The sequence below is a fragment of the Schistocerca nitens genome, chromosome 10 (assembly GCF_023898315.1).
Source record: "Schistocerca nitens isolate TAMUIC-IGC-003100 chromosome 10, iqSchNite1.1, whole genome shotgun sequence".
In the NCBI taxonomy this organism is placed as follows: domain Eukaryota; kingdom Metazoa; phylum Arthropoda; class Insecta; order Orthoptera; family Acrididae; genus Schistocerca; species Schistocerca nitens.
Window position 1 is genome coordinate 37,470,450 of NC_064623.1, and position 1,153,433 is coordinate 38,623,882.

The 1,153,433-nt window shown below is 43.8% G+C and overlaps 4 protein-coding genes, 1 long non-coding RNA gene and 3 pseudogenes across 7 annotated transcripts; 5 read left to right on the forward strand and 3 right to left on the reverse strand.

The window, feature by feature from the left end:
* Nucleotides 1–6,491: 6,491 nt before the first annotated feature.
* Nucleotides 6,492–52,403, reverse strand: LOC126210061 (uncharacterized protein C19orf47 homolog). Of its 2 annotated transcripts, none has more exons than XM_049939182.1 (10): nt 52,213–52,403; nt 51,647–51,843; nt 51,462–51,567; nt 41,545–41,657; nt 39,638–39,806; nt 36,692–36,846; nt 31,765–31,951; nt 23,758–23,913; nt 16,790–16,884; nt 6,492–8,393 (listed from the first exon to the last, which is right to left on the reverse strand). In XM_049939182.1, exons 1-10 carry the CDS (start codon nt 52,229–52,231, stop codon nt 8,232–8,234), a joined length of 1,359 nt encoding a protein of 452 aa, XP_049795139.1. In that variant the 5' UTR covers nt 52,232–52,403; the 3' UTR covers nt 6,492–8,231. The 2 variants fall into 2 exon arrangements, with proteins under 2 accessions (XP_049795139.1, XP_049795138.1); XM_049939181.1 differs by having other exon boundaries at nt 6,494–8,393; nt 36,692–36,852; nt 52,213–52,399.
* Nucleotides 52,404–52,466: 63 nt separating this feature from the next.
* LOC126210060 (alpha-actinin, sarcomeric) lies at nt 52,467–540,578 on the forward strand. Of its 2 annotated transcripts, none has more exons than XM_049939180.1 (17): nt 52,467–52,694; nt 473,215–473,449; nt 483,705–483,879; nt 490,823–490,983; nt 495,764–495,849; nt 497,653–497,745; nt 501,221–501,451; nt 503,060–503,136; nt 505,927–506,148; nt 506,421–506,592; nt 511,169–511,405; nt 516,882–516,966; nt 525,088–525,191; nt 526,978–527,229; nt 532,008–532,133; nt 536,130–536,288; nt 538,058–540,578. In XM_049939180.1, exons 1-17 carry the CDS (start codon nt 52,578–52,580, stop codon nt 538,214–538,216), a joined length of 2,691 nt encoding a protein of 896 aa, XP_049795137.1. In that variant the 5' UTR covers nt 52,467–52,577; the 3' UTR covers nt 538,217–540,578. The 2 variants fall into 2 exon arrangements, with proteins under 2 accessions (XP_049795137.1, XP_049795136.1); XM_049939179.1 differs by lacking the exon at nt 495,764–495,849 and adding an exon at nt 492,714–492,799 and having other exon boundaries at nt 52,468–52,694.
* On the forward strand, nt 222,807–416,534 carry LOC126210063 (uncharacterized). The gene is made up of 4 exons (XR_007540602.1): nt 222,807–222,854; nt 285,000–285,048; nt 359,037–359,120; nt 416,488–416,534. It is a non-coding gene; the product is annotated as an uncharacterized LOC126210063 (long non-coding RNA).
* Nucleotides 377,536–377,653, forward strand: LOC126211023 (5S ribosomal RNA; annotated as a pseudogene).
* A 369,673-nt stretch (nt 540,579–910,251) lies between the features above and the next one.
* Nucleotides 910,252–910,369, reverse strand: LOC126210953 (5S ribosomal RNA; annotated as a pseudogene).
* A 19,160-nt stretch (nt 910,370–929,529) lies between these two features.
* On the forward strand, nt 929,530–953,414 carry LOC126210174 (cuticle protein 65-like). The gene is made up of 3 exons (XM_049939331.1): nt 929,530–929,644; nt 950,026–950,202; nt 952,744–953,414. The coding sequence occupies exons 1-3, from the start codon at nt 929,633–929,635 to the stop codon at nt 953,230–953,232; spliced, it is 678 nt and encodes a 225-aa protein (XP_049795288.1). The 5' UTR covers nt 929,530–929,632; the 3' UTR covers nt 953,233–953,414.
* On the reverse strand, nt 939,908–940,025 carry LOC126211027 (5S ribosomal RNA; annotated as a pseudogene).
* A 163,981-nt stretch (nt 953,415–1,117,395) lies between the features above and the next one.
* On the forward strand, nt 1,117,396–1,135,459 carry LOC126210147 (cuticle protein 64-like). The gene is made up of 3 exons (XM_049939297.1): nt 1,117,396–1,117,567; nt 1,130,967–1,131,224; nt 1,135,038–1,135,459. Exons 1-3 carry the CDS (start codon nt 1,117,556–1,117,558, stop codon nt 1,135,296–1,135,298), a joined length of 531 nt encoding a protein of 176 aa, XP_049795254.1. The 5' UTR covers nt 1,117,396–1,117,555; the 3' UTR covers nt 1,135,299–1,135,459.
* The last annotated feature ends 17,974 nt before the right edge of the window (nt 1,135,460–1,153,433 follow it).

The following is a 1,153,433-nucleotide window of genomic DNA, read 5'->3' on the forward strand; positions in this document are numbered from 1 at the left end:
TAGAGTGTGACAGTCTTTTTGTTGTGCCCCTTTTCATAATATTGTTAAATAATATATGACATACAAATCTTATCATGTATGTGAAAATGTTTTTATTGTTTCATTCACAATGCAGTGTAATGACAAAAATCCTCAATGTGTCTCATCAATATTGTGGTTGGCCGATCTCTGTATAATGTATGATGTGAAACACTTGGTTCTCTTAGAAAAGGCTATATTCTCAACGACTTTTTGAACTTCACTGTATTAGTGAATATACTCATTTACACAATCCTCACTGTGTTTCATCAATACTGGATAAGCATTACGTTACACAGACATATTTAACTGTGGGTAACACCATGGGGTCAATATTGTAGTTTAACAATAATGTCTTTAGATAACAGTGTTTAAATGAAGCTGGACAGGAATGGAAGTTACTTTATTTCATTAGGCATTATCGAAGGGGTTGACAAAATTGCACTAAATTATGAAAAGGACTATATTCATGAAGAATAAGCAAAATGTTTATCCAAAATCACTGTACTGCACCATTTGATTATTCATTTGTTAGTTATGAGTATTTCTATCTTTTGTGTCTTATCTGGGTGTTTTTCTTTGTATCTCTTTTGCTTGTTGGTAAATTGTGATTGGTGAAGATGTGCTGAGAGATTAAAAACTTATCTATTTGACATTACATGTTGTTATTAAAGTCAGAAAGATGAAACTGTGAATCATATTATGTCACACGAATGAAACAATAAATGCATTTTCACATGTGTGGTGAAGTTTGTAAATCACAGAGCATATAGCTTTTCATAAGGCTATTTATTGCTCAATAGTTCGCTGCAGTGGGTGGTCATTGAGAAAAGTCTGTCAGTACGTACACACACAAACTGATGAAGTCAAGATATTGCTTGCTAGGCAGCAAAATAGCATATTATGGATGGAGCAAGGAGAACCTAAAAACCAGACTAGCACTGGCAAAAAGGGCATTCTTGAGCAAGAGAAGCCTATTAGTATCAAATATAGGCCTTAATTTCTGAGAACATATGTTTTGAGCACAGCATTGTATGGTAATGAAAATGGACTGTGTGAAAACTGGAACAGAAGAGAATCGAAGCTTTTGAGATGAGGTGCTACAGAAGAATGTTGAAAATTAAGTGGACTGATAAGGCAAGGAAGGAGGTTCCCTGCAGAATCGGCAAAGAAAGGAATATATAGAAAATGCTGACACGAAGAAGGGACAGGATGATAGGACATGTATTAAGACATCAGAGAATAACTTGCATGGAACTAGAGGGAGCTGTACAGGGTAAAAACTGTACAGCAAGACAGAGATTGGAATACATCCAGCAAATAATTGAGGACATAGGTTGAAATTGCTACTCTGAGATGAAAATGTTGGCCCAGGAAAGAAATTCATGGCAGGCCCCATCAAACCATTCAGGAGACTGTTGATTCAAGCTAAGTGAACCCCTTATACAGCTTGAGCAAAGCCAGACATGCTCCACATAAGGAAATGCTTTTGTAAAATCAAAGAAGATACCTACTGTCCTCAGATTATCATTTAGCTCCATAAGTGCCTCACATACACACAACAATTAATTGCATTTTCTATTCATGCTCCTTTTTTGAAGCCAAACTGCAAGTTAAGGTAAAAATTTTTGGAACAAAATTGGACACCCGTTTTAGAATGACCGTTCAATTGGATAATGTGCTGAAAATCAACAGGAAATCAATGTGTCAAACCAGTGAGGGATTAAAAAATTTCAGTGGCACAAATGTGTAATTCTGTGAAGAACTGAAACTTCGTACTTGTGTACCATAAGTCAGTGGATGAAACACTACCAAATTTAAAAAGATTCTTATGGAACCACTGTGTATTTAACTCAAAGTAATATGTACTACAGAAAAGTGTGGCATGATTTCATTTACTAATTCAATGGTGAGGAATATGTGGTTTGTGAATTGTGCAGACACTTCGTGACATTCTAGGTGGAGGAAGGAGGTTCCAAGTTGCTTAACAGAATATTAAAAAAAAGGATTGAAAAGAATATGGAGGCTCTCTTTGACGACAATTAGTTTGCTTCTAGGTAAGGGAAAGGTATTAGATAACCTGAGATGAAAAAAAGTCATGGGATACCCCCTAATATCGTGTCTGAACTGACGCTGGCACAGTGCAGAAACCCAATGTGGCATAGATTCAACAAGTTACTGGAAGCCATTGCAGATATACTGAGTCCATGCTGCCTCCATGGCTGTCTATAATTGTGAAAGCATTGCTGGTGCAGGAGTTTGTGCATGAACTGACCTCTTGATTACGTCCCATAAATGAATGATTGTATTAATGTCACGTGACCTGGGTGGCCAAATCATTCATTCAAATTGTCCAGAATGTTCTTTAAACCGATTATGAAGAACGGCGGCCCAATGACAAGGCACATTGTCATCCATAAAAATCCATCACTGAATGGCTGCAATGGTCTCCAAGTAGCCAAACAAAACCATTTCAATTCAATGCTCAATAAAGTTGGACCAGAGCACAGTCCATTCTGTAACCATAGCCCATACGATTATAGAGTCACAACCAGCTTGCGCAGTGCCATTTTGACAAGGTAGGGCTGTGGGGTCTGCGCCACACTCGAACCCTACCATCAGCTCTTACCAACTGAAATTGGGACTCAACTGACCAGGCCACTGTCTTCCAGTCGTCTAAGGTCCAACCAGTATGGTCACGGGACCAAGAGAGACGCTGCATGCGATGTTAGCAAAGGCACTAGCTTCGGCAGTCTGCTGCCATAGCACATTAACACCACATTTAGCCGCACTGTCATATGTCCCACAATGATTTCTGTGTTATTTCATGCAGTGCCACTTGTCTGTTTGAATTGAGAACTCTACACAATCACTGCTGCTCTCAGTTGTTAGGTAAAGACTGTTGACCATCATGTTCTCCACAGTAAGAGATACTGCCTGAAATTTGGTATTCTCGGTACATTCTTGACACTGTGGGTCTCGGAATATTGAATTCCCTAACAATTTCGGAAACAGTGTGTCCCGTGCATCTAGCTTCAATTACCATCCTGTGTTCAAAGTCTGTTTATTCCAGTTGTGCTGCCATAATCACATTGGAAACCTTTTCACACGACATAACCTGAGTAGTAATGACACCGCCGACGCACTGCCCTTTTATACCGTGTGTATGCGATACTACCATCATCTGAAAAGGTGCATATCGCTATCCCATGACTTTGTCACCTCAGTGTAACTGATGTTACTCTTGATCATGGAAGCAAGATTTTTTTTAAAAACGTTCAAAGGCACATTCGTAGAATAACTACACCAAAAAAGTATTTGACAATGTAAGACAGTGTTAGATGTTGCAAATTGTTAGAAGAAATAGGTATATACCATAGGGAAACACAGGCAATGTACGGCCACACACACACACACACACACACACACACACACACACACACAAAAAAAAACAGGTTACCAGAAAATTTGAAGTTGATGAAAAAAATTCGACAAATTCATTTGTTGAACTGGAACAAGAGGGAAAAAGTAGAAGAAGAAGGAATGAAGTATTGCATTTCAGAGATGTTCAAGGGGAATCCAGAGTTGAGTAATTAGCGACTATTGCGATTACTCTCCTAATACTGCCTCATTCCGATGCCGATGTCGGGAGACTATTTAGCAGTACGAATGGTATAAAAAACAAGCAGAGGAATAGAATGAAGTTAAATCTTTTAACTGCTATATTAAGAATACACTGTGGTTTGAGGTTGGAAGGAAAATGCTGCAACGAATATGAAATTCCAGTAAACGTTGTACAACAAATTGGTACCAAACAATTGTATCAACCTAAAACCGACGATGATGAAACAGATGATATTCATTTAAATAATTAGCTGCTGTTATAGAACTTTTTGTATGTTCCTGACTTTGTCTTGCTGATTTATTTATTGTATGTTCATTTAATGATTGTGAATATTTTATTACTTAATAATACAGGAAACTAATTATTAATATACTTATTGTTTTCTTTCATAATAATTTAAAACATTTTATTGGAAATCTTAGGGATTGTGAGAGTAGGGGCATTTTTGTTGGTGGCTTTCTGGTAGGTTTTGCACTTGAAACTGATGGGGAGCTCACTTTAACTGTTGGCAACACTGCTTCTGGGTGCTTCGCTTTCTTTGTCAGGCAGTACATTTGATATTTACAAGAACCATGAGGGGAACAAAATCTATGAAAAACCTTGAGAGAAGTGTTTGGATTATGAAAGATATAGGACAGGTGTGCTGTCTTTCTCCTCTGTTCCAACTGAGGGAAATAAAGATTCAGAATAGGAAGAAGTGAGGAAAGTTTACAGGGTCTGCTGTATGGAATCAACAGTCTACTGAGCAAAGAATATGGACTAACAGGAAACCAACAAAAGGTTAAAGTAATGAAAAACACAGAAATGAAATAAGTGACAAACATTAAAAATTCAGGACCACGTGGTAAGTGAAGGGAAGGAATTATGCTACGAAGAAAAATAATGCTTGGCAGATGAACCAAGGAGAACACAACAACGCACATTGGAATACACAAGGAGAGCACTCATCACCACAAGAAATCTACTAGTATCAAACTTAGGCCCCAAAATGAAGAAGAAACTTCAGAGAATGTATGCCTGGCAGTTAGCACTGTATGACAAGTAAATCATGGATTGTGGGAAAACTGGAAAAGAAGGGAATCAAAATATTTGAGAAGTGGTGTTACAAAAAGATGCTGAAAATTAAATGACTAATAAAAAAAATTAGATTTTCCACAGAATTGGCAAGAAAGGAGAACGTGGAGACATGTAACTAGAAGGGACCACCAGAGGCCACAGAGGGGAAGAGAAAAACTGTATGGTAAGACAAAGATTGGATACACAAGGTGTCCCAGAACTGCTGTGACAAACTTCGAGGGGTTGTAGAGGGTGTCTCGAGGAAAAAATCGAGGAGGAACCGACGTTTGGAAATGTCGTCCAATAACACTGCACAACATCTAAGCTGTAGGTGCTGGTACTTGCCACTAGGCCATCCCTTCAGCAGGAAAAGTGACTTTATAAGCTGACGGACCACAGGCGGAATGTCTCGCAATGTTGTTTGTTATTCAGTGATCACAACGGATTGTCATGATCACCAGTGAAGGTGATGGAGTTAGCTGTTGTGAAGAAAGGTCTCATTTCCCATGAATGTGGTGCTCTGCTCCTGGAACCCTATAAAATCCCAATTTTTTGGGTATACAGGAGAGAGATTAAACTGCAAATGGAAATCTATGTCCAAAACCGCCATCCACTGAGGCAACAGAGCGTCACATTCACAGGAGACAAGGCCTGTCTACACAGAAATTAGCATGAAAAACTTTCATAGCACTACAGGAGGCCATAGAGACCAGAGAGGATAAGAGTCCCTTCTCTAGCAGCAACCATGGCAATAAGCCACGATCACTGAAAAAACAACATTGCAAGATGTTCCATCAGTGCACCAAGTCATGTTTCCTGCCGAAGAGGTGCCCTAGTTGCAGGTGGCGGCACTTACAACTTCGATGCTCTGCAGCGCCTTTTAATACCAGCAGTTTATACACAGAAAAAGCACAAAACAACAATGAGGGATGCTCATTTTTTTCTTATACGGTAATTTGATTTTGGAGCACCTCTGTTCGCAAACTCCCCGGCAGCAATATTTACACCCCCAGGTGGATCAAGCTTTTCTTTTCTCTGGGGTGGAATAATGTGGTAATTGTTGTGTTGGCAATGTACACACTTCCATGGACATACTGGAGCTCTGCTTATTTTTGTACAACACGACATACCACCCAGTGTTGTACGAGTCATAGAACTGCCAGCAGATCTACAGCCAACTATCAGCACCCCCTAATGCAAAAAACAATATAATCACAATCCATTTACCTCATTTTGATAACATTGTCCCAAGAATTAGTTCATGCACTTTGCTCATGAGTTCTCATAATCCCAGCCTTCTCCATCTTGTGGAATTTGATACCACATAGATTCCGTCTTTTTCAAAATCATGTTTATCTGTACTTACTAAACAGTGGTTTATTGGCCACAAATCATGCCAGCGTTACACTATATTTCTGCAAAAGAAACACTCATAACTGTAATAATATATTAGTTTGTAAATAAAGTAGTCCAGGTGGAACAGGGGAAGTAAAACCAATCATTTATCCCAAGAGAAAGAAAACATCCGAAACATTTTCCTAGTGTGGCAGGCACCTTAGATGTACCACCTTCTCAGAGCTTGGAAAGCACACTGAACACCTGTAAGAATGACCAGGAAGCAACCCCACACTGTTTTTACGATTATGTTTTCTTAATAATGTTCACCTTGGAAATATAATAATTTTTCTACACTTTTAATGAAACCAAACAAGAATTTCTTTTGTAAGGTCAGCATAGAAGCTTTAATCCAGCATATTCTGACCTAAAAAGCATACAATTTTGTGCATAGTATCAAGTTGCATACCATTTTCTGCATGATTTGTGATACTTTGTGTTATTAGATTGTTACACTTTTACCAATTAAATATTGGCACTGCACTGAAGTATAAAGATATTTAATAGTATACTGAATAACAATGCAAGAAAAACTGTTTGATGCACTCCCGATACACAACATCTCAAGTCCATTTATGCAATTTTTATAAAAATTAAATTTGTAAGCAAATACTTTTAACTCAGTCCATCATACAAGAGCACATATGACATTTGGAACAAAAACATTGAGAATAAAAGAAAACTGTAATTCAAGGACTAAATTATTATTATTAACAATTCCAATGAAATTCTCACCCACTTCAAATAAAAATTACAAACATCTGAAACAGTTTACAAATCTGTATAACATAATTACCTTTGTGAAAAACAAGCAGATGCTCTGGTTCTGAGAAAACACATAATAAATACAAAAAAAGGTAGCAGGTAAACACTAAAAAGATGGAACAATGAACATAATAAGTAACTGAAATCATTATAAATAAAAACAGAAATATGATACGTATATATAATAGCTGACAAATTACATACACATTTTAATTCCTTTACATTCAAGGAAAGAAAACTAAGATGTACTTGTGAAATTATGACAAAGCCTTTACCTGCAATAAACCACCCCCTAAGTTACCAAAAATTTGTAAGCAATTTCAGTATACTACGAATGAATAGCATTATATAAGACAGACATTTTACTTGTGAAACAAGGTATAATAGTTTCTGGAGTATCATCACTGACTACAAATCAGATCTAATTTCACATCATTAGGCAAAAAAATTTTCAGGATTCTATTTTCAATTGTGTCCCAGAAAACTAGGACAGACTGTAAATGACAAAGACAATATTCTGCACACAAGCAATTCAGACTAAAGTATACACAAATGAAACACAAATGGCAATATTCTGCACACAAGCAATTCAGACTAAAGTATATACAAATACATGATTAGGATTTGCTAATGAAACATACAATTCAAATTATGTTACAGATATTGTAGCATGTTAGTTTGGTAAGTAGAGCAGTTTAGAGCTATCCTTAACATGGTTTGAAATACAACAAGAGACTTTCAGATGCTTTAGGGGATTAATTTTCTTAACTTAGACTGCTTTAATTTTCTGAAGGAAAAGGAGAAGCAAACCATATTAAACATGTCTCATTTTTTCTACTTATGAGTAGATGATGCCACACAATCTTAAATTCAATACATACATTTGTCAAACTGTTATGCACTTAAAAGCAGCAAAGAAGAAGAAGTAGAATAAAAATTAAACAGCAGATGGTGGTCCACAAAAATTTCAACTGCACATCTTACCACATAAAAGTAAATTTTGTTGGCATTCTTTTTGATTTCCTGTTAACATGCCATTATATTTGCAAAAGGGTACTGAAATGAATAGGACATTGTATCCTTTATCAATAATCATGCATACATTAACAGATCTTTAGAAAAATAGTTACTGTAATAATAGTAATACAGAGCTTAACAAGTATACTTTTATCTGACAGAGTGGGCTGTATCTCCAATTTTTCACTCCACACATCCTGGAATCAGCCTGTTATTGTTCACTTCCATAAAATGCCCCACACTCCATGTGACAAGAGCCTTCATTCTTTTGAATTATACAACATTACAATCATTCTATTATTATCGACAGATTCATTTGCATACAAGGAATATTACAGTCTCGATACGAGAGGAACTAGCGCCTAAAACTGGGCCTCCCTGCCAGTCTTGATGAAAATCTGCCGCCCCTCCACTGGCTGCCACCTCGAGAGACAAAACTCCTGCCAAAAGAATTTCTTATTCCAGGTACAATCTTCATGACTGGTGTCCCACTTTCACTACTTGGGCCAGTAATACGCTGCAAAATAAAAAGTTCGAATTCATTTGCTGTTTGACTATGGTGATGATGATGACGACGACGATTACTACTACTACTAGCACCACCACCACCACCACCACCACCACCACCACCACCACCGCCAACAACAACAACTGACAGATTGAACAACATGTTGTACTAAAAGGAACAAAACTGGCAAATGTAAACATAATGTAGGGAGTACCCCAAGAGCGTGCTGCAAGGTTGCTATTACAGTAGAACATCGCTTTTACGTTCCCAGAATTAATGCTTTCCCACTGTTTTCAATATTTTGTTATCGTTAGTGTTGAATTTCTTATGTTCGCAATATCAATTTGTAAGAACTCTGCGTTAACATATGAATAAATTTTACTGTAATTTACATTTTAGGGAACACTGTTGGTGAGAAAAAACTGATGTAAATTGACATAAAATTATGCTGGGGGGTGTTGGCCTTTAAGTAATGTTTACAAACATTACAAGTTTTTGATGTCAGGGCACTCAACTCCGCAGATCTGAACTGGTAAAAGTTGGAACGATTCGTGCTTTGTCTCCAGCCACTGCAAAACTTCACTACTTCAGTCCACTGAAGAATCTGGTTACACCAATCAACCACCAAGGTGGGAGTAACCAGATTCGTTCGAATAAAGATATCACGACCAATCACAGCGGTTTCCAAACTGTCTCTACTGTGCATGTGCAGATTCATGATCATTGAGATCGCCGTGTCATGTTTGTATTACTCGAATGCATATTTCATGTTTCATTGTTTGGCCACTTGCTGCTCTAGTTGTAATCTTTGCATTGCTAATATGATTCTGGTTTAAATATTGAAACACTGCACAGGTTATGCATTTTCCCATGTTAAGCATGATGTGTTTCAAGAATACAATCTGACCGTCAAATACAAATATTTTATGCGAGTGATACTTTTCCGCATGTTTGGCTTTTTGCTAGAGGAAGCACAGTACCTTGTAAGCTCAAAAAGACAACTGCAGCAAAGTGAATAAGAGGCAGATTGACACACACACACACACACACACACACACACACACACACACACCGCAGAAAATACTTACGTAAATATTTATGCCTGACAATAATGATAATAAAGTCTCAAAATGTGTCGTGCTAAGCATGAAAAAATATGTAACGGTGGAATATTTCATTATTTAAACAAAAAATGGCACAGCTACAGGCCTGCCAAAAACTTTGACTACGATAAATGAATGAAATCAAACGTTTCTACTTCCGAGATAGTTACCAGTTTCAGTTACGTCAACAGCTAAACACAGTACAAGATTCAGATAACCTTTTGTGTGTATTATGTACAAACACTGTGGTGACGAAAGTCAGAGGAATCCCCCTAATACCGTGTTGGACCTCCTTTTGCCCGGTGTAGTGCAGCAACTCAACTTGGTATGGACTCAAAAACTCACTGGAAGTCCCCTGCAGAAATACTGAGCCACACTGCAGAAATACTGAGCCACGCTGCATCTACAGCTGTCCACAACTCCAAGTTGCCAGAGCAGGATTTTATACATGAACTGACCACTTGATTATGCCCCATAAACGTTCGATGGGAATCACGTCAGGTAATCTGGGTGGCAAAACCATTCATTCAAACTGTCCAGATGTTCTCCAAACCAATCATGTGGCCCGGTAACATGGCACATTCTTCTTTGGGAATATGAAGTCCATGAATAGCTGAATATGGTCTCGAGGCAGCTAAACATAACCATTTCCAACAATTGGTTCAGCTGGACCAGAGGACCCGGTCCATTCCACGAAAATACAGCCCACACCATTACAGAATGACCACTAACATGCACAGTATCTTGTCCTGTTGACAACTTGGGTCCGTGGCTTTGTGGGGTCTGCACCACACTCAAACCATACCATCATCTCTTACCAACTGAAATTGGGACTCATCTGACCAGGCCATGGTTTCCCAGTGTTCTAGGGTCCAACCAATATGGTCAAGAGCCCAGGAGACGCACAAAAGGTGATGTCGTGCTGTTAGCAAAGGCGTTCGTGTCAGTCATTTGCTGCCATAACCTGTTAATGCCAAATTTTGACGCAATGTCCCAAAGGGTGTTGCTTGTTTGTTAGCACTGACAACTCTACACAAAAGCCACTGCTCTAGGTCATTAAGTGAAGGCCGTCAGCCACCGCGTTGTGGTGAGAGCTAACGCCTGAAATTTATTATTCTCAGCACACTTTTGACACTGGTTTTGAGAATACTGAATTCTCTAATGATTTTCGAAATGGACTGTTCCATACGTCTAAATCCAACTATCATTACACATTCAAAGTCTTAATTCCCATTCTGCAGTCATAATCATGTCGGAAACCTTTTCACATAAATCCCCTGAGTACAAATGACAGCTCTGCCAATGCACTACCCTTTTATACATTGTGTATGCAATACAACCACCATCTGTATATCTGCATTGTGCTCCCCCATGGATTTTGGCAACTCAGTATGTGTCTTGTATAAATTATGAAAATGCAAGGGGGTGGGGCAATCCTACACTTAACTTTTACTGTTTAAAAAGTCAATTCCCACATTTCAAAATTTCCTGCTTTTTACACCACTTTTTAAAGTGCCTTGAAAAGTGTAAAAGTAGGGTTTCACTGTATTTAAAGTTTATATTAATGACCCAGTGGCTAACACTGAAGGCTGTGCAAGGCTATTCCCAAACAATGTTGTTGTCTACAGGAAGGTTGGAAAATGAACAGACTGCAGCAAAATGCAGGAAAACGTACAGGGGATTGACAAATGGGGCAGGGGTGGTCACCGACACTGAACATAAGGAAATTTAACATATTGCACAGAAATAGGGGACAATGTCCACTACTGTTAAACTGCACTATTGGCAACAGATCACTGCAAACAGTAACCACAGTAAAATACCTAGGAGTAACCATCAGGAAAGACCTTAAGCAGAATGAGCAGATGCCAGATTGAGATTCACTGGGAGAATCTTAGGAAAATGTAATTCATCCACCAAAGAAGTGGCTTACAAGACAGTCGTTTGATTGATTACTAAATACCATTCATCACTGAGAGTTCAAAATGTGTGTGTGTGTGTGTGTGTGTGTGTGTGTGTGTGTGTGTGTGTGTGTGTGTGTGATATAATTACAAAATTAACAATTTTTAGATTTTTTCCCTTTACTGGTACTGTGACACCTTGCTTATTGCTAAATTTCATGACTATGTCAACGGGAAGTACCCAAGAGGTTTTGATGAATGAGTTTGCAAGTATCAAAATATGTGACATAAACGGCCGACACACACACACACACACACACACACACACACACCGGGGTGTCTTGACATAGTATCTTTACCTCAGTCTGAGAGCATAACATAGACGATCAATGTACTCCAGTGCCAGATGTTAAAGAGAGGCATTGTGCATCACAGAGGGGGAAAGAATGGGACATCAAATTACTTCCTGCCACATATGTCTCGTGAAATTTATTGTGACAAGAAAATGAAAGTAATAAAAGGTCATACAGAGTTTTATCCACAATCATTCTTCCCAGATATCGGTAGTTAATAGAACACGGAAGGGGGAAACAGATAACAGTGCCAGAAGTACTCTCTGCCACACATCTTAAGGTGGCTTGCGGAGTATATATGTAATTGTACCAGTAGTACTAAAACACACATGTACCAATTACTTGGCAAAGCGAACTGAAGATCTGGCCAGAGTGAGAGACTGGCATGTTCAATGTCTGAAAGACGGGGAGGAGACATAATAACAGCCTATGTCCAGTTCTTAAAAGAGGGTCAGCGCCACATGCTATACACCCTGCCTCACACAGCACTTTTTACAACACTCCACGCAGACTATCACTGTGACATTTATTCATGGCATTGTGTGTGAGAAAGAATCACTGTCCAAATTAACCATGATGTTTTTACAAAAACCCAACATGAAACACCTTTTTTTAAAAAATTATATCATCTCCTTCATGTACAATTACTCATTTATGATGGCACTTTCTATTAGAAATTCCATAGACAGAACAATTTTCCTCGGAGTTCCTTTGTTAGCTACAGTGTCCAGATCTGTGCAATAAATGGCTGGTAGTTCTTTTTATGGTTGATAAAACTGCAGAAATTGCTGCCCAATATCACATCTATCCATATTGACAATGGGATATTTATTATGTGCACTGTTCTTCTTCTAAGCAGATACTTCTATCCCACTCACCTGAGCACCACATCCCATCTTCCATAATTTACACACCATTGGTTTACTCAAATTTTATACTAAGATGGTGTCTGTTCTTTCAGACATGTATAATGGGCGGGGGCACTACGAATGTAGTGCGGCAAAATACGTTAAGAATGTGGGTTCTGCGGGAGGCGTGCCAGAGATAAATCCCCGCAGTCGCACTATGCTCTGTGTCCTCGGTGGCTCAGATGGACAGAGCGTCTGCCACGTAAGCAGGAGATGTCCCGGTCGGGGCATACGTTTTCATCTGTCCCCGTTGATATATGTCAACGCCTGTAAGCAGCTAAGGGTTTTCATTTCACTGTAATTTTACTCAAATTTAATATTGTGCTTGCAAGTATCGCCACCTTCTTTGTCAGCCCTGTCGCTCCTTCTTCTCACAAATAAATTTAATTATCTTAATAGCAAGTTGTTGTAGCTACCAGTAGACTTTTACAAAATCACTTTTCTTGCTGGCACTGCAATGTAACAACACATACTATTTCGAACTGAGATGTGGGTGTAATGGTCACTTGACCAAGTTAGTTCCCCTGTGGCCAGCTTACAGTTCACTAGACTGAGTAATCCCTCATGGCTCGAACCTTAAGTTTCAGTTTGCTAGTACATTTTCCCTGCTATTTGAACTTCCATAGGAGTTATCAAGCAAATCATGTTAGAAATTATAAATGCAAACAGCTGTCTGATGATGAACCTGTCAGTTTGATATTCGTAGGAGGGGATTTTTTTTTAATATAATAAATGGCATTATTAAATCATTAACAATTATTATTTTTCTTTACTTACTGTTATTTAAGACTTAACCTGTATAGCACGCTCGCTTAGCCATGTGCATTAGCAGCCCACTTCTGGAATTCAGGGAGGCACACCGGACACGGGATCAAATCTGCCTGGCAGATTAACGGTGAGGACCAGTATGCCGGCCAGCCTGGATGTGGTTTTTGGATGGTTTCCCACATATAAGTGAATACCGAGCTGGTGCTCAGATACCACCTGACTTACACTATTCGCAAATAATTTATCTGAAATGTTCTCACAGTTTCACGCCGGATAATATTAGATGCAGACACATGTGGTTCACAAATTTCATCCAATGGAAGGGGGGGGGGGGGGCTCCAGGAAAGGGTAGTGACAGGAGGGGCATACAGCCACCCTCTATCACAAACATTTCCAAATCTATATTAATGTACCAATCCTGTGAAGATACAAGATAAAAAAAGTGGTACAAATTAACCTGCACAAAATCAATTACACTAATGCTATCACAAAGTTCACACACAGTTAGGGGACATTCTCTGAGCACACAGCTGTAGGAAAATGAACATGCACACACATTCACCTATGTGTAGTACTGTGCATAGCAAAGTCTAATTTGAAATACTTCAGCTACACTTAAAAACGAACAAAGGCAGAAAATAAGTTGACAACTGAATACCCAGTCCACAACCAATCATCAGATGTGGAGCAAATGCTCTGACTCTGGTAGTATGCGGAAGGAACCATTCCAGCACTTCCCTTAAAACGTTTTGGAAAATCTGGATAGCCAGATGGGAATCTGAACCGCTGTCCTCACAAACACAGGTCCAGTGCCTTACCACAGAGCCACCTCACTCACTCAGCTGCATTTAGGAACATTTTCTAATAAAACTTAGTCTTATATTTTTTTTTGTTTAAAGATTACAAAAAAGCATTGATACTTTTGCTGAATTCGGTATGTGCTCATAGCTTACAAAAGATGTTATAATAAATGGGGTAAAGAATGCCTCCTGACAACAGATCTGTCAGCAAAGTTACTATTTAACAGCATTTGACAATAATTTTAATGTGCACAACCACAATGTGCATTATGCATTATTCAGTAAAGTCTACATTTCTGCATGTTTGTTATGATGACACAGAAACAAAAAGAAACCACAATGTGCATTATGCATTATTCAGTGAAGTCTACATTTCTGCATGTTCATTACGATGGCACAGAAACAAAAAGTCTGTGAGTAATAAACTTCAAATTACTAGTTCTGTGAAGAATGGTGATACAAAAGCAAGTTTAGCACATGAATGCTGTGTGCTTAAAGGAATTACCAGGGGATGGATGAAAGAAGAGAATAATCTCAAACATTTTGTAAACACAATTGAAAGTGATGTGGGAACAAACAGAAAAAGGACAAAACTAGGAAAAGACAATATACTTGACAGTGATTTTTAATGAAGCCAAGTGAAGGTGTTCCCCTTCCAGGCCAATCATAAAAGATCAACCTGCAAAATTTCACTTTGATTTATATGGTGACAAAGACTTTACTGCTTCTGACAGAAGGGTTTCGAGGTGGAAACGTTACCACATAATTAGCTGAATGAGCACAGAAGTAGTAGTACTGTCTTTCATCGGTGATTCTGCTTCACAATTTCCTGGAATTCTGAACAATATAATCATAGATAAAAATTTAAACAATCATCAGGTGTACAATTTTAATGAAACAATATGTAGTACATACAGCATTGCATTATGTGCTGCTTCAAACTTTGCACGTGAAGTCTGTTATTCCACAGCTCACTCTTGAATCACTACAGTTATGGTATAATGAGTGGATAAAGCAAGTTCCCTGACAACGCTTCTACTGTGTAGGTGATATTTGACTAAACGTGGAAAACAGACAACAGAGGATATCTGTCTATGGTCTATGAATACTTGAAAACAAAGAGAACCTCGTATATGTGCATGATATAGTATTAAACTCACAAATTTGTTGAAAAACTGAATCTGATAACACATAATAGACGGCACAAGATCTATTACAAGAAGACAAGAGTACACTGAAAACAGACACAATAAAGAAAACCAAATGGAAGTGATAATTATAAAAATCAAGACTAGTCTGACATATCTTAGGAGACGGATAAATCAAACTGATTTAATAAAGATGCAAATAAAGGAAGATAGAACTTGTGAACCACTTGACACAGAATAGACACAATAAAATGGCAATATTTTACGAAGTAAAGTTGAAAGTACACTATAGGTAAGAGTCCTGGACTTTAAATAGGAAAGGAGAAATGGAGGAACTCTAGAAATAATACTATAGAAGGTTAGTGAACAGCAAAAAGGAAAACAACGGTCATGGAGGAAGAGTAAAAACACAATAAAATGGCAATATTTTACAAAGTAAAGTCGAAAGTACACTGTAGGTAAGAATGCTGGACTTTAAATAGGAAAGGAGAAAGGGAGGAACTCTAGAAATAATCCTATAGAAGGTTAGTGAACTGCAAAAAGGAAAACAATGGTCATGGAGGAAGAGTAAAACCTAAGGTCTATATCAGCTCAAAAAAGAATGAGTTAAGAGCAGATTAAAAAAGAAATTTTCAAATAACAAGAAATTTCCAACTATGATACGGAAAGCCATGGTGGAACGTAAATAATTTAAGAAATAAAGGTAACAACTCACCAAACAGTGGCACTGAGCAGATGAGCTACAAAGCTACGATTCTGGCACTGTGTTGCCGTACATGTTACAAATCAAACTAATGGAGAGAACTCCAAAGGATTCCACGAAAAACACAGTACAATGGCCAAGAATATCTAGTCAGGAAAAGGGGGAACAGCATCAGGGAAAGAATGAAGGGACTGTGGAAGGAGAAGGGACAAACAACCAAACCAAGAAAGAGAAAGGAAGATGCACGTCACATTATAGCTCCTGTTCCCTCGTGACGTGGAGAGCTGCAACTATTAAGAAAATCTATGTAGAAGTGCATCAGATATGAGCTGTACAGATGGCTGTGTATCACAGAGGTACACAATTTCTTGCTAACATCACTCGAAAATTGCAAAGATTGTTGTAGTTAATTGACTCTATGCTTTTCAAATGTATCATTTGGGTACTAGCCTTAAAGTAAATCATGAAAAACTTCCATAGGATGGTAAGATGGGAACTAGAACCCTGGTTCTGCTCACTGCAAGTCCAGCCTATTAATTATGGTGCTACCTCATTCACTCATGTGTACAGAATATTTCTTAAGACAAAATGGCACAGCAGCTAACCAGAGCAACATGCCACAACTTGCACAGTAGTGCAGCCCATAAAAATTAAACACAGACTCAAAAACTGTAAACAGAGTTGTAAGAAATAAAAACATGTTTTTGAAGTATGTTCTTACCGGTCTAAAGCCAGCCTGTTTTAATGGTTGTCTACTAGTTATCGTAACACCTAACCTCGTTTTCACGCTCCGAGTAGTAGCATTTTCTGGATTGCCTGAAACAGGAACATCAATACCAATATACATGTAAGACAACACTGTACACTGTTAAAACATTATCAGTAACAGTATTCTGCAAAATGCAAACAGCAGTCCTTACACAGAAAACAGACTAATTGAATTGTAAACTACCGATGAGTCCAACATGAAAAGTTGAAATCGCTAAACTGAACAAGGTTCCAGTCCCAATGGAATCCCTATCACGTTCCATACAGGATTTGCAATGGAGTTTTCATAATATACCATATACAACTCAAACAAAAATCTGTGCCCAGTAGTTGGAAGAAATCACAGGTCACACATACTTCCAAGGTAGGTAGCAGAAGCGATTCACAGACCATCGTCCAATATCACCGAGATCCATCTGTTGTAGACTCTTGAATATATTGTTATCTCATACACAATGCACTGTTTCGAATAAAACAACCTTCTTCGTGTCAACCATCATGAATTCGTGAAATATTGGTCACGGACAGGGATTGGAAAAATATGCATTTGTGGTAAGTCCAAATGTAGGTGCAATTCTGGCTCAAAATTGAAAAATGTGAAATTACCTAATAAAAGTTATTTTGATACAATTTGTATCCAGGTAAAACAAAGAAAAATCCAGTATGGAATAATGACAATACCATGAAAAGGATAGATTTCTACTCACCACATAGCGAGGATGTTGAGTTGCTGATAGACACAACAAAAGAATGTCAAACACATAAGCTTCTGGCCAAAAAAGGCCTTCATTGGAATTAGACAAAAACACACACAGTCTGAGGCTGCTGTGGTCGCGTGTGGGAGAGTTGCGTTTGTGTGAACGGGTGTGCGTATGTTGTCCAATTCCAATGAAGACCTTTTTGGTCGAAAACTTTTGTGTCTGACAGTCTTTTGTTGTGCCTATCTGCAACTCAACATCTCCACTATATGGTGATAAGCAATCTATCCTTTTCATAATATTGCATCCAGATGAACTATTTTATCAGCAACAGTTACAGATAACTTTATTTTCTGTGTATAAATATCTACAAAGTAATCCATTTTTGGGTATTGGTATTTTGGAATATCTTGCGATGCCACATTAAGAAAGAGAATGTGCATATCACGGTGTTTGCAAAGGTGTGTGCCCACATGTGCACAAAAGCTTCAGTGTGCCAAAAAGTTATGCTGTGGTGCCACGTCTATGAACAGACGGGAGAACTTATGGTCTCTACATATTATATAGGAAGTGTGGCAACACAGGACAACATGGAAGATACGGCATGTAGAACAAAGACATATGCGAACAAGACTGTCAACAAGGCAGCTGATGGGAATGACAGAATCAACAAAAATCAAAATACATTGACTGGTATTGCTGTCCAGTCACTATCAACATGAGCAAGCCGAAGATATAAAGTTTATTGTTTGTAACATGCCAACAAATGTTTCTAATGCCAACGAATAAGATGATTTCAATCTCAATTACACCAAAAATTTTGGCGACCATCAGTTTGTGGTGTTACTTCTGGTTTTTGTAGATATAGATGCCCTAAACACAATGCTGTCTGCTAACTAATGTTGGCGGTGACCAGGAAGCAATAAAAGTCAGTCAATGAATTTGATCATTAATTCAGATACTCTTACCAGCCACAATGCTGAAAGTCTTTCTCGAAAGCACGTAGTTCAGTTCAGTTTGGTTTTACTTAGTAAACTGATTGTTATCTTGTGTTGTGAAGTATGAGTTACACGACTGTGAGTGCACATGAAAATATACGAGTCAGGGCTTATATGCCACAAATTCAAAACCAATGCTCTCCAGATTTTGCAACTCTCGAATTGTGTGAGAAAAGTTAGAAAGGAAGGTAACATTGAGAAACATCTTAAATCAGAGACACACTGTTCACTAGCAAGACAAATGCTGCTGCTTCTCAAAAGAAACAATCATCAATTGTTGAAAGCTTAAATTAGTCCTAAAAAAAGATAACAATGTAAAGAAAAGTTGAGTAAAAAAACTGTTTAACTATTTTAACTTTAAATGCGAACATTTTTAGGTTAGGCTTTACCGTGACTGTTACTGACATTAAATGAAACAACAAGTTCACTGTTACCAGTCACCGTTTTATTTCTTTCCACGACGCGTTTCGAAGGTTTAAACCTCCATCATCAGGTGGATTTACATTAGTAAGTATTACATTTGTGTGTGTGTGTTGTGTTACGATTTTTGGAGGAACTTGTGGCACTGCCTAGTGGAGAAACGAGACGCTATTTCAGAATATGGTTTAGGATTACTTTTGACGAAAAATTAAACTGATATCTAATGGTAAACATTAAATAAGTAAACTACAGTACCTTCAGTGATCACAGGTTCCTTTTGCTGTCGTAACACATCACATGTATACTGCCATATTTGTAAACAAATATGGCGTCTGGAATCAGCTGGGTGCAAGGTTCGTATAGCAGAAGTGAAGACATAATCGCAAAGTGCAAAGAATATACATCATAACAATATTATTACAGAATAATTGCTTTAAGCATTTAGCGGTGTTTGTTTTGAGGTGTCAAATATATGTGTGTGTACTTCAGGTGGTATATAAATCCAATTCTGACAAGTTAAAACAGCAAACATTCGTACTCGTTTATACAACCAGGTGAAATGTTAAAATGGCTTAAACTTCATACTTATTGATAACAATTAGGTGAAATGTTACAGACTATAATTACAATTATCATATTGGCTACAACAGTGAAATCATACATACATTACACTCTTTGATTGGGGTTAATAAACAGATGTGAAGTGAGGGGCTGGAGGCAGAAGGAGAGGCAGAGAGAGAGAAAAAAAGTGTGTGTGTGTGTGTGTGTGTGTGTGTGTGTGTGTGTGTGAAAGGGAGAGAGAGAGAGAGAGAGAGAGAGGGAGGAAGAGAGAAAAGAGTGATTATATGAGAGGAAACATTTACATGGCAAGGAGTCTTAAGATTGCAATATATGCAACATGCAATCTTAAGACTCCTTGCCATGTAAATGTTTCCTCTCATATAATCACTCTTTTCTCTCTCTCTCTCTCTCTCCCTCTCCCTTTCACACACACACACACACACACACACACACACACACACACACACACTTTTTCTCTCTCTCTACCTCTCCTTCTGCCTCCAGCCCCTCACTTCACATCTGTTTATTAACCCCAATCAAAGAGTGTAATGTATGTATGATTTCACTGTTGTAGCCAATATGATCATTGTAATTATAGTCTGTAACATTTCACCTAATTGTTATCAATAAGTATGAAGTTTAAGCCATTTTAACATTTCACCTGATTGTATAAACGAGTACGAATGTTTGCTGTTTTAACTTGTCAGAATTGGATTTATATACCACCTGAAGTACACACACATATATTTGACACCTCAAAACAGACACCGCTAAATGCTTAAAGCAATTATTCTGTAATAATATTGTTATGATGTATATTCTTTGCACTTTGCGATTATGTCTTCACTTCTGCTATACGAACCTTGCACCCAGCTGATTCCAGACGCCATATTTGTTTACAAATATGGCAGTATACATGTGATGTGTTACGACAGCAAAAGGAACCTGTGATCACTGAAGGTACTGTAGTTTACTTATTTAATGTTTACCATTAGATATCAGTTTAATTTTTCGTCAAAAGTAATCCTAAACCATATTTTGCAATAGCGTCTCGTTTCTCCACTAGGCAGTGCCACAAGTTCCTCCAAAAATCGTAACACAACACACACACAAATGTAATACTTACTAATGTAAATCCACCCGATGATGGAGGTTTAAACCTTCGAAACGCGTCATGGAAATAAATAAAACGGTGACTGGTAACAGTGAACTTGTTGTTTCATTTAATGTTTAACTATTTGTAAAAGCAAATACTCCACTACAGAAGCTCAAAAATCATGCCTTACGGGCATGGACTGCTGGATTCTCAAATGGAAATCTACCGTGTGGGAAGACTGTGTAAGAAATGTTTGTCAAATAAGCAAGTTGTTTTTGTGACTTCAGATTGGGAGTATGATAGAAATAGATGAAAAAAGCAGTCCTTGGTTCTGATGCATTAACTCATAGGATAATATGTTAGTTTTGTGCGCAACAAGAACATCTCATTGGTTTCGGACCTTAAATAGTGAATTAAACTGCATACTCAAGTCTTCTCATTGCTGTACTCCGCAAGAGTAATGATCAAAGTGACAAGTATATGTCATGCACATCCTGTTCAAAAAAATAAATTTAAAATACTATGAGATGTAATATACCATTTTATACTGAATAAAAAAAAACTTGTAAAAACACAGACCTACTGGACCAACTTTGCTGCCCAAACTAACTTCTAGCTGAACTCACACTATTGCGTTTACTTTGTCACTTGTGTTTCAGGATGTTTTTTCTATTGTTTCTAGAAACTGCTTCTGACCATAAGAAGCTCACAAGTGAGTCTGTAGCTGGAACAAAAGTAAGTGTCCTGTGTGAAGAAACAGACAGAATGGGACCCTGTGTTTTTGTTGTTCTTCTTCAAGTGCCATATTTAGAATATTGCAAGTTATTCCCTGCTGCTGTAAAATTCCTTGAGTTGGCAAATGCAACAAACTGCTCTCAAATGACACTAGATAAACTAAATGATGCAGCACAGGTGTTTGTAACTGACAATGCGCCACACACTACAACAGGTTATGGAACTCTAAAAGGCCATTGTTGTGACCATCTAATCACGAGTATTGTTGGTTACACAAACTCAGTTTGGTTGGCAAAGGCTGGACAACAGCTATGTCTGATTTAAATGAATTTGCAACAATGATAAAGTATAAACATAAACACATTCAGTTTTTAAAATCAGAGTGGAAATTTAAAAGAAGATGAAATTTTTCTGATACTGTATTTAACCGAGTATAAGATGACCCTGAATGTAAGACAATATTTTTTTTTTTTAAGGCTCCTAGAGAAATACTTATTTTTAACATGTTCTGGCTAATCAAAATTACAAACTTTTATTGATGTAAGGTATCTGCCTAAAAAAGTTAACATTACATCTATTCTAAACTAATGCCATTTACTGACTGTCTACATTTTAGTAACACAAATGAGAAATAAAATAAACAAAAAGAAATTGTTTACATTAATTTTTATCTTCACTGCCTTTTTTGTTTACTTAGCGTGTCGTCTGTGGTATTATTATTTTTAATCATCATCGTTACCATCCTAACAGGGCAGCTGTGAACCTTGTATCTTCATTGTCACAAATACTTGGCTGTTTCTTCCGAATATGTTGTGATTTCTGAAGTTGTCATTGTAGTGGGACCTGAGAAAACAGCTGGTTTTTTTTTTTTTCCTTTTTCTTCTTCCCCCCCCCCCCCCCCCAAACACATAGTGGGCTTCACATATATACTGATGTGAAAATGTTACAATGCCTCTTGCTTCTAAACACATTGTCTGTGTGCTACTCTCTCATTGGCTGTGTAGAACCAGCAGCTAAGATACCCTCTATCATTCCCATCATATCTCACAGCAAGCATTGACAACATTGCTGCACAAAACACGGAATTACACTACAGGCCCAGTCTAGACTGTTGAGTATCTGTCCAGTTTCAAAGTCAGTTCAATACTGAATATGTATGGATGCAGGACAACTGCAGTTTAAAAATGGTAGATGTTCATAAAAAGAAGTATGCAGCACAAATTCTCACAGTCGCCTTCATGACTAAATTTGTTGCCTGCTCAGCGCTCCCCTCCAAGCACTTATCGTATTTCTCAGCCAAGCTGGTGTAACTGTTTCCCCTGCAACGTTGTGCAGTGCTGTGCTTAAGCAACAGTGAAAGATGGAAGGCAATTTCTTCTGGGGTGTAGGTCATGTGTAACAACAGCAACTGATACATAAATAACAGATCTCGATCATAATTAAGTCCAATTCTCAAACCTTTGCTTATCCCGCAATCTAGTCACATCTGTTGATACTATCTTCACAACGGGTCTTGCCACTGTAATTTATTTTTGTGATAACAATTCCAGTCAGTTTAATGTGATTATTTCATTTGTTAGACATTTAATTCTGGATTAATTTTCTTTCTTGTTTCATCTGAATTAAAAGCTGGTAACATTTTCCCCCAGTGTTCCAACACATGACCTACCCACTTAGTAATTCATTACAGTTTCTCATACACAAATAAAATATTGACTTTGATTCAGAATCAAGTAGTGGTTTTTGAAAGACAAGATATTCGCGTCTGAATGTTACCTTTACTTCAACATAAATGCATGTATATGGTGCCCATGCATGTTTCAGAACTTTTGATGCAAATCTGTTCAAATAGAATAAAAGTTTGTAAGCTGATAGAATTTAGTGTTATTTCTTCCTGTGTTTAACAAAATTGTCAATTTTTAAGCAGAGCATTAGACTGTTATACTGGCTAGTTCATAGTTTCTCACATATCCCTTGCACTAGTGCCGTGAGTCAAGTGTCACGCAACTGTTCGAGTGAGGTCGATACTGCGTCAAGCACTTCGGCATATCAGGAAATCTCTAGCCTATTTGAATGCAAGTATTGTTTACCAAGGCCTGCCCTTTGGGACTGTTCAAAATAAATTTGCACAAAACCACAATAGTCAAAGCTTCATCGGTAATTGTAAGATGACTCCTCTATTAATCTAAATGTAAATGTAAAAGCATTGATCTCACTAGAAATAGTTTAATTTGCAAATCAAGACAACCCATATTTTTAGAATGAATTTGAGAAAATACCTCATCTTATAATCAGGTAAATATGATAAATTGTATTTTGGGTATATCAGAAAAGTGAGATCCTCCTTTAATCCTCTGAAGTTCACGTTCTGTGACACACAATGTGAGAGTATCTGTCAAGGATGTGTACTTACTCAGTATTCCCGCAGACATCTTTCCTGTTGTTGAAAGAATCTTTCTGACCACTGCAGGTTCAATAGGTGTGCTCCCTTTTTGACCATCTTCCTTCAGTCCCAATCGTTCTTTTGCAGTTCCTGTTTCCTCATCTGCTCGCATGGTCCCAGTCTTTTCTGCAGAAAATGAAATGTGCGTTAAATTGTATTTAATGACAATAGAACAGCACACTGGGTATATTTATTTATTTATTGCAAGCATTGCAGTGTGTCTATAATAGGTCACACAATAACATAAGAAAAAGATAGAGTGCTACTTACCATAAAGATGATACGATAAGCTGCAGAGAGGCACAACTAAAAGACACTTACACATTAGCTTTCGGCCACAGCCTTCGTCAGAAAAATAAACACACACACATTCATTCCCACAAACGTGAAAAGCTAACGTGTAAGTGTCTTTTAGTTGTGCCTGTCTGCAGTTTAACATATCATCTTTACAGTAAGTAGCAATCTATCTTTTCCTTACATTGTTGACGTTCCGACCTGGAGTTTCCATTGTTTGACAGGTCAGACAACACATTCATTACACTGACAATTCTGTATGTAACGGTATACAATTTTTTCTTAACTTTAATAATGCAATATTAAGATAGAGCATGATCAATCCTTAACACAACTGCCTGGCGAGGATTTCTTTTCCCCACTGGCAGCCAGCAGGTGGTGGTGCTAGCAAGGAATATATTTCCCCTTGGCAAGGAGCATATTTCCCCTCTGCTGTGAGGCCTTTGTGTGTGTGGACATCTTGTGCAAGTATCACATGTTTGTTAGGCAACGCAACACAGTGTATTGAGTGAAAGTGTTTCAGGTAAAATGGGGAAATACAAGTACTCAATTTGCTAAAAAGTATTCATGTATTATTCATACATACATACATACATACAGAATCAATGCATGCAGTAAGGAGATTATTTCAAGAAGAATTTCTTGATGTTTACACTCCTAGTCAGAGTATGACTCATCGAATAGTAAATAAATTTTGTGAAAGAAGAAGTGTTCTTGATAGGAAACATAAACAACCACTTACAGTACTTACAGAAGAAACTCTGGATAACATTATATATGCTGTGGGAAGGTCTCCTTGAAACTCAATTCTATGTCGTTCTCAGTAAATGGGAATTTTGTCAGGCTCTGTTCAAACAGCTACAAAGTTACCAAAGCTACAACCCTATAAAATAACTGCAGTGCAAGAACTTAAACTGGGTGATCTTGCAAAAAGATTGCAGTTTTGTGAATGGATTTTGAATAGGGTGCACGACTGAGTAATTGACCATAAGCCAACTTTCTTTTCATACGAATCATGATCCCACATAAGTGGTTATGTTAATTCACAAAATAACTATTGTTGGGGTTCTGAAATGCCTAACGAGGAACTCCCTGAGTGATCAAACAATAAGAGTATGGTGCGCTATTAGTCGTGAGAGAATAATAGGCCCTGTTTCTTCCAGAAAAAAATTAACAGTGAGAAATGCGTGGGAAACATTTTGCAGCCTTTTTTTGGCCAATTAACTGAGAGAGAAAGTGCTTTCATGAACTTTCAGCAGGACTCTGCAGCAGCACATTCAATTAATTTCATTACAGGAAATCACTAACAACATATGACTCACTCTTTGCCCTGATTTAATACCACCTGCGGTTTTTATCTCTAAGGGGCGGGGGGATTAAAAGAGAAAGTTTACAAATCAAATCCACACACTTAGGTGAACTTAAAACAAAAATTCATCAAGAAGTTGCTTAAATTTCTCAGAGGGAACTGCAGAGTGTAATGAGCAATTTCCTAAGGTGTCAATAAATGCTTGAACAATGAAGGGGGCATAGTAAAACACAATTAAACATTTAACATTACATCAGAATTAATATCAGAAAAGGACACATATAGAATTATATAACAGAAGCCACATGGTTCCAGCAAACATGGGTTGCCAAATGAGTCATTTGGAAGATAACAGAGCGTGTGTGTGTGTGTGTGTGTGTGTGTGTGTGTGTGTGTGTGTGTGTGTGTGTGTGTGTGTGTGTTTACAAGATACCAGTGACTACAATAAGTAGCACTCTCCCAGTTAGTCCAAATGGACTTCAAATTTAAGCTTTTCAATTAAGTCTCTATTTAACTGGTATCAAATTTTCAAAATGTCTCATGGCTGGGGAATGCGGTTAGGCACGGACATACTAGGCCAACAAAGGCCAATGAATGACAACCAGCCGCTTTGTTGGCTGAGATTTGCTTAGTGTGTATGGGTGGCAAATTGGAGCCGACAAAGCAGTCAGCCTCAGCTGTCATTCGGACATCCAATGGTAACATCAAATCATTGGCGGTGGGCTGGCCTTGGGAACTTTTTGCTAGTGTGGAAGTCAGCTCGAATCTTTGACAGTTGAATAGCAATATGCTGTGCCTGTTGAATGGGTGTGTATCAATTGTCTAAAAATGCATTAAGCTGGCATATGAATCTTCGGTAGCTAAGTATTTCAGAGTGACCATAAATGTTTCTGCAGCAGGTGCAACTCTTCTAAAAGAGGTTTCATATTTGGAAATTTTTGGGGCCTACACAAGTCAGTAACATTTCAAAATCTATAGCTTCCATTCAGAAAGGATAATGAAATAGCCCATAATCCAATTAAGCTTTAAGGTCAGACATTAATTTTGTGCCACCTCGCTGCTCCATACTTTTTGAAAGACAGATCGTCCACCATCATAATTTCATCTTCTACCGGTCAGCCTCTCGCCCCAAGCCCTTCATTTGCCGAGGACGAGAGGCCAAATGCAAATGTGTTGGTGACCAACATTTGGCTAAATCCATTGGTTGTCATTTATTGGCCAAGTATGTATATGCCTGTAGATGTCTGACAGAGCACCAACATATTTTGCTGCTGTTGTGTAAGATGATATCTAAAGCAGTAAAGTGGTCCAAGATGGATAGGTTGAGTGGGCCTGTACTTTGGCCACTAAAATCACTCGACTTCAATCCTTTGGATTTTTTTGTCTGCGGTCATTTCAAAAGCAAAGTGTATAACACTCCCATTGATACAGTTGAAAAGCTGGAACAGCGAATTGCACAGTCTTCTTAGGATTTACACGATGAATCAGTGTGTTAAAGTCACTGTAGACACAAGTGTAACACTGCACTCAAGTGCGAGGACATGTGTAACGTTTCCTTTAACAGGTACAAATGTACTACAAATTTTAACATGTAACATGCTGAAATAGTATTACATTTCTTGTTAAGGTACACAATGGGTGAAATCTGTGTCAATTTGGTCAGGACTTAACTGAAATACTCGTGTTTGTACTAACTTGGACAATATTTCACACTGAAGTCAGTGGCAGCTCGTAACCGAACATGTAGAATTACCCTGCACATGGCTTGTTTGTTGACTCATGTTTCCTGTGTAAGTGTTTGATTCTATTATCATATACTTCCAACTGTGTCAGTTTTTGCTGTTAATTATGGTACTACACTCTGTATAAGACTACAATCAAATTCATCTACAAAACCTTCAAATTTTATCATAAATGACAACTGCCATTAGGCACATAATGTAAGGATATCGATATGAAAGATTTAAATGTCAGGATATCGATATGAAAGATTAACCAACACAAAATACCACTTCACTGATATCAGCTTTCAATTCAAACACACTTCACTTCATAAAATAAGTAAATAAAAATAAAACAAATGTTTCAAATCTCAAGTGAGGCAACCTTTGTAAGTGGAATAGGGTAAAACTTGATGTAATTTGGTACATATGAACTTTAGATAGCACAATTAGGCTCCATGGTGTAAGCAACATAGACAACTGTTATTATTATTATTATTATTCGTTACAGTCAACTTTGGACTACGCTAAGCATCAGTCATTTCTTGTGCTTTTTCTTGCGTTCTTCCCAGTACTTCTTCATTTTTTCTGAGTGGGCTTCTTTACGTTCTTGCGACCAGGTTGTTCCCGTCTTCTTTGATTGCGTTCGGTCTTTGAATCCCTGTATTTTGTTGATGGCATTCCTATATTCCATTCTGTTGTAAACTGTCTCTGATATAATGTTCATTTCTGCAATGTCTTCTTTTACTTCTTTCAGCCAGTTAATTTGTGTCTTTCTGCTTTCCATGTATTCCAGGATTTTCTTTGCCGTTCTTTCTGGTGCCATTCTTTTGCGGTAATAAAACCAGAAAGTTTGTATGCGATTGAATGCATCCCACTGAACAGAAAACGTCTGATGGAGAAATTGGAAATAAAAGAGAGAAAAATACTGAGAAAGATCTTAGGACCTAAAAAGGATGGACAAGATTATAAATTGCGATCCAATAAAGAGTTATACGAGAAAATTGAAAAACTGACAACATCCTTTAAAAAGAGAAGACTGAGTTTCTATGGGCATAGACAACTGTTTTTTAATAAAAAGTAAAAGACAGTCTTGATACCATACACAAATTATTTAAAAGTGGTGACTGGTTTCAATTTGTTTTAGATCATCATCAAACCATACTCCAAAGGTGGCAGGCAGAGACAGTGACATGGAGAGTGAATCCTATGTGCAAGACATGAATGTCAACATCCAAGCATCACACACTGGATTCCTGATCCAAATCACCATCTTCACCTGCAGCCTTTGGAATATGATCTGATCACGTCCTATAAAAGATTGAAACTGGTCATCATTTTAAAAAAAGTGTGTATATGCCTATTAAGACTGCCTCTTAATTTTTGTTAAATTCTGTCTGAAGAAACCTGATATTTCCAATTATGATTACAGAAACAAATTTTTTCTTTATACTTTTATCTGTTGCTTAGGAATAGAACATTAATAGAAATCTATGCAGAAAGTAACTGGGCCATACTAGTGAGAGAATCTCAAATGCCATAATAACATTCTGCAATTATTCCACTTCCATTTCAAAACTTCACGTTTTATCTGACTCTCCTTGCCTCTTGCATGTGTATTCCTAATCTTTAATTGCCTGAAGAAATTGATGTACTAGTGGTGTACATCAGTCTCTATTTGAGGAAATAATTCAAAAGCCAAGATCGCTTAAATACTGTTTACTGGATAACCGGTTTCAACACACTAAAGGTGCCATCATCTGATCTGAATGTAGATCACACCTTTAGTGTGTTAAAACCAGTTATCCAGTAAACAGTATTTAAGCAATCTTGGCTTTTGAATTATTTCTACAACAGAGTGATCACCCCACTATATACCACGTTTTCACTGCAAAAAGGCTATTTGGTATCACTTCAGTGGAGTTGCATATGGAAATGTATATGTAATGGAAGAACCAAAGAAGTAATGTTTGTTTGGTTGCAATTTTTTTTTTTGCATCCACCACTGTCTTGTCACTATCTTCAACTAGCACCTAGAATAACTGGTAGATAAAAAGCTACAGAACAATATAACTAGAAAGGAGCCATCAGGCTGTTTTTCAACACTGTGAGGAAAAGATAGACTGCAACTTACCATAAGTTGCAGACAGGCACAACTAAATGACATGTACACATTAACTTTTGGTCACAGCCTTCATCATAAAAGGAAACACACACACATCCATTCACACAAGTAAGCACACCTCATGCACTCGTGAACACCGTCTTCACAGTCTGGTCTTACCTGCTGGAGATGACAGTCGTGTTTGTGAAGTGTGCTTGCTTTTGTGAATGAACGTGTTAAGTGTCTTTCAGTTGCGTCTGTCAACAACTTTTTTTACAGTCATTTTCACAGTAAGAAGGAATCTACCTTTTCCTTGCATTGTTGTACAGAAAGTAGCTTTTTTTTAAAACGTTCACTTTTATTACAGTTACACAACATGCTTACTAAGAGACTTTTGAGGGTAAGGTCATGTAAATGTCCTTTATTGACATTCCAGATAAGAAAATACTTCTTGCCGCAGTTCCAAAATGCACGACAGTACATTTCCCCTGGAACCCTGATGAGTGCTGCTACAAAATAAGAGTTGCTTGTTCAGCTCCCTTTGTGACACATTTTTCTAGCTTTCCAAGTGCAACTTTTATTAAAATTCGCCTCATTTATGATAATTTGCACCACTTGATTCAGATCAACCACTCAAATGCTTCTTAACACACAATGTAATGGGTGCACAGATAATGTAATGAGTGCACATAAAACCAGGAGCTTTGCCGCCGGGACTGATGACCTCAGATGTTAAGTCCCATAGTGCTCAGAGCCATTTGAACCATTTGAGCTTTGCCATGGATAAGTACTTGTAGACCACTTTAAAGCCCTGACATAAACTGCACACCAACACAGTGAACCCAGTTAATTTGAATTTCTGTTATGAAGCTGTCCATTATTTCAAACAAATGCCTCTCATAAATGCATTTATTTCCTTACATAAAAAAGATATCATTTTGTTACATTTTTCATCAACAAATTGATCATAGAAAATTAAACAAGCATCTCTACTGCTGTCAATGCACTCATCAAGTTGCAAACCAAAATCCCTGTCTCTAATTTTTTCTATAATTTATTCAGGAAGATCCCTTCCTAAATCTTGTATTCAATGACTAATTGAGCCAACAAACGAAGGGGCAGAAGCTGTTTTGTTATGGACTTTCCAAGCATACTGGCCACCACGTTGATAGCACACAGTAGAAATGGCTCTTACACAATCCTATGGGCTTTGCTACGTTTTAATATTAGGTAAGCTACATTGTAGGACGTTAGAAATATTTTATTCGAGATTTTCACCTACTTAGAAAATTATGATTTTTGTTCTCTCATTTGACTCCATTTTCTAGAAAAGTATTCTCTTGGTCTGACCACATCATTCTTATGAACACTTTCTAAATGATGTTTTAATTTGCTAGCTAGCTTACATTCAACAGGAAGTACTTTCAAACACAAAAAACAGTGCAGATACTCTACATTGTTCACAAGAGTGCACGTGAAAGCAAAATGCAAGTTGCTATCGCAATACTTTCTAAACTCGCATTTCCTATTGTCATAAACACATTCCTTGTTGTCCTCAGAAACCATTCACTTTTCACATGCACTTGAAAAATTAAAAAGCTTTCCCATAGATTTTCCCCTTTATCAACTTTATAACAAAGTAACACAATAATAAATACTGGTTGCAAACACAACAGTCACTGTTTGTGCTATGTGTCACGCACGATTGTTCAGCTTCGGGGTTACTGACTGTTTACGCAGGCAGGTCTCAATCTAAAGTGGAGTTCCTGTGAAACCACACAGGTTGACACTAAAACTGAAATTTCCAACAACTGTCTTTTTTTGCCACTAACTACAAAACTCATTCATGGTGCCCCTGGTGGTCATTCATGGTGCATCAGCACACTGCGACACACAGGTTGACTACCACTGTCATAGACTATTGCTCATATAGTCAGTTGCCACAGGCCTATAGTCACTTGCAACTGCTGGCAACTTGTTAAATCGAGATTTACCATGATCTTTGTAAGTTTACTGATCTGTATTAATGCAAATGTGAAGTTTATAACACAAAATCCGATCACGATCAATGTGGGCAGTGCAAACAAACAAGTACAAAATGAATATCTATTTTGAAGGTGTTGTGTAAAAATATTGATAAATTACTTAAATTAGAGAGGAAAGATGCTACTCACAATATAGCGGAGAGGCTGAGTCATGATAGGCACAACAAAAAGGTTCACACAATTATAGCTTTCAGCCATTAAGGCCTTTGTCAGCAATAGACACACACACACACACACACACACACACACACACACACACACACACTCACGCAAATGCAACTTGCACACATGTCTGCAGTCTCAGACAACTGAAACAACACTGCCAAGATGATTTTTGTGGCACCACCCATCATGCAGGTCAGTCAACTTACAACAAGTAACAAACAGGAAAATTATATTGGAATAATACTTACATCAAACACTGTGGATACAATGTGAAAAATGATAAGCACAGAAAAATATAAAGGCAGCTGCTTATTTTCAAATACCACACCTAACACTTACTTTGTTTTATTACAATAGTGCCTTTCCTTGATGGCGAATTGGAATTCTTTTTAAGTATGCCTGCATACTGCAGCTGCCCCGACACTGGCCCACTCGACCTCATAGCACGCATGGGTGTTGCTGAATTTGCCACAGGTGATGCAGCTGCTTTCTTTCCTCCTAGACGGGAAAATACTGAATTTCCTACCTGGAAGCAAATTACAAATTTATGTCACAACAATGGCGTCCTATTATATATAAAAATGTTGTATGCGTTATAACTGAAACAAAATCAGGACAGAAAAAAAAATCACTATTCCTTCATGAACATGTGGAACAGAACTGAATGTAACACAATGGAGGAGGAGGAGATTAGTGTTTAACGTCCCGTCAACAACGAGGTCATTAGAGACGGAGCACAAGCTCGGGTGAGGGAAGGATGGGGAAGGAAATCGGCCGTGCCCTTTCAAAGGAACCATCCCGGCATTTGCCTGAAGCGATTTAGGGAAATCACGGAAAACCTAAATCAGGATGGCCGGAGACGGGATTGAACCGTCGTCCTCCCGAATGCGAGTCCAGTGTGCTAACCACTGCGCCACCTCGCTCGGTATGTAACACAATGGCAACTGTGTTGTGGTCTTCAGTCTGAAGACTGGTTTGCTGCAGCTTCCCATATTGTCTGTCCCTATGCTAGCCTCTTTGTCTCTACACAGCTACTGCAGTCTACATGCATGTGAACCTGGAAGCCTTAGTCTCCCTTTACAATTACCACCCCCATTCCCCTCCGTTACCAAACTGATGATTCCTGGATTCCTCACAATGTCATATTAACCAATCTCTTCTGTTACATCCTCTGGCACCCACCAGACAACAGTCCTTTGTGTGATGCTGTGTCAACCGTTGCATAATCAGCAGGCAAGGCTGACAGCAGCTGTCACCTCAGGAAGGTACTGTAGCCGCAGAATCTATATTGTCACACATTCCGTAGTTGCAAATCAACTTCCAGATGACATAATATTGTGCAGAAAGCCATTGAGCAAGCAGCCTGTCATCACAGCTGGAAGCACGTTTCTTGGTTAATAATAACAATAAAATAACACTACACAATGTCTTTATTTATTATAATGCGACAGTCTGTGGCAAAAGTAAACAGACGAGAACTCTGACAGCTGCAGGAAGAAGAGAAGTGTAGAGGAATGAGACTCTTGTTAGGCTGACACACTACACCTGCAATTCAACTTCTGCAAAAGTAGAACCGACATGCACTCTCTGTCCAAAAACTTCTGAAATTGATTTTATTCCAGGCACATAAGCAACATCACTGTAGTAACTACAATGCCAACTTAAATCAACAACTGGAAATGAGAGATACGCCTTCAATCAGTCAGTTGCGAGCAGGCTGTACAAAGTGATGGATGTGTGGCTGTAGTGTGTCAACATTGTTATGTCACAAATTTCAATAAAGAAATATCTACAAAACATTCTCCAGAATATTTTGAAGAGAGAAAAATGTGATCAAAGTTTGTCTTGCGCACCTTGACTCCCAAACAAAAACAATTGTGTGTGGACACCTGCCATGACTTGATTGAAATGCAAAGCGCAGACAATTCTTTCTAGGAAAAAAATTACCACGGATTGCAAGACTTGATGTTATTAATAAGCCTATGAACCCTGAGAGAGTCCACTTCTGGAAAACTCTTCTGATGCAGCAAAAGTTGATGAACTCCCAATGTATTCTCCTTAGTTAGTCATTACAGTAATTATTAGTAATCCTACTGAAGGAGTAACTCAACAACTTGTGGAGAAAACACTATTTAATCTACACTCTCTGTGCGATGATTCACTCTCACTGTTTTACAGACAAACTCTTAACATGAACAAACAAAGAAGCATTAATGCCACTGACATTCTTGTCCACTGGACGTCTGGGTAATGGGTACATCTGAGAGCAGCGTATGGCACAAATGTCTTTCTGCTGCACATGTGGGTGACATCAGGTGCAGTTCGACCAAACTCAGTGCAGCATGAAGCCCAAAAGGAATATCTCAGAGAAACAGAGCACCAGCACCAGCACCAGCACCAGCACCAGCACCAGCACCACCACCACCACCACCACCACCACCACCATCACAGCAACAACGATCAAAAGAAACTGTGATCCCACATAGGGATAACTTTAACTCTCCAGAAGACGATATTACCTATCTTCTCACTAGCACGAAATTTGCCGTGCTTGTTCATTTATATGCTACTACAATATGTCATTTTCCCACCAGTCCGCTACATCCATCAGAATCATTACTTATTACTTACAAAATCATGAAAAAGCTTGTAATTTCACAACCTACCACAAAACGATAAAGTGCAGAAAGTCACATAATGACAGTCAAGCCGATGCGATATGAAATGAAATGACTTGATCGTGTGGCACTGTTGGCCAGGAGGCCCCATCTGCGGAAGTTCAGCCACTAAGTGCAAGTCTTATTTCAGTCGACGCCACATTGGGTTACTTGCATGCTGGTGATGTGGATGAAATAATGACGAGGACAACACAACACCCAATCCAAGAGTGGAGAAAATCTCCAACCCAACCAGGAATCTAACCTGGGCGCTCTGCATGGGAGGCATGCATGTTCCCACTCAGCTAAGCGGGCGGACAATGTGATATGCGACTTGAACAACTTCTGACAGGGCTTTTCTGACAGTTCACATGGTTGTATGAACATCTGTTGGCTGTACTCAGGTGGGGAGATATCATGCAGAACATCTGAAGTATTAAAACCATCATCTTAACTGTGATTCTTCAGTTTCTCCCGGTGTATTTGTTGCTTGAACAGTCCATGGTTCATAGTGCTGACGAACTGAGCTCCTGAGGGCGGGCGGCCGATTTAAATACCCTCCCCACACGGGCCGCTCTCTTTGCCATCCGCGCCGGTGGTAATGAAGACGTGGGCGTCAGAAACTGTCGTAGCGTCGATGTGCTTGCTATGTCCGCCCTGGTTGCCAGTTCGTACTTCTTGCTGAGAGTCTTCTTAATTACATTCAATGCCAGATCCCAAGCCTTGCTGAGATTGTAGCCGCAATCTCGGTTGATAAGATCTTCCTTGGTGCGAATTTCGATAGCCTCCCTTATAACACTGTCCCAATATTTAGAGGTCTGAACCAGGATCTTGGTACGCTCATAATCCATCTCGTGTTTCTTGGACAAACAGTGCTCTGCTACCGCCGACTTATTTGGATATTTCAGTGGAGTGTTCCTTTGATGTTCTCGGCAACGATCTTCGATGGTGTGTACTGTTTCACCGATATAAGTCTTCCCACACTCACAGGGAATTTGGTATATGCTGGCCTTCCTCAAACCAAGGTCATCTTTCACACTTCCCAGTAATGCCCGTGTCTTATTGGGCGAGCAAAAGACTGTTTTAACTCAGCGTTTCTTTAATATACGGCCGATTTTCCCCGACAGTGCGCCACTGTACGGAATAAAAGCAGTGGCTACCTCTTCTACTGTGACTTCATCCATCTCCACAGGTTGTGCTGTGGTGGTGGGACGGAGAGCGCGTCTAATCTGCCATTCCGAGTACCCGTTTTTTCAAAACACAGTTTTCAGGTGTTTCAATTCCTGGGGCAGATTCTCTGCATCTGAGATGCTGCGTGCCCTGTGTGCTAGTGTTTTTAGTACTCCATTCCTCTGAGAAGGGTGGTGGCAGCTGTCTGCATGTAGGTACAGGTCAGTGTGCATTTTCTTCCTGTACACACCGTGGCTCAGGGTACCATCAGTTCTTCTCTTGACCATGACATCCAGGAATGGTAATCTTTTTTCAGCTCCGGTCTCCATAGTGAATTTGATGTTTGGTTGTATGGAGTTTAGGTGTGTAAGGAAATCCACGAGCTTGTCCCTACCATGGGGCCAGATGACGAACATGTCATCTACATAATGGAAGAAACAAGTAGGTTTCCAATTGGATGACACCAAGGCTTCCTCCTCAAAGTACTCCATATACAAATTCGCGACCACCGGCGAGAGTGGGCTGCCCATTGCGACTCCATCCGTTTGCTCATAGTATTCTCCATTAAACAGAAAATACGCTGATGTCAAGACATGCCTAAAGAGTTCGGTGGTCTTCTCGTCAAATTTCTGCCCAATAAGCTCAACTGACTCTCGTAGAGGCAGCCTGGTGAATAGTGAAACCACATCGAAGCTCACTAGGGTGTCAGTGTCTTTCAGTCTGAAGTTGTCGAGACATTTCACGAAATCCACGGAATTACGGATATGGTGAGGGCATTTACCTACATAGGGGCTAAGTAATTCAGCCAGATATTTTGCCAGCAAGTAAGTAGGTGCCCTAATGTTGCTGACAACTGACAATGGCGACATGTCTGATCGCCGAAATATTGTGCCCGTTGGACTCTAGGAACCGGCAGATTACCCATGGACTGTTCGAGCATCATCTTAACTGTTCTCTATTTTTTGTTAACTCAGTCTGAAACTTTTTGAGCTGACACGGTACAGTCAAAAATATTAATCCTAATCTCCTCACTCAAATCAAAATGAGGAAAGAAAACAAGAAGTACTGCAAAACATAACACAAAGCAGAGTACACTAGTTATTTGGTAAAGGCAACCACTTGCTGAGGTTGACAGTGCCACAAATGAGGTATACAGAGCCGACCTCTGCAGGTATTTTACACAGTCATAGCTCAAAACACTTACTACCAACCGCCACCTTAAAGTGTCTATGCTATATTGAAACCTTTCAAATCACCTCAGGCATGTGACGCCACAGTCCTGCAACCCTGGATGAAATGACCACATTAAGACAATATATCAACAGGAGTTGCTGATCTGAAAAAGTACTGAATGGAGGCTCCAATTACAGGTGTAAAACTAAACGTACATTGATAGGTAAGCAGGTATAAAATGCAATGTACATTTGCAAGTACTTCACCTTGTTCGGACTGGGAGTTACTCCTGTGACAGTAATGACTGTCGTTCCAGCACCGGCTGGTTCTTCCGGAGGAGTCCCTCCTCCTGTAGTGCTCGACACAACACATTCTCCCAGGCGGTCGAACACTGTTCCACGGTGCTTGTTTGATTGTCTCGCTGCAACTGAAAACATAGAGCTGTACGTTTTCACGCTAAAATATTTGTCCTCTCTGATAACGGCAGCTTACCTGTAACCTGGCACATTAGTTTCACAACTCATATCTGGAAAGGTAAACGAACTTTGGATAAATGCTTAAGCTGCTGCAAAATCTACCTGCTCTACTGTACAATGTGTTGTCTAAATCTCCTCAAACCAGTGTGCTTTTTTAGAGCCTCAGTGCAACAGACGCAATTTGTGTAGCCTGCCTGCCGACAGTGAAAACAAGCACTCTAAAACAGAAAAGCATAGACTGGCCGTCTTCTATTTTCTTCAGACATGCTAGATTTGAAGCTCAGTGCCCACTAGTTTCCTAAAGCAGTAAAACATACTTTTCAAAAACATTGGGGGAAAAAAAAAAATTGAAGGTTTCCTAATGCTGTTAGGTATCAAAAATTTACAGCCTTGGGTGGGTATTGTTCTAGTCTTGTAATCACAAGGTTGTCAATTCAGTTCTCAGCAGAGCTCCTGGAGAGAATACAGTAAGTGACTGCCACAGTCATGCTGAGACAGGTATGGCAAGAATTCGTTTACCGTTTAAGCATCTGCCAGGTCACTCATGGTTCGCATATTGAATGTTTGTAAAAAAACTTTCAGAGTTTCTCTTCAAAATGCAATATGTATGACATCTGTACAATGTTTAGTTCCTGTGCAATAAATAACTGAAAGTGTTTCTGGACATTATGTGCACCCTGTATAACATATTTTGCACACATGCATGCTCACGCTCACACTCTCTCTCTCTCTCTCTCTCTCTCTCTCTCACTCACACACACACACACACACACACACACACACACACACACACACACACACATATATATATATATATAAATATATAATACATTAAACATATTTCACACATATTTCATCCATTGTTTGTTCATCTGTGTGTCCCTACACTATTCATCCTATTACAATAACACTTTGATGAGCTATGATCATGCCCACAAAAAGTTTCCGTGAGGCCCTTGAATATTATCTGACCTCAATCATCTCATTTTTCTCTCCGAAGCCATCTTAAAAGTGAAGTGTAAATCACTTCTGCTGATATGGTTGAAGAACTGGAGTACTGGATTTTGCAATCTTTTCCAAATTTACAAGATGAACGTGAGAGTCATTGAAAGAATTAGTAACTCAGTGCATAGATGAGTGCATAATTGCACCCAAATGCGAGGATAAACACATGGAACATCACCTTAACAATTATGAATGGGACATGTTACATGCTAAAGAAATAGCACTTTTATTGTTAACGCAGGCTACAGGTGCAGTTTAAACCAAATTAGACCACATTTAATGGATTTTTATTCTATAATTGTGTACTTCCAACATGTAAGTTTTTGCTATTAATTATTATTCACCATTTATGGAGGGGCGTAATGCAAGATATTTTTTTCCACAGTCAATTTGAGTTGAAACAACGTTTAATTTGTTGTGTGACATCGTGGAATATTTCCACTTCAGCCCTTATAATTTCATAAAGTTCTGATACATGGTGGTGCAATACATAGAATTAAAAATGGTGTCTGTAACAGAGGTGCATTCCAAGCAGAGAGCTGTCATTGGGTTCCTTTCGGTGGAAAACCACAGCATCACAGATACTCATAGGCACTTGAAGAATGTCTGCGGAGACCTGGCAGTGAATGAAAGCACGATGAGTCGTTAGGCATGGCATCTGTCGTCATTGCAGAGAGTAGCGCAAACCTGTCCACACTCCTGCATGCCAGCCAGCTGCACACAGCAGTGATTCCTGATGTTGGAATGTATGGACACTCATCTGAGGTAAGCAAGAGATCACAATCAAACAACTGGCTGCTTGACTGGATGCCTCTTTTGGTAGTTTTATCATCCAGTTGGGGAATCCAAAGGTGTGTGCCCAAAGGGTTCTTTGCTGCCAAACAGGAGAGTGTAGAAAGCAATAAAGGTCCACCTGTGTGGAATTGATTGTGTATTACGAGGCTGACAGTGGCCATTTTTTGTCGATCATCATCACAGGTGATGACACAAGGGTTCATCACTTCGAATTGGAAATAAAAATGCAATCCCTGGAGCAGCCACACTCTCAACCGGTAACATCATGGCAACAGTCTTCATTTGATGTCTCCCTCATGGTGCAACAATCAACTCTGAAATGTATTATGCTACTGAACTGAAGAAACAACTTCTGTGTGTTTGTCGCCACAAAAATTCAAATGAACTTCTACTTCTCCACAACAATGCACGGCCTCATACAAGTCTGCACACCCAAGACGAGCCCACAAAACTTCACTGGACCAATGAAGCAAGTAGTCCACGGGAAGCAGTATGTGGATAATGGGGACATTACTGATGCAGCAAGACGTTGGCTCCGATGTTGACCAGTAGAGTGGTATCACGTGGGCATACCTCCCAGTAAGGTGGCGTAAGGTCGTCGCACTGAATGGAGATTACGTTGTAAAATACAGTTTTGTAGCCAAAAGAATGGAGAATCATATGGTGTATTGGAATTCGGAATAAAACCAACTTCCTATCATGAAAAGAAAGTGTTGTATTACTTATTGAACACTCATCATATCACATAATCCACTATTGACAATCTGTGCCAGAAAATAGAAATCAAATGAGGCAATGTGTGAGAAATAATTAAAAATAATGTACAGCAAATGACAATGGATAAATTGTGGTGAAACACGATTGTAAAATACAATTAAACATTATCTACATCGCAGCAAATCTAGAAACCCTTCAAAGAATGGATGGAAAACTCACCCATTGAAAGGATGGCACGACTTCGAGGTGTCGTGCCTGCAGGCATGGTGATGCGGTAACCACCTTCATGCTCTGGTAGAACCATGCGTGCCTTCTTTGTGGGTGGTTGAACCGGTGTGATGACTTTTATTTCATCGTCCACCTCCATGCTGGTATCCTCTTCTTCATTCTTAGCAAAGGAAAGAAAAACTTAATTACAACCTCGATTAACAGAAAGGATTATAGGCACATGAGATCTACAAAAAAAGCATCAATTAAATATCCAAGAAATACTTGTGTAAATTATTTCTTATTATACACTACCATACGAAAAATGAGGGAAAGGCAACCACTCATCTGCAGCAGACTGATGTGTGATATCATCACAAAACACAACACAACACAACACAACACAACACAACACAACACAACACACACACATATATATATATATATATATATATATATATATATATATATATATATATATATATATATAAAAGCGCTGGCAGGTCGATAGACACACAAACAAACACAAATATACACACAAAATTCAAGCTTTCGCAACAAACTGTTGCCTCATCAGGAAAGAGGGAAGGAGAGGGAAAGACGAAAGGATGTGGGTTTTAAGGGAGAGGGTAAGGAGTCATTCCAATCCCGGGAGCGGAAAGACTTACCTTTGGGGGAAAAAAGGACAGGTATACACTCGCACACACACACATATCCATCCACACATACAGACACAAGCAGACATATTTAAAGACATTGGTCTTTAAATATGTCTGCTTGTGTCTGTATGTGTGGATGGATATGTGTGTGTGTGCGAGTGTATACCTGTCCTTTTTTCCCCCAAAGGTAAGTCTTTCCGCTCCCGGGATTGGAATGACTCCTTACCCTCTCCCTTAAAACCCACATCCTTTCGTCTTTCCCTCTCCTTCCCTCTTTCCTGATGAGGCAACAGTTTGTTGCGAAAGCTTGAATTTTGTGTGTATATTTGTGTTTGTTTGTGTGTCTATCGACCTGCCAGCGCTTTTGTTTGGTAAGTCTCATCATCTTTCTTTTTAGATATATTTTTTCCACGTGGAATGTTTCCCTCTGTTATATATATATATATATATATATATATATATATATATATATATATCAAAATGCACATTACAGCAGCCATAGTGGGAGTTTTGATATCTGTGTGGTTGTGTGTGTGAATGTGTGCACTTTCTGCTCAAAGGGTAACACATTTAGCTGTTGTATTTAGTGAAAGCTTCTGTGAGGTAGCTGACACACAGTAGTACATACACAGTGAGGTTACATGCTTTGTAGCATTCCTACCATAATGGCGATGTCACATTAATCTTCTTCTTCTACTCATACCCTGCCTCAACCTTTCTTTAACAGCAGTTCAAAGCCTCTGTTTTCTTGGGTACAAGCATATAGCTTTAAAAATGTTATGAAATTTTTTAACAAATTTTGTTACAGGAACACACAACAAAAATACATAATGGCTAAAAACTGCCTGAATGCTACAAATACCAAGCTATTTTCTCACACTGAAACTTCAACTCAGCTAAAAAATCTGGTGAGACTCATTAACCCCTTACAACATCATACATAAATCAATAATTAATGACATAATTAACTATTACTATGCACAGTTTAACCAGTTGTTCCATGGCCAGTAATACATAATGATACACGCAACTACAGGAAATAGTTAACTCAATTTTTTTATTAAAAGAGTGAGTGTGAGAGAGAAAGCAGGTGATGTAGGGATATATGATTAATTTCTGTGTAAAATAAATCTGTTGTATCTTTAATCATTTTTGTTTTCCCTGCCTCGGAGAATAGGGAGCAAGTTATTCAATACTGCAATCTAAAAGTGAATTCACATAGTTCTTCACCTCTTGACAGATAATAGTATCACTTCTTACCTGCCTGACCGCAATTTCAGACTGAACAGGTGCAATACGTTTTTTGGGGGCCACAGTCACCACTTCATTTTGAGCAGCCAGTGAGAGAGGCTGTTTTCCTGATTCTTTTGATGCTGTGAGAAAAGAAGGGAAAAAAACAAAATTGAACTAAAATTCCATTGTTTACAATCAATCAGAAAGAAAGGAACTTCAATCTAAACCACAAATTACACATAAATTTTTCAAACAAAGTACAACATTACATTACCTATTTTGCCAACAAGATCAACTGTCTAACAGTTTTCTTTGTACACACACTATGTTTTTACAACACACAGGAAGACAGATAGATCAATCAGAACACACTACAAATGGTACACATGAAGTTATAATTTTAACTTCTGGAGGGAAGTAGTAGTAGTCTTTTTTAAGTACACATCTGCAGGCCTGATACACATTGGAATCCCCATGATACAGTACCATCATACTGTATAGAGTTGATTTCCTTGTTGGTCACTGAGGAAAACACATTCTAAGTGGCAGTCAATTCAACTCAATACTTGGTGTCAAGTTGACCACCATGTTAAAAGTACACATAAATGAAAATTTACACGAATTATGGTTGATATCGGCCTCCATACTGGGTTATTTTGGAGTTTATTTGTATGTATTTATTTACTTTTTTAAATTTTTTAAAAAGAATTTTAGGATCAGAAAATGTGGATTTTAGTACATTTTGTCAAGTGTGTACGTTATACAGTTTCACATTCATGAGTTTAATAGAAAATACTTAAATAAGTCCCTGGCATAAAATATTGTCAACATACACACACTGCCTTATCACAATCATTAATGAATTAATTAATATGATAATCCTGAAAATTATAGTAAATATTTTTTGCATCTCTGCAAGTTCCTAGTTAATGTCAAACCACTCAAAACTTAGAGCAAATTTTAAAATTCTCCTTTTCTCCACAGAAACAGGAGCCCCTAGTTTTCTTTCTATCTGATCGCAGTCAGTAAAACGCATGTCCTCTGTCTCAGGATATCTGAACTGGAGTCCACCAAAATTTCTAACAAAACGAACTTCAAATCCATCTCCATAAAGTATAGAAATCACAGCAAGATGATAACAGTTTTTGTGGCAGAATGAAATCACGCCATAGTTCTGTCTTGGCTTCTGTACTGGAACACTATTTCAACTTGTGACAAGTTTCAGTAACATGGAAAAAATACTGTTGTTGAAATATGCAGCTAAAAACCGTGATTAAAAAATATGATTATTTTGTATATCAGTACAGTTTAAAAGGGCTAAATTGATAAAAGTTAGACACACAATTTTTTTGCTATGTCTGCTGTTGGCAACAATTCCATGCCACCTTGGGGGTCAACGGGAGATCTTCAGTGAGCTGAAATCCAACAGTGGTGACTGGTAGCTAGTTGTTTTGGCATAAGCAAGCGAATGTAGAATGCATACACAATAGTCGAATCTAACCCAGGCTGTGGCTAAGCCAAGTCTCCGCAACATCCTTTCTCCCAGGAGTACTAGCTCTGCAAGTTTCACAGAAGAGCTTCCGTGAAGTTTGGAAGGTAGGAGACGAGGTACTGCCTGAATTGAGGCAGTGAGGATGGATCGTGAGTCCTGCTTGGGTAGCTCAGTTGGAAGACCACTTGCCCGCAAAAGGCGAAGGTCCCAAGTTCGAGTCTCCGGCACACAGTTTCAAAGTCAAGCAATTTTTTGTTTATTTGGAAGTAAATGCTGCAGACCTATTACACACTGAAATCCTATACCACAGTGTGTCACTAGAGGAGCCACCACAAAATAGTGTAGCCTCCCACTGGAGGAGCAAAAACTAAATGGTGTAGTGTAGCCTAACTCTGCTTTATGAACACTTTGAAGATCAGCCACTTAGAATAATGTTGGGCCTAGAAAACTGGCAATTTGTGCCACTATTTCAAGCGTTACTGGCACATATGTAGTTGGTGTGTGTTCAAGAGTAATTAAAGAAACAAGCTTCAAGGTGTAGTTTTTGTATTTACTTTAGTTCTTTGATAGCTTGCAAATTTTAAAATGATTATGACAAAGTATAATTAACCTTAAAAAGTGTGAGATGAGTTATTGAGCAATTTCTGCCTCTAGAGGATCCAAAATTTCTTGCTCACTCAACAAATGTGACATATTTGTAACAGATTTACAGCAGACTGTGAAACCTAAAAAGAACATGCACGAAATTATGTCAATGCAATCACATTGGCTCAGCCATTAGTGACAGCAGCTGTTACATTCTGTAACGTTTCTTTCAAAATCATTCTAGAAATTGACAACAGAAGGCAGCACCTATCAAGGTTGGGAGACATCCAAACATTATTCTCATAAGAAATGATCCAGTTTTCAAGTGATGGATGGCTTGGGCACTGAGAAAATCATGATTCGAAAATACTTGAACACAGTCTCTTGAACACTTTGCTGTGGGCAGAGCACAACACAGGCTGCAACACTGCATTTGGAGCACCACACCCAAGTATATCTTGGGCCATGTGGTCTCATGACACGCAAGCCATCAACCGTTCGAAAACTGGGCTGGTTTAGTATGAGAACACTGTATGGGCATCTTGCTACCTGTCCCTCAATTACTACCTGACCCTTGACAGGAACTGCCTTCTGTTGTCAGTTTACAGAATTACACTGTTAGAAGCAACAGCAAATGTAAGAGCTGCTGTTGTAACTCACTGAGCCATTGTGTGCTTGTTTTGTCGTATGATTTGTGTGTGTACTAGTTAGGTTTCCATGTTTTCTGTAATTCTGCTACAAATGTGTTGTGTCTGTTGAATGAGTAAGAAACTTTGGAAACTTTAGACAAACAACTGAATGATTCCTGAATTCAGGGAGAAACATCCAAGTGCGAACTGTCTGAAGAAATTGGTGAATGACCCTTCCAGCAAGGCACAACACTGGCTCAGTAAATTGTTCCTATTGCAACTATCAGCAACAGGCTTATAGGATGATCCTTTCATAGCAAAATTACTGCAACTGAGGTGCAGGAGCAGCTAACAAGGGTTTGCAAGATTTGTTCAAAGAAGATGAAACAATATACTGGCAAAGAAACCTGGAAAGAAATAAGCTGATATTGCCCTAATTACAAATACTGCCATTATGTTTCAGACTTTCCCACACAAAAGCCAATCTTATTTGCAATTGCTTGAGAACTCATCTCACTTTTTTTTTTTAAAGGACAGTTACACTTAATGTCTTCAACACACCTGCCAATCGTCAAAAACAAAAAAATCTGGAGATCCAGATTTAAAAATCAGGAGGTACAAATGACTGAAATCCGCAGCTCATTTTCAGTACGATCCTGAAACGGATGCGAATCTTTTCCTTTCGGCACCATAAAGCTATACGACGGCTATAAAAACACAACTGAAAAAAATTACAACTACTCAGAATGCTGTTTCCGTTCCCCTTATCTGCAGCGTAGCCAAGTCAATTAGTATAGGTTGGAATGTTTTTTAGTTAATCACACACTGAACATTTTCTTGGTGCTTTTTTTGTTTCCAAGTGTTGTGAAATTTTGCTTTCGCCACCACAATACACAAATGTCACATCGGCAAAAGAGTACAAAATGAAATACTCGACTTTTCCTACAATCAATAATGCATGGAAACTGTTCCAAACATTGCTTTAAGAAAACAGAGCTATATATATATATATATATATATATATATATATATATATATATATATATATATTGTCATAATAAAAAAAAGCACTGAATCAAAACACTACAAATATCACGAATAGCATACACATGAAATAACGGCTTACACAAAGATACAGCCTTTCAGGTTTCAGATAACAAAATAACACAAATAACCATTCATTTATACTAATTATAAAACAATGATTAATAAGCAACTTCACTTAAGCACAATGACAACAGACAAACACAAGGCCAAACAGAGCACAATACTCAGCAATATGAGTAGGCCTATACATTCTACAAAATGTGTCGGAGAGAGGAAAAATAACAATCTTTATACACATTACACACACCTTGCTGATTTCTATAAACTTCTACAGGTATATCGATTAACAATGACTATGATCAAAGGATTTCAGACCATTGGTTAGGGAAAAAAACTGACAACAATTAGCTAAAATCAGTAGAGATAGTCGAATAATCAGGAAAGTGGAAAATCAGGAGCTTCGCGCTTAAGTCTGGAGAACTGGAAGTTGTGCATCATGATTGTATAATTTGTAGTCTATCACTGAACCAAAATGAAGATAAAGATTGAACTGTGGCATACGAATTTCAATGTGTACCTAAAATGCAGACATGTACCTCTAAACACGCAAAAAATAATTAAATACCTAGATTTTCTCAAGCTGATAATTAAAACTTTATGACTACCGCTCATAGAAGTTTCATGGTAAGTGTGAAGTATTTTAGAAAACTAAAGAAAAGAAAACTATTTGAACATTATCTCCACATCAAGATCACTGGAGAGTGGTCAGCTGGAGTACAGGAGAAAAACAGAGCATCCATTTAGGAACCAATCCAGCATTCACATGAAGTTAGTTATGGAATCCATGGAAAAACTAAAGCAGGACGGTAGGATAACTCTTCCCAAACACACGTCTGTAGTATTATCAAATGAGTCTTTATCACTGAACATTCATCATTTAGATGCGAATAAACCAGACAGCAACACAGAAACAAAAGTAAACACCAAATGTCTGAAAACTGAAGTTTCCACAAAGCAACTGGTTCCATACAGCAATATTAAACATTACAATATCTGCGTACACAAAGGGAGAAGCCCTTTCTGAAATTCTTAAATGTGAGGATCTCCACAATGGAAAAGATATGAAGAAGAAACCATCAGAGTCCAGGCAACAGTTCAGCTGTAAGAAGGAAACTGTTGGAGCAACCATCCCAGCTCTCACACAGTTCGATGTATGCTAATCAAGGAATATCTAAATCTGAATGGCCACTGAGGGCCTCAGCTTCATGCCTGTTGGATTCAACTCCAATGTCAAACACCACACCACATCACTCAGTGGTAAAGATGGACAGAGTCCAAATTGAACAATGACAGGAAAAGAAGCATATGCAAAAACAATGTTAGAGATCAGCTGGACTGAAACACTAGAAATTTAGCAAAGAATATGAATCTGTGATGTACCCACTTTCATAAATTAATTTTTATATAGATTGCTTATTGCAGATGTCCATCAAGTTTTTCTGGAGACGACGAGTGATGTCTATCATCAACAGAAAAAACTCTTAAGCTTCTGCAGCCATTGTCAGTGACAGTAAAATCTGTGTGAGATGGCCACATCATTTCCCACACCTACAAACTCAATGTTTTAAGCCTTCTGCTAGGAGGTAGAGGACACAAAAACAGTGTCTGTTTTTGTATAAGCAGCAGGAAAGGGGGAAACGATGAAGTGTAATTGCGTACAAGATATTAATTTCAAAGTCTTGTCCATTTGTTGTACCATCAAGTAGATAACATACAAAGTTTCTGATAAGCAAATACTCTTGACAGTAATGTTATGGTTGGAACAAATGGAAACTGGATATGATATATTCCTCTAAAGGCAGCTTTTGTAACACTTCTCTATGTGAGTGATGGTCTGAGAGACAAACAACACTCAAGTCAGTGTCTACCAGCAGTTCATTCACTCAACCTCTAATTTCCCATGAAACAAGCTCACAGGGGCTTCTGATCTGCAATTCCCATTTACTGAAGTAATTGTCATTATTTAAAGAACCTCTCTTATAAAAGGATGTCTTCTAACTGACTTAATTCTAAAAAGAGAAGCAGCTCTCCTACAGTTACCCAGGAATTTGGGCATGAGTAAACTAAAATCTACGTAGAAAATTTACCACTTCAGCAACAATTATATCCTGACCTTACACTATCTTTAGCATAATGCAACCAAAGGAAGTCTCAACAGGTGCTATCACAGTGTGTTCAATTCATTGTCAGGAACCTCAACACCTTTTGGAGTTCCTTATTATCTTACTTTCCACAGCCTTCAGGATCTTGTTAATCTTAATAACCGAATAGCTGTCCAAACAAGCAACCACGTCAAGGGCTACCTCTTTCAGCCCACACAAAGAGTACTCCCATCCTTTTCCAAAACCCTCACACACCAGTAAGCCTTTTATTACCTGGTAGAGTCCTGAGTTTGGTATGAAAATGTTGGTGATGCTGTGCTCCCTGACTATGTACTTTTCAACTGAGAGCAAAACTCGTCCTGTAGTTCTAACTAACAGAATAATCTTCCTCTTATTAACTTTTCTACCATTTTTATGTTTACTAACAACAGTGAAGTCTGTCACACTGTTGCTACTTCTAAAATTACAGAAAGCTCTTTGAGAAATGATTGAACCTACTATTAACATTAAAAATAAAAACAGTAAATTTTTTTCTCTTTCAAATGGTCTTCCTGTCAACTGTCAGTTATCACAACACTTCTCAGTAAGAGAACATTCTTCTCCAACTTCATGTGTTTTTTCATATACAGTTTTACATGATGCCTACTTATGTGTGCATATTGTGGTCAGCTGTGTGTTATGATTACTTGTCACAGATACACAGTTGGTCCTACAGTCTACAAGCATTGCATGTGACAACTTGTCAACTGAAGTGACTTGTTTTTTAATGGCAGTGTGCAGATATTCTTTACATCACAGATAAGCTACATTAACACTGATATTACGCCCTATTCTCGTTTCCTCAGATCACTTGAACTTATTGCTAAGTAACTCGCAGTTTAGAATGGAGAGAAGCAACAGAGCAGAGTGTGTCGGACAGCTGCCACGGCACTGCTTTGCGTCCAGGTATAGTGGAGCCAGGGAGTGGTGTGGCAGCTGGCAGGTTCCTTTCACTTCAAGGACAGCAAATGTGCAAGCCAGCCAATCTTCAATATTTCTCAAACAATTTTAAAGAAACCAATATTTAAAATTATTTTTGCACATCTCATAGCATCATTCATCAGCTTCTTGATGCACAGCTTATTACTTCCGTAATCATCATAGTTATCGTGATAGTCCAAAATTGGTTAAACTACAGCAGGCAAGTCGAATAGTTGGCAATGAATAATAGAGGTCGTTACGAATTCACGTTTGGTGCACATTAGGTCATATGTTATTATGTACCAAATGTAATTAACACATTTTACTATCCTTTAAACTTGGGATGATATCTTTAACTCACTACATTCTGGAAAAAATGGATTATATATAGCACACTCCATTCCACTTATGAATCCAGATGATAAAACAAGAATGAAATATTTACAACTCTCTTGTATCTCAAACTGTTTGAGATATCAAAACAAAGTTTTTGCAAATGACAGCACACAAAGAAGAGAGTAGGTTGCCATATGGCTACTGTGTGTAACTTCCTTACCTAGTGTGATAAAATAACTAGAGATTTTTTTCAATGGGAAAATGTAATTTTTTAAGGATCACTGTCAGGTGGTGAAACGAAAATTGTTACAGGTTTCTAGGAACCAGAAGTAGTTGTCCAGATGTAGCTCTGACATTTACAATAGGACGCATAACCATAGTAAAAATTGTGGCGTCAAAGCCACACCATATGAGAGTGCCTTCAGAAGATGAGTTCGAAATACTGTAAATGATTTATGTAACACACAGAACTTTCCAAATGCAGTGAAAACACATTTGTCTAAAACGCCCAGAAATTTCTGATACAATGTTTTATAGTTATAAACATTTTCATTCAATTGTACAACAAGCAGATGCAAATCCTATCAGGAAATAGATTATAGTCAATGTTGGGGGATATGGGAAGGAAAGCGAAAGTGGTAGATTTCATTCTGCTAGTGCATTTTGCCTGATGCAAGAAGGGGAGCTTAATATACTGAAAGACTCTACTACCAAAGAGATCAGTTGTAAAGCCTCTTTTCACTGGAAATTAGGCACATCCAATGTTGAGTCATTTTATTAAATATTAAAATCAATGTAGTTTAGATCCAGAGAAAGAATACTTCAACAAACGTTTTTCGATACCATGCTGCTATCAAGGGTTCTGTTGATTCCACTTCCTCAACAGTAGAACAAAAAAAAAAAAAAAAAAAAAAAAAAAAAAAAAAAAAAAAACCACAAGCACCAGCAACAGCACTGACTATGCTACATGCAGCATTGTTGGCATTGTCTGAATGCAGCTGGATTCACTTGAATGTTCTTGTCGGCACTCTCAAAAACAAATAAGTCAGCTTCACTCAGTGCCACTCTGCTGGTATAATCATGTGCACTAAGCAGAAATGGTTTGTTTCGCCAGCAATGCTTTGCACACCTCACTGCTCTGGTTCCACCACGACGCTCCACTATTACCACAGCATAACACATTCAGTATTTTTTTTTTTCTTTCCAAGTTGAGAGTTTTCCCTTGTGCAGTATTAATATTTTCAACTGGGATTAGTAAACAATGTGATAACATGCTGACAGATCGGTGACATATAATGTTGGAGTTATGAGCATTAAGAAATGACTATTGTATACGAAAATTCTAGCAAAACAAAAGTTGCCAAAGTAACAGGACCTCGACCATGGAAAATTTACAATTAGCATGGTGTTATTAATGCCTCAAAGCCTATTAAAAACTTGAAAATATACTTTCACAGTGGAACACTACAGGTTTTCACAGGGATGTAGAGCTATGACATAAGAGGGGGGAAAAAAAAAAAAAAAAAGATGCATTCACACCCTTGGGCTGTGCAACAGATAAGTTGGTCACCACTGTCTTCATTTCTCTTTCCTTCTTTAATTGCTTCCTACTGGAAGACATTTGTGGGTTTTGGCAGCTTGTTACAAAACTATCAACTCAGGCTGCACAACAGATCTATCTGTGTCTGCAAAACCGCCATCAAAAAAATAATAATTTGCAAAGCAGAACAGCAGTATTGTGATCTTCAATACACCTGATATCAATACTATACTTACAAGCACCTAATAAGCAGCACACAATCGAAGCCACCACCCATATTAACTGAATGACCTACTGTTAAAAAACACTAATAACACTAAACCTGAAAACACACACGGCAAGACTGTAAGTAAATAATCATACTATGCAGCTTCAGTCAATATTATTACATCAAAAAGATGTTTCATCCAGCATATTCAAGCTGCTGAATATTAGTGTTTCAAAATTGTTTAATAAAGATCATGTTTATTACTAACTGCAGTTAGTTTCCATTATCTTACACTACGCCCAACACAATTTTCGATAAAAGATCCACAGTTTCGATATATGATCCACGGCTGACACAGTCAAGTTCTGAGACATATTTCTATACATAACCTTTATTTCATCATCATTTACAGTATTTAATGTGTCAGATGTGTTTTAATTTTTGTAACTATCATAATTACAGTAATATCTTCATCATGAGAAACGAAGGAGAATGACACTAAAGCCCATGAGCTTTGGGATGGATAACACTCCAACAATGTGCACAATGGTGATAAATGAAACTTGTTCGAAGTTGACAGCAGTGTGAAAGTTCACTATATGAGACTTGGCCAACACTGAGCAAATTTATGTGGTATTAAGCATATGATAGCAGGCATAGATAGCATATAACTGAGCCGGAATATTCCGACAGTACACTAATGGTTTAATGACAAACAGTGTCAACTTGTTTTTGCATATTCTAAAATTTGGAAGAAGTCTTGGCATCCTTTACAATGTATAGGTTCTCTCTTGGAATGAAAGTTAGCCTAAATGTTCACTGTACACACATAGTGAAACTAGACCATACTCTCTAATATGGATCAATGTCGTAAAATTCCGATTACGGTGCCGAAATTTATACACATAATAAATACACTTTATCACATACACTGATAGTACTCTGTGGAGAACCGTCATTATATGTGAATGATTTACGAACTCACCGTTGTGTTTCCTTGCCTTTACTGATGTCTCTGTTCCATCTTTTTGGCCACGGGATGCAGACTTTTGTGGTGATGATTGTGCAGCCAAAATTCTTTCACGTGCTCTCTATGAAGCAAACATACGTAGCATGTATACAAAATTACGCTGATTCATTTATAACAATTAATTTTGTTATTTACCTTACCTTGTCATGAACTGTTTTTGCATGTCTCAATATTGCAATGACATCTCCTATCAACGTAATGCCCATTTCCTTTAGTATTTCTCTGTTCAAATCCAACAGCATATTCCTCTGTATGCGATTATCATTGAACGTAATAGCATAATCTGCAGCTATTGCTGCAGGAATTCCTGCTTCCCGGAAGAACTTAACCCAACCTTCTATAGGAAGAAAACATTTCTCAGTTACAATTCACTAATTACAATCAATCAAAGACATTTAAAGTGGGAGTGGCACGAAAAAAATCGAAGGTTTGCTGGAATAAATGTTAGTTAATTTATAGTGAGAGCGTAGTTCCCATGAGTGATGTTAAAATTATACTTTTTAGTTCACAAGTAAGTATATGTCAAAATATATTGATGTTCACTGCAGAATTGTTTACTAAACAAACAACTACAGGAATCGTAAATCAAGGGTTAGGCCGTATAATACAGTCACGCTCTCATCAACTGCATTGAGCTAATAACGTCTTGAGAATTGAAAACACTGTTTTTCTTCGTGAATAAATATTTAATTTTCGTCGTACTCACCAGTACCCCTTTCAGCCATGTTGAAACTGAGATTACAATAGTCTGTGTTTTGTTTGTTGTCTACACAAGTCAATTCCGTTCAAAACAGTCATATAGTTCGCATATTAAGCTTTCTGTAGCCAAGCTTCTTCCGTTATGCATTTCTTAACATTCATGAGTAGGATCAAACATTTCACTTTTCAGGCACTGTATCTTCAACTGATGCTGTTGGTCATCGTTTCCGGTTCCCCCACTACTTATCCCCACTCACTCTCAACTCTAGCTGAGCGAGAGAAGAACTGCTAGGAGCCCTGTAGGAGGGTTTGAACGGTGACCGAGGACGCCCTGCCTCGATATTCTTGCCGTGGAAGGGACTTTCCGCAACGATGACCGAACACGCAGTGAATAATATAGACCAGTACGGGGATGGATACATGGAACAAGAAGAAGAATGGGAGCGAGAAGGACTTCTCGATCCAGCATGGGAAAAACAGCAGAAAAAGGTATGTAACTTCAGTCTATTTTTTTCCCAGAGACCGCGCCTTTCCCAGCCGATAACATGAAGCACGTAGTGCGCCAACGATATTCAAAAATTTGTTTGGTGGTCGTTCCGTAATGCAAAAATGATGTTAATATGTAAAGGTGATCGCATTCAGATAATCGGCGAGAAAGTAATTTTAAATCTGTGCGATGTATCTAGAGCGCATAGAAACAGCAGTAAATTGATTTCTGCCAAAATTACTGTCTCAACGATACAAACATAACCGGTAGGTTTTTGTTGATCAGTTTTCGCACAAGATCGGAACTTTGCCGATCGGCTATTCGATGATAGATTTCTTTGAAAGATTTTCCTGTGACAATATATATGTAAATTAATATCAGGTCTTCGAAGGAGGCCGGTTTTGAATTGTAACTAAAGTCACTTCTCAAATCATGTTAAAAGGTTACTAGCACAAAGTGTCCGAAATTTGTTTTTGCGTGTATGCAAGCACGAATAATTTAGTCTTGAAATTGTTCGTTACTGATAATTACTCGAACTGATGTCAGATTAAATCGGAGAGCACTGGTTAGTCAACTGTACTGACTCGCCTGTTGCTTAAAGTGTGTCCCTTTTTTTTCTTTTCATTTTCAACGGATAAATAAATCATATATGCATGTATGAATGTGGTGGTATTGCTCGTTGTTCGATTGCATAGTGTGTAAAAATTCAGAGCGGACTGCTCTGAATAAACAACGCGACATCACACAGTGAGAAGACAACACATCCAATACGAACCAAGGACTTTTTCATCACACACGCGTGTTTTCAACCGTACGATTCTGGCAAATAGTTATTAATTCGTTTCTGTTTCAAGACTCGTTGAATTAGCTTACTTCCTTGGAAATAATTACCGATCGTTGTCAATGTTTACAATCACCACTCCCACGCAATCGTGGTTGATCACCTATAAATCTCTACATTCTGATCCACATTTAACGTTCCTCAGAGTCTTTTTGGTATTTCAGATGGTGTGTATGTGTACATGCGTGAGAACTTCGCAACAAGTACTAGCCATATATTTTAATGCTGAATCGTGAAATTTGTATTTTGGGATGGAATTCGTGACAGGTTATCAATGTCTATATACCTCTAATCGAAAATTTAATTAATTGGTAATGATTTTTAAACCTGTTTCTACGCATTTTGTGCTGATATGTGATACATCAAAATATTATACACAGTGAACTACTTTATAAGTAAGTATTATTTCTGATTAAAAACATATGATTCAGTTGATAATCTTAAGAATACCCGTGTTTTGTGTAACGTTTAACACCCGAATTTGCGTAAAAGTACCATAAAAATTTAAATCTGCTCTGATGTGTCTTCAGGAAATTTGATAGGTTCTTTAAATACCAAGACAGCCTTCAGTTTATATTACTCCCAATTTCTATTACTCCCAAAAATTTTTTGTTACTGGGAGGTTATCAAAGTCTATCACAGATTCATAAGTGAAGGGATGAGCATCTTCGTTAATAAAGTTGGAAACCAAATTCGAAGTTATGTCGGGTGAGGCTTGCCAGTTCAGGAAGAGGGGGTGTATATGATTTTGAGGTTGATATGAATATCAGTTTTTGGACATCAGTTTACCCTTCATGGAACGATCTGGTTTGGTTGACACAAGCCCGTAATGCTGTTTGGCACGTTCAACAGAGATCACTTTTAGGTTCACGATACTTTGTAATATTATTGTAGTTAACAACTTTCCACTTGGGAGTCACGTTTTTTTTCTTCTCAGGTATGTCCTCTTCGTTGGTAGCTTTTTATTTATTTATTTAATTTTTTTTCCGCAGTATACCAACGATAGTGGAGTACATGTGCTAAACATTTATTATTCACATAATGTCATCAAATATTTTGAAGTTTAATCCCAGCGTCAATTGCATCACTGTGTCTTTATTTCTTTATTGTGGCAATTTTGTCATTGTTATTAAATTACAACATTATGCAAGTATTTAATTTTATTATTTCCGTCATGCTAACTAAATACCTTCTTGAAGCAAAGTACACTCAGTGTTCGTTCTGACGGGCACCAGCTATTCATATAGCGATATACGGAAGTTTGGGTTGTTTATTCTGCGTTCCTTTAAATCACTGCTTCATCTTTAATGTGTAGTACTTCAATTAATTTCATTGGGAATGTACTGAGGAACTAAAGCTACCATACTGCTGAAGGCAACGTCCTAGAGACAGATTCATTGTTTCCCCGATGAACAGTTTGCGTAATCTAATAGACGAAACACAGAGGTTTTAGGTCGTTTTACCGTTATGTAATGACGGATCATTGGATCTCACTTACTGTAAATTTTGAATGTATAGATTGCGTGGTATACTACAGAGTTTACGCCGAGCTGAAAAAAAAAAATTGTATGAAGATCATAGACCCGTCAATTTCGTTGCACGGCTATGATTGATGCTGTTCGAATGCGATGAAAGTAAATACCATTCGTTTGAATTTCTACATTTGAAAATTAAGCATTGCGCATGCAGTATAGCATTGACATCTTCGTTCGAGGTGACTGTAAATAACGAAGAAAATGTGCTTACATTTTGGAAGAAACTAGTCACCGGGTCAGCAGGCCAAACGCCGCTGTTCGTAAGTAGGCGTGTCCTTTCCTTCTGCCGTTATGAAGAATCGACCAGACCAACTGACGGTAGGGACAGCTGCAGTTTAACATGAGATCCGCACCACGAAAATCTCACATCACATAAATCTGATATCTGATCTACATCTGTGCGAAAATGATCTTTATGTATTCTGTAGTTAGAATTGAACGTAAAATAGCTCTTTGATCGTGCCTCTAACGGTAAATAGTGCGCCGAAAACCAAATTCAGCATTAAGTATATGAATATACGAGAGTCGGAACAGTAAGTTTATATGGTGTTGGTTTGTCTCCCTATACTCCCTCCTCCATCCCCTGATCCACTAATAACGATCTACTACTTGACTTCGCGTTGAATACAGGAAATTATCGTAACTGAGGATCGTCAGAAAATACAGGGTGATTCAGCAGTCCGTACCACTGTCGTTTTATGCAACCCAAAATGTTACAGGTGGCCCTCATAACCCACGTGCGGGATTTTCAGATTCTTGCGCTCGCTACGCGCAAACAATTACTTCTCTAGAAAAAAATGAATAGAACCTCTTCGTAGGAAATTTAATGTAGTTAAATTTGTGCAGGAATACGTTGTCACCAGAGATCGCAGGGCACCCTATTCTAAAACTGTACAAATATTCACAATTACATGAATTATTTCCCAGTTTTGATCTTTTTTTGTTGACATTGACTGACTTCATTACACCGCCAGATTAGCCGAGCACTTATAAATCATAAAATTGATGTTTGTGTGAATTTTAATAACTTAAAATAATTGCATCGTTGTATTCGTCAGGCCTTCTGATAACGAAACTATTGTGCTTGTAAGGGTTAAGTTTGGATCGAATTGTCGACGTAACTATTTTTGGCGTAAGGTTTACAAAATTCGTTTTTCGTTCATTAACCTCACGGATACGTTAAATTAATGATGTGAATGACGTACCCGACTATGCAGAGGGCTTAATTGCCCAATGAATAGACCAAAAACAATTTAAGGGAATAGTTCGTGCAGCTGGAAATTTTTGTACAGTGGTAGGAATTAGTGCCACAAACAATAATACCAGGCGCCACGAACAACATACCAGAAATCGTGACTGGTGGGCGATGAGTGTGGAGTGGAGCAGCGTTTGGAGGTCCATTTTGTATGTCTTTCTTGAATAACTCGAACGCAGTGGCCTCCAACAAAAACGTATTTCAGTAAAAAATCTGAAGATACAAAATTTCCCACAAAAAGGCCCTGCTCAGTTTTCCTGCAGGACCAACAGTTTGTGCACAGCGAGTGAAAGAATATGAACATCTTGCGCATGGTTTATGAAAGCCATGTCAATATTGCGGGTTGCGTAAAACGTCTGCGGTAGGGCAGCTGACTCATCCTATATACATCGCAAGGCACTGTACAAAGCGTGACGGAGGGTACAACGGTGCCAGAACAGTGATAGCTGAGTCTCTTATCGAATACAGATTCTCCAAATTTCCAAGAGCGTTCAGCGAGAATTGCGTCGCCTGTCTTATAAGGATTCCCAGTTTTAAGTTCTTCGAGCATTTTTATTACACTTTTGTACGGGCTATGCCTATCTGTTAGATCTTAGCAGCAATTATCTCAATTCTTTCTATGTCTGTTGCTTTGCTTACCTGATAAGGACTGGAACAGTATTCTAGAGGTGCTCCCACTAGCGTCTTCTACGCTCGCTCCTAGAATCCTTCTAACAAATCGAAGTCTTCCATTCTCCTCGTCTAAAACTGATTTTAAATATTTCCCCATTCCTGATCGCTTCGTAATATTAACCCTAAATAGACTTACTTAGGCCTGTACGATTCCACATGCTTAAGATGTCCACCACTAATCGTATAATGGGCTGCAATCAGGTTCCATCCCCTTTGTTATTAGTAGTAGCTTGAATATATCCATATTTTAAAAAAGCTGTCATTTAATACACCATTTGACAGTTTCGCACAACTCTTTCGTGTTCTGTTCTCAACAGTTTCGTCAGAGAAGTACCTTACTGCGATGCTGATCCTATGTGATAAGTCATTAACGAATATTGAGAACATTAGCGGTTCTGATACGCTACCTTGGGACGCACATATGGTTAGTATCGTTTCTGTATAACTTTTCGCCATCCATTATAGCGTACTGGGTTGTATTAGTCAAATATTCTTCGGACCGATCGCGTATTGGCGATGATAATCCGTACGATCGTGTTTAGCAGTTGGTTGCTTGTGGAAGGAGACCAGACAGCGTGGTCATCGGCCTCATCGGATTAGGGAAGGATGGGGAAGGAAGTCGGCCGTGCCCTTTCAGAGGAACCATCCCGGCATTTGCGTGGAGTGATTTAGGGAAATCACGGAAAACCTAAATCAGGATGGCCGGACGCGGGATCGAACCGTCGTTCTCCCGAATGCGAGTCCAGTGTCTAACCACTGCGCCACCTCGCTCGGTGTTTAGCAGTCCTCAACGTGGTACACCCTCTTGTACACCTGGCTCTTATTGTTTTGCAGGGTTTCGGGTATGGATAAAGGAAGCGATATTGCACACGAGCGGTTTTTCCTGAATCTTTGCTGATTGATTGAGAAAAAACAATCGCTACGTGCAAATAGTTACTCTTCTAGAAAAAATGAATAGAACCTCTTCGTAGGAAATTTAATGTAGTTAAAACTCACAGTTTTAATCTGCCAGGAAGTTTTATCAACGCACACCCCGCTGCAGAGTAAAAAATTCATTGTGGAACATCCTTCCAGGCTGTGGCTAAGCCAGGTCTCCGCAATATAATTTATTCCAGGAGTGCTAGTCCTGCAAGTTCCGTAGCAGAACTTACGTGGAGTTTGAAAAGTAAGAGATAAGGTACTGGCGGAAGTTAAGATGTGACGACAGTTCGGAGTCGTGCTTGGGTAGCGCAGTCAGTAGAGCAGATGTCCGCGAAAGGTGAAGGTCCCGAGTTCGAGTCTCTGTCCGGCACACAGTTTTAATCGGCCAGTAGGTTTCACATCGGCGCGCACCCCGCTGCGTAGTGAAAAATTAATTTTGGGAACGTCCAAATGGTAGAGCTTGCAATACGCTCGAGGATCCTGTAACACACGGACATGAGCGATATTGGTACGACGTTCTGTGCACCTGATATTTTATCCTACTTGTAAACAGGATAAACTGTGCTTTGTTATTCCAGTGACATGGAACAATACGCAGGACGACGTACAGTATTTTTTGTTGGTGTGGTACTGGAAAATATCTCTTGAGATGGATAAATTCAAGGTAACTGACTTAAAAAGGAATATAGGTAAACCTCTGGAGCAGTCACAGCGGATAATGTTACGGATGAACGGATAATGTTACGAACATAAATGTAATGCAGCGAACATGTAGAATCGGTGGTAGCGAAGGTGAACACGGGATTAAGATTTTTTCTGAAATAGAAGAAATAAATTAAAACGTCGTGCTTGATGCAGAAGTTTTACTGCACGAACAGCGAAAACGTAGTAGCCAATATACTTCAATAACTATATGAAATATTGGAAATAAAGTTTTTTGTCGTTAGATAGGAAACTTGAAAGTGAAATCGTGTCCCTGCATAGCCGCTTAATAATATAGATTCCGTTGAGATACGTATTTTAAAAAAAAAATGGCTCTGAGCACTATGGGACTGAATATCTGAGGTCATCAGTCCCCTAGAACTTAGAACTACTTACACCTGACTAACCTAAGGACATCACACACATCCATGCCCGAGGTAGGATTCGAACCTGTGACCGTAGCGGTCGCGCGGTTCCAGACTGAAGTGCCTAGAACCGCTCGGTCACACGAATTTTAAATTGTCTTTTATTTAGAGATACTAGTCGATTAGAGAGTTGGTTCAAAGCTCATATATCTTTGTTGCTATGTCAAATTCAGCTGTTACGGGAAAGGAACAATTGTTAGTAGAACACTTAACTCACCATTTCTCTGATCATCGCCACGGAACGTACTAGTCTTGCAATCGCTCCTGTTTTGTGATTGATTAATAAGAGGTGAGCTTTCGTTTATAATTACGTTGTTCATAGTTCGTCTTTAAGTAGTTTAGCATTTTAATTTATTAGTGTTGCAGTAGCCTTATTCGCATGTCGAAAATAGCGTACGTGATCGCAGCTACCTTATTCAAAATAAAAGGGTGTTTGTTAAATTTGTAGGGACAGGGGCATTTATTTGCGGGACGGAAAAATGTATTGCAGAATTCAAAGACGCGTCACTAGGGTAGTAAACGGTCGGCGTTATTCGAATGAAGTTGTTAATTGCACAGAGATTTTAAATGGCCATCTTTGTGGTAAGCAGGCCTACTGTTTCGTAAAATTTGAGAACCTTTATTACAGGCAGATGTGCAATGATCCAAGAGCATATTTTAGGTTGGAATATTTCTGAATGAAATAAAGCTTGCCTTTATTGCTTTTCACTATGTTTTGCATGTTGCCATTTTTCCTTTTTACTCTGATGTATGCTAAACTTTCTAGATCAGCCACTTCCTTCTAAAGCTTTTTTTTATAATTGCAGTGATTTTTATTCCCTAGATATCAGTTTCTACTATCATCGATTTGTATGCTTCAGTCAAACTGGCCAACATTTGTGTTCCAAGCCAGTCATCATTGATATCAAATTTAATATTTCTAAATTTACGAGCAATTGATTTGATTTTGTTCACATAATCCCTGACTCTTTCAAGCGACTTCAGTGTAGTGGTAATAATATCCGTCAATGGTGGCACTCGTTTAAGGGGAGGTTGACTATCTTTGGCCCGAAAAAAAGCATGTTCTTTGAGAATTTTTTTCTGTGTTATAGATATCAATATCAAATTTGGTCAAAATGTTTATTGATATTTCCTCTACAAACTGGAATTTTTTCGACCGGAAATGTCGAAGAGCAAAGGCGGAAGTGCCGTCGGAACGAAACAAAATTTCGATGTAGACCTCCACGTGCGGAATGTCACAGGTCAGCCAGCTCGTGTGAAATCAAAATTGAGTTGACGAAGTATATAAGATTCTTTAGGAGTTGTACCTCGCTTAAATTATTTGGACCATAGGAAACAAAATGGCGGCCATTTGAAAAAATAGGGTTTTTCATCGATTTTTCGACTTTGTCGGCCAAGTAAAAATATTTACAGTTGATGGAGCAGAATAAAAGTGGTACTACTCCTACACAATTTAGTTAGTTTCGTCGTAACCAAAGAATCATGCCAATCGGTTCAGTAGATTTGAAGTTACCATACCGCGCGATAAAAAGTCATTTATAGAAAAACGCGTTTGAAGTTTTGGCTACATATAAATGCAATATTATGCAACTTACGTTCAATCTGCTATTCCGGGTCCATGAACTAGTCCTTCCTCATAGAGGGCGTTCTGACCGATCTGGGCCATCCTGCGCTGCTCCAGAGCCGCTCGTACGGCCGGTGACAAGCGGTTTTCGGCCGCTTGTATCCGGTGGTCGTCTGAATGCTTGGCGAGCTGCGTCGAATAGAGTCCCTGAGTGACTTCCATCGTTGTCATGGTCTTCAGAGTTGCTGAATACCCTTCGTTGAAACTGATCTCTGCCAGGAAAGTCGCAATCTCCACGGTCTTCGCACCAGAGTGCAAATGCTTGGGGGCTAACTTCCAAACACACGCGTTCAAACTTTCATTTGAATTTTGTGTGTTTCCTCCCAAGCGCTGGTACAATAACTGGTCCTGCGAAAGAAAAAAATATTGGTCCGTGAAAGAGGCCGATTTCAGGCAGGTGCATTTTTTTGTTCAACCGCGAATAACAAACATTTCCGTTCCGTATTCGGATACACCGTTTCAGGGGTGGATTCTAAACACTTTTATGGATACAAAAATGCAATTTTAAAAAAATAGATTTTTTGAACCAAAAGATAGTAAACCTCCCCTTAACCACTGTCATAAAAGCTTGGTCTAGTTTTTACCAGACCTTGTTAGTTTTTGGTACATCTTGTATGTACATGTAATTGATTGGACGTAATAATAAAATTAGCTTCGATTTTGCCTTGACTACTTTGGATTAGTATTGATACCGCACATACAGTCCCAGAGTTTTTCGTGTTCTAAATAGACTTGTAATTAGACCTTCCAACTCGCATAGATATAATGTTCGGTGAGTTTCTCGATGTAGTCTTGAATTCTATTGTAACTTGACAATTTTTTTGTGTGAAATACGGGGAAAAATACGAAGTAACATCCCACGTACTCGGTAGCTGAAGCCACTTAGTTCGCGGCAGCTCAAAAGGACATGCCGGATCTTTGGGCTTTTCACTGAGTTTTAACCACTTTGTTAAATTGGTAACTTCAAAATGCTTCGTGAGCTCTCCTATCACGAAGAGAATTTTATGCGGTTATTTGTAATAAAGGAAAAGCGTTATTTAATTCTTAGACGCAAAGACAGAAAAATGTTATACATAACATACAATGTGAACTCGAAGTCAGTGAATATTTATATACGAATAGCCCGTAATCTTACGAGATGGCGATGGTATGTAGTAATATCTAAAACGAATTGCCTACTGACGATGCTGTTGTGAACGCTAAAGAATAGTCGTTGGGTGGTCGCAGGGACATTCAGAACTACTCGGAAAAATTTCCACTTGGAGTTATGAATGGTAGCTGTCTTTAAAAACGAGATAATGCCTGTAACGAAGAAAACACTATGTCAAGATAAATGGTGAACGTATTGCGCACGCCACGTTATTTAAGTCTTTAAAGCCATACTAAGAAGCTATATGAAATGGAACGATTACATGAAATCGGATTAGAGAATGTAAACGGAAGACTCGGATTTCTTTGAAGGATGCAGGAAAGATGCCCTATATCGGTCGGATAGTTCGAAGAATTCTCGAGAACTGTTCCAGCGTTAGAGTCCTTATCAGTTAGGCATGACGACGGAAATCGAAGTCGGAGATTTTTTTCCACGTGTCTGGGATGGAGAGCGTGAGGATGTTGCTGGCGCGATGTATCAGCTTTTCAGCCATAGAGGTTGGAATGTTTTTCTGTTTTGGCACAATTTATTTACTCATTCGGGTTCTCATATTCTTTTTGGGTTTCATTCAATTTCTAGTGGCATATATGACTTGGTTGAAGTTTCTATTATTTCTGTTTTCTTTTTGGTGGAAATAGTCGCCCTGGCATTTGCCTTACAGCTGCAGTAAAACCACCTGCGCTGCTACGATGCTAAAATGTCGGCATAGCGCGTAAGAAAATGTAATAGAGACGCTCGGCGACCTTTAATGGGAAACTGGAGGAAATGTAAAGCTGCGAGGCAAAGTTTGAGAACCTGTATTCTACGTACGCTTTGCAGCAGTTCTAAAGTATCGATCACGTTCGTGTGTTCGTGGGAATTAGATGAATGAAATTAGATCGCATATGAAGACATATACAGACTAATTTTTCCTAACTTCATACAAGAATGCATAGGGCAAGGAATCGCCAACTAAATAGTATGATGTACCCTTTTTATTGTATTGCCTTTCGGGGCCTGCCTATGTAGCCCTCTCATAACGGGATGTCAGTTATGACGATACGAAGGTAAGGACAACGCAACACCCAGTCCCCGAGCGGAGAAAATATTCGATCCGACTGGCAATCGAACCAGGACCTCTTCAGTTAGTAATTCGTCGCGCTAAACTCCCATCTACCGAGGCGTATCGTGAGGATATATCTTCCTAGGCATGTTGTGCGACATCTTTGAGGAGTATTTATGCAAATGCGGGAAAAGATTGAAATGGTTTTGGTAGGAGCGCAGCACTTGATATCTCGTACTCAGCGTCTTTCTGCGTGGAAGGTGCCCCTTCATGTACTGATGGATCCACATGGTTGTCCGGAGCATGAAAAATGTCGATACATCGATTTTGTAAATGCACTTATTTTGGTACAAAAGCAGCTTTCTTTTTTCGGGAATGGTGTGTCTCGCTCTAGGCGTAACGTTGCAAAGCGATATGATATGGAACCAGCACACAAGGTCGTTTCGGTTTATTGCGAGTATTTTAGAAACATGTAGCTTATCTATATAAAAAAGACTTATATCACACTTATGCGATCCTTTCGTGAGTACTGTTTGTGTTTTGAATCCACTGCAGATAGGGTTAAATGAAGACACCGAGGCAATTCAGAGGCGTGCCGCTAGATTTGTTACGGATAGGCTCGATCAACATGCGAGTATTACGGAGACACTGCGTGAACTCGTGTGGGAATCCCAGGAAGTAAGAAGACGTTCTTTTCGCGAAATTGTAGAGGACCGGCATTTGCGACTGACTTGCAGAACGATGCTACTGCCACCAACAGGAAGGTGAATAAGTAGCGGTGCTACAAGATATCCTCCGACATGCACGGTTAGGCAGTTTGGGTCGTATGTATGTAGAAGTTACTGCTTTTTGGCAACACACAAAGGGCTAATTGAACGGTGATCGCCATAGTGACGTGCATTCACAGAGAACTGGATAATGCAAGATCTTCAGAATTTCAAACCGGAGGATGGAACAAAAGTGGTATTGTTGAATACAGTCATCAAAGCTAAAACACTTGTGTTTGGGAATTTTTAGGCACGTTTCACCGTGTCGGAGATAACATCACATGCTTAACCAAAGAAACTGTGCTTCTAGAGAAACAAATATTGACGAGCTAGAAAGTATTTTTAATGTGCAAATGATTGTTTTAAAATTTCCGTTTGTAAAATTTTTCTCTTTTTAATACTTGAATTTGAAATTTGTAGAAAGAAAAGTAACTGGCTGTGTTCGGTTCGCTGTAACAAATGATTTTGTTTTGTTGTCGTATATTCCACAACCAGGTCTTGGACTATGAGATTAAAAAAAATTAATAGTAATCTGTGAGTGATCCAATTAAGCACGTACAAACTAAGGATTCCAGTACTGCTGTAAGAGATACAGTGTGATCCCCACCTTGCGCTGTTTATTGTCATTCGTTGGGTTCACCAATCACAACTAAAACTATCATTACGAACGTAAAACAGAGCTCAGGCTATGCTATAGGCACCAGAACCAAGATTTCGGTGAAGGGATACTGTACCACTCATAACCTAATACTGCTTTGTACCGTTAACAATAAACTATAATTCTTACAGTCGTGTAATTCTGCTGCTGTGATGCCTTGTTGGGTCATACGCTCCCTACTGCGGCATAATGGTGGTGCGCGTGGCTGCGTGAGAGAGAGAGTGAGAGAGAGATATGGTATAGCTGATAAGTCAATGACCCGGTCAGCTAATTGGTGCCAGGCGTCCTAGCCACTTTGCTCCAGCCTAAGAGGATACCGCGAAGATGATGGGACACCTGTTTCATCGAGAAATTTAAGGAATATGTGATCTCATGGCTTCCGAGACACAGTTCTATGCCCATTTTATACTACGGTTTCACTTAGCGCCCCCTATAAAATGCCAGATAATTGTTTTCACAAAAAGAGTTAGTTCGATCTATAGCATTGTGGCCAAATACCAAACAATTCGGCGTCATATCAAATACGGCAATCGACATTTTCAAAGATATCGCTCAGTATTTACGTACAAGAGGCTTTGCCTTCGGTAGCTCGTTACAAATTGCATTTCGGGTAAGGTCCATAAGCTCCACTAACTGCATTTGGTTTTGCTAGGCTTCTTACCCATATTTTTTATCCTCGTATCTATATTGGACACAATTCAGCTACAAAACTGTGCAAATCTCAGCGGTATGTGTTCTGTGTCTTGTTTAAAATAAACTATAAGGGGCAGTCAGACGAAGATCAGACAGATGGAAGAAAGGGAAGTAAAATATTATTTCAAAAGTAATCAGCATAGCTGTTGATGCATTTATCACCCTGTGAGACAAGACAGTTAGTGCCTTAATGGAAAAGTGTTCGTGGTTACCTACGGTGCCATGATTGTACCCAGGTGCGCATCTTCTCATCCGAAGCAAATCGATAGCCATGAATGTCTTTCTTTAAGGCTCCAAAAATATGGCAATCGCACGGGGAGAGATGGAAACTATATGGAGGATGTGTAACGGCTTCCCACCAAAACTTACGCAGTGAAATGAAATTAAATGATTGTATGGCATTGTTGGCCGGGAGGCCCCTTTCGGGGGATTACGGCCGCCGTATTGCAAGTCCTTTTTAGGTGACGCCGCATCGGCGACTTGCGAGTCAATGATGATAGACGCACAACACCCAGCCCCTGCCGGGAATCGAACCTGGGTCCCCTGCGTCGTATGCGGCAACGCTACCGCTACGCTACGGAGGCGGACAACTTATGCAGTGTACCCGAAAAAACCTTGGCCCGCCAACGTGTGTCTTTCAACTACTATCAGTTGGTAGTGTTAACTGATTTCTCGACAGAACAATACGTCATATCACAAAACGCATGTGAGTTTGGAACTGACAAAGGTACGCAGAACACGGTCGTAATGCTGGGAAACAGGTCTCATGGACGTACTGCAAACAGCGTTAAAGTGAAGTATATGCTGCGCCTGTTGTCATATTGAACTGTTTCCTGGACACAGTCGAAGCAGAACTTTGCCTGTACCACCTGTGCGCATGTTTGGGCAGTCAGCGATTGAGGTTACAGTCTTGTGATTGCAAACTGGACACCAGTGGACGGTTAACTGCCGAGTGGACATTGCGATTCGTATGTGGAGTAAATCAGTTGGCAAGTTTTCCAATGTGAGGTTTCAAATACGGAAGTCATAACCATCATGTGTGCTTTGTTGATGTTGCCATATACACGCTGTAGTAATCTATCCTCCACGTAGTTGAAGGCTCCACTGTTCCATCCAGCCTCCCATTTCCACAGTCAGGGTGTTGTTCCAGGGTCCTGTTATGGAGAGTGAGAGGGAGAGGAGTTCCATTGTTTCTTACTGGCTTCCCCAACTATCCCGTCCCCTCCCACCTTTGTGGGGTATGACTGACAACTAGCGTCTTTTGGACTGGCCTCGTGATCAGCCTCCTAGCAGAGGCCAGGGTTCCACTATTGTGAGTTTAGCACCAACAACAGTCGATCGCTTATGCATTATGCATCCACTGCTACACAGAGCACACGAACTAGTCTCCTCTTCCCACATACAAAGCTCCATCTCCTGCAACGATGGGCCAGATCTTGGGTTACGATTACCATCCACATCTGGCTCTTTTCTTTTAACTCCAGCTTTCTTCTCTACAACCTCGTCTGTGCGCCCGCTCACGTACACCTCCGTGGTTCATCCCCCGTCCACAGCTCTGTCTTGTTGTGTCACAAGGTTCAAAAGACTGTGGTCCACCTGAGGCCCTCCACTGCCAATTCTTCTCTATTCCCCGCACGTTTAGGAGTTCAGAAGTAGTCTATAGTGATTGCTCAATGGTTGCCAATCACGCTGACTTTGCTTACGTTCAAGTGGGATGTAATGAATTCCACTCGTTGCTGGATGGGTGCAGTGTTTTCACAGCAGAGTTGGTACTCATCTCTTGTGCACTGAGAATATCTTCGTCATTCCTTGGCCCTGATTATCCAGGATTCCCTTTTTGCTGTCAATGTGGCTGCTTGTTGGTCTTTGTCTGGACCCTGCGTCATGTTGCGTTCGTGGATAATAAACTCGCTGATAGGATGGCCAAATTGGCTACCGGCTAGCTACCTCTGAGATCGGTATTCTAACATCGTACCTTTGATCGGTATTATGCTGTCAAGTTCTAAGGATTTGGAATACAGGATGGCATACTCTGGCTTCACCGAACAAATTTTTGGCAATAAAGGAGACCATGAATTTGTGGAGGTCCTCAATGTCGACCTCTCATGAGGACACCCTTGTCCCTTGCCGGCTCGGCATCGACAATACTTGGATGACTTATTGTCATCTTCTCCATCGTTAGGATCAACCATACTGTCATCGTGGTGCCTGATTGACGGTGTTTCACATATTGCTGGACTGTCCTAACCTATCCGCTGTGCGGCATACTTTTATCTTCCTGACTCGCTACCCCTGGTATTAGCGGACGATGCCTCAGCAGCTAACCTAGTATTACGGTTTATTCATGAAGGGGTTTTCTATCACTCTGTCTAAAGGACGGCGTCTCAGCCTTGCAAGCCCATTGAGGGGTTGGTAGGATGCTCTGTTACCACCTCTGTGCCAACCAGGCAATGGCTGTCTGGACTTGGTGGTCTGCCCCAGCATTCGCCCTACCCGTTCCTTTGTTCTTCTTCCTTCTTCTCGCTTGTTCTATTTTACTTAGTGTTCTTCCTGTGCTTCACTCGCCCTGTCCATGCCGCTAGTGTTTCTGCATATTGTTGGGTGGGGTGCCTCTGGTAAATGGCCGGTGGTATGTCCACCCCCCCCTCGCACATACTGCCTTTGAGGGCCTCTGGTAGACCTTGGTGGCCTTCTCTTTCCTTGGGTTTCGCGCACTAAGCTCGTTGGTGTGCAGTTTGGTGACCTGCTGTACCGGGTAGGAGGGACCAATGACCTCATAGTCTGGTCCCTTTAATTATTAAACCAAACCTCTCCTCCCCTTCTTTCCACCATCTATCTCCCTTTGCACTCACTTTTAACATGCTACAGATGCGTATGATTTTAATGATAATGTTAAATATATAAAATATTTTAATAGAATATTTATTTATTTATTTGTAGCAGTGATTAACTTAACTCTGCCCGAACAGGCCATGAAGGCCCAACGTTATCAACCGGCGCCGTGTCATCCTTAGCCCACAGGCGTCACTGGATGCGGATACGGAGGGGCATGTGGTCAGCACACCGCTCTCCCGGCCGTTTTGTCAGTTTGCGAGACGGGAGCCGCTACTTCTCGATCAAGTAGCTTCTCAGTTTGCCTCACAAGGGCTGAGTGCACCCCGCTTGCCAACAGCGCTCGGCAGACAGGATGATCACCCATCCAAGTGCTAGCCCAACTTAGTGATCTGACGGGAACCGGTGTTTCCCCTGCGGCAAGGACGTTGGCCCATAGCAGTGATTAGTAAGTTGATTTAACATATGCTGCCCGATCAGAAGTATCTGTACCCGCCTGTGTAATGTGGAGTTGGCCGCTAGATGCCACGAGGAGGCGCGTTCCCAGCATTGAAGCAGTAAGAGCAGAACTGGTCAGCAGAGCTCATGGACTTCGAACGTGGACTAGTCGGTGAATGACGCCTGCGCAACCAGTCATCAGGAGCGTTTCACCCCTTCTATACAGCTGCCTAAGGCGGCTGTGGTGCTTGTGAAATGAAAATGCGAATCAACAAACACAGCCGAACCAAGACCATGCAGACCATGGTAATAACGGGCAGGGACCATCTTAACATTACGGAGGTTGGTTGTAAAAAATCGCATGAAATCTATGGAAGGAATCACTCCTGAGCTCCCAAGTGCTATCGGTAGTCCAGATACCACAGTGCCTGTGCATAGGGAGTTTAGAAGGACTTGGTAAAGTGGCCGAGCAACTCGTCATAAGCCACGCATTTCTGTATATAATGCTAAGCATCGCTTCAGTTGTCGTAAAGAGCTACTCCACTAGACAGCTGATAACTGGAAGAGAGTTATTTGGAGTGATGAATCACGCTATGTCCTGTGGGACTCCGATGGGCGGGTTTGGGTGGATGTGAACGTGTACGGCATAACAGTAGAGGCACATTTCGGAAACGGTGATGGTATCGGGATGAAAGTACGCCCTGTCAGAAAGCAATATCTGTGAGGCAATGGTTGGTGGACAAAAACATCCCCGAAATGGACTGGCTTGCCTCGAGTCTCCGAGCCCAACGGAACACCTTCGGCATTGAGTTAGAATGTAGACTTCGCTCCAGACTCTAACGTCCAAGATCATATCTTCTGTGGTTTTGGCTCTTGAAGAACAGGCTGGAATTCTTCCACAGACCTTCAGACACATTTAAAATGCCCTCAGCAGAAATCAAGCCGTCATAAAGTCGAAAATATTAATGTGAACTAATAAGTGTCTAGATACTTTCTATTAGATAGTGTACGTCCCCAAAAAATTGAAGTTTATTTTGGTTCGATAAGCACTCACCCGAAAAATTGTAATGTATATGTCGTTCAACTGATTGTAGGGGCTCAGAACTTCGACAGTGCGAACATTTACAAGATACGAATTTGAAGCTGTAATATGATCAGTGTGCCGGCCGGTGTGGCCAAGCGGTTCTAGGCGCTTCAGTCTGGAACCGCGCGATCGCTACGGTCGCAGGTTCGAATCCTGCCTCGGGCATGGATTTGTGTGGTGTCCTTACGTTAGTTAGGTTTACGTAGTTCGAAGTTCTAGAGAACTGATGACGTCAGATGTTAAGTCCCATGGTGCTCAGAGCCATTTGAACCATTTTTGATCAGTATTTCACTAACCGCTGCGGCTGTGAACATAGATGTGCAGACTATGACCAAGCTGGCGAGTAAATGTGAGAAATGCTGTTTTTTTCCCTGTCGTTTCCACTTATGTTCCCGAAGGTAAGCTTTTTTGTCATTTTCTTCGGTAGTGGGGGCTCTTTCCCTTTGTTTCGCCTCACTAGACTTCCTGAGGTTTGCCGGTTCTACTCGTGGACTCAGTGACGTGTCGGGTTTGTTATTGTGATCAGGTATAGTGAGCCTGTGGATGAGCATTTACCTGGCTGGAATATTACTAGCCAGGCCGCAAGGCGATCCACGTGAGGAGGCCCTCGGTCAGGCAACGGGGAGGTAGCTGGTAATTTCTTAGAATCCTTGCCATTTTCGAGACTGTTTTCATCGTACTTTGTTCCGCGTAAGTTGGCTGAAATATATAGAAACTGACACACGTTAGAATATAAACGCGTAGAGTAAAATTTTCCTCGGTGGCGAGACGTCATGGTCCTTACCCACACCCTTGGATCCGTGCCTGCAATCTGTCAACACTTAAATATTCTTGTTCCTGTTTCCACCCCCAGCCACTCATTTGCGAATCCAGCGAAAAATCCCCATCCGTACCCCTACCCATTCATCCTCCTTCCCATATCCATCCTGGGAGTGGTCCATCCATATCAGTCGAGATGGCGCAGTGGTTAGCACACTGCACTCGCATACGGAATGACAGTGGTTCAAATCCCCTGCTGGCCATCCACATTTAGGTTTTCCGTAACTACCTCAAATCGCTTGGGGCAAATGCCGGGATGGCCCCTTCTTCCACGTGACGTCGTTGTAGACGAGACGTTAAACTCCAATCCTCTCTTCTTCCTCTGGTCCATGTATATAACATCGTATTCCTCTGCTTCCCGTCTTACCAGCCACGTCTAGTTGTATTAGTGGGAAAAAAGAAACAGCAAACTAACTCCTCCCCCCCCCCCATTCTTTAAAGAATCGTGCGCAGCTCGTAGTCTAGTGGCTAGCGTTCCTGCCTCTGGATCAAGGCATCTCGGGTTCGATTCTCGGACGAGTCGGGGATTTTCTCCGCCCGGGGACTGGGTGTTTGTTATCATAATTTCGTCGTCATTCGCGAAGGAGCGAGACCGGACTGTGAAAAAGATGGGGAATTTGTATGGGCGCTGATAACAAGTGGTTGAATGCCCCACAAACCAAATATCATCTTCAAAGAATCGAGCTCTGTTTTAAGAAAAGCTAGTTTTTCACATATCTCAATGTTTGTGACGTATCTTATGAACTGTGTGGTACAGTGATATAATTGTGCAGGAATATTCACTGGTGTATCTGGATACTGTCCGTAAAATGCGTAGCGAATGGAGTTTGCAGTGAAGGAATAAACTAAAGCATGATGTCTGATGCTTAAGTTTTACTGCATGAATAGCGAAAATGTAGTGAGCTATAAACTTTCCTTTTATTATTTTATGGGAGTCGTCAGCAAGAAAAAGGTTCTAAGGGATTGGAAATTAGATTTAAATTTGGTTGGAAGTCGCCAATTATTTTTTTTTCCTCTCAATTAAAGGATAAATATAACGCGGATAATGTGCGCGCCCTGATTTACGCTGCTTGGAAACATACGCAGTTTCTAGCTGTAATACTTGTTCAGCAGCCAAGATAGCATAAAATATTTCTTTATGTAAGACAACCGGTTTCAACAGACTTTGCTGTTATCGTCAGGTCTTAAAGGTCTTTTTGTTGTTAAGTGTTCATTTTACACTGAACCTAACGCCAAGATGTCAAGTGGAGAAAAATCGGCACATTATAAAGCGATGACAAACCTTTATAATATGCCGATTTTTATCCATTGCACAAGTTTTTATAACAAAAAGATGTTTAAGACCTAAAGATGACAGCGAAGTTTGTTGAAACCGGTTGTCTTAAATGAAGAAATATTTTATGCTATCTTGACTGTTGAACGGTTTTTAGCAATTATAACAGATCGCCCTTCAGTACTCCGAGAATAAGTCATGTAATACTTGACATATTGTGTTAAGATTTTAACGTAAGATTACGTTGTTAGTGAATAGATTACGACATATTTTAAACACAGTCAATAATTATATGAAATAATGAAAATTAAGTTATTGTTGCATCTGTAAGTCGTCAGACTTTCGGCCTGCAACTGGCATTGCGCACAGTCTTAGCCGTTTAGTAACATAGGTATACTAGGCTGAAGAGTAGCAATGTGGTTGCTCCTAAATGATCACTGAAGAGGGGGGGGGGGGGGGAAGGAAATACCTTTGGTGAAATTGACTGGGAAATTCAAAATTCTGCAACCGCAATGGACTTTAACTCATATTTTGTGCAGACTAGTTGCTGTTAAGAGGTGGTGTTTACTTTGTAATTACCCGCATTCTCGTAATGCTTCTCTGGTCAGGTATCCCCCATACCTTCAGGTTCCCACTCTACAGGCTACTGATGTGGATGCTGTAGGCGAAGGAATACGGATTTAGTGCTGCACTCGTCACCAAGCGGCAGTAAAAGGTCACAGTAAATGAGCAACCTTGTTCATCAAATTTGCCGTTGTTTAGCCACGTATTTGTCAAACAAGCCCGTACACGTATCAACAAAGTCGCCGATTTGACATTACTTTTGAAGCAGGAGCTTTTCGTGTATTCTGTATTTTGGCACTAGTGGGAATTTCTACAAACGCATATAAGTCGTTTTTAACGTTAATCTGGCACTGTCTTCAAAGAAGTAGTATTACTAAACCAGACGACGGTTAGGGAATGATTTAAAATGGCGGGAAAATATGTACATGAATACCAGTTAAAGGACCTGTTACACTGAAAACCTTATGATTACATCATCTTTCTGCGAATGGACGGTGGATCTTTTAATAACTTGTTAAGAGTTACTTCGCTCTCACATTGAAAAAGAAGACAAAAGTATGCAAAAATTTATTCTCTTCCACTTCGTTTTCAAATGACAGTTCATTGAAAATACCATAACGTGGAAATATGAGCCACATCGTCCGCGGAAGAACCACAGAACTTATTTTCTCCTTTTTTTTTCGTTGCATTCCAGATTGTATGTTATGCGTAGAATACTGGTTTTCTTCTTCAATTCATCCTGCATAATATATGCCTGCCAAAAACGTGACGACGTGACAGTTTTACAATTTTGGTAGTTGTCAGTGCTATTTTGTGTTTATTCTTGATCATAATTTTCGTACTTGTGGAAACTCACCATACTGTGAGGTGAATTCCGCCCCTGGTAGCTGACTGGTCAGCGCGACAAATGTCAATCCTAAGGGCCCGGGCTCGATTCCCGGCTGGATCGGAGATTTTCTCCGCCCAAGGAGTGGGTGTTGTGTTGTCCTAATCATCATCATTTCATCCCCATCGACGTGCAAGTCGCCGAAGTGGCGTCAAATCGAAAGACTTGCACCCGGCGAACGGTCTACCCGACGGGAGGCCCTGGTCACACGACATTTATTTAGAGAGGTGAATTTTAATAAAACTATTTTTCACTAAACATATGCGGTGAAAAACCGACTCAGTCATACATTTTGTCAAACTTTCCGTCAGTCAAAATTTCAAACAGAATCTATGCTTGACAAACACGTAAAGTATCACCGTACATAATCAAATGTTTGGCAAACATAGTAATGTTTGACATTATTTGATCGTTTCGGGGGCCTGAAGTGTGGTGTGAGGTGTTCGAGAGTGCGCTTGTGGCGTAGAGCAAAACCCCTTGATTGTGGCTTTAGAGTTCGGGCTTCTGGCACTGTTGGTGCTCTCTGCGCGCCACTCGAAGAATAAGCTTCACACGATGCTGCCCCTGGACAGGTAACACGTGAGGACGCAGGATGCCGGTGACGTACCATTGTGCAGTCAGAGTTCCCTCTGTTGCTACCAACTATGACCTGAAGTCATTTCCGATGGATCCCCACATCATGAAGCCAGGAGTAACATCTCTACAAAACATTGGAAGAATGCTATATCTACACAGCTCGCCGCTATGCGCGTCAGTGGACATCGGGGTGGCGCAGAAACACAATTCAGCGCTATCACAATGAGACGGCATTTATAAGCTGTCCATGCTTATCGGTCACGGCATCACCCCAAACACAGGCGTGTACATGTGCGAGATGAGAGAAGATGATTGGGTTCTGCTTATGAAGACAGTGTGCAGGAGGTGGAGCGGTAAGGACTTTATGGCCATCCAGGGCTGCTGTTAAACGACAGAACAGAAAACTAAGTAAAATGAACAGGATATACACTAAAGCGCGAAAGAAACTGGTATAGGCATGCGTTTTCAAATACAGAGGTACGTAAACAGGCAGAATACGGCGCTGTGGTGGGGAACGCGTGTAAAAGACAAGTGTCTCACGCAGTTGTTAGACCGGTTACTGCTGCTACAATGGCAGGTTATCGAGATTAAAGTGAGTTTGAACGTGGTGGTACAGTCGGCACACGAACGATGGGACCAGCATCTCCGCGGTAGCTATGAAGTGGAGAATTTCTCGCACGACCATTTCACGAGTGGACCGTCAATACCAAGGCCCGCGTAAAACGTCACATCTCCGGCCGGGAAAAGATCCTGCAAGAACGGGACCAACGACTTCAATTTGACACAAGTGCAACCCTTCCGCATACTGCTGCAGATTTCAGTGCTGGGCCATCAACAAGTGCCAGCGTGCGAATCATTCAAGGAAGTATCATCGATATGGGCTTTCGGAGCCGAAGGCCCACTCGTGTACCCTTGATGACTGCACGACACAAAGCTTTACGCTTCATCTGCGCCCGTCAACACCGACATTGGACTGTTGATAACTGGGAACATGTTGCCTGGTCGGATGAGTCTCGTTTCAAATTGTCTCGAATCTATGGACGTGTACGGGCATGGAGACAACCTCATGAATCCATGGATCCTGCATGTCAGCAGGAGGCAGTTCAAGCTGGTGGAGGCTCAGTAATGGTGTGGGGCATGTGCAGTTGGAGTGATATGTGATTCCTGATATGTCTAGATACGCCTCTGACAGGCGACACGTACGTAAGCATCCTGTCCGGTCGCCTGCATCCATTCCTGGTTATTGTCGATTCCGACGGACTTGGGAAGTTCCAGCCGGACAGACGTCTAGAATTTCTCCAGACTGGCTCCAGGAGCAGTTTTCTGAGTTTAAACACTTCCTTTGCCCGCCAGATTCCCCAGACATGAGAATTATTGAGCATGTCTTGCAACATGCTGTTCAGAAGAGATCTCCACCCCGTCGTACTCTTACCGACTTATGTACCTTGCAGGATTCGTGGTGTCAATTCCCTCCAACACTATTTCAGACGTTAGTAGAGTCCATGCAACGTCGTGTTGCGGCATTTCTGCGTGCTCGCGGGGCCTCTACACGATATTAGGCAGGTATACCACTTTCTTTGGCTCTTCAGCGTATTTCAGTGTAAGATATACAAAGGGAACGCCTAGGGAGGAAGTTACCAGATTTAGGTCAGTCCATTGGGACGAACGACTAAATGTTGTTGTTGTTGTTGTTGTTGTTGTTGTTGTTGTGGTCTTCAGTCCTGAGACTGGTTTGATGCAGCTCTCCATGCTACTCTATCCTGTGCAAGCTGCTTCATCTCCCAGTACCTACTGCAACTTACATCCTTCTGAATCTGCTTAGTGTATTCATCTCTTGGTCTCCCTCTACGATTCTGCCCTCCAATGCTAAATTTGTGATCCCTTGATGTCTCAAAACATGTCCTACTAACCGATCCCTTCTTCTAGTCAAGTTGTGCCACAAACTTCTCTTCTCCCCAATCCTATTCAATACCTCCTCATTAGTTACGTGATCTACCCACCTTATCTTCAGCATTCTTCTGTAGCACCACATTTCGAAAGCTTCTATTCTCTTCTTGTCCACACTAGTTATCGTCCATGTTTCACTTCCATACATGGCTACACTCCATACAAATACTTTCAGAAACGACTCCCTGACACTTAAATCTATACTCGATCTTAACAAATTTCTCTTCTTCAGAAACGATTTCCTTGCCATTGCCAGTCTACATTTTATATCCTCTCTACTCCGACCATCATCAGTTATTTTGCTCCCCAAATAGCAAAAGTCCTTCACTACTTTAAGTGTCTCATTTCCTAATCTAATTCCCTCAGCATCACCCGATTTAATTTGACTACATTCCATTATCCTCGTTTTCCTTTTGTTGATGTTCATCTTATATCCTCCTTTCAAGACACTGTCCATTCCGTTCAACTGCTCTTCCAAATCCTTTGCTGTCTCTGACAGAATTACAATGTCATCGGCGAACCTCTAAGTTTTTACTTCTTCTCCATGAATTTTAATGCCTACTCCAAATTTTTCTTTTGTTTCCTTTACTGCTTGCTCTATGTACAGATTGAATAACATCGGGGAGAGGCTAGAACCCTGTCTCACTCCTTTCCCAACCACTGCTTCCCTTTCATGCCCCTCGACTCTTATAACTGCCATCTGGTTTCTGTGCAAATTGTAAATAGCCTTTCGCTCCCTGTATTTTACCCCTGCCACCTTCAGAATTTGAAAGAGAGCTTTCCAGTGAACATTGTCAAAGGCTTCTCTAAGTCTACAAATGCTAGAAACGTAGGTTTGCCTTTCCTTAATCTTTCTTCTAAGATAAGTCGTAGGGTCAGTAAAGCCTCACGTGTTCCAACATTTCTACGGAATCCAAACTGATCTTCCCCGAGGTCCGCTTCTACCTGTGTTTCCATTCGTCTGTAAAGAATTCGCGTTAGTATTTTGCAGCTGTGACTTATTAAACTGATAGTTAGGTAATTTTCACATCTGTCAACACCTGCTTTCTTTGGGATTGGAATTATTATATTCTTCTTGAAGTCTGTGGGTATTTCGCCTGTCTCATTCATCTTGCTCACCAGATGGTAGAGTTTTGTCATGACTGGCTCTCCCAAGGCCATCAGTAGTTCTAATGGAATGTTGTCTACTCCCGGGGCCTTGTTTCGACTCAGGTCTTTCAGTGCTCTGTCAAACTCTTCACGCAGTATCTTATCTCCCATTTCGTGTTCATCTACATCCTCTTCCATTTCCATAATACTGTCCTCAAGTACATCGCCCTTGTATAAACCCTCTATATAAGTAAATAAGTGGGTAACGGAACGGGAGTTCATGTTATGTGGGTGGCCGGCCATGGTGCGCAGAGCCAGACGTTTTGCCTCTACAGCAAGACCTCTGTTCTCGTCGAGGTCTGTATCACAAGAGAGAGAGGCAACTGCGTTCTGCACTGAGAACTCTTCCAGCGTCCACACGCGTTATCTGTATCCCACGCATGCCATTGGCTAAAAAAACCGATAGCGCGAGTTCGCTAGCAATTTCAGCAGAGGGCTCAAGGCGTCTCTTGTCAGCAGCTTTAACTGGACGGAACTGCCACTGTTCTGAAAGGCAGGAAACTTGTCATGTAGGCACAGCGAAGTTGCTCTGGGAGAAAACTTGTAAAGATTTGACTTGGGCGTCTGAAATAAAATTTTTTTAAACCAATCATCATCATTATCATTTTAGACTGATTATGCCTTTCAGGGTTCAGTCTGGAGCATAGTCCCCCTTATAAAATTCCTCCATGGTCCCCTATTCAGTGCTAACATTGGTGCCTCTTCTGATGTTAAGCCTATTACTTCAAAATCATTCTTAACCGAATCCATGTACCTTCTCCTTGGTCTACCCCGACTTCTCCTATCCTCTACTGCTGAACCCACGAGTCTCTCGGGTAATCTTGCTTCTCCCATGCGTGTAACATGACCCCACCATCAAAGCCTGTTCGCCCTGACTGCTACATCTATAGAGTTCATTCCGAGTTTTTCTTTGATTTCCTCATTGTGGACACCCTCCTGCCATTGTTGCCATCTACTAGTACCTGCAATCTGTCTTAAAATATTCCTTGACTGGCTGCCAACCTGCACAGGCGTTTGTGTCGCGGTGTTAACGGCAGCCTACACATGGGGTGGTAATTAGGTAGTTTAGGTGTGTGATGATACAATGTTGCAGTGAGCCCATTACCTTTTATCAAATGGCAGACGCGGATGTCAAGGGGATTACAGAATGCTATAGTACACAGTACACCTATCATCTGTTACGATGCTCAGCCGTGGTCGACCGGAACTTTGACGAAGGGTTGCCTGCCCTCACATTCTCGTGTAGTCCAACATTTTGGCACTGCTAGATCCGAATGCTGCACTACCAGGCCAGGTAACACCACTAAAAACAAACAGCACTAATGCATTCCATTCGCCGGTCTTTGTCACAGAAAATTTGAACTTCATGAATCATTTACATATCCGCCGATGGAGTGTTAGTGTACGAAGTTACGTCCTCATCCGACCATATCCTCTGCGTGCTACACTTCTCCACTGACACATTTCAGATCCATCAAAGTATTTTTCCTCTTTCTTTTGAATCGACATGATTCAATGCCTTGTAATAGTACGCTCCAGACAAGGCATTGACTAGTCGCTTTCCTTTTCGTATCTGAATTATTTTCGCTGTCTACTAACCTTTTAAATTTTAAATAGCTTTCTCACCCGTAGATATTCTGCTTGTTTCCTCGAAACTTTTCCATTTTCCGTCAGCAAACTTCCACAGCACGTAAAAGATTTTATTTGTTCTAAGGTCTTTCCAATCATAGTCATAGTATCGGTCCCTAGATTCAGTTTGAAACCTCTGTGCAGCGTCTCATGAAGTGAGGATATCTGACGCCGTTGGTGATATTCCCTTCGGATGAGGATGTTAAGTTCGGCGACCCCCATTAGTGCTGTTCGGAAAGAATAGGCCGTATGGCGGCAATGGGGTTCACCTTTTCTTCGTTCATCATCCTCCTCCTCCTATACAAAAATTACACTACTCCCTACACACGTTCCTTACACTTACCAACACTCCACAAACACACATCCGACATAACTCTGAACATATTCACAATGAAAGGGCCCAAATGTGCTCGGAAGAGTATAACTTCCCCAGCAGGCGGCAGAACTCACACCGTAGGATATCCCAGCCAACAATGCAATACGACGTATACGTTTTCTAATTTACTCCGTTGACAATATCAAGTTTTCCATGCAGCTGTACTATATCTTTATTTTGCTGTTCAGTTAACGTTAGATCGATTTTAAGACTAAATAGTCTCATCGCCAGATACGTATAGAAAACCTAGCTGACTTGTAATCACACTCAGTATACGCATAATTTAAAATTCAAATTATAGGGAACAAGGAAGAAAAGTACAGAGCAAAGCAAATAAGACGTACGTGTAGCATCAGCTTGTAACAGAGAATCCACCATTGTTAAATTCACCTTAGCTGGGAAGTAGGCTTACGTATTTACTCTTTGTTTGTCTTATACCACATAGCAAGTGCGCTTAAGAACTAATGACCATTATTGTTCTTAATGTCATCATGTAGTATCGTTATTCATAATAATATTTTGATTATCAAATACGCCGAGAGAAACTCAAGAATCACAATCTGTTCTTGTTTCAGGTGAGTGATGTCATTAACTACCACGTGTGTTATTGAAAGACACAGCGGTAAGTACAGAACAAAATTGCCTCTGTATTTCAGATCTTAAACCGATATGTATCATCACGTTAATTTCTCCATTAGGATAAATAAGCAGGTTACCTCATTCAGAAACGAACTCGAACAGTGAAGAATATTCCATCGTGTTCACTTGATCTTTAGGTTAGATGTTCATTGGCTGGTGCTGTGGGGGCTGTCTAGCTATCAGACGAGGGGGGGGGGGGTCGTTAGTACAGAAGTAGTAAGAACAGAATGGGTCTATCAACAGAGCTAATTGACTTCGAACGTGGACTAGCCGTTGCATATCACCTGAGTAACAAATCTGCCAGGAACATTTCAACAAATCTGAAGCTCCCCACGTCGACTGTTGATGTGATCGTCAAGTAGAACGCGAAGGAACATCCACCAGCTAAATAATTGAAAGTGTTCGATATTGCGGTGCTTGAGCTGGTAAGAATCACGATGCAATGTGCCTTCGGACATGCATGCATCTTATGGGAATTACATAATTGCGTACGAATACAGGTTGTCAGATAAGAACGACGACATGTCACGACCTTACATACTTGCACGGCTAGCCAAAGAGGTTGAGGCGACTGCTCGCATAAAGCGGGAAATAAAAGTCCTGATCCGGCACAAATTTTTACTGTCATCATTCTCTTATCAAGTTGATGGCTGTTTGTATTCGCAACTGCGAACACATTCAATGTACTACAGAATTTAATCTTTGATGTCGTGATACATATCGTACGATCCTGTCTCTTCTTCTTGTCATTGTTTTCCACATGCCGCTTTCTTCGCCAGTTATGCGGTGAAGCTTCTCATTTCTTAACGGTCCGTGTAATTTTCGACAATCTTTTATAGCACCACGTCTTAAACACGCCGATTCCAGTTTGCCTCAGTCCGTGATTCACTGCTACAGTCTTATGCTCCAAATATACGAGGGCAGTTCAATAAGTAATGCAACACAATTTTTTTCTCGGCCAGTTTTGGTTGAAAAAACCGGAAATTTCTTGTGGAATATTTTCAAACATTCCCGCTTCGTCTCGTATAGTTTCATTGACTTCCGACAGGTGGCAGCGCTGTACGGAGCTGTTAAAATGGCGTCTGTAACGGATGTGCGTTGCAAACAACGGGCAGTGATCGAGTTTCTTTTGGCGGAAAACCAGGGCATCTCAGATATTCATAGGTGCTTGCAGAATGTCTACGGTGGTCTGGCAGTGGACAAAAGCACGGTGAGTCGTTGGGCAAAGCGTGTCTCATCATCGCCGCAAGGTCAAGCAAGACTGATCTCCCGCGTGCGGGCCGGCCGTGCACAGCTGTGACTCCTGCAATGGCGGAGCGTGCGAACACACTCGTTCGAGATGATCGACGGATCACCATCAAACAACTCAGTGCTCAACTTGACATCTCTGTTGGTAGTGCTGTCACAATTGTTCACCAGTTGGGATATTCAAAGGTTTGCTCCCGCTGGGTCCCACGTTGTCTAACCGAACACCACAAAGAGCAAAGGAAAACCATCTGTGCGGAATTGCTTGCTCGTCATGTGGCTGAGGGTGACAATTTCTTGTCAAAGATTGTTACAGGCGATGAAACATGGGTTCATCACTTCGAACCTGAAACAAAACGGCAATCAATGGAGTGGCGCCACACCCACTCCCCTACCAAGAAAAAGTTTAAAGCCATACCCTCAGCCGGTAAAGTCACGGTTACAGTCTTCTGGGACGCTGAAGGGGTTATTCTGTTCGATGTCCTTCCCCCATGGTCAAACGATCAACTCTGAAGTGTATTGTGCTCCTCTTCAGAAATTGAAGAAACGACTTCAGCGTGTTCGTAGGCACAAAAATCTGAACGAACTTCTCCTTCTTCATGACAACGCAAGACCTCACACAAGTCTTCGCACCCGAGAGGAGCTCACAAAACTTCAGTGGACTGTTCTTCCTCATGCACCCTACAGCCCCGATCTCGCACCGTCGGATTTCCACATGTTTGGCCCAATGAAGGACGCAATCCGTGGGAGGCACTACGCGGATGATGAAGAAGTTATTGATGCAGTACGACGTTGGCTCCGACATCGACCAGTGGAATGGTACCGTGCAGGCATACAGGCCCTCATTTCAAGGTGGCGTAATGCCGTAGCATTGAATGGAGATTACGTTGAAAAATAGTGTTGTGTAGCTAAAAGATTGGGGAATAACCTGGTGTATTTCAATGCTGAATAAAACAACCCCTGTTTCAGAAAAAAAATGTGTTGCATTACTTATTGAACTGCCCTCGTACATTCTCAGAAGTTCTTCCTCCAATTAAGGCTAATGTTTGATATTAATTGATTTCTTTTTCCGAGAAATGTCCTCTTTGCCTATGCTACCCAGCATTTTATGTCGTTATTGCTTCTTTCGTCATGTGTTATTTTGCGTCCAAGCTAGTAGAATTCCTTAATTTCATCTACTACGTGGTCCCCACTTGCGATGGTAAATTCATTGCTAGTTTCGTTCTGTCACTTCTCATTACTTCTGTCTCTCAATCTATAGTGCATTGTTCATACCATTCAGTATGTCGTGCAATTATTTTCATTTTCGCAGAGGATAGTAATGTCATCAGCGAATCGTATCACTGATATCCTTTCACGCTGGATTTTAAAATTAAGTGGTGTAAGTTCACTGACCTCTTGTCGACCCCTGTTGACGAGTCTGGGTATTTTGACATTGGCCTCTCATTATATATATATATATATATATATATATATATATATATATATATATATATATATTCCTTACTGTTATTTCTTGTTAACAATATTAGCTTATTCCTAAGAATAAGCAGCTTTCACTCAGTTAATACTCGGCAGAAATCAAACCTGCATTTGGATCGGACGTAACTCTTGTGCAGAAAGGTGTGCGGTATACTGCTGCATCCATTTTCAATAAGCTACCACATGAATTCAAAAATCTTACCAATAATCCACGCGCTTTCAAATCGAAACTGAAGAGTTTCCTCATTGAGTCACCCCTATTCTGTGGAGGAGTTCCTTGAAAAATTAAGCTGATTCTTGTTGTATTGTTGATTCCGTTTAGTTAAGCTTATGGATTGACTTTTTTCGGTTTCATAAACATTTTATTTCTATCTGTTATATTGTAATTTCATGTACTGACACGTTCCATGACTTTGGAGATTTGCGCCTTAATTCGGTCCTACGGAACTTGACGTGTAAATAAATAAAATAAATAAATGCTTCTTTTATTTCTGTCACTGCCTTTTCGATGTTCTGATTTGAACAGTAGGGAAGAAAGACTGCATCTGTCTTTATACTGTTTCTGATCGGAGCACTTCATTCTTGGTTTTCCATTCTTATTCTTCCCTCTTGGCTCTTGTACATAATGTATATTATCCGTCTTTCACTATAGCTTACTCCTATTTTTCTCATAATTTCACCATTTTACAGCGTATAACTGTTTCGGTCGACAAATACTATCCTATATGTTGCTTCCATTATCAATCGCGGGTTTGATTCCCGGCAGGGTCAGGGATTTTCACCTACCTCGAGATGACTGGGTGTCTGTGTTGTCCTCATCATAATCATGAAAGTGGCGAGATTGGGATGACAAAGGTTCGGAATTTGTACGTGCGCTGATAACCGCGCAGTTGAGCGCCCCACAAACCAATCATCATCATTATCAATCGCGATTTTAGAATTGCTGTCTGGTATCTTTCCTAAACCCAAACTGATCGCCATGTAATTTTGTAGTGTACGGATGAGTAACAGGGGGCTCTACGAAAATCTGAGAAGAGTGAAAGTAAGCGTTTAAAATAAGATGTCTGCGAAAAACTATGTCGACAAGTCAAGTAAAAGTGAACAGACAGGCGATGAACGAAGTCTGTGGGGGAGCTCTTGTCAGAAGCAGGGGAGGCGTTAGTGGAACTGGGGTAGGGAGTCCGTGAATAGGAAACTTGGCATCTGAGGGAGCAGTGTAGGGGGAATTTGGAGGGGTAGAGGCAGCATGCATCTCTTGTTACCTCACGTCCATCTCCTGTCCCTCATTGCGTAAACTGAGCGGAGAAATCGGTAAACAGTCTGTCCCAAACTAAAATTACGCAGCACAGAAGTCTTGTTCTTTTTTTACTCTTGAATCTTCTCGCTTTACGTTTGTATGTTAATCTTTGGCCACTCACCCTGTTAATGTAATCATTCTATTTTGTTCAATATCATGTTCCCGTTTTCTTTTGTTTCCATTAATTTTATTTCCTAATTTATATCGTGATTAATTTTATCATTCTTAATTATAATTTATTGAACCTGAGAAATGTCATCCTGCGTCCTGAGCTTTACTGTCATGTTGTTTTATGTGACCCATTACTCACTTCCGTACTGTAAAGAGGGAACAGACATTGTAGCCTGCTTTTTGAGTGATTAGCTGTCGCTGGGGTTGCTGTCGTCTCTCGTCTTAAGACTGTGAATTCATACAGATTGTCAAAGGATGTAAGAAATGGCCTTCGAAGGTCTACCAACTGCCTTTGTTCCCTAGCAGATCTGATCTTCTGTCTCAGGCGTCGGATTTCATTTCTTACGGCAGGTGTTTCGTAGTCTGCTCAAGAATTTATTTACACAAAGGGTCTACAGGTCAACAGGGAAGCTACAGGCGAGTGAGAATCAGTGTAGTGTGGCAGTGCATATGTTTTGAAACTGACTCGTAAATGAGAGGTAGCCCCGTCAAAAATATCCTAAACGATCGCTTACAATAATTCAGCCTTTGGGCGAGCAATGGACTTGCCGTATGACGAGTTAAAAGAACAAAAGTTCACACAAACAATGCATTCACAATAAAGAACAATCCCTAGAGAGAGCGCAGAAATGAATTACCGTGAATCAGTGTAGACAGAAGGTAGCTATGGGCCACGAATAGTATCGCAGTAGAACTTACGACGCAACATGTCGATTTGCAGAGCCGATATCTCTCGGTGCAAATATGACAGCGCAGACGCAACTATCGTAGTTGCAGCGTGCTTCGTAATTCTAAACATCACGAGCAGCTCGCAGATGGCTGCTACCAAGGTAATGGCAAAGAACACTCGCCATAATATGGCGAAACTGTTGCACTATGATCCTCGCGATGTCGACACATTTAGAAACGGCAACTAAATGGGCTGGAGAGCTCTCTCCGAGCTATATACAGACTCTGTGGCTGAATTACAGTGTACTTCCGTGGTTTGCGAAAAGGTCCTTGTAGTTAACCTAACGGAAGTTGGAGATGTAACAGCTCTAGCGGACTGAAGCAGCCGAGTTCTTGCCTTCAAATTGGGTGGCCCGAACAGGTACGGATTCCCAGAACGCGGGAGAACTGAGTGTGTCTCCACCACCGCGAGGCTTCAACGATGATTCGAAATAACGCCCAGGAGACAAATCTAAATTTTGCCATCTTAGGCGTTTTCTATATTAAATAAACGAGGAATTTCAAAATTATCCTGCCCCTTCCAACCGATGATCTCCTACTTACAAGGAGACGGCACGACCGTGGGGTCGGGGATTTGTCCGCAATTTTGTGTGGTGAAAGAGGACCCCTAACACCTCACGTGGTTAAAATATTAGGACGCAATACTCGGAAAATCCAGAGAAAAATCGATCCAAAGTTTCTTAGGTGCCTTATGAGCATAAAATGCTAGTCCATTGTCGTGCCGCCGTCTGGCCTACATGGTTAGCGCTCGGACCCTTACGCCAGAGGTCTCGGGTTCGATTCCTCCTCCAGCACTTTTTTTTTCTTCTGTAGCTTGCAAAATTGCAGCGCATTGTTACAGGAAAACCGTGAAATTAATTCCCGGGAAGATGGTATAAAAATTCATTCTATAATTCACCATCAGTTATCGTCACCAATATTCCGCGACATGATTTAATATGCCTGGTTTGCCTCAAAATTGTCAGAATCTCGAAACATTTTCGTAAATGTTAATGGGCATGTTTATGTACAGATTTATTGCAAACACCCTGTGCTTGTAAAAAATCCGCTTTTATATGTTGTGCAAGATGTCGCAAAAATTATTGCTTTGTTTGTTTTTACGGTAATTACCGCTGCGGTTCTTGTTTGTAATTATTATATGTATAAAAATTGAATGTTTACCAATCGACTTTGTTATTCTGATTAAAAAGGCAATGTTTCTTCTCATTTACTTTACAATGAAAATTGGAAAACCCACCGCCATGAATTGTGTTGTTGGACAAAAATAAAATAATTTTTATTCAATAATGTAATTAATTTGTTAAAGATAATGTAGGTTTGGGAAATTTTCTGAATAATTGGTGGAACAACAAAAGAAAATGAAACAGGAGGAAAAAAAGTGTCAGAGGAGGAATCGAACACGAGACCTCTGGCGTAAGAATCCGAGCCCTTAACACCGAGGCCAGACGGCTGCTCGGCAGTATACTAACCTTTTATACTCATAAGGCACCTAAGAAACTTTGGATCGATTTTTCCCGGGATTTTCCGGGTGGTGCGTCCTAATATTTTAACCACGTGAGGCGTTAGAGGTCCTCTTTGACCACACAAAACTGCGGACAAATCCCCGACCCCACGGTCGTGCCGTCTCCTTGTTAGACAACACCTCGCTAGTATCTGCGGACCTGGGAAAATTAAGTAGTATTACATGAGTAATTAATTAAACGTCCTATCTGTATTTGGCATCAATTTACACGGAGTTATATTGGGCGTTCGATTCTTTTACCAGAATTGAAGAATTAACTTCATTACTGTATCTTCCTTTATGCGGGGATTGGTCCGGGTAGACGCTGTGGTTTCGCCACTTGGGTTGCGTACTCGTACTAGTGCTTACAAAATTTCAGTCGTGTCTCTTTCCGCATTTTGTTTTTCACACACACATTTATTGTTCCACATATATTTGGGAATTTAGCTAGTTTCTTCTCTGTATTTCTTCACATTCGTATGTAATGTCGCTTCTTAGGTAGTTAAAATATTTTTCTTCTTCTAACATCTCACTATCAACATCAAATTTTGGACTTCTGGGGTCTTCTGCTTTAAAACCAAAAAATTATTTTCCTCCTGGTATGTTTAGGCTACATTCTTCACACTTTGTAAATCCTCTTTTTTTCCACAAGAAGTGTACGATCGTCTGCATATGAGACAGGCTAAAACAGTGCCTCTGAATCCTGCACCAATCTGGGCTTCAGAGTCAAGTATTACATCGCCCGGATATCTGTTTAAAAGTGTGGGAGACATACGTCACCCTTGTCTGATCGCTGTATTTTTCAATACAGGCTGTGTTAATTTACCATTTAAATCTAGGATGATGGGGGGGGGGTCTCTTTGTACAGGCTCAGACCATCTGTTAAATGCGATGAATATTCCCTTTTTCTTTGATTATTCTCCGCAGATTTTTCTGTGTTAACATTTTCAACAGATTTTTATGAAGTCTATGAATACTAAGTGGGTTTTGATCTCTGTTATTCTCGGCCTGATTGCTTAATGCTTTGCTTCCGGCTGTTCTATTTTAAGCGCTGTATTTCGACGACTGACCTAGCTGTCTTCTTCAGGTGCCGCGCGTATTGCAGTATTGTACTCGCAGCCTGGACTCCAACCAGACTAACTAAAATGTTCCATGGCTTTCAGACTACCTCGGTCAGTATTTTCCTGGTAGTCGTTCGTCACCCATTGGCGGTAAATTACTAGGAATGGTAACCATAGTACATCATCTGGCAGTATCCATCCTAAAGAGAATGACCAGATAAAACAAATAGTAGAAAAAGCTGATGCGAGGCTGAGATTCATTGGCAGAATCTTAAGGAAATTTAATTCATTCGCGAAAGTAGTGGCTTGTTTTAACAATTCTTGGGTGTTGTCCACGCCTGGAACACTTACCACGTCGGAATAATACGAGGGCGTGCTGAAAAGTAGTGTGTCCGAACCTTTAATGCGACAGCGCTTAAAGATTTAGAAATAAAACAAACTTTGTTATTATTCTACATCTTTATTTCTCACGTGTACATACTTATTCTCAACATAGTCACTTGATATCTCCCAGCGAGAGACCAGTTTGTTGACACCGTCACTAAAACGTTTGATTTTGTTGACGGAGGCACCTCCTCACCTCCAGCTTGCACCCCTTTATTACTGTCAAAATGAAAACCTCGGAGGTGTTCTTTAAGTTTTGGAAACAAATGAAAATCGGATGGGGTTAACTCGGGACTGTGTGGAGGATGATAGCGGACAGTGAACCCAAGGCGGCGGGTTGTCGCAGATGCCGCAGCACTCGTGTGGTCTCGCATTGTCACGCTGAAGGAGTGTGTGCTCGATGTGCGATTACAATACACTGTTTCTCACGCACCGACGTAATTGCGTTACACACCGCCGTATTACAAGAATTCGGAGCCCTGTAGCGGCAGACGGTTGCAAATATGTAAGACATTAAGAATACAGATGTGGGATGTTAATAAAGTTTGTTTTATTTAAAAAGCTTTAAGAGTTTACACACAAAAGTATTAGTTTTCAGAACGCCATCTTAAAATAGATGGATCCAAATAAGAGCAGCACGTTTCGTCACAGGGTCGTTTAATCGGCGTTGGACTGTTACGGAGATTATCAACAAACCCCTGTGGCAGACGTTACAAGAGAACCGTTTTGCATGACGGAGAGGTTTCTTGTTGAAATTCCGAGAGTGTACTTTCCGGCAGTCTGGAAACAATTATTGCTCCCACGACCGTCTCGTGAAATGATCAGAACGACAAAATCAGATAAAATTACAGCTAATACGAAGGTTTACAAAAAGTCATTCTTCCCAAGCGCCATACCGAGCTAGGTGGCACAGTGGCTAGCACACTGGATTTGCACTCGGGATGACGACTGTTCAATACCGCGTCCGGCCATCATGATTCAGGTTTTCCGTGATTTCCCTAGATCGCTTCAGGCAAATGCCAGGATGGTTCCTTCGAAAGGGCACGGCCGACTTCTTTCCCCGTCCTTCCCTAATTCGATGAGACCGATGACCTCGCTGTCTGGTCTCCTCCCCCAAAACAAGCTCCCCCCCCCCCCTCAAGCGCCATTTGGAAATACGAACGCAGGAACAGGGAAGAAAGGATAGGGGTCTTGGGGAGTTTAGATGTATAGTGTGCGGGCATAATACACTGATGCGCCAATACATTATCACCACTGTCCACGGGTAGATTTGGTGACGGAATAAGATAAATACACTACGTGATCAAAAGTATGACACCTGGCTGAAAATGACTTAGAAGTTCGTGGCGCCCTACATCAGTAACGCTGCAGTTCAGTATGTTGGCCCACCCTTAGCCTTGATGGCGGGTTCCACTCTCGCAGGCACACGTTCCTGAGGTTTCTTGGGGAATGGCAGCCCATTCTTCAGAGTGCTGCGCTGAGGAGAGGTGTCAATGTTGGTCGGTGAGGCCTGGCACGAAGTCGGCGTTCCGAAACATAGCGAAGGTATTCTATAGGATTCAGGTCAGGACTCTGTGCAGGCCAGCCCATTACAGGGACGTTATTGTCGTGTAACCACTCCGCCACAGGCCGTGCATTATGAACAGGTGCTCGATCGTGTTGAAAGAGTCAATCGCCATCCTCGAATTGCTCTTCAACAGTGGGAAGCAAGAAGGTGCCTAAAACATCAATGTACGCCTGTGCTGTGATAGTGCCACGCAAAAGAACAACGGTTGCAAGCCCCCTCCATGTAAAACAGCACCACAGCATAACACTACCACCTCCGAATTTTACTGTTGGCAACACACACACTGGCAGAGACGTTCTTCGGGCATTCGTCATACCCACACCTTGCCATCGGATCGCCACCTTGTGTACCGTGATTCGTCACTCCACGCGACGTTTTTCCACTCTTCAAGCTACCAATGTTTACGCCCCTTACACCAAGTGAGGTGTCGTTTGGCATTTACCGGCGTGATGTGTGGCTTATGAGCAGCCGCTCGGCCATGAAATCAAAGTTTTCACACCTCCCACCTAAATGTCATAGCACGTTCAGTATATCCTGATGCTATTTGGAATTCCTGTGTGATGGTCTGGATAGATGTCAGCCTATTACACATTACGACCCTCTTCAACTGTCGGCCATCTTTTGTCAGTCAACAGACGACGTCGGACTGTACGCTTTTGTGCTGTACATATCCAAAAGTGGTTCAAATGGCTCTGAGTACTATGGCACTTAACATCTGAGGTCATCAGTCCCCTATACTTAGAACTACTTAAACCTAACTAACCTAAGGACAACACACACATCCATGCTTGAGGCGGGATTCGAAACAGCGACCGTAGCAGCGCGGTTCCAGACTGAAGAGCCTAGAACCGCTCGGTCACAGCGGCCGGCTGTACGTATCCCGTCACGTTTCCACTTCACTATCACATCGGAAACATTGGACCTAAGGATGTTTAGGAGTGTAGAAATCTCGCGTACAGACGTATGACACAAGTGACACCCAATCACCTGGCGACGTTCGAAGTCCGCGAGTTCCGCGGAGCGCCCCGTTCTGCTCTCTCACGATTTCTAATGATTACTGATATGGAGTACCTGGCAGTAGGTGGCAGCACAATGCACCGAATATGAAAAACGTATGTTTTTGGGAAGTGTCCGGATACTTTAGATCACATAGTGTATATAAGCGTCTCTGACAAAGGGTTTGGAAACGAGCATCTCGAAAACAGCGAAGCTGACTTCTGTGTGAGGGGCTAGGGAAAGTTGCTAAAGGACAGGCACTAATATGCGACAAGGTGTTGGATGTCCACGCCTCGTCATAGAACTTGGAGATCGGTGATTTTCCCTCTCAGTAAAGCAGAATAAGAGTGCGATCTAGACAGTGTCGGAAGTTCCATGCGGCTTTTCGCGGATGATGATGTAGTATAAAGGGAAGTTGAAGCATTCGAAAATTGTAGCGAAATGCAGGAAGATCTGCAGCGGATAGGCACTTGGTGCAGGGAGTGGCAACTGTCCCTTAACATAGACAAATGTAATGTATTGCGAATACATAGAATGAAGGATCCTTTATTGTATGATTATATGATAGCGGAACAAACACTGGTACCAGTTACTTCTGTAATATATTTGGGAGTATGCGTACGGAACGATTTGAAGTGGAATGATCATATAAAATTAATTGTTGGTAAGGCGGGTACCAGGTTAAGGTTCATTGGGAGAGTCCTTAGAAAATTTAGTCCATCAACAAAGGAGGTGGCTTACAAAACACTCGTCCGACCAATACTTGAGTATTGCTCGTCAGTGTGGGATCCGTACCAGGTCGGGTTGACAGAGGAGATAGAGAAGATCCAGAGAAGAGCGGCGCGTTTCGTCACAGGGTTATTTCGTAAGCGTGATAGCGTTACGGAGATGTTTAGCAGACTGAAGTGGCAGACTCTGCAAGAGAGGCGCTCTGCATCGCGATGTAGCTTGCTGTCCAGTTTTCGAAAGGGTACGTTTCTGGATGAGGTATCGAAAATATTGTTTCCCCCTACTTATACCTCCGGAGGAGATCACGAATGTAAAATTATAGAGAGATTCGAGCGCGCACGGAGGCTTTCCGGCAGTCGTTCTTCCCGCGAACCATACGCGACTGGAACGGGAAAGGGAAGTAATGACAGTGGCACGTAAAGTGCCCTCCACCACACACCGTTGGGTGGCTTGCGGAGTATAAATGTAGATGTAGATCTGTGCCAAATCTCTCTGCAGAGCACGGTGCAGGCACAAGTGTGTCAGAGAACGTCTTAAAATGCAGGTATTGAAAATCCAGCTTATTGGCAGACGTCATGTATGTGCCTCCCAAGATGACCCGACGATATTTTCATTTACGATTCTGGCGGGCGCGGGATCATCGAGAGTGGAGTGTTTACACTTGGAAATGTCGCACCTGGTCGGATGGATCAGGTTTCTTGTTACCTCAGGTTGATGGGAGGGTTTGAATACGTCGTCATCCAGGCGAATAGGATGGAAATGCGTACCTCGCCACGGACGTAGGCTGGTGTGACAGTACCGCGGTGTGGTGGACATCCACCTGGGCTTCAATGGGATCTGCGGTAGTGATCGAAGGCAGCTGTGGGCTATTTCAACATTATTGTGGACAATATAAAGGCTCCTTTGAAAAAAAAAATTAAATTTGTTTATTACTACTACTACTACTACTAGGCTAATTACTGTTTAGCTCTACAGGACCTTTATACTGAAATCTTTCCCACACCACCTTGTATTGTGTTTCTGTGTGTGTGTGTAACTGTATGTTCACTGTTGTGGGTAAATACATACAGCGTACACAGGGTGATGTGTGAAACTGATAGCGATTACACGCTTCCGCTGTTGTAGAGATCTGCTCCAGTGCTGCAGATACCGTGTTGACCTGAAAGTGGTAACCAAAGTACGGAGAAATATTCTTCGGGGCTCTGTTGCATAGCAACCAGATTGCTTTCAGTTCTGAGAAATGTCCAGGTACAATTGTGGATTTGAATGATCCATGAAGTGACTCGTTTTCCGAAGAAAGCATCGAACTATTTCACTAGAACTGAACGCTCCCGTGGGAACTGTTCTCAAGCTGGTATTTATTATTAAATCACAATAGGAGTATACGCTGGTTCTAGAATTACACGTACCTTCTTGAAATGAACAATATTTTATTGTTCTATTAACTGATTTCCTTCCATATACACAGATATTTTACAATGTGAATCAAAATCTCGTAATGGCGTCGATTTTTACATCACAAGAATGGCTCTCTTCTTGTAAAATTACTCTTAACAAGAGCAAAAGCTCTATATCCTAAGAATAATTATGTGAGCGCTGACCGCCACAGAGTAACAAACAATATCTCTCTCTCTCTCTCTCTCTCTCTCTCTCTCTCTCTCTCGCACTGTCACAGCAAGTTACGCTGCATGATACATCATAACAACCTGCATCCCTTCGTGCTTGATGTATTTGTCACCTGTGTTTTCATCTTCAGCAGTATAACTGCCTGGTTAACAAGGCCAGAACCGCATTACAGTTGTGCGAGAAACATGATAGAGAACTCACGTGGATGTCTTAGCCGCCAAAGATACATCATCTGAACCCGATGGGACATATCAGGGACAATGTCTGGCACCAGCTCTGGCCCACGAACCACCATCCCGGCTCTGAACTGTGTGACCCGTGCATGAATATCTGGTGTCGCATCTCTCCCGAATCCGTGCCACGCTGAACGGCTTGAGTGCTGAGTTCCAAAGGTGGGCCACCGTGCTGTTTAGCGGGAGGTTAAGATGTTTTGGCTCACGAGTGTATAACTGGTCACGTATCGGTTGCAGTACTAGACAAATGGGGTGCGTTCCGTGTAGTACGGCGGGGGCGTCGTTTGTGGGGCGTGGCCTGCCGCGGTCTAACGTTACTGGCGTCCCGGCCGCTCCGCCGCCGGGCTGAACTTATTTGCTGCTCTCGAATTGCCGGTCGCCTTAGTCACTGGCTATTCGCGGCGTTCTAAATCCGACGCTCCCTCCTCCCGAGCCAGCCTTCGGATGCTGTTACCTCACAACCAGCACGTCTCCCTACCCCACACCCCCGTCGCTACGCCAACGCTCCGGAATTCCGCGCGAGATTGAAAATAATCTCGTATCCTTGTACACTGCGCGTTCTGAAAGCGGGGAAAGCCACGTTGTTTGGCACGTTCGTTCGCTGGTTGCTGTGAAAGTTCTCGTATAACCTTAGCTACTTTTGTGTTAACAGTCATGGCTTCTTTCCTTTAGTGCCTTTTGCGTACTCTCGTCGTTAATTGTTGACGTCGTTACATTAAAAATAAATGTACATAGATTAGTTTTCACGTAAATAATTTGTAGCAATTATTAGGTCAGTTCAACTAATAGAATTAATCAGAATGATGCAAAATTATTACAAAATAGCTGAGAAGATTGGGTTATGTTAGAAAAACAGAATGACGAATGGAAAAACTGGTAGAAGCCGACCTCGGGGAAGATCAGTTTGCATTCCGTAGAAATGTTGGAATACGTGAGGCAATACTGACCTTACGACTTACCTCAGAAGAAAGATTAAGGAAAGGCAAACCTACGTTTCTAGCATTTGTAGACTTAGAGAAAGCTTTTGACAACGTTGACTCGAATACTCTCTTTCAAATTCTAAAGGCGGCAGGGGTAAAATCCAGGGAGCGAAAGGTTATTTACAATTTGTACAGAAACCAGATGGCAGTTACAAGAGTCGAGGGGTATGAAAGGGAAGCAGTGGTTGGGAAGGGAGTGAGACAGGGTTGTATCCTCTCGCCGATGCTATTCAGTCTGTATATTGAGCAAGCAGTAAAGGAAACAAAAGAAAAGTTCGGAGTAGGTATTAAAATCCATGGAGAAGAAATAAAAACTCTGAGGTTCGCCGATGACATTGTAATTCTGTCAGAGACAGCAAAGGACTTGGAAGAGCAGTTGAACGGAATGGACAGTGTCTTGAAAGGTGGGTATAAGATGAAAATCAGCAAAAGCAAAACGAGGATAATGGAATGTAGTCGAATTAAGTCGGGTGATGCTGAGGGAATTAGATTAGGAAATGAGACACTTAAAGTAGTAAAGGAGTTTTGCTATTTAGGGAGTAAAATAACTGATGATGGTCGAAGTAGGGAGAATATAAAATGTAGACTGGCAATGGCAAGGAAAGCGTTTCCGAAGAAGAGAAATTTGTTAACATCGAGTATAGATTTAAGCGCCAGGAAGTCGTTTCTGAAAGTATTTGTATGGAGTGTAGCCATGTATGGAAGTGAAACGTGGACGATAAATAGTTTGGACAAGAAGAGAATAAAAGCTTTCAAAATGTGGTGCTACAGAAGAATGCTGAAGATTAGATGGGTAGATCACATAACTAATGAGGAGGTATTGAATAGAATTGGGGAGAAGAGGAGCTTGTGGCACAACTTGATTAGAAGACGAGATCGGTTGGTAGGAGATGTTCTGAGGCATCAAGGGATCACCAATTTAGTACTGGAGGGCAGCGTGGAGGGTAAAAATCGTAGAGGGAGACCAAGAGATGAATACACTAAGCAGATTCAGAAGGATGTAGGTTGCAGTAGATACTGGGAGATGAAGAAGCTTGCACAGGATAGAGTAGCATGGAGAGCTGCATCAAACCTGTCTCAGGACTGAAGACCACAACAGCAACAACAACAACTAAAAGAAAGGAAATCCAAATTGATGCACCTGTGGCTGTAGATAGATTCAATTCCAAGACAGTTGACCATTTAAAGTACTTAGTGAATCTTAAAGTAACAACAATAGAATGGATATGGGAATAGATAACTGTCTAGCAGCAGCAGACAAAACACTTAAGTTTTATCGAAATCCGAGAGGAAAGATCAGTTGGTACTAACTTCAAAATCCGCTTGTATCAATCAAATATTGTAACGGTAACATTATACTGATGTGGAGGATTAATATTTAGACAGACGGATGAAGAACTGTTAATATACAACCAATGAGCGTATTCCTGGCATCCATTCAGCAAGATAGACCCCCTACTGTTGGAACGCTCATTGTAAGGTACAAGGCGTGGCAACGTGATCGTTCTTTCCTCGTGCCACACGCAATTGCAGTGGAAAAGATAATGGCTAGTTGTGTTTTTTATTGTACCCAAAAAAATGGTTCAAATGTCTCTGAGCACTATGCGACTTAACAGCTGAGGTCATCAGTCCCCTAGAACTTAGAACTACTTAAACCTGACTAACCTAAGGACATCACACACATCCATGCCCGAGGTAGGATTCGAACCGCGGTTCCAGACTGTAGCGCCTAGAACCGCACGGCCACCCCAGCCGGCTTGATTGTACCCTTTACCATGCGGTGTGCTCTGGCTATTGGAGTATTTATGTAGACGAAGTAGTGTGCGCTGATTTATATGCCGAGCGCGAAATCTTCAGCGATTGTTCGTGGTGAGGACTCGACGTCTTACTCAGTGATAGTACGCAATGATAGAATACACAGACACGTGTCGATGCAGCGACGTGAGCATAAACAATGACAATGTCAGCACACGTGCACTCGGAAGATACTGCATGCTTACTCAGTAGAGGCGTCACGGGAAAATTAAGCAACAACCTATAGAGGCTGTGACTGCGGAAGTCAGCCGATGCTGCCGATACCGCTTCTAGTTACACGTGGCATCTGAAACCTAGCAGCCGACTTTCTCTTCTACGGCTTCGAATTAATCCTGCTGCAGGAAGCACCTACGTATAGGGATGTGGTTTCCTGGGACACTGTGCTATTGTCATGGGCAATGGTGTTGTACACTTCAAAAAAATCCACTGACGGGACCACTTTTGCTCTCAACACGTGGAGTTAATGGTTAGTCACCCCAGCTTCTTTTATTATGGTGGCTTTGCTATAATTTTTATGGTGTCAGTCGAGCCTTACGTCGCATTTACCAAGCGTCCTATGAATCAAAATTATAATTTGCAAAATTTTAAATGGACACTAATTTTCATTAAGATTCTACAGATCAAAATAGAATTCGGGAACCCTCATGGTTAACCTATGATCGCGTGCAAACCATATTGATTAAACAGGGTTGACATGTGATGGGTCTAAATAAAAATTAAGCAGAACTAAATGATGTACTTCCGGGTATTCTGTCGAAGCATACCATTAATCAGTCACGCCGAGGAAACCTCAGAGACCACAGAGTCAAGTTGAGAGAGATACCAAAACATGGTGTTTAATTAATAGGCCGCTAATCTGTAGCCAGATTATGCCAAAGAAAATTACTTTGAAAGTTATCGATATTTAGATTAATATTTTAGATGAAACCAGCAACCTGTGGCTACGTATTCTGACCTCGTAAATAACTTCTTGTAATATTCGTGAAGAAAACCTAGTCGGAACTGAATTCATAAGAGCTCGTAGTCACATCGATATGTTGTATATTGAAGAGCGCTTATAACTTCAGTTCTGTCCAGTTTTTCGTCACGAAAATAACATTGTTTTTGCTTCTGTGTCTGAATTTTATGGAGATGTTGGCGTATGTAATGGTGATTTATGACAATTATGACTTGTATCACAACTGATTACGATGTAAAAGTACTCCACAAGATGGTTTGTAAACGACTGAAACTGGTTGTGTAACTTATTAATGGCATACAATTACGTGATATAGAAAAGAGCTGAAGGAAAATAGCCAGGAAAATTTGGAGACCAAAATATGACACTGGGAAATGGAAATTAACGAGTAATAAAGTAGTTCATTAAAGAACAGAATAGAATATTAGACTTAAAGAAGAAGAAAAGAGTTGTATTCTGTCGACACCAAGAAAAGTTGGACGAGAAAGTAGTAACAAAAAGAATGTTTAACCCTTTTGACGTAAACCCAAAAACATGAATGACGCAGATCAAAGAAGTTAAAACACACTTGGTCGAAATTAAAGTAATCGAGGAAGAACTAGAAAAGAGAGGAAAGTTCATTCCAAAACGGCATTGCATTCCAGAGCAGTAGTAGCACTTGGGTGGCCTGAGCGAGGCATGTCGTCGACGACAGTTCGTATCTCTCTATATCTCCTCCATGTCCTAACAATATCGCTTTGATTCGCTCAGAGACGCCTGGACACTTCCCTTGTTGAGAGCCCTTCCTGGCACAAAGTAACAACGCAGACGGACCGCGGTACTGGCCCTCTAGTCATGGTTGAACTATAGACAACACGAGCCGTGTACCTCCTTCCTGGTGAAATGACTGGAACTGATCGGCTGTCGGACCCCCCTCCGTCTGATAGGCGCTGCTCTTGCGTGGTTGTTTACGTCTTTGGGCTGGTTTAGTGACATCTCTGAACAGTCGAAGCGACTCTGCCTGTGATACAATCCACAGTCAACGTCTGTCTTCATGATTTCTGGGAAACGGGGTGTTGCAAAACTTTTTGTTGATGTGTGTAGTAGGCACATTACCCATCGTGCCACTAAGGCACGTCTTTGACCAGGGAAGGCAGGGTCACCCATCTGTGAGGCATAACTCAAGCATAAGATGCGGTCGCCAATAATCCCCGCCCACACATTGAGACTGAACCGGTGCGAGGGTCGCTGCCATCATACCATGGGGATTATCGGTAGCTCGCAGATTGGTGTTCCGAGCACTCACAATACCGCCCCTCGTAAAGAGGAACAGGATGGATGACGGAAAACCCAGCTCCGTGGGGACCTGTGCGACAAAACAGTCGAGGAGTTGTCAAAGTACGTATGTAATTAAGTCTGCACGCGTTGTAAATGGCAGGGTAGTGCCAGTTGTAAGAAATGTTTCTCGTGGTCGTCTGGTTTACCCCATGTTTGCTTGCGACCTGTCTGGCGCCGATACGGGGTCATATTCTACACTATTAAACATCTTTTACCTTCACTTCAAGTGCGTATACCTCACTTGGAACGCATTTCCGGCCATACAGTGAGGTGACGAAAGTTATAGGACAGCGTTATACTCATACACAGAAGGCGGTAATATCGCGTGCTCAAGGTATAAAAGGAAGCGCATTGCCGGGGGGGGGGGGGGGGCGGGCGGGGCGGGGGGCCTGTCACTTGTACGCAGGTGGTTTATGTGAAAAGGATTCCGGCGCGCTTACGGCCACACGACGGGAATAAAGACTTCGTATGCGGAATGGTAGCTCTAGCTAGTCGCATGGGACATTCCATTTCGGAAATCATTAGGGATTAAGGGGGGAAGGACTCAAACGGGCCGACCTGGAACAAGAGAGGCACCTCAGAACATTTTAATTTCCACTGTCTATACTTTTACAAATAAATTCATAAAACTTTAACAGCATGACCAGGAAGGATTCAGGATTCATACTCACAGCAGTGGAAGCTCAAAAACGTAACAAAACACATTTTTTTTTACATGTGAAATTTCATCTTTTCTTCACTTATTACTGGATGCGTTTGTTGCTATACTTACACTTTTCTTCCTAAGTAAGAGAGATTCTTCGATGACTTTTGCACAGCATACAAACCATAGTTACGGGTGTATGAAACTCTAAGTTATTTAATTTATGAAAAAATGAATGAACTGTTACAATTTAAACTTCATGTTTAGAAAAAATTCAAGTTTTATAGTTAATTATCTCAATTTTTTCCCTAGTTTTTTAATAGATTTGGAAAATTCTAGAGTTTCAAACACCTGTAACTACTGTTTGTATGCTATGAAAAATTCATCGAAGAATTTCTTACTTAGGAAGAAAGGTGTACCTATAGCAACAAATGCATCAAGTAACAAGTGAAAAAATGATGAAATTTCACATGTGAAAAAACGTATTTTGATACGTTTTTGAACTTCCACTACGATGAGTGTGTGTCCTCAATCCTTCCTGGTCATGCTGACAAAGTTTCATGAATTTATTTGTAAAAGTATAGACAGTAGAAATTAAAACGTCCTGTGGTGACTCTCCTGCTCCAAGTCGACCCGTTTGACGCCCTACCCCCCCCCCTCCCCTTAAATATTCCGAGATCCACAGTGTTTCGAGAATACCAAATTTCAAGCATTACGTCTCACCGCGGTCTATGCAGTGGCACACGGCGTGCACTTAACTACCAGAAGCAGCGCCGGCCGCTGTGGCCGAGCGGTTGTAGGCGCTTCACTCCGGAACCGCTCTGCTGCTACGGTCGCAGGGTCGAATCCTGCCACGGGCATGGATTTGTGTTATGTCCTTAGGTTAGTTAGGTTAAAGTAGTTCTAAGTCTAGGGGACTGATGACCTCACATGTTCAAGTCCCATAGTGCTTAGAGCCATTTGAACCATGTTTGAACCAGGATCAGCTGCGTTTGCTTAATGTTGTCAGTGCGAACAGACAAATAACACCGCGTGAAATAGTCACAGAAATCAATGTAGCACATACGACTAACGTACCCGTTAGGATAGAGCGGCGAAATTTGGCGTTGACGGGCGATGGCAGCAGACGACCGACGAGAGCGCTTTCGTTAGCAGTGCATTGCCTGCAGCGCCTCTCGTGGGCTCGTTGGATGCTTCACGTTAATTAAACCGTGACCTGCTCAGATGAGTCCAGATTTCAGTTGTTATAAAGCTAATGGTAGACCGAGCGAGGTGGCGCAGTGGTTAGACACTGGACTCGCATTCGGGACGACGACGGTTCAATCCCGCGTCCGGCCATCCTGATTTAGGTTTTCCGTAATTTCCCAAAATCACTCCAGGCAAATGCCGTGATGGTTCCTTTGAAAGGGCACGGCCGACTTCCTTCCCCTTCCTTGCCTAATGCGATGAGACCGATGACCTCGCTGTCTGGTCTCCTTCTCCAAACAACCCAACCCCAAAGCTAATGGTAGGGTGCGAGTGTGGCACATACCTCACGAAGCCGTGGATCCAAGTTGCCAACAAGGCTCCGTGCAAGCTGGTGTGGACTGTGCTTCCGTCCTCTAGTCCAACTGAACCGTTCATTGACTGTAAGCGGTTATGTTCGCCTGCTTGGAGACTATATGCAGCCATTCACGGACTTCGTTTCCAAACGACGGAAGTTTTATGGATGACAATGGCCATGTCACCGGGACAAAGCTGCTCGCGATTGGTTTGGAGAACATTCTGGACAATTCGAACGAATGATTCGGCCACCAAAATCGCCCGATCTAAATCCAGCGAACATTTATGGGACATAACCGAGAGGTCAGTTGTGGACAAAATCCTGTCCAACACTTCTGCAATTATGGACGGCTTCAGAGGCAGCATACCTGTGTATTTCTGCAGGGGGGCTACCAACGACTTGTTGAGCCCATGGTACGTAGAGTTTCTGCACTCTGCCGGGCAAAAGGAGTTCCGACACGATGTCAGGAGGTATCCCAAGACTTTTGTCTACTCATTGTATGCCAATATGACCGTTCTTGCTCCTAATCCTCTGAGGGATACAGTTTTGCAGTTCGTACCATTTAGCAAAATAACCAGTACAGAGAGCTACAGCGCGGAGCTAGGCAGGCGGTCGGCTAGAAACAAGCGGGACGTGACGCACGGGAAGGCAGGCGCGGCCATTAGCCGTCGCGTTATCGGTTGTCTGTGCCCCACATTCCTGCCTGCGAGACGTCTCCGACACACTTGACCGGAATGCGCCGGTGAGAGCAAGGGCCGTCGATACCCCGCAGCGGTCGCGCGGTGCTCGCCACTGCGCATGCGCGCGGCAACGTCTGTCTGGCGGCGCGGGTTCAATGGCAGGGGTCGACAACAGGGTTGCGACGAGGCAGCCGGCTTAAACGTACAAACCCTGTAGTTCGTTATACACGACTAGGGTGACCAGATGCAATTGTTTAAAAAGGAGGACAAACAGCTTCAAATAGGAGGGCAAAGGAAGAGAAAAGAGGACACATCAAACGGGTCAACTGCAGACGAGGATACGACCCGTCAGCTTTGGACAAGTCACGTGACTGCCGGGAATTACCGATAAAATTAGTAGTTAATTGTTACTGGTGGTCAGGTGGTGATTCCCAGAGCAATTTTTTTTTATTTTAAATTAAAAACATTGATTGTGGTGACAATGTGGCGTCAATTGTTTTGTTATGTCAACAACACGGAATTGTTTACAAAGCGAAAAACGTAAGACCATTTACCTCCCTTCATTCGTCGCACCGCTACCAACATCTACAATTCAAGCAGCAGCTGACGACATGTAAACTTCACTTTAACCTTCCGAATACAAATAAATTGAATGACTATGAAACAATGAAATAAAACCATGACAGGTAATCTGTCGAGTTATTTCTTACCTTTATTGGCCACTGAGACGTACGTTCCAGCTCCACATATCTTACATTCCGCTTCAAATTCATTTCTCCCTATCTTGAAAGCCGGATATTTGCAGCAAAGGACATCAGAAAATGTACACTTTCGCTTAGGCAAGCCAAATATTTTACGTAACTCAAACTCGGTTAAAAATTACACTCACAAATCACACGTGCGCTACAGGAAGCCAAGCAATTCAAAGTGAAGATACGTAACGAAAATTTTTAAATAATCGATATTTGCATATGCTTACAGGTCTATCAACGATAACATCGACGATCCTGGTGCCACCTACTAACACTTCGTACGTGTTTATCACGAAGGCTGTGCCAATAGTTAAAGATAGAAAAGAGCAATAGAACGGGACGAATTGTAAATTTAACTGTATTACGCTCAAATTTGCGAAAAAGCCGGACACTGTAAAAATCCGCCCGGACCCCGGACAAAGCGCTAAAAAGATGTCCGGATTAATCCGGACGTCTGGTCACCCTATACAGGACCGACTTTCCGGTCAAGCTCGAGCACTCGTGGTTTGGGCACGACACGTGTTTGCAAGGAAGTCACTAACCAGTCACGCAGACTGTTAACGAAGCCCCGAGCATACGGAAAAGCTTATCAGATAGGTGAGTGGTTCGAAGACAGTTACAGAACCCAGAACGGTGTCCTGGAAGGCGAGTGCTCAGCAGATAGAAATGTATCATCAGGAGTGCCACAGGGCTCAGATGGTTCAAATGGCTCCGAGCACTATGGGACTTAACATCTGAGGACATCAGTCCCCTAGAACATAGAACTACTTAAACCTAACTAACCTAAGGACATGACACACATCCATGTCCCAGGCAAGATTCGAACCTGCGACCGTAGCGGTCGCGCGGTTACAGACTGAACCGCCTAGAACCGCTCGGCCACACCGGCTGGCAGTGCCACAGGGAAGTGTGATAGGTTGATCTTGTTCTCACAAGCAAATAATGCCAATAAACATACTTTCCCTGATACGACGTATTAGAACTGACACCCGAACCTCCAGATATCAGACACTCAGATCGGTACCAAACGTATGTGTCGTTACAGTATCAATCAAAACACCGATTTAGTTCCTGCTGTGTGCTGTCGTCCTGTAGAACATGCGTAAATAGTAATTAAAAGTAATACCAGAACTACCGACTATAGGAAAAGTGTGTTATTGAGGAGTAATTCCGAAGATGTGTGGTAGGTAAGTTGGTAGAGGATCAGATAGTCGTACTAGAGATCCCGAGTTCGAAACGCAGTGACGGCTATTTCTTTTTAACAGTTTACATGTTAAATTATTATACGAGAGAACATTTAATCTGCTTTCACTTCGTTAGCTGAAAGTAGCAAATATATAGTGTACATTTGTATAGATAGGTGTGGTGTTATCTGTACGAGCGTACGCTATAGGTTTGCAATTTTCAGCTAACGAAGCGAAAGCAGACCGCCTTAAGAAAATTACTACAAACTTCGAAATGCCCTTTTACATGTCAGAAAAATGATCTCCCGTATAACAATTTCACGCGTAAACTGTTTAGAACAAATTGCAATCATTGGGTTTCGAAATCGGGACTTCCAGTACGACGGTCTGATGCTCTACCAACTCACATACTATTCATCTTCGCACTCACGCCTCACAGATAGGCTTTTCCTATAGTCCGTAGTTCCGGCGTTACTTTTGATTACCATTTACACGTGTTCTACTGGACGAAATAAATCGGTGTTTTGATTGATACTGCATCGACACAATACGTTTGGTACGGATCTGCGTGTCTGACATATGGAGGTTTGGGTGTGAGTACATGAACACGTTATAACAGAGTCCCCGAGAATCCGGACGGGAGATATGCACTTCAGGATGAACACATTCCAAGTGCTGTACATGGTCGCAATCCCAAGCGTGTTGCGAATGCTTTGACAACTATCCACACTGCGTTCTCGGAGTGAGACGCTGTCAGCAGGGCTGGAATACACCAACGCTTTTAAATATTCCAACACAAAGTCCAACGGGTTCAAGTCGGGGAAACTGGAAGAATATGATATTGGCGAATCAGCTGCTGTCGTAACGCTACTTACCAGTACTTAGGTATGCAGAATGATAATGAAATCAAAGGAGGGCAGTTTACCTCTGTGTGATTCATACCTCACGTGTAGGGTTTCGAAATAAACGCAGCGATATATATTAGCAATGTTGTAACATTGAGAACTGCGCTTGCGCTTACGTCATACCAGTGAACATAGGTTTCCGGGCATATATTAACTACGATTATTTGGTTGTTTCATTGCCCTCTGCTCGCTCTTTTCGTTTGTACCTAACTGTCAAACATCGTGTGTACAGAAACGATCTGATGGATAGGGTGAGCAATCTGACTGTTTCCTATTGAGACAGCAGTGTACGGGGAAAGCGTCGTCATTGAATGACAGGATAACTTGGACAAAATTTAAATGTAGTGTGATAAACGGCAACTTGCTCTAAATGTGGAAAAATGTGCGTTAATGGAGATGAATAGGAAAAACAGTCCTGTGATATTGCAGTACAGTGTTAGTTATGTACGTAACGTTGCAAAACGACGTGAAATGGAAAGAAGTCGTCAGGTCGGTTGTAGGGAAGGCGAATGGGCAATGTCGTTTTATTGGGAGCATAATAGGAAAGTGTAGCTCAACTGTAAAGAAGACCGCGTACAGAACACTTACGCGACCAATGCTTGAGTACTGTTACAATATTTGGGATCCGCAAGAGGTCAGATTGAATTAAGACATCGAACCAGTTCAGGGGTGTACTGTAAGATTTGTTACTGGAATGTTCTATCAACACGCTAGTGTTACTGTGATGCTTCGTGAAACTAAAATGAGAATATCTGAAGGGAAGGCGAGGTTTCTTTAGAGGATCATCCTTGAAAAAATTCAGAGAACCGGCTTTTGCAGCAGATTGCGGAACGATTCTACTGCCGCCAACGTACATTTCCCGTAAGGGTCACGAGGACAAGATAAGAGAAATACGAGCTCGTACTGAGGCGCATGGCGCATAGACAGGGGTTTTCTCTGGCTCCATTTGTGAATAGAATAGAATAGGAAAGGCAGTGGCTGACAGTGCTACAATGTACCGTCCGCCATGCACCATAGGGTGGCTTGTGGAAGATGTGCGGTGTGTGATCTAACAGTAACGGGCATTTTTGTTTCTCTTCAAGAATCTTTATTTATTTACTTTGTCCCCTTCAGAGTAATCTCCCTGAGGCATAATACAATTGCGCCAGCCCTTTTTTCCAGTCATGTAAGCACTTCTGGAACTCACTTTTCGTTACTGGGTTCGTTCAGCTGCTTCGGCGAATTTGTTTTTAGCTCATCAATGATGCCAGAACGACATCCCCTCGTGGTTCTCTTCATCCCCAGCAAAAGAAAGTAGTCATCGGCGACCATGTCCGGCGACTACGGTGGTTGAGGCAACAAAACAGTTTTGTTTTGTGCGAAAAATCAAGAACGAGCATTGAGGTGTGAGCGGCAGCATTATCGTGGTCCAGTTTTCACGAAGTGGTTTTATCTCACATGTGATCGAACTAGACGGATTTTGTTCAGTCTTGGGTCTTCAGATAGTATCCATTGGGACAACTGGGCCACGTCTTCGACCTCACACCCTTGTACCCATGTTTCGTCACCTGTTATAACTTCCTTAGAATGTCTGGACGGACTTCGCTCAGAAATTCCTGGGCGATGTCTAGGCGACGTAAGTTGTGGTCGAGATTCAACAATTTCGGAACAAACTTTGCTGCTAGACGTTTCATGCCAAAATCATCCGAAAAAATTGCTTGGTATGAGCCAGAATATATGCTGACATTATCAACGACTTCTCTGATAGTGATTGGCCGACTTTCCAAAACCATTTTATGTATTTGTTGCACGCTGTCGTCAGTGATTAATACGCTGGGGCGTCCAGCGCTGTCGTCGTCTTCAAAGTTTTCTCGACCCTCTTCGAAACATTTATACCACTCGTAAACTCATGTTGTACTCACGGTTGTTGTTGTTGTGGTCTTCAGTCGTGAGACTGGTTTGGTGCAGCTCTCCATGCTACCCTATCCTGTGCAAGCTTCTTCATCTCCCAGTACCTACTGCAGCCTACATCCTTCTGAATCTGCTTAGTGTATTCATCTCTTGGTCTCCCTCTACGATTTTTACCTTCCACACTGCCCTCCAATACTAAATTTCATGGTACATTCGCCAAAAGCCACAGTAAACATTTCTAAGGAGGTGTTGCACTTTATACCAGTTTTCAAGCAATTTTTTTCGCAGGCAGTCTTTCTCGCCAAGCTCTCGAAAACACGTATAACCTTTTCGATTGTCAACAATAAACAAAGTGTTGAAAACATCTGAAAATTCAAACATCTACAAGGAAGACGTGTACCAACAAGATAAAAAAAAGTTTTGAAAATTGGTTGTTAAAATACACTACTGGCCAATAAAATTGCTACACCACGAAGATGACGTGCTACAGACACGAAATTTAACCGACAGGAAGAAGATGCTGTGATGTGCAAATGAGCATTCACACAAGGTTGGCGCCGGAGGCGATACCTACAACTTGCTGACATAAAGAAAGTTTCCAACCGATTTCTCATACACAAACTGCAGTTGACCGGCGTTGCCTGGTGAAACGTTGTTGTGATGCCTCATGTAAGGAGGAGAAATGCGTACCATCACGTTTCCGACTTTGATAAAGGTCGGATTGTAGCCTATCGCGATTGCCGTTTATCGTATCGCGACATTGCTGCTGACGTTGGTCGAGATCCAATGACTGTCAGCAGAATATGGAATCGTTGGGTTCAGGAGGGTAACACGGAACGCCGTGCTGGATCCCAACGGCCTCGTATCACTAGCAGTCGAGATGACAGGCATCATATCCGCATGGCTGTAACGGATCGTGCAGCCATGTCTCGATTCCTAAGTCAACAGTTGGGGACGTTTTCAAGACAACCACCATCTGCAGCTGGACGACGTTTGCAACAGCAAGGACTATCAGCTCGGAGACCACGGCTGCGGTTACCCTTGACGCTGCATCACAGACAGGAGCGCCTGCGGTATGGTGTCTCACCGACGAACCTGGGCGCACGAATGGTAAAACGTCATTTTTTGGGATGAATCCAGATTCTGTTTACAGCACCATGATGGTCGCATCCGTGTTTGGCGACATCGCGGTGAACGCACGTTGGAAGCGTGTATTCGTCATCGGCATACTGGCGTATCACCCGGCGTGATGGTATGGGGTGCCATTGGTTACACATCTCGGTCACCTCTTGTTCGCACTGACGGCACTTCGAAGAGTGGACGTTACATTTCAGATGTGTTACGACCCGTGGCTCTACCCTTCATTCGATCCTTGCGAAACCCTACATTTCAGCAGGATAATGCACGACCGCGTGTTGCAGGTCCTGTACGGGCCTTTCTGGATACAGAAAATGTTCGACTGCTGCCCTGGCCAGCACATTCTCCACATCTCTCACCAATTGAAAACGTCTGGTCAATGGTGGGCGAGCATCTGGCTCGTCACAATACGCCAGTCACTACTCTTGATGAATTGTGGTATCGTGTTGAAGCTGCATGGGAAGCTGTACCTGTACACGCATTCGAAGCTCTGTTTCATTCAATGCCCAGGCGTATGAAGGCCGTTATTACGGCCAGAGGTGGTTGTTGTGCTTACTGATTTAGAATGATCTATGCACCCAAATTGCGTGAAAATGTAATCATATGTCAGTTCTAGTATAATATATTTGTCCAATCAATACCCGTTTATCATCTGCATTTCTTCTTGGTGTAGCAATTTTAATGGCCAGTAGTGTACTTGAGAAGATCATAGAAGAGAGACAGAACTATCATAGGACCACAGCTGGAGGAGGAACACTATGGCTTCAGAAGTAACTGATCAAAAATAGATCTAATTTTTAGCACCCGCATGTTGACGGAAAACAATTGGGAGAAAGGCAAGAACCTGGTTATTGTACTCCTGGATACAGAAAAAGCATATGATAGTTTTCGAAGAGATAAGATCTGGAAATGCCTGAGGAAAAAGAATGTGGCTGAAAGAGTAATGAGAAAAATTCAGATGTTGTACAAAGACTAGTACTAACTGTGTACAAATTGGAAAGGACGATCATCATGGTTTGAGACCAAGAGTGTTCAGGAAGTAAGTGCTCTGTTCCCACTACTATTAATCACTGTTATGGGTACTATAATGAAGAACGTCAAGGAGAAGTCAGGTGAACTGAATGCATTTGCCTTTGCTGATGATTTCATGATATGGGCTGAAACTGAAGAGGAAGTACAGATTCGACTCGATGAATGGAAATCTCAGTTCCAGAAATATAACCTCAACATCAGCAAGACCAAGACAGTGGTGATGGCAGTCAACAGAGATGGACAGCCAGCAAGAGTAAAACTAGGAGACCACCAGCTAGTGTGTGTGGACAGTTTCCTTACCTTGGAAGTGTAATCTCCAGTGATAATATGGTCAGAAATGAAATCACCAACAGAGTGCAAAAATGATCTGATTTCCACCACCAAGTAAGATCACTGTTATGGGATGCCGTGATTCCAAACCCGGCCAAACTGATGATGTTTAATAACTATTTCACACCAATATTGACCTATTGTACTGCAAGATGTACCATCACAAGAACAGAATCGTAAAGGTTGCAAACATCAGAGATGAAATTTCTTACAAGGGAACCTCCCCATCGCACCCCCCTCAGATTTAGTTGGCACAGTGGATAGGCCTTGAAAAACTGAACACAGATCAGTCGATAAAACAGGAAGAAGTTGTGTGGAACTATGAAAAAAATAAGCAAAATGTACAAACTGAGTAGTCCATGCGCAAGATAGGCAACATCAAGGATAATGTGAGCTCAGGAGCGCCGTGGTCCCGTGGTTAGCGTGAGCAGCTGCGGAACGAAAGGTCCTTGGTTCAAGTCTTCCCTCGAGTAAAAAGTTTAATTTTTTATTTTCAGACAATTATTATCTGTCCATCCGTCCGTCCGATGCGAGGTAACTGCGCCGTAGTATGGGGACGTTACACCTAAACGGAAAAATTTGAAAACTTTAAAAACATATGTTTTGACAGAGCACAGGGAAAACTGTGCGACTGTGAAACTGTTGCATTCATTTGTTGCAGTTTATGTGACAAACTCTTTTGTTTTCATCACTTTTTTGGGAGTGATTATCACATCCACAAGAAAACCTAAATCGTGTAAGGTAGAAGAATCTTTTTACCCATTCGCTAAATGTACAAGTTAGGTGGGTCGACAACATACTCCTGTCATGTGACGCACATGCCGTCACCAGTGTCGTATAGAATATATCAGACGTGTTTTCCTGTGGAGGAATCGGTTGACCTATGACCTTGCGATCAAATGTTTTCGGTTCCCATTGGAGAGGCACGTCCTTTCGTCTACTAATCGCACGGTTTTGCGGTGCGGTCGCAAAACACACACTAAACTTATCACAGGGAACAGAGACGTCAATGAACGAACGGAGAGATCATAACTTTGCGAAAATAAAAAAAAATTAAACTTTTAACTCGAGGGAAGACTTGAACCAAGGACCTCTGGTTTCGCAGCTGCTCACGCTTACCACGGTTCTCCTGAGCTCACATTATCCTTGATGTTGCCTGGCTTGCGCATGGACTACTCAGTTTGCATATTTTGCTTATTTTTTTTCATAGTTCCACACAACTTCTTCGTGTTTTCTCGATTGATCTGTGTTCAGTTCTGAAGGCCAATCCACTGTGCGAACTAAATCTGAGGGGGGTGCGATGGGGAGGTTCCCTTGTTAGATCCACCATCCAGAAGACCAAGATGGACAAGTTAAGGAATGAGGAGGTGAGGAAAGAGGGTGGAATAAATACATCCGAATTAGATCGAATTGGCGCATCTAGACTTCGATGGTACAGGCACGGCCGGCCGGAGTGGCCGAATGGTTCTAGACGCTATAGTGTGGAACCGCGCGACCGCTACGTCGCAGGTTCGAATCCTGCCTCGGGCATGGATGTGTGTGATGTCATTAGGTTAGTTATGTTTAAGTAGTTCTAAGTTCTAGGGGACTGATGACCTCAGATGTTAAGTCCCATAGTGCTCAGAGGCATTTGGTACAGACATGTGATGAGAATGGAGCCAACTAGAACAGCCAAAATAAATTTGGAAAGACAGGTGGATGGGAGAATACGTGAAGGAAGACGTCGAACCCGATGTATGGACTTGATTAAGGCTGATCCAATGACCAGAAGATGGGCAATGGATGTCTTCTCCGTGAACAGGTGTATTTGGACATGACGAAGTGGAAGAGGCTCATTACCGGTACTGTTAAATGACGACGACGTCGTCGTATAAAACCCGCCAAATTAAAAAATTCTCATTTTTTGAGCACACGTCGCGTGCAGTAGTAGTACAAAGCATTGATATACCGGTAGGAAAAAGGTATGGACTGAAGTGTCGAGATGAAAGTCTATACCAAGAAGTTTTTTCTGTGTCCTTGGCGACTCTGTACCTCAAACAACCGGCTAATCACTTCACGGGGTGTTGCTGCACGGGCAGGAATGACGGAGGATCGAGGATGAAGAAAGAAAAGAAGCGTTGCGGTCCGTTGAGACACGGCGTGATGGACGGCTACACTGACACGGAAGTCTCGGCCGCGGTTAATTGTGTAGACGCGGGCTGTGGTTGTTGCAATACGTCTGGCTCGCGGCCAACCTGGTGGGCCTGCGATCAACGGCAGGTCGGACGTCGACATAGCTGGCTGTGTCATGTATCTCGCCAGCCAGCGATGAATCAGCCGGACCATCACTTACAAGAGCGCCTTAAGCACTGGTAGCACTTTGGATTTACTTCCTACTTAACATGTTTTAAAGCTGGGTATCGGACGTAGGGCGTCCTTAAATTACAGGCTGACAGTTATTGAACTATATGAACAAAAAGTAAATTAGTTACGAACTACGGCGTGGACAGGCCTTTTCAACAGTTTTTCGGATTTAGGTTATGACATTTTCGATACGCCTGCCATCATTGGCGATAATGTGCACAGACGAATAGCGCAATTCTGCATGACCCGCTGAAGTGTCGGAACATCGATGACGTCCTGAATGGCTGTTTTCGGCTCAGCAACGACTTTCGGGTTATTGCTGTACGCATTGTCTTTAATATAGCCCTACAAAAAGGAGTCGCAAGTGTTCAGATCCGGAAAATATGGCGGCCGATCGAGGCCCATGTCAATAGCCTCCGGGTACCCCAGAGCCAGAATGACTGGATGTTGTGTCGTCTGCATCATCATTCATCCCCATTACGGTCGGGGGAAGGCAACGGCAAACCATCTCCATTAGGGCCTTGCCTAGTACGGCGGTGCGGATCTCCCGCATCATTCCCCTACGTCTGTCAAGAAGCATGAGACTTCATTTAATTTCCATTTCTAGTCAATTGAGAAGAAGAAGGGGTCGGTTGGTAGGACACGTTGCGAGGCATCAAAGAATCACCAATTTAGTACTGGAAGGCAACATGGAGAGTAAAAATCGTAGAGGGAGGCGAAGAGATAAACACACCAAGCGATTCAGAAGGATGTTGGTTGCAGTAGTTACTCGGAGATGGAGGCCTCCACAGGACAGAGTAGCATGGAGAGCTGCAGCAAATCAGTCTTTGGACTAAAGACCGCAAACACGTACATATACCGTTAAATGTATCTGCAAAATTGTATCACTGCCCGACACACTGTTCAGGAGATGTGACGAAACTGATGGCGCTGGATCGCATTGTTAGAACATGTTCGCTATCCTCTCGGATGGAATAAAACACTCTCAAGGACATCGGTAACTTGGCAGTGAAGCGAGGTCAGCGCGAGTGGGTTAGTTTCCGCCCGTTTTCACACTTTCTCTAGCAACGGCGCTTTGTCCGTCTGTTTTGTAGCTCCACGTGCAGCAGAATACGGCGACTTGTCCATCGGGGCATAAATCTGACGCATTCCCTTCCGCTGTCGTAACTGTCATGTGCCAGACTAGTAGCACCTGGTGACACGCGGTTCCCAAGTGTGTTGTTCGCTGAAGCACGACTCGTTCATTCACCATAAACCGCAGGATGTCATAAAGCGCTCTGTACGTTAGTGCTTCCTATGTCGAACCTAAACTTGTACCGAGGTGGGAGAGAGGATGAAACGCTGTGTGGATGCACGGACTGCTGCTGTTCAACACCACTGAGGGGACCGCCAAGCTTTAAATCCACGTGATTTTTTAATGTTAAAAAGAACTATTAACGTTTTCCTCAGGGTGACAGATTAGTTGCAACCTTTCAACCGTGTGATCGTGGCACCATCTTTGTCGGCGGCCATATTACCGAATAACCACTCTCTCAGAGCTGCGACATTTCATAGCGTGTAGTCGATCCCGAACGTGAGCATCAGGACAGCTGCTAGCAGTTTCGTAGTGTTTGCCACAGTTCAGCCAGCCATTTGCTCATAAATAGCTCAAAAATGTAATACATTTTTCTTCCAAGTTCCTACTTTTCCAGATAATCAATGAGGATTATCCCTTGCGAATCCTAAAAGACAGTCGCCACAACCTTTCCGGCCGAAGGAATGGTCTTCGCCTTTTTTGGTTCAGATTCTCCCATGGTAACCCATTGTTGAGATGGTTTGTTTGGTCTCAGGAGTATAGTAATGTGTCCATGTTCCATCCTCAGTGACGAAACGACGCTTAAAGTCCTGCGGATTCTTCCTGAACAGCTGCAAACCATCCTTGCAACACTTCACATGATTTCGTTTTTGGTCAAGCATGAGCAATCGTGGAACCCATCTTGCGGATAGCCTTCTCATATCCAAATGTTTATCCAAAATATTATGTACCCGTTCATTCGAGATGCCCACAGCACTAGCAATCTCACACATCTTTTCACTCTTCTGTCGTCCATCACCATATAATGGATTTTATCAATGATTTCTGGAGTCGTAACCTCCACAGGGCATCCAGAAAGTTCAGCATCACTCGTGCCCATATGGCCAATCCGAAAATTGTGAATAAACTGTTCTAACCGAAGTTGCAGAGTCACCGTAATGTTTATCAAGCTTCTCTTTAGTCTCCTGAGGCGTTTTGCCTTTCATAAAGTAATGTTTAATCACCACACGAAACTCTTTCGTCCATTTTTTGACAATCACTCGACTTGATTCACGCGAATGCCAAACACAAGGAAACAGACCAATATGTCTGCAACTTTGTGTGCGTTCTTTCCAAAGATGCTACTAACTAAACATGACCTCGATACGCGCCGGTGGTGCCATCTCTCGGACTTCGCACGGACTTTTCAAACGACCCTCGTAGCTCTTGATGAGTAAATTATGTGTGACTTTGCACACGTCAGTAAGAACATAGGCTACAAAGTTGTGCGGCAACTGTTGTCATAGGAAAGCTTGACAGTCACCAGAAATGATTAGCGAACAAGTTAACACAGCAAACGTAAAATTTACTTAACTTGTATTTCTCCAAGCATACAAAGACTCGTTACAAATAATGCAGCAAGGAATAGTGCCTAGCTGTCGATGTCAACAAGCAAGTGGCTCACTTTACCAACACCCAAACCTCCAGTTGTCAAACACTCAGATGGGTACCAGACGTTGTGTGTAGATAGAGTATAAACCAAAACACCGATTTAATTCGTGCTGATTGCTGTTGTGCAGTGCAAGATGAGTAAACGGTAATTAGACTACGTAGTGTAGGGGAACCGTATCTGTGAGCTGTGACGGGGGAGCTCTTTGGTAGGTGAGTTTGTAGAGCACAAACGGTGTCATAGCGAATAGGCTCCCATTGCGAGTCGGGCAGCGACATTAGACTGCGCTCGTGTTACAGAGCTGCCAGAACCGTGACTCAGCGTGCGTGCCACAATGGGTCCGCCAGACCCAGCCATCGACGTCGGTCAGAAACTTACCATTGCGTTGACAAATGTGATGCCCATGGGATGGTATCAATACATGAAGCTGTGCCCGCCGGTGTGGCCGAGCTGTTCTAGGTGCTTCAGTCTGGAACCGCGCGACCGATACGGTCGCAGGTTCGAATCCTGCCTCAGGCATGGATGTGTGTGTGATGTCTTAGGTTAAACTAGTTCTAAGTTCTAGGTGACTGATGACCTCAGATGTTAAGTCCCATAGTGCTCAGAGTCATTTGAACAATATTTTTTTTTTAATGGAAGCTGTGAGATTAGTTAATCTGAAAGTGGGACTGGGTAGCAGTTTCAGCCGTTTAGTAATATAACCTGTAGAATATACATCATCCCTTGCTTCGCTACTCAGTATCGAATAATTAACAACTTCTCTGCGATTTGATGCCAGTCAGGCAGATTTTTCCGGGACACGTGGCAGACACATTCAACTCTCACAGAAGGTCTCTGTCCTCTCACAGAGCTCGCAATGTTTACATCTTTATACCGTGCCACTGCAATGGTTTCTGGGTGACAGTAAATGTGACAAGCTGCACTACCACCTTCAGTAATCAGTCTGTTTATTGCCGTCGTTCTACCAAACAATGCGCAAAAGTACCACTATTAAAATGCCGTGCTGTATCCCATGGTGCGTTGGTTTATTGCAACATTCTGCGAAAGAATGCGCATTCTGCAGCAGCCATGCAAGGAAGGCTATTGCTGTACAAACAAGCGCTTTAGAACTAAATTTTTTATATCTAATATCTATCTCTCTCTCTCTCTCTCTCTCTCTCTCTCTCTCTCTCTCAGGCACACACACACTGCAGTCAAGTGCTCTTACAGGAAATCTACTATTGTAGGTGTAGGAGCAGTGGCATAGCATTAAAATTTTAATTTATTACCTGCTCCGTAAATTTACTAAGTACATATCAGAGTCCGACATTATCTTTATCTGCACGATTCCCATTTAACTTTAGTGAGCGTCTCTCTAGCAGTTTCGCACGGAGTAATCCGACCGGTTACGATACTAGATCCCCCCCCCCCTCGCGCACACACACACACGCACACACGCACACACACACGCACACACGCACACACACACGCACACACGCACACACGCACACACACACGCGCGCACACACACACGCGCGCGCACACACACACGCACACACACACACACACACACACACACACACACACACACACACACACACACACACACACACACACACACACACATATATATGCGCGCGCGCACACACACACACACACACACACACACACACACACACACACACACACACACACATATATGCGCGCGCGCACACACACACACACATTCGTACGTACGAAGGAATGCGTGTCCATTCAACACCACATCCAATACTCTGCGGATATCTGGAAGAAACGCTAGAGCTTTACTCAAAAATGTGTAGCTAAAAAATCTACTAACGTCCTTCACATTATTCTTTTTAGAACTATTTCATCATCTTTAGATTACGATGTCTAATTTATACACAGCCGCGCTCGATATTTGATGTTGATGATTTCGCTAGAAGACACGTGGTTTGTTACATTTAATAATGGGATATTAAGATCCTGAAATCGGTAACTTTTAGAATTTAAGAAAATAAGAAAATACTCAGTTGTTTGCGAAAAGATCGTTTATCATATTCCTACAATACATTGCTGTGCCTTTTACTCAATCATTGCATACGAACAGCATAGCACAAATACTCGTTCTCAACAAATCAGAATCTATACCACTGCATAACACAATCATCTTCTCTAAAGCTCTTTCTGTATCAGGAACCCTGCTTTGGAAAGATATTTCTCAAATTAAATTCCTTTGCGGCTTCCGAAGACAGCTAATGATCTATCCTCTGTCACAGTAGCCAACTCTTCCACACATTTATCTGCAGCTCTATCTAGCTACTCGCCACCTCTCCCGCCCCCCTTGTCTAAAGTGTTCGTAATCAAACAGTCCGCTCTTAACTACCCGTTACTGCTACACTTATTTCAGTTATATGCTCTATCATTACTCTTTTCTTCTGGTGATATTGAACACGGATTCAAAAGTGCTCAGCTGATTAATACGATTGTGGTTCTCAAACACGCCACTATTATTATTATTATTATTTGTATACACTTACACATGTTTGGTAGGCTGTTGCAGTGACTGTAAGTTTAAAATGTAAATCAAGAAACACAACGTAACCAGTCACTGAACTTGAAAGCTTTTTTTATTTACGACATGTTTCGGAGACTTTGCTCTTCCGTTCCGGTGTTTAACTCATTGTCAGATAGATTCACCCCGGGAAACCAGCAATGTCGAAATATCTAGAATGTTTCTATGACTTATTGTGAAATACTTTCGGATGGAATAGTAAGAAGTACTACTTTGGAAATGATGTGACAGGTTTGTCGAGGGCGTTGTAATTGTGTGACACGGCGATAAACTAGAGAAGTGGCTGAACGGAATTATAGTGTCTTGGAAAAAGAGCGTAAGATGAACGTCAGTAAAACATGGGTATTGTAGCATTGTGGAATTAAATAAAATGATGCAGGAGTCAGGCTAGGTAATGAGGTGATGAAAATACTTGAAGAGTTTTGCTACTTCAGTAGCAAAGTAGCTGACGACTGCAGAAATAAAGAGAATAAAAAATTCACTGTCAGTAGCAAGAAAAGCTTTACTGAAACAACGAATACATTGACATCGACATAACTGTAAGAATTAGGAAGTGTTTCTTGAATGTTGTTGTTCGGACTGTAACGTTATACAGAGTTTTGGGAATGAGATGCTGCAGAAGAATGCCGAAGATTAGACGGGTAGATTGGATGACCAGTGAAGGGGTACGATTGTAATTGGCGAGAACTTGACTAAAAGAAAGGTTAGGTTGCTTGATATGGCCTGAAACCCCCAGGATTTGTCAGTTGGGTTATAGATGTAAGCGTAGGGGGTTAAAAAAATGGAAAACAGATTAAAGTGTGTGGGTTGCAGCAGAGGCCAGCACCGGATAGAACAGCGTGAGGGGTTGCATCAAACACGTCCTGGGACTGAAGGTACAACAACAAATGCAGTTATTGCTCGTCCGTCATTTTCGTGAGTTCTGTTGCATTTAATCAACCTTAGCTAGTTAATAGTTTCATGTATTTCCTCTTCGTATATCTTAGAGTACCACGTAGAAATGCATTAATGAAATAAAGGCAATTGTTGTTAACGTCGCCATTAAACATAATTTCTCATAATAATCTATCCTTTTTTCAGGTGGGTGATCTCATTAAGTACTACACTTGGTACTGGAAGACGCAGCGGTAAGTACAGAACAGAATTGCCTTAAAATTTGGGCCTGAAACAGATCTGTATCATCACGTTAATTCGAAAACGGAACTCGATCAGAGAAGAATATTTCGTAATGTTCACTGCGTCTTTAGGTCAAATGCTCATTTTTGCTGTGGTAGGCTATCTATACCAAAACTGCAATATAATGAGCATGCCCAGACGGATGGAATGTGGAGATAGAAAGATACTTGAACGAGTTAGGTGGTGGTGGTGGTTAGTGTTTAACGTCCCGTCGACAACGAGGTCATTAGAGACGGAGCTCATGCTCGGGTTAGGGAAGGATTGGGAAGGAAATCGGCCGTGCCCTTTCAAAGGAACCATCCCGGCATTTGCCTGAAGCGATTTAGGGAAAGCACGGAAAACCTAAATCAGGATGGCTGGAGACGGGATTGAACCGTCGTCCTCCCGAATGCGAGTCCAGTGTGCTAACCACTGCGCCACCTCGCGAACGAGTTAGGCTAGTTAGGTGCTATGTCACGAACAAGTGTACGTTATAACAACAACTACACCAAGAACAACGTGTCGCTAAGTCAATGTCACCTGGTGTGGTAATCCATAAAGACGTACTTTGCTTACAAGGAGGCACGGGGAAGTGTAAGGATTTGCGAAAGTCGAAAAGTTGCGTTTATCTGTACTCGCTGTCGCAACTAGGCTAATACACAGCTCCAATTGACCACTAAAAGCGCGAACAGACAGATGATAACCTGGCATTCTGAACTCGTAAATATAAACATTGCTTCGTTGTGTATTGTATGCCGAGCAAATACAACTGTGCTAGAAAAGAGGCCATGTTTTATTATTATTACGCCTTCGCTGTTGAGTATACTGTGTAGCCATTAAGAATTACGCCATGTAGCTTTCAATAATAAAAACTTTTGAATAATTTTTAACACAGAAATAAACATGTTACTTGTAACAGTCCGCATCTCGTGGTCGTGCGGTAGCGTTCTCGCTTCCCACGCCCGGGTTCCCGGGTTCGATTCCCGGCGGGGTCAGGGATTTTCTCTGCCTCGTGATGACTGGGTGTTGTGTGCTGTCCTTAGGTTAGTTAGGTTTAAGTAGTTCTAAGTTCTAGGGGACTGATGACCATAGATGTTAAGTCCTATAGTGCTCAGAGCCATTTGAACCATTTGAACTTGTAACTAAACAATATTTCTTCACCCTTAGCAAAAAGGAAAAGATTAATTTCCGGACGCAGAAAGAATAACCAAATTTTTCTTGTCTTTTCAAAAATTGTGTACAACCAGGTTTGTAGACGCAGCTCTTGGAGTTCTGAACAATTCTATAATTAACCACAAAGTGAACTGCACGGACCAGTAATGCTTGTAGGAAAAATTTCTGACTAGATTTTTTTTTTTTCATTTATGTATTCAGCCATAGCCCATCTATCTAGATACAGTTGTGTGACATGAGAGAAGCTGCACAATTGTCAGACTTCACTACAAAATATAGAAGCACTGTATTACATAAAACCAAATCGTATTAAGATAAACGAACAATTGTCAGATAACATGTCTAAAATGTGCTTTAATCTGCCTGTACCATTACAATAAAAAATATAAATTTGTAATGTAAAGCCCTAAATAAGATAGTATTTGATAACGGACCTATTAACGGAACTAAGAGCTAATCAGTTATTTTTAAAACATCGTGTAGTGTAACTTATAACATAGTATTAATATATATGCATTGCCCTCTTCCATGAAGTGGAAATCATAATACTCATATGACGCTTTTAGCCCGCATCTCGTGGTCGTGCGGTAGCGTTCTCGCTTCCCACGCCCGGGTTCCCGGGTTCGATTCCCGGCGGGGTCAGGGATTTTCTCTGCCTCGTGATGGCTGGGTGTTGTGTGCTGTCCTTAGGTTAGTTAGGTTGAAGTAGTTCTAAGTTCTAGGGGACTGATGACCATAGATGTTAAGTCCCATAGTGCTCAGAGCCATTTTTTTTGACGTGCTTTTAGTCCGTTGATAGTAGCAATTTATTTTTTTCGTGAAGGTCAGAGTTGCCTTATCCTGTCATTGCTTCTGAGCACAATGATTGTTGCTTCTTAAGTACTGGCGCAGTACACTTGCTCGACAATAATCGTTTACGTGAAACAGTTGAGAATTTATTAGGGATGTCAAAGTTCGCACTGCATTCATATACTGGCGTGTCTCAAACTGGAGAGCACAGATTTTAATTCGTTTACATAACTGCGTATCCTTCTTCAATAAGATCGCCCTTTCTCGGATTATTAAGTCATTTCTGGCTGGGAAGTGAAAATAAAGGTTACCGTATGAGGCTTTGTAACAATAGTTTTCCCCGCGAAAAATTCGGCCTGGAACAGGAAAGGAGGAAACTTTCAGTGGTACGCGAAGTTCCCTCCTCCACACACCATGACGTAGCTTCCTCAGTGTTTAAAAAGGTGCATCAATATTGTGCCACAGAACATTTCTGCAACATCCGTAATTTATTAACTGTTTCGTCATTTAAGTGCGTACAATGTAATCCAGTCCAAAGAGTTGAGTTTCCTTTCTTTTATGAACTTCCTTAGGACCTGCTAAGTTTAGCAGTTTCTTGACAGCCTATTCATAGCCAAATTAATTCCTTGTAGAAGGAGCTATGAATTTTCTTGTTCAGTCTAGTGTGTAACCACAAACATGTATGTATACTATATTGTAAAATTAAAATAAGAAAACAAACAGTGCAAAGTTGTCGCCTGATATACATATTTGCTTATGGCAAACATTCAAACATTTATGAAGTAGTAACCTCATGAAAAGTTGGTCACAGTTTTACTAGTTTCATTAACACTACAAGTTCTGAAGAACTATGAGTAAATGGAAATGTGAAACACTATCTCGCATGCCTGAAGCGTGTAAGTAGCCTTCCTGAAATGAGTTGTTGATTTTCATAACATCATTCACCTGATAGCATCCTTAGGGAATCTAAGCAGTGATATTTACGAATTATATCTTTGCTGCTACAGTTGATAGCGACACAATAAGCTTCGAAATACGTCTTATATATATAATGTGCGTCCATACACACGGCAGGCGATAGTTATCAGTGTGTTTATACAGGCTAGCCGCGTGGTTCCCAATATTTGAGAGACCATTACCCTCGCCACCATCATCAGCATTGTCACCTAACTAAACAGTGGACTAAAAACTAATTTCTTTTGAACACATTTTATTTTTCAAATAACGAAAAATAAATCATATTTAACTTTTGTTTATAGTTTAATAAAAGACGGACCGCAGCACGTGGTCTCGCGGTAGCGTTCTGGCTTTCCGAGCACGGGGTCCCGGGTTCGATTCCCGGCGGGATCAGGGATTTTCACCTGCCGCGAGATGACTGGGTGTTGTTGTTGTCGTCTTCATCATCATCATTCATCCATCCCCATTACGGTCGGAGGGACCTTGCCTACTACGGCGGTGCGGGTCTCCCGCATCGTTCCCCGACGCTCTGTGAGGAAAGAAGGGACTTCATTTCCACTTTCCAATGAGTCAGTGAGACAATTGGTTGTGTTTATTTCTAACATTTTGTTCTAGAATGATGAAGAAATCTCATTGGAGTGCTGTCTACAACTCCTCCTGAGAAAAGAAAGCTATGTACCTCTACCGAGAGTAGGCACTAGGTACAGAACGTGCATCTCTGCACCATTCCTCTCCCTCACAACACTAACACCCCGTCTGAAGGAAACCATGTTAAAATGTGTACTTATGTTTATAAATCACTTGATTTCGGAGCACCGCTTTTGAGAAGTGGTAGACATTGGAAGACTTCAGGGTGTCAATGCTTTGTCTCTTACCACTGCCATTAATAAAAGTAGTAATAATAATAATAGAACAACACGCATCAATTAAACAATAAGAGGAAAACGAAATCTTAAGACAGCCACCAGAACAAGCACAAATAGAACACGAAGTGACACACATGTTAGATATAGAAGAAAAATTTCAGCTGACATATATAGAATACAAAGACACAAATACAGACATTAGACCATTCTTGCATAGACCGCCAAATAACCCACAAGTCGAAACAACAATAAAAACTATCAACACAATCATACACAACAAAATAAATGAAAACGCAACTATGGAAGAGTTACAACTACTGGTTTATATAGGAGCACTTACTACACTAAATATACACACTGGGCAGAGATCAGAACCAACCAACACACAGAAGAAACCCACAAAACCAGCATGGCAACACAGGCTACAGATCATAATAGAAAAACTGAGAAAAGACATCGGACAGCTAACACAATTTATAAGAAATGAAATGTCAGAAAAAAAAACGAAAAAGGTTAGGTAAAATCTTACAACAAGAAGCGATAGAGCAATTAGATGCAAAGAAGCAGAAATTACAAGCATTGGCCAAACGACTTAGAAGATACAAAAAAAGTGAAAATATAAGGAAACAAAACCAAACATTCAACACAAACCAAAAGAAATTTTACCAGACAACAGATAACACACACATTAAAATAGACAATCCACCAAACATAACCGACATGGAACACTTCTGGAGCAACATGTGGTCAAACCCGGTACAACATAACAGGCATGCACGGTGGATACAAGCAGAAACAGACACATACAAGATACCACAAATGCCTGAAGTGATAATGTTGCAACATGAAGTCACCCAAGCAATTAATTCTACTCACAATTGGAAAGCCCCTGGAAAAGATAAAATAGCAAATTTCTGGCTAAAGTAATTCACCTCAACACATTCACATCTAACTAAATTATTTAACAGTTACATTACAGACCCATACACATTCCCTGATACACTTACACATGGAATAATTTATCTGAAACCTAAAGATCAAGCAGACACACCAAACCCAGCTAAATATCGCCCCATAACATGCCTACCAACAATATACAAAATATTAACTTCAGTCATTACACAGAAATTAATGACACATACAACACAGAACAAAATTATAAATGAAGAACAAAAAGTCTGTTGCAAAGGAGCACGGGGATGTAAAGAGCAACTGATAATAGATGCAGAGGTGACATAGCAAGCTAAAACTAAACAAAGGTCGCTACACTACGCATACATTGATTACCAAACGCTTTTGATAGTGTACCCCACTCATGGTTACTACAAATATTGGAAATATACAAAGTAGATCCTAAATTGATACAGTTCCTAAACATAATAATGAAAAATTGGGAAACCACACTTAATATCCAAACAAATTCAAATAATATCACATCACAGCCAATACGGATTAAGCGTGAAATATACCAAGGAGACTCATTAATTCCTTTCTGGTTCTGCCTTGTGCTGAACCCACTATCCAACATGCTAAACAATACAAATTACGGATACAATATTACTGGAACATACCCACACAAAATCACACATTTGTTGTACATGGATGAGCTAAAACTACTGGCAGCAACAAATTGACAACTCAACCAATTACTAAAGATAACAGAAGTATTCAAAAATGATATAAATATGGCTTTTGGAACAGACAAATGTAAGAAAAATAGCATAGTCAAGGGAAAACACACTAAACAAGAAGATTACATATTGGATAACCACAGCGACTGCATAGAAGCGATGGAAAAAACAGATTCCTATAAATATCTAGGATATAGACAAAAAATAGGAATAGATAATACAAATATTAAAGAAGAACTAAAAGAAAATATAGACAAAGACTAACAAAAATACTGAAAACAGAATTGACAGCAAGAAACAAGACAAAAGCTATAAATACTTATGGTATACCAATATTGACCTACTCATTTGGAGTAGTGAAATGGAGTAACACAGACATAGAAGCACTCGATACATTTACACGATCACAATGCCACAAATATAGAATACATCACATACATTCAGCAACAGAAAGATTCACATTAAGCAGAAAGGAAGGAGGAAGGGGATTTATCGACATAAAAAACCTTCATTATGGACAGGTAGACAATTTAAGAAAATTCTTTATAGAACGAGCAGAAACTAGCAAAATACACAAAGCAATCACTCATATAAATACATCGACTACACCACTACAATTTCATAACCACCTCTACAACCCTTTAGATCACATAACATCAACAGATACAAAGAAAGTAAATTGGAAAAAGAAAACACTACATGGCAAGCACCCGTATCATCTAACACAGCCACACATCGATCAAGACGCATCCAACACATGGCTAAGAAAAGGCAATATATACAGTGAGACGGAAGGATTCATGATTGCAATACAGGATCAAACAATAAACACCAGATATTACAGCAAGCATATTATTAAAGATCCCAATACCACAATAGATAAATGCAGACTTTGCAAACAACAAATAGAAACAGTAGATCACATCACAAGCGGATGTAGAATACTAGCAAATACAGAATACCCCAGAAGACATGACAATGTAGCAAAAATAATACATCAACAGCTTGCCTTACAACATAAACTTATAAAACAACATGTTCCCACATACAAGTATGCACCACAAAATGTACTGGAGAATGATGACTACAAATTATACTGGAACAGAACCATTATAACAGATCAAACAACACCACATAACAAACCTGACATCATACTCACCAATAAAAAGAAGAAAAAAATTACACAACTAATCAAAATATCTATACCCAATACAACAAATATACAGACGAAAACAGGAGAAAAAATTGAAAAATACATCCAACTGGCTGAGGAAGTCAAGGACATGTGGCATCAGGATAAAGTTGACATTATACCAATCATACTATCAACTACAGGAGTCATACCACACAATATCCACCAGTACATCAATGCAATACTGCTACATTCAAACTTATATATACAGCTACAGAAATCCGTAATTATTGATACATGTTCAATTACCCGAAAGTTCCTAAATGCAATATAACATATACCGTACAGTTAAAAGGAAGTCACGCTTGATCAAGGTCAGCGTCACTTTCCATTTTTGACCAGACATAACGTCTGAGAAAAGAAAGAAATAATAATAATAATAATAATGATGGATTAGACATTCTTACCTATACCATATAATGTAGTGTAAGCCCTACTGCAGGGTATTAGCTATTACATAATTGAGAACAAAATTCAGATGACAGCTGCACAATTGGGGAACTTCCTTGCATAGTTACTGTTTTGTTGTTGTGCCAATTAGGCCAGTTATTGTTGCGAAGCGTATAATGAAATAAATTGGTGGTCTGTTGCAGGAACTACTTAAAATTCGCAGAAGACATTTTCATGAGATACTGAAGCATATGTGATACACATGTTTCAATTTTACTGTCATACATGCGTGGAAGAAACTACATTGTACGTGTGAAATGGATTACGGACTCTGAGGAAAACTTTCATACATAAGGTTCACATGCTATAACCTTCACAACATTGTGTGACATGCTAATGCTAGTATCCGTAGAAATTCGTAATTATTAGTAACTTGTGTAACTTACGAAGTAGCGATAATTGTAATAATCGTTCAAAAATAATTTTGTTTGGTGACCGAAACATAAATCAACCCTTTGCTGTTATCGTTCGTAAAGTTTCATGTCACTCCTCTGGCAGTAATTACCTCCCAGGTTGGAAACTACTGAGCTAGCCGCAAAGCAGTGCAGCTGTGGCCAAGTGGGAGAAATACTGTAAGTTGCTAGACTCACTTTCGTATACTCTGGTATAGCCACAAGGGAAAACTGAAAATACCCGGCGCTGGGCAGAGTTTCTCCTTCTCACAAGGGAAACTCCCCTTCGCACCCCTCCCCCCCCCCCCCCCCCCATGATTTAGTGGTAGGAGGGCTCAGTAGACAGCCCGTCAAAAACTGAACACAGATCAAGCATGAAAACAGGAAGAAGATGTACTGAACTGTGAAAAAAGAAGAAAAATAGAAACAGTGAACGGTCCAATACAAGAAGTGCTATGTAGAGCAGCGAGAAAGAGAAGTGGCTAAGTGATGACTGTATTAGACTGCCAAAGTGGGAGCCATGTTCAAACCTCCCTCGTCCTTTTTTTATTATTATTATTCAAATTTGCAATAGCGAGATGTAAGATAGGGACCCATGATGACAGTTAATTCTGCACAACTGCTCTATGAGCAATCGAAAGGAATGGCTTTAGATTGGGAACCGCAAACGTTTGATGACAAGGCGACAAGTCAACCGAAGCCTACACAGGAAAACATGTCTGGTGTGTCATACAAGGCATTAGAGAATGTTCGTGTGTCATATGATAGGAATCTCTTATCGACACACCCAATTTGCACGACTGCTAAGTGAGTGAGATATGCCTCCTTAGGCGATATCGGTGTTCATATGATCGTATGATCACTCCAAAGTAAATCATGAAAACATAATAGTTTGTCACATTGTTGTTGTTGTGGTCTTAAGTCCTGAGACTAGTTTGATGCAGCTCTCCATGCTACTCTATCCTGTGCAAGCTGCTTCATCTCCCAGTACCTACTGCAACATACATCCTTCTGAATCTACTTGGTGTACTCATCTCTAGGTCTCCCTCCACGCTGCCCTCCAATGCTAAATTGGTGATCCCTTGATGCCTCAGAACATGTCCTACCAATCGATCCCTTCTTCTAGTCAAGTTGTGCCACAAACTTCACTTCTCCCCAATCCTATTCAATACCTCCTCATTAGTTATGTGATCTACCCATCTAATCTTTAGCATTCTTCTGTAGCACCACATTTCGAAAGCTTCTATTCTCTTCTTGTCGAAACTATTTATCGTCCACGTTTCACTTTCCTACATGGCTACACTCCACATAAATACTTTCAGAAACGACTTCCTGACACTTAAACCTATAATCAATGTTAACAAATTTCTCTTCTTCAGAAACGCTTTCCTTGCCATTGCCAGTCTACATTTTATATCCTCTCTACTTGGACCATCATCAGTTACATAGCTCCCCAAATAGCAAAACTCATTTACTACTTTAAGCGTCTCATTTTCTAATGTAATTCCCGCAGCATCACCCGATTTAATTCGACTACATTCCATTATCCTCGTTTTGCTTTTGTTGATGTTCATCTTATACCCTCCTTTCAAGACACTATCCATTCCGTTCAACTGCTCTTCCAGGTCTTTTGCTGCCTCTCACAGAATTACAATGTCATCGGCGAACCTCAAAGTTTTTATTTCTTCTCCATGGATTTTGATACCTACTCCGAATTTTTCTTTTGTTTCCTTCACTGCTTGCTCAATATACAGATTGAATAACATCGGGGAGAGGCTACAACCCTGTCTCACTTCCTTCCCAACCACTGCTTCCCTTTCATGCCCCTCAACTCTTATAACTGCCATTTGGTTTCTGTACAAACTGTAAATAGCCTTTCGTTCCCTGTATTTTACCCCTGCCACCTTCAGAATCTGAAAGAGAGTATTCCAGTCAACATTGTCAAAAGCTTTCTCTAAGTGTACAAATGGAAGAAACGTAGGTTTGCCTTTCCTTAATCTAGCTTCTAAGATAAGTCGTAGGGTCAGTATTGCCTCACGTGTTCCAACATGTCTACGGAATCCAAACTGATCTTCCCCGAGGTCGGCTTCTACTAGTTTTTCCATTCGTCTGTAAAGAATTCGCATTAGTATTTTGCAGCCGTGACTTATTAAACTGATAGTTCGGTAATTTTCACATCTGTCAACACCTGCTTTCTTTGGGATTGGAATTATTATATTCTTCTTGAAGTCTTAGGGTATTTCGCCTGTCTCGTACATCTTGCTCACCAGATGGTAGGGTTTTGTCAGGACTGGCTCTCCCAAGGCTGTCAGTAGTTCTAATGGAATGTTATCTACTCCAGGGGCCTTGTTTCGACTCAGGTCTTTCACTGCTCTGTCAAACTCTTCACGCAGTATCATATCTCCCATTTCATCTTCATCTACATCCTCTTCCATTTCCATAATATTGTCCTCAAATACATCGCCCTTGTATAGACCCTCTATATACTCCGTCCGTTTGTCACATAAGCAGCAACAAATAAACGCAACAGTTTCTCTGTGCTCTTTCAAAACATATGTTTTTTACATTTTTGAAGCTGCGTTCCGTTTTGGAAGTCTTGATTCTTGAATTCCTTTTGTTGTAACTTACCTCACACCCGTTTATTTGTTGTTTTCATTTCTGTGAGACGTGTGTGTGGGGGGAGGGTGGTAGGGGGGGGGGGGAGGAGTGTGTAATCTCACCTGTTCTCACTATTCATCAGTTACTTGCGACGGTTACGTAGTCTTAGCACATGATTCATATCCTGAAACAGTGAATAGCATGACAACTGCCAGTACTACAGAAAGAGAATAAACATTTCAGTGACAGCACGGACAGTTCATAATTTTGTGGAAAATAATAAATGGCGAGAGAGAGTTTAGAACATCGCTCGCACGCTAGGCAGGCCAACACAATGACCATTTACCCACAACGCTGTTGCTGTTTCCAGGTGCTCTTTATTGCACTTTTTGTTCTTGGGCCATTGTGATGTACCCTTTGCATTTATTGCTTTTATGTTTTCGTTTTCCTCAAAAAATGGTTCAAGTGGCTCTAAGCACTATGGGACTTAAAATCTGAGGTCTTCAGTCCCCTAGAACTTAGAACTACTTAAACCTAACCAACCTAAGGACATCACACACATCCATGCCCGAGGCAGGATTCGAACCTGCGACCGTAGCAGCAGCGCGGTTGCGGCCTGAAGCGCCTAGAACCGCTCGTCCACAGCGGTAGTCCTGCGTAGAGCCTGCGCCTACCGTCATTTATTTTTGATTTTGAAGTGTTAAAAAACAGACGTTTTTCCTGTTCCCCGGTAAGAGGAAGAAATCGCTCGCTGTTAACGAACGAAGGTAGACGCACGTTATTTTAGTGTGAAATCGGCGGTAGCCATTTTGGTTGTGAGAATAAGTAAAAAGTCTGTATTTTTTATGTGTGTAGAAGAAAGGATATAGTGGTATTTCACTAGTGAAAAATTGTTATTATTCGTAGTAGTACTGTAATACATAAAAATCCAAGAAGCCCACCTGTGTGCTTTGGAGTTATTACGAAGATCCGATTATAAAAGGAATGATGGACACATCAAGATTTTGTAGATGGATACGCCGATCGGACGTAGTATTATTAATTGGTAAGCATAAATCTACAACAAGAGATAGACTATTTCGTTTATGTAGAACTAATATGAAAAGATTCTTTACCGATTTACAGCCAAAGCTCAGCGTATTGTGCTTGTTCGACAGGCCGAAAAATTCTCATTATTTCCATATATCTAATCATTTATTATATTATAAAGTGGCGACCGTGACAGGATTGTTTTTTTTTTTTTCCACAGTTCAGTTCACCTTATTCCTGTTTTCATGCTTGATCTGTGCTCAGATTTTGACGGGCTATCCACTGGTCGATCTTCCCACTCTATATGAGGGAGGTCAGCAGACAGTTGGGCCGTCGGACTAGGCGCGCTGTGAGACGCCGGAAGGGCACTCGGTTGTGCGCGTGTTGCTGCCTGGCAGCTAATTGTCCCCGCCGTGTCTCGGCCTTGGCAGCTATCAGCACGACGCATTATCTGTGCTAGCGTCGCAGCACGTCACGAAGACGATGCTGCAGCAGTCTCTTCCAGAGCTTCACTACAATGCGGCTTTAGCTTTAGCAGCAATCGACCAACTGCTGCATGACGGTCTCTCCACACACCGTTACGTTCCATTCAGATCTGTTCAATTAAGCTTGTAACGTTACATGACCGTGTTTCATCGCAAAGCTGTACTACCACTACGACTTAGAAGATACGTTGAAAAAGGCAAGGTGTTCACAACATAGGTAAATGTCGTTGGATGCAATACAAGATTTGAAATTTTAAAGGTAGCAGGGATGCAGTACAGGGTGCATGATTTACAACTTCTGCAGGAATCAGACAGCAGTATATAATCGAAGGGCATGAAAGGAAAGCAGTAGTTCAGAAGGGAGTAAGACAGATTTGTAGCTCCTCTCGACCAAATGGGTAAGTGCAATAGTTAGCTCTCTGGACTCGCATCCGGCCATCCGATTTAGGTTTTCCGTGATTTCGTAAATATGTCGTCGTCGTCGTCGTCGTCGTCGTCGTCGTCGTGAGTTTTGAGACTGGTTTGATGCAGCTCTCCATGCTACTCTATCCTGTGCAAGCTTCATCATCTCCCAGTACCTACTGCAACCCACATCCTTCTGAATCTGCTTACTGTATTCATCTCTTGGTCTCCCTCTACGATTTTTACCCTCCACGCTGCCCTCCAATGCTAAATTTTTAATCCCTTGATGCCTCAGAACATGTCCTACCAACCGATCCCTTCTGCTAGTCAAGTTGTGCCACAAACTCGTCTTCTCCCCGATTCTATTCGATACCTCCTCATTAGTTATGTGATCTACCCATCTAATCTTCAGCATTCTTCTGTTGCACCACATTTCGAAAGCTTCTATTCTCTTCTTGTCCAAACTAGTTATCGTCCACGTTTCACTTCCATACATGGCTACACTCCATACAAATACTTTCAGAAACGACTTCCTGATACTTAAATCTATACTCGATGTTAACAAATTTCTCTTCTTCAGAAACGATTTCCTTGCCAATGCCGGTCTACATTTTATATCCTCTCTACTCCGACCATCATCAGTTATTTTGCTCCCCAAATAGCAAAACTCCTTCACTACTTTAATTGTCTCATTTCCTAACCTAATTCCCTCAGCATCACCCAACTTAATTCAACTACATTCCATTATCCTTGTTTCGCTTTTGTTGATGTTCATCTTATACCCTCCTTTCATGACACTGTCCATTCCGTTCAACTGCTCTTCCAAGTCACCGAGGGAGGTGGCGCAGTGGTTAGCACACTGGACTCGCATTCGGGAGGACGACGGTTCAATCCCTTCTCCGGCCATACTGATTTAGGTTCTCCATGATTTCCCTAAATCGTTTCAGGCAAATGCCGGGATGGTTCCTTTGAAAGGGCACGGCCGATTTCCTTCCCAATCCTTCCCTAACCCGAGCTTGCGCTCCGTCTCTAATGACCTCGTTGTCGACGGGACGTTAAACACTAACAACCACCACCACCACCACAATCTTCGAAGTCCTTTGGTGTGTCTGACAGAAATACATGTCATCGGTGAACCTCAAAGTTTTTATTTCTTCTCCATGGATTTTAATATCTACTCCGAATTTTTGTTTCCTTCACTGCTTGCTCAATATACAGATTGAATAACATCGGGGATAGGCTACTACCCTGTCTCACTCCATTCCCAACCACTGCTTCCCTTTCATACCCCTCGACTCGTATGACTGCCATCTGCTTTGTGTACAAATTGTAAATAGCCTTTCGCTCCCTGTATTTTACCCCTGCCACCTTCAGAATTTGAAAGAGAGTATTCCAGTCAACATTGTCAAAAGCTTTCTCTAAGTGTACAAATGCTTGAAACGTAGGTTTGCCTTTCCTTAATCTAGCTTCTAAGATAAGTCGTAGGGTCAGTATTGCCTCACGTGTTCCAGTATTTCTACGGAATCCAAACCGATCTTCCCGAGGTCGACTTCTACCGGTTTTTCCATTCGTCTGTAAAGAATTCGCGTTAATAATAAACACTAAAATGCTTGAAAAACTTGATTTTGCTTAAAATGGAGAACAAATCTCCAGACTGTGTTCATCCTGTGTTTCATGAGAGCACTTAGCGCCTTCCAGCAAACCTAAAGCATTATTTCAATCCTCTTCCAAACTGTTACATGCTTAGTGTCTAATATTTAACAAATTAATTCATTTGTTAAGTAATCAGACATTTTATGGTATTTTTTACATGCTACTTCGATTCTTCGAAGAATTTGGGGAACACTGGTAAGATACTAGCGTGGAGAGCAGCATTCGCGGCTCTGGTAAACGTGGCTGCATCAAACCAGTCTTCAGATTGGAGACAACAACAACAACAACACCATATCCTTGAAGCTGCTCTCGCGCAGTGTCTGCACGTGATACTGGGCGGGGGTTGAGGGGGGGGGGGAGAAGGGGGAGGGGGTCATGACGCGTAGGAGCCGTGTGAGCCAGCCGGCGGCTCAGAGCGGTGCCAGCGATAAGCTGAGAGATAATAGCAGCTGCTGGCCGCTTTTTCCCACCACTGCTTCCTGGTGCGTCACGCGTTGTCAGCAAAGGCGGAACATAGAATGCGTTCTGCAAATATTTCTTGGAGCTACTGGCTTTCTTCTTGAAATAAATCCAGCCGACGCCATCTAGTGGGCGCGGTGGCGAGTTGCGTAACGCTCGTGCCACTCTGCCGGCTGCGACATACATCGGACTCTGAGAAGCGTTTGGCATTTTGACAGTAAACCCGAAACTTGACTAATCACCTCATTGTACAAGAAATTCGTCATCACCGAGAACCATTATGGTGGTTTAGCATTGATAATGGCCTCAGTTCAGCGAGGTAGTGTGTCCACAAGTTTATTCACGTATGCCATGTCCAGCTGATGACATTTATGATCAGATCCCGCATATCTATCACAAAAAGCGAAGATGCTGTTTGCTGTGTTTGATTGGCTGCTCCAAATACTCCCAGGCATCTGCTATGGGATTAAGATAGACGATCTTGCGAACCAATCAACGTGCGATATGATATGGTGCCTTGGTGTTGTCCTAATCAGGAACCTATGGCAAAGGCTGTCAACCTGGAAGGAGGGAGTGTCCACAGCTTACTCGTTCAACACAGTTCGGGGGTTAACCGCCTCATACGCACCTCCAAATACTGTCAAGTTTCTGTGTTTGGTCCGTTGAAGAAGTGCAGCTTTATGTGCTGCTGTGTGAAATTACTTTTTCTGAGGTACCTGAGTCCAAATTTCCTGCGTGTATAGTTCCCTTTGCAATGTTGAATCGGGAACAGTTTGTAATGGGCAGCAATTCTGTCGGGTTTGAAACTGATTTTCATTGATAAGGCGTGACATTCGTCTTCAGTCTGTGGTTAGATTATCTTTACCGCCACTTTTCTTACGCCGTATGACGTAGCAGCGAATGGTACACCATACGTTGTAGACACGTGGTGTAGGCCGTGTTGATACTGGCTATAAATTAACGGGACTGATTCTGTCACGGAGTAATTACGCATGCGCTAAAGATGAAAGACCTATTGGTGTGGAGCATGAAGCCATCTGTCGAATGTGGCATCTCTGATGTCTGTAGACAAATCAGTGCGTCCATGGCGGTAGTTTGTGCAGGAACTGTTAATTTTGTTTTGCTGTAAAGGTCGTAAGTGTAATAATAGAGCAACGAATTGTCGTGAAACTTGGAAAAACTGCTTCTGGAATCTATTTTTCACTGAATGATGTGTATGGCGAAGATTGACCCGTACGCGAGTTTTTGAGTGGTTGAAGCGTTTCCAAGATGACTCGCGCCCGGGACGCCTTTTAACATCAAAAACAGATGAAGATATCGGAAAAGTAGGTATACTGATTGGATCTGATAGTCGATTGAGTTTTCGATCGATTGCTAAATCTGTAGGAACTGACAAAGAAGTTTCATAAGCAGTTTAACACGAGAAACTGGTGCCGAAAATTCTCATGATCGAGCAAAATGTAGCGCGTGGAAACGTTTGCACTGACACTTGGAATGATAACGTGTAACGAATTTTGGTTTTTTACTTGTGAGAGCGAAAAAAAGCTCGAATGAACGAATCAAGATTCAGCGATGATGATTGCTTTTTCGATATTGATGGAATTCTGTATCTTCACTGGGTTCCTGAAGGAGGTCAAACTATTAATCAAGATTACGAGGTTGTTGCTAAACTCCTCGAGAAAATAAGAAAAAAAGACTGGAATTGTGTAAGATCAAGCCATGGGCTCTGCATCAAGATACCGCAAGGCCCACACAGCATTGTCTGTTAATAGGTTTATAGCGAAGTGTAGCAACCCAGTGCCACACTACCTACCATATCCGCTTGACCTAGCACAATTTTATTTTTATCTATTCACCAACGTCTAATTTGCATTAAAAGGAACAAGATTTCACTCCGTTGGAGCAGTGAAGGAAAAATCACCTACGAATGATTTCGTCGATATACGCTTTAACCTCCTTTCCCCCTGGAATCTAAGTTAGGTTGGAAGATAATTTGGTTGTCGGTTAGCGAAGCTAACGAATGTGAATGCCAAATAAAGACTGTAGTAAACGACTGGCCTGTAGTGCAGCCTTATATCAACGTTCGCGTCATATTTAAAAGCACTTCACTATATGTAACGCACTTTCCATTGTGAAAACTGAAACTGTATGGTAGATCCATAAAACATATGTTTGATAATGGACAAGTCTCCGCTAGCATTTTAATGTACGTTATGTACAAACATCATCCATAATCCACGAAAAATGCAGGGGGAGGGTGTGGGGGCGGCAACAGTGACCCCCAGATGGTTTACGTCAGTGATTTTCAAACTTTTCGGGTCCGCGGCTCCCTTGACCTCGACGTAAACTCTCGCGGCTCCTTTCGCACATGGCATCCAACTCGACGTGGGCTAATAAACTTAAGCTCCAAAAAAAAGAATAAGAGTAGTTATTTTTATTAGTTGGTGACACAACACATTTTAATCATATTATAATGGTATTACGTCTTATTCTTGCAACGAAATCAACGAGAAAGATGAGCTTTCTTCTTCTTCTTGCTGCTACGGTCGCAGGTTCGAATCCTGCCTCGGGCATGGATGTGTGTGATGTCCTTAGGTTAGTTAGGTTTAAGTAGTTCTTAGTTCTAGGGGACTGATGACGACAGATGTTAAGTCCCATAGTGCTCAGAGCCATTTTCTTCTTCTTTTTTATCATCATCATCAATTCTTCAAAATTCGGCTCAAGATTGGAAACTGCGTCTCGCACATGTTTTTCCACATTCACTCGCGATCTGTATTTGCTGTGGATTACAGGCAGTGCTGAAAAGCCTACTTAACAAAAGTAGGATGTTACAAAAGCTATCAAAACTCATTGAGCCATATTACCCTCTTGCAGATGCTAACCAACATTCAGGCTGATTGTTGCTGAATACGAGAGTGGTTTGACAAGTCTGGTAAAAAAAAAAAAAAGAAAAAAATGTTTGTTTGGAAACTACCTACCGTAGTTCTCGACGTAGTCTCCTTTGTGGGATGTACACTTGGTCCAGCGAACCTCCAGCTCTTTCGTCACATCGGAAAAAAATGGGTTCTGTCAAAAGTGCAAAATACTCGTTGATTGTAACTATAACTTCTTCATTTGATGAAAATTTGTTTCCAGCAAGCCAAAGTTCCAAATTGGGGAACAGAAAGAAGTAGCTTGGGGCTAAGTATGGCTAACAGAGTTGATGAGAAAGCAGTTCAAAACTCAATTCAAGCAAATCCGTCATTGTTATCCACGCTGTATGGGATGGTGTATTATCCTGGCGAAAGAGCACTTTTATGCGTGCGACCCATGGTCTTTTTTTAGGCAACCCAAGTTTCAAACGATGCAACAATGAAAAATAATGTCCAGTTATTGTTCTACGCTTTCCAAGAAATCTACCGTGATTATTCCTTAGGAATCTCAAAAAAAACTGTGGCCATCACCTTACCAGCTGACAAAATGGTCTTTGCGTTCTTTGGTGCCCTTTCACCAGCCTTTATCCATTATTTCTTTGCGTTCTTTGGTGCCCTTTCACCAGCCTTTATCCATTATTTTGACAGGACTGTAGTGATGGATCCAGGTACCATCAACTGTCACAAATCGCCACAAAATCCTTGATTAAACATCACCATACATTGTGTAGAAATGTGCCAGATATGCTTTTGGTTGACTGAGCGATTGCGGCACTCACCTCTCACACACTCCGCAGCTCGCATGGTCTAGTGGCTAGCGTTGCTGCCTCTTTATCACGGAGTCATGGGTTTGATTCCCAGCCGCGTTGGGAATTTTCTCCGCACGGGAACTGGGTGTTTGTGTTGCCCTCATCATTTCATCATCATTCGTGACAGCGGCTGAACTGGACTCTCTCTCTCTCTCTCTCTCTCTCTCTCTCTCTCTCTCTCTCCCTCCCTCTCTCTCTCTCTATATATATATATATATATATATATATATATATATATATATATAAACTGGACTCAGTTGCCCCGCAAATCAAACATAACCTCACACACAGCTTTTTCTAGTCTATTGTACATGCAGTATATTATGTACTCGCTCAGTTGAGATGCCTACAGTGTCAGCAATCTCACGAATTTTTATACGGCGATCTTCCATTACCATATCTATGATTTTGTCAATGGTTTCCTTTGTGGTGACCACAAATGAACACCCCAGAGCACACTCCATCTTCGGCGCATATCCTACCACGTTTAAATTCATTAATCCAGAAGTAAATGGTGCTGAGTCCGAGTGTACTTCATCCAATTCTGTTCTGTTTTGTGCGGCAGTCCAACCTAAACCTAATGAAGATGTTTATTCAGACGGCTGTCAACAATGAATTGTGCGCACTGCATTGTTGAAATTCTATATATGATGCTTGGAATAATCAAGCTTATCAACCATAAAGGCGCAGCAAAAATGTTCCATACTTACATCGAAATTTGCCAGATTTACCGACCCACTGTCGTGGAAAGAAATACTACGCAGTAAGATTAGACTACCACGTACAACATTGCTGCTTACTTCTCGGGTCGCTAGATATCGCTACTATCGCACATGTTGTTCTTTTTCTCAGAAAGTACACTACTGGCCATTATAATTGCTGCACAACGAAGATGACGTGCTACAGGCGCGAAATTTAACCGACAGGAAGAAGATGCTGTGAAATGCAAATGATTAGCTTTTCAGAGCATTCACACAAGGTTGGCGCCGTTGGCGACACCTACAACGTGCTGACATAAGAAAAGTTTTCAACCGATTTCTCATACACAAACAGCACTTGACCGGCGTTGCCTGGTGGAACGTTGTTGTGATGCCTCGTGTAAGGAGGAGAAATGCGTACCATCACGTTTCCGACTTTGATAAAGGTCGGATTGTAGCCTATCGCGATTGCGGTTTATCGTGTCGCGACAGTGCTGCTCGCGTTGGTCGAGATCCAATGACTGTTAGCAGAATATGGAATCGGTGGGTTCAGGAGGGTGATATGGAACGCCGTGCTGGATCCCAACGGCCTCGTATCACTAGCAGTCGAGATGACAGGCATCTTTTCCGCATGGCTATAACGGATCGTGCAGCCACGTCTCGATCCCTGACTCAACAGATGGGGACGTTTGCAAGACAACAACCATCTGCACGAACAGTTCGACGACGTTTGCAGCAGCATGGACTATCAGCTCGGAGACCATGGCTGCGGTTACTCTTGACGCTGCATCACAGATGGGAGCGCCTGCGATGGTGTACTCGACGACGAACCTGTGTGCACGAATGGCAAAACGTCATTTTTTCGGATGAATCCAGGTTCTGTTTACAGCATCACGATGGTCGCATCCGTGTTTGGCGACATCGCGGTGAACGCACATTGGAAGCGTGTATTCGTCATCGCTATACTGGCGTATCACCCGGCGTGATGTTATGGGGTGCCATTGGTTACACGTCTCGGTCACCTCTTGTTCGCATTGATGCCACTTTGAACAGTGGACTTCACATTTCAGATGTGTTACGACCCGTGGCTCTACCCTTCATTCGATCCCTGCGAAACCCTACATTTCAGCAGGATAATGCACGACCGCATGTTGCAGGTCCTGTACGGTCCTTTCTGGACGTTCGACTGCTGCCCTGGCCAGCACGTTCTTCAGATCTCTCACCAATTGAAAACGTTTGGTCAATGGTGGCCGAGCAACTGGCTCGTGACAATACGCCAGACACTACTCTTGAACTGTGGTATCGTGTTGAAGCTACATGGGCAGCTGTACCTGTACGCGCCATCCAAGCTTGACTCAATGCCCAGGTGTATCGAGGCCGTTATTACGGCCAGAGGTGGTTGTTCTGGATACTGGTTTCTCAGAATCTGTCGGCAGAAACAGATGTAGCAGGCTGTGGTATATCTTAGACCTGTAATGTAAGGTTGCAGACTTGGAGGGTGGGCACGGCCTCCGGGTGCCTATTAGGCGGGCGGTGTCGGCGTTACAGCGGGGGCGGCCGAGTCCCGAAATAGGCGCGCAGTGTCGTCAGCGCAGCTCTGGCCGCGGCTATTTTCCGTCCGTCCCCCAGCCAGGAAGCGCCGGCGCTTCGCGGCCGACTATTTGGAAAGCCGCCTGCCGGCTGCCAGTGCCAGGCTGGAGCAGGGCGACCGATACCGTTCTGCTCAATAGGCGAAACGTGTAAGCTAACGCGGCTTGTATTTCACCCGAGGACAGGCCACCAAGCGGCTGTTCAAATTGGTTTTGAAGAACCTATTGGTCGGGAGACATAACGGGTGGTTGTAATTAAAGTGCAGATTAGTTCTAATTTTGGCCACCAGGTGCAAATCTGGCGCTGTGAATGTAAGTAAGACGTACAGAAATAAGTTTCCTTTAATTTACGGCTATGGTCACATTTTGTGACCATTGACGTAAATTATAGGAAACTTATTACATACACGGGTCACCTTCGCGACAGTGTCGCAGCTTGTGACGTACAGATATGTTTTCGATAATGATGTAGCCTGGAGCAAAGAGTTAAAATTTGTACCAGTGCTAGGATTCAAACCTCTCTCTCTCTCTCTCTCTCTCTCTCTCTCTCTCTCTCTCTCTCTCTCTCTCTCTGCTTATTAGGTGCGTTAACTGTTGCGGCACACTGGCGCTACAGCTAAAGCAGCACGGAATACCATAGTGCGTCTCCCTCCGTGCTACAAATTCCAATCCAGGCTCAGTCCATTGTTGTTCCTCATCTAAACTCGCTTCAGTATTGCCGAGGCTCTCCAATATTATCAACGAGCGAAATGGGGTTAACACTGCCCGTACCTCAGGCGTAGGTGATATAATCATATACGGTTTCAAGGGGAGTAGCAAGGGGCTGGACCTGAATTTGTATCGGTGGGGAGACGTACTAGGGTATTTCGTGCAGCTGTGGCAGCAGCAGTGCTAGAGTGGTACAATTGTTAACGAGTCTGACTAGAAAGCAGGAGACCCCTGTTCCAACCCCGGCACTGGTACAAATTTTAATTTACTGCTTCAGCCTACATGATTATCACAGATATAGATGGGGCCCAGTATGTCTCAAGAACATCAGCAGAAATGTTCCATATGTAATGGAAGGGGACCTGGGCAGAAAATGTCAAACAATTGCGAAAGGCATGATAATGATTCTCTTTTTAACCACCGCTTACACAAGTTGTTTAATATCAGCACTGGAGACGTCGACGATATGGTGCATCAGTGAAGCGACGTGATCAAAACTTGGTCAAAGCAGTTCCCGTGGAATCTCAAGTGTGTTCCTGTGTATTGGCCTTCAGATCAGGTAGAGACCGAAAGTGGTGTTGTTGTACTTGTTGTTGTTGTCTTCAGTCCTGAGACTGGTTTGATGTAGCTCTCCATGCTACCGTATCCTGTGAAAGCTTCATCATCTCCCAGTAACTACTGCAACCTACATCCTTGTGAATCTGCTTAGTGTATTCATCTCTTGGTGTGCCTCTACGATTTTTACCCTCCACGCTGCCTTCCAATACTAAATTTATGATCCCTTGATGCCTCAGAACATGTCCTACCAACCGATCCCTTCTTCTAGTCAAGTTGTGCCACAAACTCCTCCACAATTCTATTCAATACCTCCTCATTAGTTATGTGATCTACCCATCTAAACTTCAGCATTCTTCTGTAGCACCAGATTTCGAAAGCTTCTATTCTCTTCTTGTCCAAACTATTCATCGTCCATGTTTCACTTCCGTACGTTGTTAGACTCCGTACAAATACTTTCAGAAACGTCTTCCTGACACTTCAATCTATACTCGATGTTAACAAATTTCTCTTCTTCAGAAACGCTTTCCTTTCCATCGGCAGTACATTTTATATCCTCTCTAGTTCGACCATCATCAGTTATTTTGCTCCCCAAATAGCAAAACTCTTTTACTACTTTGAGTGTCTCATTTCCTAATCTAATTCCCTCAGCATCACCCGACTTAATTCGACTACATTCCATTATCCTCGTTTTGCTTTTGTTGGTGTTCATCTTATATCCTCCTTTCAAGAGACTGTCCATTCCGTTCAACTGTTCTTCCAAGTCCTTTGCTGTCTCTGACAGAATTAAACCGAAAGTATCGGTGGTAAACGTTTTTAGGTATCCCCAGAGCCAAAAGTCACATGGATTTAGATTAGCTGACCTTTCAGGCCATGCCTGTTGAAAACCTTTGGAGTTAAAACGTTCGTGGTTGGCTTTATTAAGCAGATCTTTAGCTGGGCGAACGACTTGAGGTGATGCCCCATCTTGCATGAAAACTGTGGTTTCCACACAGTTGCACTATTCCAGAGTAGGGATCACATGCTGTACAAGGTGGTTTTGAGAACGTGCGGCCCCATGGGACATGTGACAGGCTCTCTAGGTGTATTCTCTGCCACTAAAAACGGACCGAGAATAAAGTTGTTAGTGCATCCACACCACACAGTCACATATGGCGAGTGCAGTGGTTCTTAGTGCACAACACGAGGTTTAACAGTGCCCCAATTCGGTAGTTCTATGTATTCACTGCACCATGTAGTGTAAAATGCACCTCGTCGCTCCGAAGAATATTGCCCCGCCTGATGTTAGCTTCGATCTGTGCTAGAAACTGAAGAGTCGATTCAGAACGCTGCGTATCATGTTGTTTCAGTTGCTGCACTGTCTGGATCTTGTACGGATACCAGTGTAGAATAGGCTGCAAAACTGCTGTTGACAAAAGGGTTGGTCAAATGGCTCAAATGGCTCTGAGTACTATGGGACTTAACATCTGAGGTCATAAGTCCCCTAGAACTTAGAGCTACTTAAACCTAACTAACCTAAGGACATCACAAACATCCATGCCCGAGGCAGGATTCGAACCTGCGACCGTAGCAGTCCCGCTGTTCCGAACTGAAGCGCCTAGAACCGAATAGGGCTGGTCAATTCACGTGACACTGCGTATGCACTAGCACCACCGAGGGCCCGTGCCGCGTGGTGAGTTACAGCAACAGAAACCTCCACTTGCATAGGGTGCCTTCCTTCTCCAGGTGTCACACCAAACTCACCCGTGTTTTCGACTTTCATTATCATCTTCTTTAAACCATTTAATGACATTCGGAGAGCTTCTGTATAGTTTGGAAGGAAGGAGACGAGGTACAGGCAGAATTGAAGCTGTAAGGGCGGGGCTGAGTCGTGCTTGGGTAGCTCAGTTGATAGAACACTTGCCCGCGAAAGCCAAAGGTCCCGAGTTCGAGTCTCGGTCCGGCACACAGTTTTAACCTGCCAGGAAGGTTCATATCAGCGCACACACCGCTGCAGAGTGAAAATCTCATTCTGGAATGGCTTTCTGTGTTTGGCCGTGACCTCGGGTATCTGTCTTAGACATTCAAGAAGGAAAGTAAATCAGAGTACCACAAATAACGTTTATAAATTACTTCGGTTCTGGCTCCAGATCGCTTGGACGCTTTTATTTTCGCAAACTTTTTGATGAGCAACTCTCTAGTCGCTTGAAGATCCATTTCCTTGTGCTTCTAAACTAAAACGACGTTTTTCTCGTCTCAGTTGCCAAAGGCAGGGAAAAATTTGGTACAGCTCTACGAACTCCGCGAAGAATTCGTGAGTCAGTTCCCACTTACTTTCGCCACTATACGTAGTAAAATAACAGTAGGAAGCTTTACCGTCGCCGAGAGTGGACTGGCAGCGGAGCCAAGTTGGCGGATATGACTGCCGTGCGTCTACATGCACAGACGTGTTGACACTCGTGTATTTACACAAAGTCTTTTGCAACTTCGACAGACTACAGTCAGTTCATGCGAAGCTGTCGAACTCCCATCCACACGTAACGTTTCATTTAAGAAATCTGGCATCAGCTAAATCTGCATGTAATACTCGGTAAATCAAGTAGCTGGCAGAATGTTCATCGGATCACCTTCACAATAACTCTGTTATTCCAATCTCGAACAGCGCACGGAAAAAGGAACAACCACACTCCTGGAAATGGAAAAAAGAACACATTGACACCGGTGTGTCAGACCCACCATACTTGCTCCGGACACTGCGAGAGGGCTGTACAAGCAATGATCACACGCACGGCACAGCGGACACACCAGGAACCGCGGTGTTGGCCGTCGAATGGCGCTAGCTGCGCAGCATTTGTGCACCGCCGCCGTCAGTGTCAGCCAGTTTGCCGTGGCATACGGAGCTCCATCGCAGTCTTTAACACTGGTAGCATGCCGCGACAGCGTGGACGTGAACCGTATGTGCAGTTGACGGACTTTGAGCGAGGGCGTATAGTGGGCATGCGGGAGGCCGGGTGGACGTACCGCCGAATTGCTCAACACGTGGGGCGTGAGGTCTCCACAGTACATCGATGTTGTCGCCAGTGGTCGGCAGAAGGTGCACGTGCCCGTCGACCTGGGACCGGACCGCAGCGACGCACGGGTGCACGCCAAGACCGTAGGATCCTACGCAGTGCCGTAGGGGACCGCACCGCCACTTCCCAGCAAATTAGGGACACTGTTGCTCCTGGGGTATCGGCGAGGACCATTCGCAACCGTCTCCATGAAGCTGGGCTACGGTCCCGCACACCGTTAGGCCGTCTTCCGCTCACGCCCCAACATCGTGCAGCCCGCCTCCAGTGGTGTCGCGACAGGCGTGAATGGATGGACGAATGGAGACGTGTCGTCTTCAGCGATGAGAGTCGCTTCTGCCTTGGTGCCAATGATGGTCGTATGCGTGTTTGGCGCCGTGCAGGTGAGCGCCACAATCAGGACTGCATACGACCGAGGCACACAGGGCCAACACCCGGCATCATGGTGTGGGGAGCGATCTCCTACACTGGCCGTACACCACTGGTGATCGTCGAGGGGACACTGAATAGTGCACGGTACATCCAAACCGTCATCGAACCCATCGTTCTACCATTCCTAGACCGGCAAGGGAACTTGCTGTTCCAACAGGACAATGCACGTCCGCATGTATCCCGTGCCACCCAACGTGCTCTAGAAGGTGTAAGTCAACTACCCTGGCCAGCAAGATCTCCGGATCTGTCCCCCATTGAGCATGTTTGGGACTGGATGAAGCGTCGTCTCACGCGGTCTGCACGTCCAGCACGAACGCTGGTCCAACTGAGGCGCCAGGTGGAAATGGCATGGCAAGCCGTTCCACAGGACTACATCCAGCATATCTACGATCGTCTCCATGGGAGAATAGCAGCCCGCATTGCTGCGAAAGGTGGATATACACTGTACTAGTGCCGACATTGTGCATGCTCTGTTGCCTGTGTCTATGTGCCTGTGGTTCTGTCAGTGTGATCATGTGATGTATCTGACCCCAGGAATGTGTCAATAAAGTTTCCCCTTCCTGGGACAATGAATTCACGGTGTTCTTATTTCAATTTCCAGGAGTGTATATCTTTCCGTTCGAGCTCTGATTTCTCTTATTTTATTATGACGATCGTTTCTCCCTGTGCAGATTGGCGTCGACAAAGTATTTTCGCATATGGAGGAGAAAGCTGGTGATTGAAATTTCATGAGAAGATTCCGCTGCAGCGAAAACGACTTTGTTTTTATGATGTCCACCCCAATTCCTGTATCATCTATAACATCCAGGATAGTGGGCGCTCAGGAGCGCCGTGGTCCTGTGAGCAGCTGCCGAACGAGAGGTCCTTGGTCCAAGTCTTCCCTCGAGTAGAAAGTTTACTATTTTATTTTCAGACAATTATTATCTGTCCGTCCGCCCGTTCGATGGATTTGACGGTCTACACGCGGAAAAATTGATCTGTGTTCAGGTTTTCAAGACCTATCCACTGTGCCAACTTACAACTAAATCTGAGGGGGGTGCGAAGGGGAGGTTCCTTTGTAAGTGTTCTGTCAATAAAACGCAGTCTATGGTTTGCCTTAAGACGGCTGCTCAGATTGTCTCCCAAGTCATTTATATAGAAAGCGGACAGCAGAGGACCTATAGCAATACCTTGGGGAATACCACTTCTATTTTACTCGATGACTTTCCGTCATTTTCTACGAACCGTGACCTCCCTGACAGAAAATCATGAATCCAGTCATATAAGTGAGACGATACTCTTATAAACACGCAGTTTCACTACAAGGCGCTTGCGTGGTACAGTGTCAAAAGCCTTCTGCAAATCTAGAAATACTGGTTCAGTTTGTAATCCCTTATCAATAGTACTCAACACTTGGTGTGAGTAAAGCGCGATTGACGAGAAAACGTTACGTATAGACCAGGCTAAGATTGTACACTATTGTCAGAGCTGCCACAGAGCGCCTCTTATGCTGCCTAACGAAGCCTAGAAGCCTCCGACCTCCATGTTCTGTGACGACGCCTGGCCGATCAACACCTTGTCGCCTACTCGAGGCTTCAGCGCACCTCAAGCCCTTTCCATATATCAGTCAATCAAAATGACAGTCACAATCGCGTTATTTATTTTGTCGCCATGCGGTTTCAACCCGCGATGGGGTCATTTTCAGGGCAATTTACACCATTTGGTCGCTCGCTGGAGTTGTCACCCTGCCTGTGCACGGTTGGCGTAATTACCAATTACCCCATCGCGGGTTGAAACCGGTTGGCGACAAAATAAATGACGCGATTGTGACTGTCATTTTGATTGATTGATTATAAGCAAACCAATCGCTGCTATCTCCACGCAACAATGTTGTCTACAAAATTTTCTTTCCATATATGCTTACCGCATTACCGAACTATCAGTTTAATAATGCGAATTCTTTACAGACGAATGGAAAAACTCGTAGGAGCCGACCTCGGGGAAGATCAGTTTGGATTCCGTAGAAATGTTGGAACACGTGAGGCAATACTGACCCTACGACTTGTCTTAGAAGAAAGATTAAGGAAAGGCAAACCTACGTTTCTAGCATTTGCAGACATAGAGAAAGCTTTTGACAATGTTGACTGGAATACTCTCTTTCAAATTCTGAAGGTGGCAGGGGTAAAATACAGGGAGCGAAAGGCTATTTACCATTTGTACAGAAACCAGATGGCGGTTATAAGAGTCGAGGGGCATGAAAGGGAAGCAGCGGTTGGGAAGGGATTGAGACAGCGTTGTAACCGCTCCCCGATGCTTTTCAGTCTGTATATTGAGCAAGCAGTAAAGGAAACAAAAGAAAAATTCGGAGTAGGTATTAAAATCCATGGAGAAGAAATAAAAACTTTGAGGTTCGCCGATGACATTGTAATTCTGTCAGAGACAGCAAAGGACTTGGAAGAGCAGTTGAGCGGAATGGACAGTGTCTTGAAAGGTGGGTATAAGATGAACATCAACAAAAGCAAAACGAGGATAATGGAATGTAGTCGAATTAAGTCGGGTGATGCTGAGGGAATTAGATTAGGAAATGAGACACTTAAAGTAGTAAAGAAGATTTGCTTTTTGGTGAGCAAAATAACTCATGATGGTCGAAGTAGAGAAGATATAAAATGTAGACTGGCAATGGCAAGGAAAGCGTTTCTGAAAAAGAGAAATTTGTTAACATCGAGTGTAGATTTAAGTGTCAGGAAGTCGTTTCTGAAAGTATTTGTATGGAGTGTAGCCATATATTGAAGTGAAACATGGACGATAAATAGATTAGACAAGAAGGCAATAGAAGCTTTCGAAATGTGGTGCTACAGAAGAATGCTGAAGATTAGATGGGTAGATGACATAACTAATGAGGTGGTATTGAATAGAATTGTGGAGAAGAGGAGCTTGTGACACAACTTGACTAGAAGAAGGGATCGGTTGGTAGGACATATTCTGAGGCATCAAGGGATCACCAATTTAGTACTGGAGGGCAGCGTGGAGGGTAAAAATCGTAGAGGGAGACCAAGAGATGAATACACTAAGCAGATTGAGAAGGATGTAGGCTGCAGTAGGGAGATGAAGAGGCTTGCACAGGATAGAGTAGCATGGAGAGCTGCATCAAACCAGTCACAGGACTGAAGACAACAACAACAACAACATCATATGCTTACCACAGTAGCACGCCAGCAGCCGACGCTTCGCAGAGGGGATTTGTTCTGATGTTTCTGCACGTCAGTGTGTATTGTATGAGAGCAGGTACAGAACGCTGTCTTCAGGTACTTTTTTTTCCTTCCTTCAAGAGATGTACTGGTCTCAAGTGAGGAATAGTGGCTGTTTCCGTAGAAGCATAGGGCTGGACAAGAGACATAGTCACGGCGAAATGTTACGCGGAAGTACCTGTTACATCGATGCGGTGGAAAAGATAAAAACTGTTGGTAAAGAGATCTGGCAAATGGTCCTGTGAGTCTGTTAAGCTCCAGAGTGTGCAAACCAAAGGCTTTTTACAAACAGTATGGAAGATGTGAGAAAGAACACGACACACAAATGAGAGAGAGGCAAACATAGTCATGCAGTCCTCATTCAAGTGTACTACGCAGTCATGATTTCAACCACACTAAACCCTAGGCCTTTACGTGCTGAAGAAATGCTCGTTTGATTAAAGTATTTTTATCTGTGAAGCAAGTTTTTTCACTTCTGGAACGACCTTTCTTTCCCGCCTCCCTGTGTGTGATGTTCAGGGTAGTGTGTGTGTGTGTGTGTGTGTGTGTGTGTGTGTGTGTGTGTGTGTGTGTGTGTGTGTAAAATAAAATCGTCAGGAAATCTGATACAGTTAAGATTCTCCCGCAGATCCTCACGCACCACCTCCTCCCCCCCCCCCCCCCCTGCCCAATCCACCCACCCACACCCACACGCATGTGTTTCGCGTTCTGAACGCGCTAGACGCCGCGCCAGTTGGCAGCTCTGCCAACGCAGTATAAACGTCGCTGTTATCTCCAGATATTTCTTTTGAGTGCGACAGTAGCGTCGCTTTTCCTCGTATACCGAAATGAGCGCGCTTAATAGTCTGTGTGCTGTCGGGTAAAACTTTGGGGAACCTATTAACGCTTCCACTTTAATGTGGCTGAGGAACCCTTTGAGATACCAAATAGTCCTACAGCTTCTCTGAGAACTACGCGTAAAGCGCACCTGTAAAGTGAGACAGACAGAGCCACACGTCTGTGTCTGTTTTCAGAAACTCCATCTACATACGCTGATACATATGTAATGATTAAGCTAATGAACGTAACAATATATTGTTGAAAAGTGCACGTAAGAGTCCCCAAATACAACTTTTTGACATCAATTTTTCTGGATGTTGTGTGAACTCCGTCAGCTGAGTGGTCAGCGTGTCTGATTGTCACGCAGCGTGCCCGGGTTCGATGCCCGGTTGGGTCGGAGATTTTCTCCGCTCAGGAACTGGGTGTTGTGTTTGTCCTCATAATCATTTCATCAACATCGACACGCAAGTCGCCCAAAGTGGGGTCAACTGAAAAGACTTGCAACTCGGCGGTCTAACTACTCCAGATGGGGACTACCAGCCACCAATGCCATACTATCATTTCCTTTCTGAATGTTGTAGTTGCAGTCTTCCGTGCGAAGTGTGGTTCGATGCAGCCCTACACCTTCTTTCAGCATCTCGATGGGTTAAACGAACCTGTGACCATTCGTGCCTTCCTTCTGAATATACGTTAAATATCGCCTACTAGACTTTGTTGATTTGGGTTCTACACATTTGAGCAGTATTGTAAGATTGATCGCGTGAGCGATTTGAAAGTAATGTCCTTTGTATATTGATTACGTTTCTATATTATTCTACTAATGAACTGCTTTACCTACAACTGAGAGTATTCAGTTGTTTCGTTTCGTATCACTACATAGTGATATATCCATGTACCTGTATTTATATGAAATGGCTAACTACAACTGTGACTAATTCATATTGTAGTTATAAGACATAACATTTTTTCGTTTTTGCGAAGTGAATAATTTTAAATTGCTGTACATCTACAGCAATCAAAAATCCTTGTACTACGTGGAAGTCTAATCAAAATCTGGCTCAATATTTGTGCAAGTTTCCTTACAGTTCTTCATAGTAGGTAGCTGTTTTATCTGCGAAAAGTTTGGAGTTACTATTAATGATGTCAGCTAGGTTGTTAATATACATGAACAACATGGGGCCCAACACACTTCCCTGGGACATACCTGAGGTTACGTATGCTTCTGTCGATGACTCTTAAACCAAGATAATATGCGTAGATTTGGTACCGAGTCCAATGCTTTTCAGAAATTGATGGATGTTGCACCTGCCGGACTGTTTTGATGTGTGGCTTTCAGGAAGTCAGATGAGAAAAGCTTGAGTCGGGTTTCATATGGTCGCTGGTTTCGGAAAGCATGCTTGTTGGCCTGAAGGAGGTCATTCTGTTAGAAACACCGGACTATATTTGAGCTTAGAATGTGTTCATCAAATAGCTGTCAAGGATATTGGGCGGTAGTTTTGTGGATCACTTCTGCTGGCTTTCACAGGTGAAAAATGCGCTTTCTTCCAACCACGGTTGTCCTTTTTTTCCCCAAGGAATCAGCGGTGTCTTATGGTTAAGAGGGGCTGCCTCAGCTGCGAATACGGAATAGAATGTGATGGGGAACCCACCGGGCCCTGGTGCTTTGTTCAGTTTTAACGATTTCATTTCTTTTTCTATTATTAAGACATTACCTCATTAAGGGCGTGTGCATATAACTCATTACAAAGTTTTTCATTTTTTGCTAAATCATATCTTGTGCAGCCCTTGACTCTCCCTAAGACAACATCCCTGATGTTGCATTTTTGTGTCACCTTTCTTTGTATGTAACCAAACTCTGTTTCCATTAGACACTAATGGGACCAACTGAAAAATCCTCTTATTAGAGCACGAAAAACGCGAATATACTCCTGTTTAAAAGACTCTGCCTCAAGCTACCTTTTCCAGCAGGTTTAAAAATTTGCCCAATAACTTTTTCATCCGAACATATTCGTGTTCTTTCCAACATGCAACTCAGGTCTCACGCCCACACGCTCCCCTGATAGTAAGTGGGTAGAACGAAAGTTGAAACCGGCATCCGGCCATTCTGATTTAGGTTTCCCGTGATTCCCCTAAATCCGTAAAGGCAAATATCCTGGAGTCGGGGGGGGGGGGGGGGGGGGTCGCTTCGAAAGGGCACGGCCGCTTTTCCTTCCCATCCTTCTCTAATTCGAGCTTGTGCTCCGTCTTTAATGACCTCGTTATTGACGGGGCGTTAAACCCAATCTCATAATCCTAACTTTAACTCGCTCACACCCACTACACCGCATTCATTCAGTCCAGTCCATTGCATTACCTCTTTGTGTGTCTCTCTGTGATTGTCTACTGTCCCACAGCCACTCACACACTTCCACTTTCTCCTTCTCTTAATTCCTCTCCCGCAGACACTGTCTCTTTAATTCTTTTCCTGGCACTGTTTTGCCACTGTTAACTATGTTCCATTGCCTCTGTGTCCCTCTATTTCTCTCACACTGGTATTGTCCCCTTCGCTCTTTCTATCTCACAGCCACTGTGACTACTATCTTCTAGTCTTTATTACTTACTCGACTCTTTCCCACTGTCAGTCTCCATCTCCCTCGGCATAAAAATGCGCGAATATGTTCGCATGCCAAAAATTTTTAAAAGATGCTAAGGAAGATAGAATGAGCTATCTGTACCCTATTTTTCAGTCAGGCTTTTAAGCTGGATCGTATTCGTTCGGAAAGGAGCATTTTCGCGCAGGTTCCATTTCCCTTCTTTTCCCTACCACAGCAGGGCACGTCAGTCTCACAAAAATAACTGTATGGGCCAGTAAAATTTTGATAGGTTACTTATATGAAACTGACATAACGCAGAACTAATTTAACAACTCATACCGGATTTTACGTGCACAAAAGTTTTACACGTGTTACAGTACTACAGCGTGAGATTCCCAGAATCGTTCTGATGATAACGGAGACACTTTATAGCGTATTCCTCGTACTAGGTCACTGTATAAACCACGTTTTCGCCTCCACCGGATTTTCCTTTTGAAGTAGGGTAACTTTGATCCTCTGTATCTCGGAAACGATAAAGGTATCACGAAAATTTTCGGTGTTGTTAGAGATCAGGATATTAGAAATATATCGTAAAAATTTCTGCCATTAGCCGTGCATAGACGTCTTGGAATCCGCGGCTCGGTTTTGGTACGGAAAAATTGTAAAAAAACTCTTCTCTTCGGGTTTTCTAAGGAACTGTCCATGCCTCCATAGGCCCCTTCAGGCTCACCGTAGACCACATCAAATGCAAAAAGGAAGAACCGATTTGCTTAAGTGGGAGAAAATGTGCAACATTCATCATTCGGCCCTGTGCTGTAGTATAGTGACACCAAGACGATCCTTCTGTTGTGTATACAAATAGGCCATCCAAAACACTCGATCCTACCCCTGTGAGACCAATAGAACGCAAGGCAAGACACTGGAAGAATCCAGTTTCTTTCGCGGCGTTTTAGCTGTCATCAAAGATTAATAAGATTTAATTTTTGTATCTCACAGAATCTATTATTCGAAGAAGACTATGCGAATATATCTCGCCTAGAGATAAGTACGTGAGACTCTTTACGGCGCGTGCGGAGTCCTATAGACAATTTTCCCGTCACTCCTTGCCCTCACAGAATAAGAAAGGGAATAAATAACATTGGTACGATGTGTACCGTCCGCGATGAAGTGCGCAGTGGCTTTGGGTATATATGTATCGTTGCCTATCCTGCAATTGAACTGCAGTCGTGCACCTGCCACGAAAGAGGACGCAAGTAGGTGTCTGCGGTCCTCCCCACGCGACGTTCCGCGCAACAGTTCCGCTTGGCAACTGCTTCCAGAACACCCACTGGCCCTCGTCTACTGGAAATAACCCGCCAGCTTCCAGAATTAAATGATACTCGTTACATCGACATAACCAGAAGATTCGGTGAGGCCAGGTCCTGCCTAGGTTACGGACTTCCTTTTCGTTCCATATTGACGGTACACTTAATAAGTGAAATGTCTGCGGACATTTGTAAATTGTTTTCAAGTGTGCATCGTATTTAGTGGTTCCTAAATACAGTAGAGCGTAGATTATGCGAACGTCGGTCAACCGAACGACGACCGCTTAACCGAACTGTGTACTCGCTCGCACCTGTTACTCTCCCACCCTACCGTCCATCATCCCCCTCACTCCCAAACCAAGTTTCCCACAGTAGTCGCCGCACTGGGCCACCGCCGGCGGAACATTGCTTCTAATGGGGACTTCACAAGGCTCCAGAAAGTGAAGATGAAAGTATACCAACAGCTTCTGAGGCGTTCACTTGTTTGGATACTGCCTTGCGATGGTTTGAAGCCCAAGATGAAAGTGACCAGTTTCAGATATCTGTAATGAAAAAAGTACGTGACTTAGCTGCTCGTAAGCGTGTAGGCTTGCTTAGACAGACCAAAATAAAGGATTTTTTAAACGTTAATTTTGTATACTGTGTGTATTGTTCGTGCAAAATGCGTATGTAATATCTATATATTTTTGTTTAATAAACTGTGCCACATACTATATATTCCTATTGAAGTTGCCTTTGTATGTTACTTTGTAATACTAAAAGATATGCCTGTTTTTATGAATAAATTTACTGTACAGTACTTCTTTTTAGCAAATAAACATGTACAGTTCGATTATCCGAACAAACCAGTTTTCCGAACACCCATGTCCCCCAATTACTTCGGATATCGACGCTCTACTGTATATGCCTTGCCTACTCCTCAGTAAGCCGCGAATGCTAAACGTAGTTAGGTTACGGCTGACGAGGAAGGTTACGACTTCAAGGAAACATCAGCAGCTTGGCCTCATAGAAGCCAAAGGAAAAAAGGAAGAGGCAACACGAAGCAATTAGCCGAATGGGCTAGAAATCGGTAGATGTGATGTACATGTACAGACAAACAGTTGATTATAATTTCAGCAAAATTTGATAGTTTGTTCAAGAGAAACAGCTTTCCAAATCGAACAAGTCAATAACGCGTTGGTACATCTCTGGCCCTTATACAAGCAGTTCGGCTTGGCTTTGATTGACAGACTTGTTGGATGCCCTCCTAAGGGATGTCGTGCCAAACAGGTTTTTATCAAATATGACGTGCTCCCACTATTATTTACTTATCTTTTTATATGGCATTTCGTGGGGAGCGAATATTTTTCACAATTTTTGGCCAATTTTGAGCTGACGTTCTGCAATATATGTTTATAACATAAACTCGATCACTTGAATATGGCATAAAAGGCCGAAACCTGGATCGTAATTAAATAAAAAACAATAAGTCAAATGGCGGTGTGTTCATTTAAAAATTATTGTATGGCTGTTTCTCAGCAACATCAAAATCATCTTCATTATCTGTTTCATATTCTTCATCCATATCACTATGCATTAAATGTTCTGGCGTTCTTCAGACTGATACAGAACTGGTAAGTCTGTCAGGCGAGGCAGTTTGTGAGGTCGCACTGCGAAGGTATCCTATATTTTTGGGAGGGAGGAAGGTGTCGGCAGTTGGATTCGCCTTTGAAACTAATATCGCTTCTGGAGGAATTTCGGAGGGATTCGTGTGGTATTGAGGTCAGTCGGAAGTGATGAAACGGAAGCAGCGGAAATCGAGCAAAGATATCACGCCTGCGGCTAAAGCGCCGCAGCGGTAACAGAAGATTCAGTCTTCATCTTTTGCCTTTTCGCATCTGTTTGCATTATGTTTGACTTAAAGAAAGTCTGTTAGAGATGTCTTGTGCGTATGTGAATTTCTGAATAGAGGCGACTTTATAATGTATATGGTTGACGAACAAAAATACCGTTCTATAACACTACCACCAAAGTTCACAAGATACCAAGTTTTCCGCTCTTCCCGATTGTGGTGAGGACAAAAAAGATGAGTGATGGGGAAGAGATGTAGGACAGCAGAGGAGCAGATATAATTTCCAAAAATGATAAACTCGCACAGTTCTTGTAACTGAGAATAAATTTTTGAATCATGTTTTGCTACGTATGAAAATATGTGACTGGCGCAGGAACTTTTATCATTAAAAGCATAATTCTTTCTCCCTGTTAGAAAATTTGTTTAGAACTCTAATCTCACTACGAAGCTACATCACGAAATCTGAAAAGTTTATTAAACGTGTAAAGGATGCATGAGCGTTCGCAAGGGAACGTGGGGTGCAGACTTTTGCTTCGTTACAGAATCCTCAGCCATTGCTGGAAATAATTGCCTGCCTTTCTACCCAAATACGGACGGCTCCGGCTACGTCTCTGTCGGCTACAACTGATTGACTTACCTGATTGTGACGTGCAAAAGGACATGGACCAAATGATTTTCAGCTGTCCACTGCGATAGCAAATAAGAACGAACTTACTGCAGTGCTTAGTGGATAACAGCTTCCCACGAGAATGAAGGCACTGCTCACAACGCATGATGTGTGACCATATTATTATAAAAAAAGCCCTTTGTAGCAGCTGAACGCTTTATAATTTAATTAATACGTGATCACCAAAGTAAATACAGTGTGTATAAAAAAACCTCATCCCATTTGGTGCGCCTATATTTCTGAAACTAATAAACATATACAATGAGTTTTGTTTTTTTGATGAACGAGAAACACAAAAATTTTTTCCATACCTTGTCATTGGTGCCCCCTTGAGATGCATAATATACACTCCTGGAAATTGAAATAAGAACACCGTGAATTCATTGTCCCAGGAAGGGGAAACTTTATTGACACATTCCTGGGGTCAGATACATCACATGATCACACTGACAGAACCACAGGCACATAGACACAGGCAACAGAGCATGCACAATGTCGGCACTAGTACAGTGTATATCCACCTTTCGCAGCAATGCAGGCTGCTATTCTCCCATGGAGACGATCGTAGAGATGCTGGATGTAGTCCTGTGGAACGGCTTGCCATGCCATTTCCACCTGGCGCCTCAGTTGGGCCAGCGTTCGTGCTGGACGTGCAGACCGCGTGAGACGACGCTTCATCCAGTCCCAAACATGCTCAATGGGGGACAGATCCGGAGATCTTGCTGGCCAGGGTAGTTGACTTACACCTTCTAGAGCACGTTGGGTGGCACGGGATACATGCGGACGTGCATTGTCCTGTTGGAACAGCAAGTTCCCTTGCCGGTCTAGGAATGGTAGAACGATGGGTTCGATGACGGTTTGGATGTACCGTGCACTATTCAGTGTCCCCTCGACGATCACCAGTGGTATACGGCCAGTGTAGGAGATCGCTCCCCACACCATGATACCGGGTGTTGGCCCTGTGTGCCTCGGTCGTATGCAGTCCTGATTGTGGCGCTCACCTGCACGGCGCCAAACACGCATACGACCATCATTGGCACCAAGGCAGAAGCGACTCTCATCGCTGAAGACGACACGTCTCCATTCGTCCCTCCATTCACGCCTGTCGCGACACCACTGGAGGCGGGCTGCACTATGTTGGGGCGTGAGCGGAAGACGGCCTAACGGTGTGCGGGACCGTAGCCCAGCTTCATGGAGACGGTTGCGAATGGTCCTCGCCGATACCCCAGGAGCAACAGTGTTCCTAATTTGCTGGGAAGTGGCGGTGCGGTCCCCTACGGCACTGCATAGGATCCTACGGTCTTGGCGTGCATCCGTGCGTCGCTGCGGTCCGGTCCCAGGTCGACGGGCACGTGCACCTTGCGCCGACCACTGGCGACAACATCGATGTACTGTGGAGACCTCACGCCCCACGTGTTGAGCAATTCGGCGGTACGTCCACCCGGCCTCCCGCATGCCCACTATACGCCCTCGCTCAAAGTCCGTCAACTGCACATACGGTTCACGTCCACGCTGTCGCGGCATGCTACCAGTGTTAAAGACTGCGATGGAGCTCCGTATGCCACGGCAAACTGGCTGACACTGACGGCGGCGGTGCACAAATGCTGCGCAGCTAGCGCCATTCGACGGCCAACACCGCGGTTCCTGGTGTGTCCGCTGTGCCGTGCGTGTGATCATTGCTTGTACAGCCCTCTCGCAGTGTCCGGAGCAAGTATGGTGGGTCTGACACACCGGTGTCAATGTGTTCTTTTTTCCATTTCCAGGAGTGTATGTCAATGCGGTATTCAAATTGTTCCCGCACTACTGCGAGCTTGTTTTGAGTTATGGCTTCCACAGCTGCTGTTGTGCGATGTCTCAGTTCAGTCATTGTTGTCGGTAACGGAAGCATAAACATAGTCTTAAAAAAAACCGCAAGAAATAATCACATACAATCAGCTGCGGCGACCTTGGAGGCCAGTAATGTAAGGCTGGATCATTCAGCCCAGTGCGACCGATCGGTAGTTCAGTAATCCTCTGATTTAAAAAGTCCCACGCTTCTAGATGCCAGTGTGGCGGTGTCCCATCCTGTTGGTAAATGAAGTCGTTAGAATCAGTCTCCAACTGCGGGAACAAAGTTCTCAAGCATATCGAGATACGTGCTTCCTGTAACAGTGTTCTCGGCAAAGAAATTTGGACCAACTCCTTTTTTTCGTGAAACTACGCAAAACACAGTAAATTTTGGAGAGTCCCTCTCATGTTGTCAAACTTCATATGTTTGTTCCGTACCCCATATTCTCACATTATGAGGGTTCACCTTCCAATTTAAATGGAAAGTTGGCTCGCCACTAAACGCTAAGCGTGAAAGAAAACTGTCATCCTCCACCTTGCCAAAAACGAAATTATTGAACTTGGTTCAAATGGCTCTGAGCACTATGGGACTTAACATCTGAGGTCATCATCCCCTAGAACTTAGAACTACTTAAACTTAACTAACCAAAGGACATGACACACATCCATGCCCGAGGCAGGATTCGAGCCTGAGGCGCCTAGAACCGCTCGGCCACACGGGCCGGCGAAATTCTTGAACTCCACACGTTGTTGGTCACCGTCACGAAGAGCTTGCAGTAGCTGAATGTCGTATGGCTTCATGTGTAAACGTGGACTCAACACACGCCAGACGGACATCGGGGCCATGTTGTGCTGTCGGGCTGCACGGCGAACGGATTTCTGCGAACTCCTTGTGAAACCGTGGCGGATGCGTTCGACGTCTACGTTAAGACACTCGGGGACGGCCTCTACACAAACGACCTGTTTCTCGGAATTGATCATGCCATCTTCTAATGCTGTATGCTGTAGGAGGATCCACACTATACTTGGTACGAAAGTCACGCTCTAAAGTTATTACTGACCCGCACCGCGCAAAAAGTAGATCACCAAAAGCTTTCCGTTATCCCTACACAATTTTCACTAGAACTGAAGTGGACGCACACTTGCTGCTACCTAGCGGGAATCATGTAAAACTCTGCCTGCTCTTTCCAACAGTATATTGTTCACGCACATGTCAGATAACATAATAGTTACGGTTTTCTTTAAATTGGAGGTTCTTTTTGATACACCTTGTATTCTATGAAGGTCTAAGGCGCATATACGAGATATCCCTCATAAGAATTGTCAGGTTCATTTTCTCTTATATTATGTCAGATAATTACAACTTCGTTTTTACAATGTGTAACTGGATTCAGCGCAAACAAATACTGCTTACCACGTCTTTCATGCAACGCTCAGTGCCAACGGAAAGTGTTAGTTTGTTTCCCGTTAGAAACAAAAAGCAGATTTTGACGTGCTCATTCGTCGGATAGGTCCTAAATTAGTCTAGTGCGATGTAATTTTTGTCGATTCGTATTAACAGAGACAGTAAAACACGAAGAATAACCAATACGCCAGTAGCGACTGCCCTGGCCTGTGCTGACTGCTACCACCATGCAACAGCGCTGCTCAGTAGCTGGTGGAGTACTGGTTATTCTTCGTGTTTTACTGTTCCTGTTAATACGTATTGACCAAAATAATGTCGCGATACATTAACCTGGACCACTCTATCTAATGGTCAAGTTAAATACCATTTTAAAACTAATTTTGTTTCTGCCGGGAAACATACCGACGCATTCCCTTGACGCTGAGTGTTGCATGAAAAAGGGGGTGGGGTGGGGGGAAGAGAGAGAGAGAGAGAGAGAGAGAGAGAGAGAGAGAGAGAGAGAGGGGGGGGGGCGCAACTTCAGCTTGCGTGTCCGTCAGGTTCTTCAGGGAAAATTGTGCCATTTCCTTGCTGCGACTGCAGTCTCGATACCATCTTGCCCTCAAGGCCGTTGCGAACCTTCAGAGCGCGCAAGCAGGACCTATTGGTGGCTTTGAGAGGCTACACTCAGTTTCACATGGCAGAGCTATTTTTTGGGGACCCTGAAGAACACCGCCATTTTACCCAGCATGTGTCCTTCAAGTGTGGACTCAGATGCAACGCTCTTAAAGAGAAAGTTCTGTTCCAGAGAAGGGAAGTGTGAAACTGGAAGCCGAAAAAGAACATCTCTCGGAGTTGGCCTGTTTTCTAATTTTATGGAGTGCGACAGAACGAAACATGCAGTCACACGGTTATTCGGCTTGGTCACACAAATGACGTCTCAGTATGGGCTCGAAGGCTGTCTTTGTTCAATCTCAGGCTATTATGTCAGTTCTGTGGACCAATTTGAGCGTGGTTCTGGAAGTATCTCTCATCCAGGTAATTGAATGCTGGCTCTAGAGTACACTTTACGCAGACAGTTCAAGAATGTAACTTTCATAATACGTTTTGTTGAGCTTCAATTATGCCACTGAACATTAGGAAATGGAAGGCACTAAAATTAATCCAATAAATCAGTTAAAATGGTCGGATTTAAATATTTTTGACCATTTGTATGCCATTGTTGGCCGCCCATTGTTGGCTGCTTAGTCGGAAACGATTTTCTTCAGATGCTGACGGCTTTCCTTGTGGAAATGTGACAGTTGTTGCTTAGAGTATTTGTTGTTGAGTGTAGGTGAGTTTAACGAATGCTTGTATAATGGTATATTATATTTGTGCTGGGTGATGAGGATGATGTTCGATCAAGATGATGGATGATTATCAGTATCGATTACGATGATAGACGATTATCGATGACTGGTCAGGATGATGGATGGTTGTCGATGTCTGATTTATGACGCCGGTGACGATCGTCGTGGATTGGTGGTGGTGTGGTCAATGATGTTTGATGATCAATTGCGAAGATCAGTGATGCTTGCGCTGGTCGGTGGTGATCGACGATGATGGTGATAATCGGCAGATCGACGATTAGGGTGAAGATAGATGGTGAAGATAGATGGTGAAGGATGATTAAGACAGCGGTGATGGAGATGGTGATTAGAAAAGAGGGTGTGTGAAACCCTGTGCCGCCACGTAACCTACCCATCTCTAATAGTACTGAAGGGCCACCGAGCTTAAAATCCCTATCCGACGGACGGATCACATCTATGGTGCCACATGAGTTCACTGCGGAGACGTTCGGAATTTAATGCAGGCCGTCGGTGCAGAAACAGGTGATCAGGAACTTTTCGTCACCGCCCCTCCATCCCATGCTGGTCAAATACTGGCAGTGGAAATTTCATCCACCACCGGGATTCGAACCGGCTTACCTCAGAGTCGAGCAACACCGCAGAGGCGTGTGTTAGCGACGTCGGCCACGGCTATTATTGTTATATAAATAGAACTGTGCTTTGATAACGTTTTCCAGATGTATTTCCTAATTCACGAGATTCATTTGTTTTTTTTCTTTTCCTTATGGATACATTTCCGCGCACGTCCATGAAACTACATCAAAGCTGGTGGGGAATACTCTTATGAATTGATACCATTGAATTCAGCTGAACGTCTTCGTGCGCGCAGTTGCGTTCTTAGAACTATGTTCCCTGTGTCATTGTGCTGTAACAGCTGTTGTGTGTGGTCCAACAATGTGTGCGTCACGTCAAGCAGAGACAATTGATTCCTGTAACTTAGCTGCTGTTTCACTGCGCGAAGAATGGCGCGTCGGCACGGGCCCCTTTCAGAAACGGGAACAATGGGACAAAGCCGACAAGGAGTCAGTGGGTCTACACACAACCTACGCTCACGAGCAGAGAACAGGCCTTTCGCCCGACTTACCGTGGGCGAGACATCCTAAGAGGTTGCCTTTACTTTCCCTAGTGAAGCTTCTCAGTTGTCACCCAATCATCGTTTTCATCTTTCTTCCCTATAGATTCTCGTGTTTATTTATTCGAATAAGCCTTCGTGTTTAATTTTCTCTGCTACCAGACTTCCTTAATCCGTTGAAGGTGTCGTTCATTTTTTCCCTGGGTCCACTTCCCTTCCTGAAATCCTGCCGTTTGTTTTGCTTCTCCAAAAAGTGTTATCAGTTGCGCTGAAGAGCCAAAGAAACTGGTACACCTGGCTAATATCGTGGCCGGCCGGAGTGGCCGTGCGGTTCTAGGCGCTACAGTCTGGAACCGAGCGATCGCTACGGTCGCAGGTCCGAATCCTGCCTCGGGCATGGATGTGTGTGATGTCCTTAGGTTAGTTAGGTTTAATTAGTTCTAAGTTCTAGGCGACTGATGACCTCAGCAGTTAAGTCGCATAGAGCCATTTGAACCTAATATCGTGTAGGTCCCTCGGGAGCACGCAGAAGTGCCGCAGCACGGCGTGCCAGGGACTCGACTAATGTCTGAAATAGTGTTGGAGGGAACGGACACCATGAATCCTGTAGTACTGTCCATAAATCCGTGAGAGTACGAGGGGATCGAGATCTCTTCTGAACAGCACGTTGCAAGGCATCCCAGATATGCTCAATAATGTACATGTCTGCGTGGAGTTCGGTGGCCAGCGGAAGTGTTTAAACTCAGAGGAATGTTCCTGGAGTTACTCTGTAGCAATTCTGGAAGTGTAGGATGTCGCATTGTCCTGCTGGAATTGCCTAAGCCCGTCGGAATGCACATGGATATGAATGGACGTAGGTGAACAGATAGGATCCTTACGTACGTGTCACCTTCAGATTCGTATCTGGACGCATCATGGGTCCCACGTCACTCCAACTGCACACGCCCTACATCATTACAGAGCCTCCACCAGATTGAACAGTCCCCTGCTGACACGCAGGGTCCATGGATTCATGGGGTTGTATTCATACCCGTACACCTCCATCCGGAAATACAATTTGAAACGAGACTCGTCCGACCAGGCAACACGTTCCCAGTCTTAAACAGCTCAATTTCGGTGTTGACGGGCCTAGGCGAGGCGTAAAGCTTTGTGTCGTGCAGTCATCAAGGGTAGACGAGTTGCCTTCGGCTCCGAAAGCCCATATCGATGATGTCTCGTTGAATGGTTCGCACACTGACACGCGTTGATGACTCAGCATCGAAGCCACAAGCAATTTGTAGACGGGTTGCACTTCTGCCACGGTTAACGATTCTCTTCAGTCGCCGTTGGCCCCGTTCATGCAGGGTCTTTTTCCGGCTGCAGCGGTGTCGGACATCTTACGTTTTACCGGATTCCTGATATTCACGGTACACTCGTAAAATGGTCTTATGGAAAAATCCCCACTCACTTGAATCTTTACTATCTGCCATTGTAGCAGCAGTAACCAATCTAACAACTGCGCCAAACGCTTATCTTATGTAGGCGTTGCCGATTGCAGCGCTATATTCTGCCTGTTCAGATATCTGTGTATTTGAACACGGATGGGTGTACCTGTTGTATGTACAGGATCACTAAAAAAAATGAGAACATTAATATTGAAAGGAGAGAAGTTTATAAATTTGAACATAAAAACTATGAAACATATTTATGATTATCGTATTGTTGGCGAGCTTCAAAAATTAGCAAGTATATGCAGCTTGTTACCTTGTTCCTAAAAAAATAATTACGGGAACAATATGTAATGCAATAATAAAACGCTTTAATACAGAAAGAGCTTGTAAATGATAACATGTGAATCATAGTGGATATACAAAATGTGGTATAGCGAAAGCAAACAAGTGCAGACATCATACCAGAACTGGAGATAATCGTCTAATAACATGCATATCTCGGAGTTTGCCCCAGTATGAGTATACAAGTGCGATAAAATACTTGGACAACTATGGTTGCCGTAAGGCGCAAACGAAAATGTAAGTGCGCATGACAAGTTTATTGACTCGTATGTAAATGATACATAGTGATAAAATAAGTTAATAAAATCGACATGTTGCGCTATGGATGAGAAGTTCAGGAACTAATCTCCAAGACAGATGTAGTGAACTCAGTAGCGTGCTAACAGGGAACCTTATCATTGGCATTTTATGTACTACCTCATATGCTGGTTATGCGCACTTAAATTTTCGTATGTTTATGGCAACTGCAGCTACGTAAATTTTTGTTTTGTTATTTTATCGTACTTCTACCCCTGCTCAGAGACAAAGCCAAGCATATGCACGTCATTAGCCGATTAGCTCCAGTTCCGGCTTCACGTCTGCATTTTTTGTTGTTTTCTTCTACCATATTGTGTACGTACAAAATGATCGACGTGTAAGCACGTAGTACATCGTATTGCATTAATGCACTTTGTTATTGCATTAAATACTGTTCTTGTATTTTGTTTTTGGACTACTGTGATACGCTACATACATCTGCTTATCTTTGACGCTCGCTAATAAAGCGATAATTCTAAGAATATTCCATCATTATTAAACTTTCCTCCCGTAAATTTTAATATTCTTATCTAGCCTGTGCTTATGTACCTGACAACAGTGAAGAAGTAAAGTTTTTGTGCGACTGGTTGCTGATTTTTTTCAACAAATTCTCCTAAAGTTGCTGAAGATGGGTTAAGTGTAAAGCAAGTCGTTTGTCTCGATGCTCAATAGTTACTGCAGCCAGACATGACAGCTGTGTATTCTAAATTTCGTGTCCCATATACCCGCAAATCGCTTAAAAACTTACTGTATTCTTCTTACTGTACTATATACGCAGATACATAAGTTCCGCAGTTTCTGTCTGCCCTGGCGTTGTATCTTTAATGGGCTGCAGTGTGTGTGTCACGTGCACTTCTAGTATTTTGTAACTTTTTATATGAAAACGAATGTAACATAACTGTCAAATATTTACTGTTATTGTTAAAGACAAGCACGGTGCTAGTTGTGTGTTGAAACACAGCCTGTTACCCATTTGTGGCCGCTGAAGGTTTGCCGAGAGGTCGGCAAATTAGTGGGGACTGGCGCTTATCTCATTCCCTCGCCGCTACGTTTCCGCTCCCCCTTGACACTTCACACCGCCCCAAAAATCCGAGAGGACCGGCCACTTAAATTAACGAGCTGTAATTAGGCCACAGAATTGAGAGGCCGCGTTAATTGCTCGGGCGCGATTTGTCTAAATTAGCGACTGTAGTGCTGTTCTTAGCTGTTAATTTCCTGCCTCAACTCCCCCAACATCCCCTCTTTGCCGTAGTATTGGTAAATGTACTCGCTTACCAGCCTCCAACTACTTTCTCCCCTCTGTTTACTAGTTCCTACATTTATTATTATTTTCCTGTTCACTGTCTTTCTATTTTTTTGTAACTACCACTTTTTTAATTCTGTACCCAGTACTTTTTTCGTTCTGTATGCATTACATTTTTCTTTTCGTACTCACAATAATTTCTTTCTTTCTATTGGCAGAAGTTTTATCCTATTACCACCACATCTTTAATCCCCCACCACTTCTGTATTCCCCCACCACTTCTGTATTCCCCCACCACTTCCTTATTCCCCCACCACCACTTCCTTATTCCCTCCCCCCGCCACTTCTCTATTCCCTCCCCCCGCCACTTCTCTATTCCTTCCCCCCCGCCAATTGATTATTCCCCCGCCGCCACTTCTCTATTCCCCCGCCGCCACTTCTCTATTCCCCCGCCGCCACTTCTCTATTCCCCCGCCGCCACTTCTCTATTCCCCCGCCGCCACTTCTCTATTCCCCCGCCGCCACTTCTCTATTCCCCCGCCGCCACTTCTCTATTCCCCCGCCGCCACTTCTCTATTCCCCCGCCGCCACTTCTCTATTCCCCCGCCGCCACTTCTCTATTCCCCCGCCGCCACTTCTCTATTCCCCCCCCGCCGCCACTTCTCTATTACCCTCCCCCGCCGCCACTTCTCTATTACCCTCCCCCGCCGCCACTTCTCTATTACCCTCCCCCGCCGCCACTTCTCTATTCCCCCCCCCCCGCCGCCACTTCTCTATTCCCCCCCCGCCACTTCTCTATTCCCCCCCCCGCCACTTCTCTATTCCCCCCCCCGCCACTTCTCTATTCCCCCCTCCCCGCCACTTCTCTATTCCCCCCCGCCGCCACTTCTCTATTCCCCCCCCGCCGCCACTTCTCTATTCCCCCCCCGCCGCCACTTCTCTATTCCCGCCCCCCCCGCCGCCACTTCTCTATTCCCGCCCCCCCCGCCGCCACTTCTCTATTCCCGCCCCCCCCGCCGCCACTTCTCTATTCCCGCCCCCCCCGCCGCCACTTCTCTATTCCCCCCCCCCCCGCCGCCACTTCTCTATTCCCCCCCCCCGCCGCCACTTCTCTATTCCCCCCCCCGCCGCCACTTCTCTATTCCCCCCCCCCCACCGCCACTTCTCTATTCCCCCCCCGCCACTTCTCTATTCCCCCCCCGCCACTTCTCTATTCCCCCCCACCACTTGTTTATACCCCTGCCGCCACTTCCTTATTCCCCCCCCCCGCCACTTCCTTATTCCCCCCCCCGCCACTTCTCTATTCCCCCCCGCCACTTCTCTATTCCCCCCGCCACTTCTCTATTCCCCCCGCCACTTCTCTATTCCCCCCCCGCCACTTCTCTATTCCCCCCCCGCCACTTCTCTATTCCCCCCGCCACTTCTCTATTCCCCCCGCCACTTCTCTATTCCCCCCCCGCCACTTCTCTATTCCCCCCCCTGCCACTTCTCTATTCCCCCCCCGCCGCCACTTCTCTATTCCCCCCCCGCCGCCACTTCTCTATTCCCCCCCGCCACTTCTCTATTCCCCCCCCGCCACTTCTCTATTCCCCCCCCCGCCACTTCTCTATTCCCCCCCCGCCACTTCTCTATTCCCCCCCCCGCCACTTCTCTATTCCCCCCGCCCGCCACTTCTCTATTCCCCCCCCGCCACTTCTCTATTCCCCCCCCGCCACTTCTCTATTCCCCCCCCCCGCCACTTCTCTATTCCCCCCCACCACTTGTTTATACCCCTGCCGCCACTTCCTTATTCCCCCCCCCCCGCCACTTCCTTATTCCCCCCCCCGCCACTTCTCTATTCCCCCCGCCCGCCACTTCTCTATTCCCCCCGCCACTTCTCTATTCCCCCCGCCACTTCTCTATTCCCCCCCGCCACTTCTCTATTCCCCCCGCCACTTCTCTATTCCCCCCCCGCCACTTCTCTATTCCCCCCCCCCGCCACTTCTCTATTCCCCCCCCGCCGCCACTTCTCTATTCCCCCCCCGCCGCCACTTCTCTATTCCCCCCCCGCCGCCACTTCTCTATTCCCCCCCCCCCCGCCACTTCTCTATTCCCCCCCCCCCCGCCACTTCTCTATTCCCCCCCGCCACTTCTCTATTCCCCCCCCGCCACTTCTCTATTCCCCCCCCGCCACTTCTCTATTCCCCCCCCCGCCACTTCTCTATTCCCCCCCACCACTTGTTTATACCCCTGCCGCCACTTCCTTATTCCCCCCCCCGCCACTTCCTTATCCCCCCTGCCACTTGTTTATATTCCCTCCCCCCACCACTTGTTTATATTCCCCCCCCCCGCCACTTGTTTATATTCACCCCCCCCCCCCCCGCCACTTGTTTATATTCCACCCCCCCCCCCGCCACTTGTTTATATTCCCCCCCAGCCACTTGTTTATATCCCCCCCCAGCCACTTGTTTATATCCCCCCCCCAGCCACTTGTTTATATCCCCCCCCCAGCCACTTGTTTATCCCTCCCCACCACTCATTTTTTGTTGTTTTCTTTCTATACTACTTTTCATTCTCTTCTCCATTTTCCCCCTTCTAGTCCCTTTTTTATCTTATATAGTTTTCTTTTTTTCTCCTTTTTTTCCCCCCTTTGGCTCTTTTCTGTATCCACATCTTCATGCATATTCTGCAAACCACTGTACGGTGTTGGGTAGAGTGCACCTGTACCATTACTGGCCATTTCGATTTCTGTTCCACTCGCAAATATAGAGTGAGGGAAACATGAGTGTCTAAAATCCTCTGTACAACCCCTAATTTCTCCCATCTTATATGAATGGGCCATAATGGGAAATGTACATTTTGCGGCAGTGGGAATTGGCCTGCAGTCAGCCTCAAATGCTGGATCTCTAAATTAGGGCAGTAGTTCCGTGCGGAAAGAGCATCATCTTCCCTCCAGGAATTCCCATTTGAGTTCAGCAAGCATTTCTGTAAATCTTGGGTGCTGATCGAACCTACCAGTAACAAATCTAGCAGCACGCCTCTGAATTGCTTAAACGTCTTCCTTTATTGATGAGTTACACTTTTCCAAAATTCTCCTATAAAACCAAGTCGAGCACTCACGTTCCTTACTAGTAACCTGACGTTCTTATTCCATTTTGTATCACTCTGCAACGTTATGCCCAGATATTTAATCAAATTGTCTGTGTCAAGCTGCAATCTACTAATGCTGTATTCACACTTGCAGGGCTATTTTCTGTACTCATTTGCGTTAACTTACATTTTTCAACAGTTAAAGGTAGCTGCCATTCTTCAAACCAAATAGGACTTTTGTGTAAATAATCTTGTATATTCCTACAGCCTCTCTACGACGACATCTTCCTATATACCATAACGTCATCAGCAAACAGCTGTAAATTGCTGCTCACCCTGCCTGTCAGGTCATTTATGTTTATTGAGAAAAAAAGAGGCCCTACACACTTCTCTGAGGAACTCCCGACCATTCAATTATGTCTGACGAATACTCGCTATTGAGGACCACATACTGGGTTTTATTACCGAAAAAGTCTTTGAGCCGCTCACATATTTGGGAACCTAAACTGTATGTTCGGATCTTGGCTACTTTCCCGAATTCTAGGAATTTGATATATGCCTGTCGCCCTCCACCCATTGTTCGTAGAATATTATATGAGGAATAGGCGAACTGAGTTTCGCACGAACGATGTTTTCTAAACAAACTAAAGCTATTATGTCTCAAGGAAATTTTCACTCTGCAGCGGAGTGTGCGCTGATATGAAACTTCGTGGCAGATTAAAACTGTGTGCCGGGCAGAGACTCGAAATCGGGACCTTTGCCTTTCGCGGGTAAATGCTTTACTAACTGAGCTACACAAGCACGACTCGGCCCGTCCTCACAGCCTTAGTTCCGCCAGTACCTCATCTCCTACCTTCCAGACTTCTTCACAGAAGCACTGGCGGAACTAAAGCTGCGAGGTAGAGTCCTAAGTCGTACTTGGGTTGTTTAAGTATTTTTTTTCTTTCTTCTCTCTCTCTCTCTTTATTTTTAATTTTTTTTCTCCTTTTTCTCTGAACTTCCTCTCATTTCTCATTTTTTTTCGTTCCTATGCACCCATTCTTTTTTCTACTCTCATCCTTTTTATTCTTATTCATACTCTGCTTTCTTCTTGTTGTATTCTCCTCCTCTCCCTTTGTCCAAGAGAATTGGTGTAACTCTGAAGTACTGGGTCGCTTCGCGCTCTAGCGCAATATGGAAACTTACGGGGCCCCTCTCACGTTTGATAATATTCTCAAACCATAAATATATACCCCTTCCGGGGGCACGTATTTACGTATTGCCATACTAGAAGTACTGACGAGCAGTATTTTTGGTCCTCAAAATATTGTCAATAAATATTGAACGTGTGAGTACTGACTGTTTGACAATATTCTCCATTTAGATGTTGGCAGAGCTTCATGAATCAGACGCACGGCGTTAGTGTGTACTATTTGTGTTTTAAATTCTCCTTTGTGCATTTAATACCTCAGATTGAATTTTTCAAGTAGACTTTTAACACATAATTATTTTAATAAACCTATGTGAGAATAATCATTGTATGGTCAACGAAAGATTCTCTATGATACTGATCACTTTATTAATTCCAAAATCGCTCACATAGACCGGTGAATTACTTTGGAAAACCGCTTCCACTTAGAAAAAATGTCAACTCCAATGACTACTAAGATGTCTTGGAAATGTATGTCAGTTTCTTTCACCAAGTTACGAGAAACATCAAAAAATGATTCACATTAATTGCCTAGCGACAAAGCATATATCACTCCCGGCAGATATAACGGCTTCACAGGGTTACATAGAATTTTACTAATTGTGTTTGCTGATATTACAGAATTAAACTCGGAGCGTTAGAATGAACTGTCTGTCGCCATAAGTATCAGAGTTACTCCGAATCTTTAGTCGAGTGCGACTGCCTCTCTCATTAAAGTATTTTGTGTCCCTCTGTTGGTCCGCAGCTCGTGGTCGTGCGGTAGCGTTCTCGCTTCCCACGCCCGGGGTCCCGGGTTCGATTCCTGGCGGGGTCAGGGATTTTCTCTGCCTCGTGATGACTGGGTGTTGTGTGATGTCCTTAGGTTAGTTAGGTTTAAGTAGTTCTAAGTTCTAGGGGACTGATGACCATCGATGTTAAGTCCCATAGTGCTCAGAGCCATTTGAACCATTTTTTGTCCCTCTGTTATCTCCTGTCGACATCAATAACTTGTGATACGATGCAGGAGTCGTTGGAAAAATGAATCATGAAATCTTTCGGGTCCTTGGGTCTGATTGTCAGTAAATTAAAGTCAGATCAGTCGCTCCTTTTTTTTCCACTATTCTCGGATGCATTTCCTGCTTTTAGTTGTTTTCTGTTACTTGCAAGTTGTAGCTAATACAGGGCTATTCAAAACGAAGAAACGGATTTCGAGTGTGTCAGGCGCAGGAGTGATAAAAACGCGGTCTTTTACGTAACCATACGGATGAAATTGACAAAGTGTGAGGTCTGGAGACCTGGAAGGCTACCGGCGATTTAGTCATCTTCTGCTCCTCGTCTTCCAATCCACCGTCCTGGAATTGTCATTCAGGTAACGTCGGACGTGCTTGGAGAAATGAGGTGAGGTACCATCTTGTATGAAAATGAAGTCATCTTCAAGTTGAGGAAATAACCAGTTTTGAAGCAGGTCTAGATTGGCCAGTCCTGTCAGTTTTCTCCATGAAGAAGGAAGCAGCAGTGTGTGGCCGTGATTCCCGAACTGTTCAAATTTCAAACTGTTGTCTGTCCAGCAACGTTCGAATTATTGTGTTAGCTTTTGTAATTTAGAATATATAAATATTTGTAATATGTTCCTTCTTTTTAAGTAGCCCTGTGTAATTGCAGCGCTTGCTTTGTTTGAGTGTTCGAAAACTTAACCCTGTAGAACCGGATTGGCAACTGACAATTTTTGTAAAAATTATTGACGTCGGAGGTCGCTTCTATGTACATGGTGTTCCATTTATCTGATGACTGCCTAAGCGCCGCAGAAGATGCCGGGCAGCGAGTGCTCCGTTGCCCGGCGATCGAACACATTGTGAATTGCGTGCAAAGAAACATTGGTCGTGTGAACCCTTGACTTATCTTGTTGGGAAAAAAAAATGCGGAGCTTCGTTCTCTTTCACTCAGTTCATTAAAAAAGGTCGCAAAATGTTTTGCAATTAAATTTCACATGTGGCTGTGTGATGAAGGATTGGGCCTATTATTCTGTCATCATTAATTACACACCACCTTCCTGTTTTCTGATCATGAAGGGGTTCCTCATGAAGCACATCGGGTCTATCTGCGCTCTAGTATCGACTGTCTTTGGAATTAACATACTCGTGTAGATGGAACCAAACCCAGTCTGAAAACAGAATGAGGTAAGGATCCATTTCACCATCATGCATTTGTTTTAAAATCTGTTCGCAAAACTTAACCCTATGCGCAGAAACACCAGGTCAAAGTTCTTGTACTACTGATACTTTATAGCGCCTTAGCCCAAGCAGCCTAGCACCTCTTTGTACAGGGGTGCACGATATTTGCGTTTCTTGCGAAAGACGTGCAAGAGACTTTTTAGGGGAATTTTCCAAGCGGTAGGCAGCGTCATCGAGACGAGCTTCTGTGAGCACTGTACGTCGTCCATCACGCTTCTTGTCTGGAACACTTCCCGTTTCAAGAAATTTGTTCACTAATTTGTGAACTGCATGGCCTCGGAACTCTTAACACCTGGATACTTGCGTTCAATCTATCTCCGAACAGTACGAGCGGACTCTGTACGCACATACAAATCGTAAGTAAACACTCGTTGTTGAATTGCCATTGCTGCGTTCGCAAATTTCACTGTTACACTCGTAATGCCTGTTTCACTGCTCGAATGACACCGGCCGACAAGGCGCTTCTGTATGTAAGGCTTTCAGCCACAAAAAGAAAGGGAGGGGGGGCATAGTGAGTTCCAGCTGAATCCATTCGACCGTCGGGCGCGGCGTTCGTGGCAGGCCTGCAATACCACGGGCAGGCGTGCATCAGATAAATGGAACACCCTGTATTTAAGGTTTGACAAACTAGTAGTTTCAATAAGTATTGAACGTGTGCAGGCCCTTTTAGTTTTAAAGGTGAAATTGCGGACCGGCCCCCCTTGGCTGTTGTGCCGCGGTTAAGGGCAGCCCGGCATGGGCGCATTGGAATGAAATGCAGACAGCTGGACAGGCTAGCGGCTGTGGCGGCAGCAGACTGGGGTTGTGGCAGGCCCATTGGTTCTGCTCCGGCGGCGCGTGCCCGCCATTGTGTGGCACGTAGCACGCTGCAGCTGGGCGGCGCGCCATTCTCCCCTCAGCTTGCGTGCCTTACTGTCCAGAGATCAAAGCTTTCCACCCCAAAACTGAGCTGCGTCGAATGCGTCCTTGCTTCTCTGGCATAATACGTCGAGAGCACAGTTCCAATGTGCATTTACCGGTGTAGTGACGACAGGCCACGAGCTCCAGAAAGAACTTTCACTCTGCATTGTAGTCTGCCATGATAAATAAAGCTGTGAGGACGTGTCGTGAGTCGCGCTTGGACAGTTAGGTCGGTAGAGCACTTCCCCGCGAAAGGCCAAAGGTCCCAGGTCCGAGGGCCGGTCCTGCACAGATTTCGTCTGTCGGAAGTTTCGGGTCAAGAGACGGCCCACGTCCTGATACCACAATTTCATCCGTCGTCATATTCATTTATAAGGCCCCATTTGCTACGCGTGTTCCGATGCGGTCCAAAATCTTCCATTCTATGTTCTCGCTGTTGAGCACAGGTTGTAGTGGAAAAAGTCGTTTCGATACTTTTTAAGTTCCTTGTTCAGTAATGTTTTGTAAATTACATCCTGATATGTGTTTATACAACTTGCTCCTAATACTTACTTCCTTGTCTGATATCTGTTTACATGCAGGAATGTCTTCTGATTGTACATTTATCAAGTCTTTGACGCCGGCCGGAGTGGCCGTGCGGTTCTAGGCGCTGCAGTCTGGAGCCGAGCGACCGCTACGTTGCAGGTCCGAATCCTGCCTCGGGCATGGATGTGTGTGATGTCCTTAGGTTAGTTCGGTTTATTTAGTTCAGTTCGGTTTATTTAGTTCTAAGTTCTAAGCGACTGATGACCTCAGAAGTTAAGTCGCATAGTGGTCAGAGCCATTTGAACCAAGTCTTTGACATTTTTGGGCTAAATTCACGTTGGTTCGCAACACGACACATTTCTCGACTTTGCTGCAGTCCAGTGTGGTCAGACACAACACTAACTGGAGAATATAAAAGGAAATGAAACTTCCAGCTGTAGTTGCAAATCATATAAAAATGCTCTAAATAAGAATCAATTCAGCGTATCTTGTGCAATGAACTGTTTCTGGATATGGGAAACATGCCAAAACTGTAAATAGGTTTCATTCCAGCCCACGGTTTGTGTCTTATATCGATGAAACTAAACACTTTCAGTAAACTAAATACACGTTTGTTAGAAGCTCTAATTACTTGATTTTAATTCTTTTCAGAACTGTAAAGCAACTACAGACGTTGTGTCCATACAAATGAATTTGATTGTTATAATATTGTTCGAAATGTGCAGAGTTGTGTGGAATTCGCACGCATGTTGACAGAGACAGGTAAGAAACAAGGAAAGCGAATCGATACTTCAGCGTGTATCGATTACTTCGCCGTCTATTTTTCTGGAGTGTATTCCCGCCGTACTCAGCACTCAAAAAATCATGCGATACCCCATCAATTTGTGTGTCGCTAGTTGTGTTAATTGAGAGGGGAGGTCGCTATTGGGGAGACAGTCCCCTACTGTGTGCTCTCCCCACTGACAGATGTGCAGTTAATATTCTCTCTGAACCCTGCCTCGGCCGCCCATTATTTCATCAGCCTGGTGAGGATGAGGGGGACGCTTGAGTGTAACGGGGGACACTCGAGAGCCTTCCTGACAAGAGCTTTCTGACGAGCGGACCTCTGTCACGAATTAAGTGAGGCGTCAGCACTCGGGGATCGCTAATTGGGAATAGGTGAAACAGAGACGTGCAAGGAAATAACAAGGAGTTTGCAGAGTGAATATTCACTCTGCAGCGGAGTGCGCGCTGATTTGAAACTTCCAGGCAGGTTAAAATATGTGCTGGACCGGACCTCGAACCGGAGACCATTGCCTTTGGTGGGCATTTGGTCTACCAACTGAGCTATCCGAGCATGACTCACGACACACTCTCACTGCTCTACTTCTCCCTCCTACGTTTTGGCTAAGCCATTTGTTTGCCGTACTCTTCCTGCCAGCGTTGCTAGTCCAGCTAGGTATGAAGGACAATTTGCGTAAAGTTAGAAAGGTAGGCGAAAGTTACTGGCGAAAGGAAACTCGGTGGATCGTGTCTGGATAGGGCGCGGAAGGCAGTGGTTCCTGGTTTGAGTCCTGGTCCGGCACACAGTTTTAATCTATCAGGAAGTTCCGACGACGACGATGACATAATTATGATGATGATGGCACAAATGAATTACAGAGATCGGCTGCAAGCGGACATTGATTGAAATCAGTGGAGAAAGTTGAAAATTTCTGCCGGACCGGGATTCGAACCCAGGTCTCCTGCTTATTAGGCAGCTGCTCTGACCACTAAGCCATCGGACGCAGTGGCCATTGCACAGACTACCCTAGCACGCCTCCAGTCACACTCAGATTCTCAACTCACACAGTACTAACGAAGTGCCCCTTGCGCATTATACTTACTACTCGAAGGATATCGCCGATTCCCGTAAGTGTTAGAACCTGGTTTGCATGTGCACTGAAGAGATCGCCTTATTACACACTGAAGCACCAGAGAAACTGGTACAGGTACGTGTATTCAAATACAGAGATATGTAAACAGGCATAATCAGGCGCTGCAGTCGACAACGGCTGTATAATACATGTGTCGCGCAGTTGTTAGGGTATTGCTGCTACAGTGGCAGGTTATCTAGATACAAGTGGGTTTGAACGTGGTGTTGTAATCGGCGCACGAACGATGGGACACAGCACCTCCAAGGTAGCGATGAAGTTGTGAAATGGTCGTACGGGAAAATGCCGAGTGTACCGTTAACATTAGAAATCCGGTAAAACCTCAAATCTCAGACATCGCCAGAAAAATATCCTGAAAGAACTGGACCAACGACGACTGAAGAGAATCGTTCAACGTGACAGAAGTGCAACCCTTCAGCAAATTGCTGCCGATTACAATGCTGGCGATCAACAAGCGTGGCGTGGATCCATTCAAGGAAGTATCATCGATACGGGCTTTCGCAGCCGAAAGCCAACTCATGTACTCTTGATGACTGCACGACACAAGGTTTTAAGCCTCACCTGGGCTCGTCAACATCGACATTGGACTGTCGATGACTGGAAACACACAGCCCGGTCGGCCCGCATCTCGTGGTCGTGCGGTAGCGTTCTCGCTTCCCACGCCCGGGTTCCCGGGTTCGATTCCCGGCGGGGTCAGGGATTTTCTCTGCCTCGTGATGGCTGGGTGTTGTGTGCTGTCCTTAGTTAGGTTTAAGTAGTTCTAAGTTCTAGGGGACTTACGACCACAGCAGTTGAGTCCCATAGTGCTCAGAGCCATTTTGAACACAGCCCGGTCGGACGAGTCTAGTTTCAAATTGTATCGAGCGGATGGACGTGTACGGGTATAGAGACAATCTCATGAATTCATGACCCTGCATGTCAGCAGGGGACTGTTCTAGCTGGTGGAGGCTCTGTAATGGTGTGGGTCATGTGCAGTTGGAGTGACATGGGACCCCAGGTAGGTCTATATACGACTCTTGACAGTTGACACGTACGTAAGCATTCTGTCTGATCACCTGCATCCATTTATGTTCATCATTGTGCATTCCGACGGACTTGGGCAGTTCCAGCAGGACAATGCGACACCACACACGTTCAGAATTGCTAGACTGGCTCCAGGAACACTCTTCTGAGTTTAAATACTTCCGCTGGCCACAAAACTCCCCAGACGTGAACATTTTTGAGCATATCCGGGATGCCTTGCAACGTGCTGTTCAGAAGAGATCTCCAGCCCCCTCGCACTCTTTAAGGATTTATGGACAGTCCTGCAGGATTAATGGTGCCAATTTCCTCCAGCACTACTTCAGACATTATTCGAGTCCATGCCACGTCGTATTGCGGCATTTCTGCCTACCTGCCTACACGAGATTAGGCAGATGTAACAGTTTTTTTGACCCGTAAAAACGGCCCATATTAATTCTGTTCGTACGTTTTTCTGAAGATTATTATTAGTTTTGCTCACTTCCTGATTGTTATGTGAAATGATAATATAAAAATTTTGCGGGCAGTTTATTTGATTAAAATTTTTAAAATTTACGTGGGTGTAAAAGTAATACTTCGCAGAAAGGGCATATATACAATGTACAGTAATTGTCGGATATGTCACGTGTCTGAGTAGTTACCCTTAAATATTATATAAAACGTGATTGCAAAGCTGCAGAAAAGTTTCATGTGCAAACACTGTTTCATACTATATATGAAAGTTTGTGTTTACTGGAAATTTTCACTTTGTTAGATGCGTCATTTCTCCGTCCTATGATGAAATGGGCGTTTTAGCATCATTGGCCGGGAGGCCCCTTGCGGGGCAGGTCCGGCTGCCTTGGCACAGGTCTTATTACATTCGACGCCACATTGGACGAACTGCGCGACGGATGGGTATGAAATGATGATGAAGACAGCACAACACCCAGTCCCTGAGCGGAGAAAATCCGCGACCCAGCCGGGCCCGTAGGATGGCAATCCGTCACGCTGACCACTCAGCTATCGGGGCGGACTCCCCATCCTATAATACACAGTAAGATATAAATAACAGAAATACTGACTTTCCGGAAAGTAGGTGTAAACGGGGTCTGGAACAGTATTCCCCCTATTTACCCTCTCGCATAGCCGTAGTTTGTTCACAATCGTATCTTTACGTGAAATAGTTAGTGGTGATGAGAGCGCACAAACATTTTTATATTGTGTAAATCACGAAGTTGTGGAAGTTGAGTGTGTGTTGCTATTCTACTTCGTAAATCAGCTGCATTACGCATGTACTTCTCAAATTTTCAAACGAATGCTTTTCGAATGCTTTAGGCTATATCCCTGACCTGCTATTTCCTGAAAGTTACTCATTTTACTGGAGCTATGTAAAAGCATCGAGGTAAACAAATAATAATAATAATAATAATAATAGGCAAAACCATTTGTTTTACTGTAAACAGTTGACTATTGTTCTATTAGAACTTTTTATATGTTTTAGTGTTATTATTAAAATCGTGGGAATCTCTGGCACCTTGAAAGTGTGGGTGACAGGAAGTAATAATTTTAGGAAGGGGGGGGGGGGGGGGTTGAAACTCTCTTCCCAAGAGCTTATACCTGGATCCGCGACTGCTGAAAAAGAAAGAAGTGTAGAAGTAGCCGTAGGATTGTAGACGTTGTGGTGGGACAAAGTGGACGCGCTGTATTGATCGCAGGTGTCTGAAGGCAGAACTGGAGCGCGTGACTTGCGCAGACACCTGTTGAGCTTTCGGAGCTTAAGGCACGGTGCTTCACTCAGACAACGTGAGTCCTCGAAACTCTACACCCTCTTGTACATGACCTTCTCGTCTCAATCGGCTACTTGTGGCAAGTGGGTCGACTGAAGCGCCATTGGTGCATTCTCTCTGCACCGTTTTTGTCTACACACCAGTTTCGAAATTGTCCGCAGCTCGTGGTCTTGCGGTAGCGTTCTCGCTTCCAGCGCACGGGGTCCCGGGTTCGATTCCCGGCGGGGTCAGGGATTTTCTCTGCCTCGAGAGGACTGGGTGTTGTGTGTCTTTCATCATCTGACTCGCAAGTCGCCAAAGTGGCGTCAGCTAAAAGGACTTGCAATACGGCGGCCGTACAACCACGCATGGGGTCTCCCGGCCAACATTGCCATACGATCATTTCATTTCAGTGCCGAAATTGCGAGTGGTTTTGTCCCCTGTGCAGTTTGGTAGTCGTATTTAGAGTGAAAGACGAGTCACGTCGGACGTGGAAGGAGTGGCAGAGACCATACCGTTATAAGGTGTTGTTGACGTTAAACGGAAAGTCAACGTGATGTCACCTAGACCAGTACTGATAAAGACGGTGAGGAGATTACTCCTTACGAAAAGTCGAGATGTAAGAACACAAGTTACTAATGGCCAAATCAATGTAGTAACTGTTCTTGACGAAGGTCTACATCTACATCCACATCCATACTCCGCAAGCCACCTGACGGTGTGTGACGGAGGGCACTTTGAGTACCTCTATCGGTTCTCCCTTCTATTCCAGTTTCGTATTGTTCGTGGAAAGAAAGATTGTCGGTATGCCTCTGTGTGGGCTCTAATCTCTTTGATTTTATCCTCATGGTTTCTTCGCGAGATATACATAGGAGGGAGCAATATACTGCTTGACTCCTCGGTATGATAAGTACTCCATACTGCTGAGAACTGGAAGAATAGGGAAAGTGGTCAGTACCGAATTTTCATCCAAGAGTGGAGTGTGCGCTGGAGTGAAACTTAATGGCAGATTAGTGCCGAGTGGCGGACAGGGACTCGAACCTGGGACCTTTGCCTTTCTCAGGCAAGTGCTGTGCCGAGTTGGGCTTGAGATCCACCTCCTAATGTGGACGCCAGGTCGAATGTTCGTTTCTTCAGTAGAAGTTTGGTGTGTGTGTGTGTGTGTGTGTGTGTGTGTGTGTGTGTGTGTGTGTGTGTGTGTGTGTGTGTGTGTGTATTTCTTGTGTCTAAAAATATTGAAGTATTGAGCAGAATGCGGAAACATCATTAAAGCCAATAGTTTTATTAAAACGGTGAAGTTTAAGGGAACCTACGAACTGCGATTGTAAAAACAAATTGAGAAGATTTGGCGCTTGGAGGGAAATAAGTGAGCTGTTGGAAAATAATTTCTAAGATTGTGAAAAAGAGATGTTATCTTTGGAAATTTTAGGGTTTTCAGAATTCAGTAGCAATTTGAAATACGTAACTCCCATCGGAAAAATTATAAAATGCCCACTTTCGAAATCAGGTCTTGTGTCAGACATTTCGTCCCGTCATACGAGTACTCTTCCCATTTTCTTAAGAGAAAGATCGTGCACCAGCATCGATTCTGCTATTTCTTTTTTAGCTCTAGCAGTAAAATGCAAGCTGCGCTTGTGACGACTGAATAATCCTCTTCGTCCCTCATAACATCGGTCAGTGAAAACTGTTATTAAAACTCTAATTTATAGCAATAACAAAATGCGAGTAACTTCGACAAGTTATCATAGTCAACTGCGACTGGTTGGACACAAGCCCTTGGTTTGGTGAGTATGACAGCTCGAACGCAAGTGCGTTGACGACCACCGTTCGGCCAAATCCATTGGCTGTCGTTCTACATCTACATCCGTACTCTTCCAAGCCATCGTACGGTGCGTGGCGGAGGGTGCCTTGTACCACAACTAGCCGTTTCCTTTCCTGTTCCACTCGCAGATAGAGCGAGGGAAAAACGACTGTCTATATGCCTCCTTGTGAGTCCTCATTTCTCGTATCTTATCTTCGTGGTCCCTCCGCGAAATGTGTCTTGGCGGCAGTTGGATCGTTCTGCAGTCAGCTTTAAATGCCGATTCTCTAAACTTTCTCTGTAGTGTTCTTCGAAATGAATGTCTTCTTCCCTCCAGGGATTCACACTTGATCTCCCGAAGCATATCCATAAGACTTGCATGCTGATCGAATGTACCGGTAACAAATCTAGCAGCACGTTCCCTGAATTGCTGCGATGTCTCTGTTCAATCCAACCTGCTGCAGATCCCAAACACTCGAGTAGTACCCAAGAACAGGTCGCACTAGGGTCCTATATGCGGTCTACTTTGTAGGTGAACCAAACTTTCCCAAAATTTTCTCAACAAACCAAAGTTGCCCATTCGCCTGACCTACCACAATCTTCGGATGCTCGTTCCATTTCCTATTGCTTCGTAACGATACGCCTAGATATTTAAACGACGTGACTGTTTCAAGCAGGACACTAATAATTCTGTATCGGAACATTACGGGTTTGTTTTTCCTACTCATCCGCATTAACTTACATTTTTCTACATTAAGAGCCAGTTGTCCTTCCTCACATCGACTATTGTATAGGTCGTCTCGTACAGTGAAGCGCCAAAGAAACTGCTGTAGGCATGCGCATTCAAATACAGATAGATGTAAACAGGCAGAATAGGGCGCTGCGGTCGGCAACGCCTATATAAGACAAGCGTCTGACGCAGCTGTTAAATCGTTTACTGCTGCTACAATGGCAGGTTTTCAAGATGTGAGTTTGAACGTGGCGGTACAGTCGGCGCAAGAGCGATGGGACACAGCATGTCCGAGGTAGCGATGAAGTGGGGATTTTCCCGTACGACCATTCCACGAGTATTCTGTAAATATCAGGAATTTGGTAAAACATCAAATCACCGACATCGCTGCAAGAACGAGACAAAAGGCGACTGAAGAGAATCATTCAGCGTGACAGAAGTGCAACCCTTCCGCAAATTGCTGCAGATTTCAATCCACGGCTATCAACAAGTGTCAGCGTGCGAACCATTCAACGAAACTCATCGATGTGAGCTTTCAAAGCTGAAGGACCACTCTTGTACCCTTGATGACTGCACGACACTAAGCTTTACGCCTTGACTGGGCCCGTCATCACCGATACTGGACTGTCGATGACTGGAAACATGTTGCCTGATAGGACGAGTCAGGTTTCAAATTGTATAGAGTGGATGGACGTGTACGGGTATGGAGACAACCTCATGAATCCATGGACCCTGCATCTCAGCAGGGGGATGTTCAAGCTCGTGGAGGCTGTGTAATGACGTGGGGTGTGTGCAATTGTAGTGACATGGGACCCCTGATACGTCTAGATACAACTCTTGACAGGTGACACGTACGTAAGCATCCTGTCTGATCCCCTGCATCCATTCATGTCAATTGTGGATTCCGACGGACTTTGGCAATTCCAGCAAGACAGTGCGACACCTCACACGTCCAGAGTTGCTACAGAGTGGCTCCAGGAACACTAAAAATGGTTCAAATGGCTCTGAGCACTATGGGACTTAACATCTGAGGTCATCAGTCCCCTAGACTTAGAATGACTTAAACCTAACTAACCTAAGGACATCACATACATCCATGCCCGAGGCAGGATTCGAACCTGCGACCGTAGCAGCAGCGCATTTCTGGACTGAAGCGCCTAGAACCGCTCGGTCACATGGTCCGGTTCCAGAAACACTCTTCAGAGTTTAAACACTTCCGCTGGCCACCAAACTCCCCAAACATGAACATTATTTAGCATATCTGGGATGCTCTGCAACGTTCTGTTCAGAAAAGATCTCCACCCCCTCGTACTCTTACGGATTTATGGATAGCCCTGCAGGATTCATGGCGTCAATTCCCCCCAGCACTACTTCAGACGTTAGTCGAGTCTATGCCACGTCGTGTTGCGGCACTTCTGCGTGCTCGCAGGGGTCCTATACGATATTAGAGAGGTGTACCAGTTTCTTTGGCTCTACATTGTATTAAGAGGGGTAGGACGTCAAACGGGCCAACTTGGAGCAGGAGAGGCATCACAGGACATTTTAATTTCCAGTGTCTGTACTTCTACAAATTCATGAAACTTTTTCAGCATCACCAGGAAGGATTCAGGATTCACACTCACTGCAGTGGAAGTTGGAAAAAATAAGAAAATATTTTTTTTTTACGTGTGAAATTATCATTTTTTTTTTCACTCACTAATGGCTGCATTTGTTGCTATAGGTACACCTTTCTCCATAAGTTAGAGAGATTCTCCGATCGCCGGCCGCGGTGGTCTCGCGGTTCTAGGCGTGCAGTCCGGAACCGTGCGACTGCTACGGTCGCAGGTTCGAATCCTGCCTCGCGCATGGATGTGTGTGATGTCCTTAGGTTAGTTAGGTTTAAGTAGTTCTAAGTTCTAGGGGACTAATGACCACAGCAGTTGAGTCCCATAGTGCTCAGAGCCATTTGAACCATTTTTTTTTTTTTTTATTCTCCGATGAATTTTGCACAACATACATATCTTACTTACAGGTGTATGAAACTCTAGAATTTATTTAATTTATGAAAAAACGAATGATGTGTTGAATGTTTAGAAAAAACACAAATTTTGTAGTTAATTACCTCCATTTGTACCACAGTTTTTAATAGATTTGGAAAATGCTAGAGTTTCATACACCTTTAAGTATGGTTTGTATGCTGTGCAAAATTCATCGAACCATCTCTCTTACTTATGAAGAAAAGTGTACCTATAGCAACAAATGCTGCCATTACTAAGTGAAAAAATAATGAAATTTCACATGTAAAAAAAAATTAATTCGTTATGTTTTCGAACTTCCACTGCTATGAGTGTGAATTCTGAATCCTTCCTAAAATGTCCTTTGGTGCCTCTCCTGCTCCAAGTCGGCCCGTTTGACGTCCTACCCCCCCCCCCCCCCTTAACCTACAGTCATTTATCTTCGACGCATTCCTGTACACCGTAGCATCATCAACGTTCATTGGCCTTTGTTGGGCTATTGTGTACGCTTCTCAACAGGAGTCAGCCCGGCGTATAACTACGATGTTTAGCTCCTCGCCCCCACTTTCCTGCGCATGCGCAATGTGCTGTATAGCCCGGATGTTAAAACTCAGAGCATGTAGCTGATCCTTGACGTCACTGACCGACCCCCGACTTGGTTGGCGGCTGATTTACACGCAGAAGCGTGACGCGCACCCACAACGAGTAGTCGATTTAGACCAGAAAGTCGCTCTCGTAGAACGGGCTTTTTTTCGTCGTGCAGTCGCCCGTGGCCGCTCAGACTCGAGCGGGCGAAAGTTGGCAGTGACCTTCATTTCGCTTCCAGAACGGCTGGCGTGGCCGGGACTGTGTCAGCGGCACTGGAGAGGAGAAATCGCGTTGTGAGCATGCCGGAATGCGGCAGCGGTAGCCTGGCGTGGAGTAGCGGAGAAAACTGACGTAGCGTCTCGTACGCGTGACTCACCAGCAGGTACACCACCACGCGCATTCCAGGCCCACGCCGTGCGGCCGTCTACGGCTGTGTTGTGAGCGCCTCTCATCCCTACAGCTGCGTCAGCACGCGCACCAGGCGCAGTTCAGATTGCTCCCAACCAACTGTCCGCAAGAGTCAAAATATGATTCGCCAAAGATTTAAAATTTCAACTCAGAGGAGAGGTTGAGTTGTTTCTAGATGAGAAAAAGAATGAAAGCCTTACTAGAGCAGTTTTCTGATGTATCTGGCTTATCTTGTGGATATTTTCATACACTTCAATAAGTTGAACTTAGAGTTGCAAGGTTCCGGAAACAGACATTTTCAAGGCGTACAAAGTATACTGGATGGTTATAATTAAACTTCCCCATTTAACAAGTCAGAGCACGGAAACTACTGTAAGAGGTGTCAAATTTGGTAGCATTAATGTCAAGGACATGGGGAAGAGAAGTAATGCAGAATCAGTTCGATTGAAACACTTTTAATGTGCCAACCGACGTGGCCGAGAGCTTTTAGGCGCTTCAGTCCGGAAACGCGCTGCTGCTACGATCTCAGGTTCAAATCCTGCCTCGGGTATGGATGTGTGTGGTGTCCTTAGGTCACCTAGTGTTTAAGTAGTTCTAAATTTAGGGGACTGATGACCTCAGATGTTAAGTCCCATAGTGCTCAGAGCCATTTGAATCATTAATGTGCTTCTATGGTACATCATACCATTACATACCGGTACCATTACTGCTAGAAAAGAGGCCCAATATGGCGCCCATAGTTGTCCAGAAGAGTCTTAAAGCGCAGGATTGCATTCTGGACAGCAGAACGAAGCATGTCCATAGGTATGCTGGCTACCTCTCTCGTTATGCTGCGCTTCAGACCAGTACATGTGTGCACATGTTACCCTGGTGAACCCTGTCCTTCGGATAGCACATGAAGTGAGATCAGGTGAATGTGTCGGCCAAGCACTTGGAGACGATCGACTGATAATTGGATCGTTTTCAAATATGTTTCGGAGAACCAGGTGAACTGCACGAGCTATTTGCGGTGGGGCACCATGTTGCATGAAAACTGTTGAGTTCAACGTGTCTCTTGCCCTGAGTATCAGCCTGTTCAAAAAAGAATAGGGCAATGATGAACGTAGCCGTGAAGCTACACCATACGGTGACACGTGATTGGAGGTGAAGATCTCCCCACACTCGACAATTCTGTGTGTTCCTAACCCGTCAGAGAAAAATGAGCTTCGTCTGTCCATCGGATGGCCCAGAGCCACCCTCGTCAGCTTCAGAGGGCGAAGTCAACACGTCGTTGTGCGTCCTGTGTTGCAAGCTGCTATACGATATGGATCTTGTGCGGATACCATTTGAGAATGGCTCGAAGCACCTTCCGTACTGTGGACCACGGGATTTCCAACTGTCGTGACACAGCACTCGCACTGCCTGACGATCGGGAATTGCGCGCAGCGTTGTCCGCATAGCAACAGCGATTTCATCAGCCGCATGTGGTGCAACCGGTCGTCGGCATCTTCCCGGAACGATGCCCTGTTCTCCAGTTGATTCGAACTACTTCATCGTGCTCCGCACAGGAGGTGGAGAAAGAGAACCCTTCCGTTGTCCTGTCAGGCGGAGTGCAGCTGCAGTATTACTGTTGTCATAATAGAGCATCACCAGTAATGGTTTGCTCCTTTTGTGTAAGCTCACGTTGACACGTCAACAAGTGTACTGCGTCTGGTCAGGTGTGTGATAGTATGAATCACGATGACTGATCACGGCACCTGGTGGCCATAGTTGCAGTCGATACTCTGGACATTAATGCTATCAAGTTTGGTATTCGTATGGTAATTAGTTTCCGTGTTATAACGTGTTAAATAGGGAAAGTTTAATTATAACTACCCGGTATTTATCTTTGAAGATAAACTTCGTGCCTTTATTAGCAGACTTCAGTTATGCATAGGTAAAACTGGGGAAAATAAGTGTTCTGCGTTCGCGACATTAAAAGCTCTCGATGGTAAAAAGTATGACACGATTAGGACGAATATACAGGGAAGCATCAAGAGTCGTAATGCTGGTTGATCAATTCTATCATCACTTCCAGGAATATAATAAAACAGAAGCTAAAGTTGACCAAAAACTGATTAGGAACCCTTCTAGCATCAATGCAGAGTAAGTTACGGAAAAATCCGGAAACAGCTCATTGAATTCCAGTACGATAAAAACTGAAAGAATGGATGCATTTGACTCTCGTTCTCTTGAGCAGTTTTGGTGTAGAAAAAGAATTTCATATTATAAAATTCGAGAAATGGCCTTGTACTGTCGTATGCTTCTCTCCAAAACTTATTTATGCGAACAAGAATGTTCTGTTTTGCTGGCAATTAAAACAAAAGTCCAGTACTCGATCGAATGTAAATCATGATTTGCGTGTACCTTTGAATAATAACATTAAACCCAGAATTACCAAACTTGTTCAGAAAATGCAGTCTCAAAAATCACATTGATGCAAACCAAATTTAATTTTCTACTAAAATGTTGTTTTTCTATTGTAATAGTACTGTTAATGCTTTTTACTGTTGAGTTAAACAAATATGTTTAAATTTTTGATAAGTTTATTTTTAGATTGACACAGTTTATTTTTCTCGAATCTTGTGATCCCTGCTATCAACAAAGAAATGGGCGGTCCCTGGTTAAAAAAAAGGTTAGAAATCACTGCTCAGTAACGTAGGTCTACGATGTTTCCAATTTGAGTCTTTCAGAGCAAGATACATCACAAGAGTTCTATATCAAATTGTTCGGCTAGACTTGAACTAAGTCTACGACGCTGTGATGCGCTGTAAATTTACCGTTCGCACCCTGAAGAGTCATATATTGACGAAACAGAATATAAAAAAAATTCAACAGAAATTGGGAAACTTGCATCTGTAGAGTGATTATGTAACCGAATGTGGAAAACCAAATTTTATATACCAACCTTAAAACAAAAAAAGCTGTGTATAATTGAGGACTTGGGTGATACAATAAAAAAGGAACATTGTTGGATGGGACACCTTGTGTCACAAGGTTTTACAGTAAACGCTTTTGCTGTGCTTCAAGAAACTGCAGTAAAACAGCGTGTGCCATACATCTCCTCCTTTTTTATGACAATCATAGAAAGAGTGATCATACTTGTTGCCTGTTCGTTGGATGTAGGAAGGAGTTTAACTACGACTGGTAGACATTCGTACCAATGCGGTTATCAGTTTCTTGCTCGCGTGAAACTTTCGAAACTAGGGAGAGCTTCTAATTACTGGTTTGATCAGAAAGTAATTGTTCTGCGTTCGCGACATTAAAACCACTCGATGATAAAAAGTATGATACGATTAGGACGGATATAGAAGGAAACATCAAGAGTCATAATGCTGGTTGTTGGTTGACCTTCATGGCAGACTGAAAAGCGCCATCCTCTATCCATTCTTTCTCGGCGATTTTCCGCATCCATAACTTGAAGTCGGAGGGTGTTCATCACACGTACAGAACTACTGGGCTCCTGTTAATTTTACTTCTGGTTTTCAATAGATTGAAATATATTTTTTTAGTCTGGCAGTATCAGCAGGGTCTGCACCGTCGCATGACGACCAAATCTGAGAGTCGCTTGAATCGCTATGGCTTCCGCGGTCAATATTGAACAATACGGGGCAGACGAAATTGCTTGGAATATTTCAGTCCGCCAACGAGAAATGCTCATGCTAATGTGGAGGTCTTTAGACATCGAAGGCCGTCAGTAATTGTGTGAACAAAGGGCGTCCAATAAAGATCAATGTAAGTACTGAAACCTGGGTTGATATTGCTGAAGCAAGTTTCCATACTGAATACTGAGATTTTCCAACTGACAGCGGAACTGAATTCCGAGTGGAAATATGTAGCTATCGGTTTGGATCTAACGGTCTATGGATGGCCGACCGTTGTGGCTGAGCGGTTCTAGGCGCTCATATCCGGAACTGTGCTGCGGCCACGGTCGCAGGTTCGAATCCTACCTCGGGCGTTGATGTGCGTGATGTCCTTAGGTTAGTTAGGTTTAAGTAGTTCTAAGTCTAGGAGACTATTGACCTCAGATGTTAAGTCCCATAGTGCTCAGAGCCATTTGAACCATCTAACGGTCGGTGGTACCCAATGACGCTCATAGAGGGCAGAGGTTTCCGTTGTAGCCCTTGTAACCGAAACATTACATCAGATGCCTCGTAGGGAGGTTATTAATCTGTTAGTGGGCTGCTAACTCTTTTGACAAATTTTCTCGCCAGGTACTGACTTTGAACATACGTTGTGTGTTCAGCAGCTTCTGTAAGAAGCAATCAAATGGAAACGAGACAGATGGAAAAAATGAAGTAAAGCGTTTATTATTTCAAGAGTAGTCACCATAACCGTTAATACATTCATCCCACTGAGACAAGACGGTCAGTAACTTCATGGAAAAAATATTTGCGGTTGCCTAAGCACCATGATTGTTCCCAGGTGTGCACCTGTTCATCCGAAGCAAATCGACGGCACGAATGTCTTCTTCACAGCGAAACTTCTGCAGCGTACTGAAATGAGCCTTAGCAACATGTGGTCGGCCACTGACAATGGAATAAATGTATGAACTGTTATGGCGGCCACTTTTGAAATAGTAAACAGACCTACTTCCTTTCTTTTTTTTTTTTTCTTCATCTGTCTCGTTTCCATATGGCTGCCTCTCAAAAGCAAGGCATTCGTCGCAATCGATCGCATAACTTTCTAAGACATATCCGCAGGCACGGACAACCCAAAACCATGGATGAGCCAAAGCACACGTTACTACCGTAAATTGCTACTGGTGACAATTATTGAACTATATGAAATCAGATCGTCATAGCTTCTGAACGGTTTGCGTTAGGGCTTTCAAAGTGCACAGTTGGCCGCGGGCCGTGATGAGAATTAGTATGCGCATGAATGGTTTGGTTTAGCGACGAAGCCCACTTTCATTTGGATGGGTTCGCCAATGAGCAAAACTGACTCATTTGTAGGATTGAGAATCCGCATTTCACGATCGAAGCCTCTTAACCCTCAACGGGTGACTGTGTGGTATGCAGTGTCCAGTCACGGAATAGTCGGTACGATATTCCGTGATGGCACGATGACTACCGAACGATGCATGAAGGTTTTGGAAGATTATTTCATCCCCATTATCCAAAGTGGCCCTGATTTCAACAAGATGTGGTTCATACAAGACGGAAATCGATCCCATCGAAGCAGGAGAGTGTTCGATTCATCGCCAGTGATGGTAGGCATATCGAAGAAAGCCACAACCTAAATGGTTCAAATGGCTCTGAGCACTATGGGACTTAACTTCTGAGGTCATCAGTCCCCTAGAACTTAGAACTACTTAAACCTAACTAACCTAAGGACATCGCACACATCCATGTCCGAGGCAGGATTCGAATCTGCGTCCGTAGCGTCGCGCGGTTCAAGACTAAAGCGCGGTTCAAGACTGTAGCGCCTAGAACCGCTCGGCAACGCAGGCCGGCTATAACCTAAATCCGAATATCTGTAGTTACTTTTACAAGTTGGATAAAGCGTGTGCAGGCTGCACTTTTTTAATGATTTGCGTTTTTTCATATAGCATATAGTTCAATAATTGTGACCCAGTGTATGCTCGTACAATATTTACTAAACATTTTAATAATGAAATAGCTAATTCTGGAATGGAAGGAACTGTGTTGGGGGGTAAACGTTTTAGAGTGAAAGTACAGTGAGCAGGCTCAAATGGTTGTAGGTTGTAGTAGTGAGGAAGACATGAATGAGGCATATATATATCTGGTGATCAAAAAGTCGGTATAAATTTGAAAACTTGATAAACCACAGAATAATGTAGGTAGAGAGGTAAAAATTGACACACACGCTTGGAATGACTTGGGGTTTTGTCAGAACCAAAAAAAGAAAGAAAAGAAAAAACAAAGTATTGCTAGACGCGTGAAAGATCCCTTGCGCGCGTCGTTTGGTGATGATCGTGTGCTCAGCCGCCACTTTTGTCATGCTTGGCCTCCCAGGTCCCCAGACCTCAGTCCGTGCGATAATTGGCTTTGGGGTTACCTGAAGTCGCAAGTGTATCGTGATCGACCGACATCTCCAGGGATGCTGAAAGACAACACCCGACGCCAATGCCTCACCATAACTCCGGACATGCTTTACAGTGCTGTTCACAACATTATTCCGCGACTACAGCCATTGTTGAGGAATGATGGTGGACATATTGAGCATTTCCTGTAAAGAACATCATGTTTGCTTTGTCTTACTTTGTTATGCTAATTATTGCTATTCTGATCAGATGAAGCGCCATCTGTCGGCCATTTTTTGAACTTTTGTATTTTTTTGGTTCTAATAAAACCCCATGTCATTCCAAGCATGTGTGTCAATTTGTACCTCTCTATCTACATTATTCCGTGATTTATTCAGTTTTCAAATTTATACTGACTTTTTGATCACCCGGTGTATATATATATATATATATATATATATATATATATATATATATATATATATATATATATATAATGTGTGTGTGTGTGTGTGTGTGTGTGTGTGTGTGTGTAGAGCTGAGAGCCGCATCAAACTAGTCTTCTGACAGAAGACAGCAACGTGGATGGATGGTTAATATTTTCACACTTCTTTACGATTAATTAAACGTAGCTAGTAAGTAATATTGTTTGGTTACTCTTCATATATATACTCTTATGAAATAAACGATAGAAATAATGGCGATGATGTTAACGTCATCATTTAACCTCCTTAACTACAGTAATCTGTCTCTGTTTCAGGTGGGTGATGGCCTTAATTATCACGCGTATTACTGAAAGACACACTGGTAAGTACCCTTCAGAACTGCATTAATGTTTCAGACTTAAACGGTTCTATGACATCAGAATATCTCCTCCAATAGAATACACTTGTAACTCTTTCTTCTCGCTTCCCGCGCTCGGGTTCCCGGGTTCGATTCCCGGCGGGGTCAGGGATTTTCTCTGTCTCGTGATGACTGGGTGTTGTGTGATGTCCTTGGGTTAGTTCGGTTTAATTAGTTCTAAGTTCTAGGGGACTGATGACCATAGCTGTTAAGTCCCATAGTACTCAGAGCCATTTGAACTCTCCGCCCCCCCCTCCCCTTCCCAGCCTCGAGTCTTTAAAGAATCAAACTTCCATATATAAAATGCCATATTTCCCGAACTGTGTGTCGTACGGTGATATGCACTTAGTCGCTGGAAGTGCTTTGTAGAAATATTGAGCCATGCTCGTTCTATAGCCGTCAATAATTGCGAAAGTGTTGTTGGTGAAGGATTTTGTGTTCGAACTGACCTCTCATTGTAAATTTGTGGTTACATTCAGCGGTGTATGTGTGTACTGTCTGCAGAGTTGGTTGTGAGTGGAAAATAATAGGGAACAAATAGTAAATTAAAACGACATGCCTGATCGTGCAGTTTTACTGTGTGAAAAGCGAAAATGTAGCAAACGATAAACTTTTTCTTTCATGACTTTGCGAGGGTTGTCACCGTCAAAACATTTCGTAAAGCTTTGAAATTATTTGTAAAGTTGGTTCGAAGTCGCGAAGTGATTTCAATCGGCAATGCACTATGAATACGGTTAGAGTATTTGCGCGTCGTTACTTACGCATCCTCAATACAAAGGCACAGTTTCCAACTGTAGTACTTACTATGCGAGACCTTAAGCGTAAATTTATAGATTTTAATGGAAATTTGTGATAAGTTCTATGGGACCAAACTGCTAAGGTCATCGGTCCATAGGCTTACACACTACTTAATCTAAACTAATTTACGCTAACGACAAAACACACACACACACACACACACACACACACACACACACACACACACCTATGCCCAAGAGAGGACTCAAACGTCCGACGGGGGGAGCCCCGCGATCCGTGCAAGGCGCCCAAGACCGCACGGCTACACCGTGCGGCTATAAATTTTAATGTGTGGATTATCACTGCATTTTAAATACGCGGACGAAAAAAATGTAGCAACACCAAGAAGTAGTTCTACGACGTAAACGAAAATCGGTAGGCTTGTTTCTACATCTGAAAGATGTCGATTCAAATTTGGCAATAGTCGCTGGAGAGAGCCGCTAATAGCACCACTACGAGGATGCAAATCAGGGTTGCCTTAAATACGCGCAGAAGCGATGGTGAGCGTTAGTTACGCTTAAGATTTGACGAGGTGGGTTCATGTTAGTAAAGAATGCCTTTAAAGCTACAAAGACATCATTACCAACACCTCACTGAGTTTGGACGAGGTCGTGTAATAGGACCACGAGAAGCTGGATGTGCCTTGTGCGATATTGCAGGAAGATTTGGCAGAAATGTAGCCACTGTATATGATTGCTGGTAGCGGTGGTCACTTGACTTCCGCAAGGCGTTCGATGCAGTTCCCCACAGTCGTTTAATGAACAAAGTAAGAGCATATGGACTATCAGACCAGTTGTGTGATTGGATTGAGGAGTTCCTAGATAACAGAACGCAACATGTCATTCTCAGTGGAGAGAAGTCTTCCGAAGTAAGAGTGATTTCAGGTGTGCCGCAGGGGAGTGTCGTACGACCGTTGCTATTCACAATATACATAAATGACCTGGTGGATGACATCGGAAGTTCACTGAAGCTTTTTGCGGATGATGCTGTGGTATATCGAGAGGTTGTAACATTGGAAAATTGTACTGAAATGCAGGAGGATCTGCAGCGAATTGACGCATGGTGCAGGGAATGGCAATTGAATCTCCGTGTAGACAAGTGTAATGTGCTGCGAATACGTAGAAAGAAAGATGCTTCACCAAATAGCTACAATATAGCAGGCCATCAACTGGAAGCACCCCCCTGCGGGTCCGGGGATTAGAATAGGCCCGAGGTATTCCTGCCTGTCGTAAGAGGCGACTAAAAGGAGTCCATCCCCCTCACGGGGGTAGTTAGCGCCTGCGTCCGGAGACGGACGGTTTCACGACCTATAATCGTGGTCTTTTTGGTTTTTCACTTCTCGTTTCTTCCTTCCTTTTGTTGGTTCCTTTCTTTGCTCTTCTCCACTTCACTGTATTCCTTACTCTTTCCCTTGACTCCTCCTTGCCTTCTCATTGCCTTTTTCTCCTTGCCTTCTCAATGCCTTCTTCTCCTTGCCTCCTTCTCCTTGCTTTCTCATTGCCTTCTCATTGCCTTCTTCTCCTTGCCTTCTCTGGTCTCCGCCTCGGCGTTTGAGACAGTCTGTCCTCTTTCTCCCTGTCTCTCCTTTTCCTCTTCTTCCTTCCTCCCTGTGCGTGTCTGAAGGCCGACCCACGCGTTCGCACGCGTAGCCGGTGACGGGGTAACGCGTAAGTCCCCGCCCTGGGTAGACATGTAAGGCACGCGCGTACCCCCTGGTAAAGGCCAGGCCCGGGGAGGGGTGATTGCCTGAGCTGATACCTTCTGACCATGCCGATTGGTCCCTCCGTCTGTTTCTCGGGAGGTGTGACCTGAGGTGTAAACATTCACCTAAGGCGGGAGTGCCCTCTGAGAGGGTCCCCACAAGGAAGGAGCGCGCCATCGGAGACGCTGGCAATCATGGGGGATTCCTCCGCAATGGATTCTACTCCATCGCTTTCGACTTCGACCCACAAACGGAAACGTGACCAGCCAACAGTGACAAAAATACTACCGCCTGCCCCACAGTTCCTCGTAGTTTCTCGATCTGAGGACGGAAAGGATTTTTCCTCTGTCAACCCTTTCGTTATCCAGAAGGGCGTAGATGCCATAGCCGGATCTGTCAAATCTTGTACCAGGTTGCGTAACGGTACCTTATTACTAGAAACTGAGAGTGCCTTTCAGGCACAAAAACTGCTTCGGGCCACACTCTTGTACACGTTCCCTGTCCGGGTGGAGGCCCACCGCACTTTGAATTCGTCTCGTGGTGTAGTCTATAGTAGCTCTCTCGACGGATTGACTGACGAGGAGCTTCAATCTTTCCTCGCTGAGCAGGGCGTGACGGCTGTCCATCGGGTCATGAAAAAGGTCAACAATGACCTTGTACCGACCCGGACACTTTTCTTAACCTTCGATAGTGTTCAGCTGCCATCGCGCATCAAGGCGGGCTACGAGGTTATTTCTGTTCGCCCCTATGTCCCGACACCTACGCGCTGCTACCAGTGTCAGCGTTTCAATCACACTCGACAGTCTTGTTCCAATGCGGCTAAATGTGTCACTTGTGGCAGGGATGCCCATGAGGGTGACTGTCCACCTCCGTCTCCTCGTTGTGTGAACTGTCAGGGTGACCATGCCGCATCCTCCCGCGACTGTCCTGTCTATAAGGAAGAACGCTGTATCCAGGAAATTCGAGTCAAAGAGAAAGTGTCCACCTCGGCTGCTCGCAAGCTATTGGCTAGTAGGAAGCCCACGCTGCTCCCAGCGGGGAAATACAGCACTGTCCTCGCCTCTCCTCGGACTACCCGGGAGGTAGCAACCCAGACATGCGATCTGACCTTCAGCACCACGGTCGTCCGTTCGGCCAGTGCTAAGATCGCGCGGTCGACGTCTCCTCTTCGTCCCATCACCCCACAGACACCAGCCCCTTCATCAGCTTCTGCTAAGACGAAGACCCAGAAGTCAGATGCACGGGCCTTCAAGAAGGAACCGTCCCGTGCAGACTTCCTACGTACCTCGACCTCCCAGCCTTCGTCCGGTACTTCCACCAAACGACCATCCAAGAAGGCTAATAGGAAGCACAGTTCTCCTTCTCCGCCACGGCGCATTTCTTCTCCTGCGCCACCCAGCGGTTGCCGCCCCAGGCCGTCATCCCTTTCGCCTGGCCGCACCGCTGGTAGCCGAACATCTGGCCGTTCACCGGCGGAGGAAGCTCCCCCTCCCGGCCATCTTCCCAAGATGGCCGATGAACCTATAGAACCAATGGACGATGACTGTCCGCCTACTGATAGCGGCGGCAGTGCTCGCTCGAAGCCAGGCCCTCAGCGGCCTTCGAGGTGACCCCTTCTCTCATCTTCCTTTTCTTCCGATGGCACTTATTAACTGGAATATTCGCAGCGTTCGCTCCAACCGAGAGGACTTGAAGTTGCTGCTCCGCTCGCATCGTCCGCTCGTCGTAGCCCTCCAGGAAACGAAGCTACGCCCATGCGATCAAATTGCCTTGGCACACTACACCTCTGTGCGTTTTGACCTACCCCCTGTGGTAGGTATCCCAGCTCATGGAGGGGTTATGTTGCTGGTCCGGGATGATATTTACTACGATCCCATCACGTTGCACACCGGCCTGCAGGCAGTTGCCATCCGCATTACTCTCCCCACTTTTACGTTTTCCTTTTGTACCGTTTACGCTCCATCGTCATCTGCCGTTACCAGGGCAGACATGACGCAACTTGTTGCTCAGCTACCTGCACCATTTTTGTTAACTGGAGACTTCAATGCCCACCATCCTCTTTGGGGCTCTCCAGCATCCTGCCCGAGGGGCTCCTTGTTAGCAGACCTTTTCAACCAGCTCAATCTTGTCTGCCTCAATACTGGCGCCCCTACTTTTCTTTCGGACACATCTCATACCTATTCCCATTTAGACCTCTCTATATGTACTCCCCAACTTGCACGCCGGTTTGAGTGGTATGCCCTTGCTGATACATATTCGAGCGACCACTTCCCGTGTATTATCCATCTCCTGCAGCATACTCCCTCTCCGTGCTCCTCTCGTTGGACCATCTCCAAGGCAGACTGGGGGCTCTTCTCTTCCAGGGCGACCTTTCAGGATCAAACCTTCACAAGCTGCGATCGTCAGGTCGCACACCTCACGGAAGTCATTCTCGCTGCTGCTGAATATTCCATCCCTCACCCTACCTCTTCTCCACGTCGCGTACCGGTCCCCTGGTGGACCGCAGCATGTAGGGACGCTATACGTGCTCGTCGACGTGCTTTACGCACCTTTCAACGCCACCCTACAGTGGCGAATTGTATTAATTATAAACGATTACGTGCTCAGTGTCGTCGTATTATTAAAGAAAGCAAGAAAGCCAGCTGGGCTGCTTTCACCAGCACCTTCAACAGTTCTACTCCTTCTTCTGTTGTCTGGGGTAGCCTGCGCCGGCTATCTGGCACTAAGGTCCACTCCCCAATTTCTGGCTTGAAGGTCGCGAATGAAGTCCTTGTGGCCCCTGAGGCTGTCTCCAATGCCTTCGGCCGCTTTTTCGCCGAGGTTTCGAGCTCCGCTCATTACCACCCTGCCTTCCTCCCCCGCAAACAGGCCGAGGAGGCTAGGCCACGTGACTTCCGCTCCTCGAATTGTGAAAGTTATAATGCCCCATTCACCATGCGGGAACTCGAAACCGCACTTGGCCGATCACGGTCCTCCGCTCCAGGGCCTGATTCTATTCATATTCAGATGCTGAAGAACCTTTCTCCTGCGGGTAAAGGTTTTCTTCTTCGTACATACAATCGCATCTGGATTGAGGGACATGTTCCCGCATGCTGGCGCGAGTATATTGTTGTCCCGATTCCTAAGCCGGGGAAGGACAAGCACTTGCCTTCCAGTTATCGACCTATCTCGCTTACCAGCTGTGTCTGTAAAGTGATGGAGCGAATGGTTAACTCTCGATTGGTTTGGCTGCTCGAGTCTCGACGCCTACTTACAAATGTACAATGTGGATTTCGAAGGCGCCGCTCTGCTGTCGACCATCTGGTTACCTTGTCGACCTTCATCATGAATAACTTCTTGCAGAAGCGCCCGACCGCGGCTGTGTTCTTTGATTTGGAGAAGGCTTACGACACCTGTTGGAGGGCGGGCATTCTCCGCACCATGCATACGTGGGGCTTTCGCGGTCGCCTCCCTCTTTTTATTCGTTCCTTTTTAATGGATCGACAGTTTCGGGTACGTGTGGGTTCTGTCCTGTCCGACACCTTTTGCCAGGAGAATGGGGTGCCACAGGGCTCAGTTTTGAGCGTCGCTCTCTTCGCCATCGCGATCAATCCAATAATGGATTGCCTCCCAGCTGATGTATCAGGCTCCCTTTTCGTGGACGATTTTACCATCTATTGCAGCGCGCAGTGTCCACGTGTCTTGGAGCGCTGTCTTCAGCGTTCTCTTGACCGTCTTTACTCCTGGAGTGTCGCCAATGGCTTCCGTTTTTCTGCCGAGAAGACGGTCTGTATTAACTTCTGGCGCTACAAAGAGTTTCTCCCACCGTCATTACGACTCGGTCCCGTTGCTCTCCCACTCGTGGAGACAATCAAATTTTTAGGCCTTACCTTTGACAGGAAACTTAGCTGGTCTCCACATGTGTCATATTTGGCCGCCCGTTGTACCCGTTCTTTAAATGTCCTCCGTGTTCTCAGTGGTATGTCGTGGGGAGCGGATCGAACCGTCCTACTTCGTCTATATCGGTCGATCGTCCGCTCCAAGCTGGATTATGGGAGCTTCGTATACTCCTCTGCACGGCCATCCATCTTACGCCGCCTCAACTCCATACAACATCGGGGTTTACGACTTGCGATCGGAGCATTTTATACCAGTCCCGTAGAGAGTCTTCATGCTGACGCTGGCGAATTGCCACTCACCTACCGGCGCGATATACTGCTTTGTCGGTATGCCTGTCGGCTCCTGTCAATGCCCGACCATCCTTCTTATCGTTCCTTTTTTGACGACTCTCTTGACCTTCAATACGGGTTGTATGTCTCTGCCCTGCTACCCCCTGGAGTTCGCTTTCGTCGCCTCCTTCAACACCTTCATTTTTCACTCCCTGCAACCTTTCGAGTGGGCGAGAGCCGCACGCCACCTTGGCTCCAGGCTCAGGTCCGCGTTCACCTCGACCTCAGCTCGCTCCCAAAAGAGGTCACCCCCGGTTCGGTCTACCACTCCCGTTTTTTGGAACTTCGTTCGAAGTTCAACAACATGACTTTCATTTATACAGATGGCTCTAAGACCAATGACGGGGTCGGGTGTTCCTTTATTGTCGGGGCACAAAGTTTCCAATACCGGCTCCATGGCCATTGTTCGGTCTTCACAGCTGAGCTCTTTGCCCTCTACCAGGCTGTTCTGTACATCTGCCGCCACCGACATTCTGCATATGTCATCTGCTCAGATTCCCTGAGCGCCATCCAGAGCCTCAGTGATCCGTACCCGGTTCACCCTTTCGTACACCGGATCCAACGCTCTCTTCAGCAGCTGGTGGACGTCGGTACGCCGGTTAGCTTTATGTGGGTTCCTGGCCATGTCGGTATCCCTGGGAACGAAGCTGCAGATGCCGCGGCCAAGGCTGCGGTCCTCCAGCCTCGGACAGCTTCTTGTTGTGTCCCTTCGTCCGATTTTAGCAGGGTCATTTGTCGGCGCGTTGTGTCGCTGTGGCATGCCGATTGGGCTGCACTTACCGACAACAAGCTTCGGGCCTTAAAACCTCTTCCCGTGGCTTGGACGTCCTCCTCACGCCCTTCTCGGCGGGAGGAGGTCGTTTTAGCAAGGTTAAGAATTGGACACTGCCGGTTCAGCCATCGCCATCTGCTGACGGCTGCGCCGGCGCCGTTCTGCCCATGTGGGCACTTGCTGACGGTTCGTCACATTTTAATGTCCTGTCCCGATCTTAAAACACTGCGCCTCGATCTTAACCTGCCTACTACTTTAGATGCCATTTTAGCGGATGACCCACGAGCAGCTGCTCGTGTTCTTTGTTTTATCAATTTGACAAACCTCGCTAAGGACATTTGATGATGTTTTTTAATCCTATGCCTGTCAGTCTGTCTTTTATTGTGTTTTCCCTTTTAGTTGTTGTTGTCAACTTGTGCCTCGCGGTGCATTCTTAGAGTAGTCAGGGCGCTAATGACCATTGAAGTTGTGCGCCCGAAAACCACAAAAAAAAAAAAAAAAAAAAAACTGGAAGCAGTTAATTCCATAAATTATCTGGGAGTACGCATTAGGAGTGGTTTAAAATGGAATGATCATATAAACTTGATCATCGGTAAAGCAGATGCCAGACTGAGATTCATTGCAAGAATCCTAAGGAAATGCAGTCAGAAAACAAAGGAAGTAGGTTACATTACGCTTGTTCGCCCACTGCTCGAATACTGCTGACGGGTGTGGGAAACGTACCAGATAGGGTTGATAGAAGAGATAGAGAAGATCCAACGGAGAGCGGCGCGCTTCGTTACAGGAAGGATCATTTAGTAATCGCGAAAGCGTTACGGAGATGATAGATAAACTTCAGTGGAAGACTCTGCAAGAGAGACGCTCAGTAGCTCGGTACGGGCTTTTGTTGAAGTTTCGAGAACGTACCTTCACCGAGGAGTCAAGCAGTATATTGCTCCCTCCTACGTATATCTCGCGAAGAGACCATGAGGATAAAATCAGAGAGATCAGAGCCCACACAGAGGCATACCGACAATCTTTCTTTCCACGAACGATACGAGACTGGAATAGAAGGGAGAACCGATAGAGGTACTCAAGGTACCCTCCGCCACACGCCGTGAGGTGTCTTGCGGAGTATGGGTGTAGATGTAGAATGTACGGTCGCAAGAAGACATGGCTCCGGACGGCCACGGGAACTACCGACAGGAAAGACCATCGCGTTCGGCGTATGGCTGTGGCTCAAATGGCTCTAAGCACTTTGGGACTTAACATCTGAGGTTATCAGTCCCCTAGACTTGAACTATTTAACCCTGACTAACCTAAGGACATCGCACACATCCATGCCCGAAGCAGGGTTCGAACCTGCGACCTTAGTAGCAGTGCAGTTCCGGACTGAATCTCCAAGAACCGCTCGACCACAGCGGCCGACATAGCTGTGGCGCATCGTGCTACGTCTGCAGCAGCAGTTGACACCACAGTAAGACAGCGAACTGTTACAGATCGGTTACTTCATAACACAACGAACTGTTACAAATCGTTTGCTTCAAGGACAGCTCTGAGGCTGTTGCCCTGTAGCGTGATTTCCACCGACCTCAAACTACCGCCATTTGCGACTATAGTGGTGTTAAGCAATAGTTCATTTGAGGGTGGGGTGGACGTCTGTTGTGTTTTCTGATGAAAACTGGTTCTGCTGCTGTGCCAGTTATGGCTTTGTGCTGGTTCGGAAGAGGCCAGTTCAGACCCGCATCCAACGTGTTAGCGTGCTAGACACACTGGACCTACACCTGGTAGTTACGGTTTTGGGTGCAATTTCGTATAACAGCATGAGCATTCTTGTAGTTGTCCCATGCACCCCGACTGCAATTTTGTACGTCAGTCTGGTGACTCGATCTGTTGTGCTGCCATTCATGAACAGCATTCCAGGGGGTGTTTTCCAACACGATAACGCTCGACCACATACTGCTGTTGTACCCCCAACGTGTTCAAGAGTGGCTGCATGTTGAGTACGTCTGCTCGACCACCAGGTATGTCTGCAGTCGAGCAGATATGGGACATCATCGGACAACTCGAGCGTCAGGCGTAACCTGTATTAACTGTCCCTGTATGGTTCAACCAAGTGTAATAGGGATGCTACTCCATCACACGAACTGATCATCCAGCACCTGTACCACACAAAGCATGCTTGTGTTCAACATTCTGGCCGTTACACCGGTTATTAACACTTTGCCGTCGGACGTCTCGTACAAATTTTTCCCTTGTCGCCGGCAGCGCTAATTCGGATTACTTGGCTTGACGCCGGCCGCTTGTCACCTTTCCGTTGGTGACAAGCTTCAAACACATTGACTTTTGCGTGCTTTAATTTTTAACAGAAATCCTCTATTTTGGTCGTTCCACAAACTCGAATTTTCTTTTCAAGTAACTTCTCTGCAAGTTCTATCCCGTTATAATAATTATCCATGTAGAGGTGATGCCCCTTTCCGTAAGAAGGTGTCAATAGTTCCATCACCGTTTTTGCTAAAGTCTGTCCAGCGCCGGAATATATCTTGAACGAGGAAATGTATCCCGTACTCGAATCACACAGCATCCGAATATGACATATTTCGTAATTTTCGATTGATTCTAAACTTCAAAATTTAAACTTCCACGTCACGGTATCTTTCCTTCATGAACTGAGATGTTTTGACTTGGATTAAACGTTTCTTTAAACTTTCGGAAAAATAAACAGTTACGAATTGGACTTTGAAAACCCGGTCGGCATTATCCGGTTTATTGTTGTCGTTGGAAAAATGGCTCTGAGCACTATGGGACTTGACATCTGAGGTAATCAGTCCCCAAGAACTTAGAACTACTTAAACCGAACTAACCTCAAGACATCACCCACATCCATATCCGAGGCAGGATTCGAACCTGCGACCGTAGCAATCGCGCGGTTCCAGACTGTAGCGCCTAGAACCGCTCGGCCACTCCGGCCGGCTGCGGGACATCGTTTTGCGAAATATCGGTGTGTCTGTCAACGGATTAGTTGACCAATAATCATCGATCCTTACTTTTTTTACAATTCCCATAAGGATAGCAAGCCCAAACCATTTCCTACGTTCGGGTCCCGTGACGCCAACATATTTGGCATTTTTTTTAAATCGAGTTTCCTTCTGTTGCAATTTTCAATGTAGTACTTTTTGGTTTCGTTGCTAATATATTCAAATAGATCGTTCCCAATATATAATTCTACGATATCCTCGACGCTCTGTGTATCTTAGGGAAATAAGTTTGGACCCTGACATGCTTCAAATTTATTATTGGCCCTCGGTAAATCAAAGTCTGACCATAGTGCACTGGCTTCTTCGTTCGATTCATCCGAATCAGTTGGCAACCGTAGCGTTCGTCGAATTCTTTTGGATGTATTTCAATATCTTTCGACGATTCTGCTTCACTTTCATTTTTTTTATACCGGCCAAGTCGTCTGGAACGTCAGACAAGACGTCCCGTGCATTCATCGTCTCTTTCGTCGGCCGTGATGAAAGGGCACAAGTACTTATAAAAACAAAAAACTTGTTGACGTGTGTAACTTATTGTTACCTAAACAAAACACCAACAGGATGTAAAAGATGCTAAACTGCTGTCGCCGGCCACTGCGCGATACCATGCTCACGACACTACTGTGGTGTCGCCGGACGGCAGTGTTAATGTATCACCATCTCACATTTGTGATGGCGTATCTCGCGCTTACATTAACTTGTGATCTTGCAATGTTAATTATTTAAGTTACCTCCACAAATATATTCCGGAAATTTCATTGCTCTGTGTTAATTATTTTTGGTGTTGCGATTACTTTTCCGTCGTTTATGTAAATTTGGTCAATAACTACATGAAATACTGAAAAAAAAATTTCATTGCTCCTAGAAGCCATTAGATAGGTAAACTACAATTGGGACTGGACTCATATTCGCCACTTAGTAATATAGATAGTATGTTACACGATTCAGTGAATTTGGTTCAAATGACTCTGAGCACTATGGGACTTAACTTCTGAGGTCATTAGTCGCCTAGAACTTAGAACTAATTAAACCTAACCAACCTAAGGACATCACACACATCCATGCCAGAGGCAGGATTCGAACCTGCGACCGTAGCAGTCGCGCGGCTCCGGACTGAAGCGCCTAGAACCGCTCGGCTACCGCGGCCGGCACGTGCTGCGTGCGCCAGTGTATATATTTACGAAAATTTGCCCATTTTTATTGAATGTGTATCCTGACTCGGTAATAGCTGTAAGTGTGGTACAACAGAATGTATAATCATAGTCGCGGTTGTTTGCTTAATGTATTTTTTTTTCACAAACTATGTGTATTTCAGACCATCTACAGGTTACAAAAATATCACCCCACTGTATACAGGGTGAAGGAAAAATTTGCGCACTCGGACTTCGCAGTGCGATTCCTCACAGACTAGCAATGCAAAAATGGCTGTCACAAAATTTTGTGCTGTGTGTATTTCGGGCAGTAAATGGACGTTATAAAGTTTCGCAATCTGGCAACACTGTAATCACATGTACGGTAACTACGACTGTCAGCAGGTTGATCAGAGCCTTCCAGTTGGTGTAGTGGATAGTAGTGGGTAGTGTTTTTGGGTTGGCATGCAGGAGGTCGAAGGTTCGATTCTGGGTCGAAGCATATTCGTTTTTAATTGCTGCAAGTAGTCTGCGAAGTCCGAGTGCGCGAATTTTTCTTCACCCTATATACAGGCTGTAAGAAAAAAGCTACCTTTACGAAATTTGGTATGCTTAGAGGAGATAAAAAAAATTTACGTAACAAAAATAGCAAATGTGCACAGTTTTCCCGCTAGGGGTCCACGAAGGTTTCGACACTTGTCATGTTCGGGCTGCCGATGATAAACGTTATTTTAGAGATGTTGCTGAAAATATCAGTCGAAAATATCAGTCGTTTGGATTAATGCACAGTTGCCATCTGCTTGCTAATGAAGGTTCAGTGAGACATGGATACACTCTCCAGAAGAACTGTTTACGTGTTCAGCTGCAGACATCGTTGGTGAAATATCTGGTTGTTTTGATCGTGTTAGACCATCATTAGCTCCCAGATTCCTATTGTGCATTAACCTTCCGGTGGGCGAGCCTGTGAAACTCGCACGAGCGGGCGCGTGCAGCACTGACTGCTTGTTGCCTTCAGAAAATCGGCTTTTCCGATCATGTAGCAGCCCTGTTTTCCATATAAGGTAGGTACAATCATTAGAAACAAATCGCGATATCGAACTGAATTATTTATTTGGTTCTTGAGCATGATTCAAAAACCTTCGCAACCACTTTTCGCGCACCCACAGGCGGGTTAAGGTAAATGCACGACATTTTCAGTAACATCTCCGAAATTAATCACATGGCAGTTCGAACACCATCTGTGCCAGCGGGAAACGGTGCACATGCGAAATTTTTGTCCGATTGAAAAAGCTTTTTTGTTTACTCTAAGTAATACGAAATTTTGTATACATAGTTTGTTTACACATTGCATGTTCTGATTGGTTTCCAAACGTGTTTTTCAAATAAGTCTGTGTCAAACAGTTGCATAATGTCACATTTGAACTAAAACATCACACTTGATATCTGTAGTGGGCCTCTGTAATTGCACCGACACAACATATTTCCGAACGGACACATTACCTGGCTCTTTGTTAAGGGCGAATTACCTTTGATCACCCCTCGTGAACATTCTACACAAAATGACATTATAAACACAAGTTTTATTCCCTGAGAAGATGGACTGAAAGACCGAAGCTACTGTAAAATAAAAGCATTTCTCCTGTCCTGTCTAAAAGTTTGTTTACAGTATTTCAGCTCTGGAACACCACTTAGCAAAAATATTAAGGAACTAGCCCTGTCAACTCGAGGGACATAATTGCAATCGCCTCCTACCCTTGGTGCTTTCCATACTCGGATCGGTTTTTCCTGTTCCCTCACCTCGCTCTACTTAATTGTGTGTGCACTGCGGCTCAAGGCCAGTCTGCCGCGCGCTCTCATAAATGCATTGCATTCTCTCCCTCCGCTGCCAACTGTGTCTAACTTTATATCCACCGCGACCATGCAGCCAACCCAAACGACTGTGTTCATTGTTCTCAAAATTGTCTCTGTGGATTTTGGCAATGTTTCTGCCAGTTCGTGGCCGGATGCCGTTCCTGACCTGACCACTTCCCCTCCTCTCCATACCCCCATCCATCCCCGGGACGGAATTTGTGAACCCCATCTATCTGCGTGAGTACGTTGTCTAAGTGTTTACGTAACTTGTAACATGTGCGGGAGATTGGTACTAGCCTGCTATTCACCTAGTCGGATGTGGGGGGGGGGGGGGGGGGGGGAACCACATAAAAACCACAACCGGGCTGGACGGCATATCGGCCCTTGTTCTTAATCGGCCGGGCGGTTTCGATGCGGGACCAGCTCGCCTTCCCGAGTCCAGGAAGCGGCTATCCGGGCGAGAATCGGTTTTCGTTATTAATTATGTTATTTCTGGAAAATAAATGATACGGCACGTATTTTCAACACTAAGTAAACTTCATGACTCTAAGAAAATAAAGTTAACTCAAAACAAGAAATCTTATCGCAAAGAGAGCAGATGGGTGAAAATTACAGTGAATGTAAAAATGTCCATCAGTATCGGGAATATGTATAAGCTTGAAATACAAATGTTCAGAAAGTGCCATAATTACGATGAAAGGCCGGCCAGTGTGGCCGAGCGGTTCTAGGCGCTTCAGTCTGGAACCGCGCGGCCGCTACGGTCGCAGGTTCGATTCCTGCTTCGGGCATGGATGTGTGTGATGTCCTTAGGTTAGGTTTAAGTGGTTCCAAGTTCTAGGGGATTGATGACCTCAGATGTTAAGTCCCATAGTGCTCAGAGCCATTTTGAACTTACGATGAAAGCACCTATATCCTGAACGCTTTCCCTTAAGGGCTGAACAAGTATACTAAGTGGAAACACTCCTACCCATAGAGTAAGTGAAAAAACATGCATGTACTTGATGTAATTGTAGAGACTTGTTTTATTCGGTTGTCTCTTTCGACTGAAAACACAGACTTAACGAAAAAACAATTGACTGCCCAGTTGGTTGTTCCACCACTAATTCGCTGCTTGTCTTAGCTGCAAATTCGATGAAACTTCCTGGCAGATTAAAACTGTGTGGCGGACCGAGACTCGAACTCGGGACCTTTGCCTTTCGCGGGCAAGTGCTCTTCCATCTGAGCTACCCAAGCACGACCCGTTTCAAATCGCAGAAGAGCTTCTGTGGAGTTTGGAAGGTAGGAGACGAGGTACTGGCAGAATTGAGGTTGTGAGTCGTGCTTGGGTAACTCAGATGGTAGAGCACTTGCCCGTGAAAGGCAAAGGTCCCGAGTTGGAGTCTCGGGCCGGCACACAGTTTTAATCTGACAGGAAGTTTCGTATCAGCGCACACTCCGCTGCAGAGTGAAAATCTCATTCTCCAAATTCGATGTTTTTTCCGGACACTTTCAATGGTATTGGAGTCCGTCATCCCTTTCATAATGCTCCCACAGCATAATTTATTAGAACAGGGACTCGTCATACGGTGTAGGCTCCCCAAATAACGGAACATGGTAAATAACAATATAAAACTGAAACATACTGCTGCCGTAGAAGTGTGTGGCGTGAGTAGACAGCCTGGGACAAGCGTTAACGAGTTGAGGTGATTCAGTGGGTCAGCTGGCACCTACCTTATCGCAACCATTCCGGAAACAACACACGGAAGGGTGCGAACTGGGGGTATACAGACACACCTGGGCGCGCCGAACCACGACTAACAGTCTGCCCTGTGTAAACTGTGGGCGGCATAGCGGCGATCTACAGCCTAGGCGCCCGCGCCCTCAAACCGTGCAGTTAGGTGGTTGGCGGACTTGGCTGCTAGTGTAACGCGCCGAGTAATTGTACACAGACTTCTGTCAAAAATATCACAAAGTTGTGTGGCTGAGTGTAAGCAAGAACACCTGAGCAAAAACTAGTTCCCCCGCCCCCCCCCCCCCCCCAATTCTTCACCACAGTGTCGTTGTGGTATTTATGTCCCATGTAGACTCACAGTTAATTAGACTTCATCATACGGTGTAGAATGGCTTAAGCCGTCGGCACACGGACCGTGCTGTCGAACGCCAACGTTGAGCGTGCTGAGTTCAACGTGCTGCTGAACGCTCAGTAACGATGCGACTTGTGCACACGGTACGTGGGCCCCAACGTGGTATACGCGATCACAACGCAGTCCAGCGGCAGGTGCGGGATGTTTGTTTTGTAAATCACACTGTTTACTAAACGGGCCCGCGTAAAATTACCACGTTAGCTCTAGCTCTATTAAAACGCACATTTCCTCCATTGCCCATATGCTAGTCACGTTGTTCTATACGTAATACACACAAATAAAAACTTCAGTATTCGTGTACATGTTTTAAGTAGAAAAGGAAAGTATCATGTCCAATCAGTAAGAACACAGGCTTATAACAGTTCCATTACAAACAGTGCAATACAAATTTGCAATAGTTCTCCACATAAGATAAACATTATTTCATCATTCCCACATTTTAGTAAAACCCGAAGGTCATTCTTACTTGATCACTGTTCCTACCCAGTAACAGAATCTTTGCAACACGTGAATTACAAACATATAAAGATATTTTGGTCCTTTTTCTTTTACTAGTAGCGCAAGCTGTCCTGTAAATTATGTCAATCGAACAAACTCACTCCTCAAAAAAAGGTGAACTTATATTTACATAACAAATATTATAGTACATACTTATATTAAACTAATAATAAAGCATCAGAACCTATTAAAAATGCGAATGTTAGGGGGGAAAAAATTGTTGACGTGGCGAGACGCGAACCACCGTCGTAACAGGCAGCCAGTTCAGAATCATTACCGCTACTCACTACGCTGCTTTTTTTTTCCGTTGCGGACGTCGCAAGACATCCTGTTCAAGTTCGGTGGTTGATCCTTCCACTCAGTTTTTGATTACAGAGGCCAACCGGCGCTCTGACCGAACACGCTGAGCTACCGTGCCGGCACGCTAAACAGACGACAATTATTTGATAGCCGATTCTAGCTTATTTCCACTTCCTAAAAGCCTTAACCGTAGCCGTGTTACTAATTGAAATTTAATTATAACAAATTGTACGAAGAACAATGAGTTTTTGGTGGATCCTTAGTGTGACTTTGCCTTCAAATGGCACACTCTCAAAACACGCCAAGTTACAATAATTCTTTTGCCACGAATATGATGATGTTTCTCATTATTTTATTGCAACGAATCACTCAGTTAACAGCGGGTTTTCGAGTGATCCTCAATTTGCTGGTGCTCAGAAACGGCACATATACGTATAAGGTTGAAATGAACGCCAATATGGCGCCTCACAACTTTGTGCTGAAGGAAGATGGCGTGCTTGTGACGTAGGTGGCGTTGTGCCATCTGATTGGTCAAAGCTCAGAATATTTGACGTGCTAGAATTTGCTCTGCACGTTCGGAAAGACTCCCGGACGTGCTGTTCCACGCTACGCCGTCAGAAACCCTGCACGCTCAACGTTCAGATGCGCGGTCCGTGTGCCGACGGCTTTGCGCTGTTAACGCGTCAGCAAACAGTTAGGATGGTGGGAGTCCACCATCTCATAATACAAGAGATTGTGATGGACCGCGAGAAAGTAGACGCGACCAGAAGCCTTGTCGTACTGGGGTGTGTAGAGTGTGCGGTGGATCACACTGCGAGTCTTGGTGACAAACATAGTTGTTCAGTAATACACTCTAAGACAAAGAAAGGCACATCACGAAGGAATTATCCGAATGGGAAGGATATCGGTAGATGTGATTTACATGTACAGACAAACAAATGATTACTATTTCAGAAAAATTGGATGGTTTATTCAAGAGGAAGTGCTTCACAACTTGAGCAATTCAGTAACGCGTTGGTCCACCTCTGCCCCTTACGCAAACTGTAATTGATTGACAGAGTTGTTGGGTGTCCTCCTGAGGGGCACCGTGCCAAATTGTGTCCGTTTGGCGCGTTAGATCGTCAACATTCTCCAAACGCGCCCAAGTAGGAAGAGAGCCGGCGACCGTGATGGCCAACATAGGGGTTTGGCAAGCACGAAGACAAGCTGTAGGAAAAAGTCTCGCCGTGTGCGGGCGGGAAGATTTTTTTTGTTTTGTTTTATATTCACATATTTTGTAAAATTTGTTAAAATTTTTATGCCTGTAAACGGCTGGAAATGATTTTTTAATGTGCTATTATTTTGGTGTCTTGTAGTACTAATGTTGTGGTTCACGTTTAATGATTTTTACGAACCGTCATGGGATACAGCTTTGTAATACGCGCCCTATGTGGCGCTGCTGTGTTTTACTTTCAAGTGATTTTAAATATTTGACTGTTTTTGGTAAAGATTTTAAAACTATTGTTATTGTGGACATGTATTGTTATTGTATTATTTGTGATGGCAGGAGAACATTGTAATAAATACAAAAGGTTTCCTATATCCTGATAGCCCCCCCCCCCCCTCCTTTCCAGACATTTCCACTTCATAATACGTACACATATTTGACATAGTTTTTGTATTTTCTATGAAACTTCCTGGCATATTAGAACAGTGTGCCGGACCGAGACTCTAACTCGGGACCTTTGCCATTCGCGGGCAAGTGCTGTACCATCTGAGCTACCGAAGCACGACTCACGCCCCATCCTCACAGCTTTACTTCTGCCAGTATCTCGTCTCCTACCTTCCAAACTTTACAGAAGCTCTCGTGCGAACCTTGCAGAACCAGCACTTCCGAAAGAAAGGATATAGCAGAGACATGGCTTTCAAGAATGAGATTCTCACTCTGCAGAGTTAATGTCTCGGTGGCTAAATTCGCCTATACAACCCATCTGGGTCGCTATCGCACGCTATCACCGTGTACGCAAATAAGCGGCGCATTATTAACGCGAATTAAATGACCTGTGCGTAGACATATAATGCCACATACCTCCACAAACCTACCGACGAATTGTCGGGTTCCTGATACGCACTATCAGTGGTGTATTTCATTCCGAAGACGGGACGAACAAGCTATTAAGGCCTAAGGCGCCTTGTCACGGTTCGCGCGGCTTCACCGTCGGAGGTTCGAGTCCTCTCTCTCTCTCTCTCTCTCTCTCTCTGTGTGTGTGTGTGTGTGTGTGTGTGTGTGTGTGTGTGTGTGTGTGTGTGTGTGTGTGTGTGTAGGTTAGGTTAGGTTAGGTTAGGTTAGGTTAGGTTGTGTGTGTGTGTGTGTGTGTGTGTGTGTGTGTGTGTGTGCGCGCGCGAGTGCGTGTGCGCGCTGGACCGATGACTTCAGCAGTAGTTTGGTTCCATAGGAACTTACCACAAATTTCAATTTCAAGCTATTAAACAGATCGTCAAAATGTTTTTGCTGCTGCTCAGCAACTGAATTTAAAAGAGCAAAAAGAAAGCCTGTTGCTGTGAGTTGAGGGCATGGCACAGCATGGAAGCGGACTGTGCGGACGAAATGTTAGACGTGAGTAAATTGATGTGTCTGACAGATGCATTTGCAGTAGAGTGGCAGTCCCGTGGGACTTGCTCCAAGGCATCCTGGACTAGTTAAACCGAAAATGTAGGAATGTATTGAAGGAATCAACGTAAATGTAGTCTGTAATGCAACTTAATACTCTGAAAGTAGCTTGAATAATAGAAAGAAAAAGTTATTTGCAACTTGTACTTAAACCAGTCGAAGGGCATGAAAGGAAAGCCGTAGTTGAAAAGTGAACGATATAGACACTTCTAGGCTGTCTGGAATGTTATTGACTCTGTACGTTGAGCAAGCAGTAAAGGAAACCAACGAGAAATTTCGAAAGGGCGTTAAAGTTCATAGTAAATTGAATGAAAAGCAGTTACAAGGAAAAATAAATGGATTGTAGTCTAATTCAATCAGGCGATCTCGAGTGGGAAACGAGACTTCAAAAGGTGAGTTTCGTTGTATTAGTAGGAACGTAAATAACTGTGGCCTAAGTGGAGAGTATATAAAAGGCAGGCTGACAGTAGCAAGAAGAGCACTTCTGAAAGAGAAATTTGTTAATATTGAATTTTAAGTGTTTGGAAGTATTTTATGAAAGTATTTGTCGGGAGTGTAGCCATGTACAGAAGCGACACATGTTCGATACACAGCACAAACAAAAATAGAATAGAAGCGTCTGAAACGTGGTATTACAGAAGAAAAATAGTTTATACCTTACTGCATTTTCACTGTTCATGCAGTAAAACTTAAGCATCAGACATGACGTTTTAATTTGTTACTTCTTTACTACCGACTGTATTCGCAACACACTTTCCAGACAGTATCGAAACACATCACTCAATACTTCTGGAAATGTGTATCATTGTACGGGAGTTCGGGGAGATACGTGTTATAAACGTGGAGATGCATGCAAAACTTGCTTTTACTTAAAATGGAGCGCTTATTATCCAGAGTACGTCCATTCTGTGGTTGGTATTGAGAGGACTTAGCAACTTCCAACAAAATTTAAGCATAATTTCAAACCTTTTCAAAACTTTTTTCTTTGATTTCATGATTAACGACAGATATTAAACACATTAACTCATGAGTAAAGTAATCAGAAGTCTGAAGATGTTTCATGCATGGGAGTTACATTGTTTAAGTAATCGGGGTTTACTGGTAGCATTTTAGTGCGTGGTGACCTGAGACTCATTCCCATTAGCTACATCCTCGTCGCCACATATAAGCTCGTAATAAAGCTTTTCATGTGCTGTCAAATGGAGAGAACGACGGAAAGCGCGTTGTACTGCTAGTCGAAACTTTCTCAGGACGTGTTTTTGATAACGGCGTCCCGCATGCGGTACACTGCACTAGACCGCTGTTAACACGCCCAGCAGTCCCACTGCGGAGGTAAATATTGGTCTTACCGTCCTTGCTACGCGTTTTTATCGCGGCCTTTTGTATACACAGCTACTTGTAAACTGGCGCGCTTCCCCCACAGGGATGCCAACCTCTGCTTCTTGGTACGTCTGCCTCTGCTATGTCCCATTTTCTCCTGCATTCCTTTCCGTTTGATAGACCCTCGCCGTGGTGAAACTACGAGGGTCACTCCAATAGAAATGCATTCTTTTTTTTTTTTAATCCATCTTTTATTCTACATGTTTGAAAGTTTTACAGTGTGTAGATACATTCTTTACGAACAATATTTTCAATTTCCATCCCTCTCAGCTGCCTTACGCCATCTTGGAACCAGAGCCTGTATACCCGCACGGTAAAATTCTGGACCAACCTGTTGGAGCCACTGTTTGGCAGCGTGCACAAGGGAGTCATCATCTTCAAACCTTCTTCCACGAAGAGAGTCTTTCAGTTTCCCAAAGAGATGAGAGTCACACGGAGCCAGGTCAGGACTAGGCTGGTGTTTCAGTGTTGTCCATCAGAGTTTTATGATCGCTTCCATGGTTTTTGACTGACATGTGGCCGTGCCTGCTTTTGCCGACACTTTCAGTATTCTGCAAACACTTCGTTCCCCTATCCCAATGTAGCGTGACAATTCGTTCACTGTGATGCGTCTGTCAGCAGTCACCAATTCGTTAACTCTCTGCACATTGTTTGGAGTGTGTGCAGTACGAGGCCTGCCGCTGCGAGGGCAATCCTCAATATTGCAGTGCCCGCTTTCATCACGTAACCTGCTTTCCCACCGACTAACTGTACTGCGATCGACAGCAGCATCTCCATACACCTTTTTCAACCTCTTGTGGATGTTTCCCACTGTCTCGTTTTCACAGAACGGGAATTCTATGAAAGCACGTTGCTTCTGACGAACGTCAATTGTAGCAGCCATCTTGAAGACATGCTGTGACGGCGCCACTCACGGTAACAGTTTGAACTAAGTTTGAAAACAAACTGGGAGGATGTATCTACACACTGAAAAACTTTCACACATGCAGAATTTAAACTGTATTTTTATAAAAATAGTGTGTTTTTCTTTTGGAGTGACCCTCGTATTATCTGGTTACCTTCGTAAGGTGGGTATTACATGAAAAGGATAACATGGAATCAAACTGCCATTTCTGTTCCCTCATTGACCCCATAAGTGGATATTTTTTAATGCGCTCTCCCCTGCCTCTGTGGGTAATTTCTCCTATTCTAGCTAGCGCAGTCGTTCCACGTGCCTTTCTCAAACGTTATAATATTTCTTTTTAGTTTATAGACCAAAACTACAAGATTCGGATCTGCCTGGCACTTAAGTGTGATTTATAGAATATCCATGTAGATGTAAAATGTATTAAAGGAGATATTCAAATTTTATTTCCTCATAATAAGTCGCTTTGATGATAATGGTTTGAAAGTTCCCATTCGGAACACTTTTACTCTCTTAAACTCAAATTTGCTTTGAAAAAGTATAATATTGTTTGGTATCTTCTGTTTCATTTTTGCTATCTCGAGTAAGTGGAAGACAGAGACCTCAAAATTTGGATAACAATACAACATTTTCTGACAAACCGTTTCTAGTGAAACCTTTGTTCTTCCCTCTCAAATTTAGTTACGTGTGAAATAGCTCCCTATGGTACTATGGCTCTAAGTGGCAAGGAAATGCTCCTCACGCATAATTTTTCCACAAAGACTGTAGGAAGTCGAGAATAGTGTAGCCATTATGTTCTGATCAGTCGTATGTGTGATACTAAACTTCCATGTTGCTTGTTTTAATCCCCGCCAGTGGCGTTACAGTTTGGTAAAAAAAGCCTCATAAATTGACTTCAGGTAACGTAGAAAGGCTATTACTCAATACAGGTTTCCTAAAAAGACATTATGGTCGCCTTTGATCGTAAGAAACTATTTATTCATAAAATACACAGTTACAGTCTGTCTCGCTTAACGTAGACGAATTTGTTTTCGTTATAGTCGTCCATCGGTGGCTTCGATAATGTATATATAGGTGAAGGACCTGACATTTGCTGAATCACTATGAAAGTAATGTGGTCATTTATTAGATAACAGCCATATTATGGCTTGCAATTTTGATTATATACATGGTGTTTTTTGATTTCGCGATTGATTAAGCAGACCAATCCTGGAACCACATTTTCTACAACAGTGTGAAATGTAACTCTAATGATTGGTACCAATTTGTGTAAAAGCTCTCGACACTAACTTATATGTGAATTAAGTGGTACATGTGATGAAATATAAATAATTGTTTCGTTCGGCATGTATTGTAGTTAATAAAATCATTTCTTTTTAGCTAATAGTCAAATACGACACGTATATTTAACACACAGTCTGTAAAATAAAGAAAATAATTAAAAACAAAACAAAAGTAGTGTTCTACGTAACACTTCTCATGTCTTTTATACTTTCTATTAAATAGTAATGTGTAATCAGTATGCCCAGAAATTGTCGAAAGTTTATTAAAAATGTTCCTCACTAAACTTCATTTTTGCAGTATTTAGTTATCAGTCTCGTAATTGTAATAACGTAGTTAGTGTCATTCAAAACATTTTATTTAAAGAAGCATGATGTAATTGCAATAACTATAAATGCGTATTATCTAAACAGCTGAAACTTATTTGTATTTGCTCTGACATGCCTGCATTGGAACCTCCTTTTCTCCATTTTTGGAAGAACAGCTTTTTCCAAAAAGATTTTGTTTCAAAAGTTACTCATTATGAATATTTACACATTCTTTTGTAAAATAGTGTTTCAATAACCTATTTTGTAATCCTAAATATAAGGTTTCTCAAATTGCAATATATACTTCTGTCAGAAGTATGTGTTAGTTACAGAATTATTGTAATTAAAAAATGTGTTTTGAGAAAATTCCCGCGGAAAATGAGAGATTATAAATGTGGGCGTTGCGCGTGAATTCTGGGTGTTTATATTAACTTTTGAGCTGTTAAAGATACTACACCGGTCAATTTGTTATTAACTTACTAGGTGAAAGATACCTTGTCACTCATCTGGAAATCTTTGTCTCAGTTGGATGTTGAAGTTGTGTGTGAACAACTTATCTTATGTTAATAAATGACGGAATAGGCGAAGAAATGTGTTTATCGTATAAGCCCAACATTAGACAATAAGCAGCAAGTAGGAGTGAAAGATCGCTAAAACAAATTTTGTTTCTAATTATTTGTTTACCATGAGAACAGAGTAGTGTAAGAATGGACATTACCAAATGTCTAACCCAGACAGCATTCTTCTGAAACACGGCTATCTCTCTATTGGCACGAAGTAATGAGTACTATCCACAGCGGATCTCAAATTGATTCCATTTCTCTAGCTTTCCTGAGGGCTTTGTGTTCCTCACAAGAGACTTCCAATCAAATTGTGTACTTATGGAGTACTCTCGGTTGGGCCGCGGGATTCTTGATTTCTCTTTAGAAAGGCCAGAGTACGTTGTACCTGACAGCAAGTCATAGAGTGCATCGAAAGTTACCTCTGCCGTTCCCCAACAGACGCTCTGTTGTTCCTAATTTATATAAACGAATTAGGAGACAGTGTTTGCAGCCATTTTAGAATGTTTGCTGATGATTTCGTTTACGGTGTAGTAAAGTCATCAGAGGACCAATACGAATTTAAAAAAAATGCTTAGACAAGAGAGCTGCACAGAGCGAAAAGTGACAATCGACCCTAAATAATAAAAAAAGTGAAATCATCCACATTAGTACTAAAAGGACTCGGTTAAATTTCGGTTAGACGGTAAATCACACATATCTAAAGGCTGTCAATTCAAAAAAATGGCTCTGAGCACTATGGGACTTAACTTCTGTGGTCATCAGTACCCTAGAACTTAGAACTACTTAAACCTAACTAACCTAAGGACATCACACACATCAATGCCCGAGGCAGGATTCGAACCTGCGACCGCAGCGGTCACGCGGTTCCAGACTGAAGCACCTAGAGCCGCACGGCCACACCGGCCGGCGCTGTCATTTCAAGTAAATATCTAAGACCTGCAATTACGAACAACCTAAATTTGAATGATCATACAGATACTGTTATGGGGAAGGCAAACCAAACACTACGTTTTGTGTGTAGAACACTTAGATGTTGGTCGGCCGGAGTGGCCGAGCGGTTCTAGGCGCTAGTCTGGAACCGCTCGACCGCTACGGTCGCAGGTTCGAATCCTGCCTCGAGCATGGATGTGTGTGATGTCGTTAGGCTAGTTAGGTTTAAGTAGATCTAAGTTCTAGGGGACTGGTGACCTCAGAAGTTGAGTCCCATAGTGCTCAGAGCCATTTGAACCATTTTGACCTTAGAAGATGCAACAGACCTACTATTGAGACTGTCTACTCTACGATATTGAATCCTGTGCTAGAAAACTTCTATGCTGTAGGAGACGCTTGCCAGATAGTATTGACGGAGGACATCGAAAAATTCGAATGAAGGGCAGCTCGTTTCGTTTTGCCGCGAAATAGGAAAGACTGTCACGAATATGAAAAGAGAGTTTGGGTGGTGATAATTAAAACAAAGGCGTTTTTCGTTGCGGCGAGATCTGTCCACGGAATTTCGAGAAATAGTTTGAAGGTGGTTAGATGAAGGCTGTGCCTGACACTTTGATGTGACAAAGAGAACTCTTGTAGATGTAGATGACCCAGAGCTCACACCCATGAGTGAGTGTTGGTGTAACGATTTTCTGACGGACAAAGAGCTTGATGAGAGTGCTGAGGTCATGGTTGTCGAAGACTCCGTCGCAAAAATGGCCAAAAGCTACACGAGATGTATGCGATACTAGATTGCGGGATCAGTCACGAATAACTAACGAAAGCAGGTGTTCCAGAGCGCGGAAGACCAGGTTTGAAAGATTGTGCTTTGAGTTTAATTTTACATGTTGCAAGTGTTTCATGCTGATCTTGAATAAGACGGGAGAGATTTCTGAAACGACAGCCGCAGCGACTAGCAGTTTAAAGGCCATACATACGCTGGTGAGGGCTTCCGGTCAGCCGCGACATCTGGAACGGAGGTCAAGTGAATCTTCTCGGCAGGCTCTTGCTGGCCCCACGTTGGATAGCGGGCAGCAGTCACCTTGGAAGCATTTGACGCGAACCTCTCTGACGTGTAGAAAGGGGACTGGAGTTAACCTCGCGGCTAAGGCGAGTTTGGCGGGACACTTCGCGTGCCGCACTTGCTGGAACAAGAAGAACCCAAAGAATGTCTAGCGTTCCTTGTAGTCTCGAAGGCGCCTACCTCCATCCTCCTAAAAGCTTATCATGGGAATGCGGAGCTCAAATTTGACCCCACTAATTCCAATTAACTATTTATTCTCTTTATTTTGAAATTAATTCCAGAGCTGCATTCCTGCGCCCATAGCGTCTTTAATGATCTGAGTCATCATCGTGACCACCTATAATTAGTCTGAAACGCGCTACAATAAAATTAAGCTGGCCCAAAACTACTACTATACGGAGGGAATGACACCATTTCCTTCTCACTCTCTAGTCGCGGATAGGTATAAAATCGGGAGGCAAGAGAGTTTTTATTTTAATTTGTAACTTAACTCCCTAACAAAATAATCTACCATCGCTCGAGGTCATAAGGAACGGAGCATTTAAAGGCACATTTGCATGCTGAGCTTTTATTAGCAGAAAACATAATTATAACTAATGAAATAAAAGAAATAATTTGAGCCAGCCGGAGTGGCCGAGGGGTTCTAGGTGCTACAGTCCGGAACTACGCGACCGCTACGGTCGCAGGTGCGAATCCTGCCTCGGGCATGGATGTGTGTGATGTCCTTAGGTTAGTTAGGTTCAAGTAGTTCTAAGTTCAAGGGGACTGTTGACCTCAGAAGTTAAGTCCCATAGTGCTCAGAGCCAAACAATTTGAGCCATAGATGTAGTCCACGGCTGTATAAATACGAGGTGTGGCTAGAAAAAAACCGGACTAGTACTGGTGAAACAATAAAACGAATGCAATAAGGCTGAAAGTCGCGTGGCCTGTCACGTGACTCTCGCTCCGCCTACTGCTCGAGTTTCATCTGCCTCCTGCACTCAGTCTGCCCGTGGCGTCTGTTTCAAGTAGTTGACGTTTTGTCTGTGCGTCGGAAAATGTTGAGTGTACAGAAAGAACAGCGTGTTAACATCAAATTTTGTTTCAAACTAGGAAAATCTGCAAGTGAAACGTTTGTAATGTTACAACAAGTGTACGGCGATGATTGTTTATCGCGAACACAAGTGTTTGAGTGGTTTAAACGATTTAAAGATGGCCGCGAAGACACCAGTGATGACACTCGCACTGGCAGACCATTGTCAGCAAAAACTGATGCAAACATTGAAAAAATCGGTAAACTTGTTAGACAAGATCGCCGTTTAACAATCAGAGCAGTGTCTGAGTTAACAGGAGTTGACAAGGAAAGTGTCTAACAAGTTTACCGATTTTTTCAATGTTTGCATCAGTTTTTGCTGACAATGGTCTGCCAGTGCGAGTGTCATCACTCGTGTCTTCGCGGCCATCTTTAAATCGTTTAAACCACTCAAACACTTGTGTTCGCGATAAACAATCATCGCCGTACACTTGTTGTAACATTACAAACGTTTCACTTGCAGATTTTCCTAGTTTGAAACAAAATTTGATGTTAACACGCTGTTCTTTCTGTACACTCAACATTTTCCGACGCACAGACAAAACTTCAACTACTTAAAACAGACGCCACGGGCAGACTGAGTGCAGGAGGCAGATGAAACTCGAGCAGTAGGCGGAGAGAGAGTCACGTGACAGGCCACGCGACTTTCAGCCTTATTGCATTCGTTTTATTGTTTCACCAGTACTAGTCCGGTTTTTTTCTAGCCACACCTCGTATTGTATGCAGCCGCTGTAAACATTTGAAGATTTTTGATCGTCAGATTATTGGCAGAAAAGAGGCACCTCTTGTTTTGTAGGTCCTGTCCAGGTCGGACGTATTTTGGCACACCACCATTAATACTACATAATTTTATTAATACATTCACGAGTTGCACCCAATCGGCACCCGTAATTGCATAATGCAAGTCTCAATGTAAGTGTTATAATTTGTGTTTATATTGTTATTACTAACCTATGTATGTTTTTTTGTGTCTTTAATCATTGTACGATTGTTGGGTGACGGCATGGCAAAAAAAGGTTCCGTACTACTAAGCAAAATGTTGTCGAGATCGATCCACCGCCGTCTTCGGGCGCTGTCTTATTGCGAAGTCCGAAAGAAAACACAGAGAGAAGAAACACGCTTTTAAATACATGAACGGACGTTTAACAGAAAAAGCCGTGCTCAGGCGCCCAGAGTTTGTATGAAACATATTTTACCAATACGTAAACTTAACTGATCTCTATTTAATATTCATTACTATAATTTAATGTATTTTCTCGATCCAGATAGGAACCAGTTAAGTTACAGCACAACCTCAATTTTGCGATTGAGTGTCTGTTTGCATTAAGTGCCCTCCAGAGTTTGTACTATATTTAACAGAAAGTTATGAACCTCTTCTTTCACCTCGTCGTCGGAGCTGAATCGCTCTCCGGCCAAATGTTCTTTTAACCTAGGGAACTGGGCGCCGAGTCAGGGCTATAGGGTGGGTGATTATGTTCCACTGAAACTGTTGCAGGACAGCAACGGTTTGCCGAGCGATGTGTGGGCGAGCGTTATCATGGACAGTGTGTACGCCCTTGGTCAACATTCCTCTTCTCCGGTTCTGAATTGCCCGTTTGAGTTTTTTCAGAATCTCACAGTACCTGTCAGCGTTAATTGTGGTCCCAGCGATTCAGCTCCGACGACGAAGTGAAAGAAGAGGTTCGTAACTTTCTGAACAGCTTGGCGGCGAGCTGGTATGACATGGGCATACAAAATACTGCCACAGCGTCTACAAAAATGCATCGACAGAAATGATGATTATGTCGAAAAATAGCTAAATGTTCAAGCTGTAAACTGATGTAAACCATTCTAGAAATAAACAACTCTATGTACTTATAAGAAATAGGAGACCTTACTTTTGGGATTACCCTCGTAGTGTAGGACCACCGCGATAGTTACAGTTTTTGATGGACATGTTCATTTAAAGGTGGAACAATGTACTGCAAGTGAACAACTTGTTAATCTGAGCATCAAGTGATGCTTTAACAATGAATAACAGTTGTAACTAATGAAGATTCGCTTTTTCGGAGATACTCGTGCGCAGGCTGCGGTCCATAACAACCTACCGTTATCCTAAGCCGATTATGTCAGCGGATTTCCTCATTTGCGACCCCTATCATCGTCAGAATAATTCCCCAATCGTCTCTCCTCAGCCTAAATAGGTACTCGATGGTTATAATTAAAGTTAAGCAACTTAGAGATTGTATGGGCTGTAATTGTTGCATGACGGCGAAACTTGGTAAATATTCTAATGAGCTGATGCGGAACCTATTTACGATGAAAAAAAAATAGTTCCAAATTTGGCCACTAGGTGCAAATCTGGCGCTGTGAATGAAAGAAAAGCGTATAGAAATGTTTCCATATTTAATGAATTACGAACGGGACGTGGCAGAAAAGGTAAAGCAAGTGGAAAGGCATGATGTTGTTTTTAGTATTAACTGCTGCTTATACAGTTGTTGAGTCGACCAGAAACGTCAACGAGAAGGTGTACAGCGCCAGTTGTGCACCTTGTGGCCAAAATCGGAACTATATATTTTTTTTTCTCTTGTGTTAATCAGTTCTGCATTAACGCATTAGCGTATGTGCCAAGTTTCGCTGCCATACGATAATTACAGCCCACACTGGACGTCTGTGAGTAGCGGCACTTTAAATTGTGTATAACCACCCGGTCGGTACTTTCCTCGCGTGACGCCCGCGTAGTGCCATCAATTTCGCGGCGGGCAGTAATCGTCGTGTTTGGGATGATCAGTGTATCACTTCAAAAATGAGTCGTCTGATGGTTACCACCATGACTTGGTTCCTCGCATCGCACATGCGCAAAGGGCAGTTTGCCCGTGTCCCTCGTGGTCTTAAAGGGACGTGTCGAGGTGTATTTACGCCACTGGTCGTAATAGGGTTAAGTAGGGCGCGTAGAAGGGGTATGTCCCTGAGCTCACGCGAAACAGGCAGTAAACGTAATGTGTCGAGTTAACACGGCGATCTGTCGGCCATCTCATTAAGGCCTGCAATTTCCTCCATCAGGCAGTTCCACCACTTCGCGTAATGAGCCACGCTTCTCTACTAAGCATACACGCTCTCACGACCCCCGGAAGAAATTATCCGTCCACTTTAGTGCCCGAAATGAGCACTGGCTAAACGGAGCGCTATAAGCCGTCGGGCAGCGCCTCCTTGATAGAGCCATTTCTGATATGCGCCAGATACCACCTCTTGATGGTCCCGACTCGTGCGTGATGCTTTCGTGGAACGCTGAACTACAAAGTCTTCGGATACGCTTGCGGTTTCCCACGTCCCGCTGAGAACAGAATCAGTTCATCCCAGTAAAACACAATTAAAATATTTTAGTGTAGAGAATTATTTATAAATACTGACGACAAAACATCGCGACACTGAAAAAAGTGGAGTAATGAAATTTCAGGTATACATTTGTCCAGGTAACAGATTTAAATGATTAACTTTCCAAGATCCCAGGTTAATGTGAGCGCGAGATAAGCCATTGAAAATGTGAAATGCTGGTACATTAATAACGGATGTAACCGTTCGGTGCCAACGGCCTTGTCGCAGTCGTAACGCAGGTTCCCGTCAGATAACCGAAGATAAGAGCTGACGGGCTGGGCTAGCACTGGAATGGGTGACCATCCGGTCTGCCGAGCGCTGTTGGCAAGCGGGGTGCACTCAGCCCTTGTGAGGCAAACTGAGGAGCTACTTGATTGAGAAGTAGCGGCTTCGGTCTCGGAAACTGACATACGGCCGGGAGAGCGGTGTGCTGGCCACATGACCGTCCATATCCGCATCCAGTGACGGCTGTGGGTTGAGGATGACACGGCGGCCAGTCGGTACCTTTGGGCCTTCATGGCCTGTGGGGGAGGTTTACAAATGTGCATGCTTGCGATGGGTAGGTGCTGGATGTCAGTTTGTGGGGCGGAGTTCATGCCTGTTGCTCTCGGTCGATCAGTAGAGGGACGGTTAACGCTGTTTGTGGATGACGCTGGAGTTGTCCGATGATGTCCCATATGTGCTCGATTGGAGACAGATCTGGTGATCGAGCAGGTCAAGGCAGCACGTCGATAGTGTGTAGAGCGTGTCTGGCTACAACAGCGGCATGAGGGCGAGCGGTATTCTGTTGGAAAACCCGCCCTCTAAAGCTGTTCATGAATGGCAGCGCAACAGGTTGAATCACCAGACTCAGGTACAGATTTGCAGCCAGTGTGCTTGGGATAACCACGAAACTGCTCCTGTTGCCATAAGAAATCGCACCGTACACCATATCCCCAAGTATAGGTCGACTGTGTCTATCATGCGGACAGGTTGGTTGCAGCAACTGCTGGCCTCCTAACCAACACAAAAGCACCATCGCCATCGATCAGCGACAACCAGCTTTCGTCAGAAAACACAACAGACATCCTTCTACCCTCCAATGAGCTCTCGCTTGACCCCACTGAAGTCGCAAAAATGGTGGTTTGAGATCAGTGGAATCCACGATACTGGGCCTCTGGCTCCGAACTGCCGTTGAAGTAATCAATTTGTAAAGGTTCGCTGTGTCACTGTGGTGCCAACTGGTGCCTAAATTGCTGCTGCAGACGCCAGAGCCGTACGCCGAACACGATGGTCCGCTACTATATAGCAATCGTGTACAGCTGCTACGACGCTGCGAAGTTTTTCTGCGGTATAACTGAAGGATCATCCAGCGTCGGCCGGAGTGGCCGAGCGGTTCTAGGCGCTACAGTCGGGAACCGCGAGACCGCTACGGTCGCAGGTTCGAATCCTGCGTCGGGCATGAATGTCCTTATGTTAGTTAGGTTTAAGTAGTTCTAGGTTCTAGGGGACTGATGACCTCAGAAGTTAAGTCCCAGAGCCATTTGAACGATTTGATTTGATCATCCAGGTACTCGTAGCCCTATTGCACGATCTCAGTCAAACTCATCGTAATTTAGGTTTTCCGTGGTTTTTCTAAATCGCTTCAGACAAATGCCGGGATGGGTCCTTTGAAAGGGTACGGCCGCGGGTACTTCAGTTTATAAGAATCGCTTTTTTTGTTTTGACCTGTAATATCCTCTATAATAATGAGACATCACTTAAAAAATAATAATCGTTTTAATAGCAAGGAAACAAGAGCTTAATTTGAATCCTCTGGCATCGGGGAGCCTAGTGGGTGGCGTGGAACTGCGCTTATAAATTGATGAAATCGTGTTCGCCGCTGTCGGTTGCATTGAGTTATACACTGAAGAGACCAAAGAAACTAGTGCACCTGCCTAATATCGCGTAGGGCCCCCGCGAGTACGCAGAAGTGCCACAACACGACGTGGCATGGACTCGACAAATGTCTGAAGTAGTGCTGGAGGGAATTAACACCATGAATCCTACAGGGCTGTTTTTAAATCCGTAAGAGTACAAGCGGTGGAGATCTCTTCTGAAAAGCATGTTGGAAGGCATCCCAGATATGCTCAACAATGTTCATGTCTGGGGAGTTTGGTGGCCAGCGGAATTGTTTAAACTCAGAGGAGTGTTGTTGGAACTACTCTGTAGCAGTTCTGGGCGTGTGGAGTGTCGCATTGTCCTGCTGGAATTGCCAAAGTCCGTCGGATTGCACAATAGACATAAATGGATGCAGGTGACCAGACAGCATGCTTATGTACGTGTCACCTGTCAGAGTCGTATCTAGACGTATGTTGTTGTTGTTGTTGTTGTTGTTGTTGTTGTTGTTGTGGTCTTCAGTCCTGAGACTGGTTTGATGCAGCTCTCCATGCTACTCTATCCTGTGCAAGCTGCTTCATCTCCCAGTACCTACTGCAACCTACATCATTCTAGACGTATAAGGGGTCCCATATCACTCCAGATGCGCGCACCTCACACCATTACAGAGCCTCCACCAGTTTGAATAGCCCTCTGCTGACTTGCAGGGTCCATGGATTCATGAGGTGGTTTCCATACCCGTACACGTCCATCCCCTCGTTACAATTTGGAATGAAACTCGTCTGATCAGTCACAGTTATCAACAATCAAATGTCGGTAGTTACGGGCCCAGGCTAGGAGTAAAGCTTTGTGTCGTGCAGTCGTCAAAGGTACACAAGTTGGCCTTCTGCTCCGAAAGCTCATATCGAAGATGGTTCGTTGACACTTGTTGATGGTCCACCGTTGACATCTGCAGCAGTTTTCGGAAGGACTGCACTTCTGTCGCGTTTAACGATTCTCTTCACTCGTCGTCGGTCCCGTTGTTACAGGATCTTTTTCCTGCCGCAGCGATGTCGGAGATTCGATGTTTTACCGGATTCCTGACATTCACGGTCTACTCGTGACACGGTCGCGCAAGAAAATTCCCACTCCATCGCTACCTCGGAGATGCTGTGTCCCATCGCTCGTGCGCCGACTATAACAACACGTTCAAACTCGCTTAAATATTTGATAACTTGCCATTGTAGTGGCAATAACCAATGTAACAACTGCCCCAGGAACTTGTCTTTGAATACGCATGCGTATGCCAGTTTCTTAGGCGCTTCAGTGTATTTGACTTGGGTTGACATTCGTACCCTAGCCGGCTCGCCAGTGAGGGGAATGTGACGTTGCCGAGCTGAGCTGACGAAAGGCCGCGCCCGTCGAGGGCACGGAAGACACTGGGAGTAGCCGTAATTTATACGTTTGGCCGTGGCCGCGAGTCGGGAGCGGCCGTGACCTCGAGCGAGGAAACTCGCCGGCACCGGGGTCGGGTACTGGAGCCGAGGAAAACTCGTCAGGCTACTGGAGCCGGAAGTTGGATCGAAGCGCCCCGGAGGCGGCGCGCGACATTTTGTTGCCTCCTGCGCCTGCAGCTGTGGGCGGTTCTTTCGTGTTTGCTGCTTACGATCTCTTGGGACATATCTGCTTTTGAGTCACTGCCAGCCTTTTGTGACTTGCGGCAACTGTCAGAGTTTTTACCTTGCTTTACACATACGCGAGGTTTACAGAAATTGAGTGTTTGATTGTGAAATTTTGAACATGGCAGGTGGGACAAACATAGACTGAAATCTCCTTGTAGGAAACAGCCAATCAGTCGCCTATTGGAAAGTTTATTAAGGTGGAACGACAGGGCAGTGGTCGAAAAAACTCGAATCTTTGTTCCTGAATTCTAATGTATACCGGGTGATCAAAAAGTCAGTATAAATTTGAAAACTTAATAAACCACGGAATAATGTAGATATAGAGGTAAAAATTGACACACATGCTTGGAATGACATGGGGTTTTATTAGAACAAAAAAACCACAAAAGTATTGCTAGACGCGTGAAATATCTCTTGCGCGCGTCGTTTGGTGATGATCGTGTGCTCAGCCGCCACCTTCGTCGTGCTTGGCCTCCTAGGTCCCCAGATCTCAGTCCGTGCGATTATTGGCTTTGGGGTTACCTGAAGTCTGTTGAGATGAAGCGCCATCTGTCGGACATTTTTAACTTTTGTATTTTTTTGGTTCTAATGAAACCCCATGTCATTCCAAGTATGTGAGTCAATTCGTACCTCTCTATCTACATTGTTCCGTGATTTATTCAGTTTTCAAATTTATAGTGACTTTTTGATCACCCGGTATACATTGAAAAATTAATCCCTAAAATATTATGCGCCGGTTAGATTCCCGGCCGGGTTGGAGATTTTCTCCGCTCGTGGGCTGGGTGTTGTTTTAGTGGTCGTCGTCATCGTCGTCGTCGTCGTCACCGGTACCCAAGTCGCCCAATGTGGCGTCGACCGAGGTAAGACTTGCAATTCTACGACCGAACTTGGCGGGATGGGGCCTCCCGGCCATCAATGCCACTCAGTCATTTCATTTCGTTCTTGCAAAAGTAACGATTCTGTGAGCGTTTGAAGCCGAGCGGCCGGCCGCGGTGGCCGAGCGGTTGTAGGCTCTTCAGTCCGGAACCGCGCGACTGCTACGGTCGCAGGTTCGAATCCTGCCTCGGGCATGGATATGTTGATGTCCTTAGGTTAGTTAGGTTTAAGTAGTTCTAAGTTATAGGCGACTGATGACCTCAGATTTTAAGTCCCATAGTGCTCGAAGCCTTTTGACCCATTCTTTTTTTTTTAAGCCGAGCGTACACAACACAAAGCGCCATTTCCACAAGTCGTTGTCGATGCCATCATCCTGTTCATACCGATTTGAGTAAACCTGATTTTCTGGAGCGTTGTTTGCGCCGTTTTATTCAAAATGTGGTCGAAAGTTTCAATAGTCTCATTTGGAGATAGGCTCCAAAAATAACATCCAGCCGAAGCGAAATTGTCAATATTGCTTTAAATTTGGCCGTATGTTTGTTGAGTGTAGGCCATACTGCATTAAACCACTTGGCAAGTACTCTTCAAATTAAAATGCGCAGATTCTGTGAGACGCCAGCGCCGATGTGCTCAGCTACGAAAAGGGCTTCTAGGACGAAAATCAGGGCTTGTAAGGTCTAAGTTGCAGAAAGCGGCAATCCACTAGCCGAGACAGGCATTAAAGATCGGGCATCGATGATATCCCATAAGTTTCAATCTTCGTCCCTTTTTTTATATGATAAATACTTGTCAAACTGTAAACAGTTTTTCTCAATAAAAAAAATTTTTTTTCGATATGGTTGTCGTCTCCCACGGTAAAATTTTCATCCGATTTTAAAGATTTATTGTCTTCCTCGAAGCAAATTGAATTCTCTTCAGTTCATCGTGGTCTATTTTTCATGTTGATATTTAATATTTTGTTGGCCATAAGAGAGGGGTCCAAAAATGGCCGTTTCTCAAATACCCAAAATTTCGTCAAAACATTTTTGCAAATCCTACGATGAGCTAAAATTACATACTTAAGGATAAGGATGATATGTTAATTTCATGCTTCAGATAACCACGGCCGGAGTTACAGCGAAAACAACTCCTTTCATAGCTGCCTCGGGAAAATCCCAGTCACACAGTGAAGATGTAATTGTCTTCAATAAAAATACCAATAACAACTTCGATGTTTGCTTCATTCATTGCATCAAACCTTATTTGTCTACTACATTTCAGTATGGAGAAAAAAAAAACGTGAATTTGAACAATATTTTCGTCCGTCACATGTCATTCCCCCTTAAAACCCCTTTACCGTGATTTCAACGTTTATAAAAATATTGTCTTCAGAAGAAAATATGACGAACCAAGGAAAGTTAACAGTGAAAACGTATATATATGTCATATGTCGTTACAAAAACAAAAACTTATTCAGGCTTATTGGATTGCATGTTGTGGCAGAGGTACGTTAAAGTAAAGCCGAAAGGCGCCAGTCATTTATAAAATTTCTTTAGCATTATAGAAAGCTTCTGGCAAGAGGGGTCGATAGTAGTACGCGCAAGGAGGGAGCGCGATAGTGACTGCAGCTTGGTCATACTAAACTCGGTTCAAAGGTTAAAGTGAAAATAATAACATTACAAACCAGATCATATTTAGCTCTTCACATATTTAAAATTAGTAAAATCGCACCAAATAATAAGTTACCATCTGCAGAAGTCATTGCGGGAAAAATAAATTACGTAAAATTGTAGATAGTGCAATTTTGCTGCCACCTTGTTCTTTTTTTGCACACACACACACACACACACACACACACTCACTCTCTCTCTCTCTCTCTCTCTCTCTCTCTCTCTCTCTCTCTGTGTGTGTGTGTGTGTGTGTGTGTGTGTGTGTGTGTGTGTGTGTGTGTGTACGCACTAATTCAAATAGAATATTCTATGGAATATGCCCAATTGTTGTTGGTTACAGAAATACAACTGGTTAGGGAGAAAAGTATTCATTTATGGTGTCCGTACTCCAGTTACTATGGACTTATCTATCAATTTTCATATTTTATTTATTTATTAATTTTTTTTAAGTTCAGGTTGTGAAATTGTGTTTGAGATTACGTAACTAAATTTTTCAATTGTGATGGTGGCTGCGGCCAATTATAACGTATCCTTTAAGCATGCTGCATGTATTTGCAGATGCTGAGTATATCGATCTGGCAGCTGTGTACGGGTAATGTCAGGGAGACGCAGTTGCTGCTTGTAGAGAATATGGTAGTCAATTTCCTAACCACAGAGTACCAGATTCCAAGAGTGTTTACTCACATTCTCACTAAAAATCGTGAGACTTGTGCAGTAACCAGCTGTCATATTTCCTCTATGTGAGATGAACAGTACGAATTAAGTAGAAGACATTAAATTCGGAGAATATGGTCCTTCAACAAACACATGCAGAATTTCTGCACGTATCGTTGTTCCAGAAACAAGAATACTGAATGGCGGAAATGACATATACAAGGCCTCCGTCCTTAATCATTTACAGTGGATTCAACGCCTTCTGGAAGGAGATGAAAGTAGATAACGGTAATTTTGCCAATCTCCGAGTGATCTCATTAATACTGCTTCTTGATGAAGCCACTTTCACTCATGACGGTATTAGAAACACTGGTAACTCAGTTTGATGGTCCGACGGCACACACACGCATTTGTGAAGGCAAAAGAATGCTTCTCTGAAAAACTGTGATGTGGTGTGATGGCCAGTCAGCCGATTAGCGCTGCTGTGTTATGGAGTTGTGTTATAGAGCCCCGTTAACTAGACTTGAACATTAGGAATTACTGGGAATAACAACAGAACCAATAAATGGTCCCGGGAACTGTAGGACTCCTTTATGACTAATGGTAATGGAATAGGTGGTGTGACGGGTCAGTAGCCAGGCAAATAGATGGAAGGTATAGTAAAGAGGTTCTTAGCTGTATTCCAATGGATAAGACCGAAACATCCAACTAATGGAAGTTAGACAAAAGTAAGTATAGACGGAGCGCCAACATGGATGCATCTAGTTACACCACTGTTTTTTTTAAAGCAGTGGAGGTGAAATGACTGACAGTTTCTTTGCATATACAATGACTGTTGTTGTTAACGTCACGATTAAATGTCTTTGCTAATAATAATCTCTCCTTGTTTCAGGTGGGTTATACCATTAATTGCCTCGCTTATTACTGAAAGACACATGGGTAAGTACAGAACGGAACTGCTTTAATGTTTCGCACTTTAAGGGATCTGTACACTCAGGTTATTTAGTATTCCAGGGAAGCGTGGAGGGTAAAAATCGCAGAGAGAGAGAGAGAGAGAGAGAGAGAGAGAGAGAGAGAGAGAGAGAAATCAGTAGTTATTCGGAGATGAACAGGCTTGCATAGGATAGAGTAGCATAGCATGGAGAGCTGCATCAAACCAGTTTCTGGACTGAAGGACAAGAACAATGACCACGACGACAATAATAATAATAATAATAATAATAAGACCGCCAAATAACCCACAAGTCGAAACAACAATAAAAACTATCAACACAATCATACACAACAAAACAAATGAAAACACAACTATGGAAGAGTTACAACTAGTGGTTTATATAGGAGCACTCACTACACTAAATATACACACTAGGCAGAGATCAGAACCAACCAACACACAGAAGAAACCCATAAAACCAGCATGGCAACACAGGCTACAGATCAGAATAGAAAAACTGAGAAAAGACATCGGACAAATGGTTCAAATGGCTCTGAGCACTATGGGAATCAACATCTTAGGTCATCAGTCCCCTAGAACTTAGAACTACTTAAACCTAACTAACCTAAGGACATCACACACATCCATGCCCGAAGCAGGATTCGAACCTACGACCGTAGCAGTCCCGCGGTTCCGAACTGAAGCGCCTAGAACCGCACGGCCACCGCGGCCGGCGACATCGGACAGCTAACACAATTTATAAGAAATGAAACGTCAGAAAAGAAAACGAAAAAGGTTAGGTAAAATCTCACAACAAGAAGCGATAGATGAAAAGAAGCAGAAATTACAAACATTGGCCAAACGACTTAGAAGATACAAAAAAAGTGGAAATAGAAGGAACAAAACCAAACATTCAACACAAACCAAAAGAAATTTTACCAGACAGTAGATAACACACACATTAAAATAGACAATCCACCAAACATAACCGACATGGAACACTTCTGGAGCAACATGTGGTCAAACCCGGTACAACATAACAGGCATGCACGGTGGATACAAGCAGAAACAGACACATACAAGATACCACAAATGCCTGAAGTGATAATTTTGCAACATGAAGTCACCCAAGCAATTAATTCTACTCACAATTGGAAAGCCCCTGGAAAAGATAAAATAGCAAATTTCTGGCTAAAGAAATTCACCTCAACACATTCACATCTAACTAAATTATTTAACAGTTACATTGCAGACCCATACACATTCCATGATACACTTACACATGGATTAATTTATCTGAAACCTAAAGATCAAGCACACACAGCAAACCCAGCTAAATATCGCCCCATAACATGCCTACCAACAATATACAAAATATTAACTTCAGTCATTACACAGAAATTATTGACACATACAACACAGAACAAAATTATAAATGAAGAACAAAAAGTCTGTTGCAAAGGAGCACGAGGATGTAAAGAGCAACTGATAATAGATGCAGAGGTGACATATCAAGCTAAAATTAAACAAAGGTCGCTACACTACGCATACATTGATTACCAAAAAGCTTTTGATAGTGTACCCCACTCACGGTTACTACAAATATTGAAAATATACAAAGTAGATCCTAAATTGATACAGTTCCTAAAACAAATTCAAATAATGTCACATCACAGCCAATACAGATTAAGCGTGGAATATACCAAGGAGACTCATTAAGTCCTTTCTGGTTCTGCCTTGCCCCACTATCCAACATGCTAAATAATACAAATTATGGATACAATATTACTGGAACATACCCACACAAAATCACACATTTGCTATACATGGATGATCTAAAACTACTGGCAGCAACAAATCAACAACTCAACCAATTACTAAAGATAACAGAAGTATTCAGCAATGAAATAAATGTGGCTTTTGGAACAGACAAATGTAAGAAAAATAGCATAGTCAAGGGAAAACACACTAAACAGGAAGATTACATATTGGATAACCACAGCGACTGCATAGAAGCGATGGAAAAAACAGATGCCTATAAACATCTAGGATATAGACAAAAAATAGGAATAGATAATATAAATATTAAAGAAGAACTAAAAGAAAAATATAGACAAAGACTAACAAAAATACTGAAAACAGAATTGACAGCAAGAAACAAGACAAAAGCTATAAATACTTATGGTATACCAATATTGACCTACTCATTTGGAGTAGTGAAATGGAGTAACACTGACATAGAAGCACTCAATACACTTACACGATCACAATGCCACAAATATAGAATACATCACATACATTCAGCAACAGAAAGATTCACATTAAGCAGAACGGAAGGAGGAAGGGGATTTATCGACATAAAAAACCTACATTATGGACAGGTAGACAATTTAAGAAAATTCTTTATAGAACGAGCAGAAACTAGCAAAATACACAAAGCAATCACTCGCATAAATACATCGGCTACACCACTGCAATTTCATAACCACCTCTATAACCCTTTAGATCACATAACATCAACAGATACGAAGAAAGTAAATTGGAAAAAGGAAATACTACATGGCAAGCACCCGTATCATCTAACACAGCCACACATCGATCAAGACGCATCCAACACATGGCTAAGAAAAGGCAATATATACAGTGAGACGGAAGGATTCATGATTGCAATACAGGATCAAACACTAAACACCAGATATTACAGCAAGCATATTATTAAAGATCCCAATACCACAACAGATAAATGCAGACTTTGCAAACTAATAAAACAACATTTTCCCACATACAAGTATGCACCACAAAATGTACTGGAGAATGATGACTACAAATTATACTGGAACAGAACCATTATAACAGATAAAACAACGCCACATAACAAACCTGACATCATACTCACCAATAAAAAGAAGAAAAAAATTACACAACTAATCAAAACATCTATACCCAATACAACAAATATACAGAAGAAAACAGGAGAAAAAATTGAAAAATACATCCAACTGGCTGAGGAAGTCAAGGACGTGTGGCATCAGGATAAAGTTGACATTATACCAATCATACTATCAACTACAGGAGTCATACCACACAATATCCACCAGTACATCAACGCAATACAGCTACATCCAAACATATATATACAACTACAGAAATCCGTAATTATTGATACATGTTCAATTACCCGAAAGTTCCTAAATGCAATATAACATATACCATACAGTTAAAAGGAAGTCACGCTTGATCAAGGTCCGCGTCACTTTCCATTTTTGACCAGACATAACGTCTGAGAAAAGAAAGAAAGAATAATAATAATAAATGTTACCTATATTAGTATGCCTGAGCAAGTTCCACGATTTTAAAACGTTACTTGAGAAGTGAAGAACATTTTATGATTTTTACATTGTCATGTCAACCTCGTGGCTACAGCTCTGTTCCGAAAAGCAGTTTTGTTTTCAAGGCTCTCGAGCAGGGCTGGTCAGCCTTTCTTACCTACCACCCACTTTCCTACATCTGTTAGCAGTAAAAATTTTCCAAGCACCCCACAGGTTCCACAAAATAACGTAGGGAACTAACTTTACTTCTTAATTTTTATATATCAGAGTTACAGCAAGTGAATACATATAATTACAACTGCATACCAAATACTTCGTCAAAAATTTTATGAAAGCCTAAAGAAAAGGTTTTGAAAACCCCACTGCCCATTATGAAAGGTAGAACGCCCACTGATGGGCGGTAGGTGCCAGGTTGACTAAAACCGCTCGAGAGTACCACGAAAAATTCGTTTTCGTCGATTACTCGCAACCGGGGGCACACAAGAGTGAATGTCTACATAGAACTCTAACCTACCATTCTATAGGTGGCTTCACAAAGTCGAGCACACCCCCCTGTGAGGGTATCTGCGTAATGTTATTGACCGGCGGCGTTTGGGTGGATTCCTGCGTGGTAAGAGACGTGGGCCGTCGAGTAATTCAGTGGTGACAGGTCGATGAGGTCACTGCACAGACATTTGCCGTCGATAAGATAAGGCGGCAGAAGTGCTCGCCCAGATCATGTCATCGAGACAGGCGCGTGCCTTGGCGCGCTCTGCAATCATAGCGGGGAGTTTCTCCCGCCTCTGTTTGTCGTTAAGAGTTACCAACGTACCGGGTCGCTACCAATTCCGCTAAGTTTCTTCAGAGGCTTTCTTATTTATTTATTGCTGTACATCTGACTCCCACTACCCTCCGATTCCAATGCGGGTTACTACATTTTATACGTTCTATATTTCTTTCTGTTGACGTTGAATAAATAAAATAGAACATCTACAGCGAAATTCTACAGCCTGTCAATAGAAAACTGTAAAAATGAATGCTATAGAAAGGAAGAGAAGTCTCCTCCAATAGAGGAGCAATTAAAATTGCTACAAGAAGAAGAAATGCAGATGATAAACGGGTATTCATTGGACAAATATATTATACTACAACTGACAGGTGATTACATTTTCACGCAATTTGGGTGCATAGGTCCTGAGAAATCAGTGCCCAGAACAACCACCTCTGGCCGTAATAACGGCCTTGATACGCCTGGGCATTGAGTCAAACAGAGCTTGGATGGCGTGTACAGGTACAGCTGCCCATACAGCTTCAACACGATACCACAGTTCATCAAGAGTAGTGACTGGCGTATTGTGACGAGCCAGTTGCTCGGCCACCACTGACCAGATGTTTCCAATTGGTGAGAGATCTGGAGAATGTGCTGGCCAGATACAGATTGGATAACATCGGGGATAGGCTACAACCCTGTCTCACTCCCTTCTCAACCACTGCTTCCCTTTCATGCCCCTTGACTCTTGTAACTGCCATCTGGTTTCTGTACAATTTGTAAATTGCCTTCCGCTATCTGTATTTTACCCCTGCTACCTTCAGAATTTGAAAGAGAGTATTCCAGTCAACATTGTCAAAAGCTTTCTCTAAGTCTACAAATGCTAGAAACGCAGATTTTCCTTTCCTTTATCTATTTTCTAAGATAAGTCGTAGGGTCAGTATTGCCTCACGTGTTCCAATATTTATACGGAATCCAAACTGATCTTCCCCGAGGTCGGCTTCTACCAGTTTTTCCATTCGTCTGTAAAGAATTCGCGTTAGTATTTCGCAGCTATGGGTTATTAAACTGATAGTTCGGTAATTTTCACATCTGTCAACACCTGCTTTCTTTGGGATTGGAATTACTATATTCTTCTTGAAGTATGAGGGTATTTAGCCTGTCTCATAAATCTTGCTCACCAGATGGTAGAGTTTTGTCAGGGCTGGCTCTCCCAAGCCTAGCAGTAGTTCTGTGGAATGTCTACTCCCGGGACCTTGTTTCGACTTAGGTCTTTCAGTGCTCTATCAAATTCTTCACGCAGTATCATATCTCCCATTTCATCTTCATCTACATCGTCTTCCATTTCCATAATATTGTCCTCAAGAACATCGCCTTTGTATAGACCCATTATATACTCCTTCCACGTTGGGCAGATAAATCATAAAGTCTCTGGCAGTTGACCCTTAACGTAAAAAAAGTATCATATTTGTCATACATAGGAAAAGAAATGATCTGGACAACTACACTATTGATGAGAAACTACTGGAAACAGAGCTACCGTTAAATATCTAAGAGTAACTCTCCAGGAATGACCAAACGCAACGAATAGTAGACTGAGAATCCGAGGAAGAATCTTACCACGTAAGAAGTGGCTTACAAGGCACTTGTTCGACCGATTCTTAAGTATTGTTCATCACTCTGGAATCATTGCCAGGAAGGAGTGATACAAGAGATGAGAAGCTGCAACGAAGAACCGCGCTTATCATTACGGAATCGTTGAGTTGGCGCGAGAGTGGTAACAGAGATGCTCAAAAAATGCCCGTGGCAGACGTTACAAGAGAGGCGTTATGCTTCACGGAGAGGTTTACTGTTGGAATTCTGAGAGAGAAATTTCCCATAATAATCGTACAGCATATTATTTCCTCCCACATACATCTCTCGAAGTGACCACGACGCGAAAGTTTGAGAAGTGAGAGCTAATACAGAGGCTTACTGACAATCATTGTTCCCACGCGCAGTTCGCTAGTGGAACAGGGAAGGAGGGACAAGTTAATGGTACCAGAAGTACTCTTCCTCACACACTGTTCGGTGGCATGTGAGGTATGATGATGTAGATAACTAGTTTTCTTCTGAAACCCCAGAGATATTTCTGATAACCTTTCATGTTCTGCTCCTCCCCGCATTGGAAAATGAAACGACAGGAAATACTTTTTCATGTTGTTGCTTACTACGACACTAATTAAAATAAAATTAATGTTAACTCCGATTAAACGCAATTGTAAAAAGCACCCAAAAGTCGTATGTGCACGCGTGTAGGAGATATACCCTTGTAAAATCGGATGCTTGTTAGAAAATGTAAGGTTTTTTGCCCCGTACATAAGTGACAATTTTCTATCATCATATATGTTGAAGACATGGTCTTGGAAGTTTCTGATTGAAACACCCTGCTGACGGTGGCAATACATCCGCTAGAATGAGAGTTTCACTCACCAGCGGAGTGTGCGCTGATATGAAACTTCCTGGGATATTACAACTGTGTGCCGGACGGAGACTCGAACTCAGGACCTTTGACTTTCGCAGGCAAGTGTTCTACCAACTGAGCTACCCAACCACGACTCACTACCCGTCCTAACAGTATTTTCGCAGTACCTCGTCTCCTACCTTCCAAAGGTCCCGAGTTTGAGTCTCAGTCCTGCACACAGTTTTAATCTGCCAGGAAGTTTCGTATCAGCGCACACTCCGCTGTACAGTGAAAATTTCATTCTGGACCCTGTTCCTTGTTTGATCTCACTTGGCGAGAGTGATGTGGAACACAGCTATATTGGCGTGACACGCCATTTAGCGGCCTTCTCCACAGTAAGATAAATCGTAGCGCGTGCGGTCTTCTTTTAGTGTCGACGGGAGGCACTACGGGGACGTTTAAGTAGATCAAGTGAAAGCTCCAATTAAAGGCACTCGCTCTTCGCTCGCGAAATCTCATCTTGGAGACGGGTAATTGTTTTGGCGTCGACTCAGCTGTATTCCCAATGAAACTAATTGGTTTCCGAAATCGACGCAGTGGTGAAAGTTTGCTCTTATTACGCCAGAAGCAGCAGTGGAACTGTTCCTCAAAGTGAATACTACATTACAACTGAAACCGCAGGATTTTGGTATCCTTCTGCGTGGAGCAAGAGGAGTGCCAGAGGAAATTAACACCTGAGTTTGAGTATGCCGTTAAACTAATCGCTCAACGAAGGAAAAGAGACTTCATCTGACGAGATACTTGTAACATTCTACGTGGGGGAGTTGGGAAATAAGTTTCCCCTGTCGACTGTGGTCAGAGTTGTGTGTGAAAGGAAAAAAAAGAGAACGAGACATTAAAGACAAGACATATCTTTATTTTTCTACATAATTTCCAAGTACATTGTGACATTTGTCGTACCGCTTTAGCAGCTTCAAAAAGCCTTCCAGGAAAAAATCAGGGCGTCGCACACGGAAGAAGCGTTCAACGGCTTGTTTGACGTCAGCATTGCTGCTAATGCACCTTCCCCCGAGAGTCTTCTTCAAAGCAGGAAACAGAGGGAAGTGACTTGGGGGCGAGATTCGGACTGTAAGGCGGGTGGATGTAGGCGCTCCCAACCAAGAGTTGCAATATGGTTTTGCGTTGCTGTCGTCGCGTGTGGTCTCACATTGTCATCCAACAGCAGAACGCCAGGCCGCTTTTTCCGAATCACCTCTTTAAATTTCGACAGAGTGGCACAGTACCGTGCAGCATTGATGGTTGCATCCTCCAGAAAGTCTAGCAGCAAAATTCCTTTGGCGTCCGAGAAAACGGTGAGTTACACTTTACCTGCAGACGGAGTACTTTTGAACTTCTTCCGGACAGGTGATGACGGATGTTTCCACTCCAAGGATGCGGTCTTCGTTTCGGGCGTGTAATGGTGGACCCACGTTTCACCCCCCGTCACAATCCGAAACAGAAGGTCATTGCCAGATTCATGGTAACGCACGAGCTGTTCCAGGCTGAACGCCATGCGTTGTTCCATGTGTGTCGGGATCAGTTGGCGGGGCACCCATCGTGCGGACGCCTTCCTGTATCGAAGAATGTCGTGGATAATCTTGTGAGCTCGCTCATGTCCGATTCCAGGTTCTGCCGCTACTCCGGTTCACTTAATCATGTCATCCACCTTCCTGACATGTTCATCTGTAGTGGCCGTGCTCGTCCGTCCAGGTCTCTGTATGTCCTGCACTTGCTGACGTCTTATCACTGAATTTCTGGCATCATCTCCCCACCATTTGCCTCGACATCACACCTCAGCAAGGCGGTCATGAATTTCTGTGCCTGATACTCCACGTGCCCATTCATAGCGGATGACAGCTCTCGCTTCCGCCTTTGACCACGACTCCAAAACTCACCTTCTCTCCATAGCTCCGGGAAAAGACTGAGCGGCTGGACTCCGCTTTGCGCAGCTACTGCGACAGCGCCGTCTGCTTGATCGCTGTCGACCTCTACCCAATGGTGTATCGGTGTCTTGCACGTGCGCGTTCACCAGCCGTGTCGTCTTTCGCCCATATCACACGACTCTGCCCACAGTCGACAGGGGAAACTTATTTTCCAACTCCCCTCTAAGATTAACATGGTGCCCCTGGAGGAATAGTAAATATACAGAGGGGTTCAAAAAAATGTGAAGTCCATAACTGGCAAACTTTGGTGAAAGTGTAGCTTAAAGTCCAACTTAAAGATATCACTGTAGGTTTTCGAAATGGTCACCATTAACATCCACACACAAACGATGCCGCCGAACTGCAGCACGAACTACTGACTGCAACGTGTTCAGCTGGATGCACGTGAATGTACGGTGGCTTCTCGAAGTTCATCCAATGTGCGTGGCTTTTGTCGATAAACGACGTCCTTTAATGTTCCCCACAGGTAAAAGTCCAGATGAGTTAGGTCTGGGGAACGTGGTGGATTCTGCACAGCACCTCTACGGCCTATCCATCTTCCTGATAGATTTTCGTCGAGATACGCCCTAACACGATTTTGGTAGTGGGCGGGGGCACCATCTTGTTCAAAGTAAACTCTTCCGCCTCCATACAAGTCTCGGACGGCAGGTAAAATGGATGTCTGAAGCTTCTGAAGGTACACCTCACCGGTAACTGTGCCGGTGGAAGATGGATAGGCTGTAGAGGTGCTGTGGAGTATCCACCACGTTCCCCAGACCTAACTCCTCTGGACTTTTACGCGTGGGGAACACTAAAGGACGTTGTTTATCCACAAAAGCCACGCACATTGGATGAACTTCGAGAAGCCAACGTACATTCACGTGCAAATATCCAGCTGAAGACGTTGCAGTCAGTAGTTCGTGCTGCATTTCGGCGGCATCGTTTGTGTGTGGATGTTAATGGTGACCATTTCGAAGAACTACAGCGATATGTTTAAGTGGGACTTTCAGCTACACTTTCACCAAAAATGAGACAACTCCGTCAATTAGTTTGCCAGTTACGGACTTTTAAACAGTGGCTACATTTTTTTGGACCTCTCTGTATAGTGGAAATGATAGGGACGAGCGTAAAAAAGGAGAAAAAGGCTAGTAAACATCAGTATAGGAAGTACTCTAACGCAGTGCTAGACACTGTTTAGTCGCTTTACTGTGAAAATTAGTCATAAGCCTGAATAACCACCTTTTGCAGCCCGGAACACTGCGAAACGTGCAGGGAGTCAGTGAGGTTCTGGAAGATACTTACAGGGGTGTGGAGCCATGCACACTCCAGTGCGGTGGCCAGCTTTGCTAGACTGAGGATCCATGGCGCGAACAGGCCGGTCGAAGTGGTCCCACGGATTTTCGATTGGGTTTCAATGCGAGAAGTTTGCCGGCCAGCGGAGTGCAGTAAACCCATCCTGGCGCTCATCGAACCACACACGTACATAGCGAGAGGTGTGAGACGTTGCACTTTTCTGCTGGTAGATGCCATCTTTTCGAGGACAAATAAATTCCTCTAATAGATGAGTACTTGCGATGATCCATTGAGCCGTTTAGAATGGCGAGACCACTTAGGGAATGCCACGAAAACACTCCCCAGACCATAACGCTACCTCCTACCGTCTGGACCCAACCGACAGTTGTTGCAAGGTATTTGCTTTCAGACGTTTCACGCCGAACGCGCCAACGGCCAACTGTCCGATGGAGCATAAAACGTGGTTCATCTGAAAAGGCCACCTGTCGCCACTCAGTGGACATCCAGTATTAGCTTTCAAATTCCAGCCTTCGCCGATGAACAGAAGTCAGCATAGATGCATGAACCACACGCGTCCTGTGGAGACCGATACGCAGCAGCGTTCGCTGAAAGGTCTCACTGTTGGGTTACCCCATGGTTCATCTGGGCGGTCACTTGCTGAACAGTTGCACGTCTGGTTAAAGCAGTTGAGATCGCAATAACATTTGTTTATTATGACCGGCTTCGGCTTACATTAAAGCCATCCTGAGGTATTTTGGGCCCCCTATTTCTGGTGCTGGCGAATTCTCAGTTTTTCACGTGATACCACGATCGTACACTGTCGTGGTATCACATGAATAATCAAGGCGCCGCCAGCACCAACCGTAGGGGGCCAAACATGTGAAGATCGCTGTAACATAAGCCGAAACAGGTCATAATAAACAAATGTTATTGCGATTTCGGCTGTTGGCTTATCCAAAGTTAGCACTAGTTCGCTGCGCTCCACGGACAATGTTACCTAAATTTGAGTTGCACGTCTATTCGCCCGAACGCATCTCTGTAACCATTATTCACTCCTGCATCTATGGCACTTGGTGCATCAAGTTACCTCGGTGCTGGTTTTGGATAGGTCCATTTTGCCATGGAAGGGGCCGGCCGCTGTGGCAGAGCGATTCTAGGCGCTTCAGTCCGGAATCGCGCTGCTGCTACGGTCGCATGTTCGAATCCTGCCTCGGGCATTGGTGTGTCTGTTGTCCTTATGTTAGTTAGGTTTGAGTAGTTCTTGGTCTGGGGGACTGATGACCTCAGATGTTAAGTCCCATAGTGCTTAGAGCCATTTGAACTATTTGAGCCATGCACGGGATACTTTACCCAGGGCGACACGCGAACAGTTCACAAACGTAGCTGTTTCAGAAATGCTTCCACCCTTGTCCCGAAAGCCAATGATCCTGCCTTTTTCACGTACAAATCTCTCCGTTTCCGCATTACGACGACTGCACTGGTTGCCGCTTCGTCCCGACACGCTTTATACACCCTCCACTGCTAGTGTTGCCACCTACCACTTGTGAGTGGTTTTACACGTTGACGTCGAAGATAGGGATGGGTCACATTGTGACTGCAACATGTAAGTAGTGGGTAACGTCGGAAACTCCATGAAGATGTAAGAAATGTAACAGCATTTACGGGGGTTGCCCGGAAGGTAATGCACTGCATCTTTTTTCTCAGCCGAAAAGAAAGCTACGAATGCGAAACGTTACGTATGAATTATTTGAAGTCACCTGAGTGAGCGCACCAAGTCTCCGTCACTTCCGACAGATAGCGTTGTTGCAGGACAGTTTCAAAATATCCTCTGTCGGTGATGTACGTTACAAGCATCAAGCCGTCATTGAATTTCTCGCTGCAGAGAAAGAAACTGTGGGGAATATTGACAAGCGCTTCTGCAAAGTCTATGGAGCATCTGCTGTAGACAGAAGTACAGTTAGTCGCTGGGCACGGTGGGTGAGGTCGTCAGAAGGCGGTTCGGCGGAGCTCTACGATTTGCAGCCGTCGACGGGACCATCCACGGCTGTCACATCTGACATGTTGCAGCGAGCTGATGTCATTCGCGAGGACAGACGCATTACGACTCGGCAGTTGTCGCTGCATCTGTCAATCAGCAAAGGAAGTTCACCCAGTGAAGTACCAGGACGATATTGGTACCGACAGGGCATACACGACCTTGTTTCGCGATGGAGGAAGCCCATAGAACGGGATGGAAATTAGGTGGAAAAATAGGGTGTGTAGGTAAAACACCATTCTTTCGTGTGTGAGAGTCTATGTTCAATAACGAATTGTCGAATAAGGTTTCTGGGCAACCCTCGTATACAAAGGGCACACCCGATGTTACTTGCACTTATGTGGAACATTCGCTGTCCAGTATAATTTACTGTGTTCCATTAATGAAATATCAGCCTCCCCTCCTTCCCTCACGCTGGGTACTGTATAGAATGGAACTTAGGTATAAAACAGCTTTACAAATGAATTAATGTGTTAATATTTGACGTTAAGCATGTAAAGCCTTAATTTTGGAAGACCTAAAACCTTACTTGTGTTGGCTTTACTGGTTTGGGATTATCTACTGAATGCGTGTAATCAGGGTAATTTGCGCTATGTTTTTTTTTTTTAAAGCTGGTTTTTTCACTCATCACAAACTTACGAAGTCTTATCCCCTACAGCGATAATTTTGCATGCACTTGCAGTATTATACAGAAATACTGTCTGCAAAATGTTTTGCGATTAGATGTAGGTATAAAGAAGAGATACATTGAAAAGACACAGATGATGCAGAAGTTTTACTACATGAACAGCATAAATGTACGGGGCGATAGACTTTTTTTCTTTCATTATTTCTGTGGCGGGGGGGGGGGGGGGGGGGGGGAGTCGTCAGCGAAAAGAAGCTTCCAAAAGGCCTGAAATTGTTGGAAAACGCTAAGTGCTGTGTTTCTCAAATACTGGGTGAATATTGTCGGGTAATATGTCTCCTCCTGAATTTCGATGCCTTAGGGCATTCAGTTTCTGTCTGTAATATTTGACTTAATGTGTTAAACATTCAGCGTGGTATTATAATTGTTAGTGAGTAGATTATTGCTAGAATTTTAAATTTTTAAATTTGGTCAATAATCTTGAATTCTTAGAGAGAAGCTTGCTTGCCCGTGGTCGTGATACAATGGGGAACGAACCACACATGACTATATGTCCGACCGAGCGAGGTGGCGCAGTGGTTAGACCCTGGACTCGCATTCGGGAGGACGACGGTTCCATCCCGCGTCCGGCCATCCTGATTTAGGTTTTCCGTGATTTCCCTAAATCGCTACAGGCAAATGCCGGGATGGTTCCATTGAAAGGTCACGGCTGACTTCCTTCCCCATCCTCCCCCAATCCGATGAGACCGATGACCTCGATGTCTGGTCTCCTTCCCCAAACAACCCAACCTATATGTCCGAGGTTACAGTTCTGTGCGATGGTCTGTCACCGTGGGCAGGTTAGTGAGATCTCACGCAGGATGCTGTAAGACTGTGTTCCTCATAATTTGGCCCGATGCCCCGAGACGGGTTTCGGGTTTCGTCGTGGTAGAGACGGGCGTCTAAACTACTGTCGCAGCAAATCAGTACAGTTCTTGCGTGTTTCGTTTCTATTTACGGAGCGACTCGTCCGCTGTCTTCCTGTGACACTCTGAGACGAGCCTTGCGTCACACGGAAAGCGCGGACCGCCGCCTGTGGAGATAAGAGCTCGCTGCGTCGCTGTCGTGTGTCCTTTTGCGGAGCAGTGCTGAAAAGTCGTGAGCTAACCGGACGAACCAACGTTTAAAAGAGCGCACTGGTCGCTTTTCGACTCTGTAAGTGGAGTACAGTTGCCACTACGTTGTACGAGGGCGTTCAGTAAGTGATGCAACACAATGTTGTTGTTTTTTTAAGCAGGTTGGGATGAGGGATTTTTTACATCCACTACTGACCATTAAAATTGCTGCACCAAGAATAAATGCAGAAGATAAACGGGTATTCATTGGACAAATATATTATACTAGAACTGACATGTGATTACATTTTCACGCAATTTGGGTGCATAGATCCTGAGAAATCAGTACCAAGAACAACCACCTCTGGCCGTAATAACGGCCTTGATACAGAGATTGGATGGCGTGTACGTGTACAGCTGCCCATGCAGCTTCAACACGATTCCATAGTTCAACAGTAGTGACTGGCGTATTGTGACGAGCCAGTTGCTCGGCCACCATTGACCAGACGTTTTCAGTTGGTGAGAGATCTGGAGAATGTGCTGGCCAGGGCAGCAGTCGAACATTTTCTGTATCCAGAAACGCCCGTACAGGACCTGCAACATGCGGTCGTGCATTATACTGCTGAAATGTAGGGTTTCGCAGGGATCGAATGAAGAGTAGAGGCACGGGTCGTAACACATCTGAAATGTAACATCCACTGTTCAAAGTGCCGTCAACGCGAATAAGAGGTGACCGAGACGTGTAACCAATGGCACCCCGTACCATCACGCCGGGTGATAACGCCAGTATGACGATGATGAATACACGCTTCCCATGTGCGTTCACCGCGATGTCGCTAAACACGGATGCGACCATCATGATGCTGTAAACAGAACCTGGATTTATCCGAAAAAATGACGTTTTGCCATTCGTGCACCCAGGTTCGTCGTTGAGTAGACCATATCACAGGCGCTCCTGTCTGTGATGCAGCGTCAAGGGTAACCGCAGCCACGGTCTCCGAGCTGATAGTCCTTGCTGCTGCAAACGTCTTAGAACTGTTCGTGCAGATGGTTGTTGTCTTGCAAACGTCCCCATCTGTTGACTCGGGGATCGAGACGTGGCTGCACGATCCGTTACAGCCATGCGGATGAGATGCGTCATTTCTACTGTTAGTGATAGGAGGCCGTTGGGATCCAACACGGCGCTCCGTATTACCCTCCCGAGCCCACCGATTCCATATTCTGCTAACAGTCATTGGATCTCGACCAATGCGAACAGCAATGTCGCGATACGATAAACCGCAATCGCGATAAGGTACAATCCGACCTTTATCAAAGTCGGAAACGTGATGGTACGCATTTCTCCTCCTTACACGAGGCATCACAACAACGTTTCACCAGGTATCGCAGGTCAACTGCTGTTTGTGTATGAGAAATCGGTTGGAAACTTTCCTCATGTGAGCACGTTGTAGGTGTCGCCACCGGCGCCAACCTTGTGTGAATGCTCTGAAAAGCTAATCATTTGCATATCACAGCATCTTCTTCCTGTCGGTTAAATTTCGCGTCTGTAGCACGTCATCTTCGTGGTGTAGCGATTTTAATGGCCAGCAGTGTAATTCTTCAAAGTCAAAGAGAAATATCAGAATGCCTTTGACATTTATCCGGACCCGACGAGCTTTTTTGGTCTTGTCAAACTTTCCTGGTCCATTGTCAAGATTGAACCTTACCGTAGACGCTCGTCTCATCACCATTTATGATTCTCTTAATGAACATTTCGTTCTTGTTTGCGTGATCCAAAAGCTCTTCACAGATTACGAGGCGAATGTCGTTCTGGTATTGACTCATGAACCGTGGGACGAACTTGGCGCTAAAGTGACCCTTCCAAGATGCTGTGTCAGGATTTCGTGATATGGTCCAGCTGAAATGTACAGTCTTCGGGTGAACGTCGAAGGGCGACCTGAGCTAGGGTCATCTTTATCTTCCGTCCGGCCAATTTTAAACCGTGTGAACAATTCGTAACACTAAGTACGGCTTAAGCACTCATCACCGTAGGCTTGATGCATCATTTGTGGCTCTCTGTAAAGGTTTTCTTGAGGTTCACGCAAAATTTAACTCAGACACGCATCTCGAGATTCGCAAACTGTGAGACAGAACGTTCTACTCAATACAGCACTGAACAATAACTAACAGACATACAACAATGAAACTTCCGGCGGTTACGCATTAAACACAGGTGTTTGCTGGGATGCCAACCGCATTTCGTTCCAATACACCATTGGCGCGAAATTATGAATGCTACGGAATTCTTTGAACAAAACTCGTTCTTCGCACATTGACCGTTGCGTGTGGCATATTGAACGCTTCCCAGTAGCAGACGAGAGCTGTGGGCTTTCGGTGATTTGTAAGAGCTTGGCTGGGGTGCTGCTGAGGACAAGTCACTCGTGTGGAATGTGACGCAGGCAACGTGGGCAGCCAGTTGCGAAGTCGCCCCGCAGACTGCGCGTCGTACGTTGGCAGCACTGCGACAGGTGGCCGTATTCATCGGAGAAGGCATTTCTGGCTGCCTCAACTTCTGCACGTCGCACGTCACACTGAACGCCTTCCGTCAGTTTTCTTCCTGTTTATCGCCAAGCGCAGCACGTTATTGAGAGTTACTGACAGATACTCGTGTAAGGAGTAACTTCTGGTGTGTCTCAGGGGACCGTTGCTGATCATATGACCTTGGAGGCAACGGTATTAGGTCGGCCGGCGTGGCCGAGCGGTTCTAGGCGTTTCAGTCCGGAAACGCGCGACCGCTACGGTCGCAGGTTCGAATCGTGCCTCGGGCCTGGACGTGTGTGATGTCCTTAGGTTAGATAGGTTTAAGTAGTTCTAAGTTCTAGGGGACTGATGACCTCAGCAGTTAAGTCCCATAGTGCTCACAGCCATTTTGAGCAACGATATTAGTAACGTCAGGCTTTTCGCAGACGATGCAGTTATTTATACTCAAATACTGCCAGAAAGAAGCGGCACAAATGTTATATCAAAGAGTGATAAGATTTCAGAGTGGTGCAAATATTGGCAACTCGCTTTTAATGTTCAAAAAGTAAAATTGTGCACTTAACAAAACGGAAGTAGTACAGTCCTATGACTACAATATCAACGAGTTACAGTTGGAACCTCTCTCGGGCATGGATGTGTGTGTTGTTCTTAATGTACGTATAAGTAGTGTGTAAGTCTAGGGACCGATGACCTCAGCAGTTTGGTCCCTTAGGAATTTACACACATTCGAACATTACACAGTTGGAATCTACATCTACTCGCAAGCCACCGTACGGTGCGTGGCGGAGGGTACCCTGTACCACTGCTTATCATTTCCTTTCCTGTTCCACTCGCAGATAGAGCGAGGGAAAAAACAGCTGTCTATATGCCTCCGTATAAGTCCTCATTTCTCTTATGTTATCTCCATGGTCTTTCCGCGCAATGCATGTTGGCAGCAGTGGAATCGCGTGGCAGTCGGCTTCAAATGCCGGTTCTCTTTAATTCCTCAATAGTGTTTCTCGAAAAGGGTTGCCTTCCCTCCAGGGATTTCCGAAGCATCTCCGTAACACTTTCGTGCTGTTTGAACCTACCGGTAACAAATCTAGCAGCCCGCCTCTAATTGCTTCGATGTCTTCCTCCAATCCGACTTGGAACGCATCCCAAACACTCGAGCAGTACTCAAGAATTGGTCGCACCAGCGTCCTATATGCCGTCTCCTTTGCAGTTGAACCACTCATTCCTAAAATTCTTCCAACAAACCGAAGGCGATCATTCGCTTTCCCTACCACAGTTCTCAGACGCTTGTTCCGTTTCATATCGCTTTGCAACGTTACGCCCAGATATTTAGACGACTTAACTGTGAAAAGCAGGACACTAGTAATACGGTATCCTAATATTACAGGTTCGGTATTCCTGCTCAACCGCTTTAGCTTACATTTTTCCACATCTAGAGCTTCCTGCCATTCAACACACCAATTTGAAATTTTGTCTGCGTCGTCTTGTATCTTCCTACAGTCACTTAACTTCGACATCATACCGTACACCACAGCATCATCAGCAATCAGCAAACAACCGCAAATTGCTACCCACCCTATCCACCAAATCATACATCAACCGTTCCAGTCATGCAGGTACCTGGGTTTAACAGTTTTTAAAGATATGAAATGGAATGATAGCAATCTCAGTTGTAGATAAAATAGGTGGCAGACTGCGGTTCGTGATAAGAGTACTAGGGAAATGGAAACATCTACAAAGGAGATAACGGACGAAGCAATACTGCGACTCGTCATAGAATATTGCTCAACCGTGTGGGACGCGTAACAAGTAGGCCTAAGAAGGGATATTGATCGGACACGAAGAAGGGCAGCATGAAAGGTCACAAGTTCGTTTGTCTCATGGGAGAGTGTTAAGCAGATGCTGAAAGAACTGAACTGGCAGACGGTCGAAGATAGACGCAAACTACCTCGTGAAAGCATACTTAGAAAATTCCTAGAACCAACAGAATGGGAATATACTACAGTCCCCTACGTGCCGCTCCCATAGGGATCGCAAAGGGAAGATTACATTGATTACAGTGCGTACAGAGACATTTAAAAAGGCATTCCCACGCTCTTCGCGTGACTGTACCGGGTGGTAATAACTAGTACAATGGGACGTACCCACTGTCGTGTTCTTCGTAGTGGTTTGCAGAATATAACAGAGAGAGAGAGAGAGAGAGAGAGAGAGAGAGAGAGACGAAACTGTTGCCATTGTACAATAAAACAGTTTATTGTGCAACAAGGGTAACAGACAGTAAATCTCAAGGTGAGTTTTCTTGGCAGCACAGACCTCATGTAATTGATGTAAATAAAGTTTCTGAAATCCTCTACTTTAAAGCCTTTGTTATCCTTCTCTGAGTATTTGTTCCTTGGAGCTTAGGGCTAAATTTGTGAATGTAGAAGTTCTCGGCGTAATCCACTGATGCTGTGTTGAGCCGGCCAGAGTGGCCGAGCGGTTCTAGGCGCTACAGTCTGGAACCGCACGACCGCTACGGTCGCAGGTTCGAATCCTGCCTTGGGCATGGATGTGTGTGATGTCCTTAGGTTAGATTTAAGTAGTTCTAAGTTCTAGGGGACTGATGACCTCAGAAGTTAAGTCCCATAGTGCTCAGAGCCATTTGAACCGTGCTGTGTTGTTGTTGTTGTAGCATAGATTGATGAGATTAGGAGACATCTAGAAACGTGCAGTACCTCATGTGCCATAAAAACTTCATAAAATTACTTCAATAAAAGTAATCTTGATCGCATGATATTTCATTTGGTGACAGGTTTCGATCTTTTATAGGATCATCGCCATACCATTTTACTCTGTGAAAACGAGCAATACACTTTCTTGGAGTTGAAAGGACTTGAATGCAATTTCATGATTTCGTCCTGTACTTGTCTAGGTAGTGGATTAAGAATTTTTTGGAACACTGTCCGTGGAGAAAACAGCAATCGAACATATTAAAGTCCTTTCACCTTTAAGAAAGTGTGTTACTCTTTTTCACAGAGTAAAATGTGATGATGATCCTATAAAGATCGAAATAAACAACTTACGTGCGATTAAGAGTGCTTTTATTGAAGTAATTTTATTGTAGTTTCATCGGTCGCTGTTTTGCCACGAAGAATGTGCCACAAAATTAACAAAGGACTTAGCTTAGGAGCAAAGTAGAAGATTTATGAAGTGAAGTGTTGAGACAGAGAGAGAATGGTCACAAGCCTAAGATCATGCAAGCATTTTATGTTGACAATACTTCCCGAATGATTTTCCTGACTTAAGCTGATACATCGTCATCAGCCATTTGCCGTCTACTCCTAAACGTAGTACTCCTTTACAGTTTTCCATACACACATTCTACTTCTATAGCATCGTGTATGTTTGCTGCCCACCTTCCATTAGTCCGCTCCAAAGATCTTGCCGTAACTCCAGCGTCTCTGGTTTGTATAGGAACAGAAGTAGCTTGCAGAACTGCGCATAGCGTTCGTAACGACCGACCTTCAAGAACTCGAGACCCCGCCCAGGCGCGGGTTGGAGTAAGCATAGCACAGGTAGCTGCTGGCCTACTTACTTCCTCTGCAGACTAGAGCGGGCGCAGAGCCAGGGGGATTACTCTCGCGGCGCTCCCACTTGGCACTCTGGAAATACGCAAAGCAGAAAGTAACGCAGATACAATGCAGCAGACTGGAACGACTGGTAGAAGCCGACCTATTGGAAGATAAATTCGAGTTCTGGAGAAATCGCGGAGCACACGTGGCAGAAGTGATCCGTATAGGCTGAAGAAAGGCAAACCCAGGTTTAAAACATTTGTAGATTTACGGACAGGGAGAGAATGGTCACAAACTTAATGCACATCAAAGAGCCCTAAACAAAAAATCTCAACTGATTCTATGACAAGCCTGTTAATTTGCACGTCCACAGCTCGTGGTCGTGCGGTAGCGTTCTCGCTTCCCACGCCCGGGTTCGATTCCCGGCGGGGTCAAGGATTTTCTCTGCCTCGTGATGACTGGGTGTTGTGTGATGTCCTTAGGTTAGGTTTACGTAGTTCTAAGTTCTAGGGGACTGATGACCATAGATGTTAAGTCCCATAGTGCTCAGAGCCATTGTTAATTTGCAGAATGTTCTTCTGGACTTGTACATTGTAGATTAATAGAGACCCGCTCCTGCCTTGCACGGGTAAATGTCTACGGTCGGACTACCTGGCCGGCGAAACGGTAATAAATTTCGTACAAGAACATTCCCCTTCCGTCTGTTAGTGAAAACAGTATCAAAAGCTCCGCAGTGTTCCTATGATTAGCCTTCACATTCAAGGTCGCCTGTATAGTAGCTTGTTTGGGAGGGGGTGGGGAGGAGGTGGGAGGGTTAGACCTGGGAGATTGGAGTTCTAATGTTTTGAAACACGAATGGCGACTTGTAAGTACCCTTAAAAAAAAATTTCCTCTCCCGACCCTGTTAAGATTCTGCACAATACCGACTTTTAAATCTTTTTCTTAAAAAAAAAACCTCCTGACGAAAATACTTTTATTTTTTAGTTAAAGTACGTTTGATTGCGACTTATTCCTTTGATCTCTGTCAAAGGAACTGCAATCTTCCCTTGGGATTAGGGATACTGATAATAGTTACGACGTTATTCCGCACCACACACATTGACTGCAAGAGGAAGGAAAACCGGAAATTCCTGTGCGTATTGCATCTCGAGTACTCCGAAAGATACCACATCTTTCCTAGCCGGCACTCGTCCCAGTCGAACTGCAACATAAATGTCGTTGACCCAGCACGGCAGCTTTGGCGTGAAATTTGTCAGTGGGGAGGGTGGTGTTGCATTTCGGCGGGAGCGTGAGTCGCTGTCGTAGTGTAAGCCCACGTAGCGTGGCGCGTGCTCGGTTTTTACTACGCGGCCGTTTCATGAATGCGGCGCGTGTAACGGACCGCGGCCGCCGAGCCCGCCCGAAGCCGTCCGACGCGGCACGAGCGCGCTTCTCGTGTTACGCGGGCCATACAAGGCGCGCATGCCGGCCCCCTCCTCGGCGGCCGGGTTATCTTGGCGGCTAGCGTGTATCTCTGGCCGCATTGTATAACACCTCTGGTGCCGCGTAATAGCGAAATCCTAGTGCGTCAACAACTCTTACTTTCGATACACACTACTTTCCGAACTTGGGGAATCTAGATACCAAAACAGCTAACGACACATCCACGTAAAATAGAGTGAATGTACAAGAGTTGGTGTCGTGGGGAGGGGAGGGGAGGGGGGGGGAAGGGAAGGGAAGGGAAGGGAAGGGAAGGGAAGGGAAGGGAAGGGAAGGGAAGGGGGACTGGGGCAAGGCGGGCACTTGGGCGCAGTGCCCCCTCCCCCCCACCCTGTATTCTGGAGAACAGTTTTTATTCGCACATTGAGTGGAGAACCATTAGTTCCCCGAAATATGTCTTGAATCACTACAAAATTAAGTTCTTATGGCATGCCATGTCTCTAAACTGACCAACTCATTTATAATAAAAACGGACAGTTTTAAAAGTGGGGCTCGATGTGACGACCACAGACGTCAACACAGGTACGGCACCTCCGTACCATATTCCGTTACACGCGATGACCAATCTCATCGCCCACCACCATCCGTCGCCGCCATAACCCATGCCGGTAGTTCTTCCTCGGATGCCATATGAGTCTCGTAAACCAAAGATTTTAGTTGACCCCGCAGGAGGTAGTTTAGAGAGATCAGCACGACCTCTCCACTGTTGGACAAATCGTTGGCCCAGGGAATCTCGGAATGCAAACGAAAAATTAGGTGACGCTCCATCGCGCTGAAACCACATCTTCTGACGCACATTGGCACTTCTTCCAGCAGTACGTAGCACTCGTGAGATGCGGTTGAAGATGGTGTGGCCCAGTGACACGACCGTCCAAATGGCCATGAACCCCTTCCCACACCTTCACTGGAGCATCCGTGAAAAGGATCCGCCGTGGGAAGACGGACTTGGCCACACAACGCTGCAAGAACCACCTGCAGAAGTAGGCTCGCGGCGCAAAATCGTGTGGCTGCATTGCCTTCTTGGGGTACATGTTGTAACGGTCCTACTATATACACCGTACATGCGTTTTTTTTTTATTTTCTCCTTTAAAATACTAACTCTACGTGGATGCTGTAAAGATTGCTGTATTATTAGGACTGCAAGTGGAGGAGAGAAAGGAGTCATTTTGTTAGTACAATTTTTTCAGAAATTTGTTTCATGCTAAGTAATGAGCCGTCACGCAATATTTCAACCCGCCAATGCATTATTCCTTGGACTGAGGAGGCGTGAGCGGTGACGCCAACACAGTAGACCAGTCAGCCAAGAATATACGGAAGCTGCTCTCGAGCTGCACAAATATTATCTAATAACTTATTGACGCTCGTCGTTGGATTGTGTTCGTTTCTGGCTGATGCAATATTTTTAGTTTCGGCAGGCCAGAATAATTGATGCTGAACGTTGTTGGCTTACATGGACGATACATCTACATCTATGTGATTACTCTGCTATTCACAGTTAAGTGCCTGGCAGAGGGTTCAATGAACCACCTGTCTCTACCGTTCCACTCTCGAACGGCGCGCCGGAAAACGAGCACTTAAATTTTTCTGTGCGAGCCCTGATTTCTCTTATTTTATCGTGCTGATCATTTCTCCGTATGTAGGTGGGTGCCAACAGAATGTTCTCGCAATCGGAGGAGAAAACTGGTGATTGAGATTTCATGTGAAGATCGCGTCGCAAACGAAAAAGTCTTTGTTTTATTGATTGCCATTCCAATTCACGTATCATATCTCTGGCACTATCTTCCCTATTTCGTGATAGTACAAAACGAGCTGCCGTTCTTTGTATTTTTCCGATGTCTTCCGTCAGTCCCATCTAATGCGGATCCCACACCGCACAGCAATACTCAGGAATAGGGCGGACAAGCGTGGTGTAAGCAGTCAATTTAGTAGACCTGTTGCACCTTCTAAGTGTTCTGCCAATGAATCGCAGTCTTTGGTTGGCTCTACCCACAACATTATCTATGTAATCGTTCCAATTTAGTGTATTTGTAATTGTAATCCCTAAGTATTTAGTTGAATTTACAGTCTTCACATTTGTGAGACTTATCGCGTAATCGAAATTTAGCATATTTCTTTTAGTACTCATATGAATAACTTCACACGTTCTTTATTCATGGTCAACTGCCACTTTTTGCAAACAATATAAGACGGATACTAAGATTGTCTAGGTCGTTGATCTAGATCAGGAACAACAGAGCGCCTATAACACGTCCTTGGGGAACGCCGGATATTGCTTCTGTTTTACTCGATGACTTTCCGTCTATTACTACGAACTGTGACCTTTCTGATAGGAAATCACGAATCCAGTCGCACAACTGAGGCGATATTCCATAGGCACGCAGTTTGGTTAGAAGACGCTTTTGAGGAACGGTGTCGAAAGGTTAGTTACATATCAAGAGACTGTATTTGTTGTTTCAGAATATAGGCAAGATCGTTTCTTAAGCAGTTCCCTGTTCTCTTAGGTGCTGATGGTATTTGAGTCACTGTTTACTGACGTATATTTACACTACCTGCGCTCCGCGAAGTTACTTAAGGGGCTCCGGAACGCCTTATACTTGCAATGTTAAAATAACGCTTATAAATTACATCTTTCCTCACAAAGTATTTGAGGTAGGAAGTTGAACTTTTTACAGATTATTTATTGGAATATGGGCTACAACTTAACACCGGGATTTTACAAAATTTTAGTTCAGTTATTAAAGATGATTTTTTTCAATTGTAATGAAAATTCACAACATTTTTTTGCAATTTTTTATTTGTATATTCGAAAATATACAGATTTTTGGAAAAAGGTTGTGTTAAATTATGCAGAAGGTACTGTGTAACATTTACTGAAAGTTTGAAACAAATATGTTTGGAAGATCCTTAGAAAACATGTAATTAGTATGAGAAAATAAAAGTTTTGGGAATCGAGCGACAAAGATTGGATTAACTTCTCAGTACATTCCAGGTCCATAGGATGGATTATCTTCATCCTCTGCAAACTCCTCCTCCAGCTTCCTCTTGTTCCTCCTCCTCCAGCTTCCTCTTGTTCCTCCTCCTCCAGCTTCCTCTTGTTCCTCCTCCTGTTTACTCTCGCTTGTATTTCTAGACTCTTAACAGCCCTGTCTGCAGCCCGAAGGCGTTCCTTGTCTAAAGCAAGCATCGCTCGTACCATGTTAGAACCTATCTTCATTCCCATATTTCTAAATACCTTGCACCTTACAATGTTGCCATCATTGAAAGTCGCAACAGCATCATACACACCAAAGTGAAGTGTTTCTATTCCAACAAATACAGTCTTGGGGATTCTCGACCATATAACACTATTTACACTTTCATTGGGGTTTTGAGTTTTTCCGTGAATACACTTTTTCAACAGTTCAAGTGCTGCTAAGTCTCTGAAAATAGGTTTTATCACCTCCATTATTGCATGAGGCAGACTATGATTATGAGTGTACACTTCACCAGTTAGCAATCCTTTGTTATATTTACACCAACTGTCTTCTTCTTTGGGACACAAGCTATGTTGGGGATTTTCATCGTCTTTATTGTTTACAGTAATAACACATACCTTTGGCTTTTCAAAATTTCTCCTTTTCTTAAAAGCCTTCAGAGGATTTCTAATAACTTTACTTTTACTCATTATTATACTTCAACAAAACAGAGACTCAAGAAACACAATTAATTACGAATATTTTCGAGATAACGACAGAGTAAATAAACATGAAACAATCGACAATCACACCAGCGATATATATTGAACCATCTCAGGTTAGCCACAACACATACTTTATCTCACATCACTAAAATGTACCTGATGAACACGGGCGTTAATAATAACACCATTTGACAGCAGTTTAACAGCGCCACAGTGGGTCACGCCCATGTAGAACACATTTCAAAAAAAATTTAAAAAAAGTTGTAGTCTTCGGAATTGAATAAATTATATATCTATTAAAAGGTAATAGTCTGCAGATTCAGAAAACGCAAAAAAGTAAAAATTGAACTTTTCATGATTTTGAGCCTTTCCGGAGCCCGTTAAGCTGTTATTTATTTTTAAAAAAATGCATTATCCACGCGTATGCGTCATCACATACATGTCGTAGGTATTCAGGCGCGAGACACTTTTGGCCCAGCAAACAGCACGACATAGAAGAAGACCAAAAAAAAAAAAAAAACATTTTGAGGCGATGGGAGAAGCTGAAAGAATACATGTCGCTCATAGCTGACTCGTTTACTTAAGGAAGTAATTTTTACGCTCCCGAGTAGCTAATTACAAAATGTACCAGAATTCCATGTATGTTTGCAACAAGCCAAGCACGCAGAAGATTGTAATTGTCTTTGTGTGTACGGAGAATCGGAAATCTATTATGATACGTCTCTGTAAACAACGTTCCGAGATTTATTGTTCTCTGGGGATATGTAGAGATTTCCGGCTCTCCATACACGCGAGCTGTCAACGTAGAAGTGTGCGTGCGAAAAACGTGGTGTGCCCATATGAATACCTACCACTTTTAACGTTTGTTCTTGACTCTTATTTATAGTGATCGAGAAGGCAACTTTCAAATAAAACACAAACGTTTGAACTGGAAAGGCAAGTTTGTTGGAATAATAATTTACTCTAATGGGCGCCTTTTTTGTAACGTTACCCATCCCACAGGAGCAGTATTTATTTATTTATTTATTTTTTATTTTTTCTTCCGGAATGAAAGTTAGCCTGCGTGTAAATTCACGGTATAAGTATCTTCGTCCCAAAGTGCTTCCAGATCCGAAATCCTCCAGCTGTTTCAGCGTGATGTGGTAACAAACATAGTAACTCGAAGAAAAAAGAAAATAAGTAATTTCTAATTTGGTGGAGCGCAAATTTACAATATTTGTACGCGTAACAAGGCAGTCTACTTTCACGTGTGTGCCTGTTACCGGCTCATTCGCTTACATATCTTAATCAGATTTACTCTCACTAGAAGCCTATCACGTTCTACATGTAAAGGCATGGTGACACTCTGAGGTACAGTGTTCAACTGGCGGCGTCACAGAAACTGTAAGATACGCCTGACGCTCAGCGACTAAAATGCAACGAACCTGTATGAAAGTATGGATTAAACGCTTTGACGATTATATAAACGTGATAATGAGGATTATGAAGCACAAACCAGTGATATAAAAATAACAGATGATCTGGAAGAAATAATTCCCAAATTGAAACAAATAGCTGAACAAGTTGCCCCTATAAATCCAAGGAAAAAACACCAGTGGTGGAACGATGAATGTGATGAAGCAGTGTTGGATCGACACCAAGCCTGGTTAAGGCATCAAAATGAAAAAACAGAAAAATCATATTTGGAACTCACAAAACAAAGGAAGACAACACAAAAAATAATAAGGAGAGTTAAACGTCAGTACCAAAAAGATATACTTCTAATGATAGAAACAAATAGTGAAAAAACAAACTCAAGAGACTATTACAAAATATTTGGCAGACAATTACAAAGATATGATCCTCCAACATTAATGTTAAAAGATAAAGATAATAACCTAGCCCATAGCAATAGTAAAAATACAGAAATTCTAGCAGAAACATTTAACAAGTTACTAAATTGTGAAGATCCCCCAGAACTACTTCAGATAAACACAGAAACCCCAATTAAAACACCAGCAGAAAATATAAATCCACCTACAATTAATGAGGTCTACAGAGCTTTGAAAGAACTCAAAAACTACAAAGCAAGTGGAGAAGATCAAACGTTTGCTGAACTTTGGAAATATGCAGCAGAACCAGTAAAGATAGCATTACACCAATGCATAGTAAAAATATGGAATGAAGAGAAATTACCAGAAAATTGGACTACTGCTATAATACATCCATTACATAAGAAAGGAGAAAAATCAAATCCAGACAACTATAGAGGAATTTCCCTTTTGGACTGCACGTATAAGATCATGTCAAGAATACTATACAACCGCTGTAAAGATCAACTAGAACTGGAACTGGGAGAATATCAAGGAGGATTTAGACCCTGGAGAAGCTGCCCAGAACAGATAATCACCTTGAAGTTAGTTATGGATGTCTACAAAAGAAGGCAAAAACAACTAGTCATAACCTTTGTAGATTTCAAAAAGGCGTATGATTGCATCCATAGATCTTCAATGATGAAAATATTAAGGAATTTTGGACTTCATCCTAAATTAATAAAAATGATACAGTTAACCTTAACAAACACCAAATCCAAAGTAAAATTTAGAGGAGAAATATCTGAACCATTTACGATTAAAACAGGGTTGAGACAGGGAGATTGTTTATCACCATTGCTATTCAATTGTGCTCTTGAATATGTAATGAGAGAATGGTACAAGGAAAATCCTATGACTATTAAAATTGGAACTAAGAAAGATAAAATAAACCTAAATTGCTTGGGATTTGCTGATGACCTAGCATTACTAGCTAATAATATTCAGGAAGCCACGAAACAAATAACAAGCTTACAAAATATAGCACAAAAATTAGGACTCCAGATATCATTTGAAAAGACTGAAATAATGGTAACGGATCCACTTGTAATAGATCACATCACAGTGAACAATAGGGAAATTAAAATAGTGAAACAATTTAAATACCTGGGTGAAATTATAACACATAAATTGGACGAGAAACCTGCATGGCGAGCAAGAACTAATAAAATGATAATAGCTCAAAAACTAACATGGTCTACGTACAATAAAAAATGTCTTACCAATTAAAACAAAATTAAAACATTACAAGACGGTGGTTCAACCAGAGGTTACATACGGAAGTGAAACTCTTTTTAAAGTCACCCAGAAAAACAGACTTGACAAAATTTTAAAAGTAGAAAGAAGAATTGCTAGAACATGCATAAATAAGAAATATCAAAAAGCTGGGCAATGGCGGATAGTTCCAAATGAAGTGGTATACAGAGAACTGGAGCCCATCACTGATACTATACGAAAGAAAAGGCTCTCTTTTTGTGGTCACATTCTGAGGACACCAGAAACCAGATTATCAAGGAAAATTATTGAGAAACTCTGGAATTTGAAACAACAAGGAGGATGGCTTAAGGAAATAAGAGAGGATATGGAAGAACTGGAAATAACTCTGGATGATTTGCAGAACAAAACGCCAAATTTAAAGAAGTTGAGGGACACAGAAATAAGATTTAAACCAAAAATTGACAAACGACATACAATGAAAAGGGTATTTACAGATAAGGAACGACGAAAAGCATCGGAACGAATGAAGAGATACTGGGCCACTCGGAAGGGGAAAATACCAAAGAAGAGGACCAGAAATGATTGACTGAAGTGGTCCAATGAGGCCGTAAAAGCAGAAGAAGAAGAAGAAAAAAACGTGATAATCATTACGTGGATCGTACGTATTATGTAGGACACATTAAACCATAAAAGCATTTTCACAAATACGATCCAGTTAAGTCAAAAGAGTAAATACTTTTTTATGAGTAATTATTGTTCCACATTTCGCGTTATATTCTTCAAATCAATAACTATCGTGTACTACACGGGTTTAAAAGTAGCCTGTGTGTAAATTCAGGGTGTAAGCTGATCCCATTCCAAATTAGTTCACCCGTTTCTGCGTGAAGGAGTATCACACGTATGGCTCTGAGCACTATGCGACTTAACTTCTAAGGTCATCAGTCGCCTAGAACTTAGAACTAATTAAACTTAAGTAACCTAAGGACATCACACACATCCATGCCCGAGGCAGGATTCGAACCTGCGACCGTAGCGGTCGCTCGGTTCCAGACTGCAGCGCCCAGAACCGCACGGCCACTCCGGCCGGCTAGTATCAAACGTACTCACACTCATACTATCACGTTTATGATATACAGGGTGGTCCATTGATTGAGACCGGGCCAAATATCTCACGAAATAAGCGTCAAACGAAAAAACTACGAACGAAACTTGTGTAGCTTGAAGGGGGAAACCACATGGTGCTATGGTTGACCCGCTAAATGGCGCTGCCATAGATCAAACGGATATCAGCTGCGTTTTTAAAAATAGGAACCCCCATTTTTTATTACATATTCGTGTAGTACGTAAAGAAATTCCTCTCAAAAGCGAGTAGTTCGCCTTCCGTAATGTTCGCACATGCATTGACAATGCACTAACGCATGTTATCAGGCGTTGTGGGTGGATCACGATAGCAAATATCCTTCAACTTTCCCCACAGAAAGAAATCCGGGGACGTCAGATCCGGTTGAACGTGCGGGCCATGGTACGTTGCTTCGACGACCAATCCACCTGTTATGAAATATGCTATTCAATACCGCTTCAATCGCAAGCGAGCTATGTGCCGGACATCCATCATATTGGAAGTACATCGCCATTCTGTCATGCAGTGAAACATCTTGTAGTAACATCGGAAGAACATTACGTAGGAAATCATCATTCATTGCACCATTTAGATTGCCATCGATAAAATGGGGGTCAGTTATCCTTACTCCCATAATGCCGCACCATACTTGTCGCAGCCATCGTGGATTTTCCGTTGCCCAATAGTGCATATTATGCAGGTTTACGTTACCACTGTTGGTGAATGACGCTTCGTCGCTAAATAGAACGCGTGCAAAAAATCTGCCATCGACCCGTAATTTCTGTTGTGCCCAGTGGCAGAACTGTACACGATGTTCAGAGTCATCGCCATGCAATTCCTGGTGCATAGAAATATGGTACGGGTGCAATCGATGTTGATATAGCATTCTGAACACCGACGTTTTTGAGATTCCCGATTCTCGCGCAATTTGAGTGCTACTGATGTGCGGATTAGCCGCGATAGCAGCTAAAACACCTACGATTCTCGCGCAATTTGAGTGCTACTGATGTGCGAATTAGCCGCGATAGCAGCTAAAACACCTACTTTGGCATCATCATTTGTTGCAGGTCGTGGTTGACGTTTCAAATGTGGCTGAACAGAACCGACGGAAGATTCTGTTAATATGACTTCCTGTTTCCTTAAATAGCGTAACTATACGGCGAACGGTCCGGACACTTGGATGATGTCGTCCAGGATACCGAGCAGCATACATAGCACACGCCCGTTGGGCATTTTGATCACAATAGCCATACATCAACACGATATCGACCTTTTCCGCAATTGGTAAATGGTCCATTTTGACACTGGTAATGTATCACGAAGCAAATACCGTCCGCACTGGCGGAATGTTACGTGATACCACGTACTTATACGTTTGTGACTATTACAACGCCATCTATCACAAAGCGAAAAAAGTGGTCCAACTAAAACATTTATATTTCTTAAGTACTACACGGATATGTAATAGAAATGGGGGTCCCTATTTTAAAAAAACGCAGTTGATATCTGACGTATGGCAGCGCCATCTAGCGGGCCAGTCATACCGCAATCTGGTTTCCCCCTTCATGCTAAACGAGTTTCGTTGTTTGTAGTTTTTTCGTTTGACGCTTATTTCGTGAGAGATTTGGCCCGGTCACTATCAATGCACCACCCTGTACATATGGGATTTATTGCAACGCAGTGTAATGTACTTTTCATTCAAAGCTTCATATGTGTAACAGCGAGAGCGGTTTATTACTTAGGACTGTTACTTGGCGAGTGGTGAAACGTTATTATGGGAAGTACGTGAGTGTGCAAATTTAAGAGTGCTACTACGACATTTGTTACTGGATCCGTTGCTTTAGTGGGCGATTTTAAAGTTGGCCTCCTATTTACGGACGATTCACCCGAGTCAGTCACCTTAATGCGACCACCTTTCAACAGCCTGTTCAGGCTGCCAGAGGTGTGGGAAGATCGTCACTGGGGTTCTGGAAGGGTACCGACAGCTGTATGGAGCCACGCCAAGTCTAGCGGCGCGTACAGCCCGATCGGCCGTGGTCCCTGGTTATCTATGGCCCGTGATTCACCACACATGCCTTGGCGCCGGTTTTGGGTAGCGCCGCTTTGCCATTCACGGTCTACTTTAACCGCGGCTGCACGTTAACGGTGTACAAACTTAGCCGTTTCGGAAATGTTTCCACCCTTGGCACTAAAGCCATTGATCATGCACTTTTGGACGTCAGATAAATCGCTCCGTCTTCGCATTGCGACAAAGACAGCACCGTTTTCCTTGTCTACCCGAGACGGTTTATGTACCCTCGACTGCTAGTAGCCGTCTGTGAATGGTTATTGAACGTTGACATCAAAGATAGGCGGTGGTCTGGACCGTGCAGTTAGGAAGTGGGGCCCGCCCCGGAACTGCTACAAACATTCAGACGATATTGAAACTCGTCCTATACTACTGCTATACGTCATCGTTGTTAACAAAAATTTGTTGGATGCTGAGAGACACAGAGGGAGACACTCACAGAACCCCCTCCCCTGCTCTACCCTAAAAAACAATTCTTCAAGAAATCAGGCGACCTTAGAGATCGGTGGTGCAATGCTTGTCCGCCAACTCGCCTGCATAAAACAGCTTCAAACATTTAATTACTTCACAGATGAGTTAATATGTTAAACTAGCTCTTCACGTATCTCTGTGTTCACATCTCCTGAACTGCGTGTCCTACAGTTGTATAAATGGATACCGGCTGCATATATTTTTGGTATAGATTAGATTTGGTAGTAAAGAAGTAACCTGATGCCCAGGTTTCACTGCATGAACAGCGAAAATATACCAAGCAATAAATTGTATCCCTTTCACTACTTCGTGTTTATGCGTGGTGGTGGTGGTGTTGGGGGGGGGGGGGGGGGGTGTCAGCGAGAGTGAGTTTCGAAAAGGTTAAAAATTATGTTTTAAAAAAAAGAAAGGCTCTGAGCACTATGGAACTTAACATCTGTGGTCATCAGTCGCCTAGAACTTAGAACTACTTGGACCTAACTTACCTAAGGACATCACACACATCCATGCCCGAGGCAGGATTCGAACCTGCGACCGTAGCGGTCGCGCGGTTCCAGACTGAAGCGCCTAGAACAGCTTGGCCACACAGGCCGGCTTTTATTTAGAAAACAAGTATTTCTATGCTTATTGCGGAGGATGGCCACGCAAACAAACTTGTTATCGTTTAAGTATTTTGCGCAGTGAGTGTTACTCTGTCTCAAGACACAAAGGCCTAACAGTACTTTGTCTATTAAAGCTTTAATGCAAGAGTATATATATCTTAATGAGGAGTTATGACAATATTTTAGTTGTATAACGAGAGACAATCTCGGTTGCAAAGTTATCTTTTATTAAAAATAACGCGTTTCGCCCGGTTAAAGCTTCCTCAGATTTACTGAAAGAAAAGGAAAAGCGAGGATGTAATTGCAGAAAGTTAAAAGTTAAGGGGCATGGATCGACGCTGCGCTAAACTTTGGAAAATCATTTTAAAAAATGTAAAAAACCAAATTAATCCTCACGAAAGGCTGTCAAAGCGCCCGCATCTCGTGGTCGTGCGGTAGCGTTCTTGCTTCCCACGCCCGGGTTCCCGGGTTCGATTCCCGGCGGGGTCAGGGATTTTCTCTGCCTCGTGATGGCTGGGTGTTGTGTGCTGTCCTTAGGTTAGTTAGGTTTAAGTAGTTCTAAGTTCTAGGGGACTTATGACCACAGCAGTTGAGTCCCATAGTGCTCAGAGCCATTTGAACCATTTTTGCTGTCAAAGCATTACATGTCGCCGACTGGTAACAAATTGTGTAAAGGAAGAACCGTCGAACAAGACACAATGGAACAAAACAAAGTGTACAAACTTATAAGGACAAAAGCCAGGGATGAACATGTGAAGGCAAACGTCATGGGGAGGAAGGGACACAGACAAATAAAGTAACGGAAAATACCTTAAAATATCGGATCCGGCAGGTGAAGCGCAGCATAGAGCCATACTATATGGAGTGACCTGGATATCAATGACTAGCCAGTGTAATAGACGGTCACATAGAAACTAGAGTGCAGAGGAAAACCATGTTCCACGCGCTAGTAGGGTGGTAAAGAAACAGAAGGCCATGACCTTTAACTTATTATTTTGTATTATTAAATCCTGTTTTGCCCTTCTCTTTTTGAAAATCTGAGGAAGCCTTAACCAGGCGAAAGGCGTTATTTGTAATAAAAATAACTTGACAACCGAGACAGTCTTCTTACATAATTATGGAAATGGTTGCTGCACTAATCAACCCATCATGAAATGGAATAAGCTTTATAATATTTGAATTTTTTTAAAATTCGGTCACTGATTGTATGAAAAACCGAAAATCAATCTTTGTTGGCTCTGGAAGCCGTTAGATAGGCAACCTGTAACTAGAAATGGGTTCCGGGAGAGCTGTTCAGCAATATAGATGCATATCTTAAAACTGCTCAAGTGATTCAGTTTTGATTGATCCTGAAAGTATAGTCACGTGAAATCAGATGAATTTGTTTGAAACACCCTGTGCGTGTGTACGAAATATCTGCGAACGTATGACACTGATTTGGTTTAGTAATAGACAATTCGGTATGTTGCTATAGTGGCTAGACGCCGTCAGAAGCGGAACTATCGTCCGGCACAGCTCAAGGACGTGCGATAGGACAGCTGCAGTTCACCAAGTATGACCTGGCAGATAACATTTGCATCGCTGCAGCTGCTGGCAGAATACGCAGTTGTGTATACGAACGTCGCGTCGTTAGAATAGTGCTGCCGAATACAGGAATGATGGACGATTGTCAACACACGAGGCATACACAGCAAGTGCCGTCACCCGATTTCCCAGGAACTCGTAGCTGTGGAAGAGGAAAATTGTTAAGGCTTTCGTGGCCATTTGTGACAAACTGCCTGTTGGCTTCTGTCTCGGGTTCTTCGGCCGACGTTCATCTAATGATTTTTCTGACGTTTCGCCAGCACGAGTGGCTGGCATTGTCAAAGCTTCACCCACCCAGTTCACCACCGGCAATGGAGGGTGAAGCTTTGACAATGCCAGCCACTCGTGCTGGCGAAACGTCAGAAAAAATCATTAGATGAACGTCGGCCGAAGAACCCGAGACAGAAGCCAATAGGCAGTTTGTGGAAGAGGAGTCAAAATAAGCGAACATGCGTCTCGGCTTATCCGTAGATACTCGACCATTCCTCAAAAAGCGGCGATCAAAGTTTTCGAGTTACTTATGTGCCTTTTACCGTGCGATAGCCTCATACGAAATGGTGGCACAGTGGTCAGCTTCGCGCTTGATTTTGCGCTCTGTCTTCTGAAGCCTATTATTGTTTTAATTGATTCTATTGTTTTTGTTTATCTACTCGTGTCCGTAGAGGTTCCTACACAAATGTTTATCAAATTTGTGGATACGAGGGCATTAGAGGATACACTACAGGAATTTCACCCAAAACAATTTCAAATAATATTTTCATTTTTTTTATTCATTCATCTCACAATTAGTAGACGAATAAGAACAACGTATGTCAATATACACAGGAAAACATTCGTGAAGTAATCTTCTACACACATGGGTGTATAAATCATTAACAAAATTAAAAGCAATAGTCGCGTTTCGAACACGGAAAGCAAAACTAATAAACCGCGACGATAACCACTATGCCACCATTTCATCTGAGGATATTGCGCGGTAAAAAGCCTGAGAAACACCTGGAAAATGGTACTTTTTTTGCTTAACCCACCCATGAAAGAGGGGGCTTACAATACGAACGTTCGACCAATTCTTGACTGCCAGTAAACCCCCCTCCCCCTACCCAACACGGATTCGTTGAAGAATCTAACTCCCGTATACAAGGTGCCTTCAAACGTATAATTGCCTTTACAAATGAGTTGTGTTAAATATTTGACGTCAAACATGTAAAACTTTTATAGTTCAAGATGCAAAATTCTAGTTATGTTACTTTTATTAGCTTCCGATTATTCGCCCATCTAAAAGGATTGTGTCTAAAGTTTGTTGGAAGTCGCTATATTCCCTCATTCTGAAACAGTGGATGAATATAGTGTGGGTAATTAGAGCGGCGTGATTTACGCTGCCTCAGGACACACAGACAGTTTCTAACTTGTATTCTTGTATTAAAACTTGATTGTACCTCTTAACGAGTAGATTACGACAACATTTTAATTTTTTAAATTCGCCCATTGTTTATATGCAAAACTGATAATCCAATTTTTGTCGCCTGTGGAAGCTGTCAGGTAGCCCGCAGCTGTGCGTGGCTGATAGTATGAAGCCATTTAGTAATGCAGATTATTTGATGCTCAGATGTCTTCACTAAGAACTTTTTGTATTTATAGTACTTGGCAGATATCTTACAGCTGTAAGTATTACTGCTTCTAAAAGCTTCACACAAGTGCGTTTTGTAGGTTATTTTGCTGTAAGTTTCTGTATTTGTTTACACATGTTACGCAGAATATACTCGCGAAACTCCTGTTAATAGAGAAAATGTGACTGGAGCGTATGTGACGCCTGTACGATTCTACCTGGGTTTTGCAAAGGTACTTGATCCTCTTCTGGCAGCAGTGCGACGAAGCGTACAGAGTGGTTGAAAAATGAGCAAGTGATTCCAGATTTCAAGATAAATAGAACCCAATCTATGAACCATAGGCCTATATCGCAGACTTCAGTCCGCTGTAGAATTTTGAAACACGTTATTTGCTCGTTTATTACGACAATTCTCAATTAAAATTTAGACCAAAAATGCAGATGACCAAACAGAAAACAAAACTCATTTTTATTTCTAGAGAGTTTACAGTGATACTCCATTTAACAATTAGGCATTTACAATGAAATGAATACCCCTAGCTGCATTCAGGCGTTGATATGTCAACAGGGACAGTTGAAAATATGTGCCCCGACCGCAAATCGAACCCGGGATCTCCTGCTTACATGGCAGACGCTCTGTCCATCTGACCCACCGAGGACACAGAGGATAGTGCGACTGCAGGGACTTACCTCTGGGACGCCTCCCGTGAGAACTACATTCGCAACTTATTGCCCCGCACTACATTCATAGTGCCCCTGCCCATTATACTCATTACTCGCGGCCTTACTGCCGATTTCCGTAAGAGTTCGGGCACTGTTTGTGGCTGGTGAGCCTTAACTATATGTATAAGAAGATGGTATCTGTTCTTTCGGACATGTCAGAACAGATACCATCTTCCAGAATGAGATTTTCACTCTGCAGCGGAGTGTGCACTGATATGAAACTTCCTGGCAGATTAAAACTGTGTGCCGGACCGAGACTCGAACTCGGGACCTTCGCCTTTCGCGGGCAAGTGCTCTACCATCTGAGCAACCCAAGCACGACTCACGCCCCTCCTCACAGCTTCTGTATAAATTTGAAAACTTAATAAACCACGGAATAATGTAGATAGAGAGGTAAAAATTGACACACATGCTTGGAATGACATGGGGTTTTATTAGAACAAAAAAAAACCATATTGCTAGACGCGTGAAAGATCTCTTGCGCGCGTCGTTTGGTGGTGATCGTGTGCTCAGCCCCCACTTTCGTCACGCTTGGCCTCCTAGGTCCCCAGATCTCAGTCCGTGCGATAGTTGGCTTTGGGGTTACCTGAAGTCGCAAGTGTATCGTGATCGACCGACATCTCTAGGGATGCTGAAGGACAACATCCGACGCCAATGCCTCACCATAACTCCGGACATGCTTAACAGCGCTGTTCACAACATTATCCCTCGACTACAGCTATTGTTGAGCAATTATGGTGGACATATTGAGCATTTCCTGTAAAGATCATCATCTTTGCTTTGTCTTACTTTGTTATGCTAATTTTTGCTATTCTGATGAGATGAAGCGCCATCTGTCGGACATTTTTTGAACGTTTGTATTATTTTGGTTCTAATAAAACCCCATGTCATTCCAAGCATGTGAGTAAATTTGTACCTCTCTGTCTACATTATTCCGCGATTTACTCAGTTTTCAAATTCATACTGGCTTTTTGATCACCTGGTAGGATACGAGGTACTGGCAGAAGTAGAGCTGTGAGAACGGGGCGTGAGTCGTGCTAAATAAATTCAAAATTTAAATAAACATAAAAAATAATTGCTTCGTAGAAAAATGGAAGCCTTAGCGATTATCAGACTCTGGCAGTTACATTTATAGTTTCGAAATGTTTTGTACTTAGCGCTCGAAAACCTTCTAACTTCGAAACCGATTTCTTTTTTTCAATTTTTATTGAGAGAGATGCGCCGTTAACGTTTCCTTTTGAGTTATGCGGGCGTGTGCACGGATAGGTGACTGATCGCGATAGTCAGGATATATCCAGGTGCGAGTCTCGGTGTGGTAGTAATATTCACTTGTCATCAGATACTCGAAATACTTCGACGTTTCAGCGAGATCATGTGACGCAGCGGCCCAAGACCTTCGGCAATGCGGATCGCACTGGGACAGCTCTCGGCTGCAGGCAGGGGCAGTGTGACAGTCGTGTGTGCGTCCACCGGCCCAGCCAAGGTCGCCGGGTGTAGAAGTGGGATCAACAACGCGGCATTCCAGCGCACCACGCCAGAACCAGCCAGCCGACGCTCCGTGCCCCGGATCTCTGTTGTACGGTGTGCACATCCGCAGTAGACGCAGGAAGCGTAATGTAGCAGAAAAGACAGTGGCAGAAGCCCACCTCGGATAAGATCACTTCGTGCTCCGGAGAAATGTACGACGTACCTCAGAAGACAAGTCAGAGAAAGGCGAGCCTACGTTTTTTTTCCATTCCAGTGGTCGATCATCGGATATTTCTGAATACAGGGCATTGATACCTGGTTTTGTGGTAGGGAAAAGTTTAACCCTGCATCGCGGCTCAAAGCGAGGCTAGTAATCTAAGTTAAGATTTTTTCACTTAATGTAAACTACTGACCATTAAAATTGCTACACCACGAAGATGTCGTGCTACAGACGCCAAAGTGAACCGACAGGAAGAAGATGCTGTGATATGCAAATGATTAGCTTTTCAGAGCATTCACACAAGCCTGGCGCCGGTGGCGACACCTACAACATGCTGAGATGAGGAAAGTTTCCAACCGATTTCTCACACACAAACAGCAGTTGACCGGCGTTGCCTGGTGAAACGTTGTTGTGATGCCTCGTGTAAGGAGGAGAAATGCGTACCGTCACGTTTCCGACTTTGATATAGGTCGGATTGTAGCCTGTCGCGATTGCGGTTTATCGTATCGCGACATCGCTGCTCGCGTTGGTCGAGAGCCAATGACTGTTAGCAGAATATGGAATCGGTGGGTTCAGGAGGGTTAATACGGAAGGCCGTGCTCCCAACGGCCTCGTATCACTAGCAGTCGAGATGACAGGCATCTTATCCGCATGCCTGTAACGGATCGTGCAGCCACGTCTCGATCCCTGAGTCAACAGATGGAGACATTTGCAAGACGACAACTATCTACACGAATAGTTCGACGACGTTTGCAGCAGCATGGACTATCATCTCGGAGACCGTGGCTGCGGTTACCCTTGACGCTGCATCACAGACAGGAGCGCCTGCGATGGTGTACTCAACGACGAACCTGGGTGCACGAATGGGAAAACTTCATTTTTTCGGATGAATCCAGGCTCTGTTTACAGCATCGTGATGGTCGCATCCGTGTTTGGCGACATCGCGGTGAACGCACATTGGAAGCGTGTATTCGTCATCGCCATACTGGCGTATCACCCGGCGTGATGGTATGGGGTGCCATTGGTTACACGTCTGTCACCTCTTGTTCACATTGACGGCACTTTGAACAGTGGACGTTACATTTCAGATGTGTTACGACCCGTGGCTCTACCCTTCATTTGATCCCTGCGAAACCCTACATTTCAACAGGATAATGTACGATCGCATGTTGCAGGTCCTGTACGGGCCTTTCTGGATACAGAAAATGTTCGACTGCTGCCCTGGCCAGCACATTCTCCAGATCTTTCACCAATTGAAGACGTCTGGTCAATGGTGGCTGAGCAACTGGCTCGCCACAATACGCCAGTCACTACTCTTGATGAACTGTGATATCGTGTTGAAGCTGCATGGGCAGCCGTACACGTACACGCCATCCAAGCTGTTTGACTCAATGCCCAGGCGTATCAAGGCCGTTATTATGGCCAGAGGTGGTTGTTCTGGGTACTGATTTCTCAGGATCTATGCACCCAAATTGCGTGAAAATATAATCACATGTCAGCTCTAGTATAATATATTTGTCCAATGAATACATGTTTATCATCTGGATATCTTCTTGGTATAGCAGTTTTAATGGCCAGTAGTGTATGAAGCAATATGTCTCCTAATACAAGGGGCTTAACGTAACACTTCTTTTTTCGGCCGAATTTGTAGCGAGACGTCTGGAATATTGCCACTTCACTCCCTGTAGCTTCATGAATTTCCGATCGGTGGCGGCGCTTTACGTAGCCTTCTTCAAGGCATCTGTTACGCAGATGCTTTCCGAGCAGAGAGCTGTAACTGGGTTTCTTTTGACGTAAAACCAGTGTCGGAGATATTCATAGGCGCTTGCAGAATGTCTACGGAGCCCTGGCAGTAAACAAAAGCACGGTGAGTCGTTAGGCGAGTCATGTGTCGTCGTGGCAACAAGGCGCTTGCAGAATGTATACGGAGCCCTGGCGGTAAACAAAAGCACGGTGAGTCATTGGACGAGGCATCTGTCATTATCGCAATAATGTCGCCCAAACCTGTCCGATCTGCAGCGTGCCGACCGGCCTTACACAGTTGACTCTGGGGTGCAGAAAGGTCTGTGGCCCCTAGGGTCTTCCTCATCTTCGCCACATCCCTGATGTCGCACCTACCAACTTCCACCTGTTTGGCCCAATGAAGGATGCACTCCGTGGGCAGCAGTACGCGGATAGTGCGGAGCGTATTGATGCAGCCAGACCTTCGCTCCGGCGGCAGTCAGTTGAGTGGTACCATGCAGGCATAAAGGCCTTCCCAGTAATATGGTGTAAGGCGGTCGCACTAAACGGAGCTTACATTGAAAAATAGAGTTTTGCAGCCGGAAGAATGGGGAATAATATGGTGTATTGGAATCCTGAATGAAACCGGCATTCTTTCAGGGAAAAAAAGCGTTGCGTTACTTGTTGAATGACCCTCGTATTTGTCTTACGCACCGCTTATCACTCAGCGTGTGAGATCCGAGTTTCACTTCGCGCGAAGCCACAGAAGCTCCGAAGCATGGTCGAAAGGAACATTACAACATGAGTTTTGGTTAGTACTTGGAAGCTGTGGGAACGAGAATACTCTAGATATTTATATTTAAAATACTGTTTCACTTACGGGGCAGTGCAGAGAGATGATTCCGGTTCGCCAAGTAGCAATTCCTTCGTGACAGTAGCGCGATGAAATTGCGAAACAGAATTGCTAGTGTTACCGAGATCTAGACTTTAAAGCATATGGGGATGACGCTTCGGTGTCGGTTTCCCGACTTCGCGTTCGTTCAAAATGCTTCAAATGGCTCTGAGCACTATGGGACTTAACATCTGAGGTCATCAGTCCCCTAGAACTTAGAACTACTAAACCCTAACTAACCTAAGGACATCACACACATCCATGCCCGAGGCAGAATTCGAACCTGCGACCGTAGCGATCGCGCGGTTCCGGACTGAAGCGCCTAGAACCGCTCGGCCACACCGGCCGGCTTCGCGTTGGTACACATCAGAACAACGGCTAGAATTAGCCAGATTGAAAACATGGCGGATAAAGGAGCGGCACAGAGATAAGTATGAGTAACTGTTCCAGTAACGGTATGATTCAAGCTGTTTGTGTCGAAGTTGTTATCAAAGCACGGAGACGTGTCAACACCCGTTATCTGCGTGTGTATCAACCACAGTACGCCAATGTGTTCCTAGCCAAGTACAGAAATCTGGGCCGGCACTTTGCCTTAACGCCACTTACTGTGACGAACCTCTGTAGCTACTCATTCGTGTAGAATGGATGCTTTTAGTGGAAGTAATGATGGTTACTCAGGACGCGAGGTCGAAGACACAGGAGTACGCAAACCGTTGCAACAGGCAACGAAAGATTGCGAGAAATAATCTCGGATAGCACACGGACCCAGCTGATGTCTGAAACAGTATCTTACATGAAGGTCTCCTAGACGAACGACGCGCAGATAAGAGAAAAGGAAGCCGAATAACGGTGTGTGGCCATGACCCTGTTGACGTTCCGTAGATGCTGAACTGATTTTGATACCACCTATGCCAATACTAAAATATCCCTTCTTTTAGTTACGTTGTGCCATAAATTTGATTTTTTCTCAAGTCGATTCGATACAACCTCATTAGTTAACCGACGAACCCGTCTAATTTTTAACATTTTTCAGTACCTCTAAATTTCAAAAGCTTCTATTCTCTTGTTGTGTGAACTGCTTATCGTCCTCGTTATATTTCCGGTTAAGGCTACACCCCACGCAAATACCTCCAGAAAAGACTCCCTGGCATCTAAACTCTTTATTAGATATTAAGAACTTCCCTATTATCAGACATGCTTTTCTTGTCGTAGCGAGTCTTCATTTAATATCCTCTCTGCTTCGGCCATCATCAGTTACTTTGCTTCCCAAATAGTTCCGAGGGAAGTGACCCAGTAGGTAGCATACTGGGAGGACGACGGTTCAAACCCGGGTCCGGCCATCCTGATTTAGGTTTTCCGCGATTTCCCTATATCGCTTCAGGTAAATGCCGGGATGTTCATGTGAAAGGGCACGCTCGACTTCCCCCCATATTCGTCCCTAATACGATGGGACCAATGACCTCGGCCGCGCTGTCTAGGGTGCCTTGTCTCTGTTTTCGCGGCTCCCCCACGTCGGAGGTTCGAGTCCTCCCTCGGGCATGAGTGTGTGTGTTGTCCTTGGCGTTAGTTAGTTTCAGTCAGGTTAAAAGCAGTATGTAAGCCCAGGGACCAATGAGCTCAGCAGTTTGGTCCCATAGGAACTTACCACAAATTTCCTACCAATGACCTCTCTGTTTGGTCCCCTCCCCAAATCAAACAGCCAACCAACCGCAAAGCAAAACTCCTGTGCTACTTTTAATGCTTAATTTTCTGATTTAATTCAAATGTTCAAATGTGTGTGAAATCTTATGGGACTTAACTGCTAAGCTCGTCAGTCCCTAAGCTTACACACTACTTAACCTAAATTATCCAAGAGGACAAACACATACACCCATGCTCGAGGGAGGACTCGAACCACCGCCGGGACCAGCCGCGCACAGTCCATGACTGCAGTGCCCTAGACCGCTCGGCTAATTCTGCCCAGCTGATTTAATTCCATCAGGATGAACTGATTTTATGCGACTACATTTTAACTGATTTACGTTCGTTGATGATAATCTTATCTCTTTTTCAAGACACTATCCATTACATTCAACTGATCTTCGAAGTCTTTTGCCGTCTTTGACAGATTTATGTCATCCGCTAACCTCAAAAATATTTTTTCCTTTTCTGAACTTGAAGTCTGTCTCCAAATTAGACTACGTGAAAGATAGCAAATAATCTTCTCTGATTTATTCAACAATAGAAAGTTTCTCAAGGCACAGCAAACGAAGAATTAATACTGGAAAGCTGAGGGAAAAGCCTGCTCTTCGCTTACCAACGGAACCCTGAAGAAGGAAACTGAAGGGCTAACTTTGGCTGCACAGGGACAAGCTGTCAAACTAACGCCATCAAAACCAGAATCGAGAGACCCAAATTGCAGACTCTGCAAAACTGACAAAACAGTGCATCATATCTTGAGCTCTGGTACAATAAAATTGCGTCTACTAATTGCAAGCCGAGGTAGTCAAGAAAGGTTTCTATGGCATCAAAATTTCCATTTACCGGTGGCGAACAACAGGTGGCTCCACAAGCAAAAAAAAAAAAGTTTCGAAAACGAACATGCAGAATTGCTATTCGATTTCAGCTTTCAAGAAACATGAATGGTGGGACACAATACACCAGAGATAATGATTGTGGCGGGATAGGGGGGAACTGTGGACTATCGAAATTGTTATTCCCGGTGATAGCGGAACCCATCATAAACAACTGGAAAAACTTGCCATATATGAGGACTTGAAATTCGAACTACAGCAACTCTTGTATAAATCAGTGAAAGTGGTCCTACTTATTCCTGACATCCTGGGAGGGAAGACAAAAGATCTTAGTGGCCACAGAAAACCATTGGTATTGATAAAACTAGAAAAAGCCACAGCACAACTTTTCGCCTCTTGAAAAGTTTTTCCCTGTTTAACAAGACAGACGACATACTCGCATGTAAAGGGGAATGGATGACGAAACGGCGTAAGTAAATAAATTCCTATTATTATTATTATTATTATCATCTTTACTTTCTCAGACGTTAAGTCTGGTGAGGAATGGAGCGACGCGGACCTTTATCAAGCATCACATCCTTTTTGCTGTACGGTATATCTTATATTGCATTTAGGAACTTTCGGGTAATTGAACATGTATCAATAATTACGGATTTCTGTAATTGTATATATATGTTTGGATGTAGCTGTATTGCATTGATGTATTGGTGGATATTGTGTGGTATGACTCCTGTAGTTGATAGTATAATTGGTATGATGTCAACTTTATCCTGATGCCACATGTCCTTGACTTCCTCTGCCAGTTGGATGTATTTTTCAATTTTTTCTCCTGTTTTCTTTTGTATATTTGTTGTATTGGGTATGGATATTTCGATTAGTTGTGTTAATTTCTTCTTTTTATTGGTGAGTATGATGTCAGGTTTGTTATGTGGCGTTGTTTTATCTGTTATAATGGTTCTGTTCCAGTATAATTTGTATTCATCATTCTCCAGTACATTTTGTGGTGCATACTTGTATGTAGGAACTTGTTGTTTTATAAGTTTATGTTGTAAGGCAAGCTGTTGATGTATTATTTTTGCGACATTGTCATGTCTTCTGGGGTATTCTGTATTTGCTAGTATTGTACATCCGCTTGTGATGTGATCTACTGTTTCTATTTGTTGTTTACAAAGTCTGCATTTATCTGTTGTGGTATTGGGATCTTTAATAATATGCTTGCTGAAATACCTGGTGTTTATTGTTTGATCCTGTATTGCAATCATGAATCCTTCTGTCTCACTGTATATATTGCCTTTTCTTAGCCATGTGTTGGATGCGTCTTGATCGATGTGTGGCTGTGTTAGATGATATGGGTGCTTGCCATGAAGTGTTTTCTTTTTCCAATTTGCTTTCTTCGTATCTGTTGATGTTATGTGATCTAAAGGGTTGTAGAAGTGGTTATGAAATTGCAGTGGTGTAGCCGATGTATTTATATGAGTGATTGCCTTGTGTATTTTGCTAGTTTCTGCTCGTTCTAGAAAGAATTTTCTTAAATTGTCTACCTGTCCATAATGTAGGTTTTTTATGTCGATAAATCCCCTTCCTCCTTCCTTTCTGCTTAATGTGAATCTTTCTGTTGCTGAATGTATGTGATGTATTCTATATTTGTGGCATTGTGATCGTGTAAGTGTATTGAGTGCTTCTAGGTCTGTGTTACTCCATTTCACTACTCCAAATGAGTAGGTCAATATTGGTATGGCATAAGTATTTATAGCTTTTGTCTTGTTTCTTGCTGTCAGTTCTGTTTTCAGTATTTTTGTTAGTCTTTGTCTATATTTTTCTGTTAGTTCTTCTTTAATATTTGTATTATCTATTCCTATTTTTTGCCTGTATCCTAGATATTTATAGGCATCCGTTTTTTCCATCGCTTCTATGCAGTCGCTGTTATTCAATATGTAATCTTCTTGTTTAGTGTGTTTTCCCTTGACTATGCTATTTTTCTTACATTTGTCTGTTCCAAAAGCCATACTTATATCATTGCTGAATACTTCTGTTATCTTTAGTAATTGGTTGAGTTGTTGATTGGTTGCTGCCAGTAGTTTTAGATCATCCATGTATAGCAAATGTGTGATTTTGTGTGGGTATGTTCCAGTAATATTGTATCCATAATTTGTATTATTTAGCATGTTGGATAGTGGGTTCAGAGCAAGGCAGAACCAGAAAGGACTTAATGAGTCTCCTTGGTATATTCCACGCTTAATCTGTATTGGCTGTGATGTGATATTATTAGAGTTTGTTTGGATATTAAGTGTGGTTTTCCAGTTTTTCATAACTATGTTTAGGAACTGTATCATTTTAGGATCTACTTTGTATATTTCCAATATCTGTAGTAACCATGAGTGGGGTACACTATCAAAAGCTTTTTGGTAATCAATGTATGCGTAGTGTAGTGACCTTTGTTTAGTTTTAGCTTGATATGTCACCTCTGCATCTATTATCAGTTGCTCTTTACATCCTCGTGCTCCTTTGCAACAGCCTTTTTGTTCTTCATTTATAATTTTGTTCTGTGTTGTATGTGTCATTAATTTCTGTGTAATGACTGAAGTTAATATTTTGTAGATTGTTGGTAGGCATGTTATGGGGCGATATTTAGCTGGGTTTGCTGTGTCTGCTTGATCTTTAGGTTTCAGATAGGTTATTCCATGTGTAAGTATATCAGGGAATGTGTATGGGTCTGCAATGTAACTGTTAAATAATTTAGTTAGATGTGAATGTGTTGAGGTGAACTTCTTTAGCCAGAAATTTGCTATTTTATCATTTCCAGGGGCTTTCCAATTGTGCGTAGAATTAATTGCTCGGGTGACTTCATGTTGCAAAATTATCACTTCAGGCATTTGTGGTATCATCTTGTATGAGTCTGTTTCTGCTTGTATCCACCGTGCATGCCTGTTATGTTGTACCGGGTTTGACCATATGTTGCTCCAGAAGTGTTCCATGTCTGTTATGTTTGGTGGATTGTCTATTTTAATGTGTGTGTTATCTATTGTCTGGTAAAATTTCTTTTGGTTTGTGTTGAATGTTTGGTTTTGTTTCCTTCTATTTTCACTTTTTTTGTATCTTCTGAGTCGTTTGGCTAATGCTTGTAATTTCTGCTTCTTTTCGTCTAATTGCTCTGTCGCTTCTTGTTGTGAGATTTTACCTAACCTTTTTCGTATTTTTTCCGAGATTTCATTTCTTATAAATTGTGTTAGCTGTCCGATGTCTTTTCTCAGTTTTTCTATTCTGATCTGTAGCCTGTGTTGCCATGCTGGTTTTGTGGGTTTCTTCTGTGTGTTGGTTGGTTCTGATCTCTGTCTAGTGTGTATATTTAGTGTAGTGAGTGCTCCTATATAAACCATTAGTTGTAACTCTTCCATAGTTGTGTTTTCATTTATTTTGTTGTGTATGATTGTGTTGATAGTTTTTATTGTTGTTTCGACTTGTGGGTTATTTGGTGGTCTATGCAAGAATGGTCTAATGTCTGTATTTGTGTCTTTGTATTCTATATATGTCAGCTGAAATTTTTCTTCTATATCTAACATGTGTGTCACTTCGTGTTCTATTTGTGCTTGTCCTGGTGGCTGTCTTAAGATGTCGTTTTCCTCTGATTGTTTAATTGATGTGTGTTGTTCTTTGTTTGTTTGCTCTGGGATGTTTGAGTCCATTACTGTATTTTCTTCTTCTTCTTCTGATTGCACATTATTTTGTTCTAGTATTTGTTGTACTTGTTGTTTGATGTTTTCTAATTCTGACTGGGGTATCCTGTTATTTTTGATTATTACACGGATCTGATCAGCTAGTCGTTGTTCTGTTAAAAATTTTAATTCTGGGTATCTGGTAATAAATGTTGTGTATACTTGTGATCTGTATCCAGTTGTATTGGTTCCTAGGTTTGTTGCTTGGTAATAACAGAACATGAGGTGTCGATTAACTTCATCTGACCATCTCATCCTCTGTCTTTGTTTTCCTTCTAGGGTGGTTGCAGGAAGCATATCCTGCAAAACACCTCTATTTGGATTTAAATCATTTTCCAGTTGGCTAGCAGTGTCGTTACCATTGTGGGCGGGCATAGGGTTCAAGCGTCGTCCCCGACCATGACGGCGCTTGTCCGAGGCTTCTTTAGTTCTGTCCTGAACCAAGTAATCACACTAAAAGGGGGGTTAGCCCTATTAGTGGTTTGTTCTTTTCGTCGCCTTTTACGACTGGCAGAACATACCGGAGGCCTATTCTTTTCCCGGGCCTCCACGGGGGTTATTATTATTATTATTATTATTATTATTATTATTATTATTATTTACTTTCTCAGACGTTAAGTCTGGTTAAAAATGGAAAGTGATGCGGACCTTGATCAGGCGTCACTTCCTTTTAACTGTATGGTATGTGTTATATTGCATTTAGGAACTTTCGGGTAATTGAACATGTATCAATAATTACTGATTTCTGTAGTTGTATATATACGTTTGGATGTAGCTGTATTGCTTTGATGTACTGGTAGATATTGTGTGGTATGACTCCTGTAGTTGATAGTATAATTGGTATAATGTCAACTTTATCCTGATGGCACATGTCCTTGACTTCCTCTGCCAGTTGGATGTATTTTTCAATTTTTTCTCCTGTTTTCTTTTGTATATTTGTAGTATTGGGTATGAATATTTCGATTCGTAGGTTAATTTCTTCTTTTTATTGGTGAGTATGATGTCAGGTTTGTTATGTGGCGTTGTTTTATCTGTTATAATGGTTCTGTTCCAGTATAATTTGTATTCATCATTCTCCAGTACATTTTGTGGTGCATACTTGTATGTAGGAACGTGTTGTTTTATAAGTTTATGTTGTAAGGCAAGCTGTTGATGTATTATTTTTGCGACATTGTCATGTCTTCTGGGGTATTCTGTATTTGCTAGTATTGTACATCCGCTTGTGATGTGATCTACTGTTTCTATTTGTTGTTTACAAAGTCTGCATTTATCTGTTGTGGTATTGGGATCTTTAATAATATGCTTGCTGTAATACCTGGTGTTTATTGTTTGATCCTGTATTGCAATCATGAATCCTTCTGTCTCACTGTATATATTGCCTTTTCTTAGCCATGTGTTGGATGCGTCTTGATCGATGTGTGGCTGTGTTAGATGATACGGGTGCTTGCCATGAAGTGTTTTCTTTTTCCAATTTACTTTCTTCGTATCTGTTGATGTTATGTGATCTAAAGGGTTGTAGAAGTGGCTATGAAATTGCAGTGGTGTAGCCGATGTATTTATATGAGTAATTGCTTTGTGTATTTTGCTAGTTTCTGCGCGTTCTAGAAAGAATTTTCTTAAATTGTCTACCTGTCCATAATGTAGGTTTTTTATGTCGATGAATCCCCTTCCTCCTTCCTTTCTGCTTAATGTGAATTTTTCTGTTGCTGAATGTATGTGATGTATTCTATATTTATGGCATTGTGAACGTGTAAGTGTATTTAGTGCTTCTAGGTCTGTGTTACTCCATTTCACTACTCCAAATGAGTAGGTCAATATTGGTATAGCATAAGTATTTATAGCTTTTGTCTTGTTTCTTGCTGTCAACACAGCCACACATCGATCAAGACGCATCCAACACATGGCTAAGAAAAGGCAATATATACAGTGAGACAGAAGGATTCATGATTGCAATACAGGATCAAACAATAAACACCAGGTATTACAGCAAGCATATTATTAAAGATCCCAATACCACAACAGATAAATGCAGACTTTGTAAACAACAAATAGAAACAGTAGATCACATCACAAGCGGATGTACAATACTAGCAAATACAGAATACCCCAGAAGACATGACAATGTCGCAAAAATAATACATCAACAGCTTGCCTTACAACATAAACTTTTAAAACAACAAGTTCCTACATACAAGTATGCACCACAAAATGTACTGGAGAATGATGAATACAAATTATACTGGAACAGAACCATTATAACAGATAAAACAACGCCACATAACAAACCTGACATCATACTCACCAATAAAAAGAAGAAATTAACACAACTAATCGAAATATCCATACCCAATACAACAAATATACAAAAGAAAACAGGAGAAAAAATTGAAAAATACATCCAACTGGCTGAGGAAGTCAAAGACATGTGGCATCAGGATAAAGTTGACATCATACCAATTATACTATCAACTACAGGAGTCATACCACACAATATCCACCAGTACATCAATGCAATACAGCTACATCCAAACATATATATACAACTACAGAAATCCGTAATTATTGATACATGTTCAATTACCCGAAAGTTCCTAAATGCAATATAACATGTACCGTACAGCAAAAAGGAAGTGACGCTTGATAAAGGTCCGCGTCACTCCATTCTTAACCAGACTTCTAAAAAGTCTGAGAAAGTAAAGAAATAATAATAATAATAATAATAATAATCCGTGGAGGCCCGGGAAAAGAATAGGCCTCCGGTATGTTCTGCCAGTCGTAAAAGGCGACGAAAAGAACAAACCACTAATAGGGCTACCCCCCCCCCCTTTAGTGTGATTAGTTGGTTCAGGACAGAACTAAAGAAGCCTCGGACAAGCGCCGTCATGGTCGGGGACGACGCTTGAACCCTATGCCCGCCCACAATGGTAACGACACTGCTAGCCAACTGGAAAATGATTTAAATCCAAATAGAGGTGTTTTGCAGGATATGCTTCCTGCAACCACCCTAGAAGGAAAACAAAGACAGAGGATGAGATGGTCAGATGAAGTTAATCGACACCTCATGTTCTGTTATTACCAAGCAACAAACCTAGGAACCAATACAACTGGATACAGATCACAAGTATACACAACATTTATTACCAGATACCCAGAATTAAAATTTTTAACAGAACAACGACTAGCTGATCAGATCCGTGTAATAATCAAAAATAACAGGATACCCCAGTCAGAATTAGAAAACATCAAACAACAAGTACAACAAATACTGGAACAAAATAATGTGCAATCAGAAGAAGAAGAAAATACAGTAATGGACTCAAACATCCCAGAGCAAACAAACAAAGAACAACACGCACCAGTTAAACAATCAGAGGAAAACGAAATCTTAAGACAGCCACCAGAACAAGCACAAATAGAACACGAAGTGACACACATGTTAGATATAGAAGAAAAATTTCAGCTGACATATATAGAATACAAAGACACAAATACAGACATTAGACCATTCTTGCATAGACCGCCAAATAACCCACAAGTCGAAACAACAATAAAAACTATCAACACAATCATACACAACAAAATAAATGAAAACACAACTATGGAAGAGTTACAACTAATGGTTTATATAGGAGCACTCACTACACTAAATATACACACTAGACAGAGATCAGAACCAACCAACACACAGAAGAAACCCACAAAACCAGCATGGCAACACAGGCTACAGATCAGAATAGAAAAACTGAGAAAAGACATCGGACAGCTAACACAATTTATAAGAAATGAAATCTCGGAAAAAATACGAAAAAGGTTAGGTAAAATCTCACAACAAGAAGCGACAGAGCAATTAGACGAAAAGAAGCAGAAATTACAAGCATTAGCCAAACGACTCAGAAGATACAAAAAAAGTGAAAATAGAAGGAAACAAAACCAAACATTCAACACAAACCAAAAGAAATTTTACCAGACAATAGATAACACACACATTAAAATAAACAATCCACCAAACATAACAGACATGGAACACTTCTGGAGCAACATATGGTCTAACCCGGTACAACATAACAGGCATGCACGGTGGATACAAGCAGAAACAGACACATACAAGATGATACCACAAATGCCTGAAGTGATAATTTTGCAACATGAAGTCACCCAAGCAATTAATTCTACTCACAATTGGAAAGCCGCTGGAAATGATAAAATAGCAAATTTCTGGTTAAAGAAGTTCACCTCAACACATTTACATCTAACTAAATTATTTAACAGTTACATTGCAGACCCATACACATTCCCTGATACACTCACACATGGAATAACTTATCTGAAACCTAAAGATCAAGCAGACACAGCGAACCCAGCTAAATATCGCCCCATAACATGCCTACCAACAATATACAAAATATTAACTTCAGTCATTACACAGAAATTAATGACACATACAACACAGAACAAAATTATAAATGAAGAACAAAAAGGCTGTTGCAAAGGAGCACGAGGATGTAAAGAGCAACTGATAATAGATGCAGAGGTGACATATCAAGCTAAAACTAAACAAAGGTCGCTACACTACGCATACATTGATTACCAAAAAGTGTACCCCACTCATGGTTACTACAAATATTGGAAATATACGAAGTAGATCCTAAATTGATACAGTTCCTAAACATACTAATGAAAAATTGGAAAACCACACTTAATATCCAAACAAATTCAAATAATATCACATCACAGCCAATACAGATTAAGCGTGGAATATACCAAGGAGATTCATTAAGTCCTTTCTGGTTCTGCCTTGCTCTGAACTCACTATCCAACATGCTAAATAATACAAATTATGGATACAATATCACTGGAACATACCCACACAAAATCACACATTTGCTATACATGGATGATCTAAAACTACTGGCAGCAACAAATCAACAACTCAACCAATTACTAAAGATAACAGAAGTATTCAGCAATGATATAAGTATGGCTTTTGGAACAGACAAATGTAAGAAAAATAGCATAGTCAAGGGAAAACACACTAAACAAGAAGATTACATATTGGATAACCACAGCGACTGCATAGAAGCGATGGAAAAAACGGATGCCTATAAATATCTAGGATACAGACAGAAAATAGGAATAGATAATACAAATATTAAAGAACTAAAAGAAAAATATAGACAAAGACTAACAAAAATACTGAAAACAGAATTGACAGCAAGAAACAAGACCAAAGCTATAAATACTTATGCCATACCAATATTGACCTACTCATTTGGAGTAGTGAAATGGAGTAACACAGACCTAGAAGCACTCAATACACTTACACGATCACAATGCCATAAATTTAGAATACATCACATACATTCAGCAACAGAAAGATTCACATTAAGCAGAAAGGAAGGAGGAAGGGGATTTATCGATATAAAAAACCTACATTATGGACAGGTAGACAATTTAAGAAAATTCTTTATAGAACGAGCAGAAACTAGCAAAATACACAAAGCAATCACTCATATAAATACATCGGCTACACCACTACAATTTCATAACCACCTCTACAACCCTTTAGACCACATAACATCAACAGATACGAAGAAAGTAAATTGGAAAAAGAAAACACTTCATGGCAAGCACCCGTATCATCTAACACAGCCACACATCGATCAAGACGCATCCAACACATGGCTAAGAAAAGGCAATATATACAGTGAGACAGAAGGATTTATGATTGCAATACAGGATCAAACAATAAACACCAGGTATTACAGCAAGCATATTATTAAAGATCCCAATACCACAACAGATAAATGCAGACTTTGTAAACAACAAATAGAAACAGTAGATCACATCACAAGCGGATGTACAATACTAGCAAATACAGAATACCCCAGAAGACATGACAATGTCGCAAAAATAATACATCAACAGCTTGCCTTACAACATAAACTTTTAAAACAACACGTTCCCACATAGAAGTATGCACCACAAGATGTACTGGAGAATGATGAATACAAATTATACTGGAACAACCATTATAACAGATAAAACAACACCATATAACAAACCTGACATCATACTCACCAATAAAAAGAAGAAATTAACACAACTAATCGAAATATCCATACCCAATACAACAAATATACAGAAGAAAAAAATTGAAAAATACATCCAACTGGCTGAGGAAGTCAAGGACGTGTGGCATCAGGATAAAGTTGACATTATACCAATCATACTATCAACTACAGGAGTCATACCACACAATATCCACCAGTACATCAATGCAATACAGCTACATCCAAACGTATATATACAACTACAGAAATCCGTAATTACTGATACGTGTTCAATAACCCGAAAGTTCCTAAATACAATGTAACATATACCATACAGTTAAAAGGAAGTCACGCTTGATCAAGGTCCGCGTCACTTTCTATTTTTAACCAGACCTAAGGTCTGAGAAAAATAGAAATAATAATAATAATAATAATAATAATAATAATAAATCTTACAATAACAGTATACACAACAGTATACACAACAAATGAGTTCACTTTTCAGGTTTTTGAATTTTATCACTAGTCGGACGCTTCTTAAACATGTAGAGCTGCGAGATGCTCGGCAGATAATGCGTACAGATCCAAGTAAGATCTATAATTATCCCCCGATACATCACTCAGCAGTAGACGTTTGGGAAGCGTCCTGCTAATTATAAAATACGAAATTCTTCATAGTGAAATCGTTTGCTTATGTAGTTTCCTCGTCCACTTATCTGTCTTGACAAGCAGAGTTGTGTAAAAACATACATACAGAGGAATTCTACTCCATTCGGATCAAATAGTTAAGACTGTTACAAAAGAGCAAAAAATAACGTGCGGTTAAGTAGTCACCTAACTCATCGTCAGTCCAATAAATTGGTCATTCCCTTGATTTAATCTAGCTAAAGCTGTAGATGTCGCTTAATAAATTGAGGTAAGCGAATTTAGTTGGTTGCCTTTCGAATACTGCGAGCACGATTGCTGTTACAACAGTCTAGTGAGTTTTCTGGAACTCAAAAGATTCCAAGCAAGTGATAACGTCTGCTAATTGATTCAACATAACTTATTGTAGAATAAACTGAACTTTTCAGACGTCAAATAAGTTGTCTAGTAATGCCACAGAACAAGAAACTTACGCTTCGACGAAAAAAAGTATTAAGAAAAACTAAAATGAGGAAACCCTGTTCCAGCTATAAGCAGAACAACTCTGAAATATGTCAAATTTATTGATGTTAATGGAAACTTCCTCGAACAGTTGCGGCATCTGATGAATGCAGAATGGCCTCCTTCAAAGAGATTCGGTAGCAGGCGTTAGTACTTTCGCTATTTTGTCAAATAACCCTTTTTTCCGATCAGTTGTGGTATGCAATAGAGAATATTGATTTGGAATTCAATAATGGCAACGGTGTCTCTCTTTTTTTAATAAAATGCTTTAAACGCAGACTGTAGCTCCTTGCTTTATCAGCATGGAATGTTTTTAATAAATACTTTTATCACAAAAAGTGCAAAAGTTGAGGACACTTGTGTGTTACTCAGAATGCACGTGTGGTGCCAGAAAGTGATTTGCAGGACCTTGAGTTGGTGCAACATTTGCCGGTTTTAACTGGGTCGCTCTCCTGGATAAGAGCCAAAACACGAGAAAACCTGCCCTCGGTGGAGCAGCAGTAGAGATAAGTTCGCTGCTGCTAGTCAACACGCAAGTTTGCTCTTCTGAGCAAGAGGGAACAGCTCTCCTGCAACATGGAGTAAGCACTGTTTCACTTAAAATAGAGCAGGACATTGGCCATTACTGAAGTACCCGTTTTATCTCCCGTAACACTCAGCGAAACGCCTTCTCGGATATCTGTTGTTTCAGTTTACCCGATAAGCTTTACAGGAAAAGGCAATATCCTCGCATTAAGAGCCCATTATAAATGACTTTCCCGCAGTAATTTTCCTTTAAATGTGACGTCTGCTTGCTCCAAAATGCGTCTGCTGTGGACGTCACGAATAAATGACCGATAAGTTTCAAGCTTTGTATCATTCCACGAGCAGGTGCGACATCATGTGCGTTCATTTCCACGAAGATAAAGTTCTCTTACTTGTGACGAGATAAGAATTCGTGACGATGCAATTAGTCGGTACATATTTCTTCTGGAATGACAGTTATTACGCGAAAAGTAATACTCCTTTGACAGAGAGTGTACAAACGCTTCGCGTATGGTCTCGTAACATTATGCCAGGTTACATCAGTAAAGAGTGAAATCCACTGAGTTTGAGTCTACTGAAAAATGAATATTACTGCTCGTAAAATGATTGTCGTCCAGAAAAAAATAAGTTTAGTGTGGTAGCACTTCTATACCCAGTCAACTATAAGGACAAACATTTTGTCAACGCGGAGGTAAGAGAATGACGGCTCGAAGCGTGTAGTGGAGTAATAAATTAAGGATAAGAGGATGTGCACATCTTCACTTACTTGGGAAAATGGTGGCTTTCAAAACTGCAAACCAGAGGGATGTCAAAAAGAATCATCCGATTTGGTACGTCTATATTTCTGAAACTAATAACCATATACAACGAGTTTTGTCATCATCATACGCAGGTGTATGTCAGTGCAGTATTCAAATTGTTCCCACACTGCAGCCATCATGTCTTGGGTTACAGCGTCAACAGCTGCTATTACGCCATGTCTCGGTTCATTTATTGTTGCTGAAATGGAGGGCCGGTCGGAGTGGCCGTGCGGTTCTAGGCGCTACAGTCTGGAGCCGAGCGACCGCTACGGTCGCAACTTCGAATCCTGCCTCGGGCATGGATGTGTGTGATGTCCTTAGGTTAGTTAGGTTTAGTTAGTTCTAAGTTCTAGGCGACTGATGACCTCAGAAGTTAAGTCGCATAGTGCTCAGAGCCATTTGAAATGGAGGCACATAAAGAGTCTTTTATAAACCCCAACAAGGAATAATCACGTACTGTACCGGCTTCAGATCAAGCGCCGGCTCGTCGACTTGAAACGTAACAGCAGGGAAGGCTGAGAGACGACGACAGCCAATCGAACGCTGATTAGGACACCACGAAGAGAATATAAGTGCCGCTCCAGGTAGCCTCGTCCACACTAGAAGAGCCATACTGGGAGACGAGCCGTCATCTTGGCTGTTTAGCTGAAAATTGTGATCTATATCAATTGCTTGCATGGAAATCGTATATATCGAAGGACATTGATTATTTGTATGTCGCCAATTGCTTGCGACACGATTTGAAAAAGGCAAAGTCAAGTATTGTCAATTCAATTACTCTAATAAACACCATTTATATGATTTGGTTGTATGTTGTCTAGCGATCCGAGAAGACAGCTTCCTAGGCAGCCTATATTAGGCGAGTGGGCAGGACCCTACGCGTACAGTCAGGTCCGGTGACCTAGGAGGCCAGTACTGTAAGATTGAATCTTTTGGTTCAATACGAGCGATCCTGCGTGCAGTAATCCTTTGATTTAAAAATTGCTGCACGTGGCGGTGCCCTATCCTGTTGGTAAATGAAGTTGTTCGAATCAGTCTCCAACTGTCGGAAAAGAAAGTTCTCAAACATATTGAGAGATGTGCTACCTCTAACAATGTTCTCGGCAAAGAAAAATGGACCATACACCTTTTCCCACGAAACTGCTCCAAACATATTAAATTTTGGAGAGACCCTCTTATGTTGTAAAACTTCATGTGGTTGTTACGTACCCCATATTCTCACATTATGACGGTTCAACTTTTCATTTAAATGTAATGTTGTCTCATCACTAAACAGTAAGCGTGGAAGAAAACTGTCATGCTTCATTTTACCGAGAACGAAATTATAGAACTCGACACGTTGTTGTTTGTCACCTTCACGAAGAGATTGCAGTAGCTGAATTTTGTATGGTTTCATGTTTAAACGTTGACGCAACACACGCCAGACGGACATCGGGGGCATGTTGAGCAGTCGAGCTGCACGGCGAACGGACTTCGGTGGACTCATTGTGAAACTATGACGGATGCGTTCGACGTGTGTGTCACACACTCGGGGACGGCCCGGCGATTTGCCTTTACACGAACAACCTGTTTCTAGGAATTGTTCATACCATTTTCTAATGCGCTGTGGATCCAAATCATACCTAGTACGAAAGCCACGCTGAACAGTTATTACCGACCCGCCCTGCGCAAAACGTAGAACACAAAACGCTTTCTGTTGTCCAGACACCATTTTTACTAGAACTGAAATGGGCCCACACTGTTACTACCTAGTGGGAACTATCGAGTTTTATATAGTTTGCTCTTACCAAAGGTACGTTGTTCACGCAAATATCTCAAATAAGTTAGTTATGACTTTTTAAAAGTCGGATGATTATTTGTGATACACCCTGTAAACTGGTTACAGTACAGAAACAGTTCGGAGTCGATGATTGTATCGGCCTGAAACCAATGGAACACCTTTTCTATGAGTTGGACCATCGACGTATCTCCAAACCCCACCGTCCAACAACCCTCTCTGGTTTCGGCTTTTGAGGGAGAATAATCTGTCATTCCTCCAGACCTTCAGGCACCTTATTAAAAGTGTCCATAGGAGAGTTCAAGCCGTTAGAATTACGAAGGGTGGACACATCCCATATTAGTAACCACTAATAGGCGTCCGGGTACCTTTGATCATATAATATATGCATTGTGTATGTGCGTGTGTGTGTGTGTGTGTGTGGGGGGGGGGGGTGGAGAGGGGCGGGGGGTCCAGGAGCCAAACTATTTGTCCAAAAGTCAGTGTTTGTTAATAGAAAATAGACAACAGTGAGATTCGCCTATAACTGGTGTTAAGTCAGTTAAAAGGTCGGAGGAAGGTAAAGACATACCAGTCTCTAGTAGGACAGCGATTAGTGACAGTGTGGCGGTCAAAGCAACCTCAGGATTAACGGTTATCATATTGTGCTTGTAGTAACAAGAACTATTAATTGTAGTTTTGTTACTTGGGGGACATGTAAATGAAGAGAATGTCATTAAAAACGAATAATATTTTGACATAGCACATGCAATTGAAGTAAATTTGGCCCAGCTTCGTAAAAAGCCATGTAGCTAAACTAAACGAATGAGTTTTGTATAAATCAAACACACTGAACCATGTTAAAAAAAATAACAATATAGTAACAACATAAAGTGTTTATATTGCGACGTATTACTTTTTCTAAAACATAAAAGTAGGTGTGTTCCTAGCTTAACGTTTATGCCTCGGGTGAGTCACCGCTATAAATGACCTAAAATAAAAGTCACCTGGTGGTATTAGTTTACTAGCACGTGATTGCTGTTTATAATGTTCTGCTGCTCCGGACGTCACTGCGACGCAAATAATATTAAATGATAAAACAGGGAATTAGCAACTATCTCAATTCCATGCAGCAGTCAATCAAAAACTGCGCACTGCTCTCAATTACTGGAAACAAAATTGGAATATTTTCAGTTCATTTCGGTTATTGAAGGAAACGGTGACTACAACAAATGATACGTTCTTTCATTAAAATAACAGCATAATAACTTCCTCACAGTCTTTAAATCAATGTTAGTAACAATAGCCTAGCGCAAATATAGACTCGTCAGTCTAGAATGACTGACTGTTACGTTCACAAAAAATTTTCTCATTTCGCCACGGCGACAGCGACTTTTAATTGAGTGCTGTTTGGTGGATTGTTTCGGACATGCTAAGTATGTGCATAAGTCTCCTGGATACTACGTACTGCATCCCCAAGAACTCAAAAATGGATGCCGGCTCTTAGTTGAGGATATGTAACAAATTTTTTCCAATAATCATTAATAGAAGCATTTTCTCCACTTGCTGCCCTTTTCGTATCACTCTGTGGCGGTTATTGTGCATCATCAACATGGGCAAATGCAATGAATGTGGATGATACGATACTGTATGGTATTCTGCGGTTTGAATTCATTCTGTTTTTTTTAGCAGTTGCATTGATTTGATTTTGTAAATGATACTGACAATATTATACACATGTATAATGCATTACTCATACTACAACTTCTCCCGGATAATTGTTTTGTTCAAACTGCACAAGAATTCCACCTGACGTAGTGTAATAATGTTGACTGTAAGTTGTGTTCATATCACTAAAATTATAGATCGTACATCAGAGCTTTTAGGGTTTTTGTCTTCGATGGATTTAATTATTCTTAGCAAATTGATCATGAAAAGGAACCACAGAATACCACCCGCACACAACACTAACGTATGCTACCAGAAATATTTTTCTCCGTGATTCGTGCGTAGTTTAATTTTGGCCTCGTACATCAGAAATGAAATCTTGTTCAACTATAAATACAATCAGCACTGTTCTTAGAAAATGCAGTCTGATTCGATTAATTTTTTTCTTTTATAGAGTTCAGTACCACCGGTGCACGTTTATTTTTTACACATCGGAATATTGTTTGCAGTTTCAAGTAATTTAAATTTGCCGCTGTGATAAAAGTTAAGATGGCGGCCAACAAAAGATAGATTTCTTTTTAATTAAGATTTCCTTTGCTCAATAAATAATTAATCATTTAAATTGATGCCACCAATAAAAATAATTATTAAATTGTTTTGCAAATTAGTTTAACACAAAACCATGCTATTTTCAACTAGAAGTACAGACGAAGTTGCTATATAATCGCAACTAACAATGGCCGCGCTTCTTGCAGCTATGATAAAACAATTAATACAAAATTATAATTAAAAGAGGAAGTGAATTTTCAATCATAAATAGTTTTAACGCATTTGGCTCTGTTTGTTTTTACCAGCAAATGAACATAAAAGTACAATAATTTTACAGTAAATGTTTTTCATTCAAGAGACCTCAAATCGATTCGCGTCTTGCGTCGGCGACGTACGTCAGAATAAGACGACAAAAGGGTACAAAACAAAAGAAAAGAATGACATAGATTAATAAAGAATGTGAAACAAATATTGTCTCTGTTTTCATAACTATCATCTTTTTTTTAAATAATTACATAATTGAATGAATATTATTGAGTTACGTAATTTTCCACACGTTCATATTCCACTCGTAATATATATATATATATATATATATAATCGTGGATGTTATAACTCGACAATAATCCAAATTGTTTGAAATTAATATTTTACCGAGAAACTAAATAAAAGTATGTAGCTGGGCCGTTACAATACGTAATTGAAGCATGGAACTGGTGATTCTGGTATGGGAGTACTGAAACACTTCTGGGCTAGGAAATCAATAATTAACTGATCCACATGACTTGTAGGAAGAAAGGTTAAAGAACTTTCTTCGTACTGGTAGTAATTCCCAATTGCTACTGTACGTTAAATGGAGGTTTGTGGAATGAAACTGAATTGACGGCAGGAATCGGCAGGCCCGTGGTAGATGTGCAGAGTTGCGTATCCAGATGTGCTGTAGCAGCCAGGTGTCGCTACCCCCCTCCCCTGGTGCGACATCTGCAGTTGGGATAGGCCAGGTCTGCACGCGCACAACGGCCGCATCTGTCCCTCTCTGCCAGATGAGCCCAGCAGCTGCTGGCAGGGATTCGACAGCCCAGATAACATCTCTTGTGTCTGTCTCGCCAATGCCTGGGTACTCGTTGCCATCACGCACTTTCTCCCCCGTAAACAATGGGAACTGCTTGTGGGATTGTGGGGCCTTCGGTGGTAATAAGGTAGCTGCTTCCCATTAGATAAAGCTTCAGTGTTTACTGTTCTGTTATCTGTATACTTTTTCTTGAATCCTCGGCTCCACATTCTGTATTTTATTTTCATCTCTGTAATCCTCGTGTACGAATCACATCGCAGGAGCCCAATTTATCGTCTAGTTGCAGCTCGTGGTCTAGTGGTTAACGCCGCTTCCTCTATATCACAGAGTCCCGGGTTCGATTCACTGTCTGTTCGGAGATTTTCTTCGCTGGGGGATTGGATGTTCGTGTTGTACTAATCATTTAATCTCATCTTTTCGACTTGCAAGTTACCGAAGTGGCGTCAAATTTAGACTTGCACCAGGGTATCGAAAAACCCCAGACGGATGGCTCCCGACCAATAAAACCATACGATCATTTGATTGCATGGTTGCTCTCTGCCCTCTCTATTAGCAAACATTCAAGAAAAACTGCAACAATAATCTGTAACTCGAACATACGTAGTGTTTCATAAACAGTTCAAGGCAGGTGTCATCAACGCGTAAAAATAGAATGTTTTGGTGTGGTGTTAATACATGCAACTTTCTTCATATCACAGACAAAGAACTGAGTCCTGTAATAGCTTTGCTTCTATATAATTATTTTGAAGAGTTGACGAATATGGAATGTCCTCGCTCGCTAATACAGTGGTACTGTGTTAAAATGACAGCGGTACATTTGTATACACCTACAAATGGTGACTGTGTGAATTTACCAATATAGGAGGAGAATACGGAATGTAATCGAATTAAATCAGGTGATGCTGAGGGAATTAGATAAGGAAATGAGACGCTTAAAGTAGTAAAGGAGTTTTGCTATTTGGGGAGCAAAATAACTGATGATGGTCGAAGTAGAGAGGATATAAAATATAGACTGGCAATGGCAAGGAAAGTGTTTCTGAAAAAGAGATTTAAGTGTCAGGAAGTCTTTTTTTCTTAAAGCATTTGTATGGAGTGTAGCCATGTATGGAAGTGAAACATGGACGATAAATAGTTTAGACAAGAAGAGAACAGAAGCTTTCGAAATGTGGTGCTGCAGAAGAATATTGCAGATTAGATGGGAAGATCACATAACTAATGAGGAGGTATTGAATAGAATTGGAGAGACGAGAAATTTGTGGCGCAACTTGAAGAAGGGATCGGTTGGTAGGACATATTCTAAAGCATGAAGGGATCACCAATTTAGTATTGGGGGGCAGTGTGGAGAATAAAAATCTTAGAGGGAGACCAAGAGATGAATACACTAAGCAGATTCAGAAGGATGTAGGCTGCAGTAGGTACTGGGAGATGATGACGTTTGCACAGGACAGAGTAGCATGGAGAGCTGCATCAAACCAGCATCTGGACGGAAAACCACAACAACAAACAGGTCTACACGCTTGAAAATGGCAAACGGCCGACTTCAGTTAATCGTGGCATACATGACAGAGGCTACAAACAGGGTGGAAAATGGGATTGTATTTCATTTAACATGTGGCTGTAGCACCGTGAATGAAAGACCTAATTTATAAGTTGTTAGTGCGAACAGGCTTTCGTTATTATGAGAGGGACGCTGATTATCGTGCCAACGGTGCAAGTAGCAAATAAAAACAATATTACTATCCTTAGTGCCTTACGTGCTGAAGGAAATAGTTTGCGCGCGGGTGTGTGTGTGTGTGTGTGTTTGTGTTTGTGTTTGTGTTTGTGTTTGTGTGTGTGTGTGTGTGAGAGAGAGAGAGAGAGAGAGAGAGAGAGAGAGAGAGAGAGAGAGAGAGAGAGGGGGGGGGGGTGAGATCGTTTTAATAAAGCGGAATATTTTACACGTTTGCAGGCTAATTGAATATTCATAACACCTTATCTTGAGAACGTTCACACATTTGTTCTGCCTTCCTGTAAGGTTCCTGCTTGTTGTGAAGATATATAACACGTCATTTGTTTGTATTGCAGGTGAGTGACCGCACGTCTGCTACTGAGGTGCTGTCACAGCGCGCAGTGTGTAAGTACCAGGGATTTTTTACGAGTATTTTTTGGTAAATGAGTCGTTTTAAGGGGTCAGGAAGCGTTGAAGTGGTCGCCCCCATCAACGTCTGGTCTGTCGGGACTGACGAAAGGCTCCGATGGCGAAGGAGACTGAACATACGCTGTCCACAGTACGGCGATAAAATCCTGTGTAGTAGAACGCTCGCAACTGACTGTGACAAGGGTGCTTTGCTCATTGCAGATGCTTTCCGGATTCCTCTCCTCTGTGTTGCCACAGCTTTCACGAAACTAGCCATTTGCACTGGAGTAGTTGTCACACCACAGCAGAACTCTGAAAATCTTAAACTGTCCGCGCAAATGACGTCTTCAAATGATTTTTTTGTCCCTGTTACGGCAAGAAAAAGGAATAAAAGTGAGATAGTGTTAATACTTTCATCCTTCGTTACCTCCTCTGCATTACTGCAGATGACGTGTCACTGAGCGCATTTGTACTGTGCATGCAGTACACGTGAGGTGCCTAGTTGTTTCCACTGCCCTGTGTGGAATACGTAAGTTCTTGTACACTTCACTAACCTGCTGTCTTCATTATGATGATGTCCCCTGTGCAGAAAACAGCACGCAGGTCGTGGATTCTTTTTCTTGAGGCTGAAATTAACTTCGCAAGGAACTGCTGCTACGAATAAACTATAACTCATTTGGGATGCCACTCGCGTTTTTATTGATATAGACACGAGAAACTATTCTTGATCACAACGTATTGAACAAATCTTTCCACAGTCATTATATCTGTCTAAAATAACATGAAATACATCCTGCCACAGACAACATGTCCGTCTACTGGAACCGTCAGAACTGGAGAATAAAATTACATGAATCAAATACTACTATTACAGACAACATGTCTGTACCTAGCGACGGTCGGAACTGTAGTAAATAAAATTGCATGAAACAAATACTGCTATAACAGACAACATGTCTATCCCCTGAGACACTTCGCGTGCCAAGCCAGCAAGGCGTGACCAGAACGCCACCGAAGTGCATCGGCAGTAATATCGTGAGTCTTTCGTTTTAGTAATATTTTGATGTTAATAATTTTGAAATGACTGATTGATAGCTGGCTGTTGAGAGATGTTTATTTTAAAAAATGAAGTAATTTGGATGACAGGTTTAATTAATAATAGCAACTAAAGTTTAACGTTTTGGCGCCCTACCGCCGAACACAGCAGCCAATCACAGAGCAGCAGCATCATGCAGGCGGTCTTTCTCATGGGAATGGTACCCAATCTAACATCTGTCACCGGTAACTCATCCCACATTGCGTCGTCTCTGTTGTGAATTGGCAGGAGCCAATTCACGGGGTTTGAAGGAAGCCGAAATGCACGCGTTTAAGCTCACGCAGGCTGGCGTGAGGTCTGGAACAGTTAAAGGAGTTGAGTCTACTAAATAAAGTACGGAGTTGCTTGAATACTTAACTTTAATCCATAATTGGAGAACATCGCTCTTGATGATACATTAATTACAATCTCAATATAAACTGGTAATGGCGCCTTGCTAGGTCGTAGCAAATGACGTAGCTGAAGGCTATGCTACCTATCGTCTCGGCAATTGAGAGCGTATTTGTCAGTATAGCATCGCTAGCAAAGTCTGCTGTAGAACTGGGGCGAGTGCTAGGCCGTCTCTCTCGACCTGCCGTGTGGCGGCGCTCGGTCTGCAATCACTGACAGTGGCGACACGCGGGTCCGACGTATACTACCGGACCGCGGCCGATTTAAAGGCTACCACCTAGCAAGTGTGGTGTCTGGCGGTGACACCACAGTCTCTATGCTTCTTGCATCTCCACTGCCCTGGGAATAGCTTCCTGGAGCCTAATATGATGGCTGAATAAGCCAGAAATATTACACTGTACAAGAGTAGCACTCGGGTGGGGAATCCGTTGTTCTTGAGGAGAGGCTAAAAGAAAGTTGCTAGTGAATTGACTAACGGTCATCTAGACTATTCAGTCCAAAACTTACTAGAATGCAAATGGTCCTAATTAATAACCCCGGCAGATAAAGCCATAAACTAATCACAAAAGTTACGACAAACGACGCCTTCAAAGTCACACGTAAAGTAGTTCAAATACTTACAGTGCTAATCCTGGAACATAATATATGCCGACCGATGAGACCGAGCGGTTCTAGGCACTCCAGTCAGGAACCGCGCTGCTGCTACGGTCGCAGGTTCGAATCCTGCCTCGGGCATGGACGTGTGTGATGTTCTTAGGTTAGTTAGGTTTAAGTAGTTCTAAGTCTAGGGGACTGATGACCTCAGATGTTAAGTCGCATAGTACTTAGAGCCATTTCAACCATTATATAATATATATATATATAATCTCCTGAACTCTGTCTCTCTCCGCATTATCCGTAGAGTTGCGTTTTCTTAAGATTATCGTGTGAAGCCCCTGACTTGGAACTAAAATGGGCAGCCTGAATCACGTCGCCGATCGCGCCTTTTGGTGGGTTGTCTGAGATACACGAACTGATTCTTTTGCATTACGTTATTATAATGTTCTTAAAAGTTTACTGTTGAAAGTATATATCTTATGATTATCAGCGAAATCTGAATTATGCCTTAACAAACTTTGGCACCGTGGTCCAATGGTAATCCCTCCATCTTCTGTCGTGGCAGCCAATCAAGTTATATGACTACCGAGTTAGTGCAGTTCCTCACGGGATTGGTAATCGTTTTAACATCTGTTGTCGGCTTTCTCACACCGCTTTCGTAAGTCATACATCAGCTAATGCATTCGCTCTCAATTACGAAATGGAGCTTGAAATTGAATAGTTTGGCTCCCAGAGTCTTAGTAGAGAAATTACTGAAGACCTAAATCAGGATAAGCGGGCAAGGATGTCTTCTAGATTAAATGCAAGACAATTAGTAGGCCTCTTGGGGCGTTCCGAAATGCTTATTTGACGGAAACCTTTGCTTTGTCTGCTGGGCTATTTGATACCCTGTTTGTCCATTTTCCGCTTTCCCTTTGGCTATGAAAATTGGGGGGAAAATCCATTGTGAAATTTACACTCTCTTGTTTTTTGCTCTGCTAAAGCATTTGACGAAAACCAATTTTACGTTGTTCGAATACGGTGTCAGTGGTGTGCTGACTGACAGTCACGTCAATCGCAAAGCGATATGGAATGGAACGAACGCACAAGGTGGGGTGGGAGGAAAGTGAATGGTCTACATCGGGTCATTGAGATAATTCTGGGAAAGTGTAGTTCATCTATAAAGGAGACACTTCTGCTACTGTGGTTTTTGGGATCCCTACCAGGTCGTGTTAAAGTAAGACATCGAAGTAACTCATGGGCGGGCTGCTAGATTTGTTACCGGTGGGTTGGATCAATAAGCGAGTATGACGGAGATGCTCCCTGATCTCAAATGGGAATATCAGGAACGAAGACGACGTTCCTTAAGCGGAAGTTCAGGGAAACGAAATTTGCGACAGACTGCAGAATGACACTTGTGCCACCATTATAGCATCTAGCGTAATGGAAAAAAATGGTTCAAATGGCTCTGAGCACTATGGGACTCAACTGCTGAGGTCATAAGTCCCCTAGAACTTAGAACTACTTAAACCTAACTAACCTAAGGACATCACACACATCCATGCCCGAGGCAGGATTCGAACCTGCGACCGTAGCAGTCGCGCGGCTCCGGACTGAGCGCCTAGAACCGCTAGACCACCGCGGCCGGCCTAGCGTAATGACCGTGAATACAAAATAAATCAGGGCTCTTACGGAGGTCTAGCTGTCGCTTCCTTTACGAGTGGAACGGAATGAATTCGTGCTACTGCTACTGCTAGTAGTAGTAGTAGTAGTAGTAGTAGTAGTAATTCATTCCGTTCCACTCGCAAAGTAGTACTAGTAGTAGTAACCTTATGCCATGCACCATATGGTGGCGTGAGGAAATGTATGTAGATGTCGTGAACTTGACGTAGACACATTCCCTTAAAGGTGCCTGAACACATTAGGCCAACGAAGTGCTTGGCGGCAATTCGGCCATGTGGAATCGTAGTTGGCTCTTGGTCAAACTTAATGTATACGTTAAGACTGAATTGTAATAAAGGCTATTTCATAATTTTTTTCCTAATGAAAGCTACAGATTTCGAATTATTGAATTGTGTAGGTCCTAAAAATTTGAAAGATGACACCTCTTTCAGGAGAGCTGCACCTGCAGCAGAAAGTTAAGTCATTCCCAGTTTTCTTTGCTTCTCTTAGTCGTCCAGGACGAAAAAATGTCGATAAAGACACCAATAGCTTTTTCACATCGTGCGTATCGCTTGATAACAGCCGAATTACTCCCGTCCAAGCGTCTAGTCTTTCCAGATTGTTTTTATAATGGCAGATCGTAGGGGCCGGCCGCTGTGGCCGAGCGGTTCGAGGTGCTTCATTCCGAAACCGCGCTGCTGCTACGGTCGCAGGTTCGAATCCTGCCTCGGGCATGGATGTATGTGATGTCCGTAGGTTAGTTAGGTTTAAGTAGTTCTAAGTCTAGGGGACTGATGACCTCAGGTGTTAAGTCCCATAGTGCTTAGAGCCAACCATTTGCAGTTCGTAGGGGCCCATAAACATTCCCATTCACGATAAAACTCTTGTCAGCTTCAAAGTTCTCTCTATATTTCATTCTATAGTACAGTATTTTTAAACTCAATGAATACACGCCCTTACCAAGAGCGGGCATTGCCGCAGGGGAAACAGCGACTGATGGAATTTAGTTTTTCAGGAGAACCACAAGTCGTACTCCGTAAGTCTTATTGGTTGGTTTCGCTCCTTAATGTAACAGCCAACTAATTTTCTTTGTAAATTCCACAGTTTCTGATGATGTCCTTCTTTAAATTAAAGAGCAAGACCGATCAATAAAACATACTAAGAGCGACTTGCGGCTGTCGTGAAAAACTTGCTATCACACCCATTCTAGAGACACAGCAATTCGCTACTGAACCAACGAATATTCGACCCCGGCGTCCACACTGGGAGAGGCGTTCCAATGCCGACAGTCAACGCTTTGATGTTACCGCCAACTGACAGAACCGCAACAAAGTCGAAAAGCGTCGTTGGCTCTTATTTGCCGCCCATATGTGCGAAGCTAATCTTGGCCAACGAAGCGGTTAGCTATCGTTCTTTGGCCTTCGTTGACCTGGTATGTACGCGCCGTCAGGGTGTGATAAACTTTCTTATTGTGCGTACGGGTGGACTCGTATTGCTGAATAGTGCCAGTGTTTAGGTTAATGAACAGGTCGCAGTGTGACATTGTGGGTTACCACCAGCAGGGCACAGTGGGCGCTACGGCTGCAGAATTAGGGTCGCTCTCTAAGTTCCCTTAATGGCCCGGGTGCACGCCGTGCCGGTGGCAGCGGAGAACAGGCACCCAGTGAGCCGGCTGTGTGGTGCATTCAGGAAGCGCTAGCGAAGCACCCGGTGCTCTGCGCCGTCTTCTGTTTGTGTTGCGCCTTCCCGTGATGTAACCCGAGCCGGCTGCACCGCTCCGTAATTACCGCTGTCCTGCGGGGCTGGTGGGGAGAGTAAGGCGCGCGAGGGGAGGGAGCCGCCGCGTCTCGTGTTCCCTCCGCAAATTAGCCGTGCCCCATACCACTGTCTGCTGGGGCACGCCTGCTTTCATTCATTCTTGAAATGCCCTCCTAAAGGCGGCGGATTATTTCATTGCTTCGCTCTTCTCTTACCCTTATAATAGTTTTCCGTTCTCTCAGGCGCGGGTAGAAGTGCAGCGCAGATGTTTTTTTTTCCGTATGGCATCAATGGTACGTTTTCTTTGTGCAATCTGTAACCCTTTGATACTAGTAGATTTATTTTCATCATGGCAGCGACAACAGCAACCGTTACAAAATTGTCTCGAATGAAAAACGGCCCACAGTTGCAGTAAAATGGTTCAAATTACTCTGAGCACTATGGGACGTAAGATCTCGGTCATCAGTCCCCTAGAACTTAGTTAGAACTACTTAAACCTAACTAACCTAAGGACAACACACACATCCTTGCCCGAAGCAGGATTCGAACCTGCGACCGTAGCGATCACGCGGTTCTTAACTGAAGGGCTTGGAACCGCACGGGCACAACGGCCGGCCAGTTGCAGTAAATTATGTTTATTTTAAACCATGGTCAAGGTTTAAAATAAACATAATTTACTGCAACTGTGGGCTGTTTTTCATTCGAGGCAATTAGTAGATTTATTTGCCTTTCTCGATGTTTGCTGAGGTGGTTGGCCCTGCTAGTCATTTGCAGGCAACCGTGTTGCAAGCTGTCTTCATCGGACTTCGTCTCTTCGTACCTGGATGGGCGCTGAAAAAGGCCGTTGGTTGTCTTCCAAGGTACTTGAATGACATAAACGACTAAACTAAGACTCCTATAACTTGTGATGAACTGTCCGCCATGTTTTCCCCAAAGTATAGGATTTCATACTTGTTTACGAACTAGTCACGATGCTATTGGAGATTTAAATATATTGAAGAATTCGTCATAAGTTTGGGTAGCTGTGAGCTGCAGTAACTATTGCAAAAATGCAAGAATGAGATTTTCACTCTGCAGCGGAGTGTGCGCTGATAAGAAACTTAATGGCAGATTAAATCTGTGTGCCGGACCGAGACTCGAACTAGAGACCTTTGCCTTTCGCAGGCAAGTGCTCTACCATCTGAGCTACCCAAGCACGACTCACGCCGCGTCCTCACAGCTTTACTTCTGCCAGTATCTCGTCTCCTACCTTCCAAACTTCATAGAAGTTCTCCTGCGGTAATGGATCAGTGTGACTTGAGCAGACGTGAAGTGCTTTAGTAGTGCAACGGGTGTGTGCAGAATGGTTCACAGAAGGCCGTACAACGCGATGAGATGGGTCAGGTCACACCACCCAGACCCCCCACCCCCAACGAAGGTCGACACCTCACCCGAATGGCATTTACGACAGATCTGCATCCTCCTCGACTCTGGCGCAACAGGGGAACAGTTTAACACCTCGTACTGCAGGAGAGGTTCTGTAAAATTTGGAAGGTAGGAGATGAGATACTGGTGGAAGTAAAGCTGTGAGGACGGGGCGTGAGCTGTGCTTGGGTGGCTCAGATGACGCCGCTCGGCGTGTTCGGTCAGAGGGCTAGCTGCCCTCTGTAATAAAAAAAAAAGTGAGTTAATGGATCAACAACGAACTCAAACGGGTGTCTTTCGACGTCCGCCCCGAGCAGATGCAACGAACGAAAACGAACAATATGAGTTTTTTTTTTTTTTAAAGTAGAGCACTTGCAAGCGAAATGCAAAGGTCCCGAGTTCGAGTCTCGGTCCGGCACACAGTTTGTTTGCCAGAAAGTTTTTATTGCAAAAATGGTTTTGCGTATTTATATTTCCTAGTGATCCTGAACGAAAAAATGCTCCATTCTGCATAAATGTTGGCCTGACTTTATTCTTAATTTCAATTTCGCGCTCCACATCTGAACATAACTTTGTATAATTCGATCACAAAACACTTTTTTCCTAATAATATAATTTTATTTTTCATATCGATCCATTTAGCAATATCGATCGTGAACCATTAAAACGTATTTTAAATGAGTAGAAAATCACTTTACAGTGAAACTAATATTAGCTTTGTAAACAAAATTTCTGTTCTCGTTTTTAACTTTTTATAACTTTTTATATTTTGTTATCGATAATTCAGTTAACAATTATACAAAAACATAGATCTGATAGTTCCTATATTGTCAAAATTTGTAACCTTCATTATTTATTATTAGGAGCATAAATCTTTATGTAAAAATTATTTCCGGAAAACACTATGTAAATTATACCTGAAAAGTAATTGCGATTAAGACAGTCAAAATAACATTCATTTTAACTACATGCAGATCTAGAAGAATCTGGAAGCTATGTACGCAACACTTACAGAAATTTTAGGCGCCAAATGCGGCATGAGTTGTCGAGATTTGTCAGTGTAACTATCAATTTCTGTGAATTGTGTTGAAATGTTGCACAATGCATTTACTTAAAAATGGTGTTGTAGGAAGTATGAAGACTTCATGAGTAAATTCTGATGCTGCCAAAATGCAACATTACAGCGACTTTTACTGATACAAAAACAACCTTGGATATATTAACTGGAAAGCATGAACAGGAACCTACACCCAAGACAACGAGACAGCCGTAGCTGTCGATAAGTCGTAGCAAGATAAGTAACATTTATCTATGCTAAAATAATGTTCCTGCCCTTATGAAATTATATAAACGTTTGACCACACTACAATAGTTAATTCAGCGTTGGATATTTACTTACTATATATCGACGAACATTTTGATAGTGAGGGATATGTAACGTTGTACCCTTAAGTTCAAGTTGTTGATATAGCCTAATAAAATGTAACATTCGCTTAGATTACCTCTTGTCACCTATTCTGTACCAAGCCCTAATAAAATGTACCTAAACAACCAAGGAAATGTAGCATTCAAAACACATTTCGCTCAACTTCTGTTAGGCCAGTCAATATAAAAATAGAAAGCACAAAAGTAACATTAAAGTCCATTAACGTGATAAGACGTGAAGTTTTGTAAGTAAACAGTGGTTCAAATGGCATCAAAGATGAATGAGCCACTTTTTTAAGTTTATTTTGTTTTTCTCCATTTCGAAGAGCAGTAATGTGTTTTTTTTCTTCTCATTTTTGCTGATTTACATTCGTTTCTCAATCGTTCTGACTTATTTTTCGTTCCGGATTTTTAATTTTCAGTTTCAACCTAAAATTATGAGTTGTGAAAACATGTTTTGTGAATATTTTATATCTTCATTACATTACTCGTTGAACACCTTGAATTTCATAATGTGAAGATCGTTGGATCAAAAAGCCCCCATTCATATCAGTAACATAAAAGGATGTACTTTGCGTATACTTTTGAGACGCGGTTACCGTTTAGGTATAAACGTAATCAATATTAAATTGGTAACTATCAGTCGTTCGAGGTACAGTACGTTTTGTGTACTTCAGTCCAATTTAGTTTGTGGGGAATAAAACGTTTACATGATTCATCGGATCAGTTACACCACAACTGGCAATTTTAGAATTTGCGCCTCACACACACACACCCCTCCCCCAATGGAAAATGTCAGCGGACAACCATTAAAATGACGATGACACTGCCATTAAGACACGCTAGTGACACGCAGCAAGCGGAACATTAGTTCCAAGAAACTTATTTTTATCTAGCTTCTGCTTCGTGGGGAAGCTCTACGTGACGGCGGCTATTGTTTCACTCAGCGAGCTCTGCGCGCAACGGTTGCCTTCACCGGACAGATTCGGCCCGTTCGCTGTCTTCGCATATCTCTCGTTTCCGTGAAGTGGGCTGTCGTTGCGTAGCCTATTTCTGGCGCGCTTACTCAGAAGCGCAGCGGCAAACTATCACGTCCTGACTCAGCACAGAGAGTGTGTCGCTCTCGTGTGTGTGTGTGTGTGTGTGTGTGTGTGTGTGTGTGTGTGTTGTGCGCAGCATGCATGGGCCACAAGAGCCGCCTGGACGACCTCGGCGACAATCGATAACGTTCTGCATCGACTGCACAGTGAAGGGCTATGAGGGGTGCCGTGGTCAGGGAAGGGGGCGCTCAGTGATGTCACCACAGCTGTGTGGTCGCGGGGCTTTGGGAACTTGGCTCGATATGGACGTCGCGACGATTGATTTTGAATCGGGACCCGTGAACGAGACCTGGAAGGCTAAGGAAAATTGATCGTTTTGCGGAAGGTGCAAAGCAGGGATTCAACTTACCAGCTCTGTTGTTCGACTTCGACGTCGAAGAAACAGGACGGAGGGAGGGGGTTATCCGAAATTTGCGTCACCTCGGAAAATTGACTTCTTTAGTCTTCTGGATTGCCGTGATACGTCGGCAAGTTTTTCGCAGCCGTCGAAAAAAATTTACCGCACGACAGATACTCCACTTATGTGTCGGCTGCGCCATTTTGTTTCGGGGCACCTAGCGACGTGCTACGGTTCTATGGCGTGCTGATCTCATTGTGTCCCAAGCTTGCAGACCTGCACCTACAAACAAACAAAAACAATAATAGAATGAGATTTTCACTCTGCAGCGGAGTGTACGCTGATAAACTTCCTGGTAGATTAAAACTGTGTGCCGGACCGAGACTCGAACTCGGGACCTTTGCCTTTCGCGGGCAAGTGCTCTACCAACTGAATTCCCCAAGCACGACTCACGACCCGTCCCCATAGCTTTACTTCCGCCAGTATCCCGTCTCCTACATTCCAATGTTCACAGAAGCTCTCTTGCAGTACGATGTGTTAAAGTGTTCCCCTGTTGCGCCAGAGCCGAGGAGGATGCAGATCTGTCGTACAATGCCATTCGGCTGAGGTGTCGAGCTTCGTGGGTGGTTTGACCTGACCCATCTCGTCGCGTTCTACGGCCTTCCGTGAACCATTCTGCACACATCCGTTGCACTACTGATGCACTTCGCCCCACATACGCAGCAATATCCCGGATGGTTGCATCACATTCTTTCATGCTTACAACGAGCTCTGTTTCAAAGTCACTAATTTGACGGTACGGTTCGCGCATACTCTCTCTGTGGCGTCCTGCACGTCTGTTCAAGTCGCACTGATCCATTACCTTCGGTTTGTAGCGACGAAGGGAGTCGCAGGCCCATTTTACCGTTAGGTGGTATTGCGCCACGATATCGATGTTGACCTTGAACCGACGGGCCGAAATGGTTCAAACGCTAATCATTTCTGCAGAACATACTAATGTACATGTCATGTGAATATGAACGTCCTATCTCTAGTCGTTCAAGATGTTATATTTCTGAACAAGTTTGTAACAGCGCATGAGAGAATAAAAATAACGTGAAGTGGTGAAAGATGTTTGAGTAAGAACAAAACTATAACAAGATGTCTTGCATAAGGCGAAATTTCTCTCCAGTTTTTTTCACCATGCACGGTAATTAAGAAAAGCCACAACTTCCGAGTGATTATTATTTACGTTAGTACTAAACTGCTACATAGAGGGTGACTTTCTTTCTTCTTACGTAAAACCATGGGAATTTACGGTGCACTAATGTGCCAGGAGGTGGGATAGTACACATTCTGCGGAGTGAGTTGAGTTGAATAGATTTCTCGACATACTCAAGCGGCGTTTTCCAAGAACGCGGCAAGTCCAAGGTCAGGAGGAACGGGTTCTACAAGCATACAGCTGCTCAAACAGGTGGATTTCCCCAAGTATCGCGCCACACACACACACACACACACACACACACACACTTCCTTGATATACAGGGTGACTCAATGATGATGGAACAAACTTCCGGGGATAATTGTGAAGTGTAAATTTATCAGTCTGAGGTAAGGGATCGTTGCACATAAACGACCTAGTCGAAAGTTAAAAGCGAAAATCGTTCTAATGTGTCTGCCATTCGGATACACGTACCGTGACTGTTCTTGCTACCATGGTAGCTTAGAGAGCTTTCAGAGGTGATAGTGTGAACCAAAAGGGGGGGGGGGGGATGTCCAGTAAACATGGACTGAAAATACGTACTTTAAGACGGTGAGCGCGTGTTCATCTTCGCCGCTGTAAAACACACCTGTTTACTGAACGAGTGGTCATAGCTCTTAAGCTATGTATTTTAGATCCAATATTTACTGGACATTTTCTTCTTGATTTGACCCATACTACGATCTCTGAAAGTTGCCTACCCTACAAGCTAAGCAACATCATCATACACTAAAGGCTACGCCTTGTCGGTTTAGCCACGTCCCTCTCTCCATTGCCATCAATTCTTCATACGATTTTATTCCCATATCTTCTTTGATGTTATTAAAATACGTTGCTCTTGCCCTGCCTCTTGGTTTTTTCCCTGAAACTTTTCCTTCAAATACAATCTTTAGGAACTGGTTACGTCTCATTATGTGCCCTATTATTTTTGATATTCTTCTTCCTATACAATTTAGCAGCGTACTGTTCTCATTCACTTCTCTTAAGACCTGTTCATTACTTTTTCTATCTCCCCAGCTTGTTTTCGTCATTAATCTCCATATCCACATTTCCATTGCTTCCAGTCTCTTTGTCTCTGCCTTTCCCAGAGTCCACGCTTCACATCCGAATGTTAAGACACTCCAGATAAAAGTTTTGGCAGACTTTTTCCTACTTTGTAGGCTTATATGATTGTCTGTCAGTAAATTCCTTTTATTTCGGAAAGCTTGCTTTGCTGAGGCTATTCTTCTTCGCCGTCAGTGATTGTGCTCCCCAAATAACAGAAGTTCTCAACATGCTCTAGATCATCTTCTAGTTTAATATTAACTTTACCATTTTCTTTCGTCTTCCCTACTACCATAGTTTTTGTTTTATTCTTATTTATTTTTAGATTAAATTCTCCTAGGATTTTGGCAAATTTTAGCAACATAAACTCCATTTCCTTTACTGAGTCAGTAAGTACTACTATATCATCTGCAAAATAGATACTGTGTATTCTTTGGGGAGAGCTAAAGCGTAGGATAAAACAAAACAGCGTCAAAAGCAAAGATGCTTTAGTGGTAGAGTGGATTAACTTTACACTTGCGTACACAAAAAACTGGAGAATCTATGCCTTGACGTTTGGAAGCTGTGATCGAAGCAGAAGAATTTTAAATTGGGCCTGAAAGTGAAGAACTTCACCGTGTATGTTTACTTTTGTACCTGACAGATGTTTCATTTGTATGCTCAAGATGTCAGTATATGGAATTATTATTAATTATGCAGTATATGTATGTTGTTTTTCAGTTCCTAACATGTCTGTTTATGTCACAGAAAGTGAATACATAATAGTTTCTTGATTGATTTAGACTTCAAGTGTTACTTTCAGGGTGAATGTAGACTTCAGTGTCCGACTGTGCAGTTCACGACACGAGGTTGTGGTTAGGTTAGGACAAGAGTTCAAATTCAGGGCTACAAGACTGGCCGTATGCTGCATTTCTGTCATTGGTCATTTCAAACCAGCCGCCGACCCAGCATATGCCATTTCTATCGTGCCTCGCGTCGGCGGCTTCCAACATTGTTCCGCGCTACTCATCCACAACGTTTGTGAAGTGATCCGCCGTTTTAGTGTGTCGCTTAAAACCGTGCGGTAGTCGTAGCCGATGTGGCAACACTCGCAGCGGCAAGCGACAGACGTCAATTATCAAGTAATTTTAAACGGACTATAGCTTGCTTCGATATTTCCTGCATTAGTCATTTGAAGGCAGTAGCAGCCTTACGCAGAAACTTTACAACATTCCTGCGGGTGTCGTTAATTTTTCTTAAGTATAGCATGTCGCACAATGAACCAAAAAAAAAAGTTCCGTTATCTGTATCCGTACAGTGCGAAACACGGTGAAGTGCATAGCAGAGTATACTTCTCCCGTACGCGGTGTAAACGACAACTGTTGGCTACGAACTAAAGTGGTGCAGAGTAAGTCGAGACGAAAAATTTGATATTGGAAGCTTGCGGTAACTAGAAAACAACCGCTAGCTGGCTTGCGGAAGCCACCTAAACTGTAGCGCACCGCGGGCTTTGAATATCCTCTCGTGTTCTTGTAACGCCAGCGGCCCAGCCATTTGAAACCCATTACTTTTTACCGCTACTGTCGTCCTTGAATATTGGACACATTTTCCTGCCATTTACAAATTGTAAAACTAATTGAGAGTATTTTTGTTTCCTCGTTAAAACTACAAGAAAATTTGTATTTTTCTCACCAGACGTGTTTAGCTTTATTGAAGTAAAGCATCATCAGTGGTCTGTAACTAAGAATACTGTGTTTACAGTTTGATTTGTGTTTAGATCGAAAAGCAGTTCGTTAACAAATTATTAGTTTTTACTTAGGATACTTTCTGCTTGGCTTTTGCTTACATCAGGAAATGCTCTTTGCTAGCACTTTCTTGGTTTCTTTCGTCGTTAGTCACTGACAAATTTGGTCTACGCTGCTTTGCAGAGCTATACATTTTTGTTTGTTTGTGTACTTCTAAGCAGGTATCTTGTTGTCAGCAGTTTTTCTTTGATCTATATTTCTTCTCTCTTTGTAGTTCATTTTATGTGTGTTACACTTAATTATGTTTGTGTGTATTTATATACTGTGTAAGGCAGATGGAGTGGTACGAAGTTAAAACTTTTTTGAAGCAGATGAGTGGACAGTAAGTGCATGATAGTGGGATTGCGAGTGAGTTTAAAAGAAAAAGGTAAGGATCAAGAAGTGAAATGAGCAAGAGCGCATTTTGTGATATAGCCGAAAAACTAGACAGAACGAACTGTTTTTCGATGTAGAAAACAAATCAGATTGTAAATATCTTTAATTGCAGACCACTGATGACGTTTTACTTCAATAAAGCAAAACGCGTCTGGTGATAAAAACACGCTTTTTTTTTCGGAAGTTGTACCGACGGAACAATAATAAACTTAGAAATTGTAAAGCAACTACGAACAGTATTGCCACACAAATGAATGTGAAATTGACGTTTGTGTATTACCTCTATATTGTGAATTTTAATTGCGTAAAATTAACAAATTGTTTTATTTCTGTGGCCCCGTAATATACTGTGCTTGTAAAAGTTACGTTTAGATCGAATTGTAAACACAATTAGCATTGGTTTTTTTATTACCCTCAAACGTAACTTTAAAGTACCAATGTTAACGAAATCAGAAACTCTAAAAACCTGACCAAGTCGTTGTCGTAAGAAGGCGAATATTGTAGCTTAGGTGGCGTTTGTAGGGCGGTTTGTTTCCTTACTTGATTGGCCCAAAGTGTCCCGTATCAACTTTGTCGTCTATACTTGCTCTGCACGACTGTTGTTCGTTGTATATATTTATAGTTTTCTCCCTGTGTACCACGTATTAGGTTTTCTTCGGTACCATTTGCGTATAGAGCGCAGGAGGAAAAGTGCTTAACTTAAATGGTTCTATGCGCGCAGTTATTAGCATAGTCTTGTCTTTGCGATCTCCATGCAGCTACTTGTATATTTCTAGATTCATCACGATTAACTCTGACTCTTGAAACTTTGTAAGTAGATTTTCTCTGGATAGTTGGCGTCTTTCTTCAAATGTTTGCCAGCTCAGGTATTAAACATTTCCGTGACATTTGACCGTCGGTGCTGCCCTTCTTTGTGTACGTGCAGTATCCCTTACTTGTCGCATTTGGAATTGATACTCCACACACAAGCACTTTTCTAAGATGAGACGCACGCAGTCTCTTTTGAAGACTGGTTGTTTTTTCCCCAATATCCTGCCAATGAACCTAATTTAGATTTCCAGTGTGAGTGCAGTATTTAGAGTCTTGTCATAAATGAGTCGTGACGAGATGGTGGTGTGGCGAGTGTACATAATAAGTTCCAGCTCTTCCGGCCACTGAATGACTTGCCGGAATGAGTGATTGAACTGAGGTACACGTCAGTAGCACTCCTCTGCCTCAATAGCAAGTTACTCCTCTGCCACAGTTTTCCGTCGGTTTTCAGGAGTGTGTGCCTCGCCACTGTGGCATTAAAAACAGATTACTGCTGGACTGTTTCGAAAATACGTGGAGATTTCCTTAGTCCTACGGAGGTACCGTTAGGTAACCTGAAAACTTCCGTCTTAGCTGTTACATGTTCAAAAATGTCACATATATTATTTACTAGTAAAATTTTGCTATAACTATAAGCAATTGGAATACACTGTCGGTTCGTGACTGGAAAAGGAAGGCGCCCGTTGTGTGTGTGTGTGTGTGTGTGTGTGTGTGTGTGTGTGTGTGTGTGTGCGCGCGCGCGCGTGCTTATGGGGGAAATGAGATATTTTATATATTAACAATAAATACGTTGTGCAGTAACTACCACCAGTTTCAATTTTGTTGGTGTTTGCTTCTTGTTCTCAAGGACAGCATAGACCCAACAGGACAATGATTTTACATATGTTTCGTATGATGCAACATATTTCGAGATGGAAAGTCTCTTCATCAGGCTATATAATGGCCGTAGGGAATCATATATTTAAGACACACATTTTTCTGTGCAGTCATTGTTTGGAGTTCGCGGACGAACGCTTGAATGCTTCCTCCTTCATTGAGTGTTTCACCAGTTACGGTGTTTCTTCAATTAGTTTGAGGGCTGTCGTATTTTCTTGTCATCATCCTTGATTTAGCCATTTACATCTCAGATATTTCCATGTCTTCCGTTCTTTCAGTATCTTAATTCGTCCTTTTTCCCATCACCTTCATTTTTACCCCTTCTTCAGTTATTTCACTGTTCATCCTTTCATTTCTTTTTTCTTTCCTTTTCTTTTTCCTATCCCCCTTCCTTTTTCCTATCCCCCTTCCTTTTTCCTATCCCCCTTCCTTTTTCCTATCCCCCTTCCTTTTTCCTATCCCCCTTCCTTTTTCCTATCCCCCTTCCTTTTTCCTATCCCCCTTCCTTTTTCCTATCCCCCTTCCTTTTTGTCCTATCCCCCTTCCTTTTTGTCCTATCCCCTTCATTTTTGTCCTCTCCCCCTTCCTTTTTTCCTATCCCCCTTCCTTTTTTCCTATCCCCCTTCCATTTTTCCTATCCCCCTTCCATTTTTCCTATCCCCCTTCCATTTTTCCTATCCCCCTTCCATTTTTCCTATCCCCCTTCCATTTTTCCTGTCCCCCCTTCCATTTTTCCTGTCCCCCCTTCCATTTTTCCTGTCCCCCCTTCCATTTTTCCTGTCCCCCCTTCCATTTTTCCTGTCCCCCCTTCCATTTTTCCTGTCCCCCCTTCCATTTTTCCTATCCACCTTCCATTTTTTCTATCCCCCTCCATTTTTTTCCCTATGCCCCCATCCTTTTTGTCCCTAAGCCCCCTGCTTTCTTTTTCTTTCCCCCCTGCTTTCTTTTTCTTTCCCCCCTGCTTTCTTTTTCTTTCCCCCCTGCTTTCTTTTTCTTTCCCCCCTGCTTTCTTTTTCTTTCCCCCCTGCTTTCTTTTTCTTTCCCCCCTGCTTTCTTTTTCTTTCCCCCCTGCTTTCTTTTTCTTTCCCCCCTGCTTTCTTTTTCTTTCCCCCCTGCTTTCTTTTTCTTTCCCCCCTGCTTTCTTTTTCTTTCCCCCCTGCTTTCTTTTTCTTTCCCCCCTGCTTTCTTTTTCTTTCCCCCCTGCTTTCTTTTTCTTTCCCCCCTGCTTTCTTTTTCTTTCCCCCCTGCTTTCTTTTTCTTTCCCCCCTGCTTTCTTTTTCTTTCCCCCCTGCTTTCTTTTTCTTTCCCCCCTTCTTTCTTTTTTCTTTCCCCCCTTCTTTCTTTTTTCTTTCCCCCCTTCTTTCTTTTTTGTTCCCCCCCTTCTTTCTTTTTTGCTCCCCCCTTCTTTCCTTTTTGTTCCCCCCTTCTTTCATTTTTAACTATGCTTCCCCCCTTTTTTCGTATGCTTTCCCCCCCTTTTTTTTACTATTCTTTCCCTGCTCTGGTCTATCGGGTGGATGAGCGTGCACTCACCTTAAAGTATCCCAACTGTTGGTCAAATGTGTCGTCACTACCAATTGGGGACGTCCAGTTGTGCGGCAAGGTGTTTGATGGTGATCTGTCAGTCACCTTGAATGAGAGCGTCCCACTGGTTCCATTATAGCAGTAGACGTAGAATTGTGCAGAGGTCTGCAGGTGGGAGATTGTACCAGTTTGCGCGTCCTCGTTATGATGATGACAGACGCCTCGTCCAATGACTCGCCTTGCTTTTGTGCACTGCCAGGTCTTCGTACACATTCTGCAAGCGCCTGTGAATAACTGCGGTGCTCTGATTTTCCGCCAGAAGAAATTCAATGACAGCTCAATGCTTGGAACGCACCTATTACAGACGCCATTTTGAAGGCTAAGTATAGCGACCTCACCCATCGGAACTTCATGAATCTACAGGGAATATTCCACGATGCCCCACACACAAATTCCGCTTTTTTTCAACTGAAATTGGACGAGAAAAAATGCGTTGTATTAGTTATTGAATGTCCCCCTCGAAGTAACATGTACACATCAGCATCTCTGGTAAGCAGTTCATCATTGGACCCTGAGGATTTGATGACCAATAAATACTTTAGGCTCCTCTTAATCTGAACTCTAGTAGTTGAACCTCTATGGCTACTGGTACAAACAATTATCACCTTCCTGCATCTTTATTTTTCCGCCTCCGTGTTACTGCTCGCTTGTCGGCCCAAGCTGACCTGATTCCAGCTGTGGCTTTGAGTGCAGTGTCTCGCAATTACCCCGCGGTTTGGGTACTCCGCGGGTCCGCGGTGTACCCGTGCGCGGCGGAAGTGTGCCACCGTCTGCCCACGGCCAGAAAGCTGCCCTGTCCTGTCTCTCTCCGCTCCACGCTCCACCGCTCTCAGGCGACAGCCGCGGCCACTGCGGGCCGCGAGAAAGCTGCACGCCTGATGCTCTTTCTCTGTCCGCTTTGAATGCCGTGGTTACCCGGTGACGTATAAAAATAGACAGCAGCTTGTTGTTGTTTTCAGTTCTACAACCTGCTTACTGTACTTAAGGCTCGGCCTCCCTTTACAGTTCTTACACTAAAAGTCCTCCCATTACCGAACTGACTAATCATGTCTCAAAATGTGCCCTATCTAACGACACTTTCTTGTAGTCAAGCTCAGTTCGACTCCGTACCTCCTCATTTGTTATTCCGTCTACCCATCAAACCTTCAACACTGTTCTTTAACATACATTTCCAGAGATTCTAGTCTCTTTTTTTCTGATGTGGTATCGTCCAGAGATCGCAGTGCCGCACCTAAGTCAGCAACGCTCTTTGGTACCAAAGACATTAGCGATGTCTCACGAGTGGGAGACTGAAGAAAACAAGCTCTCTCTTTCAGCATAGCAGTGCACTCACACGGAGGTCAATATAGGGCCGAGCATGGAAGCGCTCTGCCTCTTTCGTGGCCTAATCCAAATGACTGATCATCGAGTAGGACAAGTGTTGTTCAAGACTTACATGGACATTACTTTTGTAAATGTTGAACAGTCTACTCCAAGAGAAGAATCCGTTAATAAGGGCATAACAGCCAACAGTTGTAAATTGTCAAGCACTCCCTTTGCAAATGATCGCAGTTTTGTGACTGGATTCGTGATTTCCTATTAGAAAGGTCACAGTTCGTAGTAACTGACTGAAAGCCATGCTGTTAACCAGAACTAATATTTGTCTTTCCCCAAGGAAGTGTTAGAAGCCTTCTGGTGTTCCTGATCTACCTAATTGATTTGGGAGATATTCTGAGCAGCCCTCTTAAGTTGGTTAAGGATGATGCTGTTGCTTATTCTCTAATAAAGTCATCAGAAGTTGAAACCAAATTGCAAAACCAGTTGGAAACGTTATCTGTATGGTGCGAAAATTGGCAGTTGACTCTGATAGAAAGTGCGAGGTCTTCCCCATTAGTGCTAAAAGGAATCCGTTAAATTTCGATTATGCGATAAGTGAGTCAAATCTAAAGGCCGTAAATTCAACTAAATACTTAGTAATTACAATTGCGAACAATTAAAATTGGAAAGAACACAGAAAATCTTGTTGGGAAGGCGAAACAAAGACTACGATTTATTAACAGAATGCTTAGAAGATGAAACTGATTAACTAAAGAGACAGCTTACTCAACGCTTGTCCGTCCGTCCTCTGCTGGAATATTGCTGCGCGGCGTGGGATCCTTACCAGATAGGATTGACGGAGTACATCGAGAAAGTTCAAAAAAGAGCACTACGTTTTGTATTATCGAGAAATGGGGGGAGAGTGTCACGGACATGGCACGGAATTTGGGGTGGACATTATTAAAACAAAGCCATTTTTCGTTGTGGTGGAATCGTCTCACGAAATTTCTATCACCAACTTTCTCCTCCGAATGCGAAAATATTTTGTTGACTAGCTGAACTCAAACTGAACAGGCGATGAAGGCCCAACGATTCCGACCGGCCGCCGTGTCAACCTCAACCACAGGTGTCACTGGATGCGGATACGGAGGGGCATGTGGTCAGCACACTGCTCTCCCGACCGTATCTCAGTTTACGAGACCAGAGCCGCTACTTCTCAGTCAAGTAGCACCTCAGTTTGCCTCACAAGGGTTGAGTGCACCCTTCTTGCCAACAGCATTCGGCAGACCGGATGGTCACCCAACCAAGTGGTAGCCCAGCCCGGCAGCGCTTAACTTCGGTGATCTGACGGGAACCGGTGCTACCACTGCGGCAAGCCCGTTGGCCATATTTTGTTGACGCCGACATACTTTCGGAGAAACGCTCATCATAATAAAATAAGGAAAATCGGAGCTCGCACAGGAAGGTACAAGAGTTTTTTCCGCGCGCTATTTGAGATTGGGATAACAGAGAATTATTGTGAAGATGGTTCGATGAACCCTCTGCTAGGCACTTAAGTGTAATTTGTAGAGTATCCATGTGGATGCAGTTGTATCAAGTTAAGTAAATCGAACAAATATTTCGTATGCTGTAGTTCAAGCGAACCATCTCCAAGAGCAATCAAAGAACACAATGTTCTGGCGGGACGATTGTAGTTTCGTCTAGTCATACCATCTGAGCTGCTTATCGTTCACATTTAACGTCCATACAATGCTGCAGTCCAGACAAATACCTACAGTGAAAACTTGCTAACATTTAAATTTACATTAGATATTAACAAATTGCTCTTTTTCAGATTCCTCGGCCATCTTCAGTTGTTTTGCTGTCTAAGTAGCGAAACTATTCTACTAATTTTACTGTCTCATTTCTTAATGTAGTTCCCTCAGCATCGCGTGATTTGATCCGAGTACACTCCATTACCCTTCACTTACTTTTGTTGTTGTTGATCTTATTATCTATTTTCAGAAAACTGTTGTCGTTGTTTCGTCTTCAGTCCAGAGACTGGTTTGATACAGTTCTCCATGCCATTCTATTTCGTGTGAGTCTCTTAATCTCAGAATAATTACGGTAAGCTACGTCCATCTGAATCTGCTTACTGTATTCATCTCTTGTTCTCCGTCTGCGATTTTTACCACCCACGCTTCCCTCCAGTATTAAATTGATGATCCCTTGATGCCTCAGAATGTGATCTACCAATCCATCCCTTTTTCTACTCACGTCGTCCCACAAATTTCTCCCCAATTCTGTTCAGTACCACTTCATTTGTTACATGATCTATCCATATAATCTCCAGCATTCTTCTACAGCACATTTCAAAAGCCTCTACTCTCTTCTTATCTAAAGTATTCATCGTCCGTGGTCCACTTCCATACATTGCTACAATCAATACAAAAACTTTCAAAAAATATTTCCTAACACTTAAATCTATATTCGATGTTAACAAAATTCTCTTCTTCAAAAAAGCTTTTCTCGCCATTGACAGTGTTCATTTTATATGCTGTATATTTCGGTCATCATCAGTTATTTTGCTGCCCAAATAGCAAAACTCATCTACTAGTTCCAGTGTCTCGTTTCCTAATCAAATTCTGTCAGTACCATCTGATTTCATTCGACTACATTCAGATATCCTTTTTATATGTTCATCTTGTATACTCCTTTCAAGACTTTGTGCATGCCGTTCAAGTGCTCTTCCAAGTCCTTAGCTGTGTCTGACAGAATTGCAACGTCATCCCCAAACCTCAAAGATTTTATTTCGTCTCCCGGAACTTCACTTTCCAGATTTCTCCTTGGATTCCTCTACCGTTTGCTGAAGTACACGTTGAGTAAACCTTTCTCGTTCCCTTACCGACCACCGCTTCCCTTTCACATTCTTTGTCATTTAAAACTGCAGTCTTGTTCCTGTAAAAGTCGCAGAAAGCGTTTCGCTCCCCGTACTTTACTCCTCTTACTTCCAGAGGCTCAAAGAGAGTATTCCACCCAATACTGTCGAAAAGTTTCTTTAAATGTGCGAACGCTATAAACGGAGGTTTGCATTTTTGCTAGCTATCATCTAAAATCAGTCGTAGGGCCAGTATTGCTTCGCGTGTTCCTACTGTCCTCCGGAAACCAAACTCGCTGATACCAGAGATTTCGTGTTGAATTCGTCAGTGTTCTCGATAGGCGTGAAATCGCGCTCACACAAAAAAGAGTTAAATACATTTGGCGCAGTTTTTTTTTTTTTTTTTCCGCACAGCAGTTAACTGGAATGGGCTTCCAAGGAGAAGTAGGTGACGGCTGTAATCAATCCGAAGGTTAGTCTGAGTGTGTAAACAACTGGGAAGTTGCCGTGACAGCGGATTTAGTAAATCTTAGATGAGCCGTTTCGTGATTGCCGTAACGGTAGAGATAACGGGCTGTGGGCTCCCGTGCGCTATGACGCACGTTGGCAGGCCTGCGTGTTGTTTTGTCCTTGGAACAGGTCGGCCGGCGAGTGGCTTGTAAAGTTTGTTTACTTTGGAGCTAAGCGAGGCGCCTTTGGTGGCACCGCTCCGGGGATTGTCTCAGCCGGTACTGGCATCGCACGCAAAAGCTGTTGTCTGGCACCTAACCAAATATACCCGTGTTTGGATTCACCTTGTCATAGTAGATGGGTGGCTCATACGCTGTCCGGGATAGGGCTGTTAATAAAATAATAATATATCGACATTTTCACCAAAAATATCTGTATGTATCGATATTGAAATGGCAATACCGAATGCCCAAATTTTTTATATTTTTTTTCGCATATTTCGGTAAATAATTGAAGCTATTCTTTGGAAATTGTAGGAGTCGTACTACTTTTCGAGCTTTCGTCACGTCCGTTCTTTCTCTTTGGCTGTGTGAAGCAAATACAGGTGGCACAAAGGTAGTAGTCAGATTGCACTGGGGAGAGGCGATGTTAAAAATGGAATAACAAGATTTCCGTCGTGAAGAAATAGCACACCTTTTGCGTCAAAAACCAGTTTTAACGCATCTAGTTTCCTATTTCTTCACATTGGCATTCTTCAAAAACAGTTACTGAAAATGAAGAACACACTTTGTCTTTGCGGAGGTAGGAGACCTGTGAGGGGAAATTCTGACGTAATCGGCGCTCGGCGCTACCAACAGAAACTTCAACGTATAACTTTACCATGTAATTTTGATACTGAAAGTGCTACGTCGCTAGCGTTTGCAGAAATGGGAGGGGGAAAAAAAAAAACAGGGAAGTCGACATCAGATGAATCTGACAAATTTACAATATGCAGCCGATATTTTTATAGACCAGTACGTCGATAATTTTTGTGTCTGAATATCGATACGTTTTCGATATATCGAGGGTCTATTATGTCATTCCTTTAAATATCGATTTTTGGATTCTCGATACTTTTAAAAAATATCAACTGTTAATACATCGAAAAAATTTCAGAGAGTCTTCAGGGATAAAAAATGGTTCAAATGGCTCTGAGCACAATGGGACTTAACTTCTGAGCTCATCAGTCCCCTAGAATTTAGAACTACTTGAACCTAAATAACCTAAGAACATCACACACATCCATGTCCGAGGCAGGATTCGAACCTGCGGCCGTAGCGGTCACGCGGTTCCAGACTGTTGCTCCTTGAACCGCTCGGCCACTCCGGCCGGCTCTTTAGGAATATTCTCTGAGTATATTGATGTAAGGGACCCCTGGTTTTCGGTGACTTGTTACAGAATATTTACATACGATTTGATTTGTTACCAAAAGTTATGTCTGTACTGCACCGGAAATAACTGCACAACAGTGCAATGTGTACGTTGTGTGCAGATGTGTCTTCGTAGGGAACAGACGTGTTCTATTCATGAGCGGTAAATGCTGTTGACAACATGTATTCTGTGTATGTAAAGGTAATTGATCATTTCGGTTCACACAAATTGCTGCCAAATGTACTGTCTAGGTTTGCAGGTGGTTTCAAAACTAATTTTCATCATTGGTCTGTAGCATCACATCTCAAATGTTTCGATTCCCTTCTGTTCCGGTTTCCCCACAGCCCATGTTTCACTACCGTACTGTGCTCCAGACGTACATTCTCAGAAATGTCTTCCTCAAATTAAGGCCTATGGTCGTTGCTCACTTAGCATCGAAAAATCACTTGATCTCTCGGAACTGAAGAACTCTCCAGTCATTGGCGACCGCCACGGCAAATCACCTGCAACTGGTTGCAGACTGGTTACTCGCTGGCTTAGCGTCTGCATCTGCTGTATTTCATGGAATCACACTCCCAAGCGACCCTTTGTCAACTCGCGTCACACAGGAGTTCCTTTGTTAGTAGCTTCGTGTAGAGAGCCTGTATAGGGAGAGAGTGGCCAACCGGACGAAACGGCGGCCATTTTTCTGCCAAACTGCGGGCGGGACTCTTGAATGGCCAGTAGTGGAGTACACACTCCCCGAATCAAAAGCACAAGACAAGATGGCGAAATCATTCGTGAAATGCCTTTCTTTTCAGCTATAATATGCTCATAGTAGCCTACTACGTACAGCACAGGAAATTTTGATACAGTGGCTGTAAAAATTATTCGTTACTTGCATTTATCTCCTTCAAAGTTCGTTTACTAGACATATTTCAATGAAAGTAACGTCAATAAAAAAAGTGTACTGTATAGCATTTGTTTTGTATCGGAAGTGCATGACGCTAAAGATTTAACGTATCTGTATTACGTCAGATGAATGAAAATAGTGAGCAGTTGTTCACTTGTGACACGCAAAAAGTGTGAGACGTATTAGTACTTCTTGTCACGTCTTCAAACTTTTTGCATATCACAAGTAAACTACTGCTTAAGACTCTCTTCCTCTCGTAGATAACAAACGAAAAAGATAGCAAAAATCAGGTAATGTTAAATGTAGGCTACTGTAATAACGACCAAATATAACAAAAAACTACCGTATTCCTTCTACCCCACAGTAAGTAGGCCTATTAAAAGCTGTCTTCAAGAGTACCTACAATTATTTACTACGAATAATGTTTCAGCAATCACGAAAACTGCGGAAAACGTGCCGACAACTTGCCTCCGTCAACAGTCAGGCAATACTACTGAAACCAAAATAATGCCTAGTGTTCTAATTCGGAACGAAATAAGGTTTAACGCTATAAAGTCGAATCAGCATGACACAACAATTTCAGGAACTTTCCGTTTCCAGCAAGGACTGTCATATACTGGCTTCAGAAAAGCTTGTGCTGCTACCTGTATGCACGCAAACGCTAATTACGTACTAAAAACAACATACAACTAAATCGAACATGCATGCACAACGCGTAAGTCTCTCAATAATTCAAATACCTTTTAATCGTTTCCAAAAGTTCTCTGAACTCAAAAGCACGGCGAACATAGGAAGCGCGAGAGACGTTTGGCAGAAAAATGGCGCCAAAGCTAATCAACCAATCACGGGCAACTTCACCTATGGCCACTCTCTCCCTATACAGGCTCTCTAGCTTCGTGTGCTGGTAGCTTTAGACTCAAAAAGTGTTGCTAGTTGTGTTGCATGGTTGTGGGACCTGTGACCAGTGGAAAGATTTTGGGACAGACGTCACAGTGCCTGCGTGTGTGAAGCTGTGTGTTAACACGGTACCCTTCCTGATCCCGGGGCGGGCGTCGTCGAGTGCCGCCTGCCCGTTCTAAGGAAGGGAGAGCAATGAGGCGCCAAGCGGACCAGCCGCACTACGCGGATGGTCTTCAAGGAACGCCGCCACACTAACAGCCAGCCTACAGCCTGCTGTCCCCTTACCACCAGCAAAATCCGTGTTGCAGTTACAAACGTAGCTACGATAAAGTATTGTCAGACTTAAGTACACTACTGACCATTAAAATTGCTGCACCACGAAGCTGACGTGCTACAGACGCGAAATTTAACCGACAGGAAGAAGATGCTGTGATGTGCAAGTCATCAGCTTCTCAGAGCATTCACACAAGGTTGGCGCCGGTGGCGACACGTACAACGTGCTGACATGAGGAAAGTTTCCAACCTATTTCTCATACACAAACAGCAGTTGACCGGCGTTGCCTGGTGAAACGTTATTGTGATGCCTCGTGTAATGAGGAGAAATGCGTACCATCACGATTCCGACTTTGATAAAGGTCGGATTGTAGCCTATCGCGAGTGCGGTTTATCGTATCGCGACATTGCTGCTCGCGTTGGTCGATATCCAATGACTGTTAGCAGAATATGGAATCGGTGGGTTCAGGAGGGTAATACGGAACGCCGTGCTGGATCCCAACGGCCTCGTTTCACTAGCAATCGAGATGACAGGCATCTTATCCGCATGGCTGTAACGGATCGTGCAGCCACGTCTCGATCCCTGAGTCAACAGATGGGGACGTTTTCAAGACAACAACCATCTGCACGAACAGTTCGACGAAGTTTGCGGCAACATGGACTATCAGCTCGGAGATCATAGCTGCGGTTACCCTCGACGCTGCATCACAGACAGGAACGCCTGCGATGGTGTAAACGCGGAACCAGGGTGCACGAATGGCAAAACGTCATTTTTTCGGATGAATCCAGGTTCTGTTTACAGCATCATGATGGCCGCATCCGTGTTTGGCGACATCGCGGTGAACGCACATTGGAAGCGTGTATTCGTCATCACCATACTGCCGTATCACCCGGCGTTATGGTATGGAGTGCCATTTGTTACACGTCTCGGTCACCTCTTGTTGGCATTGACGGCACTTTGAACAGTGGATGTTACATTTCAGATGTGTTAAGACCCGTGGCTCTACCCTTCATTCGATCCCAGCGAAACCCTACATTTCAGCAGGATAATGCACGACCACATGTTGCAGGTCCTGTACGGGCCTTTCTGGATACAGAAAATGTTCGACTGCTGCCCTGGCTAGCACATTCTCCAGATCTCTCACCAATTGAAAACGTCTGGTCAATGGTGGCTGACCAACTGGCTCGCCACAATACGCCAGTCACTACTCTTGATGAACTGTGATATCGTGTTGAAGCTGCATTGGCAGCCGTACACGTACACGCCATCCAAGCTCTGTTTGACTCAATGCCCAGGCGTATCAAGGCCGTTATTATGGCCAGAGTTGGTTGTTCTGGGTACTGATTTCTCAGGATCTATGCACCCAAATAGCGTGAAAATGTAATCACATGTCAGTTCTAGTATATTATATTTGTCCAATGAATACCAGTTTATCATCTGCATTTCTTCTTGGTGTAGCAATTTTAATGCCCAGTAGTGTACATCAATCCAAAGATAGCTTTGGCTGCAGCTCTACTGTGCCACCTGCAAACCGCAAACCATGCATAACTTCAAAGGGTACCAGGAACGTTTTGTATTTAATTTTTTCGAAGTAATTTTTCCCACATTGAATGCACCACTCCATCCTCCGAAACCAATCCCTAAACCAGTTCTCCCAGGTTTCTGTATGGAGTAAGGCATACTCGTTGTCCCATGCCCTCAGGAGGTCCTCATCACTTGAAAACTGCACTCCTCTCAGCTCCGTTTTCACACACGGGGACAGTGCAAAATCACAAGGAGCGAGGTGTGGACTGTATGGAGGGTGCTCAAGAAGTTTTAGTCCTGTACCCCGTAAATATTCGGCGCCTGTTTTGGCGCGGTGAGCTAGAGCGTTCTCGTAGTGGAGGTTCCAGAAACATGGATACAGTAATATACTCCTGAGACCAAACAACAATCTAAACAATGGGTTACCAAGGGAGAATCTGCACAAAAAAAGGCGAAGACCATTTCTTCGGCCGGAAAGGTTATGGCGACTGTCTTTTGGGATTCGCAAGGGATAATCCTCATCGATTATCTGGATAAGGGTAAAACTATTACAGGTGCATATTATTAATCGTTATTGGACCGTTTGAAAACGGAGCTGCAAGAAAAACGCCGGCGATTGGACCGCAAAAAAGTCCTTTTCCATCACGATAATGCACCAGCACACACCTCAGCAGTTGTGGTTGCAAAATTAATGGAAATAGGATTCCAACTCGCTTCACATCCCCCCCCCCCCCCCCCTCCCTATTCTCCAGCCTTGGCTCCGTCGGACTACTATTTGTTCCCCAGTTTGAAGAAATGGCTGGCGGGACAAAGATTTTATTCAAATGAGGAGGTGATTAAAGCATTTAATAGCTATTTTGCAGACTTGGGCAATTGCTATTATTCGGAAGGGATCAACAAATTAGAATAGCGTTGGACGAAGTGTATAAGTGTAAAAGGATACTATGTCGAAAAATAAAAAAAAAGTTTACCCCAAACACGTAAGTAGTTTTTATTTTTGCACGGACTTTTCCAATGCCCTTCGTATAATAGGTAGTACTTTCGTTTGCCTTAACTAAGTAAATGATGATCCTGTTTACAAGGCGGCCAGGTGAAACACGTTTCCGCCGCAGTCGAATGCGGCAGTGTTGAGGCCAGAGCAGGAGCGGCCTAGTAGACCCCTCAGTGAGAGCTCTGTTCCGGGAACGCGTTGTTCCAGGTACCGGCGGCCTACTCGTCCGTCTGTTGCATCAGCGGGAAGACTGCGGCTTCCTACTTTTATGGCACTGCCGACACAGCTCGCATCTGCCGCAGCTACCGCTGGTGCTTTCGCGCTGCCGCCTCAGAGCGAGCGACTTTTTCGTATGAAGAGACTACTCGTTTCATATGCGCGTCACGTGCCTGCGTGTAAATCAGCCGCCAGGCATGTCGCGAGTGAGTCAGTGACGTCAATGATTAAGTGAGCGTAGAGGTCTGAAGTGCCGACTGTGGCGAAGACGGTGAATGCGCTGAAACATCGGAAGTTAACCAGTTCTTGCCGCGTTCATACAAGACACAGTAATAGATTTGGTGTCTCCTTAGTCTGTTCAGATGACTCTGACAAGGGAACCTCCCCAACACCCCGCCCCTAAGATTTGGTTATATGTTGGCACAGTGGATAGGCCTTGAAAAACTGAACACAGATAAATCGAGGAAACAGGAAGAAGTTCTGTGGAACTATGAAAAAAATAAGCAAAATATACAAACTGAATAGTCCATGCACAAGATAGGCGGCATCAAGCAATGTCTGATCTCAGGAGCGCCGTGGTCCCGCGGTTAGCGTGAGCAGCTGCAGAACGAGGGTTCCTTGGTTCAAGTCTTCCGTCGAGTGAAAACTTTACTTTATTTATTTTCGAAAAGTTATGATCTGTCCGTTCATTCATTGACGTCTCCGTTCACTGTATTGAGTTTAGTATCCGTGTTTTGCGATCGCACCGCAAAACCGTGCGATTAGTAGTCGAAAGGACGTGCCTCTCCATGGGAACCGAAAACATTTGATCGCAAGGTCATATGTCAACCAATTCCTCCACAGGAAAACACGTCTGATATATTCTATACGATACTGGTGACGGCATGTGGGTCACATGAAAGGAATAAGTTGTCCACCCACCTGTAAATTATAGATTGCAGCAATCAGTCGTCCTATATTAAATTTTATTGTGCAGATGAACTGTGGGTGAAGCCCGATCAACAGGGACTTAAACATACGTTGACCGAAAGTAATAGGGCATTGAGAATGGCTAGCTTATAGCCCAAATCTGGAGCTGCACAGTAAAATTTAAAATAAGGCAACTGATTGCTGCAATCTATAATTTACAAGTCAATATAAGTCGCTGACTGCAACAGCGCCAGCCGTTGTGGTCGAGCCGTTGTAGGCGCTTCAGTATGGAACCGCGCTGCTGCTGCGGTCGCAGATTCGAATCCTGCCTCGGGCATGGATGTGTGTGATGTCCGTAGTTCTAAGTCTAGGGGACTAGTCCCATAGTGCTTAGAGCCATTTGAAGTGCCTATCGATTGTATGATATGACTATTTACAATTTGTACAGAAACCAGATGGCAGTTATAAGAGTCGAGGGGCATGTAAGGGAAGCAGTGGTTGGGAAGGGAGTGAGACAAGGTTGTAGCCTCTCCCCGACGTTATTCAATCTGTATAGTGAGCAAGCAGTAAAGGAAACAAAAGAAAAATTCGGAGTAGGTATTAAAATCCATGGAGAAGAAATAAAAACTTTGAGGTTCGCCGATGACATTGTAATTCTGTCAGAGACACCAAAGGACTTGGAAGAGCAGCTGAACGGAATGGACAGTGTCTTGAAAGGATAGAAGATGAACATCAACAACAGCAAAACGAGGATAATGGAATGTATTCAGTTAACTCGGGTGATGCTGAGGGAATTAGATTAGGAAATGAGACGCTTAAAGTAGTAAATGAGTTTTGCTACTTGGGGAGCAAAATAACTGATGATGGTCGAAGTAGAGAGGATATAAAATGTAGACTGGCAATGGCAAGGAAAGCGTTTCTGAAGAAGAGAAATTTCTTAGCATCGAGTATAGATTTAAGTGTCAGGAAGTCGTTTCTGAAGGTATTTGTATGGAGTGTAGCCATGTATGGTCGTGAAACATGGACGATAAATAGTTTGGACAAGAAGAGAATAGAAGCTTTCGAAATGTGGTGCTACAGAAGAAAGCTGAAGATTAGATGGGTAGATCATATAACTAATGAGGAGGTACTGAATAGGATTGGGGAGAAGAGAAGTTTGTGGCACAACTTGACAAGAAGAAGAGACCGGTTGGTAGGACATGTTCTGAGGCATCAAGGGATCGCAAATTTAGTACTGGAGGGCTGCGTGGAGGGTAAAAACCGTAGAGGGAGACCAAGAGATGAATACACTAAGCAGATTCAGAAGGATGTAGGTTGCAGTAAGCACTGGGAGATGAAGCTTGCACAGGATAGAGTAGCATGGATAGCTGCATCAAACCAGTGTCAGGACTGAAGACCACAGCAACAACATTGATTTGTGTGCACTCGGTGGGGGACATTCCCGGAGAGCACGTAAGCGTCCAGGCAAACGAGGTAGGGTGAGACAGCAGAGCGTAGGCGGCGGTCTCGTCCCCCGTCCACAAACAGACCCGCCGACTGAGCCAGCTTCCGCCGGACAAACCTTTCACGTCTGTCTTCTCGCACTACGCCTCGACTTCCGCACTCTGCCCGCAGAGGTCCGTGCTTGCGCCCTGTGTCACAAAGTAACGCACGCAGTTCCAGTTACACTTTGCACTGAATATACCGCAGCATTAGCTCATTCCCTGGCAGCCAGTTCGGTGCACCTATCTGGAATTCCAACGCTCCTCTTCCAACCGGGAAATCGATCTTACGAATGCGTGTTCGGCATTATTGACCGGGAGTAGTTGTTATGGCGCCTGGTGCAATTGTTTGTCTGACGCCACTTGGGGAACTCGTACGTCAGTGAAGTTGAAATGAAATGGCACACAAACCCAGTTCCCGCGCAAAGATGATATCCGACCCGTTCGGGATTCGAAACCGGGCACCTGCCTTCTAGAGAAGTCAACTCCAGCCACTAGACCACGAGCTACGGCCTGAAACGGTGAAAAACTTCTGCATTTCCTAACATATCGACCTAAATAACAGCTATGCTGCAAAGCTCACCTATGCGCGCCGTATGATATGATATTTAAATTTGTTTATTGGTTCGTAAGTGTGTTTATTCCTGTTTGCATACGTTAATTTGTCGTAAAGTATTTCGGACGTGTGATACACTTTTCTACATCTACATCTACATGACTACTCTGCGATTCACATTTAAGTGCTTGGCAGAGGGTTCGTCGAACCACAAATCATACTATCTCTCTACCATTCCACTCCCGAACAGCGCGCGGGAAAAACGAACACCTAAACCTTTCTGTTCGAGCTCTGATTTCTCTTATTTTATTTTGATGATCATTCCTACCTATATGTAGGTTGGGCTCAACAAAATATTTTCGCATTCGGAAGAGACTTCCATCGCAACTCGCGTATCATATCTGCCACACTCTACGTGATAATACAAAACGAGCTGCCCTTTTTTTCACCCATTCGATGTCCTCCGTCAATCCCACCTGGTAAGGATCCCACACCGTGCCACAATATTCTAGCAGAGGACGAACGAGTGTAGTGTAAGCTGTCTCTTTAGTGGACTTGTTGCATCTTCTAAGTGTCCTGCCAATGAAACGCAACCTTTGGCTCGCCTTCCTCACAATATTATCTATGTGGTCTTTCCAACTGAAGTTGTTCGTAATTTTAACACCCAGGTACTTAATGGAATTGACAGCCTTGAGAATTGTACTATTTATCGAGTGATCGAATTCCAACGGATTTCTTTTGGAACTCACGTGGATCACCTCACACTTCTCGTTATTTAGCGTCAACTACCATCTGCCACACCATACAGCAATCTTCTCAGGGTAAAATTGTTTCTCTAGTTTGTTGAAGACAGCTGGATTTTGGGTCTCTACATCTAACTAGTGAACGTGGCATTGTGTCGAAATTGTTAAATATGTATGAGAATTGACTATACGCTCTAATCTCCTTCTCCCAACTATGTTTCCATCTCGTCCTCTTCCTTCTCTTTCTCCATATCTCCCCCCCCCCCTCCTGTCTCTCTCTCTCTCTCTCTCTCTCTCTCTCTCTCTCTCTCTCTCTCTCTCTCTCTCCTCCCCTCCCTTCCCTCCTCTTTTTCTTTCTCTGTCTATTTCCTCTCTGATTAGGACACAGGACTTGCATTTGGGACGACGACGGTTAAAACCCACGTCCGCCCATCCTGATTTAGGTTTTCCATGATTTTCTTAAATCGATCCAGGGAAATGCTGGGATGGTTCCTTTGGAAAGGCACGGCAGACTTCCTTCCCCTTTCTTCCCTAATCTGCTGGGACCGATGACCTCGCTGTTTGGCCCTCTCCTCCCAAATCAAAGAACCGACCATTTACTCGCCGTCACTCTCTGTCAGTCTCGTCTTCCACCCTATCTCTGATTTTGAGCCTTATTTATTATTATTACAAACGAAACCTTGATTGTGAGTTGCAGTCGCGTAAAATCAATAGGAAAATGGCTGCTATCGTTGGTATTTGGGAGAAACTTCTTTAGCCGCTGAATCTGTGAGCATAGCAACTTCAATGAGAGCATTTTACATAGTTTTAATGTGCCTACGGGTGGGATTACAACGGTTTGGACGATTCAGATTCTGTAGAAGTATTCTAATCATAAGCCAAAACAACTTTCCTATTTTGTATTAAAACCAACTGCAAGGGAAAAAACAGGACATTGTTGTTTATACAAATTTTGTTTAATATATAAGGAGACAGTGTATACTTGAGAGAAACCATTTGTCTAATGGTTTAAATAAGCTGTTATCGCAGTTAAAACCGAGTGTGAAAAAGTTGACGAAACCGCACATTTGCACAGCACAGTATGTATTTTAATAGAAAATCTGCAATTTGTTATTTAAAAAGATAAACAACCTTTGTCAGTATATAATTTTATTAGATGATCGTGTAAAAATTTTAAGTAAATTGGTCAAGAACTTTCTGAGACTTTTACTAACAACTTTTCCGTTTTATTTATATATCCTATGCCCGTCCGAGCATTTATAAGAGTATCCTCTAAAAATCCAGGGTGGCACAGGATAACGGGAATGTTTCAGATGAGTGGTGGCAGCCAAGGGCAGGTGGCAGCATTGTGGGCTCGTGACAGTTAGCGAGTACTCAGCCCACCATTTCAGTAATCATGGATCATTGGAACGGACAACAGCGTGCGTTAGCCGTAAAAATGTTTTATAAAAGCAGTGATAGTTCGGTAGCGGCGCAGAGGGAGTTTCGACGTTTTTATAATTTAGGACGTCATGATACCGTTCCATCGAAACACTTGATAAAATGTTGGATTAATATCTCGGAAGAGACTAAATCTGCCCTCAATAAGAAACCAACAGGACGACCAAAACGTATGCGTTCTCCAGCGAACATTGATGTACGGGAGTCTGTCTTACGGAGCCCAAGGCGTTCAATTCGTAAGCAAGCAGCAGTGGTTGGAATGTTTGGGGAAAGTTTTCTCAGAATTCTTCATCTTCATTTAAAATTTCATCCGTACAAACTGCAGATGGTGCAACAATTGAAGTGCAGCGATTACCGGTTACGATTAGGATTCGGTCAACAAATAACAAAAATAAACAATGACGATGAATTTGTAAACAAGTTGTGGATGTCGGATGAGGCACATTTTCATGTCATAGGTCATATGAATAAACAGAAGTACCGTTAATGGGCAAACAAATCCTATTCAGGTTCATGAGCGCCCTTTACACGCTAGTAAAGTGACAGTATGGTGTGGTGTTTCAGCACATGGGATTATCGGACCGTATTTTTTCGCAAATGAACCGGGAAACACACTAACTGTCAATGCCGTCGTTACGTGGAGATGTTACGAACATTTGTTACAACTGCATTGAACAACTTCCCAAACGTTCAAGAAGTCTGGTTTCAACAGGCGTAGCGACATCACACGCTGCACGGCAATCAATGGCATATGTGCGAGAATTGTTTGGCAACCGTGTGAGCTGACGATTTGGTAACATTCCCTGGCCCCCTAGATCGCCAGATTTATCCGTTTGTGATTTTTTTTTTTTTTTCTTGTGGGGCTACCTCAATAGCAAAGTCTGCACGACTCGACCAAGAACCCTGGATGAGTTAGAACAGAGAATTCGGGATGCAATTCACAGTATCCCAGCTGAGATATTGCAGTGAATGAGGAATCTTTACAGCAGATTTCACGAATGTATTCGTACAGTAGGACGTCATGTAAAGGACGTATTTTTTTTAAAAAATGATAAATTCCATCAGCGTTCGTAAATGGCAAAGTTGTAAGGTTTCAATTACTATGAATGCAATTTCTTTCCTTCAACACTTCTAGTTTTATTGGATTGTGGAAATGTTTCCGTTTTTCTGTGTCACCCTGTGTTTACCAAGTAGGCCAAGAACTCGATGTTGTTGGTAAAGTCCGCCTGCTTATCTGAGTGGTAACGTGCTTGCCTCCCATGCAATGGGCCCGGGTTCGATTCGCGGCCGGGTTGGAGATTTTCTCCGCTTGTGGATTGGGTGTCGTGTTTTCCTTATCATTTCATCCTCATCACCGGCACGCAAGTCGCCCAAAGTGGCGTCGACTAAAATAAGACTTGCACTCGGCTGCCGAACTTCCCCGGATGGGGCCTCACGGCCAACAATGCCATACGCTCATTTCATTTTGGTAGAAACATTAAACAACGACTGGTCTTTATATATTAGTATATAGTTTTCTGGGTAAAAGTGTATTTTGTGTTTCCCCGCCTTAAAAATGGTTTGAATAAAAAGAAAAATTTGGAAATTTTTGGTAAGGTCTAAAGGGACCAAACTGCTGAGGTCATCGGTCCCTAAACTTACACACTATTTAATCTACCTTAAACTAACTTACGCTAAGGACGACACACACCCAAGCCCGAGGGGAGACTCGAACGTCCGACGGGGGGAGTCGCGCGGGAATAAAAATAGTAGTAGTTCCTGCCGGGACAGTTTACTGCGTCGGACTTAGTAGTAACCGCCCATGTTTTTAGCGGAAGGTAGCGAAGTGGATAGCTACCTTGAATGTACCCCCAATGTAAAATCAAAATGATCTAGAGAGAATTTCTGTATTGTGCGAAAAGTGGCAATTAGCACCCAACAAAAAAAAGTGCGAGGTCACCCACATGGGTACTAAAAGAAATCCGATAGATTTTGGGTGTAGGCCTACGGCAAATCGCACAAATTTAAGGGCTGTCAATTCGACTAAATACCTAGGAATTACAATTACGAGCAACTTAAATTGGAAAGACCACATAGGTAATATTGTGGGAAAGGCGAAACAAAGACTGCGCTTTGTTGGCAGAACACTTAGAAGAAAGAGACCGCCTACATTACACTTGTCCGTCCTCTGCTGGAATATTGCTGCGCGGTATGGGATCCTTACCAGGTAGGATTGACGGAGGACGTCGAAAAAGTGCAAAGAAGGGCAGCTCGTTTCGTGTTACCGCGCAATAGGGGGTGAGAGAGTCACTGATATGATACGCGAGTTGGGGTGGCAGTCACTGAAACAAAGGCGGTTTTCTGTGCGGCGAGATTTATTTGCGAAATTTCGATCACCAACTTTCTCTTCCAAATGCGAAAAATATTTTGTTGACACCCACCTACGTAGGGAGAAATGATCATCATAATAAAATAAGAGAAATCAGAGATCGAACGGAAAGATTTAGGTGTTCCTTTTTCCCTCGCGCCATTCGAGAGTGGAATGGTAGAGAAGTAGTATGAAAACGTTTCGATGAACCCTCTGCCAGGTATTTAAGTGTGAATTGCAGAGTAACCATGTAGATGTAGATGAGCTCGAGAGGTCTTCTTTGTTGCATGGTCTTCCGAAAAAAATACTAAACTATGGCTAGCATCTAAGAACCGACATGGTTTACGTGACCGTCAGTCAAAGCAATTGTAGACTAAATAACCACCGTGGCGTATGTAACTATACAGGACTGAGTACTGTTATAGTAAAAAGGCTGTCGGCTTGGAGACGGGAAAATCCGCTCCGTGATGCACTGGGAGAAGTTTGCCTTGTATTTGCAGGTTCAGAAATGGCTCTGAGCACTATGGGACTTAACTTCTAAGGTCATCAGTCCCCTAGAACTTAGAACTACTTAAACCTAACTAACCTAAGGACATCACATACATCCATGCCCGAGGCAGGATTCGAACCTGCGACCGTAGCGGTCACGCGGTTCCAGACTGTAGCGCCTTTAACCGCTTGGCCGGCTGTATTTGCAGGGTCTGGCAGCTTACAGCCCAGCCGCACCAGAACAACAGGCTAGAGCAACAGGTGCTGCTGTTTGCGCTCCACTCCTACAAGCCCATACAGTGAGCATAGCGTACTGCGTATGCCGCCAGTATCACCTCGCTTTATTACTACTCTGTTCATTTACATTTTATACTACACTCACTTTTTCTATTTGTACGCATTTATTTATTAGTAACAGAAGTGATGAATAATTGTTGCTGCTACAGGGGGGGGGGGGGGGCGGCGGCGGCGGCGGCGGCGGCGGCATTGAAATAAATCAAACTAAGAAAAATCCGTTTCCATGGACTTATCGCAATGGTCTGCTTTATGTTGTTGCTGTTATTGCAATTAAAGCCGGCCGGAGTGGCCGTGCGGTTCTAGGCGCTATAGTCTGGAACCGCGTGACCGCTACGGTCACAGGTTCGAATCCTGCCTCGGGCATGGTTGTGTGTGATGTCCTTAGGTTAGTTAGGTTTAAGTAGTTCTAAGTTCTAGGGGACTGATGACCTCAGATGTTAAGTCCCATAGTGCTCAGAGCCATTTGAACCATTTTTGCAACTAAATAAAAATCTATTTGTTTTTTGCCACTTACTTACGAAGCATCCTGAGTGGCCTGTGACACCTTTCATGCATGATGTACACGGTGATTTCCTGATGGTGATACAAACTTTCATGGATGTTACAGAAGGGTAACTGCATCAATTCAAGGTAATTGACCCTGCAGTTTCTAGCGTTAAAAGGTTTTTTGATTTTCACATTTAACCAAATATAACATTGATGATGATAATTTACGGCAATGTTTGCCGACAAGATAAAGAATGCACCCTTTAACACTAGATTGCGTACTCACGGCAGTTCTCCTTGGCCGTTTTTTTTTGGTACGACTTGGAAAGAGTGAAAAATCAGGAGACGTACAGATTGACTGCGTGAAAATAGTTTCTCAAATGACCTCTTAACCCGGATAGCTTTCACGCAATCAGACTCTTCAATGAAATTACCTAAGGGACCTATTTGAATAATAAATAAAAAATTGGAAATGAATGCAAAACAGAGAAATTTTGTAAAAAAAAGTTGTCAGATCGTAAATTGAACACATTAATGGTCTCCCAAATACACTCCTGGAAATGGAAAAAAGAACACATTGACACCGGTGTGTCAGACCCACCATACTTGCTCCGGACACTGCGAGAGGGCTGTACAAGCAATGATCACACGCACTGCACAGCGGACACACCAGGAACCGCGGTGTTGGCCGTCGAATGGCGCTAGCTGCGCAGCATTTGTGCACCGCCGCCGTCAGTGTCAGCCAGTTTGCCGTGGCATACGGAGCTCCATCGCAGTCTTTAACACTGGTAGCATGCCGCGACAGCGTGGACGTGAACCGTATGTGCAGTTGACGGACTTTGAGCGAGGGCGTATAGTGGGCATGCGGGAGGCCGGGTGGACGTACCGCCGAATTGCTCAACACGTGGGGCGTGAGGTCTCCACAGTACATCGATGTTGTCGCCAGTGGTCGGCGGAAGGTGCACGTGCCCGTCGACCTGGGACCGGACCGCAGCGACGCACAGATGCACGCCAAGACCGTAGGATCCTACGCAGTGCCGTAGGGGACCGCACCGCCACTTCCCAGCAAATTAGGGACACTGTTGCTCCTGGGGTATCGGCGAGGACCATTCGCAACCGTCTCCATGAAGCTGGGCTATGGTCCCGCACACCGTTAGGCCGTCTTCCGCTCACGTCCCAACATCGTGCAGCCTGCCTCCAGTGGTGTCGCGACAGGCGTGAATGGAGGGACGAATGGAGACGTGTCGTCTTCAGCGATGAGAGTCGCTTCTGCCTTGGTGCCAATGATGGTCGTATGCGTGTTTGGCGCCGTGCAGGTGAGCGCCACAATCAGGACTGCATACGACCGAGGCACACAGGGCCAACACTCGGCATCATGGTGTGGGGAGCGATCTCCTACACTGGCCGTACACCACTGGTGATCGTCGAGGGGACACTGAATAGTGCACGGTACATCCAAACCGTCATCGAACCCATCGTTCTACCATTCCTAGACCGGCAAGGGAACTTGCTGTTCCAACAGGACAATGCACGTCCGCATGTATCCCGTGCCACCCAACGTGCTCTAGAAGGTGTAAGTCAACTACCCTGGCCAGCAAGATCTCCGGATCTGTCCCCCATTGAGCATGTTTGGGACTGGATGAAGCGTCGTCTCACGCGGTCTGCACGTCCAGCACGAACGCTGGTCCAACTGAGGCGCCAGGTGGAAATGGCATGGCAAGCCGTTCCACAGGACTACATCCAGCATCTCTACGATCGTCTCCATGGGAGAATAGAAGCCTGCATTGCTGCGAAAGGTGGATATACACTGTACTAGTGCCGACATTGTGCATGCTCTGTTGCCTGTGTCTATGTGCCTGTGGTTCTGTCAGTGTGATCATGTGATGTATCTGACCCCAGGAATGTGTCAATAAAGTTTCCCCTTCCTGGGACAATGAATTCACGGTGTTCTTATTTCAATTTCCAGGAGTGTACAATCGAGACACCGCGATAAAGAGCGAACCTGTAACAAAGTTCATTTAAACATAAACATTATTTGTGGTTAATTTAAAGAAAAGAATAAGCATAGATTTTCTGTACAGTGAAGCATCAATATAGTCTCAAAGAAGAAAGGCGTTAAACTATAAACATTAACAAATTTACAATGAATACAAAACTTACATTTTTATGTTTTTCTCCTACATGGAGCAGTCCAACAATCGCTGCTTTGATATTTTGTAAAAGTTAAATGTCCTGGCGTGTGCGTAAGTATTTTTATCGTCACAAGGTTTACAAAAGCGTTTCTTTTTCCTTGGTGATAACGTGGTTTTTCACACTAAATGTAATATAACTTGTAGCGGTGCTACACAACACGTCTTAACAAGTCGGCGACCAAACATCAAAGGTAATGAAGTACATGATAACATATCGGCGACCAGAAGTACAACTAACTATAAAGACTAGAATTTTCCTAACAAATGATAAATTGTTCTTTCTTCTGTTTCGCAGCTTCTTGCTATCAAGCGCTGCGGCAATGATTTTAAATATCTGCGCCCAGCGAGTCATAGTGTTTAAAAGTACCTTTTAAACGCTGGCCGCGCGTCTTGGTATAGGCGCACGTTATAAACAGATTTCATTTCTTTACTCTCGCGTTGTCATGGTTAGTATCATTACAAACTACAGCTCGACGGCTGTCCTTTTCTCATTTGCAAAATGTCTGAAATCCGATAATATCACAAGTTGAAACGACCTAATCGAAAGGTATAAGCCAATTCTTTCTGATATCTTTGACAGTATAATATATGTACCGGTACTGTTATTGCTAAGATTGTAGGGCAGGCAGCTGACAGAGGTGGTAGTATGGACCAAAATAAGAAATCTGGTAGATATGGGCTCCAAAACTGCATACGTTAGGAGCTATAAGCACTTGCTCACCGTCGCTAATTTGAAACACATCAATTCTACCGAACGAGGCCCCGTAGCTCCTAAGGTATTTCAGAGTCCTTATTTACTAGACATATTATATTTGTTTTGCTCCATACTACCACTTCACCTAGCCAGCACACTGAACTCACATTCGGGAGGACGACGCTTCAAACACGCGTCCGTCCATCCTGATGTGGATTTTTCGTGATTTCCTTAAATCGCTTCAGGCAAATGCTGGGATGGTTGCTTTGAAAGGGCACGGCCGATTTTCTTCCCTCATCCGATGGGAAACAACTACTTCTGAAAGTTGCCTACCCTACTATGTTAGCAACAGCAGTACAGGTACGTGATTGTATTCCAGTGTCAGAGATATCAGAACTATTTGCGCTCATAGCTTTCGACTTGATCGTTTCTGGACCAGGCTTCCTAACCTCAAATTGATACCTTTACCTTTCGCCATCATCCCTGAAAGTTTGTAACGTCGTCATGAAGTCACCGTGTATAAGGTTTCCAGATACATAGTTATTACTTAAATGGTAGATAAGAAAGTCTTGGAGAGCGTTTGATTTTACTTGTTGATTATGGTTATGTAACTAAGGAGCAGAAAACCTAAAGATGGTACGTTATTTGTAGAAAAAATATCGAAATAAAGTATAATGCGAGTAACGTACTTGTGAGCAAAATAAGAGGTAAAATCGGTAAATTACGTGACTGTCTTCTGTTAATCCGACCTGGTTGGGTTCCCAAACACTTAAGACGCTCGTACAACGTTGTCTACGCGCTCTCCTTTATAGATGAGCTACACGTACCTAGATTTTTCACAATAAACCGAAGTGAGACAATTGCCTTCCCTACAGTCGACCTTAAGAGCTCGTTCCATTTCGTATAGCTTTGCAACGTTACTCCTAGATATTTAATAGACTTGATTTTGTCAAGCAGCACAACACTAATACTGCACTCGAAAATTATTGAGTTCTTTGTCCCACCCACCTTTAATAAATGACGTTTTTCCAGCATTTAGAGTAAATTGTCATTCATCACACCCAACAGAAATTTAGTCAAGTCATTCTGTATGCCCTTCAGTCGATCTAAGACAATACTTCCTCGAACACTACAGCGTCTTTAGCAGACAGTCGCAGATTTCTGCTTGCCGTATTCGTCAGAAAATATGTGTACAGAGAAAACGTAAGATCTCTGGTTGACTCCTGACGATACCCCTTTTGTCTTATGAACATTCGCTGTCAACTTACTGGGTTGTATTACTTACAAGAAGAGGGGTCCCCAGCGGGGGACTCTACTTTTTGGAACCATTTGCACGGTGATGTCGATTAAGATCCCAGAACCCGCCAGGGTAGCCGAGCGCGCTAACGCGCTGCTTCCTGGACTCGGGTATGCGCGCCGGCCCCGGATCGAATCCGCTCTGCGGATTAACGACGTGGGCCGTTGTGCTGGCCAGCCTGGATGTGGTTTTTAGCCGGTTTTTCACATCCCGTTAGGTGAATACCGGGCTGGTCTCCACGTTCCGCCTCAGTTACACGACTCACAGACATTTGAAACACATTCACACTATTTCACGATTTACACTCGACGCAGACAGTTGGGGTACACTGATTCCGCCCTGGGGGGTACGGGGTGGCGGCAGGAAGGGCATCCGGCCATCCCTAACACTAACACTGCCAAATCCGTTGTAACCACGCCGACCCTCGCTGCAGGACTATGGCGTAAGCGAAAGAAGAAAGAAAAGAAGTTGGTTAAGATCCCATATGTCACACCCTGCAACCATTCACCCTGGTGGGCCGTCGTATGCGAGTAATAGAGAAAAAAATTTCTGAATTTTGCGCGACGCTCATTAGCTAAAAAAAGTACTGATTTATGGACTGGTTCTGTAGTGTTATGGACTCACGTGCACAATGTTGGGGCTTCGAATCTCGTTAGGTACTCAACATTTTCTTATTTTTAAATTTTTGTCGAAATGAATTTGATCATAATTTTTATCCAATTACGTGATATAAAAATATTTTTTATTTATATTCCTTTGTCGCATCATTTTAATCACAGTATAAACTTTGTTTTCGTTTTTTCTTGATATTTTTTCTGCGCGAAATTTTTGTGAACGTGAATTTAATTATATTTATTTATCTATTACAGTGTTTAAACATTTGAAAATGCCGATTTATCGCTTAAAAAGGAAAAGCTGAAATAATGTATTTGTATTGACTGTGCAGCGATGTCAAAAATGTATTTTTAGTTGTAAGATGTGCATTCTTATGGATGGTACTATTACACTACGCACAGCATAACGCAGATAAAGATTTAAACGAAAGAAGGAATAAGTAAAATGAAATTCTAGCAAAATGAGGAACAGAAATAATGAATGGAATAACATGGACGACAATATTGGATGATAAAACGAACGACATCAAAATTAATTAAAATCATATTAAGGAAGTTTCCGAGTGGAAGAAGAGTGATACAAAGAAAAAATAAGAGCAAAGAAAAAGTTGATAAGACAATTAAAATAAGAAAGTAATTTCGCTGAAGATTTAAAAATAAAAAAGTTGTAACAGATTCGAACTCGTGATCTTCTGTATGTGAGGCCCTTCCCCTATCCATTACGCTACACAAACAGTCCACACACCATTATTTTTTTAAAGCTAATGAGCTTCACAAGAAATTTAGAAACTGTATTTGTCGATTACATGCAAATCAGGGCCCACCAGGGTGAGTGACTGCAGGGTGTGAAACTAGGTATCTTAAACTACATCAGTGTACATATACGAGGGTCACTACAAAAGAAATGCACACATTATTTTGTAAAATCCATCTTTTATTCTACATGCTGGAAAGTTGCACAGTGTGTAGATGCATCCTTTAGGAACAATATTTTCAATTTCCATCCCTCTCAGCTGCCTTACGCCATCTTGGAACCAGAGCATGTATACCCGCACGGTAAAATTCTGGACCAACCTGTTGGAGCCACTGTTTGGCAGCGTGCACAAGGGAGTCATCATCTTTAAACCTTGTTCCACGAAGAGAGTCTTTCAGTTCCCCAAAGAGATGAGGCACATGGAGCCAGGTGAGGACTGTAAGGCGGGTGTTTCAGTGTTGTCCATCCGAGTTTTGTGGTCGCTTCCATGGTTTTTTAACTGACACGTAGCCGTGCATTGTCGTGCAACAGAAAACATCCTGCTTTTGCCGATGTGGTCGAATACGACTCAGTCGAGCTTAAGTTTCTTCATTGTCGTCACATATGCATCAGAATTTAAGGTGGTTCCACTTGGCATGATGTCCACAAGCAAGAGTCCTTCGGAATCGAAAAACACCGTAGCCATAACTTTTCTAGCAGAAGGTATGGTTTTGAATTTTTTTTCTTGGGTGAATTTTCATGATTCCTCTCCATTGATTGCCTCTTCGTCTCTGGTGAAAAATGATGGATCCATGTTTCATCACCTGTCACAATTGTTTCAAGAAATTAATCTCCACTATTCTCGTACTGTTCCGAAAGTTCGCTGCATACCGTTTTTCTTGTTTCTTTGTGAGCCACTGTTAACATCCTGGGAACCCACCTGACACTAAGCTTTTTTTAACGCCAACACTTTCAGTATTCTGCAAACACTTCCTTCCCCTATCCCAACGTAGAGTGACAATTCGTTCACTGTGATGCGTCTGTCAGCAGTCACCAGTTCGTTAACTCTCTGCACATTGTCTGGAGTGTGTGCAGTACGAGGCCTGCCACTGCGAGGACAATCCTCAATATTGCCGTGCCCGCTTTCATCACGTAACCTGCTTGACCACCGACTAACTGTACTGCGATCGACAGCAGCATCTCCATACACCTTTTTCAACCTCTTACTTATGTTTCCCACTGTCTCGTTTTTACAGCACAGGAATTGTATGAGAGCACGTTGCTTCTGACGAACGTCAAGTGTAGCAGCCATATTGAAGACATGCTGTAACGGCGCCGCTCACGGGAACAGGTTGAACTAAGTTTGAAAACAAGCGGGAAGGATGTATCTACACACTGTAAAATTGTCACACATGCAGAATGAAAACTGTATTTTTACCAAAATAGTGTGCATTTCGTTTGGAGTGACCCTCGTAGTTTCAAAAAGACGAGTGCACCTCTCCCTATTAGTCTTCGACCAACTCGGGGCTCTAAAAACCTATCCCACATTTTTGGCCTTCGTTAAGTATTCTGAGTGCCAGTGTGTAAAGTTTTCCCGTAAATGTGGTAATACACTCCTGGAAATTGAAATAAGAACACCGTGAATTCATTGTCCCAGGAAGGGGAAACTTTATTGACACATTCATGGGGTCAGATACATCACATGATCACACTGACAGAACCACAGGCACATAGACACAGGCAACAGAGCATGCACAATGTCGGCACTAGTACAGTGTATATCCACCTTTCGCAGCAATGCAGGCTGCTATTCTCCCATGGAGACGATCGTAGAGATGCTGGATGTAGTCCTGTGGAACGGCTTGCCATGCCATTTCCACCTGGCGCCTCAGTTGGACCAGCGTTCGTGCTGGACGTGCAGACCGCGTGAGACGACGCTTCATCCAGTCCCAAACATGCTCAATGGGGGACAGATCCGGAGATCTTGCTGGCCAGGGTAGTTGACTTACACCTTCTAGAGCACGTTGGGTGGCACGGGATACATGCGGACGTGCATTGTCCTGTTGGAACAGCAAGTTCCCTTGCCGGTCTAGGAATGGTAGAACGATGGGTTCGATGACGGTTTGGATGTACCGTGCACTATTCAGTGTCCCCTCGACGATCACCAGTGGTGTACGGCCAGTGTAGGAGATCGCTCCCCACACCATGATGCCGGGTGTTGGCCCTGTGTGCCTCGGTCGAATGCAGTCCTGATTGTGGCGCTCACCTGAACGGCGCCAAACACGCATACGACCATCATTGGCACCAAGGCAGAAGCGACTCTCATCGCTGAAGGCGACACGTCTCCATTCGTCCCTCCATTCACGCCTGTCGCGACACCACTGGAGGCGGGCTGCACGATGTTGGGGCGTGAGCGGAAGACGGCCTAACGGTGTGCGGGACCGTAGCCCAGCTTCATGGAGACGGTTGCGAATGGTCCTCGCCGATACCCCAGGAGCAACAGTGTCCCTAATTTGGTGGGAAGTGGCGGTGCGGTCCCCTACGGCACTGCGTACGATCCTACGGTCTTGGCGTGCATCCGTGCGTCGCTGCGGTCCGGTCCCAGGTCGACGGGCACGTGCACCTTCCGCCGACCACTGGCGACAACATCGATGTACCGTGGAGACCTCACGCCCCACGTGTTGAGCAATTCGGCGGTACGTCCACCCGGCCTCCCGCATGCCCACTATACGCCCTCGCTCAGAGTCCGTCAACTGCACATACGGTTCACGTCCACGCTGTCGCGGCATGCTACCAGTGTTAAAGACTGCGATGGAGCTCCGTATGCCACGGCAAACTGGCTGACACTGACGGTGGCGGTGCACAAATGCTGCGCAGCTAGCGCCATTCGACGGCCAACACCGCGGTTCCTGGTGTGTCCGCTGTGCCGTGCGTGTGATCATTGCTTGTACAGCCCTCTCGCAGTGTCCGGAGCAAGTATGGTGGGTCTGACACACCGGTGTCAATGTGATCTTTTTTCCATTTCCAGGAGTGTAGGTAGTGTGGTACGTAGACATTACGTCATTTGAAAGCATTCCTTCGCAGAAACGACCCCAGGGAGCTAAGAGTGCGGTGTAGAGCGACGTGTGAAGGTTTGCGTGCTGACAGGTGGCAGCGAGACGCGACGGAATTAGCGGGCAGAACTGTCAGAGCGCGTCGGCTAGATTTACGCCGGGGCTGCGTCGCCAGTCCTAAATTGGGCTCTTTAACGAACGCCCGCCGTAAATCTGCGTGTGGGTGCGTGCAGGCTGCGTGTCGGGCTGCCGGTTAGCCGCGCAACTTACGCATGCGCGTGGATGTTTTCCCGGGGGCCTGAAAATAGCGCGCCCTGCAGCGCTCCGGGGACGAAATTCAGACGATGACGACACGCCGCCTGTTTTCTGCGACGTCTGGTCGCTACCTCGCAGGGAAATCCGAGACTTAGCAGAGCTTACCGATAACACGATGATAAAAATGCGAGCTCACAGAGTATGTGAGTGGAGTGAGCACTTTCAAAGAATCTAAGAGATAGAAATCAATACGTTAGTCTTAAAGTTATGAAATAGAAATCGACAGATGTGGAGGTAATTTCCGGAGCACCCCAGTGGAGTGTTACAGTGCTAGTCTTGTTTAAGGGGGCGTTGTGAAAAATGTTGCTTCCGAGCTTTTTTGTGAAAACCCTTGATTTTAAAATAAAACAAACGTTACTGACATTCTGCATTCTTACCCCTCACAGGGTTTCCACATTCCCGTATTTCCGTGTTTTCACTTGTTTTGACCTTATTTCGGTCTCCCGTTTAACGTATTGAAGAACGTTTCTCCTGTATTTCACTGTAATATAACACTGTGTGGTTGAAGTCCAACATTTCTTTAGATTATTAACGATTCACCTTGGATTATCGAAATATTCTGACCGATTTATCGAACTGTATATGGACACCATAGCTTTCTTCTGAAGGAGTACAGAACCTACTATGCAGAGCATTAGCACCATAACATTGTTAGTTGTATACATCCAAATGCGCATGTATCTAAGTTTATGTTGGTAATAGGTTCTAGAACTGCGGCATAAGCCGGCCGTGGTGGCCGAGCGGTTCTAGGCGCTGCAGTCCGGAACCGCGCGAATGCTACGGTCGCAGGTTCGAATCCTGCCTCGGGCATGGATGTGTGTGATGTCCTTAGGTTAGTTAGGTTCAAGTAGTTCTAAGTTATAGGGGACTGATGACTTCAGATGTGAAGTCCCATAGTGCTCTGAGCCATTTGAACTGCGGCATAGAACAAAATTAACAAGTCGATTAAGCTAGAGACACGAAGTTGAAGATACGGAAATGGTACTGTTCCTCCGACATTGTTTTGCTTTTGTGTATCTGCGGCGGCTGGGTTGAAAGTGATAGCAAGTTTCTTTCTGTATGCAAATCAGACGGTAAATATTTGTAACCACGTTTGTGCATTCATATGTTTTATGTATTTTAAATGTTTGAAAATAAAAATTCCATTGAACTCATCAAAGCTAAAAATTGAAATATTATAGAAAACGTCTACAGTGTGTTACATCCCACGCCGTACAACGTGGTTGCAATTTTACAAACTCTCCATATTTTCAAGTAGAATAGGTGGCAACCCTGTTTTCATGTCTACATAAGAGTATTTACACTGAAGAGCCGAAGAAACTGGTACACCTGCCAAATACCGTGTAGGGAGCCTGCGAACATGTAGAAGTGCCGCAACAGGACGTAGCATGGACTCGACAGATGGCTGAAGTAGAGCCGGAGGAAACTGACGTCAGGAATCGTACAGGGCTGTCCATAAATCCGTAAGAGTGCGAGGGGTGGAAATCTCTTCTGAACAGCACGTTGCAAAGGCATCCCAGATATGCTCAGTAATGTTCATGTCTGGGGATTTTGGTGGCCAGCGGAAGTGTTTAAACTCAGAAGAGTGTACCTGGATCCACAGTGTAGCAACTCTAGACGTTAAGGGTGTCGCATAATCTTGCTGGAATTGTCCAACTCATTTGGAAGGCACAACGGACATGAATGGATGCAGGTGATCAGACAGGATGCTTACGTACGTGTCGCCTGTCAGAGTCGTATCTAAACGTATCAGGGGTCCCATATGACTCGAACTGCACACGCCCCACACCATTACAGAGCCTCCACCAGCTTGAACAATCGCCTGCTGACATACAGGGTCCGTCGAGTCATGAGGTTGTCTACATACGTCCGACCAGGCAACATGTTTAGAGTCATCAGCAGTCCAATGTCGGTGTTGACGGGCCCAGGTGAGGCGTAAAGCGTTGTGTCGTGCAGTCATCGAGGGTACACGAATGGGCCTTCGGGTCGGAAAGCCCATTCGATGATGTTCCGTTGAATTGTTCACACGCTGGCACTTGATAGCCCAGCACTGAAATCTGCAATAATTTCCGGAAAGGTTGCACTTCGGTCACGCTGAACGGTTCTCTTCAGTCGTTGTTGGTTCCGTTCTTGCAGGATCTTTTCCCGGTCGCAGCGATGTCGGACATTTGATGTTCTTCCGGATTCCTGATATTCACGGTACACTCGTGAAATGTTCGTACGGGAAAATACCCACCTCGGAGATGCTGTGACCCATCGCTGGTGCACCGACTAACACCACGTTCAAACTGCATTGTAGCAGCAGTAACCGATCTAACAAATGCGCCAGGCAGTTGTATAGGCGTTGCCGACCGCAGCGCCGTATTCTGCCTGTTTACGTATCTCTATATTCGAATACGCATGTCTATGGCAGTTTCTTTGGTGCTTCAGTGTATTGCTCAATAAACTCACCCTGACGACGAACAATTTTCGCATGACAAGAGACCAGTTTGTTGATGCTGTCACTGTAGAATGTTTGGCTTCGTTGAGTTAGGCACAATCTTACCTCTCCTTGCTTTGCTACATCGCTATCCAAGTGAAGTCCTGGAAGTTGTTCTTTAAGTTTTCGAAGCAGATGAAAGTAGGATGGGGCCAAGCCGGGACCACATGGAGGATGATCGATGACAGTGATCCGAAGGCGTCGGATTATTCCATACGTCGCAGTTCTCGCGCATGGTCTGGCTTTGTCACGCTGAAGGAAAGGGTGTAGAAATCTTAAGAATTCGAAACTGAATTCCAACACGCTGACCTCGCGCACCGAGTCAGACACACACCGTCACGTTATACGCTACACTTCGGAGGTCTCTAGTGACAGAGGGCTGCAAATATGTAGACACGAAAAATGATGTAGAATGATAACGATTCTTAAATCGAAAAACTTTTAAGAGTTTTCACTTAAAAATTGGGAGACATTACTTTCAGCCTGCCCTCGTACGTAAATGATGTACGACGGAATTTCCAAGAGGCTGTTCGCAGACGGTCATATTGCCTACTATAAGTATTGAGATTTCAGACCAACCATGCAAAGTAGATGGGATTAACGGCATCTTCGTTCTGTATATAGCAAGATTTTGCTACTGGTTTCTCAGTCAGTTTCAGTGTTTGTTACGAGATGAGGAATGTGTGGGGGCACGTGTGGGAATCGCCCGAGAGGACAACCGTATTTTCTCTCGGTTATGTATGGTGCTGTGACGTGACATAGCTAGTGATAGGAATTAAGCTTGTTTGCAGCAAAACAAGTATCTGCACGAAAAGTGCGACGACGTTTGGAGCACCACGGACGAGCATTGTTGCGGCTTCCGTTAGTGCGGCAGCAGCGAGAGCAGCAGGAGTGGCGTCATGTTGTACTTTCAGATGACTCAGTTCTGCGTACGCAACCACGATGAATGTGGATGCTCCGAGGTGAAACGTTCGCCATCTCCATCCGGAGCCAGAACCTGGTGTGATGATACGGGGTGCCATTGGATAGACAACACGATCGTCCCTGGTTCGCTTGGCCGATAAGTGCGACAGCCGTTGTTACATTTCTGACGTGTTAAGGGGGGTAGGACGTCAAACGGGTCGACTTGGAGCAGGAGAGGCACCACAGGACATTTTAATTTCCACCGTCTATACTTTTACAAATAAATTCATAAAAGTTTGTCAGCATGACCAGGAAGGATTCAGGATTCACACTCATAGCAGTGGAAGTTTAAAAACACAACAAATTTTTTTTTACACGTAAAATTTCATCACTTTTTCACTTACTATTGGCTGCATTTGTTGCTGTAGGTACACTATTCTTCATAAGTAAGAAATTCTTCAATGAATTTTGCACAGCATACAAACCATAGTTACAGGATTATGAAACTCTAATTTATTTAATTTATGAAAAAATGAATGAGCTGGTACATTAAGTATAAAATGTTACAAAAAAACTCAAATTTTATCGTTACTTATCTCAATTTTTACCACAGTTTTTAATAGATTTGGAAAATTCTGGAGTTTTGCGTTAAGGAGTTTGTGTTTAATAAGCATACCAAGTTTGAAAGTAATAGGATATTTATTTCGGCTGTTACATGTATGTAAGTACAGAAATTTGTGTTTTGCGGAAAATGGCAGTTGAAGTTTCTGCTTACACTTGGCATTCTTTTAGAACTGTCCAGCACCATAAGCAGGTTCCTTTCCGTTTTCGAAATCAGTTTTCTTCCTTTTCACATTCCTATGACGCACTCTCCTTGATTTTATCACCTCCAAAAATGATTTATCTCCTTTCACTACACGCTCGCTGTCTATCGCCTACAAAGCTTTGATGCAGTTCACTCTGGGCTTATTTCCCATTTTCCCTAAAATATATTTGCTGCGCTGCACACCATCATTAAAACATGAAACTGCATCATTAACACCAATAGCAAGTGCATTTCATCCCACAAAAATGGTTTCTGGCAATCTTTCCCATACACATTGGTTAAAACTTTCATTTGGGTTTTGGGCAGATTCCTGAAACTCTGTATGGGTTGAACCGCATTCGCAACGACAGAAGTCATGGATGAGTTTCCTTAAGACATAAAAGGAACTTAGAACCACTGCTGAAAGAGCTAGGTTAGAACTATGGAGGGCTACGACCTACCTTTTCCTGGTGGAAAAGAGTTGTTGAAGCTTTACCGCCGGCCACGATGGCCGAGCGGTTGTAGGCGCTTCAGTCCGGAACCGCGTGACTGCTACGGTCGCCGGTTCGAATCCTGCCTCGGGCATGGATGTGTGTGATGTCGTTCGGTTAGTTAGGTTTAAGTACTTCTAAGTTCTAGGGGACTGATGACCTCAGATGCTAAGTCCCATAGTGCTCAGAGCCATTTGAACCAATTTGAAGCTTTACCACCAGGCCATGACAGGGAATGGACAACTTGGAAGTCCCAGAATAGACTGAGATCCGGAGTTGGAAGATCAAGAGTTAACCTGGCGGAATGGGGATACACTGATCCAAATGATATTCGGTGTGACTGTGGAGAAGGGCAGACAGTCGGTCACATGCTTCGGTGTCGATTGTGACCAGTCTCGTGTACAGAACATGACCTTTAACAAGCAACAGAAAATGCACTGGAAGTGGCCAAGTTTTGGTCAAAAGTAATTTAATCATAACTGTGTAAAATGTATGTACATGTACCTGTATGTTTCTGACACGAGAATAATAATAAAAAACCGCCATGAAGACATTTCTTCAATAAGGTTTTATTTGCAAGGTCCCTGAATATAGGTCTGATGACTTCCATTACACACACACACACACACACACACACACACACACACACACACACACACATACATGCCCGAGGGAGGGCTCGAACTAGTCGGCCGGAGTGCCCGTGCGGTTCTAGGCGCTACAGTCTGGAGCCGAGCGACCGCTCCGGTCGCAGGTTCGAATCCTGCCTCGGGCATGGATGGTTGTGATGTCCTTAGGTTAGTTAGGTTTAATTAGTTCTAAGTTCTAGGCGACTGATGACGACAGAAGTTAAGTCGCATAGTGCTCAGAGCCATTTGAACCATTTTTGGCTCGAACTTCCGACGGGGGGAGCCGCGCCAACCGGGGAAAGGCGCCTCAGACCGCGCGGCTACCCCGAGCGGCGTCCGTACTCTATTTCGTGTCCTTTATACCCACAAATAAAATTTATTTTTACTTGCATGTCTGGATGAACATACATTGTTGACAATAGGCAGACATCAGAAATAACATCGAAATAAATTCGCTGAATGCGAATAACTTGGCTCCAGCTATGTTCGATATAGACGTTCTACCTACTGGTGACGTACGAAAATTTGTGCTGCACAGGGACACGAACCCCGATTTCCCTATTTTTCGCGAGTGGTCACCATAACCATTAGGCTGCACGGACAGTCTGATGGTTAAGGCACGTCCGCGACAAGTGGGAAATACAGGTTCGAGTTCCTGCACACGAATGTTCTTACGTCGCCAGTAGATAGTACATCTATACCTAATACAGCTGAAGCCAAGTTATTCGAATTCAGCGAATTTTTTTCGATGGAAAATTCATTTATTTATTGCCCTTCCTGATATTGCAATATCAACCGGCAGTGTGATCTGCCGGGGATAGTCTCACAGGTACACAGAAAGTAAAAATTCAACATGGTGAACTACTTTGTACGTTAAGGGAGTGCTGTAATTTGGGACGGTTTGTGATGTGTACGTACTGTAATGGAGACGATAAGAGTTGGAACGGTCGTGTTGCGTAGTGAAAGCTTCGCGCCGTGCGCTCTGGGACGAGGTTTATTGCGGGCGACGGAAGTGCCGGAGCACCGCTAATTGTGGCTGACTAGTGGCTAGTGCAACGGGACTTGGGCAACACTGCGCTCTTCCCAGTAACTAGTGCCAACTTGTGTGACTGCCTCTAAGCATCTAAGGAATTTCAGCTCCACAGGTATTTCGCATGTGCTGACGTTATGCTATCAGCCTTTTAAGTCTCTTCTACACCGCAGGGAATGGAGACGAATCCAGCAGTCGCAGACAATTTCTCCGGCAGCTACCATTCGTTTGTAACTGTGAGAACAAAGGACTAGAACACCTAAGAAAGTGCGTTGACAGCCAACCCAGCGACCTTGCGGTGTTTTTTTCCTAATAGTAACCGACACACACAGGTTTCACTGAATACAGCGCTGTTAAGAATGTGTGTGTGAAATCTTATGGGACTTAACTGCTAAGGTCATCAGTCCCTAAGCTTATACACTACTTAACCTAAATTATCCTAAGGACAAACACACACACCCATGCCCGAGGAGGACTCGGACCTCCGCCGGGTCCAGCCGCACAGTCCATGACTGCAGCGTCTTTGACCGCTCGGACATCGCTATTTACGGCCATTATGTGAAACTATTACATTTGGATAGAATTGTTTCGCATGACGAGTGCACCGTTTTAGGTGAAGCCAGTGTGAAACGCTTCGAGGTAGCGGACATATCATTGCATTGCAACTCCAGCCTTCCTCAGCATTATTTTAAAACTTTCAATGTATGTCGGTAGACGCTTTTCGCTGGCTTCTCGTTGCAGCTGCGGGATGAAATCAAAATGAGGACACAAATAGTAACCGACGAGCAGTATAACCCAAAGAAAGTCTGGCGTCTACAACCTGGTTCCCAGCAACTACAGACAATTAGCGTTTGTTCCACATTTCAATAGCAGATACGTCCTGACGTACCGAACGAGGTGGCGCAGTGGTTAGCACACTGGACTCCAATTCTGGAAGACGACGGTTCAATCCCACGTCCGGCCATCGTAATTTAGGTTTTCCGTGATTTCCCTAAATGGCTCCAGGTATATGCCGGGATGGTTCCTTTGAAAGGGCACGGCCGACTTCCTTCCCTAATCCGATGAGACCGATGACCTCGTTGTCTGGTCTCCTTCCCCAAACAACCCAACGTCCTGACGTCTTCACTGACAGTTCTACGGCACCCACGAATTTTATTACAGTACGTACAATAGGAGACTTATTTTTGGCAACGAAATGACTTAAAAATTGAGTACTGATAAGCGATTAATGCTGAAGAACTGGGTCACGGAACGAACTTGAGTAGAAGACCTAAGTACAATAATATGACGAAGGTTCGTATGATATACAGTGTAAACCCGAACACGACCGACAAAATTTGTGAGAACTTTCGTGGATATTTCCTGAGTCTTCCCTTGTTCGTCGCAGGATGATTGTATCCGTTTCATTTCTTACCGCCATTTTTCGTTCTATCTCTTTTGTGTTGAAAACACGTACACAACACTGCATTTGTAAAGGGAAACGCTGTGTTACTCTTGTTTGGAAACAAACGTGTTCGTTTCACTCACGTTACTTACTTATGGCAACAACAGTGGTTCTCCTTTGCTTTGTCGCCCTTAAACTTGCTTTCAGTACTGCTCAGTTCTACACCGTGTTAGTTTTATATGGCAGTGTTAGTTGTACAGTGCAGTACGGACAGGTCTACTGATAAAAAATCCTCCATGGATTCACTGAACGCAGTGGAAAAACGTCACGACGACGCTGTGTTGAATTCGATACGCTTGTGTTATTCAGAGTTACGATGTAATGATCCGTCGGACATACAGGGATCCAAGCGACTTTAAAGTAAAATGTCTCCACTGTACGGGATTATATATAATGGATGTAAGAGTACATGTTAGACTAAAGCGATTTACGGGAAACCATACAAAACCTAAATTTGGGTGGCCGAACGGGGATCTGAAGCGCAGTCCTCCAGAATAAGAAGCTCTTACCTTACTATAGCTGCATATGTAATGCAGTGTGTGTAATGTTATGTGAGCCTCACTGCCCTTTTCTTAACTAATTTGTGCCTAATTTTATTCTGAGAAGCTCAGTAACGTATGTAAATACCAAGTGAAGCGCAGCTGGACAGCAAGAAACTCTTTAGCGCGCAAATCCCGCAACTATAGTAGTTGTGAATCTTTGAGTATGGACTCCAAAAGACAATTGAATTATTAAAAAAAAGACTTACTCTGTATCTTGTGGAAAGAGGGCGTTTTCTTGGCCGTCGCTCAGAACGTATTGTTACATTTAATGAAAATTACTACTTTAGTGATAAAACCGATTAAAGTATGTGTAAGTGTTGCCAAACATTCATGTATACAAATTTTCTGGAAGTGAAGAATAGAAATATCATGTTTTTGGAAAGTGAGGTGAACTTCATTGTCGTCGCCGGCTATCAGTCGACAGAATTGTAAGTGTACGAAGGAAAGGAAATGCGTTCTCTAGTTTTCATTCAATACGTAACAACCTCTCATAATTTCTTAATTGCAGTAATTGGATTATGTTCTTGTATAATAGTATGGTGCTGAACTCCACTGACCAATTTTGATGTAGCAGGACGTGTAGTTTGAAGGAAGTTTGTGTGCCAAGCAATCTCCTTTCCTCACGAAAAGCATATTGATGTTTGATCTTATATACTTAAAACAGTGGTCCCTTAGGTATGAGAAGCTATGAAAACTTGGGCTCAAAGCTATCCGCAATACGGCCAAGTAACCAACAGAGTCGTACTTTAAATCTTACAGAACAATAACTTCCTCCAAATTAGCTGATCATTTTAGGAGGCAGCAACCAAAATTCAGGTACCAGTTAAGACTTAAAGTCTCATTCAAAAAGCAATCTCTCTATCTTCAAACACGTATATAAATATTCATATTATTAAGATAAGTCATTTTATAAATGGACAAAAGAAAAGTGGCCCGGAAGTAGTTCATGCTCATTAAGTAGCGTTTGAAGCCGAGCGTGGACGGTAAATTGGACAGTTATAAACACAAAACACCATTGCCGCGAGTCGTTATCGACGCCATCGCCCCTATTTATACTGATTTGAGCAAACGTGATTTCCGAGAGTGTTATTTGGACGGTTTTACACTCCTGAAAATGGAAAAAAGAACACACTGGTGTGTCAGACCCACCATACTTGCTCTGGACACTGCGAGAGGGCTGTACAAGCAATGATCACACGCACGGCACAGCGGACACACCAGGAACCGCGGTGTTGGCCGTCGAATGGCGCTAGCTGCGCAGCATTTGTGCACCGCCGCCGTCAGTGTCAGCCAGTTTGCCGTGGCATACGGAGCTCCATCGCAGTCTTTAACACTGGTAGCATGCCGCGACAGCGTGGACGTGAACCGTATGTGCAGTTGACGGACTTTGAGCGAGGGCGTATAGTGGGCATGCGGGAGGCCGGGTGGACGTACCGCCGAATTGCTCAACACGTGGGGCGTGAGGTCTCCACAGTACATCGATGTTGTCGCCAGTGGTCGGCGGAAGGTGCACGTGCCCGTCGACCTGGGACCGGACCGCAGCGACGCACGGATGCACGCCAAGACCGTAGGATCCTACGCAGTGCCGTAGGGGACCGCACCGCCACTTCCCAGCAAATTAGGGACACTGTTGCTCCTGGGGTATCGGCGAGGACCATTCGCAACCGTCTCCATGAAGCTGGGCTACGGTCCCGCACACCGTTAGGCCGTCTTCCGCTCACGCCCCAACATCGTGCAGCCCGCCTCCAGTGGTGTCGCGACAGGCGTGAATGGAGGGACGAATGGAGACGTGTCGTCTTCAGCGATGAGAGTCGCTTCTGCCTTGGTGCCAATGATGGTCGTATGCGTGTTTGGCGCTGTGCAGGTGAGCGCCACAATCAGGACTGCATACGACCGAGGCACACAGGGCCAACACCCGGCATCATGGTGTGGGGAGCGATCTCCTACACTGGCCGTACACCACTGGTGATCGTCGAGGGGACACTGAATAGTGCACGGTACATCCAAACCGTCATCGAACCCTTCGTTCTACCATTCCTAGACCGGCAAGGGAACTTGCTGTTCCAACAGGACAATGCACGTCCGCATGTATCCTGTGCCACCCAACGTGCTCTAGAAGGTGTAAGTCAACTACCCTGGCCAGCAAGATCTCCGGATCTGTCCCCCATTGAGCATGTTTGGGACTGGATGAAGCGTCGTCTCACGCGGTCTGCACGTCCAGCACGAACGCTGGTCCAACTGAGGCGCCAGGTGGAAATGGCATGGCAAGCCGTTCCACAGGACTACATCCAGCATCTCTACGATCGTCTCCATGGGAGAATAGCAGCCTGCATTGCTGCGAAAGGTGGATATACACTGTACTAGTGCCGACATTGTGCATGCTCTGTTGCCTGTGTCTATGTGCCTGTGGTTCTGTCAGTGTGATCATGTGATGTATCTGACCCCAGGAATGTGTCAATAAAGTTTCCCCTTCCTGGGACAATGAATTCACGGTGTTCGTATTTCAGTTTCCAGGAGTGTATTTATAATGTGAACGAACGTTTCAATAGTCTCATTTCTAGATACGCAACTGTCAACATTGCTTCAAATTTGCTGTAACTCTATTCAGTGTAGGCCATATTGCATTAATGCACATGGAAAATGCCCCTCAAATCAAAATCAACGACGAAATGCGCTGATTCTGTAAAGATAGAGAAGCCAGCGGCGATGCGCTCAGCGACGAAAAGGTCTTCGAGGACGAAAATGAGGGCCTGTCAGGCCAAAGTAGCAGAAAGCAGGCATCCACTAGCCGAGACGATAGTTATTAGGACCAGGCATCGATGATATCTCGTAAGTTTCAAGCTTTGTCCCCTTTTTTATGTTATAAATACTCGTCAAATTTTAAACCGCGTTTTTCTCAAAACCGTGTTTCTCAACATGGTTGTCGTCGCCCACGCTACAATTTTCATCCGATTGTAACGCTTTATGGTCTCCCTTGAAGCAAATCGAATTCTTTTCAACTCATCGTAATCGAAATTATTCTGTCGATATTTAGTATTTCTTTCGGCCAATTTTTTTCAAGTATCTATAATTTCGCTTTTTTTTAATCCCTACGATGTACTAAAATTACATATGTAAGGATCTGGGTGATCTGTTAATTTCATGTTTCATATAACCACAACCGGAGTTACAGCACCAACCTCGGTTTATTTTCATAGCCGCCTCGGGAAAATCCCAATTACACAATGAAGATATTAATATTTTTCGATACCAGTAATGGTGGCTGCAATGTATGCTTTATTCACTGCAGCAAACCCATTGCCTACTACTTCCCGTTACGGAGAAAAAAATCCTGAATTTGAGCGTTATTTTCGTCCGTCATCCTGTCGTTCTCCCTTAAAATGCATGAACTATTCCTGGCCAATTTTCTTGTTTTCCACACTGCATTAGCATAATTCACGACCCGTACTCACAGACTAACATGTCGCGGTTCGTCCCTGGATAGTGAGTCGCCAGAGGAATTGGCCACGGGAAGCAAAGGACACAGGTTAGAGTCCCGGCCCGGGGAACGGTTTTAATCTGCAAGGAAGTTTGAAAGCAGCGGGCACTCCGCTGAAGAGTGTAAATTCGATCTAGATGTACTCCCCTCTGTCCGAATGGATGGTAGCTAGAGCGAGGGAGCCAGTGCTCGGGTGGAAAGTGAAAACGAAACCGCCCACTGGGACGCGTGTAGCGCCAGAAGCTGCGGCCCTTGCCGTGGGTGGAGCCGCCTGACCCAGAAATAGAAGCATAAGGGAAGAGTAAAAAAGAGGCAGGAGAGAGCGCGGCTGATGAACCGGCCGCAGGCCGAAAATAGATTAGCGGGCAGGCCGAACGAACAGACGGCGGGCGTCTGGGAGCTCTGTCTCTCTCCCCCTCCCCCTCCCTCCCCCTGCACCCCCGCCCACAGTAGCAGGTATTTCAAATCGAGTTATTTATCAGTGCAAGTGATACGCAGTAAAGCTCGGCTGCTGACGTGAAATCCCGGATACGGGAAAGGCCCGGCATTATGTGTGCCGCGGAGCGATGTCCTGGAGACACACATCCGTGCGGCCCGGCCGTTCCGTCTCATTAGTTGCGGGCTGCAAACCGTGCTGAGTTCTGCGCCACTTCCGTACTTCGTCTCAGGCGCAAAGCTACCTGCTTCGTCTAGCACTGCCTTCTGCTGCAGTCAAGGCCCCCATAAACGCCCGGATTTGTTCTTCCTGGAGTCTGTAGTCCAACGCTTTCCACCCCAGTATACTCAATGCAAATCTCTTCGTCTCAGCGTAACTACTGCAATTTACATAAATTTCAAATTGCTTACTGTATTATAGCATTAATCTTCATGTACAAATTTCCCCCCCCCCCCCACACACACACATACGCGCGCACTTAATATCTCACGATGTGCACTGTCAACCAAACCCTTATTTTAGCCAGATTTTTCGCTCCGTACGCATATTCCTCGATATTCTATGGATGTGACTGCTACCAGTGATCGTTCTGCAGTCTTGTAAGTATACACTAATGGGTCTGCCTGCCTATTTATTCGCAACGCACCACGTTAAATTTCTTTATGGTTTGGGTGACTGCCAATCCCAGTTTTAAACGTCGATTCTCTGGATGTCGTCTTGCATTTCGCTACAATTTTCTACCGTTGTAACTCTGTACACAACAGTATCGTCCGCTAAAAGCTTCATGCGACTTCCTGAAGATATCCACTAGGCCATTTATACACTACTGGCCATTAAAATGGCTACACCTCGAAGATGACGTGCTACAGACGCGAAATTTAACCGACAGGAACAAGATGCTGTGATATGTAAGTCATCAGCTTTTCAGAGCATTCACACATGGTTGGCGCCGGTGGCGACACCTACAGCGTGCTGACATCAGGAGAGTTTCCAACCGATTTCTCATACACAAACAGCAGTTGACCGGCGTTGCCTGGTGAAACGTTGTTTGATGCCTCGTTTAAGGAGGAGAAATGCGTACCATCACGTTTCCAGCTTTGATAAAGGTCGGATTGTAGCACATCGCGATTACGGTTCGTCGTATCGCGACATTGCTGCTCACTTTGGTCGAGATCCAATGACTGTTGGTTGAATATGGAATCGGTGGGTTCAGGAGGGTAATACGGAACGCCGTGCTGGATCCCAACGGCATCGTATCACTAGCAGTCGAGATGACAGGCATCTTACCCGCATGGCTGTAACGGATCGTGCAGCCACGTCTCGATCCCTGAGTCAACAGATGGGGACGTTTGCAAGACAACAACCATCTGCTCGAACAGTTCTACGACTTTTGCAGCAGCATGGACTATCAGCTCGGAGACCATGGCTGCGGTTACCCTTGACGCTGCATCGCAGACAGCAGCGCCTGCGATGGTGTACTCAACGACGAACCTGGGTGCACGAATGGCAAAACGTCATTTTTTCGGATGAATCCTGGCTCTGTTTACAGCATCATGATGGTCGCATCCGTGTTTGGCGACATCGCGGTGAACGCACATTGGAAGCGTGTATTCGTCATCGCCATACTGGCGTATCACCCGGCGTGATGGTATGGGGTGCCATTGGTTAGACGTCTCGGTCACCTGTTGTTCGCATTGTCGGCACTTTGAACAGTGTACGTTACATTTCAGCTGTGTTACGACCCGTGGCTCTACCCTCCATTCGATCCCTGCGAAACCCTACTTTTCAGCAGGATAATACACGACCGCATGTTGCAGGTCCTGTACGGTCCTTTCTGGATACAGAAAATGTTCAGCTGCTGCCCTGGCCAGCACATTCTCCAGATCTCTCACCAATTGAAAACGTCTGGTCAATGGTGGCCGAGCAGCTGGCTCGTCACAATACGCCAGTCACTTCTCTTGATGAACTGTGGTATCGTGTTGAAGCTGCATGGGCAGCTGTACCTGTACAAGCCATCCAAGCTCTGTTTGACTCAATAGCCAGGCGTATCAAGGCCGTTATTACGGCGAGAGGTGGTTGTTCTGGATACTGAATTCTCAGGATCTATGCACCCAAATTGCGTGAAAATGTAATCACATATCAGTTGTAGTATAATATATTTGCCCAATGAAAACGCGTTTATCATCTGCATTTCTTCTTGGTGTAGCAATTTTAATGGCCAGTAGTGTAGAACTTAGGAGCCACCTCGATCGGGCTGTTCGCTTCATGGAGCTGCAACCGAGAAACTTAAGGCAGCTGGCTTCGGCGCTAGAGTCGGAATGGCTCTACATCCTTGTCGGTACCTACCATGTCTCGCAGCTAAAGGTCGTTATTCAGGTTTCTGATGGGTGGTCTCTTTAATGCGACTGGACAGTGTACTAATACTGGTTGTGCCTTTTCCTGAAAGGCTTTTGTCGCCAATACACAACATCGACTATTTTGTACTTTGTGCGGGGAGACTGTCGTTGTGCAGGAGCCGTGGGTTGCCTGTTGTCAGCGACCGTGGCATGTGGAGGCGGCTGCCACCCGCATTGTATGCATATCGCCAGCCGGCCCTCGTCATGAGGGCGGCGGTCTTTTCGCGTGCGGCAGTAGCGAACACTCCATATCCCTGCTGACCCTGGTATCGCAACTACACTGTGCACAGCATACTGACGTTTGCAAAAAATAGCTACAACTGTTAGGGAGGGCTCGAATCAGCCCAGTCTCTGTATGTCCATCTTTTCAGAGATGGTTGCATCCTGTTTGATACAGGATAGAAATTAAACACTTTCCAGCTGTCTTGTTTCCAAACTTATTTTATTTGGCTACCAGTTTCGCCAATTTACTACGCCATCTTCAGCTCACTGACCGACACAGGGGAAGATTCCAGCTCGGTTCTGGTCAAACCAGGGGCCAGCAATACTAGTATTAGTAGATTTCTGCTTGCTTTATCGATACCTTCAACCATCGTCTGCAGACTAGATTTCTGCTTGCTGTAGCCGACTGAGTCGGCAGATGATTGTTGAAGATATCGCTATTTACTAATACCAGTATTGCTAGCCCCTGTTTTGGTCACAACTGAGCTGGAATCTTTCTACAAGTGGTCAGGGGCCTTAAGAAAATGTTCAAATGGGTGTGAAATCTTATGGGACTTAACTGCTAAGGTCATCAGTCCCTAAGCTTACACATTACTTAACCTAAATTATCCTAAGGTCAAAGACACACACCCATGCTCGAGGGATGACTCGAACCTCCGCCGGGACAAGCCGCGCAGTCCATGACTGCAGCGCCCTAGACCGCTCGGCTTGACTTTTTCAATAGTATATCTTTTACATATATTCACGTAACTTCTTGGGCTAAGTTTTTACAGACACGTCATGATCAGAATTTTCATTTACCTTTCACAAATTTTCAATGTTCCATCCACCGGACGCACACTATTAAACAATTTGACGTGTTAGTCAAACATAGTATAATGTCGTGTTTGACACAAACTTTGGCAACCGATTTGACTAACAAGTTTGTCAACGCATGCCTTTGTCAAACATTAGCCAGTTGCTTGCCGAATTGTTACCATCGCTTTGAGATCAGACACCTGGAGATTGCACCTCGTACATTACACCTCGTATATTACCCACCAGTTGTCGTCCTGTATGCATCTCGCACTTCATCCACTACTGTCAAAGTATTTCCCGACACGATATGCGCAGCGGGACAGCTACTTCAAAAGTGAGGTTAAATTTGACAAACTGCGTACTTCCTTGACAAATATGCATATTGAAAACAGCGAATTTCACAAATAAGTTTAGTTCTTTATAGGGGCTTAATTCAAACGCTCTCTTCTGGAGTTACTGCTTTGTATTTCCGTTGCTATGCGGCGTCGCTAATCAAACATCGTCGTCTAAAGGGGAGACACGTAAAGGGTGGCCTTCACAACCCCCCCATCCCCCCCCACACACAAAGAATGTCACATGCCGATGGTGCAATGCGAGATCAGTACGCCTCTAGCGACTGATCCGTGGTTGAGGCAGCTCGCTTAAAAAAAATCTTGCATACAGTTCCTCCATGCAGTTGGTTGTTGATTAATTAAATCCCGGCATGTTATCGCAGTTGTGCGGAAAGCCGTTTCCAACGGTCGCACGAGCTAGCTAGTGACAAGGAGAACCTTAATCGAGAACTTTTCAGCTGACACTAAGGTGAACTTCTAGTTTATGTGATTAAGTTTAAATTCACCTTAAGTTTGTATCTTCAACCATGTTGACGGTACATTCTTGTGGAATGGGATGAATTTTTTCGAAACACCCTGTACAAATATGCGAAATGACTTATGATGAATGAAAATGACATTTCACATTTTCATTCGATTACGAACAACCATGCCGGAGGAACATGAGCAACTGAGCATTGCAGCAGAGATTGGAAATACCGGTTTAGTTGTAAGGTTTTTTAATTTTTCTATCTTAGACCACGACCGCTTTCAGGCTCTTACATGCCCATCGTCATGTGTGATTATTTTGTGCTGAGACCCCGAGAGCCGCAGTGGAGAGTATAGGACGCGGTGTACCACCAGTGAGCGCAGAGATGATGGACATGATGTGGTGTAAGCAGCGAAAAATTAAAACTTACAATTGAAGCGGTATTTTCAGTCTCTACTTCATTACATTAGCAAATGAAACTAAAATACTAATTTCATTAAAAATTATGTAGTGTCTCTTAATTATTACATCAGTTTGGTAATGGGGAAAAAAGTTGATTCTAACCAGAGTCGAACTAGAAACTTTTGAAGTAGCCGCCATGCAACTGTGTACGAAAGGTTTTGTTATGAACTTTGATTCATTATTATTCTCAACAGCGCCCACAGATTTTTCAAAGCATTTTTTTTTTTCCCGCATGTTTGGGAGAAGTGCAAGGTACTGCCATGGGAAATATATGTCCATGCACTGGCCTTGAAATCCTGTAAGTGTGAAGATAATGGAGGAGCAGCAGTCTGAAAGATCCCCTCGTAGGTCTGCTAACAATGTCAACTCGGCTTTTGCTGTATTGACGAGTATGCTATTACGAATAAGATGTGCTTCGCAGCCGTCTGCAGGGCGTGTAGAAGCCGACACCAGGGACCGGGGCCCAGCGCGGTGTAGGCGTGGTCCTTTGCCCCGGCGAGAGCCTATTTATACCGCAGCCAGCCCGGCAAGGTACTTTTTTTAAAGAAAACCGCTCCTAACGCGTGGCCGACCCATCTCTGGCGCCGACAGGGTGCCACACTTCTCATCTGCCAACATTTAATGTCTTTGTTTATAGAAATGTGCCAAGCTAGAAATTACTTATCTTGCGTTTATCGATCTTGGCGATCATGAACGGACCTCGCAATTTGCCGTAGTGTCTGCGCCCAAATGTGTGTGTGAATTCCGAAGGGACCGGACTGCTGAGGTCATCGGTCCCTAGACTTACACACTACTTAAACTTAACGTATGCAAAGAACATCGCACACACCCATGCCAGAGGGAGATTTCGAACCTCCGGCGGGAGGGGCTGCGCAATCCGTGACGTGGCGCCTCTAACCTCGCGGCCACTGTGCGTCCACGAGCTGTTTTTATGCAATTCGATTAAACTTCCATGTGTAATGAACACACCCCCATCTTTCACGTGTCTCTAATGCACGAACCTAATATCGTGTTAAACGTGTAAAGACTCCCGTAGGTGCTCAATTGGTCAAACTTAGTGTTTGTCAAATTATTTGGCAGTGTGCGGCTTTGTGTAACGTGTCTGTAAAAGAGGGACTGGCGTGTTACAGTCATTTTGACTGACGGGTGGTTTGAAAAACTAGTTCAACCGTTTACGCATACCTCTGTCAAACAATAGTCGGTTGCTTGCCGGATTATTATCTATAACTTAGAGATATCTGGCAGCTGGAGTAAGTAGCTTTCGAAAATTGTAAGTTTTTGTATCTTACATTGCATCCCCTAGTGTCAAAATCCACTCTAAGACATGAAATACGAAGAACTATGAAGAAATTACCCGAATGGGACGGAAATTGGTAGATGTGATGTGCATGTACAAACAAATGATTACAATTTCAGAAAAATTGGATGTCGTATTGAAAAGAAAGAGCTCCATAAATTGAGCAAATCATTAAAACGTTAGTCTACCTCTGCCCCTTATGCAAGCAGTTATTCGCCTTGGCTTCGATTTGCAGAATTGTTGGACGACTTCCTGAGGGATATTGTGCCACATTCTATCCAATTGTCATGTTAGACCGTCAAACTCCCGAGCAAGTTGCAAGGCCTGGCCATAATGTTCCACACATTCTTAAGTGGGGAGAGATCTGATGATCTTTGTTGCCAAGGTAGGGTTTGGCAAGCAGGAAGCCAAACGGTAGAAGCTCTCGCCGTGCGCGGACGAGCATTATCATGCTGAAATGTATGTCCAGGATGGCTTGCCACGAAGGGCAACAAAACAGGCCGTTCAACATCGTCGACGTAACATTACGCTATGAGGGTGTCGCGGACGACAACCAAAGGGGTCCCGCTATGAAATGAAATGACACCCCAGAGCATCACTCCTGATTGTTGGGTGACAGGCTGGTATCTCACTGCTGTCTGGAGTGTCCCCAGACACGTCTTTGCTGGTCATCGGAGCATGGAATCTGATTGACTGAAGTAGAAATGTCTTCAGTGATGAGTCCCGCTTCGAATTGAAGGGCCTTTAACACTGCCTGTAACCTTGATCACGACTTCCATTTGGCAAGGAAGAGTGTCCACACGTTTCTTCAGGGATTCCATATCCCTTAGAGCTATCAAATTGGGGTAATGTTGACTGCTGCGTCTCTCATGTTCTATGGGATTAAGAACGAGTTATTCAGTCGGCCATTCGAGGCTCGATACGGTATCTGAGTGTTTCTCAAACCAGGAGCGTATGCCTGAAGTCCTCTGGAAGTGGCTGTTGTTATCTTGTAAGACGGGAAAAACCACAGCATACACAAAAATGCAGAAGAAACGGCAAGACTGGATCACCGAGAATGCTGAAATAATCTGAATGAGTGGACGGAGTCATGGTACGAGAAATACCACCAAAACATCATAGACTGAACTAGTCCCTCCACAGACTGCTGGTTAAACGCCACCTTGCGCGTCTGTGCTATACGCCTCGTCAGTTAATGTCCAGTTGCTGTGTTTGCCCCCCTCTGAAGACGTGCAGCTTTACGTCCCATGTGCCACTATGGGCAATGACTTTTATCGAGGTGTTAGACGCCGAATGTCTTTACATGCAGTTTCCTTCAGAAATGGACCGAGAAACCGACTGTCATCGAAAAGACGTGACACTCGTATCCAGTTCTTGTCGATTATAACCTTTCAATGACCACAGATCTTCCGGCGTGTTAATTGCAGTAAGTGGTATACCATTTTGTGAAGATATGTTGGACAGTAGTCTTCGATTTAGCAGTTCGGACATCATCATTCATGGGGAGATTATGGGCACTTTCAAACATGATCTATCATTGGCATGTCTTCACGTCAACACGTGTAGCTGCGCTGATTCCATACAACCGACTGACACATACCACTTCATTGCCATGACCGTCTGGTTCCGGTTCTGCACCATATACAACACTCAAAAAGTGACCAGCGTGCTCCTTCAAGGAGTGTGACTGAAGTTATTTTCCTGCGAGCTTGCGTCCTTCATGACGTCGACCACCCATAGTTTTCTGGAACTTCCAAGTGGACGTGTTCCGTCGGGTCTTTACACCAGTCTTCAGGCATACGAGTTACATTTCCCGCTCACCGAAGTCTGCCCTTATTTTCTGGACAATGTTTAGATGCTGTTTTTTTGTCATCAGTCTATTGACCGGTTTTATGCGGCCCGCCACGTATTCCTTTCCTGTGCTAACCTCTTCATCTCAGAGTAGCACTTGCAACCTACGTCCTCTATTATTTGCTTGACGTATTCCAATCTGTGTCTTCCTCTACAGTTCTTGCCCTCTACAGCTCCCTCTAGTACCATGGAAGTCATTCCCTCATGTCTTAGCAGATGTCCTATCATCCTTTACCTTCTCCTTATCAGTGTTTTCCACATATTCCTTTCCTCTCCGATTCTGCGTAGAACCTCCTCATTCCTTACCTTATCAGTCCACCTAATTTTCAACATTCGTCTATAGCACCACATCTCAAATGCTTCGATTCTCTTCTGTTCCCGTTTTCCCACAGTCCATGTTTCACTACCATACAATGCTGTACTCCAGACGTACATCCTCAGAAATTTCTTCCTCAAATTAAGGCCGGTATTTGATATTAGTAGACTTCTCTTGGCCAGAAATGCCTTTTTTGCCATAGGGAGTCTGCTTTTGATGTCCTCCTTGCTCCGTCCGTCATTGGTTATTTTACTGCCTAGGTAGCAGAATTCCTTAACTTCATTGACTTCGTGACAATCAATCCTGATGTTAAGTTTCTCGCTGTTTTCATTTCTACTACTTCTCATTACCTTCGTCTTTCTCCGATTTACTCTCAAACCATACTGTGTACTCATTAGACTGTTCATTCCGTTCAGCAGATCATTTAATTCTTCTTCACTTTCACTCAGGATAGCAATGTCATCTGCGAATCGTATCATTGATATCCTTTCACCTTGTATTTTAATTCCACTCCTGAACCTTTCTTTTATTTCCATCATTGCTTCCTCGATGTACAGATTGCTTCCTCGATGTACAGATTGATTCCTCGATGTACAGATTGATTCCTCGATGTACAGATTGATTCCTCGATGTACAGATTGATTCCTCGATGTACAGATTGATTCCTCGATGTACAGATTGATTCCTCGATGTACAGATTGATTCCTCGATGTACAGATTGAAGAGTAGAGGCGAAAGGTTACAGCCTTGTTTTACACCCTTCTTAATACGAGCACTTCGTTCTTGATCGTCCACTCTTATTATTCCCTCTTCGTTGTTGTACATATTGTATATGACCCGTCTCTCCCTATAGCTTACCCCTACTTTTTTCAGAATCTCGAACAGCTTGCACCATTTTATATTGTCGAACGCTTTTTCCAGGTCGACAAATCCTACGAACGTGTCTTGATTTTTCTTTAGCCTTGCTTCCAGTATTAGCCGTAACGTCAGAATTGCCTCTCTCATCCCTTTACTTTTCCTAAAGCCAAACTGATCGTCACCTAGCCCATTCTCAATTTTCTTTTCCATTCTTCTGTATATTATTCTTGTAAGCAGCTTCGATGCGTGAGCTGCTAAGCTGATTGTGCGATAATTCTCGCACTTGTCAGCTCTTGCCGTCTTCGGAATTGTGTGGATGATGCTTTTCCGAAAGTCAGATGGTACATCGCCAGACTCATATATTCTACACACCAACGTGAATAGTCGTTTTATTGCCACTTCCCCCAATGATTTTAGAAATTCTGATGGAATGCTATCTATCCCTTCTGCTTTATTTGACCGTAAGTCCTCCAAAGCTCTTTCAAATTCCGATTCTAATATTGGATCCCCTATCTCTTCTAAATCGACTCCTGTTTCTTCTTCTATCACATTATACAAATCTTCACCCTCATAGAGGCTTTCAATGTATTCTTTCCACCTATCTGCTTCCTCTGCATTTAACAGTGGAATTCCCGTTGCACTCTTAATGTTACCACCGTTGCTTTTAAATGTCGCACTCAGCCAAAGACATTATCATGATGTTTTTGTTTAAACAGTAAAAGGTTTCCAATCATCTGCCTTTGTGGTACTGATCTAGAAGGCAAGACTACGCAGGTATGTTTTTCTTTTGTGTGTTTATGAACCCATTGTCAAAATGGTTCAAATGGCTCTGAGCACTATGGGACTTAACATCTATGGAGATCAGTCCCCTAGAATTTAGAACTACTTAAACCTAACTAACCTAAGGACATCACACAACACCCAGTCATCACGAGGCAGAGAAAATCCCTGACCCCGCCGGGAATCGAACCCGGGCTTGGGAAGCGAGAACGCTACCGCACGACCACGAGCTGCGGACGAACCCATTGTCCGAACTAAGAAGTTTATATTATCGCATGGTAGTTTTTTAATGTTATCCGGCTATGTATTACACTTCATGATGTGTTAATGGGGATACATGTGCAGTGGTGTAGTTTCTTGAAGGTAACTCAAAGATTTGAGAATGTATTTTTAATTTTTTTATGACACTTTGGTACATCAGCAGAGCTAGTTCAGACTTTTGCTACCTTCCAACAAATTGCTAGGTAGTTTACAACACAAATTTCAGTATCGATAACTTATATTAACTAGTGTGACAAAATGCCCACGATTCTCAGCTTAAGAAACTAGTTTCTAAATGAGCGAAATAATCACACAGATACTCCGAAACCTAAACTATTCGGTTATATTTTAATGCCAACTTGGAATAATAATTCTGCGAGCAGCTTACGAATTTTTATAGCCACTGTTCTAAAATGTATAAACTTAGTCTAGAGAACTTTTTGTTTCGTTTCAACAGTCTCTACAAGTAGCCATCCTGATTCCTTTCTGCGTCTAGGGCAGCCCAAATATCATTGGTTCGATGTTCCCACAGTCGTGATGTGCTGATGATATGACGTGAATTCTGTGGAGATGCTGTCGGTAGTAGCCATGGTTGAAATAAACAGTTCATTTGAGTAAATGCTATAACTGAATCATGGAGGGCGAGCTGACTACATTCTCCACCTCGAATAACGTTTGACTGGTGAAGATGATTATACACTTCATATGGAGGAACAGCTCAAAATGGTTAAAATGGCTCTGAGTACTATGGACTTCACATCTGAGGTCATCAGTCCCCTAGACTTAGAACTACTTAAACCTAACTAACCTAAGGACATCACACACATCCATGCCCGAGGCAGGAATCGAACCTGCGATCGTAGCAGCAGCGCGGTTCCGGACTGAAGCGCCTAGAACCGCTCGACCCCAACGGCCGGCTGGAGGAGTAGCGGCTAAGCTCTCATGAAACAAAGACCACTTAAATTTGCCCAAATCATTTGCTGCAAGTAGATATTCTATTTCCTCATTAAATAGCGCCCCCTTAGGAGAGTGAAATTATGCGTGTTGTAATATCATAAACCATTCCTTCATTCTCCTATTCGTTGTAGTCTCGTGTTTAATCTCAGTATGTTGATGTTTGTCTGTAGTCTTCTTGACTGCGACGCTAGTTTGTTTTGCCTGGATACCGTTTTGAATGTTTACTGACAGTTTCATCTCAACAGGCGTTAAACCGGTAATGTAATCGTTAGTTGTCAAGGCAGGCCCTGGATAACATTCATATTAGTAAACTTCTCCATTTGTGGTCGGCACAGCGTACAAAATTATCGCGCCGCCAAACTCATAAAAAAAGTAAAAAAAATGCGGAAGACACTCGTGCGGACTAAAACCGAGAATTGCTCCTCGTCTAACACGTGACTGGACCTGCCAGAGCGCTCAGGCAGCGTGTGTGGAAGCGCAACCGGCGAAGCCTGCGGCACCAGTGTCAGGCAGAGGAAGGGCGCTTCTGAGGTTTCCACCAGACAGCTAGCTGTTGTCGAGAATACGGTCATAGCTTTTACAAAAAGACTTAATTTCCGACACACCGCCTGCATTATGGTGCAACACAACAAATTTTCTCACGCGAATACAGCTAAGTTTATGTTTCTACTTACCTCCAATGTAAACATACAGACAGAATTGTTGACAAAGGAAACAAGCTAAACAGCAGTTAAAGCAACACCCTATTGGCGGAGTTATCTATACAAGCTGTTCATAGAAAGTCACACATTCCTGTAGGATGTAGTATTGGTGCAAACTAGAAGAAACTTTCTTCTACAGCCGGCCGTAGTGGACGAGCGGTTCTAGGCGCTTCAGTCCGGAACCGCGCGACTGCTACGGTCGCAGGTTCGAATCCTGCCTCGGGCATGGATGTGTGTGATGTCCTTAGGTTAGATAGGCTTAAGTAGTTCTAAGTTCTAGGCAATTGATGACCTCAGATGTTAAGTCCCATAGTGCTTAGAGCCATTTGAACCATTTTGGAACTTTCTTCTACACTGGCTTCCCCAAATTAAAGCAACAATAGGAATTTTTGCAAGGTTGCGTTTATTTTGCCACAAAACCGTGTAAACAGGTGATAGTAACGTAGAAACAATGAAAGAATACAGAACGTAAACAAGTTCAACATACATAACGATGGACAAAAATATTCTTCTTTTTTTCTTTTTTCCTTTTTCTTTTTTTTCCAACTTAAAGAATTTGCACAAGCATTCTAGCAACTGGTTAATGCGCTGAGTACGGGGTGTGACCACCTCTGGAATCTATACAGACTGACTACGACGGGGCATGCTGTGAATGATGTCATCAGTCTCATGTTGAGGCAATAACGCCCATTCTTCCTGCAGAGCTGCCCGCAAATCTTCGAGAGTGGTTGGTGAAGGCTGTCGTCATGCAGCCCGTCTCCCTAATGCGTCCCAGACATGCTCTATGGGACTTAGATCGCGAGATCGAGCAGACAACGTCATGCGTGCAATTTCTTCCATTTCCAAAAAAAAAAAAATAATAATAATAAGCCACCCCTCTCGTGCACTATGAGGTCAAGCATTGGCGTCCGAAGTCTGGGCCCACAGCACCACGCAACAACCCCGCGTGAGACAACAAGATCTCCTCACGGTACCCACTAGCAATTAAATCTTGCTGATTCTCCCGTAAAATTTCATGAAGAGGAGTTAGATAATCCCTGTCCACACCATTAGCGATCTCTTTCCACAATGTTTGGGTCCCGAAATCGTGCACTCCAGATGCGAATCCGTCGAGAATCACACTCCAGTTGCAATTGGCACTCATCTGTGAAAAGAACGTGGGCTCGCCGTTCGACCGCCCAGGTGACGTGTTGACGGGTCCACTCTAGACGTTCTCTTCTGTGAAGACACGCCAGAGGTAAACAAACAGGTCTCCAACAATAAAGGTAACTCTGTTGAAATCTTCTGTACACCGTCTGCCTCTGTACAACACGTCCAGGGGATGCTGCGAGCTCAGATGCCAGTTTCAGTGCCGTAGTAAGGCGGGACCGTCGTGCCCTTACAGCCAAATAACGGTCCACTGTTTCTGATGTCACACGTGTTCGGCTTTGTCCTGGTCTCTGGGATACGGTTCGGTTTCTATAAACTGGCACCTCATCCGAGAAACAAAATAACGATTGATGTTACGCCATCGGGCCACATCAGTTTCGGTCTCTCCTGCTTCCTTTCTTTCTATGTACCTTCACCGCAGAGAGTCTGGTAGGCATTTTCTGTGTCCATACTGTACCGTCTGTGACTGCGTACACGGCGATTGTGGATATGTGACTGCCCGGCAAACATAGGTGCCCTGAAGACGTTGCTGGCATTATTGTCCGTTGACCGGAATGCCATCTTCCGTGCAGAACACGACTTCTGTTGACAGTTTGTATTGTTATATCGTGAATTTGACACAGGCCGGTGAAATAGTAGTTCGTTGCTTTAATTTTGGACACCAGTGCCCTCTTGAAGTATGGGCTAATCTTCATTGTCATCTCTGTGTACGTAGGAGACATCGTCGGCAGCGCTGCATATTGTTACCACGTATCCCAACACATCCTCCAGTCCTCCTTCGCAGTGAATGACGCACTCTTTCAGTTACACCTTGTTCCATTCAGAGTGCGTCACATGCATTGGTGATACGTTCCTGTTACGTCTGCACAGTTTCGATAGCCTGGGCATATAGCGATGCCTTGAAGCGCCACCATAGCCAGGAATCCAATGGGTTCAGGTGTAGTGAATGGGAGGCCGTGCTGCCGACCTCCTCGACCAGTATGTCGCCCGTGAAATGTTGCGGTGACGTACAGTCGCACGATCTGAGCAAAAGCGGCCGGCGCCACATCATGCATGAACCACAGTCGTTGCTTTTGCGCAAGGGTAACGTTCTCTGTTGATTTGTTCCGTAAAGTTTATGGCCATATGAGTCTTTCACCGACAATTTCTGCCCACACAGTGATACTGAAGCGATCCTGATGGCTCACCTCCACGATTGCCCGATGATTTGCATCTGCCCACACACGCGTCTTGTGCTACTCGTAGTTTACTGTCTCTCTGTTGTGAATCCTGCCTCGTCTGTAAATAAAATGCAGGCCGTGAACTTCGCATCTTCAGCAACCTGTTTGGAAGGCTCAGCAACGTGTTTGGAAGGCATTTGCAGAACTATAATGGGACATGGTGGTATGCCGGCCTAGGAAATTGGACGCGTGTCATGTCCTGTAAATTACAACCATACGTGCGCAGTGAATTGCAGTAACAAGACTGCCTACTGTACCAAATACTACACATTACTAGTCAAAAATACGTGGGTTCGAACTTGTAATAGTGGCAACTATTTCTTTACAGCTCGTACAAAATAGGTACGTGTTTAAAAGTTTTACTGACCTTCACAGTAGTCACCAGCATAGTGTATAACCCGTTGCCAGCGATGTGGAAGTCATAGGATACTCCTAGCAGTGCCAGTTGCATTGACAGTTCGAGCGGCGCGTTCTGTTGCCCGACGAATTTGTAGCAGTTCTGAAGCGAATGCCGTGAAGTGTTTCCTTCAGTTCAGAAATCGAGTTGAAATCACGAGGGCTGAAGTCAGGGGAGTGCAGAAGTGGTACAGCACTTAGCAGCCTCATCAAATAAACAAATCTGTAACATCTTGCACTGTACGTGCTTGAGCATTGTTCTGCAAAATGACGGTCAGGTCCTGCGGAAAGTGTCATCACTTCTCTCTCTAAGCTGGTCGTAGGTTGTGTTCCAAAAATGAACAGCATAGAGGCAGAAGTGATGTCAATTTCTGCATGACCTGACCATCATTTTGCAGGACAATGCTCAAGCACGTACAGTGCAAGATGTTACAGATTTGTTTATTTGATGAGGCTGCTAAGTGCTGTACCACATTCTGCACTCCCCTGACTTGAGCCCTCGTGATTTCAACTCGATTTCTGAAGTGAAGGAAACACTTCGCGGCACTCGTTTCAGAACTGCTACAAATTCGAACTGTCAACAAAACTGGCACTGCAAAGAGTATCGTACGACTTCCACATAGTGGCAACGGGTTATACACAATGCTGGTGACTACTTTTAAGATCAGTAAAACTTTGAAACACATATATATTTTGTACGAGCTGTAAATAAATAATTGCCACTATTAAAGTTCCAACCCTCGTAAGACGTCCAGTATCTCAACAGGCATTGGTTTACAGTCACATAATTCTTTTCTACTTTTGACCAATACTACATCCTATAGGAATATCTGACACATCTTTCTTAAATACTTTGTATTCAAAACGCCTTATTGGTAGAAAATTTTAATCAGTTAGTATATAATGTTTGTTTGAAGATACGACGTTATCGCGACGAATACTGTGTGCAGACAGCCAACAGAGCACTCCGCTCTCCGGGGCTGTAGAAAATAAGTTTAAAGTCTGTATTTCCAAGAAAAGTCTATAAAATCTGAAATATACGTATGGGCTACATCTGTGTAGTTACTCCAAGCTTGTCTCTGGTGGGAGGATGGATAATGAGCTGCCAGGACTTCGTGGGAGCAGGTAGGGTTGAGGGGAGGGCGTGGGGGGGGGGGGAGAGGAGGGGTCGCTCCAGTTTCGATGCATGACCGTCCAGCAGTACCGTCCATTGACGCGTTATTGTGGCTCCGTAAACATGTCGGGAAGCTGGAGAATCCCGGATTTATTTTAATTTAGTATCGCAAAAGTGCGCCTAAATGACAGTATTCGGAGATATGCAGGCAGCACGTGTGACTGAATTAACGCCTTTTTTGTTCTGTTTCAGGTGAGTGGGTGCTGTTAGGAGGCAAAAATCATTTCTCACAGCGGACCACATCTCCACACCAGACAATGAGCGACTGGTAGCAAGGTAAGCATGTGTCAGGATGGAAGGGTCTAAGAGACATTTCCAAACGAGAAGCGAGTAAAACAGTTTAAATTTCATGACGCAGTTATTAATTACGTGTCGCATGTGTGATCAAAGAAGTGACACACTTGTGGTTAACCGGCGTTGTTGCCGGAACAATTGCGCCTGACATCAAAAAAGCTGAAACTCCACCTGAAAAATACATCTTTAATTGTGGATAGTTTGGAAGCGTTTTTCGGGATACTGGACAAGATCAATATATGTAATGTTCGCAAAAGGTCTCAGTTACTAACAAAGTGCGTTTTTTGGGACATTGACACCATTTAAAAAAATAAAATATATAGTTCTCATCCAGATTTAGGCTAGTAATAAGAATCTTTTGCAATGATAGACTTGATAACTGTACAGATATTCCACTACTGTACCGTTTCGTTCTTTGTTAGTGGCAATCAGATCACTATCTGACATGACGTTAAACGTAAACACTTGTGGCCGCATTCTGTCTGCATTCTAGTGCTTTGGTATGTCACCTTTCCCTCAAATAAGATGTAATTACTTTGTATATAATGTAGAAGGTTTTGTGAACAGGAAAAATCGCGATATTTGTGTTTTATTTTAGGCCAAAACGGTTAATTTTGTACTAAAAAAGTCCTTCCTGCCGATAAGCACAGGCCCGAATCTAGTACGGTGAAATAAATCGGTCATTCAAAAAGAGTGCTGGTTATAGTTTCCTCTTCAGTGGCATTTACTTCCATATTGTTTCAAAATAAGGAATAGTGGACTCGGTGTATTGCGTCGCAACTGCTTTCCGGCATTGCAATGTCTCCTTAGTTTTTGATAAGCTTCATCAAAGTCGGTGAATTCAGTGGCAGTGCATGGGCAATTCACTACTGACCTATCCTCGTGATCCGTTCTCGAGGTCTGTCCGTGACACCTGTCATGTCGAGATAGCAGTTTCCGCAATATGTGGACCTGGTCAGTACATTAGTCGATAATTGCTGTGGACGGAGAAATAAGTCATTCATTCAAAAAGAGTGGCTGGTTGCAGCTTCCCATGTTAATACTAAACGTCGCACGTTTCTCTACAGCATTGTGTAATGGACAGTAGCGGAAATGCTTAATGGATTGGCGTTGCTTCACTTAGATGCTGATTTATTACTCTGGGAGATAAGTGTTTACTTTTTAATGATTTCTGTTATCTTTGAGAAGAATCTGTGTCATATATACTCGAATTGCCTTTACAATCAGGAGGTATTGAATAGAATTGGGGAGAAGAGCAGTTTGTGGCACAACTTGACTAGAAGAAGGGATCAGTTGGTAGGACATGTTCTAAGGCATCAAGGGATCACCAATTTAATACTGGAGGGCAGCGTGGAGGGTAAAAATCGTAGAGGGAGACCAAGAGATGAATACACTATGCAGATTCAGGAGGATGTAGGCTGCAGTAGGTACTGGGAGATGAAGAGGCTTGCACAGGATAGAGTAGCATGGAGAGCTGAATCAAACCAGTCTGAGGACTGAAGACCACAACAACAACAACAACAACAACAACAGGGTTTTCTCCGATTATTTACAGAAAGTTTGCTGTGGTCCACAGACGTGCAAGTAATCCATTGCTTGGAGTCCCGCACTAAAAAGTCGTAGGTTGAAAGCCACGGAAAGAAACAGTTATTGCCTTTAAAAAACATGAAAAATAATGGTTGTTTTTGTAACATTATCTCACAAAATAAATAATGGAGCCGCGCATTGCGTTTCAATTTGTGAATTACCTTGCCTTTGCGTCGGGCCCCCTAGTTGGAAGAGGACTTTACTGACTCTCCGGAGCAAATCTATGGGGAAAAGTTGGAAAAAAAAGATCAGAGCCCAAAAGCCAATAAGGATCATATTAGCATTAAATTTACTTCATTTTGGAGTTAAATGACCCAGTCTCTCGCACGCACTGAAGCGAATTACAAAACGTACGTCAACTGAAGTTGTGTGTACCCATCTGCGTTAGTCGATGTCTCTGTCGTATATTTCATTAGTGGCACTCATTCTGGGACAGCTGGTTCGAATGCTGGTGGTGGAAGACATTTTCACCGCCAGTATTTGGCCGGCAAGGGGAAGAGAGGTCCCTTATTCGCAGACCTTACGCCAGTGTCGTGGATTACATTACAGACCCCGTCCGTAATATTTTATCGAATGAGGGCATGTGACCAGTGCGTCAGATCGGGACATAAAGCTTGGCGGCCCCTTTGGTCCTATGTGAGAGGAACAGGCTATGTGTCGGCACCAGTTGATACCCGTCATCATCATCATCATCATCATCATCATCATCATCATCATCATCATCATCATCATCATCCAACACGAACATGTCAGTACACCGTACACGCACTGGTGACAGCCGTGCTTACGATACGCGAAGGAACTTGCCCCCCCCCCCCCTTTCTTGCAGCGGTGTACCGTAGGACTCTAGAAGAGCGTAGCGTTCCAAAAGACTGGAAAAGGGCATAGGTCATCCCCGTTTTCAAGAAGGGACGTTCAACAGATGTGCAGAAATATATACCTATATCTCTAACGTCGATCAGTTGTAGAATTTTGGAACACGTAGTATGTTCGGGTATAATGACTTTTCTGGAGACTAGAAATCTACTCTGTAGGAATCAGTATGGGTTTCGAAAAAGACTATCGTGTCAAAACCTAGCTTGCGCTATTCGTCCACGAGACTCAGAGGGCCATAGACACGGGTTCCCAGGTAGATGCCGTGTTTCTTGACTTCCGCAAGGCGTTTGATACAGTACCCCACAGTCGTTTAATGAACAAAGTAAGAGCATATGGATTATCTGACCAATTGTGTGATTGGATTGAAGAGTTCCTAGATAACAGAACGCAGCATGTCATTCTCAATGGAGAGAAGTCTTCCGAAGTAAGAGTGATTTCAGGTGTGCCGCAGGGGGGTGTCGTAGGACCGTTGCAATTCACTATATATATATATATATATATATATATATATATATATATATATATATATATATATATATAATGGAAAATGGTACTGAAATGCAGGAGGATCTGCAACGAGTTGACACATGGTGCAGGGAATGCAATTGAATCTCAATGTAGACAAGTGTAATGTGCTGCGAATACATAGAAAGAAAGATCCTTCATCATTTAGCTATAGTATAGCAGGTCAGCAACTGGAAGCAGTTAATTCCATAAATTATCTGGGAGTAGGCATTAGGAATGATCTGAAATGGAATGACCGTATAAAATTAATCGTCGGTAAAGCAGATGCCAGACTGACATTCATTGGGGATCCGTACCAGATAGGGTTGATATAAGAGATAGAGAAGATCCAACGGAGAGCAGTGCGCTTCGTTACAGGATCATTTAATAATCGCGAAAGCGTTACGGAGATGATAGATAAACTCCAGTGGAAGACTCTGCAAGATAGACGCTCAGTAGCTCGGTACGGGCTTTTGTTGAAGTTTCGAGAACATACCTTCACCGAGGAGTCAAGCAGTATATTGCTTCCTCCTACGTATATCTCCCGAAGAGACCATGAGGATAAAATCGGAGAGATCAGAGCCCACACAGAGGAGGCATACCGACAATCTTTCTTTCCACGAACAATACGAGACTGGAATAGAAGGGAGAACCGATAGAGGTACTCAAGGTACCCTCCGCCACACACCGTCGGGTGGCTTGCGGAGTATCGATGTAGATGTAGATACAGGTCATACCGGACACTTTATAACAGGTGGGTGGAAGTCAACGGTAAACCACATTCACTAGAACCTTGCCTGGGACGGTTCTGTGTGATTCTCGCAGCTGCTCCCGATCGTCGTTTACTCAGTGTGGGACCAGCTTGAACTTTGGGGTAGTACCAGTAAGAAAAGTACATTTCTCATTAGTTTTGAATCTTGGATGGGAGGCTTGAAAAGAACGTGGAGTATGGCTGTGGCAAGCGGGAATTGTATTAGATTGTAGACTGGTGAGGACCAGCGTCAATATGGCGCGCTGGAGCTGGGACAGTGAACTGTCCGATTGTATCAGTGAGAGTCGCTCACGACGTGAAACTGGAGCGGCCGCGCTGGAAGAACGTGACGGCCGTCGGCTGTGTCCAGCGCCCGGCTGGAGCCTCCAGCGGGCCGCGGGAACCAGCCCTGGATGACCTCTGAACCCAACCCACTCTCTGATGACTGGCCTGGTTCGCCTCTCTCCGTGTTTCTTGCAGACGAGGTGGCTGGCACCGCGGCAGCGTAAACTAACGTGTGTGACAAAGTTATTGTCAGGTTCCGAGTAATACGTCAGCCACCGAATCTGAAAGTGTTTTCTTCGTCGGCGCACAATAGTCGTTGCCCCTGTGGCATAAGAGATTTGTGTATTGCAGTCAGTTCCACAGGAAAATGTTCGCCATCGCTTGTGTGAAATAAAAGACACTATTATAAATATATGTTTACATGAAGATACGTGTTTTTGCTAATTGCACAATTACCTAATAGTTAATCCAATCGCTGCCATTGTCGATTATAGTTTGGCACCTCCTTCGCATGCTTTCCACGAGATTTTCTGCATATTCTCTCCGTAGCGATCTCCATATAGTCCGGATTTTAAATGGCAGCTGCTTCAGAGTATATATTGGCTTTCATCTTAATATACGATCTAAGATTTGCGATCGGACTTGCATCCGGAGACATTGTAGGCCAGTCCATCGTGGTGACCGCATTGTCTTGTTTCCACGCCGTACAGCAACGGCTGCGATGTTTCGGATCATTATCCTCTCGAAGCGCTCAGCTTGCCTCGTTAGATCCAAACAGCTTCTTAGCGGATCTCAGAAGACATTTTTGGTAACTATTGCACAATTTTTCGGCGTTTAAATTGGCTGAAAATAAGTGCAAATAGCCAAAATCGCTTTTAGAGAAACATCCCCAAACATGCAGTGTTACCGGGTGTTTGACAGTCTGTTGAAGCAACCTTTCACGCTTTGTACTCCAGGCTTTTGTAAGAGGAGGCAGGCCCAAAAAGATGATTTACAAGGAACACTGCGACCCCACGCTTGTGATATTTTGCACTCATTTTAAAATGCAACCTACAAAACAAAACATTAAACTCTCACGCTGTTTATCTATACACTGCAAAAGCGCATTGATTGCAGTTTTCAAACAACTACTAGAGATGTCGCTGCGGATGTTACATTTAATTTTATGTAACTGACTACATAAATGAAGACGTAATGTTCCTGGGAACCGTGAACAGTTTAACTGTGATGAAAAAAGACATCGTCTGGGTCATTTTCGATGTTCTATTTGGATCACCGATTTAGACTCGTAATACAGATTTACAGCGATTCTCACTCTTAAAAATGAGAAATAGTTCCTGCCATGACGGATTTCAACCTTGTACGCATTTACCACGCAAGTTGTATGCGGAAGGTTGCGTTTGAAGGGCTACATCGTATGAAATTAAATTCTCGCCAATTGCTCTCAATTCTTCCGTAGGTAATTAGGTGGTGTCTTGCTTACCTCGTATCTTCTAAACCTGTCTCAATGTTCTCATTGGGATTCTTCTCCGTAGACGAAGAAGACAGTGAATTTTGGGATGGCATTCAGCGGTACTACTACAATGCTACTGTAAAGTCTGCAGACATGGGATGCCGCCTCATTTATTAATTCAAATCAAAATGAGGAAAATGCGTCTTCACAATCAGTCTGAACGCATTAATCGCAGTAATCATAGAGGAATCTCATTATAAGCCTTAGAGTACCATAAATTGACAAAACAGTGCACTGTATATGTTTGCATGTTTCTTCAGTTCAAATCATGGCATTATTCAAAATAAAACTTTTAAGTTACTTTCTTAAGTGAAATGTAGCACTCGTGTTCACAATCTGGATGCCAGTTCTAGATTGGGTACAAATGTTTCCCGAGACTGAGTGAAACTTTGTAACTCACGTTTAATTGCGCCGAAACAATCATTCGTTGTGGATACAGGGTGCCTGCGCGAAGGTTAGTCGTAGACTTCGTCCTGAGCTGCCCTAATTAATCCCCACCTGCCTGTGCAGGGCGCACTTCCGCGTGTGGTCGATGTCTGTACGACTTGGCAGCACCTTACCTAACCTCTCGCGAAACCTATCCATATCTCCGTCGTTGCGCTTCCTTCATCGACCCAATAACGTATCACTAAGCAGTCCTCCAAAAAAACCTATATTTCTGCCATTGTTCTTCACCAAAGACGGAAAAGAGAAGTATGGAACTATCAACGCACATACTTAATTCGCGTCCCAGAGCAATCGCGTGGTTGGTACGCGGCAATACGGCGCAGTTCATGCGTGCGACACTGTTGCCATATCAGTGATCAGGATTAGGAAGTTCAAGTTTTACCACCTTACACTGTTACATGCTTTTACTTCAGGCTTCCTAGCCATCCGTACACGAATTCGACCAAAATGGCACCTGTGCAAGAAAAAAATGTTTTGTAAATAGGACTAGGACAAGGAGCAGGCGGAGGCTGAGGAAAGGTTTTAGCGTCCCGTCGACATCGAGCTCATTAAGGACGGTGCACATCCTCAAATCGGCAGTGCTCTTTGAAAGGAACCATCCCAGCATTTGCGCAGGAGATTTGGGAAGAAACGGAAAGACTAAATCTGGATGGCCGGATGCGGATTTGAAACGATGTCCCCCCGAATGCGAGTGCAGTGCGCGTCCTTTTCCGCGCATCCTTGTCCGGGCTTGGTTTAAGTGGCTCAAATGGTTCTGAGCACTATGGGTCTTAACATCAGAGGTCATCAGTCCCGTAGAACTTAGAACTACTTAAACCTAACTAACCTAAGGACGTCACACACATCCATGCCCGAGGCAGGATTCGAACCTGCGACCGTAGCGATCGGGCGGTTCCAGACTGAAGCGCCTAGAACCGCACGGCCTCCCCGGCCGGCTCCGGGTTTGGGACTGTAGCGTGGTAAGCAGGTAACAGTGCTCGTTATTTGTTCTTCTCTGGCAGGTTGGTGCGGCAGGAAATTCTACCGTTGAAATCGTAATTTCATCTAGGAAAGGCATTGTGTTTGGCTGGCAGTAATTACGCGTGGGAGCAATGAGGACGGTCTACGTCACACGCAGAGTAACAGCTTGCAACCGGAGCCAGGCGAGCGAGCTCCGGATAAGGAACGCCACTGTTCCACTTGCCGGGCTCCACGATTTATGCCAACTTACTTGTAGTGGGACCCGAGCAATGTTAGCAGCTAGCAGCATAGCGCTGGGTCCTGTTACCCTTTACTCGTTTATGAATTACAGATTCGCTGAAGAACAAGCTAGCTTTCCTTCATTAGCGCCATCTATGGGATGATGACCACAGTCCCTGCTGATACGCGAGACCAAATCAATAAAGACAGCGCTGCTGTGAGGCGAAGAAACAGTGTTTCCTTAAAAAGAATATTTTCTGACTTTTACTAGCTATGCAGGAGTAGGGCACGGGCGTCCACGCAGTGCGGTGTCCCAGAAGTACGCTTTCAAGAACTCCTTTCTTTCATTCCATATCCAGACTTATGGTACTGAAGATAGCTTTTTTATCCTGTGCCACCGTACTTCCTACATTCTTTTTATTCCGACCATCCTATGTAGTCTTACTTCCTGGTCAGCAAGCACCTGATTTCCACTACTGCGTCGTTCCCAATTCGCATGTTAAATAAATGGTTATTCTCGATTTTATTACAAGGTGCCGAGGGGTGGGCACGACTTCTTGAAATAACGTATACGGTGTTGTAGACCTCCGGTATCCCAACCTGCAATAGTTCACACTGGTGGGTCCTCATTTGTGACTAATCGATAAAAATCAATTTTAGAATTCCTTGTAATACGCTAGAGCCGTGAATGTAGCAGTATTGTCAAAATAGCGCCGTAGCATAGAGTTTAATTTACATGCTGGTATCCTGAAGGTTGTGTGTTTGATTCCTGTCGGGAACCATTTTCTTTACATACGTATCGAAACAACTACAATTAAGATTTTTATTCAATTAATTAGTTCAAACGTAATTTCTTTTAATTTCTGATGCTTCGCCGCATCGTTATAATCTTCGGTTAACTATTTTTATTTGCTCTTTATTTTTCTTCTTTTCATTCTGTTTTTCGTTTGAAATGTTTGTCCCTGTAACTTTCAATTATTTTTTATGGTTTTCATACGATTTAATTTCCTCCTTTTCATTATTTTATATTTTCGCCCATGTTATAGCAACTGTTATTTCTGTTACTCATTTTGCTTCAATATTTTTAATTTACAAAACCTTCATTTGTTTAAATCTTCGCCTATGTTGTTTTGTTCATGGCGCCAAAAAATTCGTTTTGGATGTTTACACGACGATTACTGTCCAAAATAAATTTTGACATTATTGAGCAGCCAATAAATATTGTTTCGGCTTTTATCAACCAATACATCAGTATTTTTAAAAGTTTAAATATTACGATAAATAAAAATAATTAATAACATGGATAAGGATACCAAATGATAAAAGGAAAAAGAGCAAATAAAAAAGTTAATGTAATGATTAAAATAACGCGCCAAAGGATTTAGAAACAGAAAAATTGTATTTAAGCCAATGAATAGAGTAAAAATGATTGCTGTCGTTTCGTCATATATAATTAACCGCCAGGACTCGAAGCCTGAACCGTCAGCATCTCTCTCAAATAATTTAGCCACTTAGCTACACTGCCATTTTAAAAATAGGGCTATTTTCAATTACCTACTGGAGTATAAGAAAATCTGAAATTATTGTTTTTGCCATTTGCTCGCAAACAAGGGCCCACTAGGGTGAAATACTGCAGGATGTGATACCTGGGGCCCTAAATTTCAAAAATTGGGTCCCGTCCTTGGGGACCTCCCCTTTCTAGCTTAAAGATATGCAAAGAAAAGTGTGTTGTCCATTCATTTGAAGACGCCATCAATGTCTTCCTTACTTGATGATGGTATTTTGTGTAAATACTGCCCTCGCATAATTTTATGTAGTTTTCAGGGTACAGGAAGTTACATGGCTCCTTCTGACGAGCAACTGTGCGGTTTCGTAGAAGATAGGGTACAGCACGGAAGCAATCTTCAGGTGGAAGCAGAGTTTCGTTAGATGCTGTGTGCGGCTCCTGTAGACTTACTTAATTTATAATTACTAGAAATTTTTAACACGCCTGTAGAATGGAGCAGTTGCTTTGGACTTAGATTGATCAGAACATCTATATTATTTTTGTAATGTCCTGTCGTTAGAAAGTAGGAGTACAACTTTTGGTACGACATTTGAACCAGCCATACGGTAAGGTATGCCTGGTCATTAGGAGACGTTAATGGGAGGCAGAGGTAGAGAACAGTGAACCCTGCTGGCTGGGCGTCAGCGACCGCTCCTAGAGATTAGGCAGCCATCAGCGCTATCTCTGCGAGTGGCGCCGAGCCGGTCTGTCTCTTGTCAACACGACCTCTGCTCACCTTCCGGTCAGCACCACTGCTGGCTTCGTCGCGCTCACAATCAGAGATGGAAACGTGTTCTTAGTAATTGCTGACTGGGGCGGGATATAGTTTTTATTATTACTTCGCTGGGCCATCTAGGACCACGTTGAGCCCTGTTACATTTGGCAGTGAACTTTGTTTACCTCCATCCTTTGTGAGTGGGCTTGCTTTCGCTCCTCCATCCAGGGAATACCGCTTCTTCTTTTAAGTTGCTTGTCTCCGAGTAGCCTGTTCGTCACCTCCTTCTTGCGGAAGCGATCACTGTTACATGGGTCCTCGGGTTTGATTTGTAAGAGTTGGAGGTCGTCTTTTGTTTTTCTATACCAGACTATTGTAGCTCTGAGGTTTAAATAAAAAAAGGAAGATCTTGTTGGTCAACCTGTACCCGTACATTCATTTTTGTAGATTCAATCTGTAATTTTCTCTATTTTGTAGTAGACCTTCTTGTTCAATATCCTTTCGTCGAAGCCGGTTTTGTAATTGGATCCCATGAGTGTCCTAATGATTCTGCACTCTTTTACCCTGATTTTTCGAAGACGTTTTTATTTCAGTTTAAAGATAAGGTTTTGGCTGCGTACATAACTACTGGCTTCAGAACCGTTCCTTAGTGTTTTAAGGAACGCATTTTTAGATCGTGCTTGACGTTTGTAAGGCTTTTTAAAGTTCACGTAATCATTCCTTCAGCGCTTCCTTTCGTCAGATATCTGTAAACCTGTTTCTTCGGTGGTTTCCATTTTACTATTTTTTTTATTAGTTGAAGAGGTGGACGAAAGACAATGGCAACCCTCAATTTAATAGTGATTACACTGATCACTTTGTGTTGTGTTTTCGAATGTGCTAAATACTGATGTACAGTAGTTCATAATGTATCGCTACAAAGACCTCCGGTACTATTTCGTCTGATTGTATGTATAGTCTTGTCTTTGAATTTAACCGTATGCGCAGTGCTTTAAAATACGCAACAGTGGATTGACACTTCCTTCCGACGACCATTTCATTTTTAAAAGAGGACGGACAAGCGTAGTGTATGCAGTCCGCTTAGTAGGCCTGTTACATTTTCTAAGTGTCCTGCCAATAAAACGCAGTCCTTGGTTAGCCTTCCCCACAACATTTTCTGTGTGTTCCTTCCAATTTAAGTTGTTCGCAATTGTAATACCTAGGTACTGAGTTGAATTTACGGCTTTTAGATTAGACTGATTTATCGTGTAACCGAAGTTTGAGTGCTACTTTTAGCACTCATCTGGATGATCTCAATCTTGTTTCAGATATCTTTTCTAAATAGTTTTGCAGTTTATTTTGATCTTCTGATGTCTTTATTAGTTGATAAACGACAGCGTCATCTGCAAACAACCGTAGACGGCTGCTCAGATTGTCTCCAGAATCATTTATATAGATAAGGAACAGCAAAGGGCCTATAACACTACGTTGGGGAACGCCAGAAATCACTTCTGTTTTACTCGATGACTTTCCGTCAGTTACTGCGAACTGTGACCTCTCACAGGAAATCACAAATCCGGTCACATAACTGAGACGATATTCCATAAGCACGTAATTTCACTACAAGCCGCTTGTATGGTACAATGTCAAAAGCCTTCCGGAAATTCAGAAATACGGAATTGATCTGAAATCCCTTGTCAATAGTACTCAACACTTCATGTGAATAAAGAGATAGTTGTGTTTCACAGGAATGATGTTTTCTAAACCCATGTTGACTGTGTGTCAATAGACCGTTTTCTTCGAGGTAATTCATAATGTTCGAACACAATATATGTTCTAAAATCCTGCTGCATATTGACGATAATGATATGGGCCTGTAATTTAGTGGATTACTCCTACTACCTTTCTTGAATATTGGTGTGACCTATGCAACTTTCCAATCTTTGGGTACGTATCTTTCGTCGAGTGAACTATTGTACATGATAATTAAGTATGGAACTAATGCATCAGCATACTCCGAAAGGAACCTAATAGGTATACAGTCTGGACTAGAAGACTTGCTTTTATTAAGTGATTTAAGTTTTTTCACTACTCCGAGGATATTTACTTCTATTTCTTTCATTATATTGTGAGAGTTGTCAGTGAGAAAATGTTTCGAAATTGTTTGAAAGTATGTGAGAAGTTTTCTGTTGCCTCCTAGAAGCCGTTAGATAGACAACGTGCAATTAGCATGGGGTCTCCGTTTTAGCAATTTAGCAATATAGGTATACATCTGTAGGTGGCGTTGTTAAGTTCGTTGTGCGATTGACCTGACATCCTAATCATCTGCGTGTACAAGCAGCTACCATCTTTGTGGAGTTTCAAATTTAATGGCCACCAGCGTAGGTAGCCGTCATCCACTGCAGTAGTAGCCCTTTGGCGGCCTCAGCGAGGCGTGCCCTCGACAGTTTCTGAATCTCCTCCATGTCCGAACAACATCGCTTTGGTTGACTCCCAGACACCTGGAAACTTCCCTTATTGAGAGCCCTTAGTGGCACAAAGTAACAATGCGGACGCGATCGAACCGCGGTATTGACCGTGTAAAACTACGGACAACACGAGCCGTTTCAGGCCTGCCTTCGCTTGTTCCACTTGGGGGGCGTCTCTGTGGCGTTCCTCTGGATCCCAGGACACGTTGGTATCCGTGGAAACTGGGCGGCCGATATAGCGGCCAAGGCTGCAGTCTCTCTTCTTCAGCCTGCTGTTCGCATGGTTCCCTTCGCCGATCTACAGAGTGTTTTATGTCGTCGTGTTGCTCTTTTATGGCACACACATTGGTCTACACTTCCCAATAATAAACTGTGGGACGTGAAAGCTCTTCCCTGTGCTTGGACCTCTTCCTCGCGAACACGTCGTCGGGCGGAGGTAATTTTAACTAGACTCCGGAGAGGGCACTGTCTTTTTAGCCATTGACATATTTTAAGTGGCGATCCTCCACCGCTTGGTCCCCACTGCTGTCAACCGTGGACTGTGAGACACCTTTTACTTGAGTGCCCCTATTTTACTCCTTTACGCGCCCGTCTACAGCTGTCGTCTGATATCTTACATTTTAGCAGATGACGCGCACTCAGCCGATCGCGTCTTCGAGTTTATTGGTATCAGTGGCTGAAAATGGCTCTGAGCACTATGGGACTTAACATCTGAGGTCATCAGTCCCCTAGAACTTAGAACGACTTCAACCTAACCAACCTAAGGACATTACATCCATGCCCGAGGGAGGATTCGAACCTGCGACCGTAGCGGTCGCGTGGTTCCAGACTGAAGCGCCTAGAACTGCTCGACCACTCCGGCCGGCGGTGTCAATGAGATGACGTCGTTGATTTGAAGCTCTCTTTGTGGAAAACAACCCCCCCCTTCTCTAGTGGTTTTCTAAGCTTTCCTTCTGTTTTTTAGTTCCTCGAATTTTTGAGTTTCGCTCCCATTGCTCCTGATTTCCAATTTGTGTGTGTGTGTGTGTGTGTGTGTGTGTGTGTGTGTGTGTTTTATTTTTTTACTTTCCCTAAGCCACAGACCGGGCGCTAATGACCGTAGCAGTTTTGCGCCCTAAAACCACAAAAAAAAAAAACACGAGCCGTGTACCTCCTTCCTGGTGGAATGATTGGAACTGATCGGCTGTCGGACCCCTCTGTCTAACAGGCGCTGCTCATTCGTGGTTTTACATCTTTGGGTGGGTTTAATGACATCTCTGAACAGTCAAAGGGACTGTGTCAGTGATAAAACATCCACAATCAACGTCTATCTTCAGGAGTTCTGGTAACCAGGGTGATGCAAAACCTTTTTTGATGTGTGTAGTATGAGCAGCCTAGCCCCCATTGTTCTCACTTTTTACTTTTGACACGTTTCTCTCACGATATGGAGCGACTGATGACGATATTGTTGAGTCCCTTAAACACACAATCGGCAATTATCATAACCAACCTTCACATTACTTTCCTTGTAGCTCTTCTAATATACAAGTATCATGGCGATACCGAGCAATTCTGCCTGACACGCCTACTGATTGTTCACGTCTGTATCATTGCGCCACTGCAGTTCACTTAAGTGCCATCTTAACTGGAAAGACGACGTTTTGCTGGCAGCGGCGCCGTCCAGAGGCTGTGTGGGCGGTTCGAGAAGTGGTGTGCGTAGATGATGTCGCTGATGCGGTTAGCGCCTAATCGCCCATTTCCAGCGCCGGTTGTGGGCAGTGGTCGGCATCTTCTGGGCTGCGACAGCGCGTGCCATCTGCCGCAAACATCCTGCGTCCACGGTGTGGCGTGGACACTACTTTGTAATGCAAGAAGGGCCACCAGATAAACAGGGGTACGAGTTACTGGAAATACGAGGGGCGTTTGAAAAGTCCGTGCAAAGTCCGAGAGATGGCACCACCGGCGCCTATCGAGGTCACGTTTAGTTAGTAGCATCTTTGGAAAGGACGCACACCAAGTTTCAGCCATATTGGTCTATTTCTGTGTGTTTGGCATACGTGTGAATCAAGGAAGTCTAGTGATTGTCAAAAAATGGACGAAAAAAGAGTTTCGTGTGGTGATTAAACATTACTTTATGAAAGGTAAAACATCTCAGGAGACTAAAGAGAAGCTTGATAAACATCACGGTGACTCTGCACCTTCGATTAGAACCGTTTATAAGGGGTTTCAAAATTTTCGGAGTGGCCATATGTGCACAAGTGATGCTGAACGTTCTGGACGCCCTGTGGAGGTTACGACTCCAGAAATCATTGATAAAATCCATGATATATGGTGATGGATGACAGAAGAGTTAAGATGTGTGAGATTGCTAGTGCTGTGGGCATCTCGAATGAAGGAGTACATAATATTTTGCATAAACATTAGGACATGAGAAAGTTATCCGCAAGGTGGGTTCCGCGATTGCTCACGCTTGATCAAAAACGGAATCGCGTGAAGTGTTGCAAGGATGGTTTGCAGCTGTTTAGGAAGAATCTCCAGGACTTTAAGCGTCGTTTCGTCACTGTAAATGAAACATGGATACATTACTATACTCCTGAGACCAAACAACAATCTAGATAATGGGTTACAAAGGGAGAATCTGCACCAAAAATGGCGAAGACGATTCCTTAGGCCGAAAAGGTTATGACGACTGTCTTTTGGGATTCGCAAGGGATAATCCTCATCGATTATCTGGAAAAGGGTAAAACTATTACAGGTGCATATTATTCATCGTTATTGGACCGTTTGAAAACCGAGCTGCAACAAAAATGCCGGCGATTGGACCGCAAAAAGTCCTTTTCCATCACGACAAAGCACCAGCACACAACTCAGCAGTTGTGGTCGCAAAATTAATGGAAGTAGGATTCCAGCACGTTTCACATACCCCCCCCCCCCCCCCCCCCTATTCTCCAGACTTGGCTCCCTCGGACTACTATTTGTTCCCCAATTTGGAGAAATGGCTGGCGGGACAAAGATTTTATTCAAACTAGGAGGTGACTGCAGCAACTAAGAGCTATTTTGCAGACTTGGACAATTCCTATTATTCGGAAGGGATCAACAAATTAGAACAGTTTTGGATGAAGTCTAAAAGTAGACTATGTCGAAAAATAAAAAGTATTTACCCCAAACACGTAAGTAGTTTTTATTTTTGCACGGACTTTTCAAACGCCCCTCGTAATAGGGCGATACGTTCCTAAAAGTTTCACTTTGATATCCAGTGAGTTTCACAATTACTATTAAAGGATTCCAGGCGTAATGGGGAGGACTCAGTAGATAAATTTCTGTTAGGGAACCCACGTCCGGAAACGTAGCGTTCGGAAATATTGAGTTTGTGCGTAAGGTCGTCGCGCGTTTCCCTAAGTTTAATAAACACAAGATACACATAAGAGACTTCAGTCATCAGTAACATACTCTCCTCCACGATTTGCAACAGTCTGTCAACAATGGGGTAACTTTCCTCTTCCGCGACTACACAAATCACGTGGTTTTGGGGGCGAAGAACTCGTCGATCCGTTTTCGTGGCGCAGTTTCTTCTGGAAAGGAAGTTTTTTGAAGGTTTTTCGATGGAGAACGGGAATGGTGTAAATCTGAGGGCACAAGACAGGTGAATACTGGTAAGGTAGGTGCGGAATGACTTCCCAACCCAGCTCCTGTACCGTGTTGTTTGTCAGCCCTGCAGAATGCGGCCGGGGGTTATCGCAGAGTAGCACTTCACGCAGTCTTCCTGGTCGTTATTCTTGAACCGCTTCTGCAAGACGTCTTAGTTGTTGACAGTTTCATTAGTGATGGTTACTCCTCCGGGAAGCAATTCGTAGTATACGACACTGCCGCTGTTCCACCAGATGCGTAACATCATCTTCAGTTGAAGCGCACAGGTCTTTGTACGGGGAGGTACTGCTTTGTTTGGGCCTAACCATTCCGCCGACCGGAGTGGCCGTGCGGTTCTAGGCGCTACAGTCTGGAGCCGAGTTACCGCTACGGTCGCAGGTTCGAATCCTGCCTCGGGCATGGATGTGTGTGATGTCCTTAGGTTAGTTAGGTTTAAGTAGTTCTAAGTTCTAGGGGACTGATGACCACAGATGTTAAGTGCCATAGTGCTCAAAGCCATTTGAACCTAACCATTCCTTTCTTTTCCTTTTTTTAGCTAATGCTAATTTCTTATTACTAATAACGATACAGGATAGGAATGGTCGATGTTCATGAGCCAATTGATGACAAGCAAGCAGAGAGGCACATATGGTCACCCGCAGATTTTTGTGATTTTGGCTTAGAGCATGCGTTACTCGCACACCCGATTTTTGAACCTTCCGCATTTCATGTGAATGTCGCACGATGGCGGAATGATCACGGTACATGACATTTGGCAGATCTCGAGTACACTGACGTGGATAGTTATTGATTGATGCGCTGAAATGTTTTTCATTAAACCCCGAAGGACAGAATCCCAAATGTCAGAATGATTCTTCTTAAATCGAGAAAGCCATTTTGTTGCCGTGCTCTGTCCAATGGTATTATCCCCGGATACGGCGCAAATGTATCTGTCTGCCTCTGAAGCTGTCAGCCCTCTGTTGAATATGTCAAAAATGCTCTGATATTTCCATTCGGCAATCCGTTTTCTAGCGTCCACAGCTCCGTACATTATCTACAAATGACAAAATGTAAAGTCAAATGTCAACAGTGAACTACAAATAAAAAGCGTCAAACGATAAGAAACCCACAACAGCCGAAATACCAACATCCAAAACAAAAACTCGACGAACTAATGTACCAGCCTAATATAATTGACATCGAAGGGATAAAAACACAAATAATTTTACGTCATTATAATCGGAGCGATATGTTAAATACTCTTAAGACCGCTGTGTAACCTTTGATTCTCCTAATTTCTTTAGCAGTGAGAAACCGGTTGCACCACATAGGGCAGTTATCAGAAAGGAACTAAATTTAGTTGTCACGTTTTAAAAAATACATCAATCGTGGTAGCAGTAAAATGAGAGATGCGAAAAACAAGTTGCAGGTAAAGTGATTGCGCCATTCGATAAGATTGTAAAGTCATGACACCTAATCAGAGAACCTTTGACTTTGCCGCTGAGGTACGGTATTCCAGATAACTCCTAGCCGGGGCGAAGGTCTGATTAAACGGCTGTTGGGGTCACAGACAAGTAGCTTTAAACGCTCCTTGCATTTGTACCACTTTTTCATTTGAACGGACGGAAGAGTTGTTGATACAGTGCAAATTCGGGCTCTGAAGTCCTCCATAGGTAGCGATCGCTGTTGTGGCTCGTGCCCTACAATCGAGAAATATACTGGATCTAGGTTACCTTTGCAGGTTCAATAAAAAGAGCGACGTCAGTTGTGTTCTTGAAGAAATTCGCACACCTTAACACGTAATACAAAGGAAGAGTCAGTCGACGAAGAGAAGACGTACTCTTCTCGCAGAAAATATCGAATCGAAAATGGCATCGATCTGTCGAACGAAGGATGACAGTCCACACACACACTACGGTTACATGCGACAAAATTTTCCGAAAGACGAAAATCGAATTTCGGAAACAGTTCTTCGCTGTCGTGTTTACATGTTAAGGTCTGAAGCGGATTTGCTATTCCAGTTAAATATGGCTCCTTAAATAAGGCGCTTGGAAAACAGTTGATACAGTTGATGATTTAGTCAGCACAATTTCTCTTCAATTAGACGAGGTGTAAAAAACTTCAGTCTAATACGAGTATTTCTACTTATCCTTCACTGTACAAAAAGTCACTCCATCCATATTAGCCAAAAATTTTTAAAAACAGACGAAACATCACAGCCGAAGCACGTTTCAAAAACGGTTTCGCTTACAAGGAAGCGAAAATCGATCGCGAAATTGGAAAACCGGCAACCACGAGCGGATTTCCAGAGTTGATTTTGAAGTGTTTACGTGAATTCCTTGTAAACTGGGTGACAGACGACCTATCCGACTCCCATGGAAATATGTTAAAACAGGAAGCGCTATTGTGCAACATTTAGAGCTCAGCTCTTCAGAGGAATCTCATCACTCGTGCTATATGAACAGGGTTTTCCTCTGTAACCTGTGGATTTTTGGTAACCTACTACATGCACCTATGACGATTACTGTTTCGTTAACTTGAAAATGCCACATTCCGACCAAAGAATGAAATACTTGAAACCTTTATTTTCTTCCTACAATGTTGAGTATCCACGTGAGTCGCCTCTAGTAGTTAGGTTTATTTCTGCGCTGGGTTTCTTGTGTTGTTTTTTTATTGTTGCTGCCCTTTGCCCAAAAACTTGTTTCACGCTAGTCTGTCGCGTGCAAGACTCCATTTCTGCGTAACTACCGCAAGCCACATCCATTTGAACCTGCTTGCTGTATTCACACCTTGTTCTCCCTCTAGAATTTTCATCCTCCCTTAGACACTCAGACCGAGCGAAGTGCTGGAGTGGTTAGCTCACTGGACTCACATTCGGGAGGACGACGGTTCAAACCTGCGTCCGGCCATTCTGATTTAGGTTTTCCGTCATTTTCCTAAGGTCAACGGCCTTGCCGCAGTGGTAACACCGGTTCCCGCCAGATCGCCGAAGTTAAGCGCTGTCGGGCTTGGCTTGCACGTGGATGGGTGACCATCCGGTCTACCGAGCGCTGTTGGCAAGCGGGGTGCACTCAGCCCTTGTGAGGCAAACTGAGGAGCTACTTGATTGAGAAGTAGCGGCTCTGGTCTCGGAAACTGACACACGGCCGGAAGAACGGTGTGCTAACCACTTACCCCTCCATATCCGCATCCTGTGACGCCTATTAGTTGAGGATGACACGGCGGGCGGTCGGTGGCCGTTGGGCCTTCCTGGCCTTTCGGGAGTAGTGTAGTTTAGTTTAGTAATATTCCTAAATCGTTTCAGGCAAATACCGAGATAGTTCTTTTGTAAGGGCACTGCTGATTCCCTTTCCCATCATGCCCTAATCCGAGACTGTTCTCTCTCTAATGACCTCGTTGTCGATGGGACGTTAAACACTAATCTCCTCCTAATCTCTTCCCTACCCACTCAGTTCGTTTACGAGACTGACGACTCGTCGATGCTTCAGCATGTCCCCTATCATCTAATCTCTTCATTTAGTCAGGTAGTCCAATACGATTCAGTAGCTCTTAATTATCCGATCGACGCATTAATCTTCAGCATTCTTTTGTAGCACCGCATTTCAGAAGCTTCTGTTCTCTTCCTGTACGTACCATTTATCGTCCACATATCTCATCCATATAACGCTTCACTCTGAATCTATATTACTAAAACGCCGTCCCGGAACCCGGTATCAGTTGCAGCGTAAGACAACAAAAATTCAATTAAAAATATTTCGCGTAAATATTGGCCAAATTTAAAACGCTGTCATAATCTACTCATTAAGAGGTAGAATCTTATGTTAGAAGTTGATCACAGTAAGATAATACTTACAGTCAAAAACGGTTTTTGTCTGTCTTCAGAAAGTATAACTGACGGCGTGCAAATACACTGACCTCATTCATTCAGTATTTGAGAATGATAACAGTTAGCATCTTCCAACAAACTTTAAGCTTATTTCCAAATCCTTACGAAACTTTTACCCCCCCCCCAAAAAAAAAAAATGATGAAAGGAAAATGATATATATCTTACTACATTTTCACTGTTCATGCAGTCAGACTACAATATCAGTCACGACATTTTACTCTATTAATTTTTTACTACAACCTCTATTCGTAACACAGTTTGCAGATAGATCCATATATACCACTGAATGTGCCTGCAAAATTATACCATTGTACAACACATAGTTCAGGAAACATGACATCGTGAGTATTGAGATGCACGGAAAAACTTCTGCTTAAAATGTCGCGCAAACGACCCAGTTTATATTCATCCGTTGTTTCATAATGAGATCGCTTTGCGATCTTTCTTTCTTACTTGCTTAAAGGCATATATTTAACATATTAACGCTTTTGTAATCAGACGTATGAAACTGTTTCATATACGGGAGCTGGATTCTGTAAGGAATTGCAGGTTTACTGGTATTCTTCGGAAGAGACTTCCTAACACTTAATTTTGCGTAAGATGTAATTGTACTTGCTTTTTCAGATATTTTTCTCTTTTTACTGCAAGTATGTATTCTAGATCATCTTTACATTTGCCATCGTCAGCAATTTCAGCGCCCAAATGGCAAAAGTCCTTTACTACTTTCAGTGCCTGGTTTCCTAATCCAAGTCCCCAGTATTACATTAGACTACATTCCATTACCGCTGTAAAAATTGTATTCAATTTTTTTCCTTCAGTTACGGAAACTATTGCTACTCTCTCTCTCTCTCTCTCTCTCTCTCTCTCTCTCTCTCTCTCTCTCTCCCGCCCCCCCTCTCTCCCTCTACCGCCCCCCCACTCTCTCTCTCTCTCTCTCTCTCTCTCTCTCTCTCTCTCTGTGTGTGTGTGTGTGTGTGTGTGTGTGTGTGTGTGTGTGTGTGTTCTGAAGCAGAGCTAAGGCGCTTGCCGCTCGCTTATCGCAAAGACGGGATGCTGCTGTTTACGCACTTTCGGTGCCTTTAGCAGTGGCGTAAATTATCTGGGGAAGAAAAATAAGAGATAGCACTTTATCTGGCGGCCTTTAGCGGCTCCAGTTTAGCCTCGTCACCGTGGTCGGCAACTGCTCGTAGATAATCGGCAGGTCGACTGCACTGCTTTTCTTCCGCCCTGCGTGTAGCGCTTTCCCTTTAGTGACCAAACAGACCCCGCAGACTTTCGGCAGATTCATACCCTCGGTAGCGTGGCGCCTTGAAATGGATTGATGTTGGTGATGATGAATTGAGGACTCGCAACAGCTTGGTCATCAGCGTTCTTACTGAATGTTGTTGTTTGTTCTTCGCAATTACAATCTAAGAAGCTAAAATAGGCCATACAATTCACATGTGTGTGTTAATTATTTATTGCTGGTACTCAATAAAAATGCTAATACCACAACCATTTTCTACCACTACAAAACTACCATAAACTTGTCAGGCATAGATTGGGATAGCCATGCTATCAGAACTGGAGCAAGAGGCAAGGATTCGAGTGACATTATCCTGAATGTTTTGACCGAGACTTACTTCAATCAAACAGCGAACAAAGTCGAGAGGGTAACGTCTTAGACCCCCTAGCAAGGAACAAACCTAAACTTATTGAATCAGTTAATACATAAGTTGGCGTCAGTGATCATCAGGCTGTGATAGCAACTATGTGTATTGCGGGGAATGTTCAGAAAGGTAGGAAAATGTTTTTGCCCAGCAAGAGTGATACCACACAAACTGCAGAGTATCTGAGTAGTCAGTGATGAGGACGGAGATCTGGAACACAAATGGAAAAATTCAGATATGCCTTATTCAAGTATGTTCCGAGCAAAGTGTTAAGGAATGGTAAACACCCATTGTGGTCTGGTAGCCGTCGTAGAAAACAGCTACGTACATAGAAAGAGCATCACAGATTCAAGAGAAGTCAAAACCTACCTGACAACCAAAGGTGAAGGAAACGAAAATGAGCGTAAGGAGGAGAAGCGTTGAGTGCCTTTGAAAGTATGATTTTAGTCGATCGATCTGACTAAAAGCCGTGCACATGTCATTCCCGTTTCCAAGAAGGGCTGTAAGACTGACACATGTAATTATAGGCCTATGTCGTTGACCTCAATCTGTTACAGAATTACGGAACGTGTTGTATGCTCTAGAATTATGACGTTTTTGGGGAATAAAAGTCTCCTTTATACAAATCAGCGTGGATTTCGCAGACAGACATCTTTTGAAACTCAGCTCGCTCTGTTTCTCCAAGAGATCCATAGCGCTCTAGGCGACAGAGATCAGGTTGATACATTGTTTCTGGAATTCAGGAAGGACATACCGTCGCAGTATCAGTTTAAAGATGGCAGCCCCAATTGCGACTTGCACCAGGGAAGAACAGCGTTCTGTTATTCGGTTTTTGCGTGGTGAAAGTGTGAAACCTATTGAAATTCATCGACGAATGAAGGTTCAGCACGGTGATGCATGTTTGTCACAGCAGCAAATCTACGAATGGAGTAGGAAGTTCGCAAATGGTGTGACTTCAGTGGAAGATGCTCCTCGTCCAGGTCAGGCACGAGTTGTGACTCCACAGAACATTGCAGCAGTTGAAGCCATAGTGAAGGAAAACCGCCGAGTGACACTGTATGACATTGCAGCTTGTTTACAGATTAGACGTGGGTCAGCACACCACATTGTGCCTGATGTGCTCCAGTTTCACAAAGTGTCTGGAAGATGGGTGCCACGGCAGCTGACTCTTGAAATGTGAGAAAGACGGGTTGATGCTTGTTACGAACTTCTTCGGCTCTATGAACGAGAAGGTGATGGCTTACTTGCAAGAATCGTTACTGGGGACGAAACCTTGGTTCACTTCCACCAACCGCAAACGAAGAGAGCGAGCAAGGAATGGCGCCATTTCTCATCATCAAAACCAAAGAAGTTTCCAACAGAACCATCAGCAGGGAAGGTTATGCTGACTCTCTTTTTGGGACGAAAAAGGCGTCATTTTGGAGCATTACATGCCTAGAGGGACCACTGTCACCAGTGCGTCGTACACAATCTCCTAAAAAATCATCTGCGGCCTGCAATCAAATCAAAGCGACTTGGATTGCTGTCAGCAGGTGTCCTTTTGCAATATGACAATGTAAGGCCCCACACTGCCCGTACAACATTTGCAACAATGACAGACCTGCATTTTGAGTGTCTTCCTCTTCCACCATACTCACCAGACCTTGCCCCAAGTGATTTCCATATAGTTGGACCACTCAAAGATGCAATGGGAGGAAAGAAGTTCCGTTCTGATGAGGTATGCCATGCGGTGCATGAGTGGTTGCGCGGACTACCAGAAGAATTTTTTTTTTTTTTCTAAAGGAATTTATGCATTTTGTAAGCGCAGGACGACTTGCATTGAGCATGGGGGAGTGATATTGATGTTGAAAAGTGATACAGCTTTGTACCACTTCTGCACAGTAAATAATAATAATAAAAAAATTTAAGGTTTTCATTTGACTCACCCTCGTATCTAGGCATAAGTACCCAGAGTGACTTTAAGTGGAGTGACCACATAAAACAAATAGTAGGAAAGGCAGATGCTGGACTGAGATTCGTAGGAAGAGTCGTAAGGAAATGTCGCTCATCCACGGAAGAAGTCTCTTACAAGGCGCTTTTTCGACCACTTCTTGTGTATTGTTCATCATTCTGGGACACTTAACAGGTAGGACTGATAAGAGAGATAAAGAAGATCCGATGAAGAGCGGCGCGTTTCGTCACGGCATCGTTTAGTCGGCGCCAGAGCGTTAACAGAGTTACTCAAAGAAATTCCAGTGACAGACGCTACAGTTGTTCATCACGAAGAGGTTTACTATGACCACATCAGAAAATTGGATAATTTACAGCTAGTACAGAGGCTTACCGACAGTCAATTTTGCCACGCGCCATTGCCGTGTATTACACTACTGGCCATTAAAATTGCTACACCAAGAAGAAATTCAGATGATAAACCGGTATTCATTGGACAAATATATTATACTAGAACTGACATGTGATTACATTTTCACGCAATTTGGGTGCATAGATCCTGAGAAGTCTGTTTTGGTTGGCAGGAGAGCCAACACCGTGTTACTAGAAGCAGGCCGAAAGGCACACGTTTTAGCTCACGCAGGCTGGCGTGAGGTCTGGAACGGGACAAGGAAATTAGAATTTTGAAAAAAGGACGTAGCTGGTGGAATACTTAACTTTAATCCATTAATGGTGAACGTCGGTCTGGACGGTACATGATTCACAATATCAATAGTAACTGATAATGGCGCCTTGCTAGGTCGTAGCAAATGACGTAGCTGAAGGCTATGCTAAACTATCGTCTCCGCAAATGAGAGCGTATTTTGTCAGTGAACCATCGCTAGCAAAGTCGGTTGTACAACTGGGGCGAGTGCTAGGAAGTCTCTCTAGACCTGCCGTGTGGCGGCGCTCTGTCTGCAATCACTGATAGTGGCGACACGCGGGTCCGACGTATACTAACGGACCGCGGCCGATTTAAAGGCTACCACCTAGCAAGCGTGGTGTCTGGCGGTGACACCACAAAATCAGTACCCAGAACAACCACCTCTGGCCGTAATAACGGCCTTGACACGCCTGGGCATTGAGTCAAACAAAGCTTGGAAGGCGTGTACAGGTACAGATGTCCATGCAGCTTCAACACGATACCACAGTTCATCAAGAGTAGTGACTGACGTATTGTGACGAGCCAGTTGCTCTGCCACCATTGACCAGACGTTTACAATTGGTCAGAGATCTGGAGAATGTGCTGGCGGGGGCAGTAGTCGAACATTTTCTGTATCCAGAAAGGCCCGTGTAGGACCTGCAACACGCGGTCGTGCATTATCCTGCTGAAATGTAGGGTTTCGCAGGGATCGAATGAAGGGTAGAGGCACGGGTCGTAACACATCTGAAATGTAACATCCACTGTTCAAAGTGCCGCCAATGCGAACAAGAGGTGACCGAGACGTGTAACCAATGGCACCCCATACAATCACGCCGCGTGATACGCCAGTATGGCGATGACGAATACACGCTTCCATTGTGCGTTCACCGCAATGTCGACAAACACGAATGCGACCATCGTGATCCTGTAAACAGAACCTGGATTCATCCGAAAAAATGACGTTTTGCTATTCGTGCACACAGGTTCGTCGTAAAGTACACCATCGCAGGCGCTCCCGTCTGTGATGCAGCGTCAAGGGTAACCGCAGCCGTGGTCTCCGAGCTGATTGTGCATGCTGCTGCAAACGTCGTCGAACTGTTCGTGCAGATGATTGTTATCTTGCAAACGTCCCCATCTGTTGACTCGGGGATCGAGACGTGGCTGCACGATCCGTTACAGCCGTGCGGATAAGATGCCCGTCATCTCGACTGCTTGTGATACGAGGCCGTTGGGATCCAGCACGGCGTTCCTTATTACCCTCCTGAACCCACTGATTCCATATTCTGCTAACAGTCATTGGATCTCGACCAACGTGAGCAGCAATGTCGCGATACGATAAACCGCAATCGCGATAGCCTAGAATCCGACCTTTATCAAAGTCGGAAACGTGATGGTACGCATTTCTCCTCCTTATACGAGGCATCACAACAACGTTTCACCAGGCAATGCCGGTCAACTGCTGTTTGTGTATGAGAAATGGGTTGGAAATTTTCCTCATGTCAGCACGTTGTAGGGGTCGCCACCGGCGCCAACCTTATGTGAATGCTCTGAAAAGCTAATCATTTACATATCACAGCATCTTCTCCCTGTCGGTTAAATTTCGCGTCTGTAGCACATCATCTTCGTCGTGTAGCAGTTTTAATGGCCAGTAGTGTATTATGGATGTAGAAATCCTTGACCAATTACCCAACTACTACTGGGGTATCGTAACACACAAATTCGCATTTTATGGGATACTGTGGCGGGTTGACAGACACCGGCAACATGGACGTAACAGGCGTCCGCTGTTGGCACAGGTTTCCGCCTGGCGACAAACTGGACGTGCCGGAAGCCAGTGTTTACTATAAAACAAGGTGCTGGAAGTTTTCCAGGCTACGGATACGGTTAGCAGCGGTATCGGGCCTTCGTCTTAACTCCGAAGCCACCTCGTGGTTTGTGTGGGGGGGTACTTCTGGTAGCAATATCTTTCCTCACTTTCCCTGTTCCTCCGCGAGTGTGCGTGGGCGTAACGACTGACAATAAATCTCCGTATGTCTCTGATCTCTCGTCGTGGTCATTTTGCGACATGTAAGTGGGGGGAATATGTTGGCTCTCTCTCGCCGGAAAGTGTTCTCTCGGAACTCCAACAGTAAACCTTTCCGTAATGCACAACGCCTCTGTTCTAGCGTCTGCCACTTATATCATCTTTCTAAAGCTGTCGCGCTTGTTGAATAACCACGTGACAAAGCGCTCTTCATTGGATGTTCCCCGTCTCTCCTATTAATCCAATTCGGCAAGGATACCAGGGGGATGAGCGATAAAAAGGAATCTGCCGGCCGAGAGTTTGTAACCCACTTTTTTCTATTCTTAAGATTCTTCTAGTGAGTCTCAGCCTGGTATATACTTTTCGTGCCGGCCGAAGTGGCCGTGCGGTTAAAGGCGCTGCAGTCTGGAACCGCAAGACCGCTACGGTCGCAGGTTCGAATCCTGCATCGGGCATGGATGTTTGTGATGTCCTTAGGTTAGTTAGGTTTAACTAGTTCTAAGTGACTAATGACCTCAGCAGTTGAGTCCGATATTGCTCAGAGCCATTTGAACCATTTTTATACTTTTCGTAGAGTTCGTTTGATGTGGTCACTCCTGTTTGGGTCGCTCCAGTTGGTGGCAGTTTGGTATGTTACATCCGTTTCTCTTAGCAGTGGTTTACCGCCAGTAGCGTAATGAAACAGTAATGGTGTATCTTCGCGTGTTTACATTTATGTACGCACAGGTTCAACTGCCAATTCCTGCAGCTGTCGTCTATGCTCCATCCCGTCTCACAGCATTTCATTGCAACCTTAAAGCATGACTTCGCAGCTTATTCTATAGATAGGTTCCAAACGAAACTTGGAGCGGTTGGTCATTCGGTTTAGTGAAGAGGTTATTCCAGCGTTTATTTGTAATTCATTGTTTTACGAACACCGTTTTAAATCCTTTTTTGTGTACCCAAACATTGGTAATCCGGAACCCAGCACCCAGTTTTTTTCAATTGACATCCGCATAATCCTGTATGCATCACATCGGGTGAATGCAGTGTTTCTTGGAGTCTAAAAGGCATTTGACTTAGTAACGCACCAACCCATGTTAATGAAAATACGATCATGTGAAGTTTCAAACTAAATTTGTAACGGGATTGAAGACATCTTTGTAGGGAGGATGCAGCATGTTATCATCAGACATACCACAGAGATGTAATATGTGGCCCTTGTAAATTATCTGCCTGTGTTGTAAATTATTATGTGACAGCCAGTATTAAAAGTAACGTCTTTTTGCAAATGAAGTTGCCGTCCGTAATGAAGTGTTGCCTAAAGAAACCATCACAGGTATTATCAGAGCGTTACAAGATTTCAAACAGGTGCAAAGATTGGCTGCGTATGTTAAATATTCATAAATGTAGAAGTGTGGACCAAAAACTCAGAAAGGCAGTGTCCTATGACTACTGTATCAATGAGTCATAAGTGGAATCGATCAACTCGTACAAATACCTTGGTGTAACATTTTATAAGGATATGACATGGAAAGATCACATAGGCTCAGTGGTAGGTGACGCGGAAGGCAGATTGCGGTTCCTTGGCGGAATACTAGAGAAATGCAGACAATCTACGAAGGAGATTGCACTAAAAACACTCGTGCGACCTGTTGTTGTTGCTGTTGAGGTCTTCAGTCCTGAGACTGGTTTGATGCAGCTCTCCATGCTACTCTATCCTGTGCAAGCTTCTTCATCTCCCAGTACCTACTGCAGCCTACATCCTTCTGAATCTGCTTAGTGTATTCATATCTTGGTCTCCCTCTACAATTTTTACCCTCCAAGCCTCCCTTGATGCCTCAGAACATGTCCTACCAACCGATCCCTTCTTCTAGTCAAGTTATGTCACAAACTCCTCCCCAGTTTCATTCAACACCTTCTCATTAGTTCTGTGATCTACCCATCTAATCTTCAGTATTCTTCTATAGCACCTAATTTCGGTCTACATTTTATATCCTCCCTACTTCCACCATCATCAGTTATTTTGCTCACCAAAAAGCAAAACTTCTTTACCTTTTTTACTACTTTAAGTGTCTCATTTCCTAATCTAAATCCCTCAGCATCACCCGATTTAATTCGACTACATTCCATTATCCTCGTTTTGCTTTTGTTGATGTCCATCTTATATCCTCCTTTCAAGACACTGTCCATTCCGTTCACCTGCTCTTCCAAGTCCTTTGCTGTCTCTGACAGAATTACAATGTCATCGGTGAACCTCAAAGTTTTTATTTCTTCTCCGTGGATTTTAATACCTACTCCGAATTTTTCTTTTGTTTCCTTTACTATTTGCTCAGCATACAGATTGAATAACATCGGGCAGAGGCTACAACCCTGTTTCACTCCCTTCCCAATCACTGCTTCCCTTTCATGACCTTCGACTCTTATAAATGCCACTTGCGGGCTATCCTAAAGTAATGCCCAAGTATGTGGGACGCGTACCAGTTAGGAGTAACAGCGGATATTGAACGTTTAAGGAGGAGAACGCGAATGGTCACAGATTTCTTTCGACCTCTGGCAGAATGTCACAGGGATATTAAAGAAAATGGACTGGTAGATTCTAAAATATAGACGAAAACCATCCCGCGAAAGCCTGTTTACAAAGTTTCAAGAACCAGGTTTAAATGTTGATCCTAGATATAAAGGATGATTAAAAAAGAACGAACAGTTTTCAGTTGTTTATTACAGACAACCAATGAAAGACAGAAACACATTGCGCATGTCACTGGATAGAGGAAGATTCAAAGTTTTATGTTCGCACGGACACTATACAATGCACTCAACATGAACACCATGCATTGGTCGAGAAATATTTAAACGGTAGTCCATTTCATTCCACACAAGAGTCAGCAGTCGGCTGTTTCAACAATTAGATTTCTCAGTATTGGAAGAGTAGCTGTCATAGGTTGGGCAAAGACTGTCTTTTATGTACCTCCACAGGAAAAAAATCGGAAGATGTGATCTCTGGTAAGCTGTGAGGCCAAAAGCAATGAACAAGATCTTGTACCTGTTCCAATCCAACATTATGAGATGGCATTGTTAAGATAACGCCGCATCTCAAGGTGAAAATGAGGCAAGACGCTGTCATACATAAAAATATCATTGGAACCTTCGTGAAGTGGAGGAAACAACCATTTTCTCAGCATGTCCAGTTAAGACATTCTTGTCAAAGCTCCCTCCACAAAAAAGAAATATCCACAAACTCTGTGAGCAGAAACGGCACGATACACATTCAGCTCCGGTGAATCTCTTTCATGTTCGACGGCGATACTAGGATGTTTTGACACACAAATTGTTAAATTTGGCTGTTTACTTTACCCGATACATGATTCGTCCGAAAAGATCAATAGTTCGGAAAAAGTCTTCTGCCATATCCTGGTGACTTGATATGCAAACTTTTTACCTTCTGTTACGGTCGCCGGGGCTCAGTTGCTGCAGTAACTGCAGCTTGTAAGGCTTCATACGGAGGCCACAGCATTGTATGAGAAAGTTGGAGTTCATGGACTGCCCGTCGTGTGCACTTCCGAGGTCTCCGTGCGAATGCATCTCGGATACGCTCGACGTTTTCATCAGACGTGTGTGGCCGACCAGTGCTCCTACCTTTGAATATGCAACCAACTTACTAGAATTTTGTGTGCCAATTATAAATTTGTTTGTGCAGAGGCGGCTTCTTGCTGAATCGACGGCGGAATACGCATGCACCTGTACAGTGGCTTGACTCCGCACGAATTCCAACGCACAAAATGATTTCTTTTGTGGTGTAGTCGTTACGCTGATGGAAAGAGACAGCAACGCAGCTGTGTGAAAACTTTGAACCTTCCTGTTTCCAGTGACATGTTCAATGTATTACTGTCTTTTACAGTTTGTAGTAAACAATTAAAATCTGTTCGTTCTTTTTGAATCTCCCTACGCATGGCCCCGCAGTCCGTGTGCGAATGGAACAGAAAGAAACTGGAACATGTGTTACAATGGGAAACACCCTCATCATTTCTCAAATGTTCAAATGTGTGTGAATTCCTAAGGGACGATACTGCTAAGGTCATCGGTCCCTAGACTTTCACACTACTTAAACTAACTTATGCTACGAACAACACACACCCCCATGCCTGCGGGAGGACTCGAACCTCCGGCGGGAGGGGCCGCGCAATCCGTGACATAGCGCCTCAAACCGCGCGTTTCATCAATAATCTTCATCGTATTTGGTTATGGACTTACAATTGATGGGATCAAAGCTCAGTAGGAGGCTCCTCAGAATTGTTCTTTCCTTTCACCAGTTGCGACTGGAACAAGAAAGGAAGGGACAGTAGTACAAAGGATACTAGGAAGGTTTTGCAGTACAAGGAGTCGCAGGAGGTTGATTGTTGCTGTATTCTGGGAATGCTTCATACTTGCATTCTAGCCACTGTGCCAAGTGTGTGTGCGCAGTCGTTCACAAGCAGGGTTAGTTTGAAGTGCTTGCTATGGTATCGTGGTCAGGAAGTGAGATTCGGGCAGTTTTGCGGTACAACTTCGCACGTAGTTTAAACACAGACTAGTGCTTCGAAGAAATGACTCTTGCACTCGGTGATGTGTGACCACATCGCACAACTATATTTAGATGGTGCAGAGAATTCCAAAGAGGAAATTTCACTGTGGAGGGCGCTGAGAGGACGGGAAGCCCACGATCACCACTTACGGACGAAAACATCGATGCTGTGAGGAAAATGCTAGACGAAGACAGGCGAGTAACCTATATAAGCAGATAGAGGAAATATTAGGGCTAAATGCACCAGCAATTCGTTCGATTCTCCATGATCATCTGCAAGTAAAAAATCTTTGTCTCGGTGCCACATAGACTTGACGGAAGGGCAGATGACACGACGTGTGAATTGATGCCAGGAGATGTTAAAGTAGTTTTCTAAGGGACAGTCTCAGTATGTGAATAACATGGTGACAGGTGAGGAGACTTTGCTGTACTATTGTGACGTGCCGACTAAGACTTAAAACAAACCCGTAGCTGTCAAACAATCCCGATCAGTAAAGAAGAAAATGATGGCTTTTTTTAAATCGAGTGGAATTGTGGAGCGTGTTGTTTTGGACTCTCGGAAGGCTGTCACAGCTAAAGTGGTACACTGAGCAATGCCTGTCCAAAGTCATCCAATCTTTGGAGAACCTGCTGCCGAAGTCAAGAATGGACACTTGGTTCCTCCATCACACCACCACTCCAGCTCACCGCACCAAAGCATACACCAAATAATTGCGGGGTACAGGACTGAAACTTCTTTCCTGAGCGCTCTCCTTACCGTCGATATCTTGTTCCTGGTGACTTTTCACTGTTCCCGCATGTGAAAATGAAGCTCAAAGGAGTGTAGTTTTCAAGTGGTGAAAACCTCCTGAGGTCTTGGGACAACGAGTGTGCCTCACTCCGTACAGAAACTGGTTTAGGGATTGGTGTCGGAGGATGGAGAGGTGTATTCAGTGTGGCGGAACGTACTTCGAAAAAATTAAATAAAGATTTATTGAAAAGTTTTTCCTAGTATCCTTTGTAAGAATACGCTAAGCACCCACTTCCGCAAACTTAAGCTTGTTTGCAGAGTTTTCTAGTCTGTTGATACACAGCGCTGACCTGTAGGATATTCTTGTGCGGGACGTGAGGTAAGCTGGTAGCGCAGAGAACGTCAGCTGAGTGTGGTGACGCCGCGCGTGGTATGCGGGCAGATAAGGAGGCACGAACGCCACGCCGTATATGGTTGCGCTCCAGGCGAGGCTTACAGTGTTACGTCTTGCGCAGTAAACAAGCTCCCTCAAACCAAGAGGGCGGTTCAGTAAGGATCCGTGTCAGTTACGCAGTTGCCATTTTTTGTGACAAAGGCGGAAATCACCTCGGGGACACAGCAGCCGTTACGGATTTATTCGCTACAGGTAGCATATTAATCGCGTTATTAAAAGTTTCGCTCCGCGGATGAGAGCACCGCCAAGATGTTCGTTGTTCTGACGGCGACAAGGTAAAGATCCATAACTCCGCGCGGCACCATCGTCAACAGTGTTGTGACTTGAAAACCACTCCCCAAGTGTGGGATAGGCTCTTCGGAGCCATCGATACGGTGCTGCAGGTTAGGGTCTCAGGTATCACATCCTGCAGGCATTCATCATGGTATTCACTAGTTTGCGAGTAATCGAAGAAAATAATTTCAGAATTTCTTATGTTACACTAGAGCTGGCGTAGTCAACCAGTTTTACCAACCGCCCACTTTTAAAATTTTCTATCCGTTCACCGATTCCACAAGTATGGCGATTTATAAATGGGGAAAGTAACTTTACTTTATAAAATTTATAAATGAGAGTTATAGCAAGTTAAATTATGTAATAACAATTACTTATCAAGTATTTTAAGTCAACATTTTATAAAAACCTAATGAAAATTTTTTAAATCCTCCGCCGCTGGAACACTCACTAGTGGGTGATAGGGACCAAGTCGACTACTGCTGCCCTAGAGCCGTTAAAAGAAACCACTGATTTCAAAGCGGCGCCGTAAGATAATGTTGCGTTATTGACAAGTATGCTGAGGCTTGTTGGTTCGAATACCGTTGGCTGCATTTCGACTTTAATTTTTTGATTTAAATCTTTATCAGAACGACTGCGATCATTACCTTCATTCAGTTAATTGGCATTATATATATATATATATATATATATATATATATATATTAAAGAAGCACCCTGACCGAAAATGGACTTGGAGGAGCCCAAATTTCAGTGTCAGAAATGAGATAGACTTTATTCTGTCAAACATTCCGCAGATTGTAAAAGACGTATCAGTGCTAAATCAGTTCAACACTGGCAGTGATGACCGTCTTGTGAGAGCAAGGGTCGAACTCAATGTAAGAAATGAAAGGAATAAACTTATGAAAGGGAAGAGAAGGGTAATCAACATCAAAAACCTGGAAGAACATTCCTCGAAATTCCAAGAAGTCCTCCAAAGCAAGTTCCATGTAACTAAAGATGGTGATTTGGCGGAAATGATTGTTTCAAGTGCACAAGAAGTCGGTGGCCTGTGCCAAAAAAATAGACAACCAAAGAAATTCAGTGCCAAAACTGAAACCCTTTTACAACAGAGGAGAGAAATGAAAATCCAAACCGATCGTGACATGGTTGCGTATTCCGAACTATGTAAGGCAGTGCGAAGAGAAATGAAAACTGACATACAGAAATTCACTGAAGACACCTTACGAGCAAGCTTGGAGAACAAGACAAGTTTAAAGTCAGCCAAACGCAAACTCACAATCGGTAAAAAGCAGATTATCGCACTCGATGGAAATGACAGTCGAATCACTGAAAAGGAGGAGGTTTTGAAGTTCATCAGAGACTTTTATAGCAATTTGTATAGCAACTCAAGTGAAAATTTGAGTGTATCTAAATTAAATGATGTACCTAGTGTTCCAGATATACTCCCATCAGAAGTCAAGTGTGCCCTAGATACCATGAAGAAGGGAACAGTGCCGGGTGATGATGAGCTCAGCGTTGACATCCTCAAACTGGCAGGAGAGGTAGCAATAAATCACTTGGCAAAAGTATTTACTTCCTGCCTGCACTATGCTTCAATCCCACTATCGTGGAACAAGGCTAAGATTATTTTGATACACAAGAAAGGAAGTATTCACAATATTAAAAACTACCGTCCTATCAGCTTGCTCTCAATTTTGTACAAAATTTTCACAAAGATCTTGCTAAACCGAATTAGTTCCACCCTAGACTCAGCCCAACCTATAGAACAAGCAGGATTCCGAAGCAATTTTAGCACTATTGACCACATTCTGACAGTTAGTGAAGTGATAAGCAGAGCGAATGAATACCAACTGCCTCTCTGCATTGCCTTTGTTGACTTTGAAAAGGCATTTGACTCCGTTAGCCATGTAGCTGTCCTCCAAGCTTTGAGTGAGCAAGGAGTGGGAGCAGCATACATTGAAGTGCTCAGGAAAATCTACGAGAATTCTTCAGCTTATGTTAACATCGGCGAATCAACTCAAGAATTCCGCATCATGAAGGGTGTCAAGCAAGGCGATCCCATCTCCCCAAAACTGTTCTCTGCTGTATTGGAAATGGCTATGTCAAAGTTGAGGTGGGAAGGTAAGGGAATTAGAATTAATGGAAGAAGGCTTACCAACTTGAGATTTGCTGATGATATTGCCTTACTGGCCAAAGACTTCGCAGAGCTCCAAAACTTAGTTACAGATCTTGCATCGGAATGTCAGCTGGTTGGCTTGAGCATGAACCTTTCCAAAACAAAAGTAATGTCCAACAAATGGGTCCCAGCTGGAGATGTGAAGGTCAAGGACAGTCTGCTAGGAGAGGTCAGTGAATATGTCTACCTTGGCCAGATTATAAATATGAAGGGAGACATAAGGCCAGAAATCTATCGACGCATCAAGCTTGGCTGGCAAGCATTTGGGAAGAATTCAAAAGTGTTCAGATCAAAAATGCCAGTAAATTTGAAGAAAGCAGTATTTGATCAATGCATTCTTCCTGTGATGACGTATGTCTGCGAGACATGGACACTGAACTCATTCACAAAAGGGAAACTTAGGACAGCACAGAGAGCCATGGAGAGATCAGTGCTGGGCTATACAAGAAAGGACAGGAAAAGGGCAGATGACATCCGGTCTGTGACGAAGGTTAATGGCATCTTAGAGACAGTAGGTTCCTTGAAATGGCAGTGGGCTGGCCACGACGCAAGAAGAAAAGACAACAGATGGACGAAGCTAGTACTGGAGTGGAGTCTGAGGGAGCACCGGAGGCCTAGAGGAAGACCACCAGAATGATGGGACAAAGACATCAAGAAGATCGCTGGTAACACCTGGCAGAGAACTGCCCAAGACCGTCCCACTTGGAGAAGACTGCTGAAAGCCTACCTGAATCCACGACTCGAAGAGGCCACATAATGATTGAATTGGATGATGATGATGATGATGATGATGATGATATATTTCATTTCTAATCCTTTGTCGCCTCATTTAAATAATCATATTCTTATTTTCTCTCATTTCTCTTTATTTTTTTCATGTGGAACTATTGTTGATGTGATATTAAATATTTTTGTTCATGTATCGTAATACGTAAACATTAGGAAATAACCGATCTTTCGATTAAGAAAACAAAAGACTAAATGTTCTATTTATATTAGTAGCATACTTTTGTCAGAAATTTTTATTTCGTAATAAAATGCAGATTTTTGCGTGATAAACGTCATACAAATATTCAAAACCGAAAGTCTTCTCGCACAATGCACAAAATACTCAAATGCAGATTTCCAACATTTTAGCTCACCATGGCCACACTGGAAGAAGGGGAGTATTTTTGGGGTGCACGTAATAAAGTTAACACTGACAATAACCACTGAGGAAAAAAAAAAAAAAGGTATGGACCATTGCGAGAATGTCATCGTGTGGGATACTTACAAAAATTGAAAATATTCACTTTATCATAACTTCACATAACGGAATTTTACGATTTTTTTTTATTTTTTACCGATCATGTGATAGATGCTCACTTCTGTGCCGCATGCAGGGCGCGGATTGGACACATGTAATTTAAGCAAGAGAATGTTTTATAAATAAAACTAAATTTAACCAAAATGAGAGTAGTACTAGAGGCAACGATTCCTGTATCATGAACGAAAATGTAAATTGACGACAAGGAAGAAATAAAAGCGAAATAAATAAAAAATAATTACAATTACATGGACAAAATTGCAAATGAAATAAATAATTAAATAAAGGGAAGAAAGATGATGATGATGATGATGATGATGATGATGATGATGATGATGGACACCAATGGATTGGAAATGAAAAAAATATATTAAACTCAATTAATTATTTTTAGTAATAATATTTGTAGTCATTTCTATCAAGGTGTAAAAACAAAACAAAAACGGACAAAGATTGGAATGCAGCTGACAGGATTCGAACCTGTAACTTAACCACTAGCTTTCGGCTTCGATTTACAATTGGGGCTACGTTCAAGTATCGAGTTCATAATAAGAAATTCCTTTTGTTCTTTTTTTCTATTACTCGCTAGTGAAGTCCCACCAGGAATGATTGCATGGAGTAATACCTGGGACGCTAACCTAGGTATCGAGAACTCGATCCCATCATGGACTGGGAACCTCTCTTACGTAAGTGTTTTGCAAGCCACAACACTTTTTGTCGATGGTGATGCTGACGATGTTAAACTTGCTGTGAACTGAGACGTCTAGACCGTCTCGGTTGCCGCGTGGTCAGTGCGCCGTATTGCCAACCAAAGGCGCCCTGGTTCGATTCCTGACTGGGTAGGAGATTTTCTGTGCTCGGCGACTCTGTTTTGTTTTGTTCTTACATTCGTATCGTTAGAAGTGACGTTTTCTTGAGATGGCTGCATGGGCACGTCCCGAAAGCCAATTACAACAAAGAATTGGGACGTCTGGATAGCTAGTCAAGCGACGGAAGTGCCTGCTATGCCTGGCTCAACGATTCGTTTTGTCGAGTAGTACCAGTTCCAAGAAACGGAGTGTTGGGTAATAAATAATTTTGATCAGAGAAGTTCAACTTCCTCGTAATACAGAACTGCAAGTGAACGACGAATGTGGAGGCGCGACGTATCTGGCACGTGGACCGTTACATGGACGAGACACAGGGCAGGAACAATGGCGGTTGTTGTGGAGGCCGCGCACGTCGCCCTCCAGCTGTGCGTGTGTGCTCTCTGTTAATAGGCGCGACACGCGAGCTCACCGGCAAAACAGCCGGGTCAGGGGGCAACGGCCGCGCACCCATCTGCCGCAGATGTAAACAAAACGGCGGGCGTGCTCTGGAGACCGTTGTCTGCGTGGTGCTTCATCCGGACCCGAGTTCAGGTTCCAGGGCAGTATTCGTGTTCGCTAGTTTCCATAATTAAAAATAAGAAAAGTGCAATAGTTGCTAACTAGAATGGTAGGATGATGACATAGGGAACACACTACACGACTTAAATTAAGTATGAAGACATGTTACCAGACATACAAAACACAGATAATTTTTTTTTTCTGGTTCCGAAGTTGCTATGAAGTTTATGAATGACACTATGGTACCTGTAACTGCTAATTATTATTTTCTTTTCGTGCTATTGTACAATTTTCGCCTTGGTTCATATTCAAGAACACATGACGTGTGTGTTTCAGCTTTGGTAAAACGCCTTTCAGCCCCAGATATGAACAAATGTTCGTATCCCAGAAAATATCAATTTACGCGATATATTTTTCTTGCCCCGCATAATGCGCGCCACACCAGAAGACGGCGTGATTTTGATTCGACGTGCGCCCCTCCCCCCGCCCCCTCTACAGTACTCACCTGGCAGCCAGTGAGATCTAGTCTCTTTCGAAACGCCTTGCCGTGAACATAGGCATCATGAAGGCGAGTAGAAAATGTGAAGAAAATAACACAACAAACGAAGACATGGGAAGAACAGCATTACTTCAGGGGAGATGAGGCAACCCCTGATTATGATAACAAGAGGTGGGTGCCCATAATGCGCTCATCCAGACTGTGACGTGCACCCCCATCTCTCCCCCATCCCCCATCTCTCCCCCATCCCCCATCTCTCCCCCATCCCCCATCTCTCCCCCATCCCCCATCTCTCCCCCATCCCCCATCTCTACCCCATCCCCCCCCTCTACCCCATCCCCCCTCTCTACCCCATCCCCCCTCTCTACCCCATCCCCCCTCTCTACCCCATCCCCCCTCTCTACCCCATCCCCCCTCTCTACCCCATCCCCCCTCTCTCCCCCTCCCACGCTCTCCCCCTCCCCCTCTCCCCCCCCTCCCCCTCTCTCCCCCCTCTCCCCCCCTCCCCCCCTCCCCCTCTCTCCCCCCCTCCCCCCCCGACAGCTCTCCCCGACCCTCTCTTTTCTTTCATTGCTTGCCCCACCACAGATACACTCGGAATCGATCATTTACGTGCACACTATACTATCGTACGATTTAACACGTGCCAAAAGTCTGACAGCTTTTGCTTGTCACTAGGGCTACTCTACTCGTGTTACACATGCGCGGTGGACAGAGTGCTCTTAAAAAATGGTTCAAATGGCTCTGAGCACTATGGGACTTAACATCTATGGTCATCAGACCCCTAGAACTTAGAAGTACTTAAACCTAACTAACCTAAGGACATCACACAACACCCAGTCATCACGAGGCAGAGAAAATCCCTGACCCCGCCGAGAATCGAACCCGGGAACCCGGGCGTGGGAAGCGAGAACGCTACCGCACGACCACGAGCTGCGGACAGAGTGCACTTACCCTGACCAGTCTCTCTAACAGCGGACATCTCGTGGCACGACCATAGTAGCTGGCTTTTGACAATTCAGGTTTTACCATGACATTGTTACATCGCCGGGCGCTGTGGCCGAGCGGTTCTAGGCGTTCCAGTCCGGAGCGACGCGGCTGCTACGGGCGCAGGTTCGAATCCTGCATCGGGCATGGATGTGTTAACGTCCTTAGGTTAGTTACGTTTAAGTAGTTCTAAGTTAGGGGACTGATGACCTCAAATGTTAAGTCCCATAGTGCTCAGAGCCATTTGAACCATTCTGTGAACCATTGTTACATCGGGTAGTCTGCAGGCACCCTCCACAGCGCCCCTCCCTCCACGGCGATACAAAATCGCCCAAGTCTCTATCGCCTGAAAAACCACGTAAAAAAATCTTAAATTCGCATATGGCGTAGATCTGTATAACGTCCATAAGCAAGTCAAAAATCTGTTCTTAATTTTAATTGGGGCCGGAGTTACCCTTTTTTCTCGTTATTCGCCTGAATAACTCTCTCACCAACGGACCTTTCCAAGACGCGTATCGTGTTGTGTTTACTTATAGACGGTTGTCAGAAACAGTCAGAAAAGCTGCTAAGGGTGTTGCAGGGTAGGTTTTGCTGAGAAAAAAATTAGATACGTTGCGTTGTCTCAGAGATAATTATCATTATAGTTAGCCATTCAGACATTTGCGCGCGTAAATTCAAGCATCAGTTGTTCTCAGAGCGCAGACGACACCGCACGGAACTGCTTCAGCCTTTGTCTCGGTTTTGATGCTTACTGCCGTCCCATATTCAATTTTTGTATCGCTCTCTTATTTGGTTTTAGGAAACCAAATGAAAAACACATTTGGCGACACAGTCTCTGGTGGGCCTCTTGTATTTGCGCGCAACAGCTCGACCGCATAATTTAAATGTTAAACTCGGGAACGACGCAACGAACTGATCATTTTCCGTAACAGTTATTTCTCAGCAGAGCCTACTCGCAGCACCCTTTCAAGCTTTTCAGGGTTTCTGTACATCAGCTTTGTTGCAACTGAGTCAATACGTAACTCATACCAAGTACATCTACCAAAACCACGTAAAAGTTTTGTAGTTGACATATTACAATCTGCGTAGTGTGCCCAAGAATGTCAGATATGTGTTCTTAATTTTAATTGGGACCGGAATTATCTTTTTTCTTGAAGTATAAGAAATGTTAGCCCTGGGAAGGGTTTCCTACTTCAGAAGCGCCAAGCAAAATGCTGTACGCAGCGGCAGTGGCAAGATAATGGAAGCCGGCGGTACCAGGATCACACTCACTGTGTTTACATGGGGCTCTCAAAACCGGATTTCGCAAACCGCTTTGCCAGTGCCGCTTCTGGTTGGTCGCGTAAACACTCCGAAATCGATTCTGGAAATCCGGTTCTAGCCGCCTGTTTTCCACCTCCACAGTCGATTTTCGCTCTCCTGTAAACGGACGACCGTATTTGAAACGTGTTCGAGCTGTCAGGTTATGTCTTGTTTTTAAAAACTTTAGACTAATAAGGACGGTGTGACTTGTTGTACAGTGAAGGAGAAGTAGAAACATTAAACTGAACTTGAACCTGTTCAAATGTGTGTGAAATCTTATGGGACTTAAATGCTAAGGTCATCAGTCCCTAAGCTTACACACTACTTAACCTAAACTATCCTAAGGACAAACACACACACACCCATGCCCGAGGGAGGACTCGAACCTCCGCCGGGACCAGCCACCCAGTCCATGACTGCAGCGCCCCAGACCGCTCGGCTAATCCCGCGCGGCCTTGAACCTGTCTACACCTCTAGTTGAAGATAAATAGCGATTGTGCCGACTAAATCGAAATCGGGAGCAGCTGTTTGACTGGGCTAGCACATCCGTTCCACACATGTAAAAACTACAGCGAAAAACTATTTCCGAAATCCTGTTTCGCCTTCGGGAAACGCATGTAAACGTAGTCATTCGTGTAGTTCAACCCGCTAGCTGTCATGCGCCAAATATTTTAAATTGGACTGCAGATGTTGAATGCGCGCTTGACTAGTGGCGAAGCAGGTGCGCTAGTTCCAGGTTTCACAGTGGGCCTGCAGTGGATTTACGTCGGTACGTGCCGCCCGTCCGACTCCAGCGAAACGTGCGCTTACGGCTACTACGAAACCGAACAAAAAGTTGTGTGCGTAGTCGAGCACGTTGCCCGTGTCCGTTACACAATGTGGCTGAGTCACGCTTATGGCGGTTGGGAGTTCGCGCCAGACGAGAAGGCCAGGTGACCTTGCCCAAGAAGCCCATGATTCACGGCGCGTTTTGGCGCGAGCGAGCAGCGCAGTCTGCCGATTCACCACAACCGCTGCCAGTCAACTCCACGCCGCTAGAGATGGGCAAACTGAAACACGTAACTGTTTCGAAACAAATGAAACAGTACATTGTAATGTTTCGATACGCTGTTTCGAAACACTGAAACAGTTTGTTTTTTTGTGATCTAATAAAACTACACATTTTATCATCTTGAATGTCTACTGTATACGTATGTCCATACAAACATAAATGAGGTGTGAGAGCGCTAATCATATCGCAGGAAGTATGAAACTATCACTTAGGCGTCTTGGCAGTTTCGTATTACCTGAAGCAAATGCGCTGTTTTCGTGTCGTGGTGACTTTCATACTTTTCAATTGGCTGAGGACAGCCATAGCTGAAAACAGAAGAACCACCACGAACGGAACTGGAGGTGGGATCAAACTGCAGAAACAACTCATATGCTACTGGGATTCCCACGTTCCGTTAGTATGGGTAATATACCCATCTTGCTAATTTCCATGCACACAAAGGGAATCACTGTGGATAATAGGCACAGTGACTATAGACTCACAAATAACGCCACATAATTAGAATAAATAACAAAATATATCAGAAAAAATTTTGTCTTTCAAGGTGTTTCGAACCGTTACTATAAATTCACCATGCTTCCCAGCCCTTCCCGTTCACCATTACACTATCAGTGATATGTCAAACAGGTTGCTTGCAATTATACCTACATCAGATTTATGTATATGTCTAATAACTGTCACTCTACGCCTTTTTTTATTCAAAATGTTGTAGGCTTACTTGCGTTTCTTGATATGATTACTGTACATGACCAGAGAAACGTGTGTTATAAAAAAAGTGTAATTTAACTGAATGATTTTCACATATCTATTATTTTGAATGTGAATAGTATGCGTTGTTTTATTGTTTGGTTAGTGTTTATAAAGCAGATGTTACGCCATTTCGGAATAGGACAGTCAGATAGAAACGAAGCTTTATTTTCGGATATCTTAAGCTTCATGCTATTGCTTGTCAAAAAGATTTCGACACTCTTGAAAGTGTTTCACAAAGTGGTATGTTGTGTTTCAGTACCTGTGCCGAGCCCGAATCTCGTCCGACACAGAGCAGAATGAAACATCACTGTTTCGATACAATTAGTCCGTTCCAAGCACAGGTGGACTGAAACAGCCTTATTTTGAAACAACGATACAGTATCTGTGTCTGGCTCGAGATCGAATCTGTTCCGGTTATCAGAGACACGGGCGGAATGAAACACCACTGTTTCGAAACAGTGAGCCACAGCTGTTCCGAAACACTGAAACAGTTCCACGTATCGATACACTGTATCGAAACATAGAAACAGTGGCCAAGTCTACACGCCGCAGTCTTGATCCTGCAGTGTGCCAGTTAACAGCCCGCCATAGAGCTGCTCGTTGTTTTTGTGTCTGTGGCACCTCTGTGCATAGCCCAGAGCGTCAGAAGTTGCGAATAAGACTAAAAGAACACTGCTTGTTACATTCTACACCCCTATGTAATATTGAACTGACCATTAGATGCCACGATAGACGAATCCACCGCGCTAAGAGAATGCGAGGAGTATTGTATTCAGTGAAAGAAACAGTAATGACAGAATGGGCCGGTGAGGAGAACTCGCAGTATAATCCGTTCATCATAAGAATAAACCTGATGTAAACACACACAAACGCGGTGATTGGTCAGAAGCCGTAGCACACGTTCACTAGTGGTGTTACGCTCTCGGAAGTACGTCCTACGTATGTAGCTTATTACTAAGCTATTAAATGAAACTTTAAAATATTCAAATGTATTAACAGCCATCAACGTTTTTCTTAGACACGCTAGAGCTACGTACTTTTATTTCAAAAATCGTGCACAGTCACAGCCTCTGCAACCTGTGATCTGATTGTGCTGTTAATGGGCAGTATGAAGATATTCTGCTTTGAAGGTTGCCAAGCATTGTATATAGTGCAGTTGACAGGTAGACATTCCCCGAACGTGTGGCACAGTCGGTAGCGTAATGGAACGTAAAACAAATGCGGTTACTCGTGCGTTGATTCAAATCACCCCAGTATCATTGTTTTCTCGTTCAATTTGAAATACTACATCTCGTTATTATAAAACTCATCAACATTTATTATGAATACTGCACGACGTGTTTCTAATTACGTATAGGACGCGAAATTCCTGTTTCCACTTCAAATACAAATTCTTAATTATCGATGTTTTATGAAAGACGGTTCTTAAAAGTTGTTTGAATTAAGAAAACAATTTAATTTTTAAGGCAAAAAATGAAAAACTGAATCCTCTTTATTTGAACTATGCGCATCGTTTTATACCTCAGAGGTAGATGAGTATCGAAGGAAAATGAAAAAGGATCATTTTCAAGCATCGAGCACATCAGACAAATGCTGCATTTTTACATTTGCTACTGTACCGTAGCTTTTTCACACGTCACTGCCGAACGCCGGCTGGATATACAGTAGAGCGGCTCGTCATATAAGAAGAGAAAATGCTGCGCCTGGTTGGCTTCGTGCATTCTGTTGTTGGTAGGCTCGTTATCAGCGTAGCAGGTGACACTTCCAGAACTGAAATGTATTTCTCGGATTCGGATAAGGAAGGAGCTAAGAGATTACCGGACGACTGACTGTAATACCTTCAGTGACTTCAATATTTAACTATACGACGAAATCGTTCAGAACTATCCTAAGTTACATACAGCTTATGCAGAAAAATTACCCTGTGGATAAGTTGTGAATTTTCATTATTTTTGTTTTTAATTACAGTAGTACGTCAGATAAAAACGATGACGTGTTGTTTTCGTCTAGCCGTCTAAGGATCGTATTGTGGGAGACTTGCAGTGTATTATTTCATTCTGCTTAAAAATTAAATGAGATTCGAAGTTGTATTGCCCCCTCTGCTCGTCTCTCTTTACGTGTGAACTGCAGCTGGCCACGTCACTGCTGGCTAGCTGTACCAGCTGACCGGTCAGTGCTGTCCAAGTTAAATGCGCCGGTAAAGCTGTTGTCCCGTATTACCGCTAAGTCGATATGCGCGTAACGCGCAGCACAAAACGTACCCTTATTATGGTAGTTGACAGTATTCGAGACAGCTTGGCTGCAGTCCCCCGTGAAACCGAAATCCAATGAGGTTCCAGCAAAGGCGGAAGAATAGGTAGTGCAATGATTACATTAGGTTTATTCTTACGACGAACAAATTATAGTCAATGGATGCCACCTGCATAACAAATCCGCCACGTACATTTCAAACCTAAAACTGCCCAATTCGACTGTTGGTCAAGTGATTGTGAAGTGGGAACGCGAAAGAACCAGGCCGGCCTCGTGCTGCGTTGGACAGGGACAGTCGGAGCATTGCGGAGGTTGGTTGTAAAAAGTCGCATATATCAGCAGAAGATATCACTCGTGAGTTCCAAAGTGCTGCCAACAGTCAAGCTACCACAGTGGCTGTGCGTGTGGAGTTACAAAGAACAAGCTACAGTGGTCAAGAAGTTCCTCATAAGCTAGACATTTCTGTAATGAGAACTAGGCGACTCTTGAGATTATGTGAAGAGCGACGGCACTGGACAGTGGATGACTACAAACAGTGATTCGGAATGATGAACCACGCTACACTCGGTGGAATTCCTTGGAAGGGGTTTTGGGTTGGGCGAATGCGTGGAGGACGCTACCTGTCACGTATATTGCCAACAGTGAAGTACGGAGAAGGTGGTCTCACGGAATGGGGTGACGTACGTAGTTGGGACGTGGTCCCTTTATTGCGCAGTAGAAAATGCTAAACATGATAGGATATGAACACATTATACAGAATTGTTTTGTGCATACAGTAGAACAACAGTTCACAGGTGATAGTTGTCTGTTTCAGCATGAAAATTCGCCCTGTCACAAAGCAGCGTCTGCGAGGAAGTGGTTTGTGAACAATAATATTCCCGAAATCGATTGGCCTGCCCAAAGTCCAGACCTGAACCCAACGGAACATCTTTAGGATGAGTTAGAACTTTGACTTCGCTTAGATACGCATGTCGCACATCGGTGCCTTTCCTGATTTTGGTGCTAGAGGAAGAATCGGCTGCAATTCGTTGACATACATTCAGGCACCTCATTGAAAACGTTGCCAGCAAAGTTAGTCATCATAAAGGCGAAGGATGGACACACGCCATATATTGCCGGCCGCTGTGGACGAGCGGTTCCAGGCGTTTCAGTCTGGAACCGCCGACCGGTAGGGTCGCAGGTTCGAATCCTGCCTCGGGCATGGATGTGTGTGATGTCCTTAGGTTAGTTAGGTTTAAGTAGTTCTAAGTTCTAGGGGACTCATGACCTCAAGATGTTAAGTCCCATAGTGCTCAGAGCCATTTGAACCTCACGCCATATAAAAGTCCGGTAATAGGTGTTCCCGGACACTTTTCTTCATGTGTACATACACACTCCGCAAACCACCTTATGGTATGAAGCACAGGGTACTTTGTGCACTCATCAGGCTACCCGATCCTGATCCGCCGGAAGAATGACTGTTGGTAAGCCTCCAATATTATGCTCGAATCTGTCAAAATTTAGCTTAATCTGTCACTAGATACACTAAGTGATCAGAAGTATTCGCAAACCCCCAAAAACATAAGTTTTTCATATTAGGTACATTGTGCTACCAACTACTGCCAGGTACTCCATATCAGCGACATCAGTAGTCATTAGACATCGTGAGAGACTAGAATGAGGCGCTCCGAGGAACTTGCGGACTTCGAACGTGGTGATTGGGTGTCACATGTGTCATACGCCTGTACGCAGGCCGACCTCGTCTGTTGACTGACAGAGACCGCCGACAGTTGAAGAGGGTCGTAATGTGTAGTAGGCAAACATCTATCCAGACCATCACACAGGAACTCCAAACAGCACCACGATCCACTGCAAGTACTATGGCAGTTATGCGGGGGGTGAGAAAACTTCGATTTCATGGTCGAGCGGCTGCTGATAAGCCACACATCACGCCGGTAAATGAGAAACGACGCCTTGCTTGGTGTAAGGAGCGTAAAAATTGGACGATTGAACAGTCGGAAAACGTTGTGTCGACTGACGAGTCACGGTACACAATGTAGCGATCCGATGGCCAGCTGTGGGTACGGCGAATGCCCGGTGAACGTCATCTGCCAGCGTGTCTACTGCCGGAGGCGGTGGTGTTATGGTGTGGTCGTATTTTTCATGGAGGGGGCTTGCACTCCTTGCTTTGCGTGGCACTATCACAGCACAGGCCTACATTGATCTTTCAAGCACCTTCTTGCTTCCCACTGTTGAAGAGCAGTTCGGGGATGGAGATTGCATCTTTCAACACGATCGAGCACATGTTCACAATGCACGGCCTGTGGCGGAGTGGTTACACGACAATAACATCCCTGTAATGGAGTGGCCTGCACAAAGTCCTGACCTGAATCCTATAGAACGCCTTCGGGATGTTTTGGAACGCCGACTTCGTGCCAGGCCTCACCGACAGACATCGATACCTCTCCTCAGTGCAGCACTCCGTGAAGAATAGGCTGCCATTCCCCAAGACACCTTCCAACACCTGAATGAACGTATGCTTGCGAGAGTGAAAGCTGTCATCAAGGCTAAGGCTGGGCAAACACCATGTAGAATTCCAGCATTACCGATGGAGGGCGCCACGAACTTGTCATTTTCAGCCAGGTGTCAGGATACTTTTGATCACATAGTGTATACGCGGAGGAAGCAATAAGTTGGTTGTATCGCATAGGAACGGACGCTTGTGGAATTTAAACAACAAACCACACAACGCATATTTCACCCTATGCCACTGGAGTTGAAGGGTCATCTCCGTGACGCCTTCTGCTCTTGCTGAACGAACCGTAAAAAAAACGTAGTGCTCTCATTTGCATCATCTGTGTTTCTTTTATCAATTATGTTTGTGTTAAGTGTTCCAGACTGGCTAACAATGACGAATATCGGTCGCATACAGGTTTAGTAAGCTACGAGGGACATTTCAAAAGTACTGCACAGGTTAGTATTATGTGGATCGTTTGATGCAACAGCAATGAAAATTACGTCAGCTGTAGTTGCTGTGTACTCTAAAATAAAATTGGTGAGAGGAAAAAAGGGCCCTGCAGGGGTCTTGGTTACTGTGACTGTTCAGGACCAGAGGCCATACATGAAGATCAAAGCTTTACGCGGTAAAAAACCCGACAGAAATCCACAGTGCGTTAAGTGAAGTCTGTGGTGAGTTTACCGTGGACCGTAGAACAGTTTCACGTTGGAAGAGTTTTTTCGTGGTGGTCGTATGAGCACATACGATAATTTAAGATTTAGAAAGCCAGAAACGTCGGCAGATGTACGAAGTGTAAAACTTGCGGCAGTCTCTCGTGAAGATAGCAGTGCGACTTCTGAAGAACTCTCTGAAACTACGGAAATTCCCTCAACATCAGTATTCCGTAATCTGACAAATGATTTGAATGAAAGAGAAGTTTCTGCGAAAAGTGTCCCACACTGTTTGACTGCTGAAGAGAAGCAGAAACGACTGGTCATTGCAACCACGCTAACAAAACGATTCAACCATGGAAGCCAAGGATTCTTCTGTCGAATTGTCGCTGTTGATGAAATGTGTGTTAGAGACTTTGAACCGAAGTTGAAATCACATTCCAACGAATGGAGAGCTTCAGATTCTCCTCGTCCAAAAAAATTTCGACGCGCTTATTCAAAGCTCAAGCAAATGATAATCTTTGCTTATGACCACCAAGGAATCACGACACAGTCCCATGTGGAACAAATGTCACATCAGAGTATTATCGCAAATTCGTGCAAAACATGCGCAGAAAATTGCACCAAACCCGGCCTTAAGTTTCACGAGGCTGTGCCACTCATTCTCAATGACGCCGCTCGCGGGCGTATCGGTAATATTTTAGCCCAAAAACTGCGCGAATATGGAAGGGAAGTGTCACCACATCATCCCTACAGCCCCGACACGATTCCACGAGACTTCGACTTGTTCCCGAAGGTGAAAAACCTATGCGTGGACATCGTTATTTTCTCTGGACGAGCTTTCTGCCACTACCCTAACCATTCGACAGATGAACAGAAGTGGTGTCCTGGATGGAATAATAGAGATTCCGAGACCTAGGGATGCAAACAGAGAAGCAGGGAGACTATGTTGAAGGGCTGTAAAGATTTATCGAAAGAAACGTGTAATTAAAATAAATTTGTTTCCATTACTTACGAAATGTCCCTCGAATCTCCTTCCTGGGTACCCTGCACCCCCTAAGGATCCTTCCAATTGATTTCGGTCTTTGCTATTATCAGTTTCATGTTGTCGTTCCACTTTAAATTGGTCTGTAACCGTATTTCTTTACCCTAAAGTTTATCCAGTCTAGTAGGGGTCTGTTTATTCAGGATTTTGCAAGCATGGTCAAGGCGTCTTGTCACGGTTCCCGTGGCTTCCCCCGTCGGAGGTTAAAGTCCTCCCCGTGTGTGTGTGTGTTGTCCTTAGCGTAAGTTCGTTTAAGTTAGATTAAGTAGTGTGTAAACCTATCGACCTAGGACCTGAGCAGTTTGGTCCCATAGGAACTTACCACAAAAATTTAAGTTATTTTAACTTGTGACCGGATGCCCTTCCTGACGCCATAGTCGTCAACGCAGCCAAAGGGAGGGAAGTCATGTGCGCCGTCTGTGAATCGTGTAAATTTTGTTCTTTCCGCTATCGTATTTTAAACGTTTGTATATCGTATTCCTGAGGCAGAATTTGGAAATAAGCCCAGCATTTGCCCAAACGGCCGTGGGACACTGCCTAATAACCACACTCAGGGTTGCCCAGTGTACCATCACGAGGTCGTTAATCCCCAACGCGGATTCAATACAGGTCTGTCTCACTTCTGAGTTCCGCAAGCTAGCGGACGGCGCATTACATTATATGAGCAGAACAAATCTCCCAGTACGCATAGTGCGAGCTATTTAATGGAAGTGACGCTTTCCCGTTACAGTCGCCAGTCGCGTAATCAAACAATAACGGATCTTTCCGACAGTGAGTGCGCAATACGCTACTTTCGGTTAAGGGTCAAATGCTAATCCCTACGCCATGCATGGTTTCTGTGCAGACCCGTCCTGCGTTTCGCTGCAGTGTGTTTGCGGTAGAACTTCTTTGTATGTTTTCGACGTTATTCACTAGCTTTGTTTACATATATTAAGTAAAGTAATAAGTGCTACAAAATTCCCTTGATGTACTCCACGAGGTACATTTGTCTTTGAAGATACCTCTCCGTTATTCCGTTTTAGAAATCGTTGCAGTATATCCGTGTTACGGATACGTAATGTGATACGAGCGTTACTATTTGCGGTTTCTGCAGGGTTCGGCGTGGGGACTGCCTTAATTGGAACGCGCACCATACAGCGGCCGTTAGTCATTGTTATGCGGGGTCGGGGTTAAGCGCATTCGAAAGGGCGGGATCCACGTGGTTTTTCCTTCTTCTTCTTCTTCTTTTAGGTTGGTTTCGTAGCGATCATGAAGTGAACGAGAGACGAGCCCGCGTTCGACGTGGCGACTTACTTTTCCAATGGCCGTTCGGTCATCGCAACCCAGCATGCATTCAGGGAACAGTTTAATGTCGCGCCTGCAGGTAGTGTAGGCGTTTAATATGTGGGTGGATATGTTTTTGGGTACTGGTACTGGTACTGTACAGAAAAGGACATTCAGGAAACGTCAGGGCACCAGAAAATAAGGCTGGCGATTTTTAATTCTCCCCAATCTGTGTGCACACAAACATGCAGCTGCTCTTGCAGCTTCTGATCGTTCAGTGAGGCGAAATTTTCATGAAGAGTTGAAATTTCATCCGTACGAACTGACAGTGGTGCACACTTAATACACACGGTTTCGTTTCACGAAGAAATGCATCTGAAGTCTTGATCGCAAACCTGGCTCATGACTTCTTTGTGTTCTTCAGCGACGAGGCACATTTTCATTTGTCGGGATGCGATAGTGGAGTGGCAAAGATCCCGAGAACTTCATGAGCAGCCCCTGCATACAGAAACCTTGAATGTCTGGTGTGGGTTATCCAGAATTGGCGTTATTGACCCAAAGTTTTTCTATGGGAAGAATAGGGCAATTACGGTCACGTCTGAGCGTTATGCCCAGATGATTGAGCAGTTTTTTCCTTCCCGAATTTGCAGATTTCTGGTTCCAGCAAGACGGGGCCACAGCTCAAACGGCACGAACGTCGGTGATACTCTTCTGCGAACACTTCCCCGAGCGTCTGACCCCTTTGAGGGGAGATCTTCAGTGACTTGCACGCTCGTCAGATTTATCCCGTTTACAACTCTTTCTTACGGGGCTGTGTTAAATCCTTGGTGTATATAAAACGTCCAGACAGACACTGGGTGAGCTCTTAACAATATTCGTGCTGCTATTGCCAACATAGAGACATGCCGGCCAAAGTGGTCCTAAACTTCCGATTTCGACTCTCTAAACGCACTGAGTGGAACGAAGGCCACTAAACGTACCTCCGTGTCGAGGAAACAGTATGAAACTGGTATCTCTAATACGTCGTATCTTATGATTTCTAAAAATAAATAGTTCCTGCGCCGCGTCATGTATATAGATGACATGACGTTTAAATTCTGTACATCTGTGCTAGCAAGCAGTCTACAGTGGTTTGCAGAGTATGGATGTGGGTGTACTCTTCACACTTTTACCCTTTCGATCGACAGGAGTCCCATTATTGTGCGTAGATTTACTAATTGCGACGTAATTTTTGCATACATTTTTAATATACGCGTGTTAGGAGAACATATCGATGCTGTATATTTCAGTCCAACCGTCGAAGATATTTAGTAGATAACATTTCTTAAAGTGTGTGTGTGTATTATTATGTATGTTGGGAGATACCTGTGTTGAGATGTTCACAACTGATAAAGCTAGTAAATAGTAAGTCCACACTAGTTACGGCGGTCTTTTTTAACTGAGGTAAAATAGAAATTAACCTTCCTGCGCGGTTCCAATTAATGCTCCTCAATCGGTTACTGCCGTTTAAGGTTAGCGGTCTGCTACCCGTACGAGGCCGCTGCAGCAGCCCGTTGTAATTGCAACTAGTTGTCCTTGTTAACGAGTCCTCTCGCTAACGAACGATCATTAAATAATTACTTACGATTAGAGGTTTTGCCTACGCCTATTGTCAAATTTTCTTGTGCGTAACCCTCGCGATCGTGTAAGGTCGCATTACAGCACGTCTCGGTGTGATCTTTCGTTTTTCTACGGGCTTCTGCGTCTACATACGGGCTTCTGCGTCTACATCTGTACCTCTACTCCTCAAGTCACCTTAAGGCGGGTGGTAGGTGCCTTGTGCATAACTGTCACTCCGCCCCCCCCCCCCCCCCCTCCTTTAAATATTCCAGTCGCAAATGGTTCGCGGGAAGAAAGATTGGTGATAAGGCTCTGTGTAAATTCCAGTTTCACTAATTTTACCTAGGTGGTCAATCCGCGAGGTACAGATAGGGCGAAGCAATATATTCACTCTTCTATGAATGTACACTCGTATTCTTAAGGATAAGCCTAAAGCGTTCCAGGTTGAGCCGGCCAGTGTGGCCGAGCGGTTCTAGGCGCTTCAGTCTGGAACCGCGCGACCGCTACGGTCGCAGGTTCGAATCATGCCTTGGGCATGGATGTGTGTGATGTCCTTAGGTTAGTTAGGTTTAAGTAGTTCCAAGTTCTAGGGGACTGATGACCTTAGATGTTACGTCCAATAGTGCTCAGAGCCATGTGAGCCATTTTCGTTCCAGGTTGTCGTGGGGTACTTGGTGCCCTGTTATACTTCGCCTCTTGCACCAAACACCTAAATAAGTTGCCACCTGAACACTCATTTTATATACATTAAAGAGCGAAAGAAACCGTACAACTGCCTAATATCGTGTAGGGCCCCGCGAGCAAAAAAAAAAAAGTTCAAATGGTTCTGAGCACTATGGGACATAACGTCTGTGGTCATCAGTCCCCTAGAACTTAGAACTACTTAAACCTAACTAACCTAAGGACATCACACACATTCATGCCCGAGGCAGGATTCGAACTTGCGACCGTAGCAGTCGCGCGGTTCCGGACTGCGCGCCTAGAACCGCTAGACCACCGCGGCCGGCGCCCCGCGAGCACACAGAAGTCCCGCACACGATGTGGCATGGACTCGACTAATGTCTGCAGTAGTACTGGAGGGAATTGACACCATGAATCCTGCAGGGCTGTCCATAAATGCATGAGAGTACGAGGAGGTGGCGATCTCTTCTTCACAGCATCCCAGATATGCTCAATAATGTTCATCTCTGGGGAGTTTGGTGGCCAGCGGAAATTTTAAACTCGGAAGAGTGTTCCTGGAGCCACTCTGTAACAATTTTGAACGTGTGGGGTGTTGCATTGTCCTGCTGGAATTGCCCAAGTCCGTCGGAATGCACAGTGATGGACATGAATGGATGCAGGTGGTCGGACAGAATGCATACGGTACGTGTCACCTGTCATAGTCGTATCCAGACTTATCAGGGGTCCCATATCACTCAAACTGCACACACCTCACACCATTACAGAGCATCCACCAGTTTGAACAGTCCCCTGCTGACATGCAGGGTCCATGGATTTATGAAGTTGTCTGCACACTCTTACACGTCCATCTGCTCGATACAATTTGAATCGAGACTCGTCCGACCAGGCAACATGTTTCCAGTCATCAACAGTCCAATGTCGGTGTTGTCGTGCCCAGACGAGGCGTAAAGTCTTGGGTCGTGAGTCATCAATTCCGGCTCCGAAAGCCCATATCGATGATGTTTCATTGAATGGTTCTCACGCTGACACTTGTTGAAATGTGCAGCTATCAGCAGAAAGGTTGTACTTCTGTCACTACGAACGATTCTCTTCGGTCGTCATTGGTCCTGTTATTGCGGAATCTTTTTCCGGCCCTAGCGATGTCGGAGATTTGATGTTTTATCGGATTCCTGATATTCGTGGTACACTCGTGAAATGGTCGTGCGGGAAAATCCCCACTTCATCGCTCTCTCTGAGATGCTGTGTCCCATCGCTCGTGCGCCGACAATAACACCACGTTCAAACTCGCTTAAATTCTGATAACCTGCCATTGTAGCAGCAGTAACCGATCTAACTACTGCGCCAGAGACTTAATCTTACATAGGCATTGCCGACCGCATTGCCGTATTTTGCCTGTTTACATATCTCTTTAATTGAATACGCATGTCTGTCCCAGTTTCTTAGGCACTTCAGTGTATCGTGAAAGGTGTTTACTGAATATTCGGTCGCCGTTAAGTATTATTAATCAGGTCCAGCTAGTGTGTGCCCAAAGTCCGTGTGCCTTCTTCCTCCAACTTAGCTCAGACTTTGCCTCCTTACAGTCTGCAGATAAAGCTGCTGAAAATTAACTTCTCGTTCTCATTCACTCCACTACGTAATTAAGAAGTGAGATTCAATTCACCTTCTTATATTGTCTTCAAAATTAGTTAAAGACATGAAAATGAGGACAGCTACCAATTCCCTCTTTCTGCAACGGTCATAACAGATCTGATATTCAAGTTGATAATTAAGAATTACAATACATTCATTATCTTTGACATTTTGCGTTTTTAGATTTCATGAAGATCGTTCTTCCGCATCGCCCGCTGCATGGAACTCGTATCTCCCCATCAGCAGTTAAGGTCGTCCGCCTGCTAAGTTACTGGATCGTTAGCCCTGGTGTCAGCACCTACGGTTTAAAACACCTTCTAACAGTGGGGTGCTCGCCACTTATCGACTACGAACACATTTTCTCTGACATGTGTATTTAAGAACGTGATACATCTCATACAAAGAACGGGATTTATCACTAAAAAGCATACTGTGATTCTCAGTGTTTCTCTTGTATAGCAATGGAAGAGTACGATCAGTTAACATGAGCACATCTGGACATGTTACACTGCTGGCCACCGTAAATGCAACACCCTGAAGGAACCATCCGAATCAAGTGAAATTTACACCATGGGTTTGCAGCGATGACATATGCAACTGATTAGAATTTCAGCGCAGACGCACATCACGCGCGCCTGTGGCGCCACCTCATAGCGCCATTTAAGGCTTGGCGATTTCGACGAGTGTACGTTCGGCACGTGTGTTTACCTTGTGGTTGTTTCACAAGACGATCAGTTATGCCTCGTAGACAACAGCGAACATCGTTTGATCAAGTATCCGAGTTCGACAGAGGAAGGATAGTGGTTTACCGAGATTGTGGATTATACAGAGAAATCGCTAGTCGTGTTGGACGAAACCAAACAACTGTAATGCGGATATGTGACCGTTGGATGCAGGAGGGTACGACGGACCGACGTGGTCGATCGCATTCACCTCGGTGCACCACTGCACGTGCTGATAGGCAAATTGTGCGCATGGCAGTGTCGGATCGCTCAGTGACATCCCGAACCGTAGCACAGCACATTGCGTCTGTAACGCATCATCCAGTGTCTGCGCGTACCATTCCACGCCGTTTACAGCAGAGTGGTCTGTCCGCAAGACGTCCATTGCTTCGTCTACCATTGACGCAGAACCACAGACGTCTCCGTCGCCAATGGTGTGATGACAGACGGATGTGGACGGCAGAATGGAATGACGTTGTCTTTACTGACGAGGCACGCTTCTGTCTGCAGCACCACCGTGGAGAGAGGATGCTGGACAGCTGCATTATGCACCGCCACACTGGTCTTGCACCGGGTATTATGGTATGGGCCGGTATTGGATATTACTCTCGCACGCCTCTAGTACGCATTGCCGGTACTTGAAATAGCCGGCGCTACATATCCGAGGTGCTGGAGCCAGTTGTCCTTCCTTACCTTCAGGGCTCGGCCACAGCCATATTTCAACAGGATAATGCGCGACCACACGTGGCATGCATTGTCCAAAGGTTCTTCGTCAATAACCAGATTGAATTGCTTCCCTGGCCGGCTCGCTCTCCGGATCTTTCGCCGATAGAAAACATGTGGTCCATGGTTGCTCAACGAGTGACCCAGATTACATCCCCAGCTGCCACACCAGATGATCTTTGGCAACGTGTGGAAGCTGCTTGGGCTGCTGTACCCCAGGAACACATCCGACGTCTCTTTGACTCAATGCCGAGACGTGTGGCAGCGGTGATCTCCAACAATGGCGGCTACTCTGGCTACTGATTCTGGCAGGAACCGCATGTCACAGACGTCTGTAAACGTAATCATTTGATACTTGGTCAACATGTTATCTACAAAATAAATTTTGTTGTGCTACCTCTTGTCTTTCTTGGTGTTGCATTTACGGTGGCCAGCAGTGTACATAATTTTCGGTGTATACTTGTCGCTGTAGTCCAGTATCAAAAAACACAGTGAAAAGGTTATTTAAATCTTTTCCACGAGCTGTTCCATTCCACTCCGGTTTTAACCATTGCATTGAAACTCTACATGTGCCCTAGAGTGACAAATAAGGGAAGAACGTACATAACAGAAACTTCTATTTTGGAAAATGTGGCTATGTAATTACTTCAAATGTCAAAATACATGTTTCAAGCAAATGTTTAGCTTTTTGCCGAATAATAACCTCGTTTATTACTTTCAAATCTGCCGAACAAAATGGTCTGCTACAAGGTGTTGCTCCTGCGACTACTCGTGCTTCTGGCCGGCCGGTGTGGCCGAGCGGTTCTAGGGGCTTCAGTTTGGAACCGCGCGACCGCTACGGTCGCAGGTTCGAATCCTGCCTCGGGCATGGATGTGTGTGATGTAGGGGACTGATGACGTTAGATGTTAAGTCCCATAGTGCTCAGAGCCATTTGAACTACTGTATCTGTTGATTCGGTAACTTTTAGATATCGGATTGTACACAAATTTAGAGTTCTACAGGTGAGTGACAATGGCTGATAAAACGGACACATCTTTTTATTTGACAATATTTTAAATATACACTATCCGATCAAAAGTATCCGGGCACCTGCTAGCGGGATACTAATGTGGTTTGTGTCGCTTTCGTTTTCATGACAACGTGAATTATGCTGCAGACACATGCCGTGAGGTATGTCTCTGCAGGAGCGGCAGCACATTCTTTCCCGAGGGCTGAAACCATATAAGGTATTCACGTTGGTTGCTGGGAACTGGAGCGAAGTCGACGTTCTAACTCACCCCAAAGATGTTGCACTGGGTTCGGGTCGGGACCCTGGGCAGACCAGTCGATGTCCACTGATACTGATGTCCACAAACCATTGCATCTGACGTGCTGCTTTGTGACAGCGTGCATTATCATGTTGATACGGTCAGTCATCGTCTCAGAACTGTTCCTTTACCGTACGTAGAACACAATTGCTGAAACATGGGGATTACAGAAGTGCCCTATCCCACCCGTCTACTTTGACCCATGACGTTATCAGTATGGCGGAAATGACTATTCTAAGCGTCTCCAATATGGCGCCTATGACGTCACTACATACACACGGCAACAAACAAGAAAATACATATAAATAAGACAATATCATCTCCCTTCAAAAATGCAATCAAATTAACGGGAGAACGGCGGGAAAATGAGGGGGGGGGGGTTTAGGGCGAGGACAAGCTAAATATAATAGTAAAAAAACACGATCCCAAAACACAAAATGACGAATGAAAAGAAAAGAAAAGGAAAAAAAAGTTACAACATTCCGCAACACCAACAAAGTCTGCAGGAATAGGACACTTGTCTTGACCTATACCTACCAATATCTACATCTAAAACTAAAACTACGAAAATTGGAATCTGACATTTCCCTTGAACTATGTAGCCAACCACAGATGACGATATCAAAACACCAACATCTACAGCTACGAAAATGGGAATCGGTCATTTCCGGTGACCTATATAGGTCAACAACAACTTTTGATACCAAAAGACCAGCACCTACGACTACGAAAAATAAAACCAAAAACCCACAAGTCAAACATCCCTCATCAATTAAATCACTTTGAATACACCATAAATACACAAAACATCACAACTCGACAAGAATAGACAAAAAAGTTACTTACCACCAACAAATTCCGGCGCTGCCAACACCGTGCCGTAATGACGACACACATCACAACGGGTCAAAGCAGACGGGTGGAGTCGGACGCTTTGATCGACCCGAAACGTGAATTCGTATCCTTCCACATTTACCATATCCTTGAGCCCAATAAGGGGACTACACCATAACCATGGAAAACACCCCCATAACTGTGAGACCACCTCCTCCGTACTTCAGTCTTGGCATTACACATTGCGGCAGATAACGTTCTCTAGGCATTCGCAAACCCAAATCCTTCCATCGGATTGCCACAGGGCATGGGGTGAGTTATCACTCCACATCACACGTTTTCAGTCATTCAGCGTCCAGTTGCTCTGTACACCACGTCAGCGCTGCTTAACGCTGACCACACAAATGTGTCGCCTATAAGGAAGTGCTCGACCATTGTACCCAATTCTATTTAACTCCGTACGCACATTGTGCTAGGTAGACTGCTGGTAGCACACTGGAACTCACGAGTGATTCCTCTGCAGATTATATACAATTTTTTAGAACCAGCCTCTGCAAAGCCCGACGGTCCTCATCCGTCACTATATGAGGTCGGCCTAGTCTCGGTTTACCTGTGCTTGTTCATTTGCGTTTCTGCCTCAGTCACGTCACAAACAGTCGACGTGGGCAGCTGTAAAACGGTTGAAGTGTCCCTGGTGGATTTATTGCTCAGGTTCGTTCGTAGCCATTGAGTTTTTCCTGGCCGAACTATTCTGCTTTTACTGCTTCCTCGCTAACAAAACAACACTCCCTGTCTCCTTTAATACTGGCGGGTGCGTCTGTTCGGACATCTAGTGGTCAATTCTGCATTGCATAGGTGTGCCCGGATAGTTTTGATCAGATAATGTACACAGAATATTCACATTACATGTTTCAGCACATCTTCAGATGTGACAAAATCCTCTATGAAGCTTCGTACAGAAATGGAACAAAAAACAGTGATAAGAACTTTAACAACTAAAATACTTCAACGAATGTGGATCGTCACATGGTTCTGCTAGTTATAAAGTAGATGTGTAACAAATTATTTGTTTTTGTTGCAGGTGGGTGACCGCAGGTCTGCTGCTATCATGCATGGAGCACGCACGGTGTAAGTACGAGGTTTTCTTTTTTACGTGTGTTTGTTAAATGAGCCTTTAGAGAGTCGGGAATCGTTGAGTTGGTCGTCCCCTCGACGCTGGTGTCTGTAGAAACTGCTGATGGGCTACGACAGTGAAAGAAATTGAACGTATCCTTTTCACAGCTTGGCAACGGCCTTGCCACAGTGGATAAACCGGTTTCCGTGAGATCACCGAAGTTAAGCGCTGTTGGTCGTGGCCGGCACTTGGATGGGTGACCATCCAGCCGCCATGCGCTGTTGCCATTTTTCGGGGTGCACTGAGCCTCGTGATGCCAATTGAGGAGCTACTCGACCGAATAGTAGCGGTTCCGGTCAAAGAAAACCATCGTAACGACCGGGGGAGCGGTGTGCTGACCACACGCCCCTCCTATCCGCATTCTCAGCTGAGGATGATACGGCGGTCGGATGGTCCCGATGGGCCACTTGTGGCCTGAAGACGGAGTGCTTTTTTTCACAGGTTATCATCCCATCATCTGCCTTACTCAATTAGAGAAATTACATAAAACCTAGATCAGGATGATTTGACAGTGATATGTACGCCGCACCTCGTGTATTGCAAGATTAAATGGAGAACAGTAAGCCCCCTCAGAGCAGTCCATAGTATTTACTTGACGCACAGCCTCTGCTGTGCTAAGTTGTCGGCGTGAGGTAAAACTTGCTAGGAGGTAGACAGTTCTCCCTCGTGTTTATACTGTTTTCGTGATATGGCGAATTTATATTATTGTAACTTCGTAGCCAGATGCCCTTCCCACTACCACAGTCGTCATTTAACTTGTAGGCAGGGAAGCTGTGTGTGTCCTCAGTCTGGGAATTGACCCTCAAACAAAGGTGGACCAGTCTGCCGACTTGTCTGTGGAGCGGGACTGTCCTGATCTGTTCATCTTGTGTGGCCGATGGGCCGATAGTCGGGTCTGTGGTTCGGGTCCGTCGATTCAACCTGCTAGCCCTGACCACTACCTACTGACCACTCTGTAAATGTAGTTAGATAGAGTCCGCTAAGTAGTTCTTGGTGTCCACACACAGTCACAGGTGAGAGGACTGCTCGGTATGTGAATGGACACCTCCTGTTTGTGTATCGTATTTTCAAGCCGTAAGTAAAAATGGTTCAAATGGCTCTGAGCACTATGGGACTCAACTGCTGTGGTCATTAGTCCCCTAGAACGTAGAACTACTTAAACCTAACTAACCTAAGGACATCACACACATCCATGCCCGAGGCAGGATTCGAACCCGCGACCGTAGCAGTCGCACGGTTCCGGACTGCGCGCCTAGAACCGCGAGACCACCGCGGCCGACCGTAAGTAAAGGCTCCCGTTTCCAACCTGACTGGTCTGCCGACCTGCTCGCCAACGTGCCCGACTGTGTGGAGACCGGCGACTGTTTGGCAGACCCTACCTGCCTGCACTGACGGATTGTAGCTGGTAGGTAGCAGTCGGGGCAAGAAGGTAGAGGTCCGCTGGTCGAACAGACGGATCCGGACCATGAACCCGACTGCAGACCCATCGCCCACACATGGATGAATGAATGGGTCAGGGGAGACGAGTTCGGTGGACCTGTTCGTCTGTATGTGGGGACCTTGAGAGCAGCCCAGCATTCACCTAAACGACCGTGGAAAACCGCACATACGCTGGCTGGTTATATGACGAATGGTTTTTAATCCGGCAAGTGGGTTTGACCTGGGTGTGCTCAAACTCTCCGTTTCACCAGATAGCACACTTCGCTTTCACCTGTACGAGTAAATCTAGGACAGAATATACTCTGCGTGGCGCATCTTCTCTGCAGTGTATTGTAATAGCGAGTAGGGAAATTTATTTCTTAAAGCACTTCAGCGTGCGTTCTAGTTCACTGATGAAAAACTGGGGTCATTTTACTCTGCTAGAAAGAGCTTGACGTCTAAGTGGCGCAGGTGCAACGCGGGAAGAACCGAAGCTCTCAAGAAAAGACAGACGTACTTAAAATCTACAGAAATACAACTTTCCACAGCACCACGACCTTAGCGACTAGCTGTCCTTGGTACAGAATATAAACTGGCTGATAATCACCCTCTATTGATGCAAAAGCTGGGTAATCTGAAGTCAAAGGTAAAACACACACACACACACACACACACACACACACACACTCAAGTGACTGACTGTGATTTCTGTACAAACCGTTCACTACGTACATTCGTCCTTCTTTCCACATCCCAGCGGTTTAAATGACATATACACTATGTGATCGAAAGAATCCGGACACACCCAAAAACATAAGTTTTTCATATTAGGTCCATTGTGCTGCCAGGTACTCCATATCAGCGACCTCAGTAGACAACGTGAGAGAACGAATGGGGTGCTCCGCAGAACTGACTGACTTCGAACATGGTCAGGTGATTGGGTGTCACTTATACGTCTATATGCGAGATTTCCACGCTCCTAAACATCCCTAGGTCCACTGTTTCCAATGTCGTAGTGAAGTGGAAACGTGAAGGGACACGTACAGCACAAAAGCGTACAGGCCGTCTCGTATGTTGGCTGACAAGAGACCGCCGACAGTTGAAGAGGGTCGTAATGTGTAACAGGCAGACATCTTTCCAGACCATCACACAGGAATTCCAAACTGCATCGGGATCCACTGCAAGTACGATGACAGTTAGGCGGGGGGTGAGAAAACTTTCATTTCATGGTCGAGCGGCTGCTCGTAAGCCACGCATCACGCCGGTAAATTCCAAACGACATCTCGCTTGGTGTAAGGAGCGTAAACATTGGACGATTGAACAGTGGGAAAACGTTTTGTGGAGTGACGAATCACGGTACACAATGTGGCGATCCGATGCCAGGGTGTGGGTATGGCGAATGCCCAGTGAACGACATATGCCAGCGTATGTAGTGCCAACAGTAAAATTAGGAGGAGGTGGTGTTACGGTGAGATCGTGTTTTTCACGGAGGAGGCTTGAACCCCTTGTTGTTTTCCGTGGCACTTTCACAGCACAGGCCTACATTGATGTTTTAAGCACCTGCTTGCTTCCCACTGTTGGAAGAGCAATTCGGGGATGGCGATTGCATCTTCCAACACGATCGAGTACATGTTCGTAATGCACGGCCTGTGGCGGAGTGGTTACATGACAATAACATCCCTGTAATGGACTGGCCTGCACAGAGTTCCGACCTGAACCTATAGAACACCTTTGAGGTGTCTTGGAACGCCGACTTGGTGCCAGACCTCACCGACCGACATCGATACCCCTCCACAGTGTAGCACTCCGTGAAGACTGGGCTGCCATTCCCCAAGAAAACTTGCAGCACCTGATTGAATGTATGCTGTGAGAGTGGAAGCTGTCATCAAGGCTAAGGGAGGGCCAACACCATATTGAATTCCAGCATTACCTATGGAGGGCGCCACGAACTTGGAAGTCATTTTCAGCTATGTGTCCGCATTCTTTTGATCACATAGTGTAATAAATGTAGGCTAATGCCGGCCGCGGTGGTCTCGCGGTTCTAGGCGCGCAGTCCGGAACCGTGTGGCTGCTACGGTCGCAGGTTCGAATCCTGCCTCGGGCATGGATGTGTGTGATGTCCTTAGGTTAGTTAGGTTTAAGTAGTTCTAGGTTCTAGGGGACTAATGACCACAGCAGTTGAGTCCCATAGTGCTCAGAGCCATTTGAACCATTTTGTAGGCTAATAATAATCTAGGCTAATAATAATCTAGGTCGATCGCGGTCACTTGCTTTTCTATCCTTGTCAATAATAATAATAATAATGATGATGATGATGATGATGATGATGAATACATTATACTAGAACTGACACGTGATTACATTTTCATTCAGTTTGGGTGCATAGATCCTGAGAAATCAGTACCCAGAACAACCACCTCTGGCCGTAATAACGGCCTTGATATGCCTGGGCATTGAGTCAAAGAGAGCTTGGATGGCGTGTACAGGTACAGCTGCCCATGCAGCTTCAACACGATACCACAGTTCATCAGGAGTAGTGACTGGCGTATTGTGACGAGCCAGTTCCTCGGCGCCGGCCGAAGTGGCCGTGCGGTTAAAGGCGCTGCAGTCTGGAACCGCAAGACCGCTACGGTCGCAGGTTCGAATCCTGCCTCGGGCATGGATGTTTGTGATGTCCTTAGGTTAGTTAGGTTTAACTATTTCTAAGTTCTAGGGGACTAATGACCTCAGCAGTTGAGTCCCATAGTGCTCAGAGCCAGTTCCTCGGCCACCATTGACCAGACGTTTTCAGTTGGTGAGAGATCTGGAGAATGTGCTGGCCAGGGGAGTAGTCGAACATTTTCTGTATCCAGAAAGGCCCATACGGGACCTGCAACATGCGGTCGTGCATTATCCTGCCGAAATGTAGGGTTTCGCAGGGATCGAATGAAGGTTAGAGGCACGGGTCGTAACACATCTGAAAAGTAACGTCTACTGCTCACAGTGCCGTCAATGCGAACAAGAGGTGACAGAGACGCGTAACCAATGGCACCCCATACCATCACACCGGGTGATACGGCAGTATGGCGATGACGAATTGACGCGCTGTAAACAGAACCTGGATTCATCCAAAAAAATGACGTTTTGCCATTCGTGCACCCAGGTTCGTCGTTGAGTACAGCATCGTAGGCGCTCCTGTGATGCAGCGTCAAGGGTAACCGCAGCCACGGTCTCCGAGCTGATAGTCCATGCTGCTGCAAACGTCGTCGAGCTGTTCGTGCAGATGGTTGTTGTCTTGCAAACGTCCCCATCTCTTGACTCAGGGATCGAGACATGGCTGCACGACCCGATACAGCCATGCGGATGAGATGCCTGTCATCTCGACTGCTTGTGATACGAGGCCGTTGGGATCCAGCACGGCGTTCCGTATTACCCTCCTGAACCTACCGATTCCATATTCTGCTAACAGTCATTGGATCTCGACCAACGCGATTAGCAATGTCGCGATACGATAAACCGCGATCTCGATGGGCTACAATCCGACCTTTATCAAAGTCGTAAACGTGATAGTACGCATTTCTCCTCCTTACGCGAGGCATCACAACAACGTTTCACCAGGCAACGCCGGTCAGCTACTGTTTGTGTTGGAAACTTTCCCCATGTGAGCACGCTGTAGGTGTCGCCACCGGCGCCAACCTTGTGTGAATGCTCTGAAAAGCTAATAATTTGCATATCACAGCATCTTCTTCCTGTTGGTTAAATTTCGCGTCTGTAGCACGTCATCTTCTTGGTGTACCAATTTTAATGGCCAGTAGTGTACAAACGCGGCGTAAGGACCAGGAAGGTAAGAGAAATTAGGGCTTGTACGGAGGCACACGAACTGTGGTGTTTCCTTCGCTGTATTTGTGAGTGGAACAGGAAAGGGAATTCGTACCAGTGATACAAGGTACCGTCCGCAATGCACCCTGCGGTGTGTTTGTGTAGACGTAGAGATAGTACTACTACTCTGAGAAGACGTGTAGACGTTTAATTTTAGAGCTGAGCAGGAATTGTGTAACAGTGTAAAAACTTTCAGAAGACCCGTCGTACTCTAGATAGCGCGTTCGCGTGGCCGAAAGCGAGAGTCTGTGTGTGGCGGGCGTCGCCACGATATCGCCATCAGGGCTGGCGCCGGTTTGCTTATGCATGAGGCTATTCGCGGCTGGCGTCTGCGGGGCCATAAACATTGCGTCCCCCGTGACTCAGGACGGCTGATCTTGCCATCAGAAATAGAGTTGCGCCTCTGCTGTCTCAACGGGCTGCAGATCGGCCGCCTTCTGCCACTGGCTCTGCTCTCAGACCTAGTTTTCCCTTATTAACCCTTGTAAATGTGTTAGATGGCGATTAGGCCGGCTTTATGAAAGGTAAAGGCACCAGGGAGGCAACTCTGCCGTGCCGGCCGTTGTGGTCGAGCGGTTCTAGGCGCTTCAGTTTGGAACCATGCGGCTGTTACGGTCGCGGGTTCCAATCCTGCCTCGGGCATGGGTGTGTGTGCTGTCCTCAGGTTAGTTAGGTTTAAGTAGTTCCAAGTGTAGGGGACTGATGACCTCAAATGTTAAGTCCCATAGTGTTTCGAGCCATTTGAATTTGAACTCTCCCGTTGTGGTCGATAATGGAAGCAAGATTAAAGAAAAATCAACACTCGTTCATAAGATTTGTCGACCTGGAAAAAGCGTTTGACACTGTAAAATGGTGCAAGATATTCGGAATTCTGAGAAAAATAGGAGTAAGCTACAGGGAGAGACGTGTGAAATACAATACGTATAAGAGCCAAGAGGGAATAATAAAAATGGACGACCAAGAATGAAGTGCTCGGATTACAAAGCAATGTAGTCTTTCAGACTTACTGTTCAATTTGTACAACGAAGAAGCGATGATGGAAATAAAAGAAAGGTTCAGGAGTGGGTTTAAAATTAAAGGTAAATAAATGTAAAAAGTGGTGTGACTAGGACCTCCCGTTCGGTAGACCGTTCGCCAGGTGCAAGTGTTTCGATTTGACGCCACTTCGGCGACTTGCGCGTCGATGGGGATGAAATGTTGATTAGGACAACACCCAGTCCCGGAGCGGAGAAAACTCCCGACCCAGCCAGGAATCGAACCCGCGCCCTTAGGATTGACATTCTGTCACGCTGGCCACTCGGCTACCGGGGGTGGAGTTAAAGGTGAAAGGACATGAGTGAGACGATTCGCTGATGACACTGCTATCCTGAGTGAAAGTGAAGAAGAATTACATGATCTGCTGAATGGACTGAACATCCTAATAAATACAGAATATGGACTGAGAGTAAATCGAAGAAAGACGAAAGTAATGAGAAGTAGCAGAAGTAAGAACAGTGAGAAACTTAACATCAGGATTGATGGTCACGAAGTAGATGAAGTTAAGGAATACTTCTACCCAGGCAGCAAAATAACCAATGACGGACGGAGCAAGAAGGACGTCAAAAGCAAACTAGCACTGGCAAAAAGTGCATTCCTGGCCTAGAGAAGTCAACTAGTATCAAACGTACGCCTTAGAGGAGGAAATTACTGAAAATGTACGTTTGCAGCACAGCATTGTACGATAGGGGGAAAACCGGATCAGAAGAGAATGGTAGCATTCGAGATGTGGTACTGTAGAAGAACGTTGAAAATTAGATGAACTGGTAAGATGAGGAATGAGGTGGTTCTGCGCAGAATCGGTGAGGAAATATACATGTGGAAAACACGGACAAGGAGGGACAGAATGGTTCAAATGGCTCTGAGCAATATGGGACTTAACTGCTGAGGTCATCAGTCCCCTAGAACTTAGAACTACTTAAACCTAACTAACCTAAGGACATTACAAACATCCATTCCCGAGGCAGGATTCGAACCTGCGACCGTAGCGGTCTCGCGGTTCCAGACTGAAGCGCTTAGAACCTCTCGGCCACTCTGGCCGGCGAGGGACAGAATGATAGGACATCTGATAAGACATGAGGGAATGACTTCCATGGTACTAGATGGAGCTGTAGAGGGAAAAAAATGTAGAGGGAGACAGGGATTGGAAAACATCCAGCAAATAATTGAGGGCGTAGGTTGCAAGTGCTACTCTGAGATGAAGAGGTTGGCATAGGAGAGCGATTCGTGGCGGCCTGTATCAAACCATTCAGAAGACTGAGGACTCAAAAAACAGCTGTAGAAGTAACGAGTGTTTCTACCTTAGTGGAAGTCATTATTGATGTAACCACGATAAGGAAATACTTTGTTCTACTGGCTTTAATGGTGGTAGCGGAAGGTGCAGGAGTTGAGCTCGTACATCAAAAGGAACTCAGATCTGATAGGCTAGTCAATGTCTCAAGTAGGTCGGTATAGTACGGGCACACACACCATTTGTCGTTTGACAGCAGGCCGCTACAGCGGCGAGGCACGGCGGCGTACTGCACGGTCGCCGGACGGCAATAGCTGTGTTCCGTAGCCCTGTTATAAAGCCTCCGTTTAACGTTGTGGGCTGTCGAATAGTCCACGATCTGCCGTACGGTATTTAAGAGTGGGTGCAGGCTGTCGGTCGGTACAGAAGATGCAGGCTGCCTGTAGTGGCAGTTCATTGACTTCGAAGTTGCACAGGCGTAGATTCATATCAGACCGCACCAGTCTCCGTCAAGAACCAAAGTAAGAAAGGTCCTTTGATCATGATTAAAAGTAAACCGCGTTTAAAACGTCTTTGCGATGCACTGATGTTAATCGCCGGCCAGCGTACTCTCGTTAGCTAACCGTGCATTTGTCTGGGGTTGACTCAGTGTACTGCAATGGTAATTGCATGTAAGTGGCACAAGAAAAGGTGTCTGATGGGTCCATCGTTCGGTTTCGTCATATGTCGGATTTGTCCGGAATACTTCATATTAACTACCCTGTCTTTTTCATTTCTGCAAACGCCAGCGACCTAGCAGTAGTTTTGTCAAAAATGCGTGCAGTTTCTGTTGATAGCGCTGATTACGTCAGCGTTTCCCCTCGCACGCCTCTGTCCAACGTCATGACCAGTCTTATCATTTAGATTTTTGTTCACTATTTTCAGCAACTGTTTTTCAAGAATGTCGATGTGAAGAAATAGCACACTAGTTGCGTTAAAAACTTTTTTTTTTTTTTTTTTTTTTTTTTTTTTTTTTAAAGGCATCTAGTGTGGTGTTTCTTCACATCAGAAATCTTGTTATTCCATTCACTCCGCCACCACCACCACCACCACCACCACCCCTCAGTGCAATCAGAGTTCTTCTTTTCTGCCATTCATTCACACAGCCAAATAGAAAGATAGCACTTGATGAAAGCTCAAACAGCAGTAAGACGCCTTCACACAGTGAAAGTAAGATTATGTCCTACTAAAATTTCAAAAGAACAGCTTCATATATTTTTCCGAAAATTGTGAAAAAATAAAAAATATTGGCACTGCATATTGCCGATATCATATAGATATATCGGGGGGGGGGGGGGGGCGGTGGAACATCGTCGACATATCGACATATATCGGCATTTTATCAACAGCCCTAACACACTCAGCGGATGCTATTTCGAAGTTCGGATGTGTCGAAATTTGAGGTAAGTTCCTACGCGACCAAATACTGCTGAGGACATCGGTCCCTAGGCTTACACGCGCGCCCGAGGGAGGTCTCGAACCCCGACCGGGGGGCGGGGGGAATCGCGCGTATCGTGGCAAGGCGCCCTTGACCGCGCAGCTACCCCGGGCGCGGATGTGTCTACATCCCAGCCTCGCCGAGTGGCCAATTTTTATACACGACTGGGCAGGCCTTGTCGCGGTTGAGATCACGTACGCAGTCTGTCAAGTGTCTAGAAATGCCGGTTATTGCACCGGTGATTGCCGAGCTTCCGGCACGGGTGAACTTCCGAGTGTTGGCAAGTGTTCCGATTTCTGGATCGGGTTCCAGATAGTGCTCGCACTGCTGCAGGTGGAAATCGTAACGCGTTAAAAGAAGAAACTGGAGAATTACAGATACTGCCGAATCCACCCGAAGGGCGCGGAGTCCACGCGGGGATAGATGACATCTCCAGTGACAAAAATGTACTGCGAACTCCATGTCATTAACGATTTGCTGACCTCACAATACGAAATTGGAGGATTACGAGAACTGTAAGGGGGCCATCAAAGTTCACATATCCTGTCAGTTGGCTCGTTCCACATCATTTACGATATAAATATCATTCAAATGATGTATGCTGTGTCTAACTACAGTTCGACGGCCGTACATTCCGAATTCGTATGCCAAATAGGAAAAGTTGCCGTGACCATTGTGGCAATTGTCTCACCGGCGCACGAGGTTAAAGATTCTCGTTTGGTAAAACAACGTGAATTATTGAGCAGAGTTTGGGTGTGCTGAGAGATACGTAAAGGGGACGTAATCTTTCTTTCCAGATATAAAGGCGTTTTACGAATATAAAAAATGCGAATACATTTATCGAGAGGAACTAAAAGACTTTACAGGGTGAAGCGAAAGTGTGACATCGTTACCAAGCAGATGCGAATGATCTTACGTTACAGAGTATTTACCTGCATTTACGAATTGATTTGTAAGAGTCGTTGCGGGCATTGACATATTGATAGCGGGTTCTTTTTGTATGTTTACCTTGATAAGTTGTTCTTATGTAATCACAAAACTGGTTACTGTTCCCCCACTGATAAAGTACAAAGAAATGTTTCGACTCCTGCTTCGGAAAGGGAGGATCTTAAGCCAAACGACTTAAGCAAAGCTGTGCAACAAACGTATTTCACTCTCCTTGTCGAGATATTTCCATGAGGTGAAAATTAGGATTTATGTTGGCCCTTTGATCTAAAACTCGATGAATGACGATTATTTTGAGACGACAGAATGTTAATATCTCTTTCGCTACAAAAGTTTCCGCTGTAATCAATGGTTTCTAACATGTTATGCTTCATATCATCATATCTTTTCGATATCTGCACTGGATTAAGAAAAAGTCAAGTAACATAAAGGCTTATTTTGGGTAAAAGGCGAACATTGTGGATTACAAATGAATTTAATTTCGTACAAAGACGTAATAAAGAAGTTCACAAATGATGTTGAGGAATCTTCAGGAAAGTAAGTGCTTCGTGTCAAAATCAAATTTCGGCTTCTGATCCCGTGGAAACGGTTAAATAAATGACTCATAGTGCAACAGAAACGGGGATTCACTGAAGAACAGCAATTTTGTCGGGTTTATAAAAAGAAAGAAAAAAGTCAGTACAATGTTTGCCTGTTTCCTACCCTCTCACTGAGCCAAATTTAAAAACTGTAATCGTCGCTGTAATAATACGAATTCCGGATAAATTAGGTTAACTGTACTACTGCATGTGTAAAACCAACATAACGAGTCACTCAGTTGTTAAAATCAGTGCTTAATAACTGCAGGCTCCTCTCCGAGCAGTGCGCAATGGCAAAAACGCAGTGTCTGCTCTTCGTCACTTGGATTAGGGCTCCTGTAGAAGATGAAACAATTTGTCAAACTTTGCGTGTTTGTTTAATTATGACACAGTGTACTACTTTGCTGGAGGTGTTTGCCAAACGACAACTGTGTTCGACGTGTTTGAGAGAAACGGTGATTGATCGCTGTTTTGACAAACAGGTTTGGCCGTTTACGCTAAAGTTTGTCAAACAAAAGCCAGTTGCTTGCCAGGCGTCAAAGATGAAACGCCGTACGAATGTTGATGTTTTTTCGCGTATTTTGTGCGAAAAGACTTTCTGTTGCAGTTTCTCTTCATATCATATCGTCGAATCTAAGATCAAAAGAGTACTCGAAGACATCTCAAGCAACTGCAAAAAATTGCGGAGTTCTATCGTTTCCATCCATATATTACTTAGGAAACAAAGATTAAAATCAGTATTCCACTTACCACGTACAAGGCGGGTATGCAACAAAATAATACTGTCTTTTAGTACGTCACTTATTGTTTGATGTGTTTCCGTGTTTGTTACTCTGCCTTGCAGCATACACATTTTAAATCTTCGAAATGTGCCTCAGTTGCCACATATGGGCGGTTACAGTTAATCGTTTAGTAACTGGAGTAGATTTTCACACAACTGTCTCCTTTTTGAGTGTGCGGAAGAAATAATTTTAAGAAATTGTTAAAAGTTTGACTCTCCATTCGGAGAAAATTGATTTAATCATAAGGTTCTGATTATAGTATTTCATTGGTATATTTGTGTCTGTTTCAACCATTCCCTGGAGCAACATCTTGTTTTATTTTTATTCTTTACACACGGTGCAAGAAATACTTTGTCAGCATTGGTAACAGCCCCACATTGTCAAAATACTCGGCGACGCGATACATACAGCATAAAAGTCAGGTTAAGTTCGACGAAATTTGTATGTAGGCCCGCGTGCTTGTTTGACAAATCTGAGGAAAGCAAACAGCGAATTTGACAAACATTTGATCGTTTGCAGGGGTCTTTTGAAATTGCTTTCAAATTGTAGCACGGCAGAGAAAGGGCGTGCGCTGTCTGTATTTAAATGTGGTCTAAGAGGTGCAACCTAGTTTTTGTGTTCCATGGATTTTATCTCTAAGCAGATTCTGTTGAATTAATGAATATGTGGTGACAGTTCAAAGTCTGTGACGGTCTGGTACTCGAACCCAGATTTTCTGCTTGAGGTGGACCAGTCGCCTTTGCCAGTAGGCTATCTGATCACGCCTGGACTTTCATTTTCACTGAAGCTTTCCTTCATAATTACTTCAGGGAATGTTGTGTTAGCTGTAGTAACGGCCAGCATGTGTTTTCGCATACTGTCGCACGATAAGCTGCATGTGTCTGAAGTGGATCTAAATTGTGAGGCCGACAGCCGTAGGCAGTCACGTTGCGAGATGATTTCTGTCGCCAGGGGGGAATGATGATAACAACACTTCCTCCCAGGACAACAATGCTCCATTAGCTGACTGACAGCATCCGTTGTTTCGCAAATGCCATTAGGCAGTAGTCACTGGAGCATTCTGCCAAGGAAGGACGACAAAAGTTAAGTCGATGGGTTGTAAATACAGATGTCCCGTGGTGTATTTAACGGGGTTTCCCAGACAGCAGCTACTCTTTCCTCGCATATTCTTGCTTAAGTCTTTGGTGCGTATGTTTCAGATGATACGACGCTCTTTCTAGTCGCAGTGCGAAACTGTGGCGTTCGGATTTGACTTTTAAATACGGCGTGTGGGTTTTTTGTGCTGAAGCAAGCAAAACAGCATAGTGGAAGAAAAATGTGAATTTGTATGCAAGCGTGAAACCGTGGCGACAGTGCACATGTCATTGAATCGCATTTTCATCTTTCCTTAACCTTGTTGCCGTAGTGTATACATACATCGCTGGATGATTTTTTACGGGATGCCTTCTGCAAACGAGGGGAGAACTGCAAGGAGCCTTTTAATTTTTTCCTTTGCATGTTGTTTTCTATCTAAGTTCAAAATAACATCCAAAACGATTTTCCTCCTTCAGTAGAACTGACTTTCTCCGTTGAAACCTTTTTCAATTAAAAAAAAAAGTTTTTCGTGGGTTCAATTTCTTAATTACACTGTGTAGGCGTTTTCTTTGTCCAGATATTATAAACTCAGGTAGTCTTTGTCTTTTATAGATATTTGGTGTCTCTTGTCAGAGTTGACTCGTAAGGAAAATATCAGGTCTTCGTGTAATCTTCGCAGTGTGTCACGAAAACTTCGTAAATATTAAAAGGACACAGAATTCGGTACCGTAAGATAGGGAGTGCGGCGAGAATTCGTTAACTCCCATTTCTAATCTTCCTCTTGTATGTGTACGTTCAAAAATAAAGATTAAATCATAAACCTTATAAATATCTTATGTGATTTCGATCGCAGTACATTTTATTGCACCCTTAGATGAAGGAAGAGGAAAAGTTAAGTTATTCATCTATCGAGATCGACGTTACAATAAATAAATATTTTTTCCACTTAACAAGTGTAGGTTGTCCATCAGTGTCGTTCTCGATGTTGGTACAGTCGTTCATTTGTTGCAAAAAGGATTTTAGGGCTCTGATTAATTCCATACATATTACTAAATGAAACGTAACAGGTCTGTAGTTTCAAACTTTCACATTCTACTCATTATTTTATAATATTCTACTTAACAATGCTTCATTAACACGTTCAGTCATTGCAAAGTATAACTAAAACTAACTCTGCCAAATAGGTTATTAGCAAAAAGATTACATTAAAGTTATTTCAGTACTCTAAATGCTAACATTTTAAAAGAAATAAAAGAATTTTACATACGAGCACATAATTTTTATTTGTTATTTGGAAATGTTTCAATAATCAATAACATTAGATAGAAATACGTTATAATAAAGAAATTTTATAAAACAAAATGTATATAGACATGACAAAGTTACGTGAATTATTCTTGAATAACATCATTTGGGTGCAAGCACTATTCACAAAAGCATTTCGTATTGATTCAGATGTGTACATATTATATGTACAAATAACTCAATAATAAAAAGTAACGAAACAAACCCAATAAATTGTATGCGTAACATTAATTTTGATAATTTTTATTATACTGGTGTATCGTGCTGCCTGCTAAAAAAATGAAGTTTAATTAAATATTGTGCTGGGCCACAGGTGGTCTACAGGAAAGGCGCATGACTGGAAACAGAGGTCGCGAAATTGAATCCCGACCGAACCACGGAAATGCCTTTAAGCTAATTTTCGCCTCACAACGATGTGAGGAGTCGCCAGGAAACAAGTGGTTGTTCTTCCACGTTGAACCGCGGGTCCTACTTTCCACGGGTGGATAACTGGGGCGGGTTTGGGATACGAAAGTCGCCGTAGTGGCATCCAATTGCAAAGGACTCGTCCATTGAATCACACGCAACTGTTATTATTATTATTATTATTATTATACATTTTTAGTAGACGACTATGCAGTCTTTAGTGAACGCAACGTTTTAGGCCTCTACACTCGGACAAAGTCAATTGATTAGTGATGTCACCGAACCATTCGCGACATGGTTCTCGGCTGACGTATACGCTGGCAAACGACGTGCTCCCACCGGTAATAGTCGTTTAAGACAAGGAAGCTTCCCATGTAACAGAGAATTAAACGCATACCTTCGTTTGTTCTTTTGATGCTGAGGTACACAGGTTTCAAGTTAAATGGAAAAATTGGTCGAAGCACGAATGCTGTAGAACAGAAGTGCATGCATGCTGTGTAAGAAAGAAGAGCCACATACCAGATGTGGTTAAAAAGTAACGGAAATTTTGGTTTTTCTCAAAGAATCTTAATTCATTCATCAACGTCTGCTTTGTCCCTTTCAAAGTAATCCCACTCAGATATAATACACTAGTGTCAGCGCTTTTTCCAATCATAGGACCTCTTTGGTACGCACTTTTCAGCGATTTTTTTTATCTGATCAACGTTGGCAAAACGACGTTCTTTCATGGTTCACTTCAGTCACTGGAATAGAAGTCTCAGGGTGGCGTGTCCTGCGAATACGATGGCTGAGGCAACACAACGTTTCTTTCTTTTTTCCCAAAAAATAACGAACATGGAGGTGTCAGCGGGAGCATTATCGCGATGCAATTTTCACGTGTGGTTTTTGGCACAATTCTGGTCGTTTTCTTCAAAATGTTTCACGCAAACGGTGCGTAACTTCCTGGTAGTTCTCCTTATATACTGGGCGAATATAAGGCAGGAACTCGTGATGCATTAACCCATTGTAATCGATGAAAACAATGAGAAGAACCTTCATATGGGATCGACATTGTCGAATTTTTTCGGTCTTGGTTCTTCAGGCAGTTCCCATAGGGACGGTAGGGCCTCGCTTTCGACGTCATAGCCGTGTACACATTTTTCGTCACCTGTTACAACTTTCTTTACAAGTTCTGGATCGCACTCGGGTTCATTCAGCGGTTCCTGAACGGTGCATACGCTACGTGGTTTTTGGTCGACATTTACAAATTTTGGTTTAAACTATGCTGCTACATGTTTCATACCCAAAACATACGAAATAATTGCTTGGCATGAACCAAAATATATGCAGACACCATCAGCAGCTTCTCTGATTTTCCCGAATCATTTTCTTCACTTCTTCCAGTTTGTAGTCAGTCATTGATGTCCCTGGGCAGTCATCGTCTTCAAAGTTTTCTCGACTCTCTTTGAAACCCGTAAACTTCTCTGCTTCTCATAGTAGATTCGCCAAAAGCTACAGTCAACATTTCGAATGCGATGCTGCGCTTTATTCCATTTTTTTCCAGCAAATTTTAATGCGAATTGTTGGAGCCATCTTTGTCGAAAGTAAAAATTCATGCAGTTTGTTCCATTTTCAAGCAAATACCCGACCCATATTTTTCAAAAGTAAAAATTCGCTGTGCAGTTGCAAACATGTGTAACCTTTCTAGCTGTCATCAATAAACTATAGTTCAAAAATGGTTCAGATGGCTCTGAGCACTATGGGACTTAACATCTGAGGTCATCAGTCCCCTAGAACTTAGAACTAGTTAAACCTAACCTAACCTAAGGACATCACACACATCCATGCCCGAGGCAGGATTCGAACCCGCGACCGTATTGGTCGCGTGGTTCCAGACTGTAGCGCCTAGAACCGCTCGGCCACCCCGGCCGGCTTAAACTATAGTAAAAACAGCAGAAAATCCCAACATTCGTTGGGAACATATATGCCAGCAAGATAAAAAATAAGTTTTGAAAATCGGATGTATAAAGTCCGCGAAATTAAAAAATTCCCGCTGCTTTTTGAACACACGATTTACACCCACAGCAGAGTACGCCGCACTCGTTGATAGCGCGCTAGTGAAATGAATGTTTGGCGGATGCGTCCCGGCTTTGCCGCTCTCGAGCTGAGAGCGTCCAGTGTTCTGGCAAGTGGCGGCGTGAATTACGGCGCTCCTAGACAGGCTCACATTTGTCTGTGCGGCGGCTCATTAGTCGGCAGGCTGTTTGGCGCGGCAGCTGGCAGCGATGGACACGGGACACACAAATTACCGGGACTGCGCCTATTGTCTGCCGAGCCCACCACCGTGGCCAAATCGGTGCTGATACACTGTGGGTCTGCCGGGCTGAAACACTGCCACGTGACACACCCTGCGACGCGTTGTTACTGCCCTTCAATCCCAACACTGGTTCCGAGTAGCTCTCCACATTAGTCCATCCTGTGCAGGACTAATTATCTACTGTAACCCACGTTACACTGTGTAAATTTATCGACCTGCCTGCCTCTGTCTCGTAAATCTTCCTCTGCCACTAACTTCCTGATGATTATTTGGTGTTAGAAACGATTTTTGATAACTGTTATTAACCATAAAAGTGTACGCCAGGGTCACTCAGACGCTAGAGTTGTTTATCAGTGTGCATGCGCCACTGCACATTCATCTACATCTACATACACTACTGGCCATTAAAATTGCTACACCAAGAAGAAATGCAGATGATAAACGGGTCTTCATTGGAGAAATATATGATACTAGAACTGACATGTGATTGGCCGGCCGGTGTGGCTGAGCGGTTCTAGGCGCTTCAGTCTGGAACCGCGCGACCGCTACGGTCGCAGGTTCGAATCCTGCCTCGGGCATGGATGTGTGTGATGTCCTTAGCTTAATTAGATTTAAGTAGTTCTATGTTCTAGGGGACTGATGACCTCAGATGTTAGTCACATAGTGCTCAGAGCCATTTTTTATTTTTTTTTTATTTTTTTTTTTTACATTTTCACGCAATTTGGGTGGATAGATCCTGAGAAATCAGTACCCAGAACAACCACCTTTGGCCGTAATAACGACCTTGATACGCCTGGGCATTGAGTCAAACAGAGCTTGGATGGCCTGTACAGGTATAGCAGCTTCAACACGATACCACAGTTCATCAAGAGTAATGACTGGCGTATTGTGACGAGCCAGTTGCTCGGCCACCATTGACCAGACGTTTTCAATTGGGGAGAGATCTGGAGAATGTGCTGGCCAGGGCAACAGTCGAACATTTTCTGTATCCAGAAAGGCTCGTACAGGACCTGCAACATGCGGTCGTGCATTATCGTGCTGGAATGTAGTGTTTCGCAGGGATCGAATGAAGGGTAGAGCCACGGGTCGTAACACATCTGAAATGTAACGTCCACTGTTCAAAGTGCCGTCAATGCGAACAAGAGATGACCGATACGTGTAACCAATGGCACCCCATACCATCACGCCGGGTGATACGCCAATATGGCGATGACGAATACACGCTTCCAATGTGCGTTCACCGCGATGTTGCCAAACACGGATGCGACCGTCATGATGCTGTAAACAGAACTTGGAACCCGCGTGTGAGGTTCGCTCAGTGACACGGTTTTTGCCAGCAAGGAACCTGTCTGCTGCAGAAGTTCATCGACAGATTTGCAAAGTGTGCGCTGATACTGTTATGAGTGAAAGCACAGTGGGTACGAGAATTCAAAGATGGCCGTGACAACGTCCATGATGAGGACCGCTGCGGTCGCCCTTCTTTGATTACAGACGATTTGGTGGCTTCAGTTGAAGCGAGGATTCGTGAGAAAAGGCGCTTCGCAATAACAGGTCTCTCACACGAATTTCCTGACGTGTCGAGATCAGTGCTTTACAACATTGCTTCTGAACACCTAAAGTTTAAGAAACTGTGTTCCCATTGGGTCCCGAAACTCCTAACAGAGGACCACAAAAACCAAAGTTTTGCGTGTGCGATGAAGTACTTGACTCGTTATCACGAAGGAGGTGACGGCTTCGTGAGTCGGATTGTAACAGGAAACTAAACATGGATTTCACGTATCACTCCCGAATCGAAGCAACAGAGCATGGAATGGAGAGACACACACACACACACACTCACCTGTAAAGGCGAAGGCCAAACTGACTCTGTCCCCGCGCAAAATCATGGCGTCGGTGTTTTGGGATAGGGATGGTGTTTTGTTGGTCGACTTCATGCAACGAGGAACCACTATCAATGCAGAAGCATACTGCCAAACCCTGAGAAAGCTACGCAGAGCGATTTAATGCAAAAGACGCGGCATGCTGACAAAGGAAATTCTCCTCCATGACAGTGCAAGACCTCACACTGCAGGTCAGACCTGAGATTTATCGGACAGTTTTGGCTGGGAAGTTTTAGACCACCCACCCTACAGCTCTGATCTTGCGCCGAGCGATTACCATCTAAAACAACATCTCAGTGGCAACCGTTACAATGATGACGACGCCGTGAAAACGGCCGTGAACTCTTGGTTATCGGAGCAGGCGACAAGTTTTTATGAAGAGGGTATCTTAAAATTGGTTGAGAAGTATGATACGTGTTTGAACAAACTTGGCAACTATGTTGAAAAATAGAGTGAAGTATGTACTTTCTGAAAAAAATTTACTTTTTTGATATAACCTTTCGTTGTGTACTTATGTTCAAACGGACCTTACTTAAAAAACACGTCTCGTTGATAGCCAGCTACCACGCAGCCGTAGGAACAGCAGTTTCGTGCCGGCACGCTAGATTTAATCTTTAACGCGCACTTTGTTGCTTTATTAAGAAAGCAAACAAACCAAATTATTATTACTAAACCACAGCGACAGTGTTTGAAAATCACTGCATTTGATAATGAAGTAATTTGTTACAAGTTCGGTGATCGAAAAATGGTACAAATGATAGGTACAATTCTAGGGGATGGATGTGTGCTAGTATTTGCAAGAAATTTCTTGCAAGTTAAATTTTCTAATTGAAATATTTCACAAACAAAATTGTAATAGTAAACTTTTGCAAAATACAGCGTGGATGATAATTAAGAAATTTCAGGTATTGAAATGTGCATTACGCGTAGAACAGGAAACTGAAAGGGAAAAAATAAAATTATCGAAGGAGTGCAATTGAATAAGTGGAGCTAGTATCCCTTGCTACTTTTCAGCTATAATAGGATAAAATAGGGAGCCGTTGACCTGTGTGTGGTGAAGTAGGCAGCAAGTTAAAAAGGGACTTTGGCTGTGGTGCCAATCATAGCAGGAGGGTTCGTCTGTACATCGCAGGAACAAGATATTGCCTCTGAGCGATGTACACTTGTAACAGACACATTTTTTTCATTTTTGTATTACAGTTGACACATCTATTTTATTTTACATGTTTTACATGTTGTGGCTCTTTAGTCATGCTTAATCTAACAACAACGAACAGCGCAGTCAGCATTTGTTGACGTTAGCTAATATAACTGGTCGACTTGGGGCTCCGGGTACAACAGCGCTTGCCTACAGACTGTGGTGTACTACCTGCGAAAAAATAAAAAAAGGTAGCGACGACACCTCATTATGGGCTATCCCGCCGCCTATTTCTGGCTGCCTGCTAGCCCACGCTTTGATCTTTTAATATCGGCACACGATTCGCTTCGTTAATTATTTCTGAAAACAGCCCGTACCAAGTGCTTGCGTAAATGCGTGCGTGCGCTAAGAGGCTTGGAGTTCGTCCCTCGAACTAAACGTAGTCAGCTGTAAATAAGTCTCGGACTGTCCGACCGGTCATTGAAATGTTTGATCTCTTTCTCGGCAGTTGTCATACTATACATTGGTTATAGAATATGAGTCATGTGGTAAGAATATGTTACCGTCGCAAGTAAATGTGATGAATAGCGAGAGCAGGCGGGATTCCACAGAAATGAAAGCTGTGAACTAAGTTACAACATTGGAATTCAAGACTCAGAAGTTCAAAAACGTTAAAAACTGTCTTTTAACAGAGCACAGAGAAACTGCGTGATTGTGAAACTGTTGCGTTCATTTGAGCAGCTTATGTGACAAACTGTTCTGTTTTCATTATTTCATTGAGAGTGATCACATTCATACGACACCTGAATCGAGCGGGGAGGCATATCTCACTCACTCAGTCGTACAAGTTAGCTGCACCATTGAGAGATCTGTCATATGACACACGTACTGTCACTAATGCCGTGTGACACACCAGACGTGTTTTCCGGTGGAGGAATCAGTTGACTTGTCGCCTTGTCTTCAAACGTTTGCGGTTACCATTCGAAAGCCACAACCCTTCGGTTGCTTATAGAGTAGTTATGTAGAATCAACTTTCGTTATAGGTCCCTACGTTACTCCTCTCTATTGCAGACGGCCGCTACACACGACACAGGACACAAATTCGAATCAAACGAACAGCGCAAAAAAAAAAATTGTGGCACGGGGGTAGTTTGAACACGTCATGCGCTTGGCAGTTCAACATCGTAACCACTTAACCACGACGACATTCTGCTCGCGGCTGCTGTATACTGCACTTGGACCTTTCACTGTTTCTATTTTATCTTTTTTCCTGTCTTCATGCTTGATCTGTGTTCAGTTTTTGACGGACTTTCCACTGGGCTCTCTTACCACTAAATGTGAGGGATGTGTGAAGGGGAGTTTTCCTTGTTAGGAGCAACGTTGATCTGTAGCGTTTTATGATAAACGACACGTAGCTCATCTAATAAATATGGTACTAATGACTTAATGATAAGAGATGGCTTTTTTAAGTCATTGACAGTAGCGACTAAACTGTGATTAAACTCTTTGTCTTTATCCCGCAAAAAATTTGTTCCCTCCAAAGGAGTGATTACGCAGAGGTTGTGAACCAATGATTCGGAGAAATGAAGGAAATTATGATCTGAACAATCGAACGCTGAATTTCCAACCCGCCTCAACATCCAGTGAGTCATCGTTAATGCCCAGAGTGCGTAATAGCGCAGTAAATTCGTGGCGTTTCGTAACCAAACTTTGATGAACAGCGTCTTGAATTGGGCAAGTCAAGCAGTCGCGTCTACAGCATACAGCAAGCAAAAGAGAGGGAGAGATAGCAAGAGGTATGTGTATATGATAAATCCCTTCCCTCGAAAATTTCCTTCCGTAATATCTCATGTGTTACAAGAGATGACGTGTCAATGACCTCATTTGTGCTAAGATTGCAGAACAGGTGAAGTGCTTAGTTGCCTGAGCGGAAAGCATAAATTGTGAATAATGTTCACCAACCTGCAGTATTCTATAGTAGTTCGTGCTCCCTGCGCAGAAATCGGCACGTAGGTCGTGAATCGGTTATCTTGAGGCTGTAATAATCTGTTAGCGAGGAACGGGCATTGTATAAATAATTAAATTTTGAATTGATTTGTTTTAACGGGATGCCACTCGCTTTCTATCATCAGAAACCGAGAAACTCCACAATTATAGACCACTGTACGAATCACAAATTATATCCATTCTTCACGCTTACACAGTGAACAAACAAAATCATGAACTAAGTGTTTTCATAATGACTGTCAGACTAGTTCTCAGTAACATGTCCAAAAGCCAGAGATTCCTAGTTAAGTTCTTAACCAACACCGACCGCAGCAGACAACGCGTCTGTCCTCTGAGACTGACTGCTGAGCTCTTAGCCGAAGCAACTCGTCCACCATCCAAGTGAGGCGAGACCGAACGATCTCCGAAGTCTTTCGTCTGCCTTTTCGTTTAGCAATTTTTTATTATTCAGCTGGTAATTAACAGTTTAGAAATAATGAAAAGATAACCCTGCTATTAGAAGCCGACCTCGGGGAATATCGGTTTGGATTCCGTAGAAATTTTGGAACACGTGAGCCAGTACTGACCCTACGACTTCTGTTAGAAAATGGATTAAGGAAAGGCAAACGTTTCTAGCATTTCTAGACTTGGAGAAAGCTTTTGACAGTGCTGACTAGAACACTCTCTTTCAAATTCTGAAGGTGGCAGGGGTAAAATACAGCGAGCGATAGGCTATTTACAATTTGTACAGAAACCAAATGGCAGTTATAAGAGTTGAGGGGCATGAAAGGGAAGCAGTGGTTGGGAAGGAAGTGAGACAGGGTTGTAGCCTCTCCCCGATGTTATTCAATCTGTATATTGAGCAAGCAGTGAAGGAAACAAAAGAAAAATTCGGAGTAGGTATCAAAATCCATGGAGAAGAAATAAAACTTTGAGGTTCGCTGATGACATTGTAATTCTGTCAGCGACAGCAAAGGACCTGGAAGAGCTGCTGAACGGAATGGACAGTGTCTTGAAACGAGGATATAAGATGGACGTCAACAAAAGCAAAACGAGGATAATGGAATGTAGTCGAATTAAATCGGGTGATGCTGAGGGAATTAGATTAGGAAATGAGACACTTAAAGTAGTAAAGGAGTTTTGCTATTTAGGGAGTAAAATAACTGATGATGGTCGAAGTAGAGAGAATATAAAATGTAGACTGGCAATGGCAAGGAAAGCGTTTCCGAAGAAGAGAAATTTGTTAACATCGAGTATAGATTTAAATGTCAGGAAGTCGTTTCTGAAAGTATTTGTATGGAGTGTAGCCATGTATGGAAGTGAAACGTGGGCGATAAATAGTTTAGACAAGAAGAGCATAGAAGCTTTCGAGATGTGGTGCCACAGAAGAATGCTGAAGATTAGATGGGTAGATCATGTAACTAATTAGGAGGTATTGAATAGAATTGTGGAGAAGAGAAATTTGTGGCACAACTTGACTAGAAGAAGGGATCGGTTGGTAGGACATATTCTGAGGCATCAAGGGATCACCAATTTAGTATTGGAGGGCAGCGTGGAGGTTAAAAATCGTAGAGAGAGACCAAGAGATGAATACATTAAGCAGATTCAGAAGGATGTAGGTTGCAGTAGGTAATGGGCGATGAAGCAGCATGCAGAGGATACAGTAGCATGGAGAGCTGCATCAAACCAGTCTCAGGACTGAAGACCACAACAACAACAACGAAAACAACGCTGATACTGAGAGGTAATTGCATATGAAATGTAAGTAAATTCACTGTTTAGTTTTTTTAGTATTAATAACAGTAGCTTATCATTTTGACGCACGAACAAAACAGCCAATTACGGGAAAGGACCACAATTTAAGCAGTCTTTCTCACCGTACACGTACCGAATAAACCATCTGTCACCGGTACCTCTCGCCCCGTTACATCTTCCCGCTGCTGCCTTTTCAACTGATCTAAGAGGAGCGTCTTTTAGCTGAATGTGATGCCTGTAAAGACAGAAACATTAAAAGCGGAGGTCAGTCAGCTCGCGACCTGCGACTACAAACGCCACAGAGACACGTCCCACCCATAAATCTCTTCAAAGCGGCCCTTATCTGCAGAGAACTCAACTCGTGTAGCGTTACAGGCAAATCTCTTTGTGTAAACACGCTCGTAAAACGCCAGACAGGAGACACATTAGTGTTGGAAAACACTACATTTTCTTCTTTCCAATCGTCCTTACATAAATTAACGTCTGCAGCCAAAATTATGATTGATTTTAGTCTCAGGAAATTATTTATGCCGCTAGGAGTAATTTTTCCAGGAAGTATTTGAGATGCCATCCAAAATTTCCCGAAATATGTTAATTAAAATTGTTTTTCCTAGATCTCAATCCAGCACCACCACCTTCAAAATCGTCCCCTTTCGGAGTGAATACACCGATCGCAATGGTTATGCCTATTATAGATGGAAGGTTTTCTTCGTCAAATGTTATTACTTTCTGCAAATTTACTTGAATCTCCTCCACGGTACAAGTCAGTCAAAGATTATGACAGTCTCACAGAAATGAATACACACAAGAACCATATCACTGTAATATATCGATACATCAGAGTACATATACATTAATAAAACCAAATGTGAATATCTGAAAAATACGTCTGTTACTTCGCAGAATAGTAGTACGATATTACTGGTATCGAGAACTGGGGTTGGAGTGCCGTAATGGTCACGTAAATAAAGAACCATTACAGTGCGCTGGTAATTAGATCGCGGATCCTTAGAGTGTACGCACAGCCCTATCGAGCCCCCTCTCCAAATGTGGGGTGTGGTGTGGAGTACACGCACTGACAGCAGAGCGAACACACACACACACACACACACACACACACACACACACACACACACACACGGCAGATGCGGCGCCGGCCGGAAGCCGATCGACTCGCAGAGAGCGGGCGAGAATCGATTTTCAGTAAGGCGATACAGCGCGGGCAGCCGCTTCGGGTTACCGCGTGACCCAGACTGCAGGCAGCACGCGACGCCAAGCGATACTCGACAGGTGCGCGCGACAGCTGCGGTCGACGGCAGCCAACTCGCCTTCAGTGGAGATCTTCCTGACAGCGTACCCGATGTGTTACGTTCTTTGCGGTGAAAAACGAGTTAAAGCTATCAGCACGAAGGCATGGTCCTACGGGAGATCGTATGTCATTGCCATGGCCTTCTACTGACATTCGAACTGACATACGCCGTCCTCTCACGGGACATTATTAAGTCGTTGGCACACGGATCGTGCATCCGCGCGTTGAGGGTGCCGTGTTTCTGACGACGTAGCGTGGAACAGCTTGCTCGGGAGTCTTTCCGAACGTACAGAGCAATATCTAGCATGTCAGATATTCTGAGCGTGCGTCAGAGCGTTGACCAATCATATGGGACAACGCCACCTACGTCACACGCACGCCATTTCCATTCAGAGCAAAGGTGTGAGGCGCCATATTGGCATTCAGTTCAAGCCTACACGTATAAATGCGGTTTCTGAGCACCAGTAGATTGAGAATCACTCGAAAACCCCCTTGTTAACTGTGTGATTGGTTGCAATTGAGAAGCAATATATTCGTGGAAAAAGAATTATTATAACTTGCGTATTATGAGAGTATGTCATTTGGAGGCACCCACACACTGAGAATCTGCGCCAGATACTTGTTGTCTTATATAGACTTTGCCGACCGCAATGCCGCATTCCGCCCGTTTACGTATCTCTGCATTTGAATACGCATGCCTATACCAGTTTCTTTGGCGTTTCAGTGTGTATCATCTGTTTTTGAAACATAAACATCGTGTACCATTGGAGGACGTAGACTACTCACAATAGGATCGTTTAGTCGGCTCGAGAGCTTAAGAGATGCGGTGGCAGGACGCAGTGAGAAATGCGTTCTTCGTGATGTAGAGGTTAACTATTGAGAGAACGCGAACATAAGTTACAAGCAGAGTCGGGCAACTTACACAACCTCTCACATACGTCTCACAAAATAACGACGACGAGAAAACGAAAGAAATGAGAGCACATGCGGGGACTTATCAACGCTTCTTACTGACTGGCGACTCCATAGAGTGCTGTGTGCACAGCGACCAGAAACGTGAAATTAGAAGGAAGGTCAGCGTTGGCCGTAATATTGATGGTTTATTGACAGCAAAATCGATTTTCAATCACATAGTGATTATCTCCAGTGCTGTGGTGTATTGTGTATTTTGATCATTTCATAGCTTTGGTTACTGATAATAACTTGACACCAGTGCCTATGAGTTAATTTGTACACCACAGCACTGAAGATGATCACTATGTGATTGAAAATAGATTTTGCTGTCAATAAACCATCAATATTACGGGCAAAGCTCACCTTCCTTCTGATTTAACGCTTCTTATTCCGCGAGTCATCTGTAAGTGGCACAGAGGTGGGAGGGGGGGGGGGATGATAGTGGTACGAAAAGTATTCTCGCCACACTTAGGCTTGAGGAGTACAGATGTAGAAGTTGGATACAGCGGCAGACAGCCACTCACAGGCGTGGCTTTCTCTGTGGTGTGTAGCGGCCGCTCCGTGGCACACCCGGGACTTGGCCCACTTCGCCTATTCTTAACAGCTGCGGCCGGCCCAGGGAAATGGCTGCCCCGCGAGGCACCCTGCATGAAATACTAAACAGGCCGCAGAGTCTGGGCCGCCTGTGACCTCACGCTGACGGCGCCTCTCGCGGACCTGGGCGATCACTTCATTAACATGGAAGACATCGAAGCTTTTCGGAGAAGTGCTTATAAATTTGTTTCCGGTCGGTTCGATCAGTACGATACGGTTATAGAAGTGCTCCGTTAGATTACAAACGGAGCAGATAATTTTACAAGGTGTACAACTTTGCTTCCGCCGTTTTTTCCGCAACATTTGAGGCTTTAATGAAACAAATTGGTTCCACATGTATCATTCAAAGTATTTTCCATCGCTGGCCACTATTTTCTCCCATCTTTCGAGGAATATACGAAACCGCGTCGAAAAAAATGTTCATCTTTTGAAGCAGTCCACTAATGGACCCAATTTGTGACTTCATGAGATGGGAAGTGTTGGTCAGCCAGGCCATGCGCCATTGATTTAAACAGGTGATAGTCAGAGGGAGCAATGCCTGGAGAATCCGGGGGTGGGGTAGGCCATCCCATTTTAACGTTTCCAAGTACGTTTTGACCTCTTTTGCAACGTGGGATCGAGCGTTGTCGTGATGCAAAACCACTTTATCGTGTCTCTCGCTGTATTGCGGCCGTTCGTCTATTAATGCTCTGCTCAAATTATTGCGTTCGGTAACGAGCACCTGTGATTGTTTCACTTGGTCTTCACACCTCATAGTACACGACGCCGAGCTGGTCCCACCAAATGCAGAGCATGATCTTGGAGCCGTGAATATTCGGTTTGGCCGTCGACGTGGAAGCATGACCGGGATATGCCCATGATTTTTTGCGCTTAGGGTTATCGTAATGAACCCATTTTTCGTCCCCGGTCACAATGCGATGAAGAAATTCCTTCAGTTTTTGCCTCTGAAGCAACTGTTCACAAAAACACGAACGTTGTTCAACGTCTCTCGGTTTCAGCTCACACGGGACCCAAGTTCCGTCTTTCTGAAACATGTCCATAGCCTTGAGACGTTTTGTAATGGGTTGTTGTGTCACTCCCACTAATCGTGCCAATTCTTCTTGAGTCTGACGCGAGTCTTCACTCAGCAATGTCTCCAACTTTGTGTCTTCGAAAACATTCTCTCTTCAACCACTATGCCGGTCTAAGACGTTAAAAATCACCGTCCTTGAAGCGTTGAAACCACTCACGACACGTCCTTTCACTAATAGCGTCCTTACCATACGTAATTGAGAGCACTTGATGAGGCTCAGCCGCTCTTTTCTTCATATTGAAACAAAACATTAACACCTCTTGCAAATGACGAGAACTAGGCTCGTAAACTGACATTTTCAATCAAGAACGACTTTATGATGCAGACCCAAATCGACTAATGTTTGAATGAGGTCATGTTGACAGAGGTCCAAGCTAACTGCCTGACGTCTGCGATCTGTTTCTTTCGACCGCTACTTATCGTTGTCGCCACCTATCGGCAAACGGCGGAAGCAGAGTTGTACAGCTTGTAATTTGGAAATTTGTGGTAAGGTCTTACGGGGCCAAACTGCTAAGGTTATCAATCCCTAAGCTTCCACACTGCTTAATTTAACTTAAACTGACTTACGCTAAGGACGACACACACACACACACACACACACACACACACACACACACATACACACACACACACACACACACACACAAGGGAGAATTCGAACCTCCGACGAGGAAAGACGCGCGGACCGTGACAAGACGCCTGAGACCGCTCGGCTACCCCGCGCGGCGTACACCTTGTAAAACTGCGGCAACCACAGCTAAAATAGTTACACACGATTACTTGACATTCATACAGCGAACAACCTTTTAAAATGCACGTGTTAAAACTATTAATGAAACTGAATGAAATGAAGAGTGGTTCTCTGTAGCTGTATTTGTTCAGGTCGATTATCAACCCGTAAAACAGGTTTCGCAAGTTTTTAAGTTGCATCTTCTGGTGCAAGTGTAAATGCTATGTCGTAGGTTCCAGAATGCCGCAGAGTAACAATGGGCTTGGCTGGGTGAAGTTCTCTCTCTTCCTCAATTGATGAGAAATATGATCAATTAAAGAATCGTCCATGATGAATATCATGCCTGTGTCAGGTCGCGAACTGTACGCTTTCCGATTAAAATGTGCTCTTGTCGGCCTATGTCAAGTAACAGAATGTCCTTGTATTTAAAAAAAAACTATTCACGGTATGAATTGTCAAACAGTAATGTATTACAAACGGGGACGACACGTTGCTACCCATCGCCTTGCTAGTCGGGAGCCACACTAAAATAATTCTTGTGAAAGGATTAGATAATGTGATGTTTGTGTTGTTGTTCTTTGAGAACTACAGGTACCTTCGGTGCTTATAATAGACGTGAGACTATTGCAAAGACAGAATAGCAGAGTGGCATGTGGGCCATCGCAAGATTGTGAAGAAAAACACTAAATGATGCCCGCTGGGCTCTGTCTGTGGGCCAGTTTTCTGGGACATTGCCATTGAATCAGTGCTACTACTGATAGCAAGCGATACACAAGTGGAGTCGTTGCTGGCAGTTTCTCCATTCCTCTGTAAATAATTCGCATCAGTATTTTGAAGTATGGCTTATTAAACTGATAGTTCGGTAATATTCATATCTGTCAGCAGTTGCCCTTTTTGCAACTAGGATTATTATATTCTTTATGGATTTAAATAGAAAAAAAATTATCTTTGCAGTGATCGCTATTTGTTTTTAGAAAGGAAAGATGTCAGCGAGAAGATGCGCTCTGTCATTTCCTTCTCGCAAAAATATCAGTTACCGACAAATATATTAATCCGTCTGGAACAAAGCAGAGCTAAAATGAATTAGCAGTGAATATTGCCGGTAGTTCATTTTATGTGATTGCAGATTAGTTTCTTTCATAGTGATTCTCACGTTTATTATAACTTCGATAGTAAAAGACACGTTATGAAGTGTTACGCTTTTCCTCTGATAAGACATGTCTTTACACCTGAACGGACCGATGCAAAAGAACAAATTATAATTGTCTTCACCTTCGATCTCATCGAGAACCAGACAGTAAAAGTGCCAAGGATAACAGCGATTTAAATTGTCAGTTATATCTTCAGTTCAGCAATCGTACGCGATCTCATCTGAGATGAATTTTTCCTTTAAGTTGTTGTTGTGGTCTTCAGTAGCTTTGAGGGATGAAGTAGTGAAGGCAGCAGAGGAACAAGCAGGTAAAAAGACGAGGGCTAGTAGAAATCCCTGGGTAACAGAAGATATATTGAATTTAATTGATGAAAGGAGAAAATATAAAAATGCAGTAAATGAAGCAGGCAAAAAGGAATACAAACTTCTCAAAAATGAGATTGACAGGAAGTGCAAAATGGCTAAGCAGGGATGGCTAGAGGACAAATGTAAGGATGTAGAGGCTTGTCTCACTAGGGGTAAGATAGATACTGCCTACAGGAAAATTAAAGAGACCTTTGGAGAGAAGAGAACCACTTGTATGAATATCAAGAGCTCAGATGGCAACCCAGTTCTAAGCAAAGAAGGGAAGGCAGAAAGGTGGAAGGAGTATATAGAGGGTTTATACAAGGGCGATGTACTTGAGGACAATATTATGGAAATGGAAGAAGATGTAAATGAAGATGAAATGGGAGATAAGATACTGCGTGAAGAGTTTGACAGAGCACTGAAAGACCTGAGTCGAAACAAGGCCCCGGGAGTAGACAACATTCCATTAGAACTACTGATGGCCTTGGGAGAACCAGTCATGACAAAACTCTACCATCTGGTGAGCAAGATGTATGAGACAGGCGAAATACCCTCAGACTTCAAGAAGAATATAATAATTCCAATCCCAAAGAAAGCAAGTGTTGACAGATGTGAAAATTACTGAACTATCAGTTTAATAAGTCACAGCTGCAAAATACTAACGCGAATTCTTTACAGACGAATGGAAAAACTAGTAGAAGCCGACCTCGGCGAAGATCAGTTTGGATTCCGTAGAAATGTTGGAACACGTCAGGCAATACTGACCCTACGACTTATCTTAGAAGCTAGATTAAGGAAAGGCAAACTTAGCATTTGTAGACTTAGAGAAAGCGTTCACAATGTTGACTGGAATACTCTCTTTCAAATTCTGAAGGTGGCAGGGGTAAAATACAGGGAGCGAAAGGCTATTTACAATTTGTACAGAAACCAGATGGCAGTTATAAGAGTCGAGGGGCATGAAAGGGAAGCAGTGGTTGGGAGGGGTGTGAGACAGGGTTGTAGCCTATCCCCGATGTTATTCAATCTGTATATTGAGCAAGCAGTAAAGGAAACAAAAGAAAAATTTGGAGTAGGAATTAAAATCCATGGAGAAGAAATAAAAACTTTGAGGTTCGCCGATGACATTGTAATTCTTTCAGAGACAGCAAAGGACTTGGAAGAGCAGTTGAACGGAATGGACAGTGTCTTGAAAGGAGGATATAAGATGAACATCAACAAAAGCAAAACGAGGATAATGGAATGTAGTCAAATTAAATCGGGTGATGCTGAGGGAATTAGATTAGGAAATGAGACACGTAAAGTAGTAAAGGAGTTTTGCTATTTGGGGATGCCTTTAAGTAGGCATCGTATATTAGTATTTTTCTCGTACTGCGTTTCACATCGTAGACGTCTCAGAAGACAGCTTGTATTTCCGTCAGACACCTGACCCGAAGTGGTGTCCATAGAAGCGTTACTGGCGACTTTATGACCTTGTGGTCCATCGATACGTACACTCATCAGCTGGAACATTATGACCACCTACCTAATGGCCGGTATGCCCACTTGTGGCACGAATAGCAGCGGCGACGTGTCATGCCATCGAAGCAGTGAGGCCTTGGCAGGTCGCTGGAGGGGGTTGGCTCCACATCCGCACACACAAGTCACCTGATTCCCGTACTTTCTGGGTAGGGGGCGATGAGCTCTGACACAACGTTCAGTCGCATCCCAGGTGTGTTCGATGGTGTTCGCGTCTAGTGAGTTGACGGGTCATCACATCAACTGGAACTCGCCACTGTGTTCCACGAACCATTTCATCAAGTTCCCGGCCTTGTGACATGCAGCAATATATATAAATGACCCAGTAGATAGTGTCGGAAGTTCCATGCGGCTTTTCGCGGATGATGCTGTAGTATACAGAGAAGTTGCAGCATTAGAAAATTGCAGCGAAATGCAGGAAGATCTGCAGCGGATAGACACTTGGTGTAGGGAGTGGCAACTGACCCTTAACATAGACAAATGTACTATATATTGCGAATACATAGAAAGAAGGATCCTTTATTGTATGATTATATGATAGCGGAACAAACACTGGTAGTAGTTACTCTGTAAAATATCTGGGAGTATGCGTACGGAACGATTTGAAGTGGAATGATCATATAAAATTAATTGTTGGTAAGGCGGGTGCCAAGTTGAGATTCGTTGGGAGAGTCCTTAGAAAATGTAGTCCATCAACAAAGGGGGTGACTTACAAAACACACTTTCGACCTATACTTGAGTATTGCTCATCAGCGTAGGGATCCGTACCAGGTCGGGTTGACAGAGGAGATAGAGAAGATCTAAAGAAGAGCGGCGCGTTTCGTCACAGGTTTATTTGGTAAGCGTGATAGCGTTACGGAGATGTTTAGCAAACTCAAGTGGTAGACTCTGCAAGAGAGGCGCTCTGCATCGCGGTGCAGCTTACTGTCCAGGTTTCGAGAGGTTGCGTTTCTGGATGAGGTATCGAATATATTGCTTCCTCCTACTTATACCTCCCGAGGAGATCACGCGCGCACGGAGGCTTTCCGGCAGTCGTTCTACCCGCGAATCATACGCGACTGGAACAAGAAAGGGAGGTAATGACAGTGGCACGTAAAGTGCCCTCCGCCACACACCGTTTGGTGGCCTGCGGAATATAAATGTAGATGTAGATTATCTTGTTGAAAAATACTACTGCTGACGGGAAACGTGATCGCCATGAAGAGGATTACATGGTCTGCAACCAGTGCACAATACTCCTTGGCCGTCGTGGTGCCTTGCACGAGCTGCACTGTGCCCATGGATGTCCACGTGTATGTTCCCCAGGGCATAATGTAGCCGCCGCCAGTTTGTTTCCGTCCCACAGTACAGGTGTCAAGGAACAGTTCCTTTGGGAGACGTAGGAGTGGCGACCTCCCATCTGCAGGTCGAAGAAGATATCACGATTCACCAGACTATGCAACGTTCTACCAGTACGCCAAAGTCCAGTGCCGATGGTCACGTGCCCATTTCAGTTGTAGTTGCCGATCTCATGGTGTTAAACATTGGCACATACAAGAGCCGTCGGCTGTGGAGTTTCCGGTGCACTGTGTGTTTCTTGTACTCTGCCCAGCATTAAAGGCTGATGTCACTTCCTCCACACTTCGCCGTCCGCCCTGTTTAACCGGTATGGCCAGCCTACGACATCTGTAATTAGAGGGCCGGTCGGAGTGGCCGTGCGGTTCTAGGCGCTACAGTCTAGAACCGCGTGACCGCTACGGTCGCAGGTTCGAATCCTGCCTCGGGCATGGATGTGTGTGATATCCTTAGGTAGTTACGTTTAAATAGTTCTAAGTTCTAGGGGGACTGATGACCACAGCAGTTAAGTCCCATAGTGCTCAGAGCCATTTGAACCATTTTTTGTAATTAGGGGTGGCCGCCCAACCCCGCGACGTCTAGACGTGGTTTCACCCTGGTTTCGCAACATGGTGGTGACACTCTCCACAGCACTTCTCGAAACCCACAAACCGTGCAGTTCCAGAAACGCTCGTGCAGAGCCTGTGGGTCAAGACAACCTGTCCTTGGTCAGCTTCAGATCGGGCGCCTTCCCAATTCTATCCAGACAGCACGCTCACTGATACTACATTCACCGTGCGTGTGTCTGACTAAGAGTCATTCCTCTCCAGTCCGAGGGCTGCTTCGATGCAGCTCTCCACACTAGTCCATCCTGTGCAAGTATCATTACCTCTGCAAATTAATGTAGGTGAGTAGAAAAAAAGGACTATACTGCCCGAATATAGGATTAATAGTCTGGAAAGTGTGGATCACCTGTACAGGACGCCGCATGTAGATCACTAGTGCGACACATTCTGGAGTACTGCTCGACAGTTTGGGATGCGTACCAGGTCGGATAATCGAAGACATCGAAGCAATTCTGAGGCAGTCTGCTAGATTTGTTACCGGTAGTTTCGTACAACACGCAAGAATTACGGAGATGCCTCGGGAACTCAAATCGTAATCCATGGAGCGATGGCGACGTTATTTTCCAGATACAGTGTTGATAAAAATTGAGAGGACCGGCATTTGAGGCCGTCTGCAGAACGATTCTGCTTCCGCCTACTTCCATTTCGCGTAAGGGCCACGAAGATAAGATCAGAGAGAATAGGACTCCCACGGAGGCATACAGACAGTCGTTTTTCCCTCGCTCAATTTCCGAGTGGAACAGGAGGGGGAAATTACTAGTAGTTGTACAGGGTACCCTCCGCCATGAAACACAGGGTGGCTTGCACAGTATGCAGATGTAGATATAGATCTCTGCGCAACTACTGCAACCAACGTTCATTTGAAACTGGTTACTGCATTCATCCCCGGTCTTCCGCACTTCCCTACATTACCAACATGACGATTCCTCGATGCCTACAATTTGTTGTGTGAACCAGTCCCTCTCTTACAAGGAGAGGTCTACATAGATGGGGTCGACTTTTTAGAACTATCCATACGGTGATTTAGGTTAGAGTTCCACCTCTCACAACCTTCAGCCATTCACCCAAGTGGGCCCTAGTTTGTGAGTAATCTATGAATGAAGGAAACACTGACGATATGCTGGGGCATAAAAACGATAGAAGTATAAAGAGCGGAGTGTTGGAGTAGTGCTTAAGGGACATTCCTCAAAGTTGTGAGTTCTAATCTCGTCATGTACTTCAGAATTTTTGTTTTCAAATCTTTATCGAATCAACAATAATCATTATATTTTTTCATTTAATTAGATGAAATGTATTTTCAAGTTTCTAAACCTTAGTCATGTAATTTTAATCATTATATTAACTATTTCATTTGTTCTTATTTTGTCTTCCTATGGTTATTTTTTATAAATATGGAATTTTTGTGCATGTGATTTCAATTACTTATATGTATTAAATATGACTTAATTTCTTCGGTTTTATCGTTTAATTTTTTTGTAGATGTTATTGCATTCGTTATTTCTATTCCTCTCCTTGTTCGAACTTCATTTTATTTATAACCCCTTCTTTGGTTAATCCTTCATATTGCGTTATTTTGCCCACAGAGCACCAAGAATTAATGTTTTGAATATTGGTATGATTAAATATTTATGCGACGATTGGCATACAAAACAATTATATCTTGTAACAGAAAATACTGTCTTCACACTACTGCATAACCAATATAAATAAATTACTTAGTCTTTTGCTTTTTAACCGACAGATCGGCATTTTCAAACGTTTTAACACCTTACAGATAAAGCAAAACAATTACAATCATATGCAAAATGGTTCAAATGGCTATGAGCACTATGGGACTTAACTTCTGAGGTCATCAGTCCCCTAGAACTTAGAACTACTTAAACCTACCTAACCTAAGGACATTCATGCCCGAGGCAGGATTCGAACCTGCGACCGTAGCGGTCGCGCAGTTCCAGACTGAAGCGCCTAGAACTGCTCGGCCACAGCGGCCGGCAGCTGCTCAGTGTATGATGGCAGGCGCCGTTTCTGTCATTTGTTGTTCACACGCCTGTTTACAGCCTCACACATTGTAATGTCTTGGGGCACGGCTGCGACAGTGAAAGCCGAGAGCGCGGGAGTTCGCGGCAGTGCCGGAAACTCGATCCCAGGAGCGGCGGCGAATTCTGGTTGCGCTCGTGGGCGGCTCCAGGAATACTGGTTCGCCGAAATAGACGCCGGCCGACTATTCGGGTCCCCGTGGCACGCCCACTGCCGGCGGCGGCGGCGGCCGCGAAGCTACAAGTGTGCCGTCTCGAGACGGCGCCAAGGCTGCCGTGGAACTGCGGGCGCGCTCTGGGCAGTGGGCTTTCAAAATCCCCAGTTAGAGGGCATTGGCACGGTTTATGCAGTCTCTTAATTGGGCAGGAACGAAATTAATGCCACAAGTTGACTAACGAGGAGAGGTCCCGAAAAAAAAAGCGTGATATTGTAGAGCCATAAAAATGGTAGTACCGCACAGAGTGCGAGTGTGGCGTAGTGGTTAAAGTAAATACCTAAACTGCAGATAGTTTAGGGTTCGATCTCATCAGATCCTTTCAAATTTTTTTATTTTCAAATCTATGTCGAAATTATTTTGATCATTATTCTTATTTAATTAATAGGTCTAAACGAATTTTTTAGATTTCTAATCTTCTGTCACATAATTTCAAACATCATATTTAGTTAATTATCTCTTATTTTGTCTTGAAGAAAGAGTGATTGAAATCTTTGTGCATGTGATTGTAATTGTTTTGCTTTATCTGTCATAGTATTAAACGTTTGAAAATACCGATCTATCGGTTAAAAAGCAAAAGACTAAATAATTTCTTTATACTTATTATGCTGGAGTGTGAAGAGAATATTTTTCGTTACATGATATATAATTCTTTTTTATGCCAATCGTCATACAAATATTTAATCGTCATACCAACATTCAAAACATTACTTCTTGGTGCTCTGTGGGCAAAATAACGCAATATGAACGATTAACCAAAGAAGGGGTTATAAATAAAATGAAGTTCGACCAAGGAGAGGAATAGATATAACAAATGAAATAACATCGACGAAAGTATAAAACGATAAAACCGAAGAAATTATATATATTTAATACATATAAGTAATTGAAATCACAGGCACAAAATTTCCAAATAAAAAAAAGCACGTTTGTTGTTGTTGTCTTCAGTCCAGAGACTGGTTTGATGCAGCTCTCCATGCTACTCTATCCTGTGCAAGCTTCTTCATCTCCCAGTACCTACTGCAACCTACATCCTTCTGAATCTGTTTAGTATATTCATTGCTTGGTCTCCTCTATGATTTTTACCCTCCACGCTGCCCTCCAAAACTAAATTGGTGATTCCTTGATTCCTCAGAATATGTCCTACCAAGCGATCCCTTCTTCTAGTCAAGTTGTGCCACAAATTTCTCTTCTCCCCAATTCTATTCAATACCTCCTCATTAGTTATGTGATCTACCCATCTAATCTTTAGCATTCTTCTGTAGCACCACATTTCGAAAGCTTCTATTCTCTTCTTGTCCAAACTATTTATCGTCCGCGTTTCACTTCCATACATGGCTACACTCCATACAAATACTTTCAGAAACGACTTCCTGACACTTAAATCTATACTCGATGTTAACAAATTTCTCTTCTTCGGAAACGCTTTCCTTGCCATTGCCAGTCTACATTTTATATCCTCTCTACTTCGACCATCATCAGTTATTTTGCTCCCCTAATAGCAAAACTCATTTACTACTTTAGGCGTCTGATTTAGTAATCTAATTCCCTCTGCATCACCCGATTTAATTAGACTACATTCCGTTATCCTCGTTTTGCATTTATTGAATTTCATCTTATGTCCCCCTTTCAAGGCACTATCCATTACGTTCAGCTGCTCTTCCAGGTCCTTTGCTGTATCTGGAAGAATTACAGTGTCATCGGCGAACCGCAAAGTTTTTATTTCCTCTGCATGGATGTTAGTTCCTACTCCGAATTTTTCTTTTGTTTCCTTTACTGCTTGCTCAGTATACAGATTGAATAACATTGGGGATACGCTACAACCCTGTCTCACTCCATTCCCAACCACTGCTTCCCTTTCATACCCCTCGACTCTTATAACTGCCATCCGGTTTCTTTACAAATTGTAAATAGCCTTTCGCTCCCATTTTTTTTTTACCCCTGCCTCCTTCAGAATTTGAAAGAGAGTATTCCAGTCAACATTGTCAATAGCTTTCTCTAAGTCTACAAAGGCTAGACATGTAGAATTGCCTTTCCTTAATCTTTCTTCTAAGATAAGTCTTAGGTTCAGTATTGCCTCACGCGTTCCAACATTTTTACGGAATCCAAACTGATCTTCCCCGAGGTTGGCTTCTACCAGTTTTTCCATTTGTCTGTAAAAAAAATCGTGTTAGTATTTTGCAGCGGTGGCTTATTAAACTGATAGTTCGGTAATTTTCACATCTGTCAACACCTGCTTTCTTTGGGATTGGGATTATTATATTCTTCTTGAAGTACAGGGGTATTTCGCCTGTGTCATACAGGAAGACAAAATAAAGACAAATGAAATAGTTAATATAATGATTAAAATTACATGACTAAGGTTTAGAAATTTAAAAAGAAAATACATTTAATCTAATTAAATAAATAAATATGATTAGTGTCGATTCCATAAATTTTTGAAAACAAAAATTCTGAAGTACATGACGAGAGGAACGTCCCTTACGCACTACTCCAACACTCGCTCTTCATACTTCTATCGTTTGTATGGCGTAGAATATCGCCGGAAATTCCAGTTCCCTTCTTTCATAGATGACTCACAAACTAGGGTCCACCTGGGTGAATGTCTACAGGTTGTGATAGGTGGGACTCTAACCTACGTCACCGTATGGGTAGACCTAAAAGGTAGACCCCATCTCTGTAGATCTCTCCTTGTAAGCGAGGGACTGGTTCACACAACAAATTGTAGGCATCGAGGAATCGTCATGTTGGTAATGTAGCGAAGTGCGGAAGACCAGGGATGAATGCAGTAACCAGTTTCAAATGGACGTTGGTTGCAGTAGTTGCGCAGAGATCTGTATCTACATCTGCATACTGTGCAAGCCACCGTGTGTTGCATGGCGGAGGGTACCCTGTACAACTACTAGTAATTTCCCCCTCCTGTTCCACTCGGAAATTGAGCGAGGGAAAAACGACTGTCTGTATGCCTCCGTGCGAGTCCTATTTTCTCTGATCTTATCTTCGTGGCCCTTTCGCGAAATGTAAGTAGGCGGAAGCAGAATCGTTCTGCAGTCGGCCTCAAATGCCGGTCCTCTCAATTTTTATCAACACTGTATCTGGAAAATAACGTCGCCATCGCTCCATGGTTTCCGATTTGAGTTCCCGAGGCATCTCCGTAATTCTTGCGTGTTGTACGAAACTACCGGTAACAAATCTAGCAGCCTCAGAATTGCTTCGATGTCTTCGATTATCCGACCTGCTACGCATCCCAAACTGTGGAGCAGTACTCCACAATGGGTCTCACTAGTGTTCTATATGCGGTGTCTTGTACAGGTGAACCACACTTCCCTAAAATTCTCCCAATAAACCGACTTCCACCATTCGCCTTCCCTTCTACAATCCTTACACGCTCATTCAGTTTCGTATTCTATTGCAACGTTACGCAGAGATATTTACTCGAAGTGACTATCAACCAGCAGACTACTAATATTACACTACTGGCCATTAAAATTGCTACACCAATAAGAAATGCAAATGATAAACGGGAATTCATTGGACAAATATATTATACTAGAACTGACGTGTAATTACATTTTCACACAATTTGGGTGCATACATCCTCAGATATCAGTACCCAGAACAATCATTTCTGGCCGTAATAACGGTCTTGATACGCCTGGGCATTGAGTCAAACAGAGCTTGGATGGCGTGTACAGGTACAGCTGCCCATGCAGCTTCAACACGATACCACAGTTCATCAAGAGTAGTGACTGGCGTATTGTGATGAGCCAGTTGCCGGGCCACCATTGACCAGGCGTTTTCAATTGGTGAGAAATCTGGAGAATGTGCTGGCCAGGGCAGCAGTCGAACATTTTCTGTATCCGGAAAGGCCCCTACAGGACCTGCAACATGCGGTTGTGCATTATCTTGCTGAAATGTAGGGTTTCGCTGGGATCGAATGAGGGGTCGTAACACATCTGAAATGTCACGTCCACTGTTCAAAGTACCGTCAATGCGAACAAGAGCTGACAGAGACGTGTAACCAATGGCACCCCATACCATCACGCCGGGTGATATTCCAGTATGGCGATGACGAATACACTCTTCCAATGTGCGTTTACCGCGATGTCGCCAAGCACGGATGCGACCATCATGATGCTGTAAACAGAACCTGGATTCATTCGAAAAAATGACGTTTTACCATTCGTGAACCTAGGTTTGTCGTTGAGTAGGCCATTGCAGGCGCTCCTGTCTGAGATACAGCAAGGGTTGCCGCAGCCATGGTCTCCGAGCAGATAGTCCATGCTGCTGCAAACGTCGTCGAACTGTTCGTGCAGATGGTTGTTGTCTTGCAAACTTCCCCATCTGTTGACTCATGGATCGAGACGTGGCTGCACGATCCGTTACAGCCATGCGGATAAGATGCCTGTCATCTCGACTGCAAGTGATACGAGGCCGTTGGGATCCTGCACGGCGTTCCGTATTACCCTCCTGAACCCACCGATTCCATACTATGCTAACAGTCGTTGGATCTCGACCGACGCGAGCAGCAATGTCACGATACGATAAACCGCACTCGCGATAGGCTACTATCTGACCTTTATCAAAGTCGGAAACGTGATGGTACGCATTTCTCCTCCTTACACGAGGCATCACTACAACGTTCCACCAGGCAACGCCGGTCGACTGCTGTTTGTGTATGAGAAATCGGTTGGAAACTTCGCTCATGTCAGCACATTGTAGGTGTCGCCACCGGCGTCAACTTTGTGAATGCTCTGAAAAGCTAATAATTTTGATATCACAGCATCTTCTTCCTTTCGGTTAAATTTCGCGCCTCTAGCACATCTTCGTGGTGTAGCAGTTTTATGGCCAGTAGTGTATATTCGAGCACCATAGTCTTTTCTTTCCTACTCCCTGCATTAACTTGCAAAGGTAATGAATGATACTTGCAGAAGATGGACTAGTTTGGAGAGCTGCATCGAATGAGCCCTTGGACTGAACTGTGCAATAACAAAATCATGTCGTATCCATTGTTGGTAAGAGTCCATTAAGAATGTTTCGCACAGGATCTTTGGATGCCAACTGAAGCGGCGCGGAGAGCGAGTTAGTGACGCGGAGCTGCAGCTGCTGCGGCGATTGCATCTGTGCGCCATGCCGCCTCGTCCCGCCGCCCTAGTTCCATTCAGCTGGCCGCGGCCGATCTGGGACACGCAGCGGGGGGCTCAGAGGCAGGCCGGAGAAGGCGCCCTGGACAACCCTTTGGTGTCTAATGCGAAACCCACAGACAGCCAAATCATCTGCTTCAGTGCTTCACAGTCTGCCCTAGCGGGAATGGCACTGAAACGAGCAGTTGGGTTGGATTGTTTGGGGGAATAGACCAAACTGTGAGGTCATCGATCTCGTCGGATTAGGGAAGGACGGAGAAGGAAGTCGGCCTTGCCCTTTCAAAGGAACCATTCCGGCAGTTGCCCGGATCGATTTAGAAAAAGAACGGAAACCTAAATCAGAATGGCCTGACGCGGGATTGAACCGTCGTCCTCCCGAATGAGAGTCCAATGTGCTAACCACTGCGCCACCTCGCTCGGTAAACGTACAGTAATCAAGGGGTTACGGAGCTACGTAACTTAATTTCACGCTGTGAGGAGTTTATGGAGAGGTCAGAGGAGGAACATTTTCCGAGAAGCCTCGACGTGTACGCTCGAAGCTAGCTCACAATTGTGACAAGAGGTATTAGTTTTTGAAACTTTGTACATTGTTAACAGTTCATCTCTCTGTCTCAAATTTTAATTGCGAAACCATTAAGAAAAACCTTAAACCGGGAAAGTGTAGGTAGAGAATGTGAACAGTGTTAGTGGCGATGCAAATAAACATCAGAGTGGAAACTATTGAGCCACGCTACTCCAGAACTTCAGTAGCCATGCTGTCGCCTGCTTTGTTTGGATGTTTCTGTATACCAACCGTTTTCCCTGTCAGGTCTTCGCAGCTGGTCACAAGTAATATTTGTTTGCACGGTTGAAACCGAATTATCACATGATTAAGTTAATCTTCCCTCAAATAAGTGGAGTTAGCGTCCGTTGTTCGGTTTCCGGACTGCCGTCCTTACATAAAACATGATAGAATCGTTTGTTTAGACTAATAGGGTAAGACTAGGATGCAGCGATAGAGCTTGCAACAATTGTCTTCAGTCTTAAAAATGTCTATATTACTTTGTCGCACTACATTGCATAAGCTTCCATTATCTGATAATCGTCCACATTTCACTTCCATACTACGCCTGACGCTGCATAAATACCTTCACAAACCACACTGAAGAAGCAAAGGAACTGGTACACCTGCCTAATATCGTGTAGGGCCCCCGAGAGCACGCAGAAGTGCCGCAGCACGACGTCAATGGACTCGACTAATGTCTGAAGTAGTGCTGGAGGGAATTTACCCCATGTATCGTGCATGGCTGTCCATAAATCCGAAAGACAACAAGGGGGTGGGTATCGCTTATGAACAGGATGTTGCAAGGCATCCCAGACATGCTCAATGATGTTCATGTCTGGGGAGTTTGGTGGTCGGCGGGAGTGTTTAAACTCGGAAGAGTGTACCTTGGGCTAGAAATTCTGGAGTGTGGAGTGTCGCATTGTCCTGCTGAAATTGACCAAGTCCGTCGGAATACACACTAGACATGGATGGCTGCATATCATCAGACAGGATGCTTACGTTAGAGTCGTATCTAAACGTATCAGGAGTCCCATATCACTCCACCTGCACACGCCCCACACTATTACAGAGCCTCCACCAGCTTGAACAGTTCCCTGCTGACATGCAGGGTCCATAGATTCATGAGGTTGTCTCCATACCTTTACACGTCCATTTGCTAGATACAAATAGAAACGAGAATCGTCCGACCAGGCAACATGTTTGCAGTCATCAAGAGTCCAATGTTGATTTTAACTGGCCCAGACGAGACGTAAAGCTCTGCGTCATGGAGTCACAAGGGTTCACTAGCGGGCCTTCGGCCCCGAAAACCCATATCGATGATGTTTCGTTGCATGGTTGGCACGCTGACATTTGTTGATGGCCCAGCATTGATATCTGCAGCAATCTGCGGAGTAGTTGCACTTCTGTCACTTTGAACAATTCTCTTAGTCGTCGTTGGTCCCGTTCTCGCAGGATCTTTTTGCGACCGCAGCGATGTCGGGTACTTGATGTTTTACCGGACTCCTCATATTCACGGTTCATTCGTGAAATGGTCGTACGGGAAAATCCCCACTTCATCGCTGCCTCGGAGATGCTGTGTTCTATTGCTCGTGCGCCGACTATAACACCACGTTCAAACTGACTTAAATCTTGATAACCTCCCATTGTAGCAACAGTGACCTATTTAACAACTGCGCCAGACACTTGTCTTACATAGGCGTTGCCGACCGCAGCATCGTATTCTGCCTGTTTACATATCTCTCTATTTGAATACGCATGCCTATACCAATTTCTTTGATGCTTCAATGGATATCTTTACACTGAATGGTAAAATATTAATTGCTGTTTCCAGACTGACCAGTTTTGTTCTTTTGTAAATGCGAAGGGACTTCAAAAAATAAGTTCAGTCACTACGACAGACCAAGTAACTTTTATTGAAAGCTGCACTATACTTCAAAGTGGCGCACCTAGTTGATAGTATTTTTGAACAAAATCACCAAGTCTCAGTAAACAGTGGTCGGCCTGTTGTATCAGTCGTTCAGTTCCTCGACAATAGAACTCGGCTCGTTCGTAACGGAGCCGTTCTAGAACCGCTGTCTGGATGTCTTCATCGTCGGAAAATCTCTTTCCGCTTGTCGGAAAGATAGAAATCGCATTGTGCAAAATCTGAATTTGCTGATCACCGTAACTCACGTCTGTGCGGGCTCTGTCAAATTGTTGGTACGATTTCACTACACTGCATTTCGTCCACAAACCGCCAGAATTTGGCGGTGAATCTGTGTGCATATGAGAAGTTTTGCCCACAAGAATAATGCTGTTCTGAGTACTTCAACTTTGGAGGCCGTTTCCTGTTGACGCATCATTTTACTCGCTCAGTGTGATACACCTTTTATCCGTGCCGCAGCAAATTTTCTCTCTGCAGGAAACCCGGAACATGGTACTCCTTTCTGATAATGCACCATTCTCGTTGCGCAATGGCCCTAGTGTGGGACGACATTTGTCACTTCTTTTTCTGAAGTCACCACATAATCGTTATTATTTTCTTGACTTGCGAGGCAGAGAAATGTAATTCGGCAAATGTCGCGAAATTTTTCGTAAGAATTTATATTTTCGTTAAGTGTCACTTTGGATGAAGGAGATGGAAATTTGCAGCTTTTAAAACAGCGCTATTTTATACTGCGAATTCCTCCATAGTACAGTTAACTTGCGCCTTGCGTATAGGCAGCAGTGTAACCAACGTGTTGTGCGTGTTGTATTTGAGCCTTTGGAAGGCGCTATTCTGTTTCCTTGTTCCCATTATGGAAGATCCGTCCTGAGAACTATCATCCACACGATCATATTGAAGACCACACACAGTTCTCTTGTATCGCGTACGCTAAATTAGAAAACGGTGACTCCTTATAACGCAGTCCCAGTTGCGAAGCTGAAGCATATCATCAACTTTGTTTCAGCCTTCTATTTCTCCATCTACATTCTGTGAGTCACTATCAGGATGGCGACTTAGATTCGCCGAAAGATTTCCTTGTCCTTTATCCATGCTGAAATTCCAAATGTTCCTAATTCACTTTTGGTTGTATATGAATGCAAGTTTTACCCTAACAAGTTTGTTTGCGTGGCCATCCTCCACAGAAAGTATAGAAATCTTCGTTTTGTAACAGTTTTTATGGCAGCGAAAAGGAATATTTAAGTTGCCACGTTACGCATTAGATTGTCACTGGAATGTAACAATAGACTTCGACATCAACGATGCATTACGTTACACGCGTTGGTCGTTATTATTACGAAGCATGACGAGGCGATAAAGTTGGTAAAGTAAATTTTTCCGTCAACGAGCAGTTCCGAACCCACACACACACACACACACACACACACACACACACACACACACCGTCTCTCAGAATTGCGGCTTTTATTGTTTGATTGTGTCTCAGACGAGCCACCACCCTGAAAATAAAGTAAGCGGTGGAGGGTACTTGTTACTCTTCCGTGTATCGAGGTTTCTTCCAGCTCCATTCGTGGATGGATCGCTTTTATGCCTGTGGGCGAGTTTTTATTAGGCCAGTTGTATCTGCACCATCCCTACAGAATGAGTGGGTAGGTAGCGGAAGAATGTTGGATTCGTCTCTGAAAGGCGGTTCTTAAGCTTTCTCCAGCAGGTTTCATGGAATTTCGGAGATATTTCTGCAGGTTAAAACTATTCAGCACTTCTGTTACACTCTTCCGTGGTGAGACAAACCTCGCCCTCTTTGTTCACGATTATATTATACTCGCCTGATATTGGCTCCACACGCCTGGGAAAAGTACACAACTAGATCTGCCCCGACTTCGCAAGACTAGCGCGAAGTATCTGCGGCCTGGCTACTTCTCTCGCTTAGCTGTAACAGGTACTGTGTAGAGTTCAGATTACAATTCGGAGAACAACGTTAGATAACTAAATAATGACTCCAAATATATACCTGTTGTAAATTAAAGTCCTCGCCGCTATTTTCTATCTGTATGTGAAGGCTAATCTCTGGAACTACTGTAGGGATTATGATACGGTTCCCACTAATAGATTGATTCACGATGAAGGTTTGTGCATATCACTACTTATTATAACCAAGTCGTCACGCTGCAGATACTAAGGTTAGTGCTGCCCGTACCAAGCAGTCGCGGGCCCCTGTTCAGGTGTAAAGCTATCGCAGTATTAATCAGCGCACGCTGGAAAAGTTCTCAGGAGGCACCACTTAATCTACAGTCTACATAATTCAGTCCATTCACATGAAATATGTAAGTTATGTATATAAACGTTCTTCGGAAATCAGTCTGTGTATTAGTGAGCACCATATCAAAATCCCTGTGGTAGTTATACAGACAGAAAGCGTGGCAGGGTTAGTAATTTGTATAGATGGGCTGTACATGTGTTTCGAAACCAGCCCAATTCTTCGAAAACAGCCTAATTCGTAGTACCCTACCAATGTATCGATGCCTGCCATTTACTTCGCCTTTCGTTAAGCTCCTACTGTCGTTGAATTTGATATCCCGTGGACATGACTGACTCGTCATTCGTTTTGTGAAGTGCGTCTACAGTTTTATATTACGTGAAGGGCGCAACTTGAAAAGTCCCTACGTAAGATTTAGTTGGTAATTTTCGCACAGGCTAATACAGGATGCCTAGACGCAGTCTGTAACGCAGTGACGGTTGTAGCCGACGAGTTAAGAGTGACCTCCGACAAAACACCGAGAACACCATCGGTTTGTTCATCGTGATGCCGTGCACCGCAATTGCAAGTTTATGAACCAGAGTTGGCTCCAGTTGTACGCGAACTGCCAATGATGCAACAGAGCTTACCTAATGTTGGAGCCGTGTTACACATCTGTTGTTTACCGGGAACGCTTGGCGTGCATTGACAGTGGTTGGAGCGCCAAGGCTTTCTAAACGAGGCGTTCAGGAGGTTTAGGGTGGGGGGAATCCGGGAGATGGGCCAATTCGACCGATCCTGAGGAGAGGAGTTGGTGGTTGCTTTCTCCGACCGTCAGGTGCGCGGTGAATTGGCGGTGGCCCATTTCGCTGATCGTGCCTCTGTCAGCGGCGAGAGCGAACGTAATGGCGCGCTGAAAACTCCCAGAGTATGTGCGGCATGCCATTCCTGAAATCCAAAGGTTTCGCTCGTTGCTGCCAAAGAATGTCGATGCTGTCTAGCTACAGAGTCGAAAGTAGCCACACTTCCTTCAAAATACTTTTGACACCTGCGGAATTTTACCGTGGCGGCAGACAGTATTATTAATGCTTCATTCTTGTTAGTTCGAATCAGTGAAAAATACCTCACTACTGTTGTTGGACAGTCAAGATACTACCGTTTAAACTACGTTAAGCAAAATCCATTTAAGGCCCAAGTATGTGCTTTCCATTTGAGAAATCGGGAAGCCTCTCTGGAATAGCGGTTGTCTGGTCAGCGGTTGAACTAGAACAACGCATAAGACACCAAGCTGAAAGATTCCATGAAGAATAATCTACTTAGAAAACTGGATGGTTCACAATGTGGTTGTCAAGTAGGAACAATTCTGACTTCGCAATGGCATTGCGTTATTCCACTGCAGAGTACGCCTTTCCCAGTTGGTCTTTCACACATTCGAAAATGTTTCTTTTTTTCATTTCAAACTCTTATCAGTATGGACACGTAAAAACCTGTAATTTACCACGGTAGTTATTATTTCCTCACCATGTACCACAGTTATTATTTATGTGAGACATCTGGATGTACAGAAGTAAATAAGCAGTTTCTATTTGAAATTGAGAGTACGACCATTCACCGAAAACAGTTCAATAATATTCTATTCAGTTACAGTATTTTGTTCGCACAGGACTAACGAACTTCGGTTAAAAAATGCACAATTTGTTGGGGGACATCCAGGAATGCCCCCACTTTAGTCATCCATGAAGTTCGATAGGTGGCGGCGCGAGACGTAGCCTTCAAACCTGCGTCTGTAACGGAGTTGCGTTCTAAGTAGAAAGCTGTCATTGAGTTTCTTTGGGTGGAAAACCTGAGCATCGTATATATTCACAGGCGCTTGCGGAATGTCTACAGAGACCCGGCTGTGAACAAAAGCACGGTGAGTCGTTGGGCAAGGGGTTTCTCACCATCGCAACTCTCACTTGTCCTGCCTCCCGCGTACTGGACGACCACACACAGCTGTAACTTCTGGAACGTGAGGACACTCTCATTCGAGGTGATAGACGGATCACAAACACCTCGTTGCGAAGCTGGACGTCTCTGTTGGTAGTGCTGATACACTCCTGCACCAGTTGGGGTACTCAGAGGTGTGTGTCTGCTAGTTTCCTCTCCGCCTGATGGAAAACCATGAAGAACAACGAGTTTGGCCCAATGAAAACTGCACATAGCGGGAAACAGGCAGGTTATTGATGCAGCAAAACGTCGGCCAGTGGAGTGGTACCATGTGGTCATGCAGGCCTCCCAGTAAGGTGGCGCGAGGCCATCCCATTGCACGGACATTACGTCCAAAAATAGTTTCGTAACCAAGAGAGTGGAGAATGAGGTGTACTGTAATCCTGAGTAAAAATGAACCTCCTTTCAGAACAGTGTGTTGCATTGTCCATTGAACACCTTTAGTGTGTGCATATTTCAGAAAAAATAAAAGATAAAGAGAATAAAACACACTGAGGATGCCACACTTGTGATGAAACATACATGGGAATTAACCAAAACAAAAATTGTGATCTTGCAAAAAGGCGGACCTTCTTTAACTCATTATTTTTTGCTAGCACGTGAACAGAGCTTAAGATACAGTTCTGATAGTTGTCATTGATAATACTGCCATTTCTGTGCCTGTGTCTTTAAAGTGACTTTTTTTTAATATGAATATTTATATATGTGTTTGGAGAGAGAGAGAGAGAGAGAGAGAGAGAGAGAGAGAGAGAGAGAGATTTTTGATTGAGATTTTTACTTTTTTAAGTCGTAACTGGTACCTGAATTTTGGTTGCTGCCTCCTTGAATGATCACATTCTGCACCAGTTGGTGACGTATTACAATTTGGAGGAAGCTATTGTTCTTTAAGGTTTAAAATACGACCGTTAGTTACTTGGTCGTATTGCGGATAGCTTTGCGTCCAAGTTTTCGTAGCTTTCCATACCTAAGGGACCACTGTTGTAAGTTAATAAGATCAAACAGCAATATGCTTTTCATGAGAAAGGGAGATTGCTTAGCACACAAACTTCCTTCAAATTACACGTCCTGCTACATCAAAATTGGTCAGTGGAGTTCAGCACCATGCTACTGTACAAGAACATAATCCAATTACTGCAATTAAGAAATTATGAGAGGTTGTTACTTATTGAATGAAAACTATAAAGAATGCATTTCTTTTCCTGTATTTTAGTGAACTTTGTACACTTACAATTCTGTCGATTGATAGACTGCAACGACAATGAACTATACCTCCTTTTCCAAAACAACGTATTTCTATTCTTCACTTTCAGAAAATTTGTATACATAAATGTTTGGCAACTCTTACACATACTTTACTCGGTTTTATCACTAAAATATCAATTTTCATTAAATGTTACAATACGTTCTGAGCGACGGCCTAGCTACTCGTCCTCTTTCCACAAGATACAGATTAACAGTTCTCTTTTTTTATACATATTATTTTTTTGTTTTTGAGTCCATACTCAAAGATTCACAACTACTATAGTTGCGGGAATTGCGCGCTAAAGAGTTTGTTGCTGTCCAGCTGCGCTTCACTTCACTTGAAGTACTTTTTGAATCAAATTTACATTTACGGTATTTACGTACATTACTGAGCTTCTCAGAATAAAATCAGACACAAATTAGTTAAAAAAAGGGGGGGCAGTGAGGCTCACATAACATTACATGTGCAGAACTCGCATTGCTCCGGTAAACTTGGCCGGTCGAGAAGGCATTTGTATCCTGAGAGAAATATTACATAATTTTAAGGTTAGGTTCTCATGGAATGTTGTCGTGATATGGAGATAAGAGTTTGCAAAGTTAAACTGTGAAGCTATAAGGAAGGACAGGCCGGCCGGTGTGGCCGAGCGGTTCTAGGCGCTTCAGTCTAGAACCGCGCGTCCGCTACGGTCGCAGGTTCGACTCCTGCCTCGGGCATGGATGTGTGTGATGTCCTTAGGTTAGTTAGGTTTAAGTAGTTCTAAGTTCTAGGGGACTGATGACCTCAGATGTTAAGTCCCATAGTGGTCAGAGCCATTTCTGAAGGAAGGACAGATTCATAGATTCGGAACGATGGCGGAAGTCTTCGCTGGACCGAAACTAGCAGACATGAGGAACTGGAAAAATAGTATTATGTAATTAAAGATGATAGCTGAAATTCGCATGCGATGTCAAAATCTGTGTGAAGCACGAAAACGGTGTAACTGCCCGTGCAGCGAAAGTGCAGCCACTGTGTGAAGCTAAATGTAGCTTGGTGGCCGCTGTCGTGTACCGTGGCCGATCGTTAATCATCGTCTGCACTGGCACCTTCCAGACTTCTTGCGAGCCTGTTGCTTTCCCTCACTGGCGCCGGGAAGAACTTTCCTATTGGCCACCAAAATGAAAGCCGATTCGAAAATATTGCTATATAAAGTAGTTAACTTGAGCTGGCGCAGTAAGATGCACACATCCTCCATGTGCTGTACTCTTCAAAGTAATTGGCATCTGACATTTATAAAGTTCGGAACTGAGAAAAGCCATCTCGATGGAAAAAGTCGCTTTACTGTTGTTGTTGTTGTTGTTGTTGTTGTTGTGGTTGGTGGTGGTGGTGGTGGTGGTGGTGGTGGTGGTGGTGGTGGTGGTCTTGTACAAGTCTTTTCATCTCCGAAGAACTCGTGCTTCGTTCATCCACTTATATGCGCAGCAGGATTTTGGAACATATATTGTGTTCAAACATTATGAACTACCTCTAAGAAAACGTTCTATTGACACACAGTCAACACAGATTTAGAAGACATCGTTCTTATGAAACACAACTAGCTCTTTACTCGCGCGTTGTGTTGAGTGCTATCGACAAAGGATTTCAAATTGATTCCGTATTTCTACAGCTTATGTCAGATAGTACTTTATTATAGATAACTGCATCACCCGCAAAAAGCCTGATTTTAACTATTAATATTGTCTGCAAGATGGTTAATATTCAACATGAACAGCAAGGTTCCCAACACACTGGTGCTCATCCGAAGTTACTTCTACATCTGACGATGACTCTTCATCCAAGATAACATGTTGTGTCTTCCCTACCAAAATGTTCTCACTCCAGTCACAAATTTCACTTGATACCATATGATCGTACTTTTGACAATAAGCATAGGTGCGGTACTGGATCAAATGCTTTTCGGGAATGAAGAAACACTGCATCTACCTGTTTGCCTTGATCAAAAGCTTCCATTGTGTCATTTGAGAAAAGTGCGAGTTCGATTTCACATGATCAATGTTTTCGAAATCCATGCTGATTGGCATTGAGAAGGTCATTCTGTTAAAGATACCTCATTATGTTTGAGCTCAGATTATGTTCTAAGATGTCAAGGATATTGGACGGTGGTCTTGTGGATCACTACACTTCTAGTAGACGGGTGTGACCTATGCTTTTTTCCAAGAACTGTGCATGGTCTTAATGTTCGAGGAATTCACGGTATAGTCAGAATAGGGGCTAAGTCAGGCGGAAATTCAGTATAGAATCTGACGGGGGCTCCATAAGGTCCCGGAGCTCTGTTAAATTTTAACGATTTCAACTGTTTCTCAACACCAGTGACACTAATACTAATTTCATTCATCTTTTCAATGGTACGAGGATTACACTGGGGCAATTCTCTAGGGTTTTCCTTTGTAAAGAAACATTTCAAAACTGAGGTAAGCTTTCCAGCGTTTGCTTTGCTACCCTCAATTTTCAGTTCGTCTCGTTCGCAAGGGACTGGACACTAATTTTGATGCCACTAACAGACTTTACATACGAATTTCTTAGGATTTTGTGAAATGTCGTTCGACAGTATTCTGCTACGGTAGTCATTGAAGGCATTACGCATTGCCCTCTTGATAGCCAAACGCAGTTCATGCATCATCTCTCTATTTATAGCTCTACGTTTCGTTTTACACCTATTGTGCAGTAATCTCCGTTTCTGTAGAGGTTTCTTTGCAGTGGCGGTATACCACGGAGGTTTCCTCCCATTACGATTTGTTCTACTAGGTACATGTCTATCCAGTGCGTGCTCAACTATTCTTTTACAAGGTGCGTTCCACAAGTAATGCGACCAAATTCATAAAAAAACATTTATTGAATACATTCGTACAAATAATCAAAAATTTTCAAAATAGCACCCTCTTGCGTCGATACACTTCTGGAGGCGGTGTTTCCATGCCTGGAAGGCATCCCGGAATGCCTTTTCCGGAATGTCGTTTAGAGCTGATGTAACATGCGCCTGGATGCTTTCAATCGTGTCCAAATGTTTTCCTTTCATGACTCCTTTTAACTGAGGAAACAAAAAAAGTCACCGGGAGCCATGTCTGGACTGTAGGGAGGCTGGGGAGCCAATGGGGTCTTGGTCCTGGCCAGGAAGTCGTTGACAATGAAGGCGCTGTGACTTGGCACGTTGTCGTGGTGAACTTTCCACGTGTCCTTGATGCCGCTTTGGCAGCACGAGACCCTCCTTTTCAGTCTTTTGAGCACTTCCAAGTAGAAAGCGGAGTTCACTGTGGTCCCGGTAGGTACGAATTCGTGGTGGACAATGTCTCTGACGTCAAAGAAGACAATCAGTATGGTTTTGATCCTCGACTTGCTCATGAGTGCCTTCTTGGGACGGGGCGACGATGGGGTGTGCCACTCTGAACTCTGCCTTTTTGTCTCAGAGTCGTACTCAAAAATCCACGACTCATCATCAGTGATAACTGAGTTTAAAAAATGAGGATCATTTTCACACATTTCCAACATTTCTCGGCACCAAAGCACTCGCATGTGCTTGTGTTCGTCGGTCAGCACTTTTGGGACGAGTTTGGCACACACCTCTCTCATGTTCAAATCTTCGGTCACAATGCGGAAAACGGTTGTTTGTGGCATGTTTAGAGTTTGTGCTATCAATTGAAGGCTCAGCCGTCTGTCAGAGTTCAAACAATCGCTCACACGCGTCGCATTTTCGTCGACTCGTGCGGTTGATGGCTGTCCACAGCGAGGTTCGTCTGTGATATCTCGGCCCTCCGTGAACGACTTGTGCCATCGGAAAACTTGTGATTTGGACAAGCAATTAGTCCCAAACGCATGCTCAAGTAATAGAAACGTTTCGGTGGCGGACGTTCCAAGTTAAACGCAAAATTTGATAGCGTACCGTTGCTCTACAGAATGATCCACTGTGCCGTGTTACATAAACTCAAAACGGGGTTGACGGAAACGCACGTCCTGACTCTCCGGCAGCACGCAGCCGAATGAGACAAAGAGCGTTTTGAAGCTAACATCCCCCCCCCCCCCCCCCATTAGCCCAGCCGGTTACAACACGCTCTGGTGTACCTTTGCGTCAGAAAAAAAAATGGTCGCATTACTTGTGGAACGCACTCTGTAAACTTGAGCCAGAGTTCCTCTATTCTTATGATGAACGTGAAAGTTGTTGCCGTTTGACAGATGGAGCGACACTAGCGCTCCAAGCGGCAGGTAAGGCTAGGCGCAAATTGAGAAGCGTATAGCACGTGTGACGTGACACGACACTACAGCGCAACACGCACGTGCCGCACTGGTCACGCGGGTGCAGCGCATATTGCGACGCGTACACCACACTTCGCACGCACCGACTGGCGACGCTCTGCGCTGACAGAACCGAAGCGCGCGCAACCTCTTCTCTTTCTCAAACGATTTTATAGAAACTATTCTCTGAAAATATATGATTTTTGGCTTTCTTGTAGCGTTATATGTCAGCTTCGTGACGAAGTGCCCATCACCTCGCTAATGACCATTCTTATTGTAATTTACACATTTTAGCAAGACACTACGCAAAACTCAAAAAGTTAGCAACGAAAATTAGGGGTCGCTATGATTTTGCGTTTGGTGCGTATTACACCATATGTTGCTGCGTATGAAATTTAGCTAACATGCTGAATTTTTGTTTAGACTTGGGAGAAGATCTCTATCTGCCTCCGATCTCGAGAAAATGGATCCCATGTAGCGCGCTCACTTCAGATCTCACGCCCGCGAGAATGAAATACTCGCAACATCTCTCTTATCTCCTAAACCGCTCGAGAGATCGAAACGAAAGTTTGGCGAATGATAGCACACAAGGAGGAGAGTGTTTTGCCAATTATTAAACACACGGAACTTTCTTATCTATGGCGATATATCACTACTTTTACTTTTTTTATTTATTTCACTCCAGTGACTAATTTTTTTAAGAGTTATCGACAGCTAGCGAAACAAGAGCTTCCTAGAATGAAAATAAACATGAAATTTCTTCTTTTATGTTACTGCAAACCGATACAATGAGGTTTTTCGTAAGCTATTGAGCTCTGTGATTGCCAATTACTTATGAGGCCCTCCGTTTCGGAATTCTGTCTCAATAGCTGCTGTGAGATGAGTTTGGCAAATTACATTGTGACAAAGGAAGTACAATTAAACCAGTCACCAAGAGAAATGTGGCCTTTACTCATAAATGGTGATGCTTCTTCGAATGAGAAAAGGTTAACAACTCACACAAAAACAGATTGGCAATTCTGTTGGAATTTTAGTGGAATCCCCGTAACCCATCGTGTTTTTAACACTGAGCGACTGGAATGGAAACTTAGCAAAGGATTTTATTCGTTCTCTTGATCTGAGCAGTAGTAATATAATGACGAGCGTTCCTTCAGGCGGAATGATAGGCACATGCCAGATACTGTTTACTCACCTAGGGCTTGCCAAACTGACAATGAGTGATCGTGAATAAAATAGTTGTTATTGAGAAAAATAAACAATTGATCTGTCGCACAACACAATGGTCAGTGTATTGTCAGCAGCGAAGGAATGCACAAGCTAGCCATGTGTGCCTTGTGAGATGGAGTTCGAAAACCATTGCCATGAAAGTAGATCTCCATTTGTCAGCAGCACATTTCAACAAATTAAGTATATGTAATCATAACACTCTTTTAGGATATTTCTGCTTTCGTAATAATACCGACCATTTTCTTCATTTGTGTAGCCTCTTGTTGTATAATTAGTTTATTAATGCTGATAATGTCCATGCAACAATTGAAATGCTTTTTCTCATCATGGCGAGCCAATTGAAATATTGTTATTTGTGACTGCTTTTCGACTGTTTCTAGCTTGCAGTGGAAATATGTTGTTCACATGCATGTAGTACAGTGTGTCGTATTACATCATTATATCCATATCAGAGTAATCACAGTGAAACTTCTATACTTCAGATCTTGGACGCTTTTTACCAGAAGCACAAAGGGATCACACCTGCGGAGATTATCCCTTTCTAAATTTTTGTAACAGATCGTACAGATACGCTAGCTTACTAGGCAGCGAGAAGATAACCTTGCTTACTTTCCTGCCTTGATTCTTAATCACATGATTTTATAATATTCCCTGCTTCCTTATTCACTGCCCTCTGTCCATTCTTGCGATCTGAAAACATCGCGGAGGCATATGGTGCAATTCCAGCGGCCAATGGCTCATCAGTTACTGAAGTATACATTTTTTTTGACAGAAGAAAAACAAAACAAAACTATGCAGATATACATAACAGAAAAGTATAACGTGCTAACGAAGAAAGCTGGAGCGTTTAAATGGCGAAAAACGAAACACTACCCAAAGGCAATAAAATTCAGTACACACTAAGGCAAAATTTATCGTATGGGCAATATTACCACTGCTCATATGAGCCGTTCCGATGTGAGCACATGGCCAGGCTACTTTTCCGCTCCCCGCCTCAAATTTCCCACGGTGCCAGCGAGGCAAGCGCGACGCGCGGCGCGAGAAACTGTGCCTCAACCACAACGCCGCGCGACCTGGCGCAGGCGCGTGTCGCGCCCCAGTCGCGTCGCGTCGCAATTAGCGCGGTCCTATTTGAACCTGTGCTGTTACAAAAACGCGCGCTGCGCTGCGTCGCGCCACACGCGCTATACGCGTCTCAATTTGCGCCTAGCCTAAGGTGAACGCGATTGTCATCTAATTCGCGTATTTAGAAATGAGATTTTCGCGCCATATTTTTTCCTATTGAAGTTCACAGCCAGGCCACAAGTAGCGCTGGTGTCGTTCTGTGTTGCCGTATAATAACATGATCTTTGCACTTCTATTATATTGGTGTTCTGTGGGTGAACGTCAGACGCGTCGTAAGCATAATGTTTGTTTGCATCCATTTCCTACGTAATTTCCGAATTATTCTAGTTATTTTCTTGCCTCCAAGAGTTTGTGTAGTATCAGAAGGCATATATGTTTCTAAAAATGATTCTAAAATAAGCGCAAGTATGGACAAACACCATGAATAGAGTGGCAAGCTACAACACATTCGTGAAGAAACACTTGTGACATTGGACAGAATTGCAGCTTACCATGTTGATATCAAAAGAATATAAGCACACAGATTCACATGTAAGAAGCACAGACATGTACCTATACATGCAAAAGCGATCGACAGCTCGTTTATTGTTCTGTAGGCCTACTGTGTTTGTCGTTGTCGCCTGTCACCACAACTACGACCTTCATCTTTATATTATTCTGAGTGGGACAAGCAACTGCCAAATAGTGGGAAAAATATACTGAAAACATTATAATTAGCTGATTAAATTACATTTCACGAAAAACCAAATATTTGAATAATTTTCAAACAGTCTGTCTGTGGGCATTTTCCTTGTCCCATAATAGTTTCGCTCGAAGTCTAGCGATGTGCACATTCTGACACTTCACACGCTTTTGTAAGACACGAACAGCTGTACTTAATCTAACCACTTCATCGTCAAAGCAGGTCTGTGTTGATGATTCACACGAATCTGGCACTGATACATGGAGAGTTGAACTGGCTGCTTCTGTGTCATAGGACTGTTTTACAGCTATAGATTGACTGTCGAATCTTTGTGGCAGTTTCCTCTTCATCGTCAGCTGAGGTGGCTTATTTGGAATATTACGGACGGACGGTGTGGGTACTGCATTCCACACGAGTTTGTTATTGTCTGTGGCCGGCCGAAGTGGCCGTGCGGTTAAAGGCGCTGCAGTCTGGAACCGCAAGACCGCTACGGTCGCAGGTTCGAATCCTGCCTCGGGCATGGATGTTTGTGATGTCCTTAGGTTAGTTAGGTTTAACTAGTTCTAAGTTCTAGGGGACTAATAACCTCAGCAGTTGAGTCCCATAGTGCTCAGAGCCATTTGAACCATTTTTGTTATTGTCTGCGTTCATGGACTGGTTTTGTTCGAAATGTAGCGAACAAAACCTAATATTATTATACAGGTAAACTGGGTCTTTCTTCATAAGGTCTTCTCGTCTGCTATTAACTAGCTATTTTCTGCTCCTAAAACGAAACAGTCATCATTTATACACATACAGTTTGCAAGTGAATCCTGACGATACAGTTTAGTAACATGATGGTATTTACCTCTCAGGATCCTTAGGAAACCTAAAAAAGACAGCTGTGGTGTCTTCTTCCTGTTGCTGCTGCAATTTATTGCGCTACAAACGCTCCCGACGGTAAAAACAATTGTATAAATCAAAATAAACAATCTATTCGCTTTCACGATCGCGCCGAACTCACAGTTCAACCTACCGGCCGCTTGGGGCGCTGCTGGCGCTGAAGGCAACAAAATCGAGGCGAAGTGTCGCGACTGTAGACTGTGGTATGTACTACAAGCGTTTGCGAGAGATGAGCAGAATCGCTGACCAGCTGAGTGTATATGTTAGTGTATATGCATTATTGTAGTGGTGCTACGCCATGTTGTTTTGTGCGGAGGCTGACGTTAATTTTTTGCCCTTCCATCTTTGCAGACGTTCACTGCGTGGTGCAACTCGCACCTGCGAAAGGCCGGCACTTCCATCGAGAACATCGATGAGGACTTCCGCAACGGGCTGAAACTGATGCTGCTGCTCGAAGTCATCTCGGGGGAGACGCTTCCCAAGCCGGACCGCGGCAAGATGCGCTTCCACAAGATCGCCAACGTCAACAAGGCGCTCGATTTCATCGCCAGCAAGGGCGTCAAGCTCGTCTCCATCGGAGCTGAGGGTACGTCTTGGCACTGAACGTTGTACAGGCGAACGAGACACAAATTTGCTTAAATTACACTTTGAGGCATGTGGCGTCATCCTGTTGGTACCAGCCGAGGGTAAGTTCTTCGTCGTCCAACTGGTTCACAAATTCCCGAAACATAAAAATCGGGAAATGGAATGAAATGAACGTGTTATACCTTGTTCGTGGGGAAATAAAGGCACTGGAAGTGACCGCACTCGACTTGAAAACACAGCTGAACACGACGCTGCAGATTCTCGAATGTTGCTGTCAGAACCTCTGGTGTCACTGCCTGGATTTCACGGCTGATGTTCTCTCGTGAATCTTCCGAGTTGTGTGGTTTGTTCCTATAGATCTTGTCTCTTAGACCACCCCAGAAGAAAAAAATCAGGTGGTGTTAAATCAGGTGACCTTTGGGGCCACATTCCTTTCGAAATCACTCTGCTGTTGAAAAATGATTGGACCTCAGCCATGCTCACTCTGGCGCTACCCTGTTGGTACGAGACGAGAGTACTTCATCGACCAACTGGTCGAAACATTTTGATGTAAACTGCACTTTTCACAGAAGACAAAAAAAAAATTGGTCCGATCATGCCACGCTGTGATATTGCACAGAACACACCAGTCTTTTGTGAATGAAGGGATTGCTCGACCAGTGCGTGTGGATTTTCATTACAATCAAGAATTGTTTAATGAGCAGTAATGATGTCCGTCTTTCCCTAGCATCTCTTCCCCTCGCCCGGAGTCAATGACATTAACACATGGTTACTCATAAATAACAGTATGAAAGAGGTATTTCCGGCCGTTTCGTCTTCCAACGCAGGAAGGGTTGTGACATTATAGGGCTATTCATATGTATCTCCGGTCTTTAAGAAGACAACTGTGCTAATACTAAAAGACATGCAGGAAACACACATTGGCAGATAAACCATCTCTCTCTCGCTCAGTTGGTAGAGCACTTGCCCGCGAAAGGCAAAGGTTCCGAGTTCGAGTGTCGGTCTGCACACAGTTTTAATTGCCAGGAAGTTTCATAACAGCTCACACTCCGCTACAGAGTGAAAATCTCATTCTGGAAACATCCCCCAGGCTGTGGCTAAGCCATGTCTGCGCAATATCCTTTCTTCCAGGAGTGCTAGTCAGGAGAGCTTCTGTGAAGTTTGGAAGGTGGGAGACGAGGTACTGGCGGAATTAAAGCTGTGAGGGCGGGTCGTGAGTCGTGCTTGGGTAGCTCAGTTGGTAGAGCACTTGCCTGCGAAATTCAAAGGTCCCGAGTTCGAATCCTGGTACGGCACACAGTTTTAATCTGCCAGGAAGTTTCATACCATCTCTCTAAGTTTCTAACTCACACTACATGTGAGAATAAGGGCGCATGCAGTTCATTGACAGGAATTGTCGAGGAAGACGCGATTGCAGCGTGCTTTGGAAGTCTGTTCATTGGGTTGCCTATCTGCAGGCGCAGTTAAATTCGATGCGATTATGCGGAACGGAATGTTAACGATGAAACTTGAAGACAGCACAACTTACAGGTGCAAGCTGAAATTGTAGAATTCTGTAGCGATAACATGCAACATATTACCACTTTATCTCTGGTGACCTGTTTACGGATATATACGTCTCAGTGCTAGTTAAACGATTAACTAGGCAATTTGAAGCATAAAAACGACTCTCCATTCTGTAGGTAGGCGGCAAAGTGACACGGACTGCTTTGGATGCGAGTGCAGTAGTGCCGTTAGTGGCCTGCTACAGTCACACCTTGTGCTATTGTTCCCTCATTGTTGAGTTTGCCACCTCGTCTTTAACAAATGCAGGTATTCACTCCCGGTGTCTCGTTCGTACCGGTTATTTAGTCTGTGGAAGTGAGGCTTACATTTTTTTTTCATAGGATCGTTAACATTTATTTTTAAGTTACTTCTTTAAATATTATAAAAAAAGGTACGTAAATTTCGTGAAAACATTGATCGATCTCCCGGAAGCCCAGGGTTCCGCGAAACACAGTTTAACAAATAAGGTCGAAGAGAGGAATTTCGGTCCTACGATCATGGTGCATGAATATACACTCACTGACAAATACTACGTAAGTCCGAGTAGTACTCGCGCGCTTAGAAGTCCGTACAAAGTTATAAAGGTAGTCCATCCATCGTGAGAATCGAGAATTATACTATATTCGACAGTTGTCGATATCGATACTGGCAAGATATCAAAATATCCTAGGTAAATGGCCGTATCTCTTGAGTGCCTTAACTTCGAAGTTGAAATATTTTCCACCGAAAAAGACTTAGTATGTGATTTAAATTTCAGCTTCATACTGAGAAAGAGGGCTCTAAAAGGTTGCACAGGCAGACAGCTAACAATATGATGCTGTAAGGTTTCAGTTTTTACTGATTCAGATATGGAAAGCTGAAGATGATATACATTTAATGTATTCGCAGTTCTGAACATTGTGAGCTATCAGCTGTATAATGGAGTGACGACCAGTGCTTTTTTTTTCTAAAAAAAAAGTTTGAGGGTAACCTGACATTGGATATAATGCAGCGAAAATTACTTATAACTGAAGCATGGGATACTACCCTTCTGCTTCTACATATTTCTCTCCTTCTGGAAGAGCAAAATGACAACATAAAGTTTTGATATTCGTTTCCCCATATGTCATTCCAGGAGTCTCAGGCCAATTTGACGAGTCCAAAACTTTCGCACAATCAGAGATAGCAATATCTTATGTCTGCAGAAGACTGTTTCAGACAACTGTAAAATATGCTGGGCTCAAGATGTCTGATAGTCGCCCACTTTTCCTGTTGAATTCTGTGTGCAGCTCTTAGATTGCTTTGAGAGCTTCACAGTAATGAGGACCACAGCTCAGTTTTCTTTCTTCAAACACCAGGAGCTGATTTCTGATATTCTGTTGGGCAAAATACAGTGTGATCTCTCTTGACTGTAGCTCAAGACTTAATTCTGATAATTCTTGAAGGGCATCACACATTAGAGCCAAGTCGAGAATGAAGTCAACTTTGGTAATGTACTTCAATAAGCCACCGTACATACCTCTGTCAGTTGATTCCCTGCTTCGATCTTCTTTCACAGCTGTGAAGTGAGCAACCAAAGCTTTAAAGTTTTTCCATAATGAATCGCAAAGTTTCATGATAGCGGGACCGTTGAGATATCTATCAGTAGCTCGGCGTTTGAGCGTATGCATATCTGTTTAGCACTACCATCACCCACTATTAGCGGGCGAGGCCAGTACATGCTTGTCGAACTGGCTGCCAGCAATTCAGTTGTTGAGAACGGTTGCCGCAGCTTCGAAATGCTAGAAACAGTCAATAACATCGCTTTTCCCACCAAAACATCACTGGTATCGTTTGTATTGCAATTACCAACATGAAAAAATGAAATAAAAAATTCACGTCCATGAAATAAATTTTTGCCACTCTTCCAAGTTCTCAACATCGTAAAAAAATTACTTTGTCGACGAAAAAGTTTAGGGGTACGCATCCCCCGGAAAAACAGCACTGGTGACGACACTGAAACTTTGTGCCGGACCGGGACTCGAACCCGATTTACCACTTATCGCGAGCGGTCACCTTACCATTTGGCTATCTGAGCAAGATTCACAGACAGTCGAAAATTTCCATGTGTTGTTGTAGACACTTAGTTGACGAAATATGGAAATTTGGGCTTGGCCGTAAGTCGTGCCTGGATAGCCAAATGGTAAGGCGACCGCTTCTGTGATAAGCGGAAAATCTGGGTTCGAGCCTCATCCGACACAAATTTTCATTGTGTCATTGCAGTATACAGCTGACCGTTGTCTATATTTGCAACTCTGAATTCATTTAATGTATTTCATAACTGCTGTAGTTGGCACAGTGTCTGTTCCTTGAGACATGCATGTATGTCTGAAGGAACCTTGCGTTGTAAATCGGAATAGCACAGGCGCTGCAATATCGTATATATTGTACCTAAAAATGAAGTTGCCAGAAGGGGAGGTGGAAATGAAATGTAACTTCACAGGTTGAGGGGGTATGTGATGTTACTTCATTCATTACGAAATAATCAAATTTACAAAGAAGATATTGTGTTGCAGGTGTGGGCAGTATACTGCGGTGATTTGTTGTGGAAGTCAGATTGGTTGTGTTCATTATAATATGAATTGCAGTCAGAATGTGGATTCTATTTAACCATAATGATGCGGTGTAATGCCACAGCAGTTGAAGTGCACCTTGCACTGAATGCAATTAACTGCTACGGCAGTTCAGCTCGGCTTTGTCCAATTTATTTCTGTAGAAGTTGTGCTTATCACTTAGCTGTGGAGGAGTGGGTTCACTGGACTGCAGTGCTACTTCTGAACAACAACAACAACAACAACAACAACAACAACAGCAACAATAATAATAATCGAAATATCCATATCCAATACAACAAATATACAGAAGAAAACAGCAGAAAAAATTGAAAAATACATCCAACTGGCTGAGGAAGTCAAGGACATGTGGCATAAGGATAAAGTTGACATTATACCAATTATACTATCAACTACAGGAGTCATACCACACAATATCCACCAGTACATCAACGCAATACAGCTAAATCCAAACGTATATATACAACTACATAAATCTGTAATTATTGATACATGTTCAATTACCCGGAAGTTCCTAAATGCAACGTAACATATACCGTACAGTTAAAAGGAAGTCACGCTTGATCAAGGTCCGCGTCACTTTCCATTTTTAACCAGACATAACATCTCAGAAAGGAAAGAAATAATAATAATAATAATAATAATAATAATAATAATAATAATAATAATAATAATAATGTCTGAGAAAGTAAAGATAATAATAATAATAATAATAATAATAATAATAATAATACGCATACATTGATTACCAAAAAGCTTTTGATAGTGTACCCCACTCATGGTTACTACAGATATTGGAAATATACAAAGTAGATCCTAAATTGATGCAGTTCCTAAACATAGTTATGAAAAACTGGAAAACCACACTTAATATCCAAACAAACTCTAATAATATCACATCACAGCCAATACAGATTAAGCGTGGAATATACCAAGGAGACTCATTAAGTCCTTTCTGGTTCTGCCTTGCTCTGAACCCACTATCCAACATGCTAAACAATACAAATTATGGATACAATATTACTGGAACATACCCACACAAAATCACACATTTGCTATACATGGATGATCTAAAACTACTGGCAGCAACCAATCAACAACTCAACCAATTACTAAAGATAACAGAAGGATTCAGCAATGATATAAGTATGGCTTTTGGAACAGACAAATGTAAGAAAAATAGCATAGTCAAGGGAAAACACACTAAACAAGAAGATTACATATTGGATAACAGCGACTGCATAGAAGCGATGGAAAAAACGGATGCCTATAAATATCTAGGATACAGGCAAAAAATAGGAATAGATAATACAAATATTAAAGAAGAACTAAAAGAAAAATATAGACAAAGACTAACAAAAATACTGAAAACAGAACTGACAGCAAGAAACAAGACAAAAGCTATAAATACTTATGCCATACCAATATTGACCTACTCATTTGGAGTAGTGAAATGGAGTAACACAGACCTAGAAGCACTCAATACACTTACACGATCACAATGCCACAAATATAGAATACATCACATACATTCAGCAACAGAAAGACTCACATTAAGCAGAAAGGAAGGAGGAAGGGGATTTATCGACATAAAAAACCTACATTATGGACAGGTAGACAATTTAAGAAAATTCTTTCTAGAACGAGCAGAAACTAGCAAAATACACAAGGCAATCACTCATATAAATACATCGGCTACACCACTGCAATTTCATAACCACTTCTACAACCCTTTAGATCACATAACATCAACAGATACGAAGAAAGCAAATTGGAAAAAGAAAACACTTCATGGCAAGCACCCATATCATCTAACACAGCCACACATCGATCAAGACGCATCCAACACATGGCTAAGAAAAGGCAATATATACAGTGAGACAGAAGGATTCATGATTGCAATACAGGATCAAACAATAAACACCAGGTATTTCAGCAAGCATATTATTAAAGATCCCAATACCACAACAGATAAATGCAGACTTTGTAAACAACAAATAGAAACAGTAGATCACATCACAAGCGGATGTACAATACTAGCAAATACAGAATACCCCAGAAGACATGACAATGTCGCAAAAATAATACATCAACAGCTTGCCTTACAACATAAACTTATAAAACAACACGTTCCTACATACAAGTATGCACCACAAAATGTACTGGAGAATGATGAATACAAATTATACTGGAACAGAACCATTATAACAGATAAAACAACGCCACATAACAAACCTGACATCATACTCACCAATAAAAAGAAGAAATTAACACAACTAATCGAAATATCCATACCCAATACAACAAATATACAAAAGAAAACAGGAGAAAAAATTGAAAAATACATCCAACTGGCTGAGGAAGTCAAAGACATGTGGCATCAGGATAAAGTTGACATCATACCAATTATACTATCAACTACAGGAGTCATACCACACAATATCCACGAGTACATCAATGCAATAGAGCTACATCCAAACGTATATATACAACTACAGAAATCAGTAATTATTGATACATGTTCAATTACCCGAAAGTTCCTAAATGCAATATAACACATACCATACAGTTAAAAGGAAGTGACGCCTGATCAAGGTCCGCGTCACTTTTCATTTTTAACCAGACTTAACGTCTGAGAAAGTAAAGAAATAATAATAATAATAATAGTAATAGTAATAGTCATCATCATAATATGTTCTTATTTATTGTCCAACACTGAGATTGTTTTTCATCAGTACACTATTTCATACTTCTGACTTCCTCTTCATTTCCTTATATGTAGAGCACCCTGTGTCTCAGTGTGTGTTGTATGAGCTAATCTCTTTTTGTTTGGATGTGATCCAGAGAGATCTGGTTTCCCATAGTCTTCTCAACACGCCTTTATGGTTAAATCTGTCTCTGTATCTGATCTTCAACATCGTTCTTTAGCACCAAATCTCCACTGCTTGTAGCCATCATCTCTCATTTTCTTACCGTCCAGGTTTCACAAGGTTGCAGGACCACACTCCAAACAAATGCATTCACGATCCGTTGTTGTGTTTCCAGACTAATGTTCTTGCAGGTAAATTTTTTCTCAAATTAAATTGCAATTTTGGCCTGCTGTATTATGCTCACAATTTATTTCCAGCTTCTACCATCCTTTGTGATCCTGTTTACCAAATAAGTCAATTCCTCTATTACTTTTTTGATTCTTCGCTCCCAATTCTCATTGTTAGAGGTATATATTGTTCTTCAGTACTTCAGACCATCATTTTAATCTTAGTATTGTTCATTCTCATATAATCATTATATTGAATCATAATGGTGTGTGAAAAGCTCCTGAACTCTGATGGGACAATGCAGATGCTAATGGAGAGCGATTTTGAAGAATCAGAAACAGAGACAGATTCAGGAGAAGAGTCTTCTGTGAATAATTTACGCTCCATCCTTGTCAGTCATCTCAGTCCATAATTGCTGCTTCATCTGATGACAATGGAAGTAGGGCTGCAAAGGACGGCATTTGTCTTCTCAATTTCGTAGCCACTGAAGTAGTAAACAGCCAAACACGAATGAAATGGGATAAGTAAATATACATACAAATAAGTCTCCATTTGACGGATCCAAAGCAGAGCTAATGCAAATGACAGCTGTCTGTGGTTCTGAGACATTTTGCAAATGCAGGAATCGTTGGAAAGATGTGTAAGTGAATTATCAATAATTTCATTTGAATGTAATTAGAGAAATTTTCACTTGAAGCGAAAGATAACAGGCAGGTGGCAAATGTCCAGAATGCATTTCAAGACTTGCTGTGTTCTCATATTTACCAGATCATTGGAAACACTAGTTAACATACATAGTCTGTTGAAAAATTTTGTTTCGAAACAGTTTTATTGTGAAGAAAACGGTTTAGTTATTTGTTAACTCCCATGCTTCAAAATGTGCCATCTTCAGTAGTAAATAATACCATTTAGTCTTGCTTTGAGAGAATGTACCAGTATGAGACAATTCTAAACTTTTTTGTATATGCAATAAAAAAACATCACACATGAATGTAAATACTGTAAATATTGTAAATAATACTCCTAACTGTCCCAGAGCCTGTCTAAAGGTCGGAACAGAAAAACACTTAGAAGTAATGAATGTACTGGGATGGAGTAGCTGAGGCATAACCAACATATCTTGCACCTAGCAGTCGACCCAACAAGTGTGTCTACATCTACAGTGACACTCTGCAAACCACTGTCAAGTGCATGGCAGATGATACTTCTCATCGTACCACCTATTAGGGGTTACACCCAGTTCCATTAGCTAATAGACTGCAGAAAGAATGAGGGCTTAAGTGCCTCCTCGAATGCTGTGAGTAGTTTAATCTAGTTGCAGACCCTATGGCAGTGACATGTTGGATTCTGAAATATATTTCCAGACTCTTCAGTTAATACTGGTTTTGCAGGGTAGTTTGCATGTATCTTCAAGTGTGTGTGACAGTTCAGTATTAGCAGTATCTCTGTGACACTTTTCCGTTTATCAAACTGGCCTGTAATAATTCTTGCCATTCATCACTGTGTATTTCAAATATCCCCTGTTATGGATACCATACACTTCAGCAATATTATGCAATAGTATGCATGAGTGTTTTGTAAGCAATTATATTTTGTGCATTGAATTTTTGCAGTACCCCTCCAAAGCACTGAATTCTGCCTTTTGCTTTACCTATGAGCCTATATGATCATTCCATTACACATCTCTGCAGATTGCTACACCCAGGTATTTGTATGAGTTGACTGATTCCAAATAAGACTCATTGACTGATTCCAAATAAGACTAATTGACATTATAGTCACTGCCAATGTACATTTTGTAAAGTGCACAGTTCTACATATCTAAACATTTAAAGTGAGTTGCTGCGTTTGGCGAACAACTTCATAATGTTAGCAAGATGTGAATGAATTTTTCAGACACTACTTCGTTATAGATAATTGCAGCATCTGCAGTAAGTCTGAAGTTTCTGTTAAAATTGTCTGCCAGGTCAGGTACGCAGTTAATCTACAAAGAATATTGCCTACAAAACACTCTTGTAACCCATTCTGGAATATATCTAAAAACAAAGATGATGTGACTTACCGAACGAAAGCGCTGGCAGGTCGATAGATACACAAATAAACACAAACACACACACAAAATTCAAGCTTTCGCAACAAACTGTTGCCTCATCAGGAAAGAGGGGAAGGAGAGGGAAAGACGAAAGGATGTGGGTTTTAAGGGAGAGGGTAAGGAGTCATTCCAATCCCGGGAGCGGAAAGACTTACCTTAGGGGGAAAAAAGGACAGGTATACACTCGCGCGCACACACACACACACACACACACACACATATCCATCCACACATATACAGACACAAGCAGACATATTTAAAGTTTCATTCTGGAATATTGCTGAAATACATGGGATCCATTTCAAATAGGTCTAACATCTAGGGGATACTGAATGTATACGCAGGAATGCAGAACAAATGGTCACACGGTTGTTTGACTTGTTGGAGAGTGCCACAGAACTCTGAACACCTGAAATGGCAAGATGCTTGAAATTCAGTGTCAACTTTGTAGTGAAAGCCTACTTTAAGCATTCTTTCAGGAATCTGACTCCCTTGTATAAAACAGATTCAAACATCTCATTACTTTACAAATGAGTTAATGTCTTAAATACTTGATGTTAAGCATTGAAAACCTTCAAGGTTGAAGATGCAAAACTTTAATTATGTTGTTTTTATTGTTTCGGATTATTCACCCATATACTAAGGGAAAAGTTTAAAAAGGTTTGAAATTATGTGTAGTTTGTTGGAAGTCAATAAGTTCTCTTATACTCAATTACTAGATGAATATAGTCTGGCTAACTTGTGCCATGAGTTATGCTGTCTCAAGATGCCTGCATTCCATTCCAACGCCCCCCTCCCCAAACACACACACCTACTTTAGTGCTGGACATATTGTGTTAAATTTTTAATGTAAAATTATTCTACTTCTTAATTAGTAGATTATGAGTGTGTGCGCGCGCGCGGGTGTGTGTGTGTGTGTGTGTGTGTGTGTGTGTGTGATGAGTTGTGAATAATGACCTGTCCAACTTAATGTCTTCTACTTTCTCACAGAAATTGTGGACGGCAACCTGAAGATGACGCTGGGTATGATCTGGACCATCATCCTGCGCTTCGCCATCCAGGACATCTCGGTGGAAGAGATGACGGCCAAGGAGGGGTTGCTGCTGTGGTGCCAGCGCAAGACTGCGCCCTACAAGAACGTCAATGTGCAGAACTTCCACCTCAGGTGAGGGCTCGACACTTGTTTTCTATAAATGTGCTATAAATGCACTCGCGTACTTTGATGCAATTGTAGTGCTGGAAAACTGACCACTCACTGAGACTTGTGTGTGATTTTATTTCCTGTTTTTTATGTTACATGAGAGGTAGTTACAGAAAAAAAATTTAATCACCTTGAAGAAACTAAACTGTGATTGTGAAACTTGATGGGGTTATTCCTCTCCATATTCACCCATCAATGTGGTGCTCATTTCTCAGTGACAGATGACTTGGTGGTGATCTCGGCTGTTCAGGAAATGCTCCACCTCAAATGTAACCTCGTTGTCGGTCTCAAAATGCCTGCCGCGCAATGACGTCTTCATCCAAGGAAAGAGGAATTGGTCACTGCATGTCAAGTCAGGAGAACATGGGGGGGGGGGGGGGGGGGAGGAGGTTGAGGCAAAATGTGATAGCCCTAATTAGCAACATATGTGACTGTATTCTGTACGGAACGAGCAGGGACATTGGCCAGTGCAAAAACACCCTCTCGTACAGCTTCCCATGACGTTTCGTCTTGACAGCCTCCTGTAACAGTGTCAGATTTTTCTGGTGTGCACCTGTGGTGGTTGCCCCTTAAGAGCATAATCTGTAAGCACCATGCCATGACATTCCCCAAAAACACTCTGCATCGCTGTGCTTGATGTTCGTGTGGTTTTTATGGTTTTTGGCACTGTTCAACCCACAAGTTTCCATTGTTTACTTAATTCCTTTGTCTCAAGTTCACAGTGATACATGCAGCACTCATTCATGGTTATTAGGTGGCTGCTGGAGTCATTTGAATTAGGCTGACTCAGTTACAACATTTCTGCTGCTGCCTTAGTTCAGTGGTCTCTTCAAATGGGTGCGAACAGTTGCAAAACCCAGTAGGTGATGACATATGTCCATTTAAAATGTTGTGCAAGTTATCAGGAACTGAACTGTGACTGACTGTCAGTTTCTCTGTGATCATGTTGATCTTTGAACATTGAGGTATACACTTTTGTTGCTATTTTGAATTCTTCACAGGGAGGCATTGTGTCATTTCATTCTTCTTCATTCAGACTTCTTTGACTGCAAACGATGTGCCTTAGTCATTTAACCATTGTGCCATATAACGATGCATTATTTCCATACAATACCGCCAACTTAGCACATGTCGTCGCTGCATTATTCCTCTTCAGAGGCAAAAATGTGTTACCACACAATATTCTACATTATCAGTAGCCTGCAACATTTTATTTTGTCTTTTCTAGTGTCAGATGCCTGTAGTGTGCTGTGGGGATATCAGAGAGCACTGGGACTGCAGAGATGTACCTGAAAACAAAACATCAATAGCATAACCTCATTTTTTTGAGATCATGATTAAAATTTTATTACTTCTATTTGTATTACAGAATGGTTATAATTAAATGTTCACTACTTGAACCAGCATAGACAGAAAACCAACTTCGTAGGAATGATGTTCAAATTGTGGGCTGCAGGATTTGCAGTGCCGGTAGTGATAATGTCATGACTTGCAGATGTTGTTGTTGTTGTGGTCTTCAGTCCTGAGACTGGTTTGATGCAGCTCTCCATGCTACTCTATCCTGTGCAAGCTTCTTCATCTCCCAGTACCTACTGCTACCTACATCCTTCTGAATCTGCTAAGTGTATTGATCTCTTGGTCTCCCTCTACGATTTTTACCCTCCACGCTGCCCTCCAATGCTAAATTTTTGATCCCTTGATGCCTCAGAACATGTCCTACCAACAGATCCCTTCTTCTAGTCAAGTTGTGCCACAAACTTCTCTTCTCCCCAATCCTATTCAATACCTCCTCATTAGTTACGTGATCTACCCACCTTATCTTCAGCATTCTTCTGTAGCACCACATTTCGAAAGCTTCTATTCTCTTCTTGTCCAAACTGGTTATCGTCCATGTTTCACATCCATACATGGCTACACTCCATACAAATACTTTCAGAAACGACTTCCTGACACTTAAATCTATACTCGATGTTAACAAATTTCTCTTCTTCAGAAACGATTTCCTTGCCATTGCGTCTACATTTTATATCCTCTCTACTTCGACCATCATCAGTTATTTTGCTCCCTAAATAGCAAAACTCCTTTACTACTTTAAGTGTCTCATTTCCTAATCTAATCCCCTCAGCATCACCCGATTTAATTTGACTACATTCCATTATCCTCGTTTTGCTTTTGTTGATGTTCATCTTATATCCTCCTTTCAAGACACTGTCCATTCCGTTCAACTGCTCTTCCAAGTCTTTTGCTGTCTCTGACAGAATTACAATGTCATCGGCGAACCTCAAAGTTTTTACTACTTCTCCATGAATTTTAATACCTACTCTGAATTTTTCTTTTGTTTCCTTTACTGCTTGCTCAATATACAGATTGAATAACATCGGGGAGAGGCTACAACCCTGTCTCACTCCTTTCCCAACCACTGCTTCCCTTTCATGCCCCTAGACTCTTATAACTGCCATCTGGTTTCTGTACAAATTGTAAATAGCCTTTCGCTCCCTGTATTTTACCCCTGCCACCTTCAGAATTTGAAAGAGAGTATTCCAGTTAACGTTGTCAAAAGCTTTCTCTAAGTCTACAAATGCTAGAAACGTAGGTTTGCCTTTTCTTAATCTTTCTTCTAAGATAAGTCGTAAGGTTAGTATTGCCTTACGTGTTCCAACATTTCTACGGAATCCAAACTGATCTTCCCCGAGGTCCGCTTCTACCAGTTTTTCCATTCGTCTGTACAGAATTCGTGTTAGTATTTTGCAGCTGTGACTTATTAAACTGATAGTTCGGTAATTTTCACATCTGTCAACACCTGCTTTCTTTGGGATTGGAATTATTATATTCTTCTTGAAGTCTGGGGGTATTTCGCCTGTCTCATACATCTTGCTCACCAGATGGTAGAGTTTTGTCATGACTGGCTCTCCCAAGGCCATCAGTAGTTCTAATGGAATGTTGTCTACTCCCGGGGCCTTGTTTCGACTCAGGTCTTTCAGTGCTCTGTCAAACTCTTCACGCAGTATCTTATCTCCCATTTCATCTTCATTTACATCTTCTTCCATTTCCATAATATTGTCCTCAAGTACATCGCCCTTGTATAAACCCTCTATATACTCCTTCCACCTTTCTGCCTTCCCTTCTTTGCTTAGAACTGGGTTGCCATCTGAGCTCTTGATATTCATACAAGTGGTTCTCTTCTCTCCAAAGGTCTCTTTAATTTTCCTGTAGGCAGTATCTATCTTACCCCTAGTGAGACAAGCCTCTACATCCTTACATATGTCCTCTAGCCATCCCTGCTTAGCCATTTTGTACTTTCTGTCGATCTCATTTTTGAGACGTTTGTATTCCTTCTTGCCTGCTTCATTTACTGCATTTTTATATTTTCTCCTTTCATCAATTAAATTCAATATTTCTTCTGTTACCCAAGGATTTCTATTAGCCCTCGTCTTTTTACCTACTTGACCCTCTGCTGCCTTCACTACTTCATCCCTCAGAGCTACCCATTCTTCTTCTACTGTATTTCTTTCCCCCATTCCTGCCATTTGTTCCCTTACGCTCTCCCTGAATCTCTGGACAACCTCTGGTTCTTTCAGTTTATCCAGGTCCCATCTCCTTAAATTCCCACCTTTTTGCAGTTTCTTCAGTTTCAATCTGCAGTTCATAACCAATAGATTGTGGTCAGAATCCACATCTGCACCTGGAAATGTCTTACAATTTAAAACCTGGTTCCTAAATCTCTGTCTTACCATTATATAATGTATCTGATACCTTTTAGTATCTCCAGGATTCTTCCAGGTATACAACCTTCTTTTATGATTCTTGAACCAAGTGTTAGCTATGATTATGTTATGCTCTGTGCAAAATTCTACAAGGCGGCTTCCTCTTTCATTTCTTCCCCCCAATCCATATTCACCTACTATGTTTCCTTCTCTCCCTTTTCCTACTGACGAATTCGTCACCCATGACTATTAAATTTTCGTCTCCCTTCACTACCTGAATAATTTCTTTTATCTCGTCATACATTTCGTCAATTTCTTCATCATCTGCAGAGCTAGTTGGCATATAAACTTGTACTACTGTAGTGGGCGTGGGCTTTGTGTCTATCTTGGCCACAATAATGCGTTCACTATGCTGTTTGTAGTAGCTAACCCGGACTCCTATTTTTTATTCATTATTAAACCTACTCCTGCATTACCCCTATTTGATTTTGTATTTATAACCCTGTAATCACCTGACCAAAAGTCTTGTTCCTCCTGCCACCGAACTTCACTAATTCAACTTGCAGATAGGCGTGAGTATTGGTACAGCGGCATAGTGTCGAAACACGAGCATCGGTGTGCGTTACACTTGCAGACATTCGGCATGGGACTGAACAAGTTGAGCAAGGCTTTACTCGTAAAGCTGTTTTATCAAAACGGTAACAAAGTGCCACTGCTCTTCATGAGTACCAGTGCATTAAAGGAATATGGAGAAATCCACTTTCTACACCAAGGTTGAAGAGCATGATTCAGAAGTTTGAATTAACTTGCAATTTGGGAATTGCTCCTAGGAGAGGCTGATAGCCAATTGTGCCACAAATTGTTGAAGTTACTGTTGCCATAGCTGAGAGTATGCTGGATGCCATGTGCGGTCTTCAAGCAGTGCATGAACTATGTCATGACAGCTGACCATTCTGTGGTCCACCGTTCAGAAAGCACTGCAAACAGTTGTGAAATGGTATGTCTAGTGGGTTTCAAGGCTGTTGTGGATACAGATGGTCATTACACTGAGCGACATTCATAACCTGGAATGTAAATATGATACGCAATTAACAAATGTTACCTTTTCATGTGGAAATTAAAATATTTTTTACAGTGGCTTTTTATTTCTCTTCCATATGTCTTTACAAATATAAGCACGAAGAACTCTACAATAACCACCCCTATATTGAACATTACAGGCACCGAGGAGCAAAAATTGTTGTTGTGAACTCTGGAGAAGCAAAATGAAATACTTACCATTTAGTGCTAGCATGCAGAAAATGGTGTTATTGTGCATTTGAGACAGATTGTCTGGCAAGGTGATGACTGTATTAGGGAACCAATGTTCATTCTTTTAACCTAACCATAGTGTGACACATACACAGAAATAAGGTTTTAAATGAAACAAGATCTACGGTCACTACAAATTGTCTGACTGACAGCATTCTTCCTCACTGGCTGCTATTTGATAGATCTAACAAGGGAACCTCCCCATCGCACCCCCCTCAGATTTAGTTATAAGTTGGCACAGTGGATAGGCCTTGAAAAACTGAACGCAGATCAATCGAGAAAACAGGAAGAAGTTGTATGGAACTATGAAAAAAATTAGTAAAATATACAAACTGAGTAGTCCATGAGAAGATAGGCAACATCAAGGACACTGGCAGTCAAGGAGCGCCGTGGTCCCGTGGTTAGAGAGAGCAGCTACGGAACGAGAGGCCCTAGGTTCAAGTCTTCCCTCGAGTGAAAAGTTTAATTTTTTATTTTCAGTTTATGTGACAAACTCTTATGTTTTTATCACTTTTTTGGAAGTGATTATCACATCCACAAGAAAACCTAAATCGGGCAAGGTGGAAGAATCTTTCTACCCATTCGCTAAGTGTAAAAGTTAGGTGGGTCGACAACATATTCGTGTCATGTGACGCACATGCCATCACCAGTGTCGTATAGAATATATCAGACATGTTTTCCCGTGGAGGAATCGGTTGACCTACGACCTTGCGATCAAATGTTTTCGGTTCCCATTGGAGAGGCACGTCCTTTCGTCTACTAATCGCACGGTTTTGCGGTGCGGTCGCAAAACACAGACACTAAACTTATTGCAGTGAACAGACACGTCAATGAGCGAACGGACAGATCATAACTTTGCGAAAATAAAGAAAGCAAAATTTTCAGGCGAGGGAAGACTTGAACCTAGGACCTCTCGTTCCGCAGCTACTCAGGCTAACCACGGGACCACGGTGCTCGTGAGCTCACTTTTACCTTGATGTTGCCTATCTTGCGCATGGACTACTCAGTTTGTATATTTTTCTTATTTTTTTCATAGTTCCACACAACTTCTTCCTGTTTTCTCGATTGATCTGTGTTCAGTTTTTGAAGGCCTATCCACTGTGCCAACTTATAACCAAATCTGAGGGGGGTGCGATGGGGAGGTTCCCTTGTAAGTATCATTTTATGTGGCTTTCATTATTACACGGTTTTGATTGTGTAGCCATTTTCAAATGATTCTCTGAAATTGGTGTAAGGTTTAAAATAATGGGAATAAAAATTTGTTAGGTGAAAATAATTTACAGGTTTTAAGTATTTGTGGAAACTCGTGATTTGACACAATAGCTGTGTCTCACTTTATTGAAACAACATATTTTCCTCAGGCATAAAAAGAAATGAGGAGAGGCTCTGTTGCTTGAAATTGGTAGTTTCAATTAAGTGAATTACAGATAGTGTGCCAAATCATGATTTTCAAAATACGTACACAAAACAATAGATAATGATATAAGCATGACATTATGAACTGCCAAACAGCTTCCTATTTGTGGAATATATTTCCCCCAATATATGAGAGCACATTTCACTTTAAAATTTAGATGCACATCGTTTTTTTTGTGGTGGTTCTGGGGTAGCAGCAGCAGCAGCAGGAGTGTTGTTTGTTTGCTACCTGAAGATAGATCACAATCTGGTGACTGGTAACAAGTAATTTGTAGTTAGCCTATCTATTTCAGATGTGTTCTTTAACTACTTGTGAAACTCTCTCCGTGTGTGTGTGTGTGTGTGTGTGTGTGTGTGTGTGTGTGTGTGATGCTGATAGCTACAGTATGCTAAGGAAAAGCAAATTATAATTTTATGTGTGGTGTTGTGAAACTTAGTGCCTAGACTGAAATTCAATGAAACATTTCTCCTTGCAGCTTCAAAGATGGTCTGGCCTTCTGCGCTCTGATCCACCGTCACCGCCCCGACCTTATTGACTACCACAAGCTGTCAAAGGACAACCCACTGGAGAACTTGAATACCGCGTTCGATGTTGCTGAGAAGTACCTGGACATACCTCGCATGTTGGATCCTGATGGTATGTTTATTGTGCTAGTGTTTCTTTCTTAATACATTATTTAGCATTACACACATTGTAAACAAGTTTGCCAGAGCTCAGTCATTCTGTGATAAACCAGGTTTCACTGTCAGTTGAAGTTACATTAGAAACCTTTATCTTTCTGAACAGACTATTGCATTCATACTTAGACACTTTACATTGTACTGATATTAATAGTGGATGAGAAAAGGACGACATGGGTTGGGGCAGACAATACAGCAAATTACAAAATATGTAAAGAAAACAGGAACACTGGAAAAAGACAACACAGATCTCTTTTTTAAATATACAGGCTGAATCATTAATAAGGGAAAATATGTCACGTGTAGTGTTGCACTTTGAGCTGCAAACGCAAAATTGTTTGTCTTCCCATGTTCCTACACCAGTAAATGGCAATACAACAGAATCTCGTGGATTTCAGAAATACGTAGGGAACTTTTGATTGTTACTGTGTGCCAGTACAAGCTAAGAAAAAAGAGTGACCTGAAGACACAAATTGCATACACAGTAATAGTCTGTTGGCCACTCTTTGTGTTTGCAGCTGCAAATTTGTTTTGCAGAAGACTGAACATTCTGCCACTGTTGGCAAAGTGCGGTTCAAAAGTTCTCATGCAAATACTAGTAATCTGTAATGAGATAAGATTTTTCCCTTTATCTTCCCAGTCAACTGTTTTTCCTTTATTTTGTAAACAATAGTTGCAGGAGAGGGTAGGGGGAGGGTGAGGAAATAAATATTTGTTAACATGTTGCACATAGTAGGAGCAAGAGGTCCTTGGAATAATTTTACTCATTTATGACTCACTCTGTACATACCCAAATTCCCAGAAGTTACATTTTTTGACAGTTGCATCATTTCATACAGTAAATTGTAACCACTACAATAACATTAAATTACTGTTTTTTATTACAGGTACTTTTTTTAATTGATGTTTTAGCTTGATAGCTGATGGTAAACCACATGATATTTGTGCCTTGATAGAATACATATGTCATTGCTGATCAGATGTAAACTATGGCGGGATCTGGTTCCCTGTTTGTGTAATAATGTTTCATAACATACTGCTGGTCAATATTTTTATTTATGAAGACAAAAGTTTGGAAAATGTATTTCAAATTCTAGGATATTTTATTCTACAGCAACTGTCCTTACATATGTGAATCAGAGACACCTCTTTTTCGGAGCATTTATTCCCAAGTGTATTGTTTCATTGGCTGACACTGAAATGAATGTAAGCAAAATGTATAAATCTTACACGAGATTTAATGTAGTCAATATTCAGAGGGCTGAAGCATACTGTGAAAATTATTCTTCCAAGTAGTTCGGCATGTTAATTGCTGATCAACATTCATTCTGTACCACTCCTTTGTTGCACCTCCAGTTGATGACACAGAACTACTTGAACCTTTTTTAAGGGTATATTCAGAAAAAAGGGAAAAGTTATATTACAAATTACAGTTTTCTAAATAGTTTAAGAAATTAAAATTACAGTGGAGAAAGTGAATGGACTGACCTTCCCCATACAAAATTATTATTATTATTTTTTGGGGGGGGATTGAACTTGACATGGAGAAGCAGCTATCACAGTTTCTCAGAACTTCTTAGGCCCTCTGTGGAATGAATGTCCTGATGCAAGCACCAGTATGCATATTGAGGAGAGTGTGATGACAGACTAGCAGTGTCTGGAGTCAGAGCATCCTTGTTCTTGCAGACCTGATCAACACACCAAAGCCGGACGAGCGCGCCATCATGACGTACGTGTCGTGCTACTACCATGCATTCCAGGGGGCGCAGCAGGTAACTCCGCCCCACCATGGCACGGCCCCACCCCCGTGTGTCTGCCCAGCCTATGCCTTAGCCTTTAATCCAGCAGCATAAAACTTCTGTATTTGCCACAGTGTGTGACTGCAATTTAGGGAAATGAGATTAACTCCTGTAGAAGCAAGTTAGAAAATTTGGTTTTGTGGGAAGAAATGTTCATCTAACCAGAAATGATTGCCTTCATTATGGAAAATTTTGTGGCGTTTTAACGAAACTTACCTTTACAGTGCCGTGTATATTTTTCTTTCTTCTTAGAACATTTGCTAGATTTTTAGAAATGCTTTGCAATTTTTGTAAGAATATTTACTGCAATTTTTCTTTCACACGGGAGACACCAATTCAAATCAAATACGAAATTAATACAATTATTAGTGTCCGCTACTGTTGTCCCACAATGTATTCTGAGGGCTTTATTCTCTCTTCAGGTGGATTACATTATCATATTGTTAGTTGAATGAATGTAGCCAGCTTCCTGTTATGAATTTAATTTTGAAGGTCTTCCAGCAGAAAGAATGCTGAGAATTGTTGTAAATAGACATTCTCGTCATTTAATGCTACACAGTCATGAAACAACAACAGAAAATAGTTACAGTTTGTACATATTTTCTTTTTTCCTTTTTTGCCTCCCTTTTTCCCTTTCCACCTACATTTGTGCAATCCCTGGACTGTTTTTTGTTGTTGTTTCATGTTTGTGCTCCATTTAATGATGAGAATGTATATTTATAACAATTCTCAGCATTCTTTCTGCTGGAACATTTTCAGAATGAAGTATAAAACAGACAACTGGGTACATCCAGCCAACAGTACTCTAATATAATCTACTGATCGACATGAAGATGAACATGAAGGGGTAAGCTCTCAAAACTCTATCACTGAGTGAGGTAGTGCAGTGATTAGGACAGTGGTTGGAACCTGCGTCCAGCCATCCTGTTTAGGTTTTCCGTGGTTTCCGTAAATTGCTTTAGGCAAATGCCAGGGTGGTTCCTTTAAAAGGGCATGGCTAATTCCTTCCACATTCTTCCCTAATCTGATGAGACTGATGACGTCACTGTTTGGTCTCCTCCCCCAATCTCAAAACTCCTCTTCAGAGGATATAAGACTGACTGCCACAGATAATTGTTTATGACATAAAAAACAAATTAAATCAGCTGCAGTTTCCAAACCACAGTCCAACATGGACAACAGAAGGTTAGACACCAGTTTGTATGTCGATTGGAAATAGGCTTTCAGTTTCTGAACAGGAGCTTCACAATGTGTTTAGAATACATCTCATCAGACAAACTCACCTTAGAAATAGCAGGTGGTTTGCTAATTCTAAAATGTGAACTTCTTTGAACAACTTTAGACAGGATCTCTTGAAATTGCGGAATTATGCTGCTGGAGGGAAGGTTTAATGTATATAATATCACTGCATTGTCCTTGTGAATGCTAGGCAACCTGTTTATTTTCATTAATAATCTGTAAAAATACTGCCTTCCTGAAACTGGTATTAACGAACTAACTGCTATCTTACAGCATGGCGAGTAGAACCGGACATGAAGAGTGCTGTGTGAATTGATTTGCTGTATCTGTTTGATTATATGAATATATCTTTAAGTGACCCTTTTTTAGTGTAACCTTTATTAATGTGTGACTTTTTTGTTTGGATGTTTTGTAACACATAACAGTGGCTGTCAGCTTGGACAAGCACAAAGTTACATATTACTACTGAAGACATTTTTTAAAGGAATCCTTCACTTAAGAACTATATGCTGTAAATATGAAATTATAGCTATAGTTTAATGAGAAATAAATATTGTAATTACAATATGGCCATCCCACTGTATTTAGGCCCATAAACAGTCAGTCTGACATCTCCTGAATGTTTGAAGGTATCCAATGAAGATTTTTCACTAAGGTTAGTTCCCCAAATGGAAAGAACTATGCTGTATGGTCAATGGTGATAATTTTTTTATCTAGTAATATACTGAAGCAACAAGTTTTTACTGTACGAGTATAAAATTTCATAACATTTGAGAACTCTTTGCAAGACTTGAAAAGTGATATTAGGCGTGTTATAGTTTGCTGTAAAGTCTTTTTGTCTAAATAGGTGTGCATTACACTAAATAGACAAACAAAGTCTGCTGTTATAGTACAGTTCTGTTTCCCTTGCCATGTAAGCATTACCCATCACTTTTGGCAAAATGCGTCCAATCAGTTTCATATTGTGCTACTCAGCTTTCCAGGGACCCCAATACATTTTTTAAAAGTGTAGGTCTTTTTAAAATGCATGTAATTGCCTTGGTAGATAAAAGAAGACACATGCTTTGACAGTATCACAAAATAAATGCTTGTTTGTATCACATTGCTTGTGAAAACTTTGGTGTCTCACAATTACGGAATTATGTGAAGTTGAGAAATTAATCGGTGTTTGGCAATCTTTAATTTCTGTGGTGCCCTTCATAATTGTCCTATCAAAATCAATTTGTGGGTCTCTTACTTTGCTGGTCACGTGAGATGATTTTACTTTGTGATACAAACTACTAATCAGTAGGCCAGGGAGGGAGGTCTTAAGGGGTGAGGGAAACTTAAAAAAAAAACTACAAGTTTCAAATCATTATCATCAGATAATCAGCTTAGAATGGTAGTTTGGGCCTATTTCTTCTGATATTTCATAACTATAAATGGTGGGTCCTTAACTATGAACGTAGCACTTTTTATGCACTTTAACAATGCGCTTTCAGTTTCCACAAGTGAAGAGTCGATTCAGAAGAGAAAAGAAAAACAAATAAAAATAATAGTGATTTGCAAAGAGTGATATGTGCTTTCGTGTGCCAGGCTGCCTGCCAAGTTTTTTCGCTCATCCTTATAGTTTGTTTCTGCAGTTGGAATGCCTGATGAGTGAAGTATTCAACTAACTGCCTGCTTTATTTGCTGCATTGCCTTGCTGTGCCACTGCAGATCTCGTCAACACCGCGATGCCAGACGAGCGTGCCGTCATGACGTATGTGTCGTCGTACTACCACTGCTTCTCCGGTGCTCAGAAGGTAAAGCTGTGCTGCCTGCCACTGTAAACTGTTGACGATGCTTTGTCACACAGGCTGAAGCCTCCATGGCCTAAGCTGGTTTAAATCATCATATGGCCATGTATTGACACACTGGTCTTCACAGAATGCAGAAATACTTGTAACGTACATAACACAACAAAATGTAAATGTGCTTGTTATTTGCTCCAAATTTCAGAACTTTGACAAATCAAAGTGGTAAAATCTGTCACTCCATCCCTTTGCGTCCCTACAGATGTATATTCAAAGGGCCAATATGGGAAAAGGCAAGATGTTTTAAATAATTGCGCCTCAGAAACTGTCGGAAACACTGCACATATTTATGTGTGATTTTTCCATTATTTTTCTTGCTGGGTGGCCTACTGATGTAAATAAATTTCTGCCTGAAACATAAGTTTTAAAGCAATAATGGCAATACACATGTAATCCTTCACGGTTTCTCCCCGTGGTAGATGTCCCTGGCAACATGATCTCCATTGCGTTGCACACCTGTCAACAAAGATAAAATGTCTTCTTTGTAATGTTAAAGATGATCTATATTCTTGAAAGCTGGATGTGTATCACATTCTGTACGAGTATACCATATCTTACAAGGGGCAGAGTATTAGCACAGTTGATGGGAGTTGTGAGAAACATTGACAACACATCCAACTAAAACGACCAATCAATCAAGCAAATCAGCTGTCACCATGCACTGCCTCCAATATAAACACTAAATGAAATACAGTGAGACTCAACAAAGTGAGACAGTGGTTTTAATGGTGTTCGATCATGAGGCTCAACCTAATTATGCAGAACACCTGCTTCTGGAAAATATGAGGAGCAGAAATGTGAAACACGAAGTGCAGGAATGTAAAACATGTAGTGCAATCCAAACAATTTTACAGGTGGTCCCACAAATGTCTTTAGAATACTGTTGTGGACACAAAGTTCTCGTGTATCTCTCTTTCAAAAATACTGAGTAGATGGTACATATTATTGCGCAGTTAAAAGTTTCTTGCATATTTATGTCAAGAGGTGCATTGAACTGTTCTAGTTTCTATTAGTGAAGTAAGAGATAGAAGTAAAATTCCTTCTCTCTAAGTCTTTTCTTCAAAGAAGAGACTTAAAGAGAATGATTTGATTACTTCTATATTGCTTGCCAAGTGGATTATAAATGCTTTATTCAGAGATTACTTGAGAGGATTTTGAGTGATGAGTGTACTGCAGTCGACTTTGTTTTCACAGCTTTAATGCTGGAGCACAATTGGGTAATGAGTTTTTCCGAGATCATAGTGAGTATAGTCATCCAAAGTATGAGAAAAGTTACAAACAGTATAGTCAGTGCTACTACAGCTATTAGTAGTGTACATGATTTTTTTATTGCCTGTAGGCTTGCTTGCTGCATTTTTCAAATCTGTTTTGTGTAATACTTCATTAACATTCTTACGCATTAGTCTGTGAGTGTCTGTATGAATGACTGATAACTGTGCCTTTTTCTTACCGTGTGTTGTAATGATTTGTGTTACAACATGTGATAATTTTGTTAACAGCGATTATCACAAAAATGTAGTAATTGTGTGATCATATTGCACAGTATGACTCTCATTTGCTCAAGTTTCATTGTACATAGCAGTAAATAAAATTTGAATCTTTCATGGTATTTAACAGGTAAATGAGTTATTTTGGACTTCACTTAAGCTGTTTCATATTTAGTGGGTATATAAAAGAGCAACAGTTTAGACTTTCAGATGAATTATTAATTTAAAACTGTACACAGAACTTAATGTATTAATGTGTTAACAGGCTGAGACAGCTGCAAACCGTATCTGCAAGGTGCTGAAGGTCAACCAGGAGAATGAACGCCTCATGGAGGAGTATGAGCGGCTTGCAAGTGATGTGAGTAATAAGAGTAATTCTTGTTTTACATTACCATTATCATATCCTTAATTACAGTACCAGTATTTAAGACTGACACCTATGAGCTACATTCATTACATAGACATTACAATCTAGATTTCGGACACCTTTGTAAACTGTTTCCAAATAAATTGAGAAATCTTCATGTGTGAGAGATCTAACCCGACCCCCCTTTCTTGCTAACACTGGTCGTTTGATTATTTTTTTATTTACATATAAAATTCCGTAGGACCAAATGGAGGAGCAAATCTCCAAGATCATGGAATGTGTCAGCACATGAAATTACGATGCAAAAGCAATAACAGATTAAAAAAAAGTTTATGAACCCTAAAAAAAGTCAAACCATAAGATTAAGTAAACACAATCGACAATACAACATAAGAATCAGCTTAGTTTTTCAAGGAACTCCTCGGCAGAATAGGAGGAGTAACCCGTCAGGAAAGATTTTTGAATTCTTGTGGAAGCTATTTCTGCCCAAGAGTTAAGGAAGTCCGATCCATATGCAGTATTTATTTCTGCCGTGTATTAACTGAGTGCTTGTTGTTGTTGTGGTCTTCAGTCCTGAGACTGGTTTGATGCAGCTCTCCATGCTACTCTATCCTGCGCAAGCTGCTTCATCTCCCAGTACCTACTGCAACCTACATCCTTCTGAATCTGCTTAGTGTATTCATCTCTTGGTCTCCCTCTATGATTTTTACCCTCCACGCTGCCCTCCAGTACTAAATTGGTGATCCCTTGATGCCTCAGAACATGTCCTACCAATCGATCCCTTCTTCTGGTCAAGTTGTGCCACAAACTCCTCTTCTCCCCAATTCTATTCAAAACCTCGTCATTAGTTATGTGATCTACCCGTCTAATCTTCAGCATTCTTCTGTAGCGCCACATTTCGAAAGCTTCTATTCTCTTCTTGTCCAAACTATTTATTGTCCACATTTCACTTCCATACATGGCTACACTCCATACAAATACTTCCATAAACGACTTCCTGACACTTAAATCTATACTCGATGCCAACAAATTTCTCTTCTTCAGAAACGCTTTCCTTGCCATTGCCAGTCTACATTTTATATCCTCTGAATAAGCTGGTATTGTTAACAAGAAATGACAGTAAGGATATATAGAGGCCAATGTCAGAATACCCAGACTAGTGAACAGGGGTCGAGCAGAGGTTTGCAAACTTACACCACTTATTGTCTGAACCACCCGTTTCTGAGACAAAAATATCCTGTTAGAATGGGAAGAGTTACCCCAAAATATAATACCACACAACATAAGCAAATGAAGATAAGCAAAGTAGACTAATTTTTGTGTTGAACCATTGAACGTGGGCTTTCCACGACAGTTTACTATCTATCTGAACACATAGAAATTTGAACTGTTCGATTTCAGTAATCATATGCCCATTCTGCAAAATTAAAACATCAGGTTTTGTTGAATTGTGTGTTAGAAACTGTAAAAACTGAATCGCACTGTGATTTAGTGTTAGTTTATTTTCTACAAGCCATGAATTTATGTCATGAACTGCACTAATCGAAACCGTACCAATGTTGCACATAACCTCCTTTACCACCAAGCTAGTTTCATCAGCAAACAGAAATATTTTAGAGTTACCTGTAATAAATACTAGAGGGCATATCATTTATATAAATAAGGAACATGAGTGGCCCCAACATTGATCCCTGGGGCACCCCCCATTTGACAGTACCCCACTCAGATCCCACATCACAACCATTCTCAACACTGTGACTCCCCATATTCTGTAATGGTTTAACTTATGCAGCAATATTTTGTGATCGACACAATCAAACACCTTAGTTAAATCAAAAAATATGCCTAGCATTAAAAACCTTTTGTTTAAACCGTCCAGTACCTCACAGAGAAAATATAGTATATCATTTTCAGTTGTTATAACACTTCTAAAGCTGAACTGTACATTTGTTAGCAAATTGTATGATGTAAAATGATCAATTATCCTTATACACATAGCATTTTCAATAACTTTTGCAAAAACTGATGACATAGAAATAGGTCTAAAATTGTCTACATTATCCCTTTCTCCCTTTTTATAATGCGGCTTTGCTACTGAGTACTTTAATTGTTCAGGAAACTGACCATTCCTAAAGGAAAAATTACAAATATGGCTCAATACAAGGCTAACATATGCAGCACAGTGCTTTAATATTCTGCTAGGCACTCCATCATATCCATGAGAGTCCTTAGTCTTTAGTGATTTAATTATTGACTCGATCTCCCCCTTGCTTGTATCACATAGGAGTATTTCAGACATCAATCTCAGAAAGTCATTTGCCAAGAGAGTTATGCAATTCCCTGTAGAAACTAAATTTTTATTTAATTCACCAATAATGTTCAGAAAATGATTGTGAAATATGTGCATCAATAATGTAAATTGATTTGTTTGAAATGTCTTCCGTTTTGATTTGACATCCCTCCCCCCGCATATTGTGTACGGTATGATGCAGAAAGTTCCAATCGTCATCATCACCATCACCATCATCATCCTCATCATCTTGGTCAGTTTCCAGCCTCTGGCCAGGTCTGTGTGGAACTTAGGCCTCTTCACTCTCTGATCCTCTAATTTGTTAACCTATCTATCTTTGTCACTCCAATACTGTGTCTCAAGAATTTCATCTCACTAGCTTGTACTTTGCTTTTCTGTCTTCCTTTAATAACCCAGGTTTCTGATGCATATGTCAGGATTGGGACATAGTATGGCCAGCATATAACCATTTTACTGATTTAGGGTACATCCTTGCTCCATATCAGTCTTCTGACTCTCTTCCGAAATGCTTCTGCTTTTGTCCCCCGCTCGTTTATTTCTCTGTCATTTTTTCCATCTTCTTGTATAAGGCTTCCTAGGTACTTGAAACCCCCCACTCTCCTCAATCATTCCCCACAATTGTTATTCCAGTTGTTCCTCTTTCCTTGTTTCTTGTTGTGATGATCATCTCAATCTTCCTCATACTAAATTCCATCCTATATTCTTGTACTTTTCATTCCCATAAGTCTAACTGCTCTCGTACTTCCTCCTCCTTATTCCCCCAAATCATCAGATTATCTGCAAACACTATAGCTTTCATCTTCCTTTTATTCTTAGCTATTTTGATGTCAGAATTTATTGCAAAACTGCAAGAGCTGTATTACATGTTAAAATTAAGTGGAAAACCACAATCTTCGTTAAGGAAGAGATATGATGCTCACATCATCAGGGTTTCAGTTGTTATGCAAAGATCCCCACTCTGATGCCAACACTCAGAAAAGTGTATTTGTGGGAATTATAATACAGTATTAATTTTAATTTGTAAAATTGTGGTGGAACATTTACAGAAGAATAGGTTAGTGTCTTTTTAAAACCAATATTACACCAGCAAATATTGCCAATTTGTTTTATTTATGATCTCACAGTGAAGTTAATTCCAAATGTTGTCTTACCCAGTTGCTGGAATGGATTCGCCGAACGATGCCGTGGCTGAACAGCCGGCAGACGGACAACTCGCTGGCTGGTGTACAGAAGAAGTTGGAGGAGTACCGCACATACCGCCGGAAGCACAAGCCACCCCGCGTCGAGCAGAAGGCCAAGCTAGAGACCAACTTTAACACCCTGCAGACCAAGCTACGGCTGTCCAACCGGCCCGCCTACATGCCCACTGAGGGCAAGATGGTCTCTGTAAGTGTTTGAAATAATGACTGTGTTATTAATTTTCTTATTTATTTTTATTTCTTTATTGCTTTATTTGTCCTGACAAGGTTAGCCCTACAGGATTTCTCTTACATTCAACCAGAAATGTTACACATTTTAGTTAGTAATAGGAAGTTGTGCTGGAGTGTAAATAATTTAAGGGGTTGTTACCTTCACTTCTTAAAGTATTCATTGCCAGGTTGTTATAAGTTATACTCGCCATATAGCTGAGAGCATTGAAGTGCCCGCTTCTGGGAATTGGGGAGGTGTGCTGGCTGCAATTCAAATCTGCGTCACAGATTAGAAGTGGGGTCCAGTGTGTCAGCCAACCAGTCGACCTATCTGGGCTGGTTCTCATGTTCCACCTCAGATATATTACAAGCAAACACTTTGTAACACAGTGTCACATACGTGGATTTGTCCTCAAGGGAGACTGGCAGGAGCTTTAAAATGCCTTGGGGAGTGGTGATCCTACTGTAATGATAGCCTATGTACAGCTGTGGTTATTGGTTGTCTCTTTTCAAAAGAGTGGGAATACCGTAGCAGCATTCCATATCTGACATTGGCTGAATAAAGGGTACTGGGAAGGGAGGAATGAATGAATGAATGTTAGAAGCTACATCCAACATACATACAAACATTTGAAAATTACTGTGACATGAACAGTGAAAACAGTAAAAAGAGCACTTGCCCGCGAAAGGCAAAGGTCCCGAGTTTGAGTCTCGGTCTGTACACAGTTTTAATCTGCCAGGAAGTTTCAAATCAGTGCACACTCCGCTGCAGAGTGAAAATCTCATTCAGTGACAACAGTAGTATCTGCAGCAGATAATTATGAATAAACACCTTTAAGGCTGATAAACAAACAAACTGCATTTTTGTTCTGGTAGTATTTGTTTATTTCGAACAGATTTTTTGGCTTGTTAACTAGTTAACTAGTTAACACAGCTGATGAGTGTGTATGTTGGTAGTATCTTTGTTTCTAATATTTAGTTCACTATGCACTATTGTCTCTTGTGGATGATAGTCAGTTCTTTCCTGACAGTGGCCTAGCAAGCCCGGAAACTGGTACAAAGTAAACCAATATTAGTAGAACAAAATTGCAGTTTGTCATATTTAAGGTTGAAAACAAAAATTTTTCTGCCATGAACTGATGGAAGAATTCATAAATGTAAAAGAACACACAGTTCTTATTTTTTCTTGAAAAGCAGAAGAGTAAAGGCAAATTATAGGCAGATAGATTTAAACTCGGTGTTATCAGCAGTGGACATGAGGAAAAGTGGTAGAGAGAGTGAAAGAGAACACAAATAATAAAGGCGGGGGAAGAGGAAGTGATGTGACTGACTGAGAAAGAAGCACAACTGATTTAGAAGGGGTTGGGAATGTGTTTGCTTAATAGATTTTTTTTTCTTTTCCATAGGGTAACTGACTGTGGAATTTTGACCTTAAACAACATGTATTTCTATGGGACAGCAATATGCCAACAGCCTAACCATGTCTTACATCTTTGTAAAAAATATTTAGCTCACTCTTATTGAGAAATTGAGCTAGTCATTAGTTAACAAAATTCTCACTGAAAGCACATTCTTCTGTTAACAGGATATTGCCAACGCATGGAAAGGTCTGGAGACAGCCGAGAAAGCATTTGAGGAATGGTTGCTGTCTGAGATGATGAGGTAAATAATAAATAATAATAATAATAATAATAATAATAATGACTTAACATCTGAAAAAGTAAAGAAATAATAATAATAATAATAATACTAGTAGTAGTAGTAGTAGTAGTAGTAGTAGTAGTAGTAATGATGATGTCAGTGTCCCATACCTATTACTGACCCTATATTGGTTGGAGCAAAATAATATATTTGCACTGAATCATAGCAATCTTGCCAATTTACACACATTGCCATGTAAAAAAAAAAAAAAAAAAAAAAAAAAAAACTGGGAGGCAACATGATGCAATCACCAGTGAGGGCAATGCACATATTTGTTGTACATGTATTGTACAAAAATATGTCCAAGAACTCCATATGGTATTTAATAATCTTGAAATCCCTCAAAACTTTTTAAAGTACATCCTGCTGGCTATATGTGGTGCTTGTAGAACGACATATACATTCATGACATGCCTGCCATCTCATCACTGGTACTGAAGGGTACAGTGCACATAGCACAGTTGGCAGTAACCAAAGACTACTGTTGACACCTTGTAATAGTGGCACATCAGACAGCTGCAGTGCAAGAGCAGGAAAATTTTCATTAGGTCAGTGGTTAAATGTGGTGGTCACTAAGTGTGTAAGAAAATGAAATGTAACATACTTTGCTGCTCAGCTTCGGGAGTGAGGAACAATTTTTTCAGTGTTTCCTTCCTGACCTTTCAATGGAAATGTGGGTGAAAGATGTAAAATTTGAGATGAGAGTTGAACGGTGACCTGATAGCCCAATTTTCCCACTCCTACTGTTGCCAATATTAATTCTTGAAAATAGGTTTCTGAATGATATTGTCATTTTATTACTTATTATTCTTGACCCTTCACTACACTGCCACCACCTCTACCCCTGTTCTAATCATCATTTCTAAAGAAAATAAGTAAAGATTTATATTCTGAAGAGACTTTCACAATTGTATTTGTTGACGCTATCAGCATTTTATTTGCCTGTAAATGGGCAGAATAGGGATGAAACTTACTTCTTGTTAATAAAACTGAAAAATCTAATTATGGTAGGCATCCAAAAGTCTTTCCTAATTACAAGCTTTGTTCATTTTTCCCATAGACACAATGTGATGTCACCATGTTGTAAAAGTGACCACACTTAATGGATGACAGGAAGATGTATCAATCAGTCTCTGACAGAAAAACGGATCAATCAGTCTCCACCTGATCATGTACCATATCCAATCGATTCGAGAAACTCTTACAATGACAGTCAGTGTTTTTGATTTCAGAGTTTCGTTATCTTCTTCTAAAATTTTGTCTATATTTTCTTTAATGTAACACATTCAAAAATATCTGACAACTGTATCAAGCAACCAGATTTGGTCTGTCACTGGTGCAGGCTTTTCATTTTACAAAGAAGCTTTGAATTCCAAATGCGCCCATTGTGTCGGTCATTATACTGACACGAGATCATCTCGTTAGAGAAAGAAATCCGTTCAAGAGATAGTGACTGTTCTCAATATGTTGTTACATTTTGACTGAAACGTTATAGTGAAATAGATGTGAATGTGTTCCTTTAATTTTGAAATGTTAGTGGTACCATTATATTTTTAATTAATATGCTGTTTCCCATTCCTAAATCTACAAAGTAACATGACATCAAACATAAGTGAAAGATTTTCTTTATACTTAATTAGTAAATATTTCATTGATCCACGGGTAGTTGGTATGAAAGCCAAATACTTCCTAAAATAATAAATGTGCTTTATTGTATACACTGATGTAAAAAGCAAGTCCATGACAGATAGAGCAGTAATCTCAAAGAGGATGACTAAGACTAGGACCCAGAGGCCACAGCTGTGTTTGTATTTGTAATTGTTAAACTATAAACTGCATTAAAAGAAAAATCAGTTGCCATTAAATTATTTATAGTGGAATATTTTTAAAAAGTTTCTCACATAGTAAATTATTTAGTATTTCAATTCGTAGCTAAATATTGGAATCCTTTATGAATTTCTTCTGATACAAATATGATGGAAAAAATAAAATAAATTAGTGAGTATTTACATTTCATTTCTATACACTTCCCATCATATTGGGTATAACATTTCTCCATATTTGTAATATATTCGTGTAACAAATTTTACCTTAAAACAATTCACAGTTTCCTAATGGTAAAGCAATGGAATTGTATCACACTAAACAGTGAAGTATTCAGTACCACTGTATTATGTTTGATGATAAATTACTTGTAAAATTATGTTTTGCTTGTCAGTTAAAACACGCAGCCTGTCATTTGCAATGGTATATACGAGCCTTCTGTCAGCCAGAACTGTAGAACATAATATACCTTTGTTCCCGCAAAAGTAATGTTTGAGATTACGAAAATGTAGGTATCGTGTACTTCAGTTTTTCAGATATTGCACTATTTCCTGTCTAGTAAGTTAAATCTTACAAACCATTTGGAATCCAAGCCTGAATGGTTAGCACTCAGTAGCATGAAACTATAAAACACAATATATAAAATGTTTTGCAGTTTGTCAGTCAGTCATAGGCAACTATACTACTAAATTCTATTGCTCCCAACTACTTAAAGTCTTCCTGCTGAGGTGTGGGTAATTTGCCAGTTCTCCGTATATCAATAAGATGTCCCATATTCTTGAGCTTGCCGTGCTATAAAAGTACGTTCGTGGTAATTCAATTTAAGAAAAGTTTTGAAAATGGAGGAGTCTAGTGAGTGTCAGCAGGTGTACAAAAGTGAAATTTTTGGAAGGTCTCGGGTACAGGGTGACGTTTCTGCCCTCGCAGGCTAGAGCGACTGGAGCACCTGGCACAGAAGTTCAAGCACAAAGCCGACATCCACGAGGACTGGACCCGTGGCAAGGAGGAGATGCTGCAGAGCCAGGACTTCCGGCAGTGCAAGCTGAACGAGCTGAAGGCCCTCAAGAAGAAGCACGAGGCGTTCGAGAGTGACCTCGCCGCACACCAGGACCGCGTCGAGCAGATCGCAGCCATCGCTCAGGAGCTCAAGTGAGTACAGATTTTGGGCCGAGGGCTTTCGAGAGTAGTGTGCGGGGCTCGGTGGCCAGTCGAAGGGTGCACTACTGCTGCCGAGTACACTTCTGCGTGAGAGAGTTAGTAACAATATTGCTAATAATTTATATGTGGTACTGAAGCATTAAGTACCTTAGAGTATAGCATCAGGGCTTGGAATCGTCTGAAAATTACGTACTTGTAAGGAAAAATTGGGTGCGATTTAGAGACTATTTTGCTACGCTCGAGCTCACACTCGTCTGTTGCAGCACCCTGGAGTACCACGACAGCGCCTCGGTGAACGCCCGCTGTCAGAGGATCTGTGACCAGTGGGACCGCCTGGGCAGCCTGACCCAGCGTCGCCGACAGGCCCTCGACGAGGCAGAGCGCATCCTGGAGAAGATCGACATCCTGCACCTTGAGTTCGCAAAGAGGGCTGCTGTGAGTAGGCTGCGCTTTCTGTCGAATGTTATCAATATATACTGAGTGACTCGGTGTGGTAAAGTGCCAACAGCGGATGTAGAGATCTGCTGTTCGATCTCCAGACTGTCGTAGGAATATTTATTTATTTATTTATTTATTTATTGCAACTTGCATCTTGCACCTCTGATAACATGATAGATTTAGAGTGGAATCATGGTACAGAGTCCATATGAAACCTTAGACCCAGTTATAACTGACTGTGTAAGTTGGTTCATAGATTAGAGGAAAGCAAAAATGCCTATAATCCAATCAAAATTACTTGGCAGTTGATGTCTGTCACTTGCCGGGTGGCATTGTCCAACAGGCACAGCCTCCGTCTTGGTGCTTCCGTGCAGTCTGCTGGCTGCAATTTAGTTATAGGCAACATAACAGGCACGATGGGTCACTACACAAATGCTGTTAACGTGTAACGTGGATCAATGTTGGAAGCAGATGCCGCGAGCTATAATGGAAATGTGAGATGTTCTGTTGTCAGCTGATTTTAAGTGACTAATGAGTAAACTGCAACAGATGATTTTATAGCCCTAAATTTAAACTCTTTTTTCCTAACCTAACTACAACCTTGTGACGTGAAGTGTATCTGAGGAAACAGTGGTCAACAATCTGCAGCAGAACTGAAATCACTGTCACTGCATTCATAGTGATTAAAGCTAACCTCTACAAGGAAACTCTAGACAGAAAAATTTCTGTTCCAGCAATAAAAGCAAACTGTAACTTCTCGCTGTCATTGATTATGTCAAATTATCCTCCCACCTTGTGATATGAGGGTTTACTAGTGTACGAAAATCTTGAAAATTTCTTGGGTATTCAGCCGGGTGGCACTGTCCAACAGGCACAGCCTCCGTCTTGGTGCTTCCGTGCAGTCTGCGGTTGGGGAAAGAGCACAGTTGGGTGGTGGAGGTAGCGTAGTGCTCTGCGACAGATTGTGGACCGCAGACCTTCTATGTCCGTGGCTGCGTGCCGAACTCTGCCAATGTGATCACAATGCGTCTTTTTCTTCAGGTGTCCTGACAGGGGTGGATTTCCGTGTAGATTATCATGTTTTAATCATACTCAAGGCTGGATCCCACCAGGCCTTGCACAACTGGAAACTGCTGTCTTTATATTAGCTCATCGTGCAGCCGGATCTCCACTGCCTCTTTGAGGATACAGTCCCAGAAGGTGTTGGACTGCTGGAACACCTGTGCGCCATTGTGGTTCGTGTCACATCCGTGTGAGATGCAGTGCTCTGCATGGCTGACTTGGTTGGCTGTGTGTTGTCTGTGTGGCATTTATGTTTACTGCGTCTCTTCTGTACCGTCTGGGTGGTCTGGCCTACATACATTTAGCCGCACTGGCAAGGGATGTGGTAAACTCCCAGTTTCCGGCGTCCTAAGTCGTCCTTGATTGATCCTAATAACGTCTTCGTTTTGGATGAAGGGTGAAACATGGCATCCATCAGTGATCAATCAGACTCCAGGAACACTTGACGATGGAAAGAAGTCGGCTTGCTTAAATATCACGCCTGTTGGACGATACCACGCGGCTGAATACCCGAGAAATTTTCAAAATTCTCAAACTAGCTACACGAGCGGCTTCATTACCAACCAATGAGTAGTCCTGGTAGGCACTTGGTCACAGATTGTAGGTCACACAGGCAGATTCCAAATCAAAAAAGAATGATACGAAGGAGAAGAAGAAGAAGAGCAAACAAAAAAAGTCAGTACAATGATGAAAATGATGATGCAAACTATTAGAAATAAAAAATTAGATTGAAACCAATTAGCTGAATAGAAGTAACAATCAAAATCTTTTGATTAGATTTAGAAATAAAAAAATTCATTGCAGGTGAAACAGTTTGAATCTGCAATCTCATACACATTATGTTAAATGCTAAACACTGGTCTGTGCCAGTACACTTGGTTAGGGTGTTGTATTTATTACTCTGCCGACCCAGTCATAATGATGAATTGGAGCCTTCAAAAAATTCAACTTCACACAATGCCATGCAAAGCTTATTTAATCTAAGGCAATCTCTGAGAGTACAATAAATGTATATGTGCTGCTTTATCGCGTCTTTTGCGGAAGGTTCCAGTGATGTTTGGTTAGTGCCATGTGTGAAACATATGTATTTTGCTAGTTTTTTTGTATTGTGTGTGTGTGTGTGTGTGTGTGTGTGTGTGTGTGTGTGTGTGTGTGTGTGTGTGTGAGAGAGAGAGAGAGAGAGAGAGAAGTGAAACACAAAATAAAGGGGCCAGACACAACAGTCAGGATCCAAACTCATCGAGAAACTAAACCGAAGTGAACTACCACAATTGTTGTTGCAGTTTACCAACAGCAGACAGTTTAGGTATGACGTTGAGCGCTCGGATTGGAGGAAACCAGTTCCAAACCGTGAAGTGTCAGCTATCAAGTAATTTTAATTGGACTGTAGTAAAGCCCTGCGGTGTTCAAACCAACCTTCTGGTTGATGACAGATTTACCCTTTTTGTACCCTCAAAAGCTCCAAAACCGAAAGTTATTTTAAAGTGCACATATTTCACTGCAACAGCAAAATGAGTGTGGCATGACATGTATCTTTGGGCACATATTCTATTAAATCAAACACACATAATATTATATATCTTCAAAATTATGGCATTGGTCATCAGGTTGTTAAACTGGAGACTTTTTCCCGTTGATGTAGTTTATTGTTGATGAGCAAGCCAAGCACTAAATCATACACTCGTGAACCCATAGAAAATGTCTAGGACTAATTTGAATAGTGGGCAAGACACAGCAATCAACGTTCCCATAATCTGAGAGATGTATGGGATCTAAATGTCATTGAGTGCCTTCAATTGGATGTATCATACCAGAAAATACTTGGGAACTTTCTTCTTCATGAAATTAAGGCCTTTGTGAATGCTACAGGCATTATGTAACTAGTGACCTGGAAGAATGATCATCTGGGCTACAGAGTATACTTTGCAAGACAGGCACAACTACCAGTGAAATCAAGCAAACCTGCTGGAGGAACATCCATAACTTTTATAGTAGAAATTGAAAATACCACTTCAGTTAAAAGATTTTTTTATTTTTCAGTGCTGGTATAAGCATTGAAAAATAAACAAACCTTACAACTGAAGCACTATTTTCAATCTTTACTGCTGATAGAAGATACTAAATACAGGCAAAAGTATGCATACTATATCTCTACACTGGACCTGTTGAAAGTAAGAAGTGAGAAAAATAGGAAGAAACAAAAGGAAGGATGGAAATAAGGATGCTTGTATTGCAGTTTTTGTCTGGATGGTTGGTGCTGATGCATTCCTCCAATGAATTTGGTGTTCTTGTCCTTAATGATGGACGCTGTACCTGCAATCGCATACTGTGTTGAAAAACAAATGAAACATCTGAGGCGGATGACATAGCTGTTAGTTTTGAGTAGCCATTGTCTGAAATTAGGAGGAAGGCAAGTGACTATGTTTCTAAGCATTACATGTTGAACTGAGAAAACCAGAAGAGTTTCCTGAGGAAGAAACTTGTGACCAAACATAGGAGAGTAGTGAAGCAGCCAGATTAAAATTCTAACAGGCACTCCATAGTAGCAGTACACAAGTGCTAACTTCAATTCTGGCAGCTGTCACTAGGCAAACAGAACAATTGGAATGGTAATATATTTATCAGTAATTTTTGAGTAATTTATGTGACTGAAATGTCACAAACTATTCTAAAGGTGGGTCAACCACAGCTAAAAAAATTGATTGATGGAACTAGAACTTTCATACCTCAATATTAAGCAAAGTTTTGTTTGCAAATGAGAATTAAAATGAATGAATAAATGAATGAATGTCCATATGACCGAATTTCCTGTTTGTTGTAGTCCTTTCAAAGGCCTACGACTGGTTTCGCATCTTAAAGGTGCACCCTCAGGCGCATTTAAATAACCACTTCGTGCCTGATGAGAATTAAGATGTTTTCAAGGTGCAGCTTTAAATGAAAGCGAGTGATCTATCAGTGCTCATCATCAAACTGAAAGGTTGTTAGACACAAATGGTGGGCATTCAAAATAAAATCCATAAGCTAAAAAAATGTGGGTGTGGAAGTTTCAGTACTGTCCAACTAACCACACGTGTTGCTGTGCGAATTCCCACTTATTGAAATTTCTACATCCACATTTTCTCAACTTACAGATTTTATTTAGGATGCCCATCATTTATATTTAACAACCTGATGACAGCAGTTGAGGGATCACTCACTTTCATTTATAACTGCACCTCGGGCCATCGTAATTCTCATCTGGCACTTAAATATACCTGAGGATGCACCTTTATGCTTTGAAACTGGTTGTGGAACTTGGAAAGAACTACAGTGGTCACAAGGACTTTCATTCATTTTAATTCTGATTTGCTAATAATACACTGTGTAATACTATGGTACGGAAGTTCCAGTTCCACCTATCCTGACTGAAGTGCGATGTTACTTTATGAACTCATATTTCTAAGCTAATAAAAAGTTTTTTTATATAGCCTAGCAACAGCAGTGTCTGACTCACAAATTTCTTACTTTACAGCCATTCAACAACTGGCTGGACGGCACCCGGGAGGACCTGGTGGACATGTTCATCGTGCACACGATGGAGGAGATACAGGGCCTGATCGACGCTCACGGCCAGTTCAAGGCGACACTGGGCGAGGCGGACAAGGAGTATACAGCGATTGTCGGGCTGGTGCGAGAGGTTGAGGCGACGGTGCAGAAGTACCAGGTGCCGGGCGGTTTGGAGAACCCTTACACCACCCTCACTGCCAACGTGAGTACCTACTCTGCACAGTGGAACTTCTGGCGTTGCACAGTATCACCATTGTCTGTGTTCTGAGGAAAAAGCTCTGTTTGACATCACATTTACCTTGTGTCTCTGGTCAAGGAGCTAAAGCACACAATGAAGACAAGCAACTTAATATTATCTATCATAAACATTTGGTCGAACAAATACAGCAACCGAACAGTTTTTATGTAATTGTGTTTGTGCAAAGATGTGTTTTCGGCTTTCATTTGTCTTCAGCTAGCATAAAATGTTTATATCTTTCCTATACAGCTATATGCAATTCATAAAAAATTGCAATATTATGAAAAAGATAGTTGCTACTCACTATATAGTGAAGATACTAAATAATAGACTTCGAAGACTGTTACAAAATGAGCTTTCAGCTGGCAAAGCCTTTGTTGACACACACACACACACACACACACACACACACACACTCTCTCTCTCTCTCTCTCTCTCTCTCTCTCTCTGCAGAGTGCCTTTAATGGAAAAGAGAGTGAGAGTGAGAGTGAGAGAGAGAGAGAGAGAGAGAGAGATTTTAAAATACTGAAGTAAACTTCTAAGCAAATGGGAATAAATTCCTAAAATGTGTTATGCTGTGGATGAGAAAGTGTAACGATGATGTCTAACAAACATAGATCAGCATTTCATCCATCTTCAACAACTGTAGTTGTATTTATTGAAATAATCAGCATTAAGTTTCGCAAAACTAATTTTATTTCCTTCACTGGTTTCAGACACCTGGTAGCCCCCTTCTTCAGAGAGTTATAAATGTCACATTTTTTGCAAGTGTCAAAAATAGATGTATGCAGCATATAGCTTTGGTTATGAGGTTTGGCATGATGTTTGCACTTGTTGTAAGGCTTCTTTATACCATTTTTGTACAGGCATTGTGAACCACATGTCCACAGCAATATGCTGCATGAATCTTACTTCTGACACTTGCAAATAATATGATAGTTATAACGTGCTGAAGGAGGACACTAGGTGCCTGAAATCGGTTAGAGAAATAATATTTCTTTTGTGCAACTGGTTGCTGATTATTCCAGTAAATACATATATTAGGTAGTAATTTTAATTTTTATTTTTTTTGAAAAGTGAAGCCTGTTTGTCTTTAATGTTTACATCTGTAAAACTGTAAAATCGAATGAAATTGATGGAATGTGGTGTTCAGCCTGTTTTAGCAGCTTTTATACACAGGAAAACGTATCTGCTGTCGAATTCATGTTGGGTGTCGGGGGTATTACCCAAAGAATCTTTTTGGTTGTGTCATCCTTTCTCTTCCTCTTTCAGTTTTGAGAATAGTAGTAGTGTGGAGGAGGTAAATGTGGTGAATGATGGTGTTGGTGATGAGTATTGTTACCCTTTCTTGGACAGCAACTGATAACTCATTTCTGCCAAGTGAACTGGACTTTCCTCTTGGAAGAGTACATTAAAAAAATTGGCAGAGCTTGTCAACTGAAAGAAAGAAAACTTCTTAAAAACATTTATATATTAAAATATGGTATATGGTACTACCACACAAAACAGTTTCATTTTTTTGGAAGGTCATTTATTTGTAATGCGTTATTTACATACTCTTTTGGTATTCTGATCCATTATTTTGGGATTAACATAATACAAAAGTCTGATCACCCCTAAAAAAAATAAAAGTAATAGAGTTGCAGACACACACAACAAAAAGTTTGTTACACACTAAGCTTTCGGCCAAAGCCACATTTGAAAAAGGAAAAGAACACTTACATTCACAGAAACAAGAACACCTCTCACACACAACCGCTGTCTCTGGCCACTCTGATTAGACTGAAATGCATCAAATGGGAGCAACAGTCCATAGTGGGATGGGGAAGGCGGAGGGATAGCAGGGTAAGGTGGGGGAAGAGGAATCGGTGCAGTCTTGTGGAGCATGAAGAGATGGCATGTCGCACGACAAGACTGCCAGCATCTATCTCGGGAGGTGCAACACACATTTAAGCTCGGGATGTTTCATTGTAGTGTATACTTTGCTGTGGGGTGAGGATGTCATTCTGATTGTGTAACTTGTTTTCTTCAGCACTGACTGCCTCCTACACAAAATAAATTTGTTCTGGTGATGTTTGCATCTTATATGAAAAGAATAATCAGAGTTTTGTTTGGAAGATCGTATAAAAATAGTTATGAAGAAGTGATTGTATCAAATGCAGTAGTGTGATTTTTATTTGCATTTTTTGCTTGCAAGGAAGATATGGGCACCCAGTTCCAGGTACGGGAAAGTATCTCTAGCGGAATGCTGCTGACATTAGCGCTGCACGTGAATGCAGTTTCCACAGCCGCTTTCCACTTGCAGCTTGCTCATTGCTGTGTTTGAGATCAGACTCTCGAGCATCATAAGTGTTGTACAGACAGTGGATCCACCTCACTTTCAGAATATTGCAGCACAATAATCATCCTGGAAAGTGTTCCCTTTTTCACTCCTGTGACTTATGTACAGTTAGTATATGTGCTTAGAATAGTAAGTGAAGGGAAAGGCTCAATAATTGCCACTGCAGAGATGGTAGATTGGTGCACTTGTTGGTGTGTATCTTGATGTAAAATTGTGATAACTATGGTGGAAATGCATGACGATACAAATTCCTGTGAGCAGTGTTTCTTTCCCCTAGAAAAAAAAGTGTTTTCTCCAGTTGTCACAGATTCTGTTTTAAATGTTTCCATTAGATAACTGTGGGGTTCTCTGTGTAGAACAGAATTGTTGTAACATATTGTATATAAGAATTCAGCATTTTTTGTCTGTTAAAATATTTATTTTTATATAATTTTTGCGTAAATTTGAAATTGTGAACATAACACCTTATCAGCAACACACATTCTGTTTTCAATATCTTTTGGTTACCTTCTCGCGACATACAAAGGGTAATAATACGGAAACAAGACAGATGGAAGAAAAGTAATTAAACTGTTTATTATTTCAGAAGTAATGGCCATAATTGTTAATACATTCATCCCACTGAGACAAAATGGTCAGTACCGTCATGGAAAAATGTTTGCAGTGGACTACGGAACCGTGATTGTACCCTGGCATGCACCTCTTCATCCAAAGCAAATCGACAGCCATGAGTGTCTTTCTTGATGGCTCCAAAAATATGGAAATAGGATGGGGAGAGACCAGGACTGAGTAGAGAATGTATAAGGGCTTTCCAGCAAAACTTCTCCAGATATAGTCGAAACAATCTTGGCGACATGTGGGGTCCTCTCACAGTGTTGCTCCTCCATAGAGTTCCTCTCCGCCCTCCCCCCCCCCCCCCCCCCATGCAATTTCCATAGTTCGGAACCCTGGAGAGAGAAAATATTTGTGGCCACTGATTTACTTTGTTACTTTGGAAGAAGATTTGCATGCCCAGGTACAATTATGTTTCCATAGGCACCTGCAAACATTTTTTCATGAAGGCGTTGATAGTCTTTTCATGGTGAAGATAAATGTTAGCAGTTATGGTGATTACTTTTGAAATTATAAACAGTTTACTTTTTTTTCATCTGTCTTCTTTCATTTGACTGCCACTTATGCACACTCGCTTTTTCTTTTCTTTTTTCCAAAAATCAATTATCAATGCCAAATTTAAGAGAAAGTAATTGTGTATGTGAGAACAGATCACTACTCACCAGATAGACAAGCAGCATAGAGAAGTATGTAAAACATCCAGCCTAACTGGGGCAAGTAATGACCTCAGCTGCTTCTTCTATTTGGTGTGTAATATCAGTCCTCGTATAAACATAGGAGATGTACATAAAACATTCAAATGCCAGCAGGTGCATGTGTTTCTGCTGTTGTACATAAGGCAGTAAAATCCAATGGCTATTGCATGCTTAAGATCGTGTTGATAAGAATGGATGTGATGTTGCAGCTCACATTTTGAAAACACACACCCACACACACACACACACACACACACACACACACACACACACACACACACACACACACACGGAGGAACTACCTAGGACAGAAGATAACAATTTACACACTAATTAGACATAAATAATAATTTGTATTTCCTGACAAAGCAAACTGAAGACCCGGGCATGGTAGCATGACCGCCCTTCTCACACTCTAGGAACGTGGAGGGAAGGTAGTAACATCATTCATTCCAGTATCCTTAAAAGCAGAATTCTTTCACATGCCTCGTTTTTATATGCCAATGCCGTGCATAACACAATAATTTAACACACTGTTTGCACCTTTACTTGACAGTACTTGTCACACACACACTATGACTGTGACAACATTTATTCTGTGTGTGATGTGTATGAATTCGTGCTGCATCTGGAAAAAACCATGGTCTCCTTTCATTCTGAAGCCTAATTTTTCTAACACAGTATGCCTTTTCTGAAACAGCCCATCTTAATAGCACATTATTAATCATTTATTTTGGCATCTTTCAAAACCACATCCCATAGACAGAAACAAAAATTTCCCATTATTTTTTGTAACCTCGAAGTCCACTTCTGTGAGTGACAAAAGCTATGAAGTTTTCGCAGAATTTGTTTCCTCGTATTATTCATAATCTCACAAAAATTGCAGGCTAATAAGATATTCATCTGTATTCTCAATGCAATATTTATTGTGTGCACATTGCTTCTTTTTTGAGTTAGGTACTGCAGTTTGACTCATTGCCGTGTGTCACTTCTGCTATAATTTGCACACCATCAACTTACTCAGCCTTAACGTTTTGCTTGCTTCAATCACCTTTTTGTCAGCACTGTCACTGCTTTCCCATTCTCATAACCAATAAATTTAATGACATTAACAGCAAACCGTCACGGCTGTTATGAAGGCTGTGTCCTGTGATCACTTTCTGAGCTTGCACTGTCAGTTAACAACGCACACTATTCTGGAATGGAATGTGGTTGTGGCTAGTCACATGGCTAAGTTAGTTCTCAACTATGTAGGAGAAGACAGAGTGCTACATACCGTAAAGAAGTCACATCAAGTGGTAGACAGACACTGGCATAAGGCATTCAGCAACAGCCTTCGTCAGCAAAAAGAGAGAGAGACACACATTCAGCATCTCTTTTACTGATGAAGGCTGTGGCCGAAAGCTTTATGTAAGTATCTTCTACTTGTGCCTGTCTGCAGCGTGATGTGTCTTCTTTACGATAAGTAGTGATCTGTCTTTTTCTACATTGTCGGTATTCCTACGTGTTCTCACTACAGCTGAGTCTGCCGTTTGCTTTGTCAAGTAATATGGATTCAGTTATTTTTAGTTTGGTAGGTGAAACTATAGTTCAGCTTGCAGTCTAATGACAAATGGTAGGTAACTGTGGATCTGAAACATTTTTATGAAGTGATAATTAACTTATCACTGTAATTAGCATTCAGAACACAGTTGCACAGTTCCAAAATTACATACATCCAAATGAAACTTACAAATTTTTGCAACATCTGGTAGTTTAGCTGTATTCCAACTACATGTCTGCTGTGTTTCAGGATCTGACCAAGAAGTGGACAGAAGTGCGCCAACTTGTGCCCCAGCGAGACCAGACTCTGCAGAACGAGCTCCGTAAACAACAGAGTATCCTTTTGTGGAGATGTTTAGCCTAGTCATATGTTCTTAGATCATAATAATGTACCTCTTTTTTTACAACTGAAAGGTAGCACAAAAAAGAGAAGAGACTGTTAGTATTACCAAAGAATTACTGCTGTGGCATATTACTGCGATAGTGTTTTTCGACCGTAAACTGTATCTTTATGCTGCGGCAATTCGTGTCATATTCAGTCATCTCAGTGGTGGTGTATGAACAGGTGAGTTTTCAACAAAAATGGCAGAGCTTCTGCAGAACCTTGAGGAAAGAGGTGTGCGGAATCATTTTGATCAGTAAAAATGGACACACTTCTTTAAACCGATGTAGATCCTACTTTTGAAGGGGGGCCCTCACTATATGAAAACATTTGGTAACTAATCAAAATTTACAACGCCAGTCTCAGTTTGCTTGTGTCAGACTATATGTGCAACAGAAATGTAAGAAATGTCTGTTACAAACTGCTCATCCATTGCCATTAAGATGACTGATTTAAGTTAAACTTATTGCAGTGTAAAGACTGTTCAAGGTTGAAAAACAGTTAAATATGTCACAATAAATATGCTGTCTCCTCCCCCTTCCCACCATCAGAGTGCTATCGTAGGAAGTTTTCAAAAGTTGACTATGTTTGTGATGGTTCTTTTAGTCTGAGAAATTGAGTTTATTTGAAAGTACTGGAACCTTCAGTTTTTGAGAATATCGTACATATCAAAAATTTGTTAGATGAGCCAGGAATGTGAGGGCCTGACGTAAAAACCACTGAAAATATTATTGTTCCAACTCAAAAATTGTGTCTGTAGCCCTATAATACGAATCTAACTGGGTCAAGAGTTAAGATCTGCTGCTCCGAGTGTGACTCAGTTCCAAAGACTACTCCTTTTTAAAACTAAGAGTAAACAGTTCTCTTAGGTTTGTGCAGCAATAACTAATACAAAAATACCTGCACACTTCATAATTAAGTGAAAGTGCCACAGAGATGCTCAGCTGACTCTAGCCCTATTGGCATGAATTATTAACAAGTGAGAAAAAAAAATTTGAAATGGGGTTTATATAGTAAAGAACAATGCCTATTATCACAAAATACAAATATATCTACTCTATAGTTCAATACCTTAACAGAGACTGTTAAACCAGGTTAAGTAAAAATGTCTGTTACATTTCAGTTCTGACAGCGCGTGGTCACAACAGTCAAGATTAGATATTTTGTGTATGATCAATTTATTAATAATGCATAACAATGTTTCATTCTGAAAGCATATTAATTCTGTAAATATTAGCTGTTCCAGTTTACTGTACTGTGTTTACCTAGTATGACAACCTCATAACAAATGATCAGGGTAGTATGTATTGTATTCAAATGTTTTAGGTTTTACTTTCTGACATGTTCCACACCCATAAAATCATCTCATTTTTTGGGACTATGGAATGAAAACTGAATCTAATGTAATCCAGAGTTTTATTAAATTTTGCTTAAAAAAAAAAAAAAGATGATGTCCACTGGTGTGGACACTGTGGATGCAAGAACTCCCAAGTCTCCGTCTTTTAATTACTTCTTTTTGTATGGAAACACTCAAAGCAGTTTGGACATAGAGATTCCTTACATGTAGTGCAAATGTACTTAGTTTTTCTTCTGCACAATTGATCATAACATCTACAATTTTTATCTCCAAGAGTTTCAGCTAATGATTCCCTTGATGAAATCTCTCCTCATCTGCTGCTTCACAAACTGGTCTCTCTTGCTGGGATCTTGGAGTAGAAACTGGTCTTCCTTCCCTTCCTGGTGACCATTCGCGTTCTCCCAGGTTTATGAGGGATTGTGCCACCAGCAACTTGAAATCAAGGAGACAGATGTTATTTCTTGCCTGCCCTTATAGCAACCAAGACTTCACAATATCCACATCAATAAAATGAAAGAAGACATAGGTACCACTGCCTGTTTCGTCAATGATGTGGGTATAATGCTACACACTGGTCCGTGATGTCTACACATCCAGTATGACAATTGTAGCATGTGACACTGAATGGTTGAAGTACACTGATGGTCTTGTTCTCCTTCTTGTTCCAGCACTGAACTTGTGATATGGGCTGTGCACCAGCATAGGTCAAACCATTTTGTAATGGTTGTGCCCTCTTTACACACAACATATGCACATTCCCCTCGTACATCCTTTCTCATGTCTCTGTCTGAAGGAAGCTTTGACTGAACACCTTGCAGCCAGTTTACTTAGCGTGTCCCAGTGCCCCAAATGCCATTTTTATTTTTTTAAGGTCCTGGAGTAGTGGCACACTTGTAAATAACTTGTAAAAAAAAACTTTGTGGTTCTTTTACTTGATATCATCACAAAGTCATAGAACCACATCAGCACAAGCTCCAAACTCACTAACTGGCTGCCTCCCGCCAGATCCATCGTGGTATATTTGAAAACAGTGGACATAACCAGAACCAGCTCTCTCACAGACTTCCAGTCCCCATTACTTTGGTTTGTTAGCAACATACTGTTAGATATTGTTGTGACCCTTTAAAGGTATGATCTGATCATCAATACACTGATGCTCCTCAGCTTCTGTGGCATGAAGAAAGTTTTTTTGCAGGCACTCCAGAAATGGACAGATTATGTACAGATGATCTGTGTTGCTTAAATCCACTGCACTATTATCCACAAAAGGAAGAAAACACTGTATGTTATCGCACCGATTGACCGGTAAAGAGTTGGCTACTAAATCCTTAATCCTTCATCTGATGACCTGCACGATCAGGTTCGAGGGTACTTGATGTCGTTGTCATATGTTCACACCTAGAAATGTATTCAGTTCAGGAACTGTCAGTCAGAGATTCAATTTGCCACCTGAAGAGCATTCAGATTAGTTCGAAACACAATGTGTTCCAACATTTCGTCAGAAATTATTTCTGTGAAGAAATCAATGGGATTCTCGCCAGTTACATTTATGTTTTTACGTCTGTAAGTTGTGTAGCAGTACAGAATTACTGTCGATCTGCTGCCACTTGTAGTTTGGCACCCATGTTCTTTTACTGGTTGAGAACTTGTAACATCACACGGAATTTCACTCTCGTTATTCTCAGAATCGAACCATTGTCATCGGAGCTGGAACTTGTTTCCATGATTACGTTTCTTGATGACTGTGGTTCCCTGAATTCATCATCAGTTTTGCTTACCAGTGTGCACTCTGAATCAGAAGGCAACTCTTCGATTACTTCCTGAAATTCAAAATTTTGGGACTAATTATAGGATTTCGTGTGCTGTAAATTATAAGGTGTATGCTGAACTAAGGAACTATACTAAAAACTGTAAAATAAGAAACAAACTAAATGTTTCAGTGTGCTGTTGTAAGACAGCTCATGACTAATGCCCTTATTGCATGATGTCCACTGCAGTGGACAGATACTTTCTGCTTCTAGTAACCGTAAAAATATGTTTTGACAATCTTTCATTTTTTAGAACTGGTGCAGTATCCATCTAGATTCATTAAGAATTTCTTACCCTGCACCTCGAAGTCCCACAGAAGTGTTTCGTGGAAACAGTACATACTGGTGCACGGCCACACTCTGAAGACGCCATCTTGATCACGTGTGATGTTTGTACGCAAACAGACGCTCTAATAGTTCTGTTACTGCCCTACAGATAGCAGCACCAGGTGGAGAGTGTCCCCTAGAGTGGACTGCTTGCATTGGAGACTTAAAAACACGGTCACATTGAAGGTAAAAGTGACCAATAACAGCTGTCCACTACAGTGAACACCATGCACCACAGGGCTAGCGACAGATACTGCATCACATTGTATTTTACTGTTAAAATTCTGAGAGTGTACTTTCCTGGAAGAGTCAACCAATATATTGCTTCCTCCTAAGTATATCTAATGAAGTGACCATGAAGATAAAATTAGAGAGATTTGAGCTCACATAGAGGCTTATAAGCAATCTTTCTTCCCGCGAACCATTTGTGGCTGGAACAGGAAAAGGTTTAAGTGACAGTGGTACACACAGTAATCTCCACCACACTCTGTAAGATGGATTGTGGAGTATAGATATAGATGTAATTGGAAATAAGTAATGACACTATAACACACATGAACTGAGAATCTAACAGAAAAATGACAAATTACTGGAAAAAATAAAATCTAGGTATATTCTGCAAAGACCAGTACAGTCACTGCGCCTTGAAATACTGACACTTTAAAGATAATGTCCACACGGTGCCACTTTCCTCGGGTGCAATCGCAGGTGCACGGGAATAAAAGGGTGTGCACAAAAATTTCTGGAAAAAATGCGTGCATGCTTAGACATTCTCACGTCCACATGTTGTCTGATTGTGTGAGCAGTCTGCTGTGGATCCCTTTCTTTGCTTGAGAGCTTATGCTGCGTTTATTGTGATGGAAAGGTGACAGAAAAAGAAAATGCACAAATGACTGTAGGTAAAAAAGTATCTAAATAACAGGTGTATGAGAAATAAAAAGTGACAATGTTTTGTTTGTAAACGTCATGTAAAGGTCACAGTGAGATTATAGATTTTTGCCCTGGGAAACTGCATTGATAAGACTGGAAATAATATTTCTTTAGCTAGTAACCTGTGATTTGTATACTGGTTTGAACAATTTGTTCTGCATTTCAAAACAAAGCATTTCCATGAGTATTCTTGAAACTGAGAAAAATGGACTCGAGGTTCTTAATCTTTACATAAAGATCAATGAACTTTCAATGCATCTGTTGTGTTTTGTTTTATAATTTTGTTTACACGACTTTAACCATGAAAAATTATGTGTACATTAATGTACTCAGACTTAACAAATTTTGGAATTTCATAGACGCCAGGATCCAACTGAATAGAGGTTGTGTTTTCCAATTTTGTATTTTTTGTATCATCAGTGCCCTAAATTTCTATTTCTAGCAGTTTATTGAGGAGCGATACATACCTTATCATTTCTTTTGTTGAGTTGTCAGGCTCCTCAGTTGTTGTGCTTTTAAGTTACTGTAGCATGAATGTTTGTTCACAGTTTCCATGTACTGTTCATAAATTTCCAGCTTACTCTTCTGTTTTCTGCTTTGAACATTATGGTATCTTGCCCTGTACAATAACATGATTGAAGACTTTTTATCTAATAGCTAAATGCTCAAGCAACACATCTCAAATTTTTATTCGTATAATCTTTAGAAGTGGCATTCCGTATGACTTTTCTTTATCTGTAATGATCTATAAATTTAAGTGTGCTTCCTTTGGAGTTGACAGACAGTATTGCACATAAATCACCTTACAGCTTAACATGAACACACCACACAATCTCACACACATGGCCCCCAGCTGCCTATTGCCTATTAAAAAGTGCGAAGATTTCCATCGAAGGCAGGAAAAAAAGCACTTTACCCATGGCCTCCATTTTCAGAAAATTATGCAAGCACAGATGCGCACGCATGCCTAGTTGTGCCGTTGGTATTCCTTGTGTATGTACAAAATTGTACGCAAAAAGGCATCTTATGGACATATCTTAAATGTCTTCAGGCACTATTAATAATTTTAATAATAATAGACCCAGCTTGCCACAAAAATATAAAGATATCATTCAGGAATGAATACAGAGCAAAGACTGAGGAATATGTTTTATATAAATCTTCTTGTTTGTGGGCAAGGCAACCCCGAGCTGTGGACTGTATGCTGTGTTGTTAACTGATTGCTCCACATGTACACTTCTTTCACAACTATTATCGAAGCTGGGTTGCTGTTCAGAAACTCTTGGATATTGGTACAAAACAATTTCCACAGAATGATTAATAAAAAGATTTTCTTCCCACTTGTTGGCCTTCTGTCATCACTTGGCAAACTTGTGAAAGTCATTATCTTGTCTTTACATTTGGGACTAATACATTGGGGGGAGGGAAAAAAAGGCAGTTGCAACTGAACCATTACTTGTTTGTTTTTCAGCTTGTCTGTATCGTAGCTTTCTTCTTAAGTGTGCTCAGCTTTAAACACGTGCATCACCAATGGACCAATGTGTCTCAAACTTTTGTTTACTACCACGGATTATCTCACTTCATTAATCCCATTCATGTTAATTGTTCTTCATTGTCATCTGACAGATTGTGATGATTACGTGCTAACTAAATGAATTGTTGTGTTGCTCAGGGCAGCAGCAGTGTTCAAAATGCATTCGACAAAATCACTGTATTGATGATGGTATGAATGTGTTACAGGACTACTGGGAGATCTGAGAATTTTTTCATCTGAGAAAAACCCAGGAATTTTTTAGAATTCTGGGAATTTGTCATTGTTTTTGTTTTCATTTAAATGTTTGTAATTCTGACTGTTAAAAACTGATACTCAAGAAAGAAGTTTACTGTATCGTGCTACTGCAGAATAATACTGCAACAATAAAACATAAATGAGAGGGAAAAAAACTTTAGTTGCACAGGAAATGTGCCATTTACAACAATAATACACAGTGCACACACAAGTGTCTACCAACAGTAAAAATTGTCAAAGGCTTTAAGATGAAGACTGTGCAATACTTTATAACAACAAACTGCTTCTGATGAGCGTGACATCACAACAGTCTGCATTAGGTTCGTTTGAGCAGTTGTCAACGAGTTTGTGCGCATGTGCAGTTGAGTTGCGTTATGAGCAGTACCTTCTCCCACTTCTGGCTATTTGAAGTGTGGCTATTAACTCTTATCAGCAGTAGCAACAAGCCTCCAGATGCTACCTGACAAAATTTTTCTGGCATGCCCAAGCTGCCAGAGTTTTTGTTCACAGCTCTCACATCAAATAGAAACAAAACTAGTTTCTGTAGCTGGGAGCTATCAAGTAAATTAAAATGCATTCACATAAGTACATAAGACTAAAATATGTTGTTAGTTTCTGTTTTCTGAGTTTATTTTATTTCCACGTTTTTGGTAGTCAAGTATTAATCGCCTTGCAGAACTATGGCATATTTTTGACAGTTTGCTAAGATGAATTACGTTACATGGGAGAATGCGCTTTGAATTTCTTAAATTGCAGAGTGTGTGACTCTTTTTTAAAGCTTAACACTTTGAGGGCCAGTCACTTTGAAGAATTTTGAGCCCGGAAGACCAGACATTTATGTAATTATATAAAATTTTACTGGCACTTTTGTCTGATGAATCTTACCCAGAGTGTAACACATGCAAAAAAAGACTATTATTACATGTGAAAGCTTAGCCTTCCTTGTAGCTACGCTATTTATATTAATTAAAACTATTTACTTTTCCTATCGCAATCTCGATTTCAGTGCTTTGGAAATTAATATGCTGTGTTTGTTTGAATTCAAATATATACTTTCATAATACAAATCTGTGCACTGTATTGTAACAAGAGAATATGCAGCATACATATTGCTGCACATCAAATATTTTTCCAAAATGCATCCCCCCCCCCATTCCTTTCTCTTCCCTTCCTTAGAATTTGTGTTCTAAAGTGCCGGGAAATTCTTTACCAGTGTAAAAAAACCTTAACCATTTGAAGAATTGATAAGTTTTAGAGTTCTGAGGGAAAGTATACTGTCACTTAACACAGAAAAAGTGTATTTTTAACCGGGAAATCCGGGAGTATTTTTTCCTTGTCCGCCTATACTCCCTGTGTTAACACCAATTGAATAAGAGTGAAAACTCAAAATAAGACATGGCTTAATAAATCTACATAAAGTATGACTGCTTGCTATGTACACTTTTACTTATAGAACAACCTATGAAAATATTATGTATACTTGTGCTGCAGTTTCCCTATTACCGAGTTGAAAAGAACACTATCTACATCAGGTTGTATGATTTTTTATAGATACCTTAATATTATTTGCATGGAGAATGAGACACAAAGTTAATATTGAAGAATGAGATACAAATTTCCTGTTGGAATTCACACACAAAATTAACTTGGTGCTTGCTTATGGGCTGAGTAATTGCACTTGGATAAAACTTTTCTCTGAAAGTAACATTGAGTATTCATTCTTAAACTTGTGACCAAAATGTAAGTTTTTTGTCAATACTACTTTGTCTAGGCAAAAATTTAGAATTGTTCTATGTTGTGAAATAGCTTGTTAAAGTACTTGTCACCACTGTTTTGAAGGTTTTCCTTAGCAGTGCTTTACAGACAACGAGATGGTACGCAGACAGTTTGCTGAGAAAGCAAACCAGGTTGGACCTTGGATTGAGAGGCAACTTGATGCTGTGACAGCTATTGGAATGGGTCTACAGGTAGTGTGTACATTTGTTTTTGGTTTCACCATCCTGTTCTCCTTTGTGACTAGTTTCAGATTTGTTTATAATAAAGTTCCATTCCAGAACATGTACAAAAGAATACAGAAGGGTGTAATACAGCAAATAAGCTCCTTCGCGTAATTGGTATTTGTTTCTGTGAAATCTGTAAAACATTCTGTGAACAAAGATAGTTTCCAAACTACATTTTAATCCTCCTCCCTCTCTTCTAACCCCCCCCCCCCTCCCCCACTCCCGTTTCAGTTTGCTGACTGGTTTAGTGTGAAGTGTCATGACTTCCTCTCCTGTGCCTATATGTCCATCTCACTTACACTCCAAATCTTCATTTATTTGTTCTACGTATTTCAGTCTGTTCCCTCTTCTACAATTTTTGGCCATGTACAACTCCCTCTAGGGCCATGGGGATTGTGTCCAGTTGTTTTAACACATGCCCTATCATCGTGCCCTATCTTCTTGTAATTGTTTCCCTCGTGTTCCTGCTCTCACTGATTCTGCAGAGAACCTTCTCATTTCTCAGCAGTTTAATTTTCAACATCCACCTATGGGACCATATCTCAAGCACTTCAGTTCTCTTCTTCTCCAACTTGCTCACAGTCCATGTTTCAAGTCTATACAATGCTATGCTCCAAACTTGCATACTCAGAAATTACCTTCTCAAATTAAGGCATGTGTTTTGGTATGAGCATACTTCTTTTGGTAGTGAATAGTGCCATTGTTGGTTTCCCAATGCAGTAATGCTTGCAAATGAGAAAGTCACTGACAGTAAAATAAATGCAGAAACCAGAAACACGTTCAACACACTGTCCTTGTACATTGTCAAGTCAGTACCAGTTTGTTCACAATGATCCATGAACAGAGTGAAGCTAGTGCATGTTTCATGCACTAGCTGACCTATAGTGCCTCCCTGTTTTTCTGAGGATTTAAAATCATTTTGAACTATTGGATGTTCTCAGTAGCAAGTGGTTTTGGCAGTACCAGTAGAACTTAATTTCAATGCACAGTAAGCTCTTGAGTTAATGTGGTCTTGATACCAGATGGATATCCAGAAGACACGGTAATCCAAAATACACATTGTTTTGTTGGAAACTGCTATTTTCTTGTATTCGGAAAATGTTCTACGTGTCGCATTTGAAAACCCACTGCAATACTTCTACATTACTCTGCATAAACTGACAATTATTCCAAAATTATCTTTAAAACATACTGTATTTGGTATTTACTTTCAGTTCGCTTTTGAGAAATAATCGCTCCGTTTATTTCTGTTTCTGCTTTTCATTATCTTTTTTTCTGATGATGGATCTCATTTTGTGGAGAGACAAAACATTGGTATGGTCAAAAAATTTTGTCTCGTGTACTCTGATAACAAGTCATTGCATTTCAGTGCTCATCGTGCTTGTTAACGGTTCCTCAGTCACCTCATAGTAACTCTTTTCCAATACTGAACTCACTTTTATCAGTATGTCTGCTTCATTTAGCTACTCAGATACCAGTTCTTAGGTATCAGTATGTAACTATTCGTGGATGCTTTCATGAATGATGCCTTCACAATAAGAAATTTGAATTCTACATGAAAATATTCTTTTAAAATTAAAATAGAATACCTTAGGCTCAATTTTTTGTTTTTTCTAAAATCACCAAACAATGCACAGATAATATGCAAGGCAGGTAATCCACACCTAGATATTTGGGAGCTTTGCTGTATTTGCTATTATGTTTGTTATTCTGAAGGGATAAAAAGTTGTGACGCAAATCTCTGTTTGTCCAGGGCTCGCTGGAAGACCAGCTGCACAGGCTGAAGGAGTACGAACAGGGTGTGTATGCATACAAGCCACACATCGAGGAGCTGGAGAAGATCCACCAGGCTGTGCAGGAAGGCATGATCTTCGAGAACCGCTACACGCAGTACACTATGGAGACGCTGCGTGTCGGCTGGGAGCAGCTGCTCACCTCCATCAACCGCAACATCAATGAGGTGGAGAACCAGATCCTCACCAGGGACTCCAAGGGCATCACCCAGGTAACTGCAATCTCTAAGGCAGTGGCTGACACTCCTGTTGAATGCCAGAACCCTCGACCCTACGGCACTCAAAATTAGAAGTAGTCCAGAAGACTACAGTGCAATATCATTGACATCAATTTGTTGGAGAACCTTAGAGTATCTTTTGAGCTCAAACATAATGCAGTATCTCTTACAGAATGGCCACCTCTGTGCCAGCCAGCATGGATTTAAAAAATTATCGTACGGAACCTGACACACACACACTTCTGCTACATGACAACCTGTAAACCGTTAGTCAAGTTAATGGGATAGATGAAGTATTTCATACTTTTGAAAACTGTTTGACTCATTTCCACACCAGTGACTTATTAACAAAACTGCAAGTGTACAGGGTATCAGACATAATTTGTGACCGGATTGAGGATTTGTTTGTAGGGAGGAGGTGTTACGTTATTTTGGATGGGTAGTCATCAATGTAACTATAAGTAACTTCCGATGTTCCCCAGGGAAGTCTAATGAGACCATTGCTGTTCATGTTGTATATTCATGACCTGGCAGACAATATTAGTAGGAACCATAGAAATTTTGCATATTATGCAAGTACCTACAATGACACTCTATCAGAAAAAATGTGGCAAAAGAAATGAGAGATTGGTGAAATTTTTTGATAACATTGCTTTAAATGTTCAGACATGTAAAGTGGCTCTCTTCTCAGATTGCAACAAATCACAGTTTGATCAACTCTTAGAATTACCAAGAGTGTAACAATTTGTGGTATATGGAATGGAACAGTCACATAGCGCGGTCATAGTTACAGCAGGCAGCAGACTTCGATTCATTGGCACAATACTGAGAAAATAAAATCTATCTACAGAAGAGATTGTTTTGCAGAACACACTTAACACTCATCCTAGAATTTTTCTCAGGTGTCTGAGACCCATACCAAGCAGGCTCAAATGACAGGTGAATCCCAATATGATGGCTATTGTTTGAGTTCCACATTACACCCTCTGTATTGTTCAATGTGCATGACTGCTCATGTTTGGCAGTCAACAGTTGTCGTGCTTTCAATTAGGTAAGCTCATCCACCACTGCAAGATCGTACCACATCAGATGGGAAAAATCGGTTTTTAATTGTAAAGGGGCCAGAAACCACATAAAAAGCAAGGCGACATTGGTTTTTGTCATGATACTGGCACAAGACATGTTCAGTAAGCTGTCCACAGTTTCCTGCCACAAGTTGAAATCAAGGAACAGCATGTTTCACAATGGGTCAGAGAGTCTTGGGGCTCACCTTCTGAATGTGTTGCAGAATGCAAGCCTTCAATTCAGCTACATTCATATTTAGAGCACTGAACACAGCATGTTTTGGATAACTCCATGGCCAGGAGTCACACAGATTAAGGACAGGTGATGTGGACGGTCAGGCTGTAGGGAAATGCCAGCTCTTAATTCTAGCATTTCTGAAATACCTCAACAGCAGCTGTTACGTAGCTGTGTAATGTGTGGAGAAATGTACCATACCCGTACATCCATGCCATTGAAGGATTGGAATGACAGTGGTGCGCAAAAGACACTCGTAGCTTTACCAGTGACATTACAGGTAACAAGACCCACAGGACTCATCTCCTTGGAAAAAATAAGCCCTATGATAAATGATGGCATAAATCCATACCACAGTCATCTTTGCAGACTGAAGTGGTACCAATTGATGTTGCATGTGGATTTTCCATTGCCCATCTTCTGCAATTCCTAGTTCTGACATGTCCTTGGAAATGGAAGTTCTCTTATCTGTCCACAGAATGTTCATGACCATTCATTGTCCACTTCCACGTGAGCAAGAAATTCCATAGCAATCATCTGTCTTGCTGAGGGATGTTGTAGGGATAGCAATGTAGGATGTTTCATAGGATTTTATGCACTATGCTTGCAGGCATGTCCAACGTTAGGACAATTCTCTGTGCACTGCATGTTTGCTCACCACCACTCAACCCCTCCTGCAACGCTGTGGACACATCTGTGACAGGAGTCGGATCAAATGCTTTCCTCCCTCTGCCATACTGCAGTTCAAAAGAACTTGTCTTTTCAAGTTTAGTAAGCATTTTCTCCAGACTCTTAGCAGACATTGGACGATTGCGTTTTCTCTTACCCTTGAGTGTGCAGAACTTCAGCAGGCTACTGGCGCACAGTCACCTTTCTTGTAAAACAGGTTTACCAGCAGTGTGTGATCATTCATGGAGTCAGTCATGTTGGGTGTTTTGGATGCAAACTGAGGAACAGCTGTGTGTCACATGTCTGTTGATGTGCATATTCTGATGCCTAGAGTGCCAGCTATTGGTCTTCACTCCCTAGCCCCACGACTTCCCACCGTGACATTTTGTCCTGCATCAATAATACACTGTTTGAATTTGAAGTCATTCTGAACAGAGCTTCTCTTTCTACAGCATATTGAAACTAGAACATAAATTACAGACACAGGGCAGCACAAATGGACAAAGGTTTTTCTGACCTGTGAAAGACTTGGAAATGCTGAAAAAGGTGAATGACAGATGCCTGAAGATAAATGTCAGTTATCCTGTGAAAGCCCATTTACAAAGTCTCAGCTGATGAGTATAGGAATGTCTTAGAACCCCTTATGCATTGCTCCCATAGGATTCATGAAAACCCAGTTAGACTAACTACAGCACGCCTGGGGGCATTTAAGCAGTCATTCTTTATAATCTTGATGCATGAATTGAAAAAGATGAAATTGCAAAATGGGAATTAGCCTCTGCTATGTTCTTGACAGTCATTTGCTGTGTATGGACATAAATGTAAGAGGTTTCATATGAGTAGCCTGTCTAAACTAAATTGTATGGAAGGTCTTAGTTCTTCATGTTTTTAGGTTAGGGTCTCAGATGGATCTGGCTCTTCCCCCCTTTCTGACTAGAAGGTCAGCTGAAGATTGAGACAAATAAAAGGAGTAATTATTAAGTGCCTCAAAGAAATGACCAAGAATGATGTGACTTCGTAACCACTTGGGACTGAAAACTGATATAATATTTTTGGAAATGTTAGTAAACATTCTAAGTTTCAGGAACATACGAGGGTTGAAACAAAACTAAGGTTCCCAATGAACTACAACCTCGAGGGAACATCTTAGGCTAAATCCGACAACAGTGCGACGCGCAGTGGTTCCCCCGCTCTCAACACCCCCCCCCTCCCTGTCCTCAATTCGCTAAGTCTCTCAGTGTTGGCTGACAGCTGTTGGAGGTGGAAGTGTCAATCGCTGCTCCTGCCAAGTGCGAGATTAGAGCAGTAATCTGGTTTCTCCCTGCAAGGAAGTTACCATCCATGGTAGTTCATCGGCAACTGACTGAGGTTTATGGTGAAGAGTGTATGTCCGTTCAGCTTGTCCACAAATGGTGCAGGGCTTTTGCTGAGGGTTGCACGGAAGTTCACGATGAAGAATGGAATGGAAGACTTGCCGGTTTCGGATACGATTGTCCAGAGCATCAACAGTGAGCTGCTTAAAGATTGGAGAGTCTTCATCGATTTCATGCAACCTGGGACAACAGTAAACTTGGACAGATATTGTGAAACATTAACCAAACCCCGGCGAGCAATCCGGAATTGCCGGAGAGGATGCTGAAGGAGGGAGTAGTGCTTCTCCACGACAATGCTCGACACCATGTCGCTCGTCAAACACAGGAGCTTTTGAAGAAATTTGGGTGGACCGTTACGCCTCATCCCTCGTACAGCCCGGACTTAGCCCCCAGCGACTATCACCTCTTCCCCAAGCTAAAGGAACACTTAGGTGGCAAACACTTCAAGAGCAACGATGAAGTATGAGCAGAGGTTACACGCTTCCTCAATGCGTTGACAGCTGACTTCTTCGACTTACGAATACAAAAGCTAGAGCACCGTCTTCAAAAGTATGTCTAAAAATTGGAGACTATGTTGAAAAAAATAGACAAAACTGTAAGCTTTTCAATGATGTACAAATTAATAACAATAAACAATGTTTTCTATTTGTAAAAAAATATGGGAACCCTACTTTTGATACAACCCTTGTACAGAACAGTAATTTTTGTGACTTGCCCGTCTGTAGCAGTTGTTACTTAATACGCTTGGACAAGTACACTGCAACATAAAACAAAAGGCAAGTAAGTTTACAATAAAATATGTGGCAATATTGATAGATGTTGGTGGAAACCACCACAATAGTTACGGTAGTTCACTTGGCTGAATAAGGAAATGACAGTCTGCGTCAAAGCATAACTATCCTCTAGCAATATCGTACATAGATGTAGTCAACTTGCCCAACAATAAGAGCAGTTTGATTCGTTATCTGGAAGAGTCCATAAGTATAGCATCATTATCTAGGGAAGATCAGAATATAGCATCAGCTAATTCCATTATGAGGGTTCTTCTTCTTCTTCTTTTTTTTTTTAAGATAACTAGTGTTAGACCATTTTTGGGTTTGGGAATGAGGAAGTGTTTGACTTTGAGACTGACCAAAATTTCCTTGTTTTTACTTGGATTTGGATGAAAATGCTCAGTTGAAAAAAAAAAAAAAAAAATGCTCTGCGAAAATTATTTGATGACTGGTTTCAGAGGATGAAGTGTCGTTGAAATTGTTTTGAAAAAATAAATATCTAATTAAATGGTCTACATTGCAGAAATATTAAAGTGTTCTCATTTAGAAGAAAAATATCTCTCTCTTGCTCTTAAAATATCACTTGAGAAGCTATGATGACAAGTGACCTAACTGGCTATCCTCATTTGAATGGCTCTTTTTCTTTCATTGGCAACAGGAGCAACTCAATGAGTTCCGCAGCAGCTTCAACCACTTCGACAAGAACCGCACTGGCCGCCTGACACCCGAGGAGTTCAAGTCTTGCTTGGTCAGCCTCGGCTACAGCATTGGCAAGGACAGACAGGTACGTGTATGCACAATTTCCAGCATTGACAGCTCACATACAATGCCATTACTCCTATCTTTCTTGTGTGCATAAATGTGAAGTATTTTTTGTAAGCAACATCACAAACATACTAGATGTAAAAAACAAATGCATTATGGAAACAAATGAAAAATTTAATTAATTCTGTATGTTGCTAAAAATCTTCAGTACTATGTAATAATTTGCAACACTTGTGCTCAAAATGCAGCTGATTTTATACATACAACAATGGAAAATCCAGGATGGAATGCGTGCTTTCGCACGGACGCGTGTGTGCACACACTTTCAGTCTCTGGCTGCTGAGGCCACACGTCAGTGTGTGTGTGTGTGTGTGGGGGGGGGGGGTGAGGGGGAGTGAGTGAGAGAGAGAGAGAGAGAGAGAGAGAGATTGATTTGTATTCTGTGCTCTTAACATCTTTCTGTATTTTTATGTGTATGTATAAATTTATTGGGTGTCATCATCAAAATTAGCAAGTCTGAAATCAAGAAAAGGTAGAGTCTGTTTGCCATTGCATTAGTTTATGTGGTACTATAACTGCCACTGTTAAAGTTCTCTCTATTCTGACCAGTTTGTGGGGAAACCATTAGCAAGTTATGGTACAGGGTGATTCAGAAAGAAAGAACAGATTTCAGTTGGTTATTACAGACAAACTATGAAACACATTGAGCATGTCCGTGGATAGAGGATGGTTCAGAGTTGGATGTTCACACAGATACTATATCATACACTCTACATGAGCATCATGCATCACTCCAGAAACATAGAAAAGATAGGCCATTTCATTCCACACACAAATCAACATGTCCCTGTTTATTGCATCGACATCAACAACAGTTTGATTTCTCAGATCTTGAAAAGTAGCTACCATAGGCAGGACAAAGGCTCTGTACTTTATATACCCCCTCAGAAAAAAATTGTACGTTGTGAGGCCAAAAGCAATGGACAAGATCTTGCTGTCCACTTCTTCCAAACCAACATTGCAGCTTTATCTTGACAGCACCATCTCTCACTTAAGGGTGAAAGTGAGATGGAGCGCCGTCATGCATTAAAATGAAATCATGGAAATCTTCGTGAAATTGAGAAAACAACCACTTTTGCAGCGTGTCCAGTTTTGACATTCTTGTCCCAGTTTCCTCCACAAAAAAAGAAAGGTCCATAAACTGTGTGAATAGAAATGGCGCAAAAAACATTGAGTTTATGGTGAGTCTCTTCCGTGTTCAATGGTGACACCAAGATTTTGTACCCTCAAATTTTTAAGTTATGGTGGTTTACTTTACCAGAAAGATAGAACACTGATTTGTCTGAAAAGATGAGTTGTTTGGAAGAAGTGCTCTGTGCTATGTTCTGAAGAATGGAAGTGCAAAAGTCATACCTCCTCTTAAGGTCACAGGGATGCATTTGCTGCAGTAACTGCAACTTGTAAGGGTTCTTATTCAGCTGTTGTTTCAAAACATGTCCTACCATTGTTTGAGGAATTTTACATTCGTGGTGTATCCATCTTGTGGACTTCTGAGGGCTCTGTGTGAATGCATCTCAGATATGCTCAACATTTTCATCAGACATGCGTGGATGACCAGTGCTCTTCCCTTGGCATATGCAACCAACTTCCAAGAATTTTGTGTGTCAGCCGTAAATCAACTTGTTCAGAGACGGCTTCTTGCTGAATTGGTGGCAGAGGGCACATCGCACTCGACCCCTGTTCACTAGTCTGGGTATTCTGACATTGGCCTCTGTAAATATTCTTTACTGTCATTTCTTGTTAACAATACCAATCTGAAGTAGCAAAGTGGTATGGCGATAGTGAGCCGATTAGGCAGGTGTGGCGAAGCCTATTGTCTGATTGGTGGTTGGTATAGTACCTTTCCTGTAAATCACTATCTGTTAATTACTTCATTATTCTTATCCAGGTATAATTAAGGGCTAGAAAGTGCTCGCTCTCTCTCTCTCTCTCTCATTTGCAATTCTTAAATGGGCTGTTTGAGAATTACTGGTCATCATTAAACTTGGTGATGGTTTTTCTGATTTTTATTTTGAAAATCAGTGCCATAGGTTCATCATGCCAGAAATCTGGTTTAGCTTGTGTTTCCACTTCTCTCTCATTCTGTGACATTACGTCATAAGTAAAAACTAAGGCATTAGCTGTTATGATGTACAGAAGTGGTGATGGGGACTCCAGTTCTTATTTCAGTCTTATCTGCTGTTATGGACTGGTAACATTATTGGATCTCCTTATAATTATCATGTCACTGTAATGATTTTCTGATGCAGTGTCTTATGACTATAACATTCTCGATGTGCAGGAGGACCTGAGAATTTAATTTTTTTCCCAGGACTTCCCATAAAGCGTTATTGTGGCACGTTACTGTGACGTATTCTCTTTACATGATATTTCAACAACTTTCCTGATTGTCATCTCAGACAGCAAATGCAGGTATCTAATTGACAAGTAAGACTTAAGCCACATTCTTCTTCCTCTAGTGAAGGTTCAACAGCTTTTCTTATTCTGATTTCGAAGATTAGAAAATTGATGAATCAGACTGTGGAATCACTTATGCCTATCTACTTAACTTATTTCTTCGTATCGCCCCAAGTAGTTGCATGATGCCTCCTTGTTTCTCATTGCCAGATGAAAATTTTCTTTGTACACTCTGTCAAGTATAAACATTCTCTGCCATTACGAACAAGAGCTTTGGTTATGTTTACACTGAAGTCATCTTATCTGGGATCCAGTTGGTTTTTCAGTTTATATGTTGGTGTTCCCATTTCCTACCATGGCAGTCTATATCTGCAACACCAGAATTGTGTAGTCGACCCATCCAAAGAGTGTAATTTCCTTTACAGTTAAACAAAATATCAAAGTGTCTTTGAAACTTCCACATTCCAACTGGCTTGTCAAAGTTGTGGAAGATTGGCAGTGTCATGAAGTAAATCATGATGTGAAATGTGATGACAGACAGGGCTGTCGCAGTGGTTAGACACTGGACTCGCATTTGGGAGGACGACGGTTCAATCCCGCGTCCGGCCATCCTGATTTAGGTTTTCCGTGATTTCCCTAAATCGCTCCAGGCAAATGCCGGGATGGTTCCTCTGAAAGGGCACGGCCAACTTCCTTCCCCGTCCTTCCCTAATCCGATGAGACCGATGACCTCGCTGTCTGGTCTCCTTCCCCAAAACCAACCAACCAACCAACCGACAGGGCTGTGATAGACATAGCTTGCCCAATGAGGATACAGTAACTGCTAAAATTTAGCACATTCTGAGGGAACAGTGGCAAATGAAAAAGTGTTGATCGAAATATCCTGATGAAATAGCAGCTACTACATGAACATAGAACTACCATCATAGATTACTAATTTTGCTATGTAAATGAGACCATAAGCAGGCTCTTTATATCCACATGTGAGAGGTAAAGAAGTGTAAATACAGTGTCTGCAGTTAAGAGGAAACTGCAGAAAGTGAACTCAAGCCATTTTCCCTGGCAACTATGGGTATAATGTATGCGATCACTCGTTTCATTTTTTCTTTTCAACTGAGACATTGCATTTGTCATTTGGAGTATGATGTGAATATTTCTGTTTTTCGTTGTGCACCTCAGTAATAGAAACTAGAAGTTCTCCAACTTTGAGAGACAAACCAGAAATGTTTGCTGATACTGAAACTAACTTTATTTCGCTCTTGCCAGCAATAATTGAAATTTGTGGTAATTTTCACTTGAAGGCCTCTTCTGTCAGAAGGGATAATATAGTTTTATTGTCTATATTTTCTTTTAATCTAAAGAAAACTTGTGCAGTTAAGTTGCATACTTTGTTCGTAGGTTGCTATTAATAGGTGAAGTGTGTACTTCTGTTTTTTTCAGTATTGTTTTGTATGTTGATTGCATAAGACTAAGTAAAGTGGCTCAACTTTCTCTTTCTTCCTCTCTCCACTTGTGTTGAATGTATATAACTATGTAAAAATGTGTTCTTGAATTCTAGGGTGACATAGACTTCCAGCGTATCCTGGCTGTGGTGGATCCAAACAACAGTGGATACGTTCACTTTGATGCTTTCTTGGACTTCATGACACGCGAAACCACAGACACCGATACTGCAGAGCAGGTCATTGACTCATTCCGCATCCTTGCGGGTGACAAGGTCAGTTTCTCTCTTCCAGTTTCATGTGCAATATTATTGTTATCATCAGAGATGTAGTTCAGCAGTTAAGTGCACATTTCATTACATATTGTTTTATGCAGAATAAGATACAAATCTTTCTCAAAGAAAGAAGGTTACTGAAAAAATTGGCCACACGGTATGAGGAAACAGACTGTGATACACTGGCACTTCGCCAGAAGATGGAAATGAGTAGTCTTTCCTTAAAAACACACACACACACACACACACACACAGTCTTTCCTTAAAAACGCGCGCACACACACACACACACACACACACACACACACATACACATACACACTTTTCCTTATGTATAAACTTTTATTTTTTTGTTGCACAACCAAAGTGGGTTATTCAGGTGCTTCTTTGTATCACAGTCAAGACAAATAAATTTATAATCAAATTTCACTAAATACATGCAAAATATTAGCAGATTGGATTAAAGCAGTCCCATTTAATTGAAAATGATTAAAAGAATGGTATTTTTCTCTAAATATCTCATTTTAAACAGTGGTTTGGAAATCCAGTTTCTTAACAAAGGTGTGTGCTTCATAACACCACTTAGCTTTAAGTACATCAGTAATGTGCTAACGCTATTATATTATTATTACATTTCAGTTCCTTTCTCATCTATTTCCAAAGAATACATTAGTGAAGCTGGCAGAAATTTCCTTTTCTTCAACAATATCAGTTTGCCACATTGGCTGGTAATATTATGCTGAAACAACACTTTTATTTTATATTTTTCATTACTATGTAGTTTCGGCTGTGCAGCCATTCCCGGGTGTCTGCAGAACAGATATATTACACTGTAGGAATACTGCAGCCAGCTTTAAGTTTTCTTGAAATGATTTTATTATACCATTACTAGTTTTTGGGCCTGAGCCCATTGTCAGATGGTAGCGTTGACTTCTTACAGCTGTTCAGATCATGGACCAGCATGGATTGTAGAAGAAATCAAACTTCTGTCTTATAATGTGTAAAGGAGAGCTTTTCAGAAAGACACAAATGTGAAACTTGCAAAAAGTCAATGAACTCTCTTAAAATGGGCTCAGACCCAAAAATGGTAATTGTACAATAAAATCATTTCAACAAAACTGGTGGCTGGTTGCAGTATCTCCTTCAGTGTAATCTACTAAAACAACAGCAGTGTTCTCCAACCAAAATTAATAAAATAATATGTATATATGATATATCATGTTAAAATACAAACATGAATCAACCACTGGTTGTTTAGTTGACTGAATATATGGAGCACTTACAGAGTATAAACCATTAAACACACATACTCAGATTATTCTTTATCATAGAACTACATAATTCGATTACAGTCAGCGGTAAGTCTGTGTCACATATCTTTGAAACAGAGCATGGTTGACCAACCACAAGTAAACAAACATTGCTTGATTTATGCTTTGTATTTTAATTTTGTTATGTCGGATACGTATTGCAGACAACTGAGAGTGGCTATAGAGCTGAAACTACATAATACTGAACAATATGAAGTGTGGTTTAATCCTGACATTAATACACAAAGTGGCAAATTGATATCATTCCAGAATTTATCACGGTTGTGGACCTCATTGCAAATGAGATACTGGAATTTTCGTTAATGAAATATGTGATTTTACTGAACTGAATTTTAAAAATATACAGTGTTGAAATAATGAGTTTGATTGATGTTATATAGTTTATTAATGAGTTAGAACATTGGAGAATGCTTTTGACACGTGTCCGTCCCATTTCAGCCCTACATCCTGCCCGACGAGCTGCGGCGGGAGCTGCCCCCGGACCAGGCGGAGTACTGCATCCACCGCATGCCTCCCTACAAGGGCCCCAATGCCGTTCCTGGCGCACTCGACTACATGTCGTTTTCGACCGCACTGTACGGCGAGTCGGACCTCTAGGAGCCGTGCCCCCTCTACAGTTTCTCCCCACCCCTCGGATGTACGGGCCGACGAGGCCGAACCGGCTGACACCGACACCGACACCGACGAGCGGTCTTGTGGATGGACGCTGTCTCGCTGCTGCTTAGATTTTCTCGGGTGCTGTGTAGCCCTGTGCCTGCCGTGTGCCTGATGTCGGCACGTGCCGCGCTCTGGAGGGGAACGTCACTTTGCGTCCCGAGTTCCGTACTTGAAGTTACACTCATTTCTCGCCCCCCATCTTTGTGTACTACTACACACGCAGGATGGCAGAATTGCTTTTGGTGCTGATACGTAAAAGGGTGCTATATGGGAGCCTCGCTAGTTTGCCATTTGCAGTTGCTCTGTGTGCCACTGCAAACTGTGATTTTTGCAGTTTATTTTCTCCTCAGATAAGAGGTGTAACAACAGCTGGCTTGTAAAACTTGAAATTATGCGCCTAAGAGTTGACACCTGCACATCCCGTATTTCTTCTCCGTGCTGAGGGATATCTAGCCTATGCAATTCTAGTGCAGGTACTGTTGCGTTTACATTTGATATAATACCGACTTTTGTAAGATCTAATTCTGCTCCTGTTCATTTGTAAATAGATGCTTTGCCCACAGAAAGAAAGCACAATATTTGGAAGAATGAGTGACGTACTGTGAAAGCGGAAAGGTGGTGCTTGGGCGGGGATTTTCCTTATGCCGCATTGTCGGAATTTCACCTGTCGATAGCAAAGTGCTTAGAAATCTCCATCCTTGTGAACTGCTTTAGCTGACACCTGTGAAGACCTCAGCAGCAAACTGTGGGGCAGTGTGAGAGTGAAATTTTGACAGCGAACACTGGGTGGCCCGTGCAGCCGATTTATATAATTTTTTTTCTTTTTTTTTTTTTTTTTTTGTAATGTGTAATGCTAAAAGTAAATGAGCTCAGCTTTCAGAAGAGAAAGGGAAGAAGCGTGTGTGGCCGCAGCACTAACAAAAAAAGACGACATGTTTCTATCTGGCTACATTTTTGTGAAATTTACTTTGTCTTCCCTCAGTGAGATGCAATCTTTTGTGAAATATCTATAATATATAGTTTCAAAGTAGAGCTTATTTTTGAAATTGTGTGGCAAAAGAAACAGATATATATTTAGGTAACTTTATTGTGGTTGTACTATTCTGCAGTTTACAATAAGACTTTATTGTTTTTGAATTTCTTCTCTAGAATTGGCAGTGCAAGTGAACACACGAAATTACATTCTTGAGATTTGTGTAATAATACATCAATATGACAGATACTTTGTCTGTCGAGTTTGTATTTGGGCTGTAGCATACAGATGATTATTTTGGAGTTTGGGTTCTCCAGTTTTTTCTTTCAATAAGCACTATTTATTTGTTAATGTTTAATTTGTTATAAGTTCCTTCTTATAAAACTATCATTTTTTTCCTTGTTTTCACTGCTACTGAATGATGAAGCTCATTTGAATTCAGTACAGAAAATATTCTGAGCAGTGCCCAGTCAGTGGGCAGAATGCCTCTGTGTGTATATAGTGTGTATTCCTAAAAATTTTATGCACAAAAATCTCTGAAATACTGTCTCCTATTAATAGAGTGGAGAATTTTAAACTATTTTAAGCCATGCAATTGTGAAGGGCGCTTGCTGCCTTTTGTAAATAACGATATTTCAGAATCTGGTCACAAAAAGCGTCTCTTGTAATTGCTTCGATAATGCCTATCTGTATTCACTGTTGTCGTTTGAGGTGCATACTTTTTGTCATCCGAACAATGACTGAAATCAAGTGTTGTACTATTGTGGTACTGCTCAGAGGTTTGTTAGTACAATGCAAGCCAGAGATTCTATTAAACATATCAGACTGATGTAATTCTGAAACTGGGACGGCCCTTCACACAATTAAGTTTTGTATTCATTTACTGTCGGGGCCCTTTTGACAAATATTCTGTGGCAAAGTTTATGTTAATGCCTCTAAACTAAGTGAAAAAGATCATTTTATTTATAAGATTCCTCTAAAAATATACGAAAGATTTATTTTATATTTATTTCTTCTTTCATTTGAACAGTAATGTTTTTCAGAAGGGTCCGGGCTCAAACAAACTTTACCATCACCAAAACTGCGTGCTAAAACAGCCTTCCACGGCATGATATTTTATATATTTATATTTATTTATTTTTTTTTCCTTCCGTAAGGAACAACGAACGGCCATTGAGAGCAAGTTTGCGACTGCAATGGCAACGAATCGAAAGGATAACCATGGTTATTGTATAAATTTTGAACTCATTGACAACTGTCATATATGTACCATTCACAACAAAAATATGTACATATACAAATGGAAATAAAGCAAGAAATGATTTTCAACAGTTAGCCTCATTAAAGCCTCATTAAGTTTACACACACCTGGTTGTTACTGTATGCTTGGAGTTTAAAGGACAGTTTAGTTTGGAGCTATGCTGTGTTCATATATAGCAGTACCTTCATTTTGTGAGGCAATGTGTACTGTTCCTTTCCCATCATTTTGATTATTATGACTGAACAGGGAACATGTGACAACTGTTGTATGCTTGGAGCTATAGAGGAAGTTTTCTAGTGTACTCTGTGTATCACCAGATGCCAAAGCTCCGCAACTAGTTAGGTCACCTTCATCTAATCATCAAGAGGACCAGTTATTTTTAATAAGTTTGCACTGCCATCATTGACATTTTCTTCACCCCTGCACCTAACGTGTGTCACACTACTTTGTAAAATGTGTCAACTCAGCTTCATCAGGTGTATGACATGAAAGGATACTTGATAAACTGTGCTTGGCTCCCACTCGTTCATTTTTAAATGAATGTCAAACTGTCCCTCTTCCTCCAACTCTGGTGTCATATACTAAAACTGCATACAGGAAGCAGCACCTGTACATTTACTGGCAATCATTCATGTGGATTGTTCATAAGAATACTGTTATGAAGATCTTCATTTAAAGTCAGTAAAGGGCTTGGGAGATATTCCCATTCTACATTTTTGTGGAAATGTGGTAAAAGCCTCTGAATAAATTTAAGTCCAGTGGTGGATAGGACACTGTAAAAGAACAGAGGAAACTTTGCTATTGAGGAAATAAGTGCCAGTGTATAGCACAAATACTGAAGACTTGACCACAACCTACACTGGGATTGCATCTGAGTGTGACACACGGAGGGGAGCAGCAGCATTGTGTGTAGTGACATTCTTCTTGGTGCTATAAAATTAGTCATGTTCAACTTAAAAACATTTAATTCGTGCATCACTCATCTATGATTATTTTGTTTCTGTTACTATTTTATTCTGAGTGTGTGTCTAGTAACAGTAACTGCTGAACTACTTGTAAACAGATTATACTGTATTTATATAAAAGCTATATTTTAAAATAAAAGCTCTTTAAATTAACATGTCTCTTACATTTCAGAAGCTGGAGACAGGACATTTTATGTTTTGGTTTGGTATTATGTATACCAGTGTTTAAAAGTAAAGGATAAACACCAGTGAGAGCATACGAGGGGGTACCCAAAAATAACCGGAATTTCTTTCTAGAAAGCATATACTTTATTGTTTTCAAATACAACCTTAAACTCCTTCGAAGTACTCTCCATTAGCATTAATACACTTGTCCAAACGTTCATTCCAGTATTCGAAGCACCTTTTAAATTCATCCTCTTTGATACCTGCTAGCACTTTCACGACGTTGTGTTTTACGTCTTCCACATCCATAAAACACTTCCCTCTCAAGTCTCGTTTCATACTCGGGAATAGGAAGAAGTCCGAGGGTGCTAAATCCATCGAATAGGGCGTGTGGATCAAGGTAGTTGTCTTCGTTGAGGCCAAAAACTGGCGAACGCTGAGAGCCGTGTGTGCGGGAGCATTGTCGTGATGCAGGAACCACACGCCAGAATCCCACAAATCCGGACGTTTTCACGACAAACTTCTGCAAAGCCATTTCATAACATCCAAATATAATTGTTGGTTTACTGTCTGGTTTTCAGGGACAAATTCAGAGTGTACGATCCCTTTGATGTCAAAAAAACAGATCAACATCGTTTTCACATTCGATTTCACTTGTCGAGCTTTTTTTGGTTGAGGTGAGCCAGGTGACTTCCATTGTGATGACTGTTGTATACTTTCTGGATCGTACCCATAGCACCATGACCTGTAATGATTTTGTTGAAAAAACGTGGATCATCTTTGAATGCATCCTTCATTTCGAGACAGGCTTGAACGCAAAGATCCCTTTGATCTTCGGCTTTGAGCTTCGGCACGAAATTTGCTGCCACTCTTTGCATCCCCAAATCGATGGTCAAGATGCGCCGAATTGAGCTCCAGGACACCCCGGCCAAGTTCTCGAGTTGGTCGATTGTCCTGCGTCGACCTTCACTCATGAGATCACGGATTTTGTCGATGTTGTCTTCGCTTCGAACAGTTGAAGGTCGACCGAAATGGAGCTGATCTTCAACCACCATTTCTCCCTTTTTAAACCGATAAAACGATTCGTACACTTGCGTTTTACTAAGAGCGTGGTCTTCGTAGGCTGTTTGAATCATCGCAACAGTTTCTGCTGCGTTCTTGCCGAGCAAGAAACAAAACTTCACTGCCACACATTGTTAGTAAGAACTAGCCATTTCTTCGTGTCACGTCTGCACTGTATGCACACTCGAAGAACTGCCAAAGAAACCACACTTCTCACTGTTGGGTGACGCCGCGTGGCAGAATGACTCAGCAGAGCTCCTACTACAATCCTCTGGCGGCGCAACCTGCTACTACAAGTACATGATGTGCAGCATTAAGATTCTGGTTACTTTTGGGTCCTCCCTCGTATGTCCAGATGAAAGGGAGACAGACTAGAATGATGTGTTAACTTCTGTGTGCAGCTGTCGGCAGTCCTGACATTTCTTCTGAAGGTATATACTAGATAGCTAAATGCACTGCCTGACAAAAAAAAAGTGAAGACCCAAAAGGGGAGGGAGAAACAAAATCAAACTTAATGGGTTTAGAGGGAATGTGATGTTTCTTGAGTGATCACGATGTTGATTCATATTTACAAAGAACTTGACATTTTATCAGTATTATCTTGCACTCAGTCTGGCATGGATTCATGCACTGATTTGGTTGGAATGGTATCATGAAGCCATTGTATCCTTTCCAGAGGAATGTTGGCCCACAACTGTTGTAAACGGTGCCTGATATCCTCAATACTGGCACTGGGGCAGAGTTGATGTTCGTGGTGGTTCCACACACATTCTGTGGGGAGCATGCCTGGGGATCTTCTGGCTACTGATGTATCTCAACATCACGGCACTAGGACACTGTCACATGAGGACATTGGATGACCCCAGGAGTAACGTGTCATCTTGTTAATGGCACCCTGTGCATAGGACAATAATTCCCTATGCCAGCTGCTGCTAATCTCTGACAAATGGTGCGGAATGACAGAATGTTGCTGGGAGTACATTACTTGTGCTTGTAACGCAGGCACCGGTGTAAAAGGTTTACACTGTGCTCAGTGGACAGTATGGTGATCGTCCCTTGTGATGGTCTACTGGAACACTGATGACAAGTATACTCACCTTCACACTCTCATCCAGTCAAACAGCAGGGCAGTGAAACATCCATATGCCCTGTAAATCATAGATAGTGCACGATTCGACCAAGTGGCGAAATGAAGACCTACAGTGAGCCCCTTTCAACTCTGTAAGATGGTGGTAATTGTGTCGCACAAGTACACAACATGTGTGTCCTTCAGTGACCATTAAAAATCTGACAATGTTCATGCCTCTTCTATACCCTAACAGACCTGGTGAAAACACTAATACTCTGGTGGTCATTGTAGCTGTCATAGAGAATCGTTTACATACATGTTGATAGTGTGTCTGTGTATGAAGCTACATTGACATCCGACCATTTCATCTGGGTGCCTCACTTTTTTGGCTAGAAGTGTAATTTAAAGCTATAAATGTAAAAACTAGTCAAACAGTTGAGTAACCAAGTTATTGAAAGCTAGCTTTTGGATGAATCCTTTTCAGAGCTGTAGAGCGTGTGTGTGCCCCCCCCCCCCCCCCTCTCTCTCTCTCTCTCTCTCTCTCTCTCTCTCTCTCGGCCGGCCGAAGTGGCCGTGCGGTTAAAGGCGCTGCAGTCTGGAACCGCAAGACCGCTACGGTCGCAGGTTCGAATCCTGCCTCGGGCATGGATGTTTGTGATGTCCTTAGGTTAGTTAGGTTTAACTAGTTCTAAGTTCTAGGGGACTAATGACCTCAGCAGTTGAGTCCCATAGTGCTCAGAGCCATTTGAACCATTTGAATCTCTCTCTCTCTCTCTCTCTCTCTCTCTCTCTCTCTCTCTCTCTCTCTCTCTCACACACACACACACACACACACACACACACAACGCACAAACAAAGGTATAGTTTAGGGATGACAATGTAAATAAACATTTGTAGCAGAGTATTTTGCTGTATTTTACATCAAGAAATGTCTAGTGTTGCAAGCTAAAGTGAAATTACATAAAAAACAGTAGGGCCAAATTTAAATTTAAGAATACCTGGGCAATATGCAAGCAGACAACAGTTCAAGATGTAAGCAGAAACAAAAAATGCTGTAAATAAAAATCGCTATTTGGTATCTTCGGAACAAGTTGCTATGGGTCTAGAAGCAAACCAAATAGTAAATCTGTTTCATTACACACTATTGATGTTTTAAATGAATAAAACAGAACTTATTTTTAAAATAAATGTGCATCTTTTAGTAGATGCTAAGACAGACTTGAAACACCTTTAGTTATTGTGAAGCGACAATAGATACAACAGCCACAGAAATGAAGATTACCTCCTGCCTTTTGTATCCCGCCTGGAAGGCGGCGCGTGGGTCTGCTCCTGTAAACTGAAGGGTAGGCCGAATGTAGGAAGTGAGTAGGAGCAGGAAAAGGTGAAATGCTTCAGTACTGCGTGTAAATTGAAAGCACCTTTAATATAGGAGGAATGTGAATACATAAATTGTAACTTAGCTTTGGCTGAGACGAGCACGTAGGTGCGAAGCTGCACATCAATCAAATCTAACACCAGCTAGAAGTTACAAAGGCAAAATCTGTAGTGGCTCGCCCACTATGAAATAGAAAAAATGTTGATTGCTCATCTACTTGGAATCAAATGGGCTGAATCTGGAGTGGCACTCGTAGAGCTGCACAGTGCCAGCTAGAGGGCGCTGTCGTCAGTGTCGGTGTCGTAGTGCCAACCTAAGAACTTGTACCTATGCCGTGGCATCGTAACTATCGATACCACACTTCCCTAAAGACAGAATTTAATGACCTCTGTGAAATCATCCTATAGCCATTGGGGTGTTTCCATATCTCATAGATTATGTATGGGGGTTGGCATCCTTACTTTACCCTTAACACACAGTGAGACAAGGGCTACAAACGTAGTAAACTTTCATAAGCTTTTGGGAACAGCTGTTTCTAGGGAGAAAAAGAATGCCATGTGATACTGTTGTTATCAACACTAAAAACAGTTATCAGACAGTGCCAGAGTGTTACATGGAGAAGAGCCTCATTTAGGACTAGGGGCAAGAAATGTGAGACGCTTCAGCTAGAAGCCTAGGGATGGGCAAAATGTTAAAGAGAAGAAAGTGCTGCAGCTTGGTAATATCATCGGATGAGGCTCTCAGTTACAGGAAACCTTGAGAGCATCGTACCAGTCCAGTAGCATTTTTGAATCTAATGCACGGCTAAGTCAAGTGATAGGGCTTAGTGTCTTTATGTAAGAATTTTTTGAAAGAGAACTACGAGGGTTGTTTGGAAAGTTCTTGGAATCACCATGAGAGATTGATTGGTCTGTTGCCTGTAAACAAGTGCCACATTGGTGCTCTTGGAAGAGAGCTGTGGCGGTGACGTGGCTCTGTTTTTGTACCTGTGTAATGATTTGCGAAGATGGAAAAAAAGTTGAGATTCGAGCAGTGATTAAGTACTTTGTAAAGAAAGGTATGAAAGCAAAGGACATTCGTGGCAATTTACAGAATACACTGGGGGACTCTGCTCCTTCACATTCAAATATTGCCATGTGGGCAAATGAATTTAAATTTGGTCAGGAGAGCGTAGATGATAATCTGCGCAGTGGCTGCCCAAGGTGTGTCACTACTCCAAAAAACATTGCGAAAGTGCACAAAATGGTCATGGAGGATCACCGATTGAAAGTGCGTGAAATTGCTCACGCTTGCCAGATGTCATCTGAAAGCGTATATCACATTTTAACTGAAGAATTAGAAATGGAAAAATTGTCTGCATGTTCGGTGCCATGATTCTTTGATGCTGGATCAAAAACGCATGAGAATGGACATATCGGAACAATGTTTGGCCCGTTTTAGGAGGAATGAACAAGATTTTTTTCCACTGGTTTGTGCACTACTATACCCCAGAGACAAAACAACAGTTAGAGCAGTGGAAACATGGTAATTCTCTGCCACCAAAGAAAGCAAAGACAATTCCTTCGGTGGGAAAGATCGTGGCATCAGTGTTCTGGGCTGTGAAGAGGATGGTTTGTAGATTATCTCCCCACTGGGCAAACAATTACTGAAGAATACTATGCTAACTCCTGGACAAATTGCAACAAAAGATCGCGAAAAAAAACCAGGTTTAGCAAGAAAGAAAGTCATCTTCCATCAAGACAATGTGCGCCTGCTCACGTGTCGCCGCCATGGCAAAATTACACGAACTAAGGTATGAATTGTTGCCACACCCACCTTATTCACCTGAGATGGCTCCGTTCACCTGATATGGCTCCATCAGACTTCCATCTCTTCCCAAAACTGAAAATTTTTCTTGGTGGACAAAGTTCAAACAAAGAATTGATAGCCGGAGTTGACAATTATTTTTGAGGCCCCGAGGAAACTCATTTTGGAGATGGGATAAAGGCACTGGAACATCGTTGGACCAAGTGCATCAGTCTACAAGGAAACTACATTGAAAAATTAAAAAAAGTTTCAGTGATGTAAGTCCTTTCTTTCTGTTCCGTTCTGAGAACTTTTCAAGCCACCCTCGTATATTGTGATAGTGGGTGGGACAAGAAACATTTTACACCGGGATGGGGCATCTGACATGGGGTGACGTGGACAAAATAATTTCTGTGACTCATGGCACCGATGTACACTTTTTTGAGGTGTTGAGGAGTCATGATTGGCCAAGCCTCAACGGAGCTGTGAGGCAGATTACTGTGGGGTTGAAATGGCACAGAAGGCAGCCGACTTCCTGTATGTTATTGGTACCAGTTAGGAATGCTGATAGAGGAGGTTTCGCTAGTCATGGCCTACACCTAAACAGAATTCTAAAGGGGAGATTGGTACAGCTGATTCATGAAAGTGTAGGAGGGTGGACCTCTGGACCCTGCATGGTGAAATACCCGTTGTCATGGATGGGAGAAGCAGGTCTTTTTTAGGGTAATTTCAGACAATAGGTTCCTCTGCCTAAAAGATGCCTCCATGAGGTTAGTTAAAATTGTACAATAAGCACTGAAAAGATAAAATCTAACACACCAAACGACACTCACAGTACATGCCATAAAGAGAGAGAAACCATTGCAAAAAATAACATGGGATGTTCCACAGACCTAACAATCCTTATCAAAACATGCAATCAGTGGAAAAATAAAGTACAGCAAGGTGAAGTGGAGCTCCAGTCTTTGAGTTGCACAGTAGTTTGTGTTACTCATCATTGGTGTGAAAACACAGAAATCCAATTTGTACTATTATTGGTCTATAAAAGAACAGACTCTTACTGTAAGGCTGCTTCAACAGGTGTAGGATCATACATTTACATCAGGAAAAGAACACAGTTAAAATCAAGACATAATCGTAGTATATTAAATGAAGACAAACTTTTTGATACATCAGTTGCTGAATTAACATGGCTTGATATCAAAAATAATTTAATAATTTTGTATGTGTCAGTCACCAAATGGTAATGTGGACACTTTTGCAATAAAATTAACAGAAGTTCTAGATAAGTGTCAACTACAAAAGTTAACAAAGTTGTGTGTAGACACAAACACGGGTACAAAATATCATAAATTAAACTGGTAGCAGAGTCATAAATATCCTCCAGAGTTTTGGCTTGTCCCTGTTTGTCAATGGTGCAACATGGGTTACTACAATAACTGCATCAATAATCAACCATGTAGCCACAAATACGGACAGGGAAAAGTGCGATCTAGCTAAAGATTTTGGTCTCTCGGACCATTCCTGCCAGATAATGACAGTAAAATCAAGTGTGGAAAAAATAACTAAACTGCAGGCCTCGAAAGATCTTCATTGAAAATCAAAATCTTTCAAGAAAACTGAAAAACCAAAGGCTGGGTTGAAGTGTATAGAGAAACCAATGTAAATGCGAAATTATATGAATTCTTAACATTATTTAAATTGAATGTTGAAAAGACATTTCCAAAGTATCCACACAATATTAATGTCTCATAAAAACCCTTAATACCTCAGTTCCATAAAAAAATTCATAAGGAGCCAGAGTTCTTAAATTTGCATCATTGGTCCAAAAAATGTTTATACGCGGTTGCTGCGAAAAGTCATTTAATGGCAAAATAATATACAGTGCTGATGTTATTAAACAGGAAACTGGGAGAGGAAAAACAAGAGAATTACATACTGATAAGTGAGGGGAATAAAAAAATAATTGATCCACACCCCAAGACAAACTATGTGAATGAGTATTTTTCAAGTATTGCAAAGGAACCACAACAAAAATTCCAAAAAAACAAATCTAACACTTATAAATAATTATGCACTTAGTACAATGATATAACTGCCAACGGCCTTGCCATGGTGCTCACACTGGTTCCCATCAGATCACCGAAGTTAAGTGCTGTCGGGCTGGGCTAGCACTTGGACGGGTGACCACCCAGTCTGCTGAGTGCTGTTGGCAATTGGGATGCACTCAACCTTTGTGAGGGAAACTGAGGAGCTACTTGATTGAGAAGTAGTGGCTCCGGTCTTGTAAACAGACATACGACCAGGAAAGGGGTGAACCGACCACATGTCGCTCCATATCTGCATCCAGTGATGCCTGTAGCTGAGGATGACACGGTGGCTGGTCAGTACCTTTAGGGTTTCATGGCCTGTTTGGGCTCAGTAAAACTGTACAAAACCTTAAAAAAGAATCAGTAAGCTTAGATGAAGTAGCAATGTGCATGCTAAAATAATGCATACAAGGTAATGAACATAGGAAATGTTTGTTCACAACAGGTAAATTTCCTGAGTCTCTAAAACAGGCAAGAATTATGCCTCTGCTAAAGAAAGGAAATGCAGAAAAAAATAGAAAATAAAACTACTGGCCCAGCTCCCTACTAACATCATTCTCAAAAATAATAGATAAGTTATGAAAGACAAATTAATGAACTGAATAAACAACTTTCTAAGTGAACCACAGTTTGGTTTTTGAAGTGGTAGAAGTATAATATCAGTCATAGTAGAATTCATGAAAGCCTTCTAGATCTTTTTACAGCTTTTGATACCACTGACCACAAGATTGTACTAAATAAGCTGGAATTATTAAGGATAAGAGGTGTAGCTTATGACTAGTTCCAATTACACCTAGTAGATAGGGTACAAAGAGCAGAGTTAATACATACCTCAAATAAGGCAGAACTTTTTGTGAAGCCCTTAACCAGAACCATACTATATTAATATGAGTTGCAGGGTAGCATATCAAACTGTTCCTTAGGTACATCAATGACTTTCACAAAAATCATGTGGAAAACATTCTTTTTGCTGATGACAGTAGTATTACAGTCATCAAGAAAATGAGAACACTGTGCAGAGAAGGCAAATGAAACAAATGAACAAACCCTCAAAGAAGTTTAGAATGTGTCAATAAGCTATAAACTGACATTCAATTTAAAGAAAACAAATGCTATAAATTTCAGTTTGAATGGGGAAAATATCACTGTTAAATTAAATGTTGATGGCATTTCTATAGACTGTGTAACAAACAAAACGTTTCTGGGAATGAATATTGATCCTCAGCTGAAGTCATGTGAACACCTGAAGATACTCGAAAACAGAATGTGATCAGCATGTTATGTCCTTAGAGGCCTATGAACAGTGTGTAACAGTCAGTGTCTTTTTAGTAACATAATATTCATATGTACACTCACTTCTTAGTCATAGAACCTTTGCTGGGGAACAAATGCAGAAAATAGGAACACAGTTTTCAAACTACAGTAAAGAACCATCAAAATAATGACAAAAAATAGTAATCTTGCTCACTATAAAGATTCGTTCCAAATATTGAATATTTTTAAATACACAATGTGAATACTTACGAGCATCAAACTGCATTTTGTATTAAGAGATTTGTTAATATAAAAAGGCAGTTAAAAAGTATCTATTAAGCAATACATCCTATACGGTAACAGATTACTTAGATAACAAAGAGTAGGGGTTTGGTAAAAAAATGTAACACAAAAAAATAATAATAATAAAATAACAATCATCTTGCATAATGCGTTCTCACTTGCTTGCTTTCTTTCTTTCTTTTCTGCAGAACTTTACTCCCAAAGCTATTCAGTGTTTCTCAGTTCAACATCTCACTCACAACAGGGGGATGCTTACTCAGTTTTTCAGGCTAGCAAATTGGAAGATTGTCACTCTGGTCCTAATGTCATCTGACAATGTGTGTAGTGTTACATTATGAAAGAATGTGTGTGTGTGTGTGTGTGTGTGTGTGTGTGTGTGTGTGTGTTAGTGCCTGCAGTGAATGAGAGGGAGAAGTGAATGAACAGCACAGCATGAATGAACAGCACAGCACTACCCTTGAGTACTACTAAATAACTTCTTTGCAAGACTATTTTACATTAGGTGTAAACCGAATGAGGTTGCAAGCACTATTTGAAACAGACTGGCCTTGAATTGTGGTAGATGGAGGCTACAATCAATTTACTGACTATAACATCACTGATCCATATCCGCTTGGAAAAATCAAATTTTAGCCATGATGGTGAACACAAACTGGGAAAATTATTTAAGTTGTAGCAAGTTTTTTTCCAGTCTGCACTCAAAAGTTCTGCTTTTCAATTCTCCATTATTAATTCTGTCTGTACACTAGAATGCCTCAGTATTTTTCAACCTATCCCACTCATCTGATACAGATGAAATGGTTCAGTACTTCACGTTCATGTAGGGCGGATTATTGAAAATTGTCAAGTGAAATTTGTTACTGAATAAAGCAGGAAGGATGCAGCTCGTTATCTTGAAATGAATTGTAGAAGTAACTTCAGGCATGTCCCAGGGTAGTGTGATGGGGGCCTTGTTGTTGCTGTTGTTTATTAATGACATTGCAGACAATGTTTGTTTTGTAGCAATACGACAGAAGGAAAGTTGCTACTCACCATATAGCGGAGATGCTGAGTCGCAATAGGCACAATGGTGAATATGGTGAATAACAACTTTCCTTCTATCGTATTGTTACATTCCATCCTGGATTTTCCATTGTTTAATGTTTTGTAGAATATGCAGTTATCAATAACGAAATACTGTCAGGTACAATAGCAGTGAGTCACAAATGTAATCAAACAACTTGCGCATCTGGTTCAACAATTGGTAGGCGTAAGGATGTGAAGTGAAACATTACATAGGCTCTATCATTCACAAAACAATTGGTAGTCTTCAGTTCATTGCAAGGATACTAGGAACATTCAATGTGTACAAAGTAGATTTCTTGTAAGACACCCATACAATCCAATATAGACTATTGTTCAAGCATATGGGTCTATTCGAAATAGGGCTAACAGGGGATTTTGAATGTGTACAAAGAAGGTCAGCACAAATTGTCACAGGTTTGTGAGATCCTGGGGAGAGCACCACAGAGAGGCTGAAAAACTGAACTGGCAGAATCTTCAAGATAGTCACAAACTCTGCAGTTTACAAAGTACGAATAACCAGCTTTAATCGAGGAATCAAGGAATATATGTAACTTCCCATGTATCACTCCCATAGGGACTGCAAAGACAAGGACTAATCATACCCTGATTAAAATTGCTTTGTGATTAATAGATTGTAGTCGAGGGGGAGGGGGGGAGGGGGGGAGGGGGGGCAGGCAGTGTTGTTAGTATGCAGCTAGCCACACTTCACACGGAATTGGAACATGGCAAGTACATGGTGCTCGAAAAAGAGCTATGGTTAGATTATGGCTGGTCCCTACCACTAGACTTGCTGAAAGGTAAAAAAAATTACGAAAGTAATTTCAATCAGAGTATGCACCGTACACCGAGGCATTTAAGCAATGATTCTTGTTGCGTTCCATGCACAAATGGAATGGGAAGAAGCCTAGTAACTGATACAATGGGAAGTCATTCGAAAAGAAACAAGCTGGAGGCTGTTAAATCTAAATGGCTGAAGGGATTGTAATACCATTGTCTGTGGAAGGTGGTGTAGTCCTTGTAAGGCATTGAAGCCCCAAAAATTCACCACTAGAGGAACATGGGCACCCACTCACATGATGACAGAGGGAGCAAGTGCATTCACTGATCATCCACTGGACAGAGAAATAGAGGTTTCAAATCTGAGCAACAGGCTGTAAGGTGTAAAGAATGGCACAAGGGTTACATAGAACACTGAACGTATGTTCCAATTCCGACCTTTAGGGCTGTGCCTGCCACTGTTGCTAAGTCTTGCACCAGTTGAGGTGCCGTGAGAACACAGGCCAGCTAAACAATGTGGAACAGTTTTATTGAAAAGTACACTAAGCAAACACTCCTCCTTTGGAGAAAAGTTAGTCACTACAGTATATTATCTCCTTTCGTTAACTTTCCTGCAAGTCTAAAATTTTCTTTTTTAATTTTTTGAACCACCTGCTCAGTTATCCCCATTATATACTTTCACTCTTTGTCTACAAGTTAGTTGGAAGCCATCTTGCACGGAGTACTTCATTTGGCATTCCTCGAGCAGTTAACTTTGAGATGTAGCAGAGTATATAAGTGTGACAAGCAGGTTGCACCTCTAGTGTGTGTAAATTTTTATACGTGTTGAATACCTCATATTAGATGAAGTAGTCTGAACATTGTAATTCTGTCAGAGACAGCAAAGGACTTGGAAGAGCAGTTGAATGGAATGGACAGTGTCTTGAAAGGGATATAAGATGAACATGAACTAAAGCAAAACGAGGATAATGGAATGTAGTCGAATTAAGTCGGATGATGCTGAGGGAATTAGATTAGGAAATGAGACACTTAAAGTAGTGAAGGAGTTTTGCTATTTGGGGAGCAAAATAACTGATGATGGTTGAAGTAGAGAGGATATAAAATGTCGACTGGCAATGGCAAGGAAAGCGTTTCTGAAGAAGAGGAATTTGTTAACATCGAGTATAGGTTTAAATGTCAGGAAGATGTTTCTGAGAGTATTTGAATGGAGTGTAGCCATGTATGGAAGTGAAACGTGGACGATAAATAGTTTGGACAAGAAGAGAATAGAAGCTTTCGAAATGTGGTGCTATAGAAGAATGCTAAAGATTAGATGGGTAGGTCGCATAATTAATGAGGAGGTATTGAATAGAATTGGGGAGAAGAGATGTTTGTGGCACAACTTGACTAGAAGAAGGGATCCGTTGGTAGGACATGTTCTGAGGCATCAAGGGATCACAAATTTAGCATTGGAGGGCAGCATGGAGGGTAAAAATCGTAGAGGGAGACCAAGAGATGAATACACTAAGCAGATTCAGAAGGATGTAGACTGCAGTAGGTACTGGGAGATGAAGAAGCTTGCACAGGATAGAGTAGCATGGAGAGCTGCATCAAACCAGTCTCAGGACTGAAGACCACAACAACAACAACAACAACAGTCTGAACTTTAAAACTTTACTGTAATTATTTGCAAGTGACCTGTACTCATAATTTAACTGACTCACAATTGTGTAACTTTAAACTTGCCCTAAATGAACTTTGATATATTTACCAACTTTTCCAGAAGCTAAACTGATACATAACATGAGATACTGCCCTGATATAGTTTAAGGTCTTACTCAGACATTCATTAATTCACCGATAAACAATTAAAAATGATATATGAAAAAAATGTGTAAACTCCATTTTGTTTAATACACTGTGTGTAGTGAACATCATTCTTCATCACAAATTCATGCCTGCATGTATTTACAAATTTATGACTGAATTTTTAGAGTAAATGTGACAAATATGTTGCTTGGCTTCTAGACTTTACCATAGCCAACTCTTAGAAATACAACCACAGATTCGGAGATCCCATGAACATTGACTTTCAACTGATTTCTATTTATTACTCATGCAGGTGCATGTGGACGGTCATGAGCTAAAGTTTACAGAAAAGTTCTTTTAGGAATCAACGAGTTAGCAGCATTTTATCAAATAACATTTCTGTTCAGTCGCAATTTGTGAAGAGTGAGCTAACCTTGATAACAGGCAAGATCGAGCAAACAATTTAAAAAAAAATTAAAAAAGAATATTTCAGAGCTGCAGGAAGGTGAACTAGAAGAGAAAATTATCACATTCGATGACTGGGGGCATCTACTGGATAAGTGAAGCATTTACAAAAGAATGAAAAAGATGTTAACAGAGGTACAGAGGTAATCCTGCCAGCAGTTGGGAACAAATATGTTAGCCATTAGATCATTTCCAAAGGCTGTGTGGATCACAACAGTCTGATGAAACTATTGCTGTTACACTGTGTGTGTGTGTGTGTGTGTGTGTGTGTGTGTGTGTGTGTGTGTGTGTGTGTGTGTGAGGGAAAGGATGTTACTACTTTGTCAGAACCAATATCTGAAGAAGAAAAGGAAAGGCATCATGCCAAAACACAGGAACCCCAGAATAGATGGTATTCCCTATGAATTTTGTAAAGCTTTCTGACCAATCTTCAGAAAAAGAGTTAATGGAAGTAGCTAGGAAAAACAATTCTATGGGAACTTATACTCTGAAAAAGGACCCAAATAGTCATACTCATCCCCAAGAGAAAAACTACAAAGGATAATGGATTTCATGTCAATAACATTGTTGAGCATGAACTCAAAAATCACATCTCGTGTCAGAGCTGCAAGATGAAAACAAACCCTTCCAGACTTCCTTGGGCCAGAAAAGATGTGTAGCATACCCATCAAAAGGATCATAGATGGCATTTGTTCCATAGGGGGACAACATTCTTCTCATGGCAGCATTAGGCACAAACATTACGGCTACTGAGCATCAATTTATAGAAAGCCTTTGACAAAATCAGTCATCAGTATCTATGGGGTGTGTTACAGCATTTCAGATATCCACTTGCAACAACAGATTCCCTGCTACCAAAACAATAGCGGATCCTTTCCAAAGTGCAAATAAATGGACAGGTTATGGAAGCATTCCCAATCCAATATAGTGTCAGACAGGGTTGTCTTTTGTCACTGATAATGCCATATTTCTCTAGAACCATTAATTCATACAGTCAGTGCCTCTATACCAAGATTACTTGTTGGTGCATGACAGTTTCCCGTCAATGCCTGCACTGATGATGTTACAATACTACATACTTACAGAACCCCAAGACATCACGAATATCTCAGACATAATGGACAGTTACACAGAAGCAGCAGGGACAACTATGAGCAATTATAAAACACAGGTCTTGTGGCTTAATGTAAGCCCATATTGCACACTACATCCTTTTATAGAATGGGATTTTTGGGTTTAAATTTATTCAAAACATACACAGCCTAATGGAGTTCAATTCCAAAGAAATGGTATAAAAAGCAAGAAGTGCTCAGATAGTGAATCATACAATGAACTAGACTATCATTCCAATAATTGAACATGTCAACAAGCTGACCCTGTCTAAAATATGGTGTTGGAAAAGTATGTTGTTTTGTGTAGCAAAGGGTCAGCTGACGTAATCACCTACAGAAGACAGTCTAGGTTCAATAGATTGTGAGACAAAATGTTCATCCCTTGTCACGAAAATTATAATGAGAGACACATGGACTAATATTTGAGCAGTTAATGTGATGGTATTCGGGCAGTTAATACAACCTGCATTCTCCTCTACTGGTGTCTGCTTCTGGGTATGCCTGTTGGCCTTATCACGGCTGGAGGTAGGCCTTTAGCTGTGATGGTTAGCCATCTCAGGTGCAGCAAAGGGAACAACTATTCTCCATCTAACTCCCTATCACCTATCAGTCATGTAGGCAGTGGTCAATTGCTGCTGGTGGCCAATGCGAGTGATTCGTGGGCAGCCGAATCTCTCTCTCTCTCTCTCTCTCTCTCTCTCTCTCTCTCTCTGTGTGTGTGGGGGGGGGGGGGGGGGCGCACGCACATACGTGCGCGCGCACGCCTCCGGCAAAGTGTGATTTCCTGGCCAGAAGCTATTATGATATACTCATATATGTATGCAATGCACAGAGGTGTCAGGTGGATAGCAAACAATCACACATGGATGCTGTGGCAAGGCGATGACCCATGTAGAGTGACACTAGACCCCTGCAGGTCACTGCTGAGCACGGATATGACAATGCATGTGTCTCCACCTCACATTTTTAGCTTGTTTTAAAAAAAGTGCATACAATTCCTACCTGGTGCCAGAGATGGTGGCTATAATTGCTCACAGTGTAAATTTAGCAACGAGTTGTGAGTGGGATTTTCCCGTTGTTGTTTAGAAGTCTACTATACACTGAGGCGCCAAAAGTCATGGGATACGTTCTAATATGTTAGATCTCCTTTTGCCCAGCGTAACACAGAAACTCGACATGTCGTGGACTTGACAAGTCCTCTGCAGAAATATTGAGTCCAGCCAATGATCAGTTCAGTTGAACCAGAAGACCCAGCACATTCCATGTAAACACAGCCCACTCCATTGTGAAGCCACCACCAGCTTGCACAGTGACTTGTTGATAATTTGGGTCCATGGCTTTGTGGGGTCTGTGCCACACTCGAATCCTACCATCAGCTCTTACCAACTGAAATTGGGACTAACCCGACCAGGCCACGGTTTTACAGTCATCTAGGTCACAAGTATGATATGGTCGCCCACCTGGTTAGCCATGTTGTCTAACGCACTGCTTTGTGGGTGGGAAGCCACGGAGGTCCCCGGCACAAATCCACCCGGCAGGTTAGTGTCGAGATCCGGTGTGCCAGCCAGTCTGTGGATGGTTTTTAATGTGGTTTTTCATCTGCCTCGGCGAATGCGGGCTGGTTCCCCTTATTCCACCTCAGTTGCACTATGTCGGCGATTGCTGCAGAAACACTTTCTTCATGTATGTGTACACCATAATTACTCTACGACACAAACAATGGGGTTGCACTCGTCTGGTGTGAGGTGTTCCTGGGGAGGGGGGGAGGGGTCCACTGGGGGCCGACTGCGCAATAACCCTGGGTTCAGTGTGGAGCAGCGGTGGGGTGAGTGGACTGCTGTAGTCTGTTGTGGCGTTGTGAACCACTGAGGGATATGGCGGGGACAAAGCCTCTCTGTCATTTCTAGGTCCCCAGTTCTGTACCATACCATACCATGATATGGTCACAAGTCCAGAAAGGTGCTGCAGCCGATGTTGTGCTCTTAGCAGAGCCGCTCGTGTAGCTGGTCTGCCATCATAACCCATTAATGCCAGATTTTGCCACACTGTCCTAACGGATATGTTGGACGTATGTCCCACATTGATTTCTGTCATTATTTCTTGTAGTGTTGCTCGTCTGTTAGCACTGACAACTCTATGAAAATGCCGCTTTTCTCGGTCGATAAGTGAAGACCGCCGGGCATAGTATTGTTTGTGGTGAGAAGTAGTGTCTGAAATGTGGTAGTCTTGGCACACTCTTGGCACTGTGGATCTTGCAATATTGAATTCCCGAGTGATTTCTGAAATGTAATGTCCCATGCTTCTAGATTCAGCTACCTTTCTGTGTTCAAATTCTGGTACTTCCCACAGTGCGGGTGCAATCACATCAGACAGCTTTTCACACGAATCGCCTGAGTAAAAAGGCACCTTTGCCAATGCACTACTGCCCTTTTGTATCTTGTGTACTCGATACTGTGGCCATTTGTATCGTGCATATCGCTGTCCTATGACTTTTGTCACCTTAGTATAGTACTATAGCGTCATACTGCTTTAAGGCTGCCTTATAGTGACATCATTGTCTTTTATCATACTAAAAACATAAGGGCGAGGTCCTAGTAGATTTGGTACATATTTCTTGCATTGTGCTAATTGTTTAATGTGGGAAGTAGTGTATTTGTTTCAATACTGCACTGTGATAATTGTTAATCATTTAAAATCGTGTATTTACATATGTTTTAGAATGGAAATGTAGGTATTTGGAGAAAATCGGTAAAATTACAATAAACTGTAAATAGCAATGTGAAGTGCTGTGAATAGCGATATTGGAGGGCTTGCAGCATATGTCATGATTTTATTAACTTATAGTAATATAGGAGCAGTCTCACACTGTGATGTCAAAGTGTCTTTCCTCATAACTATAGTAATATTTACCGCTATTTTAAAGAAGGATAACTTTGAAACTGATGATGATCTCACTATGGTGAGCAGACCAAGAATGACGAGGTTCACACAGTTTCTGTGCGGCTGGTCCCGGCGGAGGTGTGTGTGTGTTTGTCCGTAGCATAATTTAGGTTAAGCAGTGTGTAAGCTTAGGGACTGATGACCTTGGCAGTTAAGTCCCATAAGGTTTCACACACATTTGAGCATTTTTGAGTTCACACATTGGAATAGTACTAAAGAGGAGAGGGGGAGCTTGATTTAAGTCTTCCTATTGGCGCAGAGGAAGGAAGGCGTGAGCGTTTTGACACTACGTACCCCAAATATGCGCCCGAGAGGTGTGGGCTTACTGACCTCGAATATACCACACGCAATTGGCCAGGAGGCATATGTAGAGGGGGAGGGCGGTTCCCTAAATGGGGCTCCCTTGACGTCTAGAAAAGATAATTGTCTTAGCCAGAGCTCACCCTGACTACTACAGCTACGGTTTCCAGCAATTTGTCGCCAGTAATGTACGAGTGTCGTTCGATAAATAATGCAATACATCTTCTTCTCCGGCAATTTAAGTCAAAAAAAAATGCGGAATTGTTGTGAGACATCGTGGAATAAACTTGCTTCAACATCTATAGATTCATAAAGTTCCAATAGGTTGCGGTGCTGTATTACTCGCGCAAACAAAGTTGACACTCAGCGCGTTGGCTGATAGGAGCGACTGTAAATTGGAAATGCCTTTACAATCGCTCCCATCAGCCACCGCGCCGAGTGTCAATTTTGTTTGGGCGTGTAATATGCATCCTTTAAAATGGCGTCTGTAACAGAGGTGCGTCGCAGCCAGAGAACTGTCATTGAGTTTATTTTGGTAGAAAACCAGAGAATCATAGATGTTCACACGTGCTTGCATAATGTCTACCACAGTCTAACATAACAGTCACAACACTCACTGCTGTAAAAGTTGTTACCGTTTGACAGATGGAGCGATACTAGCGATCCAAGCGGCGAGTAAGGTGAACGTCAGACGCGTCTTAAGCATAATGTTTGTTTTGCATCCATTTCCTACGTAATTTACGAAATATTTGAGTTATTTTCTTGCCTCCAAGGTTTTGTGCAGTATCAGAAGGCATATACGTTTCTAAAAATGATTCTAAAATAAGCGTAAGTAAGGACAAAAACCATGAATCGAGTGGCAAGCTACAACACATTCGTGAAGAAACACTTGTGACGTTGGATAGAATTGCAGCTTACCACGTTGATATCAAAAGAATATAAACAAACAGATTCACACGTAAGAAGCACAGACAAGTACCTCTACATGCAAAAGCGATCGACAGCTCATTTATCATTATGTAAGCCTACTGCGTTTGTCATTGTTGCCTGTTGCCACAAGTACGACCTTCATCTTTATATTATTCTAAGTGGGACAAGCAACTGCCAAATAGTGGGAGAAATATATTGGAAACGTTATAATGAGCTGATTACATTACATTTCACGCACAACCAAATATTTGAATAATTTTCAAACAATCTGTCAATGAACAAGGTTGTTGTTGTTGTTGTTGTCTTCAGTCCTGAGACTGGTTTGATACAGCTCTCCATGCTACTCTATCCTGTGCAAGCTTCTTCATCTCCCAGTACTTACTGCAACCTACATCCTTCTGAATCTGTTTAGTGTATTCATCTCTTGGTGTCCCTCTATGATTTTTACCCTCCACGCTGCCCTCCAATACTAAATTGGTGATCCCTTGATCAAGCCTCAGAACATGTCCTACCAACCGGTTCCTTCTTCTTGTCAAGTTGTGCCACAAACATCTCTTCTCCCCAATTCTATTCAATACCTCCTCATTAGTTATGTGATCAACCCATCTAATCTTCAGCATTCTTCTGTAGCACCACATTTCAGAAGCTTCTATTCTCTTCTTGTCCAAACTATTTATCGTCCATGTTTCACTTCCATACATGGCTACACTCCATACAAATACTTTCAGAAACGACTTCCTGACCCTTAAATCTATACTCGATGTTAACAAATTTCTCTTCTTCAGAAACGCTTTCCTTACCATTTCTAGTTTACATTTTATATCCCCTCTACTTCGACCATCATCAGTTATTTTGCTCCCCAAATAGCAAAACTCCTTTACTACTTTAAGTGTCTTATTTCTTAATCTAATTCCCTCAGCATCACCCAACTTAATTCGACTACATTCCATTATCCTCGTTTTCCTTTTGTTGATGTTCATCTTATATCTTCCTTTCAAGACACTGTCCATTCCGTTCAGTTGCTCTTCCAAGTCCTTTGCTGTCTCTGACAGAATTACAATGTCATCGGCGAAACTCAACATCTTTATTTCTTCTCCACTATTTGCTTTCACAATCGCGCCGAACTCACAGTTTAAGTTACTGGCCGTTTGGGGCGCCGCTGGCGCGGTAGGCAACAAAATCGAGGCAGAGTGTCGCGACTGTTCTGTTAGACTGTGATGTCTACGGAGACCTGGCCGTTAACAAAAGCACGGCGAGTCGGTGGGCGAGGCGTTTGTCATTTCCGCAACAAGACTGCACAAACCTGCCCGATCTCCCGTGCGCCAGACAGCCGCACACAGCTGTAACTCCTGCAATGTTGGAACGTGCCGACACTCTCATTCGAAGTGACAGACGGCATTCGAGGTGACCGACGGATCACAGTCAAACATGTCACTGTGCCCGGTGTGTTCCCCGCCACCTAATGGAGAACCATAAACAGTGACGAAGGACCATCTGTGCGGAACTGGTTGCGCATTATGGGGCTCATCCTAATTTTTTGTGGAACATAGTCAAAGGTGGTGCAGGATGGGTTCATCACCTTGAACCAGGAAAAAAAGGAAGGGCAATCCATGGAGTGGCGCCACACGACCTCACCTACGAAGAATAAGTTCAACGCCGCACCCTCAGCTGGTGAAATCACGGCAATGGTCCTCTGGGACTCCGAAGACAAAGTAAATATTCCAGAATTCGAATGAGAACAGCTGCGAACACGAATAACGTAGAAGTAAAGTTCCTCAGAGTAGTGAAGCAACTCAAATCACTTAATAAAAGCAAGTCTTCTGGTCCAGACTGTATACCAGTTAGGTTCCTTTCTGAGTACACTGATGCATTAGCTCCACACTTAACAATCATATACAACCGTTCGCTCGACGAAAGATCCATACCCAAAAACTTTAAACTTGCACAGGTCACACTAACATTCAAGAAAGGTAGTAGGAATAATCCACTAAATTGCACGCCAATATAGTTAACGTCGATATGCAGCAGGATTTTAGAACATATATTGTGTTCGAACGTTATGAATTACCTCGAAGGAAACGGTATTTTGACACACAGTCAACATGGATTTAGAAAACATCGTTCCTGTGAAACACAACTAGCACTTTATCCACATGAAGTGCTGAGTGCTATTGACAAGGGATTTCAGATCGATACCGTATTTCTGGATTTCCGGGAGGCTTCTGACACTCTACCACACAAGCGACCCGTAGTGAATTTGCGTGCTTGTGGAATATCGTCTCAGTTATGTCACTGGATTGGTGATTTCCAGTCAGAGGTCACAGTTCGTAGTAATTGACGGAAAGTCATCGAGTAAAACAGAAGTGATTTCAGGCGTTCCCCAAGGTAGTGTTATAGGCCCTTTGCTGTTCCTTATCTATATAAATGATTTGGGAGACAATCTGAGCAGCCTTCTTCGGTTGTTTGCAGATGACGCTGTCGTTTATCCACTAATAAAGTCATCAGAAAATCAAAACAAACTGGAAAACGATTTAGAAGAAATATCGGAATGGTACGAAATATGGCAGTTGACCTTAAATAACGAAAAGTGTGAGGTCATCCACATGAGTGCTAAAACGAGCTCATTAAACTTCGGTTACACGATAAATCAGTGTAATCTAAAAGCCGTAAATTCAACTAAATACCTAGGTATTACAATTACGAACAACTGAAATTGGAAGGAACACATAGAAAATGTGGGGAAGGCATACCAGTGGCGTCGTATTATTGGCAGGACACTTAGAAAATGTAACAGACCTAGTAAGGGACTGCCTACACTACGCTTGTCCGTCTTCTTTTAGAATACTGCTGCGCGGTGTGGGATCCTTACCAGGTAGGACTGACGGAGTACATCGAAACAGTTCAAAGAAAGGCAGCACGTTTTGTATTATCGCGAAATATGGGAGAGAGTGACACAGAAATGATACAGGTGTTGGGCTGGAAATCATTAAAGGCGTTTTTCGTTGCGACGGAACCTTCCCACGAAATTCCAATCACCAAATTTCTCCTTCGAATGCGAAAACATTTTGTTGACACCGACGTACGTAGGGAGGAACGATCACCACGATAAAATAAGAGAAATCAGAGGTCGTACGGAAAGATATAGGTGTTCATTCTTTCCGCGCGCTATACGAGATTGGAATAATAGAGAATTGTGAAGGTGGTTCGGTGAACCCTCTGCCAGGCACTTAAATGTGATTTGCAGAGTATCCATGTAGATGAAGGGATATTCTGTTTGATGTTCTCTCTCATGGTGCAACAGAACTGTATTGCGCTACCCTCAGGAAATGGAAGAATCGACTTCAGCGTTTTCGTTGCTAGAAAAATGCGAACGAACTTCTTTTCCATGGCAACACAAGTCCGCACACAGTCTGCACAACCCGAGAGAGGCTCACAAAACTTCATTGGGCTGTGCTTCCTGATTCACCTATAGCCCAGACCTCGCACCTTCCAACTGCCATCTGTTCATCCCAATGAAGGACACACTCTGCGGGAAGCAGTACATAGATAACAGAGAGATTTTTGTTGCAGCAGGACGTCGGCTCCGACGTCGACAGTAGAGTGGTACTATGCGGGCATATAGGCCCTCCCCGTGAAGTAGCGTTAAGGCCGTCGTATTGAACGGAGATTATGTTGAAAAATAGGGTTTCATAGCCTAAAGAGTGGGGAACAATATGTTGTATTGGAATCCCGCCTTTCATCAATTAAATTCAATATCTCTTCTGTTATCCAAGGATTTGTATTAGCCCTCGTCTTTTTACCTACTTGATCCTCTGCTGCCTTCACTATTTCATCTCTCAAAGCTACCCATTCTTCTTCTACTGTATTTCTTTCCCACATTCTTGTCAATCGTCCCCTAATGCTCTCCCAGAAACTCTCTACAACCTCTGGTTCTTTCAGTTTATCCAGGTCCCATCTCCTCAATTTCCCACTGTGGTGTGCGTACTGTAAGACCTTCAGTACGCACACCATCAGGTTATTTGACTTGTGGCTCTAACGAAGTAGGAGAGTGTCAGCTTTGTCTCGTGGTCTTATCGTGGCGTGTTTATCTTCCGCTGTTAGGTCAGGCAATAGAAATGCCACTTGCACGCTTAGAGTAGCAGATTGACAGTGACCAACTTTAAACAGAACTTGATTAATTTTCACACACATTTATTAAAATAATAACAAGCATAAAAATTACTTAACTTGGTTCTGGATGCTATTTACAATTGATAATCTGAAGTTCCTTTGGTATTGGTACGTTAATCTTATTCTCACATACATCTCTGATACTTGACAAAAGTGTCTATACATTTATCTTCATGGCTATGTACAGGAATATGTTAATCTTATTAGGCGCATACTGAAACTTGACTATAGACTGGTGCAGACAAATGCAGACTGACTAATCAGAGGTCTGTACACTTGTTGTAATACCTTGCACGTTCATGTATCACTGTGCGAGTGTGATCCGCGAGGAGAAAAGGTTCTACGTTAGCAGCAATCTCATTGGCTGCGTTACATATTAAATGCGGATCAGCGGAAGCAGAATTTGGTCCGTCTCTATGGCAGCGCCATCTCGTAGTGCGGTGACGGACGAGCGCTGCGCCTGCGCTGTTGTGCTTAGCGGGGCGTGCTCTAGTGGGGAAGTTGTATATGCGCTGACTACGAGGAACTATGTACACTACACCCACCTTTTTGCACTTTCTTCAGTTTTAATCTACAGTTCATAACCAATAGATTGTGGTCAGAGTCTACATCTGCCCCTGGAAATGTCTTACAATTTAAAACCTGGTTCCTAAACCTCTGTCTTACCATTATATAATCTATTTGATACCTCTAGTATCTCCAGGCTTCTTCAATGTATACAACCTTCTTTCATGATCCTTGAACCAAGTGTTACCTATGATTAAGTTATGCTTTGTGCAAAATTCAACGAGGCAGCTTCGTCTTTCATTCCTTACCCCCATTCCATATTCACCTAGTACGTTCACTTCTCTTCCTTTTCCTACTATCGAATTCCAGTCGCCCATGACTATTAAGTTTTCATCTCCCTTCACTACCTAAATAATTTCTTTTGTCTCATCATACAGTTCATCAATCTCTTCGTCATCTGCGGAGCTAGTTGGCATATAAATTTGTACTACTGTGGTAGGCGTGGGCTTCGTATCTATCTTGACCACAATAATGCGTTCGCTATGCTGTTTGTAGTAGCTTACGCGATCTCCAATTTTTTTATTCATTATTAAACGTACTCCAGCATTACCCCTGTTCGATTTGGTATTTATAGCCCTGTTTTCACCTGAAAAGAAGGCTTGTTCCTCCTGCCACCGAACTTCACTAATTCCCACTATATCTAACTTTAACCTGTCCATTTCCCTTTTTAAATTTTCTAACCTACCTGCTCGATGAAGGGATCCGACATTCCACACTCCGACCCGTAGAACGCCAGTTTTCTTTCTACTGATGAAACCAACATACTTTCAGAAAAAGAGTGTTGCATTAATTACTGAATGTCCTTCGTAATCGAATAATAGTGGATTCCTTTTTCTGTTGATGCGCAATGTGTTATATTTATTTAGATTCAAACCAATCTTCTGGCGTTCAAACAGTCCTACAGACAACAACATCATCTGCGAATTTCGAGAAGTATGTGGCAGCTGACATGCAGGTACAGCAACTCCCTTGAAACACAGTATGATGGTTAGTGGGCATGGAGTTGGCGACTGATTTTATTATTTTATTATTATCATGCTCCTCAAACAACTCTAGCACTATTCTGGCCTTCTTGCACAGCCAGTAATCCTGCTGAAAGATGCCTTCGCCGTCGTAGGTGATCTCAAGCATGAAGTGATGTCAGTGGTCTGCAATAATGTTCACTCTGCCCATATTTGTCTCGATGCTTTCGATTACTACCACAGGTGTACGGAAGCCCGGGTGAATGTCCCTCATAGCACAATTCTGCCCCCTCCATCCTGCATCCGTGGTGCAGCGCGGGTATCACGCCTGAATGTCGGCGTATCCAGACCGTGACCTAGTTTGACAAGAAATATCATTCATTCGACCGTGTGACACGTTTCCATTGATCCGCGGTCCAATCTCGATGAGACCGTGCCCTTTACAATCGTAACTGACGATGTTGTTAAGACCTCATGGGAACAAATTGGACTGGCCGCTGGGGAGTTTATCTTCTATTGGTTCAAATGGCTCCGAGCACTACAGGACTTAACATCTAAGGTCATAAGTCCCCTAGAACTACTTAAACCTAACTAACCTAAGGATATCACACACATCCATGCCCGAGGCAGCATTCGAACCGCCAACCGTGGCAGCAGCGTGGTTCCAGACTGAAGCGCCTTGAACAACAGCCGGCTATCTTCTATTGCCACACCAGATTGGTCAACCAGTAACTGGACCAGAATTTTCTCGGTTTCTCGGCTAGATCCTTTGCTAAGATGTGACGGAGGCGGAGTGACCGAGCAGTTCTAGGCGCTTCAGTCTGGAACCGCGCGACCGCTGCGGTCGCAGATTCGAATCCTGCCTCGGGGATGGATGTGTGTGCTGTCCTTAGGTTAGGTTTAAGTAGTTCTAAGTTATAGGGGACTGATGAGCTCAGATGTTAAGTCCCATAGTGCTCAGAGCCATTTGAACCATTTGTATGACGGTGGTATTGTTGTATGCTCCGAGCATCAATCTTTTTATAAATACCCGATTATCTGCTAGCTTTTGCCTGTCCTCATTTTCGCGTTGTGTTTCGAAACGAGAGTGCAACAGTCTTTGCTTTCCTCAGCATTTTCTGCCTCTCCCATAATGTATTCAAAAGTAATTAATTTTCTGCATTGTTATTAAACAGTCTTGAATCCACTTACTTAGGCCATACTCCCCCAGAGCGAGAGTTACAATCAGTTTAAACTTTGGCCTTGATACCTCTAAATGATCTCCATTCATTGTCTAAATGGGATGCTAGCAACTTCTTATCTGCTCTCTTTGTTAAAAGTACTCTTCTAGCCTTCTCGTGTGATTTTTTAACTTTAGTAACAATCGTCGCTATGATGATATTATCTACATCTACACGGCTACTCTGCAAATCACATTCAAGTGCCTGGCAGAGGGTTTATCGAACCACCTTCACAATCCTCTATTATTCCAATCTCGTACAGCGCGCAGAAAGAATGAACACCTATATCTTTCCGTACGAGCTCTGATTTCCCTTATTTTATCGTGGTGATCGTTCCTCCCTCCGTAGGTCGGTGTCAACAAAATATTTTCGCATTCGGAGGAGAAAGTTGGTGATTGGAATTTCGTGAGAAGGTTCCGTCGCAACGAATAACGTCTTCCTTTTAATGATTTCCAGCCCAAATCCTGTATCATTTCTGTGAGACTCTCTCCCATATATCGCGATAATACAATACGTGCCGCCTTTCTTTGAACTTTTTCGATGTACTCTGTCAGTCCTGTCTGGTAAGGATCCCACACCGCGTAGCAGTATTCTAAAAGAGGACGGAAAAGCGTAGTGCAGCCAGTCTCCTTAGTAGGTCTGCTACATTTTCTAAGTGTCCTGCCAATAAAACGCAGCCTTTGGTTAGGCTTCCCCACAACCTTTTCTACGTGTTCCTTCCAATTTCAGTTGTTCGTAATTGTAATACCTAGGTATTTAGTTGAATTTACGGCTTTTAGATTAGACTGATTTATCGTGTAACCGAAGTTTAACGAGTTCCTTTTAGCACTCATGTGGATGACCTCACTCTTTTCGTCATTTAAGGTCAACTGCCACTTTTCGCACCATTCAGATATCTTTTTCTAAATCGTTTCGCAGTTTGTTTTGATCTTCTGATGACTTTATTTATCGATAACGACAGCGTCATCTGCAAACAACCGAAGACAGCTGCTCAGATTGTCTCCAAAATCTTTTATATACCTTGTGATCAAAAAGTCAGTATAAATTTGAAAACTTAATAAACCACGGAATAATGTAGATAGAGAGATAATAATTGACACACATGCTTGGAATGACATGGGGTTTTATTAGAACCAACAAAAAAAGAACAAAGTTCATAAAATGTCCGACAGATGGCGCTGGACAGCAAACGTCAGTGACTGCGCGTGACAATCGTGTATAAAAGGAGCTGTAATGAGAGAGAGAATCAGATGCGCCAGCAGTCGCAGCATGTTGACGTTACCTGAAAAGGCGCTTTTAGTGAAGCTGTATTATCGGAATGGGGAATGTGCTAGTTCAGCGTTACGATCCTATCGCCAGAGGAAGGGGATTCGAACGGGTAAAGGTCCGTTGACAAATGCAGCTGTGGCGAGAATGATTTCGATGTTCGAAGCCACGGGTTGCTTAAACGATAGACACCGTAGTGGCGGACCGAGCACAAGGCGAAATGCTGCTGAGACGGTTCAGGAAGAAATGGAGACTGTAGCGGGTTCGTCTATGCACGGGGAAGTCAGCGCTCGTGCAGTCGCACGTCGCAGCGGCATTCCATACATTACTGTTTGGTTGGCACTGAGGCGTACCCTCCGATGCTATCCGTACAAAATCCATCGGCATGATGAACTGTTACCTGGCGATTTAGTGAAGCGGAGGGCATTTGCGGTGTGGGCGTTTCAAAATATGGCGAATATGACGATTGGTTGAGTAACGTGTTGTGGACCGAAAAGCTCATTTCACGCTCCGAGGGTCTGTCAACGCCCACAACTGCAGAATTTGGGCTACCTAAAATTCTAGAACTGTCGTGGAAATTTCATTGCACGACGAGAAAGTCACGGAATGGGTTGGATTTACCACATCTACCGTTATCGGGCCTTTTTTCCTCAAGGAAATGTGTGATTCTGGTTTTGTAACTGCTACCGTGACGTGTGCGATGTAGGCCGATATGTTTTATTAGATGCTGGATGCAGGATGGCGCTCCAGTCCGTATTGCTAGACGCGTGAAAGATCTCTTGCGCGCGTTGTTTGGTGATGATCGTGTGCTCAGCCGCCACTTTCGTCATGCTTGGCCTCCCAGGTCCCCAGACCTGAGTCCGTGCGATTATTGGCTTTGGGGTACCAGAAGTCGCAAGTGTATCGTGATCGACCGACATCTCTAGGGATGCTGAAAGACAACATCCGACGCCAATGCCTGACCATAACTCCGGACATGCTTTACAGTGCTATTCACAACATTATTGCTCGACTACACCTATTGTTGAGGAACGTTATCTTTGCTTTGTCTTACTTTGTTATGCTAATTATTGCTATTCTGACCAGATGAAGCGCCATCTGTCGGACATGTTTGGAACTTTTGTATTTTTTGGTTCTAATAAAACCCCATGTCATTCCAAGCATGTGTGTCAATTTGTACCTCTCTATCTACATTATTCCGTGATTTATTCAGTTTTCAAATTTATACTTTTTTGATCACCCGGTAGATAGGTAACAGCAAAGGGTCTATAACACTACCTTGGGGAACGCTAGAAATCACTTCTGTACCCTAATGATCACTAATTCCCGTCCCTGAACTGACACCGTGCATAAGGTCATGCCTGTTTGTAGCTACAATGACTAAAATACAGAGGTTTTTTTTCTGGGCCAATTTCGGTTGAAAAATTGCGAAATTTGTTGTGGGATATCGTGGAATACTCACACTTCATCCCCTATACTTTCATGAAGTTCGGTGCTAGACGAAGCCTTCAAAACGGCGTGCCGCGCGGAGTGGCCGCGCGGTTTGAGGCGACATGTCACGGATTGCGCGGCCCCTCCCGTCGGAGGTTCGAGTGGTCTGTCGGGCATGGGTGTGTGTGCTGTTCTTAGCTTAAGTAGTGTATAAGTCTAGGGACCGATGAAAAAAATGGTTCAAATGGCTCTGAGCACTATGGGACTCAACATCTTAGGTCATAAGTCCCCTAGAACTTAGAACTACTTAAACCTAACTAACCTAATGACATCACACACACCCATGCCCGAGGCAGGATTCGAACCTGCGACCGTAGCAGTCCCGCGGTTCCGGACTGCAGCGCCAGAACCGCACGGCCACCGCGGCCGGCAGGGACCGATGACCTCAGCAGTTTGGCCCCTTAGGAATTCACACACATTTGAACATTTGAACATTCAAAACGACGTCTACAACGGATGTGCGTTCCAAGCAGACGGCAGTTTTGGAGGAAAACCAGAGTATCGCAGATATTCGTAGGCGCTTGCAGAATGTTTACGGAGATCTGGCAGTGAACAAAAGCACGCTGAGTCATTGTGCTAGAGAGCCTGTATAGGGAGAGAGTGGCCAACCGGACGATACGGCGGCCATTTTTCTGCCAAACTGCGGGCGGGACTTTTGAATGGCCAGTAGTGGAGTACACACTCACCGAATCAAAAGCACAAGACAATATGGCGAAATCATTCGTTAAATGCCTTTGTTTATGAGAATAATGTGTTATAATAATTTTCACACAGCCAATTTACAGGTGTGTTTTCAAATTTAACTATGTATATTGCAAGTTGTTTTATATGTAGTAAAAAGCAAAAACGACTTCCTTCGCATAGATAAGAGTACTTGGTTGGTTTCCACAAGGCTACTGTTTGGTTTATGTCAGCCCTGTTGACTGAGACTGCCCACTGCTTCCGTCTTTCTTCATTGCGTGGAAATGCTAAAATGCGGAAGCCACCTTCGCCTCTATTGGAACAACCAAATTCAGCACAACCTGGCATCGTTTACGAACGTCTGCAGAACGAATTACAGATGTCAAAAACAATACTGTACAATTACTAACGTGGTTACTTCAAACGTGTAGGCCTACCGACTTCATCACAAAACGCTTCATTATTTCAACTCGTATTTAAGATCGCAAACGCTAATTACGTACTAAAAACGATATACAATTAAATCGAACATGCATGCACAACGCGTAACAAGTCTCTCAATAATTCAAATGTCTTTTAATCGTTTCCAAAAGTCCTCTGAACTTCAATTCAACTCAAAAGCACGGCGAACATAGGAAGCGCGAGAGACGTTTGGCGCCATTTTTCTGCCAAAGCTGATCAACCAATCACGGGCAACTTCACCTATGGCCACTCTCTCTGTATACAGGCTCTCTAATTGTGCTGGCCGTCTGTCATCACCACAACGGGCTCGTGCAAACCTGTCTGATCCCCCACGTGCCGATCGGCCTCGCACAGCTGCGACTCCTGTAATGTTGGAACGTGCGGACAGTCTCATTCGAGGTGATTGTCGGGCCACAGCTAAACACCTCGTTGCACAGCTGGATGTCTCTGTTGATAGTGCTGATACACTCGTCCACCAGTTGGGGTATTCAGGTGTGTGCGCGCTAGGTTCCACGCGAGACTGTAGAGAGCAACGAAGGCCCATCTGGGCGGAATCACTTGCTTGTTACGAAGCTGATCATGACAATTTTTTGATGAACATCTTCGCAGGCGATGAAACAAGGGTTCATTTCTTCGAACCAGAAACAAAAGTCCATCCAGTGGCGCCACACCACCTCTTCTCCGAAGTGAAAGTTCAAACCTGTACCTTCAGTCGGTTAAGTCATGGCAATGATGTGCTGGGACTCTGAAGAGGTTATTCTGTTTGACGTCCTCCCTCATGGTGCCACGATCAACTCTGAAGTGTGTTGCTCTATCCTCAGGAAATCGAAGAAATGACTTCAGCGTGTTCGTTGCCGCAACGATGGAAATGAACTTATCCTTCTCCACGACAATGCGATGCCTCACATAAGCCTGTGCATCCGAGAGAAGCTCACATACCTTTATTGGTCTATTCTCCATCATCCACTCTGCAGTCATGACCTCTGACCTTCAGACTTCCATCTGTCTGGCCCAATGAAAGATGTATTCTGTAATAAGCAGTACGTGGTTGATGGGATGGTTATCGATGCAGCGAGACGTTGGCTGCGATGTCTACCAGTAGAGTGGTACCTTGCGGGTATGTGCCACACCCAGTAAGGTGGCGTAAGGCCGTCGCATTGAACGGAGGTTACGTCGAAAAATAAGGTTTCATAGCCAAAAGAAAGGGGAATAACATTTTGTATTGGAATCCTGACTAAAACTAACCTGCTGTCGGGAAAAAAGAGTTGCACTGCTTATTGAATGCCCCTCGTATTGCCATTGCATGTGGGCTGTCGAACTAGCTGCTTCAAACAGTTTTCAGAAAGCGTGTTCCAAAGTACACTACTGGCCATTAAAATTGCTACACTAAGAAGAAATGCAGATGATAAACGGGATTCATTGGACAAATATATTGTACTAGAACTGACATGTGATTACATTTTCACCCAATTTGGGCGCATAGATCCTGAGAAATCAGTACCCAGAACAACCACCTCTGCCAGTAATAACGGCCTTGATACGCCTGGGCATTGAGCGAAACAGAGCTTGGGTGGCGTGTACAGGTATAGCAGCTTCAACACGATACCACAGCTCATCAAGAGTAGTGACTGGCGTATTGTGACGAGCCAGTTGCTCGGCCACCATTGACTAGACGTTTTCAATTGGTGAGAGATCTGGAGAATGTGCTGGCCAGGGCAGCAGTCGAACATTTTCTGTATCCAGAAAGGCTCGTACAGAACCTGCAACATGCGGTCGTGCATTATCGTGCTGGAATGTAGTGTTTCGCAGGGATCGAATGAAGGGTAGAGCCACGGGTCGTAACACATCTGAAATGTAACGTCCACTGTTCAAAGTGCCGTCAATGCGAACAAGAGGTGACCGAGACGTGTAACCAATGGCACCCCGTACCAGCGCGTCGGGTGATACGCCAGTATGGCGTTCACGAATACAAGCTTCCAATGTTCGTTCACCGCGATGTCACCAAACACGGATGCGACCATCATTATGCTGTAAACAGAACCTAGATTCATCCGAAAAAATGACGTTTTGCCATTCGTGCACCCAACTTCGTCGTTGAGTACACCATCGCAGGTGCTCCTGTCTGTGGTGCAGCGTCAAGGGTAACCGCAGTCAAGGTCTCAGAGCTGGTAACCCATGCTGCTGCAAACGTCGTCGAATTGTTCGTGCAGATGGTTGTTGTCTTGCAAACGTCCGCATCTGTTGACTCAGGGATCGAGACGTGGCTGCATGATCCGTTACAGCCATGCGGATAAGATGCCTGTCATCTCGACTGCTAGTGATACGAGGCCATTGGGATCCAGCACGGCATTCCGTATTACCCTCCAGAACCCACCGATTCCATATCCTACTAACAGTCATTGGATCTCGACCAACACGAGCAGCAATGTCGCGATACGATAAACCGCAATCGCGATAGGCTACAATCCGACCTTTATCAAAGTCGGAAACGTGATGGTACGCATTTGTCCTCCTTACACGAGCCATCACAACAACGTTTCACCAGGCAACGCCGATCAACTTCTGTTTGTGTATGACAAATCGGTTGGAAACTTTCCTCATGTGAGCACGTTATAGGTGGCGCCATCGGCGCCAACCTTGTGTGAATGCTCTGAAAAGCTAATCATTTGCATATAACAGCATCTTCTTCCTGTCGATTAAATTTCGCGTCTGTAGCACGTCATCTTCGTGGTGTAGCCATTTTAATGGCCAGTAGTGTACTTCTCAACACTACCTGTCTGTACCCCCTCCAATAAACCGATAGACGCCGCGCGGAGTGGCCGCCCGGTTTGAGGCGCCATGTCACCTCCCGATGGGGATTCGAGCCCTCCCTCGGGCATGGGTGTGTGTTGTTCTTGGCGTAACTTAGTTTAAGTAGTGTGTAAGTCTAGGCATAGATGACCTCAGCAGTTTGGTCTCTTATTAATTCACACACATTTGAACATAAAAAAAAGGCGTCCCAATCTATACTCGGCGTGTTAAAGTGCATCGATCTAATATTGCATGATCTGATGTTTCGAGCAGGTAGTGTACTGTTTTGTGTCAGAGGTGCGGGGACATGCCGGACACGCCGTAGACGCTTATGGGAGGCGGTTTCATCACGCTGTGAAGGTTTGCAGCCGTCTATTCGAGGACTGACAACTGCGAAACAACGCGGACGGGGCGAGAGAGAACGGTACCTGCCCGTCTCGGGGGCGGCTTCCCAGGAGGGGCGTGGCGGTGGGTGCCTGGCACGGCACGGTCCGCGAGGCCGCGCGCCGTCAAGGTCGGCGTCGTCACTGCCGGCCACGGCGGACAGCGTGGCCGCAAGGTCGGTCCCCTCACTCAGTGGGTGTCGTCACAGGCCGGACGTCTCGGCGGGCGTTGGTTCCCGGAAGCACAGTGGCTCGTAGGAACACATACATAGCTTGTTCACAAAGAGAAGAGCTAATTCTGAGGGGGGGGGGGGGAGGGGGGTGCAGGAGGTAAGCTCCGCCCACCGGCACACAGCATATTGGCGGGGTAACCAGTTTGGACAAGAAGAGAATAGAAGCTTTCGAAATGTGGTGCTACAGAAGAATGCTGAAGATAAGGTGGGTACATCTACTACATCTACATCTACATTCATACTCCGCAAGTCACCCAACGGTGTGTGGCGGAGGGCACTTTACGTGCCACTGTCATTACCTCCCTTTCCTGTTCCAGTCGCGTATGGTTCGCGGGAAGAACGACTGTCTGAAAGCCTCCGTGCGCGCTCTAATCTCTCTAATTTTACATTCGTGATCTCCTCGGGAGGTATAAGTAGGGGGAAGCAATATACTCGATACCTCATCCAGAAACGCACCCTCTCGAAACCTGGCGAGCAAGCTACACCGCGATGCAGAGCGCCTCTCTTGTAGAGTCTGCCACTTGAGTTTGCTAAACATCTGCGTAACGCTATCACGGTTACCAAATAACCCTGTGACGAAACGCGCCGCTCTCCTTTGGATCTTCTCTATCTCCTCCGTCAACCCGATCTGGTACGGATCCCACACTGATGAGCAATACTCAAGTATAGGTCGAACGAGTGTTTTGTAAGCCACCTCCTTTGTTGCTGGACTACATTTTCTAAGCACTCTCCCAATGAATCTCAACCTGGTACCCGCCTTACCAACAATTAATTTTATATGATCATTCCACTTCAAATCGTTCCGCACGCATACTCCCAGATATTTTACAGAAGTAACTGCTACCAGTGTTTGTTCCGCTATCATATAATCATACAATAAAGGATCCTTCTTTCTATGTATTCGCAATACATTACATTTGTCTATGTTAAGGGACAGTTGCCACTCCCTGCACCAAGTGCCTATCCGCTGCAGATCTTCCTGCATTTCGCTACAATTTTCTAATGCTGCAACTTCTCTGTATACTACAGCATCATCCGCGAAAAGCCGCATGGAACTTCCGACACTATCTACTAGGTCATTTATATATATTGTGAAAAGCAATGGTCCCATAACACTTCCCTGTGGCACGCCAGAGGTTACCTTAACGTCTGTAGACGTCTCTCCATTGATAACAACATGCTGTGTTCTGTTTGCTAAAAAATCTTCAATCCAGCCACACAGCTGGTCTGATATTCCGTAGGCTCTTACTTTGTTTATCAGGCGACAGTGCGGAACTGTATCGAACGCCTTCCGGAAGTCAAGAAAAATAGCATCTACCTGGGAGCCTGTATCTAATATTTTCTGGGTCTCATGAACAAATAACGCGAGTTGGGTCTTTCACGATCGCTGTTTCCGGAATCCATGTTGATTCCTATATAGTAGATTCTGGGTTTCCAAAAACGACATGATACTCGAGCAAAAAACATGTTCTAAAATTCTACAACAGATCGACGTCAGAGATATAGGTCTACAGTTTCGCGCATCTGCTCGACGACCCTTCTTGAAGACTGGGACTACCTGTGCTCTTTTCCAATCATTTGGAACCCTCCGTTCCTCTAGAGACTTGCGGTACACGGCTGTTAGAAGGGGGGCAAGTTCTTTCGCGTACTCTGTGTAGAATCGAATTTGTATCCCGTCAGGTCCAGTGGACTTTCCTCTGTTGAGTGATTCCAGTTGCTTTTCTATTCCTTGGACACTTATTTCGATTTTTACCCTCCACGCTGCCCTCCAATGCTAAATTTGTGATCCCTTGATGCCTCAAAACATGTCCTACCAACCGATCCCTTCTTCTAGTGAAGTTGTGCCACAAACTAATGAGGAGGTATTGAATAGGATTGGGGAGAAGAGAAGTTTGTGGCACAACTTCACTAGAAGAAGGGATCGGTTGGTAGGACATGTTTTGAGGCATCAAGGGATCACAAATTTAGCATTGGAGGACAGCGTGGAGGGTAAAAATCGTAGAGGGAGACCAAGAGATGAATACTCTAAGCAGATTCAGAAGGATGTAGGTTGCAGTAGGTACTGGGAGATGAAGAAGCTTGCACAGGATAGAGTAGCATGGAGAGCTGCATCAAACCAGTCTCAGGACTGAAGACCACAACAACAACAACAATAAGTCGCGCTAACGTTACGCAGGGCTGTGCTGGCAACACTCCGGCGTCCACATAAAAGTTGTGCTCCAAGCGATATACACAATGCCCTCTGTTAGCCGCAGCAGCAACTGTTAATGTTGCGCATATACTAGCACAGAAGCGGAAAGCGGCATAATAAAAGATTGCAGGATACGTGAAATTATTTATGTGTAAAACCCAATATTGCAATTTCGACGGTTGGCCGTTATGAAGTGAAATCGAAAGTTTCATATTGAATCATACTGCCTATTGCTACTAATTTCGTAACAATTTTCTTGGACAAATTGACATTATACAGAACTAGTAGAAAAACTTACATTGTGGCAATAAAAAGAGAAGGAATAAATTTGGAAAATTTATTGACAATTTTTACGCTATATTGTACTCTCAAATACATCACTCAGAATCACTTTCCTTGTACTCCTCTTCTGTGTGTGCTTCATGTTCGTCGCTACTGTCCGTCTCGGCAGTGTTAGTAATGATATCGTCTATTGCTAGTTCAAAACACCGTCACGCCTCCAGTATTCTTCTTCTAGTAGTTGGACCTTCCTGCAGTACCCTTCCAGTCATCGGCAGTTACAGACAAAAGGGATTCACTTGCTGTCGCAAAAAGGTTAACTTTCGACATGTCCGCTGAAATGTTGCGCTCCCTAAACAAACGTTTTAATTTTGTCCATGCCAGTTCTACCGTACTCAAATCACAATTGCAGGGAGGCAAGCGTACAAGGTTGTGGCCTTTCTCTTTCGCCATTTCGTCAGGTCTATGCTCTTGTATTAAAGCGAACAGAACCTGCTTTCTCAAGCTCTCATTACACGCCACACGCCTATTTTGAAGCCATTACAACATCCTCACTTTGGTGTGATACCGTGTGGGTGTTTTCTCAACCTGTCTGTTATGGTATGGAGCGTTGTCCATCACAATTACCGACTTCGGAGGAAGTTTCGGGAGCACCATGCTTGAAAACGACCTTTCAGAATTTCCTGAATTCATCTGACCATGGTAGTCACCCTTAGTTGATTTAGCCCAAAATTTTAGTTCGGCTTCCCTGACAAATCCCTTCCTTGATCCAACGCTTCCAATAATCAGTCTTTTGGAGGACGTTCCCCAACCCACAACGCCGACAGTATCACTCTTCAGCCAACATTTACGTACTGTCATAATGCTGTCGATACACGTTTCATCCAAATAGAATATTTCTGTGGCTGCTTCCCTCTGTTGCTTCATTTGCACAATGGAAAGCGACCGCCAATCAACAATGTCTCCACGCTCTAGCAGTAAAGACCGCTTATTTGGTACTTTTTGCCATGTGAATCCCATGGAGAACAAAATATTCCGCAGTCAAGTAATACCCCACGTCCAGCCGATCTTTTCTTGTAGTACAGGACGAAGTGTTCTCAGACTGGGAGCAATCTTCTGTACCATATATAAATCTTCGATTGCTTGTTTGTGCAGTCACATTTAACTGAATTGAGTGAAAATGATTATAACAGTCCTTCCTACCAATATTAAAAGAACTGCGCTGTAACAGGATTCGTGTCCGTCACCTTCGGTACAACAATCAAGCACCATAACCGCTACGCTACAAAGCGAAATGCATGGCTATGACTAATTTACAGCTTTAGACTCAATTTTATATGCCTATTGGAGGACAAGAAATTCTTTCACCCCATACAAACAAAACGACTACAGTAATTCAGACAAACGGTAAGGCAGATTCAAAGCAATGTCGAATTGAAAAATTTGAACTGGAATTTACCTTTTTTGCCGGGAGTCTCTGGTGATTTTCCAGGGTTGTCTTTAGAAATTCTACGTATTCTTTTCACGGAACTGACGCTCACCCCTGTATAAGTAAATGTTCGTGTTATTGGCTGCGAAAAAGGGTGGAGCAATTTTTTATTTTTGCTCTCTTCTTCGCAGCATTTAGCGACATTACTACAGTAATCTTTCTCGACTCCGTAGTGTGCTACCCTTTGCTGTTCTCTGAGGAGTGGATGGAGTATTTGGTATTGCCCGCGATGGGCCAGGAACCTCTTCGTCAGTCATGTTGTTTTTGTGGTCTTCAGTCCTGAGACTGATTTCATGCAGCTCTCCATGCTACTCCATCCTGTGCAAGCTTCTTCATCTCCCAGTACTTATCGCAACCTACATCCTTCCGAATCTCCTTAGTGTATTCATCTCTTGGCCTCCCTCTTCGATTTTTACTCTCCACGCTGCCCTCCAATGCTAAATTTGTGATCCCTTGTTGCCTCAGAACATGTCCTACCAAACGGTCCCTTCTTCTTGTCAAGTTGTGCCACAAACTCCTCTTCTCCCCAATTCTGTTCAATACCTCCTCATTAGTTATGGGATCTACCCATCTAATCTTCATCATTCTTCTGTAGCACCACGTTTCGAAATCTTCTATTCTCTTCTTGTCCGAACTATTAATCGTCCATGTTTCACTTCCATACATGGCTACACTCCATACAAATACTTTAGGAAACGACTTCCTGAGACTTAAATCTATACTCGATGTTAACAAATTTCTCTTCTTCAGAAACGCTTTCCTTGCCATTGCCAGTCTACATTTTATATCCTCTCTACTTCGACCATCAATAGTTATTTTTCTCCCAAAATAGCAAAACTTCTTAACTACTTTAAGTGTCTCATTTCCTAAGCTAATTCCCTCAGCATCACCCGACTTAATTCGACTACATTCCATTATCCTCGTGTTGCTTTTGTTGATGTTCATCTTATATCCTCCTTTCAAGACACTGTCCATTCCGTTCAACTGCTCTTCCAAGTGCTTTGCTGTCTCTGACAGAATTACAATGTCATCGGCGAACCTCAAAGTTTTTATTGCTTCTCCATAGATTTTAATACCTACTCCAAATCTTTCTTTTGTTTCCCTTACTGCTTGCTCAATATACAGATTGAATAACATCGGGGAGAGGCTACAACCCTGTCTCACTCCCTTCCCAACCACTGCTTCCCTTTCATGCCCTTGGACTCTTATAACAGCCATCTGGTTTCTGTACAAATTGTAAATAGCCTTTCGCTGCCTGTATTTTACCCCTGCCACCTTTAGAATTCGAAAGAGAGTATTCCAGTCAACATTGTCAAAAGCTTTCTCTAAGTCTACAAATGCTAGAAATGTAGGTTTGCCTTTCCTTAATCTTTCTTCTAAGATAAGTCGTAAGGTCAGTATTGCCTCACGTGTTCCAATATTTCTACGGAATTCAAATTGATCTTCCCCGAGGTCGGCTTCTTCCAGCTTTTCCATTCGTCTGTAAAGAATTGGTGTTAGTTATTTTGCAGCCGTGACTTATTAAACTGATAGTTCGGTACTTTTCACATCTGTCAACACCTGCTTTCTTTGGGATTGGAATTATTATATTCTTCTTCAAGTATGAGGGTATTTCGCCCAATGTCTACGCACAGTTCAGTATTACATCACTGAGATTGGCAGCAGCCGGACGCTAAACACGATTGAATCGAAGTGGACCGAATTTTAGCAGAACTAGGGAGGCCTGGCTCTTCTTTTTGTGAGCAAGCAGTACATGCACACTCCTCAATCCCCAGAGTGGTACAAACCGGAGGGCAGGTCTTGTCGCTACTGGTCATTTCCTGTTTTGTTCCACGCGCACATGGAGCGAGGAATAGACTTCTACACTCCTGGAAATTGAAATAAGAACACATTGACACCGGTGTGTCAGACCCACCATACTTGCTCCGGACACTGCGAGAGGGCTGTACAAGCAATGATCACACGCACGGCACAGCGGACACACCAGGAACCGCGGTGTTGGCCGTCGAATGGCGCTAGCTGCGCAGCATTTGTGCACCGCCGCCGTCAGTGTCAGCCAGTTTGCCGTGGCATACGGAGCTCCATCGCAGTCTTTAACACTGGTAGCATGCCGCGACAGCGTGGACGTGATCCGTATGTGCAGCTGACGGACTTTGAGCGAGGGCGTATAGTGGGCATGCGGGAGGCCGGGTGGAAGTACCGCCGAATTGCTCAACACGTGGGGCGTGAGGTCTCCACAGTACATCGATGTTGTCGCCAGTGGTCGGCGGAAGGTGCACGTGCCCGTCGACCTGGGACCGGACCGCAGCGACGCACGGATGCACGCCGAGACCGTAGGATCCTACGCAGTGCCGTAGGGGACCGCACCGCCACTTCCCAGCAAATTAGGGACACTGTTGCTCCTGGGGTATCGGCGAGGACCATTCGCAACCGTCTCCATGAAGCTGGGCTACGGTCCCGCACACCGTTAGGCCGTCTTCCGCTCACGCCCCAACATCGTGCAGCCCGCCTCCAATGGTGTCGCGACAGGCGTGAATGGAGGGACGAATGGAGACGTGTCGTCTTCAGCGATGAGAGTCGCTTCTGCCTTGGTGCCAATGATGGTCGTATGCGTGTTTGGCGCCGTGCAGGTGAGCGCCACAATCAGGACTGCATACGACCGAGGCACACAGGGCCAACACCCGGCATCATGGTGTGGGGAGCGATCTCCTACACTGGCCGTACACCACTGGTGATCGTCGAGGGTACACTGAATAGTGCACGGTACATCCAAACCGTCATCGAACCCATCGTTCTACCATTCCTAGACCGGCAAGGGAACTTGCTGTTCCAACAGGACAATGCACGTCCGCATGTATCCCGTGCCACCCAACGTGCTCTAGAAGGTGTACGTCAACTACCCTGGCCAGCAAGATCTCCGGATCTGTCCCCCATTGAGCATGTTTGGGACTGGATGAAGCGTCGTCTCACGCGGTCTGCACGTCCAGCACGAACGCTGGTCCAACTGAGGCGCCAGGTGGAAATGGCATGGCAAGCCGTTCCACAGGACTACATCCAGCATCTCTACGATCGTCTCCATGGGAGAATAGCAGCCTGCATTGCTGCGAAAGGTGGATATACACTGTACTAGTGCCGACATTGTGCATGCTCTGTTGCCTGTGTCTATGTGCCTGTGGTTCTGTCAGTGTGATCATGTGATGTATCTGACCCCAGGAATGTGTCAATAAAGTTTCCCCTTCCTGGGACAATGAATTCACGGTGTTCTTATTTCAATTTCCAGGAGTGTATATCCCTCCGTTCGGGCTCTAATTTTTCTTATGTTGTCTTCGCGAAATGTATGTTGCCGGCAGTAGAATCGTTCTACAGTCAGCTGCAAACGCCGCTTCCCTAAATTTTCTCGATGGCGTTCCGCGGAAAGAGCGTCATCCTCCCTCCAGGGATTCCTATTTGAGTTCACGAAGTATCTCTGTAAAATTCGCACGTTGGTCGAACCTACCAGTAGCATATCTAGCAGTACGCCACTGAATTACTTCGACGTCGTCCTTTAATCCGACTTTGGGATCCCAAACACTCGATCATTATCCAAGAGTGGGTGGCTACAGTGTTCTATACGTCGTTTGCGTAGTAGATCAGCCACAGTCTCCTAAAATTCTCCCAGCAGTCGCTTTCCCTACTAACCATTTCTACTTGCTCGTTCTATTTCATGTCGCTTTACAACATTACTCCTAAATACGAGGGCATGCTGCAAAGTAATGCATCCGGATTTTTCTGTGTGGAAGATCTTGAAGTGTTTTTAAATGAAATAAACTTTATTAGCACTCTACGTCTTTACAAACATCTCAAAAATGAGATCGACAGGAAGTGCAATATGGCTAACTAGGGATGGCTAGAGGACAAATATCACTAGTGGTAGATAGATACTGCCTACAGGAAAATTAAAGATACCTTTGGAGAAAAGTGAACCACTTGCATGAATATCAAGAGCTCAGATGGAAAATCAGTTCCAAGCAAAGAGCGGAAGGCAGAAAGGTGGAAGGAGTATATAGAGGGTCCTGTACAAGGGCGATGTAGTTGAGGGCAATATTATGGAAATTGAAGAGGTCGTGGATGAAGATGAAATGGGAGATATGATACTGCGTGAAGGGTTTGACAGAGCACTGAAAGACCTGAGTCGAAACAGGGTCCCGGGAGTAGACAACATTCCATTGGAACTATTGACGGCCTTGGGAGAGCCAGTTTTGACAAAACTCTACCATCTGGTGAGCAACATGTATGAGACAGGCGAAATACCCTCAGACTTCAAGAAGAATATAATAATTCCAGTCCCAAGAAAGCAGGTGTTGACAGATGTGAAAATTACTGAACTATCGGTTTAATACGTCGCGGCTGCAAAATACTAACACCAATTCTTTACAGACGAATAGAAAAACTGGAAGCAGCCGACCTCCGGGAAGATCAGTCGGGATTCCGTAGAAACGTTGGAACACGTGAGGCAATACTGAACCTACGACTTATCTTAGAAGACAGATTAAGGAAAGGCAAACCTACGCTTCTAGCATTTGTAGACTTAGAGAAAGCTTTTGACAATGCTTATTGGAATACTCTCTTTCAAATTCTGAAGGTGGCAGAAGTAAAATACAGGGAGCGAAAGGCAAATTACAATTTTTACAGAAATCAGCTGGCAATTATAAGAGTCGTGAGGCATGAAAGGGAAGGGAGTGAGAGGAGGTTGTAGCCCATCCCCAATGTTATTCGATCTATATTGAGCAAGCAGTAAAGGAAACAAAAGAAAATTCGGAGTAGGAATTAAAATCCACTGAGAAGAAATAAAAACTTTGAGGTTTGCCGATGACACTGTAATTCTGTCACAGACAGCGAAGGGCCTGGAAGAGATGTTGAACGGAATGGACAGTGTCTTGAAAGGAGGATATAAGATGAACATCAACAAAAGCAAAACGAGGATAATGGAATGTGCTATACTGAAATCAGGTGATGCTGAGGGAATTAGATTATGAAATGAGACACTTAAAGTAGTAGATGGGATTTGCTATTGATGGAGCAAAATAACTGATGATGGTCGAAGTAGAGAGGATATAAAGTGTAGACTGGCAATGGCAAGGATGTGAAACATGGACTATAAATAGTTATACAAGAAGAGACTAGGAGCTTTCGAAACGTGGTGCTACAGAAGAATGCTGAAGATGAGATGGGTAGATCACGTAACTAATGAGGAGGTACTGAATGGAACTGGGGGGAGAAGGAATTTGTGGCACAACTTGACTAGAAGAAGGGATCGGTTTGTTGGAGACGTTCTGAGGCATCAAGGGATAAGGATTTTTGTATTGGAGGGCAGCGTAGAGGGTAAAAATTGTAGAGGGAGACCAAGAGATGAATACACTAACCAGATTCAGATGGATGTAGGTTGCAGTTGTTACTAGGAGATGAAGAAGCTTGCACAGGATAGAGTAGCATGGAGAACTGCATGTAACCAGTCTCTGGATTGAAGGCCACAACAACAACAACAACAACATCTTTATTCTTCATGTCTACATACTTATTGCTCAACATAGTTACGAAGCCGACGAACATATTTCTCTCAACGAGAGACCATTTTGTTGATACCGTCACTTGCACCACTTCATCACCATCGAAGTGTAGTGTTCGTTAAGTTTAGCGAACAGATAAAACTTCAACTGGATCAAGTCGGGACTGAATAGAGGATAATCCATGATAGTGAATCGAAGATTTAGGATTGTTGCAGACATCTCAGCACGTGTGTGTGGTCTGGCATTGTTGTATTGAAAAAGAGGGTGTTCCATGTGTGGGCGAACTCTTCGAATTCGACACTCGAATGCAGCACGCTTTATCGCACGCGCCGACATAGTTCGTTACAAACCGCCATGTAACATGCTACAATTCGGAGCCCTCTAGCGGCAGAAGGCTGCAAATATGTAGATTTGACGAACAAAAATGCAGAATGTTAATAGCATTTGTTTTATCTAAGAAAAGTAAAGGCACCAGGTAGGCAATTCTGACGTTGCAGTTGATAATGGAATCAAGACGAAAGAAACATCAAGACACGTTCATAGGATTTGCCGACCCGGAAACAGCGTTAGACAATGGAAAACGGTGCAAAATGTTCAAAATTCTGAGGAAAGCTATAGGGAGAGACGGTAGGTAATACAGGATGTTACAAAAAGCTACGGCCAAACTTTCAGGAAACATTCCTCACACACAAATAAAGAAAATATGTTTTGTGGACATGTGTCAGGAAAAGGTTAATTTCCATATTAGAGCTCATTTTAGATTCGTCAGTATGTACTGTACTTCCTCGATTCACCGGCAGTTGGCCCAGTTGAAGGAAGGTAATGTTGACATGCGACTCATTGCTCTTCAGTACTAGCATCAAGCACATCAGTACGTAACATCAACAGGTTAGTGTTCATCACGAACGTGGTTTTGCAGTCAGTGCAATGTTTACAAATGCGGAGTTGGCAGATGCCCATTTGATGTATGGATTAACACGGGGCAATAGCCGTGGCGCGGTACGTTTGTATCGAGACAGATTTCCAGAACGAAGGTGTCCCGACAGGAAGACGTTCGAAGCAATTGATCGGCGTCTTAGGGAGCACGGAACATTCCAGCCTATGACTCGCGACTGGGGAAGACCTAGAACGACGAGAACACCTGCAATGGACGAGGTAATTCTTCGTGCAGTTGACGATAACCCTAATGTGAGCTTCAGAGAAGTTGCTGCTGTACAAGGTAACGTTGACCACGTCACTGTATGGAGAGTGCTACGGGAGAACCAGTTGTTTCCGTACCATGTACAGCGTGTGCAGGCACTATCAGCCGCTGATTGGCCTCCACGGATACACTTCTGCGAATGCTTCATCCAACAATGTGTCAATTCTCATTTCAGTGCAAATGTTCTCTTTACGGATGAGGCTTCATTACAACGTGATCAAATTGTAAATTTTCACAGTCAACATGTGTTGGCTGACGAGAATCGGCACGCAATTGTGCAATCACGTCATCAACACAGATTTTCTGTGAACATTTGGGCAGGTATTGTTGGTGATGTGTTGATTGGGCCCCATGTTCTTCCACCTACGCTCAATGGAGCACGTTATCATGATTTCATACGGGATACTCTTGCTACACCAAGAAGAAATTCAGATGATAAACGGGTATTCATTGGACAAAATATGTTATACTGGAACTGATATGTGATTGCATTTTCACGCAATTTGGGTGCATAGATCCCGAGAAATAAGTACCCAGAACAACCACCTCCGGCAATAATAACGGCCTTGACACGCCTGGGCATTGAGTCAAACAGAGCTTGGATGGCGTGTACAGGTACAGCTGCCCATGCAGCTTCAACACGATACTGCAGTTCATCAAGGGTACTGACTGGCGTATTGTGACGAGCCAGTTGCTCGGCCACCATTGACCAGACGTTTTCAGTTGGTGAGAGATCTGGAGAATGTGCTGGCCAGGGCAACAGTCGAACATTTTCTGCACCCAGAAAGGCCCGTAGAGGACTTGTAGCATGCGGTCGCGTATTATCCTGCTTAAATCTAGGGTTTCGCAGCGATCGAATGAAGGGTAGAGCCACGGGTCGTAACACATCTGAAATGTAACGTCCACTGTTCAAAGTGCCGTCAATGCGAACAACAGGTGAGCGAGACGTGTAACCAATGGCACTCGATACCATCACGCCGGGTGATACGCCAGTATGGCGATGACGAATACACGCTTCAATGTGCGTTCACCGCAATGTCGCCAAACACGGATGCGACCATCATGATCCTGTAAACAGAACCAGGATTCATTCGAAAAAGTGACGTTTTGCCATTCGTGCACCCAGGTTCTTCGTTCAGTACGCCATCGCAGGCGCTCCTGTCTGTGATGCAGCGTCAAGGGTAACCGCACCCATACTCTCCGAGCCGGTAGTCCATCCTGCTGCAGAGGTCGTCGAACTGTTCGTGCAGATAGTTGTTGTCTTGCAAACATCCTCATCTGTTGACTCAGGGATCGAGACGTGGCTGCACGATCCGTTACAGCCATGCGGATAAGATGCCTGTCATCTCGACTGCTAGTGATACCAGGCCGTTGGGATGCAGCACGGCGTTCCGTATTACCCTCCTGAACCCACCGATTCGATATTCTGCTAACAGTCATTGGATCTCGACCAACGCGAGCAGCAATATCGCGATACGTAAACCGTAATCGCGATAGTCTACAACCCGATCTTTATCAAAGTCGGAAACGTGATGATACGCATTTCTCCTCCTTACACGAGGCATCACAACAACGTTTCACCAGGCAACGCCGGTCAACTGCTGTTTGTGTATGAGAAATCGGTTGGAAACTTTCCTCATGTCAGCACGTTCTAGGTGTCGCCACAGGCGCCAACCTTGTGTGAATGCTCTGAAAAGCTATTCATTTGCATGTCACAGCTTATTCCTCCTGTCGGTAAAATTTCGCATCTGTAGCACGTCATCTTCGTGGAGTAGCAATTTTAATGGCCAGTAGTGTAAGACCAAGAATGAAGTGCTCGGATTAAAAAGGGTGTAAGACGGGGATGTTAGTCTTTCGCCCCTACTGTTGAATGTATACATCGATGAAACAATGATGGAAACGAAAGAAAGGTTGAACTGTGGAATTAAATTTCAAGGTGAAAGGATATCAATGATACGATTCACTGATGACATAGCTATCCTCAGTGAAAGCGAAGAAGAATTACATGATCTGCTGAATGGAATGAACAGTCTAATGAGTACAGAATGTAGATTGAGAGTAAAGCGAAGAAGGGTGACAGTAATAAGAAGCAGCAGAAGTTAGAGCAGCAATAAACTCAACATCAGGAATGATGGTCACGAAATAGATAAGGTTAAGTAATTGTGCTACCGAGGAAGCAAAGTAATCCATGATAGACGGAGCAGGGAGGGCATCAAAAGCAGACTGGCACTGCAAAAGGGCATTCCTGTCCACGAGAAGTCTACTAATATCAAACGTAGGCCTTAATTTGAGGAAGGAATTTCTGTGAACGTACCTTTGGAGCAGAGCATTGTATTGGTAGTGAAACATGGACTGTGGAAAACCAGAACAGAAGAGAATCCAAACACTTGAGATGTGGCGCTGCGTTGGTTTTGACAATTTTTTTCTCTCCGTCTGACAAAGTATTACTATCACTTCCTTTGCCAACATAAATGTATCCATCCAAAAAATAATTAGTGCATCATTGATTGCAAGAATTTTTATAACGTATTTTCTTATTTGGAATATACATTCTAAATTTACACCTGCCTCGAAACCCAGTAAGCATTTCTCCGATGTGTGCTTGGTCCTTAATAGAATAATTTTTTTAGAGTTTTTTTAGAAATAGATTGAATACAAGAGAAATTGTTGCGGTTTGATCCGTTTTCGAACGCTTTTGTCTAGTAATTGAGTCATTAAAATGGAGTGCAACTAAAATTATTGCAAATCTTTTCTCTGACATGGTGCGTCTGAAAATTTCTCTGCCAGTCCCATCAGTTGCAAATATTGAGTTCAAATCCTCGTCATTTGATTTGAAAACAGCCGTGAAAAAGGGAAGGCCAAGGAATGCTTTCAGCTCCACAATATATCTACTATGGTTCAAATGGCTCTGAGCACTATGGGACTTAACTTCTGAGGTCATCGCCCCCTATAACTTACAACTACTTAAACTAACCTAAGGACATCACACACATCCATGGCCGAGGCAGGATTCGAACCTGCGACCGTAGCGGTCGCGCGGCTCCAGACTGTAGCGCCTAGAACCGCTAGGCCACTACGGCCGGCCAGTATCTACTATCAAATACATGTTATCTGTAAAGTTATTTCTTATGGCCTCCATTTATTTTATTTGAGCGTAATAATACTTCATCTAAAATACCATTTGTAAAAATAAAAGACCAAGCAGCTTTTTCCAAGTAGTTTAGCAGGGCCTATAACTCCTGGTAAATGGACAGTAGTACTGTGGGAACAGGTTCGTACATTTATGGCAGGTGGAGTGGAACACCACTCGAACCTATTTTTTCCAAAATAATTCTGAGCTATCGTGCCCTGAGATACAACATTTTCCTGCACACCGCATCCTTGTTCCAAATTTTCCAAAGAAATACCTGATTCGGCTTCACATTCCCGATTGTCGTCGGTCCCATAATCTAATCCTGAATTCGAATCATGATCACTTTCCAAATCTGGATCAAAGTCCTGGTCACTTCCACAATCGCTCATAGCAGCTTCCAGCAATTCCAGAAAATTGGGATCATTAACATTCATCGACTGTCGCTGCGAATATGCCTTTTTGAGCGGAACAATGTCAATTATTGTTAATAAAAAAGTTTCACTAATGGTATGGTGAGGTCACACGAACCCCACGCTCTACTAATAACTGAATAAAACTCATAAACCTCTTACCGCAGAACAACTCAGAAGCTACTGCCTGAAAGGTACTGTGAACCACAGATCCTAATAGTGGCCCGTATTGGAATTACAGAATAAACAAAACTGGCTGGGGCTCCCAGGACCCCACCATAATGGTTACGGATTAAGAAACGAGTGCATAACTGCAGCGAAGGAGTCCACGAAGAAAATCAGCGCCTCTTTCCCAAATTTTTAAAGAGGAATTTCGATATCTGAAAAACAAAGATTTAGATTTTACTGCAAATATGCCACATTATGAGAACTCTTAAGACTACTCTACTCGTTTTCAACAAGTTGAAATGGTATGTCACTGTATGCACTATTATTTCTATTGTTTTTTGTACTTTTTACTAGGCGCTCTGATGATGGGCTGTGCCCGAAACGTGTCAGCATAACAAAGGATTTACTGCCATCTTGATCGCCTTCACTTCAGCAGCTTATCAGCATTCTAGAGTAATATTTATATTGAGAAATAAAGTCTTATGTGTATATCGTTGCATTTAAAAACAGGTGAAAAATAATTGAAATACGAGTCCTAATCTAATGTTTGCGTAACCAAACCTCTATTTAACGATTTCATTTTTCCCTGTCTGTTAATTTATGTTTCACTCTGAAACTAATATGCTTAACTTGGTAATTGGAAACTGTGACAAAACCCTCTCGCTAGCAATGCGAAAACAAGTTATTTAATTTGCGATTACAGTGTCGCCCGCGTATTCTGATCTAGAATAGTCGTAGCTTACCCTACTTTTGGACACGAGCATTAATCTGTGCAAATTATTTTCGATGTATGTAATGGCAACTAATCTAACCTGAGTCTATTTATGAATGAAATTGAATACAAAGAATGACTATCAACAACACACAGAATTGCTTTCTCCTCGAGCAATCACGAAACAATGGCTAACTGTTACGTATTAAAACCGTGCCCTGTTAGAGAAACACTTCTACAGAATTATAATACATTTTATAAATGAGTGCTGTTCCTAATTTCATCTCACGAAGTTTCTTTAGGCTGTAGGATTGATTTTTACCTTTGCAACAGATAAGTCAACTCTGCTCTGCCATATGAATTGCTGGAAGACATGATCCTGAAATAAATCACTGCTTGGCTAATTGCCTTGTATCTATGTTAAGAGTTTTTGTAAATGAAAACTGTTATCTTTCGTAAAATGTAGCTCACTGTCCTTGCAGTAGTGTAAGGCGTGACAGTGACGCAATGTCGATTTTCAATTGAACTGTGAGGATAAGGCATGTTGCAATGTTTGCGAATGAATGGAAGGTTATTTTTAAATCATATTAAAATCCTTTTAATAACACATAATGTATCATCAACAATGAAAAACTTTTAACCGATAGTGGAAGGTGAGTCTGAACATATGACTGATAATTCGTCCTGGATACCAAAACATATATAATGTAAAACACAATGTAATCTTAACCCTACATTACTTTGTGATCAGTAAGTTTCTTAAAAAATATGAAGTCCCCAAAAAAAGATAGAATTCCAAATGAATTACTGAAGTATGGAGGATATCCACTACCTGCACAATTAATCAAGTTAGTTAACAATGTTATAACTGGCAATAAAATTGGAAATGAATGGAGAACTAGTGTTACAATTCTCATGCAAAGAAAAAAAAGGAATTAAGAAAGACCTATTCAGTTACAAAGGGATAAATCTATTGAGTTCAGTTCTTAAACTCAGAACAAAAATAATAGGAAATAAAATAAAAAAGCATTATAACCCTGGCAGAGGAGAAGGATGGTTTTAGATTGACAGATGCAGTATTCATTCTTAGGTTGAAGAGAAGCCCATGGAATACAACAGACCTATTCATCTTTTTTTATTGATTTACATAAGCCTTACGATAGGATTCAGTTAACAGATATTTGAAACCTGCTCTACCCCCGAAGGATTCCTTCCAACTTAATAAAGCCTATACTCCAATACCAATAATTATATCCAGGCAAAAACTGGTTTCAGGTTAACTAGCTGCATAAGGTGAATTTTTGAACTAGCTACTTTTTAATATAGTCGTGGATGAGTTGATATAGAAGGTATTCGCTGGTAGTGGTCATAGAACGGGAGACGAAGAAATAAAAATAATTTGTTAACCTTTGGCCGGCTGGTGTGGCGAGCGGTGCCGCTACGGTCGCAGGTTCGAATCCTGCCTCGGGCATGGATGTGTGTGATGTCCTTAGGTTGGTTAGGTTTAAGTAGTTCTCAGTTCTAGGGGACTGATGACCTCAGATGTTAAGTCCCATAGTGCTCAGAGCCATTTTTTTTGTTAACCTTGACGATGCAGTTCTGCTGTCAAACTGTGAAGAAACCTGCATAAACTTTTGTATATATTTAACGTGGCAGCCAAAAACCTAAATGTGGTCATGTCCACTCAAAAACCATATGTATGACCACATCCATGGAACCAGTTAGATGCAAACTGGTAGTGGATGGAAGAATTTTTCAGCAGGTAATGACATTTAAATATCTTGGTACTGAATTGTTCAGCAATATACATATCGAAAAGGAAGCTAGACAACAAGTAGCGAAAGCAAACGAAGTAGTAGGTGTTTAAATGATGCTATTTGGAAAAACAAGTATATAGGAAAGGATACAAAGGCTAGATATACAAAACAGTAGTGAGACCAATTATGACACACACAGCTAAGACAGGACCGGAAACGTCAAAAATTAAAAGTCTTTTGGAAACCATGGAAATGAAAATTACGCGAAGGATCACAAGGAAGATACTGACAGATAGAGAAGTGAAAGCATTAGAAGTGGACTCCATTAATGAGTGAGTGCGTAACAGTGAGCATGAATGAAACTAACATACAGACAGGATGGAAGAATGTAAGACTGCGAAAATGGTAAGAAATAAATCACCGGCTGGTAAAAGAAATATAGTCCTCCCAAGGAAAAGATGGAGCCACAACTTCAGCGTAGACTAAGGGGTACTGGAGGAAACAGGCTTTAGCCTAGGAAGAAAACAAGAAGAAGAAGAAGAAGGAGACTATTGCAATTTCGGCCTTTGGGTCACTATCAAGTGGTACTGCAAATGATGCAAAGGTTGAAACTGCAAGTGAGTGAAATAAATAGTTTTTGCATTCAACGGCAAACACGATGTCCTTTAAAAAATTCTACGTGACGTGAACACTGACCACGACAAGTTACTTTCATATATTATTTCCGTGGCTGTGGTTGCATTGGTTAATACACATCATAACTATTGTTGTTGGTCTATTCTTTTTACTAAAGAATCTTATGGTTCCGAGAAAAGCTATGCTATCACTAATACGCATTAAGTTGAGATTAATGAAACTGTCTGTGACAGCACTACCCGAAGATGGAGAATGTTCCAGGTATCTCTGCATAACGTTTGTTAACCTATAATAAGTGAAATTAAAAAAAAGAGAGAAACAGTCTATTACTGTTGTACCTCTGACGTTGCTTTGCGAAAAAGTCATTTACCATTCTGTTTGCTGTTTGAAGTTCTGGAATCCAGAATTTAAAATGCAAATATTTTGATTGTGTATAATGCATAAAATAACCACCTTCTCCCTACACTGCAGAAGAAACTGAACCAACGTTTATATTCTTTGAATGGAAAAAAGGGGGAAAGAAAGAAAGGAGGAACTGCTACGATCAAATTCAGTACCGGATCACCATTAAAAGAAGAAAGAAGGGAGTACCTGATGCAGATCCCACACCGCACAGCAATACTCCAGAATAGGGCGGACAAGCGTGGTGTAAGCAGTCTCTGTAGTAGACCTGTTGCACCTTCTAAGTGTTCTGCCAATGAATCACAGTCTTTGGTTTGCTCTACCCACAATGTTATCTATGTGATCGTTCCAATTTAGGTTATTTGTAATTGTAATCCCTGAGTATTTAGTTGAATTTACAACCTTCAGATTTGTGTGACTTGTCGCGTAATCGAAATTTCGCTGATTTCTTTTAGTACTCATGTGAATAACTTCGCACTTTTCTTTATTCTGGGTCAATTGCCACTTTTCGCACCATACAGACATCTTATCTAAATCGTTTTGCAAGTCGTTTTGATCATCTGATGACTTTACAAGACTGTAAATGACAGCATCATCTGCAAACAATCTAAGAAGGCTACTCAGATTGTCTCCCATGTCGTTAATATAGATCAGGAACAACAGAGGGCCTATACCACTTCCTTGGGGAACGCTGGATATTTCTGTTTTACTCGATGACTTTCCTTCTATTACTACGAACTGTGACCTTTCAGACAGGAAATCACGAATCCAGTAGCACAACTGAGGCGATATTTCGTAGGCACGCAGTTTGGTTAGAAGACGCTTGTGAGGAACTGTGTCGAAAGCCTTCTGGAAATCTCAAAATATGGAATCAATTTGACATCCCCTGTCGATAGCACTTATTACTTCATGAGTATAAAGAGCTAGTTGTGTTTCGCAAGAACGATATTTTCTGAAACCGTGCTGACTACATGTCAATAAATCATTTTCTTCGAGGTACTTCATAATGTTCGAATACAGTATATGTTCCAAAACCCTACTGCAAATCGACGTTAGTGATATAGGCCTGTAATTCAGCGGATTACTCCTACTTCCCTTTTTGGGTATTGGTGTGACTTGAGCAATTTTCCAGTCTTTAGGTACGGATCTCTCTGTGAGCGAGTGGTTGTATATAATTGCTAAATATGGAGCTATTTTATCAGCATACTCTGAGAGGAGCCTGACTGGTATATAATCTGGACCGGAGGTCTTGCCTTTATTAAGTGATTTAAGCTGCTTCGCTACTCCGAGGATATCTACTTCTATAGGGTGTTACAAAAAGGTACGGCCAAACTTTCAGGAAAAATTCCTCACACACAAATAAAGAAAAGATGTTATGTGGACATGTGTCCGGAAACGCTTAATTTCCATGTTAGAGTTCAATGGAGCACGTTATCATGATTTCATACGGGATAATCTACCTGTGCTGCTAGAACATGTGCCTTTAAAAGTACGACACAACATGTGGTTCATGCACGATGGAGATCATGCACATTTCAGTCGAAGTGTTCGTACGCTTCTCAACAACAGATTCGGTGACCGACGGATTGGTAGAGGCGGACCAATTCCATGGCCTCCACGCTCTCCTGACCTCAACCCTCTTGACTTTCATTTATGGGGGCATTTGAAAGCTCTTGTCTACGCAACCCCGGTACCAAATGTAGAGACTCTTCGTGCTCGTATTGTGGACGGCTGTGGTACAATACGCCATTGTCCAGGGCTGAATCAGCGCATCAGGGATTCCATGCGACGGAGGGTGGATGCATGTATCCTCGCTAACGGAGGACATTTTGAACATTTCCTGTAACAAAGTGTTTGAAGTCACGCTGGTACGTTCTGTTGCTGTGTGTTTCCATTCCATGATTAATGTGATTTGAAGAGAAGTAATAAAATGAGCTCTAACATGGAAAGTAAGCGTTTCCGGACTCATGTCCACGTAACATATTTTCTTTCTTTGTGTGTGAGGAATGTTTCCTGAAAGTTTGGCCCTAACCTTTTGTAACAAAAAATGGTTCAAATGGCTCTGAGCACTATGGGACTCAACTGCTGAGGTCATAAGTCCCCTAGAACTTAGAACTACTTAAACCTAACTAACCTAAGGACAACACACACATCCAAGCCCGAGGCAGGATTCGAACCTGCGACCGTAGCGGTCGCGCGGTTCCAGACTGTAGCGCCAGAACCGCTCGGCCACCAGCGGCCGGCCTTTTGTAACACCCTGTATGTTTCTCATCTTGGCAGTTGTTCTTGATTGGAATTCAGGAATATTTACTTCGTCTTCATTGGCGAAGGAGCTTCGGAAAACCGTGTTTAATAACTCTGCTTTAGTGGCACTGTCATCAGTGACTTCACCGTTGTTATCGCGCAGTGAAGGTATTGATTGCGTCTTGCCACGTGTTTCCGTCCTTGAGAAAAACGGATTTTAACAGTCGAACAGATAGACAGACAGGCGGGCCAGAAGGTGATCCTATGAGGATTCTTTTCTTACCCAAAAAACTAAATAAAAAAGCGGCAGCTCGTGTTTTACCCAGAGCTGACGTTATACGTAAACCATGAATGTTGTATAAATGGCTGTTGTCGCGAGAAACTTGTCTTATATCTAATGTCTAATCTAATCCAGCGCCCTCTGGCCCAGAGTGACTCATGGTGCAGATCACCTGCCAGGCTCGCCCGCCTATTGGCCCGTTGCTCGCATCCGCGTTGTGCAAAAAGCGCGTCACGGCAGGTGAGTGGCGTCGCGCTCCCCAAGGTCCGGCCGGCCTCGAACCCGGGACCCCGAGGCGGTCGCGTGACGCTTTCACGTGGGCCGCGCAAGGGCGTGGCTGAGGCCGTCCGCAGCAGAAGAGAAGGGAGCGGAAGGAAAGGCGAGGAAAAGGAAAAGCAACAGCCGGCGTCGCTTATCGCTCGGTTCTACAGGCCGGTCCCGGTGCGAGCATGGCTTGTGCAACAGGTATTGCTCGCCATGCTGATTATGTCTCAGAAACGTTGCAGTCACGATGTTACCCGACAGAAATTGCGGTTGCTATCCATGATTTTTTTTTGACTTGGAGACGTCTATTCGCTTGTCGGTGAAACTTTCTCGTGTGACAAAATACCGCCAGATTTTAATTGATAGCAACTACGTGACTAATAATGCGTAAACAACGGTAAATCCTACAACCGATAGATCATGCGTGTACGTGTTTGTCGGGCAGTATTAACTCTCGCCTGTGACATCATTGTACCACTCGAGGCGCATGCGCATGATTGTTACAAATCACAGGCCCGGGTTCCCGGGTTCGATTCCCGGCGGTGTCAGAGATTTTCTCTAACTCGTGATGACTGGGTGTTGTGTGATGTCCTTAGGTTAGTTAGGTTTAACTAGTTCTATGGGACTGATGACCATAGATGTTAAGTCCCATAGTGCCATTTGAACCATTTTTTTGTTACAAATTAGTTTTTTGTGAAGGTGAAGAGTGAAGTCAAATGGGCTCTCGAAAATATGGCCAAAAACAAAACTACTGGTGAAACGTCCCCTTAGAAAAATTATGAATTACTCTGTTGATGAACCTCTTACGTTATTTGATTTTCAAACAGCTGAGAAAAACTGTACGTACTCAGACGTTTCTCAAAAATGGTTCAGATGGCTCTGAGCACTATGGGACGTAACTTCTGAGGTTACAAGTCCCCTAGAACTTAGAACTACTTAAACCTAACTAACCTAAGGACATCACACACATCCACGCCCGAGGCAGGATTTGCGTACAACTGGTGTTGTCAACAAATCAATAGTTGGAAAAACTGTGTTTTGTCCGAGTGACTGCATGAGAAATACAAGTGTATCTAGTAATAGTGGGGTCATTGTCTTCTCCTTCAAAAGCTTTTATTGCTATTTGTACGTCTTTAAAACATGTTCAAGGTAAAACATGTAAAGATGATTTGAGTCGTCACAATACATCTTGTACAAAAGATCGGCAGTGTAACAATTGTCTTGAACCATGGCAAGTGAAAAATGTAGCTTTAGTTCTTCCCACAGCTCCAGAATTCTTCGTATTGCTGGTTCAATTGAAAGCCAACGTGTTGCACAGACCTTCAAAATTTTTAGTGGCTGTTTTCCACAGTTTATTGTCTCATAAACCTTTTTATATTCTTCTTGTCTTTTGGGTGAAATGGAGAACCAATTGTAGGTTTCCCGTACAAGAAACTCTATGTTTCTAGGTATGGTATTCACTGAGGCGTGCGAAACTGCAAGCTGAAGAGAGTGACAAATGCAACAGGTCAATACCAAATGCTTCAAACCATATTCTCTCTTGAGTTGTTCGAAAAGCCCATTGTTTATTCCAACCATTGCAGAAGCGTTATTTGTGCCATTTCCTACCATATTAGCGATTGGAAGTTTGAGATATTTCGAAGTATTCACAAGTACAGCAGCCAGATTTCTTGCATCTGCAGTTTCTACTACAGCGAGTTTGAGAAATGCTGATCTAATAGTTTGGTTGTTTACACTATAGTACCGTATAACGATACCTAGCATTTTAGATATTGATTCATCTATTAGTACACTGTATTTTTTGTTACGTATCTCTTCAACCAATGATTGTGTAAAATATGGAGCCAAAACTTCAGTTATAATGTGAGTGCACTTTGTGCGATGTAATTGCATGTTTTATCGCCCTCATCACCGGAAAACACACTTTTGCACAGTATTCCTAAATGATCTACAGCTTAAATAGAACAATGTTCAGCAATAAATAAAGGAGTCTTCCGCTCTGCTTGCTATTCTAACTGTAGTTTTCGGAACAATTTTCACAGGTAAGGTGGTTTGTGTTTTGTTTTAAATCAATTTTTTGTTTATGCTTAATAGTTTTCGAATGCTTTCTAATATCACACAATTTAGCATAAAGCTCTATTGCACATACTTGACATCTTGCCTTGGAGAAGTCTCCAACGACTGGTTTCAACCACCCATTGAATTCAGGTTCTGCTTCCCACGCACCCCGATATTTTTGAGAGTACTGCTTCTTCTTCTGCGGTAAATCGATTATGTAAGCCACCACAACATAAGTTTCACCAATTTATAATCACTGAAAATACATTAAAACTCAGGCGAACTAGAGGTCATGAAACAATCTACTCACTCGGTAACTCGGTATCAGTCCTATTGTTCACTGTTTAAAAAGTAATAATGTCTGAGATACCCCCACCGAATTGTTCTTGCGTTAACACTGTGCATGTGGTAATAATTTGACTGCGAGTTAACATTTCGAAAAATTAGAGGTTTCTGGAAAGAAATGTATTTTATTATACTTAATATTACGTATGTTTTTTGTCAATTCGAAAAATAAAGGGAGTTCAAAAGTTGAAGAATTATAGATCGATACGCTATCGACTATAACAGGCTAGTGGGTAATGAATAATGAATTGTTCTATAGTCAAAGTTTTCTTACTCTGTAGGCAATTCCCACATTCAGGTTTACTAATTGCTGAACAATGCTACATGATCTGCTAAGAACTTAATTTAACTTAGTAAATCTAAAACAAAGTCAGTGTAGTACTCATTCTACAGTTAAAATCTCAGTTTTGTTTATGAAGATACTGGCCCAAAATAGTTTTGATTTGTACTTCAAAAGTCGTCATTACTCCAAAAGTCGCCAGATAAGTCGCTAAATAATTTTTGTCGCTAAAAAGTTTTTTTTGTCGCTAAGACGAAGGCAAAAGTCGCCATTTCTAGCGACAAAGTCGCTAAATTGGCAACACTGCTGCCCAACGCTACGCGCTGTTCACATCCAACTGCCCAACACTGCACAAGCGAATATTCCAACAATGGGTCCAACCAGCCACAGACTGCACACAGCACAGTCAGTGATTTTCATACAGAGCACTACGTGGCGTTACCATCATAAAAACCTAAACAGCCTACTCACACTGGACATGATGGAATTCCAGAAGAACTGTTCAGTCACTGGAAAGAACGCAGTGAAAGTGTCAGAAAATATAGAGCTCCAATGGTTCAAATGGCTCTAAGCACTATGAGACTTAACATCTGAGGTCATGAGTCCCCCAGACATAGAACTACTTAAAAAACTAACCTAAGGACATCATACACATCCACGCCCGAGGCTGGATTCGAACCTGCGACAGTAGCAGCAGCTCGGTTCCGGACTGAAGCGCCTAGAACCGCTCGACCACAGCGGCCGGCAAATATGGAGCACGCAACTGTGCCCAGAAGATTGGAAAAGATCGGTATTTATCGGATCCCAAAGAAGGGAATTTCTAAAGAACGCTCAGATCAGCGAACAGTCGCACTTGTCTCACATGCTAGCAAAGTCAATGTGAAAATCTTACAAAACAGACTTCGCCAGTATCTAGAGCGGGAACTACCGGAAGGACAAGCTGGATTTCGTAAAGGAAGAGGAACCAGAGATCAAATTGCTAACATTCGGTGGATTATGGAAAAGGCAAGAGAATTCCAGAAAGCCTTTGACAGTGTCGATCATAGTAAAGTATGGGAAGTACTCAAAGCTATCGGAGTACCAGGTCACCTCATTCATCTCATACGGAGTTTACACTCTGACCAAGAAGCCAATGTGACAACTATGTATGGAACAACCAAATGGATCAAGATTCGGAAAGGGGTACGGCAAGGCTGTATATTATCACCTTACTTATTCAATCTGTATGCAGAACACGTTACGAGGAACGCTGGGCTAGATGAAGAACAAACCGGAATTAATGTAGCTGGGATAAATATAAACAACCTTAGATATGCAGATGTTACTATACTGTTGGCAGAAAGTGAAGAGGAATTGAAGACTGTTGCTGAAGGTGAAAGAAGAAAGTGAAAAAGGTGGTCTTAGGCTGAATGTTAAGAAAGCGCAAATTATGTCAACTGCACTTACCATTTGATGACGTAGAGGAGGAGATACAATGGAGGTAGCGTCTACGTTCAATTACCTCGGTTTCCGAATTTCTGCTGGTGGTGACTGCAGCCACGAAATCAGGAGACGCTTCCTGCTTGGTAGAAAGGCAATGTCAAACCTGGACATGGTTTTAAGTAGTAGAGATATAACTTTAGCAACAAAGATTCGTATTGCAAGGACTGTGATCTTTCCAGTTGTGATGTATGAGACGTGGACTACTAGAAAGACGGAACGGCGGAAAATGGACTCCTTTGAATTGCGGTGTTTGAGGAAACTTCTTAGAGTCCCGTGGACGAATAGGTCAGTAGTAGAGCAAATAAAACCGGAGTGCTCCATGATAAGTCTAATACAAAAACAAATCATGAGAAGACATGGTTCACTGGATGAAACACTAATTTTGGGGAAAATGGAAGGCACTAGAAGAAGAGGGCATCAGAGAATGAAATCGATCGATGGCATCGAAAAAGTAGTGTTTTCTAACTTGGAAAGCCTACGGGAGGAAGTGCAGGATTGAAGAAATTGGTGTGCTTGATTCACGGGGTCACGAAGAGTCGGAACTGACTAAACAAATAGAGAAAGAAGGGTATAAATTAGGGATGGCTGTTACCGCTGAAACAACTGGCTTTCGGGTATACCCATTTTTCCCGAGCCAGTTTAACCTAACTTTTAAAACCGCTCAAAATAACTGTTTTCTGGAATAACCGATTTTTCAGTTCTTTATTCCTATTATTTCCTGTAATAAATATAATATCGAACAAAGACTGAAGATACACTGAATGAAAATATTAAATAGGCAAATAAAAGAAAAGTTAGTCCGTTCGTGAGTTTTCTGTTCACAGGATTCCCAATGACCCATCATTCTTACGGGGTACTAGTACATCTAAAAGGCGTAAAGTCCCATCTTTCTCAATCTCCACCGTAATCTTGTTTTTTTTTTTTTTCATCCCACAGGGAATTAGAGCACTCGGAGAAGGTTTTTAAAGAGAATGGTTTCATCTCACGCCAAATGAGGAAGGCCAAGCACAGCTGCACTACTGCCCATTAAAATTGCTACACCACGAAAAGCTGCAGATGATAAACGGGTATTCGTTGGACAAATATATCATACTAGAACTGACATGTGATTACATTTTCACGCAATTTGGGTGCATAGATCCTGAGAAATCAGTACCCAGAACAACCACCTCTGGCCGTAATAACGGCCATGATACGCCTGGGCATTGAGTCAAACAGAGCTTGGATGGCGTGTACAGATACAGCTGCCCATGCAACTTCCACGCGATACCACAGTTCATCAAGAGTAGTGACTGGCGTATTGTGACGAGCCAGTTGCTCGGCCACCATTGACCAAACGTTTTCAGTTGGTGAGAGATCTGGAGAATGTGCTGGCCAGGGCAACAGTCGAACGTTTTCTGAATCCAGAAAGGCTCGTACAGGACCTGCAACATGCGGTCGTGCATTATCCTCCTGAAATGTAGGATTTCGCAGGGATCGAATGAAGGGTAGAGCCACGGGTCGTAACACATCTGAAATGTAACGTCCACTGTTCAAAGTGCCGTCAATGTGAACAAGAAGTGAGCGAGACGTGTAACGAATGGCACCCCATATAATGACGCCGGGTTCTACGCCATCATGATGCTGTAAACAAAACCTGCATTCATCCGAAAAAATGACGTTTTGCCATTCGTGCACCCAGGTTCGTCGTTTTGTACACCATGGCAGGCGCTCCTGTCTGTGATGCAGCGTCAAGGGTAACCGCAACCATGGTCTCCGAGCTGATAGTCCATGCTGCTGCAAACGTCGTCGAACTGTTCGTGCAGATGGTTGTTGTCTTGCAAACATTCCCATCTGTGCACTCAGGGGTCAAGAAGTGGCTGCACGATCCGTTACAGCCATGCGGATAAGATGCCTGTCATCTCGACTGCTAGTGATACGAGGCCATTGGGATCCAGCACGGCGTTTCGTATTACCCTCCTGAACCCACCGATTCCATATTCTGCTAACAGTCATTGAATCTCGACCAACGCGAGCAGCAATGTCGCGATACGGTAAACCGCAATCGCGATAGGCTACAATCCGACCTTTATCAAAGTCGGAAACGTCATGGTAATCATTTCTCCACCTTACACGAGGCATCACAACAACGTTTCGCCAGGCAACGCCGGTCAACTGCTGTTTGTGTATGAGAAATCGGTTGGAAACTTTCGTCATGTCAACACGTTGTAGGTGTCGCCATAGGCGCCAACCTTGTGTGAATTCTCTGAAAAGCTAATCATTTGCATATCACAGCATCTTCTTCCTGTCGGTTAAATTTCGCGTCTGTAGCATGTCATCTCCGTTGTGTAGCAATTTTAATGGCCAGTAGTGTATATTCTCTCATCAAAGATGGTGCTGAGATCAGAATGTATAACAACATCTTTAACCAAGATGGCGGCTACACCCTTAGTGTTGCTTGGAAACGCGCTCTTGATGCTGGAAGGTAAGAGAGAAAGAAGCCGAGTCGTGTACCATCCGACGAAATAAGCATCGATACCATTGTCTTTCTGTCGTAGACATCGACATAATCTAGGGTGACACTTGTTTCACAAGACTTCATACACAGGTGACATCATATTGACGTGTCACACAGTATCGAAGAAAGCACGAACCTCCTTAGCGTTCGATGTTGGCTGCTCTAGCACGGTGGCAACACTCGTATAAGGGCTTCTGGTAACACGACCTTGGTTCGCTGCCAGGACACTTGGAGCGCTGCAAGTTTATCAGGCCACTATCTCGTTTTCTTATTGACTGACGTTTAGTCTTCCATGTTTGTTTTCGTTTCGTAGTTAACAGATGCTAGTTTCACCACATTGTGCTACTGATTATTATGCGGACACTATATCGTGGCAGTTTGAGGTGGGGAGTGTTTTGAACTATGGTTGCGTAAGAGACCGGTACATTTTGGGCTTGAAGTACCACTCTCAACTGCAGCAAACAATTGCGCTGCTGCTGCTGCTGCTGGTAAACCTTTCAGGATGTAAGGTCGTGGTCCAAGAAATTCTTCTATTTCTGTTTCGTCCAGGACTGCGCTGGGCACCCTCAGAGGCGCTCCTCCGCTGAGTCCTGCCGACTGACCGGTCGGACGTCCGAGAGCGACAAAAATATTGTAGGAAAGGGGGCGTGTTCAAAGTAACACGTGATGAGCAGAGATAATCTTTGTTAGAGACAAGTCTTGCCAAACAGGAAAGAGGAGGCAATGAAACTTAGCGACATATGGACAGTAGCTCTGCAGAATCGCTATACAGTTTTATCTTTGAACATTCTCCATGACTCTTACTGCCCTTATCACTTACAGCGTGTGTAGGGCTTACTAGTGACAGACTTTCCACATCGGGGGCAGTGGAAAATGGAAATGCCATGTGGCTAAGGCCTCCCGTCGGGTGGACCGTTCGCCTGGTGGAAGTCTTTCGAATTGACGCCACTTCGGGAATGAAATGAGGATAAGGACAACACAACACCAGTCCCTGAGCGGAGAAAATATCCGACCCAGCCGGGAATCGAACCCTGGCCATTAGGTATGAGATTCCGTCGCGCTGACCACTTAGCTACCAGGGGCTGACATCAGGTGCAGTTATGTCACTTGTTCCTTCACGAGGCAACCACGATTCGGGGATTTGTGTTATCCATCCTATTCACAGATGAGGCCACCTGCATCTTTCATAACAGTCATCTGTGGGATAGTATGCAGAACCCCCATGGTATGGTGATGGCGAATCATCACCACCGGTGCAGCCGGAACGTGTGCTCCGGGATAATTGGTGACCGTATCTTGGGGCTAGTCTTCCTTCCATGCTGCCTAACAGGTCGGAACTATCGGAGTTTCTTGCGGGTAAATTTGCTTCGTCTGCTAGAAGAAGTGCCATTGATGGTTCGAAGGGTCATGAGACTGCTACATGATGGTGCTCCCCACTTGCTGTTCAAGTCCGGACGCATCTCAATCCTGTCATCCCTGGACTAGGGGGTCCAGTTGCATGCCCTGTTCGTTCACCGTGTAACACGCCCGGGGGTACAACTGATGGGGGGAACCTTAAAATCAGCCGGCTGGAGTGGCCGTGCGGTTCTGGGCGCTACAGTCTGGAACGACGGCTACGGTCGCAGGTTCGAATCCTGCCTCGGGCATGGATGTGTGAGACGTCCTTAGGTTAGTTAGGTTTAATTAGTTCTACGTTCTAGGCGACTGATGACCTCAGAAGTTGAGTCGCATAGTGCTCAGAGCAATTTGAACCATTTGAACCCTTAAAATCAGATACTCGCTTTGACCGTGCGCCCTGTCCACCCCACTTACCTGATACTCCGCGGCGGTCATATTATTATTCTGCTCCACACTGCTACTGGCTTCCCCTACATTACGTGTACAGGGTGTACATAAAGTCCGGGAACACTTTCAATTATTTATTGCACAAGAACCAAAAATTGTACAGATATAATACATATGTCATTTTGAAGAGAAACCCTGAAAGTTTTTTTTTTTTTAATTGTGCGCCGCCACAGTGTAGTTTGGAAATTTGCCGATAGTCAGCGCTAGTCGCAAACATGGCGAATTCAGGTGCGGAGCGAGCTTTCTGTGTGTTGCAGTTCATGAAATGGCCTCCCCGATCACCAGATTTCACTCAGTGTGACTTTTTTCTGTGGAGACACATTGAAGATCTGATGTATGTACCGCCTCTACCACGTGATGTAGCAGAGCTCCGGGAGAGAATACGGGAAGCGACTGCCACAGTCGAGGATGCCATGTTGGGACGGGTATGGCAAGAATTCGATTACCATTTGACATCTGCCGGGTCACTCATGGTACGGATATCGAATGTTTGTAAAAAAAAAGACTTTGAGAGTGTCTCTTCAAAATGCAATATGTATGACATTCGTACTATGTTTACTTCTTGTGCAATAAATAATTGAAAGTGTTCCCGGACTTTATGTACGTCGTTGTTGTTGTGGTCTTCAGTCCTGAGACTGGTTTGATGTAGCTGTCCATGCTACTCTATCCTGTGCAAGCTTCTTCATCTCCCAGTACTTGCTGCAACCTACATCCTTCTGAATCTGTTTAGTGTATTCATCTCTTGGTCTCCCTCTACGATTTTTACCCTCCACGCTGCCCTCCAATGCTAAATTTGTGGTCCCTTGATGCCTCAGAACATGTCATACCAACTGATCCCTTCTTCTAGTCAAGTTGAGCCACAAATTCCTCTTCACCCCAATTCTATTCAATACCTCATTAGTTATGTGATCTATCCATCTAATCTTCAGCATTCTTCTGTAGCACCACATTTCGAAAGCTTCTATTGTCTTCTTGTCCAAACTATTTATCGACCATGTTTCACTTCCATACATGGCTACACTCCATACAAATACTTTCAGAAATGACTTCCTGACACTTAAATCTATACTCGATGTTAACAAATTTATCTTGTTCAGAAACGCTTTCCTTGCCATTGCCAGTCTACATTTTATATCCTCTCTACTTCGACCATCATCAGTTATTTTGCTCCCCAAATAGCAAAACTCCTTTACTACTTTAAATGTACACGCTGTATAAATATGCAAGCGAGTTTAGGGGAGCCACTCAACACTAAGCACAACACTGCCCTACGTCTGGTATGAATGATTATATTCTGAGATGGTAAGAAAATCACAGGTTGCACTGCTTACACACTAAGTCGTAAATGTTGATGCCAATTAATATTCTTGCTGATTTGATGAGAGGTTATAATAATCATTCCCTTGTTACTATACGGTATTCATGACGGTGTTAATGTCTGTGACTATTGTACTTCACAGTCTTACACTGGCCGAATAGATAGAGAGGCAATGATGGTGATTATCTGTCCACAATTATCACTTGGACGGGAGTACGCGTAACCGAACGACGCGGATGATTGTTGATGATGAACGGAAGCCGAATGGTCGAACGAGAGTTCTTACGCCCGTCACGTACACACAGATATTTAGTAGCAGTCCTATTTGACTCTTGGAATAATACAACACTGTTCATAAAAGTCAATTTACAGACCACACTTCTCACTTGCTCGAGCGTGCGCGTAACCGTCGCAACGCGGCTGATTGTTGATGACGCGGAAACGCGATGACCGAATTCACGCATTCACGCTCGCTACAAGACACTGGCACTGGATTGCTCTCCTTCGTGGTAAACTATTTTACTAATCCACATTAGTTCCATTCTGGGAGGCCGAACACGGCGCGGTTGATTGGTGTTCTACGGTACGGCACGCAACGGGCGGACACTCAAGTACGTTATCGGCGGCATTGCTCATTCTAATTACTACTTTACGCACTTTTCACTAAATCCACTTCCATACCTCATTAGTTCGCAATAATAGCACTTGCAGCTAGACCTGAACTTATATAATAATGCCTTTCCCACGCAGAGCTACCGACAACACAACATAGCAGCTCCCGTGTCCTGTGCTCGACACTGTAAAATGCAGCCGGTAGCAAAGATATTACGCAACCAAGCCAACGATATGACAGTACGCTTACAATCGGATCTCAACCCGTGCGATTTCTGGTTACGGGGTCATCTCAAAAGTACCGTCAATATGCAGAGCACATTCCAGTTGCTGATGGGACAGTGCAGCAGCGTATTCATGCTGCCTTTGACACTGTTCGGATGCAGCCTGGCCGATGTGAACGTATGAGACAGAACACGCTACGGCGCGTACACGCATGCATTGAGGCACATGGAAACCATTTTCAACACGTCCTGTAACTATGGCTGTATGGTACAACACATATTAGACCGCAGTCTGTGTAACAAAGTGTGATTGAATAAATGGTCTCTAGAATGGAAAACATGCATGTCCGCACACACACTAATGGCCATTAAAATTGCTACACCACGAAGATTACGTACTACAGACGCGAAATTTTACCAATAGGAAGAAGATGATGTGATATTCAAATGATTAGCTTTTCAGAGCATTCACACAAGGTTGGCGCCGGTGGCGACACCTACAACGTGCTGACATGAGGAAAGTTTCCAACCGATTTCTCATACACAAAGAGCAGTTGACCGGCGTTTGCTGGTGAAACGTTGTTGTGATGCCTCGTGTAAGGAGGAGAAATGCGTACCATCACGTTTCCGACTTTGATAAAGGTCGGATTGTAGCCTATCGGCATTGCGGTTTATCGTGTCGCGACACTGCATAGGTCGAGATCCAATGACTGTCAGCAGAATATGGAATCGGTGGGTTCAGGAGCGTAAAACGGAACGCCGTGCTGGATCACAACGGCCTCGTAACACTAGCAGTCGAGATGACAGGCATCTTATCCGCATGGCTGTAACGGATCGTGCAGCCACGTCTCGATCCCTGAGTCAACAGATTGGGATGTTTGCAAGACAACAACCATCTGCACGAACAGTTCGACGTTTGCAGCAGAATGGACTATCAGCTCGGAGACCATGGTTGCGGTTACCCTTGAAGCTGCATCACAGGCAGGAGCGCCTGCCATGGTGTACTCAACGACGAACCTGAGTGCACGAATGGCAATACGTCATTTTTTCGGATGAATCCAGGTTCTGTTTACAGCATCATGATGGTCGCATCTGTGTTTGGCGACATCGCGGTGAACGCACATTCGAAGCGCGTATTCGTCGTCGCCATACTGGCGTATCACCCGGCGTGATGGTATGGGGTGCCATTGGTTACACGGGTCGGTCACCTCTTGTTCGCATTGACGGCACTTTGAACAGTGGACGTTACATTTCAGATGTGTTACGACCCGTGGCTCTACCCTTCATTCGATCCCTGCGAAACCCTACAATTCAGCAGGATAATGCACGACCGCATGTTGCAGGTCTTGTACGGGCCCTTCTGGATACAGAAAATGTTCGATTACTGCCCTGGCCAGCACATTCTCCAGATCTCTCACCAATTGGAAACGTCTGGTCAATGGTGGCCGAGCAACTGGCCCGTCACAATACGCCAGTCACTGCTGTTAATGAACTGTGGTATCGTGTTGAAGCTGCATGGGCAGCTGTACCTGTACACGCCATCTAAGCTCTGTTTGACTCAATGCCCAGGCGTTTCAAGCCCTTTATTACGGCCAGAGGTGGTTGTTCTGGGTACTGATTTCTCAGGATCTATGCATCCAAACTGCGTGAAAATGTAATCACATGTCAGTTCTAGTATAATAAAATTGTCCAGTGAATACCCGTTTATCATCTGTATTTCTTCTTGGTGTAGCAATTTTAATGGCCAGTAATGTAAGTTCATTAGACCTTTTTTATGTTACACATCCTCTCATCGATCAATCCCTAGAGTTTTTACACGGTGGAAAAATCACTTATTATGTTAGTCCCTTGTTCTTATGAAAGAAGTAAACAACAGGCTGGTCAATTCTAAACGCGACCGCCTGGGGGGCATTTAATTGTTCCGCTGGCAGCCAGCTAGTACATTTCCTCTCTGCTGCAAGACTTTGTTTGTGTAGAACTGTTGTGCAGGTTGCGTAAGTTCGTTACGCGATGGAATATAGTGTATTCAAGTGAAATGGCGATATACAAGTATTCTATTCGCCGAAGAGCGTTTACGATTCATACATGCATGCACAATCATTGCAAGTCGTAAGGAGATTATTTCAAGAGAAATTTCCTGATATACTTGGAAGGAGAGACAGCATTGGTCGTATATTTTTGTTTATTATCGCAAAATCGATTTTCGGTCACTTAGTGACCATCTTCAGTGCTGTAATATATAACTTAAATTAGTAAGCATTGGTGTCAATAAGCATTACGGCGATCACATTAGTCTATGTGATCGCCGTAATGCTTATTGACACCAGTGCTTACTAATTTAAGTTATATATTACAGCACTGAAGATGGTCACGAAGTGACCGAAAATCGATTTTGCGATAATAAACAAAAATATACGACCCATGCTGTCTCTCTTTTCAAGTATACCCATTATCTGGTCGTAGTGCACAGGACACTATGGAGTCGCCAATCAATAAATTTCCTGATGTTAATGTTTCCAATCCAGGTACGACTCATCAACTGGGAAATAAATTTCATGAAACGGGAAGTGTGCTTGACAGGAAACATATACCACTAAAGCGCAAAAAAAAGTGGTATAAGCATGCTTATTCAAATACAGAGAGCCGGCCGCTGTAGTCGAGCGGTTCTAGGCGCTTCACTCCGGAACCACGCAGGTTCGAATCCTGCCTCGGGCATGGATGTGTGTGATTTCCTTAGGATAGTTCAGTTTACGTAGCTCTAAGTCTACGGGACTGATGACCTCAGATCTTAAGTCCCATAGTGCTCAGAGCCATTTGAACCAAATACAGAGATATATAAACAGGCAGAATACGGCGGCGCGGTCGGCAAAGCCTGTATAAGACAAGTGTCTGGCGCAGTTGTTAGATATATTACTGCTGCTACAATGGCAGGTTATCAAGATTTAAGTGAGTCTGAACGTGGCGCTACAGTCGTCGCACGAGCGGTGGCACACGGTATGTCCGAAGTAGCGATGAAGTGGGCATTATCCCGCACAACCATGTCACGAGTGTACCCTGGATATCTGGAAAAAGATCCTGCAAGAACGGGACCGACGGCGACTGAAGAGAAGCGTTCAACGTACAGAAGTGCAACCCTACTGCATGTTGTTGTTGTGGTCTTCAGTCCTGAGACTGGTTTGATGCAGCTCTCCATGCTACTCTATCCTGTGCAAGCTTCTTCATCTCCTTTTGTCCTACTGCATATTGCTGCAGATTTCGGTGCTGGGTCTTCAACAAGTGTCTGTGTGCAAACCATTCAACGAAACATCATCGATACGGGCTTTCGGAGCCAAAGGCCCACTCGTGTACACTTGGTGAGTGCACGACACAAAACTTTACGCCTCGCCTGGGCCCGTCAACACCGATATTGGAATGTTGACGAATGAAGACATGTTGCCTGGTCGGACGAGCCTCGTTTCAAATTGTATCGAGTGGATAGACGTGTATGGGTATGGAGACAACTTCATGAATCCATAGACCCTGCATGTCAGCAGGGGGCCGGCCGGGGTGGCCGAGGGGTTCTAGGTGCTACAGTCCGGAATCGCGCGACCACTACGGTCGCAGGTTCGAATCCTGCCTCGGGCATGGATGTGTGTGATGTCCTTAGGTTACTTAGGTTTAAGTAGTTCTACGTTCTATGGGACTGATGACCCCAGAAGTTAAGTCCCATAGTGCTCAGAGCCATTTGAACCATTTTTTTGTCAGCAGGGGACTGTTCAAGGTGGTGGAAGATCTGTAATGGTGTGGGATGTGCGCAGTTGGAGTAATACAGGACCTCTGATACGTACAGATACGACTCCGCCAGGTGACACGTACGTAAGCACCCTGTCTGATCACCTGTATCCATTCATGTCCATTGCGCATTCCGACGGACTTGGGCGATTCCAGCAGGACAATGCGACACCTCACACGTCCAGAATTGCTACAGAGTGGCTGCAGGAACACTCTTCTGAGTTTAAACACTTCCGCTGGCCACCTTACTCCCCAGACGCGAACATTACTGAGCATATCAGGGATGCCTTGCAACCTCCTGTTCAGAAATACTCTTATGACTCTTGTCTTATGAGAAGTACTCTTATGACTCGTACTCTATGGACAGCCCTGCAGGATTCATGGTGTCAGTTCCCTCCAGCACTGCTTCAGACATTAGTCGAGTCCATGCCACGTCGTGTTGCGGCACTTCTAACATCCTCGAGGGGCCCTACACAACATTAGGCAGGTGTACCAGTTTCTTTCGCTCTTTAGTGTATAAAGCTATAAGTAAAACATAAATTACTTTTTAGCGAATTGAACAGTGTGAGAAAGATGGTATGACGTGCACCACGATTCTGTCATTGTCGACTAGCCGATAGGTGGAAAACACTTCCAGGCATCCGCTTCTGAACAGACTAATGAACTTGTCCAGCGCTCTGGACGAAAACTGCCCATTGCGCATCGGCTGCTTTATCCCGCATGTACTCTACAGTCTTACGTGAAGCGTAGTAGGTGAAGGAGGTATTCAGTAGTGCTGTGTTGACTTGTGATTGCATCTGTTAGGTGAAGCAAGATTTATTGTAAAGGACAGCAAAGATGAAAATGATGTATATACTGTAAGGCGAGAAGAATGTAATTGTTTTACTGCAGTTGCGCATTTAATGTAAAGACAAGTTGTATTCAGACCAGTTACAGTTCAGTTCAAATTAGGTTACGTTTAGTCAAAGATTTGTATACAAATTTAATTTGGATAACAGTTTGCGGCTACATAATTTTGGTAATAAGTAGACTTTTTATAGAGTGGGAGGTAAATTTTGGCTAGGTTTCATACAAAAACACATAATGGGGAACTTAACACTAGTAGTGACAATACGACAATGCTCGCCATTAGACTGTCATTATATTGATAACATTGTTGAACGTGTGAGGGGCCCTTAATGTGCTCGCCCTCATACTAATTTCTTCCGCGGACCGGATTGAAACCAACGGTGGCCGGCCGTTGTAGCTGAGCGGTTCTAGGCGCTTCAGTCTGGAACCGCGGTGCTGCTACGGTCGCAGATTCGAATTCTGCCTCGGGCATGGATGTGTGTGATGTCCTTAGGTAAGTTAAATTTAAGTACCGGGTGATCAAAAAGTCTATAAATTTGAAAACTTAATAAACCACGGAATAATGTAGATGGGGAGGTAAAAATTGACCCACATGCTTGGAATGACATTGGGTTTTATAAGATGCTGGATGCAGGATGGCGCTCCACCCCACATTGCTAGACGCGTGAAAGATCTCTTGCGCGTGTCGTTCGGTGATGATCGTGTCCTCGGCCGCCACTTTCGTCATGCTTGGCCTCCCAGGTCCCCAGACCTCAGTCTGTGCGATTATTGGCTTTGGGGTTACCTGAAGTCGCAAGTGTATCGTGATCGACCGACATCTCTAGGGGTTCTGAGAGACAGCATCTGACTCCAATGCCTCACCATAACTCCGGACATGCTTTACAGTGCTATTCACATTATTCCTCGACTACAGCTATTGTTGAGGAATGATGGTGGACATATTGAGCATTTCCTGTAAAGAACATCATTTTTGCTTTGTCTTACTTTATTATGCTAATTATTGCTATTCTGATAAGATGAAGCGCCATCTGTCGGACATTTTTTGAACTTTTGTATTTTTTTTTTTTTTGTTCTAATAAAACCCCATGTCATTCCAAGTATGGGTGTCAATTTGTACCTTTCTATCTACATTATTCCGTGATTTATTCAGTTTTCAAATTTATACTGACTTTTTGGTCACCCAGTAGTTCTGAGTCTAGGGGACTGATGACGTCAGATGTTAAGCTCCATATTGCTCAGAGCCATTTTTGAAACAAATCGTGGATCGTGTCCGCACCGCCGGCCGGTGGTTGTCCACCGGTAAACTGGGGCATCAAGATGCCTAGGAAATACGTCCAGAAATGAGAACAACAAACGTGGGATCCTTGGGTAGGGAAAAGTGGTCACTCTGGAAGCCTTCAGAAAACGCATATAATTCCCTACAAGTAAAGATTTTTCTTCACGTTCTGTACAATGATTCCACTCATACCTGCCATTCCGCCAACGGTGTACAATGGTTAGAAAAGAAGGGTCACAATGGAGGAATGTAGGATCAGGGGTCCCACAAGTTTCAGTATTGGGCCAATTTCATATGTGAATGATGCGTCAACAATCCTACTGAAAATGTCACCTATGCGGTAACGACATCTAAGTGCAAGTCCAACAAACCTGTGCACAGCCATCCAGCGTCCAGATTTACTTGCCCTATAAGAGTGGGCCTAGAACGTAGGTTTGAAATGTAATGCGTCTAAAATGGAAGCAGTCTCAGTCGTCCCCTAAAGACTTCAGCGTCACTTCACTCACCACAGAAATAGAATTAAGTTTTTCCTTTCGAGCTTAAGAGAAAGCTCATATATGGACTAACACTCCCCATATTTGACTATGGTGATGCCATTCTTCAAGGACATTCGTACGAAAGCTCACAGAGGCCGGATCTGGCGAGAAATGCTTCGCTACGATACATTTATGACGTACGCAATTCCGATCGTAAAATACCAACCTACGAACAATTGTCGCGGCTACGTGCCGATAAGAGTACATCATACTCTACAATTCCTCTATCGTCTCCTCTTGTTTGTCTTCAACTTTTTATTCTACTATCTGAACAGCCAAAGTACTCGTTCTCAATAAAATAAAACAATCTCTGATCATCACATAGCAGTTCCACGTTTTATAAACCATTTTCTGTATCAGGAACCCGACTTTGGAACAATCTTCCTCAGAATATCGGGAAAATTAAATGTCTTCCATGCTACTCTGTCTTAACTGCAACAGGAGTATTTTCTCCCAGTGGAAACCTGAGATACAGATTTGTGAATGTGCGACCTTTACACACGTTCAAATGCTGCCAACTGTTGGGCATGACCATGAAAATATCAGCAAGTCAATGTAGCAGTGCATAGTAGCCCGTGATCACCAGAATACACAGATGTGGTTGGTTTGCTGTGTTCCACTGGATAATTGAATATTGTTATTGTTATTTTGCATGGTAATTACTGAATGATCACTTTACTATTTATTACACTGTAAAATATTTCGTAATTAGTTACTTTTGCCTATAAAATGAAGCCAAGTGTACAAAGTACGGCCGCGCGGGGTAGCCGTACGGTCTACGGCGTCTCGCCACGGTTCGTGCGGCTCCCCCCCCCCTGTCCCCCCCCCCCCCCCCCACCGTCGGATGGAGGTCATACACCTGCATCGGGCATGGGTGTGTGTGTGTGTTGTCCTTAGCGTAAGTTAATTTACTTACTGCGTAAGTCTAGGGATCGATGACCTCAGCAGTTTGGTCCCATAGTCCTTACCACAAATGTAGAATTTTTTTACAAAGTATGTTTTGAAAATGGGTACATATTTTTGTATAAATCATACATCTAAAATCGTTGAAATATCACGAAGATCGTTACCACATAAAGAAAAATTTTCCTTTCTCTAGAAAAAATTCAGGTGTGAAAGGATTGAAATACGTCTGAAACTTCCCCTTAGAAGAATGACTGTGCTGATAAACTTCTTACGTTATTTGATTTTCAAACAGCCGAGCAAAACCGAACGTACTCAGACATTTCTCTCTTTACTTATTCTGATCATCACTAAACTGACACACAACACTTTTTTTAGCGCAATGCAACCTGACTTTTAATAATCCCTACAAAAGAATGGCCCTGACTAACAATAACCTATACCTTTCATGAATCACTTACCTCACAAAAATCTTCGTTACTCGAACTATTGCAATACAGCGAGCGCCAATACTGCCAGCTAAATAAAAGATTCTAACTACTGAATGCACTAACTACTGATAGCCATAGTTAGCAAATGAAAGATTTTGATAGAGAACAAATAATGTATATTTACCTTAATAGGTAAATCAGTTCGTGGCATCCACTGTTACAAATTTACTGTCTCTGATGGACACACGTCCAGATCATCCTCTCTCAAAACTCCGCCATTTCTCTCCCCACATCCACCACTGCTGGCGGCTCACCTTCAACTGCGCAACGCTACGCGCTGTTAACAGCCAACTGCCCAACACTAAAATAGCATATACTCCAACAATGCAAACCAATCACAGCCTTCACAAAGCACAGTCAGTGATTTTCATATAGAGCGCTACGTGGCGTTACCAACATAAAAACCTAAACAGCCTACTTACACGTCGTGTGATACAGTATAATACGCAGTTTTAAAGTGTGTAAGCGGGAAGCTTCTATCAGTAACCGTGGTTCGGTGAAAAATCAGCTTCCCTCAGAGTGGCCACTTTACTCCACTTTCGCCGACATGTGTGGAAAGACCTAACAAAAATATTTCGTAACTTATTGCCGTTTCACACGTCGCCGCTGAGCGTTTGTAACGCGTGTTTACGCTCGCAATTTCCGGCGCGAGGCACGTGTTTTCGCGAGAGTGCGGTCTCGGGTCTGGGAAGTGAAGAGCGGCGGGTGAAAGCGGTTATTACGACACGGCGGCTGCGCCACGGCCAAGGGCCGGCGAAAGCGAACGCCGCGGCCATCTGCCCGTGACGTCAGCACGCCACGTAACGGGGCGCCGCTCTTCTGCCCAGCAGGCCAAGGTGAGCGGGCGGGCCTGCCTAAGACGTTCTGCCGCGGTCACTGGCCCTCAGCTCGGCGTCGTGTTTACAACACGTCGGCAGACCAGAGATGGAAAACTCTATATACGGGTTGACAATTACACACATCAAAAAAAGTTTTGCATCGCCCCAGTTCCCAGACCTCCTGAAGACAGACGCTGAATGTGTCACTAAACGAGCCCAAAGATGTAAACAACCATGCATGAGCGGCGACTATTAGGCGGAGGGGGTCCGACAGCCGATTAGTTTCAATCACTCCACCAGGAAGAAGGTAAACGACTTGTGTTGTCTGTAGTTCAACCGTGCCTACACGGTCAATACTGCGGTTCGATCGCATCCATGGTGTTATTTTGTTCGTGGAAGGTGGTGGTGGTGGTTAGTGTTTAACGTCCCGTGGAAGGGCTCTAAAATAAAAACATTAAGGCTCGCCGATGACATCGTAATTCTGCCAGAGGCAGAGCGGTTGAATGGACAGTGTCTTGAAAGGAGGGTATAAGATGAACATCAACAAAAGCGAAACGAGGATAATGGAATGTAGTCGAATTTAGTCGGGTGCTGCTGAGGGAATTAGATTAGGAAATGAGACACATAAAGTAGTGAAGGAGTTTTGCTATTTGGGGAGCAAAATAACTGATGATGGTCGAAGTAGAGAGGATATAAAATGTAGACTGGCAATGACAAGGAAAGCGTTTCTGAAGAAGAGAAATTTGTTAACATCGAGTATAGATTTAACTGTCAGTAAATCGTTCTTGAAAGTATTTGTATGGAGTGTAGCCATGTATGGATGTGAAACATGGACGATAAATAGTTTAGACAAGAAGAGAATAGAAGCTTTCGAAATGTGGTGCTACAGAAGAATGCTGAAGATTAGATGGGTAGATTACATGAGGAGGCATTGAATAGAATTGGGGAGAAGAGGAGTTTGTGGCACAAGTTGACTAGAAGAAGGGATCGGTTGGTAGGACATGTTCTGAGGCTTGACCAAGGGATCACCAATTTAGCACTGGAGGGCAGTGTGGAGGGTAAAAATCGTAGCGGGAGACCAAGAGATGAATACACTAAGCAGATTCAGAAGGATGTAGGCTGCAGTAGGTACTGGGAGGTGAAGAAGCTTTCGCAGGATAGAGTAGCATGGAGAGCTGCATCAAACCAGTCTCAGGACTCAAGACCGCAACAACAACAAGGGCTCTCAACAAGGGAAGTGTCCAGGCATCTCGGAGTGAACCAAAGATGTTGTTCTGACATCGAGCAGATACAGAGAGACAGGGACTGTAGATGACATGCCTCGCTCAGGCCGCCAAAGGGCTACTACTGCAGTGGATGACCATTGCCTACGCATTATGGCTCGGAGGAACCCTGACAGAAACGCCACCATGTTGAATAATGCTTTTCGTGCAGCCACAGGATGTCGTGTCACGACTCAAACTGTGCGCAATAGGCTGCATGATGCGCAACTTCTCTCCAGACGTCCGTGGCCAGGTCCATCTTTGCAACCACGACACTATGCAGCGCGGTACAGATGGGCCCAACAACATGCCGAATGGACCGCTCAGAATTGGCATCACGTTCTCTTCACCGATGAGTGTCGCATATGTCTTTAACCAGACACTCGTCGGGGACGTGTCTGCAGGCAACCCGGTCAGGCTGAACGTCTTAGACACACTGTCCAGCGAGTGCAGCAAGATGGAGATTCCCTACTGTTTTGAAGTGGCATTATGTGGGGCCGACGTACGCCGCTGGTGGTCATGGACGGCGCCCTAACGGCTGTACGATACGTGAATGCCATCCTCCGACCGATAGTGCAACCATATCGGCAGCATATTGGAGGGGCAATCGTCTTCATGGATGACAATTCTCGCCCCCATCGTGCACATTTTGTGAATGACTTGCTTCACGATAACGACATCGCTCGATTAGTGTGGCCAGCATGTTCTCCTGACATGAACCCTATCGAAAATGCCTGGGATAGATTGAAAAGGACTGTTTATGTACGACGTGACCAACCAACCACTCTGAGAGATCTACGCCGAATCGCCGTTGTGGAGTGGGACAATCTGGACCAACAGTGCCTTGATGAACTTGTAGATAGTATGCCACGACAAATACAGGCATGCATCAATGCAAGAGGATGTGCTACTGGGTGTTAGAGGTACCGGTGTGAACAGCAATCTGGAGCACCACCTCTGAGGGTCTCGCTGTATGTTGATACAACATGCAATGTGTGATTTTCATAAGCAATAAAAAGGACGGAAATGATGTTTATGTTGGTCTCTATTCCAGTTTTCTGTACAGGTACCGGAAATCTCGAAACCGAGGCGATGCAAAACTTTTTTTCATGTGTGTATTCAAACCGACAAACTCTGGGAGTTAATCTTAGCTATGGGTAACGACATGTCAAGCCTTCTGGTTAAAATATTCATCAACCACTTAGAAAATAAGAATTTTCAAGGGAAGCGTATCCACCACGTTATTCAATCTGTATACTGAGCAAGCAGTAAAGGACTCAAAACAAATCGTGTAGAGCCTCCGCGAGCACACAGAAGTGCCGCAACACGACGTGGCATGGACTCTGAAGTAGTCCTGAAGGGAACTGACACAGTGAATTCTGCAGGGCTGTCCATAAATCCGTAGTAGGAGGGAGTGGATATCTCTTCTGAACAGCACGTTGCAAGGCATCCACGACATGCTCAATAGTGTTCGTGTCTGAGGAGTTATGGTGGCCAGCGGAAGTGTTTAAATTCAGAAGAGTGTTCTTGGAGCTACTATGTAGAAATTCTGGATATGTAGGGTGTCGCATGGTCCTGCTGGAATCGTCCAAGTCCGTTGGAATGCACAATGGACATGAATGAATGCAGGTGATCAGACAAGATGCTAAAGTACGTGATACATGTCAGAGTCGTATCTAGATGTATAAGGGGTCGCATATCACTCCAACTACACACGTCGCACACCATTACAGGGCCTCCATCAGCTTGAACAGTTCCCTGCTGACATGCTCTTGATGTTATCTCCATACTCGTACACGTTCATCCACCCGACCGCAGCGATGTTGGAGATTAGATGTTTTACCGGATTCCTTGATATTCACGATGCACTCGTGAAATGGTCCTATGGAAAAATCCCCACTTCATCACCACCCCGAAGATTCTGTGTCCCATCGCTCGTCCGCCGACGGTAACACCGCGTTCATACTCACTTGAATCTTTATAACCTGTCATTGTAGCAGCAGTAACGGATCTAACAACTGCGCCAGACACTTGTCTTGTATAGGCGTTGCCGATGGCAACGCTGTATTCTGCCTGTTTACACATGTCTGTATTAGAATACGCACGCCTGTACCAGTTTCTTTGGGGCTTCAGTGTATTTCAACCGACAAACTCTGGGAGTAATTTTATCTTAGCTATGGGTAACAGTATGTCAAGCCTTCAGGCTAACATATTCATCACCAACTGAGAGCCGCGCGGGATAACCGCGCTGTCTAAGGCGCCTTGTCACGGCTCGCTCGGCTACCCTCGTCATAGGTCTGAGTCCTCTCTCGGGTATGGGTGTGTGTGTTGTCCTTAGCGTAAGTTAGTTTAAGTTAGATTAAGTAGTGTGTAATCTTATGCCGATGACATTGTAATTCTGTCAGAGACAGCAAAGGACTTGGAAGAGCAGTTGAACGGAATAGACAGTGTCTTGAAAGACGGATATAAGATGAACATCAACAAAAGCAAAACGAGGATAATGAAATGTAGTCAAATTAAATCGGGTGATGCTGAGGGAATTAGATTAGGAAATGAGACACTTAAAGTAGTAAAGGAGTTTTGCTATTTAGGGAGTAAAATAACTGATGATGGTCGAAGTAGAGAGGATATAAAATGTAGACTGGCAATGGCAAGGAAATCGTTTCTGAAGAAGAGAAATTTGTTAACATCGGGTATAGATTTAAGTGTCAGGAAGTCGTTTCTGAAAGTATTTGTATGGAGTGTAGCCATGTATGGCAGTGAAACATGGACGATAACTAGTTTGGACAAGAAGAGAATAGAAGCTTTCGAAATGTGCTACAGAAGAATGCTGAAGATAAGGTGGGTAGATCACGTAACTAATGAGGAGGTATTGAATAGGATTGGGGAGAAGAGAAGTTTGTGGAACAACTTGACTAGAAGAAGGGATCGGTTTGGTAGGACATGTTTTGAGGCATCAAGGGATCACAAATTTAGCATTGGAGGGCAGTGTGGAGGGTAAAAATCGTAGAGGTAGACCAAGAGATGAATACATTAAGCAGATTCAGAAGGATGTAGGCTGCAGTAGGTACTGGGAGATGAAGAAGATTGCACAGGATAGAGTAGCATGGAGAGCTGCATCAAACCAGTCTCAGGACTGAAGACCACAACAACAACAATCTTATGGACCGACGACCTCAGCAGTTTGGTCCCATAACATCTTACCACAAATTTCCAACCACTGAGAGAATGCGGTCACGAAAACTGACAACGGCTGGGAGAGCGGTGTGCTGACCACGTGCCCCCCTATATCTGCGTCCAGTGACCCCTGTTGTCTGAGGACGACACGGCGGTCGGTCGGTACCTTGGGTCTTAAAAGCCTGTTCGGACGGTGTTTGGTTTACTTAGAAAATAAATTTTTTGAAAAAGAATAAACTCTCCGAAAAAATTCTATTTTACAGAAGATATGTTGATGACACTCTACCCCTTTCTGACGGCACAAAAGATGAGCTTCTTACATTATTCAAATCACTCCACAATAGATTAAAGTTCATAACTGAACACGAAACAAATCAGTCCATAAATTTCTTAGACCTCACAATTGTTAATGAACAGCAAGAACATAATTTTTACATTTTCAGGAAACCAATGTACACTGCTGTCACAATACATGAATCATCACACCACCCAAACACACACAGGGATGCTACATTTAGATCCAGGGCACACACGTTACCATTGAAAACCAAAGTATTAACAAAAGAAATTGATACGATTAAAACAAATGCAGTAAAAAAAATGGGTGTTCAGTATATTCAGTTAAGTCAGTAGACAAGCTGTCAAACAAAATAGAAGCAAAACTCAGTAACAGGAGAACTACAAGAGTGACAACTGACGCAACACATTTTTTCATAAGCATTCCCTATTTAGGTACAGCAGCACAAAAAATTACCTACATTTTGAAACACCAATATTAAAATAGCATTGTCCACAAACCAAAAAGATGGACCGCACTGACTTCACACCATAAACAACACCGCCCAATAACAGGACATAGTAATATATAAATTACAATGTAACCACTGCCATGCATTTTTTATAACAAGAAGTACTTTCCACACACGATACAAAGAACATACTCTTGCCTTTAGACTTAACCACCCTGACAAATCCACAGTAGCCAACAACACGTACCTTAACAGACACAGAGTACATGATATCCACAACAGCCTAACTGTACTCCACACAGAGGACCATGGTAAAAAGCTTGATCTACTAGAACAATCTCGAATAATGTTACACAAAATAAAATCATCTGAGAAGATGTTAAATGAACCGGGTTTAGCAGCCACAGTTTTTTCAGTAATTTTAAAAGTTTATGTTGTCTCAATGAAACAAATATTTAATAGTGCAGCTATTTGTTAGTACAGGCTGGGGCAAATAGAATTGACCCGACGAGTGGATACGATTGGACGTAAATGTATGCATATGACGATACCTTGTGACTCACGCACCACCTGTATGCCACCACCTGTTCAGAGCATAGCGCGGGCGGTTTCAGTCGGAGTGGAGCAGCCCAAAGGAGACGATGGTACTCACAGTGGAGCAGCGGTTGTTCGTTGTGGAAATTTATGTAACAACACATTCATGGAAACTGTGTGCTCAGTTGTTTCCTGAGAAGTTTAATAATGTCAAGGTGCCAACAAATAGTGCCATCCAACCCTTAGACTGAAAATGGCGTCAGACGGAATCTGTTTCGAACAGCTAAAAAATAAAAATAATAATAAAAAAAACCAGAAAAAACAAAAAAAAAAAAAAAAACCGAAACATGCCCGCAACGCAGAAAAGTACCATGAGATGAATGATGGTCACTATCAGCATCTGCTATAGTCAAGTTAGTACTGTATTTTCTTCCATCTACTTTGTTTCTTTGTACCCTGGAACCCTGTTCTCCAGGCCACTTATTTCCCCCACCCTGTATAATCCACAGCTGAGATATTCACGAATATTTGCTTTATACCGGATATCCTGTACAACTAATAATATAATGGTGTTTTATCTCCTTTGAAATAATAACACTGGTGTACTTGTACAACTTCAGTTCTTCTTCTTCTTCTTCTTCTTGCGTTACGGCCTCTGTAGGACCACGGGCAGCCCCTTCGTGGACTGCATTTTCCTCTTCCTCTCTCAGAGCCTCTTCATTCTTTCTCTTCTTTTCTCCCGCTCTTCTTCCGAGATCTTCAATGTCCGTTTCTCCTGTCGGCTCCACTGGTGACACTCTAATCTTTTCCTGTATTCTTCTCTGTAATTGATCTCCGGCATATTGGTCGGTGTATATTTGTTCCTCCAATTTTCCTTTCCTTCGACCTTAATCCCCAATTCCAATCAATCCTTCCGAAGTTCAACAACCCACTTGGTGCCTATTTTTCCTATTGTCCTCCCTGTTGTTTCCCACACCCTCTTCATCATTCTGTTCATACTCATCCTAACTACATGTCCAAGCAAACCTTGCCCTTTTGAGACTGATTTCCCGATATTGTTCTCATGTTTCCGTACAATTCTTCCCTAGGTCTTCGCATCCACCTCTCCCCACCTCTTTTGGGACCTATTATATTTCTCAGTATTTTTCTCTCTTCTTTCTCTAGTTGTTCTGCCCGATTTCTTCCTAGTGTCATCGTCTCAGCAGCATATAACACTGCATTCCTCACCGTTGCCTTGTAGTGGCTTATCTTTGCCTCTGTGGAAATATTCTTTTTATAGTACCGGGTGATCAAAAAGTCAGTAAAAATTTGAAAACTGAATAAATCACGGAATAATGTAGATAGAGAGGTACAAATTGACACCCATACTTGGAATGACATGGGGTTTTATTAGAACAAAAAAAAAAAAAATACAAAAGTTCAAAAAATGTCCGACAGATAGCGCTTCATCTGATCAGAATAGCAATAACTAGCGTAACAAAGTAAGACAAAGCAAAGACGATGTTCTTTACAGGTAATGCATAAATGTCCACCATCATTCCTCAACAATAGCTGTAGTCGAGGAATAATGTTGTGAACAGCACTGTAAAGCATGTCCGGAGTTATGGTGAGGCATTTGCATCGGATGTTGTCTTTCAGCATCCCTAGAGGCGTCGGTCGATCACGATACACTTGCGACTTCAGGTAATCCCAAAGCCAATAATCGCACGGACTGAGGTCTGGGGACCTGAGAGGCCAAGCATGACGAAAGTGGCGGCTGAGCACACGATCATCACCAAACGACGCGCGCAAGAGGTCTTTCACGCGTCTAGCAATATGGGGTCGTTCTAATAAAATCCCATGTCATTCCAAGCATGTCAATTTTTACCTCTCTATCCACATTATTCCGTGGTTTATTAAGTTTTTGATCACCCGGTATATCTCTCTCGTCTTACAGAAGGCTGACCTCATCTTCTTTATCTTCTCTGTTATTCCCTCCTTGTTTCTGTTCCTTCCTGTTATAAATTCTCGTCCGGCCGGTGTGGCCGTGCGGTTCTAGGTGCGTCAGTCTGGAACCGCGTGACCGCTACGGTCGCAGGTTCGAATCCTGCCTCGGGCATGGATGTGTGTGATGTCCTTAGGTTAGTTAGGTTTAAGTAGTTCTAAGTTCTAGGGGACTGATGACCACAGATGTTGAGTCCCATAGTGTTCAGAGCAATATAAATTCTCACAGGTATTTAAATTTGTCCACCATTTCCACAGGCCTTCCGGTATTTCCCAGTCTTCAGTGGTATTTAATGTCTTTGTCTTGTTATAGGAGATCCTCAGTCCCACCTTTCTGGTTACCTGACTTAAGTTGTCGAACTGTGTTTTTGCGTCTTCTTCCGTCTCACTTACTGTTGCTATGTCGTCTGCAAAAAGGCTAGGCCTTGAGCCCTGTTGTCCTTTTTGTCCCCCACAAGGTATTCCCATCTTTAGTGAAAGCGTTTGTCAAATAAAAATGTTTGTGTGACGTTCCTTTAGTCATTTTTATTGTCTTGTAATGTTAAGGATGAATAACTCTATTCTCATTTAGATCACAACTTCTCTCTGTGTTCTGATTAACAGTACCTTCCCATTTTATTATTAAAGTCTACAGTTGAAACGTAAGAAGAAGGCTTTTAAGTTGATGACTTTTAGGGTTAAATGCGTTTTCCTTAAATTGTATATGTACAGGAGGTTCACTCTAAATCAACCAATGTTGAAATGATTTTTGCGGAATTCATTTTGCGATATGAATCTTTAGCAGTCAATAATGAAATTCCCTTTGTAATTCGCAGACAATAACTGAAATTTGTTATTGCCTTGATTATTTCAGTCATTGGTTTTTACGTTTAAATGCATGAAATTTTTGTGGAGTAAAATATGCCCTGAAGCCACGTCCACTCGTGGCACAACCAAGCCCCACCACTTTCCTGTTCCACTACACATTTAATGAGTTCTTTTTTTCTAACAAAAAAGATAGCGGTACTCCCACACTGAATGTTATGCAGTAAGAATTACTTCGTTATAGATGATAATTTATTTAACTACAAAGCTACACTACTGGCCATTAAAATTGCTACACCACGAGGTGACGTGATACAAACGCGAAATTTAACCGACAGGAAGAAGATGCTGTGATATGCAAATGATTAGCTTTTCAAAGCATTCACACAAGGTTGGTGCCGTTGGCGACACCTACAATGTGCTGTCACGAGGAAAGTTTCCAACCGATTTCTCATACACAAACAGCAGTTGACCGGCGTTGCCTGGTGAAACGTTGTTGTGATGCCACGTGTAACGAGGAGAAATGCCTGCCATCACGTTTCCGACTTTGATAAAGGTCGGATTGTAGCCTATCGCGATTGCGGTTTATCGTATCGCGACATTGCTGCTCGCGTTGGTCGAGCTCCAATGACTGTTAGCAGAATATGGAATCGGTGGGTTCAGGAGGGTGATATGGAACGCCGTGCTGGATCCCAACGGCTTCGTATAAGTAGCAGTCGAGATGACAGGCATCTTATCCGCACGGCTGTAACGGATCGTGCAGCCACGTCTCGATCCCTGAGTCAACAGATGGGGACATTTGCAAGACAACAACCGTCTGCACGAACAGTTCGACGACGTTTGCAGTAGCATGGACTATCAGCTCGGCGACCGTGGCTGCGGTTACCCTTGACGCTGCATCACAGACAGGAGCGCCTGCGATGGTGTACTCAACGACGAACCTGGGTACACGAATGGCAAAACGTCATTTTTTCGGATGAATCCAGGTTCTGTTTACAGCATCATGATTGTCGCATCCGTATTTGGCGAAATCGCGGTGAACGCACATTGGAAGCGTGTATTCGTCATCGACATACTGGCGTATCAACCGGCGTGATGGTATGGGGTGCCATTGGTTACACGTCTCGGTCACCTCTTGTTCGCATTGACGGCACTTTGAACAGTGGACGTTACATTTCAGATGTGTTACGACCTGTGTCTCTACCCTTCATTCGATCCCTGCGAAACCCTACATTTCAGCAGGACAATGCACGACCGAATGTTGCAGTTCCTGTACGGCCCTTTCTGGATACAGAAAATGTTTGACTACTCCCCTGGCCAGCACATTCTCCAGATCTCTCACCAATTGAAAACGTCTGGTCAATGGTGGCCGAGCAACTGGCTCGTCACAATACGCCAATCACTGCTCTTGATGAACTGTGGTGTCGTGTTGAAGCTGCATGGGTAGCTGCATCTGTACACGCCATCCAAGCTCTGTTTGACTCAATGCCCAGTCGTTTCAAGACCGTTATTACGGCCAGAGGTGGTTGTTCTGTGTACTGATTTCTCAGGACCTATGCACCCAAACTGCGTGAAAATATAATTACATGTCAGTTCTAGTATAATGTATTTGTCCAATGAATACTCGTTTATCATCAGCATTTCTTCTTGGTGTAGCAATTTTAATGGCCATTAGTGTATATTGTAATTAACGTTACCTAGCATTCTAACAGTTCACAAACTGACATCAGTTCATGGCTGCTGCAGTCTTCACGCCGTCGTACTTTAGTCTTGGTATCAGGAGCATGATGTCTGCCTTTCATAGACGCCATAGTGCAAGCATTTCCCAAAGTGTTCCCATTAGCACAAAGTAGTATTTGGGCAGTATCTTGATGAGCGGGACTTCGTGTTTGAATATGTTTTCCGCAACGAAACTATTATTTTCTTGGCTCACCTGAAGATGACATAGATACGGTAGGATAAGGTTGTGCACCTTTCTTCCTACTTTATTTCTTTCGTACTTCGTAAATTTTTTTGAAAAGATTAGCCAGTCATTTGTCTCAGACACTGCGATTTCTTGATCCAAAGTCCAACATTCTGGGCGATCCTTTGACTTGCTATGTTGCACACTTTCGTTCACTGCAACCTACAACGTCGAAATTCCTATTTCCACTCGCACAAGGATTGTTGGCAAGTTTTAGGTTTTTAGTTGCAGGTGTAGCTTGCTCGCCAGGTTTCGAGAGGGTGCGTTTCTGGATGAGGTATCGAATATATTGCTTCCCTACTTATACCTCCCGAGGAGATCACGAATGTAAAATTAGAGAGATTAGAGCGCGCACGGAGGCTTTCAGACAGTCGTTCTTCCCGCGAACCATACGCGACTGGAACAGGAAAGGGAGGTAATGACAGTGGCACGTAAAGTGCCCTCCGCCACACACCGTTGGGTGGCTTGCGGAGTATAAATGTAGATGTAGATGTAGAACAAAAAAAAATGTTTTATTTTGCTGCTCATCTTACCTTCACCTCTAAGGTAACTTGCAGCGAAAGGCAGGACATACTCAGGACCTACTCTACAATCACGCACACAGCCAACAAGAAAGGAACAGTAAGTGAATAACCATGTATGCTGTGTCCCGTGTGTCGGCTCGCACACAGAAGAAGAAAGTAGATTCACTGAGTGGCTGCCAGCTAGCGATGGGCGGAATTCTAAAATTATTGATGTATGTTGCATCGATACTTACAAATGTTGTCGACATTACCGGTACAAAAATGTCGATATTTTGATATATCGGTCGATACTTACAAAATTCACAGAGATTTTTTAAAAAGTTGATCGAAGTTACAGAAATGATGAACAAACATTTAAAAATCGTCACATTCTTGATTTTATCCAACATTAACAGATAAAAGGCAAACTATGTACTATAAAATCACTTATTTACAAAAAGACTAATTGACGAAGACAGTAACAGAACTCTTTGCTTAATTTGTTACCCTATCCGTCTGCTTCTGTTGTCTGGCACAATCAAATTTACTAAGGAAACCACTCTTTCGGACGAAACACAAAAGAACTTGACATATTAAGTATTTCTGGACAGTTTCTGACAAAACAGGTGGTAAATGACGACTATCGTGTTCTGAGCATGATAAATTGTACTAACCATAAACATTTTAGACAACAGAGCCCATTTTTCATTAAATACCGGTACAGTAACGTGTGTGATTTTTGTGCCGAGTATACGATTCTCTCATAGTGCGTCCATCTTTTCTTGATCCAGGCAATCAGAGGGTAAGAGAAGAGTAGATTATGTCTCATGTTGAGAGCAGTGATGATAATTTCCACCATCCTCATACAGCGTTGTCACCAAATGTGTGCATTTTGCACCTTGTACCTATCATTTGCAATGGAAAAAATGACACACGGAAGTAACAAGCTTTCACGAATATGCCGTACAGATATATTTATGTTCAGATGTGGTACTCATTTGTAGAACGAAGGTAACCCCGCTACTATACTCAGTTAATATGGGAGACTTGAGGGATCCGTTTGTCGGAATGACGAGAGTATGTATTGGGAGTAAACCGTAGAAAGACGAAAGCAGTGAAGAATAGGAGAAACGAGATTAGCGGAAAAAGTAACATCAGAATTGGAGATCAGGAAGTAGACAAAGTTAAGCAATTCTGCTTCCTTGGAACGAAGCGAGGAGGACATAAAAAGCACACTGACTCCGACAAAGAGGCCATTCTGGGCCGCAACAAGTATACTGATGTCAAACACTGACTTTAATTTGAGGAAGAAATTTTCGAAAACGTACGTTTGCATTCTGTGACTTGAATCATGGGCTGTGGCAAAACAGGGAAACAACAGAATCGTCGCATTTGAGATATGGTGTATAGAAGGATGTTGAAAATTATGTGAGTTGATAAAATAAGGAATGAGGAGGTTCTCCGCAGAATTAACGAGGAAAGTGTGGAAAACACTGACAGGGAGAAGTGAAAGGATGATAGGATATGTGTTAAGGCATCGCGGAATGACTTCCATAGTGCTAGAGGGAACTATAGAGGGTAAAAACTAGGAGAAGACAGAGATTGGAATATATCCAACAATTAATTCAGAACTTACGTTGCAATTACTATGCTAAGATGAAAAGGTTCGCACAGGAGAGGAATTCGTGGCGGACCACATCAAACCAGCCAGAAGATTCAATAACCCCTCCCAACCCACCTAAAAAGAAAACAGTGTATCGCGTCATTTAATTGGAGGCTGACAGAAGCCGAACTGCTGAATCCTCACCCAGTGATTTGGCTGCCATTAACGCCACAGTACAGATGGGTGAGGTATATGGTCGTCATTTATTCAAGAAAAGCAGAACAACAGTCCTGCTGGTAGTATGTCTCGCGTAGGACCGCCCGGTTGGCCGTGCGGTCTGACGCACGGCTTTCCGGGCGGGAAGGAGCGCCTGGTCCCCGGCACGAATCCGCCCGGTGGATTTGTGTCGAAGTCCGGTGAATCGGCCAGTCTGTGGATGGTTTTTAGGCGGTTTTCCATCTACCTCGGCGAATGCGGGCTGGTTCCTCTTATTCCTGAGGTTACACAATGCCGGCGACTGCTGCGCAAACAAGTTCTCCACGTACGCGTACGCCACCATTACTCTACCACGCAAACATAGGGGGTACACTCGTCTGGTGTGAGACGTTACCTCGGGGTTCCACCGGGGGGGAGGAGGGGGGGGTCCAGTGTGGGGCGGCGGAGGGGTGAAGTGGACTGCGGTAGTCGTCGTGGGGTTGTGGACCACTGCGGCTGCGGCGCGGACGGAGCCTCTCCGTCGTTTCTAGGTCCCTGGTTAACATACAATACAATATCTCGCGTAGAGGCCATGAGAATGAGAATGATTAAGGGCACAATAGATGGATGGAGTAGGGCAGAAAGAAAGTATCCTTTGTCACCGCCTGTTCAAGTGGCTCTAAGCACTATGGGACTTAACATCTGAGGTCATCAGTTCCCTGGGCTTAGAACTACTTAAACCTAACTAACCTAACGACATCACATACATATCCATGCCCGAGGCTGGATTCGAACCTGCGACCGTAGCAGTAGTGCTGTTCCGGACTGAAGCGCCTCGAACAGCTCGGCCACAGCGGCCGGCTCACCGCCTGTATACAGTGGTATGTAGAGCATATAAATTTAACGCCATGCATGGTTCTCTCCAGCAGCTCGTTTGTTTTTACCTCAACGTCCAGGAAATGTTTCAGACTTGTGATGCAACTGGCTCCTTTAAATAGAAAGAAATACACATTACACATCACAGTATAGGACGAAATCGATATATGTAAAAGTCATTTCGGAACTACTTCATAGGTTTAGAACAGTCACGTTTACAATAGGTGAGGGTGTTGTACTTGGAGGACAAATGGTTCAAACGGCTCTGAGCACTATGGGACTTAACATCTGACGTCATCAGTCCCCTAGAACTTAGAACTACTTAAACCTAACTAACCTAAGGACATCACACACATCCATGCCAGGGGCAGGATTCGAACCTGCGACCGTAGGACCGTAGCAGTCGCGCGGTTCCAGACCGAAGCGCCTAGAACCGCTCGGCCACTTGTAACGCCGGAAATGCATATCCTCCTATTTCCATCTATTGCACTGCAAATTTTTTTCCTTATATGTTACCTGAAGATATAACATTTCTGTGTCTTTGTATATTGTAATTGTTTTACTATTTGTATATATATGCATTTATGTCGATCTATAATTGGTTTGTTTTGTGAATATTATTTGTATTTATACGCTGGGTCTGGCCTAGGGAAAACTATGCTATCGAACGAATACATCGATAGGTCGTGTGGAGAACCAAAGTGTTTAGGATCTTTGGTACTGTTAACTCTGTTGCGTGGAGCGCGGGCATAGGGGAGTCTGGCTGGAGTAGTGCTGTTGAGCAGGTGTGTCGTGTGACGCTCCCGATAGTTGCCGCGCTTTCGGGGTTTGGCAGCATGTAATTGCGCTCGACTTGCTATGATAGTTTCTGACACGGTGTCGCGGACGGGAAGCATTAGCTGGCGCACATCTAGAGCCCGTTTCGCCTGGTGACCGTGTCGAGAAGAAGGCGCGCCAACATCCAGCTTCTGCAACAGCGACGGCCGACAATGAGTGACTGTCGCCACCTCCTCGATCGACGGCTTCAAACCTTCAATCAACCAACAAGGAAGACTGGAAGCACGTAAAGTTTTAGAACTGTATGGCAGACCTCAGCTTTTAAAATTGTTGCATCACAAAATTACAGCAACTTAGCATGAACCTTTGTTGCTCATTGTCCCAATTGCATTACCAAGCAGGGTCCCATCCTTTTCCGGAATGAACCCGAGTGTCGTTGGAATTCAAACGCCAGCACTAAAGTAATATTATTCCATTTCACTGCTTTAATTTCAAAGTTCAGTTAAAGTATTCATAGCTGGCTACAATATTTAGATTACACAAGCACAAATTATGAGTGCGAGTTTTGTTACCATATTTTAGCTTACCTGTGACTACAGCTCAGCTTGGTACGTACTAAATTTTACTATTGTTAATTGTTCAGAAACATTAAATTCAAGTTCAAAGTTAAATCTCGTATTTCTAAATTGCGTAGATTCAAGTAGCTTTTGAAATGATAGTTGAGGTAGCCCAAGACTAACGTTATTTTACTGAATTTCGTAGTGCTTCAGAAACAAATCTCACTATTAATTTCAGTCACCAAATTAACTTTCAATTTTCCGGTTTTATTAATTCTTTTGCTAAATTAAGTCAGAGTGTAGCGAAATTTATTACTTCTGACAAACTTTCAGTTTTCACACAACACGTGTCAACCTTCAGTTGCCACACTTTTAGTGCTAATCATATGTGCAATAACCTTTCTTTTTCAGTTATTATAGTAGTTGTCCATAGGACTGGCGACCGTAGTTTTCCCCAAATCTCAAATTAATTAACGCCAATTAATTGCTAACTTGGCGACTGCACATTTACTTTCTTTATTAACTTTACCCCTTTTCGAAATTAATTTCCACCAGTTTCATTTGCATTTTTCTTTTCATTTAGATGTAAACCTTTCCTCCCTCTTTACCGACAGATTAACTTCGGTGACGATTGCTTTTCCCAAATTTCCATTAGGTACACGTGGTTTAATTTTTCACTGTCATTAAGGTCGGTAAGTGAGGGGGAGGTTACACACTCCGGCCGGCGCTTGGACGACAGTGTACCTAGGAACATGGTGGCCGCATTGGAGACGGCCATAGGAAGTTCACGTCGTTTTCTACTGTTTTTGTTGCTGTGAAACTTGAGCTTTTGCAAATATTTTGAGTTCTTGGTACTTAACTGCTGAAGAATACACTGGTCTGCAAAACTAAAGGACTAGCTAGTAAAGTAACATAACATATTAATTACCCAGGGAAAAATCAGTGAAAGTGCAGGAGCATGTCTTCCAGTTGTGCACAGAAAGCTGGACCTCTCATAGTGGGAGGTCAGCGTGGATACTAGGGGCAAATGGGGCCGGCATCTCAATATAGGACAGCTGAAGGAACGGAAAAGTCAGTGTGTGTCAATCTGCGAACAGTTATGGTGCACTGTGGTTGAGTTCTTCATTACAACATGGCCCGGGGACAACTTCTGGGTGACTTCACACGGGGAACAGTAATCGGGAAATTGCAGTGTAGCCCAGGAATCTAGTACTGCCTCACAGCATTGATTCACGTGCATAGAGAGCGTTCAGAACCACAGGCGCTGCTGTCCGAAGGAGGTGCTCGACAACGGTCAATTACAACAGCAGATAACCGCTAAATTGTATAGCAGGCAAGAAAGGATCCGGTCCAGACAGCGAGTGCAATCGCAACTACACTCATGCTCATAAATTAAGGATAATGCTGATACATGGTGAAACAACGTTCTGGTGGGCGGTTTGCGGGTTTAAGCCACCTCGGGGTATGACCATGCGGTGCATTTGACCTGCCATAGTCGCACGGTGGCGCTGGCAGCGGTCCAATGCACAGAGGTGCGTTGGTGCGTGTCAGAGTACGGTGCAGCGACTAAGTGTGCAGAAGTTTTCAGACGTGTTAATGGTGACTGTGTTTTGAAAATGGCTCAAAGAACACATATTGATGACGTTATGAGGGGTAGAATGCTAGAGCGACTGGAGGCTGGTCAACCACAGTAGGTCGTAGCACGGGCCCTCCGTGTGCCACAAAGTGTGATCTCAAGATTATGGCAACGATTCCAGCAGACAGGAAACGTGTCCAGGCGCTACAGTACGGGACGTACATAGTGTAAAACACCACAAGAAGACCGATATCTCACCATCAGTAGCCGCAGACAGCAACGGAGTACTGCAGGTAGCCTTGCTCGTGACTTTATCGCAGGCACAGGAACAGTTGTCTGCAGACACACAGTCTACAGACGACTGAACAGACATGGTTTATTCACCCAGAGACCTGCAAGGTGCATTCCACTGACCCCTGGTCAGAGGAGAGCCAGTAAAGCCAAGGTTAAAATGGCTCTAAGCACTATGGGACTTAACATCTGAGGTCATCAGTCCCCTAGAACTTAGAACTATTTAAACCTAACTAACCTGAGGACATCACACAAATCCATGCCCGAGGCAGGATTCGAACCTGCGACCATGGCGGTTGCGCGGTTCCAAACTGTAGCGTCTAGAACCGCTCGGCCACCCCGGCAGGCGTAAAGCCTGGTGTCAAGAACACGTGGTCATTGGGACAGTGGTCCCAGGTTATGTTCACGGACGAGTCCAGGTACAGTCTGAACAGTGATTCTCTCTGGGTTTTCATCTGGCGTGAACCAGGAGCGAGAAACCGACCCCTTAATGTCCTTGAAAGGGACCTGTGTGGAGGTCGTGGTAAGATGGTGTGGGTTGGATTATGATTGGTGCATGTACATCCCTGCATGTCTTTGACAGAGGTACTGTAACAGGTCAGGTATATAGGGACGTCATTTTGCACCAGTATGTCCACCTTTTCAGGGGTGCAATGAGTCCCACCTTCCTCCTGATGGATGATAACGCACGGCCCTACGGAGCTGGTCTCGTGGAGGAGTACCTTGAAACAGAAGATAGCAGGTGAATGGAGTGGCCTGCCTCTTCTCCAGGCATAAACCCCATCGAGCACGTCTGGGACGCTGCACATCTTCAAACACCTACGACACTTCAGGGGCCCCGACAGGCCCTGGTGCAAGAATGGCAGGCTGTACCCCAGCAGCTGCTCGACCACCTGATCCAGAGTATGCCAAACCGTTGTGCGGCCTGTGTACGTGTGCATGGTGATCATATCACATATGGATGTCGGGGTGCATGCGCAGGAAACAGTGGCGTTTTGTAGCACATGTGTTTCGGGACGGTTTTCTCAACTTATCAACAATACCGTGGACTTACAGACCTGTGTCCTGTGTGTTCCCTATGTGCCTCTGCTATTAGCGCCAGTTTTGTGTAGTGCCAAGTTGTCTGGCACCGCATTCTGCAGTTATCCTTAATTTTTTGAGGAAGCACTACAAGGCCTATTCTTCCCAGTACAATTAGGACTATATTTCACAATACTTCAAACATGTGTACATTTAGCAGGACTGCAAGGCGCGCATACTCACGTTGCTCAGTGGCACGCTGACTCCATGGGGGAAGTCTCTTTGCGTGACGACCAGTACGTTGAGTTCCGATGATACCCACATATCGTCGGCGGTGCCAAGAGCATAGGGACTGAACCAACGGGGAGTGGGGTTGCATGCGCCTCTCGGATGTGAGCAGATCCTGCCTGAGTAGTGATTCTGGACGTACCCTCATATGGCGATAAGTGGGAAAACGTAATGCACCCAGGAACTATGTCGGACGTGATCGTTTTTGTGGCCCGGCTCTTATGGTGTGTGGAGGTGTAATGTATAGCCGCTCGGACTCGCACATCTTTGGACACGATACACTCACCAGTCAACGTTCTTGTGACACTACACTCCTCCCCCATGTGCGTCTTTTCACGGATGCATTTTATCCTGCATCCATTTCAGGGGATGAAAAAGAGCAATCGTAACGAACACTACGGGTGGAGGAGCACTGGAAATGGAATGAGCGGATGGCATCGTTGGTCGGGAGGCTCCTATTCGGGGAAGTTCTGCCGCGAAGTGCAAGTCTTATTTCATTCGACGCCACATTGGGCGACTTGCGCGCCGGAGATCAGGATGAAATGATGATGAGGACAACACAACGCCCAGTCCCCGACCGGAGAAAATCTCCAAAACAGCCGGGTATCGAACCCGGGCGCGCTTGCATGGGAGGCGAACATGTTATCAGCGAGCTAAGCAGGCGCACAGGAGCCCTTGAAACAAGAGGATGTTCCGGGAATGGACTGGTCTGCCCGTTAAGCCTCTTAAACCCCGTCGAGCACGTGGGATGCCTTAGGGAGACGTATTGCAGTAAGGAGAGGTACACTACTGGCCACTAAAATTGCTACACCACGAAGATGACGTGCTACACACGCGAAATTTAACCGACAGGAAGAAGATGCTGTGATATGCAAATGATTAGCTTTTCAGAGCATTCACACAAGGTTGGCGCCGGTGGCGACATACACAACGTTCTGACATGATGAAAGTTTCCAACCGAATTCTCATACACAAACAGCAGTTGACCGGCGTTGCCTGGTGAAACGTTGTTGTGATCCCCCGTGTAAGGAGGAGAAATGCGTACCATCACGTTTCCGACTTTGATAAAGGTCGGCTTGTAGCCTATCGGCATTGCGGTTTATCGTGTCGCGACACTGCATAGGTCGAGATCCAATGACTGTCAGCAGAACATGGAATCGGTGGGTTCAGCAGGGCAAAACGGAACGCCGTGCTGGATCACAACGGCCTCGTTTCACTAGCAGTCGAGATGACACGCATCTTATCCGCATGGCTGTAACGGATCGTGCAGCCACGTCTCGATCCCTGAGTCAACAGATGGGGACGTTTGCAAGACAACAACCATCTGCACGAACAGTTCGACGACGTTTGCAGCAGACTGGACTATCAGCTCGGAGACCATGGTTGCGGTTACCCTTGAAGCTGCATCACAGACAGGAGCGCCTGCCATGGTGTACTCAACGACGAACCTGAGTGCACGAATGGCAATACATTTTTTCGGATGAATCCAGGTTCTGTTTACGGCATCATGATGGTCGCATCCGTGTTTGGCGACATCGCGGTGAATGCACCTTGGAAGCGTGCATTCGTCATCTCTATCCTGGCGTATCACCCAGCGTGATGGTATGGGGAGCCATTGCTTATACGTCTTGGTCATCTCTTGTTTGCATCGACGGCACTCTGAACAGTGGAAATTACATTTCAGATGTGTTACGACCCTTCTGGATACAGAAAATGTTCGATTACTGCCCTGGCCAGCACATTCTACAGATCTCTCACCAATTGGAAACGTCTGGTCATTGGTGGGCGAACAACTGGCTCGTCTCAATACGCCAGTCACTACTTTTGATGAACTGTGGTATCGTGTTGAAGCTGCGTGGGCAGCTGTACCTGTACACGCCATCCAAGCTCTGTTTGACTCAATGGCCAGGCGTATTAAGGCCGTTATTACAGCCAGAGGTGGTTGTTCTGGGACCTGATTTCTCAGGATCTATGCACCCAAATTGCGTGTGAATGTAATCACATGTCAGTTCTAGTATAATATATTTGTCCAATGAATACCCGTTTATCATCTGCATTTCTTCTTGGTGTAGCAATTTTATTGGCCAGTAGTGTAATTTCATCATCGGTAACGCATGGTTTAAGAATCATGAAAGAAGGCTGCATACGTAGAAGAGACCTGGAGACACTGGAAGGTTCATGACTGATTATATAATGGTAAGACAGAGATTTGATAATATGATTTTAAATTGTAAGACATTTCCAGGGGAATATGTGGATTCTGACCAGAATTTATTGGTTATGAACTGTAGATTAAAACTGAATAAACTGGAAAAGGGTAAGAAATTAAGGAGATGTCACTTGGATAAGTTGAAAGAACCAGCGGTTGCTGAGAGTTTCAGAGAAAGCATTAGGTGACGGTTGACAAACACAAGGGGAAAGGAATACAGTAGAAGATGAATAGGTACCTTTAGGAGATGAAATAGTGAGGACAGCAGAAGACCAAATAAGTAAAAAGACATGGCCTAGTAGAACTCCTTGGATAACACAAGGGATATTGAATTTAGTTGATGAAAGAAGAAAATATAAAAAATGGAACACATGAAGCAGGCGAAAGGCAATACAAACGTTTAAAAAATGAGACTGACGGCAATTGCAAAGTGGCTAAGCAGGACTGGCTAGAGGACAAATGCAACGATTTAGAAGCATATTTCACTAGGGGAAAGGTAGGCACTACCTACAGGAAAATTAAAGAGGTCCTTGGAGGAAAGAGAAGCAAGCAAAGAAGGGGAATCTGAGAGGTGGAAGAAGTATATAGAGAGTCTCTACAAGGGAGATGTTCTTGAAGGCGGTATTAGAGAACGGGAAGTGCACGTAGATGAGAATTAAACGGGAGATGTGATACTACGAGAAGTATTTGATAAAGCTCTGAAAGATGTAAGTCGAAACAAGGACCTGGGAGTAGACGACATTCCGTTAGAATTACTGATGGCCCTGGGAGAGTCAGTCTCGACAAAACTCTTCCATTTGGTGTGCAAGATGTACGAGCCAGGCGAAGTCCGTTAGACTTCAAGAAAAATGTAACAATTCCAATTCCAAAGAAAGCAGTTACTGACAGTTGTGAAAACTAAGGGAACTATCAGTTTCATAAGTCATAGCTGCGAAATAATAATAAGAATTCTGTATAGAAGAATGGAAAAACTGGTAGAAGCGCACCGCGGGAAGATCAGTTTGGATTCTGAACAAATGCAGGAACACGGGAGGCAATACTGACCCTACGACTTATCTTAGAAGGTAGGTTGTGGAAAGGTAAGCCTACGTTTATGGTATTTGTAGACTTGGGGAAGGCTTTTGACAATGTTGACTGGAATACTCTCTTTGAAATTCTGAAGACGGTACGGGTGAACAACAAGGAGCGTAAGGCTACTTACAACTTGTACGGAAACCAGACGGCAGTTATAAGAGTCGAGGGACATGAAAGGGAAGTAGTGGTTCACAAGAGAATGAGACAGGGTTGTAGCCTATCGCCAATGTCATTCAGTCTTTACAATGAGGAGACAGTGAGGGATACCCAATAAAAATTCTGAGTAGGAGTTTAAGTTCAGGAAGAAGAAATGAGGAATTTTAGTTTTGCCGATGACATTGTAATTCGGTCAGAGACAGCAAAGGACTTGGAAGAGCAGTTGAACGGAAAGGACATGGTCTTGTGAGGAGCGTATAAGATGAAAATCAACAAATGCAAAACGAGGATAATTGAATGTAGTCGAATTAAGTCGGGTGATGTTGAGGGTATTAGATTAGGAAATGAGACACTTAAAGTAGTAAATGAGTTTTGCTATTTGGGGAGAAAAATAACTGACGATGGTCGAAGTAGAGAGGATATAAAATGTAGACTGTCAATGACAAGAAAAGCGTTTCTGAAGAAGAGAAATTTATTAACATCGAATATAAATGTAAGTGTTAGTACGATAAACAGTTTAGACAAGAAGAGAATAGAAGCTTTTGAACTGTGGTGCTACAAAAGAATGTTGAAGATTTGATGGGTAGATTACTTAACTAATGAGGAGGTACTGAATAGAATTGGGTAGACAAGAAATTTGTAGCCCAACTTGGCTAAAAGAAGGGATCGGTTTATAGGGCATAGTCTGAGGCATCAGGGGATGCCCAGTTTAATGTTAGAGGGAAGTGTGGTCGGTGAAAATCGCAGAGGGAGACAGAGAGATGAATACAGTAAGCAGATTCAGAAGGATGTAGGTCGCAGTAGTTATTCGGAGATGAAGAGCGTTGTACAGGATAGGGTAGCATGCAGAGCTGCATAAAACCAGTGTTCGGACTGAAGACCACAACAACAACATTGCACCGAGCAAGGTGGCGCAGTGGTTAGCGCACTGGACTCGCATTTTGGAGGGAGTCATTTCAACCCCGCTTCTAGTCATCCTGATTTAGGTTTTCCTAGAGTGCCCTAGATCGCTTCAGGCAATGCCGGGATGGTTCCTTTGAAAGGGCACGGACGACTTCCTTCCCTATCCTTTCCTCATCTGATGGGACCAATGGCCTTGCTGTTTGATCCCCTCCCGCAAACTAACCAACCAACCAAAAACATTGCAGCATGGCCGGCCGGTTTGGCCAAGCGGTTGTAGGCGCTTCACTCTGGAACCGTGTGACCGCTACGGTCGCAGGTTCGAATCCTGCCTCGGGCATGGATGTGTGTGACGTCCTTAGGTTAGTTAGGTTTAACTAGTTCTAAGTTCTAGGGGACTAATGACCTCAGCTGTTAAGTCCCATAGTGCTCAGAGCCATTTGAACCATTTTGAACATTGCGGCATGTGCCATGCACCAATGACCATCCAGTAATTTCACCAGCTGCGACATAGTCGTGTATACGAACAGCGATCCAATACTGTCAAATGTTTTTATTCCAGTCTTTGATCACAATAACAATTCTTTAGACGATGACCGGTTTCAGTCCGTAGTGACCATCCTCAGATCTTTTCTACACCATGTCGTAAAGTGATAAGGCCATAATGGCATCGTCAAAACATATAAATATTGTCACTATTGCAACTGGCTTCTCAAATCTGAGGATGGTCGTTACGGACTGAAACCGGTCATAGCCAAAAGAATTGATATTCTGATCAAAGACAACATTTGAAATCCAGTAATTGTTAACCGCGCTAGTGAAGGAAAGGAAAGACCTCCCACAATAACTCCTCACCAACTTTGTGGGCAGCACTGGAGCACGTTGTAGAGTATGCGAGGCCGCCTGTGGTTATCACAAACACTTTTAACAACCATGACCCTCCCCTTTTAATGTCCAGGGGACCATCATATAACACGGTGAATTCAGTGCAATTATCTCGTTAGAACGAAAGTGTAATTTCTGTTCGTGTCTTTGCGAATGTCTTTTAGCTACCTTCTCCACTGTGCTGTAGCACTTCTTTGTATGTATGGTCCAAATTTCATCGAGCTATATTACTTGGCAGTGACGCATCATGCGATAATTACTTTCATCTTAGAGCAAATTTATGTTAACGTGAAACGTTTGACGGCAGACAAAAAAACATGAACACTTTTACTTCAATTAACTACTGGTCATTAAAATTGCTACACCAAGAAGAAATGCAAATGATAAACGGGTATTCTTTGGACAAATATATTATACTAGAACTGACATGTGATTACATTTTCACGCAATTTGGGTGCATAGATCCTGAGAAAACAGTACCCAGAACAACCACCTCTGGCCGTAATAACGGCCTTGATACGCCTGGGCATTGAGTCAAACAGAGCTTGGATGGCGTGTACAGGTACAGCTGCCCATGCAGCTTCAACACGATACCACAGTTCATCAAGAGTAGTGACTCGCGTATTGTGACGAGCCAGTTGCTCGGCCACCATTGACCAGACGTTTTGAATTGGTGAGGTATCTGGAGAATGTGCTGGCCAGCGCAGCAGTCGAACATTTTCTGTGTCCAGAAAGGCCCGTACAGGACCTGCTACATGCGGTCGTGCATTATCATGCTGAATTGTAGGGTTTCGCAGGGATCGAATGAAGGATAGAGCCACGGGTCGTAACACATCTGAAATGTAACGTCCACTGTTCAAAGTGCCGTCAATTCGAACAAGAGGTGACCGAGACGTGTAACCAATGACACCTCATAACATCACGCCGGGTGATACGCCAGTATGGCGGTGACGAATACACGCTTCCAATGGACGTTCACTGCGATGTCGCCAAACACGGATGCGACCATCATGATGTTGTAAACAGAACTTGGATTCATCCGAAAAAATGACGTTTTGCCATTCGTGTACCCAGGTTAGTCATTGTCTGTGATGCGGCGTCAAGGGTAACCGCAGCCATGGTCTCCGAGCTGATAGTCCATGCTGCTGCAAACGTCGTCGAACCGTTCATGCAGATATTGTTGTCTTGCAAACGTCCCCATCTGTTGACTCAGGGATCGAGACGTGGCTGCACGATCCGTTACGGCCATGTGGACAAGATGCCTGTCATCTCGACTACTGTTGATACGAGGTCGTTGGGATCCAGCACGGCGTTCCGTATTACTCTCCTGAACCCACCGATTCCATATTCTGCTGACTGTCATTGGATCTCGACCTATGCATTGTCGCGACACTATAAACCGCAATGCCGATAGGCTACAATCCGACCTTTATCAAAGTCGGAAACGTGATGGTACGCATTTCTCCTCCTTACAAGAGGCTTAACAACAACGTTTCACCAGGCAACGCCGGTCAACTGGTGTTTGTGTATGAGAATTCGGTTGGAAACTTTCCTCATGTCAGAACGTTGTACATGTCGCCACCGGCGCCAGCCTTGTGTGAATGCCCCGAAAAGATAATCATTTGCATATCACAGCATCTTCTTCCTGTCGGTTTAATTTCGCGTCTGTAGCACGTCATCCTCGTGGTTTAGCAATTTTAATGGCCAGTAGTGTACATGGATGTGTCAGTATATGCGGATCAACACTGTGAAACATTAAGTGGAGGTATTATATAGAGACAAATAGGGAATACATGAAATTTATTCGCAGTTGCGAACAGGGAAAACCATCAGCTGTATAATGGAATGACGAGAATGAAAATTTGTGCGGAATCGGAATACGAACTCGCATTTTCCGCCTTAAGCGCGCGGTCGCCTTAACCGCTTTGGCTGTACGTGCACAACGTACGACCACACATAAACTTCCATATGTCGTCGTTCATGTGTTACAACCTGCACTCCTACACGTGATCTAATTTCCGTTCAGGGTAGGGCATTTTAAATGAAAGTAGTTTCTGGCATCGGCCGATGGATAAGATATTGCCGGCTGGGGTGGCCGAGCGGTTCTAGGCACTACAGTCTGGAGCCGCGCGACTGATACGGTCCCAGGTTCGAATCCTGCCTCGGGCATGGATGTGTGTGACGTCTTTAGGCTAGTTAGGTTTAAGTAGTTCTAAGTTCTAGGGGACTGATGACCTCAGATGTTGAGTTCCATAGTGCTCAGAGCCATTTTGATAAGATATTACAGTGAATGCATGTCCGAAGGAATATAGCATCGTACTTCTTGTCAACACACGCAGTGCACTATCGTAGAAATATAGAGACAATTTGCCCTCTATATTGTTTAACTTCACCTCCTACAAATGTGTTTTAGTATACTTTCATCTACATCTGTACTCTGCAAGCCGATTTACGATGTTTGGAGCGGAGGGTACCATGTGTAAAATTGTCGCTTCCACCTTTCCTGTTGTAGTCACGAATGGTCCGTGGGGAGAACGGGATGTTGGTAAGCCTTGCTGTGAGCTCGAAGTTCTCTAGTTTTACCAAATTCAAATGGCTCTGAGCACTGTGGGACTTAACATCTGAGGTCATCAGTGCCCTAGACGTAGAACGACTTAAACCTAACTAACCTAAGGACATCACACACATGCATGGCCGAGGCAGGATTCGAACCTGTGACCGTAGCAGCAGCGCGGTTCCGGACTGAAGCGCCTAGAGTTGCTCGGCTACAACGGCCGGCTCTAGTTTTGCCTTCACGGTGTTTTCGTGGATATTCACGTAGAAGGAAGCAATACGTTGGCTGACTCTTCAGGGAATTTCAGCGGTAAAACATACCGTGATGCAGAACGCCTCTAGTAGCGTCCAACACAGGAGATGGCCGAGGCAGGATTCGAACCTGTGACCGTAGCAGCAGCGCGGTTCCGGACTGAAGCGCCTAGAGTTTCTCGGCTACAACGGCCGGCTCTAGTTTTGCCTTCACGGTGTTTTCGTGGATATTCACGTAGAAGGAAGCAATACGCTGGCTGACTCTTCAGGGAATTTCAGCGGTAAAACATACCGTGATGCAGAACGCCTCTAGTAGCGTCCAACACAGGAGATGGCCTATCTCCGTAACAATTTCGCCCCAAATGAGCCTGTAACGAAACGCGTTGCACTTCTTTGGATTCTCTCTGTTTCCTGTACCAGCCCTATCTCGTACGGATCCTAGAATGACGAACAATATTCAGTTATTGGCCGAACCTCGTACCACCTCAGTGGTTGACCTACATTTCCAGAGAATTCTCCCGAGCAGTCTGTATGGTATCTGCCGTGCCTGAAATCGCTCCGACCGCACACACCTTCATAATTAATGGGTGTAGGTGGTTGCTGTGATAGATCTGCAGTCGTATGATATCACAAAGTAAAATTTCATCGCCGGCTTCTGTGACCGAGCGGTTCGAGGCGCTTCAGTCCGGAACCACGCGGCTGCTACGGTCGCAGGTTCGAATCCTGCCTCGGCCATGCATGTGTGTGATGTCCTTAGGTTAGTTAGGTTTAAGTAGTTCTAAGTCTAGGAGACTGCTGACCTCAGATGTTAAGTCCCATAGTGCTTAGAGCCATTTGAACCATCTGAAAGTGCCTTCCTGTCTATTTATGTGCAATATGTCACACTTCTTTATGTTGAAAGTCACCAAACGTCGGCTCTCTACAGGTCTTCCTGTATTTCGCTACAATTCTCTAGCTTTGCGACTTCTCTGTATGCAAGAGCATCATCTGCGAAATGCCTCATCAAACCTTCAACCTTATCTACTGTACATATTATATGCGGTCCACCCGCAATAATGTGACCACAGCCTATGTTCGACATCAACGTGCAATGATAGCCCACGGACGGCATGTAGCAGCAGTACCAGTGGAGGCTACACTGAGGAGCCAAAGAAACTGGTACACCTGCCTAATATCGTGTAGGGCCCCCTCGAGCACGTAGAAGTGCCGCAACACGACGTGGCATGGACTCGAATAATGTCTGAAGTAGTGCTGGAGGAAACTGACTCCACGAATCCTGCAAGGCTGTCCAAAAATCCGTAAGAGTACGAGGGTGGGGGGGGGGGGGTGGGGGTGGGGGGTGGAGATCTCTTCTGAACAGCGCGTTGCAGGGCATCCCAGATATGCTCAATGACGTTCATGTCTGAGGAGTTTGGTGGCCAGAGGAAGTGTTTAAACTCAGAGGATTGTTCATGGAGCCCCTCTGTAGCAATTCTGGATGTGCAAGTCCATCGCAATGCACAATGAGCATGAATGGATGCAGGTGATCAGACAAGATGCTTACGTACGTGTCACATGTCAGAGTCGTATCTAGACGTCTCAGGGGTCCCATATACTCCAACTGCACACGCCCCACGCCATGACAGAGCCTCCACAAGCTTGAACAGTCTCCAGCTGACAATGCACGGTCCATGGATTCATGGGGTTATCTCCATATCTGTGCACTCCACCGTCTCGATACAATTTGAAACGAGGCTCGTCCGACCAGGCAACATGTTTCGATTAATCAACAGTTCAAGTCGGTGCTGACGAACCCAACCCAAGTGAGGCGTAAAGCTTTGTTTCGTGCAGTCATCAAGGGTACGCGAACGGGCCGTCGGTTCCGGTAGCTCATATCGATGATATTTCGTCGAATGGTTCGTACGCTGACACTTGTTGATGGCACAGCACTAAATCCGCAGCAATTTGCGGAAGGGTTACACTTCTTTCATGTTGAACGGTTTTCTTCAGTCGTCGCTGGTCCTGTTCTTGCAGGAGCTTCCTCCGGCCGCAGAGATGTCGGAGATTTATGCTTTACCTGATTTCCGATACTCGCGGTACACTCGTGGAATGGTCGTACGGGAAAATCCCCACTTCATCGCTACCTGGGAGATGCTGTGTCCTATCGCACGTGCGCCGACTATAACACCACGTTCAAACTCACTTAAATCTTGATAACCTGCCATTGTAGGAGCACTAACCGAGCTAACAACTGCGCCAGACGCGTGTTGTCTTATATAGGCGTTGCATACGCATGTCTATACCAGTTTCTTTGGCGCTACAGTGTATATAAAGCTGTCAGGGGGACACGGATATCAGTGCATCGCAGTCGTTCGATTCATCTGACGTCAGCAGGGGCATGATCATTCGTTTTCTGATCAAGGGTGGAAGGTTTTCAGTATTGGCTAAGTGTGTAAGCACGCTGCCATGGTTAAGGTGTACTGTGTAAGGCAAAATGACGCTATCCAAAACCAGCGGCGAGGCAACTGTCATAGATGACACATGTGAACGAGATGTGCAGAGTAGAATAGACGTGCCATTGTTGAGGAACTGACTATCCAGTTGACCAAGGGCTATTAACAGTTTCTTCTGAACGACCGTTTAGCGAACATTGCTGCATATGGGCCCTGCAACAGGCGCCTCGTCCAGCACCCATGCTGACAACTGTTCATGGACGACGGAGGCTGGAAGTTGCACGCCAGTGCCGCAGCTGGAGGTCAGCTGAGTGGCGACAGATGGCCTGTTCAGATGACTCACGTTTTACCATCCGTCGGACAGATGATCTATGGTGTGTACAGCGTGAAACGTCTGGAAGCGAATACCTAGCATATCTTATGACCTGGGGTATGTTTTCGTGGCTTTCCCTGGGTGATCTCGTCATTCTGGAAGGAACAATGGATTAACTCACGTATGCGTCTATCCTTGGGAACCATCCTCCCTGTTACATGCATTGTGTATTTCCTCGGCAGAATGACATGTATCACAGGAGACTGCAACATGTCACATGGCTCACAATGTATGTGCGCGGTTCGAAGAGCACCAGGCTCTGTGAGGTCTCAAAACTCCTCGGATTTAAACCCAATTGACAATCTGTGGACCATCTTGATCAGGCTCTTCGCAGCATGGATCCTCAACCGAGAAACCTAGTGCAGCCGACCAGACACCGGAGTCAGCATTGCTCCACATCCCCGGTAGTACCTCCCAGTACATCGTTCTCTTCCTGTGGTCTGTGCTGTAAAAGGTGGTTATACGGTCTTTTGACAGGTGGTCACACTAAATTGTCTAGGCAGTGTGTATGTTGTGAAAAGTAATGGTTCTATGACACTTCCTTTTGATATGCCCGAAGTTACTTTTACATCTGAAGATTTCACTCGTTTAAGAATGACGTACTGTCTTCTCTTTCTCATGAACTCTTCAACTCAGTCACATGGCTGGTCTGATATGTGTATGACCGTATTTTCTTTATTAGGCGGCGTTATGGTACTGTGCCGAACGCATATCGGTTGTCAACCTGAGCGTTGGTAACTGCTGCTTTGGTGGGTCTCTTGGACGAACAGAGCGAGTTGTTTGCGGAATGCATGTTGATTCCTGTCTGTATTATAGATAGTCTCTCATACTTCCAAGTATGTAGGGTGAGTAAAAAACAAAATATGAGTAAAACAAAAATACCAGAAACACAAAGTGTGGTGTGCGGAATGGCTAAGTGGTGACTTTTCAATGGTGGTGAGTGCTTCTTTGGATTAGATTTGGTATACTAGTTAAACTTCCAGAAAAAATGCATCAGCCTCAAGTCATTTTATTGACAAGTCATGTGGCAGGTAGTTCAAGATTGCATGAGGATGTGATGGCAAATTCAGATCTGATGAAACACTCACGTCACAGTAAAGGGTGCCCAAACACTAGCATCAATACGTTGTGTATCGTCCTCTGACGTTAACGCAGGTGTGAATTCTCGCAAGAAAACGATCGTGAAAGTGTGGAATGGCGTCCTGCCATACACTGGCCCAAATACCTTGCCTCTTTTGTTTCAACTCACAATGGTTCTTGCAGGCTCTGGACAACGAGTAAGTTCCCACTTCGCCATGTCCCATGTGTGTTCAGCTGGTCAGAGATCAGGTGGTATTGTTGGTAAGGGCAGTTATGTACATCATGAAGAGCGCGTTGCGTCGCATCGGCAGTATGTGGACATGCGACGTCGTCATGAAAAGGCACATCTCCTTCAAATCAAAGAGTGCCGGAACTGTCGCATCAGTATTCTGGCGGCAGTGTGGTTACATTACTGTCGAAGAAATGGCAGCAGCACGGGGATAACATCCTGTGCAGCGTAGTGGGCATTGGACGGTTCATCTTGGATAAACACCAAACAAGATTGTAAATTGTAAGTGATGGCTGCCCCACACCATAAGGCCTCAGGAGGAACTCGTGCATCACGGGCAGATGCACTCTGGAATAGGTTGCTCACGAGATCTACGCCATACACCTGTGTGTCCTTCACTCGAATGCAGTGAGACCCTACTTGTATCGTCGAAGGCAACAGAGTGCCATTGCACGCTCCCGTGGACTATTCCACGACACCAGACTAGGTGTGGTTGATGGTGTCATGGCACAAGTGATCTTAACCTTGTTGGAAGATGATGGTGATTCCCAATAATCCTTCGAGACACATCACATGCAACATGTGCATAGACTTCTCTGGATGACGATCGGTCGGTCACTGCTGATCTCACAATGCGTCGATCCTGAGGCGCATCTCTACTACAGAGGCAGTGACTCACCACTGATACACTGCACCCAACATGTGCAGAAATCAATCGACACTTTCTTCGAGCTTCTTGTAGGCCAACATCGCGACCCTGTTCAGACAGTTGGGCCCTAGAATGAATGTTGCATACACTGTTCATCTCTAAACCCAGCATACTTACTGCTTGCCAAGTCAAAACATAGGCGGTACAGACAGACCTCTTCAGTGCAATCTGATCGCTGATGACCGTGACAAATGAATCACTAACACTACAACTCTTCCATATGAGTATATTTTATCCTGGAGCCACTGACGGTAATGTGCAACTTTTTTCACTAGTGTAGTAAAGCAACCTGTTAGACTTCAGTGTAAAGTGTACGAACGTACCGTACATATAGAATGCTCAGTGTGTGATGCGTTCTGCCATCACATAGTCAAAAGGTGAGGTGCACATGCCTACACTGCGACAGCACGTGACTAACGAGCGAGCTGGTAACCTCCTTCCCCTCTCTCCTCCTGCTGGAGTGACAAATGAGTTCCCACGGCGTCAGCACTACTGGCAGCTTTCCAGGGGGGGGGGGGGAGGGTACTGCCTGGAGCTGGAGCAACAGGTCACAGCCTCGCAAGGTCACGGTCGCAGCTGGTCCCAGTAGCCTGCTAGCCTCTGAACACGCTAGCATACCTGTTGTGGTGTCCAGAAGCAGATGTCACGATACCAGTCCAGCTCGAGTCTATCGCCGAATTCTTAATTCACCTGCGTGAAGTTAGCGTTATTTACACGTTCCACACACCACGGATCTTCTATCGAATTGTTGTGGAACGAGTCAGTTTACAGGTATACCTAATGCATGGTTAGTTTTAACACTAATGAAGATATCTTTTAGTCCTACTCATCCAAATGCACTTAAAAGCTAGTTAGTATTTTTTATATTTTTTGTACATGCCACCAATTCTTTTCAAAAAATTCTCTCAATGAATAGAAGAGTTATGCAGGAAAAACTATTTTATACTATTAGGTCGGTGAAAAGTTCGAAACGTTTATGTTTTGCATGTTGATGTATCGGTTGCTATGAGTCTATTTATCGATTGTCATTTTTTATTTGTAGATCACTGTTGCTGTTTGAATTTACACATTGTAATTTTGTCATTTGGAGATACCGAGCGGAGCTGTGGACGCTATAAAATAGATTGCCAGGTGGAGAAACTGTGTTTGAGTTCAGTAGGGGGGTGACAGCAGAGGAGGCAGACAGAAATATTTGCACCGTATTGGGATAACGCCATCGGAGACAGCACGGCAAAAAAATGGTTTGCTCGTTTTAAGGAGCATCGTTTCGATATCAGTTACTTTCCACATTCAGGAAGCCCTTTGGGGTTTGATGAAAATCATACAAACGTATTAATCCACAATGATCCATGTCAGTTTACTGAGAACTGGCAAATGTGATGAACTGTGATCATTCCAGCACCTTGGGCCATTTGCATGCAATCGGGGAGGTTCAAAAATTGAGTGCATGGGTAGTGAATGCTCTAAACCAAAATCACAAAAAAAAGCGGCCTGGCCATATGTGCCTCTCCGATTGCTCGTCATCAACTGGCTTTTGAGCAACACCGAACATTCCTATCCTGTTCCGTTCGTGGGGTCGAGTAATGGTGTCTTTATGCTAACATGAGGAAAAGAAAGGAGTACTTGTGCCCAAACAAAGGAGCAACTCCCCATACAAAGACGTCAAAGATAGTGTTATGCATCTGGTGGAACAGCGGCGGTGTGGTGTAATACGAATTGCTTCTTCAAGGTGTAACATTTACTGTCAACAACAGAGACGTCTTGCAGACGCAATCCAAGAACAATAACCAGCAAGATTTGCGCGAAGTGATGCTACTCCACGATAAAGCCTGCCCGCATTCTGCTAGATTAACAACTTTCGTTATTCGTATAATAGCTAGTCTTGGAAACAAACGAATCAACCTCCTGACATCTACGCATATTTTCAGCAAATATTGCCTTATGGAATAAATTTGTGGTTAACTTACCATGTAAAAAGAAGTACGGACTGCACAGACGCGGGCAGTAAGAACACGGTCGTCATGTAGGTAGCTCTTTAACTGCAGCGTCGCAGTATGTATATTCGCTAATGAAATATATAGTCGCTAATGAAATATATAGTCGGTCATATTTTGAGAAGAATAGTTGTGTCCATTTTATTTCCCATGATTGAAACTGTAAGTGGCTCACAAAGAGTTGAATATGGACGAAACAAAAATTTTGATCAATTGTCCAGTAGCATAAAATACCTGACAGATAGCAAAACAAATTTAAATCTGTTGTTGTTGTAGTCTTCAGTCGAGAGACTGGTCTGATGCAGCTCTCCATGCCACTCTACCCTGTGCAAGCTTCTTCATCTCCCAGTACCTACTGCAACCTACATCCTTCTGAATCTGTTTAGTGTATTCATCTCTTGGTCTCCCTCTACGATTTTTACCCTCCACGCTGCCCTACAATGCTAAATTTGTGATCCCTTGATGCCTCAGAACATGTCCTACCAACCGGTCCCTTCTTCTAGTCAAGTTGTGCCACAAACTTCTCTTCTCCCCAATCCTATTCAATACCTCCTCATTAGTTATGTGATCTACCCATCTAATCTTCAGCATTCTTCTGTAGCGCCACATTTCGAACGGTTCTATTCTCTTCTTGTTTAAACTATTTATCGTCCACGTTTCACTTCCATACATGGCTACACTCCATACAAATACTTTCAGAAAGGACTTCCTGACACTTAAATGTATACTAGATGTTCACAAATGTGTCCTTCAGAAACGCTTTCCCTGCCATTGCCAGTCTACATTTTATAACCTTTCTACTTCGACCATCATGAGTTATTTTGCTCCCCAAACAGCAAAACTCATGTACACCTTAAGAGTCTCATTTCCTAATCTAATTCCCTCAGCATCACCTGATTTAATTCGACTACATAGAAGGTTGTATACCTGGAAGAATCCTGGAGATACTAATAGGTGTCAGATAGATTATATAATGGTAAGATAGAGATTTAGGAACCAGGTTTTAAATTGTAAGACATTTCCAGGGGCAGATGTGGATTCTGACCACAATCTATTGGTTATGAGCTGCAGATTGAAACTGAAGAAACTGCAAAAAGGTGGGAATTTAAGGAGATGGGACCTGGATAAACTGAAAGAACCAGAGGTTGTAGAGAGTTTCAGGGAGTGCATAAGGGAACAATTGACAGGAATGGGGGAAAGAAATACAGTAGAAGAAGAATGGGTAGCTCTGAGGGATGAAGTAGTGAAGGCAGCAGAGGATCAAGTAGGTAAAAAGACGAGGGCTAATAGAAATCCTTGGGTAACAGAAGAAATATTGAATTTAATTGATGAAAGGAGAAAATATAAAAATGCAGTAAATGAAGCAGGCAAAAGGGAATACAAACGTCTCAAAAATGAGATCGACAGGAAGCGCAAAATGGCTAAGCAGGGATGGCTAGAGGACAAATGTAAGGATGTAGAGGCTTGTCTCACTAGGGGTAAGATAGATACTGCCTACAGGAAAATTAAAGAGACCTTTGGAGAGAAGAGAACCACTTGTATGAATATCAAGAGCTCAGATGGCAACCCAGTTCTAAGCAAAGAAGGGAAGGCAGAAAGGTGGAAGGAGTATATAGAGGGTTTATACAAGGGCGATGTACTTGAGGACAGTATTATGGAAATGGAAGGGGATGTAGATGAAGATGAAATGGGAGATAAGATACTGCGTGAAGAGTTTGACAGAGCACTGAAAGACCTGAGTCGAAACAAGGCCCCGGGAGTAGACAACATTCCATTAGAATTACTGATGGCCTTGGGAGAGCCAGTCATGACAAAACTCTACCATCTGGTGAGCAATATGTATGAGACAGGCGAAATACCCACAGACTTCAAGAAGAATATAATAATTCCAATCCCAAAGAAAGCAGGTGTTGATAGATGTGAAAATTACCGAACTATCAGTTTAATAAGTCACAGCTGCAAAATACTAACGCGAATTCTTTACAGACGAATGGAAAAACTGGTAGAAGCGGACCTCGGGGAAGATCAGTTTGGATTCCGTAGAAATGTTGGAACACGTGAGGCAATACTAACCTTACGACTTATCTTAGAAGAAAGATTAAGAAAAGGCAAACCTACGTTTCTAGCATTTGTAGACTTAGAGAAAGCTTTTGACAACGTTAACTGGAATACTCTCTTTCAAATTCTGAAGGTGGCAGGGGTAAAATACAGAGAGCGAAAGGCTATTTACAATTTGTACAGAAACCAGATGGCAGTTATAAGAGTCGAGGGGCATGAAAGGGAAGCAGTGGTTGGGAAAGGAGTGAGACAGGGTTGTAGCCTCTCCCCGATGTTATTCAATCTGTATATTGAGCAAGCAGTAAAGGAAACGAAAGAAAAATTCGGAGTAGGTATTAAAATTCATGGAGAAGAAGTAAAAACTTTGAGGTTTGCCGATGACATTGTAATTCTGTCAGAGACAGTAAAGGACTTGGAAGAGCAGTTGAACGGAATGGACAGTGTCTTTAAAGGAGGATATAAGATGAACATCAACAAAAGCAAAACGAGGATAATGGAATGTAGTCAAATTAAATCGAGTGATGCTGAGGGGATTAGATTAGGAAATGAGACACTTAAAGTAGTAAAGGAGTTTTGCTATTTAGGGAGTAAAATAACTGATGATGGTCGAAGTAGAGAGGATATAAAATGTAGACTAGCAATGGCAAGGAAAGCGTTTCTGAAGAAGAGAAATTTGTTAACATCGAGTATAGATTTAAGTGTCAGGAAGTCGTTTCTGAAAGTATTTGTATGGAGTGTAGCCATGTATGGAAGTGAAACATGGACGATAACCAGTTTGGACAAGAAGAGAATAGAAGCTTTCGAAATGTGGGGCTACAGAAGAATGCTGAAGATAAGGTGGGTAGATCACGTAACTAATGAGGAGGTATTGAATAGGATTGGGGAGAAGAGAAGTTTGTGGCACAACTTGACTAGAAGAAGGGATCGGTTGGCAGGACATGTTTTGAGGCATCAAGGGATCACAAATTTAGCATTGGAGGGCAGCGTGGAGGGTAAAAATCGTAGAGGGAGACCAAGAGATGAATACACTAAGCAGATTCAGAAGGATGTAGGTTGCAGTAGGTACTGGGAGACGAAGAAGCTTGCACAGGATAGAGTAGCATGGAGAGCTGCATCAAACCAGTCTCAGGACTGAAGACCACAACAACAACAACATTCCATTATCCTCGTTTTGCTTTTGTTGATGTTCATCTTATATCCTCCTTTCAAGACACTGTCAATTTCATTCAGCTGCTCTTCCAGGTTCTTTGCTGTCTCTGACAGAATTACAATGTCATCGGCGAATCTCAAAGTTATTATTTCTTCTCCATGGATTTTAATTCCTACTTCGAATTTTTCTTTTGTTTCCTTTACTGCTTGCTCAATATGCAGTTTGAAAAACATCCAGGATAGGCTACAACCCTGTCTCACTCCCTTCCCAACCACTGCTTCCCTTTCATGCCCCTCGACTCTTATAACTGCCATCTGGTTTCTGTACAAAATGTAAATAGCCTTTCGCTCCCTGTATTTTACACCCGCTACCTTCAGAATTTGAAAGAGAGTGTTCCAGTCAACATTGTGAAAAGCTTTCTCCAAGTCTACGAATGCTAGAAACGTAGGTTTGCCTTTCATTAATCTATTTTCTAAGACAAGTAGTAGGGTCAGTATTGCCTCACGTGTTCCAATATTTCTACGGAATCCAAACTGATATTCCCCGAGGTCGGCTTCTACCAGTTTTTCCATTCGTCTGTAAAGAATTCGCGTTAGTATTTTGCAGCTGTGGCTTATTAAACTGATAGTTCGGTAATTTTCATATCTGTCAGCACCTGCTTTCTTTGGGATTGGAATTAGTATATTCTTCTTGAAGTCTGAGGGTATTTCGCCTGTCTCATACATCTTGCTCACCAGATGGTAGAGTTTTGTCAGGGCTGGCTATCCCAAAGCTATCAGCAGTTGTCTACTCCCGGGGCCTTGTTTCCACTTAGGTCTTTCAGTGCTCTGTCAAACTCTTCACGCAGTATCGTATCTCCCATTTCATCTTCATCTTCCTCCTCTCCCATTTCCATAATATTGTCCTCATGAACATCGCTCTTGTATTGATCCTCTATATACTCCTTCCACCTTTCTGCTTTCCCTTCTTTGCTTAGAACTGGGTTTCCACTCGAGCTCTTGATATTCATGCAAGTGGTTGTCTTTCCTCCAAAGGTCTCTTTAATTTTCCTGTTGGTAGTATCTATCTTACCCCTAGTGATACACGCCTCTACATCCTTACATTTGTCCTCTAACCATCCCTGCTTAGCCATTTTGCACTTCCTGTCGATCTTATTTTTGAGACGTTTGTATTCATTTTTGCCTGCTTCACTTACTGCATTTTTGTATATACTCCTTTCATCAATTAGATTCAATATCTTTTCTGTTACCCAAGGATTTCTATTAGCCTTCGTCTTTTTACCTACTTGATCCTCTGCTGCCTTCACTATTTCATCTCTCAAATCTACCCATTCTTCTTCTAGTGTATTTCTTTCCCCCACTCTTGTCAATGGTTTCCTAATGTTCTCCCTGAAACTTTCTACATACTCTGGTTCTTTCAGTTTATCCAGGTCCCATCTCCTCAGATTCCCACCTTTTTGCAGTTTCTTTAGTTTTAACCTACAGTTTATAAACAATAGATTGTGGTCAGAGTCCACATCTGCCCCTGGAAATGTCTTACAATTTAAAACCTGGTTCCTAAATCTCTGTCTTACTATTATATAATCTATCTGAAACCTGTCAGTATCTCCAGGCTTCTTCCATGTATACAACCTTCTTTTATGATTCTTGAACGAAGTGTTAGCTATGATTAAGTTATGCTCCAGGCAAAATTCTACCAGGCGGCTTCCTCTTACCCCCAATCCATATTCACCTACCACGTTCTCTTTCGTCTCTCTTCACTATCTGAATAATGTCTTTTATCTCATCAGACATTTCATCAATCTCTTAGTCATCTGCGGAGCTATTTGGCATATAAACTTGTACTACTGTGGTAGGCGTGGGCTTCGTATCTATCTTGGCCACAATAATGCGTTCACTATGCTGTTTGTAGTAGCTTACCCGCATTCCTATTTTTTTTATTCGTTATTAAACCTACTCCTGCTTTACCCCTATTTGATTTGGTATTTATAACCCTGTATTGACCTGACCAGAATGCTTGTTCTTCCTGCCACCGAACTTCACTAATTCCCACTATATCTAACTTTAACCTATCCATTTCCCTTTTCAAATTTTCTATCCTACCTGCCCGATTAAGGGATCTGACATTCAAACGCTTCTTCCCGTAGAACGCCAATTTTCTTGCTTCTTATAACAACGTCCTCCTGAGTAGTCCCCGTCCGGAGATCCGAATGGGGGACTATTTTACCTCCGGAATATTTTACCCAAGAGGACACCATCACAATTTAACCGTACAGTAAAGTTTCATGTCCTCGGGAAAAATTACGGCTGAAGTTTGCCCTTGGTTTCAGCCGTTCGCAGTACCAGCACAGAAAGGCAGTTTTGGTTAGAGTTACAATGCCAGATCAGTCAATCATCCAGACTGTTGCCCCTGCAACTACTGAAAAGGCTGCTGCCCCTCTTCAGGAACCACATGTTTGTCTGGCCTCTCAACAGATACCCCTCCGTTGTGGTTGCACCTACGGTACGGCTATCTGTATCGCTGAGGCACGCAAGCCTCCTCACCAACATCAAGTTCCATGGTTCATAGGGGGGGGGGGGGGATTTAAATCTAACCTAAAATAATTTGTCGTGGAAAAACTCTTTCTGTTACATTGATGAACTTTTTTTTTTGAATCTGATAGTTGGTAAAACTACTTTTTTTAAAAATCTGGTAGTTGGTAAAAGAGTCCTTGGTTTTACCAGTTGCTGCTTGAATAGAACGGAAAACTAATGTCTTCAGTAACGTTTACGCTAATCATATATACATGTTCATTTCATATCATTTCGACAGAAGAATCGTTCAAATGATCTATGGAACGTATAACTAACGAAGTGGCTAAGTATAGCAACTATTAAAATGCGAAACGACTGCTGATGTAAATGTCTGTTGCTGCTAATAACCAGAGTGAGGTTATCTTGGTTGTCGTTAGTTAGTGTTCTACTTTGAAATTTGTCCCTCAGTTGGAGTGAGAAGCCAGCGATTGTGAGCTGCTGGCGTGAAAGTGGACAGCTACTGCACGTGTGTACTCGCAACTTTTCAGTAGCAATGTCTCGTGCAATACTGCAGCAAAATACATAACTGATAACAGTTCATACCGTAATAAAAGGGACCACAAAACTATTTTGCGCTGAGGTACTTCGAGCTAAAAGAAAAAGAAAAAAGAAAGAAGGAAAACAGAACGTTTTGAGTTTGGAATTGAATGCATAGGAAAGGGGCAACGCGTGTAATATTTAAAGGACTATAGGCTGGAGATCCCCAAGAATGTAAAGCAGTAATGAGAGTGAGACTTGCACAAGAGGAAATACTCGCAAATTAATTGCTCTAAAAGTTCTGCGTGGAGATACACATATGAGGGATGGTATACCTACAAGAGTGATCAAAAGTATCCATACACCCCCAAAACATACGTTTTTCATATTAGCTGCATTGTGCTGCCATCTACTGCCAGGTACTCCATATCAGCGACCTCAGTAGTCATTAGACATCGCGAGAGAGCAGAATGGAGTGCTCCGCAGAACTCACGAACTTTGAACGCTTTCAGGTGAATGGGTGCCACTTAAGTCATACGCCTGTACGCTAGATTTCCACACTCCTAAACATCCCTAGGTCCACTGTTTCTGATCTGATAGTGAAGTGGAAACGAGAAGGGACACGTACAGCACAAAAGCATACAGGCCGGGGTCTGTTGACTGACAGAGACCGCCGGCAGTTGAAGAGGGTCGTAATGTGTAATAGACAGACCTATCCATACCACCACACAGGAATTCCAAGCTGCGTCAGGATCCACTGCAAGTACTGTGGCAGTTAAGCAGGATGTGAGAAAACTTGGATTTAATGGTCGAGCGGCTCCTCATAAGCCACACATCACGCCGGTAAATGCCAAACGACGCCTCGCTTGGTGTAAGGAGAGTAAACATTGGACGATTGAACAGTGGAAAAAAGTTGTGTGGAGTGACGAATCACGGTACACAATGTGGCGATCAGATGGTATGATGTGGGTATGGCGAATGCCCGGTGAACGTCATCTGCCAGCGTCTGTAGTGCTTACAGTAAAATTCGGAAACGGTGGTGTTATGGTGTGGTCATGTTTTTCATGGAGGGAGCTTACACCCCTTGTTGTTTTGGGTCGCACAATCACAGCACATCCATACATTGATGTTTTAAGCAGCTTCTTGCTTCCCATAGTTGAAGAGCAATTCGGGTATGGCGATGCATCTTTCTACATGATGGAGCACCTGTTCATAATGCACGGCCTATGGCGGAGTGGTTACAAGACAATAACATCCCTGTAATGGACTGGCCTGCACAGAGGCCTGACCTGAATCCTATAGAACATCTCTGGGATGTTTTGGGCCGACATTGATACGTCTCCTCAGTGCAGCACTCCGTGAAGGATGGGCTGCTATTCCCCCAGAAACCTTCCAGCACCTGCGAGAGTGGAAGCTGTCATCAAGGCTAAAGGTGGGCCAACAACACAATGAATTCCAGCGTTACCGATGGAGGGCGCCACGGACTTGTAAGTCATTTTCAGCCAGGTGTCCGGATACTTTTGATCGCATGGTATAGTAAAATGAAAGCCGAAGTTTTAAATATAACGTTCAAGAATTCGTTCCCACAGGAGAATAGTACAAACATACCGTCATTTGACCATAGGACAGACTGCCGTATGTAGTAATAAGTATCCCTGGCGTAGAGAAAACGTAGAAAGATTTGAAAGCAAATAAATCACCGGGTCCGTATTGAGTCCCAATTCAGCCTCACAAAGAGTAAACCTGCATGTACAGTGAATTCCTCAAGCGCAAAGTCCCAAGCGACTGGAAAAAAAGCGCAGCTGACGGATCCACAAAATTATAGACCAATATCTCTAACATTGTTTTACTGCAGAATCCTTAAAACAGAATCCGTAAACATATTCTCAGTTCGAATATATTTAACTTTCTTGAGATTGAGACACTTATGTCCACGAATCAGCACGGTTTTTAGAAAGCATCGGTCGTGCGAAACTCAGCTTTCCCTTTTCTCACATTATATGCTAAGAACTATGGAAGAAGGGCAACAGGCAGATTTCACATTTCTACGTTTCCGGAAATCATTTGACACGGTGCTCCACTGCAGGCTGTTAACGGGGGTACGATCGTATGGCATAAGTTCGAAGACATGTGAATGGCTCGAAGACTTCTTAAGTAATAGAACCCAGTATGTTGTCCTCAACGACGAGTGTTCATCAGAGACAAGATTATCGTCAGGAGTGCCACGTGGAAGTGTGATAGGATCACTGTTGTCTTCTGTATACATAAATGGTTTGACAGGCAGGGTGAGGAGCAATCTGCGATTGTTTATTGGTGACGCTGTGATGTACGGTAAGGTGTCGAAGTTGAGTGACTCTACGAAGATACGACTTAGACAAAATTTCTGGTTGATGTAATGAATAGCAGCCAGCTCTAAGTGTGGAAAAATGTAAGTTAATGTGGACGGGTAGGAAACACAAACGGATACAGTATTACTAGTGTCCTGGTTAACACAATAAAGTCGCATAAATATCTGGGCTGAACGTTGCTAAGCGGTGTGAAATGGACCGAGCATGGGGGAACTGTGCTAGAGAAGGCGAATAGCCGACTTCCGTTTATTGGATGAATTTTAGGAAAGAGTGGTTCAAATGGCTCTGAGCGCTAGGGGACTTAACTTCTGAGGTCATCAGTCGCTTAGAACTTAGAACTACTTAAACCTAACTAACCTAAGGACATCACACACATCCATGCCCGAGCCAGGATTCGAACCTGCGACCGTAGCGGTCGCGAGGTACTGAACAGAATTGTGAAAAGAGGAATTTCTGGCACAACTTGACTAGAAGAAGGGATCGGTTGGTCGGACATGTTCTGAGGCGTCAAAGGATCACCAGTTTAGTTCTGGAGGGCAGAGGGTGAAAATCGTATAGGGAGACCAAGAGATGAATACACTAAACAGATTCAGAAGGATGTAGGTTGTGGTAGCTCCTTGGAGATGAAGAAGCTTGCACAGGATAGAGTAGATGGAGTACTGCATCAAACCAGTCTCTGGACTGAAGACCACAACAACAACATTTCTATTGATGGCTGAGAACTGTCCGCAAAAGAGCTTTATGTAAGTATTTACATCATTTACAGATTAATAATTATAGGTAATAGAATGGATACATTTTTAGGTTGGTCAGTACCTCCAAGTACATGTGGCAAGAGCAAGCCCTTAATGCTTAAGTTCCCCTGGGAAGCAGGTCAGGTGTTGAAGTGCAGATGCTTAGACACACAATGGTTATCTATACTGACAGGCGTAGTCGTCTTAGTGGAGGAATTGTGGGTGTGCAAAAAACATTAGGTCCTAAAGTTTGTGACGTGTTTGTGGGAAGACTGTTCGATGTAGAGAAAAAACAACCAACACACTAATGTGTGTACATGTTAAGGTACAACATACGAAAATACCTGCATTCTATCGGTTGAGCCTTGTCCCGCAGTTACGCAGGGTCAGCCATCGTTAATCGGATTTGGCATGTTAATGTTGAAGGGGTGGCCGGATGCTCTTCCTGCCGCCACCACGTACCACCCGGGATGGAGTTAGTGTACCCCAACTGTCTGCGTCGAGTGTAATCCATGGAATAGTGCGAAAGTGTTCAGATGTCTGCGAGCCGTGTTACTGAGGCGGAACACGGGGACCAGCCCAGTATTCACCTAGCAGGATGTAGAAAACCGCCTAAAAACCACATCCAGGCTGGCCAGCACATCGGCCCTCGTCGTTAATCCGCCGGGCGGATTCGATCTGTGGCCGGGGCGCCTACCCGAGTCCAGGAAGCACCGCGTTAGCGCTTTCGGCTACCCTGGCGGGTCATGAAAGTACCTGCATACGTCTCGCGAAATGAACACAAGGAGAAAATTCGAGCAATTAGAAATAATACAGGGACATATCGTCCACAATTATTTTATCTACGCGCCATTTGGGAATGGAAAAAGGGAAATAGGGGGATGAGGGGTGGGGGTGGGGGGGAGGATGGAATCTGTAAGTGGATCAGAAGTAACCTCCGCCACACACCGTCAGGGGTGGCTTGCAGAGTACAGATATATGTGTAGATGTCTGGATACTCTTGATCAAACAGTGTACGTTTATAATTCCTCAGAAAGAGAACGATTTCCTATGTTTACCTGTTTAAATAAATATTACTCCCAGTTGTTATTTTGGAAGTTACAGAGAAAATCACGTTGTCGGAAACAGGCTAGAGCTGTAGATGTATAGGGTGGACAGTTTCTTAAGTAAAACAGTCCGTTCGAAGTGCATCCCATTCAGTCTGCATTGCGAAGCTTACTTTGCAGCAATTTCCGCCGTTACTTTGCCGTTAGCCTCGTTACATACAGTGAGTAAAAAATGAGGCATTTCTTAACTCGACATTATGTGCGGCTGGTGAAAACTTATGTAGAGACATTAAAGTGTAGAAATTACCGCCTCGGTGGTTGCGGGGGCGTATTTAAGACCTCGCGAAAGATAATCGCCTCTAGAGGCTGCCCACTCGATGTAAACATTAGCAGCCGGAAATTGCTCCACTGCACATGAGCTGTCCTTGCGCCTCGAGGCCTGTGTTCCCACACTGTGCCGACAGCGAAGCTTCCTGCAGCAGTTAGCCGGAGTGTTAAAGTTTTCGTCCTGCCGCTGCCAACTGCAAGGTATAATGTTAGTTAATGGGCGTAATTCCGCATAGTTTCTTTTCACGAATGACGTAATCCTCCTTACCTCCAAGTGCTTTGCACCTTTCTCGAAGAAACATGGGGTAATTCAACGCGTAGGGAACGGGTTCGAATCCTCGGTCGCGATGTGAAGCACGGATCTGGAGCGACTTTCCATACTTCAGGTGTGTGCGTCGTGACATTTGGCATTGCCGTATTCGGCACAGAGACGCAAAAGGCTGGCGACGTCTTGGGACTGGTTCGTGGGCAACCAAAATGCATTGCGAAAACATTGTGAGCGTGTGGGTGCTATTCTGTCATTCTGCGCAACGGATAAATCTGAGATGTACCCTTTACCCTATGGCTCCTGCAAGATGCAATTTCCACCCCCACATTACTACAGAAGTCAGACAGACGCTCCTAACGTTCTAAAGAGAAATACCTGAAAAACTTTCAGCAATAAATATTTTCTGGAGTCGTCCGCTGTAGGGAAATGACACAGAAATTCACAAAATTTCTTATGTAACTAGTGGGATACTTGGGTACTGGGGTAGTGCTAGCTAGTGTAAGAAAAACATGAAACTAACGAAAATTATTATTTATTTTGCAAAAATTCTGAGAAATCACAATGGCACTTTTAGTTATGAACCTAACAAGTTATTTCCGGGTTCTTTTCGGAATGTGAAGTTACCTCTCAAGGATAGGATTCGCTAATGAAATTTCTATACAAAGTTTAAGATTGTTATTGACTTGGCAGAATGGCTGAGAGCCGTGCCTACTCAACTTGAATAATTATCCGTTAGAATGTTGCTAGGTACGGTTGAGGCTGTCGCGTGTGAAGTGCAGTGAAGTGTACTGGTGTGGAGGAAATATGGGGCCCGCAAGAGCTGTAGCGCACAATACCGTAAGCTGCGATGACTGCTGTCTGCGCCGCTCGCTGCTGACAAATAAGATAACTCTCGTTCTATCTGGATTGACCTTCGCCAATCAAACTCTCCCTACACCTTGATGAAGTCAAGGATTCCTATTCGCCCCTAGTCTAACTATTGGTGTGGTATACTGGTCAGATAACCACTGCTATGCCACTCAAAAATTCGCTCACAGGCGTTTAACTATTACTCTGTCCGTTCACACCGCACAATAAGTGTGTCGGCCAATACAGTGAACAATGCTTAATCGCAAGGACTCAATATAGAGTCGCACTCCGATTTGCTCTCATCAGAGCTGCTCTCCCAGTGAAGTACTGAGGAGAGACTTGTTCCTCACTCTTTGAGTACAGTTATGAGCTCGCACACTCTCATCACGTGTTCTCGCTCCAAGAGCATTGCTCTTCTAAAACGGGAGAATGATGTTTCGTTTAAAGCGACCAATCCGGAAATCTGTAGCATCGGCGTTTGGCGTTTGTTGTCTCCCTGTGAAAACCTCTCAAACTGCATGCTATGTTTGTAAAGAATGCGTAGTTTGGGCGCTCCCACACAATGTAGCGGAATTTGCTTTTAAGCCGAACACAGGGTCGTTCTTCCTTTCACTTGGGCAAACATTGTCTGCTCTACGGGCGGTCGAGGTTGACTCGTCCTCTGAAGGAACGGGCTCCCGGCGTGCGGTCTGCTTCTCCCGAACTAAAAGCTCTTGTGACCGTCGTGTCTGAATGTATGTGTGTACGCCAACCTCCAGTATTTCAATCTCGGTGTGCATTTGCGATTTACTAGTTATTTTCATATCGTTTACATGAATTCATACAACATTGACTTTATCTTATCGAGTTTGGGTTTGAATGAAGTGTCTTGACGTGCGGAATATGATTGTGAGGGCGGAATATGTAAGCAATGAAGGTCAGGAGACCACGACGTCTTACAAAATTGACCGTGTGAAACCCAACATGCATTTTTCTCACGTTACAACATGAAAGCCACGGATCAGTGCTGTCTTGACTTTCCGAAATGCGTGTGACTCAGAAACACAAATGCACTGGTTATTATCGAAAAGCGATGGTAGCATCCGAAATTTGTGACTGGAGTGAGAATTTGTTGGTCTGGTGGAAGCAGCATGTTAGCTTGGATGGGTAGTCTTACACGGATGTAGGAAACAAATAAATAACTTTTGAATTCTTGCTTTCAGCTGTTAGAATTTTGCTTTATTTTATTTTACGATTGCAATTTCGGTGTTAAGCCATTTTCAATCATCTACAACATTAAGGGTAGAGAGAGGCAGATTAAAAGACGCTCTAGTAGAAATTTAAATTTATAGATAATTAAGAATAAGCAAAATGCGTACTCGGTGAACAACCAGACCTCAGAAATAAAAATTATCTGTATTGTTTTAAACGTGAACTCTAATGTACTGTAAGCGTATGCTTGTAGATGAGTGATGTATACAATCCACTCAAAATCACAATACATAAAATGGAATGTTAATTGTTATGGCAGACTAGTTGTTCTCTGACGCACATATTACGTTGCTGTGTGTGTCTAGCGTAAAGCTATATGTCAAAATCTTGTAAGTGTGATATATAAAGGCTTTCCGGGCGGGAAGGAACACCTGTCCCCTGGCACGAATCCGCCCGGCCTACTTGTGTCGAGGTCCGGTGAACCAGGCAGTCTGTGGATGGTTATTGGGCGGTTTTCCATTTGCCTCGGCGAATGCGGGCTGGTTCCTCTTATTCCGCCTCAGTTACACTACGTCGGCGAATGCTGCGCAAACAAGTTCTCCACGTACGCGTACATCACCATTACTCTACCACGCAAATATAGGAGCTACACTCGTCTGGTGTGAGACGTTCCCTGGGGGGTCCGCCGGGGGCCGAACCGCACAATAACCCTGGGTTCGGTGTGGGGCGGCGGAGGGGTGAAGTGGACTGCGGCAGTCGTCGTGGTGTTGTGGACCACTGCGGCTGTGGCGGAGACGGCGCCTCTCCGTCGTTTCTAGGTCCCCAGTTAACATACAATACAATACAATGATATATAAATGTCAACAAACTACGAACCTGGTTATACCTACTCATAATCCCACTTTAAATTGTTCTCATTATGTTCTATTATGCTTTTTAGATGCTTGAAAATGGCTGAATTCCATAACGGCAATCCCTAAAATAAAGTTCTAACAACTGATTGCGCTTAAACGCTTAAAAATATTTATAGAATGTGTGGACACATATTACAAGAAAATAACTGAATGACTTCTTCATATAAACGAGTAAAATAAGCTCTCCGTGATGGAAAATTAAAAAAGTCTCGTTTTGGAAAACTAATAAACACTCTAGGTCAGAAATAAAACCCACATATACTCGGAGGCATTTATTTAGCAGGTTTGTAGTCGGCAGTAACAACCCTAAACTAAAACAAATAATGAACACCCAACTATGAACATCAGTTGTTCTTCTAAGGAGTAAATAATGCGCTTCACTGGTCGGTCTCTTGTTCCCACAACACCAAGTGAGGGGTAAATGTTATAACAAAGTTCTCTTTGGTATAACAAATTTGTCTTTGGCAACACAATAGGAAAGGGATAAAACTCTTCTAGAGAGCAAAAACAACAAAAACAACTGTTCCTGAAAAAGCAACTAAAACATATTTACACTACTGGCCATTAAAATTGCTACACCAAGAAGAAATGCAGATGATAGACGGGTATTCGTTGGAGAAATATACACTCCTGGAAATTGAAATAAGAACACCGTGAATTCATTGTCCCAGGAAGGGGAAACTTTATTGACACATTCCTGGGGTCAGATACATCACATGATCACACTGACAGAACCACAGGCACATAGACACAGGCAACAGAGCATGCACAATGTCGGCACTAGTACAGTGTATATCCACCTTTCGCAGCAATGCAGGCTGCTATTCTCCCATGGAGACGATCGTAGAGATGCTGGATGTAGTCCTGTGGAACGGCTTGCCATGCCATTTCCACCTGGCGCCTCAGTTGGACCAGCGTTCGTGCTGGACGTGCAGACCGCGTGAGACGACGCTTCATCCAGTCCCAAACATGCTCAATGGGGGACAGATCCGGAGATCTTGCTGGCCAGGGTAGTTGACTTACACCTTCTAGAGCACGTTGGGTGGCACGGGATACATGCGGACGTGCATTGTCCTGTTGGAACAGCAAGTTCCCTTGCCGGTCTAGGAATGGTAGAACGATGGGTTCGATGACGGTTTGGATGTACCGTGCACTATTCAGTGTCCCCTCGACGATCACCAGTGGTGTACGGCCAGTGTAGGAGATCGCTCCCCACACCATGATGCCGGGTGTTGGCCCTGTGTGCCTCGGTCGTATGCAGTCCTGATTGTGGCGCTCACCTGCACGGCGCCAAACACGCATACGACCATCATTGGCACCAAGGCAGAAGCGACTCTCATCGCTGAAGACGACACGTCTCCATTCGTCCCTCCATTCACGCCTGTCGCGACACCACTGGAGGCGGGCTGCACGATGTTGGGGCGTGAGCGGAAGACGGCCTAACGGTGTGCGGGACCGTAGCCCAGCTTCATGGAGACGGTTGCGAATGGTCCTCGCCGATACCCCAGGAGCAACAGTGTCCCTAATTTGCTGGGAAGTGGCGGTGCGGTCCCCTACGGCACTGCGTAGGATCCTACGGTCTTGGCGTGCATCCGTGCGTCGCTGCGGTCCGGTCCCAGGTCGACGGGCACGTGCACCTTCCGCCGACCACTGGCGACAACATCGATGTACTGTGGAGACCTCACGCCGCACGTGTTGAGCAATTCGGCGGTACGTCTACCCGGCCTCCCGCATGCCCACTATACGCCCTCGCTCAAAGTCCGTCAACTGCACATACGGTTCACGTCCACGCTGTCGCGGCATGCTACCAGTGTTAAAGACTGCGATGGAGCTCCGTATGCCACGGCAAACTGGCTGACACTGACGGCGGCGGTGCACAAATGCTGCGCAGCTAGCGCCATTCGACGGCCAACACCGCGGTTCCTGGTGTGTACGCTGTGCCGTGCGTGTGATCATTGCTTGTACAGCCCTCTCGCAGTGTTCGGAGCAAGTATGGTGGGTCTGACACACCGGTGTCAATGTGTTCTTTTTTCCATTTCCAGGAGTGTATTATACTAGAACTGACATGTAATTACATTTTCACGCAATTTAGGTGCATAGATCCTAAGAAATCAGCACCCAGAAAACGACCTCTGGCCGTAATAACGGCCTTCACACGCCTGGGCATTGAGTCAAACAGAGCTTGTATGGCGTGTACAGGTACAGCTGCCCATGCAGCTTCAACACGATACCACAGTTCATCAAGAGTAGTGACTGGCGTATTGAGACGAGCCAGTTGCTCGGCCACCATTGACCAGACGTTTTCAATTGGTGAGAGATCTGGAGAATGTGCTGGCAAAGGCAGCAGTCGAACATTTTCTGTATCCAGAAAGGCCCGTACAGGACCTGCAACATGCGATCGTGCATTATCCGACTGAAATGTACGGTTTCGCAGGGATCGAATGCAGGGTAGAGCCACGGGTCGTAACACATCTGAAATGTAACGTCCACTGGTGAAAGTGCCGTCAATGCGAACAAGAGGTGACCGAGACTTTAACCAATGGCACCCCATACCATCACGCCGGGTGATACGTTTGGCGATGACGAATACACGCTTCCAACGTGCGTTCACCGCGAAGTCGCCAAACACGGATGCGACCATCATGATGCTGTAAACAGAACCTGGATTCATCCGAAAAAATGATGTTTTGCCATTCGTGCACCCAGGTTCGTCGTTAAGTACACCATCGCAGGCGCTACTGTCTGTGATGCAGCGTCAAGGGTAACCGCAGCCACGGTCTCCGAGCCGATAGTCCATGCTGCTGCAAACGTCGTCGAACTGTTCGTGCAGATGGTTGTTATCTTTCGAACGTGCCCATATGTTGACTCAGGGATCGAGACGTGGCTGCACGATCCGTTACAGCCATGCGGATAAGATGCCTGTCATCTCGACTGCTTGTGATACGAGGCCGTTGGGATCCAGCACGGCGTTACGTATCACCCTCCTGAACCCATCGATTCCATATTCTGCTAACAGTCATTGGACCTCGACCAACGCGAGCAGCAATGTCGCGATACGATAAACCGCAATCGCGATAGGCTACAATCCGACTTTTATCAAAGTCGGAAACGTGATGGTACGCATTTCTCCACCTTACACGAGGGATCACAACAACGTTTCACCAGACATCGCCGGTCAACTGCTGTTTGTGTTTGTGAAATCGGTGGGAAACTTTCCTCATGTCAGCACGTTGTAGGTGGCGCCACCGGCGCCATCCTCGCGTGAATGCTCTGAAAAGTTAATCATTTGCGTAACACTGCATCTTCTTCCTGTCGGTTAAATTTCGCGTGTGTAGCACGTGATCTTCGTCGTGTAGCAATTTTAATGGCCAGTAGTGTACATTTATGTATATGTCACACGTATCGGAGAAATATGTAGCGTATGTCCGTCAAAAGCTATGATATGGTATCGTGTAAATATTTGAAGTACAGTGAATGAGTCAAGAATTTTTCGATTTTTTTACCAACGTTGCCTCTTTATACAATATATGCAGTTTATATACCATAAACAGGATAATTCTTATTACCGTATAAAAACCACTGAAGCCATGTAGATGACGTTGAGACAAGTAATTTAACATAAGACACATCGGGCCACAACTGTCGGCAGTTACCCCAAAAGTGGATGAAAAATGTTAAACATGTGACTTCACGAGACGTCGTAGGGCACCGCAGGTGCATCTACTGGGCGTGTCGATCTCTCTCTCGCTGGCAGGAGGCAGTGGTAAACATCGCTCCGCTAGGCTACTCTGCTTTCACAAACCGATTCATCGTATTCACGTATTACCACTACCGCGAGTGCTACTGTATCACATCGGATAATGTCAGAACGAAAACGCAGTAGCCTAGCGGAGTGATGTGTAGCACTGTTCCCTTCCGGTGAGGGTAGGATCGACAAGCACAACCGCTTGACACGTGGCGGGACAACGAGATATACTGCCTCTTGAATGAACTTGTGACGTCACACTAATAGTCTTGTCTGCTAAACTTCGCGAAAGCTCGACTCCGTGAAGGATCCATGGGAAATCAACATGTAACTGAGAAGGTACCCACTGCAGGTCTTAATTTTATCGTGTGCTGTCGGCAATTTATATGCATTTAAACGTGCACTTAATAAATATTAAACTCGTCTGAAACAGCTACTCGCTCCCCGCCAGAGATGGCTGCTGGCACTTATAAGACCTGTAGTGTCATGTGCTGTGATGTACATGCGAAAGCCTGTCTTTCTCGTGGGCCTCGACGTGTGGCGAGGTACGTCATTTCGTGGCGTCACATGTTCAACGTTTGTCATGCACTTTTGGGGTGGCGCGGATTGCTCTGTCCCGGAATTGAACCAGTGGCCCTCAGGTTCGGCGTCTTCAGAAGTGACCCTTTTGGCGAGACAAGCCACCTGGGCAAGTGTCACATGAACTCCTTTCTGGTGACATCTAGGTTGTCATCTTCTGTGTTGACCTTTTGGCGCGGTACCGACATCTTGGGTCGTTGATCTACGCTTCTCACGTTGGGCAGAAAGATGGCGAATGTCGACACATGTGCCGGCTTACCTTGTTTTACCTGTATGTTGGGGTGGTATTACCCTGTCATCCTCCTCTGCATCGCTAGATACGTCACACACGTGAGTTCAGTACGCGGACAGTTCCTGGAGCATTGACCACTGATGTGCGAACAGTGCTGGTCGTTGTTCTCCTTGGAAGCATTGCCCATGTGCTCTGTCGTTGACCTGTCTAAGTGCTGACTGCTGCGGGGCAAACTCCGCTGGCCCTCGAGCTCCTTGTTCGACTGATGCTTTGATTCGATTTGATTTGATCTGATTTGTTATTGGTGCAGTTGTATCATACAGCACAAATTGTACAATTGATATTGGACAGGTCAAAGATAAGTCACAATAATACATAGTATTAGCAAAACAGTAGGCAAATTAAAAATAGGTACCTAAAACAATTAATTTTGTTACGTATTCAAAAATTCTCTTACAGGATAGAAACAGTAATTTATTAGAAATGCCTTTAGTTTAGCGTTAAATATTGGATGAGTAGCATTTTTTATTTCCTCTGGTAGATTACTGTGTAGTATTACACCAATGTTAATTATGCTCCTCTAGTAGGTGGTTGTTCTGTGATATTTTTGATGTATATTTGATTTCCCTCTGGTACTATAGTTGTGTACATTTTTGTTCTGTAGCAGTTTGCCTGTTTTCAGGAGGTAGACCCTAGTGAAGAAGATAGTTTCATAAATGAATAAATTTGGAACATTTAGAACACCAATCTCAGTAAATTGGGATTTACAGGACTCCATCTTTTTAAGGCCACAAATTATTCTTAGAGCTCTTTTTTGCATTCTAAAAACCTTTACACTGTGAGTTGAGTATCCCCAGAAAACGATCCCATGTCGGACTAGTGAGTGGAACTGTGCATAGTATGGATGCAGTTATGTTGTTTTGCTTGTTGTAGCCTTTAGAATTCTTAGGCCATATCACACAGATGATAGTTTTCTAGACAAGGTATTTATATGTGTGTCCCACTTTAAGTCTTGCTGAACCCATAGTCCAAAAATTTTGTGACACATTTTCTAGGGGATCATTTTTTAATTGTGCTTGAAGAGACATTTGATTAGTTGGAGGAATTAAATGAAATTCAACACACACAGTTTTTTCAGTTTTTATAATGAGTTTGTTTTTTGTGAACCACTCAGAAAGACTTTTCATAGAACTTCAGCTGTGGACTGCAAAGTTTCTGGACTGGATCCAGTGAGCAATATGCTGGTGTCGTCGGCAAACGGGATAGTTTTTGTGGGACTCATATATTCAACTAGTCGTCCACATAAATCAAGAAGAGTAGTGTACCTAAGACTGAGCCCTGTGGTACACCATATTTGATTGGTAATTTGCTAGAAAGAAAGGAGTTGTTTCTTGTTTTATTCATTTTGTTGAATTCATACTGAAGTGATACTTTCTGCCTGCGGTTTTTTATGTATGAACACAACCAGCTATGTGCTACACCTCTTTCTAATTTTTCGAGCAGAATGTTGTGGTCCAGCACGTCAAAGGCTTTTGACAGATCTAGAAAAATACCTGCAGCTAATTTATGTTGATCGAGGGATTTTAAAATGCAGTCTAAGAATTCGAAAATTTCTGTCTGTGTGGATTTAGACTTTCTAAAAGCATGTTGTTGTACTGTAAGAGGCGAATATTAATTTATGAAACTTAAAAGTCTGTCATAGCAGAGTTTTTCTACAATTTTTGAGAGGGAACTTAACTGTGACACTTTTTTCAGCAGTGGTGAAACCTTTGCTATTTTAAAAATATCTGCAAATACACCAGTTTTTAAAGAGAGGTTGAAAAGTGCTTCCGAATATTGTGGCTGAACGTGTCAAAGTCTCTAAAATGTCCACTCAACAACAAGTCTTTACATGTTTTTCTACCAGATCTCTGCTTTGAGAAACCATAACTAACACGTAATTATTACACACAACCAGAAATAACGCATAATTATTACTCATAATAACTATAAACCCTACACATCAGCGTCATCTACATCGTTTCAGTGATTTTTAAACGTCAATAAGAATAAATTTGCGTATTTTTTTTTTATAAAGTAGCCTGTGTCCATCCGACTGTTTACCAGAGTATCGTATAAAAATATGAATTAAATCATTCGAGTAGATTTCGAAATTTCTGGCAACAACATTAAACTATGACTCGTCTTTATATAGTAGAATAGACCACCCGCCTTTCCCTGAAGCTTGCAAGAAGTCCCCACTAGTTCTAAACCTCCAGAAATTGTTAACTCTGTGAGTCTGTAGATGGTATAAGGGGTGTACAGTATAACTGGCCGCGCTTTGCCACCTGAGTTTTATGATGATTAAGCCAGTCCGTCCTCAAGCTGACTTAGGCGCCGTGCAGGAATTCTTCCTACCTGTTACGTGGAGATGCTCTCGCAGTTTTATGTCCCCTTGGCAGAGCCGTAGCACCACCGTCGGATTCTGAGAGTGGAATACTACTGTCTATATTATACCGGGTAATCAAAAAGTCAGTATAAATTTGAAAACTGAATAAATCACGGAATAATGTAGATAGAGAGGTACAAATTGACACACATGTTTGGAATGACATGGGGTTTATTAGAACCAAAAAAATAGAAAAGTTCAAAAAATGTCCGACAGATGACGCTTCATCTGATCAGAATAGCAATAATTAGCATAACAAAGTAAGACAAAGCAAAGATGATGTTCCTCAACAATAGGTGTAGTCGAGCAAAAATGTTGTGAATAGCACTGTAAAGTATGTCCGGAGTTATGGTGAGGCATTGGCGTCGGATGTCTTTCAGCATCCCTAGAGATGTCGGTCGATCACGATACACTTGCGACTTCAGGTAACCCCAAAGCCAATAATCGCACGCACTGAGGTCTGGGGACCTGGGAGGCCAAGCATGACGAAAGTGGTGGCTGAGCACACGATCATCACCAAACGATACGCGCAAGAGATCTTTCACGCGTCTAGCAAAATGGGGTGGAGCGTCCTCTTGCATAAACATCGTAAGTTCCAGAAGGTGTTTATCAGCCAGGCTGGGGATGATGCGATTCTGTAACATATCGGCGTACTTCTCACCCGTCACGGTAGCAGTTACAAAACCAGAATCACGCATTTCCTCGAAGAAAACAGGGCCGATAACTGTAGATGTGGTAAATCCATCCCATACCGCGTCTTTCTCGTCGTGCAATGGAGTTTCAACGACAGTTCTAGGATTTTCGGTAGCCCAAATTCTGCAGTTGTGGGCGATGACAGACCCTCGGAGCGTGAAATGAGCTTCGTCGGTCCACAACACGTTACTCAACCAATCGTCATCTTCCGCCATCTTTTGAAACGCCCACACCGCAAATGCCCTCCGCTTCACTAAATCGCCAGGTAACAGTTTTGTACAGATAGCATCGGAGGGTACGCCTAAGTGCCAACGAAACAGTAGTGTACGGAATGCCGGTGCGACGTGCGACTGCACGAGCGCTGACTTTCCCGTGCGTAGACGAACCCGCTACAGTCTCCATTTCTTCCTGAACTGGCTATTGGCTCTGAGCAGTATGGGACTTAACATCTTAGGTCATCAGTCCCCTAGAACTTAGAACTAGTTAAACCTAAGGACATCACACACATCCATGCCCGAGGCAGGATTCGAACCTGCGACCGTAGCAGTCGCGCGCTTCCTGAACTGTCTCAGCAGCATTACGCCTTGTGCTCGGTCGGCCACTACGGGGTCTATCGTTTAAACAACCCGTGGATTCGAACTTCGAAATCATTCTCGCCACAGCTGCATTTGTCAACGGACCTTTACCCGTTCGAATCCCCTTCCTATGGCGATAGGATCGTAACGCTGAACTAGCACATTCCCCATTCTGATAATACAGCTGCACTAAAAGCGCCTTTTCAGGTAACGTCAACATGCGGCGACTGCTGGCGCATCTGATTCTCTCTCTCATTACAGCTCCTTTTGTACACGATTGTCATGCGCAGTCACTGACGTTTTGCTGTCCAGCGCCATCTGTCGGACATTTTATGAACTTTGTTCTTTTTTGTTGGTTCTAATAAAACCCCATGTCATTCCAAGCATGTGTGTCACTTGTTACCTCTCTATCTACATTATTCCGTGGTTTATTAAGTTTTCATATTTATACTGACTGTTTGATCACCCGGTGCTTAATGAAGCGGGAAAAACTTTTTGAGCAAATGATTTTCAAACAGGATTCCATAATGCTGCGTTTATTTAAGAAGAACAGTAAAATGAAGTTGTTTACACTGATTATAAAGCTAACTATTAACCGTACGAGAGCATGGTCTACCACGTGACTAGATCGAAAGGCATCCTATCGACAGTGGCGACGTGGCGGAACCGGTTGATAGTATTTCGTAACTTTAATTACTTATAAATGATATTTCAGGTAGATAAAAAATATAAATCCAGTTACCTATTGTCAGCGTAACAATTTGTTTGATCTCATAAATGATTATCTCGGCTAATATTTTTCACTCTGCTAAAGAAATCTCCCCTTGACGTGTAGAAATGTTCTCTGTAAAGTCGTGTGAGTGGCACTAAATTGCATATCATTTACCAGATTTTACACAACTGTTACTTAAGATGGAAGCACGTTTCTCTAGCAAAAGGAACATTAAGTCACAAAATACTACCCGCGCACAACACTGACGTATGTCTCCTATTAAAATATTTCATGTAAATCGTCCGAAATAGTTAGGTTCATACATCAGCAAATAAGAAATTCATATTACGTAACGTGCTGTGAGCACTATTTTTAAAGATTCAATCTGAGTTGAATTCTGTCTTTTAAAGTAGATTCGGGACCACAAGTGGACATTTACTTCCATTCATTTACATCTAACAACATTTATGTTTGTTAAAATTCTCGATTCAAAATTGCCGCGGATATATTTTTGTTAAGATGGCGGCAGACAGACAATAGTCAATTTGTCTATTGTTATTCTCGATTCCTTTTATATCAAGTTAATATATTTAGATAAAAGTCTTTAGGCCTTTTGCTCTCTATTCTTTAGTATTTAAAATTATTCTCAATGAAAAATGTTTTATATTTTTTATACCAGCTACTAGTAAACTCCGCTGTACGTTACTAGCGCTAATGGCTGCGCTCCTAATTGTGGAGCTGAAAATTAACACTTAAAACATTAATTAGATCGGATTACAATTGAAATAAATACAAATCCACGTCTACACAATAGCGACTCTATTTTTCAAATAATAAATAACAATATGAACCACATTTATCACAGACAAGAAAAAAAGATTATAATTGTCGTCGTCTATGAATTTAGTTCTCTGATAGTAGTTTTAATTCACACAGAAATTAAATTATTACAGAAATAATGAAATAATTATCGTCATTTTTACACGAAGCAGTCTTTTTATACGTAGTATTGATAATATTTGCTGAAGTTTGTACACTTAAAAGTTCATTTTAACATCTTGTGGCTAGAACATAGTGTCGTGGATATTACAGCGGACACTCTGTAACTTGAACATACAATCGGTACAGTTCGTATAAGATCGTAAATCTCTGGTTATGCCAAAGTTATTCATTTATTTATTAATATCAACGTTTCCTGACATTGTAAAATTATTGAAAGATAGTATTTATGAGCTGTAGGCTCCGCATAATGTCTGAGTGGCAAAGAGTAACTCTTATTAGCAAGTGTTTATTAATAACAACTACTTGATTCACGGCACAGTAAATGTTCTTTCCCTCCGTACCTTTTCGCTGACGTCACGAGCGTTTTCTGCATCGGCACCTCATCCCACTGGCTCTGAAAACGCCGGATAACCAACCTCACCGCTAGCCAGCGTGGGAACCTGCCGCTCGCTACGCACCTTACTTTGTACGCAGCGCTGATTTTTTGTTTTCAAGTAGGTGAGATATCAAAACAGGAAATAAAGTAAAATTCTCTCTTGCGTGTAACTAAGGGATACCTTACAAACTTATTATTTTTCTTAGTATTTCGAACTCCTTGTTCTATTTGACTTGTCCAACGCTTGCTTCTAGGTCGATAAATTCTATGAAATTCTTCTTTATATTTCTGAAGAATTGCATTATCCTTTCCCAGCTGTGCGTGTGTGTGTGGGCATCGACTCCCGATTTGTCTTCGTGTGTGCTTAGTTACTGTTGGGTATCGTTCAGGTCTTCGTGCAAGTGTTTGTCAGAGTGTGTGTCTAGTTGGCGTTATCTCCACTCACGATTATTTTGGATGTTGTCGGCATTCTGCGGCGAGTCGGTCGGTTGCTGCGGATCAGGGAAGTTACCTCCACGCGGTGCAGTCGGCTGGGGCCGCTGGCGGCCCCTGCGCAGTGTCTGAGCGTGTGTGGAGCTGTCCGATCGCTACGAGCTTCGTGGTTCACCGACCCAGGACGTCAAAGTTCAGTAGTGGTTTCAACTGCCCAAGCCACGGGCATTCATGTTGTGTGGTACGTTTCGGTGGTACGCTGTTGGGGAGGTTTTCCTTTTCCTGTGAGCAACACCGAGTGTTTCTATTGTTGAAATTTAGCCGCCATGCGGTGAAATTAACTATATTGGTTGACTACCATTCGAGTGCACCAGCGGAATTTTCTGCCTTGTGGCCGTTAGTGTTCCGGTTACCTGCCCTGGCCACTAACGTAATTTCAGGCAGCATCCTTTCCTCACCTGTTGTTGCTGTTCAACATGGTGTGTGATTTTGGCAGCTAATGCATATTTCATTGTGGATAATCACGTTCGTAACCTTTTGTGTTTGAGTTCTCATGTACTGATTGGTGACAAGCACGTCGTTGTGTGGCTTCGGTCCGTGGCTGTTCCCTGGTTGAGTTCTGACGGATCAAGTGTAGTTGCGCTCACCACATGTCTCACCTAAGTGAACGAGGGCATACCGACCTCCCTGCAGGCTTCTGAGTGCCGTTTTCTTTATTGTCCTACTCACCGGTGTTTAATTGCCTTTTTATAATCTATCATAGCCAATGATTTAAAAAAAATTCGTGTTTTACTGGACTTTATGTATTTTTTGAATTTTGGAAAATCAGTTGTGGGAATTGTGGTGTCACCGCCAGACACCACACTTGCTAGGTGGTAGCCTTTAAATCGCCCGCGGTCCGTCAGTATACGTCGGACCCGCGTGTCGCCACTGTCAGTGATTGCAGACCGAGCGCCGCCACACGGCAGGTCCAGAGAGAATTCCTAGCACTCGCCCCAGTTGTAGAGACGACTTTGCTAGCGATGGTTCACTGACAAATTACGCTCTCATTTGCCGAGACGATAGTTAGCATAGCCTTCAGCTACGTCATTTGCTACGACCTAGCAAGGCGCCATTATCATTTGCTATTTATCTTGTGATGCATGTACTGTCAGACCGATGTTCACCAATTATGGATTAAAGTTAAGTATTCCAGAAGCTACGTACCTTTTTTGCTAGTATAATTCCTTTAACTGTTCCAGACCTCACGCCAGCCTGCGTGAGCTTAAGCGCGTGCCTTTCGGCTACCGGTCATAGTGGATTGGCTGTCTGGCCAGTCCACAACAGGAATTAAGCCGCTTAAAACCTTATTATTCAAATTATCCTTTAAGCAAAAACATTCCGGCCTTCTGCCTTAAAAGATTATGGTAATATATTTTAAAATTTTCAGATTTAATTGTGGCCGTCAGCCGCTTGTATTGCATCTTGCATATGTTTGTTCTATTTACTTTTGCCTTGAGGCTTTCCAGCCTAGCTGTGATACCATGTATATTTTAATTATTTCATTTGCTATTTTAACTGCATTTTTATTTTGTTGATTTTTAAGATTTCTTGTTTAGAGGCCTTCAGCAGTAAAATAATTGCCTTTTGGAAACTCGTAGTTCTAAACGTTCGGCTATGTGCCGTTTCGGTTTAAAGAGGTTATTAAACTACAATAAACTACAATTTTGAGGGAACCTGACCGACACCTTATTTAGCCTTTTCCACACTCCTAATCACCTGTTCTGCGCTGTGGGTTTAGATGGCGTTTCAATTTGCTCGCATTATCCTTTCCTAAAGGCAAACTGGTCCTCACAGACTCCCAGTTTTGTTTCCATTCTTCTGTATTTAAATATTGTCAGCGACTTCGATGGATAAGGTTATTGCACGAAAGTTTTCACAGATGTCGGCCCTCGCCGTCCTGCTTGGAACCATGGAAAAGCCCTGGAAACTTTGTGGTAACCGCTAGGCGACGTAATGGTGCTCCTTCCTGCGACAGGGGCGCGGTGGAGGAAGTGTTCTTAAGACAGCCAAGGGACCGCGTAAGGAGCGAAACGGCGATCTGGCAGTCGTCTGGATCCTTTAAGGGAAAGCCGTCCCCCCAGTGCCCTGGCCTGGCTGCCGTGTACAGGTATACGGCGGTCCCTGCCGTGTACAGCGGTAATCGTAGCCCGGCCTGTGCGGTCGCCTTGCCGGAGTCTGTGCCTTTCTCCAGGGCTACAGTTTCTGGCTCTCACGCGAGACCAGAGCCGCCCCCAAACTGAAATGTCCCGCCGTTGCGCTAACGGCTTCGAGGCGGCCTGACGTTGCGCAAAATAATGGAGGCGAGGCTTGACGAATATCGAGAAACACTGCGATCTTCTTCGTACAATAGATAGAATTTTATGCTGCAGCTAGCAGAATAATTCGCTTTCTTAACATTTACCTGAAGTCGTCAAAATCTAGTACATAAATGGATCAAATGGGTCACAATGATCCAACTTTTCAATTTCTTTTTCCTTGGGCCAACTGTATGGAGTATACTGAAAGCATTTCATTTAGTTGTTGATTACATTCTATTAGAATAGATCTAAACTGTTGAAGACAAAAACGTATTTTAAAAACATTTAATTCCCCATCCCACTAATTCAGTTCAATTCATTCTGTTTATGTATCAGAAATACTCACACCTAACCTAGAAGTCGTGGCTACATTACTATCGTGTGTGTACACTGAAGAACCAAAGAAACTGGTGCACCTTGTAGAGCCCCCACGAGCACGCAGGAGTACTGCACCACGAGGTGGCGTGGATTCGACTAATGTCTCATGTAGTGCTGAAGGGAAGTGACACCATGAATCCTGGAGGGTTGTCCATAAATCCGTAAGAATAAGAGATGATGGAGATGTCTTCTGAATAGGACGTTGCAAGGCATTCCAGATATGAAACTTCCTGGCAGGTTAACACTGTGCGCAGGACCGAGACTCGAACTCGGGACCTTTGCCTTTCGCGGGCAAGTGCTCTACCAACTGAGCTACCCAAGCACGACTCACGCCCCGTCCTCACAGCTTTAGTTCTGCCAGTATCAGTAGGAGACGAGGTACTTGCAGAAGTAAAGCTGTGAGGACGGGGCGTGAGTCGTGCTTGGGTAGCTCAGTTGGTAGAGCACTTGCCCGCGAAAGGGAAAGGTCCCGAGTTCGAGTCTCCGTCCGGCTTTTAATCTGCCAGGGGGGGGGGGGGAATTCGGTGGCCAGCGGAAGTGTTTAAACTCAGAAGAGTGTACCTGGAGCCACTCTGTAGCAATTCTGGACGCGTGGGGTGTCGTATTGTCCTGCTGGAACTGCCCAAGTCCTTCGGAATGCGCAATGGAATGAATGGATGCAGGTGATTAGACAGGATGCTTACGTACGTGTCACCTGTCAGAGTCGTATCTAGACTTATCAGGGGTCCCGTATCACTCCAACTACACATGCCCCACAACCATTACAGAGCCTCCACCAGCTTGAACAGTCACCTGCTGACATGCTGGGTCCATGGATTCATGAAGTTGTCTCCATACCCGTACACGTCCATTTGAAACGAGACTCGTCCGACCAGGCAACAAGTTTCCACTCATCAACAGTCCAATGTCGGTGGTGAGGCCCAGGTGAGGCGTAAAGCTTTGTGTCGTGCAGTCACCAAGGGTACACGAGTGGGACTTCGGCTGCGAAAGTCCATATCGATGATATTTCGTTGAATGGCTCGCACGCTGACACTTGTTGGTACCCCATCGTTGAAATCTGCAGCAATTTGGGGAAGGATTCGGACTTCTGTCACGTTCAACGCTTTTCTTCAGTCGTCGTTGATCCCTTTCGTGCAGGATCTATTTCCTGCCGCAGCGCTGTCGCAGATCTGATGCTTCAACGGATTCCTGATATTCTCGCTACAATCGTGAAACGTTCGTACGGGAAAATTCACAGTTCATCCCCATCTCTGTCTCATCGGTCGTGCGCCGACGGTAACGCCACGTTCAGACACACTTAAATGTTAGTAATCTGCCACTGCAGCAGCAGTAATCGTTCTAACAACTGCGCCAGACACTAGTTGTCTGCCGGCCGGAGTGGTCGAGCGGTTCTAGGCGCTACAGTCTGGAACCTTGTGACTGCTACGGTCGCAGGTTCGAATCCTGCCTCGGGCATGGATGTGTGTGATGTCCTTATGTGAGTTAGGTTTAAGTAGTTCTAAGTTCTAGGGGACTGCTGACCTGAGATGTTAAGTCCCATAGTTCTCAGAGCCATTTGAACCATTTTTGAACTAGTTGTGTTATGCAGGGTGTTTGGGGAGGAAATGTCAATATTTTACACAGTGATAGTATAAGTAATTCTGAAGAAAAAATGTTATATTGACAGAGGTCCGCAAATGCTTCGTTAGGAAGGTATGGGTATTGAAAGGAACATTAATTCTGCAAAACTGATGTACACAACGTGAACGTATACGCAATACAACTGGACCGTAACGTGATTTTCTTGAAAACAATGTTACAGAGACGTACAGTTATGTTACACATTTTTACATAATGTTTATTTACTTTGCATTTAGTACATAATAAATTACAACATGCATGTTACATGCATTCAGTTAAAAACTACGTACCAGGTCTTTTTCAAATGGCTTTAACACTTATCGTACAGTTCACAGAACAGGTTCGAATATCCTACCATGAACATACATGCACTTTTGCGCTCTACCGATAACATGTTGTGTTGCTAGTTCAGTTACCTGTGGTTGGTTCCTAATCAATTCAGCAGCGTCCATGATGCGACGAAACAGCTCATCTCGTGTATTTACCTTCACTTTGTGCATCTCTGATTTTATCCAAGCCCATAAACAGATATGTTGGCGATCTTGGAGGCCAGTTAATAGTACCGCCACGGCCAATCCAGAGATTAGTGTAGATGCGGTTGAGATGGTGCCTCACATGTAAGGTAACATATGGAGGGACACCGTCATGTTGAAAGTACATTCCAGTTCACTTGGATAAAGGAACGTCTTCCAATTGCTCCACAAATGAATTCTGCAAAGAATGCAGGTACCTCTCTCCCGTCAATCGCTGATTGATAATAAATGGACCTATCAAAAGGTTACCGATTATGCCGCACCAAAAATTTATGGCGAAAAGAACTTGGAAATTGCTATCCACTGAAGCGTGTGTATTTTCCCGTGACCAGCGACGATTATTGCGTGTTTTGTTTATTCTATGTCGTGAAAACTGGGCTTCGTCAGTGAATAGTATGTATGGAAGCAAATGACCATTCTCAATTACCCAGTGACAGAGCTGAAGTCGTTGGGCATTGTCGCCAACGTGGAGATTTTGGACACGCTGTATGTGAAATAGATACAGGTTTTCCGCACGTAATGTTTCCCATACACATTCATTCGCAGGGACATTCTTCGTATGCTCGTACTGGGACTTCGGTCAACATTTGCGATAATTTCTTCCTGTTCTTGTAAAGTTTGTTGACGTGCATGCTCGGACGAAAAATGTCTACTTGGAAGAGAGCCTGTTGCACGAAAAGTGATAAACACTTTGGTAAACACCCTGCGATCAGGTAATCGTCGAGTCGGAAAGCGCCTGAAGTATTCTTCTCTTGCATCGGTAGCGCTACCGTCGCAGAAGCCATAAACATACATCAAATCTGTGTATTCCTCATTACTGTAGACATGTGGCAATGGTAGCAGCGCTTGTACGAACACAGTTAATACCACACACTATACAGCTAACCGATCCGTCGCCGGTAAACTACACAATGCGACTTACACGGCACTAATGCGCAAAGAACGGGTGATTGTAGTACATACTACGTACGTCACATGACCGTAATATGTGGTAGGTTGCATAGCGTAAAGATGGCATGTACCCGTGCATTGTTTGCAAGAAAATCACGTTGCGGTCCAATTGTATTGCGTAAACGTTAGCGTTGTGCACATCAATTTTGCAGAATTAAAGTACCTTTCAATACCCAAACCTTCCTAACGAAATATTTGTGGACCTATGTCCATATAACATTTTTTTGTTCAGAATTACTTATACTATCACTGTTGAAAATATTGACTTTTCCTCCCCAAACTCCCTCTATAGGCGTTTCCGACCGCAGCACCGTATTCCACCTGTTTACATACCTCCGTATTTGAATGTGCATGCCTACACCAGTTTCTTTGACGCTTCAGTGTATAATGAAATAATAAGCAACCAGATGCTTAAATGAAATTTAATCTGCACTTAACGCCCTTCTTCAGAAGGTTATACCGATCGCATTATTTGCGAGTGTCAACAAGAAGATGCTTACAGCAAAGTGATGTGATTTACAAGAGCATGAGAGTTTGCTGGATGCATCTTCTTTTTGACACTCTCGAATAATGCGGCAGTATAACGTCCTGAACAAGGGCACTAAGTGCCCGAAACCGGTAGACAAATTTCTTTTGTGCAACTGATTGCTTATTGTTTCATTACATGTAACTACGGTCGCTGACGATGGGTAAAACACTCGTGCCTATGTGCTGATCACTGTCTCACTGATGTTACCTTTCAGTTACAAATTCACTTTCACAGTCATCAATATCACTTGCTAATTGCAATAAAGTGTTAGCTACAAAATCAGGAAAACGAGGGTCTTTCACAGACATTTTCTCAGTGTTCTTCAAACTGGCCATTGTAATTTAAAATAATTTCAAATGAGGCGTTAGGCTATACAATAATGTCATTTAAAAATTAAATTATCTTAAATTAGTCGTAGGATAAGATACACTACTAGCCATTAAAATTGGTCACCAAGAAGAATGATAAACGGGTATTCATTGGACAAATATATTATACTAGAACTGACATGTGATTACTTTCTCACGCAATTTGGGTGCATAGATCCTGATAAATCAGTACCCAGAACAACCACCTCTGGCCGTAATAACGGCCTTTATACGCCTTGGCATTGAGTCAAACAGAGCTTGGATGGCGTGTACAGGTACAGCTGCGCATGGAACTTCAACACGATACCACAGTTCATCAAGAGTAGTGGCTGCCGTATTGTGACGAGCCAGTTGCTCGGCCACCATTGACCAGACGTTTTCAATTGGTGAGAGATCTGGAGAATGTGCTGGTCAGGGCAACAGTCGAACATTTTCCGTATCCAGAAAGGCCCGTACAGGACCTGCAACATGCGGTCGTGCATTATCCTGCTGAAATGTAGGGTTTCACAGGGATCGAATGAAGGGTAGAGCCACGGGTCGTAAAAGATCTGAAATGTAACGTCCACTGTTCAAAGTTCCGTCAATGCGAACAAGAGGTGACCGAGACGTGTAACCAATGGCACCCCATAACATCACGCCGGGTGATACGCCAGTATGGCGATGACGAATACACGCTTCGAATGTGCGTTCACCGCGATGTCGCCAAACACGGATGCGACCATCATGATGCTGTAAGCAGAACCTGGATTCATCCGAAAAAATGACGTTTTGCCATTAGTGCACCCAGGTTCGTCTTTGAGTACACCATCGCAGGCGCTCCTGTCTGTGGTGCAGCGTCAAGGTAACCGCAGCCATGGTCTCCGAGCTGATAGTCCATGCTGCTACAAACATCGTCGAACTGTTCGTGCAGATGGTTGTTGTCTTGCAAACGTCCCCATCTGTTGACTCATGGATCGAGACGTGGTTGCACGATCCGTTACAGCCATGCGGATAAGATGCCTGTCATCTCGACTGCTAGTGATACGAGGCCGTTGGGATCCAGCACGGCGTTCCGTATTACCCTCCTGAACCCACCGATTCCGTATTGTGCTAACAGTCATTGGATCTCGACCGACGCGAGCAGCAATGTCGCGATACGATAAACCGCAATCGCGATAGGCTACAATCCGATCTTTATCAAAGTCGGAAACGTGATGGTACGCATTTCTCCTCCTTACACGAGGAATCACAGCAACGTTTCACCAGGCATCGCCGGTCAACTGCTGTTTGTGTATGAGAAATCGGTTGGAAACTTTCCTCATGTCAGCACGTTGTAGGCGTCGCCACTGGCACCAACCTTGTGTAAATGCTCTGAAAAGCTAACCATTTGCATATCACAGCATCTTCTTCCTGTCGGTTAAATTTCGCCTGTGTAGCACGTCATCTTCGTGGTGTAGCAATTTTAATGGCCAGTAGTGTAATTATATTATTAGCAATCCGTATTCATTGAATTATAAAACAGAAAACTTAATTGGAATAGAAGAAAGGATAGGAACGCAGTAATCAGTTGCAGTCGCATTATTTATTTATTATTCTTGTATATCCAGGTTTTAGCTGTAAACAGCCATCTTCAGTGCTTCTGAGCGATTTGTAATCCAACTAACCTCCAGCAGTACATGCTTCCTTTTGACTGTACACCAGGAAAGTCGTATAGTGACGTGTACTGTTGGGGGTTTGCTGGATTACAACTCGCTCCGACGCACTGACCATGGCTGTTTACAGCTGAAATCTGGATATACAAGAATAATAGAAAACTATGAGACTGCGACTGATTGCTACGTTCCTATCGTTCTTTATAATAATATTCAGTAGCTGTGCACATCGGTTCAGTATGGGATCAAAGTTGGTTAGTTGGAACAGGGGGATTCACAGGCACCGTTTGATCAAACTAACCCTGGTGTATCAGTCTTCAACAATGAACAATGGACTGTTCTTAGCTACCGGTTAACACCTGGCGCTAGTAGTAGGGGTAATGAATCTCAGCGACGGGTCGTCTTCACCCAAGCTGCTCCAGTTAAGGGTTACAGGCTGCTACTACACTATCAAATTTCTTTGTCTAATGTCTTTGTCAAATATTTTTGTCAAAGAAATTTGATGATGTAATAGGGAACTTTGTCAAATGACGTCAGTTAAATTTGATCAAATCTAGGGCCTCGCTGTAGACTTGATCAAAGAAGTCGCTTGTCTTCTGTTCACTGCAGTGTGACATGTTACCACGTGGAGCGCTAGCATCGCTGCAGCATTATCTCGTCTGTAGTGTTTTTATAAACATTGCCGGTAAATACAATTGGTGTGTACCGACAACTACTAAATTTATAGGCATGTATGAAGCTGATGAGGCACTTTACAACATAAGGCACCCTGAATACAAAAATAGATTAAGAAGATTGTAAACCTAACCTAACCTAACCCTCTGCCGTAGCAAGGAATCGGAGTGTTACAGTGTCTGTCTTCTGCAGATATAGCAGTTCTTAATTGAGTATTGTGGTTTGTGATATAAGGATACACTTCACTGAGCACATACGTTCTTAAGTAATTGATGTACGACTTGACGTTCTCCACTATAAGCTCACGTAACAAGCTTTGTTAAATGCTTTTATCGTGTTGTCGTAAAACCCAGGGCTTCACCCAGGTACGTTTCCTTTTTTTCCCCCATTTCTCTTCCGCATGTGCACGCAGTGCAGTTGTGGTACATGCAACTGCTGCGATTAATAACAAGTTGTTGTTGTCAGCCATCTTGAACTTTGACGAAAAATATGATGACAGTGTAATACCCCTTTTTAGCGCAACGTCAAAGATCTTTGTCAAATATATTTGATGAATATTTGAACACATCTTTGATGAAATCTTTGACTAAGAATTTTGATAGTGTAATACCGGCCTAAGCAGCACCGCAGAACTCAGCAGCACCCAGTGGGGAAGCTGTTTCCCACGCAGTCATCGGTAACGGGTGGACCATATGGCACTAGGGAGCCCGTGGGGTGAGACAATGAAAGCGAGCCATGAGAAACGGTCTTCCTTTGCGATCTACACTCCTGGAAATTGAAATAAGAACACCGTGAATTCATTGTCCCAGGAAGGGGAAACTTTATTGACACATTCCTGGGGTCAGATACATCACATGATCACACTGACAGAATCACAGGCACATAGACACAGGCAACAGAGCATGCACAATGTCGGCACTAGTACAGTGTATATCCACCTTTCGCAGCAATGCAGGCTGCTATTCTCCCATGGAGATGATCGTAGAGATGCTGGAAGTTGTCTTGTGGAACGGATTGCCATGCCATTTCCACCTGGCGCCTCAGTTGGACCAGCGTTCGTGCTGGACGTGCAGACCGCGTGAGACGACGCTTCATCCAGTCCCAAACATGCTCAATGGGGGACAGATCCGGAGATCTTGCTGGCCAGGGTAGTTGACTTACACCTTCTATAGCACGTTGGGTGGCACGGGATACATGCGGACGTGCATTGTCCTGTTGGAACAGCAAGTTCCCTTGCCGGTCTAGGAATGGTAGAACAATGGGTTCGATGACGGTTTGGATGTACCGTGCACTATTCAGTGTCCCCTCGACGATCACCAGTGGTGTACGGCCAGTGTAGGAGATCGCTCCCCACACCATGATGCCGGGTGTTGGCCCTGTGTGCCTGGGTCGTATGCAGTCCTGATTGTGGCGCTCACCTGCACGGCGCCAAACACGCATACGACCATCATTGGCACCAAGGCAGAAGCGACTCTCATCGCTGAAGACGACACGTCTCCATTCGTCCCTCCATTCACGCCTGTCGCGACAACACTGGAGGCGGGCTGCACGATGTTGGGGCGTGAGCGGAAGACGGCCTAACGGTGTGCGGGACCGTAGCCCAGCTTCATGGAGACGGTTGCGAATGGTCCTCGCCGATACCCCAGGAGCAACAGTGTCCCTAATTTGCTGGGAAGTGGCGGTGCGGTCCCCTACGGCACTGCGTAGGATCCTACGGTCTTGGCGTGCATCCGTGCGTCGCTGCGGTCCGGTCCCAGGTCGACGGGCACGTGCACCTTCCGCCGACCACTGGCGACAACATCGATGTACTGTGGAGACCTCACGCCCCACGTGTTGAGCAATTCGGCGGTACGTCCACCCGGCCTCCCGCATGCCCACTATACGCCCTCGCTCAAAGTCCGTCAACTGCACATACGGTTCACGTCCACGCTGTCGCGGCATGCTACCAGTGTTAAAGACTGCGATGGAGCTCCGTATGCCACGGCAAACTGGCTGACACTGACGGCGGCGGTGCACAAATGCTGCGCAGCTAGCGCCATTCGACGGCCAACACCGCGGGTCCTGGTGTGTCCGCTGTGCCGTGCGTGTGATCATTGCTTGTACAGCCCTCTCGCAGTGTCCGGAGCAAGTATGGTGGGTCTGACACACCGGTGTCAATGTGTTCTTTTTTCCATTTCCAGGAGAGTATATATCTGTATATGCCACATATATCGGAGAAATATGTAGCCTATGTCCATCACATGGTATGGTATGGTATCGTGTAAATATTTGAAGTACAATGAATGAGTCAAGATCTTTTAGATTTTTGTTAACAACATTGCCTCTTTATACAATATATGCAGTTTATATACCATAAACAGGATAATTCTTATTACCGTATGAAAACCACTGAAGCCACGTCGATGACGTTGAGACAAGTAATTTAACATAAGACCCTTGGGGCCGCAAGTGTCGGGAGTTTCCCCAAAAGTGGATGAAAAATATTGAACATGTGACGTCACGAGATGTCGTACGGCACCGCAGGTGCAGCTACTGGGCTCCTCGATCCCTCCCTCGCTGGCAGGAGGCAGTGGTACACATCGCTTCGATAGGCTACTCTGCTTTCACAGGCCGATTTCTTCACGTTCTGTACAATGATTCCACTCATACCTGCCATTCCGCCAACGGTGTATAATGGTTAGAAAAGAAGGGTCACAATGGAGGAATGTAGGATCAGAGATCCCACAAGTTTCAGTATTGGGCCAATTTCATATGTGAATGATGCGTCAACAATCCTACTGAAAATGTCACCTATGCGGTAACGACATCTAAGTGCAAGTCCAACAAACCTGTGCGCAGCCATCCAGCGTCCAGATTTACTTGCCCTATAAGAGTGGGCCTAGAACATAGGTTTGAAATGTAATGCGTCTAAAATGGAAGCAGTCTCAGTCGTTCCCTAAAGACTTCAGCGTCACTTCACTCACCACAGAAATACACTCCTGGAAATTGAAATAAGAACACCGTGAATTCATTGTCCCAGGAAGGGGAAACTTTATTGACACATTCCTGGGGTCAGATACATCACATGATCACACTGACAGAACCACAGGCACATAGACACAGGTAACAGAGCATGCACAATGTCGGCACTAGTACAGTGTATATCCACCTTTCGCAGCAATGCAGGCTGCTATTCTCCCATGGAGACGATCGTAGAGATGCTGGATGTAGTTCTGTGGAACGGCTTGCCATGCCATTTCCACCTGGCGCCTCAGTTGGACCAGCGTTCGTGCTGGACGTGCAGACCGCGTGAGACGACGCTTCATCCAGTCCCAAACATGCTCAATGGGGGACAGATCCGGAGATCTTGCTGGCCAGGGTAGTTGACTTACACCTTCTAGAGCACGTTGGGTGGCACGGGATACATGCGGACGTGCATTGTCCTGTTGGAACAGCAAGTTCCCTTGCCGGTCTAGGAATGGTAGAACGATGGGTTCGATGACGGTTTGGATGTACCGTGCACTATTCAGTGTCCCCTCGACGATCACCAGTGGTGTACGGCCAGTGTAGGAGATCGCTCCCCACACCATGATGCCGGGTGTCGGCCCTGTGTGCCTGGGTCGTATGCAGTCCTGATTGTGGCGCTCACCTGCACGGCGCCAAACACGCATACGACCATCATTGGCACCAAGGCAGAAGCGACTCTCATCGCTGAAGACGACACGTCTCCATTCGTCCCTCCATTCACGCCTGTCGCGACACCACTGGAGGCGGGCTGCACGATGTTGGGGCGTGAGCGGAAGACGGCCTAACGGTGTGCGGGACCGTAGCCCAGCTTCATGGAGACGGTTGCGAATGGTCCTCGCCGATACCCCAGGAGCAACAGTGTCCCTAATTTGCTGGGAAGTGGCGGTGCGGTCCCCTACGGCACTGCGTAGGATCCTACGGTCTTGGCGTGCATCCGTGCGTCGCTGCGGTCCGGTCCCAGGTCGACGGGCACGTGCACCTTCCGCCGACCACTGGCGACAACATCGATGTACTGTGGAGACCTCACGCCCCACGTGTTGAGCAATTCGGCGGTACGTCCACCCGGCCTCCCGCATGCCCACTATACGCCCTCGCTCAAAGTCCGTCAACTGCACATACGGTTCACGTCCACGCTGTCGCGGCATGCTACCAGTGTTAAAGACTGCGATGGAGCTCCGTATGCCACGGCAAACTGGCTGACACTGACGGCGGCGGTGCACAAATGCTGCGCAGCTAGCGCCATTCGACGGCCAACACCGCGGCTCCTGGTGTGTCCGCTGCGCCGTGCGTGTGATCATTGCTTGTACAGCCCTTTCGCAGTGTCCGGAGCAAGTATGGTGGGTCTGACACACCGGTGTCAATGTGTTCTTTTTTCCATTTCCAGGAGTGTATTTGTAGCGGAATCATATACATGCAGGCGCGAGACTGAGAATTTTCTTTCTTAAATATTAATTGTTAAGGCCCACTTTTGCCACAGTAAATGCTAGGGCAAAGTAATTTAAAAATGAATACAGACAGTCTAGACCGCAAAAAAATTTACTTTTGTGATAACTGTTTTCTATCGGTTCTTGACTATCTTCAGACGTTCATTCCACGACGGTAGACAGTGGCCGTGAATGGAGCGGGGGCATTATAACTCCACGAACGTCAGCAGTGGCCGCCACCGCGTACCATTATGGTATGAAGGCCTGAAGATGGTCAGGAACTGACCGAAACCGGTTACCACAAAATAAATGTTTTTTGTGATCGAGACTGTAAGTGTTCATTTTTAAATTGTTTTTCGCCAGACGCTGTTCTCCACGAGAAATGTTCTCAAAAATTGCTAGGGTAAACCTTTAATACTAAAATAATACAATGCATTAAGTCAAGTAAACTAAAAAAAAAACGCATTCAGGTGTCGATTGCGTACGAGTAGTTACGAAACTATACGAAATACCAAAGAGATTTCCAGTGCGCGCCAAGCTCGCAATGCGGCAGCGGCATGTAATCATAGACTGCTCCCTGTACTTGCGGTCTTAATTCAAATAACTTGTTGTGATGAATTACTTGAACTATTTCATTGTAAACTGTTTTACGGTGCCGGCCGCGGTGGCCGAGCGGTTCTAGGCGCTGCAGTCCGGAACCGCGGGACTGCTACGGTCGCAGGTTCGAATCCTGCCTCGGGCATGGATGTGTTTGATGTCCTTAGGTTAGTTAGGTTTAAGTAGTTCTAAGTTCTAGGGGACTGATGACCTAAAAGTCCCATAATGCTCAGAGCTATTTGAACCCATTTGTTTTACGGTGTTCGTTAATACACTCTAAGACAAACGAAAGGACGCAGCACAAAGGAATTATGCAGATGGGAGGATAATACGTACATGTCACATACATGTACAGACAAACAAACGATTACTATTTCAAAAAAAATCGGATGATTCACTCAAGAGAAAGAGTTTTACAAACTGAGCAAGGCAGTGACGCGTTCGTCCACGTTTGGCCCTTATTAAAGCAGTTATTGGGCTTGGCACTGACCGATAGAGTTACTCACTCACTCACTCTCATCTAACACTTCCCCCTCTTTGGGGAATTGTGGTGGGGAGTTTGTAGCCTTTCGGCTTTTACTCCTCTGTGTAATTGTGTGTGTGTGATTTTATCTGTGATTTTTTGGTGTCTGTGAAATGTGATGAATGCTCTGTATGTGTCTGGTACTTGCCTGAGGTTGGCGTGATGATTGGTAGTATGTGGGAGGGAGTAGGATTATGGAGTGGATACTGGGATTTTCTCTTCGACTTAATCGTCGAAGATCGTCATTGGGCGTTTTTGCTTATCGCGGGACGTGTCATACCGACCTAGGGAGTGGATGAGGACGTTTCCCGATCTGGAAGAGCCTTCATAGAAGGCCCTTGCCAGATCTTGAAAACGCTCTCTAAAGAGTCAAAATCCTCATCTGGTTGGACACCCTACAAGTTTTGCTCTAAACGTTCGCAATTGGGGCGAGATCCGGCGACCTTGCTGGTAGAGCTTGGAAAGCACGAAAACAAGCAATAGAAACTTTTGCCGTATGCGGGCGGATATTGTCTTGCTAAAATACCCCAGGATGCCTTGTCTAGAAGTGCAACAGAACGGGGCGTAGAAAATAGTGGATGTTCCACTGTGCTGTACGGTGCCGCTCGTTTTGTATGATAACGAAATACGGTGATTTGCAGAGTAGCCATGTAGCTGTGTAATAGCGAGTCATCAGCAAACGAACTCTTTAAAAAGGAAGGAAAAGAATGGTAATGAAATTCTAGGATGATAAATTACACGTAATTTGCAAAGTATGGCAATGTTTTCATGTCTCGTCTGGAGACGATCTAGATTTTTAAAAAAATTTGCCGACTGAGCGCTATAAAGACGCGTATTTCGACTCCATGATTCACCTACTTCTGAGTTTCACAGTGAAATTGAAATTTTGTCGGAGACGGCGAAAGACTGGGAAGATCAGTCGAACAAAATGGGTATGTCTATAAGATAAACAAAAAAGTAAAACTCACGTAACCAAATGTATTAGAAATAAATCAGGAGATGCTGAGGAAATTAGATTAGGAAATTTGACGCTACAGGTCTGGAGAGAAGTTGGAGCGAACAACCAGAGCACTAAAGGAGGCGGCAAACAAATTTGGGCTAAACATAAAAGAATCGAAGACAGAGTACCTTGTTACGACGCGTGGTCAGAATCAGACTGCTGGTCATCTACAATCATTGCAGGTGGGAGACCAGTCCTACAAGAGAGTGCATGAATATAAATACCTAGGGGCACTTTTCACTGAAAACTCGTCATGTGAAGCAGAGATCAATGCAGGAAACCGATCTCACCACGGCCTGGCACAATTGCTTCGGTCCAGATATCTCTCCAGACAGTTCAAGATTCGACTGTACAAAACCCTGATCCAGCCTGTCGTTCTACATGGCTGTGAGACATGGAGTACGGAAACAGGACTTCCACAAGCTCCTTGTTTTTGAGAGAAAAGTGCTCCGGAAGATTTTCGGTCCGGTTCTGGATGCAGACACAGGATAAATGAGGATCAGATACAAGCAAGAGTTTGAGGAACTACAGCAGCAGCCCAACATAGCAGGAACTGTTAAAGCCAAACGAATGCAGTGGGCCGGCCGTGTGGCCCGGATGGAAGATGGCCTCGGAAGCTCTTGGATTTCACACCTACAGGAAAGAGACCCCCACGGAGACCCAAGAAGCGCTGGAGGGATGGCCTCCATGAAGATTTAAACCAGGCATCGGGAGATGTGGACGAATGGCGGATAGCAGCAATGGACAGAATACAGTGGAGGAGGAAACTTGTAGCAGCGAGCAGTCCATTGGGCCTGATGACGTAGAAGAAGAAGAGGACGCTACAGGTGGTAGATGTCTTTTGCTATTTCAACAGAACAATAACTAATGGTGACCGAAATAGAGAGGAAAGAAAGCACATATGAAAACGAGGAATTTGTTAACATCTAATAATAATTTAAGTGTTAGGAAGGACTTTCTGAAGGTATGTGCCTTGAGTGTAACCTAGTATGATAGTGAAAAATGGACGATAAGAAGAGAATAGAAGCTTTTCAGCTGCGGTGCCACAGAAGAATGATGAAGATTGATCTTCAGCATGACGAAGTGGTAATGAATCGAATTGAGGAAGAAAGATATTTATGGGACAACTTGACCAACAGGGGCGATTCCCAGACGTTTGTTACTGGAAGCAAGTGTGGGGGTAAAATTTATAGAGAGAGACGAAGCCTTTGGTACAGTAAACAGGTTCAAATCGATTTGGTTCGTAGTAGTTAGGCAGAGATGGTGCTTGCACAGGATAGACCAGTATGGGTAGCTGCATCCTACCAGTCTTAAGACTAAAGATGACGACAAGAACAAAATGATATTCCCAATAGCAAGAGGTGGGTGAACCGTGGTACTACTAAATTATTAAGAAAATCAGAATTACAATCTCACCACAGTTATTTAATGAAAATAGGAAGCCCGGGATCACTGGTGATGGACAAGCTTGTGATTGTTTTAGAATTTTAATTTGACTCAAAACAGACTTTATTATAAACTTCAATTCGGACATTTGCCCTCTTACTGATGCAATATACAAATTTTCACTTTCATTGAATTACATAAACACGAATAAGAATTATATTTTGCATCCGCAACCAGAAACGTAGATAGCAGACACGGTGAATAATCAATCATAAAAAATCGTTCTTGTTTAACCATATCTCAAAAGGCTAGTAACACTATAAACTTTCAACCCAAAGTTACATAGCCACATAATACCACAACTTCATTAAAAAAAAAAAACAAAGATCTTAAAGCTTAATAAAACTGAACTGCCCACATAAAGGTTCACAGTGAAACATGCTTATACTAAAAATACAAAGTGGGACAAACAAGATCGCAGGACTGGCACACAGGAAAAATAACAAGTTGCACATTCATTAACATAAGTATTGAATAAGAATGGCTAGTAATAACTCAACCAGTAAAATAACTTACAGAAACGGTAATATTAACAAAGTGGCCTCGCGTAACTTTAGAGAACAGCGTTATGCCCAAAGCATTATTTGGAAGCAGTAACGCTACGGCCGGCAGGCAATGCGAGCGTTCACTCCCCACGGCTTGTGCACAGACTCACTAGCAGGCGGTATATACAGGGTGTTTCAAAAATGACCGGTATATTTGAAACGGCAATAAAAACTAAACGAGCAACGATAGAAATACACCGTTTGTTGCAATATGCTTGGGACAACAGTACATTTTCAGGCAGACAAACTTTAGAAATTACAGTAGTTACAATTTTCAACAACAGATGGCGCTGCGGTCTGGGAAACTCTATAGTACGATATTTTCCACATATCCACCATGCGTAGCAATAATATGGCGTAGTCTCTGAATGAAATTACCCGAAAACTTTGTCTGGCGGAATGGCTTCACATGCACAGATGTACTGCTTCAGCTGTTCAATTGTTTCTGGATTCTGGCGGTACACCTGGTCTTTCAAGTGTCCCCACAGAAAGAAGTCACAGGGGTTCATGTATGGCGAATAGGGAGGCCAATCCACGCCGCCTCCTGTATGTTTCGGATAGCCCAAAGCAATCACACGATCATCGAAATATTCATTCAGGAAATTAAAGACGTCGGCCGTGCGATGTGGCCGGGCGCCATCTTGCATAAACCACGAGGTGTTCGCAGTGTCGTCTAAGGCAGTTTGTACCGCCACAAATTCACGAAGAATGTCCAGATAGCGTGATGCAGTAATCGTTTCGGATCTGAAAAATGGGCCAATGATTCCTTTGGAAGAAATGGCGGCCCAGACCAGTACTTTTTGAGGATGCAGGGACGATGGGACTGCAACATGGGGCTTTTCGGTTCCCCATATGCGCCAGTTCTGTTTATTGACGAAGCCATCCAGGTAAAAATAAGCTTCGTCAGTAAACCAAATGCTGCCCACATGCATATCGCCGTCATCAATCCTGTGCACTATATCGTTAGCGAATGTCTCTCGTGCAGCAATGGTAGCGGCGCTGAGGGGTTGCCGCATTTGAATTTTGTATGGATAGAGGTGTAAACTCTGGCGCATGAGACGATACGTGGACGTTGGCGTCATTTGGACCGCAGCTGCAACACGGCGAACGGAAACCCGAGGCCGCTGTTGGATCACCTGCTGCACTAGCTGCGCGTTGCCCTCTGTGGTTGCCGTACGCGGTCGCCCTACCTTTCCAGCACGTTCATCCGTCACGTTCCCAGTCCGTTGAAATTTTTCAAACAGATCCTTTATTGTATCGCTTTTCGGTCCTTTGGTTACATTAAACCTCCGTTGAAAACGTCGTCTTGTTGCAACAACACTGTGTTCTTGGTTCAAAATGGCTCTGAGCACTATGGGACTCAACTGCTGAGGTCATTAGTCCCCTAGAACTGAGAACTAGTTAAACCTAACTAACCTAAGGACATCACAAACATCCATGCCCCAGGCAGGATTCGAACCTGCGACCGTAGCGGTCTTGCGGTTCCAGACTGCAGCGCCTTTAACCGCACGGCCACTTCGGCCGGCTCACTGTGTTCTAGGCGGTGGAATTCCAACACCAGAAAAATCCTCTGTTCTAAGGAATAAACCATGTTGTCTACAGCACACTTGCACGTTGTGAACAGCACACGCTTACAGCAGAAAGACGACGTACAGAATGGCGCACCCACAGACTGCGTTGTCTTCTATATCTTTCACATCACTTGCAGCGCCATCTGTTGTTGAAAATTGTAACTACTGTAATTTCGAAAGTTTGTCCGCCTGAAAATGTGCTGTTGTCCCAAGCATATTGCAACAAACTGTGTATTTCTATCGCTGCTCGTTTAGTTTTTATTGCCGTTTCAAATATACCGGTCATTTTTGAAACACCCTGTATTTATGTATAGTCTTCACAATGAGCGATCCTGGCCTGCAGCAGACATAGATTGCAATGAAAACAAGGTCAAATCACAGCCATACTGGAATATATAATAAGCATGACCCCAAATTCTTACGGAGCAATACTCTAACAGTACCCGTCTCCCAGTAAATCAACAGGAAACTTAGAGATCACTTGCAGTTGCCTTAAGGCACTTTCAACATTAAATCAACATACCAAATCCTGCCGTGACATATGATTAAACCATTAACTCTACGGCTGGCGGGAGCGTACACAACGGCAACCAATCCCCAAGCGGTCAATATGTCCTGATACAAGTTAAAACTTGCATGAAAACCACTTAAAACACACACTCCACATATGATGAGAAACGAAATGAGGAACATCAGCCTCCTTAAAATAGCCACTGTTGAACCAAGTTCAGAACCATCTCTGGCAGCTACCCATGCCACAATAAGTTTCAACAATCTTCTTAGTTAAAACACAGAATAAAAGTCGTACGTAACTTGGAGCTTTCAAATTACGAGCTGGGAAGCTGTTCAGCGTGAGACGACGAACCCGCCACAATTTTGCACGTCAAGGCGCCCAGTGATCGGCACCGTACATCCGGCGCCACAAAAGACAAGGGCGGCGAGCACGGCGAGGCCCATCATGCACCACGGTTAGGGACGCGGGTTTGTTTTCAACACGAGTTGGCTCGTTGAACGCCTACCGGAGACTCACTCGTGACACGTTCACCCGGAAAACCCGCCGGGGGAGCAGTCAAAGATAGCAGGACAGCCGAATATCGATATCAGCGATGCAAGGAGAACACCCTAGCGCCGGCCGCCACGGCTCAATGGGTTTCTGCCGGCCGTTTGTGGCCGTGCGGTTCTAGGCGCTTCAGTCTGGAACCCTAAGTTCTAGGGGACTGATGACCTCAGATGTTCAGTCCCATGGTGCGCAGAGCCATTTGAACCAATGGGTTTCTGAGAAAGATAAATATTTTAACACTGAATATATTGGGAAGCCTTTTATGAAAGTATTTGGTTGCAATGTAGTTGTATATCGATAATATTTAATTAAATACTATCGGGAAAAACGTGCAAAAATATTCAGTCAATTCTTGGTAAGTTTTCAAAGTGGTGCAAAATCGGCAAATTGCCTTAAAAGGTCATGAACGTAAAATTGTGCACTTAACAAAAAGCAGAAATGTCTATAATGTAAGTGGATCAGAATTGGGGTCAGTCAACCCATACAAATATACAGGTGTAGCCATTTGTTGGGATATGAAATGCAGTGATCATATAAGCTCAGCCGTAGTCGGTTCATTGGTAGAGCACCAGTGAAATACGACCGCTCTACAGTCTACAGCAGAACTGGCCAAGGTGCACCAAACTCCACGCCAGCCGAGTGTGTGGGCCGAGGTTCAGCCTGCGTCGCCTTTGTTCAGGGAAGTAGCTGGTACGACGCAACATTTAATTTAGTATTGCGGTGTAGCATTTTGCGACTGGCACAACTCTCTTCAATTTGGCAGAATCGTGCTGACAGCGCTGTTTTCTCTTCGCTCTTTATTTGTGGTATGAAGGACTTTCACACATCCACTGGCTGTTTCCACAAAACGAGACAGTCAAGCGATCTATCATCACAAGCGTTTAAACATGAATGGGAATGACAGAAGAGAGAGATAAGAATTCTGAGTTCTATTATGCATTCGCATAAGTGACATGTACTGCACATTTGCTATGATTCGACAAAACCATATCACGGGTACAGAATTTAGAGACCTTTATGGCAATGAAAGAGGAAAAAATTACAATGATTGACAGGTGAGAGTCATTGTTCTGTTGAACAAGGATCATTTTGTGCTAAATTCGCAGGCACACAGCATGTGGTGAATTTTACGGTAGGGGTAAATAGTACAATTTCTGAAGTCCCACACATTATTCCACTCTCAGTTGCAACAGTTTCTGATAGAATTGAACTACGAGTGTGGAGAGTTTATACAGTGAAGAGCCAAAGAAGCTGGTTCATCCGCCTAATATCGTTTAGGGCCCCCGCGAGCACGCAGAAGTGCCGCAGCATGACATGGCATGGACTCGACTAATGTCTGAAGTAGTGCTGGAGGGAACTGACAACATGAATACTGCAGAAATCCGTAAGAGTGCAAGGAGACGGAGGTCTCTTCTGAATAGCACATAGCAAGGCATTCCAGATATGCTCAATAATGTTCATGTCTGGCTCGTTTGGTGGCCAGTGGAAGTGTTTAAACTCCTAGGAGTGTTCGTGGAGCCACTCTGTAGCAATCCTGAAAGTGTCGGGTGTCGCACTGTCGTGCTCAAACTGCCTAAGTCCGTCGGAATGCACAACGGACATGAACGGGTACAGGTGATCAGACAGTATGCTTACAAGGGAACCTCCCCATCGCACCCCCATCAGATTTAGTTATAAGTTGGCACAGTGGATAGGCCTTGAAAAACTGAACACAGATCAATCGAGAAAACAGGAAGAAGTTGTGTGGAACTATGAAAAAAATTAATAAAATACACGAACTGAGTAGTCCATGCGAACATAGGCAACATCAAGGTGAATGTGAGCTCTGGAGCGTCGTGGTCCCGTGGTTAGCGTGAGTAGCTGCGGAATGAGAAGTCCTTGATTCAAGTCCTCCCTCGACTGAAAATTTTACTTTATTTATTTTTGCAAAGTTATGATCTGTCCGTTCGTTCATTGACGTCTCTGTTCACTGTAATAAGTTTAGTGTCTATGTTTTGCGACCGCACCGCAAAACCGTGCGATTAGCAGACGAAAGGACGTGCCTCTCCAATGGGAACCGAAAACATTTGATCGCAAGGTCATAGGTCAACCGATTCTTCCACAGGAAAACACGTCTGATATATTCTATACGACACCGATGACGGCTTGTGCGTCACATGACAGGACTATGTTGTCGGCCCACCTAACTTGTACACTTAGCGAATGGGTAAAAAGATTCTTCTACCTTGCCCGATTTAGGTTTTCTTGTGTATGTGATAATCACTCCCAAAAAAGTAATGAAAACATAAGAGTTTGTCACATAAACTGGAAATAAAAAATTAAACTTTTCACTCGAGGGAAGAATTGAACCTAAGACCTCTCGTTCCGTAGCTGCTCTCGCTAAACACGGTACCACAGCGCTCCTTGACTCCCAGAGTCCTTGATGTTGCCTATCTTGGAATGGACTACTCAGTTTGTATATTTTACTATTTTTTTTTCATAGTTCCACACAACTTCTTCCTGTTTTCCCGATCGATCTGTGTTCAGTTTTTCAAGGCCTATCCACTGTGCCAACTTATAACTAAATCTGAGGGGGGTGCGATGGGGAGGTTCCCTTGTTAGTACGTGTCACATGTCAGAGACGTGTGGGCAGGCAGAATACGGCGCTGCGGTTGGCAACGACTATGTAAGACAAGTGTTAGATTTGGTACTGCTACTACAATGACAGATTGTCAAGATTTAAGTGAATCTGATGTGGTGTTATAGTCGCCGCGCGATCGATGGGACGCAGCATCTCCGAGGTAGCGATGAAGTGGGGACTTTCCCGCACGACCATTTCAGGAGTGTACCGTGAATATCAGGAATCCGGTAAAACATCAGATCTCCCATCCGCTGCGGCCGGAAAAAGATTCTGCAAGAACAGGACCAACGTCGACTAATGACAATCGTTCGACGTGACAGAAGTGCAGTTCATGCGTAAATTGCTGCAGATTTGAATGCTTAGTCATCAACAAGTGTCATCGATATTGGCTTTCGGTACCGAAAACCCACACGTATGCTCTTGATCACTGCACAGCACAATGCTTTACGCCTCACCTGGGTCCGTTGATGACCGGAAACGTCTTACCTGGTCGGAAGAGTCTCGTTTCAAATGGTATCGAGTGGATGGACGTGTATGGGTATGGAGACAACGTCATTAATCCATGGACTCTGCATGTCAGCAGGAGACTGTTCAAGCTCGTGGAGGCTCTGTAATGGTGTGGGGCATGTGCAGTTGGAGTGGTATGGGACCCTTGATATGTCTAGATACGACTGACAGGTGACATGCCTGTAAGCATCCTGTATGATCACCTGCATCCATTCATGTCCACTGTGCATTCCGACGGACTCTGGAAATTCCAGCACGACAATGCGACACCTCAAACGTCCAGAATTGCTGTGGATTGGCTCCAGAAACACTCTTCTGAGTTTAAGCATTTCCGCTGACCACCAAACTCGCCAGACATGAACATTATTGAGCGTATCTGAGAAGCCTGGCAACGTGCTGTTCAGAAGAAACCTCCACCCCCTTGCACCCTTACAGATTTCTGGAAAGCTTTGCACGATTCTCGGTGTCAGTTCCCTCTAGCACTACTTCACATATTAGTTGAGTCCATTCCACATCATGCTGTCGCACTTCTGTGTGCTCGAGTAGCCCTAATGCGCCCTGTCTGGTGATTTATTTAACATGCTTTTATGTCATCTGGCAACATTATAAATCTGGATGAACAGTATATGACAACAACAAGAATAGTAATGCCAGTATTTCTAGTAATGATTATGTGAAATTTAAAAAAATTAAGCAGAATTACTTATATGTTCTTGAAATGTGAGTAGCGACATACAACAGAAGCAAGATTACACAAGGAGAAAATGGTTCAAATGGCTCTGAGCACTATGGGACTTAACAGCTGAGGTCATCAGTCCCCTAGAACTTAGAAGTACTTAAACCTAACTAACCTAAGGACATCACACACATCCATGCCCGAGGCAGGATTCGAACCTGCGACCGTAGCGGTCTCGCGGTTCCAGACTGACGCGCCTAGAACCGCACGGCCACACCGGCCGGCATTACACAAGAAATGGGGAGAAGGTGACTGGTCAGAGGAAGGGTGAGAAATAATAGGGTAAAATTAGCAGATGAGATGGAAAGCAGAAAACAGAAATAGAAATGGACGAGGAAAACAAGGATAGCTTATAACACGATAGAGGAAAGTTGGGATGTAGTGAGGAAAACTGAGTACGTTATAAAACGTGAAGTCTTAATCTCGTCATGAATGCACAGTGGCTTTGGATAAGACGCAGATTACGGGGCAAGATGTTCCACAGTGGTATGGCTGAAGTACAGAAGCAGATGGAGAAAGATTTAGTGTTTCGCTAAGGTACAGCCAAGATGCAGGAAGTCTGATCTGGTACTGTAATTACGGAATGGCGACAGATAGCTGATATGTGAGGATAGGTACTGAGAACCTCAATGAGTGAAAAACAGATGAGGTAAACAGAGACTGTGGAAATCGTCCTACCTATCCTGTCTTATCTAACCCGAGTAACTAAAGAGTGACTTTATCAAACAATTAAATGTCACACACAGGTCTTACTCAAAAGTTCACTGCTAGATCAAGACGTATGGAATTTTCACAAATTGTATTACAGTGCATCACAGCAGTAAAAATTGGCAAGAGTGAAGTCTAGGCCATTGTATGATCAGTTTGGGATGGAAATGTTTTTCTAAATGTTTGAGTTGCACACTGATTTTGTAAATAGGCTGTTTAGGTTTGTATGTTGGTAACGCCACGTAGCGCTCTGTATGAAAATCACTGACGGTGCTTTGTGCAGTCTGTGGCTGGTTTGCATTGTTGGAATATTTGCTATTGTAGTGGTGGGCAATTGGATGTGAACAGTGCATAGCGTTGCGCAGTTGGAGGTGAGCCGCCAGCTTTGGTGGATGTGGGGAGAGAGATTGCAGAATTTTAAGAGCGAACGATCTGGTCGTGTGTCCTCCAGAAAGAGTAAATTTTGTAATACTGGATATCATGAACTGATTTATTTTATCACTTATGAACACTATTAAGGTAAATACATTGTTTGTTCTCTATCAAAATCTTTCATTTGCTAACTATGCCTATCAGTAGTTAGTGCCTTCAGTAGTTAGAATCTTTCATTCAGCTGGCAGTATTGGCGCATGCTGTTTTGCAGTAGTTCGAGTAACGAAGATTTTTGTGGGGTTGCGAGGTGCCGGGGCTAGCAGTGTATTTAACACTAAATTCTTCTAGAATCTACATATGTAAATGATGCTCTAAGCCCCACCTATTTTAACTCCGACTTCTGCTGTTGCACAAGGATTAAAAAAAATACACGAACTGACTCTAATCAGCCCTGCCAGTGGAGTAGAAGAGAGTTTGGCACCTGCAATAATTTGATTTGATAAATAAGTTAAATAAACGAAGGTTTCATTAACATAGTGAGGAATGATAGGGTTGCTCTACCGATTAACAGAATGAAAGTTCTGCCCAAAATAACAATATGATTTATTAAGACTAAACACAAAATAATAAACAATGAAACATTTACAATACATCAAATCGGCTCAAATTGGATACTCATACAAACACTGTAAAGGTGAAGTTGTCCCTAAACTAGATTGTGAGGTTTAAGACGAAGTGGTATGTGGAGCCAATTCCTTGCCACTCAAATCTTAAGAGAGACACACAGCTAACCCAACATTAATTGCTGCTACTCAAGACAGAACAAAGTTAGAAAAAGACGAACAGGCGCGCTCTGCTGAGCTCTGATTATCACCTAGGAAAATCCCTATCTGCCGGTGCTGCGGACATACATTACCAAACTGTCTTCTTAACTGCCAGAACACGATCTGGCGTACCGGAGGCGATGGCTGGTTGCTACGACGTCCTCGACCGAAAGGCGAGAGCCGACTACCCTGAGCACCCGTACAGGCCGAACACAGAACATTCCCGCCCCCACGACAGTGGCCGTGGTTAAACGTTCCAATCAGCAACTCGAAAACCGGCGGAAAATTCCACTCCATTGCTGGAGCACTACCATTCCACCAATGGAGATTCTTGGTGCCAATTTCAGCGCTGATTTTGCGACGTCACGGAGCTATGCCCTGAGCAAGCCAATCACAGTTACTATTTTGCAGAAAGCGCGGGAATTTTCCCGCCACAACTGCCTGGGTACACAAGTCATTCCCACGCCTCGCTGGTAGCCAGCCAGAAAGTGTTTTCGCTAAGTTTCTGCGAAGTAACGGAACCTCTAGCCCAGCCGCTACTTCAGGCCCCGGCGGGCGTGTCTCTTGACAATGTCGGCGTCTGGAAAGCATTCACTCGACTGCCTCCCACCCGTTGGCTTAACCCTCTCGAGATCAGCGGAGCCCGCTTGTCACCGGACCACCTGGGTGACGAGAGACGCTGCGTGGGAAGTCCGCGTGTGAAGGAATAGCAACCTTCCACCGCATGCAATTAGAGAGGAGAATCGTAAGATAGAAATATGAGAAGGGGCTCATGCCACCTCTCAGGGTAAGTATTCATGAATGGTAAAGGTTATTGTTAGTTAGCGCCATTCTTTTGTAGGTATTACTGAAAGTCAGATTGCGTTGCGCTAAAAATATTGTGTGTCAGTTTAAGCACAGTCATTTATAATTTTTCTAAGGGAACGTTTCAAGGTGACAAAAGTCATGGGATAGATATAATCACATATAGACAGCGGTAATGTAGCTTACGCAAGGTATAAAAGCGCAGTGCATTGACGCAGCTGTCCTTTGCACTCAGGTGATTCATGGAAAAAGGTTTCCTACGTCTTTGTGGGTCCACGACTGGAATTAACATACTCTGAATGCGGAATGGTAGTTGGCGCATCGGACGACCCATTTCGGAAATCGTTAGGGAATTCAATATTCCGAGATCCACAGTGCTAGGAGTGTACGAAGAATACCAGATTTCAGTCTCACCGCCGACAACGCAGTGGCCGACGGCATTCACTTAACGACCGAGAGCAGCGGCGTTCGCGTAGAGCTGTCAGTGCTAACAAACCAGCAACATTGCGTGGAAAACCGCAAAAATGAAAGTCGGACGTGTGACAAGCGTAACTTTCAGGGCAGTGTGGCGAAATTTGGTGTTATTGGGCCATTGAAGCAGACGACCGACGCGACTGGCTTTGATAACAGCACGACATCGCCTGCAGCTCCTCTCCTGGGTCGTGACCACGTCTGTTGGACCCCACACGACTGAAAAACCGTGTCCTGGTCAGATGTGGACTAGTTGGTAGGAGCTGATGGTTGGGTTCGAGTGTGGCGCAGACTCAACGAAACCAAGGACCCAAGTTTTCAACAAGGCACTGTGCAAGTTGGGGGAGGCTTCATAATGGTTTGAACTGTGTTTCCATGGTATGGGCTGGCTCATCTGGTCCAACACAACCGGTAATTGACTGGAAATTGTTAGTCATGGACTTCATGCTCCCAAACAACAATGGAATTTTTACAAATGACAGTGAGCCATGTCCCCAGACCACAACTGTTCGCAACTGGTTTGAAGAACATTCTGGACAATTTGAGTGAATTATTTGGCTAACCCAGATCGCCTGGCATGAATCCAATCGAACATCTGTGGGACATAATTGGGAGGTCAATTCGTGCACAAAATCCTGCACCGGCAACACTTTCGAAGTATGGACGGTTATAGAGGCAGAGTGGCCCACTGTCTCTGCAGGGACTTCCAACGAATAGTTGAGTGCATGCCACGTCGACTTGCTGCACTACGGCGGTCAAAAGGAGGTCCTACACGATATTAGGTGGAATTACACAATTTTTGTTACCACAGTGTATGTAGACAGGGGAGAGATTACCTGTGTGCTGCAACACCTTCCTCTCCATAACAGATTCTCATCCAGTGTTAAGGCAAGGCCTTCCATTGTTTCTTGAAATACTAAGAATTAGTATATATATATATATATATATATATATATATATATAAGTATATTTATACTATTATAATATATTATTATGATACTGTTATGAAGTGCTGTTTAACGAAAATGTGCTGACCAAGTTTGGGTGTGATGTAAACATAACATATGACTTCCTAGGGCTTAGATAAAATTTTTGTGTCCATCGTGATACTAAACAAAGCCGGCTGCTGTGTCCTAGCGGTTGTAGGCTCTTCAGCCAGAACCGCACTGCTGCTACAGTCACAGGTTCGAATCCTGCCTCGGGCATGGATGTGTGTGCTGTGCTTAGGTTAGTTAAGTTTAAGTACTTCTAAGTCTAGGGGACTGATGACCTCAGACTTTAAGTCCCATAGTGCTTAGAGCCATTCGATACTAAACAAAGACGTCATTCATAACTGATATGGCAGCAGCAAAGTTCTCAGGTGTAGCACTTAGGTACAGCTGGGTATCTTCAGCATATAAACGGTACTAGCAAGTGTGAAGCACAGACGAAATATCGTAGATGAACAGTGAGGAAAGCAATGGACCAACGACAGAGCCCTGAGGGACTCCAGAGCGCGCATTTTCTTCTGTACGAATTCTCTGTCTCGAAGATTACTCGTTAGTGCCTGTTTGTGAGGTAGGTGTCAAACCACGGCACTGCACTGTTTGAGAAATTCTTCAGTTTCATTTTAATAAGTTACAGGCGGAAGTTGACAATAAGAAAAGCCTTGCTGAAATCGTTGATGTTGTTGTTGTTGCTGTAGTCTTCAGTCCTGAGACTGGTTTGATGCAGCTCTCCATGCTACTCTATCCTGTGCAAGCTTCTTCATCTCCCAATACCTACTGCAACCTACATCCTTCTGAATCTGCTTAGTGTATTCATCTCTTGGTGTCCCTCTACGAGTTTTACCCTCCACGCTGCCCTCCAGTACTAAACATGTCATCCCTTGGTGCCTCAGAACATGTCCGACCAACCGATCCCTTCTTCTAGTCAATTTGTGCCACAAATTCCTCTTCTCGCCAATTCTATTCAGGACCTTCTCATTAGTTACGTGATCTACCCATCTAATCTTCAGCATTCTTCTGTAGCACCACTTTTCGAAAGCTTCTATTCTCTTCTTGTCTGAACTATTTATCGTCCATGTTTCAGTTCCATATATGGCTTCACTCAATAGAAAAACTTTTAGAAAAGACTGACACTTAAATCAATACTCGATGTTAACAAATTTGCCCTCTTCAGAAACACTTTCCTTGCCATTGCTAATCTACATTTTATATCCTCTTTAGTTCGACCATTATCAGCTATTTTACTCCCCAAATAGGAAAACTCCTTTACAACTTTAAATGTCTTATTTCCTAATCTAATTCCCTCAGGATCACCCAACTTAATTCGACTACATTCCATTATCATCGTTTTGCTTTTGTTGATGTTCATCTTATATCCTCCTTTCAAGACACTATCCATTCCGTTCAACTGCTCTTCCAGGTCCTTTGCTGTCTCTGACAGAATTACAATGTCATCGGCGAACCTCAAAGTTTCTATTTCTTCTCCATGTATTTTAATACCTGCTCCGAATTTTTATTTTGGTTCCTTCACAGCTTGCTCAATATACAGATTGAATAACATCGGGGAGAGGCTACAGCCCTGTCTCACTCCCTTCCCAACCACTGCTTCCCCTTCGTGTCCCTCGACTGCCATGTCGTTTCTGTACAAATTGTAAATAACCTTTCGCTCCCTGTATTTTACCCCAGCCATCTTCAGAATTTGAAAGAGAGTATTCCAGTCAACATTGTCAAAAACTTTCTCTTAGTCTACAAATGCTAGAAACGTAGGTTTGCCTTTCCTTAATCTATTTTCTAAGATAAGTCGTAAGGTCAGTATTGCCTCACATGTTCCAATATTTCTACGGAATGCAAACTAATCTTCCCCGATGTCGGCTTCTACCAGTTTTTCCATTCGTCTGTAAAGAATTCGCGTTCGTATTTTGCAGTCGTGACTTATTAAAATGATAGTTGGGTAATTTTCACATCTGTCAACACCTGCTTTCATTGGGATGGGAATTATTATATTGTCAAGCAGTGGTAAAATGTTTGCTTCAGATCTGTCCACGGCATGTGTGATGACAGTTGCTGGCTTACCCACTGCTGACCCCTGTCTCCTTCTCATAGAAAGGTAGACGGTTGACCGTTCCAGAAACGGAGAGCTCGGTCGGGGCCTCCGGCAGGGAGGCGGTGGGCGTGTCCCGCAGTGAGCGGCTGTCAGCTCCGCTCGTCTCGGCACGCGCCTCTGATAGACGCCCGCCTCCCGCATCTGGTAGCGGCCGGCCGGGGCACGATTGCGCAGTCTTGCTCTCTTTCACACAGTGCATTCCGGTACCGCATGCCTCTCACTTTCCTCGCATTAGCGTGCTCTCCACTCACTGCCGCGCTAGGTCGCAGCGCACCGGCCAGCCACACGGCAAAACACTGCTTATTCTGTACAATGAGGCAGCATCTGGCGACCGTGACAGGATGCTGTGGCTCAAAAAAGCCCCAGCCTAATTACCAGCTGAATAAGTTCACGCTTGTGGTATCAGGTTGCGTCACGGTATACTAGACAGCCACCTGAAAAAACGATATCTATTCTGTACACTAAAACAGAATTTAGCGACAGTGACAGGGGCCTGTAAGTCAAAATGTGACGTAACATACTAACTGATTCAGATCACAAATCTGTTCTCTTAGGTCAAGCTGCATCAAACTATACCAGTCAGCCATGTAGTATACACCAATGAGCCCAAAAATTATGACCACCTGTTTAATAGCGTGTTGTTCCACTTTTCAAATGTAGTGCAACAGAGATTCTGCTTGGTATGGATTCTGAAAGTGCTTGACATTCGAGAAGTATATGATAACAGATGTCCTTTGACAGGTCAAGCAATTCCCGCAAATTACAGAAACGCAGCTGGGGTCCGATATGTGTTGCAATGGGTACAGATCAGGCATATCTGCCGGCTAAGACATCAATGTGAGTTCACTATAATGCCCCTCAAACCACTGTAGAAGGATTCTGAGCTTGCAACACGGACAGTTATCCTGCTGGAGATGTCATCGCCATAGGAGGAGACTTAAAGCATGAAGAGGATATTCCAGAAGTCGAATCGAGAACAGCTGCCAACATGAGTAACTTAGAAGTAAATATTCTTGGAGTAATGAAGAAACTTAATAAAAGCAAGTCTTCTGGTCAAGACTGTATACCAATTAGGTTCCTTTCGGAGTATGCTGTTGCATTAGCTCCATACTTAACAATCAAATACAACCGTTGAAAGGTGGCTACACTGAGCCACAGCGCCAGAGATCGCTAGAGAGCATTGTTCGCCCGCCTCCACTGGCAGAGTGATTATTGAGATGTCGTAGTAGTCAGTGCTTGTCCAGGACTCGTAGTAGTCAGTTCGTGTTGAGATGTGCTAGTAGGGAGTGCTTGCTGAGATGTGATACTGAAAAATTCTTGTTGAGATGTTGTAATAGCGAGTCGGTGTGGAGATATATTGTAATAATTTGAGTGCTTGTCATCAATATATGAAGGTAACGAAACTTGATTTATTTTTCATTATTTCCATGTTTTAAATAATGCGTCATTACAGGTTCAGTCAACAAAGCATCTGGCTTGTGTTCTTGGATTAGAGTGTAATTGTGGTTCTCTTGAGTAATTATGGTATTTTTATTTCCTTTAATTAATTCAGTATAAATGTTATTTAAAAATTCTTGTGTTGTTGAAGAAGAACCGTGCCAGATGCGTACGTTGAGTCACACTCCCACACACAGAACAGTTACTCTTGTGCTTGTTGTTGCGTTGGTTTTATAGTTGCTGGGGACTTAATTAATTAATTGTGTTAATGAAAATTTCCATTTCATTCCTTGTTGTTGTTCTAAGCAGTCAGATAGCGTAATAATAACAGTCAGGGCCAACCGTTTACGAGACTTCGTAACCGGACAGACAGCTACTAAATCGAGAAATTAAAATCATTTTCATTACATTTAATTAAGCCCCCATGCACGTGGCGACCGCTGCTTCGGATCGTCCCTTGGAATTCTTCTGATTGTGTAGACAGTAGTATTGTTGTAGTAATTTGTAGTTTAGTAATTGTAGTCTATATTGCATGTGTAGATTTAGTAATTAGCATTCTTCTAATGGTATTTTTCAAAATTTAATTTTTATTGCCTTGTATACGCGTTTGACGATTTAGTGCAATTATTTCAATTGTTCGTTAATCGTGTTTGAGGGAAACATTTCGAGTGAATGATTGTTGGAGATAAAGTGTCATTGTGTGCAATTTTCATATAGTGACGAGTTTTGTATATTTTGTAAATGATTACGCGATCAATGAAAAAGGCAAAAATGATGAATAGTGAGAATGACGAAATTGTTAACATGGCGAACTCGCCAACAGAGGAAAACAGTGTGATGAATAATGAAGTGGAAAACAATGTAATAAGTCGGGAAAATAGTCCGGAACCATTTCAAAATTTTTCTCAATCAGAAAATTTACAGAATATGAGATTAACGATAGAAGATTCTGAAATAGTATCGAACACAGATAGCTTTACAGCTATGACGAAGGAAACTGGTTTTGCGGGAAATGTTAGGGGCGAAAAGAATTGCGAACCGGCTACTATGGAGCAGTTGATGGGTGCAATATTAAATCTGGGATCACAAATGGGAACAATGGTAACACAGATGGGAACAATGGAAACACGAATGGAAACAATTAAAACAGAGATAGGAACACGGTTAGACTCACAAGGATCTGAATTAAAAACAGAGATGGGAATAATGGGATCACAGTTACGATCTGAATTAGAAACAGATAGGGGAACAATGGAAACACGGTTAGACTCACTGGGATCACAGTTGGGATCTGAATTAAAAACAGTGGGATCACAAATAGGAACAATTAAAACAGAGATGGAAACAATGGAAACACGGTTAGACTCACGAATAGGGACATGTTTCAAAAATATGAAAGATGAGTTAAAGAAAGAAATCAGAGAAGAAGTACAACCGATTTTGAATTCTCACAATAGTAGATTAATTGCAGTAGAGATTAGACAAAGGGAACAGGATCGAGAACAGGAAGAAAGAGATCGCGTGATAGTACAAAAATTTTCAGAGTTAAATTTACAACGTGCACACGATAAGGAAGAAATATTTGAGAGAATCGAGGAATCCGTACCAAATGACAGAATAAATAACTTAACGCAACAGTGTGAACAGTTAACTACTAAATGTGACAATACTGAAACCCGAGTCGCGACACTTACGGAAGACGTAAATAAACAGAAAGAGCAATTAGGTGACTTATCGGAAAGAGTTGAGGAGATTTCAGATAAATTGACAAATCTTAGTTTAAATGGGGATAGAGATTCAGATGATACAGCTCCATTACCATTTGCAGAAACCGAAGAGTACCAGAACATAAATAAGCATGTTGAAAATCAGGGAAAGTTTAATGAACGCGTTAAAAGGGAAGTAGAGGCATTACGAAAGCAAGTCAAACAAATCGAAGGTGAAATCGTAGGAAAAGACAGCAGAAGAAATTTAGAATCACAGATAGCAGAGGGCTTTGAAGAAAGTAATTTGTTTCATTTACGGGATGCAACAAGAGAGCGCCAGGCGCGCGAACTTGACAATAATCGACATTCAAACTGGGACAGACGCGGTAGGTCTTTGTCGCCACGAGGCGAAAACTTTGACTATAAACACTTTTTGACTGTTCGGAAATTTAAGATCTTCCGCAATTCTAAAAATGACATACATCCATGTGCATGGTTAGATCAATTTATGTACGTACTTCCGCCAAATTTGCCACTAAGTCACAAACTGAAATTTATGTGCAGCTATTAATGTCCTCAGGGAATTCACTATGCTAAGTGAATATGTGCCGTAGCGCTCACAGGGCCCCGAGCTGTAGTGGTGCTATTTTCCTTTTAGTTTTCTGCACCGCTGCCTACTCTTATACTATTCTTTGCATCTATAAAAACAACTCTTCTACTATCCATCTATCTAGACAGTAGGTAAAGATTAACCGGATATGACGATTTTACCCGAAAGTGACTTTGGAAATTACCGTTTGGATTTACTATATTTTCTGCAGCATTCATTCGTAGCTTAAATGAAATTTTACCTGTTTATCTTCGTGACAATATTACTTCATATGTTGACGATATTCTTATTGCTAAACGTTCTTGGAGTGAGCATAACAAAATTTTGGATTCATTATTAAGTATTTTTGCACGAGTTGGCATTACTGTGAACTTGGAAAAATCTGAATTTGGTCGTTCTCAGGTGAAATTTCTCGGTCCCATTATTTCTACAGAAGGTATTCTCCCTGATCCAGAGAAAGTAGACGCTATTCGTAATTATGCTGTTCCTTCCACAAAACGTGCTGTTCGTAGTTTCCTTGGTGTCTGTAATTTTCTTAGACGCTTTGTTACATTGGATGATTTGGCCACATCTCGTTTACACATTTCAGTTATGCGCACTTTGGTCCCAGAAAATGCTTTTATAAATTACGAGCAAATTGTTACTTCAGTAATATGGAAAAACGTATTCGATCTGTTCTTGCCAAATGCAAATTATGTCAAATGGCTAAGCCTCCAACGATTTCTCACAGAGCACCGTTGTTTCCTATCATTCCAGCGAAATTAAAGGACATGGCTGCAGTCGATTTGTTCGGTCCAGTGGTTCGTTCTACTAATGGTTTTGCGTACATTTTCGTAGCAGTGGAACTGACATCAAAATATGTGTGTTTTACACCGTTACGCAAAGCAACAGCTCGTTCAGTATCTAACGCTTTCATCAAACATTTTCTTAAAGAAGTTGGTCATGTTGACAAGGTTATATCAGATAATGGATCACAGTTTCGCTCTAAAATTTGGCTTCGTACTCTACGGCGTCGTAAAATTAAACCAATCTTCATTTCACTTTTTCACCCTCAATCTAATGCTTCAGAGAGATGGATGAAGGAAATCAATAAATTGTGCCGTCTTTATTGTCATCAGAATCACAGAACTTGGGATCAGTATCTTCATATTTTTCAAAACATTCTGAATGAACTTCCTAATGATTCAACTTCTTTACCGCCACTATTGATATTAAAAAATAAAGTACCAACAAATCGCATTTCTGAAATCGTTCCTTTTCCGCCTTCACGGAAACTGCGGCATTCTGAAGTTGTCAACCTGGCTCTACGAAATATTGCGTCTGCGGCTGCAAGAAGAGAGAAATCAGCTAAACGTCCTGGTCGTTTAAAAATCTTGTCAGTTGGTCAAAAGGTATTAATTAAGTCCCACCGTTTGTCTCATAAAGGAAAAGGCTTGTGTCGCAAATTTTTTCTGCTTTATAACGGTCCGTATAGAGTTCGCAAAATTATTCATGATAACACTGTTGAAGTAGAAACTCTTAAATCTCGACGCTCTAAGGGAATACATCACATATCGAACGTTAAAATTTTTGTGGAATGACATACTCTTGAGAAACTAACAGTTGTATGTAAAAACACGAAGAGAGTACAAGGATACCGCGCTGTGTTTTGGCGACGGCACATACTCAAAGCAACAGTCAAGTCGGCGCGCCGCACAAGGCAGTCGTTGACCGCAAACAATTACTTCCTACGTCACTCGCCTACAGCTGATCGAGCGCTCAGTGCGAATGCACTGACAGCCGTAAACAAATACACAGTCTAATTTCTCCGAATAAATTCTGTATAAAGCTATGATGACTTCATAAATTATGTTATTAACGTTCAGTATTTTTCAGGATACGGTTGTGTAAAATATTTAAGACCTTCAGGTAAATTCTGTGCGTGTCCGACGTTAAGACGACTTACTATGGAGAAAATTTTCAGGAAGAATGTCATTTCGAAGAAGAAAGTAATAGACAAAAAAAAGGTAACGGTTAATTGAGTTTATTTTTCAGGTAACATAATTCCACTTAGGTACGTACTTTAGACGTAATTTGCTGCTCGCGATTACGTGACTCATACTTTGTGCTAAATTTTATGTTCTATGAATTTACTTGTGAAGCGACGTGCTTGTGTACATTTACTGATTTTGACAATTATTGATTAATGAACAGTGTTATTACTTGTGTATATTATGCATCGCTTGGCCGCTATGCTTTTTCACTGATGTCATATTTTTTTTTATTATGTGCCTGCTGTGCTTATTTATTTAAATTATAATTGTCACCTGATTAGTTGTGCTGTTATGTATGTAGGTTACACTTTGTGATTTATCTGGTTGCGCCTTCATGTGTACTTATTAAGATTACATATGAACATTTATTTGCTTATGTCGATGTGATGCTAATGACCTGTTTATTGTGTAAGGCATGTTTGCTGCTGTGCGTATGGATTGCATATTTACACATTTCTGTTTTGTTGTCATAACTACTCTTCAATTTAGTATATAGCAATGCTGATGTACAGTGTACGAACATAGAGTTTAGGTTACACTGTGGTATTAATTATAGATTGTTCGCTTGGCAGAGCCTCGTTGTAGGAATTGTGCTGCATCCACTTGTTGACTTTCTGTTCTCTACTGGTATATTTACTCGCTATTGCATGTTTTACTTACGCTCAGTGCCTTATATTTTTAAGATAAGAAAATGAACTGCTATAATTCGACGAACGACATTAATACGAGAAACTTCATAGAAGTCACATGAGCTGGAGGTTTTATGGAAGCTGTATAAATTTATGCTAATAGGAAGGAAGTTAACGACATGACATACCAACACTAGGTTAGACCATTGACAGTATTACACTGCATTTTCGTGAGCAATTGAAATAGGAAGTGACACTTGACACAAAAAATACTCCACATGTTTGCTTCTGCTATGATTCTTGAAGTGGTGTACACACTGTGAAATATTATGATCATTCACACTCCGTAATCGTACTTAATTACTGAGAGTTATTCGAACTAAGTCTGTTAGAGCTCATGTATGCATTTCTTTTATTTAATGATGGACAAGGAACCAAAATGTATCTTATAATTTATAATGAGTAGAAGATTTGGGTCAGATGGATTATACAGAGGTTGTGTGTGGACACTGTGTCTTCGGATTGCATGGGATGATGAACTGAAGTTTGCACTAGGATTTTATCTGTACTTGTTCGAGGAGACTGACTAGAGGAAAGAGTTGTTATGGAAGTGAAATGATATTGGTGCTGAGGTTTATATGTATCGACGTATTATTGAGGTATTGAGATTATGTGAAGTTGATGATTATTGGAGTTTCGTGGACAAGAGGTAAGGTAAATGAGGTATTAGTGAAGTATTGAGATTAGTGATGATTATTGGAGTTTTGGTGGATAAGAGGTAAAGTAAATGAGGAGCATATTGTTTTTGTTGGTTTATATGGAACAAGGAGGATGAAGATGGCAGACTAGAACACTAAAGTGGAAGGAAGATTGTCTATACACACACTTTGTTAAATCACTAAGCAGTATACACTTTTTTTTGAAGAGAGGAAGTATTTGCATATCTTGGCTTCCTGACAGTTGTTCAGCAACAGTACAATTTGATCTGGCTTGGCAAACATTGGTCTTGACATGATGACTATGACATTGACTAACTATTATTGACTGTTATACGTTGCTGCCAATACTACTTGATACACATGATGAACATAAAATTTTGACAGAATTGCATTTACACAGTTAACACTATTCAATTACACAGTAGCACTAATGTGGATGAAAGATGAGTGAGTGTGTTTTCCTTTTATAATCCCAGAGAAGTGATCCCAACCTATCTCCTAAATATTATTTCACTTGTTTGTTGTGGCTTGCACTGACACCCATAAATATTATAGGTTAACTGTTATTGTGTACTGTAATAGTTAATGTGACAATTACCTGATATCATTTGTGTGTTTATTATGATTTGTATGTTTAGTGTAAGAGCATTGATAATAATTTGTTAAAGAAATTGTATGTGCATTCAAACTACTGTTCATGACTGAACTGTCTCAGTAGTTATGGTGAATAGTATGGACTGTTACTTGCACTTTTTCTACATGATTGGTGCCACAAGGACATGTTTAATTTCTGCTGATGAACTGTGTGATCAGTGATTGTAAAAAATTATGGACTGTTACTTGTACCTTCTCTACATGATTGGTGCCACAAGGACATGTTTAATTTCTGCTGATGAACAGTGTGATTCGTGATAGTGATAGTCCATAAAGACTGCGGTCAGCACCTGATCAACATTGCTGGTGCCACTAATGGACTGCTTCTACTGAAATGGTGTTACTTGTTGGTGTCTGAACCTACTCAACATTGCTGGGTGCCACTGATGGACTGCTTCTAGTGAAAAGATGTGACCTGTTGATGTCTGCACCTGCTCAACATTGCTGGGTGCCACTGATGGATTGCTTCTACTGAAATGAAGTCACCTGTTGCTGTGTGCACCTGATCAACATTGCTGGTGCCACTAATGGACTGCTTCTACTGAAATGGTGTTACTTGTTGGTGTCTGCACCTACTCAACATTTCTGGGTGCCACTGATGGACTGCTTCTACTGAAATGAAGTCACCTGTTGCTGTGTGCACCTGATCAACATTGCTGGGTGCCAATATGGACTGCTTCTACTGAAATGGTGTTACTTGTTGATGTCTGCACCTACTCAACATTGCTGGGTGCCACTGATGGACTGCTTCTACTGAAAAGATGTCACCTGTTGATGTCTGCACCTACTCAACATTGCTGGGTGCCACTAATGGACTGCTTCTACTGAAATGGTGTTACTTGTTGGTGTCTGCACCTACTCAACATTGCTGGGTGCCGCTGATGGATTGCTTCTACTGAAATGAAGTCACCTGTTGCTGTGTGCACCTGATCAACATTGTGGGTGCCACTGATGGACTGCTTCTATTGAAAAAATGTTACTTATTGGTTTTTGCACCTGTTGACCATTGCTGGGTGCTATTGCTGGAACTGTCAACTGCTTATTCATGGGCTATGGAAAGCGTTTATGTGAATATTTGTATAAACTGATTTTTTTGTGTATTACTGTTTGTGGAAAGTTATGAGACTCTTACCTGCACATATTCGTCATTGCTGACGCAATTGATTGAACTGTTTAACCACATAATACTTGTGTAAACTATTATGTAAAGTCACATGCATGAAAGAATTTGTATTGCTTACTGTATTCTATATAATAGGTTATTGAAAGGTCAGTGTAAAGCCAAAATTTTATCTAGTTATATGGTATTTACGTATTAATATTATCTTTTATTTTTGTCGGTATTTTTTTGACGAATTTGGTGGTATTTTCACCACCAATGCTGGCAAAAATACCATCAAATTCTAGCCGTGGAGGAAGGGCATATGAAAGGTGGCTACACTGAGCCACAGCGCCAGAGATCGCTAGAGAGCATTGTTCGCCCGCCTCCACTGGCAGAGTGATTATTGAGATGTCGTAGTAGTCAGTGCTTGTCCAGGACTCGTAGTAGTCAGTTCGTGTTGAGATGTGCTAGTAGGGAGTGCTTGCTGAGATGTGATACTGAAAAATTCTTGTTGAGATGTTGTAATAGCGAGTCGGTGTGGAGATATATTGTAATAATTTGAGTGCTTGTCATCAATATATGAAGGTAACGAAACTTGATTTATTTTTCATTATTTCCATGTTTTAAATAATGCGTCATTACAGGTTCAGTCAACAAAGCATCTGGCTTGTGTTCTTGGATTAGAGTGTAATTGTGGTTCTCTTGAGTAATTATGGTATTTTTATTTCCTTTAATTAATTCAGTATAAATGTTATTTAAAAATTCTTGTGTTGTTGAAGAAGAACCGTGCCAGATGCGTACGTTGAGTCACACTCCCACACACAGAACAGTTACTCTTGTGCTTGTTGTTGCGTTGGTTTTATAGTTGCTGGGGACTTAATTAATTAATTGTGTTAATGAAAATTTCCATTTCATTCCTTGTTGTTGTTCTAAGCAGTCAGATAGCGTAATAATAACAGTCAGGGCCAACCGTTTACGAGACTTCGTAACCGGACAGACAGCTGCTAAAGCAAGAAATCAAAATCATTTTCATTACATTTCATTAAGCCCCCACGCACCGTTCGCTCGACGAAAGATCCATACCCAAAGACTGGAAAGTTGCACAGGTCACACCAATATTCAGGAAGAGTAGTAGGAGTAACCCACTAAATTACAGGCCCATATCGTTAACGTCGATATGCAGCAGGACTTTAGAACATACACTCCTGGAAATTGAAATAAGAACACCGTGAATTCATTGTCCCAGGAAGGGGAAACTTTATTGACACATTCCTGGGGTCAGATACATCACATGATCACACTGACAGAACCACAGGCACATAGACACAGGCAACAGAGCATGCACAATGTCGGCACTAGTACAGTGTATATCCACCTTTCGCAGCAATGCAGGCTGCTATTCTCCCATGGAGACGATCGTAGAGATGCTGGATGTAGTCCTGTGGAACGGCTTGCCATGCCATTTCCACCTGGCGCCTCAGTTGGACCAGCGTTCGTGCTGGACGTGCAGACCGCGTGAGACGACGCTTCATCCAGTCCCAAACATGCTCAATGGGGGACAGATCCGGAGATCTTGCTGGCCAGGGTAGTTGACTTACACCTTCTAGAGCACGTTGGGTGGCACGGGATGCATGCGGACGTGCATTGTCCTGTTGGAACAACAAGTTCCCTTGCCGGTCTAGGAATGGTAGAACGATGGGTTCGATGACGGTTTGAATGTACCGTGCACTATTCAGTGTGCCCTCGACGATCACCAGTGGTGTACGGCCAGTGTAGGAGATCGCTCCCCACACCATGATGCCGGGTGTTGGCCCTGTGTGCCTCGGTCGTATGCAGTCCTGATTGTGGCGCTCACCTGCACGGCGCCAAACGCGCATACGACCATCATTGGCACCAAGGCAGAAGCGACTCTCATCGCTGAAGACGACACGTCTCCATTCGTCCCTCCATTCACGCCTGTCGCGACACCACTGGAGGCGGGCTGCACGATGTTGGGGCGTGAGCGGAAGACGGCCTAACGGTGTGCGGGATCGTAGCCCAGCTTCATGGAGACGGTTGCGAATGGTCCTCGCCGATACCCCAGGAGCAACAGTGTCCCTAATTTGCTGGGAAGTGGCGGTGCGGCCCCCTACGGCACTGCGTAGGATCCTACGGTCTTGGCGTGCATCCGTGCGTCGCTGCGGTCCGGTCCCAGGTCGACGGGCACGTGCACCTTCCGCCGACCACTGGCGACAACATCGATGTACTGTGGAGACCTCACGCCCCACGTGTTGAGCAATTCGGCTGTACGTCCACCCGGCCTCCCGCATGCCCACTATACGCCCTCGCTCAAAGTCCGTCAACTGCACATACGGTTCACGTCCACGCTGTCGCGGCATGCTACCAGTGTTAAAGACTGCGATGGAGCTCGGTATGCCACGGCAAACTGGCTGACACTGACGGCGGCGGTGCACAAATGCTGCGCAGCTAGCGCCATTCGACGGCCAACACCGCGGTTCCTGGTGTGTCCGCTGTGCCGTGCGTGTGATCATTGCTTGTACAGCCCTCTCGCAGTGTCCGGAGCAAGTATGGTGGGTCTGACACACCGGTGTCAATGTGTTCTTTTTTCCATTTCCAGGAGTGTATATTGTGTTAGAACATTATGAATTACCTCGAAGAAAACGGTCTACTGACACAAGGTCAACATGGGTATTGAAAACATCGTTCCTGGGAAACACAACTATCTCTTTATTCACATTAAGTGCTGAGTGCTACTGACAACGGATTTCAGATCGATTCCGTATTTCTCGATTTGAGGAAGGCTTTTGACACTCTACCACACAAGCGGCTCGTAGTGAAATTGCTTGCTTATGGAATATCGTCTCAGTTATGTGACTGGATTTGTGATTTCCTGTCAGACAGGTCACAATTCGTAGTAATTGACGGAAAGTCATCGAGTAAAACAGAAGTGATTTCTGGCGTTCCCCAAGGTAGTATTATAGGCCCTTTGCTGTTCCTTATCTATATAAACGATTTGGGAGACAATCTGAGCAGCCGTCTTCGGTTGTTTGCAGATGACGCTGTCGTTTATCGACTAATAAAGTCATCAGAAGATCAAAACAAACTGGAAAACGATTTAGAAGAAATATCGGAATTGTGCGAAAAGTGGCAGTTGACCCTAAATAACGAAAACTGTGAGGTCATCCACATGAGTGCTAAAACGAGCTCGTTAAACTTCGGTTACACGATAAATCAGTCTAATCTAAATGCTGTAAATTCAACTAAATATCTAGGTATTACAATACGAACAATTTAAATTGGGAGGAACACATAGAAAATGATGTGGGGAAGGCTAACCAAAGACTGTGTTTTATTGGCAGGACACTTAGAAAATGTAACAGACCTGCTAAGGAGACTGCCTACACTACGCTTGTCCGTCCTCTTTTAGAATACTGCTGTGCGGTGTGGAATCCTTACCAGAGAGGACTGACGGAGTACATCGAAAAAGTTCAAAGAAGGGCAGCACGTTTGTATTATCGCGAAATATGGGAGAGAGTGTCACAGAAATGATACAGGATTTCAGCTGGACATCATTTTAAATAAAGCGTTTTTCGTTGCGACGGAATCTTCTCACGAAATTCCAATCACCAACTTTCTCCTTCGAATGCGAAAGTATTTTGTTGACACCGACCTACATAGGGAGGAACGATGACCACGATAAAATAAGGAAAATAAGAGCTCGTACGGGAAGATATAGGTGTTCATTCTTCCCGCCCGCTATACGAGATTGGAATAATAGAGAATTGCGAAGGTGGTTCGATGAACCCTCTGCCAGGCACTTAAATGTGATCTGCAGTGGATCCATGTAGATGTAGATGTAGATGAAGCGATGCAGGTGGTCCATAATAATGTTCACGTAGTTCACTTCTATCATTATGTCTTAGATTACCACCACAAATTCCACGGAAGCCCAACTCAGTCTACCCCATAGCATAGTTCTGCCCTCACCGGCCTCCATGTTTCGTGCAGATATTTGGCTGGATGACGACGACGTCTAAGGACACACCACCGGCGTGGTGTAACAAGAAATGAGTTTCATTGGACAGGCGAAACGTCTCTATTGATCCACGGTGAAAACTCTATGACGCTGTTCCAACTGCAATCGTAACCGACGATGTGGTTGCGTCAACTCAGGAGCAGGCAGGGGTCGTCTGATGTGGAGCTCCGTGTTCAACAATGGCCTTAGAACGGTGTGCTCTTAAACACTTGTGCCTACATCAACATTGTACGCTGACGTCAGATCTGCCACTGATCACCCCCTATTCTTGATTACACAGTGGGCGATCCTCCAGCCTCTACATTCTGTGATGAGACGCGGTCGTCCGATACCATACGGCCTGTTCGTTATCTGACCATCCTTCAACCACTTTTTATAGGTTTTAACGACAGTAGTAGGCCAACAAGTGACCAGCTTCGCCGTTTCAGACATTCTCGTTTCCAGCCGCAGAGCCACAACAATATGTCCTTTGTCAAAACGGCTCATACCAGTGGATTTCCGCATTTGCGAGATCTGTATCTTCGCTATAATGACTGCCCATTCCTCTCTCTTCTGCTTACGTTGTTTCCTTACTGCGTCACGTGCCCGCAACAACACCAGGGGACATTGAACCCCGCAGTGGGCAGTGGTCATAATGTTTTGCCTCATCAGAGTACAGTACCTATTCGGCACATTTAGGTAGTATTTGGCGACCATGGGAGGATCCTGTATTCCCTAAGAGGGCATAACTTCTTTTCAGTGTTCATCACCCTTTATCTCATGCCATGTCCGCCCCTGGTAGCTGAGTGGTCAGGGCGACGGAATGTCATGCCTAAAGGCCCGGGTTCGATTCCCGGCTGCGTCGGAGATTTTCTCCGCTCAGGGACTGGGTGTTGCGTTGTCCTTATCATCATTATTTGATCCCCATCGACACGCAAGTCGCCGAAGTGGCGTCAACTCGAAAGACCTGCACCAGGCGAACGGTCTACCCGACGGGAGGCCCTAGCCACACGGCATTTCCGTTTATATATATACTAAGATGGTATCTGTTCGTTCGGACAAGTCCGAAAGAACAGATACCATCTTACTAAATATATATATAGTTAAGGCTCACCGGCCACTTGACCATCTTCTTCTTCTGTGCGAATGCACAAACAGTGCCCGAACTCTTACGGGGATCGGTAACGCGCCGCGAGTAATGAGTATAATGGGCGGGGGGGCACTACGAATGTAGTGCGGGACAATACGTTGAGAATGTGGGTTTCGCGGGAGGCGTCCCAGAGACAAATCCCTGCAGTCGCGCTATCCTCTGTGTCCTCGGTGGCTCAGATGGATAGAGCGTCTGCCATGTAAGCAGGAGACCCCGGGTTCGAGTCCCTGTCGGGGCAGACATTTTCATCTGTCCCCGTTGACGTATGTCAACGCCTGTAAGCAGCTAAGGGTGTTCATTTCATTGTAATTTCTACTTATCTCATGCCTTGTTGCCTCCTTGCCATCAGAGGATAGGGACTTCAGCTGTTATGGAGCACACAGATTATTTTCATAATATAAGGAGAGATCTAAAACTTTCTGTTTCAGGGCGTTGTTGCAGCGTTCATACAACGTAGCTCGATTTCGATAAGAGTACGTAAGTACCGACATGAAGACAAAGGATAAGTATGGCATTCGTGTCTTTTTGAAGTGCCTGCGGTAAAGGCGGAAACGTGAAAAATGGCGACGTTATTACCAAATGCGTGCAAACAGGACCAACGTTCTGTCATTCTTTTCTAGGCTGCCGAAGAACACAGCAGAAATCCATTGGAGACCAAAAGGGAACCTTCAACCTGGTGCGAAGGTGGGACGGTCGACTCGATGCTCAAGGCGATTTTGCCTGTTTGCATACTGATTCTAGACTATATGGCCTTTTCTGATCGTCCCTTACAATTTTTCACTTAGCTGTATTTGTTTATTCGCAATCGATTTCGCAGACTATTCTGGCTGCATCTTCAGCCTCTTAGGCACAGTTATCAGAACGAGACATACTCGAAAGTATATCTTGATGATGTTGAGTCTTTTATTTAACTCGTTGGAGGATGTTGTGGTACAGCAATAACACATACAGCTGCTTCTTAGAGCTACAATCATATTTGTTTTAATATGATTTATTTATTTTAGACACAATGACATTTTTGCCATCGTATTTTTATTTCATTATTTATTTATTTATTTATTCAACATGATCCAGTTGAGGCTCTCAGGGCTTCTTACATCGATCCTTTTCACACGTACAGTACCTTTTCTTTTTACATCATTTTATCTTAGAAATAACAATTTTAATATGACAAATAGTATCAAAATGCTTATTCTGTAGTTGAAATCTGAGTGTATAATACTATGTATAAACTAATAAAGTCGATACTGGCAGTGCTTCAACTCCTGATGGTGCTGCCATTAATCATAAAGATAATAATAATAATGATAGTGGCAGATGTAAAAAGACTTTATTGGTGCACAAAATAGATGTTTTGTGATATAACGGGTTCTGGGGAGAAGAAATACAAGGAGACTGCATCATCTAAGAATACTTGAGAATGAGGAAAATCTGGTAGGAAAGAAGAACGTACAACTGTAACAAGTGTGTACAGTGACAAGTATTGTTGCTGTAGTAGACATGTCGTAAACTGTCTTCTGAAGCTGCAGCTGTTATTAAGTTCTGTAATATACTTCCAGAGCCGTGTTCCTGATACTGAAAAGGACTTCGAGAAAGTTGCTGAACGATAGAGTGGTACAGCTGTATCTGCCTGACGTTAAGACACGAGCTTTAAGGTCGAGGGGAGGTATGAGGGATAGGGGACGTCGATAAGGCAGCAGAGAAAACAGAGGTTGTAGAAATCTCTGCGCGCAGCCAGGGTAGCTGTTCAAATGATGGTGAAATATCTAACGTCACAGATATAAAGAACACAGGCATTCATTACCAGTTCCAGGGAAAGCCCTTTCAGGACAACATCACTGTAATAAATAATTGGAAGTATAAGTGTTTCTTTTTGCCGGCCGGAGTGGCCGAGCGGTTCTAGGCACTACAGTCGGGAACCGAGCGACCGCTACGGTCGCAGGTTCGAATCCTGCCTCGGGCACGGATGCGTGTGATGTCCTTAAGTTAGTTAGGTTTAAGTAGTTCTAAGTTCTAGGGGACTGATGACCTCAGAGGTCCCATAGTGCTCAGAGCCATTTGAACCATTTTTTTTTCTTTTTCAGGTCAAGAGGTAAGAGCTTTTTACGTTTTTGTAGGGCGTGGAGAAATGCTGATGCCTTCTTGCACTGCAGTTACGTGCTCAGCTCAATTTAGATTTTCGTCTATTATTTGTCCTAGACTCTTAGCTGCTGGACGATTTGATATCTGTCCCATTTAGGTTTAGAGATGGTAGGGAATCCCGATATTTCGGACTAATGAGCCTCGATTAACGAATCAGTACCCATTCTAGATTTTCATCTATTATTACTACTAGACTCTTTGCTCAGGGAGTAGTTGACATCTGTCCCATTTAGCGTTAGGGATGGTAGGGAATCTCGATATTTTGGGCTAATGAGTCTCGATTAACGAACCAGTACTGGTAGGGTTTTAGACGGGTTGAGCATAAACCCTATATCCTGTTCCCATTTTGACAGTGTTCAGACGTCGGTGTTGAGATTCTTGATAGCTTTTTTCAGGTTTATTGGTTCTGCACTTAGTATCAACTCGAGGTCATCAGCGTGCATGTGGTATTTTCAGTAGGTACACAACTGATGACACATCATTGAGATACAGTGAAAAAAGTAAAGGACCTAATACTGTGTCCTGTGGAACTCCTGATACTACCTGCTTCCATTGTGACTCAATGGTACGGAACATGACGCATTGATGGTGTGACGTCAGGTACGAGTGAACCCATTGCGCTGTTCTTGGCGAGAAATGTAGGTTGCTAGATTTGGCAAGTGAAACATCCGTTGTCTGTGTCAACGGCTTTACTGAAGTGTAAGAAGCAAGTGATAGTCGCCCCTTGTGCGTCCACGGCAAGCTTCACGTGTGCTGCAATATGTACGGAATCCTGACTGGTATTCGTCTAGTTCGTTTAGACACAATTTAGTAATCAGCAGCAGTCAGTCCTCCAGAGACATCACGCTAACGTCGTGGTAACACTGTCTCTAGCCAAGGGCTCGGATGCCTTTGGAAAAGGGGTACTGCATCCCCCCACCCACACCCTCCGGCTCTCAGAGAAAGGAAAATATAGTGTAGCCAGTTGTTTTTCTTTCAAGAAAATAATCTGAAAGTTGGTATTGCTTATGTGCTTAACAGAGTGGGAACGGAACTTTTTTATGGGCACCTACAATCCGCCATTCGTCTTACTGATTACTAAAAATACTCGCCCCAGAGTTCGGTGGAGAGCCTGTGACCATCGTACGTTGGCTGAGGCGAGGCAGCACACACAGGGTTGAGATAAGTAACACTGACGTGGTACATATGTACCGTGTATTTGTAAAAAAATTTTATGGGATCTTGCCGCTATCGGTGTTGATTTTAGCCTTTGACTATGCCTATTTAGGCAAGCTGTTTTATATTTGCTCTGAAGAAGGCGTGGTTATCCACGCTGAAACCTAGGTAAACACCAGGTAGTATGTGCAATCGAGGCGGATTTTTCATAATTATTTAATGCGAAAAGCACTTCCAGAGTACTGCTACTGAAAAGGACTTCGAGAAAGTTACTGAACGATGGAGTGGGACAAAAAGGGTTTTGCTCTGGTGGAACAGCTGTATCTGCCTGATGTTAAGACACGAGCCTTAAGGTCGAGGGGAGGTATGAGGGATAGGGGACGTCGATAAGGCAGCAGAGAAAACAGAGGTTGTAGAAATCTCTGCGCTTTTCTGCACGCAGCCAGGGTAGCTGTGCAAATCATGGTGAAATGTCATCAGTCGAACGTCACAGAGCACTATGGGACTTTAACATCTGTGGTCATCAGTCCCCTAGAACTTAGAACTACTTAAACCTAACTAACCTAAGGACATCACACACATCCATGCCCGAGGTAGGATTCGAACCTGCGACCTTAGCGGTCGCGCGGTTCCAGACTGTAGAGCCTAGAACCGCTCGGCCACTCCGGCAGGCCCAAGTTGTCTGTGTCAACGGTTTTACTGAAGTCTAAGAAGCACGTGATAGTCACCTCTTGTGCGTCCACGGAAAGTTTCACGTGTACGGAAACCTGACTGGTATTCGTCTAGTTCGCTTAGACACATTTTAGTAATCAGCAGTAGTAATTTACCAGAGACATCACGCTAATGTCGTGGTAACACTCTCTAGCCAAGGTCTCCCAAGCCAGGGGACAAGTAGGACTGCATCCCCCCACTCACACCCACTGACAGCCAGGGAAAGGAAAAAATATAAAAAATGGCTCTGAGCACTATGGGACTCAACTGCTGTGGTCATCAGTCCCCTAGAACTTAGAACTACTTAAACCTAACTAACCTAAGGACATCACACACATCCATGCCCGAGGCAGGATTCGAACCTGCGACCGTAGCAGTCGCGCGGTTCCGGACCGCGCGCCTAGAACCGCTAGACCACCGCGGCCGGCGGAAACAATATAGGAAAATGTAGTACAGGCAGTTTTTTTTCTTTCAAGAAAATAATCTGAGAGTTGGTATTGCTTAGTTTCTTAACATGGTGGGAACTGGAACTTTTTTATGGCTACCTACGATCCACCATTCGTCTTCCATTTTACTAAAAATATTCTAAACGCAAAAGTCTAACGTCCCCCCCCCCCCCCCCATCCTTCTACAAACTATCGTATGGGCGCCTTTTCCTCTATCTGTTGTAATGACCTGAGTTCAGCTGTGAAAAGAGGCGACAAGTTTCTGTACGTGTGCCAGAGCCATCTGAATTCAGTTATTAGTAATTAGGTTTCATAGTACTACGCCGAGTTCTCCACGTACGCTGAAAGGTGGCTACACTGAGCCACAGCGCCAGAGATCGCGCTAGAGAGTATTGTTCCGCCGCCTCCACTGGCAGTGATTATTGAGATGTCGTAGTGGGCAGTGCCTGTCGAGGACTGGTAGTAGTCAGTGTGTGTTGAGATGTGCTAGTGGGCAGTGCTTGTCGAGATGTTGTAGTAAGGAGTGCTTGTTCCATGTTTTATGCAGTTGTTTGCTGGGCTAGACAGCAGATGTTGTTCGAATGGAAATATTGTAGTGATCAGAGTGCTTTTCGTCAATATATATAAGGTAACAAACTCTTATTCTTTTTTTTTCTCATTATTTCAACGTCCTGAATAATGCGTCATTACAGGTTCAGTCAACAAAGCATCTGGCTTGTGTTCTTGGATTAGAGTGTAATTCTGGGTTTCTTACGCAATTATAGTATTTCTATTTTTTAATTACTTCAGTATAAATGATATTTAAAATTTCTTGTCTTATTGAAGAAGAACCGCGCCAGATGTGTAAGTTGAGTCATACTTCCACACACAGAACAGTGACACTTGTGCTTTGGTTTCGTAGGTTTTATAGTTGCTGGGGACTTAATTAATTAATTGTGTTAACGAAAATTTTCATTTCATTCTTTGTTGTTGTTCTATGCAGTCAGATTGCGTAACAATACTAGTCAGGGCCAACCGTTTACGATACTTCGTAATCGGACAGACAGCTACTAAAACAAAAAATTAAAATTATTTGCATTTAAAATAATTAAGCTCCCATGCAACGCTTACACCACCATTACTCTACCACGCAAACATAGGAGTTACACTAGTCTGGTGTGAGATGTTGCCTTGGGGGAGGGGGGGGGGGTCTACCGGGGGCCGAACCGCACAATAACCCTGGGTTCGGTGTGGGGCGGCGGAGGGGTGAAGTGAACTGCGGCAGTCGTCGTGGGGTTGTGGACCACTGCGGCTGCAGCGGGGACGGAGCCTCTCCGTCGTTTCTTGGCCCCCTGTTAACATACAATACAATACAACAGTACTACACCCACAAGCCTCAACGGGCCCATCGGTACCATCTGACCGCCATGTCATCCTTTGTCAGTAGCGTCATTAGATACGGTGCAGCGGGGCGTGGGATCAGCAACCGCTCTCCCGGCCGTTGTCAGCTTCCGCGACATGCAGCCACTACTTCTCACTCAAACAGCTCCTCAGCTGGCCTCCCAGGGGCTGAGTGTACCACGTATCAGTCTCACCTCACCAAGGAATAATCCCTCGCGGTACCGGGAACAGAACCCGGGTCCTCCGCCTGGCAGTCAAGCGCGCTGACCGCTCAGCAGCTGCTGTGGGTTCATATATCGACTCCCATTTTTTGTTTGTAGTTCACTGTTGCTATATGAGTTTACATCTTGTCATACGGAGGTACCGGTTGGAGCTGTGGACGCTAGAAAATGGAGCGCAGAGCGGAGAAATCCCAACATTTTTGACGTATTCTTTTGTTTGAGTTCAATAGAGGAGTGACGGCAGCGGAGGCAGCTAGGAATATTTGCGCCGTGTAGGGGAAAATTTTACTGGACAGACCACGGCCAGAAATCTGATTTCTCATTTTAATCAGGATTGTTTTATTCGTGACCTTCCACGTTCAGAATGACATTCGGTGTTTGATGAAGACCGTTTAAATGCATTTATCCACAATGTACTCGAGATCTGCCAAATGAGCTGAACTGTGATCGTTCCTCGCGCGACATTTGCATGCAGTGGGGAAGGTCCAAAATTCGAGTGCGTACTTCCGGGTGAATCCAAAATTACAAACGTCAGCGAGTGGCCATGTGTGCAGCTCTGCTTTGCGAGCTAACATGCCATAGATGTTCGGGCTCACATGCGGCTCCTCTTCGTCGAAGTGTCTTGGCTCAGACTCGTCTATGGGTTGAACCGCACGTGCCGCATTACACGCCCTAAATTAAACAGTTGTGAACTTTTGTTTAAATTGTCTGGATGATAGCAAGTTTGCGAAATTGTATCACGTTGCCGGCCGCAGTGGCCGTGCGGTACTACGCGCTACAGTCTGGAGCCGAGTGACCGCTACGGTCGCAGGTTCGAATCCTGCCTCGGGAATGGATCTGTGTTATGTCCTTAGGTTAGTTAGGTCTAATTAGTTCTAAGTTCTAGGCGACTGATGACCTCAGAAGTTAAGTCGCATAGTGCTCAGAGCCATTTGGTAACACCGCGTAGCGCTCTGTATCAAAATCACTGGCTGCGCTGTGTGCGGTCTGTGGTTGGTTGGCATTGTTGGAATATTCGCCATTGTAGTGTTGGGCAGTTGGATGTGAACAGCGCAGTTGGAGGTGAGCCGCCAGCAGTGGTGGATGTGGAGAGAGAGATGGCGGAGTTTTGAGAGCGGACGATCTGGACGTGTGTCCGTCAGAAAAATGAAATTTGTAACACTGTATGTCATGAACTGATATATATATTATGACTTTTGAACACTATTAAGGTAAATACATTGTGTGTTCTCTATCAAAATCTTTCATTTTCTAACTATTCCTATCAGTAGTTAGTGACTTCAGTAGTTAGAATCTTTTATGTAGCTGGCAGTATTGGCGCTCGCTGTATTGCAGTACTTCGAGTAACGAAGATTTTTGGTGAGGTAAGTGATTCATGAAAGGTGTAGGTTATTGTTAGCCAGGGCCATTCTTTTGTAGGGATTACTGAAAGTCATATTCCGTTGTGCTAAAAGTATTGTGCCGTCTGCGGTGGTCTCGCGGTTCTAGGCGCTCAGTCGGGAACCGCGCGACTGCTACGGTCGCAGGTTCGAATCCTGCCTCGGGCATGGATGTGTGTGGTATCCTTAGGTTAGTTAGGTTTAAGTAGTTCTAAGTTCTATGGGACTGATGACCTGTTAAGTCCCATAGTGCTCAGAGCCATTTGAACCATTTTTTTTTAAAAGTATCGTGTGTCAGTTTACTGATGATCTGAATAAGTAAAGAGAGAAATGTCTGTGCACGTTCAGTTTTGCTCAGCTGTTTGAAAATCAAATAACGTAAGGGGTTTATCAGCACAATCATTCATAAATTTTTCTAAGGGGAGGTTTCAATATGACATGCAATAACACTAATGGTAATATCGGGAACTAAATTAACGACACATAAATGATGTAGGTCACACAGTTGCGATTTGGTTAGAATAATGTTTATTCAGAAAGCAAACTAATAACGAAAGTGGTCGTATTTAGAATTACTTTTACACTCGAGCGCATATCCATTTGACACAGTTCGATCATTCACAATCTCATCGCGAAATACAGGTTATCTACGCGAAAAGTTTGAGTTCACTACAGGCGTGCGGATGCACACCGCTCAGAGACCAAGTCCCGCGACACCACTCGATGCGAAATTTTCTGAGTCGTTTCACTTCCTAGCTGCCTAAAGACCGACCGTCCGCTTCTGCGTCTGCATCCGAACTGTTCACTTTGGTGTCTCCAGCCGGATTGTCCGCTCCCGTCTCCTCCAGCACTGTCCCCGGCCGCGTTTCCCGCGCGCCAACTGACTAGGGCTGTTCCTTTTCCTGAAGCTGTCCATGTGATTGGCTACAGCTTATTCTACATTATTTTACAATTTAACATATTTAAATAATCAAAGCTTCACCATTTTCCGGTTCTAAATAAAGTAACAATAATATCCGTTACATAATAAACGTTAAATTCTTTTACGAAAAACCAATACAGTTTCCTTCTCATCTTTGGATGTCACGGCCAGTAGCCTTGCACCAATGTGCTTTCTGATAGAGAAATAACGAAAAAAAGTAACTCTTATGCACTAAACTTTACAACAAATATTTTATTACCTAATGTGATTTGTTTGGGGGATATGATGATCTGATGCTTAACTGTAAGTACTGATAATCTAAATTTACTATACCTTTTAAACAAATTAAGTTACAGAGTTGATATTTACCCCATTTGTCATTTTAATGACGCGCTTCTATATGAAATGCCGATCGTTAAGATCGACCAAAGCGTTCAGATTTTGGCGTTCAGGCCTTTGTTTCTAAACTTGTTAATTTCACTTTAACACTAAACCCTAAACTATTATAGATATGATCAATATTGAAGTTTTATTGGGATCACCATGAAAATTTATGAAGGATGGCAGATTAAAATTACCGTGGCTTTGTTCCCTGAATTACTACAGTATTAAATAGTTTTCATAAATATTTCCCTTTATGTTCGATCTTATGTCCGCCATATTTAACAATGCTGCGCCTCCTTAGTTCTAGTATCAGGATTAGCAAAATGATTTCACCTATTTAAAATTAACTTATTTATAATCGGATTTGGAATTACCCTACTAACTATAATCCAATGATGACAGCCCCAAACGCCTTCTGCTGGGTTTCCCTATGACGTAGGTTCTCGTCTGTCTCACTAGCACACTAAAGAGCTTGAGCCTGAATAGACAATAGACGCCTGCGAGCTTCCCCATCTCGTGGTGCACCTGCGCCTTTTATGGCACGCGGTCCTGCACGACTGGATTCGTTTCACAATTCCTGTAGGCTGACTCTTTCGGTCATATGTTTAAATTAGAGCGCAATGCTCGTTAACTCACCGATTGCTCGTCTTCACTTGGCTTCTGTATCGTTACTTGTGACGAGAAATGGTTTGTTTATGCTAACATAAGGAAAGTAAAGGGATGGCCGAGCCCAAACAAAGCAGCAACTCCATATACAAAGATCTGCTTGCATCCACAAAAGATAATGTTATGCGTGTGCTGGAACAGCGACGCTGTGGTGTGCTACGAATTGCCTCGCCGAAGTGTAGCCATCACTGTTGATATTTGCTGTCAACAACTGAGCCGTCTTGTAGACGTGACGCGTGACGCTTCTCCACGATAATATTCACCCGCGTTCTGCTAGGCTCACAAGAAACACTGTACAGGATTTGGGTTGGGAAGTCATTCCGCAGCTGCTCCATATACAAAGATCTGCTTGCATCCACAAAAGATAATGTTATGCGTGTGCTGGAACAGCGACGCTGTGGTGTGCTACGAATTGCCTCGCCGAAGTGTAGCCATCACTGTTGATATTTGCTGTCAACAACTGAGCCGTCTTGTAGACGTGACGCGTGACGCTTCTCCACGATAATATTCACCCGCGTTCTGCTAGGCTCACAAGAAACACTGTACAGGATTTGGGTTGGGAAGTCATTCCGCAGCTACTCCATATACAAAGATCTGCTTGCATCCACAAAAGATAATGTTATGCGTGTGCTGGAACAGCGACGCTGTGGTGTGCTACGAATTGCCTCGCCGAAGTGTAGCCATCACTGTTGATATTTGCTGTCAACAACTGAGCCGTCTTGTAGACGTGACGCGTGACGCTTCTCCACGATAATATTCACCCGCGTTCTGCTAGGCTCACAAGAAACACTGTACAGGATTTGGGTTGGGAAGTCATTCCGCAGCTACTCCATATACAAAGATCTGCTTGCATCCACAAAAGATAATGTTATGCGTGTGCTGGAACAGCGACGCTGTGGTGTGCTACGAATTGCCTCGCCGAAGTGTAGCCATCACTGTTGATATTTGCTGTCAACAACTGAGCCGTCTTGTAGACGTGACGCGTGACGCTTCTCCACGATAATATTCACCCGCGTTCTGCTAGGCTCACAAGAAACACTGTACAGGATTTGGGTTGGGAAGTCATTCCGCAGCTACTCCATATACAAAGATCTGCTTGCATCCACAAAAGATAATGTTATGCGTGTGCTGGAACAGCGACGCTGTGGTGTGCTACGAATTGCCTCGCCGAAGTGTAGCCATCACTGTTGATATTTGCTGTGAACAACTGAGCAGTCTTGTAGACGTGACGCTTCTCCACGATAATATTCACCCGCTTTCTGCTGCTCACAAGAAACACTGTACAGGATTTGGGTTGGGAAGTCATTCCGCAGCTACCTTACTCAAGAGATCTTACGCCCTTCGATTTCCACCTTTACTGCTCTCTATCGACCAACCTTCAATGAACTTCCTTTGGTGAAAATTGGCTCCGAACATGGCTAGACGAGTTCTTCGCCTCAAAATCAAATGCACTGCCGGAATAAGATTCCGATCTGACAGTCTTCATCAAACCCCGATGGTCACTTTGTTGTGTTAATCAATATTATACACTGAAGCGCCAAAGAAACTGGCAGGGGCATGCGTATTCAAATACAAACATATGTAAACAGGGAGAATACGGCGCTGCGATAGGCAACGCCTGTATAAGACAACAAGTGTCTGGCGCAGTTGTTAAATCGGTTACTGCTGTTTTAATGGCAGGTTATCAAGGTTTAAGTGAGTTTGAACGCGATGTTACAGTCGGCGCACGAGCGATGGGACACAGCATCTCCGAGGTAGCGATGAAGTGTGGATTTTCGCTTAGGACCATTTCACGTGTGTACCGCGAATATCAGGAATCCTGTAAAACATCAAATCTCCCACATCGCTGCGGCCGGAAAAAGATCCTACATGAACGGGACCAACGACGTCTGAAGAGAATCGTTCAGAATGACGGAAGTTCAATCTTTCCGCAAGTTGCTGCAGATTTCAATGCTGGGCCATCAACGAGTGTCACCGTGCGAAGCATTCAACGGAACATTATCGATATGGACTTTCGGAGCCGAAGGACTGTTGATGACTGGTAGCTTGTTACCTGCTCGGAAGAGTCACGTTTCAAATTGTATCAAGCGAATGGACGTGTACTGGTATGGAGACAACCACATGAATCCATGGACCCTGCATGTCAGTAGGGGACTGTTTAAGCTGGTGGAGGCTCTGTAACGGTGTGGGGCGTGTGGAGTTGGAGTGATATGCGATGCATGATACGTCTAGGTACAATTCTGACAGGTGACACGTACATAAGCATCCTGTCTGATCACCTGCATCCGTTCATTCCATTCTGAATTCCGACGGACTTGCGACACCTCGCACCTCAAGAATTGCTACGGAGTGGCTAGCCTATTAGATTCCATAGGCTTACCAAATTTCGACGATGTCCATTGCTATATTTGACCAGCTGTTACGAGTATTCCTAGACATTTGCTAAGGGATTAAGTCGAGGTGGATACGGTGCCATTTTTTTTTACACACAAGTTGCACGTTTTTGTGCATGGGTGTCTTGTGCAGACCCCACACCGCGCACCAATACTCTACCAGAGGACGGCCAAGCGTAGTGTAGGCAATATCTTTACTACACCGTTGCAATTTATGTGTTGTGCCAATAAATCACAGTCTTTGGTTCGCTTATCCCAAAGAAATCGTCTAGTTGATCGTTCCAGTTTAGGTTTGTCGTAATTATAATCTGTGTTAGCGAAATTTAGCGGATTCCTTTTGATACTCAGGCTGATGATCCCACACTTTTAGCACCAACGAATGTAAATCATTTTTAATTAGTTTTGATCTTCTGATGACTTACCATCGGTTCTCTCAGATCACAGAAATTAAGCGCTGTCGGGCTTGGCTAGCACTCTGATGGGTCACCGTTCCGGTCTGTCGAGCGCTGTTGGCAAGAAGGGTGCAGTCAGCCCTTGTGAGGCCATTTGAGGAGTTACCTGATTGTGAAGTATCGTCTCCGGTCACGAAAACCGACAATGGCCGGGAGAGTGGTATGCTGTCCACGTGTCTTCACATATCACCATGCAGTGGCGCCTATCGCCAGAGGATGACGCGGCAGTCCGTCGGCACAGTTTAGCCATACAAGGCTCGTTCGGATCGAGAGCGAGATTACGCACTGACAGCAAATTACGAATTCAGAGCACAATTGAAGCTACACTTCATAGGCCTTAGAAGTCCCTTGTGAGAAACGGTGTCAAAAGCCTTTTGGAAACCCAGAAATATGGAATTAGTTTAACATCCCCTGTGGATAGCACTGATTCATTCCTAAGAATACACAGCTAGTTGGGTTTCACAATATTTATATTTTTATCATTTTCATAAGATCCTTGTACAGTAATTCTGATGATGAAAGCTTCCTCCTTCGAATTGCATCAGTTCTAATGCACTTCGATTGCGAACTATGGTTTGAAACGTCCCCTTTGAACAAACAGCTGATCAGAACTGAACGTACTCAGACATTTCGCTCTTTACCTATTCTGATCAACACTAAACTGACAGCCAATATTTTTAGCGCAACGCAATCTGACTTTCAATAATCCCTACAAGAGAATGACGCTGATTAACATTAACCTATACGTTTCACAAAACACTTACCTCACAAAAATCTTCGTTACGCGAACTACTGCAATACAGGGAGCGCCACTACTGCCAGCTAAACAAAAGATTCAAACTACTGAAGGCACTAACTACTGATAGGCATAGTTAGCAAATGAAAGATTTTGATACAGAAGAAACAATGTATTTACCTTAATAGTGTTCAAACGTCATAATATATATAGCAGTTCATGACATCCAGTCTTACAAATTTACTGTCTCAGATGGACACAAGTCCAGATCATCCGCTCTCAAAACTCCGCCATTTCTCTCCCCACATCCACCACTGCTGGCGGCTCACATCCAACTGCCCAACACTACAATAGCGAATATTACAACAATGCTAACCAGCCACAGACTGCACACAGCACAGGCAGTGATTTTCATACAGAGCGCTACGTGGCGTGACCAATATACCAAACAGCCTACTTACAGGTTGAGCACATATTTTAACATTAAGTTTAAGAGCCACATCGTTGGTAAAAACATACGTATGGTCTGTGTGCGTGGTTCTTCCGTTGCGTGGTGCTGCTGGCAACGGATCGTATGACGGATGCTGAGATGTCAACAAGACCAGTCATGAGTCGGATGTGGGTAACCCGCTGCTTCTTCCTAACATCCCATGCTTCGTAAATTAAGTTAATTCATCTTCTCAGCTACCCAGACCTAAGTTAACCACATTCTCGGAAATTACGGCTAATTCAGAATTGACTGCATCGATGGAAGTAGACCTCAAGCCTCAATCTCTTAACGCCGGCCGGTGTGGCCGAGCAGTTCTAGGCGCGTCAGTCTGGAACCGCGCGACCGCTATGGTCGCAGGTTCGACTCCTGCCTCGGGCATGGATGTATGAGGAGTCCTTAGGTTAGTTAGGTTTAAGTAGTTCTGAGTTCTAGGGGACTGATGACCTCTGATGTTAAGACCCATAGTCCTCAGAGCCATTTGAATCTCTTAACCACGATCATTTTCGCAAACTGACAACCATTTTAACGAATTCCAGGCCAATCTACATCTCGGTCATCGCTACAAATGCATATATTACCACAAGCTCTTTCTGGTGTTCATATTCAATTGGCATAGTGATCTCACGACAGGTTCATCACATTCCATCCTAAACTATGCTACAAGTCAATCTGTTACCACAACTGTGTCTTGGTTTCTGCACTGATTGGCTTTACGAACTCACCGAAGTGACAAAAGGGATGGCATACCTCCTAGTCTGGTTCAAACGGCACTGAGCACTATGGGACTTGACATCTGAGGTCATCAGTCCCCTAGAACTTAGAACTACTTAAACCTAACTAACCTAAGGACATCACACACATCCATGCCCGAGGCAGGATTAGAACCTGCGACCGTAGCAGTCGCGCGGTTCCGGGCTGAAGCGCGTAGAACCGCTCGGCCACATCGGTCAGCTACTCAGGATCACGTGGTCGAGCAGCTGATGGGTTATAGCCTCCCATTCTTGCACCAGTGCCTGTCGGAGCTCCTGAAGTGTCCTAGGGGTTTGAAGACGTGCAGCGATAGGTCGACCGAGAGCATCCCAGACTTGTCGATGGGGTTTACGTCTGGAGAACAGGCAGGCCACTCCATTCGTCTGAGATCTTCTGTTTCAAGGTACTCCTCCACGATGGCAGCTCGGTTGGGCCGTGCGTTATCATCCACCGCTCGGCCACAGTGGCCGGCCCTGGTCTGGTGTCAGGCCTCATTTTGCCCGGCGCAGTGCAGCAACTGGACATGACGTCGACTCGACAAGTCGTTGCAAGCCCGCTGTAAAAACACCGAGCCATACTGCTTCTATATCCGGTTAATAATTGCGAAAGTGTTGCCGCTGCAGTATTTTGTGCACGAACTGACTTCTCGATTATATCCCATAAACGTTCGATGGGACTCATATCGGGCGATGTAGGTAGCCAAATCATTCGCTTGACTCGTCGAGAATGTCATTCAAACTAATTGCCAACAACTGTGGCTCGGTGACATGGCGCGGTGTCGTCCGCAAAAATTCCACCGTTATTTGGGAACATGAAGTTCACAAATGGTGACAAATGATCTCCGAGCACCTCAACGTAATCATTCCCGGTAAACGGGCGGTTCAGTTGGACCAGAGGAGCCAGTCCATTCCATGGAAACACAGCCCACACCATTATGGAGCCACCACTAGCTTGCACAGTGCCTTGTTGATTGTTTCCATGGCCTGGTGGGGTCTGTGTCACACTCTGACTCTACCATCGGCTCTTGCCAACTGAAATCTGGACTCACCTGACCAGGCTACCGTTTACAAGTTCAAAATGGTTCAAATGGCTCTGAGCACTATGGGACTTAACATCTGAGGTCATCAGTCCCCTAGAACTTAGATCTACTTAAACCTAAACTAAGGACATCACACACATCCATGCCCGAGGCAGGATTCTAACCTGCGACCGTAGCGGTCGCGCGGTTCCAGACTGAAGCGCCTAGAACCGCTTGGCCACTCCGGCCGGCGTTTACAAGTCGTCTAGGGTACAACAGATGCGGTCACGAGCCCAGGAGGGGCGCTGCAGGCGGTGTCGTGTTGTTAGAAAAGTCACTCGCGTCGGTCGTCAGCTGCCATAGGCCGTTAACGAGAAATTTCGCCGCACTGTCATAACGAATACGTTCGTCGCACGTCCCACATTGATTTCTGCGGCTATTTCACGCTGTGGTGCTTGTCTGTTAGCACTGACAACTCTACGCAAACGCTGGTGCTCGTTAAACGAAGGCCGTCGGCCCCTGCGTTGTGCGTGGATCTCGGAATATCAAATTCCCTAACGATTTCCGAAATGGAATGTTCCAAGTGTGTAATTCCGGATTCAGAGTCTGTTAATACCCTTTGTGCGGCCTTAATTCAGCCGTGCTGGCCCCGGTTTATGTGTTGGTTTAAACCTTGATTGTCACTCTGCGGTTATGCCGTGGTTCTTCCTCTTTCTACGTGTGGCAGCAGCGTTGTGTATCGACATTCGCACCTTGTACTATGTTTGGTCTGTTGCTTATACACTCCTGGAAATGGAAAAAAGAACACATTGACACCGGTGTGTCAGACCCACCATACTTGCTCCGGACACTGCGAGAGGGCTCTACAAGCAATGATCACACGCACGGCGCAGCGGACACACCAGGAACCGCGGTGTTGGCCGTCGAATGGCGCTAGCTGCGCAGCATTTGTGCACCGCCGCCGTCAGTGTCAGCCAGTTTGCCGTGGCATACGGAGCTCCATCGCAGTCTTTAACACTGGTAGCATGCCGTGACAGCGTGGACGTGAACCGTATGTGCAGTTGACGGACTTTGAGCGAGGGCGTATAGTGGGCATGCGGGAGGCCGGGTGGACGTACCGCCGAATTGCTCAACACGTGGGGCGTGAGGTCTCCACAGTACATCGATGTTGTCGCCAGTGGTCGGCGGAAGGTGCACGTGCCCGTCGACCTGGGACCGGACCGCAGCGACGCACGGATGCACGCCGAGACCGTAGGATCCTACGCAGTGCCGTAGGGGACCGCACCGCCACTTCCCAGCAAATTAGGGACACTGTTGCTCCTGGGGTATCGGCGAGGACCATTCGCAACCGTCTCCATGAAGCTGGGCTACGGTCCCGCACACCGTTAGGCCGTCTTCCGCTCACGCCCCAACATCGTGCAGCCCGCCTCCAGTGGTGTCGCGACAGGCGTGAATGGAGGGACGAATGGAGACGTGTCGTCTTCAGCGATGAGAGTCGCTTCTGCCTTGGTGCCAATGATGGTCGTATGCGTGTTTGGCGCCGTGCAGGTGAGCGCCACAATCAGGACTGCATACGACCGAGGCACACAGGGCCAACACCCGGCATCATGGTGTGGGGAGCGATCTCCTACACTGGCCGTACACCACTGGTGATCGTCGAGGGGACACTGAATAGTGCACGGTACATCCAAACCGTCATCGAACCCATCGTTCTACCATTCCTAGACCGGCAAGGGAACTTGCTGTTCCAACAGGACAATGCACGTCCGATGTATCCCGTGCCACCCAACGTGCTCTAGAAGGTGTAAGTCAACTACCCCGGCCAGCAAGATCTCCGGATCTGTCCCCCATTGAGCATGTTTGGGACTGGATGAAGCGTCGTCTCACGCGGTCTGCACGTCCAGCACGAACGCTGGTCCAACTGAGGCGCCAGGTGGAAATGGCATGGCAAGCCGTTCCACAGGACTACATCCAGCATCTCTACGATCGTCTCCATGGGAGAATAGCAGCCTGCATTGCTGCGAAAGGTGGATATACACTGTACTAGTGCCGACATTGTGCATGCTCTGTTGTCTGTGTCTATGTGCCTGTGGTTCTGTCAGTGTGATCATGTGATGTATCTGACCCCAGGAATGTGTCAATAAAGTTTCCCCTTCCTGGGACAATGAATTCACGGTGTTCTTATTTCAATTTCCAGAACTTCCTAGGATTTTCTGTCAAGTGGGTACATCCAAGAGGTGAAACCGCGGCACATTTCAATACGCCATTCGTCGTTCCTAAGGGGCCGACTGTTACTAGAAGTGACGCGGTACTTGGATGCTGTGTATCCTAAGCTCGGGCCGCCTTTCCAGGAAAGGAAAAAGTAATGGGTGCCCCAGTTGGGCGGCAACCTCTGTCCGAGGCCGCGAGGTCCGCTCTGCTACCACGTAGCTCGCCGCCTCTCGCTTCTCACGGCATGTCCTTGTCGGCTGTGTACACACCGCCTGTCTGCGCTCTCTCACCTCACTAAAGGCACTCCAGGAGGCCACACATGTATGGTAAACACTCGTACACCCATCGTCACAAGTACTGCAAGCTTGACATGAAGACGGAGTACGTGGGAAATCGCTATGCGCATGTACGGGAGGCTCACGTGAGTTAACTTTTGCACGGGCAAGGTATGCCGCCTTAGGCAAGCGACCGCTGACATACAACACTCTGCATCCAAAATACTATCAGATATACAAAGATGCAATGAAATATTAAAAGGATCAACTATACTGGGTAAGATGCTTAAGCCATGCCACCTCAATACCTCAGCCACTTTTTTGTTGGGTCATCAGTCTTCTGACTGGTTTAATGCGGCCCGACACGAATTCCTCTCATGCGCCGACGTCTTCATCTCAGAGCAGCACTTGCAACCTACGTCCTCAATTATTTGCTGGACGTATTCCAGTCTCAGTATTGGTTAAAAACAGTCTTGGTTGCAATTTTATTTTTTTTTTATTTTTCAACTACCCCTTATTTAGGCATCTTCAGGTTGATCTTAATTTGGTATTCCTTAGAAATGGCTCAAAAATGGCTCTAAAAAATGAGATCGACAGGAAGTGCAAAATGGGTAAGCAGGCATGGCTAGAGGATAAATGTAAGGATGTAGAGGCTTATCTCACTAGGGGTAAGATAGATACTGCCTACAGGAAAATTAAAGAGACCTTTGGAGAAAAGAGAGCCACTTGTATGAATATTAAGAGCTCAGATGGAAACCCAGTTCTACGCAAAGAAGGGAAAGCAGAAAGGTGGAAGGAGTATATAGAGGGTCTATACAAGGACGATGTACTTGAGGACAATATTATGGAAATGGAAGAGGTTGTAGATGAAGATGAAATGGGAGATATGATACTGCGTGAAGACTTTGACAGAGAACTGAAAGATCTGAGTCGAAACAAGGCCCCGGGAGTAGAGAAGATACCATTAGAATTACTGACAGCCTTGGGGGATCCAGTCCTGACAAAAATCTACCATCTGGTAAGGAAGATGTATGAGACAGACGAATTATCCTCAGACTTCAAGAAGAATATAATAATTCCATTCCCAAAGAAAGCAGGTGTTGACAGATGTGAAAATTACCGAACTATCAGTTTAATAAGTCACAGCTGCAAAATACTAACGCGAATTATTTACAGGCGAATGGAGAAACTAGTAGAAGCCGACCTAGGTGAAGATCAGTTTGGATTCCGTAGAAATATTGGAACACGTGAGGCAATACTGACCCTACGACTTATCTTAGAAGCTAGATTAAGAAAAGGCAAACCTACTTTTCTAGCATTTGTAGACTTAGAGAAAGCTTTTGACAATGTTGACTGGAATACTCTCTTTCAAATTCTGAAGGCGGCAGGGGTAAAATACAGGGACCGAAAGGCTATTTACAATTTGTTTAGAAACTAAATGGCAGTTATAAGAGTCTAGGGGCATGAACGGGAAGCAGTGGTTGGGAAGTGAGTGAGACAGGGTTGTAGCCTCTCCCCGATGTCATTCAATCTGTATATTGAGCAAGCAGTGAATGAAACAAAAGAAAAATTCGGAGTAGGTATTAAAGTCCATGGAGAAGAAATAAAAACGTTGAGGTTCGCCGATGACATTGTAATTCTGTCAGAGACAGCAAAGGACTTGGAAGAGCAGTTGAACGGAATGGACAGTGTCTTGAAATGAGGATATAAGATAAACATCAACAAAAGCAAAACGAGGATAATGGCATTTAGTCGAATTAAGTCGGGTGACGCTGAGGGAATTAGATTAGGAAATGAGATACTTAAAGTAGTAAAGGAGTTCTGCTATTTGGGGAGAAAAATAACTGATGATGGTCGAAGTAGTGAGGATATAAAATGTAGACTGGCAATGGCAAGGAAATCGTTTCGGAAGAAGAAAAATTTGTTAACATCGAGTATAGATTTAAGTGTCAGGAAGTTGGTTCTGAAAGTATTTGTATGGAGTGTAGCCATGTATGGAAGTGAAACATGGACGATAAATAGTTTGGACAAGAAGAGAACAGAAGCTTTCGAAATGTGGTGCTACAGAAGAATGCTGAAGATTCGATGGGTAGGTCACATAACTAATGAGGAGGTATTGAATAGAATTGGGGAGAAGAGAAGTTTGTGGCACAACTTGACAAGAAGAAGGGACCGGTTGGTAGGACATGTTCTGAGGCATGAAGGGATCACAAATTTAGCATTGGAGGGCAGCGTGGAGTGTAAAAATCGTAGAGGGAGACCAAGAGATGAATACACTAAACAGATTCATATGATGTAGGTTGCAGTAGGTACTGGGAGATGAAGAAGCTTGCACAGGATAGAGTAGCATAGAGAGCTGCATCAAACCAGTCTCAGAACTGAAGACCACAACAACAACATTCCAGTCTCAGTATTGGTTAAAAACAGTCTTGGTTGCAATTTTATATTTTTTATTTTTCAACTACCCCTTATTTAGTCATCTTCAGGTTGATCTTAATTTGGTATTTCTTAGAACGATCCTTTAGACAGTGTAGCCAAACGGCATCGTCGAATACATCAGGCCAACATCGCCTTCGTTAAACTCAGTAAAAACTTTTCTAGATGGACGCGGTCTTAATTTTTATTGAGTTTAACGAAGGCGATGTTGGCCTGATGTAATCGACGATGCTTTTTGGCTACACTGTATAAAGGATCGTTCTAAGAAATACCAAATTAACATCAACCTGAAGATTCCTAAATAAGGCGAAACGCGTAGTTGAAAAATAAAAAAACCAAAACTCCAACCAAGACTGTTTTTAACCAATACTGTTAAGCACTGCTTTGCTTTATGCTACGTATGGATTGGAAGAATTCCAGTCTCTGTCTTCCTCTACAGTTTTTGCCCTTTACAGCTCCCTCTAGTACCATGGAAGTCATTCCCTCATGTCTTAGCAGATGTCCTATCATCCTGTCCCGTCTCCTTATCAGTGTTTTCCACATTTTCCTATCCTCTCCGATTTTGCGCAGAGCCTCCACACTCCTTACCTTATCAGTCCACCTAATTTTCTACATTCGTCTGTAGCACCACATCTGAAATGCTTCGATTCTCTTCTTTTCCGGTTTTCCCACAGTCCATGTTTCACCACCATATAATGCTGTCCTCCAGAAGTACATTTTCAGAAATTCCTTCCTCAAATTAAGGCCCGTGTTTGATACAAGCAGACTTCTCTTGAGCAAGAATGCCCTTCTTGGCAGTGCTGGTCTGCTTTTTGCTTTTGATGTCCTCCTTGCTCCGTCCTTCATAGCTAGTTAGTTGGTTGCCCGTTATGATGTGAACGTGTCAAGTGCACAAGCAATGCACATATGTACAAGATTTTACCCCATTCCCTTAAATGGCACAAAATGCATATACTATATTTATAGATTGTTCCTATTCAAGAATTCATCTATGGTATAAAAGGAGTTGTCAAGGAGATATGATTTCTATTTATTTTTGAAGCTATTACTGTTGTCTGTCAGACATTTTATTTCATCTGGTAATTTGTCGAAATTTTTATAGCAACATATTTTACCCCTTTCTGTGCCAAAGGTAGGTTCAGTAAAGGATAGTGTAAGTCTTTCTTTTTTCCGGTATTGTAATCATGAATGTCACTGTTGTTTTTAAATTGGTCCATCTTGTTGAGAACAAATATCATTAGTGAGTAAATGTACTGTGAGGATGTTGTAAGAATTCCCAATCTTTTAAAAAGATGCCTTCAAGATGTGCGACTATGAACCCCACACATTATTCCAACCACTTTCTTTTGAGCAGTGAATTTACTTTGCTTACTTTGCTGCCTAGGTAGCAGAACTCCTTAACATCATTTACTTCGTGACCATCAATCCTGATGTCAAGATTTTCGCTGTTCTCATTTCTGCTATTTCTCGTTACTTAGTCTTTCTTCCATTTACTCTCAATCCATTGTCTGTAATCACTAGATTGTTCATTCCAATCAGCAGACCATGCTTCTTCACTTTCACTCAGGATAGCAATGTCATCACCGAATAGTATCATTGATATCCTTTCATCTACAATTTTAATTCCACTTCTGAATCTTTTTTATTTCCATCATTGCTTCTTCGATGTACAGATTGAACGGTAGGGGCAAAACGCTACATCCTTGTCTTACACTCTTTTTAATACGAGCACTTCGTTGTTGGTCGTCCACTCTTATTATTCCCTCTTGGCTGTTACACATATTATACAATACCCGTCGCTCCCTAAAGCTTATCCCTATTTTTCTCAGAATTTCGAACATTTTGTACCATTTTACATTGTCGAAGGCTTTTTCCAGGTCTACAGATCCTATGAACCTGTCTTGATTTTTCTTTAGCCTTGATTGCATTATTAACCGTAACGGCAGAACTGCCTCTCTCGTGCCTCTACCTTTACTAAAGCCAAACTGATCGTCTTTTGGAGCATTTTATTTTGCATTGATCTGTATATTATTCTTGTAACTTGGATGCATGAGCTGTTAAGCTAATTCACGCACTTGTCAGCTCTTGCCGTCTTCGGAATTGTGTGGATGATGCTTCTTCGAAAGTAAGATGGTATGTCGCGAGACATTCTACACACCAATTAGAATAGTCGTTTTGTTGCCACTTCCCCCAATGATTTTAGAAATTCTGATGGAATGTTGTCTATCCCTTCTGCCTTATTTGGTCTTATGTCCTTCAAAGCGCTCTTAAATTCTGACTATTACTGGATCCCCTATATTTTCCAAATCAACTCCTATTTCTTCTTGTATCACATCAGACAAATCATCCCCTTTTAGTGGCCTTCAATGTACTATTCGCTCTCTCCACAACATTTACAGTGGAATTGCTGTTGTACTCTTAATGTTATCACCATTCCTTTATGTCACCGAAAGTTGTTTTGAGTATCCTGTACGATCAGTCAACACTTCCGACAATCGTTTCTTTTTCTGTTTCGTCACATTTTTCATGCAGCCATTTTGTCTTAGCTTCCCTGCACTTCTTATTTCATTTCTCAGCCACTTGTATTTCTGTATTCCTGAATTTCCCGGAACGTTTTTGTACTTCATTCTTTCATCGATCAACTGAAGTATTTCTTCGCCGCGCGGGGTAGCCGTCCGGTCTCAGGCACCTTGTCACCGTCCGTGCGGGTAACCCCGTCGGAGGTTCGAGTCCTCCCTTGGGCATGGGTGTGTATGTTGTCCTTAGTGTAAGTTAAATTAAGTAGTGTGTAAGCTTAGGGACCGATGACCTCAGCAGTCTGGTCCCATAAGACCTTACCACAAATTTCCAAAATTTCCAAGTATTTCTTCTATGTACTGATGTTTTTCTGTCCAACTTCTGGTATTGCTCTTTTTTGAGAAGTCCATTCATCTTCAAGTGTACTGCCTACTGAGCTATTCCTTACTGCTGTATCTATAGCCTTAGAGAACTTCCAGCGTGTCTCGTCATCCCTAAGTACTTCTGTATCCCACTTCTTTGCGTATTGATTCTTCCTGATTAATCTCTTGAACTTGAGCCTACTCTTCATCACTACTAAATTGTGATCCGAGTCTGTATCAGCTCCTGGGCACGCCTTACAATTCTGTATCTGATTTCGGATTCTCCTTCTGGTCACGATATAATTTAACTGAAGCCTTCCCGTATCACGCGGTCTTCACCAAGTATATCTCTGTTGTGATTCTCGAACAGAGTATTCGCTATTACTAGCTGAAATTTATTACAGAACTCAGCCACTCTTTCAAATAAAAGTTGCTTAGCTTTAAAGGAGACATAGTGATGTGTTCATCATTCTTTCGTAGGTGTGCCACAAAAGTACAGAACAAGAAAGCAACCAAATAACTGCCACTCACCACACAGTATTTTTTTGAACTTCAGCTTGCAGTTGTGGCCTTACGTGGGAGCTACGTAGACGGTCGGCTGCTGTTGTCCTAGATGTGTGGGTCTGGCACCAGGTGCAGAAGTCTCTACCACTGGCAACCACTCGCTGGCACCAGATACGAGGGTACGGTCCCACACTTCCATAGTCAGGAGAGAACCAGGTCGGATGCGGTGGTGAGGTCCTAGTTACGCTCGAGAGCGGTGAGAAAACATAATTGACAATAATACATTAATTAGGCAGTGTGAGCGTGTGTGGGTGCTATTCTGTCATTCTGCGCAACGGATTAATCTGAGATGTACCCTTTACACTGTGGCTCCTGCAAGATGCAATTTCCACCACCACACTACTACAGAAGTCGACAGACGCTCCTAACGTTCTAAAGAGAAATGCCTGAAAAACTCTCAGCAATAAATATCTTCTGGAGTCGTCTGCTGTAAGGAAATGACACAAAATTCACAAAATTTCTTATGTAACTAGTGGGATACTTGGGTACTGGAGTAGTGCTAGTTAGTGTAAGAAAAACATGAAACTAACGAAAATTATTATTTATTTTCCAAAAATTCTGAGAAATCGCAATGGCACTTTTAGTTATGAACTGAACAAGTTATTTCCGGGTTCTTTTCGGAATGTGAAGTTACCTCTCAAGGACAGGATTCGCTAATGAAATTTCTATACAAAGTTTAAGATGGTTGTTAACTTGGCAGAATGGCTGAGAGGTGTGCCTACTCAACTTGAATATTTATCCGTTAGAATGTTGCTAGGTACGGTCGAGGCTGTCGCGTGTGAAATGCAGTGAAGTGTTCTGTTGTGGAGGAAATATGGGACTTGCAAGAGCTGCAGCGCACAATACCATAAGCTGCGATGACTGCGCCACTCGCTGCTGACAAATAAGATAACTCTCGCTCTATCTGGATTGACCTTCGCCAATCAAACTCTCCCTATGCCTTGATGAAGTGAAGGACTCCTTTTCGCCACTAGTTAACTATTGGCGTGGTACACCAGTCAGACAACCAGTCCACCGCTATGCCACTCAAAAATTCGCTTGCAGGCGTTTAACTATAACTCTGTTTGTTCACATCGCACAATAAGTGTGGCGCCCAATACAGTGAACAACACTTAATCACAAGGACTCAATATAGAGTCGCATTCTGATTCGCTCTCGACAGAGGTGCTCTCCCAGTGAAGTACTGAGGAGAGACTTGTTCCTCGCTCTTTGAGTACACATACGAGCACACATGCTCTCATTATGTGTTCTTGCTCTAAGAGCGACAACGGAACGGCCCCTCTCCATGCCAGACGTGAAGGGGTATATCTTTCGGTCTCTTCCATTACTCCTTCAGCTAAAGGCGTCAGAAATATCGTCTGCCAATCAGCATTGCTCTTCTAAAACGGGAGAATAACGTTTCGTTTAAGGCGACCAATCCAGAAATCTGTAGCATCGGCGTTTGGCGTTTGCTGTCTCCCTGTGAAAATCTCTGAAACTGTGTGCTATTTTTTGTGAAGAATGCGTAGGCTGGGCGCTCCCACACAATCTAGCGGAATTTGCTTTTAAGCCAAACATGGGGTCGTTCTTCCTTTCACTCGGGCGAATGTTGTCTGCTCTACAGGTGGCCGAGGTTGACTCATCCTCTGAAGGGACCGGCCTCCCGGCGTGCAGTCTGCTTCTCCCGAACTAAAAGCTCCTGTGACCGTCGTGTCTTGAATGTGTGTGTGCACACCAGCCTCGAGTATTTCAATCTAGGAGGGCATTTGCGATTTACTAGTTATTTGCATATTGCTTACATGAATTCATACAACATTGACTTTATCTTATCGAGTTTGGGTTCGAATGAAGCGTCTTGATGTGCGGAATATGATTGTGCGTCTTACAGCAGTAGTACAGGACTGTCCTTCAAAGTGCCACGCATCAGCAGGGCCAGCAAAGCAATGCCTCATCAGTGGCGGAATGCCAGTGTGCACTCGTATCGCAGTACTGCAGTACTGTTACGTCAATAGGCGCCCGTCGACCCGCCAACTACCTCAGCCTCCACCTCTAAGAATCGATCACCAAAGTGCACTCGTTGCCGTCGAAGACTTGCACTCTGTAGTTATGCCCTGAAGTACTTGCTAATTCGCAGAGGTCGGCTCTCAGCCCCCATTTAAGAAATAAGAGCCAGCAGCATCAGTTCTGCTACAGGAATGGGATGAGCAAATGCGACGCTCATCTAGTAGATGGATGACGGATAGCGTCCAGGACACACAGGTCAAGCCTCCAGCAGGCCTGCAGAGTGATGGTGGACCCCGTGCCCCATCACTGTTGCTTCCGGAACTGGCCGGGCAGCTGACAGTAGGAGCGTCCTTCCAGCTGAACTTGTGGCTCCATAAACGTTTGGAGACAGGCAGGCATGCCGGCGGTCGACCTCCACAGTCTCCCCTCCCACAGTATAGCTGCAACTGACGCAAGGGTAGGCCGGAGTGGCCGAGCGGTTCTAGGCACTCCAATCTGGAACCGCGTGACGGATACAGTCGCAGGTTCGAATCCTGCCTCGGGCGTGGATGTGTGTCATGTCCTTAGGTTAGTTAGGTTTAAGTAGTTCTAAGTTCTAGGGGACCGATGAGTTCAGAAGTTAAGTTCCATAGTGCTCAGAGCCATTTGAACCTGACAAGGGCTGACACTGCGCACTGGGCAAGCGGCACTCACCGACCAGGAATGAGACACTTGTTGGACAGGGTGGGATAATTACGCTGAAGCGCCAGAGAAACTGGTATAAGCATGCGTATTCAAATACAGAGATATGTACACACCCAGAGTACGGAGCTGCGGTCGGCAACGCCTATATAAGACAGGAAGTGTTCCGCGCAGTTGTTAGATCGGCTACTGCTGTTACAATGGCAGGTTATTAAGATTTAAGTGAGTTTCAACGTGGTAACGTTACAGTTGGCGCACGAGCGGTGCGACCCAGCATCCCCGAGGTAGCGATGGAGTGGGGATCCTTACGAAAATTTCACGAGTATACTGTGAATATCAGGAATCCAGTAAAACATCAAATATCCAACGTCGCTGTGGCCGAAAAAAGATCCTGCGAGAACGGGATCAACGACGAATGAAGAGAATCGTTCAACTTGACAGAAGTTCAATCCTTCCACAAATTGCTGCAGATTTCAATGCTGGGCCATCAACAAGTGTCAGCGTGGAATCCATTCAACGAAACGTCATCGATATGGACGTTCCGAGCCAAAGTCCCATTCGTGTACCCTTGATGACTGCACGATACAAAGCTTTACGCCTCGCCTGGGTCCGTCAACATCGACGTTAGACTGTTGATGACTGGAAATATTTTGCCTCGTCGGACGAGTCTCGTTTGAAATTGTATCGAGCGGATGGACGTGTACAGGTATGGTGACAAGCTCATGAATCCATGGACCCTGCATGTCTGCAGGGGACTATTCAAGCTGGTGGAAGCTCTGTAACGGTGTGGGGCGTGTGCAGTTGCAGTGATATGGGACCCCTGTTACGTTTAGATACGACTCTGACAGGTGACACGTACCTAAGCATCCTGTCTGATCACCTGCCTCCAATCATGTCTATTGTACATTCTGGCAGATCTGGGTAACTCCAGCAGGACAATGCGACACACCACACGTCCATAATTGCTACAGAGTGACTCCAGGAAAAATCTTCTGAGTTGAAACACTTCCGCTGGCCACCAAACTCCCCAGGCATGAACATTATTAAGTATATCTGGGATGCCTTACAACGTGCTTTTCGTAATACACTCCTGGAATTGAAAATAGAACACAATGACACCGGTGTGTCAGGCCCACCATACTTGCTCCGGACACTGCGAGAGGGCTCTACAAGCAATGATCACACGCACGGCACAGCGGACACACCAGGAACCGCGGTGTTGACCGTCGAATGGCGCTAGCTGCGCAGCATTTGTGCACCGCCGCCGTCAGTGTCAGCCAGTTTGCCGTGGCATACGGAGCTCCATCGCAGTCTTTAACACTGGTAGCATGCCGCGACAGCGTGGACGTGAACCGTATGTGCAGTTGACGGACTTTGAGCGAGGGCGTATAGTGGGCATGCGGGAGGCCGGGTGGACGTACCGCCGAATTGCTCAACACGTGGGGCGTGAGGTCTCCACAGTACATCGATGTTGTCGCCAGTGGTCGGCGGAAGGTGCACGTGCCCGTCGACCTGGGACCGGACCGCAGCGACGCACGGATGCACGCCAAGACCGTAGGATCCTACGCAGTGCCGTAGGGGACCGCACCGCCACTTCCCAGCAAATTAGGGACACTGTTGCTCCTGGGGTATCGGCGAGGACCATTCGCAACCGTCTCCATGAAGCTGGGCTACGGTCCCGCACACCGTTAGGCCGTCTTCCGCTCACGCCCCAACATCGTGCAGCCCGCCTCCAGTGGTGTCGCGACAGGCGTGAATGGAGGGACGAATGGAGACGTGTCGTCTTCAGCGATGAGAGTCGCTTCTGCCTTGGTGCCAATGATGGTCGTATGCGTGTTTGGCGCCGTGCAGGTGAGCGCCACAATCAGGACTGCATACGACCGAGGCACACAGGGCCAACACCCGGCATCATGGTGTGGGGAGCGATCTCCTACACTGGCCGTACACCACTGGTGATCGTCGAGGGGACACTGAATAGTGCACGGTACATCCAAACCGTCATCGAACCCATCGTTCTACCATTCCTAGACCGGCAAGGGAACTTGCTGTTCCAACAGGACAATGCACGTCCGCATGTATCCCGTGCCACCCAACGTGCTCTAGAAGGTGTAAGTCAACTACCCTGGCCAGCAAGATCTCCGGATCTGTCCCCCATTGAGCATGTTTGGGACTGGATGAAGCGTCGTCTCACGCGGTCTGCACGTCCAGCACGAACGCTGGTCCAACTGAGGCGCCAGGTGGAAATGGCATGGCAAGCCGTTCCACAGGACTACATCCAGCATCTCTACGATCGTCTCCATGGGAGAATAGCAGCCTGCATTGCTGCGAAAGGTGGATATACACTGTACTAGTGCCGACATTGTGCATGCTCTGTTGCCTGTGTCTATGTGCCTGTGGTTCTGTCAGTGTGATCATGTGATGTATCTGACCCCAGGAATGTGTCAATAAAGTTTCCCCTTCCTGGGACAATGAATTCACGGTGTTCTTATTTCAATTTCCAGGAGTGTAGATCTGCACCCCCTCCCCCACCCCCTGCCACATTACTCATACGGATTTATGGACAGCCCTGCAGCATTTACGGTGTCAGTTCGCTCCATCACTACTCCAGACATTAGTCGAGTCCATGCCACGTCACGTTGCGGCCCTTTTGGGTGCTCGCGGCGTCCCTATACGATATTAGGCAGGTGTACGAGTTTCTTTGGCACTTCAGATTATGTTGGCACTTCGTGTGCGTCCTGCCGCAGTGGGGAAGGTTATGGCATCATGTGTCCTGGCATTATCGCGCTCTTATATCTCCTACTGATTTCGTACTCTTGCAACTTCACCTTTCAGAGGCTCTTTCTACTGACGCGACACCTGAGTACTTAGAGTTGCGTTGTACGTATTCCTTACGAAACTGTCTTGTCACTAGTATGACGGTATCCCTCGGCTTCCACGTTGTCATTATGCTTCGCTTGCAGACCTGGGCTCTCTTTATACCCCGTGCTGCGATAGCTTCCGTATTTGCTGCAACTCGCTCAGCATTTCACCCTAGCTGGCAGACTACTGGTCATTGACACAGGCGGTTCGGCCTCCGGCAGCTGTCAAGGTAGACCTTGGACTCAATGTTAGTGACTGACGGGGATACTATCCTGGGGCATAATAAGTCGAAGGGTAGAAAACATATTATAGTCAACTTTGTTACTTTAAATGGGTTGGCACATTATATTATTTATCCTGAAATGAGCGAAATGTTGTTTATATTCAGTAGTAATACGCTTGAAAATGTGTACAATACGTTAGGTTCTGTCATATTTGATTATTTATGAGGGTCCGTTGATCAAAGGAGAGTCCACAACGTGAGATCTTTAGTGTACAGCATACATGGAATGTAAAATAATATTCCTCTCACTGCATGTTTCGAGTGACCATTGAATATAAACAACAATCCACTCATTGCAGTGTTCGTGTATTTATCTGTTGGGTGTAGGCCATCAGTCTGTGGTTTACTATCATAGCGAGTAGACGACGTCTTCATTAAGTTATCAGATCTTCACGATATTCTACGCAAAAGCTGAGAAAGTTGATGCCGTTTTTGTTTAGAGCGAATGTCGCCGAAATATCAGAGCAGCAGTGATATTATATGCTGAGAGACATCCTAATCGAGAAACAGTTTCGCGATCTCCCTTTGCAAACATAATACAAGCATTTCAGGAGACGGGAAACGTCGAGAGTAAAAAACGTAAACGCCTAAAAACGGTAATCGACGAGCTACAAGCAAACGACACCTTAAAAGCTGTATAGCACAATCCACATGTTAATACAAGGCAGCTCTAACGCGAGGGTGGAATCAGTCGACGAACAGAGATCACCCATAGCACGTATCACTTCATAAGGAGCTCCATGGCGATGACATTCGAGGAAAGGTACAAATTCTGTGAATGGGGGCTACGGAAACAGCAAACAAATGACGTGTTCTTGACCAAGACGTTTTTTTACAGATGACGCATCGTCTACAAAGCAGGGGTACGTTAATGATCGCAACACGTATTACTGGTACACTGAAAAGCGGCAGTGGCTGAGAGAAGTGGTGGTGCAGTCTTCTAAGTAAACATGTAGTACCAACACGATGGGTGTCCTACACATTCTGTACGCAGAATTACAGAAGTTCTCAACAACAGATCTGAAGATGGTTGGATTGGTCGGTCCAGCAACATAAAACGGCCTGCACATTCGCCAGATCTAACGGCTGTGGAATTTTACTTGGAAGGTAAATTGAAACAAGAAGTTTCAATGAAATTCCAACCACTCGCGAAGACGCGAATGAACGTATTACACGAACCTCTTCTTCTATCAACTCCGATAAAATACAGGTTGCAGTATTGTCCACATGAAATCGTTTTACAGCATGTGAGGTTACTAAAGACCACCATTTATTGTAACAACGTTACCTGATATCATTAAATTACATACTGTACATGCCATTCTGGTCTCACTGTATCGCGTTTGCATGATATGATATAATTACTGTACAACACAACGCATGGTTCGCGTCTTCAGACATAGTATTAGAAGGTAAATAGTAAATAACAACAAGGCAATTCATTTAACATCACTCCTCCTCTACCCATCCACTACGTTCCGATTGAAGCTAAGTCAGTTTTTGTTTGAAAGATTTTCTTGTATCACTAAAAGTGGCTGAGTTATTCAGTTGGCCTGTAACAGGAGTTCCAGAATGCATAATATTTAAAACAACTTAAAGAAAAACGTTGTCTGGCGTTTAAAAATAATCAGTTGTGAGAGTTAGAGCAAACACTGCACTTCACTGCTACTTGATTGGAGGGATCTGTTTTAAGAGGAGTAATGGAGATAGAAAGTGGATTGGTCCTTTTGGGTGAGGTAATATTTTATGGAGATCTGTGATTCAGGTGGGTGGGGTTGTGGGGATAGACATGAAGCTGGAGGACGGTTGGTAGTGTGAAGATATTACTAAAATGGGATACAATTTTTTTTCTTGAGAAAACATAACAGACCTCCACTCTGCCCTCCAACGAGCCCTGGCTAGACACACTGAGACCGTGTAGACTGACAAGGCCGGTGCATAAGAGATGGTGGCAGCAGAGGGCGATCAACGCTTCATCATACGTCATTGGCACTGACCTGGGAGCGCGGGACAAGGCCAACGTTTCGGTTCGGCCCTGCGGCACGATTTCTCCCATTCACCCGACGAGCTGCGCACAGTAATTGTATAAAACGACCAGTGCTGCTTGCCTTTTTGTACCCTATTTGTTCACCGTAGGCGTGCGCTACAGTTCCACACGGCCTCCTAATGAACAAAATGCGAGCGCACGGAATAGCAGACCAGTGGTGTGATTGGCTCGACGAGTTTCTAACAGACAGGACACAGCACGTTGTTAACGCAGAGAAATCTTCAGGCGTAAAAGTAACTTCCGGCGTACCCCAATGAAGTGTAACTCAATGTTTACCTTTCAAAACATTCACTAACGTAAAAAAAAACGACTCACGAGGAAGGAATTACCCGAATGTGACGGAAAATGGTAGATGCGATTTACACGTACAGACAAACAAATCATTACAGTTTCACAAAAATTGGATGATTTATTCAAGAGAATCAGAATTTCTAAAATCATTGGGGGAAGTGGCAACAAAACGACTATTCACGTTGGTGTGTAGAATATATGAGTCTGGTGACATACCATCTGACTTTCGGAAAAGCATCATCCACATAATTCGGAAGGCGGGAAGAGCTGACAAGTGCGAGAATTATCGCACAATCAGCTTAACAGCTCATGCATCGAAGCTGCTTACGAGAATAATATACAGAAGAATGGAAAAGAAAATTGAGAATGCGCTAGGTGACGATCAGTTTGGTTTTAGGAAAGTAAAGGGACGAGAGAGGCAATTCTGACGTTACGGCTAATAATGGAAGCAAGGTTAAAGAAAAATCAGGACACTTTCATAGGATTTGTCGACCTGGAAAAAGCGTTCGACAATATAAAATGGTGCAAGCTGTTCGAGATTCTGAAAAAAGTAGGGGTAAGCTATAGGGAGAGACGGGTCATATACAATATGTACAACAACCAAGAGGGAATAATAAGAGTGGACGATCAAGAACGAAGTGCTCGTATTAAGAAGGGTGTAAGACAAGGCTGTAGCCTTTCGCCCCTACTCTTCAATCTGTACATCGAGGAAGCAATGATGGAAATAAAAGAAAGGTTCAGGAGTGGAATTAAAATACAAGGTGAAAGGATATCGATGATATGATTCGCTGATGATATTGCTATCCTGAGTGAAAGTGAAGAAGAATTAAATGATCTGCTGAACGGAATGAACAATGTAATGAGTACACAGTATGGTTTGAGAGTAAATCGGAGAAAGACGAAGGTAATGAGAAGTAGTAGAAATGAGAACAGCGAGAAACTTAACATCAGGATTGATGGTCACGAAGTCAATGAAGTTAAGGAATTCTGCTACCTAGGCAGTAAAATAACCAATGACGGACGGAGCAAGGAGGACATCAAAAGCAGACTCGCTATCGCAAAAAAGGCATTTCTGGCCAAGAGAAGTCTACTAATATCAAACACCGGCCTTAATTTGAGGAAGAAATTTCTGACGATGTACGTCTGGAGTACAGCATTGTATGGTAGTGAAACATGGACTGTGGGAAAACCGGAACAGAAGAGAATCGAAGCATTTGAGATGTGGTGCTATATACGAATGTTGAAAATTAGGTGGACTGATAAGGTAAGGAATGAGGAGGTTCTACGGAGAATCGGAGAGGAAAGGAATATGTGGAAAACACTGATAAGGAGAAGGGACAGGATGATAGGACATCTGCTAAGACATGAGGGAATGACTTCCATGGTACTAGAGGGAGCTGTAGAGGGCAAAAACTGTAGAGGAAGACAGAGATTGGAATAAGTCAAGCAAATAATTGAGGACGTAGATTGCAAGTGCTACTCTGAGATGAAGAGGTTAGCACAGGAAAGGAATTCGTGGCGGGCCGCATCAAACCAGTCAGTAGACTGATGACCAAAAAAAAAAAATTCAAGAGAAAGAACCTCAAAAGTTGAGCTAGTCAATAACGTGTTGGTCCCCTATGCAAGGCGTTATTCCAACTGGAATCTCATTGAGTGGAGTAGAACTGCCTTCAGTGATGAGTCCAGCTGCGATCTGGGCCCCAACGACCAGCGAGGACGTGTCTGGAGACGCCTCCGATGGCGGTGGGACGCCAACCTGACTGTAGCCCGCCTACGGCCCCACTACCAGGAATGATGGTTTGGGATGTCTTTTTTTTCATTGCAGGATCTCTTTGATTGTCACGCGCGGCACCGTTACAGCACAGTGGTGCGTCCACGGTATTCTACGTCCCGTTTTATTGCCCTTCATGGCAAGCGGTTCTGGACTTACATTTCAGCAAGTTAATGCCTGCCCGCACGCGGCGAAAGTTTCTACTGCTTCTCTTCGTGCTTGTCAGATACTACCTCGGCCAGCAACGTCTCCCGATGTGTCCCTGCAATCTGGTTTCCCAGGACGGAGCACATCAGGTTATGCTTGTGGAAAGGGGCCTAGATTAGTTACTGTTAGTTGCACTAAACACACAAACTTTATTTTACTTAAAACAGTTTATCACACCTGACAATACGGCTGAAAGACCGAACACAAGTTATTAACATTGCTTTAAGGAATACATTTCGTAAATACTCGGCTGAAAGCTACACACTAGACAGAGAAGAACTGAGGCTTAACGCCTGGATAATAATGAGGCTTTCCAATGGACAAAATCCCTTTAAAAAATTACTTTAAGCAAGAATCTTCAAAGTTTTAATTTAAGACGGCTGAAGGCCTTATCTTAACATTAACACAAACTAAATTAATAGACGGCTGAAGGCGTCGCACAGTGCTTGAAACTAAAAGAAAATCACAATCTAAAACAACAGAACAGTGGTGCTCAGAAGTCCTCCAGGGGTTGGCCTGAGGCGGTAACTAACGTAAGGTTAGGTGATAGGCAGCCAAGAATAAGATTAAGTAATCAGATGGCAACCCGTCCCAGGGACGGCTGAAGGACCGACCAACAACCTAATCAATTCCGCTGCGCCCACCAACGAAGATAGCAGCAGCACTACGTCTTCAAAATTGGCTTCTAGAAACAGCTAAGGCACAATAACCACTCAAAAATATCAACAATACCAAAGGCTGTCAAACAACACGCGCTACGGACAGCGTCAACACGGCGAGGAAAAACACACTGTCGAACACTACGCTAATGCCCACGCCGCGGAGACTTCCTCGCTGCTGTCCCAACCGACCGACAGCCTACTGCAGTACGCAGACAGCATTAACGTAACTGCTCAGTCTAAATTACACAAGCTAGACACAGTTCCACGAAAACACTTCCGCAAGAACTCGAACAACCGTAGAAGCAATCACTGTGGAAAAACCGGGACGAATGACAAGTCGACACACACAGAGAACCCGATGCGGTCGGCGACCAAATATACGTCGTCCGATGAGACGACCGACCGAACGACCAACCAAGGTCGTCCCCACTCAAGTCATGTGTGTCACCAGCTGTCGGGCGAGTCTTGGTTGTCCGGACCTCACTGCAGCTCCATCTCGACTCAACTCCATGTCTGTTGGGAACTCGGAGACACGGCGACCCGGGCACACTGCCTCCAAAGACCTTGTAAAAAATAACTAGACTCACTGATGGCGCTGCAGTCGCGGGATAATTTGAACCTTCGGCTGGACGCCATTATAGTGGTTGTAGTCTGATGTGTTGTGTAGTACTGTTGTTTATGAAGACCCTGATTCAACGTTGTATATTTGTTGGGGCGTACATACAGTATTTGTTACTCGTAATTCTACTGCCTGTACGTTCCAATCAAAAGAAGTACAATGGTGAACAGTTGTGCAGCGATTAATTGTACAAATAAATTCGAGAAAGGAACGAATATTACATTTCACAGGTATGTGGATATTTTAAGTTGCCAGTGCACTTGCTTAGTAAATGTTTTTGTAACACGGTATTAGCATAATGTCTGTGCATATATTTGCAGGTTTCCTTTCTCAAAACCACAGCTGTTACAAAAATGGTTACACGCTGTCAGGAGGCAAGATTTCCGACCGACAGAATACCATTTTATATGTTCCGATCATTTTGAAGAAAATTGTTTCCTTGAAAATTACGTAAATCGCAGAAAGCTGAAAGATGATGCTGTTCCATCCATCTTTCGTTTTCCAGACCATGTACAGCAGAAGATAAATTTTTCTTTGTGAACCACATTTTATTTTAACTATAAAAGTTGAGTTGCAAGCAACACGAAATTTGAGTTAGCAGGCTTTTTATCGTTATAAAATGCAACTGAATGTGTGTAATTCCCCCATGAACCATGGACCTTGCCGTTCGTGGGGAGGCTTGCGTGCTTCAGCGATACAGATGGCCGTACCGTAGGTGCAACCACGACGGAGGGGTATCTGTTGAGAGGCCAGACAAACATGTGGTTCCTGAAGAGGGGCAGCAGCCTTTTCAGTAGTTGCAGGGGCAACAGTCTGGATGATTGACTGATTTGGCCGTGTAACATTAACCAAAACGGCCTTGCTGTGCTGGTACTGCGAACGGCTGAAAGCAAGGGGAAACTACAGCCGTAATTTTTCCCGAGGACATGCAGCTTTACTGTATGATTAAATGATGATGGCGTCCTCTTGGGTAAAATATTCCGGAGGTAAAATAGTCCCCCATTCGGATCTCCGGGCGGGGACTACTCAAGAGGACGTCGTTATCAGGAGGAAGAAAACTGGCATTCTACGGATCGGAGCGTGGAATGTCAGATCCCTTAATCGGGCAGGTAGGTTAGAAAATTTAAAAAGGGAAATGGATAGGTTAAAGTTAGATATAGTGGGAATTAGTGAAGTTCGGTGGCAGGAGGAACAAGACTTTTGGTCAGGTGATTACAGGGTTATAAATACAAAATCAAATAGGGGTAATGCAGGAGTAGGTTTAATAATGAATAAAAAAATAGGAGTGCGGGTTAGCTACTACAAACAGCATAGTGAACGCATTATTGTGGCCAAGATAGACACAAAGCCCATGCCTACTACAGTAGTACAAGTTTATATGCCAACTAGCTCTGCAGATGATGAAGAAATTGATGAAATGTATGACGAGATAAAAGAAATTATTCAGGTAGTGAAGGGAGACGAAAATTTAATAGTCATGGGTGACTGGAATTCGTCAGTAGGAAAAGGGAGAGAAGGAAACATAGTAGGTGAATATGGATTGGGGGGAAGAAATGAAAGAGGAAGCCGCCTTGTAGAATTTTGCACAGAGCATAACTTAATCATAGCTAACACGTGGTTCAAGAATCATAAAAGAAGGTTGTATACCTGGAAGAATCCTGGAGATACTAATAGGTATCAGATAGATTATATAATGGTAAGACAGAGATTTAGGAACCAGGTTTTAAACTGTAATACATTTCCAGGGGCAGATGTGGATTCTGACCACAATCTATTGGTTATGAACTGCAGATTGAAACTGAAGAAACTGCAAAAAGGTGGGAAGTTAAGGAGATGGGACCTGGATAAACTGAAAGAACCAGAGGTTGTAGGGAGTTTCAGGGAGAGCATAAGGGAACAATTGACAGGAATGGGGGAAAGAAATACAGTAGAAGAAGAATGGGTAGCTTTGAGAGATGAAGTAGTGAAGGCAGCAGAGGATCAAGTAGGTAAGACGACGAGGGCTAATAGAAATCCTTGGGTAACAGAAGAAATATTGAATTTAATTGATGAAAGGAGAAAATATAAAAATGCAGCAAGCAAAGCAGGCAAAAAGGAATACAAACGTCTCAAAAATGAGATCGACAGAAAGTGCAAAATGGCTAAGCAGGGATGGCTAGAGGACAAATGTAAGGATGTAGAGGCTTGTCTCACTAGGGGTAAGATAGATACTGCCTACAGGAAAATTAAAGAGACCTTTGGAGAGAAGAGAACCACTTGTATGAATATCAAGAGCTCAGATGGCAACCCAGTTCTAAGCAAAGAAGGGAAGGCAGAAAGGTGGAAGGAGTATATAGAGGGTTTATACAAGGGCGATGTACTTGAGGACAATATTATGGAAATGGAAGAGGATGTAGATGAAGATGAAATGGGAGATAAGATACTGCATGAAGAGTTTGACAGAGCACTGAAAGACCTGAGTCGAAACAAGGCCCCGGGAGTAGACAACATTCCATTAGAACTACTGATGGCCTTGGGAGAGCCAGTCATGACAAAACTGTACCATCTGGTGAGCAAGATGTATGAGACAGGCGAAATACCCACAGACTTCAAGAAGAATATAATAATTCCAATACCAAAGAAAGCAGGTGTTGACAGATGTGAAAATTACCGAACTATCAGTTTAATAAGTCACAGCTGCAAAATACTAACGCGCATTCTTTACAGACGAATGGAAAAACTGGTAGAAGCGGACCTCGGGGAAGATCAGTTTGGATTCCGTAGAAATGTTGGAACACGTGAGGCAATACTAACCTTACGACTTATCTTAGAAGAAAGATTAAGAAAAGGCAAACCTACGTTTCTAGCATTTGTAGACTTAGAGAAAGCTTTTGACAACGTTAACTGGAATACTCTCTTTCAAATTCTGAAGGTGGCAGGGGTAAAATACAGGGAGCGAAAGGCTATTTACAATTTGTACAGAAACCAGATGGCAGTTATAAGAGTCGAGGGGCATGAAAGGGAAGCAGTGGTTGGGAAAGGAGTGAGACAGGGTTGTAGCCTCTCCCCGATGTTATTCAATCTGTATATTGAGCAAGCAGTAAAGGAAACAAAAGAAAAATTCGGAGTAGGTATTAAAATTCATGGTGAAGAAGTAAAAACTTTGAGGTTCGCCGACGACATTGTAATTCTGTCAGAGACAGCAAAGGACTTGGAAGAGCAGTTGATCGGAATGGACAGTGTCTTGAAAGGAGGATATAAGATGAACATCAACAAAAGCAAAACGAGGATAATGGAATGTAGTCAAATTAAATCGGGTGATGCTGAGGGGATTAGATTAGGAAATGAGACACTGAAAGTAGTAAAGGAGTTTTGCTATTTGGGGAGTAAAATAACTGATGACGGTCGAAGTAGAGAGGATATAAAATGTAGACTGGCAATGGCAAGGAAAGCGTTTCTGAAGAAGAGAAATTTGTTAACATCGAGTATAGATTTAAGTGTCAGGAAGTCGTTTCTGAAAGTATTTGTATGGAGTGTAGCCATGTATGGAAGTGAAACATGGACGATAACCAGTTTGGACAAGAAGAGAATAGAAGCTTTCGAAATGTGGTGCTACAGAAGAATGCTGAAGATAAGGTGGGTAGATCACGTAACTAATGAGGAGGTATTGAATAGGATTGGGGAGAAGAGAAGTTTGTGGCACAACTTGACTAGAAGAAGGGATCGGTTGGTAGGACATGTTTTGAGGCATCAAGGGATCACAAATTTGGCATTGGAGGGCAGCGTGGAGGGTAAAAATCGTAGAGGGAGACCAAGAGATCAATACACTAAGCAGATTCAGAAGGATGTAGGTTGCAGTAGGTACTGGGAGATGAAGAAGCTTGCTCAGGATAGAGTAGCATGGAGAGCTGCATCAAACCAGTCTCAGGACTGAAGACCACAACAACAACAACATGTGTGTAATTGTAATCTGATTTCACAACTTCTCTCGATGGAACAGTTGTTGAGTTTTATTTATTATACGAAAAAACCACACATATAAACTGAAATGTACATCTTTGAAAGTAAATATTGTGACTAATGCGATACTGGATGCCTGCCTGAAGTCTTGTTTGTTATAGCTGGCTGATCGGTAGTGTTTTCATGGTCTAGGTTAGGTTGAAACTTGATAATTTGGTCGTGAGTTGCCAAAGCACTACGCCATATATAACGCACTTTTCGTCATAAAATTTAAAGCAAGGTAGAGTCAGAAAATATTTATTAACATAGTGGGCAAATCTTCGAGTATTTTGATGCATTTTGCGTACATCTATCGTAAATGAACTACGAAAAATGCCAGGGGTCCAGTGCATAACTTTTAGCTACGGCAGATTCCATGTACTACGTAACATAAATTCATAAACAGTGACTAGTTGCTGTTTGTTCATAAATTAAAAACTATATTGTAGTAACGTATTTAAATGAGGATTTATGTTTGTGACCTAACTGTAGGGAAGGCATTTTATAACCAAAAGCGATGTATAAACATTCGAAATCCGCGCGTCAGTTTACCACTCTAATGTCCGCCGTCCAGCTATTCAATTTGTCCGCTCTTCACAGTGGACCACTCGTGCGGTTGTGGGGGCCTGACTGCCTCGGACCCAACCATGCAGAGGTAACTCTTGCCCATTGGCCACCCGACATCTCTGCACAAGGAAGGAACCGACTCACGTCCGGCAAGATGACCAACTGACAAGGCCCAGAAACGGTCAAAAGACCAAATACACGTCCCCCGATGAGACAACCGAGCGAACGACCAACCGACGGTCATCCCTGCTAAAGTCTCCTTCCGTCGGACAGTGCATGTGTGTCGCCAGCGGTCGGTGAGTACTGGCTCTCCGCACCTCACTGGCGCTCCGTCCCAATTGAACCCCCGACACACGACGAGCCGGAAATACTAGCGGTCGCTTCAAAGGTAATACGGCAGTGGTCATATCGATACGCGCTGCTGCTGCCATTCACGGGCAGGCAACCCAGCAACTTAGCGACGCCAGTAAATAGAATAAGAAACGAGGTGACAGTTCCGTAAAGAGAAGCTGTCAAGCAAGAAGCGGCATGAACACGAGCCAGGCACGGCTCTGTCCTCTCTTTAGAGCATTTGGAGTTTTATGGGGAGGACCCTTCAACCAGGTCATTATTTTTGCGATTTAACTCGCGAGTTGGACGGTAATTGGACGGTATCGCTGAGGAGGACATCCTCCAACTCTATCGATGTCAAGGTGAATAGCTGCTTGTAAAAGAGCCAGAGGTGGACTAAGTCGTTATTGGCTTGCTCATTTTGTGAAGTTCTTTCTCTTTAACAAATAAACCAGGTTTTTTCTAAAATTGTAATCATGTGTTGCTCTGTACGCGTACATCACACCTAAAGAGTTTCGTCCCATTCCGATAATTCTTCAGTGTTGCGTTTATTTATTTATCTTTGTCTTGGAGTGTATATACACTGCCGGAAAAATTAATATACTCTTTTAGAGGTATACAATTCACTCAAGCCATATTGTTGCAACAGTGCATGTGGAATACATGAAATACATTTACGGATTAATAGCACAAGTGATTCTGATGTAGCAGGTATCGACCCTTGCTGATGCACCCATATTACCCAGGCATCCAGTCGATCGTACAGACATCGAATACTGTGCTGGGAAACGTTATGCCGTGCCTGGTCGCCCTGTTCACGTAGATCTGTAAGAGTTGTTGGCTGAAGAGTCACACGAGTCATTTCTCGTTCCATCATATCCCACACGTACCGGTTTGTGCTGGACAGGGAAATTGCTGCATCTCTTGCACAGCACGTTCGAAAAACCAAATGGCTCTTAGCAGTATGGGACTTAGACCTACTTAAACCTAACCAACCCAAGTACATCACACACATAAATGCCCGAAGCAGGATTCGAACCTGCGACCGTAGAGCACGTTGAGTTTCACAGGCAGTGTGTGGGCGAGCATTACCCTGTTGGAGAAACAAATCTCCCTATTGAAAGATGGCAAAAGAACGCGTCTAACAACATTCTTCGCGCACTGAGCGCTGATCGGCGTTCGCTTCAGAAACATCAAAGGTGAGCTAGAGTTGTAGTTTATCCCACTGAAGACCACAAGGCCTGTGTGTCTTGGACGAATGCTGTGTACGAGACAGCGCTCACCAGGTCTACGTCGTACACTTGAACGACCATCACTTACGTGCAGGCAGTACCTGCTCTCATTGCTGAAGGCCGCGGCGCGCCACCCCAAGTGATCCTCTGACGGCACCAGTGGAGCCGTACATATCGATGCTGTGGCGCGAGTGGATGACGGGCTAGAGGTGTTCGTGCCTGCAGTCCCACAGCTAATAACCGGTTCGCAACAGTTAGTGCTGACACGTCTGGCCTCACAAGCCCTATCTGTTCCCTTACAAAGTGACGATATTGGCTGTCATCCGTGTTCCGTGTACGTCCAGAACCTCGTCTATGGGTGTCAGAATTTTCACGTGACCATTGATACCAGCATCGTTGCACAACTGACGCAGCACGGCCAACTTGTGTGACAATTCTCCGAAACGATCATCTCTCCAATCGGAAGACCACAGTCTGACCCGTTTCAAACTCGCCCAGTTGGCTGTAGAAAGTACGATTGCGTTTCCGTGGTATGGTTTCCAGCTTGCTTCTCACGTTTGCTCCATATTTTCCTGTTAAAAGGTAGGCACAGATGGTGCTCTGCCGGCCTCGCCACTACGCTGTCTGTTGGGGGATGACGTTGAAACCATTATTCAAAAATGGTTCAAATGGCTCTGAGCACTATGCGATTTAACTTCTGAGGTCATCAGTCGCCTAGAACTTAGAATTAATTAAACGTAACTAACCTAAGGACATCACACACATCCATGCCCGAGGCAGGATTCGAACCTGCGACCGTAGCGGTCGCTCGGTTCGAGACTGTAGCGCCTAGAACCGCACGGTCACTGGCAGAAACCATTATTAGTATGTCTACTATGCCACAGGTGGCGTATGTCGTCATCAGATCAAAATTCACTTTGTCTTTCCAGTTGTACTCATTTTTTTTCCGCCCGTGTATGAATGATTTACTGGATAACATGAGCCTTTTCGCAGATGATGCTGTTGCATGCAGAGAAGTCGCAACGCTAGAAAATTGTAGCGAAATGCACGAAGACCTGCAGAGGAGCGACGCTTGGTGGAAGCATTGCAGTTGACCCGCAACGTAAACAGAGGTAACGTGTGTTCCACATAAAGAGATAGAAAATCCGATTGTTATATGATGACACGACAGTGGAACGATCAATGGAAGCAGTCACACCCATAAAGTAGTAAGGTGTACTGATGTGGAGCGATTTAAAGTGGGACGATCACATAAAATTAAGGCCGGCCGGAGTGGCCGAGCGCATCTAGGCGCTACAGTCTGGAACCGTGCGACCGCTAACGTCGCAGGTTCGAATCCTGCCTCGGACATGGATGAGTGTGATGTACTTAGTTTAGTTAGGTTTAAGTAGTTCTAAGTTCTAGGGGACTGATGACCTCACAAGTTAAGTCCCATAGTCGCCGGCCGAAGTGGCCGTGCGGTTAAAGGCGCTGCAGTCTGGAACCGCAAGACCGCTACGGTCGCAGGTTCGAATCCTGCCTCGGGCATGGATGTTTGTGATGTCCTTAGGTTAGTTAGGTTTAAGTAGTTCTAAGTTCTAGGGGACTAATGACCTCAGCAGTTGAGTCCCATAGTGCTCAGAGCCATTTGAACCATTTTTTAAGTCCCATAGTGCTCAGAGCCATTTGAACCATTTTTGAACATAAAATTAATCCCAGGTAAGACAGATGCCAGATAGGTTGTTTGGAAGAATTCTCGAGAAATGCAGTCCGTCAACGAAGGAGTAAGCTTACAAAACACTAGCACGACCAATGCTTTGACATGGTTGGTTGGTTTGTGGGATTAAAGGGGCCAGACTGCTTTGACATGGCCCTTCAGTCTGGGATCCTCACTAGATGTGATTGATAAAGAGAGAAGACCCAAAGAAAAGCACCACGTTTCGTTACAGGTTCACTTAGAAAGCGCGAAAGTGCCACACCGACATTCTATCAACTCCAGTGACAGACTTTGCAAGAGAGCCGTACTGCATCACGCTGTAGTTTGCTGTTAAAGTTTCGTGAACGTACGTTTCTACGGCTGTTAACCAATGTATTGCTTCCTCCTACGTATATCTCGAAGAAAAATCATGTATGTACAATTACAGAGATCCAAGGTTACACGGGGGCTTACCAGCTGTTAGTTCTTCCCGGGAGCCACTCGCGCCTGGAACAGAAAAGGGTACAAGAGACAGTGGTACACGAATTACCCTGCACCACACACTCAGTAAGGTGGCTTGCAGACTATAGATGTAGATGTGGCAGGAGCGTACGAGACAATAGTCGAACAGATGCAGAATGAGTTAAAAATGAAATTTCGTACTTACATTTACGACTACATTATTGTTAGAGCCTTGTCTGTCCCTAACATAGAACTTTATATATCTTGGGAAATATTTTTGTCGCAGGAAATATAATGGAAGTGATTTGATATGACGGCCATCTCAATAAAGGGTCTACAGAGAAAAGCCACCGATAATGGCCAGTGTATTGGTACGCTCCATCAACGAAGGCAAAGCCTCCCGGGCGCTGCTCACGTGGTGCGGGCTATTGAGATCTGTACTGCAGAATTTGGAAGTAGTGTGGCCCACCAGATAGTTTAAAAAAATGGTTCAAATGGCTCTGCGCACTATGGGACTTAACATGTCAGGTCATCAGTCCCCTGGAACTTAGAACTACTTAAACCTAACTAACCCAAGGACATCACACACATCCATGCCCGAGGTAGGATCGAACCTGCAACCATAACAGCAGCTAAGCGCCTAGAACCGCTCGGCCACAGCGGCCGACGTTACAGCTGGACAGTCACGTAATGTAAGTGCATAAAATGACAGCTGGTTCTACCTCACTACTAAAGGCCTCCACCAGCAAGTTAGCACAGCTACATATTACAGGTCTGTCAGCTACAAAGTTTCTCAAAATGTTGTTTCCAACGACTCGCTTAGTTTTCCGATTTCAGCTACTTTGTCATCTGTAACAGACCAAGGAAAACAGTAATTGTGATTACAGTTTACTACATAATTTCATGGGTTGTCTGGGCACAGAATATATTTATGATCTTAGTTTTTGCATCACTGCGAGTTTTGTTACAATGTGACTTCGTTGTAACGCAGAAAATGAGGAAACCTGGAGGCTGAAGTTATTAAGTTTTTAAAGTGAACAACGATTTTATTGTAGTGAAATATTTTCTGCAGTATTTGCTACACAGTTCCAGTGTATGTAAAGGATGGCTTCACGAAACCTCCTAAAACTGTTGTAATGTGTATTTATTTTTTTTTAATTTATCTAGAACCCGTTTCGGTTAGGTGACCAAGTCACGGATATCGTTACGACACGTTAAAAATTTGCTTCTTGGCGTTAAGTAGTGACAATAATTATTTACTTGAGGCCAAGTAACCTTCCTTTAACTTTATGTAATGGTATCTCTGAATTGGTGACGTAGGATAAACTGGTTGTCGCTATGTTAATACACTTTACAGGTGTTTCGTGGCGCCGTTCTTTAAAAGTTTTATTGAAATATAAACCGGAAACATGGCTATATTACATGGCAGTTATACGTCATTCCTTTATATTTCCTTTCTCTCTTCTCAACGGATTTTTCTCCGATGAGTTGCCTGTCCTACGTCTCGTTGAAGTCACCAACAATAGTGTCTCGTCATATCGGTATCCCAAATGCCCTTGTGCCATCTCTCCGTCATTCTGGTGTGTTGAACAAAGCTCCCGTCTTGTTCCTCGGACATCACCCAATATTACAGGAGGAAAACATTCAAAGCAACTGCTCAGAAAGTCAACCTTCAGGATCAAATGGCTCTGAGTGCTATGGGACTTAACATCTGTGGTCATCAGTCCCCTAGAACTTAGAACTATTTAAACCTAACTAACCTAAGGACATCACACACATCCATGCCCGAGGCAGGATTCGAACCTGCGACCGCCTTCAGGATCATCAAACCGCTTATCGTCATGAACGTTCCACCACGTCGGCTGCAACAGGCATGTAGTGAGCGTCCTTTCTGCTCCCTAAAAACTTAACAGCAAGCTCCTTGATTGATAAACAAGCCTCTCTCCTACTAACAGTCATTTTTAATGCAAAATTTGAATTGCATATCATTTTTGGAATGTCAGGTCCAACAAGTACGCATACCGTAAATTTCGTGCCTGGTGTATCAGGAAACTTCTTGTATAAATAAGTAATATTCCCCAACGTTGGGCAACAATTAGACCCTAGTTAATACGCAGAGACGATAACGGAATTTGTGCCAAATACATAACGTTCCTACACAGAAAAAGGGGATTCCAGGAGCTTTTCAAGGTAGTGTCGAAATTCTGGACTGATAAATACCTTATCTTTTACAACGCATTACAAAAAATAAAAATATATAAAAAATAAAGATTAAGAAAAATGTAGATATGACGCTGGAGCCAGACAGGTATTCCGTAGTACGGTACAGAAGGTCTCCATGGGAGTGCAGACACTAAATTTGATGTGCAGGCTGCAGTCTCTCAAAACTGCTATGACGATGTTTTTCGTTTTTTCGTTTTCTGGAGCGAGGTTTATGTTGAGACTGCTGTTTAAAGTTTTTAGTCCCCTGAATCAACTTATTTGCTGATCATCTTACACTAAACGAAATTCACCTTCTTATGTCGAGTAACGCGAACAAATTGTTTAGTCTGCAACAGTCCATCCTATGATGACAGGGCAACCTTTCGGTATGGACGCTGCTCGTAGTTGACGAAATTATCGGTGACACTAGCCACCTGTAATCGCCGTCCCAGTGAATGTACAAGCGATTTTAGCAGTTATAAGTATGTGTTTGCTATTTGCTATTTTACTACAGAAACTGTATTTTTGTCTTTTCAGGCAACGTCTTTCTTGTGAGACATTTATCGCAATCCCCAACCTTATGTTAATGGAACCGGAGTGAGTTACGTCCATTTTATCAGATAGGCTATTTCAATAATTTTTTATTGAAGATTCAAAGCTCGAGAAATAGTTGATTTGGATGCGAATATATTGCGCTTTATGGAGGAGATGGAAATTAACTTTTTTTTGGAAGAATATATTTTAATTTTTATTATACTCTGGAGGCTGGAGAATGTGGGAGGCATGACAAAATGTTACTAGTTTTTTAGGCGTATGAAGATAACTTTAAGAGAGCAGAGGTTGATTTAATATTTTTGAACCGTATACGGACACTCAGCGCCAATTGAATGAATGCTGTTGACGTCAGATATATTAGAAGTTTACAGTAACCTCCGCCACATACTATTCATTAGAGAACGTCTGATTACTTTACAAATGAGTTAATGTGTAAAATGTTTGACGCTAAGCATGTATACAAGAAAGTTTGAAATCATTTGTAGAGATTGCTGGAAATCGCTAAAAGCTCTCATTATCAAATAATGGATGAATATATTCTGGGGCCAGCCGTTGTGGTCGAGCGGTTCTAGGCGCTTCAGTCTGGAACCGCGCCACCGCTACGGTCGCAGGTTCGAATCCTGCCTCGGTCATGGATGTGTGTGATGTCCTTAGGTTAGTCAGGTTTAAGTAGTTCTGAAGTCTAGGGGACTGATGACCTCAGATGTTAAGTCCCATATTGCTTAGAGCCATATATTCTGCGATTGCTAGCGCACTAAGGTTACGCTGCCAGAGACATATACACAATTTCTGACTGTAATACTTGTTTTACTATTTTAACTCCTAAATTACCAGTGGTTTTTGATTGAAACAGCCATTTTTTTTGGAAGTATAAGTGCCTTTAGTAATGAAACCACCGATGCCATTACAAGAGAGAGAGAGAGAGAGAGAGAGAGAGAGAGAGAGAGAGAGAGACATCTAGTGGTACTTTTAACAATGACGTGTATTGTAGCAGTCACAGAGTTCAAAGCAAGAGTCATTCAGAGATTGTGCTACATGGTTGTTGGAGATTATAGGATGTGGATTTTTGTTGTGCTCAAATTGATGAGATCATCGACAGAGAAAGTTGGTGTAACGTTAATTTGAATTTCTACTATTACTTGTATGAATGGTTTCGAAATGAAATCACTGGAGCATTGTGTATTTCTGATACAAATTCATCTAGTTTTAGGCCCACTTTTGCTTGTTAATTAGGACTATAATTTAGTTTAGTCATTATGAGTGAGTTCACGGAAGTTTGACGATGTGGTATTGTGCCTAGGAACAATACGAAACTGCTTCCACACATACATTATTAAATGATATGTGGTTAAAAACTATGTCCCAGAGGTTCCAAAGTATAACCAACTTCTTAAAACAATTGATTGTTTATTTCTTGCCAATTTATTCTTGTATTCGTTACTTAGTATGACGATAAAGATCGATTTTATGAAAAAATTTAAACTTAATTTTTTGTATGTTATTGGGACTCAAAGGTTAAACTATTTACATAAGATTATAGCTCTCAATGAGTAAATTGTCAGTTTTTCAAATTTTTAAATTCGGTCAGTTATTATATCAAATACTGAAAATCAAATTTTTGTTGTCTTTGGAAACTGACAACGGTCGGGAGAGCTGTGTGATGACCACATGCCCGAGGATGACGCGGCGGCCGGTCGGTTCCGTTGGCCCTTCAAGCCTGGTCGGACGATGTTTTATTCATTTTTTTAAATTTTTAATCCTTCTGTTGTGATCGTGTACCATGAAGCTGGTTAGTCCTCTCGTAACGTAACAGATCGCACAGATATTTCTTGCTCCTTTTTTGTAGACCGGTACCGCTTGGACTGTCTTCCAAGATCTGAGTACCACACTCGTCTTCCAGTATTCGTTTAAGAGATGTAAGTTATTACTTTGATCCTGCGAGTTGTACGTCGATTCCACCAGGTCTCGCAGCTTTCTCATTTTTCATTTGTTTCAGTGCCTCCTGAATCTGATCTAGTTTGTTGTCACCTCATCGATACACCTCTTCATGTACTAAAGAAGTTGGCAAGGAGCAGGAAATAGCAAGTTCAGAAGATCTTTTCATAGCGTTACCGATATATACTTACACGATGAGATATGATATAAATGTGTACCACGAACTTGTAGTCATACTATTGGGTCCTTTGTCCTTGATCTCATTATCTAGCATTTATCCGTATTTAAAGAGAACAGCCATTTATTGCGCCAAGTAGAAGCGGAGAATCACCCTGCACTCTAACAGTGTAATACTCGTAATCCCTAGATTCGATTAACTGCAGGCAGTTTAAAGCTACTTGTATCCTTTTGAGTGAACGTAACTGAAAACCATAACGCCAGAGAGTCGCGGCCGTTATACATAATTACTGCTCACAACTCGCTCAGCGAAAGGCGAAACAGTACCGGGGAGCTGGTCCGGAAACACTGGCCTTGCGCTGTGACTCGCTCAGAGCTCGTACATCAGCCTTAATGACTTACGAACTACGCAGTGGTCACTTGCTGCACACTTTTTGTGTGGTGTGAACCTGTCGTCCATTAATCCCATTAGTCCAATCTGCAGGAACCTTGTATAAGCCTCCCTTTGATTGCGAAAGAAATTTCCTATCTAGCATGTTGACGCCTATTTTCAGGGGTTTTTTGGGACCCGGACACGAACGTGGTTCACGAGGATGAGATAATCGGGAACTAAGAAGTAACCGTGTTTATTATAACTTTTTCCATGATAAAGAATAACAGTTATAGATTTTGAGCTGTGTGTGAAGAAACAGTCCGGTAGGTAGGGCAGAACTTGTAGAAATTTTATATATTTAAATACTTAGGAGAAATAGTGTGATGACAGTTCAGATATTGCAATAGCCCAGAGAGTGGAGATAAGTTGGATGTACAGCAGAAAGTCGTAAAGTGTATTGTGCGATGGAAGAATAAATCTGAAGACTAAAGGAATATTGCGTAGTACTGAGATCTGAAATTCTATACACAGCAGAGTCATGGGCACCAGAAAAAAAATCAATTTGAGGCAATGGATGTGGCTGAAATGAGAATATTAAGAAAAATCTGTGGCTTCACCTTTGGCAATAGTACCAGAAGTGAGAGAAAATGAGGTGGTGTAAAGTAACGGAGATATCAAAGAAGGTTCGAGAAAGAAGACTGCAGTCGGATGAACACGTCATTGAAAGTGACGACATCCATGTTTGCAAGAGAATGACAGAAGTGTAGTGGAATTGATTGAAGAAAAGCAAGCTCAAGAAGAAGATGGGTGGACTGTGTACACGAGGACATGAGGGAGGAACGTCTGAGGTAAACAGAAGTATGGAAAAGAGTGGGAAAAGAAGGAAAAGAAAGAAGACAAAGTCGACTGAAGACTAAGATAGTATACGACAATACCCACAGAAATTCAATGCTGAAAATATTAAGATATTTCAGATACCAACCAAATTTAATTCAACTGATAGAACACAACTTCAACAATAGCAAATATAGTTTCAAGTTTAGAAGGGAATTTCCTGAACCAATGAGAATAAACAGAAGTTTAAGACAGGGAGATCGCTTGTTATTACTCCTGTTCAGCTGAGTGCTGGAATATCAGTTTACCGAACGAAATATCTGTCGTCCCCTTAGAAGAGCACACTGCTCGACTTGAATCGTTGCAGATAGCATAGAATACCCCAGGCGGTCACGTGACCCTCCACTGCTGTCATGGCATGAAAGTGATCCGTATGTGCCAGTTGGGTGTGTCGAATTAGTTTAGCAGGATGAGCAGACATGGAAACCTGACAGAATGGCAGAAACGAGACGTCATCTTACGACGAGCCCATGACAGCGCCAATGAAGTTTCCCGGCTTGCTGGAGTATCAACGTGGACTACCCAACGTGTCTAGATACACTACTGGCCAAGAAGAAATGCAGATGATAAACGGGTATTCATTGGACAAATATATTTTACTAGAACTGACATGAGATTACTTTTTCACGGAATTTGGGTGCATAGATCCTGAGAAATCAGTACCCAGAACAACCACCTCTGGGCGTAATAACGGCCTCGATACGCCGGGGCATTGAGTCAAACAGAGCTTGGATGGCATGTACAGGAACTGCAGCCCATATAGCTTCAACACTATACCACAGTTCATCAAGAGTAGTGACTGGCGTATTGTGGCGAGCCAGTTCCTCGGCCACCATTGACCAGACGTTTTCAATTGGTGAAAGATCTGGAGAATGTGCTGGCCAGGGCAGCAGTCGAACATTTTCTGTATCCAGAAAGGCCGGTACAGGACCTGCAACATGCGGTCGTGCATTATCCTGCTGAAATGTAGGGTTTCGCAGGGATCGAATGAAGGGTAGAGCCACGGGTCGTAACACATCTGAAATGTAACGTCCACTGTTCAAAGTGCCGCCAGTCCGAACAAGAGGTGACCGACACGTGTAACCAATGGCACCCAATTCCATCACGCCGGGTGATTCCCCAGTATGGCGATGACGAATACACGCTTCCAATGTGCGTTCACTGCGATGTCACCAAACACGGATGCGACCACCCTGATGCTGTAAACAGAACTTGGATTCATTCGAAAAAATGATGTTTTGCCATTCGTGCACCCAGGTTCCTCGTTGAGTACACCATCGCAGGCGCTCCTGCCTGTGATGCAGCGTCAAGGGTAACCGTAACCACGGTCTCCGAGCTGATAGTCCATGCTTCTGCAGACGTCATCGAACTGTTCGTGCAGATGGTTCCTGTCTTGAAAACGTCCCCATCTGTTGACTCAGGGATCGAGACGTGGCTGCACGATCCGTTACAGCCATGCGGATAAGATGCCTGTCATCTCGACTGCTAGTGATACGAGGCCGTTGGGATCCTGCACGGCATTCCGTATTACCCTCCTGAAGCCACCGATTCCATATTGTGCTAACAGTCATTGGATCTCGACCAACGCGAGCAGCAATGTCCCGATACGGTAAACCACAATCGCGATAGGCTACAATCCGGCCTTTGTCCATGTCGGAAACGTGATGGTACGCATTTCTCCTCCTTACACGAGGCATCACAACAACGTTTCACCAGGAAACGCCGGTCAACTGCTGTTTGTGTATGAGAAATCGGTTGGAAACTTTCGTCATGTCAGCACGTTGTAGGTGTCGCCCCCGGCGCCAACCTTGTGTGAATGCTCTGAAAAGCTAATCATTTGCATATCACAACATCATCTTCCTGTCGGTTAAATTTCGAGTCTGTAGCACGTCATCTTTATGGTGTAGCAATTTTAATGGCCAGTAGTATAGAATAGGGTGACGAATTGGTACAGCAGGATGGGCAGATATAGAACCTGACGGAAATCCAGAAATGAGGTGTCATGTTATGACGACTCATGACCATACCATGGATGGAATTGCCCGGCTTGTTGGAGAATCAATGTGGACTGCCCAACGAGCCTATATAGAATGGTGTGTCGAATTAGTTCAGCAGGATGAGCAGGCATGGAAAGCTAACGGACTGGCAGAAAGGAGATGCCATGTTATGATGTTCCCATGACCACACCATCGATGAAATTGGCCAACTTGAGTATCAGCGCGCTGCCCAACATGTCTACGTGGAATGGTGTACTACTCATAGCCATGTAACAAGACTTAAGGAAAGTGGTGACGAGTGACTCTTATGAGTGACAATCGATACCAAGCATGGCGGGAATTGTTGCTTTCTGTTAAGTTTGCGAGTGAAAATAGCGAATGGGACTGCAGTCAATGGTGACCTGGAGCCGTGTACCTCGCAAAAGGCCGTTGCTCGAAGTAGCACTTGTATCTGCACGCATTCAAGTGGCCTAACCACACAGAAAGTGGACAGTAACTGACTGGAAGTACACACCTGGAAATTGAAATAAGAACACCGTGAATTCATTGTCCCAGGAAGGGGAAACTTTATTGACACATGATCACACTGACAGAACCACAGGCACAAAGACACAGGCAACAGAGCATGCACAATGTCGGCACTAGTACAGTGTATATCCACCTTTCGCAGCAATGCAGGCTGCTATTCTCCCATGGAGACGATCGTAGAGATGCTGGATGTAGTCCTGTGGAACGGCTTGCCATGCCATTTCCACCTGGCGCCTCAGTTGGACCAGCGTTCGTGCTGGACGTGCAGACCGCGTGAGACGACGCTTCATCCAGTCCCAAACATGCTCAATGGGGGACAGATCCGGAGATCTTGCTGGCCAGGGTAGTTGACTTACACCTTCTAGAGCACATTGGGTGGCACGGGATACTTGCGGACGTGCATTGTCCTGTTGGAACAGCAAGTTCCCTTGCCGGTCTAGGAATGGTAGAACGATGGGTTCGATGACGGTTTGGATGTACCGTGCACTATTCAGTGTCCCCTCGACGATCACCAGTGGTGTACGGCCAGTGTAGGAGATCGCTCCCCACACGATGATGCCGGGTGTTGGCCCTGTGTGCCTCGGTCGTATGCAGTCCTGATTGTGGCGCTCACCTGCACGGCGCCAAACACGCATACGACCATCATTGGCACCAAGGCAGAAGCGACTCTCATCGCTGAAGACGACACGTCTCCATTCGTCCCTCCATTCACGCCTGTCGCGACACCACTGGAGGCGGGCTGCACGATGTTGGGGCGTGAGCGGAAGACGGCCTAACGGTGTGCGGGACCGTAGCCCAGCTTCATGGAGGCGGTTGCGAATGGTCCTCGCCGATACCCCAGGAGCAACAGTGTCCCTAATTTGCTGGGAAGTGGCGGTGCGGTCCCCTACGGCACTGCGTAGGATCCTACGGTCTTGGCGTGCATCCGTGCGTCGCTGCGGTCCGGTCCCAGGTCGACGGGCACGTGCACCTTCCGCCGACCACTGGCGACAACATCGATGTACTGTGGAGACCTCACGCCCCACGTGTTGAGCAATTCGGCGGTACGTCCACCCGGCCTCCCGCATGCCCACTATACGCCCTCGCTCAAAGTCCGTCAACTGCACATACGGTTCACGTCCACGCTGTCGCGGCATGCTACCAGTGTTAAAGACTGCGATGGAGCTCCGTATGCCACGGCAAACTGGCTGACACTGACGGCGGCGGTGCACAAATGCTGCGCAGCTAGCGCCATTCGACGGCCAACACCGCGGTTCCTGGTGTGTCCGCTGTGCCGTGCGTGTGATCATTGCTTGTACAGCCCTCTCGCAGTGTCCGGAGCAAGTATAGTGGGTATGACACACCGGTGTCAATGTGTTCTTTTTTCCATTTCCAGGAGTGTATTTCGTGCGGTTCGACGAGTGGATATTTTTCAAATAATGCGAGACGTCGAGTGTGCAGACTAAAAAATGAGGCATTTAATTTGTAGTGTGTGGAGGGTGTAGTCCAGACCGTAGGTGATTTTATGATGTTTTGGGAGCGTTTTTAGTACCGTGACTTCGGCCCACTTATTCAGGCTACCACGAACATGGACCGCTGTGTTTATTTTAGAGTTCTCAGTGACAAACTGTGCTTTCGATGAGTGTGCTGTGGACACTCCCGTCTTCCAAGATAACATCCGTGACCACAGGACTACACCCGTACGTTCATGGTTTGACAAAACACTTCGTACCCCATCAAACTGGGCTAGCCCGTTAAATCACCCGATCTGACTCCCACAGTAAATGTGTGGGGGTGTTTGGAACAGCCGGTGAGACGTAACTGTCGACATCTCCAGCATTTGCTAGCTTTGAGGGACCGTACCGTCAGTGAATGGTTTCAGGTGGGTACGCCATACCTGGAGAACCTGAGGCGCTCTTTCTCGCCGAACTGACGTCAACACCAGAGGCGATGATACACGGTGTTAGCAGCGTGTAACACACAGTCACGACATTCATCCCAATTTTTGTTACACACTTCGACAGCAGCGCTCCAAGCGGGCAGAAAGTTACACTTCTGAGTACGATAACGGATTAATGTGAACAGCGTTGCTAATATTGAATTTGAATGGAGCTTTTCGGGAAGGGAACATTTGTAATGTCATAAAAGTCGCCACTAAATAAAAACTTGACACCATATTTACCTTTTTTTTTTTAGTTTTCTAAGGATGTTACGAAGTATGGAATGGTACATTACAGGACAGCTTAGATTCTCTTGTAATCTACAGATTTTTAATGAACGACATCGTTAGATAAAAATGACTACTAGCAGAAGATCTGACCTTCTGCAGAAAGACGTTGTGTAACTACTTAACAATGTGAAGCTTTCTTAATTCCAAAAGCCGGCCGGTGTGGCCGTGCGGTTCTAGGCCCTTCAGTCTGGAACCGCGTGACCGCTACGGTCGCAGGTTCGAATCCTGCCTCGGGCATGGATGTGTGTGATGTCCTTAGGTTAGTTAGGTTTAAGTAGTTCTAAGTTCTAGGGGACTGATGACCACAGATGTTAAGTCCCATAGTGCTCAGAGCCATTTTGAACAATTTTTTTGAATTCCAAAAAAATTTTCAAATGTGTGTGGAATCTTATGGGGCTTAAGTGCTGAGGTCGTCAGTCCCTAAGCTTAGACTCTACTTAACCTAAGGACCAACACACACACCCATGCCCGAGGGAGGAGTCTAACCTCCGCCGGGACCAGCCGCACAGTCCATGGCTGCAGCGCCTGAGACCGCTCGGCTAATCCCGCGCGGCTTCCTTAATTACACTTCAAGTAAGAGCAGTGAATGTGTAAAGCAGGAAACTTGTGTGGAAGGCAATGCCTACACTATTTAACGTACCAAGTAAGCCACCATAACTACAGCTTAAGGGGGAACGACAGGGTGAGTATCGAAAAAAACTGGAAACTTTCTTTTGTTACGGAATTCGAATGTATATAGATTGAAGAATTATTTCCCAAAATATTGTGCGTGAACTCGAAAACGTAACGCTTCTGTGAGCGTTTGAAGCCGACAGTGCTTAATACAAAGCGCCATGGCCGCAAGTCGTTATCGACGCCGTCACCTTTTGTTTATACCGATTCGAGTAAGCCTGATTTGTTGGAGCGTTGTTTGGGGGTTTTACTGAAAATCTGAACGAAAATTTCGATAGCCTCACTTGGAGATGGACATCCAACCGAAGCGAAATTGTCCACATTACTTCAAATTCGGCCGTAGGTCTGTTCAATGCAGGCCACACTGCATTGATGGATGTGGCAAATGCCCTTGAAATGAGACGATTCTGTGAAGATAGAGGCGGCAGCGGCGATGCGCGCAGTGGCAAAAACAGTTTTGAGGACATAAATGAGGGCTCATCAGGTCAAAGTAGTCTAAAGCGGCCATCCACTAGGCGCGGCGGTAGTTATTACGGACCAGGCATCGATGATATCCAGTAAGTTTCAAACTTTGTCCCTTGTTTATATGATAAATAATTGCCAAAGTTCAAACACATTTTTATCAAAATCACGTTTTTCTGCATGGTTGTCGTCCACGTTATAATTTTCATCCAATTTTAGTGATTTCTGATTTCTCTTGAAGCAAATTGAATTCTCTTCAGTTCGTCGTACCGATTTTTTAAAAATGTTGCTATTCAATATTTAGCGGCCAAAAAAGGGGGCCCAAAATGGCCACTTTTTAAAATATCTATAATTACGCCAAAATTTTTTTTGCAAATCCCTATTGACACACAGTGGCTACGGTTACTACAAGCCACATCACAAGTAGGGAAACGGGTCCAAATTTCTAGTAGTTTACTGTCGAGTTGACATTTTCACACACAAATGTTTTATTCATATCTAATAAAAACTAGCAGTACGGCAATAAACAGCCTTCTAAACAAGCCGCTAACGCAATCAAGTAATTTATAGCAATACAACAGTTTAAAAATTTCTTTTAAAAACGGCAGTCAATTCATTTATAGCAATACAACAGTTTAAAAAAAAATTAAAGAACATTAGTAAACAGGCTACTAAAGTAAATACAGAACTGTTAATAAAGTACGGTGAGATAGTGAAGCTACCACCACCATTAAAAAAAATCAAAGGTCTCAGCAAACACACGATTACTGGCAATGAAGGAATGGAGGAATTTAAAAAAGTTTAAACAAAAGTGTTCTGTAATATCGTTAGAACATAACATATGACGGACGTGTAAGGCGGCCACAAGTCACCCACTCAGGGAAGCTCAGGCTAGGCAGAATACTGACCCATTTAAATACGCTCGTAAACACAATTGCCACTCTCAGGCTGGTCACTGCACCGACCTTTAGCCAGCGAAAACTTGTGATAAGATGGCTTAACTTAGAGCTAACCTCGTGCAAGGAAACATTACACCACACAGTCCTGAATGAGCGACCACATGATCAACCAACAAGAAGCATGAATTTACTCGTAACACACGACAGAATAGCGAAACAAACTGCCAAAACTACACCTCCCAGCGGGCAGTAACGAAAGGAGGAGGAAAGATCACTGTCTTCAATTACACCGGTGCCGGGGACAGGAAACCCGATCGCCGGAGGCCACAAGGCAGAAGAGACACTGGTTACGCAAACTTATTACTTAATGATTAAACCATCCACTAACTTAACTTGCAATTATGCCCGAACAGGCAGTACACGACCTCCGATTGCAAGGATCCACACATCCGACTGTGCACGCGTCGACAGCGTACCCAACACGCCACGGTCACGCGACAACACGCTCTGCCACCGGAGTTCACGTCTTCTCTGCAACGTTGACGTGTAGTGACCGCTCCTTCATTTTTTTTTCCTTTATTGAATTTCAATGCCCCCCGAAGGGGGCGGGCTGCCAGCAGCTTAGTATGCCGCTCTTCAGCCGAAAGATTTTGTGACAAAGATCAAGAGAACAAATAATAACAAAACAGGCGATAAAATCGGGGACTTAGAGAGTAACAAGGCGAAAAGAAATCGTGGAACTTAAAACGACAACAGAGGGATGATGATGCTAATAAAAATACATACGAAGCAGACAAGGAAAACAATAGACAATTAAAAAACACGGCGACAGTCTGGATTCTGTTCGCAAAAGACATAAAATTCACACCTAGCGACAGCATGGTTTCTGTTCGCAACACGAGAAAGACAAACAACGCTGAATAGTCACTGGAACACTGCACTAAAAAGTTGGCAAATGTAACACCACAGTCGAGAGCAGGTGGGGGGAAACTGGACAGAAGATGGGAAAACAAAAGAAAGGGGGGAAAGGAGAGTAAAAGCGAAGGGGGGAACCGGGAAAGGAGCTGATGGAGGATGAGGACCCATAAGAGGGGTGGGGGGCAGACGCGACAGGGAGTGGGGTAGGCAGAGGAGGGGAATACAAAAGGACTGGGGGGGAGAAGGGAGGTAGGGAGAGGTTTAGTGGGGAGAAAACAGGACGGAAGGGGGGGGGAAGAGGGAGCCCAGGGAAAGGACAGAGGAAAGGAGGGGGAGTGAGGATCAGAGTTGATAGGAAGGATAAATGGAGGGAGAGAGGGCATCATCCGGGAGGGGGAGTTGACGGAAGCCACCTTGGGAAAGGAGATGGAGGGTGTAGAGACACAACGGTGAAGACGTGGCAGGGGGCGGGGATGGGAGAGGAGAGGAGCAACCAGGGGGTGAGGGGGTTCAAGACGGCGGGAGGTGTAGAGGATGCGGATATGTTCGAGGAATAGGAGCAGATGGGGGAAAGGAATGAGTTCATAGAGGATCCGCGTGGGGGATGGGAGGCGGATACGGAAGGCGAGGCGGAGTGCATGACGCTCAAGGATCTGGAGGGAATTATAGAATTTGGTGGGAGCAGATATCCAGGCAGGACTGGCATAACAGAGGATGGGACGGATTAAGGATTTGTAGGTGTGGAGGATGGTAGAGGGGTGCAAACCCCATGTCCGGCCAGAGAGGAGTTTGAGGAGTCGGAGGCGGTTGCGGGCTTTGGATTGGATGGAGCGGAGATGTATCCAGGTGAGGTGACGGTCAATGGTGAGGCCAAGGTAGGTGAGGGTGGGGGTGAGGCGGACAGGACGTGCGCAGACAGTAAGGGAGAAATCCAGGAGCCGGAAGGCCGCTCCTTCATGTTAGGTGTGTCCTTTTAAACTTCAGTGTTGGAGGATTTCAAGAAGCTTGTTAACGTCCCACCAAGGTGAAATGACCAGCAACTACTCGTGGGGCGATTCTGTATACAACCAACCCGCGGGGAGCTCTTCCGTCAACTCGACCCGCTCGTTACACACAACCGACATACATCACGTGGCGACTCGGGACAACCCTCCACGCCTGCTTCACGCTGGAGAGCCACACTCCCTCCCGTGTCCACGAGACTCTCTGAGCGCCCACCTCTACTTCCGCGCCACCACACGAAGCTACCACCGGTCAAAGATCTCACTTCCTCCATAGCAGTTTCCCGGAAGCAAGAACGCAGATATCGATAACAGAGGGAAAAGACAACCAAGCAGCTACTTAATGACAGACAACATATCAAACAAACATGTCAGGGGAAGAAAAGGAAAACCAATGCAATCTAAACACAAGGTGTAGCACGAGTCGATACACGGCTCACCTATCAGGAACTAAAATTACATCTGTAAGGACCAGAGTAATATGTTAATTTCATGTTTCAGATAACCGTAACCGGAGCTACAGTGACAACCATCGATCTACCTCCTTTCAGAGGCCGGCCGCGGTGGTCTAGCGGTTCTAGGCGCTCAGTCCGGAGCCGCGCGACTGCTACGGTCGCAGGTTCGAATCCTGCTTCGGGCGTGGATGTGTGTGATGTCCTTAGGTTAGTTAGGTTTAAGTAGTTCTAAGTTCTAGGGGACTTATGACCTCAGTAGTTGAGTCCCATAGTGCTCAGAGCCATTTCCTTTCAGAGCTGACTCGGGAAAATACCAATTACATAGTGAAGGTATTAATATTTTTCAATAGAAAAATTACTGATTTCGAGAGCTGCAGTATCTCCTGTCACTCTCCACAATGTTAAACCTGCTATTTAGTAGAATCCCAAACAATCATTGCGAGAAATATGTGAGAACTCTTTAGTGAACGAGTGAATGAAAAGTCTTTAGCTCAGATTCCAGCAGGGGGACCCCAGTTCCACCCCTCCCCGCTTATGCACAGGCGGATGGACTGACGACACCGCTACGGAGGCCAATATACTCTCGCATTAATGTACCTGTCAAAAGCGTGAATAGCCACCTTCTGCAGTGCGGACAGCTGCGTGACGTGCGGGAAGAGAGAGTCAGCGAGGTTCTGGGAGATACAGCCAGGGATGTGGAGCCATTCCGACTACAGATGGGTCGTTCGCGAACTGACGGGTCCAAAGGAACGGTTCACCAAGATGAACGGAATAAGCGAGGAACGAATTCTAAGGAACGGTCTTTCATAGTTCACTTGCGTCGCGGCTTTCTGCTTATAGTTCCCGGGAACGGGAAACGGTCGGTCTAGTTCTCGCAACAACACGTCGGCCGGTCTCGTTCCAGTCTCGGTCCCGTTCCCATCTGTCTTCTTCAGAACATCTCGCCCTTCTTCGGGTGCCCACTTGTCGCAGTTTCACTGCCGACTGCTCATAGTTGGTTTAGTATCGAGTTGTTGTTTTGCGTTTCGTTTGCCTCGCACACCGATTCTAGATCTGTTTCAAACATTTTTTTGAACTACGAACTTCTGGTTCTTTTCGTATTCTGTTCAGCGTCCACGACCGGTAATTACAATGTATTTTATAATCACGTAAACTACGTAAAAATTACTTGGTATGTAATACATACATCTTTTCAGGTAACAAAAAGGCGTATCAGCTTACTTCACTATTTCGATAAACAGCGGAAGAAATACTTGCAAAAAGGCAAGATTTTTTGTTATTACACATGCAAAGGATGTCGGCACGGCACACACGAGTGGCCATTTTCCGTCTTTTTTTGATCCAGGGTAAAAGAGCATGTTCATGGTTATGGAAGGCAGACATACAATCGAATGAAGCCCGCACTTCGTAATCGAGTGTATGGTGTCACATTTTGTAAAGAGAATATGATAACTCCTACAATATTATTTCAGTGGTACAGGGTGGCGCAAGAAAAATCGGCCCCGAGTATTATACTGCTCATTGTCGCTTACCAATCGTCATTTATTGTTTCTGTTATGAATAAAAACTCTGTACTCCAGGGGGGGGGGGGGAGGCAAGTGCCCCCTCTTGGGGCCTTCTATCTTCAGTCTCCTATGCTACTTATTTTCAATTTTTCCTAAGAACCATATACCAAGCACAATGAACGGTGAACGAGTAAAAATGAACGGTTCCCAAAAAAGAGCGATCACCTGTGGACTATTTCTCAAGGATGAACGACTTTAGTTAAACTTTTTTCCATTTCCAAGTTATGTCTTTTTGGTTCTAATTCTTCATTATTTTTCTTTTTGTTTAATACTGCATTTGCAATTTCTGCAGATCCATCAGCTAATGAACCAATTGTTCCTAAGTGTGGTAATGCACCTAATACTAATGATATAAATCCACCTTCATGTTGTGTTAAACCTTTACCATCTTTCTTTTTAGCTAAATATTCAATAATTTTATCAACAACAGGAATAGCTAAAGTAACAAGTAAATTTCCACCAACTTTCTTTTCTTTTTTCCTTTTTTGAACATCTGTTAAAAATGATTCAGTTGCATTTAATTGTTCATTATTTAACTTTAATTTAATTGATTTTGGTTTAGATTTGCCACTAGGTAGCAAAGTATAATCAATAGTAAAATTGTTCATTTATATAGTTAAAAATTTAATAAAGATTTTTTTATGGATTAAAAATAAATGAAGATTTTTATATAGATTGAAATTTATAATGATTTTTTATATAGTTTAAAATTTATAATGATTTTATGTATAGTTTAAAAAGTTATAGATTTTTTATATAGTTTAAAAATTTATAAAGATTTTTATAATCCCCAACCATTTTCATCAATATTAACATTTATTCCCATACCTAATTTCCTTTTTCCATACATTATTCCTCTAACAGCTGTTGCTGCAACTTATTCACGAAATGAAGCAACATTTGCATACGTTCTTTCTTTTGCTGCTTATTGAAGTTCTTTATCAGCTATATGTCGTTTTTCTACATCTTTATTATCTCTATAAACAATATCATGTTTTTTACAATCTAATGGATTTACACCTTTACCACCTTTAGCTAATCTTTCTTCTAATTTTGTATCCAAACCACAATAATTATAACCTGGAAAATGCATTTCAAATGGTAATTGGTTAATTAAAGTATTAACTAATCCTTTTCCATATTTATCACTTTTCCAAAATGTATGTGGAAGATTATTTAAAAATCTAATTAAATATGGAATTCCTTTCGTATCATCAATTATGAAATCACTAAATTTATTTGTTATCATTTGTGCAATACTAACTTTTTCAATATGATAATTTTTATTTCCAGCTATCCTTCACCATGAATTACTGCTAACCTATCAATTAATTGTCTAACATCATTTAACTAAAGTGCCCTGGCAAGGTATCTGTGTCGAGGAACAACGGTGTAGACAGTCTGATCGAGGTGCTCCCACATATTCTCGATTGGATTTAAACCCGGAGAGTTTGGTGGCCAGGGGAGTACGGTAAACTGATCGTGGGGCTCTTGGAACCACCCACGTACAGTACCAGCTGTCGGACACTTTGCTTCGTCCTTTTGGTAGATGGTAGGGTGCAGAGGTAAGGTAGTGCATGTAAAGGTAGACATGGTCCCCATGGGTATATGGATACCTGTTTTGATCCATTGTGCCTTTCAGAATTACGAGATCACCCAGGGAACACCACGAAAACATTCTCCAGGCCATAAACCTCCCTACTTGTTTGCTTTAAGACATTTCTCGTCGTACACGCTGAAGGTTCGTTGGAGCATAGAAAGTTATTCATCTCAAGAGGCCACCTGTCGCCACTCAGCGGACGTCCTCTGGCGTGCAAATCCCAGCATTCCTCACCGATGAACAGCAGTGACAAAGTGTGCACGAACTAATCACCTGATGCAGAGGACCATTTGCAGCAACGTTCGCAAACGGTTGGTGAAGAGACACCGCTAGAAGCTGCCGAGAATTGTACCGGGTTGTACAGCCGTGGTCAATGGAACTCTTCTATTACTGACGTTTCGTCCAAAGCTACGTTGGACGTCTTCGGAGCTGCTCCTGGTTGTGCTGAGTCGGCAAGTTTCATGGACCACGGCCATACAACCCGGAAAATTCTCGGCAGCTCGAACATCCGGTCATGGAAGCCTTCACTGTATGACCACTGGAAGCACCTTGGTTCATATGGGCGCTCAGCTGCTCAACGGTAGCACGCACGTACACATCTCGGCTACCGTCTTTAACCCCTGCCATCTAAGGCTCGTAGTGCCTCGGCGCCGGTTTTGTACAGCGCCATTTTGCCATGCACGGTATACTTTAACTACGGCGGCAGGTGAACAGTGTACAAACTTGGCAGTTTCGAAAATGCTTCCAAACTTGTGTCGTAAGCCAATGATCGTGACGTCGGATAAATGACCCATTTCCTCATTACGAAAACGCCTGCACTATTTTCCACGTCCCCTCTGGAAATTTGGAAGTTAGTGGTAAGTTCCTAAAGGGCCAAACTGCTGAGGTCATCGGTCCCTAGACTTACACACTACTTAACCTACACTATGCTCATGACTTAAGGATAATGCTGATACATGGTAAAACAACGCTCTGGTGAGCGGTTTGCGGGTTTAAATCACCTCGTGGTATGACCATGAGTTACATTTGACCTGCAGTCGACGCACTGTGGCGCTGGCAGCAGTCCACATAGGCAGAGGTGTCCATGTCAGAGTACAGTGCAGCGAGTAAGATGGCTCAAAGAACACAAACTGATGACGTTACGAGGGGTAGAACATAGGGCGACTGGAGGCTGGTCAAACACAGAAGGTCGCAGCACGGGCTTTCCGTGTGCGACAAAGTGTGATCTCACGATTATGGCAACGATTCCAGCAGACAGAAAACGTGTCCGGCGCTACAATACGGGACGTTCACAGTGTAAAATATCACAAGAAGACCGATATCTGAGCATCAGTGCCCGCAGACGGCCACGGAGTACTGCAGGTATCCTTGCTCGGGACCTCATCTCAGCCACTGGAACAGTTGTCTCCAGACACACAGTCTACAGACGACTGAACAGACGTGGCTTATTTGCCCGGGGACCTGCAAGGTGCATTCCACTGACCCCTGGTCACAGGACAGCCTGTAAAGCCTGGTGTCAAGAACACAGTACATGGTCATTGTACTGGACGAGTGCAGGTATAGTCTGAACAGTGATTCTCGCCGGGTGAACCAGGAACCGGATACCATCCCCTTAATGTGTTTGAAAGGTACCTGCATGGAGGTCGTGGTTTGATGTTGTGGGGTGGGATTATGATTGGTGCACGTACACCCCTGCATGTCTTCGACAGAGGAACTGTAACAAGTCATGTGTATCGGGACGTCATTTTGCACCGGTATGTCTGCATTTTCAGGGGTGCAGTGGGTCCCACCTTCCTCCTCATGGATGGTAACATACTGCCCCACCGAGCTGCTGTTGTGGAGGAGTACCTTCAAACAGAAGATATCAGGCGAATGGAGTGGCCTGCCTGTACTCCAGATCTAAGCCCCATCGAGCACGGCTGGGATGCTCTCTGTCGACCTATCGCAAAACGTTTTCAAACCCCTAGGACACTTCAGGAGCTCCGACAGGCACTGGCGCAAGAATGAGAGGCTATAACCCAGCAGCTGCTCGACCACCTGATCCTGAGTAGCCGACCGTTGTGGCCGAGCGGTTCTAGGCGCTTCAGTCCGGAACCGCGCGACCACTACGGTCGCAGGTTCGAATCCTCGGTGGATGTGTGTGATGTCCTTAGGTTAGTTAGGTTTAAGTAGTTTTAAGTTCTAGGGGACTGATGACCTCAGACGTTAAGTCCCATAGTGCTCAGAGCCATTTGAACCATTTTTGATAACTGAGTACGCCAACTCGTTGTGCGGCCTGTGTACGTGTGCATGGTCATCATATACCATATTGCTGTCGGGGTACATGCGTAAGAAACAGTGGCGTTTTGTAGTACATGTGTTTCGGGACATTTATCTCAATTTATCACCAATACCGTGCGCTTACAGATCTGTTTCGTGTGTGTTCCGGATGTTCCTATGCTATTAGCGCCAGTTTTGTGTAGTGCCACGTTGTGTGGCACCAGTTCTGCAATAATCCCTAATTTATGAGGATGAGTGTAGCTTAAACTAACTTACGCTAAGGACATTTATTTATTTAGTTATTGCCAAATTATGGACGTGTTACCTGAAGTTTAAAACAGTTCGTACATTTTACAATTTTAGTTTTTTATCTTTTTACATTCTTTTCTTTTGTTTTATCTACAGAATTTACAAATAACAATAATTTAAGGTTGAAATATAAATAAAATTTTGTTGGTTTTTAAGAAGAATATAAAAAGATGATAGGATAGTGGAGAGATTTGTTAGTACCATCATCGAATGTGACTGACGATGAATACCTGGGAATAGTTTCTTCGAGCCGTTGATCGCCAGTCGCACACACACAGAAACACACACACACACACACACACACACACACACACACACACACACACACAGAAATGGTTATTAGTAGAGAAATAATATTGCTTATCCTATTTATTACCACGCTAAGGACAAAGACACACACACCCATGCCCGAGGGAGGACTCGAACCTCCGCCGATGGGAGCTGCGGGGACAATGGCAAAGCGCCTCAGACCGCGCGGCCGCTCCTTCCGATACGAATTATATGTTCAGTGAGTGGTTATTGCACCTTCACGTCGAGCATAGGCGGTTGTCACATTTACTCGAGTAGACTGTATAGATGCGTTATTCCGACTTGCAAAAAAAAAAAAAAAAAAAAAAAAAAAAAAAAAAAAAGAAGTCAGTGCCGTTTCCTTGCCTGTACTAATTGAGAAGTTGGTGTCTCAGATGACAAGTGGTACGACTGCCTTCTCCTTGTCGCTAGGCTGCGTGAGGCAACGGCGGCCACAGGTGCCGGGGGAATCCCCTTCACCGGCCCGCTAGAGCGTACTTATCCCGCGAGTAGCCGTAAACAAAATTAACGGCGTTCAGATACCGGCCCGGCCTCGAGGTGCTGAGGACGTGTTTATGTCGAGGCTGGTGCAGGAGGGTGGCGAAACCCGCGCACCCAGACGGCTTCGCTTCCTTTTATTTCGGCGGCCGTCCGCCGCCCTCATTTGGCTATAGCGAGCGGGCGCCTGCGACGCGGCGAACGTCGGTCCGGCTAGGAGTGCCAGGCGGCCTGCGGTTAATGAAGTGAAAGCAGAGCCGCCGATACCCCCCTGTGAATGGATGCCGGTCTGCCGGTGACGGTGGCGTAACTCCCTGGCCGTGTACCGGGGTGCGGCACTGCGATGGCAGACAGCGATCGACGACTGGGAGAGACAATTTGTCACCGCGCCCTACTCTTCCTTTATGCAGACTGTTCAACGCCATAGTCTTCTAGCGGTCAGTCACTCGCTACTTATCTACTTCACTACTAATTGTTTTTTGGAGTATCAGACATTATGGTGTGATTGAAACGTGGGAGTTAGGGAAGGCAGGAAAAGGAGTGGACGGGGCCTTAGTTTCCGTTGGTTGCTCAGTAAACACGTACACTTAGGAAACAATTTTTTAAAAACAATCATTTTAAAAATATTGACTGTAACACAAGCTACACTGACGGCTGAAGGCCTTATTAAGAAGAATTCAAATTCAAACTTCCTGGCAGATTAAAACTGTGTGCCGGACCGAGACAGGAACTCGGGACCTTTGCCTTTCGCGGGCAAGTGCTCTACCAACTGGGCTACCCAAGCACGACTCACGCCCCGTCCTCACTGCATTACTTCTGCCAGTACCTCGTCTCCTACGTTCCAAACTTAGTGAGGACGCGGCGTTGAGTCGTGCTTGGGTAGCTCAGTTGGTAGAGCACTTGCTCGCGAAAGGCAAAGGTCCCGAGTTCGAGTCTCGGTTCGGTACACAGTTTTAATCTGCCAGGAAGTTTCATATCAGCACACACTCCACTACAGAGTGAAAATCTCATTCTGAGAATTCAAATTATTTGTCGGCTGAAGGCCACAAGCAATACGAATAATTTAAATTAAATATTATTTTTAAACAATTGACACAATCAGACCAAAGAAAGAAGGGAGTGATCCACAGACAGTGCTCCAAGGATCGACCTGCGAAAAAGTTCCTACAGCTGCGTAAGCGGTGAGACAGGCAGCCAAGAGCTCACTTAACAGGATGGCAGCTCAAACTAGCGACAGGTTAAACGCCGACCAGCACACTCACAAAATTCACCTACGATGCGATAACCAATACCACGATAGGATAACAGTTAACATGTTCAAATGATAGGCATTTAATTACACAAGTTGGCTCCACCAAATCCTATTACGCAGACAGGGTTAAGACCAAACTGCCTGACTAGATGCACATGGAACCGCTAAAGACAATTCCACAAACAACTCAAACAACGCTAAAACAGTCACTATACAGCAACAAGACGAATTGCACGTAGACATGAACGCTAAGAACACAGAAACGGCCGGCCGGAGTGGCCGTGCGTTTCTGGGCGCTACAGTCTGGAACCGAACGACCGCTCCAGTCGCAGGTTCGAATCCTGCTTCGGGCATGGATGTGTGTGATGTCCTTAGGTTAGTTAGGTTTAATTAGTTCTAAGTTCTAGGCGACTGATGACCTCAGAAGTTAAGTCGCATAGTGCTCAGAGCCATTTTTAACACAGAAACGGTCGAAAGACCAGATACGCGCCGTCCACTGACACGACCGACCGAACGACCAACCATCGGTCGTTGTCAATCAAGTCAGGCAAGGGAAACGTCGGAGTATAAAACCGCCAACTGACAGCTGGATGGCATGAGGTCTCTTCGTCGGACGGACACACTCACAAGTGAAGGTTGCACTACTCGAATATAACGATCCATTCAACTTGAGCTGAATCCGGACCTCGACGTGGTCGTGCACTCTCGCGACCACACCCTTCCATCGGGCAGTGCATGTATCGTCAGCTCCCTCGGCGAGTACTGGCGCTGTCGGACCTCACTGCTGCTCCGTCCCAACTCAACTTCCAGACACACGACGACCCGGAAATACTAGAGGCCGCTCCGAAGATAATACCACAGTACTCGCTATCGATAAACGCCGCTGCTGCCACTCACGGACAAAGCGAGCAAACGTAGTGGCGTCAGTGAAGGGACTAAGAAAACGAGAGGTTACAATCCGAATACAAGACGCCGACAAACACGAGCCAGATCACGGTTCAGTGATCATTTTAATTAATGTCGTAGTCAGAAGTAACAATACGAAAGAAAGTCCCTCGTTTCTTTTTCCAACGCGGGAGAGCTCAGGTATAAAGGATTATTCATAAGTTACATAGCGACGACCAAAGGACTTCCGTTCGAAAGACGTAGAGTCCAAAACCGCCCGCCAATCAGGCAAAATCACCGTGCGCATTGAGGTAAACATCCCGCTGACGCACCAGGCTGAATATACTCGTTTCGTAGAACGCCTTGGCCTGCTCCATGGGGCTGCCCGTAATTACCTGCTGCACATCCTCTTCCAAAAGGAATCGTCGACCATTCATGGCCTTTGTTAAGTGACCGAAGGCGAGATAGTCGCCCGGGGAGAGACCAGAACTATAGGGCTGGTTCCCGAGTCTCTGCCACTTGAGTTGGCGTGCCATCTGCGTTACGACATTTGCGATACAGGGATGAGCGTTATCATGAACTCGGCACACCATGCCACTATGGCGGCTTTCGACAGACATGTTACTCCATACGCGTTCTGCATTTTCCTTCGGCAGCAAAGATTCGAATAACAACACGTTAGTCCTGTTAGGAGGCATTTGGTAATATCGTCGCCATAGTTCACGTTTCCCCATTTACCGCACACAGGACGGAAAGTCATAATGCCAAACTAATCCCTCGCCTACACATCGGTCCTTAACCTGAAGAGCCAAAGAAACTGGTACACTTGCCTAATATCGTGTTGGGGCCCAGCGAGGACACAGAAGTGCCGCAACGCGACGTGGCATGGACTCGACTGATGTCTGAAGTAGTGCTGGAAGTAATTGACACCATGAATCGTGCAGGGATGTCCATAAATTCGTAAGAGTACGAGGGGACGGAGATCTCTTCGGAACAGCACATTGCAAGGCGTCCCAGATATGCTCAATAATATTCATGCCTCGGAAGTCTGGTGGTTCAAATGGTTCAAATGGCTCTGAGCACTATGGGACTCAACTGCTGAGGTCATAAGTCCCCTAGAACTTAGAACTACTTAAACCTAACTAACCTAAGGACAACACACACATCCATGCCCGAGGCAGGATTCGAACCTGCGACCGTAGCGGTCGCGCGGTTCCAGACTGTAGCGCCAGAACCGCTCGGCCACCAGCGGCCGGCGGAAGTCTGGTGTCCAGCGGAAGTGTTTAAACTCGGAAGAGTGTTCCTGAAGCCACTCTGCAGCAATTCTGCACGTTTGGAGTGTCGCATTGTCCTGCTGCAATTGCCCAAGTCCGTCGAAATGCACTATGGACATGATCAAACCTTTTAGAGTCGTGAATGTAACTCCATCTTCTGTCTGGAGTATGGGACTATGGCTAGTCAATATCCAATAAAACAATACCAATCGCCGTTATTTAGGTTTTATTTTTAGGCAGGCCTGAAGATGACGTAGTGCATCGTCGAAACTGGTAACCGAAAAATAAAACCTAAATAAAGGCGACTGGTATTGTTTTATAGGGTCTCAGAGTCGTATCTAGACGTATCAGGGAACCTATGTCACTCCAACTGCACATGTCCCACACCATTACAGAGCCTCCAACAGCTTGAACAATCCCTTCCTGACATGCAGAGTCCATGTAGTCATGAGGTTGTCTCCACACCCGTACACGTCCATCCGCTCGATACAACTTGAGACTCGTGCGAACAGGCAACATGTTTCCAGTCATCACCAGTCCAGTGTTGGTGTTGACTGGACCAGGGAAGGCGTACAGCTTTTTGTCGTGCAGTCATCAAGGGTAGAGGAGTGGACCTTCGGCTCCGAAAGCCCATACGATGATGTGTCGTGAATGGTTCGCACGCTGACACTTGTTGATGGCCCAGCATTGAAATCTGCGGAATGGTTGCACTTCCGTCACATGGAATGATTCTCTTCAGTTGTCGTTAGTCCAATTTTTGCATGATCTTTTTCTTGGGGGAGCGACGTCGGAGATTTAATGCTTTATCGGATTCCTGGTATTCACGGCACACTCGCGAAATGGTCGTACGGGAAAATCCGCACTTCATCGCTACCACGGAGATGCTGTGTCCCATCGCTAGTGCGCCGACAATAAAACCATGTTCAAACTGGCTTACTTCATGATAATCCGCTATAATAGCAGCAATAACCGATCTAACAACAGCAAGATGGCTTACGGGTTATAGATAAAGACGTAGAACGAGATTCATCACATCTTGCTTCACTGCAACGTTTCATGGACTATGGGTTGTTCGAGGTAGTCATGTAGCATGGCCTCTGCTGACCGGAACGGAATCCATTGGATTTCGGCCTACGGGTGTATGCTAACCTAGCGACAATTGCAGACGTTATAGATGCGTGGCCGCCCGTGGTGGTCTAGCGGTTCTAGGCGCGCAGTCCGGAACCGCGCGACTGCTACGGTCGCAGGTTCGAATCCTGCCTCGGGCATGGATGTGTGTGATGTCCTTAGGTTAGTTAGGTTTAAGTAGTTCTAAGTTCTAGGGGACTGATGACCACAGATGTTAAGTCCCATAGTGCTCAGAACCATAGATGCGTGTGACCATCGTATGTGAGACACAACGTGAATATGTGAACTAGTGCTTGATTTACTGGGGGATGTGCCAGAATGTGGGGTACCCACATACAGCAGTGAATGTGGTGTCTGCTTCTACGTAACAAACAGGTGGTTATGAGATCCACATTTGCCCATATCTCTACAGGCGCCAGGTCCTGGACATACCACTGAAGAAACTTTTCTTTTAGTTTTGACGTTATAAAATTCCTCCTCAATATTTTCTATACTAGGTATTTCAGATAAAGTGTAGCCCTCTGTAAATAATTGAACTGTGGTACTACCCAATTCTTTAGAAAATCAAAATCACAATCTTACGGCAGTTATTTAAAGGAAATAGGAAGCCCGGGATCACTGGTGATGGAGAAGCTTGTGGTTATTTTACAATTTTAATTTGACTCAAAACAGGCTTTATTATAAACTTCAGTTCTGACATTTGCCCCCTTACTGATGCAATATACAAATCTTCACTTTGATTGAATTACATAAACACGAATAAGAATCATATTATTTTGCGTCCGTAACCAAAATCATTTATAGTAGGCACGGTGAATAATCAGTCACAAACAATCGTTCTTGTTTAACCACGTCTCGAGAGACTAATAACACCATACACTTCCAACCAAAGTTACACAGCCACATAATACCACAACTTCATAAAGAACAAAGAGATCTTAAAGCTTAATAAAATTCAACTGCCCACATAGAGGTCCAAAGTGAAACATGCTTATACTAAAAATACAAAGTGGGCCAACTCAGGTCGCAAAACTCGCACACAGGAATAATAAAAAGTTGCACGTTCATTAAAGATACACAAATGATTAAAATAAGTGTTAAATAAGAAGGGCTGGAAATAACTCAACCAATAAAATCACTTACAGAAACGCCAATATTAACAAGGTGGCCTCACTTAATCACGGACATAATGACTCTGAATGATTCCCGAATAGCACTTAACTTTGGAGAACAGCGTTAAGGCCCTTAGCAGTGTTTGGAAGCAATAAAGCTACGGCCGCAGGCAACACGAGCGTTCACTCCCCAAGGCTTGTGCACAGGCTCACTAGCAGGCGCTATATATTTATGTGTAGTCCGACCGACCCTACAATGAGCGGTCCTGACCAGAATCCATAACCGCGCCGACGCCAGGGAACTAGCAGTCTTAACAAATGGCCTGCAGCACAAATAGACTGCAATGTAATTGGGTTTTCTCTTTAGATGCTAGTCAGTTGTCAGGATGAGCATTACTGCAAAGGGCATTTCATTCATTAGCATTACGTCAGGGTGAAAAACACTAAATAAATTACTTTTTCTCTCTTAACAACATGTGGGCAGGGTGGGTTCTTCCTTGGCTCGGGTATGAGGTAGAATGAAACAGCATTTTTACATAAGATAACTTTTATTGAAGATTTGTACAACGGTTTTCTTAATGGATTGTTCTGGGTGCGAGAGCGGCAACTGTGTGGTCTGCGAAGCCTTCATGCTGCGTGAGTGGCGGCGTCTGATTACACGTGGCGGTGTGTATCTCGTGTCGCCGTTTCGCCCAGTTGACTGGAGACGCGCATCGTGCTGTGGCCCGTTTAATTATTGAGAACGAAGTCGTGAATCGGATGGTGATACCTTGGATGTGGCGTCCCAGTGTTTCTCTTTTCCAAGTGTTGTGCGTCGGCCAGTGGAGCGGCGCGGCGGGGGAAGGCCAGTGTCCCGGACTCGAACAACGAACTCCAGCTTGCCGGTCTTCGGCTGTCAGATCTTCATCCCAGCTCACAGGTGACTGCTGATGTGAGACCGTCTCCTTCCCGTCCTCACGAGTCACCAGGGTACGTAAAAGTCAGTCTTCGAATACCTTCTAACTTCTGTCTTCTGGCGGCGAGGCTGCTGCTTGCTATTCCATTACAGCGGCGGACTAGGTGCTTCTGTGTACGATGTAGTCTCTTCCTGCATGACGGTCTTCAACTCCGAAACTGAACTGAAAACTACTACTGTCTGGCCCACTGTGTCTCGCGTATTTATTCACTTCAGTTCACTGGAGGTGAAAGACTCCACGGTCATTGCCTCTTCTGTCACGTTGAAAAGCTTCTCGAAGAATCTTCTTAACGTCGGTCATTGGCTCTTGGAATGTAGGCGAGGGCCTTTGATCACATGTGACAACTGAGAAACACGTGAGCCGGTTGGGCGATGCCCATACGGCTGAATCGACAGCTTCCACTTATGTGGGGAGGGCGATGGCTTCTCCTGAACGTGCTGACTTCATGGTCATTGGCTCTTCTGCCACTGCTGCTCTGTCCGCTGTTCGCCAGTGTGTAAATCTTCTAAACTAAACTAAGTTTTTCATTTACTTTCTAATTTCTACTTCACTTCACATTGATTTCACTAACTTATTTACCTATCTTAAGTACCACTCAACAGCAATGAAAACAAGGTCAAATCACAGCCACAATGGAATATATAATAAGCACGCCTCCAAATTCTTAAAGAGCAATACTCTAACATTACCCGTCTCCCTGTAAATTAGCACGAAACTTAGAGATGACTTCCAGTTGCCTTAAGGCACTTTCAACATTAAACAAACATACCAAATGCTGCCGTCACAAATGATTAAACCATTAACTCTACGGCTGCCGGCACACATCTGCAGCCAGTTCCATAGCGGACAATATGTCCTAAAACAAGGTAAAATCGGCATGAAAACCACTTAAAACACACACTCCACGGATGATCAAAACGGAATGAGGAACATCAGCCTCCTTAAAATAGTCTCTGTTGAACCAAGTTCAGAATCATTTCCGGCGGTTACTCATGCCACAATAAGTTTCAACAATCTTCTTAGTTAAACACAGAATAAAAGTCGTACGTAATTTGGAGCTTGCAAATTACGAGTTAGGAAACTGTTCAGCGTCAGACGACGAACCCACCACAGTTTTGCACGTCAAGGCGCCCAGTGATCGGCACCGTACATCCGGCGCCACAAAAGACAAGGGCGGCGAGCACGGCGAGGCCCATCATGCACCACGGTTAGGGACGCGGGTTTGTTTTCAACACGAGTTGGCTCGTTGAACGCCGACCGGAGACTCACTCGTGACACGTTCACCCGGAAAACCGACGGGCGCAGCAGTCAAAGATAGCAGGACAGCCGAATATCGGTATCAGCGATGCAAGTAGAACACCCTAGCGCCGGCCGCCACGGCTCAAATAAGACAGGAATATTTAGATTAGGTTAGGTTAGATTTACTTTCATTCCCATTGATCCATAGTGAGGAGGTCCTCCAGGATGTAGAACATGTCAGAAAAACAACAATACATGACAAATATTTACAACTCAAACAAATAAAATGATAATTAAATAGACACCCTAGCTGCAAACAGGCGTTGATATACTTCACTGGGGACATGTTGAAAATGTGTGCCCCGACCGGGACATTTTCAACATGTCCCCAGTGAAGTATATCACGCCTGTTTGCAGCTAGGGTGTCTATTTAATTATCATTTCATTTCTAGCAAAGCTGCATGGTCATCCACGGTATGTGTTCTTTCGGGAACAGATACTACCGTCATATATAGTCAAACAAATAAGCTAATGTACCATTCCACAGGTCCCAAGTGGCATGGTCCTCATTTTTTAATGAACGCTATATGAAAGAATCATTTTACAAAAATAATGCACTCAATTTAAAATAAAAAAGTTTCTTATTTATTTATAAGGCAATAAACGTGTAATACAACTACTAAATACTTACTTACAATGAACACATTACTGCACTGAAATTGTGCAGAAGTTATATATATATATATATATATATATATATATATATATATATATATATATATATACTCCTGGAAATGGAAAAAAGAACACATTGACACCGGTGTGTCAGACCCACCATACTTGCTCCGGACACTGCGAGAGGGCTGTACAAGCAATGATCACACGCGCGGCACAGCGGACACACCAGGAACCGCGGTGTTGGCCGTCGAATGGCGCTAGCTGCGCAGCATTTGTGCACCGCCGCCGTCAGTGTCAGCCAGTTTGCCGTGGCATACGGAGCTCCATCGCAGTCTTTAACACTGGTAGCATGCCGCGACAGCGTGGACGTGAACCGTATGTGCAGTTGACGGACTTTGAGCGAGGGCGTATAGTGGGCATGCGGGAGGCCGGGTGGACGTACCGCCGAATTGCTCAACACGTGGGGCGTGAGGTCTCCACAGTACATCGATGTTGTCGCCAGTGGTCGGCGGAAGGTGCACGTGCCCGTCGACCTGGGACTGGACCGCAGCGACGCACGGATGCACGCCAAGACCGTAGGATCCTACGCAGTGCCGTAGGGGACCGCACCGCCACTTCCCAGCAAATTAGGGGCACTGTTGCTCCTGGGGTATCGGCGAGGACCATTCGCAACCGTCTCCATGAAGCTGGGCTACGGTCCCGCACACCGTTAGGCCGTCTTCCGCTCACGCCCCAACATCGTGCAGCCCGCCTCCAGTGGTGTCGCGACAGGCGTGAATGGAGGGACGAATGGAGACGTGTCGTCTTCAGCGTTGAGAGTCGCTTCTGCCTTGGTGCCAATGATGGTCGTATGCGTGTTTGACGCCGTGCAGGTGAGCGCCACAATCAGGACTGCATACGACCGAGGCACACAGGGCCAACACCCGGCATCATGGTGTGGGGAGCGATCTCCTACACTGGCCGTACACCACTGGTGATCGTCGAGGGGACACTGAATAGTGCACGGTACATCCAAACCGTCATCGAACCCATCGTTCTACCATTCCTAGACCGGCAAGGGAACTTGCTGTTCCAACAGGACAATGCACGTCCGCATGTATCCCGTGCCACCCAACGTGCTCTAGAAGGTGTAAGTCAACTACCCTGGCCAGCAAGATCTCCGGATCTGTCCCCCATTGAGCATGTTTGGAACTGGATGAAGCGTCGTCTCACGCGGTCTGCACGTCCAGCACGAACGCTGGTCCAACTGAGGCGCCAGGTGGAAATGGCATGGCAAGCCGTTCCACAGGACTACATCCAGCATCTCTACGATCGTCTCCATGGGAGAATAGCAGCCTGCATTGCTGCGAAAGGTGGATATACACTGTACTAGTGCCAACATTGTGCATGCTCTGTTGCCTGTGTCTATGTGCCTGTGGTTCTGTCGGTTTGATCATGTGAGGTATCTGACCCCAGGAATGTGTCAATAAAGTTTCCCCTTCCTGGGACAATGAATTCACGGTGTTCTTATTTCAATTTCCAGGAGTATATATATATATATATATATATATATATATATATATATATATATATATATATATATAAGTTGGTTCTACTGAGAAATTCATCAATGGAGTAGAAGGAGTTGGCCACCAATAAATCCTTTAGGCTTCTCTTAAACTGAATTTCATTGATTGTTAAGCTTTTTATGGCTGCTGGCAAGTGATTGAAAATGTGTGTTCCTGAATAATGCACACGTTTTTGTACAAGACTAAGTGACTTTAAATCCTTGTGAAGATTATTCTTATTTCTAGTATTGATTCCATGAATTGAGCTGTTGGTTTGAAAAAGTGATATATTTTTAATGACAAATTTCATTAAGGAATAAATATATTGCGAAGCAGTAGTTAGTATCCCTAGTTCCCTAAAAAGGCTTCTGCAGGATGTTCTTGAGTTCAGACCACATATAACTCTCACTGCACGTGTTTGTGCCCGGAAAACTTTAGCTTGGCTTGATGAACTGCCCCAAAAAATAATCCCATATGACATTATGGAATGAAAGTAAGCATAGTATGCCAGCTTTTTCGTTTTTATATCCCCTATATCTGACAAAATTCGCATTGCAAATAGAGATTTGTTAAGACGCTTCAGCAGTTCCGTGGTGGGCTTCTCCCAGTTGAATTTATTATCAAGCTGTAATCCCAACGATTTAACATTGTCCACTTCTATATATATCTGGTTGTCATTATATGTTAGGGATATACTCAGTGGGCACCCCTTACAAGTTCTCAACTGCATGAAGCGTGTTTTTTCAAAGTTTAGTGACAAAGAATTGGTTAGGAACCAGTGATTAATGTCCACAAATATTTTATTAGCTGACCTTTCTAAGAATACACTTGATTTGCTATTTATTGCAATGTTTGTATCATTGGCAAACAAAACGAACTTGGAATCTGGCAATGTTACTGATGAAAGGTCATTGATGTACACAAGAAAAAGTAAGGGCCCTAAAATGGAACCTTGTGGGACCCCACATGTAATTAGTTCCCAGTTGGATGATGCCAGATAGCTTGATACATGTCTCTTTCCTAATAACACCCTTTGTTTCCTGCCAGAGATATAAGATTTGAACCATTTTGCAGATTTCCTGTTACACTATAATATTCTAATTTACTTAAAAGGATATTGTCATTTACACAGTCAAATGCGTTTGACATATCACAAAATACACTAAGATAGGTCCTTATAAGAAACGTTACACTTTCTTCGCGATTATGAACGTAGTTTATTATTTTTCAGAGAGATATAATTTTTTAAATAGAATATTAGCTTTTTTTTCTCTCGTTTAGCTGTTGTGTTAAACCAGCTGTGTACAGAACAATTTAAATCACATTTCTATCACGTTTAGTCTGGGAGCCAAAAACGTTCAAAGTGTTAGCGGGTGGTTGCAACATGCTGTACATAACGGTTGTGTGCAGATTTATGTTCTAGTGGCGGAGTTTTGATTTAAGTGGGGTGTTCAAATGTGTACCCCTGCTGCTAAATGCACAACGCAATGCGTTTCTATAACGACCTGCCGGCATAATGAAGCGAAAGGCTTTCTCGATGCAGTGTTAGCTGTCACGTTTGATTGGTGACTGTCGACCGTCGCCTTTTACCGCCACATACACGCCGGGTCGGACTGCACAAATAAACGGGGTTCAGTGCGCCGTGGATTCTGACGTCGAAGAAACATGGCGTACACATCCAGCGAGTACAGTGACTTGTTGCTGGCGCTCGGCAAATGCCAACACAATGCCAATAAGGCATCCATGGCTTATGATGTAAGATATCCTGGTCGAAGACCTTCGGCAGCCATTACATTCTCGACAAGGAATTCGGGAAACAAGCAGCTTCAGAAGGCGCGGTAGTAAGAAACGAACACCAGTGACAATTGAGGAGATGGGGGTATTTCTTTTAGCTGTGATACACCAAAATCCTCACGTCAGCTTACGAGACATTCCTGCAGTCACTGGTATCAGCCTTACATATGTGTGGCGTATAGTACAGAGTCACAAGTTTCATCCTTACAACCTGTGATTGACACAGGAACAATTTGAGAGTCACTTTCTTTTAATGGACAGCACTTAATTTCACTGCGGACGCGTCACAAAGCGTTACGTTCTCCGATGAAACCACGTTCACAAGTTATGGTGCAATGAACCGTCTTAATATCCATTACTGCGCCACAGAAGGTCCTGAATGGCTACGTCCCGTCGATCATCAGTGTTTGTAGCGGAATACTTGACGTCGAAATCATAGGTCCAGACTGCTTCGCAAGTACACTGACAGGTGAGATCTATCGAAATTTTATCGTCGATAGTTTAGGTGCTCTTCTTGAAAATGTCCCTCCAGACATCAGAAGTCGCATGTGGAAGCTGCAAGATGGTAACGCAGCCCATTCTGCGCTCGATGTTGAGCACGAACTGAAGAAAAGTTTCCTTGGAAGATGTCTGGAGCCCCGTGGTCGTCTTGAACGGCCCACAGGTTCGCCCGATTTAACGTCAGTAGATTGCTTTTTGTGGGGATATCTAAAGAATGGTAGTTGCCGGCCGAAGTGGCCGCGCGGTTCTGGCGCTGCAGTCTGGAACCGCGAGACCGCTACGGTCGCAGGTTCGAATCCTGCCTCGGGCATGGATGTGTGTGATGTCCTTAGGTTAGTTAGGTTTAACTAGTTCTAGGGGACTAATGACCTCAGCAGTTGAGTCTCATAGTGCTCAGAGCCATTTGAGCCATTTTGAATTGTAGTTATGTCACTAAACACGCGAAGACAGATATTTTAACTGTGCATCGTGGAAGCTTGTCCCTCTATGACATTGGGCAATGTTACATCTCGTCCACAGGTCTTTTAGAAGGCACATGTGCATTCAGCAACGTGGGCACACATTTGAACACCTCCATTACATGAACATTCCGCCACCGGTACATCCATCTGGATACAGCCGAGAATTATGTTATGTATAGCGTGGTGCATTCTAACCTATCACTCTGAAGGTTTCTGGCTCCCAGACAAAAAGTAATAAAACGTTAATTAATTTAATTTTGCACAGAGCTGGTTAAAATACAACAGCTGCATTAGAGAAAAAACTAATGCTCTATTTAAAAAAAATGTATCTCATTACTGTAACTCTCTGGAAAATAACTCATTATACTACGTTCATAACTCCCCAGGGCGTAGACCCATCTCAGTAAATATTGCTGTCACCTCTAGCCTTACTTGCATGTCAGGATCCACCACCATCCTGTGACCTGGTGGTAGTTATCACTAAAAACTACACACCAGCTCTTGGTGACGTCACAGGCAGCATTGGACCACGGTGGCGACTTCTCACTAAAAAAATGGTTCAAGTGGCTCTGAGCGCTATGTGACTTAACTTCTGAGGTCATCAGCCCCCTAGAACTTAGAACTGCTTAAACCTAACTAATCTAAGGGCATCACACACATCCACGCCCGAGGCAGGATTCGAACCTGTGACCGTAGCAGCAGCGCGGTTCCGGGCTGAAGAGGCTAGAACCGCTCGGCCACAGCGGCCGGCTCTCCCTATAAGCGACGCTTACGACCTACATTTCTTGATGGACAAATGGCGTGGCAGCATCTGCCAGCAACATGACACCGACAAATAAGGTGCAGAGGCATACACTTTTTCTGAAACACCTTGCAGCTATTAGAAGTCCAAATTTATTGCAAATTAGTGAGTAGCACTTCTCACGGAATATTTATGGAAGTGATTTAAGAGAAGAATTTGACACTTAAGTTAAATTTGCTTATCTTGCAGATGGCGTCAGCGTCTAGGCATGGTCTGGAATTCATAACCTTTATGAATATAGAAACAGGTTCAAGATCGTGTTCCAGCGGTGACTGAAGTATAATTCATTAACTTTTATATATGCACTCTTTATTTGTGCCTTCTATCATTCGGTTGACATATCTTCACACACAATTTCCACAACAAATAACGTCGCAGTTTGCATACCGAAACATTTTCCGTGGTTCTTCTTTGTTCTACGTAATTCATGGCAAAGAGTCTCATGAACACTTTATCAGGGTCGTAATGCTAGTGAGCAAGAGTATGCCTTCTAGCGTCAGAGTTATAGTGTATATCGTTTACATTTTGCTCTATAAACTTCCGGAACATTCGATGACTCATACTAATTCTGTTCACATTTCCGCTATTAATATTTAACACAAAGCAAAATTAGTCGATTTGTTTCACATAGGAAAATACTTTGAAAATATTCTGGAAACAAAAAATATCTGCCACAGTGACAAAATGAACTACATGTTTCTCAAAAATATAGATGTTGAATTACGACATAAATTCAACATAATATAGGTTAGTAAATTAAATAAAAAAGTGGCAACTCTTACAAGTGTCGTTACACTGATTGTATAAAACAAAACTGAGAATAAGGTTGCACTTTATATTTTGTTGCGACATTTACAGGCAGACTAATTTTCGTAGCATAATCCGGTAACGAGTAAAAATATCGACATATATTTGACTAAGTTGAAGCAAGTCAGAACTTTGCCAGACTGGTAAAGCGTAGTGTAAATATCCGAAAACTTGAACCAGACACTATACATGGCGTCTATCCTAAGAGAGGTGAAGTGCATTTTTCTCTGCTGTTTCGGCGGATATTTGCCATTTCGTTTTTGTCGATGTAGCTGGAGCAGAAGAAGTACACGAAAAGGGTTACAGGAGAACGTGGGCTTGGAAGTAGGAGCGACAGAGGAGAAAGACTAATTGATGTCTCCACTAAGTTTCAGCTAATAACAGCGATTACTCTGTTCATGAATCACAAAAGGTGGTATACCTGGAAAAGACCGGGAGATACGGAAAAAATTCAGTTAGATTACGCTATGGTCAGGCAGAGATTCCTAAATCAGGTACTGGAGTGTAAGGCGTACGCAGCAGCATATACAGACTCAGATCAAAATTTAGTGCTTACGAAGAGCAAGCTGAAGATTAAGAGACTAGTCAGGAAGAAGCAATGCGCAACGAAGTAGGATACGGAATTTCTAAGGAATGACAAGATTCGTCTGAAGTTCTCTTAGGCTACAGATACTGCGATAAGGATTAGCTGAGTAGGAAGCTTAGTTGAGGACGAATGGACGCCTCTATAAAGGGCAATCACAGAAGTTGGAAAGAAAAACGTAAGTACAAAGAAGATAACTGCGAAGGAATCGTGGTTAACAGAAGAAATACCTGAGTTGATCAGTGATAAAGGGAGTACAAAAATGTTCAGGGAAATTCAGGAATACAGAACTACAAGTCACTTAGAAAAGACATAAATAGGAAATGCAGGAAAGCTAAGGCAAAATGCCTACATGAAAAATGTGAAGAAATCGAAAAAGTAATGATTGTCCAAAGGGCTGACTCGGCATACAAAAAAGTCTAAGCAACCTTCGGTGAAATTAAAGGCAAAGGTGGTAATATGAAGGGTGCAAAGGGTTTCCACTGTTAAATGCAGAGGAGAGACCGGATGGGTGGAAAGAGTACACTGAAGGCCACTATGAGGGGGAGTACTTTTCTGATGACGCGTTGGGAGAAGAAACGGGAGTCGATGTACAAGAGAGAGGTGATCCAGTATTAGAACCGGAATGTAACATTGAATAAGACAGTAGGGATAGACAACATTCTATCAGAATTTCTAAAATCATTGGGAAACGTGGCAACAAAGCGACTATTCACGTTGGTGTTTAGAATCTGTAAGACTGGCTATATACCATCAGACTTCCGGAATGATATCATCCAGCTAATTCCGAAGATTGCAACAGCCAACAATTGCGAGAATTATCGCACAGTCATCTTAACAGCTCATGCATCCAAGTTACTGGCAAGAATAATATATAGAGGAATGGAAAAGAAAATTGAGGATGTGTTAGATGCCGATCAGTTCGACTTCGAGAAAGGTAAAGGCACCAGAGAGGCAGTTCTGATATTGTGGATGCTAATGGAAGCAAGATTAAAGAACAATCAAGGAACGTTAATAGAACTTGTCGATCTGGAAAATGCCTTCGACAATGTAAAATGATGCAAGATGCTCGAAATTCTGAGAAAGGTAGGAGTAAGCTACAGGGAGAGACGGGTAATATACAATGTGTACAAGAACGAAGAGGGAACAATAAGAAAGGACGAACAAGAACGAACAGCACGGATTAAAAAGGGTGTAAGACAGGGATATAGGCTTTCGCCCCTACTGTTAAACCTGTAGACGAAGAAGCAATGATGGAAATAAAAGAAAGGTTCAGGAGACGAATTAAAATTCAATGCGAACGGATATCAATGATAAGATTCCCTGCTAACGTTGCTGTTCTTAGTAAATGTGAAGAAGAATTACAGGAATGAACAGTCTAATGAGTACAGAATTTGGATTGACAGCAAATCGAAGAAAGGTGAAAGTAATAAGAAATAGCAGAAATGAAAACAACTAGGAACTTAACATCAGAATTTACAACACAAGGAGACTAAGTTAAGTAATTGTGCTACATAGGCAGCAAAATAATCCATGACGGACTAAGCAAGATGGACATAAAAAACAGACCAGTTCTGGAAAGAAGGCATTCCTGGTCAAGTTTAATAGTATGAAAGATAGACCTTAAATTGAGGAAGAAATTTCTGAGAATGAAGCAAAGCGTTGTATCGAAGTGAATCATGAGGAAACCGGAAAAAAAGAGAATTGAAGCATTTGAGATGTAGTGCTAAAAAAAGAGAATCGAAGCATTTGAGATGTGGTGCTACTGAAGAGCCTTGAAAATTTACCGGACTGATAAGGTGAGTAATGAGGGAATTCGCCAGAGAATCGGCAAGGAAAGGAATATGTGGAAAACAGGGACAAGAAGACAGGACAGGATGGTAGGACATCTAAACTCATGCTCATAAATTAAGGATAATTGCAGAATGTGGTGCCAGACAACATGGTACTACACAAAACTGGCGCTAATAGCGTAGACACATAGGGAACACACACGACATAGATCTGTAAGTCCACGGTATTGGTGATAAGTTGAGAAAAACGTCCCGAAACACATGTGCTACAAAACGCCACTGTTTCCTGCGCATGTCTCCCGACATCAGTATGGGATATGATCACCATGCACACGTACACAGGCCGCACAACGGGTTGGCGTACTCTGGATCAGGTGGTCGAGCAGCTGCTGGGGTACAGCCTTCCATTCTTGCACCAGTGCCTGTCGGAGCTCCTGAAGTGTCCTAGGGGTTTGAAGACGTGCAGCGATACGTCGACCGGATATCTTCTGTTTCAAGGTACACCTTCACGATGGCAGCTCGGTGGGGCCGTGTGTTATTATCCATCAGGAGGAAGGTGGGACCCACTGCACCCCTGAAAATGTGGACATACTGGTGCAATATGACGTCTCGATACACCTGACCTGTTACAGTTCCTCTGTCAAAGATATGCAGGGGTGTACGTGCACCAGTCATAATCCCACCCCACACCATCAATCCACGACCTCCATACAGGTCCCTTTCACGGACATTAAGGGGTTGGTATGTGGTTCGTGGTTCACGCCAGATGAAAACCGGCGACAATCACTGTTCGGACTATTCCTGGACTCGTCCGTGAACATAACATGGGACCACTGTTCCAGTGACCATGTACTGTGTTCTTGACACCAGGCTTTACGGGCTCTCCTGTGACCAGGGGTCAGTGGAATGCACCTTGCAGGTCTCCGGACGAATAAACCGTGTCTGTTCAGTCGTCTATAGGCTGTGTGTCTGGAGACAACTGTTCCTGTGACTACGGTGAGGTCCCGAGCAAGGCTACCTGCAGTACTCCGTGGCCGTATGCGGGCACTGATGGTGAGATATCGGTCTTCTTGTGGTGTTGTACACTGTGGACATCCCGTACTGCCGGCCGAAGTGGCCGCGCGGTTCTGGCGCTGCAGTCTGGAACCGCGAGACCGCTACGGTCGCAGGTTCGAATCCTGCCTCGGGCATGGATGTGGGTGATGTCCTTAGGTTAGTTAGGTTTAACTAGTTCTAAGTTCTAGGGGACTAATGACCTCAGCAGTTGAGTCCCATAGTGCTCAGAGCCATTTGAACATCCCGTACTGTAGCGCCTGAACACGTTTCCTGTCTGCTGGAATCGTTTCCATAATCTTGAGCTCACACTTTGTGGCAGACGGAGGGCCCGTACTACGACTTGCTGTGTTTGACCAGCCTCCAGTCGCCCTAGTATTCTATCCCTCATAACGTCATCAATATGTGTTCTTTGAGCCATTTTCAACACACAGCCACCATTGACATATCTGAAAACGTCTGCACACTTACTCGCTGCACCGTACTCTGACATGCACCAACACACCTCTGCGAATGTGGACTATTGCCAGCGACACCGTGCGACGACCGCAGGTCAAATGCACCGCATGGTCATACCCCGAGGTGATATAAACCCGCAAACCGACCACCAGAGCGTTGTTTCACCATGTATCAGCATTATCCTTAATTTATGAGCATGAGTGTATTAAGACGTCAGGGAATGACTTCCAGGGTACTAGCGTGAGCTATCCGCCGCATTTATCGAGGAAAGTGATATAGAAATTCTCACAGTGAAAGCGGCCAATTGTACCACTTCATCCTTTTACAAACCACCCAGTCCCGAATTTATCATTGATAAACTACCCAGTTTTCATAATAAAAGAGTGCAGATAGTGATTGGTATTTACAAAAGCCATAGTAATATTTGGGGCTATGATCCTGAAGATTAGAATGGGGAGGCAGCACCAGAATGGGAAAAACTGAATCAGCTGCATTTAATTCAGGATTCAAAATTACCACCATCATTCAACAGCGGCAGGTGGAAGCGAGGCTATAATCCTGACCCCATGTTTAGTAGCAACAGTATCAGCAAACAATGTGTAAAATTTGTTGATCCCCCAATATCCATCTCACATCATAGACCAATAATATTTTCTGCCTTTAGATCTCTAGATCTCTCAAAGTACCTTTTAGAAGGTTTAATTTTAGAAACGCACACTGGTTGAGATTTGCAGAATCGCTCGACTGTTCAAAGAGCTGTTCCAAAAAGTCAATTCCTCGTGGTTATCGAATGTCTTACATTCCTTGGCGCACATCAGACCAAGCCAACCTACTCACAAAATACAAGAATTTGTTTGAAGAAGACCCTTTCAGCGAAGCAACTGTGGAAGCTGAATACAAACTCATTACTTCTATAAGAGGGGATCAATGGACTGAAACCATAGAAGAGCTTGATCTAAAAAGAGACAGTTGTAAAGATTGGAGACCCCTGAAACATTTAAGTACTGATGCATCAACGACCGCTGTACACCATAGCATTGCAGCAAATACAGGGTGTTTCAAAAATGACCAGTATATTTGAAACGGCAATAAAAACTAAACGAGCAGCGATAGAAATACACCGTTTGTTGCAATATGCTTGGGACAACAGTACATTTTCAGGCAGACAAACTTTCGAAATTACAGTGGTTACAATTTTCAACAACAGATGACGCTGCGGTCTGGGAAACTCTACAGTACGATATTTTCCACATATCCACCATGCGTAGCAATAATATGGCGTAGTCTCTGAATGAAATTACCCGAAACCTTTGACAACGTGTCTGGCGGAATGGCTTCACATGCAGATGAGATGTACTGCTTCAGCTGTTCAATTGTTTCTGGATTCTGGCGGTACACCTGGTCTTTCAAGTGTCCCCACAGAAAGAAGTCACAGGGGTTCATGTCTGGCGAATAGGGAGGCCAATCCACGCCGCCTCCTGTATGCTTCGGATAGCCCAAAGCAATCACACGATCATCGAAATATTCATTCAGGAAACTAAAGACGTCGGCCGTGCGATGTGGCCGGGCACCATCTTGCATAAACCACGAGGTGTTCGCAGTGTCGTCTAAGGCAGTTTGTACCGCCACAAATTCACGAAGAATGTCCAGATAGCGTGATGCAGTAATCGTTTCGGATCTGAAAAATGGGCCAATGATTTCTTTGGAAGAAATGAAGAAATGGCGGCCCAGACCAGTACTTTTTGAGGATGCAGGGACGATGGGACTGCAACATGGGGCATTTCGGTTCCCCATATGCGCCAGTTCTGTTTATTGACGAAGCCGTCCAGGTAAAAATAAGCTTCGTCAGTAAACCAAATGCTGCCCACATGCATATCGCCGTCATCAATCCTGTGCACTATATCGTTAGCGAATGTCTCTCGTGCAGCAATGGTAGCGGCGCTGAGGGGTTGCCGCGTTTGAATTTTGTATGGATAGAGGTGTAAACTCTGGCGCATGAGACGATACGTGGACGTTGGCGTCATTTGGACCGCAGCTGCAACACGGCGAACGGAAACCCGAGGCCGCTGTTGGATCACCTGCTGCACTAGCTGCGCGTTGCCCTCTGTGGTTGCCGTACGCGGTCGCCCTACCTTTCCAGCACGTTCATCCGTCACGTTCCCAGTCCGTTGAAATGTTTCAAACAGATCCTTTATTGTATCGGTCCTTTGGTTACATTAAACCTCCGTTGAAAACTTCGTCTTGTTGCAACAACACTGTGTTCTAGGCGGTGGAATCCAACACCAGAAAAATCCTCTGTTCTAAGGAATAAACCATGTTGTCTACAGCACACTTGCACGTTGTGAACAGCACGCTTACAGCAGAAAGACGACGTACAGAATTGCGCACCCACAGACTGCGTTGTCTTCTATATCTTTCACATCACTTGCAGCGCCATCTGTTGTTGAAAATTGTAACTACTGTAATTTCGAAAGTTTGTCCGCCTGAAAATGTACTGTTGTCCCAAGCATATTGCAACAAACGGTGTATTTCTATCGCTGCTCGTTTAGTTTTTATTGCCGTTTCAAATATACCGGTCATTTTTGAAACACCCTGTAAAATAGCACATCAGTTATTGATGAACTGGAAGGCAACCGACAAATCCAAAATGCCAAAATTGCAAAGGGAGGAGCACGAGTAGAACAATCTTACAATATCATTCACATAGAAAAGTTAGATAAAGCGATTGAACAAAGTAAAATTGGAAAATCAGCTGGCTTATATGATATATAACGGAGCAAATTAAGCCCTTCGGCGTAACAACAAAGATGTGGATTCTGAAACTCTTTAATAATTTGTGAGCAGTTATCAAATACCAAAAATATGGCGGAAGAGCCGAATGATTGCTTTGCTGAAACCTGGTTTAGAAGGGAACAATCCGAAGAACTTTAAACCAGTTTCATTACTCTGTGATCTATACAAACAGCTGAAAAGAATGATAGAATGATCTTAAATCGCCTTCTACCTGTACTTGACCTCCTGCTAATAACAAGCTGGTGAAAGCTGCACTGGACAACTGCTGAATCTTACGCAGTTCATAGAAGATGGGTTTGAAGCTCGTGAGGGGACAGGAGTGGTATTTGTCAACTTACCAGCAGCCTATGACACTGTCAAGCATCAGCTTCTTCTACTACTACTACTACTACTACTACTACTACTACTCAGGGTATACGATATGACCAAGGGTTTTAACTTAACTAGGTTTATCGCAGCAATTCTTCAAAACAGAAGGTTCTTCGTTGACTTTGAAGGGCAGCGCAGTCGATGGCGACTACAGAAAAACGGTTTTCCCCAAGGAAGCGTTTTGAGTCCAGTCCTGTTCAACATGTAAACAACACCAGGAGTTTCTCGTGTGCTGATGACCTTGCTCTTGCCATTTAGAGCTCGGACTTTGAATCAGTGGTGTTAGAATATTGCTATACTCAAAAATACCTAGGAGTGACACTGGACAGATATCTTACTGTCAAGAGACGCTGCATGAATTGCAAGTTGAAAGTTTCCACGAGGAACAATCTGTTAAGAACATTGGTCGAATCTCTGTAATTACATTAGCCTGTTCTGCAGCGGAGTGCGCTTGTCTTATTTGGTACAATTCATCTGCCCAGAACGGGCAGATGAAGCTCCCAACGACAGAATTGTAACAGGTTGTCTGAAATCTCCTTCTGTCGAATGGATTTATCACATTGCAGGAATAGCAATCCTCCTCCGCCTAACCCCCCCCCCCCCCCCCCCCGCCCTACTCGAAGAGAAATTGTACAGAATGCTTCCTTTGATAATTACTTTGAACAAATAGTTCATGAGCCCACACGAATTGTAAATGGTTACGAAAACACACTTGACCTCTTAGCCACAAATAATCCTGATCTGATAGAGAGCGTCATGACGGATACAGGGATTAGTGAACACAAGATCATTGTAGCGAGGCTCAAAACCATATCAACCAAAACCACTAAAAATAAACGAAAATATAACTCTTTAAAACAGCAGATAAAAATTCGCTTGAAGCCTTCCTAAGAGAGAGTCTCCATTCCTTCCAAGCTAATTACCTAAGTGTAGACCAGATATGGCTCAAATTCAAGGATACAGTATGGACAGCAACAGATAGATTCATACCGCAGAAGTTAATAAGAGTCGGGACTGATCCACCATGGTACACAAAACACGTCAGAACACTGTTGCAGAAGCAAAGAAAAAAGCATGCCAAATTCAGAAGAACGCAAAATCCCCAGGACTGGCTGGTTTCACGGAAGCTCGAAATGTAGTGCGGACGTCAATGCGAGATGCTTTTAAAAGTTTCCACAATGAACATTGTCATTGATTCTGGTCGTGTGTAAAGTACACCAGTGGCAACAAACAGTCAATACAGTCACTGCGCGACAGCGATGGAAATGTTACCGATGATGGTGCCACTAAAGCGGAGTTACTAATTACAGTTTTCCGTAATTACTTTACGAAAGAAGACTAAGTAAATATTCCAGAATTCGAAACCTGCACAGCTGTTAGCATGAGTGACATAAAAGTAGATATCTTAGGTGTTGCGAAACAACTCATATCACTTAAGAAAGGCAAGTCTTCCGGTCCAGATGGTATACCAATCAGGTTCCTTTCAGAGTATGCAGACACAATAGCGCCTTTCTTAGCAATCATATACAACCGCTCACTTGACGAAAGGTCTATTCCAAAAGACTGGAAAGTAGCACAGGACGCATTAATATTCAAGAAAGGAAATATGAATAATCCACTGAATTACAGACCCATATCACTGACCTCAATTTGCAGTAGGATTTTGGAGCATATACTGTACTCGAACATTATGAATCACCTTGAAGAAAATGACTTATTGATACATAACCAACACGGATTCAGAAAATATCGTTCTTGTGCAACGCAGCTAGCTCTTTATTCCCATGAAGTAATGAGTGCTGTCGACAAGGGATCTCAGATCGATTCCATATTCCTAGATTTCCAGAAGGCTTTTGATACTGTTCCTCACAAGCGACTATTAATCAGATTACGTGAATATGGAGTATCGTCTCAGTTTTGTGACTGATTCGTGATTTCCTCTCAGAGAGGTCACAGTTCATAGTGATAGACGGTAAATCGTCGAGTAGAACAAGTGATATCTGGCGTTCCGCAAGGTAGTGTCATATGCCCTCTGCTGTTCCTGATTTACATAAATGATCTAGGTCATAATCTGAGCAGATGACGCTGTAATTCACCGTCTAGTAAAATCATCAGCCCATCAATTCCAATTACAAAATGATCTAGAGAGAATTTCTGTGTGGTGCGAAAAGTGGCAATTGGCGCTAAATGAAGAAAGATGCGAGGTCATTCACATGAGTACTAAAAGAAATCAGATAAATTTTGGGTATACGATAAATCGCACAAATGTAAGGGCTGTAAATTCGACTAAATACCTAGGAATTAAATTACGAGCAACTTAAATTGGAATAGATAGTATTGTGGGGAAGGCGAAACAAAGACTGCGCTTTGTTGGTAGAACACTTAGAAGATGCGACAAACCCACTAAAGAGACAGCCTACATTACACTTGTCCATCCTCTGCTGGAATACTGCTGCGCGGTGTGGGATCCTTACCAGCTGGGATTGGCGGAGGACATCGAAAAGGTGCAAAGAAGGGCAGCTCGTTTCGTGTTATCGCGCAATAGGGGTGAGAGTGTCACTGATACGTGAGCTGGGGTGGCAGTCACGGAAACAAAGGCGGTCTTCTTCGCGGCGAGATCTATTTACGAAATTTCAGTCACCAACTTTCTCTTCTGAATGCGAAAATATTTTGTTGACACCCACCTACTTAGGGAGAAATAATCATCATAAAAAAATAAGAGAAATCAGAGCTAGAACGGAAAGATTAAGTGTTCCTTTTTCCCACCCGCCATTCGAGAGTGGATTGGTAGAGAAGTAGTATGAAAATGGTTCGATGAACCCTCTGCCAGGCACGTAAGTCTGAATTGCAGAGTAACCATGTAGATGTAGAAGGAACGAAAGAAAGTGGACCAGGAACAAACCCACTCCTGTATGGCCTTAAACCACATTCGCAGCGATTGAAGTAGAGGAAGAGTTTCCATAGAACATCAGAAGTACTTACTACCACTGCTGAGAGTGCCAGGGTGCAGCTTTGGAGGGATAAGACTTGCCTTCCCTCTGCTTGGATAAAGAGTTCCTGAAACTCTGCCTCCAGAAGAAGACGAGGAATGGATGACCTGGAAATCTTTGAATAGGCTGCGGTGGGGAGTGGGTAGGTCAAGGTTTAATCTGGCAAGATGGGGCTATAGTAGAGAAAACAGTACCAAGTGTGATTGCGAAGAAGTCCAGATAGTCCAGCACATGCTTCAGTATCGACTATGTACAGCCTTCTTTACTGTAGGAGACCTCCAAAAGCGGCAGAAAATGGACTAGAAGTGCCCAAATTTTGGTCAGAATCTATATGACATGTTAACTGTGCACCTATGTTTGACACGAGAATAAAAAAATCCGTCCCTGTTAAGGATAGACGGAAGGCAATTTTTATCCTTATTCTGCCAATGCTATTTTACCCTTTGAATAGGTACACTTCTCAAAAGAACTATAAGTGATAAAACAATGAAATTTTTACTGTATATATATATATATATATATATAATATATAATGTATAATATATAATGTATATAATGTATAATATAATAATGTATATAATATATGTATATAATGTATATAATATATGTATATAATGTATATAATATATAATGTATATAATGTATAATATATATATATATATATATATATATATATATATGTAACATATATATAACATATATATGCCTCAATTTACAAGTAAACTGAACATTATACCTATCAAGGTTTTGAAGAAATTTTTTTTTATTTTTTCACTAGTAAAATATAACTTGTGTACGTTAATTATTATAAAACAGTTTCTGATTGGTGGTTGTGAATTTACTTGTAATAACTTATTACCATCTGCAGTACAAATTGAAGAAATGTAATATTTCTAAACCCATTAGTTTATCAAATAATGGTACCTGAAAGTAAAAAAATGTAGTTTTGAGAATAATCCATTTAAAGTTTAGTATTGCAATTCTAGTATAGTTATTGATGAGAATTGCTTACCACTAATATTTTCCTGCACCATATTGAGCATCATCTGAATCATACTGATCTTCTTTTCTTCTCTTGGTCCTTCTTCTTTTCTGTCTGGCTTCTTTTGTGCATTTTAAATTAGCAATATCTGCTTTGCAGATTCTCTCTTTATCTACACTCCTGGAAATTGAAATAAGAACACCGTGAATTCATTGTCCCAGGAAGGGGAAACTTTATTGACACATTCCTGGGGTCAGATACATCACATGATCACACTGACAGAACCACAGGCACATAGACACAGGCAACAGAGCATGCACAATGTCGGCACTAGTACAGTGTATATCCACCTTTCGCAGCAATGCAGGCTGCTATTCCCCCATGGAGACGATCGTAGAGATGCTGGATGTAGTCCTGTGGAACGGCTTGCCATGCCATTTCCACCTGGCGCCTCAGTTGGACCAGCGTTCGTGCTGGACGTGCAGACCGCGTGAGACGACGCTTCATCCAGTCCCAAACATGCTCAATGGGGGACAGATCCGGAGATCTTGCTGGCCAGGGTAGTTGACTTACACCTTCTAGAGCACGTTGGGTGGCACGGGATACATGCGGACGTGCATTGTCCTGTTGGAACAGCACGTTCCCTTGCCGGTCTAGGAATGGTAGAACGATGGGTTCGATGACGGTTTGGATGTACCGTGCACTATTCAGTGTCCCCTGGACGATCACCAGTGGTGTACGGCCAGTGTAGGAGATCGCTCCCCACACCATGATGCCGGGTGTTGGCCCTGTGTGCCTCGGTCGTATGCAGTCCTGATCGTGGCGCTCACCTGCACGGCGCCAAACACGCATACGACCATCATTGGCACCAAGGCAGAAGCGACTCTCATCGCTGAAGACGACACGTCTCCATTCGTCCCTCCATTCACGCCTGTCGCGACACCACTGGAGGCGGGCTGCACGATGTTGGGGCGTGAGCGGAAGACGGCCTAACGGTGTGCGGGACCGTAGCCCAGCATCATGGAGACGGTTGCGAATGGTCCTCGCCGATACCCCAGGAGCAACAGTGTCCCTAATTTGCTGGGAAGTGGCGGTGCGGTCCCCTACGGCACTGCGTAGGATCCTACGGTCTTGGCGTGCATCCGTGCGTCGCTACGGTCCGGTCCCAGGTCGACGGGCACGTGCACCTTCCGCCGACCTCTGGCGACAACATCGATGTACTGTGGAGACCTCACGCCCCATTGTTGAGCAATTCGGCGGTACGTCCACCCGGCCTCCCGCATGCCCACTATACGCCCTCGCTCAAAGTCCGTCAACTGCACATACGGTTCACGTCCACGCTGTCGCGGCATGCTACCAGTGTTAAAGACTGCGATGGAGCTCCGTATGCCACGGCAAACTGGCTGACACTGACGGCGGCAGTGCACAAATGCTGCGCAGCTAGCGCCATTCGACGGCCAACACCGCGGTTCCTGGTGTGTCCGCTGTGCCGTGCGTGTGATCATTGCTTGTACAGCCCTCTCGCAGTGTCCGGAGCAAGTATGGTGGGTCTGACACACCGGTGTCAATGTGTTCTTTTTTCCATTTCCAGGAGTGTATTTGCGCCAAGGATTTTGCAGTATTTCCATTGGATTTTATCTCCAATAATTCCAAAACATCCAGTTTTCTAATTACACTATCACTGAAGGATAAAATAGCACCACAAACACCGAATTTGAGGGTTGTAAGCTGAACAAATAGAGATTCGGTAACCGGTTCGAAATATCAGAAGTCACACATTCATTTAAATTTTGGGTTTTACCATGAAGACATTTCTTCAACAAGTTATCTTTACAAAGGTCTCTAAATATGGGTTTATTTTCATTAATTACTGATACAGGTAAAGAATGTTTGTGGTCATATCTGGCACTTCTCCTGTACTTGCACCAAGTGTCAGGATCATTCGGGCAAAGACCGTGCACTAGATTTTCATTTGTGGAAAGCTTATGGAAACAGATAGCCCATACAGCTTTTCTTCTTATGGCCTTCTGTAATCTATTTCAACATTTGTCAGGCGACCTTTACCACCTATCTCCTTACCATCTTCCAATACTATTGTTGACTTTTCTTTCAATAATTTTCTCAGTCTGGACCCCTTTCTCTTCTAGACATTCCCAATGCACTCTAATTTAGAAAGTGTGACATTAGGACCAGAGGGTTGTTCTGCACATACCCGGTCATAAGCCTTGCCATTACCGTCCCCAGATTGCACACAGCGTCAGGAAAAGCATCATATCTCAAGAAAAATTGTCATATTTATATAAAAAAATTGTTTTGCGCAGGAAAGACCAGGCATTTCAAATATGCTAAAATATAAAAATCGAATTTTTGAAGCCCACTTGCCTTCGTATCCCCTTAATACATATCATAGATAAAACAAATATCGCACTAGACTAATTTGGGACCGCTCTATCGAATGGGCACGTAAAATTCCGGTTTGAAACGGAAAGCAAACTGACGCTTTCCCTCCACGCTGGGAGTCGTATGACAGACGAGATGAGCAATATTTGTGTGGAATGACTCCAACTACACACCGCAAAAACGAAATCGCAAATATCTACCCACGTATCTGAGAAAAAGCGCCTGACGATTCTTGGGCGGGACACGCCGTATATCTGAAAACAGGTATTACTGTGGCTAAAAATAAAGCGGCATCATTTCAGTAATTCGAAAAGCTTGTATAAGATCTTGGTTTATTATAACCTCTATGAATATGTGACATGTTTTTCTTAAACGTCCTACGTACTTAGGGCAATGACATGTGCACTCTGTCTGTGAACCAGAATATCAGCTCACGATCAAAACTGCGCAATAAACTGCTGATTTAAAATAATTGCCTTGTGGAAATGACTTCAGTCCCGAAATTGTATAAAGTTTTATGGTATTCGAGACGACTTACACCATCTGCTGTGTTCTCTCGTTCCTGACCTTGATGCGCCGGCAGTTGCGGAAAAAGTTGTGAGGCCCGCAGTCGTGTAATTGAGCGCTTTCACTTTCACGAGCTGCAGAAGTAAACTAGGTCTCAGCAGTCACGTCACCGAGAGACGGGACACGTCTGCGTGAGGTTGTCAGGTACACGCGGACCTGGTAGCGCCGAGGTGGTGCGCCAGATCTCGAAACGTCACGCGTGATGGCCGAGGTTACGACTGCGATAACGCCACTTCCCATGCACGCAGTACTCCTGCGACAATTTGTTCCTTGTTTTACGCGAGGGCTGCATTCACTGCTGTCTGCTTGAGCTGACATCTCGTTTCTTAATGTTTACCGTTCTAAAAGCTGACAGTATATATGTCTAATGCGTGTCGTAAACCGTTTATCTAACTGTCAGATTGTAATTTCCTCTTCACGTACGTATGCGCGACTCGCCCGAGAGAGAGTAAAATACACTCCTGGAAATTGAAATAAGAACACCGTGAATTCATTGTCCCAGGAAGGGGAACTAATAGTGTTAGGTTGGAATAAACCTCGAAGACGCACTGCATTTAGTGCCGATTCATTTCTATAAATTCTGTATCTTTTTCACAATTAATGATTCCATTTGTATAACTAATTTATTAACACTATGTATTCAAAACAGCAAAAAATACACCCAATCTTCCTTCCTTCTTTCCTCGTCGTATGATCTGGTAAATTCGCGAACTCCTCTCGGACCACAACTTTCTACACTCCTGGAAATGGAAAAAAGAACACATTGACACCTGTGTGTCAGACCCACCATACTTGCTCCGGACACTGCGAGAGGGCTGTACAAGCAATGATCACACGCACGGCACAGCGGACACACCAGGTGTTGGCCGTCGAATGGCGCTAGCTGCGCAGCATTTGTGCACCGCCGCCGTCAGTGTCAGCCAGTTTGCCGTGGCATACGGAGCTCCATCGCAGTCTTTAACACTGGTAGCATGCCGCGACAGCGTGGACGTGAACCGTATGTGCAGTTGACGGACTTTGAGCGAGGGCGTATAGTGGGCATGCGGGAGGCCGGGTGGACGTAGCGCCGAATTGCTCAACACGTCGGGCGTGAGGTCTCCACAGTACATCGATGTTGTCGCCAGTGGTCGGCGGAAGGTGCACGTGCCCGTCGACCTGGGACCGGACCGCAGCGACGCACGGATGCACGCCAAGACCGTAGGATCCTACGCAGTGCCGTAGGGGACCGCACCGCCACTTCCCAGCAAATTAGGGACACTGTTGCTCCTGGGGTATCGGCGAGGACCATTCGCAACCGTCTCCATGAAGCTGGGCTACGGTCCCGCACACCGTTAGGCCGTCTTCCGCTCACGCCCCAACATCGTGCAGCCCGCCTCCAGTGGTGTCGCGACAGGCGTGAATGGAGGGACGAATGGAGACGTGTCGTCTTCAGCGATGAGAGTCGCTTCTGCCTTGGTGCCAATGATGGTCATATGCGTGTTTGGCGCCGTGCAGGTGAGCGCCACAATCAGGACTGCATACGACCGAGGCACACAGGGCCAACACCCGGCATCATGGTGTGGGGAGCGATCTCCTACACTGGCCGTACACCACTGGTGATCGTCGAGGGGACACTGAATAGTGCACGGTACATCCAAACCGTCATCGAACCCATCGTTCTACCATTCCTAGACCGGCAAGGGAACTTGCTGTTCCAACAGGACAATGCACGTCCGCATGGATCCCGTGCCACCCAACGCGCTCTAGAAGGTGTAAGTTAACTACCCTGGCCAGCAAGATCTCCGGATCTGTCCCCCATTGAGCATGTTTGGGACTGGATGAACGTCGTCTCACGCGGTCTGCACGTCCAGCACGAACGCTGGTCCAACTGAGGCGCCAGGTGGAAATGGCATGGCAAGCCGTTCCACAGGACTACATCCAGCATCTCTACGATCGTCTCCATGGGAGAATAGCAGCCTGCATAGCTGCGAAAGGTGGATATACACTGTACTAGTGCCGAGATTGTGCATGCTCTGTTGCCTGTGTCTATGTGCCTATGGTTCTGTCAGTGTGATCATGTGATGTATCTGACCCCAGGAATGTGTCAATAAAGTTTCCCCTTCCTGGGACAATGAATTCACGGTGTTCTTATTTCAATTTCCAGGAGTGTAGAAAGATGTGGTCCGAGAGGAGTTCGCGAATTTACCAGATCATACGACGAGGAAGGTAGGAAGGAAGATTGGGTGTATTTTTTGCTGTTTTGAATACATAGTGTTAATAAATTAGTTATACAAATGGAATCATTAATTGTGAAAAAGATACAGAATTTATAGAAATGAATCGGCACTAAATGCAGTGCGTCTTCGAGGTTTATTCCAACCTAACACTATTAGTTCCCGACGTTCACGCTAGGTGGCATACGCGAATGAGTTATTCCAACAGTCATCATGGAGTCTTACACTGAAGCGCCAAAGAAACTGGTATAGGCATGCGTATTAGCGTATATGTGACTGGACAGCGTATCTTACTTTTAAGATGTCATTTAGGCATGTTGGACACTTTATGAAATTTCAACTTGACAATGGCTACAAAGAAGAAATTATGATTGTTTCAAACAAGTGAATAGTAATTTATAGTCAAATACCGGAAATTTCTTTAAAATAGTTCTACATGACTCTGGTGCTTCACGAAGGAAAAATCAAAACGACCATGTTGGACACTGCTCGTGAGTGTATTGCGTACTCTCACACGGTGAGAGCTAGGAACGCGTGATGCAGTTTCTTTTAGTTTCCCTCTGTGCTACACTGTAGCAGTTCTATGTCCAAGTTCCATCGAGCTATATTACTTTGCTGTGAAGCATCATTCGAAAGTTACTTTCACCCTTGACTTTTGGACACTAGTATACGCGGCTTTGTCCAGGTTCCAGTATTTATTTTCCCAAGTAGCTGTTTCAGCTGTAATTAAATGTCTTCCGGAACTTCATCTTTTGGATGAATTTGCACTAAACATGTTCCAGGAAACGCAGAGGAATCTACTGTGGTATGATTGTAAGTAGGCTGTTTAGGTTTTTATGTTGGTAACGCCACGTATCGCTCTGTATGAAAATCACTGGCTGTGCTGTGTGCAGTCTGTGGCTGGTTGGCATTGTTGGAATAGTCGCTATTGCAGTGTTGGGCAGTTGGAGGTGAGCCGCCAGCAGTGGTGGATGTGGGGAGAGAGATGGCAAACTTTTGAGAGCGGATGATCTGGACGTGTGTCCATCAGAGAGAGTAAATTTGTAAGACTGGATGTCATGAACTGATATATATATATATATATATATATGATGGCAGACTTTTGAGAGCGGATGATCTGGACGTGTGTCCATCAGAGAGAGTAAATTTGTAAGACTGGATGTCATGAACTGATATATATATATATATATATATATATTTCAGTTCATGACATCCAGTCTTACAAATTTACTCTCTCTGATGGACACACGTCCAGATCATCCGCTCTCAAAAGTCTGCCATCTCTCTCCCCACATCCACCACTGCTGGCGGCTTACCGCTGGATATATTTCGTAAACCACATCAAATACTGACGAACCGATTCCACAGACCGAACGTGAGGAGAGGGGCTAGTGTAATTGTTTAATACAAACCATACAAAAATGTACGGAAGTATATTTTTTAACACAAACCTACGTTTTTTTAAATGGAACCCTGTTAGTTTTGTTAGCACATCTGAACATATAAACAAATACGTAATCAGTGCCGTTTGTTGCATTGTAAAATGTTAATTACATCCGGAGATATTGTAACCTAAGGTTGACGCTTGAGTACCACTCCTCCGCTGTTCGATCGTGTGTCGGAGAGCAGCGAATTACATAGGGATCCAAAGGGAACGGTGATGGATCTTAGGTACAGAAGAGACTGGAACAGCACATTACGTCCACATGCTAACACCTTTTTATTGGTCTTTTTCACTGACGCACATGTACATTACCATGAGGGGTGAGGTACATACGTGGTTTCCGTGGAATAGAGTGTGTCCCGACATGTCAGGCCAATAGATGTTCAATGTGGTGGCCATCATTTGGTGCACACAATTGCAATCTCTGGCGTAATGAATGTCGTACACGCCGCAGTACATCTGGTGTAATGTCGCCGCAGGCTGCCACAGTACGTTGTTTCATATCCTCTGGGGTTGTAGGCACATCACGGTACACATTCTCCTTTAACGTACCCCACAGAAAGAAGTCCAGAGGTGTCAGCTGATAGGTATTCCTGCTTAAGGGAAGTCTCTCTAACAAAGAAACCACTTTCTACAAAGCTTGGGTATCCGATTAATGAGGGAATTAGTATATTTCATCAAAATATACAAGGTATTAGAGATAAAGTTAGTGAACTGCTTATAGATGTTGACTCTGAAATTATTGGTATATCTTAACACTTCTTAAATAAGGAGATAATTCAGAGGCTTCCCTTACCAGGATACAGGTTGGCTGGCAGCTTTTCTAGGAGCTCTTTGCGGTGTGGGGGAGTAGCCATGTATGTGAGAAACGGTATCCCATTTGAGTCAATTGATGTTTCAAAGTACTGCACTGAAAAGGTGTTTGAATGTTGTGCGGGTGTGGTTAAATTTAGTGGAGCTAAACTTCTTACTGTTGTTATTTATAGATCCCCAGACTCCGATTTCACAACATTTTTGCTAAAGCTAGAGGAGGTTCTTGGTTCACTTTATAGGAAATACAAAAAGTTAGTTATATGTGGTGACTTCAATATTAATTGTATAAGTGATTGTGCAAGGAAAAGCATGCTGGTAGACCACCTTAATTCATATAATCTTATGCAAACCGTATTCTTTCCAACGAGAGTGCAAGGGAACAGTAGAACAACCATAGACAATATTTTTGTTCATTCGTCATTATTAGAAGGGCATTCTGTTAGCAAAAAGGTGAATGGCCTTTCAGATCATGATGCACAAATTTTAAGTCTAAAAGATTTTTGTGCTGCAACACATGTTAAATATAGTTACCAACTTTTTAGGAAAGCTGATCCAATTGCTGTACAGACTTTTGTAAGCCTTATCAAGGAACAAGAGTGGCAAGATGTTTATAGTGCTGATACAGTAGACGATAAATATAATGCTTTCCTCAAGACTTTTCTCGTGCTCTTTGAAAGTTGCTTTCCGTTAGAACGTTCAAAACAGGGTACTAGCACAAACAGGCAGCCTGCGTGGCTGACTAAAGGGATAAGAATATCTTGTAGAACAAAGTGGCAATTATATCAAAACGTTAGAAACAGTCACAATATAAATGCAGCAGCCCATTACAAACAGTATTGTAAGGTGCTTAAAAAAGTTATTAGGAAGGCAAAAAGTATGTGGTATGCAGATAGAATAGCTAAGTCTCAGGATAAAATTAAAACCATATGGTCAGTCGTAAAGGAAGTGGCTGGTCTGCAGAGACAGATCGAGAATATAGAATCAGTGCGTAGTGGGGATGTCCGTGTTACTGATAAGTCGCATATATGTACAGTACTTAATAATCACTTTCTGAATATAGCAGGTGAACTAAATAGAAACCTAGTCCCAACAGGGAATCATATAGCGCTCTTAGAAAAAAGTGTTCCGAGACTGTTACCTGAAATGCTCCTCCATGATACTGACAAGAGGGAGATTGAGTTAATAATTAAATCACTAAAGACCAAGAACTCTCATGGATATGACGGGGTATCTAGCAGAATACTGAAGTATTGTTCCACGTATGTTAGCTCAGTACTTAGCCATATCTGTAACTTTTCCTTTAGGAGTGGTCGGTTTCCTGACCGATTAAAGTACTCGGTAGTGAAGCCACTTTATAAAAAGGGAGACAGGGATAATGTTGACAATTATAGACCTATTTCTATGCCATCGGTGTTTGCTAAAGTTATCGAGAGGGTTGTATATACAAGGTTACTGCAGCATTTAAATTCACATAATTTGCTGTCAAATGTACAGTTTGGTTTTAGAAATGGCTTAACAACTGAAAATGCTATCTTCTCTTTTCTCTGTGAGGTTTTGGACGGATTAAATAAAAGGTTGCGAACGTTAGGTGTTTTCTTTGATTTAACGAAGGCTTTTGACTGTGTTGACCACAAAATATTACTGCAGAAGTTGGAACATTATGGAGTAAGGGGAGTAGCTTACAATTGGTTCGCCTCCTACTTTAAGAACAGAAAGCGGAAGGTAATCCTCCGCAATATTGAGAGTGGTAATGATGTTCAGTCCCAATGGGGCACTGTTAAATGGGGCGTTCCCCAAGGGTCGGTGCTGGGGCCACTGCTGTTTCTTATTTATATAAATGATATGCCTTCTAGTATTACAGGTGATTCAAAAATATTTCTGTTTGCTGATGACACCACCTTGGTAGTGAAGGATCTTGTGTGTAATATTGAAACATTATCAAATAATGTAGTTCATGATATAAGTTCGTGGCTTGTGGAAAATAATTTGATGCTAAATCACAGTAAGACTCAGTTTTTACAGTTTCTAACTCACAATTCAACAAGAACTGACATTTTAACTAGACAGAATGGGCATGTTATAAGCGAGACGGAACAGTTCAAGTTCCTAGGCGTTCGGATAGATAGTAAGCTGTTGTGGAAAGCCCATGTTCAGGATCTTGTTCAGAAACTAAATGCCGCTTTATTTACCATTAGAACAGTATCTGAAATAAGTGACATTTCAACACGAAAAGTAGTATACTTCGCATATTTTCATACGCTTATGTCATATGGTATTATTTTTTGAGGTAATTCTTCTGATTCAAAAAGGGTATTTTTGGCTCAAAAACGGGCTGTTCGAGCTATGTATGGTGTAAGTTCGAAAACCTCTTGTCGACCCCTATTCAATAGTCTGGGAATTTTGACATTGCCCTCACAGTATGTATTTTCTTTAATGTCGTTTGTTGTTAGCAATATTAGCTTATTCCCAAGAGTTAGCAGCTTTCACTCAGTTAATACTAGGCAGAAATCAAATCTGCATGTGGAATGCACTTCCTTGACTCTTGTGCAGAAAGGAGTGCAGTATTCTGCTGCATCCATTTTCAATAAGCTACCACAAGAACTCAAAAACCTTAGCAGTAGCCCAAACACTTTTAAGTCTAAACTGAAGAGTTTCCTCATGGCTCACTCCTTCTATTCTGTCGAGGAGCTTCTGGAAGAGCCAAAAAATTAAGCAAATTCCAGTGTTACATTCTTGATTTTCTTTATTTAAGCTAACGACTTGTCGCCTGAATATGTTTCTTATATTTCATTTCATCTGTTTCTACAATCGTGTTATAATTTCATGTATTGACTCGTTCCATGACCATGGAGACTTCTCCTAAATGTGGTCCCACGGAACAATAAATAAATAAATAAATAAATAAATATGATCAGGAGAACGGGCTGGCCAATTTATGCGTCCTCCACGCCCTATGAAACGCCCGTCGAACATCCTGTCTAGGGTCAGCCTAGTGTTAATTGCGGAATGTGCAGGTACACCATCATGCTGATACCACATACGTCGTCGCGTTTCCAGTGGGACATTTTCGAGCAACGTTGGCAGATCATTCTGTAGAAACGCGATGTATGTTGCAGTGCTCTCCGATACACACGATCGAACAGCGGAGGAGTGGTACTCAAGCGTCAACTTTAGGTAACAATATCTCCGGATGTAATTAACATTTTATAATGCAACAAATGGCAATGATTACGTATTTGTTTATATGTTCAGAAGTGCTAACAAAACTAACGAAGTTCCATTTAAAAAAACGTAGGTTTGTGTTAAAAAACATACTTCCGTGCATTTTTGTATGGTTTGTATTAAACAATTACACTAGCCCCTCTCCTCATGTTGGGTCTGTGGAATCGGTTCACCAGTATTTGATGTGGTTTACGAAATATATCCAGCGGTAACGTTAGGTGACTCACCCTATATATATATATATATATATATATATATATATATATATATATATATATATATATATATATATATATAATGACTTTTGAACACTATTAAGGTAAATACATTGTTTGTTCTCAATCAAAATCTTTCATTAGCTGACTATGCCTATCAGTAGTTAGTGCCTTCAGTAGTTAGAATCTTTTATTTAGCTGGCAGTATTGGCGCTCGCTGTATTGCAATAGTTCGAGTAACGAAGATTTTTGTGAGGCAAGTGATTCGTGGAAGGTATAGGTTAATGTTAGTCAGGGCCATTCTTTTGTAGGGATTATTGAAAGTCAGATTGCTTTCCGCTAAAAATATTGTGTGTCAGTTTAGTGTTAATAAGAATAAGAGAGAAATGTCTGAGTACTTTCAGTTCTGCTCAGCTGTTTGAAAATCAAATAATGTAAGAAGTTTACCAGCACAGTCATTCATTAATTTTTCTAAGGGGACGTTTCATGATGACTGGTAAGACTGGATTCTTCTGTCAATTCGTCCTCATCGATTTCGTCTAGATTTGTGGTACATGCAGCGCTTGTCCGGAAGTGAAAGCGACAGAAGTGGGATACCCGTATGGCCAAGCAATTATAAAAAATAACATTTGTGATAGGAGTCGGGCGGCGCATGAGCTGTTTACTCTGAAGAGCCAAGGAAACTGAAACACCTGCCTAATATCGTGTAGGGTCCCCTCCAGCACGCGGAAGTGCCGCAACACGACGTGGCGTCGACTCGACTAACGTCTGAAGTAGTGCTGGAGGGAACTGACACCGTGAATCCTGCAGGGCTGTCCATGAATCCGAAAGAGTACGACGGGTGGAGATTTCTTCTGAAGAGCACGTCGGAAAGCATCCCAGATATGCTCAATAATGTTCATGTTTGGGAAGTTCGGTGGCCATCGGCAAGTGTTTAAACTCAGAAGGCTGTTCCTGGAGCCACTCTGTAGCAATTATGAACGTCTGGGGTGTCACATTGTCCTGCCGAAATTGCCCTGTGGACATGAATGCATGCGGGTCATCAGACAGCATGCTTGCGTACGTGTCATCTGTCAGAGTCGTATCTCATATCACTCCAATTGCATGCGCCCCACACCATGACATAGTCTCCATGAGCTTGAGCAGTCGCCTGCGGTAAGCAGGATCTGTGGATTCGTGAGATGGTCTCCATACCCGGTACACATCCAACCGCTCGATACAATTTGAAACGTCCGACCAGGCAACATGCTTCCGGTCATCAACAGTCCAAAGGCGGTGTCGACGGGCCCAGGCGAGGCGTAAAGCTTTGTATCGGGCAATGATCAAGGGTGCAGGAGTGGTCCTTCGCCTCCGAAAGCCCATATGAATGATGTTTCGTTGAATGGTTCGCTCGCTGACCTTTCCGATGACCCAGCATCGAAATCTACAGCAATTTGCCGAAGGGTTGCACTTGTGTCTCGTTGAACGATTCTCTTCACTCATCGTTGGTCCCGTTCTCGCACGATTTTTTTTCCGGCCGCAGCGATGTTGGAGATTCGATGTTTTATAGGATTCCTGATATTCACGGTGCACTCGTGAAATGGTCGTACTGAAAAATCCCCACTTCATCGGTACGTCGGAGATACTGTGTCCCATCGCTCGTGCGCCGACCATAACACTACGTTCAAATCCACTTCAATCTTGCCATTGTAGCAGCACTGACCGATCTAACAACTGCGCTAGACACTTGTCTTATATAGGCGTTGCCGACCGCAACACCGTATTCTGCGTGTTTACATATCTCTGTGTTTGAATACGCATGCCTATTTCACTTCTGAAGATGACACTTTAAATTGTGGAAACCGTTAAAGTGAACCAAAACCGAATAAATGTTTTCTTGTGTAGCTGACGACTGACTTTCTATCTTTGTTGAAATATTCTGCAACTAATGTATGAACAAAATCATACATAATACGGCTGACATTGTGCACAGCGAATAAAAATTAATAAACTGTAACGCCCATTTGACAGCCAATACATTGCTTTGATCGGTTTTCATCACGTCCGCACATCAACTGGCATTAACATTATGTATCTTTGATAGGTGCTCATATCCTTTATCACGACGACTGCTTTATATAACCACTTACGTGTTATGTCAGCTATGGTGCGTCACATAGGCGGATCAGATATATTGTCACATTTCGACAGGCACTTGAGAACAGCTGTAAATCCGAATTCATGATTGTGTGGAATATGAGCAGGTTAAGGTGGTCAAGGTGTTACGGTGTGGTGAGGCGTCATGGTGTATGGGCTTATTCAGCTCCAAATCTTTGAACACGAAACACTCACTTGTCAACGTTACTGTGTTATTGTCCTCCTTCTCCATGTGCGGCTTTTCAATGGTTCATTTCTGTAGCTGACTAAGCAGCCGACGGCCTCTGCGTTGTGCAACAGGCAAAACGGACGTACGTCAAACAACGGGTGCAGTTGCAGCCACATTTAACTGGACTGAATGTCACGCTGCATCTTAGAACCGTGACTACCCGACGGTTAATACATTATCTTCGATTCATACATTGTGTTTCGTAGACACCAACACATCGGCGGCAATGTTAGCAATGATGCAAAGGGCATAGGTGCTGCATGAACCATAGATGGGGGACACGTCCTCTTCTCAGGTGACAGCAGACTAAGTCTACACAGTGATTCCGGATCTACCCCCTCCTCCCCCCCACCCCCTTGTTGAGAGGCGGCAACATGTAATATACAGGGTGGTCTATTGATCGTGACCGGGCTAAATATCTCACGAAACAAACGTCAAACGAAAAAACTACAAAGGACGAAACTCGTCTAGCTTGAAGGGGGTACCAGATGGTGCTACGGTTGGCCCGCTAGATGGCGCTGCCATAGGTCAAACGCATATCAACTGCCTTTTTTAAAATAGGAACCCCCATTTTTTATTACATACTCGTGTAGTACGTAAAGAAATATGAATGTTTTAGTTGGACCACATTCTTCGCTTTGTGATAGATGGCGCTGTAATAGACACAAACATATGGCTCACAATTTTAGACGAACAGTTGGTAACAGGTAGGTTTTTTAAATTAAAATACAGAACGTAGGTAAGTTTGAACATTTTATTTCGGTTGTTCCAATGTGATATATGTACCTTTCTGAACAGGTGGATCACGATAGCAAATATCCTTCAAGTTTCCCCACAGTAAGAAATCCGGGGACGTCAGATACGGTGAACGTGCGGCCCATGGTATGGTGCTTCGACGACCAATCCACCTGCATGAAACATGCTATTCAACACAGCTTCAACTGCACGCGACCTATGTGCCGGACATCGATCATGTTGGAAGTACATCGCCATTCTGTCATGCAGTGAAACTTCTTCTAGTAACATCGGTAGAACATTACGTAGGAAATCAGCAAACATTGCACCATTTAGATCGCCATCGATAAAATGGGGGCCAATTATCCTTTCTCCCATAATGCCGCACCATACATTAACCCGCCACGGTCGCTGATGTTCCACTTGTCGCAGCCATGTGGATTTTCCGTTGCCCAATAGTGCATATTATGCCGGTTTACGTTACCGCTGTTGATGAATGACGCTTCTTCGCTAAATAGAACATGTGCAAAAAATCTGTCACCGTCACGTAATTTCTCTTGGGGCCAGTGGCAGAACTGTACACGACGTTCAAAGTCGTCACCATGCAATTCCTCGTGCATAGAAATATGGTACGGGTGCAATCGATGTTGATGTAGCATTCTTATCACCGACGTTTTTGAAATTCCCGATTCTCGCGCAATTTGTCTGCTACTGATGTGCGGATTAGCCGCGACAGCAGCTAAAACACCTAGTTGGGCGTCACCATTTGTTGCAGGTCGTGGTTGACGTTTCACATATGGCTGAACACTTCCTGTTTCCTTAAATAACGTAACTATCCGGCGAATGATCCGAACACTTGGATGCTGTCGTCCAGGATACCGAGCAGCATTCACAGCACACGCCCGTTGGGCATTTTGATCACAATAGACATACATCAACGCGATACCGACCTTTTCCGCAATTGGTAAACGGTCGATTTTAACACGTGTAATGTATCACGAAGCAAATACCGTCCGCACTGGCGGAATGTTACGTTATACCACGTACTTACACGTTTGTGACTATTAGAGCGCCATCTGTCACAAAGCGAATAAAGTGGTCCAACTAAAACATTCATATTTCTTTGCGTACTACATGAATATGTAATAAAAAATGGGGGTTCCTACTTAAAAAAACGCTGTTGATATCCTTTTGACCTATGGCAGCGCCATCTAGCGGGCCAACCATAGCGCCATCTGGTTTCCCCCTTCAAGCCAGACGAGTTTAGTTCTTTGTAGTTTTTTCGTTTGATGCTTATTTCGTGAGATATTTGGCCCGGTCACTATCAATGGACCACCCAGTATACCCAGGAACGTGGTCGAACATGAGCATATTGGTGGTTCGGGTAAGGGGAGAGGACATAATGTTGCACGGGCGGACTGATCTCCAATTCTCTGAAAACTGTAAGCTCACTAGTCAACTTTATTGCAACTCTGAATTCCTTCCCCATGCGCGTATTTCCAGTATGACAATACACGACCGCATCGAACAGCCCGCGTGGAGGAACTTTTGGAATGAGAGGATATTTGGTGAATCGACTGGTCCACCTGTAGCCGCGACTTAAATCCCTTCCAGCACTTAAGGAACACGATGGGTATGAGTATTGTAGCACATACACCTGCACGAACGAAGATCTAGCAAATGTCAACAGCGCTACTGGAAGAACTGAAACTTGTAAGGGGTCCACAGGCCCTTGCTATTAGAATTTGCGCTCACACAGGTCGACAGGGCAAATATCGAGTAGTGTGTGCAGGACGCGCGAGCTAGAGGGGATTCCCCGGAGTGCCGAGTGGACGGCTTGGGTAGATTCCCGCGAGGCGGGAATAACTGGGCGGAGAGCAGTGCGAAGTCAGGTTGCGTGGAGGATGCCGTGAGGGTGTGTTAGGTTCCCGCGAGGCGGGAATAGCTGTGCAAAAAGCCAGCAGAAATTATTGCTATTTACCGGCAAAGGGAGTGGCTAACGCCGTGGTTTAACCCCTTTGTATCAATATTCGGCGGAAAAGTGAGAAAGTTTTATTATAAAGTGATTTCAGTGAGATTGAGTGCCGCTGTTATACTTCCGCGTCTACCGCGCCGGCATTACTTGGATTACAGTGACTGGATATTGCGTGTGACGATTAACAATAACTAAAAAGACCTGTGATGAGATTAGCCGTCATTAACAGTGTATTGACGAAGGCAGTGGCTGTCTCCTTATTTTTGTGCTTTACTAAGAATATAGGTTTTGTTTATGAAACTGTGTTTGCTGTCCTCATTACCACCAACCCATACTTATTACCATATTTGTGAGGATAGTACGGAATGTAACACCTCCTGAGCAGCCCAATCCGATTGCTAGCCCATTAGGTACACGGTCACATTAATTAATTATCTAATTTTTGGGCTGCTATTCAGGTCCGCGAACGAGCGGATAAACTAAAAGAATAAAAGGAAGTGTTACAAACTCCTACCACAGAAAATACTAACCATCCTTGTGGCCAGCCGTCCGTGGTGGTCACACACTCTATTCAGAACCACATCCTGCCTTATGTAATATCCAGAGGAGCATCATAAAATGGCTCTGAGCACTATGCGACTTATCTTCTGAGGTCATCAGTCGCCTAGAACTTAGAACTAATTAAACCTAACTAACCTAAGGACTTCACACACATCCATGCCCGTGGCAGGATTCGAACCTGCGATCGTAGCGGTCGCTCGGCTCCAAACTGTAGAGCCTAGAACCGCACGGCCACTCCGGCCAGCAGGAGAATCATAAATCGCCGTGGCTTCGTTGTAGCTATTTCTTGCCTCACTGTTTATTTCTTTCAGTTACGTCCTCTATTATACTGTAGCAGATCTTTCTATGCAGTCTCATCGAGCTATGTTACTTGACAGTGACACATCATGTGACTTTCGTCTTTAACTTTTGCATACCAGTGTACACGATAATTCAGCTGCCCCTGCGGAAGGATTTTATGCAACACACAATGCTTTCAAATGCCACTCTTGAGATTTTCATATTCTCTCGCTCGCTAAGTGATAACTGTTGGTCTTACAAAAAATGAACAGGAACTTTTTGTTGGAAATTTAATGTAGTTCAATTTTGTACTGAGCTACGTTTTCGCTAGAGGCCGTAGTTTCCGAGTTATTCAAAATAAAATGTGTAAAAGTGATCTTCAGACGCACTTCTATTCCCACACTCATCGTCAATGGTCAGGATTTCTGGTATGTTGCTCATGGAACTCTCTCCTACAACGGTACAAAAACTTGCGACTGCACGCATTATTTCAACATTCGATCTTTTTTGGTCTTCGTCGTCTTGCCTTATAACACCACCGGCTTAGTCGAGTACTTGCATATTGTAAAACTGACATCTGTGTAAATTTTACTTACGAATATTGTGAATTTTAGCAGCATAAAATAAACAGCTCCTTGACATTTGTCATCTCACTTGTGAACCATATTTACAAAAATGGTTCAAATGGCTCTGAGCACTATGGGACTCAACTGCTGAGGTCATTAGTCCCCTAGAACTTAGAACTAGTTAAACCTAACTAACCTGTGGACATCACAAACATCCATGCCCGAGGCAGGATTCGAACCTGCGACCGTAGCGGTCTTGCGGTTCCAGACTGCAGCGCCTTTAACCGCACGGCCACTTCGGCCGGCCATATTTACAACGATTACATCGTTATATTCGCCAGGCCTCCTGTTCGAACCTACTGTACTTGTACGGGTAATTAGTTTTAGCTCAATGCTAACAAAGATAGTTTTTCTTCCGTTACCCTCACAGACACGTTTAAATGAATATTCTTAACAAAGCAGCCGTCTATGCTGGTCAATAGAGTGTTAAGAGGTGGAATATTGGGAATAGTTGGGGTCGTCGGAAATTTTTGTACAGTGGTAAGAGAGAGTACCACAAATAACATATTATAAATCCTGACTGGCGAGGGATAAGTGTGAGGCTGGAGGTGTGTGTGAAGATCACTTTTGTACCTTTTTCTTAACTCGAAAACCGTGACCTCCAACGAAAAAGTGTCCTGTACGAAATTTAACTACGTTAAACTTTCTACAAAAAGGTCCTGTCATTTTTCCTGCAGGACCGATGTTTGCACGCAGTGAAAGAAAGAGAGAGAGAGAGAGAGAGAATGTGGAAATCTCACACAAGATTTTTGAAGGCGTTGCAGGTAGCATAAAACCCATCGTTAGGGGCAGCTGGATCACCTTGTAGTCGTATCTGTAGGTACAAAGGGAGTGCCGGCCGCGGTGGCCGTGCGGTTCTAGGCGCTCCAGTCCGGAGCCGCGCTACTACTACGGTCGCAGGTTCGAATCTTGCCTCGGGCATGGGTGTGTGTGATGTCCTTAGGTTAGTTAGATTTAAGTAGTTCTAAGTTCTGGGGGACTGATGACCACAGCAGTTGAGTCCCATAGTGCTCAGAGCCATTTTACAAAGGGCGTTCAAAAAGTTTTGCACAGTCGTCTCTAATTTTTTTTTATTTTTTTGCAGGAGGAGAATATAATTTTTAGTGAACATACTTAGAACATTTAGCTATACATTGAGCCTACTAAATGTAGCCTCCATCAGCTGTGACACATCTGCTCCAACGTTCTTTCCATGATCTAAATGCACTTTGGTAAAATTCTGGGGATTGACTTTTACACCATCGCTTGACACAGGAAATAAGGCCTTTCTCACTATCAAATGTTTTATCGTGCAGGTGGGCCTTCAGACGACCAAAGAAGTAAAAATCAGACAGAGGAATGTCCGGACTGTAGGGAGGATGGGGAACAATTTTCCAACCAATTTTGCTGATTTTCTCCTGCGCCATAAGGGCTGTATGGGGTTTGGCATTGTCACGGTGTAGTCTGATGAGCTGACCCTGAAGCTGTGGTCTGTGGGTCTTGATGGCACTTCGCAGCTTGTCCAATGACAAACACTAACGGTCCCGATTAATTGTGGAGCCAGGTTCCAAATCGACAATGAGAATAACACCAAACTGTTCCCAGAAGAAGGAGGCCATCACCTTTCGGCCTGCTGATCGTAAAAGTCTTGGTTTCTTCTTCCGAGGGGAGCCCGGATGACGCCACTCCATGGATTGGGTTTTGCTCTCAGATTCGGAAAAACTATTATGTTTCATCCTGGGTAATGACGCCGGCAAGACACTGTTTCCACTGTTCAGTAAAGGTCTTCATGAGACCCTCGCACACATTCTTCCTCATCGTTTTCATTTCTCTTGTAAGTAATCTAGGCACCCAACGTGCACTGGTTTTTCTGTACCCTAGTGACTGTACCAGTGATACGAAACTATCCAATTACAAACGAGTCATTTCAGTAAGCTGTCGTGTCGTCACACATCTGTCATTTTGGATGATTTGATCAATGGTCTCCTTATTCACATCACTTACTGCCGTCGATGGTCTACTCTACCGCATCGTGGATTGTCCAGTAGAGAGAAATCACCTTCTTTAAACCTCTGCATCCACTGCTGGATACTGCTGCGATATACTGTGTCCTCCCCATAAACAGGGAGCAACTTCCTGTGAATCGATGTGGTAGATTCATCGCCGGTCTTGAAGAGAAACTCCATCACCGACCGCTGTCGCAACCTGACATCTACTTCACGGCGGATTATGGCTCACGTGTAAATAAAAGAAAATACTTTTATACCAAGTGTTCCGGTATGAATTAAGATACAAATGTGTCGATAGGGAACATTTGTTGTGAACGAGCCTTAATTGTTTTTTGTTTGTTTGGTATGACATCTGTCAAAGATATTTAGTATACATCAAGTCATGGAACAAACAACATCATATGTTTTCATCGTGTTAACAATGTCGAATTTTGTACCAGAAAGTGATGATTTGCGGAAAGCATTAATTTTTTGTTTTCATTTGAAAAAAAAAAGTGCCGCAGAGTCGCATCGAATGCTTCTCGAGGCATATGGTGGTCACGCTCTATCAGAAGCAACATGCAAAAGATGGTTTCAACGGTTCAGAAACAATGATATTGATGGAAGATCACCAAAAAAGTTCGAAGACGCCGAATTGCAAGCAATATTGGATGAAGATGGTACTTTGAGTCAGGAGGAAATGGCAGGAATGCTAAATGTTGCACAACAAACAATTTCTGACCGTTTGAAGGCTATGGGAAAGATCCAAAAGTGTGGAAAATGGGTGCCACACGAATTGAATGAAAGACAGATGGAAAACCGAAAAACCATTTGTCAAATTTTGCTTCAAAGACATGAAAGAAAATCAGTTTTGCATCTAATTGTTACTGCCGATGAAAAATGGATTTAGTTTATGAATCCTAAACGGGAAAAATCATGGGTTAATCCGGGACAACCATCAACCTCGACTGCAAAACCAGATCGATTCGGCAAGAAGACAATGCTCTTTGTTTGGTGGGATCAGAAAGGTGTGGTGTATCATGAGCTTCTAAAACCCGGTGAAACTGTGAATACTAATCTATACAGACAACAAATGATCAATTTGAACTATGGGTTGGGTTGGGTTGTGTAGGGAAGGAGACCAGGCAGCGAGGTCATCGGTCTCATCGGATTGGGGAAGGATGGGGAAGGAAGCCGGCCGTGCCCTTTCAAAGGAATCATCCCGGCATTTGCCTGGAGCGATTTAGGGAAATCACGGAAAACCTAAATCAGGATGGCCGGACTCGGGATTGAACCGTCGTCTTCCCGAATGCGAGTCCAGTGTAATTTGAACGATGCATTGATCGAAAAAAAGACCAGAATGGCCAGAAGACATGGCAAAGGAATTTATTTATTTATTTATTTATTTTTACACGACAGTGCTCCTGTACACAAAGCAAAACTGGTTCAGGATACAATCAAAACACTTGACTGGGAGCTGCTACCCCACCCGCTGTGTTCACCAGACTTGGCCCCTTCCCACTACCATTTGTTTTTATCAATGGGACACGCATTGGCTGAGGAACACTTCGATTCCTACGAAGAAGTCGAAAATTGGGTGTCTGATTGGTTTGCTTCAAAAGACGAACATTTCTATTGGCGTGAGGTCCAAAAAATTGCCAGAAAGGTGGTCAAAATCTATAGAAAGCAATGGTCAGTACTTTGAATAAAATGTTTTTACTTTTCAATTCAAAATTAGTGTTTCATTTTCACAAAAGGTGTGGTGTATCATGAGCTTCTAAGACCCGGTGAAACTGTGAATACTAATCGCTACAGACAACAAATGATCAATTTGAACCATGCATTGATCGAAAAAAGACCAGAATGGGCCAGGAGACACGGCAAAGAAATTTTTTTACGCGACAATGCACCTGCACACATAGCAAAACTGGTTCAGGATACAATCAAAACACATGGCTGGCAGCATCTACCCCACCCGCCGTATTCATCAGACTTCGCCCCTTCCCACTACAATTTGTTTTCATCAATGGGACACGCATTGGCTGAGGAACTCTTCGATTCCTACGAAGAAGTCGAAAATTGGGTGTCTGATCGGTTTGCTTCAAAAGACGAACATTTCTATTGGCGTGGTATCCACAAATTGCCAGAAAGGTGGTCGAAATATATAGAAAGCAATGGTCATTACTTTATATAAAATTTTTTTGCTTTTCAAATCAAAATTAGTGTTTCATTTTCATCTCATTTCATACCGGTACACCTGGTAAATGGCTCTGAGCACTATGGGACTGCCGGCCGGTGTGGCCGTGCGTTTCTAGACGCTTCAGTCTGGAACCGCGTGGCCGCTACGGTCGCAGATTCGAATCCTGCCTCGGGCATGGATGTGTGTGATGTCCTTAGGTTAGTTAGGTTTAAGTAGTTCTAAGTTCTAGGGGACTGATGACCTCAGCTGTTAAGACCCATAGTGGTTGAAATGGTTCAAATGGCTCTGAGCACTATACGACTTAACTTCTGAGGTCATCAGTAGCCTAGAACTTAGAACTAATTAAACCTAACTAACCTAAGGTCATCACACACATCCGTGCCCGAGACAGGATTCGAACCTGCGACCGTAGCGGTCACGCGGTTCCGACTGAAGCGCCTAGAACCGCTTGGCCACCACGGCCTGCCTGGTAAATGTTCCAAGTACGTTCACTAAATATTTCATTCTCTTCCTCCGAAAAAAAAATAGAGACGACTGTGCAAAACTTTTTGAACGCCCTTGGTACATTGTACGTGAAACCGTCTGTACTTGGCGTGGGCGCACGCCCCTCACTCCGTGACGTAAACTACGCGGCTGACCCCACCCCGACAGCTGCCAGCCGCCGTCCGCAGCGGCTGGCGACGCTTACGCAAAGTAGCCGCGCGACGAGGGGAGCCGGCAGCGGGCGCCGTGCGTGCCCTGAGGAAGGGCGCCCCGCCAGCTGTCGAAACGGCTTCCTCCGGACGCGGCGCGACCTTTGCGGCCGGGTCACGGACGCGGCCGGGGAAACGCACGCGGAGCCCTTCGCTCTCACGACCCCCGACGGCACGCCCGTGATCTTCTGCCGCCACTGCGGCCGGGCCGCCCACAGCAGCCTGTGTCGAAGCCGGCGCAGTGTTAGGGGAGCCGTGGGGCTCTGGGAAAGGTCACCAGCTGAGGAAAAACTGTAGGAAAATGTCAACACTGCGGGTAAACACCGCAAAGAGTATAATGACTTTTCTGGAGACTAGAAATCTACTCTGTAGGAATCAGCATGGGTTTCGAAAAAGACGATCGTGTGAAACCCAGCTCGCTCTATTCGTCCACGAGACTCAAGAGGGCCATAGACACGGGTTCCCAGGTAGATGCCGGCAGCGGTGGCGGTGCGGAGCCGCGCTGTTGCTACGGACGCAGGTTCGAATCCTGCCTCGGGCATAGGTGTATGTGATGTCCTTAGGTTAGTTAGGTTTAAGTAGTTCTAAGTTCTAGGGGACTGATGACCACAGCAGTTCAGTCCCATAGTGCTCAGAGCCATTTGAACCATTTCCCAGGTAGATGCCGTGTTTCTTGACTTCCGCAAGGCGTTCGATACAGTTCCCCACACTCGTTTAATGAACAAAGTAAGAGCATAAAGAACTATCGGACCAGTTGTGTGATTGAACTGAAGAGTTCCTAGATAACAGAACGCAGCATGTCATTCTCAATGGAGAGAAGTCTTCCGAAGTAAGAGTGATTTCAGGTGTGCCGCAGGGGAGTGTCGTAGGACCGTTGCTATTCACAATATACATAAATGACCTTTTGGATGACATCGGAAGTTCACTGAGGCTTTTTGCGGATGATGCTGTGGTATATCGGGAGGTTGTAACAATGGAAAATTGTACTGAAACGCAGGAGGATCTGCAGCGAATTGACGCATGGTGCAGGGAATAGCAACTGAATCTCAATGTAGACAAGTCTAATGTGCTGCGAATACATAGAAAGATCCCATATCATTTAGCTACAATATACCAGGTTAGCAACTGGAAGCAGTTAATTCCATAAATTATCTGGGAGTACGCATTAGGAGTGATTTAAAATGGAATGATCATATAAAGTTGATCGTCGGTAAAGCAGATGCCAGACTGAGATTCATTGGAAGAATCCTAAGGAAATGCAATCCGAAAACAAAGGAAGTAGCTTACAGTACGCTTGTTCGCCCACTGCTTGAATACTGCTCAGCAGTGTGGGATCCGTACCAGATAGGGTTGATAGAAGAGATAGAGAAGATCCAACGGAGAGCAGTGCGCTTCGTTACAGGATCATTTAGTAATCGCGAAAGCGTTACGGAGATGATAGATAAACTGCAGTGGAAGACTCTGCAAGAGAGACGCTCAGTAGCTCGGTGGCCGGCCGAAGTGGCCGTGCGGTTAAAGGCGCTCCAGTCTGGAACCGCAAGATCGCTACGGTCGCGGGTTCGAATCCTGCCTCGGGCATGGATGTTTGTGATGTCCTTAGGTTAGTTAGGTTTAACTAGTTCTAAGTTCTAGGGGACTAATGACCTCAGCAGTTGAGTCCCATAGTGCTCAGAGCCATTTGAACCATTTGAACCAGTAGCTCGGTACGGGCTTTTGTTGAAGTTTCGAGAACATACCTTCACCGAGGAGTCAAGCAGTATACTGCTCCCTCCTACGTATATCTTACGAAGAGACCATGAGGATAAAATCAGATAGATTAGAGCCCACACAGAGGCATACCGACTATCCTTCTTTCCACGGACAATACGAGACTGGAATAGAACTGAGAACCGATAGAGGTACTCAAGGTACCCTCCGCCACACACCGTCAGGTGGCTTGCGTAGTATGGATGTAGATGTAGATGTAGAAGAAACACCGACCACTCACGTCGTCATGAAACGCGGTGCAACATGGAACGGATCGACTGAATCTACCGATACAGGACGTCGGCGTTGACCCGTGGCGTGATACATCATAGTTGCGAAACAGGAACATAACAGGACACTGAAAACATTTGTTTTGTCTCTTGATGTGTCATAAACTTACTTGCAACACTATCAAGGAAAAATTACGCTGAAGTGTAAAACTTAAGGGTGAAAGTAACAGCTCAATGAAACTTTCTCTACAGTTTTTCCCTCTACGGCTCACTCCACTACCATGATAGTTTTTATGTGATCTTTTACCTGATGTCCTGTCATCCTGTCTCTTTTTCTTGTTAGTGTTTCTCGTATAATTTTCCTGGCCATGCTGCGGAGAACTTCTCCATTCCCTATCCCATCAGTCCACCTAATTATCAACATTCTTCAATAGCACAACAGTGCGGCCCCGGTAGCTGAGTGGTCAGCGCGACAGAATGTCACTCCTAAGGGCCCGGGTTCGATTCACGGCTGGGTCGGAGATTGTGTTGTTCTAATCATCATAATTTCATCCCCATCGACGCGCAAGTCACCGAAGTGGCGCCAAAACGAAAGACTTGCACCTGGCGAACGGTCTACCCCACGGGAGGCCCTAGTCACACGGCATTTATTTAATAGCACAGCACATGTTCCGGTTCTCCCACATTCCATGTTTCGCTACCACACAATGCTGTGTTCTGAACGAATATTGTCAGAAATTTCTGTCTCAAATTAAGCCCTATGTTTGACACTATTGAACGTCTCTTGATGAGGAATGCCCTGTCTGCCACTGCTTATCTGCTTTTTATGTCCTCCTTGCTTTCCCAATCATGGGTTATTTTCCTGCTTAGGTAGCAGAATTACTTAACTTCGTCTACTTCGTGCTCTCCAATTCTCGCTACTTTCGTCTTTCTTCGATTTAGTCTCAATCCATATTCTGTAGTCATTACACTGTTCATTCGATTCAACAGATCCTGTACCTCTTATTCACTTTCACTGAGGACAGCAATGTCATCAGTCAATATTAACACTGGCGTCCTTTCACCCTGAATTTTTATCCCACTCTTGAAACTTTCCCATTTCCCACTTGAAACTGGTCAGTGGTGGCGGAGCATTATTTCTCGCTCTTCCTGTCTTACTGTACCTTCTTTGTATTGTACATATTGTGTATTATCCGTCATCCCTTAGAGCTCGCCCCTATTTTTTCTCATAATTTCGAACATCTTGCGCCAATCTAGGTTGTCGAAGAATTTTTCCAGAACGTGTCGTCATTTTTCTTCAGTCTTGCTCCCATTATCAAACGCAGTGTTAGAACTGTCTGTACGGTGCTTTTACATTCTCTAAAGACGAACGGATAGTCATCTACCAGATTCTCAATTTTCTCTTCCATTATTCTATATTATTCTTCCAGAATGAGATTTTCACTCTGCAGCGGAGTGTGCGCTGATATGAAACTTCCTGGCAGATTAAAACTGTGTGCTCGACCGAGACTCGAACTCGGGACCTTTGCCTTTCGCGGGCAAGTGCTCTACCATCTGAGCTACCGAAGCACGACTCAGGAGAGCTTCTGTAAAGTTTGGAAGGTAGGAGACGGGATACTGGCAGAAGTAAAGCTGTGAGGACCGGGCGTGAGGCGTGCTTCGGTAGCTCAGATGGTAGAGCACTTGCCCGCGAAAGGCAAAGGTCCCGAGTTCGAGTCTCGGTCGAGCACACAGTTTTAATCTGCCAGGAAGTTTCTATATTATTCTTGTTAGCAACTTGGATGCATGAGCTGTTAAGCTGATTCTGCTATAATTCTCTCACTTGTTGGCTGCTGCGCCGGCCGATGTGGCCGAGCGGTTCTAGGCGCTTCAGTCTGGAACCGCGCGACCGCTGCGGTCGCAGGTTCGAATCCTGCCTCGGGCATTGATGTGTATGATGTCCTTAGGTTAGTTCGGTTTAAGTAGCTCTAAGTTCTAGGGGACTGATGACCTCAGATATTAAGTCCCATAGTGCCCAGAGCCATTTGAACCATTTTTTTGTTGGCTGCTGCGATCTTCGGGATTGTGTGGATTGCGTCTTTCCGAAAGTCTGATGATGTATCGCCATGCATTCTAACACCAACGTGAGTAGTCGTTTTGTTGTCGCTTCGACTAACGATTTTAGAAATTCAGATCACCTCCACCAGCTTGAACAGTCCCCTGCTAACATGCAGTGTCCAGGGATTCATGAGATTGTCTCCATAGCCATACACGTCCATCGGCTCGATACGATTTGAAACGATAGTCGTCCGACCAGGCAACATGTTTCCAGTCATCAACAGTCCGATGTCGATGTTGATGGGCTCAGGCGAGGCGTAAAGCTGTGTGTCGTGCAGTCGTCACGGGTACACGAGTGGGCCTTCGGCTCCGAAAGCCCGTATCGATGATGTTTCCTTGAATGGTTCGCAGGCTGACACTTGTTGATGGCCCAGCATTGAAATCTGTAGCAATTTGTGGAAGGTTGCACTTCCGTCCCAGTGAACGATTCTCTTCAGTCGTCGTTGGTCCCATTCTCGCAGGATCTTTTTCCGGCCGCAACGATGTCGGAGATCTGATGTTTTACCGGATTCCTGATATTCGCGGTACAGTCGTGAAATGATCGTACGAGAAAGTCCCCACTTCATCGTTCCCACGGAGATGCTGTGTCCCATCGCTCGTACGCCGATCGTAACACCTCGTGCAAACTCACTTAAATCTTGATAAGCAGTTGAAACTGATCTAACAACTGCGCCAGACACTTTTTGTTTTATATAGGCGTTGCCGACAGCAGCTCTGTATTCTGCCTGTTTACATATCTCCGTATTTGACTACACATGCCTGTAACAGTTTCTTTGACTTTTCCGTGTATAATAAATAAAAGAACAGCACGAAAGGCAAAGTCCCGAGTTCGAGTCTCGGCCCAGCACACAGTTTTAATCTGCCAGGAAGTTTAAATAAAAGAACATTTTGCGGCTTTTCCGTACTGCAACTGAAATTGTATTATTGCCAAATAAGGTATTGAATTTCAAGATGAGATCGGACTGTTAGTCCGAAATTTGATATTTTGTTCGTGTCTGACTTAAGTAGGTTCTTTCGTTCTCTCCACAGTTGGGATTTAAATCAGATTTCCGCTTTCGAGAACGCTGACCAGGTTACAGAAAGAAAGATCATGCTCAGAACAAATATTTAACCTCAAGGCAATAATCCTCACAAATTACTTAATTCAAAGGACGTTGTAGTTATGTTTGTGGGTTTCCAAAAGGCTTTTTGTTATGTTGACAGGGAGAAGCTGGTGTAAAGTCTAAACTGGAAAACCTCACCCGGGAAACACAGGTACACACTGTAAATTACAATTTATGGGAGAAATGTCACAGCCTTTCAAAATGAAAACAAATGTGTGACAAGGTGACGGCTTATCCCCAATTCTTTTTAATGGAGTGTTGGAGAGATCAGTGAGATTATAGAACGGAAACCTGATTGAACACAACATCTCGCTTAAAATGTTAGGAAGAGGAAGTAAAAATATCGAAATCAAATGTCTTGCATTTGCAGATGATTTTTCCTCAAAAACGTGGTATCTACTACAACACAAATAAATCTCCCGGAAGAAACAGCCAGCAGAACAGGCTTAAGAATTCCTGCAGAAAAAAAAAATTGTAACAAACGTCAAGGATGCTCCAAAATTCCTGAAAATTGGCCAAATAGAGAGAGTAAAAAAATTCAAACATCTAGGAAAGGTAATACAACAAAATGCTTTGGAAAAATCTGCAACAAAGCAAAGATTTTATAAAATGGGAAGAGCGTATGGTATCACTAAAGACCTCTGCAATAGAAAGTGCCGATCCATAAATGCAAAAATGAGGTATTAGAACACAGTAGTGAAGCCAGAAAGCTTACATGCTTGGCATTAAACTATAATTTAGATAAATTAGAAGTATTACAAAGGCAAATTATAAGGAAAACATTAGGACAGAAAAACACAGCAGAAGTTGGAAATTACAAAGTAATGCTGAAGTATACCAAAATATAGATGATATTTCAAACGTAATGAGAAAAAGAAGGCTCATGTTTATCGGATATGTATTTCGAATGCAAGACAGTAGATTGACTAATGAGATTTTCAAATATTTGTGGGGTGAGAAGTACACAACAAGCTGGGTCAACGAAGTAAAAAAGGATTTAGGAACAAACAATACAAAAACAGAAGATATAAACAACAGAGAAGCCTTCGGGAAGAAGTATTGAAATTTGAAGGATTCCAAAGCAGGGCAGCTAAAAAACTGGTTCAAAATGGTCTGAGGACAGAAGGAAGAAATACAGGGTGTTTCTAAATGAATATCCGGGTTTTAACGCTTTATAATATTTATTATATTAAACTTACAGGTATAAATGATATATCAACGAAAGAGCAACTCAAACAGTTTTACCAAGAACCTTACAAATGTTCAATGTGAGCACCATTTGTCACACGGCACACGTCAAGTCTATAGCAGAGTTTTTCCCAAACGTTGATAAGTGTGTCTTCAGTGATTGTAGCAACAGCTGCTTCAATCCGGTTTCTTAATTCAGGGAGGTCTGTTGGTAGCGGAGGCACGTACACACGATCCTTGATGAAGCCCCAAAGGAAAAAACCGCATGGCGTTAGATCGGGTGAACATGGAGGCCATGCAAAGCAAGCCCTGTAATTGGGCCCCTCGCGGCCTATCCAGCGCTTGGGTACAGTGAAGTTCAACCAATCGCGGAAACATTGCGCGCTGCGCATGCGCACTGGTGCCAAACACAACTTTTTGAGTTCTCTTTCATTTGACATATCATTTATAACTGTAAGATTAATGTAAGAAATATTATAAAGCGTTAAAACCCCGATATTCATTTATAGACTCCCTGTATAGTGAACAGATGAAAGCATACTGGGAAAAAAGAAAAGAACAAAGAACAATGAATTGAAATAAGAACGTGGTCCTCAAGTGGCCTGTTAGCGGAAAACAAAAGAACAACCAATTTAGCTCTTCCTTTCCACATTAGTTTTTTAATATTATGAGTCATAGAGGCCAATTACAGGTAATTCTATTTCGTGTTTAATCTTGGATACACAACATTTTCTTTACACATCATGAACTAAAACCATCTTTTAATGGAACTGAAAATGCGATTTCTTTAAATCGCAGATTTTGTTGGAAAGATTAATAGGGAGCCGGCCGTGGTGGCCGTGCGGTTCTAGGCGCTTCAGTCCGGAACCGTGAGACTGCTACGGTCGCACGTTCGAATCCTGCCTCGAGCATGGATGTGCGTGATGTCCTTAGGTTAGTTAGGTTTAAGTAGTTCTAAGTTCTAGGGAACCGATGACCTCAGATGTTAAGTCCCATAGTGCTCAGAGCCATTTGAGCCTTTTTTTATTTTGATTAATAGGGATGTATTACGGAAGATAAACATGAAGTATAACACTGCTCGCACCCCACTCACACCCGGAACATTCACTTCCCTACAGCCAGCAAGTAACGGATTAGCTGTTGGGCGTAAATTCCACAGGATACCTTTTTATGGTGACATCTCAAGCAGAATCGGCAAATGCTTAAGTTCTAAGTGAATAAATCCGGCTTTTTATATTCCTAAAAACAAAGGACAGAAGTCCGGGCACAAGAAGGCTGGAACATGGCATAAGTCGTCGGGGGTATACAGGATCGCCTGTGATGATTGTGATGCGGAGTACATAGGCCAGATAGGAAGAAGTTTTCAGACTCGCTTTAAGGAGCACATCAGCGACCCACGTTCAAAATGGGCCGTAGGTGCGCATTTGCTGGAAACGGGTCACCATATCGCCGGTATCCAGACCAACATGCGGGTGTTGCACTTGTAAACTAAGGGCATCACCCTATTTATTTAGCGTATGGCTCGTAACATCACAGTCAAAATTACAGAAACAACACGATTTAAGAAAAATCACATATGTATAAACAGAACAATAAATAACAGTTTGTATATAAGGACACCACCAATTGTAAATTTACACTCACAGAAGAGCAATCACAAACAAACGTCCAGATTAGATAATATATAGTCGATTGCCTCTTGGGTCACCATTAGGAAATTCTGTGGGTCACCCTCATATGCCCTTAGTGGGCATTGCTGCACGATGTATTTGACCGTCTGTCTCTCAGGAAGTTTACCCCATCTGTGTAAGGAGTCGGCGCATCTCTCACAGTTGGTTCTGATGCGATTAAGAGTTGACCAAACTTTTCGAGGGCAATCAAATCCTTTCGGTTTACTAAAGATGCATGGCATACTGTGGCAGTTTACTGCTGTTCTGCTCTCCCATTCCTCTTTCCATCGGTCATTTATTGTAAAGTTGGTTTGGTGCAGCGCCTGTGCGGTCTTTAGTGGAGGATGCCTAGACCGGAGTCGGTTTCCTCGGATGTCGTGAGTATCTTCATGGATTTGTAATTGAGGGTTGATCACGATTTTTTGAAATTCTCTAACTACAGCGTGTTCTCGGCGCAGGTTAGGAGGGGCTATGTTACTGAGAACGGGCAGCCTCACCGTAGGAGTTGGCCTGATTGTGCCTGCCATAATACGCATTGTTGCATTAAGGGCATCACCCTTAATGTTTTGGAAGAGATTGAAATCTTCAGAGTTTTGAAGGAATCCCCTCGCTCCTCACTTAATGCCCAGACCGATCTGAGGCACAAGGGTCTTTTAGAAAATTTTGATTCCTTAAACGGGTAGCCTTACCCCTATAGCTTACTTGTTAGAAGCTTCTGTCCTATATATTTTTATGCGTACTCCTGGCCTTACGCATTCAGAACCACCACATTTACGAGGGCCGTTCAGAAAGTAACCTCCGGTTGATTTAAAAAAATACATCAAGTTAAATAAAAATATTTTAATATATACATCTTACAACTACATCTTTGCACTATTTTTCTACATAGTCTCCATAGCGATTGAGGCACTTATCGTATCTCTTCACAAGCTTTGAAATTCCTTCTGCATAAAAATCACCCGCTTGTGCCTGGAGCCAGCCTGTGACCGCATCTTTGAGCTCTTCGTCGTCATCAAACCGCTGTGACCCGAGCCATTTCTTCAAATGCATGAAGAGGTGATAATCACTTGGCGCCAGGTCTGGGCTGTAAGGTGGATGGTTGATAACGTCCCACTTGAAGGACTCAAGAAGGGCCGTTGTTCTGCGAGCAGAGTGAGGACGGGCGTTATCGTGCAAAAAAACGATACCGGAAGTCAGCATACCACGGCGTTTGTTCTGTATAGCCCGTCGTAACTTTTTTATTGTTTCACAGTACACGTCTTGATTAATGGTCGTACCACGTTCCATGAATTCAACCAACAACACCCCTTTGGCATCCCAAAACACCGTTGCCATCAGTTTTCTGGCAGAAAAATCTTGCGAGGCTTTTCTTGGTTTGGTAGGCGAATTTGAATGTGCCCACATCTTTGATTGTTCTTTTGTCTCAGGGTTCACGTACTTAATCCAGGTTTTGTCACCGGTCACGATTCTGTTTAACAATGGTTCTCCTTCGTCCTCATAACGTGACAGAAAGTCTAATGCAGAGGCCATTCTTTGAGTTTTGTGGTGGTCGGTAAGAATTTTGGGCACCCATCGTGCACAGAACTTACGGTAACCCAATCTTGCTGTCACTATCTCGTACAAAAGAGTCTTAGATATCTGTGGAAAACCAGTAGACAACTCCGACATTGAGAAACGTCGATTTTCACGAACTTTTGCATCAACTGTCTGAACGAGTTCGTCAGTCACCAATGATGGTCTACCACTCCTCTCTTCATCATGAACGTTTTCTCGTCCACTTTTAAATAAACGTACCCATTCACGGACAACTCCTTCACTCATAACTCTTGGTCCGTACACGGCACAAAGCTCACGATGAATAGCTGCTGCAGAATATCCTTTGGCTGTAAAAAACCTTATGACAGCACGCACTTCACATTTGGCGGGGTTTTCTATTGCAGCACACATTTCAAACTGCCACAAAAACTAAACTAGCGCAGGTACGACGTTCACTCGACCACGGCTTGATGCCGACTGACCTGTTGAGTGCGTGAACGCACAGATGGCGTCGCTACTCCCCCCACAACCCGCACTGTGACCAATCGGAGGTTACTTTCTGAACCGCCCTCGTATTATTGTTATAGTTTCAACTAACTGCCTTGTTTTATATTGGCGACCTAGTATGGTATTAGACTTTTTAAGAAAATAGAGATAATGAACTGTTTATCGAATGTTCAGGACCCCCACTCTTCACATCTTGTACACGTCATCCGGCCTCTGGCGATTCTCGCGCCACTGCGTGAGCGCTTTCCGGGTTTCGGCCAGTCAGTCAGGCCGTGTCCTCTCAACTTGCACGGTATGTTCTGATATGTTCATATGGCCGTAATTCCGCTGTTTGTTCATGCTAATGTTCTGCTCTTCGTCGTTCGTGTTTAGGGGATTTTTTTTATCAGCATCGTATTTTATTTTTATTTTCTAGGTCATTGCCGCTCCCACCAGTCAAAAAATATTTAAAAAAGATTTTTAAATTTTAACTACCGCTTTCACCAGATGACGGTATATTGGTCGTGAATGGTGAGGAGTGACTACAGGGCGATGTTCAACGTTACCATATTATAAATAGCGTATGTGAGTACTTTCTTGTCTCATTCAAAGAACTGGTTGTTTAAAAGTTCAGTTTATACCTCACAAGGGAACCTCCCCATTGCACCCCCCTCAGATTTAGTTATAAGTTGGCACAGTGAATAGGCCTTGAAAAACTGAACACACACCAATCGAGAAAACAGGAAGAAGTTGTGTGGAACTATGAAAAAAATAAGCAAAATATACAAACTGAGTGGTCCATGCGCAAGATAGGCAACATCAAGGTTAGTATGAGGCGAGGAGCAACGTGCTCCCGTGGTTAGCGTGAGCAACTGCGCAATGAGAGGTCCTTGGTTCAAGTCTTCCCTCGAGTAATAAGTTTATTTTTTTATTTTCAGACAATTATCAAAGTTCAAGCACTCACACATAATCAACTTCGCTCTCCAAAATTCCGGGACATGTTCAGATTTGTTTGGACATATGCAGGATTTGACCGTCTACCCACGGAAAAATTTGAAAACGTTAAAAACATGTTTTGACAGAGCACAGAGAAAACTGTACGACTGTGAAACTGTTGCATTCATTTGTTGAAGTTTATGTGACAAACTCTTATGTTTTCATCACTTTTTTGGGAGTGATGATCACATACACGAGAAAACCTAAATCGGGCAAGGTAGAAGAATCTTTTTACCCATTCGCCAAGTGTACAAGTTAGATGGGTCGACAACATATTCCTGTCATGTGACGCACATCCCGTCACCAGTGTCGTAAAGAATATATCAGACGTGTTTTCCTGTGGAGGAATCGGTTGACCTATGACTTTGTGATCAAATGTTTTCGGTTCCCATTGGAGAGGCACGTCCTTTCGTCTACTAATCGCACGGTTTTGCGGTGCGGTCGCACAACACAGACACTAAACTTATTACAGTGAACAGAGACGTCAATGAACGAACGACAGATCATAACTTTGTGAAAATAAAGAAAGTAAAATTTACACTCGAGGGAAGATTTAAACCAAGGACCTCCCGCTCCACAGCTGCTCACGCTAACCACAGGACCACGGCACTCCTGAACACATATTATCCTTGATGTTGCATATCTTCCACATGGACTACTCAGTTTGTATATTTTGTTTATTTTTTTCTCATAGTTCCACACAGCTTCTTCCTGTTTTCTCGATTGATATGTGTTCAGTTTTTCAAGGCCTATCCACTGTGCCAACTTATAACTAAATCTGAGGGGGGTGCGATGGGGAGGTTCCCTTGTCAGAACTGGGGGATCGAATAGTTTATATGAGCTCTTATTATATTATTTTTTGAACAGATTGCCTGAGGATGCACCGATAAGTGGTGTGAAACCGGTCACAGATTTAATAAAAATAATTGATACAGCCAGTGCGGAATTTTCTTGGAAAAAAAGCTTTAAATGTTGTTGGAAATCCTACCAAAGCATTTCCACAACAAATTTACGAGTACACGACAATAGTTGTCAAATGTCATTAGAATTTGGTGGGTTTCCTAACAACATTCAGCGATAAGGCACTTCTGATTCCACCGCAAGGTGATTTTATGTGTAAAACGAGTACAGGTATATAAAAAATATTTTGCATTCAAGAGAGGGCACAAATAAAATACAGGGTGATTTCAAAAGAATACCACAACTTTAAAAATGTGTATTTAATGAAAGAAACATAATATAACCTTCTGTTATACATCATTACAAAGAGTATTTAAAAAGGTTTTTTTTCACTCAAAAACAAGTTCAGAGATGTTCAATATGGCCCCCTCCAGACACACGAGCAATATCAACCCGATACTCCAACTCGTTCCACACTCTCTGTAGCATATCAGGCGTAACAGTTTGGATAGATGCTGTTATTTCTCGTTTCAAATCATCAATGGTGGCTGGGAGAGGTGGCCGAAACACCATATCCTTAACATACCCCCATAAGAAAAAATCGCAGGGGGTAAGATCAGGGCTTCTTGGAGGCCAGTGATGAAGTACTCTGTCACGGGCAGTTGACGTTCAGGTAGTTACGGACAGATAAGTGCCAATGTGGTGGCGCTCCATCCTGCTGAAATATGAATTGTTGTGCTTCTTGTTCGAGCTGAGGGAACAGCCAATTCTCTAACATCTCCATATACTGTAGTCCAGTTACAGTAGCACCTTCGAAGAAAAAGGGACCAAAAACTTTATTGGCTGAAATGGCACAGAAAACGTTCACCTTAGGCGAGTCACGTTCATACTGAGTTGTTTCCCGCGGATTCTCAGTGCCCCATATACAGACATTGTGACGATTGACTTTCCCGTTAGTGTGGAAAGTTGCTTCATCACTAAACACAATCTTTGAAACGAAAGATTCATCTGTTTCCATTTGAGCAAGGATAAAATCACAGAAATCGATTCTTTTAATCTTATCAGCTGCAGACAGTGCTTGAACCAATTTCAGACGATAACACCATACTTCGTTCGAAATGCACGCTGAACAACTGTCGTCGATTCACTTCTGCCGTACTCAATAACACAAAAAGCTTTCTGTTGAGCGGTCGCCATCTTAGCATCAACTGACGCTGACGCCTAGTCAACAGCGCCTCAAGTACAACTAAGTGAAACTTTATAGCTCCCTTAATTCGCCGACAGATAGTGCTTAGCTCTGCCTTTTGTCGTTGCAGAGTTTTAAATTCCTAAAGTTGTGGTATTCTTTTTGAATCACACTGTATTTCTATTGGTATATAGCTGTCATGGGAGAATCGTAAAAGTGAAGAAATGAAATGACGTGAATGCGGTGCGTTGACCATACTGATCCTCGTAAATAATGAGGTAATGTTCTTCTTCTGTTCGTCCGTAGCATAGCCAATTTAAATTGGGAAGTTGATGCGGCAAAAGTTCTGGTCAAAGAGGCTTCAGAGGTCAAGGTCATAAAACTGGAGATCCAAATAATTTCATCGTTGTATAGAGGTCTTCACTCACTATGTTTCAGTTCTAGCAAAACACATTAGCAAGTTCCGAGACCGACAAGAAGCTGGAAAGCGTTTACAGGTAAGTGCATTATCCGCGAAGTGATACTCAAGACTGAATTTATTTCTAGTTGTGCGAGCCACGTTAAGGGTGCCATCTTGTAACCGAGAAAAAATGAGAAGTCTTATTGAATTATTGTTGATGCAACTCCTTATTCAATTCATACTTAGCAAACTACATTCATCTTGCGTTGTATTTGCATCAAGAAGGAAATAGATAAACATGAAATAAGTGAACGGTTTTCCGAATTCCTAGGTTGCAAGAGTTGCTATCGATCAAAACTTGTGAAACACTCTATTATTCTAACTGTGAATGCCACGGACAAGGTTGGAGAGTCGCATAAAGCAGCTCTGACACATTTTCTTCAGTGACAGCCTCTTGCAAAATACAGGGTGATTCAAAAAGAATACCACAACTTTAGGAATTTAAAACTCTGCAACGACAAAAGGCAGAGCTAAGCACTATCTGTCGGCGAATTAAGGGAGCTATAAAGTTTCATTTAGTTGTACATTTGTTCGCTTGAGGCGCTGTTGACTAGGCGTCAGCGTCAGTTGATGCTAAGATGGCGACCGCTCAACAGAAAGCTTTTTGTGTTATTGAGTACGGCAGAAGTGAATCGACGACAGTTGTTCAGCGCGCATTTCGAACGAAGTATGGTGTTAAACCTCCTGATAGGTGGTGTATTAAACGTTGGTATTTCAGCCAATAAAGTTTTTGGTCCCTTTTTCTTCGAAGGTGCTACTGTAACTGGACTACAAAATGGCTCTGAGCACTATGAGACTCAACTGCTGAGGTTATTAGTCCCCTAGAACTTAGAACTAGTTAAACCTAACTAACCTAAGGACATCACAAACATCCATGCCCGAGGCAGGATTCGAACCTGCGACCGTAGTGGACTTGCGGTTCCAGACTGCAGCGCCTTTAACCACACGGCCACTTCGGCCGGCAACTGGACTATAGTATCTGGAGATGTTAGAGAATTGGCTGTTCCCTCAGCTCGAACAAGAAGCACAACAATTCATATTTCAGCAGGATGGAGCGCCACCACATTGGCACTTATCTGTCCGTAACTACCTGAACGTCAACTGCCCGAGGCGATGGATCGGCCGCCAGGCAGCCCGTGACAGAGCACTTCATCACTGGCCTCCAAGAAGCCCTGATCTTACCCCCTGCGATTATTTTTTATGGGGGTATGTTAAGGATATGGTGTTTCGGCCACCTCTCCCAGCCACCATTGATGATTTGAAACGAGAAATAACAGCAGCTATCCAAACTGTTACGCCTGATATGCTACAGAGAGTGTGGAACGAGTTGGAGTATCGGGTTGATATTGCTCGAGTGTCTGGAGGGGGCCATATTGAACATCTCTGAACTTGTTTTTGAGTGAAAAAAAAACCTTTTTAAATACTCTTTGTAATGATGTATAACAGAAGGTTATATTATGTTTCTTTCATTAAATACACATTTTTAAAGTTGTGGTATTCTTTTTGAATCACCCTGTATTCTCTGTGTGCTTGTCATAGCCTTATGTGGTGTACATGCATTCGATAGTTAAAACTTCCTGGCAGATTAAAACTGTCTGCCGGACCGAGACTCGAACTCGGGACCTTTGCCTTTCGCGGGCAAGTCCTCCACCAACCTTTTTTTTTTTTTTCTCTCGATATAGTTCGTTGCGTTTAGTCGGGGCGGACGTCACAAGACATCCGTTCAAATTGATCGTTGGTTCCTTGACTCAGTTTTTTTATTACAGAGAGCACGCAGCCCTCTGACCGAACACGCTGAGCTACCGTGCCGGCGCCAACTGAGCTACCCAAGCACGACTCACGCCCCGTCCTCACAGCTTCACTTCTGCCAGTACCTCGTCTCCTACCTTCCAAACTTTACAGAACCTCTCCTGCGAACCTTGCAGAAGTAGCACTCCTGAAAGAAAGGATATTGCGGAGACATGGCTTAGCCACAGCCTGGGGGATGTTTCCAGTTTTAATCTGCCAGGAAGTTTCATATCAGCGCACACTCCGCCGCAGAGTGAAAATCTCATTCTGGCATTCGATAGTTGTCTTGAATTAGATACTTTTTTCGGAACGATTCGACTTCTTTACAATGTGTTCAGTAGTAGCCCACAACAACGGGAAATTCTGAAACAGTGTTTTGCAAGTTCTTTATATTCTACGCACGATAACAGTTGAAGCGCTCGAGTTGACACCGCAATAGCAGTGGCAGTTCACTTGAATAAGATTGCCATTGCTGTTGAAACTGTGAGTTAAATTTTTCAGCTGAAACGTTGTGTGGTACGGCGTGTTTTGTATTATGTGAGATCAATCAAGACTTTAATCGTGGCATCAGTTTAGCGGAAGTTATTGGTACAAACTTCCTATAGAAGCAAATTACTACAAGCTCGAAATACTACCACTGATGTCGCGATAAGACAATTCGAAAATATATTAAATGACCTAAAATATCGTCGCATAAATTGGGACACCATCCTCCCTAAATATAAAAGTTGTTGCCAGTGCAGTTAACATCGATCCAGAATTTCTGGAGATGCGTACTAAGAAGAAATCATTTCATGTTGAAACCAGGAATAAAGCGGCAGGTGCTAATTCACAAAATTTATTCAATACTTAAAAATCAGATATGAAACAATGAAAAATTTAGATGAAACTTTTGGTTTTATGAAAATACTCGAAGATGACTGACAATCAGGTCGCTGAGGCATGATAGTTGTTTATCAATGACTACCATAATGGTATTATACACTCCTGGAAATGGAAAAAAGAACACATTGACACCGGTGTGTCAGACCCACCATACTTGCTCCGGACACTGCGAGAGGGCTGTACAAGCAATGATCACACGCACGGCACAGCGGACACACCAGGAACCGCGGTGTTGGCCGTCGAATGGCGCTAGCTGCGCAGCATTTGTGCACCGTCGCCGTCAGTGTCAGCCAGTTTGCCGTGGCATACGGAGCTCCATCGCAGTCTTTAACACTGGTAGCATGCCGCGACAGCGTGGACGTGAACCGTATGTGCAGTTGACGGACTTTGAGCGAGGGCGTATAGTGGGCATGCGGGAGGCCGGGTGGACGTACCGCCGAATTGCTCAACACGTGGGGCGTGAGGTCTCCACAGTACATCGATGTTGTCGCCAGTGGTCGGCGAAAGGTGCACGTGCCCGTCGACCTGGGACCGGACCGCAGCGACGCACGGATGCACGCCAAGACCGTAGCATCCTACGCAGTGCCGTAGGGGACCGCACCGCCACTTCCCAGGAAATTAGGGACACTGTTGCTCCTGGGGTATCGGCGAGGAGCATTCGCAACCGTCTCCATGAAGCTGGGCTACGGTCCCGCACACCGTTAGGCCGTCTTCCGCTCACGCCCCAACATCGTGCAGCCCGCCTCCAGTGGTGTCGCGACAGGCGTGAATGGAGGGACGAATGGAGACGTGTCGTCTTCAGCGATGAGAGTCGCTTCTGCCTTGGTGCCAATGATGGTCGTATGCGTGTTTGGCGTCGTGCAGGTGAGCGCCACAATCAGGACTGCATACGACCGAGGCATACAGGGCCAACACCCGGCATCATGGTGTGGGGAGCGATCTCCTACACTGGCCGTACACCACTGGTGATCGTCGAGGGGACAGTGAATGGTGCACGGTGCATCCAAACCGTCATCGAACCCATCGTTCTACCATTCCTAGACCGGCAAGGGAACTTGCTGTTCCGACAGGACAATGCACGTCCGCATGTATCCCGTGCCACCCAACGTGCTCTAGAAGGTGTAAGTCAACTACCCTGGCCAGCAAGATCTCCGGATCTGTCCCCCATTGAGCATGTTTGGGACTGGATGAAGCGTCGTCTCACGCGGTCTGCACGTCCAGCACGAACGCTGGTCCAACTGAGGCGCCAGGTGGAAATGGCATGGCAAGCCGTTCCACAGGACTACATCCAGCATCTCTACGATCGTCTCCATGGGAGAATAGCAGCCTGCATTGCTGCGAAAGGTGGATATACACTGTACTAGTGCCGACATTGTGCATGCTCTGTTGCCTGTGTCTATGTGCCTGTGGTTCTGTCAGTGTGATCATGTGATGTATCTGAATGTGTCAATAAAGTTTCCCCTTCCTGGGACAATGAATTCACGGTGTTCTTATTTCAATTTCCAGGAGTGTATTTAGAAGAAGAAATTAAATACATGACAACAATTCATACATCAAACTTTGGAACCATTAGAAATCTTGAACAAGATGCACAAGCACAAAAATTTAAGCTTTTTTCCAAATGTATGCATAACTACGCGCCTCTTTTTATATTCTCATCTTTTACACTCTGCCAGTGACTGTAGCTGAAGCAGAAAGGTCATTGAACACTCTGGCTCGAGTTAAAAAGTTGCCTCAGATCAACTATGCATCAACAATGTCTCACAGATTTGGCATCTGAATTTAATGAGGCAAGGCCGCTGGATTTGCTGCTGTGATTTAAATATTTCCTGAACCAGAGGTTCGCAAATCGCAATGACAGTGCTGTAGGCATGTTCAAATGTTCAAATGTGTGTGAAATCTTATGGGACTTAACTGCTAAGGTCATCAGTCCCTATGGGATTTTCTCTGCCTCGTGATGGCTGGGTGTTGTGTGCTGTCCTTAGGTTAGTTAGGTTTAAGTAGTTCTAAGTTCTAGGGGACTTTGACCACAGCAGTTGAGTCCCATAGTGCTCGGAGCCATTTGAACCATTTTTTTCATCAGCCCCTAAGCTTACACACTACTTAACGTAAATTATCCTAAGGACAAACACAGACACCCATGCCCGAGGGAGGACTCGAACCTCCGCCGGGACCAGCCGCACAGTCCATGACTGCAGCGCCTTAGACCGCTCGGCTAATCCCGCGCGGCTGTTGTAGGCATGCTACCCATTGCACGACTCATGGTGGTTCACATGTGATGTCTATTTAATGTACCATGGGGACACACCAGGGAACGAGTGAGGACCAAACACCCCATCGCAGCGTTACTGGTATCACACTTTCGTCACTGTACATAGCCTTTAGCTTTAAGGAGAAGTGAAAGTAAATTAAACTAATTTATAAAATGAAAGTAAATGAAGCATACATACATTTTACAACAATTCATTATTGAGTAACATCTGATGTCGAACTTGAAAGTTCGTCATTCCTATCAGTTTTCTCCCTTGCACGCCATGGTTGACCTATCATGCAGTTCCACAGCTATCTTCGTCACTATTTTTCATAGCAGTGTATTACTATTATTTCAGTTACCTACTTTATGAAAGCGTCATGACGCTACTATTCCTTCTCGATATATTTAACCTTTGCACATTCTTTCATGTTTCATTTGACTGGTGAGTTAGTTCTTTCAAAGCCTCATTGGGCTACTGGAGACTTGATTTACGCCAATTTTTCGATTTTCTGCATTCCAAATAATTCTTACTCTAAAAGAAATTATACAAGGCGTATCATAATAGTCGCTATTAGTTTCCTGAAATAATATAGGGCATGAAATTAAACATTTTTCTCAATAAAGCAATGTCCAGTAACGCATCGTTTTGAACTTACACTCGCGTGAAGGAAGCTGTGTATAGTAATAAAAGGGCTGGGACGACTTCATTGCAAAACGAGTGTAAAATTTAGAGCATGTTCGTAGCAAAGCCACGTCAAGAAAAGCAGGTGTAATACTAATTCCTTTCGTTCTATGAAATTATTATAATTAAATCCAATAAAAATTGCAAATATATTTATAAATGGTTTTTTAAATTTGTGGCTACCTCAATCTACTTTAATTCTGACTGAAAATGTACGTGGAAGTTAGATATGTTAATGCAGAAAACGTGCTGGGAAAAAAATTACGTACTAGAGGCAACACACTTAACTTTCAGTGTCCTTTCTGTAATTTGGAAGCCTGTGTTTCTTCACTTTTGTAGAAAAACAGTTTTACGTATTTTAATATGATACGAGGTGTGGCTAGAAAAAAACCGGACTAGTACTGGTGAAACAATAAAACGAATGCAATAAGGCTGAAAGTCGCGTGGCCTGTCACGTGACTCTCGCTCCGCCTACTGCTCGAGTTTCATCTGCCTCCTGCACTCAGTCTGCCCGTGGCGTCTGTTTTAAGTAGTTGACGTTTTGTCTGTGCGTCGGAAAATGTTGAGTGTACAGAAAGAACAGCGTGTTAACATCAAATTTTGTTTCAAACTAGGAAAATCTGCAAGTGAAACGTTTGTAATGTTACAACAAGTGTACGGCGGTGATTGTTTATCGCGAACACAAGTGTTTGAGTGGTTTAAACGATTTAAAGATGGCCGCGAAGACACCAGTGATGACACTCGCACTGGCAGACCATTGTCAGCAAAAAGTGATGCAAACATTGAAAAAATCGGTAAACTTGTTCGACACTTTCCTTATCAACTCCTGTTAACTCAGACACTGCTCTGATTGTTAAACGGCGATCTTGTCGAACAATTTCGTCGAATGTTCACACGTTCAGTAATATAGGATAACGCTGCATCCAACACGCAACTGCAGTTTGTGCTGTTAAGAATGGCTTGACGATACACGTGTGCATATCACCGTATGCCCTGATTAACCTATAGCACCACGAACAACTCTTAATTCTCTCGAATTCCGCTGGCGGTATCTCTTTCAACATACACTGGAGAGCAAAAGAAACTGGTACACCTGCCTAATATCGTGTAGCGTTCCCGCTAGCACGCAGTAGTGCCGTAAGATGACGTGGCATGGACTCGACTAATATCTGAAGTGGTGCTGCAGGGAACTGACACCATGAATCCTGCAGGACTGTCCATAAATCCGTAAGAGTACGAGGGGGTGGAGACCTCTTGGTGAACAGCACGTTGCAAGGCATCCCACAATAATGTTCATGCCGGGGGAGTCTGGTGGCCAGCGGAAGTGTTTGAACTCAGAAGTTTGTTCCTAGAGCCACTCACGGGCGGGGTGTCGCATTGTCCTGCCGGAATTGCCCAAGTCCGTCGGAATACACAACAGACATGAATGAATGCAGGTGATCAGGCACTTCGGGGTTCAAAACGTCCGGGGTCCAACCTTTTTTCTCCACTATACCTTCAAATTCTGAAGGTGGCAGGGGTAAAATACAGGGAACGGAAGGCTATTTACAATTTGTACAGAAACCAGATGGCAGTTATAAGAGTCGAGGGGCATGAAAGGGAAGCAGTGGTTGGGAAAGGAGTGAGACAGGGTTGTAGCCTGTCCCCGATGTTATTCAATCTGCGTATTGAGCAAGCAGTAAAGGAAACAAAAGAAAAATTCGGAGTAGGTATTAAAATTCATGGAGAAGAAGTAAAAACTTTGAGGTTTGCCGATGACATTGTAATTCTGTCAGAGACAGCAAAGGACTTGGAAGAGCAGTTGAACGGAATGAACAGTGTCTTGAAAGGAGGATGAACATCAACAAAAGCAAAACAAGGATAATGGAATGTAGTCAAATTAAATCGGGTGATGCTGAGGGAATTAGATTAGGAAATGAGACACTTAAAGTAGTAAAGGAGTTTTGCTATTTAGGGAGTAAAAGATCTGATGATGGTCGAAATAGAGAGGATATAAAATGTAGACTGGCAATGGCAAGGAAATCGTTTCTGAAGAAGAGAAATTTGTTAACATCGAGTATAGATTTAAGTGTCAGGAAGTCGTTTCTGAAAGTATTTGTATGGAGTGTAGCCATGTATGGAAGTGAAACATGGACGATAACTAGTTTGGACAAGAAGAGAATAGAAGCTTTCGAAATGTGGTGCTACAGAAGAATGCTGAAGATAAGGTGGGTAGATCACGTAACTAATGAGGAAGTATTGAATAGGATTGGGGAGAAGAGAAGTTTGTGGAACAACTTGACTAGAAGAAGGGACCGGTTGGTAGGACATGTTTTGAGGCATCAAGGAATCACAAATTTAGCATTGGAGGGCAGCGTGGAGGGTAAAAATCGTAGAGGGAGACCAAGAGATGAAGACACTAAGCAGATTCAAAAGGATGTAGGCTGCAGTAGGTACTGGGAGATGAAGAAGCTTGCACAGGATAGAGTAGCATGGAGAGCTGCATCAAACCAGTCTCAGGACTGAAGACCACAACAACAACAACCTACATGCTTAAAATTCCGGTCCAAAATGTACCGCCCCCTCCTGCCGGAGGTTCGAGTCCTCCCTCGGGGATGGGTGTGCGTGTGTTGTTCATAGCATAAATCAGTTTGAGTAGTGCGTAAGTCTAGGGACCGATGACCACAGTAGTTTGGGCCCATAGGAATTCACACACACACACACAAAATGCACCCTCCACTATACCTAAGTGTTAAAGTTCTCCGGTTTGGCAGTTTCCAAATCCCAGAAGCCCATATACAGGGTGATCCATTGAGCGTGATCGGACCAAATATCTCACGAAGTAAGCGTCAAACGAAAAAAAACTACATGGAACGATACTTGTCTAGCTTGAAGGGGGAAACCAGATGGCACTATGGTTGGCCCGCTAGATGGCGGTGCCATAGGTCAAACGAATATCAACGGTGTTTTTTAAAATAGGAACCCCCATTTTTAATACATATTCGTGTAGTACATAAAGAAATATCAATGTTTTAGTTGGACCACATTTTTCGCTTTGTGATAGATGGCACTGTGATAGTCACAAACATATGATTCATAATTTTAGATGAACAGTTGGTAACAGGTAGCTTTTTAAATTAAAATACAGAACGTAGGTACGTTTCAACATTGTATTTCGGTTGTTCCAATGTGATACATGTACTTTTGTGAACTTATCATTTCTGAGAACGAATGCTGTTACAGCGTGATTACCTGTAAATACCACATTAATGCAATAAATGCTTAAAATGATGTCCGTCAACCTCAATGCATTTGGCAGTACGTGTAACGACATTCCTCTCAACAGCGAGCAGTTCGCCTTCCGTTATGTTCGCACATGTATTGACAATGCGCTGACGCATGTTGTCAGGCGTTGTCGGTGGATCACGATAGCAAATATCCTTCAACTTTCCCCACAGATCAAATTAAGACAAATCATGAATATAATTAGTTATCTAAGGGACAAAGATTTCCTTCAGTTGTAATTGTGATAAACAGACATTTCATTCTTGCACGTACAAATATTACTTTGAAGTATTCATTCACAAGTCTTGTCCATGAATACAATCGATATAATAGCTTTATAAAGAAGCTCTCATCTCCATAACAAAATATTCCAGATAATTTATTACACAGTCACAAGTATCAAATCTCTTACTCTAAAACTCAACTGCTTGCTGCTATGTCGACATCTACGTCTATTCTCTGAAAGCCACCGTGAGGTGCATGGCAGAGGGTACGTCCCATTGTACCAGTTATTAGGGTTTCTTTCTGTTCCATTCACGTATGGAGCGGGAGAAGAATGATGTTTGAATACCTCTGTGCGTGCAGAAATTATTCTAATCTCATCCTCACGATCCCTGTGTGATGGATACGTAGGAGGTTGTAGTATATTCACAGAGCAATCATTTGAAGCCGGTTCCTGAAACTTTGTTAATAGATTTTCTGGGGATAGTTTACGTCTGTCTTCAAGAATGTGCCATTTCAGTCCCTTCAGTATCTCTGTGACAGCCTCCCATGGTTTAAACAAACCTGTGGCCTTTCATGCTGCCCTTCTCTATATAGATTCAATATCCCCCGTTAGTGCTATATGGCAAGTGTCCCACACACTTGAGCAATATTCTAGGATAGCAAAAATTTTGAACATGGCTGCTTGGTTCAGTGACCGTTTATAAATTAAAATTGAAACAAGTGAGCCCTCGGTCACAATATTTTAATGTTATTAACTAGGTTTGAACACTTATAAGAATTCCTGCATCAAAATTTAGACATTTAAAGTGGTCTATAACATAATTACAAATTTGTGAGATTTTTTTTTTTTTTTTGCAACCTGTGGCTGTACAAGTATGAGCAGCCTTTAGAGGTTCGCCTTCACACATTCCTTTTAAATATTTTGTGACTAAAGACCTTCTGGCCTGTTATTTATTTTGCACGTGGCATGTAAGTACTGTCTCTGTCTTGTATTGTTAGTACTGACACTTTTTTTATATAAAAAAAATTTCTTCCCACGAATTTGTAATTATGTTATTGCCCACTTCAAATGTCTAAATTCTGATGAAGGCACACTTAGAAGTGTTGAGACCTACTTAACAAGACTAAAAAACTGTGACCGAGGACTCGTTGGTTTCAATTTTAATTCCAGGATGGGTCTGGGATGGGCCGCATGACTGATTTGTAAGCAATCTCTTTTGTAGACCGATTGCACTTCTCCAGTATTCTACCAATAAACCGAAGTCTGCCACCTGCCTTACCTATGACTGAACCTATGTGATCAGTCCATTACAGATCCCTACAAAGCGTTACATGCAGGTATTTGTATGAGTTGGCCGATTCCAACAGTGACTCGTTGATATTGTAGTCACAGGATACTACGTTTTTTTCGTTTCGTCTCTAATTAGAATTCCCCAGCACTGCGCAACTGACTGGCAACCAAGCACACACACCACAGTTTACATAAAACTCATAGCCAAAGATCTTGCCCACCACCCGTGCAGCGAGCTCGTGTATCTTTATCCCAGTACAGTAAAGGCGAATTATTTACAGTGGCAGAAAACATACGAAAACCGTAGGACGTGCTTACAGAGCATCGTTTCACTACCGTAGCTAATCAATTCTGTGAGAGTGGGGCTGTCAGCCGTATGTTTAAGACGATTACTTCGACTCTCACCTATTCGTTTGGTTGTCCGCAAATTCTGCGAAAACTTCTTGAGCACACCTTTTTTTTTTCGAGCGAGCGCCATCCCTGCAGGGTCGCCAGCAGCTTCTGAGCCCGCGCAGCCTTGGAGAGGCGAGTCGTCGCCCTGTGAAGGACGCCCCAGATCCACCACCGACCGCCGCGCCCACGCCCGGACTTCCCGGCCCTTTCTTTCCGGCGATAGGCGTGTCTTCCACGGATTTCTCCAGGCTGTTCTCCAGATTGCCCAGGTTTTTGCTCTGCCCGCAGAGGTTACGTGAGCTCTGTCTTGCACTCTGGACTCGAAAGTCAGCATCCGACCGTGAACCGGCGCCCGGTGGATCGGAAAGAAATGAGACTTAATTCCAATTTTCCGATGAAGCAGATGGTACGAGGTGTCCAAGGAACAGAGGTATCCAGTTGGTTACGGCAGTTTTTGTCTTTCGAAAGTGTAACGTGGGAAATACACTACTGGCCATTAAAATTGTTACACCAAGCAGAAATGCAGATGATAAACGGGTATTCATTGGACAAATATATTATACTAGAACTGACATGTGATTACATTTTCACGCAGTTTGAGTGCATAGATCCTGAGAAATCAGTACCAAGAACAACCACCTCTGGCCGCAATAACGGCCTTGATACGCCTGGGCATTGAGTCAAACAGAGCTTGGATGGCGTGTACAGGTACAGCTGCCCATTCAGATTCGATACCACAGTTCATGAAGAGTAGTGACTGCCGTGTTGTGACGAGACAATTGCTCGGCCACCATGGACCAGACGTTTTCATTTGTTGACAGATCTGGAGAATGTGCGTTCGTGCATTATCCTGCTGAAATGTAGGGTTTCGCAGGGATCTAATGAAGGGTAGAGCCACGGGTCGTAACACATCTGAAACGTAACGTCCACTGTTCGAAGTGCCGTCAATGCGAACAAGAGGTGACCGAGACGTGTAACCAATGGCACCCCATAGCATCACGCCGGGTGATACGACAGTATGGCGATGACGAATACACGCTTCCAATGTGCGTTCACCGCGATGTCGCCAAACACGGATGCGACAATCATGATGCTGTAAACAGAAACTGGATTCATCCGAAAAAATGACGTTTTGCCATTCGTGCACCCAGGTTCGTGGTTGAGTACACCATCGCAGGCGCTCCTGTCTGTGATGCAGCGTCAATGGAACCGCAGCCACGGTTTCCGAGCCGACAGTCCATGCTGCTGCAAACGTCGTCGAACTGTTCGTGCAGACGGTTTTTGTCTTGCAAACGTCCCCATCTGCACGTGGCTGCACGATCCTTTACAGCCATGCGGATAAGATGCCTGTCATCTCGACTGCTAGTGTTACGAGGCCGTTGGGATCCAGCACGGCGTTCCGAATTACCCTCCTGCACCCACCGGTTCCATATGCTGCTAACAGCCATTGGGTCTCGACCAACGCGAGCAGCAATGTCGCGATACGATAAACCGCAATCGCGATAGGCTACAATCCGACCGTTATCAAAGTCGGAAACTTAATGGTACGCATTTATCCTCACACGAGACATCACAACAACGTTTCACCAGGCAACGTCGGTCAACTGCTGTTTGTGTATGAGAAATCGGTTGGAAACTTTCATGTCAGCACGTTGTAGGTGTCGCCACCGGTGCCAACCTTGTGTGAATGCTCTGAAAAGCTAATCGTTTGCATATCACAGCATCTTCTTCCTATCGGTTAAATTTCGCGTCTGTAGCACGTCATCTTCGTGGTGTAGCAATTTTAATGGCCAGTAGTGTAATTCGCAGTCTCAGGTGTCGGACATCGCTCTCCTCGCCGCACTTCCTCCTTACGCCCCACGGGTAAGAAGAACGCTAGCGCCCCGCAAAGGTATCTCCGCGATCCCAATATTGTCTCCCTGATGTAACTCGGCCGGTGGCGGCTCGTGTGGCCTTTCGCGTCTGTGTCCGCGGAGGGCGTTTTACGAGCACCCCCTCTTTCCTCGTCTACTTTGCAGGATTGCGGCAGCGGTGGCGACGGAAACAAACCGACAGCCATCTCTTTCTGCCTGGGCTGGGTAACGCAGGCGGCTAAGGGAGCATATGTGTGGCCGGCGTGCTTCAGGAGAAAGGCGCACTGGCCGAGCCCCGGCTCTCGTGTATGTGTGTGTGTGTGTGTGTGTGTGTGACTGCCGCTCTCTCCCCTGAGGCGTGGTCTGCAGCGCGAGACGCGCGCCAGTGTGTTGCTGTCTCCAGCACTGTTGCGAAACAACCGAGGCGCGAGAACGGGCAGTGTCACGAAACCGGTAGCCATTCCATCTCATGACGCACTCTCAGCGATTCGTGGTTATCAGTTCGTCTACGTCTACATCTACATCTGTCCTCTGCAAGCTACATTACGGTGTATGCCCAACGTAAAGTCCCGAGCGACTGGAAAAAAGCGCAGGTGACGCCTGTATATAAGAAGGGGAGAAGGACGGATCCTCAAAATTACACACCAATATCCTTAACATCGGTTTGTTGCAGGATTCTCGAACATATTCTCAGTTCGAATATAATGAATTTCCTTGAGACAGAGAAGTTACTGTCCATGCATCAGCAAGGCTTTAGAAAGCATCGCTCCTGCGAAACGCAACTCGCCCTTTTTTCACATATCTTACGAACGATGGATGAAGGGTATCAGACGGATGCCATATTCCTTGACTTCCGGAAAGCGTTTGACTCGGTGCCCCACTGCAGACTCCTAACTAATGTACGAGCATATGGGATTGGTTCCCAAGTATGTGAGTGGCTCGAAGACTTCTTAAGTAATAGATCCCAGTACGTGGTCCTCGATGGTGAGTGTTCATCGGAGGTGAGGGTATCATCTGGAGTGCCCCAGGGAAGTGTGGTAGGTCCGCTGTTGTTTCCCATCTACATAAATGATCTTCTGGATAGGGTGGATAGCAATGTGCGGCTGTTTGCTGATGATGCTGTGGTGTACGGGAAGGTGTCGTCGTTGAGTGACTGTAGGACGATACAAGATGACCTGGACAGGATTTGTGATTGGTGTAAAGAATGGCAAATAACTCTAAATATAGATAAATGTAAATTAATTCAGATGAATAGAAAAAAGACCCCCCATGAACCATGGACCTTGCCGTTGGTGGGGAGGCTTGCGTGCCTCAACGATACAGATAGCCGTACCGTAGGTGCAACCACAACGGAGGGGTATCTGTTGAGAGGCCAGACAAACGTGTGGTTCCTGAAGAGGGGCAGCAGCCTTTTCAGTAGTTGCAGGGGCAACAGTCTGGATGATTGACTGATCTGGCCTTGTAACATTAACCAAAACGGCCTTGCTGTGCTGGTACTGCGAACGGCTGAAAGTAAGGGGAAACTACAGCCGTAAATTTTCCCGAGGACATGCAGCTTTACTGTATGATTAAATGATGATGGCGTCCTCTTGGGTAAAATATTCCAGAGGTAAAATAGTCCCCCATTCGGATCTCCGGGCGGGGAATACTCAGGAGGACGTCGTTATCAGGAGAAAGAAAACTGGCGTTCTACGGATCGGAGCGTGGAATGTCAGATCCCTTAATCGGGCAGGTAGGTTAGAAAATTTAAAAAGGCAAATGGATAGGTTAAAGTTAGATATAGTGGGAATTAGTGAAGTTCGGAGTCAGGAGGAACAAGACTTCTGATCAGGTGAATACAGGGAGGAGGAGGATATTAGTGTTTAACGTCCCGTCGACAACGAGGTCATTAGAGACGGAGCGCAAGCTCGGGTGAGGGAAGGATGGGGAAGGAAATCAGCCGTGCCCTTTCAAAGGAACCATCCCGGCATTTGCCTGAAGCGACTTAGGGAAATCACGGAAAACCTAAATCAGGATGGCCGGAGACGGGATTGAACCGTCGTCCTCCCGAATGCGAGTCAAGTGTGCTAACCACTGCGCCACCTCGCTCGGTGAATACAGGGTTATAAATACAAAATCAAATTGGGGTAATGCGGGAATAGGTTTAATAATGAATAAAAAACAGGAGTGCGGGTAAGCTACTACAAACAGCATAGTGAACGTATTATAGTGGCCAAGATAGACACGAAGCCCATGCCTACTACAGTAGTACAAGTTTATATGCCAACTAGCTCTGCAGATGACGAAAAAATTGAATAATTATTCAGGTAGTGAAGGGAGACGAAAATTTAATGGTCATGGGTCACTGGAATTCGACAGTAGGAAAAGCGAGAGAAGGAAACGTAGTAGGTGAATATGGATTGGGGCTAAGAAATGAAAGAGGAAGCCGTCTGTTAGAATTTTGCACAGAGCGTAACTTACTCATAGCTAACACTTGGTTCAAGAATCGTAAAAGAAGGTTGTATACATGGAAGAATCCTGGAGATACTAAAAGGTATCAGATAGATTATATAATGGTAAGACAGAGATTTAGGAACCAGGTCTTAAATTGTAGGACATTTCCAGGGGCAGATTTGGCCTCTGACCACAATCTATTGGTTATGAACTGTAGATTAAAACTGAAGAAATTGCAAAAAGGTGGGAATTTAAGGAGATGGGACCTGGATAAACTGACTAAACCAGAGGTTTTACAGAGTTTCAGGGACAGCATAAGGGAAAAATTGACAGGAATGGGGGAAAGAAATACAGTAGAAGACGAATGGGTAGCTCTGAGGGATGAAGTAGTGAAGGCAGCAGAGGATCAAATAGGTAAAAAGACGAGGACTAGTGGAAATCCTTGGGTAACAGAAGAAATATTGAATTTAATTGATGAAAGGAGAAAATATTAAAATGCAGTAAATTAAGCAGGCAAAAAGGAATTCAAACGTCTCAAAAATGAGATCGACAGGAAGTGCAAAATGGCTAAGCAGGCATTGCTAGAGGACAAATGTAAGGATGTAGAAGCTTATCTCACTAGGGTAAGATAGATACAGCCTACAGGAAAATTAAAGAGATCTTTGGAGAGACGAGAACCACTTGTATGAATATCAAGAGCTCAGAAGGAAACCAAGTTCTAAGCAAAGAGGTGAAAGCAGAAAGGTGGAAGGAGTATATAGAGGGTCTATACAAGGGCGATGTACTTGAGGACAATATTATGGAAATGGAAGAGGATGTAGATGAAGATGAAATGGGAGATACGATACTGCGTGAGGAGTTTGACAGAGCACTGAAAGACCTGAGTCGAAACAAGGCACCCGGAGTAGACAATATTCCATTAGAACTACTGACAGCCTTGGGAGAGCCAGTCCTGACAAAACTCTACCATCTGGTGAGCAAGATGTATGAGACAGGCGAAATACCCTCAGACTTCAAGAAGGATATAATAATTCCAATCCCAAAGAAAGCAGATGTGAAAATTACCGAACCATCAGTTTAATAAGTCACAGCTGCAAAATACTAACGCGAATTCTTTACAGACGAATGGAAAAACTGGTAGAAGCCGACCTCGGCTAAGATCAGTTTGGATTCCGTATAAATATTGGAACACTTGAGGCAATACTGACCCTACGACTTATCTTACAAAATAGATTAAGGAAAGGCAAACCTACATTTCTAGCATTTGTAGACTTAGAGAAAGCTTTTGACAATGTTGACTGGAATACTCTCTTTCAAATTCTAAAGGTGGCAGGGGTAAAATACAGGGAGCGAAAGGCTATTTACGGTTTGTACAGAAACCAGATGGCAGTTATAAGAGTCGAGGGGCATGAAAGGGAAGCAGTGGTCGGGAAGGGAGTGAGACAGGGTTGTAGCCTCTCCCCAATGTTATTCGATCTGTATATGGAGCAAGCAGTAAAGGAAACAAAAGAAAACTTCGGAGTCGATATTAAAATCCATGGAGAAGAAATAAAAACTTTGAGGACTTGGAAGAGCAGTTGAACGGAATGGACAGTGTTTGAAAGGAGGATATAAGATGAACATCAACAAAAGCAAAACGAGGATAATGGAATGTAGTCGAATTAAGTCGGGTGATGCTGAGGGAATTAGATTAGGAAATAAGACACTTAAAGTAGTAAAGAAGTTTTGCTATTTGGGGAGCAAAATAACTGATGATGGTCGAAGTAGAGAGGATATAAAATGTAGACTGGCAATGGCAAGGAAAGCGTTTCTGAAGAAGAGAAGTTTGTTAACATCGAGTATAGATTTAAGTGTCAGGAAGTCGTTTCTGAAAGTATTTGTATGGAGTGTAGCCATGTATGGAAGTGAAACATGGACAATAAATAGTTTAGACAAGAAGAGAATAGAAGCTTTTGAAATGTGGTGCTACAGAAGAATGCTGAAGATTAGATGGGTAGATTACATAACTAATGAGGAGGTATTGAATAGGATTGGGGAGAAGATAAGTTTGTGGCACAACTTGACTAGAAGAAGGGATCGGTTGGTAGGACATGTCCTGAGGCATCAAGGGATCACAAATTTAGTATTGGAGGGCAGCGTGGAGGGTAAAAATCGTAGAGGGAGACCAAGAGATGAATACACTAAGCAGATTGAGAAGGATGTAGGTTGCAGTAGATACTGGGAGATGAAGGAGCTTGCACAGGATAGATTAGCATGGAGAGCTGCATCAAACCAGTCTCAGGACCGAAGACCACAACAACAACAACGGGAAAAAGAATCCCGTAATGTTTGAATACTCCATTAGTATTGTAGCGCTTGACTCAGTCACGTCGATTAAATATTTGGGCGTAACATTGCAGAGCGATATGAAGTGGGACAAGCATCTAATGGCAGTTGTAGGGATGGCGGATAGTCGTCTTCGGTTCACTGGTAGAATTTTGGGAAGATGTGGTTCATCTGTAAAGAAGACCGCTTATAAAACACTAATACGACCTATTCTTGAGTACTGCTAGAGCGTTTGGGATCCCTGTCAGTTCGGATTGAGGGGGGACATAGAAGCATTTCAGAGGCGGGCTCCTAGATTTGTTACTGGTAGGTTTGATCATCACGCGAGTGTTGCGGAAATGCTTCAGGAACTCGGGTGGGAGTCTTTAGAAGAAAGGAGGCGTTCTTTTCGTGAATCGCTACTGAGGAAATTTAGAGAACCAGCATTTGAGGCTGACTGCAGTACAATTTTACTGCCGCCAACTTACATTTTGCGGAAAGACCACAAAGATAAGAGAGATTAGGACTCGTACAGATGCGTATAGGCAGGCAGTCATTTTTCCCTCGTTCTGTTTTGGAGTGGAACAGGGAGATAATATGCTAGTTGTGGTACGAGGTACCCTCCGCCACGCACCGTATGTTGGATTGCGGAGTATGTATGGAGATGTAGATGGTGAAACACTGTCTTTCCCCAATTCCTGTTCCATTTGCGAAAGTTTTTATAATAATTTGTTACGTCAGGATAGTTACATAATGACAGTGTTCACGTTTCTGGTTTCGGCAGTCTTCACAACAGCTTCGTCGTAATACGAGGGCTGATAGGAAAGTAAGGTCCGACCGGTCGCGAAATGAAAACCACAGGGAAAATCAAAAAATTTTTAGTCGCGACAGTTAGCTACACTTTCCACCTACCTCCGACGTAGATATTTGTCGTGGCGTAGAACAAACTTTCCAGCACCCTCGTCACAGAAAGCAGCCACCTGTGCTTTCTGCCAGTTCTCTACACTGGTCTGCCGTTTCGTTGTTTGTGCCAGAGACGAACAACAGAGGGAACCAGTTAAGGGCTGTATCTACATCTACATCTACATCCATACTCCGCAAGCCACCTGACGGTGTGTGGCGGAGGGTACCTTGAGTACCTCTATCGGTTCTCCCTCCTATTCCAGTCTCGTATTGTTCGTGGAAGGAAGGATTGTCGGTATGCCTCTGTGTGGGCTCTAATCTCTCTGATTTTATCCTCATGGTCTCTTCGCGAGATATACGTAGGAGGGAGCAATATACTGCTTGACTCTTCGGTGAAGGTATGTTCTCGAAACTTGAACAAAAGCCCGTACAGAGCTACTGAGCGTCTCTCCTGCAGAGTCTTCCACTGGAGTTTATCTATCATCTCCGTAACGCTTTCGCGATTACTAAATGATCCTGTAACGAAGCGCGCTGCTCTCCGTTGGATGTTCTCTATGTCTTCTATCAACCCTATCTGGTACGGATCCCACACTGCTGAGTAGTATTCAAGCAGTGGGCGAACAAGCGTACTATAAGCTACTTCCTTTGTTTTCGGATTGCATTTCCTTAGGATTCTTCCAATGAATCTCTTGTCTGGCATCTACTTTACCGACGATCAACATTATATGATCATTCCATTTTAAATCACTCCTAATGCGTACTCCCAGATAATTTATGGTATTAACTGCTTCCAGTTGCTGACCTGCGATTTTGTAGCTAAATGATAAAGGATCTATCTTTCTGTGTATTCGCAGCACATTACACTTGTCTACATTCAGATTCAATTGCCATTCCCTGCACCATGCGTCAATTCGCTGCAGATCCTCCTGCGTTTCAGTACAATTTTCCATTGTTGCATCCTCTCGATACACTACAGCATCATCTGCAAAAAGCCTCAGTGAACTTCCGATGTCATCCACCAAGTCATTTATGTATATTGTGAATAGCAACGGTATTATGGGTGATCAAGCACTTCCCATCGAAAATGCTGCAGGAGCGTCTTCATTGCTCCTGCAGAATGCGACTGGGAAATGTCTTGCATAAAGAAACACATGACATGTATGGGTTGCATAGCTTCAGGCGAAATCTCTCACCAGATCCATATACGAGGGTCACTCCAAAAGAAATACACACTATTTTTTGTAAAAATACAGTTGTCATTCTTGATGTGTGAAAGTTTTACAGTGTGTAGATACATCCTTCCCGCTTGTTTTCAAACTTAGTTCAACCTGTTCCCGTGAGTGGCGCCATCACAGCATGTCTTCAAGATGGCTGCTACACTTGACGTTCGTCAGAAGCAACGTGCTGTCATAGAATTCCTGTGCTGTGAAAACGAGACAGTGAGAAACATCAACAAGGGGTTGAAAAAGGTGTATGGAGATGCTGCTGTCGATTGCAGTACAGTTAGTCGGGGGGCAAGCAGGTTACGTGACGAAAGCGGGTACGGCAATATTGAGGATTGTCGTGGCAGCGGCAGGCCTCGTACTGCACACACTCCAGACAATGTGCAGAGAGTTAACGAACTGGTGACTGCTGACAGACGCATCACAGTGAACGAATTGTCACGCTACGTTGGTATAGGGGAAGGAAGCGTTTGCAGAATACTGAAAGTGTTGGCGTTAAAAAAAGGTTTGTGAGAGTTGGTTCCCAGGGTGTTGACCGTGGCTCACAAAGAAACAAGAAAAACGGTATGCAGCGAACTTTTGGAACAGAACAAGAATGGTGGAGATGAGTTTCTTGGAAGACTTGTGACAGGTGATGAAACATGGCTCCATCATTTTTCACCAGAGAGGAAGAGGCAACCAGTGGAGTGGCATCATGCAAATTCACCCAAGAAAAAAAAATTCAAAACCACACCTTCTGCTGGAAAAGTTATGGCTACAGTGTTTTTCGAGGACTCTTGCTTTTGGACATCATGCCAAGTGGAACCACCATAAATTCTGATGCATATGTGACGACACTGAAGAAACTTCAAGCTCGACTGAGTCGTGTTCGACCACATCGGCAAAAGCAGGACGTGTTGCTGTTGCACGACAGTGCACGGCCACATGTCAGTCAAAACACCATGGATCACAAAACTCGGATGGACAACACTGAAACACCCGCTTTAAAGTCCTGACCTCTCTCCATGTGACTATCATCTCTTTGGAAACAGAAAGACTCTCTTCGTGGAACAAGATTTGAAGATGATGACTCCCTTGTGCACGCTGCCAAACAGTGGCTCCAACAGGTTGGTCCAGAATTTTACCGTGCGGGTATACAGGCGCTGGTTCCAAGATGACGTAAGGCAGTTCAAAATGGTTCAAATGGCTCTGAGCACTATGGGACTTAACTTCTGAGGTCATCAGTCCCCCTAGAACTTAGAACTACTTAAACCTAACTAACCGAAGGACATCACACACATCCATGCCCGAGGCAGGATTCGAACCTGCGACCGTAGCGGTCGTGCGGTTCCACACTGTAGCGCCTAGAACCGTTCGGCCACCTCGGACGGCCGTAAGGCAGTTGAGAGGGATGGAAATTGTGTTGAGAAATGAAAATATTGTTCCTCGGTGATGTATCTATACACTGTAAAACTTTCAATTATGTAGAATAAAAAATGGATTTAAAAAAAATAGTGTGCATTTCTTTTGGAGTGACCCTCGTACTTGGCGGGAGACGCTGTTAGGCATTTCTACGTGATCGCTTTGCGCTCTGAACTGAAAAGAGATCGACGGGCACGCTGAAGACACTGCCCAACACATCTGTGCAAAGTTCCATCGCATTATCACAGTGGTTTCCGTTTGGATCCTAATCGGACCTTACTTACGCCTCGTAGATAACAGTGCGAGTTACGCGCTGCCAACATCTTGAAGTCGCACAAAATACAGGGTGGGTGGAAAGCTCCCGCACCCCATAGTATCGAAAGCTAACTAATTTATTGGATTTGTTTTAGCATAAGTACTTACCTATTAAGTACTCAAAATATTGTTATGTTCCCCATTATGGTGTAATCACATTTCCGAAAGCCTCCATGTTTTTCTTGTTCAAGTATTCCGGAAGTTTGTCCAGAAAATTTTTCTACACTTACCTTTTACTCATTGTGCATAGTCTCCTTCGAAACACGCTCCTCCACAACTGATACACCGCTCCCAACGCCGTTTCCAGCCCTGGAAGCAGAGTTGGTACGCCTCTTTCTGGATCGCGAGAAGCGCTCTTTGATAATTTTCTTTTATCTCGTCAGTCGTTCCAAATCTTCGTCCTTACAACGGAGTTTTCAACCGTGGAAATTAAAAAGCTGCACAGGGACCACGTATAGAGAGGGCGGAGGATGAGACAGTGATTTCGTTCTTTGTGCAGTAGTCAAGCACTAACAGAGATGAATGTGCGGGTACGTTATCGTGATGCACCAGCCATGGAATTGTCTCGCCACATTTCAGGACGTTTCCTTCTCACATTTCTTCGCAGGCATCACAACACGTCCAGATAGTAGCATCGATTAACAGGTTCTCCTTATGATGCGACTTCGTGCTGAACTACTCCTTCAAAATCAAAGAAGACTACCAACATGGCTTTGACATTTGACCTGACTTTGTTGAGCCTTTCCCGACCCACTGCGAAGACTGAACCTCTCAACATCATGACCGTAGACCCACTACTCATCACCAATTATGGTTCTCTTAAGAAACATCTCGTCCTCATTTGTGCGATCCGAAAGCTCTTCACAGATTGTGAGGCGAAGGTCTTTCTGGTCTTGACTCATGAGCTGTGGGGCGAACTTTGCGGCAACACGATGCATTCCAAGATGCTGTGTCAGGGTTTCATGGCATGATCCAACTCGTATGTTACATTCTTCTGCGATCTTTCGGGCAGTCTGCGATTGGCACGCAGAGTTTCGTTGACGTCCCTGACACGAGCGTCGTCGTTAGACGTGCAACGGCGCCCTGCACGAGGATCATCATTAACCTCCGACCGGCTGCTTTTAGACCGAGCGAATCGTTCGTAAAACCGAGTAAAGCTTAGGCACTCATTATCGTAGCCTTCCTGCATCATTTGCTCTTCAAATGGCTCTGAGCACTATGGGACTTAACATCTATGGTCATCAGTCCCCTAGAACTTAGAACTACTTAAACCTAACTAACACCCAGTCATCACGAGGCAGAGAAAATCCCTGACTCAGCCGGGAATCGAACCCGGGACCCCGTGAACGGGAAGCGAGATTGCTACCGCAAGACCACGAGCCGCGGACGGTGTTACAGTGTGAAATGCGTATTCAGCAGCACTGTGCATAACAACGAACAGATACGTGCGCCTTAAGGGCTCCCCGTGACGGGTTGTCAGGTGTGCCGAGGTCATGAATTCTTGTTGGCAATTTCAAGGGAGCAGGCGTTGCTGGTGAACCACGACCTATTCACTGTCCTGGAAAGCGTTCATTTAGGACAATGTTTCCCACCATTTCTGATGCTAGTTCAAAATGGTTCAAATGGCTCTGAGCACTATGGGACTCAACATCTTAGGTCATAAGTCCCCTAGAACTTAGAACTACTTAAACCTAACTAACCTAAGGACATCACACACACCCATGCCCGAGGCAGGATTCGAACCTGCGACCATAGCAGTCCCGCGGTTCCGGACTGCAGCGCCAGAACCGCTAGACCACCGCGGCCGGCTCTGATGCTAGTACCCCTGAGAGCAATCATTATCCCCCCCTCCCCCACCACTAACCATCAACATCAGTGCCTAACTAAATTCTGAAAGAAAAACAATTATATTCGAACGCTTTTATTTTTGGATTGACGAAAGATAGTTTCTTTTTTTTGGTCATCAGTCTACTGACTGGTTTGATGCGGCCCGCCACGAATTTCTTTCCTGTGCTAACCTCTTCATCCCAGAGTAGCACTTGCAACCTACGTCCTCAATTATTTGCTTGGCGTATTCCAATCTCTGTCTTCCTCTCCAGTTTTTGCCCTCTACAGCTCCCTCTAGTACCATGGAAGTCATTCCCTCATGTCTTAGCAGATGTCCTATCATCCTGCCCCTTCTCCTTATCAGTGTTTTCCACATATTCCTTTCCTCTCCGATTCTGCGTAGAACCTCCTCATTCCTTACCTTATCAGTCCACCTAATTTTCAACATTCGTCTATAGCACCACGTCTCAAATGCTTCGATTCTCTTCTGTTCCGGTTTTCCTACAGTCCATGTTTCACTACCATACAATGCTGTACTCCAGACGTACATCCTCAAAAATTTCTTCCTCAAATTAGGGCCGGTATTTGATATTAGTAGACTTCTCTTGGCCAGAAATGCCTTTTTTGCCATAGCGAGTCTGCTTTTGATGTCCTCCTTGCTCCGTCCGTCGTTGGTTATTTTACTGCCTAGGTAGCAGAATTCATTGACTTCGTCACCATCAATCCTGATGTTAAGTTTCTCGCTGTTTTCATTTCTACTACTTCTCATTACCTTCGTATTTCTCCGATTTACTCTCAAACCATACTGTGTACTCATTAGACTGTTCATTCCGTTCAGCAGATCATTTAATTCTTCTTCACTTTCACTCAGGATAGCAATGTCATCTGCGAATCGTATCATTGATATTCTTTCACCTTGTATTTTAATTCCACTCCTGAACCTTTCTTTTATTTCCATCATTGCTTCCTCGATGTACAGATTGATTCCTCGATGTACAGATTGATTCCTCGATGTACAGATTGATTCCTCGATGTACAGATTGATTCCTCGATGTACAGATTGAAGAGTAGAGGCGAAAGGTTACAGCCTTGTCTTACACCCTTCTTAATACGAGCACTTCGTTCTTGATCGTCCACTCTTATTATTCCCTCTTGGTTGTTGTACATATTGCATATGACCCGTCTCTCCCTATAGCTTACCCCTACTTTTTTCAGAATCTCGAACAGCTTGCACCATTTTATATTGTCGAACGCTTTTTCCAGGTCGACAAATCCTATGAAAGTGTCTTGATTTTTCTTTAGCCTTGCTTCCATTATTAGCCGTAACGTCAGAATTGCCTCTCTCGTCCCTTTACTTTTCCTAAAGCCAAACTGATCGTCACCTAGCGCATTCTCAATTTTCTTTTCCATTCTTCTGTATATTATTCTTGTAAGCAGCTTCGATGCATGAGCTGTTAAGCTGATTGTGCGATAATTGTCGCACTTGTCAGCTCTTGCCGTCTTCGGAATTGTGTGGATGATGCTTTTCCGAAAGTCAGATGGTATATCGCCAGACTCATATATTCTACACACCAACGTGAATAGTCGTTTTGTTGCCACTTCCCCCAATGATTTAAGAAATTCTGATGGAATATTATCTATCCCTTCTGCCTTATTTGACCGTAAGTCCTCCAAAGCTCTTTTAAATTCCGATTCTAATACTGGATCCCCTATCTCTTCTAAATCGACTCCTGTTTCTTCTTCTATCACATCAGACAAATCTTCAGCCTCATAGAGGCTTTCAATGTATTCTTTCCACCTATCTGCTCTCTCCTCTGCATTTAAGAGTGGAATTCCCGTTGCACTCTTAATGTTACCACCGCTGCTTTTAATGTAACCAAAGGTTGTTTTGACTTTCATGTATGCTGAGTCTGTCCTTCCGACAATCATATCTTTCTCGATGTCTTCACATTTTTCCTGCAGCCATTTCGTCTTAGCTTCCCTGCACTTCCTATTTATTTCATTCCTCAGCGACTTGTATTTCTGTATTCCTGATTTTCCCGGAACATGTTTGTACTTCCTCCTTTCATCAATCAACTGAAGTATTTCTTCTGTTACCCATGGTTTCTTCGCAGCTACCTTCTTTGTACCTATATTTTCCTTCCCAACTTCTGTGATGGCCCTTTTTAGAGATGTCCATTCCTCTTCAACTATACTGCCTACTGCGCTATTCCTTATTGCTGTATCTATAGCGTTAGAGAACTTCAAACGTATCTCGTAATTCCTTAGTGCTTCCGTATCCTACTTCTTTGCGTATTGATTCTTCCTGACTAATGTCTTGAACTTCAGCCTACTCTTCATCACTACTATATAGTTTCTATAGGTGTTTTATTCCATTGTGAACAAACGATTCTGTTTATTTCTAACAACTTTTTTTTTATTTTTGAGAAAATGATGAAACAGTGGTGCATCGCTAGTGCTACCAATAACTCCTCTTGAGAAAAGAAAGCCTGCTACCCACACTGAGGATGGACACTTGTTACAAAATATGCTTCCTCTGTACCACTCCTCTCCCCAAAGATTCTTGCTTCACCCACAATCTACACCCCGATTTAAAGCAACTGAGTTAAAGTCACTTACTGTGTGTAAATCATTTCATTGCTGGGCTCCTTACTCTGAACTGGTGGAAACTGGAAGTACTTAGGGTGGCAAAGCTTTATGTCTGACAACGACTACTAATAATAACAACAGTGTGAGGGCCCTGCAGCAGTTTAATGACCATCACGTAATTATTGTTATGTCGTGCCGTTAATTATATGGATTATCTCTTGCCAAACGGGAACCCGCCAGGTTAGCCGAAAGCGCTAATGCGCTGCTTCCTGACCTCGGGTAGACGCGCTGGCCCCAGACCGAATCTGCCCGGTGGATTGCCAACGAGGGTCGGTGTGCCGGCCAGCCTGGATGTGGTTTTTAGGCGTTTTTTCACACTCCACTAAGTGAATGCTGGGCTGGTCCCCACGTCCCGCCTCAGTTACACGCCTCGCAGACATTTGAAATACATGTTCGCACTCTTTCATGGATTACACAGACAGTTGGGGTACACTAATTCCATCCCGGGGGGGGGGGGGGGGGTATGGGGTGGCGGCAGGAAGGGCATCCGGCCACCCCTTAAATTAACCTTGCCAAATCCGAATTAACCGTGCCAATCCTGTACAAATATGCGGGACGAAGGTGCTAGGAAAAGAAAGAAAGAAAGAAAGAAAGAATCTCTTGGCAAACCGGTAATAAAGCAATTTGTGCTCCATTGTGGGCACTGCCTACGACTCAGAGAAGGCGTTTTGATGAGATATTGAAGCATATGTGATGTATAAGTCTCTATTTTACTGTCATAGATGCATGGCACAAACCCTGCGAAAGATGCAGGGCACAAAGCAAAAATTTTGTGTGTAAAAGTGGACTATGTGAGTAGAAGATGTTCAGACATTCGTTCGATAAGCTTTAACCTCAACCAAATCGTGTCATGGGTTAATGCTCGTGTTTGAAAAGAGACATAAGGAATGATAACCTAGTAAAATGTAAATGTCGTTTGACTAGGGCCTCCCATCGGATAGACCGTTCAGGTGAAAGTCTTTCGATATGACGCCACTTCGGCGACTTGCCAGTCGATGAGGATAAAATAATGGTGACTAGGACAACACAACACCCAGTCCCTTAGCAGAGAAAATCTCCGACCCAACCGGGAATCGAACCCGGGCCCTTAGGTTTGACGTTCTGTGGCGCCGACTACTCAGTTTCCGGGGGCGGACGGTAACTTAGTAATCAGATTTAGTCTTACGAAATAGTAATAGTATGAATGATCTTTTAAAAAATAACTTAGTTTCGTAACCGTAACATAGTCGAATTCTTTTGGTTTCACCCTTCAGGGGGTAGTTACCTCCAAGTTTGTAACGGGTGACTTAGGAACTCGCACACTGCAAGAGGGCACTGAGAGGGCTCTCCGTCGTTCTGCAGTCAAACGCGTTCTATGAGGCCCTTTTCTCCATTAACCATCTTTATAACGTATGTAAATACGAGTAGTAAAAGCAGGCCCAGGGCATTTTTTTTAATTGGCTTTTGGGACATGTTCAGATAGCCATCTCTGCAGTGGAATGTCAGTTACGTCGATACGAACGTCTCGAGCGGAGGAAATCTCCGACTCGGACGAAGGTCGAAACATGGACTCTTCGGTTAGCAATCCGCTGACCACGCAGCTGTACTGAGGCGGACCAAGTAGGCGTTGTGATCTCATCACCGCCATAATATTACGTAAGGTGGGTTCCTTTCTATCTGGACTGTGTAATGAGGATTATCTTTGCCCAAACGACAATATTTCTAGCACGCGAGCTGCTATAAATGGCACTTGCCTCTGAAGAAATAACCTTGGCACCGTTCACTGCATTTGGAAATTGAGTTAACATTGCTCCGCATGCTAAAATGCGCTCATTACGGTCTGTATCCGATAACCCGTTTACGGACGTCTGTCGGAACGGTCTGACCTTAACATCTTTTCTCGTGTGATCTCGCAGTGTTGTCGTCGATATACTGAGCTCCCAAGCAGGTCTACATGTCAGTTTCATAGGACAGTGTTGAATCGACGCAGAGACTCCGTCACACGTTTCTTTACGTGTCTTCTTCCTTACACTCTGCAACTTGTCTTTAACACCGTCAAAAGTAAAAGTACGGTTTTCCCAGTCCAGAAGTGTCGCCTTTCGCGGCGGAGCCTTCTTAAACCCTCTCTGAAATGCTCCCATAACCTGTCTCAACGTCTGCCCTGTGTGTTGTTCGAGCACCCACCCACACACTTGCCACCGCGCACTCCTCAGTACTATAACTACGACTGCTCGCATCTGCCATGGCGTCCGTAAACTCGACTGCGACTACGAAAACGTGTAAATATGAATTACAACAATTGATTGCTACAGTTGATAAAGAGTAACATAGCTACCAACTTACATAATAATATTTGATACTAAGCATGGGTTGCAGGTGCACGGAAATTCTTGCCAACCCTTTACAATAATCTAAGCATCATGTCGTCACGTATTAAAAGAGGCTGGAATTAAAACATTGCCGTGCGATGTTATGTACAGAATATGGAAGAGAGGGTTACTGGAAATTGGAAAAAAAACTAAAGACATAATCCAAGCGGGGCACATACCAGTGCACCAATGTTTGTTACAGGAATTTTTCTAGAGTATTACCTTAAAAGTAGGAGCAAGAGTAAAAATAATAAACTTACAAGATTACAGTTTTAAAGATGGCTGTCAACTCAGCAACCGGCTACTAGTTTCAACATAGGATTATACAGCCAACCGGTTGCAAATAACTGTTTCGTACATTGACCTGAAATTGTTCTTAACCAGGCAAAGGCTGCAACGTTGTATTTTATTTTTTACTTGAGCATAGCTGCTCCGAATTTTGAGCATTGATTTTTGGCAACATAAAGTTTACGGTTTAACAAAATTTCATTCTGATGAAGACACCCTTATTAGGTGTAGAAACCTAGGCCAGTGCACCGAAGAGATATTTGCAGCCGGTAGGATGTATAATCCTACTTTGAAAGTTACAAGGTTTTAATTTTCAAGCCGGCCGAAGTGGCCGAGCGGTTAAAGGCGCTACAGTCCGGAACCGCACGACCGCTACGGTCGCAGGTTCGAATCCTGCCTCGGGCATGGATGTGTGTGATGTCCTTAGGTTAGTTAGGTTTAAGTAGTTCTAAGTTCTAGGGGACTTATGACCACAGCAGTTGAGTCCCATAGTGCTCAGAGCCATTGGAACCATTTTTTAATTTTCATTGTAAATTTAGAACCTTTTAAAAATTATATCAAAAAATATCCACAAGTCAGTGGCTACGACATTCTAAGACTGTAATCAATATAAGCGTTTTATGAGTGTTAGGTGTCGGTTGAGCTTTTCATCGTATCCTTAAGATGCTATGAGTCCAATCCCTAGTGACCCACAACGAAGGGAAGCTCTCCCTAAAATATCCAGATTTAAGATAAACAATGTTGTACAATGGATAATGTCTTATTGAATGTAAACTATTAGGAGTCGCCCAGCGAAGCACACCTCACACAGATATATCAGCGAAGGGGCTCATCTAACTGTTGATCACTGTAACAATTTGAGTTAATGTCATAAGACACCAAAGAAAATCATTTAGGCACTGAATCAAGCATACAAAATTTAATAAATCGACAAAATGTTGTAATCATGAACTGTAATCATACCTTGGAACAGGTATGTGGGCACATGAAAGTATAATGCGAAACTGTATCACATTATGTGGCCAATAACTGTGAAAATGCTTAGGAGTTTGCAGACGGATTGATTGAAAAATAACTATGAACGCCAGTCGATTCACCAAAGCGCATGATGAGTTCTGTTAGCTGGCTGAAAATGTTAAAACTGTGCAATTAAACCCTGATGTAAATTAAATACCTTCACGTCCTCTTCGGCTCAGTGGTTGCATCGCCGGATAATGCTTACCACTCTTAGAATGAGAGCGGGAGGCATCTGCAGTAGTGGTTGGAAATTCTCAGCTGTAGCAAGTGCATTCCGTCTTTCTTTACTCCTAGAAACGTAGCTGGTTCTGCCAGTGTAGGAATCCCACCGGCCAGTTACAGCATAACTTGAAATTCTGACTAATAATAATTTTATAAACAAGATTAACAAAGTCGTACTCTCTTTCATAAACAAGTTTAACAAGTTTCTACTCTCTCGGGTTTTGTTTTGGTTAACCAATAACAGTCTGATACTTACTTTCCGTGTCCGGAACTAGACTTCAAACTTCCAAAAATCAGCAGGCAATATGGCCTTGTCATTTGCCTCCCATAAGTCATCCATTGTGCAGGGCTGGTCTAAATATGGACAGATAAGCAGGTGTTGAGGATCCTGCACAGAACCACACAGACAGAGAGTGCTCTCATTCTCTTTTAACCCCATTGCTGCAGGTTTAGGGTTGTCCAGACTGTGTATGGTAGGTCTCCACCAGGCGCCAGTTCTTCTTTTACATCTTTATGGGGTCTATTTCCCACCTTTTCAAACGATTCTCTGCAGCCGACCCTTCCAGGGCTCGGGTACGTGACAGGAAACTCTTCCTCGAACAAAGCCGTCGGTCAGCAGGCTGGTGTCATATAAAGGGTGTCGCATGTCCTTTTCTTGCTTGGTTTTTTCGGCTTCGGCAGCGATGTCACGTCGTATGTTGGGCGTTGCTATTCCCACGATTAAGTTCATCTTGTACACTGGGGTCGGCCTCAAGCATCCGGTAACAATCCGAGCCGTTTCATTCACCGCGTGTGTTGATGCAGACCACACTGAAGCGGCGTATTCCGCGGCTGACACACTGAGCACAAGGGCTGAAGTTATCAGGACTTTTGGGTTTGCACCCCAGGATCCCCTGGTTAGTTTCCTGATGATGTTGTTTCTAGTAGAGACTTTTTCCCTTGTGGCATTACAATGATTTTTTTAGGTCAGTGTGCGATCCAACGTGACACCAAGATGTTTGGGCGTTTTACAATGCTCGAGACGTTCACCTCTCCATATTACATTTAATTCACGATTTGCCTCCCTGTTCTTTAAATAGAATGCACAGACCTGCGTCTTGGAAGGGTTCGGCCTTAGGTGTTGCCTCATAATACTGGGAGAGACCTTCCAAGGTACTGGTTAATTTCTCCCCTACATCCATAAAATTGTTAACTTGGGCTGTAACTGCAGTGTCTTCGGCATACATAAATTGACGCTTGACGTTTGGCACTGGTTGGTCATTTGTATATATATATATATATATTGTACAGAGCTGGGGCGAGGACGCTTCCCTGAGGTAGGCCATTCCTCTGATTTGTCCATCTGCTTTTCTGGCCCTGGAGACAGGCGAAAAATCTCCTATTATGCAGGGAAGTACCTATCAGTGATGTTAAATGGTAATCTCTTGTCACATTGTATACTTTCCTAAGGAGCCTCCGATGGTTTACAGTATCATATGCAGCTGAAAGGTCTATGAATGCCACTCCCGTGATCTCTTTCCTCTGAAACCCATCCTCGATATGTTGGGTCAGGTTCAGGACTTGACCGCAGCACGATCTGCCTGGTCGGAAACCTGCCTGCTGTGGGATGATCTGTTGTTCCAAGACGCTTTCTATGCGACTTAGCGTCAGGCGTTCCAAGATCTTAAAACAGTGACATAAAAGAGACACAGATCGGAAGTTTTTTGGATCATCAGAGTCCTTTCCTGGTTTCAGAAGTGCAACCACTCGGGCTTTCCTCAACACCTTTGGAATATGGAGCCTTTCTACACATGCGTTTATCAAATCTAGCAGCCACTGTAGGGTATTACTGCCACAGTTTTTAATTTGCTCGACTCTAAGTTCATCGATACCAGGGGCTCTTAATCTTCAAGCTGGAAATGGCTGCAGTAAGTTCTGACATTGTAAATGGTGCCTTGAGGTGATGATTTTCCTCTGCCGGATCACGTGCTAATGGTTCCTGGTACTTTCTGCCGTGGGTTTTGCCATTCGTAAGGAGTGTAGTGGCGACTTGATCTGCCGTGACGTTAGTAAATTTATCATTTGACTTTGTGGCGTCACCGTTAAGGTTCTTTAACAGTTTCCAACTCCGTCTACTGTTCACTTTCATGTCCAGATTCTCCACGAGGTCACACCATTCGGCTTTGCGGTTCTCAGCTATGACTGACATGAGTTCATCGCCTGCTGGAAGTGTCTCATCACCAAATGGGTCGTTATCGAAGAGCTCCTGGTATCTTTCCAGTAGTGGCTTTGCGTCCTCAGACAGTCCCGTAATATACTGTGTTCTGCATCCTCGCGGTATTGTTTTCCTAGACACATTCTGAACGAGTTTGACAAAAGAGTCGTACATCTCAGGTTGTGGGGGGATTTTTGTTATTTCTACATCAAGGAGCTCTCTAAATTTCTTCCAATTGGCCTTTTTAAAGTTGAACCTTGTTTTGAAAGGAGCTTTTTCAGGCTTAACTACTGCATTGACCGTGCAAATTATGGACCGATGCTGCGTATGGGGAATTGGCTCCCCAATCAGTTTCCACATTGGCCAGCGAGTTTCTTGCTAACAAAGATGTTATCGCGATTGTACCCTTTCTTCCATCTGCCACTGTTAAGGGGCTCCGGAAAGGCTCAAAATCATGAAAAGTTCAATTTTTACTTTTTTGCGTTTTCTGAATCTGCAGACTATTACCTTTTAATAGATATATAATTTATTCAATTCCGAAGACTACAACTATTTTTAAAATTTTTTTTAAATGTGTTCTACATGGGCGTGACCTACTGTGGCGCTGTTAAACTGCTGTCAAATGCTGTTATTATGCAATATTATGCAATAATGGAGGTGATAAAACCTATTTTCAGAGACTTAGCAGCACCTGAACTGTTGAAAAAGTGTATTCACGGAAAAACTCAAAACCCCAATGAAAGTGTAAATAGTGTTATATGGTCGAGAATCCCCAAGACTGTATTTGTTGGAATAGAAACACTTCACTTTGGTGTGTATGATGCTGTTGCGACTTTCAATGATGGCAACATTGTAAGGTGCAAGGTATTTAGAAATATGGGAATGAAGATAGGTTCTAACTTGGTACGAGCGATGCTTGCTTTAGACAAGGAACGCCTTCGGGCTGCAGACAGGGCTGTAAAGAGTCTAGAATACAAGCAAGAGTAAACAGGAGGAGGAACAAGAGGAAGCTGGAGGAGGAGTTTGCAGAGGATGAAGATAATCCATCCTATGGACCTGGAATGCACTAAAAAGTTAATCCAATCTTTGTCGCTGGATTCCCAAAACTTTTATTTTCTCACACTAATTACATGTTTTCTAAGGATCTTCCAAACATATTTGTTTCAAACTTTCAGTAAATGTTGCACAGTACCTTCTGCATAATTTAACACAGCCTTTTTCCAAAAAACTGTATATTTTTGAATATATAAATAAAAAATTGCAAAAAAATGCTGTGAATTTTCATTACAATTGAAAAAAATCATCTTTAATAACTGAACTAAAATTTTGTAAAATCCCTGTGTTAAGTTGTAGCCCATATTCCAATAAATAATCTGTAAAAAGTTCAACTTCCTACCTCAAATACTTTGTGAGGAAAGATGTAATTTATAAGCGTTATTTTAACATTGCAAGTATAGGGCGTTCCGGAGCCCCTTAAAGGAGCTTGGCAGTTTCGGGTCATGTATGAGCAGTAGATCGTGTACCTCATCCCAGGTCTCTAGTTCCACTCCGCTGCTGTTAGTTTCTTTATAGCCCCATGTAGTGCCCCGACAGTTGAAATCGCCCAATACAAAATTAAAGTCTTGGTAACTGAAATTGCCATGCCCAGTGAAGACGGTCTGATATGGGAAGGAAAGTAAAAAATCTCTGCCATTACATGACAGATTTTCAACCCGAGCAAACTACACTGAAGAGCCAAAGAAACTGGTACACCTGCCTAATATCATTTAGGGTCCCCGCGAGCACACAGAGCTGTCGCAACACGACATGGACTCGAGTAATGTCTGGAGGCAATTTACACCATAAATTCTGCAGGGCTGTCCATAAATCCGTAAGAGTATGATGGGGTAGAGATCTCTTCTGAACAGCATGCAGCAAGGCATCCGAGATACGATCAATAATGTTCATGTATGGGGAGCTTGGTGGCCAGCGGAAGTATTTAAACTCAGAAGAGTGTTCCTGGAGCCACTCTGTAATAATTCTCGACGTGTGGGGGGTCGCACTGCCCTGCTGGAATTGCTCAAGTCTGTCGAAATTCAGAATGGACATGAATGGATGCAGGTGATCAGACAGGCTGCTTACGTACGTGTCACCTGTCAGAGTCGTATCTAGACGTATCAGCAGTCCCATATCATTCCAACTGCACGCCTCCCACACCACTGCAGAGCCTCCATCAGCTTGAACGGTCCCCTACTGACGTGCAGCGTCCATGGGTTCGGGAAGGTTGTCTCCATGCCCGTACACGTCCCTCAGCTCGATGCAATTTGAAACGATTCGTCCGACCAGGCAACGTGTTTCCAGTCATGAACAGTCCAACGACGGTGTAGACGGGGCCAGGCGAGGCGTAACTCTTTCTGTCGCGCAGTCATCAAGGGTACACGAGTGGGCGTTCGGCTCTGAAAGCCCGCATTGATGAGGTTTAGCTAAGTGATTCATACGCTGACACTTGTTGATGGCCCAGTATTGAAATCTGCAGCAATTTGCAGAAGGGTTGCACTTTTTCCAGGCTGAACGATTCTCTTCAGTCGTTGTTGGTCCTGTTCTTGCAGGATCTTTTCCTGGCCGCAGTCATGTCGGAGATTTGATGTTTTACCGGAATCCATATTCACGGTACACTCGTGAAATGGTCGTACGGGAAAATGTCCACCTCATCGCTACCTCGGAGAAGCTGTGTCCTATCGCTCGCGCGCTGACTTTAACACCACGTTCAAACTCACTTAAATCTTGATAACCTGCCATTGCAGCAGCAGTAACCGATCTAACTGCGCCAGACACTTGTGTTATATAGGCGTTGCCGACCCTAGCGCCGTATTCTGCCTGTTTACATATTGCATGGGGGCTTAATTAAATAAATATGCAAATATTTTTTAATTTTTAGTAGCTGTCTGTCCGATTACGAAGTCTCGTAAACGGTTGGCCCTGACTAGTATTTGTACGCAATCTGACTGCATAGAACAACAACAAAGAATGAAAAGAAAATTTCCGTTAACACAATAAATTAATTAAGTCCCCAGCAACTATAAAACGTACGAAACCAAAGCACAAGTGTAACTGTTCTGTGTGTGGAAGTATGATTCAACGTACACATCTGGCACGGTTCTTCTTCAATAAGACAAGAAATTTTAAATACCATTTATACTGAAGCAATTAAAAAAAAAATAAATACTATAATTGCGTAAGGAGACCAGAATTACACTCTAATATAAGAACACAAGCCAGATGCTTTGTTGACTGAACCTGTAATGACGCATTATTTAAGACATTGAAATAATAAAAAGAAAAGGGAATTTTTTTACCTTCATATATATTGACTAAAAGCACTCTGATCATTACAATATCTCCATTCGAAGAACATCTGCTGTCTAGCCCATCAAACAACTGCATAAAACATGGAACAAGCACTCCCTACTACAACATGTCAACACCGACTCACTACTACCACATCTCAACAAGCACTCTCGACCACGACTTCTCGACAAGAACTGCCAGTGGAGGCGGCGGAATAATACTCTCTGGCGCAATCTCTGGCGCTGTGGCTCAGTGTAGCCACCTTTCAATATCTCTGTATACGCATGCCTATATCAGTTTCTTTGGCGCTTCAGTGTGAAAGCTTTGAGTGAAGACACACGCTGGAAACTCTCCTTTTACCGTAACAGTTATTGTGAGCCAACCAGAATCCTTCTTACGCAGATTTAAATGAACACTTCTGCGTGATGTGGCAGCAGTCAATGTCCAGATATTTGGTATCAAATACTTGGTGCTCCACCTGTCTTTCTGATCTGTATCACACCAGAAAGGATTCCTCTTAGCGTCGCACACGATGCATTATTTTGGAACGTGGGCTGCCCTCCTACACATGTTGTGCAGAGGCGGGACACTGCAACTTCAATGTCCTTCAGCGTCGAACAAATGTCGCGTTCCGGTTCTCTTAACTTTCGAGCTAAAGAAAGCCCAGAAGGCTGCAAAAAAGAACAATCCCCGTCACTGTAATAAAAGGGAAGGAGAAGCACAAGTAATTAGCCGTGCATTCATTGGCAGTAGCGAATACTGTCTGCAGTTTCCATGCAGCGTTAAAGAATAGACTACACTGAGTATTGGGATGTGTATATGTAAAATAAGTTGTTATACATTTTGGGCATAAACTGCCACATAGCATCAGATAACATTCAAATTGACATTCTGTAATAATGTGCTGTACCAACTACAAAAAAAAAAAAAAATGCTCAAATTACAGACACTTGCATGTATACGAATGATAAGCGATTAATGGAAACCTAACGAGTTGTAATTTTATGAAAATGTATCAGTTACGAAATGAGTGTAGAGACAGAAAGTAATTAACCAACACTAGTTGTAAAAGTTACTTCTATGATATAATGAGAGCAACCAGCTGGCGTTTATCAAAACAAAGTCACAGTAAAATGGACAATATACACTAAATGGAAATATTTTACACCTCGCAGCTACCACTTCATTTGTCAACAACTGGTATTTGTATTTGTTGACTGATTTAGTGCAGTTTCTTTTCCAGACAGCACTTCATTACATATAACTGCGCGGTCTGCGAAAATCTATCAATATGGAACATGCGGAACAGGAGCTCGAACTACACTTTCATGGGACACGCCTGGAAATTAATCTCTGTTCAAGAGCACATGCTACGTCTTGCCTACCAAGAAATCTTTAACAGAGTTACAAATAGTTACAATAGTATTTTTGTTAATAAACGTTGTGATATGTCAGCGAATGACTATTTGCTAATATAAAAAGAAGGCTATCTGCTTACATTACAAGATCAAGAAATTAGCCAGGATAGTAATAAGGAATGGGATAACATTATACACTTAAGAGCCAAAGAAACTGGTACACATACGTAATATCGTGTGGAACCCTCACGAGCTAGTTGAAGTTCAAATGGCTCTGAGCACTATGGGACTTAACTGCTGAGGTCGTCAGTCCCCTAGAACTACTTAAACCTAGCTAACCTAAGGACATCACACACATCCATGCCCGAGGCAGGATTCGAACTTGCGACCGTAGCGGTCGCTCGGTTCCAGACTGTAGCGCTCGGTCACCCCGGCGGGCCCGAGTTGAAGTGCCGCAGCACGACGTGGCATTGACTCGACTGACGTCTGAAGTAGTGCTGGAGGGAACTGACACCGTGAATCCTGCAGGGCTGCCCATACATCCGTAAGAGTAGAACGAGATGGAGATCTCTTCCAAACAGCACGTCACAAGGCATCCCAGATATGCTCAACAATGTTCATGTTGAAGGAGTTTGTTGGCCAGCGTAAGTCTTTAAACTCAGGAGAGTCTTCCTGGAGCCACTCTGTAGCAATTCTGGACCTATAGGGTATCTCATTGTTCGGAGTGCACAATGGACATGAATGGATGCAGGTCAACAGCCAGGATGTTCACCTGTGAGAAGGCTATCTAGATGTATCACGGGTCCCATATCACTCCAAGTGCACTCGTTCCACACCATTACAGAGCCTCCACCAGCTTGAATAGTCCCCTGCTGACATGCAGGGTCCATGGAGTCCAAACCCGTACACGTCCATCTACTTGATACACGCAACATGTTTGCAGTCATCAACAGTCCAAAGTCGGTGTTGACGGACCCAGGCGAGGTATAAAGCTTTGTGTCGTGCAGTCGTCAAGGGTACGACAGTGGACCTCTGGCCTCGAAAGCCCATATCGATGATGTTTCGTTGAATGGTTTGCACGATGACACTTGTTGATGGCCGAGCACTGAAATCTGCAGCAATTTGTGGAAGGGTTGCACTTCTGTCGTGCTGAAAGATTCTCTTCAGTCGTCGTTGGTCTTGTTCTTGCAGGGTCTCTTTCTGGCCGAAGCGATGTTTGAGATTTGATGTTTTACCGGATTCCTGATATTCAGGCGCTACAGTCTGGAACCACGCGACCGCTACGGTCGCGGGTTCGAATCCTGCCTTGGGCATGGATGTGTGTGATGTCCTTAGGTTAGTTAGGTTTAAGTAGTTCTAAGTTCTAGGGGACTGATGACCTCAGAAGTTAAGTCCCATAGTGCTCAGAGCCATTTGAACCATTTGAACCTGATATTAACGGTATACTCGTGAACTGGTCGTACGGGAAAGTCACCAAGTCATCGCTACCTCGGAGATGCTGTGTCCCATTGCTTGTGCGCCGACTATAACGCCACATTCAAACTCAGTTAAATCTTGATAACCTACGATAGTATCAGCAGTAACAACTGCGCCAGACACTTGTTGTCTTATATAGGCGATGCCGACCGCTGCGCCGTATTCTGCCTGTCTATATACCTCTGTATTTGAATACGAATGCCTGTTCCACCTTTTTCGACGCCTCAGTGTATAGGAATTTCTACACACCGTCACTGTCGGGAGAGGACAGCGCTGCTGGATCCCAATACGTAATCATCACCTACGACGACAGCACCATCTCAGCTCATCAGAACCGTTGCGACCTACGAGAACTATTAGTCAGAACTGCATTTCAAAGTTTGTAATGTTTTGTATTTTGAGATGAGACTATCGTTCTCTGTTATAGCTAGTGATAGCAGGCGAAGTGCTCATCGACAATAACAAATACAAATGGTCATACATATGTATGACTGGATTGTTTGCAAGCTATTTATTTTTGATTGTTGAAGTTTAAAAGTTACCTAACATTTTGTGTGTCTTGTAGTATCTGATCGACTTGCTCCAGAAGAAAATCTAAGCTTGTTACAGCACCCTACAATATCGGCGAGGATGTATGGGTTTTGTTGTCCGTCACTACAGGAAGAGAAAGGGATTAATGATATGGAGTGACGAAACTGTAGACGAACAACAGACAAAAAAATTAGCTCTCCTTTAAGTGCTACAACAGCAAAAAGATAAAGCAAGTGAGATACTTGGGGAAAAACGAAATTAAGTGGAACATATTGTAAGGAAAGCTGGCCAACAGTCTCGCGACTAATTTATGAGCATCGTTGAAGATGATATACCTGGGAGACAAATGATGGCCTACAAAGTGCTTAAGCCAGTATAAAAAATATAAGATTAAAAACACCTATTAAATAAAATCTTTCAGCCTGATTAACCAGTATCGCAACCGTAATGGTTACAATGTGGTATGCGTAGTCATTAATTAAAATTACTTCACATGGCAAAGCGAGCGTCTCACAGTAAAACGTGTACTGACATACTCCACGTGGAATTGGATCCATACTTAAAGTACACATAAAAAGTGCAAGTATTAATAATCTGAAGCTTCTAGCCTGGCAAGGTAAAACATGCAGTTGTATAAAAGTCAGTATAAAAAAGTATAAGATTAAAAACACCTATTAAATAAAATCTTCCAGCCTGACAGGTTTTTAATCTTATACTTTTTAATACTGGCTTTTATACAACTGTATATTTTACCTTACCAGGCTAGAAGCTGCACATTATTAATATTTGCACTTTTCATGTGGTTTTAAGTATGGATCCAATTCCACGTGGAGTAGGTCAGTACATGTTCTATTGTAAGACGCTCATTTTTCCATGTGAAGTAATTTTAGTTAATGACTACGCATACCACATTTTAACCATTACAACTGCGATACTGGCTAATCATGTAGCCTAGCTATAGTGCCCTTTGCATCAAGTCTTAATAAAGTTTCCTTGCATAAATACCAGAAGCATTCCGACCATCAGCAACACTTACTATATTTAGTTCGACGTTGATACTACATCAGAATATTTTATGGTGTGTATGGCTGGTAGACATGGCTGTTAATCATGTAAACATTTTATCATTCTTATGTAGCACCGAGACTTTACAAACTAACTTAGTTGGTTACACACTGTTTTTGTTTTTGTAACAGTTCTGAAGATGGCAGTAGCCGAAACCGCTCATAGTGAAATGTTTAAACAACAAAAAGCAAAAAAATTATGTGATCATGACGGAACTGTAAATGAAGTATATCGGCTTACCCTTGATCACGTTATCTGCTCCCTAACAGACTACGTAGCAGATTTCATTACGTCACCTATCTGACAGGTCGTATGTACAAGGGCGTGCTGAAAAGTAATGCGTGCGAAATTTTTTAAATAAAACAAACGTTATTAATATATACATCTTTATTGTTCATGCTTACATATTTATTTTTCAAAATAGTCACCTTGGTGACAAACACATTTCTCCCCACAACAGAAGAGATTGTTGATACCGTCATAACCTCACCTCTGCTCGTACCTCATTGTCAATAACAGAGCGAAGTCCTCGACGGCGTTTTCTAAGTTCTGGAAAAGATGACAATAGGATGGGGCCAAGTCGGGACTGAATGGAGGATGATGTATGGCGGTGAACCCGAGGCGTCGGATCGTTGGAGATGTCGCCCCGCTCGTGTGAGGTCTGGAGTTTTGATACTGAAAGAGAGCGTGCTACAGGTGGGGACGAACTCTTCGAATTCGAAACTGGATTACAGCACGCTTTCTCACACACCGGAATAGTTCGTTACACACCGCCCAGCTACCACGCTACAACTCAGAGCCCTATTGCTGCAGAGGGCTGCAAATACACTCCTGGAAATTGAAATAAGAACACCGTGAATTCATTGTCCCAGGAAGGGGAAACTTTATTGACACATTCCTGGGGTCAGATACATCACATGATCACACTGACAGAACCACAGGCACATAGACACAGGCAACAGAGCATGCACAATGTCGGCACTAGTACAGTGTATATCCACCTTTCGCAGCAATGCAGGCTGCTATTCTCCCATGGAGACGATCGTAGAGATGCTGGATGTAGTCCTGTGGAACGGCTTGCCATGCCATTTCCACCTGGCGCCTCAGTTGGACCAGCGTTCGTGCTGGACGTGCAGACCGCGTGAGACGACGCTTCATCCAGTCCCAAACATGCTCAATGGGGGACAGATCCGGAGATCTTGCTGGCCAGGGTAGTTGACTTACACCTTGTAGAGCACGTTGGGTGGCACGGGATACATGCGGACGTGCATTGTCCTGTTGGAACAGCAAGTTCCCTTGCCGGTCTAGGAATGGTAGAACGATGGGTTCGATGACGGTTTGGATGTACCGTGCACTATTCAGTGTCCCCTCGACGATCACCAGTGGTGTACGGCCAGTGTAGGAGATCGCTCCCCACACCATGATGCCGGGTGTTGGCCCTGTGTGCCTCGGTCGTATGCAGTCCTGATTGTGGCGCTCACCTGCACGGCGCCAAACACGCATACGACCATCATTGGCACCAAGGCAGAAGCGACTCTCATCGCTGAAGAGGACACGTCTCCATTCGTCCCTCCATTCACGCCTGTCGCGACACCACTGGAGGCGGGCTGCACGATGTTGGGGCGTGAGCGGAAGACGGCCTAACGGTGTGCGGGACCGTAGCCCAGCTTCATGGAGAAGGTTGCTAATGGTCCTCGCCGATACCCCAGGAGCAACAGTGTCCCTAATTTGCTGGGAAGTGGCGGTGCGGTCCCCTACGGCACTGCGTAGGATCCTACGGTCTTCGCGTGCATCCGTGCGTCGCTGCGGTCCGGTCCCAGGTCGACGGGCACGTGCACCTTCCGCCGACCACTGGCGACAATATCGATGTACTGTGGAGACCTCACGCCCCACGTGTTGAGCAATTCGGCGGTACGTCCACCCGGCCTCCCGCATGCCCGCTATACTCCCTCGCTCGAAGTCCGTCAACTGCACATACGGGTCACGTCCACGCTGTCGCGGCATGCTACCAGTGTTAAAGACTGCGATGGAGCTCCGTATGCCACGGCAAACTGGCTGACACTGACGGCGGCGGTGCACAAATGCTGCGCAGCTAGCGCCATTCGACGGCCAACACCGCGGTTCCTGGTGTGTCCGCTGTGCCGTGCGTGTGATCATTGCTTGTACAGCGCTCTCGCAGTGTCCGGAGCAAGTATGGTGGGTCTGACACACCGGTGTCAATGTGTTCTTTTTTCCATTTCCAGGAGTGTATGTGCACGTGAAGAGTAGAGATGTAGAATGTTAATAATGTTTGTTTTATTTATAAAGCTTCAGGGGTTTTCACGTGATCAGTCTGGAGGCATTACCTTTCTGCACGCCCTTGTATATTTCAAATTTCATTAATCAAATTTAACTGACATTATCTTCCTTAAACGTGCTTTAACAGAAATCCTGGAAATACATCGCATATGTCACAGCAGGCAGCAGAAGCTACCGGAGATGCCGAACCATGACTACAGCGACTTAAACGTCTCTAGACGCTCATAAGTAGAGAATTAATGCTAGCTTTTCTTAAGGTTATATTCGTCTGCGGTAATTAGTGTTCTGCTTTAAAATTTCCTCCTTAATTGCAACGAGAAGCTTACGAAAAGCGTCAACCAACGTAATTGCAAAGTTTTGGTCTAATGCTAAGGCTGGAGCTCGAATTCAGTGTTAAGCGCACTGCCTCCACACATTTCTCGTTTGAATACCAATTCAGATGCCCTCAAATCCTTACACACGTCATTTTGTTTACTTCGTCCGAAACAGTGCTCTCGCCATGCGTAAAAAATCCTCTCTGAATATCAAAGTCTTACATCGTGGCTCTTAATTATGTACTGTTGTATCCTGTGACCGATGATTATCGCCAAAGACAATAACCCAGCGTTCATAGGCTAAGTTATTCCGTGTTCTCTTGCATTCCCTCTAGTGTTCACACCTGTTCACAGATACAAGGGAGCAGAAGTGAACCGTGGGCAGCAGTCTGCGAATGCTCGTTCCCCTGTATTAGCTTACATTCGCTCCAGTGTAAGCCAGACTTCGACCTGGTGGTCAGCTCTCATCGTATGGCGGCGTTGTACAGACACCTGATTAGCTGTATAATTTTGACCAGCTGGTTGACAGCATGTTGCAGAAGGGGACCGAGGGCTGTCTGCAGTAAAGAGGTTGAAATGAGTGTAGGCTGCAGTAGCCATTAAGAAATGAAGGTATTTGCAAAGGATTTGTGTAGCAAAGCTGCAGAAAAGCAGTCTTCGTACTGTCGACCACTTCAGTAATAACTACCCAGTAGAAATAGTTGATTCTCTGTCCTGATACCACGTTTCTCCTCTAGTCGGGGTTCTGACTTTTTCTTACCCGCCGTGCGATATTCTCGTCATTTGTTTTTATGCAGTGCCATGGAGTACTGATGCCCCTGTTGTTACGAGATTCCAGTATGTTTCTTTCCTCGAAGAAGTGTACCCTGATCCTCCCGAGGGATCTTCTCCATCGAGAAAATTACTGTCATCCCTGTATACAGCAGTTTTGTGGCAGTAGTCACTGCTGGTCTTAAAATTTCAACAATTGCTTCATCTATGCCTCGAGTTTCCTGTTTTTCATTATCTTTACGGAATTCTCCATATTGTAACGTGACCAATTGCAGTGTACAACAAGAAGAGCCTGTTTGATATCTATTAAACTTTTTGTGTCTGAGAATACCGCTGATCAAGCGACCATATTGTTCCATTATAGATCGTAGGATCCATTCATCACTTTTTTCCTTGAATCATCAGCCATTTCAGTATGGCATTTGACACCGTCCAGCACTGCTGTTTAATGAAAGAAATACAAGCTTACGGAGTATATGAGCAGACGAGCGATTGGATTCAAGACTTTCTTGCGGATAGAACTCAAGACGGCGCTCTTAACGGAACTAAATCAACAGACGTAAAGGTAATATCCGGAGTACCACAGGGAAGTGTGATAGGACAGTTGCTGTTTATATATATATACGAGGCCTGTTCAGAATGTAAGCTCCGATTGATTGCCAAATTGAAACCACAGTGAACATCAGAAATGTTTGACTTGTAACAATTAGCTACACCTTTCAGCTACTTCTCTACGTAGTCGCCGTTCTGACTTAGACTTTTGTCATAGCGTTGTACCAACTTTTCAATAGCCTCATCATAGAAGGCAGCCGCCAGTGCTTTCCGCCAATTCTCCACGCTGGCCTACACCTCGTTGTCTGTGTCAAAATGTTTTCAAAGACAGCGGTTCATGTGACCAGAGATGAAACTCAGGGGGAGACAATTGCGGACTGTATTGTGGGTAATCTCACATTTACATTTGAAAACGATGCAGGTGCATCTTCATTGCCCCTGCAGAATGCGGCTGAGAATTGTCTTGAAGAAGAAACAGCACGACAGTTATGTAATGTTAGCTGCATAGCTTCAGGCGAAATTTCTCACCAGGCCCTCGTACTTGGCGGCAGACACTATTTTCTAGACATCTTTACGCACTCACTGCGAGCTCAGAAATGAGAAGAGCGACGTGATGCTAACTGGGGCTATACTAGAGACACTACCCAACACATCTGTGCAAAGCTTTATCGGATTTTCATAGTCGTTTCCATTTCGCGACCGATCGGAGCTTACTTTCTGAACGCCCCTCGTATGATTTAGTAGAAAGCGTCGGGTGCTCTTTAAGGCTATTCGCAGATGATGCAGTTGTTTACACCAAAGTAGCAACTCCAGAATGTAGTAAGAATTTTCAGAACGACCTGCAGAGAATTGATGAATGGTGCAGGCTATGGCAGTTGACCCTGAACGTAAACAAATGTAACATATTGCGCTTACATAGGGAAAAAACCTACTACTGTACAGCTACACTATTGATGACAAACAGCTGGAGACAGCGTTTGCAGTAAAAATCTAGACGTAGCTATCCAGAGCGACCTTAAGTGGAATGACCACATAAAACAGATAGTAGGAAAAGCAGACACCAGACTCAGATTCATCTGAAGAACCTTAAAGAAATGTAAGTCGTACACGAAAGAAGTGGCCTATAAGGCGCTCGTTCGCCCGATTCTCGAGTACTGTTCATCTATCTAGACTCCTTATCAGGTGGGACTGATAGAGAAGATCCAACGAAGAGAGGCGCGTTTCGTCACGGGACAGTTTAGCTGGCTAGAGAGCGTTACGCAGATGCTGAACAAACTCCGCAGGCAGACGTTGCAAGAAAGGCGTTGTGCGTCACGGAGAGATTTACTATTGAAACTTCGGGACAGCACTTTTCAGGAGGAGTCAGACAATATATTACTTCCCCCCCACATACATCTCGCGTAATGACCACGAGGCGAAAATTCCAGCAATTAGGGCCAATACAGAGGCTTACCGACAATCATTCTTCCCACGCACTATTCGCGAGTGGATCAGCGTTGGAGGGATCAGATAGTGGTACCGAAAGTACCGTCCGCCACACACCATTAGGTGGTTTGCGGAGTACAATGTAGATGTAGATGGTTTGATGCTGCCCACCACACACACCCTCTCCTGTGCCAAGCATTTCATCTCAGAGCAACACTTGCAACTTACGTCCTCAGTTGTTTGCTGGATGGATTCCAATCTCTGTTTTCCTCTACGGTTTTTATCCCTTACAAATCCCTCCAGTAGCATGGAAGTCATTCCCTGATGTCTGAACAGCCTGTCCCTTCTTCACACTGTTTCCCGTATGTTCCTTCCTTCGTCGATTTTGCGGAGAACCCCTAAGTTTCAACATTTTTCTGTAGGATCACACATCAGAACGCTTCGATTGTCTTTGTTCTGGTTTTCCCATTCATTACCTTAGAGTGCTGTGCCCCAAATCTACATTCTCATAAATTTCTTCCTCAAATTAAGCCTGTGTTTGAGATCAGTGGATTTATTTTGGCCAGAAATGCCTTCTTCACCTGTGCTTCATACGTGCTCTTTGCTTCGTCTGTCACGGGCTATTTTGTTTCGAAGGTAGTCAAATTCCTTAACTACGTCTGTTTCGTGATTCCCAGTTTTGATGTTAAGTTTCTCGCTGTTTTCATTTCTCCTTCATCTTATTCCCTTTGTCTTTTTTCCGGTTTACTTGCAATCCATATTCTGTATTACTTTCAGCCTCGCAGTCAAATATGTGGTGTCTTGGAAGCCTGCATACACGGTTCGCTAGACAAAGATTCAAACAAATCGTGTTAATGAGTTCTGTTACAAACAGAACATTACAATACTTAAGTTTTGGAGTATACGCAGTTCCCAGTCTGCACTACGTAGACACCCTTCTTGCAGCGGTGTACCGTAGGTCTCTGGAAGAGCGTAGCGTTCCAAAGGATTGGAAAAGTGCACAGGTCATCCCCGTTTTCAAGAAGGGACGTCGAACAGATGTGCAGAACTATAGACCTATATCTCTAACGTCGATCAGTTGTAGAATTTTGGAACACGTATTATGTTCGAGTATAATGACTTTCCTGGAGACTAGAAATCTACTCTGTAGGAATCAGCATGGGTTTCGAAAAAGACGGTCGTGTGAAACCTAGCTCGCGCTATTCGTCCACGAGACTCAGACGGGCATAGACACGAGTTCACAGGTAGATGCCGTGTTTCTTGACTTCCGCAAGGCGTTCGATACAGTTCCCCACAGTAGTTTAATGAACAAACGAAGAGCATATGGACTATCAGACCAATTGTGTGATTGTATTGAAGAGTTCCTAGATAACAGAACGCAGCATGTCATTCTCAATGGAGAGAAGTCTTCCGAAGTAAGAGTGATTTCAGGTCTGCCGCAGAGGAGTGTCGTAGGACCGTTGCTATTCATAATATACATAAATGACCTTGTGGATAACATCGGAAGTTCACTGAGGCTTTTTGCGGATGATGCTGTGGTATATCGAGAGGTTGTAACAATGGAAAATTGTACTGAAATGCAGGAGGATCTGCAACGAATTGGCGCCTGGTGCAGGGAATGGCAATTGAATCTCAATGTAGACAAGTGTAATGTGCTGCGAATACATAGAAAGAAAGATCCCTTATCATTTAGCTATTAAATAGCAGGTCACCAACTGGAAGCAGTTAATTCCATAAATTATCTGGGAGTACGCATTAGGTGTGATTTAAAATGGAATGATCATATAAAGTTGATCGTCGGTAAAGCAAATGCCAGACTGAGATTCATTGGAAGAATCCTAAGGAAATGCAATCCGAAAACAGAGGAAGTGGGTTACAGTACGCTTGTTCGCCCACTGCTTGAATACTGTTTAGCAGTGTGGGATCCGTACCAGATAGGGTTGATAGAAGAGATAGAGAAGATCCAACGGAGAGCAGCACGCTTCGTTACAGGATCATTTGGTAATCGCGAAAGCGTTACGGAGATGATAGATAAACTCCAATGAAAGACTCTGCAGGAGAGACGCTCAGTAGCTCGGTACGGGCTTTTGTTAAAGTTTCGAGAACATCACCGAGGAGTCAAGCAGTATATTGCTCTCTCGTACGTCAGAGAGATTAGAGCCCACACAGAGGCATACCGACAATCCTTCTTTCCACGAACAATACGAGACTTGAATAGAAGGGAGAAGCGATAGAGGTACTCAAGGTACCCTCCGCCACACACCGTGGCTTGCGGAGTATGGATGTAGATAGATGTAGATTGTTCCATCTTCGTTCTTGTACATATCGTGAATTACAAGTCTTCCTTTATTCCGAGAAAAATTGGCATAAACTGTAGGGAAAGGTATAGAGATGCATCTCATAACGGATATTAAATTATTATACTTTCACTCCGATCGAACGGATGTCCATCATCAACATCAGTACCGCCCACCGCGATAGTGTGACGGACTGCCGTCCTAATATGGCCCGGGTTTTGATTCCCTGCTGGGTCAGGGATTTTCTCCGCTCAGAGACTTGGTGTTGTGTTGTCTTCATCATCATTTCATCCCCATTCGGCGTTAGGTCGCCCAATGTGGCGTCGAATGTAGTAAGACCTGCGCCAAGGCGGCCGGACCTGCCCCGTAAGGGGCCTCCCGGCCAATGACGCCAAACGCTCATTTCCATTTCCAAGATTAGTATCAGGTGTGGAGCCCAAAGGCAGGAATAAACATTTGTATTCGTTGTGACGTTGGAGCAAACAATATCCGAATGTCATCTTGAGGAATGTTATGCTGTACCTGAAACCTGAAACACATGCTGCGTCAATTTGTTAAAAATTAGCCGCTATGGGCTGATATGAAAGTGTACGTTTTCCCATCGCATCCCATGCATGCTCTAAGGGCGACGAATGAGTCGACTGCGTTAGGCCAGTTAATATTCAGTAGATTGCTGGAGGCGTCTTTGGTATGGCGTCTTGCTTTATCCTACTGGAATATGCCACGTGGCAACCTAGTCATGAAGCGTATGGCAACAGCGTTTACCATTCTTGATGCATGCTATTGAGTATACATCCTCCCTTCAGTAATTACCAAGTAAGTCATGTTGTCAGGTAGAATAGCTGAACACACCACGATTACAGGAGCTAGAGAGGCAGATGTAACCTTTTACTGGGGCGTGTACGGAAACGTCGGCGTCTATCTGAATGCCGCAAACAGAAGCGAGACTCATCGATGAACACCGCAGAATGCCACACAGTGTCCCTGTAAACTCTGGCTCCACACAAATCCCTGTTGTCTGTGCTGTGGTGTCAGCAGTAAATGATGCGAGGCAACTCTAGGCCTCAACCCGGCTTCCAATAATCTGTTCTCAACCGTCAGCGGCGACAATATGTGTAACATCTACCCGGATTTCAGAGGTTGTAATTTGTCTATTCGTCAGAGCCAGTCGATTAGTCCTACGATCTCCTTGTGGTGTGGTCCTTCTCGAGGGACCCATGGCTATTCTTCTTGCCACACTATTATCCTAAGTCCATCTCGTTATAACTCATTCTAGTGTCGTTATAATATCGCCAACTGTCTCTGCGATCGATCGGTGTTCGTCTTGTCAATGATTCGATCTTCCTCAAAGTCTGAAAGATAGCGGTACTCTACAAGTGGACGTCTTCTGGGAGAATTAATTTAAATACCCAGGAAATTATACGAGGAGTGCTCAGTAAGTAGTGTGATGTCTTTCTCCGCCACTATCGGTTGAAAAAATGGTGCGTTTTTTGGGGAAAATCGTGGAATATTCCCGCGTCATCCCCTACAGTTTCATGAAGTTCCGACAGGTGGCGTGGACTCAAAATGGCGTCTTGTACGGAGTTTCTTTTGGCGGGAAACGAGAGCATCGCAGGTATTCGTAAGTGCCTGCAGGATGTCAACGGGGATCGGGGAACTGGCAATGAATAAAAGGACGGTGAGTCGTTGCGTGAGGCGGCTGTCGTCATCGCAGATCTGTTTGACCTCCCGCGCTCTGGCCGGCCGCAAACAGCTGTGCCTTCTGCATCTTTGGAACGTGCAGACACTCTAATTCGTGCTGTTCGATGATGATGAATTTGATGTTTTGGTTTGTGGGGCTCTCAACTGCGCGGTTATCAGCGCCCGCACAAATTCTCAACCTTTGCTCAGCGCAATCTCGCCACTTTCATGAATGATGACGAGGACAACACCCAGTCATCTCGAGGCAGGTGAAAATCGCTATCACCGCCGGGAATTGAACCGGGACCCCGTGCTCGGGAAGCGGGAACGCGACCGCGAGACCACGAGCTGCGCACTCGAGGTGATCGACGGATCACAGTCAGACACCTCAGTACTCAACTGACGTGTCTGTTGGTAGTGCTGACACACTTGTCCATCAGTTGGAGTACTGGAAAGTGTGTACCAGTGGATTCCTCACCGTCTAAGAGACCATCATGAGCAACGAAACACGTGTGCGGAACTGCGTGCTCGCCACGCGGATGATTGTGACAATTTTTTGTGGAACATCGTTACAAGCGATGAAAAGTTGGTTTATCACTTCTAAGCAGAAACAAAACGGCAGTGGCGTCATATCATCTCTCCCCCGAAAATAAATTTCAAAGCCGTACCGTCAGCCGGTAAAGTCAAACCTATGGTGTTCTGAGACTCTGAAGGGGTTGTTCTGTTTGATGTCGTCCCCCATGGTCCAACAATCAAAGCGGAAGTGTATTGCACCAACCTCAGGAAACTGAAGAAACGGCTTCAGCGTGTTAGTCGCCACAAAAATCCAAACGAACTTCTCCTTCATAGCAACGCAAGGCCTCACACAAGCTTGCGCACCCGAGAGGATCTCACAGAGCTCCACTGGACTGTTTTTCCGCATGCGCTCTACAGTCTAGACCTCGTACCTTTCTTCTAAAAAAATGGCTCTGAGCACTATGAGACTTAACATCCATGGTCATCAGTCCCCTAGAACTTAGAACTACTTAAACCTAACTAACCTAAGGACATCACACAACACCCAGCCATCACGAGGCAGAGAAAATCCCTGACCCCGCCGGGAATCGAACCCGGGAACCCGGGCGTGGGAAGCGAGAACGCTACCGCACGACCACGGGATGCGGGCATTACCTTTCTTCTGTTCTGTCCAATGGAGGATGGAAAGCAGCACATCGATGATGGGGAGGTTATTGATGCAACAGCACGTTGGCCTCCATGTCGACCGGAAGAGTTGGATCATGCGGGGATACAAGCCCTCCCAGTAAAAGTACGTAAAATAACAGGAATGTACCCACACAATGGTCAGACGTTACAACGCGCGGTACTGTGTGCGGCTGAGACGATAATGCAAGGAACAAACGGTGCAGAACAACTAACTCAAGAAGAGAGAAAATACTGTGGAAAATACTAGCATTAGGACAAAATCCGGAGAAATCACCCTGAAGAGGACGAGCTTTTCCGGATATAAATATGGACAGAACGACGAAAACAGTAAGCGAAACAACAGCACAGGACGGAAGACAGTAACGAAGTGGCTATTGTAATTCGGAAAGATTTCGCCAGACTGGATAACCAAGTACACACCGAACAATATGCCACACGTCGCTGGCAAAGGATACAGGAAAAGGATAGAGAGTCAGCAGCAAAGACGACAAGACATTGAAGATCTTGGAGGAAGGGCACCAGAGAAGAAAAGAAAGGATGAAGAGTTTGTAGGAGGAGAAGAGGAAAATGCAATTTGTAAAGGGCCTAACCGCAGTCCTACAGAGGAAGTAACAGGAAACTAAAAAACAGAAGGAGAAGATGCTGAAACTTTCTTTTATTTCCGTCATTGCTTCTTAGATACATAGATTGAACAACAGGAGCGAAAATCTACATCCCTTACACTTGCCAATTCTAATCCGAGCACTTCGTTCTTGCTTCCACTGTTAATTTATCCCTTTTGTTTCTTGTAAATTAAGGTACGAAGGTTATTCGTAAAGCAAGGAACGATCGCTCGTGAAATGGAAACCACAGTGAAAATCCGATGAAGTTTTGCACAGGAGTGTTGGGCAGTGTATTTAGTATGCCCGTCGATTGCGTCGCGTCGTTCTTTTTAGTTCTGAGCACAGAGCGATCTAGAACAATAGTGTGTCCCGCCAAGTACGAGGGCCTGGTGAGAAATTTCGCCTGAAGCTATGCAGCCAACATTACATAACTGTCGTGCGTTTTCTCCTTCAAGACAATTCTCAGCTGCATTCTGCAGGGGTAATGAAGATCCTCCTGCATCGTTTTCAATTGGAAATGTTTGATTACCCACAATACAACCCGTAATTGTCTCCCTCTGAGCTTCATCTCTGCTCACACGAAACGCTGGCTAAGAAGACAACATTTTGGCACAGGCAACGAGCTGTAGGCCAGCGTAGAGAATTGGCGGAAAGCACTGGCGGCTGCCTTCTAGAACGAGGGTATTGGAAAGTTGGTACGACGCTAAGACAAACGTCTAATTCGGATCGGCGACTATGAAGATAAGTAGCTGGAAATTGTAGCTAACTGTTGCAAATAAAAGAGTTTTGATTTTCACTGTGGTTTCCATTTCGCGACCTATCGTTCCTTACTTTCCGAATCGCCCTCGTATATTACCTGTATTTCGCTATACCTTACACATATTTTTCAGACAGTTTCGAACATCTAACACTGTTTTAAACTGTAGAAATCTTTTTCTGGGACGACAGCTCCTGCGAACGTGTCACTCGCTTTACAGCAAATAAAACAGAGAATAATTTATTCTATTCTTGAACGCGGACTGGTTGTTTCGTACATGGATTACTGAGCAGCATGTTCCACCAGTGGACGGCTGAAATTCAGAACTTGGAGAAAAGTTCAGTATTGTGCATAGGTAGGGAACTCAGGGTGGGACTGGATAGCGGGACACAACGGCATTGTGCTGTTTTATAGGCTGGAGGACGCTGCAACCAAATGGTTCAAATGGCTCTGAGCACTATGGGACTTAACATCGGAGGTAATCAGTCCCCTAGACTTAGAACTACTTAAACCTAACTAACCTAAGGACATAACACACATCCATGCCCGAGGCAGGATTCGAACCTGCGACCGTAACAGCTGCACGTTTCTGGACTGAAGCGCCTAGAACCGCTCGGCCACTGGGGCCGGCAACGCAGCAACCTATTGAAGTTACATGGTAGCTGTGTCTCTGATTGGAAGGGAAGCTACGACAGCCATTTTAACATAGTTTGGAGTGGAACTAGTCAGTGAATGGTCGTCGTTTATGTTTCCAGTTGTGTTTTTATAACTTTTGATGAATTTAAATGCAAGACAAGTCATTAATTTTTGATATGACGCCCTTAAGTGACATGTAATTTTAAAGTGCATGTCACTAGCAAAACGGTTATATAATACGTTCAAATCCGCCAGTTATTAAGCCCCAAGAAGGCTGTTAACGTGAAATGTCCTCTTGGGCGGAACAGGACAGTGGGAAATCGGATAGTGTTCCCTTCCGCCCAGCCATTTTTTATGCAAGTAGATTTCAAACAATATATTTCCTAAATATAATATAATAATATAATATAATATAATAATATAAATTCTGGAAAGACGACAATCTCTTTATTGAATGGAATTCTCTGGGACAAACACATAACAACTGATAACAAAATAAGGATTTTTAAAACAATAGTTAGGAGCATTATTACATATGGTTCAGAAGTGTGGACAACAAAATGGCAACTGAAATCAAAATTATTAGCCACAAATGGATTTCTGGAGACGTTCAGCAAGAATATCAAGACGAGAAAGAATAAGAAATGAAGTAATCAGAGACAAGATGAAATGTAAAAATTCAATTATTGATTTCATCGAGCACAAACAACTTAAATGGTATGGACACATCAGACGAATGGAACAGGAAAGGCTACCAAAATGCATAATCGGCTGGGTACCAATTGGAAGAAGAAAAAGGGGACGACCACCTGATACATGGATACAGGGAGTTCAGTCAGCAATGAGGAAGAACAACATTCCTGAAGATTTATGGACAAATAGAGAAGAGTGGAGAGCAATAATTAGTGACTTATTGTAATCTAGAATAGGTGCTGGAAAAATGTACTCACATTGTAAATCCAGAGTAATAATAATATATTTCCTTTTTCCCTAGCTTTTCCAGGTGGTGTGAACCTACATTAGAAGGAATGATACAAAGCAATGGGGTATTAAATCAACGAAATGTCACTTCCAGCCATTTGTTCTGCTGAAATGAGAGTTTTAAGAGTAAGCTAAGAGTTTAATATACCTAAATCAACGTTAAAAGAAACGTTCGTCAAGCTAAGAATAATCCCAACTGCAGAGTTGACGAGTCATATGGGAAATTTAAAAATGTGTACAAATGTGTACACTGCAGAAAAAAAGACGAGCTGGCAGCGTGCGTGAAGTCAGTGGAGAGCAGATGCTTTAGTTCAACGATGAAACATCTCATTGCCAGATCATTAGCCCATCAACCAGCAGAAAGAAATGGCTTACCACGCAGCTTCGATGACGAAACCTGGTCGAGCCGGGCAGGACGGAGTTGTAGCATTTACTACTAGACATCCTACGTTGTCTATTAGCAAGCCGAAAAATACGTCTGCCGCGCGAACGATGTGATTCAATAAAGTAACCTGGTATTGTACGTTTTTCAGCCTGACTTTAAAGTATTTTCTTCTTCTTCTTCTTCTTGCGTTACGGCCTCTGTAGCACCACGGGTAGCCCATTCGTGGACTGCGTTTTCATCTTATTGTCCCAGAACCTCTTCATTCTTTCTCTTCTTCCCTCCCGTTCTTCTTCCGAGATCTTCAGTTTCCGTTTCTCCTGTCGGCTCCACTGGTGACACTTTAATGTTTTACGCATTCTTCTCTGTCATTGATCTCCGGCTTATTGGTCGGTGCATATTTGTTCCTCCAATTTTCCTTTCCTTCGACCTTGATCCCTAATTCCAACCAGTCCTCCCGAAGATCAACAACCCACTTGGTTCCTGTCTTTCCCCTTCTGTCAACTATTATTTCTTTTGTTTTTTTTATGATTCGATATTCGTTAGCCTCAATCTTTCGTTTAGGTTAGTTGGTGGGTTGATTTGGGGGAGGGGACCAAACAGTGAGGTCATCGGTCCAATCGGGTTAGGGAAGGAAGTTGGCGGTGCCCTTCCAAAGGAAAACCTAAATCAGGATGGCCGGGCGGGGGTTTGAACCGTCGTCCTCCAGAATGCGAGTCCAGTGTGATAACCACTGCTCCACCTCGCTCGGTCCTTTCATTAAGCAACTTTGTATCTTACAAAGGAAGCTCCCCATTGCACCTTCCTCAGATTTAGTGGAAAGACGGTCCGGTGGATACCAACTCAAAAACTGAACACAGTTCAATCATGAAAACAGGAAGAAGGTGTACTGAACTGCCAAAAAAAGAAGCAAAATCGAAACGGTGGACGGTCCAAGCCCAAGATGTACGAGGGCTATTTAGAAAGTTGGGAACGGTTTCGTCTGATGCCGCTAGGCGCGCGCCGATCGCGTATATTTTGGTAAGTGCGTGCTCGGCAGCTCAGTCGGCATCCATCCGTGACAGCGGGAACTTCTCTGCGCGTCTGATTTTTTCGGTAATCGAAATTGAAATGTGCGCTGCAATCGAAAATCCCACCAGTTGTGAGGTGAGGTCTGTGATACCGTTTTTGTTGGCAAAAAATTTAAAAACCATAAAAATTTATCGTGAACTGTGCGGAGTGTACGGAAACAACGTAATGAGTGAATGTTCCGTCCGGAAATGGTGCATTCGGTTTAAAAATGGCCAAACCAACGTTCATGATGAAGAGTGGACGCCAGAGCATTGTGACCGACGATATTGTCGCTAAAGTTGATGAAACGATTCGTGAAAACCGTCGTTTCACAATAACGGAGCTTTCGCTTTCTTTTCCACAAGTTTCACGGACGTTGTTGTTTGAAACTGTCACTCCAAAGCTAGGCTACCACAGATTTTGTGCACGATGGGTGCCCAAAATGCTTACAGAGCACCATAAAGAACAGCGAATGGGGGCAATGTTGACGTTTCTGGAGACCTACCACAAATATGGTGATTCATTACTGGACCGAATCGTAACCGGTGACGACACTTGGGTGAAACACGTCAGTTCCGAGATAAAATTACAGTCCATGGAGTGGGGACACTGAAGGCCCCCCGACAAGCCAAGGAAATGTCAGCAAGGAAGTTGATGGCGACATTGTTTTGGGATAGGCAAGGTGTGCTTCTTATTGATTTTCTCGAACGTGGAGCAAGCATAATTTCTGCCCGGTACTGTCTAACTTTGCACAGCCTTAGAAGAGCAGTTCAAAACACAGTGACGAAAGCTGACGTCCAAAATTTTGGTTTTGGACGACAATGCCCGACCTCACACGGCAAACCGCGCTAAAGAACTCCTTGATTCATTCAAATGGGAAATTTTCCCTCATACGCCCTACAGCCCCGATCTTGCACCAAGCGACTTCCACTTGTTTCCCAAGATCAAGAACTGGCGTGACTCACTGGTTGAGGTATCAGGTGGCAGAATTTTAGGAGGAAGGTCTTTCAAAGCTTGTCCACCGCTATGATAAGTGCCTCAGTGTGTTTGGTGGCTATGGGGAAAAGCAGTATGTCCGTCGCTGTTTCAGACGTATATAATAAAATGTATTTCTTGTATTTAGTTTTCTTAATGCCGAAACGTTCCTACTAACTGAATAGCCCTCGTACAACATCGAGCGAACGTTAATAGCAGCAGCGTCGTCATTGTGTGGTTACAGCGTTGGACTGCGAAAAGAAAGATCTGTGTTCAAATCTCCCTAGTGCCCCAGTTTTTTTTTTTTTTTCACAGATTATGAACTGTCCGTCAGGTCACTAACGTGTCCCTTCGCTGTGATCAAATTCGTGCCTGTGTCATGGTGTAACATGCGTTTACAACAGCTAGTTGTAATGAAGAGACTCCAATTTGTTCTGCGCAAGTCCCAAATGTTATGGCTCGTGCGTTCCGTTTTGGAAGTTTTGACTCTTGAAAACCCTTGTTATAACGTACACTACAGACCATTAAAATTGCTACACCAAGAAGAAATGTAGATGATAAACGGGTATACATTGGACAAATATATTATACAACTGACGTTTGATTACATTTTCACGCAATTTGGGTGCATAGATCCTGAGAAATCAGTATCCAGAACAACCACTTCTGGCCGTAATAACGGCCTTGATACGCCTGGGCATTGAGTCAAACAGAGCTTGTATGGCGTGTGCAGGTGCAGCTTCAACACGATACCACAGTTCATCACGGGCAATGACTGGCGTATTGTGACGAGCCAGATGCCCGGCCACCATTGACCAGACGTATTCAATTTGTGAGAGATCTGGAGAATGTGATGGCCAGGGCAGCAGTCGAACATTTTCTGTATCCAGAAAGGCCCGTACAGGACCTGCAACATGCGGTCGTGCATTATCCTGCTGAAATGTAGGGTTTCGCAAGGATCGAATGGAGGGTAGAGCCGCGGGTCGTAACATATCTGAAATGTAACGTTCACTGTTCAAAGTGCCGTCAATGCGAACAAGAGGTGACCGAGACGTGTAACCAATGGCACCCAATGCCATCACGCCGGGTGATACGCCAGTATGGCGAAAACCAATACACGCTTCCAATGTGCGTTCACCGCGATGTCGCCAAACACGGATGCGACCATCATGATGCTGTAAACAGAACCTGGATTCATCCGAAAAAATGACGTTTTGCCATTCGTGCACCCAGGATTGTCGTTGAGTACACCATCGCTCCTGTCTGTGATGCAGCGTCAAGAGTAACCGCAGTCACGGTCACCAAGCTGATAGTCCATGCTACTGCAAACGTTGTCGAACTGTTCGTGCAGATGGTTGTTGTCTTGCAAACGTACCCATATATTGACTCAGGGATCGAGACGTGGCTGCTCGATCCGTTACAGGCATGTGGATAAGATGGCTGTCATCTCCACTGCTAGTGATACGAGGCCGTTGGGATCCAGCACGGCGTACCGTATTACCCTCCTGAACCCACCGATTCCATAACAGTCATTGGATCTCGAGCAACGCGAGCAGCAATGCCGCGATACGATAAGCCGCAATCGCGATAGGCTACAATCCGACCTTTATCAAAGTCGGAAACGTGATGGTATGCATTTCTCCTCCTTACATGAGGCATCACAACGACGTTTCACCGGGCAACGCTGGTCAACTGCTGTTTGTGTATGAGAAATCGGTTGGAAACTTTCTTCATGTCAGCACGTTGTAGGTGTCGCCACCGGCGCCAACCTTGCGTCAATGCTCTGAAAAGCTAATCATTTGCATATCACAGCATCTTCTTCTTGTCGGTTAAATTTCGCGTCTGTAGCACGTCACCTTGGTGGTGTAGCAATTTTAATGGCCAGTAGTGTAGTTAAACCCACTTACTTGTTATGTTTATTTCTGTGAGAGGTCTATGCGGCTTCTCGCTAGCTCTCATTATTCATGACATTTGCTTGCGTTACTATCTTACCACGTGATTCATATTCTGTAACAAGTGTATAGTACGACAACTGCTAAGATTACAGAAGGAGAACAGACACGTCAATGACCGGACGGAAAGTTCATAATTTTGTGAAAAATGGGAAGAAATGGGGCGCGAGGGAGATTTGAACACGGCCCTTCCGCTTGGTAGCCGAACTCCCTGAGCACACAGCCTCGACTCCGTGAGTCCTCGAACCCGCTCGATGCTGCACGTATTGCGCTTGGATCTTTCATTGTTCCTGTTTTGTTTCTTTTCTCATAGTTCAGTCCACTTTCTTGATGTTTTCGTGCTTTTGAAGGGCTATCTACATGGCCATTTTACCACTAAATCTGGAGGGGCATCGATGGGGAGTTCCCCTTGTTAGTTTTAAGTTGATATTCCTAATAATTTCAATTTTTTATTAAAAATGAAACTCCTCCGGCTGTACTTAAGATTTTATATTTATTTGGCTACTAGTTTCGTCATAGCCAACGTAGCCAAATAAATATAAAATCTAAGTACAGCCGGAAGAGTTTCATTTTTAATAAAAAAATTATACCAGCTGTGTTCCACCTTCATCCAATGTAAATATGGAGGTACGAAGATTAATAATTTCATATTAGAACAAATAAGCCCTAGGTCACAAATATTAAGTCAAAATTGACGAGGTTTCGACGCAACTATGAGCGTCGTCTTCAGAAGTAAACTAACTGTTCTAAAACATATTAGGTATACAATACATTAATAAAATTAAAGTTTGCACTGACTGGAAAGAGATGCAGTACTTACAAGTCACATTTTAAAAAATCTAAGCCGGAAAGTCTTGGTGCAACTCTTGTTCACTCAAGTACGAGCAGCCCTTAACGGCTCGCCATCTTATTTACAACTATTCATGAAGTCGCGTTTCCGGCTTAGATTTTTTAAATTTGACTTGTAAGTACTGCATCTCTTTCCAGTCAGTACAAACTTTAATTTTATTAATGTATTGTATACCTAATATGTTTTAGAATAGTTAGTTTAATTCTCATAGTAGCGTCGAAACCTCGTCAATTTTGACTTAATATTTGTGACCGAGGGCTTATTTGTTCTAATATAATTCTGACACGGTCACTGAACCTTAGCAGCTATGTTCAAAGTTTTATTAATAATTTCATTGTTTATGCAGTAATTTCAAAAAATTGCCTTATCCCATGCTGCCTGGTGGGTGCGGCAGAACGAGAAATATGCAAGCATTTCGTTTAAAAAAGGTAAAAAATTACAAAGCCGTAATAACATAAAGTCACGCAGGAGGAAAGCGACCATGGTAAACCATTGCCTTTGCTCTGAACATAGTTGTCTCTTTCTATTATAAATCTGAAATACTGTACTGAATTGCTGTTATTCGTAATAAAGTCTTTGCCAAGCTTGATGGCGCTGTAACATCCCATAGCCATTCGCATAACAGCATCTAGTGTTTAAATTAATTAATTTTTTACACAGCTCATTAACCGTATTCAGTCTGTTCATGATGGCAACGTTAATATCATGAAACTATTAGGTGCACTGGTTATACACTCCTGGAAATGGAAAAAAGAACACATTGACACCGGTGTGTCAGACCCACCATACTTGCTCCGGACACTGCGAGAGGGCTGTACAAGCAATGATCACACGCACGGCACAGCGGACACACCAGGAACCGCGGTGTTGGCCGTCGAATGGCGCTAGCTGCGCAGCATTTGTGCACCGCCGCCGTCAGTGTCAGCTAGTTTGCCGTGGCATACGGAGCTCCATCGCAGTCTTTAACACTGGTAGCATGCCGCGACAGCGTGGACGTGAACCGTATGTGCAGTTGACGGACTTTGAGCGAGGGCGTGTAGTGGGCATGCGGGAGGCCGGGTGGACGTACCGCCGAATTGCTCAACACGTGGGGCGTGAGGTCTCCACAGTACATCGATGTTGTCGCCAGTGGTCGGCGGAAGGTGCACGTGCCCGTCGACCTGGGACCGGACCGCAGCGACGCACGGATGCACGCCAAGACCGTAGGATCCTACGCAGTGCCGTAGGGGACCGCACCGCCACTTCCCAGCAAATTAGGGACACTGTTGCTCCTGGGGTATCGGCGAGGACCATTCGCAACCGTCTCCATGAAGCTGGGCTACGGTCCCGCACACCGTTAGGCCGTCTTCCGCTCACGCCCCAACATTGTGCAGCCCGCCTCCAGTGGTGTCGCGACAGGCGTGAATGGAGGGACGAATGGAGACGTGTCGTCTTCAGCGATGAGAGTCGCTTCTGCCTTGGTGCCAATGATGGTCGTATGCGTGTTTGGCGCCGTGCAGGTGAGCGCCCCAATCAGGACTGCATACGACCGAGGCACACAGGGCCTACACCCGGCATCATGGTGTGGGGAGCGATCTCCTACACTGGCCGTACACCACTGGTGATCGTCGAGGGGACACTGAATAGTGCACGGTACATCCAAACCGTCATCGAACCCATCGTTCTACCATTCCTAGACCGGCAAGGGAACTTGCTGTTCCAACAGGACAATGCACGTCCGCATGTATCCCGTGCCACCCAACGTGCTCTAGAAGGTGTAAGTCAACTACCCTGGCCAGCAAGATCTCCGGATCTGTCCCCCATTGAGCATGTTTGGGACTGGATGAAGCGTCGTCTCACGCGGTCTGCACGTCCAGCACGAACGCTGGTCCAACTGAGGCGCCAGGTGGAAATGGCATGGCAAGCCGTTCCACAGGACTACATCCAGCATCTCTACGATCGTCTCCATGGGAGAATAGCAGCCTGCATTGCTGCGAAAGGTGGATATACACTGTACTAATGCCGACATTGTGCATGCTCTGTTGCCTGTGTCTATGTGCCTGTGGTTCTGTCAGTGTGATCATGTGATGTATCTGACCCCAGGAATGTGTCAATAAAGTTTCCCCTTCCTGGGACAATGAATTCACGGTGTTCTTATTTCAATTTCCAGGAGTGTATTATCAGTGCCACGATGTGTGCCTTATGTTTACACGTTAAGAAGAATTGTGCATTTTTTTTTATTTCACGTATATGTGCTGTTGTTATTTTGACAGATTATGATTTTGGAACAGTAAAATGATTTGGTATTCAGTTAATGTCTCATTACCTTGCGACCTACTCTGCTTTCTACAGAGTACACATATAAATGTAAAACATGTATAACATACAGTTTTGAGTGATTTTCAAGTAAGGTACATTAGGTTATACCACAAGGTGATTTTTACACCTATTCGAGGTGTTTTCTTGTATTTCTTTATTCTGCAAAAATATTAAGCATTAAGTATCCCTTTGCGCCACGACGTCCTCTACAGCTAAGTCTCTAGACATATCAGATCGTGTGCTACAAATATGGCAGGCTGATGTTAATTGGATACTCGAGGCGAGGCAGCGAACAGATCAGCGACTACGAAACCGGTGTAGAAATAGCGTGGGAACGTAGAGCCACATGCTTACTGATGTCCATTATACCTCATCACGACCCAGGGTGACGTGAGCAAGCTGCCGTTGCAGCCATATTCTGGGATTCGTGCTACACGTTCCCCTGTGACTTTATAAGCAAAGCAGTAGCAATAAAACATTAATCAACCTGATATGATCCTGGTGGACAGCACACTTCCAACTTACAAAGAGGTCAGCTACGGAAGGGAGGGGTATGTTTTCTGTCATATTTTCCGCTTACGAAAATCATGGCTATAGATGAAAGCAAGAGGGTTGGTGCGTGGGTCCCTTATTCGTACCACACTTACCCTCCATATCTCAGATACCATAAAAGAGGAAGCGGGATAGAATCATGGCTGGTAGTCACAATTTATAATTAAGACATTTTATTAACAGTACGCTTTTAAGGAATTTGACAATTACAAATTGCGGACGAGCCACTAGATAAACTCAACGTACTCAGAACTCAAATAAACAGTCCCTTAAGTTATAAGAAACTTCATGTGCCGGGCATTTATAAAAAACTGAAGCATAGCAATTATCAATTACTTCACATAGCCACTTCATCAAACTCATTAAAACCAGTTATTACATTAAGATGGCCACGCCTAAAACATTCTTCACTAAAATACCCTTATAAACTTACAATTTAAATTCGTTAAAGAAGCATTTGTTAAAAGGCCAATTACAAACTTAACGTTGCCAAGCACTAATACCCCTCGATTTATTTTCCCTTATTAAGAAAACAGAATTACTGACAAACTTTAGAAATTCAAACTCCCATATAGGATTTCCCTCAAAATACAGGGTGATTCAAAAAGAATACCACAACTTTAGGAATTTAAAACTCTGCAACGACAAAAGGCAGAGCTAAGCACTATCTGTCGGCGAATTAAGGGAGCTATAAAGTTTCATTTAGTTGTACATTTGTTCGCTTGAGGCGCTGTTGACTAGGCGTCAGCGTCAGTTGATGCTAAGATGGCGACCGCTCAACAGATGATTAGTGATGAAGCAACTTTCCACACTAACGGCAAAGTCAACCGTCACAATGTCTGTATATGGGGCACTGAGAATCCGCGGGAAACAACTAAGTATGAACGTGACTCGCCTAAGGTGAACGTTTTCTGTGCCATTTCAGCCAATAAAGTGTTTGGTCCCTCTTTCTTCATCGGTGCTACTGTAACTGGACTACAGTATCTGGAGATGTTAGAGAATTGGCTGTTCCCTCAGCTCGAACAAGAAGCACAACTACCTGAACGTCAACTACCGGACGCGATGGATCGGCCGCCAGGCAGCCCGTGACAGAGCACTTCATCACTGGCCTCCAAGAAGCCCTGATCTTACCCCCTGCGATTTTTTCTTATGGGGGTATGTTAAGGATATGGTGTTTCGGCCACCTCTCCCAGCCACCATTGATGATTTGAAACGAGAAATAACAGCAGCTATCCAAACTGTTACGCCTGATATGCTACAGAGAGTGTGGAACGAGTTGGAGTATCGGGTTGATATTGCTCGAGTGTCTGGAGGGGGCCATATTGAACATCTCTGAACTTGTTTTTGAGTGAAAAAAAAACCTTTTTAAATACTCTTTGTAATGATGTATAACAGAAGGTTAAATTATGTTTCTTTCATTAAATACACATTTTTAAAGTTGTGGTATTCTTTTTGAATCACCCCGTATAATGCGAATCACAAAGACATTCCAATAACTCTGAAGCATACAAACACTCGACAGAGCCTTTGACTCGATATACGGGTAAGCGTGTAAAGGAACACGTTTCACTACTGACAAATTCGCAACTTTGACCTAAGCATTTTGCACGTGGACAACTGTATTAATAGAGCGCAGGCTTTGGAAACGCCAACATAAAATCATTTGATTATAAGATACACAGAGCACTAGTAAAACTTCTGAGAAAGCTTTCAGATAATGGCCACCATTTAACTAGGCCAACTGAACTCTTCCACAGCATCTTAGACTATGAAAGTCTCACCATAATAATAAAATTTAAATGCCTCTGAGTCCGTCGGTGAACAAAATACAATTACGACCACTTACTCATATCATTTACGCAATACGAGGGAGGGGGTTCCACAGCTTCACCGCTTCACTTCAAATTATGTTCCCAGCGAAGTCACAGAACTTGCATCTCCAAGCTGCCCATGTCTCCAAAACGCCCGATCAACTTCACACCACAACATGTAACGTTCATCACGCCGTTACTTGGGCAGACATGATGCAAATTATTGCTCAGCTACCTGCACCATTTTTGTTAACTGGAGACTTCAATGCCCACCATCCCCTTTGGGGCTCTCCAGCATCCTGCCCGAGAGGCTCCCTGTTAGCAGACCTTTTCAGCCATCTCAATCTTGTCTGCCTCAATACTGGCGCCCCTACTTTTCTTTCGGACACAACTCACACCTATTCCCATTTAGACCTCTCTATATGTGCTACCCAACTTGCACGCCCGTTTGAGTGGTACGCACTTTCTGATACGTATTCGAGCGACCACTTCCCTTGTGTTATCCATCTCCTGCATCATACCCCCTCTCCATGCTCAACTAGTTGGAACATCTCCAGACTGGGGGCTCTTCTCTTCCAGGGCGACCTTTCAGGATCAAAACTTCGCAAGATGCGATAGTCAGGTCGCACACCTCACGGAAGTCATTCTCACTGCTACTGAATATTCCATCCCTCACACTACTCCTTCTCCACGTCCCGTACCGGTCCCCTGGTGGACCGCAGCATGTAGAGACGCTTTACGTGCTCGTCGACGTGCTTTACGCACCTTTAAACGCCATCCTACGATGGCGAATTGTCTCAATTATAAACGATTACGTGCGCAGTGTCGTCGTGTTATTAAAGAAAGCAAGAAAGCCAGCTGGGCTGCTTTCACAAGCTCCTTCAACAGTTTTACTCCTTCTTGTGTTATCTGGGGTAGCCTGCGTCGGCTATCTGGCACTAAGGTCCACTCACCAGTTCCTGGCTTGACCGTCGCGAATGACCTCCGTGTGGCCCCTGAGGATGTCTTCAATGCCTTCGGCCGATTTTTTGCAGAGGTTTCGAGCTCCGCTCATTACCACCCTGCCTTCCTCCCCCGAAAACAGGCAGAGGAGGCAAGGCCACCTAACTTCCGCTCCTCGAATCGTGAAAGTTATAATGCCCCATTCACCATGCGGGAACTCGAAAATGCACTTGCCCGGTCACGGTCCTCCGCTCCAGGGCCTGATTCTATTCATATTCAGATGTCGAAGAACCTTTCTCCTGCGGGTAAAGGTTTTCTTCTTCGTACTTATAATCGCATCTGGATTGAGGGTCATGTTACCACATGCTGCCGCGAATCTATTGTTGTCCCGATTCCAAAGCCGGGGAAGGACAAGCACTTGCCTTCCAGTTATCGACCCATCTTGCTTACCAGCTGTGTCTGTAAGGTGATGGAGCGAATGGTTAACTCTCGTTTGGTTTGGCTGCTCGAATCTCGACGCCTACTTACCAATGTACAATGTGGATTTCGTAGGCGCCGCTCTGCTGTTGACCATCTGATTACCTTGTCGACCTTCATTATGAATAACTTCTTGCGGAAGCGCCCGACCGTGGCTGTGTTCTTTGATTTGGAGGAGGCTTACGACACCTGTTGGAGGGCGGGCACTCTCCGCACCATGCATACATGGGGCCTTCGCGGTCGCCTCCCTCTTTTTATTCGTGCCTTTTTAATGGGTCGACAGTTCAGGGTACGTGTGGGTTCTGTCCTGTCAGACATCTTTCGCCAGAGAATGGGGTGCCTCAGGGCTCAGTTTTGAGCGTCGCTCTCTTCGCCATAGCGATCGATCCAATGGTGGATTGCCTCCCAGCTGATGTATCAGGCTCCCTTTTCGTGGACGATTTTACCATCTATTGCAGCGCGCAGCGTACATGTTTCCTGGAGCGCTCTCTTCAGCGTTGTCTTGACCGTCTTTACTCCTGGAGTGTCGCCAATGGCTTCCGTTTTTCTGCCGAGAAGACGGTCTGTATTAACTTCTGGCGCTACAAAGAGTTTCACTCACCGTCCTTACGTCTCGGTCCTGTTGCTCTCCCATTCGTGGAGACAACAAAATTTTTAGGTCTTACATTTGATGGGAAACTTAGCTGGTCTCCACATGTGTCATATTTGGCTGCCCGTTGTACCCGTTCTCTAAATGTCCTCCGTGTTCTCAGCGGTACGTCGTGGGGAGCGGATCGAACCGTCCTACTTCGCCTATATCGGTCGATCGTCCGCTCAAAGCTGGATTATGGGAGCTTTGTATACTCCTCTGCACGGCCGCCCATCTTACGCCGCCTCGGGGGTTACGTCTTGCGATCGGAGCGTTCTATACAAGTCCCGTCGAGAGTCTTCATGCTGAAGCCGTGAACTGCCACTAACCTACCGGCGCGATATACTGCTTTGTCGGTATGCCTGTCGGCTATTGCCAATGTCCGACCACCCGTCTTATCGTTCCTTTTTTGACGACTGTCTCGACCGTCACTACGGGTTGTATGTATCTGCCCTGCTACCCCCTGGAGTTCGCTTTCGTCACCTCCTTCAGCACCTTGATTTTTCACTCCCTGCAGCCTTTCGAGTGGGCGAGAGCCAAACGCCACCTTGGCTCCAGGCTCAGGTTCGCGTTCACCTTGACCTCAGTTCGCTCCCAAAGGAGGTTACCCCAGCTTCGGTATACCGCTCCCGGTTTGTCGAACTTCGTTCGAAGTTCATTAATATGATCTTCATTTATGCAGATGGCTCTAAGACCAATGACGGTGTCGGGTGTTCTTTTATTGTCGGGGCACACAGTTTCAAATACCGGCTCCATGGCCATTGTTCGGTCTTCACAGCTGAGCTCTTTGCCCTCTACCAGGCTGTTCTTTACATCCGCCGCCACCGACATTCTGCTTACGTCATCTGCTCTGATTCCCTGAGCGCCATCCAGAGCCTCAGTGATCCGTATCCGGTTCACCCGTTCGTGCACCGGATCCAACGCTCTCTTCAGCAGCTGGCGGACGACGGTTCTCCGGTTACCTTTATGTGGGTTCCTGGCCATGTCGGTATCCCTGGGAACGAAGCTGCAGATGCCTCCAGCCTCGGACAGCTTCTTGTTGTATGCCTTCATCTGATTTTAGCAGGGTCATTTGTCAACGCATTTTATCGCTGTGGCATGCCGATTGGGCTACACTTACTGACAACAAGCTTCGGGCCTTGAAACCTCTCCCCACGGCTTGGACGACCTCTGCACGCCCTTCTCGGTGGGAGGAGGTCGTTTTGGCCCGGTTACGAATTGGACACTGCCGGTTTAGCCATCGCCATCTGCTGACGGCTGCGCCGGCGCCGTTCTGCCCATGTGGGCACTTGCTGACGGTCCGCCACATTTTAACGTCCTGTCCGAATTTTAATACACTGCGCATTGATCTTGGCCTGCCATGCCATTTTAGCGGATGACTCAGGAGCAGCTGCTCGCGTTCTTCGTTTTATCCACTTGACAAACCTGTCGAAGGACATTTGATTATGCTGTTTTCTTTTAATCCCTTGCCTGTTAATATGTCTTTTATAGTGTTGTCCCTTTTAGTTGCTGTTTTAATCTTGTGCCTCGCAGTGCATTCATAACTTAGTCTGGGCGCTAATGACCACTGTATTTGTGCGCCCTAAAACCATAAGATAAACGCTCGTTCGGCAGTCGTTGACGCTCGTTTCTCAGCGAATGTCACGCGATCTCGAGGGTTACATGTCGAAAGCTAACAATCAACTCGCTTCGCCCGCCAACCCGGAAGATAAGACACGCGAAAAGCAAAGATAGTTTAGCTCAACCACAATCGATCTCAACGATACATGAACAAAATAACACTGTCGCCAGCTCGCCACGGCTCAAGCGTATCCATAAAAGAATGATCAACTTATAAATTTTAACTGTATCAACTGCAATTTTAACTGTATCAACTGCAAGCGAAGTAGAGTGTTGGTTGAAAGTGATTGAAAAAGTTTTAGATAAGCGCGTGTTCGAGTACTGCTTTGCTGTTTTCCATCTTGCAGCGTCACATACGCCGCTACCCAAAATGGTAATTCTAAGCGTGCAAAAAATGTTCAAATGTGTGTGAAATCGTATGGGACTTAACTGCTAAGGTCATCAGTCCCTAAGCTTACACACTACTTAACCTAAATTATCCCAAGGACAAACACACACACCCATGCCCGACTCGAACCTCCGCCGGGACCAGCCGCACAGTCCATGACTGCAGCGCCCCCGACCGCTCGGCTAATCCCGCGCGGCTTCCTGGTATGTACTTTAATCCTTTCAGATCTGAATTTATCTGGAGAAGAAAAATTTTTCACACAGTGGTAATGCTCTTAGGCAATTTTTTTAATGATTTTAAATGCCAGATTTATACAAAAAAATGTACCCGTTTTCAAAACGTACTTTGTACACTTGGCTTCACTTTATCGACTAAAATAACTAACTGCAAAATATTCCCTATTGAGATAAAAAACCTCCTCCCGAACAGGTCATGAAGGCCCAACGGTACCGACCGGCCGCCGTGTCATCCTCGACACATGGGCGGCACTGGATGCGGATATGGAGGGGCATGTGGTCAGCACACCGCTCTCCCTGCCGTACGTCAGTTTCCGGAGCCGTTACTTCTCAATCAAGTAGCTCCCCAATTTGTCTCACAAGGGCTGAATGCAACCACGCTTGCCAACAGCGCTCTGCAGACCGGATGGTCACCCATCCAAGTGCTAGCCCAGCCCGACAGCGCTTAACTTCGGTGATCTGACGGGAACCGGTGTTAGCACTGTGACAAGGCCGTTGGCTCTCTATTGAAATGAATAGTAAAATAATCATTCAATAATGACGATTCAAAATAACAAGAACAATATTCAGTTATACATGTGGTTCCTGAAGAGGGGCAGCAGCCTTTTCAGTAGTTGCAGGGGCAACAGTCTGGATGATTGACTGATCTGGCCTTGTAACATTAACCAAAACGGCCTTGTTGTGCTGGTACTGCGAACGGCTGAAAGCAAGGGGAAACTACAGCCGTAATTTTTCCCGAGGACATGCAGCTCTACTGTATGATTAAAAGATGATGGCGTCCTCTTGGGTAAAATATTCCGGAGGTAAAATAGTCCCCCATTCGGATCTCCGGGCGGGGACTACTCAAGAGGACGTCATTATCAGGAGAAAGAAAACTGGCGTTCTACGGATCGGAGCGTGGAATGTCAGATCCCTTAATCGGGCAGGTAGGTTAGAAAATTTAAAAAGGGAAATGGATAGGTTAAAGTTAGATATAGTGGGAATTAGTGAAGTTCGGTGGCAGGAGGAACAAGACTTTTGGTCAGGTGATTACAGGGTTATAAATACAAAATCAAATAGAGGTAATGCAGGAGTAGGTTTAATAATGAATAAAAAAATAGGAGTGCGGGTTAGCTACTACAAACAGCATAGTGAACGCATTATTGTGGCCAAGATAGACACAAAGCCCATGCCTACTACAGTAGTACAAGTTTATATGCCAACTAGCTCTGCAGATGATGAAGAAATTGATGAAATGTATGACGAGATAAAAGAAATTATTCAGGTAGTGAAGATAGACGAAAATTTAATAGTCATGGGTGACTGGAATTCGTCAGTAGGAAAAGGGAGAGGAAACATAGTAGGTGAATATGGATTGGGGGGAAGAAATGAAAGAGGAAGCCGCCTTGTAGAATTTTGCACAGAGCATAACTTAATCATAGCTAACACTTGGTTCAAGAATCATAAAAGAAGGTTGTACACCTGGAAGAATCCTGGAGATACTAAAAGGTATCAGATTATATAATGGTAAGACAGAGATTTAGAAACCAGGTTTTAAATTGTATTTCCATGGGCAGATATGGATTCTAACCACAATCTCTTGGTTATGAAATGCAGATTGAAACTGAAGAAACTGCAAAAAGGTGGGAATTTAAGGAGATGGGACCTGGATAAACTGAAAAAACGAGAGGTTGTAGAGAGTTTCAAGGAGAGCATAAGGGAACAATTGACAGGAATGGGGGAAAGAAATACTGTAGAAGAAGAATGGGTAGCTCTGAGGGATGAAGTAGTGAAAGCAGCAGAGGATCAAGTAGGTAAAAAGATGAGTGCTAGTAGAAATCCTTGGGTAACAGAAGAAATATTGCATTTAATTGATGAAAGGAGAAAATATAAAAATGCAGTAAATGAAGCAGGCAAAAAGGAATACAAACGTCTCAAAAATGAGATCGACAGGAAGTGCAAAATGGCTAAGCAGGGATGGCTAGAGGACAAATGTAAGGATGTAGAGGCTTGTCTCACTAGGGGTAAGATAGATACTGCCTACAGGAAAGTTAAAGAGACCTTTGGAAAGAAGAGAACCACTTGTATTAATATCAAGAGCTCAGATGGAAACCCAGTTCTAAGCAAAGAAGAGAAGGCAGAAAGGTGGAAGGAGTATATAGAGGGTTTATACAAGGGCGATGTACTTGAGGACAATATTATGGAAATGGAAGAGGATGTAGATGAAGATGAAATGGGAGATAAGATACTGCATGATGAGTTTGACAGAGCACTGAAAGACCTGAGTCGAAACAAGGCCCCGGGAGTAGACAACATTCCATTGGAGCTACTGACGGCCTTGGGAGAGCCAGTCATGACAAAACTCTACCATCTGGTGAGCAAGATGTATGAGACAGGCGAAATACCCACAGACTTCAAGAAGTATATAATAATTCCAATCCCAAAGAAAGCAGGTGTTGACAGATGTGAAAATTACCGAACTATCAGTTTAATAAGTCACAGCTGCAAAATACTAACGCGAATTCTTTACAGACGAATGGAAAAACTGGTAGAAGCGGACCTCGGGGAAGATCAGTTTGGATTCCGTAGAAATGTTGGAACACGTGAGGCAATACTAACCTTACGACTTATCTTAGAAGAAAGATTAAGAAAAGGCAAACCTACGTTTCTAGCATTTGTAGACTTAGAGAAAGCTTTTGACAATGTTGACTGGAATATTCTCTTTCGGATTCTGAAGGTGGCAGGGGTAAAATACAGGGAGCGAAAGGCTATTTACAATTTGTACAGACACCAGATGGCAGTTATAAGAGTCGAGGGGCATGAAAGTGAAGCTGTGGTTGGGAAAGGAGTGAGACAGGGTTGTAGCCTCTCCCCGATGTTATTCAATCTGTATATTGAGCAAGCAGTAAAGGAAACAAAAGAAAAATTCGGAGTAGGTATTAAAATTCATGGAGAAGAAGTAAAAACTTTGAGGTTCGCCGATGACATTGTAATTCTGTCAGAGACAGCAAAGGAAGAGCAGTTGAACGGAATGGACAGTGTCTTGAAAGGAGGATATAAGATGAACATCAACAAAAGCAAAACGAGGATAATGGAATGTAGTCATATTAAATCGGGTGATGCTGAGGGAATTAGATTAGGAAATGAGACACTTAAAGTAGTAAAGAAATTTTGCTATTTAGGGAGTAAAATAACTGATGATGGTCGAAGTAGAGAGGATATAAAATGTAGACTGGCAATGGCAAGGAAATCGTTTCTGAAGAAGAGAAATTTGTTAACATCGAGAATAGATTTAAGTGTCAGGAAGTCGTTTCTGAAAGTATTTGTATGGAGTGTAGCCATGTATGGAAGTGTAACATGGACGATAACTAGTATGGACAAGAAGAGAATAGAAGTTTTCGAAATGTGGTGCTACACAAGAATGCTGAAGATAAGGTGGGTAGATCACGTAACTAATGAGGAGGTATTGAATAGGATTGGGGAGAAGAGAAGTTTGTGGCACAACTTGACTAGAAGAAGGGATCGGTTGGTAGGACATGTTTTGAGGCATCAAGGGATCACAAATTTAGCATTGGAGGGCAGCGTGGAGGGTAAAAATCGTAGAGGGAGACCAAGAGATGAATACACTAAGGAGATTCAGAAGGATGTAGGTTGCAGTAGGTACTGGGAGATGAAGAAGCTTGCACAGGACAGAGTAGCATGGAGAGCTGCATCAAACCAGTCTCAGGACTGAAGACCACAACAACACAACAACAATGGAATATAGCGAACCAACCACATCTGCGTATTCTGATGAGCACCAGCTGCTGCGCACTGCTACAGTGGCTAGCTGATATTTTCCTACTGATGCCCAACAGTTGGCAGCACTGGCACATGACGAAGAGACTGAACGTTCACGTAAGTGTTCCTCAGGTTTCCAGTCGGAAAAAAAATATTCCTGTTGCAACTAAGACACAGTAAAAGTTAATGTACACGATTGTAGGAAGTGGGTTTCGAAGGATTCTACCCAGATGGCGACGGTGCACGTTATGACTTTGTAAGTGAAGTGTTGCAGTGGGAAGATGACTTTCTTCATCAAGCGGTTTCATATTACTTTGAAGGTAAATACGCATAACGTTCGTATGTGGTAGTCAGAACATCCTCAGCATAATGTACATTATAAAAGTGCTTCCTCAAAATTAAACTTCTTTTTGCGTCATCAAGTGTACAGGCCACTTTTTTCACCACTTTTTTCACTGAAGATACCGTACCATAGGTGGCTTAACTGGATATTGTACGAGGATGGTGTCGTATCGTACAAAGATCGCGTTGCCACACTGAGGTCAATGAAGTGCCGAGATAGCAAGAGTTCCGTTCCAGTTCGAGACTTCAGCTACAGCAGTCAACATCATCGTCTTGGATCAACACGATAGTTAAAGTTTCTGGTGGATTTGTTCATTTAAATGTGGAACTTTGCACTGCAAGACAACAGTTTGTTAATCAGTCCATCAAGTGACGCTTTAATAGTCAGTAACAGTCGTAACTTTCAAGCAATCCTGTCGCAAAGACCTGTGTCAAAGTTAATTAAATCCTTTATTCATTTATGAAATTAAGTGGACCAGTATTTCATGTGTTCCAGATTAATGCGTCACCTAACCGAGCAACCAAATAACCCACCGTTGTTGCTGGACGATTGTAGTTTTGCCTGGTCACAACAGATACCTCTTTAGCGGGTTATAAGGTGAAGCTGATAATTTTATTTGGACGGAGCAACTCTCCAGTGGTATCTCAACGTCGAAGCTATTGCCCGTTGGACTGCTCGTATTGGTTAGTGCGATAGAACTCTGTTCCACTGGCCACCACGTTTACCTGACATCACGACAGCGGTAGGTGGATCAAAACAAAACGTCCAGACACTCTGTGACCAAAATGGTACTGAAACAGAGGATAACAGACTAAAGGCCGAAATACTAAATGTCTTTTTCCAAAGCTGTTTCACAGAGGAAGACTGCACTGTAGTTCCTTCTCTAGATTGTCGCACAGATGACAAAATAGATATCGAAATAGACGACAGAGGGGTAGAGAAACAATTAAAATCGCTCAAAAGAGGAAAGGCCGCTGGACCTGATGGGATACCAGTTCAATTTTACACAGAGTACGCGAAGGAACTTGCCCCCCTTCTTGCAGCGGTGTACCGTAGGTCTCTAGAAGAGCGTAGCGTTCCAAAGGATTGGAAAAGGGCACAGGTCATCCCCGTTTTCAAGAAGGGACGTCGAACAGATGTGCAGAACTATAGACCTATATCTCTAACGTCGATCAGTTGTAGAATTTTGGAACACATATTATGTTCGAGTATAATGACTTTTCTGGAGACTAGAAATCTACTCTGTAGGAATCAGCATGGGTTTCGAAAAAGACGGTCATGTGAAACCCAGCTCGCGCTATTCGTCCACGAGACTCAGAGGGCCATAGACACGGGTTCACAGGTAGATGCCGTGTTCCTTGACTTCCGCAAGGCGTTCGATACAGTTCCCCACAGTCGTTTAATGAACAAAGTAAGAGCATATGGACTATCAGACCAATTGTGTGATTGGATTGACGAGTTCCTAGATAACAGGACGCAGCATGTTATTCTCAATGGAGAGAAGTCTTCCGAAGTAAGAGTGATTCCAGGTGTGCCGCAGGGGAGTGTCATAGGACCGTTGCTATTCACAATATACATAAATGACCTGGTGGATGAGATCGGAAGTTCACTGAGGCTTTTTGCGGATGATGCTGTGGTGTATCGAGATGTTGTAACAATGGAAAATTGTACTGAAATGCAGGAGGATCTGCAGCGAATTGACGCATGGTGCAGGGAATGGCAATTGAATCTCAATGTAGACAAGTGTAATGTGCTGCGAATACACAGAAAGATAGATCCTTTATCATTTAGCTACAAAATAGCAGGTCAGCAACTGGAAGCAGTTAATACCATAAATTATCTGGGAGTACGCATTAGGAGTGATTTAAAATGGAATGATCATATAATGTTGATCGTCGGTAAAGCAGATGCCAGACTGAGATTCATTGGAAGAATCCTAAGGAAATGCAATCCGAAAACAAAGGAAGTAGGGTACAGTACGCTTGTTCGCCCACTGCTTGAATACTGCTCAGCAGTGTGGGATCCGTACCAGATAGGGTTGATACAAGACATAGAGAAGATCCAACGGAGAGCAGCGCGCTTCGTTACAGGATGATTTAGTAATCGCGAAAGCGTTACGGAGATGATAGATAAACTCCAGTGGAAGACTCTGCAGGAGAGACGCTCAGTAGCTCGGTACGGGCTTTTGTTGAAGTTTCGAGAACATACCTTCACCGAAGAGTCAAGCAGTATATTGCCCCCTTCTACGTATATCTCGCGAAGAGACCATGAGGATAAAATCAGAGAGATTAGAGCCCACACAGAGGCATACCGACAATCCTTCTTTCCACGAACAATACGAGACTGGAATAGAAGGGAGAACTGATAGAGGTACTGAAGGTAGCCTCCGCCACACACCGTCAGGTGGCTTGCAGAGTATGGATGTAGATGTAGATGTAGACAGGAGTTATTAACCCTTAGGGCTTTATAAATGATTCTACGAACCACCACTGCCTTATGATCTGCCAGAATTTAGACATAGAACGGAAGAGGCTATTGCTTTCATGACTCGGACTCGTTAGCCAAAGTACTGGATGAACTGGATTTTAGGTTGGATGTGTGTCATATAACTTCAGTTTCACTTATTTAATACTGGTAAGAAAAGTTATTTTAACTCCAGCTTGATCTATGACTTACTCTAAATAGTACGAATGAAACTGTGATAACATACAGGGTTGTTGTTGTTGTTGTTGTTGTGGTCTTCAGTCCTGAGACTGGTTTGATGCAGCTCTCCATGCTACTCTATCCTGTGCAAGCTTCTTCATCTCCCAGTACCTACTGCAACCTACATCCTTCTGAATCTGCTTAGTGTATTGATCTCTTGGTCTTCCTCTACGATTTTTACCCTCCACGCTGCCCTCCAATGCTAAATTTGTGATCCCTTGCTGCCTCACAACATGTCCTACCAACCGATCCCTTCTTCTAGTCAAGTTGTGCCACAAACTTCTCTTCTCCCCAATCCTATTCAATACCTCCTCATTAGTTACGTGATCTACCAACCTTATCTTCTGCATTCTTCTGTAGCACCACATTTCGAAAGCTTCTATTCTCTTCTTGTCCAAACTGGTTATCGTCCATGTTTCACTTCCATACATGGCTACACTCCATACAAATGCTTTCAGAAACGACTTCCTGACACTTAAATCTATACTCGATGTTAACAAATTTCTCTTCTTCAGAAACGATTTCCTTGCCATTGCCAGTCTACATTTTATATCCTCTCTACTTCGACCATCATCAGTTATTTTACTCCCTAAATAGCAAAACTCCTTTACTACTTTAAATGTCTCATTTCCTAATCTAATCCCCTCAGCATCACCCGATTTAATTTGACTACATTTCATTATCCTCGTTTTGCTTTTGTTGATGTTCATCTTATATCCTCCTTTCAAGACACTGTCCATTCCGTTCAACTGCTCTTCCAAGTCCTTTGCTGTCTCTGACAGAATTACAATGTCATCGGCGAACCTCAAAGTTTTTACTTCTTCTCCATGAATTTTAATACCTACTCCGAATTTTTCTTTTGTTTCCTTTACTGCTTGCTCAATATACAGATGGAATAACATCGGGGAGAGGTTACAACCCTGTCTCACTCCTTTCCCAACCACTGCTTCCCTTTCATGCCCCTCGACTCTTATAACTGCCATCTGGTTTCTGTACAAATTGTAAATAGCCTTTCGCTCCCTGTATTTTAACCCTGCCACCTTCAGAATTTGAAAGAGAGTATTCCAGTTAACGTTGTCAAAAGCTTTCTCTGAGTCTACAAATGCTAGAGACGTAGATTTGCCTTTTCTTAATCTTTCTTCTAAGATAGGTCGTAAGGTTAGTATTGCCTCAACATTTCCACGGAATCCAAACTGATCTTCCCCGAGGTCCGCTTCTACCAGTTTTTCCATTCGTCTGTAAAGAATTCGCGTTAGTATTTTGCAGCTGTGACTTATTAAACTGATAGTTCGGTAATTTTCACATCTGTCAACACCTGATTTCTTTGGTATTGGAATTATTATATTCTTCTTGAAGTCTGTGGGTATTTCGCCTGTCTCATACATCTTGCTCACCAGATGGTAGAGTTTTGTCAGGACTGGCTCTCCCAAGGCCATCAGTAGTTCTAATGGAATGTTGTCTACTCCCGGGGCCTTGTTTTGACTCAGGTCTTTCAGTGCTCTGTCAAACTCTTCACGCAGTATCTTATCTCCCATTTCATCTTCATCTACATCCTCTTCCATTTCCGTAATACTGTCCTCAAGTACATCGCCCTTGTATAAACCCTCTATATACTCCTTCCACCTTTCTGCCTTCCATTCTTTGCTTAGAACTGGGTTGCCATCTGAGCTCTTGATAATACAGGGTGACACAGAAAAACGGGAACATTTCCACAATCCAATAAAACTAGAAGTGATGAAGGAAAGAAATTGGACTCACAGTAAATGAAACCTTACCACTTTGCCATTTATGAAACGTTGATGGCATTTATCGTCTTTTAAAAAATTACATCCATAGGAAGACCTCCTCCTGTACGAAAACATTCGTGAAATCTTGCTGTTGAGATTCCTCACTGACAGCTGCAACATCTCAGCTGGGATACTGTGAGTTGCATCCAGAAACCTCTGTTTTAACTCAGGGTTCTTGGACGAGTCATGTAGACTTTGCTATTGACGTAGCCCCACAAGAAAAAATCACAAACGGATAAATGTGGCGATATAGGGGGCCAGGGAATGTTACCGAATCGTGAGATCACACGGTTTCCAAACAATTCTCGCACACATGCCATTGATTGTCGTGCAGTGTGTGATGTCGCTCCGTCCTGTTGTAACCAGGCTTCCTGAACGTTTGGGGAAAGTTGTTCAGTGCAGGTGTAACGAAAGTTCGTAACATCTCCACGTAACGATGGGCATTGACAGTTATTGTGTTTCCCTGTTCATTTCGGAAAAAATACGGTCCGATAATCCCATGTGATGGAACACCAGTAGGGTGTAAAGGGCGCTCATGAACGTCATTAGGGTTTGTGTTTGCCCAATAACGGTAGTTCTGTGTATTCATATAACCTGTGAGATGAAAATGCACATATCTGACATCCACAACTTTGTTACAAATTCATCGTCATTGTTCATTTTTGTTATCTTTTGTTGACAGAATCCTAATCGTAACCTGTAATCGTTGTCCTTCAATTGTTGTACCATCTGTAGTTTTAACGGATGAAATTTTTAATCAAGATGAAGAATTTTGCCAACACTCTCCCGGGACACACAACCACTGCTGCTTGCTTACGAAGTGAACGCCGTAGCATATTGTAAAGCTAATATTTCTTTAATGTCACTGTAAGACGCCATATTGTCACTCTTACATGTTCCTCAGTGTAAATTCCAGAGTTTCTGCTGATGCTCTTGTTACATTAAAGAGCGAAATTGGTTAATAACGCAGAGTGCGGTTTGTGGCTGTCCTGAAAAACGTTATCCCCTGAACATCACTCCTATGAATGTTCCCAGAGTATAAAACTATTTCCTCCAAAAAATACGCTCCAGTTGTCAAGTTCGCCTCCTCAGATGATTAAGAACTTAAGTGTTCTGACTATGATACTTAAATACGAGAGTGGTTTAATCGGAACGGAACAGGAAAAAGTACTTGCTCCGTGAAACTTTTTTTCTTTTTCAATGTAGTCTCGTTGTAGATTAATGCACTTGGTCCAACGATGTTCCAGTACCTCGATCTCATCTCGAAAATGAGTTTCCTCCAGGCCTGCAAAATAGTTGCCAACTCAGGCTATCAGTTCTTAGTTTGAATTGAATCTTCGTCCACAAAGAAAAATTTTCTGTTTTGGGAAGAGATGGAAGTCTGACGGAGCCTATCAGATGGATAAGGCGGGTGTGGAAACAATTCATACTTTAGTTCGTGTAATTTTGCCATGGCACATCTGTTCAGGTGTGCATCGTCTTGATGGAAGATGGCTTTCATTCTTGCCAAACCTGGCCGTCTTTCGCGAATCTTCCGTTGCAGTTTGTCGAGGAGGTTAGCATAGTATTCTCCAGTAGTTGTTTGCCCAGCGGGGAGATAATCTACAAACAGAATCCCCTTCGCATCCCAGAACACTGATGCCATGATCTTTCCCGCCGGAGGAAATGTCTTTGCTTTCTTTGTTGGCGGAGAATCAGCATGTTTCCAACTGATTTGACTGTTGTTTTGTCTCTGGGGTTAGTAGTGCACACAAGTTTCATCTGTGGTCACAAACCGGACCAAAAAATCTTGTGCGTTTCTACTAAAACGGGCCATACATTGTTCCGAAATGTCCATTCTCACGAGCTTTTGATCTAGCGTCAAGAGTCGCGGCACCCATCTTGCAGATAATATTTTTCATTTCTAATTCTTCAGTTAAAATGTGATATACCCTTTATAAAATTTTGGCATTATTCTGATTAATTGTCCAGTCATCAACAATCCAATGTCGGTGATGATGGGCCCAGGCGAGGCGTAAAATTTTGTGTCGTTCAGTCATCAAGGGTATTAAACACGGTCTTCCGACAGTCCTTCATCAAAGAAGACCAAGTAAATATTCCTGAATTCCAATCAAGAACAAATGCCAAGATGAGAAACATAGAAGTAGATATCCTCGGTGTAACAAAGCAGCTTAAATCACTTAATAAAGGCAAGGTCTCCGGTCCAGATTGTATACCAGTCGGGTTCCTCTCAGAGCATGCTGATAAAGTTGCTCCATATTTAGCTAATATATGCAACCACTCGCTCACAGAAAGATCCGTACCTAAAGGCTGGAAAATTGCTCAAGTCACACCAGTACCCAAAAGGGAAAGTAGGAGTAATCCGCTGAATTACAGGCCTATGACACTAACGTCGATTTGCATTAGGGTTTTGGAATATACACTGTATTCGGACATTATGAAGTTCCTCGAAGAAAACGATTTATTGACATATAGTCAGCACGGATTCAGAAAATATCGTTCTTGTGAAACACAACTAGCTCTTTATACTCATGAAGTAATAAGTGCTATCGACAAGGGGTGTCAAATTGATTTCATATTTTTAGATTTCCAGAAGGCTTTCGACATTGTTCCTCACAAGCGTCTCCTAACCAAACTGCGTGCCTACGGTATATCGCCTCAGTTGTGCGACTGGATTCGTGATTTCCTGTCAGAAAGGTCACAATTCGTAGCAATAGACGGAAAGTCATCGAGTAAAACAGAAGTAATATCCGGCGTGCTCCAAGGAAGTGTTGTAGCCCCTCTATTGTTCCTGATCTATATTAACGACATAGGAGACAATCTGAGTAGCCGTCTTAGATTGTTTACGGATGATGCTGTCGTTTACCGTCTTGTAAAGTCATCAGATGATCAAAATGTCTTGTAAAATGATTTGGATAAGATATCTGTATCGTGCGAAAAGTAAGTGAGTAAGGAAAAGTGAGAAGTTATTCACACGAGTACTAAAAGAAATCCGCTAAATTTCGATTACGCGATAAGTCACACAAATCTGAAGGCTGTAAATTCAACTAAATACTTAGCGACTACAAATAACCTAAACTGGAACGATCACGTAGATAACATTGTGGGCAGAGCAAACCAAAGACTGCGATTCATTGGCAGAACACTTAGAAGGTGCAACAGGTCTAGTAAAGAGACTGCTTACGCCACGCTTGTCCGCCCTATTCTGGAGTATTGCTGTGCGGTGTGGGATCCGCATCAGGGGGGACTGACGGATGACATCGAAAAAGTACAAAGAAGGGCAGCTCGTTTTGTATCATCGCGAAACAGGGGAGATAGTGTCACAGACATGATACGTGAATTGGAGTGGCAATTATTAAAACAAAGACGTATTTCGTTGCAACGGGACCTTCTCATGAAATTTCAATCACCAGTTTTCTCCTCCGATTGCGAAAACATTCTGTTGGCACCCACCTACATAGGGAGAAATGATCATCACGATAAAATAAGAGAAATCAGGGCCCGCACAGAAAAAATTAAGTGCTCGGTTTTCCCGCGTGCCGTTCGAGAGTGGAACGGTAGAGAGATGTGGTTCATTGAACCATTTGTCAGGCACTTTATTGTGAATATAAAATTAATCATGTAGATGTAGATGTAGAAGGGTACGCGAGTGGGCCTTCGGCTCCGCAAGCCAATATCGATGACGTTTCATTGAATGGTTTGCAAGCTTACACTTGTTGATGACCCAGCACTGAAATATGCAACAATTTGAAGAAGGGTTGCAGTTTTGTCACGTTGAACGATTCTCTTCAGTCGTCGTTGGCGCCGTTCTTGCGGTATATTTTTGCGGCCGGAGCGATATCGGAGATTTGATGTTTTACCGGATACCTGATATTCACGGTACACTCGCGAAATTGTCGTGCCACTCTATCGCTACCTCGGAGATGCTGTGTCCATATCTCGCGCGTCGACTTTAACACCACGTTCAAACTAAATTAAATCTGAATAACCTGCCATTGTAGCAGCAGTAACCGAGCTAAGAACTTGTTGTCTTGCACAGGCGTTGCCGACCGCAGCGCCGTATTCTGCCTGTTTACATACACTCCTGCAAATGGAAAAAACAACACATTGACACCGGTGTGTCAGACCCACCATACTTGCTCCGGACACTGCGAGAGGGCTGTACAAGCAATGATCACACGCACGGCACAGCGGACACACCAGGAACCGCGGTGTTGGCCGTCGAATGGCGCTAGCTGCGCAGCATTTGTGCACCGCCGCCGTCAGTGTCAGCCAGTTTGCCGTGGCATACGGAGCTCCATCGCAGTCTTTAACACTGGCAGCATGCCGCGACAGCGTGGACGTGAACCGTATGTGCAGTTGACGGACTTTGAGCGAGGGCGTATAGTGGGCATGCGGGAGGCCGGGTGGACGTACCGCCGAATTGCTCAACACGTGGGGCGTGAGGTCTCCACAGTACATCGATGTTGTCGCCAGTGGTCGGCGGAAGGTGCACGTGCCCGTCGACCTGGGACCGGACCGCAGCGACGCACGGATGCACGCCAAGACCGTAGGATCCTACGCAGTGCCGTAGGGGACCGCACCGCCACTTCCCAGCAAATTAGGGACACTGTTGCTCCTGGGGTATCGGCGAGGACCATTCGCAACCGTCTCCATGAAGCTGGGCTACGGTCCCGCACACCGTTAGGCCGTCTTCCGCTCACGCCCCAACATCGTGCAGCCCGCCTCCAGTGGTGTCGCGACAGGCGTGAATGGAGCGACGAATGGAGACGTGTCGTCTTCAGCGATGAGAGTCGCTTCTGCCTTGGTGCCAATGATGGTCGTATGCGTGTTTGGCGCCGTGCAGGTGAGCGCCACAATCAGGCCTGCATACCACCGAGGCACACATGGCCAACACCCGGCATCATGGTGTGGGGAGCGATCTCCTACACTGGCCGTACACCACTGGTGATCGTCGAGGTCACACTGAATAGTGCACGGTACATCCAAACCGTCATCGAACCCATCGTTCTACCATTCCTAGACCGGCAAGGGAACTTGCTGTTCCAACAGGACAATGCACGTCCGCATGTATCCCGTGCCACCCAACGTGCTCTAGAAGGTGTAAGTCAACTACCCTGGCCAGCAAGATCTCCGGATCTGTCCCCCATTGAGCATGTTTGGGACTGGATGAAGCGTCGTCTCACGCGGTCTGCACGTCGGGCACGAACGCTGGTCCAACTGAGGCGCCAGGTGGAAATGGCATGGCAAGCCGTTCCACAGGACTACATCCAGCATCTCTACGATCGTCTCCATGGGAGAATAGCAGCCTGCATTGCTGCGAAAGGTGGATATACACTGTACTAGTGCCGACATTGTGCATGCTCTGTTGCCTGTGTCTATGTGCCTGTGGTTCTGTCAGTGTGATCATGTGATGTATCTGACCCCAGGAATGTGTCAATAAAGTTTCCCCTTCCTGGGACAATGAATTCACGGTGTACTTATTTCAATTTCCAGGAGTGTATCTCTGTACTTGAATACGCATTCCTGTACTAGTTTCTTTTGGGCTTCAGTGTAGAAACAGTGATGAAATCTGTAATTATCTACGTGGTGTCCGAGCGGTTCTAGGCGCTAAAGTCTGGAACCACGGGACTGCTACGGTCGCAGGTTCGAATCCTGCCTCGGGCATGGATGTGTGTGATGTCCTTAGGCTGGTTAGGTTGTAGTAGTTCTAAGTTCTAGAGGACTGATGACCTCATAAGTTAAGTCCCACAGTGCTTAGAGCCATTTGAACCATTTTTTTACATTTAGTAAATATTTCGTTTATGAGTGATAAAGACTATGACACGGATGTGTATAGCAGAAGCCAACATGTAATTGCTGGCTGCTGTCATAAAATGGCGCGATAAGATTATCGCTCTAGGTTCTGTTCGGTTTGCTGTGTCTTGCTATGGTATGGTCGTTTTGTTCGCTTGCTGTTGATGTGACGTTCTCCATGAGAGGAATAACGAATTACTGCACTCAGGTCTGCGATTTTGTTAAATTTGATTTATTCTGAAATAGATACTTAGCAGTTAAAGTGGTTAAATGTTTTCATTTACAGAAACGTGTTTCCAATTTGCCAAATTCTTGAGTTTTCAGCATTTTTAGCGCATGCTGCTGCGGAAATTTTAATTTTCAGTAATTATTTACGAAATAGCACAATTATCTTTTCATAGGCGCTCTCAGATCTGACTGTCAAAAATATTTTTATAACAAAGGTATAGAACTGATGTAAGTAAAAAGTCCAAAATCGATAACTGCTTGGCTCAAGGCTTAAGGTAAAATAATTAATTCTCAGTTTATGCTGGTGTAAAGGTGAAGCATATTGAACCTTAAGAACATTACTGATTTATGGGCGATATTTTGCAGTACTGAAACCGTGGTTTTGTGGTGTCTAATCCATACACTATGCGCACATAGGCACAGACAACGTCGCGAGGATGTTTCTCTTGCATAGACAGACTAAATTATATTCATTTGCACTGGAATAGTTATAAAGACTTAAGCTCCAATTACCTTCAATACATAAAGTACTGAGGAAAAATTGTATAGATATTATTTCTGTGGCCTACGAGTAATGCAATAGTGTACTAACAAGAACCCATGCAATTACTTTCATGTTTATAGAAGAAGTATTAAACTTTCTGATCTTAAAGAATGTCCAAATTTTGAAAATTTATAACATACACCACTTTCAAAAACATTTTGTGTCCATACGAATAATAATTTCTCCTTGCAAGAAGCATGAATAACTAACCAAAAAATAGTAATACACTCCTGGAAATTGAAATAAGAACACCGTGAATTCATTATCCCAGGAAGGGGAAACTTTATTGACACATTCCTGGGGTCAGATACGTCACATGATCACACTGACAGAACCACAGGCACATAGACACAGGCAACAGAGCATGCACAATGTCGGCACTAGTACAGTGTATATCCACCTTTCGCAGCAATGCAGGCTGCTATTCTCCCATGGAGACGATCGTAGAGATGCTGGATGTAGTCCTGTGGAACGGCTTGCCATGCCATTTCCACCTGGCGCCTCAGTTGGACCAGCGTTCGTGCCCGACGTGCAGACCGCGTGAGACGACGCTTCATCCAGTCCCAAACATGCTCAATGGGGGACAGATCCGGAGATCTTGCTGGCCAGGGTAGTTGACTTACACCTTCTAGAGCACGTTGGGTGGCACGGGATACATGCGGACGTGCATTGTCCTGTTGGAACAGCAAGTTCCCTTGCCGGTCTAGGAATGGTAGAACGATGGGTTCGATGACGGTTTGGATGTACCGTGCACTATTCAGTGTCCCCTCGAAGATCACCAGTGGTGTACGGCCAGTGTAGGAGATCGCTCCCCACACCATGATGCCGGGTGTTGGCCCTGTGTGCCTCGGTCGTATGCAGTCCTGATTGTGGCGCTCACCTGCACGGCGCCAAACACGCATACGACCATCATTGGCACCAAGGCAGAAGCGACTCTCATCGCTGAAGACGACACGTCTCCATTCGTCCTTCCATTCACGCCTGTCGCGACACCACTGGAGGCGGGCTGCACGATGTTGGGGCGTGAGCGGAAGACGGCGTAACGGTGTGCGGGACCGTAGCCCAGCTTCATGGAGAGGGTTGCGAATGGTCCTCGCCGATACCCCAGGAGCAACAGTGTCCCTAATTTGCTGGGAAGTGGCGGTGCGGTCCCCTACGGTACTGCGTAGGATCCTACGGTCTTGGCGTGCATCCGTGCGTCGCTGCGGTCCGGTCCCAGGTCGACGGGCACGTGCACCTTCCGCCGACCACTGGCGACAACATCGATGTACTGTGGAGACCTCACGCCCCACGTGTTGAGCAATTCGGCGGTACGTCCACCCGGCCTCCCGCATGCCCACTATACGCCCTCGCTCAAAGTCCGTCAACTGCACATACGGTTCACGTCCACGCTGTCGCGGCATGCTGCCAGTGTTAAAGACTGCGATGGAGCTCCGTATGCCACGGCAAACTGGCTGACACTGACGGCGGCGGTGCACAAATGCTGCGCAGCTAGCGCCATTCGACGGCCAACACCGCGGTTCCTGGTGTGTCCGCTGTGCCGTGCGTGTGATCATTGCTTGTAGAGCCCTCTCGCAGTGTCCGGAGCAAGTATGGTGGGTCTGACACACCGGTGTCAATGTGTTCTTTTTTCCATTTCCAGGAGTGTATTTTCCCGTAAGATGCTACAGACAGATAACATAAAAGAGGTAACTTAAAAGGCGTAGGATTTTAATGTAGGTGGCTACATAGTGTTTCTAGATTTTAAAAAGGGCTGCGGTAGCGTACAAGGACAGAAACTTGGAAATATAATGATGGAATTTCAAATATCCTTCAATGTTAATCAGATTAGTTAAAATATGTGTAGCCGAAACTTTATGTTGAATAAACACACCGACAGGAGGAACTGGAAACTTTAATGTGTACACAGCACTGAGACAAGGGGACGCCGTTTCATCTATTTTATTTGACTTCGTATTAGAGAAGATACACTAAGTGATCAAAAGTATCCGGACACCTCGCTGAAAAAGACTTACAAGTTCGTCACGCCCTCCATCGGTAATGCTGGAATTCAGTATGGTGTTGGCCCACCATTAGCCTTGATGACAGCTTCCACTCTCGCAGGCATATGTTCAAACAGGTGCTGGAAAGTTTCTTGGGGAATGGCAGCCCATTCTTCACAAAGTGTTGCACTGAGGAGAGGTGTTGATGTCGGTCGGTGAGGCCTGGCACGAAGTCGGCGTTGCAAAACATCCCAAAGGTGTTCTATAGGATTCAGATCTGGACTCCGTGCAGGACAGTCCATTACAGGGATGTTATTGTCGTGTAACCACTCCGCCACAGGCTGTGCATTATGAACAGGTGCTCGATCGTGTTGAAAGATGCAATCGCCATCCCCGAATAGCTCTTCCACAGTGGGAAGCAAGAAGGTGTTTAAAACATCAATTTAGGCCTGTGCTGAGATAGTGCAACGCAAAAAAAGGGGTGAAAGCCCCCTCCATGAAAAATACGACCACACCTTAACACCACCGCCTCCGAATTTTACTGCCGGCACTACAATACTGGCAGATGACGCTCACAGGCCATTCGCCATACAGACACCCTGCCATCGGATCGCCACATTGTGTACCGTGATTCGTCGCTCCATACAACGTTTTTCCACTGTTCAATCGTCCAATGTTTACGCTCCTTACACCAAGCGAGGCGTCGTTTGGCATTTATCGGCGTGATATGTCGCTTATGAGCAGCCGCTCCACCGTGAACTGTAAGTTTTCTCACCTCCTGGCTTGCTGTCATAGTATTTGCAGCGGATCCTGATGCAGTTTGGAATTCCTGTGTGATGATCTGGACAGATGTCTGCCTATCACGAATTACGATCCTCTTCAACTGTCGGCGTCTCCGTCAGTCAACAGACGAGGTCGTCCTGTACGCTTTTGTGCTGTATGTGTCCCTTCACGTTTCCACTTCACTATCACATCGGAAACATTGGACCTAAGGATGTTTAGGAGTGTAGAAATCTCGCGTACAGACGTATGACACAAGTGACACCCAATCACCTGGCGACGTTCGAAGTCCGTGAGTTCCGCGGAGCGCCCCGGCCTGCTCTCTCACGATGTCTAATGACTACTGAGGTCTCTGATATGGAGTACCTGGCAGTAGGTGGCAGCACAATGCACGTAATGTGAAAAAGTATGTTTTTGGGGGTGTCCGGATACTTTTGATCACATAGCGTATGTCGAAAATTTACTAAAACTAATTCACAAGGCTACAGCAGGGACTGACCATTGGTAGAGATGCCTACGCATATGATGTAACATTAACAAGTATTGCCAAAACAGATCACGAAGCATTAAGAAGTAGTTGCAAACCGGAAGTAATCAGAATAATGCAAAAATTTTACAGTCGCTGGGAAACGAGGACTGAATGAAGATAAGGTCATTAATAAGAAAGTGATTCACCTTTCGCTGTACTCGGATTCACTTTCAAGTACTTAGGGAGTCTTTTTAGTAACAATAACAGAACGGTCACAGAAGCAGGTGCCTGTCTAGTATCAGCGAACGAAAAACGTTTTAACTGTACTAATATATTAAGGAAAAGATAAGTTAGCACTAAGTGCGAAATTCGTTTGTATCAATAGACTCTTGTACTGGTAACATAATATGGATGTAAACCACGGATACTTACATGCCAATGAAATTTTTGGATCTCTATTTTATGAAAATAACGCGGAATGGTGGATAAGAAAAATCTGAAGAACTACGAGAGAAGTAATCGTAATATCCTCGAATGTCTGAAGCAGGGAAGATTCATCTGGGCTGTTCACAGAGCACGACTGACGGAGCATAGACTACGTTGAACTGATTTCTGCAGGCCAGTTGATTGAAGCAGAGGAAGAATAAGACCCAGAAGTAGATGGCGAGATAACATCGAGGAGGATACAGCTAGGATGAATATAAAATCCAAATGGACAAACAGTGACGCGACAGAAACAAATGGAAGAGCATCGTAGAGCAGGCGTGTAGACTGTGGTGCTCTTACCGTATGTAATGTATATAAAAGCGAGGGGATTTCAGTGTCTTTCAAGACTGCAGATATGTACCTAGAAGTAAGCAAAAATTTAATTACGAACATTATTTTATCGAGGTAATTATTAAAACATTCTAACTACCCAGCGGATAAATCGCTGTTCCAGTTGGGAGTTGTCAAGCAGTGTACTTAGGGGTTGCTGTAACGAAGGCGCACGCGATAGCTCAGCGGAGATTAGCAGTGCAGTGCTGAGTCGTTTGCCGCTCCTCTGCGGAGCGAAAGTGCTACCACGCTTGCCTCCAGTCAACTGGCCGCAGATGGCTATCCCTGGATACGGCTAGCGAGGGCGGGGTCACGGAGGGCGACGCGAACCGAGTAAATCAGGTACAACTGGAGGCTGGAGCCGGCGTCTCCAGGCCGCTGGTGGAGGCGTGGCCGCATCATTACGGGCAGCTGAGTCCGGTGAAGGGCGGGATGCGAGCGGTGGGGGTCGCCCGCCACTGACTATATATACCGGCCGACGAGCCTGACGCTGGCATCAGTCCCTGCGGCGTCTTCCAACTCACCTCCAGCTCAACCAAGCACCACCGCCTCCACCATGAAGGTCCTGGTAAGTGCGCCTCACACCGACCAACAACTGGGCTCCACTGGTAATCCCCCAGGAGCTGGGAGATTCAGTATTTACAGAGGGATACCACAGGGTTCCATTCAGGGGCCTGCATAACTACACATGCTATGTCCTTTTCAATCACACTCTATCTAGATTCCAATAAACCACATTCTTACACTGTGAGAGAAGTCACTATGGGAAACCATAGGGGCCATTTTTGATATTCTCTGTCACTAATGTGAGTTATTTTATTCTGTGAGTCCCAGCGTTATGTGCATCAGTGGGAACAACTACTTGGTAACATCCTTGAACTCGTGGCTACTTGTGGCCTCTGAGTCTCAGAAAGGCACCACAGGGAATTCCATCACATGTTGTGAGATGCATTGTAATCCTTTTCTCTTGGAAGGCACCTGCAACTATCCATATTCAGCACGTGAGCCAATAAAGGAAAATTACTTTGCTGTACCTCTGGCTCCAGACTCTCACAGCTTCCGAATTCACAGAAGGGCACCACAGACCTTCTTTCCCCTATGTCCGATCTCTACTTTTATTACACTACTTCTGCGGGCATGAAGCTTCCCACTTCTTAAAAAGGATACCACCAGGCTCTAATTCTGATCTTAGTTAATATTTTACTGACACTGTAGCCCTGTTCTATCTTGTGCCTTGGGTGCAAAGAAGGGAAAAACCACTTTGCAATATCTCTGCCATCCAACTTTTTATGGTGACACCTGGGCCTTCATTTTGTGTTGTATTACTTTTACTTTTCTTGCGCTTCTGGTGGTTTCAACTTCTCTTCGGTAATTCGTAATTCTACAGTTTTTATTGCTACTGAGCTGTGTAACAAGCCCTCAGAAACGAATAGCAATATAGCTTCCAGAAAGACGTACCATAGAGCTCCATACTCTGCCTGCATCAACGTCTTCTTACATGTGCTACACACCACTTTCGTACTTCCCTTCTTACCATCGTTCTTATCTCACAGGGAAGTTACTGAGAGCAGTAGAACACTCTATCCACTGTCTCTCATCTCGAAACTCACAGGCTGCGAGTTCCCAAATTTAGCACACGGCTTGCTGTAACTTCCCTTCAAATGTGATTTCTACTTAGTACCCCCAAGCAACTGACCAAAATTTTCTTAACAGTAAATGCTGCCAATGGCACCGCTGTACCACTGTATCATTTTACAGAATACTTGCTGCTGCAGCAGATATCCAAAGGCCTACATAATAAGGGGTGTAAGGGAAGCTCTTTTGTCATTCTAGGAGCTGAAGAACGACTATGAGATGGGGCAAAGGGTAATGGAAAGAAGATAGTATATTTTGGGGCATATCTGACATACATGAGGAATTTGTAGGGGATGTTTGGATCATCAGGTAGTCCCAAGTGACAAGATCAGTCTGTAATGTGATGACCTACAATTCTAATAAGTGGCACCATTAAGCGCTTTCGTAGTCAGCCCTCGAACAATCTCTGAAGGACACTGCGTCTCAACGGTCTCGTAGGGTGTGAATTCCCCGTTCAGTACCACAGGGCTCTAGTTTTGACCCTAAGTAATTTGTACATAAAGCTGGTCTGCAGTTGTCATGACTCTTCCTGTGTTACATGCCATAAAAATGATTCAAATGACTCTAAGCACTATGGGACTTAACATCTGAGGTCTTCAGTCTCCTAGACAGAACTAGTTAAACCTAACTAACCTAAGGACATCACGCACGTCCATGCCCGAGGCAGGATTCGAACCTGCGACCGTAGGAGCAGCGCGGTTCCAGACTGAATCGCCTAGAACCGCCCAGTCACAACGCCCGGTCACATGCCATACCAGTTTATATTTCCGAGAGTATGGTGTGTGTACATCATGACAGGGGTCTACAGAATCTGGTGCAGTCTTTCTGCAAATGGCCACGCCTTCTACCATTTATTAGCTATTTCGAGCTCCTAAAAAGAATAATATCCATTCAATGCCTCTAGGTTACAAAAGAATTGTAGCTAAACAATTCTGTAACGCGACGCTACATACTTCTGAAGGTACTTGGGTAACTTAATGACAAGTGTAGTAATTTATTTTTGTTATTACTGCAATTTAATGACGTATTCAAGCTCTCTTTCGTAAAAATGATTTACAGATCAATATAAACTGTACTATTCGTCTTCATATGATGTGGTTTTTAAAAAGAGTCAATTACTTGCACTTGGGATGTTATCCTCGCCGTGTACAGTAAAAATTAACAGGGGCGTTGCCACTGTATGTGTTACACAGTCTTATGAAAGTTCTCCCGCCCACAGAAGGGGGGATAGAACAAGCAGCTGTTTTCTGAGCGAATATGGCTAAACGGAGCAGCGTAACTGTGCGCAAATCGTTACACGTGCGGAAAGCAGGGCCCATGCGGCTCAACGAATTTGCGCGGCTACAGGGAGCGGTACGCCGGGAAACCAAAACGCAACTCTTGCCGAAGAAAATTGCTTGCGCCCAACTTTTCGGCGCGGTGACATCCATCGAACGGCGAGTTGTCGGAGCTGCCGCTGAGAGCCCTTGAACTTGGCGTTTCCGCTCCACGTGTGTTTACGCGTCACATAAAACCCGGCAGTGGCGAGTTTTCGGACCAATGGCGCGTGAACGGCGGAGCCAACGAGGCGCAGCAAATGCACCGCCAGTCACCCCGCGCCGCGGCGCTCCACCTCCTTGCGGACGCTCTGCCACGCCTAGTCGGCCATCCACTGAGCTCTGACGACACCATCTCACCAGGGGACGTTCCTATCTGGAGGCTATTAGGACGCTTCTGGTGACAAATTCTGCGTCCCCACGATAAACGAGGACTCTGGAAGAGTAATGAGCAACTACGGACATAGTGTAACCCCCGTAAAAACGATATTTTTTGGGTCATCAGCCTGTAACTGGTTTGATGCTGCCCACCACAAATTCCATTCTTGCGTAGGTCAGATTAGCACTTGAATCCAAAGTCCTCAGTCACTCAGTACCGTTCCCTATCGATTTTATTCTCTACAGCGCCCTTAACTATTATTCCGTGATATCTTAGTACATGTCCCATGATCCTGTCCGCTTTTCGTCCCATGTTTTTCCGTATGTTCCCCTCCTTTCCGATTCTGGGAAGAATCCACTCACTTTTTATCAGTCCACCTAATTTTCAAAATCCTTCTATAGTACCAAACCAAACATTTTCTCTAACTTTTTCTCCGGTTTGCCCACAGTGCATAATTTACTAAAATATAAGAATCAGTCAAATGGAAACTGTTTATTATTTCAAAAGTAACTGCCACAACTGTTAACACATTTATCTCACTATGAGACAAGACGGTCATGCAAAAATGTTTGCAGTTGCCTCCGGAACCACGATTGTACCCAGGCGTGCGAAGCAATTCGACGACCACCGAGCGTCTTTCTTCAAGTCTCCAAAAAAATGGAAGTCGCATGGAGAGAGAACGGAACTATATGGAGGAAGTGTAAGGGATTTCCAGCGAAACTTCTGTTGCGTACTGGAAACAACCTTGGCAACTTGTGGACCCGTCCACGCTTTTTCGACTATGTTTCAGAAGTTTCCCTGCGAACACCTTACACGTCCTTATAATCCCAGTCTTTCCCCATGGGATTCAAACTATAATTATAATTAATTTTATTTATTTCATGCCCTTAACTTCGGTATGTTACCATACCCATAGATACTATAAGTCGAATCCTACTGTGCCGTATCTTCAAAGATTTACTTTTTACCCGAAGGAGCGATGACTAATGGAAAGAGGTACGTCAGAGTGGACGGCGAATGTTGGACATAAACGCAAGTATTGTGTGCATTTAAGATGGCTGATAATTCCTCTGATGTTCCCAGAATACAGAAACCGTTAATCACATGGGGTCGACAGCACTCTAGCGTTGTTCGACGGTGTTGTATAGAGGAAAAACGACTGTCTATTTGCCTCTGTACGAACCATCTTATCTTATTATCTGGGCGCCAGGGACCTTGCCACAGTGGTTCCCGTCAGATCACCGAAGTGCTGTCTTGCTTGGTTAGCACTTGGGTGAGTGACTGTCCGCTATTGGCAGCCAGTATGCACTCAGCCCTTGTGAGGCCAACTGAGGAGCTACTTGACTGAGAAGTAGCGGCTCCGGTCTCGGAAACTGACAAACGGCCGAGAGAGCGCTGTGCTGACCACGTGTCCCTCCAATTCCGCATCCAGTGGCGCCTATGGGCTGAGGATGACACGGCGGTCGGTCTGTACTGCTGGGTCTTCCGAGACCTGATCGGACAGAGTTTAGAGTTTTTATTATCTCCGTAGTGCTTACGCGAAATGAACGGTGGCGGCAGTGGAATCGTTGCAGTCATCTTCAAATGCCGGTTCTAGAAATTTTTTTGGAGTATTCCTAGAAAAGAATGTCGCCTTTCTGCCAGAGATTCCCATTTGAGTTTGCAAAGAATTTCCTTAGTAGTTGCATGTTGTTCGAACCTACTGGTAAGGAACCAAGCAGCCGACCACTGAATTACTTCGATGTCTTCCTTCGATCCGACCTGATGTGGATCCCAAACACTCGAGCAGTAGTGAAGAATGGGTCGGACTGGTGTTCTACAGATGAACCACACTTTTTCAAAATTCTTCCAGTTAACTGTATTGAAAGATACCGCAATAGTTCGATATAGGCCACACGAAAGTGTAATGGAGATGCTCGTTGAAATTAAAGGGGAATATTTGGGAGAAATACTAAGCTGAAACTTCCTGGCAAATTAAAACTGTGTGCCGGTCCGAGACTCGAACTCGAGACCTTTGCCTTTCGCGGGCAAGTGCTCTACCATCGAGGTACTGGCAGAAGTAAAGCTGTGAGGACGGGGCGTGAGTCGTGCTTGGGTAGCTCAGTTGGTAGAGCACTTGGCCGCGAAAGGCAAAGTTCCCGAGTTCGATTCTCGGTCCGGTACACAGTTTTAATTTTCCAGGAAGTTTCATATCAGCGCACACTCATTCTCGAAATACTAAGCTGTTGTCACGGACAACTTCTACTTGAGGTAGAATTTACGACAGTTTTTGTGCTACTGTATGTCGGTCACCAGCTGCTGAAGTGTACGTGTTCCGTTTAGCTTTCTACAGTAGAAGAAATACGTTCCTGACGCCCCAAATTCAGATCGGCCGTGGCTGATCCAGGGCAGACCATGCTTTGCCCTGTATAGCTCCGTATGGCAGAGGTTGGGGCCCACGAGAAATACGGGCCCCAAAACGAGCTTGTGACGTCACACTAGTCGAGTTTCCTGTAATACACAGCGGTGTGGGATCCGTACCAGATTGGGTTGATAGAAGAGATAGAGAAGTTCCAACGGAGAGCAGCACGCTTCGTTACAGGATCATTTGGTAATCGCGAAAGCGTTACGGAGATGATGGATAAACTCCAGTGGAAGACTCTGCAGGAGAGACGCTCAGGAGCTCGGTACGGGCTTTTGTTGAAGTTTCGAGAACAGCTGTATATTGCTCTCTCCTACATATATCTCGCGAAGAGACCATGAAGATAAAATCAGAGAGATCAGAGACCACACAGAGGCATACCGACAATCTTTCTTTCCACAAACAATACGAGACTGGAATAGAAGGGAGAACCGATAGAGGTACTCAAGGTGAAACGTCCCCTTTCAATAATAGTACACTACTGTGCTTAAACTGACACACAATATTTTTTAGCGCAACGCAATCTGACTTTCAAAAATCCATACAAAAGAATGGCCCTGACTAACATTAACCTATACGTTTCACAAATCACTTACCTCACAAAAATCTTGGTTACTCGAGCTAAAAAGATATTAATAGAGAACAAACAATGTATTTACCTTGATATCATCATATATAAATATAGCAGTTCATGACAAATTTCAAAACTCCGCCATCTCTCTCCCCACATCCACCACTGCTGGCGGCTCACCTCCAACTGCTCAACGCTACGCGCTGTTCACAGCCAGCTGCCTAACACTACAATGGCGAGTATTACAACAATGCAAAGCAGCCACAGACTGCACACAGCACAGCCAGTGATTTTTATACAGAGGTGGCGTTACCAATAAAAAAACCTAAACAGCCTACTTACAAAGGTTCCGTCAGGTGGCTTGCGGAGTATGGATGTAGATGTAGATGTAGATGTAGAAAGCCCGGCTCCGTGCAGGGTCAATGAGAAACATATATGCCAATGAAACTTGTCGTGTGTTTGCGCGTATCTAAAGTATCATGAAACCGGAAATAGTTACTCACTCCCCCCCTGGAGATGGCCGCTGGCGCTCCTGCAGCGTCACGTGCTGTAACCCGCGCCACAGGGACTGAGGGTAACTGACGTCATACGTTCGCGGTCGTTCTGTGTGGCAGTTTACACATGCGGAAATACTGTCACTGTGACTCTGAATATCCAACCTAGACACTGCTGACTCGGAAGCACAAATTCTTGTGTAATTTAGAACATCCCGTGGACCCATGAGCCTTATGCCGATAATCGACACACGCCACGTTCACTCTAGACCCAGGTGTAACAGATTGATCAGATACCATGTCCACACGAACGCCAGTACATGGCGCATCTGCGGGTAGGGCTCCCCGTGACATTTGGACACTCACTATTGGGTTTTTAATAAGGTGAAGGAGCTGCCTTTGAACAACGTGCATACCACAATGAGGTGGCCTGAAAGTCGTGAAGCAAATCGTACAATGGACCAACGTGTATCAACTACCTTTTCCTAAGAGATTTTTGAGCAAGTCTAATGAAATCTGTATCATAAACGGCTAAAACTGCTAAAACAGTTACCCAGTCGCAATTGCAGGTTGCCTATCTAACGCTTTACAGGGTCAACAAAAATATGATTCCAGTATTTCATATAAATATTGACCAAATTTGAAAATTTAAAACGCTCTCATAATCTACTAACTAAGACACGCAAACTTACGTTAAAGGTTTAACACAGTAAGGCGGGTATTTTAGAAAATGTATATATGTCTTAAGAAAGCACAAGTCATGGCGCTCAAATTGCGCAGATGATATTTATCCAGTATTTGAGAATGAGGGTACTTCTCGACTTCCAACAAACTTTCCACTTAATTTCGAACCTTAAATTTACTACATTTTCACTGCTACGCAGTAAAACTTGAGCGTCAGCAAGAGGTTTTATTACTTCTTTACTACTGACTCTGTTTGCAACACGTTTTCCAGACAGTATCCACCTACACCACAGATTGCACCTGAAAAATTATATCGTTGTGCTACACACAGTTCACGATATACTGCGTCATATACATAGAAAATGCTTGAAAAACTAGTTTTTCTTAAATTGGAGCGAAAATTACCCACGCTATAATCATCCCTTGTTTGATAATGAGTGCAGTTTGCGACTTCCACCAAACTTCAATAATACTTTCAATGTCTTTTATACATGGGAGTTCAGTTCTTGAAGGAATTGATGCAGGGGGCTTGCTGGTCTGCGCTAACAGCTCTTGAGAAACAGAGCACTGAGTCAAAGTATGTTGTTATTCGGAAGGGTGATGTGTCAGTGCTAAAGCAGACATTAAACTCCATCAGGATAGTGACAAATTGACAACTGGACCAAGAGAAAGGAAAGGAGGTCCCAAATCACCAAAAATATTCTCAGGAATCCTAGAGTGAGTTCTGAAGGCCTTAGAGTGGGAAATCGAAGCAAGTGCACGCTTTAATGGAACGTGAAACATCCAGTCTTGCTATTGTAACTGTACCGTTTCCCGCAGTACATATAAATCTCATAAAATCGACGAAAATAATACACGAAATTTGAGATAGGCCTGAAAAATCAGTTATAACAACTCCACGGTAATGTGCAAAGAACTTGTAGAAAGGTGAAAATTGTACAACTTGAATTTCTATAATTTATGTATAGACAGTGAAAGAAATAAACAGAAGAAAAAAATTGACCTGTATCGGGTCTGTTAAATCAAAAAAGGATTTTCAGAACTGAGCTTCCAATACACCTGAAAATGAAAACACTACCATTAGTATGTATTACAAGTTTGGACTGATGGTAGTGAGACGTCGACGTCAAATGCGATAATCACAAAGTTGCCCTCATAGTAATTTTGAAACCAATCATCTTTCGGTGAGAATTACTGAAACAGTCAGGAAAGAAGCAAATACTTCAGTGAAGGGGTTTTGATGGAAGATATAATTATGACCATAATGAAAATGACAAATGAAGGTTGTGAGGACATGCCATGCGAACTGGATTCCAAAAATAACAAAAACGCAAGATGATGTAACCAATGATGGGCTGGTGGCATTTGAACAATACGTAGGACCGTTGCTGATATGTACGAGTATATCTGAAGCATATGCAGGGTGAACGAAATAAAACTTGCCCGAAAAATAATTTATGCACCTCAAGATAGGCAAGCCAACTTACACCACCTGCTCCAGATGGGTGGGATGTGAATTGGATAGCGTGCCTTGAGCTGCATGAAATATTTTTGGGGCAAATTTTATTTCGGGCAACCTGTACGTGACCCACCTTAATGAGAAATACAGTGCTGCTTCAGCACATTATAAGCCACCATTTTATTGTGTACTAGCACCGGTTAAAGAGGTTGTGCAGTACTGTTATCCTCGCAATAATTCACACATCTCTGCAATGAATTACGAATTCTTTCAGAATTACGAATTCTTTCAAACACCCCCACCTCATAAATCTTGGCAAGACCGAAAATTTGCTGCTCCATTTCGTCAACCTACCAATAAAAACGCTGGACACTTTATATTTAAGACGGCCGCAGAGAGAAGGATCCTGAGGATTGAGATAAGTGATCCTTGAGGCCAAGGCACAAACTCTCGTTGCCCTCTCCATCTTGGGTCATATTCACCTGTTAGAAGCGAAATGTCCCCTGTTCCATCATGTGCATACTAATTCCCCGACGGTGGCCTATGTATGTTATTAGTGAATTAAATGGAAATTTAATGGATTACATCTGTGCATCTGTAGCAGTGGATTATATATGTTTGGAAGTCTTTGTACGAAGTGTAGCCATGCATGGAAGTGAAACATGGATGATAAACACTTTAGACAAAAAAGAAAGCTTTTGAAATGTGCTGCTGCTAAAGATTAGACGAGTAGATCACGTAACTGATGAGGAGGTACTGAATAGAATTGCGGAGAAAAGAAATTTGTTTTACGACTTGACTAGAAGAAGGGGTTGGTTGATAGGATGCATTCTGAGCCATTATGGGATCACCAATTCAGTAATGGAGAGAAGTGTAGGTGGTAAAAATGGTAGAGGAAGACAAAAAAATAGTAATCAGATTCAGAACGATGTAATTTGCAGTAGTTATTCAGAGATGAAGAGGTTTTCACTGGATAGAGTATTACGGAGGAGTAGCATGGAGACGTGCATCAACCAGTCTTCGAAATGAAGGCCACAAGAACAACAACAACAACAGAATCTGTACTAACCAGAACAATATTTCACACTGAATTCGGGATATACATCAGGGGCGATTAAAAAGTTTCCGGTTGAGGGTATTGTTGCAATCTATATGTATCGCCAAAACGATGAGGGTATGTAAGCACCGGCATGTAGACAAGAGATTAAAGGAGTATTCGTGCTTTTCCGTCATGTGTGTGACAAATGGGGAAATGTGAACTATGGCATCGTTATTAGCAAATGCGTGCAGCCGGCCGAAGTGGCCGTGCGGTTAAAGGCGCTGCAGTCTGGAACCGCAAGACCGCTACGGTCGCAGGTTCGAATCCTGCCTCGGGCATGGATGTTTGTGATGTCCTTAGGTTAGTTAGGTTTAACTAGTTCTAAGTTCTAGGGGACTAATGACCTCAGCAGTTGAGTCCCATAGTGCTCAGAGCCATTTGAACCAAATGCGTGCAAATAGGACCAACGTACCGTTACTCTTTTCTTGTCTGGACAAGGGCTGCTGCTGCTGCTTCGTGACAATGTAGTTCCCAATAATGCAAATGTTGCAACGCAGAAGTTACGCCAACTCACTTAGAAGACGCTCGAGCGCCCGACCTACAGTCCTGACCTTCCCCCAAGGGATTATCCGGCAATCGGTTCCTTAAAAAGCACTCCGTCTTCAAGCCACAAATGCCCCATCGGGACCATCCGACCGCCGTGTCATCCTCAGCTGAGGATGCCGATAGGAGGGACGTGTGGTCAGCACACCGCTCTACCGGTCGTTACGATGGTTTTCTTTGACCGGAGCCGCTACTATTCGGTCGAATAGCTCCTCAGTTTACATCACGAGGCTGAGTGCACCCCGAAAAATGGCAACAGCGCATGACGGCCCGGATGGTCACCCATCCAAGTGCCGGCCACGCCCGACAGTGCTTAACTTCGGTGATCCGACGGGAACCGATATATCCACTGCGGCAAGGCCGTTTCCGGTTCCTTAAAAAAGGCCTTCAAGTGTCGACAAGTCCTGCCGGACGAGGATATCCCGCAGGCATTTACGAACTTCTTTACACAACAGGACATGGAGTGTTACCAAACGAGTGCTCACAGCGACGTAGCCTGCTTTGCCTATCATTTCTCGAGTGCACAGCCTTCGAACGGAAACTTTTTGGTCTCCGCTTACCCAGCTAAAATTAATTCCCCCATTCCTGTGTAATATTTCATTTCGGCGGCTTGCAGTGTTCCGCAATTGACGAGAAAGTCAATGGCCGTTGTTTTGCTAGGATCCGTGCCGTGTTAAGATGTCTAGTGCAAGACAGAGTGCGTCCCTGGTGGGTTGTAACTTAGCGGTAAATACCAGCAACGCGATTCGCGTGGGTAGTTTTACGTTCTATTCTCGAGTACAGCGTTGCGACGAATGTGCAGTGTCTATTGCTTATTTCTAGCGAGGCGTATCTGTGTCTTAAATCAGGTATGAGGTCGGCCAAGCGTAACCGCAGTAAGAGATTGCATTGCGGAGAGAGGGGGAAAGAGAGAGAGAGAGAGAGGCAGTTACACACACCCTCCCACCTACACACACACACACTGAGCAGATGCCAGACAGAATGTGCCTTTCTCTCTGCTCTGTCTCACTGCGTATCGGCAACGGACGCACGCGAGATGTGTTGTTGTGTCATACGCTCCCGTTACGCCGGACAGCCTGTGTCCGTATAAAGCAAACCGCGCGACGTACGTGAGCTGAGTTTCGGTCGCACACGCTGTCAAGGAATTTCCTCTTCCCCTCGCATTACGACACAGTTTCGCTCTGCTGCGAGACATTCGTAACAGGTCCGTACGTGCCCGAGAAAAACATAGCGCCCAATGCATTCGGTTCTGTCCCTCCACTTGCCTCTCTGGATACGTCAGCTTGTTCATCCATCTACAGCTACGTATACATATATACACTCCACAGTCCGTTGTACGGTGGGTGGCAGAGGGAACGTTTTTATTCCCAATTACACTTTTAATCGAGAACTGCGCAAGCGAAAATGACATTCTGCACGCCTCACTAAGCACGCAAATTTGTGTGTCTCATTCTGCACTATTCGATCAAAAGTATCCGAACATCTCTATGTAATGTGAAACTAACCACTAGATGTCACGACAAACGGAGCTTCCAGTGCGAAGGGAGTATTGTTTTGTCAGTAGAGAAACGGTAACAGCAGAACTGGTCGGCTAGAAGAGTTCACTTACTTCTAACATAGACTAATACTTAGATACCACCTGAATAACAAATCCATCAGGGACATTTCAATCCTTCTAAAGATTCCCAAGTCACCTGTTCAGCAACAGTGAAATGGAAACGTGAAAGCTGGCCCGAGTGGCCGTGCGGTTCTAGGCGCTACAGTCTGGAGCCGAGCGACCACTAGGGTCGCATGTTCGAATCCTGCCTCCGGCATGGATGTGTGTGATGTCTTTAGGTTAGTTAGGTTTAATTAGTTCTAAGTTCTAGGAGACTGATGACCTCAGAAGTTAAGTCCTATAGTGCTCAGAGCCATTTTTTGAAACGTGAAGGAACAACTACAGCTAAAGCAATTCAAGTCGACCTCACGTACTGACCGACGGGGGTCGTTGGGCACTGCGGAGGGTGAATGCCAAAAATCGTCGCATGATGTCTGTGGAAGGAATCACACTTAAATTCCAAAATGCTACCAAAGACCGTCTAGTACAATGACTGTGGGTAGGGAGCTAAGGACAACTGGGTAAAGTGGTGGACCAACCCCTCGAAAACCCAGCATATGAATGCAGCATTGCTAAGGATCGATAATGACCAAATACGTAAGGATTACACTACAAGTAACTTGAGTTGGAACGATCTCATAGGTGATATAGTGACGAAAGCGAAGCAAAGACTCTGAATTATTGGCACACTTTGGTAATGCCATAGGTTTAGTAAAGAGACTGCCTTCCTTTTCTGGAGTATTACTGCTGGGCGAGGGGACCGCGTCAGATAGCAGTGATGGAGGACATCGAAAAGGTTCAAAGAAGGAGAGCTCGTTTTGTATTATCGCGGAGTAGGGGAAAGAGCGCCACAGATATGATACTGGTACTAGGGGACAGTAATTAAAATAGAGACTTTTTTATTGCTATAAGATTAATGAAATATCAATCACCATCTTTCTCCTCCGCATGCGAACATATTTTGTTGAAGTCCACCTCAATAAAATAAGAGAAACTAGAACTTTCACAGAGAGATTTAAGTGTTCTTTCTTCCGGCGCCCTTTTGGAAAGTGGAATAGTGGAGAAATCTCCTCTAAGGTGGTTCGATGAAGCCTCTGCCAGGCTATAATTCATAGCTTAGTCTCTATATTCTATGATTCTATATTCTATAATTCATAGTTTAGTCTCCCCTTCCGGACACCATATTCTTCGTCCGGCTCAAGTATTTGTCTCAATATATTTATTTTAGATATACCAGGTTGCTTTTCATCGAACGTCGTTAATGTCTACGTTACAAACACGATATACTAGCACCGATCTCACTAACACTTTACATGTCATAATTGTAATTCTCCTGAATAGCATCTCATTTCTGCTGTTTTCAGACGCCACGGTTGAATTTTTTGGCGGACAGTGTCTGTTTTTAGATTTCAGATCTGACATTGCCGCTACACTTTACTTCTGAAATATCCACAATAGATTAGCTTAATAAGCAATAAAAGAATTAAATTCGAGATATTATGCTATAACAGCCCTTACCATTACAACGCTAGTCAAGGTAGACAACAAGTATCGTAAATTCCTGTTGATCTAGAAATTGTCCTCCTTGTGTAACGGGCGGCGTATTGAAACATCCCATTGTCGGGTGAGGTGGCGCAAGACATTATACTACAGTAAATATTCACCAGTTGGCGAAAGTACTGCGGCTACAGCTTTGATGAAAATATTGATGAAAGAGCCAAGTTCCCAGACACGACATTCGGACGAAAGGAAAATATTTCGCACTGTTTACGTCACACTGGTGAGGCGACACTTGGAGGGTTGCGTGGACAAGACGTTGTCAAACTTGCACTTTGCTCACTTGCAATTAAGAGCAAATTACATCGGAGTGTTTTTTCGCGACTCATTCCACTTAGAAGTAAGCTTTCTACTTTTAAAAGGACTGTCTTCGTAATTTCTGCGTCTCGATTCCTGTTATATCTCCAGCGATGTGCCGTCTGAAAAACCAGCACCGGTTTAACCGCCAGTCTGTTGAATGCAAGCATGCAAACGTGCATGCATTGTGTTGTACTGGTGATGGTTGTCAGTCTGTGGGATGGAGTTCCATGCCTGTAGAACCTGGTCGGTCAATACAGGGACGGTTAATGCTGTTTATGGACGATGCTGGAGTTTTCGTCCGATGATGTCCCATACGTGCCAGCTTGGAGACAGATACGATGATCGAGCAGGCAAAGGCAACATGTCTACACTTGGTAGAACTTTTTGGGCTACAGCAGCAGTATGTGGCGAGCGTTATCCTGCTGGAAAACACCTCCTGAAATGGCAGCACGACATGTCGAATCACCAGACTGAGGTACAAAATTGCAGTCAACGTGCGTGGAACAACCTCGAGAGTACTCCTGCTGTCATATGAAATCGATTCAGAAATGGTTCAAATGGCTCTAAGCACTATGAGGCTTAACATCTGAGGTCATCAGTCCGCTAGACTTAGAACTATTTAAACCTAACCAACCTAAGGACATCGCACACATCCATGCCCGAGGCAGGATTCGAACCTGCGACCGTAGCAGCCGCGTGGTTGCAGACTGAAGCGCCTAGAACCGCTCGGCCACAGCGGCCGGCTATGAAACCGAACCCCAGACCGTAACTCCAGGCTTAGGTCCAGTGTGTCTAATCCAGTCCGTCTAACTTCCAGAGAGGTCGATTGCAGGCCCTCAACAGGACCTAACAAACACACGGGCATCACTGGCACCGAGGCAGAAGCAGCTTTCATCAGAAAACACAACCGACCTTTACTCTGCTCTCCGATGAGGTCTTGCCCGACACCACTGAAGTCGCAGATGGCGGTGGTTTTCGGTCAGTGGAATGCACGCTGTAGGGCGTCGGGTGCGGAGCTGTCCTTGAAGTAATCCATTTGTAACGGTTCGTTATGTCACTGTGGTGCCAACTGGTGCTCCAATTGCTGCTACTGATGCAGTACGATGTGTCAGAGCCATACGCCGAACATGATGGACTTCCCCCGAGGCCATCCGGAGCCCGGTCTTCTTGCGATAGTACACTCTCGCGGCCACTGCTGGCAGCAGTCATGTACAGTGGCTACATTCCTGCCAAGTGTTTATGCAGTACCGCAGAAAGAACATTCAACTTCTGGTTGTCCTATACACGACATCGTTTAAAGACAGTGATATGTTGATAATGGTGTCTTTGTCGCCTTAAAGGCAGACTTGATTAACGCTAGGTGTTTTCTTTGATTTAACGAAGCCTTTTGACTGTGTTGACCACAAAATATTACTGCAGGAGTTGTTCCATTGTGGAGTAAGGGGATTAGCTTACAATTGGTTCGCCTCTTACTTTAAGAACAGAAAGCAGAAGGTAATTCTCTGCAATATTGAGAGTGGTAGTGATTTTCAGTCGCAATGGGGCACTGTTAAGTGGGGCGTTCCCCAAGGGTCGGTGCTGGAGCCACTGCTGTTTCTTATTTATGTAAATGATATGTCTTCTAGTATTACAGGTGATTCAAAAATATTTCTGTTTGCTGATGACACCAGCTTGGTAGTGAAGGATCTTGTGTGTAATATTGAAATAGTATCAAATAATGTAGTTCATGAAATAAGTTCGTGGCTTGTGGACTCAGTTTTTACAGTTTCTAACTCACAATTCAACAAGAACCGATATTTTGATCAGACAAAATGGGCATATTATAAGCGAGACGGAACAGTTCAAGTTCCTAGGCGTACGGATAGATAGTAAGCTGTTGTGGAAAGCCCATGTCCAGGATCTTGGCCAGAAACTAAATGCTGCTTCATTTACCATTAGAACAGTATGTGAAAAAAGTGACACTTCAACACGAAAAGTAGTCTACTTCGCATATTTTCATACGCTTATGTCGTATGCTATTATTTTTTGGGGTAATTCTTCTGATTCAAAAAGGGTATTTTTGGCTGAAAAACGGGCTGTTCGAGCTATATGTGGTGTAAGTTCGAGAACCTCTTGTCGACCCCTATTCAATAGTTTCTTTAATGTCGTTTGTTGTTAGCAATATTAGCCTATTCCCAAGAGTTAGCAGCTTTCACTCAGTTGATACTAGGCAGAAATCAAATCCGCATGTGGAATGCACTTCCTTGACTCTTGTGCAGAAAGGAGTGCAGTATTCTGCTGCATCCATTTTCAATAAGCTACCACAATAACTCAAAAATCTTAGCAGTAGCCCAAAGTCTTTTATGTCTAAACTGAAGAGTTTCCTCATGGCTCACTCCTTCTATTCTGTCGAGGAGCTCCTAGAAGAGCTAAAAAATTAAGCAAATTCCAGTGTTACATTGTTGATTTTTTTATTTAAACTTACGACTTGTCGCCTGAGTATATTTTTATATTTCATTATATCTGTTTCTACTATCGTGCTATAATTTCATGTATTGACTCGTTCCATGACCATGGAGATTTCTCCTTAATTTGGTCCCACGGAACAATAAATAAATAAATAAATAAAAATTAACTCACCACGTCCAGTCTCAAAGGTCACGTTTACAGCGACTATTTAAAGCAAACCATATTTGCATCCTTAAAGTGCCGTTACTATCGCCGCCCTTATGCGACATCTAATTTGAATAGATACAATTTTTCAGAGTAGAAAGACGCCTACCAGCTTTCATTTATGTAGCACAACTCCTTCTTGGTGTTGCAGTTGTTTTTTTCCGGGCAGTGTATCTGTACACTCTTCTAGGATCGCAACTTTAACCATAATGCAGAATGCCTCTCTTGCAGTGTTTGCCACTGGAGTTCGCTGAACATCTCCTTAACACTTTCGGCGCTTCCAAGGTGAACCTGTAACGAAACGCGCTGCTTTTTTTTTTTGGATATTCTCTGTTTCCCTTCATCAGTCCTGTGTGGTACGGATAGCAGGCTGACGAGCAATATCAAGCTATCAGCCGAACGAGACTTTTGTAAGCTACCTCATTAGTAGGTGGGGCTACACTTCCTGAGAATCCTCCCAACGAATCCTCAATCTGATATCTACCTTAGATGTGGTTAATTTTTTTGCGGTCGTTCCACTTTGAACCGCTCCTCCATATTTTGTGGCTATGACTGCTTCCAGTGATTGTTCTGGAATCAGGTAATCACAAAAATTACGTGTTTTTCTATTCACGCGCAATACGTTAAATTTCCATTCTGGAAACATCCCCCAGGCTGTGGTTAAGCCATGTCTCCGCTATATGCTTTCTTCCAGGAGTGCTAGTTCTGCAAGGTTCGCAGGAGAGCTTCTGTCAAGTTTGGAAAGTAGGAGACGAGGTACTGCCAGAAATGAAGCTGTGAGGGCGAGGCGTGAGTCGTGCTTGGGTAGCTCAGATGATAGAGCACTTGCCCGCGAAAGGCAAAGGTCCCGAGTTCGAGTCTCGGTCCGGAACACAGTTTTAATCTACCAGGAAGTTTCACGTTAAATTTCTTTACTCTGGGAGTCAAGTGCCAATTCATACACCAAGCGTCGATCCGCGCAGGTCGTCCTTTGCTTCGCTACAATTCTCTAGCGTTGTACTCGTGTGTATAAAATAGCATCATCCACAAAAAGCCTCGTGGAACATCTCACCTTACCAACTACGTCACAGAATAATAACAAAGTTCCAGTCGCAGGGAAAGCTGGTGGCAGACTTAGATTCATTGGGAGGATACTGGGAAAATGGAGTCAGTCTAGGAACAATCGTGCAACTCATCCCGGAATACTGCTCAAATGTGAGGAAACCATATCAAAATGGACTAACTGGGAATATTGTTCCTACAGAAAGGACAGCACGAATGGTCACAAGTTTGTCTGGCCGAAGCGACAGGGTCACGGAGGTGCACAGGTGTATGACAGACGCTGGAAACTGTACGAAACCATTACTGAAACACTATGTTTCCGGGAACTGTGTGAGAGGTGGGTACCAAAACAGTTCGCTGACCAACACAGTCAACAGAAGTGCATCCTCACGAGATTTTATCGAGCGCTTCGAACTCCCGCGAAAGCCTACTTAAAAAGTTTCAAGAACCAGCATTAAGTGAAGAATCTAGGAATATACCACAGCTCCCTACATGTTCCTCACTAAGACAAACTTAACTACACAACGCACGGAACTGTTTAAGGAATCGTTCTTTCCGCACTCCTTAGGCTAGTGGGACGGTAAGTAATTCTAATACGTGCCGCAGTCCGAACTACCCTCTGCCATGCACTTAATTGTGGTTTGCAGATTGTATATATAGCTGAATGTTACTCCTTGCACTCGACTGATTTCTCTATCCATTTCCTCTAACATACAATCGCGTCAACTATAGTGTTTAAAAGAATAAAAGGATTCGATGATATCTGATGAACAATTTAATATGCGTAGCTCCATCTTGGAGAGACCACGGATTTCCCACGTAGCACCACTATCGTTGGAGCGGCAGCCAGTAGCATGTTATGAGACAGAATCAGTTTGAACCTCGTGCGTCGCACGTACTGGTCATCAGGAATTAGTATCGACTGAAACGTTCACGTCAGATCACGGGTTCCCTATACGCACTTCCTGGCCATTTACCGTAGAGACACGTTCACGGCAGTTTGAAGTATACGTCATGTAGCACCAGACCAATACTTACCAAACTTTTCGGAGATATTCGCCACAGAACGAGCACTAAATAACTGAACTTCCAGTTCATCCTGGAACTGATCAGCAGCGACAACACTAGTATAAGACGTGACCCACTCGAGCACGAAGCACACAGTCCGAATGATATCTTGAAGAGTTTCTCGCTACTTCTGAAACACGTGCCGTATCAGCAGTTGATGACTGCTGGCTGGAGTCTGGGACAAAAGGGTACGTACTCTGGGACATGATCTTCGCATGAAATCTTCATGGAGAGGCTCAGCCATCTCCAGTGCAAGAGACGCGTCCTGGATCGCCGTGTGCTTTACTGTCAAAATTCCGAGAGCGTATGTTCCTAGTAGACTAGACCAGTACATTACTTCCTCTTACGTATATCTCGCTAAAAGGCCGTGAAGGCGAAATCAGACAGATTCCAGCACACACAGTGTCTGGCCAGGAATCGTTCTTCCCGCGAGCCATTCCCTACTGCAACAGGAAAGTTGGGAAATCTCAGTGGGACCCAAAGTAACCTCCGTCACACACCGTAAGGCGGCTTGTGGGGTATATACATGTAGATGTTGATATATGAGTGGCAAATGAGCTGACTTGACAGGCTATTCCAGGATCCGTACATTCCTCAAGGCATTTTCGGCGATAATTGAAATATTGGGTCTTGCATTATCCTGCTGAAAAGTGTCATTTATTACTCTGGACAACAGGGTTAACCATTCTTACTATGTACTGGCAAGAATTCTGCCTTCTCGCAACAATTACCATGACAGTCCTGTCGTCGCATGCAACAGCTCTCCCTACAATTCCAGGAGTTCGACAGATACGCGTCTCAAATGAAATGAAATGTCATGTGACGAGGGCCTCCCGTCGGGTAGACCGTTCACCTGGTGCAAGTCTTTCGATTTGACGCCACTTCGGCGACTTGCGCGTCGATGGCGCTGAAATGATGATGATCAGGACAACAAAACACCCAGTCCCTGAGCGGAGAAAATCTCCGACCCAGCCGGGAATCGAACCCGGGCCCTTTGGATTGACAGTCTGTCGCGCTGACCACTCAGCTACCGGGGGCGGACACGCGTCACAAAAATCGCTGCCTCTTGTGGCGTTTCACCAGGTCGGTACGGACACGCTGGCATCGTTCTGACCGCCACAGAAGCGAGACTCGTCTGGGTCCAACACAAAATGCCACTCCATATACCAGTAAACGCTGGCTCTGCACCACGGAAAAGCCGGCCGGTGTGGCCGTGCGGTTCTAGACGCTTGAGTCTGGAACCGCGTGACCGCTACGGTCGCAGGTTCGAATCCTGCCTCGGGCATGGATGTGTGTGATGTCCTTAGGTTAGGTTTAAGTAGTTCTAAGTTCTAGGGGACTGATGACCTCAGATGTTAAGTCCCATAGTTCTCAGAGCCATTTCAACCATTTCACCACGGAAATCTCTATTGGCTGTAGTATGGTGTCATTGGTAAACAACGCCCGACACTTCGAGATCTCAGTGCAGCTGCCAGTAATATCGTAGCTGCCAGTAATATCGTAGTGACACCATACTTGTGGAAAACTGCCAAGACTAGTGCATGTCATGCAGAATTCCTGCTACACTGCTTGCCAAACCTAGACAAATGCGTTATTAAGGCACTCAGCACTCCGTCTTCAAGCCACAAGCGGCCCACCGGGATCATCCGACCGCCGCGTCATCCTCAGTTGAGGATGCGAATAGGAGGGGCGTGTGGTTAACACACCGATCTCCCGGTCGTTATGACCGGAGCCGCTACTATTCGGTCGAGTAGCTCCTCAATTGGCATCACGAGGCTGAGCGCACCCCGAAAAATGGCAACAGCGCATGGCGGCCAAGATGGTCACCCGTCAAAGTGCCGTCCACGCCCGACAGCGCTTCTGTGATATGACGGGAACCGGTGTATCCACTGCGGCAAGGCCGTTGCCCTGTTATTAAGGGGCGGGGGGTGGGGGTCTATAATGTTTTGGCTCATCAGAATATAAGTTGGTAAGGTGTGTAGACTTTGAGACTTCCTGCCTCCCTCTGTATGCCCCATGTAGGTTTCTTTCTTCCAGTTTATCTTCAGTGAAAAAAATGTGTCAAACTGGATATTTCTTTTTGTAAGTAACATTGTATTGTGGTCCTCTGCCTCTGTACCCACTACGCAGACTGATCCCTGTTCTGTCCACAGGCCATTTTCGTCGTCGCCCTCGCGGCCATCGCCTGCGCTGAGGAGGAGAAGAAGCAGGAGAAGAGAGGCCTGCTGGGTCTGGGATACGGAGGCTACGGAGGCTACGGCTACGGAGGATTCGGTCACGGAATCGGGATCGCCGCAGCGGCGCCCGCCATCTCGTACGCGGCACCTGCAGTGAGTACCACCTGACACCCATCTCTCATGTGTGGTGCTCACGATTACTTCAAACTTGAAAGTAGAAACTGAACAGCAACATTAACAGTCTGATAACATCTTCCACGTCTATTCTAATTTGGCACATTCTTTTACTTCCGTACAGCTCTATCCCTTCTAGTTGGATGAATGGAACACCTTTGAAAACTGTACATACGAATTTCATCCGCCTAGCATGGATTCAGAATGAGAAGATTATGTTCAGACAGCATTTTTAGACTTACACAAATAAGTGAAAACAAGAAGAAAACCGAGCGAGGTGGCGCAGTGGTTAGCACACTGGACTCGCATTCGGGAGGACGACGGTTCAATCCCGCGTCCGGCCATCCTGATTTAGGTTTTCCGTGATTTACTCAAATCGCTCCAGGCAAATGCTGGGATGGTTCCTTTGAAAGGGCACGGCCGGCATCCTTCCCCATCCTTCCTTAATCTGATGAGACCGATTGACGTCGCTGTCTGGTCTCCTCACCCAAACAACCCCCAACAAGAAGAAAGCTTAATTTATCCGTCTTATATGTCCGAAAAACACCTTCTCGGTTACCAGGCGCGGTCAGTTCGAATAAAACACTCCCACTATCGGTAGTTGTCCTCGCCATCGTCAATAGGAGTGGAAACCACTTTCTGCCGCGGCTGATATGAGGTTCCGCTTACGTAGGCAGGACAGCAGCGCCTGGATCCTTCCAAAGAGGCTGCAGTGTCGCACGCAAGAGAAGCAGTTCATAGCAGGTCCGGATTTTACTTCTGATGACGATGGTGGAGACAGCTGTCGAAAGCTCGAGTACTGTTCGAAGTGACGCAGCTTGAAATCCGTGAAGATTTCATTCATGCACGCAACTGCAAAACACCGTACGAGACATTTAAAATGTGTTCATACACTACAAGAAGAATCTGACCTGGCGAAACAATACTTACTCTCAAAAAAAAAAAAAAAAAAAAAAAAAAAAATAAATAAAAAAATAGGAATTTCAAAGCACTGATGAGACGATGATGATGATGATATTGATGATATGTTTGAGTCCATGACTGCAAGAACTTTAAAGCCCATAGTAAAATTGTATGAGACGAATGTGAATAAAAGTGACGAGAAATAAAACTTCAATTAGAATATAAAAATGCCCTAAACACACACACACACACACACACACGACACAGAGCAATACGAAACTCAAGCATCTGTTCAGTCCATGTATGTGAATGACAAGATAAAAATTCATCCTCTGAAAGTTGAATCAATCGAAGCGAACACTGTCCAACGAATCACACAAGTGACAGGAAAGAAGGAAGGCTGGATTTAAACGGACTGTCAACAGTTATGTCGTTAGGGATAGAGCGTAAAGTCGGATTGTGGAAGGAAGGGAAAGGAAATCGGTACTGTACCGTTTTCAAGGAAACCATCCCAGAATTTTGTCTTTAGAAATTTAGGGAAAGGGCGTAAAACTGACATCAGGATGACCAGACGGGGATTCGAACAGTCGTCCTCCCGAATGCGGAGCCACTGTGTCTAACTACCAACCACCTCACTCGGTCACACGAGTATGTCCACGCACGAGTGTATCGCACACTTTTCGATTTTTATACTGACGCGATCACAAAAGTAGGTTCAAAACTGAAAACGACACTCTTACTCAACAATGTAAATTTTAAAACTGCACCTTTTGCTGAAGACCAGACCGTAATAAGCATTGTCGACAATGTGATAGTGACAGCTGTACATAAACTGAGTACAGGTGGCAGCCGAGTGAAGTATGACAGTTACCAAGAACAAAACCTGGGGTATACTTAGAAGGAGAGACAGCATTGGTCGTATTTTTTTGTTTTATTAACCGCAAAATCGATTTTCGGTCACTTAGTGACCATCCTCAGTGCTGGAAGTTAAAAATTTTTCACATAACGATCAGAGAGTATAAAATAGAAAATCTGGTCGTGGTGCACAGGACACTCCATGGAGTCGCCAATCAATAAAACCTGAGGTGTTTCTAACATTAGAATCAATAATATGATCAACTAGACTAATAATTGAACAAATAAGTGACTTCTAAAATTCTAGGGCATGTTAAGTGTTTAAAATCAGGCGATGTACAAATGGAGCTTCAAAATTTTGGGCATTTCTCTGGTGCAGCGCAACGAACTTTGAAATGTAACGTTGTAAAGAACCAAATTAATAGAGAAACAGGAACAAATCTTTTAAAAAAAGGACAGTACTTACCGTCTTGTCCGTCAGTGCCAAATCTGAACTTTAACACCATCATTTCATTTCCTGAACTCTACGAGAATCATGTAATAAATATGAAATCTATTCCTGCAATTCAACGAGAAGCGCTGTCCCTTGCCTGTGGCCCGTTGTGAAACGGCCTTACACAGCAAGCAGTGAAACAATACCTTTGTGTATCCCAGACTAATTGTCGCTCTCGTGTAAAATGTGCCATGTGGTTGCTGGTACAGTACAACAGCAGTGGTTATTAGAAGCCAGTGTTGCTGACTGATTTGTGGTGACACCCACAGGTGAGCTACGCCGCCCCCGCCATCGCCGCCGCCCCTGCTGTCAGCTACGCCGCCCCCGCCGTCAGCTACGCCGCCCCCGCCGTGGCAGCCGCCCCCGCTGTCGCCGTCGCCCCCGCCGTGGCTAAGGTGGCCGTCGCCGCCGCCCCCGCAGCCGTCTCCAGCGTGTCCCGCGTCAGCTACTCCACGACGCACTACGCCCCCGCAGTGGCCGCCGCCCCCGCAGTGGCCGTCGCCCCCGCCGTCGCCAAGGTGGCCGCTGTCGCCGCCCCCGCGGTGAGCTACGCCGCCGCCCCCGCGGTGAGCTACGCCGCCGCCCCCGCAGTGAGCTACGCCGCCGCGCCGGCCATCAGCTACGCCGCCCCCGCCATCGCCAAGGTGGCCGCCGCCCCCGCCATCAGCTACGCCGCCCCCAGCCTGAGCCTGGGCCACTACGGCGGCCTGGGAGGCTACAGCCTGGGTAGCTACGGCTACGGCTACGGTCACCACTAAACTCAGACGCACCACTACACCGCCCCCGCCCTCCCCCCCAGCACTACTGTGGGCACGCGACATCATCAACTTCGCAACGACACGCTATATGCACCATCATTGTTCGCAAGGAAATCATAAATGTAAAAAAAAAATTGAAAATCACATCATAATTATGAAATAAACAATTATTCGATATTTAACTCTGTAGTCGTTATTTCCATCCATCATATAATCGAAGCACTGTCTAAGTTTCTGGTTGAGAGTATGCCGCATATCTAAAAAATAAAAAAAATAAAAAAATGGAGCTAGTTAAAGGCAACAGAACAGCAGCCAGAACCAACAAGTTTTCTACACTGACAAGGGGAGGCCGCCAATTGTGAAATTCAGATTCGATTCATACTGCGCATAATAAAAGCTCATGGCCAGAGGTGTAATGTGGCAAAGCACCAAGATGCACTTCTCAGCCGTTGTCGAGAAAATCGACAGTTAAAAGAAACCGTTGCGGTGAAATACTCTCTACGATTATTTATGCTCTCCAGCGTCGTGGCGCAGCGGTAAGCGCTCGGGTTCGCAATCAAAAGGTCGCCGGATCGAATCTCGCGCCGTGCAATTTTTTTTTATAATTAGTTTCTTGTAATATATATATATATATATATATATATATATATATATATATATATATATATATATATATATATTAATGAATTGCTTATGCATGTTGGTGAAGGAGGATCGCTCTCCAATTGTACCGCCTCCATTTTTCCGTTTGTTTAACAGGGTGTACCAAAGCTCTCACGTCCGCACTGATTTTCGACGATGTTGCGCTAGGGACCGCATCTGCCTTCTTTCGAAGTTAGCAGGCAACTACACTAGTTATGCGGCGGCTCGTTTCGGCCCATTCAACGTCTGTTCTGCAAGTGTAACGAACGAGTAACGGAGTATTCTAATTCGAACGTTTGACTTACGCTATACGTATTCGTTTCGGAATATCGTTTCTACGTCTTCCGTTAACTATACGTGGTTAACATTATGAAGACAATTAATAACATTTGTGAAATACAACTTTGTTTACGGAAAACATAATGATGTTCGAAGTCGCCAGTTTTTCCACGACAAACGACTTTCAACAACTTATTATATGCATAATTGTTGCAACTGATTGCCGGGAATTATATATATATATATATATATATATATATATATATATATATATATATATATATATATATATTTGAATGACAAAAAACAAATACTAAAAAAAAAGGTTAGATGACGCAAGGATTCGATCCGGCGACCTTCGGATTACGAACCAGAGCGCTTACCGCTGCGCCACGACGCTGTAGGAATTTATTTATCGTAGAGAGTATTTCACCGCAACGGTTTCTTTTAACTGTCGATTTTCTCGACAACGGCTCAGAAGTGCATCTTGGTGCTTTGCCACACTACACCTCTGGCCATGAGCTTTTATTATGCGCAGTATGAATTGAATCTGAATTTCACAATTGGCGGCCTCCCCTTGTGAAGCACCAAAGAAACTGGTATGGGCATGCTAGTTCAAATACAGAGATACGTAAACAGGCAGAATACGGCGCTGTGGTCGATAACGCCCTATACAAGACAACAAGTGTCTGCTGTAGTTGTTAGATCGGTTACTGCTGCTGGAATGGCAGGATATCAAGATTTAAGTGAGTTGGGACGTGATGTTACAGTCAGCACACGAGCGATGGGACAGAGCATCTCAGAGGTAGCGATGAAGTGGGGATTTTCTCGTACGACCATTTCACGACTGTGCCGTGGGTATTAGGAAACCCGTAAAACGTCAAAACTGCGACGTCGATGCGACCGGAAAAAGATCCTGCAAGAACGGCGCCAACGACGACTGACGAGAATCGTTCAACATGACAGAAGTGCAACCCTTCCGCAAATTTAAATGCTGGGGCATCGACAAGCGTCAGCGTGCGGCCCATTCTACGAAACGTCATCAATATGGGCATCGGCATTGGACTGGTGGTGACTGGAAACATGTTGCCTGGTGGCACAAGTTTCACTTCAAATTGTGTCGAGCTGATGGACGTGTACGGGTATTCAAATAACTTCCGGGTATTCAGGCAGGTAACACTTTCAGCGACCGCCGATATTTCGGCGGGAGAACACCCCGCCATTTTCAAGGAAAACTGTAGTTTGCGTTGAAAATGGCGGGGTGTTCTCCCGCCGCAATGTCGGCGGCCAGATGTTACCTGGCTGAATTCCCGGAAGTTATATGAAAGTTGTGTACGCGAGGAGAAACTCAGGTCTCATGTACGGGTACACAGACAAACTTATGAATCCATGGACACTGCATGTCAGTAGGAGATTGTTCAAGCTGGTGCAGGTTCTGTAAAGGTGTGGGGCGTGGCAGTTGTAGTAATATGGGATCCCTGATACATATAGATACGACGCTGACAGGTGACACGTACGTAAGCATCCTGTCTGATCACCTGCATCCATTCATGTCCATTGTGCATTCTCATGGACTTGGACAATTCCAGCAGGACAACGCGACACCCCAAATGTCCGTAATTGCTACAGAGTGGCTCCAGGAACACTATTCTGTGTTTAAACACTTCCGCTGGTCACCGAACTCCACAGACATGAACATTATTGATCTGGGATGCCTTGCAACGTGCTGTACAGAAGAGATCTCCACTCCCTCGTACTCTTATGGATTCATTGCCTCAGCTCCCTCCAGCACTTCTTTAGACATTAGTCGAGTCCATGCCAAATCGTGTTGCAGTACTTCTGCGTGATCGCAGCGGTCCTACACGATATTAGGCAGGTGTACCAGATTCTTTGGTTCTTCAGTGTAGAAAGCATACAGAATACAAAGGAGAAACCACAGGAAAGGCGTTGGTTTGTTGTGGATGTTGGCTAGAAATGTTACATAGACTCACGATTTATCACATGAGGTCACCTAGAGAGCCGTGTTCAGAACCGAAAACGTGGAAGGCTGACGTAGCCTGCACCACAGATAAAAGGAGGGGGCGGCGAAGGCCATTGGAGAGTACAGACGGCGGTCCACGAGAGACGTCTGTGTAGGTCAGGCCTTGGTTCTGGACTAGTAGTATTCCCTCTGCTCTGTTCGCGGTTGTAGTCAGCCGCGTACCTCCCTCCATTTCATTCTGCAATCAGGAGTAGTGTACTTTCTCTCAAGTCATTATCCGGTTCCCAGACGAACGATTAAAGATTGTAGTTATTCAACTCTTGTCTTTGTTCGATTATTTCCCGACAGAACTCCATAATTCTTTCAAACTACCAGTTAGGCATGTCTACATCAGCTGACTGGACGGACCTTATCCAGTCTCCAGTGCCACTGAGCATCTAGACTGCTCGCTGGACGCTACAGGTAGTCCATGAAGAGAAGAGACTAAGGATGTTTCTTCCTTTCGCCCGCCGTAGTGCAGCAAGTGGCATGCAACCGGCATGCATGGTCCATTCCACCTGGTGGCCCTTCAGTTTCTGGTGCAGCGGCCAGAACTCGTGGCAGCGGACCTTCCTCCGTCTCTACAGGAGTCTCGCAAATATCGTAGCAAGGAAGTTGGTACGTGACACCAGGTGACCGTCTGACGTAGTACACGTCATCTTCTCTACCCTATTGCATACCAGGACAGACAACTCTGAGACTTTTCCCTTTCCCTCAGCAGACGTGGACGCGTTGCACATCTGAATTGAAATCGTTGTGGGACGGAATCGGTACGTTTCCGGAGTTGGGTTCCTATTCATAATATTGTGTACTCACTCCCCTCTATAAGTACTAGAAGCTTGTAACAGGAATTTCCGGACAGCCAGTATAAAAAGAAATGTCCTGACAGACTGACTCACCATGGCCCGGCCCAAACTGCTCATAGAAACTTCGCATTTGGAGAGGGTGTTGATCTTATACTGTAGACACTGTTTGAGAATGGCGTGAAATAGGGGATGAGAGAGTTTTTGAAAACATATTGCTATTAAGACAATTGTGAAGATAGAACTGCGAAATCGATATGTGGTTTCTCGGTCAGAAATTAAAAAAAAAAAAAAAAAAAAACGCGTTTCAGAATGTTTGGAAACTCAACCACTAAGGAGGTCAATTTTTTTTTTGAAAACCAGTCATTATTACAGTACTACTAAAGCAGTTTTAAAGCTACGTCTACGAAAATGACTTCTCGGTTAGAAATAAAAATATCTGTTCTAGTGTATTTGGAAATTCAGTCCGTAAGGGGGTCAAATAGAGTATGAAAGTTTTTATGAAAATATGTCGTTCCGAAAGCATTTTTAATCTAAGCCTGAAAAAATTTGTAGTTGGCTTCTCGGTTGGAAACAAAAAAAAAAAAAGATTTAGAAATTGATCCTTTAAGGAGGTAAAACAGGGTTGAAAAGTTATATGGAAATATTTAATTGCAAAATTATTTTTAACTCTACTGTAAATATCTGAAATTAATATTTGGCTTCTCGGTCAGAAATAAAAAAATACTTGTCTGATTGCTTGAGGAAATCCAACCCTTATGGGGGTGAAATAGGGCCTATACTGTAGACATCGTTTGAGAAGGGATTGTTCGAAATTCCTCTCCTAAGACGGTGGGATAGACGAGAACGACTATTTGGAAATACGTTGCTATTAAGGCAATTTTGAAGGCAGAACTGCGAAAATTGATATTTGGTTTGTCAGTAAGCAATAAAAAAAATGGCTCAAATGGATCTGAGTACTATGGGACTTAACATCTCCTAGAACTTAGAGCTACTTAAACCCAACTAACCTAAGGACAACACACACATCCATGCCCGAGGCAGGATTCGAACCTGCGACCGTAGCGGTCGCGCGTTTCCAGACTGAAACGCCTAGAACGGCTCGGTCACACCGGCCGGCCAAGAAATTCAACAACTAATGGTTTATAATAATTGCTGAAACTTTTCTTTTTGGAAAATAAATCTTTAGCAAAGAACTATTGAAGCATTTTCAACGCTACTCCTGCGAAAACTGGTATTTGAGTTTTCGCTTAGGAAAAACAAAGTGTTTCGATGGTTTTGGACATTCAACACCTAAGGGACTGAATTAGGGAATGAAAATTTTTTAAGAAAATATTTTCTTATTTAAAACATTTTAAAGCGAAATGTGTGATAACTGATGTTTCATTTCGAGGTTAAAAATAAAGATATGTGTTAGGGGACGTTGGGTTGTATGGAGATATCACCACAAGAACTCAAAAAGCAAGATTAACAAAAAAACAAAACGCCCGAATCCAGCTACCAGAATCGCTTGTTGGTCAGAAGAACATTCGGGAAAGACCGTGCTTCTATGGCGTTAATCAGCATGAATGGTTTAAAAGTTGTTGAAACTTGTGAACAACATAAAAACTCCATTACAGCAAGAAAAAGGAAGATCTGTGCAAACCGTACAGTCTAGCAGCGGACAGTGGGCTATTATTAGGTAAAAATCTGTTATTCAAAACACAGAGTCAAATAAAAAAGGAGAAAATGATCAGGTTAGTTTATAAATCGTTCCCATTATTAACAATAACACAGATCTACATCTACATCAATACTCTGCAAGCTACCGTAGGGTGTGCGTGGTGGAGCATGCCTTGTACCTCTACTAGTCATTTCTTTTTCTAATACACTCGCAAGGAACGCGAGGGAAAGACGACTATCTACATGATTCCGTACTAGCCTTAGGGGGAGGTTTACTATCTTTGGCCCGAAAAAAGCATGTTCTTTAAGAATTTTTTTCTCAGGATCTGTTACAGATATCAGTCAAATTTGATCAAAATGTTTATTTATATTTCCTCTACAAACTGGAATTTTTTCGACCGGAAATGTCGAAGAGCAAAGGCGGGAGTGATTCGGAACGAAACAGAATTTCGATTTAGACCTCCTCGCGCGGTATGTCACAGGTCAGCCGGCTCGTCTGAAATCAAAACTGAGTTGACGTTAGCGAAGTATATAAGATCCTTTAGGAGTTGTACTTCGCTTATTTGGACCATAGGAAACAAAACAGCGGCCATTTGAAAAAAATGGGTTTTTTTTCATCGATTTTTCGACTTCGTCGGCCAAGTAAAAATATTGATAGTTGATGGATCGGAATAAAAGTGGTACAACTCCTAGACAATTTAGTTAGCTTCGTCGGAAACAATCACGCCAATCGGTTCAGTGGATTTGAAGTTACCATACCGCGCGATATAAAAAAATAATTTCGAGAAAAACGCGTTTGAAGTTTTGACTACATCGAAATGCAATATTATGCAACGTACGTTCAATCTGCTATTCCGGGTCCATGAACTAGTCCTTCCTCATAGAGGGCGCTCTGCTCGATCTGGGCCATCCTGCGCTGCTCCAGAGCCGCTCTTACGGCCGGTGACAAGCGGTTTTCGGCCGCTTGAATCCGGTGGTCGTCCGAATGCTTGGCGAACTGCATCGAATAGAGTCCCAGAGTGACGTCCATCGTTGTCATGGTCTTCATAATTGGTGAATACCCTTCGTTGGAGCTGCCCAGTGCCAGGAAAGTCGCAATGCTTGGGGGCTAACTTCCAAACACACGCGTTCAAACTTTCATTTGAATTTTGTGTGTTTCCTCCCAAGCACCGGTACGATATTATTTATATTTCGTATTCCTCCGAAAGAAAAAAAAACTGGTGCGTGAAAAAGGCCGATTTCAGGCAGGTTCATTTTTTTGTTCAACCGCTAACAACAAACCGTTCCGTATTCGGAAAAACCGTTTCAGGGGTGGATTCTAAACACTTTTATGGATCCAAAAATGCAATTTTAAAAAAATCAATTTTTTGAAACAAAAGATAGTACACCTCCCCTTAATATCTCGCATCTTATCTTCGTGGTCATTACTCGAGACGTACGTTGGAACAAGTAGAATACTTCTGCAGTCAGCTTCAACTGCCGGTTCTCTATATTTTCTCAATATAGTTCCGCGAAAACAACCTCGTCTTCCTTGCACGGAGTCTGGAGTTCAAGAAGTATGTGCGTTATACTTGCGTGTTGATCGAACCTTCTGGTAATAAATCTAGCGGCCCGCCCCGAAATGCCTCGATGTCTTCCTTTAATCCCACCTGGAGGGGATCCAAAACACTAAAGAGTACAGATCAATGATCCACACGAGCTCTGCTTTGCAGGTGAACCACACTTTCCTAAAATGCTCCGAATAACCAAAGTCGACAATTCGCTTCCCTACTACCGTCCTTACTTGTTCGTTCCGTTTCTGCATCTACATCTACATCTACATCTACATCTACTCTGCTATTCACAATAAAGTCCCTGGCAGAGGGTTCAATGAACCACCTTCATGCTGTCTCTCTACCGTTCCACTCTCCAACGGCACGCGGTAAAAACGAGCACTTAAATTTTTCTGTGCGAGCCCTGATTTCTCTTATTTCATCGTGATGATCATTTCTCCCTATGTAGGTGGGTGCCAACAGAATGTTTTCGCAATCGGAGGAGAAAACTGGTGATGAAATTTCATGAGAAGATCCCGTCGCAACGAAAAACGCCTTTGTTTTAATGATTGCCACTCCAATTCACGTATATGTCTGTGACACTATCTCCCCTAATTCGCGATAATACAAAACGAGCTTTGCTTCGTTACGCCTAAACATTTAATCGATATGACAATGAAGCAGCGCAATGCTAATACTGTATTCGAACATTTACTCAACTTACGTTTTTCTCTATTTAGAGGAAGTTGCTATTTATCACGCCAACTACAAATTTTGTCTAAGTGATCTTGTATGCCCCTGCAGTCACTGAATGACGATACTTCTCCATATGTCACATCATCATCAGCAAACAGCCACATTTTGCTGCTCACCCTTTCAATCACATCATTTAGACAACGAGAGTGGTCCTATCACGCTTCCCCGGTGCACATCTGACGTTGCTGTTTTCTCTGGTGAACACTGGCTGTCAAGGACGACATACTGGGTTCTACGAGGGCTGTTCGGAAAGTAAGGTCAGGTCGGTCGCAAAATAGAAACCACAATGAAAATCAAAAATGTTTTATTTGCTACAGTTAGCTACACCTGCCAGCTACTTCTCTACATAGTAGCTTTGTACCAACTTTTCAGTACCCTCGTTATAGAATGGTACCGCCTGTGATTTCTGCCAGCTCTCTACGCTGACCTGCAGGCTGCTGTCTGTGCCAAAATGTTGTCTTCACAGCCAGCGATTGACGGGAGCAGAGATGAAAATCAGACGCAACCAAGTCCTGGCAGTATGATGAGTGATCAAACTATTCCCATCCAAAATACTGCAGGAGCATCCTCATTGCCCCAGCAGTATGCGGACGAAAATTCTCATGAAGACGAAAATGAAAGTTACGTTGTGTCAGCTGCATCCAATCATCCGAAATCTCTCACAGGCACTCACATTTGGCGGGACACAATTTTCTACGCCTCTTTGCGTGCTCGCTGTGCGCCCAGAACTGGAAAGAGCGACGGACTTACTAGACATACTGTACAATATACACTGCTGGCCACCGTAAATGCAACACCCTGAAGGAAGCATCCGAATCAAGTGAAAATTACACCATGAGTTTGCAGCGATGAGATATGCAACTGATTAGAATTTCAGCACAGACGCACATCACGCGCGCCTGTGGCGCCACCTCATAGCGCCATTTAAGGCTTGGCGATTTCGACGAGTGTACGTTCGGCACGTGTGTTTACCTTGTGGTTGTTTCACAAGACGATCAGTTATGCCTCGTAGGCAACAGCGAACATCTTTTGATCAAGTATCCGAGTTCGACAGAGGAAGGATAGTGGCTTACCGAGATCGTGGATTATCATACAGAGAAATCGCTAGTCGAGTTGGACGAAACCAAACAACTGTAATGCGGATATGTGACCGTTGGATGCAGGAGGGAACGACGGACAGACGTGGTCGATCGCATTCACCTCGGTGAACCACTGCACGTGCTGATAGGCAAATTGTGCGCATGGCAGTGACGGATCGCTCAGTGACATCCCGAACCATAGCACAGCACATTGCGTCTGTAACGCATCATCCAGTGCCTGCGCGTACCATTCGACGCCGTTTACAGCAGAGTGTCTGTCCGCAAGACGTCCATTGCTTCGTCTACCATTGACGCAGAACCACAGACGTCTCCGTCGCCAATGGTGTGATGACAGACGGATGTGGACGGCAGAATGGAATGACGTTGTCTTTACTGTCGAGGCACGCTTCTGTCTGCAGCACCACGATGGTCGGATTCGAGTGTGGAGACACCGTGGAGAGAGGATGCTGGACAGCTGCATTATGCACCGCCACACTGGTCTTGCACCGGGTATTATGGTATGGGGCGGTATTGGATATTACTCTCGCACGCCTCTAGTACGCATTGCCGGTACCTTAAATAGCCGGCGCTACATATCCGAGGCGCTGGAGCCAGTTGTCCTTCCTTACCTTCAGGGCTCGGCCACAGCCATATTTCAACAGGATAATGCGCGACCACACATGGCAAGCATTGTCCAAAGGTTCTTCGTCAATAACCAGATTGAATTGCTTCCCTGGCCAGCTCGCTCTCCGGATCTTTCGCCGATGGAAAACATGTGGTCCATGGTTGCTCAAAGAGTGACCCAGATTACATCCCCAGCTGCCACACCAGATGATCTTTGGCAACGTGTGGAAGCTGCTTGGGCTGCTGTACCCCAGGAACACATCCAACGTCTCTTTGACTCAATGCCGAGACGTGTGGCAGCTGTGATCTCCAACAATGGCGGCTACTCTGGCTACTGATTCTGGCAGGAACCACATGTCACAGACGTCTGTAAACGTAATCATTTGATACTTGGTCACCATGTTATCTACAAAATAAATTTTGTTGTGCTGCCTCTTGTCTTTCTTGCAGTTGCACTTACGGTGGCCAGCAGTGTATACACTCCTGGAAATTGAAATAAGAACACCGTGAATTCATTGTCCCAGGAAGGGGAAACTTTATTGACACATTCCTGGGGTCAGATACATCACATGATCACACTGACAGAACCACAGGCACATAGACACAGGCAACAGAGCATGCACAATGTCGGCACTAGTACAGTGTATCTCCACCTTTCGCAGCAATGCAGGCTGCTATTCTCCCATGGAGACGATCGTAGAGATGCTGGATGTAGTCCTGTGGAACGGCTTGCCATGCCATTTCCACCTGGCGCCTCAGTTGGACCAGCGTTCGTGCTGGACGTGCAGACCGCGTGAGACGACGCTTCATCCAGTCCCAAACATGCTCAATGGGGGACAGATCCGGAGATCTTGCTGGCCAGGGTAGTTGACTTATACCTTCCAGAGCACGTTGGGTGGCACGGGATACATGCGGACGTGCATTGTCCTGTTGGAACAGCAAGTTCCCTTGCCGGTCTAGGAATGGTAGAACGATGGGTTCGATGACGGTTTGGATGTACCGTGCACTATTCAGTGTCCACTCGACGATCACCAGTGGTGTACGGCCAGTGTAGGAGATCGCTCCCCACACCATGATGCTGGGTGTTGGCCCTGTGTGCCTCGGTCGTATGCAGTCCTGATTGTGGCGCTCACCTGCACGGCGCCAACACGCATACGACCATCATTGGCACCAAGGCAGAAGCGACTCTCATCGCTGAAGACGACACGTCTCCATTCGTCCCTCCATTCACGCCTGTCGCGACACCTCTGGAGGCGGGCTGCACGATGTTGGGGCGTGAGCGGAAGACGGCCTAACGGTGTGCGGGACCGTAGCCCAGCTTCATGGAGACGGTTGCGAATGGTCCTCGCCGATACCCCAGGAGCAACAGTGTCCCTAATTTGCTGGGAAGTGTCGGTGCGGTCCCCTACGGCACTGCGTAGGATCCTACGGTCTTGGCGTGCATCCGTGCGTCGCTGCGGTCCGGTCCCAGGTCGACGGGCACGTGCACCTTCCGCCGACCACTGGCGACAACATCGATGTACTGTGGAGACCTCACGCCCCACGTGTTGAGCAATTCGGCGGTACGTCCACCCGGCCTCCCGCATGCCCACTATACGCCCTCGCTCAAAGTCCGTCAACTGCACATACGGTTCACGTCCACGCTGTCGCGGCATGCTACCAGTGTTAAAGACTGCGATGGAGCTCCGTATGCCACGGCAAACTGGCTGACACTGACGGCGGCGGTGCACAAATGCTGCGCAGCTAGCGCCATTCGACGGCCAACACCGCGGTTCCTGGTGTGTCCGCTGTGCCGTGCGTGTGATCATTGCTTGTACAGCCCTCTCGCAGTGTCCGGAGCAAGTATGGTGGGTCTGACACACCGGTGTCAATGTGTTCTTTTTTCCATTTCCAGGAGTGTATATGCATAGGTTCAGAGGATTTTCACTGTGGTTTGCGTTCCGCTGTTCATCGGACCCTACTTTCCTAATATTTTCGTATTCAGAATGAGATTTTCACCAACTGAGCTACCCAAGCACGACTCACTCCCCGTCCTCACAGCTTTACTTCTGCCAGTATCTCGTCTCCTACCTTCCAAACTTTACAGACGCTCTCCTGCGAACCCTGCAGAACTAGCACTTCTGAAAGAAAGCACTTGCCCGCGAAAGGCAGAGGCCCCGAGTTCGAGTCTCGGTCCGGCACACAGTTTTAATCTGCCAGTAAGTTTCATATCAGCGCACACTCCACTGTAGAGCGAAAATCTCATTCTGGAAACGTCCCCCAGGCTGTGGCTAAGCCATGTCTCCGCAATATCCTTTCTTTCAGGAGTCCTAGCTCTGCAGGGTTCGCAGGAGAGCTTCTGTAAAGTTTAGAAGGCAGGAGACGAGGTACTGGCAGAAGTAAAGCTGTGAGGACGGGGCGTGAGTCGTGCTTGGGTAGCTCAGTTGGTAGAGCACTTTCCCGCGAAAGGCAAAGGGCCCGAGTTCGAGTCTCGGTCAGGCACACAGTTTTAATCTGTCAGGAAGTTTCATTCCTCGTATTACTTAAGAAGTCTTAGTGAAACTGATACATCTGGGAACGTATTCGGTATGCTCGTAACTTCGTTATGGAATACATGTAATCAACCATGGTTTAAAACGTCTAAAGAAAAGTGCTCTCGTCAAACATAAATTGAACTGCCTGGGCTAGCAGGACAGTGGATTAGTTTGTGGAAAGGGGCCAGAATGAGTTCTTGTCGGTTGCACTAAACATACGAACTTTATTTATCAACATACGATATTACAACAAGGATGCAAAACACTCAAAACTTTAATCAACTTCATCTGATTAACTTTAGATCGGTTGAAGGCCACATTCAAAATCCATGATACAAGGCTTAAGCAAGCATGATACAAGGCTTAAGCAAGATTGAAATACAAGGTTCTTCTAGAGGTTTCACCCAAGACTATTTTCTAAATCTTCAACCTAATCGACTGAAGGCCTTAGCAATTTAATTTTAATGGAACTAGGCTGGAGGTAACATATTAAGCAAAAAGAGGAGTTTCAATGAAAAGGCAGAAGGTCTTATCTTAAAACATTTCATGCAAATTGGGCTGAAGGTCTCATTCAAAAGCATAACAATCTTATGCTTTAAGGGCAAGACAAGGACATTAAATTAAGAGATATCAATACTCAGCTGAAGGCCACATATCAACAAAATATATTTAACGGCTTAATGCCAAGAAAGAGTTTCAATCTAAAAGGCAGAAGGCATCTTAAAACCTCTCCAGTGAAATTCCGCTGAAGGTCTCATAAAAAATTTAACACTCTCATGCCTTAAGGCATTAAGAGATATTGATACTCAGCTGAAGGGCACACACCAACACAATAATTTAACGGCTTAAGGCCTTAAAGATTTGATGTAAATTTCGGCTAAAAGCCACATATAAGGAATAACAATCTTATGCCTAAAGGGCAAGAGAAGAACATTAATTCAGGATATACACTCCTGGAAATGGAAAAAAGAACACATTGACACCGGTGTGTCAGACCCACCATACTTGCTCCGGACACTGCGAGAGGGCTGTACAAGCAATGATCACACGCACGGCACAGCGGACACACCAGGAACCGCGGTGTTGGCCGTCGAATGGCGCTAGCTGCGCAGCATTTGTGCACCGCCGCCTACAGTGTCAGCCAGTTTGCCGTGGCATACGGAGCTCCATCGCAGTCTTTAACACTGGTAGCATGCCGCGACAGCGTGGACGTGAACCGTATGTGCAGTTGACGGACTTTGAGCGAGGGCGTATAGTGGGCATGCGGGAGGCCGGGTGGACGTACCGCCGAATTGCTCAACACGTGGGGCGTGAGGTCTCCACAGTACATCGATGTTGTCGCCAGTGGTCGGCGGAAGGTGCACGTGCCCGTCGACCTGGGACCGGACCGCAGCGACGCACGGATGCACGCCAAGACCGTAGGATCCTACGCAGTGCCGTAGGGGACCGCACCGACACTTCCCAGCAAATTAGGGACACTGTTGCTCCTGGGGTATCGGCGAGGACCATTCGCAACCGTCTCCATGAAGCTGGGCTACGGTCCCGCACACCGTTAGGCCGTCTTCCGCTCACGCCCCAACATCGTGCAGCCCGCCTCCAGTGGTGTCGCGACAGGCGTGAATGGAGGGACGAATGGGGACGTGTCGTCTTCAGCGATGAGAGTCGCTTCTGCCTTGGTGCCAATGACGGTCGTATGCGTGTTTGGCGGCGTGCAGGTGAGCGCCACAATCAGGACTGCGTACGACCGAGGCACACAGGGCCAACACCCGGCATCATGGTGTGGGGAGCGATCTCCTACACTGGCCGTACACCACTGGTGATCGTCGAGGGGACACTGAATAGTGCACGGTACATCCAAACCGTCATCGAACCCATCGTTCTACCATTCCTAGACCGGCAAGGGAACTTGCTGTTCCAACAGGACAATGCACGTCCGCATGTATCCCGTGCCACCCAACGTGCTCTAGAAGGTGTAAGTCAACTACCCTGGCCAGCAAGATCTCCGGATCTGTCCCCCATTGAGCATGTTTGGGACTGGATGAAGCGTCGTCTCACACGGTCTGCACGTCCAGCACGAACGCTGGTCCAACTGAGGCGCCAGGTGGAAATGGCATGGCAAGCCGTTCCACAGGAGTACATCCAGCATCTCTACGATCGTCTCCATGGGAGAATAGCAGCCTGCATTGCTGCGAAAGGTGGATATACACTGTACTAGTGCCGACATTGTGCATGCTCTGTTGCCTGTGTCTATGTGCCTGTGGTTCTGTCAGTGTGATCATGTGATGTATCTGACCCCAGGAATGTGTCAATAAAGTTTCCCCTTCCTGGGACAATGAATTCACGGTGTTCTTCTTTCAATTTCCAGGAGTGTATATTTAACTCTGCTGAAGGTTACACATCAACCAAATAACTAAAACTCATACAGGGAACCCAAATGACAGACAGCCAACCGACCAATCAACCAAATCAGTTCCGCTCCACGCGACCAGCAAAACGACCACAAGAAATTTCAGTACAACGACACACAGAATACTGGCGCCCACAACGACTAACAACACCTCAGCTGTGGAACTACACGCTGTGCTGGAGAGCAACAATACGGCGAGGAAACTACACTGCCTAAAACTACGTGAGCGTCCAGGGCGGGTAACCGGAACGTCAACGTGCATAAGGCAGAAAGTACCTCTGGTGAACTTCAATAACAGGGAATAAATTAAGTTAAATTCCACAGGAAGATGGCTGCAATCTTAGCCGACTTAAATACACACACGTTGTTGCTCGCTGGACTGTCCCAAAAGCGACAACCAGAATCAAACGAAGGAATGTAAACAGCTGAGGCTCCATAGTAGGTTAAGCGAGGACTCAACTTTCACGTCCAAGATCGGTGGGCGACGAACTTCGCAGCACTCGCAAGCAGCACCTCACACTCCAACCGCGCCTGCACGCCTCCAGCGGCTCCAGCCCGACTTCGCCCGACGGGGGTTTGCTTGCTGCTCCCCGCCAACCGACCGACTGGACTGCTGGTCCATCCACGACTGCTGATCCGTGCCCGACTGCACAGCTGGTGTGTCTCCAACTCACTGACTTCCTTCGAACGGACGACGTCCCGGGGACACTGGCTCGGACGCAATCATGCAGAGGGAACACATCCGACATGTGAGCACAGGAAGGAACGGACATAAATACACGTCGTCGATGAGACGACCGACCAACCGGTCGTCCCCACTGGTACTGGCTGTGCCGACCTCACTGGGGCTGCGTCCCCGACTGCTCTGCTGGTCCTTCTCCGACTGATTTCCAGACACACGACGCCCCGGAAATACTATCAATCGCCCAGAGATAGTACGACAGTGCAATTATCGTTATGCGCGTCCTATCCAACGTTCGGCGAATATGTTGTTGGGGCGTCGGTGAACTTTAATGGGAAGTGGTGTAGTGGTTCGTCATGCAGAAACAACACAATCTGTCGTATTGCCAAAGGCACATTGTCAAGCAGCGCAGGGAGACTATTCTGCAGGAAGTCGAGGTACGTTCCTGTGTTGAGGAGTTATGGAATGATAATGAGTAAAGTAGGTGGTCGCCAAGTATCCCTGACTACACACTGACCGCGCGACCGCTACGGTCGCAGGTTCGAATCCTGCCTCGGGCATGGATGTGTGTGATGTCCTTAGGTTAGTTAGGTTTAAGTAGTTCTAAGTTCTAGGGGACTGATGACCTCAGACGTTAAGTCCCATAGTGCTCAGAGCCATTTGAACCACTACACACTGATGCTGAATTGATGCTGATGAGACACCTCAGCCATTCACCGAGGACTGGCTGCAGCCCATAGATGGTGATGTCAGTTCTGGTAAAGGTTGCTTCATCGATAAAGAGGACAGATGACAGAAATCCGATAATTATGATGGTATGGTGCAAAAGCCATTGATAAAATCAGTATGTAGAGGGAAATCTGCTGGTGATAATCAGTGCACGCGCTGCAGGTCATAGGAATAGCAACTGTTGTCATGCAGAATACGCATAATCGTACTTTGGCTTACATCACTTTGGCAGGCCACTTGCCTAGGGCTTCTACTAGTGTTCGTCTCAATATCCAGTAGAACCCGGTCCTACAAATCAGGTTTACGTACAGTCTGCCTCCTACATGTACGTACGTCTGTCTGAAAGGATCCCTGATCATACGAATGTCCAAAAAGTAACGTGATAGATGTCTGTGAGGGTACTTGAATCGGTATAGCCTTGCTGCCTCTCGACCATTTCCGTCTGCTTGGCCGTACACAAAAACCATCTCTGCTTGTTCCCGACATGAATACCGAACCATTCTGCTGCTTCCAGCGCTGTGCGCCAATCACACAGCCTGCAACACACAAGGAACACACGGCATGAGGTCAGAGGAACTGTCATTCGTCAGCGCCGTTACCGTGGCAACGATGCGTTTCTGGACACGTGTTCATAGGGTCTTTTGCCTTCCATTTCCAGTCAGTAATCTGTCCATGCAGTTTGTCGGTTTTATTAACGTTCACCCTGTATAATATGAGTTTCTTTCTTGTTACATAACGTATACACAGCCACTGCGGTTGCACAAAATTTTGTCAGTTGATCAGCGTTTCGATTGCACTAGGGCAATCTTCATCAGAATAAAAAATTACATGGAATACATGTAATCACTCCATGGTTTAAAATGTCTGAGCAAAAGTGCTCTCATCAGACAGAAATGTCATAGGAATAAAAACTAAAATGTAAAATTGTAACGTAATTGTCATACATTTTTAAACCGTGTGTGGCTCATGTTCGTGCCATCTTTATTTAACATCTTGTTTTTACCGTACGGCCGCTTTTCATTTAAATTTCAATTACTGGTGTCACTGAATTGTTGTCTTGCCTGCCCGTGAGCGGCAGCAGCGGCGCATATCGATAATTGCACTATCGTACTATCTCTGGGCGATTGACAGTATTTCCGGGTCGTCGTGTGTCTGGAAATCAGTCGGAGAAGGACCAGCAGAGCGGTCGCGACGCAGCACCAGTGCAGTCGGGGACGCAGAACCAGTGGGGTCGGCACAGCCAGTACCAGTGGGGACGACCGGTTGGTTGGTCGTTCGGCCGGTCGTCTCATCGACGACGTGTATTTTGGTCCGTTCCTTCCTGTGCACACATGTCGGATGTGTTCCCTCTGCATGGTTGCGTCCGAGCCAGTGTCCCCGGGACGTCGTCCGTCCGAAGGAAGTCAGTGAGTTGGAGACGCACCAGCTGTGCAGTCGGGCACGGATCAGCAGTCGTGGATGGACCAGCAGTCCAGTCGGTCTGTTGGTGGGGAGCAGCAAGGAAGCCCCCGTCGCGCGGAGTCGGGCTGGAGCCGATGGCGGCGTGCAGGCGCTGTTGGAGTGTGAGGCGCTGCTTGCGGGTGCTGCGAAGTTCGTCGCCCACCGATCTTGGACATGAAGGTTGAGTCTTCACTTAACTTACAATCGAGCCTCAACTGTTTACATTCCTTCGTTTGATCCAAGTTGTCGCTTCTGGGACAGTCCAGCGAGCAACAACGTGTGTGTATTTAAGTCGGCTAAGATTGCAGCCATCTTCCTGTGGAACTTAACTTAATTTATTCCCTGTTATTGAAGTTCACCAGCGGTACCTTCTGCCTTGTGGCCGTTGACGTTCCGGTTACCTGCCCTGGTCGTTCACGTAGTTTTAGGCAGTGTACTTTCCTCCTCGTATTGCTGTTGTCCAGCGCAGCGTGTAGTTCCGTACCTGAGGTGTTGTTAGTCGTTGTGGGCGCCAGTATTCTGTGTGTGGCATGGCCTGCTAGATGACCCGACGTAAACCACCAGGATTTTTGCCTCTGGGTGAATCTGAAAAGCTCTGTATATGCTGAACTCGTTCCTGCTGTGCAGACGCTTCGACAGCGTGTACGCTACTCCTCTAACGCTATTCGGAGAGAGACTGAGATGTGCGAATGAATGCGGCTCTAACTCTATTCGAAGAGATGCTGAGATGTGCGAATTAATGCGGCAAGCCACGATGCGACAACTGAACTCTTGCATTGCGTCTCATGGAGGCAAATTTCAACGTCTTTTGTGACGTGGATGCGATGCAGCTCTGTGCTGTGTTCCGGGACGATCTGTTGTCGTTGCACGCACACCGTCCATTTCTGGACGCATGTTCATAGGATCATAGGAGTTCTTTTCCTCCATTTCTAGTCAGGAACCCGTACCTGCAGTTTGTCGGTAAAAAAGCGACGATCTTACAGTCAATACGTATAGATGTCCTACATGGAGGACTGCTAGCAGGTCCAACACTAAAAATATCCAAATAATAATAAACAGATGCTCTCAGTTCATCTTGAAACCCAGAGATGGTTATGCACAACAGACTTACATCTGGAGTTAGAAATGGAAATAATTCCGCAACTTATCTACATCTACAGCTACATCTACATCCATACTCCGCAAGCCACCTAACGGTGTGTGGCGGAGGGCACCTTGAGTACCTCTATCTGTTTTCCCTTCTATTCCAGTCTCGTATTGTTCGTGGAAAGAAGGATTGTCGGTATGCCTCTGTGTGGGCTCTAATCTCTCTGATTTTATCCTCATGGTCTCTTCGCGAGACATACGTAGGAGGGAGCAATATACTGCTTGACTCCTCGGTGAAGGTATGTTCTCGAAACTTCAACAAAAGCCCGTACCGAGCTACTGAGCGTCTCTCCTGCAGAGTCTTCCACTGGAGTTTATCTATAATCTCCGTAACGCTTTCGCGATTACTAAATGATCCTGTAACGAAGCGCGCTGCTCTCCGTTGGATCTTCTCTATCTCTTCTATCAACCCTGTCTGGTACGGATCCCACACCGGTGAGCAGTATTCAAGTGTACTGTAACCTACTTCCTTTGTTTTCGCATTGTATTTCCTTAGGATTCTTCCAATGAATCTCAGTCCGCCATCTGCTTTACCAACGATTAATTTTATATGTTCATTCCATTTTAAATCAATCCTAATGCCTACTCCCAGATAATTTATGGAATTAATTGCTTCCAGTTGCTGACCTGCTATATTGTACCTAAATGATAAAGGATCTTTCTGTGTATTCGCAGCACATTACACTTGTCTACATTGAGAGTCAATTGCATTCCCTGCACCATGTGTCAATTCGTTGCAGATCCTCCTGCATTTCAGTACCATTTTTCATTGTTACAACCTCTCGATATACTACAGCATCATCCGCAGATAGCCTCAGTGAACTTCCGATGTTATTCACAAGGTCATTTATATATATTGTGAACAGCAACGGTCCTACGACACTCCCCTGCGGTACACCTGAAATCACTCTTACTTCGGAAGACTTCTCTCCATTGAGAATAACATGCTGTTTTCTGTTATCTAGGAACTCTTCAATCCAATCAAACAATTGGTCTGATAGTCCGTATGCTCTTACTTTGTTCATTAAACGATTGGGTGGAACTGTATCAAACGGCTTGCGGAAGTCAAGAAACACGGCATCTAACTGGGAACCCGTGTCTATGACTCTCTCACACGATCGTCTTTTTCGAAACTCATGCTGATTCCTACAGAGTGGGTTTCTAGTCTCCAGAAAAGTCATTATACTCGAACATAATACGTGTTCCAAAATTCTACATACTAGAAAAATGCCGGAAAAATCGAAGTACTAAGGCCAACAACATGACACCTGGAATATACCGTCACCGTCGCACCTGAACTGTGGCATAAAATAAAAGTGCCGCGAGCTGTTGTAGAGGACTCTTTGCAAACAAAAAATGATGAAAAGTAAGTTTCCTCCACTTCACTAGGTTGAGAGAACTAAGAGTCGAATGCCCTGCTAATGTCTGATGATGAAATAAAGTTATTGCAAAACTAACGGCACAGCAAGTCCAGCCAACGATGATGATGGTATTTGTAATAAACATTATAAAAAATTAAAGAGAAGATTTCCGTGTGGATGAATGTAATTGGCAGAATGAGAAAACGTGCCGGAAAGAAACGTTCTGATGGTGTCGAAATTGTGACGTATCTCTGTGTATGCCCGAGCATGTCACAACATACCACCGATCAGGAAAATTGTAAGAATGGTGTGTAGATGTAAAACATTTCGTGGGTCTGCTCAATGTAATATTTCGTAATAAAATTTTTGAGAATATAAAAATCAGGTTGAATCATTTAAAATGAAACGACGTATACATTTATTGCTTTTGCACTTATGAAGGTATGGTTTTCCAGAAATATGTCAAAAATAGCAGTCCGGCTGCCCTGTACAGGGCGACTGAGGACAGTCTCAACCATATTTTTTTATTTTTATTATTTTATTTATTTTACACGACTAGTCCCGTAGGACCAAATTGAGGGCAAATCTCCAAGGTCATGGAACGTGGCAGGACATGAAATTACAACATCAAAGTAATAACAGATGAAATAAAATGTTTATGACCCCAAAAACAGACAAGCCATAGGTTTATGTAAACACAGTCAACAATGTAACAAAGGAATCAGCTTAATTTTCCAAGGAACTTCTCGACAGAATAGGAGTCACCCATGATGAAACTGTTCAGTTTCGATTTGGAAGCGCGTGGATTACTGCTAAGATGTTTCAATTCTTGTGGTAGCTTACTGAAAATGAATGCATCACTACACTGCACACCTTTCGGCAGATTTGATTTGTGCCTAGTATACACTAAGTGAAAGTTGCTGATTGTTGGGAATAAGCTGACATTGTTAACAAGAAACGACTGTAAAGAATATATAGAGAGAGAGGCCCATGTCACAATACCCATACTAATGAACAAGGGTCGACAAAAGGTTCGCGAATTTACACCACTTATTACCCTAACCGCCCGTTTCTCGGCCAAAAATACCTTTTGAGTATGGGAAGAGTTTCCCCAAAATATAATAACATACGTCATAAGCGAATGAACATAAGCAAAGTAGACTACTTTCGTGTCTGACTATCACTTACTTCAGATACCGTTCGAATAGTGAAAATGGTGGCTATGGCCTAAGACCAATAATTCGACAAAGATGAATGTTCAGAGCCAATAGTTCCCAGCTAGAGTACAAAAAACAAAGGATCAACCAAAGCAAAACAAGACCATACACTGTCACATAAAAAGCTCGTAAAACGACATATGTGTAAAAACATAGAATAGCAGACAACGTTAGTTACTAAGACGCAGAAAATGTGCAATGAAGAACGTGCGTCAGGGGAAAATTGTGTCTCTCTGCCCAGATGACTCAAATATCACCTAAATATAAAATATTGTTCTGCTTCTTCCACGTCTTTTGAAAAACAGTGGAGCCTTTAGAAGTACTTGCAGCTCTGTTTCCACCCCTCCAGTTTTCTTTATTCTCTTTACTGTAAGAGTGCTTTAACTGTACTAATTTCACTAAGTTTCCTGCAGCTCTGTCAAGCATAGTGTTTTATAGATTTTGCTTCGTCATTTGTCTCCCGCTGCAAAAATTTGATGCTATTGCATTAATCGTAAATAACTCATCACGAAAAACTTTCCCTGCAGCTACGGTGTGCGAAAAGTGGAGTGTACGGAGAATTTTTTCAAGAGAGGCGAAGATTCAAAACTTTATCATTTTTCATGTAGCTGATTAGGTGAGTTTGGAAAGGGTTAGTCCCCCAGGAACCAAATTTGTCTAGAAGCACATAAACAAAAAGTTCCATGCTGATTTTGTTAATTTATTTTTAAGCAACGATTTTCTGTGTTTATAAACGCCTGAAGACGAGCAGAAAGTGCTCTAAACGCGTCGCAATAAGTTGAATTAAACTAACAACAAACAAGATTGACTGCTAGTAAATATCCCACACAGTCACGGTTCCCAGGCGTAGCCAGTGTCGGCACAGTTTAGCGTAAACTGGCACCACACACATTGAGAGTGATTTGGATAGTTAATGCTCATATTCAAAAGCAGGATAGCTAAGGATATTCTAGATCAGATGGGCGCCAATGCAATTGGAATTTAAAAGTCACGCACTTTAGAAGTTTTTAAGATAACACGTTTTTAAGCTGATTGGTTTCAAAGTTTCACAGCACATTCCCTGTCGTCAAATGCAGAAAATGGTATTTTTTGTTTACGACACCTACAACAGAGTATGACTGTCTTCTTCCGAGAGTACTGCAATAGCTCGGTCGTGTAATACTGAATGTGGAATCAGAGAGCCATCGTGGGTTTTCTTTCCCCACAGATAAATGATGAGAGCACTTGTCCGCGAAAGTCAAAGGTCCCGAGTTCGAGTCTCGGTCCGGCACACAGTTTTAATCTGCCAGGAAGTATAATCTGTCAGGAAGTTTCAAATGATGAACTGCTGTTTTGGGAATAAGAGACAGAAACTACGTCAGGGTGTTAGGCCGACTCCTTTCTGTAAGTCGGTAATGGCTAAACGACGAAGCGAGGGAAAAATATTTACGATACTATTTCGGTATGGCCCTTTAATGATTCGTATCTACGATCAACGCCGAAACCGCAGCCGCACCAAGAGATCGGCGTAATTTCGTGCTAACGGCGTCATTTTTTGTCGGGGTTCGGTATGATAAATCTGTGGTTTAGTGGTGTCTCAGATAGCGATTGTCGGAGACTGGAGAAAATTATGTTATAAATAAAAACTCTGTACCCAGATTCCAAGAGCGGACAAAGGGAGGGGAGCAAACAGCGAGGTTGTTGGTCTCATCGGAATAGGGAAGGATGGGAAAGGAAGTCGGCTGGGCCCTTTCAGAGGAACCATCCCGGCATTTGCCTGAAGCGATTTAGGGAAACCACAGATAACCTAAATCAGGATGGCCGGACGCGGTTTTGAACAGAATGCGATTCCACTGTGCTAACCACTTCGCCACCTCGCTCGGTATGTCCACGGTTCCAGCAATGCTACTGCCCTAGGCTGCGAAACGGCTCGACACGACTCGGCAGTTACTCACCAGCCTGCCCGCACTTTTTCTCACGTGGGAACCTCCCCATCGCACCCCCCTCAGATTTAGTTATAAGTTGCACAGTGGATAGGCCTTGAAAAACTGAACACAGATCAATCAAGTAAACAGGAAGAAGTTGTGTGGAACTATGAAAAAATAAGCAAAATATACAAACTGAGTAGTCCATGAGAAAGATAAGTAACATTAAGGAGACTCTGAGCTCACGGCAGCTGTGGCCACCTGGTTAGCGTGAGCAGCTGTGGAACTAGACGTCCTCGGTTCAAGTCTGCCCTTGAGCGAAAAATTTTAATTACCTATTTTCAGACAATTATTATCTGTCCGTCCGTTATGTTTTCATCACTTTTTTGGAAGTGATTATCACATCCACAAGAAATCTTAAATCGGACAAGGTAGAAGAGAAGAATCTTTCTACCCATTCGACAACATATTCCTGTCATGTGACGCATATGCCATCACCAGTGTCATATAGAATATATCAGACGTGTTTTCCTGTTGAGGAATCGGTTGACCTATGGCGTTGCGATCAAATGTTTTCGGTTCCCATTGGAGAGGCACGTCCTCTCGTCTACTAATCGCACGGTTTTGCGGTGCTGTCGCAAAACACAGACACTAAACGTATTACAGTGAACAGAGACGTCAATGAACGAACGGACAGATCACAACTTTGCGGAAATAAATGAAGTAAAGATGTCCCTATGAGGAAGACTTGAACCAAGGACATCTTGTTCCGCAGCTGCTCACGCTAACTACGGGACCACGGCGTTCCTGTGCTCAGACTGTCCTTAATGTTGCCTATCTTACGCATGGGCTATTCAGTTTGTATATTTTGCTTATTTTTTTTCACAGTTCCACACAACTTCTTCCTGTTTTCTCGATTGATTTGTGTTCCGTTTTTCAAGGCCTATCCACTGTGCCAACTTATAACTAAATCTGAGGGGGGTGCGATGGGGAGGTTCCCTTGTCAGTAATGCAACTTCTGGAAACCAGAGACTGTGTATCGCTCATGTGTTCAGCATGCAAATACACTTAAAGTGGATATGTACACAATAAACAGATAATTTTCGTTATATTATCATTCAAAGCTGCACCAAGTGGTAATACACAGTGAAGCACCAAAAAAAATAAATAAATAAATAAATAAATAAATAAAATCTCTTGTAGGCATGCCTATGCAAATACAGAGGTAAACAGGCCTTGCGGTCGGCAGCACCTATATAAGACAACAAGCATCTGGTGCAGTTGTTAGATCGGTTACTACTGCTACAATCGCAGCTTATCAAGATCTAAATTAGTTAGAACATGGTGTTATAGTCGGCGTAAGACCGATGGGACACAGCATCTACGAGGTAGCGATGAAGTGGTACGACCACTTCACGAGTGTACCGTGAATATCAGGAATCCGCTAGAACATCAAAAGATCGCTGCGGCCGGTAAAATATCCAGGAAAAACCGGATCAATGACGACTGAAGAGAATCGTTCAGAGTGACAGAAAGGCAACCCTGCCGCAAATTGCTGCAGATTTCAATGCTGGGCAGTCAACAAGTATCATTCAACGAAACATCATCGATATGGACTTTTGGAGCTGAAGGCCCTTGTACCCTTGATGGCTGCACGACACAAAGCTTTACTGCTCGCCCGGGCCCGTCAACACCGACATTGGACTTTGATGACAGGAAACATGTTACCATGGACCCTGCGTGTCGGCAGGTGACTGTTCTAGCTGGTGGAGGCTCTGTAATGGTGCGGGGAGTGTGCAGTTCTACATCTACATCTACATGGATACTCTGCAAATCATATTTAAGTGCCTGGCAGAGGGTTCATCGAACCACCTTCACAATTCTCTATTATTCCGATCTCGTATAGCGCGCGGAAAGAATGAACACCTATATATTTTCGTACGGGCTCTGATTACCCTTATTTTATCGCGGTGATCGTTCCTCGCTATGTAGGTCGGTGTCAACAGAATATTTTCGCATTCGGAGGAGAAAGTTGGTGATTGGAATTTCGTGAGGAGATTCCGTCGCGACGAGAGACGCATTTCTTTTAAGCATTTCCAGCCCAAATCCTGTATCATTTCTGTGACATTCTCTCCCATATTTAGCGATAATACAAAACGTGCTGCCTTTCTTTGAACTTTTTCGATGTACTCCGTCAGTCCTATTTGGTGAGGATCCCACACAGCGCAGCAGTATTCTAAAAGAGGACGGATAAGTGTAGTGTAGGCAGTCTCCTTAGTAGGTCTGTTACATTTTCAAAGTGTCCTGCCAATGAAACGCAGTCTTTGGTTAGCCTTCGAATTTTAGTTGTTAGTAATTGTAATACCTAGGTATTTAGCCGAATTTACGGCTTTTAGATTAGACTGATTTATCGTGTAACCGAAGTTTAACGAGTTGGAATGATATGGGACCGCTGATATGCCTAAATACGACTCTGACAATTAACACGTACATAAGCATCACCTGCATCCATTCATGTCAATTAGGCATTCCGACGGATATGGGCAATTACAGCAGGACAACGCGGTATTCCAGACGTCCAGAATTGCTGCAGAGTAGTTCCAGGAAATGATAATTAAATCGAAACCCTTAGCTATCCACAGGTGTTGTTGATATACATCAATGGCGACATCTGAAAATGTGTGCCCCGACGGGGACTCGAACCCGGGATCTTCTGCTTACATCGCAGACGCTCTATCCATGTGAGCCACCGAGGGCACCGAGGATAGTGTGACTGCAGGGACTTATCGCCTGCACTCTTCCCGTGAGACCCACATTCCCAACTGTCCACAACCTACATTCGTAGTGTTCCTAATAGATATTTGCCCATTCACTCAATACTCGCGCAGACTAAGCTGACGCGTCCCGTAAGAGTTCGAGCAAAGTGTGCGCATTGATGTACACTCCTGGAAATTGAAATAAGAACGCCGTGAATTCATTGTCCCAGGAAGGGGAAACTTTATTGACACATTCCTGGGGTCAGATACATCACATGATCACACTGACAGAACCACAGGCACATAGACACAGGCAACAGAGCATGCACAATGTCGGCACTAGTACAGTGTATATCCACCTTTCGCAGCAATGCAGGCTGCTATTCTCCCATGGAGACGATCGTAGAGATGCTGGATGTAGTCCTGTGGAACGGCTTGCCATGCCATTTCCACCTGGCGCCTCAGTTGGACCAGCGTTCGTGCTGGACGTGCAGACCGCGTGAGACGACGCTTCATCCAGTCCCAAACATGCTCAATGGGGGACAGATCCGGAGATCTTGCTGGCCAGGGTAGTTGACTTACACCTTCTAGAGCACGTCGGGTGGCACGGGATACATGCGGACGTGCATTGTCCTGTTGGAACAGCAAGTTCCCTTGCCGGTCTAGGAATGGTAGAACGATGGGTTCGATGACGGTTTGGATGTACCGTGCACTATTCAGTGTCCCCTCGACGATCACCAGTGGTGTACGGCCAGTGTAGGAGATCGCTCCCCACACCATGATGCCGGGTGTTGGCCCTGTGTGCCTCGGTCGTATGCAGTCCTGATTGTGGCGCTCACCTGCACGGCGCCAAACACGCATACGACCATCATTGGCACCAAGGCAGAAGCGACTCTCATCGCTGAAGACGACACGTCTCCATTCGTCCCTCCATTCACGCCTGTCGCGACACCACTGGAGACGGGTTGCACGATGTTGGGGCGTGAGCGGAAGACGGCCTAACGGTGTGCGGGACCGTAGCCCAGCTTCACGGAGACGGTTGCGAATGGTTCTCGCCGATACCCCAGGAGCAACAGTGTCCCTAATTTGCTGGGAAGTGGCGGTGCGGTCCCCTACGGCACTGCGTAGGATCCTACGGTCTTGGCGTGCATCCGTGCGTCGCTGCGGTCCGGTCCCAGGTCGACGGGCACGTGCACCTTCCGCCGACCACTGGCGACAACATCGATGTACTGTGGAGACCTCACGCCCCACGTGTTGAGCAATTCGGCGGTACGTCCACCCGGCCTCCCGCATGCCCACTATACGCCCTCGCTCAAAGTCCGTCAACTGCACATACGGTTCACGTCCACGCTGTCGCGGCATGCTACCAGTGTTAAAGACTGCGATGGAGCTCCGTATGCCACGGCAAACTGGCTGACACTGACGGCGGCGGTGCACAAATGCTGCGCAGCTAGCGCCATTCGACGGCCAACACCGCGGTTCCTGGTGTGTCCGCTGTGCCGTGCGTGTGATCATTGCTTGTACAGCCCTCTCGCAGTGTCCGGAGCAAGTATGGTGGGTCTGACACACCGGTGTCAATGTGTTCTTTTTTCCATTTCCAGGAGTGTGTATCAACAACACCAGCTAAGGGTTTCGATTAAATTATCATTTCATTCTAGAGAAGCCGCACTGTTTTTCAGGAACAGATACCATCTTCATACAGAAACAGTCTTCTGCGTTCAAACACTTCCGCCGGCCACCAAACTGCCAAGACAGGACTATTGTTGAGCATGTCTGGGATGCCTTGCAATGCGCTGTTCAGAAGAAATATCCACCCCCTCGTACTCTTACGGATTTATAGACAGACCTACAGGGTTCATGGTGTCAGTTCCCTCCAGTATTACGTCTGACGTTAGTCGAGTCCATGCCACGTCGTACTGCGGCACTTCTGCGTGTTCGCGGAGACCCTCCACGATATTAGCCAGGTGTACCAGTTTCTTTGGCTCTTCAGTGTATGAACCTAACATTTGTAGGGAAAAAACAAAATTAGGTAGATTCGCTTGTTAGCTTCTCTGTACAGGTTCTTCGTCAACCACTGTACACGGAAATGGTGCCGGAAAAACTGCCTGTGTCGATTGGGCCGCACTCTGCCTGTTTCAGCGTAACGCTTGAGGGCCGTGACGGGTGAGCCGGCCCGGAATCACGTGCTCTGCTTTCCCCGCGCCGTACGTACTCTCGCTGGCGATTGCCAGGGTCGCGAGTTCGAGCCGCGGGCAGGGCACTCGCAACAGGTTCGTTACGCACGCCCGCCATTAACGTGAGCGACCGGCGCGAAGGAGCAGCGAGGCGTGACCGCACACGTGAGGGGAATAGGAGCGCGGAAACGGCGGCCTGGCGTTGCACGCAGTCCGAGTCACGCCGCCTCGGGTGTGGCTCCAGTTCTCACGCAACCTTTCCGGTGATTTCCTCTCGCTGACGATGTGTAACATCGCTACACTGCGTGGCGTTATGTATGCTCGGCGTCGTCTGAGGCCCCATTCAGTCAGTACACGCAGCGACTTAACAGAGTAAGTTACACACGTTGTCCCACACTAAGGGCATTGCGCAAGACGTTTTATTTAGCGTATGGCTGATACAGACATATCATAAAATTAAATTACATATACATATGTACATACACTACTGGTCATTAAAATTGCTACACCAAGAAGAAATGCAGATGATAAACGGGTAATCATTGGACAAATATATTATACTAGAACTGACGTGTGATTACATTTACACGCAATTTGGGTGCATAGATCCTGAGAAATCAGTACCCAGAACAACCAACTGTGGCCGTAATAACGGACTTGATACGCCTAGGCATTGAGTCAAACAGAGCTTGGATGGCGTGTACATGTACAGCTGCCCATGCAGCTTCAACACGATACCATAGTTCATCAAGAGTAGTGACTGGCGTATTGTGACGAGCCAGTTGCTCGGCCACCATTGACCAGACGTTTTCATTTGGTGAGAGATCTGGAGAATGTGCTGGCCAGGGCACCAGTCGAACATTTTCTCTATCCAGAAAGGCCCGTACAGGGCCTGCAACATGCGGTCGTGCATTACCCTGCTGAAATGTAGGGTTTCGCAGGGATCGAATAAAGGGTAGAGCCACGGGTCGTAACACATCTGAAATGTAAAGTCCACTGTTCAAAGTGTCGTCAATGCCAACAAGAGGTGACTGAGACGTGTAACCAACGGTACCGCATACCATCACGCCGGGTGATACGCCAGTATGGCGATGACGAATATACGCATCCAATGTGCGTTCACAGCGATGACGCCAAACACGGATGCGACCATCGTGATGCAGTGAACAGAACCTGGATTCATGCGAAAAAATGACGTTTTGCCATTCGTGCACCCAGGTTCGTCGTTGAGTACACCATCGCAGGCGCTCCTGTCCGTGATGTAGCGTCAAGGGTAACCGCAGCCACGGTCTCCGAGCTGATAGTCCGTGCTGCTGCAAACGTCGTCGAACTGTTCGTGCAGATGGTTGTTGTCTAGCAAACGACCCCATCTGTTGACTCAGGGATCGAGACGTGGCTGCACGATCCGTTACAGCCATGCGGATAAGATGGCTGTCATCTCGACTGCTAGTGTTACGAGGCCGTTGGGATCCAGCACGGCGTTCCGTATTACCCTCCTGAACCCACCGATTCCATATTCTGCTAACAGCAATTGGATCTCGACCAACGCGAGCAGCAATTTCGCGATACGATAAACCGCAATCGCGATAGGCTACAATCCGACCATTATCAAAGTCGGCAACGTGATGGTACGCATTTCTCCTCCTTACACGAGGCCTCACAACAACGTTTCACCAGGCAATGCCGGTCAACTGCTGTTTGTGTATGAGAAATCGGTTGGAAACTTTCCTCATGTCAGCACGTTGTAAGTGTCGCCACCGGCGCCAAACTTGTGTGAATGCTCTGGAAAGCTAATCATTTGCATATCACAGTATCTTCTTCCTGTCGGTTAATTTTCGCGTCTGTAGCACGTCATCTTCGTGGTGTAGCAGTTTTAATGGCCAGTAGTGTATAAATTGATATAAATTTCAGACTGATTCTCCGTGAAATTCTGGCTGTACATGGGCGAAATGCAATGTCGCGGCCAGCGCCAACAATTTGGCGTTGGAGATGCTGATCGGGAAGGAAGACCATCGATATCGTCCACAGGCGCAGTGTCCAGGCAGCAGAGGAACTGATTCACAGCAACCGTGGACATGGCTCAGAAGATGCGCACCTCAATATCCAGTGCTCATTCCGTCGTCGGAGATCGTCTCGAGTATCCGAAATTATGCCCAGGCTGGGTTTCGGAATCGCTGTCACCTGCACACAATGGATCAAGGTTAATAGCGTGTCGGCTTTACTCTGTCAAGGCTGCTATTTTCTAAGCCGCATCGTTACGGGCGACGAGAGATGCGTCCATCATTTCACCCCTGCAACATGTGGAATGGAGACACGACACCTCACCTCTGCGGAAGAAACGCAAAGCTATGTCATCAGCAGGCCAGGTGGTGGTAACCGTTTTCTTGGACTGTGAAGCAGTTGTGAATTGAGAGTTTATGGCAAACTGCACAACGATTAATGGCGATTCATTTTGTGCCACACTGACCTCGCTGTTGAACGCGGTGTAGAACAAGAGGCGTGGGAAATTAATCGAAGCTATTGTTCTCCTGCACGACAATGCAGAAACCCACACGGCGTGCACCAATATGGCTTTGCATCTGCCCTACCCTCCAGATCTTTCACCGTCCGATTTCCGTATTTTCGGGAAGTTGAAAGAACGTGGGGGGGAAAGAGGTTTTCCATCGATGAAGACTGTGAGTTAACGAGCATTGCGCTCTCATTTAAATACACTCCTGGAAATTGAAATAAGAACACCGTGAATTCATTTTCCCAGGAAGGGGAAACTTTGTTGAGACATTCCTGGGGTCAGATACATCACATGATCACACTGACAGAACCACAGGCACATAGACACAGGCAACAGAGCATGCACAATGTCGGCACTAGTACAGTGTATATCCACCTTTCGCAGCAATGCAGGCTGCTATTCTCCCATGGAGACGATCGTAGAGATGCTGGATGTAGTCCTGTGGAACGGCTTGCCATGCCATTTCCACCTGGCGCCTCAGTTGGACCAGCGTTCGTGCTGGACGTGCAGACCGCGTGGGACGACGCTTCATCCCGTCCCAAACATGCTCAATGGGGGACAGATCCGGAGATCTTGCTGGCCAGGGTAGTTGACTTACACCTTCTAGAGCACGTTGGGTGGCACGGGATACATGCGGACGTGCATTGTCCTGTTGGAACAGCAAGTTCCCTTGCCGGTCTAGGAATGGTAGAACGATGGGTTCGATGACGGTTTGGATGTACCGTGCACTATTCAGTGTCCCCTCGACGATCACCAGTGGTCTACGGCCAGTGTAGGAGATCGCTCCCCACACCATGATGCCGGGTGTTGGCCCTGTGTGCCTCGGTCGTATGCAGTCCTGATTGTGGCGCTCACCTGCACGGCGCCAAACACGCATACGACCATCATTGGCACCAAGGCAGAAGCGACTCTCATCGCTGAAGACGACACGTCTCCATTCGTCCCTCCATTCACGCCTGTCGCGACACCACTGGAGGCGGGCTGCACGATGTTGGGGCGTGAGCGGAAGACGGCCTAACGGTGTGCGGGACCGTAGCCCAGCTTCATGGAGACGGTTGCGAATGGTCCTCGCCGATACCCCAGGAGCAACAGTGTCCCTAATTTGCTGGGAAGTGGCGGTGCGGTCCCCTACGGCACTGCGTAGGATCCTACGGTCTTGGCGTGCATCCGTGCGTCGCTGCGGTCCGGTCCCAGGTCGACGGGCACGTGCACCTTCCGCCGACCACTGGCGACAACATCGATGTACTGTGGAGACCTCACGCCCCACGTGTTGAGCAATTCGGCGGTACGTCCACCCGGCCTCCCGCATGCCCACTATACGCCCTCGCTCAAAGTCCGTCAACTGCACATACGGTTCACGTCCACGCTGTCGCGGCATGGTACTACCAGTGTTAAAGACTGCGATGGAGCTCCGTATGCCACGGCAAACTGGCTGACACTGACGGCGGCGGTGCACAAATGCTGCGCAGCTAGCGCCATTCGACGGCCAACACCGCGGTTCCTGGTGTGTCCGCTGTGCCGTGCGTGTGATCATTGCTTGTACAGCCCTCTCGCAGTGTCCGGAGCAAGTATGGTGGGTCTGACACACCGGTGTCAATGTGTTCTTTTTTCCATTTCCAGGAGTGTATATGGCCGAAAGAGGCAGCCAACAGAAATTGTGAAACGAACCCTGTCGTCCAGGACCGCGTGCCGCAAAGGGCTCAGATTCACCACGAGATGGAGTAATTCACAGACGTCTATTGTCTATTGAGACCTAAGCGCTGTAGTGTGCGAGTGAGACAGACGAGAACCTATGTCATAGGGAAACCCAGTAGAAGGCTTTTGTGGCCAAGTAAACGTAGCAGTGGTAAATATGGCGGACCTAAGACGGCCATAAACGGAAACAATGAAAACTATTTAATTCTGCAGTAATTCAGGGAACGAAGCCATGGTAATTTTAATCTACCATCTTCCATAAATTTTCATGGTAGTCCATGTTGGTCATATGTACAGGGTTATTACAAATTATTGAAGTGATTTCACAGTTCTACAATAACTTTATTATTTGAGATATTTTCAAAATGCTTTGCACACACATACAAAAACTCAAAAAGTTTTTTTAGGCATTCACAAATGTTCGATATGTGCCCCTTTAGTGATTGGGCAGACATCAAGCTGATAATCAAGTTCCTCCCACACTAGGCGCAGCATGTCCCCATCAATGAGTTCGAAAGCATCGTTGATGCGAGCTCGCAGTTCTGGCACGTTTCTTGGTAGAGGAGGTTTAAACACTGAATCTTTCACATAACCCCACAGAAAGAAATGGCATGGGGTTAAGTCGGGAGAGCGTGGAGGCCATGACATGAATTGCTGATCATGATCTCCACCACGACCGATCCATCGGTTTTCCAATCTCCTGTTTAAGAAATGCCGAACATCATGATGGAAGTGCGGTGGAGCACCATCCTGTTGAAAGATGAAGTCGGCGCTGTCGGTCTCCAGTTGTGGCATGAGCCAATTTTCCGCCGGCTACGCGTAAAACTTGCCCGCACGCGTTCAACCGTTTCTTCGCTCACTGCAGGCCGACCCGTTGATTTCCCCTTACAGAGGCATCCAGAAGCTTTAAACTGCGCATACCATCGCCGAATGGAGTTAGCAGTTGGTGGATCTTTGTTGAACTTCGTCCTGAAGTGTCGTTGCACTGTTATGACTGACTGATGTGAGTGCATTTCAAGCACGACATACGCTTTCTCGGCTCCTGTCGCCATTTTGTCTCACTGCGCTCTCGAGCGCTCTGGCGGCAGAAACCTGAAGTGCGGCTTCAGCCGAGCAAAACTTTATGAGTTTTTCTACGTATCTGTAGTGTGTCGTGACCATATGTCAATGAATGGAGCTACAGTGAATTTATCAAATCGCTTCAATCATTTGTAATAGCCCTGTATAATAGTTCAGGATTCACTGTTAAAGTGAAATTAACAAGTTTTGTAACAAAGACCCGAATGCTAAAATCTGAAGTCTTTGGTGTATCTTAACGATCGACATTCCATATAGTAGCGCATCATTAAAATGACAGACGTTGTAAATATCAACTCTGTAACTTTATTTATTTGAAAGATACAGTAAATTAAAAATTATCAGTATTTAGAGTTAAGTATCAGATCATCATTTCCTCAACACAAAACACATTGAAGCAGCATGAAACCTTATTGAATCATTAGGTAATAGAATATTTGTTGTAAAGTTTAGTGCATAATAGTTACTTTTGTGCTTCATGTATCAGAAAGCACATTGGTGCAAGGCTACTGGCCGTGGCATACAAAGCTAAGAAGGAACGTGTATCGGTTTTATGTAAAAGAATTGAACGTTTATTATGTAGTGGATATTATTGTTACTTTATTTAAAGCGTGAAAGTGGTCAAGCTTTGATTATTTAAATATGTTAAAATGTAAGCTAATCAGCTGGGCGGCTTCAGGAAAGGAACTGCCCTGATCAGTTGAGCGACGAAGTTCGGCGCGCCGGAAACGTGGCCGGGGACAGTGCTGGCGGAGACGCGGAAGCGGATGGTCGGTCTTTAGGCAGCTAGGAAGTTAAACGACTTAGAAAATTTCGCGTTGTGTGGTGTCGCGGGACTTAGTCTCAGCGGTGAGCAGCCACATGTCTGTAGTGAACTCTAACTTTTCGTATAAATATCGAGGTGGAGTATTGCGTTTTGCGATGAGACTGTGAATCATCGAACTGAGTCACATGGATATGCGCTCGAGTGTAGCATTAACTCTAAACACGACCACCTTCGCTACGATTTCGTTTTTGAATAAACATTATTCTAACCAAATCGCAACTGTCTGGCCTACATGATTGATGTGTCGTTAATTTAGTTTCCGATATTTGTTATTACTGTTTTTATATGTTATGTTAACTTTGTATTTCACAAACTTGCCATCGGCCAAACAATTTAACCAAAGGGTCACTCGTGTGTGTAATTGAGAGCGTGTTATACGACATGTGCGGTTCAACCCTAGACGAATTTGAGCCAAGACATTTCGACGAACAGGAACCCCACGTGAGCCCGAACATCTTTGGGATGTTAGCTCGAAGGAAGTTCACACAGTGGTTCTCGAATGGCCCCGTGACCAACGAGAGGATTTCTAACCGTGAGGAACTAGAAAGTGGCCAATTAGTGTTTGTTGTATGGTAATGTATAGTTACATTTACTGGTATTATGTCTGTGTGGTAATATGAACTTTTCATGAGAGAAACAGTTAAGCTCGTATTATTGTAAATCGTAAATAATCGCGTAATTGAAACTTTCTGGCAGATTAAAACTGTGTGCCGGACCGAGGCTCGAAATCTGAACCTTCGCATTTCACGAAAAAGTGCTCTACCATCTGAGCTACCCAACACGACTCACGCTCCGTCCTCACAGCTTTACTTCTGCCATTACCTCGTCTCCTACCTTCCAAACTACACAGAAGCTCTCCTGCGATGCTGCAGAACTAGCACTCCCGGAAGAGAGCTGTAACGACGGGGCGTGAGTCGTGCTTGGGTAGCTCAGATGGTAGAGCACTTACCCGCGAAAGGCAAATGTCCCGAGTTCGACTCTCGGTCCGACACATAGTTTTAATCTGCCAGGAAGTTTCATATCAGCGGACACTCCGCTACATACACTCCTGGAAATGGAAAAAAGAACACATTGACACCGGTGTGTCAGACCCACCATACTTCCTCCTGACACTGCGAGAGGGCTGTACAAGCAATGATCACACGCACGGCACAGCGGACACACAAGGAACCGCGGTGTTGGCCGTCGAATGGCGCTAGCTCGCAGCATTTGTGCACCGCCGCCGTCAGTGTCAGCCAGTTTGCCGTGGCATACGGAGCTCCATCGCAGTCTTTAACACTGGTAGCATGCCGCGACAGCGTGGACGTGAACCGTATGTGCAGTTGACGGACTTTGAGCGAGGGCGTATAGTGGGCATGCGGGAGGCCGGGTAGACGTACCGCCGAATTGCTCAACACGTGGGGCGTGAGGTCTCCACAGTACATCGATGTTGTCGTCAGTGGTCGGCGGAAGGTGCACGTGCCCGTCGACCTGGGACCGGACCGCAGCGACGCACGGATGCACGCCAAGACCGTAGGATCCTACGCAGTGCCGTAGGGGACCGCACCGCCACTTCCCAGCAAATTAGGGACACTGTTGCTCCTGGGGTATCGGCGAGGACCATTCGCAACCGTCTCCATGAAGCTGGGCTACGGTCCCGCACACCGTTAGGCCGTCTTCCGCTCACGCCCCAACATCGTGCAGCCCGCCTCCAGTGGTGTCGCGACAGGCGTGAATGGAGGGAGACGTGTCGTCTTCAGCGATGAGAGTCGCTTCTGCCTTGGTGCCAATGATGGTCGTATGCGTGTTTGGCGCCGTGCAGGTGAGCGCCACAATCAGGACTGCATACGACCGAGGCACACAGGGCCAACACCCGGCATCATGGTGTGGGGAGCGATCTCCTACACTGGCCGTACACCACTGGTGATCGTCGAGGGGACACTGAATAGTGCACGGTACATCCAAACCGTCATCGAACCCATCGTTCTACCATTCCTAGACCGGCAAGGGAACTTGCTGTTCCAACAGGACAATGCACGTCCGCATGTATCCCGTGCCACCCAACGTGCTCTAGAAGGTGTAATTCAACTACCCTGGCCGGCAAGATCTCCGGATCTGTCCCCCATTGAGCATGTTTGGGACTGGATGAAGCGTCGTCTCACGCGGTCTGCACGTCCAGCACGAACGCTGGTCCAACTGAGGCGCCAGGTGGAAATGGCATGGCAAGCCGTTCCACAGGACTACATCCAGCATCTCTACGATCGTCTCCATGGGAGAATAGCAGCCTGCATTGCTGCGAAAGGTGGATATACACTGTACTAGCGCCGGCATTGTGCATGCTCTGTTGCCTGTGTCTATGTGCCTGTGGTTCTGTCAGTGTGATCATGTGATGTATCTGACCCCAGCAATGTGTCAATAAAGTTTCCCCTTCCTGGGACAATGAATTCACGGTGTTCTTATTTCAATTTCCAGGAGTGTATTAAAATTTCATTCGGGAAACATCCCTCAGTCTGTGGCAAATCATGTCTCCGCAATACGCTTTCTTCCAAGAGTGCTAGTTCTGCAGCATCGCAGTAGAGCTTCTGTGAAGTTTGGATGGTAGGAGAGAGGGACTGGCAGACGTAAAGCTGTGGGGACGGTGCTTGAGTCGTGATTGGGTATCTCAGATGGTTGAGCACTTGCCCGCGAAAGGCAATGGTCCCGACTTCGTGTCTCGGTCTGGCACATAGTTCTGCCAGGAAGTTTGATATCAGCGCACACTCCTCTACAATACTGTTTCATTATTGCAATGATCATTGTTAATTAAAGTTCTGTTACTGAGAAACATGGGAAACTAAAATTATATTTGTGAAACTTGAAATAAAGAGACGAATGCTGATTCGTGGAAAAACAATAAAATAACAGTATTAACAAAACCATACACCACTAAGACAAAATATTTTGACACTTACAAATAACAAATTCACTTTACATTAATAGTCAGAACCTGAACAAATTCTATTTTCTTTCTTGCAAACACGTGTGCAATCCTTCTTTGAAAAAAAAAATCAGTAAATCACACATTATTACATTATCATAAAAATCTCCAATTCTAAATACCTGGCCTACGCCTGGATGTTTCGGCAAATGCGCTATTGCAGTACCTTTTGAACCTCTGAATGAATTTACAAAATATATCTCCATAAATGAGAAATAATATATGAAAATTATTGTCTGCACAAGGCATGGTCTAAACACACCTAGCTCCACCAGAAGATACAACTCGACTTCTCCTCTCGCTCTCCGATACTGCACTCCACTCTCAAGCAAAGGTTCTACTTGCAGTGTCCCACAGTGCAACCTCTTTGGCAGAGATGTTGCCCACTGTTACTCAGATGCTCCTGAAGTTTTACTTTTCCGTGTGACATAGAAAGTACTGCCAAAGTTACAGTTTTCTGTATAAAATAAAGCCCTTATAAACTGAACGATTTGTAGAATTCCCCGGCCGTTATTTAAGGAGACTTCTACATCTACATCTACATGGTTAATCTGCAATTCACACTTAAGTGCCTGGCATAGGGTTCATCGAACCATTTTCATGCTACTTCTCTATCATTCCACTCTCGAATGCGTGTGAGAAAAAGCAACACCTAAATCTTTCCGTTCGAGTTCTGATTACTCTTATTTTATTATAATGATCATTTCTCCCTACGTAGGTGGGTGTCAACAAAATATTTTCCCATTCGGAAGAGAAAGTTGGTGATTGAAATTTCGTAAATAGATCTCACCGTAATGAAAACCGCCTTTGTTCCAATGACTGCCACCCCGTCTCGCGTATCATATCAGTGACACTCTCACCCCTATTGCTCGATAACACGAAACGAGTTGCCCTTCTTTGCACTTTTTCGATATCCTCCGTCAATCCTACCTGATAAGGATCCCACACCTCGCAGCATTATTCCAGTAGAAGACGGACAAGTGTAATATAGGCTGTCTCTTTAGTGGGTTTGTCGCATCTTCTAAGTGTTTCGCCAACAAAGCGCAGTCTTTGTTTCACATTCCCCACAATTTTATTTATGTGGTCTTTCCAATTTAAGTTGCTCGTAATTGTAATTTCTAGGTATTTAGTCGAATTGACAACCGTTAGATTTGTGCAATTTGTCGTATACCCAAAATTTATCGGATTTCTTTTAGTACCGATGTGGATGACCTCGCACTTTTCTTTGTTTAGTGCCAATTGTCACTTCTCGCATCATACAGAAATTCTCTCTAGATCATTTTGTAATAGGAATTGATCGTCTGATGATTTTACTAGACGGTAAATTACAGCGTCATCTGCAAAAATTCTAAGGGCGCTGCTCAGATTGTCACCTAGATCATTTATGTAAATGAGGAACAGCAAAGGGCCTATAACACTACCTTGCGGAACGCCAGGTGTCACTTCTGCTCTAATCGATGATTTACCGTCTATCACTACGATCTGTGACCTCTCTGAGAGGAAATCACGAATCCAGTCACACAACTGAGACGATACTCCATATGCAAGCAATTTGATTAATAGTCGCTAGTGAGGAACGGTATGAAAAGCCTTCTGGAAATCTGAGATCCCTTGTCGACAGCACTCATTACGTCATGGGAATAAGGAGATAGCTGCGTTGCCAACGAACGATATTTTCTGAATCCTTGTTGGTTATGTATCAATAAGTCATTTTCTTTAAGGTGATTCATAATGTGCGAGTACAGTACTACTGCAAATTGAGGTCAGTGATACAGGTCTGTAATTCAATGGGTTACTCCTATTTCCTTTCTTGAATACTGATGTGACCTGTGCTACTTTCCAGTCTTTAGGAAGAGACCTTTCGTCAAGTGAGCGGTTGTATATGTTTGTTAAGAAAGGCGCTATTGTGTCTGCATACACTGAAAGGAACCTGATTGGTACGCTATCTGAACCGGAAGACTTGCCTTTCTTAAGTGATTTGAGTTGTTTCGCAACACCTATGATATCTACTTTCATGTCACTCATACTAACAGCTGTTCTGGTTTAGAATTCTGGAATATTTACTTCGTATTCTTTCGTGAAGGGATTACGGTAAACTGTATTTAGTAACTCCGCTTTATTGGCACCATCCTCGGTAACATTTCCATCGCTATCGCGCAGTGACGGTATTGACTGGTGATTGTGTTGATAAATAGTGTCTAGTATCTGTGTCACTTTCACCTGTAGTGCAGCGTTCAGTAACTCTACTTCGTCTGACATGATAATATGTTACCTACTTTTTGAAGGCTCCTTGTAGCATGCAACAGATCCAACTTTCCGATTTCATCTACATTGTGTGATGAATTTGACGGCTGTGATCTATTCCAGGCCTTTGTTCCCTAAGTTCTTTAGCGCTGTCAGGTCTTTTCGTCACCACATGCAACGTAAATACCGATAAATAAACACATGACTTCCTAGTTCAGTATTTGGTTTTGGATACAACTCACTACAGACGCTCATGACTGCGTCAGTTCCGCTTTACTTCACATCAGACTTCACATAAAGGTTGTTCGATTGTCCTGCAATGAATGAAATAAAATGTACCGTCACTGTTGTTAACGTGACGTTACGGAACGTGCGTTGATATTGTACACTGTGTTGTCATCAGGACTGTCGATATTTTTAAAAATATAGGGAATCCTATGTAACGATATTTAAAAAATGTCATTGTCAGCTCTCGATATATTTAAAGAATGTATTGCAGTCGATGTTGATGTGGCATTCTCAACATCGACGTTTTTGAGATTCCCGATTCTCGCGCAATTTGTCTGTTAGTGATGTGCGGATTAGCCGCTATAGCAGCTAAAAGACCTACTTGGGCATCATCATTTGTTGCAGGTCGTGGTTGACGTTTCACATGTGGCTGAACACTCCCTGTTTCCTTAAATAACGTAACTATCCGGCGAACGATCCGGACACTTGGATGATGTTATCCAGGATACCGAGCAGCATACATAGCAGACGGACGTTGGGCAATTTCATCACAATAACCATACACCAACACGATATCGACCTTCTCCAATACCGTCCGCACTGGCGGAATGTTAAGTGATACCACGAACTTATACATTTGTGACCATTACAGCGCCATCTATCACAAAGCGAAAAAAGTGGTCCAATTAAAACATTCATAATTCTTTACGTACTACACGAATATGTAACAAAAAATGGGGGTTCCTATTTAAAAAAAACAGTTGATATGCGATGGCAGCGCCATCTAGCGGGCCGACCATAGCGCCATCTGGTTTCCCCCTTCAAGCTAGACGAGTTTCGTTCCTTGTAGTTTTTTCGTTTGACGCTTATTTCGTGAGATATTTGGCCCGATCACTATCAATGGACCACCCTGTATAGACATGCATAAGGAGCAAAAAAGTTCGACGCATCTGTCTATAAAAATATCGGCTGTACACTGTAAATATATTATCGATTTTAGAACTGTGTATTTAAGTATCGATTTATTGTTAGATATTCGGTAAATAAGCTAGCAGCCTGCCTATCCCCCTTAGAGTAAGGATTGAAAGGAAAACGATGCGCGCTCAAGCATGGCGGTACCCACTGTGCTAATAACGGTAACTACGGCTAAGTGGCAAATGCAAGGTGTCTGATGGGTCCATCGTTCTGTTTCGTCACATATCGGATTAGTCCGGGACACACTTCTACATCTACATCTACATTTATACTCCGCAAGCCACCCAACGGTGTGTGGCGGAGGGCACTTTACGTGCCACTGTCATTACCTCCCTTTCCTGTTCCAGTCGCGTATGTTTCGTGGGAAGAACGACTGCCGGAAAGCCTCCGTGTGCGCTCTAATCTCTCTGATTTTACATTAGTGATCTCCTCGGGAGGTATAAGTAGGGGGAAGCAATATATTCGATACCTCATCCAGAAACGCACCCTCTCGAAACCTGGCGAGCAAGCTACACCGCGATGCAGAGCGCTTCTCTTGCAGAGTCTGCCACTTGAGTTTATTAAACATCTCCATAACGCTATCACGGTTACCAAATAACCCTGTGACGAAACGCGCCGCTCTTCTTTGGATCTTCTCTATCTCCTCCGTCAACCAGATCTGGTACGGATCCCACACTGATGAGCAATACTCAAGTATAGGTCGAACGAGTGTTTTGTAAGCCACCTCCTTTGTTGATGGACTACATTTTCTAAGCAGTCTCCCAATGAATCTCAACCTGGTACCCGCCTTACCAACAATTAATTTTATATCATCATTCCACTTCAAATCGTTCCGCAAGCATACTCCCAGATATTTTACAGAAGTAACTGCTACCAGTGTTTGTTCCGCTATCATATAATCATACAATAAAGGATCCTTCATTCTATGTATTCGCAATACATTACATTTGTCTATGGTAAGGGACAGTTGCCACTCCCTGCACCAAGTGCCTATCCGCTGTAGATCTTCCTGCATTTCGCTACAATTTTCTAATGCTGCAACTTCTCTGTATACTACAGCATCATCCGCGAAAAGCCGCATGGAACTTCCGACACTATCTACTAGGTCGACTTCCCAGATTTTTCATTTCTGCAAACGCCAGCGAACTAGCAGTTGTGGTGTCAAAATCACGTGGTGAAGCTAAACGTTGCAGTTTCTGTTGATAGCGCCGATTACGTCAACATTTCACCTCACACGTTCCCGCCCATCGCAAAGACCAATTTTGTCATTTAGATTTTTGTTCATCATTTACAGCAACTGTTTTTGAATTACGTCGATGTGAAGAAACAGCACATTAGGTGCGTTAAAAATTGTTTCTTAACGCAAATGGTGTGGTGTTTCGGCACGTCGAAAATCTTATTCCATTCACATCGCCACTTCTCAGTGCAATCGGACTTCTTCTTTTGTGCGCTATACAGAATGTAACTGGTACACCTGCCTCATTTCGCGTAGGGTCCCTGCGAGCACGTAGTAGTGTAGCAACACGATGTGGCATGGACTTGACCAATGTCTTCAGTAGCGCTGTAGGGAACTGACACTATGAACCCTGCAGGGCTGTCCATAAATTCGTAAGAGTACGGGATGGTGGAGATCTCTTCTGAACAGCATGTTGCAAATGCTCTGACCACTACGGGACTGAACATCTGAGGTCATTAGTCCCCTAGAACTTAGAACTACTTAAACCTAACTCACCTAAGGACATCACACACGTCCATGTTCGAGGCAAGATTCGAACGTGCGACCGTAGCGGTCGCGCGGTTCCAGACTGAAGCGCCTAGAACCGCTCGGCCACTTCGGCCGGCAGCACGTTGCAAGGCGTCCCAGATATGCTCAATAGTCTTCACGTCTGGGGAGTTTGGTGGATAGCGGAACTGTTCCTGGAGCCACTGTTGCAATTCTGGACGTGTGGGGCGACGCAAGTTCGTCGGAATACACAATGGATATGAATGGATGCAGGTGATCAGACAGGATCCTTACATAGGAGTCACCTGTCAGAGTCGTATCTAGCCGTATCAGGGTCCCATATCACTCCAACTTCACGCGCCCCACACCATTAAGGATCCTCCACCAGCTTGAACAATCCCCTGCTGATATGCAGGGTCCATGGATTCATGAGGTTGTCTCCATACCGGTACATGTCCATCCCCTTGATACAATTTGAAACGAGACTCCGACGAGTCCATGGTTCCAGTCATCAACACTCCACCGTCGGTGTTGACGGGCCCATGCGAGCCGTAATGCTTTGTGCCGTGCAGTCATCAAGGGTACATGAGTGGGCCTTCGGCTCCGAAAGTCCATATCGATGATGTTTCGTTGAATGGCTCGCACGCTGCCACTTGTTGATGTCCCAGAATTAAAATCTGCAGCAGTCTGCGAAGTGTTGACGTCTGCCAACTGACCAATTCTCTTCAGTCATCGTCGGTCCAGTCGCCGCAGCGACGTCGGAGGTTTGATGTTTTACCGGCTTCCTGATATTCACTGTACACTCGTGAAATGATCGTACGGGAAAATCCCCACTTCACCGCTACCTCGGTGATGCTGTATCCCGTCGCTCGTGCGCCGACTATAACACCATGTCCAAACACCCTTAGATCTTGATAGCCTGCCATTGTAGCACCAGTAACCGAGCTAGCAATTGCGGCAGACACTTGTTGTCTTATACAGGGTGTTACAAAAAGATACGGCCAAACTTTCAGGAAACGTTCCTCACATACAAAGAAAGAAAATATGTTATGTGGACATGTGTCCGGAAACGCTTACTTTCTATGTTAGAGCTCCTTTTATTACTTCTCTTCAAATCACATTAATCATGGAATGGATACACACTGCAACAGAACGTACCAGCGTGACTTCAAACACTTTGTTACAGAAAATGTTCAAAATGTCCTCCGTTAGCGAGGATGCATGCATCCACCCTCCGTCGCATGGAATCCCTGATGCGCTGATGCAGCCCTGGAGAATGGCGTATTGTATCACAGACGTCCACAATACGAGCAGGAAGAGTCTCTACATTTGGTACTGGGGTTGCGTAGGCAAGAGCTTTCAAATGCCCCCATAAATGAAAGTCAAGAGGGTTGAGGTCAGGAGAGCGTGGAGGCCATGGAACTGGTCCGCCTCTACCAATCCATCGGCCACCGAATCTGTTGTTGAGAAGTGTACGAACACTTCGGCTGAAATGTGCAGGGGCTCCAGCGTGCATGGACCACATGTTGTGACGTACTAGTAAAGGCACATGTTCTAGCAGCACACGTAATCCCGTATGAAATCATGATAACGTGCTCCATTGAGCGTAGGTGGAAGAACATGGGGCCCAATCAAGACATCACCAACAATGCCTGCAGAAATGTTCACAGAAAATCTGTGTTGATGACGTGATTGCACAATTGCGTGCGGATTCTCGTCAGCCCACACATGTTGATTGTGAAAACTTACAATTTGATCACGTTGGAATGAAGCCTCATCCGTAAAGAGAACATTTGCACTGAAATGAGGATTGACACATTGTTGGATGAACCATTCGCAGAAGTGTACCCGTGGAGGCCAATCAGCTGCTGATAGTGCCTGCACGCGCTGTACACGGTACGGAAACAACTGGTTCTCTCGTAGCACTCTCCATACAGTGACGTGGTCAACGTTATCTTGTACAGTAGCAATTTCTCTGACGCTGACATTACGGTTATCGTCAACACGAAGAATTGCCTCGTCCATTGCAGGTGTCCTCGTCGTTCTAGGTCTTCCCCAGTCGCGAGTCATAGGCTGGAATGTTCCGTTCTCCCTAAGACCCCGATCAATTGCTTCGAACGTCTTCCTGTCGGGACACCTTCGTTCTGGAAATCAGTCTCGATACAAACGTACCGCACCACGGCTATTGCCCCGTGCTAATCCATACATCAAACGGGCATCTGCCAACTCCGCATTTGTAAACATTGCACTGACTGCAAAACCACGTTCGTGATGAACACTAACCTGTTGATGCTACGTACTGATGTGCTTGATGCTAGTACTGTAGAGCAATGAGTCGCATGTCAACACAAGCACCGAAGTCAACATTACCTTCCTTCAACTGGGCCAACTGGCGGTGAATCGAGGGAGTACAGTACATACAAAAATGAGCTCTAACATGGAAATTAAGCGTTTCCGGACTCATGTCCACATGACATCTTTTCTTTATTTGTGTGTGAGGAATGTTTCCTGAAAGTTTGGCCGTACCTTTTTGTAACATCCTGTATAGGCATTGCCAACCGTAACTCCGTATTCTGCCTGTTTACATATCTCTGTATCTGATTACGCATGCCTATACCAGTAGTTTCTTTGGGGCCTCAGTGTATAATTGCTCCACACAGTCAAAGAGAAAGATTGGACGAGATGAAAGCTCAAAAATTAGTAAGACTACTTATACTACAATTTCAAAAGAACAGCTTGAAATACTTTCAAAAAAATGGCTCTGAGCACTATGGGACTCAATCTTAGGTCATAAGTCCCCTAGAACTTAGAACTACTTAAACCTAACTAACCTAAGGACATCACACACACCCATGCCCGAGGCAGGATTCGAACCTGCGACCGTAGCAGTCCCGCGGTTCCGGACTGCAGCGCCAGAACCGCTAGACCACCGCGGCCGGCGAAATACTTTCAGAAAATTGTAAAAAGATATGGGGTGTTCAAGAAGTCTCTCTTCAGTGTCGTATGATTGTCAGCCACGCGTGCCGTACGATTGTGGGTCCCATATCTTTCAAAGAAACAATAAACACACAACGATACTGCAGTGGTATTCTGTACCCATTCGTAGGAGAACTTGTGTTAAGCGAAAAATTGAACGGTCATTTTCCAAAAAGATGGTGCAACCGCGCATACAGCTCGCGTTTCAATGTCACTGCTTGCTGACGTTTTTGGTGATCGCGTAATTTCACAGGGACTTTGGCCTCCATAGTCGCCTGACCTATCACCATCTGACTTTTTCTTCTGGGGTGCAGCGAAAGCAACCGTCTATGAAAACCGTCCAAAATCCATCGATGAATTGAAAAGTGCAATATCCACTTTCACTGCTTCTGTTACAGTCGAATTGAATTGTGTATTCAACAACATAGGGGGACACTTTCAACATTTATTGCGAAAATTTGTAAGTAAAAATGATTATTCAATAAATTAATAACTTGTATTTCACTGAGTTTCATTTCGGTATATTCACTGTCGCATACGGCACGCGCGGCTAACATTCATACGGCACTGCGGAGAGACTTTTTTAACAACCCGAATAATATACACTGCTGGCCATTAAAATTGCTACATCAAGAATAAATGCAGATGATAAACGGGTATTCATTCGACAAATATATTATACTAGAACTGACATGTGATTACATTTTCACGCAATTTGGGTGTATAGATCCTGAAAAATCAGTACCCAGAACAACCACATCCGGCCATAATAACGGCCTTGATACGCCTGGGCATTGAGTCAAACAGAGCTTGGATGGCGTGTACGGGTACAGCTGCCCATGCAGCTTCAACGCGGTACCACAGTTCATCAAGAGTAGCGACTGGCGTATTGTGACGAGCCAGTTGCTCGGCCACCATTGACCAGATGTTTTCAACTGGTGAGAGATATGGAGAATGTGCTGGCCAGGGCAGCAGTCGAAAATTTTCTGTATCCAGAAAGGCCCGTACTGAACCTGCAACACGCCGTTGTGCATTATCCTGCTGAAATGTAGGGTTTCGCAGGGATCGAATGAAGGGTAGAGCCACACATCTGAAATGTAATGTCCACTGTTCAAAGTACCATCAGTGCGAACAAGAGGTGACCGAGACGCGTAACCAATGGCACCCCGCACCATCTCGCCAGGTGATACGCCAGTATGGCGATGACGAATACACGCTTCCAATGTGTGTTCACCGCGATGTCGCCAAACACGGACGCGACCATCATGATGCTGTAAACAGAACCTGGATTCATCAGAAAAAATTACGTTTTGCCATTGGTGCACCCAGGTTCGTCGTCGACTACACCATCGCAGGCGCTCCTGTCCGTGATGCAGCGTCAAGAGTAACCGCAGCCATGGTCTCCGAGCTGATAGTCCATGCTGCTGCAAACGTCGTCGAACTGCTCGTGCAGATGGTTGTTGTCTTGCAAACGTTCCCATCTGTTGACTCAGGGATCGAGACGTGGCTGCACGATCCGTAACAGCCATGCGGATAAGATGCCTGTCATCTCAACTGCTAGTGATACGAGGCTGTTGGGATCCAGCACGGTGTTCCATATTACCCTCCTGAACCCACCGATTCCATGTTCTGCTAACAGTCATCGGCTCTCGGCCAACGCGAGCAGCAATGTCGCGATACGATAAACCGCAATCGCGATAGGCGTGATGGTACGCATTCCTCCTCCTTACACGAGGCATCACAACAATGTTTCACCAGGCAACGACGGTCAGCTGCTGTTTGTCTATGAGAAATCGCTTGGAAACTTTCCTCATGTGAGACGTTGTAGGTGTCGCCATCGGCGCCAACCTTGTGTGAATGCTATGAAAAGCTAATCGTTTCCGTATCACAGCGTCTTCTTCCTGTCTGTTAAATTTCGCGTTTGTAGAACGTCATCTTCATGGTGTAGCAATTGTAATGGCCAGTAGTGCAAAATAAAAATATCGGCTTTCGATAGTGCCGTTTTGATATCGATATATCGGTGGAAGGAAATATCGCCGGTATGTGTCTGTATTTTTGGTAAAGTATCGAGTATCGATATTTTATCGACAGCCACAGTCACGTTTCAGTATCCTGTGTTCCTACCGTCCACTCAGTAACCCCCGCGGCCGACCTCAGACAAGGAGGAGACAAAGCGCTGGTCGACGTCGCTAAGTGAAGGGCCGAAGAAGGCGTGCCCCCCCCCCCCTTTCACCCCCTCCCCCCCCTCCAGACGCCCCATCGTTACGAAACAGTCGAGTTCGCACCCGCCGACACGTCCCCGTTCAAGTGCAGCCCACTTTCCGCCTCTCTTTAGTTTTTTCCCCCTCGCCCTTTTCGCGAGAATTTTCGTCCTTTTGTTCCTGGGACGGCAGCCCCGTGTCCCCCCCTCCCCCCCCCCCCCCCATCTTTCTCCGTCTCTCCGCGTCTGTGTGCCGTTCCGTCACCGGCCACTTTCTGGGCCGTCGCTGGCGGATTACGTTCTCTCTCTCTCTCGCTGCCAGCCTATTGCGTAATGGAGACGGGCGAAACCGAGCGCTGCGCGTGGCGTTTCTGCGAAAAAGAAGGAGACGAGGTGTAGGCGACAGCTGGCGGTTCGTTCGCCTCGCGGCTACTGGAGCGGCCGGGGCACGCACGTGCGTGTTTGATAGCAAACCGCGGGGCGAGTGCAGTTGCCGTGTAGACATCGATGCGTGGGTACTGTTAGAGAAAGTGGCGAAAACAATTACGCTACCAGCGTGAATTCGAAACTTTCCTTTTTCCGTGCATTGGAGCTACTGTAGTGCCGTCCCGACCGCGACCAGAATTCACACACTCTAATGTCGTCCTCACACGGGACGTGTTTCCCATCGTGAAGCACCGACACGTGGGTTACATCGTGGTTGGTGCACCCTTAAGGGGATTGATTGATTTAACAGCTTAGGTCTAACCCGCCTCTGCCCGCACCGAAACTAGGTTTATTGTGCGGTATCACTCCCTGTATATCTGGTAAAGCCAACCAGTGTCCTTAAATAGTGCCAGGAATCCCTCTACCAGTGTTCTGTTAGACACAATGTTTTCAGGTCTAGTTGTCCCGAATATTCTGTATCTTTTACTCTCCAGTGCCATGCATTCAAAGATTGGGTCTGATGCAGTTTCTTCACCCTCATCACAGGTCCTACATTTATGGTCTTCTTCCATTATACCCATTGTGTGTAGGTGTTCTTTGAAGTTCCCAAGGCCGGTCATCAGTCCAGTCATGAGTCTGATCTCTTTCATGTTCAATCCCAGGATTACAGAGCTTCTTTTGAAACATGGCTTGGGCGTCATTACCTTACCATGTTTTTGTTTATGGACCTTGGTCCAATATCCTACGTGCTGTTTCCTAAGCCAGTTCCGTAGTTCTAATCTGATCATACCCTTGGTGATTGTCAACACAGGTTCCGGTCCAATAAACGGAGTTGTTGCCCCCATCCTAGCCAATCTATCAGCTTGTTCATTGCCACAGATCCCTGGGTGGCCAGGGACCCACACTAGGTTTACCCTATTGCTTCCCCCTAACTCCACCAGAGCCCTGTCGCAATCTGCAACAATCTTAGATCGTGTTGCAGGAGCTGCCAATGATTTCAAGGCTGCCTGGCTGTCTGAATAGATGTAGATGCTACGGTCATTGTAGCACCTACTCATATTCTTCACCACACGTTCCCTGATTGCAGTAATTTCGGCTTGGAATACAGAGGCCAGTTCCCCTAGAGAGATGCTGCTCTCCAGTCTTAGCTGAAGCCCGTACAACCCTGCCCACGCTTAAGCGGAAATGACAGGTTGTCGGACGAAAATATTGCTCAAATTCAGGATTTTTTCCTCTGTACTGGAGTGTAGCGGACAAATGGGATTTGCTGCAGTGAACAAAGCATACATTGACGTTTTTATTATTATTTTCAATTGAAAAATATTAATATCTTCACTGTGTAATTGAGATTTTCCGGAGGCATCTCTGAAACGAGGTAAATTGACGGTTGTCGCTGTAACTCCGGTTGTGTTTGCCTGAAACATGAAATTGACGTATCTTCCTGATCCTTGCAGATGTACATTTAGTTCCTCGTACGGATTTGCAAAAAAAAAAAAAAAAAAAAAAAAAAAAAAAAAAAAAAGAATAAATAAATAAACAAATAAAAAACGGTGAAATTATAGATATTTGAAAAATGGCGCCGGCCGATGTGGCCGAGCGGTTCTAGGCGCTACAGTCTGGAACCGCGCGACCGCTACGGTCGCAGGTTCGAATCCTGCCTCGGGCGTGGATGTGTGTGATGTCCTTCGGTTGGTTAGGATTAAGTAGTTCTAAGTTCTAGGGGACTGATGACCTCAGAAGTTAAGTCCCATAGTGCTCAGAGCCATGTGAACCATTTTCTTTTTTTAAAAATGGCCATTTTTGTACCCCAGTGCCAGACCACACACGAGTAATCCGACGCCTTTCTTCCACTGTCATCAACCGACAGCCAAACAGCCCCGACTCGACCCCACCCGATTTTCATTTGCTTCGAAACCCATTCGAGGATTTTGCTTTGATAGCGATGGAGCAGAGGTGACGTTGTGGCTCTGTCAAGGAGGTCAAACACTCTACAGTGATGGTATGTCTCTCGTTGGGAGAAACGTGTTTGTCGCCAGGGTGACTATGTTGAGCAATAAATTTGTAGATACGAACAGTAAAGATGTACAGTATTAATAACGTTTGTTTTATTGGAAAATCTTTTAAGGTTTTCTTATAAAAATTCGGAGGCACTACTTTTCAACACGCCTTCGTGCATACTATCTGCTATTACAGAACATACTTCTGTTACACTAATAAAAATCACAGGATTAGAAAATTCGATGGTGCGTAAAAAATTATTTCTAGATAGCAGCATGCAAACCACGTGGAAAATAATTTGATGCTAAATCGCAGTAAGACTCAGTTTTTACAGTTTCTAACTCACAATTCAACAAGATCAGACAGAATGGGCATATTATAAGCGAGACGGAACAGTTCAAGTTCCTAGGCGTTAGGATAGATAGTAAGCTGTTGTGGAAAGCCCATGTTCAGGATCTTGTTCAGAAAATAAATGCTGCTTTATTTACCATTAGAACAGTATCTGAAATAAGTCACAGTTCAACACGAAAAGTAGTCTACTTCGCATATTTTCATACGCTTATGTCATATGGAATTATTTTTTGGGGTAATTCTTCTGATTCAGAAAGGGTATTTTTGGCTCAAAAACGGTCTAAGTTCGAGAACCTATTGTCGACCCTTATTCAATAGTTTGGGAATTCAACTGGCTCTGAGCACTATGGGACTCAACTGCTGTGGTCATTAGTCCCCTAGAACTTAGAACTACTTAAACCTAACTAACCTAAGGACATCACACACATCCATGCCCGAGGCAGGATTCGAACCTGCGACCGTAGGAGTCGCACGGTTCCGGACTGAGTTTGGGAATTCTGACATTGCCCTGACAGTATATATTTTCTTTAATGTCGTTTGTTGTTAGCTTATTGACAAGAGTTAGCAGCTTTCACTCAGTTAATACTAGGCAGAAATCAAATCTGCATGTGGAATGCACTTCCTTGACTCTTGTGCAGAAAGGAGTGCACTATTTTGCTACCGCAAGAACTCAGAAATCTAAACTGAAGAGTTTCCTCATGGCTCATTCCTTCTATTCTGTCGAGGAGCTCCTGGAAGAGCTGAAAAATTAATCAAATTCCAGTGTTACATTGTTGATTTTCTTTATTTAAATTTACGAATTGTTGCCTGAATACGTTTCTTGTATTTCATTTTATCTGTTTCTACTATCGTGTTATAATTTCATGTATTGACTCGTTCCATGACCATGGAGACTTCTCCTTAATTTGGTCCCACGGAACAATAAATAAAAAAAATAAAAAAAACATAAAAAAACCATCAACACATGACCCAAAAGCTTCACACCTCTATCCACTACACCACTGGAGCGTAGTATGTCTCTGTCTTCGACATTACTATATCCTCAAGGCTTTAACTGTAGATGCGTTACATTTACGATAAATATAAAAAAGTATACCAAGAACGACGAATTTTAATTGATTTTCAATGCGCCTTTGCCTTGAAACGGAGTACTTCCATATCACATTAGTTATTATACGAAAACAAACAATAACGAAAATTGTTTAACCATCAATTTGGCGTTTCCTGTCTTTTTAGTACAATAAATCGTATCAGAGACGACGCGTTTTGAGGTACCCACAACGTGTTGTTGCTGTGAATGTACGTTTATCCATAGGGCGCGAGTTATAACTGTTCTGTGCAAGTGCGCTTATCGATAGTTATTGCATAGAGATTTGTTTTCCTTGCAGCAGCATAATATATAATAACGACATGATTATTAGAACAGATTCTCCGAAATAGCAGCTTATATTAACTAACCTTCATTCACGAGGGACTGTTTCGGCATTTATCGCCATTGTCAAGTACGGTACGTCTAGACTAATGTGACATCGACATTACGTTCTCAGTGTTATAACTGCCATTGTTTTAATAAGATGGTAACTAAAGTGAATATATTGAAATAAAATGTTAATTACCGTGTGACAGCAGTTTGACAGTTCCACTCTTACGGGGCTATACATACAGTGAAGAGCCAAAGAAACTGATACACATGGCCAATATCGTGTAGGGCCCCCGCGAGCACGCAGAAGTGTCGCAGTACGACGTGTCGTCGACTCGACTAATGTGTGAAGTAGTGCTGGAGGGAATTGGCGCCATGAATCCTGCAGGACTGTCCATAAATCCATAAGAGTGCGATGGGGTGGAGACCTCTTCTGAACAGCACATCCAAGATACGCTCAATAATGTTCATGTCTGGGGAGTTTGGTGGCCATCGGAAGTGTTTAAACTCAGAAGAGTGTTCCTGGAGTCACTCCGTACTAATTCTGGACGCGTTGGGTGTCACATTGTCCTGCTGGAATTGTCCAAGTACGTCGACACGGCTGTATGCAGGTGATCAGATAGGATGCTTACGTAAGTGTTACCTGTCAGAGTCGTATCTAGACGTATCAGGGGTCCCGTATCACTCCAACAGCACACGCTCCACACCATTACAGAGCCTCCACCAGCTTGAACAGTCTTGTAAACTGGCATTCTGCTCCTCCTAGCATATCTCCTACGGCGGTACGGCATGGCTGTGTGCTGCGTGCGGCTGCCTGCAGTCGACTGACGCAGAAACAGGAAGCGCGCCTGGACCCCACCGCCGGCGTTATCGCTCCGTCACTTCCTGCCCGAAAGTTACGCAATCTTGATTATAGTGCAACACGGGCCTAGTAATACTAGGGCCCGTGTTCCGCGGCTGCCTCGCTCAGCGGCTAAGTCCCACTCAAGGTCACCCGCCTTTAAGGCGGCGCACACATGCAGGGTCCATGGATTCGTGAGGTTGTCTCCATACCCGCACACGTCCATTCGCTCGACGCATTTGAAGCGAGACTCGTCCGACCAGGCAACATACACTCCTGGAAATTGAAATAAGAACACCGTGAATTCATTGTCCCAGGAAGGGGAAACTTTATTGACACATTCCTGGGGTCAGATACATCACATGATCACACTGACAGAACCACAGGCACATAGACACAGGCAACAGAGCATGCACAATGTCGGCACTAGTACAGTGTATATCCACCTTTCGCAGCAATGCAGGCTGCTATTCTCCCATGGAGACGATCGTAGAGATGCTGGATGTAGTCCTGTGGAACGGCTTGCCATGCCATTTCCACCTGGCGCCTCAGTTGGACCAGCGTTCGTGCTGGACGTGCAGACCGCGTGAGACGACGCTTCATCCAGTCCCAAACATACTCAATGGGGGACAGATCCGGAGATCTTGCTGGCCAGGGTAGTTGACTTACACCTTCTAGAGCACGTTGGGTGGCACGGGATACATGCGGACGTGCATTGTCCTGTTGGAACAGCAAGTTCCCTTGCCGGTCTAGGAATGGTAGAACGATGGGTTCGATGACGGTTTGGATGTACCGTGCACTATTCAGTGTCCCCTCGACGATCACCAGTGGTGTACGGCCAGTGTAGGAGATCGCTCCCCACACCATGAGGCCGGGTGTTGGCCCTGTGTGCCTCGGTCGTATGCAGTCCTGATTGTGGCGCTCACCTGCACGGCGCCAAACACGCATACGACCATCATTGGCACCAAGGCAGAAGCGACTCTCATCGCTGAAGACGACACGTCTCCATTCGTCCCTCCATTCACGCCTGTCGCGACACCACTGGAGGCGGGCTGCACGATGTTGGGGCGTGAGCGGAAGACGGCCTAACGGTGTGCGGGACCGTAGCCCAGCTTCATGGAGACGGTTGCGAATGGTCCTCGCCGATACCCCAGGAGCAACAGTGTCCCTAATTTGCTGGGAAGTGGCGGTGCGGTCCCCTACGGCATCGACAACATCGATGTACTGTGGAGACCTCACGCCCCACGTGTTGAGCAATTCGGCGGTACGTCCACCCGGCCTCCCGCATGCCCACTATACGCCCTCGCTCAAAGTCTGTCAACTGCACATACGGTTCACGTCCACGCTGTCGCGGCATGCTACCAGTGTTAAAGACTGCGATGGAGCTCCGTATGCCACGGCAAACTGGCTGACACTGACGGCGGCGGTGCACAAATGCTGCGCAGCTAGCGCCATTCGACGGCCAACACCGCGGTTCCTGGTGTGTCCGCTGTGCCGTGCGTGTGATCATTGCTTGTACAGCCCTCTCGCAGTGTCCGGAGGAAGTATGGTGGGTCTGACACACCGGTGTCAATGTGTTCTTTTTTCCATTTCCAGGAGTGTATTTCCAGTAATCAAGGCTGCCAGGCGAGGTGTATAGCTTTGTTTCCTGCAGTCATCAAGGGTACACGAGTGGGCTTCACCGGATTCCTGATATTAACGATACACTCGTGAAATGATCGTACGGGAAAATCCTCACTTCATCGCTACCTCGGAGATGCTGTGTCCCATCGGTCTTACGTCGACTATAACACCACGTTCAAACTCACTTAAATTTTGATAACCTACCATTGTAGCAGCAGTAAGCGATCTAAGAACTGCGCCAGACACTTGTTGCCTTATATAGGTGTTGCCGACCGCAGCGGCGTATTCTGCCTGTTTACAACCTCTGCATTTGAATACGCATACCTATGTCAGTTTCTTTGGTGCTTCGGTGTACAAGCATAGAGCGTCATAAGAGTGGAACCGTCAAATTACTGTCACACCGAAAGTAACATTTTATTTTCAACATATTCACATCATTTACCACCTTATTAAAACAATGATATTTATAAGACAGTTCACTGACGACGCAATGTCGACGTCACATCAGTCTACACGTACTCGACAGTGGCGATAAATGTCGAAACAGTCTGCCATGAATAAAGATTTGTTACTATATCCAGCTGACTTGGTCCCTCTATTCTAACGATTTTGCTTAGAGAATTCTGGCCACAACACCGGGATTCCGCTTGGCCAGCGACCGTGTGAGAGGCCGCGCGGACTTGGATCTTCATTGGTTGGTTGGTTGGTTTGGGGAAGGAGACCAGACAGCAAGGTCATCGGTCTCATCGGATTAGGGAAGGATGGGGAAGGAAGTCGGCCGTGCCCTTTGAAAGGAACCATCCCGGCATTTGCCTGGAGCGATTTAGGAAAATCACGGAAAACCTAAATCAGGATGGCCGGACGCGGGATTGAACCGTCGTCCTCCCGAATGCGAGTCCAGTGATCTTCATTGGTGCTGATTTCCAAGCGGCACTGGTTATACGCAGTAGCGTTTCAGAAAGGCAGGGAGCGTGGACTTCTGAATGTTGGTCAACTTTTGTAGCGAATTTGGACTGGTTGTCCCCGACAATTTGTGAGCTTCGTGCTCCCTGTATTGTCTGAGGTGGTTAACGTGGCTGATCTGTAGCGCTCGGCATGTAGTACTTTTGTAGTTGCCACCACCAGAATTGTAATTGATTTACCTTCAGTATCGAGTGGATAAGTCGCTAAAAATGAGGAAAAAAGAAAAAAAGAATAATAATACTGTAATTCGGCTATCTTGGCAGTACTGTTTTCTACTGGGTCGAGTTAATAAGACTTATGTGTAAAATCTCGATATATGAAGGGCTTATTTCAATAGTGGTACAAGTCCATTACCTCCTCTTTCCTGTCTATAATGCTTCTGAAATTAATGAGCCGGTCGCGCGGGATTAGCCGAGCGGTCTTGGGGGCTGCAGTCATGGAGTGTGCGGCTGATCCCGGCGGAGTTCGAGTCCTCCCTCGGGCATGGGCGTGTGTGTTTGTCCTTAGGATAATTTAGGTTAAGTAGTGTGTAAGCTTATGGACTGATGACCTTAGCAAAAAAAATGGCTCTGAGCACTATGGAACTTAACAGCTATGGTCATCAGTCCCCTAGAACTTAGAACTACTTAAACCTAACTAACCTAAGGACAGTACACAACACCCAGCCATCACGAGGCAGAGAAAATCCCTGACCCCGCCGGGAATCGAACCCGGGAACCCGGGCGTGGGAAGCGAGAACGCTACCGCACGACCACGAGAAGCGGGCGATGACCTTAGCAATTAAGTCCCATAAGATTTCACACACACACACACACACACACACATTAATGAGCCAAAGAAACACAAAGAAAGGTTCATCTATAGCAAGACGCCATACGCTTTAATATTTCTGGTATCAACTGCCGTTTTTTCAGCGCTCATTTAACTTTAGGACTCTGTATCTCAATAGGAACAAAAATGGACTTGTACCGCTACTGAAATAAGCCCTTCATATGCGCTTCCCCGGATTTGATGTTTTAATTCTATGGAGTTTAATAGTCTACATTTTAAGCCTTTGTTTAATTGTGTGTTTCACTGTTGTACTACTGGTCACTGTCCTCTGCTTATAATGGCTGTTGTTTTGACGGTTTTGCTGGTCGGACATTCAACAACAGGTAATCGGATGTTACTGGAGCCGATACACTCTTGAAAGGTTATTGCCTGGGAATCAGGTAGTTCGCTGTAAATTTTGAACTGTCGCCAATAAGGGAATGCAATTTATGGTGACTAGATTTTGAACGCCCTTACAGTTAAAATAAAATAAATTTTACTATTTGCCTTTGTTGATGTAAGGAATTTAAGATTCAGTTCACTGAAACCTATCATTCGGCCCGCTTTGCTATTTCAGTTGGTTGGTTGGTTAATTTGGGGGAGAGGACCAAACAGCGAGGTCATCGCTCCCATCGGATTAGGAAAGGATGGTTGAAGGACGTCGGCCGTGCCCTTTCAAAGAAACTACCCCGGCATTTGCCTGAAGTGATTTAGGCAAATTACGGAAAACCTAAATCAGGATGGCTGGACCCGGGTTTGAATCGTCGTCCTCTCGAATGCGATTCCAGTGTGCTAACCGCTGCGCCACCCCGCTCGGTGGTATTTCTGTTTTGTTCCTTATGTACATAACACAATTATTTAACGTTCAAAGTTAGCTTCTGCGCAATTCGACTAATCTCGAAATTCAGCGAAGCCGGCCGCTGTGGCAGAGCGGTTCTAGGTGCTACAGTCCGGTACCGTGCTGCTGCTACGGTCGCAGGTTCGAATCCTGCCTCAGGCATGGATGTGTGTGATGTCCTTAGGTTAGTTAGGTTTAAGTAGTTCTAAGTTCTAGGGGACTGATGACCTCAGATATTAAGTCCCATAGTGCTTAGAGCCATTTGAACCATTTGAATTCAGCAAAACTGCTTCGCATGTGCAATTATTTCGAATTAGAATTCCTCACATAATTGCAATTGAAGAAGAACGTCTTCCATTTAATTAAGAGCCTTCATCTGACGAGTCCTTGTATTTTCTTTCCATCTACTTGCGCGTTTGTTCAATTGCTTTGTTATTATGGATGAACGCTGACTAAAAGTTTTATAAGTGTTTATAAGTGTATTATTCTCTAAATGCAATAAGTCGCTTTCTGCACGGTCTTGCGGAATACTGATTGTCCATAAATTGCACTACCATCTGGTTCCTGATCGTCTACTTCGAATTTTCTCCAATAATTTTTAAGAAGGTTTTCTAATGATATTTTCATTAATTTTTAATAGCTGTGTGCTAAAATGCCTTCTGAATTTCCTGTTATCAGCTTGGAGTTTTCTTCAGTAACCTTAAAAAAATTATCTGTTGATCTGTTGTTCAAAAATTTTTTGTAACTGTGCGTTAAAGAATGATCAGAAACGGCTAATAAATTTACCTCTGGCAGTTTCACTGCAATTCCCCCCCCCCCCCCCCCCTATCAGCAATGCGAAATCCATCACGTATTACCTACAGCTGCAAACGACATAGACCAATATGGCGCCTCCAAAGTACTGCTTGCGATGAAGAATATGGCCACGCACCTCACTGGACACGTTCTTCTCCACGAGGAAAAAAAAAAAAAAATCCCTCTTGTGCTACTCAGTCTTTTACGCTTTGGGATGCTGTCACAAAAGTCGATCAGCTTCTCGTTCACGATCGATTTCACGTCCAGTGTGAGGCCGGCCTTAGTGGAGTGCTGCGCGCGAGACATATTACGTGACGTACTGTTTCGCAGACCTAATCGGAAACGTATTTTGGCGAACCGAGACAAATCCTCAGCGACATTATTAAATCGGACTAAATAAGTACCTGAAATTACAATAATTCCTTCGACTCTGTTTGTTGTTCATTTTGCAATATTGTCCAATTTCGGCTAACTGTGCGATTGTTAGGCGGTAGTTGACATGCTTGAGGATGGGTCACGATGCTGTCCAGCCACCAGCATTTGCTGGCGGAGCAGTTTTCTCATGTCTCGCTCTCCCAAGGATCTCAATAGCTCTGAGTAAATGCCGTCTGCTTCGGGGGCCCTGTTACGTCTTAGGTCTTTCAGAGCTTTATCAAATACTTATCGCTCTTTTTTGTCATCAGTCTTCTGACTGGTTTGATGTAGCCCGCCACGAATTCCTCTCCTGCGCTAACCCCTTGATTTCGAGTATTTGTTGGATGTATTCCAGTCTCTGTCTTCCCCTACATTTTCTGCCCTCTACAGTTCCCTCTAGCAACATGGAAGTTATTCCCCCCATGTCTTAAAAGATGTCCTACCATCCTGTCCTTTCGTCTTGTCAGTGTTTTCCACATATTACTTTCCTTCCTGATTCTGCCCAGAATCTCCTCATTACTTATGAGTCCACCTCATTTTCAACACTCGTCTGTAAGACCACGTCTCACATGCTTCCATTCTATTCTCCTCCAGTTTTCCCACAGTCCATGTTTTACTACCACACAATGCTGTGCTCCAAATGTATATCCTCAGAAATTTTTTCCGCAAATTTAGACCTATTTTTGATACCAGTAGTCTTGTATAGGCTAGGAATACCCCCTTCACGTGTTCTAGTCTGACTTTTAGAAAAGGTAGGGCATCCAGTTTTAGAATCAGAATTTGGGTTGGGCTGTTTGTGGAAGGAGACCAGACAGCGAGGTCATCGGTCTCGTCGGATTAGGGAAGGACGGGGAAGGAAGTCGGCCGTGCCCTTTCAAAGGACCCGTCCCGGAGCGATTTAGGGAAACCTAAATCAGGATGGCCGCACGCCCCATTGAACCGTCGTCCTCCCGAATGCGAGTCCAGTGTGCTAGCCACTGCGCCACCTCGCTCGGTCTAATCAGAAATTGAAAGAGCTTTGGAAGACTTACGAGCGAATAAGGCAGAAGGGACTGACATTATTCCATCAGAATTTCTAAAGTCATTGAAGGAAGGAGAAACAAAACGACTGTTCACGTTGGTGATATACCATCTGACTTCCGGAGAATCATCATCACATAATTCCGAAGATTATGAGACCCGACAAGTGCAACAATTATCGCACAGTCAGCTTAACAGTCGCTGACAAGAATAATGTACAGAAGAATGGAAAAATATTGAAGATCAGTTTGGCTTTAGGAACGGTAAAGGCACCAGAAAGATACGCCTGACGTTGCCGTTGAAAATGGAAGGAAAACTGAAGAAAGATCAAGACACGTTCATAGAATTTGTCGATCTGGAAACTACATTCGACAGTGACAAAATGCGCAAGATTTTCGAAATTCTGAGAAGAATAGGTGTGATCTATGGAGAAAGACGGCTAATATACAATATGTGCAAGGACCAAGACGAATGACCAAAACTAAGTGCTCGGATTAACCCTAATATGCATGAGTGTTTGGACTGACATTAATGTATGATGCGGGCCTCATTGATACACTCCTGGAAATTGAAATAAGAACACCGTGAATTCATTGTCCCAGGAAGGGGCAACTTTATTGACACATTCCTGGGGTCAGATACATCACATGATCACACTGACAGAACCACAGGCACATAGACACAGGCAACAGAGCATGCACAATGTCGGCACTAGTACAGTGTATATCCACCTTTCGCAGCAATGCAGGCTGCTATTCTCCCATGGAGACGATCGTAGAGATGCTGGATGTAGTCCTGTGGAACGGCTTGCCATGCCATTTCCACCTGGCGCCTCAGTTGGACCAGCGTTCGTGCCGGACGTGCAGACCGCGTGAGACGACGCTTCATCCAGTCCCAAACATGCTCAATGGGGGACAGATCCGGAGATCTTGCTGGCCAGGGTAGTTGACTTACACCTTCTAGAGCAGGTTGGGTGGCACGGGATACATGCGGACGTGCATCGTCCTGTTGGAACAGCAAGTTCCCTTGCCGGTCTAGGAATGGTAGAACGATGGGTTCGATGACGGTTTGGGTGTACCGTGCACTATTCAGTGTCCCCTCGACGATCACCAGTGGTGCACGGCCAGTGTAGGAGATCGCTCCCCACACCATGATGCCGGGGGTTGGCCCTGTGTGCCTCGGTCGTATGCAGTCCTGATTGTGGCGCTCACCTGCTCGGCGCCAAACACGCATACGACCATCATTGGCACCAAGGCAGAAGCGACGCTCATCGCTGAAGACGACACGTCTCCATTCGTCCCTCCATTCACGCCTGTCGCGACACCACTGGAGGCGGGCTGCACGATGTTGGGGCGTGAGCGGAAGACGGCCTAACGGTGTGCGGGACCGTAGCCCAGCTTCATGGAGACGGTTGCGAATGGTCCTCGCCGATACCCCAGGAGCAACAGTGTCCCTAATTTGCTGGGGAGTGGCGGTGCGGACCCCTACGGCACTGCGTAGGATCCTACGGTCTTGGCGTGCATCCGTGCGTCGCTGCGGTCCGGTCCCAGGTCGACGGGCACGTGCACCTTCCGCCGACCACTGGCGACAACATCGATGTACTGTGGAGACCTCACGCCCCACGTGTTGAGCAATTCGGCGGTACGTCCACGCGGCCTCCCGCATGCCCACTATACGCCCTCGCTCAAAGTCCGTCAACTGCACATACGGTTCACGTCCACGCTGTCGCGGCATGCTACCAGTGTTAAAGACTGCGATGGAGCTCCGTATGCCTCGGCAAACTGGCTGACACTGACGGCGGCGGTGCACAAATGCTGCGCAGCTAGCGCCATTCGACGGCCAACACCGCGGTTCCTGGTGTGTCCGCTGTGCCGTGCGTGTGATCATTGCTTGTACAGCCCTCTCGCAGTGTCCGGAGCAAGTATGGTGGGTCTGACACACCGGTGTCAATGTGTTCTTTTTTCCATTTCCAGGAGTGTATTTCTATAGATATCCCATTGAGATTTCTTTATCGTTTTCTCAGCCTTGTTAGGTTTATTATGAAAACTTACTTTTATGAACGGGTGAATCACGTATTATAAAACATATCTGCAATTAGTTTAAATTAGGAAAACATAAAAATTGATTTAAGTTGTAATTTAGTCTTTACTGATTTTCTTATTTTGGCATATAATAACTTATATTAGCATTTATGTTAACTAGCAGTTGCACATTGATTGCCTATCAATGTGCATAAAGCATCCAGATACAAAACAAAGAAATAAAATGGCTAAGAAGCCGATTACAGAGGAACAACAAAAGTCAAGCTATACAGCATTGTATATAAATAAAGATTAGACTTCCTGATTCAAGGATCTTTCCAAATAAGCACACTGTGCCGATTACAGAGGAACAACAAAAGTCAAGCTATACAGCATTGTATACAAATAAAGATTAGACTTACTGATTCAAGGATCTTTCCAAATAAGCACACTGTGTTCATTACATACATTGTCAGACCATTCTGAACAACACTGTGCAGTTTTGCTTTTAAATACACGTGGGCGCAAAAAGTATCTTCTTCTGGGTATTTTTCTTTAGTGGATGACATCCATTTCCTTGCCGTTTTTGAAGCCACAACTAGCCGATGCTCGTAGCACATTTCTTTGCAGATTCGGAGTTTTGGCTCTGGAATCCATATGTGCACAACTAAATTCTAGGGCCAAATCTCTCAAGAAAATTCTCTTTTTATGTGATTTTTCTTTGTGAATTCTGAATGTTGATTTGTGAATAAACAGAAAGCTTTTATGACTGCAACGTCCATTACATTAGCCCATAAAACAAAAGGCCATCTCTTTATCTGCATTTTCCAAGCGTAAGTGCGTACCTTTTGTTCAAGAGATTCCACACCTAATTTTTTTATAAGGTAAAACCATTTCCGGTTTCTTCTTTCTCATCAACTGTGGTGTCGTAATGCATATAACTTAGTAGCACCACACTCTTACTCTTCTTCGGTACATAATCTCAGTAGTCCAATCATCTCTGAATCCAAATGTTGGAGATAGAACCAGTCGTGTCTTTATTGTTGCTGTGGTTTTTGCCCTTCATGAAATCCTGAAACAGTGGAACACTGGAAAAATAACTGTACATCGTGACAGTGGTTGAGCTTCCTCTAAGCGTCTTTACCAGGGTCTTTACCACAACAGCTGCAACATTAACTGGACGAGGGTGATCTTCTTTTTTTCCTGAGTACATTAGCCCATGTACATCGTATGATGTGAAAGAGTCACAGAACCATAATATTTTTATTCCCTATTTTTCAATCTTGCTTGGAATGAATTTTAGAAATCTGTAACGCCCTCTGGACTACACTGCTCACCTACTGCGGAGTTCGGTGCTGGAGAAATCTTTGTCCGCAGTTGTTTATGAATAGTTGCCACAAATTGCGGAAAGGTACCATATTATCACCTTGGCTCCCAACTTGTAGGGGCGTCTATCGTCAAACCTTATGGATTTCCTTATTTCTTGAAACCCGTTTATAGAAAAAGTTGCCATAACACAGAGTTACCAGTAGAGTCGTGAAATAATTCTCTTATAGGAACATTCCAGGTTACGTAATTGCCAGCTAATATGAGAGTTCCTAAGATGCACTGATTTTCTACCGCTTGTCATTACTGCATGTTTGACCTTTTATAGCTGCTCAGCGTCTGAGTAATGAACTTTTTCATCCACAACAGTAATTCTGGTGAAGTAACTCCCAGCGTCTTTTGGCGTTCGTGTATTTGTTCCCGAATATGACCTGGAGAATCTTTCATTATATTCTGAGTAAGCGTTCTGTCAGAAGGAGGTAACGTTTAGCTCCACTGATTTCCATTGCATCGGATAAAAAGTTTGGAGGCTGGTTCTGGACTTGCTGTTGTATTTACATTTTTTGGCTGGGTTGTGCTTGATATGTTATTTGTGTACTTCCTACATTATTTGAATCTGCAGGCTGCACTGTGTTAGCAGGTCAGGCTATCCTCGGTAAACCTACATCATTTACATCCAAAGACTCATCTCTACTATCTTCAGAGTGTCCGACATAAGTATATATGCAGGATCAATATTTCATCTTCGGAAGGAACACTAGGTACACATTCATCCAATCATTCAGAAATAATCGTTGAGGCGTTTGGATCATCTACATTTACAGTATAGTATAAATGGTTTGTCTTTTTCGAGAAGTATTAGATGATTCCATAGTGTAAGAAACGAACGTTCCTTGGTTAGAAAGAAAGTCTAAATAGTTACTTTGTCAGAGAAAGAGAGAAAAACGAAAAGTGGAGAGAATAACAAACATAACTATGTCAACTATGAGTGCGACTCCTTTCGCTGAGGTCAACTACAACAATGAGCAAGAAGTCTATTATTGTTGTTGTCAGAGTCCAGCACATTGCTAGTATAAAAATATCGTACTAACCGTCACAGACTGACAGAAAATCGCTTGCTAAGGCATTAGACTGCAATAGGCCTGAACCTCCCTTTATGCGTTTGTGCATAGTGTTAAGAAGACAGTGTTTTCATACCCTCTTTCGTATAGTAAATACAATTTTATCAAGTTTCTTAATCCTGGGCGTATTTATAAGGATTATATTAAATAGCGTCCAATTATACATGGTTTTAATATGATTACAGGGATGCTTAATGCACTCTTGGGCCTAAAGGCCGGTATAATACATCCAAGAGTTAAAAAGGGTGTAAGACAGGGATGTAGTCTTTCACCCCTAATGTTCAATCTGTACATCGAAGAAGCAATTACGGAAACAAAAGAATGATTCCAGAGTGGAATGAAAATTAAAAGAGAAAGGATGTCAGTTATGAGAGTAGCTGATGGCATTGCAATCGTCAGTGAAAGTGAAGAAGAATTACAGGATCTGCTGAACGGAATGAACAGGAGAGTAAATCGAAGAAAGACGAAAGTAATGAGAAGTAGCAGAAATGACAACTTCGAGAAAATTATCATGAGGATTGGTGATCACGAAGTAGATGAAGTTAAGGAATTCTGCTACCTAGGCAACAAAATAACCCACGACAGACGAAGCAAGGAGGAATAAAAAGCAGACTACCACTGGCAAAAAGGACACTCCTGGGGTTTTCAGGACTGTTGTAAACTAATGTTCTGGCAAGCGATTTTATGTCAGGCTGTGAGTGTTGATGTAGTTCGAAAACTGATGATACTGGGCATGTTACACTTATGCGTACCATTAACTAATACTATGTGAAAGATTGTGTGTGTGTGTTTGCAATATGTTTCATTTACTTTTGCTGGTTTCCCCACTACCTTCAGTGTGAAGGCCAGCTCTAAGCGACTTTCAAGTGTCACTGTTTACAAATAACAAAAACAAGATGGCGGACAGCTGAACAGTTGAGAATACTTTCTGGATGGGAGTTTTAAATCTTACAAGGGGAGGCCGCCAATTGTGAAATTCAGATTCGATTCATACTGCGCATAATAAAAACTCATGGCCAGAGATGTAATGTGGCAAAGCACCAAGATGCACTTCTCAGGCGTTGTCGAGAAAATCGACAGTTAAAAGAAACCGTTGCGGTGAAATACTCTCTACGATTAAAAATTTTCGACAGCGTCGTGGCGCAGCGCTAAGCGCTCGGGTTCGTAATCTGAAGGTTGCCGGATCGAATCTCGCGCCATGCAGTTTTTTTTATTAGTTTTTTGTAATTCAAATATATATACACTCCTGGAAATGGAAAAAAGAACACATTGACACCGGTGTGTCAGACCCACCATACTTGCTACGGACACTGCGAGAGGGCTGTACAAGCAATGATCACACGCACGGCACAGCGGACACACCAGGACCCGCGGTGTTGGCCGTCGAATGGCGCTAGCTGCGCAGCATTTGTGCACCGCCGCCGTCAGTGTCAGCCAGTTTGCCGTGGCATACGGAGCTCCATCGCAGTCTTTAACACTGGTAGCACGCCGCGACAGCGTGGACGTGAACCGTATGTGCAGTTGACGGACTTTGAGCGAGGGCATATAGTGGGCATGCGGGAGGCCGGGTGGACGTACCGCCGAATTGCTCAACACGTGGGGCGTGAGGTCTCCACAGTACATCGATGTTGTCGCCAGTGGTCGGCGGAAGGTGCACGTGCCCGTCGACCTGGGACCGGACCGCAGCGACGCACGGATGCACGCCAAGACCGTAGGATCCTACGCAGTGCCGTAGGGGACCGCACCGCCACTTCCCAGCAAATTAGGGACACTGTTGCTCCTGGGGTATCGGCGAGGACCATTCGCAACCGTCTCCATGAAGCTGGGCTACGGTCCCGCACACCGTTAGGCCGTCTTCCGCTCACGCCCCAACATCGTGCAGCCCGCCTCCAGTGGTGTCGCGACAGGCGTGAATGGAGGGACGAATGGAGACGTGTCGTCTTCAGCGATGAGAGTCGCTTCTGCCTTGGTGCCAATGATGGTCGTATGCGTGTTTGGCGCCGTGCAGGTCAGCGCCACAATCAGGACTGCATACGACTGAGGCACACAGGGCCAACACCCGGCATCATGGTGTGGGGAGCGATCTCCTACACTGGCCGTACACCACTGGTGATCGTCGAGGGGACACTGAATAGTGCACGGTACATCCAAACCGTCATCGAACCCATCGTTCTACCATTCCTAGACCGGCAAGGGAACTTGCTGTTCCAACAGGACAATGCACGTCCGCATGTATCCCGTGCCACCCAACGTGCTCTAGAAGGTGTAAGTCAACTACCCTGGCCAGCAAGATCTCCGGATCTGTCCCCCATTGAGCATGTTTGGGACTGGATGAAGTGTCGTCTCACGCGGTCTGCACGTCCAGCACGAATGCTGGTCCAACTGAGGCGCCAGGTGGAAATGGCATGGCAAGCCGTTCCACAGGACTACATCCAGCATCTCTACGATCGTCGCCATGGGAGAATAGCAGCCTGCATTGCTGCGAAAGGTGGATATACACTGTACTAGTGCCGACATTGTGCATGCTCTGTTGCCTGTGTCTATGTGCCTGTGGTTCTGTCAGTGTGATACTATTAATGAATTGCTTATGCATGTTGGTGAAGGCGGATCGCTCTCCAATTGTACCGCATCCATTTTTCCGTTTTTTTAACAGGTTGTACCAAAGCTCTCCCGTCTGCACTGATTTTCGACGATGTTATAAGTTGCGCTAGGGACCGCATCTACCTTCTTTCGAAGTTAACAGGCAACTACGCTGTTATGCGGCGGCTCGTTTCGGCCCATTCAACATCTGTCCTTCAAGTGTAACGAGCGAGTAACGGAGTTTATATTTCATACCTGCCACAGCAAATTTGTGTTCGTGGGGTCTCTATTCTAATTCGAACGTTTGACTTACGCTATACTTATTCGTTTCGGAATATCGTTTCTACGTCTTCCGTTGACTATACATAGTTAACATTATGAAGACAATTAATAACATTTGTGAAATACATCTCTGTTTGCGGAAAACATAATGATGTTCGAAGTCGACAGTTTTTCCAAGACAAACGACTTTCAACAACTTATTATATGCATAATTGCTGCAACTGATTTCTGGGAATTTAATATACTGTATATATATATATATATATATATATATATATATATATATATATATATATATATATGTGTGTGTGTGTGTGTGTGTGTGTGTGTATACACACATTTGAATTACAAACGACAAATACTAAAAAAAAACAAAATTGCATGGGGCGAGATTCGATCCGGCGACCTTGGGATTACGAACCCGAGCGCTTACAGCTGCGCCACGACGCTGTAGAAATCTACTAATCGTAGAGAGTACTTCACCGCAACGGTTTCTTTTAACTGTCGATTTTCTCGACAACGGCTGAGAAGTGCATCTTGGTGCTTCGCCACAATACACCTCTCTCTGGCCATGAGCTTTTATTATGCGCAGTATGAATCGGATCTGAATTTCACAATTGGCGGCCTCCCCTTGTTAGTGGGGTGTATCTGTTATATTTTGTGTGTGTGTGTGTGTGCGTGCGTGTGTGTGTATGTATGTGTGTGTGTGTGTGTGTGAGAGAGAGAGAGAGAGAGAGAGAGAGAGCAGCGAGCACCCGTGTGTGTGGATAGTGGATACGATAGACTAGGGTGGAGAGCTGCGTCGCACCAGTCTTCGGACTGAACACTGCAGCAGCGACGTATCACGTGTAACGTTCGAGCCCTGCGACTTGCCAGTGTGCAGCAAGTAAGTCAGCTCGGAGCGCAGCGGGCGGCGGCCGTCGTGCTGTCAGGCGCCGCGCGAGGAAAAGTGGCTACCCACGTTGTGCTGCGCCTTCGCCGGTCCGTTCTTCGTGTGTGCTCCAGTTAGTTACGTGACCGGGGTATGCGGGCGCCGGAAAGTATCTCCGCGCGAGATAAGGCAGCCAATAACTCCGCGCCGGTTTCGGAAAGGCCGACGTCGAGTCTGCGCGCGGGGAGATTTACGTGTCCCCTTATGAAACTGCGCCGTGGGAATGCGACGCCGGGGTCCGCATATGTAACGCGCAACACGTCTCGCCAGCGAGACAGCTTATGAAACCGGCGGCGAGCACCGCAAGAACTGCGGAATGGCGAGAGACGCCGATTTAAAAATCCGCGGAGACTCGCCGGGAGAAAATGAGCGTCACGCCACAAGGAAAGAGAACTGACCCGGAAAATATTCGCAATAAAGCTGACGCGAAATTGATCCTTGTTAGTGTGGTTCCTTAAAAAATGTATGAGGGGAATCAGAAAAACGATGCTAAACTGCATTTTACCTCGGCGTGGTAATTATTATGAGGTGATAAAGAGCCACAAAAAGTGGAGCAGGAGCGAAAAAGCCAACTTGGGCATCAGTAACCTCCCCTTCACCCACGCCACAGACAAAGATATGTTAATCTGTGCCCACGCACTGCTTCCCGTGGCGTGCATCCCTCACTGGGACAAACAGAGGGAAGTTGCAAGGTCCGAGATCCGGTCTGTAGGGTCGATGAATGAAGAAGAACAGTCTCATGAAGACTGAGATTTTTACTCTGCAGCGGAGTGTGCGCTGATATGAAACTTCCTGGCAGATTAAAACTGTGTGCCAGACCGAGACTCGAACTCGGAACCTCTGCCTTTAGCGGACAAGTGCTATACCATCTGAGCTACCCAATCACGACTCACACCCCGTCCTCACAGCTTTACTTCAGCCAAGGTAGGAAGCGAGGTACTGGCAGAAGTAAAGCTGTGAGGACGGGGCCTGAGTCGTGCTTGGGTAGCTCAGTTGGTATAGCACTTGCTCGTGAAAGGCAAAGGTCCCGAGTTCGAGTCTCGGTTCGGCAAAGAGTTTTAATCTGCCAGGAAGTTTCAGTCTCATGAAGTTTTGTGAGCTCTCAGATGCACAGCTTGGTGTGAGGCCTTGCGTTGTCTTGGAGAAGGAGGTGTTTGACTGTCATCCGTCGATCCAACATTGCAGGACTCACAGCGGTGTGCGGCTGGCTGCTACACCGGAGACCGGACAGGCTTGCGCGACCTTCTTGGGATGATTACAGACGCTTCGCCCAACGACTTACTGTGCTTTTGTTCACTGCCAGGTCTCTGTAGACATTCAGTAAGCGCCTATGAATATCAGCGCTGCTCTAATTTTCCGCCAAAAGAAATTCAATGCTAGCTTTGTTCTTGGAACATACTCCCGTTACAGACGCCATTTTGAAGGCTACGTATAGCGCAACCACCAATTGGAACTTCGTGAAACTTTAGGGGCTGATGCAGGAATGTTCCGCGATATCCCACAACCAGCATTTTTTCAACCGAAACTACCCGAGGAAAAAGGTGTGTTGCTTTACTTACTGAATGCCTTTCGTATTGTAGTTCGCAGGTATGGTAGGTCACTGTAGTATCTGTTCCCGAAAGAACAGATTCCACTGATGACCGTGCAGCTTCTCTGGGATGAAATGATAATTAAATCGACACCCTATCTACAAACAGGCGTTGATATACGTTATTGAGGACATGTTGAAAATGTGTGCCCCGACCAGGACCCGGGACCCGAACCCGGGATCTCCTGCTTACATGGCAGACGCTCTATCCATTTTTTTTTCTTTTTTTTGATAGTTGTGTTTGGTTGATGTGGATGTCACATGACATCCGTTGAAGTTTGTTTGTTGATCCTTCCACTCAGTTTTTTTTTATTACAGAGGCCAACCAGCTCTCTGACCGAACACGCTGAGCTACCATGCCTTCATCCATCTGAGCCACCGACGTTACACCGGATAGTGCCCCTGCAGGGACTTATCCCTTCCACGCTCCTCGTGAGACCCACATTCCCAACATGTCCACAACACTACATTTGTAGTGCGCCTAATAGATGTTTGCCCATCACACTCATTACTCGTGGCTCATTAATCTACCAATTCGATTAGGCGCACTTCGAATGTAGTGGTGTGGACATGTTGGGAATGTGGTCTCACGGGGAGCGTGCAAGGGATAAGTCCCTGCAGGCGCACTGTCCTCTGTGCCCTTAGTGGCTCAGATGGAGCCGGCATGGTAGCTCAGCGTCTCCGGTCAGAGGGTTAGCTACTCTCTGTAATAAAAAAAATGAGTGAAAGGATCAATGAAGAACCTAAATGGGTGTCATCGGACGACCGTCCCGAACAAATTCAACGGCCAATAGAGAACAAAATGAGATCAATAAAAAAAGATGGATAGAGCGTCTGCCACGTAAGCAGGAGATCCCGAGTTCGAGTCCTGGTCAGGGCAAACATTTTCAACATGTCCCCAATGACATATCAACGCCTGTTTGCAGCTAGGGTGCCGATTTAATTATCATTTCATTTCACGTGTGGTAGGATTCAAGGAAAACTCCCAACTAAACCTTTTTCTGCACTGTTTCGTCTTTTTCCTGTTATGATGAAACCAGCCGCAGGGATCGCTGTTGGAGAGTGATGTTTGAGCATTTTGAAATGCAGCATAATGGGTTAATACACTCCTGGAAATGGAAAAAAGAACACATTGACACCGGTGTGTCAGACCCACCATACTTGCTCCGGACACTGCGAGAGGGCTGTACAAGCAATAATCACACGCACGGCACAGCGGACACACCAGGACCCGCGGTGTTGGCCGTCGAATGGCGCTAGCTGCGCAGCATTTGTGCACCGCCGCCGTCGGTGTCAGCCAGTTTGCCGTGGCATACGGAGCTCCATCGCAGTCTTTAACACTGGTAGCATGCCGCGACAGCGTGGACGTGAACCGTATGTGCAGCTGACGGACTTTGAGCGAGGGCGTATAGTGGGCATGCGGGAGGCCGGGTGGACGTACCTCCGAATTGCTCAACACGTGGGGCGTGAGGTCTCCACAGTACATCGATGTTGTCGCCAGTGGTCGGCGGAAGGTGCACGTGCCCGTCGACCTGGGACCGGACCGCAGCGACGCACGGATGCACGCCAAGACCGTAGGATCCTACGCAGTGCCGTAGGGGACCGCACCGCCACTTCCCAGCAAATTAGGGACACTGTTGCTCCTGGGGTATCGGCGAGGACCATTCGCAACCGTCTCCATGAAGCTGGGCTACGGTCCCGCACACCGTTAGGCCGTCTTCCGCTCACGCCCCAACATCGTGCAGCCCGCCTCCAGTGGTGTCGCGACAGGCGTGAATGGAGGGACGAATGGAGACGTGTCGTCTTCAGCGATGAGAGTCGCTTCTGCCTTGGTGCCAATGATGGTCGTATGCGTGTTTGGCGCCGTGCAGGTGGGCGCCACAATCAGGACTGCATACGACCGAGGCACACAGGGCCAACACCCGGCATCATGGTGTGGGGAGCGATCTCCTACACTGGCCGTACACCACTGGTGATCGTCGAGGGGACACTGAATAGTGCACGGTACATCCAAACCGTCATCGAACCCATCGTTCTACCATTCCTAGACCGGCAAGGGAACTTGCTGTTCCAACAGGACAATGCACGTCCGCATGTATCCCGTGCCACCCAACGTGCTCTAGAAGGTGTAAGTCAACTACCCTGGCCAGCAAGATCTCCGGATCTGTCCCCCATTGAGCATGTTTGGGACTGGATGAAGCGTCGTCTCACGCGGTCTGCACGTCCAGCACGAACGCTGGTCCAACTGAGGCGCCAGGTGGAAATGGCATGGCAAGCCGTTCCACAGGACTACATCCAGCATCTCTACGATCGTCTCCATGGGAGAATAGCAGCCTGCATTGCTGCGAAAGGTGGATATACACTGTACTAGTGCCGACATTGTGCATGCTCTGTTGCCTGTGTCTATGTGCCTGTGGTTCTGTCAGTGTGATCATGTGGTGTATCTGACCCCAGGAATGTGTCAATAAAGTTTCCCCTTCCTGGGACAATGAATTCACGGTGTTCTTATTTCAATTTCCAGGAGTGTATATGTCGCAGTGAGCACCAAAAATAGTGGAACTTCGTATAACAAACAATTTAAAGTACAGATTCTAAGAGAAAGGATGCAAATATGCATATCGTAGCACGCTCATGGCCCGTAACTGTCGCATCAGCAGACTTTCGATTCGCGGCGAAATTAAAACTGCTGAAACATGGCATAAACCTTCACAGATAATAAATGATGGTTGAGGTACGTATTCAACAAAACAGCAAGTCATTTCGAATAACAATAATAGTATTATTTACAACTATCTTAGAAGTAAGAAAAGGGCATTCTTACGTTTATCAAGGCAGAATAAGGTGACACGGGAAGAAGGTCACTAAGAGAACTTGCTTTATGTTATATAATAGAACAACATAATCATTACATCGCCTCTGACACATTGAATTCAGTGCTGTGGTTTGATAAGTCTGATAAATTTTCGTGAAACGACCGAAAACGTTTTTGTTGTGCCTTCACGGTTGGTGAACATTATTCCAAGCAGTGTATACAGAATTTCAGCTATATGCAGCATACAGTTCGTTGTTGACAGTGGAAAACCGAGTTTGGTGTTGCTATTAAATATTTTCGTTTGTAGTGTTGGACTGCTGCACGGTTCAAAACAGAATTGGATGAAGTTTACACGCACATTGAAGACCATTTACTTTTTGACTAATGAGTTTAAACGTGGTAAGACAAGCACCGAAGACTAAGCTCGTTACGCCCGTCCAGATGAGATCACCACAGAGGAACACATTCACAAAATTCACGATATGATAATGCAATACCACCAAATAAAGATTCGTTTAAATTTCTTTTACTTCAAGTCTATGGTCACAACTTTTTTTGTCATCAGACCACCGGTTTCGGTATATAATGACCATCTTCGGATTTGTTTTATAAAAAGATTTTTATAAAGATGGTCGTTATAGAACGAAACCGGTAGTCTGGTGATAAAAAATTTGTGATAACGGACGTGAAGTAAAGGAACTTTATTCTATATTCGGGTCACGGTTCAATTCGATACCGTCTCGCAGCTTGTGAAAAATTCGTTAGGTTGCTGAAACTGTAGCCATCTCAAATGAGCGAGTGCATGATATCCTGCACGGAGATTTGGCTGTGAAGAAGCTGTGTGTGAGATGGATGAGTCAGTGACTGCCGGCATAACATTTCAGCACAATTTCCGACGATGTTTAATCGCAGTCCGCAAAACGTTTTGCTTCGTTTTGTGGTTGTTGATGAATCCTGGATCCGTCGTTAGACACCAGAGACAAAAAGGCAGTCTAAGCAATCGACAGAGGCTGGTGAAGGTACACCGAAGAAAGTAAAGACCATTTTGTGAGCTGGTGAGGTGATGGCCACTGGTTTTGAGATTCCCGAGGAATAAGTATCAGAGTACTTGGAAAAAGGCGGAAATCCACCGTATTACGCTTCACTGTTATCTGAAAAAAAGCCAAGTTTGGCACTGACTAACGTGCTCTTTCACCAGGATAAGTAGCATGCCTTACAGCAACGATAACAATGGCGAAAGTGCATGAAGTGTTCTTTGAATTGCTGTCTCATCCGCTCTATTCACCAGACTTAAGTCTCAAGTGACTTCTTTCTGTTTCTAAATCTGGAATTTTTGTTTGCTGGGAAGAAATTTTCATCAAATTAGGAAGCGATAGCAGCAGTGTACGTGTATTTTCCAGAGCTTGACAGAACCTGTTTTCCGATGGAATGAAACGGCTGGAGGATCGCTTGGACAAGTTTAAATCCCTCAAAGTAGACTATATCGAGAAGTGAGGTGAATTGTTTATGAAACAAATATCTTTTCTTGCTTCAAAAACCCCATGACACTGAACTTCATTAACTGAATTTTATTAATATTACCGGTTTCGGCCGTACGCCGTCATCTGGTACCTAACAACACGACGTTTCAATTTGCAGAACAACATTAAGGCAACACAAATTGGCGTGTAGCAATCACATAATACGAGTAATATACTTACGAAAATCACTTAAAACATTTTATTAGTTATGAATATTCAAACACAAAGCAATCAATATTATAATTCACATGAAACACGTAATAAAATACTCATTCTTAGCATTCACAAGTGCATCTCATATGAGATGACAACAATAAGTACAAAGTGACTTGGCGTCACGGCCCGAAGATCTCGTTGTGCTGAAGAATAGGACGATTACAGCGCTTGTAAATGTTATGAACGTAGCCATGTACTCTCACACCTGCCTCTAGCGAGCAGTCTTCATCGAATGACACAGCATGAGTCTCAGGTTTGGCAAGAAATTCTACCAGATGATAATCGGTGTCTATTTACTGCCATGGCCCAACGAATGCGAGAATGTATACGTATCAGTTAGGGCCACACCTCATACTGATATTCATGCTCTAGATCAGATCCGAATCAAATAAAAGTTTAAACATTTAACACTATTAATGTGATGAACGGTTACGCTGGGTTTGGTAAAAGTAAGATTGACGTTTCATGATTAACACTTTTCATTTTCGCCTGTGTATTTAATGAGTCGCAGATCATACGGAGGATGTGTATGCTTGTAGTGAAAGTAGTTTTAGATTTAACATACATTCTAGAACTTGTCATCTGGCAACAAAACTGTAGATTTTATTGTAACGCACCAGTTCAGTGATGTCTGTTTAATGATATGTCAACTGAGCTTACTTTCGTGATACTGAAGGTCGTGCCATTGAAGGGCAGGTTCTCTTCTCTAAACTGCAAAATTTTTACTTCCCTGATAGTACTGAAATCGAGCTTCTTGTCTTTTTTTCAGGGTTATGTCCACAAGTCGTGCATGTGCGAATTTAGCAAATTGTTTACAGGGTGGTGAATCTTCGACGAATCACTAGTAACTACATGAAATAAAATGTCTCCAATTTTAACTCCTTGTATTTTAAACACTTCGGAGATCTGATTTGCAAAATTGTATATTTTTACAGCATCACTAAAAACTCCATTACACCGCAACACCTCCCACCAAGTGCGAACAAGTGGAAATACAAAGATGACATGAGGAACAGAGGTTTAAATGATTTATATGGTTGTCAAAGTCATTGTTTCAGTCAACTGATAAATGTTTAGTAAAACTTAGTTAAAATAAATTTAATGATTTCCATGTTAAAACTTGAAAGTTATTCTACAAACACAAAATATAGATAGTTACGGATGAAAAATAAAGTTTAGTCAACATGGTTTTATATGAACTTTTCTACCTATGCATGAAACTGTCGATACCCATCAATATATAACAGTTCAAAATTTGTACAGAACTTATTGATAAGATAAACCAGCAACACTTACAAATACTGGAAATCTGGTATCTACCGAACAATTTGCAATTGCTGTCAATCTGTATATGTGGGCCAAACAAACTGGAATTTTAGACCCAGATATACAGAACATCTCAGAAAATTAAGAAGTAATAGCTCCCACTGAATATTTGCTGGTTACCTAATATCACACAATCATTACCCAACGGACATAGAAACTGATTTAAAAGTTCCTAATGCCAACAACAGCTCATACCAAAAATGGACATTAGAAAAGACTTGTAACATCCAAAAATCAGTAGGCCAAGAAAAGAAAGTACTAAATTAATAAGCACCACTGTGCAAAAAACACTATTGGCCGCAATAGAAGAATTGTTCAGATAACATGCGCTCCCTCCAAACTGAACTTGATGACCCCCTATATTAAATTCTTCGTTTCCCTCTCAATACCACTCTGCCTGCCGCTCCATCGCTTCCCCTCCCCCCTTCTCCCACTCTCTCTCTCTCTCTCTCTCTCTCTCTCTCTCTCTCTCACACACACACACACACACACACACACACACACATACACAAAAAACTAAACATCTCAAACGTCAACAACAGTGAAATGGCGTGCCAGCATCCAGACAAACACAAAACTAAACAATTGTTCATCACGTAGCTACAAAAACACGTGAAATGGTGGCAGAAACCATGTGCTATGATGACAATTTATATCAGCTGTTGGTACAACAGCAATAAATGTCGAAGTCAAATGCGTAAGCACTTTAAGATGTCAATAACAGAGGGGGGAGGCCCACAACATGGTAAAAAAGACTCCTAAGTAACACCACAAATAACGCGGTATGCACCGATTCTCATTCTGAAATAAGCAGAAATCAAAAGGTAAAAAAGTTCCTTTGTTTGAAAATGACAATTTGCAGATTTTATGATGGATATACAACTAGCATCATCACAAGTATTTGTATATATGAAGATAGTAACTGTTCTCGAAAGAACAGATACCATTGATGACCGTGCAGCTTCTCGAATAAATGATAATTAATTGCCGACAGGTGTTGTTGATATACCTCGATGGGGACAGCTGAAAATGTGTGCCCCGACCGGGACTCGAACCCGTGATCTCCTGCTTACATGGCAGACGCTCTATCCATATGAGCCTCCGAAGAAACAGATGAGTAGCGCGACTGCAGGGACTAATTCTTTGCACGCTTCCCGTGAGACCTTCGTCTGTGCGAATGCGCGCAGGTTACCCGAACACTTACGGAAATCACCAAAGTGTGCTCGAGTAATGAGTGGATGGGCAAATATCTATTAGGTTCATTACTTATGTAGAATTGTGGAGAGTTGGGAATGTGGGTCTCACGGGAAGCGTGCAAGGGATTAGTCCCTCCAGTCGCGCTATTCATCTGTTTCTTCGGAGGCTCAGATGGATAGAGCGTCTTCCATGTAGGCAGGAGATCCCGGGTTCGAGTCCCGATCGGGGCACACACTTTCAGCTGTCCCCATCGAGGTATATCAACAATACCTGTCGGCAGCTGAGGGTTTGAATTAATTATCATTTATACAAGTATTTGTGTCATGTGAGGTACGTAAACAAATGTACAGGGAGTGTTGAAAAGTAATGCCTCCAATATTTTTGCGAAAACACTTATTTTTAAACAAAAACAAATTTTGTTAACGTTTTACAACTTTGTTCTTCAAGTCTACATATTTGTTTCTCAACATAGTCACCCTGGCTGCGAACACATTTCTCCCAACGAGACACCAGTTTGTTGATACCATCACTGTAGAACGTCTGACTTTGTTGACGGAGCCACGATCGCATCTCTGCTTGCACAGCTTCATCACTATCAAAGTGAAGTCCTCGAAAGTGTTCTTTAAGTTCTGGAGACAGAACCTCCTTTACAGGGCCTCCAAGAGCTTGAACAGTCCCCTGCTGACATTCAGGGTCCATGGATTCATGAAATTGTCTGCATACCTGTACAAGTCCATCGGCTTGATACAATGAAACTAGGATGGTGGTAAGTCGTCGGATCGTTGCAGAAGTCGCGGCGCACGTATGCGGTTTGGCGTTGTCCTGCTGAAGGGGAGGGTGATCCATGAGCGGACGAAATTTTCGAATTCTAAACTCGATTACAGCACGCTGTTTCTCACATCCCCTACATAGTTACGTTACATGCTGCCATGTCACCCCCTGCAGTTCGGAGCGCTCTAGCGGCAGAGAGGTGGAAATATGTAGACACGAAGAATAAAGATGTATAATGTTAATAACATTTGGTTTGTTTAAAAGGCTTTAAGAGTTTTCACGTAAAAAATTGGAAGGCATTAGTTTCTAAAACGCCCTGTACATTCGTATTGTTATCATATTTTGTATCTTAAACCTAAATCTTTAGGCAAAGCGTAAATGAACAGTGCCTCAGTTCAATGACGTATCTCTCTGACTGTATACTGTCTGTAAACTAATGTAAAATATTTGATACCTAATTTCATAGAACATCTACGCTGAAGAGCCAAAAGTGCCGCAACACTACGTGGCATGGATCTGACCAATGCCTGAAGTAGTACTGGAGGGAGCTGACACCATGAATCCTGTAGGGCGGTGGAGATCTCTTTTGAACAGCACGTTACAAGGCATCCCAGATATCCTCAACAATGTACATGCCCGGGGAGTTTGGTGGCCACCGGAAGTGTTTACACTCAGACTGTTTCTAGAGCCACTGTGTACTAATTCTGGACGTGTTGGGTGTCGAATGTCCTGCTGGAATTGCACAAGTCCGTCGGAATGCACAATGGACATGAATGGACGAGGTGCTCAGACAGGATGCTTACGTACGTGCCACCTGTCAGGGGGTTGGATACAGACGTATCAGGATTCCCATATCACTCCAACTGCAAGCGTCCGCCCCCTCCCCCCCCCCCCCCCCCTACAGGGCCACCACCAGCTTGAACAGTCCCCTGCTGACATTCAGCGTCCGTGGATTCATGAAGTTGTCTCCATACCCGTACATCCGCTCGATACAATCTGAAACGAGACTCGTCCGACTAGGGAACATGTTTCCAGTCATCAACAGTCTCAGGCGAGGCGTAAACACGGGGTAGCCGCTCGCGATCCATGGCGCCTTGCCACGGTTGGCACGGTTTAAACCGTTTGAGGTTCGAGTCCTCCCTGGGGCATGGATGTGTGAGTTGTCATTAGCGTATGTTGGATTAAGTAGTTTGGTCGCACAGGAACTAACGACAAATTTCCAAATTTTCCGAGACGTAAAGCTTTGTTTCCTGCAGTGATCAAGGGTACACGAGTGAGCTTTCGACTCCGAAAGCCCATATCGATTTTGTTTCTTCGCGCGCTCACACTTGTTGATGGCTCGGCATTGAAATCTGCAGCAATCTGCGGAAGGGTGGCACTTCTGTCACGTTGAACGATTCCCTTCAGTCGTTGTTGGTCCCGTTCTTGCAGGATCTTTTCCCGATCGCAGCGATGTGAAATGGTCATACGGTAAAATCCCCAGCCGCGCGGGATTAGTCGAACGGTCAGAGGCGCTGCAGTCATGGACTGTGCGGCTGGTACGGCGGAGGTTCGAGACCTCCCTCGGGCATCGGTGTGTGTGTTTGTCCTTAGGATAATTTAGGTTAAGTAGTCTATAAGCTTAGGGACTGATGACCGTAGCAGTTAAGTCCCATAAGATATCACACACATTTGAACATTTGAAGACCCCCACTTCATCCCCGCCTTGGAGATGCTGTTTCCCATTGCTCGTGCGCCGACTATAAGACCACGTTCAAACTCACATAAATCTTGATAACCTGCAATTCTGACAGCAGTAACCGATCTAACAGTTGTGTTATATAGGCGGTCCCGACTGCAGCTCCGTATTCTGCCTGTTTACGTACCTCTGTATCAGAATACGCATGCCTATACCTGTTTATTTGGCGCTTCTCTGTACAAGAGCTTAACGAGTAATAATAATCTTTAAGAAAGAAAATGGGCAAAAAAAAAATGCTGCTGAAGATAGCACAGAAGAGGTGAGACATGTTCGGGTAACGACAATGCTATGAAGCAACAAGTGTCTTGCATCAGGTGGAATTTCTCGCAGTTGTTCTTTTAAGAGTAATGGATTACAGATACAGTTACTTTTACGCACTTATCTTAGAAGAAAGATTCATGAAAGGCAAACCTACGTTTCTAGCATTTGTAGATTTAGAGAAAGGTTTTGACAATGTTGACTGGAACACTCACTTTCAAATTCTAAAGGTGGCAGGAGTAAAATTCAGAGAGGGAAAGGCTATTTACAATTTGTACAGAAACCAGATGGCAGATATAAGAGTCGAGGGGCATGAAAGGGAAGCAGTGGTTGGGAAGGGAGTGAGACAGGATTGTAGCTTTCTCCCCAATGTTATTTAATCTGTATATTGAGCAAGCAGTAAAGGAAACAACAGAAATATTCGGAGTAGATATTAAAATCCATGGAGAAGAAGTAAAAACTTTGAGGTTCGCCGATGACATTGTAATTCTGTCAGAGACAGCAAGGGACCTGGAAGAGCAGTTGAACGGAATGGACAGTGTCTTGAAAGGAGGGTATAAGATGAACATCAACAAAAGCAAAACGAGGATAATGGAATGTAGTCGAATTAAGTGGGGTGATGCTGAGGGAAGTAGATTAGGAAATGAGACACTTAAATTAGTAAAGGAGTTTTGCTATTTGGGGAGCAAAATAACTGATGATGGTCGAAGTATAGAGGATATAAAATGTAGACTGGCAATGGCAAGGAAAGCGTTTCTGAAGAAGAGAAATTTGTTAACATCGAGTATAGATTTAAGTGTCAGGAAGTCGTTTCTGAAAGTATTTGTATGGATTGCAGCACTGTATGGAAGTGAAACATGGACGATACATAGTTTGGACAAGAAGAGAATAGAAGCTTTCGAAATGCTACAGAAGAATGCTGAAGATTAGATGGGTAGATCACATAACTTATGAGGAGGTATTGAATGGAATTGGGGAGAAGAGGAGTTTGAGGCACAACTTGACATGTTCGAAGGCATCAGGGGATCACAAATTTAGTATTGAAGGGCAGTGTGGAGGGTACAAATCGTAGAGGGAGACCAAGAGATGAATACACTAAGCAGATTCAGAAGGATGTAGGTTGCAGCAGATAGTGGGAGATGAAGAAGCTTGCACAGGATAATCATGGAGAGCTGCATCAAACCAGTCTCAGGACTGAAGACCACAACAACACCATAGTTTCACGCAGTCTGATGATGCCTCAAAGGGGTGAGACACAAAATGGTTCAAGCAGATGTTGGGAACATGCAGCAGTGTAAAGAAAACACGCTCAATAAACACACAGTGTAAAGTATACGAGCACAATGGGCCACACCAGAAAAAAATAAAAGTGTCGCGTAGAACACGCACTACGATAATGACTGCGGACGATAATAAGTCGGTACGAAGCCATCTGTTGCCTCTGTGTAGCGACGTGGCTCCTGGCTCGTTAGCGGACGGGCGGCAGCGCGGCATGCGTGTGATAGCTTTTTGTCCCGGGCTGGGCAGTCGGCACTGCGCTCGGTCCGATAACGAAGGGCCCCGGTGTCGTGTTCCGGCTGGTGGCCGGGGAAAATGTCGCGCGCGCAGAGTACACTGAGGAACGCGCCGGAGTTAACGAACCGGTCGCGGCCACCTGCCGCCCCGACGTTGCAAAACTCCTGTCCGGTCCTCTTTTATCTTACGACACCCACACAGCGCGGCTTTTATCGCCTCGGCGAGATACCGCTAAAGTTTCGCAGCGCGCAGATGTCGTGTTCTGTTGGCGGCAGCTGCACTCGGCCACTATTTTCGGTGCGTTCTTCTTTTCGGGAAGCTTCCTCTCATATCGTATGCACACCAGGCGAAAAGTTTCTCGCTGTCAGGAAAAACCACGATAATATCATGCAACACTGCTTCTAGCCTTTGTAATGCACTCAGTTCGCAATTCGGCGAGGAGCAGATTCCACAAGTTTTATTTTACCACGCAGCTTTTGATATAACCGGAGCAAAAGCGATCGCTTCACATAGCGAGATACTTTTTGACCCTAACCTGAATTTATATCAAGAGGTTTCCATTTGTTTCTTATTCGTAACACACAATCTATTTCAAATGAGACTTTACAAATTTAAAAATTCAGATAAATTTATTGAAAGAATGTATTGAGCCCGGTTTAGCGTTTTTTGTAGGGAAACACATCAAGTTTTTTCTTACGTTAATCTAAAGATGTATGTGGCTTCCGTTCGTTATCCTGCATACATCCCATGGGAAGACAATTACTCCCCAGTCTCTGTAGTTCAAATGGCTCTGACCACTATGGGACTTAACATATGAGGCCATCAGTCCCCTAGAACTTAGAACTACTTACACCTAACTAACCTAAGGACATCATACAGATCCATGCCCGAGGCAGTATTCGAACCTGCGACCGTAGCGGTCGCGCGGTTCCAGACTGAAGCGCCTAGAACCGCTCGGCCACATCGGCCGGCCAGACTCTGTAGTATTGCAGGTGTAGGATGCTCAGCGGAGGCATAAATTCTTGCTCTAATTTCAGTTAGAGAAGCGAATCCATTGACCTGGAAAGCTGTCACTGGAAAAATCCCGTACGTCAGCCAGCGAGTGGGGTGGTGCACCACCTTGCATCAAGTAAACATTTCATTCTTGGTCATCCTCATCGATTGGGGTATCAAAAACTGTTGTAACATATCCACGTGCACTATCCCGTTGATGGTTCTCTCACTGGTAAACTTTGTTCTTGTACAATACACAAAAAACGTTCACTTTAGGGCTATCATGGACTTAGCGTACTTGGTACGGAAATTACGCTAAACTGTCGTCGCCGACTTCGATTCTTCGAAGCAAAACACACAGCTAGAACGCGCAGGTTCGGTGAATGGAGCCATCTTTAACGCAAGTGCCGCTAGTGCTCCTTACGCGAGACCAAACTTGATGGATTTTCCTAAAAACTGACACTACAGTCACCTCTGTATGTACATGGTTATTACAAATGATTGAAGCGATTTCACAGCTCTACAATAACTTTATTATTTGAGATATTTTCACAATGCTTTGCACACACACACAAAAACTCAAAAAGTGTTTTTAGGCATTCACAAATGTTCGATATGTGCCCCTTTAGTGATTCGGCAGACATCAAGCCGATAATCAAGTTCCTCCCACACTCGGCGCAGCATGTCCCCATCAATGAGTTCGAAAGCATCGTTGATGCGAGCTCGCAGTTCTGGCACGTTTCTTGGTAGAGGAGGTTTAAACACTGAATCTTTCACATAACCCCACAGAAAGAAATCGCGTGGGGTTAAGTCGGGAGAGCGTGGAGGCCATGACATGAATTGCTGATCATGATCTCCACCACGACCGATCCATCGGTTTTCCAATCTCCTGTTTAAGAAATGCCGAACATCATGATGGAAGTGCGGTGGAGCACCATCCTGTTGAAAGATGAAGTCGGTGCTGTCAGCATGAGCCAATTTTCCAGCATGTCCAGATACACGTGTCCTGTATCGTTTTTTCCGCAGAAGAAAAAGGGGTCATAACTTTAAACCGTGAGATTGCACAAAACACGTTAACGTTTGGTGAATTGCGAATTTGCTGCACGAATGCGTGAGGATTCTCTACCGCCCAGATTCGCACATTGTGTCTGTTCACTTCACCAATAAGAAAAAATGTTGCTTCATCACTGAAAACAAGTTTCGCACTGAACGCATCCTCCTCCATTAGCTGTTGCAACCGCGCCGAAAATTCAAAGCGTTTGACATTGCCATCGGGTGTCAGGGCTTGTAGCAATTGTAAACGGTACGGCTTCTGCTTTAGCCTTTTACGTAAGATTTTCCAAACCGTCGGCTGTGGTACGTTTAGCTCCCTGCTTGCTTTATTCGTCGACTTCCGCGGGCTACGCGTGAAACTTGCCCGCACGCGTTCAACCGTTTCTTCGCTAACTGCAGGCCTACCCGTTGATTTCCCCTTACAGAGGCATCCAGAAGCTTTAAACTGCGCATACCATCGCCGAATGGAGTTAGCAGTTGGTGGATCTTTGTTGAACTTCGTCCTGAAGTGTCGTTGCACTGTTATGACTGACTGATGTGAGTGCATTTCAAGCACGACATACGCTTTCTCGGCTCCTGTCGCCATTTTGTCTCACTGCGCTCTCGAGCGCTCTGGCGGCAGAAACCTGAAGTGCGGCTTCAGCCGAACAAAACTTTATGAGTTTTTCTACGTATCTGTAGTGTGTCGTGACCATATGTCAATGAATGGAACTACAGTGAATTTATGAAATCGCTTCAATCATTTGTAATAGCCCTGTACTATGAATTTATGTATATGAATTTTAAAATTTGTAAAGTATTTTTTGAAACACACTCTATTTACATCAACAGCTGTAACTTGAACAGTAAAATCAGTCAAACTCCTCTCTACGCCCCCTGGGAGAAGAGATAACCAATATTCTATGTAATGAATGCTCGAACTGCGTTCCTCACTTTTTACTCGAGGTTCAGTTTTCAGTCTCCTCCATCATCTTCTTCTGGTATAGGCATCGGAAGGAACCTCACTAGCTCTCTAGTACTCTGTACAACAATCCTATTGTTAGAGGTAAAGGTGGATAAATGGGCCCCCACTCTGTTTTTTTTATATAACACCTTTTATTTTTAGTATAATCATCTGAAATTAACATAAAACATTTCTATAGTATGTCCTGCAATAGTTACGACATGTTTTGGTCCAACTTTTTAATATTTAAAACAAAATTTTATTTTTTTCCTGATACTCTGCATTTTGTTGCGTCAAGAATTTGTGCTGGTAATATGGGCCCCAAGGTAGTTTGAAATAAAAAGAAACAAAAATTTGAAAAATATAATTTTATTTAATTTTTCTGTATAAATCCCTTCACAAAATAGACATACAGCGTCGTCAACGTCAGGGACAGAAACACCAACTTTTTATTTCTTGTGCAAAGCAGGTAGGCCATGAGCCTGACGTCATTTCTGGTAAGGCTGTAGAATTTGGATTCCATAATGAGAAGATATTTAACCAGTTCGTCCTCAAGTCCCTGTGGTAAAACTGGTGGAAAGCCTTTCGAGCGTAGAACGAGGAACAGAGTACACTTTAACCGCTTTTTTCAACCCCATTGTTTTCTCTTTAATAGCTACAATAGCATTTGCCATATTTGCTTTGTCCCACGATTGCCGTTTCGATTTTTTTGGGGGTACAAGATGTGTTCGAGGCATCTGAAACATAAAGAGTAGCAATATCTGATAGATTTTACGGGGCCCATAATACCAGCAGCAAAAGTTGCCCATATATCCACCCTCACCATCTTGGGAAAAACGATCTTGCCTATGGTTAGTTTGGTTCGCAACCGACGTTAATTAACGTAAAACGGTATCCCAACAGCAAGCCAAATACATACCTTACCTTAGCTCTACTAATAACATGTTAGAAATTCGAATTTTATTCAAGTAAACACAAACCTTTCAAACTTTTGATGACAGCGAAAAAATTCATAGCACAACTACTCACAAACCATGACAGCTACTACATCTGCGCATTGTACAGTGAAGTTTGGCAAGTAGTTTTAGTAGTTCATGTGCTCTCCGCTAGAATTCGTGGCCTGTACTTCCAAATATGTAGGGGGACCATAATACCAGCAGGGGCCCATTTTTCCCCCTTTGCCTCTACCTGTGTAGTTTGTTACGATGAATGAGGCCTCCTTTTGTAGTGTTCTCTCTTTCAGTATCTTCCAGCCCTATAATTAACGTTGTATCCCCAACTATGTGTCCATCCCTATCTCTAACATAATTCTAATGAACTAGCTGTTGTCCACACATGCACTCACATATCACTCGTGGTAAGATATGGTAAGTAGACTAATGTACGTGCAATAACGTCAGCTGCCCTCACATGTCTGCCTCTTTGGGTAAGCGTGGCTCGTGATGTGCGCCCCACTCTCCTCTCTCCCAAGCCGTCCCAACACACACTGCATTCTACAGCTACATCTACATCTATACCCCGCAAGCCACCTGGCGGTGTGTGACCGTTTCTCTCATCTATTCCAGTCTCGTATTGTTCATGGAACGAAAGATTGTCGGTATGCCTCTGGGTGGGCTCTAATCGCTCTGATTTTATCCTCATGGTCTCTTCGCGAGATATATTTAGGAGGTAGCAATATACTGCTTGACTCCTCGGTGAAGGTATGTTCTCGAAACTTCAACAAAATCCCTTAACGAGCTACTGAGCGTCTCTCTCGCAGAGTCTTCCACTGGAGTTTATCTGTCATCTTCGTAACGCTTTCGCGATTACTAAATGATCCTGTAACGAAGCGCGCTGCTCTCCGTTGGATCTTCTATCTTTTCTATCAACCCTATCTGGTACGGATCCCACACCAGTGAGCAGTATTCAAGCAGTGGGCGAACAAGAGTACTGTAGCCTACTTCCTTTGTTTTCAGACTGCATTTCATTAGGATTCTTTCAAACGAAGTTGCCATCTGCTGTACCGACGATTAATTTTATATGGTCATTCCATTTTAAATCACTCCTAAAGCCTATTCCCAGATAATTTATGGAATTAACTGCTTCCAGTTGCTGACCTGCTATATTGTACCTAAATGGTAAAGGTTCTTTATTTCTATGTATTCGCAGCACATTACACTTGTCTACATTGAGATTCAGTTGCCATTCCCTGCACCATGCGTCAATTCGTTGCAGATCCTTCTGCATTTCAGTACAATTTTCCATTGTTACAACCTCTCGATATACTACAGCATCATCCGCAAAAAGCCTCAGTGAACTTCCGATGTTATCCACAAGGTCATTTGTATATATTGTGAATAGCAACGGTCCTACGACACTCCCCTGCGGCACAGCTGAAATCACTCTTGCTTCGGAAGACTTCTCTCCATTGAGAATGACATGCTGCGTTCTGTTATCTAGGAACTCTTCAAACCAATCACAAAATTGGTCTGATAGTCCATATGCTCTTACTTTGTTTGTTAAACGAGTGTTGTTGTTGTGCTCTTCAGTCTGAGACTGGTTTGATGCAGCTCTCCATGCTACTCTATCCTGTGCAAGCTTCTTCATCTCCCAGTACCTACTGCAGCCTACATCCTTCTGAATCTGCTTAGTGTATTCATCTCTTGGTCTCCCTCTACGATTTTTACCCTCCACGCTGCCCTCCAATAATAAATTGGTGATCCCTTGATGTTTCAGAACATGTCCTACGAACCGATCCCTTCTTCTAGTCAAGTTGTGCCACAAGCTCCTCTTCTCCCCAGTTCTGTTCAATACCTCCTCATTAGTTATGTGATCTACCCATCTAATCTTCAGCATTCTTCTGTAGCACCACATTTCAAAAGATTCTATTCTCTTCTCGTCTAAACTATTTATCGTCCACGTTTCACTCCCATACATGGCTACACTCCATACAAATACTTTCAGAATCGTCTTCCTGACATTTAAACCTATACTCGATGTTAACAAATTTCTGTTCTTCAGAAACGCTTTCCTTGCCATTGCCATTCTACATTTTATATCCTCTCTATTACGAACATCATCAGTTATTTTGCTCCCCAAGTAGCAAAACTCCTTTACTACTTTATGTGTCTCATTTCCTAATCTAATTCTCTCAGCATCACCCGAGTTAATTTGACTACATTCCATTATCCTCGTTTTCCTTTTGTTGATATTCATCTTATATCCTCTTTTCAAGACACTGTTCATTCCGTTCAGTTGCTGTTCTTTGCTGTCTCTGACAGAATCACAATGTCATCGGCGTACCTCAAAGTTTTTATTTCTTCTCCATGGATTTGAATACCTACTCCGAACTTTTGCTTGCTCTATATACAGATTGAATAACATCGGGGATAGGCTAAAACCCTGTCTCACTCCCTTCGCAACCACTGCTTCCCTTTCATACCCCTCGACTCTTATAACTTCCATCTGCTTTCTGTACCAATTGTAAATAGCCTTTCGCTCCCGTATTTTACCCCTGCCACCTTCAGAATTTGAAAGCGAGTATTCCAGTCAACATTGTCGAAAGCTTTCTCTAAGTCTACAAATGCTAGAAACGTAGGTTTGCCTTTCCTTAATCTTTCTTCTAAGATGAGTCGTAGGGTCAGTATTGCCTCACGTGTTCCAACATTTCTACGGAATCCAAACTGATCTTCCCCAAGGTCTGCTTCTACCAGTTTTTCCATTCGTCTGTAAAGAATTCCCGTTACTATTTTGCGGCCGTGACTTATTAAACTGATAGTTCGGTAATTTTAACACCTGTCAACATCTCATTTCTTTGGGATTGGAATTATTATATTCATCTTGAAGTCTGAGGAAATTTCGCCTGTCTCATACATCTTGCTCACCAGATGGTAGGGAACTCTATCAAACGCCTTGCGGGAGTCAAGAAACACAGCATCTACCTGGGAACCCGTTGGGTTGCATAGCGTAGCTGGCGAGCAGTGGCGCACAAAGTGGTACGGGAAGAAGCACGCACCTACGCATTCTGCTATGATTCATACAGTGTGTACCTTATGCAACAACTACTATGGATATACTGCCTTAAGCTGTCGCCAGCACACCGGTCGCAAAGATGTTGGAAAAAGACCGATAGTTGGCGCTGGATTAAGCACACCTATCAGGGGAGACAGACTCGGAAGCAACGCGCCGCCAACGCCCTCTCGACCGCGAGTGTTTAGAACTCCACCGCAGACGGTAGGGCTCAGTCTCATTTAGTCTCAGTTACTAGCTCAGTCACTACTCTAGTTGGCGTCTGTCAGTTCACATCACCGGCTAGGAGAGTGTAGTGTTTATAGCGGGACTTTTACTTCACCAGCAGTGAAGAGCTTGCTCCACAACACATGCTTCAGTTTATGTAAATAAAGAACCCTGCTAATACATGCCTGCAGTTGCGTTGTAGGAAGAGGGTGGCAGCCACCTAACAATATCCCCTCCCTTGCTTCCCCTGGTAGAACACTCTATGGTGTTGACGAGGACACAAAAGTGAAAGTAAGGATTAACACATATAAGCATAGTATGCATTACTTTTAATCGTATCAAGCAGCACATATTAACCAATAACGCATTTTCATGAATATAATAAACTCAAGCAGTTAATAGCTTTTTCAGAAACTAAATGTATTTCCTGAACGGGCGTAATATTCTTTGGTGGTTGGTTGAATTTGGGGGAGGGAAACAAAGAGCAAGGTGACAGATCCCATTGGATTAGGGAAGGTTGGAGAAATAGGCAGCCATGTCCTTTCAAAGGAACGTGAAGACATTTGTCTGAAGTCATTTAGGGAAATCGTGGAAAACCTAAATTAGGATGGCCGGACACGGGTTTGAACTGCCGTCCTTCCGAATGGAGACCAGTCTGCTAACTACCACGCCACCTCGCTCGGTAATATTCTTCAGGTCAATAACTATCTAGCACTACATACTTATTACAGTAGTCTATGTTCGTTCTCAGGGTTCAAAGTATCTCTATAACAAATTTCAGTTAAAGCATTTCATCGGATTAGTGTAAAAATGTGACAGAACTACTTTCATGTTGATAATATTCGTGTGGATCCGATTTTGGTCAGCATTCTCAAACAGATAGACAGATACGATGGTTCGAAATACGATTTTCCTTTCTTTTCGTGATATGGTTTGATGAAATAAAGTATATACAGTGCCGACTCAAATTACCAGCGAAAACCCCATGATAATTCGTCTAGTAGTTTTTGAGAATATCGTGCTCAGAGTAATAGACGAAAACGACGGTTTTAGATAAAACTTTAAATCACACTCTTTTATTCAGTCATCCGATTTTGATTAGTTAACGTCTATACGCTGCACCAAGCTATGCTATAGTTACCTGCGAAAACGCCGTGAAAATGCGTCATTTTGGAGATTAACGTGCTCAAACAGACAAACACAACAGTCTTACAGTCTTATTGTAAATATAGGTAGATTAATTTCGACTGAGATCAAAACAATCACACTAATATACGAGTAAACCAGCCTATTATACAATGCACCACGTCTCAGAAACTATTGAAAGATAGGGTAAATTACATTTCTTCTGTATTAATTAGTAGCTATTTAATGTCTGAATGCGTTCATCATTCTTGTCTTCTTGAATGTCAAAAATGCAAATCCTACGCAATTCTAAGTATGTTGTGCTCCGCACATGGCACTGCTCTGAGAGACAGACACATAAAACGGGAACAGTGTCCAAAAATGTATCTCTAGGAAGTCACTTCTTATTACTATTGTCGAGACAGCCTTGACAACAGTCTTTTGTGATGCTTCTGTTAAACCTGTATATTGAGCAAGCAGTAAAGGAAACAAAAGAAAAATTCGGAGTACGAATTAAAATCCATGGAGAGGAAATAAAAACTTTGAGGGTCGCTGATGACATTGTAATTCTGTCAGAGACAGAAAAGGACTTGGAAGAGCAGCTGAACGGAATGGACAGTGTCTTGAAAGGAGGATATAAGATGAACACCAACAAAAGCAAAACGAGGATAATGGAATGTAATCGAATTAAGTGGGGTGATCCTGAGAGAATTATATTAGGAAATGAGACACTTAAAGTAGTAAAGGAGTTGTGCTATTTGGGGAGCAAAATAACTGATGCTGGTCGCAGTAGAGAGAACATCAAATGTAGACTGGCAATGGCAAGGAAAGCGTTTCTGAAGAAGAGAAATTTGCTAACATCGAGTATAGATTTAAGTGTCCGGAAGTCGTTTCTGTAAGTATTTGTGTGGAGTGTAGCCATGTATGGAAGTGAAACATGGACGATATATAGTTTGGACAAGAAGAGAATAGAAGCTTTCGAAATGTGGTGCTACAGAAGAATGCTTATGATTAGATGGGTAGATGGCATAATTAATGAGGAGGTATTGAATAAAATTAGGAAGAAGAGAAATTTGTGGCACAACTTGACTAGGAGAAGGGATCGCTTGTTAGGACATATTTTGAGGCATCAAGGGATCACCAGTTTAGTATTGGAGGGCAGCGTGGAGGGTAAAAATCGTAGAGAGAGACCAAGAGATGAATACACTAAACAGATTCAGAAGGCTGTAGGTTGCAGTAAGTACTGGGAGATGGAGAAGCTTGCACAGGATAGAGTAGCATGGAGAGCTGCATCAAACCAGTCTCTGAGGGCCACAACAACAACAGCTGTTAAATATCATTACAAGAAAATCAGATCTTTTGTTAATTCTTCTTCACGCGATCAGGCCCAGAGGACCGCGCGCCACCACAGTTAGAGCTCTCCATCCGTCTCTGTCTTCTGCTATCTGTCTCCAGTTTTCCGTGACTCCCAGCTGCAACAGGTCTCCACCTCTTTCTAGGTCTTCCCACTGGTCTGCTGCCTGACGGGATCCAGTCCATTGTGATTTTGGGCCATCTTGTTGCTTCCATTCTAACAACATGTCCAGCCCATTGCACTCTTTTGCTTCTCATCACTCCCAAGATGTTAGTCTCCTTGTACAGCTCTTCTAATTCAGAGTTATGGCGTCTTCTCCAACCATAAAGTACTACTGGCATTATTAATGTCTTATACAACCGTAGCTTTAGTTGTTGCGAGACACTTCTACGTTTTAATATAGGGTCTAGAGAGTGACATTATCTGTTTCCCGCCTGCAGTCGTGCTTTTATCTCTGCTTCAGTTGATGTTACTTCTGTAAAAAAATGATCCAAGGTATTTGAACTCTTTCACATGTTTATACCTGGTGTTGTTCACAATTAAATCTTGAGAGTTCTGGATCTTCCTTCCTATGGTCATATACTCTGCCTTTTCAGAGCTAATTTGTAGACCGATCCTAGCTGCCAATAACTCCAAGGTCTGGATACTTCTCTTCAGATCTTCTTGTGTGCATGCTAATAGTGCAATGTCGTCTGCATAGGCCAGATATGTAATGTGTTCATTACCAATTTGAATGCCCTTGATGTTTTCTTTGTTGAAATCCCGCATTACCTTCTCAAGTGCCAGGTTGAAGAGGACAGGTGATAGCCCATCTCCTTGGCGTAATCCTGTTACAACTTGGAAGCTTTCTGTCATTTGATTGCCTACCTTAACCTTAAGTGTTGTGTCATTTAGGTATACCTCTACCAGTTTGACCAACTTCTTTGGTATACCAAACTCTGTCATAGTTCTAATCAGGCTAGGTCTATGTATACTGTCGTAAGCCTTCTTGAAGTCTACAAACAGGAGATGTATCTCTCGTCCGTATTCGTACATTTTTTCACAGACCTGTTTTAGGACAAAAATCTGGTCCGTGGTTGATCGCCCTGCCTGGAAACCTCCTTGGTATTCTCCAATTATGTCTGTTGCTATAGGTTTTATTCGTTCTAATAGGCAGTTGGAGAAGATCTTATAACAGGTGTTGAGTAGCGCTATGCCCCTGTAGTTGTCACATACGGATTTGTCTTTTTTTATATATGTGGGGCATATCACAGCTACCTTCCATTCCTCTGGTATTTCATGTTTTACCCAAATTTGCTCGATTAGCTTGTGGATTTTGAAACAGAGGATTTTGTCTCCAGCCTTGAGAAGTTCAGCAGGAATACCGTCCTCACCTGGACTTTTACCATTCTTAAGATTTTTAATCTGGTTCCTTATCTCTTCAATGGTAGGTGGTTCAAAATGGCTCTGAGCACTATGGGACTCAACATCTGTGGTCATAAGTCCCCTAGAACTTAGAACTAATTAAACATAACTAACCTAAGGACATCACACACATCCATGCCCGAGGCAGGATTCGAACCTGCGACCGTAGCAGTCGCGCGGTTCCTGACTGAGCGCCTAGAACCGCTAGACCACCGCGGCCGGCTAATGGTAGGTGGAGGATATTCTGGGTCTACTGTTACTGGTTCATCAAACTCAAGTAGTTCGGTTGGTTCATCAGAGTTTAGTAATTCTCTGAAGTGTTCCATCCATCTTCTTCCAATTTTTTGATCTTCTGTTAACATTCTTCCATTGGCATCTTTTATAAATCTGTGTTGATGGTGTGTCCCTCCTTTAAAACTTTTCACTTTTCTATAAAGCTCTTTATACCTATTTCCATGAAAGTCTTGTTCAGCTTCCTCCATGATACTTTTAACATATTTTCTCTTTGCTTTCCTCAATGTGGCTCGGGTCTGCCGTCGTGTTTCTCCAAACTTCGATTTTTCTTCTTCTTGCATATTGCTTTGTATCCACAGTAGTTTGGCCCGTTGTCTCTCCCTGATAGCTCCCTCACACTCCTCATTGAACCACACTCTTTCTCCCCTAGTTCGCTTTGGGATTACTTCTTGGGCTGTTTCTTTAATGGTCTCTGCAATCGCCTTCCAGTTCTGATCTACCACAGTATCTCCTTCCTCTTCATTCAAAGCCTCAAAACGGTTTGTTAGTGCTATCTTGAAAGTTCTTCTTATATTATCTTCAGTCAGACTCTCATGGTCATATCGAGTGACTCTTTGCATTCTTTTGTGCTTCCTGGCTCTCCATATTGTTTTCATCCTTCCTCTGACAAGGAAGTGATCTGATCCACATTCCGCACCTCTTGCCGTTCTAACATTTTGTATCCACTTCTTTATTCTCTTCTCTACAATTAGGTGGTCAATTTGGTTCACTGTTTTCCCATCTGGAGACACCCAAGTTCCTTTATATATTCTCTTCCTGTCGAAATCAGTACTACTTATAAACAAGCCTTTTGCAGTCGCAAAGCTAACCAGCCTAGTGCCGTTATCACTGCTCACATCATGTAAACTGAGCTTTCCGATGGTCCCCATGAAGGCTGCTTCTTTCCCTATTTTCGCATTAAAATCTCCAAGGACAATTTTGTAATGTTCACTTGGTACATTGTCTAAAACCGTTTCTAATTCCTCGTAGAAAATATCTTTTTTGATGTCATCGCTTTCTTCGGTTGGGGCATGACAATTTATATATGTGAGTTTGTGTTTTCCCGTGTCTATGGTTAGGAGTGAGATTGTGGGGTTGGTTGATTTAAAATCTATGAGAGTGGTACAGAGTGATTTCTTCACTGCAAAACCAGTTCCTAATGAGTGGTTTGTTTCTGAGGCTCCATGGAATATGACAGAGTTTTCCATTTCTGTAGCTCCGGTTTCTGTCCACCTTGTTTCTTGCAGGGCCAATAGATCAATTTGATACTTATCTGCCTCCCTTACTACACATTTTGCTGCCCCAGGTTGATATAGGCTTCTGACATTCCAGGTCCCTAGTTGTATTTCCTTCCGTAGTCCTTGTTCTTGCTTAGGTCGTTTTACAAAGATCAGTCCTATCCGAGGCTCTTCTGTGATGCTAGTACGGTGATTATTTTTTCCAGGACGGGTTGGTAGCCCGTCGCCAACCCCCAACCTGGAGGACCAGGATTTTTCATTCGGGGTTTTCTCCCGTAGAAAGATTGGCTTCTCCACGCCTATAGAGGTCTTTCTGCCCTTTTGTACATATACCAGGGAATGACAGGAAAAGGAAATGGTGAGGACAGGTTTGGGATAGGAGAGGGGAGCGATAGATCGTTGTGGGACACACTTTGTCTGGCTCCTCCCCTTTGGCCTGTCCGGCATGGGTGACCCTGCTGGTAGCTACGCTACCGCCGGCATTGCCCTCCGGATCCGGAGCACGCAAACCTCCTCGCCCGCACGGACAGTGCTACGTTAAGGCGGTGTCCCCTGAGGAGGGATCTTTTGTTAATTATTTTCGATAAATTCATATTATTGAAACATTTATTACCATACCATTGCCAAGTGCAACGGTTGCTGACATTTTATTTTGTACATTTTACCTCTAAATTATTTACTTGACCTTTATACACCACAAGATTGCTATTTCCATAGACACCATACAATAAGTCTACAGATGTATATAAGGTTTGCTGTATGAAATCCATATTTAGATGCTGAAACCAGTTTAATTCTCACCACATATTTTGCTACCACGAATGAGGATGGAAAACGATAAATTTGCAACGTACCTTGCAGTGAAAAACACGAGAGAAAAAGCGAGCGAGATGATAAAAGTGGAAACCACGAATGATGGACGGATAAGTGTGAAGCGGCGTGGAGGGTCTGGCAGACAACTAAAAAGAAAAAGAAAAAGTTGCGATCGAGACTGTTTTTAATCTTTAAAAAGAAAAGGACTTGAACGTCTATGAGACAACGAGACGAACCACACCTGAAATAATAAGGAATGACAGGAGAAAGAAGTACAATGAAAAGTTGAAATAAGCGCATGATACATTCAAGAAAAACGAGGCACCAGTCTTCTTTAAGGAGATAAAGAACAGGACAGAGGGCTACAAAACAAGAGAGCCATAATGGAAGGAAATGATGGGGAGCTAAAAGTGTATCTGAGGAAATGGCTAGGTTCTTCAACGTTCGCCGGCCGCGGTGGTCTCGCGGTTCTAGGCGCGCAGTCCGGAACCGCGCGACTGCTACGGTCGCAGGTTCGAATTCTGCCTCGGGCATGGATGTGTGTGATGTCCTTAGGTTAGTTAGGTTTAACTAGTTCTAAGTTCTAGGGGACTGATGACCTAAGATGTTAAGTCCCATAGTGCTCAGAGCCATTTGAACCATTTTTTTCTTCAACGTTCTACCGAGCACTGTAACATTTACAGAAAGGGTAATGCTGCCGTACAATAGAGAAAATGACAGAGGTTATATACCCCCCTCCCCAGAACAGATGTGACTAAGGCAAGCCTCTCAAGAAAAATAAGGCTGCAGATAACGATGTCTTTTGGCCTGAAGAAATTAAATGGGGTGGTCTGACGACAGAAGTCAGCATGAAAAAAAAAAAAAAAAAAAGTAATAGACGTCTGGGTGAACATAAAGATACAGAAAGAGTGGAAAGAAGCTGTTATTATTCCAGTACATAGGAAGAGTGACAGAAAAGTGCTGGATAACTACAAAGGATCTTACTACTGAACCTGGGGTGCAAGACGTTCTCGAGATTGCATCGGAGCAGGGTGGAAGGGCTTCAGTTCGAAACCACGGGGCTGCTATGGTAGCAGGTTCGAATCCTGCCTCGGGCATGGATGTGTGTTATGTCCTTAGGTTAGTTAGGTTTAAGTAGTTCTAAGCCTAGGGGACTGATGACCTCAGATGTTACGTCGCATAGTGCTTAGAGCCAGTTGAATCATTTTTGAACGGTTCCAGAGATTGTTGCACTGTATTTGATTTCAGATGTTTCACGTCTGATGGAGTACACAATGTGATTCGTCTGAAAAGGCCACCTGTTATCATTCAGTGGATGTTCAGCTGCGGTACAGTTGTACAGCATTCCAGCATTCGTCGCTGACGAATGGCAATCATGAGTGCATGGACCAGGTTAGTACTGCAGACGCCCGTGTGCAGCAACATCCGCTGAACGATGATTGAGGAGACAATGTTGACAACGCCTCAGACATCACACACATCGATGCCCGAGGCAGGATTCGAACCGGCGACCGTAGCGGTCACGCGGTTCCAGACTGAAGTGCCTAGAACCACTCGGCCACAGCGGCCGGCTCGCCAGTATCACCTGAAAATGGCCAGAAGACTCTCCGCCGAAATATTGTGGCAGGAAGCTACAAACATCCGGCAGTTCTCCCGAAATTTTGTGCAACAATATGTACGCCGGGAAAGTTTTAAATCTCACAAGAACCGAGTTACACAACAGAGCGGTCCCAGGCAAGTAGGCTTGCTCGGTTTCACACTTTAAGCTGCACAAATACAATAGTGAAATCAAAATCAACAGTCTTGTAAATGATCAGCAACTTTAATAGGCCTGTGACCGGAAGCCGCACGTTAAGGGTCAGGTAGGCACGGTTTTATGATCTATCATACATGGAATAAGTCAGAGTGGACTCAACCGCTAATTCGAGAATATGTACAATGCTGGGAGGCTGAGCAGAACCACTCTATAGAACTTGGTCCAATATCGGCTACCGACAGTACAACTAGCGACCGTTATGATTCTGAGGGGAACCGTTGAAACGTCCCCTTAGAAAAATTATACTTGACTGTGCTTAAACTGACACACAATATTTTTAGCGCAACGCAATCTGACTTTCAAAAATCCCTACAAACGAATGACCCTGACTAACATTAACCTATACCTTTCACAAATCACTTACCTCACCAAAAATCTTCGTTACTCGAACTACTGCAAAACAGCGAGCGCCACTACTGCCAGATAAATAAAAGATTCAAACTACGGAAGGCACTAACTACTAATAGGCATAGTTAGCAAATGAAAGATTTTAATAGAGAACAAACAATGTATTTACCTTAATAATGTTGAAAACTCATAATATACATAGCAGTTCATGACATCCAGTTTTAAAAATTTCAAAACTCCGCCATCTATCTCCCCACATCCACCACTGCTGGCGGCTCACCTCCAACTGCGCAACGCTACGCGCTGTTCACATCCAGCTGCCGCTGCCCAACACTACAATGGCAGACAACAATACAAACTAGCCACAGACTGCACACAGCACAGCCAGTGATTTTCATACAGAGCGCTACGTAACGTTGCCAATAAGAAAACATAAACAGCCTACTTACACCGTTACTGCCGAGCCACGAACTAGCCGTCGAATTAATCTGCGTCGACCATCACTTAAACGCAGCACAGAACCGGAACTGTCGTTCGCATAGTTCCACACCAAGTATGCCTTCACCGGAATCTTAGTCGACGTCATAGGCAGCTCTGGATGGTGGTGGCAGGAAGGTCAGCTGATGTAATCACCACAGGTCAGACTTCTGCTACTGCAGATAGACCACACCTCACGGGACACTCTGCTCCGTTCCAGTGACACGTCCCAGCCAGAGCCACACCTCCATGCCCCGCTCCTTGTGTGAGCACGACGTCTTCTGCAGGACCCGGGAGCCTTGGAAGCCAGAACGCTACGGGCTAACACAACAACGCTTCAGTCCTCGCCTCGCACCGTGCTGTCAAATCCCCCTTTAAAGCGCACACACGCCCCCTCGCTCACCCGTTCCGCGCGCTAGAGCTTCTGCCTCAAAGACGTGCTACGATTTGTCAACGGCTCGTGGCACGGCTCAGCACTTTTATTCGTCCAACGTTGTACGCAGGATCTCAAACATTTTTGTGCGTCTTGATATACACTCCTGGAAATGGAAAAAAGAACACATTGACACCGGTGTGTCAGACCCACCATACTTGCTCCGGACACTGCGAGAGGGCTGTACAAGCAATGATCACACGCACGGCACAGCGGACACACCAGGAGCCGCGGTGTTGGCCGTCGAATGGCGCTAGCTGCGCAGCATTTGTGCACCGCCGCCGTCAGTGTCAGCCAGTTTGCCGTGGCATACGGAGCTCCATCGCAGTCTTTAACACTGGTAGCATGCCGCGACAGCGTGGACGTGAACCGTATGTGCAGTTGACGGACTTTGAGCGAGGGCGTATAGTGGGCATGCGGGAGGCCGGGTGGACGTACCGCCGAATTGCTCAACACGTGGGGCGTGAGGTCTCCACAGTACATCGATGTTGTCGCCAGTGGTCGGCGGAAGGTGCACGTGCCCGTCGACCTGGGACCGGACCGCAGCGACGCACGGATGCACGCCAAGATCGTAGGATCCTATGCAGTGCCGTAGGGGACCGCACCGCCACTTCCCAGCAAATTAGGGACACTGTTGCTCCTGGGGTATCGGCGAGGACCATTCGCAACCGTCTCCATGAAGCTGGGCTACGGTCCCGCACACCGTTAGGCCGTCTTCCGCTCACGCCCCAACATCGTGCAGCCCGCCTCCAGTGGTGTCGCGACAGGCGTGAATGGAGGGACGAATGGAGACGTGTCGTCTTCAGCGATGAGAGTCGCTTCTGCCTTGGTGCCAATGATGGTCGTATGCGTGTTTGGCGCCGTGCATGTGAGCGCCACAATCAGGACTGCATACGACCGAGGCACACAGGGCCAACACCCGGCATCATGGTGTGGGGAGCGATCTCCTACACTGGCCGTACACCACTGGTGATCGTCGAGGGGACACTGAATAGTGCACGGTACATCCAAACCGTCATCGAACCCATCGTTCTACCATTCCTAGACCGGCAAGGGAACTTGCTGTTCCAACAGGACAATGCACGTCCGCATGTATCCCGTGCCACCCAACGTGCTCTAGAAGGTGTAAGTCAACTAGCCTGGCCAGCAAGATCTCCGGATCTGTCCCCCATTGAGCATGTTTGGGACTGGATGAAGCGTCGTCTCACGCGGTCTGCACGTCCAGCACGAACGCTGGTCCAACTGAGGCGCCAGGTGGAAATGGCATGGCAAGCCGTTCCACAGGACTACATCCAGCATCTCTACGATCGTCTCCATGGGAGAATAGCAGCCTGCATTGCTGCGAAAGGTGGATATACACTGTACTAGTGCCGACATTGTGCATGCTCTGTTGCCTGTGTCTATGTGCCTGTGGTTCTGTCAGTGTGATCATGTGATGTATCTGACCCCAGGAATGTGTCAATAAAGTTTCCCCTTCCTGGGATAATGAATTCACGGTGTTCTTATTTCAATTTCCAGGAGTGTAGTTCAGTGTGGGCACCGTTCGTAGCTCGTTCCTGTAGGCAGTATCTACCTTACCCCTAGTGATATATGCCTCTACATCCTTACATTTGTAATCTAGCCATCCGTGCTTAGCTATTTAGCCTTTCCTGTCGATCTCATTTTTGAGACATTTGTATTCCTTTCTGCCTACTTCATTTACTGCATTTTTACATTTTCTCCTTTCATCAAATTAATCTACGTGACCCTCTGCTGCCTTCACTGTTTCATCTCTCACCCATTTTTCTTCTACTGTATTTCTTTCAGCCATTCTTGTCAATCATTCCCTAATGCTGTCTCTCTGAAACTCTACAACCTCTGGTTCTTTCAGTTTATGCAGGTCACATCTCCTTAAATTCCCACCTTTTTGCAGTCTTTTCAGTTTTAATGTACAGTTCATAACCAATAGATTGTGGTCAGAGTCGACATCTGCCCCTGGAAATGTCTTACAATATAAAACCTGGTTCCTAATCTCTGTCTTACCATTATATAATCTATTTGAAGCCTTCCAGTGTCTCCAGGCCTCTTTCATGTGTACCACCCTCTTTCATGGCTCTTGAACCAACTGTTAGCTACGATTAAATTATGCTCTGTGCAGAATTCTACCAGCCGGCTTCCTCTTTCATTCCGTACGCCCATACCGTATTCACTTGCTACTTTTCCTTCTCCTCCTTTTTCTCCTCCTTTTTCTAGTATCGAATTCCCGTCACCCATGATTATTAAATTTTCGTCTCCTTTCACTATCTGAATAATTTCTTTTATCTTATCATACATTTCATCAATCTCTTCGTCACGTGCGTATAAACTTGTACTACTGTGGTAGGCGTGGGCTTCTTGTCTACCTTGGCTACAATAATGCGTTCACTACGCTGTTCGTAGTAGCTTACACGCACTCCTATTTTTTCTTCATTATTAAACCTATTCTTGTTTCAGCCCTATTTGATTTTGTATTTATAACCCTGTATTCACCTGGCCAGGCCGGCCGCGGTGGTCTAGCGGTTCTAGGCGCACAGTCCGGAACCGCGCGACTGTCTCAGGTTCGAACCCTGCCTCGGGCATGGATGTGTGTGAGGTCCTTAGGTTAGTTAGGTTTAAGTAGTTCTAAGTTCTAGGGGACTGATGACCACAGATGTTAAGTCCCATAGTGCTCAGAGCCATTTTTCACCTGGCCAGAAGTCCTGTTCCTCCTGCCACCGAACTTCACTAATTCCCACTATATCTAACTTCAACCTATCTCTTTCGCTTTTTAAATTTTCTAATGTACCTGCCCGATTAAGGGATCTGACATTCCACGATCCGATACGTAGAACGTCAGTTTTCTTTCTCCTGATAACCATATAACCACGTTACGAAAGTCAGTATTAGTACAGGAGTCAAAGAAACAGTATTAAAACGCCGTGCAGTTCCACAGCCCCCACCTTTTCTTTTTCTCTTTTTGCTGCCTGTAAAGCAGTGAATGTGTCAGTGCCCTCATTTACCTCTCACGCTGCACTGCACAGAGAATTCCACGAGTAATTAGTTAACTGGTCGCACTGCAATTACAGTCTGATGCGGATAAGATATTCAAGAATGTCGAACAGCTGGAAACGGTTCTGCTGAGCCTGGCCTGACCTGGGGCAACGTCGATAACAGATCTTAGCGCCGCTCCAGTGGAGCAAATCAAAGCAGCGCTGAGAGAGGCGGTGGATTTATGTAGCGGTCAGCCCGATGTCCAGCCGCAAAGCTGCGGGGGCTGTCCCTGGTCGATGTCAGTATCGATACCTACTGGCGTGTCGTAAACTGGGCTCTAAGCGTGCCTCAGGAAGAAGAAGCCAATGGTGTGACGCTGGGCTACCGAGCTGACGCTTTAAGGGGCTCCGGAAAGGCTCAAAATCATGAAAAGTTCAATTTTTACTTTTTTGCGTTTTCTGAATCTGCAGACTATTACCGTTTAATAGATATATAATTTATTCAATTCCGAAGACTACAACTATTTTTCAATTTTTTTTGAAATGTGTTCTACATGGGCGTGATCCACTGTGGCGCTGTTAAACTGCTGTCAAATGGTGTTATTATTAACGTCCGTGTTCATCAGGTACATTTTAGTGATGTGAGATAAAGTATGTGTTGTGGCTAACCTGTGATGGTTCAATATATATCGCTGGTGTGATTGTCGATTGTTTCATGTTTATTTACTCTGTCGTTATCTTGAAAATATTCGTAATTAATTCTGTTTCTTGAGTCTCTGTTTTGTTGAAGTATAATAATGAGTAAAAGTAAAGTTATTAGAAATCCTCTGAAGGCTTTTAAGAAAAGGAGAAATGTTGGAAAGCCAAAGGTACGTGTTATTACTGTAAACAATAAAGACGATGAAAATCCCCAACATAGCTTGTGTCCCAAAGAAGAAGACAGTTGGTGTAAATATAACAAAGGATTGCTAACTGGTGAAGTGTACACTCATAAGCATAGTCTGCCTCATGCAATAATGGAGGTGATAAACCTATTTTCAGAGACTTAGCAGCACCTGAACTGTTGAAAAAGTGTATTCACGGAAAAAACTCAAAACCCCAATGAAAGTGTAAATAGTGTTATATGGTCGAGAATCCCCAAGACTGTATTTGTTGGAATAGAAACACTTCACTTTGGTGTGTATGATGCTGTTGCGACTTTCAATGATGGCAACATTGTAAGGTGCAAGGTATTTAGAAATATGGGAATGAAGATAGGTTCTAACATGGTACGAGCGATGCTTGCTTTAGACAAGGAACGCCTTCGGGCTGCAGACAGGGCAGTAAAGAGTCTAGAAATACAAGCAAGAGTAAACAGGAGGAGGAACAAGAGGAAGCTGGAGGAGGAGTTTGCAGAGGATGAAGATAATCCATCCTCTGGACCTGGAATGCACTAAAAAGTTAATCCAATCTTTGTCGCTCGATTCCCAAAACTTTTATTTTCTCGTACTAATTACATGTTTTCTAAGGATCTTCCAAACATATTTGTTTCAAACTTTCAGTAAATGTTACACAGTACCTTCTGCATAATTTAACACAGCCTTTTTCCAAAAAACTGTATATTTTTGAATATATAAATAAAAAATTGCAAAAAAATGTTGTGAATTTTCATTACAATTGAAAAAAAAATCATCTTTAATAACTGAACTAAAATTTTGTAAAATCCCTGTGTTAAGTTGTAGCCCATATTCCAATAAATAATCTGTAAAAAGTTCAACTTCCTACCTCAAATACTTTGTGAGGAAAGATGTAATTTATAAGCGTTATTTTAACATTGCAAGTATAGGGCGTTCCGGAGCCCCTTAAGCAAAACTACAACAGTGGTCGCATCGCTATGAGTTTGTGTTAATCCAAACGTTGTCGAACTGTGTTACGATCTTCCATGGCTGAGCCAAAAATGTGTCTGTCCTCTCCGCCACTAGCCGTGGAGCAAGAGACATTTAGCATGATATTGAGTAGGGTAAATGATAATTAATTGAAACCCTCAGCCGCCGACAGGTGTTGTTGATATACCTCGATGGGGACAGCTGAAAATGTGTGCCCCGATCGGGACTCGAACCCGTGATCTCCTGCCTACATGGTAGACGCTCTATCCAGCTGAGCCACCGAGGACACGGATGAAGAGTTACTATCTTTATGTGTAGATAAATGCTACCCGACCATTGACCTTCGCCTGTGCGAATGCGCACAGGTTGCCCGAACTCACACGGGAATCGCCACCTTACTGGGCGCGAGTAATGAGTGGATGGGCAAACGTCTATTAGGAACATTACGTATGTGGACAGTTGGGAATGTATATCTCACGGGAGATGTGCAAGGGATAAGTCCCTGCAGTCGCGCTATTTATCTGTGTCATCGGTGGCTCAGATAAATAGAATGTCTGCCATTTACGCAGGAGATCCCGGGTTCTAGTCGCGGTCGGAGCACACATTTTTCAGCTGTCCCCATCGAGGTATATCAACAAAACTTGTCGGCGGCTAGGGTTTCAATTGATAATCATTTATTCTAGAGAAGCTGCACGGTCATCAATGATATCTGTTCTTTCGAGAATAATTACTATCTTGATATATATTGCATAGCGATCTCCAGAACACATCGATCCCAAATTCGCATGGAATACACGGCATTCTGAGCAATCCGAGCACCAGTAACGCGTAACAATAAACCACAGTCTCTATCGGCAACAATGCACTGCCGAATTCCGACATCAGTTGGTGCACGTTTGTCCTTCTGACACAAAGCATAACATGATCTCAGTAACAACAAACATTCAAACGTGATTTCAGGCTGTACATTCCTTTCTTACACAGGGTGGTCCATTGATCGTGACCAGGCCAAATATCTCACGAAATAAGCGTCAAACGAAAAAACTATAAAGAAAGAAACTTGTCTAGCTTGAAGGGAGAAACCAGATGGCGCTATGGTTGGCCCGCTAGATGGCGCTGCTATAAGCCAAACGGATATCAACTGCGTTTTTTTAAATATGAACCCCCATTTTTTTACATATTCATGTAGCACGTAAATAAATATGAATGTTTCAGTTGGACAACTTTTTTCGCTTTGTTATAGATGGCGCTGTAATAGTCACAAACATATGGCTCACAATTTTAGACGAACAGTTGGTAACAGGTAGGTTTTTTAAATACAGAACGTAGGTACATTTGAACATGTTATTTCGGTTTTCAATGCAATAAATGCTCAAAATGATGTCCGTCAACCTCAATGCATTTGGGAAAACGTGTAACGACATTGCTCTCAACAGCGAGTAGTTCGCCTCCCGTAATGTTCGCACATGCATTGACAATGCGCTGACGCATGTTGCCAGGCGTTGTAGGTGGATTACGATAGCAAATATCCTTCAACTTTCCCCACAGAAAGAAATCCGGGGACATCAGATCCGGTGAACTTGCGGGCCATGGTATGGTGCTTCGCGACGAATCCACCTGTCATGAAATATGCTATTCAATACCGCTTCAACCGCACGCGAGCTATGTGCCGGACATCCATCATGTTGGAAGTACATCGCTATTCTGTCATGCAGTGAAACATCTTGTAGTAACATCGGTAGAACAGTACGTAGGAAATCAGCATACATTGCACCATTTATAGTGCCATCGATAAAATGGGTGCCAATTATTCTTCCTCCCATAATGCCGCACCATACATTAACCCGCGAAGGTCACTGATGTTCCACTTGCCGCAGCTATCGTGGATTTTCCGTTGTCCAATAGTGCATATTATGCCGGCTTACGTTGCCGTTGTTGGTGAACGACGCTTCGTCGCTAACTAGAACGCGTGCAAAAAATGTGTCATCGTCCCGTAATTCCTCATGTGCCCAGTGGCAGAACTGTACACGACGTTCAAAGTCATCCCCATGCAATTATTGGTACATAGAAATATGGTACGGGTGCAATCGATGTTGATGTAGCACTCAACATCGACGTTTTTGAGATTAACGATTCTCGCGCAATTTGTCTGCTACTGATGTGCGGATTAGCCGCGACAGTAGCCAAAACACATACTTGGGCATCATCATTTGTTCGCAGGTCGTGGTTGACGTTTCACATGTGGCTGAACACATCCTGTTTCCTTAAATAACGTAACTATCCGGCGAACGGTCCGGACTCTTGGAAGATGTCGTGCAGGATACCAAGCAGCAGACATAGCACACGCCTGTTGGGCATTTTGATCACAATAGCCGTACATGAACACGATATCGACCTTTCCGCAATTGGTAAACGGTCCATTTTATCAAGGGTAATGAATGACGAAGCAAATACCGGCCGAACTGGCGGAATGTTACGTGATACCTCGTACTTATACGTTTGTGACTATTACAGCGCCATCTATGACAAAGCGAAAAAAGTGGTCCAACTAAAACATTCATATTCTTTATGTACTACAAGAATATGTAATAAAAAATGGGGTTCCTGTTTAAAAAAAGCAGCTGATATCCGCTTGACCTATGGCAGCGCCATCTAGCGGGCCAACCATAGCGCTATCTGGTTTCCCCCTTCAAGGTAGACAAGTTTCGTTCTTTGTAGTTTCTTCGTTTGATGCTTATTTCGTGAGATATTTGGCCCGGTCACTATCAATGGACCACCCAGTGTACAGAATGTACAGGGGTTGTACAAAAGTATATAAACACAGTGAGAAATGCGTGATTCACCATACGAGTGGCGTTCAAGAAGTAATTTAACACATTCTTTTTCTCTCAGCCAGTTTCGGTTGAAAACATTCGGAATTAGTTGTGGAACATCGCGGAGTGTACCCCGCTTCAACGCCTACAGTTTCATGGAGTTATGATAGATGGCGGCGTAGTATGTAGTCTCCAAAATGACGTCTGTAACGAAGGTGCTTTCCAGTCAGCTGTCATAGTTTATGTTGTTGTTGTGGTCTTCAGTCCTGAGACTGGTTTGATGCAGCTCTCCATGCTACTCTATCCTGTGCAAGCTTCTTCATCTCCCAGTACCTACTGCAACCTACAGCCTTCTGAATCTGCTTAGTGTATTCATCTCTTGGTCTCCCTCTACGATTTTTACCCTCCACGCTGCCCTCCAATGCTAAATTTGTGATCCCTTGATGCCTCAAAACATGTCCTACCAACCGATCCCTTCTTCTAGTCAAGTTGTGCCACAAACTTCTCTTCTCCCCAATCCTATTCAATACCTACTCATTAGTTATGTGATCTACCCATCTAATCATAAGCATTCTTCTGTAGCACCACATTTCGAAAGCTTCTATTCTCTTCTTGTCCAAACTGGTTATCGTCCATGTTTCACTTCCATACATGGCTACACTCCATACAAATACTTTCAGAAACGACTTCCTGACACTTAAATCTAAACTAGATGTTAACGCTTTCCTTGCCATTGCCAGTCTACACTTTATATCCTCTCTACTTCGACCATCATCAGTTATTTTACTCCCTAAATAGCAAAACTCCTTTACTACTTTAATTGTCTAATTTCCTAATCTAATCCCCTCAGCATCACCCGATTTAATTTGACTACATTCCATTATCCTCGTTTTGCTTTTGTTGATGTTCATCCTATATCCTCCATTCAAGACACTGTCCATTCCGTTCAACTGCTCCTCCAAGTCCTTTGCTGTCTCTGACAGAATTACAATGTCAGCGGCGAACCTCAAAGTTTTTACTTCTTCTCCATGAATTTTAATACCTACTCCGAATTTTTCTTTTGTTTCCTTTACTGCTTGCTCAATATACAGATTGAATAACATCGGGGAGAGGCTACAACCCTGTCTCACTCCTTTCCCAACCACTGCTTCCCTTTCATGCCCCTCGACTCTTATAACTGCCATCTGGTTTCTGTACAAATTGTAAATAGCCTTTCGCTCCTTGTATTTTACCCCTGCCACCTTCAGAATTTGAAAGAGAGTATTCCAGTTAACGTTGTCAAGAGCTTTCTCTAAGTCTACAAATGCTAGAAACGTAGGTTTGCCTTTTCTTAATCTTTCTTCTAAGATAAGTCGTAAGGTTAATATTGCCTCACGTGTTCCAACATTTCTACGGAATCCAAACTGATCTTCCACGAGGTCCGCTTCTACCAGTTTTTCCATTCGTCTGTAAAGAATTCGCGTTAGTATTTTGCAGCTGTGACTTATTAAACAGATAATTCGGTAATTTTCACATCTGTCAACACCTGCTTTCTTTGGGATTGGAATTATTATATTCTTCTTGAAGTCTGATGGTATTTCGCCTGTCTCATACATCTTGCTCACCAGATGGTAGAGTTTTGTCATGACTGGCTCTCCCAAGGCCATCAGTAGTTCTAATGGAATGTTGTCTACTCCCGGGGCCTTGTTTCGACTCAGGTCTTTCAGTGCTCTGTCAAACTCTTCACGCAGTATCTTATCTCCCATTTCATCTTCATCTACATCCTCTTCCATTTCCATAATATTGTCCTCAAGTACATCGCCCTTGTATAAACCCTCTATATACTCCTTCCACCTTTCTGCCTTCCCTTCTTTGCTTAGAACTGGGTTGCCATCTGAGCTCTTGATATTCATACAAGTGGTTCTCTTCTCTCCAAAGGTCTCTTTAATTTTCCTGTAGGCAGTATCTATCTTACCCCTAGTGAGACAAGCCTCTACATCCTTACATTTGTCCTCTAGCCATCCCTGCTTAGCCATTTTGCACTTCCTGTCGATCTCATTTTTGAGACGTTTGTATTCCTTTTTGCCTGCTTCATTTACTGCATTTTTATATTTTCTCCTTTCATCAATTAAATTCAATATTTCCCATTCCTGTCAATTGTTCCCTTATGGTCTCCCTGAAACTCTCTACAACCTCTGGTTCTTTCAGTTTATCCAGGTCCCATGTCCTTAAATTCCCACCTTTTTGCAGTTTCTTCAGTTTCAATCTGCAGTTCATAACCAATAGATTGTGGTCAGAATCCACATCTGCCCCTGGAAATGTCTTACAATTTAAAACCTGCTTCCTAAATCTCTGTCTTACCATTATATAATCTATCTGATACCTTTTAGTATCTCCAGGATTCTTCCAGGTATACAACCTTCTTTTATGATTCTTGAACCAAGTGTTAGCTATGATTAAGTTATGCTCTGTTCAAAATTCTACAAGGCGGCTTCCTCTTTCATTTCTTCCCTCCAATCCATATTCACCTACTATGTTTCCTTCTCTCCCTTTTCCTACTGACGAATTCCAGTCACCCATGACTATTAAATTTTCGTCTCCCTTCACTACCTGAATAATTTCATTTATCTCGTCATACATTTCATCAATTTCTTCATCATCTGCAGAGCTAGTTGGCATATAAACTTGTACTACTGTAGTAGGCATGGGCTTTGTGTCTATCTTGGCCACAATAATGCGTTCACTATGCTGTTTGTAGTAGCTAACCCGCACTCCTATTTTTTTATTCATTATTAAACCTACTCCTGCATTACCCCTATTTGATTTTGTATTTATGACCCTGTAATCACCTGACCAAAAGTCTTGTAACTCCTGCCACCGAACTTCACTAATTCCCACTATATCTAACTTTAACCTATCCATTTCCCTTTTTAAATTTTCTAACCTACCTGCCCGATTAAGGGATCTGACATTCCACGCTCCGATCCGTAGAATTCCAGTTTTCTTTCTCCTGATAACGACGTCCTCTTCTCTAGTCCCCGCCCGGAGATCCGAATGGGGGACTATTTTACCTCCGGAATATTTTACCCAAGAGGACGCCATCATCATTTAGTCATACAGTAAAGCTGCATGTCCTCGGGAAAAATTACGGCTGTAGTTTCCCCTTGCTTTCAGCCGTTCGCAGTACCAACACAGCAAGGCCGTTTTGGTTAATGTTACAGTGCCAGATCAGTCAATCATCCAGACTGTTGCCCCTGCAACTACTGAAAGGCTGCTGCCCCTCTTCAGGAACCACATGTTTGTCTGGCCTCTCAACAGATACCCCTGTTGTGGTTGCACCTACGGTACGGCCATCTGTATCGCTGAGGCACGCAAGCCTCCCCACCAACGGCAAGGTCCATGGTTCATGGGGGAAGATAGAGTTTATATGGGCGGAAAATCAGTGTGTCGCATTCATAGGGGCTTGTAGAATCTCTGCGGAGACCTAGCAGTGAACAAAAGCACGATGAATCGTTGGGCGAGGCGTCTGTCATCAACGTAACAAGTTTGGTACCGACAGGGCAATGGAGGAAGGCCATAGAACGGGATGGAGATTAAACACTTTTTTCTAATTTTTGTAGTTTACAACTAGGTCACGTTGCGACTGTGACAAAACGGTCGTTGAATGAAAGAAGAATCCGGCACCATATGTAGATTCAGTGAGGAAAAACACGTGAGTAAGCGGTTTACCTACCAAAATTAATGAAGAAATATTTTCCTTGATGTGTGTAGCTTTGAATAATAAGTAAATTATTCACAATACGGCAAATGGAGAACAAAGTGAAAAGTAATATCTACAATAGTATATTAGTAGTATACAAGCTAATAATAGTGATTCATTCTCTCTCAGAGCTCTGTATCTTATAAAGTGTGACATACACAAATGCATGAATAGAACCTAAACTCACTGAATTTGCATTGTGCCCAGCAGTTAGCGGTACCAGTGCAGGGACTTGACGCATTAGCGACAGAGCAAGAAAAGGGTTTTCGAATGTTGGAATATGCGAGATGTTTATCGACTACAACAGTGCAGAACACTGGAACAGATCAGAGAAAGCGTCAATGCTGCTTCAATGATCATTGACAGAATGTTGTTGCATAAGGTTCAAATGGTTCAAATGGCTCTGAGCACTATGGGACTCAACTGCTGTGGTCATAAGTCCCCTAGAACTTAGAACTACTTAAACCTAACTAACCTAAGGACAGCACACAACACCCAGCCATCACGAGGCAGAGAAAATCTCTGACCCCGCCGGGAATCGAACCCGGGAACCCGGGCATAAGGTATGGAATGAACTTTACTTGTGCTTGGACGTGTTTCGTAACACCAGGGAGGCACTCATAGAAAATTTGCACTGCAAAATGCAAACTTGGGGTGAGTTTACGGTTCTGTTCATACATCAGTCATATCTGTATTTGTAATACACTCATGTTCAGAAAAGACAGAACACCTTGAACGACTAGAGATAGGACCTTCATATTCACGGGACATGTACGTTAGTATTATCAGGTGGCGGAATACATGAGACCTTCGCAATGAGAAGGTGAAGATGACACCTAACGTAAATCGACAGTTATGAGAACATTTGCCTATCAATATGTAATGCAAAAAGGGATGACAGTCAATCGACGGTAATTAACATACCATTCCTATAAAATGCGTGTCTCTGAGCGGAAGGTAGAACAGGGAATGCGAGTCGAGTCGTTTTTAGTTTTGAAAAGCCAGCTTCACAACAGCGTAGTAAAACCATGCTGTGGGAGTTACGCCGGCAACCACTTAAAGGGGTGGCAGAAAGGAGGACAGCGACCTCGGGCCAGGAGATTCAGCCTGGAGGGCCGCCTGTAGCGAGGGCATCGGTACAAGGGCAGAGAAGAACCTTTAGAAAACTGCGTTTCGAAATTCCAACAGGACACAAACAAAAGCAAGTGACGCATTTTCGTCCAGCGCGTGTGACACATACACTCCTGGAAATTGAAATAAGAACACCGTGAATTCATTGTCCCAGGAAGGGGAAACTTTATTGACACATTCCTGGGGTCAGATACATCACATGATCACACTGACAGAACCACAGGCACATAGACACAGGCAACAGAGCATGCACAATGTCGGCACTAGTACAGAGTATATCCACCTTTCGCAGCAATGCAGGCTGCTATTCTCCCATGGAGACGATCGTAGAGATGCTGGATGTAGTCCTGTGGAACGGCTTGCCATGCCATTTCCACCTGGCGCCTCAGTTGGACCAGCGTTCGTGCTGGACGTGCAGACCGCGTGAGACGACGCTTCATCCAGTCCCAAACATGCTCAATGGGGGACAGATCCGGAGATCTTGCTGGCCAGGCTAGTTGACTTACACCTTCTAGAGCACGTTGGGTGGCACGGGATACATGCGGACGTGCATTGTCCTGTTGGAACAGCAAGTTCCCTTGCCGGTCTAGGAATGGTAGAACGATGGGTTCGATGACGGTTTGGATGTACCGTGCACTATTCAGTGTCCCCTCGACGATCACCAGTGGTGTACGGCCAGTGTAGGAGATCGCTCCCCACACCATGATGCCGGGCGTTGGCCCTGTGTGCCTCGGTCGTATGCAGTCCTGATTGTGGCGCTCACCTGCACGGCGCCAAACACGCATACGACCATCATTGGCACCAAGGCAGAAGCGACTCTCATCGCTGAAGACGACACGTCTCCATTCGTCCGTCCATTCACGCCTGTCGCGACACCACTGGAGGCGGGCTGCACGATGTTGGGGCGTGAGCGGAAGACGGCCTAACGGTGTGCGGGACCGTAGGCCAGCTTCATGGAGACGGTTGCGAATGGTCCTCGCCGATACCCCAGGAGCAACAGTGTCCCTAATTTGCTGGGAAGTGGCGGTGCGGTCCCCTACGGCACTGCGTAGAATCCTACGGTTTTAGCGTGCATCCGTGCGTCGCTGCGGTCCGGTCCCAGCTCGACGGGCACGTGCACCTTCCGCCGACCACTGGCGACAACATCGATGTACTGTGGAGACCTCACGCCCCACGTGTTGAGCAATTCGGCGGTACGTCCACCCGGCCTCCCGCATGCCCACTATACGCCCTCGCTCAAAGTCCGTCAACTGCACATACGGTTCACGTCCACGCTGTCGCGGCATGCTACCAGTGTTAAAGAATGCGATGGAGCTCCGTATGCCACGGCAAACTGGCTGACACTGACGGCGGCGGTGCACAAATGCTGCGCAGGTAGCGCCATTCGACGGCCAACACCGCGGTTCCTGGTGTGTCCGCTGTGCCGTGCGTGTGATCATTGCTTGTACAGCCCTCTCGCAGTGTCCGGAGCAAGTATGGTGGGTCTGACACACCGGTGTCAATGTGTTCTTTTTTCCATTTCCAGGAGTGTAGAAAGGGCAATGTACTTTATGCGTCTAGAATGGGCATAAAATGTCCGACTGGCAGAAACTCAATAGGAAGGAGAAAATTACTGAAGTTTCGACGCAGTTTGATAGAAGGGACGATGCTATTGGTAGAGGGTGTTTCTACAAAATGAGAGGAACGCTCCTGCTGGTCGAAAAAAGCCGTGGCGTGAAAAAGGAACCCAAGTGGAGGGAGTCAGTTCTGCCACGAGTAGAACAAGAGAGAAATTTTGTGAGGGGACTCTTCTCTGGACATGGCGTTCACAGCGGCTGCACTCCAGCTAAATTAGTTAATTGTTCTTGCGACAACTGAGAGGGCACTGTAATATGCACGCTGTTCCAACCATGCGCGTGTATATCTCCATATTATAAGACTAGGGCTGAGTACATGTTTTCTCGCATAACTAGAAACATAGGGAAAGTTTCTGCTGGAAAGTTCAGCAAATGCCAGATTAGTTTTGTAGGAAAATGGCTCTGAGAACTATGGGACTTAACATCTATGGTCATCAGTCCCCTAGAACTTAGAACTACTTAAACCTAACTAACCTAAGGACATCACACAACACCCAGTCATCACGAGGCAAGAGTTTTGTAGGAATTTCAGTGGAAGAGAGCGGCCTTGCAGACAGCAGCACGTCGCAGCTTAAAGTAAATAAAGTAAATAATGTGTGCAGAGGCGTAAACTTTGTTGGTTCACCAGCTTGCGTCCACTGTAAACTCGGGCTGCCTTGGGTAATCTTGCGCTCAAATTTGTCACTTGAATGACCATCCACTGTAGACTTGATTGTCATCCTAAATAGTACCGAACTTTGAACCGGAATCGATTTTCGTAGTACTGACCAACATCATAACGTATGTGTAGGAGCAATTTTGTAAAGAAACATCCAATTAAACTTTCATATTATTGTGCTTAGTATTAATGTAAAGAAACTTCCAATTAAACTTTCATAATATTGTGCTTAAGATTAATGTTCTTTCAGAGTGTTAATATTTAACATTGTTGCGTTTAAACTTATTTCACGTTTGATGTTGCAAGATGCGTTATCCATTGCGCTGATTTTATGTTGGCGAGGGGAAAACTGTAATTTGGTGAGAAATATTGCGACATTAAACTTGTCATATCACCTCACACAGTTCTTCTCTAATTAAGAATAAGTAAGCAAAAAACAAACCCCCACAACCATACAGTATGTTCTGCAGAAATGATTAGCATTTTAACCATAAGAGGCCCGCAGGTTAAAGGTCAACATCGATATCGCGGCGCAACACCGCCTACCGGTAAAATGTTCCTGCGGCTGTCGTCGCTGTAAAGCGAAGGTAATGGATCAGTGTGACTTGGGCAGGACGCCACGCTGATATATGCACCGTCAATGAAGCGAGTTTGAAAGAGGGCGCACTATTGACACGAGGAAATGTGACGCATCCATCCGGCAAATTGCTCCTCATGTGAGAGGAAGTGTTTCGACAGTGCAACGGTTGTGTGCAGAATGGTTCACGGAATGCTATAAAACACGACGAGATGGGTCATTTCGCACCACCCAGACCCCCCCCCCCCGCATCCCGCCCCCACCCGAGAATATCGACACATCCGAATGGGACTGCAGAACAGGTCTACCTTCATCTCGGCTCTGGCGCGACAGTGGAACAGTGGAAGAAATCGTACCAGGGGTGACGGTACGTCCCCATTTATTACGTCATCGCTTACGTGCGCGTCGTCCACTTCTCCACCTAACTTGCACGAATGTGCAGAAACATGCTAGACGGCAACGGTGTATGGAGCAACGTCACTGGGACCAGATATGTCATCAGACAGTGTTTTCGGTCGAATCCACGTTGTGTTTGTTTGAAAAGGTCGGCTTCGTTTTGGTTTGCCACAGACAGACAGACTGGCATCACTGTGACTGCATTCGCACACCTACATCTACATATATACTCCGTTTGCCACCAAGCGGTGTGTGGCGGAGGGCACAATTCGCGCCAAAGTCATATTTTACCCCCTGTGTTCCACTTGCGGATCACGTGAGGGAAAAACGACTGTCTGAAAGCCTCAGTACGAGCTCTAATTTCCCTTATCTTTGAATGGTGATCATTGCGCGATTTGAAACTTGGTGGTAATAATATATGTTCTACGACCTCGGCGAAGATCGAATTTCGGAATTTAGTGAGCAGCCCCTTCCGTTTAGCGCGTCGTCTATCTGCAAGTGTGTCCCACTTCAAACTTTCTATGAGATTTGTAACGCTCTCGCGATGGCTAAATGTACCAGTCACGAATATTGCCGCTCTTCTTTGGACCTTCTCAATCTCTTGAATCAGACCCAACTGGTAACGGTCCCATACAGACGAAAAATACTCTAAGACTGGACGAACTAACGTATTGTAAGCAATTTCCTTTGATGAAGGACTGCATAGCTTCAAGATTCTACCAATAAACCGCAATCTAGAGTTCGCTTTGCCCCTTACTTGTGTAATCTGATCATTCCATTTGAGATCATTTCGAGGAGGAGGAGGAGATTAGTGTTTAACGTCCCGTCGACAACGAGGTCATTAGAGACGGAGCACAAGCTCGGGTGAGGGAAGGATGGGGAAGGAAATCGGCCGCGCCCTTTCAAAGGAACCATCCCGGCATTTGCCTGAAGCGATTTAGGGAAATCACGGAAAACCTAAATCAGGATGGCCGGAGACGGGATTGAACCGTCGTCCTCCCGAATGCGAGTCCAGTGTGCTAACCACTGCGATCATTTCGAATAGTCGCACCCGGATACTTGACGGATGTTACCGCTGCCAAAGACTGGGCATTTATTTTGTACTCGTGCATTAATGAGGATTTTCGTCTTGTTATACGCAGTAGATTACACTTACTGATATTGAGAGATAACTTCCAGTCATTACATCACGTATTTATTTTCTGTAAATCCTCATTGATTTGTTCACAACTTTCGTGTGATACTGCTTCCCTGTAGCATCATCGGCAAACAGTCTAATGCCGCTGTCAATTCCATCAACCAGATATTTTATGAAAACCGTAAAAAGCAGCGGACCTATTACGCTGCCCCGGGGCACACATGAAGTTACGCTTGTTTCTGTTGAATTCAGCTCATTCAGGACGGCATACTACTCTCTGTCTGTTAGAAAACTTTCTATACAACTCTATATGTCATCGGATAGACAGTAAGTGCACACTTTTTGGAGCAAGCGACAGTGCGGAACTGAGTCGAACGCCCTTCGAAAGTCGAGAAATATGACATCAGCCTGGGAGCCGGTATCTAGAGCCTGTATATCATGCACAAAGAGGGCCAGCTGTGTCTCGCATGACCGCCGTTTCCTAAAACGGTGCTGGTTTCTGCAGATGAACTTCTCAGAGTCTAGAAAGGTCATTACGTCTGTCATATGTCATGATTCTACAACAAATCGACGTCAGTGAAATTGGCCGGTAATTATGTGCATCCGATTTACTACCCTTTTTATAGATTGCTATGACCTGGGTCTTCTTCCAGTCCCGTGGAACTTTCCGTTGTTCCCATGATCTCTGATGATGGATAAGAATGGTGCTATAGTTGTAGGATAGTCAACATATAATCTTACGGGAATACTGTCTGGGCCAGACGCCTTTCTGGCGTCTGAGGATCTTAACTGTTTTACAATGCCAGGTACACTAAACACTATGTCAGCCATCCTTGCGTTTCCTCGGTAATTGAAAGGGGGAGTGGTGCTGCAGTCCTCTATCGTAAACGAGTTTTTGAAAGCTAGGTTTAGAATTTCGGCCTTCTGTTTATCATCATCAGTTACATTACCCTACTGTCAGCAAGAGCCGGCCATTGTGGCCGAGCGGTTCTAGGAGCCGCAGTCTCGAAACGCGCGGCCTCTCCGGTCGCAGGTTCGAATCCTGCCCCGGTCATGGATGTGTGTGATGTCCTTAGGTTAGTTAGATTTAAGTAGTTCTAAGTTCTAGGGGACTGACGACCACAGATATTAAGTCCCATAGTGCTCAGAGCCATTTGAACCATTTTTTTTTTTTGTCAGCACGAGAAGGGATTGAATTATTTGTAGCGTTGATAGATTTAAAATGGTTCAAATGGCTCTGAGCACTATGGGACTTAACATCCTAGGTCATCAGTCCCCTAGAACTTAGAACTACTTAAACCTAACTAACCTAAGGACATCACACACATCGATGCCCGAGGCAGGATTCGAACCTGCGACTGTAGCAGCCCCGCGGTTCCGGACTGCAGCGCTAGAACCGCACGGCCACCGCGAACGGCGATAGATTTTACGTACGACCAAAATTTGTTGGGGTTATTTTTAGAATCTGCAGATAAAGTATTGCTTTCAAATTCGTTAAAAGAATCTCTCATTAACTTTTGACAGCTGCTTTCATTTGGCATTATTTCTATTTGTCAGCAGGACAGTGACTACGTTTAAAACGACTGTGCAAAATTCTCTGCTTTCTCAGCATCTTCCTAATATGTTTGTTGTAGTGTTGTACCAAGTTGGATCCTTTCCATCCCCTATATTTTTGCTAGGCACATATTTCTCTAGCACATGGTGGACAATATGATGCTCAATCGAAGATGCTCAATATCTTTGTATCCCGCGGTGAATGCTTGGAGCCGACTATGAAGATATTCATTAATGACACTTTTATTTGCTTTTCCAAACAAGAACACTCTACGCTGTTTCTTTGCTTTTTGCAACTTCCACTGACATAGAAGCCACTACGACATTATGGTCGCTAATACCTGCTTCTAGATTAACTTCCTCAAAAGGAACAGGTCTGTTTGTCGCCAAGATATCTAATATTTTCCCATCTCGAGTTTGTTTTCTAACCTATTGCTCAAGGTTGTATGTTGGGAGCTCTCCTAGAATAACTTCACAGGGGTCCTTGCTTCTGGCCCCTGTGAGAAACGTGTAATTTTCCCAAGACATACAGCCCCAAGTCAAGGCCTTATGAGGTCGGGTGCTGCTGCGTACAACCACGAATCACAGTTGGTGCGCGTCCAGGGCATTGTGACCAGTATGACGTATGTGAAAGATGTCCTGCGACCCGTAACCATACGCTTTCCGCAAAACTCCCCAGGTGCCATTTTTCAGCAAGACAATGCCGACCACATGTTGCTGCTCGAAGACGTGCCTTCTGGACGTCATAGAATGTCACCCTTTTGCCCTGGCCCACCAGATCACCAGACTGGTCACTAATTGAGAATGTGTGGGGTATGGTCAAACGATGGGAGCAACGCTGCGACCAAAAGCCACCCACCACAGTTGATCTTTGGAGCCAGTTGAATGCAGTATCGACAGGAGAGCATTCACGCCCTTTACGAGTCGATGGAAAAAGGCGGACGCTGTGCGTCTTAGGCAACAGAGCACGTGCTACACTGAGGTGAATGAAATACTAATTATTTCTGCACAACTTACTAATTACACGTTCTGTGAATATGAACACTCTGTCCCTAGTAGTTCAAGATGTACTACTTCTTTTCCCAACATGAATATACTTTGGGAAAAGCTGAACTCTAAAAACTAATGAATTATTTAAACTACTGGCCATTAAAATTGCTACACCAAGAAGTATTGGAGATGATAAATTGGTATTCATTGGACAAATATACTAGAACTGACATGTGATTACATTTTCACACAATTTTGGTGCATAGATCCTGAGAAATCAGTCCCCAGAAAAACCACCTCTGGCCGTAATAACGGCCTTGATACCCCTGGGCATTGAGTCAAACAGAGCTTGGATGGCGTGTACAGGTACAGCTGCCCATGCAGCTTCAACACGATACCACAGTTCATCAAGAGTAGTGACTGGCGTATTGTGACGAGCCAGATCCTCGGCCACCATAGACCAGACGTTTTCAATTGGTGAGAGATCTGGAGAATGTGCTGGCCAGGGCAGCAGTCGAACATTTTCTGTATCCAGAAAGGCCCGTACAGAACCTGCAACATGCAGTCGTGCATTATCCTGCTGAAATGTAGGGTTTCGCAGGGATCGAATGAAGAGTAGAGCCACGGGTCGTAACACATCTGAAATGTAACGTCCACTGTTCAAAGTGCCGTGAATGCAAACAAGAGGTGACCGAGACGTGTAAACAATGGCACCCCATACCATCACGCCGGGTGATACGCCAGTATGGCGATGACGAATACACGCTTCCAATGTGCGTTCACCGCGACGTCGCCAAACACGGATGCGACCATCACGATGCTGTAAACAGAACCTGGATTCATCCGAAAAAATGTTTTGCCATTCTTGCACCCAGGTTCGTCGTTGAGTACACCATCGGAGGCGGTCCTGTCTGTGATGCAGCGTCAAGAGTAACCGCAGCCATGGTCTCCGAGCTGATAGTCCATGCTGCTGCAAACGTCGTCGAACTGTTCTTGCAAACGTCGCCATCTGTTGACTCAGGTGTCGAGACGTGGCTGCATGATCCGTTACAGCCATGCGGATAAGATGCCTGTCATCTCGACTGCTAGTGATACGAGGCCGTTGCGATCCAGCACGGCGTTCCGTATTACCGTCCTGAACCCACCGATTCCACATTCTGCTAGCAGTCATTGGATGTCGACGAATGCGAGCAGCAATGTCGCGATACGATAAACCGCAATCGCGGCAGGCTACAATCCGACCTTTATCAAAGTCGGAAACGTGATGGTTCGCGTATCTCCTCCTTACACGCGGAATCACAACACCGTTTCACCAGGCAACGCCGGTCAACTGCTGTTTGTGTATGAGAAATCGGTTGGAAACTTTCCTCATGTCAGCACGTTGTAGGTGTCGCCACCGGCGCCAGCCTTGTGTGAATGCTTTGAAAAGCTAATAATTTGCATATCATAGCATTTTCTTCCTGTCGGTTAAATTTCGCGTCTGTAGCATGTCATCTTCGTGGTGTAGCAATTTTAATGGCCAGTAGTGTATAATAACCCTGTATTTAGACGAATCTCACACGTTTGCCCACCGACACAGAAATGTTATCGACTTTAGTACGCCGCTATGTCTCGTTCGCACTTCCCGTCTAATTTTTGTCTCAATACTGATATTTGTCACGGGATTATGCAGAATGAGCACTACTGGTATTTTTCCTGAACTACTGCGTCCTCTTAATATTATCGCTCCCGACTGGATATTACACGGGAATAACAAGATTCAAACGAAAAAATAAAAAAGGAACGGCGATCTCGCGGATTGACCCGGTGGCTGCAGCGGATAATCGCCGGACGCTAAACATAAAGCGACATTGCTGCCAACTGCCCGCAGATTTCCACTTGTAATTCCCGCATTACGAAAACCGCTAACGTGATAACCCGGAATACCACTGTCCGCTTGTTACACAAGCATTTTCTGCGCGATCAGCGCTCGCATTGTCAATTCGTGGCGTGCCGAACTGACGCAAAAACGCAGACTCTTCCGTTAATTGAAAAGCTGGTAGCGCAGCGCGAAATGGGTTACATCCATACTGTTCATTACAGCTCACAGACATTTCCCGACTGTTAGCTGTACAAAGCAACCGGCTAAAATAGATTGTGCTGACTTTATGAGGCGCTTGCGTCTCGTTACTAATCGTAGTAGAAGTTTTATTCGTCCGCAGTGCGCACAGATTCTGACGCGGAACTGCTACGTCAGTTGTAAGATTTCGTGTTTGTTTTTAGTTTTCATGAAGAGTGATGTGAGCTTCATATTTTAATTGGATGTGTCATGAACTGGTGCGTTGCTGGCGCCAGTTGCCATCGATTATTTTTTGATCGTTGAGTCGACTTCGGTGCTGATTTGTCTTCTTCACATCTTTGGTGACGGGGGATTTTAAATGCAGCGCGCGCTCTGCTGGTGTGCTGGTGTGGGGTATCCGCGGTGTGAGGCATAGAGTAAATATCTCTGGAGTGAGCACTCACATGCGCAGAGCAGATTTCGTGTTGTCAACATACATTGCCGGCCTGGTCACGTGATCTCGGGACGACGTGTGTTTGTCCGTATAGCGCCCTGTATATTTAGAATGTCACTACATCCCTAATACAGACGGATTCTTTGCGTACGTGTCGTGGATTATTTATATATGTTGCACAGACATTTTAACAGTATCTATTTGATTACGGGAATGAACCAGCTACCTAACTTTTAAGGGCAAGTGATACTACATCCTGCTTCTTTCCGATAGGTGTCACAGTTCAGCTGCACTCGATTTTTGGTAGTTTTCGGTATGATACGGCACTTTATAGTATTACACAGCCTGACGTACATTTTTGCAGTGAAAGTCTTGCAAAACGACTTGCCACACATTAGCGATTATATCCCTGCTAATTCGTCCTTTTTTCTGCTATTTCTGTGTATTTATTTTCTCGTTTTTGCGATCTGAAGCACAGTTTTTCTTATTGGTGACACTTTGAAGTATTTATTTAACGCATTTTACGTACTTGCATCCAGTTTATTAAACAAATAGTAGACCGAGTAAACTATATACACAATCGACAAGTCACTCATAAATGCATGGAGGATAGTATTTGCTGAAACAACTAACCATTCCCTTTCCTGTTCCACTAGCAAATTTACGAGAGGATGCGATTGTTTGCAAGCTTTTGTACGAGCCGTAATATCTATTAAACAGGGTGTTACAAAAAGGTACGGCCAAACATTCAGCAAACATTCCTCACACACAAATAAAGAAAATATGTTACGTGGACATGCGTCCGGAAACGCTTACTTTCCATGTTAGAGCTCATTTTATTACTTCTCTTCAAATCACATTAATCATGGAATGGAAACACACAGCAACAGAACGTACCAGCGTGACTTCAAACACTTTGTTACAGGAAATGTTCAAAATGTCCTCCGTTAGCGAGGATACATGCATCCACCCTCCGTCGCATGGAATCCCTGATGCGCTGATGCAGCCCTGGAGAATGGCGTCTTGTATCACAGACGTCCACAATACGAGCAGGAAGAGTCTCTACATTTGGTACCGGGGTTGCGTAGGCAAGAGCTTTCAAATGCCCCCATAAATGAAAGTCAAGAGGGTTGAGGTCGGGAGAGCGTGGAGGCCATGGAATTGGTCTGCCTCTACCAATCCATCGGTCACCGAATCTGTTGTTGAGAAGCGTACGAACACTTCGACTGAAATGTGCAGGAGCTCCATCGTGCATGAACCACATGTTGTGTCGTACTTGTAAAGGCACATGTTCTAGCAGCACAGGTAGAGTATCCCGTATGAAATCATGGCGGTGAATCGAGGAAGTACAGTACATACTGACGAAACTAAAATGAGCTCTAACATGGAAATTAAGCGTTTCCGGACACATGTTCACATCTTTTCTTTATTTGTGTGTGAGGAATGTTTCCTGCAAGTTTGGCCGTATCTTTTTGTAACACCCTGTATAGTCATAAGATCGTAGAAAAATAGGTCTACAGAATCAGGCCTTAATTATAATGCGTCTCGAAATTTTTAAACACATGCAGTGTCTCTTACTAATATGATAACTATAATTAGAGCTATATGGTATGTACCCATGAAAAGTTACTATCCCTTCTTTCACATATTTTTCTTTGCATCCGTAGCAACAACAGTGTTTCACTATTGCTATTACACTATCAACAAACGGTTAAAACACAACAAAAACTCTTGCTATTATAAACTTCAAACGCTGCGGAAAGCACACAGGCACAGCGAAGTCCCGAAAACACGTGACAGTCCTGGGTTAATATTGACAACACGTGCAGAACACAATGCTTACTCCAGATATATTTATTCTATGGTGTGATTTGGAGTGACATGGGACTGTGTTTGTATGCAGCACGGCTAAAAAATGGTTCAAATGGCTCTGAGCACTATGCGATTTAACGTCTGAGATCATTAGTCGCCCAGAACTTAGAACTAATTAAACCTAACTAACCTAAGGATATCACACACATCCATGCCTGAGGCAGGATTCGAACCTGCGACCGTAGCGGTCGCTCGGCTGCAGACTGTAGCGCCTAGAACCGCACGGCCACTACGGCCGGCAGCACGGCTAAAGGCCAAGTCGGCATGACGAAGGAGCGTGGCCAGCCGCTATTGTGAGTTTAACCGTTACAATGCAAATCTTCTGCCCATGGTGATGGGGATTTCCTCGAGGTTGGAAGGACAAGTTCCGTCGAGTTGGTTACAAGTTACACAGACCGAATGAATTGGAATCGTCGAGTAGCTTCGGTGGGTTTCGTTCATGTTAACTGAATATTCCAGTGTACTAAAAACCATTTGGAATTGTCCAGTTGCTTATCACTGAATTTGGTATCGTCACTTGATACCTTGACGGCAGTTAAGGAAGTGTAACGACGCCCACCAAATAGACACGAAGCATGGCTAAGCACGTTGTAACCTCCCCACAGTAAAGTTCCGTAATCTCGCAATAGAAAAAATATAATTATAGCATTCATTCACATTTGACTTAACACAGTTAAAAATACCTCCGAACAGTAAAAAAATATAAGTATAGCATTCACATTCTGCGTAGCCTACCAACAGATAAATTCCGTAACCTACCAATAATAAAATGTAACTAATCTCTCAATAAAAAATGTGACGAGAGTAATCTCTCAATAAAAATGTTACTCACTTATAACCTTTCAATAATTGACTGTGAAATTAAACTGGTAAATTTTCGAAGTCAGCAGTGCTGCGTCATGGCCCTGAAAGATCATACTGAATAAATTGAAAATTCTTACCTCAGTCAGGTCCCCGGATAAAGCGTATATATCTGCTCCTATACGAAACTAAATTTTTCTGGCACAGCCCTGTGCAATGCTGGCCGACAGATTTGTCATGTATAAAGAGAAACAACTGATTTTTCTTTACAATAATCAGGATGACCATGGATTGGAGAAATTAGTAAATTCTTTAAATTGATATGAATAATTGTCAAAAGTTAATTTTTTTATGAGAAACATTATTATTGAGAGATTTTTTAAAACATTTTACATGGGACCTGATATAACAATAGTAAATATGCGCGAGGGTGCTTTTACCTTATACTGCAGTGCTCAGGCACCGCCATCGCTCCCCACGACCGGTCCAGCCAACTCCACACACACGACTGCTAGCTACTACTTACTCCTACTGACACACAGTTCCTACTGCATACAACATTGCTCTCTGGTCTGAGATTCTCTTATAGCTTACATATCGCAGGCAGGACGTGAGCAATCCATCGAAATTACATCTGCTCGCATGCGCTAGCAACAAATTCTTTAATCATGGACCTCTTACAACGTGGCTATAAGTGTAACTAAGTAGTGCGTAAGTCTGTGTTTGGCGTTCCAAGATGCGCTGAAATATTTTCCCCATTCTACCTGTTATGTCATTATTTTAGTCTGGCCTTTAAATGTGCTCCGAGATTGTTCTTGCTATTCTAACTTTTATGCTATTATTTTAGTGTTGGTTTTAAGGGGTTGGGTAACCAAAATTTAAGAGCCGTGACTGCCCAAGTAAGTCACGGAGGTTAATTTTGTGGTGTCACCGACAGACACCACACTTGCTAGGTGGTAGCCTTTAAATCGGCCGCGGTCCGGTAGTATACGTCGGACCCGCGTGTCGTCACTATCAGTGATTGCAGACCGTGCGCCGCCACACGGCAGGTCTAGAGAGACTTCCTAGCACTCGCCCCAGTTGTACAGCCGACTTTGCTAGCGATGGTTCACTGACAAATTACACTCTCATTTGCCGAGACGGTAGTTAGCATAGCCTTCAGCTACATCATTTGCTACGACCTTGCAAGGCGCCATTATCAATTGCTATTTATCTTGTGATGCATGTACCGTCAAACTGATGTTCACCAATTATGGATTAAAGTTAAGTATTCCAGAAGCTACGTACCTTTTTTGCTAGTCTCTATTCCTCTAACGGTTCCAGACCTCACGCCAGCCTGCGTGAGCTTAAACGCGTGCCTTTCGGCTTCCTCTCATAGTGGCTTGGCTGTCTTGCCAAGTCACAACAAATTTTGTTGGTTTCATTTGTGGAGTATATCATTGAAGACTGGAAAGTTGCACAGGTCACACCAGTATTCAAGAAAGGTATTGTATTGTATTGTATTCTTTGTGAACCGGGGACCTAGAAACGACGGAGAGGCTCCGTCCCCGCCACAGCCGCAGTGGTCCACAACCCCACGACGACTACCTCAGTCCACATTACCCCTCCCCCGTCCCACACCGAACCCAGGGTTATAGTGCGGTTCGGATCCCGCTGTACCCCCCAGGGAACGTCTCACACCAGACGAGTGTAACCCCTTTGTTTTCGTGGTAGAGTAATGGTGGTGTACGCGTACGTGGAGAACTTTGCGCAGCAATCGCCGGCATAATGTCACTGAGGTGGAATAACGGGAACCAGTCCGTATTCGCCGAGGCAGATAGAAAACCGCCTAAAAACCATCCACAGACTGGCCGGCTCACCGAACCTCGACACAAATCCGCCGGGCGGATTCGTGCCGGGGACCAGGCGCTCCTTCCCGCCCGGAAAGCCGTGCGTTAGACCGCACGGCCAACCGGGCGGGCTTTTCAAGAAAGGTAGTAGGAGTAATCCACTAAATTACAGGCCCATATCGTTAACGTCGATATGCAGCAGGATTTTAGAAGATATATTGTGTTCGAACACTATGAATTATCTCGAAGAAAACGGTATATTGACACACAGTTGCCCGCATCTCGTGGTCGTGCGGTAACGTTCTCGCTTCCCACGCCCGGGTTCCCGGGTTCGATTCCCGGCGGGGTCAGGGATTTTCTCTGCCTCGTGATGGCTGGGTGTTGTGTGATGTCCTTAGGTTAGTTAGGTTTAAGTAGTTCTAAGTTCTAGGGGACTGATGACCATAGCTGTTAAGTCTCATAGTGCTCAGAGCCATTTGAACCATTTTTTTGACACACAGTCAACATGGGTTTAGAAAACATCGTTCCTGTGAAACACAACTATCTCTTTATTCACATGAAGTGTTGAGTGCTATTGGCAAGGGATTTCAGATCGGTTCCGTATTTCTGGATTTCCGGAAGGCTTTTGACACTGTACCACTCAAGCGGCTCGTAGTGCTTATGGAATATCGTCTCAGTTATGTGACTGGATTTGTGATTTACTGTCAGAGAGGTCACAGTTCGTAGTAATTGACGGAAAGTCATCGAGTAAAGGTAGTGTTATAGGCCCTTTGCAGTTCCTTATCTATGTAAACGATTTTTGAGACAATCTGAGCAGCCGTCTTCGGTTGCTTACAGATGAAGCTGTCGTTTATCGACTAATAAAGTCATCAGAAGACCAAAACAAAGTTCAAAACGATTTAGAAAAGATATCTGAATGGTGCGAAAAGTGGCAGTTGACCCTGAATAACGAAAAGTGTGAGGTCATCCAAATGAGTGCTAAAAAGAACTCGTTAAACTTCGGTTACACGATAAATCAGTCTAATCTAAAAGCCGTAAATTCAGCTAAATACCTAGCTATTACAATAACGAACAACTTAAATTGGAAGGAACACACAGAAAATGTTGTAGGGAAGGCAAACCAAAGACTGCGTTTCATTGGCAGGACACTTAGAAAATGTAACAGACCTACTAAGGAGACTGCCTACACAACGCTTGTCCGTCCTCTTTTAGAATACTGCTGCGCGGTGTGGGATCCTTAACAGATAGGACGGACGGAGTACATCGAAAAAGTTCAAAGGAAGGCAGCACGTTTTGCATTATCGCGAAATATGGGAGAGAGTGTCACAGAAATGATACAGGATTTGGGCTGGGCATCATTAAAAGAAAGGCGTTTTTCGTTGCGACGGAATATTCTCACGTAATTCCAGTCACCAAATTTCTCCTCCAAATGCGAAAATATTTTGTTGATACTGACCTACGTGGGTAGGAACGATCACCAAGATAAAATAAGAGAAATCAGAGTTCGTACGGAAAGATACAGGTGTTCATTGTTCCGCGCGCTATACGAGATTGGAATAATAGAGAATTGTGAAGGTGGTTCGATGAACCCTCTGCCAGGCACTTAAATGTGATTTGCAGAGTATCCATGTAGATGTAGATGTAGATGATAATTAGTTGCGCAGTTAGGATTGTGTATCTCATGCCTCAGAATATTGTCTATCGCTGTTGTGTTTTATGTTGCAGATGTGTGCCAGTGGTTGACGCGAGCAAACTGCTCTCGGACTACCACGGTGGCAGAGTGATATTTAAGGCCCTGCCCCCCTTTCCCCCTCTACCTTCCCCCCCCCTGCCCCTACGTCTCGGGTTATGTTGTTACTGTCCTGTAATTCCATCCTGTCGGTGGAGAGTTATGGTTTGTGAAGCTTAATCGCAGTGTAAAGTTGAGTACCTTTTTTTTATTTCATTTCCTGTCCCGTGGATTTCTTGTATTGGTTAAAATCTTTTGGTGTGCTCGCGTCCATCAATAATTCTCATGTAGAGTGGAAAAATCTTCTCATTATAGCCAGGTAATGAAATCATACGAACCTGGTATATGCAAGATTTGTTGTTCTAATTCATCAGAAATTGGCCGAGTAAATTTAAAAATTTAGGAGTTTGTTGAACTCAGAACTCTGATGTGAGTTAGTCATGTTAGTCATATTTTATGAATCCGGATTTTACGAACATTGTATTAGTTAATAAAAAGTTTCCCGAGTAAACCTTAAAATTTTGGTGTTTTGTGGACTCAGAACTTTATCTGAGATAGTTGTTTTAGTCATATTTTACGAGCATGATTTTATGAATATTGTGTTTGAATTATGAAAAGTTGGCCAAGGAAGCCTTAAAACATTACTGTGTGTTGAACACTGGGTTGGTTATGTCAGCCATATTTATCTTAATAACGGTTTTATGAATAGTGTTTCATTTAATGGTGGTGGTGGTGGTTAGTGTTTAACGTCCCGTCGACAACGAGGTCATTAGAGACGGAGCGCAAGCTCGGGTTAGGGAAGGATTGGGAAGGAAATCGGCCGTGCCCTTTCAAAGGAACCATCCCGGCATTTGCCTGAAACGAATTAGGGAAATCACGGAAAACCTAAATCAGGATGGCCGGAGACGGGATTGAACCGTCGTCCTCCCGAATGCGAGTCCAGTGTGCTAACCACTGCGCCACCTCGCTCGGTCATTTAATGAAAAGTCGCCTTAGCAAACCTTAAAAATATTGGCGATTGTTGAACTCAGAACTTTTATCTGTGCTAGTTAGGTCATTTATATTTTACGAAGGATGTTTTTATGATTACTGTCTGTAAATTATCAAAGATTGGCAAAAGAAGTCTTAAAACATTACTGTCTGTTGAACTCCGAACTTGGGTGTGATGAAAAGATGGATTAAAGGGTTTCCATGCAAGTGATGAAGTAGGTGTAATTTATTTGTCAGTCATATTGAATTAATTATGGGTCCATGGACATGGTTTAAATTAATGTAAGTGGTTGAAAGAAAACGATATGTGGAAGATATCTTAAGAGATTTTTGTGTTCTGTGACAAGCTATGTTGTAATTATGGTACCTGTGAATGTGTTATGAGCAAGGTGTTTGTAATAAAGAAGTGTGTGGCAACTACAACTGATTTCTATTGTGATTTCGGTGTGTCCTTATGGACCGCACCCCATGTCATATTTCATATTTGTAAGCTAAGCGTTTTCAAACAGTAGTTCTCGCTAATCGATATGTTACGCCACAGAGATTCTGAGTACAAGTAGTGTGATCTTTGATTGCAGTAGCAGTGTCGTGGCAGTAGTCACTCTACGAGAAGTAAGTGAGATATTCGGGTGTTGGCTACGCTATTGAGCGGTCTTGAAGTACTTGCAGAGCACAGAGAGAAAATTACAAACGGTGATGAGTTGTGAAATATGATTTTGTAAAGATTAATTGGACAAGTGAAGAATTTTAGAGGTTAAGAGATGCTGCACTACTTGCTTTCGTGTAGTTATGATATGTTTTTATAGAGAAAAGTTTTAATAGAGATTTTTTATTGACATAATTAAATATTCCTTGAGACGTTTGAATCTCAACTTTATCTACGATAATAATAGAAGTTAGCTACTACACCTGGCCTTGCCGCAGTGGATACACCGGTTCCCGTCAGATCAACGAAGTTAAGCGCTGTCGGGCGTGGCCGGCACTTGGATGGGTGACCATCCAGGCCACCATTTTCCGGGGTACACTCAGCCTCGTGATGCCAACTGAGGAGCTATTCAGCCGGATAGTAGCGGCTCCGGTCAAAAAAAAAATCTTAATGACTGGGAGAGCAGTGTGCTGACCACACGCCCCTCCTATCTGCATCCTCATCTGAGGATGACACGACGGTCGGATGGTCCCGATGGGCTACTACACCGTCATAGCAGTACAGGATGCATAGCTCCATGGACTACTCTACTCCAGTGCCCTATCTGACACAAACTTCAATTCATATGTTCAGCTTATGTAATGGCTACCACACCTGCCTAGTAAGCAAGGAGACCCCTGTTCAAGCCCCTACCGTGCCACAGATTTTATTTCAGTTCTTCACCTTCTTTCATTTTTTTATTGCTTTGGGTTCGTTAGTTCATTGTTCAGACGTGAGCAAGTGCAGTAAAGATCATTGTAATTGTTAGAGAATGACTATCAGTTTTCTCAATACAGTTTTTTCAACGATATATTACTTTCAGTCACTTAGCAAATTCAAATTCCACAACTGTCCTTTCACAAAAGAATTTCACGTGTTCTGACTGGATATGCTGCTGCATTACACTTTGCGCAACACAGTAAGATTGAAGCAAGAAATCTTTTTAGACTAGTTGCGCCCTTGCATTACACTGTACAAGGTTTTCTCTCCTATTTAGCGCCGGCCGCGGTGGTCTCGCGGTTCTAGGCGCGCAGTCCGGAACCGTGCGACTGCTACGGTCGCAGGTTCGAATCCTGCCTCGGGCATGGATGTGTGTGATGTCCTTAGGTTAGTTAGGTTTAAGTAGTTCTAAGTTCTAGGGGACTGATGACCACAGCAATTGAGTCCCGTAGTGCTCAGAGCCATTTGAACCATTTTTTCTCCTATTTAGCTTGCTCGCTACACGCTGCGTATTTTATGTTCATTATTTCTAGCAGCGCCGAGTTTCCGTTGCCACAGGTAAGCGATAAATATTTGTTAAGTACAGTCGAAGTTGTAAGGCCATTCACAGTTAGGTATTCTTTCTCAAAATTCATTACCAGGCCAGTGGGGGTAAAATTCATTTCAGATTTCGTTTCAAATGCAGTCAGTTTTATTTTACAGAGTTCCGTGACGCATTCGGCTGTGTATTATTCAGCGTTTGGAAATTTATGCAGTCAGATTGCACATTTAAATTCACAGAGGATTTTAGTAGAAACAGTTCGGTTATTTACTCTCTCAAAATTCGTTTGGTAAATTTATGTAGCATTTTTATCCTGTTAACTCTATGTGCCGGAACTGAAAAGTCCCATATTGTGATGCACTACACAACAGAATTTCCCACAACAGCTCATTTAATATGTAGTTAAATTTTGTAATCACTTTGAAGTTTATTAAAAATAGAGTTATACAGGTTTCGTTTTCAGAGACTTTCCTGAGAAGTGTCAGTTCTCTCACATGTGTAAAGACCTCGTGTGCCCATTCGTACGAATGAAGAGATATCGTTATTTGTTTACGTCCATGGACAGATACACTGTAATGTTGAGGAGAAGCAACTCCTATCAGAAATATATCGGTGGAGATAGCGGTAAGGTATTCCTGAATACACAGCTTTCCCCTTTCGGGTGTTCCAGTCACGTCACCACAGACCAGGTGCGACAATTCGAGCCAACATCAGCCGGCCGTGGTGGCCGAGCAGTTCTAGGCGCTGCAGTCTGGAACCGCGCGACCTCCACGGTCGCAGGTTCGAATTCTGCCTCGGGCATGGATGTGTGTGATGTCCTTAGGTTAGTTAGGTTTAAGTAGTTCTAGGGGTCTGATGACCTGAGAAGTTAAGTCCCATAGTGGTCAGAGCCATTTGAACCATTTGAGCCAACATCACCTTCCTTTGGAGGAGGAGGCTATTGCCTGTTTTGACCTCAAAAACAGAATCATTCCCATCATAATTCGGTCTTCCAATATATCTATTCCCATTCGGTTTGTAGTTCAGGATCTTCCGTGGAGCCGGCCCGTGTGGCCGAGCGGTTCTAGGCGCTTCAGTCTGGAACCGCGCGACTGCTACGTTCGCAGGTTCGAATCCTGCCTCGGGCATGGATGTGTGTGATGTCCTTAGGTTAGTTAGGTTTAAGTAGTTCTAGGTTCTAGGGGACTGATGACCTCAGATGTTAAGTCCAATAGTGCTCAGAGCCATTTGAACCATTTTGAATCTTCCGTGGAATTCTGTGATCTGGCATTCTCATGATATTTTTGAATCGTTTCATTCATGTCGAGAACATTTAATTCTGTTCTAATATCTTCGTTTCTGATCATGCCTCTTCTTCTGCAGCCCATTATCTTTCTTAAGAACTTTATCTCTGCTGTTTGAAATTTATTTTCTTTTTTTTTTTTTGTGGTAACCCAGCTTTCGCTTCTGTAGGACAATACAGAAAACGTTTTTGTAATTACACCACTTGTACTGTTCAGGACAGAGTTATAAAAGGACAGCAGTTCACTTTATGCCAGTATCAGATCAGAAGATTGAACATAGAAAAGTTGCACAGTGAAATTTTAGTGTCCCAGTCTGATCAGCCAGCAAATTCGACCAATTTAAGTTCTTAGAATAGAAGATGTCCGCCTCTTACCAGAGTGGTCAACCTGTGGTGTCACCGCCAGACACCACACTTGCTAGGTGGTAGCTTTAAATCGGCCGCGGTCCATTAGTACATGTCGGACCCGCGTGTCGCCACTGTCAGTAATTGCAGACCGAGCGCCACCACACGGCAGGTCTAGAGAGACGTACTAGCACTCGGCCCAGTTGTACGACGACTTTGCTAGCGACTATACGGACGAAGCCATTCTCTCATTTGCCGAGAGACAGTTAGAATAGCCTTCAGCTAAGTCCATGACTACGACCTAGCAAGGCGCCATTAGCCTTACATAGCTTGTATCTAAAGAGTCTCACATGTCTCATCAAGAACGATGTATACAAAGGATGGATTAAAGTTAAGTATTCCAGCAGCTACGTACTTTTCTTTATAGCATTCGTTACGTATCCTGTTTCAGACCTCTCTCTAGCCTACGTGAGATTAACGCGTGCCTTTCGGCTACTTCCGTGTGGCGTAGCTGTCTTGTTACGCCACAACACAACCTCATGCTTGGGGCTCCAGGTTGGATTCCCGGTACTGCCCAGGATTTCTCCCCTGTTGGAGGACTGGACCGGAGTGCACTCAGCCTCGTTACGCCAACTGAAGATCAGCCTGGGTGAGAGGCAGTGCCTGCAACGCCAGAATGTCGACAACGAGGGGTGAGGAGAGACTGCGGTGTGTTGACTCCCCGCCACTCCATACCACATCCACTGACGAATGACTGACGATCACATGGCAGACGGTCAGCTGTCACGTGCTTTTCAGCTTTCCACGACGTTATCGTGGGCTTTCCCTTTTTCAAAAAAAAAAAAAAAATGGTTCAAATGGCTCTGAGCACTATGGGACTTAACTTCTGAGGTCATCAGTCCCCTAGAACTTAGAACTACTTAAACCTAACTAACCTAAGGACATCACACACATCCATGCCCGAGGCAGGATTCGAACCTGCGACCGCAGCGGTCACGCGGTTCCAGACTGAAGCGCCTTTAACCGCACGGCCACACCGGCCGGCTTTCCCTTTTTCATTTTCGTTTAGGACAGACGTTGTCCTCGATGGTGAGTATTCATCGGAGGTGAGGGTATCATCTGGAGTGCCCCAAGGAAGTGTGGTAGGTCCGCTGTTGTTTTCTATCTACATAAATAATCTTTTGGATCGGGTGGATAGAAATGTGCGGCTGTTTGCTGATGATCCTATGGTGTACCGGAAGGTGTCGTCGTTGAGTGACTGTAGGAGGATACAAGATGACTTGGACAGGATTTGTGATTGGTGTAAAGAATGGCAGCTAACTCTAAATATAGATAAATGTAAATTGATGCAGATGAATAAGAAAAATGAATCCTGTTGTCTGAATGCTCCATTAGTAGTGTTGCGCTTGACACAGTCACGTCGATTAAATATTTGGGCGTAACATTGCAGAGCGATATGAAGTGGGACAAGCATGTAATGGCAGCTGTGGGGAAGGCGGATATTCGTCTTCGGTTCATTGATAGAATTTTGGGAAGATGTGGTTCATCTGTAAAGGAGACCGCTTACAAAACACTAATACGACCTATTCTTGAGTACTGCTCGAGCGTTTGAGATCCCTATCAGGTCGGATTGAGGGAGGACGTAGAAGCAATTCAGAGGCGGGCTGCTAGTAGAGGAAAGGAGACGTTCTTTTCGTGAATTGATACTCAGGAAATTAAGAGAACCAGCATTTGAGGCTGACTGCAGTACAATTTTACTGGCGCCAACTTACACTTTGCGGAAAGACAGATAAGAGAGATTAGGGCTCGTACAGAGGCATATAGGCAGTCATTTTCCCCTCGTTATGTTTGGAACAGGGAGAGAAGATGCTAGTTGTGGTACGAGGTACCCTTCGCCACGCACCGTATGGTGGGTTGCGGAGTATGTGTGTCGATGTAGATGTAAAGGTATATCAAAAACAGTCTTGGAAATATCAAGTTCAACATCTTGTGACGAAACTGAATGCTACTGTTTTGACTGGACGAATGATCTCCACTGCTTCTGATACTGAACGTGAAGGCTTGTTTACTTTTCATACTTTCAGTTGTTTATTATTTAGAGTCATCCATAGTTTTACTTTTTCGAGCCAGCGCTCTATAAAATCCACTCTTTTGCCAAGCTCTTCATCTCAATCACTCCCAACCTAAGTCCTCAGTTGAGGAGCTGATAACTATAGGGCCTAAAGCACACCGTCATCAGTTTTGAGATTATGGCTTTTATGCATGCTCCTGACATCTGTCGCTCTTACAGTGAACCAGCTTTATCAAAATGGTTCAAATGGCTCTGAGCACTATGGGACTTAATATCTGAGGTCACCAGTCCCCTAGACTTAGAACTACTTAAACCTAACTAATCTAAGGACATCAAACACATCCATGCCCGACGCAGGATTCGAACCTGCGATCGTAGCAGCAGCTTGGTTCCGGATTGAAGCGTCTAGCACCGCTCGGCCACAACGGCTGGTTCCAGATTTATCAGTAGACTACTATACACCTGCACTGCATACACGAATATTTACGAAAAGCTGTCTCACCAGCTTCCTTGATATTCACTTTCATTTGGACCCAGTGGATATAAAAGAAAGATTCAAGTGTCGAATTAAAATTCAAGGTGGAAGGGTATGATTAATACCATTCGCTGATGACATTGCTATTCTGAGTGAGAGTGAATAAGAATTACATGATCTGCTGAAAGGAATGAACAGTCTAATGAGTACAGAATATAGATTGAGGTAATGAGAAGTAGTAGAAATGAGAACAGCGAGAAACTTAACATCTGATGGTCACGAAGTAGATGTTAAGGAATTCTGCTATCTATGCACTAAAATAACCAATGACGGACGGAGCAAGGAGGACATCAAAAGCAGACTAGCATTAACAAAAAGGGCATTCCTGCCCAAGAGACGTCTACTAATATCAAACATAGGCCTTAATTTGGGGAAGAAATTTCTCAGAATGTACGTCTGGAGTACAGCACTGTATGGTAGTGAAACATGAACTGTGGGAAAAGCGGAACGGAAGAGAATCGAAGCATTTGACATCTGATGCTACAGATGAATGTTGAAAATTAGGTGGACTCATAAGGAATGAGGAGGTTCTGCCCAGAATCGGAGAGGAAAGGAACATGTAGAAAATACTGATAAAGAGAAGGGACAGGATGATAGGACGTTAAGATATGAGGGAATGACTTCCATGGTACTAGAGGGTGCTGTAGAGAACAAAAACTGTAGAGGAAGTCAGAGATTGGAATACATCCAGCAAATAATTGAGGACGTAGGTTGCAGGTGCTACTCTGAGATGAAAAGTTAGCACAGGAGGGGCATTCGTGGCAGGCCGGATCAAACCAGTGAGAAGACTGATGACCAAAAAAGGGGCCCAAATACAAATTCTCATTACTGTGGGGATGCTCACTGGCTTTTTCATAAAAGCTGGAAGCTCGTGAATGAATGCCCCACAATAACCTCAAGTTCTGTGTTTTCAGCATTCCATGGATGCTGAGGGTTTCAAGACCTCTACGAGTGTTACCGAGGTCACTACCAAAGCAATAACTCATGTTCGTGGTAACAATGTATATTTCAGAAATTTGGTAATGAAGAAGCTCTCAACTGAACCGTTGTTTGAAGTAATAGATTCTTCATTGGGGTCGTGGGAGGCTACCATTTTCTTCAAGTCACATCGAAGGAGACCACAATTTGTTGTTTCCGCAAACTTTGTAGATGCCTTGAAAAATCTTGTGGCAAAACACGTAAGTGGAAGCAAATATCACCCTTGAAACACAAAGACGTAACAGAACTACTAGATCAAGCTTGAAACACATTGACTTCTACTAGAGTTCATGCTTAAATTGAACAGTGTTATCTGAACCTCAAACCACAGCCAGAGAAATGTGCGTAATGAAGTGTTGGGGTCGGTCGTAACTGTGTGTTTGGTAAATTTAGTATCTGATCGTTCTGTTCAGGTTTCACATTAATGACAAACTACTCAACGGGGGAAAAGACACTATTGCCACTCGTCTGTATATGGAACTTTTATGGATTAGTATCAGTAATAATAATAATCCTAAAAAATCAATAAAAATTTGGTAACATAAATGGGTACATTATATTTTACTCAAAATATAGGTGTTGAGACTTGATTAGGAAACAAGTCAAAACTTCAGACTAACGGGTTGTTTAGAAATTTGATTTTCATAAACATCTATTTTCTGAAAACTTTGTCTGTGCTTTGGGCCCTTCTGGTTCTCAGTGTCTCTGTTTGTTCCCCCATAGTTTTTGTTCTTTAGGGCTCCCTGTAGTACCAGGAAAGTTGTTTCACGATGTCTTAACATATGTCCAATCTTTATGTATTTTTCATGGATTTGTTTTTTGCCGATCCGGCGGAGAATCTCCTCATTTCTTATACAATCAGTTCGCCTGATTTTCCACATCCTTCTAACCACCAGCGGACAAACCGCTTAAATTCCCGTCTCTGCCGATTTTCCCACAGTCCGTGGTTCTTTACCATACAGTGCCGTGCTGCAAACGTACCCTCCCAGTAGCTTCTTGCTAACAATGAGAGCGATGATTGATGGTTCAAATGGCTCTGAGCACTATGGGACTCAACTGCTGTGATCATCAGTCCCCTAGAACTTAGAACTACTTAAACCTAACTAACCTAAGGACATCACACACAGCCATGCCCGAGGCGATGATTGATACTAACACACTTCTCTTGACCAGGAATATGCTCTCTTCGTTTGTGCTAGTTTGGTTTTCAAATCCTTACTTCGTTCTTAACGTGTCATTTTGCTTCCAAGGTAGTAGAATTCTTTTACTTCCCGAGAACTATACAATGGAGGACATCATTGCTAACACAGAAGCGGCCGATTGTTAGCGCTCCTGGATGACCGACCTATAAACTGGCAAAACACTTGGCCTCTCTGCATCAGCCGCACGTGGGGAAGACCGACACATATATAAAGGACTCAGGACATTTCACTGAGAAGCAGAAGAAACTGAAAGTTGCACCAAACGACATCCTGGTCAGCTTTGATTTTTTTTTTTTTTTTTTTTTTTTTTTTTTTTTACGGAAGTGCCACTCAATGACGCTCTGGAGCACACCAGTTCCATTTTCCCGCAAGATAGCACAAAGCTCCTTCTTGCATATCACGAGCTATTTCACGTGGAATGGCAATTTCTACGAACAGCTGGAAGGTGTGGCCATAGGTAGTCCTCTTAGTCCAGTGGTGGCCAATTTTTCATCGAACATTTCGAAGCACAGACACTGGACCTGGCGACTTTTAAACCTATGGTGTGGTACAGACGCGTCGATGATACTTTCGTTGTGTGGAGCCATGGTGAAGAACAGATCGGTGGCTTCCTAAGACACCTGAACAGCCCCCATGCCAACATAAAATTTACCATGGAACTAGAAAAGGACAAAAAACTGCCATTTCTAGATGTACTGGTGACAAGGGATGGTGAAAACCTGGGACACAGCGAGTATCGAAAACTGACACACACTCACCGATATCTGCACAAACTATCAAATCACCACCAGAGCCAGAAATGAGGCACGATTAATACGCTCGTACCGCGAGCAGGACGAATATGTCAGCCGCAGCACCTCAGACGCGAAATACAACACCTGGAAAGTGTTCTGAGGAGCAATGGCTACTACAAAAATTATATTAGAAGTGTAACAGAGCCAAACACTAGGCGAAGTAAGGAATCAGGAAAAGAAATCTCGGGTGCGACCTTTCTGCCATACATTCCTAGACAGAATCGGCCGTATATTGCGCAAACACGGCGTAGAGACGATTTTGAAACCGATAAGGAAGATCAGAGAACGCCTTAGTACGGCAAAGGAGAAAAGGGACCCACTTGCAATGTCGGGAATATACCGTATACCATGCACATCAGGAAAAAGTTTATGTTGGAATGACTGGACGATCAGTCAACACCAGGATCAAATAACATAAGCGACATTGCAGGTTGGGGCAGGTGGAGAAATCGGCCGTGGCAGAACACGCACTGAATGAGACCGACCACGTAATAAAATTCGCCGACACGGAAGTTCTGGCTGTAGAGAAGCACTATCTCACCCACTTGTTCAGAGAAGCATTAGAAATACAAAAACACGGGAACAGCTTCAACAAGAAAGAGGAAAGAAGGTAAACGGATCCTGGCTTGTACTGCAGCGAACGACCGTCGCAGGTAGCAAGAGGAGAAACGCACCGGAAATGACCGCGGAGAAGCCCTCGGTCGTTGGCGCGCCAGGTACATATAGTCTGCGGCCGCGAGCTCGCCTCCAGTTCACCACCGGCAATGGAGGGTGAAGCTTTGACAATGCCAGCCACTCGTGCTGGCGAAACGTCACTAAAACCATCAGACGAACGTCAATCGAAGAACCCGAGACAGAAGCCAATAGGCAGTTCGTCAACAAGTGGCTGCGAAAGCCTTAACAATTTTGTAGGAGTATCACACCTGTACACCCATGAACAATGAGCAGTACAGTTTGTTTGACGTCAAACATGCACCTCAGGCATTGTTGTGTGATTGATTTGTCATTTGTAATAGACCACTATTAAATTATGATGCTTATAGTGCCATCTATTGTTACATTCTGTAACTAATTTTCTTCTGCTATACGTTTTTCCGCTTCTCCGATAATATTCCGTTGCAATTTGACGCTATTCTGACCAGTGGTGTTATTTCTACAGCGTTTTGATAGTTTGAATTTAATTATAATCACCCTGTATATCTCAGGATGTGTGCATGTGGACAGTTTTAGGTGCCAAAAATACGACTACCAGTAACAGTAATCTTTTCCAGGGCCAGTTTGAACGAATCTGCATATTATGTGGGTAACTTTTACTGAAAAGATCCTGAACATATTTGTAAGTTATTATAATGAGGAAATTGCGAATATCTGTTTAAGCAAGTAAGTAACTTTGATCGATTCAGCTTTCGGAGAGAAACATTGTATGTTGTATTAACTAAACGAAACTCTTTTTTTACCGCAAGTTTGTGAAACGTAGCTAAAAAGTCTTTTATTTAGTCAAGTAAACAATGTTATGTCCTCAACCACTGTTTACTAGAATTTAAGTGACAGAGTGATGGCAGAAATGTTAAGGTTCAAATGGCTCTGAGCACTATGGGACTTAACATCTGAGGTCATCAGTCCCCTAGACTTAGAACTACTTAAACCTAACTAACCTAAGGACATCACACACATCCATGCCCGAGGCAGGATTCGAACCTGCGACCGTAGCGGTCGCGCGGTTCCGGACTGAAGTGCCTAGAACCGCTCGGCCACCGCGCCGGCATGTTAATGGTCATCCTTAAATTTCGTGTTGAGGAAATAGTTCACGCGGGAGAATCGTACAAACGTACCGTAATTTGACCCTCGGACAGAGTCTCGTATTGATGTATAAGCACCCTTGGCGTAGAGAAACGACTGAAAGATTTGAAAGTAAGTAAGTCACCAGGTCCGGTTGGAATCCCAATTCGGTTTTACAAAGACTACTCTACGGCATTGCCCCCTCATCTAGCTTGCATCGATTGTGAATCTCTTGCCCAGGAGAAAGTCGCAAGCAACTAGAAAAAAATGGGCAGCTGACTCCTGTCTTGAAGAACGTTACTACAACGGACACGCAAAATTAAAGACCAATATCTCACTTGGTTTGCTGCAGAATTTTTTGAATATATTATCAGTTCGTATACAATAAATTTTCTTGAGGCTGAAAAGCTTATGTCCACGAATCAACACGATTCTAGAAAGCATCGCTCGTGCGAAACTCAGACTGCCCTTTTCCCACATGATATACCGCGAACTATGGATGAGATCAGATTCCACATTTTAGATTTCCGGAAACCATTTGATACGGTGCCCCGTTGCAGGCTGTTAACAAAGGTACGAATGTGTGGAATAAGTTCACAGATGTGTATAAATAATGGAACCCGGTATGTTGTCCTCGAAGGCGAGAGTTCATCAGAGTACAGTACATATATTCGCAAATGACATTCGTCATAAATGATCCATCACAATTTGAGAAGAACAGTGATTCCCATAACCACTAAAAATGCTCTTTATGACGCATTGTTAAAACTTTAGTGGTTCAGAGAGGAGTTAAATGTGTAGCAACAAAAAATTTGGATAATTTGCCCAGTTATATAAAATGTCTGACAGGTTGTTGTTGTTGTTGTGGTCTCCAGTCCTGAGACTGGTTTGATGCAGCTCTCCATGCTACTCTATCCTGTGCAAGCTTCTTCATCTCCCAGTACCTACTGCAACCTACATCCTTCTGAATCTGCTTAGTGTATTCATCTCTTGGTCTCCCTCTACGATTTTTACCCTCCACGCTGCCCTCCAATGCTAAATTTGTGATCCCCTGATGCCTCAAAACATGTCCTACCAACCGATCCCTTCTTCTAGTCAAGTTGTGCCACAAACTTCTCTTCTCCCCAATCCTATTCAATACCTCCGCATTAGTTACGTGATCTACCCACCTTATCTTCAGCATTCTTCTGTAGCACCACATTTCGAAAGCTTCTATTCTCTTCTTGTCCAAACTGGTTATCGTCCATGTTTCACTTCCATACATGGCTACACTCCATACAAATACTTTCAGAAACGACTTCCTGACACTTAAATCTATACTCGATGTTAACAAATTTCTCTTCTTCAGAAACGATTTCCTTGCCATTGCCAGTCTACATTTTATATCCTCTCTACTTCGACCATCATCAGTTATTTTACTCCCTAAATAGCAAAACTCCTTTACTACTTTAAGTGTCTCATTTCCTAATCTAATCCCCCAGCATCACCCGATTTAATTTGACTACATTCCATTATCCTCGTTTTGCTTTTGTTGATGTTCATCTTATATCCTCCTTTCAAGACACTGTCCATTCCGTTCAACTGCTCTTCCAAGTCCTTTGCTGTCTCTGACAGAATTACAATGTCATCGGCGAACCTCAAAGTTTTTACTTCTTCTCCATGAATTTTAATACCTACTCCGAATTTTTCTTTTGTTTCCTTTACTGCTTGCTCAATATACAGATTGAATAACATCGGGGAGAGGCTACAACCCTGTCTCACTCCTTTCCCAACCACTGCTTCCCTTTCATGCCCCTCGACTCTTATAACTGCCATCTGGTTTCTGTACAAATTGTAAATAGCCTTTCGCTCCCTGTATTTTACCCCTGCCACCTTCAGAATTTGAAAGAGAGTATTCCAGTTAACGTTGTCAAAAGCTTTCTCTAAGTCTACGAATGCTAGAAACGTAGGTTTGCCTTTCCTTAATCTTTCTTCTATGATAAGTCGTAAGGTTAGTATTGCCTCACGTGTTCCAACATTTCTACGGAATCCAAACTGATCTTCCCCCAGGTCCGCTTCTACCAGTTTTTCCATTCGTCTGTAAAGAATTCGCGTTAGTATTTTGCAGCTGTGACTTATTAAACTGATAGTTCGGTAATTTTCACATCTGTCAACACCTGCTTTCTTTGGGATTGGAGCCGGCCGCGGTGGTCTAGCGGTTCTGGCGCTGCAGTCCGGAACCGCGGGACTGCTACGGTCGCAGGTTCGAATCCTGCCTCGGGCATGGGTGTGTGTGATGTCCTTAGGTTAGTTAGGTTTAAGTAGTTCTAAGTTCTAGGGGACTTATGACCTAAGATGTTGAGTCCCATAGTGCTCAGAGCCATTTGAACCATTTGGGATTGGAATTATTATATTCTTCTTGAAGTCTGTGGGTCACCAGATGCTAGAGTTTTGTCATGACTGGCTCTCCCAAGGCCATCAGTAGTTCTAATGGAATGTTGTCTACTCCCGGGGCCTTGTTTCGACTCAAGTCTTTCAGTGCTCTGTCAAACTCTTCACGCAGTATCTTATCTCCCATTGCATCTTCATCTACATCCTCTTCCATTTCCATAATATTGTCCTCAAGTACATCGCCCTTGTATAAACCCTCTATATACTCCTTCCACCTTTCTGCCTTCCCTTCTTTGCTTAGAACTGGGTTGGCATCTGAGCTCTTGATATTCATACAAGTGGTTCTGTTCTCTCCAAAGGTCTCTTTAATTTTCCTGTAGGCAGTATCTATCTTACCCCTAGTGAGACAAGCCTCTACATCCTTACATTTGTCCTCTAGCCATCCCTGCTTAGCCATTTTGCACTTCCTGTCGATCTCATTTTTGAGACGTTTGTATTCTTTTTTGCCTGCTTCATTTACTGCATTTTTATATTTTCTCCTTTCATCAATTAAATTCAATATTTCTTCTGTTACCCAAGGATTTCTATTAGCCCTCGTCTTTTTACCTACTTGATCCTCTGCTGCCTTTACTAATTCATCCCTCAGAGCTACCCATTCTTCTTCTACTGTATTTCTTTCCCCCATTCCTGTCAATTGTCCCCTTATGCTCTCCCTGAAACTCTCTACAACCTCTGGTTCTTTCAGTTTATCCAGGTCCCATCTTCTTAAATTCCCACCTTTTTGCAGTTTCTTTAGTTTTAATCTGCAGGTCATAACCAATAGATTGTGGTCAGAATCCACATCTGCCCCTGGAAATGTCTGACAGGTAGCGATGCAAATTTTAAATCTAATTTAAAATCATATCTCTTCGACAATTCCTTCTATTCCATTGACGAATTTTGCTTAAGAACTGGTGGCTAGTAAAAAAGAATTAAAAAATTAAGCGTAGTTGCATGAGTAGGCCTAAATATAATAATTTGCTAATTAATATTAAATTAATCGTTCAAATGATGTACGCAACATGCAACTATTGATTAACTAACTACAAAGGATGTAGCTTATATCGACTAGTTCGATAGGGAAGCTTGATAAAAAAGATTGCATAAATATTTCTTTATATTCGTACAAACAACCTGTTTCGATTGACTTTTCTGTCATCTTCAGGTCTTCAAAAGTTTATATTATAAAATGTGTTCGTTTTGAGTTGGACCTTACGGAAAGTTGTCATGTAGCTAAAATGTAGCACATTACATATAGGTTTGTCATAAACAAAACATCTAAAACCGAAAAGCGCCTTGTACATAAGGCCATGTCCATATACAGATAATTGTTACGTCATAAGAAACACAATACACAATAAAATACACAGTAGCACCTCTGTCAACGTTGGTTGGACATGTTCTGATCTCTGAAATTCAACCTCAGACGGCTTATGGGCTACAATCGTCTCTACATTGACATGCCTACGAAAACAAAAAGATTTTCGATTTTAAATGTTTTATTTATGAAAATCCTTATACGATGCGCTACGTAGTTCAACCATGTCTAGACTGTCAATACCGCGGTTCGATCACGTCCGCATTGTTACATTGTGCTAGGAAGGGCTCTCAACAAGGGAAGTGTCCACTCGTCTCGGAGTGAACCAAAGCGGTGTTGCTAGGACGTGGAGGAGATACAGAGAGACAGGAACTGTGTATGACATGCCTCGCTCAGGCCGCCCAAGGGCTACTACTGCAGTGGATGACCGTTCCCTACGGATTGTGGCTCGGAGGAAGTCTGACAGCAACGCCACAATATTGAATAATGCTTCCCGTGCAGCCACAGGACGACTCAAACTGTACGCAACAGCCTGCATTATGCGCAACTTCACTCCCGGCATCCATGACGAGGTCCATCTATCCAACCACGACACAATGCAGCGCGGTACAGATGGACCCAACAACATGCCTAATGGACCGCTCAGGATTGGCATGACGTTCTCTTCAGCGATGAGCGTCGCATATGCCTTCAAGCAGACAATCGTCGGAGACTTATTTGGAGGCAACCCGGTGAGGTTGAAAGCCTTAGACACACTGTCCAGCGAGTGCAGAAAGGTGGAGGTTCGCTGCTGTTTTGGGTTGGCATTATGTGGGGCCGACGTACGACGCTGGCAGTCATGGAAGGCGCTGTAACGGCTATACGACACGTGAATGCTATCCTCCGAGCGATATTACAACCATATCGCCAGCATATTGGCGAGGCAGTCGTCTTCATGGACGACAATTCGCGCCCCCATCGTGCACATCTTGTGAATGACTTCCTTCAGGGTAACGACATCGCTCGAGTAGAGTGGCCAGCAGACATGAACCGTATCGAACATGCCTGGGATGGATTGAAAAGGGCTGTTTATGGGCGATATGATCCACCAACCAATCTGAGGTATCTACGCCAAATCGCCGTTGAGGAGTGGGACAATCTGGACCAACAGTCCCTTGATGAACTTGTGGGTAGTATGACACGACGAATACAGGCATGCATCAATGCAAGAGGTCGGGCTATTGGGTATCAGAGGTACCGGTGTGCACAGCAATCTGGACCACCACCTTTGAAGGTCTCGCTGTATGGTACAACACGCAGTGTATGGTTTTGATGAGCAATAGAAAGGGCGGAAATGATGTTTATGTTGATCTCTATTCCAATTACTGTACAGGTTCCGGAACTCCCGGAAAAGAGGTGATGTAAAAGTTTTTTTGATGTGTGTGCGATGAGCCGGCCGAAGTGGCCGTGCGGTTAAAGGCGCTGCAGTCTGGAACCGCAAGACCGCTACGGTCGCAGGTTCGAATCCTGCCTCGGGCATGGATGTTTGTGATGTCCTTAGGTTAGTTAGGTTTAACTAGTTCTAAGTTCTAGGGGACTAATGACCTCAGCAGTTGAGTCCCATAGTGCTCAGAGCCATTTGAACCATTTTTTTTGTGTGCGATGACTACGACGTGCTGTTAGTTCCGTCTCAAAATGAACACAATTTATAATAAAATTTTTTGAATACCTGTATACGACAGCAAAGACTGTCGAAACTGATTGCTTTTAATGAAGAAACATTCATGCGGTCTGGGATTTAGAATTTTTTTTTCCAAGTAAAACAAATCGTTCCTTCTAATTTCTCAATCTGAGAAAATTCAATAGAGAGGGAGTCATTTTTAGACTGCCAGGGAATGTCACCAGCGACTCGCCTCAGGGGGAAAGGGGACAGTGCAGGCGCTCTGTTCTCTCGGTGGGAGGGAAGGCTGGACTGTGGAAATGCAGCGGCGGTGTCAGCTGAGGGGTTTCCCCGAGCCGAGGAATCGCGAGGCCGCGGTCACTGGCACGCGCCCGGCCTCAGAGTCTGCACCGTCCAGCGTCCTTCAGCCGCCTGCTGACCGCCCAAGGTCAGGCTGGCCAACCGCTGAGGGGTCCCGAGAGCGGCGGACACTTCTTACTCAGCCAGCAGTTAGTCAGCGGATTTCGTGAATCACGTTTGCGAAATCTTGGAATAGCTTCAAATATACCAAGCACGACTGCGATTGCAAAAAAATGGTAATGGAAATTCAGGAACGCAGAAATGCAAGTCACTTAGGAGCGAAACAAATGAGAAGTGCAGGTAAGCTAAGACGAAATGGCTGCATAAAAAATGTGAAGATATCGAAAAGAAAAAATTGTTCGAAGTACTGACGCAACATACAGAAAATCCTAAATAACCTTCTGTGAAACTGAAGGCAAGGGCGGTAACATGGGAATTCCGCTGTTGAAAGCACAGGAGTGAGCGCCTAGCTGGACAGAGAACACTGAAGGTCTCTGTGCGATGCAGAAGAGTTAGGGGATACAGTATTAGAACCAGAAGTTAAAAGAGCTTTGAATAATTAAGGTCAAATAAATTTTACAACAACAGCTCGAAAGTAACGAGTTCCTAAAATAGGTACGTTTCTAATCCAGTCTGGAACCGCGCTACCGCTACGGTCGCAGGTTCGAATCCTGCCTCGGGCATGGATGTGTATGATGTCCTAAGGTTAGTTAGATTTAAGTAGTGCAAGTAGTTCTAAGTTCTAGGGGACTGATGACGTCAGAAGTCCCACAGTTCTCAGAGCCATTTGAACCATTTGAAACGTCTCTAGTTTATTTTATGACCATTACATGCTGCCATAGGAGGAAGGACGCAGATGGCATAATATACTGCTGAAGAATCATCCATAGAATACTTGAAAATTGCCTACGGCTGCATCTGCACAATCGTACATGAAATACAATGACAGGCGAAGGCATCACGACATCATTCAAAAAATTCATCGCGGCTGCAGATCCTATTGCATTGAAAATTAAGGCAGAAGGGGTAGATAACATTCTATCGGAATTTTTAAAATCATTCGGGGAAGTGGCAACAAAAAAAAAAAAAACTGTTTACAAATATAGGAGACTGTCGACAGACTATCAGACTTGCAGAAAAACATCATCCACACGATTCCGAAGACTGCAAATGCCGACATGTCCGAGAATTATCGCGCAATTAGCTTAACAGCTCATGCACCCAAGTATCATATACAAAATAATGGAAAAGAATGTTTAAGATGAGTATCAGTTTGGCACCAGAGACACAGTTCTGGCGTTGTGGTTGGATATGCAAGCAAGAATGAAGGAAAATGAAGACACGTATATATGATTTGTAGACCTGGAAAAATTGTGCGTGATGTTGGAAGTTCTTATAGAAATAGGGGTGAACTATAGAAGGAGACGGGTAACATACAATATGTACATGAGCTAAGAAGGAGCAATAAGAATAAAAGGCCAACAAAGGTCAGCTCACATTGAAAAGGGTGTAGGGCAGGGATATAGTCTTTCGCCCTACTGTTCAATCAGCACATCGAAGAAGCAATGATGGAAATAGAAGAATGGTTCAGGAGTGGAATTAAAAATCAACTTGAAAGGATATCAACGATACGATTCGCAGATGACATTGCTATCCTGACTGAATATGAAGATGACTTACATGATTTGCTGATTGGAATGAACAGTCTAATGAGTATAGAATATGGACAGAAAGTAAGTAGAAGAAAGACGAAAGCAACCAGAAGTAGCAGAAGTGAGAAGAGCAACAAACTTGACAAGAGGATCGATGATCACGAAGTAGATGAATTCTGCTATCTAAGCAGCAAAATCACCCCTGATAGACGGAGCAAGAAGGACATAAAAAGCAGGTTAGCACTGGCAAAAAAGAGCATTCCTGGCCAACACAGGTCTATTGGTGTCAAATATTGGCCTTATTTTTATGAAGAAATTTCCGAGAATATACGTTTTGAGAACAGCATTATATCGTAGCGAAATATGGACTGTGAGAAAATCAGAACAGAAGAAAACCATTTGAGGCGTTGTACTACAGAAGAACGTTGAACATTAGGTGGAATGATAAGAAATGGGGAGGTTCATCATAGAATCGGCGAGGAAAGGAACATACCGAAGAAACTGACAAGAGCCGGCCGCGGTGGTCTCGCGGTTCTAGGCGCGCAGTCCGGAACCGTGCGACTGCTACGGTCGCAGGTTCGAATCCTGCCTCGGGCATGGATGTGTGTGATGTCCTTAGGTTAGTTAGGTTTAAGTAGTTCTAAGTTCTAGGGGACTGATAACCACAGCAGTTGAGTCCCATAGTGCTCAGAGCCATTTGAACCAAACTGACAAGAAGAAGGGACAGGATGATAGGACTTTGTTAAGACATCAGGGATAACGTCCATGGTACAGGAGGGAGTTGTAGAGAGTAAAAACTCCAGAGGAAGACAGCATATCGTTAAGGACGTAGGTTGCAAGTGATACTCTGAGGCGAAAAGTTGTTGCAGCAGAATGAATTCGTGGCGGTCCGTGGCGGTCCCCATCAAACCAGTCAGAAGAAAAAAAAACTGCGATTAAATACAGGAGTTGGACAAAACATGGGAACACCGCGAGAAACGCGGATGCTAGTGAAACCTGCAGGTGGCGCTGTTGTATTCGTCAAAGAATGGCATCTGCGCATTGTCCTCAATACGTTGCAAGTGTGATCAGCCAGAAACATGATCACCATGAAGGGGTGTACGTGATCTGCAACCAGTGTATGATTCTCCTTGGCTGTCATGGCACCTTTGACGATCTCCACTAGATCGATGGATGTCCTGCTGAATAGTCTCCTGAGAATTATGGAGTCGCCTCCACCTTGTCTCTGTCCCGCAGTACGGGTGTGAAGGAGCTGTTGCCCTGGAAGACAGCCGAAACGCGCTCTCCCATCGCCATGATGAAGAAGGTATCGTGATTCATCAGATGATGCAACGCTCTGCCACTGCGCTAACGTCAAATGCCGATGATCAGGTGCCCATTTCGGTCGTAGTTGCCGATGTCGTGGTGTTAACATTGCCACAGTTCAAATGGCTCTGACAAGGGAACCTCCCCATCGCACCCCCTTCAGATTTAGCTATAAGTTGTAACAGTGGATAGGCCTTGAAAAACTTAACACAGATCAATCGAGAAAACAGGAAGAAGTTGTGTGGAACTATGAAAAAAATTAGCAAAATATACGAACAGAGTAGTCCACGTGTAACATATGCTACTTCTAGGGTATTGTGTAGTCAGGAGCGCCGTGGTCCTGTGGTTAGCGTGAGCAGCTGGGGACTGAGAGGTCCATGGTTCAAGTCCTACTCCGAGCAATTAATTTACTTTCTTTATTTTAGCAAAGTTATGATCTGTCCGTTCGTTCATTGACGTCTCTGTTGACTGTAATAAGTTTAGTGTCTGTGTTTTGCGACCGCACCGCAATATCGTGCGATTAGTAGACGAAAGGACGTGCCTCTCCAATAGGAACAGAAAACATTTCATCGGAAGGTCATTGGTCAACCGATTACTCCACAGGAAAACACGTCTGATATATTCTATACGATACTGTTGACGGCATGTGCGTCACATGACAGTAATGTGTTGTCGACCCACCTAACTTGTACACTTGGCGAATCGGTAAAAACATTCTTCTGCCTTGCCCGATTTAGGTTTTCTTGTGGATGTGATTATCACTCCCTAAAAAGTGATCGCATCGGACGGACAAACGGACAGATAATAATTGTCTGAAAACAAAAAATTAAAATTTTTAGTCGAGGGAAGATTTGAACCAAGGACCTCTCACTCCACAGCTGCTCACGCTAACCACAGGACCACGGCGCTCCTGACTGCACATTGCCCTTGAAGTTGCACATGGCACATGGACTACTCAGTTCGTATATTTTGCTAATTTTTTTCATAGGTCCACACAACTTCTTCCTGTTTTCTCGATTGATCTGTGTTCAGTTTTTCAAGGCCTATCCACTCTGCCAACTTATAACTAAATCTGATGGGGTTGCGATGGGGAGGTTCCCTTGTGAGCACTATGGGACTTAACATCTATAGTCATGAGTCCCCTAGAACTTAGAACTACTTAAACCTAACTAACCTAAGGACAGCACACAACACCCAGCCGAGGCAGAGAAAATCCCTGACCCCGCCGGGAATCGAACCCGGGAACCCGGGCGTGGGGAGCGAGAACGCTACCGCACGACCACGAGATGCGGGCAATTGCCACAGGCATGGCTTGTCGCCTGCGTAGGCCCATCGTTACTTCAATGCACTCTGTGTTCAGACACACTTTAACTCTACCCAGCATTAACGTCTGATGTTAGTTCCTGTACTGTTTTATCAGTCTGCCCTGCCTACGACGTCTTATATCTGTAATGAGGCGTTACCGCCGCCCCCCCCCCCCTCCCGCCCCCCATTTGGACGTGGTTTCACCTTGGTTTCACCACATGTTGAAGATACTCACGACAACACTCCTCGAATAACCGACAAGTCGTGCAGTTTCCGAAACGCTCGTGGCGAGCCTCCGGGCCATCACAGTCTGCCCTCTGTCAGACTCGGATAGATCACGCGCCTTTCCCAATCTACACACGAACTGCACTCTCACTGATACTGCGAGGTGCATTCAAGTTCTAAGGCCTCCGATTTTTTTCTAATTAACTACTCACCCGAAATCGATGAAACTGGCGTTACTTCTCGACGTAATCGCCCTGCAGACGTACACATTTTTCACAACGGTGACGCCATGATTCCATGGCAGCGGCGAAGGCTTCTTTAGGAGTCTGTTTTGACCACTGGAAAATCGCTGAGGCAATAGTAGCACGGCTGGTGAATGTGCGGCCGCGGAGAGTGTCTTTCATTGTTGGAAAAAGCCAAAAGTCACTAGAAGCCAGGTCAGGTGAGTAGGGAGCATGAGGAATCACTTCAAAGTTGTTATCACGAAGAAACTGTTGCGTAACGTTAGCTCGATGTGCGGGTGCGTTGTCTTGGTGAAACAGCACACGCGCAGCCCTTCCCGGACGTTTTTGTTGCAGTGCAGGAAGGAATTTGTTCTTCAAAACATTTTCGTAGGATGCACCTGTTACCGTAGTGCCCTTTGGAACGCAATGGGTAAGGATTACGCCCTCGCTGTCCCAGAACATGGACACCGTCATTTTTTCAGCACTGGCGGTTACCCGAAATTTTTTTGGTAGCGGTGAATCTGTGTGCTTCCATTGAGCTGACTGGCGCTTTGTTTCTGGATTGAAAAATGGCATCCATTTCTCATCCATTGTCACAACCGACGAAAAGAAAGTCCCATTCGTGCTGTCGTTGCGCGTCAACATTGCTTGGCAACATGCCACACGGGCAGCTGTGTGGTCGTCCGTCAGCATTCGTGGCACCCACCTGGATGACACTTTTCGCATTTTCAGGTCGTCATGCAGGATTGTGTGCACAGAACCCACAGAAATGCCAACTCTGGAGGCGATCTGTTCAACAGTCATTCGGCGATCCCCCAAAACAATTCTCTCCACTTTCTCGATCGTGTCGTCAGACTGGCTTGTGCGAGCCCGAGGTTGTTTCGGTTTGTTGTCACACGATGTTCTGCCTTCATTAAACTGTCGCACCCACGAACGCACTTTCGACACATCCATAACTCCATCACCACACGTCTCCTTCAACTGTCGATGAATTTCAGTTGGTTTCACACCACGCAAATTCAGAAAACGAATGATTGCACGCTGTTGAAGTAAGGAAAACGTCGCCATTTTAAGTATTTAAAACAGTTCTCATTCTCGCCGCTGGCGGTAAAATTCCATCTGCCGTACGGTGCTGCCATCTCTGGGACGTATTGACAATGAACGCTGCCTCATTTTAAAACAATGCGCATGTTTCTATCTCTTTCCAGTCCGGAGAAAAAAAATCGGATGCCTTAGAACTTGAATGCACCTCGTACATGCACTGTGCGTGCGTCTGACTAGTAGTCATTCCTCGCCAGGCAACGCTGCTAGCCTGGACAGGTTATATCGATAGTAGGTCGGCGGTAATTATATTCTGGCTGACCAGTACAAGGTAGTTATTGAAGAGCATCCTTCCTAAACACTATTGTCTTTAAACAATAAAGTTTTATCAGGTAAGCGGCGGTAAAATGTTCCGATTTTGACGTATCGCTCAAGTACTGCCGGCAATGTAGACTGTACGTAGTCTGAACTTTACTGTTGATAATCCTTGTGTGGCTTCACAGGTCCTAACCTGTCAGGAACTGAAGAAAATTCAATGATGATTATTTTATCATCAGCTTTTTCCAGTAGGGAAAATCCTGATACGAGAGAATTCTGAAATCGGAAGGGTATGAACCAAGCTAGCAAGACGTACAAAATCTGATCAGACTTATGACACTTGTGTAATGCGGAATTGCTACTAGATGTCAGAAGAAGCTGACCCGTCAGTGAAAAATGGAGCGAGAAGTATTGTGTCGTCTATAAAGCAACAGTAACGTCAGCAGAGCTCAGTGACTTCGAAAGTGGGCATGAGTGCCATCAGGCACATTTAACCCCTGCCAAACCTGCCGAAGTAGACCTTTGGTGACGTGATAGTGCAGTGGAAATACGAAGGAATAACTACAGCCCATACCGGAACTATGCGAAACTCGTGTACTGACGGACAGTTGAGCATTGTGAAGGGTCGTCGTAAAAAATGACACGAAATCAGCGGAAGGAATCACTTGTGCATTCCATAGTGCTAGCAGCACCCAATTATCACAGTGATTGAGCTTAGGGAGTTAGGATTAATGGGTTACGATGGTCGAGGAGCTCCCCATACTAAGCGGTGCTTGACGTGCTCTAAAGCGCGGCTCCAGTCGACACTGGATGACTGGAAACGAGTGACTTGGAGGGATGAATCACGCTATACTCCGTGACGTCCAATGGAGGGGTTGGTGTTTGGAAAATGCCTGGAGCCCATTATCTGCCATCACGTGTAGTGCCAATAGTGAAGTGTGGATGAAATGTTGTTAAGGCACGGGGGTAATTTTCGCTGTCAGTATGAGGTCCCCCTGTTGCGTTTAAGGAAATGATATATCTGGGGCGGTGCTCACATATTTTACAGTATGCATAGTTGGTACCGTAGTGTGGAGGCGATGGTTGTTTATATTAGCATGACAATGTACCCTGTCGTAAAGCAACATCTGTGAGACAAAAGTTTGTGGGCAATAGCATTCCTGAAATGGACTAGTCTGGCCAGAGTGCAGACCTGAGTCCAACGGAACACCTTTGGAATCAGTTCGACTTGGCTCCAGATCGCAGTGTTCACCGTGACCATCCTCTCTTGCTCTTGAGCAACAACGGGCAACCATTCCTCCATAGACATTAAAACATTTCATTGAAAGTGTCCCAGCAGAGTTCAAGGGGTCACAAAGACGAAGGATGGACACAGCCCAGATTAATTCCCAATAACAGGTGTGCAGATATTTTTCATCGGATTGTGTACGTTTCCGTGTCGTGTCTTATTCACCTGCTCTCAACGTTCTCGACTACAGGTCTTGTGACGGTCCATTTACATACATCTTTTTCGTTTTCTTCTTCTTCCTCTTTCCCCAACTATGATAGGGCATCATGACCTACTCAGACTTGCTAGAATTTATTCCCATCTTTTCTTTGATCTTCCCACACTTCTTCTTCCTACTGACAAAGTATCCGGACACTCCTAAATACATACGTTTTTCATAATAGGTGCATTGTGCTGCCACCTGCTGCGAGGTATTCCATATCAGCGACCTCATTAGACATCGTGAGTAAGCAGAATGGGACGCTCCGCGGAACTCATGGACTTCGAACGTGGTCAGGTGATTGGTTGTCACTTGTGTCATAGGTCCACTGTTTCCGACGTGATAGTGAAGTAGAAACGTGAATGGACACGTACAGCACAAAAGCGTACAGGCCGACCTCGTCTGTTGACTGACAGAGACCGCCGACAGTTGAGGAGGGTCGTAATGTGTAATAGGCAGACATCTATCCAGACCATCACAAATTGCAAGAGGATCCACTGCAAGTACCATGACAGTTAGGCGGGAGGTGAGAAAACTTTGATTTCATGGTCGAGCGGCTGCTCATAAGCCACACTTCACACCGGTATATGCCAAACGACGTCTCGCTTGGTGTAAGGAGCGTAAACATTGGAAGATTCAACAGTGGAAAAACGTTGTTTGGAGTGACGATGGCGATCCGATGGCAGAGTGTTGGTATGGCCAATGCCCGGTAGACGTCACAAGCCAGCGTGTGTAGTGTCAATAGTAAAATTCGGAGGCGGTGGTGTCATGGTGTGATCGTGTTTTTCATGGAGGGGGCTTGCATCCCTTGTTGTTTTGCGTGGGACTATCGCAGCACAGGCTTACATTGATGTTTTAAGTATCTTTTGCTTCCCACTGTTGAATAGCTATTCGGGGATGGCTTTTGCATCTTTCAACACGATCGAGCACCTGTTCATAATGTATGGCCAATGGTGGATTGGGTAGACGACAATAACATCCCTGTAACGGACAGGCGTTCACAGAGTCCTGACCTGATTCCTATAGAACACCTTTGGGATATTTTGGAACGCCTACCGTGGCCGGCCTCAGCGACCGACATCTATACCTCTCCTCAGTGCAGCACTCCGTGAAGAATGGGCTGCCGTTCCCCAAGAAACCTTCCAGCACCTGACTGAACGTATGCCTGCTAGACTGGAAGTTGTCATCAAGGCTAAGGGTGGGCATTGCCGATGGAAGGCGCAACTAAAGTCATTTTCAGCCATGTGTCCGGATACTTTTGATCACGTAGTGTATATCTACTATCTGCTTTCGGTAGTATTTTCTCACTCATACGTTCTATATGGCTTTCACATCTTTTTTATGTAGTTGTATTTTATCATTTAGATTATATATTTGGAACTGTTCTCTAGTCTCTTCATTTCCAAATTGATCTCGTTTAGCACATCCTGTTACCGACTGTTTGTATGCGACTTGTATTTCTCCCTATTGTTATCGATGACTCACTTCCACTAAGCAAAACAGGGACAAACATTGCAATATAGACCTTGAGTTACACGTGTTTCCGTTTTTTTTTTAATTTTTTTTATTTTTTAGTGTGCTTCTTATGGTGCCGCATATTTTCGGTAGAAGACGTATTACAATCAATACATCTAGAGTTAGAGACTTGTTGAATTAGTTGGTTATTTAACATTGTTTTGGTTCTTTGGGTGTTCCTTCCAATGAAATTCATATTGTTTTTGGAAATATTCAGATTGTTTTTCATTAAGCACAAATGCAACTTATGTAATTCTCTTTGACAATCCATCTTCTATTTCGTTTATGATCAGCAGGTGGTCAGCAGTTTGTAAATTCACTTTGTGCCAGATTAATGATTTGTGGAAGTGTACTTTACCATATACGAGTGGCATCGTCTATACGTACAGGTGTCCGTAACAGCGTGCAAAAATGTAATAGGACATAGAGAATGCTCCTCTGAACAATTTGAGATAGGAAACCTGGGGTCGGAGAAGCCAGCTTAAGGAGATCAGTTGGTAAACTTGTCTATCGCTTTGTCTAGCATTAACATTTTTCAGCTTATTTACAACTCACATGCGTACAAGCTTACACGTACTGTGCTGTTTATTTACATGCACATTCTTTATTTCCTGCAAGGAAACAAGGAGGACGAGCATGATTACCAGGAAGTTATGAGGCAGGTTTTGTTTACTTTATTTATCCATAAGGCGGCCCTTATGTATCGTATTTGCATTTTCCTATGTAAGGACGCTCTATGACACAACGAGAGACCTATTCCTTACTCAGAGCTACTCAAAGGCGTACAATGCAATTACGATAGAGCAGTTCGGGTACAATATTTCGTCGTCGCTGGATTGGAAGGGAAGGTCCTATTCCATGGCGTGCGAGGTCGCCTGACCTGAAACTTCTTTATTATTTCCCATGGGTTTATCTAAAATCAATTGCGTATCAGTCCCCAGTGGATACGGAGATGGAATTAGTTGTCAGAGTTGTGACTGACTGTGATGTGATACGAAACGCACCAGCGAAACACACCAGGCATATTAGTCAGGATGCGTCAGAATCTTGTTCGCCGACGTTACGGTTTCATTGAGGTTGATGGCCGTCAGTTTTAGCACGTGTTGTAAAATACAGTGAAAATGGTACGTTCATTGTGTCAGTGATGGTATTTGCAGTTAATTAATGTAAATAAAAAAGTACGCAGTAATGTGATTTTATTCCTATTATCTCCTTAAGCTGGCTACTCCGACGCCGGGTTCCCTACCTCAAATTATTCTGTGGGGCCTTCCTATCATGCCCGACCTACTGCATCGTACTGTCTCTTAACATACTTGCACAAATTGATACCGACAATTCTGTCATTATTTCTTGCCTCAGGAGGGATATGACCTGTGTGTAGATTAATGACTTGATAACTTCACTTCAAAGCATATTCTTCATTTTAGGTATGTTATTCTATTCAAAACTGATAGAATCCATCTTAACAGTGTAATGGTACTCGAATTACGTAACCATTACGGCATCTCACCTCAACCTCTCGATACCAGCAATATTCTACTGTGTTTCTGTAAAGTAGTTAACATATTTCTGAGATAACATTTAGATTTGATTTCATTAATGTAGAGATACTTTGATACATCAATATGTTTATATTGCAATGATATTATTCTTATGTGAATTCTCTCTTTCGTCACTATGATCTTTGTCGTACTTGTAACTCTGATTTTTTGGGTGCGTAAGCGGTTTTTAGAGAGTCGGACCTTGAGAAAGTCAAGTCTGGGACGTCATGTTGAAAAGACGCAAATTGTGGTTAGTTTATAAAATGTGAACTGTAACAGTGGGGAAGATGTTTTCAAGTATGTTTTGTATTGTGAAGTGATGTTTTGGAATGACTTGCGTGATATTGCAACAAAAGCAATAAAAAAGAAGTGTAACTTAAATTCGGAGTGCTGTGTACTTTTTTACATCACCATTGGCTTAACTTGCAAAAGTTCAATCTTCAAGAATGGTTTGTGAAACACATCTATAAAACTTTTGAATATCGCAGAACAACACCTAGGCCTCTTTGCATCCGAGCTTGGAATCATCACCACCTAGATTTTCGACGATTGAGCCATGATTTCACAACGAGACCAGCGTGGGAAACACGAAAAGATGAGTGCCTAGTTTATCCATTATTTCAAGAAATGACTTTATTAACTGTGCTCTAATGACACCTGCCACATAATATAACTTTGTTGTTGCCCGAAAATGCAGTATTTAGCAGCGTGAGCAACACCAGAATCCTAATTAATTTTTGACCTTCGTTGTGGTAGGGTTGTTAGAATAGTTAATGCGTAGCACAGGGAAGAGCGGAATAACAAAATGTTGCAGTTGGTAACGTACTAACGTAGCCGGAGTACTACTTGCTTACAAACTTGGATATCTCAATAGTCGGTTGAGAAACGAACTCGCTGTGCTACTACGGGAACATACGATTCAGAAAACGGAGAAGTCTCCGATAAAATAAAAAGTAACGTGAAACGTATTTCCTATGCTGGAGTACAGTTCTTATGTAAACAAAACAACAGATTTTTCAGAATATATATATATATATATATATATATATATATATATATATATATATATATATATATATATATACTAAGATGGTTGTTGTTGGGGTTGTTTTTGGGGAAGGAGACCAGACAGCGAGGTCATCGGTCTCATCGGATTAGGGAAGGAAGTCGGCCGTGCCCTTTCAGAGGAACTATCCCGGCATTTGCCTGGAGCGATTTGGGGAAATCACGGAAAACCTAAATCAGGATGGCCGGACGCGGGATTGAACCGTCGTCCTCCCGAATGCGAGTCCAGTGTCTAACCACTGCGCCACCTCGCTCGGCACTAAGATGGTATCTGTTCTTTCGGACACATCTTAGTCCGAAAGAACAGATACCATCATAGTATATATATAGTTAAGGCTCACCGGCCACTTGATCATCTTCTTCTTCTGTTCGAATGCACAAACAGTGCCCGAACTCTTACGGGAATCGGCAACGCGCCGCGAGTAACGAGTATAATGGACGGGGGCCACTACGAATGTAGTGCGGGACAATACGTTGAGAATGTGGGTTTCGCGGGAGGCGTGCCAGAGATAAATCCCTGCAGTCGCGCTATCCTCTGTGTCCTCGGTGGCTCAGATGGGTAGAGCGTCTGCCATGTAAGCAGAAGATCCCAGGTTGGAGTCCCGGTCGGGGCACACATTTTCATCTGTCCCCGTTGACGTATGTCAACGCCTTTAAGCAGCTAAGGGTGTTCATTTCATTGTAATATTTTTCAGCATTTTTCACTAATTGTGCACCAAAAAAATTTTTTTCTTACTTGTTCTGATGAGCTCCACGCCACGGCACACAGGGACGAACGCGTCGCAGATGTTAAATAACCATTTAAGCTGTTCAGTTTGGTTACAGAGAGATGTGCGCGGGGTAATGGTTGTACAGGAAGACGATGGTTTGACTACGGTAATCATTGTTCACATGGGTGTAATCTGCAGTAGTTAAGCAGATATCAAGAGAATTACACCAGACGGACTCACTTGGAGAGCTGCATCTGAGCAATCTTCCTGCTGATAGTTACAAAAACAACAATGACAACGACCGATTCGAAAATATACAAATCAGCAAAAGGTTACAACAGAAGAAAGTAAATTAGGATTACTTGTCGTGCATATCATTAAAAAAAATGGATGCAATAATTTTCCATTGGACTCTAAGTATGTGAGGCGGTAACTTTGATGAAAACTGTTGTTTACTAATTCAATGACGGAAGTGGATATGCTATTTGTAGTATACAGTATTCATCAGTCATGTAAGAAAGGATCTCACTTTCACATTGTTGCAGCGTGAGTAGCTGAAACAAGTGTCTAGAACGTTCTGCCCTGAGACCAGAATACATGACGAAGACAGTATGCATACCACGTGCCTATTCCTCATAAGCGAAGTGTAATATTGGTGAGAAAAGTTATTACCTGCGATTAGAATTGCCGAACATTCTAAAATATCAAATAATCATTTCATAAGGTGTTTACTGTCCCCAAAAAAGAGATATCAGTATCTAATGTGTAAAAGTATTCATGGAAGTAGCTGCGGCGACTAAATTTCAGTTACTTGGAGATCTCAATGCTTGGTGGGGAAACGAACTCGCAACTACGAGAGCATACCGCGTGTCACACGGAAATAGGGCTTTGAAAATCTCTAGCAGAATGAAAATTTATTTAAAATATACCAACTAAAACAGATTATAGTGATTATGAAACCGGTACAACATATTTTTCTGCATCTTTTCTCCCTATACTAAACAATGTTAAGTTTCTTATTTTTATTAATACGCCACCATTCGGGGATCGAACGGAGCGTGGATATTCAGTACACATTCCGATCGTTCTCCGAGTCTAGAAAATTCTACAGATTGGCTAATGTTTGCAAAAGATCAAAATAAATCGTAACTTGCAAAGGTATTACTTTCCTCGTTCGAATAACTGCGTTGTGTGATCAATGGTACCGGGTCATATAGCGTGACTACTATTGGTAATGTACGCCCGATACACCTTCGTAGAACGTAAGACGCTTCAATCCGAAGATATTCATCAACATAAACAGAGGCTTGGAGCTTCCCAGTTTAATTTTGGGTGGTCAATAGCATTCTGTTCTATCACTTGCGCCTTGTCCCGCGGTGACGCAGGGTCGGCCATCGTTAACCGGAATTGGCATGTTAATTTTTTAAGGGGTGGCCGGATGCCCTTCCTGCCGCCACCCCGTAACCCCCGTGACGGAGTCGGTGTACCCCAGCTGTCTGCATCTAGTGTAAGCCATGGAATAGTGTAAACGTGTTTCAGATGTCTGCAAGTGGTGTAACTGAGGCGGAACGTGGGGAGCAGCCCGGTATTCACCTAGGAGGATGTGGAAAACCGCCTAAAAACCACATCCAGGCTGGCCGGCACACCGGCATTCGTCGTTAATCCGCCGGGCGGATTCGATCCGAGGCCAACGCGCCTACTCGAGTCCAGGAAGTAGCGCGTTAGCGCTCTCGGCTACTCTGGCGAGTTTGGGTGGTCAATAGCATATGGAGACCAAAAAGATAAATCAGTCTTCAATTTCAGTTCAGTTCGCTGTCATAGTAATATTGCTTGTCGCTGTTGCCATCGCTACCTGCTATCACTTTTAATTTACGTATATTAGTATGCTGCATCCGCAACAAAGTCCCTCCATTTCCATGTTTGTAGGTACTAACGTGAGTTCGGAACCTGAGATGTACATGCAATATTTTAATTTTGGCTGCCTAGTAGATTCACGTGGCAAGAATTGATCAGAGATCCTGCAGTTGAGTGGTAACTCAGTGTCATTGCGTTTCTGACTCACAATGTTAGACCTCATACAGTACATCAAAATCTGCTCCAAAATTAAATTATTCACCTCAAGATATTTAAAGAAGGGTGCAGTTCAAGCTTAGTTCACCAAAGTATTTAAAGATTAGGCACTTCTTACTAGTCCAGGGTACTTAACACAAGCCGTGCGGTTAAAGGCGCTGCAGTCTGGAACCGCAGGACCGCTACGGTCGCAGGTTCGAATCCTGCCTCGGGCATGGATGTTGTGATGTCCTTAGGTTAGTTAGGTTTAACTAGTTCTAAGTTCTAGGGGACTAATGACCTCAGCAGTTGAGTCCCATAGTGCTCAGAGCCATTTGAACCATTTTGAACTTAACACAAAGTTAGTCTTCCTTATCGTAGTTATCTAAAACCAAAGAGGGCTTGCGTTGCCAACTTAATTGCTTAGTTCACCAAAATATTTAAGGATTAGGCACTTATTTCTAGTCCAAGTTCACTCAATATCATTCTCTCTTATCGTAGTTTTCTAAAACCAGAGAGTGCTTGCGTTTCCAAATGGCTTGAAATTAAACTTGAGAAAATTTTTGCTAACAACTGCTTGAAATTGCACTTGACATTTCATTCAAATATCCAAACTTGAAGTTAATTGCAGTATTTCAGAGAATTCAGATAGGTATTCAATTCACACCCTTAAAAAAACAACTCAAAAAGCTTAAGATAAATTTTAATTTAATTCTCAACATTTCGTTTGCTTCTTGTCGTAGAAATAATTGTAATGTAACTCGACCGTAATTTCACATAATGTATGAGAACAGCATGCATGTAATCCGACAGCACAGTTCCAGTTCGTGATACAGACTCCTCCAGACTGAATTTGCAAAAAGAAAATTTGCAGTTCATTATTTCATTTTTTTAATTCTCAATAATCGGCATAGCAAGAATTAAACGCTCTTGGTAATCTTCGCTGTGGCCATCGACCATGAGGCGAACATGTCCAGTGGCAGCAATGGTCGACTGGGAGGCCAAATACTGCCATTGTCTCCAGCTCCTTCCTGCATCGCCTATGAAGCAAGAAAAAAGACATCACTTGTAGATCACTGGCAAATAATACATTAAATAACAACAAAACTTATTAGCTAAACACACCTTTACAAACCATATTTCCTTGTCGTGGCAAGGTAGGTGATCACCTCACGAAGCCTGTTTGTGCCATTTCAGATAGACTTGTCTTAAACAATGACCATGAATGCTCGTCATTTATCTTCACTCCACGCTAATTAGGTAAACAAGTTGTAACAGGTGTAAGAGCAGATATTTTTGTATGTGGTACTTTAATATATACACATATCAGTGTGTTGGTTGTATTTTTATCTGTCTTCTCAAACACGTCTGAAATTTTATGACCTGATGTTTTCTGAACGGTCGTAACTGCACCACCAAGTGGACAACAGCTGCTGCTATAGACTAACAGGGTTTTGCGTCCATGCGTCCACACTCCAACACCTGACCTGCTGCCCAGAGAAAAATAAGCATTAATGGTTTGCTCTTGCCGCATGTACTTGGTGGTATTAACCAACCTAAAAACATACGACTTGTAATGGCTATAATTATTAGTCTGCAAATGACGTAAATACTGTTGTATTGTTGTCCGGCACACCTCCTCAGTCACCAACAGAAATATCTATACACACCATTTACACACTGTATATGCTGTAGCCATATAATGGAGGAGATTTAATAATATATGACACTAACTGCCCACTTCGCATTCACTACTAATAACACAGAATCACTGCACAATGATACTGTATAATACAGTAACAATCACCGCAAGAAAAAAAAAAAAACCTCGCTTGGGTGCACTTAGTCAAACGCATAAATATGTGTGAAAACATGGAGGATCTCAATTTATGCATATAATAGCCGACGCACATCTATTTTTTGTACGTCCATCCTTGTGATTGACGGGCTGCCGTAATTCGGTCGTTCACTTTCATAATGATATGAGACACCTACAGGCAACTTTTCTATATTATTTTATTGTTTGGCAATGTAATAAAATAACACCAAAACTCTGGCTGTAGGTGCTTCATTTATTACGCACAACTATTTTGAGACCAGTAATTTCTGCTACTCGCTCTTTCAGAACCTCTTAATTAGACTCACAATAAGTCAAATATCGATAGCTGCAGTGATTTCATTCTCCCTCGAAAAGTACATTACTGGCCTTAAAATTGCTACACCAAGAAGATGACGTGCTACAGACCGACAGGAAGAAGATCCTGTGATATGTAAATCATTAGCTTTTCAGAGCATTCACACAAGGTTGGCGCCCGTGGCGACACCTACAACGTGCTGACATGAGGAAAGTTTCCAACCAATTTCTCATACACAAACAGCACTTGACCGGAGTTGCCTGGAGAAACTGTGTTGTGATGCCTCGTGTAAGGAGGGGAAATGCGTACCATCACGTTTCCGACTTTGATAAAGGTCGGATTGTAGCCTATCGCGATTGCGGTTTATCGTATCGCGACATTGCTGCTCGCGTTGGTCGAGATCCAATGACTGTTGGCAGAATATGGAATCGGTGGGTTCAGGAGGGTAATACGGAACGCCGTGCTGGATCCCAGCGGCCTCTTATCACTAGCAGTCGAAATGACAGGCATCTTATCCGCACGGCTGTAACGGATCGTGCAGCAACGTCTCGATCCCTGAGTCAGCACATGGGGACGTTTGCTAGACAACAACCATCTGCACGAACAGTTCGACGACGTTTGCAGCAGCATGGACTATCAATTCGGAGACCATGGCTGCGGTTACCTTGACCCTGCATCACAGACAGGAGCGCCTGCGATGGTGTACTCAATGACGAACTTGGGTGCACGAATGGCAAAAAGACATTTTTTTTCGGATGAATCCAGGTTCTGTTTACAGCATCATGACGGTCGCATCCGTGTTTGGCGACATCGCCGTGAACGCACATTAGAAGAGTGTATTCGTAATCGCCATACTGACTTATCACTCAGTGTGATGGTATGGGGTGCCATCGGTTACACGTCTCAGTCACCTCTTGTTCGCATTTACGGCACTTTGAACAGTGGACGTTACATTTCAGATGTGTTACGACCCGTGGCTCTACATTCGATCTCTGCGAAACCCTACATTTCAGCAGGATAATGCACGACTGCATGTTGCAGGTCCTGTACGGGCCTTTCTGGATACAGAAAATGTTCGACTGCTGTCCTGGCCAGCACATTCTCCAGATCTCTCCCCGGTTGTAAACGTCTGGTGAATGGTGGCCGAGCAACTGGCTCGTCACAATACGCCAGTCACTACTCTTGATGAACTGTGATATCGTGTTGAAGCTGCATGGGCAGCTGTACCAGTACACGCCATCTAAGCTCTGTTTGACTCAATGCCCAGGCGTATCAAGGCCGTTATTACGGCCAGAGGTGGTTGTTCTGGGTACTGATTTCTCAGTATCTATGCACCTAAATTACGTGAAAATGTAATTACATGTCAGTTCTAGTATAATATTCTTGTCCAATGAATACCTGTTTATCATCTGCATTTCTTCTTGGTGTAGCAATTTTATTGGCCAGTAGTGTAAAAATGTTACAAATATTTAAAGCGATTTTAATAACAGTTGGTACACATTTTATAAATTCAGTGAAAGTATCTCAGCATCGAGCGAATTTTATACTCATAAACAGAGAGAGATCAAAGATGTCTATCTCACTTTTGACTTAGCAATAAAAAAGTAGTCTTCGGAAGACAGGGATGTGCTGCCGTTATACCACGGGGAAGTTGAAAAAGCTGACCAAGTGCGAGAAGAACTTGCGCACTGAGAGTTTCACACAAAGTTAATTAATCCATTCAGAAAACTGAGCCTATCAACGATTTTAACCTGTTATCGACATCGATATCGACAAGATACTGATCCCCATAATTCCAAGACTATATCAAAATATCTACAGTAGTTCCTCAGTGCAAAAAGAAACGAGCATGGAGACAGAAGACTTAATGAAACAGTTTTTATTTACTCATTAAAACATGGTTCTAACTTACATTTTAAGTTTGTATACAGTAGTGTTCGTCTGTTACGCTTTTGACGGATGATGAATGCAGTGTATGGTCCAATGGCAAAAATATATTTTTATGTGATATAGTTAAAATTTACCAAGTTTCCGATTTTTTTAGCTTCTTGTACTGTGAAACCGCGCTTTTGTCAAATTTCTTGATTCTAGATGAACAGGAAGTATCCTACAGGTTTTGATGAGTAAGTTTAGCGTATGAAAATATATGACGTAAGTGATCGAATCTTCTGACTGCATTGACTTACAAGCTCAAATATCTTATACCGCCAAAGGACCATAGAAGTTAATATGTGATACAAATCTGAAATTGGTACTCCAACCGGTTCGAGAGAAAAAGGGGTCTTAACAGACGAAGAAACGGGCAGACGGAGAAACGGAGAGTTAAAATGGAAAAACAATTATTTTTTCGTGTGAAATAATTAGAAATTACGTGTTTTCGGGTATTTTCCTTTACTTGTACTGTGAAACCTTACTTCTTGCCATCTTTCATGATTCTAATTCAACAGGAAGCATCCTATAGGTGTTGATGAATGACTTTTCGAGAGTCAAAATATGTGACATAAATGGCCGGATCTTTTCATCGCAATGACTTAGAAGGTTAAAATTCTTGTACTGTCAGGGAACAATAGACTTTAGTATGTGACATAAATTTGAACTTGATAGTCTACTCACTCCTCAGAAAAAGATTGTGACCACATCGACAGAGCCGGCCGAAGTGGCCGTGCGGTTAAAGGCGCTGCAGTCTGGAACCGCAAGACCGCAACGGTCGCAGGTTCGAATCCTGCCTCGGGCATGGATGTTTGTGATGTCCTTAGGTTAGTTAGGTTTAACTAGTTCTAAGTTCTAGGGGACTAATGACCTCAGCAGTTGAGTCCCATAGTGCTCAGAGCCATTTGAACCATTTGAACCACATCGACAGACAGATAGACACACAGTTAAAAATTGCAAAAACAACATATTTTCGTGTTACATATTTACAGGTTAACAATTTCCTGTTTTTTTTCCTTTACTTCTACTGTGAAACCTTATTTCATGCCAAATTTTATGATTCTAGGTCAACAGGATGCACCGTATAGGTTTTGATGAGCGGGTTTTGAGTATCAAAATAAATAAAATGAATGGCCGTACATTTTGGTTTAATTGACTTAGAAGCTTAAAATTTACACTGCCATGGGGTCGGACAGATAGAAAGAAAGACGGACAACACATCCATCCTATAAGGATTCCGTTAGTACAGGCTGAAGCACGCAACCCTAAAAATAATAACAAAAGTGGAAAACTATATGAATAAGTGCGACAGAAGAGCTTTTGGAGATTGTGGAACGGTATGAGACTGTTATAGGCTAAGGCTTAAAACGCACAATAATAATAGAGCAATATTTGTGAAATTTCGGCCTCGAGCTCATCGACAGTGGCGTTCGGCAGACGGCAAGTGCGGCAGCTTGTGCATCTTCCACTGGGGCGGCGGTTCTGCATGCTGTTCTAGCCTAAGCCTTGAAAGTCACAATAGCAATGAAGCGATACTACTGTATTTTCGGCCTTGTTACTCATCGTCAGCAACCAATGCCTTATTGCCAGATGGGGATGGCAGTAGCTAATGCACGTCCCGCTGGGACGGTGGTTCAGCGGGCTGCTCGAGTGTAAGCCTTGAAAGTTGCAATAATAATAAAATAGTATTGCTGATACTTTCTGGCAGATTAAAACTGTGTGCCGGACCGAGACTCGAGCTCGGGACCTTTGCCTTCCGCAGGCAAGTTTGGAAGGTAGGAGACGAGGTACTGGCAGAAGTAAAGCTGAGGACGGGGCTTGGGTAGCGCAGTTGGTAGAGCACTTACCCGCGAAAGGCAAAGGTCCGGAGTTCGACTCTCGGTCCGACACACAGTTTTAATCTGCCAGGAAGTTTCATATCAGCGCACACTCCGCTGCAGAGTGAAAATCTCATTCTGAAGTTTCGGCCTAGCTACTAATCGTCAGCAGCCTATGCCTTAATGCCAGATGGGGAGGGCGGCAGCTGATCTTGCCCAAGCCTTGGGTGTCAGAGTAATAATAAAGCAGTATTACTGAAGTTTCGGCATCGCTACTCATCGTCAGGAGCCTGTGTCTTATTGCCAGAAGGGGGGGGGGGCGGCAGCCGGTGCAAGTCTCACTCATCTAGCCTAATCCTTGGAAGTCACCGTGATAATAAAGCAGTATTTCTGAAGTTTCGGCCTCGTTACTCATCGTCAGCAGCTTATGCCTTATTGCCAGATGGGGAGGGCGCAGCTGATCTAGCCTAAGCCGTGGGTGTCACAGTAATAATAAAGCAGTATTTCTGAAGTTTCGGCATCCCTACTCATCGTCAGGAGCCTATGTCTTATAGCCAGATTGGGAGCCGGCCAAGTGGCCGAGCGGTTCTACCTGCTACAGTCTGGAACCGCGCGACCGCTACGTTTGCAGGTTCGAATCCTGACTCGGGCATGGATGTGTGTGGTGTCCTTAGGTTAGTTAGGTTTAAGTAGTTCTAAGTTCTAGGGGCTGATAACCTCAGAAGTCCCATAGTGCTCAGAGCCATTTGAACCATTTGAACCAGATGGGGAGGGAGGCAGGCGGTGCAAGTCTCGCTGATCTAGCCTAAGCCATGGAGGTCGCATTAATAATAAAACAGTATTGCTAAAGTTTCGGCCTCGTTACATATCGTCAGCAGCCTGTGCCTTATTGCCAGATGGGGAGGGCGCAGCTGATCTAGCCTAAGCCTTGTGTGTCACAGTAATAATAAAGCAGTATTTCTGAAGTTGCGGCATCAATACTCATCGTCAGGAGCCTATGCCTTACTGCCAGATGGGGAGAGCGCAGCTGATCTAGCCTAAGCCTTGGGTGTCACAGTAATAATAAAGCAGTATTCCTGAAGTTTCGGCATCCCTACTCATCGTCAGGAGCCTATGCCTTATTGCCAGATGGGGAGGGCGGCAGGCAGTGCAAGTCTCGGTGATCTAGCCTAAGCCATGGAAGTCACAGTAATAATAAAGCAGTATTGCTGAAGTTTCGGCCTCGTTACTCATCGGCAGCTGCCTATGTCTTCTTGCCAGATGGAGAGGGTGGTGGCTGATACACGTCCAGCTGGGGCGGTGCTTCTACGGGCTGTTCTAGTGTAAGCCTAGAAAGCCGCAATAATAATAAAACAGTATTGCTGAAGTTTCGGCCTCGTTACTCATCGTCAGCAGCCTATGCCTTATTGCCAGATGGGGAGGGCGGCAGCTGATCTAGCCTAAGCCTTGGGTGTCACAGTAATAATAAAGCAGTGTTAATGAAGTTTCGGCATCCCTGTAACCGTCAGGGGCCTACGACTTATTGCCAGATGGGGAGTGCGGCGGCCCGCTGCGACGGCGGTTCGACATCGCGTGACCGGAATCCGCGTCGCGCCCCAGCGTTTTTTGCACGTTTCTCCCGTTGCCGCAGGCCGTAGGAGTGAGTGATATATCCTTGCGGGCGAATTGGCGCGACGGTCTCGCCTTTCACCCCGTCCTGTGCCGTGGCGCGGCGTCCAGCTCTGTGAAAGGATACGGCGCGCTCGTCCGGTCTCGCGAAACTCTGGCCGGTATATATAGCCAGGCCGGGCCGCTCGCAAACATCAGTCCGCCACCACCAGTGACAGCAACACCTTACCTCACAGCCAACATGAAGGTCCTGGTGAGTAAACAGTCGCGGAATTCTAGCGTTCTCGTAGGTTGTGGTGTACCCGCCGACCAGTATCGGACGGCCAGAATTCCTTGTCATGCAGCAAAACCTGTACCGTACTATCTAACATATATGGGTATAGATGCCAACAAAAGTAGCTGCAATTCATCAGGTTATTTAGACTGATTAGTGACTGACTTGTCGCAGGGTACGGCAGGTTGTTTGGGACACAGTTCTCGACTATCACAGATAGCCTAGTTTCTCCCCAGTGGTCATCTTGGGACCAATTCTACCAACGCTACACGTTGCCCGTGCGGATATACATTAATGTAGCGTTACAAATTTCACAAATGATTACTTACCTAGCCGGCCTTGTGGCCGAGCGGTTCTAGGCGCTTCAGTCCGGAGCCCCGCTACTGCTACGTTCGCAGGTTCGAATCCTGCCTCGGGCACGGATGTGTGTGCTGTCCTTAGGTTAGTTAGGTTTATGTAGTTCTAAGTCTAGGGCGCTGATGATCTCAGATGTTAAGTTCCATAATGCTCAGGCCCATTTGAACCATTTTATTACTTACCTACGAGGAAGAAGCAAAATACGTAGCCTGATCTGCTACAGACTGTCTCTCCTATAGTTGGTTGGGGCATTTTCTATGCAGATATTTGCAATTTCGTTTTTCCTTCTTGTGCCTAGTGTCAGCCCAAACAAATTCTGCTTATCACGTCTTCCATACGACGCCCAGCGTCGACGGAATGAGTCGGTCTGTTTCCCGTTTCAAACAAAATTATTTTTGAAACGAAATCTTGCCTGCCCATTCGAGCGCTACTAGATTAATCTAGTGCGATATTCCCTTCACCGAAATGTATTAACAGGAACAGCAAAACTCGATAAATATTCAGTACTTCATCAGTGACTGAACAAGAGGCTTCTGCGTGGCTGTAGCATTACCGTCGCTGTTGGAGTAATGATTATTCTTCGTGTTTTACTGCCCCTGTTAACACTTATCGATAAACAAAGATTAATTTTGAACTGCACTCTCGAATGGCAGGTAAAATTCCACATCAAAAATCGTTTCGTGTGTAACGGGAAACAAACCGATGCCTTCCTCCATCGACGCTGGACGTCGCATGAAAGCAGTGATGATCAGTATTGTTTTGGTCTCACTCCAGCTGCATGTTGCAAAAACTAAATTGCACATATCTGCCGAAAAACACAGAAAATGCGCTTGACAACTCTTAGGAGAGACACACTGTGTAAGTAATAGCTAATTAGCTGCAAATGGGCGAAAATGTACCAGTAATTTTCTCTTGGTCCTGTGAGTACTTACAAATACATTCAAGTCCCTTAAATAGGTAATACTTCAACATCTAGGGATATGAAATGCAAGAAAGTCTAGCCGTTGTTGAATCAAATGGCAGGATTTGGTTTATAAGGAAACTAGAAAGTTGTTGAAACTTCCTGGCAGGTTAAAACTGTGTGCCGGGCCGAGACTCGAACTCGGGACCTTTGCCTTTCGCGGGCAAATGCTCTACCATCTGAGCTACCTAAGCACGTCTCACGTCCCCTCCTCACAGCTTAACTTCTGCCAGTACCCCGTCTCCTACTTCCCAAACTTTACAGAAGCTATTTCGTAGGAGAGCTTCTGTAAAGTTTGGAAGGTAGGAGACGAGGTACTGGCAGAAGTTAAGCTGTGAGGAGGGGACGTGAGACGTGCGTAGGTAGCTCAGATGGTAGAGCATTTGCCCGCGAAAGGCAAAGGTCCCGAGTTCGAGTCTCGGTCCGGCACACAGTTTTAACCTGCCAGGAAGTTTCATATCAACGCACACTCCGCTGCAGAGTGAAAATCTCATTCTAGAAAACTGATGTTCGCATATTAAAACAGATATCTTATGGCTGACTTCTCTCACGGAGAATATTTTTATGAGAGTCAACAGTAGATGGCAATCATATGCAAATAAGGGCTTGTTGAACAGCAGAATGGTTTCGTCTAATGACGCTGAAATGTAAGTTTTCCAAAAATGTCATGTCTGGCAAAAGAAATATCAACGAATTTTGAAGATTAAACCTTTAAAGAGGGAACTTACATGTAGAAAGAAAGGTCGCGGGATTGGTTATTGGTTCATACACACCAGTGGATATACTCGGAATAGCTGCGCTGACAGACAGAGCAGCCGGCCGAAGTGGCCGTGCGGTTAAAGGCGCTGCAGTCTGGAACCGCAAGACCGCTACGGTCGCAGGTTCGAATCCTGCCTCGGGCATGGATGTTTGTGATGTCCTTAGGTTAGTTAGGTTTAACTAGTTCTAAGTTCTATGGGACTAATGACCTCAGAAGTTGAGTCCCATAGTGCTCAGAGCCATTTGAACCATTTGAACCACAGACAGAGCAATTAAGACACCACCTACCTCCACAAAATAACGAATTTTCTAGACTGACGTTTGGCTGATGCACCTAGAAGTAACGAGGAAGCTACCAATATTCCTCTAAAGTATATATTAATTATACATATCAGAGAGGCATAAAACCTGTCAGTCCCCCTAATTCTTCATTGGCCGATGTAGCAGAAAGTATATGTAACATGTGGAAAAATGAAAAGTATCCTCTTCCATGCACTTCACAGAGATTTGGAGGATGTAGATGTAAGGGCGACAGTGGAAGAGCACTACGTGGAGAGCATGTCTGGTTTTAAAAAGTGCGTTGTCTTCGAGAAACAGGCTCGCAATGCTAAAACTTTTGACATTTTTTTCATAGAACGTAGCAATACTTGGATGCGGTCTGTTTACAATGTTTCAACTTCTATTTCGAAGGAAGAGACGAGGCAAAGATAGACACGGAATTGAGAACCAGCTGTAAATTTTTTGTTGCCGTGTGTTACATTTTGTTTGTACTAGATCTCAATGTTCAGTAGACAATAATATCATTAGAGATTGAACACCGTGCAGACACAATCGGGGAATATATTTTCCCACTGTCTCGTTGACTGAAACTCAGTGGTATTCACTTGCAGTGATACACACAGCCCATGAAAATCCTAAGCTTGATAGCTCTTAGTATTTAAAATAGCTCTTCGTTCTTCGTCTTCAGTTCTAATTTCTCCGCCTTTTCCACCTAATATATTACCCTCTCTATAGCTTACTCCGACGTTTCTCAGAATTTAGGACATCCATCACCATTTTACAGTGTCAAACGCAGATTCTAGGTTGACAAATCCTCTGAACATGTCTATATTTCTTCATCTTACTTCCTTTATCTTCCATAAAGCCAACCTGATCGTTACCTATCATTTCCCTATTCTTATGTTCCATTCTTCCGTGTATTGTTCACTGTCAACAGCTTGGATGCATGAGCTGTAAAGTATGAGTCCACCAGATTTCTCTCGCTTTGCTATCTCAGTCATTTCAGACAAGCACGGAGTGTTAACAATAGAGCGCTCCTATGTGCACGCCGTCGTCACACATTATTGCACATGCGGCGTTATTCAGGGAAAAGCACCGTGCGATTTCTTTGCATCAACGTCAGTCCGTACCACAGAAATCGAAATAGATACGCAGACATCACTCAAGGGAAAGCAACGCCCTGTCAAGTAATATGTAGTCTGAGTTTGGTACTTTTGATGTGTGCAGTGCTTGTACGGAGCTTTCTTGGAATATTGTCATCGGTATCGGACACACATTCATGCGAAGAAAGAGCGTTATTCAGGGTAAGCGTTGCATAACTGTTTTGAAACACAGCGCTAGGCTCACTGCAGGTTATATAAACTCGTGCAGTCGCTGAGTTGCCGTAATACTAGTAACGTAGCAACAGTAAACACTTGCTTCAGTGAGAGTAACTGGTGTACACTGAGCGAGATAAAAAGAGGCGAAGAGTGGACGATGTTTGTAGGCTCCCTCCCAGGCGTATTCGGAAAGTAATGTCCGATTAGGGGCGAATTGGAAACCACTGTGAAAATCCGATGGAACTTCGCACAGACGTGTCGGGCAGTGTCGATTCGTTTCACGTCGCTCTATTCAGTCCAGAGCGCAAAGTGATCACACAGAAATGCCTAAAACAACAGTGTCTCCCGCCAAGTATGTGGATCTACATCTACATCTACATTTATACTCCGCAAGCCACCCAACGGTGTGTGGCGGAGGGCACTTTACGTGCCACTGTCATTACCTCCCTTTCCTGTTCCAGTCGCGTATGGTTCGCGGGAAGAACGACTGTCTGAAAGCCTCCGTGCGCGCTCTAATCTCCCTAATTTTACATTCGTGATCTCCTCGGGAGGTATAAGTAGGGCGAAGCAATATATTCGATACCTCATCCAGAAACGCACCCTCTCGAAACCTGGCGAGCAAGCTACACCGCGATGCAGAGCGCCTCTCTTGCAGAGTCTGCCACTTGAGTGTATTAAACATCTCCGTAACGCTATCACGGTTGCCAAATAAACCTGTGACGAAACGCGCCGCTCTTCTTTGGATCTTCTCTATCTCCTCCGTCAACCCTATCTGGTACGGATCCCACACTGATGAGCAATACTAAAGTATAGGTCGAACGAGTGTTTTGTAAGCCACCTCCTTTGTTGATGGACTACATTTTCTAAGCACTCTCCCAATGAATCTCAACCTGGTACCCGCCTTACCAACAATTAATTTTATATGATCATTCCACTTCAAACGTTCCGCACGCATACTCCCAGATATTTTACAGAAGTAACTGCTACCAGTGTTTGTTCCGCTATCATATAATCATACAATAAAGGATCCTTCTTTCTATGTATTCTTTCTACTGTATGTATTCTTTCTATGTATTCTCTCTGGTGAGAGATTTCGTCTGAAGCTATGCAGCCCACATAACATAAATGTCAAGCGTTTCTTTCTTCAAGACAATTTTCAGCCGCATTCTGAAGGGGGCAATGAAGACGCTCCTGCAGCGTTTTCGATGGGAACTGTTTCTTCACCCACAACACAGGCCTTAATTGGCTCCCTCTGTTGTTCATCTCTGCCCACATGAACCGCTGGCTACGAAGACAACATTTTGGCACAAACAACGAAAATCAGACCAGTGTTGAGAATTGACGGAAAGCACAGGCGGCTGCTTTCTGTGAAAGACAAATGTCTAAGTTAGAGTGGCGATTATTCAGAGAGGCAGCTGCAAGGGGTAGCTAACTGTTGCGAATAAAAAAATCTTTGATAATCACTGCGGTTTTCATTTTGTGACCGATGGGGCCTTACTTTCCGAAGAGCCCTCATATGTTGATCTTTCTTCGTTGCAATAATTGCCTTTGCGGATATGGGATATGTTTAAGGGATGGTTAATAGACAGAACACGATTCGTAAGAAACCAGTCAGTGTTGCCTAAATCGAAAACTTGTGTCTTTTCGATACAAAGTCCCTCAATTTTAAGTGAAAAAGGCTGTTTTGCATTCACTTTTTTTATTGACTTGGTACTCAGCACACTTCCTCACAATGAACAGACCGAAGCGTCACCATATTAAAACCTGAATTTAGTTCCCCCGATTTGAATGCGCGCCACGGTTCGAATTGCGCGCCACAGCCTGCTAACCAATCAGAAGCAGCGCAGCGACTAAGTCCCGCTCAAGGTCACCCGCCTAGCGAGCAACCGAGGCGCTCAGCCACAATGTTTTAAGAGAATATTGTTTTTAATTTTTTTTAAAAAAAAATCTCACGGGATAGATAAGGATGGTTCTCGGGTAGGACAAACTTTATTGTCTGTAATATAACATACAGTCACAATTAATCTTTATTTTAGAATTTCCAATACCAACTTTAGCCCAGATAAACAAGTATTCATCTGCATTCAATTTCTTCTTCCTTCTAGTACTCAACACAAATGGCATACTTGGAACAAGTGTACCATACGGCTGTTTAGCCAAAAGTCCTGTTGTCTCTGCTATACTCCATGTCTTCCATGTAAGAATATTTGCATCTGGAAATGCTTCAAGGCCACCATAATCGCAATGATTGCCCCACACAACTGCAAGTGTAAGCCATGTACTACCTCCAAACACGGCTTGTACATCACATGTAAAATTCAAACGTAGTACACGAAATACGTTTGGACCTCCAATTAGTTGTTGTTTATTGAACTGTCCAGCAAGATCAATGTCTATCGCCTTCAAAGCACGATAAACAGGAACGCTGCGCCGCCAGCGACGACGGTAACCACGTCGCCCAGGCATTGCTGTGGCACGTTAATACAGGTAATGCATTATTGCTTTTTCCGTCCGCCCCGATAGCTGAGTGTTCAGCGTGACGGATTGCCGTCGGACGGGCCCGGGTTCAATTCCCGGCTGGGTCGGGCATTTTCTCCGTTCAGGGACTGGGTTTGTGTTGTCTTCATCATCATTTCACCCCCAACCGGCGCGCAGGTCGCCCAATGTGGTGTCGGATGTAATAAGACCTGCACCAAGGCGGCCGGACCTGCCCCGCAAGGGGCCTCCCGGCCAATGACGCCAAACGCTCATTTCCATTACATTGCTTTTCCAAATTGAACTATCGCATTATATACTGATGTGACAAAGTTATGTAATAGCTACAGATATATGGCTCTTAACAGCTGAGGTCATCAGTCCCCTAGAACTTAGAACTACTTAAACATAACTAACCTAAGGACACCACACACATCCATGTCCGGGGCAGGATTCGAACCTGCGACCGTAGCGGTCGCGCGGTTCCGGACTGAAGCGCCTAGAACCGCTCGGCCACCCCGGCCAGCGCTACAGATATACAGACGGCCAAAGGGATGAAACGGCACTGCATTAGTCATTTGTACTCGGGTAACGCATGTGAGAAGTTTTCCGACATGATTGTGGCTGCACGACGGGAAGTTAACAGACTTTGAACGTGGAAGGATAGTTGGAGCTAGACGCATCGGACATTCCATTTCGTAAATCGCTGGGGAATTAAATATTCCGTTATCCACAGTGTCAAGAGTGTATCGAGAATACCAGATTTCGGGGGTTACCTCTCACCACGGTCAACGCACTGGCCGACGGCATTCACTTAACTACCGAGAGCAGCGGCGTTTGTGTAGTGTTGTCAAAGCTTACAGACAAGCATCACTGCAGAAATCAATGTGGGACATACTACGGAAGTCTCCATTAGGACAGTGTGGCGAAATTTGGTATGGCAGCAGACGACCGACGCGAATGCCTTTGTTAACTGCATGTCTGCAGTGCCTCTCCAGAGCTTGTGACCATATCCGTTGGACTTTAGAAGACTGCTGCAGAACCTGCTCAGATGAGTCCCGCCTTCAGTTGGTAAGAGCTGGTGGCTTACAGTGTGGTAACTCCCCCCCCCCCTCCCCCCCACGAGTCCAAGGACCCAAGTTGTCAACAATACACTGTGCAAGCTGGAGGTGGCTCTATAATGGCGTGGGCTGTGTTTACATGGAATGGACTGGCTCCTCTACTTTAACACAATCGACAACTGATTGGAAATGTTTTATATTTCGCAACTAGGAGACCATTTGCAGCTATTCATGGACTTCATGTTCCCAAACAACGACGGAATTTTTATGGATGACAGAGCGCCATGTTACAGCGCCACAACTGTTCGTGATTCGTTCGAAGAACATTTTGGACAGTTTGCCCACCCAGATCTCACGACATGAATCGCATGGAACATTTACGGAACATAATTGAGAGGTCGGTTCGTGCACAAACCCTGCACCGACAACACGTCCGCCTTTATGGACGGCTTTAGAGGTAGCATGAGTCAATATTTCTGCAATGAACGACCTATTAAGTCCATGTCGCGTAGAGTTGCTACTCTATGCAGGACAACAAGAGGTCTGACACGATATTACGAGGTATCGCATGACTTTAGTTACCTAAGTGTAGCAGTGGACGGTGGCTTTAAGAATGGCTACTGACCGACTATGACAATACGGATTTGTGTCGGGGTATCGTGTGTGACTACGCGCATCCTCCTCAGATAAACCGATTAATCACTCACGGTTGCCATGTAAATCGACGGAAATCTTCTGAACTCATATTTTAGCAACATCTAAAAACTCTTCATCTATTTATGGTACATACAGCCGTTACATGCGGAAACTAAACAACAGTGCCATTGCGTCGTGTAAAGACGCTTCAAAGGCAACGCTTCGGCGCTTCTGAACGAAACAGCAAAGCAATGCCTTCTGCTGCATAAGGCGCAGTCAACTTCAAAATGACCGAAATGCGTAAGGCCACTATTGGCTACTTCATATACCGCGCTCGGTAAAATGATTTAAGGTGCAGAAACCAATCTAGCTGAGACATCAGAATGCCCATAGAATCGCGACTAAAAGTCGCCATTCAAGGGCTACAAGAAGTAGAGTGTCAGACCATTACGTATCCGTACCTTAGCGGGTAAAAACGGAATCCTTATAGGATCCCTTTGTACTTCGCCCCTCTATCTGTTTTTCATTCTCACTGGCCCCTTCTTTCTCAGGAAAAATTTAAGCTTGTACGTCAATGCACTCAAAAGTTACGGCCATTTACGTCACATATTTCAATACTTACAAACTCACTCATCAAACCTACTGATACTTCCCGTTGATCTAGAATAATGAAATCTGCCAAGAAGCAATGTTTCATAGTACAGGTAAAGGGGAAAAAATCCGAAAACGGTCAATTTTTAAGTATATATATATATATATATATATATATATATATATATATATATATATATATATATAGTTTTGTGGCAATTCTTGTCCATCCATCTCTCCATGTTAAGACCCCTTATTCTCAGGAACGGCTAGAAGTATTGAGAATTTTTGTCGGGAACTAAGGTCAACGGTCCCTTGTCTGTGTGAAAAATAAGCTTCTAAGTCATTGCAATCGAAAGAGACGTCCATATATGTCACATATTTTGTAACTCGTAAACTCATTCCTAAAAGTCTATAGATGCAGTATGTAAATACATATCGGTAGCGGCGGTCTAGCGATAAAGCGCGTGCCTAGAAACCGAGAGGTCGCGGGATCGAATCTCCGCCGGACGGCTGATTTTTCGTTTTAACCCGGCCTTCACCTCTCAACGATGTGAGGGGTCGCGAGAAACAACAAGTGGTTCGAGTTCCACGTTAAACTGTGAGACCTCTTGCACCAGTTGAATAACTGGGGTGAGCTAGGGATACGCAAGTCACCGTAGTGGGGTCCGACAGAAAGACTTGCACCAGGTGACTGAACCACACGAAATTATTCTCTATTAACGTAGTCATGTTTTTACGGAACCCTCAGTCCACATTTCCAATTCCCATCAGTCCGGATTTTCTTTCATGTCATCAGTAAGCTGATTAGTTTGATACGTCCTCTCTTGTACCAAACCCCATCGCCTCAGGGTAGCGCTTACATCCAACACTTTCGAGTTTTTCTATGATACATTACAGTCTCTGTCTTTCGTCTGATACCACGGAAGTTGTTCCCTGATGTCTTAACACACACACACACACACACACACACACACACACACACACACACAAATGATCTGAGCACTATGGGACTTAACTGCTGAGGTCATCAGTCCCCTAGAACTTAGAACTACTTAAACCTAACTAACCTAAGCACACCACGCACATCCATGCCCGAGGCAGGATTCGAACCTGCGACCGTAGCGGTCGCGCGTTTCCAGACTGTAGCGCCTAGAACCGCTCGGCCACTCCGGCCGGCTCTTAACGCACATCCCGTCATCCTGTCCATTCTTAATGTTTTGCGCATTTAATTTAGTTGCAACAGGGTCCACAGTACTAATAAAATTCTTGAAAGAAATAAGGTTCCTGGATCGGCTGTTTTCCTCTCCTCCACTACTCTACACCTCCTCAATTCCTACGACTGCGCATTCTTTTCTTCACACGTCTGTAACAATCACATCAGAATTGCTACGATTGTGTTCTTCTCCGTTTTTCTAGCCACATAAAGTTAAAACGTGTGGGTGTAGCAGTGGTAATCATAGACTCCTTCAGCAAAATAATTCCGATAGTGTCAAATATTTTCATGTATTAATGGACAAGTTTCTGCGCTTGTGCGGAACATTACGTCCGAGACCGCAAGCCAAGCAGTAAAAGCGATTAAAAAATTATAAAAAATCTTAAATTACAGTTCTGAACGAAATTCTTTTAGGTATTAGGCGCCGCACTGAACCAACTACGGAATTTGTCGAGGTTTCGACCGCCTTTGCACCGGTCCTTCTCAGGGCGGTTAAATTACAATGCACAAGCTTTGATACATAGGGCATCCGCAACTGAGAGAAATGATAATTAATTTAGAGAGATCCGCTTCAGTTGTACACACTGATCTCTCTAAATTAATTAAATTACAGTGGTTGAATGCGGATTAAGAGCACGATTATCCCTAATAAGTTTCTGACGCATCGTTCACCGCTAACAATTTTCTGTGTAGTTTATTCACGTCCACTTCGTTCTCTATCAGGGTACACTTACGGATCGGATAAATTCTTAAATATCCCTGTGTGGTTCGTTGATTCAGCGCCTCAAGTATAAATGCTCAGACTAAGCGCTTTCAGAAAAATGCGGACGCATGACCCGGGCGTAAGAAGCCAGCTGTGCAGAGTCTGGAAATATGGAGCTGCTTCCAGCGCTCATAAAACGGAAACCACTTTCTAAACCAACGGGCAAGTCCCAGAGAAAACAACGGAAGTCGAGGTAATAACCAATCCCTATCCCCCATCCCCCTTCTTTTCATGCTATAGTCCTGTCCTCCCCTCCCCCCCGCCCTCCCCCTTACTCAACCGTCGGCCGCTGCCACAGGAAAGCAAACAGCTGAACGTGACGTAAGAGCGAGCTACTTGCCTTGGGCTGTCTGCTAGAGTTACCAGGCCATCCGCATTTCCGTCTTCCTTGAAATCGGTCAGCAGTGTGACTTGCGCCACGTTTAAAAGTTACCAATTTACTTTATTTTTTATTTCTATACATTTACCGAACGTCACTCCAGATTTGTGGCTAGGTTCAGGACTTCCTTCCAAATGAAACTCGGCAGATCGTCTTAACAGAACGAAATCGACGGATTTAAAGGTAATTTCGGGGCTACCTTAACGGAGTATTACAGGGATGCTATTGCTAACAATATACAGGGCGATTCCGTAATGAGAAACTTTCAGAGATGACAGAGAATGCTGTCTGGAAACGACTGGTTAGGAAGTTAAAAGCGAAAATCGTTCTTATATCTCTGGCAGTGTTAAACATCTACTGGTACTGTTGTTGTTAAGCATCTGTCAAAGCAGTAAATAGACCAAAAAAGAAAAAACAGTGTAGTAAACATGGGCTCTACAATGCATACCTGAAGATCTATGAGCATTTGTTCATCTTAGCTACTGTGAAACACATCTCTGCTTCTGATCAAATGAACGTAGCTTTGAAACCGCGCATTTTAGAGTGCATATTTACTGTGCTTTTTTTTCTTGTTTTGGTTCACACTACCTCCTCCAAAAATTTGGGAATCAAAGTTATTGCCGTAGAAAAGATGTGTTTCACAGTATCGAAAACGAACAACTGCTCATAGCTCTTATAGTACGTATTTTAGAGCTGATACTTACTAGATAGATTTTTTTTGTTTCATATTATCCGCCTATGAATGTTGTGTGTCCTAAAATCTTAGCACGACGTACCGCTGTCATAGGAAGACCGGCGGAAGATGGAGATTGGTGCACAGGCTTGAACCTGAATTGAATGTAAATAATGAAGGTATTGAGCTTAATTAGGCGAAAATATCAAAGACTGATTGATTACACTTTTGATGACAAGTCACTTTAAACAGTAACAAAGATAAAATATTGCGCAGTAACAAGCTGGTGCGACTCAAAATGAAACTACCACATGAAACAGATAAAAGGGAAGGTAGACACCAGGCTGAGATTTATTGGATGAAAAGGAAATGAAATACATCTCTGAAACAAGTGGTTCATGAAACGCATGTTTGACCGATTCTTGACTGTTACTCAGCAGCCTGTGACCACTACCAAATAAGACTAATAGGAAAGGACATATCTAAAATTGGCAATCGCAGAGGTTGGAAAGGAAAAAAAAAAGGTACAAGGAAGGTAAATGCGAAGAAACCGTGGGTAACAGAAGAAATACTTCAGTTGATCAATGAAGGAAGAAAATACAATAATGTTCAGGGACATTCAGGAATACAGAAATACAGCTTACTTATGAATGAAATGAATAAAAAGTGCAGGGAAGCTAACGCAAAATGGCTGCATGGAAAACGTGAAGAAATCGAAAAATAAATGATTGTTGGAAGGACGGACTAAGATGGAATTAACTGCAAGGATGGTATTATTAAAAGTGCAATGGGAATTCCACTCTTAAATTCAGAGGAGAGAGAGGATATGTGAAAAGAATACGTTGAAGGCCTCTATGAGGGGGAGAGCATGTCTGAAGATGAAACTTCCTGGCAGATTAAAACTGTGTGCTGGACCGAGACTCGAACTCTGGACCTTTGCCTTTCGCGGGCAAGCGCTCTACCAACTGAGCTACCCAGCTTTACTTCTGCCAGTACATCATCTCCTACCTTCCAAACTTTACAGAAGCTCTCCTGCGAAACTTGCAGAACTAGCACTCCAGAAAGAAAGGAGTTGGTAGAGCGCTTGCCCGCGAAAGGCAAAGGTCCCGACTTCGAGTCGGTCCGGCACACAGTTTTAATCTGCCAGGAAGTTTCATATCAGCGCACACTCCGCTGCAGAGTGAAAATCGGCAGCTTGTTGAGCATGAGCGAATCGGCAGCTTCTACTCCGGAGTAGCGTTTTCGGACAGCGAGACGATCATTCTGATCGGCAGTTCTCTTCTGGCCGTTTCTTGCTGTCGAAACCGAGCTGGCTGGGGAAAGCCCGTAGCCCGCTGGACTGGTATCACTCGTAGCCATCCTCCGTGTTTGAGGAGCACAGGAAATAGCACGCTATCCCCATAGCAACCTTTACCTCGAATTGTTCAATGGAATCCCAGAGTGTGGCTTCGGGACCCCCCTGAGAATCGAAATACGTAGGGGAAGACTAGCACCAGAATCCAGCCGTTAGTCATCCTGAAGAGAAAAGCTGCAAAGTGTGTCGAAACGTCGCTATTGTAGTTATTGTTAAGAGTCTCATACTCAAAATAGTTTTATGGGAATGCAGGTATTCTCGACCAGTTTCACTGACCTAACCGTGTCGGGTTATGAGACTAGTCGTTGTGTGGTATTGTCGCAGCGTTTCGACGAATTTCGTACTCGTCATCTTCAGGGGGCGTCACCACTTCACTTGAAGATGACGTGTAGGAACTCGTGGAAACGTTGCGAGATCGCTGTGCCATACTTGGCTAATAACCCACCAAGAAAATGATTTTGTCAAATTGACTCTTGCCTTGGAATGCTACGAACTTATACATATGCTTTCCTGGACATATAACTGAGCTACCAACAACTTTGCCTTTGTTCCCAGGCTATTGTAGTGCTGGCTCTGGCCACCGTGGCGTTTGCTGAGGAGGAGAAGAAGCAGGAGAAGCGAGGTCTGCTGGGCCTGGGATACGGAGGCTACGGAGGATACGGAGGATACGGAGGCTACGGAGGCTACGGACACGGCCTGGCCCTGGCTGCCGCCCCCGCAGCCATCGCCGCCCCCGCCATCGCTCACGCCCCCGCTGTCGCCGTCGCCCCTGCCATTGCCCACGCCCCCGCTGCCGTCTCCACCGTCTCGCAGGTACGTACCCTCCGCTATCTACCACTAGCGCCTAAGTTTCGATACTCGTGGGCACCACTCTACCGGGTATTCCAGACATACAGGGTGATACAAACTGACATGGCACATCAGGCATAATACAATACAAGAATCAGTAACCGGGGGTCGCAAACACCACGAGAGTACGCTACGGTCACAATAGGGTGTTGCTGTAGAAACACGGGCGGAGAGCACGGAGACCGTCCCCATTCACGCTGTCAAAGTGTTGGCAGTAACATGGCTACCTATACGTACCGCCAAATGGCTGAGCTGCATCTGACTTATGGCGCGGCCAACTGCAATGGACGAGAATCTCTGCGAAATATCACGATAGAAAGCTGCCGTGTCACACATTCTTGGTCACCCCGCATCGCCGATTGTGCGAAACCGGCTCGTTCCATGCGCACAAGCCGGACGCTGGTCACCAACAGACATCACCGACAGTTAACAAAGGAAGAAAGCGTTTCTGGAAAAGGTGTAGCGTACGCCGTCAACAAGTACACGAGTTGCATCCCGCGCTACTGATATCCTACAACCCTCCATCTGGTGCATTATGCATGACGAAGGGCTGCACCCATTTTATTTCAAGTGCATCCAGACATTGCAACCAGCGGACTACAACCAGTGTATGGGATTTGTGCGGCGGTTTCTGCAGAAATCCACTGCAGACCGAAGCTTCACAGTGAATGTCCTCTTCATCGGTGAGGCTGCATTGTCACTCGTGGATGTGATGAAACATCACGACCTCCATACGTAGGCAGATTTGAACCGACTGCTAACACATACTCATGTCTCAGAACGCTAATTTACCCTTAACGTATGGACTGGCATCGTCGGAGATGTTTATTGGGGCAGTATATTCTCCCGGACCGTATTCCAACGAGAGGTTCTGAATGATGTTCTCATATTTTTTCGTCGACGCATTCGATTTCAGCACGATGGAGCGCCGCGGACTGCAGCAGAGAAGTAAGGGCACGTCTGCAGGCAACCTTTCCCGTCCGCTGAACAGGTCGCGGTGGCCCAGTCCCATGACCACCAAGATCACGCGATCTGTCCCCAGTCGATTCGTTCCTGTGTGTGTGTGTGTTTGGGGGAGGGGGGTTATGTGTATGAAACACCTGTTACCTCGTACATCGCCGGAGGATCTAGTGGGCGGAATTGTTGCAACAGCAGGATGTCTTCGAGATACACCAAGTATCCTTGTGAGGGTGCACCGTTCAATGCAGCGTCGATGTCAGTCGTGTCTCGATGGATCTGAACAAAACTCTGATGACCTGCTGTATTGGGCGAGCATTTGTAGCATATCAGTAAACAACTGCCACACTATGTAATAGTCCTGGATGGCCTTTGTGATCCCATTTTCCTATGTGAATCCTATCCTTGTATGCTCGATGTGCTCTGGCAGTTCGTAAACATTTTCTTACCATCTCACTTGCCCGGCACGCCACCAGGCAACAATGAATGTTGCAGCGGGCAATGGTCATAACGTTTTGATTATTAAAAGACACATTGTTTCAAAATGAAAGTACAGATTTTAATGCTTTGTAGCATTCACTATATTGAATGTACAACTATAACCAATACATCAAATGAAAGAGTAATTCAAACAGTTTGTCTTACAAGCGTTGGATGTGAGCACCTTTAGTCAGTCACACATCGAGTCAACGGACGGATTCTTACCAAAGCTTGATCATTGTGTCTAGAGTAATTGTTGCAACAATGGTGTTTCTAGAGTTGGGTAGATAATCTGGCACATAAACATCATCCTTTGTGGAATCCCCCCCCCTCCCCAAAAAACAATTAAACTCGCATGGCCTCAGACCTAGTGTGAACGTGGAGATCATTAAAAGCACGTTGTCATTCTGCCCGCCATTTGCTACCAATCCAGCGGTCGGGTATAACGTCCTTTAGTCAGTGGCATAGTAAGTTACGCCAGCGAAGTGGAGCACGACCTTGCTGCCAAATAAAATTCCGTGATTCAACTCCTTCCAACTAACGAAAGAGCCCATCGAGATAAGAAACATCAGTTGCAGTTGCTTTACCGAGGCAGAAAGGCCCATGAACTTGCCACTGGGATATGCATCGAGAAAAATTCAATTTAGAGCAGTCTCGTTGCAACTATTTAATCCCATGGGGATTTTATGCCACACATTTTATGTTCACATTTTCACTTAAGTGAAGTGTCAGTTCATCACTGAAGACGACACGGTCCAGAAAATCTTCATCCTAATGCAGCAACATTTCGTTTGCAAAGTTGGCATTTAAACTGCAGTCTGTAGGCTTTAGAGCTTGTAACAACTACAAACGATAGTGATGTAGTTGTAAGGGTCCCCTTGAAAATGACCACACAGCCGTGAGTGGAATTGCTAATTCACGACTACCATTACGAACTGATTTCTTGCGGCTACAGGTCAATGACTCTCACTCGTTCAAGACGTTCTGCAGTCACTATTGGTCGTTCAGTACTCTTTCCTTTGCGTAAAGGTCAACAAAACTGTTCCAGTTGCTCATTTATTTGAAGTATTGTGTATAATTTTAAGCTCAATGTAATAAATCTTGAAACACATATATTCATTTTGAAATGCCATGTATTTCATAGCGCTATCTATCTATATCGGATCCCGCTCCAGCTACTGCCAGGTCTGGGTGCTGACGAGTCCCCTCCATTTGGCTCGGTCCTCCCACCACTTTACTTCCTCCACTTGCTGCCAGGTCACACCTCTCTTTCTACAGATATTCTCACTCCCATTTTCCACCATGTTCTTGGGCGCCCTCTAGGTCTTTTTCCATCCATCTTTAGTTCTTCCATAATTTTGGGGAGTCTCTGCCCACACATCCTCTTAACATGCCCGTACCATCTTAATTCTTTTTTTCAATTTCTTCTCTCATACTTTCTTGTTTAAGGTCCTTTCTGATATTTACGTTCCTTACTCCGTCCATTCTTGCTTTTCCCTTAACTGCTCTGACAAATTTCATTTCTCTTGCTTGCAGTCTGCTCCAGTCCCTTTCTGTCACTGTCCATTTTTGTCCTCCATGGGCGCCAATAGGGGAGTAGTAACTCTTATAAATAAGGAGTTTTGCTTTTTCTGAAACTTCCAAATCAGGTGTTTTATTGTTTGGTGCAAATTGCCTCCCTTCTGTAAGCTCCTATTAATCTCGTTGGTTATTCTTCCATCACTAGATATTTACTCCCTAAATAAGTAAAACTGCCTACCACTTTGAGGGGTTCTCCATTCAAAGTAATATTTCCGTTCATCCCTTTGTCTCTTCCAAATACCATTACTTCACACTTATCTTTATTTATTTTTAATCCATACCTTTTCATTATTTCCTTCCACGCATCAAGTAACTGTTCATCTACCTCTTTATCGCCCCATATTACCGTATCATCTGCAAATATCATCTTTTTGTCTTTTACTACATCTTTAACTGCCCTCCATCACAACATTAAAAGTGTAGGAGATAGAATACTTCCTTGTTTAAGTCCTTCTCTTATTTCGAAGTATTCAGAGTTCCCCAATGATGTTCTAATTCTACAATTGTGTCCTTTGTACATTGTCTTTATTACATTAATGTATCCGTCTTCTATATCTTTTTTCTTCATTTTCGTCATTAGATATAAATCATATTTAACTTTAAGCTTAATCAGGATTACTTTTCTGAACAGTCAGCTGGTGTCACTGTGCCGATTATGCTCTAGGATGGTACGGTAGCCTTGTAAGAACTATTTTCTGTGCAGTGCACAGTTTGCATCCAACCCTGCTGTAATTGGTGTTGCCCTGCTTGTGGTTACAGGTGAGCTACGGCACCACCCACTACGCCCCCGCCGTGGCTAAGGTGGCCGTCGCCGCCCCCGCGGTCGCCGCCCCCGTGGCAGTCGCCGCCCCCGCCATCGCTGCCGCCCCCGCCATCGGCCTGGGCTACGGCCACGGTCTGGGTCTGGGCTACGGACACGGACTGGGTCTGGGATACGCCGCCGCCCCCGCCATCAGCCTGGGATACGGAGGATACGGACACGGTCTGGGATATGGTGGTTACGGATACGGACACCATTAGGGCCTTACGGTGCGCCAACACCATGACACGGCTTCCACAGCCACGACCATCGCCAAGCACCATCGTCCATCACTGCTCCCATCGAAACTGCACCTCACCCTCGAATTTCATGTGACACCACCAGAAAGTCAATAAAAACATTACTGTGATTAATCATCAAATTTTGGGTTTACATTTCTTTCCTAACCCACCATTTCTTTCCTAACCCACCCTGTTATCCTGCAACGGCTCCTACATATTGTTCAAAGGATCACAGTCAATCAACATCTAAATCCAGACATCCAGTCATCATTCAGCGTCAGTAAGGAGAGGGTGAGTTAAAAAGTCTGGAACATATTATTCACACACTGTCAGCCAGGGAGCTGTGGCCAAAGAACTACAACACCTACAAACTGTTACTGAAACTGAAAAACTGGATTTCTATCCGCATCCAGTAACGCCTGTGGGCTATGGACGACACGGCGGCCGGTCAGTATCATTGGGCCTTCATGGCCTATTCGAGTGTTTAGTTTAGTTTATTAGAAGTGTGGCGAAATAACATCTACAAGTCCTTTACTACAGACTTTACGAATGACAAATAAATTAGACGGGTACAAAAGAATTATCAATTTTAAAAACCAAAATTTCACAAATTTTAGGAAAAAAGATTTTAAAAAAATTTTCTGTGTAATAATCCCAGATGCAAATAGTCACGCTTGATAACTACACTACTGGCCATTAAAATTGCTACACCAAGATGAAATGCAGATGATAAACGGGTATTCATTGGACAAATATGCTATACTAGAACTGATAAGTGATAACATTTTCACGCAGTTTGGCTGCATAGATGCTGAGAAATCAGTACCCAGAACAACCACCTCTGGCCGAAATAACGGTCTTGATACGCCTGGGCATTGAGTCAAACAGGATGTCGTGTACAGGTACAGCTGCCTGTGCAGCTTCAACAGGATACCACAGTTCATCAAGAGTAGTGATTGGCGTATTGTGACGAGCCAGTTGCTCGGCCCCCATTGACCATACGTTTTCAGTTGGTGAGAGATCTGGAGAATGTGCTGGCCAGGGCAGCAGTCGAACATTTTCTGTATCCAGAAAGGCCTGTACAGGACCTGCTTTATCCTGCTGAAATGTACGGTTTTGCAGCGATCGAATGAAGGGTAGAGCCACAGGTCGTAACACATCTGAAATGTAGCTTCCGCTGTTCAAAGTGCCGTCAATGCGAACAAAAAGTGACCGAGACGTGTAACCAATGGCACCGCATACCATCACGCCGGGTGATACGCCAATATGGCGATGACGAATACACGCTTCCAATGTGTGTTCACCGCGATGACGCCAACCACGAATGCCATCATCATGATGCTGTAAACAGAACCTGGATTCATCCCAAAAAAATGACGTTTTGCCATTCGTGCACCCAGGTTCGTCGTCGAGTACACCATCGCAGGCGCTCCTGCTGTGATACAGCGTCAAGGGTAACCGCAGCCATGGTCTCCGAGCTGATAGTCCATGCTGCTGCAAACGTCGTCGAACTGTTCGTACAGATGGTTGTTGTCTTGCAAACGTCCCCATCTGTTGACTCAGGGATCGAGACGTGGCTGCACGATCAGTTACAGCTATGCGGATAAGATTGTCATCTCGACTGCTAGTGATACAAGGCCGTTGGGATCCTGCACGGCGTTCCGTGTTACCCTCCTGAACCCACCGATTCCATATTCTGCTAACAGTCATTGGATCTCGATCCACATTGACCATACGTTTTCAGTTGGTGAGAGATCTGGAGATACGATAAACCGCAATCACGGTAGGCTACAATCCGACCTTTATCAAAGTCGGAAACGTGATGGTACACATTTCTCCTTCTTACACGAGGCATCATAACAACGTTTCACCAGGCAACGCCGGTCAACTGCTGTTTGTGTATGAGAAATCGGTTGGAAACTTTCCTCATGTCAGCACGTTGTAGGTGTCGCCACCGGCGCCAGCCTTGTGTGAATCCTCTGAAAAGCTAATCATTTGCATATCACAGAATCTTCTTCCTGTCGCTTATATTTCGCGTTGTAGCACGTCATCTTCGTGGTGTAGCAATTTTAATGGTCAGTAGTGTAGTTTCTGTCACATGTAACGCTCATATTCAGAACTGATTAATCACAAGTCGTATGTACAGGGTGTCCATAATTATAGTTCCTGTTTCATAATGCAGTAGAAAGAGAACCATTGTTGAGAATGACTTCAAATTTGAATAACATATTAGCATATTATTATTGGGACGTGTCATTGAGAAAAAGTTAAAGGCAACTTTACCAATAGACGGCGCTGTAAGCGCCGAATGCGCACACCAAGACACGCTCGACACGCTGCTGTCTCTGAGTTTGCGTCCGAGACGCCCAATATGACTTTGTGCATGGAGGATTGCGCACTGCTGGTAAAGCTCTTTTACAAGAAAGGTGACTGTGCGGCACGAGCCCTATAGGAGTTGCGTGTTACGCCGTTTTTGGCCCTAGGACAATCAAAAACTGATGACGTTTGCTTTGTATGCCGTTTTTTGGCCTTTGGACAATTAAAAATCGATTTTTCCCATCCGATGTGGATGCCGTGGTGGGTAGGCTTCATTCGCAGTCGATCCCATTTACGTTAAGCCTCTTACAGCGCCATCTATTGGTAAAATTTTAGTTGACTTTTTTGTTGTTTCGTGTAATTTCACCCTACGTCAGTAATATGCTGTTCAAATTTCGTCATTCTGAAGTGGTTCTCTTCCTACAGCGTATCGAAACTGGAACTTTAATTATGACCACCCTGTATATAATTAACCCCTTCCTGCGGAATTTTGACGCTCCATTGACTTCTGTTCCATTCTGTGACATCCAGTGTTAATCGATCTGTATCCGGTAGGATGTGAGTTAGCAATGGTCTTGTACGGCGGTGTAATGCTTGTTACACTCTCTCATTGTAGTCTGGCTCACAGATGTGTCAGAATGCTGTATTTTAAGACCGAAAATAACAACGTTTGTGGGAGATATTCTGACCGAGGAAGAACCTGAAAATACAAAAAATGGTTCAAATGGCTCTGAGCACTATGGGACTTAACATCTATGGTCATCAGTCCCCTAGAACTTAGAACTATTTAAACCTAACTAACCGAAGGACATCACACAACACCCAGTCATCACGAGGCAGAGGAAATCCCAGACCCCGCCGGGAATAGAACCCGGGCGCGGGAAGCGAGAACGCTACGGCACGACCACGAGCTGCGGACTGAAAATACAACTACCGCGTATTTGCCCTGTGCTTTTGCAGCCTCAAGAAAATAAGATAGACTCCTGTGCAAACTCAGCATCAAATGCGCTTATTCTCATCAACAAAAGCGAAATTCCTTGTTAGATGTGTTAACGGGTATGGATGTTCAAAAGACGAAGTAAATCGTATTATACGCCAATAAGGCATACTTTCAAAGCATTCACGTAGATTCCAGAGTCAGTCAAGATAAAAACAGACATACAAACAATAAAACCTGGTACCGCCCACGTCTGGAGTACAGCATTGTATGGTAGTGAAACATGGACTGTGGGAAAACCGGAACAGGAGAGAATCAAAGCATATGAGATGTGGTGCTACATACGAATGTTGAAAATTAGCTGATGAGGTAAGCAACGAGAAGGCTCTGCACAGAATCGGAGAGGAAAGGAATATGTAGAAAACACTGACAAGGAGAAGGGACAGGATGATAGGACATCTGTTAAGACATGGTGGGAACCACTTCCATGGTACTAGAGGGAGCTGTAGAGAACAAAAACTGTAGAGGAAGTCAGAGGTTGGAATACATCGAGCAAATAATTGAGGAGGTAGGTTCCAAGTGCTACTCTGGGATGAAGAGGTTGTCACAGGAGAGGAATTCGTGGCAGGCTCCATCAAACCAATCAGAAGACTGATGGAAAAAAAATGGTGGTGCGCTACCATCAAGAAAAGTAAATTACCGATAATAGAGTGCAGTCAAATTAAAGCAGGCTAAGTTGAGGGAATTGTGTTAGGAAACGAGACGCTAAAAGTGGCAGATGAGCTTTGTTACTTAGGCAGAAAAATACCTACGTCCGAAGTACAGGTAATTTAAGATGCAGACCTGTTAATAGCAAGGAAAGCTTTACTGAAACAGAGCAACAATTTTTTTAACTGCGCACATAAATTAGACGTATTTTCTAAAGCTTGACAAAAATATTGTCTCTACTGAGGTCGAAGTCATCTGGTCGCCTGTAACAGCAGTGGGCGAAATCAAGTTATTTGTTGGATGTTTTTACCGGCCACCCGATAATACGGGAGACGAGCAGTGACTCTACGATATGCCTCCCCCCTTCCCTTGCAGTACAACGACACTGTCTTCGTTTCCAACTTTTAGCCGCTTGCCGAAATGCGTTTCTTCTCCGTCAGGGGGACATCCCCATCCTACCACCAGTACATGACAAGCTAGCGTGCTGCTTCCCAGTCTGACGGCACATAATCGGAGCTGGTGATAGAAAATGTCTCACCTAGCAACACAGTGCATACAGTACAAACAACAACGTGTTCGTTATGCAGTCTTCTCCAGTAGCAAAGGGTCACGAAATCAAATGAAAATCCATAGCTTGAAAAACAAAAGCTACGACAAAAACAGCACATAATTACAGGGTGTTTCACGTACGACGAAAACTGTGCCTCCAGCGTCGCGTGGCATTCGGTACAGCCATAGGTCACTGTAACCTCATCACGCCGCAGATCTTTGCTCGGATCGGACAGTGTGGTGACAGATAATGTATCGGCTAACGGCCTATGACGTGCCCACATTACTTGTCTATCGAGAACACATTTATACCGTTGTCGTTGTGTGTAGTTTTCCTTAGCAACGACATACATAAAGGATCAGCGAGTTGGGCTTGTTCTTGAATTATGCAAGGGTAGAGTCGTACGTGGAATGGCGGCTTGCTTTCACGTGAAAATGTCTTGCTGCACGCATTCCCAACGGTTAGGTAACTCAGAAGTATAATTCATGTACAGCTGTTATACCGTTCTTGTGATACAGAACACTGTGTAAAATTTTCTCTCTGTCAGGAGGTACTTCAGATTTCGCTGGTAAATCGAACTTTTTCCACCACTGAGAAGAGATGACTGACAGACACTCGGAAAATAGAAGTACTATCGTAATCATAAAATATGAGAAGAAGATGTAGGAACATAATGACGACGGCAAATGTTGGTGAAACATGTAATGGTTACGTAGAAACAAGTACTGTAACAGAACGTGAATCTATAAGCCCTGAAGGGCTTTCTGTAGAGATGGCCCAGACAATAAGACGAGGTAAAAGTGCTTATTCAGTGAAAAAGCTATAGTATAGAAGCAGTAAAAGAAAATACCGGAGTCAATTATTACGCCCTAAAGAGCTTTCTGTAGAGATGGACCAGACTATAAGAAGAGCTAAAAGTGCTTATTCAGTGAAAAAGCTATAGTAGTAGTGAAAGAAAATACCGGAGTCCATTATTAGGATAGAGGATCCTTTGTGGAATCTGCCTCGAATTGACAGGAATTATTTGAGGGTGTTAATGATGCTACAGTCTCACGTTTATGAGGCGCACAAACTGTATTTTTAGTGAGATGGTGGTAGCCACACTTATGAGAAGAGAGCTGATACTGCAAGTGTTAAAGCAAATGTCATCGCCCCCTATCTACTTTCTGTACTAACTAAGTGGTAACAAAACGTCCGACTTCCTAGGTCGGCCGCCCGAAGTGGCCAAGCGGTTCTAGGCGCTTCAGTCTGGAACCGCGCCACCGCTACGGTCGCAGGTTCGAGTCCTGCCTCGGGCATGGATGTGTGTGATGTCCTTAGGTTAGTTAGGTCTAAGTAGTTCTAAGTTCTAGGGGACTGATGACCTCAGATGTTAAGTCCCATAGTGCTCAGAGCCATTTGAACCATTTTTTTTCCTAGGTGGCTATGAAAACGCCTGAATACATTAAAAGATAGTAAAAGTACTCTGATAATTGAAATTTTGGCTGCTTGCTCGATATCCAGCACAGGATAAAGCACAGTGTGGTACACATATACGGAAGAAATAAGAAATATTCTGGAATATGTTAGAATGAAATATCATGAAATATTAGTGAGAGATCATAATATTAATACGAGCACATCGAAAACAGAATGCATCGCCCCCACCCTCACCTACCTTGGACATCATTGACCGTCACCTTACCTGGATTCCTTATCTCCGCTCTATCCAATCCAGTCCATACTGCCTCCGTCTCCTTAAACTCCTCTCTGGCCGGACATGGGGGTTGAACCCCTCTACCATGCTCCACACCTACAAATCCTTAATCTGTCCCATCCTCTGTTATGCCAGTCCCACCTGGATATCCTCCCTCCCCCCCCCCCCGTCCCAAATCCCCAAATTCTGTAAGCCTCTCCAGATCCTCAAGGGCCATGCACTCGACCTCGCCTTCCATATACACACCTACCATCTCCCACGCAGTTCCTCTATGTAGGTAGAGGAACGTAGAAACAAGTACTTACAATCTGCTCCTTTTCTCGAACATATCCGCATCCTCTACACCTTCCGCCGCCTTGATCCCCCTCACCCCCTGGTTGCTCCTCTCCTCTCCCATCCCCACCCCCTGCCACGCCTTCACTGTTGTGTCCCCCCTACCCCCCACTTATACACCCTTCATCTTCTTTCCCAAGGTGGCTTCCATCAACTCCCCCTCCAGGATGACGCCCTCTCTCCTTCCATGTATCCCTCCTATTAACTCTGATCCTCACCTTATCCTCGCCTCCCCCCTTTTTCCCCCCTCACCGGTCAGGGTCCTCCCACCCCGTCCCCACATGCCACTGTGTCACCTTTATAGTGCTGTTTAAAGTGAATGTTAAGTGCTGTGCGCCCCCTGTCAGTGTTGCAAACAGCCACCATACTGTCGCTAGCTATGTTTTTCATCTCGTGCGAACAGAAACCAGACCGTAGCCGTGTTTTTTTAATTGTGCCTGTCTACTTACTGTGTGTTATCATCTGCATCCTCAACGCCGTGTTTTAATATTTTAAATTCCATAACTTTCAGCCATTTTACAGTTTTTTACAATGTCACCGTTTTATGACCTGTTTTTATTGTTTGTCTATATTCTCATTATGTTTTTCAACTTTTCTGTATGTAGAGCAGCCTGTTGCGCTGCTGCCAGCTGCCCCCTCCACTCGGGGGGGGGGGGGGGGGGGGGAATCGAAATGCAATAAAGGAAAAAAAAAGAAAACAGAAGTATCGAATTTTAGTAATTCGGAAGGTACTTTGCCAAAGATGTGCACCAAATAATCACGTGTTTTACATAACTGTTATGAAAAGTAAAACTAAGCAGACATGCACACATGAGAAAAGTTTTCCTCTGTCTGTCACACTGCTACCATCTTCTACCCCGTGTATCGATCTGTGACGGATTACCCCTCTCTCTCTCTGTCTCTCTCTCTCAGGATCACAGATAAGATTGTACCCTATACTGTTACTAATGTATATCATCGTTTAAGTAATTTTGTGTTTCTCATTTTTTAAAATAACTGTAGTCTAAACGTTTCGGGGCCTTCGCCCTTTTTCTTACGTCTTGCAGCATGTAAACACGTCATTTTCCTTGCTGTTTGGAAAACGTGGTCTACCTACATTGCTTTTATAGTAAACGCTTTTGGAAGGTTACTGTCAACAGCCTTTAGGTGATGTGCAAAATGCATATTTGAACCACTAGCTGGTTTTATTGTACACCAAAACATCTACCGGTTTCGGTCTTGGGTGAAGGGTGAAAATGGTTTAAACCACCATATTGCATTAGTCATTACTTAAAATGTGTAGTGCATGCCATGAATATAAATAGAGGACTTTAAAGGCAAACATACGAATACTAAATGTATACAGAGCAGTTTTGTAGTTAATGAATAGATATGCAGAATGTTCATGCAATATCGACATTACGTAGATCGGCAGCTCACAGCAGCGGAACTTCCAAAAGCTACACCAGCTGAACACTACAAAAATTTTAATATGTTGATGCAGAAGATTAATGAAGTTCTTCAGCAAATTCCCACAGTTCATCTAGTACATCAGTCGTCAATACATTGTTCTTTATTTGTGTTTGAGGGTTATGGTAACACTGGTATTTTGTATGTTCTTACACAATTGTAGCAATAAATACAGTTACCTTTACAACTAATCTGAAAATGATTATCCTACACTTACCTCAGTGTTACTGCCAGCGTTTCTACAGGCTGAATGCAATTCCTCATTTTTGTGCTTAATGGTACCTTTCAACCGCCCATAGACTCTGTCAAAGGAAGTCGCTGACATTCTGAAGAATTTCGTGTCATCCTGTCTCAACTCTTAGAGCAACATGCAGAAAGCTCCCGTCTCCGTCCTTGTTTCATTAATTGTATCACCTCAAATTAGTCGAGTTTTTCTTTTCCTCTTCATTCGTTGACATAATCGCAATAAACCTGGAGTCTACTGTTTTCTTTTCCAAACAACATCGTGTGGTTAAAAGTGACAAGTAATGTAAATAAAAAATTAATATTAAGTGAACTTGACTGCTGATGTTAGTACGCTACCAATAGCTGGCTGACTCGAACGACGGCGAAGGAGATTTTACCGCCGAGTTTGTAAACGCAAGATTTCTGTGAGCGGTGATGGTCAACAGACCACGACGGAAAAATTCCGCTGTGTGTCCAACCGGCGTAAGAGCAAATGAACTAACTTTGTGTTCATTTCAGATAGTTATCACAAAATTTGGTGTAAGTTCCTAATTTTCAGTTTCTTCATTTTGAATAATTACGACTTCGCTTATTATTCGGAAGATATACACTCCTGGAAATGGAAAAAAGAACACATTGACACTGGTGTGTCAGACCCACCATACTTGCTCCGGACACTGCGAGAGGACTGTACAAGCAATGATCACACGCACGGCACAGCGGACACACCAGGAACCGCGGTGTTGGCCGTCGAATGGCGCTAGCTGCGCAGCATTTGTGCACCGCCGCCGTCAGTGTCAGCCAGTTTGCCGTGGCATACGGAGCTCCATCGCAGTCTTTAACACTGGTAGCATGCTGCGACAGCGTGGACGTGAACCGTATGTGCAGTTGACGGACTTTGAGCGAGGGCGTATAGTGGGCATGCGGGAGGCCGGGTGGACGTACCGCCGAATTGCTCAACACGTGGGGCGTGAGGTCTCCACAGTACATCGATGTTGTCGCCAGTGGTCGGCGGAAGGTGCACGTGCCCGTCGACCTGGGACCGGACCGCAGCGACGCACGGATGCACGCCAAGACCGTAGGATCCTACGCAGTGCCGTAGGGGATCGCACCACCACTTCCCAGCAAATTAGGGACACTGTTGCTCCTGGGGTATCGGCGAGGACCATTCGCAACCGTCTCCATGAAGCTGGGCTACGGTCCCGCACACCGTTAGGCCGTCTTCCGCTCACGCCCCAACATCGTGCATCCCGCCTCCAGTGGTGTCGCGACAGGCGTGAATGGAGGGACGAATGGAGACGTGTCGTCTTCAGCGATGAGAGTCGCTTCTGCCTTGGTGCCAATGATGGTCGTATGCGTGTTTGGCGCCGTGCAGGTGAGCGCCACAATCAGGACTGCATACGACCGAGGCACACAGGGCCAACACCCGGCATCATGGTGTGGGGAGCGATCTCCTACACTGGCCGTACACCACTGGTGATCGTCGAGGGGACACTGAATAGTGCACGGTACATCCAAACCGTCATCGAACCCATCGTTCTACCATTCCTAGACCGGCAAGGGAACTTGCTGTTCCAACAGGACAATGCACGTCCGCATGTATCCCGTGCCACCCAACGTGCTCTAGAAAGTGTAAGTCAACTACCCTGTCCAGCAAGATCTCCGGATCTGTCCCCCATTGAGCATGTTTGGGACTGGATGAAGCGTCGTCTCACGCGGTCTGCACGTCCAGCACGAACGCTGGTCCAACTGAGGCGCCAGGTGGAAATGGCATGGCAAGCCGTTCCACAGGACTACATCCAGCATCTCTACGATCGTCTCCATGGGAGAATAGCAGCCTGCATTGCTGCGAAAGGTGGATATACACTGTACTAGTGCCGACATTGTGCATGGTCTGTTGCCTGTGTCTATGTGCCTGTGGTTCTGTCAGTGTGATCATGTGATGTATCTGACCCCAGGAATGTGTCAATAAAGTTTCCCCTTCCTGGGACAATGAATTCACGGTGTTCTTATTTCAATTTCCAGGAGTGTATTTGTTTGAGGCTATGGTCCGAATGAGAAAAGTAACGGGTCAGACAGAAAGACAATGAGCTTGAGAAACACAATTTTTGAGTAAACAAATTAACAGGAGCGACATGGATATTGATAATCGTAATTTTGTTGCTGTTTGAAAAGTATATTTAAATGTGCACTGAACGTAATTCCAAACAATTTTAAGAGTTATAATTGAGTTTTGACGAATTTGCAGATTTTCTAATGCAAAACATTTCGCATCTGTGGCTACTTCACCTGAAACAACGGCATTATCATTGTGTAGTTAAAAGAAACTAATTTGTCACCGTTAACAAAAAAAATTTATTTTTCAACGGACTGTATAAAAGATTCGCTCCAAATGATCGAACATTTAAGCAGAGAGCAAAGAATTATTTCAATAATACTCGTAGTTACAATGTAGCATCTGCTATGATCAGTTCTAAGGCTAAAATTTCAGACACAGTTTTACGTGGAGGCTATTACTTTAAGTTATACGGCATTTTCTTTTGTCGTAGATGAGGTCCAATGTCTTCTACGTCGTTCACTGTGTTATGTGCAGTTACATATTTATGACATCGACGCAACTGGGGAATTTCCACCACAGACGTTGCAAGTACATACACATCTCACAAAGAAGGGTATTCAAATAATTTCGTCTGAAGTCTGGAAGCAACAATAATTACAGATGAAGAATATTACATTACTTCTTTTTGTAAAGATACGTCTACCCAACTCTACAAATTCGATCTTTGGACAATTTTGGTTATTGTGTAGATTTCATCATTAAAATAAGCTATAATATAGGATAGGAAGCAAACATCATGTCAAGTAGCCAAAAAATTTATGACGCTCCACAGGGTTCAATATTGGGTCTCTCTGGGCCTTTCTGTATATAAACAACCTTCGCTCTGATAACTCTAATCTGTGTGCAGTTTGCTGGAATCCTTTCATAAGTTGATCGCGAACAGACTGTAAATTGTATTTGTCTGAGGTATGTAACTTATGAAAATGTGACACGTATGTTAACTAAAAACTGTGATTGACGCAGAATGCTGGTTTTTATTGTTTCAAAACAATACTGGTACCATCGTAAACAGTTGGTTTGCCCTTCATTTGCAGTTCATTTATTCACGTGTTTGACACACATGTAAAGCACTTGTCAGGGTTAGATACTAAATGAATGAACAATATTTAAGATTGGAAACATATATTTGTGTTTAAAATGAAAGTGGCTGAAGCATAAATCAAAGATTATGTAATGCATGGGTTTCATAAAGCGCCTTCAGAGAATAATTTCTCAACTATTTCGAAGAAGGTAATGTAGTTAAGAATGATTGAGCATATGAGCATGAAATTCTTAGTGACAATTTCAATACTAGAGGGTTTCTTAATTGAACACACCATATGCCACTTCACTGATCATGAACTAAACATTTGAATAACGAAAATGCAGCTTCTGGTGTATTGTGCAGTTTGTTTACGTCGCTATACCTTCCACATCAAAACATTCTTCCGGGAAAATTTGAAATTTATGAATTTATGAGCTATAGTATAGGATAGGAAGCATACATGACGTCACGTAGTCAGCAACTTTCTGACGCTCCACAGGGTTCAATATTGGAGCTCTCTGGACCTTTCTGTATATAAATGAACTTCCCTCTGATAGTGATAAGGCAGAAGTAGTGTTCTTTGCTCTTCTGTTATAATTGCGAAGTGGTTGTTAAAAATGCGTGTTACATGTATGATGTCATGGAATATTTGGTCATTATATTAAATTATTTGGAATTCCTGAAACATTTTCGCGTATTAAAACTGTCTGCCATACCAGGACTCGAAAGTGGGACCTCTGCCGTTTGCGAGTAAGGCTGTGCCGGCTCAGCTATTCAAGCACGATTCGCGACCCGACACTCTAATAGGCAAAGGCCCCCCATTCGAGTCGCATTCTGGCATAAAGTTTAATCTCACAGGAAGTTTTAACTGAAGAAGAACGCAAAATCCCTAAGATTACAGAAGCTCTAAATCTAGCGCAATCTGCAATGCGAGATGCTTTTAATAGTCTGCACAGTGACACTCTGTCTCGAAATCTGGCAGCGTATCCAAAGAGATCTTGGTCGTACGTAAAGTACACCAGTGGCAAGACCTTCACTGAGTGACAGCAATGGAAATGATACTGATGACAGTGCCACTAAAGCAGAGTACACAAACACGGTTTTCCAAAATTCCTCCACCAACGAAGACCAAGTGAATATTCCAGAATTCGAGTCAGGAACAACTACCTACATAAGTAACTAAGACGTAGATGTCCTCGGTGTAGTGAAGCAGCTTAAACTAGATTATGTGCCAGTTAGGTTCCTTTCAGAGTATGCTGATACAATAGTTTCGTACTTGGCAATCATGTACAACAGGTTGCTCGAAGAAAGATCCGTACATAAAGACTGAAAAGCTGCGCAGGTCACACCAAAACTCAAGAAAGGAAATACGAGTAATCTGCTGAATTACAGATCTGTATCACTAACATCGATTTGCTGTAGGATTTGGCAGCATATACTGTGTTCAAACATTATGGATTACTTCGAAGGGAACGACTAATTGACAGATAGCCAACATGGATTGAAAAAATATTGTTCTAATGAAGCAGAAGTAGCTCATTATTCTCAAAAAGTTATGGTGTTATCGACAGGGAATTCCAAATTGAGGAACCCAGAGCAGCACGTTGACGCTAACATTAAAATGATCGCAGTTCAATTTAAATGGCAAAAAAGAAACTCAAAAAATTCTGTTTGACATTTGATACATACTTTAAACAGTGAAACAAAGAAACCAAACGTAAATGTGTAACGACCAACACCATAAAAAATTAAAATGGCTGACATTTGGTCCGTTGTTCCAGTGGCCTGGGGCAGAACGGAACCACATTCATAACTCTAATATGGTGTAAGAGATTTTACTAATTCACATTTCCTTACTGTCCCCTAACGTCAAGTGTTGCCACGGCCCGGTTAGGAACGTTAGAGCAGAGAGAGCTGTGAAGAAGACATCAGTCAATAGTATGCTGACTGACCCTCCGCCCCCGTCTAGGACGACAACGAGACAGCAGCGACCTCTAGGCGAAGCGAACATAAGCGCCGCACGGCCTGGCCACTCCCTAGTTGAAGACTAGCCGTTATACACACATCAAAAACGTTTTGCGGCACCGCGGTTCAGAGAGTTTCAGAACCTGTACAGAAAATTGGAATAGAGATGAACATCAACATCATACCGTGCCCCTTTTATTGCTCATAAAAACCACACACTGCATGTTGTTCTACCATACAGCGAGACCTACAGAGGTAGTGGTACACTCCGGTACCTCTAATACCCAGTAGCACGTCCTCTTGCGTTGATGCATGCCTGTATTCGTCGTGGCATACTATCCACAAGTTCACCAAGGCACTGTCGGTCCAGATTGTCCCACTCCTCAGCTGCGATTCGGCGTGGATCCCTCAGAGTGGTTGGTGGGACACGCCGTCCATAAACAACCCTTTTCAATCTATCCCAGGAAGGAGAGTTTATGTCTGGAGAACATGCTGGCCGCTCTAGTCGAACGATGTCGTTATCCTGAAGGAAGTCATTCACAAGATGTGCACACTGGGGCGCGAATTGTCGTTCATGAAGACGAATGTCTCGCCAATATAAGAACCTTCAACATCGCAGCGCGTCAGCAATCGTTGGTTAATATATTAAAAACTAGAAACCCGCCTCGATTGCGAAAAAAGCACCTAGTGTTAACCTAGGTTGCGGCGTAGATAACTACACCTTCTTCAGAACAATAAAACCCACAAGTGCCTAAGAAGACCTTTGTCAATGATTAAAAGAACGCCACAGCTATACATTTATAAACGAAAAAAGGAAAACACAAACAGTACATATGTACGAAGCCTAAACCGTTACTTAATGGTGTAACCTCCACCTCACACCGGCCTATGTTCGATGGGCCAGTTTATGGTGGGTCATGGGCCATCGAACATAGGCCGGTGTGAGGTGGAGGTTACACCATTAAATAACGGTTTAGGCTTCGTACATATGTACTGTTTGTGTTTTCCTTTTTTCGTTTATAAATGTATAGCTGTGGCGTTCTTTTAATCATTGACAAATGTCTTCTTAGGCACTTGTGGGTTTTATTGTTCTGAAGAAGGTGTAGTTATCTACGCCGAAACCTAGGTTAACACTAGGTGCTTTTTTCGCAATCAAGGCGGGTTTCTAGTTTTTAATATCTCGCCAATATGCACCGATATGGATGCACAGTCGGTCGGAGGATGGCATTGGCATTCGCGTATTGTGCAGCCGTTACGTCATTTTCCATGACCTCTAGCGGCGTGCGTCGGCCCCACATAGTGCCACCCGAAAAACAGCAGGGAACCTCACCCTTGCTGCACTCGCTGGAAAATGTGTCTAAGGCGTTCAGCCTGACCAGGTTGCCTCCAGTCACGTCTCCGAAGAGTGTCTCGTTGAAGGCATATGCGACACTCATCGGTGAAAAGAACGTGATGACAATTCTGAGCGGTCCATTCGGCATGTTTGTTGGTCCCATCTGTAACACGTTGCAAAGATAGACCTTGCAATGGGCGTCGGGAGTGAAGTTGAACATCATGCATCCTATTGCGCACAGTTTGAGTCGTAACACGACGTCCTCTGGCTGCACGAAAAGTATTATTCAACATGGTGGCGTTCTTGTCAGGGTCCGTCCGAGCCATAATCCGTAGGTAGCGGTCATCCAGTGCAGTAGTAGCCCTTGGGCGTCCTGAGCGAGGCATGTCATCGACAATTCCTGTCTCCCTGTTTCTCCTCCACGTCCGAACAACATCGCTTTGGTTCACTCCAAGACGCCTGGACACTTCGCTTGTTGAGAGCCCTTCCTGGCACAAAGTAACAATGCGGACGCGATCGAACCGCGGTATTGACCGTCTAGGCATGGATGAACTACAGACTACACGAGCCGTGTACATCCTTCCTGGTGGAATAACTGGAAATGATCGTCTGTCGGACCCCTAATAGGCGCTGCTCATGCATTGTTGTTTGAATGTTTGGGAGGGTCTATTGACATCTCTGAACAGTTAAAGGGACTATGTCTGTGATACAATATCCACAGTCAACGTCTATCTCCAGGAGTTTTGGGAACAGGGATGATGCAAAACTTTATTTGATGTGTGTACGACCTCTACAGTAGCGCCTTGTGAACTGTATAACTTAACTTGTATTAGGAATTGTCTGTTCTGATTAGACTTCTTATTTTGTCTGTCGTCCATTGCTTGCGACACATCACTGTAAATTCTCAATTAATACGATTTGGCTGAATTGTTGTCTAGCGATACGAGAAAGCAGGTTTGATAGGCACCCCATATTCGACGAGTAGGCAGAGCACAACACTTACAAGTTGAACTTAAATCTCACCGTATTCCCTAAAATATACAAAAATATAATCGCCATATGAGTTTACACATGGCAGAATGTTAGACGCCTCAAAAGTAATTAAATTATCTAGTTAGACGGGGGCTTCAGTTCGTTTTTCTGTGCCAGCCGAAATCTAACGCTCTGAACCCCTTCATTATCAGTCCAAACCATCTTCCATCCATGTCTTTTAAATAATCGACGAGTTCTAACTCTTGCCCATTCTAGAAAACACGACGAAATTTTCCTCGTGAATAGTCAATTCTTTCGGCGGGGGTGGCCGAGCGGTTCTAGGCGCTACAGTCTGGAACCGCGCGACCGCTACGGTCGCAGCTTCGAATCCTGCCTCGGGCATGGATGTGTGTGATGTCCTTAGGTTAGTTAGGTTTCAGTAGTTCTAAGTTCTAGGGGACTGATGACCTTAGAAGTTAAGTCCCATAGTGCACAGAGCCAATTGTCAATTTGGTACGTCTTATTTTGATGTCTGTTCTGAACTGAAGAGATGTTTTAGGAACGTTGAACTGAGTACTACCTTTGCTAAGTCCCATTTCCTTTTTTACAACAGGTCACTGCTTCTTCCATGTTTTCTGTAGACAACATTTAACGATTAGTCACTAGCACCGGCAAGAAAAGCATGAAAATATAGTAATGTGCCTTTGAAGTATTAGAATATATATGAATGGTAAAAAGAAAACACTAGGAAAGAAATCCGCTTTAGAGTCCCAGTCTGCCTCAAATTTTCATATATCACCAATAACTTGACAGTCGAAGTGTAATGTTATTCGCAATTGCAAATACATTTCTTCTATTGTATACTGCTGTATATGGTAACACTGTCCGTGTCTTCACACATGGAAACATGTCTGAAGGACATTGCGTAGTACACTATAAAACACGCACACTGCAAAATAATAATAATAATTCTGTAGAAACGTTCCGACTTTTGAAACCAGCTTTAATAAATGATGCTCTGGGTCTTACGCAATGTGACAATTGGTTTTCACGATTAAAAAGTGGTCGTCAGTCAATTGAAGATAATCCTCGACCAGGAAGACCTTCGACTTCAGCTGATGACTCACACATTCAGAAAATGAACGATCTGGTGCATGCAAATGACCGATCGACTGTCAGAGAAATTGCAGAAGAGATTAGCATTTCAACTGGGCCACGTCATGAAATTATGACGAAAATATTGAACGTGTATCGAGTTGCAGCGAAATTTGTTCCTGTGTTGATGACAAAACAACAGAAACAAAATCGAATGGACAAGTGTCGGGATGTATCTGTACAAGCCAACTGCGATGAAACATTCATGCAAAGGATCATAACTGGAGACGAAAGCTGGTTTGTGGCTACGGCACTAAGAGACAGTTCAGTCATCGCAATGGATTGGCAACAAATCCACACGCTCCAAGAAAGAACGTCAGTCTCTATCCAATGTCAAAGTGATGCTCACTATTTTTTTTCGAATTTAATGGAATTGTGGATCTTGAATTCTCTCTTTAAGTCAAACAGTGACTTGTGTGTGCCTATCAATGCTTTTTGTAGCGATTACACGAAAGATTCCGCAAAAGGCGACCTGAGTTGTGGCGAAACAACTCACGATTCTCCCCCATAACACTGCTCTCGCAAACTCAGCTCTGCCATTTCGTCAGTTTTGCGCCAGAATTCAGATGGCAGTTTCAAATCAAAGAAGAGAATGAATTAAGGTTATATTTTCATATCTTTGTGTCTTGGAAGAATGCTGTTGTATACCGGCTCGGTTCACGTATCAGGATTGTCAATCTGTTTAAAGCCAAAGCAATTGTAATATATTCAAAGTATGTAACTTGCAGGAATCTAATACATGTAAGTAACGCTAATGTGAGGTTACGTAAATTACTGTCGTAACAAAAGAGCTACTGCCAATCAATCATTTACTTTTCAATAACGAATTTAAATACCCTTTTCCAAATTAACATATCTGAGTATTAATTATACAAGCCAATTATATTTTTATCCATTATTACTTCGTAACGTATTATATTGTCGTGTACTGATTGCTGTCTGCATTATTGATCAGATACTGAACAGACAGTGTTCCAATTTGGCTGGCAACCGTATCAATTAATTTCTGCACTTCTTCAATTAGATCTAATGTGGACTATTTGAGTGAGGTTGGACCCCTTCCCGTTTCGTATTTTGTGTGAGTGATGGCACTGTTTTAAAATATTAAACCAAATCCAAAGAAGTAGAAAGTACTGGAGTAGAATAAGTTGTTCATTAGAATAACTTACTGTACACTTCTCTGCACTGGTCAAAATTTTCTTCGGAGATGACAGCCTTGCCCAAAATCAAACTCATTGGGCATACGCTCTCACGAGCATATTATCTCATTACCCGATTAGTAATGGGGAAGTTGCAAGAAATTAGGAGAGAAGAATTGTGACTCTCAAGTGA

What these genes read in the sequence shown, in the direction of transcription:
- LOC126210061 (XM_049939181.1), bottom strand. An exon ending in CTGAAATTGCGGTCAGGCAG is followed by an intron (nt 39,807 to 41,544) that starts GTAAGAAGTGAT and finishes TCCTTTGCTAAG; the next exon opens with AATGAAGAAGAGGATACCAG. An exon ending in AACAGGCTGGCTTTAGACCG is followed by an intron (nt 8,394 to 16,789) that starts GTAAGAACATAC and finishes TTTATTTTGCAG; the next exon opens with CGTATTACTGGCCCAAGTAG.
- LOC126210060 (XM_049939180.1), top strand. Translation starts at nt 52,578, where the DNA reads ATGACCGAACACGCAGTGAATAATATAGACCAGTACGGGGATGGATAC. An exon ending in GTGCAGAACTTCCACCTCAG is followed by an intron (nt 483,880 to 490,822) that starts GTGAGGGCTCGA and finishes TTCTCCTTGCAG; the next exon opens with CTTCAAAGATGGTCTGGCCT. An exon ending in ATGAGCGGCTTGCAAGTGAT is followed by an intron (nt 497,746 to 501,220) that starts GTGAGTAATAAG and finishes TGTCTTACCCAG; the next exon opens with TTGCTGGAATGGATTCGCCG.
- LOC126210174 (XM_049939331.1), top strand. An exon ending in TCTCGTACGCGGCACCTGCA is followed by an intron (nt 950,203 to 952,743) that starts GTGAGTACCACC and finishes TGACACCCACAG; the next exon opens with GTGAGCTACGCCGCCCCCGC.
- LOC126210147 (XM_049939297.1), top strand. An exon ending in CCGTCTCCACCGTCTCGCAG is followed by an intron (nt 1,131,225 to 1,135,037) that starts GTACGTACCCTC and finishes TTGTGGTTACAG; the next exon opens with GTGAGCTACGGCACCACCCA.